The following is a 1153433-nucleotide window of genomic DNA, read 5'->3' on the forward strand; positions in this document are numbered from 1 at the left end:
TAATGTGCAGTAACACGTAAACTGCATATTTTCGTATTACGAAAGTATAAATTAGAATTCAACTGAACACCGCATATTACTTTCCGAAGCATTGAAATCGAGGTGGCGATGCGCTTTGGAAGCTGGTCATAGCTCGTGTCACGTAATCTTGCCAACCGATGACATCGAATATTCAGAGCTTCAGACACGTGGTGTAGTCAGCCAATAGCAACATCATTGTTAAGTAGCACGAACACACGAACAGGAAAAGTTAAAGGTTCAAATTAATATTTTATAGCCCAGAAGATCACACTTTTATGTCGTTATTGGAAAATTTACTGGCACATTTGTGTGATATATAATGTTGCTACAAGAAAAAACAAAGCTTTCACATATAATGTTGGTCTTTTATGCACGCAATACATTTTAAGATATATCACACAAATGTGCCAGTAAATTTTCCAATAACGACATAAAAGTGTGATCTTCTGGGCTATAAATTCTTCTATATGGTTCGTCATAAAAGAGCTGATATTTAAATGAGCCCCAGATTCCCATTGAAGTAGGCATTGACCTGATATTAAGCTTTGCAATGCACTTTCGGGATGTAAATTTCCTTGGGTACCAGTACTTTGTTATCTCACGTCTGGTTCTCTGTTATGGCATAACAACATAGGTGCTATAGGATGAAAACGTACACTTGAAATGCACCAAACAGTTGAAACTAGCCAATAGTTTGAAATTAAACCCTTTGTTTCAAATATATTGATTGCCTAAGTGGAAAATATTAATAAAAGAAAATTTCTTCAGCAAACCGATAAAAATAACTTCATTGTTCTGCATGGCAATTAATGCTTGACTGTCAGAAAGGTGGAAATAAAATAAAATCTGAAATTAATAACATATTTTAGCCTTCCGTAATTATGTGAATGTATTTTAATTCACATGATAGCTCCCGGCCAAAGAAATCAATTTTGTTTTCATTTGACGTGAGTGCAGTAGACAAAGAGGAAACAGCAAAATCACTAAATGTAAACACGGGTCACATGGAGACTACCCGCTTCCCTATTATAATTCGGACTGCTCTGCGCATCAGACCTGTATCTACGATATTTCCGAACCGGGGCGATAGTAGATAGTGGTGTCCCTCGAGAGTTTTGAGATAGGACGTCAAAAATTTTAAAAAATCGAATTTTCAAAAATACGTTCATTTTGTACCGCACATCTTTCTGAAAACTCTGATACATAAAACATACATGTCCGAGGAATTGTAAACCATGTTATCTGATCTTACGTGTGCCAAAGTGCAGTGCCTCACCTCTTCACACAGCATTCTTCTATCGCACGTCACTGTATTTCGGTCTGTGGAATTGAAACGTGTATATTTTGTACTGGATGCCATCAAACTATATTCAGGACAGTGGAAATTAAAATGTCCTATGGTGCCTCTACTGCTTCCAGTCGGTCGGTTTGACATCCTGCTCCTCTTTTTTTTTTTAAAGAAACTCTTCAGGAAATTTGCACTCTTTATGCCCTATTAGCCAACAACTTGTTCCTTTGTGGACATAAAATTTAGTATAGGATACATAAAACCAGTAAAGAGAAGAGACAAGCAAGACAATCCTTAGGTCCTAGAATTTTTTTCTCTCTAATGTTGCTACAGCTTTACATTGCATGCTTTCCTTTCTCATCAAAGTCCGTCAAACGTTTTGCTACATGAAAAATCTAAATGTCGTTGTCTAATACTGAAAAGGCTGTAATTACAAATAGGCCCACGACATTTGGTTTCTTGACCTGGTTACCTATATTTTGTCACTGTCTGCGAGATAAAACAAAATAGGCCTTTATAATACTGCATCAATTGTAACACACGCAAAATAAATGAGAATGTTTTGGCAGAAATTGTCATTTTTATAACACGGCAGATTATAATTCACAAAGTACTAATATCAAATGCCTATTAGGCCTACTACAAGCAAAAAACTATATGTTAGGAAATAGTTTTACACTTCATTCATACGCTCCAATTTCTCAAGCATGAGATCGAAAAATAGTAGTGCGAAAGTTTTATAGAAATTTGGAATCGTCTTATTCTTCCATAATTTGTGTGATGTCCCCGCTTCTTCCCCTTCCTCGTTCTAACAAACAATGTTGTCATCACTAATTCTGTATCTATTCCTGCCAATGTCGAAACTTATTTGCCGGTTAACTTCAGTAACTCTGCCAGAATCACCAGTTTAGTTATCCCGCGATTATTCTCCGGTCACGCATTGTTACCTGTTCGTACAACGCGTTTTCCAGAATAGACCTTAAAGCTGCTGCTAGCCGTAGACTGTACAACTGGCCCTTACTAATATAGCGATCTGACCAAAAATTGTCAGTCAAAATTTCATTTTCTTTGCTACACCGAGAAGATAATACGTAATCTTTCTTACCTGTTATTCCTGTTAGCCGTTTATTTGCACTCTGGAAGTCTGAATCTATGGATTTCGCTGGTAATCTTAACAACGCTCATCATTCGCAAACCCTATCAACCACTTAATCAAACAGTGGTTGGCGTTCTTTCGTTCGGCTATTTTCTGTTCAGCTCATATAGCCCTTTTGTCTACAGGAAAGTTTATTTCTAGATGTGACGAGGATTCCACTGACAGAGACATCACGCACACTATGCACGCATTCACAAATCAACTTATCGGAAACCGACAGGGACACGTTTCAAAGTCATACGAATAATCGATAGAACCAATGTGCGCTGGATGCTATGCGCTTTGTGAAACAAGTTTTATATGAAATTGCTCCCCCTCCCTATCATTCCATGATCCAGGGCTGCCGCGCAATGTGGCAGCTTGGGTGCCCCAGTAAAATTTTTCCTGCTAGCACCTAGCTGCTTTTTTATTTTTTAAATTTTTTTTTACACTGCGACTGCTTACACAGCCAACTGCCATGTTTCTGTAGCCAGAAGTGGAAGAAGATACTATTCAACTGCGCATGCGCCTGATCCCACTCGTAACTGCTGAAACAAATCAAATGTTAACAGTTGTGATGTCATGCTCATCGGAGGCAATTTGTTGTTACGAAGCATTGCATAGTCTTCCTGAACCTTTAGACACATTTTGTTGTTGGCAGACGCTTGTATGAGCACTGTGTTTTGTTATTGTATATGGCGCATTTCCTTTGCAATTTAAGTTTTATTTTAGTTTTTTCTCTCGTTCATGTTTACGGCTGCAGTATTATTCTGCTGTAGCAGGATACAGTAATATCCTTTGTTAGAGTATTGGTTCTTACCAGTCAAAATTACAAAAATTTAACTGAGAACAAAAACAATGAAAAATTCCCAGAATTAAAAAAAATTCCTGATTTTTTTTTTTTCCCCCAGATCGTAGGCACCCTGTAATTCTATTAGAGACTGTGACACAGGAGTCCTCCTTACGCTGCAACCATTTGGTTTGTGAGTTTTTTGGCTTAGAAAATGCAAGTGACACCACTAGGAGGAGGAACATCCTTCGCCAACTTCACGAATGGGGACTACGTGGACTCCTGCCACTTTGTTGAGGAGCGGCGTTTCTGATATCGCATTGGCGATGACTTTTCTGACCACTGTGTTCAAGAGAACGGGGTCCCCCCAAGGCAGTGTCGTCAGTGTCACATTGTTTGCCATCGGTATCTATGGCATTTCCTCCACAGTCAGGGGCCCTGTCAAATGCTTTCTGTTTGTGGATGACTTTTCAATCTTTTACTCTTCCTCTGATCCTATAACGATGATGAGGCAGCTACAGCTCACAATTAGGAGGCTGGAAACCTGGGCCAGGACAACTGGATTTTGGTTCTCACCCTAGAAGACTATATGTGTCAATTTTAACTGTGCTCATTGAAGTATTAACCAACCACAGCTCACAATGGGGGACAATAGTTTACGTTTTCAAGAAACTGTGCACTTTTTGGGTTTATTATTAGACTCGAAATTAACTAGTCTCCCACAGCTGAGAAACCTCTGCAGAAAGGGCTTCCAGTCATTGAATATTTTGAAATACCTTAATGAAAAAGCATGGGTAGCTGACAGGTCCTGCCTCTTGCAGTTTTATAGGGCATTTATTTGATTACATTTAGATTATGGCAGGGTGGTGTATGGATCACCCTGTCCTTCCTACCTCAAGATGTTACATGCTTTCCGTCATGAGGACATTTGGATATCAACTGGAGCCTTTCAAATCGGCCCAGTTCCGAGTCTGTGTGCAGAGGCTGGTGAACCATCACTCTGGATTCAGCGACATATCCTTGTGGCTTGATACGCACTGAAAATATCAGCATCACTTCAGCCATTGACATTTAGTTCAATGGTCCAACTCACCTTCGAACAGTCCATGCGACCGAGCCATTTGGGATACGTGCTACAGACTGTCTCAAGGATCTGGATCTATCGGGCACAGCCAGGGATGGAATGCATTGCCACCTTGGTGTCTTCAAAGGCCCAAAGTGATTTTAAGCTTGACACAGCACAAGAAAACTTGTACTCAGATTATGTTTTTACAACTTCATGTTTATCCATTTTAAGTTTGTACCACAGTTTTATCATTGTTTATACAGATGGATCGCAGAAAGAGAATGTCTTCAGTTGTCCTGCTATCTTACCTGATAGGGTTTTTATAGTTCATCTTCCGGAACAATTGACCGATTGGAATGCGGAATTATATGGCATTCTGATGGCACTGGAGAGGGTTCACAGACATCACTATAAAGGTTTCTTGTCTGGTCTGACTCACTTAGTGGACTGCCAGCACTTCACCAAATGTATCCAGTAGACCAGCTGATTCAGCTCATCCATGACTCCTACATAGTGGCAAGGTGGTGGTGATCTGCTGGGTACCTGGCCACACTGGGATACAGGGCAATGACATGGCCGCTAAAGCCGCCAAGCATGTCGGGATGGTGCTGTGCATCAATGTCCCATCCCGTTGCATACTATCATCACATTTTATCACAGACACATCGTGCGTCAGTGAGAGACTGAATGGTTGCAGGGGACAGAAAACAAGCTGTCATCACTCTTATTGACCACAAAGGCATGGCAGATTTCATGTCAGCCTCTCCCCTGTACGAAAATTCTGCTTACCAAGCTGCAAATCAGACCTTTAACACATGGCTTCCTTTATGGCGGGAGGATCTATCATTCTGTGAAGCTCGTGGCGTGCCAATTACAGTTCAGCATATTTTGGCAACGTGTGTCCTCTGTACTGATATGAGGCCAGCCCTCAGTCTTGATGGAGATCTGCCACCATGCTCGCAGGTACTGATCCCAGTGTTACAAGAGTGATGACATTTTATGAATTGTCAGGCCTCATCCCTAAATTGGTGGGGAAGGGAGGCAGACTTTAATATACATGTGGGGACAGCCTTCATTTCCACTCATGAGATTAGCATGCTGATTTTTCCTCAGGACACTGATGACCAATCATCATCATCTACTATAAATGAAGCATGTATGTATGTATAACGATGACATCGAAACAAAGATATTTGTTGAGGGTTGTAGAAATCAATGAATAAATAAATAAACATACAAATGATTGAACTAGTGAATGTGGTGGCTTGATTTCCTGCCAGGTACCAGAAATTTCTTGTACGGCACCTAAAATTTTCAACCTCTTTGAGAACGCCACCAAATCACCCTCTCAACTAGCATTCCCAGTCGACCAGCCCGATATTGCTGCTTTACTGATCCTTGGTCCAATGGCCATATAAAGGCAATCACATTAGGAGGTAAAAACTGACTCATGATGAAACCAAATCAGATATAAGAATCCTATCATTAGTATGCAAAGGGGTACTGTCAAGCAATACAGCACCCTCTTGTGGCAGTCCTTTCTCTTCTAGAAACTGCTGAACTCATGGTATAAAATTTGTGAGGACTAGTTCCTGAAAATTTCACTATCCATCCATGTCCCTGTTTGGTTGTAATAATGCACAGGAAGATCCTTAGTGTAACGACATCGAATGCTCAGATTTTTTCCCAGTCACTGCTAGCTCATTCATTTGTTACATAATTTAATTCTTAATTTCTTTGCGTGTTTATGGTACTTGCATTGTTTAATTCATAAATTTTGGGCGTATTATAGTATTTGAGAGTTGTAGCATCACACTTTAGTACCTGAATAGTGTAAAATCGCGTAGTCTCCTTCCGCCGCCAAGCAGTGTGTCAGCAGTGCGCAAGTAGCAGCATTACTGCATTTACTAGGCAGTCTTGTATTTTAATAACCGTTTAAATTTTGTGTCGATTTGTTTGTGCTCTCTGTAGAGTAATTCAGACGTTCTTTGCACACAGTTTTTAGCATGGATAGGGACTGCAATTGCTGTGTTCGGATACAGGCTGAGTTGACATCCCTTCGCTCCCAGCTTCAGGCAGTGTTGGCTTCAGTCACACAGCTTGAGGCTGTTGCCATTGGGCATCACTGGGGGTCCAGATGGGGGTTTGTTGGGGACGGCCAGCTCGTCTCACGCATCACCCAATCGGACTAGGACTGTGGCTGCTCGGGATACTGCCCACATTGAGGCTGATCCCTCACGTGTGGTAGAGTGGGAGGTCGTCACGAGGTGTGGCAGGGGGCGAAAGACATTCCGGAGGGCTGAACATAAGGCCTCTCCAGTTGTCGGACGAACCGGTTTCAGCATCAGTCTCTGGCTGATGCTGATCTTCGGCTGGAGATGACTGCTAGTTCTGTTCCAGAGGTTGCCCCTCAGTCTGCAAGATCTGGGCAGTCGCAGAGGGTGGACTTACTGGTAGTTGGGAGCTCCAACGTCAGGCGCGTAATAGGGCCCCTTAGGGATATGGCAGCAAGAGAGGGGAAGAAAACCAATGTGCACTCCGTGTGCATACTGGGGGGAGTCATTCCAGATGTGGAAAGGGTCCTTCCGGATGCCATGAAGGGTACAGGGTGCACCCATCTGCAGGTAGTCGCTCCTGTTGGCACCAATGATGTGTGTCGCTATGGATTGGAGGAAATCCTCTCTGGCTTCCGGCAGCTATCTGATTTGGTGAAGACTGCCAGTCTCGCTAGCGGGATGAAAGCAGAGCTCACCATCTGCAGCATCGTCGACAGGACTGACTGCGGACCTTTGGTACAGAGCCGAGTGGAAGGTCTGAATCAGAGGCTGAGATGGTTCTGCGACCATGTGGGCTGCAGATTCCTCGACTTGCGCCATTGGGTGGTGGGGGTTCGGGTTCCGCTGGATAGGTCAGGAGTCCACTACACGCAGCAAGCGGCTACACGGGTAGCAGGGGTTGTGTGGTATGGACTGGGCGGTTTTTTAGGTTAGATGGCCTCGGACAAGTACAGAAAGGGCAACAGCCTCAAAGGGTGCGGGGCAAAGTCAGGACATGCGGGGACCAAGCAGCAATCGGTATTGTAATTGTAAACTGTCGCAGCTGCATTGGTAAAGTACCGGAACTTCAAGCGCTGATAGAAAGTACTGAAGCTGAAATCGTTATAGGTACAGAAAGCTGTCTGAAGCCAGAGATAAATTCAGCCGAAATTTTTACAAAGGTACAGACGGTGTTTAGAAAGGATAGATTGCATCCAACCGGTGGTGGCGTGTTTGTCGCTGTTAGTAGTAGTTTATCCTGTAGTGAAGTAGAAGTGGATAGTTCCTGTGAAATAATATGGGAGGAGGTTACTCAACAACCGAGCTAGGTTAATAATAGGCTCCTTTTACCGACCTCCCGACTCAGCAGCATTAGGGGCAGAAAAACTGAGAGAAAATTTGGAATTCATTTCACATCAATTTTCTCAGCATATTATAGTCTTAGGTGGAGATTTCAATTTACCAGATATAGACTGGGACACTCAGGTGTATAGGACGGGTGGTAGGGACAGAGCATCATGTGACATTATATTGAGTGCACTATCCGAAAATTACCTTGAGCAATTAAACAGAGAACCGACTCGTAGAGATAACATCTTGGACCTACTGATAACAAACAGACCCGAACTTTTTGACTCTGTAAGTGCAGAAAAGAGAATTAGTGATCATAAGGCCGTTGCAGCATCCCTGAATATGGAAGTTAATAGGAATATAAAAAAAAGAGAGGAAGGTTTATCTGTTTAGCAAGAGTAATAGAAGGCAGATTTCAAATTACCTAACAGATCAAATCGAAAATTTCTGTTCTGGCACTGACAATGTTGAGCGTTTATGGAAAAAGTTTAAGGCAATTGTAAAATGTGTTTTAGACAGGTACGTGCCGAGTAAAACTGTGAGGGACAGGAAAAACCCACCATGTTAGGAAACAACTGCAAAAGCAAAGAGAGCTTCACTCCAAGTTTAAATGCAGCCAAAACCTTTCAGACAGAAAGAAGCTAAATGCGTGAAGCGTTCAGTGAATTCGAAAGTAAAATTCTATGAACCGACTTTACAGAAAATCCTAGGAAGTTCTGGTCTTACGTTAAATCAGTAAGTGGCTCGAAACGGCATATCCAGACACTCCAGGATGATGATGGCATTGAAACAGATGATGACACGCGTAAAGCTGAATTACTAAACACCTTTTCCCAAAGCTGTTTCACAGAGGAAGACCGCACTGCAGTTCCTTCTCTAAATCCTCGCACAAGCCAAAAAATGGCTGACATCGAAATAAGTGTCAAAGGAATAGAAAAGCAACTGGAATCACTCAACAGAGGATAGTCCACTGGACCTGACGGAATACCAATTTGTTTCTACACAGAGTATGCGAAAGAACTGGCCCCTCTTCTAACAGCCGTGTACGACAAGTCTCTAGAGGAACGGAAAGTTCCAAATGATTGGAAAAGAGCACAGGTAGTCCCAGTCTTCAAGAAGGGTCGTTGAGTAGATGCGCAAAACTAGAGACCTATATCTCTGATGTCGATCTGTTGTAGAATTTTAGAACATGTTTTTTGCTCGAGTATCATGTCGTTTTTGGAAACCCAGAATCTACTCTGTAGGAATCAACATGGATTCCAGAAACAGCGATCGTGTGAGACCCAACTCGCATTATTTGTTCATGAGACCCAGAAAATATTAGATACAGGCTCCCAGGTAGATGCTATTTTCCTTGACTTCTGGAAGGCGTTCGATACAGTTCCGCACTGTCGCCTGATAAACAAAGTAAGAGCCTACGGAATATCAGACCAGCTGTGTGGCGGGATTGAAGAGTTTTTAAGAAACAGAACACAGCATGTTGTTATCTACAGACGTTAAAGTAACCTCCGGCGTGCCGCAGGGGAGTGTTATGGGACCATTGCTTTTCGCAATATATATAAATGACGTAGTAGATAGTGTCGGAAGTCCGATGCGCTTTTCGCGGATGTTGCTGTAGTATACAGAGAAGTTGCAGCATTAGAAAATTGTAGCGAAATGCAGGAAGATCTGCAGCAGATAGGCACTTGGTTCAGGGAGTGGCAACTGACCCTTAACATAGACAAATGTGATGTATTGCGAATACATAGAAAGAAGGATCCTTTATTGTATGATTATATGATAGTGGAACAAACACTGGTAGCAGTTACTTCTGCAAAATATCTGGGAGTATGCGTGCAGAACGATTTGAAGTGGTATGATCATATAAAATTAATTGTTGGTAAGGCAGGTACCAGGTTGAGATTCATTGGGAGAGTCCTTAGAAAATGTAGTCCATCAACAAAGGAGGTGGCTCACAAAACACTCGTTCGACCTATACTTGAGTATTGATCATCAGTGTGGGATCCGTACCAGGTCGAGTTGACGGAGGAGATAGAGAAGATCCAAAAAAGGGTGGCGCGTTTCGTCACAGGGTTATTTGGTAACCGTGATAGCGTTACGGAGATGTTTAGCAAACTCAAGTGGCAGACTCTGCAAGAGAGGCGCTCTGCATCACGGTGTAGCTTGCTCGCCAGGTTTCGAGAGGGTGCGTTTCTGGATGAGGTATCGAATATATTGCTTCCCCCTACTTATATCTCCCGAGGAGATTACGAATGTAAAATTAGAGAGATTAGAGCGCGCATGGAGGCTTTCCGGCAGTCGTTCTTCCCGCGAACCGTACGCGACTGGAACAGAAAAGGGAAGTAATGACAGTGGCACATAAAGTGCCCTCCGCCACACACTGTTGGGTGGCTTGCGGAGTATAAATGTAGATGTAGATGTAGTTTCACTTTGAAGTTTCCAGAAGCATTAGCAGTGCACAAAACTGTAATGTGTACTTTAGATGACTTACATCCAGAAGCATGAACTTCATTCTTAAAAGCAAGGGTTCTGGTTGGTAGATATTTTGCATACAGAGCATTTTGTCTGATTTGTAAATTTGGGGTGGTGTGTTATTCACTTCTTCCTCAAATTTCTGAATCTTTCCCTCGAGGCGATCAGCTGCCGCAACATCTGAACCGAGCAGCTCTCCTTGCACATTAAGTTTGTGAATCCTGTAATCTTGTTTGAATTTTTAAGAAATTTGCCAAACAACAGTACATATTGAAAAGTTATTTTATTTTGTTTCCGTGACCAGTTTTGGAGATTTAGTACACCATCTTCAAGCCCATATAAATCTCTCAAAAATTATCGTGTGGCCATCTTTTTCTGGATTTTGTAACTTCCTTTGAAGACTTAACTGCAACTCAACTATTTGATTCCGGTTAGCCATCCAAGTGAGGCATTAAATTATCCCCCTAGCCCTAGAGCTTTATGGGAAAAAATTACCTTTATCAGCATATATTACACCTGAAACATGACACCTACTGTTCATTTTTGGCTAACCCATCGCAAAAGAGCAGCGTCTAATTCATCAAATGTAGATCTCTTCATGCTTTTGTGTGCAGATAGTCTAGAACTAGAATTTTATTTCCTGACAAAAGCCAGTATTTCCTGCTTATTCTTTTTCATATCCCAAACCATAATCAGCAACTCGTTTTGCAGAAATTTCCCTCTTCTCAAGTCTTTCAATTAATTCTAATTTTTGTTTTAATGTCAATAGATGTTTCTTCCATTTCCCCATCATCCCTTTTACAAGTTTCTTTTACAGGGTGTATACGCGAACAAGGAAAACAAATTCCCAGATTTTCTAGTTAAAAATACCCTTTCTCCTGGGTTAAAATACATTTTTTCTGTGTTAAGTGACAGTATACTTTTCCTCGGAACTGTAAAACTTATCAATCCATTGAAGTATTGTGGATTTATACACCAGTGTAGAATTTCCCAGCACTCTACAAAATGAAACTAAGTGGGAAAAACATGTTTTTGAAATCTCTGTGATGTGCTGCAACATGCATATTTTCGAATGACGAAAGTATGAATTCGAATTCCACGAAACACTGCATGTTACTTTCCAAAGTATTGAAATTGAGATTGCTAAGTGTAGCCAGTCGTATCTCGCCAGCTGATGACGGTGGATATTCAGAGCATAGGACACGTGATGTAGTCAGTCCATAGCAACATCATTGTTCAAACATCAGAGGATACTCCAAGAGCATCGGAATTTCGTGAACCCTACTAAAATGCATTATTTGGCTTAAAGTGCACATCTGTATGTCCAGATTTAGATGTAAATTTTCTTGGAGTGCCAGTATTGTATTGTCTCATGTTTGGTTCTTTATTATGGCATAATGCCATATGTGCTAGAAGATGAAAACATGCACTGAAAATGCAGCGAACAGTTTAAACTAGCCAATGGTGTGGAATTGAACACTTCGTTTCAAATAAATGGACTGCGTCAGTGGAAAAGATTAATGAAAGTCAAATTTCTTTAGCAAACCAACAAAGGTAATTAATGCTTGATTGTTAGAAAGGTGGAAATAGAATAAAAACTAAAACCAATAACTTATTTTAGCCTTCCGTAATTATGTGAATGTACTTTCATTCACTTGAAACACAGAAATGTATTTTGTTTTCATTTGATGTGAGAGCAAACTGCAAAATCACTAAACGTAAATACGGGTCAAGTGGATACTACCCACCTCCCCACTACACCACAGACTGCTCTGTGTATCAGCCCCCGATCTATGACATTTCCAAACTGGGGCAATACTAGATAGTGCACCCCCACCCCACCCCAACCCAACCCACCCTTCCGCTCCCCCTCTCTGTGATGTGCTGCAACATGCTGCATATTTTCGAATGACGAAAGTATGAATTCTAATTCCACGAAACACCGCATGTTACTTTCCAAAGTATTGAAATTGAGATAGCTAAGTGTAGCCAGTTTGGGGTGCAACGCCAACAATTAGATCAACTTTCCAAAGATGTTCTTTTTGTAGCACACATCTTTCTGAAGAGTCTGATACATACGACTGTAACATGTTATTTGATCTTAAGTGTGCCAAAGTGCAGTGCCACACATCTTCACACAGCATTCTTCTATCACACATACTGTATTTCGCTCTGTCGAATTAAAATGTGTATATTTTATAATGGATGCCATCAAACTATGTACAGGACAGTAGAAATTAAAATGTCCTGTGGTGCCTCTCCTGCTCCCAGTTGGCCGTTTTGACATCTTTTACCTATAACAATAATAATAATAATAATAATAATAATAATAATAATAACAAGGAAAACATCTAACACGAAATTAGTCAGACAAACACCACAAACTGGACAGAACTTGTGGACGTCCTCAAATCCATGATGAAATTGAGTCAACCCCAGAGAAGGAGAAAACACAGGTGGTGGAATATAATATGTGACCAAGCAATAGAAGAAAGGACCAATGCCTGGAAAAACTTCAATAGTCGCAAAACATCAGAAAAATGGCAACAATTTCTAGTAATCCGAAAACAAAAATAGAAAACTATTCGGAGAGAAAAAAGAAATTATGACAAACGGCAACTAGAAGAGATAGAACAAGACTTTAAGAAGAACAACACCAGGAATTTTTATAAGACATTTAAAGAACATATTTCAGGATACCAGCCACCCAATCTTTGTTTCAAGAAATCGGATGGTTCACTAGATACTAACACGAAGAATAACTGCCAAATCCTCGCAGACTATTTCAACAAACTTCTCAAATGCGAAAGACCTACAGAGGATATTCACTACGAGACGTCTACACCAAATCCTGATGCTAAACTGCCAACCATCAACGAAATAGTAGAAATTATCAAGACACTCAAAAACAATAGAGCCCCAGGGGAAGATGGAATTATTGCAGAACTATGGAAACTAAATGATGATATTAAACATTTGGGAAACAGAACAGATCCCTTCTGAATGGAAATGCGCTCTCATCCATCCACTCCACAAAAAGAGGACAAAACTGAACCAAATAATTACAGGGGTATCTCACTCGTACCGGTCACATATAAAATCCCATCAAAAGTTCTCATGAATAGATTAGAAGAAGAAGCTGACCCACAAATAGGAGAATACCAGGCTGGTTTACGCAAGGGACGATCATGCATAGAGCAGATCTGGAATCTGAAAATGATTCTCCAGATGAGAAACACCCGAAACACAGTGGTCACTTTTGTAGATTTTAAAAAGGCCTACGACTCAATAGACAGATTAGCGCTCTGCAAGACGCTGGAAGAGTTCAGCATTGACAGAAAGACAAGAGCAACCATTCGGGAAACATTAACTGACACAGTCTCCAAGGTTAAATTTATGGGGGATATCTCAGAACCATTTGAAATCCAAACTGGAGTGCAACAGGGTGACGGACTTTCACCATTACCCTGTAATCTCATTCTTGAAAAAATTATCAGGACATGGGAAAAAGAAGTCAAAGGAATCCAAATTGACATTAGAAAAGATTATAGGTTCAATGTGAAGTGTTTAGCTTTTGCAGATGACCTTGCAATCCTCACAAATAATAGAAAAGAAGCCACTAACGCCATAGAGAAGTTACACGAAATTACACAAAGAACTGGCCTGCAAATCTCATATGAGAAAACCCAGTACATAGAAAGAGTGCCACAAGACAAATTGCCTATTGTGACAACCCATGGGAAAATCGTACAAGTACCACATTTTAAATACCTGGGAGAAATCATCCAGCCATCAGGGATCAATCCAAAGGCCAATGAGGAAAGAATAAAAAAACTACAGAAAGCATATAAACTCACATGGAACTATTATAACAAAAGGTCCATATCCATTAACGCAAAATTGAGGCACTACAACACTGTCATACTTCCGGAGGCACTGTATGCATCTGAAACAACACAAATAAGTGGGCAAACTAAAATCAAAGAAATAGAGAAACAAGGAAGGAAAATTATCAGGAAAAATTTTGGCCCGATACAAGAGCAATGAATCTGGAAGTAGATACCAACATCAGAATTATACAAATACACAGACAAGATTACGGATACAATAAGGAAAAGAAGAATGCAGTTCTACGGAGATATCCACAGGATGAATGAAAACAGAATATCAAAGCGAATTCTTAAAGTCATCAACTCAGGCAGGGGAAAAACAAAATGGATAAAAGAAGTTGAAGAGGACCTCAGATAAGCACACATAACAGTAAACGATGCAGAAAATAGAACTGAATTCAGGAACATCATCAAAAAACATAAATTTGACACCACAACACAGAAGAGACGAGGATGCAAATGGGCAGCGAAGCGAAAGAAACAACACACTGAACACATAAAGAAAATTTGGACTCAGAAAAAACATAAACAATCATCATAAAGCAATTCAAGTTCAAACGCTCTCTAAAATGGGAATAATTGAAAATAATAATAATAATAATATTAACAGATATGCAGAAAGTAAATTGGAAAAAGAAAGCACTACATGGCAAGCACCCGTATCATCTAACACAGCCACACATCGATCAAGACGCACCCAAAACATGGCTAAGAAACGGCAATATATACAGTGAGACGGAAGGATTCATGATTGTAATACAGGATCAAACAATAAACACCAGATATTACAGCAAGCATATTATTAAATATCCCAATACCACAACAGATAAATGCAGACTTTCCAAACAACAAATAGAAACAGTAGATCACATCACAAGTGGATGTACAATACTAGCAAATACAGAATACCCCAGAAGACATGACAATGTAGCAAAAATAATACGTCAACAGCTTGCCTTACAACATAAACTTATAAAACAACACGTTCCCACATACAAGTATGCACCACAAAATGCACTGGAGAATGATGAATACAAATTGTACTGGATCAGGACCATTATAACGGATGAAACAACAACACATAACAAACCTGACATCATTCTCACCAATAAAAAGAATAAATTAACACAACTAATCGAAATATCTATACCCAATACAACAAACATACAAAAGAAAACAGGAGAAAAATTGCAAAATACATCCAACTGGCTGAGGAAGTCAAGGACATGTGGCATCATGATAAAGTTGACATTGTACCAATTATACTATCAACTACAGGAGTCATACCACACAATATCCACCAGTACATCAATGCAATACAGCTGCATCCAAATTTATATATACAACTACAGAAATCCGTAATTATTGATACATGTTCAATTACCCGAAAGTTCCTGAATGCAATATAAAATATACCGTACAGTTATAAGGAAGTCACGCTTGATCAAGGTCCGCGTCACTTTCCATTTTTAACCAGATGTAACATCTGAGAAAGGAAAGAAATAATAATAAAGAAACTCACAATTAAAACTAGATATGACTACCTGTAGCCAGGAGAACAAGAACTCTTCAGAAAATCTGCACTCTCTATTGCCTATTAGCTAATAACTTGCTATTTTGTGTGACATAAAATTAAACATAGGATACATAAAACCAGTAAAGATAAGATACACATTTCTTCAATCCTTAAGTCCTAGCAAATTTTCCTCCCTAATCTCGCTATGGCTTTACATGGTGTGCTTTCCTTTCTGCGAAACAATCTATTACCTCATCAAAGTTTGTCAAACGTTTTGCTACATGAGAAAAAAAGACTGTCGCTGTCTAATACTGAAAAAGCTGTTAATACAAATAGTTCCCAAGACTGGTGTGGTTTCTCCAGCTGATTATGTGTATTTTGTTCTGTGTGCTAGATAAAACGAAATAGCCCTTCCTAATATTGCAGAAGTTGTAATACACACCAAATAAATGAGATATTTTTTTTTGAACAAATGGTCATTTTTATGAAACGACAGAATATAATTCACAAAATATGAATATCAAATGCCTATTGGACCTACTAAAAGCAAAATGATATATGTCAGGAAATAGTTTTACATTTCGTTCATACACTCCAGCTTCTCAAGCATGAGATTGAAAAGTAGTAGTACGAAATTTTTATATAAATTTGGAATCTTCATATTCTTCTATAATTTTTGTAATATGCCCATTTCTTCTCCTTCCTTGTTCTAACAAACAATCTCGTCATCACTAATTCTGTAGATATTCTTGACAGTCTCAAAAATTATTCCTTGGTTAACAACACTAAACCTGCCAGAATCACTGGTTTAGCTATCCAGCATTTATGCTCCGGTAAGGCATTATTACATGTTCGTACAACGTGTATTCCACCCTACTTCCAAAGCAGAACTTAAGTGCCTGCTAGCTGTAGACTGTACAACTGCCCCTTACTATTGTAGCGGTCAGGCTAAAGGTTTTCTGCCAAAATTTTATTTCCTTGATACACCAAGAAGGTAACACGTAATCTTTCTTACCTCTTATTCCTGTTAGTCGTTTAATTCCACTCGGTAAATTGAATCTATGGCTTTCTCTAGTAATTATAACAATGATGATCATTCACGTGCCCAGTCAATCACATAAACAGCTATTGGCATTCATCCGTTCAGCTTTATTCCGCTCAGCTCATATAGCCCCGTCACCTTTCATCTACAGGAAAGTTTATTTCTAGATACAACGGGCATTCCCCTGGCAGAGACATCACATCCACTGTGCACACATTCAAGAATAAATTTATGATTCATTCAGAAATCAACTTAGATTGTGTTCAAACCCTAACAGGGATGCGTTTCAAAATCATATGAGTAAACAACTGACCAACGAATGCGGGATGCTATGCACTTTGTGAAAAATGTTTTTTTCCCTTGTACTTTTCCTTCTCTTCCTTTTCCTACCATCGAACTCCAGTCCCCCATGACTATTAGATTTTCATCACCCTTAACTATCCAAATAATTTATTTTATCACGTCATACGTTCTCCAATCTCTTCATAATCTGTGGAGCTAGTTAGCATATAAACTTGTACTACTGTGGTCGGCGTGGGCTTTCTGTCTATCTTGGCTACAATAATATGTTTGCTATACTGTTTGTAGTAGCTTATTTGTGTTCCCATGATTTTATTCATTATAAAAACTACTCCAGCATTACCAATATTCAATTTCCAATTTATAACCCTATATTCACCTAACCAGAAGTCCTGTTCCTCCTACCACCAAACTTCACTAATTCCCACTCTGTCTAACTTTAACCTATCCATTTTCCTTTTTAAATTTTCTAATCTACCTGCCCAGTCAAGGGATCTGACATTCCAAGCTCCAATCCGTAGAATGCCAGTTTTGTTTCTCCTGATAACGACGTCATCCTGAGTAATTGCCCTGCCTACAGATGCAAATGGGGGACCATTTTACCTCCCACATATTTTACCCAAGAGGACGACATTATTATTTAACCATACAGAAAGCAGCACGCCCTGGGGAAATATTATGACCGAGGTTTCCGCTTGCTTTCAGCCATCCTCAATACCAGCACAGCAAGGCTGTTTTGCTGATGTTACAAAGTCAGATCAGTCAATCATCCAGACTGTTGCCCCCTTGCAACTACTGAAAAGACTGCCACCTCTCTTCAGGAACCACACATTTGTCTGGCCCCTCAACAGATACCCCTCTATTGTGGAACAATTGCAAACTACAATGTACAGAGTTGCTTACAAGCATACTTCATCCTCGTTGTCTACTTTGTAATTGGTCAACTTGATTATTTATTTCTAATAACCTTGTGTTGCATGAACTCTTGAATGGACTGAAACCAATGTTTTAGTAAATAGTCTTTAAGGTGTTTTTTTTTAAATTTATGGAGTCCCTTTACATTTTTATCTCTTTTGGGAGTTTATTATATATGTTGACTACTTGGTAAAACATAGTGGTTTGGGTCTATGCTTTATTCATTCTGTCTAGGAATAAGCAAACACTGCATCTGGTTTGATAATCATGTATGGAGCTGTTTGTCGCATATTGTTCTACATTTCTGTATAAAAACTGCAGTTTCAAACATATATTCACTTGGAACTGCAGAATACCAGATTTATTGTTTTTTTGTTTTTTTTCGATAACTCAGTTCAGTGAGACCTTTCCCAGAATATTATGCAAAAATCAACTCTAGAATGTATGTGTGCAATGTGTATTTTCCAGATTGAGCTACTACACACTGTGGTTAATATTCATAAGACATAAGCATGCTGTGGCAATTCTTTTTCCAACTACCCTGAAATGTTCACGTGATATTAGTATTGATCAACATACTTGCCTCAAATTTTTATGCCAGTTACACACAATATGATTTCATTATGCACTTTAAGTTTTGCTATATTGGATTTTTTATTTATGTGGAAGTCCTTTTTAAATAAGAAGTTAATTTATTGTTATATGACCAGTAATGAACAGCCATAAGCTGCTATCCAGGTTTAATTTCTATAATTTCTGGTGTCCTATCTGTAATAACTATATTGCTGCCATCAGCAAATAACACAGTTTCTCCCTGCGTTGCACACAATGGAAAGTCATTCATATAAATGAGAAACAGTACTGGGCCTAGCACGCTCCTTTGAAGGAATCCAATCTTCAAATATTCTTCATCTGAAAGCTTGTGCAACCATACAATTTGAGCCACTTTAAATTTGGGATATCTCCACCCTCTGCATTCTGTCTTCTAGACAAGACCTAAACCATTTATTTATTACCCCCTGTTGTTCCTAGATCTTCAAGTTTACCTAGGAGTATTTCATTATCAACAGGGTCCTTTGCTTTACTGAGGTTCAGGAAAACAGCTGTTACTTCTTCTCCATTATCTACGGTTTCTAAAATTTACTTTGTAAATTTTGCTACAGTAGCTGTTTCCTAACTACACCTGAAACCACACTATTCTAAGTTGGTATTTATTTAAATAATCCATAAATCTGTTTTTCATAATAGTTTCTATTACTTTGGAAACGGATGACAGTAATGAAACTGGTCTCTAAAACTTGATATTTGGTATCACCATTTTTATGTATGGGAAGAACTTTTGCACGCTTTATTTATAGTGTATGTTAGGTGTGCTGTTATACAGCTACTGCACTCTTTCAGTAGACACATTGGAACTTCATCTAGACCTATGGAAATTTTGCTCTTAAATGTCGTACTGATTCCCTCCCCAGTGGCCAGGAGCAGAGGCATTGTGTAAGGAACATAGCTATTTGTAGTTGGATGTTTTAAGCTTGGACGCCTTTATTGGAGTTTGGATGCTATATTACTTAAGTAGTAGTTTAAAAATGTGGCAATGTTCTTAGGGGTTACCTTTTACACTATCTTAAATTCTAATTTTTATGTTCACCTGCTTCGGCTGTGTGTTGCCGATTGTACTATAATCCAAATGGCTTTCATTTTATTGTTTAAGTTCTGTATGATCTTAACATTTTGGAGTCTCTTATTTTCCTGTAGCAGTTTTCTGTAGATCTGAGAAAAAAACTTATTTATTAGAACTTAGATACTTGATAGTTTCATAATATTTTGGACTACCTTCTGTTACACAGATCTTTCTACTAGACTCCCCACCACACTACCTCCTCAAATTTTAATGTGAATATATTCATGAATATACTGTATTTTTCATTTACATGTGTTACTTAATATACTCATGACCATATCTGGCTGGTCATCTGCATTGCAAATCGCACTTTTCTGATTTCAAAAACACCCTCCTGTAACTAAGCACTTTTGTTTGTTTCCTTGTAGATATTTTAAGTTCTGCTATTTGACAAAATCAGTTCTGCTATAGTACCAAGCTAATTTGTAACAATGTATTCAACTTATCTGTTGCACTTAGTTTCCTATTGACTGAACATTTTACTTACCTTGGGCACCTTTTCTTTCAGCTTTTTATTAAAATAATCCTTTAGATGGTGATGTAAAACAAGCACTGTATTACTGTAAGAGTTACAGACGCAAGCGAGTGTGCCGGGACTTAGCCTGATTCACTGCTACCAGCGCCATGTGACCACATCGTGCCTGTGCTTAACGTACAGGAGATTGCACCAGAATTTAAGAGAAAAATTAACTTAACTTTTCCTAACTTTGTCAATGTTTGATTAAGTATATTAATGTTAACAATATAAAGTCTCAGAAGGTATATGTTAGGCAAAACATACAATCATAAGAAGTGGCATTGAATAATAAAACTAGAAAGCCAAAAATTGCTCAGAATATGAAAATATACGTCACAATTAAAAGTTACAAATCTCAACTTGAACAAACCCACATTTTGTTTAAAATTGGCATTTTTATGAAAAATTGAAGCCGCTGAATATTAGACTCAGAAAGCTGAAAATTCATATGTAGCTTTAGTTTCATGTAAAATATTAAATATGTGACACCAATCAGCTATCTCTATTACTTTTCATCGTATTTACTAAAAACCAAATTTGGAGAAAACATCCTTATTTATGGTAGATTAAGTATCATTTGTATTAGTAATAGAAAGTTCCAATTATGACACTCAGTTACATTCATGAAGTAATACAGCTACAGCAAGTTTCAAGACTGTATTGTAAATAATAATAGTTAGAAGGAATCCAAATGAGACAGTTCAGATGTCATGTTCGACTATCAGTTCCATTCTAAAAATGCTAGCTGGAAAAGTGTTAACACAATCTAGCTGCAACTTTTTCAGTACCTAAAGCAAACTTAACTCTATTTTTATTAAATTAAAACGATTGTAAATTGTGAAATGACAGAGCTACTAATTAATACATGTCTGAGAAAGGGCCATTTAGATATGTGATGGAAGGAGGTAAAAAGATGCCACCGCATCATGCCTACCACTGCTGCTGAGGTTAGAAGACACTGCATCAATGCAGAGGTGCATGGACCTGCAAATTACCTCGGAACTACTACATGCACTCACCGGTGCCCTGGCACTTATGGAGCTACTGCAGTAGGTGACACCCAACACCATCCTCACTGTTACAGCTGTTGCTGTTGCCTACATTATGTTATTTAGTGTCACATCACATTTGCCGATATACTGTGCCAGCATCGCTTGTCGAGGTCTAGTAATTAAGTCAAGTCAAGAATATCTGAAGTATTTGTAAACTGCTGCTAACAGGCTATTAAAAATATAATCTACTGATAAAAATGAGGTGACGATGAGTCCTCAGAATTAGAGACTGAAGTTAATGGGGATGGTTGTGTCAAAGTAATACATTCAGAATCAGAAGGTGATTTGTCAAGAATAAAATCTAAAGTAAATTTCAATGTTACTGCTAAGTCAGAATAAATTTCTGATCACGATGTACTTGAAATTGAAGACAAAAAATAAAATGTTGAATTAATAGAGTTATCAGATACAGAACCTGAGTTTAGTATTTCTGAAATTCAGCAAAGTCAAAGAATATTAGAAACTCCTTTAAAACTGGTTTAAATGTCAAGTGGCAAGGTAAAGGCACAAAATTGGATGCAATTACTGTTTTCATAACATGAATCGCACCATAAAGAACTTCACAATAAGATGGAATCCAGTAGTAAACAGTTAAGTAGTAAGAGTGTATCTAGTAACAAAGAACCAAAGGATGAAAATAAATTAAAATTGAATAGCTTAAACTATAAAATAGATTCTAACCACCATGATCTGCATGTCAAAATAGGGCAAAAGTTAACTAAATTTCACATTATTTTTAAAATTGAAATTGGAGAAGTTCATAAAGATGTCAAAGATGTACATGATCTTATGGAGGGGAGGTAGTCAGCGAGAATAGGCAATGAGTCCAGACTTTGTTCTAATCCATTTGAGGATGAAACTAATAGGGTAAATGCTTGTCAGAAGGATATTAAGAAAGTAAAATCTGACTCTGTGCAATTATGCGAGGATGTTGATAATTTTTCTGACAGAGTGGAGGCAACAGATCTACTAGTAGAACAACTTAACACTAGTATTGCTAACACAGTGAATAGCATAACCTCGGGTAGTTCCTGTAATGCTATTGTACAGCATGTTGCCTTAGGTAATGCAGCTTTTACTGAATGTTGTCAGTTTTCATTTTTTGATCCAGACAAACAAAATCACCTGTTAGAGCTCTGGAATGACTTTCAGGCTGTTAAAAATAGACAGACTATAAGGGGAATAACTAAATTGCTTGAAGAAAACAGGCACTGAAGAAATTGCAAAAAGGAAGGAATTTAACAAGCAACAAAATCCACTATGTCCAAGATGCAGGTAATCCACCTGTCCCCACCCACCACGCAAGTACAAAATGTAAGGTGACAAGCAGAATGAGCTCATTAGTATTAGCAAAGAAACATTTGGGTGAAACAGGATTTTGGAAGAAGAGGAAATCGTACAAATTGTAGAGGAAAATTATGATTTCACTAAAAGCAGAGTCAAAGTAGACATAATTAAGCATTTCCTACTACATTTGTGGTTAAAATAAGGATTATTGCCACTACAGAGGTGGAGTGAGAAGAGTACACTCTCTCCCTTGCCTTAAATATTGTTTTGCATTGCCGTAAGTTAGCACAACCTGCGTGTTAGCTGTGTCCCATATGTCCAGTGTTATTAACAGTATTGAACACTGTGTTGTTTAATAGTAACAGAATGTCCTTGACAATGAATTACTTTGTCCATAGAATCTATAACATAATTATTACCACCCAGGAACAGTTGACTGCATAATACTTTGGAGAAGTGAACACCCGTGACATGTGATTTTGCGTAAAAAGCCTTTACTTCCAGTAGTATCATATCTACGAACACATCAAGTAGCCGGTAACATGAAATCATTCCTTGACCCCTAAGACACTTACAGCTATATATTCTGATGATTAATAGGAATAATTCTAATTACTACATTGCACAGTCAGCAAGAAGCACCTTAGAATTACATCCAATTGTCAGACACAGTTACTTGCGGAATAGAAGAGTATAATCTATGTTCCAATGATTGCTGCAGAGATATTTGTCATACCATATTACAGCAATTACGGCAAAGTAGAATTTAATAATTTTTTTTCTTTTACTGTTCAGTGCACTTCCACATATTCTAGAGGCACTATATCCAAGTAGTTTAATTCCAACTGCTTTTCCCTTGGGAATCCAACCAATTAAAGAGTTATGCTTCTTGAACCATCAGCAGTGTGCTTTCCTGACCACTCTTTATTTATTGTTATGTAGAAGTCACAATAAAGTTTGTACAAGTAAATATGAAAGTGAAATCAATAAGCCTTCAAAATTAAGTTTGTCAATAGTCTGGACCGTCTACAAAGGGTAGTAAGGAAGTCAACCAGGGGGGGTAGTGTGCTAGTCAATAAATCATGATTCATATATGCACAGCCCATTGGCATGCTGAAAGATAGAGCCAACAGACCTCTGATTGGGAAGATTAAGATAGTGGAACAATTCGGTTCACACTTTTGTGGTGATGCCATGTTAGAATTCTGTCCAGCAATTTACACAATGAATACTGCTGTCGTGTACACAGTTTCTGAATAGTTACCAAGGATATAGATCCATTAAGATTTACTGAATGTGAATACTGGAAGCTTATGACAAATAATATCATTTAATTTCGAACTGTAGCTGTCACCACAGTCCATGTGCTGTTACGTCCTTGGAGATCCTGGTTATGAAAGCAACCTTTGAGACACCACTACTTTAAACACCCACTACTTTAAAAAAAATGTGCAAGTGATCCATAGGAGACCAACATCGACACAAAAAAATTTCGCCGATGGGTCATGAGCTGCGATAATGTGAGTTCTTTGGTTTACTTTCTGGTGTGCATAAGATTATTGATTCAGCATTACATGTGATTCCCATCACAGAATACTTAACTTTCTAACTACTCCGCAAATTTCACTTTACTAAATCTCAAGGTAAGCGCAAAAACAAATTTTCAGCAGTTAAGTATATCCAGTATGAGACTAGCAACACAGATACGTGTCAAAACAGGCGCAACTGAATCTGTCCATGAGATCAACAACAGATGCTACAATTCATGCCAATATTACTGATATCACTATTATTATTAATTACTATAATATTACTCCACAACATCCGGTACAATTTATAACCTCTCCCCAGTTTCACGTCGAACTTTATTATTTGCATACTCTGAAGATGAAGTTAGATTTAATTAATTTAGCATAGTCAGTAATAGCTCCTTTGCATCAAACTCATTGTCGTATCCTTCTGTTATTGTGAAATATAAGGAAAACTACTAAATGATAACATGGCCTTTGTTAAATACTGGATTTTAATTAATGAAGACACCCTTTTGTAAACCTACATTTATAAACACTTTACAGAAATCAAATACTGTGTGCCATTACACCTATATTTTTCCACTAATCTCCAGCCTCTCGCACTTCCGACTCCCACTCATGGACTCTAACACTCGACTCCCACTCACCCACTCGTACACTGTTGACTGCACTGCAGTCTTTGCTTTAGTTTATGACCGCTGCATAGAGTGTATGATCGATACTATGTAAGGGTCAGCTATGTAATACTACAGTACCCTTACATATCCTCACCAAAATAACACTTTAATATGATAAAATATAATAGCAATATTATTGTATTGTATTATTAGATTTGAATATTAAAGTTTAAAAATATATAGCAAGACAAAACAGGAAAAATATGTAAAATTTAAAATTATAACATTACAGTAACTATTTGCTTATTAATGCAGAACCTCAATTCATTAAGAATAATTCCCATTTAAGTCTCTGTTTACAATATTTGCTTATATTTGTATATGGCAAATGTCATTTAAGAAATGAAAGTTAATACCACTTAATTACACTGTATTAAAGTTGAGGTATATCATTAGCTCATTCAGTCAATCACTAATTAGCAGGGTCAGGCCGTGTTATTTTTTTGTTACGCAAGGACATTTTGCTGTGAAATCTGGGTAAAAAACTTCAATTGGAAAAGTAGGGTACAACATACATTCTGCAAACTGTTACAAGCAACTGGGATTCTTTTATGCATTTAAATAGTAATATTATGTTTCCATATTTTCAATATTAATTATTTGACTTTTAAGACAAAATACATTGTTATTTATTGAATTTTATAACAATAAATGCTATCATACAAGTTACATATTAATTTATTACTGAAATTAAACTTAAGTAGCATAGGAAAGTGAAATTATTGCTAGTAAAATATAGACTTTGTACATACATAATTTAAAACACTGTTCTGAGAAAGTACCCTTTACATTTAATAAAGTAACACTGTAAAATGGTTTATAAACATCAAAGTAATTGAAAAAATATATACTTAGGCATAACTACTTGCTTAAGAAAGTATGCGTAATGTTGCTGAGATATTTTTTATTTTTATTTACTTATTTATTTATTTTTGCTTGCTCAAATACCTTAATAACATAGCAGCATTTTCATGATAAGTGCAGACACAAACTTCTCGATCTCTTAGTGTTATAGGTACAACATGTTTTTGTCGTAATTGTGTAAATTTTGACAGTCCAGTGGGTAACTCTCCGTACTCTTTGTAGAAAAGTCCATAAAGTTCTTTAATATTGTATAACAAAAATCTCTTTTGCCTGTACTCTTTACCACGTTTAATAGAAATGGGTTTGACAAGCAATAGCGCATTGCATTTTTTTCCCTTTCTTTTTCATATTTTCGTAAATGACGCATCTTTCCCTCACCTATTAACTTCTGTTGTTCTGCTTTCTTTCTCTCATGGTCTTTTTGACGGTACACTTCTGCTGTTCCTGGTTCATTCATTTTTCATTTTCTGCATTCCTTAGCACGCGCGGCACCAGTTTTGTCCATCACACCTGCACATATATTCAAGAAACTTGTTAAGTCTATAATTGAACCAAAGAAGCAATTGAATTTACATTACATTTCCAATAATTTCATAGTAAGCCATTGATGTACATTACATTTTATTTGCAAGCTCAAAGAGTGAACATATGCTCAGCTCAGAGGAGATATGCCATGTTTGTTTAGAGTATAAATTAAAAATTATGAAGCAAAAAAATTGAGAAATTCTTTTTACAAGTTTTTAAAAGTATTGTACATAACAACGTCACCTAGTCTTTGTAGAATAGGCTACGATACTCCTTCACTGTTAATAATTACAAAAATATTTGGAAGTTGTCAAATAAATACTAACAATATTAACATGATGCCTCAGCATGTAAATATTTGATACACTTGCTTTTATACCACATGGTTTATGGCCTACATTCTTCACTCTGCTTTTGAAGTAATCAGGCTCATTTAAAAAAATGTTTCAGACTTGTGCATAAATAAACAAACTTTGTTTACATTAAACTAATACTTACTTTAAAATTTTTTACAACTTTTATAACCAGCAAATTTACACTTCCAACATGAACAGCCACTTGAAACCTATACAACAATGGAGTGAGAGAACAGAAAACTGTAGGGAAAACATCTGACAGAATTGTTTCATTGGCTAGCTAGGTAAAGACATGCTGCGAGTGGCTGGTTTCATTTTTAGTGGGAGAATCAAATAGACATTTGTAACAAATATTTTACAAAATAAATATTTATTAAATAGTTGTATTTCATATGGCTTTATGGTACTGAAGATGTCATAATACTCTTATATTAGGAAGTTATGGAAACTTTATATTAACTGTTCATTATATTTTATATTGAAATTATGTCAACAATTTGTTACGGAAGGTCATTTACTATTTTGGGGGAAATTTTATGTCTTTGATAAACATACCAAATTCCTTCTTTTAATACCAATGTATTCCTGTTAGGCTAACTTAAGTTCACACATAGATGTTGTCAGAGGATCATCAATGTGTGTGATACAAATAATAAAAATGAAATGTCCTTCCGTAACAGAAAATATTTTATTTTTTCTAAATTTGTGAGAAAAAATCACACTAATAATTTTTTTAAAAGTGAAAATGACTATAGCATATGAACCCACAGTTTTCTGAACAAAATAGCACAAGTTTTATGGTGATTAAAAGGTTTTTGAATTTCAGTACTTGTGGCATACAATATCACAGCCTGACCCAGCAACAAGATAAATTAGGTTAATCACAAGTGTTTCTGCATACTGCACAATCTCTTTGAAATAATATCGCATTGCTGTAATGTCCTACTGAAATAGCATAGCTAAATATGACACATTAATAATAACTGTCTATTAGCATAGGATTCCAGCAGGGATAAAATCGGGAAATAAATATAGACTTTATTATTTTCTATTTTTAAATTTTCCTTCCATAAACCACTAGTAAAGTAAGCTGCATTATCAATTAGTATGACTTGGCTTTTATACCTTCAGAGTAGGAATTAAAATCCATGGAGAAGAAATAAAAACTTTGAGGTTCGCCAGTGACATTGTAATTCTGTCAGAGACAGCAAACTACCAGGAAGAGCTGCTGAATGGAATGGACAGTGTCTTGAAAGGAGGATATAAAGTGAACATCAACAAAAGCACAATGAGGATAATGGATTGTTGTCGAATTAAATCGGGTAATGCTGAAGAAATTAGATTAGGAAATGAGACGCTTAAAGTAGTAAATGAGTTTTGCCATTTAGGGAGCAAAATAACTGATGATGGTCGAAGTAGAGAGGATATAAAATGTAGACTGGACTTTGCAAGGAAAGCATTTCTGAAGAAGAGAAATTTGTTAACATCAAGTATAGATTTAAGTGTCTGGAAGTCGTTTCGGAAAGTATTTGTTTGGAATGTAACAATGTGTGAAAGTGAAACGTGGATGATAAATAGTTTAGACAAGAAGAGAATAGAAGCTTTTGAAGTGTGGTGCTACAGTAGAATTCTGAAGATTAAATGGGTAGATCACATAACATGAGCAGGTCATCATCATCATTTAAGACTGGTTATGCCTTTCAGTGTTCAGTCTGAAGCATAGTACCCCTTATAAAATTCCTCCATGATCCAGTATTCAGTGCTAACATTGGTGCCTTTTCTGATATTAAGCCTATTACTTCAAAAGCGTTCTTAAAAGAGTCCAGATACCTTCTCTCCTTGGTCTACCCTGACTCCTCCTACCCTCTACTGCTGAACCAATGAGTCTCTTGGGCAACCTTGCTTCTCCCATGCGTGTAAAATGACCCCACCATCTAAGCCTGTTCGCCCTGGCTGCTCCATCTATAGAGTTAATTCCCAGTTTTACTTTGGTTTCCTCATTGTGGACACACTCCTGCCATTGTTCCCATCTACTAGTACCCGCAATCATCCTAGAAGCTACTTTCATATCTGTAACCTCAACATTATTGATAAGGTAACCAGAATCCACCCAGCTCTCGCTCCGATACAACAAAGTTGGTCGAAAGATTAAATTGTGCACAAATAACTTAGTCTTGGTACTGACTTCCTTCTTGCAGAAGAGAGTAGATCGTAGCTGAGCGCTCACTGCATTAGCTTTGCCACACTTTGCTTTCAGTTCTTTCACTATGTTGCCATCCTGTGAGAATATGCATCCTAAGTACTTGAAACTGTCCACCTGTTCTAACTTTGTTTCTCCTATTTGGCACTCAATCTGTTTATCTCTCTTTCCCACTGACATTACTTTCATTTTGGAGATGGTAATCTTCATACCATAGTCCTTACATTTCTGATCTAGCTCTGAAATATTACTTTGCAAACTGTCAATTGAATCTACCGTCACAACTAAGTCATCCGCTTTTGCGAGACTGCTTATTTTGTGTTCACATATCTTAATCTCACCCAGCCAGTCTATTGTTTTCAACATATGATCCATAAATAATATGAACAACAGTGGAGACAGGTTGTCTTACCCCTGAAACTACGCTGAACCATGAACTCAATTTACCGTCAACTCTAACAGCTGCCTGACTATCTATTTAAAGACCTTTAATTGCTTGCAAAAGTTTGCCTCCTATTCCATAATCTCGTAGAACAGACAATAACTTCCTCCATTATTTATCATAAGCTAAAGATCTGGCCCTGACAACCTCCAAGAGGCCTAAACCCACACTGATTTTCATCCAATTTGTCCTCAACTAATACTCGCACTTTCCTTTCAACAATACCTGAGAAGATTTCACCCACAACGCTGATTAAAGAGATACCTCTGTAGTTGTTACAATCTTTTCTGTTTACATGTTTAAAGATTGGTGTGATTAGTGCTTTCGTCCAGTCTTATGGAACCTGTCCCGGCTCCTACGCCATTTCTGTTATCCTGTGTAGCCATTTAAGACCTGACGTTCCACTGTATTTGATGAGTTCCGACTTAATTTCATCCACCCTAACCTCTTTATTGCGCTGCAATCTATTGAGCATTTTCTCCACTTCCTCAAATGTGATCCTAATTCTGTCATCATTCTTATCCTATTGTACATCTAAATCTGAAACATTACTGATCATATTTTCAGCTACATTGAGCAACTCTTCAAAATATTACCTCCATCTGCCAAAGGCATCAACATGATTCACCAGCAGTTTTCCTGACCTGTCCAAAATACTTGTCATTTCCTTCTTACCTCCCTTTCGAAGACTGCTAACTACACTCCAGAATGGTTTTCCAGCAGCTTGACCCATAGTCTCCAACCTGTTTCCAAAGTCTTACCAAGATTCCTTCTTGGATGCTGCAATTATCTGATTGGCTTTGTTTCTTTCTTCAACATAACTTTCTCTGTCTTCCTGAATTCTAGTATGTAGCCATTTTTGATACACCTTCTTTTTCCTTTTACAGGCTGCCTTGACTGTGTCATTCCACCAAGCTGTTTGCTTCATCCTACCTTTACACACTACTGTTCCAAGACATTCTTTAGCCACTTCTAGTGCTGTGTCCCTGTACCTTGTCCATTCCTTTTCCAATGACTGTAATTGACTACATTCAACTAACTGGTACCTTTCTGAGATCACTGTTATGTACTTGTACCCATTTTCCTTATCCTGAAGCTTCTCCACTCTTATCCTCCTTCATATGGACCTGACCTCCTGCACTTTTTGCCTCACAATACCAATTTCACTGCAGATTAAATAGTGATCAGTGTCATCAAAGAATCCCCTGAATTCCTGATCTGTTATTATATAGTCAATGACAGATCTGGTTCCTCTGCCTTCCCAAGTATAAAAAGGACTATGTGATTACTAAGCCCATACTGGCACAGAAATCCAAGAGTTGTTTCCCGTTCCTGTTGGCTTCCATATTTTCTCCAAATTTGCACATAACATTTTCATACCCTTCTGTTCGATTTCCAATCCTGGCATTAAAATCACCCATGAGCAGAACACTGTCCTTGTCGTTTACTCTAACAACTACACCACTGAGTGCATCATAAAAACTATCCATCTTATCTTGATCTGTCCCTACACAATGCGATTATACTGACACAATCCTAATTTTCTTGCTAGACACTGTCAAAACTATCCACATCAGTCATTTGTTTACATACCTTATTGCAACCTCACTTGGTTCGATTTCTTTCCTCATGTAAAGCCCTACATGCCATTGTGCTATTCCTGCTTTGAGTCCTGACAGGTAGAACTCGTATTCTCCCACTTCCTCTTCTTTCTCACCCCTTACCCGAATGTCACTAACAGCTAAAATGTCCAACCCCATCTTACTTGCAACCTCTGCCAGCTCTGCCTTCTTCCCAGAGTAGCCCCCATTGATATTAATAGCTCCCCATCTTCTTACCATTCGTTTGCCGAGTCGTATCTTAGGAGACCCTGGTTTGTCAATTAGAGGTGGGACTCCGTCACCTCCAAAGGTCCGAGGCATTTTGCTCTGATTGTTGCCAGCATCATATTTAAAGTACCAGGGAAGCAGGTTGCTAGCCTTACTTGCCCATGGTCCCATTGAGTTTTACTCCAAACGGTTGAGGGACTAACCGGTGGATTTGGTATTGTTTGCTATATGAGCACAAAGGTGACCACAACTCAGAATATATCCGAGATGCCCAGCCTTATTCGAACGTAACTGTTATCCCAACCGTCAGGACCATTTACTTGGCCACTCATATGTTGCCCGTGGTTCATGAACTAGGACATGACAACAGGAACCCACACCATGAACCACTGACCACTGAGCAGGTACTGAGTAGAATTGGGGTGAAGTGAAACCTGTGGCACAACTTGACTAGAAGAAGGGATTGTTTGGTAGGACATATTCTGAGGCATCAAGGGATCACTAATTTAGTATTGGAGGGCAGAGTGGAGGGTAAATATCATAGAGGGAGACCAATAGATGAATACACTAAACAGATTCACAAGGACATAGGTTGCAGTAGGTGCTGGGAGATGAAGAAGCTTGCATAGGATAGAGTAGCATGGAGAGCTGCATCAAACCAGTCTCTGGACTGAGGACCGCAACAACAACCACCTTAACTATGTAATAAACAACAAGTTTCCTTAACATAGGTCGAGCATGTAGGTTCTGTAATGAATATAATTACATATTTGGAGAATACATCATAGAATGCCTATATATACTAGAATCGTCCACGAGAAACAGGACATGGTCCACACACATCACAGGATATTAAAGCTCTAGTCTCATGAGGTATTATGGGGTGTAGTTGTATTTTTCTGGAGTAGTTGATCGGTTTCGTTTTGTGACAATTTTACATCTCTTGAGTACATTATTAGCTATTCGCTCAAGAATGGGGTAATAACAATATTGACCCAATTTATTTTTACGTTTCAAGGGTCCGAAATGTCCCCAATTTAAATATGTGTACCACTGTAAAGGTTCGATGTAATCCTTTGGAATACACTCTCTCCACGTGTAGTTCGGAATTTTTTTTCTTGAATAATATACCATCTCGAATCTTACACCAATTTTCAGAAATAGTGGCAGCTCCTTGATACTTTGTTTCTTATCTTCTTCCAGTGTGAAACTTGTTCCTGTAGTCGTGATAAATTTTGACAAAGTTGACATCTTGACCTCACAAAATTTTATAGTCATGTTCATTACTTGGAAGTCGATAATTGAATTCTCAACCTCTTCATTACCCCTTCTTTTAGATAATCTTGACAGCTCATCAGCAGATCAGGAATTCAGGGGATTCTTTGATGACACTGATCACTATTTAATCTGCAGTGAAATTGGTGTTGTGAGGCCAAAAGATGAAAGCTTTATACTTTCTAGATACTATTGAGATCTTGGTTTGCCAATATGAGCTTCTCATATCCAAGTAAGTTTGGAATCGAGCACCGTGAAACTTCCGCAGTAATTCATCTACATTCTCTGGTGTTGTTTGAACAAGTGCAATGATCTTGTTATTTCCTGAGCACCTAAAACAAGTCTCACTTCACAAGCATGTAAAACAAGTCTTACTTCACCATTTGCTTTAAAAACTGCCAACAAAGAATTGCAATATTCAGAATGAGATGGTTCAATGATTTCCCATTTCAACATTTTGTCGATTTCCTTTTGGACTGCATCCTGTTTTGACCAAGGAATAGGGTAGAATGTTTGGCAGAAAGCTTGATGCCAGTAAGTGTTGATCTAAAAGCCAAAATGCTTAATTATTCCTTGATGTCTGTCAAAAATAGATAAATAAGCATTAAAAAGGCAATTCAATTCTTCCTGTTGATTAACAGATGAAATTTCAGATTCTGCTACTTTTTCTTGTATAATAGTTTGATCTATTTTATCCTCAGTACATTCAATGAGACAAATACCGTCTATGATAGGGTCATTTCTATCAACACAATCAATCATTAACTTCATAAATAAGGGTTTTGGGTCTATTTCACCCCTCATTAAAGAAACTGTTACAATTTTGTCCCCAGAGTTTAAGGTACAGGTCCCTCTCTTTAAATTGATCACTGCTCCGGCATCAGATAAAAAATTGAGTCCCCAACTACAAGGCACAGTCTTCTTCGATACGATCAGGAAGGTACAGTCCATCAATACCCCATTAGTAGAATATCCACTCGTGCTTGTTTTGAGACCCTTTGCATCTTAATACTGAAAGCACCAGATACAGAGCATCCTGAGACTGAGAGTGTTGTTACCTTTCTCCCACAACGTATATCTATTTGATCTGGATCTTCTTTTGGACAGGTAGTGTCTCTCCTAAATTTAATATATTGACCATGAACATCTTTAAGTGATTCAAATGGCTCTGAGCGCTATGGGACCTAACTTCTGAGGTCATCAGTCCCCTAGAACTTAGAACTATTTAAACCTAACTAATCTAAGGACATCACACACATCGATGCCTGAGGAAGGAGTCGAACCTGCGACTGGTCGCGTGGTTCCAGACTGTAGAGCCTAGAACCACTCGGCCACCCCGGCCGGCTGAACATCTTTAAATTTCCTTTTTGTATGATATTTTCCACCTTTACATAATTTACAGAATGGGTATCACTGTTATGATCTTCCTTGGAATAGTCACTCCTACGCTCTTCATTCCAGTATTTACTGTTATGGCTCTATTTGAAGTTCCGGTTATCATTATTGCCCTGGTTATTTCTTTGTAAATTAGACATTTGACCATTATCTCTAGAAGCTTGTGCATCCTCTAAAATCATACCTATCGAGTCAACGACTGCCAGAAATTGTTCCACGTTGGAATCTGGGACGTTAATAAGTTTTTCTCGTATATGGATTGCTAGTCTGCCTTTCAAAATACGAGTTACTTCTCGATGAGATATGGGATCCAATACCTAGTCTTATTAATACATTTTTCAAAATACTGCCTCAGGGAACCTCGTTTGCCGTTATAAAATTCTGGCTGGTATACTTCCTTGCAAAGTCGTTCTTGTTTACTGTTAGACCAATATTTTGCTAGTAACAGTCACTCAACGTCCGCGTATGTTTGGCACTTTTCGATTGCTTCCACAGGCAACAGTGCTGCTTCACCCGTAATTTTAGATACATTGAAATGTAGTCGATCCTGTTCAGACCAACTCATTGGGAAAATATGTTTAAAATTCTTTACAGAGATCTTAGGACAGGTCTCATTCCTTCCTGTAGAAAAATCAGGAAAATGCCTACTTTTAAAAATACTTGTCTCGACTTTCAGAGATGACGAATATCCCTTCAGCACAAACGGATTATCTTCATTCACATACCAATAATCAACTTTATCTGATTCATTCCTCCAACATTTCACATCATTTTTGCGTTGATTACCTTTTGATTTGTCTACAGAATATTGATCCTCCATTAACAAGTTTCATGAAGATTTCTGTTGCAAATCAAGTGATGTATCCTCCATTTACCATTGCGATTTCGAAAAATCTTCACAAACTCTGTCTTTAATGGTCTGGAACATATCAGTAAATGATTGAATTAGTTCAGCATTTTTCGTCTGGATTTCTTTAACTAACTCTGAATACTGTGACTTAATGGCACTTCCAACTTTTTCCTCTACCTCTTTGTCTTTTAGTTTGATCCAATCATTTAAATCCTCATCTAATTTCACCGTCTGCTTTCTCAAGTACTGATCTATCCCATGACAAGCATCTTTCTCCAGTCCGATCAAATTGTCAATTTGCTTACTGATTTTTATGGAACTACTTTCGCAATTTGAAATTCAATCTATTAGATCATTCGGTCTCTTAGAAATCTCCCTACATTTCTTCTAAATGACCTCGACCTTCCCTATTACTTCAGAGCGTAATTGATTTCAGTCTTTAGAAACCATGATTTCAAGCCCTTTGAATTCCTCACTTAACTGTTTTTCCAATCGATAGTTGATTTATCAAATTTTTCATTCAGTGATTTATCATCATGTTTCAAAGAATCCGTATCTTCCTGTAATTGCTTAGTGTCCTCTTTTAAAGAACCTTCGTCTTCCTGTAATAATCCAAATTGCATATCAAATTTACTGTCAAGCTTCGTCGCGATATCCATCAGTCAAGTAAACTGATCACCACTAAAAACTGTAACCTTCAAAGTGTCATCTTTCCCTTCCTTCGAACTTACCACATCTACAGATTCTCCCATGTCACTGTCTTTACTTTGGATAGAATCTACATCCAATGTTGCCTCATCATATGAAACATCAGCCTCCGTTGATTGTGTTTCCCCACCAATTTCAACAGTCATCTCCCTATGAGATTCAACCCCCTTATCTTCACTTATCATTTCCAACCTCAAGTTTACTTCACCTCATACTCTACGATTTCTGCTGTGCATGGTTACTTATTCTGGAGCAAACGTTTAACATAAACACAATCTTTATCCACTATAGACAACACTTCAATGCATTAACACAACGTTTCCAAATGATAACTCACACACATGTAGATGACTTGCTTTAATGGTCGGTACTTACCTTCTCCTTAGGTTCTTACTGCAGACCTTAGTCTGTTACTCAAGCCTAAAGTTGCAGTTCCAAATTTGCCCTTCGTGCTGCAACGCACTCAGGCCAACAGGTTGGGCGCCATCATGAAATGCTTTTTCCCCTCCTCATTTTGCATCACCATGTGAGCCACTTTGTGTCATCTTGTCTTCCAGCTTGCTCGTATCAGGGAAGGAGTGAGGGAGAATGGCACATAGAGTTTTGGTAAGTGTGACTATTCTGTCACTATTTCCTTTTTCTCAATATTTCTTCATTAACTGACGGAGGGAGAAAATGAGATCTAATGTTACTGTATTACTTCTGAACTCACACTGTTGTTCCTCTAATTGGTGTTCTAGAATTTTCCGCAATCTTTTTTCTACGACCTATTCCATTATCTTAAGGCAGTGTGATAAGAGTGAGATTCCCGATAGTTGGTCCATTTCTTTCTACTACCTTTCTTGAACAATGGTATTATAATTCCTTTTTTCTATTCATTCGGCACTTTGTTTTCCTTCCATATCACCCCCAAGGACCCAGTGTAACCATTGTATTCCATGGATTCCTGTGGATTTAATCATATCCACTGTCAGCTCATCTACTCCAGCCGCCTTACACTTTTCATCTGTTTCAGGGAATTCTCTGTTTCTACCCAAGAGATTGGATAATGCTATTCCTCTAATTCAAAGACTTCGGTGTCACTTTCTTGTGCACCTTCCCCACTCAGTAATATTTCAAAATAAGTCTTCATCTGTCCTCCGATACCTTCCAGCTTCCTGATAATATCCCCATCTTCTGTTTCAATCAATTTCATGTCTTCTCTATCAGTTCTTTTACTTTACAAAAACCCATAGAGCAATTTTTGGTTCCCTTTGCTACCCTGCTCAAGCTTCTGTATGAATATTTCCCAACTCTTCTTCTTTTCTTCTTTTGCTTGGACTTTCTTTTGTCAGTATTCCTTCTCCAGTAGTGTCACCTTGAGTTCCTCTTTTGGTACCAGCCTCTGGTTCTGATTTCTTTTTTCAAACTCCATGTTTTTCTTTGCTATATTATGTTTTTTTAATTGCATCTTTTACTCTATTGTTCCACCAACTGGTTTCTTTGTATTTCACTTTACCCTTTGCTATGCCACTTTCGCTAAAGGCAATTGATATTTATGTAAATAATCCATAATTCTCTTTTTGTAGGTTGCTATTATTTAAGAAAAATGGAACAACAATCAGAGAAGCAACTGGATGTGTGTGACTTGTCTGTAAAGTCGTGGGGTGCTTTTAGGAGACACAGCGGGGTGTCACATAGACCTGGGGATACTTAACTCTTAAATTTAGGAATGAGCTCTACCCTGTGGTAGGTACCAGTAGCTCCCCGATACAAAACCTGGCCAGTGTCTAGCTGCCAGAGAGCCCAAGTCTGCACCAAATGCAACATCGCATAAATAAATGGTCACGAAGATACTACTGTATACAAATTCTTGTCTTCAGTTCTAGTTTTTATGCTACGTCTACTCCCCAGGTCTTGCAGTAAACAAAGTGGTGTATGAATCTTCTTGTGATAAAAATCACTCATTGCCTATATTTTTATAGCACTTGTCATCTGAATGCTGAAAGGCATAACCCCGAAAATCCATATTATTCAAAATATAATATCATCATTGTATTCTTTTATATATTTACATTAACTGAATTTTCAGACCCTTTGAGTGACGACCAACTTGACTCACACCCTAACCATGTGGAACTGTATTTGCAAAAGATCCAGTTTGTTGACAGTTGCAGTTATGTAATCATAGGGCTGCAGAATGTTGGGTATCTTAAAAGTAAACGTACAGTAGTTTATTTTGTGCATCGCTATTTGAGGAGTGTCATCACTAGACCTCAGACTTTTAGGTTCTGAAAAATCCTAAATTAGGTACCTAAAATAGGTTCTATAACTTACAAAAATAGGCTATAATAATCTGGAAATAGGTGACCATGAATGTGACATTTTATTGTCTAGGAAGATAAATAGATTGACAAAAATCCACATTATATTATTATCTACGTCCATAATTACAGTCACAGTAAATAACTAACACTTTCTCCACATTTTCCACTGAGAAACTGCGTTTCTTGTCTGTTAATAGCATCTTACATGCCAAGAATGAGCATTCCACGTCAACAGATGTCATCGGAATTTATGTAAATGATGGTATTAGGTGCAGACTGCACACTCATGTTCTGTTGATTTACTTGATATGATATCAACGACTGTGCAGATGGTGGTCAGTCCTGTTTTTTTTTTTTTTTTTCTTTATTGCACTGTCTTTAGTTTCTCACTTTCATATCAATAGAACTAGGAACCAAGTCTATTTTTTCTGTGACCTCTTCTATCAATCGCAGCTGCGTGTAGACTGGTTTCCCTGAACACACTAGAACTTTAATAATAGGCACCATAAATGCATAGAGAGATTTTATGTATGCAATGTTGTTTGAAATTGTTGGGTCCTTTAGAAAATCTTTAGCTAAAGTAATGCTCACTGCCTCCTCCCACAATTTAAGAACAAGGTTCTTAATGTCTTCCAATAACTTGCTGTAATATTACACTGCCTGCAGCCATGTTCCCCAGCAATTAAGTATTGGTTTTGGTGGAAGTGGGACATTGGGAAGTTCCTCTCGAAATAACTGGATTCTTGTAGGTGCTTTAATAAAAACCTTTTTGATGGCAGAAATAGCTTATTTACATGTGGAAATTTGAGACTTATGATCTCAGCTACATGATTCAGGGAATGGGCAAGACATATGATATGGAGCAAGGCTGGGTAAAATACTTTCAACAATTTGACACCAGCAACCATGCATGCGGCTGCATCAGAGTAGATTACAAGTAATTTATTTTCATCTAGGCTGTTGGGGAAATGTAATTTGAGAGCTTTATTAACAAAGTGAGCATTTGTTTCCTGGTTAGTCTTCTTTAGCTCCTTGCTGCAGATCAGGTGAGGTACAGAGCTAGTTTCAGGGTCTGACTTTCCAACAGTCAAATTACTCACATATTGACCTTGTCTGTCAGTTGCCTCTTCGACAGAGAGCCACATGTATGGATCACCTATATCTTCCCTTATCCTGCTCAATGTACAATCATCAAAAAAAGTTTTGCATTACCTCGATTCCAAGAGTTCTAGGACCTATACAGAAAATTGAAATAGAGATCAACATAAACATCATTTCCGCCCTTTTTATTGCTCATGAAAACTGCACGTTCTATGTTGTACCACCAAACAGTGAGACCTTCAGATGTGGTGGTCCAGATTGCTGTACACACTGGTACATCTAATACTGAGTAGCACATCCTCTTGCATTGATGCATGCCTGTATTCATTGTGACATACTATCCACGTGTCCATCAAGGCACTGTTGGTCCAGATTGTTGCACTCCTCAACAGTGATTCGGAGTAGATCCCTCAGAGTGTTTAGTTGCTCACGTCATCCAAAAACAGCACTTTTCAGCCCATCCTAGGCATGTTCAATAGGGTTCATGTCTGGAGAACATGCTGGTCACTCTAGTCGAGCAATGTCATTATCCTGAAGGAAATCATTCACAAGGTGTGCATGATGGGGGCTCAAGCTGTCATCCATGAAGAAGAATGCCTCACCAATACATTGCCGATATTGTTGCACTATTGGTCGAAGGATGGCATTCACGCATTGTACAGCCATTACAGAGCCTTCCATGACCACCAGCGGCGTACGTAGGTCCCACATAATGCCACCAGGTCACACATAATGCCACCCCAAAACAGCAGGGAACCTCCACCTGGCTGCACTTGGTGGCCAGTGTGTCTAAGGCATTCATCCTGACCGGGTTGCCTCGAAACACACCTCCGGCGAATGTCTAGTTGAAGGCATATGCGACACTCATCAGTGAAGAGAATGTGATGCCAATTCTGAGCAGTCCATTCGGCATGCTGTTGGCCTCTCTGTACTGCTGCATGGTCTCTTGGTTGCAAAGATGGACCTCGTGATGGATGTCGGGAGTGAAGTTGTGCATCATGCAGCCTGTTGTGCACAGTTTGAGTCATAACATGACGTCCTGTGGCTGCACAAAAAGCATTATTCAACATGCTGGCATTGCTGTTAGGGTTCCTCCAAGCCATATTCTGTAGGTAGTGGTCATCCACTGCAGTAGTAGCCCTTGGGCAGCCTGAGCGAGGCATGTCATTGACAGTTCCTGTCTCTCTGTATCTCCTCCATGTCCGAACAACATTGCTTTGGTTCACTCCAAGACACCTGGACACTTCTTTTGTTGAGAGCCCTTCCTGTCACAAAGTAACAATGCAGATGCAGTCGAACTGCAGTATTAACTGTCTAGCCATGCTTGAACTACAGACAACACGAGCTGTGAACCTACTTCTTGGTGGAATGATTGGAACTGACTGGCCTTCGGACCCCCTCCACTTAATAGGCGTTTGTCATGCATGGTCATTTACATCTTTGGCCGGGTTTCGTGACATCTCTGAACAGTCAAAGGGACTGTGTTTGTTATATAATAACCCTGAGAACTGGGGTGATGAAAAACTTTTTTTGATATGTGTTTGTGGAACTAATGGATTGTACCTAAAAACAAAAAGAAAAGAGAAATACTTTGTGGATGAATTTACATATGAGATCTACTTAGCAAAATTAACCGACATTAAGGGTTTACAAACAATATTTTTGCATTCACATGTGTGTGGTCCAAGTTTACTCAGGAAAAACAGTGGCATCACTACTGAATGTAGATAGTGCTTGTGTTTCAAACTGGCTGTTCCAACAACGTAGGAAGATGCTGGAGGAAGGTCACAAGGCTCATCCGTGTCCTGCCAGCCAATTTGACAGTTGTCCTGCCGACCAATTTCACAGTTCACAGCGAGCGACAATGCTCTGCAGAACATGGCAGGCTGGAACAGTCTGGCATATACTGTCACTGTGTGACTCACGATTGGCATCCACAAATGTGAACAAACAAGTTATCATTCAATTACTGTTTTCTAAATAGTCAGAAAGACCAAAAGAGTAGTTTTAGTCATACAAATTTTATTTGACTGGATTTTTAAAAATTATATACAGTCAAGTTCTAACATGAAATTAGGTATTTTATGTACTACAAAATTACAATTTTCGATAAAATACTTGTGTAATTCTTAGCTGGGAATATCACGATAGAATGTTAATCACAAAAAATTTCATTTAATTTGATTTTTAAATTTTAGGTACAATCAGGTGCCAAACTAGTGTTTTCAATTATGAATTGGCGTAATTCACATATGTACAACTTTTATTGCCTTCATTTAATGAGGAACAAAATAGGTTTATACTTAAAATCCAATTTTTTCACCATTTGCTGTTTTCATTTTGTTAAAAACTTGTTACAAAGAGGTATAAGCTCCTACCTTTTCCTGCCTGTTGGAGGTCCATCGTGATCAATTACAGAGCTTCAGTAGCTGCAGTGTCATGACTTTCTTCATCGTAACACTCTGTGTGTATATCCCTGGATCAGGTGTTAATGTTCAGTAGCTAATGGATCATGAACTTTATGTTCTGGCCCCTGAAAACAATGCATAATATATAGCCTGCCTTTTTGAAAGCATGTTTTTTTAGATGTACATTTAAATTACCTACAATACACATTCATAGAATAACAACCCTGCTTTTTTTCAGTTGCCTATAAACAGAGATGAGTGGCTAAACATAGCACAACATCTTGAAAATCTTCAGAATTTTCCAAACTGTTTGTGGGCAATTGACATCAAACACATCATCATACCGAGCCAAGTGAATACATGAACCTAATTTTTGAACTACAAAAAGATATTTAGTGTGGTACTTCTACCTCTAGTGAATGCCCACTATTGTTTCACATTTGTAAGGAAGTTTTCAACAATTCATGTCTGTTTTTGTAAGTCAACTGAAACTATCACCTGACAGGAAGGTGCCTTCATTTGGTGAAATATTACCATGTCTCTGTTGGCGAAGCAGCTTCATTCTTGGATTGCCACTGAAGCCATATCCTGGTATTTATGAGAAAGGAACTGCACAAAGAATTTCCAGGTAGAGGTTATCTCATCTACAGTATTGCTGAAAATGTTTTGGTATAAAGGTATCTTGTTTTCCGAGTTTTCAGAAAACCAAATGATAATAGACCCTAAGAAAGTGAGCAGTGCTACCCTACTGTGCATCCTTATGCATAAATTAATGACGAGAAGCCCAATATCAGCAACATTTTATATTCCTCCAGGTACAATTTAATACGCTTCCGCCAGAGTCAGTTGACGCCAAAGTTTTCTGAGTAAAGTACCACATCATAATGTAAAAAGTTATACTGCAGGACCAAACGTTTTAGCCACAGTTGCAGTGGCCTTATTGTTGGCCTACTGATCATCAAATGGTATTCCTAACCAAGGGCATGAATCAGGATGTCAACACCACTTGTAGGGAAAGAGATTGGAGTATGTGGGACAGTCAGGGAATTGTCGAATAGCAATTCATAGGAGACCAAGAGCTGGTACCATTGAATGTGAAGAGGAATGCTCTCCATTTCAGCAAGCACACTGTCTAAGAGACTAGATCGAAAGGCACTAGTGGCCAGATGTATGCCATGATGGTCAACTGGATCTAACAGTTTCAAAGCTGAAGGAGTCACTGAGCCACAAACATGGCCACCATAGTCCAGTCACAACAAAACCAGGGCCTGGTAAATACATATAAGAGTAACACCCTCAACATTTATGGGCAAAGCAGCTGGTAGTGTCAAGCTTCTGAGTGCAGTTAGTCTTCAGGTAATGATTATGGGGCAGCCAACTCGTTTTTTGAAAAAAAAGAACAAGGCTTAAGAAACAGGACTGTGCTACAGTGTCCAGGTGCTTGTGACCTAAGTAGAGTTCTGAGCCAGGACAGTCCACAGTACAACAGCAGAAATGCAAGACTCACATTTTTGTAGGAAAGATGTGGAAACTGTCTGAAAGAGCCCATGCAGAGGTCCACGGACGGCATCTTGGAAATGTGATTTATTCATCTCATAACATGCAGAACTTCAGAACAATAGTCTGATGTACAGGATACATGTCTGGGTTAAAATTTATCATCATCATCATCATCATCATCATCATCATCATCTAAGACTGATTATGCCTTTCAGTGTTCAGTCTGGAGCATAGCCCCCCTTATAAAATTCCTCCATGATCCCCTGTTCAGTGCTAACATTGGTGCCTCTTCTGCTGTTAAACCTATCACTTCAAAATCATTCTTAACCGAATCCAGGTACCTTCTCTTTGGTCTGCCCCAACTCCTCCTACCCTCTACTGCTGAACCCATGAGTCTCTTGGGTAACCTTGCTTCTCCCATGCTTGTAACATGACCCCCCCCCCCCCCCCCCCCATCTAAGCCTGTTCGCCCTGACTGCTACATCAATAGAGTTCATGCCCAGTTTTTCTTTGATTTCCTCATTGGGGACTCCCTCCTGCCATTGTTCCCATCTACTAGTACCTGCAATCATCCTAGCTACTAACCTCAACCTTGTTGATACGGTAACCTGAGTCCACCCAGCTTTCGCTCCCATACAACAAAGTTGGTCTAAAGATTGAAGGGTGCACAGATAACTTAATCTTGGTACTGACTTCCTTCTTGCAGAAGAGTTACAATTTACTCATTTAGAATTTTGTCAACCATACTTTTCATTGTTCTTTATAATTTTTAATGCTCTTTCATAATGTGCACTCACTATAACTAGCACACATATTTAATTAATTTGTGAATTCTGCTCAAAATATCACCTCATCCTTCATGATATCTTCCTCTTAGTAGTAGGATCTTTCCGTTAGAAAATCATGTGGTTTGTTTTTTAAAATATATAGCATCATGTTCGTTATGTCACAACCTTTTATTTTTTGTATATGGAACACAAATCAAACTTGCCTAAGGATTGAGCCTTGAGGAACACCTAGTGACAGTTTTCCTCTCTGCTCTATTTGTTTTGATTATTAACCTTTGTTTCCTCTCAATGAGATATGATTCAAAGCAATAGACCTTATTCTGTACCTATTGAATTTGAAAAGCAGCAGAGCATGGTTTACAGCGTCGAATGCTTTTGTAATATCGCAGATTATCACTGCAACTTTAGTTCCCTATCTAACAATGAACTAATATTTTTCAATAGCAGCTATTGTGCTTTTATATTGTTGGAAGCCATATTGGTTATTTGAAATGATATCATACTGAGTGATAGCAGATCTTTAGGCCGCACTATTTTTCATATGACCGAGGATATAGAAATGGGGCAATAACTACCCATATCATATTTTGAACTTTTTTAAAAATATGCATGTTTTAATAGATTCAGGAAGTAATCTTCCTCAAACAGTTTGTCTTTTTTAATACTTTGGCAGATATCCCACCCAGCCTGAAGAGTCTTGGCTTTTTAAAGACAGTATGCCAGTTTCAGCAACTTATGTAGAGACTTGTATTTTTAAACATTCAGTGATATTGCCTTGCAATCCAAAACTATTTACTTTCTGTCCATAATTTGCTACATCTGTATCAGATTGTCTGCATTTATGAAGTATTCACTGAAGTACTCAGATATTTGAGCTGGATTTACATCAGATCATTTCTTAAGTTTAATTTCTGATATATCTAGCTTTCAATTTCTGATACCTAATTCACAGCAGACTTTTGTATTTTTTTGTTCTACATTGAATTCATTATTTGTCATTTGTTTTAATGCTTACACAACTTTCTTAAAAATAGTTATATAGTTTCTGATATATTTTACAAAACTATGATCTTTGTTGGACTTCAGCTGATTTTATACTTTCTTTTCCCCTCATGGGAAATTTTTTTATTTCTTGTATGATCCATCTTACCTTGCTTGGTGCTTTATTGCAGTATGTTCATGGTGCGGAAGTTTCATTAAATACTTCAGAAAAACTATTAAAAAATTTACTAAAATTTTCGTTCGTTGAATCACCATCCATGAGAGATGACTTAAGTTTCACTTAATTTCATTTTGGCAGAGAAGCCTAAACAGCTTTGGTCTAACCCGCCACTGGCTGCACTAAAACTGACTTTATTGTGAGGTATCACTCCTCGTATATCTAGTAAAGCCAACCAATGCCCTTAAATAGTGCAAGGAGTCCCTTTACCAGTTTGTTGTTAGACACAATTTCTTGAGGTCTAGTTGCCCTGAAAATTCTGTGTCACATGCTCCCTATTGCCGTGCATTCGAAGAATAGGTGTGACGCAGTTCCTTCACTCTCATCACAGATCCTACATTTAGGGTCTTTTTCCATTATACCCACTGAATGTAGGTGTTTTTTGAAATTCCCACGGCTGGTCATCACTCCACCAGAGTTTAATCTCTGTCCTGTTCAAGCCCAGGATTACATAGCTTCTTTTAAAACACAGCTTTGCATCATTACCTTACTGTGTTATTGTTTATAGACCATGGTCTGGTATTCTACGTTCTGTCTTCTAAGCCAGTCCTGTAGCTCTAGTTTGATCATGTTGTTGTTTGTGTTGTTGTTGTTGTTGTTGTTGTTGTTGTGGGCTTCAGTCTTGACACTGGTTTGATGCAGCTCTCCATGCTACTCTATCCTGTGCAAGCTTCTTCATCTCCCAGTACTTACTGCAACCTACATCCTTCTGAAAATGCTTACTGTATTCATCTCTTGGTCTCCCTCTACGATTTTTACTCCTCCACACTGCCCTCCAATGGTAAATTTGTGATCCCTTGATGCCTCAGAACATGTCCTACCAACCGGTCCCTTCTTCTTGTCAAGTTGTGACACAAACTCCTCTTCTCCCCAATTCTATTGAATACCTCCTCATTAGTTATGTGATCTACCCATCTAATCTTCAACATTCTTCTGTAGCACTACATTTCAAAACCTTCTATTCTCTTCTTGTACAAACAATTTATCGTCCATGTTTCACTTCCATACATGGCTACACTCCATACAAATACTTTCAGGAACGACTTCCTGACACTTAAACCTATACTCAATGCTAACAAATTGCTCTTCTTCAGATATGCTTTCCTTGCCATTGCCAGTCTACATTTTATATCCTCTCTACTTCAACCATCATCAGTTATTTTGCTCCCCAAATAGCAGAACTCCTTTACTACTTTAAGTGTCTCATTTCCTAATCTAATTCCCCCAGCATCACCCGACTTAATTCGACTACATTCCATTATCTCGTTCTGCTTTTGTTGATGTTCATCTTATATCCTCCTTTCAAGTAACTGTCCATTCCATTCAACTGCTCTTCCAACTACTTTGCTGTCTCTGACAGAATTACAATGTCATTGGCGCACCTCAAAGTTTTTATTTCTTCTCCATGGATTTTAATACCTACTCCGAACTTTTCTTTTGTTTCCTTTACTGCTTGCTCAATATACAGATTGAATGACATCGGGGAGAGGCTAAACCCTGTCTCACTCCCTTCCCAACCACTGCTTCCCTTTCATGCACCTCGAATCTTATAACTGCCATCTAGTTTCTGTACAAATTGTAAATTGACATTTGCTCCCTGTATTTTACCCCTCCCACCTTTAGAATTTGAAAGAGAGTATTCCAGTCAACATTGTCAAAAGCTTTCTCTAAGTCTACAAATACTAGAAACATAGATTTGCCTTTCCTTAATCTTTCTTCTAAGATAAGTCGTAAGGTCAGTATTGCCTCACGTGTCCCAACATTTCTATGGAATCCAAACTGATCTTCCTCGAGGTCGGCTTCCACCAGTTTTTCCATTTGTCTGTAAATAATTCGCATTAGTATTTTGAAGCTGTGGCTTATTAAATTGATAGTTCGGTAATTTTCACATTTGTCAACACATGCTTTCTTTGGGATTGGAATTATTATATTCTTCTTGAAGTCTGAGGTTATTTCACCTGTCTTGTACATCTTGCTCACCAGGTGGTAGATTTTTGTCAGGACTGGCTCTCCCAAGGCCGTCAGTAGATCTAATAGAATGTTGTCTACTCCTTGGGCCTTGTTTCAACTCAGGTCTTTCAGTGCTCTGTCAAACTCTTCACACAGTATCGTATCTCCCATTTCATCTTCATCTACATCCTCTTCCATTTCTATAATATTGTCCTCAAGTACATCGCCCTTGTATAGACCCTCTACATAGTCCTTCCACCTCTCTGCTTTCCCCTCTTTGCTTAGAACTGGGTTTCCATCTGAGCTCTTGATATTCATACAACTGGCTCGCTTTTCTCCAAAGGTCTCTTTAATTTTCCTGTAGGCGGTATCTATCTTACCCCTAGTGAGATAAGCCTCTACATCCTTACATTTGCCCTCTAGCCATGCCTGCTTATCCATTTTGCACTTCCTGTCGATCTCATTTTTGAGACGTTCGTATTCCTTTTTGCCTGGTTCATTTAGTGCATTTTTATATTTTCTCCTTTCATCAATTAAATTCAATATTTCTTCTGTTACTCAAGGATTTCTACTAGCCCTCATCTTTTTACCTACTTGATCCTCTGCTGCCTTCACTACTTCATCCCTCAGAGCTACCCATTCGTCTTCTACTGTATTTCTTTCCCCCCATTCCTGTCAATTGTTCCCTTATGCTGTCCCTGAAACTCTGTACAACCTCTGGTTTAGTCAGTTTATCCAGGTCCGATCTCCTTAAATTCCCACCGTTTTGCAATTTCTTCAGTTTTAATCTACAGTTCATAACCAATAGATTGTGGTCAGAGTCCATATCTGCCCCTGGAAATGTCCTACAATTTAAAACCTGGTTCCTAAATCTCTGTCTTGCCATTATATAACCTATCTGATACCTTTTAGTGTCTCTACGATTCTTCCACATATACAACCTTCTTTTATGATTCTTGAACCAAGTCTTAGCTATGATTAAGTTATGCTCTGTGCAAAATTCTACCAGACGGCTTCCTCTTTCATTTCTTAGCACCAATCCATATTCATCTACTATGTTTCCTTCTCTTCCTTTTCCTACTGTCGATTCCAGCACTCATGACTATTAAATTTTCATCTCCCTTCACTGCCTGAGTCATTTCTTTTATCTCATCATACCTTTCTTCAGTTTCTTTGTCATCTGCAGAGCTAGTTGGCATATAAACATGTACTACTGTAGTAGGCATGGGCTTCGTGTCTATCTTGGCCACTATAATACATTCACTATGCTGTTTGTAGTAGCTTACCCTCACGCATATTTTTTTTATTCATTATTAAACCTACTCCTGCATTATTCCTATTTGATTTTGTATTTATAACGCTGTATTCACCTGACCAGAAGTCTTGTTCTCTCTGCCACTGAACTTCACTAATTCCCACTATATCTAACTTTAACCTATCCATTTGCCTTTTTAAATTCTCTAACCTACCTGCCTGATTAAGGGACCTGACATTCTATGCTCCGATCCATAGAATGCCAGTTTTCTTTCTCCTGATAACGACGTCCTCTTGAGTAGTCCCTGTCCGGAGATCCAAATGGGGGACTATTTTACCTCCGGAATATTTTACCCAAGAGGACCCCATCATCATTTAACCATACAGTAAAGCTGCATGTCCTTGGGAAAAATTACGGCTGTAGTTTCCCCTTGCTTTCAGCCGTTCGCAGTACCACAACAGCAAGGCCGTTTTGGTTAGTGTTACAAGACCAGATCAGTCAATCATCCAGACTGTTGCCCCTGCAACTACTGAAAAGGCTGCTGTCCCTCTTCAGGAACCACACGTTTGTCTGGCCTCTCAACAGATACCCCTCTGTTGTGGTTGCACCTATGGTATGACTATCTGTATCGTTGAGGCACGCAAGCCTCCCCACCAACGTCAAGGTCCATGGTTCATGGGGTTTCATGGGAGTTTGATCATAGTCTTTGTGATTGTCAGGACAGGTTTCAGGCCAATGAATGGAGTCTTTGCCCCCATCCTGACCAGTCTGTCAGCTTGATCATAGCCACCAATCCCAGAGTGGCCAGAGATCCACACTAGGTTAACCCTATTGCTTCCCCCTGGCTCCACATTCTGCAGTGATCTTAGATCTCTTTGCACGGGCTGCCAATGGTTTCATGGCTGTCTGAATAGATGCAGACACTATAGTCCTTGTAGCACCGATGCATATTCTACTCCCCACATACCCAGATTGCAGTAATTTCAGCTTGGAATACCGAGGCCAGTTTTCCTACAGAGATGATGCCCTCCAGTCTTGGCTGAGACCCGTACACGCCGGCCCCAGCAGCATCTTGGTCTGATTTCAGTTCATGAATGAACCGTGCAATGTACCACGTATGGTGTTGAGTTGTTTTTTCCCACTGCTCCCTAAGTCCAATTATTATCATTTAAGGCTTGTTGAAGCAGTTGGGAGTTGTTATACAGTTGGCTAACTTTTGTTAGTTTCTCATAACATGTTTCGCTATTTGTTTTATTGAAATTTCTTTTGATATAAGTTTTTCTTGCATTATGTTTATCAGTGTTTGGCAGTGAAACAAACAAGGCTGAGTACTAAGTCTAGACATAATTTATGTACATTATCAGAGGAATAGTTTGTTACAATGTTATCAATGGATGTGGCTGAGTGAACCTTTTTGCTGGTGAACTCTAAAAAATTTAGTTTAAAACCAGACTTTTTAATTGAATCTATAACTTTTGTTGATTCTTTGTTGCCTCTTGCAGTGTTTTCATTAAAACTAGCAGCTATTACTATTTTTTCTTTCTTTAGTTCATCTAGCATGCACTGGAATTTAGAGAGAAGTAGTTTAATTAATGCCCTTTGTGGAATTCTGTAAACTGCAATCACTAACACCTTAAGGTCTTTAATGTCTGCGGAACAGCTTTGAAATATATAATCTTCATTCTAACAATTAAAATCTGTTTTCACTTCATAGCTTATACAAGAATCCAAAAATATGCAATTACCTCCACGGGATTTTTACCCCTTCAGTAGCTGCTTGCAGTGTTAAAATGTTCAATTATATTTAGAGATATGCCAATGTACATTTAAAAAAAATCATTATTACACTTTTACAGTCTGTGAGAAGAACTTGTAAGTTATCTTTGTGGCTTAGGTTGCAGGACGATTCCAAATTCAAACCATTTATATTCCAGTGCATCAGACAAGAATTTTCGCTTGTTTGAATGGTATCAAGCATACATTACTGTAAACAATGTTTGGCAGTTTTCTTTTAAGCTAACAGGGTTTTTTTCTTTTGTATGTTCTCCCCCCACCCCTCCTCACCCACCCACTCCTCAACTCCTGAAAATATTGGTTTCCATTATTTTTAATCATTTTGCAGAAGGTCATGGAGCCTAGTATGTTTCAAGGCAATCTACATCTACATCCACAAACCACTGTGAAGTGCATGGCAGAGGGTACGTCCCCTTATACCAGTTATTAAGATATTTTCTCATTCAATTCATGTATGGAGTATGAGAAGACTGACTGACTCATTGTCTCTGTGTGTGCTGTAATTATTACAATCTTATTGTTATAACCAAAAATAACACAATAAATATATCGCCATTCTACAGTTTATTGACACAACACTGATTCAAAAAGTTCTGTTACCAAGCGCTAAATTGTAGTTGAACACTCTATGGAAAATTAAATAAATTGATGGTGGATGTAACAATATCCAGGAAGTGCAAGTGAAATGCAGAATTTTGGCAGAATCACAAGTCCTTTGACATACTAAGCCTAGTGAATGTTGAAGTCCAAGTTCCAGTATAACATTCGGATTCTAAGTCCAGAGTGCAGCCAAATTAAGATCGAACTGAAGGTCCACAGTGGCATGGCACTCACGAGTTGTGGAGCAGAAACAGAACAATGAGAACTGGCTTGTATACATCAGTGGCAGTGTTAAATAAGGTTCCACAGTTAATGGAGCCGGCAATTGGGGTCGCTTTACATTCTGGGCGGCCAATCACTGTGTGCCACGGGAGGCCAATCGCTGTGGTTTGATGTGTATGTATGAAGACCGGCTACACTGTTAGCAGCATTTCACAGCTGCCTGTAATGGGTTGCGCCTGGTGCTCAGTTCGGAGCTTTAGTAGTGGTGGATACCACACCCCTTCCCCCTTGGGGAAGTGGGATAGCATTTGCTGTGAATGAACACCAAATACATGGGGTCCTTCTTTGCGTCCGCAGTGGTGGTAGTGATTCGGGACCCAGGAGAAATTGGATGAAAACGCCCCCGTCATGGGCAAAGATTATATGGTGTTGACCTTGGCAGTGAAGCAGATGGAGCAGGAGCAATTTTTGGGGTGTTGTGTTGGTCAGCTGGCTGTGTCAAAAGACGTGTATAAGTCTGGTGTCACTCTGTCTTGGTGGCTTGGGGTAGGATGTGAACTAGGCAACTGGTAATGGTGGTGTGGAGATGGGGATGGAAAAAGCTGTTGGGAAACCACGAGGGGACAAAGTTGATTGGCATGTCACAGAACGTCCTGGTCTGGAAGCTGCACACCTGGAAACCTTCTGTTACCGATACTGGACAATTGTTCCAGGAGTCCAAGCTGGTTGCCGGCCAAATCCTTTTGCCCACACCAAGGTCCTAGGGCAGAGCTTGGAAGCAGGCAATGATGGTGCTGGCAGTGGCGTCGGCATGAGCAGGCTCAAGAGGCTCCGGGGCTTCTGCCCGTGGAAAAGTTCCGCCGGACTTTCCGATGGGTGTGGACATGTAACTGCTCAAAAAAAAGTTGGTGATGTATCAGTGGAGTGATCCTGGAGATATTTCTTCATCTGAGTTTTGAAAGTGCAGACTATCCTCCTTGCTTCTTGATTAGCTTGTGAATTGTGTTGGAATGTGGTGAATGCCTTGCTCGGAACAGAAACTACAAAACTCCTCACTGCAGAATTGCATACTGTTGTCAGTTATGAGCACTTTTGGCAGACTTTCAATCTCAAATGTTTTTTCTAAGGCTGTGATAATGTTCATGGTTGATGTGGCAGTGCAGCAGACACTGTACGGAAATCAGGAGTAAGCATCAATCACTACCAAGAACATAGTGTTAAATGCTGGCCTGACAAAATCAACGTATACCAATTCCACGTGTACCACATGGTGGCCAAGAAGCAAATGAACATTGTGGGGCTGCCTGCTGGCTTTAGCAGGGTGGACATATCTGGGTGACTTGTTCAATCTCTTGGTTCGTGCCCGGCCAGTAAGTGAACCTGCGAGACAACCATTTAATTCAGGATACCACCAGTGATCTTTGTGCAATAGTAGCAGGACGTGTTAATGTAAAGAATAAGGAACTACTACTCGTAGGTGTCCATCGGAAACAAGTAGCATCACTCCGTTGATCAACAGTGAACTAATGGCGAGCATTAAAGAACTGACAGAATGCTGCAGAAGACTTAGGTGGTGGTCACTCAGGCTACCCATGAAATATGTGACTATGGACTTGTTGGAGTGCCTTGTAATTACCGGTTGTGTCTGCCACACAGGAGCTGGTAATGGGAAAAGAATCTATGGTGGCTTCTGCTTCTTCGTCGATGTTTAAACACAGAATTTCTTCTTTGCGTACTCTGGATCATGTCCCCATGGAAGGCGGGACAGGGCATCAGCTTTGGATTTTCAGTCGTGTTGTGGAAGTGAATCTCATACTGGTAGCACGCCAAAAATACAGTCCAGTGCTGGAGGCAGTGAGCAGTCCCATCTGGAATCTTTGCTGCTGGATTGAATGAGGAGATCAGCGGTTTATGGTATGTAATGAGGTGAAACTTTGTGCCATAAACAAAAATGTGGAATTTCTTTCATGCGAAGATGATGGTCACTGCTTCTTTTACTGTTTGGGAGTACCGGCATTGGGTGTCAGCCAACATTTCTGATGTTTAGGCCACAGGGTGCTCAGAGACATCTGCCTCACTGTGTGCGAGGACTGCTCCACCACCTATATCAGATGCGTCTGTTGCAAGTATCTGCTTTGTTGGAAGAAAACGTGCGAGGCATGAGGCTGTCAACAGTAGGATTTCCCCATTTGGAAGCCATGCTCTCAAGCTGGTGTCCACTGGAAAGGCACCCCTTTTTTGCAGGACAGGGAGAAAGGTGCAGTTTCTATTGCTGCTGCAGGTAGGAGCTTTCAGTAACACGATATCTTCCCCAGAAAGGAACAAAGTTGCTTATGCATTATTGTTATGGGAAGTTTGATTATGGCTTCAACAGGTTTATCCAGAGGACAAATGCCCAAGCTGGAAGCAATGTGGCCGAAGTACTCAGACTGAGAAAAACAACAATTTTCAGATTGCCAAGGTTCTCCCTTTACAATGATGTCATCTAAATTCAATTTGAGTACTAATTGTTTCAAAAACTGCTGAAAAATGGTAGAGGTATGTGCTGTACCAAACATTAGTCATTTCAAATGATAAAGTCCATGCGGCATGTTAAGTGTAAGAAACTGTTGAGATTTTGAATCAAGGGGAAGTTGGAGGTAGTATCCGCTATGTCTACTTATGAACTGTAGATTAAAACTGAAGAAACTGCAAAAAGGTGGGAATTTAAGGAGATGGGAACTGGATAAACTGACTAAACCATAGGTTGTACTGAGTTCCGGGAGAGTGTAAGGGAACAATTGACAGGAATGGGGGAAAGAAATACAGTAGAAGACGAATGAGTAGCTCTGAGGGATGAAGTAGTGAAGGCAGCATCAAGAAGGTAAAAAGATGAGGGCTAGTAGAAATCCTTGGGTAACAGAAGAAATATTGAATTTAATTGATGAAAGGAGAAAATATAAAAATGCAGTAAATGAAGCAGGCAAAAAGGAATACAAACGCCTCAAAAATGAGATGGACAGGAAGTGCAAAATGGATAAGCAGGCATGGCTAGAGGACAAATTTAAGGATGTAGAGGCTTATCTCACTAGGGGTAAGATAGATACCGCCTTCAGGAAAATTAAAGAGACCTTTGGAGAAAAGCGAGCCAGTTGTATGAATATCAAGAGCTCAGATGGAAACCCAGTTCTAAGCAAAGAGGGGAAAGCAGAGAGGTGGAAGGACTATGTAGAGGGTCTATACAAGGGCAATGTACTTGAGGACAATATTATATAAATGGAAGAGGATGTAGATGAAGATGAAATGGGAGATACGATACTGCGTGAAGAGTTTGACAGAGCACTGAAAGACCTGATTCGAAACAAGTCCCAAGGAGTAGGCAACATTCTATTAGATCTACTGACGGCCGTGGGAGAGCCAGTCCTGACAAAACTCTACCACCTGGTGAGCAAGATGTACGAAACAGGTGAAATACCCTCAGACTTCAAGAAGAATATAATAATTCCAATCCCAAAGAAAGCAGGTGACAGATGTGAAAATTACCAAACTATCAATTTAATAAGCCACAGCTTCAAAATACTAATGCGAATTATTTACAGACAAATGGAAAAACTGGTGGAAGCCGACCTCGAGGAAGATCAGTTTGGATTCCATAGAAATGTTGGGACACGTGAGGCAATACTGACCTTACGACTTATCTTAGAAGAAAGATTAAGGAAAGGCAAATCTATGTTTCTAGTATTTGTAGACTTAGAGAAAGCTTTTGACAATGTTGACTGGAATACTCTCTTTCAAATTCTAAAGGTGGCAGGGGTAAAATACAGGGAGCAAAAGTCAATTTACAATTTGTACAGAAACTAGATGGCAGTTATAAGATTTGAGGTGCACGAAAGGGAAGCAATGGTTGGGAAGGGAGTGAGACAGGGTTGTAGCCTCTCCCCGATGTCATCCAATCTGTATATTGAGCAAGCAGTAAAGGAAACAAAAGAAAAGTTCGGAGTAGGTATTAAAATCCATGGAGAGGAAATAAAAACTTTGAGGTGCGCCGATGACATTGTAATTCTGTCAGAGACAGCAAAGTACATCTACATCTACATCCGTACTCCGCAAGCCACCTGACGGTGTGTGGCGGAGGGTACCCTGAGTACCTCTATCGGTTCTCCCTTCTATTCCAGTCTCGTATTGTACGTGGAAAGAAGGATTGTCGGTATGCTTCTGTGTGGGCTCTAATCTCTCTGATTTTATCCTCATGGTCTCTTCGCGAGATGTACGTAGGAGGGAGCAATATACTGCTTGACTCTTCGGTGAAGGTATGTTCTCGAAACTTCAACAAAACCCCATACCGAGCTACTGAGCGTCTCTCCTGCAGAGTCTTCCACTGGAGTTTATCTATCATCTCCATAACGCTTTCGCAATTACTAAATGATCCTGTAACGAAGCGCGCTGCTCTCCGTTGGATCTTCTCTATCTCTTCTATCAACCCTACCTGGTGCGGATCCCACACTGCTGAGCAGTACTCAAGCATTGGGCGAACAAGCGTACTGTAACCTACTTCCTTTGTTGTCGGATTGCATTTCCTTAGGATTCTTCCAATGAATCTCAGTCTGGCATCTGCTTTACCGACGATCAACTTTATATGATCATTCCATTTTAAATCACTCCTAATGCGTACTCCCAGATAATTTATGGAATTAACTGCTTCCAGTTGCTGACCTGCTATTTTGTAGCTAAATGATAAGGGACCTATCTTTCTATGTATTCGCATCACATTACACTTCGCTACATTGAGATTCAATTGCCATTCCGTGCACCATGCGTCAATTCGCTGCAGATCCTCCTGCATTTCAGTACAATTTTCCATTGTTGCAACCTCTCGATACACCACAGCATCATCTGCAAAAAGCCTCAGTGAACTTCCGATGTCATCCACCAGGTCATTTATGTATATTGTGAATAGCAAAGGTCCTATGACACTCCCCTGCGGCACACCTGAAATCACTCTTACTTCGGAAGACTTCTCTCCATTGAGAATGACGTGCTGCGTTCTGTTATCTAGGAACTCCTCAATCCAATCACACAATTGATCTGATAGTCCGTATGCTCTTACTTTGTTCATTAAACGACTGTGGGGAACTGTGTCAAACGCCTTGCGGAAGTCAAGAAACACGGCATATACCTGTGAACCCGTGTCTAAGGCCCTCTGAGTCTCGTGGACGAATAGCGCGAGCTGGGTTTCACACGATCGTCTTTTTCGAAACCCATGCTGATAACTACAGAGTTGGAGTAGTTGGAAGAGCAGTTGAATGGAATGGACAGTTACTTGAAAGGAGGATATAAGATGAACATCAACAAAAGCAGAACGAGATAATGGAATGTAGTCGAATAAAGTCGGGTGATGCTGAGGGAATTAGATTAGGAAATGAGACACTTAAAGTAGTAAAGGAGTTCTGCTATTTGGGGAGCAAAATAACTGATGATGGTTGAAGTAGAGAGGATATAAAATGTAGACTGGCAATGGCAAGGAAAGCATATCTGAAGAAGAGCAATTTGTTAGCATTGAGTATAGGTTTAAGTGTCAGGAAGTCGTTCCTGAAAGTATTTGTATGGAGTGTAGCCATGTATGGAAGTGAAACATGGACGATAAATTGTTTGTACAAGAAGAGAATAGAAGGTTTTGAAATGTAGTGCCACAGAAGAATGTTGAAGATTAGATGGGTAGATCACATAACTAATGAGGAGGTATTCAATAGAATTGGGGAAAAGAGGAGTTTGTGTCACAACTTGACAAGAAGAAGGGACCGGTTGGTAGGACATGTTCTGAGGCATCAAGGGATCACAAATTTACCATTGGAGGGCAGTGTGGAGGAGTAAAAATTGTAGAGGGAGACCAAGAGATGAATACAGTAAGCATTTTCAGAAGGATGTAGGTTGCAGTAAGTACTGGGAGATGAAGAAGCTTGCACGGGATAGAGTAGCATGGAGAGCTGCATCAAACCAGTGTCAGGACTGAATACCACAACTACAACAACAACAACAACAACAGTAACATGTCTACTTTAGAGAAGATGTTTCTACCTTTTAATTCTGACAGTAATTCATCTGGCTTCAGAATAGGGTATGTCTCAGTCTCTGATTAGGCGTTGACACCACACTGGTGGATCTGCCCCGATGGATTTAGCACTATGCCCCATTGACTAGAAGCAGTTGGTTATTGAACTCCAATTGCAGTTGGTCGATCCAATTCTTCCTTTACTTGGTCTCTGAAAACTAACAGAATGGCATGAGCTCGAATGTACCGAGACCCTGCATTACATTTCAGTGTGATGTGTGACTCAAAATCCTTTGCGGTGCCGAGCTCCAGGCTGGACAGGTCCTTATAGTAGTAGCAAAGTGTCGCTAGGTCTGAGTGTGGAGCACCTTCAGATACAATATTATGAGAAGAAAAGTTGCTGCTCACCATATAGCAGAGATACTGAGTCACAGATAGGCACAACAAAAAGGTTTTTACACTTAAAGATTTCTGCCAATGGCCTTTGTCAACAATATTCACACACACACACACACACACAAATGCAACTCACAGGCATAACTGCAGTCTCAAGCAACTGAAATATTTGGTTGAAAACCCACATTTTTGAAAAGAGTGAAGTCCAAACAAGTTCTCAGTGTTAATCACTAAAAGGTAATGTGGCGGGTGATGATATGATATGTTGTCGACAGTTCAACTTGACCCCATACTGAGATGGTGTGTTTATTATATGCCCACAGACATCTCAGTTCCCCCCCCCCCCCCCCCCCCCCCCCCCCCAGGAGGGTGGAGCTCCAAGTTTCAAATAGGCACTGTAATTCAGAATGCACATGTTACTTGTAATTGAACTGGTTTCTGTGCAGTTTGCACTTCTACAAAGAGTTTATTGGTGGTCTGTTGATGGTCTGTAGTGGTTACCAGATTAACATCCACCTGTTGGGCAGGAGGCTGCCTTGCCTGACAGGACTTAAGACATACAGAAGCTGAATGGTAATTGGCAGAGCAGTTTTAGCAATAGGTCCATTTGTCAGGGCAGTCTTCACACTGATGTTTTTTAACACAATCTGGATGTGATGGCAATCATTTCAGTAACTAAGACCAGTCTAATTGGCTTGGTGTGGGGAGGATGTTGTTGGTTAATGGTACAGCATCCTGCTATGTCCAAATCACCACTAGCGTGGCCATTGGCCGCCGGCTGGGATGTGTTTACATTAACAGCTGCTATGTTGATCCACGACTCCAGCTTCTTGCCTGGTGCTTGAGTCAACTCGAAACTTTGTGCCAAGTTCAAAACTTGGTCTAATGATGGGTCTTCAAGTTGAAGTGCCTCGCACTCGAAATCCTTTCCTAGAGTACTCCGGATGACCATGTCCATGATCATTTCTTCTGCATAGGACTCAGTTTTAGGGGCAACGAAATGGCATTTCCACCCTAAAGCTTGCAGCTCTGCGGCCCATTCTCTATGAGACTGTTTTGGCTGTTTCTTGGTTTGGTAAAATGCTACCTGGGAGGAAATATCATGTGTATGCTGCTGGTAATAATTAGTCAGCAATGAACCAATATTTGAAAAGGTGAGCTCTGAAGGCTTAGATAAGGGGACCAAACTGCACAGTAGCCATTAAATTCTGGTTTTGACGAATTCAAAAACAAAGATTTCATGAGGCTGGTGTCAGTTAACTTGAATGCGTGGAAATAATCCAGTGATCTTGAGTCGTAGGTTTTCCAATCCTCTAAAGCCTCAGTAGCAGCTTCTTGTTCACATCCTGCTGAAGAATACGTTGTGTGAGTAGAGCTTCCAATGTAGATGGTTACTGACTTGTCGCCATTTTATTGTGACATAACCAGGAATAACACAACAAATATAACACCATTCTATGGTTTATTGACAAAACGCTGATAAAAATAACTCTGTTACCAAGTGCCAAGTAGTAGTTGAACACTTTATGGAAAATTAAGTAAATTGATGGTGGTTACACAAATATTTGTGAAGTGCATGTGAAATGCAGAATTCCAGTGGAATCACAAGCCCACTGACATACTAAGCCCAGTGAATGTTAAAGTTCAAGTTCCAGTATAGCATTCAGATTCTAAGACCAGAGAACAGCCAAATCAACACTGAACAGCAGGTCCACTGCAGCGTAGCACTCCCAAGTTGTGGAGTAGAACATGGCATGATTAGAATTGGCTTGTAGAGTCAGAGGAGGTGATAAATAATGCTCCGTAGTTAATGGAGCCAGAGTCTGGGGTCACCGTATATCCTGTGCGGCCAGTCGCTGAGTGCCACTGGAGGCCAACACTGTGGTTTGAAGCACATGCACCAGCACAGAAGTGTCCTGTAATGTTAGTAGCACATGGAGAGGTGCAACTAATGATGCATTGTTTGGTGTGGAGCTTTAATAGTGGTGGATACCATACTTATCCTCACAATCTCTATATGAACAATACATAGGAGGTGGTTGTATATTCCTAGAGTCATCATTTAAAGATGGTTCTAGAAACTTTGTTAGTAGACTTCCTCAAGGTAGTTTATGTCTATCTTGAGGAGTCTGCCATTTCAGTTTCTTCAGTATCTTTGTGACACTCTCCCATGTATCAAAAAAACCTGTGAACTTCTGTGTTGCTGTTCTCTGTATATGAGGTGACAATTACTGAACTGTATGAAAAAAATGTAAATTAGTTACAAACTGTGGTGTGCATCATTTTATTCAACATGTAGACATCACTATAGATATTTGGATTTAGGTTATGACATGTTTGATATGCCTGCCATCATTGGTGACAGTTAGGTGCAGATGAATAGCAAAATTCTGCATGACTTGCTGAAGCGTCATAGTTGACGTGTTCAGATCTGGAGAAAAGCAAAAGAAACTAATGATCAAAGTCTGAAAACAATTTATTGGACTGTTCAATTAACCAAAACAAAAGGTGCGAACGAACCATTCAGCCAATCTGTTGAATGCTGCGTGGAAAGGAGCGGTGTTAATCAAGCGGATGCCCAAGGTGGTGCAAAAAGCCTTGAATTTGGCCGAGGTAAACTGAGGGCCGTTGTCAGTCACCAGCGTCTCCGGAAGTCCCTCAATTGCAAAAATACAGGAAAGTGCTTGGATGGTCTGGGCGGACGTCGTGGAGGTCATGACATAAGGGAACCTGCTACCAGCGACGACTAGGATAAGCCAGGAAAATCCAAGGAAGGGACCTACAAAATCAAGGTGTAACCAGGACCGTGGAGAAAGAGCATCTGGCCACGCGACGAGGCGACGCAGTTTCACTGCTTGCTGCTGTTGGCACGACGGACAGGAAGCCACCATGCCCGCGATCTCGGCGTCCATCTCCCACCAGTAGATATGTTGGTGTGCCAGCTGCTTGGTCAAGATGACACCCCAGTGTCCCATGGGAAGGAGTTCTAAGGCATGTTGGTGGAGAGAGGAAAGCAGGACCACCCTCCAACGATCAGCATCTCCCGAGATGAGGAGGACGCCATCTCAGGCAGTGAGGTCCTGGTGGCGGTCGCAATAAGTGCGGACCTCCGGAGACCGCAGGTGACAGCCGTCCATCGGCCACCCCTGTAGGACATGGTGCAGCAAAGTCCAGAGGGTAGGGTCCTCGGCCATGTGACGGGCCACCAGCTTGGCATCCAACGGCAAGGTAGCGATGGCATCGGCTTCAGCAGTATCCAGGTGGAAACAAGCACACGGGATCGGCGTCGAAAATGTGGTCGGCCCCCACCAGGAGGTGAGATAGGACAGCATTGGCATGCAGCGCCGTGGCCTGAAATCGGATACCATAGGAATAACCTGCGAGGAACAGAGCCCCGCGCTGGAGCCGGTGCGCAGACCGGGTGGGGATGGCGGACATAGAGCTGAACAATGAGACCAACGGTTTGTGGTCGGTGTATAAGGTGAACTGACGACCATATATGAAATTGTTGAACTTCTTGAAGCCAAATATGATCGCCAATGCTTCCTTCTCGATCTGGCTGTTGTTCCACTGAGCCGGAGAGAGTGTTTTCGAGGCGAAAGCCACCAGGTGCTCCACCCCCTCGATGATACGAGACAGCACTGGGCCGATGCCATAGTCAGGTGCGTCAGTAGCCAATATGAGAGGCAATAACGGGATCCTACAGAATCAGGCAAGCCAGCATCAGGAGAGCCGCCTTCAGACGGTGAAACGCCCTATCACAAGCCAGAGACCAGTCTCATACAACGTCCTTCTGAAGGAGACGGTGGAGAAGTTCTGCCAAGGCCGTGGCGTGTGGAATAAAATGGTGCTAGTAGTTAAGCTGGCCCAAGACGGACTTGAGTGGGGAGACGTCCCATGGAGCCTGCAGCTGCTGGATGGCCTCGATATATTGTGGTGCGGGGTGAATGCCGTAGGCGCTGAGGACATGGCCGAGGTAGGTCACCTGAGGCAGAAAAGAAAGTTACTTCTCCTTGTTGCAACATAAGCCAGCAGCCTGGAGGACACGGAAGAGGTGGCACAGGTTCCAGGCCAAGTTTGGGACAGAGGTGCCCGTGACTAAGATGTCATCCTGGTAGTTCGCCGTACCCGGAACGTCTTTCGTCACGGACTCCAGATAGCGCTGAAAAATGGCGAGAGCACTGGCGTCCCCAAAAGGAAGACACTTACAGCGGAAAAGCCCAAAAGGAGTTGAGATGACCGAAACAGCTTTGGACAGCTCATCCAAAGGTAACTGGAGGTACACATCCCTCAGGTCAATTTTGGCAAACACCTTGCCACCAGCCAATTTCGACAAAATGTCCTCAAACTTCGGGATGGGGTAAGAATCGATAACAGGCTCAGCATTGTCAGTGGCCTTAAAATCCCCACAAGGGGATAGCCCAACAGCAATGGGAAACAGGGCTGAGGATGCCCTCATCCTGCAGGCGTTGAAGCTCCTGTCGTAACTTGTCATGCAGAGCGAAAGGAACCGAGTAAGCCTTATGGAATTTTGGGACAGCCAAGGGAAGGAGTTCGATGTAGGCCTCAAAACCTGAAACCCCCAGAGTCGGGGTGGAGAAAACATCAGGGAATTCCTGCAACAGTTGTTGGAGATGGTCACCCGCCGAAAGAGACTGGACCGTTGGCTCCGAATCGTGGATCTCCAAGCCCAATAAAGGGAAAATATCCATGCCCAATAGGTTCGTGGTCGTGGGCGCGGAGAGGACCTATACCCAAGGCTGAACGTCATGCAAGCGGTACTGGACCCGAACAGAGAACCACACTTGGAGGTTAATGACATCATTACTGTAGCTCTGTAGGGCCTCATGGAAAGGACGGAGAGGTGGGGAACCTAAACGACGGTGGGAGTCAGCATTGATGATGGTGGGGGAAGACCCTGTATCCACCTGAAACAGGAGGGGGACGCCACGCCATCAACCTGTAACATCAGAGTGATTGTTGCCACTGAAGGCGGAAGGACGGACTGCAGAAAGAAAGTCTGCGGTGGAGGGACGGAGTCGTCCTCCAGAGAGTTGGGAGCATTGATGGATGTGTGGTCCTTGAGCATTGGGGAGGCCGACCGGCACACCTCCGCCTTGTGCCCCTGTTTTCCGCAGTCCAAACAGGTCACAAGTTGAAACCGACACTCAGCTCGCCGGTGCAAAAGGAAACATTACCGACAGGTTGGTAACCCTTGCCGCTGTTGTGGCCAGGGCGGTTGACGCCACCATATGGCGGGTGGTCCGATGGTGGAGCGGTCGCGCCCTCTGGATCCGGGAATGGGGGAGGGCCCTCTGGATGGGGGGGTGTGTGTGAGACCCCTGTGAGGCATACTGGCGCCCTGATGGATGTGCGACAAAGACCTCTGTAGGGGGAAACAACTCGGCTGACAAGCGAGTATACTGCTCATGATGGTGGACAACATTTAAGGAGGTATCCAATGATGGATTCTTCAACTTAAGGAGGTCGGTCCGCAAGGAGTCACCCGGAGCATGTACGAGAAGCATGTCCCGAATGAGCACTGAACCATATGACTGTTTACATGAGGGGTTACCACAAAAAAAAACCGACAGTCCCAGGAGAGGCCTCAAAGTGTGGCGATCCACTCCCTATAAGATTGGGAGGGGAGCTTCTGACAACAAAAAAACTTGTGACGGGGAGCCAGCTCGTGGACCTGAGAATCAAAATACTCCAACAACCTTGAAGTCAACTGTTTGTACGAGAGAGCGTGCGGCTCCGTTTCGGGGGGCAACTGCTGCAACAGATGATATATTTTCGGACCGATATAGGCAAGAAAAAATGCGCGCATCTGCACGTCACCAACGACGTCATGCGCTAAAATATGTTGTTCTAACCATGCTACGTAATTGCCCCAAGGCTCCAAAGACTTTTCAAACTTAGGAAAAGCGGGTGGCGTGACCCACAGCCCCACGAGCAGGGAAGCGGACATATCACTCGCTGCCTGAGACCCACGGGCGACAGCGGACAGAGCCTGCAATTGCTGAATAATAAGTTCATTCGTCTGCTCCATACCCGATAAAAGTGCAAGGATACATGCTGAGGGCTGATCGGGTCCCAGAATATCCTCTGCCGTGGAGGAGAACAAGCATCAAACGCATGAAAACCACAAACCAACTCGTCACCACTGCTATGTCTACGTAAGCAGAAGAAACTAACGATCAAAGTCCAAAAACAATTTATTGGACTGTTTGATTAACCAAAACAAATTCTCCAAGTATAACACCAACACAAAACAGTGATCCGTCTTTGAATCACAACTACATAAAAGAATAATATAGAACATAACTGAAACAATTTCCTACTAGTCTCCGCCAGAGACTTAACCGATATACGAAGCCTAATCCAGAGTTCAGCAAGATGATCCAAGCCGGGCTGCCAGGGCGGCAGCTATCCACATCTGCTGGCGGTTGATGAACTGCAGATGTGCAGTCGAGCGCCTGCCTTTATAGCGCTTCGGCCGATGAGTACCTCGGAACTATTTTGCATCACGTGGTTTGACGTGTGAAAATAGTTCCGAGACTTGCAGCAACCTCTTCCTTACGTTTATGTGGGCCGGTAGTGGCCCTTGGTGGCCGCTGGTGTCTTTGCTGTGGTGTTGGTGTTGTGGCCGTTCATCAATATTGATTGTCGGTTGTTTAGTGCTTCGGTGTGTCTGCAAAGTGGGCAACCCGCGGCTGTAGGCTGTCAGTTTGGTTGCTGATATTCTAGGTGCCATGATGTCTGGTGGAGAGGGCCACAGCAAAAATGGTGGTCAATCGAGGCCCATGCCAGTGGCTCCTGAGGACCCCAGAACCAAAATGTGCTTCACAAAGTGCTGCTCCAGGACATCAAACACTCTTCTGCTTCGATGGCAGAATCAGTGACACTTTGATTAATGGGGATGAAATCATCTTCAAAAACCCTCACATAATGTTCAGTAGTCACCATGCCATCAAGGAATATCACACAGATTATTTCATGACTGGACATTGCACACCACATAGTCATCCGTTGAAGGTGAAGAGACTTTTCGATCGCAAAATGCAGTGTCTCAGTTCCCCAAATCCACCAATGCTGCTTATTGAGGGACCCATCCAAGTGAAAGTGGGCTTCTTCGCTAAACCAAACCATGCACATGCGCACTAGTTCCCAGCATTCCCCACAGCAAACCTTGCAGTTTGAACTTCCTAATGCAAATCGTTCAGAATTTATGGTGATTTTATTTTATTTATTTATTTATTTATTTATTTATTTAAATGTCAAGCTTTGTAGGGCCAAATTGAGGAGCAAATCTCCAAGGTCATGGAATGTGTCACTACATGAACTTACAACATAAAAAGTAATAACAGATAAAAATAAATGTTCATGAACCTGAAAGAAAATCAGTCCATAAGTTTAAGCAAACACTATCAGCAATACAAAGAGAATCATCTTAATTTTTCAAGGAACTCCTCAACAGAATAGAAGGAGTGACCCATGAGGAAACTCTTCAGTTTGTTGTCAGTAAGCCCATGGATTACTCCTGAGATTTTTGAATTTGACTGGCAGCTTATTGAAAATGGATGCAGCAGTATACTGCACACCATTTTGCACAAGAGTTAAGGAAGTCCAATCCAAATGGAGGTTGGATTTCTGCTGAGTATTAACTCAGTGCAAGCTGCTTATTCTTAGAAATAAACTAATATTGGTAACAAGAAATGACAATAAGGAATATACATATTGAGAGGCCAATGTCAAAATACCCAGACTCATGAAAAGAGGTCGACAAGAGGTCCGTGAACTCACACCACTTATTGCCCGAACTGCCCGTTTCTGAGCCAAAAATATCCTTCTAGAATGGGAAGAGTTATCCCAAAACATAATACCACATGACATAAGTGAATGAAAATAAGCAAAGTAGACTAATTTACGTGTGAAAATATCACTCACTTTCGATACCGTTCGAATAGTGAAAATGGCAGTATTAAGTCTTTGAACAAGATCCTGAATGTGGGCTTTCCACGACAGCTTACTATCTATCTGAACACCTAGGAATTTGAACTGTTCAGTTTCACTAATCATATGCCCGTTCTGTGCGATTAAAACGTCAGGTTTTGTTGAATTGTGTGTTAGGAACCATAAAAACTGAGTCTTACTGTGATTTAACGTTAGTTTATTTTCTACAAGCCATGAACTGAGGTCATGTACTGCTCTACTTGAAACTGAGTCAATGTTGCACACAACATCCTTTACTACGAAGCTAGTGTCATCAGCAAACAGAAATAATTTAGAGTTACCCATAATAGTAGAGGGCATATCATTTATATAAATAAGGAACAGCAGTGGCCCCAACACTGATCCCTGGGGCACCCCCCACTTGACAGTACCCCACTCAGACCCACATCACAGCCATTATCAACATTGTGAATAATAACCTTTTGCTGCCTGTTGCTCAAGTAAGAGGTGAACCAATTGTGAGCTACTCCCCTTATTCTGTAATGGTCCAACTTCTGGAGCAATATTGTGTGATCAACACAGTCAAATGCCTTTGTTAAATCAAAAAATATACCAAGCGTTCGAAAGTTTTTGTTTAGCCCATCCAGTACCTCACAGAGAAAAGAGAATATAGCATTTTCAGTTGTCAAACGACTTCTAAAGCCGAACTGCACATTTGATAGCAAATCGTGTGATATAAAATGATCAATTAACCTTAGATACACAGCCTCTTCGATAACTTTTGCAAACACTGATGGCATAGAAATAGGTCTAAAATTATCTACATTATCCCTTTCTCCCTTTTTATAAAGCGGCTTTACTACTGAGTACTTTAATCGCTCAGGAAACTGACCATTCCTAAAGGAAAAATTACAAATATGGCTAAATACAGGGCTAACATGTACAGCACAGTACTTTAATATTCTACTAGACACTCCATCATAACCATGAGAGTCCTTAGTCTTCAGTGATTTGATTATTGTCTCAATCTCCCTCTTGTCTTTATCACAGAGGAGTATTTCAGACGTCAATCTCAAAAAGGCATTTGCTAAGAAATTTATATGATTTCCTGTAGATACTAAATTTTTATTTAATTCACCAGCAATGCTCAGAAAATGGTTGTTAAATACTGTACATATATCTGATTTAGCAGTAACAGAAATATTATTACTGCAAACTGACTTTATATCATCAACCTTGTGCTGCTGACCAGACACTTCCTTCACAACTGACCATATGGCTTTAATTTTATCCTGTGAATTAGCTATTCTATTTGCATACCACATACTTTTTGCCTTTCTAATAACATTTTTAAGCACCTTACAATACTGTAGCTTGATTGTGACTACTTCTAACATTTTGATATTATTCCTGCTTTGTTCTACATGATATCCTTATCCCACTAGTCAGCCAACCGGGTTGTCCATTACTGCTAGTACCCCGTTTAGAATGTTCTAATGGAAAGCCAACTCTCAAAGAGCATGAGAAATGTGTTATGGAAAGCATTGTATTTATCATCTATATTATCGGCACTATAAACATCTTGCCACTCTTGTTCCTTGATAAGTTTTGAAAAACTGTCTATTGCTGTTGGATTAACTTTCCTATGTAGTTTGTAATTAAATATGACATTGGTTAGAGTACAAAAAACTTTTAGTGTTAAAATTTGTGCATCATGGTCTGAAAAGCCATTCACCCTTTTACTAACAGAATTCCCATCTAGTAATGAAGAATGAATAAAAATATTGTCTATGACTTTGCTACTGTTCCCCTGCACCCTAGATGGAAAAAACACAGTTTGCATCAGATCATATGAATTTAGGAGATATACAAACATCCTTTTTCTTGCACAATCATGTACAAAATTAATATTGAAGTCACCACGTAGAACTACTTTTTGGTACTTCCTACAAAGTGAGTCAAGAACGCTCTCTAACTTAATCAGAAATGCTCTGAAGTTGGGGTTAGGGGACCTATAAACAACAGCAATAAGAAGTTTAGTTTCACTAAATTCAGCTAATGCTGCACAACTTTCAAATATCTGTTCAGTGCAGTGCCATGATACGTCTGTGGCCTCAAATGAAATACTGTTTTTTACGTACTGAGTCACTTCCCCCACCCCGCAAGGAACTCCTTGAGAAACAGCCAGCTAATCTGTAGCCTGGTAAAGGAAGCCTCTGATTTATCAAATTATTTAAGTTGTGCTCAGATATACCAATAATTTCAGAGTTAGCTTCTATTAGCAGTTCACTAACTTTATCTCTAATATCTCTTATATTTTGATGAAATATGCTAATTCCTTCTCTACTTGGAAACATTACATCCTCTGGAGGTGAGCCCTTAGTAAGAGGCACTTCCTTTAAGCAGGTATACCTATCAGCTGACTTCAGTCTAAAAAAGGTGCAGCTCTAACACCAACTACTATAGGAATTTTTCCATGAGTGATACCACTATCACCACCACCACCACCACCCACTACACATTTAGCCAGCCTCCCCTCCCCACACCTATTGAGGTGTAGGCAATACCTAGTGAAACCCCATCTACTGATAGACCCAACTGGCACCACTGAGATGTGATCCATGCCCTCCGCCATCAGTGCTCTCCCCAGCCCCACATTAACGCGCCTAACAGCCGCATTAAGGTGAGGCCAATCATGAAGCTGAAACAGTTGCACTAAATGCACGTTAGTGCCACCATTTTGAGTAGCTATCTTTACCGGGTCACCACCTATGTCATATTCCCCGTCCCTATTGAGACTGTTCCCTGCTCTACCCACTATCACTACCTGATCCTCTTTCGTAAAATTCTTACATAACTCCCCTATGCTTTCAGTCACCTGAGCCAACCCTGCACTAGCCTTCACAATGATGGTGACCTGGTACTCACTGCGCAACACTTCCTGCAACTGCTGGCCCACACCTCTACCGTGGGAACTACCTAGCAGCAGAACCTTCTTTCTGCTAGACTTTGCAACTAACCTAGGTCTCCTAACTGCTGAGGACTGCTGCAAGTTACCTACATCTACGGCTACACAAGGCTCCTCTCCACTCAACTCTGACTGTTGGTCGTATCTATTGCATGTATGCAAAGTAAAACTGTCTTGAGTACCTCCTCTCCCTAGCTACCTTCTTGCCAACTGCCAGTTCCTATTCCCCACCATCCTTCACCCTCCTCAACCTATCTAGTTCCTCCATTGCTCATTGTAACTGCACCTGAAGGGCACAGATCTTACGCTCCTGCTCCTCTATTAACTTGTTTCTACTACAGATTCTACATTCCCAGGAGAGGATCTCCCTAAAATGACCACTGGCTTCCCCACTGCATTCCCCTTAATGAAAATACTTTGAACAAATCCCACACCGTAATCCACTACTCACAAACCTACAACAGAGCCCACACTTTTCACTCATGGTAAATTTTAAAGTTACTGAAAAAAAAAAAACTATATGTCTACGTTACCAAAGTTCAGTTACACCAGTAGAACTATTTAAGAACTAACAATAATGGTCTCGAAATTCTCTGCATACTAAGAAAGCAGCTACTTGTATTAATACTACAGGTGACACCAATACCAGTAAAACTTCACAAAATTATTAGCTACAAGCAATAAATTAAAACTACCACTGTAACACTAAACGAAGTTAAAACACTATATGAAAATTTTACTGAAATATTTCACTAGAAAGAATAATAAACGTCAGTTGAAAACTAAAGCACGAAAATTGCTAACGACTTCAACACACTGAAAACTCTATATAACACAGTGAGCGAACGATTACAAAAGTTTATTAAGTTGTTATTTCACCACAAACGGCATGCAACACTGCTGAAATCTATTAAATTTAATAACTGTATTACAGAGCACAAATAAGTTTGTCAGTACTTAGCTTATAACTGATACAGCTGCAGTGCACACCGCAAAATGTAAACAAATTATTTCATATAGTTCAATAATTGTCTCTCTGTACGTTCAATATCCCCAGTTAGCCCTATAATATTCTAGGAGTGGTCACGTGAGAGATCTCTAAGCAATCACCTTCATAGAGTGATTGCACTTCCCCAGTATTCTACTAATAAACTGAAGTCAACCACCTGCTTTACCCACAACTGATCCTATGTGGTCACTCCATTTCGTGTCCCTACAAAGTGTTACATACAGGTATTCATTGATATTATATGGTACTATGTTTTTTTTCATTTTTGAAGTTCGCAGTTTTACATTTCTGAACATTCAAAGCAAGTTGCCAGTCTTTGCATCACATCGAAATGTTATCTAGAACTGACTTAATATTTATGCACCATCTTTTGGACAATATAACATTATAGATAACTGCATTGTCTGGAAAAATTCTCAGGTTATTATTACCATTGTCTTCGAGGTCTTTAACATATAAGGTGAACAGCAAGGGTTCCAACACACTTCCGTGGATCACACCCAAGTTACTTCTGCACCTGATGATGACTTTTCAACCAACGTAACATGCTGTGTCCTCCCTACCAAAAAGACCTCAATCCAATCATAAATTTCACTTGATACCCCATATGATTATACTTTTGATAATAACCTTAGGTGTGGTACTGCATCAAATCAAATGCTTTCCAGATGTCAGTCCATCCTTGACCAAACAATCCTTGGATAAAAACTTACTTGACTTCATAATCATAGCACCTAATCTATCACAAATTTAATTAATTCTGCAGTTGATTTGCTCAATACTGCTGTCACTTACTGACCTGTGTAACACTTCCAGTGCCTCTCGGTGTTGAAAAAACAAAAATAGCTCCCATGTCCTTAAAATATCAATTCACAAAATGACCCAAATCTCTCCACAAGTAGTAATTATGAAAAATATATAAAAAACAAATAGAGGGATATATCTAGTATAGAAAGCAAAAGAATAGAAAAGGAAAATTTAATTATAAATTTTAGAAATATGGGAAGGGGGAAAAACAGTAGAAAATATTAAAATATTAGTTATTCCAATACGTAAGAAAATCAATATTATAGTCATAGAACATAGGTCTGGGACACCAAAGATAGTGTTAATTAAAGTATAAATAGCCATACATTGTAATTACAATACTCTAGTCTGTTCTAGTTTGGAAGTTATTTAGGACATAAAGCTTTAAAGAACAACAATTGAGACCTTATTAAATGGGGATCAAGAAAAGATCTTGACGAGATTGTTTTTGAGGATTGTCAATTCAAGACTTTAATTTGGACATTTAGCAGATTAGATAAATGGGAAGGTGAATAGTAATCTCTTTGTCTTTAATGTCAATTCCTGTCAGTATTTAAATGCTTTACTGAATTGAGAATTTTAACCGGATTCGGACTTTGAATTGTGATAGTGGGAAACTATAACTTCACGCGACTAGTGATCATAGTTAATGACAGTTTGCAGATATTAAATACAAATAACTTATTTACCGAAAGTGACAGGATATTATCTAACATCTCTGATGCTAGCGGGAATCCTACTTAGACATCTAATTAAAGAACTTCTTTGAATGAGATCGTACGAGTGAACCTGTTTATTAATAATTCTTGTCAATCAACTGTCATTGTTAATTTGAAACATAATACAAGTCTTGAACATTAATCTAACTTAGATTAATAAACATTAAGGTTGCATGATCTATGCCAAGAACAAACTAGTGATTCGTAACTAAAACAATTGAACGAAAGATTAAAATATCATCGTCTGTAAACATTGGTAGGAAAGCTACTGAAGATTTTTTTCTCTCAGAGTTGGGAAGACTGTACGTGTAGTGACCCACGTTTAACGATGGGTTTTAAAAGTAATCAAACTGATACTTAGCCAGGACAATACTAGATAAAATTAAAACCGTTGAATCACAGTCAATATTAGACAATAAAGCGAAAACAGAATAAGCACTGCTACACATATTTGGCGCCCTACAACATGGAGCTTGAACATAAGATTGGTAGAGCAAGATTTGAAGCTGCTACAGGTATTGAGGTTCGCATATTAGGAAGAAGGACGTCGTAGGCAGTTTGTTTCACAGGTCGCTGTTGAGTGCGAGAAACGCGGGTCTTTCCAACTGCTGAGGGAGACAGTCAGCAATGCAGAGGATGACACAGCTCAACCAATAAGCGACAGCACTGGTCTTCAAGTCTACGAGAGTGCAGCCAATCACAACGCAGCTGATCTACGGAACCACGAGAGTACAGCCACACTGCTCATCTCTACGAGAGTGTACTACTGCTATTATGAAGCAAAAGAATCGACCTCAGGTATTTAATTATTATTTTATCGAAGGAAATCATGATAGGGATTGTTTCTTTGTGTCACCTTTTGTAGTAGTGCTGTAGTGTAGGGTGTGAAGTATTTTTTTTTTTTAAAGCGTGTAATGATTAATGTTGACTTTATAAATGGTTAGGAGACGTAGAAATAGAATGGATGATATGGAAGATTTACACTAAGGGGAACCTGATGTACAGAGAAATGTGGTAGAGGGATTAGATGCTGTTGATTCACAAGTAAACGTTAGTGATTCAAGTATTGCTTAGAATATGGAGACAACTACTAATGTTAATGTGAACTTGATGGAAATGGAGAATATGGGTACTGCATTTGGTGATGGGAGTACATCTCAATTTAGTAATACCAATACTTTAGTTGGAAGAAAACATTGCTGCTAAATTGGAAGAAAACATTGCAGCAAAAGAAGCAGAGCGTTCTGCTAAAGAAGCAGAACGTTTTGCTAAACTAGAGGAAAATATTTTAAAAGAAAAAAAAAAGTTATCTGATAAATTAGACAATGTAGAATCACATTTTAAGAGAAGATTTGAAAAGGTTCAAGATGACGTGCAAGAGATTACTGAATTGTATGATACCTTAAGTATTAAAGTTAGGCATTTAGAATCTAATCAGGATCAGATCTTAAATAATGTTAATAATTTGACTGATAGAATGAATAAGTTAGAACTTAATACTAAAGAAGCCATTGATAATTATTTAGAGGAACAGTCTAAGGGCGCTGAGACTATCCCAATGGTTTGAAGAAAAATCCTCCAAAGTTCCTAATCAGGCCTTTGATATTGTAAATGATATTCAACGGTCATGTCAGGAAATTATTAATGGGTATAAGGAAGAATTTTAGATAATAAAGGAAAAAGTGTTAGAGGAACTTTCAAAACAACAATTAAAATCAGATTCTAAAATCTCTAGTAATGAAATTCGTATCGAAGGGATGAACAGATTGGATAGCGGAGTGATGCGAACCGATATCCAATCTTATCATGATTGTAATTGTAGACCAAAGAAACAGGTAAAATTTGGCAGAATTGTATGAAAATGATGAAATGTCTGGCTGGGATTTGGAACCATGAATGCAACAGGGATATTTGTTGAACTTGAAAATTGAAACCAGTATTTTTAAGGGTAGACAATTCCCTACATTCTCAGTCGAGAAAAATAGTGTTCATATACACCCGAAGGTACTCATTAATAGTTTTAAGCGAGTATTTCCTCAAGTTTGGACAGAAAAGATAAAATACAATTTATTGTGTCTAAAATGGTACGAGAAGCGGCAATATGGGCTAATGATGTAGGCGAACGATGCAGTTCATGTCAAGAATTTCAAAGACTTTTTCTAGTAAAATTCTGGTCATATAGCAAACAAGAAAGATTATGAAATGAGGTTTATAATCCCGAGATATTCAATCCAAAAACGGGTACTCTTAGGAACTATTTTGAAAAATACTTAAATAAGACAAAATTTTGGTATAATCCTATTTCATATAGAGAAATAATAAGGATTTGAAGATATAGATTGCCGATTTACATTCGAGAACAACTAGTAACAGTGCCAGATGATGATCTTGATTATTTTTTGTCTATGGTAGATGAAGTAGGTATGTTATTAGAAGATGCTAGACACCAGTATAATAACAGTAATTATTATCAATTTAATGCAGATGGTAACAACCACATCTACAACAATAACAGGTTTGTTCATGGAAATGGCAATCGAAATGGTAACAATAATAACAATAGAAGGCAAAATTCTAATTCTGGGCAAGTGAATAAATATTCTTTTGGGAATAATAACCCAAATTTTGGTAATAAGCCATATTACAGTTCTGATAATAATTACGACGTGGACTTTACCGGTGTCAGGTTGCACGATCTCAGGGGCTTTTAGTGCAAAGGCACAACGTGTTAGGATACAGGTACAGGTAGAGGCTATGATCCAAGATGATCGACTAATATGTGGCTTCTTGGTACGGGTAGAGGCTATGATCCAAGATGATCGACTAATATGTGGCTTCATGATGGATATGTGTGTGTGTGTGTTTGTGTGCAAGTGTACACCTGTCCTTTTTTCCCCCTAAGGGAAGTCTTTCCGCTCCCGGCATTGAAATGACTCCTTACCCTCTCCCTTAAAACCCACATCCTTTCGTCTTTCCCTCTCCTTCCCTCTTTCCTGAAGAAGCAACCATCGGTTGCGAAAGCTAGTAATTCTGTGTGTGTGTATGTTTGTGTGTTTTGTTCATTGTGCCTGTCTGCCGGCACTTTCCCGCTTGGTAAGTCCAAGAACTATGTAAAATGGATTGAGATGTTTTTGAAAGTATACATAATGACCTACCACATCTCTCTACCAAATATACGCCTAACAAAATATTTTTAGGGAAACAGGACTCTGGAGAGTAGTTGTCAACGCTTTCAATAATAATTGAATCTCCTATGAAGCGAGAAGATCTATTTAGAGTAGTCCACCAGTCATCACAGCATCAAGGAAAAGACAATTTGACAAAACAGTGAAACCTATATTTTATTATAAGATTGGTGATAAGGTTGTAGTCCGTAAATATCCAAAGTCGTCGATATGGAAGAAAATCAATAGGAAGTGGAAAAATTTGTTCAGCGGACCATATCAAATAATAGACAAACCTTTTCCATGTAGTTATGTAGTAGCTGATGAAAAGAACCACATGAAAAAGGGTATTTATCATAATGCAGATGTAAAGAGATTTATTTCAAAATAATATTTTTTTTTTAATTTTTAGATTAATATTATTTTTGTTGTTGAATGTCAGTTATGTTTGAAGCAGTTATTTGATGTACCTGCAAGTTTATCCTACAAAGAAGATTTTAATTTTGAAAAATATTAGTTGTGTAGGTAGGCTTTATGCCTATTATAGATAATAGTTTTGTTCTGAATATAGAAAGTAGATTTGTTTGAAGGATATTAGGCGTTAGGCGTAGGAAGGTTTCACGCCTTTAATAAAGTTGTTCAAGCATTTGTTTAAAGGATACTAGGTGTAGGAAAGGCTTCACGCCTGCGTTTAAGAATTATTAGCTGTAAGGATACTACTCACTTTTAAGGATACTAATCACTTTTAATAAAGTTTGTTTAAGAATTTGTTTGAAGAATATTATCTGTAGGGAGGTTTCACGACTTGGATAAAGTTTGTTTGAGGATTTGAAGAACACTGGTTGTAGGAAGGGTTTATGCCTTTGGAGAGACTTGTTTAAAAAGGATTTGTTTAAAGGTTATTTTTCTTAAAAAGGTTTTACATTTTTAATAAGAAGTGTTTAAAGAGTTGTTTGAAGATTATTCAGTATAGATAGGTGTTAGGCTTGTAATAAGATTTATTTAATTTATTACTAAGTTGAGAAATGGTGTATGCCTATAGAAGATTTTACTTGGAAGAAAGGATAGGATTACAAGGTGTAGGCTGGCTTTACACCTGAATATTGGTAAAAATTAATAAGATTGAAGTCTTTAATTATTATTTTCAAATGTTTTAGTGAGAACAAGTATTAAAGTTTAATGTAATAAAAAGTTGTCATTTTGTTTGCTGTGTTAAATTTTAATACTTAGATTATACTAAGTAAAGGTGACACAACAAAATGTCTCAACAGTATTTCTGATGGGTAGGAAAGAGTGTTTTCACAAGATTGTCGGCTTCTTTTGCGTAGTCCTTTAATAAGAATGGTTAAGAAAAGGAGAACTTTGTGTTTTGAAAAAAGTGTTGTGTGAAGTGTTAATGATTCAAGATATTAGTGACCAGAGAAGTAATTCTTCATATGAAACTGGTAAAAACTTCAAATGCAATTTCTTCATGAGTTCAGTAACTTAAAACGACTTGGACTCAGGAGTTGGAATACATAGAAGGTACTGGAAGTATATAGACAATTGTGTGATTAACTGATGGCCTCCGACACATAGGTTGAACTGAACAATGTTATAATAGTGGGCAGGAAGGGGGGGATGCTAGTAGGAATCCTACTTAGACATCTAATTAAAGAACTTCTTTGAATGAGATCATACGAGTGAACATATTTATTAATAATTCTTGTCAATAAACTAACGTTGTTAATTTGAAACATAATACAAGTCTTGAACATTAATTTTACTTCGATTAATAAACGTTAAGGTTACGTGATCTACGCCAAGAACAAACTAGCGATTCGTAACTAAAACAATTGAACGAAAGGTTATAGTATCGTCGTCTTAAACATTGGTAGGAAAGCTACTAAAAATTTTTTTCTCTCAGAGTTGGGAAGACTGTACGTGTAGTGACCCACGTTTAACAATGGGTTTTAAAAGTAATCAAACTGATACTTAGCCGGGACAATATTAAATAAAAGTAAAACTCTTCAATGACAGTCAATGTGTAAAAAATAAAATCAAACTTTCACCTATTAGACGAAAAAGTTAAAACAGAAAAAGGGCTGCTACACTTGCTTATGATTCTGCTTATAGCAATCTTGGAACCTGGGTAGATGTTTCTGGCATATCACATTATATTTTTCAGTTCAATTATAGTTTCTGCTTCGCTATATCCTGAGAGGGAATTTGTGCCAACAGTGATGAAAATACCTTTGTAATTTTTATTTGCTTCTTTTTCAAAGTTTTCTCTTGAATTCATAATATTGTCAATATATTTATTGAGCTCACAGGCCCTAATTGCTTGTTGCTGGACAGACTTCAATTTCACAGTTTGCCATGATGTCATTTTTGAACATGAAATTGCGAATTATAAGGTATTCATTTCCAGCTACGTTTTTGATACTATGACATCTCTCTCTTTTGTTCTTGAACTTTTCACTTGTCCATCTATACATAGTATTTATTAACTGAGTTTGTACTTTGTACTGATTCACGCAACATGAAATGCAAGATTTGCAGGGGCTCGTATTTATCTTCCTCTGTGAAAGGCATGCTACTTTGTTTGCATCGAACACTGTTCATTATTTGTGTGTGTCACAGTTTCCTTCATCAATAAGTTCCACATATCCATCTCCATGTGTCAATATGTCTGCTTTTCATTGTACTGCTTCACAGGATGAGAGGTTTTTTTTAAAGACAGTTTGTCTCGTGCCCCATCCACAGATTTTCGTGGTTTCCAGCTTCTTATTTCACCTTATCACAGTATTATGGCACATTAGCTTCGTGGTTTTATTTTTTAACTCTTCTTTGAGGGATTCAATCTCTCTTTGCAGGATTTTAATAATACTTTATTTTACATTCACTTCACTCTGGAGATCAACCCTTTGCTCACATAAACAGTAATGTAAACAGACCTGGTAGAACCACATGAAATCGGTATTTATGAATTTTAGATTCACTTTTGCACACTTTTCACAAAGCCAGAAGGACCATTTTAAACACAGAATTCCTTTTACAACACTTTTTTTTTCATTCCTTGCACATTGCACTGCTAAACATTTGCTTTTTTTAAAGGCCTACAGTGCCATCTTGCCTAGTCTTGGAGCTGGTGTTCAAGTCAAGCTACAAAGTGGGACATGTAACAAATGCCAAAAAAATGGTCAACCCAGCAAGGGGCGCTAGTGCATTGACGGCAATGACAGAGAGAAATTCAACTGAGAACCCTGTGAGACACTGTTCTCATGTATACGTGAGGAGCTGACTGAAATGCTGGTTGGATGAGAACTGACAAATAAAAATCAGTTGTGGGCCTCAAATGCTACAGTCGTGGGGGCGGGTAAAATGTGATGACACCAGGTGGTGCCATATACCTTATTCAGGTAAAAACTATTACAAGCTGAGGTATCTAGACAGATGGTCAGTTGTGGATTGTCCCTCCCAGAAATCATGCTGATAGAAGGGACAAAAGGTTCCAATATTCAAGAATCTAACACTATCTGCCAGCAAGCATCCTTTTGAGTTGTCCATAAGACAACAGAGCTTGGCCCATACCTGTGATGAAGAGACACATGCCGCCCGAGAGGAGACATTCCCTCCTAATGCATTTGATTAGATAGCGAGCATTAGCAAAAAGTGGCTTAAAAGTGGTAAGGTTGGTCTGCAAAGGACAGCATTTGAATTGTTCCAGGGCTAATTGGTGTTCCTGGACAGCTAATGTAGTTTCTTTGGTCTGACACAGCACTAACCAATGACAGGGGAGCAGGGGGACTGTAGAAAAGTGAATAGCACAGATGATTGCATCTGAGACACCTCGTGCAATGGCATCAATAAAATCCGACAGAGAAAGTGAATGTAGCAGTAGATGCATACAAAGGCCTGTTGGCTCCGTGAAGTGGCCAACGTGGTAGTCTGACTGTCTGTGGTGGCAAGGAAACACTAGGATCACCGGGAAATAATCACTGTCACAAAGGTTGTCTTGTACTAATCAATGGAGTAAAGCGAAAAAATTAGAGGAAGAGATTGTTAGACCGGTAGCTGAAAAGACACCACAGGTGGCACTAAAGTATGTAGGTGTATCATCACTGAGGATGCACATATCGTGGTCTCTGAGAAGCTGGTCAGTTAGAAAGCCACTACCAAATGAAGTCGTACTTCCACATAGTGGATGGCGGGCATTGGAGAGCCCAACCAGGAGAAAAGGATGGGAAGGGGAAGTAGTTGGATTAATGTGGTCAGTTCAAAGTGGCCCTCCTGGTGGTAAGTAAATGTAGCTAATAATGATCACCCTCCTGGAGCCACCACACTTGCGACAGAACACACGCAACAGTGAGGCGTCAGAAAGGTCGTGGAGAGAAATGAAGACTGCAGAAGAAGAGACAATAAGGTGGTGTAGTTCTGACATGTGACAGTCACACCTGTAACAATAGCGCTGAATGATCACGTGACTGTGGTCTGGGTTAGGTGTGAAGGGGACATGATGACCATTCATGCTGCACAGTCACAGCCTGTCACCAATGGCAATAGAACAACATCCACACACATTGTCTAAGAATCTGATGTTGTGGGGATTATGCAGAACCCACGGGCACTGGTTGAGTCTCGCCCCAGTTGTTGTTGTCCTTTACTTGTAACCTTTAACGGGTAAGGTTTGTTCGAGGGGCTGTCTGTACTGAGCACGGGTACAGTTAAAGAGCTGACTGCCCTGGAGCACACAGGTCGCGGATCCTTCGAGCATTGCCGGGAATCGGGCCTCCTGTCCGGGTGTTGCCAGGGAGAGGGTCCCAAGAGGGAGCCCTGTCACTTCTCTGATCGGGTGCGAGAATTGGTTAACGAGAAAGGTACTCTGGGAGAGGAGACTGGTAAAAGATAGGGTTTGGAATTGGGTAAGGTAGGAGAGGTGAAGGTCGTAATATTAGGGTAATTGATCATCATATCCACTAAATGTAGGTGTTCATATTTCTTCCGTGCCTCACTATATGAAAGGTGGTCAATAGCTTTGTAACCCTGGATATTTTGTTCTTTATTGAAAACTGGGCAAACTGGTGAATGTGGAGGGAGATGCTCTGCACATTTGACTCATAAATGGATGTTCCGAAGGCTAGCTTCATGGAGCAATTATCTACAGTTGCAAGGTATTCAGTCTCGTGTGCAGTGAGATTAAATGTGCCCAAAGTGTGCATGTCAGAGCTGAACCATTTTGCATTCCTCCTAGAGACTCAACTTTCACAAATTTGCCTTCAATGTTTTCAACGAAACAATGATTTTATTGCAGTAAAAATATCACCATCTAGTACATACCAAGTACTGGGTGTAATGATTCATTCCCAGTTACCTGGCTTTTCTCTGTTCCCATGGCATAACCAGTAAAGCAGATGTGTCTGGAATAAACAAATCTTTTTCACTTGAAGAAATTGCTGGAGCCTTGTAGTCACCTGAAGAAGGAAGTGTAATTCATTTCATGTACAAATCTTCCACCGTGGTGCAACCCACTCTGAATGGGGGCTCTTTCCACGGGCGCCAAACAAAATACCAGGGTACGAAACCATTGCCCAGAGCCTCTTGCCCCAGCCAGGACGGGTGTGCACTCCATGACTTGCAAGGGAAGTTTCCAGTACAGGCACCAACACTGTGATCTCTGCATGATCAGGGAGCTACCACCATGTAGGCACTTTAACACCCGTGGCTTCCCCCCACCCCCACCCCCACCCCACCATGTCTACCTCACCGTGGAGGAGGAGGATTGATGTGAAGAGAGAAAGGTGCAAAAGGTGGGGAGTGCACTGCACAGGAAGACCTTCCCTGCACGATCTGCTCTTTCGTAAGATTTGGAAGAGGAGTAGCAAGGGGAACACAACACGCAGATGTATATTTAGTAATTAAAAGTTTAGAATGCAGGGTGAATATAAAACAAATGTCCAACGTTACAAACCAGATTCAAGCACAGTCGGCATCAAGATCATCCAGTGGAAAGGTAGCAAGGAAAAATGAGTACTGGAAGGGTAGACTTGCCTCACGGAAAGGGAAGCAGCATCGGCTGCTGTTGTCAAGTGGTTCTAGGTGCTTCAGTCTGAAACTAGACGGCTGCTACAGTTGCAGGTTCGAATCCTGCCTTGGGCATGGATGCATGTGATGTCCTTAGGTTAGTTAGGTGTAAGTAGTTCTAAGTCTGGGAGACTGATGACCTCAGATGTTAAGTTCCATAGTGCTTAGAGCCATTTGAGCTAAAGGGAAGGGAAGCAGCTCTGCAACAGCTGGGGCCTAATGGTGGCCCAGCACATACTCACAAAGGAGATGTGAGCCCCCACTGGGAGCATCATTATTTGAACTTAGCACCAAAAATCGCATAGAACACCAGTTTGCAAGTTCTCACTGCAATAGTCAACTTATTACGAGTTGTCAAACAAGATGATTTATTTGTGATACTACACTCATCGGCTGAATGATCTCCAAGCTAAGTGCATCAAATGTACAGTATATCTTGTGCTAAAACTTTGCAGAACTTCCTTTGACATGTGCCTGAGCTCTGATGAAAGTTTTAAAAAAATTGGGGATGGGGAAGGGGGGGACCTCTGGTCACTTGACACCAAATGTGGCACTACAGAAGAATTGTGAAGATTAGATGGGTAGATTGAATAACTAATGAAGAGACAGTAAATAAAATTCGAGAAAAAGGAAACTGGGCACAGCCATACTAAAAGAAGGGATCTGATGATAAGACACAGCTTGAGACCACAGCCATGCACGTCAGACTGCATGCCCACAGCAGCCTTCCATGAGCTGCTTGTCTGCCCAACAGTCTGCCTAACCCAGGCGACACACACCACCAGAGACCTCTACACCTACACTGAAGCGCTTGTGTCAGCAACATCTTGCTGAGTCATACTCGTTGTAACCTATACGAATATTTAGTACAACCTTAGCCAAAGAGATAGTTCATGGTAGCGTAATGAGGCAGATGTATCCCTCCACAATACAGAGTGATTCTTATTAGCAATTAAAAACCTCTTAAATGAGGCAGGTGGTGCTGAGACAAGTAATTTAATGCAAATGTCAGGAAATACCTCAAAAGTGGTTGACAAACGTTGAACATGTGATGTCACCAGACAACATATCTTATCGCACATGCAGTGGTTGAGCCTATCGGTCTGTAAACCTATTTGTCACAACCCAAGGTAAGAATTCACTTCTGTGTTGCTCTGGGACCACGTGTGCAGCTTTAACATCTGGAGCTCAGGGTTCAACTGTTGTGTCTGGCAGTCAGTATTTTTTTCGCTGTGTAAGAGAATTAATTGTGTGTTTACAGTGAGGTAAGATTAGTTATTTATGATTTACTGGCCTTGCTGTCTCAAAATGTTTATTTGAAGTACAGTACAACAAAAACCTACAATACTATGTGATTAGTAGATGAGAATAAGCTTCTGAAATCCATTATTAGCAGTAAATGGCCTACATTTTCTTTACTAAGTAATGTCAGTAAACAAAAAATGATGGGGCACAAGGAAAGAGACACAAAATAACATCAGTTTTTACTTGGTTGGAGTGAGTACAATAATTTTGTAATTTCTACATCTACAACACACACAATTAAAGAAGGTGTTAAAAATTGACACTGTTTGCTCAAATGCATGTAACGCCATTGCTTGATCATCCCTTCATAGTCAAGCCCGCCCAAGTGATGCATGTCCAGTGAGGTAGGTCATCTGGCGACATTACATGTTCAACTTTTCTTATCCATTTTTAGGGTTATTGTCTTAGTCTTACCTCAAATACACATTATGGACAATAAACTAGATAAACGTACATTTGAACCAATAATTTCTATATGTTTTCTGTGTGTTTGTGTGCTCATAAGCTGGTGTTAATTTTGATAGTTGCTTTCTTTCAGTGAGTTCTGAAGGGCCCATACACAATGCTGGAGTCTGTCTGTGGCATTAATTTTATTTAATGCCTTAATTAGGGCTCAAATAGTTATCTTTAATTTATTTGCCAGGAATTCTTTTACTCATCATAATAGGGAATGATTATTTAATTATCAACAGTTTTTTTCTCTCTTCTTCTTCTTCTTCTTTTTCTCCTCCTCCCCCTCCTCCTCCTCCTCCTCCTTCCTCTAAGAGCCGTGATGCACACAATGGGTCAGCCCATCCCCAGGAGAAGAGGTGGTGTCAGATCTGCTGGCTAGCACGCCCCTGCCCTTTAGAGAGATGTGAATGCATGAGGACATGAGAGGCAGACTGGCCATTTTGGTAGAACAGGACCCAGCAATCCAACCAGTTAGAGTGCAGTGGGGTAGAGTCTACACACACAGTGCAAGCAGGGTAGATTTTTATGAATGGGGAAAATAGCAGGTTCCCACAAGATATTATCTTAGGCCCACTATTGCTTCTCGTGATTGTTATCATTCTTCCATCTAAAATAAAATGAACAGAATTAATTCATTTTGTAGCTGATATTACTGTTGTAGTCATCCACACATATGAACAGCAACAGAAAATTTAGTAAATAATTTTCATCAGAATATTGTTGAGTAATTTCTTGTGATTGATCTCACCTTCAACAACAAAAAAGACAGAAAATATTCATTTATGCACATCTAGTAAGTGTAACACCTGGGGAAGAAACAATAACTAGTGTTTTAGGGCTCCACATTGATGAGAATTTAAACTAGGACATTCCTAAAACTTCTTAGTTCAGGCATGTTTGCATTTCAAATCACTGAAAATCTTTGGGAGAGACAAATCAGTAAGTTGGCATATTTTCATGCAATATCTACATCTGCATCTAAACTCTGCAAATCACTGAAGTGCATAACAGGGGTTGTGTCCCATTTCAGCAGTTATTAGGGTTTCTTCCCATTCAATTCACTTGCTAAGCACAGTAAGAATGGTTGATTCAATACCTCTACGTGTGCTACAGTTACTATAATCTTCTCCTCAGTATCCCTGTCACCATTTACAGTCAGTTCGTGAGACATTGGAAGTTTACTTTTATCTTCGACAGTCTGCTGGGTCAGTTTCTTCTCCATCTCTGTTCTCATGTTAAACAAACCTGACTTTTCATAATGTCATCTGAATACATTCGATATTCCTGTTAGCCCTTTGGTATGGCAACACACCTTTGAGCAATATTCGAGGATGGGTCATATGACTGATTTGTAAGCAATATCCTTTGTAGACTTATTCCAATTTCCCAATATTCTACCAATACAATGGAGTCTATCACTTGCTTTACCCATGACAAAGCTATATGATCATTCCATTTCATATTCCTGTAAGTGTTATACCCAAGTATTTTTCTAAGTTGACCAATTTAAATTTGATTCACTGATATTATAGTCACAGGATACTCTGTTTTTCTGTTCTCTGAAGTGTGCAATTTTATATTTCTTAACATTTCAAGCCAGTTGCCAATCTTTGCACTACTTTGAAATTTTATCAAGATCTGATTGAATATTCAAGCAGCTTCTTTTGGACGGTATTTCACTATAGATATCTGCCTAATCTGCAAAATGTCTAAGATTAATAGTAATATTGTTTGTGAGGTCATTAATATACAGCATGAACTGCACGATTCCCAACACACTTGTCTGGTGCATACCTGGAATTACTTCTACATCTGATGATGACTCCCCACACTAAAAAATCCTCATTCCAGTAACAAATTTTACTTGAAAACTCATGTCATTGTACTTTATCCAATAAGCATAGATTTAGTATCAAGCCAAACGTGTTTCAGAATTCAAGAAATACTGCATCTATCTGACTGCCTTAATCCACTACTGTGTGGATCTAATGTGAGAAAAGTGCAAGTAAGATATTACGTGATCAATGTTTATGTAGTCCATGCTGGTTGGCGTGGAGGAGGCTGTTCTGTTCCAAGATAATGTATTATGTTTGAGATCAGAATATGTTCTAAGATTCTGCAAGAAAGGGGTTCAAGGATATTGGATGGTAATTTTATAGATCATTTCTAGTACCCTTCTTATAAATGGGTGTGACATCTATTTTGTCAAACTACTGGGCATTTATTTTTGTTCAAGGGGTCTACAATAGGTTCGAGTTAGAAGAGGGACCAACTCAGCTGCAAATACAGTATATAATCTGATATGTATTGCAATAGGTGCTGAGGCTCTGTTCATTTTTAACAATTACACCTGTTTCTCAACACTTATTTAACTTATCTTTTCAGTGGTATGAGAATTAAATATGGGCAATTCTGTTGTAAAGGAACAGTTAAACAGAGTTAAGCAATTCTACTTTTGCTTTGCTACCCTCAATTTCAGTTCCTATCTCATTTGCAAATGGCTGGACGCTAACAGTGGGCCATTTAGAGCCTTTACACAAAAATAGAATTTCTTTGGGTTTTGTGAAACATCATTTAATAATATTCTGCTATGGTAGTCACTGAATCCTTTACATATTCCTCTCTTGACAGCAAAATGTGTTCCATTCACCATTTCACTCTGCAGCCATATGCTTTGTTTTATACCTGTCATGCAGTAGTCTTTTTCTTTAGATGTTTCTTTACAGTGCTAGTATACCAAGGAGAAAGTCTCCCTTCACTAACTATGGTACTGGGTACATAGCAATCCAGTGCATGATCAACTGTTCTTTTAAATTTGAGCCATAGTTATGCCATTTTTTCCCAACCTCAGCTAAATGTTTCAATTTAGTTTGCCCTAAGCTACAGATTTCAAGTTCTTCATTGACACTATTGTTTATCTATCTAGTTTGCTGAACATAAAAATCTTTCTGTTTGTTTTAGTTGCCATTTGTACTTTAGTACTCATTGTTGCTACAGCTCCCTCAAGGTCCCTGATAGACTTCAGAATGTGGACTTCCTTCAAGACGTCAGGTCTGTTTGTTGCCATCAGATCTAATACATTTCCATCGTGAGTGGGGTTACTAGCTATCTGTTCTCAGTAGTTTCCAGAGAAGGCATTTGGTATTTTTTCACCTCATGTCTTGTCACACCTACTACTGACAGATCTTTGACTTCCCCCATTGAATGCTCAATAATTAGTCACCATCTATGATTACAGTGTGACTGGGAACTTAGGTACAAGCAAAATGAGGTGACTCAACTGTTTTACATATTATACAAGATTGGGCCTGTAATTGACCATGTGAATAGGAAAAGTCTTTCAGTTGCTGTGATTGAGCATTTGTCAGTTGACAAACAAATGTGTACTACCAAAGCAAGATACCACATGAAGATGTACATGAAAAACGAACCACATAAATGGAGGTATAAACTTTTCATTTTGTTTGGAGAGATGTGGTTTGCACACAAAATTGAAATCTACAGTGGGCAGGAAAACAGTCCAAAACTTAGATTAAATAAAGAACTAGACATTGGAACTTCTGGAAACATTGTGATTTGCCTTATAAGTGACATTTCAAGGGAGCTGAACAGGCAGTTCTTTTTGACAGGTATTATACCCCTATAGATCTAGTTCTGTACCTGTTCAGGCAAGGGATTCAGTGTAAAGGGATGATCCAAAGGAATAGAATACCAAACTGTAAACTTAAAAATGAAAAGGAGCTGAAGAAATAAGTATACAGGTATTCTGAGAACACATTAATCCCATTGACAATGTGGACATGGATAAATAGTATTATCTGCTTCTTGCCCCCCCCCCCCCCCCCCGTCTCTCTCTCTCTCTCTCTCTCTCTCCTTTTTTCAGTGAGCTGTCAAAATCTGAAGATTTGACAGAAGGAAGAGAGAACACAGAATGGCACTACATAACCCTGCTGTTTTTGTTTACAACTTACATATGGAAATGTAGTGGTGAAGAAATGAGGAAACCTACTAAAGTAATCCAAATGACCACTTTGTCTCAAAGCATTTTCATGCAGTTTGCCAATATAGATTTTTTAGCTAACAGTATTGGCAGATATCATATAAAGGTCAGACCCAAATGATGGTATTTATGTTTGCTTTTCTATTTGTGTGATATAATTGTAATAAATTCATGGGTTCTCTGCAGAAAGGGTACCCACTGAAGAGAGAACAGCAGACATGCTAATGAACTGGAAGAAATTCAGAACTGAATTGGCTCAATCTCCTTGCTTGATTGGTCGTGGGCCAAAAAATGGATGTGGCCCAGCTAGCACAGGGCCAATACAGACAGGCAGCCTTAAATACGCACAATCATTGTTACCTCCAAATGGTATAAGATTAGAACTCTTTAATCACGAGACATAGTGGAATGAGAAGAGAACGATGTGCAAAAGCCCTAACTGCAAAGGCTATACCTTTGTCATGTATCAGAAGTGCAAACTAAATTTATGTTTAAATGAAGACATTGTATTTGATAGTCTGTAAAGACATGTGCCACCCATCAGTTTTCTATTTTATCTTAACTGTTGTTCACTTGGTGTTTAAAACTGGTTTTATACTTAACAGATGTTTGTTAATAATGCCAAACAGTGTAAAATCCAGGCTGGAATAATGACAATATTTTGAGAAGGATACATTGCTCTTCAAACTATGGCAGAGACGTTGAGTCGCAGATAGGCACAACAAGAAGACGGTCAAATGAGTAAGCTTAAGCCAAAAGGCCTTCTTCTGAATTAGACAAACCCATACATAAACACACTCTCATGCAAATGGTGTGTATGTGTTTGTATGTGGGGGGAGGGGGTGTCTAATTCATTGAGAAGGCCTTTTGACCTAAAATCTTACCTGTTCAACAGTCTTATTGTTATGCCCCTCTGTGACTCAACATCTTTATTAATATGTAAATTTCACAATTTTGCATAAGTGCAAAGTGTCCTCTATGAGCAAATATTATAAGTTTCATGCAGATTTGCATAAGTGGAAAGGTAAATATATTTCAGAATTAATAATTATTATTTTTCAATTTTTTTCTGAGATCATTCAATGATTTCAAATGCAAAGAAAATTATTTGGTGTTATAAAAAAAAAAACAAGTAGAAGAAGAGGAACAGAAGAAAACTAAGAAACCCCACATAAAAAAGGAAGGGGGGAGACTTGACTTTCTAGAAGAATTCATGAAAGGAAACGTGGCTGTGTTTTGAATGCTCAACTGGAAGACAATCAAATGAGATTTCTTAGCAGCTTTGTAGAATTATTTTAGGGCAGTCACATGATTGTAAATTTGTAATACCTCTTTGGCAGAATAAAGTGTGAAAGTTTGAAGCACTTCAGAAAACACTGTAGCTCACATAATGCTAGTCACAGAAGACTGGTTAAAACCTGAAGTTGACAGTAGTGAGACCTTTGGGCAAAATTAAGGTATCCTGAAAGGATTGGGAAATGGGTAATGGAGGTGGTGTATTTGCCATGGTAGATAAGAAACTCAAATCCACCAATATAGAAACTGAAGCTGCATGTGAGACTGTTTGGGCAAGACTATGTGTCAAGTTTGGGCATAAAATTATAATAGAGTCCTTTTGTTGAACACCAGACGCACCTCCTGGTGAAACTGAAAACCTTAGAGACAACCTTGGTTCGCTTGTACATATGTCCTAATCATACCGTAATCAATGGAGGAGAATTTAATCATCCAACAATCATTTGGGATAATATTATAGTTTATCGTTCTGTTAATTGTGGGCAAGACAAGACATCCTGTAAAACATTACCAAATGCCTCCTCTGAAAACTACCTATAACAGATAGTTCACAACCTCACCCATGTGAAAATATATTTGATCTAATGGCAGCAACTAGACCTGACCTCTTTGAGGAACTCCACGTTGAAACTGGTGTCAGACACCATGAGTCAGGTATAACAACAATGTTTATCAAGGTATGAAGGGCAACTAAAATAAGTAAAAAGATTTATATGTTCAGCAAGCTAGTCATAGAAGCAGTACTGTAATGTTATCAGTGAGGAACATGGAATCTTTAGCTTAGGACAGGACAATGTAGAGGAACTATGGCTCAAGTTTTAAATAATAGTTTATCATCTACTGGACCCAGTAGAACAGTTCATAATGGGAGATATTCTCCATGGTATACACACACTGCAGAAACTTCTAAAGAAACAGACTATTGTGCGATAGATATAAAACAAAGCATAGGGCTAGAGATAGAGAGATGCTGGATGAAATGTGTTTAGCAGTCAAGAGAGCAATGCATGAAGCATTCAGTGACTGCTGCAGCAGAATATTGGTGAAAGGTCTTCACCCCAACTTCATTCATGGAGCAATGGAAAGGTGGGTGAAATGGGTATTAGTGTCCATGGCATTGAGAAAAAGCTGAAATTGTTGAAATGGAACAAATTGCAAGGGCTCAGTGGAAACCATTTCAGATTCTAAACCCAATTTGCACCTGAGTTAGCCCTTCCATTAACTATAAACGATAGTAGCTCCCCTGAACAAAAAACTGTATCCAATAGCTGAAAGAAGGCACAGATCCCTACAAGAAGGGTAGTAGACGTGATCTAGAAACTACTATTCAGTATTAATTTATTGTAAGCTATGTAACATTTTGATCTCAAACTTAATTATATGTCTCCAACAGAATGACCTCCTCCATGTCAGGTAGCATAGATTTCAAAAAATGTCAGTCATGTGAAACCCAATTCACACTTGTCATGTGAGACATCTTGAAAGTCATGAATCAAGGCAATCGGGTACATGCAGTATTTCTCAATTTTCGAAACACGTTTCCCCATGCTTACTATCAAAAGTACAATCATACAGGATATCGGATGAAATTCATGAATTGTTTGATTATTTCTTGGCAGGGATCATGTTATCTTGGATGGAGTGTGTTTTGTAAAATATATGAAATGATAGTTGCAATCAAGATTCTAAATTTTTGTCACAAATTTAATATAATCTCAAAAAATCAATTTGGCTTCCAAAAAGGCAAAATCACAATTTATGTAATTAATGGAGTCATAAATAAAGTTAGTTCAACCTTAGATAAGTCACAATGCTGCAGGCATCTTCTGCGTGACTTATCCAAAGCATTCGACTGTGTGAACCACTCACTATTATTATATAAAATTCAAAAATATGAACTTACAGTCAGTGCCTTTCAGTAGTGTAAGTCATATTTGACAAAGAGACAGCAGGATATTCATAACTGAGACAAAGGGAAATACTCCTCTAAATGGAGATCTATTACACAGGGGGGTACCGCAAGGATCAATTCTAGGCCCAGTACCTTTTCTTTTTACATAAATGACTTACAGGTAAGTGTAAATCATCAGTTTTATTCGCTGATGATACATCAGCACTGAAAGAAAATAAAAAAGCAGAAGAAATTCCTGAAAAGTCATAGAAACTCTATAAAGACCTACATGTGTGGTTCCATCTAAATGGCCTAAAACTAAATATTTAAAAAATCAGAGATTTTCAGTTGAGGACAAAATAGTCAGAAATAGATATTACAATTATGGAATTAAACCAAACAGTGTTCAATTCTTTGAAATGCAGTTGGACAGAAATCGGTCATGGTCCCCACGTATAGAGCCAATTTCAGTGACAATAAACGTGAAAAAGGTAGTGTATCATAGCTTCTTTGAAGCAGTGGTGAGATATGGCATTGTCTTTTGGGGAAATGCTAGCAGTTTGACAAAAATATCAACATTACAAAAAAAAAAAAAAATTATAAGGAACGTGTGTAGTGCAAAGCCAAGAGAACCTTGTCGCGGTCACTATTAGGAGATCTAAACATACTAAGCAATCCTTCACTGTATTTATATGAAATAATTGTTTTCACAAATAATAATCCAAAATTGTTTGCTTCAAATAAGCTCCGGCACAGGTATGAAACTAGAAACATAGAAAGCTTCATGCTTCCTACACGTAGACTCCATCATTTTGCACAGACCCCAGGTGATTCATGCGACAAGCTTTCCAACATGGTTGTGGGTGTGTGACAGGAATTAACATAGTTTAAATGCAGAATTGTAGTTGAAGCTAGATGCATGGGGCATTCCACTTTGAAAATCATTAGGGAATTCAATATTCTGAAATTTACAGTGTCAAGAGTGTACTGAGAATACCACAGGATTTCAGGCATCACTATAGGCAGCACAGAGGCCAATGGCTTTCACTTAATGATTGGGATCACGATTTCCGTAGAGTTGTCAGTAATAATAGATGAGCAACACTGCATGAAATAACTGTAGAAATCGATGTGGAATGTACAACAAACTTAGCTGTTAGGACCTTGCAGTGAAATTTGGCATTAATGGGCTATGGCATGCTAACATCATGACATCACCTGCAGTGCCTCTCTCTTGGGCTCGTGACCCTGTCAGTTGGGGCCTAGATGACTGGAGAACTGTGGCCGGGTGAGATGTTCTCAATTTAAGTTGGTAACAGGTGACTGTAGGGTTCAAGTGTGTCACAGACCACACGAATGCATGGACCCAAGTTGACAACAAGGCACTGTGAAAGCTGGTGATAATTCCATAATGGTGTGGGCTGTGTTTTTGGGGATTGGACTTGGGTCCTGTGGTCAAACTGAACACTGACAAGAAATGGTCATTTTTTGCTACTTGGAGACAATTTGCAGCATTTACCAGATTTCAGGTTCTAAAACAATTGTGAAACTTTCATGGATGACGATGTCAGCAGGCCACAACAGTTTGTGATTGCTTTGAACATTCTGGACAATTTGAGCAAATGATTTGGACACGCAGGTTGCCTGACACAAGTCCCTTCCAATAGATGTGGCAAAAAATAATGTAACTAATAGAAATAAACAGTTACTGAGAAGTAGAAGTTACTGTAACAACTACCATCACCTCATCTGTTGACCGAAGATTGTACTTCAGTTTTGCGTCATGTGATGTGAAATCTTGCTACAAAGGAGAGGGATGGACCATCTAGGTGGTGTTCTGTACATCATGGAAATAACTGTGAGCTGTGCCCCATCTGTGTACATAAGTGTGTACTATGCTTTTATGCACTCTCACTGCTGTCGGCACAAACTAAGTTGGAATGACCACAAGGAAATAACCATCAGACATTGGTATTTTTTTATGGCACCTACCGTATTCGGTCACAGTTCTTATTCTCTGGAAGTTAACGGGTTACCACTATACGTAACCTAGAAGCTGACAGCTGTGTCCTGGACACCAGTAACAGGTCATAGAAGCAGATGACACTTACAGAGAGGGTAGTTATTGAACTGAACAAGTATTTTCATAGTATTGCAGAAATAACTGCTGGCAGAAATTCAACAGCTGTGTATAATATTGTAAGAATATATTATGTTAATTTTGGGCAGTGCAGGAAACACAAGTCAGCAGTAATACAAGATGTAGCACATCTTCAATCTTCTCGTAAATGTAACATTACTGTGAGGAAAAACTCACTGTGGTTTATCTCGTACTTAGTACGGAAGGCCATGAAGTATTGTAAACAGTATGCAACATGTTAATACTTTTTAGAGAGTTTAATGTTTTGTGGCATCATTATGATGAGAATGTGGCAGTGCTGTATCACAGATCAGTCGTATTAAAGTGTATCTAATCCACTTAAGAGAAAAAAAAAATTGTGTAATTTGGTGATACATAGCTTCGTGGCATTACAAAGTAATAAGCAAGTTTTCTCAATTTGTACATGCCCATTACACAAGAAGTTTTTGATTTAATTAATCTTTGGCCACTGATGTCAAAAAAATAATTTTACAATGTATTAAGCACATCAGTTTTATACAGGAAAGGTGTACAATGGAATATTTACGCTTCAAACATATGTATGGCAAATCTGACATTTCATGGAGGCATATATGGAATGAATCAGGTGTTTACATTAACAATCAGGTCAGACACCTGTAGTGGCCTTTAAATAATTTACTTGAGGGCCAACTAATACTTGTGCATACTACATTAACATATTTGAATTACATATGCTTTCTTGTTTTCAATGAGCTCAAGTCAGTTCACTTTCTATTACATTAGGTAACACTGAAAAACTTTCTGTCAGGTGCATTCATTATCATCTTGAGGTTTTGTTATATGCAAAACTTAGACCTTTGTAGTGCCCCCAGAATTTTACGAAAGTCTGGAGACACTTGCGTTCCAACTGTTTCGAACACGTGTTACTTTAAAGCAGGGCGTAAGGACGAGTATAGGATACTGCACCCATTTATTGTTTGTCCAGGTGAAACTGGAAGGGAGATAATTCATCAGCGCTGGCAAGTGTTCAGCGCGGCCTGCCAAGTATAAGAAAATATGGCCTGGAAGCTCCGTGGCTGGCTGCAAAGAGTAATGTAGCATTGTATTGTTAAAAAACAAATGGAGAGACTTGAAATACAGAGTGTTTATTAGATGTTTACCTGCTGTTGAGAGTATGTGGACTGGACGCGGATAGTCAGCCACGATAAAAGCTTATGTATTAATTATGTTCAACAGTGTGTAATTAACTGATTATGGGTGACCAGTAATGTGTGGGCTTACGTCATAAAGTTTAGTTTTTTTTTGTACGAAGTGGAAATAAATACGTTCTGGTGCACTGAATGATATTCCAAGAGTAGCGTATTTTTAAATAAGAAGAGAGAGAGCAAGAGAGTGAAAATTTCCCCTTCCTAGCAGTAAAATCTTCAGAGAAGTGTCCTGGTGCTAGCAGAAGACATAGGCAGTGCAAGAAAGCAGAACCAGCACTCTTCAACAAGTAAGTCCACGAAAACTTTTTATTTATTTATTTATTCTTTGCCCATGGACTCCAGCTGAAAATCCAGCTGAGAGTATTGGGTGTGTCATACAATAGGCTATTAACACCAAACTTGATTTCATTATATATAAATGAAACAATAATTAAACAGAAATAGTCTACAAGCATACAGGTATTACATGTTTCACATTATACATACACACAATCCAAACAACATACAGAAATGATAATTTTAAAGGTACATTTCAGTAATGATATAACATATTTAAACACCATCTTAGTATTCACTCAAACTGTATATACATTTCTCTGTGAGATATAGTTTCAAATGATTTTTAAAACATTTTAGGTCTGTTTCTTTTTTAATGATTTTGGGGAGTTTATTAAAGAACCTTTTGCCTGCTTCTTCACGGGCAGTCAGGGACAGTTTTAGATTTCTGTTTATCATGTAGTAATGTTCATTTCCTCCTGTACCGTGTTTGTGTACATCTTTATTCAGGAGGTGTTTATCGCTTGACCTTACCGCCATTATGCTTTGGTATATGTACAGTGAATATACTGTCATAATATTATAGTGTACAAAAGCTTGCCTACAGGTCTGTCTTGGTGATATTTTTGCAATGCATCTCACTGCCCTTTCCTGAATTGTGAATATTCTTTTTAAGTAGCCAGCTTGTTCACTTCCCCATGTATGAACTGAATAAGACAAATGTGGGAAGATAAGTCCATAATACATTGATCTGAGGACTTTATCATCCACAGTCTTAGCTGTTTTATGCATGATGAAGATCTGTTTGTTTATTTTTATACAAAGTGCATCTATGTGCTCCCCCCATGCCAAATGTTTGTCTATTATAGTCCCTAGAAAGTTTGTGCTGGTTACTTCTTTAATAGTCTTTCCATTTATATTAACATTTATATTATAGTTTTCACTATGCTTGGTTTGAAATACTACATTCATTGTTTTAGACTGATTCATAAATAGGTTGTTTTGTGTTAAATATTTATTTGCATTTTCGATATTCAGGAGTACTTCCTTCTCAAGCTCCTCCTTTGTGTCAGCTGTGCAAATGATTGTTTGTGTCATCAGCATACATTATAAGTTTCTGATTTATATAGCTAGAGAAGTCATTTACATGGAGTATAAATAGTATTGGCCCAAGTACCGACCCTTGCGGCACACCGTGTTTAACTGTTTGCAATTCTGATCTCTAGTTTGTTATATTTCCCCCACTAGTATGTCTGCTTTCCGTGCATTGTTTCCTATTTGTAATGTATGATTTAAGTATGTCATAGCATTTTCCTCTAATTCCATACTGATATAATTTCATCATTAATTTTTAGTGGTCCACACAATCAAATGCCTTAGATAGGTCCATAAAAATCCCACAAGTCTTTTGTTGCCTATCAAGTAAATTAAGAATGTGCTCAATTATATCTGTTGATGCTGTTTTTGTTGACTTCCCTTCTCTGAAACCATGTTGTGATGAATGCAGTATATTGTACTTTGTTATAAAACTTACAATTCTATTCTTTATTATCATTTCATAGATTTTAGCAAATGTTGAGCGCAATGATATTGGCCTGTAATTTCCTAATTCATCCCTGTTCCCTTTATTAAATATTGGCTTCACTTTACTTACTTTCAGTGAATCTGGAAATATACCTTCTTCTATCGCAGCATTCAGCATGTGTGTCAACGGTTTTAATATACATTCTCTGCATTCCTTTATGAGATTTGATGTGACACCATCCAAGCCAGATGAATGTTTAATTTTAAGTTGTTTTGTTAGGTTTGACACTTCTGTATCTGTTGTAGGTATGAAAACCATAGTATGGTTTGTATGTGGGGGGTTTAACAATTTACTTACTGCATTTGTTTTATTTTGTCTTATTAATTCGTCTGCTACAGTAATATAATATCTGTTAAAAGTATTGGCTATTTCTAGAGGGTTTGCGTTGCTTTTCCCACTCATCAGTGGGCAGATGTCCTCTGCCCGATTAGTTACTTTTCCTCTCTCTTCATTAATGAAAGATCATAAACCTTGTGAATAGTTCTTTCCTTATCTATAGACATCCTGATGAATGATGCTTTAGTTTCTCTGATAAAACTACAGTACTCTTTGTTTTTTATTTTATACAGTGTGTTGTAGGCCTCAGTATTTTTTTGTTTGGAGAGGTCATAATACACTCTAAGATTATTTCTGGCATGGATTACTTTTCCAGTCACCCAGCTTTTCTTTTTTTGTTGCTTTTTGACAAGCCTCTTACTAACAGGACATGTAACATCATAATAATAATTGAATAAAGAAAAAAACTGGTTTCATTTGGTGTTTGCATCTTTCGCTGCATATATTGTTTCCCAGTTTTCTGCCTATAACATCTTTTTTAGCAGATTTATGTTATGTGGGTTGTTCTGTCTTCTCATCTCCCATATCTTCTGCACTGAATCACTAGTCTTTATATTTATGTCTATCATGATTGCAAAATGGTCTGCTAATGTAGGGTTTAATACCTGTGTGTCACAATAGCATGTAGGAATATTTGTTATTACATGATCAATTATAGTTTCACTATGCTTTGTTACTCTGGTTGGTTTGTCTATTTTTATTTTTAGATTGTATATGCACAATAAGTCCAGTAGCGTCTTAGTATTGTCTGTATTTTTACTTGTGTCTATGTTCAGATCTCCTATAATGATCAAATAAGCATATGTTTTTGAGAGGTATTGGATTATATCTTCCAGCTGTTCAAAGAAGGTTTTAATTACACCATTTGGTGATTGATACAAACCTAATACACAACATAAATTCCCAGCAATTTTAGTTTCCAGTGCTGTAGCTTCAAAGGTCAATTCTATAGAATATTTTGTTATATTTATGGCTTTAGTTGGTTTATGGTTAGAAAAAATAGCAACCCCACCACCTTTATAGGGAGTTCTGCAGAAACTGGCTACTTTCATATAATTCTTCAAGTTGTACATTCCTATGTGATTTTCTTTTAGCCCATGTTCTGTAACTACTAGAATGTTTGGCCTATATTCCTGTAATATTACCTCTAATTCCTCTGTTTTATTGTTGATGTATTGAACATTTTGGTGAAGTATTCTAACAGTTGGCTTTAAATTTAATAGTTCCCCTTCCTGTAATATACTAAGTACTTCACTTGCTCCCTTTGCTTCTGGTGCTATGCAGTGATTTTTTTCAGTTTGTGTCATTAAACCTGGATCATATCTTTGTCCTATGTTTATATTCCTCTCACTATGGTCACACTGGTCTTTAAGATGGACAGTTTTACTTACATCTTTTTCCATGTTCTCTTTCTGCTTACTCAATACCATAAAAAATCCTCACTTAGTGTAGCAGGTCTCCTAGTTCTCAGGCATCTGTCTTGATTGGAAGCTGCTTCTGCTGTTGAGCTCCCAGGCCTCAGGTACCTCTTCTGTGTGGTTGCTGTTGCTGGTGGCTCCTGTGCTCTCCGACTTGGTGACTGCCCTTCTGTGTTAGCTTCTGCAGCTAATGACCCTTGTATGTTTTCCTCACAAGCATTTTCACTGCCCTGAGATAGTATTATGGGGTCTGCTGTTCTGGATGCTGTTGCTGATGATGACAGCTGTGCTGATGATTGTGGTGATTGTGCTGCTACTGGTTTATCTGACACTGCTGCTGAGAATATCAGAGCCTTTGCTGCTGCTACTGGTGTTTGTTGTAGCTCTCCTGCAGATAATGATGGTTCCACAGTTACAGACGATTCTTGTTTTAGCGGTATTGGGATTGGAGACCCTTCCATTACAGATGACTCATTAATAAATTTAAGTATTTCGGCACTAATAATCTTTTGCCCTTTTATGTTCATGTGGAGACCATGTCTTGTTAAATGCTCTCTGTGAACTCTGTTTATCTCCACAAAAGTCGTATTCTGGAAACCTCTTCATATTTTCTCAAACAGCCTGTTTGCTGTAACAATCTCGATGTTTACACACGAGTTTTCCATCAGATCCTGTCTCCTGGGGATACTAACAATGTAGAAATGCACTCGAGGCATCCTTTTGATTGTTTCCTTTAGGATTCTCGTTGCACGCCAAGTTTCATTACAGTAAACGTCATTTGCGCCTTCTATTATGATGCAGCTGTTACCGGTCGTCAATATGTTGTCACTGTTTTTCAAAATTTCGCGTAGTGGCGTGCCTGGTTTGATGATGCCTGTTACATTAAGGACTGGGTGATTTCTTCTCATAATTTCTGTAACTCCTCTCCCATGACTATCTGCAAAAATATATGTCTGTTGCTTGTATCCTTGCTTATGCATAACGTGGTTGTTTTCTTTCTTTACGAATGTTTACCTTGTGTTTTTCTCCATTTAATCCACTTGCATCTTTTTGTGTGGGTAGTTTGTTCATATTTTTATCCATAGTCGCACTATTAACACTTTCTTTTCTTGCGTTTAATTCACTTGTGTCTTGTTGAGTGATCAGTTCGTTCATATTTCTAGTTACAGTCGTACTGTTTACACATTGTGCATTTGGTTGTACAGAATTACGAATTTTATGGCTAGTATTAATGAGATCTTGTTGCCTTGATGATGCAGACAGTTCCCGTATGGCTAGTGCCACATTTTCCATATTTTTTTTTTTTTTTTTTTTTTTTTTTTTTTTTTTTTTTTTTTTATGTCAAGTTCTTAAGTTCGTCATGCACGTTGTCTTCTAATCCCGCATAGCGCATTTCACTCGCGATCTCGCGGCCGTTACACTTGTCACATTTACACCATATTTGTAAATCTTCCTGAGCAAAGCAGTGTGAATGGCACCATTTATGTTTGAACATGCATATTCTAATTCCATTTAGCACTGTTTTGTCACATACGATACACTTCACTGAAATTAAGTCCTCAAAATCTGTAGAGCGGTTTAAAGTTAAGTGTACACTTGCCGCCATCTTGATCTGTATAGAGAGAGCTTAACATTACACCAGGCCACCGCAAGAATGTGGTGACTGTAAAGAAAGGACCTAAGAAAGAAGGGGAAATATTAAAGAAGACAAACTAGTGTAGTGGCTTGATTTTCTGCTGAGTATCAGAAATCCCATGTATGGCATCTAGAATTGTCAGTCTCTTCCAGAATGCCACCAAATCATCCTCATCATTCTCAGTAGAAATTAGTCCACTGGCCACATGATGGCAGATGCATTAAAAGGTAAAAACTTAGCACCTAAAAAGTTAGTACATGTATACAGATGGCAGCAGTAATGTGTAAGGGTAGTGTATTAGTGGAGCTGTCTCTTGTATTTCTGGCTGCACAACAGGAATTAACAGGCTTTAAACGTGGAATGGTAGTCGCGGCTAGACGCATGGGGCATTTAATTTCAAAAATCATTAGGTAATTCAGTATTCCAAGATCCACACTGTCAAGTGAGGAACAAGCTGGCCAACAATAATGGAAACACTCTTCTGATGTCACAACAATCATTTGCACAGCTGACACAAAGGAGGAGCTTGAGAAGGAAGTACTCCTGAATATCGAAAATGCAAATAAATATTTAACACAAAACAACCTGTTTATGAATCAGTCTAAAACAATGAATGTAGTATTTCAAACCAAGCATAGTGAAAACTATAATATAAATGGAAAGACTATTAAAGAAGTAACCAGCACAAAGTTTCTAGGGACTATAATAGACAAACATTTGGCATGGGGGGAGCACATAGATGCACTGTGTATAAAGATAAACAAACAGATCTTCATCATGCATAAAACAGCTAAGACTGTGGATGATAAAGTCCTCAGATCAATGTATTATGGACTTGTCTTCCCACATTTGTCTTATTCAGTTCATACATGGGGAAGTGAACAAGCTGGCTACTTAAAAAGAATTTACAAGTTATTAAATAAGGGAGAGTGTTAATGTATTTCACATCTTTTGTGTTCTTTAATAACTAAATAACTATAGTAAGTATTTCATGTTCAGTGGTTAGTAATACGCACCTGTGTGTGGTTTCTCTGTATGTTGTTGTTGTTGTACATGCTTTGTGTTGAACCGGTACCTAATAAACCATGTGTATTTCTAAGTATGTTCTATATACCAGTCCTCATTTCTACATTCAGAGTTCATCACAGCAAGAAGTAACATATTTGTATCTGTGGTAGCTAATTTTGGAGGTTTGCCATCAGCTGCCCACTTTCTGCACACACTAATTGTATGGTTGAGTTTCTTGCACTAATTACATATTAATTTCTTTTACTTCTTTTTCTCCATTGGATTTACTTGCTGAAATGACAGCCTTGATGAGTCTGTAGTGAGGGCTTCTTGTTTACTAAAATCATCCTCCTTTGTACTCAAAGCTTTTTCCTATGCACACAATTGATTTGTTAAATTATCAATTGTTCTGTCATCTCTAGACATTAGCATCCAACTAGATTTAAAAGAAAAATAGTCTTCTGGTAGTGTACCTAACATTTTACAAATCAAAAACAAATCAGGCATTTCTGCATTATTTATGATATCTTTAGTCATTTTCTCGTTCAATTCACTCCACAAATTTTTCATTTTGCAAATATGTGTCGCAATATCATCTTCAGGAGCCTTTTTGTAACTAAAGAACTGCAAAAAAAGGATGTAAACTTTGGCTTCAGAGACACCATCAAATATTTTATGTAATTCTGCCCACACTTCACACGCCGCATTTAGACACATTATTTTCTGCAAAGTTTCTTCCAACATATTTGTAGTCAAAACACATAGAGAACTGCTGTCTGCTTTGTTAAAAGCTTCTCATGCACCTTTGTTCAATGGTGACACTTTCTCAAATAATACTAGGTTTCACTAACCTCCCTTCCACAACATTAAGTGGGCCAGGAATTCCTCGCAGACAAATACTTATTTTGTATTTCCAGGTGTTCCAATTTGTTTTGCCTTCCAGAAGTCTGATGCTGATAAATCTTGTTGAATCCATTGTTGGTTGTGTGGAATTCACAAGTTCAAAAACGTCTTCTTGGAGATAACTTTAAAAACTTTTTGCACAGAGTTACATTATTATTTTCATACAAGTGTCCTTTTAACACGCACCCAGGCCCAATACCTGCTGAGATTTTCTTAGGAAATGAATTTTTGCATACTTGGAAATACACATGGTTTATTAGGTACTGGGTCAACACACAGCACGTACAACATCAACAACAACAACATACAGAGAAACTGCACATAGGTGCGTATTACCAACCACTGAACATAAAATACTGACTATAGTTATTTAGTTATTAAAGAACACCCAACATGTAAAATTGAATAGAGGGAAACATTCCACGAGGGAAAAATATATCTAAAAACAGAGACGATGCAACTTACCAAACGAAAGCGTTGGTATGTTGATAGAGACAATAACAAACACAAAGACACACACAACATTCAAGCTTTTGCAACCCACAGTTGCTTCATCAGGAAAGAGAGAACGAGAGGGAAAGACAAAAGGATGTGGGTTTTAAGGGAGAGGGTAAAGAGTCATTCCAATCCCGGGAGCGGAAAGACTTACCTTATGGGGAAAAAAGGACAGGTATACACTCGCGCACACACACACACATATCCATGTGTATACCTGTCCTTTTTTCCCCCTATGGTAAGTCTTTCCGCTCCCGGGATTGGAATGACTCTTTACCCTCTCTCTTAAAACCCACAACCTTTCGTCTTTCCCTCTCCTTCCTTCTTTCATGATGACCATGGGTTGTGAAAGCTTGAATCTTGTGTGTGTGTTTGTGTTTGTTATTGTCTCTATCAACATACCAACACTTTCGTTTGGTAAGTTACAAGATGTAAAATACATATACATGTTTCACTGTATCAGTTATTAGGATTTTTTCCCATTACATTCCCATATGGTGATGAGAAGAGTGATGGTTTAACTCTCTCTGAAGTATAGCTAAGCACTCTTGCACAGGCAGCTATGTTATTTCCTGTGCGATGCACATACAAACATGTGCCATTGTTGCTACTCGTTCAGACACAAGAGATGCCTGTAGCCAATTGTTACTTGTTTCTTTAATGAAATATTATTTACTAGAAGAAAAAAAACACTGAAAACATTGAGAAATACAGTAAGTATGATTTTACAAGAATTTGATAAATAATAGCCTTTAATGAAACAGCTGAATACAAAAAATTACCTACAATTACCAATATAATGGGGTAAAACTCATGAAGGGGCATACTTCTGATAAATTTTATTTTCACAAGTGGCAGCTCATGCTTATCTCTTTGTCATATTCAACATAAAGGTGAACCATGCTTTTAAACAAAATAAAACCAAAAAATGTAAGTCACCATATTTTTTTCCTGTGTTGTGTTTTTTTTCTCATAGATATGAGATTTTTTTTACAATCCTTATGCTACAGAGAATGTAGCTACCAAAATTTTACAGAGTTTTCATGGTAAATAAAAAATGATGATTTATTTTCAAAATATTAACAAGTGTCATCTTGTGCTAACATAATGTTAAAACAAACTCCCAAAGCTCTGAATTTCCATAAAATAGAAACAGAACTAAAATGTTAAATTTTCGATTGGTTACTTACCTTAATAGGGGAGCCAAATAAGCTAATCTTTATCCATATCTGAGATGGCCTGGGTGACCTTACATGGAATGAACCAGCCACTGTCAGGTATGGCATACACATTCAGCATTTGGTGTCTGAATAGTATAAATTTGTGTTCGGATTGCCTGTTTGTTAACCTGGGTCTTTCAACAAGTGCTACCATCTCTTTTCACAGTGATTGCAACTTGGACCAGCAGTTGGGCCATCTAGTCTCCACAAGTCACCTAATGGTGTATACTTTTTATACCACTGTCCCTCTTCCCTACCCAGTTCTACTTGTGGAAGGTGTGGAGGTAGAGTGATTGTTGGTAAGTCTCCATGTGAGTTCAGTTCTCAAAGTAGTAAATACACTATGATACACAATGCCTCTCTTGTAGTGTCTGCCATTTGAGCTTGATGAGCATCTCTGTGATACTTACTGAACAAATCCATTTTGCCATTATTTGCTCTCTCAATCTGGTACAGGTCCCCTGATGAGCAATAGCCAAGTATCGGTCATACGAGGGTTTTGTAAGCCTTTGTTTCTTCATACAATTTTTGTTTCTGACACTTCCCTCCATTCAATGACACCAGAGTTAGAGTTGTATATCAGTAACTACAGCCTGTTCTGGCCCACATCAGACAGACTAGTTAGTTAGTTAGTTAGGTTAATGTTCCCTGGATAATTTGTGCAATTAATTGTAATAATGTGTAATGAGTTGTATCACATACACACTACACATTCATACATTAAATACAGTCTGACCATTTAAAACTTATTTTTAATAAAATTACATACAAGTTGTCGTAATTCCTACTCACCATCTCTTACAAATGACAAAACTAGAAATTGTTCCAAGGAAGAGAAATATTTTTCAAGGAGACACTTTTCCAATTTATTTTTAAATTTAACTTTGCTGTATGTCAGTTTTTTATATCACTGGGTAAGTAATGAAAAATTTTTGTGCCAGCATTGGTGACCCCTTTTCTGTGCCCTAGACAACTTTAATGTTGGGCAAGGATGTCATTTTTTCTTCTGGTATTATAATTATGTACCTCATTATTCCATTTGGACTTCAATGGATTTCTTACAACAAATTTCTCGAGGGGATAATTGTACTGTGAAACTATAGTCAAAATGCATAACATCGTAAACAAATGTCTATGAAATGCTCGGGGGCGTGCACCTCGTTTTACTCTTACAGCGTGTTTTATGATCGAAGAACACTTTGGTTCTTAAATATGAGTTACTCCGGAACATAACTCCGTATCAGGTACTGAGTAGGAGACCCAGATGTATAAGTGTATGGTCCAAAAGTATGTGAGAGTATTAAATAGTCTTGGTAGTTAACTGATGAAACATTTGCAACAAAATGCCATAATCTGAAGCCCTCTTGAAATACAGTGAGGCTCACATAATACTAGATACAGAGAGATGGTTGATCCTGAAATTGATACCAGTGAAATTTTTGCGGAAAATTTAAGTGTTTATTGAGAGGATAGGCTAATGGGAAATGCTGGTGGTGCATAAGTCGAAGTAGACGAGAACCTCAAATCCGCCGAGATAGAAATGGAAACTGCATGTAGAACTGTTGGGCAAGGCTCAGTATCAGGCATGAGGATAAAATGGTAATTGTATTCTTCTGTCAGCCACCAGACTCACCTCCTGATGTAACTGAAAACTTTCCCTATTATACTGGAATCAAAAGTGAAGACTTTAATAGGCTGGCTAGATTTCAGAGAGAAAAAACTGGGACACTTGCATTTGTATTTTGTACCTAACTTCATTACTACCCTTAGGCTAAATTTACACTGCCCACGATGCGATGCCGAGCCGAGCGGAGCAATGAAGCACTGAAATCGCGTGTCAATGGACAGGCTTGGTTTAACAGTGGCAACAGAACAGTGCCCGTTTAGACTGCAGGTTGGGCCGAGCGATGTGATGCGGTGCGATGCGATGACTCCGCTGTAGTCGCAACTGAGCTTGCGTTTTTCCGTGAGTGTTTGGAGCAATCGCTTGTTTGCGCTTGCATCTGAAGTAATTGCTTGCTTGCGATGGATGTCGAAAGACTAATTAACAATGTGCGTGAATGCCCCGTGTTGTGGGACCAGAAAAATAAATATTACCACAATAGGGAATTTGTTTGTCAAGCATGGAATGAAATAGCTGAAGATTGTGGAACAGACAGTGAGTACAAAAAAGTAAAATAAATAGCTACAAGACTCCAAGAAATAAGAACATAAACAACTTCGTTTATTTTCTAATTTTAATTGTGTATAGATACTATTACAGTATTTTGACAATGAAATGACATTCACAATAGTTACAGTATTTGATAATTTCGACATGAAATATATTTGCATTAATGACTGCTGACATAGTTTTGAAGGCCTCTCTGACACTCCTCGCTCTTCTTGAAGCACTACTGTTAGCTCTGTCATTTTGGAAGCATGCTGCAAAAAGCACTGTGTTCGGTTATGTCCTGGTCAATAGACAATTGAAGGGAAATGTCAGGCCCATCTTTATCGATTTTTATATTGTGCAAGATGCAGATGCACTAAATAATAATGTCTGCATGTTCTACAGAAGTTTCAATTTCCTTTCGGAGAAGACGCCACTTGCTGGCCATAATTCCGAAAGTGCGTTCCACCACCGTTCTAGCCCTCGATAGCCTCCTGTTAAATAACCTCTCTTCCTCAGTCAGTGACAGTCCAGGGAAAGGGTGCAGTAAGTTTTCCAGTAGTGGAAAGGCTTCATCTCCAACCAACACTAATGAAGCTTTTACTGAAGCACCTGGTAGTTCTTTCAGTGGAGGCCAGTTTTCAGTTTCGTTCAAAATATTATTGTACAAGTTACTTGCTCTAAATGTGCCACCATCTGATTGCTTGCCATAGCCTCCAATGTCAACTGCTATTAATCTGCAGTTAGCATCGGCTACAGCTAGTAAAGCAAACGAACAATATTTTTTGTAATTGTAATACATTGGCCCAGAATGAGGGGGACATTTAACCCGAACATGCTTACCATCAATGGCCCCCACACAATTTGGAAAATTCCAGTTGGCATACATGTTTTTTGCAGTGGTTTGAAGCAGTGGTTTAGTAGGAGAAGGCAGGTGTACAGGGCTCAGAATTTCACATATTGTGGTACACGTTTCATGCACTCATTGTGCGACTGTAGTTAGACCCATCCGAAATGACTGACAGTGCATGGAAAGACATCCCAACCGACAAATATCTGAAAAAGAATGAAATGAGCGTAGTTGAAGGATGTATAGGATCTCTGTAGGATTTGCAGTTAATGTGCTAAGGACAAAAAATGTATTAAGTATACAGTGTACTTAATTATTTATGCATATTTTCACGTCTATATTTTCAGGTGAGGTACTGAAGAATAAAAGGAAGACACTTTCCGCTCTGAACTCAAAAAAACTTGTGCTGAACATTCAGGAGACGAAGGTGGCATGCTGCCTTTCCAATCCAATTGGCCATGGTACGAGCTAATGACCTTCCTGACTGATGTAATGACGCCACGTAAGACGAAGACTAATATTCATCACAGTAAAAGAACAGCATCGCAACACGACGACGCACACAATGACGTACCATTTACCATTTACACCAGCTCTTACAGAGAGAGAGTGTGTTTCACCTGATGAAACCAACCAAGCCAGCTCTTCAAGACCGTCTGTAAGTTCAGAGGGTAGCGTTTCGATGCCTCCTCCCTCATCCACCTACACACAAACCAAAACAAGAGATCCAAGAAATCAACAAACTCTTGAGTTGCTAAATATAGAGAAGCAAAAGTTGAAGTTAATTGAGCAACAAATGTCAAAATCAGAAATGCAAGATGACAGCTATCATTTTGTAGTGATTTTGCTGCCAGCAATGTGAAAACTATCACCAGTAGCTCAGTTGAGAGCCAGGATAAAAATCCAGCAGGGTTTTTTGGAAGAATTGGAACAATCAACCACTTCCACTGCACATTCGTTGATGTCACCCTATGCCCCTGAAAATCCAGTTGAAATTGTAATTGCTGGAAATCTGCAAAATGATATAGTCATTTCTGAAATTCAACCTGATGACTTTGTTGTTTTAAGCCACCAAGATTCTGAAAACTTTGATACTTAAGTGAGTGAACTGTGATGAATTTTACTTCTCATTGTCAACTACATCAACATTTATTAAAAGAAAGTTTGAATCTATCACAATTTGTAAATTTTTCATAATAAAATGATTTTTGTAAACTTAATATTGTGTACTTACCTGATGGTGATCATAACTTTCTTTTCGGGGATAATAGCCATTCTGAAATTTGTGTTTTGCTTCTGTAATCTATTTGAAACAAATGACACTATATAATCAAATGTCCCTGTACTCATTCTGAAATAATTCCAAAATTTATCCTCATCTTTTCTCAAGTCACTGTACAAATGATGAAATTCTCCTAAAGTCCTCCTCTCCTTGTTGATTTCATGCAACCATTCATGACTGCGTTGAATTCTCAGAGCGCTGTTTTCTAATAAAAAAGAATTTACTGGGTCGAGAAAAAATGACATCATGCCGAGACTGCTCAATTGCTGGCCAGATCGCGTGCGCTGTATCGTGTGCAATCGCTGTATCATGTGCAATGTGAACGATCCATCGCATTGCATCGCTTTGGCCATTATGCTTCGCATAGCGTCGCGTCACGTCGCATCGCATCACATGCAGTGTAAACGTACACTTATGCTTAGCTTTCCTGACAGTTATCTTGATATTTTGAAATTGACATAAGGCCTATGACAATGCAGCTGCTTAGAAGCCATAGCAAGTATGTATCTTCATTTTGTGAACTGGATGTTACATATAAGTAAAATTCTTTTCTTTAGAGATAGAAAAGACTGATATGTAATTTTTATTATAAGAGCCTTGATATATTTTCTGCAACGTTTAGTCACTTATCAGGTACTTAGGTACAATTTTTTAATCCTAAACTATGTAGTACTACTAATCAGTAATCAGATACAAATTATTCATTTCATACTAAAATTTAAGATTTCAGACTGTTAGGGCAAGCATGCATACATGACAAACAATATTCAGTAAGCACTACTAACATATGCCGTATCACTCCCATTCTTCATAAAATTAACTTTCATATGGCTGCAGTCCTGTTAGGAGAGATGGTTTAAGTTAACTGAGTCTCCTATTTACCTTGTATGGTTGAATTTTTACTTTTCTTGAGGGCCATAAAGAGGAAGGTCAGCAAGTTAGAGCTGACGGTATGTAATACCTGCTTTTATTACAACATACCTATTTCTTTAGGCATAAAATGAGTGAAACCAAATACAGTGAAAGTATATGTTTAACATTCTATTTCTAGGAAACCTGTTTCTCACAAATATTTCATTGAATGAAAAATATTATTGAACAAATTTTGTTTCTAAATTAAAAACCAGAACAATTACGTACCCTGAATGCTTTTCTTGGGACATTCAGATCATTCATGTGAAAATTGGAACTGTCCAAGCAAAACTTGGATTTCTGGTCAACCTGGACTTTAACCATCCAACAATCAATTGAGAAAACAGAAATGCAAAAGCTTTGTCAGGTGTGAGAAGTGCAAAGTAAACTTACTTTTAAGTAAAAACAAAAACTGCTTCATTGCATTCCACAGTATCTAAGGACATGTGCCATCCATCATTTTCAGTAGTATGATTAATTCTATCATGACTATTGTTCATTTGGTGTTACTTAACAATTTATTATTAAGAATGCAAATTTCACACAGTTTTGCATAAGTGCAGTGTCATGCATGAGTGAATATTATAAGTTTAAGATAGATTTGCATAAATGCAAAGTGTAAAAAATATATTTTTGTCCAGATTTAAGAATGTACTATTTTTCAATGTTTTTCCTGACATACTTGAATGATTTCAGACATGAAAAAAATTGATGTTCTAAAAGAAAGGATGGAACAAAGTGAATAGATGAAAACTTAGAAATCTTGCACATAAAAAGAAAGGTAGGAAACTTGACTTGCTAGAAGAATTCATGAAAAGAAACATGGCAATATTCTGAAGGCACAATTGGAAGACAACAAAATGAGATTTCTTAGCAGCTTTGCAAAGTTATTTTAGGGCACGCACAAGACAGTAAATTTTCAATACCTCTTTGTTGGAGCAAAGTCCAGAGTTTGAAGCACTCCTAAAAAAGACTGAAGCTCACACAGGAACCTTGCTAAAGCCTGAAGCTGACAGTAGTGAGATCCTTAAGAAAATTGAAGCCTATACTGAAAGTATATGGATATGAATAATGGAGGTGGTGTATTTGTCTTGGTAGACGAGAAACTCGAATCCACTGAGATAGAAATTGAAACTGCAAGTGACATTGTTTGACCATCCATTTCTTGTAGAATTATGAAACATATTCTGAGCTCAGACATAATGAAGTATCACTAAAAGAGTGACCACCTCCATGCCATTTTCTTGGATATGATAGATGTAGAATAACTTTGGGTGCATACCAGAGAAGTGGGTTGGGACTCATGCAGTTCATGTTGTATATTAATGACCTTGCAGACAATATTAATAGTAACCTAAGGATATTTGAAGATGATAGTTATCTGTAGTGAAATATTGTCTCAAAGTAGCTGCATAAATATTCACTTTGATCTTGATATGGTTTCAAGGTGGTGCAGAGATTGGCAACTGGCTTTTAATGTTCATTAATGTAAAATTGTGCATTTCACAAGATTAAATCATGTAACTGCAATATCAGTGGGTCACTATCAGAATCTATTAACTCAGACAGATACCTTGCTATAACACTTTGTAGGGATATGAAAAGGGAAGATCACATACACTATGTGACCAAAAGTATCTGGACACCCCCAAAAACATACATTTTTCATATTAGGTGCATTGTGCTGACACCTACTGCCAGGCACTCCATATCAGTGATCCCAGCAGTCATTAGACATTGTGAGAGAGCAGCTCTGTGGTATTCATGGATTTCGAACATGGTCAGGTGGTTGGGTGTCACTTGTGTCATACGTCTGTATGAGAGATTTCCACACCCCTAAACATCACTGTTCCCAATGTGATAGTGATGTGGAAACGTGAAAGGGCATGTACAGCACAAAAGCGTACAGGCCGACCTCATCTGTTGAGTGATAGAGACCACCGGCCGTTGAAGAGGGTCATAATGTGCAATAGGCAGACATCTCTCCACACTATCACACAGGAATTCCAGAGTGCATCAGGATTCACTGCAAGTCCTACGACAGTTAGGTGGGAGGTGAGAAAACTTGGATGATCCAATGGCGGGGAGTGAGTATGGCAAATGACCAGTGAATGTCATCTGCCAGCATGTGTAGTGCCAACAGTAAAATTCGGAGGCAGTGGTGTTGTTTCAAGAACCGTCTTTAAATGATGACTCTATGAATATACTACAACCCCTACTTATTGCTCCCATAGTGATAGTGAGGACAAGTTTAGATTAATTACAGCACACACAGAGGCAATGAAACAGACATTCTTCCCCTATTCAACAAGTGAATGGAATGGTAAGAAACCCTAAAAACTGGTAAAATGATACATACTCCTTGCACTTCACAATGATTTGCAGAGTGTAGATGTGAATGTGAATATTTAATGAAATATGTCAGCTTACTGATTTGTCTCTCCCCAAGATTTTCACTGATTCAAAGTGCAAATGTGGCTGAGCTAAGACGTTTCAGGAGTTTCAAATTTTTTCCTCCCAGTTTAGCTCTCATTTTTATATTTCCACACTGTTTACTGTTTCTTCCCTACATGTTACACTTACTAAATATGTAGAACTGAATATTTTGTGTGTTTTATTGTTGAGGGTGAGTCCATTCACAGACAACCACTAGTTAAAATTTTTAACAATATTGTTTACCAAATCTTGTGTTGCTGTACATAAGTGTGGATGATGAAAATACTAATACCACCTGTATAAAAAAACTAATCCAGTTTGTTATATACTAGATGTTTACGTATATGAGAAACATGAGTGAGCCTAAGAAAGAGTCTTGTCGAAACACATAAGGGATTCTCCCCAGTCATAAGAATCTCCTGGCTTGCACAGTACATAATAGACTCCATCCCAACCCACTCTACCCAGGCAGTTGCCAGGTCCTGCTTGTCTACAACAGACAGTCAGTCTCTTCTGGTGGCACACAGGCACAACTCAGTAAAGGGGAGTGGTGTACTAGCCGACAGAGTAGATTCCATCTGTCACCTGGGGATGGACTGACCCCTGGTGTGTAGAATGGCTCTCAGAAAAAAATTTTAAAAAATTGCTAATTATCAAGAAATCACTTTCTGATAAAAGGAGTATAAGCATTCATGACAAATAAATTAAAGATGGACATTTGACCTGTAATTAAGGCATTAAATAAAATTAATGCCAATGACAGACTTTGGCATCATTCTCAGAAAGAAAGAAAGCATGAAAATTAGCACCACATTACGAGGACACCAGTGCGCTGAAAATGTCCAGAAATTATTGGTTCAGAAGTAACTTTATCCATTTTATTGCTCATAGTGCATATGCTAAATAAGAATAAGGCATATGGGGTGCAAATGTCTGGAAAATACCGGTACCTCAAAACTGGATGAGAAAAGTTGAACGTATGGTGTCACCAGATGACATACCTCACCATACATGCAGCCGTTGCTCTCAGGTGTGTATGGATGCACTATATGATCAAAAATATCCAGACACCTGGCTGAAAATGACTTACAAGTTCGTGGTGTCCTCCATCGGTAAAGCTGAAATTCAATATGGTGACGGCCCACCCTTAGCCTTGATGACAGCTTCCACTTCACAGGCATAGGTCCAATCACAGGCTTATGTCCAATCAGGTGCTGGAAGGTTTCTTGGGGAATGGCAGCCCATTCTTCATGGAGTGTTGCACTGAGGAAAGGTATCGATGTCAGTTGGTGAGGCCTGGCATGAAGTCAGCATTCCAAAACTTCCCATAGGTGCCCTACAGGATTCAGGTCAGGACTGTGCAGGCCAGTCCATTACAAGGATGTTATTGTTGTGTAATCACTCTGCCACAGGCCGTACATTATGGCCAGATGTTTGATAGTGTTGAAAGATGCAATCGCCATCCCCAAATTGCTCATCAACAATGGGAAGCAAGAAGGTGGGTAAATCATCAATGTAGGCCTGTGCTGTGATAGGGCCATGCGAAACAACAAGGGGTGCAAGCCCCCTCCATGAAAAACACGACCACACCCATAACACCACCGCCTCCTAATTTTACTGTTGGCACTACACACACTGGCAGACGATGGTCACCGGGCATTCGCCATATCCACACCCTGCCATCGGATCCCAACAGTGTGTACCGTGATTTGTCACTCCACATGTTTTTCCACTGTTCAGTCATCCAACGTTTACGGTCTTTACACCAAGTGAGGTGTCGTTTTGCATTTACCAGCGTGATGTGAGGCTTATGAGCCACCGCTCAACCATGAAATCCAAGTTTTCTCACTTCCTGCCTAACTGTCATAGTACTTGCAGTGGATCCTGATGCATTTTGGAATTCCTGTGTGATGGTCTGGATAGATGTCTGCCTATTACACATTATGACCCTCTTCAACTGTCAGCAGTCTCTATCAGTCAGCAGACGAGGTCGGCCAGTATGCTTTTGTGCTATAAGTGTCCCTTCACGTTTCCACTGCACTATCACATTGGAAACAGTGTACCTACGGATGCTTAGGAGTGTGGAAATCTCAAGTACAGATGCATGACACAAGCGACACCCAATCACCTGACCACATACAAAGTCTGAGTTCCGCGGAGTGCCCCACTCTGCTCTCTCACAATGTCTAATGACTGTTGAGGTAACTGATATGAAGTACCTGGCAGTACGTGGCAGTACAATGCACCTAATATAAAAAACATATGTTTTTGTAGGTGTCCAGATACTTTTGATCACATGGTGTATTGGAGGAAATGGTGTCAATGTGGAACTCCATATATAAATGTGATATGTTGTAAGTGTAGAAGTTACAAAATTAATGTTCTCACTATAAGCAAGTAAAAGCTGTTCTTATTTTGTGTTTCTTTCCTTTTGTGCCATCTGTTTTTGTTTACAGACATTATTTAGTAAGGAAAATGTAGGTCATTCACTGCTCATGATACTACTCACAGTGTATGCTGTGACAGTAGGTTTTTCTTGTGCTGTACTTTGCAATAGCATAGGCAACAAGATGGTAGGTTTTTGTGGTCCTGTACTTTGCAGTAGCAGAGACAACAAGATGGAAGGGTTTTTTGTTTTCCTTCATATTAGTGGAGACAACAAAACTGGTAAATAATAAACAACAAATATTACCTCAATGCAAATGTGCCCTGTCTAACTTGAGGAAAACAATACTATGGCAGACTCAAAACCTGCTGAAGCAGCAGATGTAGACCCAGAGCCACACTCATGTGAATACTTTGGTGTAATGGACCGATAGGCTCAAGTGCTGTGTGCGCAGCAAGGTACTTCATCTGGGGCCCTCTAGTGTTTGACCTCTGTCATCCAATTTTGGAGTATTTCCCAATATTTGTGACCCTGGTATCTTATTAAAGTACTGGTCTCAGTATTATATACCCCATTTCAGAGGTTTTTAATTGTTAATATGAATCACCATGGATTGGGCAGGGGTACATGTGACTGAAATACCTTTTTTGGCTAAGGTTAGGCTAAACATTCAAAAGAATTACACGAGTATGGTCTGCCGAGCTATAGGTGACACAAGTGCTTCAGTGTAGGCACAGAGATCACAGGTGGTGTGTGTCCAAAGATCACAGGTGGTGTGTGTCGTGTCCATAGCTTGCAGGCTGTAAGCCACCTCGTCCTGATGGACTCGTCTGGCTAAGGCAGACTGGTGGATCAATAAGCAGCCTGTGGAAGGCTGCTGTGGACTCGCAGTCTGAAGTACACGGCTGTGGTTTCGGGCTGTTTCTTATCAACTGATCCCTTCTTTTGGTCCGGCTGTGCCGTATGTTTCTTTTTTCTCCAATTTTGTTTACTGTCTCTTCATTAGTTATTCAATCAATGTACCACCAATTTTCTGTAGTGCCACATTTCAGAAGATTCTGTTGGATCATTCAGAGTCAGGTTAACCAGAAGTCCCCCATATGCCCATCCCCAATTTTGTAAAAACTTTCATCAGCGTTGCAGGCAGATGTCATAGGAAGTTCTGTAAAGTTTTACAAGATGTGCTGTATGTCTGGTACAATCAGCTTGGAGGTCACTCAGCAGATGTTTGAAACCTCACTACAAGTTGACTATGGTAGAGAGAAAGCTGGAAATTGATGTTCCCACTCCACTTTTTGTACTAAGTTCAAGTAATGTGGGTCCCAGTGGTAACTAAAAGTCTTATTAATACTTCCTGTTATTGCTTAATAAGTTAAACACTTTCCTAGTGGGGCTTTAGACTGTCAGAATCGCTATATTACTAGTTTTTAAGTACAGTGCTGAAGTACAGCACCCAAAGAGCTGTTAAGTGTAGTCTTTACTGAGACCTGCTTCATTCAACTTCTTGTGTGTACAAACTCTCCCACTTTCCTGATATTACTCTTATGGTACTGGTAATGTGATACCAACTTGCATTCATCTAGATACATCTGTTTGATTCCTGTGACTCCCAAATGATATTGTGTTATACAGAGCATGCTGTAGAAATACCTGTGACCTGTACTGATTTGAGAAGCTCATTTTGCTTATTGAGCAAGCTTCTTATTGATTAATCAAAAATTTGAGGAGACTTATGCCACTGTTTTCCAAACTAACTGATCACTTGCTATCGAAAAATTCTTATTTGTTAACACATTTTGGGCAGAGCCGATCATCAGAACGTCAAAAAGAAATGTCTTCATACAAATTATGGAGTTACATGTTTCAGCCATCACTATCAGTACTCAAGTGCATGAGGTGTGATCGAAAATTAAGGGTGATTTTCTTTTGCTTAAGCAATCTTTGTTTATTCATTAACATTAACTTTGCCCTCTTTAAAGTAATCGCCCTCAGGTATAATACACTTGTGCCAGTGCTTTTTCCAGTCTTGGAAGCACTTCTGCAACTCACTTTTTGTTATGATGCTCAACTCCTTCATTAGTTCTGTTTTTTTTTTTTTTTTTTTTTTTTTTTTTTTTTTTTTTTTTTTTTTTTTTTTTTTCCTCATCGGTGGTAGCAAAATGACATCCTTTCATGGTTCTCTTCAGTGTTGGCAATAGAAATGAGTTGGAGGTGGCCATGTCCAGCAAATACAGTGGCTGAGGCAAATAATGATTTTAAAAAAATGAGGAAGCACTGAGGTGTGAGCAGGAGCATTATCTTGATGCAATTTCCAAATGGGGTTTCCCCCACCACATATGAGCAAACTTGTTGAATTTTTTTTGACCATGTCTCTTCAGACAGTTTCCATTGGGACGACTGAGCTTCGGTTCCAGCATGACACCCATTTTTTCATGTTTCATCACCTTGTTTAGATGTTCTGGATAGTTATCAACTTCATTCAGAAAATCAGTAATTGATATGCTAGGGCATTCATCTTCTTCAACATCTTGTGACCCTCTTTGAAACATTTATACCACTTGTAAAGTCTTTTCTTACTTGTAGCAGATTTACCAAAAGCCACACTCAACATTTTGAATGAGGTGCTGCAGTTTCTTCCATTTTTAAAACAAAATTTAATGCAAATTGTTTGATCCAGCATTTTCCAAAGTAAAAATTCATCTAGCACTCAAAACACAACCTTTTCAACTGTCAACAATGAACTAAATATTCAAAATGGCTGTAACTGCTAACATACACCAGGAATGTGTGTACAAACCAGATATTTTTTCTTAAAAACAGATTGGATGTACAAAGCCTGCAAAAATAAAAAAAATCCTGTTACTTTTTGATCACAGCTTGTGTAAGAACAAGTCAAATGAATATGAAACAGGTGGGAAGAAAGTAAGTCAGCTGTTTATTGTTTCAAGATTTATCACCATAGCTGTTAGTACAAAACAATCAATGCCTTCACAGAAAAATGTTTGCAGCTGCCTGCGGAACGATGATTGTACCCGGGCACGTACCTCTACATCCGAAGCAAATAGAGCACCACAGATGTCTTTCTTCAGGGCTCCAAAATACAGAAATAACACAGGGAGAGATTGGGACCATATGAAGGATGTGTAAGGACTTCCCAGTGAAACTTCTGCAGTGTAGTCGAAACAACCTTGGCAATGTGTGAGTGGAGATCTACAAACACAGGTACAGTAATGGCTCCATAGGTATCCACAAAAAAATTTCCGTGGAGGCATTGACCATCTTTCTTTTCAATGGAATAAACGTACTAACAGTTATGATGATTACTTTCCAAATTATCAACAGCTGACTTACATTTTTTTCCCTGCATGTCTAGCTTTCATTTGACTGTCCTCGGACAAAGACTTCTGCTGCACCACGGATAAATACAGGTGTGGATTTGCAGAATTTTTGTAAATTTCACAGGCGATGTTGATATTTAGCACACAGTTCTGTGAGGCAGGTTTACAACACCACTCTCAGGTGAGAAGGCACAGCTTGGCGGGGCACTGTGTACGAGTGTGAAGTAATCAGGGCAGCCCAGGGCACTGACACCCTGCAGAGAACCTGTACATTGCAGTTACAACAGTGTCTAGTGACCTATCAGTAGGGGCCGAAATGGGCTGAGGAACACTGATGTAATTATTTAAGAGCACTCCGCTTGTCTGGCATCTTAGTAAGGCTGACTGGAGGCTTTACTCCTCCCCAGCAATGTTCGACAAACATTTCTCTGTTTGTGACGATTGGGTAGAATACCTTACAGACATTATCCTTACTCCGACAGAACATTCCAGTTCTCACACTTGCTCTTTACCACATCGTGTCCCAGTCGCTCGGTGGACAGAGGCGTACTGCAATGCAATTTGTACACGGAGAGGTGCTCTCCGTGTTTTTAACTGTCATCCCACGATGGCAAACTGCACTCCTTATAAACAGTTGTGTGCACAGTGTCGTCACATTCTTCAGGATAGCAAAAAGCTAGCTGGATTTCATTCACTAGTTCTTTTAACAGTTCTGCAACCTCTTCTGTCGTGTGGGTCAACCTTCGACAGCTCTCCGAGACTGTATCCGTTCGCCAATTTCCGGCCTTACAGTACCAGATGATGTCATTGTGGACCCTACTGATATGTCCAGCACCTCGGGCCACTATTTTGCAGAGATTTTGAGCTCCTTCCACTATTGACCCACCTCCGTCCATCGGAAACGAGTGGAGGAGTCTCGGGCAGTACCCTTCTCATCTCAGAATCGTGAGTGCTGTAATGCTGCCTTCACTATGAGGGATCTAGATCGTGCTCTCGTTTCATTCCCATTCCTCCACCCCATTACCAGATGATGTTCACATTCAGTTATTGCAGCACCTTTCTCTTGCGGGAAGCATTTTCTGCTTCATACATACCACATTTGGGCAGGGGGCACATTTCCCAGACACTGGCAAGAGGCCACTGTCACACCCATACCTAAGCCCGGTAAGGGAAAACACCTTCCTTCTCTCACCAGCTACATTTGCAATGTAATGGAATGTACAATTCATGTCCAGCTGGTACAGCGGCTCGAGTCTCGAAATTCACTAACCACTGCACAGTATGGACTTCGAGTGTGCCAGTCTGCAGTTGACCGTTATATTGTCCACCCGTGTCACGAATGGTTTTCTGTGGAAATCCCAGACTGTCGCCATGTTTCTTGGTTTTGAGAAAGCCTACAATACTTGCTGGAGGACTGGTATGCTCTGTACTCTCTACACGTGGGACTTCCATGGCCGCCTGCCCCATTTCCTTCAGGAATTTTTGAAAGACCTGCCTTCTCGGACACCTTTATCCAGTGTGTATTAGGGTTCTGTCCCGAGCATCGTCTTCTTTTCAGTCACCTGTCTCCCACCGAGCATCTCCGGCTCCCTTTTCTTTGATAATTTTGCCATCTATTGCAGTTCTCCGCAGACCTGTCTCATTGAGCATCATCTTCAGCCAATTGTCTTTACTCATGGAGCATAGACAATGGCTTTGGTTTTACTACTGACAAAATGATTTGTATGAATTTCTGGTGGCACAATTGGTTTTTTCTACCATCTTTACATCTCGGCCTGTTGCTTTTCCATGCACCAAAACTACAAAATTCCTGGAGCTCATGTTCAACAGGAAACTTTCTTGGTCCTCCCACGTATCTTATCTGGTATCCCACTGTATGTGGTCCCTCAATGTCCCATGTGTGCCCAGTTGTACTTCCTGGGGAGCAGATCGAACCACTCTCCTCTGTTTGTACTGTTCCCTTGTCCATTTGAAACTGTACTACGGGTGTTTCGTTTATGCATCTGCATGTCCGTCCCTCTTAAGCCATCTCAAAACTATCCACCATTGTGGCATCTGTTTAGTGACTGGTGCCTTTTACACTAGCCTGGTTGAGAGTCTGTATGCAGAAGCTGCCAAATTACCAGTGTCCTATCACCGTGACATTCTCCTCAGCAAATGCATGCCGTTTGTCTGCCATGCATCACCACCCATCCTGTGCCTCCTTCTTTGATGACTCCTTTGATCACCAGTGTGGGTTGTGTCCCTCTTCTTTGCTGCCTCCTGGAGTTCACTTTTGGCCCTTGCTCCGGCAGCTTAACTCACACTACCTGCAACTTCCTCGGTGAGTGTAAAAGCTTGGCTTCATGCAGTGGCCCACGTTCACCTTGGTCTTCGTTCGCTTCCTAGGGACACTACCACAGGCTCACTCTATCGCCTTCAGTTTCACTACCTTCACACAGAACTTTGTGATAGTACTCTCGTGTACACTGACGGCTCTCAGACTGATCGTGGTGTCGCGTGTGCCTTTATCGTTAGCACCAACATTTTTTGGTATCAGCTTCTGGAACACTGCTCAATATTTACTGCAGGACTCTTCGCCCTGTATCAGGTCATGTTGTATATCTGGCAACACAGGCTTTTCAATTGCGTCATCTGCTCTGACTCTCTCAGTGCCCTTCAAAGCCTCTGTGAGCTGTACACCGTCCATCCCATAGTGCAACGGGTTCAGGAAAGCTCTCACTTGCCCACTCTCGATGGAGATGCTGTGACGTTTATGTGAGTTCCCGGTCACATCAGTCTGACAGGAAACGAGACCGCCGAGGCTGCAGTCATCGTACCTCGGCCTGCCGGTCCTTACATGACCTTCGACGATCTCTGTGTTGCCGTCTGTCAGCAGGTGGTGTCACTTCGGCATCACCACCGGACCTCCCTTCGTGGGAACAAGCTCCGGGTTATTACGCCTCTCCCAGTGGCTCAGATGACATCCTCTCAATACTCTCACTGTGAGGAGATCATTTCAGCTAGGTTGCCTATCTGGCACTGTCTTTTCAGCAATCATCATTTGCTAAGTGGTGCTCCCCTACTACTTTGTATTCATTGTGTTCAACCTTTGACAGCATGTCATTGCCTGACAGAACACCCTTTTTTTTTTAACCTCTTACATTCTCGTTTGTGTTTGGCATTCAAGTTATCAGCCATTTTAGCAAACGGTGTGCAGGTTGTCGACCACGTTTTACTTGTTATCCGTTGTAGCAATATGGGGGAGGCCATTTCATTTCTATTTAGTGACCTCTGTTTCCCTAGGTCGTATTTTATAGACCTTCTCCATGTCACTGTTTTTAGCTGCATTCTCTTACACCAATTGGGATTAATGTGCAGTTCTTTTTAGCTCTTCTTTGTCTTTGTGTTCTACAATTCTGATGTGGGCACATATGACCCTAGTTGTTTTTGCACCCTAAAATAAAACAAACGAAACAGCTCCACTTGTCCACTCTAGAGGAACTATGTCAGAGACATAGGGAAAAGACATAATAATAAGCGAACCTGGAGGGTCAAATCAGACAGTCGTGTTGCCATTCCGTCCACATCTAGAACTGGAGAGAACGACGATTGTTTAACTTGCAGGCCAACCATGACGACCTTCTGGTGATAAAATTGGCGGCCAACCAACCCACTAAAACTACCTCTGACCTCCACTGCACGGACGTGCCACAGCCGTTGCAGGGTGGGCAGCACCTCGGAGCTGCACCAGCATGAGGAGCAAGAGGGCTGCTGCCTGCACTCTGGGGTGACATCGTCTGGCAGACTGCAAGCTGCCGTCCAGAGGGGCAGGGACAGAGACAGGGTGTGAACTCGTGGCCTCCCTGAGTGCAGTGCTGTCTGCAGCCAATGTCTGAGGTAGGATCTGCTGAGGCTCACTACACTGACGGTGGGCAGCTGTTTACCTCTGGCGCCCTTCGTGCGGTTTACAAATTGCACTCGAGGGAGCAGTCGGGAATGTCACTGGCTGCTTTCACGTCTGCTTGTGTCTGTGTATGTGCGGATGGATGTGTGTGTGTGTGTGTGTGTGTGTGTGTGTGTGTGTGTGTGTGTGTGTGTGCACGCGCGAGTGTATACCTGTCCTTTTTTCCCCCCTAAGGTAAGTCTTTCCGCTCCCGGGATTGGAATGACTCCTTACCCTCTCCCTTAAAACCCACATCCTTTCGTCTTTCCCTCTCCTTCCCTCTTTCATGACGAAGCAACCGTCGGTTGCGAAAGCTCGAATTTTGTGTGTACGTTTGTGTTTGTTTGTGTATCTATCGACCTGCCAGCACTTTCGTTTGGTGAGTCACATCAGCAGAACAAGTCTGTGGAAGAATTCTCAGGTAGAATCTGTAAGTTAAATGCAAAGACATACGTATAGAACCAGAACTGAGAAGCTAATAGGGCACTGTTACAGGAAGTAGAAAATAGAATGGGGGGATGTGTTTTTGCAGAGTATACAAGCTAAACTGTCACGGAGGGTATGGATGGAGAACCCAGAGGACTTCATCAGCTCTTAGGATCGCAACACTTTTAGAAGAGCTGTATATGACCACAGAGCACAAGGTGGACCACCACGTATTCACTTCTGAAGTCAAGTGTTACAGACGTGGTCGGGAGGGGCATGCGAGGAAGCACTGTAAGCAACCAGAATGTGGCGTGCTGGGTCACCTGGCAGTTGAGCCTCAAGTTAGGAAGGATGGAAAGCACAGGCAAGGGAAGCTACTATTGAACACAGACAGGACTGTTTCAACCGTCAAAAGGCAGTCCCAATAACCGTAACGTGGCACAAGTTAGTTCACAAATGCAATGTAGCTTAGTGGGTGGCAGGAAACAGAGATTTTTGGTGGACACAGGGGCAAATATGTCCATTCTCAGCTTGGACCTCATGGAAAAGAGGAGACTGGGTTGGCAATAATAGGGTGGAGTCTTTGGGTGTGGCAGTACTGGAATTTTTGGTTGGGAAATCTAAGTTCAGCGAATGCATGGACTGTTGCTGTGAGTAGGTGAAGGTTATTGATTGGTTCTTGGGCTAGAGAAATAACATGCTAAGATTAATCTTTTGCAACTTGCTGTGGATCTCAGTGGGACTTTATTTCAACTGGGGGAAACAGTGTCAACTGAGACAATAGTGCAAGGTTCAGCTATTGTAGGGGTGAGACCAACTAAACTGATTACATTTTCAGTAAAGATTGATCAGCAGGATAAAATACCAAAAGGTATGGGAAAGATAGTGTGGGTTTCAGTGACTGCCATTTTGCCGAGGGGAATGGGTTGCTCCTTAGCAGTGAAGAGTTGGGTAACTCGCATTGTTTTATCTGCAAGAGTTTAGAAAATGTGAGTTTAGAAAATGTGGAACAGATGATTCCTGTTAGTGGTGGAGGGGAGGTGACTGTGTCAAAGGGTGCAATGACAGCCACTCTGAAAGTCTTGAAAGATGAGGACTTTGATAGGTTAAACCTAGAGGAAAGCAACAAGCAAACCGTCAATACAGAAGTGTTACGAGGGATTGTAGGTCATTTGAAGGGTAGTGATCAAATGTTTATAAAGAACGACTTGTTGAGGTTTGTTGTTGTTGTTGTGGTCTTCAGTCGAGAGACTGGTTTGAAGCAGCTCTCCATGTTAGTTATGTGATCTACCCACCTAATTTCCAGCATTCTTCTGTAGCACCACATTTCGAAAGCTTCTATTCTCTTCTTGTCTAAACTATTTATTGTCCACATTTCGCTTCATACAAATACTTTCAATAACAACTTCCTAACACTTAAAGCTATACTCGATGTTAACAACTTTCTGTTCTTCAGAATCTCTTTCATTGCCATTGCCAGTCCACATTTTGTATCCTCTTTACTTCGACCATCATCAGTTATTTTTCTCCCCAAGTAGCAAAACTCATTTACTACTTTAAGTGTCTCATTTCCTAATCTAATTCCCTCAGCATCACTTGATTTAATTTGGCTATATTCCATTATCCTCGTTTTGCTTTTGTTGATGTTCATCTTGTATCCTCCTTTCAAGACACTGTTGATTTCATTAAGTTGCGCTTCCTAGCCCTTTGCTGTCTCTGACAGACTTACAAAGTCATCAGTAAACCTCAAAGTTTTTATTTCTTCTCCAAGGATTTTAATTCCTTCATTGAATTATCCTTATGTTTTGTATACTGCTTGCTCTATATGCACACTGATTAACATCATGGATAGGCTACAACCCTGTCTCACTCCCTTCCCAACCCAGCCTTTCATGCCCCTCCACTCTTATAACTGCTATCTGGTTTATGCACAAACTGTTAATAACCTTTTGCTCTGTGTATTTCACTCCTGCCACCTTCAGAATTTGAAAGAGAGTATTCCAGTCAACATTGTCAAAAAGTCATAGGGTCAGTATTGCCCCATGTGTTCCAACATTTCTCAGGAATCCAAACTGATCTTCCCTTTGGTCAGCTCTTACCAGTTTTTCCATTCATCTGTAAAGAATTCGTGTTAGTATTATGGACCCGTAACTTATTAAATTGATAGTTCAGTAATTTTCACATCTGTCAACACCTGCTTTCTTTGGGATTGGAATTATTACATTCTTCTTGAAATCCGAGGGTATTTCACCTGTCTCATACATCTTGCTCACCAGATGGTAGAATTTTGTCTCCCATGGCGATCAGTGTTTCTAATGGATTGTTGTCTGCTCCTGGGGCCTTGTTTCGACTCAGGTCTTTCAGTGCTCAGTCAAACTCTTCATGCTGTATCATATCTCCCATTTCCATAATATTATCCTGAAGTACCACTTGTATGAACATCAAGAGCTCAGATGGAAACCCAGTTCTAAGCAAAGAAGGGAAAGCAGAAAAGTGGAAGGAGTATATGAGTGTCCATACAAGGGCGATGCACTTGAGGACAATATTATGGAAATGGAAGAGGATGTAGATGAAGATGAAATGGGAGATATGATATTGGGTGAAGAGTTTGACTGAGCACTGAAAGACCTGAGTCGAAACAAGGTCCCCAGAGTAGACAACATTCCATTGGAACTACTGACAGCCTTGTGAGAGACAGTCCTGACAAAACTCTACCATCTGGTGAGCAGGATGTTTGAAACAGGTGAAATACCCTCAGACTTCAAGAAGAATATAATAATTCCAATCCCAAAGAAAGCAGGTGTTCACAGATGTGAACCAAACCAAACAATCAGTTTAATAAGCCACAGCTGCAAAATACTAACACGAATTATTTACAGACGAATGGAAAAACTAGTAGAAGCCGACCTCGGGGAAGATCAGTTTGGATTCCGTAGAAACACTGGAACACGTGAGGCAATACCGACCCTACGACTTATCTTAGAAGAAAGATTAAGGAAAGGCAAACCTACGTTTCTAGCATTTGTAGACTTAGAGAAAGCTTTTGACAATGATGACTGGAATACTCTCTTTCAAATTCTAAAGGTGGCAGCGGTAAAATACAGGGAGTGAAAGGCTATTTACAATTTGTACAAAAACCAGATGGCAGTTATAAGAATCGAGGGACATGAAAGGGAAGCAGTGGTTGGGAAGGGAGTGAGACAGGGTTGTAGCCTCTCCCCAATGTTATTCAATCTGTATATTGAGCAAGCAGTGAAGGAAACAAAAGAAAAATTTGGAGTAGGTATTAAAATCCACGAAGAAGAAATAAAGACTTTGAGGTTCGCCGATGACATTGTAATTCTGTCAGAGACAGCAAAGGACTTGGAAGAGCAGTTGAATGGATTGGACAGTGTCTTGAAAAGAGGATATAAGATGAACATCAACAAAAGCAAAACGAGGATAATGGAATGTAGTCAAATTAAGTCGGGTGATGATGAGGGAATTAGATTAGGAAATGAGACACTTAAAGCAGTAAAGGAGTTTTGCTATTTGGGGAGCAATATAACTGATGATGGTTGAAGTAGAGAGGATATAAAATGTAAACTGGAAATGGCAAGGAAAGCGTTTCTGAAGAAGAGAAATTTGTTAACATCGAGTATAGATTTAAGTGTCAGGAAGTCATTTCTGTTTGTAGTAGTTTACCCGCACTCCTATTTTTTTTATTCATTATTAAACCTACTCCTGCATTACCCCTATTTGATTTTGTATTTATTGCACTGTATTCACCTGACCAGAAGTTTTGGTTCTCCTGCCACTGACTTCACTAATTCCCACTATATCTAACTTTAACCCCATCCATTTCCCTTTTTAAATTTTCTAACCTACCTGCCCAATTAAGGGATCTGACATACCACACTCCAATCTGTAGAACACCAGTTTTTTTCCTCCTGATAATGACGTCCTCCTGAGTAGTCCCTGCCCAGAGATACAAATGGGGGACTATTTTACCTCCGGAATATTTTACACATGAGGATGCCATCATCATTCAACCATACAGTAAAGCTGCATGCCCTCGGGAAAAATTACAGCTGTAGTTTCCCCTTGCTTTCAGCTGTTCACAGTACCAGCACAGTAAGGCCATTTTGGTTAGTGTTACAAGGCCAGATCAGTCAATCATCCAGACTGTTGCCCCTGCAACTACTGAAAAGCCTGGTCCCCATCTTCAGGAACCATACGTTTGTCTGGCATCTCAAAAGATACCCCTCCACTGTGGTTGCACCTACAGTATGGCTATCTGTATCGCTGAGGCACACAAACCTCCCCACCAACTGCAAGATCCATGGTTCTAGAGGGGAGGTATTGTGATTTATTTTCTGTGAAGACAGGGTTACCGGCAGCCCCACAAATGCAACACTGCATACTGACAGAGAATAGTGCACAAATTAATAGCAAGCCATACCCTATACCAAAACCTCTGCAGCATTGGTAGAAGAATTTGTTGAACAACAACTACAGGATGGTATAATAGAAGCGAGTGGTAGTCCCTGGAGCACAAATATTATTGTCGTGCCAAAGAAATCAGTGGACTGAACATGGAAATACAGATTTCCCTGTGACTACAGATATCTAAATTCACAAACCATTTTGGATGCTTATCCAATTCCAGTCATCATGGAAACTTTGAATAATCTGGGTCAGTGTCAGTTCTTTACAACTATTGACTCTGGAGTGGATACCATTGATTGGATGTGGCACCTGAAAATGGGCTGAAAACAATGTTTATGATCCCAGCAGGTCATTTTATTACCAACACATTCTATTTGGACTAAAGAAGGCACTGACAACTTTTCAGCGATTGTTAGATAGCGTGAAGCCAAAAAATTGTTTAGCCTATCTTAGTGACATAATTGTCTATTCATTGGATTTACTGGAGCATGTGATGCATTTGGAGGATGCCTTTAGTGGACTACAATTGGCACATTTGATAGAGTACCTGTACTAGTACCATTTTGCGCTAACTCGAGTAAACTACCTAGGGCACATGATTAGTGAGTGTGACGTACAATCTGATCCTAGTCTTACAGATGCAGTTCCAAATTATCTGATACCACAAACAACTAGGCAGGTACAGTCGTTCATTGGACTATGTAATTATTATAGATGGTTCTTGGAGGACTTTCTGAAAATAGCTGGAGCTTTGGACAAGCCACCGAAAAAGAGGATGAAATTAAACTGCTCACAGGAATATCAGGAGGCATCTGAAAAATTGAAAGAAATATTACTTCCAGGTCCAGTATTGGCTTTTTTGGATTTCAAGAAAGAGTTTATCATTTCATGTCATGCTTCAAATGAGGCAGTTGCTTGTTTTGGGACAGATGGCAGATGATCAAGAAATCAGTTAAGAAGGAGGCAACAAAGGAGAAAGATATGTTGGCAGTGATACATGGTATTACATATTTGCAGAGTATTCTGTACAAAGTTTAAGGTCATGATAGACCAACTCACTTTGAAATGGTTGCTTGGTTTGAAAGAACCATCTACCAGATTAACTCGGAGGGCAGTTAAGCTTAGTGATTTTAAGTACAAGGTAACCCATAAGCCAGGGAGATCACATGCAAATGTGGATTTGTTAAGCTGGGATAGCAATAGTAACCACACTACGGAAGTGTTGAAAAGTGCCACCAGGTGCAGGCAAGGTATAAGAAGTGCCAGGCATTTAAGTCACTGCCACATTTTGTTATGCATGACAGTTTGTTGTGTAGAATGATGAGGTATGGACCATGTGTGGTGGTTTCAGAAGGTAAATTTTTCAGCAAGCTCATGACCGTAAGTTGTCAGGTCATGGTGGGCGATGTGTGACAGACAGACATGTAGCAGAACTGTTTTGGTAGAGGAACAGGAAGCAGTATGTTAAGGACTGTCTGCCATGCATGCAAAGGACCAGCTTTATGCATTACAAAGTGCCGTTGCAACGGTTACCAGAGGTGTCCAGTCCATTTTCTGTATCAGAACTGAATGTCCTCGGGCCATTTAATAAAACACCTGCAGGAAACAGGTGTTTCGCAATCGTAGGTAATTTTTCTCGATTTGTGACAATGGTACCAATGCCAGACCAACTGGCTAGTACTGTAGTGCAGGATATTATAGTTTGGAGTGCCTGAGATCATACAGACCAAGGTATGAATTTTGTCTTGGATTTAATGAAATGCAAGGAAATACAAGGAAGTTATGGATGAGTCCATTTCATATGCAGACCCACAAGAGAATGGAAAGTGTGCCCAAGACAATTGCAAAGGTTTTGAGTTATTACATACATTCCAGGCATGACAACTGGGACACCTATTTACTTTCAGAACAGTGTGCGTATAATTTGAAGGGATATTCCACATAAAGTAGGTCACACAAAATTTAAAAGTAAAAATTTGGTACTTTTTATATATTTTTTGAAAAGACTGGACGTTTTACTGTATGGCAGCAATGCTTTCCCTCCGTAATTTTTATAGCGCCATGTGTTTTTCATGTGATGAGAGTGTGAGTTATTGGAGATTTTGGACCTTCATTTCAACTAATAGGCAAGTAAGAATTAGCATATCATTATTTATATTACTGTCACATACCCTAATGTATTGCAAAAAGAGTATAAAACTAAAGTAGGTAAATTATAGGTTGGGGTAAACAATATAATACAAGAGCATGAATTTTCATGTAACATGAGTCACTTTCATGTAACTAAGATTTTATACCAAGAGAGATAACTTTATCTTGTTCAGTAATTTACTTTTAGTGTGAACATGTAACTAATATCACAACTAAAAATTTCCCAATTTCAACCAATATTATATAAACAACAAATTTAATGTCTAATGTGAGTCATGTAATGTGAGTCACGTAATGTGAGTCACAGTTGCATTATTTTAAGATTAGAAGAAGAGGATTCCCTTAGCAGCAGCAAAAAGACAAAGCAGGAGGAAGGAAAAATTAAAGAGTGAAGCAAAATATGAAGAATTTAAGAAGAAACACTTGAAAGAAGCTCAAAAAGGCCAGCAGAAGCAAAGTTTCTACAGTTGAGTCAACCTAAGCAAGGACTGCTATTAGAAGAAAGACAAGCTAAAAACAGGAAGAGAGATAGAAAACATAAGATGCAAGATCAGCAACCTAGTAAAGCAAGTTTGTCACCATATAAGTCACTTAGTGCTCTGGATAAAGCCACAGCTCGAGTGCGGCAATTGCTTACATTAGCAAGGTACTGTCAATTATACCTGAAAATGTGAAGGTAGTTTCAGTCTTGTCAGATGGACCTACCTCACAATTTAAAAACAAATATATTACTGCTGCTGTACCTCGATTTCAATCATTTCATAATGTGGAAATCTGTTGGAACGTATTTGCTACATCCCACAGTAAAAAATCCGTAGATGGAATTGTTGTAGTTGCGGAATGGATAGTTGAGAATGCAGTTGTGGCGCCAATGAGGTCGACACCAGCATCGATATGTGTTCGTCTCTGGACTCTGAGCATCGTCTTTGGACTCTGAGCACAGTCTTTAGGCTGTTCCGCCATGTTCAGTTCTTTGTTAGCCTTTCATGCATTTAGGTGAATAAATGAACTACTGCAAAATGGGTGTTGTTTGGTATAACCAACCCGAACACTCCCCTCGCTGGTGACCCCGAGTTGTAACGTCTTCCGTTTTTGCCGTTTTACTGTGTTCGCGACCTCCGCATCGGGTATTACATCGACACAGCATTTGAACAATACTTCGGCCCAGTGCCTAATGCCGTATGTTGTGATCAACAGGCATCATGTTGCGGGGGCGATGTACACCCGCCAGGACTGCAATACGATACCTCTCACTTGATGATTACGCCGGATGTTTTCGAGCCTGCAACAATAAGTGAGGTTAGGAGTGTGCATGACTCCGGCTATCAAACACCTCAGTTCCCACCACAAGTGCCCTTCTTCATTGACTGTGCAGTTACCTCTTACGGATCTCTGTGCAGTGTGGGACCATTGTCGATTTCTGCAAATGCTTCGTCGGACAACCTACCACTGCCAGGACAACGATTTGCCATGCCGCAATCCGTGCAGTACGACGTGGATACCTGTCACGTGGCCGGAATGGCTACGTTCACAGGTCTACCTCCTCAGCATCCAGCCACACCCGTGCCTGCCTCGGTTCAGCATCAGCACATGGCTTCCTCCTTTGATACTTCGGCCTGCAACAGGAACAATAACTTGTTATCTGTGCCTGACCTCCACCTCTGTCCCTCTGTTACGCCTCAGTGTTTTGTGCCATGACATTCACCTTATCCGCACACCGTTTTGAGTGGAGTGACTATGAACAGTGAACATTCAAATATTCCATCCCATGTTTGACATCATTTCCCACACTGTGCTTATTGACAGCCCGCACCTCCGCAGCCTCCCTGCAACCCTGGTGCCCCCGGCTCTGATCATACATCAAGCTTTCCGCTGACTAACACGTATTCTCAAATTTTGAACTTTTTTCTCACCTGTCGCCCCTGCGCCAGCTCCAGTCGAGCTTCCGCTACCATTCTCGGCACATCTTGGTGCCTCACCCGCGTCGGCCTTCTGTGCCGTGACGGATCGTGCTCAACCACAATGTGTCACCTTCATACTGCCACCCGAACAGCCATCGTTGCCACATCCCCTGGAGGCTCACTCTCCTGGAATACTACAGCAACAACAGCTCGATTCAGGCAGTGCCCCGACGAACTCAACTAAACCTGTTCTTCCGAACGTTATACAACACTTACCGACGCTGCTGCCGTTTAATCCTGACAGAGCAATAATCTGCTTCAAAATTGTGGACGAATTGTTCGACTATTAAAAACTTAACGAGTCGACCGGGTTTCTGTTCCTCACCACCCACCTGCACGACCAGGAGGACTTGATTAATGACCTGGTCGATGCCCCGGACTCATCTACCCGGTACACTCTAGCCAAAAAGACAGTTCTACGTCGGCTTGCACGCTCAACTGAGGCAGCAATACGGCAAGTGCTCCACATCGAGCAACTAGGCAATGACAAACTTTCCCAGCTCTGGAGATGGCTACATGCCCTGGTCATTGCCGATCTATTCTCTGACACAGCTCTCATCGCCATCTGGCCAGATAAACTATCTCCTCACATCCGCTTTGCTCTGGTTCAAAGGTCTCCCGAACCTGTCAAGCAGAGAATGACAATTGCTGACAAGCTACGCAATGCATCACTGCTCTATTTCGCCAGCCACTGCCTACCTGAGAAGTCTCAGGTTCAGGCTCATCACTCTGTGGCTGGACGTGGCCAGGTCCGCACAGTGCCGACCGTTCCACTCGCTCTGGGAATCAGTAAACAACCAACTGGGACGCCACCGGCTCCGCCCTCAGTCACGCCCCCTCCTGCAACTGAACCTGCTGTGGCCACCAAACCTTGGCCACCGCCACTGGCAGCAAAGTTTCTGCAAGAAATACAACTGCACTACTCATACTGTTACTTCCACACACGGTTTGGTGAGGCGGCACGGAAGTGCAGACCACTCTGTTACTTCCCAAATGCCAATCGCAGGCAGGTCCAGGTGCCGCCTCCTGCACACAACATGACAGGCACACCCCAGCGCTCCATTCCATCTGGGAATAATTGTGGATGACTCTACATTAAAGACATTTCGTCGGGATACCTTTTCCTAGTGGATACAGGCGCCGATGTTTCACTGCTGCCTACGTCCTTACCGTCGTCGAACATCTGCCCTCAACATACTTCACTGCAAGCCGTGAATTCAACTAAACTACAATGCTTAGGGTCAACTTCACACGTTGTCTCACTCTCCGCAAACTGCAAACTCAAGTGGACTTTTTTAGTGTGCGAAAATGACAAACCCATACTAGGCATTGACTTCTTGCGACACCACAAACTTTCACCAAACCAAGTGCAAAACACCGTGTTTCACCGTCCCTCCAAGACTCACTTCCCTTGTGCTCCGTTGAGCAACCCCCGCCCTGCGACACATCGGTCCGGGCTCATCTCATCCATACGTGCTCGTCTCTGTCGACGACGTTACAAGAAACCACGCACAAGTACATTGTCGAGCTTGAACACGTCGCTCGCGTAAGCAAGGAAAACTTCGAGCTCTCCCTCCAGCTCCAAGAAACACAGCTCCAGCTCTCTGATGCAGCAAATGAATTACAGACACTATAACAAGGACAAAGCCGGTCAGTAAGTGTGCCGAATCTGCTTGCAATCTCAGCAATCGAGCCTCCATGTGTTTACCTCCCACTACTCCTCGCAACTCTGCTATCAAGACTGCCATAACGTGTACTGATAGTTCCGCAGGGCCACACCCTCCTAACACGGCAGCGTTTGACACTCGGCCAGACACAAGTGCGCATGCCCGACGAGCGTCACATGTTCCTGAACTGACAGCTCCTACCCCATGCCTTGCGAGCAGCACCCCAAACCGTGCAACTTCGATTCCTGCGTGTCGCCGTGCGACCACCACTGACAACGCAAACAGTGCACTTGCACCAAGCATTTCGCCCGCGCCGTGCTGCCACAGGCCATGGACTGGGACAATGCACTCACTAATGGCTCACGAGCTCTACCGTGCTCACTCGACCACGGTGTCACTGCTTCGGGCCGGCGGCCATCTTGTCGCGTCGACTTCTGGGACACTTCGCCGCCTCGACTCCCATCGGACCCGCAGAGTGACTCTGAACACCGCGACCAGACCTTGCCTGCCCTGCCCGCCACACATTGTAAACAAACCATCTCCCGTGCCTCCGGAAACATTTCCGTTGTCATCAACAGAACGGTTCACAAGCTTCGCCTCACGCCAGGTCCCTTGATCTCCATTAAAACACGTTGACTTTGTCCTGAGCACCTCTCCAACCTTAAAAATCAGATTTCTTAAATTCTAAGCTCTGGCGTCATTGAACCCTCTGCCAGTAGCTGGTCTACGCCCATACATGTGACACCAGTGCCTCCGGAAACATTTCTGTTGTCACCAACAGCATGGTTCACAAGCTTCACCTCACGCCAGGTCCCTCGATCTCCATTAAAACACGTCGACTTTGTCCTGAGCACCTCTCCGACCTTAAAAATCAGATTTCTTAACTTCTAAGCTCTGGCGTCATTGAACCCTCTGCCAGTAGCTGGTCTACGCCCATACATGTGACACCCAAGAAAGACGGGTCCTGGCACATGTGCGGAGACTACCGTCAACTAAACGCATGAACAATTATGGACACCTACCCCATACCTAACATTGCCGACTTTACCAGTTCCCTCGCAGATGCGACCACGTTCTCTGCCATTGAGTGCAAATGGGCCTACCACCAGATCCCCATGGCACCTGAAGACATCGAGAAGACAGCAATCACCACCCCGATTGGGTTATTTCAGTTTTGATTCGTGCCCCTCGGTCTGAAAAATGCAACCCAGACCTGGCAACACTTCATCAGCAAAGTGCTATTTGACCTAAAATTCTGCTTTGCATACCTTGATGACATTCTTGTATTCAGCTGCTCCGTTGAGGACAACATTCGACACGTGCAAACTGTTATGAACACTCTCGTGGCAGCAGGCATAGAGACCAACCAGGACAAACGTTGAGGACAACATTCGACACGTGCAAACTGTTATGAACACTCTCGTGGCAGCAGGCATAGAGACCAACCAGGACAAATTGCAGCTACATCAACCCGTTGTCACTTTTCTTGGTTTTCGGGCATTTCACCACCCCTTGAAAAAGTACAAACAATACTAAACCTACCCAGACCTTGGTCATTCAAAGAGCTCCGGTGCTTTCTGGGGACGGTTAATTATTATCGTCGACATCTACCTTGGGCTGCGAAGATCGGGGCTCCACTGACAGATGCCTTAGCAGGCACCAACACTTCTGGATCTCAGCCCGTTCCATAGACCCCTGCTATAACTGACTCTTTCACTGCCTCAAAAATCTTGCCGAGGCTTGCACCATTGCACATCCTCATTCCAATGCGCAGCTTTTCATCACCACAGACACGAGCGATACTGCCATCGGCGCTGTCCTTAGCCAGACAATCGACAGCCAAACTTCGCCTCTGCAGTTCTTCTCGTGCAAGCTCACCAATGCACAACGGAAATATTCTACGTCTGACAGGGAGTTGCTCGCGGTCTACGAAGCGATCAAGCATTTTAAGACTGACATTGAGGGACGCCCTTTCTATGTTTTAACGGACCACAAACCCCTGGCTGTGGTCATTGCAAACCCACCAGCTGATCTGCCTCCTCGCCGCTTCAGATACATGGACTTCATATCTCAGTTCACCACCGATGTCAGACACATAAAGTGTGCTGACAATATAGTTGCTGATTTACTTTCACGAGTCGATGCTGTCCATTCGCTGTTAGACCTCTCTGAACTTCCTAACCACCAACCTGCCGATGAGGAAACACAAAACCTGATTTCAGACTCTACTTCTTCACTACACTTCGTCCGCACCACCTTCCCTGGCATTTCTGGTGAGATCTGGTGCGACGACAGTACGGGCACATTACACCCCCTCATCCCGACCACACTCCGTCAAGCTGTCTTCAACGCATTGCGTAATTTAGCCCAACCCAGTGTTTGTGCGTCTGCCCACCTCGTAGCAGAGCACTTTGTGTGGAGAAATGTCAACAAGGACTGCTAGAAATGGGCACGCTCCTGTGCCGCATGCCATCGCTGCAAAGTACACAAGCACACTACACCCTCACCCCCCCTCGCCTCCTTTTAGATCCCTCCTGGGCGTTTCCAGCATATTCATATTGACATTGTCGGCCCTCTCTCCCCCTCTAACAGCTTTCGTTATGTTCTTTTGTCGATCGACCGAACAACTCTCTGGGTCGAGGCTGTCCCGCTCCCCAATATTATGACAGAAACTGTTGCTCGAGCTTTTGTCGAGTTACGGGTATCGCATTTCAAATATCCAGCTATCATCACGACTGATCAGAGCAGACAATCTGAGTCAGCCCTGTTCAACAACATTTGTAACATTTGCGGCATCTGGCACATCCATGCCACAGCATATCACCCGCAAAGTAACGGACTAATGGAGTGCTGGCACCGCACTTTCTAGGTGGCTCTTCAGTGCCACGACCCTCTATGGATGGAGGCCCTCCCATTGTGCTACCTGGAATTCGTGCGATCTATAAGGAAGACCTCACAGGCACAATAACCGAGTTTGTATACTGGCAGATCATTGTTCCTCCCGGAGAAATTGTCAGCCCTTCCGCTTTTCCCCCTAGTCTGATTTACCTTCCTTCGTGGACCGTGTCAGACGCCATTTCATTAACCTCCATATCCCTCCTGCCAGCCATTTCCGCCCTAAGGTTCACATCCTGAGATGACACTGTCTGTGCCCCCTCCGACCTCCATATACCAGCCCATACAGAGTTCTCCGGCACTTAGCGAACACCTATGACAACCAGATGAAAGATTCAGCTATTACAGTCTCTCTCAACAGACTTAAGCCTACTCATGTCGAGCCTTCTTCTACCCCGCTTCAGGCCACAACCACGCCACTCACTGTCGTGGCTCACGATGATCCGACCACTCCCTCCACATCGGACTTACACACTCAAACGAGTGACCTCCAGCTCCAATCGTCGAGCTCTCCCTTGATCTCGCCCTCTACTCCAGTCTCACGCACTCTTGTCGAGTGACCACATGCTCCCTACGTCAAACTTACCTACGATCACGCCCTCGCCGCCGAGCCCTTCGCCGGTCCCTTCGACCTCTCCAGCGTCGCCTGCCTCGCCCTGTCGAGGTTTCTCACGCCCAACCATCTTGAACGTGCCCTCACTCAAGGTGTTTGTGCCTGCCCTCCGGACATAATCCACGACATCTCAATAATACTGCGCAATTATACACTATCATCATGTGTTTCTCTTCATCCAGTGCTCATGACAATTTCCGCCGTTCCCTGCCACCTGGTGAAATGTGTTGCCCACCCGCCCGACGTTGACCTGGACATGCTTCGATTCTTCGCCACACCCACCGGAGACACCGTCGCCGTCGCTCCGTTCCACCCGCAAACCGCCGGCCTACCTGTCGCCGCACGCCCAGCACGGCGCCCGGCTCGCTTCAACAACAACCAGGTTCGGTGGCTGAACCTCCCTTCACGACACCTGCCCACACAGCTCCCCAATGACGCTGTCGTGCTGACCGTGGACTGCTGACCACACCTGCCGAAGCCTTAGTCACCCACCCTCAGACTCTCAAGAGTACTCTGTACTGCGGGAGGGGGAGAAGGGGGGGGGGGGCTATGTGGCATCGACGAGGTCGACACCAGCATCGATACAAATTCATCTCTGGACTCTGAGCATAGTCTTTGGGCTGTTCCGCCATGTTCAGTTCTTTGTTAGCCTTGCTTGCGTTTAGTTGAATAAAGTGGGTGTTATTTGGTGTAACCAATCCAAACACTCACCTCAAAGTATAAAAGCAAGAATTCATGGAAGGTGATGCAACTTTCTCTCAGGTAGCTGCAAATACCACAACAATGCAGGTTTTTCATGTGTCTATTGATGAAATTCAAGGAATCAATGTGAAACTTATTCTTGCTCAAATATTTTCTTCAGTACCATCAGTACCAACCATAAAAAGCATTCACTGCTTTCACCACAAGAAAGTAGTGCTACAAACATATCTGCTGTCTCCAAATAATTTTGCTGCTGCAGATCATCACACTGAAGAAACTATAGAAGTGTGAAAAGTAGGATATGACAGTAAATTCAATGCTGGCGAAGTACATGCAGTTTTTGGAAATTTTTACTTAATCAATGCAATGGAATGTGCTGGTCACTATTGGAAATGGCCTGTAAAATGTGATGAAATTATAAAGAAAATTAATCCACTTGATGTCAATGCAAGATGATATTTTCAGTTCTCTGACTTGTAATTGAATTTACAGTTCATTTTCACAGATGACATGCTCTTATAATTTTTCATTGTGTTTGAAAAGTGAAATGTTAATGTTAAGCTTATGTTAGTTGGCATGTAATGTCATATTTTCATTTCTCTGCTTGCACGAAAAAAGTTTTTCCAAGAAGAAGTAGCAAGTAACACGAGTCACATAACATCCAGCCTTTTTCAATATATTACAGTATTTCACATGATATGCATATTTTTAGAAATCTGTAACTGTCATTTGAATGCCAACCCAATTTTAGTTTTCTGTGATAAAAACCAGATCCATACTCCTAATAATTTGAGGACACTTTTGACCTAAAATGCACATTAGGAATAGTTGTTGTTGTGGTCTTCAGTCCAGAGACTGGTCTGATGCAGCTCTCCATGCTACTCTATCCTGTGCAAGCTGCTTCATCTCCCAGTACCTACTGCAACCTACATACTTCTGAATCTGTTTAGTTTATTCATCTCTTGGTCTCCCTCTACGATTTTTACCCTCCATGCTGCCCTCCAATACCAAATTGATGATCCCCTGATGCCTCAGAACATGTCCTACCAACCGATCCCTCCTTCTAGTCAAGTTGTGCCACAAACTTCTCCCCAATCCTATTCAATACCTCCTCATTAGTTATATGATCTACCCATCTAATCTTCAACATTCTTCTGTAGCACCACCTTTCAAAAGCTTCTATTCTCTTCTTGTCCAAACTATTTATCGTCCATGTTTTACTTCCATACATGGCTATACTCCATAAAAATACTTTCAGAAATGACTTCCTGAAACTTAAATCTACTCGATGTTAACAAATTTCTCTTCTTCAGAAATGCTTTCCTTGCCATTGCCAGTCTACATTTTATATCCTCTCTACTTCGAGCATCATCAGTTATTTTGCTTCCCAAATAGCAATACCCATTTACTACATTAAGTGTCTCATTTCCTAATCTAATTCCCACAGCATCTCCTGATTTAATTTGACTACATTCCATTATTATCATTTTGCTTTTGTTGATGTTCATCTTATATCCTCCTTTCAAGACCATGTGCATTCCGTTCAGCTGCTCTTCCAGGTCCTTTGCTGTCTCTGACAGAATTACAATGTCATTGGTGAACCTCAAAATTTTTATTTCTTGTCCGTGGATTTTAATTCCTACTCCAAATTTGTGTTTTGTTTCCTTTACTGCTTGCTCAATATACAGATTGAATGACATCGGGGAGAGGCTACAACCCTGTCTCACTCCCTTACCAACCAAATTTGTAAAATGAGTCACAACATAAATTACATTCTTGTTCTTTAATTTTAATGCTCTTCCCTGCTTCAAAATCTTTGCCTGAATAACACAATTTATGATGATGATTTACAAAAGAAAATATGGGTTTATAGATTGATAACAAGTCAACATAATAAAACACCGATTTCAAAATGTAACACGAGTCATCCGGGAATGTCTCTTAAGGTTCATACTGCGAATGAGCTTGTTGTCATTTGAGGTGGTGTGTGGCAGGAAAATGCCATCTTCCTTTGGCATTCTGATTCCTAAATTAAGACCAGATGGTGAGTCGGTGAGGAAGTTTGCTAGAAAATTAGGGAAATTTGGAGGAATGTGTAGAAGGCAAACACGAATGTGCCAGAACGCCAAGAACAATCGAACAGATGCGTATGCAAGTTGCTGCAATACCGCATGGAGCAGTGGGTAATGGTCACTAGTACCCTATATGTCAAAGGGGAAAATGAAGAAATTTTTAACAAAATATCAGGTCACGGAAATGACCTCACCGGTCGACTGGAAGATACAGCTCCCCACAAAAATGTCTGTTATACGTGTCAGTGTTATAAAATGGTTTAAAGGAACGGTAGAGGGGAGACCATAGTTGAAACTGACCAGGAGGTGAAAGTTACAGAGGGTAAAAAGAAGGAAGCTGGAATTGGTGAGCAATTTAAGATGCACGATGTGCCGTATAGGTTAAAGTCGTGTAAGTAAGTTGTATAATTGTAATTTGTTGGGTTTTTACTTTTTTGGTTTACTATATCAGGGAGTATGTATTTTTATTGCCACAGGGATATTTGTTGTTGTTGTTTTTTGTTGTGTTGTTAATATTTCAGGTCATTATTACTGATGTTTATTTGTGGATTGTGCTTGCAAGGGAATGTTATGAGCTGTCCAGGTGGCGAAGTGTGGACTGATATGCAAACATGTGAAGTGAGCTTATTTCTGGGATGACTTGTGGGATAGAGCTCCTGCCAGCCTCAATGTAGTTTCAAAGGGTAAGATTACATCAGTTACACTTCGCATTCGTGCCAGAAACTGTACAGTCGAATTGCTACGAAGGATGCAGACTAGTTGTGTCGAAGAAACTCGAGCTTCAGGAAAGCAGGACGAGCATTAATGGCACGACTTGTGAGGTAATTGGAATGGAGTTTCGCCTTCTGACTGCACTTACAGGTTCAACTGTTGTGGTATAAGTTGTATTGGCCATAAGGTGCTCTGAGGTATCACCCATTCAAAATGTAGCATATTTAAATAACACATTCAATCCAGAGGTTTTGCAGTCCTCGGACAGAGTATTAGAGTCCCGGCAAGGGGGAATTTCAATGGAACAAATGAGGCAGCATGTACACCATTTCTGGGAATAACAGAAGCACAAAGTATTAGTGGTGACCATATCAGCGAGCAGTTGTGGCACGTTTCTAGAAGACTTTTGCGTAATGCATTTCTGGGTAAGATAAAAGAGGGAACATGCTGTAGATGTGCCGACACAGAAATTACCAGTAGAATGGTCGACTGGCATTAGTTGCGGAAGCAATTATTTTAAAGGTCTTATAAGAGTACGATAAGTGCTACGTGGTAGTAGTAAAGTGTGAGGAGACGTACTATATGGTCAGTCTGGAAGATTGTTCTCAATAAGTACATTATTATAGTTAAGGTAGGCCTAGTCAAGTGGGAACACTCTGTTAAAGATTCGGGACAAATCTTCACAGAAGGGAGGAGATATACGACGACATGGTTAAGTACAAGGGTGGATCTAGAGAATTCTCAGGCGAGGAGGCACAGCCTGGTGGATTCGGTATAGAGGTGTGAAGTAATCGGCACAGCACATTGCAGTTACAACAGTGCCTAGTGACCTGGGTTGAGAAAACCTGTGACGTCTATTAAAGAGCACCCCACTTGTCCTCTCCAGCCGAACTACGTCAGAGGTGTAGTGGAAAGACGTATAAGTAAGTGAGCCAAATTGAGCACTGTTCTGACCACATCTAGAACCAGAGGGATTGTCGATTGTTTGAGTTGCGGGCCAACCACGACAACCGCCTGGAAATGGATATCAGCGGCCGACCGGTGCACTGAAACTACCTCCGACTTCCACTGCACGGACACACCACAGCTTTGGCGGGGTGGGCCACAACTCGAAGCTGCACTGGCATGAGACTGAGAGGGTTGCTGGCCTGCACTCTTTGGGTGACATTGTCCGGTGCACTTCAAAATGCTGCCAACAGGGGCAGGGCCGGGCCACGAACTCGTGGTCTCCTGGGTGCAGTGTTATCTGCAGCCACTGACCGAGATGCCCTAGGTGGATGGCCGGAGCTGCTAAGGCTCACTGCAACAACGGCAGGTGGCTGTGTTTCTTTGGCACTCCACAAGTTGTGCTCCACAAGTTGTGCTTGAGGAAGCAGTCGGCCGTGTCACAGGCTATCGGCACAGCCGATACGCACGGTGACCAGTTAACCGTGTCGTGAGTAGGAGTTCTACATCTGCAAGTATAGGTGACCAGACAATGCTACAACACATTCCAGCATTGGCATCGAAGCTAATCCACACGTGCACACTGCACGGTGCCTACGCCAGGGTCAGTGAAAGGCCAGCTGTGTACCTTTGAGTTGATGACACACTCGCCGGTGTGTTACCCCTCTCTCCCAAACCGTACCTCTCGAGCATCCTGACGTGTTACGGCCCCTGAGCTCGAGGAGGTGTAACACTTCTCTTTTTGATGTTCTGATGCCCTATACCTGAAACACACCAATAAATAAATTTTTTTTTCGAACCGCAACTTATTCGGCTGTGGCGCAAGTCTCCTTAGCTCACGTCATGGTCACAGGACCTATGCAGGCTTCAGATCGCACCTTAAATGTAATGCAAAATTGCCAATGCACTGTCCAAAATGCCAGTTTTTTCTCCATTTATGATTACAGCTGTGTCTGTAGTTATTTGGTAGTTCCCATCTTGTGGGAACATTTACGTTAAAAAATGCATAGTGAAAATATTGGAAATGACAGGGTTTGGACACACAGCATTCTAGTTACAATGAATGCTTCTGGAAATTAGTCGTGCAAATGTCCTATTTTCAGAAACATTCAGGTGTAAACCGTGCCTTATTTGGTGAAACTCTAGCCAAATCCTTCAAAATCAAATGCAGTAATCCTCAAAAACTGAACCGATGACATTTGTGTGTGGGGTATTCCCAGTGGTGTGCCTCATTTCATCTTCAGCTGCACTTGTTGAGATTATGGCCTAAATTATTCCTGGTTCCCCCAATAACTGCTACACAATCTTCTTTCGAAAGACGTTTCCCCTCTGACGATACAAACCTGTAGCATCTTATGCACATAAAAAAAAAGGTAAGTCGACGTGTTTGTATCCAGATCAGTGATAGGTTATTATTAATATTGATTCCATTACTGTACATTTTGATTTTCAGAGTTTCCTTTGAGTCACAGTGCATTGGCAGGGATAATGGCTGGCACTCGCCTATCAAGATGAGGTGCAGGCCACTACCACACAGTCAGATAGAGGCTGTGAAGGAACACAAAAAGTGCTCTGCAAAGATGTAACAAACGCTTTGAAAGCAATTTTAATAGTATTTTTTCCATTTAGTTCTATAGCACCTCATGCACTGAACAGAGCCCCTGTAAGCTTTATGTTAATAAATAATTAGTGAATATTATTTATGGAGACACACAGAAATCTTCGGTACATCAAACGAAATATTTAATATACTGAAAGCTGAAAATCATGTGGACAGACAAGGTTCCATAATGGTACCTTAAGTGAGTTTCATTTGGAAATATAGTCAAAAACACGAGTCAATAAGTAAACCTCTAAACATTGAATTACTGTCTCAAAGTGCTACTCAAAACCGGACCCTTGCACTCCACTTACCCAAGATCACATGTGGCATAGTTGGGCTTTGCACTTGGCTTAAAAATGCTGGCTGCCCAGTATTCACTACCCACAGAGTTCAGTAGTAGTTCAGACATTCTCCTGCAATGACTGCTCTGTAGCTGACCGTTCTTGGTCTTTTCAAACCCGTTTTGTGGGACTGAACTCCTTGGGTTTTCTGCACATTTTTGTTTGCAATCCTTAAGAGTTATGAAGCTGTTGGAGATATCCATATTAAAGCACCTTCTGACTAAAGTGGCTGGTTTGCTCACAGTCCCGTAGTCTGTGGTATTCCTAAATTTGCTGCTGCCAAATGCAGTTCACAGTAAATCATTGCTGACAGCAAAATGAAAAATAATGAGAGTACTATAATCTAACATTAATAAAGCTTATGAAAAAGACAGGAGTTTCATTTTAGACCTAACAATTTTGCAAATACTACTGAGAAATCCTAACTAATTACAGATGATGAACTAAAGCAAAATATCAGCTGTACTGCAACTGACTGACAGTGATATAAAAAACACAATATGTGATAGTAAATAATGTTATGAATATGAATGTCATAAAGCTCTTTGCAAAGTGAGCGAGATAGTGCGACGCTTCAAACCCGTGTCTGGTCATCCCAATTTAGGTTTTCCACGATTTCCTTAAATTGCTTCAGGCAAATGCCTGGACAGTTCCTCTGAAAGGGTGTGGCCAACTTCCTGCCCCATCCTTCCATAATCTGATGGGACCAATGACTTTTATGTTTGGTCCCCACTCCCAAATCAACCAACTAACTATTATGCAAACTTTTTACATTTTTTCACAGAAAATAAAATCACTGAAACATATGTGGGAGAAGAATAACTTATGTTTTCTCAAGGCCAAACCATATTTACAAAATGATATACTTGGGAAAAAATGGACAGACAGTGACATTCAAAGCAAGATTAACATTAGTGTGCATTGTTTTCTTTTATTTAATTTTCATTGTGAATGGTTGCTAGGTTAAATGTTCAGTTTGTTATAGGTTTCAAGGAGCTATGTGCTAGAATAAATAGGGTCTGTTGCCTTCCATTTTTTACGTTAGCGGTATCATCATTTGTCGCTCATTTTATGATAATATGTAATAAGTTAATCTTTCTGCAAAATGAGGAAGGGGAGATATTGGATATTTGGGTTTATAGTCTGACACTCATGCAGCCACCTTGTGATATTTTTAATATGTTATCAGATTGATGAGATGAATAGGTACAATCTGTAAAATGAAAAACCAGATAGTGCACATGGCTAGTGAAGACTCAAAGGTATATTTTCAATAACAGCATTAGACTTTTTTATTTTGGTACTTTTTGTACAAAAGAATATTACATGTAAAATTGGTGTATTATGGACATCATCAGCAGTTCAAGATTTTCACCATTTCTGTTGCCATATTTGCACTTGCAGAAACATTCATTATTTACAGTGATATCTATAATTTTGCATAATAAAAACTGGGAAGCACACATAAGTGATGGTGCAAATGTTATTAATTCACAGCTCTTTCTCATTATCTAAAACATAACATTTGTCATGTTCTTTTTAAAAAAAATTTAATTTTTTAATTTTTATTTATTTTTATTTTATTTTATTTTATTTTTTTAAGATGCGATGCTCTCATACCCAAATAGCTGCTGATTTAGGTAATATGATCAGGTACATAAGGAAGGGGGAACCACATAAAAGATATATAAAAAATTGTTCTTCATGTTTATTAAATATTGGTTATCAAACTGGTGCTGTTCAGTAGCACTACCCTCCTTTTATGATAAAATAATTATCATTATATAAAACGTAAAAAAAAGTTTTTTTTTTTAAAAAAAAGACGAAAATGAAATTTAAATGCTACATTAAAGACAGATGATTACAACTGTTGCATCTATCCTTAATGTGATTTTATTCCTTCTTACTGTATAATCTTAAGACAAAACTAAAACAAAACAAAAAATACTTCAAACATGCCTGGAAATGGATGAGAACACCTGTACTGCTCAACACTGAAACAAGGTCTAGCTTCAATAGTAGGCACTACGCCTCAAGTGTTTTATAAACAAAAGTCTTCTCTCAGGAGTAAATTAAAGAGAACTATGCAGAGTAAGACATGAAAGAGACAAATTATTGCAACCTCTGAACAGAAAAAAATGGTAACATGCTTTTGCAGAAAACATTCTAGTCATAGTTTGCTTTGGACCAAATGTTCGACATCTTTGTACAGCAACTTGGTTACATATTGTGTCTTTTTCAACTGTACTGTTTCCTTGTCTCGGTAAGTTGATAATAAGAATGTCTTTGTTTCAAAACCTTGAGATAGTGTCTACTTGTAAATTTCATCAACAACATCTGGCATTATGAATGTTTGAAGATTTGTACAATTAAATTACAAAGCTGAATTAGGAGGTATGCTGTGTTACTCTTATATGTCCAAGCAGTAAAACACTGTTACTGGAGTAATTGCTTAGATGATTTGTTATTTTGTAGCACAAATGGCAACTTACATTTGATCATTGTACATATATTTAAATGAAAATAAATATGCACATTGTTAATCAGTCTTATTGTACGCTCAGCAAACCAGATATGCTTTTCTGCTATTGCTGTAGTGTTGTTTTTACAATCCGTAATATAGCAATAAAATTTTATGTAATCTTGTTTCACTGTACTGGCACTGCCATAAGTTATGTATGGGCACAATTTAGAACTACATTATTGCTTCTCAAAACAGTGAGGTTTGACAAAAATGTTACTGCTGGCGAATAAGAATGAAGTGGAAAGGGATTAAGCAGCATACAGGGCTTGTGCCAATAGGTATTCTGCAGGCATCAGAATAGAAATGGTGGTAAAACTATGGTGAAATAACACAGAAGAACCTGTCAACAAAACAAAGATTAAAACTGACTAGAATGACATTAAAAGCAATAAACTCTGTTTTCTAATAAAATCAGTTGTACATTACATAAAGTAAGTGGGAAATGTTTTCAGTGCCATTTCTGGTGACTTTATAGTAAGCTCTCACTTGTGACAGAATTATTTATGGTTTATTAAAAATAAAACTTGAGCACATACATGTATATTGTAAGATAATTACACCACAGTTTGAACATTTACCAACACTGATCCTGTGTAATTTACACTAACTGTTTATAATTTGCATCGACTGTTACTGTTTCGCACACTGAAGAATAAACATTATGTTTCTGATTGCAGAAAATGTCTGCAAATGATATTATTTAAAGATAGCATTCACAATTCTGAGCTTCACATGTCCATACAACTTCCCTTTTTTTTTCTTTCTTTTCGTCATCTGTTTAACAGAAACAGTATGAGCAAAGCAAATATATTTTTTGTAAATCCAAACAAGATAGATATATCCGTAAGAAAGAAATTGGATTTATTTGGTTTATTTCAGACGGGGAATGGATTTGTATATCAAACTGCTAACTCAATTCATTCTTGGCAAGGAACTTAAATGTCCTGTTATTTACAGGTTTTTAACTTCACATTTTAATCTGTGAATTAATGATATGGGCATGATCATTTAATTGTTTGCTTTAAAAGTCTCTAGTGACCTTTTGACAATGTTATCAGGCAAATATTTCTCCTCAGACCAACTACTGATGCGAGTGCTGTAATATAATGTCATAAATTCATAAAATGTGAGCTGGTTCGTATCTGAATTTTACAGAAGCTGCCATTTTAAAAATCATTTTTAAGCATTGTCAAGTAATTTTGCAATAAACTGTTGCCCCTATAGCACAAAAACGGAAACATACTCAGAACAATGGCACAGAGGAAGCATATAGAAACTGAAGTCTAAGAGTAGCTAGACAATTGAGATTTCTGAACTGACACCGACAGCAAAGTTGTCTCTCGACGAAACATTTCAGTAACAAACCAAAACATTTAAACTGTCGTTCCGTATGTGCTAAATGTGACTCTGGATGTGTCGGTGTCCAAAGTTACATCTTCCGGAGAGGCGAGGTCCACCCTGATGGAGCCCGAGTCATTCCTCCGCCTGGCGCTCCAGTCTGAGCTGCGCCAGCTGTAGGCTCCGGCAACCTCCCCAACAGAGCTCCTGGAGCCTCCGGTCGAATCTGTGCCGTCGCCATTCCCACCGCGGAACCTGGCCACATTTGAAGCATCTTCCTCCGCTGCTGCTGCAGGATCACTGTGCGCTTCCTCGACCGCCCGTAAAATGTTCTGGCAGAGTTCGGAATCGAGGGGTACGGGGTCTTCACTGTCACGGTTGTGAATGGTGATAGCAATATGTACCGGGTGAGGAACCGGTAGAGGTATCGACAGTTTCTCTGCACTGAACGGTCGACATTTGCGCTTCCACGGCTGCCACAGAGTTGAAGAAGGGTCAGATGTGGACAGTGTGTGTCTCCTACGCCTGGCGTGATTTGCTTGTGTGTCTGTGGAAGAATCCCTGTGTAAAAAAAGAACAGCTTGTGACACATTTTCTCATCCAGCAGTATTTTAGGCACTCCTTAAGATAAATCTGTTGGAATAAAACAAGATATAATGCGTATATTCCGGAAGCAGGACTAATTACCATTAGTCTGAATACAGTTCTTTCTCTCCTGTTTTAATTTTGTGGGGTATTTATTATACCAAACTCTCACTATTTTATTAATATATCTCAATACAATTATCGTTAATGGAAATTCACAGATGGAACAATATGTGAAATAAGGGAAAGGTAGTCACTCACCTGTAGCAGGCTGATATGTGGCACAGAGACACACTACATAGAAAACAGCTCTCTTTTTTTTTTTCCTAGTAGGAAGTGCACACATTACACACACAATCACACAGAAACCTATTGTGTACTACTGCAGCTACAGCGATAATGATGATTGATTTATCAGTTATTATTGAGACCATGGATGTGGGGAGGGGATATAGAAAGATTCATGGACTGAGGCTGGGGTAGTGGAGTAGTATGATGCAGGAGTGGGAAAGACAGATGGCCCAGTGGCTGCACAAGATGAAAGGACATCTGATGGGATAGAGCATGTAAGGGGTATAGAAACAGGGAGTAGGGAGAGGGAACAGAAGTTGGTAGTTGGGGGGGGGGGGGGGGGGGGAGAGAGAGCGAGAGAGAGAGAGAGAGAGAGAGAGAGAGGAGGGGGGGGGGGGTGATAGGAAGGGGAGAGAACGCCCAAATGGGGAGTGGAGAAAGTATGATATGGGACGACAGTACATGATCTGGATGGGGAAACTGCCTTCTCCCACCACTCTTTCTACATTTCTCATGTGGGCATTATATATATCCCTCCCTACAACTACCTTACTCCCTCCATCTCAATCTTCCATCTTTCCATATCACTTGAACGCTCTGCCCCCTCAGAAGTCTTTTTGTCCCATGCAGCCACGGAGTTGTCTGTCTCTCCCACTCCTGCCTTGCACCACATGGCTACCCCCTTCCTGCCTCGAGTGTCCTGTTTAAATTAACTGATAATCAGAAATCAATGTTGCTGTGTCTGCAATAGTGAGCATTTGAGTGACTGTACAGTTTGTGATTGAATGTGTGGACTGCTGCCCCATGAATAAATACATTTGTGGATTTGGGGAATTACCTTTTATGTAATAAAGTCAGTGACACACTTGCCTATATTTCTCTACACACTCTGGCGCGACTCATATCCCTCTCCCAAACCGTAACCTTTCGGTTGTTTGACATATTACAACCCGTGAGCTCAAGGGCTGTAACAGTACTTTGTACTAGGGAAAGCACCGGAGCATAAAAGGCATCAAATGCTGTTTTCTGGTAAGTGTGTGTGTGTGTGTGTGTGTGTGTGTGTGTGTGTGTGTGTGTGTGTGTGTGTGTGTGTGCGTGCGTGCGTGCGTGCCACACATCAGTCTGCTATAGGTGCCTCTCCTTCACTTTAGATACCGATACAACTATTTAGTAACATTATGAGCTATTTTCCTCTACTGTTTCCGTCCATATTTCACCTTATTTTCCTAAGAGGCTTGAAACGTACTCCTGTGGCTTGGGTTCTACGGACAATAATCTCTTTCTAAGAAAATGTCTTCTTATAGATAAGACAAAATCACCCTTTCATCATAAGCTTACCATACTAAGTATCCTGCACCTATTTTATAATTGGTTTCACCATATTCAGTATATTATTATATTGGATTTTAAGTGAAAGTGAGTTCAGGAAATAATTCTCTACCTTTGACAGATTCATCCTGCCTGAACGAACACTGTAGTATTGTCTCCAATGAAGATATCTCATAATATATTCTTCAATCTTAAGAGGACCTCCAATATTACTTCTATCCATGGAGAACTCTACAAAGAAGGCATTCAGGAATGTCTGTCCATCTTCATCTGATCCTTTCCCTAGCTGATACTTTTATAGGTATCAGACTTGTCATACTGTACCAGAGAGCACATTCAGTCCTGGTCACTATTCTAAAATCACTTGTTGACTGTACAGGCTCCAGTGGAAAGTCCACATCGGCAAATCCACAGTATAATGAAAGGATACCTCGCTACTCACCATAAAGACAACACATCGAGTTGCAGAGAGGTACGACGAAAGATTGTTACGTATAAGCTTTAGCTGAAGCATTTTTCAGAAAATACACATATGTTCATACAAGCGAACACACCTCTCACATGTGATTGCTATCCCTGGCCACTCCAACCAGAATGCAAATGACACGAATTGAACAGGAGCAACAATCCAGAGTGGGCCAGGAAGGGAGAGGGATAGCAGGGTACGGGTGGGGGAAGAGAAGCAATACTTCTCGGCAGAGCGTGCAGTGAATAGAGGTGGCAGGACAGGGCTACCGGGCACAGCATTAGGTGGCTGTGAGGGATGGAGAGGGGGGAAAAGATGAGGGGGAAAGACCAGTGGGTGTGCTGGCAGAGAGCAGCACACAGTCAGGGTGAGAGGAGGTGAATCGTGAGGAGGTGACAGCACACAGAGGACAGAAACAGGTAGCTGGATGGTGCAGGGGAGTAGGTTACCGTAGTGTGAGTCCGGGACGATTTCAGGATCGGAGAATGTGTTGTAAGGGCAATTCCCATCTGTACAGTCCAGAAAAGCTGGTGTTGCAATGGAGGACACAGACATCCCAGGTTGTGAAGCAGCTATTGAAATCGAGCTTCTTTGTGGACAGCTGCATACAGCAGTCATACCGACATAAACAGCTGAACAATGATTGCAGCAGAGCTGGTGCATAACACAGCTGCTTTCATAGAGAGCCCATAGATTAATGGAGCAGGATAAACCTATGACAATTCTGGGTGGGTTGATTGGGGAGATCTTGCAACTGGGCCTTCCAAAGGGGTACCATCCTTGTGACAACTGGTTTGGACTGGACTGGCACAGGCATGGATTAGGATGCCGTGAAGGTCGAGTGGGCGATAGCACAACACTTCAGGAGGAGTGGGAAGGATCTTGTGTAGGATGTCTCTAACTTTGGGGCACGATAATAGATAATCAAAACTGTGACAAAGGATACAGTTCAGTTGTTCCAGTCTGAACTGGTACTGGATGACCAATGGGGCATTCCTAATAAAATAATAATATTTATTCAACACTGAATAATCAAATACAAACCCTAGAAATAATACAGTTTCAGAACACCATACAGATTATTCTTCTGAATGCATCTGTTTATAAATTACAAACTAAAGATTTGTTTGTATTAATAAATTTTAGATTTTGATGCATTTTACATTTGGTAGTATACAATCACAATATTACAAATATTGCTGTTATCAACATTATATTAGTTGTAGGTCATTTAAAACTATGAGCTAGACATACTTATGAAGCACTTTTCATATAGATACAGTACTCATCTAGTGAATAAAAAGGGTTTTCAATAAGAATTCTTTTTAGCTGATCTTTTAATTTGTTAGTTGGACGGGCTGTGAGGCTTTTTGGTAGGGCATTGGCTAGCTTCAGTCTAGAATGAATTGAATTTTTTTCACATAAAGCTGTTCTGTGGCTATTTACTTGGTATCTTAACTTGTTCCTTGTATCGTACTGGTGCAGGTCACAGTTGAAATTTGAATGTATTGTTTTCACGAGCAATATAACTTTCAATATGTATACACCTACAATGGTAATCACACCTAATTTTGGGAACAGATTCTCTAGGTTTGGCGCCATAAATAATTCTGATGACTCTTTTCTGTAGTAGTAATAATGTGCTTAGGTTCGCTTGAGTTGTTGCACCCCATATTTCTATGGCATATTTTAAATTAAATGAGAATAGGGCATGATAAGCACTTTTTAATATACCCATATCCTTCCAATATTTGCTAATCACTTTTATAGCAAATACATTCTTCGACAGCTTACAGGCTAAGGAATCGATATGCATGTCCCATTTGAGGCTGTCCTGGATTGTAATTCCCAATAACTTTGTCCATTTTTTCTTTTTGACAATGTCATTTCCTATGGATAACTTCATGCCAAATTCTGTTTGTTTCCTTGTGTTAAATTCCATCATTGCAGTCTTTGAAGCACTTAGATTTAGATGGCTTTCATTAAAATACTTGGACAGTAAGTCAATATTTATATCTCCAGTTAGTATTATGTTAACCAGCCATTTTTATTGCAGTATTTACTGTCAGTGTCAATACGCAGGTCATTAAGAACGTCAAAGAAAATATCTAGGCTACCAGATGGAGGTCTGTATAGACCTATAATAATTAAGTTCTCCTTTCCCCACTAACAATTAATTGCTGCTAGTTCTGTTACACTCTCAGTGCTGAAAGCACTTACATCCATTACACTATAATTACTACTGCTGGGTGCAATGATAGCTACCCCACCACCATGTTTCTCTTTTCTACTGAAGGCAGAGCAAAAGATCATGGAGAGTGACTTACATACACTAATTACCTCATCTGTGTACCAGTGCTCACTTATACCTAAAACATCAGGGTTATTAATTGCTGCAATGGATCCAACTCATTGTGCTTATTCCTAAGACTTCGAAAGTTTTGCTGAATTAATTTAAGTGTGAGTTTGGATTGTCAAACACCTGATGGATGTGTCACCCGACCGGTCTGATTGTTTTTAAGACTACAATGGTTCCGCTGTATGATGTTAGGGCTGAGTTTCTCCTGCTGGACCATACAGGGAGATTTAGAGCTACCAGGCTGTCCAGCAAGGTTTACAAGTTTCCCTGGCTTGTCAGCAGTAGCCGCTTGTGAGGCAGGTCCTATCTGAGTGGGTTGTGCCATTCTATAGCAATGCACTTATTTACACTGCTTTGTGTAATGTTTTGTCTGATTTTACCAATAATTAATTTACTCACAATATTTATACCTCTCTTATTCATTTTCATACCATGAGTTGTGTGCAAGTCTCTATCTAGGTTACTGACGTTTACCAAAGACATATTGCGAAATTTATTACATATTGTTTTAAGCCTATTATTTGTTTTACACACTTCCAAGTTCACAACAGATTGGTCCATTAGATCATGTCTCTGTGGATTGTTAAGAACAATTACTTTAGTGCCAGTCAACTTACCAAGTGTTACTTTCATGTGCCTGATAGCGTCATTTGCTTGATTTTTAGCCACATCATTTGATAAAGACATAATCATTTGCTAAGAAAGATTCACTATCTTGCACACACAGCTTCACCACAGCAGAAAGAGGTGCACCAGGTTGAATGTGAGCAACAGCTGTAAAGCTGTCTCGGATACTTGTGATGTTTTGAGGTATTTCGCAAACATGACTGTCTCCATATACAACAATCCGGCCCTTGTTGTACTTCTGGTTCCCCTTGCTTCTACTACTGCCATTTTGGAATAATTTGTTGCATACATTTTCATGGATTACACAGTCATTTCTTTCGCAGATTTCACTGACATTACATTGAACATTTTGTTTTTGTTCACTCACTAGGTTAGCATTAATACATGAGTTGGGCTTGGTGTGTTTTGAAATTATCACTCAAAATTTTTTAACAGTTTGAATGGTTATTTTTAGTTGGCACGGATTTCAATGCTGCGACTTCTGCTATTGGTATTTTGTCAAGAATCTGATACCTGTTTTGAGTTATAATAGTCGGAAAGCATTCCTCAGTTTTTGATTTAGGCGTACTATCATTCAACAGGTGCTGCCAATCAATTTCGTCCACCTTTTTATTTAGTAATGTAACCTCAGCTTTTAAACACTGAATTTCACTTATTAAATCTTCAACTAATGCTGAGAATTTGCACTTACACTCACAACTTTTTGTGTTTGTAATTTTACCTAAGTTTATAAGGCAGCACTGAACGCAGTTCCAGCTTGTCATAAATTAGTTGTTTTCTTTCACTGTTGAGTCAATTTCAGCATATCGAAAATGAACCAAATTGTTGCATTTGCTGCATGTGATTCCAATTTTCAACATTTTTTGCACTTTCTACACTTTTTATCGACTAAAGAAGAATAGAATTAATATAGGTAATTGTTATTCAGGAAGTCATTGTTTTAGTGAAATTGAAAATGGTTTGTTGTATGAATATGTTCAGTCTGGAAAAGGGGATGGCATATGTACTCCATTCGTTAGAGTAAAAGTTGGTACCTGGGCAGGCAAGTGCCAGGAATATCTGCCATACTAAGCAAAAAGCTGAAGTGTGAGAAAGACTACATTGGAATCCTAGTCATTGAGGTGAAAATAAAAGGTGCTACAGGAAAACACAGTTCAACTGTGAAAAGCCAAATGTTGTCATCTTTTACAATTGAGGAAGTCACATTTATGCATAGATGCCAAATTATACCAGGACTCAGTGAGGACTGTATTCTTAGGATATTGTGAATTAGGAGTGTAGATGCAAGATTTGACTGGGGAGGACAAAAACTTATAATAACAACACCAAATGGGGTGTATCTCCGCCAAGTTTGTCAGATCAAATACAGTTTTGTGTAATGATAAATTTAATACTATAAATCTTGTAAAGGAGAAAAGATATGTTGACAAAGACATAACAGAACTAGACTGAAGAGAAGCAGATTTCAAAACACTTGTAAACACTATGATTTCAGAAGCTAGTGGTCTAAACAACGTGCAAAAACAGGAACTAGAGTCTTTGTTATGGGAATACAGTGATGTCTTTAGCAACAAAGTAAGGCATTATCAATGTACTTTGCTAGTGACACGCCATGATCCATTTTTCATAAAACTGTACAGTGTGCCCATAGCCAAATGTACAGCGGCTGAGAAAGAATTACATAAGATGGAAGTGTGTGGCATTATTAAAAGGGTTATCAGCACTTATAATAACCCACTTGTGGTTGTGTCAAAGAGAGATGGTGGAGTGAGAATAGTTCTTGACTCCAGGACACAAAATTAATGTCAAGTCTAGACTTAACCTCAGGCTTTCACCAAGAACCTCTGGCACCCAACTCTACAAAGTATGCCACTTTTCTATACAATGGTCATTGCTATCAGTATTGTGTAGTCCCTTTCGGCTTGAACTCATTGGTAGCGGAATTCGTTAGAGCTTTAGACCATGTGCATGGGCAGGAATTTGTACTCAAATTAGAGATTTACGTAGATAACATTTTAGTGACTGGACAAGATTGGAATGAGCATGTTGGGCTTTTAAGACAGGTATGTGAGAAACTTAGAAGAGGGGAATGACACTAAAACTAGAACAGTGCAAATTTGCAGTACCTGAGTTAAAAGTTTTGGGACATATCATAACAGAAAAAGTGATTTTGGTGGATCCAGGCAAAATAAAAGCTATTTCAGAGTTTCCAATAGCCTGTAACAGAAAACAACTGAAATTTTTTTATGGGCTATGTGAATTCTACACAAAAATTTTAAGTAAACAAAGCTAAAGTGCACCCTGTCTAAGTAACTTATTAAAGTAGGACACTGTTTGGATATGGAGTAAAGATTGTCAAGAGGCTTTCGATAAAATAAAAAAAAAGAAGAACTGAATAAGCAGAACCTGTCACACAGACCAGATTTCAGTTTACCTTTCTGTTTACATACCGAAAAAAAAAAGTCAATAGTCAATGAGGAGACAGTTCATTCTACAATGGCATTTGCAAGCAGAACGTTACTGAAGCATGAAAAGAACTATACAGTCACAGAAAAAGAATTATTAGCCATACAGTGCTCATTTTCAAAATTCAGGACCTATTTACTTGGACATAAGGTAATAGTGTACTCTGATCATAAGGCCTGAAGCTATTTACAGGAATGCAAGCTCTATCATGATAGGCTAGCAAGTTGGGCATTGTATTTACAACAATTCAACTTTGAAATTAAGTATACTAAAGGCTCTGACAACATAGATGCAGATGTTCTATCAAGGCACCAGTAGGAGGAGAAACAGAAATTTTTGATCAGAATGAAGAAAACAAGTTTAAAATGAATGTATCACATGGGGTTACCGATGAAAAAGTTGTTACATCATTGTGTGACAAAATCAGGAGGAGCCAGAACTGTGATACAAATTGGAAATTAATAAAGAGCTATTTAGGGAAAAAGAACTATGAAAAATTGGACAAGAACTATTTAGGAGAACTGATGAAGACTTGAGCAGTTGGAAACTATGTTGGCCTGAAGATGAAACTGAGGGGTTAATTAGGTATACACGTGAGAGCTATGGTCATTGTGGCATTCAGAAATGTATGCAGAAATTACAAGAAAATATATAATTCTACAATATGGCCAAGATAATGAGAAAAGAATTATTGTCAACTTGTGATAAGTGTCAATGAGTCAAAGTAAGTAACAGAAAATGTCAAAGTGAAATGCAAAACATTACTCTTGCACAACCTCTAGACTTAGTTGATGTTCATTTCTATGGGTCCCTTCCAAGGAGTAGGAGTGGTTACTATTACACTTTTGTCATGGTGGAAGTATTTTCGAAACTAATCAAGTTGTATCCTGTCTGAAAAGCCACAGATAGTTACAAAAGTTGAAAAAGACCATTTCTTAAATGTTGTGAAACCAAAAGCAATCTTGTCGAATACCAGTTCACAGTTTTTGTCAAAAGTATGGAAAGTCTTTGTTGATAAATTGGGAATCAAACATGTTCAAATATCAGTATACGTATAATCCACCATCAAAGCTAGCTGAGAGGTATATGTGTGAGATTGGTCATTTATGTCATACATATTGCAGTCATATACATCTTACATGGTACAACCATGTACAAGCTTGCAAATCCTTCCACAGGATTTTCACCTTATGAATTTATGTTTCATCTAAAACCAGAAAACATTATCACTGAATTTGAAGAATTTCCACTGCGCACAATGATGACTATGAGCGAACGTGAAGCCATAGTCAAAGAAACCATGATAAAACAGGGGGAAATTAGAAAAAGACGACATGATAGCAAGATAAAAGCAACTAAGTTTAAAGTTGCAGGTTATGTTTTAGTAAAATCACATGAGAAATCAAAAATCTTAACTTTTGAAATAAAGAAATTCTTTGACATCTACACAGGACCATTCGAGATTGTGGAGAATCCACACCTTAATGCTTACCAGTTGGTGTATCCTAAATCAATGAAAGTTCTCGGGCTAAGGAATATTGTTTTGTTGAAATTGTATAAACAAAAGGGGTAAGACTATTGTGAGAAAGTTAAAAGGTGACTCAACAAAAGTTTTTCACTGGAAATTATGAAATTTTTTGTCTAAAAATTGACTGATTTATGCACAGTTTGGTGTCCTTGAAAATGTTTATTATTTGTTTAAAATGTAATTTCGATATGAAATGTTTGCAATGAATTTTCCTTGTGTAATATGCTTATCGTGTTAGTTCTTGATATTTCTATATGTTTATGCAATGTGAACGATATTTGATAATGTGTGTAATTTTAGCTTGTGTAACCTTCTCACACCACACTCATTGCGACATCATTTAAAATGTAAACCACTAATCAGCGCTAAATCTGTCTCACAACACTAACAGTTTTTTTAATTTTTTTTTTTGATCTTACAGGGAGAGTCCTAATTACTACACACCTAAGTTGTTGAAATGTCCTACTAAACAAGGGGGAGAATCGTTTTAAGTAAACGACATGAATTACTGTATCTTTGTTTCTCAACCACTGCAAAGCATAGGTAGTAACATTTTTCAAAGTTTGATTATATACATATCATCCTAATACTTACAAACAACCGTGAACCTACACATGCACTTTTACTGTGAATATGAACTCTTGTAACAAACTGACAATAGCTTTACTTTTGAAAACAATTTAATTTTTTGTTTATCCTTGGGGCAGGTGTTATAGATTGTGATAAGACATTTTACACCCAAAATGTTAAAGCATTTGTATTACAACTTTATTGAATTTATTGTTAGTTTTTTTTCTTAGCTCAGTTAGTTTCCTTTTTGGACCAGTCCATACCTTTGTAGTATTACTCAGACAGATCCTGTAAACTTCTCTCACTAGATAAACATTACCAGAAGGATAAATATGTATCCTAAGCATGTACTTACACACAAATACTATGTAACCAAAAGGTGACCTCTGTATTTTATTTTTAGATAACATGGCATTATAATCAACGATGCAATACAAACAGCTAAGCTGTAGAAATGGACTTGCTGCAGTACAAATAGAAATCAAACCTATTAACGGAGGTCAGCTAAGTGCAGATGGGCGATGTGGGACATTACTGTGAGTAGCAAGTAAAGTGGTCAACAAAACAAAGTAAAGCAAACCAACAGTCAAACGTTACAACCTTTCAGTGGTTTAATGTGAAGTGCTAGGACATTATGGACTCATCTAAGTGAAAACTGTAAATCTTCTTTTGTATTTCATTTACCTTAAAATTAACAATCATATGTTTTCCTTTACTTTGTGTAACACAATTTCAGTGTTAAACCTAATGTCATGCCAATTGCTACGGGCGGCAAGTTAGCACAATTCAAAGAAAACAGTCCTACTAAAAAATTTAATTTATTTAAAATCATGTTCTTGGCAGTTCCATTATTCTGGTGTCAGAATTTTGTTCATACTTACAAAATTCTTGGGGGGCTATTGTAATGGAACTGACAAATAGACCTTATTTTGTTACATTATACACTAATTAAAGTTGTGTTAAAAATAATTTGCTTAATACGATATTAGGATAGGTGTTGCGATCAATAATCGATATTAAAATTGCATGTTCTTTGTTGCTATGACTGTGATCATTGGTGAGCAACGGGATTTCGGCCACTCGAGTTCTGGCCGCGGTCGAGTGTATTCATATTCAAATGTGTGGGTTTTTTCTTCTTCTTCTTTTTTTTCAAATTTTGCAAACAAACTGTGGAATCATGCATCATGATTTGGTTGGTCCAGTGATAAACAAAAACCCACACCTTTTCTTGCACCCAGAGTATCAGAGGAATCATTGCCTAGACAATGAGAAGCCACATGAACAACGCAGACTCAGCAGCATCAACAAAGAACACACCATGGCCAGCTCTATACTATACTATATAGCCATTAGCCACACCGTAATAGTGTCCTTATGGAAATAACTTTTGCAGCATAGTAGAGAGAGGGTCATGATACACTCCCAAACTCAACCCCTAGCCACAGGGATATGATCCCTCCTTCCAAAAACAATCTGGTCTCAACCTATAGTGACCATCTTTCCATCCCCACACACTCCACCCAACTGGTCCCACGCTCTCTGTCCAGTCATCACCTCACAATTTACCACCCGCACCCTCATTTCTCACTGTATACTCCTCTTGTCAGTACACCCCCTCCCCCCATCATCCCCTCAACAGCCTTCCAAAGCTGCAGTAGAGCTGATTCCTCTTCCCTCAACTCTACCCTGTTATCCCTCCCCCCTTTTCACCATGCTCCAGACTGCTGCTCCCATTTGATGCATTTCTGTTGCACTGTGGTTAGAGAAGCCAGAGACAGCAGTCATGTGTTTGTGCATATGAGGTATGCCTGCTCATATGAATGTGTGTGCATTTTTATTTTCTGAAGACGGCTTTGGCCAAAAGCTTATACTAAGTCTTTTTATCATGCCTGTCCACAACTCAAAGTGTTCTTTAGAGTGTGGGTGGCGATCTATACTTTTAATAATATTGTCTATATTTACAAGACAGACTTTTTAGTTGACTGAGGCTATCAACTACTTGCTGCCCCTAAGGCATGTTAATATAGAGTGGCACAGCTAATTAAGTGAATTAACATGCCCTACAAATAGAAATTCCTGGAGTAGTTGTGAAAAAAGACTAGATAGATAGAGAAAAAAAACTCTATCCAGCACTATATTAGGTGATGGGTAAATATCATATATTGTAATACTGAATAGGATGTGCAGCTGGTTTAAAGAGTGTGCATGTACTCAAAAGCAGATTGGTCTTACTTCCACAAATCTTTTGAACCCACTCAAATCCATTGTATTATAAGCATGATTTGTCACTGACATTTTTAATGTCACTTTTCCTTCTGAGTGCTGGAGAACCCGAATGAAAAAATTGAGCACAGAAAACTTTTGAGTACCCTCTAGCTGACCTAAATACGCATAATAGAGCCCTCATCTAATGTAAGGCATCTTGTGGTTGGCTTTTTTGGACTCATCCGTTGACATTTCATCTTAGCTTCCCTGCAGTTTTCTCCTTCCCATTTGCTGGAGTTGACACTAGGGATGTGGCGCAATGTTTCCTGTTGATTCAGTTCTAACAGGTGTCAAAGCTTTATTAATTGTTTTGCTAATAGCTGTAACTCGTTTTTGGTTAGCAACACACTCATTTCCAACTCCAGTTCTGTAGGTGCACATGAATGGACTCTCATTTGCTCATCGGCTCTGATATGTGTGATCTTACTCTGAATCTATTAAATCCAGCTTCAATGACACACAGCAAATATGGTGAGAGCAACATCATTTAATTTTTTCTCTATTCTCTTAAGTGCCATTTAACTGACAAATTACATTTTGGACTTCAATGATTTTCACTATTCCTGATAAATCTATGCAGTGTCTGTGTGGATAATGTCACTATGTGTTCATTTGTGTCATCAATCATTCATTCATTCACTGTATTCTATAGATCACACCCAGAAGGGAGAACACTCTTGGATGCAGAAGGTGTCAAGATACATGTTAATGTGAGACTAAAACATCACAGAAACTTAATTTGTATACTCTTTTAACTATAAACTATCACCACACTCCTTAATGCCACTCACAGTTACACCATCTAAATTTAATTGAGAGCATTAGAAAACCTGCTATTTTTAAAAAAGCGGTTGCCTCTTCAGTTACATGATACATAGTTACAGTTTATCTGCTATTAGTAGCTAAATATTTACTTTATTAGTGTAGTATTTAAAAAAGTTCCTATAAAAACTGAGTCTTATTGATAGTACATTATTGTCTGTTACACAGCTTAATGGAAAATACTTCTACTTGCTAAATAGCTAATAGAAATTGTAAATTCCTGAATGTAGATATCCAAACAATTTGTAGAAAAAGTCATTAATAAGTTATGTCATTGTTCTTTTACTGGTAGGGATTCCTAGTTTCTTACTGTACATAGACAGAAGCTTTTTGAATACCTTACCGATAGCATTCGTAACACCAGTCTGAATCCTGAACAAGGAAGCAAAGTCCACATGAAAATGTATTGAAAGACATCTTCTATACACCATGAGCTGCACTAGAAATGTTTTGTTTGACTAAACTAGTTTTCAGGTTTATAATCCATCATCAGTGGCATATGATACAGAGAAACAGACAACTATGTTCACTAACATAGTACACCATTAGTTATACATATTACTGCTGTCTAATTTTAGGCAGCGACTATTCTTGATAATGTTTGATATAACTGTTATATAGAGTAAATATGGAACTAACAGGCCACGGACTCTACAATAGTTGTCTCTTACTATTTCTAAGGTCACTCTTATATATGTCTGCTAGATGCATTCGTGTATAAATTACAATTTTTGACACTGGAATGTGAAGGTAGAATACACAAAAGATATAAGACGGAAAAATAATCCAACACATCATGTCACATTAGACAAATTTTACATGCAGGATGTAAACTCCAAGCCAAACTTATTCGGTTAAAACATTGTTGAAATTTTGTATATACATCTTATTCTGTAACTCAATTTGTTCATTAAGCATATTGTCTTGTTGTTTTTCATTTGTATGAATACTTCAATTTCTTCTAAAATATTTAATAAGGTGCCTTTTGTGGAAAATGGTGATGTTTTTGTTAATGTCGTTAGCAGGATGCCTATATCCTCTTCAGTGAGCACTGAATGCAGAGGAATTGGCTTCGCTAACATTAGTTATATTCTCTAAATCTTTTTTTAAGCTCTTCCCTTTTTGTCCAACATAAAAAATATCACAATCACTACATGTTACTTTATACCCCTCCCACAGTGGTATTCCACCATCCACACAATATACTCGTCCATCCCTACACAACTCTTGCTCGCAACCCCGAACCTCTATAGCTCGTACCCCTGTAATAGACCTAGTTGTAAAACCTGTACCGTACATCCTTCCACCACCACCTACTCCAGTCTGGTCACAAACATCACCTATCCCATCAAAGACAGGGCTACATATGAAACCAGTCACGTGATCTACAAGCTAAGCTGCGGCCACTGTGTTGCATTCTCTGTGGGCACGACAACCGACAAGCTGTCTGTCAGCACGAACGGCCACCGACAAACTGTGTCCGAGAAACAAGTGAACCACTGTGTTGGCGAGTGTGCTGCCAAACGTGACATCCTTCATTTCAGCCTGTACCATACGGGTCCTTCCCACTGACACCAGCTTTTCTCAACTGCACAGGTCGGAACTCTCCCACGTGCCCGTAACCCTCCTGGCCTCAACCTCCGTCAGTCACTGTTCTCGCCCAATCGGCCCCTTCCCTGTTCCCATTCCAGCACTACACAGCCCCCATTCCACCGTCACACCCAGTCTTGTTACTTCTCTCCTTTCCCACCACCCCTCCCCCTGCCCTGCCACAGGGGAGGAGGATGACACGCAATGAAGCGTGGCACATCATCTCTTGCTGGTGGCCAGCTGCCAGCAGTCTCTAAGCATTCCAGGGCTCAAATTAATGCAAACATATATGATGCCACATCGTTTCCCTCTCTGGCCACACGAAGGGAGGAATGAAAGGCAAAGAATGGCAGCGAAGTGTATTTGCCCCACTACCTAGTATGTATGAGAGCTGATAGGGAATCCTTTGTGTCCATGAACCCTCAGTTCTTTGTAAAGCATTTAGAGGACAAGTTTGGGGAGATGGAGGGCTTGTCTAAAATGCGCTCTGGTCAGTTTTGATAAAAACAGCATCCTCTGCCCAGTCACGGGCATTACTCGCTTCTACATCTAAATCTACATCAACATCCATACTCCGCAAGTCACCTGACAGTGTGTGGTGGAGGGTACCCTGAGTACCTCTATCAGTTCTCCCTTCTATTCCAGTCTCGTATTGTTCGTGGAAAGAAGGATTGTCGGTATGCTTCTTTGTGGGCTCTAATCTCTCTGATTTTATCCTCACGGTATCTTCGCGAGATATACATAGGAGGGAGAAATATACTGCTTGAGTCTTTGGTGAAGGTATGTTCTCGAAACTTTAACAAAAGCCCGTACTGAGCTACTGAGCGTGTCTCCTGCAGAGTCTTCCACTGGAGTTTATCTATCACCTCCATAACGCTTTTGCGATTACTAAATGATCCTGTAACGAAGCGCGCTGCTTTCGGTTGGATCTTCTCTATCTCTTCTATCAACCCTATCTGGTACGGATCCCACACTGTTCAGCAGTGTTCAAGCAGTGGGCGACCAAGCGTACTGTAACCTACTTCCTTTGTTGTCGGATTGCATTTCCTTAGGATTCTTCCAATGAATCTCAGTCTGGCATCTGCCTTACCTACAATCAACTTTATATGATCATTCCATTTTAAATCACTCCTAATGCATACTCCCAGATAATTTATGGAATTAACTGCCTCCAGTTGCTGACCTGCTATTTTGTAGCTAAATGATAACGGATCTATCTTTCTATGTATTCGCAGCACATTACACTTGTCTACATTGAGATGGAATTGACATTCCCTGCACCATGCGTCAATTCACTGCAGATCCTCCTGCATTTCAGTACAATTTTTCATTGTTGCAACCTCTCGATACACCACAGCAACGTCTGCAAAAAGCCTCAGTGAACTTCCGATGTCATTCACCAGGTCATTTATGTATATTGTGAATAGCAACGGTCCTATGACACTCCCCTGCGGCACACCTGAAATCACTCTTACTTTGGAAGACTTTTCTCCATTGAGAATGACATGCTGCATTCTGTTATCTAGGAACTCCTCAATCCAATCACACAATTGGTCTGATAGTCCGTATGCTCTTACTTTGTTCATTAAACAACTGTGGGGAACTGTGTCAAACGCCTTGCGAAAGTCAAGAAACACGGCATCTACCTGTGAACCCGTGTCTATGGCCCTCTGAGTCTCGTGGACGAATAGCGCGAGCTGGGTTTCACACGACCGTCTTTTTCGAAACCCATGCTGATTCCTACAGAGTAGATTTCTAGTCTCCAGAAAAGACATTATACTGGAACGTAATACGTGTTCCAAAATTCTACAACTGATCGACGTTAGAGATATAGGTCTATAGTTCTGCACATCTGTTCGACGTCCCTTCTTGAAAACCAGGATGACCTGTGCCCTTTTCCAATCCTTTGGAACGCTCCGCTCTTCTAGAGACCTACGGTACACCACTGCAAGAAGGGGGGCAAGTTCCTTCACGTACTCTGTGTAAAATCGAACTGGTATCCCATCAGGTCCAGCGGCCTTTCCTCTTTTGAGCGATTTTAATTGTTTCTCTATCCCTCTGTCGTCTATTTCGATATCTACCATTTTGTCTTCTGTGCGACAATCTAGAGAAGGAACTACAGTGCAGTCTTCCTCTGTGAAACAGCTTTGGAAGAAGACATTTAGTATTTCAGCCTTTAGTCTGTCATCCTCTGTTTCAGTACCATTTTGGTCACAGAGTGTCCTGGACATTTTGTTTTTATCCGCCTACCGCTTTGACATAGGACCAAAATTTCTTACGATTTTCTGCCAAGTCAATACACAGAACTTTACTTTCGAATTCATTGAACGCCTCTCGCATAGCCCTCCTCACACTACATTTCGCTTCACGTAATTTTTGTTTGTCTGCAAGGCTTTGGCTATGTTTATGTTTGCTGTGAAGTTCCCTTTGCTTCTGCAGCAGTTTTCTAACTCGGTTGTTGTACCACAGTGGCTCTTTTCCATCTCTTACAATCTTGCTTGGCACATACTCATCTAACACATACTGTACGATGGTTTTGAACTTTGTCCACTGATCCTCAACACTATCTGTACTCGAGACAAAACTTTTGTGTTGAGCCATCAAGTAGTCTATAATCTGCTTTTTGTCACTTTTGCTAAACAGAAAAATCTTCCTACCTTTTTTAATATTTCTATTTACGGCTGAAATCATCGATGCAGTAACCGCTTTATGATCGCTGATTCCCTGTTCTGCGTTAACTGATTCAAATAGTTCGGGTCTTGTCACCAGAAGGTCTAATATGTTATCGCCACGAGTCGGTTCTCTGTTTAACTGCTCAAGGTAGTTTTCAGATAAAGCACTTAAAAAAATTTTCACTGGATTCTTTTTCCCTGCCATCCATTTTGAACGTTTTAGTCTCCCAGTCTATATCCGGCAAATTAAAACCTCTACCCAGAACTATAACATGGTGGGGAAATCTACTCGAAATATTTTCCAAATTATTCTTCAGGTGCTCAGCCACAACAGCTGCTGAGCCCGGGGGCCTATAGAGACATCCAATTAGCGAATTCCAGTCAGCTCCCCGAGCCGTAAGACTACACCTGCCCCACTGACTGTGGGGGGGCACTACCCTCCCTGTTTCTCCTGCACCACCTACTTCAGGAGCAAACACCCCCACCCATTGGGAATGTCCGTCCCCACTTCTACGCCAGAGAAGCATCCAACGTCTTCGGCTCCTCTCGCTCAGAAGGGGTCCCTAGGGTCCCTCCCTTCCCAGGTTTCCACCAGTGGGAAGGATGATCCCCACCAGTAGCATAAGTGCCCACAGCTGGTCGTAGGGCTTCACGATCCTCCTCAGTCCTGGAGACTGAGTCAGTGAAACCCTCCCAGCCAGTGAAACCCAAGGAGCAGTGAGAAGAGTCCAAGAAGAAGACCTCTAATACCAAGGAACTTGCGATGGCAACCACCCTACTGCAATGTACAAGCTCTGCATCTGACGATGGGGTGGAGATTCTGGCATCCGCTCAGATCTCACTGGACCCCCAGACACCGTGGAAGTTGATCGCACAGGTACTCAATTGGTGGCAGCAGGTGATCCAGCAGTGTAATCTGCCTCCTCGGTCTCTTCACGCCTTTTTCAGTTGTGGACAATGTCATCATCTAGTGGAATTGCAGCGGTTTTTTCCACAACCTTGCTGAGCTCCGACAACTTCTCAGCCTTCACCCTTTCTTCTGCACTGCTCTCCAGGAAATTTGGTTTCCGGCGATGTGAACCCCCGCCCTCCGAGGCTATCGGGGTTATTATAAGAATCGAGCAGCTTATGAGAGGATATATGGTGGAGTCTGTGTTTACATCCTTAACTCTCTTCAAACAACTTTAGAGGCTGCCGGTGTTCAGGTGTGGATGCCTCAGGCTGTTACTGTCTGTGGTCTTCCTCCAGATGGTGATGTCCCAAAGCATGTATTGGCTGCGCTGACAGCCCAATTGCCACCACCTTTTCTGTTATTGGGTGACTTTAATGCCCATAAACCTTTGTGAGGTTTGCAAAACTCTTAGAAGAGCATTACGCTCAGAGTTCTGCTTTTATGAATTACCCACTGGCCTTCCACTCCCTGAAAGAGCGGTTGGAAAGTCAGAGCCTTTCGTTCCATACACGGCACCCCAAATCGTACAATGCTTCATTCAGTGAGTGGGAATTCCAAAGTGCCCTAGCCGCTTGCACTGATATGGCTCCCGGGTTGGATCGCATCCACTATCAGATGCTCAAGCACCTCTCAGTGGACTGCCAGCGACACCTTCTCGACCTTTTCAAACGTATCTGGGTTGAGGGTGAGTTCTCCTCTCAATGGCAGGAAAGCATTATCATCCCAGTGTTGAAGCCTGGCAAGAACCTCCTGTAGGTGGACAGCTAGCGCCCCATTAGCCTCACCAATATTAATGTGCAACTTGCTCGAATGCATGGTGAGCCGGAGGTTGAGTTGGCTTCTTGAGTCTCGGGGCTTTCTGGCTCCGTCCCGGGGTGGGTTCCTTAAGGGCCGTTCTGCTACCGATAATCTAGTCTGACCGGAGTCTGCCATCCGCACGGCATTTGCCCGCCGTCAGCAACTGGCTGCCATCTTCTTTGACATGCAGAAGGGATACGATACGATATGGTTACATCACATCCTCACCATGGTTCATCGGTGGGGTCTTAGGGGCCTGCTCCTGCTTTTTATTCAAAATTTTCTGTCACTTCATTCCTTCCGCGTGCAAGTTGGTTCCTCCCATAGTTCCTCCTGAGTCCAGAAGAATGAAGTCCTGCAAGGCTGTCTTGAGTGTCTGCCTCTTTTTAGTTGCTATCAATGGGCTAGCTGCAGCTGTGGGAACGTCAGTATCGGCTTCTTTGTATGCTGCTGACTTTTGACTGTACTGGCATTGCGGTTGCTGAATGGCAGATACAGGGCGCTATCCGCAGCAGGGCACAGTCTTGGGCCGTCATGCACGGCCCCCAGTTCTCAGCTGCCAAAACCTGCATAATGTATTTCTGCTGGACGAACTGTTCACCCTGAGCTATGGCTTTATCTTGACTGCGAACCTCTTGTCATGGTGGAGACGCATCGGTTTTTGGGCTTGCTTTTTGATGCTCAGTTGACTTGACTCCCTCATATTTGGCAGCTTAAACAAATGTTGTGGCGCCATCTTAACACTCTTTATTGCTTGAGTCACACCAGCTGGGGTGACGATCGGTCTACCCTTCTACGACTGTATCAGGTGTTGATTCAGTCTCGTCTCGACTATGGGAGGTTGGCTTACAGTTCGACATTGCCTTCTGCATTGCGGTTGCTTGACCCCATACTTCACTGCGGGATCCGACTCCCAACTGGAGCTATCCGCACAAGCCCTATAAACAGTCTACTTGTGGAGGCTGGTGCCCTTCCATTACGGATCCTGTGCGACTACTGGCCGCTTATGCTGCACATGTTTGTAGCTTGCTGGGGATCCAAATTACCATCTCCTGTTCCCCAACTCGGTCATCCATCTTCCAGAATGGTGGCCCCAGTTAGGGTGTACAATCACAGTTTGCGTCCGGGCTCTTCTCTCCCTCTTTTCTGGGTCCATATACATATACCCCTGTGGTGTGTGCCCCACCCATGCCTTCGGCTGGATTTGGCACAGGGCCCGAAGGACTCAGTCCCTCCTGAGCCCTCCACCGCCAATTTCTTTCCATCCTTGTGCATATGATGGCTCTGACGTGGTCTATACGGACGGTTCGATGGTCACTGGTCGAGTTGGTTATGTTCTTACTCTTTGGGATCATTCTGAACAATGCTCATTGCCGGCTGGGCAATGTAGGCCTTCTGTTTGTTCATGGGAAAATAGTTCTGTGGCAGAACTAATTGAATAAGGTCACGTTATTCATCACTTTTTTTAAATTCATTTTATTGAATACTGAATAAATTCGTTTTTGATAATGGATACAGTTTCAGCTATCAGGATGTTGGTGTACATATTAGTGACATCTAATGAGAAGAATCTCCCATTAGTTGATCTGATTTATTGGTTCTACTAAGTTTTTAATTGTGAACATTTTCTAAGACATATAATTGTGGTTAATGATAAGTTTCAGCTTTTTGCTTAATAAATATATTGTGTACAACACAGGAGGGAAAAATATATCTAAAAACAAAGATGATGTGACTTACCAAACGAAAGTGCTGGCATGTCGATAGACACACAAAGAAACACAAACATACACACAAACTTCAAGCTTTCACAACCAATGGTTGCTTCGTCAGGAAAGATGGAAGGAGAGGGAAAGACGAAAGGATGTGGGTTTTAAGGGAGAGGGTTAGGAGTCATTCCAATTGCGGGAGCGGAAAGACTTACCTGAGGGAAAAAAAGGACAGTTATACACTCACACACACACACACACACACACACACACACACACACTCACACATACACATATCCATCCGCACATACACAGACACAAGCAGACATGAAATGGTTGCTAAAGCTTGAATTTTGTGTGTATGTTTGTGTGTCTATCGACATGCGAGCGCTTTCATTTGGTAAGTCACATCATCTTTGTTTTTAGATATAAATATATTGTATTAAAAACAAAGATTCCAAGACTTACCAAGCGGGAAAGCGCCGGCAGACAGGCACATGAACAAAACACACAAACACACACACAGAATTACTAGCTTTCGCAACCGATGGTTGCTTCTTCAGGAAGGAGAGGGAAAGACGAAAGGATGTGGGTTTTAAGGGAGAGGGTAAGGAGTCATTCCAATCCCGGGAGCGGAAAGACTTCCCTTAGGGGAAAAAAAGGACAGGTGTACACTCGCACACACACACACACACACACACACACACACACACACACACATATCCATCCGCACATACACAGACACAAGCAGACATATTTAAAGGCAAAGAGTAAGGGCTACAAAGTGAAACTTCTTGTACAAACGAAAAGAGGAAGTAAGACGATAGAGAAGATTTCGAAATGCAACAGAGACAATAACAAACGTAATTGTTGGGTTCAAATTAATGATTCTTTCTATTTTATTTAAATATATTGTATTGTTGATACAATTACAACTGGTCTGACAGGGCCATGTTCTTTGTGAATCTTGGATTGGGATCACAGTTTGAGTCATTTTCTCTATTAATAAGCAGAGACCTACACAGGGTAGAGGTTTCTACGCTCATGCTTGATATCTATTATTAAGATCCCTATTGATATGCATAAGCAATTTGTATTGAAGAAGAGTATGGTTTTTGGATATATTCCGTTATTTGTTTTTTATAAAAACAACTGTATTCTATTCATCTGCCTCGCCATAGTATTATGGGCAATTAAAGTTTTTGTTAATATTATGTAAACTCTGCAATAACATTCGCTTTCATTTTTTATGTATATTATTTTTGCTGTATCTGTCAATAATCTTGGCTGCTTTGCTTGTAATACTATTCTGTTCAACAATTGGAATTTTTGGGCCATCTGATGCTACTTTAATATGGCCTATCATAGATACAATATTACTGTGTTTTGGTTCATGAGCTGATTTATAGCTAAATCTATGACATAGTAAGCTGTGCTCTTTTGCACTCAGGTCTACACTTGATGGTTTGACAGCTCTGACATAAAACTTTAAATTATTAATGCTATTCTTTTCTTCTAAGTATTATTGTTAAATAAGAGTGCTTGAAATTTCTTTTGGTGTCTCTTTCTGATATCTTGCTATTATTTTTCTACAAAATTGTTGACTGCTCTTAAAATGATACTGAACTGTAGTTTAAATAATTATATGGCTGCATCTCACAAATATATATAATTATGATCTTAGAAAGAACAAATGACACCTACTGTAGACTCCTTAACTTGTCAGTTCCATGTTTACTCTACACTTCAAACATTATGAAGAATAATCATGGCCTAAATGTTGACAGCAGTAATACATAACAAACAATGTACTGTATTATGAAAAGGAAAGTCATCACATACCATATAGCGGAGATGCTAAGTCACAGATAAGTACAACAAAAGTCAATGACACACACACCCACACACACACAGAGAGAGAGAGAGAGAGAGAGAGAGAGAGAGAGAGAGAGATGCAAACACAGTTAATGGCAACATAAAGGATAGTTTTCAAAAAAACTACCTATGTAGCTCTCTCTCACCATGGGATCTTGAAAGCTGCCGCTACTTTCTAACCTAGCAAAAACTTTTTCTTTTTCCTCCCCAAGGAAAGAACTAATAATTCCAAAACCTGTTTTTGTTGTTGTTGTGGTCTTCAGACCTGAGACTGGTTTGATGCAGCTCTCTAGGCTACTCTATCCTGTGCAAGCTTCTTCATCTCCCAGTACCTACTGCAGCCTACATCCTTCTGATTCTGCTTACTGTATTCATCTCTTGGTCTCCCTCTACGATTTTTACCCTCCACACTGCCCCCCAATACTAAATTGCTGATCCCTTGATGCCTGAGAACATGTCCTACCAACAGACCCTTCTTCTAGTCAAGATGTGCCAAAAACTCCTCTTCTCCCCAATTCTATTCAATACCTCCACCTTAGTTATGTGATCTACCCATCTAATCTTCAGCATTCTTCTGTAGCACCACATTTCGAAAGCTTCTATTCTCTTCTTGTCCAAACTGTATATCGTCCATGTCTCACTTCCATACATGGCTACACTCTATACAAATACTTTCTTTTGTTTCCTTTATTGATTGCTCAGTATACAGATTGAATAGCATCGGGGAGCGGCTACAACCCTGTCTCACTCCCTTTCCAACCACTGCTTCCCTTTCATGTCCCTCGACTCTCAACTGCCATCTGGTTTTTGTACAAATTGTAAATAGCCTTTTGCTCCCTGTATTTTACCCCTGCCACCTTCAGAATTTGAAAAAGAGTATTCCAGTCAACACGTTCAAAAGTTTTCTCTAAATCTACAAATGCTACAAACATAGGTTTGCCTTTCCTTAATCTTTCTTCCAAGATAAGTCATAGGGTCAGTATTACCTCAAATGTTCCAACATTTCTACAGAATCCAAACTGACCTTCCCCAAGGTCGGCTTCTACCATATTTTCCATTTGTCTGTAAAGAATTCCCGTTAGTATTTTGCAGCTGTAATTTATTAAACTGATAGTTCAGTAATTTTCACATCTGTCAACACCTGCTTTCTTTGGGATTGGAATTATTGTATTCTTCTACACGTCGGAGTATTTCGCCTGTCTCATACATCTTGCTAACCAGGTGGTAGAGTTTTGTCAGGACTGGCTCTCCCAAGGCTGTCAGTAGTTATAATGGAATGTTGTCAACTCCTGGGGCCTTGTTTCGACTCAGGTCTCTCAGTGCTCTGTCCAACTCTTCACACAGTATTATATCTCCCATTTCATCTTCGTCTATACCCTCTTCCATTTCCATAATATTGTCCTCAAGTACATCGCCCTTGTATAGACCCTCTATATACTCCTTCCACCTTTCTGCTTTCCCTTCTTTGCTTAGAACTGGGTTTCCATCTGAGCTCTTGATATTCATACAAGTGGTTCTCTTTTCTCCAAAGGTCTCTTTAATCTTCCTGTAGGCAGTATCTATCTTATCCCTTCTGAGATAAGCGCCTACTTCCTTATATTTGTCCTCTAGCCATCCCTGCTTAGCCATTTTGCACTTCCTGGCAATCTCATTTTTGAGACGTTTGTATTCCTTTTTGCCTGCTTCATTTACTGCATTTTTGTATTTTCCCCTTTCATCAATTAAATTCATTATCACTTCTGTTACCCAATGATTTCTACTAGCCCTCGTCTTTTTACCTACTTGATCCTCTGCTGCCTTCACTATTTCATCCCTCAAACCTACCCATTTTTCTTCTACTGTATTTCTTTCCCCCATTCCTGTCAGTTGTTCCCTTATGCTCTCCGTGAAACTCTGTACAACCTCTGGTTTAGCCAGTTTATCCAGGTCCCAGCTCCTTAAATTCCCACGTTTTTGCAGTTTCTTCAATTTTAATCTACAGTTCATAATTAATAGATTGTCGTCAGAGTCCACATCTGCCCCTGGAAATGTTTTCCAATTTAAATCCTAGTTCCTAAATCTCTTTCTTACCATTACATAATTTATCTGGAAGCTTCTAGTATCTCCAGGGTTCTTTCATGATTCTTGAACCAAGTGTTAACTATGATTAAGTTATGCTCTGTGAAAAATTCTACCAAGCAGCTTCCTCTTTCATTTCACCAACTATGTTTCCTTCTCTACCTTTTCCTACTATCAAATTCCAGTCACCAATGACTATTAAATTTTCATCTCCCTTCATTACCTGAATAATTTCTATTATCTCATCATACATTTCATCAATTTCTTCATCATCTGCACAGCTAGTTTGCATATAAACTTGTACTACTGTACTAGGTGTGGGATTCGTGTCTATCTTGGACACAATAATGCGTTCACTATGCTATTTGTAGTAGCATCACTCCAAGTTTTTTTATTCATTATTAAACCTAATATTGCATTACCCCTATTTGATTTTGTATTTATAACCCTGTATTCACCTGACCAAAAGTCTTGTTTCTCCTGCCACCGAACTTCACTAATTCCCACTATATCTAACTTTACCTTATCCATTTCCCTTTTTAAATTTCATAACCTACCTGCCCTGTTAAGTGATCTGACATTCCACGCTCCGATCCGTAGAACGCCAGTTTTCTTTCTCCTGATAACGGCGTTCTCTTGAGTAGTCACCACCCGGAGATCCAAATGGGGAACTATTTTATCTCCAGAATATTTTACCCAAGAGGACGCCATCATCATTTAATCATACAGTAAAGCTGCATGCTCTCGGGAAGAATTACGGCTGTAGTTTCCCCTTGTTTTCAGTCGTTCACAGTACCAGAACAGCAAGTCCATTTTGGTTAGTGTTAGAAGGCCAGATCACTCAATCATCCAGACTGTTGCCCTGCAACTACTGAAAAGGCTGCTGCCCCTCTTCAGGAACCACACGTTTGTCTGGCCTCTCAACAGGTACCCCTCCATTGTGGTTGCACCTATGGTATGGCTATCTGTATTGTTGAGGCAGGCAAGCCTCACCACCAACAGTGAGGTCCATGGTTCATGGGTGTTCCAAAACCTAGGATTAGGTATTTCACTATTTGAGTATCAACTGAACTGGAATTTCAGCTACTGGTGGTAAGATTCAACCTTTCACTACAGAATAATAATCAAAGCAACAATAAAAGTAAGCAACAGACTTGTCAATTTGTGCTTTTCTCAGCTTATTTCAAATGCTCAGAAAGAAGCTCACCCTGTTCGCTTTTCTTGCTTGCGGCCAGTGACTGATGTCCTGCTGCGAGGATTGAAGGCAGACACTTCCAGGTATGGAGAGTGCACCTGGATATTTCCGCGTGGTGCATAAACTGGTCCTAATAGATCAGGTGCTCCTGTACCTAGGTCTACACTTCTGATCATGTCTGTGTAGCGTGACAAGTCTACTGACTGATGGGCCTAGTGAAAGAAAAATGCATATCAGTAACTACTATAAGAAATGCCTAGACAAAATCATTTCATCAGTGTACTATGTATGTATTTAACAACAGACACTCCAGGTTGAAATATCAACAATATAAGAAAAAGATTGACTGCTACCACCATAAAGATGGCACATTGATTTGCAGACAGGCGGAATGAGAAGACACTTACACATTAGCTTTCAGCCAAAGTCTTCGTCAGAAAAGGAAAAACACACACACACATTCAAAAATGGTTCAAATGGCTCTAAGCACTATGGGACTTAACAGCTGCAGTCATCAGTCCCTATAACTAACCCAAGGACATCACACACATCCATGCCAGAGGCATGATTCGATCCTGTGACTGTAGCAGCAGCACAGTTCCGGACTGAAGCGCCTAGAACTGCTCGGCCACAGCGGCCAGCCACACACATTCGCTCATGCAAGCAAACACACCTCACACACACTTGACCACCATCTCCAGTGTACCATTCTGAGCTGCCAGAGATGGCAGTCATGTATGTATGAGACGTGCTTGCTTGTGTGAATAAATCTGTGTGTGTCTCCTTTTCTGATGAAAGTTTTGGCCAGAAGCTTATGTGTAAGTGTCTTTTTGTTGTGTCTATCTGCAACTCAATGTATCATCTTTACAGTGAGTAACAATCTGACTTTTCCTTATATTGATGTATGTACACACAGACATAAAAACTCATAGAATCATACGTAGCACTGAGAGCAGATTATTCAAGTTGTAATGCCATTGAGAATTTTAATAAAACTAAATGCAGAATATAATTTAACTGAATAATCCTCAACAATCAGTCTTTCCTTCTCATCCTGTGCGGTAAGTCTCCCCTGACCCACAGTTCTGGGTGACTTTCCCAAAATCTATCACTCTCCTAGATCTCTCCAGACCTTTTCCTTCACCCCTCCTCTTTCCCCTTCCACCCTTCTGCCTGAAGAAGGAGCCATTGCCTATGGAAGCTTGCCTAATTGAAACCTTCTTTTATGTGTGTGTCTTCCCACTGCTTGGTGAGTAGATTTTTATCTATAAAATTAAATTGTTGTTGTTGTGCTCTTCAGTCCTGAGACTGGTTTGATGCAGCTCTCCATGCTCTTCTATCCTGTGCAAGCTTCTTCATCTCCCAGTGACTACTGCAACCTACATCCTTCTAAATCTGCTTACTGTATTCATCTCTTGGTCTCCCTCTATGATTTTTACCCCCCACGCTGCCCTCCAATACTAAATTGGTGATCCCTTGATGCCTCAGAACATGACCTACCAACCGATCCCTTCTTCTAGTCAAGTTATGCCACAAATTTCTCTCCTCCCCCAATCCTATTCAATACCTCCTCATTAGTTATGTGATTGACCAATCTAATCTTCAACATTCTTCTGTAGCCGCACATTTCAAAAGCTTCTGTTCTCTTCTTGTTCAAACTATTTATCATCCATGTTTCACTTCCATACATGGCTACACTCCATAAAAATACTTTCAGAAACGACTTCCTGACACTTAAATATAACAAATTTCTCTTTTTCAGAAACGCTTTCCTTGCCATTGCCAGTCTACATTTTATATCCTCTCTACTTTGACCATCATCAGTTATTTTGCTCCATAAATAGCAAAACTCCTTTACTACTTTAAGTGTCTCATTTCCTAATCTAATTCCCTCGGCATCACCCAACTTAATTCGACTACATTCCATTACCCTCGTTTTACTTTTGTTGATGTTCATCTTATACCCTCCTTTCAAGACACTGTCCTTTCCATTCAACTGCTCTTCCATGTCCTTTGCTGTCTCTGACAGAATTACAATGTCATCGGCAAACCTCAAAGTTTTTATTTCTTCTCCATGGATTTTAATACCTACTCTGAATTTTTCTTTTGTTTCCTTCACTGCTTGCTCAATATACAGATTGAATAACATCGGGGGGAGGCTGCAACCCTGTCTCACTCCCTTCCCAACCACTGCTTCCCTTTTGTGTCCCTCGACTCTTATAACTGCCATCTGGTTTCTGTACAAATTGTAAATAGCCTTTCGCTCCCTGTATTTTACCCCTGCCACCTTTAGAATTTGAAAGAGAGTATTCCAGTCAACATTGTCAACAGCTTTCTCTAAGTCTACAAATGCTAGAAACGTAGGTTTGCTTTTCCTTAATCTAGCTCTTAAGATAAGTCGTAGGGTCAGTATTGCCACGTTGTTCCAATATTTCTACGGAATCCAAACTGATCTTCCCCAAGGTCAGCTTCTACTAGTTTTTCCATTCGTCTGTAAAGAATTTGTGTTAGTATTTTGAAGCTGTGGCTTATTAAATTGATAGTTCGGTAATTTTCACATTTGTCAACACCTGCTTTCTTTGGGATTGGAATTATTATATTCTTCTTGAAGTCTGAGGGTATTTCACCTGTCTCGTACATCTTGCTCACCAGGTGGTAGAGTTTTGTCAGGACTGGCTCTCCCAAGGCCGTCAGTAGATCTAATAGAATGTTGTCTACTCCTTGGGCCTTGTTTCGACTCAGGTCTTTCAGTGCTCTGTCAAACTCTTCACGCAGTATCGTATCTCCCATTTCATCTTCATCTACATCCTCTTCCATTTCCATAATATTGTCCTCAATTACATCGCCCTTGTATAGACCCCCTATATATTCCTTCCACCTTTCTGCTTTCCCTTCTTTGCTTAGAAGTGGGTTTCCATCTGAGCTCTTGATATTCATACAAGTGGTTCTCTTTTCTCCAAAGGTCTCTTTAATTTTCCTGTAGGCAGTATTCATCTTGCCCCTAGTGAGATAAGCTTCTACATCCTTACATTTATCCTCTAGCCATCCCTGCTTAGCCATTTTGCACTTCCTGTCGATCTCATTTCTCATTTTTGAGACGTTTGTATTCCTTTTTGCCTGCTTCATTTACTGCATTTATATATTTTCTCCTTTCATCACTTAAGTTCAATATTTCTTCTGTTACTCAAGGATTTCTAGCGGCCCTCGCCTTTTTACCTACTTTATCCTCTGTTGCCTTCACTACTTCATCCCTCAAAGCTACCCATTCTTCCTCTACTGTATTTCTTTCCCCCATTACTGTCAATTGTTCCCTTATGCTCTCCGTAAAACTCTGTACAACCTCTGGTTCTTTCAGTTTATCCAGGTCCCATCTCCTTAAATTCCCACCTTTTAAAATTAAATTATTTTGTTAAAAATTAATTGTTCTTGTTGTTATAGAGGCAGAATATAGTTAGAAGTATGGTGAGAGACAAATGTGAAACAGGAGGAATAAAAATAGATAAAAAAGTAGAAGTTGCAAATTAAAATGCTGAAAAGGGCATATATGAAACAGAGGATGAAACGCAAGAGAAAAAATGGCAACATTAATGCAAAAGACAAATCATGAGAAGCTCGTGTTGACAGGGGAGACAACATCAAGATTTAACTATGTGTAATTGAAAAGGTAGTGTGAGAAATACTGAACTGACAGGCAGGGGGTGAATGTTGCAAAAGACAAACCAGTGGGAAAGAAGAAACGTAATACTGAAGGGGTCATCACTAGATAGAGTAGTAAAGTGGAAGATCAATGACAGACTGGCTTGTCATTTGGAGTGGCCAGAATAAAATATCTCTTCATCATTGTTTCTCTAAATATGATCATAGTATTGGTATTCCACACTTTATAGAAAAATCTAAATTCCTCAGATTGAACAACTAAATCATTTTCTATTGAAGTCATGCTGATTATTCCATTAGTTTTGTTAATACAGGGTACTGTTTCTTCAATAACCACATTACAGTCATTAATTACTTCACTGAAATTATACAAAGATTCAATACAAAATGTAACACATCTACGAATACAGCATGTCATATATTTCCCAAAACTTTAATTTACCATTCATTAAATATAGCTTCAACCAAAGATGGAAAAAAGTACTTCTTGCAATGCACGAAAACAAAGAATAATTCTCAGGGAACCAAATACCTTCATCTATAGAAATAGATGTCATGGCTGAAGGAAATAAGACTATTCAGTGACGTCAGGGACTAATAGTGTCAAAAGTTGACATTTGCCATCTTTTGGTTGTGTCTGATGTTGAAGTTTTTGAATCTGCAACTTTCTTTGGTTTATTCTTGGAGGCAAATCTTTAAGTTTATAAATTATATTTTAAAAGTTATTGTTGAACAGCTTCTCTTAGTTTATCTTGTGTTCAGCAAGTTACTTAATGTGAGTGTACAATACACAAAAAGCTTGTTCACTTCTTTCTGTGAACTGAAATTCCACTTGTTTCCAAACTTTTATTAACTTTTTAAAATTAAATATACAATTGTGAAAATTATACGTTGCCAAAACTACTTCACACGCACTACTGTGTTTGAACCAACCTCTAAGCGAAACTTAGTGTCGGAATCGTCGAGCGGTGTCAGAAAGTCAAGACTGAAGATATCCGTATACATACAGCCAGCTAAGCCGGCCCAGTCACCCGCTGTAAGACCTCGCCCTTCCCAGAACTCCTCTTCAGTGTTAGGTATCCGCCGCAGCACGTGGCTCGGATAAAACCTTTCTAACATGAGAGCTGCTTGCTGGATAGCGATCTGGAATTTACATTAAAAATACAATTATTAAAAAATGTTGCCAGAAAAAAATAAAGTCCAAGAATTAATGGTGTTTTCAGACAAGTCATTTCCATTTCATGCAAAATATTTCGATGACTGAGTCAGTCATCTCCTTCAGGTGCTGAGAGTTCAGATTCAGATTCATTATTTGCTATTGACCATATGTAGTGAAATAGGCTTTATAATGATGTCAAGATACGTAAGAAGTTACTATATTGGTTAGTGTTTACATTACAAGTACAAATTATTTATGCAACATTAATCAATTGTACAGTATTGCAGTCAGAGACTTAAAACTCAATTTCTATGTTACAAGTATCTAAGAATTTTTTAAGACTGTAGTATGGATTGTCTATTAACCATTTGTGCAGTTTATTTTTAAAATTCTTGAAAGGTGTATTGAGTGGAGTATGTAGTGATTTGTTAAATAACTTCAAACTGTTCACTTTGTGAGAGTTGCCTGTTTTTGTCAGCCTGTGTCTAGGAATGTCAACACTCTTTGTTTCTGGTGTCGTGAAAGTGTATGTTCTCTCTGGCATTAAAATTTTGTTCTGTTCTTTTCAGTACATATCAGTGAAGCATAAATATAAAGATTTTTCACTGTCATTATTTTCATTTTGATGAATAAGGGATGGCAGTGTTCCCTTGGACCAACCTTGCACAGTATTCATAGCACCTTTTTCTGCATCAGTAGTACATCACTGACATGACATGAGTGGCCCCATAGCAGCAGCCCATAAGATATATGAGACTTAAAAATTCCAAAGTAACCTGTTCTGACATATTTGTTACTCACCAGGTCAGACAGATTCCAGATGAGATAGGACACCCCCTTGGTAACTTTTTGCCGACCTGATTGATATGGGGTTGCCAGTTAAGTTTGGAATCGATGTGTATTGTTTCTACCTCTTTAGCCAGTTGCAACTGCAGATGGTGAGTTTTCTCTGGATTACATAGAAGTTTGTTAGCCAACAACCAGTTTAGTGTTAAGGTGAGAGTGTCCTGTGATTTCTGCTGCGCCTTTGATAAATCTTGATCTGTGCTGATTAAAATTGTATCATTTGCATAGCAGATAACTGACTCAGACCCAACATATGATGGCAAATCATTAATTGCAACAATTAAGTAGAAAGGACCAAGGACAGAGCCCTGATGTACACCAAATGTGACACTATTCATAGAAGGTTGTCTATTCTGAATTGACACAAATTGACTCCTGTTATTTACATAACAGTTGATCATTTCTAACTCTCTATTACTTTTACCATAATACTTTAGTTTGGCTAGTAGGATGTCAAAGGGGATACACTCAAATGCTTTACTCAGATCACAAAGTTCAAGTGAGACTGTTTATTTATTTTCAAATGCAGTTAAAGTCTAACTATTTCAAGGACTGCAGAGGCGGTATTTTTCCCTTGTCAAAAACTCTGCTGTCTATTACAGAGAAGGTCATACTTTTCAAAAATGTTGCTTAGCTGTCTGTGGAAAATGGCTTCAAATATTTTGGAAAAGATTGGTACACTAGACACTGGTCTATAGTTTTCAGGGAGGTGTTTTTCACCATTTTTGTATATAGGTAGAATTTTGGAAATTTTGAGCTGATCAGGGAAAACTCCTCTAACTTCTAGGCATTTATTCGTAATAAAAGCAAGTGGATTGCAAATGAGGTGTACTGTCCTTTTTATTGTGTAGTTAGATAGCCAGTAGTAGTCCATGCTTTTCGAGTTTGAAAATTTTCTAACAATATTAATGAATATCTATGGGTGTGACATGGTCCCAGTGAAATTCGTGACCTTTAGGTAGCTGATCAGCAAGTATATCAATCGCTGGTATGTCTGACTGTTTAATTTTTGATTTTAATTCATTTACTGTAGTTGTAAAATATTTGTTGAGCTCTTCTGGCTCAAGTAGAACATCTTGTGTTTGGGTGGAAGAATGTTCTTGTTTTATAATATCCCAAGCAGCCTTGCATTTGTTTGGGGCTCCTTCATTGTAATTTTCATAAGCAGCTTGTTTGGCAAGTTTAAGGTTGGTTTTGTAATGAGTTTTACATTTCAGGTAGTCTTTATAATAAGTATCATTTTGTTCTGTCCCACATTTGTCATTGTTTTTATATGTTTTGTACAATGAAAGCACCTTTTCCTGGATACTAGCAGAGTCATCAGTGTACCGTTTAAGATTTTTACCTTTTCTATTTTGTTTAGTACTGTTTCTTTTCATTGGTGAGCAAGAGTACCATAGGTCAACATATATCTTAAGGAAATTATTAAATAGAGTTGATTGACCTGTGTTATATTCATAAACAAAGTACCAGTTTACTTTTCTGAGGGAGTCTGTGAATAACGTAACATATTTCTCTTTCTGACCTCTAACCCAAGTCATGCTTGACTTCTTATTTGCAACCTTATAATTCTTATCTGAATCTGTATACTGGTATTTTAGGAGTAGAGGATCAAGATCTGCAAAACATTCTTCAGCAATGCTTACACTATGTAAGTCTCTTGAAAAATTAACTATAATATTGTCCAAACAGGCTTTTCCAAGGGTCTGGCTGTTGTCAGCATAATACAGATTTATTGATCTGAGTAGGTTCAAGAATGTTTTTGTTCCTATGTGTCTAGCAAGTCAGTGTTGAAATCACCACATATTGCTACATTTGTTTTGAGTTTTAAGATGTTTCTCATCATCTGTTCAAATTTCTTGAAAAATAAGTTAACATCACTGTCTAGAGCTCTATACACACAAACAACTACAATATTTTGGTATATCAGTCTTATACAGGTAAATTCACTGTTTAATTCTGATGAGTATGAACTTACATGTATTTTAGAGAATTGTATACATTGTCTGATAAATATCGCAGCCTCTCCATTTTTTTACTCGTTTCTACACATTATAGCTGCCAGAATTTACTCATTAGGTATAAACAAATATACCTGATATTCTGCAAGCCAGTGTTCTGAGACACACAGTACATCACTTTTATTTTTTTTTTTTTTTTATTTTCAACAATGTTCTAACTCTAACAGCTTGTTACTAATGCTGCAAATATTGACTTGCAGCATGGTAAGTGGGCCTGCTTCATATCTTTTTTGTTCCCTCTCTGAGCCATTAAGATCCTTTTTTTATTTTTGTGTGATTTAATTTCCTCTTCAGGAAGCTTGTCGTTATTTTTGGACCAAACCCTGTAAAATTTGGTCCGTTTTAGTAGTTTCTCTTTTTGACACACTGATTCAGTTGCATACCACGTCCAGTGAAACTGTTCCTTTCATAGCCACTAATATTTAATAATTTTATGTTTGTAAATTTAGCACAAAAATATCTCAGTATAAGTTTGCCTTATTTCTGTACTAACACATGACCAATCAGTCAGGTCACACATGAGTGGTAGAGTGGCTACAATAACATTGGTGAAGTGTAGATATTATATTACTAAGATCAGTTTCTTGATGAATTAGTTGGCATTGTTTTTGTTTACCTTGTTTGCATCTCCGATCAGCACTACACAGTCCTTTTTTGTGAGTTCCGAGCGTTCACTGTTTATACCAGCAGTAACTGTGTCGAAATTTGCCTCATGGTTTTACTTCACTGTAAATACTTAGACTGTTCCCGGCCTACATCAACATTAGATTAGAAATGTTTCGTATGTGGCCTACCCAAATAATTTCATCTCGTGTTTCTGCAGACACTGCTGCACTTTCATATCAGACGTCTCGTATTAACTAGAAAGCGAGTGCCGAACAGTATTTTTTTCACACGGTATTTCCTAACAATCTTCAAAATTCAGTGCAGTGAATTTATTGGAATTTATTGGTCACAGTTATTTTGCTGACAGTTTTGATTTTCTCCTCCACAGTACTCGAGGAGACGATGTTTTTTTGCTCAGTGCCATTTATCTTAACTCGAAGTGTGGATGTCATTCGGATGGGAGTCTTTTCCACATAGTCTCAATTCTAAGCCCTTGTATTTGTCACTGAGAGGAATGTACCTATTGTTTAAAGCATTGATATCACTCTGAAGCACTTTTATTATTTCATTTTTGTCCCTGACAGCATTTACTATTTCTCGTTCTTCGTATTTCCGCAACCCAAGTGCACCATTTCCCAGTAAGGTAATTCGTTACAAATTCTACACACACTTTTGGGCGTTTCTTGTGGAACAGTGTCAACATTCTGTGCACTGAACTCCTTTTATCACCTTCTAAGCAAACACTTTACACTTATTATAATCTTTAATTGCATTTTTGTCATGGCAACATAAACCAGAGCCATCTCAAAAGCTGCCAAACAGCACAGCTACAGGCACCTGAATATGATGACTGGAATGATCATCAAAATGTTGTACACAAAATGGAATTGAAAACTCCACTGCACCACCAGAAGAACACTGTCAATCAGCAGTCCTTAAAAAACCTGACAGATCGAGGTCTGAGAAATTTGGACACCATAATCATGAATTGTTCAAAGATAATATCCTTCTGTTTCTTTGCATTTAATAAAGGAGTGCACACGAATGATTTTCAGTATTTTTTACATGTTTACACCAAATGTCTTACATGGTACACCAAACCTCTCCCTTCCCCTCAGAGAACATCAACTGTGCTTGTGAAGGGGGAGATTGCTGAACTAAGAGCCGTGCTAGTGGTAGAGTAAGTCGGAACTGAGGAGATTGACCACTTAAAGTGTATCCTGTTTCTCCTCATCTCTTTTAAGTTCCATTTTTCATCCCATTTTCTGAGAGTCAAGGAGGTATTACCCAAATGCAGATTGGATTTCTGTCTTATATTAACTGAGTGAAAGCTGTTAATTCTTGGGAAAAAGCTCATATTTTTAACAACAAACAACATTAAAGAAAACAAATATTGGGAGACCAATGTCAGAATTCCCAGTCTCCCGACCAGGGGTTGAGAAGATGTTCATGAACGTACACCACTTATTGCTCGAACTGCCCACTTCTGAACCTGTGAAAGGGAAAGTTAATCCAGAATATAATGCAGTATAAGCAAATGAAAATGGGCAAAGTAGATTAATTTTTGCTGGACCTCACTTACTGCAAATACTGTTCTAATGGTAAATATAGCAGCACTCAGTTTTTGAACAGGATCCCAAACATGGGCTTTCCATAACAGTTTATCATCTATCCAAATACCTAAAAATCTGATTTTTTCTGAGTCACTAATTGTATGTCCTTTCAGTATAATCGACAAGTCAGTCTTAGTTGAATTGTGTGATAGAAACTGTAAAAACTGAGTCTTATTGTGATTTAGAATCAATTTCTTTTCTACAAGCCACAGACTTATGTCTCGAACTGCAGTATTTGATACATGGCCTTTGTCTTGATTGACATCCTTCACTATCACACTAGAATCATCAGCAGACAGAAATATTTTGGAATGACCTGATGAAGAAATGCACCTGATGCGAACCAATTTTTTCACAATTTGGCACGGGCTGACTGCTTGGCCGAACTCTTCACCTGTAGCAAGTAGATATTGTGCTACAGCTACAGCTTCAGTCAGTCGACTTACACAGAACATTCCCGAAAGGTGTACAGATGAAGAAATGGAGTTCTTATTGCTGAGTGTTTTTTTGATTCCTTACTCTGCCATCTGTGCTCCTGTAATACTGGTACAGTGTTCTGAGTGAAAGCATACAGGAATTTTAAAATTGTGGCCTGAGGAAATTCAGATAGTGTGTTTCAGTATGTAAGCATACCCACATATTCATTTACTTACTGTCCACAGTCAAACGTAAGATTTTTTAAATTATGGCCACATCTTACAATTTGTGTCATAATTTTCTGGAATCAATACAAAAATACAATATGTATTATTCACTATAAATAAAAACTAATAAACAATCATACAAAGGCTGGGCATACCCCTTTACCAAAATGTGGTGGCCATCTTTTAATCTTTGATTATCGGTATTACTATTATTATTATTATTATTATTATTATTATTATTATTGTAAACTTCTACCACAGGTTATGCAAGTGGTATCATTACAGGTTTTGACTTATTATCAAGTCATTCTCAGGTGATATGTTTCTAGAAAAATTCTAGAAAATAAATTACAAATCAAAATAACTTCTATAGGCAATGATTCGTAAATATGATAAACTGTAACTCATCAACTGATGGTGTAATACTTTTTTTTTAAAATAGATAACCTGCTCCTCTGACAGGAAATATTTAACATTATAAAAACTGTTGTTTGTAGGATACTCCTTCAAAAACACTTAAAAGTAGCTCCCTTTAAGCTTTTTGTATTCTTTGGCAGTTTGAAAAACAATTTGATCTTTGTGTTATAGAGAATGTCTGCACCTCTCATGTTATGCATTACCAAATGACAATTGTGGCAGCCGCTGGTATTTTAATATGCAGATCATTTTTTAAGCTATTGTACTGAGTGTACTAGTTCTGCCTCTGCTCCTTCCTACATGAAGCTCTGTTTAATTAAAACATTATGGACACTGAAACATAATGGCTTTTAGTATAGTCCACATAGACACCATAACCTCACAAACACATATCAACTGCTGCCACTGGATGTTTAACTATATAATATCAAGTGGAATAAGAGTATTGCAGCTGACAGAACTGAGGCCATCAAGACAAGTCTTATACTCTAGAGTAGCAGGTCGATGAGGATATTAGTGAGTAGGGCTGATTTTTATTTTCATATCTGGTAACAGCCATTAAAGACTACATTAAACAACAGTTACACATTACTGGAAGCTTTCTATACAGCCAAAAATCTTCACATTCTTCCTCTGGCAGCCTGTCATCTTTGCTCTGTCTGTCCTCTGTTCATTGTGGAAACCTTTAAAGCTGTCATTACACTTTGTCTGTACTGAGATGTTCCTCAATTTAAACCAGCATATTCAGGATCCTTTCTCACACTCCTAACTCCTTATTATAAATTTTTGGACTATTGTAAGTATCTTAAACATCTGTATTCTCAGTATCTTCTAATCCATCCCAATCAGCTGCCTATAAAATTTTAGTCTTCTTTTTCTAATTGTCTCAATTAATCTATCATTTTCTGGGTACAATTACTCCCTTTCTCATAATCCGTATCGTCCATACCAGATAGTTGGACTGTTTATCTTGCAGATTATCTTCCAAATTTCTTGTCTACTCTTTGTTCCAACATTCTTATCATTTGGAGGTATTTGTGACCACGTGTGTGTGTGTGTGTGTGTGTGTGTGTGTGTGTGCATCCATCCACCCACCCACCCACGCATGCAAACACAAAATTAATTAATCACTATGTTGTATTGTCTTAATTTAGCTCGTCTGTAATGGCCTCTCTCTTGTATGAATCACATGCCCCGTGAAAAGCTGTAGCCAGCTCACCTTACTATTATTGACAACTGAAAAGTAGTGAAAGAGATGCGAGCTTCTGCCACGCTCTTGTCTTCTGGTGATGAGGGTCTGCTTCACATTTGCTGTATGTCCCCCCCCCCCCCCCTCTCCTCCTCTCTGCCCAAGAATAAAATTTGGTGTCTTAATTTTTTTGCTTGCTGTGTCAACATATTTATCCCCTCTGTAGTTGTGTTAGTTATCTGAGAGAGGATCGTGAGATCACCAGAGTATGCAGGGCAGTGCATCTCGATAGGCACTTCTAGAATCTCAGACGTGTAGTTGGTTGAGCATTCCTTCCCTGTTCACGTCTTTCTCCCATTCACAGATTATCCTCACCAAAATACATTTGAGTAGAATCAGTGACACCAATTGCCCTGTCCCGTTTTAATATCAAACTCGTCAGAGAGCTCTCCCATTAATTTTACCTTGAAGTGGGCCACCATTAATGTTTGTCGATAATGTCCATCGTTTTGGCACACACTCCAGATCCCATCTGTACATCAAACAAAATTTCCCTATTCACTGAAACACAATTCTTTTTTAGTCTACAAAGTCTACTGCTAAGTTTTTGCAGACAGGATTTTCCAGTATTTTTTCCAGTGATCTTCTTTTCCCGAAGTCTGCTCGATATTGTCTCAGATGATTATCTATTTCCTCCAATAGCTTCATCTACAGTGCTTCGAATAGTACTCTATATATTACACGATTGATTAAAATGCCACAACAGTTACAGCAAGCCACGTTTCTGCTCTCTCAACCGCTGGGAAACTTCCTCTTCTGCAACTGAGGCTGCTGACTGTATTTGATTTTGCCTCCGGTGATGAGTGGAATTTGGCTGGACGATAAATTGCTACTCATTATAGGAGAAGCCATTAAGTGGCAGACAAGAACATTGAATAAAGATTGCTAGACATGATTTACCTATCAAACTAAGTCCACATGAGCTGTGCATATGTGGTTGTGTGTTTTGTTTATATCTGATGAGGAACTAAAGTCTGCTAGTTAAATAATAATGAGCATACTTTATTCAATGTGCCTGTCTGACATTCAACAGCTCCTCTATTTGGTGAGCAGTAATCTATCCTTTTCATACTGTGCTTATAGATTACAATGAACAGTTCTAAAAATCAATACAAGGATAGTCTCGAAAATAATAAAAGTTTATCACCCGACAGTCTCACGTTCTAATAAAGAACATGAAAATCTAAATTATTGTTTATTTTTTAAAGGACAAATTTCAACATGTGTGATCTTAATAGTTTACCAAATACCTTTTAATTTATCATGTAAATCATAAAAAATGACGTAGGTATGTTGTAGACAGGGTGGGCAGCAATGTGATGCTGTGGTGCACAGGGAGGTGTCCGCATTAAGTGGTGATGCGAGAAGACTCTGGCAGAGTTTCTGTTGGGGTGGCAAATGGAGACTTCCTCTAAGTGTAGAGAAATGAGTAGCAGTGTTTGAATGCAGCACTAGTGGTGCGCTCCTCAGTGCAGTCGAATCAATTAAATATTTAGGCATAGAGGTGCAAAGTGGTATGAAATGGAATGAACACATACAGATGTTAGCAGGGAAGGTATTGGGAGAATTTCAGGAAAGTGTAGCTCATTGTGAGCCATTCTTGAGTTCTGTTCAAGTGTGTGGGATTTCCGCCAAGTCAGATTGAAGAAGGCATTGAAGAAATTCAGAGTCATCCCAATAGATTTGTTACCGACAGGTTCAACTATCACGGAAGTATTATTGAGATGCTTTGTGAACTCAAATGGGAATCTGTGGAGGGAAGACTATGTTATTTTCACAAGGCACTAATAAGAAAATTTAGTGAAGCAGTATCTGAGGCTACCAGCAGAACAATTCTACTACTGCTGACATACATTTCACATATGGAGCACAAAGATAAGATGAGAGAAATTTGAGCAGTACAAATATCGAGAGCTCAGATGACAAACCAATCCTAACCTTAGAAGAGAAAGCTGAAAGGTGGAAGGGGTATCTAAAGGGTCTGTACAAGGGAGATGAACTTGGAGGCAATATTATAGAAATGGAAGAGGACGTAGATGAAAATTAGATGGGAGCTATGATACTGAAAGAAGAATGTGACAGAGCACAGAAAGATGAAGGCCCTGGGGGCAGATGACATTCCATCAGAACTGCTGAGATCCTTGGAAGAACTAGCTAATTGTGAATTGTGGTTTAATAGTTTCATAACATACATTATCAAAATCACTTGATCCAGGTACAGGAGACACGTCAAAAGTTTGGTAAAATTTACATGTAAACATAGAAAGCTGATGTTTACATACAGCATAATAATAATAATAATAATAATAATAATAATAATACAATTCTGTCCTATACACACAAAAGGCAGAGATAATAATAATAACAATAATAAAAATAGTATCTAAAGATCTAACACTAAATTCCCCTAGCTCAAATTATCATGTCATACCCTAAAAATTCTTCTATCAAATAGTAGCATTTCTCCCCCAGAATCTGATGTAGCCTTATTTTTAGGATCTCTGCCTTAACATTAAATATATTTTTGCGCATTAATTTGTTATATATTGTTATACTGTGGAGCCCGTTCATATAATTTAAATTTGTGAGTGGGAAGCATAAAATTATTTTTATTTCTTGTGTTGTATGTGTGGTTAAAATGATTTTCCTCAAATAATTTTTGCCTGCCGTGTAGGAAGATAACAATTCGTAAATTTATATGGAGGATACAGTTAGGATTTGCAGTTGTCAAAATAAATGGCAACAAGATTCTGTTTTCTGTGCAGTACACAACTATCTGACCATTTTTTTCTGATGTTTCAGTATACGGCATATTCTACTTGAACCTCCCCAGAAAATTATACCATACCTAATGACACATTCAAAATAACAATGGTATGCTATTTTTTGTGTACTCATTTTGGTAATATTTGCAAGTATCTGCATTGCAAATGCAAAACTGCTTAGTTTATTTGATAAGGAGTCAATATGTGTGTTCCAGTTCAAGTTCTTGTCCACATTTAGTCCTAGGAATTTGGCAGTGTCAACTTCTTCCATAAGTTGATTACTGCATTGTATTTTAACCTCTGCACATTTTGAGCATTTGGTTTGGAAATGTACCATATGTGTTTTTGCAATGTTCAGTTTCAACCCATTTAACTGGAACCAGTTTCCTAGAGTATCCAGTGTGTTCACAACGAAGCTTGGGATCTTTTCCCTCATCACCATCTTCAATTAAAACAGAGATATCACCTGCAAATGGAACTGATGGGATTTGTGGACAAGTCATTCACACAGGATAGGAACAAGATTGACCCCAAAATGGAGCCTTGAGACACACCTTGTCTCCACTTCGAAAAATAATTCACCACATTTGAAGTGATAGTTACCCTTTGTTTTCTGTTCTACAGGTACAATGTAAGTCATTTGAGAGTATTGCCATTAATCCCATCATCATCATCATCATCATCATTTAAGACTGATTATGCCTTTCAACGTTCAGTCTGGAGCATAGCCCCCTTATAAAATTCCTCCACGATCCCCTATTCAGTGCTAACATTGGTGGCTCTTCTCATGTTAAACCTATTACTTCAAAATCATTCTTAACCGAATACAGGTACCTTCTCCTTGGTCTGCCCCAACTCCTAATAACCCTCTACTGCTGAACCCATGAGTCTCTTGGGTAACCTTGCTTCTCCCATGCATGTAACATGACCGCAACATCTAAGCCTGTTCATCCTGACTGCTACATCTATAGAGTTCATTCCCAGTTTTTCTTTGATTTCCTCATTGTGGACACCCTCCTGCCATTGTTCCCATCTGCTAGTACCTGCAATCATCCTAGCTACTTTCATATCTGTAACCTCAACCTTGTTGATAAGGTGACCTGAATCCACCCAGCTTTCGCTTCCATACAACAAAGTTGGTCAAAAGATTGAACGGTGCACAGATAACTTAGTCTTGTTACTGACTTCCTTCTTGCAGAAGAGAGTAGATCGTAGCTGAGCACTCACTGCATTAGCTTTGCTACACCTCGCTTCCAGTTATTTCACTATGTTGCTATCCTGTGAGAATATGCATCCTAAGTACTTGAAACTGTCCACCTGTTCTAACTTTGTTCCTCCTATTTGGCACTCAATCCGTTTATATTTCTTTCCCTTTGACATTACTTTCGTTTTGGAGATGCTAATCTTCATACCATAGTCCTTACATTTCTGATCTAGCTCTGAAATATTACTTTGCAAACTTTCAATTGAATCTGCCATCACAACTAAGTCATCCGCATATGCAAGACTGCTTATTTTGTGTTCACATATCTTGATCTCACCCAGCCAGTCTATTGTTTTCAATATATGATCCATAAATAATATAAACAACAGTGGAGACAGGTTGCAGCCTTGTCTTACCCCTGAAACTACTCTGAACCATGAACTCAATTTACCGTCAACTCTAACTGCTGCCTGAATATCCATGTAAAGACCTTTAATTGCTTGCAAAAGTTTGCCTCCTATTCCATAACCTCTTAGAACAGACAATAACTTCCTCCTAGGAACAAGGTCATATGCCTTTTCTAGATCTATAAAGCATAGATACAGTTCCCTGTTCCACTCATAACACTTCTCCATTATTTGCCATAAACTGAAGATCTGGTCCTGACAACCTCTAAGAGGCCTAAACCTACACTGATGTTCATCCAATTGGTCCTCGACTAATACTTGCATTTTCCTTTCAACAATACCTGAGAAGATTTTACCCACAACACTGATTAAAGAGATACCTCTGTAGTTGTTACAATCTTTTCTGTTTCCATGTTTAAAGATTGGTGTGATTACTGTTTTTGTCCAGTCTGATGGAACCTGTCCCGACTCCCAAGCCATTTCAATTATCCTATGTAGCCATTTAAGACCTGACGTTCCACTGTATTTGATGGGTTCCGACTTAATTTCATCCACCCCAGCTGCTTTATTGCACTGCAATCTATTGACCATTTTCTCCACTTCCTCAAATGTGATCCTGTTTCCATCATCATTCCTATCCCATTCTACATCGAAATCTGAAACATTGCTGATCGTATTTTCACCTACATTGAGCAACTCTTCAAAATATTCCCTCCATCTGCCCAAGGCATCCACAGGATTCACCAGCAGTTTTCCTGACCTGTCCAAAATACTTGTCATTTCCTTCTTACCTCCCTTTCGAAGACTGCTAATTACACTCCAGAATGGTTTTCCAGAAGCTTGACTCATAGTCTCCAACCTGTTTCCAAAGTCTTTCCAAGATTTCTTCTTGGATGCTGCAATTATCTGTTTGCCTTTGTTTCTTTCTTCAACATAACTTTCTCTGTCTACCTGAGTTCTAGTATGTAGCCATTTTTAATACGCCTTCTTTTTCCTTTTACAGGCTGCCTTGACTGTCTCATTCCACCAAGCTGTTTGCTTCATCCCACTTTTACACACTACTGTTCCAAGACTTTCTTTAGCCATTTCTAGTACTGTGTGATTACTAAGCCCATACTGGCACAGAAATCCAAGAGTTGTTTCCCATTCCTGTTGGCCTCCATATCCTCTCCAAATTTACCCATAACGTTTTCATACCCTCCTGTTCGATTTCCAATCCTGGCATTAAAATCACCCATGAGCAGAACACTGTCCTTGTCCTTTACTCTAACAACTACATCACTGAGTGCCTCATAAAAACTATCCATCTTATCTTGATCTGTCCCTTCACAATGCGAATATACTGAGACAATCCTAATTTTCTTGCTAGACACTGTCAAATCTACCCACATCAGTCATTCGTTTACATACCTTACTGCAACTACGCTGGGTTCCATTTCTTTCCTGATGTAATGCCCTACACCCCATTGTGCTATTCCTGCTTTGACTCCTGACTGGTAGAACTTGTATTCTCCCAATTCCTCTTCTTTCTCACCCCTTACACTCGTTCAACCTATACTTGAGTATTGCTCATCAGTGTGGGATCCATACCAGATCGGGTTGACAGAGGAGATAGAGAAGATCCAAAGAAGAGCGGCGCGTTTCGTCACAGGGTTATTTGGTAACCGTGATAGCGTTATGGAGATGTTTAACAAACTCAAGTGGCAAACTCTGCAAGAGAGGCGCTCTGCATCGCGGTGTAGCTTGCACGCCTGGTTTCGAGAGGGTGCGTTTCTGGATGATGTATCGAATATATTGCTTCTCCCTACTTATACCTCCCGAGGAGATCACGAATGTAAAATTAGAGAGATTAGAGCGTGCACGGAGGCTTTCAGACAGTCGTTCTTCCCGCGAACCATACGAGACTGGAACAGGAAAGAGAGGTAATGACAGTGGCACGTAAAGTGCCCTCCGCCACACACCGTTGGGTGGCTTGCGGAGTATAAATGTAGATGTAGATGTATGTGTCACTAACAGCTAAAACGTCCAGCCCCTTGTCAGTTAGAGGTGGGACTCCGTCACCTCCAAAGGTCCGAGGCATTTTGTTCTGATTGTTGCCAGCATCATATTTAAAATATCAGGGAAGCAGGTTGCTAGCCTTACTTGCCCCGAGTCTCATTGAGTTTTACCCCTAACAGTTGAGGGACTAACCGGTGGATTTGGTAGTCTTTGCCATATGAGCACAAAGGTGACCACGACTCAGAATATGTCCGAGATACCCAGCCTTATTCCAAAGTAATTGGTATACCGACTGTCGGGACCACTTACTTGGCCACTCATACGTTGCCCGTCGTTCATGAACTAGGACATGACTACAGGAACCCACACCATGAACCACCGCCATTAATCCCTTATTTATCAAATATGTAGATAAGCAAGGTACGGTTTACAGAGTCGAAAGATTTATTAAGATCACAAAAAATGCCAGCAACTCCTCTAGTCCAGTGCTTTGCATGTCTTTTCAATAAAGTTATTTACTGCATCCAGGGTGTTTTTTCCTGGTTGGAATCCAAATTGATTATTTATAATAATGTCATTTTTTACAATAAAATTTTGTATCTGGTTTGCAGCTATTTTCGACAACATTAAAGAATAGAAACAAGACAATTGTTTTCCATCTCTTCTTTTGACGCTTTCTTGAACAGAGGTCTGACTTTGGCATACTTCAACGCATCAGGAAAGCATCACTGTTCAAAAGATTGATCAATTATTTTAGTTAGTGGAGATGCTAATATTTCTGTTATGTGATACACTGCTTCAATCACTTTAGTCAGTATCCCTTCCCACCCTGCTGAGCTTTTATTTTTTAATGATAATATAATATTTTCCACATGCTTTATTGAGACTTTTTTTTAAAATCTGTGAGATACTCAGCTCCTTGCTGGAGTCCAAAGGGGTTTACTTTACTCTGATTTGATATTTGAGCTGAGTTTACAATAAGGCTATCATTTACTTTAATCCTAGATATTTCATTTCTATTAATTCCAATGCCTAACTCTGATTTGACAACAGACCACACTGACTTTGTTTTACTTTTATGTTGTGAAATGAACTTCTTGTCTGCCATTTGTTCGGCAGCTTTCACAACTTTTTGAAGGTAGCTTTATAATGTCTAACATATTCAATAAAATACCTGTTTTTATTATATTTCAGTTCATTATGCAGTTGCCTCCTCCTAGCACTAGAAATTTTTATACCTAGAGTTATCCATTTAACTTTTCCAGTGAATTTGTTACATGTGGTTCTAAGTGGAAAAGTTTCATTAAACACACCAAGAAAACTGATTAAAAATTGTCAAAGTCACTACTACTTGAAATAAAGCTGTCATAAAGCCATTCAACCTCTCTTAACATATTTCTAAATACAGTTAATTGTTTTTTTTTCATTGAAGTTTCTTTTCATAGAGCTTCTGTTACATGGAATTTCTTTGTTAATATTTGATGTGCAAGATGTATGAGCCAGGCAAAATACCCTTCGACTTCAAGACAAATGTAACAATTCCGATTCTAAAGAAAGCAGGTGCTGACAGGTGTGAATATTACCGACCTATCAGTCTAGTAAGTCATCACTGCAAAATACTAACACAAATTCTTCACAGAAAAAGGGAAAAAAATTATAGAAACTGACCTTGGAGAAGATCAGTTTGGATTCTGGAAAAATTTAGGAATATGCGAGCCAATACTGATCCTATGAGTTATCTTAGAAAATAGGTTAAGGAAGGGCAAACCTACATTCACTGCATCTATAGACCTAGAAAGCTTCTGCTGATGTTGACTGGAATACTCTCTTTGAAATTCTGAGGCTAGCAGGAGTAAAATACAAGGAGTGAAAGGTTATTTACAACTTGTACAGACATGAAAGTGAGCAAGGGTTGAGAAGGGAGTGAGATAGAATTGTCGTCTATTCCCAATGTTCTTCAGTCTGTACACTGAACAAACTGTGAAGGAAACCAAAAGAAATTTGGAGTAGTAATTAAAGTTGAGGGAGAAGAAATAAAAACTTTGATGTTTGCCGATTACATTGTAATTCTGTCAGAGACAGCAAAAGGCTTGGAACTGGAGTTGAATCTAATGGATGATGTCTTGAAAGGAGAATATGCAGGATGTATATGTGGACAAGGAAAAAAAATTCCCTGATTTCCCAGTTAAAAATACACTTTTCCTGGGATAACATATGCTTTTTCCATGTCAAGTGACAGTATATTTTCCCTTGAAACTGGAAAACTTGTCAATTCTTTAAATGGTTAAGTTTTTATACACTGGTGTAGAACTTCCTGGCACTTTAGAAAATGCCCCCCCTCCCAAAAAAAAAGAAAACAGCATTTAGGAAAGATCTTTGATGTGCAGCAACATGTACGCTGCATATATTCGTATTACTCTATGCTGGATATCTTCATATTACAAAGTATTAAGTCAATTCCCACCAAACGCAGCACATTAGTTTCTGAAGCATTGAAACAGAGATTTTGATGCATTTTGAGCCAATCACAGCTCATGTCACATGATGGCGGCAGTGACTGAGAAGTTTAGTGAATTTGTGCCTCCAATTATTTCAAATTTTCAAATGTTATCCAGCATCAATGGCAAGAAGATGATCAACAAAAGTGCTTTGCAAAGTTTCAAGTCTAGTTCCACACAAAAAATCTGCAGTGAAAAATCATCCATCTCAAAATGTAAGTGTGTAACATGTGAAGTCCATCCTGACAAAACAAAACTAGGTGAAACTATCAATTTATTGCAAGAAATTGTGCACACATCCTTGGCAGAAAACAAAGTGTTAGGTGATAGACTGAAATGTCTTGAAAATGATCATAGGAAACCGAAAACCGCTGATCAGGGCGTAAGTGAATTCAACAGAGATAAAGTGTACACAGTGACCGAAGATTCCATCACCATTTCAAGTATTCCAACACATTCTGGGTGTACCGGTAAGGCTAACCATAGCATGAACATTCCATCATCTTTAGTAACAAATTCTCCTGCCATGTTCCAAAAAACGGTAGGCCTATCTACAAAAGATCAAATCGTGCACCATCTGAAAGAAAAGTCTGTTATTAAGCAAAATGTGAAACCTCACAAGCCAAAACCATCACTCGTAAACAGAAGCAAGGTAAATTCAACATTCAAGATGACAGTTAATTTAACTGACACAACAAATGCAGCAAGAAAAGTAAATGTATATTTAATGGGTGATAGTCATCTTAGAGTAGAGGCCTTGCACACAAAATAAGAAGCGTAAACAGTGAAGTAAATGCTTCAGGTTTTATTAAACCTGGCGCTCAATTTGACCAAGTGCTTTCACCTGTAAACAATATTTCTCGAAAGACAAAGAAGGAAGATTTCATTGTAATTTGTACTGATGCAATGACGTTGCACAGAACAATGGTCTGCATGCTGTTAATGCCTTAAAATCTGTTCCAAACCACCTAGACGACTCAAATATCATTGTTCTTGATATTACACACAGGTATGACTTGCCTCAATTCTCGTGTGTTAACAGGGCAGTAGCATATACAAACAGTCAATATGCAGAAATTTGCAATGGTTATGCAAATGTACAAATGGTTAACGTGCAAAATTTTGGTAGAGAACTTTACACCACTCAAGGCCTCCACCTCAATCGGCACGGAAAAAGTCACTTAGCATCCATTATTTGTGAAATCGTCATAACTGCTAGGAACAATGTATACTCAAAACACACACATTAGAAGAATGAGTGCTCCACAACACATGAAGACTGCAGGAATGTAATGGGTACAGACAGACAACATTGGACAAATGGCTGCTTAAAAAAGCAGGTAAAGCTGATTCTTCCCACCCTCCCAGTACATGGAAACAGACCAACTTGAATAAATGGATAGTGAAAAATACTAAACCCACTCTGTCAACTGATATTTCTTTTTTAGGGATAAATGTGTAAGTGATTCTGGAAATCAAAATCTGACTATTTACCATCAAAACATATGTAGCCTGAGCAACAAGATTAATGAACTCTTAATTAATATCCAGGAGCAACAAGGTATAGATTGTGCCCATGTTCTGTGCTTTAGTGAGCACCATGTTATATCAGACATTGAAAAACTTGCTATAGATAATTACTGCTTAGCAACATCTTACTGTAGAAAATTCATAGAAAAAGGTGGAGTAGCGATCTACGACACAAACAGCATCACATGTAGTGTAATTAATGTGCAGAATTTTTGTATAGATCAACAGTTTGAAGTATGTGCCATAGAGCTGGCTTTAAATAATTCTTATTCAATGCAAATTTGCTAAATAGAATAGACCTTGAGAACTTGATGTCCTCATATAATCTTGCTTCTGTTGTAAATTTTCCCATGCGAATAACTTCATGAACAAAATCATTAATTGATAATACATTTATTGACATAACCAAGATTGATGACATAGCTCTTAGGCAAGTCCTGAATGGTCTCTCTGACCATGATGGACAAAGACTCACCATTAACAATTCAAGTACTTGTGAGATTAATAGTGGTTCCAACTGGAAAATTACTGGGAAATCTACCAACAAAACTACAGAGATGTTTAAATCGCATCTCCAAAACGTAGACTGGGGTCCAGTATGTAAAGCAGAAAATGCCAATTTCCAAATACAACCTTTTCAGTAATAAAGTGGTTCTAATATTTGAAAGTACCTTCCCAAAAAGAATATATAAAATCCATACTAAAAAATCCACCAACAAGCCTTGGATTACCACTGGAATTAGGATTTCATGCAAAAGAAAGAGACAGTTGTACATTGCCTAAAAAAATCAGATGACCCTAACCTTTTAAATACCTATAAAAAATGCTGTAAAATATTGAACAAAGTCATTCAGAAACCAAAAGTATGTAACTGTGCTAAAAAATGAACTACACTAATAAAATCAAAACTATATGGGAAGTGACATTAAATGAGACTGGTACAAATTACCACAACAAGACTCCAAAATATTGCTCCTAACAATGAAGGTAAGCTAGTTCAAAATCAAGATATTGTAGCTAAAATCTTTAATGAGCACTTTTCAACTGTTGCTAAGAAAACAGCATGCAATGGCTCTTCAGACAAGGCAATGAAAACTCTGAAAGAACTTTTCCCTAACTCTACAGACATTATAGATATGGCCCCCATAGCTGTGCAAGAAGTAAGAAAAATCATAGTTTCTCTAAAAAGTAAAAATTCATTGGGTGTAGACAATATTTCCAGTGAACTGCTAAAAACCAGCTGTAATCAACTCTAAAGTTATAGCCTCTCTAAATCAAGGTCTCATCCCCGACAGAATGAAGTAAGTTACTGTGAAGCCCCTCTACAAGAAAGGTGATCACACAAATGTTTTCAACTATAGTCCTATCTCTCTTGTAACAGCATTTTCTACAGTCTTTGAAAAATTAATATATGTCAGGATTGTCAATCACCTCGAAAAATATGCTCTAATTAGTAAACAACAATTTGGTTTCAGATCAGGTATATCTACAACTAAAGCAATTTACACACTTACAAATAACATTTTAGAATGCCTTGACAAGAAAAAATTACCTGTTGGTGTATTCTGTGACCTTTCTAAGGCTTTCGACTGCGTCGATCTCAGAATACTTTTAGGAAAAGCAGCCCAATATGGAATCCGTAGACAAATCGGTAAATGACTCAGGTAATATATAGAAGTCAGACAACAAAAAATAGTATTAGGTGTTAACAATCTACAAGCAGGAGAGGTAGAATCTGACTGGGTAACAGTACATCATAGAGTTCCACAAGGGTCAGCCCTTGGTCCCATCCTTTACCAAGCGGGAAAGTGCCGGTAGACAAGCACAATAAAATAACACACAAACACACACACAAAATTACGAGCTTTTGCAACCGGCGGTTGCTTCGTCAGGAAAGAGGGAAGGAGAAGGAAAGATGAAAGGATGTGGGTTTTAAGGGGGAGGGTAAGGAGCCACTCCAATCCCGGGAGCGGAAAGACTTACCTTAGGGGCAAAAAAGGATAGGTATATACTCGTGCACGCACACACACACACACATATCCATACATACATACACATACACAAGCAGACATATTTAAAGGCAAGGAGTTTGGGCAGAGATGTCAGTCGATGCGGAAGTGCAGAGGCAAAAATGATGTTGAATGACAGGTGAGGTATGAGTGGCGGCAACTTGAAATTGGCGGAGATTGAGGCCTGGTGGATAATGAGAAGATAGGATATATTGAAGGGCAAGTTCCCAACTCCGGAGTTCGGATAGGTTGGTGTTGGTGGGAAGTATCCAGATAACCCGGACGGTGTAACACTGTGCCAAGATGTGCTGGCTGTGCACCAAGGCATGTTTAGCCACAGGGTGATCCTCATTACCAACAAACACTGTCTGCCTGTGTCCATTCATGCGAATGGACAGTTTGTTGCTGGTCATTCCCACATAGAAAGCGTCACAGTGTAGGCAGGTCAGTTGATAAATCACGTGGGTGCTTTCACACGTGGCTCTGCCTTTGATCGTGTACACCTTCCGGGTTACAGGACTGGAGTAGGTGGTGGTGGGAGGGTGCATAGGAGATGTTTTACACCGCGGGCAGTTACAAAGGTAGGAGCCAGAGGGTAGGGAAGGTGGTTTGGGGATTTCATAGGGATGAACCAAGAGGTTACAAAGGTTAGGTGGACGGCGGAAAGACACTCTTGGTGGAGTGGGGAGGATTTCATGAAGGATGGATCTCATTTCGGGGCAGGATTTTAGGAAGTCATATCCCTGCTGGAGAGCCACATTCAGAGTCTGATCCAGTCCCGGGAAGTATCCTGTCACAAGTGGGGCACTTTTGGGGTTCTTCTGTGAGAGGTTCTGGGTTTGAGGGGATGAGGAAGTGGCTCTGGTTATTTGCTTCTGTACCAGGTCGGGAGGGTCATTGCGGGATACAAAAGCTGTTTTCAGGTTGTTGGTGTAGTGGTCCAGGGATTCAGGACTGGAGCAGATCCGTTTGTCATGAAGGCCTAGGCTGTAGGGAAGGGACCGTTTGATATGGAATGGGTGGCAGCTGTCATAATGGAGGTACTGTTGCTTGTTGGTGGGTTTGATGTGGACGGATGTGTGAAGCTGGCCATTGGACAGATGGAGGTCAACGTCAAGGAAAGTGGCATGGGATTTGGTGTAGGACCAGGTGAATCTGATGGAACCAAAGGAGTTGACGTTGGAGAGGAAATTCTGGAGTTGTTCTTCACTGTGAGTCCAGATCATGAAGATGTCATCAATAAATCTGTACCAAACTTTGGGTTGGCAGGCTTGGGTAACCAAGAAGGTTTCCTCTAAGCCACCCATAAATAGGTTGGCATACGAGGGGGCCCTCCTGGTACCCATGGCTGTTCCCTTTAATTGTTAGTATGTCTGGCCTTCAGAAGTGAAAAAGTTGTGGGTCAGGATGAAGCTGGCTAAGGTGATGAGGAAAGAGGTTTTGTTAGGATGGCAGGTGATCGGCGTGAAAGGAAGTGCTCCATTGCAGCGAGGCCCTGGACGTGCGGGATATTTGTGTGTAAGGAAGTGGCATCAATGGTTACAAGGATGGTTTCCGGGGGTAACAGACTGGGTACGGATTCCAGGCGTTCGAGAAAGTGGTTGGTGTCTTTTATGAAGGATGGGAGACTGCATGTAATGGGTTGAAGGTGTTGATCTACGTAGGCAGAGATACGTTCTGTGGGGGCTTGGTAACCAGCTACAATGGGGCGGCTGGGTGATTGGGTTTGTGAATTTTAGGAAGAAGGTAGAAGGTAAGGGTGTGGGAATGGTGGGGTCAGGTGAAAGGTTTTGTAGCGGGCCTAAGGTTCTGAGGATTCCTTGAAGCTCCGCCTGGGCATCAGGAATGGGATTACCTTGGCAAACTTTGTATGTAGTGTTGTCCGAAAGCTGACACAGTCCCTCAGCCTCATACTCCCGACGATCAAGTACCACAGTCGTGGAACCCTTGTCCGCCGGAAGAATGATGATGGATCGGTCAGCCTTCAGATCACGGATAGCCTGGGCTTCAGCAGTGGTGATGTTGGGAGTAGCATTAAGGTTTTTTAAGAAGGATTGAGAGGCAAGGCTGGAAGTGAGAAATTCCTGGAAGGTTTGGAGAGGGTGATTTGGAGGAAGAGGAGGTGGGTCCCGCTGTGACGGAGGACGGAACTGTTCCAAGCAGGGTTCAATTTGGATAGTGTCTTGGGGAGTCGGATCATTAGGAGTAGGATAAGGATCATTTCTCTTCGTGCCAAAGTGATATTTCCAGCAGAGAGTATGAGTGTAGGACAGTAAATCTTTCACGAAGGCTGTTTGGTTGAATCTGGGAGTGGGGCTGAAGGTGAGGCCTTTGGATAGGAGAGGTTTCGGATTGGGAGAGAGATTTGGAGGAAAGATTACCTACTGAATTAGGGTGTTGTGGTTCCAGATTGTGTTCATTCGAATTTTGAGGTTTTGAGGGGAGTGGAGCTGGAAGTGGGAGATTGAGTAGATGGGAGAGACTGGGTCTGTGAGCAATGAGAGTCGGTTGAGGTTTGCTGGAAAGGTTGTGAAGGGTGAGTGAGTTGCCTTTCCGGAGGTGGGAAACCAGGAGATTGGATAGTTTTTTGAGGTGGAGGGTGGCATGCTGTTCTAATTTGCAGTTGGCCTGTAGGACAATGCTCTGAACAGTCGGTGTGGATGTGGGAGAGGAAAGATTGAGGACTTTTATTAAGGGTAGGAGTTGACAAGTGTGTTCATTGGCTGAGTTGATGTGTAGGTGAAGGATTAGGCGGGTGAGGGCAATGGAATGTTCAGTTTGGAATTGGTATAGGGACTGATGGAAAGAAGGGTTACAGCCTGAGATGAGAACTTTAAGTGTGAGGGCTTTAGGGGTAATGCCTAAAGTCAGACAAGCCTGAGTAAATAAAATATGGGAGTGTAATCTGGCTAGGGTGAGGGCATGTTTGCGGAGGAAATGTAAATAAAACTTAATGGGGTCGTTGTGAGGGTGACATGGTATTAGAAGGTGGAAAGTGTGACATGAGGCTGAAATGAAAATGAAAATAAAAATATATGAAGAGAGATAAAGGTGAACTAAAAAGCAATTGGAGATCTGGTGTGAAAAGAGGCGAAAAAGTATTGGTAAAAGCAGAGCTATGTTGATCCTGTGGTGAACTTGGGTTGGTAAACAACGATGTGCAGAAAGGTTAGGTGGTTGTGTTTCCGCCAAAACACGTTAAAGGGTGGAGAAATTCGGGAAAATTTTGAAAAAACTGCGTGCAAATACACTCCTGGAAATGGAAAAAAGAACACATTGACACCGGTGTGTCAGACCCACCATACTTGCTCTGGACACTGCGAGAGGGCTGTACAAGCAATGATCACACGCACGGCACAGCGGACACACCAGGAACCGCAGTGTTGGCCGTCAAATGGCGCTAGCTGCGCAGCATTTGTGCACCGCCACCGTCAGTGTCAGCCAGTTTGCCGTGGCATACGGAGCTCCATCGCAGTCTTTAACTCTGGTAGCATGCCGCGACAGCGTCGACATGAACCGTATGTGCAGTTGACGGACTTTGAGCGAGGGCGTATAGTGGGCATGCGGGAGGCCGGGTGGACGTACCGCCGAATTGCTCAACACGTGGGGCGTGAGGTCTCCACAGTACGTCGATGTTGTCGCCAGTGGTCGGCGGAAGTTGCACGTGCCCGTCGACCTCGGACCAGACCGCAGCGACGCACGGATGCACGCCAAGACCGTAGGATCCTACGCAGTGCCGTAGGGGACCGCACCGCCACTTCCCAGCAAATTAGGGACACTGTTGCTCCTGGGGTATCGGCGAGGACCATTCGCAACCGTCTCCATGAAGCTTGGCTACGGTCCCGTATATCGTTAGGCCGTCTTCCGCTCTCACCCCAACATCGTGCAGCCTGCCTCCAGTTGTGTCGCGACAGGCGTGTATGGAGGGACGAATGGAGACGTGTCGTCTTCAGCGATGAGAGTCGCTTCTGCCTTGGTGCCAATGATGGTCATATGCGTGTTTGGCGCCGGGCAGGTGAGCGCCACAATCAGGACTGCATACGACCGAGGCACACAGGGCCAACACCCGGCATCATGGTGTGGGGAGCGATCTCCTACACTGGCCGTACACCTCTGGTGATCGTCGAGGGGACACTGAATAGTGCACGGTACATCCAAACCGTCATCGAACCCATCGTTCTACCATTCCTAGACCGGCAAGGGAACTTGCTGTTCCAACAGGACAATGCACGTCCGCATGTATCCCGTGCCACCCAACGTGCTCTAGAAGGTGTAAGTCAACTACCCTGGCCAGCAAGATCTCCGGATCTGTCCCCCATTGAGCATGTTTGGGACTGGATGAAGCGTCGTCTCACGCGGTCTGCACGTCCAGCACGAACGCTGGTCCAACCGAGGCGCCAGGTGGAAATGGCATGGCAAGCCGTTCCACAGGACTACATCCAGCATCTCTACGATCGTCTCCATGGGAGAATAGCAGCCTGCATTGCTGCGAAAGGTGGATATACACTGTACTAGTGCCGACATTGTGCATGCTCTGTTGCCTGTGTCTATGTGCCTGTGGTTCTGTCAGTGTGATCATGTGATGTATCTGACCCCAGGAATGTGTCAATAAAGTTTCCCCTTCCTGGGACAATGAATTCACGCTGTTCTTATTTCAATTTCCAGGAGTGTATATAAAAAGTAGTGGTTTTGTGGTGGCAGATTATGAAAATGAGGCTAACAATTGTCTGATGAAGAAATAATGACGTTAAACACCTTCAACCCATTACCAACTGACCTGCCTACACTGTGACGCTTTCTATGTGGGAATGACCAGCAACAAACTGTCCATTCACATGAATGGACACAGGCAGACAGTGTTTGTTGGTAATGAGGATCACCCTGTGGCTAAACATGCCTTGGTGCACAGCCAGCACATCTTGGCACAGTGTTACACCGTCCGGGTTATCTGGATCCTTCCCACTAACACCAACCTGTCAAAACTCTGGAGATGGGAACTTGCCCTTCAGTATATCCTCTCTTCTCATTACCCGCCAGGCCTCAATCTCCACTAATTTCAAGTTGCTGCCGCTCATACTTCACCTGTCATTGAACAACATCTTTGTCTTTGTACTTCCGCCTCGACTGACATCTCTGCCCAAACTCTTTGCCTTTACAAATGTCTGCTTGTGTCTGTGTATGTGCGGATGGATATGTGTGTGTGTGCGAGTGTATACCTGTCCTCCTTTCCCCATAAGGTAAGTCTTACCACTCCCGGGATTGGAATGACTCCTTACCCTCTCTCTTAAAGCCCACATCCTTTTGTCTTTCCCTCTCCTTCCTTCTTTCCTGATGAAGCAACCGTTGGTTGCAAAAGCTTCAATTTTGTGTGTATGTCTGTGTTTGTTTGTTTGTCTATCAACTTCGTTTTGTAAGTCACATCTTCCTTGTTTTTACATATATTTTTCCCACGTGGAATGTTTCCCTCTATTATATTCAAATTTTATTATGAAATTCATATAAAATTACGAGAAAATAAAAATGTAAACAGAGGTAAATCACTACAGTAAATTAGCGTAATGACAGTTATTTGCATTTACCTAAAATTTTAATATAAATTCCATAGAAAATTAAGAGAAAAATGAATGTGTTTGTTCTCTTACATTCCCTTTTTCAGAAAAAATCAAGTTTGAAGAAAAAAGATAAACAAAGGTAAATAAAACAGCAAAATAAACTTATTCACTTTTACTTAAAATTTTTCGATTAAAAAGATTTCAAAAAAGTGCAAAACAATCAACATATTACAGACCACACAACCTCTGTTTGTTTTGTGCTCCTCTGACCCTATGTACACGGTAGTATGCGAAGACTAACTTCTGAATTACCAGAAGCGCAGTGCTCCATTTATTCAGGACACTATTAAGTACATGAGTGGGTGTGTTGGTTGTTTTAGACAAACCGAAGACCCAACCTGATATTAAGTTTTTCAGTGCAGTTTTCGGGATGCAAATTTTCTTGTTGTATCAACACTGTATTATCTCATGTTTGGTTCTTTATTATGGCATAATGCCATATGTGCCATAGGATGAAAATATGTACTTGAAATACAGCAAAGAGTTGAAACTAGCCAAATAAACTGACTGCCTCTGCGGAAAAAATTAGTAAAGGTCGAATTTCTTTAGTAAACCGACAAAAATAACTTCATTGTTGTGAAAGACTGTCAGAAATGTGGAAATAAAATAAAATGAGAAAACTGCAACTAATAACATATTTTAGCCTTCTGTAGTTATGTGAATGTACTTTAATTCGTTCGATAACTCCCGGCCACAGATATCCATTTTATTTTCATTTGTCATGAGAGCTCTAAACAAGGAAAAACAGCAAATCACGATACGTAAACATGGGTCACGTGGAAAAGATTGGGTGAATAAGAAAAATTTTTCCATGTAGCGTCTGGCAGCTTGTTGCTACTACTGATACAACTAACAGCCCACTTCAAGTAGCAAGATACGCGACTCAACTGCTCATGCGCGTGGGCCCTCTGGCAACCGCTCAAATGAACCTAAAGTAAATACAGTAGAGTCTCGATTATCCGACCTAAACCGGCCACAGCAAGGTTGGATAAGCGGGCAGGTCCAATAACATGGAAAATAAAACAAAGAAAACACAAAAATTAAAGTAGGCTAAATGAGTTAAACATTTAATACAATACAAATCAAATTAGACTGAATAGATATTTACTGTGTGAAGAAGTTAGTAACTGTCTTTTGTTTGCCTGCAAGTAAAACCTTGGTAGATGATGTTTCCTACAGTTGCTCTACAGATTTTACAGCAATTTCTAAGGCCTTGTGTCCTTCGTTGTCAGAAATCTTGGGCGCACTTTCCTCCACTACATCCGCTTCTTCGTCTTCTTCCTTTTTGTTTACCATGTTGACTATTTCTTCATCTGTCACTTCAAATTCCTCATCTTGGACAATCCATTCATTTATGCCATCTTTTGTGGCATCAGCACATCCCAGGAGTTTTCATAACAATGAAAGCAGGGTAGTATTTTCTGGATCAGTCTGCTGCTGTAGATTTTCATCATCTGGAGAATTTTCTTGATTTTCCTGTAGCAAAATTTTCCAGGATTTTGCAATTGTATTTGCTCCAACACTCTCCCAAGATTGGGCCACATCATAAGCTATGTCTTTCAAATTAATACAGTGCAACTGCTCTAGCATGTCTTCTCCCTTGTCCATAGCATTAATTAAAGAGGAAAGCTAGTTGCTGCGGTAGTTTCTCTTCACTGTCTCTAAGGTCCCTTGGTCCAAAAGGATGTGACATTTTGAGGCAAAAACATGGCCTTTATATTTTGATCTTGAAGATCATCTTCATTAGGATGACAAGTGGCATTGTCTAGAAGCAACAGTGCTTTGCGAGGCAAGTTGTTGGCTTTCAAAAACTCATTAAAAAACCATTGTTTAAAAATGTCTCAGATCATCCAAGCATTTTCTTTTTGTTGTAATATTTCACCAGTAAAGCATTTTTAGATACATTTTTAAATGCTCTCGTTTTTTTAAGTTTCAAATTTGGCTGTGGTGTCAATGCATGCAATAATTGTCACTCTTTCTTTACTATGTTTGTAGTCTGGTGCTGCCTTTTTGCCCTTTGACGCTAATGTTTCTTCCGGTAACATTTTGTAATTGAGACCAGTATCGTCGCAGTTAAAAATTGGATCGCCTGTTTGGTTTTCCTTGCCCAATACCTAGCGAAGTTTATTCCTAAACAATTGAACAGCTTCAAAATTTGCTGAAAGCTTTTCACCACAGACATTAAGTTGCTGAATTCTGTATCTTTTCTTCCATCTATCGAGCCAGCCTACACTAGCTGTGAAATCAGGTTCACCTTCGTTTAGTTCATTACGAAACTTTAAGGCTTTTCCTGCAAAACAGGTCCCGACATGGGTACACCTTTATCTCTATGTTGAGTAAACCATAGCAACAAAGCTTCACTTACTTTTTCATAATCACATTTTTTTCATGGTTTTCCGATCTTCCAAAACAGCCGAGGTTGCTCGCCGAGAATACCACTGCGCCACTTTTAATAAAGTTTCACCATTGTCTATTTATTTAAAGCTTTAAGTTTTTCTTCCATTGAAACAACCACCTTTTTCTGTTTTGAAGTCATCACCACAAATTTTTACAATAAACCTAGTGCAACTCGTTCACTCCACTACATATCTAAGTTAGCACTGAGGAGTGAGGAATAGCAGATGGTGACAATGAACTGAGTATCAACAAACAACACGTTAGTCACTTACCTGTGGTCGGCTGGCGCATGGCCGGCGCAGTGAAGGGGTTCGGTAACACAGAAGGTCGGATAACTGAAAATTGGATAATCAAGACTCTACTGTAGTTATGATGTCACACTCATTGGAAGCAGTTTGTTGCTATGAAGTACTGCATAGTCTTCGTTCTTTAAGCCTTTGACACATTCTGTTGTTCGCAGATGCTGGTGTATGAACTGTTTTTTGTTGTCGTAAATGGCGCATTTTCTTTGCAACTTACATTTTATTGTGGTTCTTTCCTCTCGTTTATGTTTTATTGCTGCAGTATTATTCTGCAATAACAGGATACAGTAAACTCCTTGATTAGAGTATGAGTTCTTAATAGTCAAAATTTAAAAAAATGTAGCTGAAAACTGAAACAATGAAAAATTCCCATAATTTTAACAAATTCCTGGGTTTTTCCCGGATGAAAAAATTCCCGCGTTTTTCCTGGAATTACCGGTTGTCCTGGGGCATATACCCCCTGATATAAGACAGACATCAACAAAAGCAAAATGAAGATAATGGAATGTAGTTGAATTAAATCAGTTGAAGCTGAGGAAATTAGATTAGGAAATGAGACACTTAAATTGTTAGATGATGTTTGCTACTTGGGCAGAAAAATAACTGATGATGGTTGAAGCAAAGAAGATATAAAATGCATACTGGCAATGGCAAGAAAAACATTTCTGAAGAAGAGAAATTGGTTGACACTGAATATGGACTTAAGTGTTAGGAAGTATTTTATGACAGTATTTGTATGGAGTGAATAAGCAATATATGTGAGTGAAACATGGACAATAAATGGTTTAGGCAGTTTAGACAAGAAGAAAAGAAGCTTTTGAAACATGATGCTACAGAAAAATGCTGAGGATTACATGGGTAAATCACGCAGTTAATGAGGAGAAACTGAGATGAGCTGGGATGAAAAGAAATTTGTGGCACTACCTGACTAGAAGAAGAAATCAGTTGGTAGGACACATTTTGAGACATCAAGCAATCACCAATTTAGTATGGGAGGGAAGTATTGGGTGTAAAAATTGCAGAAGGAGACCAAGAGATGAATAGAGAAAGGAGATTCAGAAGGATGTAAGCTGTGGTAATTACTTGGAGATGAAGAAGCTTGCACAGGATAGAGTAGGACGGAGAGCTGTATCAAACCAGTCTTTGGACTGAAGACGATGACAACAACAACAACAACAACAATAGAGGCCTATAGATAGCAATTTTCCCCCATTCCATTTGCGAGTGGAACAGGAAAGGAAACGCCTAGTAGTGTTACAAGCTACACTCCACATACGGTGGCTTGCGGAGTATGTATGTAAACGTAGATGTACATGTAGATATGAAGATGAAATGAGAAAATAATGTGAATCTTAAAGAAATACACCTATTTACCCTGTAAATGAAAGTAACTAACAATGAAAGCTATTACTTGTGTCTGATGCAATCAACAAGTTACCTGGTAAAGCTAGAACATAAAATTACCACACACACTACAAAGAAGTAATTATGTATTGCATGAGGTGGACTTTTTAAAATAATCATTTGCTAGCAATTGAGTTTGTGGGAATGAATTTTCAAACCTTTTTAAAAGGATTTTATCAAATATGTCCAGAACAAAAATGTATAATGCTAACTATAATTTCCACCAGAGGTAATTATGTTCTACAAGAACACCTTTAACTGAGAGTATGCTGAAGGAAAATCTATTGGAATTTTAAAAACAATTTTTACTACTGCTTACAGTGGTGAACATTGTACGGACATAGCAACAAATAACATGACCATTGATATTCCAAACGATGAATAACAACTATGGGTTTTTTTTCCAACAAGAAAAACTGAAGATTTGTGGGTAATTCTTCAGTGCTTGCAGCTTTTCTTTGGCTTCAGTGTGGAAATGGATAAAATATTATTCCTGCTCCTAAAATTGAATTTTCATTTACATTTACAATTATCAAGTAATTAAATCAAATAACAGATTCGTGTAACTTGAAACTATCAATAAATAGTGAGGTTTGAGAGCTTCAATGCTTTCCAGAAAAAAGTTGCAAAAGATATCTACTTATTTTAGAGTGATTCATTTATAACTGTAGCCTACTGCTTTACCTTGAGATCTACTGTTGTAAGTTTTATTTTACTGCGCATTCCTACACTGAGGCCAGTTTGAAGATCCCTTCGCCGCCTTTCCAGCTTTTCATGTAATGCAGTGATTAAATCCTGGACTTCTTTCTCTAAAGCAAGATATGGACCAACTTTAGCAAGCTGTGCAGAGAATGGTCCAAAACAAGCTTCCACAAATTGGCTGCAAAATACAATCAGAAAGTATTTCAGTTACTTGAGTAACACATGCTGAATAGAAAGCGTTAGTAATACTTTTTATACCTCACAATTATGAAAGAAGTTACAAAATCTCTGTAGAATTGTTACTTCCTGTCTCATCAGATACATATGATGAAAGATACACTGAAGAGCCAAAGAAACTGGTACACCTGCCTAATATTGTGTAGGGTCTCCGCGAGTACACAGAAGTGCCACAACATGATGTGGCATGGACTTGACTAATGTCTGAAGTAGCGCTGGAGGGAATGGACAGCATGAATCCAGCAGGATTGTCCATAAATCCATAAGAGTATGAACAGCATGTTGCAAGGCATCCCAGATATACTCAATAATATCCATGTCTGGGGAGTTTGGTGGCCAGTGGAGCTGTTTGAACTCAGAAGAGTGTTCCTGGAGCCACTTTGTAGCAACTTTCTGGATGTGTGGGATGTCACATTGTCCTGCTGGAATTGCCCAAGTCCATCGGAATGCGCAATGCAATGGACATGAATGGATACAGCGATCAGACAGGATGCTTACATACGTGTCACCTGTCAGAGTCGTATCTAGACATATAAGGGATTCCATCTCACTACAACTGCACACTCCCCACACTATTACAGAGCTTGAACAGTCCCCTGTTGACATGCAGGGTCCATGGATTCTTGAGGTTGTTTCCATACCCATACATGTCCACCTGCTTGATAGAATTTGAAACGAGACGCATCTGACCAGGCAACATGTTTCCAGACATCAACAGTCCAATGTCATTACTGAGGGGCCCATATGAGGTGTAAAGCTTTGTGTCATGCAGTCATAAAGGATACACATGTGGGCCTTCAGCTCCAAAAGCCCGTATCAATGACGTTTTGTTGAAAGGTTTACACACTGACACTTGTTGATGGCCCAGCATTGAAATCTGCAGCAGTTTGCAGAAGGTTTGCACTTTTGCCACATTGAACGAATCTCTTCAGTCATCATCAGTCTCGTTATTTCAGGATCTTTTTTGGGCTGCAGTGATTCCCACGGTACACTTGTGAAATGGTCGTAGGGGAAAGTCCCCACTTTATCGCTATCTCAGAGATGCTGTGTCGACTATAACACCATGTTCAGACTCACTTAAATCTTGATAACCTGCCATTGTAGCAGCAGTAACCAATCTAACAACTGCGTCACACAACTGTTGTCTTGTATAGGCACTGCCGACTGCAGTGCTGTATTCTGTATGTTCACATATCTCTCTATTTGAATACGCATGCCTATACCAGTTTCTTTGGCAGTTCAGTGTATGAGAAAGATATAAATGGAATACAATGAACATTTTTGTGAGCTCTGTCCAAGAAAATATTACAAAAAAATTAAGAAGAGCACATATTGACCATTGAGAAGCTGCTGCTCCCCCCCCCCCCCCCCCCCCCCCAAATCTGGGTTACCTGGATTGGTTTGATAAGATACATAAATACAGTTTTAAAAAATCTGAGTAAGGATTTATTTTGATATGTCCAAATAATGCAAGGAGTAACAGTAACCACTGTTCAAGTAGTTGAGATGTTGATAGTCAACAGACACATAAACAAAATTGAAAATGTTTGTAAGCTATTGGACAATGTCCTCTCTTGAACTTAGCTGACTAGCAAATTCAAACTCCTATGCCTTATGAAAACAATAATTCTTCATTACTCTCATCTAATCATTATACTGAAGAGCTTAGATTTGGATGAAATTTTCTTCTTAATCTGTTCAAAGTAAACTACAGTTCCTTTGTAGTCAAACTGAAGAAACACGTGTTTCCACTGTTTGAATTGCCATTTTGCTTTTGTGTAAACTGAATAACCCAAGTTTTCGTACAATTTTAAGCAATGTCAAAATAATTAAATTCCTTTTAAAATTAGTAAAAGAAGAGTAGCTACTACAGACCTCTGATTGTTGTGGTCTTCAGTGCGAATACTGAAGCAATTGTCCATACTAGTCTATCTTGTGCAAACCTCCTCACCTCTAAACAGCTACTGCCAGTTACATCTATCTGAATGGGCTTACTGTACTCACACTTACATCTTTCTCTACAATTTTTACCCCTCCCCCTCACGACTCTGTCACCAAACTGGTCTCAACCTCCTTTTAGTCAAGTTGTGCCATAAATTTGTTTTTCTGTCAATCTGATTCAGTGTTGCCTCATTAGTTAAGTGATCTATCCATCTAATTTGCAACATTCTTTTGCAGCACCACATTTCAATAGCTTCTATTCTCCTTTCATCTGAACTGCTTATCATCAACACTTCAGTATGAGACCAAACTCCACACAAAATACCTCCTGAAAAGATATCCGAACATTTAAATTCATATTAGATGTTAATAAAATGTTCTCTTTAAGAAATTACTTTATTGCTATTGTCAGTCTACTCTGCAGATCACCTCTACTTCAGCCATTGTCAGATATTTTGCTGCTGAAATAATAAAATTCATCAGACGGTTTTAGTGTCTCATTTGCTAATCTATCAGCATTATCTCATTTAATTCAGCTACACTTCATTACTCTTGTTTAACTTTTGCTGAAGGTCTTCTTACAACCTCTTCTTGAGACATTATCCATTCTCCAAATCCTTTGCAGTCTTTTACAGACCTACAATAATACTTACAAGTTTTTATCTTCTCACTCTGAACTTTTATTTCCCTTAGCAAATTCCTTCTAGTTCATCCAAAGTTTTCTCATTGTACATACAAATAATATTGGGTATTGGTACAACCCTGTCTCTCTCCCTACTACATCTACATTTACATCTACATCTACACTCTGCCAACCATCATGAGGTGCACAGTGGAGGGTATATCCTATTGCACCAGTTATTAGGGTTTCTTCCCATTCAATTCACGTATGGAGTGCAGGAAGAATGATTGAATACTTCCGTGCATGCAGTAATAACTCTACTCTTGTTCTCACAATACCTACATGAGTGATTCATAAGGCATTACAATATTTTTCTAGTCATCAATTGAAACTGTTTCTTGAAACTTTGTTAACAGACTTTCTCAGGATAGTTTACATCTATCTTCAGACCATTCATGCTTCCCTTCTATGTATACATTCAATACCCCCCCCCCCCCCCCAATTAGTCCTATTTGGTATGGGTCCCACACACTTGAGCAATTTTCTAGAACTGGTTGCATGAGTGATTTGTAAGCAATCTCCTTTGTAGACTGATTGCATTTCCTCAGTATTCTATCCACATACCAAAGTCTACACCTGCTTTATTTACAATTGAGCCTATGTGATCATTCCACTTCATATCCCACCAAAGTGTTACATCAAGATATTTCTGTGAGGTGGCTGATTCAAACAGAGACTCATTGATATTACAGTCACAGGATACTACTTTTTTTGTTTTTGTTTTACTTTTCCGAACATCTAAAGCACGTTTCCCATCTCGGCATGACTTTGATTATCAAGATCTGACTGAATATTTATGCAGCTTCTTTCAGACAGTACTTCATTACAGATAACTGCATCATCTGCAAAAAGTCCCACATTACTATTAACATTGTCTGCAAAGTCAATAACATACAACATGAACAGCAAGGGTCCCAACACATTTCCCTGGGGCACACCTGAAGTTATTTCTACATCTGACAATGATCCTCCATCTACGATAACATTTCATGTTCTTTCTACCAAAAAGTTCTCAATCCAGTCACAAATTTTACATGATACCCCATGTTATTGTACTTTTGACAATGTGTATGTGTGGCTATGTGTCAAATGCTGTTTCAAAATCAATAAACTTCCCTGGAGCACACCCGACGCTACTTCTACATCTGACGATGATTCTCCATCCACAATAATGTATTGTGTTCTCTTACCAAAAGGTCCTCAATCCAGTCACAAATTTTACATGACACCCCATGTGATTGTACTTTTGACAATATGTGTACAGGTGACTGTGTCAAATGCTGTTCCAAAATCAATAAATAATTCATCCATCTGACTGCCTTGATCCAAAGCTTTCACTAAATCAGGTGAGAAAAGTGTGAGTTGGGTTTCACATGATCCATGTTTTTGGAATCCATGCTGGTTGGCATTGAGGAGGTCATTCTGTTCAAGATGTCTCATTATGTTTGAGCTCAGAATATGTTCTAAGAGTCTACAACAGATCAATGTAGAGGATATTGGACAATAGTTTCACGGATCATTTCTACCATCCTGTTTGTAGATGCTTGTGACCCATGCTTTTTCCAAGAACTGGACACGGGTTTTTGTTCAACGAGCACGACAGATCATAATTAGTAGACAGCTAACGCAGCTGAAAATTCCACATAGAATATGAAACAGATTCCATCTGGACATCTGTTCAATTTTAATTATTTCAATTCTCCTGCATTGTAAAGGAACATTTGAAAACAGAGTTAAGCGTTTCAGCTTTTGCCTCACTTCCCCATTCGGTTGGGCTGGACACTAACTTTGGAGCCACTAACAGCCTTTACGTATGACCAGAATGTTTTTGGGTTTTGAGAAATATCATTTGACAATATCCTACTCAATAGTCATTGAAGGCTTCACGCTTAGCTTTCTTGGCAGCCAAACACGTCTCATTTAGTATCTCTCTCTATCTACAGTCCTGTGCTTTGTTTTACACCTATTATGCAGTAGTCTCTGTGTATTTAGAAGCTTTTTTACAGTGACTACATACCATGGATAGTCCCTCCCATTATGAACTGTTCTATTGGGCACATACTTACCCAGTGCATGTCAATTATTCTTTTAAACTTCAGTCATAGTTCCTCTACATGCTCATTCACTGTGCTGAATGTTTCCAGCTCCTCACTGAGATACGAAACTACTGATTTTCTAGCTAGCTTACTGAACATATACATCTTTCTGCTTGTTTTAGTCATCCTTTGTACTTTGGTAATCACTGTTGCCACAACCACATCACGGTCACCGATAGTAGTTTTGATGTGGACATTCTCAAAGAAATCAGGTCTATTTGTTGTCATTAGATCCAATATCTTTCCATCATGAGTGGCATTTAGTAAAGTTTCACAAGATGTCTCATCATGCCCATCATTAACAAGACTGTAATTTCCTCAGTTGATTGTTAAATGGCTAAAGTCTCCAGTAATGATTGCAGCACAGTTGGGGAACTTACAAGTGAACTGAGGTGTTCTCCAAAGTTTGAGTTACATCAGGTGATGAATCTTGTGGGTGATAGAAGGATTAAATTACCATTTTATGTCCACCCCTGTTACTGAGCTTTGCCCAAACAATCTCACATGCAGCTTCAGTTTCTATATAGGTGGATTTTAGGTTCTTGTCTACTGTGAGAGATACACCATCTCCATTTCCCATTTGCCTATACTTTCTATATATACTTAAATTTTCTCCAAACAGCTCACTGCTATCAATTTCAGTTTTCAACCAGCTTTCTGTACCTAGCCCTATGCGAGCTTCACTGCTCTTCATGAACACATGACTTTGTTGTGAATGCTTTGGCAGTTTACTATTAGGATTTTAATACTCTCACCTGAGGGAGACATTTCTTTCAGTTTTACACTGATACTTCTGGGTTTCCTACAGCTATCATTATCTGAATTGGATGGAGAGTCACTCAATATAAAAAGAACTTTCTCAATCATTGTTACCCTTTAGTGTCCTTTGCTTCTTGTAACTGCAGTTTGTTTTCTGTACAAATTGAAAATAACTTCAGGATTTCAGGCTGTGTATTCTAACCAATATTGTCAAAACTTTTCCCCAAATTTACAAATGGCATAAATATAGGTTTGACTTTCTTCAGAATATCTTCCAAGTCACACGCTCAGTACGGCCTTGCGTGTTTCTACATTTCTCCAGAATCTAAAGTGATCTTCACCGAGGTTAGCTTCTAGCAGTTTTTTCATTCTTCTGTATAAATTTGTGTCAGTATTTTCGAACCGTGACTTATTAAACTTATAGTTTGGTAATAGTCACACCTGTAAACACCTGCTTTTGTTGGAATTGGAATTATTACATTCTACTCGAGGTTGCACACCTGGTGAAACACACTACCTGACAAAAAAGTGAAGCACCCAGAAGGGCAGGAGGAAACGAAATGACACTTCAAGGATCAAGACAGTGTGTGACTTTATTTCTGCTATTACAAAATTGGGCCATGATTAAGAAGAACTTGGCAGTAAAAACCCCCTATCGTAATGGCGGTACAGCATTTTCAATCTGGATGCATTCACTGATTTTATCAGTAAGGGTGTCAGAAAGCTGTTGTATCCTCTCCCAAGGAAAGCCGGCTGACAACAGTCATAACAAGTCCTCGGTAACCCAGATACCAGCAGAAGGACAGAGTCAACCTCTGAGCCAGTCCCGTATGTCACTCGAGACAGAGCTGGGGATCTCGCCAGAAACAAGAGTACTTCACTGTTACACAGATGATTTCCCAGAGACACTTGCTAACTGTCTCATGGGAGTGCGATAATGTCACCAGAGAGGTAAAGGACGTACGATTTCTGTGACGTATATTATGCTATCAGAGTTCCCTCCATTACTACTGGCCGTGACCTGAAGTCGTACTCGACGGCTCCCGGAGTAGGAAACCAGGAGTAACACTGCTGATCACAGCACCACTCCAAATGTGGCCTTTTATGTCATGGTATCAGTGACAGCCTAGACATGAGATGGCAGTTCTCCAGTTGTGCCGTTACTAGTCTCTGATGGACAATGCAGATTAGTGCCAAATGCTGGGAGGAGCCAGTTACTCATTTTTCGGACAGCACGCTCAGACCAGGAGGCATTACGACAAGCCCGGTGCATGGTACAGCAATCTTCCACTGCGGTGTCTCGGCATTTGACCCAGATGATCAGAACCTCCATGGTGAGAATGCCTCCCTCCAAGTTCCTGTGTGGCCTGACAGTGGGCCACTGTTACACCTGAGTGCACCACAAATCTCAATATTGCCCAGTTCCACAATCTGGCCAAATGGAGATGCACAACGAGGCCCCTTTTGAGCACTGTCATTTGCCGATAACTCTGTCTCACACTAGTTTATAGCATCTCTGTGCCCTCCACAGCGGTCACTCGACATCTGATGTTGTTTATGTCCCTTATATACCCTAACACTCTAACAGTTCTGGAAACAACACTAGCACACTTTGGTGGCCGTTCTGTCGTAGAAAATTGCAGTTTTAATCATTCACATATCCACCAAGGTCAACTGTTTTTTGTTTTCCCAAGTATCTCAATAAATCTGAGGGAATGACCTCTACTCCATGGGTCTCATTTCCACTTAGTCATTCAGTGTCCTGTCAAAACTTCTCGCAGTGTACCTCCCATCTTATCTTCAATTAATTTCTCTTCCCTTTCTATACTGGTCTATCAATGTTCATTTCCCTTGGACAGCGTTTCTATACATTCCTTCCATCTTAAGGCTTTCCCTTCTTTGCTTTGTACTGCCATCTGAAGTTCTGATATTCATACAGTTCCTTTTCTTGTCTCCAAACATCTCTTTTAATTCTCCTATAGCCAGCATCTCTTTTTCACCTAGTGATGCATGCTTCTACAGCCTTTCAATTTGTCCTCTAGCCATTCCTGCTTAGCTACTTGGCATTTTCAATCAATCTCATTAGTTAGACATCTGTACGAGGGACATTCATAAATAACGCACAGTTTGGTATTACTTTGGAATGTTTGATGCAACAACAGTGAAAATTCCCTTAGATGTAGTCAGAAGCTCGAGGAAGAAGCACAATTTTTTGGTTTTAACTGTGTACTATAACATAAAATTGGTGAGAGGTAGAAATGGATCTTGCACGGGTCTCGGGTACTGTAACTGCTCAAGCCCAGAGGTCACACATCGAGATCGAAACTTTATGTAGCAAACACGTGACAGAAATCCACAGTGCATTAAGCGAAGCTTACAGTTGATTTACAGTGAACCGTATTATAGTTTCACATTGGGTTGATCATTTTTGTGGTGGTCGTAGAAGATCACAGTGTGTCTTGTGGGGAACTCCCTGAAGCTATGGGAAGTGCTTTCTACCGCTGTTGCCCAAGGCATTCAACAGATGAACAGAAGTGGTGTGCCGAATGGAATAACAGAGTTTCTGAGACATCGGGATTCAGTCATGGAGAAGCAGCGACACTATAGTGAGGACTGTAAGAAAGACATTAAAAAATGTGTAAGTAAAAACAATGTGGGCATCATGTGTGAAATGCCCCTCGTATTCTCTTCTCCTATTTCATTTGATACATTTGTATATTTTCTCCTTCTGTCAGTTTAATTCAGTATCTCTTGTGTATTCAAAGATTTCTACTGTGTCTTATCTTATGACTTATATAACCCTCAGCTGTCTTCGCTATTTCACCTCTCGATGCTTTTATCGTATTCTTTCTCCCACGTAAGTCAAAGACTGCCCGATACTCACTTTGAAACCCTTGATAATCTCTGACTTCTCCAATTTATCCAGGTCCCGTTTACATATTCCCTACATTTCTGCCATGTCTCCGTTTTAATCTGCAATTCCTGACCAATAATTTATGGTCAGAGCCCACACCTTCCCAGGAAATATCTTGCACTTTAAAATCTAGTTTAGAAATCTTTGTCTTACCATTGTATACAGTGAGGAAAAAATGCTGCACTTGGTTGGCAGGTGATTCCTCATCCCAATTCGAGACAAAAGTGTATCTAGCAAAACCTAGTCTGACCAATAGGCTGAATAGAAATGTGACTTAAAAAACAAGTCCCTGGCAATGATGTATTGTGAGACAAGGCAATGCCACGGGGAACCACATGCAGACTTGCCAATGTCAAAGTTGTGTTGGAGGCTTACATGCCCCCCCCCCCCCCCTCCCCCCTCCACCAATCCGTTAGAGCATCAAATTGTATCCAATTTACACTATACTGTATGACATAACATCAACTTCTTACAGACAGAAATGACCACTTTCTTTTGTGTGTGACATAAATAAAGCCAACAGAAAATAATAGTGTATATATGTGAATCCAGTAAGGTACAAGAGACACAATAGGTAGGCTATACAAATTGCACACCATGCTGCACACAATAATTCCATGCTGTATGTTTCACATACAGGCTTATCTTCACACATACGAGTAATGTTAATTTTATAGAAGATGATCACTTTGAACATCTTGCACTTCCAAACACTTCACCACTCACGGGATCATGCTTGCTTGACCCTACATAACACATCTGCATCCACAATTGCCAAAATGGCACACACACGAGCTATTAGGTCACGTAAATTCGTGGGTGGAGTGCTATGAACTTGCTGCATTGAGTGTCCCCACAAATAAAAATCTTGTGGATTAAGGTCAGGAAAAGTGGAGGCAATCTGTTTCCCTGGAAATGCTTCATTTAAATGGACACACCACACATTCATTCCAGAGTGTGGCAGTGCACCATCATGCAGAAGCACAGCTGCCACTCTAATGCATCAGGCAAAGTATTAAAAAGTAAAGTATGATACGGGGACATATTCAGCTTGTCCACATGTCAATTGTGTTTCAACAAATAACAGCTGCTGTGGAGGTTGAAAATACCATCACGAGTAAAGTTATTTATAGAATGTTCATTGTATTCCACTCGGTGCAAAAGCCATTCACAAAACCGTACTCGTCAAATGTGCTCTTGTGGCCACTGGTGTCGTTAATGTGTAATGATACAGATGCGGTTCTTCATCGTGCAACACTTCGACAACCGGTCTTTGAGATATACAGAACTGTCTCGCTATATTGCGGGGACTTCACCGAGCTGACTGGTGAACAGTCACAGCAGTAGTCTACTCTGTGAGCGATAACAGCTGGTACAGTAGTAGAGGGTGGCAGATGTTCCTCAACGCATTCCGATGTGCTGCACGATGGGAAAGTGTTGCCAGCTCCTCGTTTTCATACATGTGTTTTAAAAATTCACATGATTTGATTTCGCTAGATAAACTTTTGTCTCGATTCTGGATCAGGAATCACACGCTACCTTCAAGCGAGGTATTTTTTTCTTCACCCTGCATATTCATATTGAAACTTCCAGACTCTCCAGGTCTCATGTCAGTGAGAGTACACTCTGTGCACAGTTCTACCAGGTAGCGTCTTCTTTCATTCCTTTCCCACAGGCCACATTCACCTACTATTTGTCCTTCTTTTTCTTTTCCTACTACCTTCAGGAACCACGCGTCTGTCTGACCTCCCACCCCTCCACTGTGGTTCCACCTACAGTACACTCATCTGTATCGTTGAGACACACGAGCCACCCTACTTTGGCGAGGCTTGTGACTCGTTTGTGGATTTCTGACTACTGCCTTGAAAATGATAACCTCTTTTCTTATATATCGCAAAACTATAACTATCAACATAATCAACTTCAACTGATTGAATAAGCATTTCAGTACATACTGCTGTCAAGAAAACATTTACTCACAAGATATTAATAGCATTTGCCTATAGACCAAATACCAGTTATACACAGATGACACTTAAGGTACTCATGGCCAAACTATTGCTTCAGGATAATGTGTTACATATTGGTGGAAATCGAAGACCACAAGGCCAATTGAAAATAAACTCCGTTTCCCATTAACACAATAGTTTACGAAAAAATCAACCTGCTTTTAGTAATTCCTATCAATATCCGACAAACATTTTGTGACTTTCCTTCACATTTTTAATTTTTTTCCTCCCCACAACAAAATATTGGTATAAAACTGTCCTGTGTAATCTTTAGCCACAAAAAAAACTAAAAAGAGTGATCTATTGATAGTGGCCGAGCCAAATAGCTCACAAAATAAGCATCAAATGAAAAAACTACGAAGAATGAAACTTGTCTAGCTTGAAAGGGGAAACCAGATGGCGCTATGGTTGGCCCACTATATGACACTGCCATAGGTCAAACAGATATCAAACGCATTTTTTTTAAATAGGACCCCCATTTTTTATTACATATTCGTGTAGTACATAAAGAAATATGAAAGTTTTAGTTGGACCACTTTTTTTGCTTTGTGATAGAGGGCGCTGCAATAGTCGCAAACGTATAAGAAAGTGGTATCACGTAACATTCCGGCAGTGCGGATGGTATTTGCTTCGTGATACATTACCCGTGTTATAATTGACCATTACCAATTGCGGAAGAGGTTGATATCGTGTTGATGTATGGCTATTATCATCAAAATGCCCAACGAGCGTGTGCTATGTATGCTACTCGGTGTCTTGGACGACATCATCCAAGTGTCCGGACCGTTCGCCAGATAGTTACATTATTTAAGGAAACAGTAAGTGTTCAGCCACATGTGAAATGTCAACCATGACCTGCAACAAATGATGATGCTTAAATAGGTGTTTTAGCTGTCGTCACAGCAAATCCACACATCAGTAGCAGACAAACTGCACGAGAATCAGGAATCTCAAAAACATCGATGTTGAGAATGCTACAGTAACATCGATTGCACTCATACCATATTTCTATGCACCAGGAATTGCATGGCAACGACTTTGAACATTGTGTACTGTTGTGCCACTGGGCAATGATGGGACGATGAAAGATTTTTTGCAGGCATTCTATTTAGCGATAAACCTTCATTCACCAACAGCGGTAACGTAAACCGGCCTAATATGCTCTATTGGGCAGCAGAAAATCCATGATGGCTGTGACAAGTAGAACAATAGTGACCTTGGCATTATAGGAGGAAGGATAATTGGCCTCCATATTATCGATGGCAATCTGAATGGTGTAATGTATGCTGATTTCCTACGTAATGTTCTACAAGATGTTTCACTGCATGACAGAATGTCGATGTACTTCCAACATGATGGATGTCCGGCACATAGCTCACATGCGGTTGAAGTGGTATTGAATAGCATATTTCATGAGAGGTGGATTAGTCGTCGATGCACCGTACCATAGTCCACACGTTCACCGGATCTGACGTCCCCTGATTTCTTTCTGTGGGGAAAGTTGAAGGATATTTGCTATCATGATCCTCCGACAACGCCTGACAACATGCGTCAGCGCACTGTCAATGCATGTGTGAACATTACGGAAGGCGAACTACTCGCTGTTGAGAGGAATGTCGTTACACATATTGCCAAATGCATTGAGGTTCATGGGCATCATTTTGAGCATTTACTGTATTAAGCTGGTATTCACAGGTAATCATGCTGTAACAGCATGCAATCTCAGAAATGATAAGTTCACAAAGGTATATGTATCACATTGGAACAACTGAAACAAAATGTTCAAACGTACCTATGTTCTGTATTTTAATTTAAAAAACCTACCTGTTACCAACTGTTCGTCTAAAATTGTGAGCCATATGTTTGTGACTATTACAGTGCCATCTATCACAAAGCAAAAAAAGTGGTGCAACTAAAACATTCATATTTCTTTACATACTGCATAAATATGTAATAATAATGGGGGTTCTTATTTTAAGAAACTCAGTTGATATCCGTTTGACCTAAGGTGGCGCCATATAGCAGTCCAACCATAGCGCCATCTGGTTTCCCCTTCAAGCTAGACAAGTTTCGTTCTTCGTAGTTTTCTCATTTGATGCTTATTTCATGAGATATTTGGCCTGGTCACGATCAATGGACAAACCTATTACATTCCCTCCGCAAACATGCCTTCACCCTAGCCAGATTACACTCCCATATTTTATTTACTCAGGCTTGTCTGACATTTGGCATAACTCCCAAAGGCCTCACACTTAAAGTTCCCATCTCTGGCTGCAATCCTTCTTTCCATCAGTCCTTATACCAGTTCCAAACAGCACAATCCATAGCCCTCACCCGCCTAATCCTTCACCTATACATCGACTCGGCCAATGAACACACCCGTCAACTCCTATCCCAAATCAAAGTCCTCAATCTTTCCTCTCCCACATCCACACCGGCTGTACATAGCATCCTCCTACAGGCCAACCGCAAATTAGAACAACATGCCACCCTCCACCTCAAAAAACTATCCAATCTCTTGGTTTCCCATCTCCGGAAAGGCAACTCACTCACCCTCCACAACCTTTCCAACAAACCTCAACCTCCTCTCATTGCACACAGACCCAGTCTCTCCCATCTACTCAATCTCCCACTTCCAGCTCCACTCCCCCCAACACCTCAAAATTCTAGTCAACACAATCTGGAACCACAACACCCCAATTCAGTAGTTAACCTTTCCTCCAAACCCCTCTCCCAATCCCAAACCTCTGTCCTATCCAAAGGCCTCACCTTCAGCCCCACTCCCAGGTTCAACCAAACTGCCCTTGTCAAGGATTTACTGTCCTACACTCGTAGTCTCTGCTGGAAATATCACTTTGCCACGAAGAAAAACAATCCTGATCCCACTCCTAATGATCCAACTCCCCAAGACACTATCCAAATTGAACCCTGCCTGCAACAGTTCCGTCCTCCATCACAGCGGGACCCACCTCCTCTTCCTCAAAATCACCCTCTCCAAACCTTCCAGGAATTTCTCACTTCCAGCCTTGCCTCTCAATCTTTCTTGAAAAACCTTAATCCTACTCCCAACATCACCACAGCCGAATCCCAGGCTATCCGTGATCTGAAAGCTGACCGATCCATCATCATTCTTCCAGCTGACAAGGGTTCCACGACCGTGGTACTTGATCGTCGGGAGTATGTGGCTGAGGGACTGCGTCAGCTTTCAGACAACTCTACATACAAAGTTTGCCGAGGTAATCCCATTCCTGATGTCCAGGCGGAGCTTCAAGGAATCCTCAGAACCTTAGGCCCCCTACAAAACCTTTCACCTGACTCCATCAAACTCCTCACCCCACCGACACCTCGCACTCCTACCTTCTACCTACTTCCTAAAATTCACAAACCCAAACATCCTTGCCGCCCCATTGTAGCTGGTTACCAAGCCCCCACAGAACGTATCTCTGCCTACGTAGATCAACACCTTCAACCCATTATATGCAGTCTCCCATCCTTCATAAAAGACACCAACCACTTTCTCGAACGCCTGGAATCCGTACCCAGTCTGTTATCCCCGGAAACCATCCTTGTAACCATTGATGCCACTTCCTTACACACAAATATCCCGCACGTCCAGGGCCTCGCTGCGATGGAGCACTTCCTTTCACGCCGATCACCTGCCATCCTAACAAAACCTCTTTCCTCATCACCTTAGCCAGCTTCATCCTGACCCACAACTTTTTCACTTCTGAAGGCCAGACATACTAACAATTAAAGGGAACAGCCATGGGTACCAGGAGGGCCCTCTCGTATGCCAACCTATTTATGGGTGGCTTAGAGGAAACCTTCTTGGTTACCCAAGCCTGCCAACCCAAAGTTTGGTACAGATTTATTGATGACATCTTCATGATCTGGACTCACAGTGGAGAACAACTCCAGAATTTCCTCTCCAACCTCAACTCCTTTGGTTCCATCAGATTCACCTGGTCCTACACCAAATCCCATGCCACTTTCCTTGACGTTGACCTCCATCTGTCCAATGGCCAGCTGCACACATCCGTCCACATCAAACCCACCAACAAGCAACAGTACCTCCATTATGACAGCTGCCACCCATTCCATATCAAACGGTCCCTTCCCTACAGCCTACGGATCTGCTCCAGTCCTGAATCCCTGGACCACTACACCAACAACCTGAAAACAGCTTTTGTATCCCGCAATGACCCTCCCGACCTGGTACAGAAGCAAATAACCAGAGCCACTTCCTCATCCCCTCAAACCCAGAACCTCTCACAGAAGAACCCCAAAAGTGCCCCACTTGTGACAGAATACTTCCCGGGACTGGATCAGACCTTGAATGTGGCTCTCCAGCAGGAATACAACTTCCTAAAATCCTGCCCTGAAATGAGATCCATCCTTCATGAAATCCTCCCCACTCCACCAAGAGTGTCTTTCCGCCGTCCACCTAACCTTCGTAACCTCTTGGTTCATCCCTATGAAATCCCCAAACCAACTTCCCTACCCTCTGGCTCCTACCCTTGCAACCGCCCCCGGTGTAAAACCTGTCCTATGCACCCTCCCACCACCACCTACTCCAGTCCTGTAACCCGGAAGGTGTACACGATCAAAGGGAGAGCCACATGTGAAAGCACCCACGTGATTTACCAACTGACCTGCCTGCACTGTGATGCTTTCTATGTGGGAATGACCAGCAACAAACTGTCCATTCGCATGAATGGACATAGGCAGACAGTGTTTGTTGGTAATGAGAATCACCCTGTGGCTAAACATGCCTTGATGCACGGCCAGCACATCTTGGCACAGTGTTACACCGTCCGAGTTATCTGGATACTTCCCACCAACACCAACCTATCCGAACTCCGGAGATGGGAACTCGCCCTTCAGTATATCCTCTTTTCTCGATATCCACCAGGCCTCAACCTCCGCTAATTTCAAGTTGCCGCCGCTCATACCTCACCTGTCTTTCAACAACTTCTTTGCCTCTGTACTTCCGCCTCGACTGACATCTCTGCCCTTACTCTTTGCCTTTAAATATGTCTGCTTGTGTCTGTGTATGTGCGGATGGATATGTGTGTGTGTGTGTGTGTGTGTGTGTGTGTGTGTGTGTGTGTGTGTGTGTGTGTGTGCGTGTGTACACCTGTCCTTTTTTTCCCCTAAGGGAAGTCTTTCCGCTCCCGGGATTGGAATGACTCCTTACCCTCTCCCTTAAAACCCATATCCTTTCATTTTTCCCTCTCCTTCCCTCTTTCCTGACGAAGCAACTGCCAGTTGCGAAAGCTCTTAATTCTGTGTGTGTGTTTGTGTGTTTTGTTCATGTGCCTGTCTGCCGGCGCTTTCCCGCTTGGTAAGTCTTGGAATCTTTGTTTTTAATATATTTTTCCCATGTGGAAGTTTCTTTCTATATATATATACACTCCTGGAAATGGAAAAAAGAACACATTGACACCGGTGTGTCAGACCCACCATACTTGCTCTGGACACTGCGAGAGGGCTGTACAAGCAATGATCACACGCACGGCACAGCGGACACACCAGGAACCGTGGTGTTGGCCGTCGAATGGCGCTAGCTGCGCAGCATTTGTGCACCGCCGCCGTCAGTGTCAGCCAGTTTGCCGTGGCATACGGAGCTCCATCGCAGTCTTTAACACTGGTAGCATGCCGCGACAGCGTGGACGTGAACCGTATGTGCAGTTGGCGGACTTTGAGCGAGGGAGTATAGTGGGCATGCGGGAGGCCGGGTGGACGTACCGCCGAATTGCTCAACACGTGGGGCGTGAGGTCTCCACAGTACATCGATGTTGTCGCCAGTGGTCGGCGGAAGGTGCACGTGCCCGTCGACCTGGGACCGGACCGCAGCGAGGAACGGATTCATGCCAAGACCGTAGGATCCTACGCAGTGCCGTAGGGGACCGCACCGCCACTTCCCAGCAAATTAGGGACACTGTTGCTCCTGGGGTATCGGCGAGGACCATTCGCAACCGTCTCCATGAAGCTGGGCTACGGTCCCGCACACCGTTAGGCCGTCTTCCGCTCACGCCCCAACATCTTACAGCCCGCCTCCAGTGGTGTTGCGACAGGCGTGAATGGAGGGACGAATGGAGACGTGTCGTCTTCAGCGATGAGAGTCGCTTCTGCCTTGGTGCCAATGATGGTCGTATGCATGTTTGGCGCCGTGCAGGTGAGCGCCACAATCAGGACTGCATACGACCGAGGCACACAGGGCCAGCACCCGGCATCATGGTGTGGGGAGCGATCTCCTACACTGGCCGTACACCTCTGGTGATCGTCGAGGGGACACTGAATAGTGCACGGTACATCCAAACCGTCATCGAACCCATCGTTCTACCATTCCTAGACCGGCAAGGGAACTTGCTGTTCCAACAGGACAATGCACGTCCGCATGTACCCGTGCCACCCAACGTGCTCTAGAAGGTGTAAGTCAACTACCCTGGCCAGCAAGATCTCCGGATCTGTCCCCCATTGAGCATGTTTGGAACTGGATGAAGCGTCGTCTCACGCGGTCTGCACGTCCAGCACGAACGCTGGTCCAACCGAGCCACCAGGTGGAAATGGCATGGCAAGCCGTTCCACAGGACTACATCCAGCATCTCTACGATCGTCTCCATGGGAGAATAGCAGCCTGCATTGCTGCGAAAGGTGGATATACACTGTACTAGTGCCGACATTGTGCATGCTCTGTTGCCTGTGTCTATGTGCCTGTTGTTCTGTCAGTGTGATCATGTGATGTATCTGACCCCAGGAATGTGTCAATAAAGTTTCCCCTTCCTGGGACAATGAATTCACAGTGTTCTTATTTCAATTTCCAGGAGAGTGTGTGTGTGTGTGTGTGTGTGTGTCTATATATATATATATATATATATATATATATATATATATATATATATATATATATATATATATATATATATATTGTATAGAATTTATCAAAAGAAGGTGTCAAAAACCACATCACAAACTATACAGCAATACTGTGCTTCTTTTCTTTCATTTTTCTCATCAGTTTGATCTGGCACATGGAATGTTGTCTGATATGATCACATTCGATGAATGTGTGTCACGAATTGAGAACCGCAGTGGTAACAAATATTCTCAATGGTGCAGCCTGCTCTTCTACTGAGTACTCTTTTCCGCTTAGTGCAGTCTCCAGCCATGGTCTTTTGTTACTGTAACTGCTTATAATATCCTAAAAATATTATATTTATACCAACAAAATTCTTGCCTGAACAAGCCTGGCCATAAACTCTTGTCAGAGCACCCTGAGAACAACACTAGTTGTACTTAATGTGGGGAAACATGGGGGTGACTGCTGAGACAGGAGCTGCCCTTTTCTGTAAATGGTCCAGATGTGTCCCTCACTGTCAACAGTTAATGGCGAACAGTAATTTAATTGATGAAATAACGCCCCTGCTGTAGCAGCCTCGCACACCACTATTGACGTATGTAATACCCATGCCCAAATTAAAATCCAGATCAGCTTATTAACTAATTGAGATGATTTGTAACACAAACTACTAAAATTCAGATCACATTCCTAACAGGCAAAATCACTCTTACCTAAATTCTCTCATAGGCTGTCGAATCAGCTGCTCCATCTCATGTTGAAATGCAGCCAATTCATCCAATTCCAGCTTTGCTTCAAATGCTGCCAAAGCTTGCTCGGGCTTGATCTGTTGCACAAACCAAATAAATGCATCAGCAATACATGCTAATTAAGAAAAGGAGGAGAAGGAGGATGGCCACACACAAATGATATGCAACAGCAACAAATTACATGATTCTTTAAATGCAAACACTTTTGGTTAGGCTTTCCGTGACTGTTATTCACATCAAATGAAACAACAAGATTACTGTTGCCAGCCACTGTTTATTTATCTCCATGATGCATTTCAAAGGTTTAGTAAACAGAGTTTTGTAAACAACAAAATATGTTGTTTACAAAATATGACAGTATAGATGAGATGTGTTACGGCAGTGAAAGGAACCTGTGACCACTGGAAACAGTGTCACAAGTTTCTCCAAAACATCATAACACAACATACAGACACATGTCATACTAACAAATGTAAATCCTTGTAAAGATGGAGGTTTAAACCTTTGAAATGTGTCGTGGAGATAAATAAACAGAGGCTAGTAACAGTAAACTTATTGTTATGAGATTCTTGTTAAAGGATAATGTAACTTATCATGATACCGCACAACTATATCTATACACATTATAAATTAAAACCCTCTGTCACAAGTTTTGGCCTGTATGTGAGTGTCAGGAATTACTGTATGGTTTTTGATGCAGTTTTCACAAAAAGATAGTGATTCAAAAGGGCAGTTTGTGTATTTAATTTACAATTATAAGTATTATTTCAGACGTGGGAAAACATATGGCAGAAGAAGAAATAGTGTAAAAATTGATCAACAGATGGTGCTGTATGTGTCAAAACAAATAAATGAAAACACCTGTCATGTACACGACCCATTGAAGTTGGTGTAACACGCCAAGTGCACGGCTTTTCCTCCTTTCACATCTGCGACATTCGCCATGACTGTCTCAATGCAGGATTGCACTCTGCTTTTTTTTTCCTCTCTCTGCTTGTAAGGATGTATAATAAGAATGATGACTGTGCACATGTTGCTCTGCAGACACTGAAGGGTCTGAAAAACGGCGTCCGTTTGATGACTGCTGTGGGTCTGGAGAAAATGATTCTGAAATTTGAAAAGACGGGTTCTTTTGGTGTGCAGCTGGTAAAGGGAGGAAACAAATTGATTGGACATCAGTGGAAGCAGTGGCCACAGCAATGCAGGAGGAAACAAGTGGTGGTCTGCAAATGTGTAGTGCATGGAGAATTGCCCGATTTTGGACATACTCGTGAGCACAGTGGGTAGATCCAATGAAACATCCCCCTTTGCTATCCATTCAAAATTACCCATGTGCACAAATTGCTTCCTGTTGATTTGCCAGCAAGAGAGACATTTGCTTTAGAATCTCTTGTTTGCATGGAAATGGACAATGACTGACCATGGAAGATTCTGTGGGCAGAAGAAGCCCACTTCCATCTGACAGAATATGTCAATACACAGAACTGTTGAATACGGGCAATGAAAAATCCACACGCAAATCAACCAGTACCACTTAATCCTGAAGAGGTCATTGCGTGGTGCGGGTTTACATCATTTATCATAGGACTGTATTTTTTTGAAGAGACTGGAGCTACCGGTCCTGTTACCTGTACTGTCACTGGTAAGTGTCTTTTGCAGAACCACATCACTGCAGCTCTCCAACAGTGTGGATGCGATAATTTTTATGCAAGAGGGTGTACCTCTGCGCATTGCAAATCCAGTTAAGCAGTGGCTGATGTGCCATTAAGGAAATGCTAGAATTATCAGCAGCCATTTGCTACAGCCTGGCTGTCCCAATCACCTGATCTTGATCCGTATGACTTCTGGCTGTGGGGATGAAACATGTTGTGTACAGGGTTCCGATTGCAAACAGCTGCATTGAAGGCACGCATTGCGCAACACAATCTGAATGTGATCCGGGAAACACTTTGATCAGTTGTGGAACATGCTGTTTATTGATTTCAACTTGTTGCAGGAAACAGTGGACAGCACACTGAACATGTTTTGCATCAGTCACATGGAAATTAATAATCTGATTTCATTTTGATTGATGCTTTTTATGTGGATTTTGGCTTCGGGATGATTAAGCACCAATGTGGTTGATGCTTTTTATGTGGTTTTTGGCCTCAGGACAATTAAAAACTGATGTGATTGACACTTTTTATGAAGTTTTTGGCCCCAGGAGAAATAGAAAATGATGTGAGTGATGCTTTTTATGTGGTTTTTAGCGTCAAGACAATTATAAACTAATTTGTCCCATCCAATGTGGAATGACCCTGCTGTGGTGGATGGGCTTCCGTAACTAGCAGTATCACACCTGTACAACCATGGACATTGAGTAGTACTGTTTGTTTATCGCCAAATGTACACCTTAGGCATTGTTGTATGATTCATTTGTCATTTGCAGTTGACCACTATTAAATTATGATGCTCACAACACCATCTATTGCTACATTTTGCAACTGTTTATTTTTCTTCTGCCAAACCTTTTCCCCCTATTCCGATAATATTCTGTTGCAATTTCTCATCATTCTGACCAGTGGTGTTATTTCTACAGCTGTTTTCAAGTTTAACTGTACCTATAATCACCCTGTATATTGTTATCTCTCGCATATCTAATCGAAATTTGGACTGACACCTCATGGCAATAACAGGAGCTATGAGCTTATGAGCTACAGAACAGGCAAAAGCATCAACACTAAACAGCTACCACAACTCCAGACAGCAGTGTAGCTTCACCAGAATCTATGTATACCTATCTACCTATTATATATTAAAAACAAAGATTCCAAGACTTACCAAGCGGGAAAGCACCGGTAGACAGGCACAATAAAATAACACACAAACACACACACAAAATTTCTAGCTTTCGCAACCAACGGTTGCTTCTTCAGGAAAGAGGGAAGGAGAGGGAAAGACGAAAGGATGTGGGTTTTAAGGGCGAGGGTAAGGAGTCATTCCAACCCCGGGAGCGGAAAGACTTACCGTAGGGGGAAAAAAGGACAGGTGTACACTCGCACACACACACATATCCATCCGCACATACACAGACACTGTTTTGTTGGTTCTGCTACAGTGTTCTGACCTGTTTTGCGTACCGAGGAGGATCAGCTCAGTCATTCATTAATTTATTTGGCATAAATCAATTGCTGCTGATACTATTTCTTTGAATTCAAGCCACATGTGGTCTACATTTATATTGTTAATTTGGAAGAAGTGGAGACTGTCTCTCAGGAAGGCGTCAAGTGAATTTTTATCTGCTTTTTTTGGAACATGTTTATTTTTGTATTATTTTTGGAGGAATTGCGGGTTACAGTATTCAATCTCACTACGACAACCCTGTGTCCACTAATCCTGTATCCCTTTTGATGCTCATATTAACTCAAGATTATTTGTTGCTAAGAGGTCAAGTGTGTTTTCACAAATGTTTACTATTTTCGTGGGCTCATTAACTAACTGTTCAAAATAATTTTCAGAGAATACATTTAGCACAATTTCGGATGATGTTTTATGCATACGTCCAGAATTAAACATGTATTTTCGCCAACATATCGAGGGTAAATTAAAGTCCCAACCAACTATAATTGTACGAGTCGACTATATGTTTGAAATGAAAGTCAGGTTTTAATTGAACCTTTCAGCAACTGTATCATCTGAATTCGGAGGTCGATAAAAGGATCCAATTATTATTTTATTCTGGTTGCCAACAATGACCTCTGCCCCTACTACCTCATAGGAAAAATCTACTTCAATTCGCGCCAAGATAAACTACTTCTAACAGCAACAAACATGCCACCACCAATTCTGTTAAGTTATCCTTTTGGAACATCATTAGGTTCTTGCAAAAATTTCAGCTGAGCTTAACTCCGATTTTAGCCAGCTTTCAGGGCCTATAACAATTTCAGCATCAATGCTTTCTATTAGCGCTTGAAGCTCTGGTACTTTCCCAACACAGCTACAACAATTTACAATTGTTATACCGATGGTTCCTGTATCTATGTTCTTTCTGTGTTTAGCCTGCATACTTTGCAACTAAAGCCCTGTTTGTGTTTTCCTGAGACCCTTTAATCTAAAAAACTGCCCAGTCCACGCCACACGGCCCCTGCTGCCAATGTAGCTGCCTCCTGCGCATAGTGGACTCCTTACCTATTCAGCAGAACCCAAAAGCCAACCACCATTTTGTGCAAGTCAGGGAATCTGCAGACTACACGGTCACAAAACCATCTGAGCCTCCGATTCAAACCCTCCACTCAGCTCTGTACCAGAGGTCCAAAATTGGTCCTGTCGAGTATGCTGCAAATGGTCAGCTCTTCTTTCATCTCGCAAGCAAGACTGACAGCCTTTACCACTTCTGTTAGCTGCTCAAAGCCAGAGAGAATTTCTTCTGATACAAAGTGACACACATCATTGGTACCGATGTGAGCTACCTCCTGCAGTTCACTGCATCCTGTGCTCTTCACAGCATCCGGGAGGACCCGTTCCACATCTGGAATGAGTGCGTACAGAGTGCACATTGGCTTTCCTTCCCTTCTCGGCAGCCATGTCCCTAAGGGGCCCCACAATGCATCTAATGTTGGAGCTCCCAACTATCAATAATCCCACCCTCTGTGATTGTCCAGTTCTTGCAGGCTGGGAGGTTTCCTCTGAAACAGGACAGGTGACAGCATTTGGCTCTGCGAGAGTGTCAGCCTCTGATAGCACCTGGAACCTGTTTGTCAGACTAACCAGGGAGGCATTACATGTGGTCCCCTGGCAAGTCTTTTGCCACCTGCTATGCCCCAGGATGACCTCCCACTCAACCACAGGTGAGGGGTCAACCTCAGTGAGAGCAGTAACTGGACTGGCCACTTGTGAGGACCGATTGGAGGATCTTGACATGCAGGACATTCCGTTGGATCCCCACGGCTGACCCACAGCAGTGGTGCCCGTCCACTGCAGCCTCAAGCTGTGTAACTGAACCCATCACAGCTTGGAGCTGAGAGCAAAGTGTTACCAACTCGACTCGCATCCACACACAACAGCCACAGTCCCTATCCATACTAAAGACCGTGGAAAACTAAACTACCCAGATAAATGGACTATTGGCAAGTGCTGCAAAACTCTACTGTAGACATTGACGAAAACACAGAAACTGTGTCTAATAAATTAGATTCATAAGCAGAGATTCAAAAACCAAACTACCAAAGCACTTAGGTGAAACTAAATAATTTGCCCCTGATTAGGAACTTGTAATATGTAACAAAATCGGTTTACTGTCCGATGCAAACGAAAATGCGAGAACTGTGGCAATTAGATATTAAATTTACACACAGTATCTCAAGAAACTAAACTATTAAAGCACACAGATGACATTATAAAATTCGCTCCTGGTTAGTCATAAAAGTCATTAAATCAGTTCCTTATTTGTCGCTGCATCTGTCTCGACCGGCTGCTGCTGCTCAGATCAGGAAAGATAAACATAACACTGGACAATTATTAAAAATTAAAATTATTTTCATATATGATGATGTACCACAGAGATATGTATGAAAAATATTCATTGACTTCCCCAATTTCCTGTTTTATACAGAATTTTATTTACTTATTTATTTTTTAAGGAAGAAACATGTAAATAATTCACTAGTCATGTGACAGATAAATCCAGCAGATGCTAGAGGAAACATCCGTAATTTATTTCTTAAGTCTCTCCTGATATAGTTGGAGTCACGGATGATGGCAGTCGAGTGCGGCCTTGTTCTGTGCACCTTTGCCAGTTATCCTCCGACAGCCAATGACCATTCAGGAATGTTCTGAGCACTTTGCTATGAATGTTGTATCCAATGTGAGCATTAAACGTGATGACAAGCAGTTATTTAGTGAATTTATAGCAGGCTGTCATTGCTGACAGTAGTGGTGAGCGAAAATTCTACACAGTCAAACAGCAGACATAATTTGCAGGTTAACACTATGTTCAAGTGCAAAGCACACATCTGCACTACCACAACTGTTGCTTGGAACCAGTAACAGTACAGTCCCCACCTGTGCCTCGACCTGCACGAACTGCCATTGTTCACGAATCGGACTGTAGTTGTAGAAGTGGTTCTAGAATTAAATATCGGATATTGTTGTGAATGTTTTACTTGCGCAAATGGTCGATATCTTTGGGTGTGATTTACACAATGTTAATGCTTCAGTAACAGCCCAGCAGTGTGTCCATCACAGCTAAAGATATCAGTCAGTTGCGCTTGTGAAATGCTGTCTGCATTTCACAAGAATATCTGATGTTTCATCTGAGAATGATTTCTATAACATCAGTAATGAGCATTACAAAAATACAAAAAAAAACATCCTCAAGAAATTTCCTGATTTGCAGTATATATTACTAGTAGATTTATGTCCTGAAATGTTACCTGATAAAAATAATTGGAATTCAAACCAGGACCAGCAACTCTCTTTACAACAAAGCTGTTGCTGGCAGGAATTCTACCACGTTTCTTGATTAGTAAATGGAAGACAGCGGAGTCCCAGAGCAGACGTAACCAATATCGCAAAATGCCCACTGAAACATAAATTGTGACACAATATAAATATACTCTCTTACATTCAACAGACACGTAAAGGAAGACAGCACCTAATGCACTCAGTTAATTAAAAAAAGCATTGTTTGGTTTGGACACATTAGAAAATGTTTGTTTTTGCAATTTAGTCCTATGTGATACTTCTCAAGTAAAAGAACTGACAGGAAGGGTTTAATGTCTTGCAGATAATGTGGTCATTAGAGATGGAACACATGCTCAGTAAAACATGAATAAGAAAGTTAATAGGCTGCAGAATGTCTAAAAGAACCATTTGGACAATGCCTGAAGTTATTCAGGAAAACTGTTAAAACATAAAAAACTGTAAAAGATACAAAAAAGGATTGCCAGATGACAGTCCAGATTTCACTCCTTCCCAATACAAGGATCATCTTAGAATAAATATTAAAATCTGCCCCTTTATAGGTTACTGTTTCTCACTGATGATCTCTGTTTGTAAAAGAGTGTTCCTAGGGGGGAAAAGGGCATAATTAATGCAAATGGAGAAAAGAATATTACACAAGCAGCTATTTGTGACTATTGCAAGATCACGTACAAAGTGGATTGAAGAAAGAAAAAGAAACCTTGGAGAAAAAATGAGAGCTCCTTGGAAACTACGAAAATTGAAAGATAGTTGCTTTGCATGATCCAATATGGTCCAACTGCACATAATAATAATAATAGTAATAAACCAATAAATGTACATAGAACTGTCTTATATGAGACACTCACAGAAACACTGGAATACCAGAAACTGTATGCAAGATGGGTCCCAAAACAGGTAAAAAGCACAAGAATAAATTGGATCAGTAGTGTCTGCAAGTTTCTTGAGAGATTTGAACCGAAAGGTGAAGATTTTCTGAGCTCTACTACGAGTGGAGATGAAATGTGGTCGACTCATTACATGCCTGAGCCCCATATGCCAAAATATTCAAAACCACAATTTTGGACAAAAATAATCATGGCCTCAGAGTTTTGGGACCAAAAAGGAATCATTTTGGTTGAGTCTCTGCCTTAGGGGCAGACCATCAATGCACAGTGATATGGTGAGACCCAAATAATTTGCAAAAGGAGTATTCAAAACAAAAGAAGGAGAATGTTGACGAGAGGAGTGTGCTCATTGCACAACAATGCCCATTTTAACACAGCCACAGCTGTGGTAGCAGTAGATGTTAAAACTCTTTCAGTAATATCCATTTTTTAAGGTTATATCAATGCTATAATGGATACTATAAAGAATACATGGAAGTAACAGATTGCGTGGTGACTGATTCCTTTAAGGGCAGGTTTACTATCTTTAGGTTCAAAAAATCAATTATTTTTTAAATTGCATTTTTGGATCCATAAAAGTGTTTAGAATCCACCTCTGAAATGGTTTTTCCGAATACGGAACGGAAATATTTGTTATTTGCAGTTGAACAAAAAACTGCACCTGCCTGAAATTGGCCTTTTTCATGCACCAGTCTTTCTCTTGCAGAGGATGAGTTATTGTACTGGCGCTTGGGAGGAAACACACAAAATCCAAATGAAAGTTTGAACGTGTGTGTTTGGAAGTTAGCCCACAAGAATTTGCATTCTGGTGCAAAGACTGTGGAGGTTGTGACTTTCCTGGCAGTGAGCAGCTTCAACGAAGGGTTTTCAGCAATTCTGAAGACCGTGACAATGGTGGATGTCACCCTGGGTCTCTATTCGATGCAGTTCACCAAGAGATCGGATGACCACCAGATTCGAGCAGCCTCAAAACTGCTTGTCACCGGCCGTACAAGCGGCTCTGGAGCAGTGCAGGATTGTCCAGATCGAGCAGAATGCCCTCTATGAGGAAGAGGAAGGACTAGTTTATGGATCCAGAATAGCAGATTGAACATGAGTTGCATAAAATTGCATTTATATGTAGTCAAACCTTCAAACGCATTTTTCTCGAAATGACACTTTTTTTATCGCGTAACTTCGAATCTACTGAACCGATTGGCACGATTCTTTGTTTCCGAAGAATCTAGCTATGTTGTCTAGGAGTTGTACCTCTTTTATTCCAATACATCAACTATAAATATTTTTACTTGGCCAACAAAGTCGAAAAGTCGATGGAAAAAAACCTTTTTTTTTTTTTTTTTTCAAATGGCCACCATTTTGTTTCCTATGGTCCAAATAAGTTAAATGAGTTACAACTCCTAAAGAATCTTACATGCTTCGCTAACATCAACTCAATTTTGATTTCAGACAAGCCAGCTGACCTGTGACATACCGTGCGTGGAGGTGTACATCGAAATTTTGTTTCGTTCCGACAGCACTTGCTCCTTTGCTCTTTGACATTTCCAGTCGAAAAAATTCCAGTTTGTACAGGAAATATCAATAAACATTTTGACCAAATTTGACAATGATCTCTATAACACACTCCGAGGAAAAAATTCTCAAAGAACATGCTTTTTTTTGGGTCATAGATAGTAAACTTCCCCTTAATGACGTTTTTCAATTTATACATCATCAGATTATTCAGAAAAAATCAGTAAAGAGCCATGAATAATACATAATGCATAGTATTAGTTAACAGATCACTAAGATTACACAGGAAATAAATCAAAGTACAATGTGAAAACGCGCCAAGGTTAACATGAAGACGTCATACATAGGTATGGAGCGATGTATCTTATCTGTAGGATAATGCAAAAGTGAATCATTACAGTAGTTGTAACTTTCAAGAAGACAAACAGGCCACCTGGCAGCAGCACTGGTGAGCATTAAGACTTAAGACCTAATTATTATAATTAATATAAGACTTAGTTACTATAATCCCATCAAAATTACAAAGCAAATGTACATCAAATCAAAAACTACAAAATAACAACTGTATTAAATGCAAAATCAAATCTCATGTTGTAGGGGGGAGGGGATGTGGGGTAGGAACCAATATTGGAGTGCAGGATAAAGGCGGGAGAGGCAATCCATGGATTGGTACAACAAATAAATTTTTTATTACAGAACACTTAACGCTGCAAGAGAACATTCACAGCGTGAGTAAATGGGTGGAGGAAGTTGCTCATAACAAAGAACATTCTCTAATTTTGTATGAATAAAACTAGATGGGGTTCTCACAAGTGGAGAACATTCTATGTTTTTGAACTACGCTCTACAGCATACTCTGACCTGAAGAAGTACTGTTGAGGTTAAGTTTCACTGACCTTTTGGTAACAATGGCAAAATTCATGTTGCTTGGTAGGCAAAAGAAAGAAGAAGAAGATACTTAGCCCAAAGAAATACCGAAGAGAGAAACTGTAGACGTTTATGGGGGTTTAACAATAAAACATTATTTTCCTGGCAAGTTTCGTGCTACAAAATCATGAAAGAAGAGAGTGTGACTTTTCAAAAGAAGTGAAAATTAACACATTTTTGTTGCTATTTAGCAGACCCAAGTTTTCACACTGGCATACAAGAAGACTTAGGTCTACACCAAACAAGTCACTGACATTTCCAGATGTTCACCATCATGTCTTCCTACAGCATAAATCTTCTATTTTGTTATGTTAGAAATATATAGGGGGATCAGAAAAATTAATAATTGGTTTATTACAAATATAACGATCTGTTTCTCATAATGGGCGACTGCTTAAATACTTCAGTACAATGAAAACTAAGACCAAAGTTGCAAATTTCTCTTTTTTTATTCACCTGATGACTAATTTCACGTCAAGAGCCATTTCAAATCAGTCTAACACAGTCAGAAATGGTATTTCCGAAAATCATGTCAAAAATGTGAATAAAAAAAGTGAAATTTGCAACTTTAGATTGGTTTTCATGTTACTGATTAACAGAAGTTGCTGACCCACAGTTATCCCAGCATGTCAGAAGTTTGTGTACAGACCTGACTGGCGAGCAGACCATTATGCATTGTATTTAAGCAGAATTATTCTGTGTTAGAATGATCTGACAGAATTCCGGTTTGGAGTAGATGAAAATGCCATGTACTCTTAAGATTTTGTTCCCATAATGTGTTCACCTAATTTGAATAAACACATTTTCGTAAACTGTCAGTAAACGTCTTGACAATTCATTGCTGCACATAAAAGTAAAATTGAAACATAGTGCAACTCTTCCAGAACACAATGATGCCAGTTGCTTGTATGTACCCTGAATAGTTCAATGTAGTGTAACAGAACCCCTGCATTCTGTGCCGAATGCAGCAACTGACACGCACTAAGATGCTTCTTGAGAAGGAATGGAGGAAGTGAGAAGGAGCTCCCTGAGAGAGTATGCTTCAAAATTTTTATACATATGACACTGAGAACTTACTCAGAGAATGTTTTTGTGCTCTGAAAATCTTCTCCAGAGGATGTTCTCTTTTTTTATTCATTCAACTCATAGGATACAATAATTACTCAACTCCACACTTGAATGCGATATATTTATTATAACATTCACGTATGATTTCTTTTAATAAATCAAACAAAAGTGAACCTATACAGCAGAAAAATTAATAATAAGTGTTGTTTGTGAACCATATGCTGCAATACAACACTTAACCCTATATTTCCAAAATTACATTCCGATACATGTATTATTTCTGTCCACACTGTCTGACCAATTGACATGAACTTCCTTCTAATGATCAGAGCATGATCACTAATCACACCTTACACACCACTTCCCACAACCTACCACACTCGATAGATCTTCCCTTTATTTCCTCCTGTGGCCATTCACAATCTCTTCCATTCCAAGTAGTGAAAGTCCACACTTCCTGATTCCTTCATTATCTGTGATTCTTGACATCTCCTTTCTGCTTCAACCTTTACAAGTTTCCATGCATGATTGGTTAGGAAAGTAGTTCTGCTCATGCTTCATCTTCATTTTTATTGAATTTATAACTGCAAAATGCATTTATTGCAATTAAGATTAGAAGACTGTAGAACATTACCTTAGGTTGGCACCTTGTATTTTGAGCCATAACATATTTTTGACACAGCTGGTCAACTAAGTGCACCCCACTTTTGTCATGTGGTAAAATGGTACGACATCTTGCATCACTGTTGATAATATCGACACTGTGTATTTTAGAAATTATGAAGACAGTTTCAATCTTTTTGAGACAGTATGACACAACGATTTTGTCATTATGGAAGCCAAAACTGAAAAATTTTTGTGTTCTTTTTTTTATTTGGAAAAAATCCTCAAAGGTACTTGACTTTGTTTTGGAGAGTTGTCCCTACATAAATAAGATCATTATCCTTAAGACATTCAGTAAGAGAGTATCTTGAAAACCAGTAATTGATGGTTAGATTCCTGATAGTGCCCTCAGATGGATTCACCATTCTTGTTACTGCATCATGTGGGCTATTGACCTGTTTACAAGGTCCATCAGAGTGTGAACCAACATAGATTTCTAAATTTACTGTATATGCTGTCTTATCATCAACTAAAGCAAATGTTTTCAGCCTGTATTTAGTGGTTTTGCTAGATATGAACTACTGAAAGGGACAGTTACCCCTAAATGCTAACACTGTTTATCTACAGTGAGGTGCTCACTTGTTGAGAAGTAAGGAAAATTATCTACTATTATTTCAAACACTTCTCTTGTGGGAGCCAACTTATCAACTTCCTTTCTCATGTTTCTGTCTTTTACATCATCAAAATGTAAGCATCATACAAGAAAGTGTAATCGTCATTGATAAATAACATGATTGTAGGCCATTGGCTTTCGAATTGCTCCAAATTTGATGAATATTTTTTACTAGGTTGATCTCATTGTGCCCAAAAGAGACTGTGAACCCACCAATGCCCGATTCTGTTTCAACCATATTGCAGGCACCTCGGTCCTTGCCAAAATGTGACCGGACCGTATCCATGTAAATATCTGTAAAATTGGTTATGACTCTAATGTAATTATCACCAAAGAAATGTCAAAACACCACAGCTTAAGAATTTATTTCTTGGACTCCATTTCACAGTCCATGCAGATGTGTGATTATACCGAGTGCCCAAGTACGTACAGGTATGCTGGTTCAGGGTTTCTGTTTCAGTCATACTGTGGTCTTACTTTACATGAGAAATACCTTGCATTTGCTTCAAACAATGGAAAACCAGGATGGTGGTGTGGTGTTTCAACGTCATGATCGGCCTCACCTAACCTTAATGCGGCTGTTAGGCACCTTAACATAGGGCTTGGGAGGGGGCTGATGGCAGAGGGCATGGGTCACATCTCAGTGGTGCCAGTTGAGTCTATCAGTAGATTGGGTTTCACAAGGTATGGCCTGCACTTTAATAAGTATGGGAAGGGGAGGCCGGCTAATCTTATAGGTGGCACTGTAGTGGGTGGTGGTGGTGGTGGTGGTGGTGGTGGTGGTGGTGGTGGTGTCACTCATAGAAAAATTTCCGTAGTAGTTGGTGTTAGGGCTGTACCTTTTTTAGATTGAAGTCAGCTGATAAGTATACCTGTTTAAAGGAAGTCCCTCTAACTAAGGGCTCACCTTCCAAGGATGTAATGTTTCCAAGTAGAGAAGGAATTAGCATATTTCATCAAAATATAAGAGGTATTAGAGACAAAGTTAGTGAACTGCTTATAGATGTTGACTCCGAAATTATTGGTATATCAGAGCACCACTTAAAATAATTTGACAATTCAGAGGCTTCCTTTACCAGGATACAGATTAGCTGACTGTTTCTCAAGGAGTTCCTTGCCGGGTGGGGGAGTTGTTACGTACGCAAAAAAACAGTATTCCATTTGAGTCCATAGATGTATCATGACACCGCACTGAAATATTTGAATGTTGTGCAGGGGCAGTTTAATTTAGTGAAACTAGACTTCTAATTGTTGTTGTTTATAGGTCCCCTAACTTTGACTTCAGAGCATTTCTACTCAAGTTAGAGAGGGTTCGTGATTCACTTTGTAGGAAGTACCAGAAATTAGTTATATGTGGTGACTTCAATATTAATTTTGTATATGATGGTGAAAGAAAACAGATGTTGGAAGACCTAAATTCATATTATCTGATGCAGACTGTGTTTTTTCAAACCAGGGTGCAGGGGAACAGTAGCACAGCCACAGACAATATTTTTATTCAATATTCATTACTAGGTGGGCATTCTGTTAGTAAAAGTGTAAATGGCCTTCCAGACTATGATGCACAAATTTTAACACTAAGGGGCTTTTTAATCCAGCAGCAATAGTGAGATTTTTAAACCTTGTCAAGGAACAACAGTGGCACAATGTTTATAGTGCCAATAACATTCTAGCAGTAATAGGCAGCCAGGGTGGCTGGTAGTCACAACCAAGCTACAGTAGCCCATTACAGACAGTATTGTAAGGTGCTTAAAAATGTTATTAGGAAGGCAAAGAGTATGTGGTATGCAAATAGAACAGATATTTCACAGGATAAAATGAAAACTATATGGTCAGTTGTGAAGGAAGTGTCTGATCAGCAACACAAGGTCGACAATATAAAGTCAGCTCGTAATAAAAATATTTCTGTTACTGATAAATAAGATATATCTACAGTATTTAACAATCATTTTCTGAGCATTGCTGGTGAATTAAATAAAAATTTAGTTTCTACACGAAATCATATAACTTTCTTGGCAAATGCCTTTCTGAGATTGATGTCTGAAATACTCCTCTGTGATACAGAGAAGAGGGAGATTGAGTCAATAACTAAATCACTGAAGACTAAGGACTCTCATGGTTATGATGGAGTGTCTAGCAGAATATTAAAGTACTGTGCTGTACGCGTTAGCCCTGTATTTAGCCATATTTGTAATTTTTCCTTTAAGAATATTCAGTTTCCCGGGTGATTAAAGTACTCAGTAGTAAAGCCACTTTATAGAAAGGGACAATGTAAATAAATTTAGACCTACTTCTATGCCATCAGTGTTTGCAAAATTTATTGAAGAGGCTGTGTATGTAAGAATAGTTGATCATTTCATATTACACGATTTGCTATCAAATGTACAGTTTGGCTTTTGAAGCAGTGTAACAACTGAAAATGCTATATTCTCTGTGAGGTACTGGATGGGTTAAACAAAATGTTTCAAACGCTTGGCATATTTTTTGATTTAACTAAGGCATTTGATTGTGTTGATCACAAAATATTGCTCCAGAAGTTGGACCATTATGGAATAGGGGGAGTAGCTCACAATTGGTTCACCTCTTACTTTAGCAACAGGTGGCAAAAGATCATTATTCACAATGTTGATAATGGCTGTGATGTGGGGTACTGTGAAGTGGGGAAGTGGTGGGGGGGAGGGGGGCTGCCCCAAGGATCAGTGTTGGGACCACTCCTGTTCCTTATTTATATAAATGATATGCCCTCTAGTATTACGAGTATCTCTAAAATATTTCTATTTCCTGATGACACTAGCTTGATAGTAAAGGACGTTCTGTGCAACATTGGCTCAGTTTCAAATAGTGCAGTACATGACCCATGTTCATGGCTTGTAGAAAATAAACTAACACTAAATCACAGTAAGACTCAGTTTTTATAGTTTCTAACACACAATTTAACAAAAACTGACATTTTAATTTCACAGAATGGGCATATGATTAGTGAAACTAAACAGTTCAAATTCCTAGGTGTTCAGATAGACTGTAAGCTGTCGTGGAAAGCCCTCATTCAGGATCTTGTTCAAAGACTTAATACTGCCATTTTTACTATTCGAACAGTATCAGAAGTGATTGATTGTTCGAGAGAAAAACTAGTCTACTTTGCTTATTTTCATTCTCTTAAGTCATATGGTATTATATTTTGGGATAACTCTTCCCATTCTAAAAGGATATTTTTGGTTTAGAAACGGGCGGCTCGGCCCATTTTCAATAAGCTACCACTCAAATTCAAAAATCTTAGTAGTAATTCACGCACTTTCAAATCTAAATTGGAGAGTTTCCTCGTGGGTCACTCCTTCTATGTTGTCGAGGAGTTCCTTGAAAAATTAAGCTGATTCTTATTGCATTGTTGATTGCATTTACTAAAATTTATGGACTGATTTTTTCAGGTTCATAAACATTTATTTTTATCTGTTAATATTTTATGTTGAAATTTCATGTACTGATACATTCCATGACCTTGGAGATTTGTTCCTCAATTTGGTCCTACTAAACTTGACATGTAAATAAAAATAAATGAAAAATATTATGAAAAGCACTGTCCTATGCCGATCTATCCCTGGGCCATCCAGATGTATCTTTCCTAAGCACCCAGACACCTAAACCTCTCACCTGGTTCAGATTCATTGATGACACCTTTTCTATCTGGATCAAGGGTGAGGATACTCTATTCACATTCCTCCAGAACCTCGACAAGTTTTCCTCCATAGGCTTTAGCTCATCCTACTGAACCCAAGAGGCCACATTCCTAGATCTTTACCTCTACCTCAAATATGGCTACATCAGTACCTATGTCCATTTCAAACCTGCAAACCACCAGCAATACCTCCACTCTGACAGCTGCCTCCCATTCCATACCAAGAAGTCCCTACCATACAGCCTCACACCTGTGGTCTCCACATCTGCAGTGACAAACGATCCCTCTCAAAATATATCGACGGTCTCATTGAAGCCTTCACAGAGTGTAACTATCATCCCAACACTGTACAAAAACAAATCTCCTGTGCCTTATCTTTCCACCTCCCACCACCTCCCAAAGTCTCATCCTTCCCATCCCTCCCACAACTGAACTGGAGCAACTGATTTACATTCTCCTCCAGGCTTTAGATTACCTCTTGTCGCACGCTGAAATGAGAAATGTCCTGCCCACAATCCTTTCCCTTCCTCCCAAACTGGTTTTGCACTGCTCATTTCCCTGTAATAGTCATAGATGCAAGATCTCTCCCATACACCCTCCTACTACCACCTATTCCAATCCAGTCACAAACATCCCCTATCCCATCAAAGGCAGGGCTACCTGTGAAACCAGTCATGCGATCTATAAGCTGCAACCACTGTGCTGCATTCTACGTGGGCACCACAACCGACAAGCTGTCTGTCCGCACGAATGACCGTCGACAAACTGTGTCCGAGAAACCAGTGAACCACCCCGATGCTGAGCAAGTTGCCCAACACGACATCCTTCATTTCAATAACTGCTTCACAGCCAGCACCATATGGATCTTTCCCACCAACACCGGCTTTGCTGAATTGCATATGTGGGAACTCTCCCTGCAATATAGCCTACATTCCCATAACCCTCGTGGCCTCAATCTCCATTAGTAATTGTCCTCAGCCATCCAGCCCCTTTCCTGTTCCCATTCCAGCACTACACAGCCCCACATTTCACTAATGCAGCCAGTATTTTTACTTCTCTCCTTTTCTGCTATCCTCACCTCTCTCCTGACCTCCGTCTAACATCCCAACAGCACCTAGCTGCCCTAACCTCTTCCACCTCATCCCTGCATGCTCCACAGCAGCACTTTACATTACTGTTCCCCACGTCTACCCTACTATCCCTCCCCCTCCCTGTTCTAGCCTCTGCCTTACTCCCACCCAGTCTCCACTCCCATTGCGCACTGCTGCTTGCAGTGTGGTTTCAGCTCTTAGAGTTTGCATTTGTGTGTGTGTGTGTGTGTGTGTGTGTGTGTGTGTGTGTGTGCATGTCGTCTATTTTCAACAAAGGCCTCGTTGGCTGAAAGCTTATTTATGACAGTCTTTTTGCTGTGCCTATCTGTGACTCAGCATCTCCACTCTATGGTAAGTACCATCTTTCCTTTTCATAATATTGTTTCATTTGTTTCATCAACTGATACATCCTCTTTTTCACCCTGTGACAGCTCTTACTCAGAAGCTGAGTGGTGGTCATTGAGCACTACATTGCCTTCACCTTCAGAATCATCAGAGAAGACAAGATCCTCTTCTGCATCAGCAAGTTTATTAAACCAACCCAACAATGTTGCTGGATCTGAAGTTTTGTCAATATTCCCCCTTTTGTTTGGTATAGACATTTGAATATTAAAAGTAATAGGGACTGCAAAGATTCAAAGAAAATGTAAAAATGAACAGAAATGGATATGGTAACACCGACAGCCGTGTTGGTGACAACTGTCAACCGAAGTGCACAATGTGGATAAATTTATTTTTATACTCTCCGACAACAATCGTGGAATACTGACCTAACATGGATCTCGAAGCTGAATAAATTCAACTCTGTGGACAAACCGTATGGGTGACAACATAAAAAACAGGAAATTCCTGGGTGAAATGTCACCTGCGTGCCTACTCAATGGTTAAGACTACAACAGATATACATAGATCGACACCCTGTACATAATACCAAACACAAGATATACATATTTTATTACTGTTCTCCTTCTTCTTCTTCTTATTGTTTCATAAGCAACACTGATAATTAGTGTAAAATAGCAGCATTAAATGGAAGGAATCAGAAATTACAGCCTACAGTAGCAACGACACAAAGTGAACATACAATCGTAAATCAGCCAGGAACCAACCAGGTGAGCGAAGCTGGGCCTGGAGGGAAGACAGTGGAATCTGTTGGGAAGGAAGCTAACAAAGGATGGATTTCAAGTAAAATCTTCTCTTGATGTCATTGCTATTGCATGTTGTAATTCCTTCCATTGTAATTTTGCTGGTTTACATTAAAACCAGTGTTGCCTATGAATCTTACTTTGTACTATTTCTATGTTATTCTTTAACCCAATGGTCTTCAACCTGCAGGGTTACTTTCTGTACATAAAAGTATCATCATGTTTCTGGAATTCTGCCTACATATTTGTGTTTTATTTGTATCACCCACTGTCACTTGGCAGTCTCCACAACAGTTCCCACAAATTTTTGTGCCAACTCATCAGTCAAATGGGTCTTCCACTCCTCTGATCATCATGAACATTTGTTCTGCCTCCACTAAACTCCCTACCCAATAAATACACATTTGTTCTGTTGTGGGTTGCAAAAAAAAAAAAAATAAATAAATAAATATTTCTATAGGAAGCAGATCACAGCACATGGCTTGCACTTGGTGGGCTTTCTTACCAACATCTTTCATGCAAATGGACATTACAGCATGAGTTTATGTACTACTGAGTCCCTGTGATGCTCTATCTGGTCAGGGGATTCCCCCCCCCCCCCCCCACCCCTCCTCGTCCTCTCCCTCAACCTATCAGTGTTGTCAACCCTCAAAAAACAAAAATCCACAGCCGATTATCATCACAGTACATATACTTTCTGAACATGCTTTGTATTTACCACCTTTCTTGATATATTTTTTGGTTTGCTTTATATACACTCCTGGAAATGGAAAAAAGAACACATTGACACCGGTGTGTCAGACCCACCATACTTGCTCCGGACACTGCGAGAGGGCTGTACAAGCAACGATCACACGCACAGCACAGCGGACACACCAGGAACCGCGGTGTTGGCCGTCGAATGGCGCTAGCTGCGCAGCATTTGTGCATCGCCGCCGTCAGTGTCAGCCAGTTTGCCGTGGCATACGGAGCTCCATCGCAGTCTTTAACACTGGTAGCATGCCGCGACAGCGTGGACGTGAACCGTATGTGCAGTTGACGGACTTTGAGCGAGGGCGTATAGTGGGCATGCGGGAGACCGGGTGGACGTACCGCCGAATTGCTCAACACATGGGGCGTGAGGTCTCCACAGTACATCGATGGTGTCGCCAGTGGTCGGCGGAAGGTGCACGTGCCCGTCGACCTCGGACCGGACCGCAGCGACGCACGGATGCACGCCAAGACCATAGGATCCTATGCAGTGCCGTAGGGGACCGCACCGCCACTTCCCAGCAAATTAGGGACACTGTTGCTCCTGGGGTATCAGCGAGGACCATTCGCAACCGTCTCCATGAAGCTGGGCTACGGTCCCGCACACCGTTAGGCCGTCTTCCGCTCACGCCCCAACATCGTACAGCCCGCCTCCAGTGGTGTCGCGACAGGCGTGAATGGAGGGACGAATGGAGACGTGTCGTCTTCAGCGATGAGAGTCGCTTCTGCCTTGGTGCCAATGATGGTCGTATGCGTGTTTGGCGCCGTGCAGGTGAGCGCCACAATCAGGACTGCATACGACCGAGGCACAAAGGGCCAACACCCGGCATCATGGTGTGGGGAGTGATCTCCTATACTGGCCGTACACCTCTGGTGATCGTCGAGGGGACACTGAATAGTGCACGGTACGTCCAAACCGTCATCGAACCCATCGTTCTACCATTCCTAGACCGGCAAGGGAACTTGCTGTTCCAACAGGACAATGCACGTCCGCATGTATCCCGTGCCACCCAACGTGATCTAGAAGGTGTAAGTCAACTACCCTGGCCAGCAAGATCTCCGGATCTGTCCCCCATTGAGCATGTTTGGGACTGGATGAAGAGTCGTCTCACGCGGTCTGCACATCCAGCACGAACGCTGGTCCAACTGAGGCGCCAAGTGGAAATGGCATGGCAAGCCGTTCCACAGGACTACATCCAGCATCTCTACGATCATCTCCATGGGAGAATAGCAGCCTGCATTGCTGCGAAAGGTGGATATACACTGTACTAGTGCCGACATTGTGCATGCTCTGTTGCCTGTGTCTATGTGCCTGTGGTTCTGTCAGTGTGATCATGTGATGTTATCTGACCCCAGGAATGTGTCAATAAAGTTTTCCCTTCCTGGGACAATGAATTCACGGTGTTCTTATTTCAATTTCCAGGAGTGTATTTATTAGTTTTCTTTACATATTAACTGGTTTAATTTTTATATTCATGGGTTTTCTTTCCTTATTTTTTTATTATTGGTTTTCCTTTGCATATTTATTGGTTTACTTTATTAATGGCCTCTATTGGATCATGCAATGCTACTATGTTTCAATCTTCAGAGTTTTCAAGCAGCTCTCATTTGCTTCTCCATGGAATGTGTATACATAACAGTGATGAACTATTTGTTTCCCTCTTGACTACCTATGCTAATAAAAATAAAAGGAGCATCTTAAAGTTGCTTAAGTGATCGACATTATTACACAATAATTCCAAAAATGAAGCAATAGTGAAAGTGTAGGGATGACACTGAGAGGTTGCACAATATTGAGCACCTCAAAAACTTTTCAAATATACTGCAGTGCCCGGAAATACTGTGTCATCTGTAAGCACAACAATCTTCCTAGTTTCTTGCATGCTACAGTCTCTAGATATCTTTGATTTCACCATTAATCATTGACATCGTGCTGCAATTCAGTTTAAAATTAGATGAAAGATCGTTCTTATTAGTGTGTGTTGAAATGTATAAATCCTGACAGCATTGTATTTTAGGGCAAATAAGTACCAAAACAGAAATGTTAATTTGTATGATTTGTTGCTCAGAGAACACAGGAATGGTACCCTAAGCCAGAAGGAAAGATATTTAACGCTTTAACTGCTCTGGAAGTGGAATGAGATTTTCACTCTGCAGCAGAGTGTGCGCTGATATGAAACTTCCTGGCAGATTAAAACTGTGTGCCGTACCGAGACTCGAACTCGGGACCTTTGCCTTTCACGGGCAAGTGCTCTACTAACTGAGCTACCCAAGCATGACCCACGCCCCGTCCTCACAGCTTTACTTCTGCCAGTACCTTGTCTCCTACCTTCCAAACTTTACAGAAGCTCTCCTGCGAACCTTGCAGAACAAGCACTCCTGAAAGAAAGGATATTGCGGAGACATGGCTTAGCCACAGTCACAGCGTCCCGAGTTTGAGTCTCAGTCCGGCACACAGTTTTAATCTGCCTGTAAGTTTCATATCAGCGCACACTCCGCTGCAGAGTGAAAATCTTATTCTGGAAACATCCTCCAGGCTGTGGCTAAGCCATGTCTCCGCAATATCCTTTCTTTCAGGAGTGCTTGTTCTGCAAGGTTCGCAGGAGAGCTTCTGTAAAGTTTGGAAGGTAGCAGACGAGGTACTGGCAGAAGTGAAGCTGTGAGGACGGGGTGTGAGTCGTGCTAGGGTAGCCGAGTTAGTAGAGCACTTGCTGGCGAAAGGCAAAGGTCCCAAGTTCGAGTCTGCTCTGGAAATGTTAATGCGCGCACCTTTGTACCTGTCCCTGTGTGCTCTGACCACGTTTATGTGTGCCACCAATCCTTCTATCTGGTACTCTGAACATGTCTGCGTGTAGACACGTTCAGAGTACCAGGTAGAAGGACTGGTGGTGCGCGTAAACACGTTCACAGCAGTTAAAGGGTTAAAAAATGTAATTAATGCAAAATTATAAATAAAAGTTGGGTTTTACGAAAGCTGGTGCCAACCCTCCGGGTAGGAAAGAAGTTGCGAGAAGATCAATAATAGGCACTGGAGCAAGTGCACCTTTCAGGAGAGAGGCCAAAGACAGACTTGCAAGTAACGTACCACCAACAGCCTCTCGACCAGCAGTATTTAGATCACTACCACAGACAGGAAGGCCCGCTCAGCCATCCAGAGTCACCGAGTTGAGTCATCAGTCACAGTCCAGTGGGAGTCACAGTCGCAGTTAGCTCAGCCTGTAGCTCAAAGTCAGTCAGTACCTCACAACCAGAGTAGTGTACATGATGGGACATGTATTTCACCAGAAATGAAGCTAACCTGGACTATTGCGGAAGAGCTTTTACAACAACACCTGAACTACCTTAAGTTAAGTAGCTTTCTGTTTCAGTTAATAAAGAACCCTGTTAATATATGCATGCAATTTCCTTGCTCCCATGGTACAAGCCTGCAGTGGCAAAGAGGTAACACTAAAACTAGGGATGAGTATAATTCAGTACAGATTTTGCTTGCTCCTCTTGTGTTTTAGATTGCAGGGGTGCGCATCTATAGTTGCTAATTTTTGTTCTGTTCTTGCATGTATTCCAGGAGGTGAGCCACAGAATTAATCAAATTTCTCTTTTCTGATGCTTTCCTCCTTTTTGCTACAACTTATTTGCATAAACCATGGCTGCCCAGCCTCTCCACCCACTTATCCCACATCTCGGTCACAGATGGACAATGTGATGAATCTAACACAAGCTTTTCAGTTTCAGGACCAACAAACTGCTGCCCTACTAATGACAGTACAACAATTACTGGCTACACAAGCTTCATAGACTGCCCAGCAGACAACCCGACTGGCCCAACATGGGCTGCCAACCAGCAGACCAACGTTCTGCTAATTTAACAACACAGAAGACGAATGGTTAGAATACCTGACACAATTCCAAGCACATTGTGAAGTTCATCAAGTACAAGGTACTGTCAAACTACAATACTTTCTTTCGATTGCAGGGTCCCCAGTGTTCAGGCTAATACAGGAACTACTCCCGACCACACCTCCCAACAAACTCAGCTATGAGCAAGTAACTGCTGCATTAACCAAGTCCATGTAGCTGCAGCCAGATATCAGTTCTTTCACTTGCAGAAAAAGCTGGAACAGATGTACCATCAGTGGTATTGCAGAAATAAAGGGCACAACTAGGAAGCGTAAATTTAAGTGTAGTTGTGGCAACTTTTACACTGACCTAATGATACGGGATGCAATAACATTCAATGTCCCTGATAATAGAATATGGGAACAGATCCTAAAGCACTTTGATCCATCACTTCCTCAAGTGTTGCAAAACTTGAAGGATATTATTCAGGTGCCTCAGTGGCCGATAAGTTTGTCTGGGCCCCAGTTTGTTGGATCAAGTCGCCCCTTGCCTGCAACCACCCCAGGTAGCCATAACAACAAGCATGTAGACAGCTGCCCTGACAGCCATGCAGGCAGGTAAACAAACCTGCAAACTTTGTGACGTCTCGCCCCAGATGCTCTGCTCACCATAACAAGAAGATTGATCATCACGTAACACAACGTGTTACATGTGTCAGAAAAAAGCAGTTTGTTTACAACGGCACAAAAATGCCAATTTTGCCCACTCCCAGAAAAAAACAGGCTTGTGCAAATGCAGTGAAAATTGCGTTTTTTAAACCTTTAACAGCTTCTGACAAAAGTGAGACAAAGGTTATGCCTCCTCCTCACCCTACATTCCAACAAACTATTTGTCTAATTACGAATTGCTGGCCACCACGTGAACTTTCAGTTAGACAGAGGTGCTCCAGTAACTTTGCTTAATATTGCCGTGTATGAACAGTTACGGTCACCACACCTTCTAAATCTAGAAAGCATCTCGCTGCTTAACAATGGACGGGAAATTCCAGTGCTTGGCCAGTGTAGTTTGCCAGCCACTTACAAATCTCACACTACGACAGTGAATTTTACTGTGCTGAAATTAACAGACAGTGAGAACATTTTCGTTTTAGATGCCTTTGATTTGTTTGATCTCAGCATCCGTGACAATGTACTGTCAGTCTCTACATTCGCACCAAAAAGACAGTGTCACTGACTTGCTTCAAGAATTTCCTGAACTATTTTCAGACAGACGGGAAAAGCTAATAACTTTCTAGCACATGTTACATTGAAAGACAATGCACGGCCTAAGTTTTTTTGGGCCCACTCCGTTTCCAGTTAGTTGCTTTAAGAGACAAAGTAACCTGTGGATTGAAAGAATTGCAGGATAATGGTGCAATTGCTCCCATTCAAGCTAGTCAGAGGGCAAGTCCTCTTGTATTGCTTCCTAAGCCTTCTGGTCACATTTGCTTTTGTGTTGACTTTAAGTCTATAGTCAACCTACAGACAATAGTTGAGACTTATGCATTACCTCGACCTGAGGAACTCACGGGCAGGCTTGGTGCAGGATGTTACTTTCCGAAGATAGACTAGCATGATACCTACTTGCAAATTCCATTGGATGAAGAATCACAGAAAGTGTCCGTTGTAAATACAGACTTAGGACTATTCAAGTATTTGTGTTTGCCCTTCAGCATTGCTTCTGTACCCACAACTTTTCAATGTTACTTTGAGCAGATGACTGCAAATGTGCCTTTTTGTTCATACTACCTTGACAATATTGCTGTCTCAGGTTGTACACCAGAGGAACAGATTGCACATTTGTTTACTGTTTTTCAAGTGTTGTCAGAAGCAGGACTCAAGTGCCGTCTCAAAACTTGTGACTTTTTTTTTTTTTTAACTAAACTACTGTACTTTGGTCACGTGATAAGCAGTCAGGATGTGCACTCCCTCCAATCTCATTTGCTTGCAACCGGTGACCTGCCGGTTCCTCGCAATGTGTCCGAACTGCAGTCATTGCTACACAAGATGACATACTACAATGAGTTCATACAGAATGCCGCTCAGATCACGGCTCCATTCCACTTGTGTCGCAAAATGTACCTTTTTGTACGGACTAAAGACTGTCTAGATGCATTTCAGAAACTCAAAAATTCTTTGCTTAGTGACAGATGTCTAGTGCATTTTCACTCTGCCAAGCTGGTAGTTTTGCAAGTTGACACTTCTTCCTACGGAATCAGCACTGTGCTTTTGCACAGAATTGGTGCACAAGACAAACCTATTGCTTTTGCCTCAAAGTTGTTAACTCAGACTCTGTGTAGCTATTCTCAAATAGTATAAGAGGCTCTAGCATTTGTGTACGGTGCTACCAAATCTCATCACTATTTGTACGGTTGCAAGTTCTTTTTAGTGACAGATCCTAAGTCTTTGCAGTATTTGTTTCATATGTCAAAGCCACTTCCTACACACACTGCTCAAAAATTGCAATGATGGGCTTTATTGCTTCTACAGTATCACTGTGAAATTATGAACAGACCTACAGTAAAGCACGGCAATGCGGATGCACTATCCCGCCTTCCAATTGGCCCACTCTCCGATTTTATGCATCTGCCGCATCTTATTGCCAAATTGATATGCAGGGCTCTGAATTGCTGGAATCTTCTCCCTCGTACTACAGAAAAATTGCAAAGGCCACAAACGCACACTTAAATCTCAAGCTTTTGTTGCATTACATTCGTACATCTCGGCCTCATTCATCGAACAGTATCCAAAAGTCGGTAGTGCGACGATACTTTGCTTGTCGGCATACCCTTTCAGTTCAACAAGATGTGATACTAGTTCAAAATGACAGTGGACAATCGTGTTTGCTTATTCCCAAACCGACGTGTCGCAAAAGGACGTATTGCGATTGCTCCACCAATGAAATCGGGGAATTGTTCGCACTGAACAGTAGCGCGACAGTGTCATGTGGCAGGGCGCGGAATGCTTCGTACACACTTTTAAACAACAGATGCCCAAGCTTCACACCACCTACACACAGGAAGAGGCACTGCAACTCCTTCTCACCTCCTGTCACTCTCTTCTCACCCCCATCCAAGAGACGGACCATCAACGGTGGAACTTCTGCGCGGCCACCACCCTCAGATGCTGTTACACTCTCTACACCCACCTCAGCATCTGTCACCACCGACGGCCCGCAACTATCACTCTGTGCCACATAATCTCATTCTTCTCTGGGTTTACGGCAACTGTGGGCACTGGGTAAGAGGCGTGGTCCAAGAATGCGTTGGCTCTTCTACGTATTTGATTGCAGGTCCTGAAGGTTTGCAGCACCGCCACCAGAACCAGATTCGTGTCTGTCATTTGCCCCGTGATTCTGGCGTTTTTCTTCCCCAGGTGCACGACCTCACAGGACTATGTGGCCTTCACAGCTACCCACTCGTGCCACCGGGGCACCCGTGAGGAGCGGACGGTCAGTGCGCCTTCACCCCCGCCGTCCCTGCTCGTCAACACCACAGACCTGGATCTTCCGTCGCCATTGCCGTCGACACCCCGATACGTGCCCTCGGGCCCGGACACGTGTCCCGGCAGCAGTTTTCTGGAGGCTGTTCCTTTTGCCTCACGAGGCAGATGGTGGGGACTGTCAGGAGTACACCGCCCTCCACAGCTCATCTCTACATCCGGCATCCTGCCTCCCTCCCCGTTGTCGTTCGCAGCCTCACTACGTGACAATGGAGTGACATTTTGGACAGGAGGAATGTGCCAACGAAAACTGGTGCCGACACTCCGGGTGGGAAAGAGGTTGCAATAAGATCGATAATAGGTGCTGGAGTGAGTGCATCTATCGCGAGAGAGGCCAGAGACAGACTTGCAAGTAACGCGCCACCAGTGTCCTCTTGACCGCCAGTATTTAGATTGCCACTGCGGTCTGGAGGGCCTGGTGAGTCACCGAGTCGAGTCATCTGTCGCAGCCCAGTAGGGGTCACAGGCACAGTTAGCTCAGCGTCTCCTCTAGCTCAGAGTCAGTCGGTACCTCACAACCAGAGTAGTGTACGTAGCAGCATAGCAGGACTTGTACTGCACCAGCAGTGAGGCTAATGTAATTACGGAAGAGCTTGTACTGCAACATCTGGACTATGTTAAGTTAAATAGCTTCCTGTTTAAGTCAATAAAGAACCCTGTTAATATATGTGTGCAGCTGTGTGACAGAAAGAGGATACCGGCCACGGCCTCTCCTTGCTCCAAGGTACAGGTCTACAGTGTCAACCCAATGACAGAAAAAAGTACATACAGGTATTTATTTGTGTTTATAAATTACTTACACAAATACAATCTTTTAGTGCACATATTGTTGCATGACACATTGCCGTTGACTATGTCTTCATTACATTGAGGTGAAACTGCACTTTTTAAATTCAAATCTTCAAAAGAATTTCCAGTGAAACGGTGTCGTAATATATTAGGTAAGCACTGATTTGGTAAAACTGCATTTCTCATTGTAGTGTTCTGTTGTTTGATCATGGGGGTTATGTGAGTCTGCAGAAATTTATCGTGAAAAAAGGGGGGGAAGGGGGGAGGAAAGGGGGTTTAAGATTCTAAAACTGCCATTTTAAGAGTTGACCAGTTTTGAGAAGTCTCAAGTCACAAGAACTAAATTTTATAGGTGACATGACAGAGAGTGGCATTTACTCATTCAAGATTTTTTACAGTTATTTACTTTGATATTTAAAGCCACCACACATCAGTTGTGTGGCAGTTGTTGAAGCCACACTACCCTATCACCGAGCAAGGTGGCGCAGTGGTTAGCACACTGGACTCGCGTTCAGGAGGACGACAGTTCTATCCCGCGTCCAGCCATCCTGATTTAAGTTTTCCGTAATTTCCCTAAATCCCTCCAGGCAAATGCCGAGATGGTTCCTTTGAAAGGGCACGGCTGACTTCCTTCCCCATCCTTACCTAATCCGACAAGACTGATGACCTCGGTGTTTGGTCTCTTCCACCAAACAACCCAACCCAATCCAACTATTCTATCACTGCCATCATACGTGCAATTACATTTGGCTACATGAGAGGTCTAGGAGAATTACAGGAAATCACTTCTAGAAGTGTATGAGAATTCTGTAATGAATAAAATCTCTGTTCACAAGATTCTGGGGGTGGGCGAAAGCATATGTACATGCCTGCATACGGGGACAATCATTTCCAGTACTGTATCAAAAGTTGCACTATCAACTCGTAAAAAGTTATAATAATCTTTTTTTCATTTAATTTAAATTCTCTCAACAAATCTTCTTAAGTAATCTTTGACAATCCCAGAACCAATTTTCATCCACCATTTTTCTTTTTTTTACTCAGGGCAAAGCAGAGACATATTGCACAGTATTACAGTGCAACATCATTGTGAATATTATTGACCATATGGAGGGGAAATTTAGTAACACTAAAAGAATAAAAAATATCCTCTGCTTCTGATCTACAAAATCTGTGATGCAAGTCCAAGAGCATAAAAAGGTGAATTTTTACATGACAACATGTTTGAAATCCAGTCCATGTAGCTAATAGATAATTAACTAATATTAGCAATTAAGGATTATAATGACACTGTTAATGTATTTTATAGTTTGTGTTTCATTACTATAATTTACTGACCTGTAAGAATTGTTAGTGAGATGAGAGGACACACAACACAGGCTACAAACAGAGCCAGCGCAGGCTGGAAGCAGCCCTGGATACCTATGTTCCACAGCACAGCCTCCAGAATAATGAAGTACTGATTTCTGCTTTTGTCGGGGCTGTCCATGTCATACACTAATACCATAAATATGTGTAAGCACAGTGTAACAATTGGCATCCTGCAAAAGAGTGTGTTGATTAATATGAATTTTCTTCTGAGGCTAATGGAACATATTCCTAGTTAAGAATTACCTGCACACCTTCACACTCTCCTTCCTACCCCGACCTCCAACCCTCACTCTCTCTTACACACACATGCACACGCACACACACGCACACACACACACACACACACACACGCACGCACACACACACACACACACACACACACACACACACACACACACACACAAACAAACAAATAAAGCATTTTCAGAATGTAAGTGTACTTGATTTCTAAATTTTTTTAGTAAAAAATGTATTTGAAAACGAAAAAAATACAGGATATTGCTGATGCACTCCACACAATTGTCATTCTGTTCAGTCCAGGTGCTGAGCTGTGGCATAATCTTCTTTATACCTTCCTTGAAGAACTCTACTGCCTGCTCCTTCCCCCACTTCAGAACATCCAATTCAAGTAACTCAAGAAACGCACAGGCGCTACTGACCCGATTATCTTGTACTGTTCTGTTAGCTGTTTTGGGGGTCATCTTACACACAGTTTCTGGTGTCCCAGCATTCCTGTTTGTGTCTTGTATGACAGAGTTCTCGAGAGTTGTGGGAATATCACAGAAACTTCATCCACTGTCAATCAGCAGTCTTCACGGACAGTTTCCTCGATTTTTTTGCACCAATTCATCAGTCAAAACAGGTCTTACACGCCTCTATTCATCTTGGACATTTATTCTGCCTCCACTAAACTTCTACACTACTTAAACACACTCATTGTGTTCATAATACCTTCACAGTAACCACTTTGATCCGTGAAAAGATTTCAGAATGTGTTATTCCTTCTGTGAGTAAGAAGTGGATCATGGCACATGGCTTGCACTTAGTGGCATTTCTTACTGTCATCTTCTGAGCAACTGTATATCACAAAATGAGTTTACGTGCTACCATGTTCCTACAGTGCTCACTCTGGTCAGTGGATACCCCTCTACTACTCAGTATTGTCAACACTCAAAAAACACAAGGTGTGATTGAAAAATACAGTGAATACTTCCATTAGAAGCAAAGTGATAAGGTTACATGGAATCTGATTTACTCACCCTCAAATTACTGTTTTTGGCTAGCAATGCACTTATTCCAACATTGTACCCATGACTGGAAGCATTTCTGGAAGGCTTGTTAGAAGGGCATTCTGCTGCTGTGTTGTGGCCACCTCAATGTCAGGAATAGTTGAAATTTTTTTCCTTTAAGCACAGTTTTAATTTTTGGGAAGAATCAGAAGTTGTCTGATGTTAAATCTGGTGAGTAGGGTGGATGTGAACAGACAGGAACACTTTTTCTGGCCAAAAATTTATGAATCAATGGTGAAAGACAGTTCAGCGCACTTGTGCAAGAAAGAAAGAAGCCATTGGCCCATTTATCATTCTCAAATTGTCCACAAATGTTGCAGTATGGCCCTGAAAAATTCAATATTTACAGTTGTTCTCCCTGGAACTCCAATCACATTATGCCCTTATCATAAAAAACAATGAGCATAACTTTGATATTCTGTTTGGACTGAATGCCTTTTTAGTATGAAGAGATTCATTGGTTTTCCATCGGAAACTCTAAATTTGCATCTCAGGGTCAATTTACAAGTTTAGAGATTAAGCCTGGATCTGAATGAAGCCAATCCTTCTACTCCATGCAAACTGACACACAATTTTCCTTCTTTTCATCATTCAAAAGTCTTGGAACCAGTGTTGCACTCACTTGTCTGATTTGCAAATTGTTGGTTAAATGCTTTTCATGGACTTGTACAAGATGCTACATTCTTTGGTAAACTCTTGCCTAAGATGTTAAGTTCTTTGGTAAGCTCTTTAACAGTTATTTGCCTGTTGAACAAATAATTTTTGCCACTTTTTGTATGTTTTAGAGGCTACTGGAAGTCCTGGATGTTGCTAGTTTTATACCAAGCCATTTCCACTTGTAAATTGCTCATACCACTAGTAAACAGTATTCAGTTACAGCATTATTCCCATACGCCAATTTTAACATTTCATAAGTCTCATTGACACTTTCTTGCAACTGGAAACAGAACTTAATGCGCTGTTTGAAATCTATGACGCCCAACAGATGTGGTAAACATAACCTTACTCTTGCATCTCTGGACATTGACTGACAAGTCAGAACATGTTACAACTTGACACTTTCTGACTCAGTGAAACAGGCTATTGGACAAATTACATCAAATGGTTGCAGTTGCTGCTAAAAATATTCATCCACCATATTTTTTACATATGATGTAATCAACATTTCCCACGACCAGTACACTAGTCAAATGCACTCCTGGAAATTGAAATAAGAACACCGTGAATTCATTGTCCCAGGAAGGGGAAACTTTATTGACACATTCCTGGGGTCAGATACATCACATGATCACACTGACAGACCCACAGGCTCATAGACACAGGCAACAGAGCATGCACAATGTCGGCACTAGTACAGTATATATCCACCTTTCGCAGCAATGCAGGCTGCTATTCTCCCATGGAGACGATCGTAGAGATGCTGGATGTAGTCCTGTGGAATGGCTTGCCATGCCATTTCCACCTGGCGCCTCAGTTGGACCAGTGTTCGTGCTGGACGTGCAGACCGCGTGAGACGACGCTTCATCCAGTCCCAAACATGCTCAATGGGGGCAGATCCGGAGATCTTGCTGGCCAGGGTAGTTGACTTACACCTTCTAGAGCACGTGTTGGGTGGCACGGGATACATGCGGACGTGCATTGTCCTGTTGGAACAGCAAGTTCCCTTGCCGGTCTAGGAATGGTAGAACGATGGGTTCGATGACGGTTTGGATGTACCGTGCACTATTTAGTGTCCCCTCGACGATCACCAGAGGTGTACGGCCAGTGTAGGAGATCGCTCCCCACACCATGATGCCGGGTGTTGGCCCTGTGTGCCTCTGTCGTATGCATTCCAGATTGTGGCGCTCACCTGCCCGGCGCCAAACACGCATATGACCATCATTGGCACCAAGGCAGAAGCGACTCTCATCGCTGAAGACGACACGTCTCCATTTGTCCCTCCATTCACGCCTGTCGCGACACCACTGGAGGCGGGCTGTAAGATGTTGGGGCGTGAGCGGAAGACGGCCTAACGGTGTGCGGGACCGTAGCCCAGCTTCATGGAGACGGTTGCGAATGGTCCTCGCCGATACCCCAGGAGCAACAGTGTGCCTAATTTGCTGGGAAGTGGCGGTGCAGTCCCCTACGGCACTGCATAGGGTCCTACGGTCTTGGCGTGCATCCGTGCGTCGCTGCGGTCCGGTCCGAGGTCGACGGGCACGTGCACCTTCCGCCGACCACTGGCGACAACATCGATGTACTGTGGAGACCTCACGCCCCACGTGTTGAGCAATTCGGCGGTACATCCACCCGGCCTCCCGCATGCCCACTATACGCCCTCGCTCAAAGTCCGTCAACTGCACATACGGTTCACGTCCACGCTGTCGCGGCATGCTACCAGTGTTAAAGACTGCGATGGAGCTCCGTATGCCACGGCAAACTGGCTGACACTGACGGCGGCGGTGCACACATGCTGCGCAGCTAGCGCCATTCGACGGCCAACACCGCGGTTCCTGGTGTGGCCGCTGTGCCGTGCGTGTGATCATCGCTTGTACAGCCCTCTCGCAGTGTCCGGAGCAAGTATGGTGGGTCTGACACACCGGTGTCAATGTGTTCTTTTTTCCATTTCCAGGAGTGTATATCAACTGAGTTACAAAGTATTGTATTCAATTACTACTTATATGAATAGTTTGATGAAGTGAAACTCTGCACCTACACTGAAATGTTGAAATTAAGCTTCCTTTATGATATTCTCCTGTTTTCTCCATTGGCACAGGTTATTTGATGACACTCTATATATTCATTAATAGTCTTTCTTTTTTTTTAAATCCTATTACGGGACACAGAAAAATTATTTATTTTCATCTTTCATTCAAATAAATGTTTCCTGTCAGTTAGTAGTTCTTTCAACCTATTCTTGATTTCTTCTGTGACTGTGTAAAATTTTACTTATGAAATTTTCACCTGTTTTGTCCTCAGTTGGCAGTTTCCTTATTTGTTGTGTTTAATTGTCTTCATCTGTGCCACAACTGGAAATTATGATGTATGTTTATGACATATGCACAAGCACATGCACGTGAACTAACAAAGAAAATAACTCTTTTCAGTATCACTAAATTATCAAATGTAAATTACAAATTGTATCAGAAAACAATCAGCCTTTTTTTAAACTTAAAAGTGTCTAAATGACACGAAACAAGAAGCCCTGAAAACATAGGAGATACAGCATCAGAGCCACAGTTTAACAGAGCTTTGGAAGACTTGTGAGCATATAAGACAGAAGACAATGAAAATGTTCCTTCAGTATTTCTAAAATCATTGGAGCAGTGGCAACCAAAAGATTATTCAGTCGGTCTGTAGCATCTACAAGTCAGTACACACCATCAGACTTTTGGAACAATATCATCTGTGCAGTCCCGAATATAGCCAAGGCACAAAAAAGTTGCACAATCGGTTTTACCTCTCATTGGTTCAAGTCGCTAACAATATTATCATTCAGAAAAATGGGAAAGAAAACTGATGTGTACAGTTTGTGTTCTTTTACCATCTGGTGCCCCGCTCACAACCTCCCTCTACACTATGTACCCCAGTTCCCTGTTCCCACAGTCTTGCCACAACTGAAAACTAGGTGTTGAGGTATGTATTAATGGTCTGATGTGGTGCGTGTTGTTTATAACATTATGTCGAAAGTTCTAGTTACAGCTTAATTGGAAAAAGAGTGGAGGTATGCAATAGTTTGCATACCTTACATGATGCTGTTGGATATTTATGTAGATAGCTAGTCTGCTACAGAATCTACAACTTCTCATCTGCAGACAGCAAAATGTAATTTTTTATTTTTCTGTTTATTATGCATTTACAAACAGAAATGGGTATATATCACATTTTTTGTGTGTAACTCACGGCTTTGATGATGTAGTGTTTTCTCATATGTTGTCGGTGAGGTCAATAGGCTGATTTAGTGACCTATGGTCACTTGATAATGCACTTTCACAGAATTTTTGAAACATGGGCAGAGTTTTCACTGCCATTACGTGTTGTTGTGCTATCAGGTGATCTGCAAATGTTGTGTGTGAGCTATTGCTTTTCAGTGCTCTTAAATGTTCTGTATACCTGGTTCTGAAAATCCAGCATGTTTGACCCACAGATTGACAGCAGTTGCAAATAAGTCAGCATAAGCCGGGCTGGCTGTATTTGTCAGTGTTGGTGGTATTTCTTCCACGACTGCTTTGTATTGTGTTGAGTCCTTGTTTCTTTAGTATGTTACCCACACTGTGTGTGACTTTGTTGTTGTAAATCATTGTGTGCCATTTGCTGCTTACTGTCTTCTGATTTGTTGCGTGTTGTGTTGTGTTTGTTTGTTTGTCTGTGTGTTTTATGGTTGTGTGTTGCTTGTTTTTGTATTTTGTGGTTTATTTTGTCTACTCTCTTTGCATCATATCAATTCTCCTATGCAATTTCTTTTATTATGTTCAGTTCTTGTGTGTAATCATGTTTGTTCCTGGGTATTTTGTTCAGTCTGTGTAGTAAATATCTGAAGCTCGTTTCTTTGTGAGTTATGAGGTGATTGAATTGGTTATGAATATTGGTGCTGGTGATTGTGGGCTTTTCAACAAGGGTAATTTGATCATAGTCATAAAGAAACATTGACAAAACATTAGAATTCATCCAAAGCAACAACATCACAGAGTTAAAAAGTGATCCAACAAACCAATATCAAAGTAACTTACAGAAAATCCTGAAAAACATACAAACAATTTTCACAAAAACACAAATCAAAAGAATGATACAGAAAAATCCCCAGGCCCCCACCCTAAAATCATTACCTTAAGTTCATAAACCTGGAATACCTCTATGTCCATTGATAAACTTTACCAAAGCACCAACAAACTACTTAGCAAAAAAACACACACACTCTGGAGGGAGGGGGGAGGGGGTGGGCAGGTAGGGGTGAGTGGGGGGGGGGGGAGAAGAAAACAAAAAATACCCTTCAAACTTGCATGCTTCACCCAGCCAAACACACTACAAAACAAATGAATACCACACAGCCACAACAACACATAATGGCAGTGAAAACTCTGCCCATGTTTTAAAAAATTGGAGAAAGTGCATTGTCAAGCGACCATAGGTCACTAAATCAGCCTATTTACCCTGCCAACAACGTATGAGAAAACACTACAATATTAAAGCTGCAAGTTACACACAAAAATGTGACATATACCCATTTCCATTAGTAAATGCATAATAAACAGAAAAATAAAAATCACATTTTGCTGTTTGCAGATGAGGAGACTAGCTACCAACATAAGTATCCAATAGCATCATGTATGGTATGTAAACTAATGCATACCTCCACTCTTTTGACAATTAAGCTGTAACTATAACTTTCAACATAATGTTATAAACAACACACAGTGCATCAGGTTGTTAATACATGTCGCAAGTGTGAACTATGAAAAAATGATGTATAATACAGGGTGTCCCACTCAAACCTCCCCAATTTCAGAGATCCAGGGGGAAAAAAACCACAGTAGATACGACAATGAAAAATGCACCACACTGTAGAGGAAGCATCTCAAAGAATTGATTTATTTATCACAAATACACCTCTGCATGTGAACTATTTGTAGCATGAAGAATATCGAGCCTATATTCAATTTCTTACCAAGTTCTTTGCAGCAATTCCTCTGTTGTTGTTGCAATCACACTAGTGATACAATGTCACAATGTAGGAGTATTGTCCACTTTGGTCCCATACATGCAGTCCTTCACAGACTCCCACATGAAGAAATCAAGTGGTATTATGTTGGGTGAATATGTGGCCAGGCAATGGGTCCTATGTCTCCCATTCAACGATTGAGAAATTTCCTATCCAAGAACTTGTAAACAGCCATTGACCAATGCAGTGGAACTCCATCATGTTGACAAATTATGTTGGGTTGCAAGTCTTGTATCTGAGGGTACACAAACTGCTCCAACATGTCCAGATACACTGACCCATTCACTGTTTGTTCCGCAAAGAAGAACGGTCCAACAATCCTGTTGGGCATTAGCCCCTACCAGAGGTTTAGTTTAGGGCTATCACGAACATGTTCAATGACAACATGAGGATGAACCCCAAATCCGAACATTATGCCTATTAATCCTTCCTGATAGATGAAAGGTTGCCTCATCTGAGAATAAACATCTTTCCAGGAAGCTGGCATCCATATCAATACACTGTAGCATTTCCTCAGCAAATTGTTGTTGGCATTGTTTGTCGTTCGGTGTCAGATGTTGCAGAAACTGCACTTTGTAAGCACACATACAAAGATGCTGGTGAACTACATGATGCAATGTTGATCAAGGTACATCAGGTTGCCTAGGTGCTTGACGAACTGACTTACATGGGCTTCTGAGAAATGTTTGTCTGATGTCCATCACTGTCTCTTCTGAAACTCCAAAATGTGCACTGCCAGAATGTTTCAGAACACTTCCTGTTGCCAGAAACTTCCTATACCATTCCTTAATTGTTTTCACATCAGGTGGATCACATTCATACACAAAATGATAATTTCTTTGCACAGTAATTGGCAATTTTGTTTCTGCAAAACACACTACTGCTTGCGCAGTGTGCTGTGGAGTCGGCATTTTCGCTACATGCAACCATGCTGCACTCTGGCAATGATACTTGGCACTTCTGATGCAGGAATATAAATTCTTTGAGATGCATATCTGCTGTGGTTTTTCTCTCCTGGGTCCTAGAAGTCAGGGAGGTTTGCGTGGGACACCCTGTATTTTACAACCAATATTCATTCACAACTGTAAATATTATGTATTGCAAGTTTCACTAAATGTTAATATGTAACAACAATTTTACAGTAAGAAAATTAAAAAAATAACCCAATGAAGATAGCACTAAAAGTGATGAAACATGTCTGGGTAAAACAAAACTGAAAAGGTGTCTCGCATAAGGCAGAATTCCTCATCCCATACTAAAATATTTAAAAAACAATTAGTATCACTAAAATACTAAGAAAAATCCCCATTTTATCTATATGTAGTTTTTTATTCTCTTCCCACAGAACACCAGCATTCTGCAAAAAACTATTTGTGAAACCCAGGTCTCAAATCATGCACCTGCTTCATATTCCTTGATAACTTCATGATCTGGACTGAGGGCAAGAATACCATAAAGCCATTCCTACTCTGGAACCACAATTCTTTCTTCCTCATTCACTTAATCTAGTCTCAATACCAATCTCCACCTTCAAATGACTCAATCAGTACCTCTATCCACACAAAAACTAAAAATCATGAAGTGACTCCATTTCATCAGCTGCCACCCATTCCACATCAAGAAGTCCGTTCTGTACAGCCTACCCACCTATGGTCATCACATCTACAGTGACTAGTAGTTCCTCTCCAAATTTACTGAATTATCCTCCCCACATGTCTACAAATAGCTGTCTCACGCTTTGATTGCCCGATCACCTACTATACTGTGTATGCACACTCTTGGACCACAACGATACACCCCGCTCGTGTCTCAGTACTGCCTGGACTGGAGCAACTGAAGCACATTCACCGCCAGGGTTTCAACTACCTCTTGCCGTGCACTGAAATGAGAAATCTCCTCCCCACTATCCTCCATACCCCAACACTGCCTCATCCAACAGCTGACCACCCGAACTATAAAATATGTTTGCCTATACCTATTCCATTCCCACTACCATCCTCCTGGTCTTGTAGCTCACATTCGTGTTATACATCCACATGTGAAACCTGCCTGACACACTGTCCCACTACCGCCAACTCCAGGCCTCTCTTAGGCCTCTTCCAATCCATCAAAGTCAGGACCATGTGTCAAAGCAGCCATGTGATCTACCAACTTAACTGCAACCATTGTACACCATTCCATGATCACTAACAAGCCATTTGTCTGCAGAATGGCCACTACCAAACTGTGGCCACAAGACAGCCGGACCACCTTACTGTCATGCATGAAGTCCAAGAGAGTGTACTTGATTTCAGTCCTACTTCGCAGCCTGTGCCGTATGAATTCTTCCCACAAAAATTAGCTTTTCTGAAAACGCACATGGAAACTCATGTTACAAAAATGTCCTTCACTATCGTAACCCACCTTGCCTCAATCATGGCTAGTTACTGTCTGTTAACTGCCTAATCTTTTGCTACAGGAGGTTCATTTGTGTTGAATGAATGTTTTGGCTCTTAAGTGAGAGTTACTCTAGATAACACAATAGATATTGAATTTAATTGATGAAAGGAAAAAATATAAAAATGCAATGTATGAAGCAGTCAAAAGCTGACCTCAGAAAGATCTGTTTGGTTTCCAGAGAATTGTAGGAATGTACAAGGCTACACTGACCCTATAACATATCACAGCAGATAAAGTAAAAGAAGGCAAGCCAATGCTCACAGTATGTGTAGATTTACAGAAAGATTTTTATAATACTGACTGGAACACAGCCTTTAAAATTCTGAATGCGGAAGGAATGGAGGCAAATGTTTATCTACAATTTGTACAGGAAGCATGTGGCAGGTATAAGAGTCAAAGGGCAAAAAAGGGAAGCAGTAGTCGACAAGCAAGACCAATTTGTACACTAAGAAAAGTGAGACCAATTTGCACACTGAGCAAGCAGTAAGGAAACCTAAGAGACATCAGTAATGGGAATTAAAGTTCAGAGAGTAAATAAAAACTATGAGATTTGCAGCTGGTGAGCAAGATGTATGAGACAGGCGAAATACCCTCAGACTTCAAGAAGAATATAATAATTCCAATCCCAAAGAAAGCAGGTGCTGACAGATGTGAAAATTACCGAACTATCAGTTTAATAAGTCACAGCTGCAAAATACTAACGTGAATTCTTTACAGACGAATGGAAAAACTGGTAGATGCGGACCTTGGGGAGGATCAGTTTGGATTCCGTCGAAATGTTGGAACACGTGAGGCAATACTGACCTTACGACTTATCTTAGAAGAAAGATTAAGAAAAGGCAAACCTACGTTTTTAGCATTTGTAGACTTAGAGAAAGCTTTTGACAATGTTGACTGGAATACTCTTTTTCAAATGCTAAAGGTGGCAGGGGTAAAATACAGGGAGCGAAAGGCTATTTACAATTTGTACAGAAACCAGATGGCCGTCATAAAAGTTGAGGGGCATGAAAGGGAAGCAGTGGTTGGGAAAGGAGTGAGACAGGGTTGTAGCCTCTCCCCGATGTTATTCAATCTGTATATTGAGCAAGCAGTAAAGGAAACAAAAGAAAATTTTGGAGTAGGTATTAAAAATCATGGAGACGAAGTAAAAACTTTGAGGTTCGCCGATGACATTGTAATTCTGTCAGAGACGGCAAAGGACTTGGAAGAGCAGTTGAACGGAATGGACAGTGTCTTGAAAGGAGGATGTAAGATGAACATCAACAAAAGCAAAACGAGGATAATGGAGTGTAGTCAAATTAAATCGGGTGATGCTGAGGGAATTAGATTAGGAAATGAGACACTTAAAGTAGTAAAGGAGTTTTGCTATTTAAGAAGTAAAATAACTGATGATGGTCGAAGTAGAGAGGATATAAAATGCAGACTGGCAATGGCAAGGAAAGCGTTTCTGAAGAAGAGAAATTTGTTAACATCGAATATAGATTTATGTATCAGGAAGTCGTTTCTGAAAGTATTTGTTTGGAGTGTAGCCATGTATGGAAGTGAAACATGGACGATAACTAGTTTGGACAAGAAGAGAATAGAAGCTTTCGAAATGTGGTTCTACAGAAGAATACTGACGATAAGGTGGATAGATCACGTAACTAATGAGGAGGTATTGAATAGGATTGGGGAGAAGAGAAGTTTGTGGCACAACATGACTAGAAGAAGGGATCGGTTGGTAGGACATGTTTTGAGGCATCAAGGGCTCACAAATTTAGTGTTGGAGGGCAGCGTGGAGGGTAAAAATCGTAGAGGGAGACCGAGAGATGAGTACACTAAGCAGATTCAGAAGGATGTAGGTTGCAGTAGGTACTGGGAGATGAAGCAGCTTGCACAGGATAGAGTAGCATGGAGAGCTGCATCAAACCAGTCTCAGGACTGAAGACAACAACAACAACAACACATTGTAATTTTGCAAGAGATGACAAGGGACTTGAAAGAGCAGTTGCACGGAATGGATAATGTTTTGAAAAGAGGTTATAAGATGAACATAAACAAAAGTAAAACAAGGGTTATGGAATTAAGTCAGTTAAATCGGATGATGCTCAGGGAATTTACATTGGGTAATGAGACACTAAAAGTTGCTGATGAGTTTTGGTATTTGGGAGGCAATGACATGAAATTTGAACAGAATATTATCAAAGAAGGGGGAAACAAAACAAAAGAATTAATGAAAATTTTCCCACTGCCCTGCAAGTGGTACATATGCACTTTTACTCACTATTCTTACTGCTGAACACACAATTTTTTTAAACTTTAGGCACGTGTTCCAGAAGACAGATCCATAAGGCAACAGGAAGCGACAATATGCAAACTTGTCTCTAGGTCAACAATTCTGAGGGCACAATATGCCACCTTACTTTTTTTCCACGTGTACTCGCCATTGTAACTTGTTACCATGCTGAACGCCAAGGAATTTTACACTCTGTGGTTTATTCAGTGTAGAGCCATTAACGTCTACTTCTTGTGTTACGGAAACATTTCTGCTCATTCAAAACAAGTGTGTGTGAGACTAAGACACACTGTTAGCTGCAAACCACTCGTAGGCCTGTTCAGTTGTGTCTGATAGGGTCAAGTTCGGATCCTCAATCAGTACACTCGTGCCATTGGCAGATGTTACAGTTTCTGAACTGCACTTTCAAGTCACTGAAAGAAAATTTGTGTTCACTGGAAACAAGAGTGGACCCTGTATTGACCCATCTGAGTTCCAGGGATGCTATAACATTTTAGTTTTCTAAATACCATTTTGTGATCCACACAACTGAGCTTCTGGCAATGTCACAGAGTATACCAAAAAACAATATAATTTTTCTTGTTTAGCTCTGTTAGCACTTTATTTGTAAGGTTTTTAGTTGCTTTATAAAAGCAAAAATTAAAGGCAATTAAGAAGGTCTAGTCAGTTAAATGAGTCTGTATTCTATCATAGGCCCCTTTCCCAAACACTTCTAAAGAGACTAGAAGCAATTTGTAACTAGAGATGGGTTCCTTATCTCCAGTTTTGTATTCGAGTGTTACCACAGCATATTTTAGTAAATCAGGAAATGTGCCCTGAATTATTGATTGATAACTTAGATAGCTTGAGGGTAATCCTGTAAGCACAACATTTTAATATTCGGCTAGAAACAACATCATAGCTAGCAGAATCATTGTTTTTTTAGTGATGTGATGAATTCTGTAATTTCCTCACGGATTACATGCTTTAAACTGATGTCCATTGCTGGCACAAGTATGCCTGTGCAAGTAAACCTAATGCAACTGTACCTTATTGTTTATTACTGAGTGCAGTGTTTGCAACCAAATCATTTTGCCTTCTCTCTCTCTCTCTCTCTCTCTCTCTCTCTCTCTCTCTCTAACGTGGTACAGGAGCTTTCATTTTTTTAATGACATATTGGAGGACTCAACAGTACTGATAGTAATGGAGTTTCAAATCCTGACTACCACTTTCTCTCCATATTATGCAACTCTCTCTCTCTTCCTACCTTAATCCTATGAATCATCCACCCCTTATCCTTGGTTCTGTTCAGTTTTGCCCTTATTTGTTTTAAAGTTTTGTAGGAATATGTTCAAAAGGAGTTAAAGTATCCACAAGCATGGTCTGCTTTATAAATTTCTTCACAGAGTTTCTCTCTGAGCACTATGACTGAGTCATTGTTCATGATTCTGCAACACAATATTTTTCTTCTATGAGCAGGCCCTAACTGATCAATAAATTTTATTGTTAACATTTGACCATGATGGTCAGATAAAACAGGTAAGTCACTGCAGTTTGTTGTGTCTAGAACCCAAATTGTCAGCAGGTCCTGCATTATGTCCTTCAATCCTCAAAGGAGATCTTCCTCTGGGAAATACTCCAAAGCTGGAAATCGACAACTTAGTTGCCACAGTCAGCACTATCTGACAGAAAATCAATATTACAGTCTCCAGAAACAATAATTTCCCAATTAAGTCTGCATAACCTCATTAAAAATGTTTCCAGCAGCTTTATGAAGCTTAGGAAGCTTCCTTCCAGTCGTCTGTTTACTCTCAGTACTACAGGCTTGTAGGTTTACTTAACCATTATTGTGCCACAGCATTCAAAATTCTCTTCCAGACAATATTCGCAAACTTGAAGGATCTGGTACTTAACTCCATGTTTTTCATATACAGTCACTCACCCTTTCTTTTCATTGGTTCTACGGTAGTAGAACACCAGCCTGTATCCTCAAGGCAAATTTGTTCAGTTTCAGTGAAGTTAATGTGATTTTTTGATACACACTACATGTCTGCTCAAATTCTGTATACCTTTTCTTTTTCCTGAGTGGGTATGAGACGTTTGTCATTTTGATTTAAATGGCTTCTGATGTTTCTTCTGAAGTCAGAAAATTATCTTTGTTTAATATTCTTGGCTTTGTTCAAGCTACTGTATTTTGTTATACTGGCAGCTGTTTCAACTGTAACTGTGTTTATTCTGCAACTCTGTCTTTTGGATGAATTTACCCTAAAAGAGACCTGGGGAACACAGTGAACATTATGGACATAAGATGGATACTGCTTTGGTCAGACTGAAAGCTTCTAGCAAGTCATGCTCTTAACAGAAGCATTCAAATGCAAACTACAGTGTATATGACAGTCACACTCACATATAAAAGCCCGAGCAATTTTCCGAGCTCTGCATTAACAGTTTTCACAGAATGTTTCTTTGAGGGCTTATAGTATCATTCAAAAAGTGACAAGGAGTCATATTACACCTACAGTGTGAGTGTGACCATCAAATACACCAAGGTTTGCATCTGAATGCTTCTGTTAAGGGCAGGATTTGCTAGAAGCTTTCAGTCTGACCACAGCAATATCCATCTTATGCCAGTAACTGCTACACACGTCATACATTTACATAGGTTTCTGGCAACAATATATTTTTTGTGGTTAATATTATATTATCAATTATGCTGATGGCAGTTTCTCGCAAAACTCATTTGCTGTTCACTCCTCGATTTTACACTAATGATGCAACACTCTGACAAAGAGGCATTATGGTACCCATTACAGAAATAATTTTGACAAAAATGAAAGCTTTAAGAAATTAAAAACTGTTTCTCACCAAATAAAGGCTGTAGCAGCAATTGCTAAACTGCAGAGGCTAATAGACAGACATATAACTGGAAATATTAAAATGGTGGCTAGTGTCCCCAGTAATCCTTTCACGAGATAGTTCCATAAGCGGTTCACATGTCTTGTAAATCCTTTCCCGATGAACCCTGCACACACAAATTAAACACTTTTAGTAAACATGACAATACAAACAAATATACAGCCCAAATAACAAGCCGATTCGTTTTTACTAACAAATACGAGGGTGTTCTGGAAAGTGATATGCCTTTGAATTTTTTATGCGAAAAATCTTTAAGCTTTTTAAATAAAACAAATGTTATTAACATTCTACATCTTTATTCTTCATGTCTGCATATTTATTTCTCAACATAATCATGCTGGCAATGAATACATTTTTCCTAACAAGAGACCAGTCTGTTGATACTATCACTGCAGAATATTTGACTTTCTTGACAGAGCCACAACATTACCTCTGTATCAAAGTGAGGTCGTCAAAAGTGTTCTTTAAGTTTTGGAAACAGATCAAAATTGGATGGAGCAAAGTCAGGACTGCATAGAGGATGATGGATGACAGTAAACCAAGGTATCAGATTGTTGCAGGGGTCCCAGTACTCATATTTGGTCTGGCATTGTCATACTAAACAAGAGAATGCTGTAAATGTAGATAAACTCTTCAAATTTGAAACTCAATTACAGCATGCTGTTTCTCACCCACTGACACATTTACATCACGCAGCACCACGTTACACACTACAGAGGATAGCAGGTATGTAGACATGAAGAATAAGGGTGTAGGATGTTAATAACATTTATTTTATTTAATAAGCTTTAACAGTTTTCACATAAAAAATTTGGAGACATTACTTCTCAGCACACCCTCAAACATATGAACAAAAGTGGCAAACACAAAAAGAAAGGCACTCGTATCGTTTATTACTTTACCTACCTATCCAATTCACCACCTCCCAATTGCAGTCATCTCTTGGTGCTGGTGAAACCATCAATCTAAAAACTAACTTGATGCTGCTACCCATCTGTCACTTTCTCTCTAATTAAATTCAGCACCTCTTCATTAGTTAGTTGATCTACCCAGCATTCATCAGCAACACTACTAATTAAATACTTCTACAGTCGACCACCCATCACTGATGTTTCAATTCCTTAGTATGCCTCCCCCCCCCCCTCTCTCTCTCTCTTAATGCAGTTCTTATAACATGTTTTACTGTTATCCTACTGGTAATTTGCACTTTTTCATGGTAACACAAATAGTAAAATAACATGAATGTGAATAACACTTAACAGAATTTCCTGCAAATGCGTAATAGTTTTTGACGAGAGATTCGTGTTACTTCATCATTACTCTCAGATTGTCTCTATCTTGCACTCAAAGACCAAATAAATAAAGTCAGCAGTATTTTTTATGTAGTGTGAACCATTCAGTTTTTGCCTTCTAAAGCACTTAAAAATGGTAATGGGTAGTGCTTGGTGGTATATAAATAATTTAAATACTAAAAGCAGCAACTCACTAAGTAGCTGAGACTGCCAACATCGTCCAGTATTATTCTGGATTGGAACAACTTAACCATGAACTTCACCAGAACATCAAATACTTATTGTTGTTCCCAGAAAAAAAGAACATCCAGCCCAATTAATATTCCACAACCCATCCACTTTAAATAATATCTCAACCCATCCCTAAGCCACACCAACTTGCAACACTTTGATATATGGGTCACACCACTCTGCTCTTCACCCAAATGGATGGCCAAGAACAGAACACACTGCTAAGAAGAACATGTTCAATTACAATGGCTGTGTTACAACCTGTACCATCTGAACGTTTTGCCCACACACCAGATTCTACGACATACCTTGTTGGGAGTATTCTCTGCAACGCATCCTTCAATCCTGTAATCCTCCCCTCTTGAATCTCCACTAGTTCCTGCCCTGTACCCAGCACCACCTCTGCCCTACGACTCATTCCAAAGTCACAACCTCTTCTCCACAGTCTCCTGCTTTCTCTGTTCTGCCTCTCTGTTACAACACTGTTGTTTTCCTGTACTAATCAGAACGTTACTGATGTATCCAGAGGAATTTACAGGCTATTTTCCACATTTTCACAAGATTTATTTTAACTTATATTAACTTATATTTGTTCTTCTGTTCCTCATTAGAGGTAAGTGATTTTGAAGGCAAAATTCATGTGTGTTCAGAATGAATTTTCACTCTGCAGTAGAGTGTGCACTGATATGAAACTTCCTGGGAGATTAAAATTGTGTTCCGGACCGTGGCTCAAACTTGGAACCTGGAGATGTTCACCGGGCTGTGGCTGGGCCACGCCTCCACAGTATCCTTTCTTCCAGGAGTGCTAGTCTCACAAGTTTCGCAGGAGAGCTTCTGTGAAGTTTGGAAGGTAGGAGATGAGGTACTGATGGAAGTAAAGCTGTGAGGACAAGTTGAGTCGAGAGTCGTGCTCGGGTAGCTCAGTCGGTAGTGCGTTTTCCCACAAAAGGTGTAGGTCCCAGTCCCTGTCCAGCACACAATTTTAATCTGCCACGAAGTTTTGTGCACTTTTTCCTCAATATTTCGATACTGACATCATTACTTATCAAATAAACCAATTTTCTAATATCAGCGAACAGTCTTCTTGCTACAGGATTTCAAAATGTCACGCATGTAGGCTCCAGTAAAGCTAGTGAACTGTACGCGTCAAATACATTTTTCTCACCTGTGTCTGGCTCGGTCTCAAAGTGTGTTCTAGACTTAGATATGTGCCTCCACAGAGCTAATAAACGCGAACACAAAGTGGGAGTAATTGAAGATTTGCGGGGAAAAAGTGTTCCATTCACTTGGGAAAGTTCCAAATCGGGCATAAATGGTTCTGTACAGAAAAGAGCTCTTAATCCTACAGGACTACACCAGGGAACGACAACCTGCAAAGTAAGAAACAGGGCTTTAGTCACCTGGAAGAAACAAGTCTTTCACAATTATAAAACTATGAAAGTAAATGTTAAAAATTGCCAACACAATACAAACAAGAATGAGTTTTTTTTTGTAGTCTTATTTTAAATTTATTACCATCTATGTTGAACTCAACATAATATTACACACTTTGGTAAAAACTCTGTCTAGTATTTTACAAGAATATGTGATCATTCATTGTCAAAGCCTTATCTTGAGTAAACAATATGGTCTTACACAGTGGACTGGAAATCTGAACTTACACCAAAAAAGAACATGGCATTCCAAGTCCAGGACCAAGTTCTGTGGCAGTAATTAGTCCATCGCCAGAGAGGCCATCTAGTGCTGGTCGTTCGCACCACTTCTTTCTCGACGAGGTATACAGGCTGCAAAGTCAATTGTAATAATTGTGATGAGTGTGGGATAGTTACATAAGAAATCTGCATTATTGCACAAAATACAAAATGAAGATGGAAACACGTATAATAAAAGAACCAGGGAACCAGTTAATTTGTGGGGTTTTTGCTTAAAAGATACCACATAGTTGTCCATCCACACAGAGAGATTAGAGGCTGCAAATGAAGTTGAGAGCTATGTCCGTGAATGTCAGTGTTCCCCATTCTAGGCGGAAGACAAAGAGTGTTGTACAAAATCCTATCACTATTATGTCTTATCCTTCATTCCATCATTATGTAGGGTCACACAGTATTAGGCCAGGTGGGCTTTCGTAAGCAAAACGTAGACGAATGGCCTCTCCTACAATCCATATTGCAGTTGATGTAGAGAGAAATGATGACAGTATTCCCAAATCTCTTCTGCTGAAGACCTATATTAGTGAGATGACTTTTGACTCCCATTAAACCACCTTACAAAATTGTTGTGCGGATGGCCAGATCTGGCATTAAGAAGCGGTCACAGGCAGACTGAAATTGCTGTGAAACCTGAACTACTGAGCTTTAGCACCAGTGACACAGCTGACCAAACTCATCAAGCTACTAGTAAGGGTGTTTCTGGTCTGTCTCAAGTTCTGTGCACGGCTCTGCACGGAAACCGGGAACTGATACTGGGAAGCTCACTGCAGTCGCTGTCGACACTCTGTCCCATCTTGCGGATTCTGGCAATTGGCATATCGGGTCCGGTCGTACTGCAGGTAGATGAGCTGAGAGTGGTCTAAGAAAATCATTGTGCCTCTTAGCACTTCAATTGGCACGTCTGCACGCACAGCTGCAAACAAATACAGACGAGGTGATTTCGATGTGGAAACTATTGTGACGTGTCGGTGTTGTGTCCTCTTACACTGTCGTGCATAAAATAACTGTAGGTCTTTTCATTAGTTATTAGTCCTTTGAGGAAAAAAAAGTAGTATATTGACCACATATCTACCAGAAGTTATGAAGTTATGGTTGTTTGGAAAAATTTCAATCCAATACTTTGTTATCAGTATACCACACACGTCTCTACATTTGCAGAGGCTCTCTATGTAGCTGACGAGGATTTTTAAAACTCCAGCATTGACTGTTCTGAAAGTCACTTATTCCAATGAATGCAGCCGTGCTTCATCACAAAAAATTTCAGGTTCAGCTTTTCTATCACACGGTCAGCAGTTCCAGTATCTGAATCGGTCAGTCAATGCACTACCCCTACTCTGTAAGGTTCCAGTTTTTGTTTGTGAGCAGGTGCTACTGAAGTGCTAGATAACAAACCCATTTTCCTCACAAAAAACACCATCTGAACAGGCCTCGAAGCCCCGACAGTACAGACCGACCACTCTGTCATCCTCGGCCCTTAGGCGACACCAGGTGTGGATGTGCAGGAGTGTGTGGTCAGCACACCACTCTCCTGGCTGTCCTCAGTTTTCGTGACTGGTGCCACTACTTCTCAGTCGAGTAGCTCCTCAGATGGCCTCACAAGGGCTGGGAACACCCCGTTTGCCAACAGCACTCGGCAGACTTAAATGATGACTCACTCGAGTGCCGGCCGAGCCCGGCAGTGCTTAACTTTGGTGGTCTGACGAGAACCGGTGTTACAGCTGTGGTGAGGCCACTGGCTATTTCTATCGTATTTACTTCCGAGACTCTTCCCAACTCACCTAGTTCAATTAAAACAGATAGACCACTTAGCAAGAGTGTGGCAAGGGAGCCACAACACATGTGGCAATCGGAATGCACTTCCCCGACGTTTGTTCCCATTTCACACTGAACGTATTATTGAAATTCTCTGTACGTAGAGAATAGAGGTGTCACATTCTCATATGGGAACTTACTGTGTTTGAATACTCGCCACTCTGGAGGATGAAAACTTCAAAAGCTGTGCCACCAAGTTCAGTTTCTAGATTACATTTCAATTTACTGCACAACACTTCCTTCACATGCTGTACTGAATAAAGGTAAATATGAACACAACTTAATATTTTTCCCACCAACTGACTTTCACTTAAGAATATTGGAGAACAATTTTTCGTTTCATGATTTTTATGTTATTTATGAGATTATCAAATGGATGCACAAAGGTGAGAGTTAAACGAGTCTTTCAGTTTAAATAAAATGTTAGTCTAGAAGAAAACAAATAAAATAAAAACCATCATAGACAATATATCTGACCTCCCTTCATATACTACAGAAGGCACAGTTCAAACAACATATATCTAGCCCAGCAGTGAAAGATAAAATCGTACCTGGCTGGGGTCCGAGCGTGGCGTTGTAATGGAAGTAGCAGTTGCACACTGTACAGTTGGTATTACCTCTGACTGGCCTTGGAATAACCTCCTTACCACCCAATTACTCGGAAACCATATCTGAGTTAGCCACTGGAAACTTCGTGTAGGTGTCTTCACTTTCCTGAGTTCTTTCTGCAAAACTGGCTCTCTCTGTATGGGACAGCAAAAAGATTAGACTTCTCAATCTGCAAAAGAATTACAAGAGGTATCTCTTGCAAATTACACTATCAAATTTTGTAATTAAATAGAGCACTACTAAATAACCTGAATTTCATTACAGATTAACTGCCACGTTCAAAATAGATAGCAACTCGACAAAGCGCGTTCAACTCAATAGGGTGCAGGAAGGCTATCTCTGATTTCTTCCACCTCTGAACAATGGCAAATGTGTTTTCTGCAGGGTGATTCTACAACAACATCACATATGTTTGGGAATGATCGAATGATGTATCAATTTGAGGTAAGTGACACCAGTCCAGAAAAGACCGAGCTCAAAGTTATAAGTGAAAACTGTTGTCATACCTCTGGCAGTAGACCTCTTCTACTGCGAGCTGTTTGATTTTCATATTTTGGAAGGGAGTAGTGCAGACTAAAATGAGGAAAAATGTCCTGTAAACATGGGTTCCAAAGTGCATACCTTAAAAGCTTCGAGCATTTGGCCATCTTTCCTACTGTGATGCACTTACCTTCTACTGAAGAAGTCCTCACAGCTCTTTAGGTATGCACTTCAGAGCCCATGTAAAGTGGATGTTTTTTCCTGGTTTTGATTTATACTATTACCTCCCAAAACACGGAAAGCAAAGAGCTCGCAATAGCAGAGGTACACTGTCAGAGGCATCAGAACGATTTTTGCTCACAACTCATGATCGGTCATTTCGGGACTGGGGGTCCTTACCTCGTACACTTACCCCTCTCCGTCATCCCCAAATGCTCGAAACATCGTGACGGGATGTACAGAGCGAACTTAATGTGACTGCATGTATGCTTATTCACACTTTCATTATGAAAAATCAAATGCTAACTACTGAGAGTCAGTAAAGTGTTTATTAGACAAAAATGAGCAGTAAGCATTATTTATGACGATAATGACTAAGTAACCTGCAAAAGTCCGACACAGACTGTGGAGTTAATATCCTCACATGCTATAAAATTTGCTAATAAATACCATTTGTTGCTAAAGCACATAAATAGAGAAAAGAAAGCTTTCACATATTAGACAGCATTAAACACAAATTTCAAGAACTGCTGATGGGGATACAAATTTTTATAAATGCAGTTTTTAAGTAGCAAATGGAAAGGAGACAAAGAAAGACACAAGGCTAGTAAGGATTACACAAAAAGTCATCCAACATCTCAAATGATAAGAAATGCAGTAGAACAGAAGAGAGTACTGTTGAGAATCAAAAATTGGCCAGTAGAAACAGCTAAACTGAAACTAGACTAATGCGATCTAGATGTGATGAAAAATAATAGTACAGGTAAGATAAAGACGTAGGACTCGAAGGCCGAGAGTGTGAGTGCCCCATCAGAAATACACAGGTTTCAGGTTACAAATCCAGTCGGTTATTACATTTTAACTTTCACCTAACTGAATATTCCAGATTCTTCATTAAAATGTGTATCTTCCAATAAATGGCTGGGTAAATCAGTGCACTAGTAGAATGGAGGCAAGCGACACTGACTCCCACGGGACAGTGCGTAGTAAAGCACCGTACAGTTGAAAGCGACCTCTGGAGTCGACGGTAGCTTTATCGAGACATAAACAGCTACTGATAGGAAAACAAAAGACAAAGAAAGTATTTAACGAGCTGGACACTAAATGTTACAAGAGCTCGACCTGGCAGTATAAAAGGAGGCGGGGAGCACTGTTTTGTCAGTAGAGGAGCAGTGAAGTTGACCCGATGCGTCGTGACACTGTCAGACACGAGGCGACTGTAAATGAGTGATTCAGAGAGGTGAATCACACTGCACACTGTGGTAATCTCACAGGAGGATTGGATTTGGTGAATACTGTCAGGTGTAGCGCCGGCAGTGAAGTATGGAGGAAGTGGAGTTACAGTAAGGGCAATATTTTGCGTTTAGGGCGTGGCAACCTAATCGCACTCGAGAAAACACTAAATGCAGAAGGATGCAAATAAATTTTGTGGCATTATGTACTGAACACAGTAAAGGAACAATCTGAAGACAGCACATACCGTCATAAAGCAGCACTCGTGAGGTGACAGATTGTGGACGATAACACTCCCGAAGTGAAACAGACTGGACCACCGGGAATCCAGACGTGAACCTGACGGAACACATTCGGCACGAGTCAGGATGCCGACTTCACTTCGGACTCTGGTGTCCGACACTTAACTTCGCTGGTTACGGCTCACGAGGAAGAATGGCTGCCATTCCTCCACAGACATTCGGACACTTCGTCATAAGTGTGCCTGGCAGAGTTCGAGCCGTCATAAAGGTAGAAGGTGGAGACGAACCATACTTATGTCGACAATTAGCTATCTGCTTACCTATTGTTGGACAGTTTACCTCCAGAAATATGACGAAGACTTGCCATGCAGAATCCATGCTGTATTTCGTTCTGAAGGTGTACTGACACTTTCAAGCACATAATAGTAGTACTTCAGTTCATTGGTGGATACTAGCTGACTCCTCCAAAAATTTATACAATATCTTCAGCAACCATAAGAACTAAAAATGTGTATTATTGTGTCTATATCTATTTCGATACTCTGCAAACCACTGTGAAGTGTGGGGCAGAGGGTACTTTCCATTATTTCAGAAAGTAGGGTGTCTTCTTGTTCCATCTGTAACTGGAATGGTGCAGGAAGGACAACTTTTTTTAAAGTGCCTCTCTGTGTGTGGTGCAATTAGTCTAATCTTATCATTGCGGTCACTAGGGGAGCATTACTGAGGGGCTGGTGGATGTTCCTAGATTTTCTAGATTTTTCACTTGAAACGTTATAGATAGGCTTTTTCAGGCATCTGTCTTCAGTGACTGCCAATTCAAGTTTTTCAACACTTCTGTGAATCAAACAAACCTGTACCTATTTGTGCTGCTCTTCCTTGTATAATCTCAATATCCCCAATTAGTTCTCTCCGGTAGACTTCCATTTGCTAGACTGGTATTCTAGAATTGGTCACATGCATGTTTCATAAGCAATTTCCTTTTTAGAATGACTGCAATTTCCCAGCCTCCTACTAGTGAACTGAAGTCACCCGGTCACTTTACCCGTAACTGAGCCTCTGCGAGTATTCTCTGTTACGTATCCCGACAAACTGCTACATACAGGTATTTGTACAAGCTGACTAGTTTCATTTGGTACTCAGTCATATTGTAGTTTTATCTGCAATTTATGGTGTGCACAAATCCACTTTTCTGTACATTTAAAGCAATTTGTCAATCTTTATACCACTCTGAAATTTTATTGAGATCTGTACCAGGCATCTGTTTAGATTTTTCGGTTACAGCTACATTACTGAGCACTGCATCATTTTCAAAAGTTTGAGGTTACTACTACTTCCACACGCGTCTGTGACTCTTCATCCTCATTTGACAGGTCAGTTCTTATCTCAATTCATATTAAATGGGGAAACATATTGCAGTTTTACCCTTCAGGATTGAAGTGAGTCGATCACTCTCATGAGACTGCTGGGGCCGTATGGCCAATGAGAGGATTCAGTTTAATTTTCTTCACTAAAAGCAATCTGTCACAGTACCACTGACTCCAAACTGGGCCTCTACCCGCGGGTGTCACCCCTCCTATGCGGTGGCCACCCAGAATGTATGTTGTCGTCAGAAGTCCCCGTGTCCCAAATGAGACAGACATAAACTTCTCGACATTTGAGGGGCAAGAGAAGCAGTGCAGGCACCAGCAGTGTGTGACCTGTGAAGTCGGGATGTCACTACTGTACGACCTGGCTCTAAATGGACCGGTTACTGTGCTGGATATTGAATGACCTTCCCCACAAAGGCCAGACTCCTGAAAAGGAACTGTAAATTAAGTGGAGGTCAAACCAGATAGCAAGTGCCATTCACGAATAAACCAAAAGAAGTACACTGTTTACTAAAAAAGTAAAATACTGACTGTCCGAAGGCTGAGACCAGACATACAATCAAAGCGATAGCAAATTGGGCATATAATGAAGGTTGAGCCCCAGGAAAACAAATAGTTTGAAAAATAGAACAGGATCACTGTACAAGAAGAAATCCCACAATGACTTAACTCAGGCCCCCTTCTACAGCCGTTTGCGAAAATGAAATCTACGAATCACTGCAAATGGTCTTCAAGTAGGTGAATGTAAACATTTCCAGTCAATGGAACTCGGAATACTGAATTCCCTAACAATTTCTGAAATGGAATGTCCCACACATTTAGCTTCGACAGTTGAAGTCTGTCAATTCCTGTCACACAGCCGTTATCCTGTCAGAAAGCTTTTCGGAGGAAACACCTGCTTAAAAATGACAGCTCCACCGATGCACTGCCCCTTTTATGCCTTTTGTATGCAATACTACAGCTGTCTGTATACATGCGTACCATTATCCCGTGACTTTTGTCACTTCAGCGTACATTTCATTGGTAACCGAAACAAAACCATTCTGTATTATTGTACTTATACTACTGGGTAACGTTACTAAAAATTGTACACAGTTTTGTAAAGAATCTGAGTGGTACTTACATCACGCATGAAGCTCAAGTCTCTGTTGAGGAAGTAAACAGTCTGGTGGAGATTTTGCTGGCTGCAGAGGGCCAGTGCTTCCTCGTGTGCACTCCACTGGCATTCTTCAATGAAATGAGCCTATTAAATAGAGAAAAGAATAATTAGAGTGAGGCAATAATGCATGCATGTGGAAGAGATACTTCATTGAGATATCTATATCTGTATCAATTTTCTTATTGGACAACCACTTAATGTCCTTGGTCTTGGTATCCCCTACGGGGAACATAACACATAGCATTATTTGAAATTTTTTTCCTCGAGCTCGTATCGTGTTGGCAACACTGAAAAGCAGTTTTGAACGAAGTTCGTAGATGGCAGCACCTCGTGCAACAACAGTTCGTCATCTTTGTGTCGAATTACATTGTTGCCAGGCAGCATATAAATGGCTGACAGAAGAAAGCATGTTTCAGAGGAGAGACTCTTTGTAAGTATTTTATTACTACTTTATTCCATTTTAATTGACATAATTTATATGGGATAATGTAAATGAATAGTCAGAGAATAATTATTTAAAAAATTTTTTTGTAGTCTTATTTTAAATTTATTATCACTTATGTTGAAATCAACATAATATTCTTCTGTAAAAACTCTGTCTAATATTTTACAAGAATATATGATCATTCATTGTTGAAGCCTTATCTCGAGTAAACAATATGGTCTTACACAGTGGACTGGAAATCTGAACTTACACCAAAAAAGAACATGGCATTCTAAGTACAGGGCCAAGTTCTGTGGCAGTAATTAGTACATCACCATTGGGCAGAGCATGGTGAGAACACGTTCTCTCATTTTAAGGAGTGTTGTTTTGACGTTAGCGACTCTGCACGTTTAGGAAGACATTTGAGGTTCGACAAAGATTGTTTGAACGCATTAATCCACAATGATCCACATCTGTGTACTTGAGAACTGACAAATGTGATGAGCTGTAATCATTCCATCGATGCACAACATCTCCATCCTCCGTGCATTGAGGAAGGCTCATAAATTGGGTGTATGCTCTAAATGGCAACCACAAGCATCAGTGGGTCGACATGTGTACATCTCTGCTTGCTTGTCATCAACAACACTGACCATTCCTATCCTGTATCATTAACGGTGATAAGAAATGGTGCCTTTATGCTAACCAAAGGAAAAAAGGAATGGCTGAGCCCAAAGAAAACAGCAGTTCCCCGTACAAAGACCTGCACATGTCCATACAACTGAGAGGTCCCAGAAACTCAGTCCGAGAACAACAGCCGGGCAAACTGAGTGAAGTGATGCTACTCCATGATAATGCCTGCCCACACTATGCTACACTGACAGAAAAACACTATACAGGAGTTGGGTTGGGAACTCATTCCACACCCATCTTATTCACCTGATCTTGCACCCTCAGATTTTATCTTTTCCACTCTCTATAGCACAACCTCCAAGGAACTGCCTTTCCAGATGGAAATGTGCTCCACACACAGCTCAACGACTTCTTTGCCTCAAAACCGTGTGATTTCTACAGTTGCAGTACTGAAAAGTTACCCCACCATTGACAGACTGTTCTAAATAGTGAACGAAAATATATTACTGATGACTAAAGTCTCTGTTATGTGTATCTGTTGGGTTTATTAAACTCACAGAAAATACGATACAACTTATCTGATTTAGCCATAAAGATTAGATTAGATTAGATTAATACTTGTTCCATAGATCATGAATATGACACTTTGTAATGATGTGGAACGTGTCAGGTTAATAAAAGATGTCTGTACAAGAAATTACATTACACAAAATATTGCATGACACTAATGATTAAGTTTTTTTTTTTGTTTACTTACTTTATATCTAAAAATTCAGCCAATGAGTAGAAGGAGTTGTCATCTAGAAATTCTTTTAATTTATTTTTAAATGTTAGTTGGCTATCTGTCAGGCTTTTGATGCTGTTTGGTAGGTGCCCAAAGACTTTTGTGGCAGCATAATTTACCCCTTTCTGTGCCAAAGTCAGATTTAACCCTGCATAGTGAAGATCATCCTTTCTCCTGGTGTTATAGGTATGCACACTGCTATTACTTTTGAATTGGGTTGGATTATTATCAACAAATTTCATAAGGGAATATATATACTGTGAGGTTACTGTGAGGATCCCTAGATCCTTAAATAGATGTCTGCAGGATGACCGTGGGTGGGCTCCAGCAATTATTCTGATTACACGTTTTTGTGCAATGAATACTTTTCTACTCAACGATGAATTACCCCAGGAATATGATGCCATACGAAAGCAGTGAATGAAAGTAGGCATAGTAAGCTAATTTACTGAGATTCTTATCACCAAAATTTGCAATAACCCTAATAGCATACATAGCTGAACTCAGACGTTTCAGCAGACCATCAATGTGTTGCTTCCAGTTTAACCTCTCATCAATGGACACACCTAAAAATTTTGAAAATTCTACCTTAGCTACAGACTTCTGTTCAAATTCTATATTTATTACTGGAGTTGTGCCATTTACTGTACGGAACTGTATATACTGTGTTTTATCAAAATTTAAAGAGAGTCCGTTTGCTGAGAACCACTTAATAATTTTGTGAAAAACATCATTTACAATTACATCACTTAGTTCTTGGTTTTTGGATGTTATTACTATACTTGTATCATCAGCAAAAAGAACTAACTTTGCATCTTCATCAATGTGGAATGGTAAGTCATTAATGTATATCAAGAACAGTAAAGGACCTAAGACCGAACCCTGTGGGACCCCGTGCTTGATAGCACCCCAGTTTGAGGAATCAGCTGTTTTAACATTACACGAACCACTTATTTCAACTTTCTGCATTCTTCCAGTTAAGTATGAATTAAACCATTTGTGCACTGCCCCACTCAAACCATAATGATTTAGCTTATCTAAAAGAATTCCATGATTTACACAATCAAAGGCCTTTGAGAGATCACAAAAAATACCAATGGGTGATGTCCGGTTATTCAGAGCATTTAATATTTGATCAGTGAAAGCATATATAGCATTTTCTGTTGAAAAGCCTTTCTGAAAACCAAACTGACATTTTGTTAGTACTTTATTTTTACAAATATGGGAGGCTACTCTTGAATACATTACTTTCTCAAAAATTTTTGATAGAGCTGTCAGAAGAGAGATTGGGCGGTAGTTGTTGACATCCGACATATCCCCCTTTTTATGCAATGGTTTTACAATGGCATATTTCAGTCTATCAGGGAAAACACCCTGCTCCAAAGAGCTATTACATACGTGGCTGAGAATTCTACTTATCTGTGGGGAACAAGCTTTAAGTACTTTGCTGGAAATGCCATCAATTCCGTAAGAGCTTTTACTTTTCAGTGAGTTTATTATTTTACTGATTTCAGAGGGAGAGGTTGGTGGAATTACAGCTGTTTCAAACTGTGCAGGTATGGCCTCTTCTATTAATAGCCTTGTATATGTCTAATAAGTATCCCAACACTGTGCATAGCAAAGATGAAATATAAACGAGTTTGCACCAAAAAGAGACATATAAAAAAGAAAGATGAACACAAATCTGTTTTCTAATGTTTGCTTAAGCCGATATAAAGATTTTTCACTCTTCAACTATACCTCTCTTCCTGTCTGTGATTCTGGGTGGACCTATTGCATATATGTCACACAACCTCTTATATATATTCGTGTGAAAGCTCTTACAATACATCTTCTGAAAAGGGAGCAGGTTTCTTTCATTTCTGAACTGCTTCATCCTGAAAATATTACACTGGAGCCTGCAACCTTCCAAACAAATGGTGACATTATTTATAACTGTATTATACTGCATTCTTTTTCATGGAGCTGGTTGCTGCATCTTCTTCTTCAAAAAAGAAGAGGTAAATATCAATCTGTTCAAAGGAGAGTTAATATATCTATGAATTTAGACTATTACAGTGGTAACTGTGATGAAAGACTGTGGAGGTGAGAACTTAGATGCACGATTTGCTGCTGGTGAAAGAATCTGTCAGCCAGCTACTTCAAAATAATTTATGTTATTCACACCTTCTTAAGGCACAAGCACTTAGAGACCTGCATAACTTGTGACTGCTGTAAGGACGGTGCCAGTTACAGATAACTGAAGTAATTAGAATACATAAAATATAGCTGCCACAAGCTTTGAAAACTTGAGAGAGAAATCTGTTCCAAAGGAACAAAGGAAGTTAAAAGCCTTCTTAATAAATAAATATTTATTTATATTCACTCAGTGAATTCTAACCTACTTTCCCCCTCTTGTAACATGTAATATATGTATAATACTAATACCATTATTGTATGTAAGTGCTGTCAATAGTAATCTACTCAAAATATGTATGAGTTTACAAAAAACATCAGCTTGGACTACACGTAAAAAATGTAAATAAATAAACACAAAATGAATAACATTGCCAAAAGGAAGAGAGGAAGGATCATTCAAGACAGATGTGCAAGGATGGAGAAAAAAATTTTTATGGAAACTACCAGAAACAAACTGTAAAACCCATCAAGAAATTCTAACATATAGGTTGCAGCACTGCGCATCGTAGTGCCTATAATGGATCAAAAATAATAAGGTATTTTGTACCAGTGATACTGTTGGGATACAAATAAAACAAGTAGAGATACACTCTTCAATTGACTAATTTCTGTATCTTCACCTGTTTGTTTCTATAAGTGGTAGCAGGTGGACGTACGAGGAGTTCCGCCATGTTAGTATTGATCAGAAATGTGTATTCTAACCATACATTAAACAAGTGTAATAAAAGTTATTAGGGTGACAAAGTTTATATATGGATATTTATAAAAATAACCCCATACGTTCATCATTTCACCTGCGCCAAGACTCCCTCATCAAGAGGATCGAAGCAGACGAGAGGAATTTGCACAAGCAGAGGAGGGGCAATCCGGTAACGGCATCATAATAACCAGCTTTACGCACAATTGCAAAGACAAGAAGTATGTAAATTTAAATGATTAATGTTGATCTTAAATGTATTGAATATTGAACGTCTGTTGATATTAGTGATAGTTAAAGTTCACTCACAATATGTGAACCTTCCAATTTCTTTCAATTATTGTTTCCAATTTTCTTTTAATTATTCAAGCACCAATTATCAACTAATTTCCATTATATATTATATTTTATGCCCCCCCCCCCCCCCCTCCCCACCATATTCTGCACTCCACTCAATGGCGACCATTTAAATGATGGCGTCGAGCAGAATATGAACAGACCTTTCAACTGCTGCAATCATTACAAGAATCGAATGAAACTTTTGTTGTATTTGCTACATATCCGTGAGATTGGGACCAATAAAAAACTCGAAGGACCAAACTGAAATTAAATTCTGTGTACCAATGAGATGCTGGGAATGCTGATTTCAGCAGTTAAGGTACAAAGCTGCTAAGCTGTAAGCTTGTATGGCCGTGTCGGTGCAATCTCTCTCGCAGTAGATAATCTCTTTTCCTTCCAATTAATATCCTTTACGGAAAGTGCATTTCTATAGAACAGACAAAAATTTGTATAAAGTCAAATAAAAGTGCAAAATAATTCATTTAAATTCTATAAGACTGTATCAGAGAATAATCAGGTTCATTAATGAATAAGCACATAAATCTACTTTAATTGAAAAGTACCGATACAAACAAAATTTCATTTTTTAATACTTTTTTCCTTAATTTTGTTGGACACTGTTCGCAATGGAATCAAAGGAAATGGCCATTGTTGAAAACTCATTACAAAATGGAATATGCCAAGACATTGGAAATCCGAGCTTGACAACAGCTGAAAGCAATGCGCCAATTTATTAACTGGCCGATGGCTACCAAAACATTTATAACACTCAATGAGACAATTTCTTGGTTCTCACCAGGAAACATTTTTTCAAATAGTGAAACTGAAGCACACAAAAGCGAAAATTCCTTTGATTATTTGCTCACGACGTCATGAACGCAAGAACAGGGGAATAGTTCATGAAAGCAATGTAAATACTAACAATATCCTTTACGGAAATTGCATTTCAGTAGAAAGGACGAAAATTTGTATAAAGCTAAATAAAAGTTGCCACTCACCATATAGCGGAGATACTGAGCCACAATAGGCACAATAAAAGATTCACACAATCATAGCTTTCGGCCATTAAGGCCTTTGTCAGCAGTACACACACACACACACACACACACACACACACACACACACACACACATATGCAAGCACAACTTGCGCACACATCTGCGGTCTCAGAGAGCTGAAACTACACTGCCAGCAGCAGCACCAGTGCATGATGGGAGTGGCGACTGGGTGGGGGTAAGGAGGAGGCTGGAGCGGGGAGGGGGAGGGATAGTATGGTGGGAGTGGCAGACAGTGAAGTGTTGCAGTTTAGACAGAGGGTAGGAGAGAAGGTGCAGAGGGGGCAGGGGGTAAGTAGCGGAAAGGAGAGAAATAAAAGTAAAAGAAATTAAAAGACTGGGTGTGGCGGTGAAATGACGGCTGTGTAGTGCTGGAATGGGAACAGGGAGGGGGCTGGGTGGGTGAGGACAGTGACTAGTAAATACCCATGAGACACACAATTTGACACAACTCGTACAACTAATAACAACAGTTTATACAGCAGTTTACAAGACATCAGGAAAATATAGGACAACAGTTTAGACAGCAGTTCACAAAATATCAGGAAGATATAGGACAACAGCTTACACAGCAAAATCAGGAATTTAACGATTTCAAAAATAGTTTTAGTCAACAGTTGCATGAGGCAAGCAAAACTATACACACTTAATTACCTGATAAACTATCCAGGAAGTTGACAGAGCTTGGTAAACAACTAAAACAAGAAATATATTACCGACATGTCCCACAATATAAATACATTAACGGAAAAAGTAACACCTATAGACTATAAACAGGAATAACTTGCAGGTGAGTTACAAAACCTTAGTGAAGCATATTCTCAAATTCAGGAGACGCAATCCCAAGTGGAAGCATTGGTAAAAAATATGAGGAACGCAATCAGCGAGCTGCAAGATGTATGCAAAAACCTACCTACAGAAATACACAAGTTGAGTCTAAGAGTAGACCAGTTCAGTTTGCCAAAAAACAGGAAGATAAGTTATGTGCACATGTAAAGGAAAGAACTGAAAAAGCTGAAGCTGAGATGCTGGATAATAGCAGCACCCTTGCTGAAAAGGTAGTATCGGATTACAAAATTTACGTAGATACTGCAGAAGAAGCTCTAAAAGAGAAATAATGTCAACTTCTAGCTAAAATAGATTCAGGTTTAAAGAAAGCACAGGAAATGTTACGAGGCAGTGATGCTAAAACTACTGACATTTCAAAAACAACATGTGACAGAAAACAAACCCCTGCTTTTAGAGAAGTTAGATACTTTCACTGGTTACCCACATGCTGAGCAAGTGCACTTGCCATGCACTACACCACAAGCCTTTCCCCTACAATTAGGACAGTTTCCTGTACAATGCAATTTTTTGTTAGTAGAGAAATTAATACTTGATTATTTAATTGGTCTGGATACATTTAGCACATACCAAGTACAAATTGATATGGGAAAAGGTCATTTCACTGTAAATAACCATTTATTTTTAACAGACAGAATCACAACTTTGAAGTTCTGTTGGTGAACCCCACAGTTATGTCTGTCAACACTTACAATAATGAACAGTCAGCAGCAGAAGAAGTAAACATCAACACAACAAGCACAAAGCTAAGTTAATCAAAGTACATGTTTCAAGAACAGCAAGCAAAACTTAGGGAATACTTGCTCATATACATGTATCTGAAAAAAGACCAGGTATTATTAACGATATTGTGTACAAAATGGAAATGTATCCTCAAGCAAGGGGAAACTATAGCCGTAATTTTTCCTGAGGTCATGCTGCTTTATTGTATGGTTAAATGATCATGGCGTCCTCTAGAGTAAAATATTCTAGAGGTAAAATAGTCCCTCATTCGGATCTCCGGGCGGGGACTACTCAGGAGGACGTCGTTATCAGGAGAAAGAGAACTGGCATTCTATGGATCGGACTGTGGAATGTCAGATCCCTTAATCGGGCAGGTAGGTTAGAAAATTTAAAAAGGGAAATGGATAAGTTAAAGTTAGATATATTGGGAATTAGTGAAGTTCGGTGGCAGGAGAAACAAGACTTTTGGTCAGCTGAATACAGGGTTATAAATACAAAATCAAATAGGGGTAATGCAGGAGTAGGTTTAATAATGAATAGGAAAATAGGAATGCGGGTAAGCTACTACAAACAGCATAGTGAACGCATTATAGTGGCCAAGAGAGACACGAAGCCCACACCTACTACAGTAGTGCAAGTTTATATGCCAACTAGCTCTACAGATGATGAAGAAATTGATGAAATGTATGACAAGATATAAGAAATGATTAAGGTAGTGAATAGTCATGGGTGACTGGAATTTGAGAGTAGGAAAAGGGACAGAAGGAAACATAGTGGGTGAATATGGATTGGAGGAGAGAAATGAAAGAGAAAGCCGTCTGGTAGAATTTTGCACAGAGTATAACTTAATCATAGCTAACACTTGGTTTAAGAATCATGAAAGAAGGTTGTATACATGGAAGAACCCTGGAGATACTAAAAGGTATCAGATAGATTATATAATGGTAAGACAGAGATTTAGGAACCAGGTTTTAAATTGTAAGACATTTCCAGGAGCAGATGTGGACTGTGACCACAATCTATTGGTTATGAACTGTAGATTAAAGCTGAAGAAACTGCAAAAAGGTGGGAATTTAAGGAGATGGGACCTGGATAAACTGACTAAACCAGTGGTTGTACAGAGTTTCAGGGAGAGCATAACAGAACAATTGACAGGAATGGGGGAAAGAAATACAGTAGAAGAAGAATGGGTGGCTTTGAGGGATGAAGTAGTGAAGGCAGCAGAGGATCAAGTAGGTAAAAAGACGAGGGCTAGTACAAATTATTGGGTAACAAAAGAAATATTGAATTTAATTGATGAAAGGAGAAAATATAAAATGCAGTAAATGAAGCAGGCAAAAAGGAATATAAACGTCTCAAAAATGAGATCGACAGGAAGTGCAAAATTGCTAAGCAGGGATGGCTAGAGGACAAATGTAAGGATGTAGAGGCTTATCTCACTAGGGGTAAGGTAGATACTGCCTACAGGAAAATTAAAGAGACCTTTGGAGATAAGAGAACTACTTGTATGAACATCAAGAGCTCAAATGGAAACCCAGTTCTAAGCAAAGAAGGGAAAGCAGAAAAGTGGGACGAGTATATAGAGGGTCTATAAAAGGGCGATGCACTTGAGGACAATATTATGGAAATGGAAGAGGATGTAGATGAAGATGAAATGGGAGATACAATACTGCGTGAAGAGTTTGACAGAGCACTGAAAGACTTGAGTCGAAACAAGGCCCCCGGAGTAGACAACATTCCATTGGAACTACTGACGGCCTTGGGAGAGCCAGTCCTGACAAAACTCTACCATCTGGTGAGCAAGATGCATGAAACAGGCTAAATACCCTCAGACTTCAAGAAGAATATAATAATTCCAATCCCAAAGAAAGCAGGTGTTGACAGATGTGAAAATTACCGAACAATCAGTTTAATAAGTCACAGCTGCAAAACACTAACACGAATTATTTACAGATGAATGGAAAAACTTGTAGAAGCCGACCTCGGGGAAGATCAGTTTGGATTTCGTAGAAATGTTCGAACACGTGAGACAATACTGACCCTACAACTTATCTTAGAAAATGGCCAACCTACTTTTCTAGCATTTGTAGACTTAGAGAAAGCTTTTGACAATGTTGACTGGAATACTCTCTTTCAAATTCTGAAGGTGGCAGGGGTAAAATACAGGGAGTGAAAAGCTATTTACAATTTGTACAGAAACCAGATGGCAGATGGCAAAAGCAAAACAAGGATAATGGAATGTAGTCGAATTAGGTCGGGTGATGCTGAGGGAATTAGATTAGGAAATGAGAAACTTAAAGTAGTAAATGAGTTTTGCTATTTGGGGAGCAAAATAACTGGTGATAGTTGAAGTAGAGAGGATATAAAATGTAGACTGACAATGGCAAGGAAAGCGTTTCTGAAGAAGAGAAATTTGTTAACATCAAGTATAGATTTAAGTGTTAGGAAGTTGTTTCTGAAAGTATTTGTATGGAGTGTAGCCATGTATGGAAGTGAAAAATGGACGATAAATAGTTTGGACAAGAAGGGAATAGAAGCTTTCAAAATGTGGTGCTACAGAAGAATGCTGAATATTAGATGGGTAGACTATGTAAGTAATGAGGAAGTATTGAATAGAATTGGGGAGAAGAGGAGTTTGTGGCACAACTTGACAAGAAGAAGGGATCGGTTGGTAGGACATGTTCTGAAGCATCACGGGATCACAAATTTGGCATCGGAGAGATGAATACACTACGCAGATTCAGAAGGATGTGGGTTGCAGTAAGTACTGGGAGCTAAAGACGCTTGCACAGGATAGAGCAGCATGGAGAGCTGCATCAAACCAGTCTCAGGACTGAAGATCACAACAACAACAGCATCCTCAAGAAACTTTTTGTTCTACCTCATACCCTATACCATGGACAAAGAGGGAAGCATTAAAAAAAAGAGATTAACACAATGCTTGAATAGGACATAATACAACCATCATTTTCCCGTTATTGTAGTCCTATCTTAGCTGTGAGTAAGCCAGATGGCAAGCTGCGCTCGGTCCTTGACACACGTAACATTAATAAGATTATTGTACCAGGCCGAACATGTCTAGACAATTTAGAGGAACAGCTTATGAAATTCCATAATGCTTAATTTTGTACTATAATTGATCTCTGGTTTTCATATTGGCAAATAAAACTACACGAAGAAAATCGGAAGTATACCGCCTTCATATGTGGAGGCAGGAGCTACGAATTTCAAGTATTACCGTTTGGATTTAGCATAAGTGCAAGTGTATTTATCTCTGCACTTGACAGAGTGGTGACAGTTGCAATTTCAGTGTCTATTTCATCGCAAGTGCCATCTGGATTCTTCCATCTGACACCAGTTTCTCTGAATTCCACAGGTCAGGACAGACGTTACGACATGTCCTTGGTTCTCCCCACCCAGATAGACTTAATTTACATCAATTTCTTTGGTATCAGCATTTCTTCTCAGTAACTATTCCTTTCTTCACTCATTTTTAGTTTTCTGTATCTTTTATTTGCTGACCTTATTTCCCCACCCTCACCCTCACCTCCACCTGTCTGCCACAAATTATGCACTTAGCTTTTGATTCTTACTAACACTTGCACAGTGCTTTGTCAAACACTTGAAAATCCAGTATGGAATAATGACAATATTGTAATGGATAGATTGCTGCTCACTACATAGAGGAGACACTGAGTCGCAGACAGGTACAACAAAAGACTGCTGAACATGTGAGCTTTTGGCCAAAAGGCCTCCTTCTAAAGCAGGCAACACAAGCACAGCTCTCTCTCTCTCTCTCTCTCTCTCTCTCTCTCTCTCTCTCTCTCACACACACACACACACACACACACACACACACACACACACACACAGGCACGTGCACACGCGACTGCACTCTCCGATGGTCAGTCTGCCTGTCTGTGACTCAACATCTGTTCTACATGGTGAGTGGCACTATATACTTTTCATAATATTATCGCAATGTTTTTGGCTCTCAGGTTTTCAGATCTTGTCTCGTAAGTCCCATTCCGCAAGTCCCCCCCCCCCCCCCCCCCCGCACCCCCCCTCATCCACCCTCCGCGCACCCCCGGCCCCCAACCCTGTGTGACTTTCCCAGCTCTCCCATTTCCTAAACCTCACCAGACCTTTTCCCACATCCTCCTACATTCCCCTTCAATTCTTCTTCCAGAAGAAGGAGTCACCGGCTCTGAAAGCTTGTGCATTTCCTTTACTTTTGAATGTAGTTCCCCATGCTGCCACTCAGTGATTAGATTTTTTATTCGTCCGATTATACAGGATTATTCAAAATGCTGGACCCATTTTCAAATCTTCGTATTTATTCAAGTACAAATCCAAAATGAACGACCTTTATACCAATGAAAACAGGGAGTTTCAAAGTTTTTTTTAATAAAGTTTGATATCAATTTAAGCAATTTAATACTTAATTAGTTTTTAATAATTATTTAATAATTAGAAATGTGATAAATGTTATAAATGTTCAATGTGGCCATTATTGGCTGCACAGCAATCATTGACACATTAGTCTAACTCGTCCCACATGTGCGAAAGCGTATCTGCTGTTATTGAGTGCACGGCAGCAATGATCCAGTGACAACGGACAGTGAAATAGAATGACAGTCCTACTGTCGCGTGAACTCTACCAGCCGCTTCTGAAACCATCACCACCCACCTGCCGCCGGCCTCCAAAATCTTTGAAACTTCCTCTATTCATTGGTATAACATTTGTTCATTTTGGATTTGCACTTAAAAACATTTTTGAAAATGGGTCCATCATTTAGAATAACCCTGTATTATATTCCAAAAATTGATTATTTTGTCAATGTATATCACAAGTCCCATATATATAATAGAAAGAAACTTCCACATGGGAAAAATATATTAAAAACAAAGATTCCAAGACTTACCAAGCGGGAAAGCGCCGGTAGATAGGCACAATGAATAAAACACACCCACACACAAAATTTCGAGCTTTCACAACCGGCGGCTGCTTCGTCACGAAAGAGGGAAGGAAAAGGAAAGATGAAAGGATGTGGGTTTTAAGGGAGAGGGTAAGGAGTCATTCCAATCCCAGGAGCGGAAAGACTTACCTTAGGGGCAAAAAAGGATAGGTATATACTCGCGCACGCACACATACACATATCCATACATACATACACAGACACAAGCAGACATATTTAAAGGCAAAGAGTTTGGGCAGAGATGTTAGTCGAGGCGGAAGTGTGGAGGCAAAGATGATGTTGAATGACAGGTGAGGTATGAGTGGCGGCAACTTGAAATTAGCGGAGATTGAGGCCTGGTGGATAACGAGAATAGAGGATATATTGAAGGGCAAGTTCCCATCTCCGGAGTTCAGATAGGTTGGTGTTGGTGGGAAGTATCCAGATAACCCGGACGGTGTAACACTGTGCCAAGATGTGCTGGCCGTGCACCAAGGCATGTTTAGCCACAGGATGATCCTCATTACCAACAAACACTGTCTGCCTGTGCCCATTCATGCCAATGGACAGTTTGTTGCTGGTCATTCCCACATAGAAAGCGTTACAGTGTAGGCAGGTCAGTTGGTAAATCACGTGGGTGCTTTCACACGTGGCTCTGCCTTTGATCGTGTACACCTTCCGGGTTACAGGACTGGAGTAGGTGGTGGTGGGAGGGTGCATAGGACAGGTTTTACAAGGGTAGGCGCCAGAGGGTAGGGAAGGTGGTTTGGGGATTTCATAGGGATGAACCAAGAGGTTACGAAGGTTAGGTGGACGGCGGAAAGACACTCTTGGTGGAGTGGGGAGGATTTCATGAAGGATTGATGTCATTTCGGGGCAGGATTTTAGGAAGTCGTTTCCCTGCTGGAGAGTCACATTCAGAGTCTGATCCAGTCCCGGGAAGTATCCTGTCACAAGTGGGGCACTTTTGGGGTTCTTCTGTGAGAGGTTCTGGGTTTGAGGGGATGAGGAAGTGGCTCTGGTTATTTGCTTCTGTACCAGGTCGGGAGGGTAGTTGCGGGATGCGAAAGCTGTTTTCAGGTTGTTGGTGTAATGGTCCAGGGATTCAGGACTGGAGCAGATTTGTTGGCCACGAAGGCCTAGGCTGTAGGGAAGGGACCGTTTGATATGCAATGGGTGGTAGCTGTCATAATGGAGGTACTGTTGCTTGTTGGTGGGTTTGATGTGGACGGATGTGTGAAGCTGGCCATTGGACAGATGGAGGTCAACGTCAAGGAAAGTGGCATGGGATTTGGAGTAGGACCAGGTGAATCTGATGGAACCAAAGGAGTTGAGGTTGGAGAGGAAATTCTGGAGTTGTTCTTCACTGTGAGTCCAGATCATGAAGATGTCATCAATAAATCTGTACCAAACTTTGGGTTGGCAGGCTTGGGTAACCAAGAAGGCCTCCTCTAAGCGACCCATAAATAGGTTGGCATACAAGGGGGCCATCCTGGTACCCATGTCTGTTCCCTTTAATTGTTGGTATGTCTGGCCTTCAAAAGTGAAGAAGTTGTGGGTCAGGATGAAGATGGCTAAGGTGATGAGGAAAGACATTTTAGGTAGGGTGGCAGGTGATCGGCGTGAAAGGAAGTGCTCCATTGCAGCGAGGCCCTGGACGTGCGGGATATTTGTGTATAGGGAAGTGGCATCAATGGTTACAAGGATGGTTTCCGGGGGTAACAGACTGGGTAAGGATTCCAGGCGTTCGAAAAGTGGTTGGTGTCTTTAATGAAGGATGGGAGACTGCATGTAATGGGTTGAAGGTGTTGATCTACGTAGGCAGAGATACGTTCAGTGGGGGCTTGGTAACCAGCTACAATGGGGCAGCCGGGATGTTTGTGTTTGTGAATTTTAGGAAGTAGGTAGAAGGTAGGAGTGCGAGGTGTCGGTGGGGTCAGGAGTTTGATGGAGTCAGGTGAAAGGTTTTGTAGGGGGCCTAAGGTTCTGAGGATTCCATATGTATGTATGGATGGATATGCGTGTGTGTGTGCGCGAGTATATACCTATCCTTTTTTCCCCCTAAGGTAAGTCTTTCCGCTCCCGCGATTGGAATGACTTCTTACCCTCTCCCTTAAAACCCACATCCTTTCATCTTTCCCTCTCCTTCCCTCTTTCCTGAAGAAGCAACCGTCGGTTGCGAAAGCTAGAAATTCTGTGTGTGTGTTTGTGTGTTTTATTTATTGTGCCTATCTACCGGCGCTTTCCCGCTTGGTAAGTCTTGGAATCTTTATATATATAAGTTTATGTGAAATTTCAATCAGTTCTCAAAATTACATACTGTCACAAATCTCTAAGAGCACACTACTGTTCGTTATTGGTGTTAATAATGGGCCCAATTCGGTGCACGCCAGTGTGCAGCAAGTGTCGGATAGCAGTGAGCGCAAGAAGGCCTTGCCGTTCGAACGTGTTGCCAGGATGTTATCGGTGCTTGGTAGCAGGTTACACAGTTCTGGCACGATTATGGCAAGTTTGATTTGTACTACCCTGTAGGATTGTCAGTATGTTACTGGCAAATGAGACGGAACTGATAAAATAAATGTAGTCTTCAGTCCTTAATCAACAACTTCTGTGATCGTCACAGATCTTTCGTGAACATAGGAGTACAGGATCCTACCACTGACTAAATTTCGATAACTACTTGTGGCAACACAGCCTGCACATTCGGAGGAGAAAGGACCAGTTTGAGGTCAGGGCGACACAAGCTGCCACTCGGCTTTCTATACAGGACTTACTGCAATTAGTAGCAACACTCTGGGTGCCAAGTGAAATTTTTCTACACAGTATTTGTCACAGTTTCCAGCAAAAACTGGCACAGATAAAAGTTTGTGAGGGAAAGGGAAAGGCCTGAAATTGTAAGTCACACATGTGGAAAAATATTCTTGAACTTTTGTTGTCCAACTGACTATGGGAGTAGGATCTGAATTATATCCAGTGAGAGGACAATAGGGAGGATCTTACAAGATAATTTGGTAACATTAACTTGAAGCTGAGTTACTTAATGCGAAGGAAAACAAATACATTTGTGAGCACCTAACACATACGTAGTCTGAGAAATAAATCATGCAATTAAAGTAACACAATGTTTCAGCTGATTACTTGTCCTTTCCAACTTTAAATCAAACTATTAGTCTACTGACATTTTAGAAACAATTGATACAACATAAATATCATAAAATGCAAATAACTCACGATCTCTCAGATTTTCTTAGCCAAATCGATTAACAACGTGCTTTCTAGTTTCCTACCGTGTTACTGTTTCAATTTTACTCACAGTGTTTTAATGACCGATCCAGTAGTCTTGCTCAGGTGCTTCAAATTTAGCTGTTACGTGTACTCACTGCCCAACTCTGATCAAGCTGTGAACTACTGTCAGTCTCACATCGCTATTTACAGCAGAGTTCAATTTCCTCCTCACCGAGATACTGTATTCATTTGTTTTTTAGGGTCTGCACTGATATTCTGTGAACTGCAAATCTTCTTGGTATTTTTCAGCTCTGGCGAATGCAATAGCTTGCAAGTCCTTAATACATCCAATGTCATATCTTGAGCCTCATTTAAACTATCAGGTGCATGTTCTGAATTTTTGTGGCAGCATAACTAAGAAATCTACTGAAATCAGGAAACCTAATAAAATGGAAAGCAGGTTTCAGTTTAAATTATATATGTCAGGTATCGAGAACTGAACTCAGCTATAAATAACGGTGAGAGGGACAATAGCTGACACGTCAAAATATAGTGCACAAATTGGGAACATCAAGTCGGGAGAACATTGCGAGCACTTGAGCTTGTCAGAAATAGAATCCTGAAGGACATTAAATTAATTTCAATACGATGGAGAATGTCAGCCAACATCTAGTTTTGTCTGTATCTTGAGGTGTGTAACGTACTACAACCGAGGGCATAACTACAACTGATAACATAACATTTAACATTTACATGAAACTCCAAACGAGAAAATCAGACAACACTTTTGATGTAACCATTATATTTTCCTTTCTCTACACAAAAAAAATTAGTTACAGAAGATAGATTAAATGAGAAAGAATGCAGTACTACAAACCTCTGCATTCCGTAGCTTTTCTCTCATCCAAGGCTGAATACGTGACATTACTGGATACATAGTTTCTATTCGATGCCGAAGAGATTCTTTTGTTTTTGCTAACTTCTGCTGAACATTCTCCACTGCCCTGAAATATGCATCCAAAGAATTATTTGCAGGTTAGCAATTTTTTATAATATGAAAGTTCATAATTTTAATCGAACTAGTCATATGTTACTAAGGAAATAGAACATAAAATGAAACTAGAAAATGGAAATATTATAACAGTCAGAATGTTTAGACCACAGAAATAAAATGAAATGAGGCATTACCTGAAAACAGAAAAAAGAAAAGAAAGGAAAGGGGATCTGAAATTCTTCATTTCAGAGCAAGATGTGGAAAAAGGGGGGAGAAGGGAAGTGGGGTGCGGGGGGGGGGGGGGGGGGGGGGGTGTGAAGCCTGTGGTTTAATTTCTTACCAGTGAGATCACTGGCTGTGTCGTTATCATAGGAACCACCCTAATACTCACCTTGACTGATTCAGGGGAACTATGGAGAAGCTGGATCTAAGTGGTCAGACAAGGAGATGATCCCTTGTAATGAGCAACCTGTCTCGGAATGAACTATACAAGTTCACGGCAGATGTTAACAAAAAAGACAGAAAAACAGGCATGAGAGTTGTTATTAGAAGAGAGTGGATGAGTTAGAGGTAAGAAGTATATGAGGTGTCAATATACATCACTAGTGGCAACAGTGAAGGTGTATAAGGAAAAGTATTGTATCTACAGAATGGTGTGTCTTGGAACACACAATGATTCTCAGTTGGTGCTCCAAGGAAGGCACACTAGAGACGGTCATAAGAATTTTATGGTGAGTACAGTGCTATATAGTTTTAGATCTGTTTATACAATGTGTGGAAATTAAGCCATTCTCCGTCACTCGTGCACTATCTTGTACCTTTAGCTGAGTGATTGACTGATTGATTGATTGATTGATTTTCTTCATTAATCCATGACACAATATACATTGTATATCTACAATCAGTTTTTGAAAATATATTGTTATCAGATATGTGAAAAATCTACTCACCAAGCAGTGGCAGGAGAACACACTTATAAAGATATTTAAGTTTGCAAGATTTGGAGCCAGTGGTTTGTTCTACTGGCAGAAGAATTGAAGGAGAAGGAAAGCACATGAAAGAACAGGACTGGTGAAGTTTAGGAAAAGGGGTAGAGTAACTATTCCCTTCTTCACTCCCTTTCAGTTTTCCACATCTTTCATTTTATGACCTGCCTATTTTTCACCATCTCCTCCCATCTCTATCACATACAACGCACTTAGCTTTTGCTGTCTTTAATTCATGCACTATATTTTGGCAGTGTCTTGCATATTACCCTATCTTCCATCTTTATGCTCTCAGGATTTCAGGTCTCTTCCAGTGCAGTCCCCAACAATCAGTCTTTCTTTCCCATCCCATCTGGTAAGTCTCCCCTGACCTGTGGTTCTGGGCAACTTTCCCGAACTCTATTTCTTTTTCTAAACCTCACCAGCCCTTTTCCTTTACCCCTCTCACTTCCCTTGCAACCCTTCCTTCACTGTCTCCAAAAACTTGCAAACTTTGATACCTTCATGTGTGTGTTCTCCTGCCACAATTTGGTGTTAGATTTTTTACGTATCCAATAACATTACATTTAGATAGTATGAATTTCGTCACTCAAAACACTGAAATATTAACAGCTAGGGACAGTCAAGACTTCCAACATTTCAACCAGCTGGAGGCCACTCTTGGCCATTATATCTTTCAGCAGTCTGAACATAGCTTAAATATCTTTTCCCATTAACTCCCCAGAAAATTATGCTGTAGCTAATAACAGAAGATCCAATACATGAAATATTGCATACTGATATGTGAATGCAGATCTTATGGAGAGATTCTGTTACTAATTGTTTTTAGATGCTCTTCCCACTTTAATTGGCAGTGAACATGCATTCCAAGAAATGTTGTGCTTTCCACACACCGTATGAGTTCATTATTTTTTCCAGGTTATTGTAATCTGGTTTCCGTTTACATAGAATTTCATAGTGGTTGTTTTCTTTATATTACTTGTCATTTCATTGTTTACTGCCCTGAAACAGTAGAAGGTCTTTTACCATAGATCTTGTGATAATTGCAAATCAACTAAGTTTCTTTAACATCGTAACAATTTTATATGTCTTGAATGTGGAAATCTGTTTTGATTTCCAGTAGCTTCTATTTCAAAGTGGATCTAACTTGTGTCTGATTTTTGATAATGTTGTTGTGGTCTTCAGTCCAGAGACTCGTTTGATGCGGCTCTCCATGCTACTCTACCCTGTGCAAGCTTCTTCATCTCCCAGTACCTACTGCAACCTACATCCTTCTGAATCTGTTTAGTGTATTCATCTCTTGATCTCCCTCTACGATTCTTATCCTCCGCACTGCCCTCCAATACTAAATTGGTGATCACTTGATACCTCAGAATATGTCCTACCAACCGATCCATCCTTCTAGTCAAGTTGTGTCAAAAATTTATCTTCTCCCCAATTCTGTTGAATACCTCCTCATTAGTTATATGATCTATCCATTTCATCTTCAGCATCCTTCTGTAGCACCACATTTTGAAAGCTTCTATGCTCTTTTTGTCTAAACTATTTATAGTCCATGTTTCACTTCCATACATGGCTACACTCCATACAAATACTTTCAGAAAAGACATCCTGACTCTTAAATCTATACTCGATGTTAACAAATTTCTCTTCTTCAGAAACGCTTTCCTTGCCATTTCCAGTATACATTTTATATCCTCTCTACTCCGACCATCCTCAGTTGTTTTGCTCCCCAAATAGCAAAACTCATTTACTACTTTAAGCGTCTCATTTGCTAATCTAATGCCCTCAGCATCACTTGATTTAATTTGACTACATTCCATTATCCTTGTTTTGCTTTTGTTGATGTTGCTCTTAGTTCCTCCTTTCAAAACACTGTCTATTCCGTTCAGCTGCTCTTCCAGGTCCTTTGCTGTCTGTGACAGAATTACAATGTTATCAGTGAACCTCAAAGTTTTTATTTCTTCTCCATGGATTTTAATACCTACTCCGAATTTTTCTTTTGTTTCCTTTACTGCTTGCTCAATATACAGATTGAATAACAGCAGGGATAGGCTACAACCCTGTCTCACTCCCTTCCCAACCACTGCTTCCCTTTCATGCCCCCTCAACTCTTTATAATTGCCATCTGGTTTCTATACAAATTGTAAATAGCCTTTTGCTCCCTGTATTTTACCCCTGCCACCTTCAGAAATTGAAAGAGAGTATTCCAGTCAACATTGTCAAAAGCTTTCTCTAAGTCTACAAATGCTAGAAACATAGGTTTGCCTTTCCTTAATCTATTTTCTAAGATTAGTTGTAGGGTCAGTATAGCGTCACGTGTTTCCACATTTCTACAGAATCCAAACTGATCTTCCCCGAGGTCGGCTTCTACAAGTTTTTCCATTTGTCTGTAAAGACTTCGTGTTAGTATTTTGCAGCTATGATTTATTAAACTGATAGTTCGGTAATTTTCACATCTATCAACACTTGCTTTCTTTGGTATTAGAATTATTATATTCACCTTGAAGTCTGATAGTATTTCACCTGTCTCATACATCTTGCTCACCAGATGGTAGAGTTTTGTTGGGGCTGGCTCTCCAAAGGCTACCAGTAGTTCTAATGGAATGTTATCTACTCCCGGGGTCTTGTTTCGATTTAGATCTTTCAGTGTTCTGTCAAACTGTTCACACAGTATCATATGTCCCATTTTATCTTCATCTACATCATCTTCCATTTCCATAATACTGTCCTCAAGAACATTGCCCTTGTATAGACCCTCTATATATTCCTTCCACCTTTCTGCTTTCCCTTCTTTGCTTAGAACTGGGTTTCCATCTCAGCTCCAAGTTTCCTTCTCTTCCTTTTCCTGCTATCAAATTCCAGTCACCCATGACTATTAAATTTTCGTCTCCCTTCACTATCTGAATAATTTCTTTTATCTCATCATACATTTCAACAATCTCTTCGTCGTCTGCAGAGCTAGTCGGCATATAAACTTGTACTACTGTGGTAGGCGTGGACTTCGTAGCTATCTTGGCCACAATGATGCTTTCACTATGCTTTTTGTAGTAGCTTACCCGCATTCCTATTTTTTCATTCATTATTAAACCTACTCCTGCATTACCCCTATTTGATTTTGTATTTATAACCCTGTATTCAACTGACCAAAAGTCTTGTTTCTCCTGCCACCCAACTTCAATAATTCCCCCTATACCTAACTTTAACCTATCCATTTCCCTTTTTAAATTTTCTAACCTACCTCCTGCCCGATAAAGGGACCTGACATCCCATGCTCCGATCCGTAGAATGCCAGTTTTCTTTCTCCTGATAACAACGTCATCCTGAGTAGCCCCCCCTCACCCCCCGCCCCGGAGATCCAAATTGGGGGACTATTTTATCTCTGGAATATTTTACCCAAGAGGACGCCATCACCATTTAACCATACAGTAAAACTGCATGCCCTGGGGAAAAATTACGGCTGTAGTTTTCCTTTGCTTTCAGCCGTTCGCAGTACCAGCACAGCAAGGCCGTTTTGGTTAGTGTTACAAGGCCAGATAAGTCAATCATTCAGACTGTTGCCCCTGCAACTACTGAACAGGTTGCTGCCCCTCTTCAGGAGCCACACATTTGTCTGGCCTCTCAACGGATACCCCTCCGTTGTGGTAGCACCTACGGTACGACTATCTGTATCGTTGAGGCACGCAAGCTTCCCCATCAACGGCAAGGTCCATGGTTCATGGAGGGGTTTTGGTAATATTTCTATATAATATGATTTCACTTACTGATTGTTGGTGTGTAGCAATGTAATAATGTAGCAGATAAATGATAAATATAGTACTGACATGATTTTCTTGATTGCAACGCTTTTAAATTTCGATAGAGTACTTGTCCGTAGGTACTTGAGTGATTTATATCTTGGGACATGTTTTGATATTTAGAAGAACCTTAATTTTCCAGAGTAATCTTTGTAATTTCAGAAAAAAGGCTGCTGCACATAAGAAGTGAATACCACCATTTAAAAACAGAATAAAAAAATAAATTAAATTCTATTACAGGGCTGCCTAGAAGTGGAAGTCTGAGAGGAATACCAAAAGCTACAACACTTTCCCCTGAGTGACGTGTCATGATGCGATGTGGTGTGCAAGCAAGAGTGACCCTGAACAAATGCCCGGAAATATTTTAACAAGGAATGTAGAAAAACTGTGGGCTCAGAGACTTTTTGTTTTGTCGTACCATAAGTAATCATAATTTAATTTAATATAAATACATTAGTAACTAGCAGCAGAATAGTACATTAATTGGGAAAGAATTGTGATGACTTGAGGTTTTGCCAAGTAGTTCACTGACCCAACACGAGAAAACTTAAAAAGAATTGCTGGTCAGTTTTTATCTTGTGCGGGTGGAACATTTAGCACAGCTGATACACACATAGTACACACATAGAAGTAAAAAGGACAATATTATCCAAGTTTTCATAACTATTAGTTGCTTCTTGCAAAGGAGAGGGGGTGGAATGGAAAACATTGAAAAGAAAAGGATGGGAAGGTCTCAATAATAGACACAGACAGAGGGGAAGATGTATATGAGACATATGAAATATTTGTGCACTATTAGAGGTAAGAGTTAAAATACAGTACTACTATGCAGAGAAAGGCATGGAAAGCATTTCTGAAGAAGAGAAATTTGTTAACATCGGGTATACATTTTAGTGTCAGGAAGTCTTTTCTGAAAGTATTTGTATGGAGTGTAGCCATGTATGGAAGTGAAACATGGACGATAAATAGTTTGGACAAGAAGAGAATAGAAGCTTTCAAAATGTGAAGCCACAGAAGAATGCTGAAGATTAGGTGGGTAGCTCATGTAATTAATGAAGAGGTACTGAACAGAATTGGGGAGAAGAGGAATTTGTGGAACAACCTGACTAGAAGAAGGGAGGCATCAAGGGATCATCAATTTAGTACTGGAGGGAACTGTGGAGGGTAAAAATTGTAGACAGAGACCAAGAGATGAATACATTAAGCAGATTTGGAAGGATGTATGTTGCAGTAGTTACTCAGAGATGAAGAACTTGCACAGGATAGAATAGTGTGGGGAGCTGCATCAAATCAGTCTCTTGACTGAAGACCACAACAACAATAACATGCAGATAATATTCAGTGTGCAGTATAACCTGCTTTAGAAACACAAGAGTGTATGTTTCCAGAAAATAATAAATAAATAAGGATTTTGATCTTACTTCCTCTCTCCTAGTTTAGCAATACCAAAAATAGTTACTTATTAAGAGACAATAAGCAAGTAGTTGTTCAAAGAGCATTAATGAAACAAAGAAAGAAACCATGTAATAGAAAGACGAGATAAGAGAGGTAAGTAGAAGTGATAAATCTTGAGTGAGAGTTTAGGAAAATCAGAATAAAGAAGAGAAATGATGAAGTTATATAAGAGATAGTCAATTAGATACAGAAGAGAAAATGGTACAACCAAGAATGATGTAATGGGTGTAAGAGAGTTGAAAATAAATTAAATTAAACATATCTGGTTCCTGCATCTCCAGTCAACAGAGAAAGAAAGAAGTCAGGCAGGCACATAGTTCTTCCAGAAATTATTAATAAAGTAAGGTCTTTTGTGCTTACTTCCCATTATTCTAAAAATAGCCTTGCAAATATGCTCTTTTTACAAAAACCCATTACTCAGTAACACTGTTTGATTGATTCTTTTGACAAACCTGTGCATCAGAACAACTGACTGAGCTTGCTGGACCAGCAGCTGGGGAATGCCCTCCCCCAGGGCTTGCAGACCGGAGTGAGTCAGGATGCTCGAGTACACCCTCTGCAAATACTCTCTCATGACAGCTGCATTCACTTCCTGAAAAAAAAAAAAAAGCAATGGGAAAGCACCTTTGTAAACCCCATTCCCCACCCATTTATTTTTCTTGTAATTTTCAAAATAAACTTTGTGATAACAGATATTCCAGAATGGATACAATGCATTCTAGAAAGTACCACGTATTGTTCATGCTCCTAACACACATAACATGTCAGCTGTGCTGTATGTGTTTTTGGAACATTATACCTCACAATTTACGTATTACATTTCATACCACGAGAGAAGTCAAACTAACCACAGTTGAGGGTGTAGGTCAGCTAGTACACAAATGCATCATTTCTGTGAGAAAACAAAAAATAAGAATACAAGCAACCGGCACCATCTAAATGTTAAAATTTTGTACATGGCTGGAGCAGCAACCATAGAAGGAAATCTTCTTGTGAAAATAGTAAACAGTCAGCTGCAAATTGGAAGGTTTATTAAAACCCCTTTACCATGGTTTCAACATTTATAAAAACGACTTCTACAGAAGGAAATATAAACAATCAGACTACATGTTAAGGCAGAGGTATGTTAAAATACAGCCAAAAGGCATCAGACAAATATGAAATTTCACCTCCATAATAAATTAAACATGGACAACATGGTTGCTATCATATGGTTTTTTCTCACCAATGTACTGTTAGTGTAACTGATTGGCTGTTTGTACTTTTACAGGAAGCTTCTAAATGTGTAAGCCTAAACACTACAGTCTCTTCTAGCTTGTACTTCTCAAAGTTGTCAGGGTCTATATAAGTGACGTGACCCAAATATGGCAATGGGGTGAAATATATACAATTTTTTTTTTATCAGGGTTTCCCCATGTAGGACTGGTTACTTCAGTTAAAAAATGAAAGAAAATCAATGGTATAATAGTCCAGGTTTGTTCTTGTAGCTACAAAATTGATTTTTTACACTATTTTTTCATTTTTCATATACAGTTTACTACAGACGATTAATAAAAGTTTTCTCAAGCTTAGCAGTTTCAGTGGAGTTCCCCTTCACTCATCAAGATACGGTAGTGCCATTAAACGAACAAAAATATATATAAATTCACAACTTTAAGAAACAGTCTGTTCTTGTATTTTTCCTGTGTGTTGTCTTAAGTTGTGAACAGATGCATAAAATACATTTTCATTGATATGTGCTAACAAATTTTAACTATACACTTATGCATTGGCTTTAAGCCAAAGCCTTCTTCAAAGAGGAAACACATGCATTCATTCACACAAGGAAGCATACTTCATACACTCTTGATCACCATCTCGAGCAGCCAGAATACATTCTGGTCATGTGTGTGTGAGGCATGCTTGCTTGTGTGAATGAATGTGTGTGTGTTTCCTTTCCTGCAGAAGGCTGGCTGAAAACTAATGTGTATGTTTATTTTCCTGGAACCTGTCAGCAGCTAAGCATGTCATCTTTACAGTGAGTAGCAATCTCTCTCTTCTTTATACTGTTGATATTCCAACTTTGAGTTTTCATTGTTTGAAACAGAAGATTTCAGAAATTTGTAGGATGTTAAAAAGTACTCATGGCTTCACGCAGCTTTGTCTATCATTTGTATTTCAGTGGGCTTTTCCAAAGAAATCCTCAAATACAATATATCCCAACACACTTTTAATACTTGATATTGGTACTCCATCTTGATTGTGAAATCTCTCTCTATAAAACTCTAGCAATCCAAGCTAACCACCATCTGACACCTCTGATTCTTCTTCCCTTCCCACATAATTTACCAATTACATGAGCTACTTTAGTCCAACTGAAAGAAAAGTCGAGCAGTGCAGAAGGTACCGAGCCACCACGATTAGTCATCAGCCACAGTACACTAGGAAGTTGTATACATCTACGTACAATACATTTATCAGATTATTAATGCTATTATGCAGTGTTGAGTAAAAAACTCAAAATGTACATAAAATTGTTTTCAAAATGTTGCAGCTCAGAACACAATTGGATGAATGCAGTGCTATCTACTGGTTGTATAAAACATAAGGATGTCATTGTTTTCATAAAAAGGTGATTTGACATGGGTGAAAGCAAACAACAAAAGTTTAAAGAATTGTTGCTACTGCCAGTTGCAAAGCATGGATTGTGAAGTGATTTTTGTAAGTCAAAAGCTATACAGTTATTCAAATTCATCACACGTTGTGCCTAGTTATAAGTCTACAATAATGAGTGAATAAAACTTAGTTAGTGGTGTCCAGATTTCAAAAGTAGCCATGTAAATGTGCACAGTAAAGACCTGATGTACAGGCCCAGTATCCATACTGATGAAAGTGTGCAACAAGTTGACCAAATAATATAATTTCATTGTCAGTTCACAATTGGTGATATGGCTGATTAATTTCCTCATATTGGACCCATCACTATTGACACGACTCTTGCGGTTAAGTTTAAATACTGCAAACTGTGTGCAAGGTGAGTTCCAAACATGCTTATCAACCAACACAAATCTGTGATTTCTGAGCCATTATCAACAAGATCCCCCACCCCCATGAACCATGGACCTTGCCATTGGAGGGGAGGCTTCCGTGCCTCAGCGATACAGATAGCCATACCGTAGGTGCAACCACAATGGAGGGGTATCTGTCAAGAGGCCAGACAAAGGTGTGGTTCCTGAAGAGGGGCAGCAACCTTTTTAGTAGTTGCAGGGGCAACAATCTGGATGATTGACTGACCTGGCCTTGTACAGCCATAATTTTTCCCAGCTTTACTGAATGGTTAAATGATGATGACATCCTCTTGGGCAAAATATTCTGGAGGTAAAATAGTCCCCCATTTGGATCCCCAGGTGGGTACTACTCAGGAGGACATCGTTATCAGGAGAAACAAAACTGGCGTTCTATGGATTGGAGTGAGGAATGTTGGATCTCTTAATCGGACAAGTAGGTAGGAAAATTTACAAAGCGAAATGGATAGGTTAAAGTTAGATATAGTGGGAATTAGTGAAATTCAGTGGCAGGAGGAACAAGACTTTTGGTCAGTCTAAATACGAAATCAAATAAGGGTAATGCAGAAGTTAATTTAATAATGAATAAGAATTAGGAATGCAGGTAAGCTACTACAAACAGCATAGTGAATGAATTACTGTAACCAAGACATCATGAAGACCACGACAACCACAGTAGTACAAGTTTATATGCCAACTAGCTCTGCAGATGATGAAGGCATTGAAGAAATGTATAATGAGACAAAAGATATAATTCAAATAGTGAAGGGAGATGAAAATTTAGTAGTCATGGGGGACTCTAACACAATTGCACGAAAAGGAAGAGGAGGAAAAGTAGCAGGTGAATATCGGCTGGAGGTAAGGAATGAAAGGGGAAGCTGCCTGGTAGAATTTTGCACAGAGCATATCTTAATCATAGCTAACACTTTGTTTAAGAGCAATGAAATGAGGTTATACACGTGGAAGAGGCATGGACACACTGGAAGGTTTCAGATAGATTATATAATGGTGAGAGAGAGGTTTAGGAACCAGGTTTTAAATTGTAAGACATTTCCAGGGGCAGATGTGGACTCTGACCACAATCTATTGGTTATGAACAGTAGATTAAAACTGAAGGAACTGCAAAAAGGTGGGACATTAAGGAGATGGGACCTGCATAAACAGAAAGAACCAGAGGTTGCAGAGAGTTTCAGAGAGAGCATTAGGGAAAGATTGACAAGAACGGGGGAAAGAAAAACAGTTGAAGAAGAATGGGTAGATTAGAGAGAAGAAATAGTGAAGGCAGCAGAGGATCAAGTAGGTAAAAAGATGAGGGATAGTACACGTCATTGGGTAACGAAAGAGATATTGAACTTAATTGATGAAAGGAGAAAATATAAAAATACAGTAAATGAAGCAGTCAAAAAGGAATCTGAAAAATGAGATCGACAGGAAGTGCAAAATGGCTAAGCAGGGTTGGCTAGAGGAAAAATGTAAGGATGTAGAGGCATATATCACTAGGGTTAAGATAGATACTGCCTACATGAAAAGTAGAGAGACCTTTTGAGGAAAGAGAAGCACTTGTATGAATATCAAGAGCGCAAATGGAAAACCATTATTAAGCAAAGAAGAGAAAGCAGAAAGGTGGAAGTATATGGAAAGTCTATATAAAGGTGACATACTTAAGGGCAATATTATGGAAATGGAAGAAGATGTAGATGAAGATGAAATGGGAGATATGATACTGCCTGAAGAATTAGACAGAGCACTGAAAGACGCATACTGAAACAAGGCCCCGGGAGTAGACAACATTCCATGAGAACAACTGACAGCCTTGGGAAAGCCAGTCCTGACAGAACTCTACCATCTGGTGAGCAAGAGGTATGAGACAGGCGAAACACTCACAGACTTCAAGAAGAATATAATAATTCTAATACCAAAGAAAGCAGGTGTTGACAGATGTGAAAATTATCAAACTATGAGTTTAATAAGTCATAGCTGCAAAATACTAACACGAAGTCTTTACAGATGAATGGAAAAACTTGTAGAAACCGACCTCAGGGAAGATCAGTTTAGATTCCATAGAAATGTTCGAACACATGGAGCAATACTGACCCTACGAATTATCTTAGAAGATAGATTAAGGAAAGGCAAACCTACGTTTCTAGCATTTGGAGACTTAGAGAAAGCTTTTGACAGTGTTGACTGGAATACTCTCTTCCAAATTCTGAAGGTGGCAGGGGTAAAATACAGGGAGCGAAAGGCTATTTACAATTTGTACAGAAAACAGATGGCAGTTAAGAGTCGAGGGACATGAAAGGGAAGCAGTGGTTGGGAAGGGAGTGAGACGAGGTTGTAGCCTCTCCCCTATGTAACTCGATCTGTATATTGAGCAAGTAGTAAAGGAAACAAAAGAAATATTCGGAGTAGGTATTAAAATCCATGGAGAAGAAATAAAAACGTTGAGGTTCGCCGATGACATTGTAATTCTGTCAGTGACAGCAAAGGACCTGGAAGAGCAGATGAACGGAATGGACAGTGTTTTGAAAGGAGGAAATAAGAGCAACATCACCAAAAGCAAAATGAGGATAATGGAATATAGTCAAATTAAATCAGGTGATGCTGATGGTATTAGATTAGCAAATGAGTCGCTTAAAGTAGTAAAGGAGTTTTGCTATTTGGGAAGCAAAATAACTGATGATAGTCGAAGTGGAGAGGATATAAAATGTATACTGGAAATGGCAAGGAAAGTGTTTCGAAGAAGAGAAATTTGTTAACATCGAGTACAAAATTTAAGTGTCAGGAAGTCTTTTCTGAAAGTATTTGTATGGAGTGTAGCCATGCATGGAAGTGAAACATTGACAATAAATAGTTAACACAAGAAGAGACTAGATGCTTTCGAAATGTGGTGCTACAGAAGAATACTGAAGATTAGATGGTAGATCACGTAACTTATGAGGAGGTACTGAACAGAATTGGGGAGAAAAGAAATTTGTGGCACAACTTGACTACAAGAAGGGATCAGTTGGTAGGACATGTTCTGAGGCATTAAGGGAACACCAATTTAGTATTGGAGGGCAGTGTGGAGGGTAAAAATCATAGAGGGAGACCAAGACGTGAATACACTGAGCTGATTCAGAAGGATGTAGAAGCTTGCACAGGATAGAATAGCATATAGAGCAGCATGAAACTAGTCTCTGGACTAAAGACCACAACACCAAATTCAACAAGATGTAAATTATTTGTTTACCCTCATTGTTATGGCAAGTAAGACATGAGTATCCTATACCAATACAGACACAAAACAACTGTCAGCAAAATATTCAAGCAATCTGTTTACTACAGTCAAAAAAGAATGGCTACTGTTTCATATCTACACACAAGGGATTTTCAACATGTACAGTCTGTATGCTTATATTCAAATGTTGGCAGCTCAGAAATAAACTGGATGAAAGTAATGCAATCTACTGATCATTTAAAAGTCATAGGAGTCATTATTTTTGTAAAGTAGTCATTTGACAATGGCCAAAACTAAACAACAAAAGTCTAAAAAATCATTGTTACTGCCAGTTGCAAAGCATATGTTGTGAAGAGCTTTCTTTTGGTTTCACACCCAGTGATTAATACATCTTTCGCTTAAAACAATGGCTTGGTAGATAACAGATTGAAGCTCACAAGAAAGTCAAAACCACCATTGGCAACTGGTTCATTTCAAAGGCAGATGTGTGGTTCAACAACTGTAGGTAGTTCATACTGTGAAATATTCACCAAACAGAGATACTGACAGTGCATAAAACTGTGGTCAGTATAGTCCTTCTTCCTGATAACACACGACCAAAGATTGCTCCAGTGCAAAAGATAGAACTCACTATTTCTACTGGAAACTTTTCAACCATCCTACAGTCCAAGCCTCACACCCAGTGATTAATACATCTTTCGCTTAAAACAATGGCTTGGTAGATAACAGATTGAAGCTCACAAGAAAGTCAAAACCACCATTGGCAACTGGTTCATTTCAAAGGCAGATGTGTTGAAGAAGTTAGTGCTGTAGATTTGTATGAAACTAAAACCAGTAATAAAAATATATCACCAAACAGACCTTAGCTACTTTTGGAATATTTCTTGTGACTTTCCATTAAGAATACCTTAATATTTGTTAATTAAAGCACACTGCACACATCTATTCTCATTTTAAGATCTTATAAAAGATTTTTTTTCTTTCATGGGAGAAGTAAAAAATCATAAGTATCCATCCCTTGCTTTCCAAAGGCTTAGTTTTTTAACATTTTACTTTTACTCAGTGGCTGTTGTGATGAGCCTTTACTATTTTAAAGCAGGCCCATTACACCTCCTAGGTAGGTGAGAACTTTTACTGGTAATGTGAAACAAACATTTAGTAAAATAATTGCAAAAAAGAAATCTCAAGAGCAATACCCCTATGCCCTTAAGGCAAACAGCAAATTAGGGCTACTGTACCAATGATTTACTTTTGTTTCAAACAAAAGAAACCAATCACAGAGGAAATTGTAAAAAAGGAGTAAATAGACCTAATGGAGAAGAAGGACCAAAAATGGCAACAAGAGAAGCCAGAAAATGTGAAAGACAGATCATAACAGAACAACATACATTGTAGAGAAAGTTCCAACTTCCTGCAGTATACGAGATACTGATTACGGGACAAAGAGTGTGTGCCACTCAGGTGTCATCGCAGCACAGACTACCGAAATGTATATAGTACGTTAAGTGACAAGGTATTTTGTAGGCCACTCACACTCGGTAAAGTGGCTCTTATCGGTAACGAGCCAGAGCAGTTGGACAGGTAGGTGAACAGAATGAGTCTGAAATGACAGTTGACAGGAGGATAATAAAAAGCTAATCTAGGAGATGACGGGATAAGGTGCTTCTCATTTCAGAGCTCCATCTGAGATCAGTTCACAGACTGCACGGCAAGACAGTAATACGAGACGCCTGCCGCACTTCTTTCCACTATTTTCAGATTTACCGATATGCAGATATGCTCCTTGTGAGACAGATGGGTAAAGCAACAGCTGGGATTGAAGACACTGCCTCTGGGAAAATATAATTTCTGTCAGAATGTACTCTGATGTGCAAAACTTGAGGACAAAAGTAACTTTTCAATGATGTATCACCTAAAGTGATACTCAGATCACACATAGCAAAAACTGCTATAGTACAGTACACAAGGTAACTGAAGCTAATTTGCAATTAGATACAAGAAATGACACTTTTATTTGAAGACAATACTTACAGTGAGGTCACCGTGACGTACGATGGTCCCACGGATATTACAAAAGGTGGGACACAGTTCCCAGTACGGTGTGTGATCGTCACGGACAGCAATGCACATTCTGCAGTGGGCTGATCACGAGGTCGGTAAGGCGTTCCTTCGGTAGGGCATTCCACTCCTCCACTGGCAGAGTGGTCAATAACTGTCAGACAGTCGTAGTTGCACGTGCACACCCTGCAGTAGGTCTCCCCAATGCATCTCCCACACACTCGATGGGATTTAAGTCGGGAAAACACGCAGACCGGTCTACTCGCCAAATGTCCTCTCATTCTGAGAGCTCCTCCACCTGTGCAGTTCGAAGTAGTCGCACATTATCGTCTGTAAAAATGAAGTCAGGCCCGAATGCACCCCTTAAAAGACACACGTGGGGAAGGCATGCGGCGTCACAATGAGGCTGAGCGGTAGTCAAACTGTATTCGGAGACACTGGGGTCGGTATGCTTTGCCACTTCATAACGACCGGACTGACAATATAATCAGATTAGACACGTTCCCGGGCACGTTACGTACCCTCGTATGGTGAGAAGTGGGAACGTGTAACGCACCCGGGAACGTCATTAAATGTGATCGATTTGATGGTCCGTGTGTTACGGTGTGTGGAGGCGTAATGTTGCATGGGCATATTGACCTCCGAAGCTTTGAAAACAGTAGACTCACCTGTCAGTGCTATTGTGACACTGTACTCCCTCTCCACGTGTGTCTCTCCACACACATATTTGGCCCCAACTTTATTTTAATGGATAATAATGCACAACAGCATCTAAGAGTAAAGGTGGAAAAGCTCTCAGAACAAGTAGATATGTGGCAAATGGACGTGTCTACCCGTTCACCACAGTCAGATCCTGTCGAGCACATGGCACTCGTCACGGAGGCGCAGCGCGACACGTCTGCGTGCAGTAACGACCGTCCGGCGGTTCTCGATCGTGCCGATGAAGAAACGGAACATTCTACTGCGTGAACTCCTTACCGAACTTGTGGTCGGCACGCGAGCATGGTGCACGGCACGCACTGCCATTTGTGGTGATTGCACACCCTATTAAAAACTGTGTCCCGTCTTCCCTGAAGTACAGAAGACTATCGTAAATTGCGGTTACTTGACATCGTGATTACTGAATTTCACTCACTGTGATTGATTTCTGTTCAGTACTTACCTTCTCAATTTCTTCATCTGGCAATTTCTTTGATCTCAGCTCAGAGATTAGTCTTTCTCTGAAATGCAGAAACCACCCTCTCGTCTCTCGTTCCAGAATTGCTACCAGAAAAGGGAGAGCTTTCTTCATTATATCTCGATTGAAAAGTCTCAGATCCAATTCGAAGTCCTGTCAAACAATGTAAGTGTGATTGGATCAGTGCGTTATAATTGTAATTTTATTATGTTTCATCCATAAAAGTAACAATGCCGTACAAATTAAATGCCATAGGGTTCTATGCGAAGAAGTGAAAATATGGCATAAATGAGACAGAGCACAAAAAAAGGAAGTGATAACAACAGTGCTATATGCTGTCCGACCATATATATTCTACAACGTGAAAATTTTTCAGGAGAAATTTTTATATGCAATAATGCAAATACTTTGTCACTGACCTTTTTTCCTGTAATAATAATAATAATAATAATAATAATAAAAGAAATTTCACATTAAAGAAGAACAGCATGAAATAATATGTTGTAATCAGAACAAATATTTTTGGTTACAATACATTATTACACACATTACACTTTTGCCAGCAGAAGACAGTACAGGGCGCAGTCCCATCGTAGGAAAGCCCTGAAATATTTTTCAGTAAATACCTTCTTATGGCCTTATTGCAGTGGTAACACCAGTTCCCATCAGACTACCAAAATTAATCAATGTCTACTTGTAATGCTAGTAGTTAAAAACACTTGCAATGTGAGTTTCAGTTTGGAAAATGTGTGAATTTATTAAATCAGATTACAGCTGTATTTTGTGATGTGCGTCACAGTGTGCTTGTGTAATTTCACAAATATTATTTGTAATTATAAGTCAAACAAACTGTTATCTTCAGTAACACTTGTACTACTTAAAATCCCTAAATATGTATGCTTCAGTGATAGACACAAACCAAGTTGTTGATTAGCTTAATTCTGACTGATATGTGTCCCAGAGTAAAAAAGTGTATTTTATGAAAATGCAGTTAAGAAGATAGATTTAATAAAATAATTACATGAAATTACACATATTGTTTGAGTTTTATTTAAAGATACCCCATTCACCTATTGGAAATTGGATGTCATCATACCCCAATAGGAAGAACTTAAGACTTCTTGTAAGATGCAGATGTGAATGATAGAATTTTCCAATAACTGCACATACAAAGCTAAGTACAAATAAGCTTCACCTTCTACCCGAAGCACTTGCAAATTAATAGTCTGGTATACTCTACTATAATTTACCCTACTAAAATACTCTACTATAATTTATTGTCTTGACAATATTTTGAATACATCCATTGCCACTTTCCTCTCTCTATGTTTGTCTAGCCATTTTCCTAAGAGTTGAAGATTTTTAACTTCCAACACATTAAAATCTAATAGAATAAGGGGCAGTTGAACAAAAACAAGACAGATGAAAAAGAAGTAAGTAAACAGTTTATTATTTCAAATCACCAAACAAATTGTTTGTGACACAAGACAGATGACGTCTTCGGGGAAAAATGTGTGCACTCGCCTATGGAACCATGACCGTACCCGGGTACGCGCCTTTTCGGGTAAAGCAATTCGACGCCCACAATCGTCTTTCTTTGCGACTTCAAAGATATGTGCGGTATCGATAGTGACGGTGCCGCGGGTCAGTTGCAAGTCAAGTTAGCACTCGACAGACGACGACGACAGCGCCCTCTAGCTGGGGCTGTGGAGAGCTCTACAAGCGTCACAACAGTTTCGGACCGTTCGGTCGAGAGCGGACGGCCAGGACACTTCGCTTCGGCTTCTCACCCACATGCAAAGTCATGTATTCTTCTTGCACCAGTAAACCACTTTCACTCGCTGCAGTACCGACAGCATTGACGTATTTTACCTTTTCCCACTCCTACCCATGCGCCATCTCCCAGGCGGGATACAAAAGTTGGCGACGAGGTTTCCCATTTTTTCTCCTATTGCTCCTTTTTTGCTCGGTACTGCTTTAGCTTTTTTGTGATACCCTCGTATGACTGAGTGACTGTATCCGAGTGCTCCCACCTTTCGCTATATAGACCATTTGTGTAAACTGTAGCTTCGCTACAGAAACAGGCTTTGCTGTCCGATCTTGTCCATTATCGGGCTCAGCAAATTACACATCCATTTCGTGCCTTCGATCCTGACGTTGAACGCTGGCCGCAATACCTCGCCCAGCTCGAGGCACACTTCGCAGCATACAATGTACCAGGTACAGAGCGGCTTGCTTTTTTCATTGCCGATGCGGGTGTTGTGGTGTACCGTGTGCTCGTGAAAATGGTTCCCACCACCTGCCCAGAAACTAAAACTTACGACGATGTGATTGATGCTTTGAACTCCCACTTCCGTGACAGTGTAAATGTGGTAGCTGCACGCTACAAATTCTTTCGTCTCCAGCATGGTCCTGCTCAGTCAAATAAATCTTGGTTAACAGACCTTCAGGGACCAACTTCTGATCACGACTTTAATTGCTCGTGTGGACGCTCATATGTGGATATAATGATTAGAGACGCTATTGAGCAGAATGTGGTGGATCACCGCATCCGTAAACAAATCCTCAGATTTAAAAATCCGTCTTTGCAGGAAGTAGTGGACTTGCTAGACAGAGAAGATACATTAGGCATGGCTACTTCCGAATTCGATGTGACGCCGAGTGTGTACTGTTAAGTGTTGTACAGCAAGTGCCCTTCCATCCAGCCCAGCCAGCCATGCCACGCCGCTTACGCAGCACATAAACGTGGTTCAAACCAGGCATCCTCTAAGAAACTAAAATCACATCCTAACTGCTTTCGTGCCCACCCATGGAACAGTTGCCCATCCTGTCAAGCACAGTGTTATTTTTGTAGTAAGAAAGGACATGTGCAAGCTGTGCGCAGTAAAAGAAATTCTAAGTCACACCGTCTCCCTTTTGCGTGACTTGTGTGGGTGTCACCGCATCAGCAACCGCCGTGATCATGATTCACGTCAGCCTATGGATGTTAATGCCATTTATTCAAAGCCTTCTGATTCACATGCTTCTACAGCTCCTCGTGTGAATCAAGTTTTGCGAGACACTTCCTCTCGCATTCAGCACAATGTGAGGAAACTTTTTGTGACTGTGAACATTTGCAGACATTCTGCTACGAACATTTTTGGCCGCATTTGAACTTTTTGGCCTCGCAATTCAGGACAATGTACTTTGCATCAACTCTAGTGTCCATGCAGACAGTGTTGCTGCACTATGCAATGATTTTGCTGAACTTTTTTCTGATGGTCTTGGTTGTCCCACAGACTTTGCAGCGCATGTTGTAGTTAAAGACAATGCCATGTCTATTTTCCAGTGCACACACCCGGTACCGCACACACTGCATGACGCCATAGCTGCTGGACTTAGGCATTTGCAAGACAGTGGTGTCATTGAACCTGTATCTGCTTCGCCATGGGCTGCGCCTATAGTGTCTGTCAAGAAACCTAACGGTCGTCTCCGTATTTGTGCTGACTTTAAGTCTACAATATATCCCCAGACAGCTATATTTTCCTTATCGCGCCCTGAAGACATTTTTGATAAGCTTGGTGCAGGAAAATTCTTTTCCACGATTGACTTGCGGAACGCATATTTTCAGATTCCGCTTGACGAACAGTTGCGGCGCTATTTTCTGATCAATATCTACCTTGGATTGTTCAAGTTTTGCCGACTTCTGTTCGGTAGTGCTTCGGCTCCTCCTATTTTTCAGCCTTACTTGCAGCAGTTGTGTGCCACTGTCCCTGGTTGCTAAAATTATCTGGACAATATAGTTGTATCAGGTCGCACCCCTGACGAACATTTGCAGAATTTGCGTGTCTTATTTACTGTACTTTTGCGGGCAGGATTAAAGTGTAACAGAGACAAATGCAAATTTTTCAAACTGAGATTCAGTATTTAAGATAGATGATTAACGTACAGGGTATTGACCCCTCGCTGTTACATCTCAGTGCGATTAGAGACTTGCCAGCACCCATAGAGACTTGCCAGCACCCAGCAACGTGAAAGAACTTCAGTCTGTGATGGGAAAAATTACATATTACATTCGGTTTATACCAAATGCAGTGCAGATTTCAGTGCCTTTGCATCGCCTTCGGCATAAGAACATTCCTTTTGTTTGGTCTTCAGAATGTGACGCTGCTTTCCACAAGCGCAAATCTGCTTTGTTGAGTGATCACTGTTTGATTCCTTTCGATCCTTCCAAACCAGTTGTTTTGGCTGTCGATGCATCTTCTCATAGCATTGGAGCGATTCTCTCGCACCGCATTAATTCTGTCGAACGTACGATCACTTTTGCGTCTAAGTTGCTCAATTCTGCAGAGCAAAACTATTCTCAAATCGAGAAGGAAGCTTTAGCTATTGTCTATGGAGGGACTAAGTTCCACGATTTTTTGTATGGTCGCAAGTTCTATTTGGTCACCGACCATAAGTCTTTGACGTCGTCGTTCCACCCGTCAAAGCCGGTTCTGGCACGTACTGCACAAAAGTTGCAACGTTGGTCTTGGTTTTTGTCTAACTACAATTACGAAATATTGTTTCGGCCTACGGCCCAGCATGACAATGCTGATACTTTGTCTCGTCTGCCTATCGGTCCTGACAAAGTATTTGATTCTTCCGAATTGTCATGCATGTTTATTGGTTCAAAAGGTAAGAAATTAGCCGATGGTTTTCCGGTGGATTCTCATCGCATTGCTGCTGTGACAGCCGCCAATGCTTCTTTGCATATTTTTTCGCAGTATATTCGTACTCAATGGCCTCCATCTGCTACGCAGATTCGTGATCCACTTGTTCGACGTTACTCTGCACAGCGTCACAACTTGTCTGTACACCACGGTGTTATCTTGTTACGAACTGACAATGATCGGTCTCGTGTGGTTGTACCTCGTTTGTTGCAGTTGGAAATCCTCCATTTACTGCATGCTGGTCATTGGGGTATAGTGCGGACGAAGCAATTAGCGTGTCGTCACTGCACTCGGGTCAGCATTGATAAACAAATTGAGAATTTGCTTGCTAACTGTCGATCTTGCGCGGAACATCAATCTGCTCCCCGCCAGTGCTTCTTTGCATGGCCGACTCCTACTGTACCTTGGCAGTGCGTTCATATTGATTTTGTGGGTCCTTTCTGGGACACCTGCTGGTTGATAGTAATTGATGCATACAGCAACTTTCCTTTTGTCGTACATATGTCTTCTACTACACCTGCCAGTACTATTGGGATTTGACATCTATTTTTTGCATTGAGGGCCTTCCTGAAGTTATTGTCTCCGACAATGGCCCCCAATTCATGTCCTCAGAGTTTGAAGCGTTCTGTGATGCTAATGGCACTCGCCATTTGACCTCAACCCCGTTCCGCTCCCAATCGAACAGTGAGGCTACACGCTTCTGCTTACATTTAAGTCAGATATGAACAAGTTGTGCGCCACGCACTCTCACGAGCATGCACTTTGGACTTTCCTTGCTTCCTATCGCTCTCAGCTGTGCGGCACCCATTCCCCAGTGGAATTTATACACAGCCACGCCCATCTGTCGCTCCTGTAGCTATTGCACCCACCACCACGCGCTCCTGCTGCTTCGCCTCGTTCTGGATCACACGATTTGGTGTTTTATCACATTTTCTCTGGCAGGCAGCACTGGGGGCAGGTGCACATTCTTCGCCGGCTTGGTTGTGCCTTACTTCTCATTTCTGGTCCCTCAGGCACTGCCAAGAATCACCAGAACCAGATTCGTTTGTGCCATCCTTGGTTTTCTGCCGCCGGTTGTTTTCCGGCAGCATTGGAGGCTCTGCGTCGCAACAGTTTCAGCCCTTTTGAACAACAGCAGGCAGCCGGGACACTTCGCTTCAGCTTCTCACCTATGCGCAAAGTTATGTATTCTTCTTGCACCAGTAAACCACATTTACTCTCTGCAGTACCAACATATTTTACCTTTTCCTGCTCCTACCCACGTGCTGCCTCCCAGGCGGGATACAAAAATATGGAAGTCGCATGCAGAGAGATTTGAACTATATGGAGGATGTGTAACAGCTTCCCAGTGAATCTTCTGCAGTGTACTTGAAACAACCTCGGCAACATGTGTGGGCTCACCCCGAAGAAAGACATTTGTGGTCACTGATTTGCTTCAGATTAAGAGGTGAGTGCTTAGATACAACCGTGGTTCCATAGGCAACTGCAAACGTTTTTCAAGAAGAGACTGACCATCTCATATCACAGTGGGATAAATGAATTAAAAGTTATGGTGATACTTTTGAAATCATGAACAGTTTATTTACTTTTTTGCCATATGTCTTGTTTTCATTTATGCAATATGCTTTTGTGGTGAGCGTACTGTAAGAACTTCGGTACACCCTCCATCAGATTATTTGACTTGTCGCTCTAACGAAGTAGGTGAGTGTCAGCAATATGTTTTGTGGTCTTATTGTGGCGTGTTTATCATCTGCCGTTAGGTCAGACAATAGAAATGCCACTTGCATGCTTAGAGTAGCAGATTGACGGTGACCAACTTTAAACAGAACTTGATTAATTTTCACACACATTTATTAAAATAATAAAATCACAGACATTACGTAACTTGATTCTGGATTCTGTTTACAATTGACAGTCTCAAGTTCCTTTGGTCTTGGTACATTAATCTGTCTCACATATCTTTGATACTTGACAAAGTGTCTATACATTTCTCTTCATGGCTATATATAGGAATATGATAATCTTATTAGGCGCAGACTGAAACTTGACTACAGACTAATGCAGACTGACTAATGGGAGGTCTGTACAGTTGTTATAATACCTCGCGCGTTCAGGTATCAGTGCACGAGTGTGATCCGTGAGGATCAAAGGTTCTACGTTAGCAGCAATCTCATTGGCTGCGTTACATATTAATACGCGGATCGGCAGAAGCAGAATTTGGTCCGTCTCTAAGACAGCGCCATCTCATAGTGCGGAGATGGACGAGCGCTGCGCCTGCGCTGTTGTACTTAGCGGGGCGTGCTCTAGTGGGAAAGTTGGGTACGCGCTGACTACGCGGAACTATGTACACAACAGCTTTCAAATGAGCTTTGTTAGTAGCAATTTCCATCTATTTTTGATTATCTGTGTATTTTGGTTATCCATTTATTCTTAAGATTTGCATTAACCTAGATAACTGAGAGGTTACTTTGTACTGCAATTCTTTCATTTACTGAAAGAAAAACATATGAAACAGGTCATCAAAAGTTTAAATTGTGCAGATGCTGAAGGAAGGGATTGCAAAGTAACTATGGACTAAATGTCAAACTCCATAGTGCTTTAATTTTGTTTTATGCAACAAGACTTGATGTACCCTGTATATTTAATAACTACTCCCACGACATCTCTACCACTTAGATAGACTACAAAATAAAGAAACTATCAAACAGAGGAACAAGCTGTAACAACATGCTTGTATATGTCTTATTAATTACTGAACAGCATCAATGATAGAGCTGCTTATGCTGTATCAGCCAAGCACAATTAATTTCTGCAAACAAACTTAGAAATAATACTGCACAAGTATGGACAATGGAATGTGTCAGAGAACCAGCTGCCAAATGTTGGCTGCTGTAGGCACATAAATAAAGAGTTAAGCTCAATTTATGAACTTTAGAGCACACAGGCACAAAAATAAATTATCAATTACATTGACCAGTGTGTGCAGGTCCTTGGACGAAGTTATTTAAATGAACAAGTAATGAGGGAGGAGAAGAACAGGGTGATAACACAAGGGGACAGGGACAGGAAGGCCAAATAGCTGAGACCCGGCACCACAGGAAATTCAGGAGTTGCAGGAAGTGTATTAGTACCCTGGCCTACATAAATAGTATACAGATTTAAGCTTAACATCCCATCGACATTGAGGTCATCAGAGACAGAGTACAAGTTAAGAATATTTCAAGAGTGGGGAAGGAAATCAGCTGTACCCTTTCAAAGCACCCATCCTGGCATTCGCCTGGAGTGGTTGAGGAAGATGAAAAAACCTAAACGAAGACTGTCAGATGCAGATTTGAACTGGCATCCTCCTGAATGTGCTGACAACTGTGTCACTCCACTCAGTGCCACAAGCAAGTAGCTGCAGCAGTGCTGGCGTACGACATCATTATTACCTACACAAACAGCCCATCTTCTGATAAGACACGATATACCTGTGACACGATTTGAATACAATGTGTCTGGAGGGCGTACTCTCAAGTACTGAATGTGTGCAAAAAGTAGCTGGCAATGAGGTTGAATTTCCATCCTGCTTTCACTCGAGTTTGTAATAAAATGTAGAATCGACAGAATAAATTGTCATAAGTCTTACTTTCAGACATGTATCACCTTAAAATTTAACACTTTGAATGCAACAGTTGTGTAATTATGTTGTCAAGCACAGAATAATATAATCTCTTCACTGCCATTTTTCGTTTTCATATACTCAGTTGTAATAGGCTGCATTTATCTGCATTCCACAATACTCCATTAATAGCTTTCTACACACAGCTGCATTACAAGCTTACCTTTGGTGTAAGAAATAAGTAAGGGATCGGAACAGGTGTTCGAGATGCTTCCCTCAAAACTTCAAATTTCTCTGTAGCTGCACGACGAAGCTGCCGCCGCACAAATCCGCACAATAATTCGAGGGAATCTTCAAATTCACTCTGTTGGGAAAATAGTTGTTCTTTCACAAAACATCCAAATATAAATAAAAACAACAGTAGTAAATCTTATACTAGGTGTGATCAAAATTTAACATTAAGTTTTTAAATTTTGCTGGTGTTATATATTAGATTTTCTTCCAATTTTTTTTTTTTTTTTTGTTGCTGGTACACATGTCCATGATGTACGTTTGCATTCAAAGTTATAGACGTTTTCAAGTGCTCAGCGAATTTTTACTTTTGAAAAGGTGGATCAAAGAATATGCATTAAATTTTGCTTGAAATACAGAAAAAGTGCAGCATCACATTCAAAATGTTGACTGCGGTTTTCGGCGATTCTACTACGAGTGAGACATGAGCTTATGAGAGGTAGAAACATTTCAAAGAGGACTGAGAAAACAGTGAAGATAACAACTGCCCTGGACATCCTAGCACATTGTTTACTGATGACAGTGTGGAAGAAGTAAAGAAAATGGTTCTGCAAAATCACCGAATCAGTGTCTCTTGATGTCGGCATAACCTTTGACTCATGCCAAGCAATTCTCCTCCTCCTCCTCCTCCTCCTCCTCCTCCTCCTCCTCCTCCTTCTTCTTCTTTTTCTTCTTCTTCTTCTTCTCCCTTTTTATTTTAGGTTATTTTTTATGGGGAAGAGTGGGGGGGGGGGGGGGGGGGGGGGGGGAAAGCGGGGGTATGAAACATGTAGCAGCAAATTTTGTTCCGAAATTGTTGAATTTCAGCCAAAAATGATGTCATGTACACATCACTCAGAAAATGCTGAATGAAGTCGACAATGATCCAGACCTTCTAAAGAAGATTATAACAGGTGCAAAAAACTGGGTATACATGTATGACATTGAAATCAAGGCACAATCCTCCCAATAGAAACTGCTTGAAGAGCCATGACCAAAACAAATTTGACGACAGGAAGGTTCTTCTCACTGTTTTCTTTGACTGTAATGGGATGGTGCATCATGAGTTCCTGTCTTATCATCGTATGGTCAGTAAGGAATGCTACACGAAAGTTATCTGCCTTTTATGAAGCAATCCAAAGAAAACAATCAGAATTTTGGCAAATCCACTATGTAAATTGTGTCACGACAATGCTCCCACTCGCAACTCTGTGCTGGTTCATGATTTTTTGGCAAATAACAAAACAGTTACGTTGCCTCAGTCACCGTATTTACCAGACATGACCCCTGCAACTTTCCTCAATTCCTGAGACTGAAGAGAACAACAAGAGGACATCATTTTGCCACCACTGATGAGATATAAAGAGAATCGTTGAAGGGACTGAACACCATAACAAAAAGTAAGTTCCACAAGACTGGAACAAGTGCTAGCACAAGTGTATTTTGTTGAAGGGGACAAAGTTGATGTTATTGAATAAATAAAGATGGCTTAAGAAAAAGAAAAATTTCCATTACTTTTGATTACACCTCGTATACTTTAACAGCTTGTCCTTACAGTAAAAGTCTTCACACTGCACCAGTTGTTAGTGCTGATAAATTACTATATTATATTCTGACAGTTCTTACAGAGACGAGATGAGAAATTCTGAGGCATCATCAAAAGCCGAGGTGGACAAGTCTGTCTGTCTCTTCTACAATATGGGAAAGGACAACCAGAGTACATATAAAAATTATTCTACTACAGTACAATGGCAAAAATGGTCTCGGGACAAATCTCGGAAAGAAGCTGCAGAAAAGTATGATGTAAGTGATAGTGAAATCAAGTAGATTATTTGCACTAAAATCAGGGGACAGAACCTGATATACACGCACATGTCACGAGTGTGTATACACAAAAATCTGGGGAAATGCGAGAACATAAGATATATTACAGGGAGAGTTCTCACCCACACAGGTCAGAAAATCTGGTGTTAGCAGGACAGCTCCAGGGATCCAGATGGCAGAGGCTGTGCAGCTAGACAGCTAGTTGGTTGCCGTGGCCATGTAGAACACAGCACAGTGGTTGCACCTCAGTTTGTATATCACACAATTGCTTTCACAGGTAGCCCTACTTTTGACAGGATGTGTGATGCTCATGACCAGACTGGAGTAGGTGGTCATGGGAGGGCACGTGGGACAGGTCTTCCACGTAGATCTATTATGGGGATACGAGCCACGAGGTAAGGGGTCAGGAGCAGGGGTGGAGTAGGGACGGACGAGGATATTGTGTAGGTTCAGTGGGTGGGGGAATACGACTGTGGGAGGGGTGAGAGGGATAGTGAGTAGGACATTCCTCATTTCAGGGTACAACGAGAAGCAGTTGAAATCCCAGTGGAGAATGTGACGTAGTTGCCCCAGTTCTAGATGTACTGAGTCACGAGAGGAGAACACTCCTTTGTGTTCACTTCCCACATCCACACCGTCTGGCCACAAAGGGGTCAGAATCACAAAGTAATGGAGTAGCTGAAACACATTCTCTGCCAGGGTTTTGACTACCTCTTGTTACGCCCTGAAATAAGGATTGTCTTACCTGCTATCCGTCCCACCCCTCCGTAGTGACATTCTGCCGCCCATCCAATCTGTGCAATATCCTCGTCTGATCCCTACTCCGTCCCTGCTCCCAATCCCGTGGCTCGTGGCTCACATCCCTGTAAGATATCTATGTCGAAGACCTGTCCCATACATCCTCTCCAGTCTGGTCACAAGCATCACCTATCCCATCGAAGGTAGGGCTGTCTGAAGAAGCAGTAATGTTATCTAGAAGATAAGTTGTAACTCCTCTGCTCCATTCTACACAGGCACGACAACCGACGAGCTGTCAGCCTACACAAATGGCCACTGACAAACTGTGTCCAGAAACAACTGGACCACCCCATTGGCGATCACACTGTCCGAGACAATGCGCTTCTTTTCAGTGACTGTCGAAGCCTCTGCCAGCTATTCTGAACTGCATAGGTGGGAACTCTCCCTGTAATATATCTTACATTCCTGTAACTCTCTTCCCTGCTCCAATGCAATACTCCACAGCTTTCTATTCCACCTACACACCCACTAGTTTCTCTCTCTCTCTCTCTCTCTCTCTCTCTCTCTCTCTCTCTCTCTATCCCCCTCTCTCTCTTTTCTCCTCCCTCCTCCACATCTTCTCTCATTTTTCCCTACCCTTCCACCCCCCACCCCACCCCCCAAAAAGCTCCTAACTGCACCTAGCACCCCTACCCTGTCCCCATCAGATCACTGCATGCTCCTTCAAGCAGCACTACACCTCCTTCCAACCCTGCCCTCCTATCACTCCCCCTCCTCACCCTAGCCTCCTTACGCCCAACACCCAGACTGCTTCTCCCTTCAGACATAGTTGCTCACAATGCAGCCTCAGTGGCCCGTGTCAGTGGTCACGTCTGTGCGAGTTGTGCTCACATAAATGTGTGTGTGTTTTCTACGTTAGAAGAAGGCCCCTCAGCAGAAACCTCATGTGTTTAGCAGCCTTTTTTATCATGTCTGCCTGTGTTTCAACATCTCTAAATGCCGAGTAGCAATCCGTACTTTACATAATATTGTCGTTATTCTGTCCTGGATTTTCCACTGGGTCATTTTCTAAATTAAATTTGTAAGTGGTTGAAGCAAGCCTAAGAATAAGTGTCTCTGTATTGTCTGACGTCTGAATGAGAAGTTAATGGAGTAAATGTAATATACAAGATAAGAAAGTAGCCGGTGAAATGTGACGGTGAGGAGGAGGAGGAGGTGAGAAAAATTTATTACTAAGTTTGCTACACTGCTGAAATTTGCTAATATCGAATGTAAATTTGTGTGTTAAAAGACTTATTGATATTTTTGGGGGTTACAGCAATATACAGAAGTGATACGTAGATTGTTAACGGGACATATGAGAGAGGAATATAAATTTCTGCAATCAACAGTTACATCTGTATCCGTACTCTACTAACCACCAAGAAACACACAGTAGAGGGTAAGTCCCATGAGACCGGTTCTCGGTATTTTTCCCCATTCCATTCATGTGCACAGTGTGGGAAGAACGATTGCCTAAATGCCTCTGTGCTTGCTGTAATTAGCCGAATCTCTTCTTCACGATCCCTACGGAAGCAACATGTAGTGGGCTGTAACATATCTCTAGATTCGACACTTAAAGTTGGTTCTAGGACTTTATAACTAGGTTTCACAGTATCTTTTGTGTTTATCTCTAGGCGCCTGCCAGTTCAATTTGTTCAATACCTCTGTGGCACTCTCCCACAGATCGAACAAACCTGTGACCGTTTATACTGCACTTCTTTGTAGCTGTTCGGTATGCCCTCTTAGTCCTATTTTGTACAAGTCCCACAAAGGACGGATTCTGTGAGTCTTTTGTACACAGTCTCCTTCATAGACAGATAGCATTTCCCTGATGTTCTACCTATGAAGCACAGTCTGCCACCTGCTGACCTACAACTGAGACTGTGTGATCTTTCCATTTCAGATGCCTATAAATTGTTACACGCAGATATTTGTTTGAGTCGAACGAATCCAGCTGTGACTTTCTGATATTACAGTCACACTATATAGCATATATTTTGAGTGCTCCAGTTTACATTTCTCAACATTTGAAGCAATTTCAGTCTTTGCACCTCTTTGAAATCTTCGCAATATCTGACTGAGTAATTGTGCACCTCCTTTCAAAATGTACTTAATTATAGATAATTGCAGCACCGTGTAGTGTTACAGAAGAATGCTGTCAATTAGGCGGATAGAATGAGTAATTAATAAAGAGGTGCCACCTGTAACGAGATGAGAGAACATCGTGAGGCACTGAAGAACAGTTAATTTGGTTGCAGAGGGAAGTGGGTGGTAAGAACTGAAAAGGCAGACACGAATACAGCAAACGAGTCAGTTACAGTAGTTATTCAAGGATGAAGAGGCTCACACACTACAGACTGGCGCATGAAACTGCATCAAACCAGAGTCCGCAAAGAAGATTCGAATGACAACAATCTCTGCATCCCGTATACCTCAAATATAAATGGTCTGAACATTTATAACAAAAATCGACTTCACTAATGTTAGTAACAATTCGTAGTTATTGAGATACGCGATCAGAGATATTACATTCTCCAACAGACCACACCGTAAAATAAATTTCAAAGTATTAATATGCATTTGAATGATTAGAAGGCTAGTTAAATACACAAATCTAGTAATAGTATGCAAGTTCACATATTCCATAGCAAAAATATTTAAAGTTGATTTCTACTTTTCACAGTTGCATTTACATCATCTACAAAGCCATCAACTGATATATAAATTGCTATTAGGTCTACTGCTGTCATTCTCCTAGAAACTGCATAGCAATTTACCACAATGTACATTAATGACAGAATTATTTTCCTATTACAGGTTAAAATTATGAAATTTTAAAACACTATACATATATTGCAACAATAAGCAACTGACCCGACAGACGAGTTCCGCAACGAGATACCGACAGCGCTCCTCTCTAATTTTGGCCTCGATGTTATGCGCCTGTAGAGAAGGGACACCAATCACAATATCTAAAAGAAGAAGAAGCAGTGTTTGAGATATAGGCATTTTATTAACTATAGACATCTATTTACTTCAAATATACTACAAAAGATATATTCGAAAAGTATACTTTTTTATTAACTGGTAGCTAAGAAAGAGTGTTACATAAAAACCCATATTTACAATTATTTGTTGGACAAATGTGTAGTGTATGTCAGTGGTATAAAGGATTTTACATATGGAAAACAGTGAAACACGAGAGCACGAAAAGTTGGCAAAGAAAAATAAATGGATTGCACTTTTCACACTTGCATGGCAATGGTAAGCTGATACTCACTAAAAAGTAAACACTGAATCCAGAAGTCTGGAAGATGTAAAATTAAGTATTAGTAAAAATTAACAATAAGATAAGGCAATGAGCAATACATGACAGACAGTATGAATTACATATCTAAGTTACCGAGTTCACATTCGTCACAGGCACACGGGCTTCGAGGTAGTCCAATTGTATGACACGTAGTAGATTCTTTCACACACAGGGATGATTTTCGCATGTTAAAAATACTAACTCACACTACAGTTCACAGTCTACATCAAACTGCACAGTCCCACATAACTGACTAGGGTAGATACGAGGAGAGCGAGGGCACGGCACCTCTGACGGGACCGTACCCACTAAAGCACGGTGAAGGTCAAACCGGCCTCGGGGTCGATGGCAGCTAATCTCCCATCTTACACTCTGTTTTACATTTTTTTCTTCAGGCCATTTATAAAACTCTTTTTTTTTTTTTTAATATTACTCTCAATACTCGAACGGTCATTACCCATTTTAGTATGTTAGTGTTAGAAGTGTTGTATAAAATTTCAGCTGTCCTTGGTGGAAATAAAAAGTCAGATATGTTATTGTTTTACTTATGTTCCTCTTATGTCCCCACCTATGGCACCTATGCTTTTGTTTATCAAGTTCACTATTTAAGGTCTGGGTTCAATTTTAGGTAATATTTTTCTCGATCAGTAATGACAATTCTTATGCTGTAGGATTTATTCTAAGTAAATATAAACTTACCACAGACTTAAAACAGCCTGTGTGAAAACAGACAGAAACATAGAAATGTAACAGAAATGCAGATACACCCCAATGGAAAATGAAAGTGTCACACTACGAATACATGCACTGAATGCTGCCAAACTGGTAGAGTGTTTTGATGACTGTGGGGTGCTCAGGGTAATATTTCATACTTACAAATGCTTATTTTCAGCAGCATAAAAAAGCTATTCCAACAGACAAAGAACGGTGTGAATACATCACGGTTGTTGCACGAGTATAATGTTAGAGCAACTTTTTACGTGAAGATCAAAACACAGTTTGCTCCGACAACGTGCACAGGTTACTACCACCTTTCAGACTCAAGAAAGGTCAGATCTTCGGCACGAGGGACACCGGTGGCTGTGGTGTGCTGACTGCACAGCGAGTTGTGGTGGGCAGCTGGTGAACTCAGGGAAACGGGGCGGGTGTGGGGCGCGAGCCACGGGGTTACGCGTTACTGGCAGCTGGGTCGAGGTTTCCAGTTTACCCGTGTCACTTACTGCTGGAGGCAGAGACTCACACAGTACAGGGCTGAAGTCGACAGCGACACTGAGTGGCAGCAGGTGGTGTCCGGCTAGGAGTCCAGCTTCTCTTCGTGGCAGTCACAAAAAATGTGTGTGAAATCTTATGGGACTTAACTGCTCAGGTCATCAGTCCCTAAGCTTACACACAACTTAACCTAAATTATCCTAAGGAGAAGCACACACACTCTTGCCCGAGGGAGGACTCTAACCTCCACCGGGACCAACCGCACAGTGCACGACTGCAGCGCCTTAGACCGCGCGGCTAATCCCGCGCCATGGCAGTCAGATCGGTGCCAACACGTCTGTAGATGATTCTGTTTAAGGTCACGGGTAGCTACGATTCTCACACGGCGAACACCTTGAGGAGCGTACAGATCTTCGACTGGCCCACCTGGTCCCTGAGACGCACGTCTGGGATGTGAGGGGAGCGTACGCAGACTTTCCTACTGGCCTTTGGCCGTCTATCTCTGTAAAGCGACACACAGTGTTTTCTCAATGTGGAAAAAAAATTTTGAGATGGCATTTGGAGATCATTTGCTTCTGTACCGTGACAAATAAAAGAGTTATGTAAGACCTGTAGGGGTCACACCTCACACAGATGCTGACAATGGACGATAGTTCCTAATGGAATGAAAGTTTAATTGTCTAATTCCTCTACAAATTTTGGTAAATACTGGACTAGCGTTTAACAGTGTAACACTTGGGGTTACTGTCAGTGTAACTAAAATGTGGCGCAAAATGCATCTGGTGATAAAGAAAGAAAAATAAAGTAGTTTCATTCTTTGTTTCATACACCAGTCTCCTCGATCTCATTACTGTGAGAAGAAACTGTGCCCAGTGATACTGCAAACAATTATTTATTACAAATATAACATCTCGAATTACAGTCCAAAGTCTTATGATTCCCTTAAAAAAGAAGCTGTCAAAATTATTGTGGCATGTTTGACTGCGATGTTGAAAATAAAAGACTTTTAAGATTGAATGCTGACAGCTTGCCCTCACACCTCCCTCTTGCCTTTATATCTAGGTCTATGTTCTGTTATATCATTCGTCTTCTCACCAAATTTGAATATCAATCCCTTTTTCAGTTGCCACACAAGATCTGGATAAAGACACCATTTCAAAGGCTCTAAATTCAGTATTTGCTCCTGCATACCTATATTAGCTATACTAGTCACGATTCAAAAATGGAAGACTAATCCTGCATTCATGACAAAAAAATCGATGTTATTACTTCGTGTATACTACACCTGTGAACTTTTACTGTTTGAATGTTACTAATAAAGACTTATGATAATTCAGCCAAGTGGAATATAAATGAACATACTAAATTTCAATGAAAGATATTTAAAAAGGAAAGAGGAAGAGTGAAACTTCTGTAGTTACATAATTGCCACTCCACTTCTGTCACTTAGCAACGGTTAAGATAATATATTTTCTCAAGGCAAGTCCTACTAAAATAAACAGAATTTTTATAGATTTAACAAAGAGACTAACCGAGGAGCTTCAGCAAGCCATCGAGCAAGGCGTGCAGAGCATTGGCGAGTGAGAGAAAGTGAGAGGTGAGGCGACCACGGGCCGTGATGACGAGGAAGCGCAGGGAGAGCGCGAGGTCGGCGAGCAGGTCCTCCTGAGTGCGTTCCGTGCCCTTCTGTAGCAGCTGGCTCAGCCGCCACTGGTGTACCTGTCCGGGGAAATTTATGCTGTCCACTTCAAATTCCCTGTAGGATAGCACAAAATACAATTATGTACCTACAGTTTGATTCACACAATACAATTTAAAATTGTGAGGATTATGTAACACTTCAGAAGACTGAATTTTCATGTTCAAAGCTAATAAATCAGACACCACATGAACGTAGGCCATTTTTCAACTTGTACACCCACTAGTGTACATATAAACTAATACTACTACAGTTAATGTGACTGTTACTAACTTTACTGGCAACAAAGGCATTAATAATACTAAATACAAATTTAGAGATGACAAACTACAATTATCTCCAAACAATATGTTTTGGTCTACACTTCGGTGGAACACTTGCTTGAAGAAAAACAACTCTAGTCTGTGTAACCTTAAACAATATGTTTTGAATTAAATGCTCGTATCTTTTGTATGTTAAATTTTAAAATTATACATGATATATACACTACAAACTCCAGGATGGTACAACAACAACAACAACAACATGAACAAGATATGCCAATGAAACAATCAGTTTTCAATTTTCAAAAATATAATGTAACCAGATATATAAAAAATATACTCATCAAGTGGTAGATGTGAACACAAGCATATAAAGATTAAGAAAATTTTGCCAGCTTCGGACCTAGTGGCTCCTTCTTCTGGCAAAAGGGTTGAATGGGATAGAAAAGGAATGAAGGATAAGCACTGGCGAGGTTTAGGAAAAGGAACATAGTTCGGAAAAGTCACCCGGAACGGAGGGTCAGGGGAGTCTTACCCGACAGGATCAGAAGGGAAGCCCAATTGTCGGAGAGCTTAAAGGTGGAAGATAAGATAATATACAGGGCACAGATTACTTCCAAAATATCAAGCACAAAGTAATAAGAGCAGAAAGCTATGTGCACTGTACGTGATAGAGATGGGACGGCGACGGGGAAAAACAAATGAGTCAGAAAATGAAAGACATAAGAAAGCTAAAAGGGAGTGAAGACAGGAATAGTCACTGAGACCAAAGAAATTAACATACATTATGTCCCGACGAATGGCAAGAACCGAGGACACGTTGTTAATGCCATGTATCGACTGCACAGTTCTGAGAAATTAATGCCTGTGGGAAGAATTTTCCTCAACAGTCAGTCTTTTCTACTTATCCTGGCTAGTAAGTCTCCCCTGATCGAGGGTCCCGTGTCACTTTCTCAAACTCTCCCTATTTTCTAAACCTCGCATCCCTTTTCTCCACTTCTCTTCCTCCCCCTATGACTCTTCTGCCAGAGGAAGGAGCTGCCACATGATAAGTAAATTTTTTCTCTTTCCACATACATAATATTTTCAAATATAAAAAGGGCATACATAGGGGAAATGTCGAGTCGCAGACAGACACAATGTTACACTTTCATCTTTGAGACAAAAAAGTGCTTCTTCAATAGTAGGAAACAAACGCGCGTGCACACACACCCGCACACACACACACACACACACACACACAAATCAAATAAGCACAACCCGCATAGACACCATCTATGGTTGCTCAGGTCTGAATGTGCCAGTTGGGCCGGCCGGGGTGGCCGAGCAGTTCTAGGCGCTACAGTCTGGAACCGAGCGACCGCTACGGTCGCAGTTTCAAATCCTGCCTCGGGCATGGATGTGTGTAATGTCCCTAGGTTATTTAGGATTAAGCAGTTCTAAGTTCTAGGGGACTGATGACTTCAAAAGTTAAGTCCCATAGTGCTCAGAGCCATTTGAACCATTTTTTTTTTTTTTTTTTTGTGCCAGTCGGGTCTGAGCAGCCACAAACACTAAGCTATGTGAGTCAAGTGTGTGTGTGTGTGCGTGTGTTTTCTGCTTATGCAGCAGCACTATTTTGTCCAAAAGTGAAAAGCATAGCGCTGTGTCTGTCTACAGCTCAACACCTCCTCTATGTGGTGAGTAGCTATCTATCCTTTTCATATATAGATTGCGTATGATGCGTAAGTGTTCTCCATAGTGTAAAAATTTTGTGCTCATTTATTTTTATGTGACAGGTAAAATTTGACACAGTCTACTACATCCCATTCCTAATGCGACTGCTGTCAGAAAGGCAATGTAAGACTCACCGTCCCGACAATAATAGTTTACAGGTTCCTTTCTGCTTAAACTCTCCTAATTTTTTTCATATTTATAATAAAATATATTCTAGAATCTCACTACAGTCCTAACATAACTTGAACCTAATTCCATGTGTATGACATTACTCAAAACAAAGTTTTTTAAGGAGTACCATGACTTAACAATATTATCTTCTAGTAAGTGCCTTGCATTTTCTCAGAACATACATTATGTGTTTACCTAAGTTACCCTTACATCACTTGGCAGATAATTTGAAATTAAAGTAATGGAAACAGCTATATCGCCAGATGGTATCACTCCAATCTCAAACAAGAAAGGAAGCAACTTACACAGAGATAATTAAAAGTACAAAGCACAAACTCAGTTCACAAACTATAGCAAAACAACAACATTATCTCTTTAGCTAAATCCATGTTAATGTTAAGAAATGGTCAGACGATCTACAACTTTTATGGCACAAAGATAAATGTTTCATTATACACAGTCCACATCTTGATGCCCCACTGTGTGTACATGACTGTGCACACACTGGAACGCAAACACCTATACAAAATTTTTTTTTAAATATTTTGATCACACAGTCATCACTTTTTTAAACAAATATAAGCCTTCACTTTTGAATGACCTTAAGATTCCAGTGGCCGCACAACTGAGAACATGGGGTTTCTCGACTAAGAATTTGGTTTCGACAGTAAAACAGAAAAAAGAAAACTATCTTGAGCCCTCCTATTTCTCTCAAATTTGTAATCTGACAACTTCTGTGTTGAACAGCTTAAGGTCCATATCATCCATAGCTGATTACACATTTCCTTTGTAATCAATCATGTAGCATAACTTCAAAATAACAGTCAGTAGTAGTTATTTGGCTTATTTAATTGTCCACTAGTGTTGTTTTCCCATCCCACATTCTTTTTGAATTTTCTTACCCTCGCCTTTCTTCCTCCTGTTCCAAGTCTAGTAACTCTATTGCCTTATAGTTCACTTCATTTCATATTTTATTGTGCTAATATCTTTTTTTAAGTTGTTTTTCCTCACTTTTTCACTTTCATTTTTTAGATCTCAGTTGTAATCATATTTCTCAACTATTTTAGAATTTTTAAATAATTACCTCAAGCCTTTCAAAACTACACAGTCATGTCTTACTATTCTGTAACTACCTGTTCTCACTATTATTTCCCTGAGTCTAGCTTTAAGGACCTTGTATCTGGCTTTCTAAGATCAGCAGTCTGTGGTACTGATACAACACATTCTCCACCTAATTATTTTATGTGCTGACCTACACACAGCTTCTATTCTCATATAAAATATTAAGATGGCCTGCCCTCAAATTCACTGGTATGATAATCAGAGACACACCAACAAGTTAAATGTCGTACTATAAAGCTAAGCACCTTGTGTTTGGTTTCCACCAGTAGCTGAGAGCCCTTCCCTGTACCCATAAGCTACTACTGTTTGATTCCATTCATCTTGTGTAAACCTAGTCTGGCTACCTTCATCGACCTGCTGTGCCCCTCAAACTTAAAACTACACAACCAAAACTGCAGTGTCATACACTGGTGCACTGTTCACTGTTTTCATCAATTAGGTTAAGGATTGTCAGACAAAATAAACTGTTCCACACAGCCATTTCAGTAAAAAATGAAACAAACATCATAAAATGGAATCCTTTAAAAAATGTGATCTAACAATTATGGAAGAGACCCAAGTGCATTGAAAGGTTTCAGATTTATTATATAATGGTAAGACAGGTTTTATAACTCTATTTTAAACTTCAAAACATTTCCAAGGACAGATGTGGACTCTGACCATATGAGAAGTTGAACAGAACAGACAGTGTCTCAAAAAGAAATTATAAGATGAACATTGACAAATGTCAATTTAAATTGAGCAATGCTTAGGGAATTAGATTAGGAAATGTGAGACTAAAACTGAAGAAGCTGCAGAAAGGTAGATAGGAAGCTAAGGAGATGGCAATAAATGAATTAAAAGAGGCAGGGTTTGTTAACAGTTTCAAAAAGAGCAACAGGTAATCTCTGACTGAAATGGTGTAAACAAATATAATAGGGAAAAAAATAGATTCAAGAGATGACACAGGGAATATGGCAGAGAGACAATTAGGCAAAATACGAGGCATGACAGAAATTCTCGGATAACACATAAAGAATTGAATTTAATTGGCAGAAAGAAGTGGACAAAAGGGACTACAGAGTTATAAAATGCGAGAGTGACAGAAAGTACAAAATGGCTCAGGAGGATCAGTTAGATGAGAATTCTAAAGTTATAGAACCGTGTGCATGACTGGGAGAAGGATGATGAGGCCTGTGGAAAAACTAGAGGAGAGTTTGGAGAAAAGCTATACGAATATCGAGAGCTCTGGCTGTGAGCCAGTACTGTGCAGAGAAGGGAAAGTTGAAACGTGGAAGTAATACGTAGGAGGGTTCCACAAGAGAAGTGAACTTGAAGGCAATATTACACAAGTGGAAGAGAAAGCATATGAAACTGATTTGCCCTGTCAGTGTTCTACACACTTTCTGCCCATATGCTTTGTACCCCTGAGACTGCCCATTATGCACCCTCCTACTACAACTTACTCCAAACCCATCTTGGGTAAGGCTTACTTCAGCAAGAGCAGAGCCACCTGTGAAACAGTGATAACTGTGAAACAATTGTAACACAACCTCTCTTCGGCTTTAATGTTGCCACAGCAATAAAATTAATGGAAACAAATGTGTGATGGATATTGTATGTTACCAAAGTGCACCTGTAGCACAATACTGGGCACTCTGGACCCTGTTTCACTACCATATGATTCAAATTCTTGACTGCAGTACACTGTTTTATATTCTTTTTTGATTTCCCCCTCTTTTTGTGTCTGCTAACTGATAAGCCAGCTCTGTCCTTTACATGCTCTCCCAAAACAATTTCTTAAACTCGTTCAGTTCTTTAATTATTTTATTGCTTAACTTTACAAATCTCTCTTCCATTCCAGCTACAAGTTATATCTTTTTTTCTTTTTTTCTTTTTCCATCAGTTTTTCCCATTTCCTTTTCATGATCTCTGTGCATATGACAATGTATTCTTTTCATTCTCAGATCTCTGACATATCAAACAGTATTTTTTCCACCTGACTAGATTGCAAATTTTGTCTGTTGCTATCATTTCATCCATTATTTCAGTGTTCTTCTTTGCTGCTGAGTCACTGCTGCCTTTCCATGTTGTGTGACTGCCCTGTCTCATCTATGATGTGTTTTCCTGTATGTCCGGCAACTTGACACAATGTGGTAATCAAAGTTCTGTCCACATTTAGTTTATCATAATTCTGAATAATTTATTTACCAAAAGAGAGAAAGAGCAAGCTTGCAGCATTAATGTCTGAGACTGGATATCATTATTATATCAATAATAACAACGTAAAAAAATTAAGGAAATTTACTGTGAAGACCTACATGGAGAATGTATATTATAATAACAATAAAAATAATAATGTGACAAGCTAATACACAGAAGGTAGTAGTACTAGTAGTAATACATTTTGAGTTGTCTGAGATAGGTTTGAAATGAGGAGGAGATTAAAGTCTTATCATGCACTTACCACAACCGATTATTGATTTAAGAAAGGAAATTATAAAAAGTGAACTTTATTAACAACATCTGCTGATCAGTTACAACACAACAGTTACTTGTCCATCACCCAAACAGTTACTGCAAAGCAAACAAGCAACATACCCCCGTCGGCGAATACTTTCCAACTGAAGTGTGTTGAGTTTCTTCGGCTTTCCATATTTATCCTTGTGCAAGCTTTGTTGGTTTGGAAGAACGGGAAAAGGGAGAAAAAATGAAAGATGTATAAGAACACAGAAGAAACAACTAATTAACTAGCATCATGAGATGTTCTAATACAGGGCTGCATATGGATATCAACCTTTCACAAGGAACTTAATGCTTTGATAAAGAAATGCATGAACAGTTACTACTTATACTAATTGCTGTGACATTATGGAGGCTATCAAGTTTGATGTGTTGCACACCATGCTGAAACTGTAAACACATACACACACACACACACACACACACACACACACACACACACACACACACACAAGTGTGCATGCACTTATACACGTTTCACTACAGTACATTTTAATTTATAACTACAACAATAGACTTTTTTTAACTGTAAACTAATCAGGTAAGTGTAGGGAACGGGAATGGAGAATTTTCCATGCATACCATCCTAAAATATTCGTTCTTGGTCTATAACCAAAGCAGCTACCCCAACTAGATCAACTACTTCTCTAATAGAAAGCCACTGCAGAGTGAAAATCTTTTCAGAATGCTAAACCATATGTGAAACATAAATTTACAATAAAGGATACATGGTATGAAAACACTGAATTGTAAGTAATGGAGTGGAATGACTTACTGCTACACAGTCAAGGAAGTCCAAAGACTTTGCACAGAATGACATATGCATAGCATAGTCAAGGGAGGAAGCTGTATAAATTCACACTGGTTACATGCTCAGCTCACACACAAGGACTAAATACTAATTCACTATTTGAACATCACATTTTTGTAATTCTGATTGACAAACTGTATTAGACTGCATTATGGTACTGACCATTACAGAACCCTAGGCACCAGTGACTCCATCCCGAAAACTTCTCATACATAGTTATAAACTCAAATAGCTCTTTGAATATAAACAGAACACAAAATTTGGTAGTACTCATAAGAGAAAATATGCTGTCTATTAAAAACCATCAAAATTTTAAATATTTCTTTTCTAACTTTTGCTCTCTTCTTCCCACCAACTTTTGATATTTAACTCCTGCTACAAATCCATCAGACACTGCCGGAGCAACTTACAGGCAGGAGATATTTCGATTATGATAATTATTACCAGAATCAATTTCAGAACAATATAGAGCACACAAATGACAATGAACAATACTGCTATCTGTTGCATTAACTTAATAGACAAACATAAGACTGGTGGAGAATTATTGAACAACATCCTTTCCCACAGCTGTTTACAATTACCAAATGTGTTCATGGGGAATATTTTGAGAAACAACAGAGATCAATAAATTTAGCACTACAAATGATCACCTGGTTTCATATTGGGAGAATACAATCCAAGACCACCATTTAAAATTCTCCAAACCACTTATTAACAAGTCTAGACATGCATTGTCCTGTTATAACAACCATATAAATCATCCATTAGTTTTTGAGCTCTGTAGTAAATACATTTGTGGTAATAATTATGGGAATGAAATATGCCTGCTTTGGTGAAAACAAAATTCTTCTTCATCCTTTAACCAAACATTTTTCAGCACATCGATGCAATCACCAGTAGGTCTTTATTTCACACCTAAAAATTTTTAAAGGTATTTAAACAGTAATTTTAACTATAAGGATGAAATATCAGGCAGAAATATATTTTGCGCTACTACCATGATTTTAATTATTACATCAAAATAAATTAATATCTGCTGTAATTTGAAATAAAATTTATATTCGTGAAAAGCATAAAAATTGCAATAGTATCACCAATAAGTTCATGTATAAGTACTCATGTAAACAAACTGTCTCTCCTTGTCTGTTTCTTTAATATCCACCAGTTACTATGTGTGATCATTTTTGTTTATAAAAACTATAATTTCTTCACATATCCTGCATATGATAACTTCTGTTTATTATAACTTTTACATGTTTTTGTCTGTAATATGAGACTGCTCAATTAGTGATCTTTGAAGTCTGCCAAATTTAGGAGGCACTAGGGTATACAGGCACCCACTACTCTGTCTACAATTATTTAACCCCATTTATACTGTCATTAATAATATATATGTACCATACCTACCACACCACCAATTGGTGATTAGTATGACAACTGAAACCCCACGAAGCAACCAATAAATCATTTCAGAGCACTTGGTTTGTATTCTTACTTCCATAATTTCTGACAGCTACAGAGCCCCATGTCACAATGGAAATAAGAACAACACAATTTAAACTTTAACTTTCAGATATAAAAGTCATAGACCTGTAATAACATGTTTGTGTAAAGGAACCAAGAAGAATTTGTTTGTCCACACAAATAGTGATTAAAAAATGCACTCTCTGGCTGCTATACAGTGATAACATCTATGACAACGATAAGCGATAGAGAAGCCAGAGACGATTATTAATGATCAATCCAGCACACACTAATTAATTAGTAGCTGCCTATCTGTCGAGATCTGAAAGAGAGTAGACACGTGCGAAAAAGAAAATGTTCGCCACCGAGTATTATTATCCTTGTGAATGTATTACGTAAAGATTGTGTGTGAATAACATTCAGGACAGTTTTAAAACGTATCTGACTATTTATTTACGAGTTCACAAAAATCCATCGTAACAATTTAGGACAGTTGTGAGGACCCACAAAGACAGCCGCAATAATGGAGGGAAACATCAGTGTGTCACCACAGCACTGAAGAAGTATAAAAAATTATTTCAAGAAGGGACATAAGAACATCATTTTTTAAAATTTTTATAACTACATATTCATAATGAGATCTTAATATTCACCCTTTTCTTCATTTGCTACAGTGACTGCTCAGATAGCTGAAACCCCATCCAATAACATTTTCCAGAATAATTTTTAAAAAATTCATTTAGCTGTTTAAATAATGTTTCCCTTATCATTTCCAAATCCTTTTTCCCAATAATTTCCATACAAGCTATAGGAACTCCACAACAGGCTGCAGATGGTCTCCGAACACCAATTTACGGTAGCATGCACCGATTCACAGCTGTAGGAGGAACAGTGGAGTTAGTTTGTGTACTGAGGAAACATCCGTACACAAATTTTGTTACACTGTTCCTGGCTGATAATTAGGATATGGTGTAGTTGAGCAGTTTCAATACTCTGTGATCTAAAGAGTGACTTCACACATCAACATTTCTGGGATCATAGCACTGACACTACGAGCAAGGGAGATGGTGTAGCTGTCAGTACACTGGACTCTCAAATCCCATACAAGCATTCCAATTTAGGTTTTCCATTGTTGCTCTAAATCACTTAAATAAAATGCCAGGACAGTTCCTTTGCGAAGGACACACCCAAATTCCCTCCCCATCCTTCCCCCAAACTGAGCTCATCTTCTGTCTCTACTGACAGTATCACGTAGATAACTGATAGCATTGACATTTAGCAGTTCTTTAGAGGTCTTATGGGAAGATGACAATGCAGATATGTACCACATATATATTTGACAAAAGATGGTGTGAGAAGTATAAAAAATATATATAACAACACACGTACAGTTTTTGAGAGAGGTAATATGCGAAACATAAATGGTGTTTATGAAAGATTCATTCTATTTTGGAAGGTTTAAAGTTTTACACAAATAAAGATAGAAATTTGAACTTGTGCATGAAAACTTTGGCATCAGTTGTAAGCTGCCAGTAATTGTGGTAAGCAGGAGGGGTGTCTGTGGCGAAGCTAGCTCTCTCACTCATTTTTTATTCGATGTGTCCTGAGGTGAAGTAGCAATAGCACAAAAAAGCCATTTTGTATTTTCTGTACCTATAAATGCAGCTCAGTTATTTCATATGCAGTCTGACTTGCATTCTGTGTGGGGGATACTGGAAGCAGTGGAACAGAACAAGCAGAATCACTTACGGTCACTTCGAGCATCCTTCACTGCCAAAGCCGAGTTACACTGCACGTGTCGTACAAATGAAGCGAGCTACGAGCAACAGAGAATGTGGTACTGCACCTTCTGCAGCTCAAAGCATTCTGAGATGGCACCGACAGGTCTGAGACACTCGCTGTTTCTCTAAGTGAAAATCCATCAGTCGCCTCCATAGAAAGCGCATTCGAGAGAGTTTCAAACGTAGCCTGAGGAAATCTGCTCATCATGGCAGATGGGAGTTTGCCATTTCTCGTGTGTCTGTTTGACTTTGTTTTGCGGTTATGTTCCTGTTGCATATCGTACAGATTTAATGGTTAAAAGTCCTACATTGTGGTGATAAACAAAACTATGTAAGAGTTTTTTGGATTCTTTGCAGGTGTGAAGATGAAGGATAACATTTTCTTTTCACTTTTAGTGTCGAGTGATGAGGCTGCATTTCATTTACCTCAAAAAGTGAATCTGGGTATGCTAACGATCGATGTTGTGAGAACGTGTCAGAAGTGTTGTGTTTCAACAGGGTGGTGCACTACCGCACCAATACCTGCATAAGACTCTTTCCTATTGTGGGACTTTCTTTATGGTCGAATGGTCATTAACGGTACCCAAATCTTGCACTTCACCATTAGTCTCAATGGTTGCTCGGCCTAACATTTTTTTTTTTAAATTGGGCAAGACTTTATTTATGTGCCTCTCACTCCAAAACTTGGGTGAATTGTGACACTGCGGTACAGCCAGACGTGCTCCCAGTCTGTGGGGTGAGTTTGGCTGTTGTCTGGATGTCCAGTGGTTGTAAAATAACACGGTTCTTTCAAAATAGAAAACTTTTCACTCACAAGTGTACATTACATATATCCCAAGTTTCTACCTTCGTTCTTGTAGAAGACGTAGTCTTGTGAAATCTGATGAATCTTTTGGAACACCGTGTACAATGACTTGTTCAATGCTGCTTGCTGTACATTCATCATTCAAGCTTTATTCAGTCATACCTAGTTCTGCATACAGTATTACACGCACAGTATAACTTGGCACTTTTGTAGGTGTTGTTGGGAGCATAAGCACACAATTTTCACGTAGCTTATAGACTGTGAAGCCCTCAGACCTTTACTGGTTCCTTCACTCTCAAAAAGGTGCAAAGTTTATTGAACATATAGTATACACATGTTTAGCCACATGACCACATTTTCCTTTATGCTCATAACATTAAATTGTTTTCAATAAATTCTTAAATTCTGTGTTTTAAATTATTTCAAAGTCAGTGCTAATAATGGATGAAATATTTTAAAACAGGAATAAGATGTAGAAAAAGTGTACAATGAAACTAATAAGAAGAAATGAACTATGACCAAGCTAATTTGTGTGAGAAATTCACAGTCACATGTTAAGTTTGGGGAAAGAAGATAGTTCTGTGGAACATAAACGAATACATAATAATACAGATTTTACAGCTGTTAACAATGAACACGACTTGAATGTGTAACAAAATTACACAGTTCACAGTAAATATTAGAGCAAAATTATGATAAGACAAAATAGAAAATGGCACGAAAGTTTTTTTGTCGCTCTTGTTAACTGTGGGGGAAAGCTGGTATATCTATAAGCTGAGTGATGGCAGTCAAACCTCAGCCAAATATCGAAATATTTTTACAATGAAATAATCCGATACCATTTTGATCGACTACTTATTAGAAACCCAAAACAAAGACAATGAAGTGACAATAACTGTTCATCGTCTCAGTTTTGCTTCTAAAATGTTAAGAAAAATTTCTTAATACAGTGATCACACAATTTCCATTCAAAGAGAAATTCGTCACTGTTAAGAAAAATTCTTGTATCTCATTTAATTTACAGTTGGAATTTGACACTAACAAACAGCTGATGTTAACGAATTTGTCTCTCAACACTATGCACTGTACAGATAGCACACTACGATATCCCTCAATCTGTTACAGCAAAATGGGTGGCAGAGAAAGAAGAATGAAAAATAGCAAAAACAAGTTCTCAGTGTGATCTCATCTGTAGTACGGTCGAGGCATTCTAGAACAATCGTTACGATTGCCCGAGGCGAGACCGGAGCCGAAGTCTATCCTCAGTGACCTAACGACTCACGTGTGGGTTAACTTCTAAGTGCTTATCGACAAAAGTATTAACTGAGAATTGTGTTACGGCAGTTCTCTGTTTTGGTGCAGAACTTCCCTACACGAGAAGATGTGGAACGACATCTGGATTATTTGGTAAGTGTGATAGCATTACGGAGTGTCTCTTCCAGGTGCTTTCGGATGGTGGCCTCACGTGTAACAAGGAAAAAAAGATCTTCATTTTTCAAACGGAGATTTTGAATTTAGGTCATTGTACTGGTCCTCTGGGAACGAGAAACGTTTATTTATAGTTGATATGAAACGTTTCTGTAATAAAACGAACTGTTATTCTCGGCACACAAGAATGGTTCAAATGGCTATGAACACTATGGGACTTAACATCTGAGGTCATCAGTCCCCTACTCTTAGAACTACTTAAACCTAACTAACCTAAGGACATCACACACATCCATGCCCCGAGGCAGGATTCGAACCTGCGACCGTAGCGGTCGCGCGGTTCCAGACTGAAGCGCCTAGAACCGCTCGGCCACAACGGCGGGAATGCACACAAGAGTACGTAAAAATATAAATTATCTCACTGTGATGTATATGAAAAACAGTATCAATATTTCATGATAATGAATCTGTATTTTGTAGTAAAGATACTGACAGTAATGTACACAAGACAAATAGATTTTTGTAATCTTTTTACTCTGATTTGAATTTCCTAAAAGGAAGACGTTCATAGAGACATATGTATCTTGTAACGTATTTCTGGTAAATATATATTGTTATAGATAACCAAACCACTTATTTCAGTAACATTAGCATACCTAGATGAAAAATGAAATGTGTACTTTTCATAGATTAATAACGCGTAGTACAACTTGAGTTGCAATTAGTATTGTTGCCTGCCATTTGCAAGACAGCAGATTCTTTTTTAAATTACTCCGATGTTCCTTAGAGTGTCATCATGCGTTCCAATATCTCAAGGATGCGAGCATGCTTTTCGTTGTCTGTCGGATGCCCTTCTCACCGATCCATGTCTCATTCAATTTGTCGTACTAGTGGGAGATTGGAGCAGCGCACTTCTTCCGAGCCTGTTCCGCCGAGGACAGTGCAAAAGTTGCAAAGGTGAGCTATTTTGTTGTGCGATTATCAGTACCAACTCCTGTACAGGCTCCCGGTTGTCGTCTCGTTTACTTGTGGGTACAGATTCAGTCTTTGGTTCCTCAAAGGATTACTGTTTCTAGGTAGATCACGTCGCCTGGTGCAAGTCTTTTTAGCTGCGACTTGCTCGTCGCTCAGGATGATGTGATGACGAAAATAAAACACCCAGACGCAGGAGCGGAGAAAATCTCCTATCCAGTTGGGAATCGAACCTGGGCCCCGCACAGGGCATTCTGCCTCGACGACCACTCAGCTAAGGAGGCGAAGATGCGAAAAGGTTTGCGACGTGATTAGGACCGCACAACAGGAATTAACAGACACTGAACGCGGAAAGGTAGTTAGCTAGATTCACGGGACATTCGATTTCGGAAATCTTTAGGGAATTCAATATTACGAGACCCAGAGTGTCAAAGAGTGTGCCGAGAACACCAGGTTTCGCGCATCGATTCTCACCACGGACAACGCAGTGACCGACAGCCTTCACTTAACGACCGAGACCGGCGTCGTTTGCGTAGAGCTCCGAGTGCTAATAGACGAGCGTGAAATAACCGCAGAAACCAAGGTGGAACGTATTCGTTAGGGAAGCGTCAACGGGCTACGGCAGCAGACGACCGGCGCGAGTGCCTTTGCTAACGGCACATCGCCTGCAGCGTCTCTCCGGGGGTCGAGACTGTACGCGTTTGAGCCTACACGGCTAGGAAACCGTGACCCGGTCAGACGAGGCGCAATGTCAGTCGATAAGAGCTGACGGTAGTGTTCGAGTACGGCGCAGACCCCACGAAGCCATAGAACGAAGTCGTTAAAGAGGCAATGCGAAAGCTGTCGGTGGGCGGTGTTTACAGGGAATTGACTGGGCCCTCTGACCCGATTATTCACTGGAAACGGTTATACGTTCGGTCACTCGGAGACCACTCGCAGCCATTCGAGAAATCGACGTTCGCAAACGTGGCACCGGACCACAATTTGTACACTATTAGTTGGAAGAAAATTGGAGCAAAGGATCCGGCCACCCAGATCGCCGGACACGCGTCTGTCGAACATTTATAGGATATATTCGGAATGTCAGTTGGCGCAAAAAGTCCCGCACAGGCAACACTTCAGCAATTATGGCGGATGTCCAGGCAGCACGGCTCAGTATTTCGGTAGGGGACTTCCAAAGACTCGTCTAGTCTGTGGGTGCTACGTCAAGTCGTGGCACTAGGCCGAGAAAAGGAGATCCGGCACTATATTAAGAGGAATTCGGTGACTTTTGTTACCTCAGTGTAAATACTTAAATTAATAAAATGTAGACGTGTGGCGCTTCGGTGCAGTAGAGCAGACTCACCCGCGCTCGCGGACGGCCTCGAGCTGCTTGCCGCTGAGGCGGCGCGGCTCGCCCCTCGCGTCCACGGCGACGGCGTCCAGCTCGTCGAAGGCGGGCGCCACGAACAGGTCGCGCAGGTTGAGGTGCGCGCCGCGGTGCGGCCGCCGCGGCAGCGACACCGACCCGTCGGCCGGGGGCGGCGCCGGCGCCGGGGGCGGCGCCGGGGGCTGCTCGCCGCCCCCAGAGCCCGCGGCGGCGGCGGCGGCGGCGGCGGCGGCGCCCAGCTCGCCCGCGCTCGCCACCGGCGGCGGCAGAACGATGGGGAACGTCTTCCAGTGGTACAGGAACTGCTCGGCCACCTGCCACACAGCCCACCCACCTGCTCCTCTTATCTGACTCTCTCAAATTCTTATGGTAGCACGGATAATGTACAACGAACAGCATGTTGTTTACAGCTTGTACAGTATAGAGACACCTGGCTGTGGCTCTAAAGAGAGAGAGAAACAATATACGAGAACAAAATTACAGTTCACGAAGAAGCGAAAGTTTAAAGTTGCCACCAACGATGTATTAGGTCGGTACATACGTTCGTATCGTTTTACCTTAAGTTTAATAAACACAACACAGAATTAGTCGTCGAAAATTGACAATATATTCTGCATCACTATTTACAACGCTCTGCCAACGCTGGACCAACTTTTCGATTCCACGATTATAGAAATCGGGTGATTTTGTGGTGACGGACTCGACGAGTCGTCTTCGTAGTGGGTTTTCAGCCGGAAGGGAAGTTCCTCGAAGGTTGTTCGACAGAGAGCGGAAAAGGTGAAAATCTGAGGGCCCAGATCAGCTGAATAAGGTGGGTGCGGAATGACTTCCCGACGCATCTCGCGTCAGTCTAGCAGAGTGCAGACAGGCGTCACCGTGGAGCAGTTCGTAACATTTGGCAGCATGTCGAACATTTCGGATTAAGGCACTTAACTTTAAACTGTCTTCGTCAAATCCCGAAGGTCTTCCCGAACGCGGAGAATCACTAATGTCAAAACGATCCTCCTTAATATGGGAAAACAATTTTGATGCAACGACATTATCCCCACACACGGCGAAAGTGTTTCTAGCTGCTCCCGCTGCTGCCACCCCTCTACTCAACTCGGAAGAACACGTCGGCAAGATTCCCCACTTGGCACTCCGTTTTCTAGCATCCACAGTGCCATTCACTATGACAAAATGACAATATGTAAACTCGAGTAGCAACTGTGAACAATAAATAAAAATGACAATCGATACTGTATGGGAACTATGACTTGGCATGCGGGCCCCCTAGTTCCGGATCGGAAACTATCGGCAGCAGTCGGGAGATTTCGTGGCGTGGCGTGGCGATTGGTACACGTTGCCAACTGTGCGACGTAGACTGCATTTGTCGTCTCCCTTGTTTCCTGCTATGTCGGTCGGGTCGCTTAGCTGTGCTGTTGCTGTCAGTGTGTAGTAGCTGCGTTTCCACTGTTTCGATAATGAGTGATGATTCGGTTGCTGTCCCATCGCGAGAGTTACCGTCGACTCCAGTTCGGGAAAAAAGTCCGGTTATTAGGAGAGCTTGTCGTAAAATGATGATGAATGTAGAGAAGTGCTGCGACGACGAAAAACAACAAAAAGCACTGTTAATGTATTTATTTAATAAGTCAGTGACCTAAAATCTCGAAAGTAGGAAGTATTTAACAGACGATTAACTCTGTCCTACACACAGCTGCTTAAGAAACACGCTTGCAGTACGTTCTTGTTCCCCTCCTCGCCCCGCCCCCTTCAGTAATACGGCTCGCTGGCCGTTCCCCTCGCCTGCTGGGAGTTCGGGTATAGCAAGTAAACCAACAGCAGCCGAAATACCACCGTGCAAAACAAAAGCGTTACTAACTCATGCACCAACTTAATAGTTCCCTCAGTGACTGCAAAGGGCATGGAAGACCTGCTGACTGGTATGGTAAGTCAGACGACGCAGAGGGAATTTCATTACAGAATGAGATATTGAAAGTATAATATGAGTTTTACTATTTGGGCAGTAAAATAATTTACGATGGCCGAAGCAGACACAATATGTAAAATGGCAATGGCAAGAACAGTGTTTCTGAAAAGAGCAATATATTAATGTCTAATAGGAAGTGTATGGAAGTGCTTTCTGATGCAATCTGTGTGAAGTGTCGCCTTGAAAATAAGTGGACGTGGACAATAAACCGCCAGACAAGAAGAGAACAGAACGTGTTAAAAGATGCAGCCACAGAAATGGCTATCTCGGTTAACTAAAAGGAGGTGTGGAGGGAGACATGGTCTTTTTGAAAATAATAACGTCCCAAAGTTTGACAACATGTAAAAACAACAACAATCTTCGGATTGATCTTCCCTCCTTTGTTAACTACAAGGACACGACAATCCAAAGGTGACCATTACAACTGAAACAGGTCACTGAGTAAAACAAATAGTTCCGATAACAGCTTATTGAGGTTTTTACATGAGAGGAGGTACTGAATATAAGAAAGGCCAGTTTGACTAAAAGAAGTGACTGGTTGACAGGACATGTCGCGAGGCCTCAAGGTTATAGAGCGAAGCATGGAGGCTAAAAATTGTAGACACATACCAACGCATGGCTAGAGTATAAGAGTATGCGTGTTCAGACGGCTGTTTTTAAGGTTGTTACGTATCAAGGCGCATAGATGTTTACCGTCCAGTCAGAATTCCATTTGTTGTATTTGAGAAGGAGAATAACATTTGTTTCGAGCTTAAATCTAAAAATAATGTTTCATAATTTATGGGACAAAACCCAGATCCAATACCTGTAAATGTCAGCCCGAGAGAAAGCTGATACTGCATGTAGAACATCGACAACAAAGAAAATTCGTCTCAATCGACAAACGAGTAAGGTGAAGTTCATTTATACTTCTCACTCCAGCGTACTATTATAATAAATGTAACAAATTCGTTCATACTACGAAATAATGCAATGAGTAAATTTAGGGATTTGACCGGAATGGAGATGGAGAAGCTAAGTGCCAAATACAGCTGACCCAAAATTTATCACATGGAATACCACCCTTGAAAATTTACTACACAATATGGTGACAGCCACGGCGATATATTGGACTTGGTCCAAGGCAAATGTGTTACAGAAAATTGTCAGTAAACAAGAAACGTATTCGCAGCTGAGAATATGGACTACCTTAAGCTGTATAATGGAATGACGACAATGAATATCTGTGCGGGACCGGGACTCGAACCCGGGCCTTGCCCTTACCACGACCGGTCGCCTTGCTGTTTGGCTACCCGTGCACAACTCATGTCTAGACTCAAACCTTTATGTCGTATAAACCACGTGCCTCCAACCTGTTATCGTACATGCATATGTATATTCCCGTGCGGGGGAGACATTTTACAGGAATGTCACTTGCCCGGTGAGCGCGGATAAATACGGCAAGTGAAATGCCTCCCTCGTACGGGAATACACACTACTGGCCATTAAAATTGCTACACCACGAAGATGACGTGTTACAGATGCGAAATTTAACCGACAGGAAGAAGATGCTGTGATATGCAAATGATTAACTTTTCAGAGCATTCACACACGGTTGGCGCCGGTGGCGACACCTACAACATGCTGACATGAGAAAAGTTTCCAACCGATTTCTCATACACAAACAGCAGTTGACTGGCGTTGCCCCGTGAAACGTTGTTGTGATGCCTCGTGTAAGGAGGAGAAATGCGTACCATCACGTTTCCGACTTTGATAAAGGTCGGATTGTAGCCTATCGCGATTGCTGCTCTCATTGGTCGAGATCCAATGACTGTTAGCAGAATATGGTATCGGTGGGTTCAGGAGGGTAACACGGAACGCCGTGCTGGATCGCAACGGCCAGTACTAATCCGCATGGCTGTAACGGATCGTGCAGCCACATCTCGATCCCTGAGTCAAGAGATGGGGACGTTTGCAAGACAACAACCATTTGCACGAACAGTTCTACGACGTTTACAGCAGCATTGACTATCAGCTCTGAAATCGTGCCTGCGGTTACCCTTGACGCTGCATCACAGGCAGGAGCGCCTGCGATGGTGTACTCAACGACGAATTTTTCGGATGAATCCAGGTATTGTTTACAGCATCATGATGGTCACATCCGTGTTTGCCGTCATCGTGGCGAACGCACATTGGAAGCGTGTATTCGTCATCGCCATACTGGCGTATAACCCGGCGTGATGGTATGGCGTGCTATTGGATACACGTCTCGGTCACCTCTTGTTCGCAATGACGGTACTTTGAACAGTGGACGTTACATTTCAGATGTGTTATGACCCGTGGCTATACCCTTCATTCGATCGTTGCAAAACACTACATTTCAGCAGGATAATGCACGACCGCACATTGCAGGTCCTGTACGGGCCTTTCTGGATACAGAAAATGTTTGACTGCTGCCATGACCAGCACATTCTCCAAATCTCTCACCAATTGAAAACGTCTGGTCAATGGTGGCCGACCAACTGGCTCGTCACAATACGCCAGTCACTACTCTTGTTGAACTGTGGTATCGTGTTGAAGCTGCATAGGCAGTTGTACCTGTACACGCCATCCAAGCTCTGTTTGACTCAATGTCCAGGGGTATCAAGGCCGTTATTAGGGCTAGAGGTGGTTGTTCCGGGTACTGATTTCTCAGGATCTATGCACCAAAACTGCGTGAAAATGTAATCACATGTTAGTTCGGGTATAATATATTTATCCAATGGATACCCGTTCATCATATGCATTTCTTCTTGGTGTAGCAATTTTATTGGCCAGTAGTGTACATGACGCATGTACAAGTACAGGTTGTAGACACATAAGTCTGGGTCTGACCGTGAACCGTACTCGGTTAGTCAAATGGTAAGGCGATCGCTTGCGGGGAAATCGGGGTTTGAGTCCCGTTCGGCACAATTTTTTATTGTGGTCATTCCATTATACAGCTCATGGTAGTTCATATTAGCAAATGCGAATACGATTCTTGTATTTCATGACAGCTGATGTCGCTGTAGTGCCTTTTCCTTCGGACATGCATGCATGTACGAATGAACTCTGCATAATAATTCGGAATAACACAGGCATTGCAATATCGCAAAACTGAATATTTAGTCTGGATATCCTCAGTCTTGATAACAACACTGCCAAACTATCAGCATTTCACACTGCGGAAAAAAAGAAACACTAAGAAATAAACATACCTGAGGCTTTGAATATGTTGTAGTGTAGAGCAAAATCAGAGACATATTTTTTATACCTGCTCATGCAGCCATTAAGGGGGTGAAACATCCCCTTGAAAAAAAGTGAGGTAAATATTTCTTCACGAATATTGTTGAAACGGTGCCAGTTATTATTTTTTAAAAAAATCGAATAAAAGTTTTAGGGTATTTAATGTACGTTACAATTATGCAAGATGCATCCACATACACAATACCAAATTCAAGTATATTTGATGAAGTAGTATTCCAAAGATGCATTTGTCAGAAATAAGCTAGAAATCTCTCAAAAAATGGTTCAAATGGCTCTGAGCACTATGGGACTCAACTGCTGTGGTCATTAGTCCCCTAGAACTTAGAACTACTTAAACCTAACTAACCTAAGGACATCACACACATCCATGCCCGAGGCAGGATTCGAACCTGCGACCGTAGCAGTCGCACGGTTCCGGATAGAAATCTCTCACGCCGGGGTACAACTGGTTGGGGACCCTTAAGCCGTTCTCGCTACGACCACGCGAATTCTCCACACCACTCCCGCGGCCGTCGACACTGCTGCTGGCTTGCCTGATATTATGTATATAAATATGCAAGACGGTTTAGGGGCGCCAGTCAGCACTAAAAACAACACTGTTTATGTCCGGTATGAACAACTACGATAAGAAAATCGCAGTTTACACTGTTTACACACTAAGTTGTAAGTGTTGATGCCAATTAACATTCTTGCTGATTTGATGAGAGGTCATAATTATTATTCCCTTATTACTACCGTATTCTTGACGATGTTAATGTCTCTCACTATTGTACTTCACACAGACACACGTATTTCGCAGTCTTACTCTGGCCGAACCTTCGGTGATAGATCCACAGGCAATGACGTTGATTATCTGTCCACAATACAAGGAGTACATAAAGTCCGGGAACACGTCCAATTATTTATTGCACAAGAACCAAACATTGTACAGATATCATACATATGTCATTTTGAAGAGAAACCCTGAAAGTTTTTTTCTCGTGTATATCGCCACGGCATAATTTGGTAGTAAGTCGATAGTCAGCGCTAGTCACAAACATGGCCAGCTCAGGTGCGGAGTGAGCTTCTGTGTGTTTGAGTTCGACAAAAACAAGTGTGCTACAGCTGTTCAACGGATGTTTAGAACCAAGTACGGTAAGAAGCCACCAACAAGGAAGGCCATTTACCACTGGCACAAGTTCGTTACGACGGGTTGCTTGTTTACGGCAAAGAGTAGCGACGTCCCAGTGTTCAAAAATTCTCAAATGGTGAATTCCTAAGGGACGAAACTGCTTAGGTCATCGTTCCCTACACGACTCACACACTACTTAAACTAACTTATGCTAAGAACAAGACACACATTCATACCCGAGGGAGGACCCGAACCTCCGGCGGCAATCAGTGGCACGGCGCCCTCACCGCTGGCTCGTACCAGTGTGAGTGAAGTGAATGTGGAGCGCGTGCGAGAGACATTCATACGGAGTCGAAAGAAATCGGTGCGTGGTGCATCCCGCATATCGAATGTCTGTAAAAAACTTTCAGAGTTTCTCTTTAAAATGCAATATGTATGACATCTGTACAATGTTTAGTTCTTGCGCAATAAATAACTGATAGTGTTCCCGGACTTCATGTACACCCTGTATTTTATCACTAGGGAGAGCCTATGCGTAACCGACACGACGCGGGTGATTAATGATGATGAGGAAGCGGAATGGTCGAACGAGAGTTCTTACCTCGTCACGTACATACATATATGTGGTACCAGTCCTTAGGCTCTTTTAATAATATAACACTGCTCATAAAAGTTAATTTACAGTTCACAGTTTTCACTCGTGCGAGCGTGCGTGTAACCGCGGAAACGCGATGACCGAACGCATGTTATCACGCTCCCTACAAGGAACTGGCACTTGTTAATCTCCTTTGTGTTAAACTATTTTACTGATTCACATTAGTTTCATTCTGATGTTGTAGGGTACGACACGCAAACGGGCAGATTACTCAAATACGTTAACGGTGGCAATGCGCACACATAATTACTTCCTTACGCACTTTTCACTGAATCCACTTCCATATCTCATTACTTCACAATAATAGTACTTGCAGCCACACTTGAACTTCTATAATAATGCCTTTCCCCTGCCGAGTTACCCCACAACACAACACAACACAGCACAGCAGCTCCATGTCTCGTGCTTGACTCTGCAATGCAGCCACTCGCAAAGATACTCCGCAACGAAGCCAGCAATATGACAATACGGTTACACGCTGTACGCGCGTCCTTTTCAATGACAGTTGTCATGTTGGTTGTTTAAAAAATCTTCCCAACATAACTATAGCCTAAATGTAAATTCTACATATATTGTTCTAATTCTGCTCTCTTTCCCTCGGCCGACCAACATCGTCCGAGCAGCGGAGTGGGGAAAGTGATGTGAGCCAGAAGGGTAACGGCAAGTTCGCATCACTGACTGGACCGTGAAGGCAGTGTTGCCAACAGTTAAAGTGAGCTTCTCACCAGCTTCAGGTGCAAAAACAACTAACAAACGCCTCTATTTTCATAATCGCTAAAATTTCCACTATTTTTTAAATTATTATGAAAGAAAACAATAAGTATATTTCTAATTAGTTTCCTTTATTATTAAGTAATAAAATATTCACAATCATTAAAATAACATACAATAAATAAATCAACAAGTCAAGGCAAAGGACATACAAAAAGTTCTATAACAACAACTAATTATTTAAATAAATTCGGCTTCTTCATATGAATCATTTGTCTGCATCATCATCATTATCATCGGTTTCAGATTGATACGATTCTTTGGTATCGATTTGTTTTACAACGTTTTTTGGAATTTCGTATTCGTTGCAGTATTTTCCTTCCAACCTCAAACCACAGCGTATTATTAATACAGCAGTTAAAATATTTAACTTCATTGTATTCCTCTGCTCGTTTTTTTATCACGTTCATACTCCTAAATAGCCTCTCAACATCGGCATTGGAATGATGCAGTGCTAGGAGAGGAATCGTAAAAGTCGCTCTTCAAATGAACCATAACTTTTCTTCTTTTAGTGTTTCATCCTTGAGGTTGGTTTTGTAACGTTCCCTCTTTCTGTTTATTTAGGTTTGATTTGTTTGATTGTTATTCTTTATTTCTATTATTCGGAATCTTTTTTTTTATTAAATTGAGCCTGAAACTTACGTAATAAATACTTCGCGTGAAGTACGATTTGCAGCATAAACAAAAATTAATTTCGGAAATGTAATCCACTGAATATTAAAAGTAAAGCTTTTGAACAACGCGCGTGACTGACTAGATGCATTCAGAGGATACGTACATTCGCGTGCGAGTGGTTGCGGTCTGATGAGAAATTTTCATTGTGAAATAATTTCGTCGTAACACACTCGGAGATTGCGAACGTACATTCAGAGTAGAGGCACGTACGTTCTATCATTCCCCGTGGCCTGGGTAAAAGAATGGCAATTATTTAAATCTAAGAGTATTTCTTTTGCATCGGACTAGTATTTTTATAAGAAAAAGAAGATTGCAGGTTCTGAATGTCTCGGCAAAACGAATCGGAAGTAATTTTAGCGGCCACGAAAGGAAAGTAGAGAGCACAATCACGTACCTCTATTGTTGAGCAGCGCCGTTTTGAAGATCTTCGGTTCCATCTAAAACTCGCCTTCTCTGCTTAACATAAATACTCCATAGGCATGGGAATAAGGCTTGTTGTGCGATGAAAATAATATAAAACACATCTTGCGTCTTTTAACTCATTCATTTACCACACACACACACACACTAGTAATTAGACAGTACGACATCCCACCAGCCCATCAGAACAAAAAGTAGTCGTTCATACAAGAAATAAAAAACGACGGGCGAAATTGTTCCTATGTCTCTCAAAGATAAAAAGTTTACCAGATATTTCTCTGGTGTATCACTGGAACAATTTTTCAGCACCTCTGCGATTAAATCACAATATTTTCAGTTCGTTTACAGTTTGCAGCAGAGCGCTATTCCTATCTTCTGTCTACCTTCCTTTTCATTTCCACGTATGTGTACATGCAACATCATTCATGATCTATTGCATGTATGATAACCTTGGTCACCATCAGCCACTTCTGCTATTGTTCCAATGATGGTGATGTGTCGGAGGATGTGCCCTACAAGTTTATCTCTCATCGTTTGGATGTGCCTCCTGTATTCTTCTAAGCACCTGTTTATTTGTTACTTTGTCTCTCCAGCTGAACTTCATCGTTCTTCTACAGCACCACATCTCCAGGGCCTCTAGCCGTCTTCTCTATTCTCTTCCAATTGTCCAAGTTTAACATCCGTATAGGACCACACTCCAAACGAAAGCTTTCATGATACGTTTCCTTATTTTCAGACTGACGTTCTTGCTAGTAAGTTCCTCCTCCGAGTAAATGCAATTTTGACCTTTTGTATTCTGCTCGCAATTTCTTTTCGGCTTCTACCACCCTAAATTCCTCTATCACTTCCAGCTCCTCTCTTCCAATTCTCATTCTCAGAGGTTCATATTCTGCTTCTGTACTGCATACCATCACTTTAGTCTTTTCCTTGTTTATTCTCATTCCATACTGATTGCACAGAATCCTTTTCATTGTTCTGTGGACTTCCTCTAGATCTGCTTTTGTCTCCGTGACTATAGCAATATCATCTGCATGACATAGCATGTCTATCTTCTGCATGTAAACGATGCCAGTATCTTCTGTAAAATTTTCCGGAGATAAAATAGTCCCCCAATCGGGTTTCCGGGTGGGGACTGCAAAAGATACAGACAAGGAAAAGAATCCCAATTTCCGAAGTATAATTAAGTGCTACTATATACTGTTCATTCTACAGGGATCTCCGCATGTAGTCTATCGAGTGTGATGGTTCATTTGATGTCTCATTGTAATGCATCAGTGTTGTCTTCACAGTAAAAGTTATAAAATGCTGAAAACAAATGAAGTAGAAATAAATTTCGAAACATATAAATAGCTTAGTGCTTGAGAGATCACATTTTCAGTAAATGAAACTGAATTCTACTAAAGCACTATAAAATCCACCAGTCACTGGATGCAATATTTTGCCACTAAAAGAAGGGTAGAAACCACCAGTTTTAGTGCAAAATCCACTAAGATGGCAACACTGTGTGCTGAGTGTTGGACGTGCTATCTACCGTTTCTCTGGGTTTACGACAGACGACAAACAGCAGGCACGGATTCCTGACTGTAAAAGGAGGAAAAAAGATCTTATGAACGTGTGCCCGGAAATGCATCGTCAGAATGGTCCGGTATTCAGGTCGGGAACAAGCCGAGATGGTGTTTGCGTACGGCCAAGCAGATGGAAATGGTCGAGAGGAAGAATCCCTGCACGTCCGCCTGTCTGAAAAGGACCCGTGACCACACAAAATCCCAAAAAAAGGGTTGAAATGTTGTTAGCATCTGCGAGTGCACCTGTTTGGTATATCTGTGTTGCCTCTCGATCGTTTTCATCTGCTTGACCGTACACAAACACAACCTCGGCTTGTTCCCGCCTTGAATACCGGCCCATTCTGCTGCGTCAACCACACAGCCAGCAACACACAAGGAAGACACGGTACATGACCAGAGGAATCCGTCCCTTCAGTTTGTCCGTTATATTAATGCACATACAGGGTGGACCATTTTAGTTCATAATGAGGAATAACTCGGGACAGACATGAGATGCAGCAAACTATGTTTGGCAAAAGTTACAGGTGGCAAAGGGGGTCACGTACTGCCACTAATGTCCATGACCTTGAATTTTCGAAGTGGTTATGGATATTTTCTAAATGGGAACCATAATACTTCATTTCCGATTTGAAAAGAATGGCAAACTTTACTCATAAAATGATACATTATCAGGGTCATGGACAGGTTCACTGAAGGTCAAACAAGAAAATATGTTTTTAGTTCTAGCGAGGGTTATCCCGAAATAGAGAAGGAACTCAGCAAAGTACAATGTTAGGTACAAATTGGAAGGGGCATCCCGAGGAATGAAAGGCGCGGCGGGTAACTCAACGACCTTAAATCAATGATCTAAGTTTCATTTACGTTTGTTCTATCTCGCAAATGTCAAAATAATATTTACACGTTGTTATGTATTTATTTTTGCCAATAAAAACGTCAATTAAAACTTGAAGTTCAAACCTCTGTTCATTCTTTCCAAATCTGAAGACACAAATAGGGATTTCCATGAAACAAAATTCAACCTTCGAATGACCTTCGATGGTTACCTATAAGAAGACGCTTATTGGTAATGATATGTGACCCCTTAGGCCCCCTCAAGTTTGTATCTAACTGTATTCTGCTGTATACCTCCTCTATTCGAAATTAATCCCTACCTGAACTAAAATCAATCACATTCAAGGTCACGGCCATTACCAGAAATGTGTAACTTTCTTTGTAACCTACGACTTTTATCTAAACCACTTCGTTGTATTTCGCTTCCATACCGAGTTATTCCCCTTTATGGATTAAAACGGTCCACCCTACATATGTTTTTTGGACTTACTGCGCACCAAGTTTGATAAGTCGCAACTATGATAACTAGCAAGTAAATTACTTTTGCATCACAGTTAGAACATTTGTTTAAAGATGCTGTTGATAATGGTTAAAATGGCTCTGAGCACTGTGGGACTTAACTTCTAAGGTCATCAATCCCCTAGAACTTACAACTACTTAAACCTAACTAACCTAAGGACATCACACACATCCATACCCGAGGCAGGATTCGAACCTGCGACCGTAGCGGTCGCGTGGTTCCAGACTGTAGCGCCTAGAACCGCTCGGCCACCCAGCCGGCTTGTTGATAATGACATATTTATGAAAAGTCACATTACTCTAAGATTTTAAGATCCTATTCTAATTGAAGATCATCATGAAGAAGGTTATGAAAAACGGTAATAGACGATGAAACAGCAAAACGCGACATAGACTAAAAATACAAATAAAAACCCGTACATTTTGGCTCCCTGGTAAAGACAAAATTGAAACCGTAAAACATAGATACAGAAATATCACAAAGAGAGAAATCTGCAAAAATGGAAAGAATAAATTGCTGCAGGTGGGACGATAGTTGAAACGTTATCAGGTATTTCCGCATGATATGGATATGAAGAGGTGGGCTTTACAAGCGTGGGATTATAGTAAATTATCACAACATTTGTTCAAGGCTTCCTTCAAAATGGATTCATCATTTTGAAATAAGACAACGGACTGTTAAAAGGAAAACCAAAAAATTCATCGCTCAAGCACAAGTAGCGAGTAAAGAAGAATTGAGGGGAAAAGCCTACGAATTTGTGGAAACAGTGAAATCGAAAACTGTATAGACTGGAGATGCCAATGTGTATAGTTCTGGCCAGCCAGGTTTCAATATGTAAATGCTTGCAGGACGAACATTATACTTCAGAGGAACATCAAAAGATGAAATTCCAGTAGAATATCTTAACCCCCTTAGCACATCGGAGGTGTGATCAGAAAGTAATTGGGAATTTTTTTTAAACTATCTTTATTTATTCATCAACATCAACTTTGTGCCTTTCAAAGTAATTCCCCTCAGATATAATATACCTGTGCAGCGCTTTTTCCAATCTCGAAAGCACTTTTGCAACTCGCTTTTCGTTATGGTCTTCAGCTCCTTCAGCGATTCTGTGTTGTCTCATCAATGGTGGCAAAGAACGTCTTTTCATGGTTCTCTTCAGCCTAGATAATAGAAAGAAGTTCAGCCTAGATAATAGAAAGAAGTCTCAGGCGACCATGTCCAGCGAATACGGTGGCTGTATCAACATAACTGAAAGCCCGCTAAATCCGCTGGGCAGAACAGGTAACAGGATTGTGAAAATGGCCAAATGCAACTCTTTCACAGCTGAGGGTCTCCAACGAGAAATCTTAACAAGATAAAAATCCAATTAAGATGCTGAGGGCCACGATTAAACTCCAGAATTTTAGAATATTTTACCATAGGCCTTTAAAGGCAGGAGGCCTACAAGAAATCTTTAAAAAAATCAAAATTCAATTAAAATAGCAATATAATAATTTAAAACCCAAAAAGCAACATATGCAAGGTGCAACACAAATGGCTGAGGCCTACAATTAAATTTCAAAACTTCAGAATATATTACCATAGACCTTTAAAGGTAAAAGGCCAGCATGTTTAACAACAAGAAATCTTAAAAATCAACAAGGTAAATATCCAATTACGATAGCAATAAAATAATGTAAAGAAGCAACATATGCAAGGTGCAATACCAATGGCTGAGGGCCAGAATCAAACTCCAAATTTTTTAAAAAATATTACCATAATTTTTAGAGACAGAAGGCCACAATGTTTAAGCTTGAAAAATAAATTTAAAAATTAATTTGGCAAAATTTTAAGAAACAAAACAAATAACTATAAGCCTAAAATTTATAATAGCTGACAACAGATAATGAAACATCGGTGGCAGTCAGAAGGCCTCGTTCGCGAGGCAACCCAACCAGGTGACAGCTACGGACCAACCGACACAACGACTTGCTTCCCGTCAATCTGTAGATGAAAACTCGAACCGGCGTAATAATCCACAATGGAGTATGTATTAGCTGTCAAAATTACACACCATGTTGGATAGCGACAACATGGTGAGGAAAGGATGCTGCCTGATATTATGTTAGTGGCCAGGGCAGGTAACCAGAACACTAACGGCCACAAGACAGAAAATTCCACTGGTGCACCGCAATCGTGGTCGACCAAAATAGTTAATTGCACCGGAAGGCGGCTAAATATCAGCAGTAGAACCCCTCGGTGTTGCTCAACGGAACCCCCCCCCCCCCCCCCCGCCCCAAAAAAAACAGCCAACCACCACAACGTAAATAGACGTGGCTTGGGTAGTTGAAACCACTACTCAACTTTGACGTCCTGGGTCGGTGAACCACAAAGCTCGTGGCGATGGGGCAGCTCCACACACGCTGCGCATGGGCTGCCAGCGGCCCCAGCCGACTGCACCGCACGGAGACAACTTCCCTCGTCCGCAACAACCGACCGTCTCCCCTCAGAAAGCCGACAACATCTAAACAACACACAACCTGACAAAGACTTGCACGAAGACGTGAACGATACCCAACAGTCACTATGCACCCACGAAGACAAATTGGGAGTCGATGCACGCACACGCGCACACACACACATAGCTGACTCATGAACGACCGGCGAGCCAAAACCGGACGACCGACCGACGATCCACCGAGACCGTGGCCCGGCTCAAGAGATGCGTGGCGGCAATTGTCGGGCGAGCCACGTCGACGCAGACCTCACAGATCCAACCCGACTGCACCAGTGCCGCATCGCAACTCCCCCGCTGGCAGGTCCGGACTGCGCTCCAGACGCTTTCCAACTGACTGGCAGCCCCAACTCGCAACCCGAACTCTCTTACGACAGACAACGACCGGGAAGTAATAGCAGTCGAGCAAAGATACTACGAGAGTGGATATATTGATACGCCGTTCACGGTCAGGCAAAGCAGCAACTCAGTGACAGCAGTAATTTAATATAACGTAGTGAGGTGGAAGTACGTTAAAAACAGGGTGTGAAATACAGGCGGGAACACGAGCCACGCACGGCTCAATAATGGTTTTGTTTTCGCCAAAATTCACGAACAAGCATTGGGGTGTGATCGGGAGCATTGTCGGGATGCAGTTTCCACGAATAGTTTTGCCACAGTTCCGGTTGTTTTCTTCAGACTGGTTCACGCAAACGGGGATAACGTTCAGATAGTATTCCTGACTGACCGTACGACGTCGTGATGTACTACCCTATTGTAATCGAAGAAAACAGTGAGAAGAATCTTGACATGTGATCTAACTGGTCTCGGCTCTTGAGGCAGTTTCAATTGGGGCGACTGTACTTTGGTTTCGACGTCAAACATGCATACCAAAGTTTCATCGCCTGTTATAACCTTCTTTAGAAGTTCTGAATCTTTCCCGACTTCATTCAGCAATTCCTGAGCGATACCTATACGACGTCGTTTTTGCCCGAAATTCGATTATTTCGGAACAAACTTTGCTGGTACGCGTTTTATGCCATAAACATCCGAAAAAATTGCTTTGCATGAGCCAAAGGATATGACATCATCAGCAACCTCTCTGATGGTGACTCGGCGATTTTCCAGAACCATTTTCTTTACTTCTTCTAAATTGTCGTGAGCAGTCGTCGTCTTCAACGCTTTGAAACTTTGTACCAATCGTAAACTCTTGTCTCACTCACAGTAGATTCACTAAAAGTTACGGTCAATATTTCGAATGCGGTATTGCACTTTATTCCCTGTTTTAAGCAAAATTTAATGCAAATTGTTTGATCCACCTTTTTTGAACGTAAAAATTCGCCAAGCTTTCGAAAACACGTCTAACCCTTTCGACGGTCAACAACAAAACAGCTGAAAAAGCAAACATACGTCAGGAACATGTGAGCCAACAAGACAATTGGATGTCTAGCGACCGCGAAATTAAAAAATTCCCGTCACTTTCTGATCGTGCCTCGTCCTTTTACGGTACAGCCACATCTGCGAGCGGAAATTTGATGTCCCCGTTGCTCACAGTTTTGAAAGAAATAGATGGCAAGAAGAAGATTTATACAGAGCAGATAACAGGCTTGTGTTCACTTTTACGTCCGATAAACTGACACTGGAGCTCGGAAGGAATGGTTTGAACAGGTAAATGAAAAAATCGTTTTGTGTTTAGATTTATGAACTGGGCAAAACTAAAAACTACACTGCCGGGAAAAAAATCAGTATACCCTTTTAGTGGTTTCTCGTTAATTCAAGATTCACTGGTGCAACAGCGCATACGGAGTACTTGATTACATTTGCAGATCAGTATCGCAAGGAGCTATGAGGTACCTATGCCGCAAAACGCACATGAGTACGTGGTGCAGAGTCCACGACCGCTGACTCTGGCAGCCAGTCGGTCGTGAGAACAGCGAATACTGCCTTTGTACGTTGTGACGCCCACGTCCACGTCCGCGAGACCTGTATCGAATCCGACACGTGCTCGATTGTAAACAAGTCTGCAGGTGTTGCTGCACGTCTCACTGATTCAGTTGAGTTTCACGGGCAGTGTGTGGGCGAGCATTATCCTGCTGGAACAACACATCACCTCCGTGTTGCAACAATGGCGAAAGAACGGGAGTAACGTGCCGAGTGGTGCTTAGCGTCTCCTCCAGAAAAGAGAGTTGCAGCCAGTGTGTCTCGGACGAATGCATAACTGTGACCAGGTCTACGTCGTACGCGCAAATGCCCACTTGCGCGCAGACAGGATCTGCTTTCAACGCTGAAGGCCGCGGCGCTCCATTCCGTCTTTACGTGGTCCTCTGACGGCACCAGTCGAGACCTGCAAGTCGACGGTGTGACGTGTGGAAGAGGAGTGCGTCCGTATTTCCACTGCAAGTAACCATTTCGCAACACTTCGTGCTGACACGCCTCCAATCAGAAGCCCTCTTATCTGCTCTGTGGTAGCTCAAAAAATGTTCAAATGTGTGTGAAATCTTATGGGACTTAACTGCTAAGGTCATCAGTCCCTAAGCTTACGCACTACCTATCCTAAATTACCCTAAGAACAAACGCACACACCCGTGACCGAGGGAGGACTCGAACCTCCGCCGGGATCAGCCCACACTCCGTGACTGCAGCGCCTTAGACCGCTCGGCTAATCCCGCGCGGCTCTACGGTAGCTGTACGAACTCGTACTGCAACTGCTGCCCTTACAGACTTAATATAATATCATATCGTTATGTCGTTAACGTGTATTTACGAAATATTATTATAAAAACTCAATCAGTTTCGTTCTCCCAGATTTGTTAACCTTTTTAAATATGCGCGGTACGAGAGTTGTTACATTGAACAGAAACCACCGAAATATCAGACACCTGTTCACTTTTGCTTTAAAACCTGTGATCCTGTAAGTGAGTTCTGTCACGACACTGTAATTGCCCGATGTGCTTGGCGTGCAAAACTAAGGTCTATTCAGCATTTTTTGAACCGAGCAATTCTGGGCTTACTCACTATTGTATAGATTTACAAGAATGATACAACAAAAACTTACAAACAATATCAAATATAACATAATTGAACCTGAGAAGCCTACAAATTGAAAACAAAAAATAGACCAAATGTAAAAAGAAAACAAACACAGCGAAGGAAATTTTATATTTCGTAAAATTAAAAGATAACAAATATATATAGTGGAATATATTTGAATATACATTTGGAATATATTTCTATGGCACAGACTTATTAAATAACCAACACAACTGGCAATGAAGAGAACACACATCGTGCGCGCGTACAGCGATATAGAAATATTTCTAGCTCTACCGTGACACAACTGGCTGTTACAAATCGGTTACTTCGAGGACAGCTCGGAACCACACGCCCTGCAGCGTCCATTCCACTGACCAAAAACCACCGCCACTTGCGACTTGAGTGATGTCAAGCTAGGGCAGGTCGGAGGTCTGTCGTGTCTTCGTGGCCGTGTGTTGGCTAGGACGAGGCTAGCTGGGGCCTGCAACCACCATGGCACGACAGACGTACACCTTCAGTTATGGTCTGCGCTGCGGTTCTTTATGACAACTACTTCCGTAGTTATACCACGCACCGTGACGGCCAAGTCGTACGTCACTCTGGTGATTCGACCTGGTGTGCTGCCATTCGGGAACAGCGTTCCAAAAATATAACGCTCTCAGTATTCCGCTGTTGTAAGCCAGCATGCAGACATGTCGCCATCACCTGATCTGTCTCTCATCGAGCACATACGAGATCATCGGACGACAACTGCAGCAGTATTAACAGTGCTCGTATTGGCCAACCGAGTGCGACAGGCACGAACCCGCTACCTGTACATCACACTGGATGCACAATTGCATGCCTACATCCAACATTCTGGCGGTTACATCGGTTATTAATGTACGAGCATTTCACATTTGCAAAGGTATATCTCGCGCTTATATTAAAACTGTGATCTTGCAACGTTAATCACTTGAAAATGTTACCTAGATTAATGTATTCCCGAAATTTTATTACTGCACAATCATTTTTGGCGTTGCTATTTTGTTCCCACCACTGTATTAAAATTAATTTTTTTTCAGGCGGTGTTCGAGCACTACAACAGCAACATGGCCACGTATAAAAAATATGTGCGTCTCTTGCAGTCCAGTGCAACATATTCAAAATCGATGCGTATCCGTATGGTAGGTTGTTTGTAGGTGACCTATCTGGTGCGCACCACGCTTCCTTAGAATGCTTATGAGTACGAGGTACTGTGAGCTCGGAGGGGTGCGGACACACCAGCGTCGCACACTATACACGGCACATTTCAGACATTACGTCTACGAAGATTATTAGCCTATGTAGATATCTTTACAAATGAAATAGATCACTGCACTGTTGTCTCTGTGCGCAAACTAGGACACTCTGAAGATGGATTAAGTCTGACAGACATACTACTCGCATCTGAGTTGGTGAGACGTGGCAGACAGATAATGGGCGGATGAGGTCATGAAACAATTGCTCAACTATAATGAAGTGAATAGAGGGACTTTTTTATACTTTGAATTTATTGGCTTTAGGGACGCACCCCTATAGCTACCTCAGCAGTGTAATGTCACTTGCGACGATACTCACTGACCGGGGAAAATCTCTGACCCGGCCGGGAACCGAACCCGGCCACCTTCAAGTAGCAATCCGCAGAAAAGCCTAACTCTCGGCAAGGTGGAACGCACACGCGTTTAGTGCAGAGTATTTTAGGCATTGCGTCATATGTTCTAATCTTTTCCGTCGACGAATTAACTATAAGTAAGCGTATTTAAAAGACGCTTCTGCGCATATTGGTTCTTTCGAAGCTCATTAGAACGTTTTTGTGGAAATGGTAACACAAGATAAAAAAAACTTAGCGTATGCTCCTGTACTCACTCAAGATACCTGAATGTAGTGGACTCTAGTTCGTTCTTTAAATGGGCGGGCAGAAAGGCTTCGTATTCACGATCGTCTTGTTGGAAGATAAACGAAATCATTGGCTCTGTATCCCTGAAAAGCTCGAATTATTTACGTACAGTCAAAAGGTCGGTGACTTCAGAGCAACGGTCTTCAAACTGGTATTCGTGTGGCCCGCAGTGCTCAACCGTACTTTATGATAATATAGATACAGCAGCTAACAGCTGACTCCTAAAATGTCGACGAACGTCACGAGCTTGTTATGAGTGTATTTTTATTGCTCAGCAACAAAGAAAATGCTTAGAGAGACAGTAATATTTTAGGATGCGCTTAATTTTAATTGACGTTGGTGAATTCAGCCGTGATCTGGGTGAAGTTTGTCACTTATGTCACGGGCAGAGAGTATTAAGTGGCGCGGCCACTGCGAGGTTAATAGAAATGAGAGGGTGACTTTTCATTGTTTTTGTTCGAATGCTGACAACTGGCGAACGTGCGCAGCTAAATAGGGCCGATCAGCTGCTACGGTATAAATGCCAAACGGACTCGCGAATGCACATTACAGAGACGGTCATCTTTCACTGTGGTACGCGTTTGTAGCACTTAATATGCAATCAAATTAAGGCTGTTGTAATACAGTGCAATGAGTAATTTTTGGGGCTTACCAATGAATACTAACATCCGTAGAGGAAGGTGTGGTAAAGCCGATACGACAGAAAAATGGCCGCTGCAATTTTTTTAAAAACGCTGCTGCCTGTCGAGAAGTAGTCACACTACCTCTAATATACATCGCCATTGTTGTCAGTGAGACTGAGTGAGGAAGCTTGTTCCGTTACCTATTACTAAATACTTTATTTTTGAGTGCTCTGACGGAGGATAAGTCATTTGTATTACATTTGTTACCACACTTGTAAGGAGAGATATAACTTTTCGCAGTATGAGTGTTTAAAACGTCTTTGGCCAAAAAATGTACTTCCTCGTTTTTTTATTCCAATTTGGTAGTTTCTTCTGTGGATCACTAAAGCCGAGATGGCCACATTACTTGTCGGCAAAAGTGGCCAACGTGTTGACCCCAGTAACAGTCACTAAATTCCAAAAGACACGCACAGTACAACAAATAGAACTGGCTTATAAACCCTTTTATACACAAAGCTATCACCATCGTTCTATTCCTTTTTAATAAATTTTAATTTATTAAGTTATAATATTTACAACCGATTCTGTTCTGTTACACAGGATGGCGCAAGAGAAACAGGGCTCGCCAATTACGCACCAACGGTTGCCCGCCACGAGCACACACAACAACGAATTGCTAAACGTGTAATAATTAGACAATAAAGAAATAACAAATAAGCTAATGCAAGCGACAACTTCGAAACAAGAGATGAGAATTGGCGCGCAACAATGAGAAGTCTAGTACAAGGGGCCGGTTTTTCGTGCGCCACCCAGTATTTTTCCTAATACAAAATACCGATTCAAAACGATCTACTGCAGCCGCTTGATATTATTTCTGATAATGGGGCATGAAGAGGCTTGGAAAATTCGCCCACAATTCAGAGAAACAAACATGGAATCCTGTTGTGGCGGCAAGGGCGACAGTACTCGGTTAAGTATGGAAATCTGGTCACTGTGTAAGCCTTCAGAAAAATTCACGTAGTTCTAATGTATTAGTTACTTTTTCACTTAAAAATGTATGGTGAGTTACTTCACAATAGGCAAATTCAAAACGTATAAGTGGAAAGCTATCAATAGATTGTTGATGGGTTGGTGAAAACTGGAAAATCTTTTTCAGTGACTACTCCCCCATATTTCCTATGCGGTCCAAGGCGTTGACCTACGAAGCCGACATTGGCTTTCAAGCACAGACGTTTGACGACCACAGCCTTAGAGAGTTCTTAATAACGACATAACAACCTCGGCATATCATCTTGTCCCCATGCACTACTGTTCATCAGCTCTTGCATAATTAAAGAAGCAGAATGACAAATAGACTTCGAGACTAGTGAGCTCACACTCGACTCACCTCGTAAGATCTAGAAAATCGGAGCAGCAAGAACAAAACGTCATGTGAATGGGTCTAGATGATACGAAAGTGGACAACATTGTTTCTCTGGCAGAAAATGAAACTGGTTGTTGAATTCCTAAATAACTTTAAGAAAGTAATTTGTTTCGTATACAAAAAAAACGCGTTCTCTTGCTGTATTGTATTTCATTCTCCCACACTGGTTTCGCGCTTTTCATTTTAAAGCATAATCACTAGGAGCTACTTTTGTTTTGATATGTATTATATTTTCTGGTTATAACAATCAAGGAGCAAAACAATACGCATATGTTTGTAATTTACCGTAAACCTACAGGAACTGGCATTGTCATCCACTTACACTCACAAAACAATCAACGCTTCAACATATGCTCCATAGACTCAACACCGACCCAATCAACAAAGAAAACTACCTAAAAGAATTGGACATAATAATGCAAATAGCCCAAACCAAAGGACACAATAGTAACACAATAACACAATCCCAAAGCTAAACGAGAAAATTAAAAGTAAAACAAAATCAGAAAGCACAAAACCATTGACAAGATCACAACAGAACCAAACACAATCACAAACACCCAGTAACATAACAACTGCACAGAATAATCAGGAGAGTCTATGAGAAAACACACGATGACATACAAACGCAAACTCACACACAAAATCACCAACATTTTCAAAGGATAAGGAATAAACATAGCATACACAACAGACAATTCTGTTCAAAAATACATCCGAAAACTGACCAAAAAAGCAGAGCTAGATACCAGAAAGCAGGTATAGACGAGGACGTGCAAGTATGGGACAAACTGCACATTAGCAGAACACCTAAGAGAACGCAGTCACAAACCAACCACTAGAGAAGACATGAAAATAATTAGAATCAACAATAAAAAAACATCTACTGACCGTTCAAGAAATTTACCACATACAGTAAACCAAAGCAGAAAAGAAAACCCTGTAGAATGGTCAAATACATACGCCAAACAACTAATGGTTTACAGTAATAGACAAAAAAGAAACAAAAAATTCCATGCATCTCTCTCTCTCTCTGTCTCTTTCTGTCACTCACACACACACACACACACACACACACACACACACACAAGCATAACAGAAATGAATAGGCGTTAGTTTTCAGCATATACTTCGTTAGGTTGGCAACATGCACATAAAAAAGCAACCAGGTTAAGATACACGGTGAACTCAAAGTAGTTACGTCGTGAGGTCACAGTTTTGGATCAAATGTCTATGTTAGTGACAGAAGATTGATAGTTGCTCACAACAACAAGGGCAAACAAAATGAAAAGTGGGAAGAAAAATGTTCGAAACATAAAACACGCTTATGTTTCGCAAATGGAGCGGTAGTGCGATCTTCGTGTGACCAGTTGAGAGGAAAAGCCGATGCCAACTAAAAACAAGAAGAACTGCAGGTAATCACTTATTTACACAAAAAGCAAGAAGTGAGCCGTTTTATAGTCTACGAATAGTACATATCGAAACAAAAGTATATATTAACTATATCATTATACATCCCACCGATGATACCTTAAAGTGAAAAAAAGGCGGAACGCTTCTGGGAGAATAAAAAAGAGAGCAGGAAGAGAAGGCGTTTATTGTGCACAAAACAGGAGGCCGGCCTCGTAGACAGAACGAGTAACTTATCTGCCACTTGAGTGGCCGTCCTCGAAGCCCGTCTTCTTATAGCCTGCTCGGCTCGGCTGTTGAAGTTTGCTGAAATCAGACTCACTGAATCTAATCAATGGTAAGGCCATAACATACCTGGAAACTACACATCATTTGAGTGCCCTTCGTTCGAGGCTGTACCGAGGTAGCCCTGCGGCCTTTTCACTCCCTCTTCTCTCCAGAAAATCTATCTTTCTACAATTTTTTCTACACGAATTTAGGGATTTGTAATGTTTGTTTAATAATAATTAAGCTTTATTGAAAAATATGCTTACATGAGCTACACGTTCTCGACATTCAAAAGGAAACTAGAGCCTACGGCAGAAGCTGCGCTCCCCACAAGAGGGCTGAGGCCCCAAGGTCGCCAATGGAGAGGCGCTAAACAACCCGGGCCGGTGGCGGTCCTGTACGTCCAATAGCTAACAGCTTCGAACGCCTCGAATGACGCGTCGCTGCTGAATGCTTTGAAATAACGATGAGGACATCCTCGATAAGCGAGCGTCTGCACACAAGGAAGCAACTGACGGCGAGCTGCTGAGGCGTTTGGTCGAAACCGTCGTAGCTGAAAGGTAGCCACGGTGCTCCGATCCGGTCAATAATGCCAGCAGTGCCACGATTTCGTAAGACAAAAAACATCGAGAATTTTTGCACCAACTGTTTCCAAACTGAAGCTTACTCACTGGAATTTCAGAAAGTATCTCGTGCCCACATGTTTATGGCGAGGAAGATGATCCACGCCATACATGTTTACGGTGAGTTAGAAACAGCAGCACGTAAAAATTCTTGAAAGTAAGCTTAGACGTCGCGGCCTTCCGTTACCAACCAGTCTTCACATCTTGTTAGCTACTGCTGACGTAGCTATCTATAGACTAATATGAGTTTATAATAAACGTGAACATCTGACTATATGAAACCGAGATGGCAAACAAATGGAATCTGAACTGCGCCTTCAGCATTTGTACCGCCCTCAAGAGTGTTACCAAAATACTTGTTCCCGTGATTTTAGGTAAGATAGTACACCGCGCTTAATGTAGACTAAGATAGAAAGAAACTATTTCTATGGAATACATGAAAGAGTATTTATCAGTTCGTACTGCAGTGTTTGGCGGACTGCTCCACGTATCCCAATTTTCAAGTCATATTCTTAATCGTACTCAGTCTTTACTTAAAAACTGTATGTGAAAATTTGTAATTCGATAAATTTCTGTTAGTTTGTTCTGCGTGTCCTTTATAGTATCGCATTATTTTGAAATGTTGGAAACAAAGAAGAAGATAACGAGTTGTAAGACGGCTGTACGGACAAATTCCTAAAGCCAATTAAAAATGTAAGAATATAGCTTGCTCGACTGGTTACAGTGAGCTACTATGCAGCAAGCGCCACTTACATCTTGGATGTTCTTGACGAGACGCACCACCTCCTCAGGAGCTCCTCGTAGGTGCACGTCAAACTTTATAGGCTCTCTCTGCAAAAATAAAGAAAAGGAAAAATTACAGTGGTGCCGGTCTTTACGGTACAAGTTTGTGCATTTCATCTTCACCGCGTCTCGCGAAAATGAAATTTGCGGTAAGTTCCTGTGGGACCAAACTGCTGAGGCCAACGGTCCGCAGTCTTACACACTACTTAATCTAACTTACACTAATAACACACACACTCATGCCCGAGGGAGGACTCGAACCTCCGACGGGGGGAGCCGCGCGAACCGTGCAAGGCGCCACAGACCGCGCGGCTACCCGGCGCGGCACACCATTTTTATTTATTTGGCAAACATACGACACAAACATACAGAAAAACCATTACTTTTCACTCCAGGGTTACGTAACAGTATTATAATCAGTTTCGACTTCTTGGTAGGTCATCACTGTATCATCCGTTTAAAAATGAAGAAAAACGGTGATAATACAAGACTAGGAAACTTAAGTCCAAATCAAACTGATTTCTATTTACCATCATACGCACTTGAACAATACAACTGAACCGGCTCATCGAAACTTTCACAATGTAAACATATGGTCGAACTTAGTAACTATGTAATAATATTAAAAAATATTCAATTTATCGTAAGTTCACACAATTGGAATTTTACGGTTTTTTCCCCCGATCGTGTGATAGATGCTTGGATTGATACTTGCATAGGGCCAGATGCGGCCCGCGGTTTTTTTTCAAACTGCTGGGTTAAGGGAACAAATCGATTCCGTAACAAAGCCATTTTTGGCGTATTTTGTAACTTGCTTTTTTCCCAAATTTTTTTGTTTCTGTTCTATTTTCGGGCAGTTCGCACTTGTCTATTAATAGCCGGAATTAACAGTTTTTTATACTGGCTGTTTACTGCGTTTTTAGCCGCATTTTTACGGCACTGTTGGCCGCTTCATACCGTAGATGTATTGTGTTGTAACCCAGGACTGCCGTTGTTTCTAGTGGGATCTTTGGGTCGCTAGTGCAAAAATGTATCACGAAACCAGCAAAGTGTATAATCCCTGCATTTCACCTGTTTATTGACGGACATAAATCTATTTGTTTCCGTTCTCGAGATCACATATTGAAGGGTCTCTCTGTAAGCCTCTTCATGTTACTCATATTTCCGGTGCAGTGAGTGAATTCCCTTCGACATAAGAGTGGTCAGCAGCTGAGTGCGTTCACATCAGCCGCAGTTTACACATTTTTTATGTATTGTGTTAAACTTGTCTGCAAATGGCCCGACTCAGATGCACTTGCGCAAGGTGCATTAAGTTTTGCTACTTCTCTGAGTTCAACACTCATGTTCACAACGCCTTAGTGTGACATTCCACTTTAGCTGTCCCTTCCCGTGTGTGTGTGTGTGTGTGTGTGTGTGTGTGTGTGTGTGTGTGTAGCATAGCCGTAGAACTCAGAACTGTCTGCTGATGTGAGTGTAGGGCAAACTGTAGAAGAAGCTTGGAGGGTAGCAGTGGCGTTTGTCTCTGTCGAACCACCTGTGCGGGCTGGCACAGGATAGCAGGTGTAAACCCCCCTCTCGTGAGGGGGCTGGGTAAGACGGCTTGCTCGTAACAGCTCCTTCTCGATAATGTAGCACGTTTCAGTTTGTCTAACTGAAGCTCTAACATTCCTGGACACCTTCATAGTGTTATTAGTTTGAGTCATGTAGCGAGTTTTCAATACTTTGAAATTTTGGTGATTTCGTAGGCTATTGTTTGATTCAAATAGTCGCTTGAACACGTTGGGGTGTGTTGACTGGTTAACGATTCAGTTCAATCAGCTTCTCATTTTCCTAACCCTGAGTGCGTCTGCATTATATGATACCACTGCGGATCATGCCACTGATTTCTCAATCCGCTTTAGTCCGTAACTTCCAGTGTTCGGTAGTTGCTTTGTCCATCACCACGTCGTGTTAAGTGTTCGTGTTCGAGAGCCTTCAGGTTTCGCATCTCATTGCCTTTGTGATATAATCTCAGAACCGAGTTTTAAGGTTTATCAAGTATCGAACTTAATATATATCAGGCACCAACAATTGTCACATTTTATCATGTTCACAAGTCCTTTTAGTTAAATTATCGAGTCAATAAACGTTCATTTTTACCCGTAATTAGACCAGCTGATTAAAAAACACGGAAAAGGTTTCAGTTATTTATTACCCGAAAACTAAGAAAGATAGAAACACAATGCGCGCGTCACTGGACAGAGGACGGTTCAGAGTCTTATGTTCGCACAGACACCCGACACGAGCACCGTTCGTTGCTCGAGAATCATCGAGACGGCAGTCAGTGTCATTCCACACACGAATCGACAAGCCCCTGTTAATTGAATCAATAGATTCGAAAACTCGATTTCTCAGCTATTGAAGAATAGCTGCCACAGACGGGACAAAGACTCTGTCTTTATGTACACCCACGCACACACACACAAAATCGCAAGGTACGAGGTCCGGTGACATAGGAGTCCAAAAGCTATGAACCAGACCTTGCTGTCCAGCGTTGTGGGACAGTGGTGTTAAGAGATGAACGTAAGGCGGGACTCCGCCACCTACAAAAATGAAATCACTGCAATCTTCGTGAAGTTGAGGGGCAACCAACTTTGCAGCATGTCCACGTATAATATTTCTGTCGCAGTTTCCTCCGAAATAAAGAACGGACCGTAAATTAGTAAACAAAAACGGCATAAAACACATTCAGTTTCGGTGAGTCTCTTTCATGTTCGACGACGAAACCAGGATTTTGTGATCCCCAAATTCTTACACTATGGCGGTTTACTTTACCCGATAGATGAAACGTCGATGAGTCATTCGGAAAAAGTGTCCTCTACCATATCCTAGACAACTGAAACGCAAATTTCTGTTATGACCGCCGGGACGCAACCGCTGCAGCAACTGCAATTTGTAAGGCTTCGTATGCAAACGTCGTTTCAGAACATATCACACCGCTGCTTCTGGAAGTTGAGGTTGCTGGCCCGTTCACCTTGTGGCGTTGCGATAGCTCTGTGCGGAAGCACCTCGGATACGCTCGAGATTTTAATGAGACGTGCGTGGCCGACCGGTGGTCTTCCCTCTCCATATGCACCCAGCTTGCAAGAATTTTGTACGCCAGTCAGAAATCTGCTTCTGCAGAAGCGGCTTCTTGCTGAATCGACGGCGGCATGCACGTTGCACTTGAGCAATGCACTGACTTCGCGCAAATTCCAAGACACAAAATGATTTCGCTTGTGGAACAGTGGTCACGTTGCTACAGTAAACAGTACAACTGTCTCAAAATCACCCAGTATTCGGGCAGGCATTAAAGTATCTTCAGAAAGGAACAGAAAATTGTGTGAGGCAGCGAGAATTACTTAAGACCCAGAAGTTATTTTACACTATAAAAATTATTGCAACACACTGAGAAAACCAGTCACAAAATCAAAAAATATGTATATTAGAGATGAAATTAACAACTCGGCAATAACATCAAAACAGTATGGAACTTTGTTAGAAGAGACACAGGAAAAGTAATCACTGGGGTAGGCACTAACACCGTTAAAGAGAATAAGACCATCTTAACCAGCAGTACACAAGTAGCTAATGTATTTAACAACAATTTCTCAAGTGTAGGTGAAAAAAATTTATTGAGAATACTTCAAAAGAAAAAGCTAAGCAGTACATGGAAGAGGCAGTTTTGAAAAATCCTAGTCAAATTAGTTTTCATCTAATAACCTCTTGTGAAATAAGGAAAACCATCAAATCTTTGAAAAATGAATGTTCTGTTGGAGTAGATGACATATCTAATAAGATATTAAAACAATGTGGAGCAGTTACAGCTGAAGTTCTTAGTCACATCTGTAATGCATCACTAACTCAAGGTATTTTCATTTTCCGAGACAGGCTAAAATATGGCACTGTCAACCTCTCTACAAAAATAATAGCACACCACAGATGTGAACAATTACTAGCCAGTATCCTTGCTCACAGCATTTTCAAAAACTGTCGAGAAAGTAATGTACTCGAGAGTGATTGGCCATGTCAGCAGTAATGGGATACTTAGGAAATCACGGTTTCGATTTCAAAAATGCTGTTCTACTGATACGGCAATATACAATTTCACTGCCCATGTAATAGAGTCTTTAAATAGTACAATTTCACCAATACGAATTTTCTGTGACAACCAAAGCATCTGATTCTGTGAACCACGACAATATGTTACAGAAGTTACAATTCTATGGTATAAATGGAACAGCACATGAGTGGTTTAAGCCATACCTACAGGACAAGAAGCACAAAGTTTCTTTATTGGCTCAAGTGACGTAAGGAAGTTTCCCAGTCCATCTAACTCTGATGAAATTGCATTAGGTGTTCCACAGGATTCGATCATGGGTCTCCTTCTGTTCCTGATATATGTGAATGACCTCCCTTCTTACCTCAACATGAAGCTAAACTGACACTGTTTGCTGATGATACAGGAGTCATTACTAATTCAGTAAAAGAAACTCCAATAGAAAATGATACAAATAATGTCTCTGGAAAAGATATTAATTGGTTTTCTGTGAATGGGCTTGCTCTTAACTTTGAAAAAACACAGTACATCTAATTTTCTACTGCGAGGACAACAGTTCCTTCAATAAATTTTACACATCAACAGCAGTCAGTAGCCAGGGTTGAGCATACTAAGTTTTTGGGTGTAGATATAGATGAGAATCTTAATTGGAAAATTCATATTTTAGGTCTCCTAAAGCGAGTATGTTCATCAACTTTTGCAATCAGAATAATTTCTAATTTTGAGGATATAGAAATTAGCAAGTTAACATGCTTTGCATACTTTCACTCTCTGATGTCATGCAGAATAATATTTTGGGCTAACTCAAAACTTAGGTAAAAAGAATTCACTGCTCAAAAGAAAGTGGTTAGAATAATGTGTGGGGCTCGTAATTGCACAACTTGTAGGCATTTCTTTAAAAGATTAGGAATCCTTACAACAGACTCACAGTACATTTATTCAGTAATGAAATTTGTTCTCAACAACACGGACCAGTTTAAAAGCAACACTGACATTCGTGATTATAACACCAGAAGAAAGAAAGACTTGCACTATCCTCTACTTAACCTATCTTTGGCACAGAAAGATGAAATAAAACGTCTGACAGGCACCAGTAACAGTTTTAAAAATAAACTGAAATCATATCTCCCTGACAACTCCTTCTACACCATAGATGAATGCTTGAATGGGAATAAATAAATCTATAGGTATAATATGTGCTTTTTGTGCTATTTAAGGGAATGTGGTAGGTAATAAAAAAATTTAAGCTTTAAAATAAAATCTTCATTTCATGTGTGCATTTCCTATGCACTTGGCACGTTCCACATCATAGTGGTTACTTTGAGATTGATCAGTGGAACACATAACTAACATAAGTGAAATTCATACCGTCAGGGAACTCCCATCACCCTCCCCTCCCCGCTCCTACTGTGATGTAATCCAAGATGGCGAGCAAGGGAAAAATGGTGGGAAATTCGAATTTATTGGCAGGAATATCAAATTTTTTGTTCAGAGACCAACTGCCCTAGTTCACAATACCATCACCAGAGGGCACTGTTAGCCCTCCCCAACTTCTGTCTCCCCTCATCTCTCACGAAGTAATCCAAGATGGCAGTTCAGAAAAAAAAAGCGCGGAAACCAATGGGAATGCTGAATCCAGTCACATGACGACTTTGGCCAATAGGGTTGCAGTGTCTGGTGACGTCATTGGAGGAGATATAAGGCGGGCTCAGCAGCCCCACAGGCTTAGTCTCACTCAGCCAGCCAGCAGCAGCGGCAGAAGAAGAAGAAGAAGAAAAAGAAGAAAAAGACCTGTGAAGGATCAGCAGCAGAAGTCGAGATCCAGCACAGCACTGCAGAACAGGAAAAAGCAGAAAAGTAAGTAGCACATATTACGTCTGTGTCTGTAGTTAGCAATTTTATTGGTTGTCTCGTCTCTCGGTCTTCCTCCTCCTTATCTGTCGAGGCCTGCAGTGGTGACCACCGGACCCACATCGACCACCACGTTGAGACCTGCAGTAGCAGTAACCACCAGCGTGTCCGGACCTGTAGCAACGACGTGGGATCCTGTAGGACAAGGAGCTCCTCTTGTCTGTACCACTTATCGACTTGTGTGTAGGATGCCCAGCCCGTTCCCGACGTCTCGAAAGCTGCTGGTGGAAGTCAATACTGGTCGCTGACATACGACCCGAGGCACCAGAACATCTGTGTGGTGGCGCAGGGGCAGAATGAAGATGCTGTGCATAAGAAGGTTCCACACGTAGCCCGCTTGCTGGAGCTGTTATTGTCTGTCCCGCTCATCGGCTTGTGCGATGAGGAGGTGCAGTTGGTTCCCAACGACTGGAGTGCTGCTGGCCGTCACGAACAACAAGATGAAGGACAGTGCTGGTCGCTGACACGTCACCTGTCCCAGCAGACCACCCCTCTGGTAGCGAAGGCACAGAGTGCAGACGCTATGGATTAGAAGGTACCAAACGCGCCTAAAGTTTGCAGTTCTATACAATTTAACTTCTAGTGGAAAGAAGTGTATGTGTTGGTATAGAAGCACATTATGACTGGGGCTTGGCATGTGAGAACAGGAACTGAAAGACCATCGAAGGGTGTAAAAGTGCCTACTTATAAGTTCGACTGCGATGAAAATGTCGTGCAGAGCGCTACATCGATCAGCAGACGGCCACAGAGTATTATCCAACTCGTACTCCACCGAACATTCGCCTTACTGCTGTGTCAGTATCTGTTTCAACAGTGTACGATGACTCTGCATTATGTGTGAAATCAGGTGACAATTGTGTTTTGTATTGGACGCCTCAGTTATGAACTTATACAGTGTGCATACTGTGCTACGTCTTGCCTGGTACGGACTGAATCGGTGATTCTCAAGCATAGAATCCACACATAACGAAGTTGTAAGCTTTCTACGCCTACACAGTGTACATGTTGATCATTTGGAGCAGTAACCTTGTTTCTGCATCAATGCAGAGGCAAAAGAGAAACAGGTTCAATGTACGTGTGAAAAACCAGGGTATTGCAAGGTGCCCATCGGTTTGATGCATAGAATTTATTGCATACCAAAAAGCTTTGTTTGGGAAATATTGTACTGTTTGGCGATTATTTTTAAATACTGCATCCGATGTATGATATTTAAATAAATAATATGTTTATATAATCTCAAACAGTGTTTGCGTTTTGTTTCATACCTCTCTCATTGTAATCCAGGTATTACACTTATTAATACCTTTATTTTCAATGCAGCACCTGTAATCATGCAGCAGCAGGCAATTGCCTCAAACACTTCCTCGCCAGTCATTGTAAAACTGAATGATGAAGTTACTTTTCATGGGTAAATATGAATTCTCTGTGTATCCATTGTGGCTCAGTTGGTTAAGTGATGGAGCTATAGTGGTTGCACATATTATCACCATCCTTACAAAAGCGTGTGCGTGTCTTTCTATGTCCATCCACTAATTGTCGGTACCTGACGTAGTCGGTGTCAGGAGATGTAAAAGAAGATCAGAAGAACAAGAACAGAGTACTCCTTCCTGATAATATACGAGCAATTATTATAAGTCAATCCACTAGTGGAAAGACTAATGTTCTCATGATACTGCTAACACATGTAGATGGAGTCCGATTTGAACATGTTTGTGTTATCTCAAAAACACTGTTTCAGCCCAAGTATCGCGGTGGAAAAGGCGTTACATACGCGACATTCAGTGAAAGGAGTGATATCACCCCACCTGAAAAAATAAAGCCAAACATTGTGTTCATATTTGACGGTGTTTCTGTGGAAAAATAAGACCAAATTCGAAAATATTTCTGTTTCGGTCGTCATGTGGGTACTGATGTTTATCTACGCTACACACATTCCTGAGTCCTGAAACAGTTGATTAGGGATAATGCAAACGTCATTATAGCCTTCAAACAACACAATCTGAATTTAAAGCACATTTACGAACTGACATTTCATTCAATGATTTTGTAAAGATATGTGCTGATTACTGAAATCATTCACAGTATGGGTTTGTCGTTACTGATAAAACAAGAAAACTGAATGACATTAGATATAGGCGAAACTTCACGAGTTTCTGTGCATTGAGATGGACACGTTCGTACGCATGTCTGACTCTCAACCCGAGAGAATCGTTGTACATAGACAGAATATTCGCTTGTCCATGGATGCGAAAATTCAGACTAACGCACATAAATCTTGATGTTTGCGCAGGGAGCTGGAGATGTATTATCAGACTATTCTGAGAATGATCAGCACACTAATTTAGTTAGTTACTGAAATCGGTTAGAAAGTAACCGACTTAATTGAGAAGGTTGAGGCTACTGAAGGGAAAATATATGTATAGGTGAAATACTACATTTGACTGATGTAGATAAGATAGCAAAAAGCCAGACTAACAAGAAATATAAAACCAGTACTGAATGGTGAAAACAACAACAGTAGCCGTAATGGTAATGATATTGAGAATAAAGCAGTGAACAATCGAATCCCACAGTATACATATTACGATGATCCCAAACAGCTAATAGATCGAATACGTCCATTCATGGCATCAGCCGGCCGGGGTGGCCGAGCGGTTCTAGGCGCTACAGTCTGGAACCGCGCGACCGCTACGGTCGCAGGTTAGAATCCTGTCTCGGACATGGATGAGTGTGATGTCCTTAGGTTGGTTAGATTTAAGTAGTTCTACGTTCTAGGGGACGGATGACCTCAGAAGTTAAGTCCCTTAGTGCTCAGAGCCATTTGAACCATGCCCGAGGCAGGATTCGAACCTGCGACGTAGCGGTCGCGCGGTTCCAGACTGTAGCGTCTAGAACCGCTCGGCCACTCTGGACGGTTATATGAAGTTCGTTCAAATGAAACCTGGTCAGTGCGTCTACCTTTGCCTTACATGTAAGGTCGGTATGGTGGCGCTATCTATTGGTTGAGGCTGATGCGTGGGCACCGTTTCACGTTGAATTGCGCCAGTGTGGTTTCACGCCACAGAGAAGGTGGTCACACAAGGTATCGTCCACTACCGAACATGCAGGCGAGAAAGCAGAACCAGAGAGGAGTAATTCGATTTTTGACGGCGGAGGGAGTCGGAGGCCATGCAGTGTATCAATGGATGAAGGCTTTGTACTATGAGTACAGTCTGAATCGTTCAAGTGTTTTGGAATGGCGCAAACGATTCCTTGAGGGGTGCGGGTCACTGGAAGACGATGGTCGTCCCGGACAGGCTCATCGTGTCATCACACCGGAAATGGTTGCGGAAGTGAATGCTTTATTCTTGGACAACCGCAGAATCACCGTGGAAGAGATATATAGGTTACTGGGTATTAGCGTGGACACCGCCCACTTGAACTTACGAAAAATCTGTGAGCAGAGCTGGCCGCCGAACAGCGCAGTACTCGGATGGCTCCGTCTTTGAGTCACCTGCAACGTTGTCATCAGGAGGAATACGACTTCCTATGGCGTATTGGTTCAGATGGCTCTGAGCGCTATGGGACTCAACTGCTGGGGTCATCAGTCCCCTAGAACTTAGAACTACTTAAACCTAACTAACCTAAGGACATCACACACATCCATGCCCGAGGCAGGATTCGGACCTGCGACCGTAGCGGTCGCACGGTTCCGGACTGCGCGCCTAGAACCGCGAGACCACCGCGGCCGGCTATGGCGTATTGTCACAGGTGACATGGTGTCACCATTTTGAACCGGAAAGCAAGCGTCGTCGCAAGCAGTGGTCACACTCGACTTCACCACCTCCAAAGATACAAAAGGCCGTGCACACCAGTTCTGGTTTGGCCATGATGTCCTCCTTTTTTTACCGCAAGGGCCCACTGCTTATCGATCTTGGAACGGAGAACCACCATCAGTGCTCAGCGTTATCAAGCCACTTTACAGAACCTTAGACGAGCTATCAAGTCGAAACGCCGAGGCATGTTGTCCAGTGGCGTTACCTCCTGCCCGCCCACACACGGCCAATGCGGTGAAAACGACATTGCAGCAGTTTCAGTGGGAAACGCGGGAACATCCACCGAACACCCCCCATCTTTCACCGTATGACTTTCATGTTTTTGGACCTCTAAGACAAGCCATTCGCGGACGTCGACTCGCAACAGACGACGAAGTGTGTGACTGGGTCGAGGCCTGGATCCGGCAGCAGCCTACTGGCTTCTTCAAGGATGGAATCGACCGGCTAGTGTCGCAATGGGATAAATGTGCCAACAGTTTTGGCGATTGTTTTTGAGTATGTGTACTGTGCACAACTACATTTTTGAGTTAATAAATTCGTTACCGTTACTTTACACTAGTGACCGGGTTTCATTTGAATGCCCCTTTTTAATGGTCACTGATCTTTTCCTTCTTCTTCTTCTTCTTCTTCTTAGCTGTCGCTTGGGGCTTGGAGACCATACGCGTTCTCTAAATTAATTTCTACAAGTGCTCTCTGTTCCTGCCTTTTGTAGTCCATTCTGCTTTGCTCAGGCCCACTGCCACCGCGCCCTCGTCTATGTCATCCTTCCATCTGGTCCGTGGCATTCCTCGCTTCCGTCTGCCCCCTATGGCTACTTTAGGTGTTCGTTCCTCATCTATTCTAATTCGATGTCCGGCCCACATCAGTCTCCTCCTCTTCATCCTTTGACTAATATCAGCCTGTTGATATAGCTCCTTCATTTCCTGGTTTTTTAAGTATTCTCCACTCCTGTGTTTCTGGGTCACTCTTGGGTCCAAAAATTTTCCTTAATATTTTCCTTTCGCAAACTAATAATTTTTGTTCATCTGCTTTTCTAAATGTGAAGCTTTAGGACCCATATAGAGCTACTGGCACAATTAAACTCTGATATAGCTAAGTTTGAAGCTTCTGGAAACAGCTCTACTCGATAACACATCTCGTACGACAAAATAAGATTTATTCGCTGCTGATATCCTCGCTTTAATTTCAGTTTCCATTTTATTCTGTTCATTGATGATGCTTCCCAAATATTTGAAGGTGTCTACTCTTTTAAAAGTGAGATCATCAACCGTCAGTGGATTACTATTATTGGGTGCCTTGCTCACCCCCATGTACTCTGTTTTCTTCTCATTAATTTCTAATCCTGCAATCCTTGCAATGTTTCTGCAGGAACTCGTCACGAGTTGTAGTTCTTCTTTGTTTCCACTTATTAGAACAATATCGTCCGCATAAGCAAGACGATGTATTTTATTCGTACCCGTCTGTACTCCAACTGGGTTTACTTTTTGGTGCTCTCTATTTGTCTTTTCCAAAACCAGATTGAAAAGTATTGAAGATAAAGCATCTCCTTGTATATGGTCTGTTCGGACTTCAAACTCCTTTGACACTCTTGTGTAGGTCTTTACTTCGCAATAGGTTTCTTCCAAGCACATCCGTACTAGGCATATTAACTTTACAGGAAAATGAAACTTTTTGAGAACCCTCGTTATCGTGCTCCTGTGTATGCCGTAGTAAGCTTTTTTGAAGTCAACAAACACCATGTGGATGTCAACGTCATGTTCCCGGTGGTGGTGGTGGTGGTGGGTTGGGGCTTATGGGCGCTCAACATCGAGGTCGTCAGCGCCCTGACACACACTGAAAGGAACGAACGTGGACAGACCTAAGAAAACTAAAGCACACACTCAAAGAAAGCAGGAAAAGAAGGAAAATGCTACATAAGAAAGTAAAACATAAGGAAAGGGTAAACATAGCAACAAGAATGTCACAGGAAATTGTGATTGGCTGGCCACTTACACAAAATATGGGCTAGCTTGTCACACAGTGAGCAAATTAAAATCCTCTCCCTAAAATCTTTGTAAAGTCATTTGACATGGCACAGAACTTTAAAACTTTAGCCACATTCGCCCGAGTATTGCCTAAAAGAGATGGCAGGTCCGCTGGCAAGTCAGCTGCGGCCCGCTGGTCAGAAAATAAAACGCAATCCAATAAAACGTGGCGCACAGTGACTTGGACGCCGCAAGCACCACACATTGGAGGGTCCTCTCTCCGGAGCAGGTAGCCATGCGTCATAGGGCTGTGGCCTATTCGAAGCCGAGTGAAGAGAACCTCGTCCCGTCGATGGGGCTGAAAGGAAGTACACCACACACGCGTTGTGGACTTGACTATACGGAGCTTATTGTCAGTCACTTCCAGCCACTCATCCTCCCACCGACGCATAACCCGTGAGCTCAACAGCGAGGTGAGTGCGTGCAAGGGGATAGCACACTGAGATACTTGTGGGGCGAGACACGCCTCCTTGGCTGCGAGATCTGCCCTTTCATTCCCAGAAATGCCGACATGACCCGGAACCCAGCAGAAAGCTACGACCTTCCCCAGTCGCTGTAGTCGGAGGAGGGCATCCTGGATGGTCTGGACAGTTTTGTCTGCCCGATACAAACGTAGCAATAAGTGAAGGGCACTGTGTGAATCGGAACAGACAAGAAATTTAGGAGAGGAAGAATGTCTCATGTGCTCCAGTGCCAGCAAGATCGCAGACAATTCTGCATCAATGACAGCGAAAGTCTGAGGCAGGCGGACCTTGAAGACACGATCTGGAAAAACAACTGAGCAACCAACAGAATCCCCTTGTTTCGACCCATCCGTAAAAACAGCTACATAGTCGTGGTGCTCAGATAAAATGGCAGAAAATGCTGCATTAAAAACGGTGGCAGGAGTGCAATCTCTCTTGTACTGCAATAAATCTAAAATCACTCCGGGCCTCTTCAGTAACCAGGGTGGCAGGCGGTTAAAACCCTGGATTAGGGGTTGTACAGACTCCACACCGAGGGACTCTAGTACACGTTGCACACGGATCCCAAACGGCAACGTAGCCCGGGGACGGCGGGAAAAAAGGCAGTCCAGAGGTGGATGGGCAACAAGATGGTGAGCAGGCGAGGTGGGAGCTGCAAGAAACTTACAAGCCTGGCGCACCAGCAGGAGCTGCCGCCGGTTCCCCAGCCTCAGCACAGAGGCTGGGTACGGGACTGGTCCGATAAGCACCCGTGGCCAGTCGAATCCCAGCATGGTGAACAGCGTCAAGGATCTGCAAATAAGAAGGCCTCGCTGACCCATATACTGTGCACCCATAGTCCAGCCTTGAACGCACGAAAGCTCGGTAAAACTGAAGGAGACGCGCCCTGTCCGCTCCCCAAGACCTGTGGCTGAGGCTCTTGAGGATGTTGAGTGCCTTCAGGGTTCTGGCTTTCAAGTCACGTAGGTGTGGCAGTCATGACAACCTGGAGTCAAAAATTAGGCCCAGAAACCGCACTGTGTCTCTAAAATGTAGGACAGTATCCCCCATATGCAAGGCAGGCAAAGTAAAAAGACGACAAGAACGATTAAAATGAGCACAAACACACTTATCGGCAGGGAACTGAAAACCCGTCTTTGCAGCCCACTCCTCTAACCGCCGCACTGTTAGCTGCAACTGACGGCTCACGGTTTCAACACTGGAGGAGGAACAGAAAACAGCAAAGTCGTCCACAAATAAGGAGCACTGTACTGGACTCCTCACTGTAGACGTTATACTGTTGATGGCTATGGCAAAGAGGGTAACGTTTAAAACGCTGCCCTGGGGGACACCGTTCTCTTGCTCAAAACGATCGGACAGTGTGTTACCAACGCAGGTCCGAAAAAACCGCTGAGACAGGAAAGACCGAATGAAAATCGGGAGGCGGCCACGAAAGCCCCATGTTCCCATGCTTACTCAGTCATCTGTCGGAGAGCAAAGAGGTTATCACTAGGTGACCTGTCTCTCCTAAAACTAACGATGGCAGCCCGCAGCTATTTGAAATCGGCGGCTAATGTAGACGTGTTTGGGGCTAGTTTGTTTATAATACTGCCGGCCGGTGTGGCCGAGCGGTTCTAGGCGCTTCAGTCTGGAACCGCGCTGTTGCAACGGTCGCAGGTTCGAATCCGGCCTCGGGCATGGATGTGTGTGATGTCCTTAGTTTAGTTAGGTTTAAGTAGTTCTAAGTCTAGGGGACTGATGACCTCAGATGTTAAGTCCCATAGTGCTCAGAGCCATTTGAAACATTTTTGTTTATAATATTACTCGAGGTGCATGGGTTGGGCACTCAGTGTATTGCGAGTAATTGACTGCACTGATAGTCACCGATAATTTCTTCAGCAAGTGGTATCGCTCTCTTGAGCAGACAATGTGATAGGATTCTGTAGTTTACATTAAGAAGAGAACTTCCTCTATAATTAATCACAATTCAGTGGGTCATTCTTTTTTAAAATGGGGCAGATTATGGCCATTTTCCAGTCGCTAGGTATTTTTCCATATTCCCATACTTTCCTTATCAATTTCGCAATTCTTTTTACCAATTCTGGCCCTCCATTCTTTATTAGTTCACCCACAATTTTATCTTCACCTGAAGCTTTATTTATTTTAAATTTTTAATTATTCCCTTTTTTTCTTCTTCGCTGGGCGTCTCTACGCTGGATGTCTCTACTTTGATGTCTATTGTGTCTAGCGCGTCACATAAAAGAGGTTCGGTGGGGTCTTTGCAGTTTAGTAAATTAGCAAAGTAGTCTGCCCAACGTTGTTCTACTTCAGCATCACTTGTGAGCATTTTTCCTTGGGTCTCTCTAATAAATGTTTATCTCTTTTTATATTTTTGTGTTCCTTTCTTTACTTTTTGGTACATCTGTCTTGTCGTGTGATGAATACAATCCTCTTCTGCCTCTTTTATTAGTTCCTTGTAATACTTGGGTTTCTCCTGCCTTAGTATAGTAGCTGTTTACTTTCTTATTCTGGTGTACTTGTCTCCGAGATCGTGGTCTCTCAGATTTTCTAACCACATCTTCGTAGCCAACCTTCTTTTTCCATTTTTTGTTGGCACAGTTGGTTGAACCACACTTCATCGGACAGTATCTTAGAGGCTGCACTGTTTACCGTCTCCTTAATTGCTCATATCACTGGCACTTTCCAACTCATCGCAACTCATTAGGCTTTCTGCTACTGCTGACTCATACTTTCTTCTTGCCTCTCTTTCTTTTTACCTATTTGTGTTATTCGGTACAGTCTACTTAGCTATTCTGCACACTTTCTTATATTTAATGTTCATTTTATTTATCACCAGGAAGTGATCAGAATCACAGTTTGCTCCTCTATAGGTTCGAGTGCCTTTGATGCTGTTTGCATAACGCTTTTGAATGCATAGAATGTCTACCTGGTTCACTGTACGCCCGTCCGGCGCCATCCGTGTTCCTTCATGGATGTCCTTACGACGGAACCTTGTGCTCACGATGCAGAGTTTGTTGTCAATTGCGAAACTGATCAAATGGATTCCATTGTCACTGGTTTCCTGATGCAGGCTTGCATTACCTACAACCGATTTACAGATGTTTTCTTGGAACAACTTGGCATTAAAATCACCCAATACAATTTTGACATTGTGATTTGTCTAATTCGGTATAAAATTCCTCCTTAATGCAGTCATCCTTATCCTTATCGTCGCATGGGGCATGTGCATTAATAAAGGATATAGCAAGCACTACTTCGCTCTGCGATGGTGATGTAGGAGGTTCTGCTGTTAATAGATTTAAATTATTTCACTGCTTTCATTATCGAGTCATGTACACAGGAATAAGTACGTAATTCATGGCGCTCGCCACAGTCTCCATATAGTATACTTCCTGCGTTCCTCTTGATTGATCCTGTACCCTTCCACCTAATCTCCTGGAGGGCTACTACTTTTAGCTCGTATTTCTCTAATTCTTTGGTCAAATTCTGCTTAGTCCTGGTCTGGATAGGGTCCTAACATTCTATGTTCCAAAGGAGAAACCCGTTATCCGTTGGCATTTCCGATTCCAATTGAGACATTCCTGATTCTGAGGCTTATGTAGAGCGCCCTGACTCAGATCATTTTTTATGCGAGTCGGGAGGTAGCCCTGAGCACAACCGCCAACCTGGAGGACCAGGGCATTTTGTTCGGATCCCGCTCCTAGAGGCGTTGCCTCCTCTACGGCCCTCGACCTGCCCCTGGCCAGTAAGCTGCGGGTCGAGGAAATGGTTATTGATACATATTCCCAATATGTCTGCGCGTTACCCGTCAAAAATTGGGAGACATTTCGCAGATGTGTTTGAGAGTTTGCTGGAGACAGGGACGAGTCGAAGCCTAGACAACCTCCCAACCGATCATGGTGGAGTGTTTCACGATAGGTATTACAAGACTGGAATACATCACTACTCAGCATTCATTCTCCTGAAGGCGAGTATCGTGGAACATCTGAACAGAACAATAAAAGATCAGATGTGCATGCGTTTGAATCTTTATGGCTCGTAAAAATGGACTGACATCTTCCCAGATATTAACTGCTCAGTATAATCGAACCACACACGGCACAATAAAAATGAGACCAATCGATATTCATGATGATGGATTCATGGGTACGGCGTACTATCGCTTTAAAATGTTGGATCCATGCAAACAGAAATTTAATGCAGGTGACTTGGTGCATATCTCAAAACACAAGACAGCTTTTGGGAAATCATATCCGCCAAACTGGTCAACAGAGATACTTACGGTTTCCAAGGTGCAATGAGTGAATCCTAGAACTTATGTTTTGAAGAGTAGTGAAGTTGAAGAAATCGCAGGTTGCTTATACACTGAAGAGTTGTAGAAAAGTCAGAACCAGATGTGTTTCTCACGGAGAGAATCGTAAGACGTCGGGGAAGTAGAGCACTAGTCAAATGCCTTGGTTTTCCTGCAACACAAAACACTTGAATTGGTGTTAACAATTTGCTATTTAAGGGGTGCACGGTCCGCAACCACCGCAGCAGCATAACATGCGTGCTGGGAGACACACAGAGAAGGTGATGGTATTCTAGGCAAACTGCCAGTGGAATTACATACTGCGGGCTGTAACTACTGTGGACCTGGAAAAAACCTTCAAAAACGCTTGGCACCACGTGATAAAGGGATTCATTTGCTCGACAATACATGTCTGGAACATGGCGTCGCATACGCTGCAAATAATGATATCCCAAGTCGTCACAGTGTAGACAGGATTTTAGCTGATAAGGCTCAGGTGATACGCAGAAGAAAGGATATTGGTATAGGTCAACGTGCTACAGTATTCGCAGCTGATAAAACCATGAGTGGAAAAATTAAGTTGGGTTTAGGAGTGATGAATTTCGAGTGAGCTATGAATACTGCACGCTGTGTACTAAACAAGAAGAAGAATGGGAAGCAAAGGTGTCTGCAGAACTGTATCCAGCTAAAAACACTCTTAGCAGACGGAGAATAAGAGGATCAGTTAAAGCACGAGTTCAACCGACACCCAAGACGTCTAGTGGGTTTCTTCCGCTCCTCATTCCAACGCTCTCCGCTCTCCCGGCGGTGGGGCCCCTCGCTGGTCGTTCTGGAACTGTTGTTCGAACAGCCAAGAACGCGTAAAACTCCCAAGCGCAGTTAGGAGCAAGAAGACGTAACCGCACGATGGATTATTGCATTGACTGGGCTGTAGCCGTACAACAGCATCCCAAATATCACTGTAACAACAAACTGCATATGGATATTAATGGAGAAAAAGACATAGTGGAAATGGGACCTGCTGCATACGATATCGACGATTTAAACGAAGTCTTCAAACAGTCTGGAAAAGGTATGTGCAAACATCAGTACACTCCAAACTAAAATAAGGTCTGTGAATGCAACCACTGACATTAACCTGAAAGATTCAATAAGCCGCCTACTGGATTTCACAAAAGGATAGGTTCTGAAGAGGGATCGTAGTAAATTTCACAAGTCGTATCAGAGTGCGGACATACTGCCTGTCAGCACAACCCGAGTTGAGTGTTAACACTGCAGCGGCACTCTGATTCTAACTCCTTGCAGGTTCTTCCCCTCAGTCGCAACAGGGTAGAGCATTGTTGAGACTCCCACCAACGGAGTATTTGGAGTTTCGTATTGTGGACCACAATAACCAACTTGTTAACTTTCGCCATGAGGAAATCATTGTGCGATTACATCTACGACAGGGTGAGCGTACGGTATAAAACCAGTGCACACAATCCACAGCACGTCACTTCGCTGCGGAACCGCAATGTGATTACACATGCGAACTGCGAGTTTCTTAAAACAGTTGGCTTGAAACCTCGCAATTACACCCTCAGTCGATATAAAGAGTCCGGTAGAGCATGGTGAACGAATTTTACGTCAGGAATATTTCTCGCATAAATTCTAGGCTTCTATCACATTAAAGAAGAATACTGAAATTAGGATTGCCATCCAGCACCAAAACGCGCAGGCAGTTGCATGCAAGAGTTTTATATATTTAGGGGGGTCATTCAACAAAACAGACGGCAGCGATACAGTGGGATCAAAACTTATAGGTGATACTTAAGCGTTCTTGTATCAAGAGACACGCTTTTAACTCGATGGGTTAACCCTTACAATGTATGTCTCTGCAACACTAAGTGATCTAAACGTTTTACAAAATGCAGGATGGTTCATAGACGATACAGCAGATAGAGCTGTTGCGAGTACAACCGATTTACTGCATGTATACCTGTAAAAATGGTTATGGGCTACTATGAGGACATGAAGCAGATTATTATGAATGCTAACAGGAACTCATTCTGGTACGGAGTGCGATGGATAATAACTCATACATGCAAGGAGTCTCTGCATCACTAAGTGATCTAAACGTTTTACAAAATGCAGGATGGTTCATAGACGATACAGCAGATAGAGCTGTTGCGAGTACAACCGATTTACTGCATGTATACCTGTAAAAATGGTTATGGGCTACTATGAGGACATGAGGCAGATTATTATGAATGCTAACAGGAACTCATTCTGGTACGGAGTGCGATGGATAATAACTCATACATGCAAGTAGCTCAAGAAGAGAATATGGAAAATGCCTCACATCCCTGTATCAGACGAAGACTGAGGCCTTTAAAAGTTCCGACTTCCGGTACATATCTATCACTAATGTTCTGCTTTCAGGAGGTTTTCGAGTACCCATTGTTATCGACTGCAAGCAGACAAACATGGGCTATTAAAACCTCTTCTCAGCTAGAGACACCAAGATTCATCAAAGCTGCATTTCAGATAACAGAGGGAATATAGCACATGATTCCACTCTATTCAACAACTATAAGCTAACTAATGTCAGCGTTTAGCTGAATTCAGATTTCCACCCATACGACAATTTACACCTGCAGTGGTATGTAAATGTATAAGTCTAGCATATGATATGAAAGTGAGGTTTGGTGCTTCTACTATGAAGAATGTCTACTCAGTCCACGAAAAGGAGCTATCATCTATCTTCGTAACACACTGCTCAAAACAGAACGAGATAATTAAATCTGGACCTCTAGATGTTCGAATTGACTTTGATCCTTGGTTGAATTTCCTGGAACACATTGCATGGTATGATCAAGTTCTACGTGACCCTGTGGTTAATTACGGCCTACTCACCGGTATTGTGCATCGAGCAGTATAAATGAACAGGCGCTGTGCCATACCCAGAGCATTCCACAGTCGTATCACAAGGTGTGAGCATCGCTGTAACCCGCTCAGGGTTTCTGTGATGGTGAGCGTAGACAGTTCATATTTGAAGATGTTGCATTTACAGTGTACACAGAAGATCCCGGAACAATAGAGACATTCTCAGTAAACGTTGCATCACCGAGGCCTTTCAAGGATGTGAAGTGATCTAAAACATGGAAGAGTGCAGAGTGGTTAACACATTTCTACCACGGAGATCACTGGGATGATCCTGGCATACCCTACAAAGATCTACATCTACGTGATTACTCTGCTATCCACAATTAAGTGTCAGGCGGAGAGTACAATGAACCACCTCCAAGCTGTCTCTACCGTTCCACTCTCGAACTGCGGGCGAGAAAAACGAGCACTTAAATTTTTCTGTGCGAGCCCTGATTTCTCTTATTTTATCGTGGTGATCATTTCTCCCTATGTAGGTGGGTGCCAACAGAATGTTTTCGCAATCGGAGGAGAAAACTGGGGATTGAAATTTCATGAGAAGATCCCATCGCAACGAAAAACGCCTTTGTTTTAATGACTGCCACTCTAATTCACGTATCATGTCTGTGGCACTATCTCCCCTATTTCGCGATAGTAAAAAAAGAGCCGCCCTTCTTTGAACTTTTTCAATGTCATCCGTCAGTCCCACCTGATGCGGATCCCACACCGCACAGCAGTACTACAAAATAGGGCGGACAAGTCTCTTTATAGACCTGTTGCACCTTCTCTAAGTATTCTCCCAATGAATCGCAGTCTTTGATATGCTCCACCCACAACGTTATCTATGTGATCGTTCCAATTTAGGTTATTTGTAATTGTAATCCCTAAGTATTGAGATGAATTTACAGCATTCAGATTTGTGTGACTTATCGCGTAATCGAAATTTAGCGGATTCCTTTTAGTACTCATGTGAATAACTTTTCTTTCTCCAGGGTCAATTGCCACTTTTTTTAGCCGCGTGGTCTAGGGCGCCTTGTCACGGTTCGCGCGGCTCCTCCGGTCGGAGGTTCGAGTCCTCCGTCGGGCGTGTGTGTGTGTGTGTGTGTGTGTGTGTGTGTGTGTGTGTGTGTGTGTGTGTGTGTGTGTTGTCGTTAGTTTAAGTTAGATTAAGTAGTGCGTAAGCTTAGGGACCTATGACCTCAGCAGTTTGGTCGCATAAGACCTTACCACAAATTGCCACTTTTCGCACCACACAGATATCTTATGTAAATCAGTTTGCAATTCGTTTTGGTCACCTGATGACTTTAAAAGACGGTAAATGACAGCATAATCTGCAAATAATCTAAGAGTGCTACTCATATTGTCTCCTATGTCGTTAATATAGATCAGGGACAACAGAGGGCCATAACACTTCCTTGCGGAACGCCGAATATAACTACTGTTTTACTCGATGACTCCGTCTATTACTACGAACTGTGATCTTTCTCACGTTCAATTACGAATCCACTCGCACAACTGAGACGATATTCCATAGGCACGCAAATTGGTTAGAAGACGCTTGTGAGGAACGGTGTCGAAAGCCTTCTGGAAATATGGAATCAATTTGTTATCCTCTGTAGATAGCACTCATTACTTCATGAGTACATCAAATGGCTCTGAGCACTATGGGACTTAAATTCTAAGGTCATCAGTCCCCCAGAACTTAGAACTACTTAAGCCTAACTAACCTAAGGACAGCAGACACATCCATGCCTGAGGCAGGATTCGAACCTGCGACCGTAGCGGTCGTGCAGTTCCAGACTGCAGGGCCTAGAACCGCTCGGCCGGCCTACTTCATGACTATAAAGAGCTAGTTGTGTTCTGCAAGAACGATGTTTCCTGAATCCGTGCTGACTACGGATCAATAAATCGTTTTCTTCGAGGAAATTCATTATGTTCGAATACAGTATATGTTCCAAAACCCTACTGCAAATCGACGTTGGTGATATGGGCCTGTAATTCAGCGGATTACTCCTATTTCCCTTTTTGGCTTCAAATGGATCTAAGCACTATGAGACTTAACATCTGAGGTCATCAGTCCCCTAGAATTAGAAATACTTAAACCTAACTAACCTAACGACATCATACACATCCATGCCCGAGGCAGGATTCGAACCTACGATCGTAGCAACAGCGCGGTTCCGGATTAAAGCGCCTAGAACCGTCATTTTTTGGTATTGGTTTGACTTGAGCAATTTTCCAGTCTTTAGGTATTGAACTTTCAGCGAGCGACCGGTTGTATATAATTGCTAAATATGGAGCTATTGTGTCAGCGTACTCTGAGAGGAACCTGACAGGTATACAATCTGGATCAGAAGCGTTGGCTTTATTAAGTGATTTAAGCTGCTTTGCGACACCGAGGACATGTATTTGTATGTTTCTCATCTTGGCAGTCGATCTTGATTGCAGTTCAGGAATATTTACTTCGTCTTCTTTGGTGAAGGAATTTTGGAAAATCGTCTTTAATAACTCTGCTTTAGTGGCACTGTCATCAGTGGCTTCACCGTTGTTATCGAGCAGTGAAGATATTGATTCCGTGTTGCCACTGGTGAGCTTCATGTGTGACCAGAATCTCTTTCGGTGGGCGGCCAGATCCCGAGACAGAGATTCGCTGTGGAAATTATTAAAAGCATCTCCTATTGAAGTACGCACAGTATTGCGAACTTCTGCAAAACTTTGTCAGTCTTGGGGATTTTTCGTTCTTTTAAATTCGGCATGCTGTTTTCGTAGCTTCTGCAACAACGATCTGGCCCATTTTGTGTACCATGGGGGATAAGTACCATCACTTATTAATTTATGTGGTATATATCTCTCAATTGCCGTCGATACTATCTCTTTGAAATCATTCCACATCTTTTCTTCGCTTACATGATCAGATAGGAAGTAGAGGAGACTGTCTCTTAAAAAAGGCGTTAAGAGCATTTTTATCAGCCTTTTTAAATACACTCCTGGAAATTGAAATAAGAACACCGTTAATTCATTGTCCCAGGAAGGGGAAACTTTATTGACACATTCCTGGGGTCAGATACATCACATGATCACACTGACAGAACCACAGGCACATAGACACAGGCAACAGAGCATGCACAATGTCGGTACTAGTACAGTGTATATCCACCTTCCGCAGCAGTGCAGGCTGCTATTCTCCCATGGAGACGATCGTAGAGATGCTGGATGTAGTCCTGTGGAACGGCTTGCCATGCCATTTCCACCTGGCGCCTCAGTTGGACCAGCGTTCGTGCTGGACGTGCACACCGCGTGAGACGACGCTTCATCCAGTCCCAAACATGCTCAATGGGGGACAGATCCGGAGATCTTGCTGGCCAGGGTAGTTGACTTACACCTTCTAGAGCACATTGGGTGGCACAGGATACATGCGGACGTCCTGTTGGAACAGCAATTTCCCTTGGCGGTCTAGGAATGGTAGAACGATGGGTTCGATGACGGTTTGGATGTAACGTGCACTATTCAGTGTCCCCTCGACGATCACCAGAGGTGTACGGCCAGTGTAGGAGATCGCTCCCCACACCATGATGCCGGGTGTTGGCCCTGTGTGCCTCGGTCGTATGCAGTCCTGATTGTGGCGCTCACCTGCACGGCGCCAAACACGCATACGACCATCATTGGCACCAAGGCAGAAGCGACTCTCATCGCTGAAGACGACACGTCTCCATTCGTCCCTCCATTCACGCCTGTCGCGACACCACTGGAGGCGGGCTGCACGATGTTGGGGCGTGAGCGGAAGACGGCCTAACGGTGTGCGGGACCGTAGCCCAGCTTCATGGAGACGGTTGCGAATGGTCCTCGCCGATACCCTAGGAGCAACAGTGTCCCTAATTTGCTGGGAAGTGGCGGTGCGGTCCCCTACGACACTGCGTAGGATCCTACGGTCTTGGCGTGCATCCGTGCGTCGCTGCGGTCCGGTCCCAGGTCGACGGGCACGTGCACCTTCCGCCGACCACTGGCGACAACATCGATGTACTGTGGAGACCTCACGCCCCACGTGTTGAGCAATTCGGCGGTACGTCCACCCGGCCTCCCGCATGCCCACTATACGCCCTCGCTCAAAGTCCGTCAACTGCACATACGGTTCACGTCCACGCTGTCGCGGCATGCTACCAGTGTTAAAGACTGCGATGGAGCTCCGTATGCCACGGCAAACTGGCTGACACTGACGGCGGCGGTGCACAAATGCTGCGCAGCTAGCGTCATTCGACGGCCAACACCGCGGTTGCTGGTGTGTCCGCTGTACCGTGCGTGTGATGATTGCTTGTACAGCCGTCTTGCAGTGTCCGGAGCAAGTATGGTGGGTCTGACACACTGGTGTCAATGTGTTCTTTTTTCCATTTCCAAGAGTGTAGATGTACTTTGCGTTTCCTTTTGATGGTTGTGGGTGTTAGGGTATTCAGCCCAGCAGCAATTGCCGTGTGGTCGCTAACCCCATGTATTCGTCACGATACTCCCTGTTTTTCCAGCATTACTTGTTGCTAAGAGGTCAAGTATGCTTTCGCAACCATTCACGTTTCGAGTGGGCTCATGAACTAATTGTTCTGATAAAGCATTCAGTACAATATCGGATTCGTTTTATGCCAGCCGCCGGCTTTAAACGCATATTTCTTCCAGCGTATCGAGGGTAGACTGAAGTCGCCACCGACTATAATTCTATGAGTGGGGTACCTATTTGAACTGTTCAGCAATTATATTTTCCGTGTCGGGGGTCGGTAAAACTATCCAATAATAGTTTAGTCCGATTGTCAAGTATAACCTTTACCCATATTTCGCAGGAACTATCTAATTCAATTTCACTACAAGGTAAACTACTTCTGACAGCAATAAATACTCCACCACCAACTGTATTTAATTTATGCTTTCTGAACACTGTTAGGACGTTTGAAAAAATTTCGGATGAACTTATTTCCGGCTTTAGCCATCTTTCCGTACCTATAACTATATGAGCTTCAGTGTTTTCTATTAGGGCTTGGAGATCTGCTTCTTTCCGAGCACAGCTACAGCAATTTACAACTACAATACCAATCGTTTCTACGGCTAGCTTACTGTGTTTTACCACCTCCCTTTTAGACGGAGGCCCTTTCTGTTGTTTGCTGAGACCCTCTAACCTAAAAAAAACCGACCAGTCCCTTCCACACAGCCCCCGCTACCTGTGTAGCGGCTTCCAGTGTGTAATGGACTCCTGACCTATTAAGTGGAACCTGGAAAACCACCATCCAATGGCCGGCCGGAGTGGCCGAGGGGTTCTAGGCGCTTCAGTCTGGAACCGCGCGACCGCTACGGTCGCAGGTTCGAAACCTGCTTCGGGCATGGATGTGTGTGATGTCCTTCGGTTAGTTAGGTTTAAGTAGTTCTAAGTTCTAGGGGACTGATGACCTCAGATGGCAAGTCCCATAGTGATCAGAGCCATTTGAAGCATCTACTATGAGTTTGTTAGAGCTCATTTCGTGTAACCGAAGTTATTCTATATGGATACAGATAGCTTAGTCTATTGGGTGAAGAACAGCAATCCATATGAAGTAATGAGATGACACATCTGGATGTGCAACCGATAATCCTTACAGTATTGTTCCTCAGAACAAGGTTATTGGCTTCGTGAAATGTGAGTCAGATGGATTAGTGATTGTGGGGTTTGTGCGTCCAAGAACCAAAATGTAAGCATGTAGTACAGCAGATGGGGCCAGCCATTGGCAGGCTAAGAGAGTGCGGCGTGCGGCGTGCGGCGCCACGCGTCCTCGTGGCCGCGGGGCTCCACTGACACTTCCGCATATGCCACAGCAAACTAGTGTTCTATCACGCCACCAGATGTACTCTGTGTTGCAGTCTAAAGTCAGATTGCCACCTCATGGTGATGAAATATAGGATCGACACCCTCCTGCACTCTCACTATTTTTACTGGAAGTGCGAGAGGGGTTTGGGGGGGGGGGGGGGTGAGACTGATGGCGTGAGTGAGAGAGAGAGAGAGAGAGAGAGAGAGAGAGAGAGAGAGAGAGAGAGAGAGATTGCGTTTGTGAGTGAATGAGTGAGTGTGTCGAATAGTGCAGCTCTTTAATCACAATGTAATTACTGTATGGGTATGGTGGGCCTGCATGTGTGATTGCATATATGTGTCTGTATATGCGAGCGAGTGCGACTGAGTGCAGATGCCTGTCTAAATATGTATGCCTGTGTGTAAATACATTCAGTTAACCTTATGGATCGTGAATAAGATTACTACTTCCCTGGTGGTCTTCCTCTCTCATACAGAAGTCATGATTTGAGATCGTGTAATAACACATCTCCATTTTGCTAAAAATCCAAGCAAAGCAATCCTGATCACAATTTCATAAACGATGCAGCCGTTTTCACCTCGACCGACAGGCACTGCGACTTTTTCTACATTGATGCGGAAAGTTGGACGTGCTGCGCTTCTTTGCACTTCTATTCAAATGCACATATAACTGATATTTATTATGTCGTATTTGGTATGCAACTCTCGAGTGTGTTCTTGATTTTCTGCTACCACAGTCTGTCAAAGTTCACGTTTCTTTCCTTCGTTCACTGATATTGTTTTGTCCTTATCAACAGCGAGACTTTTTTGGCCGGGTAATTTCATTACTTGTGATTGGATGGTTTATGTTTTTACGTTATAGGTTACGTGTCATTCCCAGTGTTTTGTTTTGGTGAACATATCATAGTTATAGCCCTACCTTATTTGACCTACATATAATTTTCTACGCAGACTGCAGGAATTTTTATTAATTCCTCTCTGTTCTAAAGGTGGAATCCGAACAGAAGGTGGGAAACAGTATTCCTACTGTAGAAAGGCGGAGTATATTTCCAGTATTTTAGTTTCCTGGCTAGAACCTGCTAAGTCCAACACACATATAGCACGGGGGCCCATTTCTTAAGTGCTGTCTGAGGTGGATAAAGGAGTGCCGATATCCTCTGCCTCTTCTTTTTGCTGAGTATGTTCTCAGTTAGCAATCTCTGTACAGCAGTCTTTGTACAGGTATGAATTCTCGTCCAAGTTGCGTGGACTTGTGTTTAGTATTAAGTTTTTGACGATGGCCTAAGAAGCTGAAAGCCAGTTCATAACGAACTATTAAACAAATATTATTGTGGAACATTAGTACTTTCAAGTGTCATTAACCTATCAAATCTAAATATTTCTTCTAGAAAACATAAATGTAAATGCCGTGTGACTAGGGCCTCCCGTCGGGTAGACTGTTAGCCTGGTGCAAGTCTTTCGATTTGACGCCGCTTCGGCGACTAGCAAGTCGATGGGGATGAAGTGATGAGGAAGAACACACAACACCCAGTCATCACGATGCAGAGTAAAATCCCTGACCCCGACGGGAATCGAACCCGGGACCCCGCGCGCGGGAAGCGAGAACGCTACCGGAAGACCACGAGCTGCGGATAATTTTTCTTCTGAAAAATTCCCAATTTTAAATAAGGGAATTAAATATGCTCCGAAATGATAACTTATCGAAAAACAGCTACAAATGCTGAACGATAATCTGGAATATTTCTTGTGAGACGATGTGCCTAAGAAACATATGGTATCACATGAACCAAAAACTGTAAATAAAGGTATGTTCAACGCTAGTTGTAGGCAGCAAAGCGTGTTGTCCACATTAAAGATAAAACTGCCTTCTCAAAATGTGATTGCCATCAAGGGTGACAAGGGGAACAGTTTAGTGTTACTTAATAAATCAGAATATACTGAAAAAAATGTTTACATTCCTGACCCCTGTAGAGTTCCCTCGGTTACCTAACGATCTCACAATGAAATATGCTTTGGAAGTTAAGAACCTTATTAAAATCTGCACATACGTATTTACTGATGGTGATGTCAAATACCTCGCAAACGTGAATCGAATAGCACCCAGATTATAAGGGTTACGTAAGGTTCACAAAGAACGTATTCCGGATAAGATATGTATTGTCTTCAGCACCTCACCATAAATTAGCAAAAGAGGTAGATCCACTAGTTAAAACAAAAACTAAATTTCAATCAAAATTTTGTAATACCTGTTTCACTTCCGTCAGTAAAAGAACTACAAGACGCAACGATTCCACGTAGGGCAAAATTAGTCTCATCTGATGTTAGCGTCCTGTTTTCTAATATTCCTGTTGCAGAGACAATGGAAATTTTAACGGAATGGTTACATAAAACTAGAGCAAATCCAATGGAGAGAGAAGAAATAAGTGTGGCAACTGAAACATGCTTAAGCCAAAATTATTTCCAATTTCAGCAGGCTCTGTACAGTTAGTCAGATGGGTCAGCAATGGGGCCCCCACTGAGCCCCTTCTTAGCTGAAATGTTTATGGATAATTCTCAGCAAAGATTTTCAGATAAGGAGCTCTAAGCTATAAAATACAATACTGGACTAGGTATGTGGATAATGTACATTGTTTGTGGGCAGGTACCACCTGAGAATTACATAATTTTTTTCACCGGCTCTAGCCAGGAAACTAAAATACAGGAAACATACTCTGCGCCGGCCGAGGTGACCGAGCGGTTCTAGGCGCTACAGTCTGGAACCGCGCGATCACTACGGTCGCAGGTTCGAATCCTGCCTCGGGCATGGATGTGTGTGACGTCCTTAGGTTAGTTAGGTTTAAGTAGTTTTAAGTTCTAGTGGGCTGATGACCTTAGAAGTTAAGTCCCATAGTGCTCAGAGCCATTTTTTGAACATACTCTGCCTTTCGACAGTAGGAATACTGTTGCCCACCTTCCACCTTAAGAACAGAAGGGAATCTATAAATTTCCTGCAGTCTGTGTGGCAAATTATACGCTGGTCAAATAGGGTAGGGCTACAACTGCTACACAGACTGAGCTTGAAAGGAGCTGGAGACTGAGAGATTCCACCTTCGCTGAAAATGTTCTGAAGCAACGTCAATCATACGATGTGAATTGTGATGTTCTCCGTAGAACTAAAAGCAGAAAACTAACTTTACTTGAAATTACGGCCATTAAGAAACACGAGTCTAAGAACCCTGACTTGCTGCGTAATAACTACACTTGCGTTACTCACACGTACTAAAGTAGCTGCAGCAGCCATTTATTATTTCTCTCGCCGTTAGATAATAAGCGTGTGATAAGTGTTCCACACCCACATTTCAGTGACTTCTTTCTCATCCCTCCCTCCCCTCGTTTTTTTGGGCTGTTCATCACATTCACCGGTTTGTCCATCCCATGCCATTACTGACTTGTAAAACATTTTTAAGCTTATAAATTCACATACTTTTAATATTTGAATATACTGTAATATAAGATTTATCTGTTCATAGTCTCCTCAGGTATTACATTATCCTTGTGTTTTCTATTGATATAGTCATAAAATGTCACTTATCTTTGTACAGCAATATTTGTATAGCTATGAATTTTCGCTGAAGTTGTATGTTTAGTATTAAGTTATGTGACAACGGCCTAAAAAGTCGTAAGCCGATTCATAATGAAGTAATAAACACACATTATTGTGGAGCATTAGCACTTTGTAATCAAGTTATCAACAATACATACTTACATTCCTATCGAAATCTCTGCCAGACAAGAAGACGCCTTGCACCAACACAACAGCAGACGGGGAAGTGAGGTTAATTACGTACCTAGTGGTGCTCCAGCACCACTGAACTCGCACTTGCTGAATCACGGATTGTCCAGTCAAGATCAGTAGCTCTATGAGTAATGCTATGAAGTCAAACTTTTATATGTTTACGTGTGTGTGTGTGTGTGAGAGAGAGAGAGAGAGAGAGAGAGAGAGAGAGAGAGAGAGAGAGAGAGAGAGAGAGGACTTTAGTTTACTGTAATCAGCGTGTGGAATGATGAGGTTTGACTCCATATTAGTACAGAGTAGACACACAGCCAATTTGTTTTGGCAAAATAATAGTGACTATGGAGAGCTATTTGAGCCTTGGTTTCAGAATTATAATTGAATTATCATTATACTGTTGTTAAGAAAGTTGGCAGTTGGTTCATAATTCATACATCTATATGAAAAGAAAAATATTTGAGAGTTGAATACATAAGAGTACATCTAATCCTTTTGATGTGTGTACAACAATGTAGATCAACCGCGTTCATAATTTCTTAACGTTGCACTGTACTAATGTTCGTCAGTTTATTTATAACAGTGCAAAACTGTTGTCTCTCAAAATTTAAATCAATTTTAGGAAAGGTAGTGAATCACTTGAACAAATTTATTTTATTCATTTACCCAATATTATTACTAGTGGCATCAGTATGATTGCTGCATTTTTTATTGATACTTCTTCCAGTGACACCAAATTGCCACCACTCGAGTCTTTTCTTCTTGTCAGTCCTAAACATTTATGCAATATGGCGATACTTACCTTGCCACAAAATACTGCCTCTTCTTCTAGTTCTTCCTCTTCTTCTTCTTCTTCTTCTCTTTTCAAAGAGGAAGCGATAAACCTGTTTGGGTGACAGAGGACATTGTTGCGAACAATTCCACGGCCTTCGAACGATTGTGCTAACACTGAGTAAGTATGATATAACCTCTTTTGGTTGTCTTCCTTCTATCATTCTGTTGGTGTCTGACTAGCTTCCATTCTAAAAATATTGAATTGTTTCCACGCATTGTCATCTTTAAACCCGTCCAGTCTCATGTAACATCTCACTGATTTCAAGAGCCTTATTTCTGAGATATTCGTCAACGATTTCTCCGAGCCATACAGAAAAACCGCCGCGAACATAACACGATGACATTATATTCTCGTTTCTTTTGTCGTTTCACTAGATAATGTTTGAGCCGTGTGCGGCTCGCGCTGACAGCTTGGCATCCTGTAATGGCGATAGCGGCGGCTCGTTTTGTTACCGTGTTCACTGGCGCCACTACGTGTGCTTGTCTTGCATGTCCGTGAGTGGCAGCAGCAGCGCTTATCGAGAGCGCGTACGATGGTACCATCTTTGGAGCGGCCTCTAGTAATTCCGAGTGGTCGTTTGAGTTGGAACGGAGCGGCATTGAGGTCCGGACAGCCAGCACTCGCCCGACCGCCAGCGACGCAGGTGCACTGTCCGACAGGAGGGATGTGGCCGCGCCAGCTGAGTGCACCGTGGTATTACGCCTGTGTGTGTGTGTGTGTTCGCCCGTCATGGTAGTATGTGGTCAGTCGGCCTGACAGACCCACGGTTGGTCGTCCAAGCAGACGGCGTGCATTTGGTTCTCCGACCGCTTCCGGGTTCTCTGCGTTACTTACAGTGACTGGTCCATGTGTATCTTGTGTGGTTTGTAATGTCCAGTTATTTAAATGCTGTCTGCGTTCTGGTGTCGGTAGTTCGGCTTGGGACAGAGCAGCGAGGAGGTCCGCAGGCCGGCACCGCTGGCGCGTGCAGCCACTGTCGGACCGAGGGGCTGTAGCCGACGACCGAACCCAGGACGTTTGCAGTCGAGTGAATCTTGTCCAATAGTGAAACTTCCACTGTTTGACATCTCGCTGTTGTTTGCGTGTTGCTGCTGCCAGGGTCGCTGACACCAACCGCAACAAGTGGAGTCTGTTAGATTGGCAGAAGCTATTAGCCGCCTTCTACTGCTCGATGTTAGTTTGGATTTCGTGTTGTTATTAGTGAAGTGCAGCCAGAAGTATTTTCTGCCTTGTGGCCGCTAACTCCCCAGTTACCTGCCCTGGAGGTTAGAGTACTTTCCCGGCAGTGTACCTTTCGTCGTCGTGTCGACGGCGTGTAATTTGACAGCCTCTCGAACTGTACTGTGCATATCTTTTTGGGAGGTCTACCTCGGTGTGTGTTTCTGGAGACGTGGTGGAGTCCGTCTCTTCGCCGTTGCCTAAAATATTGCACGGTTGTACTGGTGATCGGACGTCAGGCGGATTGGTCCGCCGGTCCGTCGGCGCTCGAGCTGCCCCTAGTGTGAGTCGCCGGCCCGTTACGTGAGTGCGACTCCTGGCTGCCTGTCTCGCCGCTCACACTGCTGTAGTCCAGGGAGCACTTTCTGTGGAGCACTCCATCTCATTTGGACAAATTGTCGTAATTTACTCTAATGTTTTAGCATGTTATTGCCTTCCCCACTTGTAATTCCGGCCTTCAGCAGTTAATTGATGGTAACACAGCTAGTGGCCTTCAGCCGACAAATTATTTTTAGTTTTCTCTTAATAGGGCCTGCAGCCATCACTATAGCCTATTACAGTTCGTTAAGATTGTTTTAAAAAGGTTTTATTATTTTAACATGCAACTGCCTTCATTACTTCAGGCAAGGATAACTTGCAATTCTTCTAATAAGGCTTTCAGCCGCCAGTGTGGAAAAATCTTTTAAAAATAATTGTTGAGAGTTTTGTTTTTTTAAAAATAAAGTGCGTGTGTTTTCTGTGCAACCAACGGTAAGAGGTTAGGCCCCGTCGACGCCTTTCCTGCTTTGCCTAAGTACCACGTCTCAATGTTGTTCACATGGTTTCGTCGTAGTTGCCGTCATCAGTGCCGTCCAGCCAATGAATGGGCAGAGAGGTGCCGACTGTACGGTGAGCAGCAGGTGGCGGGTACTGACCTCTGGCTGGCAGCCGGCGGGCTGCAGGCAGGAGCGCGGCCCGGTCATGCTGCGTCAGCTGGGCAGCAGGCTCGTCACCTCGTACACCATGCCGGCCGCCTCCTGCAACAGACGGCGGGCTGCGGAAGTGGCGCGCACACGACCGGTTCTTGCAACGGGCGCATACATCACAAAAAGTATCGACGTACCGGCCTACAAAAATGTCGGCTGCACATTGTAAATATACCGCTGCTTCTACAGCAGTATATTTCTATGCAACGCACATTATCAGGAAAGCAGCCTGGCTACACAACCCCTTCCCCAGGGCTGAACTGCTGCACCAGAACTGATCCACCCCCTCCACTACGACACTAAAATGTCCCCCAAGTGACCCTCCCCCCTCCTCTTCTGCCCCATCTTCTATACACTTAACTGCCCACCCTTGTCAAAATAACACAACTATTGGAAAAAAAAAACAAGCCAGGCTGGAATTTATTTGCATTCCGACCAGAGAAATAAAGTGACACACATGGAGAATCCTAGGAGTACAGAGATAGTGACTGCTTCCCTGCTGACAGCTCGAGGCGAATTACTTACCTCAAGTAGACGGGAAGGGGAAGACAGACAGAGATACAGATAGAGATAGATAGAGAGAGAGAGAGACAGAGAGCGAGAGTGAGTTAAATGCGTGCGTGAAGATTAGCCGTCGTACGTTGTAAATTTCCCGGCCGCCACCACTTGGGTAACAACATAAATCTTGCCTCTTGCAACGTCTGCACGCATGAAAAGCATCTACTGGAATGGAACGACGGATATGTCACAACGAGACATTTGGAAACAATTTCTCAGACAATATGTGGAGGAGGATAAACACTGCATGTATTTCGCTGATGACGTCGTAGACAGAAAGCTGTAGCGAGGCGCACGAGGCCGGAGCAGGACGGACGCTGGGTGCGGCGAGCGGCGAGCGGCGTCGGCCGCCACGACGCGGCGCGCTGCAGGCCCGCAGAACGCCCGCGAGCAGCGACAGCCGGGAGTGTCTGGCGGCCGTACAGAACAAGTCGCAGCTCAGGCGCGTGCTAAACGCAGATTCACTGACAAAAAACAGCCCCTCGCACAGTTTAGCGCTGCTGAGAGAAGCCCTCGATCCGACCGGTACCGCTGGTACTCGGTTATTGCTCGTCAAGCCGACAGCCTCAGCAGGGCTGGCGGACCGAGTGCAGAAGATGTACTGAATAGTGAAAAAAGAAGCACAATACGACGGTGAGTCAAATGAAAACCTTAAATATTTTTTTAAATATTATTTATTGCGCGGAAGTGGTACGAAGCTGTATCACTTTTCAACATAATCTCCCCCACGCTCTATGCAAGTCCTCCAGCGCTTACAAGGTGCATGAAATCCTTTAGAAAAAAAATCTCTGGTGCACCACGTGGCGTACCTCTTCATCAGAACAGAACTTCTTATCTCCCATTGCGTCTTTGAGTGGTCCAAACATATGGTAATCGCTTGGGGCAAGGTCTGGTGAGTATGGTGGATGAGGAAGACACTCAAAATGCAGGTCTGTGATTGTCGCAACTGTTGTACGGGCAGTGTGGGACTTTGCATTGTCACGTTGCAAAAGGACACCTGCTGACAGCAATTCACGCCGCTTTGATTCGATTGCAGGCCGCAGACGATTTTTTAGGAGATCTGTGTATGTATCCATCATTTTGATTCGCAGCTCCTTGTATTCGTCGTGTTCGCAGTAAAATTGTTGGATGTGAGGTCCGCCAGTTCCGCAAAACACCGTTTTTCTCAGTGCCCGAACACGTTTCGGCACCACTGTGCCATAATTAGTGGGTTTTCGTTTTCATTTATTCTGAAATGTGAACATTTTTGTTAAATGATTAAATAATTAGGAAATTATGTGCATTTTTAGTTCAAACAACAGATCGTTTCTTTTTGTAAATACCTTTACATTTGGGGTGCATGGATTTTCTGGATCACTTGTGTGTTAATTACTACAGGTAGCTTGTCATCTGCAACCAAACTACATTGAAGAGAATTATTATTCTTATTATTATTACTAATTTTTTTTGCTGTGAGTTAACCTATCTTCTACACTGTAATTCAGTTTTTCGCGCCTATATTCGTTTTTACTGACGTTTTCGTAAGTAAAAAAAAATAAAAACAACTTTAAAGAATCCTCATCAACGTCGTGTTTTGCATAACTGGCGGACCTCACATCCAACAATTTTAACTGCAAACACGGCCAATACAAGGAACTGCAAATCAAAATGATGGATATTTCGTCGCCCAGCCAGGCATTCCTCAGCAAGCTCTACAACAAATACAGGAACACCTTAATGAAGCTTCAGAAGACAACTCTCAATAAACAGTTTAATAAAAATTGCCTAGCTAGTAATGTAATTCCACATTATATCAAGAACTCTGTGAATGGCATGCCATCTGCACCAAGGAAAGTGAAAAAGAAAGTGGAAATTTTGTGGCTAAAGCAAGAAATTAAAGAATTATATGCTAAAAAGCAGTCGCTCAACACTGAACGTTACCAAACACATTTGGATTTAGTCTTCAAATTTACAACACCAGCTCAATTTGAAGGAATAACAGAGAGAGAAAAAGCATATATTCAGAAAATAATGCAACAAAAACGAGAGAAACAAAATGGGAAACTCAACAGAATAATCAACAGCACAAACACACCCACTAAAAACAATCTCAACCAACAATGTAAGTTCCATGACAGAATCGTTAACCTAACTGGCAAGAACAAGATTATTCACAGAATAGGCAACATATTAAAGAAACAGGGACTCCAAATACGATACAGGACGGAGAACACAACACAGAAAAAGATCAGAACACAAGAAACACCCATGGATAAATTTAACAGATCAGGAATGTATGAACTCACATGCAACACTTGCCTGTCAATGTGCATAGGACAAACTTGCAGGAACTTCAAAACAAGATACTCAGAACATCTCAGTGCTTTAAAAAGCAACAGCTCCCACAGCACATTTGCTGATCATCTTCTATCCAACAATCACCACCCAACCACAATAGAAACAGACCTAAGAATACTAAAACCCAGCCACAACTTATACAGCAAACTGACCATTGAGGAAAACTTCCAGATACAGAAGGCAATAGCAGAAGGAAAACAGGTCTTAAACGAATACACTACACTCTGAAGGGCACACTATTAAAACATTAAAGGAACTTTACAAATAAAAGCAGCACAAACGAATAAAGTCATGACACACACCCACCCACACACACACACACACGAAAAACAGATAACTAAAAGTTGCAAAGACACACCATTCACACACAAAAGGAATACCATATAAAAGTCAACACACACGGCTAAGACGCGCACAGAGAACACACACACACACACACAAAATGGAAACAATATTCAAATTTGGCGCCGAACTCTCTGGTGAACAAATGAACACTGACTGGGCTAGGACACACAACATACCACAATCACACTGTGTTCTGGTGAAGTGAAAAGTGTTTCACAACGTCATTTGTGAAAAATACTTGTTATTGTTGCGTGTGCATCACAACAGCTCCGCATAACGCGGAGAATGGAAGTACTTGCACACGAAAATGTACGTAAAAACGAATATACGCGCGAAAACATCGCGAAAAACAGAATTACATTCTAGAAGACATGTTAACTCGCAGCAAAAAAAAAGATATATAAATAAATAAAAAATCTCATCAACATCGTTTGGTTGTAGATGACAACCTACCTGTAGTAATTAACGCACAAGTGATCCAGAAAATTCATGCACACCAAATGTAAAGGTATTTTCAACAAGAAACGATCTGTTGTTTGAACTCAAAATGCACATAACATTCTAATTATTTAATCATTTAACAGTAATGTTCACATTGCAGAGTAAATAAAAACGAAATCCACTAATGATGGCACAGTGGTGTCGAAATATGTTTGGGTACTTAGAAAAACGGTGTTTTGCATAACTGGCGGACCTCACATCCAACGATCTGTGTATGACGCACAGTTGGCAGTGGTCCCTCTAGGCATGTAATGCTCCAAAATGACGGCTTTTATGTCCCAAAAGAGACTCAACATAACCTACCCTGCTGATGGTTCTGTTCGAAAGTTGTTTGGTTTTGCTGATGAGGAATGGCACCATTCCTCGGTCACTCTGTTCGTTTCCGGTCCGTGGAAGTGAACCCAGGTTTCGTCCCCGGTAACGATTCTTGCAAGGAAGCCATCGCCTTCTCGTCCAAAGCGCCGGAGAATTTCTTCACAAGCATCGACACGTCGTTCTCTCATTTCAGCAGTCAGCTGCCGCGGTACCCATCTTGCAGACACTTTGTGAAACTGGAGCATATCGTGGACAATGTGGTGTGCTGACCCAGGACTGATCTGTAGTCATGCTGCAGTGTCATTCAGTGTCACTCGGCGGTTTTCCTTCACTACGGTTTCAACTGCTGCAATGTTCTGTGGAGTCACAACTCGTTGTGCCTGACCTGAACGAGGAGCACCTTCCACTGAAACACCATTTGCGAACTTCCTACTCGATTCGTAGACTTGCTGCTGTGGCAAACGTGCAACACCGTACTGAACCTTCATTCGTCGATGAATTTCAATAGGTTTCACACATTCACCACACAAAAATCGAATAACAGAACGCTGTTCTTCCCTGGTGCCAGTCGCAAGTGGGGCGGCCATCTTTATACTGATCCTGCGACGGTATGTGTGCATCTGCACTATGTTGCCACCTACAGGCCATTCTGCACACTTTTTGTACCACGCTTACCAACTTTGAGGATAACGGCGCGAAGTTTCGATTTCTTATTACAAATTTAAGGTTTTCATTTGACTCACACTCGTACAAACAGTGAACAGTCCAAACTCAAGTTGTGCAAAATCGAGCGTACTGCAAGAACCACAACGTCGCTGCTGTATGGTCACGGTGTTGGAGTGCAAAGCGAGAGATCTGCGTTGAAATCCCTCTCGTTCCCCTTTTTTTTCACGAAGTATGAACTAACCGTCCGGTCACTGACGTGTCTCTTTTGCTTCTGTAGACTTGGAAATTGTCATACTATACATTGACCACAGAACATAAGTGATAAGAATATATTACCGTCGCAAGTAAATGAATAGTGAGAGTAGGTGAGATGCCGCATAGATCTCTCACAGAAATGAAAACGACAAATAAACGAGTATGAATAATTCAAGAGTCAAAACATTCACAACGGAACGCAAGAGTCACAACATCTGGTAGTTGTGAAGAACAACTAGGAGGTACGTACGTCTGGAGGTCCCTTCTTTACATCTCGCTGTTGCAAACGGACGTTACACCACTACACGGCCCGCATCTGGTGGTCGTGCGGTAGCGTTCTCGCTTCCCACGCCCGGCTTCCCGGGTTCGATTCCCGGCGGGATCAGGGATTTTCTCTGCCTCGTGATGGCTGGGTGTTTTGTGATGTCCTTAGGTTAGTTAGGTTTAGGTAGTTCTAAGTTCTAGGCGACTGATGACCATAGATGTTAAGTCTCATAGTGCTCAGAGCCATTTGAACCACTACACGGACATAAACCTGAATACAGCGCACAGATGCGTCAATGACCCGACGAACAGGGGTAGGGGGGGGGGGGGGGGGAGAAGGACGGATGTCCCCTTCGGAGTCCAACAGCCAGCGTGGCCACGTAACGACGACGCCGTGGTTCTTGCAATACGCTCGCCGTTTTACATCTTGAGCGTCGACGGTTCACTATTTCTGTTTTGCTTCTTTTCCCGCAGTTCAGTACACCTTCTTGCTGTTTGGATCCGCGTTCAGTTTTTGACGGGTGATCCACTGGGCCTTCTTACCACCATATCTGAGGAGTTTCCCTCGTGAGTAACGGCGGAAGCGGCAGGCGTCGCGCGCTTTGCATCGCGCCGCGATTAACTGTCAAGACTCGCGGGGCGCGTACGTCCCTGAAAATCACTAGACTGATCGCTCCTACGCGTATTTTCCGAGAACACCGCGAATTACAGAGAATCGAGTTTAGCAGACGGCTGCTCGCCGCGAACCTCTCGCGACTGGCGCAAGGAAGTACATAGCAGCGTCGGCCGCAAACCACGGGCTGCGCCTGCTCGCCGTCGCCGCGTGTGCCCCAGGCTCGGCCAGAAGTGGGGGCGGCGGGGGCGGCAGTCCTGACGCGAGTCGGCGGGCGGCGGGTGGCGGCCGGCGCCGCGGTGAGAACACGGGCCGGCTGTGCGAGGCCCGTGGCGGTCGAGTCTCCGAGACGAATCCTATCTTTTTACTGTCAATTTTTAGGTCACTTTCACTGCAAAGGAACCGAAATAATGCTCTATATATTGTGTTTATTAATATTTTCGCAAAAGACAAGAAAAGGTAAGACAAACTAAAATTTGGGATTTCAAATACATTTACAGAAATGGATGGGAAGGTCTCGTAACTAAAATTGGACAGTTTTGTTATTTTACAGTTGACAATTTACTCGTACTGCAGAGACAATCACCGTAAAAACGTGCAAAGTAGTACTTTTCTCGGCATCTTTTACATTTCATAAACGTGCCGTCAGCAGTACGGCAAAGTGGGAACGGCGGAACCCTGCACTGTTGCCACATTTACCCACCGTGGCGGATCCGAGATGGCGGCCGTAGATGCGGCAACGTCACTGTGACGTCGTGGTGGGAACTTCAAATTTTGGTGGGAAAATAGGTCACTCGGGCTACCTCCACTAGCCTAACACGCCTCTCCCTCCCATTCCCTCCCCTCCCCTCCCCTCATCGTCCCTCATCTCCATCTGGAAATTGGTGGGAAAAGGACTGAGTCTGCATTGGGCTGCCAGGTAGTACAGACTTAAGTCTTTATTCTGCACAAACTGCTCACCTCCCCTCCCCTTTCCAATCTGGAAACCGGCAGGGAAAGGACTCATTCTGTGCTGGACTGCCAGATAGGATATATGTAAGTATGCACTATTTATCAAACAATTAGAGTTGTCAGAAAAAAATATGGAAATTTGCGATAAGTTCCTCCGGGACCAAATTGCTGAGGTCATCTGCCCTAGCCTTACACACTACTTAATCTAAAGACGACACACACAGCCGTGCCAAAGAGAGGACTCGAACTTGTGACGCGGGGAGCTGCGCGAATAGTGCCGACGCACCTCGGTCCACTCGGCTGAAGAGTGCAACCAGTCGTCGTAGGCAGCAGCTCCATCCAGTGTGTCGACCCTGGGGTTCGCAGTCCAGCTGGCCTGCGCCGCAACACCTCCCTGCCCCCACTGCGCGCTGAGCAGTCCCTGTCCACCGGCCGCCGCCTCCTCCTCCCCCTCCCCATCCCTGCTCCATCCAGTGTGTCGACCCTGGGGTTCGCAGTCCAGCTGGCCTGCGCCGCAACACCTCCCTGCCCCCACTGCGCGCTGAGCAGTCCCTGTCCACCGGCCGCCGCCTCCTCCTCCCCCTCCCCATCCCTGCTCCATCCAGTGTGTCGACCCTGGGGTTCGCAGTCCAGCTGGCCTGCGCCGCAACACCTCCCTGCCCCCACTGCGCGCTGAGCAGTCCCTGTCCACCGGCCGCCGCCTCCTCCTCCCCCTCCCCATCCCTGCTCCATCCAGTGTGTCGACCCTGGGGTTCGCAGTCCAGCTGGCCTGCGCCGCAACACCTCCCTGCCCCCACTGCGCGCTGAGCAGTCCCTGTCCACCGGCCGCCGCCTCCTCCTCCCCCTCCCCATCCCTGCTCCATCCAGTGTGTCGACCCTGGGGTTCGCAGTCCAGCTGGCCTGCGCCGCAACACCTCCCTGCCCCCACTGCGCGCTGAGCAGTCCCTGTCCACCGGCCGCCGCCTCCTCCTCCCCCTCCCCATCCCTGCTCCATCCAGTGTGTCGACCCTGGGGTTCGCAGTCCAGCTGGCCTGCGCCGCAACACCTCCCTGCCCCCACTGCGCGCTGAGCAGTCCCTGTCCACCGGCCGCCGCCTCCTCCTCCCCCTCCCCATCCCTGCTCCATCCAGTGTGTCGACCCTGGGGTTCGCAGTCCAGCTGGCCTGCGCCGCAACACCTCCCTGCCCCCACTGCGCGCTGAGCAGTCCCTGTCCACCGGCCGCCGCCTCCTCCTCCCCCTCCCCATCCCTGCTCCATCCAGTGTGTCGACCCTGGGGTTCGCAGTCCAGCTGGCCTGCGCCGCAACACCTCCCTGCCCCCACTGCGCGCTGAGCAGTCCCTGTCCACCGGCCGCCGCCTCCTCCTCCCCCTCCCCATCCCTGCTCCATCCAGTGTGTCGACCCTGGGGTTCGCAGTCCAGCTGGCCTGCGCCGCAACACCTCCCTGCCCCCACTGCGCGCTGAGCAGTCCCTGTCCACCGGCCGCCGCCTCCTCCACCCCCTCCCCATCCCAGCTCCATCCAGTGTGTCGACCCTGGGGTTCGCAGTCCAGCTGGCCTGCGCCGCAACACCTCCCTGCCCCCACTGCGCGCTGAGCAGTCCCTGTCCACCGGCCGCCGCCTCCTCCTCCCCCTCCCCATCCCTGCTCCATCCAGTGTGTCGACCCTGGGGTTCGCAGTCCAGCTGGCCTGCGCCGCAACACCTCCCTGCCCCCACTGCGCGCTGAGCAGTCCCTGTCCACCGGCCGCCGCCTCCTCCTCCCCCTCCCCATCCCTGCTCCATCCAGTGTGTCGACCCTGGGGTTCGCAGTCCAGCTGGCCTGCGCCGCAACACCTCCCTGCCCCCACTGCGCGCTGAGCAGTCCCTGTCCACCGGCCGCCGCCTCCTCCTCCCCCTCCCCATCCCTGCTCCATCCAGTGTGTCGACCCTGGGGTTCGCAGTCCAGCTGGCCTGCGCCGCAACACCTCCCTGCCCCCACTGCGCGCTGAGCAGTCCCTGTCCACCGGCCGCCGCCTCCTCCTCCCCCTCCCCATCCCTGCTCCATCCAGTGTGTCGACCCTGGGGTTCGCAGTCCAGCTGGCCTGCGCGCAACACCTCCCTGCCCCCACTGCGCGCTGAGCAGTCCCTGTCCACCGGCCGCCGCCTCCTCCTCCCCCTCCCCATCCCTGCTCCATCCAGTGTGTCGACCCTGGGGTTCGCAGTCCAGCTGGCCTGCGCCGCAACACCTCCCTGCCCCCACTGCGCGCTGAGCAGTCCCTGTCCACCGGCCGCCGCCTCCTCCTCCCCCTCCCCATCCCTGCTCCATCCAGTGTGTCGACCCTGGGGTTCGCAGTCCAGCTGGCCTGCGCCGCAACACCTCCCTGCCCCCACTGCGCGCTGAGCAGTCCCTGTCCACCGGCCGCCGCCTCCTCCTCCCCCTCCCCATCCCTGCTCCATCCAGTGTGTCGACCCTGGGGTTCGCAGTCCAGCTGGCCTGCGCCGCAACACCTCCCTGCCCCCACTGCGCGCTGAGCAGTCCCTGTCCACCGGCCGCCGCCTCCTCCTCCCCCTCCCCATCCCTGCTCCATCCAGTGTGTCGACCCTGGGGTTCGCAGTCCAGCTGGCCTGCGCCGCAACACCTCCCTGCCCCCACTGCGCGCTGAGCAGTCCCTGTCCACCGGCCGCCGCCTCCTCCTCCCCCTCCCCATCCCTGCTCCATCCAGTGTGTCGACCCTGGGGTTCGCAGTCCAGCTGGCCTGCGCCGCAACACCTCCCTGCCCCCACTGCGCGCTGAGCAGTCCCTGTCCACCGGCCGCCGCCTCCTCCTCCCCCTCCCCATCCCTGCTCCATCCAGTGTGTCGACCCTGGGGTTCGCAGTCCAGCTGGCCTGCGCCGCAACACCTCCCTGCCCCCACTGCGCGCTGAGCAGTCCCTGTCCACCGGCCGCCGCCTCCTCCTCCCCCTCCCCATCCCTGCTCCATCCAGTGTGTCGACCCTGGGGTTCGCAGTCCAGCTGGCCTGCGCCGCAACACCTCCCTGCCCCCACTGCGCGCTGAGCAGTCCCTGTCCACCGGCCGCCGCCTCCTCCTCCCCCTCCCCATCCCTGCTCCATCCAGTGTGTCGACCCTGGGGTTCGCAGTCCAGCTGGCCTGCGCCGCAACACCTCCCTGCCCCCACTGCGCGCTGAGCAGTCCCTGTCCACCGGCCGCCGCCTCCTCCTCCCCCTCCCCATCCCTGCTCCATCCAGTGTGTCGACCCTGGGGTTCGCAGTCCAGCTGGCCTGCGCCGCAACACCTCCCTGCCCCCACTGCGCGCTGAGCAGTCCCTGTCCACCGGCCGCCGCCTCCTCCTCCCCCTCCCCATCCCTGCTCCATCCAGTGTGTCGACCCTGGGGTTCGCAGTCCAGCTGGCCTGCGCCGCAACACCTCCCTGCCCCCACTGCGCGCTGAGCAGTCCCTGTCCACCGGCCGCCGCCTCCTCCTCCCCCTCCCCATCCCTGCTCCATCCAGTGTGTCGACCCTGGGGTTCGCAGTCCAGCTGGCCTGCGCCGCAACACCTCCCTGCCCCCACTGCGCGCTGAGCAGTCCCTGTCCACCGGCCGCCGCCTCGTCCTCCCCCTCCCCATCCCTGCTCCATCCAGTGTGTCGACCCTGGGGTTCGCAGTCCAGCTGGCCTGCGCCGCAACACCTCCCTGCCCCCACTGCGCGCTGAGCAGTCCCTGTCCACCGGCCGCCGCCTCCTCCTCCCCCTCCCCATCCCTGCTCCATCCAGTGTGTCGACCCTGGGGTTCGCAGTCCAGCTGGCCTGCGCCGCAACACCTCCCTGCCCCCACTGCGCGCTGAGCAGTCCCTGTCCACCGGCCGCCGCCTCCTCCTCCCCCTCCCCATCCCTGCTCCATCCAGTGTGTCGACCCTGGGGTTCGCAGTCCAGCTGGCCTGCGCCGCAACACCTCCCTGCCCCCACTGCGCGCTGAGCAGTCCCTGTCCACCGGCCGCCGCCTCCTCCTCCCCCTCCCCATCCCTGCTCCATCCAGTGTGTCGACCCTGGGGTTCGCAGTCCAGCTGGCCTGCGCCGCAACACCTCCCTGCCCCCACTGCGCGCTGAGCAGTCCCTGTCCACCGGCCGCCGCCTCCTCCTCCCCCTCCCCATCCCTGCTCCATCCAGTGTGTCGACCCTGGGGTTCGCAGTCCAGCTGGCCTGCGCCGCAACACCTCCCTGCCCCCACTGCGCGCTGAGCAGTCCCTGTCCACCGGCCGCCGCCTCCTCCTCCCCCTCCCCATCCCTGCTCCATCCAGTGTGTCGACCCTGGGGTTCGCAGTCCAGCTGGCCTGCGCCGCAACACCTCCCTGCCCCCACTGCGCGCTGAGCAGTCCCTGTCCACCGGCCGCCGCCTCCTCCTCCCCCTCCCCATCCCTGCTCCATCCAGTGTGTCGACCCTGGGGTTCGCAGTCCAGCTGGCCTGCGCCGCAACACCTCCCTGCCCCCACTGCGCGCTGAGCAGTCCCTGTCCACCGGCCGCCGCCTCCTCCTCCCCCTCCCCATCCCTGCTCCATCCAGTGTGTCGACCCTGGGGTTCGCAGTCCAGCTGGCCTGCGCCGCAACACCTCCCTGCCCCCACTGCGCGCTGAGCAGTCCCTGTCCACCGGCCGCCGCCTCCTCCTCCCCCTCCCCATCCCTGCTCCATCCAGTGTGTCGACCCTGGGGTTCGCAGTCCAGCTGGCCTGCGCCGCAACACCTCCCTGCCCCCACTGCGCGCTGAGCAGTCCCTGTCCACCGGCCGCCGCCTCCTCCTCCCCCTCCCCATCCCTGCTCCATCCAGTGTGTCGACCCTGGGGTTCGCAGTCCAGCTGGCCTGCGCCGCAACACCTCCCTGCCCCCACTGCGCGCTGAGCAGTCCCTGTCCACCGGCCGCCGCCTCCTCCTCCCCCTCCCCATCCCTGCTCCATCCAGTGTGTCGACCCTGGGGTTCGCAGTCCAGCTGGCCTGCGCCGCAACACCTCCCTGCCCCCACTGCGCGCTGAGCAGTCCCTGTCCACCGGCCGCCGCCTCCTCCTCCCCCTCCCCATCCCAGCTCCATCCAGTGTGTCGACCCTGGGGTTCGCAGTCCAGCTGGCCTGCGCCGCAACACCTCCCTGCCCCCACTGCGCGCTGAGCAGTCCCTGTCCACCGGCCGCCGCCTCCTCCTCCCCCTCCCCATCCCTGCTCCATCCAGTGTGTCGACCCTGGGGTTCGCAGTCCAGCTGGCCTGCGCCGCAACACCTCCCTGCCCCCACTGCGCGCTGAGCAGTCCCTGTCCACCGGCCGCCGCCTCCTCCTCCCCCTCCCCATCCCTGCTCCATCCAGTGTGTCGACCCTGGGGTTCGCAGTCCAGCTGGCCTGCGCCGCAACACCTCCCTGCCCCCACTGCGCGCTGAGCAGTCCCTGTCCACCGGCCGCCGCCTCCTCCTCCCCCTCCCCATCCCAGCTCCATCCAGTGTGTCGACCCTGGGGTTCGCAGTCCAGCTGGCCTGCGCCGCAACACCTCCCTGCCCCCACTGCGCGCTGAGCAGTCCCTGTCCACCGGCCGCCGCCTCCTCCTCCCCCTCCCCATCCCTGCTCCATCCAGTGTGTCGACCCTGGGGTTCGCAGTCCAGCTGGCCTGCGCCGCAACACCTCCCTGCCCCCACTGCGCGCTGAGCAGTCCCTGTCCACCGGCCGCCGCCTCCTCCTCCCCCTCCCCATCCCTGCTCCATCCAGTGTGTCGACCCTGGGGTTCGCAGTCCAGCTGGCCTGCGCCGCAACACCTCCCTGCCCCCACTGCGCGCTGAGCAGTCCCTGTCCACCGGCCGCCGCCTCCTCCTCCCCCTCCCCATCCCTGCTCCATCCAGTGTGTCGACCCTGGGGTTCGCAGTCCAGCTGGCCTGCGCCGCAACACCTCCCTGCCCCCACTGCGCGCTGAGCAGTCCCTGTCCACCGGCCGCCGCCTCCTCCTCCCCCTCCCCATCCCTGCTCCATCCAGTGTGTCGACCCTGGGGTTCGCAGTCCAGCTGGCCTGCGCCGCAACACCTCCCTGCCCCCACTGCGCGCTGAGCAGTCCCTGTCCACCGGCCGCCGCCTCCTCCTCCCCCTCCCCATCCCAGCTCCATCCAGTGTGTCGACCCTGGGGTTCGCAGTCCAGCTGGCCTGCGCCGCAACACCTCCCTGCCCCCACTGCGCGCTGAGCAGTCCCTGTCCACCGGCCGCCGCCTCCTCCTCCCCCTCCCCATCCCTGCTCCATCCAGTGTGTCGACCCTGGGGTTCGCAGTCCAGCTGGCCTGCGCCGCAACACCTCCCTGCCCCCACTGCGCGCTGAGCAGTCCCTGTCCACCGGCCGCCGCCTCCTCCTCCCCCTCCCCATCCCTGCTCCATCCAGTGTGTCGACCCTGGGGTTCGCAGTCCAGCTGGCCTGCGCCGCAACACCTCCCTGCCCCCACTGCGCGCTGAGCAGTCCCTGTCCACCGGCCGCCGCCTCCTCCTCCCCCTCCCCATCCCAGCTCCATCCAGTGTGTCGACCCTGGGGTTCGCAGTCCAGCTGGCCTGCGCCGCAACACCTCCCTGCCCCCACTGCGCGCTGAGCAGTCCCTGTCCACCGGCCGCCGCCTCCTCCTCCCCCTCCCCATCCCTGCTCCATCCAGTGTGTCGACCCTGGGGTTCGCAGTCCAGCTGGCCTGCGCCGCAACACCTCCCTGCCCCCACTGCGCGCTGAGCAGTCCCTGTCCACCGGCCGCCGCCTCCTCCTCCCCCTCCCCATCCCTGCTCCATCCAGTGTGTCGACCCTGGGGTTCGCAGTCCAGCTGGCCTGCGCCGCAACACCTCCCTGCCCCCACTGCGCGCTGAGCAGTCCCTGTCCACCGGCCGCCGCCTCCTCCTCCCCCTCCCCATCCCTGCTCCATCCAGTGTGTCGACCCTGGGGTTCGCAGTCCAGCTGGCCTGCGCCGCAACACCTCCCTGCCCCCACTGCGCGCTGAGCAGTCCCTGTCCACCGGCCGCCGCCTCCTCCTCCCCCTCCCCATCCCTGCTCCATCCAGTGTGTCGACCCTGGGGTTCGCAGTCCAGCTGGCCTGCGCCGCAACACCTCCCTGCCCCCACTGCGCGCTGAGCAGTCCCTGTCCACCGGCCGCCGCCTCCTCCTCCCCCTCCCCATCCCTGCTCCATCCAGTGTGTCGACCCTGGGGTTCGCAGTCCAGCTGGCCTGCGCCGCAACACCTCCCTGCCCCCACTGCGCGCTGAGCAGTCCCTGTCCACCGGCCGCCGCCTCCTCCTCCCCCTCCCCATCCCTGCTCCATCCAGTGTGTCGACCCTGGGGTTCGCAGTCCAGCTGGCCTGCGCCGCAACACCTCCCTGCCCCCACTGCGCGCTGAGCAGTCCCTGTCCACCGGCCGCCGCCTCCTCCTCCCCCTCCCCATCCCTGCTCCATCCAGTGTGTCGACCCTGGGGTTCGCAGTCCAGCTGGCCTGCGCCGCAACACCTCCCTGCCCCCACTGCGCGCTGAGCAGTCCCTGTCCACCGGCCGCCGCCTCCTCCTCCCCCTCCCCATCCCTGCTCCATCCAGTGTGTCGACCCTGGGGTTCGCAGTCCAGCTGGCCTGCGCCGCAACACCTCCCTGCCCCCACTGCGCGCTGAGCAGTCCCTGTCCACCGGCCGCCGCCTCCTCCTCCCCCTCCCCATCCCTGCTCCATCCAGTGTGTCGACCCTGGGGTTCGCAGTCCAGCTGGCCTGCGCCGCAACACCTCCCTGCCCCCACTGCGCGCTGAGCAGTCCCTGTCCACCGGCCGCCGCCTCCTCCTCCCCCTCCCCATCCCAGCTCCATCCAGTGTGTCGACCCTGGGGTTCGCAGTCCAGCTGGCCTGCGCCGCAACACCTCCCTGCCCCCACTGCGCGCTGAGCAGTCCCTGTCCACCGGCCGCCGCCTCCTCCTCCCCCTCCCCATCCCTGCTCCATCCAGTGTGTCGACCCTGGGGTTCGCAGTCCAGCTGGCCTGCGCCGCAACACCTCCCTGCCCCCACTGCGCGCTGAGCAGTCCCTGTCCACCGGCCGCCGCCTCCTCCTCCCCCTCCCCATCCCAGCTCCATCCAGTGTGTCGACCCTGGGGTTCGCAGTCCAGCTGGCCTGCGCCGCAACACCTCCCTGCCCCCACTGCGCGCTGAGCAGTCCCTGTCCACCGGCCGCCGCCTCCTCCTCCCCCTCCCCATCCCAGCTCCATCCAGTGTGTCGACCCTGGGGTTCGCAGTCCAGCTGGCCTGCGCCGCAACACCTCCCTGCCCCCACTGCGCGCTGAGCAGTCCCTGTCCACCGGCCGCCGCCTCCTCCTCCCCCTCCCCATCCCAGCTCCATCCAGTGTGTCGACCCTGGGGTTCGCAGTCCAGCTGGCCTGCGCCGCAACACCTCCCTGCCCCCACTGCGCGCTGAGCAGTCCCTGTCCACCGGCCGCCGCCTCCTCCTCCCCCTCCCCATCCCTGCTCCATCCAGTGTGTCGACCCTGGGGTTCGCAGTCCAGCTGGCCTGCGCCGCAACACCTCCCTGCCCCCACTGCGCGCTGAGCAGTCCCTGTCCACCGGCCGCCGCCTCCTCCTCCCCCTCCCCATCCCAGCTCCATCCAGTGTGTCGACCCTGGGGTTCGCAGTCCAGCTGGCCTGCGCCGCAACACCTCCCTGCCCCCACTGCGCGCTGAGCAGTCCCTGTCCACCGGCCGCCGCCTCCTCCTCCCCCTCCCCATCCCTGCTCCATCCAGTGTGTCGACCCTGGGGTTCGCAGTCCAGCTGGCCTGCGCCGCAACACCTCCCTGCCCCCACTGCGCGCTGAGCAGTCCCTGTCCACCGGCCGCCGCCTCCTCCTCCCCCTCCCCATCCCTGCTCCATCCAGTGTGTCGACCCTGGGGTTCGCAGTCCAGCTGGCCTGCGCCGCAACACCTCCCTGCCCCCACTGCGCGCTGAGCAGTCCCTGTCCACCGGCCGCCGCCTCCTCCTCCCCCTCCCCATCCCAGCTCCATCCAGTGTGTCGACCCTGGGGTTCGCAGTCCAGCTGGCCTGCGCCGCAACACCTCCCTGCCCCCACTGCGCGCTGAGCAGTCCCTGTCCACCGGCCGCCGCCTCCTCCTCCCCCTCCCCATCCCTGCTCCATCCAGTGTGTCGACCCTGGGGTTCGCAGTCCAGCTGGCCTGCGCCGCAACACCTCCCTGCCCCCACTGCGCGCTGAGCAGTCCCTGTCCACCGGCCGCCGCCTCCTCCTCCCCCTCCCCATCCCTGCTCCATCCAGTGTGTCGACCCTGGGGTTCGCAGTCCAGCTGGCCTGCGCCGCAACACCTCCCTGCCCCCACTGCGCGCTGAGCAGTCCCTGTCCACCGGCCGCCGCCTCCTCCTCCCCCTCCCCATCCCTGCTCCATCCAGTGTGTCGACCCTGGGGTTCGCAGTCCAGCTGGCCTGCGCCGCAACACCTCCCTGCCCCCACTGCGCGCTGAGCAGTCCCTGTCCACCGGCCGCCGCCTCCTCCTCCCCCTCCCCATCCCAGCTCCATCCAGTGTGTCGACCCTGGGGTTCGCAGTCCAGCTGGCCTGCGCCGCAACACCTCCCTGCCCCCACTGCGCGCTGAGCAGTCCCTGTCCACCGGCCGCCGCCTCCTCCTCCCCCTCCCCATCCCTGCTCCATCCAGTGTGTCGACCCTGGGGTTCGCAGTCCAGCTGGCCTGCGCCGCAACACCTCCCTGCCCCCACTGCGCGCTGAGCAGTCCCTGTCCACCGGCCGCCGCCTCCTCCTCCCCCTCCCCATCCCTGCTCCATCCAGTGTGTCGACCCTGGGGTTCGCAGTCCAGCTGGCCTGCGCCGCAACACCTCCCTGCCCCCACTGCGCGCTGAGCAGTCCCTGTCCACCGGCCGCCGCCTCCTCCTCCCCCTCCCCATCCCTGCTCCATCCAGTGTGTCGACCCTGGGGTTCGCAGTCCAGCTGGCCTGCGCCGCAACACCTCCCTGCCCCCACTGCGCGCTGAGCAGTCCCTGTCCACCGGCCGCCGCCTCCTCCTCCCCCTCCCCATCCCTGCTCCATCCAGTGTGTCGACCCTGGGGTTCGCAGTCCAGCTGGCCTGCGCCGCAACACCTCCCTGCCCCCACTGCGCGCTGAGCAGTCCCTGTCCACCGGCCGCCGCCTCCTCCTCCCCCTCCCCATCCCTGCTCCATCCAGTGTGTCGACCCTGGGGTTCGCAGTCCAGCTGGCCTGCGCCGCAACACCTCCCTGCCCCCACTGCGCGCTGAGCAGTCCCTGTCCACCGGCCGCCGCCTCCTCCTCCCCCTCCCCATCCCAGCTCCATCCAGTGTGTCGACCCTGGGGTTCGCAGTCCAGCTGGCCTGCGCCGCAACACCTCCCTGCCCCCACTGCGCGCTGAGCAGTCCCTGTCCACCGGCCGCCGCCTCCTCCTCCCCCTCCCCATCCCTGCTCCATCCAGTGTGTCGACCCTGGGGTTCGCAGTCCAGCTGGCCTGCGCCGCAACACCTCCCTGCCCCCACTGCGCGCTGAGCAGTCCCTGTCCACCGGCCGCCGCCTCCTCCTCCCCCTCCCCATCCCTGCTCCATCCAGTGTGTCGACCCTGGGGTTCGCAGTCCAGCTGGCCTGCGCCGCAACACCTCCCTGCCCCCACTGCGCGCTGAGCAGTCCCTGTCCACCGGCCGCCGCCTCCTCCTCCCCCTCCCCATCCCAGCTCCATCCAGTGTGTCGACCCTGGGGTTCGCAGTCCAGCTGGCCTGCGCCGCAACACCTCCCTGCCCCCACTGCGCGCTGAGCAGTCCCTGTCCACCGGCCGCCGCCTCCTCCTCCCCCTCCCCATCCCTGCTCCATCCAGTGTGTCGACCCTGGGGTTCGCAGTCCAGCTGGCCTGCGCCGCAACACCTCCCTGCCCCCACTGCGCGCTGAGCAGTCCCTGTCCACCGGCCGCCGCCTCCTCCTCCCCCTCCCCATCCCTGCTCCATCCAGTGTGTCGACCCTGGGGTTCGCAGTCCAGCTGGCCTGCGCCGCAACACCTCCCTGCCCCCACTGCGCGCTGAGCAGTCCCTGTCCACCGGCCGCCGCCTCCTCCTCCCCCTCCCCATCCCTGCTCCATCCAGTGTGTCGACCCTGGGGTTCGCAGTCCAGCTGGCCTGCGCCGCAACACCTCCCTGCCCCCACTGCGCGCTGAGCAGTCCCTGTCCACCGGCCGCCGCCTCCTCCTCCCCCTCCCCATCCCAGCTCCATCCAGTGTGTCGACCCTGGGGTTCGCAGTCCAGCTGGCCTGCGCCGCAACACCTCCCTGCCCCCACTGCGCGCTGAGCAGTCCCTGTCCACCGGCCGCCGCCTCCTCCTCCCCCTCCCCATCCCTGCTCCATCCAGTGTGTCGACCCTGGGGTTCGCAGTCCAGCTGGCCTGCGCCGCAACACCTCCCTGCCCCCACTGCGCGCTGAGCAGTCCCTGTCCACCGGCCGCCGCCTCCTCCTCCCCCTCCCCATCCCAGCTCCATCCAGTGTGTCGACCCTGGGGTTCGCAGTCCAGCTGGCCTGCGCCGCAACACCTCCCTGCCCCCACTGCGCGCTGAGCAGTCCCTGTCCACCGGCCGCCGCCTCCTCCTCCCCCTCCCCATCCCAGCTCCATCCAGTGTGTCGACCCTGGGGTTCGCAGTCCAGCTGGCCTGCGCCGCAACACCTCCCTGCCCCCACTGCGCGCTGAGCAGTCCCTGTCCACCGGCCGCCGCCTCCTCCTCCCCCTCCCCATCCCTGCTCCATCCAGTGTGTCGACCCTGGGGTTCGCAGTCCAGCTGGCCTGCGCCGCAACACCTCCCTGCCCCCACTGCGCGCTGAGCAGTCCCTGTCCACCGGCCGCCGCCTCCTCCTCCCCCTCCCCCTCCCCATACCTGCTGCACGAATGGCCTCTGTCGCTGAACACGAACTGCTTCAGGAGTTATTACATCTAGTGTTGCAGCATATTGTCACATACGTAACTTGAAGCTATCACAGGAACTAAATGTACGACTGCACGAAGAGACAGAGATTTGCAGATGATACGAGAATATTTAAACAATTACATGTTTTATTCTGAGGAATACCACCACTGCCACGCTTGAACACGGACTCTAAAAAGATCGTGGCACACTTGTGAAACCATCCCAGAGACACTTTGCGCGCTTTTGTGAGAAATGCCCCTGTCTTGAGCACAGGCTGCTTCAGCAGCTACAAAATCCAACTCAGAATGTCTGTAAATACACTCTCAAAAAAGATTGTTGCAGAGTGGGCTTAGTTTGTGTCGCCACCACGGGACAGGGACAGGCACCATCGTGCCGGGTCTCCTCCGGTCCTGCGGGACGCAGTGAGACACCGTGCAACTCAGTCTGCAATTCACCGCCACCGCTCTGCAAGCAGCGGACATCGTCTCGTCAGCACAGCGGCAGCCGATTGCGGGTCGTTCGTGGTTGCACGGTTACAGGCGCCACGATACGGACTGCCCGGCCGTCCCGACGGAGGTTGGAGGCCTGCCGGATGGGATGGCCTAGCGACCACTACGGTCGCAGGTTCGAATCCTTCCTCGGGCATGGATGAGTGTGGTGTCCTTAGGTTAGTTAGGTTTAAGTAGTTCTAAGTTCTAGGGGCCTGATGACCTCAGAAGTTGAGTCCCATAGTTCTCAGAGCCATTTGAACCATTTTTTGTTAGAGTCCTGCGTCGGGCATGTGTGTGTGTGTGTGTGTGTGTGTGTGTGTGTGTGTGTGTGTGTGTGTGTTGTTCTTAGCATAAGTTAGTTTAAGTAGCGTGTAAGTCTAGGGACCTATGGCCTCAGCAGTTTGGTCACTTAGGAATTGACACACAATTGAACGGCCTCTGTTCCGTGACATCCCAGATATGCTCGATGGGATTCAAATTTGGGCTGTCGGGTGACCATCTCGGTCTTCGGACCACCCCCATCCGCTCCGGGAACCATTCCTAGGCGACACGAGAGCAATGTGACGGCACTTCATCATCTCGAAACACTGCAGAGCTGCCAGAGTGTCGGAAGGCCAGAAGTGGGTGGAGGTCGTCCCCGGCCAGCTCTATGTAGTGCACACCGTTCAAAGTCCCTTCCAGAACAACTGGCAGAAAAATGCACCGCAGACCGTAACAGAACACGACCGCCTCAGAGCACGGCTTCTCGGCAGGTGGGGTCCGCCTGCGCCACCGTTCCAGCGTGCGTCCCCGGTGACTGGCCCGCTCGACGTACCTACCCCTCGGAACGGGCATTCCTGCGGGCTGCCCAGTGGGAGGCGCGTGCAGCACATTCCGTACTCAACTGAGCCACCAGATGGCTGCTGCGCTGTTGCTCTCCTCACTCTACTGGCGACCCGTCTAACGTGGGTGGGCGGCCGGCCGGCAGTTTATCTGTCGTGGATTGTGACATACCCGTCGGACCATTCGTGATACCCCCTGGACACGGTTGAATATGTGAGGCCGAATCCCCGTGCCACTGCCGAAATAGAAATTCGCATCGGTCGGGAACGCACCTGCGTATCTCGCTCCATGTTACACAAATCACTTGCACGAGCACTGCTCAGAAGGTCTCCTACACAACCGGGGGGGCATACGACACACCTGCGCCACCTGTGCCCCGCTGTCCCACGTCGATTTGCTAAGGCAGTGTATTACAGGCGTGCCCGGCTGATTCTGCCGCCCAGAGTGGCGGTACGGCGGCCAGCTCACTCTCACCTGGCACCGGCTCCCCTCAGCCCAGCCGCGCGCCACACACTCGCTCGGCATTCGTTCGCGCGCCGGCGCTTACCAGCTGGTCGATCCCGCCCACTGCCAAACACCGCTCTCTGGCCGGAAACAGCTGCCGGCCTCGTGAGGGCCTCCGACACTACCTACTAGGTACACTCCAGCCCGTCATCTCCGTGCTGTAGGAAAAAACCTTCCACCCCTCCGATACCGAAAACTTCCATAGCGTGTTATCCAGGGTGTAACAGCAACAAAAGTGGATACTTTTACGATTGGTACTTTAATATCCGGTCGCATCAGCCTGTCGATTGTTTGTTCTTTTCGTCGGACATCTTCCCACAATTACGCCCCAAAGTTTACGACCTGATGTTTTCTGCACGGTCGTAACTGGACCAGTAGAAGCACTACGCCTGTTAATATAGACAAATCATCGTGCGCCCCTGCGTTCACACTTCAACAACTGACTTGCTGCCCATCTTTTAATGGCTTGCTCCCGCCACCATTCTGACGTACTAACCGACTTGTAATAACTATAATTATTATTCTGCAAATGACGTACGGCCTGGTGTAATGTTGGTCAACACACTGCCCTCAGTCACCAATAGAAATATCTCCACATAACACCCGTCACACAAGAAAAGTGCCAACAGGCTCGACTCGGAAATTCTATATTACAAACACATTGTTACGATCCGTATTGAGCTGACCGTAATTTAACTAAAAAGAATTACACCAGACGTTTCGCTTTTATTTATAAACCATCTTCCGCGATTATTCTGCAAGTTGGATACATACGTTTGTATATTTTTGCTCGTTTCCGCTTAAAAACAGAGTTTTATTTATAAAGTTGGTTTGCAAGTTACTTACGGTATTTCTTTACACATTCTATTCCTTCCCTCCTTGCTAGCACCAGTTGACCTCCTAAGACTTCAATTCACATTTGCACTTGCCAGTTTTTGCCACTTTACAGTATTTCTTGCGCTGCATTACTTACACTTCACTTTTGTAAACTGCTTCTCACTGCGCTCTGTAACAGTGTTTATGTATGTTCGTTTGTTTTCCTTCACGTTCTGAATGTTGCCAACCTCTGAAACTGTGTGTGTGTGTGTGTGTGTGTGTGTGGAGACAGAGAGTAAGAGAGACAGAGACAGAAAGTTAATGAAAATTCGTGACATTGTCTTGCATGTTGCATGTCAGGTAGACACGTGAGAGCAGTGGCGACGCGTTGATTTTGTGAATTTTTTTGTTTGTGATTTTGTCCTTGTGTTGATGACAACTGGGTGTTTGTTTTTTTCTGTTTCTTGATTTTCTTGTTCAGCTTTGTTACTAAGTTCTCTTTCTATCCATTGTTTATGGCTATTTGTGTTATGGTATTCATTCCTGTTTGTAATTTTCTGTATGTAATAGTACTGTGTTTAGTCTGTGGAGCATGTATCTAAGTGCTGCCTGCTTTTGAGAACTGGGGTGTTGTGATGATGTCCCATGTATAACTGTGCCTGTTGTTGTCGGTTTTCGGTATCTATTAAATGTGTGTTGCTCTTTTTTTTAATCTTTATGGTGATGTCTAAAACATTTAACTGCCTATTTTGCTGCTTCTCTCTTGTAAAATGTATCTTATCGTGAACGGAATTTGTGTCTGTGTGTGACTGGTCAATTTTATTGCTTGGTTATCTATCAGGCACAAGATGTCATCCATATATCTAATCCAGTACAGGAAGTCGTACCTATTTGGCACTATTTTGTGAAATATAATCTGTTCTACATGGTTCATAAATATGTCTACTATGGCTCCAAGCACTGGGGATCCCATACGTAATCCTTCACTTTGTAAATAGAATTCATTATTGAACTGAAAACAGTTATGTTCTGTTACTAGCTCTAGGAGCCTGACTGTTCATGTGGAAGTGTTCTGTGTGTCTTTGGGTTTTGTTCTGTAATGTTTATTGGTATATTGGAATACATAATCTTGACATCAAATGACAGGAGGGTGGCTGATTGTGGAACTTGTATGTACTGAATCAATTGTGTGGCATTTCTTACAGTTCTGTCCTCTTGTAATTTGTAGTTTTATGGTAAGATTTTCTACATGTATCTAGCAACTGGGTAAGTGGGATCGTTTCTACAGAAACAATGGCTCTGACGGGGAGATCTTTCTTGTGTATCTTTGGTTGGCATCGGAGGTACGGTGCACTGGGATTTGTTTGCAGCAGTTTTCTTTTCTCCCTGTTTTCTACTGTATGTTCACTGTCTTTCAGTGCGTTTTTCAGCTTCCTTTGGAACCAGTTAGTTGCATCTGGTTTTAGTTTTGTAATTTTATTTTTGGTGATGAACTCTTGTGTCTTACTGACGTATAGCTCTATATCCCTGAGAACCATTGAGTTTCCTTCACCTGCTCTTGTGATGATGGTGTTGCGTTCCTGTTCTTACTTTCTAAGTTTTGTCAGTGTTATGGAACGTGTATTGTTTTGATTTCCTCTGTTTTATTTCATCTGTGTTATTATATTTTTGGTTTCTGTGTTATTAGGTTTTTTATTTCATTAGCTCTCCCGTCAGACCAGTGTTTACCTCACCTATTTCGTTTCCGTTTTCCTGTGTGAGAATGCTTTCTAGTTCAACTGTGAGGTTTTTTAATGTATTTTAGTGTATTTGTGTGCTGACGTTATGTTTCACGTCTTTTTTGAGCAGTTTTATTATTTCTGTATGCAAGGCACTGACAGGGAGGTCGGCCAGTGTTGGGTAGAAGTGATGTGTTTCGTTAGACTGGTTGTAAGTTGTGGCTGTGTTGGATATTTGTTTAGTCTTTAACTTTGCAATCTTTCTTTTGCCAGTTTTTTTCCAGTTTACTATCACTGCATATGTACACTTTTCAACCTTGCTAACGAGGTGGGAGAAAGCAGCGGGTATTATTCTGAACTCTCGTAAGAGTAAGATATCCCTTACATATCTTCCAGTTTAGGGTTTGCTTTTTGTAACAACGAGACTTGATTTCGTTGTTTAGCCAAAATTTTTGAGCTACTAGTTTCTTTTCTTGTGCACTGACAGAAGTGTTTTTAACCTGTACGTTAATATATTTAGGTATAATATTATTTGATCTGAAAACGATGTTAAACTTTTTATGTTGGGCAGTTTTATTCAGGTTGAGACATATCCTTCTAAACTTCATATAAAGGCCACTTGGAAATGCCTCACAAGGCGTCCATAATACGTTTGTTTGCGGGGTCATCTTCCGCAGCAGCTGTTAAGATCTGTTAGTATTGGTTATCCGTGTTGAGCTGAATGTACTTTAAATAGAAAGAATTACACCATACGCGTTTCGTTTTTAACCATTTCCAAAAGTGAATTGTAAATAATGTAGCGGAAGAAATACTGCACGAGCCGTGGTAAAAATTGCTGTTTTGAAGAGCGCGCCGCAGCGCGTTGTGTGAAGCAGTCGCCCTCCGTTTCTGGCGGTGGCGCCGCTGTGGCAGTCGCAGCTTTGGTGTCTCCCTCTGGTGGGAAAGGGGAGAGGTTGCCTGTTCACGTGCGTTTAAGGGGCGCTGTCACTTCGGCAGTCGGTCAGTCGGACTGAGGCTAGGTCAGCCTCGCGTCGCCAGTTGCTGGTCTGTCTCTCGTTCGCATTTGTGCGGCAGTGAGTGTCTGTCTGTCGTCGGACTGCTAGTATGTCTGTCGTTCGCTCATCTTGCTAGGTGGTATACGTGTAACGTAGAGCATGTCGGTACATTTTATGTAAAACTGCATTTCATGGATTTTATTTAAATGTTCATTTTACTATATAAAGTTGCCACCCTTACACGGTAAGAGTTCTTTTAAAAACAAGTTGCACTTTTCGGTGGCAAATAATTTTTAATGTGAGTGTTTTGTACCATTTCCATCCCTCTTACGGGATGCATAGTTCGAGTGATTTTGTTAAAATTTTTAGTTGATACGGGATGCGTAGTTCGAGTGATTTTGTTAAAATTTTTAGTTGAAAGTAATCTGGTGTGTTGCAGATTTGCACCGGTGTAGTCTTTCAGAGGTTGTTGTGAGCGGTCGTGACTACGGCCGTGTTAAATGGGAGCGGCAAGGTTCTCAGCACGAAAGTTCATACTATAAAAAAAAGATTGTTATTTCTGCCTCTGAATAAATCGTAACTTGATATTTACAGGGTGCTTTGTGATTATAATTTTAAATCTGTTAAAAAAAGGCTTTTAGGAACAAAATTTACATGTATTAAAAAGAAGTATTATTGGTTTCTTCAGTTACCATTGGCAACTACTTCCACGCTCGCATAATGTGATTAAATGTGTTAATGTTCTCGATGAATCGCTACTAAATAAAGTAAATTCTCAAGAAAAGGTTTTGATGTAAATTCACTGTTCACTGCAGAATGGGAAAAACTGCCAAGTGCAAATTTGAATCGAAGTATTTAGACGTCAATAAGGAAGGGGCAGAGTATGTAAGGAAAGACCGTAAGTAGCTTGCACATCAACTTTATAAACAATACGCTGTTTTTAACTTAAAACAACCAAATATGTACAAACGTATGTATTGAATTTGCAGAATAACCACGGAAGATGCTTTATAAATAACATCTGGTGTTACTCTTTTTCATTAAATTGCAGTCAGCACAAGACGGATACCGAATAGTAACAGGTTTTAACAGCAGCTGCGGAAGATGGACACGCAAACAACCGTACTACACACTCTTCTGGTGGGAGCGGATTACCAGAAGCAGTAAAAAATAATTGGAGGCATTCTTATCGAGCCACGCTTTTACGAACATCGTAAAAAATACCATCCAACGAAAATGTTAATAGAAAATTTTAATATTTTCTCGACACAGTTTCTTCAAACGCTGGCACAACATGAACGACTCGGCCGCGAGTTGTGAACTGCCAACAGCAGTGACGTCACGCCAACGGGCGATCGTAAAAACTGGAAGAGGTGCCTCGACTGCTGCTTCCTCCACTGATTCCACTGGAAAATACATTCAACGTTCAGGTTCTAATTATGTCTCACACGGAAATAACGCTTATATTGCAGTGTTTTAAAATATAGTTGACAGTATTTTTTAAAAACATTTATTTATTCGCCTTTAGTTATAATTTGCTACTTTTGATCACGTGACGTCTGGATAAGGGAAACTGCACCTCACAACTTGCGCAGTTGCACACATACAAACAACTGTATACTACAACTGTGTCGTCACACGATCCCGCCATAAATGGTTACAAACGTTCCCAGATTTCAAAGACAGTTCTTAAAAATGTGTCAATCTTTAAAGAATGTATTTACAATCTATATCTTGGTAGCTTGTGTGTTCAAACGTACATAAATAAAAATGTAGTAACTGTATGGAACAAGTTAATTTTACAATGTGATAGAGGACAAAAAATACTGATAGCTAATTCCGACATGACACAAAGACAAGCACGAGTGTCATTTATGCAAACGTTACTTGAAAAAGGAACGCATAATAATTTAACTGAATTAGAAAGTTGTGGCTTCCTCTTCTGTTGTATGCGCGCGCGCGAGTCGACCGGAGATCGGCAGCTCTTGGTGCAGACTGCCTACCACAGTCGCGAACCCAACTCACAAGAGACCAAACGACCGGTACAAGACAACACAATCGTACAACTGTTAAGTTGATAATCATCCTGACTGCTATATTTCATTATTACCAAAATAAAAATTTAATTAAACTAATATAATTGGAAATGTTCCAGTTAACTTTGAAGATTAGAACAAAATAATATATCTCGTTACGCCGCGCGTGTAACACTGGAAACACCGTCCTAGTGAGACTGGACTTCAGTGAGCAAGAATGCTCTGACGACATTTGTTTTATAAGGGTCGCCTCATCAGAATGTTGTGGCAGGAAATGCTGGGGTGAGAAAGGTTATTTTCAAATATACAAATTTATTTGGACTCAGTCACAACGATTTAAATTGAGCTTGTATTGATTCGCAATTACTTCCAACAAAAGTGTAAATAGCAATACCGTAACAATTTCTAGATCTTTTGGGTCACCAGCGGTATTCATATTCCAACTAAACAGTGTCTGTGCGAATGGCACCTGAATGCCCTCTGGAAGACTGTACATTGATACGCAAATCACTTTCTAAAGTCTGGGCAGCTCACAAATTGCGCGTACACTTGATATCATCAACTCTACGTCCCTGCACGATAAAGAAATAACGGCAAAATGCAAAAAATGGTTCAAATGGCTCTGAGCACTATGGGACTTAACTTCTAAGGTCACCAGTCGCCTAGAACTTAGAACTACTTAAACCTAACTAACCTGAGGACATCAAACACATCCATGCCCGAGGCAGGATTCGAACCTGCGACCGTAGCGCCTAGAACCGCTCGGCCAGCCCGGCCGGCGGCAAAATGCAATCGCGAGTTGCAAAACGTGCTCGCAAATACTGAGCACGCGATGCAAGAACAATCGCTAACGCCGAACGCGACACTCACTCGGAAACAGCTGAGAACGGAGTTGTCCCAGACAGCCCCGGTGCGCGACAAACCACTCCACGCACTCTCCGATCAAACCCCGCCCGACTAGATTGACTCTCAAAGCTCCTAAGATTACCGCGGCAGGACAGGAAATTGCAAAGTACGTCACAGTCACAGCTGAAAATCTCCCTCTCTCTTCCTGCCAATGGAAAGAGTACAGAATATTCTCATCAACAATACCGGCCGTCACCTTACGATTGACAGTAAGACACCTCGACGCACGAAAGCACCTCACTTCCGACGCTATTAACGAGAACCTAGCGGTGGTCCTTCTTTCCCGGTTCTGCGTACCAGATCAGCTACTTACACCGTTCAAACCTTTCTGGACCCCTGATGGCTAGCACGACTCTTACAGGCGCTTCTGTAGCACTTGGCGCACGAAGCGGATTTTACTCGCGTGACCGCTGCCGTGGATGGAATTGAGTGATGACGGCACAAAGAGGTTTGCAAGTGAAAAGAATTATGTACGTCCGTTTTGTCGACTAGGAAAAAGCACCTGACAGAGCTGACTGGGGCATGCTGTCGAAGCTTGTGAAAGATACTGGTATAGACTGGAACAGTAAAAGGATGATACAGCAACTCTTTACTGAACAGAAAGTCGTAGTTCGAGTAGAAAAAGATGAGATCCGAGGGATGGGTACTGGAAGAGGTGTCAGACCGGGCTGCTGTATGTAACCATCAGTTTTCGATATACCGGGTATATAAATTTGAAAACGTAATAAACCACGGAATAATGTAGACAGAGAGGTAAAAATTGACACACATTCTTAAAATGACATGGGGTTTTATTAGAGCCACCCCATATTGCTAGACGCGTGAAAGATCTCTTGCGCGCGTCGTTTGGTTATGATCGTGTGCTCAGCCGCATCGTGCGAGCCAGAACTGAAACACCGATCCGACGATTAGCGTCATTATGGGTCGCCGCGGAAGTAGAAAATGCGTCGGAGCCCCAGTACGGTGAAAGTTACGGTGATTCTCGTGTACGACTGTGATGGTGTTATCCTAAGGCATCACGTTCTTCCACGGAAGACCGTCAATGCACAGTATTACTGTTCGTTTTTGGAGCATCACCTGCGACCAGCTTTGCGAAAGAAGCGGAGAGACTTTCTGCGCAACCCACCCAACAGTTTGCACGACAATGCGCGGGCGCATACAGCGCAAGCTGTGGCTGCTCTGTTCAGTCGATGGGACTGGGAAGTACTGTACCCATACGCCCCGGACTTATATCCGGGTGACTTGGTTTTGGTTCCGAAGATGAAGGAACCACTTCGTAGCATTCGCTTCAGAATTTAACCACTAATTAACGATTTGGATTTACAACACAAATAGACACTGTAAATACAACTCGGAAAAGGCGAACATTGCACACGAAACCCCCCGCTTCGAGAATGAACAGCACATTTTAATTATGCAGCAAAACTTAGTGAAACAGCTCGAGCACAACTAGTTTAGTCACACACGTTCACAGAAATGCAAGTCGAGCGACATCGTTTAAAGTATCGACGAATGAAGATGTTTACGGCCTCGACGGATAGTCGGTACGGAGTTGCAACAGCCACTGCGGGACGCAACGCTGCCGTGCACACGGTAATTGCACGCTCGCCGCAAAGTCCAGCCGCTAGCAGATCGAAGCGGGAGTTGAGAACTGCTCGACGAGGGCTGCCAACGAGTAGGTGTCACGACGAGTTTGACAGGAACCGGGAACCGACGGATAGTGTTCACCAAATGACCCTGCAGCCTGTTCTCCAGACTGGAGGACAGGAGCCCGACCCGGTATCACAGCGGACACTGAAATGGCGAGAAAGAGTTGGGTTCCGTGCATCGTGCGCACGCAGCTCTCTCGACGAGCAGTCTCCACGGGCCGTGCCGACAGTCCGCCCCTCCGATCCTGCGGCGCCACGGCGTTCACTCCGGCCGCTGTCGAACGACACGGCTCGACCTACCGTCAGTCGGCGGCCGACCAACCGCTCCACCGGAGACGCTAATAACGAGCGGGAACGGCCGATATCGAAACGTGCGCACACGGCACAAAGAGGAGAGACGGGCAGCCGAGCAAATGGTGAGATGTTGCTTCGTAAAGTCAGAGCAGAGTGGAGTGCAGGACTGTGAGGCGGAACTCTGCGTCGCTTTAGGCCGGCGGGTGGGGCAGGGGGAGGAAGGAGTTTGTCTGGAGGCTCCGGCTCCGGCTCCGGCTCCGGCTCCGGGAGAGCGGCCGGTTAGCCTCGTTAAGCGGGCCGGCCTTTGAGACGCGCTGACGGAAGGCTCGGTGGGGGCAGCGGCCGCAGACGCAGCCGGCGGGCCTGTTGACGAGCTACGCGCCCATTCAAGGCGGGCGCGACTTCCCACGGCCGCGGCTCAGGCAGCAGCCACCTGAGCCCTGCTGCCCCGAACTCAGCTGAGCAGCAGCTAGCCAGGGGCCCTACTCTGTATCTTTCCGCCCTTTTGCCGATCGGTTCGGTACGCGAGCCTCGTTTTCGGAGGAGAGTCCCAAAATCATTATGTAAGCATTTCGGAAGCCTAGCGAACCGAAACGCTGTTGTCAGTTCTCCTCGCGTCAACCGATCGGAAGCAATCTGCCTCAGATCCGCGCATGGGCACTGCAGCGCCACATGCTTCCGTGAATGCATGATAACGACAGAATATAGACGGTGTTCTGGAAACTGCCATAAATGTCACATCTGGTCATTTTATTCTCATTCACATCGACGTCTTGCTTTCGATTTCACGTTTCGGAATATGAGCTAGCAATGTAGTACCACATGGAACAAATACGACTATAGAAACACCCCAAAAATTCCTGTTGTGTTTTCCGTCGTTCCTTAGTTGCTTCAAAACTGATGGAGTTACGTTCTGTCTATACAACGAAGGCAGTCGACATAAAAGTTTTCTGCGTATGGTACCGTGTCATATTCAATAAAACTGCTACTCGAGAAAAACCGAGGATTCGGCCACGGTTGCAGCGGCCTTCTTCTGGGTCTACGGTGTCCCTTATATTTCCTTATTACTGTTCACTGCGCACGCCATTACGTCATAATTTTGAAAAGATAGTTCATTTCATTGGTAACTTAAGGAAGAAGGTGAGGGAAACTTAGAATGAGATTTTCGCTCTGCAGCGGAGTGTGTGCTGACATGAAACTTACTGGCAGATTAAAACTGTGTGTCGGACCGAGACTCGAACTCGGTAGAGCACCTGACCGCGAAAGGCAGAGGTCCCGAGTCTCGGTCCGACACACACTTTTAATCTGCCAGTAAGTTTCAGAATGAAATTTATTTTTACAGGTTATTGCGGTGGAGGGAGACCGTAACCTGTGTTATCCATTGGCTCTTGTGTTACGTGCGGCAAACGAAACGTCGGCTCCTGTTTGTTCACCAGATGGCGGACGTCGGCAGCGCGACGGCCGCTGCTCGCCGGCAATGTTCGCGCCTGTCCTTGACAGAGCCCGAGTCTCTTCATGACCTCAGGGTGCTCAAGTATGTCGACGGCCTCTCGCATTTTGCGTTTCGTCATAACCGGCTGCATGGCCAACACAAAGACTTAGCTGAATTTGGTTCTTTTTCCGAAATCTTGCTGATGTTCTGCTACTGCAGATTTCTTGCTTTTGTTTTTCTCCAGCAGCCGCAGTTTTTTTTTTTTTTTTTTTTTTTTTTTTTTTTTTTTTTTTTTTTTTTTACATTGTGACGCGGTACTATACCCAGAAAACTTTTATGTCGACTGACGCTGGCCACGGAAGCCTACGCAATTATAGTTGAAGGCCTTCACAAATAAAAGAAGCGAAACGCGTATGGCAATAAACAAACTGCCTTCAATTAGTTACAGAGACCTAACATACGTCCACGAACCTGAAAAATTGTTTAAGAGAGTTTCAAAGAATAAGAAGATGCATAGAATGTGGTTGTAGCTCGCTCCTAGAGATCCAAATGATGAAGTAGCCTACGTCCCTACAGGATACATCAGCGATTTGGTTGATAAAACCAAAATTTAAAAAACGCCTTTTGGAGAGCGTGTGGCTAGTGCAACTATTGAAGTTCGTTGTAGTTTATAACATGAATCTGATGATTCAAAATATTTCATATATCATGTTATATCTTTCATTTCCTAAACGTATGGAAATCACGAAATAGAAGATACTCTTTACTGAGAAAGCGCGCTCTTATTGGAATAACAACAAATATTTCACAAAATGCTTAACTTTGACGACTAACGAAGTCTCAGAATGTGTTACAAACATGAAGAGGAAAAAGTATTTTCGTACCCGGCAGTATGCGAACCTAAGACCTCGATACGGCAGTCCATAGCCTTACCAACCTTTTTTTTTCTTTTTTAAAAAAAATCTCATTTTGTTCGATACTGTTCGTTGCATTTGTTCGCGGCAGACGTCCCACGACACCCACTGAAGTTCATCGACAATCCGTTTCCTCAGGTTTTTTTTTATTGTAGAGTGCACTTAACCCTTACCTTACATAAAAATGCGTCGAACTTCATCCGTCTGGAGCTCCATCGCGCATAAAAATCACCCGTTTCTTGTTCTTCTTCACCGTCTGCTGTGACATCACAACGTTTTTAGATGTGTTACTGTACGTCGATAAGGACTGCTAAGCTCGTCGACATGGGCGCATCTCGAGAAATCTTGTACTCTTGGATGGGTGAGGACTCAGAAAGCTCCTTTCATTCACGAGACGTGGACTGTAACGGTCTTCTTCTGGTCGGTTGCAGATTAATTCGGTAACGCTGCTGCAGGGAGGGTTGATCAATGGCAGTGTCAGGAGTGTCTTTCACACTCTAATTTTACCCTAAGACAGCGAGAATACTCTGTGACTCTCATACGCAGAGAGGTAGATCGTAAATTAAGCACTATGCTCGAGGTGTTAGAAATATGTAGAGTTCTGTCTGGTACACTTCGATGATTTATGTATTCGACAATTAACAGTGAATGGATGTACTGCACAGTCATCTATCCACATTCACAATGATACTCGTAAAGTGGAGAAGGGGCGGTTTAGCTATGATACTGAAATTCAGAAACATGCTGTCACATCATTGGTCAGTGTTGAAATTACTGTAAAATTGTTCACACTATCAACTGTGATGCTTATTATTAGAGTATATCTATGGTGTCTTCTCCATCACATCCGTGCATTGGCACACTGTTGGTTACCACATAATGATTGTCTGATATCGCTTGTTTGAGTTAGAGAAAGAGTTTTGGTGGATGGACAGCACCTTCTGGGGTGGATAGCACCGAAACACTGATCGCTTACATGACTGTAATATGATGAATCAGTTGAAACGGAACGTAGAGTCATCAGCTATTCCGTGAATATGACAGATGAATTTAAATGTAGTTTGGAAACCTACGCCAATGCCGTAAAACTCTTCCAGTTTGCTTATGTTGTAACTCTCTTTTATTTAAAATCGTCCATTGTTTGTGGCGTGTTATGGTAGCCACAGTAACACTATGATTTACATTGTGCGATGTCTAGTTTTCTGCGAGAGGCCGTCGATCAGAATGTCTTAATCTCGGTTTAGGACCTGACACAGATATCGAAGTCGTGGCAGAAAAACAAAATGTATGGCAGTGTACAAAGCGTGTTGGAAGACAATGTTTCAAACGACGACACAGGGTCACAGGCGTTCCTCTTGCGATTAGCAGTATAGTCTGTGGGATACGGCGATCCTCCTGCAGTCTGGGTGATGAAACCTTAAACTGCCCTCTGCAGTGGATCGAAAGCTGTGTATTTAACAGGAGCGTCTCGCATAGGCGGCAGCAGCAGTTTGACGGGTGAATTCGACGACGGACAGAGTGTTTCGTTAGGAATGCCATTCCGGGAAGCATCGCAATAACTCTCTCTCTGTGCAAGATCCGTATCCCAGCTATGTGTCATTGCGCTTGCAACGGCGCCTAGGTGAGTTCTATATCGAATGAAGTTAGTGGAGTTTTTATAGTTCGCAATTTTTCTCTGTTGGGTGCTACAGAATAACGATGAAGGCATGTTGGGCTAATAGATGTGAACGGACACGGATCTGCTTCGGACAGTAGTATCTGTATCTGGTTTGGAGACGCACCACAATGCGTGCATTTCCACCGAATGGTCAAAACACACTCCTGGTGCACTAACTCAGGTCATTCTGTTTCTGCACAGAAGGTGGCGGATATGTCTTTCTCCGACTTCTGCTTGGTTCTGACTTAAATTGCAATGATCACATGCGCAAAGCTAGAGAAATGGGAGCAGTTGCAAGCTGCGTAGGCGCTGACTAAAACCACGTTGGAATTTTACTGTAGGAGACAGGTTCGAGAAAGGTGACTCGTTTCGAGATATGAGAGTGCCAGAAATATGATTCTTTTGTGGGTGTGATCCGACGCAGGTATGTGGTTGAATGGAAAGACTTGATTCCAAAGAATGGATATCATTTCTAGCAGATAGCGTAACACGAGAGATCTGAAAAGCTAGTCTACATTTTCCTACGACCTCAATCAGCACACCATCTGCTACTACTGTTTGTGTTCCTTCTCAATCAGTCATCGCCTACAACTCAGTGGATACATTGCAGAACCTCTAACGTGGTAACGAGTTAGAATACATTAGAAGTACTATAGAAATATCTAGCTGCGATGGTGTTAGGGAGTCGCAAATACTGCTAACATACCACATCCATCAGTGGAATCACTTCCAAAATTCAGTGATTTTATAACGTCGTTGCATCGTGGGATATGTGTAACTGGAGTGCTGGTCTGATTATATACAATCCAGCGATCACTGTCTCGGTATTTGTCCAGATAGAAAAACCACCTCATTCAGAGGTAATGTCGTATCTTGATTAATAAAGCCAGTATGGCTTTTAACGTGGATACTTGTGTACACATTTAGAACCACGACCGCTTGTGACAGTAACATACAGTAGTTGTTGGGATCGAGTTTTTTTTTAACATCTGGCCGATTACGTCTCTCTTTCTAGGACACTGTGGTGGCACTCGCAAGAAAAACTTATGAGACACGTCCACCCATGGCTGATTTTCTCTCAGTATTATTTTGTATCGCCAGCGAGCAGTTATTGACGAATATACGTAGTAGTAGGGGGTGCGTGATATGTTCGCATTTAAGCATCAGGCTTATAAAATACGTGTTTGTGTTGTAACACGTGCAAAGGAGATGACAATGTCCATTCCTAAGGAATGGTATGGATTTGACGTGGAGTACTGTGATAGCATGGGAAGAGTATGTTAAGTCATAAGAGTGGTACTGATATTTCTATTTTCAGAGCCACAGCTGATACTTCGCTCATGGTCTAAAGTCGTTCAACTGAGACTGTGATTGTCACATTTAGTTGTAAGTACAGGGGTAAAATATATATGTGACCGATTTCTTAGGATAAACATTCAAGCTGTGCGTGCTCAGCCTGCAACGCCGGTGACCGGTGTGGGGGAGATTCACGTTTCCCATTAACGGTAGGAGCTGTAAGACTGGAGATGCCTGTTGGAGTGTAGGAATGTAGATGAATTAACCGTGTAGTCCTCTATACCACCGAATAGTGAACTAATACTTAGTATGTGTTGGATAGCTTTCGTGATTGTGTGGAAATCTGAGAAGATTGAATATGGAGGTGCATTTGTGCTGGATCGTTATTCCCTCACATGTAATTTGTTCGGTTGACTGCTTCCGCACATTTCGCGCCTTTATTTAGTTGAGAGAAGATCGATTGTGGTGTGTGGATCTAGCATGTCGAAGACATGTTTGCTGGTTCTCTAGACATGAGAAACAATTTAGCTGACCTTGTAAGTTATAGGGATGATTTGGAATCTACTACATCACTGACATCGGTATGCGAGAGTGGAAATATCAGTTTTCTCTATTTGTTTTAAGTTGCTGAGTAAATGTCTTTTCAAACGTGACAAGTTTCTAGATAGTCAGTGGTTTACAGCACACCCCACCTACCTAGAGTTTTGGGTTTGTAGAGAAATAATTTCCAGTCTATATCTTGGGAATTATGTTGCACTAGCTATCTGTAGGATGCTACCTAGTGCTTGATATTGAGAAGAGCCGCGAAAATGGTATAATGTTATGGCGAACCATGCAAAACTACATGTGTTCTTGTAATCCAAAAATCTGGAGGTGTGTGTAGAAAAGCGAGCAAGCAAGGAAGCAGGTTTGTTTGGCGCAGAATACTAATTCTATGTTTACTACATCGACAAAGTTCAAAAATGGTTCAAATGCCTCTGAGCACTATGAGACTTAACTTCTGAGGTCATCAGTCCCCTAGAATTTAGAACTACTTAAACTTAACTAACCTAAGGACATCAGACACATCCATGCCCGAGGCAGGATTCGAACCTGCAATCGTAGCGGTCACGCGGTCCCACACTGTAGCGCCTAGAACCGCTTGGCCACTCTGGCCGGCCATCGACACGGTATGCGGTGATATATTGCTGGGTTGGAGATCGGTTTCACGCACTAATATTCAAGCTCCTGTCCTCAGAGGGAGAGCAGTGTAACTGAATAGGAGTCTTTCTGTATTTGACTTTATGTAGGGTATGCGGTGATGTATTGATGGGTCGCAGTTTGGCTTCACATTCTAATATTCAAGATCCAGTCCTCGGTGGAAGAGCAATGTAAATGAGTAAGAGTCTTTCCATATTTGACGATATCTACGGTAGTTTGTATGATTCAATTGCCAGGGCAATATGGCGATCTGTGTAAAATAACCGCTGAAAAACCTCATCTGCAGATGGAAAAAAGGCGGACGGAGCTTCCATACCGGCGGCGACAATAATTCGGCGGGTAAATTCGATAAGAGCCAATCATAACGCTAGATTCTTTCACATACTTTGTGCTGGGATATAGGATCCTCTACATATTGGAGGGGACATTTGTGTGTGTTGAAAGCAGTTAGGGTAACACATGATGTATGGGGTACCACATTAGGTCGACGAGGAAGACTGCATTCGACGTTATTCTGCGCTATTTTCGTAAACACGTTCTGTTAGGACAAGAATTTCGGTGGATACAAGCTGAGACATCAAGAAAGCGAGCGTTAACTATTTCTGGGATACTACACAATTTCCGCAAGGTCACTCGGTTCTTATTTTTTACACAGTCATGTGACATCAGTATAAGACTGAAAACCTTGTTAAATGTGCTTGCGATGGTTTGTACCTACGCACGTGCACTTCTTGGCATTGCGTCAGTCCCACTGGGCAGTTAAGCACGGCTAGACGCGTCTCTCATGTCGCACTAGGAACAATGTGCCCTGTACTACTCTGTCATCAACGGTAAAGGCACGTGCTGCCTTGAGGTGTATAACATATGGGAACTGTGTGAGCGTATCTTGGAGTTCTGTGACATCGGTATAACACTGACTGTATACCCGAAAATACACTCCTGGAAATTGAAATAAGGACAGCGTGAATTCGTTGTCCCAGGAAGGAGAAACTTTATTGACACATTCCTGGGGTCAGATACATCACATGATCACACTGACAGAACCACAGGCACATAGACACAGGCAACAGAGCATGCACAATGTCGGCACTAGTACAGTGTATATCCACCTTTCGCAGCAATGCAGGCTGCTGTTCTCCCATGGAGACGATCGTGGAGATGCTGGATGTAGTCCTGTGGAACGGCTTGCCATGCCATTTCCACCTGGCGCCTCAGTTGGACCAGCGTTCGTGCTGGACGTGCAGACCGCGTGAGACGACGCTTCATCCAGTCCCAAACATGCTCAATGGGGGACAGATCCGGAGATCTTGCTGGCCAGGGTAGTTGACTTACACCTTCTAGAGCACGTTGGGTGGCACGGGATACATGCGGACGTGCATTGTCCTGTTGGAACAGCAAGTTCCCTTGCCGGTCTAGGAATGGTAGAACGATGGGTTCGAAGACGGTTTGGATGTACCGTGCACTATTCAGTGTCCCCTCGACGATCACCAGAGGTGTACGGCCAGTGTAGGAGATCGCTCCCCACACCGGGTGTTGGTCCTGTGTGCCTCGGCCGTATGCAGACCTGATTGTGGAGCTCAACTGCACGGCGCCAAACACGCATACGACCATCATTGGCACCAAGGCAGAAGCGACTCTCATCGCTGAAGACGACACGTCTCCATTCGTCCCTCCATTCACGCCTGTCGCGACACCACTGGAGGCGGGCTGCACGATGTTGGGGCGTGAGCGGAAGACGGCCTAACGGTGTGCGGGACCGTAGGCCAGCTTCATGGAGACGGTTGCGAATGGTCCTCGCCGATACCCCAGGAGCAACAATGTCCCTAATTTGCTGGGAAGTGGCGGTGCGGTCCCCTACGGCACTGCGTAGGATCCTACGGTCTTGGCGTGCATCCGTGCGTCGCTGCGGTCCAGTCCCAGGTCGACGGGCACGTGCACCTTCTGCCGACCACTGGCGACAACATCGATGTACTGTGGAGACCTCACGTCCCACGTGTTGAGCAATTCGGCGGTACGTCCATCCGGCCTCCCGCATGCCCACTATACGCCCTCGCTCAAAGTCCGTCAACTGCACATACAGTTCACGTCCACGCTGTCGCGGCATGCTACCAGTGTTAAAGACTGCGATGGAGCTCCGTATGCCACGGCAAACTGGCTAACACTGACGGCGGCGGTGCACAAATGCTGCGCAGCTAGCGCCATTCGACGGCCAACACCGCGGTTCCTGGTGTGTCCGCTGTGCCGTGCGTGTGATCATTGTTTGTACAGCCCTCTCGCAGTGTCCGGAGCAAGTATGGTGGGTCTGACACACCGGTGTCAATGTGTTCTTTTTTCCATTTCCAGGAGTGTAGATGCAACTTTCACTTGCGTCCAGTGGTGGCCCACTGCTGTGACGTCGCGTGCGGCCCTGGAGCATCTGCTCCCCCGCCCGGTCGTGTCAACAATGGTGACTAGGTAAACACGTATTTCGAGAGCAATTTCTCAGGTACCAAATATGAGTGGGATGCTTGAGGGCATCTGTGCGTGGTTTGACAGGTGATGGCTGCGTCACTTCGCGGGGCTGCAGGTAGCCTCTTACTGGTCTACTGGACAGGAGGCGGTGGGCGGTAACTCTGTGGACTGTCCACGTGTCTCGTACATTATTCTGCACTATGCGTTATCTGGACATTTTACGAGTTCTGAGCATGTCTACATATCAGTGTACTGCATTATTTAGGAGGAGTCTGCATGTCTGTACTGAAATTATTTCGGTAAATTAGGAGTTGATTGCATGTCTGCAGAGCGTTATTTAGGAGTAGTCTGTGGGCTGTGTGGCATGACCCCAAGCATGTGTTTTGTGTCAGTGTGATAAATATTCTCCATCCCTAAATAAATTGTTCCAAAATAAAGTACACTCCTTCCTTACTTTCTCCAGCAACCCAGTTCACGCTAAGTCATTTTAGCGTCATTTTCCCCCTCCAGACCAAAATCTAGGATTACATCACAGGAGGGATGGCATCATCCTCTGATGGCAGTATTGAGTACTAGGTCAGTTGGAGTCTAGATCTCGTGATGGACACACTCACTGCCTGCAAAATAAAAACTTACGTACAGCACAGTCAGAGTTGTTTTCCCACCATTTTCTCCCCCACCATCTTGGATTACATCACTGAATGGAAAATAGCGCTCTCAGGTGGTGGTAGTAGGTCAGTTAGAGTTCGGACCTCATAGCGAACACACTGGATAGTGGTGCTGCCTCTTATTGTTTAAATAAAGATTGGTGCATGGTTTCGACAGTTGACTATTAGCAAGCATGTTTGCAGAGTCTTTTAGATAGATTATCATTTTGACAATTTAAGGTTTGTTTGGCTCTCTGGATATAAAGGTGTTGCTTTATTTATGAGTTGTTTGCAGGTCTGTAGGCTGTGCAATGCATTATTTTGACAGTTTACAATAAGCTGAGCATTATACGTGAGTTATTTAGGAGTAGTTTGCAGGTCTACATGCTATGTGGCATGTTCTAGCATGTGTTCCGTATCACTGCGATAAATATATTCCATCCCTAAATAAATTGGTCCAAAATAAATAATGTACACTCCTTCCCCTCTCTACCAGCCCAGTGCAGACTGAGTCCTTTTCCCACCAGTCCCTGGGAAGAGGTGGTGGTCAGGTGACTCAGGTTAGTGGAGGTGAGCTTTGTTTCCCGCATTTTTCTTAGGGTGGTAGAGAAACCCCAATTGATCTTTCTTTACCGCCAAAATTCAAACTTAGCGCCAGTTCCTAGGACGAAGTGGCGGTCGGGTGACTTAGGTTAGTGGAGGTAGTCCAAGAATCCCTTCTTTCGTGCCATTTTCTTAGGCTAGTAGAGATACACAACATGACCTTCCTTTACTACCAAAATTCAAACCTGGCGCCAGTTCCTAGTAAGAGGTGGAGGTCAGATGACTTAGGTTAGTGGGGGTAGCCCAAGTGACCTATCTTCCTGTGATTTTGTTAAGTTAGTAGAGATAATAGGGGTGCAATGCATCATCCCATTGGAATTTGAACTTCCCGCCATTTTTCTGGGGGAGGGGAAGGGAGTGGGGATAGGTTAGTGGAGGTAGCCCAATTGTCCTATTTTCCCGCCAAAATTCAAACTTCCCGCCCAAAGCCGCCATCTTGGACGACATAGGAATTGACGTCATCGCCACTATCTTGAATAATGCTACTTTGGGGTAGAACTGGCCTTGTCCCAATACTGATGGAGACTTAAGCAATAAATGCATGAAATTTTGGAAGGATTCATCGATCAGGCTTCGCAAAATTCCTTTCCATTGTTAGTTAAAAGATTTAAACGCGTTTCGATCGTTAATAAGTACACCATTTGCGGAAAAAAATACGCAAACTCACCAGTAATTTCAGGTAACACTCATGTGATGTACGGAACCAGAGCCAACCTTTTGAAATTTAACGATTTTTTAAACTCTTAATTACGGAAAAACAACAGGCATTTTGTGAGAATGTTGACCGAAACTGTTTTTTATATTCTAATAATTCAGAGTAACAGCAATACAAACCGTCTTTCTAACAAAATAAATAGTTTATTACGAACTCACTTTCCACCCACACTCATAATGGCGATTCTTCAGTGAGACATTCACTAAATCCGAAGCTAAGACCTTTCAATATGTTTAAAACAACAAATTCTCGATGTAAATAAACAACACCGAACCGAAAGAGTGGGCCATAGCAACATCCAAAATCTTTATGTACAGCCGTCGAAAAATCGGCAGGAGACCGATCGTGAGCAACTCTCAGCAGCTTACTGAATATGAACTTCGAATAAAGAACTGAAAATGGGGTCACTATCGAGGGTAACCTACTGCACCGATCAGTACGAACGATACAGAATGTAGCCCCAGGCCACACGAGTCAACGGCGCAACGGCGGGGGGGGAGGGGGGGGGGGGAGGGGGTTTCTGCTACTACCTCGGTGCCTGGCCGTTTCGTAGTGTCGGCTCGCTACACCGACATCCCGACATCCCGAGCTCCCACTGGGCAACGTCGGAAATCAGTCCTGTCTCTAGTCAATGTTATTTATAAAGCGTGGTTCTAGACGAGTGGTGCTTTTGAAACGGCTGCGAAATATTTGTTTATCAGTTGATGACACTGTAATGATTCGATCGTGGTTCCAGGAATAATCTGCCTGTTAACTCAGTTTGAATTTCTCGCATTCGGTGTCTAACCGTGGAGCCGTTCAGTTGTACCCAACGTGTAGCAATTGTGAAAACGTTTTATCAGAATGTAGGAAGTTACGCAACAACTGTCAGGCGTGATTCTAGAGCGTAACGAGGCACCGAACGAATCGACAGTTGGCAGACTCGCGTGAAAGTTGACGAGAAGTGTTCGACAGCAGACCTCGAAACTCGTCGGCGTCGTCGATCGGAACACAGTGGCAGTTGGTGACAGTGCGGCTGTGATTCGTCACCGTTCCCGACAACTGGGCTCGAGCAGTGTTTCAGTACCGCCATCTGTCCGGTACGATCTCCGTCACCACTCCCGTAAAATTCACTTGACGCAGCAGTGACGGATCGCCGGAAGAGGCGGAGTTTGTCGACTGGACTCTCAGGACGACGACAGTGCGACAACAACTTCGCAAGCAAAAACTTTTCCACTTTGATGGTCTTGTGAATAAGCAGAGCCGCCGTACCTGGGTGTCAGAAAATGTTCGCACGATCCGAGAAAGGGAAACGCATCCACAACGAGTGACAGTTTGGTGCGGCTTTTGCTCAGGCGGCATCATAGGCTCTAAATGTTTGAAGATGATGCAGGACGAGCTGTGAAAGTCGAGGGAGACCGATGCAGTGCCTCGACAGGGGTGTTTTTGTGGCCTCATTTGGACGGAACGGACAATGAAGAGTCGCGCTTTCTGCAGAAATTTTTAATTTAAGAGACGCTCAGCAAAGGAAACGAACGGGCTACTAGGGCGGACGAGGCAATTACACCGACGTCACGACAGACGCCGACGTCACCGTTGATGCGCGGGCGCGGACCGCAGAGAGAACGCCTCGCGAGGCACGGGGTTTAAGACTGCCGTCCACCCACAGGAGCTCAATTTGTCAGCGCATCTGACCGTGGCGACATGCCAGATCGCCGAAACGTTGTGCCCGTTGGACATTATGGACCGGTAGTGCACCCGTGGACTATTCGAGCAATTCACTATTGATCTGTTATGTCAGAAACTATAAGATTTCGAAAAATCAATTTTTTTGCCGAATAGTTTGCTCAAAATCAAACGAGGAGACTGCATGGCGGAGAACAAGCGCAAATTTCGAAACAATGGCTTTTAGCTTTTTAGGCGCACAGTAAAATTTTTGTTGAGAAACTGTCGTCGACCGCTTGACCGGCTGCTGCTGACCGCGCCTGGGGCGGAGACTCGGCTGCGGGGATTGTAAGCACAGCACGTCAGCACAGGCTTCCTAGCTCGGGTGCTGCACGAGGTTCCGGGAATGCGACGGCGCTTCTGGCAACGATATTTCGACTGGTACCTGGGCAGCCACTCCGAGGTGTGTTTCACAATCTGAGGCTCATGCTGCACTTGGATGAAGTTTATTCCGAACGAGTCTGCTGCCCCGAAACTGCATGCGTGTAACTCGAGGTTCAACCTGATAAAATTAACACCCGCTAAATATGGTATTGGTCTTACTCGCAAATACTAATACATTACTAGGTCTGACTACTTGTCCGGTTGCAAGGTGCCATCGCGATTAATAAGGTCTTCCGCAAACCTATTTCCACACATTCCTTAATAATAGACTCCCACAATGATCTCGTAGTTGCCAAGATTTCTGTTTCAAAATTACCCACGGAATGTCATCTAAATCAGAATTCCAAAAAAAATCTCAGTTTAAAATAATCTTCTGGTCGTCTATAAAGACCTGTGTTCTTCTCGATTTTCTAAGGGATGATATGCGCTCGCGGAAGACTGAGTTTGTAGAATACCTTGTCGTGATTATAGAGCGACAACGAAACACGAAATGTTCGTGTAACACGAACACCACAATCGCTTATCGCAGCCTAGTAAGTTAACCGTCGCTCAGCATCCTGCCCTCGCCAGACATTCTGTCAAGGAAACTTGCTTAAACTCGACGTAAACTTAACACGTGACCTGAAGGTGACTGCTGCACGGAGATTTACAGAAGCTTGCTACTGGCCGAACACCAGGCTGCTTACACGCGAGCATCTTCCCTTTCCAGGACAAATTTTCAAATTGAATAACGTCATCAAACAAAAGATAACTGGAAGGTTCGACTACGTGTTGAATGCTCTGTTCACTTCAGAAACTTACAGGACCCGACTTACTATGCAGCTTTGTAGGTGGATTAGGCGTCTAAGAACTTGCCTAAGTAGTTTCTCACCCACATAATACCTAAAGCAGAATAGCATTACAGAATGTTCTGGAAGAGTTTCGGGTGGATGATGAGTTAAAAAATTTGCCTCATCAGTAGTCTCTCAAAAAACAAAATACCGAGACCAAAAGTTTGACAAAGAACGGCATCCCAGAGCTCCTTCAGTTTACGAGTTTTTTTGGACAAGGAGATGAATATTATTCACTTCCTACCAGCTGTACCCTACAAATAGCAAATCTCATTCCAGGTTATGGAAAAATTGCACGACAAATGAGATGTCACAGTAGTTGGACTAAGTTCATACGGCCCGACTCTCCATTGTTGCCAGATGTATCCTAGTTGGCAACGACAACGTCATCCAAGATGGCGCACTGTAGACTTGGCAACAGTGCATGACGTCATATAAGATGGCGGCCATGACATCAGCTGATGAGGTAGGTACTGTTAACCAAGATGGCGGGAAAATGCCACACCCTCCACACTACCCCCCCTGGCAAGGAGTTCAGATTCCATCAGGACAATGCAACACACCATGGCTACCTCTACTGACTTAAGAAAATGGCGGGAAAATAGGTCACTTGGGCTACCTCCACTAACCTAAGTCATCCAAACCCCCACCTCCTGCTAGGGATTGGAGGGAAATTTGAATTTTGGCGGTAAAGAAAGGGCACTTGGGCTATCTCTACTAACCTACGAAAATGGCGGGAAAGAAATGACATTTGGGCTACCTCCACTAACCTAAGTCATCTGTCCACTACATGTTCTTAGGAAATTGTAGGAAGAGGACTCAATGTGTGCTGCATATAAGTCTTTATTTTGCATTACCTATTTATTAAAACAGTTAGAGGCAGTACTTTCACCAAGTGTAGGCGCCATGGGGCCGGGGGTCCAATGGACCTAGTACACAGTACTGCCACCAAAGGGTACTGTCGTCCGTTCTGTGATGTAACCCGAGATGGCTGTCTGGAGGGGACAAAGACTCAGCCTGCACTGGGTTGCTGCAGAGAGGAAGGAGCGTACTTTATTTATTTTGGAACACATAATTTAGGGATGGATTTTAGATAGTATATTTATCACATTGATACAAAACACATGCTCTGACATGCTTGGTGTCACGCCACACAGCCTAAAGACTTGTAAACTATTTGTAAATTAGTGAATTAATGCTCTGCAGACACGCTAACAACTCCTAAGTTACAGAAATCATTTCAGTACGCAGCATACAGACACGCAAACTCCTCCTAAATAATGTAGTATACTGATGTGCAGACACGAAATCAACTGCTAAACTGTCAAAATAACGCATAGCACAGCCCACAGACCAACTCGCAAAATAATACAACAGACATGCAAACAACGTGCACAGGTGCCACCAACTGCCTCCTGTCCACGGGACCGCACAGGAGGTACCGCACACACTCCCAGAAATCGGGATGCACCGGCGGCCCTCGCAAACTGAAGTGGCCGCCAGCTGCAGAGCCACGCACAGGTTCCCATTTGGCATGAGGTCGCTGCATCCCCTTTCATACTTGACACCTGAGAAATTCCTCTCGAAATATGTCATCGCCCAGGCACCGTTGCTGATGTGACCAGACGGGAGCAAAGACCTATTTGCAGAGTGTAGACACACCAAGGGCGAGCACATTGACGCCACCGCGTGCCACCACCAGACATAGGTCAGTGTGAGCCATTGCTCTCACACCGCCACTGCCTACAGTGAGCAGCTGAAATTTGGGTCTGAGTTAGAGTTCTTTGAGTGTTATATTGATGCCACAGAACTCGGACGCGCGCTCACGCCGGTACTATACACAAGACGCCTCTGGGCAGTAGGTGTGTTTACCGTTGCTCATTCAATACCTGTGGATACTGACGTCACAGAATAGCACAGGGTGCATTGTTCGTAGCGATCCTGAAGGAACATGCGAGCTACATCTAGCCGTGCACACACACGAAGCGTGGCTGACGCATCGTCCTGCTATCAATATACGTCTCAGAAACGTTAAACGTTCTTACCGCTAACAACCTATGCATGCTTGTGAAAACACAGTTAATCATAAAAGAATTCTTGTTGTTTGGAAAGAGAGAATTCTCTAAGCACAGACGGGGGGAAATCAGAACGCCTACGCAAACAGAATTCGGAGCACTGTCTTACAGAACAGAAAATAATAGCTGGCATTTCGGTATCGTACAGCTACAGGTCTGGAGATGTCGTAATGCCACAGTGGCGGATGAGTGACGGCATTCCCGCCAGAGATGGGTGCTCTGATTTAATTTGTCTCTGAACTCTTGTTTTCTCAGAACCTTCCGTACATACCTTGCCTCCATCGTGTTCTAATCAGTTTGTAGACGCTCTTACATCCCGGCACAGACGACGTCTTGTGAATGATAAAGCATTATGATTGTATTTTGTACGTATCACCATATTCCACCGACAATTAAACCCTTCAAAGTGTCCTACAAATCGTCAAATACGATAAGACTCTTACTCTATTATACTGATATCCCACTGAGGTAACGAGCTTGAATATTAGAGTGTGAAACTGATCTCCAACCCAGCAATATATCACCGCGAACCACTTCAATGTAGTAAACATAAACTTCATATCCTGCACCATACACAATCTGCCGTTTCACATCATTCACACAAATACCACAAAGACAGACAGCACCGTATACAATCCTTGCAGCACTACATACTTCCCTGCGAGATCAGCGGTCAACTACTCTCGACAGGTCACCAGATCACCCTGAGCAGATCGATGTCAATCAACAAATTCGGGCACAAACACGTAACTGTTTCTGATCAAGACCTGCTTGCTTGCTTGCTTTTTCTACATTCATCTCCACACTCTGGGATTACAATAAACATGTATGTTCGCATGGTTTGCCATAATATTATACCATTTTCGCTTTACTTCTCGATATCAAGCACACAGCAGTATCCTACCAATTGCTCGCACAACAAAATTCTGAAGACATAGACTGGAAATTATTTCTCTACAAACCCAAACGTTTAGGTAGGTGGGACGTGCTGTAAGCCACTGACTAACAAGAAACTTGTCACGTCTGCGAAGATATTTACAGGGAAAGTCGAAAAAAATAGAGAATGCTGGTATTTCCACTCGCAAATACTCATGTCGGTGATGTAGCAGATTCCAAATCACCGCTATAATTTACAAGGTCAACTAAAGTGTACCTCATGTCTAGAGAACTGGCAAATGTGTCTTCCACATGTTAGATGCACACACTACAACTGATCTTCTCTCAACTAAATAAAGGCGTGAAATGTGCAGAAACAGTCAACCGAACAATTTACATGGGAGGGAGTAATGGTCCTGCGCAAACACACTTCCATAGTGAATTTTGTCAAATTTCCACACAGTTACGATAGCTATCCAACACATAGTAAGTATTTGTTCGCTATTCGGTCGTTTAGAGGACAACACAGTTATGTCATCTAAACTCTTACACTCCAACTGGCATCTCCAATCTGACAGCTCCAATAGCTTACGGGAATCGGGAATCATCCACGCACTGGCCGCCGGAGCTGCATGCCAAGCACACATAGACAGAATCGTCCTACGAAAAAACCGGTCACATATATATCTCATCCCTGTACTTACAACTAAATGTTACGATCGTGGTCTCAGGTTACACCACGCAGCATCATGTTTTCTGCAAGAGGCAATGGATCAGAACGTGTTAATGTTAGTTTAGAACCTGACACAGACCTCGAAGTCATGCGAAAAAACAAAATGTATGGCAGGGTACAAAGAGTGTTAGGGCTCAAATGGTTCAAATGGCTCTGATCACGATGGGACTCAACTGCTGTGGTCATCAGTCCCCTAGAACTTAGAACTACTTAAACCTAACTAACCTAAGGACATCACACACACCCATGCCCGAGGCAGGATTCGAACCAGCAGCAGCGCGGCTCCGGACTGGTGCGCCTAGAACCGCACGGCCACCGAGGCCGGCTACAAAGAGTGTTATAGCAGGAAAAAGAACAATGTTTCAAACAACGACACAGGGTCACAGCGTCTCTTGCAACTTTCAGTATAGTCTGTGGGATACGGTCATCCTCCTACAGTATAAGTGATGAAACTTTAAACTGGTCTGTGCAGTGGATCATTACCTGTATATTTAACAGGATCATCACGCGTACTCAAATCCCTCACACAGCGATATTTGTTTTCAATATATGGGAGGAGAGAGATGACGTAAAAATCCTATCATGTTCTCTATTGGATGAAGTTAGTGCAGCTTTTATAGTTCGTAATTTTTCTCTGGTGGATGGAACAGAACAACGATGATAGAATGTTGGAGTGTTAGATGTGAATGGGCCCTGAGGTATGTGGATCTGTAGTACCTCCTTGTAGTTTGTAGAAGCACCACAATTCTGTAGCAAAATCCACGTCTTTCCCCCAGCTGCCATACTGTCTTTGATACTACCTCGTGTTGGAAGAGCAGGCTTTGTTTCTGTCGACTGGTCAAAACACAGTTCTGTAGCAGTAACTCAGCTTCACCTGTTTCTACACTGGTTACAGAGGGTAGTAGATATAGCTTTTTCTGGCTTCTACTCAGTTCCAACTTAGATTGGAACAATCACATGCGCAGAGCTGCAGGGATGGTATTGCAGACTCTGAGGGGTAGCTGCAAGATGCATAGGGGCTACTTAAAACCATGTTGGAATTTTACTGTCGCAGATACGTTCGAGAAAGGTGGCTTGTTTCGGGACATGAGAGTAAGAGAAATATGATTAATTAGTGGCTGTAAGCATTAAAGTAGTTCTCCATAGGATCTGATGCAGGTATGTGGTTGAATGGAAAGACTTGGCTCCAAATCATAGACATCATTACTAGCGGATAGCGTAACACTAGAGAGCTGAAAAGCTAGTGTAAATTTCTTACGATCTCAATCAGCACACAATCTACCTTTTTTTGTGATCCTTAGCAATCAGCCATCGCCTATAACTCAGTGGATATATCGCAGAACCTCTGACATGGTATTGAGACATAATACTTTACAAATACTGGAGAACTATAGAGTGGTGGCGGCGTGAGGGGGTTGCAAATAGCGGTTTCATACCACGTTGCTTAGCTGCATCACTTTCAAAATTCTGCGATTTTATGACGAGACTGCATTGTGGGCTATGTGTAACCAGACTGCTGGTCTGATAATACACACTCCGGCGATCACCGTCTCGTTAGTTGTCTGGAAAAACCATTTGATTCGTAGGTAATACCATACATGGATTTATAAAGCCTATATAACTTTTAACATGGATACTTTAAGCGGTATATATCTCTCAACTGCTGTCAATACTACCTTTTTGAAAACATTCCACAACTTTTCTACACTTACATGATCAGATCGGAAGGAGAGAACACTGGCTCTTAAAAAGGTGTTAAGAGCATTTTTATCAGCTTTTTTAAATAGATATACTTTGTGTTTCTTTTTGATGGTTGTAGGTGTTACAGTATTCAGCCTAGGACAACTCCCTTGTGGCCACTAATCCCTATATTCCACACAATACTCACCATTTGTCCAGGATTTTTTGTTGCTAAAAGGTCAAGTACGCTTTCGCAACCATTTACGCTTCGAGTGGGTTCATGAACTAATTGCTCAAAATAATTTTCTGAGAAAGCATTCAGTACAATTTCAGATGACGTCTTATGCATGCCACTGGCTTTAAACATATAATTGTTCAGCATATCAAGGGTAGATTAAAGCGACCACCGACTATAACTGTATGAGCTATCTAATTCAATTTCACTTTAAGGTAAACTACTTCTGACAGCAATAAATACTCCACCACCAGCACAGCTACAGCAATGTACAACTACAATACCGATCGCTTCTACAACTACCTCGCTGTGTTTTACCTGCCCACTTTTAGACGAACATCCCTTCTGTGGTTCCCTGAGACCTTCTAATCCTGTCCCTGCAACCTACATGGTCACGGAACTGCCTGAGCCTCTGATTCAGACCCTCAACTCGGCTCTGCACCAAAGGACCACAGTCAGTTCTATTGACAATGCTGCAGATGGTAAGCTACGCCTTAATCTCGGAAGCAAAACTGGTAGTCCTTACCATTTCCGCTAGCTGCCCAAAACCAGACAGAATCTGCTCCGATCAAAAGCGACACACGTCATTGGTACCGACATAAGCCACCACCTGCAGTTGGCTGCACCCTGTACTCTTCATGTCATCCAGAAGCACCCCTTCCACATCTGGAATGACTCCCCCAGGAATGCACATGGATTGCACAATGGCTTCCTTCCCCTCCTTGGCAGCCATGTTCCTAAGGGGCCCCATTACAGGCCTACCGTCAGAGCTCCTAACTACCAACAAACCCACCCTCTGTGAATGCCCAGACCTTGCGGGCCGAGAAGTTTCGTCTGGAACAGGGTGTACGACCGCATCCGGTTCAGAGACATCGTCAGCCACAGATAACACCTGAAACCTGTTCGCCAACGAACCGAGGAGGCCCTACGATCGGCCACTCGGAAATTTTTTTGCTGCCTGCCGGACTTTGGAATTATCTCCAACGCGACGGGTGAGGGGTCAACCTCAGTGCAGGGAGTACCTAGAGCAGCCACAGCAGTGGACCAACTGGAGGACACATGGGATGTGCTCGATCTCTCTCGCATCCCCGCGTTCGATCTCCCAGAGTGATGCCCCTTGGCAGCAGCCTAAAGCTGTGTGACAGAAGCCAAAGCAGCCTGGAGCTGTGAGAGAAGTGTCGCGAACTCAGCTCGTATCTGTACACAACAAAAACAGTTCCTATCGATTACTGCAGTCGCTTCTGTTTGAAGCTAGGATGGAGATCAGTTTGACGCTCTAATATTCAGGCTCCTGTCCTCAGTGGGAGAGTAGTGTAACTGAGTAAGAGTCGTACTGTATTTGACGATCTGTAGGCGACTTTGCAGGGTTTAATTGTCGGTGGAATATGGTGATATGTACAAAATACAATCATAATTCTTTACTACTCACAAGATGTCGTTTGTGCCGGGATGTAAGAGGGTCTACAAAATGATTGGAAGATGATGGAGGCAAGGTATGTACGGAGGGTTCTGAGAAAACAAGAGTTCAAAGACAAGTTGAAGCAGACCATCCATCTCTGGCGGGAATGCTATCACTCATCTGCCACTGTAGCATTAGGACATCTCCAGACCTGTAGCTGTACGATACCGAAATGCCAGCCATTTTTTTCTGTTCTGTAAGACAGTGCTCCGAATTCTGTTTGCGTAGATGTTGTGATTTCTCAGGTGTCAAGTATAACAGGGGTTGTTGCCACCTCATGCTCGAGGGACCCAAATGGGAACCTGTGTGTGGGTCTGCAGCCGACGACTGCATCACTTTGCGGGAGCTGCTGGTGTATCCTGATTTCTGGGAGGATATGCAGTAGCCTCCTGTGTGGTCCAGAGGACAGGGAGCACGTTGTTTGCGGGTCTGTTGCGTTATTTTGACAGTTTATGAGTTGATTTCATGTCTGTACATAGTGTACTACATTATTTAGGAGGAGTTTGCGTGTCTGTGTGCTGTGTACTGAAATCATTGAGGTAATTTAGGATTTTACTGCCAAAATTCAAATTTCCCTCCAATCCCTAGGAAGAAGTGGGAGTTGCATGACTTAGGTTAGTGAAGGTAGCCCAAGTGACCTATTTTCCCGCCATTTTCTTAGGTTAGTACAGGTAGCTGTTGTGTGTTTTGTTGTTCTGGTGGAATTTGAACTCCCTGCCAGTAGGTCATGTTAGGGGGGGGGGGGGGGGCATTTTCCCGCCATCTTGGATGACGTTATCGCCACCATCTAGGATACATCCCGTAACAATGGGGAGTGGGGCCGCACGAATCTAGTCCCACTACTGCTCGCTTCCCCATTGTAGCCCAACTCAAAGCGGTCTTTGTTCACATGGTGAATGTTGCGGGTGACTCAGCAATTTTTTTGCTCTCAACATCAGTTCAGGAATGAGGAGATCTAACCACTTTAACAAAATAAAGAAGACCATTGGTCAAGAAGTTACCTGTATCGATACGGATCCGGATATCTGAGTGGGCGTAATAAATTTGGAGGCAACACCTTAGATTCAACACTGATGCCAACTGAGATCGATACCAGCAATATCATCAGCTTGTATTGTGTACTGAACCGGGGACCTAGAAACGACGGAGAGGCTTCGTCCCGCCATAGCCCTCAGTGGTACACAACTGTACAACAGGCCACAGCAGTCCCCCCCCCCCCTTCCCCCGCCCCACCCACCGCCGCTCCACACCGAACCCACGGTTATCGTGTGGCTCGGTCCCCAGTGGACTCCCGACCTCCAGGAGCGTCTCATACCAGACGAGTGTAATCCCAAATGTTTGCGTGGTAGAGTAGTTATGGTGTACGTGTACCTGGAGACAGTATTTGTGAAGCACGCCTTAAGGCTCGGGAAGCAGGGCGTTAGACCGCGCGGCTAGCCGGGATCTTCACCTACGGCCCTGCACTACTATTACCGGTAAACGGAGGAGTGAGTCAATTTATTGTCCGTACGGAAATAGGCACTCTTTTCGTTTATTTACATCCTAAGACAAAAAAGACACACCGTGAACGAAGTATACGAATGGGACGGAAAATCGGTGCAGAGAAATAAATGATTATAATATCGGCAATATAGCACGATTGGAGAGAAAGTGGTTCGCAAGCTAGACAAGTGAGTAACGCGTTGATCCACCTCTGGTCCTTATGCCCCTGTCATTCGCTCGACATCGAATTGTGGATTGTCGGATGTCCTCTCGAGGGATATCGTCCCACATTCTGTCGAAGGGGCGCGCTATACCCTCAAAATGCCGAGGTCGTTGTAGAACTCTACGTAATTCTCCATACGTTCTCAATGGGGAGACAATCGAGGCACGGCTTGGCCAGCGCGAAGACGAGAAGTAAACACAGGCACTATGTTGCTTTACTGTAAGCCCCGGATGGTTTGCCACGAAGGGCAACAAAACGAGGCGTAGAACGTCGTAGACAGCCGTGCTGCCAGGTTGCCGCGGATGATACCCAAACGCGTCCTGGTATGAAAAGAAATGGCGGCGCAGACCGTCACTGCTAGCAGGCGGCAGTTGGGTCGGCACTCCACGCTGTCTGATGCGTATTCCGGACGCCTCATCGGTGGTTACCGGGGATAAGTTGGGAGCGGGACTCGTCGCTGAAGACAGCTCTGCCCCGATGAGGTCCCGGCACGGCCGTACGCCGACGTGGCCCACTAGCTAGGTCATCAAAAGACCTAAACAAATTGCAAAAAGATTTAGAAAAGATATCTGTATGGTGTGAAAATTGGCAATTGGCCCTAAATAACGAAATGTGTGAGGTCATCCACATGAGCGCCAGAAGGAATCCGTTAAACTTCAGATACATGATAATTATATCAGTCAAATCTAATAGAAAATGTTGTGGGGAAGGCTAACCAAAGACTGTTTTTCTGGCGAGACACTCAGAAAATTATCAGATCTGCTTAAGAGACTGCATACACTACGCCTGTCCGTCCTCTTTTAGAATGCCGGTGCGCGATGTGGGACCCTTACCAGACAGGATTGACGGAGTACATCGAAAAAGTTCAAAGCAGGGTGTGGGACAGAGTGTCACAGAAATGATACGGGATTTGGTCTGGACATCATTAAAACAAAGGCGTTTTTCGTTGCGGAGCAATTTTCTCACGAAATTCAAATCACCAACTTTCTCCTCCGAATGCGAAAATATTTTGTTGACGCCGACCTAGATAGGGAGAAACCATCACTATGATAAAATAAGGGAAATCAGAGTTCGTACGGAAAGATATTGGTGTTCGTTCTTTCCGCGCGCTATACGAGATTGGAATAATAGAGAATTGTGAAGGTGGTTCCATGAAATGTGATTTGCAGAGTATCCATGTAGATGTACACGTAGATATAGAACTTCATAGCTGCTTGCAGATCACTGAGACTTTATGGATGCTGTAGACGATTCATATAATATTATATTGGTACTTTATGCCAATGTTTTTGACACAAAGATTCGATCAGGAATGTAAAATGGCTCAAATGGCTCTGAGCACTATGCGACTTAACATCTGTGGTCATCAGTCGCCTCGAACTTAGAACTAATTAAACCTAACTAACCTAAGGACATCACACACATCCACGCCCGAGGCAGGATTCGAACCTGCGACCGTAGCAGTCGCGCGGTTCCAGACTGAGCGCCTAGAACCGCGAGACCACCGCGGCCGGCAGGAATGTAAAACCATTCGGCGAAAGAAATTTTCTTATCTTGTCTGTAAAGACTGTTTTAGCGATTCTGGAAAGAGTAATTGGCAATCTGGTGTTATTACATGTAATTATAAAGCATTCTAAACGTTGCAAATAAACAAAATGTCTTTAGGCAAAACGAGATAAGTAGCACAGAAGTATTCATTTCGCAAATAAAAAACGCCATTTTCTTGCTGTGATGTATTTTATTTCTTCTAGACCGTTTACGTACCGTATGTTCAATTTATGTCTCTTATTATTTGGTTTGTTTTTGAGTATGTTGCGAACCTAAAGAACTACATGCTGAAAACTACAGGCTGTTCATTCTGTTCCCTTTATATCTCCTTGTGTGTGTTTACAGTTAGTCAGGGTGAGCTGTGGAAAGTTAAATGTGAACCTAATATCTGTCAGAGTGTAGCTGAAAGTTTTCGTGTTCGGCTGATTCGAGTTTTGGTTTAAATATTTTGTGAAGGGGTTGGCTGCTAGTATTCTCATAGTAATCATCTGTTGAAATGTTATTCTACTATTTTATCTATTAATGTAAGCAGTGTGTTTACTAGTACATGAACCCCTCCACCGAGCATTTAAACCAAAACTCAAACAAGTTGAACACCAAAACTTTCAACCACTCACTGACAACTGCTGCATTCACTTTCAATTATCTATAACTCGCACTGATTAGCCAGACACACATACAGATATAAGGAGAACAGAATCAACAGACGTTAGTTTTCACAATATAATTCGTTAGGTTGGCAACATGTACATAAACAAACCAAATAGGAAGAGACATAAAATGGAAACCCTGCAGTTACGACATTAAGTCACAGTTTTCAGTGGAATGTCTACAGCTAGTGACAGAGGAATAATAGTACTCCGCACCCATTAGGGCAAAAAACACGAAAATTGTTAAGAAAAAAGAGCGAACACCATAAGCTAAGTTTTCAGTTCAACCTCCAGCATGTGACCAGGTGAGGTGAATCGCAGATGTCCGACAAAAACTCTATTAACTGTTATAATCACTTATTCGCGTAAAAAAATAAACTACAAATACCACATATGAAAACAAAATTGAATCATTCTAGATTACACGTAAGAAGCCTTAAAGTAAAAGGCGAAACGCGTCTTGAAGAAATTAAGTACATTGCAGCAATAAAAAAGCGTTTGTTACTTACAAAACGAAACAATCAATACCTGTAGGAATTTGACAAATTACATCTTACGACGTACCAGCAAATTAGTTTCGGTTTAACTTCTGTACATCTATCTAGACTATTGTAAATATTTGTGTGTTCCATGTACTGCAATTCTCATTTCACATGCTGTTGACTGCCATTTAAAAAAAAATTCTTCGATCCGTTCTGAAAAACTGAGCTACTTTCATGTGTCGATAAATAAATAGATTCTGGATACTTATCATACAACGAAATACATGAGTCCTTACAAGTTCTCATTTGCAAAAAGCCACGTTTCCATTTCTTGAACTGTTTACGAAATTTGGGGCTGATACAACAACATGATTTACGACGAGCAGGACGAAGTGTCGGTCGCATCGCGAGCGACACGTGCGCGACCACCGTACAGTCTCTTTGCCCAAAAGTCATGTCATTCAATATCTCGAGAACGGCTGACGCGGTTTCCATGGCAACCGACGCCGTGCCGCGAGGCAGCTCTTGTGGGAACCGCCCTCGAGGCGGGAGCGGAAGGCAGTCCCGCCATATGCATGGCGCATGTGGGCAGTGGAAATACTGCCCGTCCCAAAAATACGACCTCACTGCATACTGAATTTTATTCACACTGAGCAGAGTTTATTTAGTTTTTCGCCGTTTAAATGCTCCATCTCTTTTTGTTAGTACATAGTTTTTTGTTCTGGATATTCTTTTGTCAACAACAGTGTGCACTTCAGTAGCTGGTGAGCCATTAGCCACTGGAATTATATCTTCTGCCTCCACAATACTTCCGATCGTAAGAAGGGACAGACGATTGATTCATCGTATGGAATATGGAATATTACAAAGTCATATGATGTAGAAGCACGGCAGGAAATTAAAACAAGGTTATCTACTTGCTGCCTGTTATGCTGATGTATCTCTACGATCTGTTGCAAAATGTCGAAAAGGTGCAATATCCACAGGTAAGACTCCTTTCTGCTAGTGGTAAAAAGCGTCCAAGATATGAAGTACATTGGATGTAATAAGAGACGGTACACGTACGTAATGTACTATGAAACACGTGGAAATCACTTTTCCACTGCAAGCTAGCAACAGTCGACAAGCCTTCACGAATAACAACGGTTTAATTGGCTCGTCGTGACCAGAAAAAGCATTTCAGTGACTGCATACACACTATCAGCACTAATAAACTAATTATACAACACGCTACACAAATGAAGAAATGGTCCGCACTGTCCCGAAACTATGAGTATCCTGAAAGAGTGTGGTGATCTGATATATTTAATTTGTTGAAATGTATTGCTGACAAAGGTAGACCTACTTTCATGACAACGTTTTGCGAACGACATCAGCTCTTCCGCTCACAAGGCACAACTGGCTAGCTTCCGCATGCCAGTCATGCGAATTATCCACAGCTGCTGACAATACACTGATCACTGTGTCGTGCGGCACATAAATTGTTTACTTCTCTCAATAACAAAATTTTACCGAGCGAGGTGGCGCAGTGGTTAGACACTGGACTCGCATTCGGGAGGACGACGGTTCAATCCCGCGTCCGGCCATCCTGATTTAGATTTTCCGTGACTTCCCTAAATCACTCCAGGCAAATGCCGGGATGGTTCCTCTGAAAGGGCACGGCCGACTTCCTTCCCTAATCCGATGAGACCGATGACCGCACTGTCTGGTCTCCTTCCCCAAAACAACCAACCAACCAACGAACAAAATTTTATTCGCGAATGACACACTGTCAGCTTGGAAAGCAGGGGAACGCTCGTCATTATTTTAATACTACTCAGATGAAGAAATGGAATAAAATCCTTCGTTATGTCTCTATTCCACTCGATCAATGTTAAAAATATGATGAGTTACGGGAATTCAACCAAAATTCCAGCAGCATAGGCAATTTATTTTTGTGTGAATTGTTAACATTTTCTCATTCGAAGAAGTGTCACCACTTACGAGTAACGGCTGCATTTCTCTCGTTTACAGGTAACTGTACTTCTTTTGCCAAAACAGACGATGATTTGCACAAACTCATTTTGCAACAGCTATTACGACATAATTCTGAAACAGAGTGTCTCATTAAACAAGTAATTGGCGACCAGAGACCTCATTTGCTTACGAAAAACCCCATTGTGTCAGTTTGCAGTAACATAAGAGAACAAATTTCATGTTTATTACCATACTAGAAAACTCTTGTACCACTAGCTGTCGATAACTCTTACAAATTAGTCATTGGACTGAAAAAAAAAAAATAGAATGTATAACTTCTCACATATCGCCATACATAAGGAAGTTTCGTGCGTTCAAGAATTGTCGATATACTCTCTTCCTTATGTGCTATCATTCACCAACAGCCGGCCGGAGTGGCCGAGCGGTTCCAGGCGCTACAGTCTGGAACCCCGCGACCGCTACGGTCAGAGGTTCGAATCCTGCCTCGGGCATGGATGTGCGTGATGTCCTTAGGTTAATTAGGTTTAAGTAGTTCTATGTTTTAGGGGACTGATGACCTCAGAAGTTACGTCCCAATGTGCTCAGAGCCATTTGAACCATTTGATTCACCAACATCTCGTTTACAACAACATATGCTTTACAGGATATGGGGCATGAGATCGGGAATGAATGCGCTAACCAGTATCAGTTTTCTCGAATTCGGAAACAGATAGAGACGTTCTCCCAAGTCTGAAGAAAAATTCGATGTCTTAGCTAAACTTCATACACACGCACCAAATGGAAAATCATAGTGACCCCTATTTTTCATTGCAAACTTTTCGAATTTTGCGTAGTGTCTTACTAAAATGTGATATCACAGAAAGTATGACCATTAGCGAGATAATGGGCACTTCGCTACGAAGCTGACGTATTGGTTGCAGACTCGGCCCCCTTCATCAGTGTCTGGACGTCTCCCCCTCCCACTGCCAACGACGAGACTGCAGCCAATAGAAACTCCCAGTCCTGAAAATCTTTCTTATACTGCTAACACTATCAGACTTGTGTGTCTCCTTAGAATAACTACACAATTCGTGGTTGTATTGCTACCAAATACATCGAAGCGATGATTAAGACGAATACAGGAGTGCATTGCATGTATAGAAAGTGTTTGCTTTGGTGTCACAGTGATATCTCTGCAAATCAAAGTTTCTGATGACGAAGCGCATCGCGCATGCGCACGCCGCAAATTCGCAGCCTGTTTGCGAGTGAGTGCAGGCACGTGAAATCGGCGTGGCTCTTCGGCAACTTCTGTCAGCGTGCGCGAAGCGTAGACTATTAGCGCTCTAACCGTGCAAGCCTCAAGCCGGTACTGCTCGGGCAAATACGAGGAGCGCTACTGCTGGCTGGCAGAATCAATACCTCTGTTGTAGCGCAGGTTGAGCGCGGGGGGCGACAGAAAGATGGCAAGCACTTTTTTGTTTCAAAACTTTACTCGTGATTTGATAATAACATTTCACCCGCTGGACCACTGGTACTTAATGAAAATACAAACTACAAATATGCTAAACAGTGTCGGCAATGTTAGCTCTTGTTACTGCTATCACAGCGAAATAAGTAATTCTCAGCAACGAACAACCAAAGTTAGACTTGAACATGCATAATTATACAGTTAGTTTCTTCATTTGGAAAACAATACTCGGTTGATACTTAACGTCCAATAGACCAAGAACACGCGAATATTTGTTATTTCTGAACATGCAGCAATACACTGTACACGGAACGAAAGGCCTGAAAGGATAACACATTTCTGAGGAGAAATTATGCGGCTTTTGACGGCAGATGGTTATGTATGTAGTGGTCGTGCAACAGTGAAAGCAGCTATTTCTATTATAAACACGTTTCCGGTTGTTGTTATGTTTTCTCTGGTCGACGGAAACCATTTACAAATCGGGGATGCCCTTAACGGAACGAAGACTCTTCGGTACATCGAGGGCTCCAGAATCACTCCCATACTTCAAAACGTATTCGTTGTGTACCCGTCAGAAGTACGAACGAAGGCTAAAAGATTTCCTTTTGTTCCAGGCATTCCTTATTTGTGAGTAACTGTGGACATTTCGTTTCACTACGTCTCGTCACTCCAGGCAACCATCAACGCATAACAACGCCCTCAAGCACTGCGTGGTTCTCGTTAGACCACACTACCACTGCTAATGCAAGGACAGACGGGAAAATTCGCGCACGCCAACCTGGACGTGACAACACTGGGCGGCTGCAACAAGCACGGCTGTTTAGACTGGCCCTTCTGCGCACGCACTGGGCGCATGCGCCATTAGGCAGCGCTCTTCTTTCCGTATTCTCCGCTCCCTCCATTAATCTCAAGTGGTGAGCGTCAACGAGTGACGACATATTCCCAAGATTGGGTCAAACGAATGTCTCTCCGCCTGTTCTTTCCCAGATTACTTACTTAGGATTCTTCCGCCTGATATCGGTTTTTCCTGTAAGTCGTATTACGTTATCATTCTATTTTAACGTAGTTACTCCTGTGCATTTTCGGTTGTTGCTCTTTCCATTGATTCATCGCCGTCTAACCGAAACTTTTGTAACTACTAGTGTCAACTGCAAATATACAGACAAACCCTTTTCTCTCCAGGCATTCCGACTTTTCGCAATAATTTTCGGCTGGTGCAGCTTCTATATGTTTGTATCACCGGCGAACAATCTCGAGAAGTTACCTGCGTTGTATATCAAAATCGTCTGTGTGCAGGTGTTCAGTGAATAGTGGCGGTTCTGGAATACATTCTCGGAATAAGCATGTAGCTACTTTTACATCTTTCACTCCCAAACAGTGACGTGCAGACTTTTAGCTACGAGGCAGTCAGCAGGGCAGTCTGCCCTCTTGGCAGGTCCGGCTGGCGACAGAGCGGAACTCCGTCGAGTGCTCTCCGAGCACGGATGGCCTCTGGTGGCCGTCCAGTACCCCTGTCACTCAGCCCGTCTCACCTAACACACCTCATCTCACCTCTGTACACCTCACCTCACCTTACATTACCCCACCCTCACCTTACCGCATCTCAACTCATCTCATCTCACCACACCTCATACAACATCACACCCTCACCTCACCCTACCTCAACTCACGACGCCTCACCTCATCTCACCCTCCTCACCTCACACCACCTCACCTCACATCACATCACCCCACGTCACCCTACCTCAATTCACCATACCTCACCTCACATCATACCTCCTCACCCCACATCACCTCGCTTGACCCAACCTCACCCCACCTCACCTCACCTCACAAATCACACCAAACCTCATGTCACATCACCACACCTCACGGGACATCACATCATCAAGTGTCATCTTACCTCCCATCCCCTCCTGTAGACCACCTCACATCATCCTTCCTCGACTCACTTCAGATCAGCACAGCTTACCTCACCCCATCTGCCCTCTGCCACACAACTCCACAACAACCTACCTCAGCTCACTCCACCCCATCTCACCTCACACCACATGACACCACTCCACCTCACCTCCCCACCTGTCACCCCAGTTCACATCATCCTACCTCACCTTACTTCAGCTGAGCTCAGCTCACCTCACTCCACCTGACCTCAGCTGACATAACCTTCCTCACCTCACCCCACCTCAGCTCACATCACCTGACACGACATCAAAACACCTCGTCGCACCTGCCCGCCCCTCCTGTCACCCCACATCACCTCACTCCACTCATCTCCCTCCCGTGCTGTCACCCCACATCACATCATCCCACCTCACCTAACCTGACAAGGGTAGGTGCCCTGGGGTAGAGGGGTGGGGGTCTATCTGCTTTCCTTCTATTTTTAACTTTCTTCCTTGTGATCTTTGAGGACCAACCGTGAATTCGCTGTTCCCATATTCATATGCTTTCTGTGACTATAGTGACATTCATTATAATCTGGTTATAAAGTTTACTTCAGTGAACTGGCCGAGGAACAATTGAATCACTCACACTCACTCACTCACACACACACACACACACACACACACACACACACACACACATACTCATGCAAAGAGTGTACAATCAAGCACACGATCTGATGCAGATGTGGGAAACACTACAGGAGCAATAATTTTTTGTAGGAGTTAGTCTAGTCACTTTTAGAAGGGGGGGGGGGGGGGGGGAATAAAGATGTCAGGTGTCAGAATGATCCAAAGATAAGAGTGACAAGCGAACACGCAGAAGGAAAAGGGGATTTGCAGGACAGCAGCGATAGGAAGAACAATAGTGTAGGAGATGCGTGATGCACTTTACGGGTAGTGTGGGCTGGCCCCAGGAAGAGAGCACACGAGCCACTGTATGAGAACAGAGGAACACCATCGCAGCGAGGATACGGAAATAGAGGAAAGAGTACTTAATCAGTGGAATGGGAGTGCCGAGAAATGTTTACGAGTATTATCTGCACAAGAAATCCTGAATGAAGGGAGCATGTCCTCCAGATTGATAGAATGAGATTAAAGTTTAGTAATCTACCAGTTTCAGCGGACACAATCTAATCTCAGAGTACTCTTACATTTGATCCCAGAATTATAGATAAGATTGACCTTTCGAGGAAGAAAGAGATTTCCGCGATAAGATGTAACGAAATATGTGTTAAGTGTAAAGTCAAACACAAAAAACAATTACTGCAACGATAAAACTTGTAGAAAAACTGAAAGTAATAGTGAAAGTATTGCGTCTATTTATGTAACACCTGTATATTAATTAAAGTTGAATGTGTGGTCACGACTTTTTCTGTCTTAGTGGTGGGGTATGTAGCGATACATCTCATTCCTCGAATGAGAGGTATCACCTCCTTGAACACATTTGTCAGAGAAAAGATGTTCGAGAATGAGAGTAGCTGACAGGTGGTGAGCAACCCACTTTTGGGAGGTGTTTTAAATCGCAGGTGCCGATACCAGAGCTAACGATGTAGTGACTGCAGGGAAGTGAGTATCAGCCAGATGGCCGTGCCTGCTGAGGTGGAGGCAGAAGAAAGAGCTCCGTGAAGTCTAACAACCGAAATGTCAAAGATAATAAATGTATTGTATCTGTTAATTATCGAAGCTGAATATCAGATCTGTTATGTACGTAATACAGAGGGGCAGAACACGACTCGGTAGCTGTCGCCATTTATCACATACTGAGTCGTGACTTCGAAGATAATACAAAATAATTCATGTGGTGGAGCGAATGCGAACGCGAAGTCAGTTTTCAGCAGCTTTATCGGCAGACTAGCTGTGCCCCGTGAGCCGTGGCTGGCTCTTGTTATGCGTTACACTAAACCTCGATTGCTAACCTGTCCCGCGGTTATCGCGATTATGCTGTTATCCTCTCTCTCCGCGAGTGGCAGCAGCGGTGTGTATCGATGTTCGCATCTTGTACTATCTTTGGCCTGGCGCTAATAGTTACCAGCGAGGAAGTCTCCGCGGCGCGCAGGTTGGCCGAGGCCGCTGGCGGGGTCCACGCGCGGTCGGAGTTTGTGGTGCTGTTCCCACTGCTACGAGGTCCGTGCCTCGCCGATCCTGGACACGGAAGCTGAGTTTGACTTAATCTACCAGCAAGTCACGACTGTTCACATTCTGTCGTTTGGAGTTCGTTTTCGTTGACGGCTCTTGGAACATTCCCGCGAGCAACAACGCGTGTTTTTAAGTTGGCAAATTTTAGCCACCCTCCGGTGGAGTTTAACTGTCCTTGGTTATTTTGAATTGAAGTGCACCAGTGGAATCTTCTGCCTTGTGGCCGGTAACGTTCCGGTTACATGCACTGGCCGCTGACGTAATTTCAGGCAGTGTATTTTCCTCATCGTGTTGTCGCTGTCCAGCACGGTGTGTAGTTTGACAGCTCAATGTATAAATTGGTTGTGGGAGCAAATACCTTCTACGTTGTTCCATTGAACTGCCTGTTGTGTGCTGGTCCGGTGGAGAGGAAGTTATCTTGTCGGTGGGTCCGCTGGCTGTCTGTCAGTTGGGTTGTAGTCGGATCGTGAATGGTTGGCCAGCCTGCCTGTCTCACCTAAGCGAGCGTCAGTGTTTGAATTACGGGCCGACCCTCGGAAACTTCTGACCGTCGTTGGGTGTACTGCCTTTTCTTATTTGTTCTTGTTGTTTGTATTTGTATGGCTTTGTAAGATGGCAAGAACGATGCCCCTTACATGAAGTCATTACGGATCACCTAACTCACATTGAGTGAACAGTAGGGCTGAACAAAATGACTGACAAGGCACAATGCATCGTGTAGATGGTATAGTATGGACACATTGGAATAATCAAAGTCGGGTGATGGTTTTAAAGTAATTCACACGACATGAAAACTTTGTGGAAACCAGTCGATTTACTGGACGCTAGTTCACCCCAGGGAAGTATTTAGAGTCGACCGTGGCCGGCTGGGGAACGGCGAAGGGAAGCGACAACAGGCAGCTTAGGGCGGCTCAAGCTCTGAGAAAGCGGTAACGGGGCGCGGCCTCCAGCAGCCTTAAGACGAGTGACAGCGTGGGTGGTTGACCCCGACCCCATGCTGGTGTACCAGGAAGCAGACGGAGAACTTGTACGCCTGTTGATAAATGTCCGTCGTCCAGTTTTCTGTGTAACATGCGACAAAGCCGCGCAAAGTTACATTGAAGCGGTCAACAGAGGTCAAAATATGCGTGTTCACGACTATAGCAACTTCACGCTCAATTCACGGTCCGCAGAGTCTGAAGTAAATCAGGTGAAGAGCGACAGAATGAAATACGCCGGCCTCCGATGGGAAAGTAGGACCGAGGAATTTGAAGTATTTTCCTGGGTGTCAGAATTCCGGAAAAATTGGTGTTTGTGCAAACGCTGACCTTGATGTGTGGCCTGGGAGAAACTAAATAACAGAAGTTGAGAGGAAGGGAAATTTTGTGGGAATTTGTTGAGTTCCCAGAGCAGGCATTGGTCGGCGCTGGGAAGCGACGCATAATTAACGCGACTTGCGCTGCAATTGGCGTAAGTGATTTTGCTGGAGGGGAAACCGAGGCAAAGAGCGGAGTGTGAGAAGTTTCCGTAGAGGTCTGCCGTTCCCGGCTTGCCTAGAGTGCGGACGTGGCGTTCTTTACTCAGCTTGCACGAGAAAGAGTGAGCATCTCAGCAGTTTAGGACTTAGCAAAGGGAACGATTGAGCTTGCAGATAGAAAGTTTTGGTTCAGCTCTGTACTGAGCAATATAGCTAGGAGTGCATAGACGAGCGCAGCCTTGCAGCACCACGAGGTTGGCCGACGTCCACACAGCGACGCCGCTCCGCCACGCTGTATTCGGTGATGTGGCGCCCGCTCCGGCCACTGATTAATTTGTTGGACCACGTCGGCAAAGTTTCCACGAGGATTTCATGGGCCGTGTATTGTAGAATTCTTCTCGCACTTCGCATTACGCCTGGGTCAGTCGATAGGAATTACTTTTGAGTTATCGCGCTTTACTCCACGCAAACGCAATCTATAACCACTGCCTGATAGGAGAGTCTTGTAATGTGATGATTGAAGGTCGGGACTTAAAAATAAATTAGTACTAATCGACTGCATCTGTTTTCAATCAAGTAGTTGAAATCCCAAGTCGCTTTCTTAATTAATTTTATGTTCAACATTTGCATCTGGTGTTCAATAGCTGAATATAACATCAATGTGCACCCCTTTTTAATTAAAAGTGATCAATTCTGAATAAATTAATGTCAACACTGCCACTGCAGTTCAACCAGGAGTCACAGGGCCATATTACTTTTTCGCGTTATCCGATATTGCGGCAGTTTTGCACTCTCTAGTGATCTGTTAGTCAATTAGCTGGGGTGAACAGACGCCAAAACCAGCTAAGTGACGGGTGGGGTGTTACAGCTTGTAGCCGATTTTTAAATTAAAGTTGTTTCGCCCTTAAGGCGTAAGATTGTATCGCTCATTCAGCTGGTAAATTAATGCTGTGGTTTTTTTTAATCTTCTTCGCTCTTGTAATGTTTGGTCAAATAAATAAAGTTGTACGTTCGAGTGTAACTGACAGCAGCTTATTTTGGCCCCTTTCCACAATTTAAACTACCTGTTCTGTCCTGCGGGTCTAGCAGGGCGTCTCACCCCGATTGGTAAACATAACGGCGAGCGACATTCGTTGTACACAAAAGGAGTGTTGAGGTGGCAACTTGTTTCAGTGTCTGGTGAAGCGCAACACTCGAGGGCGCAGTGGCCCGCCGCACGCGGTCACCGCAGCAGTGCTGGCTGGGAAGCCGGCAGCTCCTGTGGGACGCGGCACACGTTCTGCTGGGTGGGGCGGCCGCCTCACAGCGCCGAGACGCCTGCACGACCAGGCTTCCACCCGCCGGCGCCACTGCGCAACCCAGTATCGGCAGCTCTGAATGGTTTTAGGGGACTGTGTGATTACAGTGACCCATCAGGACCTAATATTTATTATCCACACTTTTTAAACGACGTACCAGCAACAACGGTCGCCGACGCCCTGCGCTACGCGCCTGTGTTTGAGTGTTCGTATTGTACGGCGCAGTGCTCCTCGCCTGCGTTGTCCCGAATGGGCGCGTAGGTCTATAAAATGGTTCAAATGGCTCTGAGCACTATGAGACTTAACTTCTGAGGTCATCAGTTCCCTATAACTTAGAACTACTTAAACCTAACTAACCTGAGGACATCACACACATCCGTGCCCGAGGCAGGATTCGAACCTGCGACCGTAGCCGTCGCCCGGTACCAGACTGTAGCGCCTGGAACCGCTCGGCCACTCCGGCCGGCATGTGCGATTTTGTCGCAGGTGGATAGGCTTAACGGCGCGGACGTCTCAGACGACAGTGACTCGTTTGTTTGCATTGCACGGCACCGACGGCGGGGTAGGGCGTGTGGTGTATAGCGACATCGCAGTTAATGAGGCGTAAAAATCTCGGACGCGTGGCCCCGGGTGCGCGCTATTTATCTGCGCCGTCTCAGCGTCGGGTAGGGGGATCGGGCTAGAGGGATGGCGGCTAGGGTTGGCTGTGTGGGTTGTGGAGGGGAGGGAGGAGGAGCGGCGGGCCAACAGAGGGCGCGCCTACTTGCAGGCTCCAGGCGCCCTACCCTGCAGAGCAGCCGCAGCCTACCCCCTTTGTTTACAACCTCAGAATACTACTGAACGGCAGCCCGCCGACACAACCGAAACAACGCGCGCAACGAGCTCTTGTGCAGGACAGTGGCGGCTGGCTGGCGAGGAAGCCAAATACGACAGCTCTGTCTTCTAGAACGAAAAAAACGAGTGTTCGGCCTACCTACCACCACAGCTGTGGGTTCGACACTACTATCGGTCATTTTCGATACGTACAGTCTCACCCTCTTGAGACACGGCAGTGTTATCCCCACACTACTTTGACCAGATAGTAAGTAGTAGTCTGTTTACCGCGCGTCGTCAATGCTGCTGCAGATCTTCCACACAGACGCAGAAACGTCACGCAAACTTTGACTCCGTCGACAGATCCTTCAGAAATTACGCATCACATAATACCCGTTATTTCCGTCCGTGCATCGAACTGAGATGTGGCGTCGGCTGACGCTATCCTTCCGACCCGCACAGGACGTGCTCGGCAAGGGCAGGGGACAGGGGTCGCCCCCGCGGGGTTCGAACCCGCGACCCCAACCCGGCTGCGCTTTGCCCGCCAGCAATCCTTACGAGTTTCGTTATTTTCACCATACTTTCTTCAGAATACTTCTTCCTCTCGAGTTTTCCTAATAATTTTTCACAGTTAATGTAACATTACCGTTACTATTGCAAATGTAACTTGTATGCTTTTAAACGTTTGCTTCGCGCTACTTTCTACTTTGTCTAGCAAGTGAATAAGCCGATGACGTCGTCGCGGTTTGTGTAATAAGGAGCAGCTTCCACCGGATTGGAGCGAATGCAAATACGAAAACGGAAAACACTCGCCTCGCTTCGGTCAACGGGAACGAATACACATCCGAGACTTGTAAAGTGAGAACTGACAAGCTAGATGACTGAAAACCGCGAACCCGAATCAGTCGTGGGGACAACAGCGTAAACAACCGGAGAGTTGTCGCTTCACACCACACGCGCGTTCTGTACGGAGTGAGTGCCACAATTCTCATTTCCCGATAACAAACCTAGTTAACCGTCACCGTATCCGCCTCTCTCGATGCTAGTGTTCGTGCGAGTGTGCGGAACAGAAATGTGCACAGCAAATTTTTTTGCGCCAGATATAGACACTTTCGGGACAGAGAGAACACCTGATAATGCCTGCAGTTGCTGGATTTCGATGAATCATAAAACGTGTTTTTATTTTGCATATTAATGTTGTTCTACACGAATGAAAAATATTATAAAAGTTTTTCAACGTCCATCAAATGGTTCTAGGTGTGCTGTCAAGTTCTAGCCAGAACGGAACTTCAATGTTACTAATGTAATGCTGAAGAATACTTTGACAAGTGATTTGTCACCGTTGTGCCCTCGCTGTTGACATCTCGTTTGTTATTACTAAAAGACTTGAGGAAATGTTGCGCAAAAAGATAAGTGAACCGTGAAGTAAATTCGGCTGTTGAAAAGCCGATCTTTTGGAATGCGACCGACCTTACGAGAAATTCGGCGGTGCAGTGGGACTGAGGACAGGGTGAGACGGGGGGGAGAGGGAGAGGGAGAGGGAGAGGGAGAGGGAGAGGGGGGAGGGGGGAGGGAGGAGGGGGAGGGCCGCCGGTGCAGCCGAGTCTGCCTCTACCACGCCTGTGCCCGAGTCGAGTGCCATCTCCATAAGGGGAGCGGTGGACAGGGCTTCTTAAGGTGGTTGTCAGACACTTCCAAGGCACGTGAATGTTTATAAGGAAACCAGATGCCGGGAACGGACTCGGACATCGCCGAGAGCTGTGGACGAGCAGCCAGAGGGGTCCGGATCCGCTTGTGTGTTACGTCATCCGCCGTGAGCGAGTGCAGCTAGCGCCGGCTGTGTGCTGGGACTGGGTTCCACGTATGGCTGCACCGGCTGGGCATCTAGAAGACACGACGCTGTCTTCCAAAACCGTGCATACTCGACCGCATTACTGCACTGTCGCTGCAGCAGGCTACACGTACAAGGTGTTGAAACTTGTGCACCACAAACTGCTGATATGCCTTGGCAGTTGTACGGGTGGCATCCGCCTGCTAGTGCATGCGAATTCCGTCTCACGTGGCGTCAAACCACTGCAGCGTAACACACACACGGAGAGAGAGAGAGAGAGAGAGAGTTGCTCAGCTCACAATGAAGACGATGACGAATATTTCACAAAGCTCGAGCTTCAGCACCAAGGTGACGCGGCTTGAACGTGTAGAAAATCTGTTCACGTCATTTCGATGACGTACGGTGTGCCAAGTGATGTCGAGAGTGCCGGCCGCGGTGGTCTCGCGGTTGTAGGCGCGCAGTCCGGAACCGTGCGACTGCTACGGTCGCAGGTTCGAATCCTGCCTCGGGAATGGATGTGTGTGATGTCCTTAGGTTAGTTAGGTTTAAGTAGTTCTAAGTTCTAGGGGACTGATGACCACAGCAGTTGAGTCCCATAGTGCTCAGAGCCATTTGAACCATTTTTTTTATGTCGAGAGTAAACAGCGAAGCGAAGTAAAGAGCAGAACGTACTCACACTCGCTGACTGATAGCTTTCCTTCCACGCGGCGCCTCTTACCTGAAAAAAGGAAACTACTTTAGTAAACTGAATCACATATATTAGTCGTTACCTTTACCACGATTATATCTGGTTTTGGAGACTGCTGTTATAGCGTCAACCAATAACGAGTGACGCTCTACCCCCAAGAACGCAGATAAATGGGACAAAGGGATCAATTTAGCCTAATCGATGCCAAATAGGGGTGAGAGACGGCAGAGGTGGGCAGGTGGAAAGGGGGGGGGAGGAGGAGGAGGAGGAGGAGGAGGAGAAAGGGAAGACGGACAGGAGGCCAGTGCTGTACGGCGCCGCCCACGTACCTGTGCGGCCAATACTGAAGGCTCTCCTCAGTTTCTCGAACGCAGCTGAGGCGGGTCGCGGGAGTGACCACCTGCAGCTGATTCGCTGCTCTACTTCGGTATTAATGACGTCACACGAACCGCGGTTTTCCGTGGAATCCATCAGACTTCACACAACCATACACACCATTTTATTTATTTTTCGTTATTTCATCGCCCTAACTATCAGCGGTACAAAAATCCCGCTCTTCAACCTAATACTCCTAAAATACACTGGAGCGATACAAAAGTGAAACATCTGACGTCTCTTAAGAGACAACCAGTTCACATCTACGTTTTTAAATGAAATCGTGGTCTCGTAAGAAAAGAAGATTTTGAAACAAAGCACTAGACACGAACTGATAAAGGAAGGCCCGGGGGTGTGTGGGGAGGGGAGTGACGGGACGGGAGATTGGAGGCTGTGTGGGGTCGCTCGCTTTGTGTAGGGACAAAGGCGCTCCGTGGGTTACGGCGTGCTGAAGATGGAACTCGGGCGTGGCAGTGGATGGGGTGTGCCCGACCCGTGCTGCAGGCACGACGCGACGGAGGAAAGGTGGCACGACGGGGGACGTGTGCAGAAGCGCGGCGTAGGCAGCCGCGCCGGCAGGAGGCGCCGCCGCTGTTGGCAGCACTGACTGCGACGCTGCATCGATCGCCGCGGCGCCGGCCGCCGCCCCGCCGCCCCTGCAGACGGCCTGGCGCCGTCTACTTCTCTCACACGAGCGCGTCACAACTACATTAAAAAGTTGTTACTCTTTCCTTCTGTTACAAGAACCGCGACTGCGAAACCGTGAGCGTAGTCCGGATGTAGTCAAATTTAAAGAAAAGTTTTTGTCAAAAAATGCAAATTTCTCGTAAAGTTCACGGCTTGACGATTTTCTACGACCCTCGCAAACCTCATCGGGAGTCCTTTCGGCTGACGTTCGCCGATCAGACACCTTCGTAGAACACTGTCTGCGGTCGGTCAGCACAGCACCGTAGTAGCCGAGCTGGCGTCTGCGGTGGATCCCACGACGGTGCACCAGACTCGGTTGTTGTTCCAAAATACGTGGGCGCGGCTCTCGGGACGATCGGTGTGTGTGTGTGGGGGGGGGGGGGGGTGAGGACGTGACGAGCCGCGAGGCGCAGTCGTCCTCGGCCGTGTCGCATCCTGCAGCACGATCGATTTAGCACCAACATTCCGGCTGCGAGTGACATCTGTCTCCCGCGGGTAGCGCACAATTGGACCGAAGCTGGTGTCAGCTGGACTCGGTGTGTGGAAATGCCCAAAGAACTGAGTCTAGGAAATGTAAAATCCGGAACAGGAATGTTGTAACGAGCCGGGAACCGACCGGGAGTCAACTGGCCGAGTGTTCGAGACGAAGACGGTTCGGGGGCGAGCACCTCCCGAGGAAACGGCGGCTCCCTCCTTCCGTTACACCGGCCGTGTCGTCAGCATCAGTTCACAACGGGGTTTCTCATATATTTTGTTCCGCGAGCACTCGGGGAGATCACGCAAGGAGTTCCGTGAAGCTTGGGTGTTTTTTTCGTAACATCCGGAGAAATGACTTAGAGAAAGCAATAAAGTTAACGACTCTACGAAATTAAAAAAGTTGTTTAACAACCGACCACCCGTAGCGGTCAGTAATTTGGATAGTCGGTAGGAGTGTGATATCGAGACTAGCAATGAAGAGGCGACTGTACGAGGTGTGACGCCGCCAGACTCTTCTGCACTCAAGGGGGGCGGGACGGACGACCGGTCTTGTTAGTGACTGCTCACCTACACAAATTAGAACGTAACGAGCCCCCAATAGGCCAGCAACAGTAAGGCCGCGCCAACTACTGATACTGAGCGTTAAAAGTCCACACCATTACCAACACCTCGTGTCGACTGTCCTCTGTTTCGGCTTGTCGCTACTCTCAGCGACCACGAAGTTGTGACTTTGTAAATGCCTGATGAATTGTTCCTCTGTAGTCTGTGCGAGTGAATGATTAATTGGTTAATAGCACTAACACTACTTATACTTAAATCCACTGTGCAATGTGAACCACGATTATTTACTAAGTGTTTTGAATGCCATTTTTTTCTACTCACTCCGTTAAATTACAAGAGCATTAATTTAAGTTCATTTTCCTTGCTACAAATACGTACCGAATTTGAAGATGACTGTCTCTATAGTGCGCATTCACGAATCCGTGATACTTACCTTTGAGACTTATACTATAGCAGCATAGCGTTAATTTTTCTTAACAAAACACTGGTCTCTGTGGGCGAGTAGCACGGTTTACACCGGCAGTAGGCCTGCACAGATAATCCAGCACAACGTCCTGTATCGTATCGCGGCATTTTCCCGTCATCTCTGACACTGTGTGGTAGCAGGCACAGTCGGTCCAGCTGCTCTGTGACCGTGCAGAGGGTGAAGACGAGATGCTACGGGGCAGGTCTCCGAAGTAAAACCTCTGCACGTGAGAGGCAACAAACGACTGGTGTGCCAGCCGGTTACGTTTCTAGGAAGCTCTTCACCAGAATTACCTCAAATTGGATTAAAAATTCACTCGAATTTCGAATGCGTAAAAGGGACCAGTTTTTAAGCATAACGCAGTAGCATTGGCCTTATAGATACACTTAGGATCTAGGGTAGCATGTACGTGGCATTAATCGGTTTTGAAACGCCTTCGATTTTGTGAAACATCGAGTATCGTGCACAGATAATTCGAATCATCACCAATTATCGATATGACAGTACAAAAGTTGTGTGACAGTAGGCAGGAGAAGAGGAATCCGAGGGGGAATCCGGGAATGTCTGCACGATTTGGACTTCGAAGACCACATGGTTTTACTAGCTCAAATGCTGAAAAATATGAAGGGTAACTTAAAATCTTACACAAAAAAAAAAAAAAAAAAAAAAACAAGAAATTGCCGGCCCGACATAAATACAACTAAAACAATGGAAATGACGGTAAATTCTTCGAACACGGAAGAACCTTTGCTTGTACTCGGGTAGCGTGGCGACTGAACATAGTGGAGCCAGAAAAGACGCGGATAATCGCATACAGAATGCAAATAGCGCCTTCGTGCAGTCGTGTCCAACAGGCGAAACAGAACGTCACAAGCGTAACACAAATTGTTATTTTTAATACAGATTTCAAGCCTATCCTTCTCAACGCCACTGACAGTTGGACTTATATATATATATATATATATGCGTCACACACTGAGATAGCCAGACAGAGCAAGCGAGAAAACCACAATGGACTGCAATCGAGTGCACAAGGAAGAGAGGCAGACGGAAGAGGACGAGGCAAGGAGAAGGAACGAGAGTTGGCAACAACTGGCCGGGGTGAGGGAAATGACAAAAGGCAGAGATGGACGGGGAGTTTTCCTGGGTTCTCTATGCCACTGCTTCCCAAACTGCGTTCCGCTCAACACTATTGTTCCGCGGGAAGTGAATAAGTGCTCCGCGGGAAATTTTTAATAATTTGACGTTTATTTTCGATATTTTGACGATACTGTTTATTTTTGACAATTAAAAACTAGTCTTCGAATTGAACAAATTTTTCTCATTTTTTAAAAGTTTACTAGCCAATAAAATAAACGTGTCCCATCAGCGTACCAGGATTTTCAAAATGTTCCGTCAGAAGAAAAACTTGTGATGCCATGCCCTATGCTCTCAGTTGGGCCAAAGGAATTAAGTCAGCTCACAGGTGCGAATCGCGCACGTAGGTGAGTTGTACGCATTCTAAGACCAAATTTAAACCTTACGAATGGTACAATATTCTACAATATTTGTTATATGTTACATGAACCGGTTTTCGGCTGTTATGCCATCAAATGAAACAACAAGTTTACTGTTACCAGTCACCGTTTTATTTATGTCCATGATGAGTTTCAAAGGTTTAAAACTCTATCTTCGGGTGGATTTACGTTAGTTAGTATGACATTTGTGTGTGTTATGTTACAATTTTTTGGAGGATCTTGTGGCACTGTCTAGTAGAGAAACAAGACATTATTTCAGACTAGACAGTGCCACAAGATCCTCCAAAAAATCGTAACACAACACACACAAATGTTATATTAACTAATGTAAATCCACCCGATGATGGAGGTTTGAACCTTTGAAGCGCGTCGTGGAAATAAATAAAACGGTGACTAGTAACAGTAAACTTGTTGTTTCATTTAATGTCAATAACAGTCACGTTAAAGCTAAAGCCTAACCTAAAATGTTAGCATTTAATGTTATGCCATCAGGTACAAAGATAAATATGAGGTGCTGTGAAACTTCGTTGCATCAAGGATTTTAAACTAGTGCATCTACAAAGTATCTCCATTTCCAGAGATATCGATGTTAACAATTAGGAATAAAACAAGAGGGATTATTTCAATGTAAATGTGATGTAAGATTATTAACCTAATGCAAAATATGTGCCACATTAAGTTATGAACTATAGATGAATTACAACAGTTGTAAATAGAAAAAATAATTGAACAGTAAACTTTGATGACAAATCCCAAAGATGTGGCTGAAAAAAATAATCTTGTCTTTAACAGGTCGTAAATTACAAACAGATACGATATAATAGTAAGGCAGGTGAAGCAGATGAGTGAAGCAGCTGTGATTATACAATGTACAATATTTGTAACACAACAAGAAAAATTGCAGTGACTGAAGTAAAAGAGAATTGGAGTCTGCGAATAAGATGGAGAAATTTACAACATGGCCTGGATGGGGTTATGAGTAATGTCTGCAGTTACAAACGGCGAGTAAGAGAGCTCTGTCAGGTCAGTCAGTACTAAGCTTCGCTTAACGAACACGTTTTCTTTAATTTCATGTTTTTCAAGGTAGTTTATCTTCCTTTCTTCATGGATGTAATGTAGTACTTCATGTTTGATTTTGTATGTAACTATGGCTTTCTTTAACCAGGTGATCCGCAAAAGTAGTGTCTCGGAATCTAAGTTTCCAACTTCTGATGATCTGTCTCTTTTTGTGTAATGGTTTGACAATATCATATTAAGCCTATCTGGAAAAGTACCACTGTGGAGGGATTCATTACAAAAGTAACTCAGTATGTCACAAAGTTCTGAGGAACAACATTTAATTACGGTACTGCTGATTTCGTCATAACCACTGGGACATTTGTTTTTAAGAGAGTTAATAACATTAGAAATATCTTTCGGTGAGGTAGGAGATAGCTGAATGTTGTCAAAATTTTGCAGAAATGCATTTTTTAAATATTTTAAACTGTTTTCTGAGGAACTATGCAAACCTAATTTGGCTGCTACTGATGAAAGGAAAAAGTTATTGAAAGTGTATGAAATTTTGGAGGCATCTCTAATCAACTCATTATTTACATTTAACATAATTTCCTCATATGCCTGACTAGTTTTTCCTGTTTCACTTTTTACTATGTTCCAAATAGTTTTTATCTAGTTATTAGAGGCATTTATTTATTCTTTAAACTAAATACATTTTGAGGTTCTGATTACTTTGTTTAGAATTTTACAATATAATTTGTAATGTGATTTAGTTCTGTAATCATCGTTTTCCCTTGACATTATTTGCTTTGATTACTTTCTTGCTGCAGCAGTTTTCAGTGTGACCTACGACCGTATTAGAGAAACAGATATGTATTTTTCGAAACTTCCTGGCAGATTAAAACTGTGTGCCGGACCGAGACTCGAACTCGGGACCTTTGCCTTTCGCGGGCAGGTGCTCTACCGACTGAGCCACCCAAGAACGACTCAAGCCACGTCTTCACACCTTTACTTCCGCCAGTACATCGTCTCCTACCTTCCAAACTTCACAGAAGTTCTCCTGCGAAACTTGCAGAACTAGCACTCCTGGAAGAAAGGATATTGCTAAGCCATGTCTCCGTCTCCTGTGCTGTGAAAATGAGACAGTGGGAAACATCCACAAGAGGTTGAAAAAGAAGTATGGAGATGCTGCTGTCGATTGCAGTAGAGTTAGTCGGTGGGCAAGCAGGTTATGTGATGAAAGCGGGTACGACAATATTGAGGATTGTCCTCGCAGCGGCAGCAATCGTAATGCACACTCTCCAGAAAATGTGCAGAGATTTAACGAATTAGTGACTGCTGACAGACGCATCACAGTGAACGAATTGTCACGCTAAATTGGGATAGGGGAAGGAAGTGTTTGCAGAATACTGAAAGTGTTGGCGTTAAAAAAGGTTTGTGCCAGGTGGGGTCCCAGGATGTTGACAGTGGCTCATAAAGAAACAAGAAAAACGCTATGCAGCGAACTTTTGGAACAGTACGAGAATGGTGGAGATGAATTTGTTGGAAGACTTGTGAGAGGTGATGAAACGTGGCTCCATCATTTTTCACCAGAGACGAAGAATCAATCAGTGGAATGGCATCATTCAAATTCACCCAAGAAAAAAAATTCAAAACCACACCTCCTACTGGAAATGTTATGGCTACGGTGTTTTTCGATTCCGAAGAACTCTTCCTTGGGACATCATGCCAAGAGGAATCACCATAAATTCTGATCAATATGTGACGACACTGAAGAATGAGTACTGGTACTGTTTGTCATTGAAGTGATTATGTAATTTGAAAAGAATGAGAAGTACACTGTGAGTGAATCATGAAAATACCATTATGACCTATCATCCCAAATCCCAAAATTTTCTGCCGTGTATTTGGTGATAAAAGCTAGCTAGAGTGTGATACTGAGCCGCCCACCCTTCCCTTCTTGAATGTTGGTTGTGATGACAGACTGACCTGTAGCGTAGCCCAAGGTCTAGGTTAGGGTGGAAGGTCACGTGTTTTAAGATTGATGATGTGCAGGTGAAAACAGTGGAAAGGAGTCATCTTACAGTGACAAGTAATGCAATATTTGAAAATAGAGACAAAAGTTTAACTGGGTATTGTAGTGTCGGAAAAAATATCAGTCTTGTGAATACAATTGTTAAACAGCTGGTAAAAGTTACACAGACATAGGCAAAGTTACACATACCAGACTGCATTTTTAATAGTTTATCTGCGATGTTGTTGTTGTGGTCCTCAGTCCTGAGACTGGTTTGTTGCAGCTCTCCATGCTACTCTATCCTGTGCAAGCTTCTTCATCTCCCAGTACCTACCGCAACCTATATCCTTCTGAATCTGCTTGATGTACTCATCTCTTGGTCTCCCTCTACGATTTTTACCCTCCACGCTGCCCTCCTATACTACATTGGTGATCCCTTGATGCCTCAGAACACGTCCTACCAACCGGCCCCTTCTTCTAGTCAAGTCGTGCCACAAACTTATCCCCAATTCTATTCAGTACTTCTTCATTAGTTATGTGATCTACCCATCTAATCTTCAGTATTCTTCTGTAGCACCACATTTCAAAAGCTTCTATTCTCTTCTGGTCCAAACCATTTATCGTCCATGTTTCACTTCAATACATAGCTACACTACATACAAATACTTTCAGAAATGACTTCCTGACACTTAAATCTATACTCGATGTTAACAAATTTCTCTTCTTCATAAAGGATTTCCTTGCCATTGCCAGTGTACATTTTATATCCTCTCTACTTTGACCATCATCAGTTATTTTGCTCCCCAAATAGCAAAACTCCTTTACTACTTTAAGTGTCTCATTTCCTAATCTAATTCCCTCAGCATCACCGGACTTAATTCGACTACATTCCATTATCCTAGTTTTGCTTTTGTTTATGTTCATCTTCTACCCTCCTTTCAAGACACTGTCCAGCCCATTCAACTGCTCTTCCAAGTCCATTGCTGCCTCTGACAGAATTACAATGTCATCGGCGAACCTTAAAGTTTTTATTTCTTCTCCATGGATTTTAATACCTACTCCGAACTTTTGTTTCCTTTATTTCTTGCTCAATATACATACTGAATAACATCGGGGATAGGCTACAACTCTGTCTTGATCGTCCACTCTTATTATTCCCTCTTGGTTGTTGTACATATTGTATATAACCCGTCTCTCCCTATAGCTTACCCCTACTTTTTTCAGAATCTTGAACAGCTTGCACCATTTTATATTATCGAACGCTTTTTCCAGGTCGACAAATCCTATGAACGTGTCTTGATTTTTCTTTAGCCTTGCTTCCATTATTAGCCGTAACGTCAGAATTGCCTCTCTCGTGCCTTTACTTTTCCTAAAGCCAAACTGATCGTCACCTAGCGCATTCTCAATTTTCTTTTCCATTCTTCTGTATATTATTCTTGTTAGCAGCTTCGATGCATGTGCTGTTAAGCTGATTGTACGATAATTCTCGCACTTGTCAGCTCTTGCCGTCTTCGGAATTGTGTGGATGATGCTTTTCCGAAAGTCAGATGGTATGTCGCCAGACTCATATATTCTACACACCAACGTGAATAGTCGTTTTGTTGCCACTTCCCCTAATGATTTTAGAAATTCTGATGGAATGTTCTCAATACCTTCTGCCTTATTTGACCGTAAGTCCTCCAAAGCTCTTTTAAATTCCGATTTTAATACTGGATTCCCTATCACTTCTAAATCGACTCCTGTTTCTTCTTCTATCACATCAGACAAATCTTCACCCTCATAGAAGCTTTCCGTGTATTCTTTCCACCTATCTGCTCTCTCCTCTGCATTTAACAGTGAATTCCCGTTGCACTCTTAATGTTATCACCTTTGCTTTTAATGTCACCAAAGGTTGTTTTGGCTTTCCTGGAGGCTAAGTCTGTCCTTCCGACAATCATATCTTTTTCGATGTCTTCACATTTTTCCTGCAGCCATTTCGTCTTAGCTTCCCTGCACTTCCTATTTATTTCATTCCTCAGCGACTTGTATTTCTGTATTCCTGATTTTCCCGGAACATGTTTGTACTTCCTCCTTTCATCAATCAACTGAAGTATTTCTTCTGTTACCCATGGTTTCTTCGCAGCTACCTTCTTTCTACCTATGCTTTCCTTCCCAACTTCTGTGATGGCCCTTTTTAGAGATGTCCATTCCTCTTCAACTGTGCTGCCTACTGCGCTATTTCTTATTGCTGTATCTATAGCGTTAGAGAACTTCAAACATATCTCGTTATTCCTTAGGACTTCCGTTTCCCACTTCTTAGCGTATTGATTCTTCCTGACTAATGTCTTGAACTTCAGCCTACTCTTCATCACTACTATATTGTGATCTGAGTCTATATCTGCTCCTGGGTACGCCTTACAATCCAGTATCTGATTTCGGAATCTCTGTCTGACCATGATGTAATCTAATTCCCGTATCTCCTGGCCTTTTTCAAGTATGCTTGAACAGGGTATTCGCTATTACTAGCTGAAACTTGTTACAGAACTCAATTAGTCTTTCTCCTCTTTCATTCCTTGTCCCAAGCCCATACTCATCTGTAACCTTTATTTCTACTCCTTCCCCTACAACTGCATTCCAGTCGCCCATGACTATTAGATTTTCGTCCCCCTTTACATACTGCATTACTCTTTCAATATCCTCATACACTTTCTCGATCTGTTCATCTTCAGCTTGCGACGTCGGCATGTATACCTGAACTATCGTTGTCGGTGTTGGTCTGCTGTCGATTCTGATTAGAACAACCCGGTCACTGAACTGCTCACAATAACACACCCTCTGCCCTACCTTCTTATTCATAACGAATCCTACACCTGTTATACCATTTTCTGCTGCTGTTGATATTACCCGATACTCATCTGACCAGAAATCCTTGTCTTCCTTCCACTTCACTTCACTGACCCCTACTATATCTAGATTGAGCCTTTGCATTTCCCTTTTCAGATTTTCTAGTTTCCCTACTACGTTCAAGCTTCTGACATTCCACGCCCCGACTCGTAGAACATTATCCTTTCGTTGATTATTCAATCTTTTTCTCATGGTAACCTCCCCCTTGGCAGTCCCCTCCCGGAGATCCGAATGGGGGACTATTCCGGAATCTTTGGCCAATGGAGAGATCATCATGACACTTCAACTACAGGCCACATGTCCTGTGGATACACGTTACGTGTCTTTAATGCAGTGGTTTCCATTGCCTTCCGGATCCTCATGTCGTTGATCACTGCTGATTCTTCCGCCTTTAGGGGCAATTTCCCACCCCTAGGACAAGAGAGTGCCCTGAACCTCTATCCGCTCCTCCGCCCTCTGCCGTTGGCAGAATGAGGCTGACTTCTTATGCCGGAAGTCTTCGGCCGCCAATGCTGATTATTTATCAAAATCTAGACAGTGGCGGTGATCGAACCCGGGACCGAACACTTTTGATTATGAATCAAAGACGCTACCCCTATACCACGGGTCAGCTGTGACTTATTATACTGATAGTTCGGTAATTTTCACATCTGTCAACACCTGCTTTCTTTGGGATTGGAATTATTATATTGTTCTTGAAGTCTGAGGGTATTTCGCCTGTCTCATACATCTTGCTCACCAGATGGTAGAGTTTTGTCAGCACTGGCTCTCCCAAGGCCATCAGTAGTTCTAATCGAATGTTGTCTACACCCGGGGCCTTGTTTCGACTCAGGTCTTTCAGTGCTCTGTCAAAGTCTTCACGCAGTATCGTATTTCCCATTTCATCTTCATCTACATCCTCTTCCATTTCCATAATATTGTTCTCAAGTACATCGCCCTTGTATAGACCCTTTATATACTCCTTCCAACTTTCTGCTTTCCCGTCTTTGCTTAGAACTGGGTTTCCATCTGAGCTTCTGATATTCATACAAGTGGTTCTCTTTTCTCCGAAGGTCTTTTTAATTTTCCTGTAGGCAGTATCTATCTTACCCCTAGTGAGATAAGCCTCTACATCCTTACATTTGTCCTTTAGCCATCCCTGCTTAGCCATTTTGCACTTCCTGTTGATCTCATTTTTGAGACGTTTGTATATGTGCGATATGTGTGGGTAATACACATCAAAATACTCATCGTAGACTTATCTATCATCTGTTTTTTAAATTACCCTGCAGTTTTAGTTTTTATGAAGAGGGGTGTGTTCAAATACATCACGAAAATTCCACCCTACGCAATGGGTCTGTCTGTTAGCACAATACTTATTCGGCCCTCACATTCCTCGGCTGCAGCAATTCTCAACCGAGTATAAAATGTTTCTCAGAGCAAATTAACTTCTTGGTTAATTTCTTCGAGCACAAGCCTATATGATACATTCAACTTAAAACAAAGTAAGTACGTAGAACAACAGATGCATACGGCACCTAATGTTAACTGCGCTTTTTAGTTGCTACTTGCGAGTTGTAGCTGCGGCTTGTAGCGGAAATCGCGGTTGGACTGGGTAGCGTGTCACAAAGAAAAACAATAGTACGAACCTTGGCCATCAGATGGCACACGGCGTTGAATGTTAACTGCGTGTTTTGGTTCGTATTTGCGACTTGTCACTGAAATCGCAGCTACACAGCAGGTTCGCAGGAAGAAGTACGAAATGCGGGCAGCAGACGGCGCACGACGTTGAGCGTACTACGTGCGACTCCTAGCGGCGACTGAAATAGGAGCTAGATTCTGTGAGGTTGTTACTGTGATATGAATGACTTACCGATCATTGTGATGCGATGTCTAGCTCGCCCCCTAAGCCTTATCCGTTCACTCCAGGTGAAGCGCCACACTTTGCTCAGCTCACGGCTGAATTCACCAACGCCAGACGCACACACTGCCTTATTAAGTTTGCCTTGGCGTGAGTCGCAAATGGCTGCAAGGTACGCATGCGCCTTACGACTCCCGGCGCTTACACACGCTGAGGCTGCGGCGCACTAAGCCTGGTGGCGTCCCACGTCGTGCACGCGGCCTCGCCATTTGTGGGTACGTGTGTGCCTAGATACCAGTGACGTGACACTTCTACAGGTGTCATAAATAATGACCATTAGTTGCCCATTGCAAACGAAACATTCACTGTCTCAAACGCGACGACATATTCACAAACGTTTTGCTTCCCTTTATGAGAAAATACACATTGATGAAACAAAACACAAAACAAAAAAAAATGGTTCAAATGCCTCTGAGTACTATGGGACTTACTGCTGTGGTCATCAGTCCCCTAGAACTTAGAACTACTTAAACCTAACTAACCTAAGGACATCACACAACACCCAGCCGTCACGAGGCAGAGAAAATCACTGACCCCAACGGGAATCGAACCCGGGAATCTAGGCGTGGGAAGCGAGAACGCTACCGCACGACCACGAGATGCGGGTAAGTAAGTGGTCCCGACAGTCGGGATACCAGTTACTTCGGAATAAGGCTGGGCATGTCGGACATATTCTGAGTCGTGGTCACCTTTGTGCTTATACGGCAAAGACTACCAAATACACCGGTTAGTCCCTCAACCGTTAGGGGTAAAACTCAATGGGACCCGGGGAAAGTAAGGTTAGAAACCTGCTTCCCTGGTACTTTAAATATGATGCTGGCAACAATCAGAGCAAAATGCCTCGGACCTTTGGAGGTGACGGAGTCCCACCTCTAACTGACAAACCAGGGACTCCTAAAATACGACTTGGCAAACAAATGGTAATGAGATGGGGAGCTATTAATATCAATGGTGGCTACTCTGGGAAGGGAAGAAGGTAGAGCTGGCAGAGGCGGCAAGTAAGGTGGGGCTGGACGTTTTAGCTGTTAGTGACATTCGGGTAAGGGGTGAGAAAGAAGAGGAAGTGGAGAATACAAGGTCTACCTGTCAGGAGTCAAAGCAGGAATAGCACAATGGGGTGTAGGGCTTTACATCAGGAAAGCAATGGAACCCAGCGTAGTTGCAATAAGGTATGTAAACGACCGAATGATGTGGATAGATTTGACAGCGTCTAGCAAGAAAATTAGGATTGTGTCAGTATATTCGCATTGTGAAGGGACAGGTCAAGATAAGATGGATAGTTTTTATGAGGCACTCAGTGATGTAGTTGTTAGAGTAAATGACAAGGACAGTGTTCTGCACATGGGTGATGTTAATGCCAGGATTGGAAATCGAACAGAAGGGTATGAAACGGTTATTGGAGAGGATATGGAAGCCAACAGGAACGGGAAACAATTTTTGGATTTCTGTGCCAGTATGGGCCTAGTAATCACAAACTCCTTTTTTTTTTTTTAAACATAAGAACATTCATCGGTATACTTGGGAAGGCAGGGGAACCAGATCTGACATTGACTTTATAATAACAGACCAGGAATTCAGGAAGACTGAGTGACACACGTGTATTCAGGGGTTTCTTTGATGACAGTGATCATTATTTAATCTGCAGTGAAATTGGTATTGTCTGGCCGAAAGTGCAGGAGGTCAGGTCCATATGTAGGAGGATAAGAGTGGAGAAACTTCAGAATAAGGAAATCAGGCACAAGTACATAACAGAGATCTCAGAAAAGTACCAGTTAGTTGAATGTAGTCAATTACAGTCATTGGAAAAGGAATGGACAAGGTACAGGGACACAGTACTAGAAGTGGCTAAAGAATGTCTTGGAACAGTAGTCTGTAAATGTAGGATCAAGCAAACAGCTTGGTGGAATGACACAGTCAAGGCAGCCTGCAAAAGGAAAAAGAAGGCGTATCAAAAATGGCTACATACTAGAACTCAGGAAGACAGAGAAAGTTATGTTGAAGAAAGAAACAAAGCCAAACAAATAATTGCAGCATCCAAGAAGAAATCTTGGGAAGACTTTGGAAACAGGTTGGAGACTTTGGATCAAGCTGCTGGAAAACCATTCTGGAGTGTAATTAGCAGTCTTCGAAAGGGAGGTAAGAAGGAAATGACAAGCATTTTGGACAGGTCGGGAAAACTGCTGGTGAATCCTGTGAATTCCTTGGCCAGATGGAGGGAATATTTTGAAGAGTTGCTCAATGTAGGTGAAAATACGATCAGCAATGTTTCAGATTTCGATGTAGAATGGGATAGGAATGATGATGGAAATAGGATCACATTTGAGGAAGTGGAGAAAATGGTCAATAGATTGTAGTGCAATAAAGCAGCTGGGGTGGATGAAATTAAGTCGGAACTCATTAAATACAGTGGAACGTCAGGTCTTAAATAGCTACATAGGATAATTGCAATGGCCTGGGAGTCGGCACAGGTTCCATCAGACTGAACAAAAGCAGTAATCACACCAATTTTTAAACATGGAAACAGAAAAGATTGTAACAACTACAGAGGTATCTCTTTAACCAGCATTGCGGGTAAAATCTTCTCAGGTATTGTTGAAAGGAAAGTGCGAGTATTAGTTGAGGAGCAATTGGATGAAAATCAGTGTGGGTTTAGGCCTCTTAGAGGTTGTCAGCACTAGATCTTTAGCTTACGGCAAATAATGGAGAAGTGTTATGAGTGGAACCGGGAATTGTATCTATGCTTTATAGATCTAGAAAAGGCATATGACCGGGTTCCTAGGAGGAAGATATTGTCTGTTATACGAGATTATGGAATAGGAGGCAGACTTTTGCAAGCAATTAAAGGTCTTTACATGGATAGTCAGGCAGCTGTCAGAGTTGATGGTAAATTGAGTTCATGGTTCAGAGTAGTTTCAAGGGTAAGACAACCTGCCTCCACTGTTGTTCATATTATTTATGGATCATATGTTGAAAACAATGGACTGGCTGGGTGAGATTAAGATATGTGAACACAAAATAAGCAGTCTTGCATATGCGGATGATTTAGTTGTGATGGCAGATTCGATTGAAAGTTTGCAAAGTAATATTTCAGAGCTAGATCAGAAATGTAAGGACTATGGTATGAAGATTAGCATCTGCAAAACGAAAGTAATGTCAATGGGAAAGAGTTATAAACGGATTGAGTGTCAAATAGGAGGAACAAATTTAGAACAGGTGGACAGTTTCAAGTACTTAGGATGCATATTCTGACAGGATGGCAACAAAGTGAAAGAACTGGAAGCGAGGTGTAGCAAAGCTAATGCAGTGAGAGCGCTCAGCTACGATCTACTCTCTTCTGAAAGAAGGAAGTCAGTACCAAGACTAAGTTATCTGTGCACCGTTCAATGTTTCGACCAACTTTGTTGTATGGGAGCGAAAGCTGGGTGGATCCAGGGTACCTTATCAACAAAGTTGAGGTCAGGGATATGAAAGTAGCTAGGATGATTGCAGGTACTAGTAGATGGGAACAATGGCAGGAGGGTGTCCACAATGAGAAAATCAAAGAAAAACTGGGAATGAACTCTATAGATGTAGCAGTCAGGGCGAACAGGCTTAGATGGTAGGGTCATGTTACATGCATGGTAGAAGCAAGGTTACCCAAGAGACTCATGGGTTCAGCAGTAGAGGGTAGGAGGAGTCGGGGCAGATCAAGGAGAAGGTACCTGGATTCGGTTAAGAATGATTTTGAAGTAATAGGCTTAACATCAGAAGAGGCACCAATGTTAGCACTGAATAGGGGATCATGGAGGAATTTTATAAGGGGGCTATGCTCCAGACTGAACGCTGAAAGGCATAATCAGTCTTAAATGATGATGATGTAAACGTTTCGTTTATCTTTCCATTTTAGTGCCAATATTCCATTACAAATCCTGAGTGTATATTTTCCCTTCTGGAAGTCTGTGGGCATATTTTTTCTGTTTGAGCGCACTGTTCCAATCACATTAGTTCTATTGGTGAGAAGAGTTTTGAAACGTTTCGGTGAAGTAAACCAGTTATCTAAATATACAGTACGGCCTACTGTGATGGTTCTACAACTACACTGTCCGAGGCGCTGCCACTAGCATCACGCGTGTATCTTAAAGTCACAGCAGTGCCCTCAACTTGACTCACACAATTTATAAATTTTAATACCAAACCTCGCTCTTTTGATGGGTTAAATTGTTTGTAGGATAAGCGCCCCTTAAATTTCACTAATGATTCATCAATGGCAACATTCTCTTGCATTGTGTACACTTCCTCTAATTTTTGACTGAACATATCTATGAGTGGCCTTAGTTCGTACAGCTTATCAGTGTTGTCGGATAAACTGTTATTCGCTAGATGCAGAAATCTAATAATGTGCAGAGATCTCCTGAGTGGCATCGTCTTCCTAAATATTGACGTTTCTGTAACGGCCCTCCTAGACCAACACATCTGAATCGACGGTTTCCTTACTTCAGTCACGATTCCACATAGCGCAATGTATATTTTTATTTCAATGCAGCCGATAGGAGACTACTTTTGGCCTATTTTTCGTCTCTCCTGTTCATTGTTAAGTACATCTTATGCGTATCTATTCGCCTCAGTTACGGTGCACTACTAAATATTACACAGAAAACTGATTATTCTTATGCCTGTGCTCACGTGCTGTAAAGCTGCTTTCTGTACTCCGGGAATTTCCGTATACGCCCAGATTGTTGGTTTATTGTCTTCCTTTCGCCACATCCACGACGCTATTGCTCGTCAGTATCATCTTCGACCAGCAGCCGCTTACACCGTTCTCGTGCAGGAGGTAAAACGACGCTACCACTGTCGCTGCCGCTGTCAAAATATCCTGCAAAACCATTGTTGGCTGCGCCACCACATGTCTCCCTTTCCTCGTGAACAAGTTTGCTACACGTCGGGAACACATGAAGAGTATTTTTGTAATGTCAGCAGGTCCGAATGCAGCGAAGAGCACTTGGTGTATGCCGCGTGTGCTCGATCATCTCCGCAACGTCTCAGAGACGTTCTGCTTACATTTGGCGCGGCTGACCGAAGACGTCTCCCACGCGACATGCGCTTGTTCGGCGCGGTAAACGTACCACGCCTCTGATGACGTTTGGCCAGGACGGCGCGTTACCTCTCTCACACGACTTTGTAAGCTCCGCGGTTAACACCGTGAGGCACGGCTGAGAAACCCGGCCGTTGTGGCCGTAGCGGTTCTAGGAGCTACAGTCAGGAGCCGCGCGACCACTACGGTCGCAGGTTCGAATCCTGCCTCGGGCATGGGTGTGTGTGATGCCCTTAGGTTACTTAGGTTTAAGTAGTTCTAAGTTCTAGGGGACTGATGACCTCAGAAGTTAAGTCGCATAGTGCTCAGAGACATTTTTTGAACGCCTGAGAAGCGCGGTGCGGCGGCCGCAGCGCGAACCTCAGCTGCGTCACTCTCTGTACACGAGTGTCTGTTGACAACAGTGTCCGTATGTCTGTTGCTTGCAGAAATCTATAGTCTTACTCCTAGCCTGGTAATACACTCCTGGAAATGGAAAAAAGAACACATTGACACCGGTGTGTCAGACCCACCATACTTGCTCCGGACACTGCGAGAGGGCTGTACAAGCAATGATCACACGCACGGCACAGCGGACACACCAGGAACCACGGTGTTGGCCGTCGAATGGCGCTAGCTGCGCAGCATTTGTGCACCGCCGCCGTCAGTGTCAGCCAGTTTGCCGTGTCATACGGAGCTCCATCGCAGTCTTTAACACTGGTAGCATGCCGCGACAGCGTGGACGTGAACCGTATGTGCAGTTGACGGACTTTGAGCGAGGGCGTATAGTGGGCATGCGGGAGGATGCGGGAGGCCGGGTGGAAGTACCGCCGAATTGCTCAACACGTGGGGCGTGAGGTCTCCACAGTACATCGATGTTGTCGCCAGTGGTCGGCGGAAGGTGCACGTGCCCGTCGACCTGGGACCGGACTGCAGTGACGCACGGATGCACGCCAAGACCGTAGGATCCTATGCAGTGCCGTAGAGGACCGCACCGCCACTTCCCAGCAAATTAGGGACACTGTTGCTCCTGGGGTATCGGCGAGGACCATTCGCAACCGACTCCATGAAGCTGGGCTACGGTCCCACACACCGTTAGGCCGTCTTCCGCTCACGCCCCAACATCGTGCAGCCCGCCTCCAGTGGTGTCGCGACAGGCGTGAATGGAGGGACGAATGGAGACGTGTCGTCTTCAGCGATGAGAGTCGCTTCTGCCTTGGTGCCAATGATGGTCGTATGCGTGTTCGGCGCCGTGCAGGTGAGCGCCACAATCAGGACTGCATACGACCGAGGCACACAGGGCCAACACCCGGCATCATGGTGTGGGGAGCGATCTCCTACACTGGCCGTACACCTCTGGTGATCGTCGACGAGACACTGAATAGTGCACGGTACATCCAAACCGTCATCGAACCCATCGTTCTACCATTCCTAGACCGGCAAGGGAACTTGCTGTTCCAACAGGACAATGCACGTCCGCATGAATCCCGTGCCACCCAACACGTGCTCTAGAAGGTGTAAGTCAACTACCCTGGCCAGCAAGATCTCCGGATCTGTCCCCCATTGAGCATGTTTGGGACTGGACGAAGCGTCGTCTCACGCGGTCTGCACGTCCAGCACGAACGCTGGTCCAACTGAGGCGCCAGGTGGAAATGGCATGGCAAGCCGTTCCACAGGACTACATCCAGCATCTCTACGATCGTCTCCATGGGAGAATAGCAACCTGCATTGCTGCGAAAGGTGGATATACACTGTACTAGTGCCGACATTGTGCATGCTCTGTCGCCTGTGTCTATGTGCCTGTGGTTCTGTCAGTGTGATCATGTGATGTATCTGACCCCAAGAATGTGTCAATAAAATTTCCCCTTCCTGGGACAATGAATTCACGGTGTTCTTATTTCAATTTCCAGGAGTGTATTTTGTAAGCTTGGTACGTGAGAACAAAGCAAAAAAAGGAACCTCGCTGTCTACATAATATCCGCTTTCTCGTTGCAACTAAACTCCTTTACATTATAGAAATAGTGTCACAGGTAGTAATAAAAGTCAGCGTTGAAAATGGTTCGACTTAGCGAAAAGATTAAAAAGAAACGCTGGCGTAGATCAGGAGCAATTACACCTGCACGGTACACAACGACTGTTTGCGACCATCCGTCGACGAAGAAAAACGGCAGAAGAAGTCACTTTCTTGCACGTCGTGACAAAAGCGAACAATGATGTGCGGTGACAGAGAGCTGATTACGCGATGGAGAAAATATCGTCGTAATTACTTACTGACCGGTCGTATTCACCCGATTTATCGCCTAACGCCTCCTCCTCGTTTCTCTGTGTAAGACGGAAGTGCGTGGACGTGGGTTGTGTCGTGTCGATCAGCTGCCCAGTCGCTCCGGCGACCGTCTGTCACCAGTTTAGTCCAGGGAGCCACACGGACGCCGTCTGCCTAAATATTTAACGAGCAATGGGCCTGCTAATTAATGCTACGTCCGGCTGATCGTAAGGCAGTACCACATCCCGCCTATCTCTCTCTTCTCCAGAAGTAGAATAACTGCAGTGTTGTTTCTGTTTTGGAGAAATGTCATGCTCAGCATTCATGTTAAAGAAAAAAAAGCGTACCAAAAATCAGGTCTACAGCACACAGAAGCAGTGTCCGTTCCGAGGGAGGGCGCGGCCGCCTGGCTGCGCCGACAAAAAGTAGAAGGGCACTCGAGGGAGTAAAGGGCGATGGGGAGAGGAAGGGCCGAGAGCAGGGGATAAGGGAGGGAGGGAGGGAGGGAGGCTGCGCTGCGCGGCTGCGGGCTCCCGTCGTCTCTCTCCCTTATCCTCTCCTCTCGCAGCCCACTCCCTGAGAGATGAACAGTTCTGTCCCGAGGGCGCGGCCGCTCTCTCGTGCTCTCGAAACGCAAACTGTGTGCCTTCCTACTGAAGCTGCAGTTGCCGCTCCTAACGGGACCACTACTTGGACAAGCCATGGAATGTATTCGCAATTGCTAATACGGACAGCCGGCAGCTGTACAGTGGAATGACGACAGCGGATATTTGGGCCGGACCAGGGAAGCCGACCCGAATTTCGGGCTTACAGGAGCGCTCGTCTTACGGTCACACCGTCACGTGCGGGCCCGCGGCCACAGCCGAGCTCCCGTATACCGTCAACCTGCATTCGGACAGCAATTATCTAATTCCCGTACAAGGCACACATTTTAGTTGAAACTCAGTGCCCAGTGCCGCCGGATAAATAGCATATCGCTCGGTACTTCTGAGAAACTCAGACACTGCGACACGGTCTAGTTCCACAGGCGGCGTCTCCAGAATGTTCGCTCTGAACTGCTCGCCGCAAAGGCGCGAGGGAACGTGCCGCTGGCGACGGGCACACCGCACACCGCACACAGCACACCGCCAGCGAAGCGTCGGTCTGCGCGCGGAACCACAATCTGACACCTCAACTTATTTAAAATCATACGCGTATTTACATTAAGTGACAACGTAGTTCTCCACGGCGACTTTCTCGAATAAATGCATCTCAGAGTTGTTGCCGCGACAGATCTGTATTCGCTCTTAAGCTTCCGGCGACTTGCTCTGTCGTCGTCTTCAGCAGATGTCAGCAGGCCGTTAGCCACTGTACTCACTTGGCCGCATAACATTAGGTACCCAACGGCCTACCGAAATCATCTGAAGATAGCGACGGAAGATGTCGCCGAAACTTCGTGCACGAACACAGATGTCACGCCTTAAGAACTCCGGAAAGCGTTTATTCACTAATTTAGACGTTTACTTCGCTCAGTTCACTGCCTGCCTGAGGGAGAACAGAGTTTTCTTTAAATTTTGAATGGGGTACATTTTTGATTGATTTTCATTTCTTACTACACAAGAATGCAAAATAAATTATATCTACCTCTGCAGTACAGTCCATAACATATGCAAGTAATGACTAGACCACGGATTTTTTGGTCGTAAAAAAGTGTGTTTTAGGCTCCTTCAGTAGTTCATTTAGGCTATATAAAACCATGAAACGCATCAGTACCAACTTATGTGCAAATTGAAGCTTAGGAAAAAAATAGGTTTTAACGTAAAGATCCGTGATCTATTTTTTACATATGAATATTTTTTTCTTTTTTTTTGTGTCATCAGTCGACTGACTGGTTTGATGCGGCCCGCCACGAATTCCTTCCCTGTGCTAACCTCTTCATCTCAGAGTAGCACTTGCAACCTATATCCTCAATTATTTGCTTGACGTATTCCAATCTCTGTCTTCCTCTACAGTTTTTGCCCTCTACAGCTCCCTCTAGTACCATGGAAGTCATTCCCTCATGTCTTAGCAGATGTCCTATCATCCTGTCCCTTCTCCTTATCAGTGTTTTCCACATATTCCTTTCCTCTCCGATTCTGCGTAGAACCTCCTCATTCCTTACCTTATCAGTCCACCTAATTTTCAACATTCGTCTATAGCACCACATCTCAAATGCTTCGATTCTCTTCTGTTCCGGTTTTCCCACAGTCCATGTTTCACTACCATACAATGCTGTACTCCAGACGTACATCCTCAGAAATTTCTTCCTCAAATTAAGGCCGGTATTTGATATTAGTAGACTTCTCTTGGCCAGAAATGCCTTTTTTGCCATAGCGAGTCTGCTTTTGATGTCTTCCTTGCTCTGTCCGTCATTGGTTATTTTACTGCCTAGGTAGCAGAATTCCTTAACTTCATTGACTTCGTGACCATCAATTCTGATATTAAGTTTCTCGCTCTTCTCATTTCTACTACTTCTCATTACCTTCGTCTTTCTCCGATTTACTCTCAAACCATACTGTGTACTCATTAGACTGTTCATTCCGTTCAGCAGATCATTTAATTCTTCTTCACTTTCACTCAGGATAGCAATGTCATCAGCGAATCGTATCATTGATATCCTTTCACCTTGTATTTTAATTCCACTCCTGAACATTTCTTTTATTTCCATCATTGCTTCCTCGATGTACAGATTGAAGAGTAGGGGCGAAAGGCTACAGCCTTGTCTTACAACCTTCTTAATACGAGCACTTCGTTCTTGATCGTCCACTCTTATTATTCCCTCTTGGTTGTTGTACATATTGTATATGACCTGTCTCTCCCTATAGCTTACACCTACTTTTTTTCAGAATCTCGAACAGCTTGCACCATTTTATATTGTCGAACGCTTTTTCCAGGTCGACAAATCCTATGAACGTGTCTTGATTTTGCTTTAGCCTTGCTTCCATTATTAGCCGTACTTTTCCTAAAGCCAAACTGATCGTCACCTAGCGCATTTCCATTCTTCTGTACATTATTTTTGTAAGCAGCTTCGATGCATGTGCTGATAACCTAATTGTGCGATAATTCTCGCACTTGTCAGCTCTTGCCGTCTTCGGAATTGTGTGGATGATGATTTTCCGAAAGTCAGATGGTATGTCGCCAGACTCATATATTCTACACACCAACGTGAATAGTCGTTTTGTTGCCACTTCCCCTAATGATTTTAGAAATTCTGATGGAATGTTATCTATCCCTTCTGCCTTATTTGAAGGTAAGTCCTCCAAAGCCCTTTTAAATTCCGACTCTAATACTGGATCCCCTATCTCTTCTAAATCGACTCCTGTTTCTTTTTCTATCACATCAGACAAATATTCGCCCTCATAGAGGCTTTCAATGTATTCTTTCCACCTATCTGCTCTCTCCTCTGCAGTTAACAGTGGAATTCCCGTTGCACTCTTAATGTTACCACCGTTGCTTTTAATGTCACCATAGGTTGTTTTGACTCTCCTGTATGCTGAGTCTGTCCTTCCGACAATCATATCTTTTTCGATGTCTTCACATTTTTCCTGCAGCCATTTCGTCTTAGCTTCCCTGCACTTCCTATGTATTTCATTCCTCAGCGACTTGTATTTCTGTATTCCTGATTTTCCCGTAACATGTTTGTACTTCCTCCTTTCATCAATCAACTGAAGTATTTCTTCTGTTACCCATGGTTTCTTCGCAGCTACCTTCTTTGTACCTACTTCCCAACTTCTGTGATGGCCCTTTTTAGAGATGTCAATTCCTCTTCAACTGTGCTGCGTACTGCGCTATTTCTTATTGCTGTATCTGTAGCGTTAGAGAACTTCAAACGTATCTTGTCACTCCTTAGAACTTCCGTTTCCCACTTCTTTGCGTATTGATTCTTCCTGACTAATGTCTTTAACTTCAGCCTACTCTTCATCACTACTATATTGTGATCTGAGTCTATATCTGCTCCTGGGTACGCCTTACAATCCAGTATCTGATTTCGGAATCTCTGTCTGACCATGATGTAATCTAATTCCCGTATCTCCCGGCCTTTTTCAAGTATTCTTGAACAGGGTATTCGCTATTACTAGCTGAAACTTGTTACAGAACTCAATTAGTCTTTCTCCTCTTTCATTCCTTGTCCCAAGCCCATACTCACCTGTAACCTTTTTTTCTACTCCTTCCCCTACAACTGCATTCCAGTCGCCCTTGACTATTAGTTTTTCGTCCCCCTTTACTTACTGCATTACTCTTTCAATATCCTCATACACTTTCTTTATTTGTTCATCTTCAGCTTGTTACGTCGGCATGCCAATGGAGAGATCATCATGACACTTCTTCAACTACAGGCCACATGTCCTGCGGATACACGTTACGTGTCTTTAATGCAGTGGTTTCCATTGCCTTCTGCATCCTCATGTCGTTGATCATTTCTGATTCTTCCGCCTTTAGGCGCAATTTCCCACCCCTAGGACAAGAGAGTGCCCTGAACCTCTATCCGCTCCTACGCCTTCTTTGACAAGGCCGGAAGTCTTCGGTCGCCAATGCTGATTATTTATCAAAATTTAGGCAGTGGCGGGGATCGAACCCGGGACGGAAGACGTTTTGATTATGAATCAAAGACGCTACCCCCAGACCACGGGCTCATATGAATAATAAAATACCTAAAAAAGTATTTGCTATTAACAGGGAGAGAGATATAAAAATATAAAAAAAAGACCGAAGTGTTCGGCGAATACGAAGCAGGAGCGCATATCAACCAGCCACCTTGCTGCACGCTGGGCAGAAGATATTTTTTTCCGTCTGTCGTATAGTGTGGAAAAACTTGGAGCCACTGTCTCATAAGATGAAATAGGCACTTTTTAGGATATCAAAACCTAAATAGGCACTAACGTTGAAATAGGCTTTTTTAGGTCCTATAGAATCAACGCTATTAAGTGTAAATAGTTCAAAGTGTAAATGGTTCAAATGGCTCTGAGCACTATGGGACTCAACTTCTGAGGTCATTAGTCCCCTAGAACTTAGAACTAGTTAAACCTAACCAACCTAAAGACATCACACACATTCATGCCCGAAGCAGGATTCGAACCTGCGACCGTAGCGGTCTCGCGGCTCCAGACTGCAGCGCTAGAACCGCACGACCACTTCGGCCGGCGAAACGCTAGTACAAATTTTTATGCAAATAGGAACTCAGGAACACAATAGGTTTTTACCTAAAATCCGCGGTCTAGCAATGACATTTGGTTTTACAAGAACTCGTAATGCCATCAAAAACATATTAACACAATAAACATCTAGGACGGCAAGACAGTCTACTTGTATACTCAGAAAACCAGAAAACAATGCACGACCATAACTAAAAATAAAAAATAAAAAGTCTTCTGCTTTCGTGTGTGCATTTTGAAAGTATAAGAGAAAATTAATGTAGTAAACGAACATCAGTACAGCGTAGTTATTCGCTGTAAAGAGAGCAACATGCAGAACTTGTGCTCTCACTGGCACACGCATCTGTCATGGCGCACTGCCAAACACCTGGGACACACAATGAACTACTCACGGGGAGGCGCACACCCACACGCTGCCAGCACAGCTCGCCACCGTGGGCGGTCGTTGCCGCGGCTATGGGATGGGGGGAGGGTGTTGGCGGGCGAGGGGAGGGGGAGAATTCCTCCCTTCCTCCCCCCACGTCCAGGCGTCCCGCTCTGCTGTCGTTCGGTAACCCGTTAGCTGTTTTTTTTACTATGAAACTTTGTTTACGAAAATATTGTAAAATTATACACTTGCATGTTCTAAACATTTAAACCAACTTTCTCGCAAGAGTAAACAACCTTTCTTCTTGTATTCGTACTTTTTTTGTTGTATATACTTAAATATAGTTAATATTTCTACTCAAAAATATATTCTCAATGGCCATCAAAAATTTTATTTGAGTATCATATAATAAACATATATAGAATCTTCCTAGACTTTTTCTATTAAAATTTTCATCTGTTTAACACATTGCTCAGCATGTTTCCAAACGTTCTCTTTTGTCTGCCGCAATACATTCTACGATCCGTATCTAGCTGGAAGCCAACCACAACTCACTCTACCATCAATGCGCACTCGTGTCCTCCAAAGGCCCACTAACTCGCGTTCCTCCACACAATGCTTAACGAATCAATAAATTTTCCACTAGAAGACGAAGTGATTCAGAAGGAAACAAAAATCTTACACATCGTTTCGAAAGTTACAGAAAGCCTACCGCAACAGACTGCTTTATCAATGCAGATTAACATCATCCCAAAGCCTACAAACTGGCATTCTTCCACACAATTCTTAACAGATCAATAAATTTGCCACTACAAGGCGAACTAATTCAGAAGGAAATAAAAATCTTAGAATAAATAGCCCAGAAAAACGATTATGACTGAAAAGTGGTAAAAGAATTATACTAAAATTAAACACAACCAGAAAGGCCCAGTATACATAAAGAAATGCACACGGCGAAAGAGAACAAAACAAACATAACCAGAGCTTATCTGGGAAACACTTCAAACAAAATTAACAAATTATTCATCAAAACCGACATCGCCTTTGTATTACAGAACAGATACAACCAGAAACACAAAATCCAAAATGCAGCTCGAAAATTCCCGTACACATCTACCCCTACGTTTACAGAATTTCATGTAGCACATGCCACAAATTTCACGTAGGACAAATCGGTTGTTCTTGTTGTGGTCTTCAGTCCTGAAACTGGTTTGATGCAGCTCTCCATGCTACTCTATCCTGTGCAAGCTTCTTCATTTCCCAGCACCTACTGCAACCTACATCCTTCTGAATCTGCTTAGTGTAGTCATCTCTTGGTCTCCCTCTACGATTTTTACCCTCCACGCTGCCCTCCAATACTAAATTGGTGATCCCTTGATGCCTCATAACATGTCCTACCAACCGATCCCTTCTTCCGGTCAAGTTGTGCCACAAACTTCTCTTCTCCCCAATCCGATTCAATACTTCCTCATTAGTTATGTGATCTACCCATCTAATCTTCAGCATTCTTCTGTAGCACCACATTTCTCTTCTTGTCCAAACTATTTATCGTCCATGATTCACTTCCATACATGGCTACACTACATACAAATACTTTCAGAAATGACTTCCTGACACTTAAATCTATACTCGCTGTTAACAAACTTCTCTTCTTCAGAAACGCTTTTCTTGCCATTGCCAGTCTACATTTTATATCCTTTCTACTTTGACCATCATCAGTTATTTTGCTCCCCAAATAGCAAAACTCCTTTACTACTTTAAGTGTCTCATTTCCTAATCTAATTCCCTCAGCATCACCGGACTTAATTCGACTACATTCCATTATCCTCGTTTTGCTTTTGTTGATGGTCATCTTATATCCTCCTTTCAAGACACTATCCATTCCGTTCAGCTGCTCTTCCAAGTCCTTTGCTGTCTCTGACAGAATTACAATGTCATCGGCGAACCTCAAAGTTTTTATTTCTTCTCCATGGACTTTAATAGCTACTCCGAATTTTTCTTTTGTTTCCTTCACTGCTTGCTCAATGTACAGATTGAATAACATCGTGGATAGACTACAGCCCTGTCTCACTCCCTTCCCCACCACTGCTTCCCTTTCATGTCCCTCGACCCTTATAACTGCCATCTGGTTTCTGTACAAATTGTAAATAGCCTTTCGCTCCCTGTATTTTACGCCTGCCACCTGCAGAATTTTAAAGAGAGTATTTCAGTCAACATTGTCAAACGCTTTCTCTAAGTCTACAAATGCTAGAAACGGAGGTTTGCCCTTCCTTAATCTAGCTTCTAAGATAAGTCGTAGGGTCAGTATTGCCTCACGTGTTCCCACATTTCTACGGAATCCAAACTGATCTTCCCCGAGGTCGGTTTCTACAAGTTTTTCCATTCATCTGTAAAGAACTCGCGTTAGTATTTTGCAGCTGTGACTTATTAAACTGATAGTTCGGTAATTTTCACATCTGTCAACACCTGCTTTCTTTGGGATTGGAATTATTATATTCTTCTTGAAGTCTGAGGGTATTTCGCCTGTCTCATACATCTTGCTCACCAGATGGTAGAGATTTGTCAGGACTGGCTCTCCCGAGGCCGTCAGTAGTTCCAATGGAATGTTGTCTACTCCAGGGGCCTTGTTTCGACTCAGGTCTTTCAGTGCTCTGTCAAACTCTTCACGCAGTATCGTATCTCCCATTTCATCTTCATCTACATCCTCTTCCATTTCCATAATATTGTCCTCAAGTACAAAATCGGTAGACACTTTAAAATTAGATATAAAGAATATCAGAGACAGTGAAAACAACACATCTACATCTTTTCAATATCGACAAAAAATAAACGAAGCACTAGAAATCCTCCATACTATAAAAAAAGAAGCGTTCGTGAACATCACTGAGCAAACAAAGATATATTCACATGCATAGAGCAGCCCCACAAATTTAGTGAATCAACAAACGTACTCAAGGCACAAAAAAAGTACATGGAAAACTTTATTCACATTTTAAATCAAGAAACCGGTGTAAAACAAAGACATAACAGAAAGGAAACATCACAAATCATAGAGAAGAACAAAATTATTATGATAAAATAAAAATATAACTTCAAAATCTCAAAAAAAGTAAAACAAATTCCCGAAAAAAACATAATTAAAAGCAAAGCTATAAAAATAAAACAACCGAATTTCCACACATCACTTACTTATGGTAACTATGCGCCGCGCGGGATTAGCCGAGCGGCCTGAGGCGCCGCAGTCACGGCTGGTTCTGACGGAGGTTGGAATCGTCCCACGGGCATAGGTGTGTGTGTTTGTCCTTAGGATAATTTAGGTTAAGTGGTGTGTAAGCTTAGGGACTGATGACCTTAGCAGTTAAGTCCCATAACATTTCACACACATTTCAACATTTTTTGCTTCCGAATCATTTGTTTCGGTATCTTTATGTGGTTGTGGTCCGTTTCTGTTTTTTGTTCTTTGTTTTACCTCTTTCGGTTATCCTGTGTGACACATCGGATCGAAATTCGATGAAAGCAAATGGTATCGTGTTCTTCTTGCTGAAGCTGACGGATAAATAATCGTCTAATAGCGAAGTTTAACACTTTTTCGAGAAAACTACTGTTTGTAAGCCTCCCGTAATGCGTGGTTGGACTTTAAAACGTTGGCTACGTTTCAATGCAGGGGCAACCAATGCACCTGTCACATTAACGCTGATTAAAGTAAGTCAGGAATATAATATACACAGTTTTCCGAAACTGTTCGTGCACATTTACACACGAGGCAGATAACATCAAAACAAATTTATTTTGAGAAGGAATATATGGTCTCTGCAGTCAACACGTAATGTTAGGGACCATTTTGTCAGTGGTTAAGGTGTTGCAGCGGTGTCGCTGACTGGGAATATGTAAGCCTACCGACATTCAGATCTGCTGTGTGTACGGATGGCTGGATGTACTGGTTGGATGTACCTCTGTATTTTAGACTAAAACGCACTTCCAGCCCACTTCAGGAATGACGTCAGGAATCACCGGTAATGGACGGATCGGCAGAGGCGGTCCTAGGGCCTGTCCAGCAAGCTGACCTGACCTCGCGCGTGCCTGCTGGATTTCTGCCCGTGGCGGCGGGCAGCGTACGAAGCGGCCGGTGTACGGAAACTTTGCTCAAGAAGAACAAGCGCTGGTCGCCGGAACTGCTGTGGCCGCGCCATTCCGACAGTCTTGCAACAGTGGCGCCGGGCAGTGGTCGGACGGTGTACTGAGTGCGCACGCGGTCCCTCCCTGTGGAACAGGGACCAGGTCAATATCCTTGTGTCCGTGTTCTCTGTCTCCTACATTAATCTGAACGATTAGTTTCGGAACACCACGTATTTAGCCAGAAAATTACGACGAAGCATTGTTCGATTCTCTTAACGTGTATTTGCGCACGTGCACCATATTTTGGACCGTTTGTCATCAATGAACGTAAAAATTAAATTAATTACAGCCATACATCCCTAATTACATCTTTTTTAAATGGTGGAACTACTTTTATCATTTCGTGTTTTATTTACGAGAAAATTCATTTTTTTCATTTGCTGAATATACATTCCGGCCTGTAATGAAAGATACGTAATGTTCACAGTTTGACAGCACTCACCAATCCACTGACAATACGTTTGTACGAGTTGCTCACGACGTTAATGAGTTATTAGTTTTAAAGACCGTTTTACATGTGAAACATGTAACGCTAATTAACTTGAGGATAAAATTTCATAGCGAGTGTTTACTCACGCACTCAACTAAATTTTGGCTAGGTTTAATTTTTATTTACAGTTGTCGGTATTTAATGTCTTCTTTACTCAGTGAATTCGGCGACGGCGGCTGCTCGCCCAGGTTTCTCGCACCGCTGCACTGGCAGCTGCGGGCGGCTGAGCCGCCGCTCCTCGCCCTCGCAGCTCTCCAGCTGCCGAAACGCGGCTGGCCGGCTTCCTGACACAACACTCAGCGATTCAACCGCTGCGTTCTTGCTAAAACATTTTGGTAGCCTTTCCGGCATGCGGCCTCTCACGGCGGACGTCGGGAAGGGCCGTAAGGCCTACGGTTTCTCGTGTCGTTTGTTTGCCTTCGACTAAATCGATCAAATTGACCAAACTCTGTGGAACTTTTACTTCCTGTGGCGTCAATTGTACTTATTCTTCTGTCGAACAGGCAGACTCGGGGTGGCCTGCGGGCAGCGGACTCCGCCAGCCCCTCATCCCGAGGGTCGAGTCCCGACACTTGCAAATGCATCACACCACGGTTATCTCAACTAACCTAAGGGAAAGTATGTCACTTGGCCTACCCCACTAACATAAGTCATCCGATCGCCACCTGCTGCCGTTTAAATTTTGGCAGTAAAGAAAGGCCACTTGGGGTTTCTCTATTAAGCTGAGAAAATGGCGCGAAAGGGACACTTGGACTACTTCCAATAACCTAAGTCACCAGTCCACCACCTCTTCCTAGGGATTGGTGAGAAAAGCACTGGGCTGGTGGAGAGAAGAAACAGTGTACTTTATTTATTTTTGAACAATTTATTGAGGAATGGAGTATATTTATTACACTGATACAAAACACACCCTCTGACATGTTTGTGGCCGCGTCACACAGCCTACAGATATGTGAACCACTAAAAGACTCTGCAAACATGCTTGCTAATCGTCAAATCTGTAAATCATGCACTAGTCTTTATTTAAACAATTTGACCCACTACCGCCATCCGGTGTGTTGGCCACGAGGTCCAGAACCCAACTGAGCTGGTACACAGCACCGTGCCGGCACAGGAGGGCGCTGTCGCCCCTGACGTCATCTGGCCACTCCCCGTGAAGTGACACGGCCGTCAGCTGTCGAACCACGCACAGGCGTCCGCTCGGGTCCCACACGCCTGAGGCGGCTGCACCCCCACCGTACTTGACACACCTGAGAGATTCCTCTCCAAATCAGCTACACGTCTTCCATGACGAGATCGTACGGGGGCGAAGACCGCAGCTGACCGGCGTGCGCACGCAGGCTTGCGAACAATCACACGTAGAAAGCTGTAGAAATGGGAGCAGTTGCAAGACGCGTAGGGGCTGACTAAAACCATGTTGGAATTTTACTGTAGCAGCTAGGTTGGGGAAAGGTGACTCGTTTCGAGATACGGGAATGCCAGAAATATGTTTCAGTAGTGGCTGTAATCATTAAAGGAATTCTCAATGGGATCCAATGCAGGTACGTGCTTGAATGGAAAGACCTGATTACAAATAAAGGACATCATTTCTAGTGGATAGCGTAACAACACTGGAGATCTGGGAAGCTAGTGTGAATTTTCTTATGACTTCACTGGCACATCATCTACTACTACTGTTTCTGTTCTTTCTCAATCAGTCATCACGTATAATTCAGTGGATATATTGCAGAACCCTTGATATGGTCTTGAGGCAGAATGCACTACAAACACTATAAAATTACCTAGCTGGGGCAGTATGAGGGAGTCGGAAATACCGCTTACATACCACGTTTATCAGCCAAATCACTTTCAAAGTTCACTTATTTTATCACGAGGTTGCATCGTGGGCTGATAATACACATTCCTACGATCAAAAAAATGGCTCTGAGCACTATGGGACTTAACTTCTGAGGTCATCAGTCCCCTACAACTTAGAACTACATAAACCTAACTAAGCTAAAGACAGCACACACACCTTGCCCGAGGCAGGATTAGAACCTACGACCGTAGCGGTCGCACGGTTCCAGACTGTAGTGCCTAGAACCGCTCGGCCACACCGCCCGGCTCCTACGATCACAGTCACGGCATTTGTCCAGAAAAAACCGCCTCATTCAGAGGTAATGTTGTACCTCGATTCGTAAAGCAGACATAGCTTTTAACATGGATACTTGTGTGCACCTGTAGAAGCAACATCACTTCTGACAGTAACGTGAGATAGTTGTTGGGGACAGGGTTTTTCGTTAACATCTTGGCGATTACATCTCTCTTTCTAAGACACAGTAATAGCACTCACAAGAAAAACATAAGAGACATGTTCAACCAGCGTTGATTTTCGGTCAGTACTATTTCGTATCATAGGCAATCAGTTATTGACGAAGTATTATACTTAGTAGTGGTGGGTGCGTGATATGTTCGCATTTGAGCATTGGGTTTATGAAGTATGTGTTTGTGGAAAGGAAATGACTGTGTCCAATCTTAAGTAGGGCATGAATTTGACTTGGAGTACTGTGATAGCAAATGGAAGAGTATGTCAAGTCAAAAGAAAGGTAGTGGTACTTCTATTTCGAGAGACACTGCCAACAGCAGGTTGTATTTCCGATACTTTGCTCATTGTCGAATGCCGTACAATAAAGAGAAAACATTGTGTGTCATGTTTCGTTCTTGTATAGAATTATGTACTGTTTTTTATTTATTTAGATAATATCTGTGTCGGCGAGTACTGAAACCGCCACAGACGATACTTATTAAATATCAAACAAAGATGAGAATAGGTGACTGGTATAAATAGTAAAAAACGAACATTAACTTCTGTGTCGTCTTCTTGTAGTTACGTGAGTAGGAAGAGCCTGTGACGTTATATTGTACGCTTGCGTAGCATTCTTTTGTCAAGATTGTGAGAGGGACGACATTGGACATAGCCTTGGAAAGGTGTGTAATTAATTGATTTGTTGAAATGTTTTGAATAGAGTTAATTAGTGAAACCTTGCATTATGATTTGTAATACACTTGCCTGGTATTTTATCCCATCCATTTCAGACATTTTCAGTTATTTAAATATTATTCGTGGTGCAGAGCTGCGCTACGAACGAACGAGCCGCTGCCGCGGCGCATTCGAACTGCATTAAATGAAATCTATCATACCGCAAAGAAGCGGGCAGGTAATAGTGAAGTAAAATTATTTCTTTCAGCATTCGGAATTGCAGAGCAGAGCAGCACATTTTATGATGTGTTTTATAGGTTGAGGCAGCTGCTGATAATACACTCATGGAAACTGAAATAAGAACACCGTGAATTCATTGTCCCAGGAAGGGGAAACTTTATTGACACATTCCTGGGGTCAGATACATCACATGATCACACTGACAGAACCACAGGCACATAGACCACAGACAACAGAGCATGCACAATGTCGGCACTAGTACAGTGTATATCCACCTTTCGCAGCAATGCAGGCTGCTATTCTCCCATGGATACGATCGTAGAGATGCTGGATGTAGTCCTGTGGAACAGCTTGCCATGCCATTTCCACCTGGCGCCTCAGTTGGACCAGCGTTCGTGCTGGACGTGCAGACCGCGTGAGACGACGCTTCATCCAGTCCCAAACATGCTCAATGGGGGACAGATCCGGAGATCTTGCTGGCCAGGGTAGTTGACTTACACCTTCTAGAGCACGTTGGGTGGCACGGGATACATGCGGACGTGCATTGTCCTGTTGGAACAGCAAGTTCCCTTGCTGGTCTAGGAATGGTAGAACGATGGGTTCGAAGACGGTTTGGATGTACCGTGCACTATTCAGTGTCCCCTCGACGATCACCAGAGGTGTACGGCCAGTGTAGGTGATCGCTCCCCACACCATGATGCCGGGTGTTGGCCCTGTGTGCCTCGGTCGTATGCAGTCCTGATTGTGGCGCTCACCTGCATGGCGCCAAACACGCATACGACCATCATTGGCACCAAGGCACAAGCGACTCTCATCGCTGAAGACGACACGTCTCCATTCGTCCCTCCATTCACGCCTGTCGCGACACCACTGGAGGCTGGCTGCACGATGTTGGGGCGTGAGCGGAAGACGGCCTAACGGTGTGCGGGACCGTAGCCCAGCTTCATGGAGACGGTTGCGAATGGTCCTCGCCGATACCCCAGGAGCAACAGTATCCCTAATTTGCTGGGAAGTGGCGGTGCGGTCCCCTACGGCACTGCGTAGGATCCTACGGTCTTGGCGTGCATCCGTGCGTCGCTGCGGTCCGGTCCCAGGTCGACGGGCACGTGCACCTTCCGCCGACCACTGGCGACAACATCGATGTACTGTGGAGACCTCACGCCCCACGTATTGAGCAATTCGGCGGTACGTCCACCCGGCCTCCCGCATGCCCACTGTACGCCCTCGCTCAAAGTCCGTCAACTGCACATACGGTTCACGCCCACGCTGTCGCGGCATGCTACCAGTGTTAAAGACTGCGATAGAGCTCCGTATGCCACGGCAAACTGGCTGACACTGACGGCGGCGGTGCACAAATGCTGCGCAGCTAGCGCCATTCGACGGCCAACACCGCGGTTCCTGGTGTGTCCGCTGTGCCGTGCGTGTGATCATTGCTTGTACAGCCCTCTCGCAGTGTCCGGAGCAAGTATGGTGGGTCTGACACACCGGTGTCAACGTGTTTCTTTTCCGTTTCCAGGAGTGTATATTACTAACAGTGCAAAACGATAATTTACCTTCATAACATAAATGAAATCTTGCTGTGCGTAGTTCCGGTCTGGCAAACCTTATAGTAAAAACATCTTTTTCTCTGATAATAGTCTCATGTTCTTGTGTTAGTCGTGGTACTTACTGGTGTTTTACTGTTAACAAAAATCCACTGCAAAATTTTGATGTTGAACAATCATTGCGTACTGTAACATCAGTATCGATAACAAAGTAATTTTCATTAACCTTTTCAATAACTATAAAGTAAGGAAGATATGTTGAACTATACAGTGAGTTACAGCAACATTTTTTATTTCATATATTAGTTGTTACGCGAGTAATAATAAAACAAAGCAAATAAGAGAGCCAGCGAAATCGTCCACAAATAAGAATCATTTCGCAGGACACCTCACAGCAGATGATACGATTTTGATAGCGTTTGCGAACAAAGTCACGTTTAATACACTCCCCTGAGAGACAACGTTAACCTGAGGAAACCTATCGGAAATAGCACTGGTGACTCTACACCTAAAATGACGTTCGGCTAGGAAAGACCGCAGAATGATTGTTATGTCTCCACGTAGTGTCACGCGGCTTTCCAGTATCGACAAAGATTGGTATTAAATTCTACTCCCCCTATGAACACCTCCATCGCTTCTCACTTACGCACGTATCGAGGGTTCTTCCCGTTCGAGGCGGGTACGCTGCGCGGGGAGCGTGATCTGTCTGTCTCACCTCGTCTCGTCTCCTCGGTCCGCAGGAAGTGATATGTAGCAGGTAGTAACACATTTCCGGATACGACATTCCGTGCTGGTTCTCGTTACGTAGTAAGAATCCTCACGAGGGATACCTCACACGTCTCTCTACAAGTGCCAGCGAGCTCACGTTTAGCGACATTTCCGTACCCCTCACGAATCACTCAGACTTCTTCTGTGCTGCCCTTCTCAGCCCTATTTCGACGAGTCCCACATATTTGAGGAATACTGTAGTTTGGGTCAGTCCAGCCTTTGGTTCCACTCACTTGAGCCATACTATAGAGTGGGCCACACCAGCCTTTCGTAATTAATCTCATTCGTATTCCGATCTTATGTTTCAAGCATCCCATCAATGAAACCAAGTCCGCCGCTCGCTAGTTACCAACGCCTGGTACACTGTCTCATTTTTCTGAACATTTAATGGGAGTTGCCAATCTTTGGATGACTTCCAAATCTTTTCAGGATCTGAGTGGACAGCTGTGCAGTATTTTTCAGGCAGTACATCATTACAGATGACTGCATCGTCCACAAAAAGTCTCAACACTGCCTGCCAGGTCATTATAATATAGAACACGAACAGCAAGTGTCGCAACACACACTTTCCTGGGCTGTGCAGATGACTCTCCATCCAAGATTACCTACTGCGCAGTCCACCCAGGCCACCATTTTACAGTAAAAGCCCCAATCGAGTCTTTCCTGAGTCAAGAAATGCCTCAGCCTGCCCAGTGTGCTCACCAGTCCCCCCTGCTGCCCACGAGGCGTCGCTGTGTTCAGCCAACACGTCCTCTACTCGACTTTACTGCAAGAAAAGGAAAGACGAGACATTTTATCGGCATATTCGGACCATAATGAGTACCAACAACGTCGTCCTTTCAAATGTCTCAGTGTAAGTCGCTTCGTTGACTTTCAGGGTTGATCTTCACTTTTACATTTCTTAACAGCATCGCTTACGCGTTGGTGCACCTATAAATTCATACTAAGCGAAAGATGATCGGCTGGGTGATACATGTGGCAGAAGCAGTGATGTCTGAACACTTTAATTATAACACCTGCACTGTATTTCCTATCTAAAATATTTCACACGTTAGCTATATAGCTGTTAAGAGTTCAATTTGATACAGAAGGACAATCATCACGTATCTGTATTGTCGCCCTACGTTTTTCTTTGTTCCATCCTTCTGGTTGTCTGCTTGGAACCGTATGTGTCGTCTGGTGAAGCGACTACACGTGCCTTTGGGCTCCGGGTGAGATTACTCTGAATGTAGGGACAGTTAATCCAACGTTTGTGAAAAGCAGAGCGGAAGTTTTGTGTGAGGCAGACCCCGGTCTCCGGTGAGCGGCGAGCCTTCGCTCCTGCTGACGCTGGCACGGCTACAGCGCGCACACTGTGTCTGCGCCGGTTCCCGGTTTGCGGCAGGGACTCCCTGGCTGACGTCTGCTTTTGGCCTCAGTGCTGTAATTTTGTGTATATGTAACATCGGCTTAACAGGATCTCTAACTCATTTCTTAGTACGTTTCAGACATTATAGTCTAGCTTTGCGTTGTATAGGAACTGAGAGTAATTTCGCGAGTTTCGAATTTGCAGCACGTTTCCTCGTGTTCTACAATATAGCGATTGAGGGCGTGAGGCCACGAGGATCTACCACTGTGATTAGTTTCCACAGTAAATCTAGCAACTGGTTATGCGCTGTGCATGTGGTTTTACCATTGGGTAGTCATGTTAAGAAAAGGCAAGTGCGTTTGTGGAGATTAGAGAGAGTTTTCTTTGTGAAGTGGTTGAATAGCCGTTGCTGAGCGTTTGCTCGCGAGATTATACTTTTGGTGTTCTATTCTCATCTACGAACCACTTTCCCCTTCTTAAATAAATTCGCGAGCCCTACAGTTTGACTCTGTCATCTTTCCTTGCCATGTTTTTCACATTTAATCCATGTTTCTTTGTAGTGGAAAGCCACGTGGTTATTACTGATAGACGGTGGCTCCCACCGTAGGAAAGAATCCTTCACAGGACATAGTTCCTACTTATTCTTTTCTTAATTTAAACGGCGTGAAAATTATACTACAGATATCGGAGTAATTTTGTGTTAAAATACGCTCCCATCGAGGCTAGTCTCTCTCTAGGCCAATTTAGTTCTTGTTTCGTTGTTTAATTACGCAATAACTTCTTTTTCTGGTCTGGATGTTGCGTGTGCAATCCTGCTTTTTTATTTTCTATTTCTTTTATAACGCGATTGTTCTCGTGTACCCTCCGAAATATCTTAATCAAAAGAATAAATGTACAGGACACAGCAGTTAAAGTTGATAAAGCTTTATCCAGTCAGTGTGACTCTTCTAATGCCGTCAATCATGGGAGTCGTATCTTAAGAAATCTTAATACAAAGAAAAACAGAAGGCAATAGTCATTCTTGCAACAAGGGTAATTAATACAGCCAGCGGTCCGTATATGCGAAGAGGACTACATTAAGGAACGGAGGAATTCTTTTCTGAGTATGTGATAGTACAAGTTCACAAAGACCCAACACAGAAATTCCAAGTAGATCTAAGGAAAAATATAGATAGCTCCCAATTTCTGCTTATCGATTACGAAAAGAAATCGCTAAAAATGATGAATCCTACGCTCCCCCAACTGAGTTCGCAGGTTAAGATATATAAGAAAGGAAACACAGTCCGTCCAATTGTTAACAATTGGTCATCGCCATGTTGTAAGCTACATAAGTTTCTTAACAACAAACTTAAAGCAGTGTGCACCTTCTCCACCAGTTTTGGAGTGAAAAACAGTTCTGACCTTGCTAATACGATTAAAGATACACACATACACAATAATGCGACACTAGCTTCCCTAGATGTAAAAAACCCCTACAATAGTGTTCCGATAAAGGAAACAATTCAGATCATTAAAAGTAATCTGCGAACTCATAACAAGATTAGTACTGCAGAATACACAGAATTAATAGAATTATTAGAATTTGCGTTATTTTACCTTCAATGGCAAAATATATGAACAAAACGTTGGTCTTGGGATGGGTAACAGTTTGGCTGGTACGTTAGCAGACATTTTCATGAACGACTTACAATGCAAGTTCTTTGCTATGTTTCCACGACTGAAAGGCAAGACTATATATTATAAGCGTTATGTCGATGACATCTTGTTACTGTTAGAGAGGGACGAGACTGAGGTTACTGTATTTGCTCAAGCCATAGGCAACATGCATCAAAAATAGCGTTTACTACAGAAATAGAAGAAGCGGGCTCCATTAACTATTTAGACCTTACTATTATGAAGGTTGATAACAGACAAATTTTCGATTTCCAGAACGCCTACATGTACAGATACTATTCTCGGAGCCAGTTCATGCCATCCACCACGATATAAAAGTGACTTTTTCACCTCTATGATCCACCGACTTTTCGATTAGCATTGGCCGAAAAAGAACGCCAAGAACTTAGTATATTACAGCAAATTGCAGTAGCCAACGGTTTCTCAGCAAATGATGTTATGCGCCCGTACAATAGGATAAAAAAGTGGAAAGTAAATAGTAGGGAGACCCGCAATCATCTAGAAAAAATAAATAATAAAGAAAACCTGAAACCTACTTCAATGAAATTTTACGGGAAACTGTCGCAACAAATTCAAAAGTGTTTGAGTAAATATAAGGTTAGATGTGGTTTTCAAGTTAACAACACTCTGAAACTCTGTGTAAAACATAGTTTGCGTAATGATTCTGACAAATTTGACGGTTCTGGGGTTTACAAGATCGTTTGCAGTAGTTGTGACAAATTTTATATCGGTCAAACTTTTAAAATAAGATTCAGGGAGCATTTGCAAGCACATAACAGAACTGCATTCGGAATGCCTTTGGCAGAAGCCGGCCACACTGTAGGCAATATTGACAGTTGTATGCGTATTCTACACAGGCCAGGGAAGGGTGGCGCTCTCGACCTGTTGGAGTTGGGCACCCTAGTGGGCTCATGCCTTTTGGCCTTGTAAATCTCCAACTGCCCCCAACAGGTCGAGAGCGCCACCCTTCCCTGGCCTGTGTACAATGCGCATACAACTGTCAACATTGCCTACATGGTTCAAATGGCTCTGAACACTATGCGACTTAACTTCTGAGGTCATCAGTCGCCTAGAACTTAGAACTAATTAAACCTAACTAACCTAAGGACATCACACACATCCATGCCCGAGGCAGGATTCGAACCTGCGACCGTAGCGGTATTGCCTACATCTAGCGGGCCAACCATAGCGGTATCTGGTTCCCCCCCTTCAAGCTAGACAAGTTTCGTTCTTTGTAGTTTTTTTCGTTTGACGCTTATTTTGTGAGATATTTGGTCCGGTCACGATCAATGGACCACCCTGTATATTTTTATATTTTAGATCTGAGAATGGTCATTATTGACTGAAACCGGCCATCGTGAAAAGAATTGATATTGTGATTAGAGACTGTAGTAAAAAACATTTAACAGTTGCAAATTAAAGTGACACGGTGATATCACACAGACAGGCCTGCGAGCTGTTTCTGACGGCAGGTGCGTGAGAGCTGAAGCTGGAGCTGGAGCGGGCCGCAGTGGGCGAGGCGGTCGCGATCGCACCGCGAGATGTCGAGATGTTACCGAGCAGCAGGCGTCCGTCGGTACGTTCCAAGCTGGGCAGGCGCCGTGCCAAAGCGACCGTATTACACGAGGCGGTCTACCGAAGCGAAAACGAAAAGAAAACTGCATGCAGTGATTTGCTTTTGACTGGCTGGCTATTTGTGTTGATTTCCTACTCTATATCAATTATCTGTCTGTAATGGCGGGAACTTGGTGCGAGTGCCAACTGTCGACTGTCAGCGTCTTCAGAAGAAGACTTGTTAAAGAGGAAATAGGAAAGTGATTGTGTTCATCGGTATGTGGAGAGACGCTGCAGAGGTGCGCAGCACTCACAGAACGCGGCGACGTACCGCTCAGCGCCGGTGCCTGCTCGCCGCTTCCCGCGGCCTGCAGCCGCCACTTCTGAGTAGAGCCGCTGCCGAACTGGCATCGACCCGTCTAGCTCCTCCCACCGAGCAAAAGCCCTTCACAAAACTGGGAACTGAATCCGTGTCCTCTGCTCGCGATTGCGGCTCCTCGACCACTCGGCTACGGAGTAACACACAGACACGACGCCGAGCCTCGCCCGCACGTGTGCGGCCTCTGTGACGTGGCAGGTGCGGGCCCTGATGCTGTAGGTTTACATTCGGCAGACCGGCGATCCGCGAGACGAACTCCGCCTGTCAGGGTAATACAGTGGCGGAAGTCCAAAGTGTTAAATAAAAAACGCGCTCCTACAGCTGAAGAACCGAGTAGAATGGACGACTGCCGCTAACGGAACTTGTCGGCTGGAGTTGGCAACACAAGGCGTTTGGAGGGGGTGCGGTCGCCTCGTGTCCGACTGTCAGAAGGGTCGGATAACGGCGGCCCTGGCACGTCACGCGGGGAGTCGCCGGGCTGGGCTCGTGGCACGGAGAGCGCGGCCACTGCACCAGACTGTGGCTGCGGCGGACACGAGGACGGCGGGAGCGGCAGCCAGGCAAGAGCAGACCGGCAGTGCACCACCACGAGCCCCCCCTGGCCGGGAAGCTGCGTCGTGGAGACGTGGGGGGGGGGGGGGGGGGGGGACGGCTGGCGCTGCCTCGGGCACTGCCGCGTACGCAGGAGGCCAGCGCCGACTGCTCGCGACGTCGCGACGTGACGTCACAGCCAGTGTGTACGCCGCGGCTCGCCTGCTGACACGCTGATCCCGTGCCCGCGTGCGCAGCCGCAGCGACGCACCTGCTGCAGCAGAGCCGCCTCGCAGCACTCCACTTCCGGATTCCTGCCGGTTCCTCTCGTCTCCGCCGTCCGCCGTACTGCACTTAAGCAATTAGCTTACACCCCTCTGTACGTGACTAAGAGTGAACTATTTGTTTCTACTGACAAATATTACGTCATCGAGCGAACCACTATCTGAAGCACCACAGGAGTGGAACGCTTCGATCGGCGACCACTTACACGTTCACAATAATTCTTTTCTTGACTCACGTTCTGAATTTGTGGTTTTATTGCCGCAACTAGAAACAGAAAACTTGGACCGACTCCTTTAATTAATATTGTCAAGGGCCATTTCCTACGAATATCCTTCCAGAAATTGACTAGAATTTGCAATACTGTACACAAAATACGTGACGTGTCACCTATTGTCAAAACATGTCGCACATAATAATCAGATGTACAAGAAATCTCCCTGAAAACTCGACATTTGTTGTTCTGTTGACAAAACAGTCACACTGGCATGACCCTCCGTGGTAACATGCTGGCGCATCATTTCACGTACCACATATGTTAAAATGTACTTCACATTAAGTTCGAAACTTAAAAGTGGCCCGTTCATAATTTCTGTCGCCAGCACTACCTTGTCTGAGCACGAGATCTCAACGTTCTCAAATGACACCTGGGCAATTTCATTTCAAATCGTGCAGCTCAAGAGTGAATGTGGCACATCACTATTTGAGAGATTGTTGAAAAAACAAAAAATGGTCAAGTTCCACACGATACCTCTCCAAAACTACAATATTTTGATCTTTTGATGATTTGGTAAAACGCTAGACCCCTCTATACGAGAGTATTTGTGGAAATGTCATGACGAAAGGGAAAATTGAAAAATTGTAATAATGAAACCAAAAGTGATACATATCTCATTTTATTTTCAATAAATACTTTTTTTAAATACCATGAGACATGATTAATACTGTAATTAAATTGTAACTGTTTCCGAATTTCAAAATTATGTTCTGAAAATATGAATAGTCACACGATGTTAACTGTCTTGAGAAATGATTAAGTGGAAAGACTGGTAACTGTGAGCTACGACATTAATACATAAAATTCTTAAACAGGCAAAATATTTTAACATAAGAAATTTTTTCGTTAGTTTTGATTACCTTCTCCAAAACCCCCATTCTAAATCTTCTAAGAATTTGATGATACATTAGTTGCTCATTGTCATTAGGGAGTTTGTACAAAATGTGAGAATTTATTTTCTGTAAACCAAGCTCTATCCTCAAGGTAAAACGAATCATGCTCACTTAAATATTTAAACTGATCGCTGATTCTAAGTAAATTTCATGGAAAACTGGTATTTCTGACTCGAAATAATTACTTTACAACATTATAAGTCAGTGGGAAAACAATTCATAATTTTGTTCGAAAGAATTTTATAACAAAAATGAGAGGCATAGAGTATTTATAAGCATTTTTCATTTTATGATATTCACATATTATTATTGTCTTCCGTCATGATTTTACTTCCTCGTGACTTTCCACGAATTAAAATTGTCAGCAATATAACAATCAACGATGCACTGTTCAAAAGAGTTCATTTGTTTTTATCTGCTTCTAATTGAACTTCTACAGGTGAGGTGAAATTGCACACGGACAAGGATGATTTAACAAGAGCAGTACTCGGGAAATGGCGACTGCACACCGATCTCTTGATGACGTTCGCATGAAATCATCGCCAGGACTATGACGGTTATATCTTGCAGCTCATAAGAGGCACTCAACGTATGTCCCACCCACCACTGTCTGTCATGCACACAGGAAATGAAGTAGCTCACTACAAAGCCTTCCTCTACATTCCACACACAGTCACAGACCACATTTCGTGGTGAGCCGTTCTCGCCATGTACGTGCCACTCCGCGACGCAACCCAGTAGCGACTTAATTCTCACCACAGGCTTCACAGCAAACCAGTCTTCTCTCTTTTTTAAACGGCATTCCCTTAATATACTTTCATTTAGAACTAAGAGTTTCATGTCTGTTACTAATGTTGATATGGTCTGTACAAATCCAGTAGCATCTCTTAGAGTATCAACGGCTTCATGCTGGAGATTAAATCTCGTTGCAATATGTTTACAGAGGCCTCTTACTCTATCATATGCACCTTTTCCATGACCTGTTGCAGAAAATATCAATTTTTTGTCTTAATTCCTGTACTATAGTTCTGTCCAAGCTCATAAAACTGAAAGCGGTTTTTAAAATGAGACGCTGAACCATCGGTCACATACACGTGTTTAGGACGTGCATGGCCTCTAGGGGCTATGTCATCAATTATCAGCACGCATATGAACTGTCATGAATCAGAGCATCACTGACAACAGCAAAACAGTGTGAGGTTCCACGGGAGTGAGCAAAACATTTAAATATTGATAGCCGTGGTGTGTGCCAGTGGTACCTTTGAATTTCGTTCCGCAAAGCAACAGACCAGTCCTCAGCAAAATCGAAATGAAGAACTGCTGTGTCAGCATTCTAGGATGTGGCTGATTTTACTTCTGCTATGGCCTGTCTCTGAATCCTCCGAATATGACGGTGAGCTGTTCCTTTCATGACCCAATGCCCAGTCTCTGTAACAAACTTCTCTGGCTCTAGTGTCTTCTTCACCAATTCTCCCCCCCTCCCCCCCCCCCCCCCCCCCCCCCACACACACACACACAATGCATAGCTTACGTCATCGTGAGAATACTGAAGGTGTAACGCTTCAACAGTGATCACTTCAGCACCAGGACACTTTGCACACTCCTGCAGCCAACATTTACCTTGCGTCTCTTGACACACACACACACACACACACACACACACACACACACAAAATAGCATCACGTTAGAGAAACAAACAAGTTCAAATTAGTGCAGTAAATACATGTGCATACTTCCTTCACTGGCTGGCATTTTACTCACTGTGGTCGTAAGGAGGAGAATTTTCTGAGATCAATTTTTAAATTCTGGGTCTCCTCCTTCTTTAGGAGGCACACTTCTCTTATTGATCTTGTCATCTATCTTTTTACCTTGTTAACATTTCCACAGCTTTCACTACCAGAGATAACATCAGCCTGATTAGTACTTTGCCTGCTGGAATCTTTCTCATCACTTTCGTAATATTCCGGAGCAACACTAAGCGCATCATTCTGCGATTCATCAAGAAGATTAACACATTTAACCACACTATGTGAGTGTGGAATAGTTGCGAGGGAGTAACTGACGAAATCAAAATGAAATTCCTTTTAACAAACGGGAATTTTATTTCTAATTTTTTTAAGAAACAGATTTAAAATTATAAGCCAATAAGCACCCTCTAAATATCAAGTTACAATTTATTCAGCGGCAGAAAGAAACAAATTTTTGAGTGTATGAGCTTACGGGCCGAGAACCTTGCCGCTCTCTTTTGACACGGCCGCAGTCACGACCGCTCACAACAACCTCTGAAAGACTACACAGGTGCAAATCTCCAACACACCAGATTACCTTACAGTAAAGTTTTAACAATTCACACAAGCACCCGAACTATGCACCCCGTAGGAGGGATGGAAATGGGACAAAACACTAAAATTAAAAGATTAAATTGCCATCGAAAGGTCCAACTTGATTTTAACTTCTAAGAAAAGTCTTACGGTGGAAGGATGGCAACTGTACACACTAAAATGACCATTTAAGTAAAAGCCACAGAAATGCAATCTTACATAAAATTATACAAGGTTGGCCAAGCATTCTCTGTTGTTGTTGTTGTTGTGGTCTACAGTCCCGAGACTGGTTTGATGCAGCTCTCCATGCTACTCTATCCTGTGCAAGCTTCTTCATCTCCCAGTACCTACTGCAACCTACATCGTTCTGAATCTGCTTAGTGTATTCATCTCTTGGTCTCCCTCTACGATTTTTACCCTCCCCGCTGCCCTCCAATACTAAATTGGTGATCCCTCGATGCCTCATAACATGTCCTACCAACCGATCCCTTCTTCTGGTCAAGTTGTGCCACAAACTTCTCTTCTCCCCAATCCTATTCAATACTTCCTCATTAGTTATGTAATCTACGCATCTAATCTTCTGCATTCTTCTGTAGCACCACCGAACTATTTATCGTCCATGTTTCACTTCCATACATGGCTACACTCCATACAAGTACTTTCAGAAAAGACATCCTGACTCTTAAATCTATACTCGATGTTAACAAATTTCTCTTCTTCAGACACGCTTTCCTTGCCATTGCCAGTCTGCATTTTATATCCTCTCTACTTCAACCATCATCAGTTATTTTGCTCCCCAAATAGCAAAACTCCTTTACTACTTTAAGTGTCTCACTTCCTAATCTAATTCCCTCAGCAGCACCCAACTTAATTCGGCTGCATTCCATTTCCCTCGTTTTACTTTTGTTGATGTTCATCTTATATACTCATCTCAAGACACTGTCCATTCCATTCAACTGCTCTTCCAAGTCCCTTGCTGTCTGTGACAGAATTAGAATGTCATCAGCGAACATCAAAGTTTTTATTTCTTCTTCATGGATTTTAATACCTACTGCGAATTTTTCATTCGTTTCCTTTACTGCTTTCTCAATATACACTTTGAATAACATCGGGGAGAGGCTACAACCCTTTCTAATTCGCTTCCCAACCACTGCTTCCCTTTCATGTCCCTCGACTCATAACTGCCATCTGGTTTCTGTACAAATTGTAAATAGCCTTTCGCTCCCTGTATTTTACCCCTGCCACCTTTAGAATTTCAAATTAGAGCATTCCAGTCAACATTGTCAAAACTTTCTCTAAGTCTACAAATGCTAGAAACGTAGGTTTGCCTTTCCTTAATCTTTCTGCTACAATAAGTCGTAAGCTCAGTATTGCCTCACGTGTTCCAGTATTTCTACGGAATCCAAACTGATCTTCCCCGAGGTCGGCTTCTACTAGTTTTTCCATTCGTCTGTACAGAATTCGTGTTAGTATTTTGCAGCTGTGGCTTATCAAACTGATTGTTCGGTAATTTTCACATCTGTAAACACCTGCTTTAATTCGGATTGAAATTATTATATTCTTCTTGAAGTCTGAGGGTATTTCGCCTGTCTCATACATCTTGCTCACCAGATGGTAGAGTTTTGTCAGAACTGGCTCTCCCAAGGCCATCAGTAGTTCCAATGGAATGTTGTCTACTCCGGGGGCCTTGTTTCGACTCAGGTCTTTCAGTGCTCTGTCAAACTCTTCACGCAGTATCGTATCTCCCATTTCATCTTCATCTACATCCTCTTCCATTTCCATAATATTGTCCTCAAGTGCATCGCCCTTGTATAGACCCTCTATATACTCCTTCCACCTTTCTGCTTTCCCTTCTTTGCTTAGAACTGGGTTTCCATCTCAGCTCTTGATGTTCATACAAGTAGTTCTCTCATCTCCAAAGGTCTCTTTAATTTTCCTGTAGGCAGTATCTACCTTACCCCTAGTGAGATAAGCCTCTACATCCTTACATTTGTCCTCTAGCCATCGCTGCTTAGCCATTGTGCACTTCCTGTCGATCTCATTTTTAGACGTTTGGGGTTCTACTAGCCCTCGTCTTTTTACCTACTTGATCCTCTGCTGCCTTCACTACTTCATCCCTCAAAGCTGCCCATTCTTCTTCTACTGTATTTATTTCCCTCATTCCTAACAATTGTTCTGTTATGTTGTCCCTGAAACTCTATACAACCTCTGGTTTAGTCAGTTTATCCAGGTCCCATCTCCCTAAATTCCCACCTTTTTGCAGTTTCTTCAGCTTTAATCTACAGTTCATAACCAATAGATTGTTGTCACAGTCCACATCTGCCCCTGGAAATGTCTTACAATTTAAAACCTGGTTCCTAAATCTCTGTCTTACCATTATATAACCTATCTGATACCTTTTAGTATCTCCAGGGTTCTTCCATGTATACAACCTTCTTTCATGATTCTTAAACCAAGTGTTGGCTATGACTAAGTTGTGCTCTGTGCAAAATTCCACCAGCCGGCTTCCTCTTTCATTTCTTAGCCCCAATCCATATCCACCTACTACGTTTCCTTCTCTCCCTTTTCCTACACTCGAATTCCAGTCACCCATTACTTAAAATGTGGTCACCCTTCACTATCTGAATAATTTCTTTTATTTCATCATACATTTCTTCAATTTCTCCGTCAGCTGCAGAGTTAGTTGGCATATAAACTTGTACTACTGTAGTAGGTGTGGGCTTTGTATCTATCTTGGCTACAATAATGCGTTTACTATGCTGTTTGTAGTAGCTTATCTGCATTCCTATTTTCGTATTCATTATTAAACCTACTCCTGCATTACCCCTATTTGATTTTGTGTTTATAACCCAGTAGTCACCTGACCATAGGTCTTGTTCCTCCTGCCACCAAACTTCACTAATTCCCATTATATCTAACTTCAACCTATCCATTTCTCTTTTTAAATTTTCTAACCTACCTGCCCGATTAAGGGATCTGACACTCCACGCTCCGATCCGTAGAACGCCAGTTTTCTTTCTCCTGATAACGACATCCTCTTGAGTAGTCCCTGCCCGGAGATTCGAATGGGGTACTATTTTACCTCCGGAATATTTTACCCAAGAGGACGCTATCATCATTTAATCATACAGTAAAGCTGCATGCCCTCGGGAAACATTACGGCCGTAGTTTCCCCTTGCTTTCAGCCGTTCGCAGTACCAGCACAGCAAGGCCGTTTTGGTTATTGTTACAAGACCAGATCAGTCAATCATCCAGACTGTTGCCCTTGCAACTACTGAAAAGGCTGCTGCCCCTCTTCAGGAACCACACGTTTGTCTGGCCTGGACAATATTAACAACAAGTGGCCACTATACCAGGCCACACTCCCGGACATCTTCTAAAACAAAAGGGAGATAAAGATGGTATTGGCTGTGCCTGTCACCACTGAACCACTGCGCCCTAAGAACAAGACAGTGCAGTGCTTCAGGTGTCAGGGCCTGAACCACATCGCCGCCTACTGCACCATGCCAGTAAGGTGCAGGAAGCGCGCGGAGGCCCATGACACAAGAACATGTACACTAATACACACGGACCCACAAATAAGGTGCGCGCTGTGTGGCAAAAACCACACGGCGGGTTACCAAGGTTGTGAGGTCCACAAACGACACATGCAACAAGCAAAGGGCGCAAAGGCCGTCCCCCACACACGCAAACAAAACACGTTAAACCCATCCAGACACACAAGAAAACGAAACATGACAACACACACGGACAAGGCCTGGGTAAAACCGAGGCCGGACACACCGAGGGCGACATATGCGGAAGTGGTTTCTCCTCCGAGGAACCATGAAGGCGTGGCCCAAACATCACAACAACAGAAACAATCACAAAAATAACACCGGGAAACAGACAGCAACAACGACCAGGTCCACCATGACAGAGGAAGCCCTAGGGAACACCACACACACTCCCCCCCCCCCCCCCCCCCCCCATGGATCAGTTGTTAGGCGTAATGGTGCAGACCATGAACCTAGTCATGGAAATGATGAAGGAATTCAGGGAAGCCCAGAAGCAGAACACACAGATCCTCGTCGCCCTTCAGGCAACAGTCCAGCAGTCGCTCCCCTCTGCGACTCCCCCAGTAGTATCAAAACCCCATCATGAATAGACGACCGAATATTCAAGGCCTGACAATGTGCGTTTTTAACGCAGACGGCATTGTTAATCAAGAGGTCGAGTTCAGAGAACTCATGAAGGGAGAAACCCACCTAAAACCGGGAATAAAAGCGACAGTCCTCAACGACGTTAGCTACCGCAAACACAGGCCTACCAAAGGCGGAGTAGTGGCCATATACGTAAAAGGAGGGATCCCATACCACCAGGTATTCTTACCAGCTACCAACAAAATCGAAGCAGTGGCGGTGGAAGTAACCACTGCCACTGGACCCCTAACAATTGTTGCAGTCTACCGACCCCCACAAGACCAGATAGATGAGGGAGACATAGCTACTCTAGGGCAAATTGAAGGCAAACTCGTAATAGGGGGAGACTTCAATGCCAAGCACCCTGATTGGAATTCTAGAGTAACCTCGAGAGCAGGCGCCAAACTGCAGCAACTAGCGCGTACCCACCACTTCGAAACATGGGGTCCAGTCGAACCCACACATTTTCCAAAAAATGGAGGCAGGCCCGACGTGTTAGACATAGCTCTCACCAGGAGGATCGCAGGGCTTGTGGCCGCAAGGACAATCAACAGAATGTCCTCCGACCACAACCCAGTGATTCTGGAAGTCGATGTGGGAGAATGGGTAGCATTCCCACGGTAACAGACGTCGTACAAACGTACAGACTGGGAGTGATACCAAGAAACTGTCGCCTCTGATATCGCTCGCGCTCCGCCACCTACTGCCGAAACAGTAGAACAAGCGCTACAAGACCTAACAGGCACCATCTTGCAGGCAGCGGAAGTAGCCACCCCTCCACAAAGGGATGGCCCACCACCGCAAATACAGCTCCCGGAACACTTGCTTGCTCAAATTCGACATAAGAACAGAGTGGCAAAAGAGTGGAAGATCACCAGAAATCAGGCCACCAGGAGGCGGCTCAATCGTCTACAGATAGAACTGAAGGTAGCGCTCAATGAGCACAGAAACCAGCAATGGCAAAACCGCCTCACAGCTCTCAAAGTGGACGATCATACACTATGGCAAGCCACCAAACAGTTTACAAAAAGACGTGCTAGAATGCTGCCACTGCATGGCCAGCGGGGACTGGTCTACAGCCATGCTGGAAAGGCCAACGCCCTCGCCGACTCCTTCGGAAGCAGTTCCAAGCGGCGGAACCCCAAGATGAAGAGCATGAAGAGGTAGTCAGTCGTCAACTGACTGTCTTCCTCAATGCCGATGAGGACCCAGAGGACGAACCCATACTTTTTGCCCCCGAGGACATGGCAAGAGTAATTAGGTTCCTCCCTACAAAAAAGGCACCAGGGCACGACAGTGTCACCAACCAGTTAGTCAAAAATCTCCCACCCACAGCAATCACACACCTCGCGAACGTCCTCAACGAGATTACTCGATCCCGTGAGTTCCCAGCTTGCTGGAAACATGCGGAAGTGGTCGCGATACACAAACCAGGAAAAGACCCTCTATTCCCGCAGCACGACAGGCCGATTAACCTCTTACCAACACTCAGCAAGATCTATGAGCGCCTTCTGCTAAAACCCATACAGGAACGTATTACCAGAGAGCAGCTCCTACCGGATTTCCAATTCGGGTTTCGGCAGAACCACTCTGCCCCACAACAGGTCATGAGAGTGGTTGAAGCAGCCACAGAAGGATTCAACCACAGAGGCTACTTCGGGATAGTGCTACTAGATGTAGCCAAAGCCTTTGATTCAGTATGGCATAGAGGGCTACTCTACAAGTTGTACACGCAAGGATTCCCCGGGAGCATAGTTAAGCTGATCAAAAGCTATCTCACGAATAGGACTTTCTCTGTCAAAGTCTAAACTGCCAGCTCCACCAAAAGGCGTATTCGTGCTGGGGTGCCACAGGGATCGGTCCTGGGGCCCGTTTTGTACAGTTTGTACACCGCGGACACTCCAACAGCCCTCCCTGGTGCACACTGCACAGTACGCTGACGATACAGCCTTCTACACGAGAAATGCGAACAAGGACCTGGTCATCCGTAGGCTACAAAAGGTCTTAGACGACACAGAAACTTGGGCCCGTCGCTGGCGCATCACCATCAATTCTGAGAAGACGCAGGCAATGTTGATTACCCGTAGGCTCGGAAGGCGCGAACCTCCTCAACCCCCCCCCCCCCCCCTCCATCTTCACCTAAATGGAACCATACTCCCCTGGCGCAGAACCGCCAAGTACCTTGGCGTAACCTTGGACTCTCGTCTCACGTGGAAACCCCCAAGTAGACGAAGTCCACACGAAGGTCTGCGCCAGAATGTCCATCCTATACCCCATCCTGAACTCAACCAGCTCCCTTCCATGCCCAGTAGCCGTAAACGTGTACCTGGCCGTGATCCGGCCAGTCATGGAATATGCGTGGCCAGTCTGGGGATACGCGGCAAAGCAGCACCTGGACAAACTTCAGAGGCTGCAGAACCGCGCCCTCAGGAGGGCATTGCACTTACCCCTTGGGTTCCCCATAGACGACCTGCACGCCGCAGCTGATATCCCACTATTGAGAGAGCGCTTCCAAAATCTGGCAAGGGCTTTCTACGAAGGTTCTTCCAGATCAGGAAATGCCCTCATCCACTCCCTAGGTCGGTACGACATGTCCCGCGATAAACATAAGCGCCCTATGACGATCTTCGACGATTAAGTCGAAAAGGAAATCCCAACACCCAATTCCTAATCCTGTTCCTTCCCACAAAACATCAATCACCTCGCATACCACAGGCAAGTACCAGACACAAACAGAACAATCATCACAATATCACAGACACCAGAAAAATTAAAGAAAAATCACACACACACATTCACAGGGGAGTAAAAGCCGAAAGGGTACAGACTCCCACCTCACACTTCCCCAAAGAGGGAAAGTACAAGATGAGAGCAGCAGCAGCAGCAGCAGTTGTCAGGCCCCTCAACAGATACCCCTCCGTTGTGGTTGTACCTACGGTACGGCTATCTGTATCGCTGAGGCACGCAAGCCTCCCCACCAACGGCAAGGTCCATGGTTCATGCTCTACAGTGACATATACCGCCTCTCAAGATGATAGGCAAAATGAAAGCATATTTCAGGAATTAGGCCGTTACACTCCAAGCAATTAATTCGTTAACACACCGAATCCGACAAACATGACAGAAGCACCTACTAACGTACGGCAGACAGACATACAGACAGAAAGTGCCTAACAAATGCGGACGAGAGACAGACGAGCAAGCTGGGGACGAGAGACTGACCAGGAAAACAAGTAGAATTTAACAAGTAAATGAAACAACATATCACCAATCACTTAACTTCTGATAAACTGCGATTCCTGGAGAAGACCTGGCGCAGCACCCCCAAATCGCTCTCCCGAACCGTCCGCTGCCAGCCGCTTCAACGGACGCAGGAAGGCGCGCCGAGCTCCCGTCTTTCCTGGTCCGCACCAACCCACCGACTGCCCGCTGTTCCGTCCGCGACCGCTGCTCAGCCGCGACTACTGCCCTGCTGGTGCGTCTCCCACTCACTTCCAGGCACACGACGGCGGAAATACTCGTTCGGACCCAACAATGCAGAGGAAACTCGCCCATTGGCAACACGACATCCCTGCACCAGGAAAGGACCGACCCAAACTCCACAAGATGGTAACTGAAGGGGCCCACAAGCGCTCGCAGAACCAGTTACACCACGGCGTCGCAGCTCGCACCGGCCAGACTGATGTGGGTTGACTCCTGTTGCTCTCGTGTCGACCGCTAAGCCACTACCCCTCGCTATACGGCGCGGCCCTCTGGACTCACGTGGCGACCTCACATGCGCCGTCGCTCAAGACCGACAAGTCATCTTGTGTCTCAGTGCGCGACCGACCGACCGATCCAACCGCCAATGACCACTGCCTGAGCAAACTCGAGCAGACTGGCGGCCCAACGCGCAGTCAGATGCAGGAACACAGCCCCGACCGGGCGACCACTCAATGAATTCTCTTACTGGCGCAATAAAAAGGCTCTCATTTTGCCGGTTTTAAAGGTTGATCCGAACGAAGACACACTAGCACTCCGGACGACAGACAGACACTAGCTGCCTCACAACTGCGGACGAGAGACAGACACTGACTGACCCCAGACTCAGGTTGGCCTGACTGACCGACTGGCGAGCCCATAGCGCCCCTTAAACGCACGTGAACAGGCAACCTTTCCCACCAGAGGGAGACACCAAAGCTTCGATTGCCACAGTGGCGTCACCGCCAGAAACGGAGGGCGACTGCTTCACACTACGCGCTGCAGCGCGCTCTTCAAAACAGCAATTGTACCACGGCTCATTATCTTTATTTTACGAGCTTTAGAAATCAAATAAATGTGAGGAAGTGGGTGCGTCTTTCTGCGTCTGCTGCTTACAGTGGCTACCTGGTACCAGTGTCGGCAACTGTACCTTCTCAGCACAAGTGGCATGTATCACTATCGTCAGGTTCTGCACCGAGTGCATCTGCATTACACACTTCACAAAGTTTTGAAGGTGTTGCTTGTTTAAAACTCGTTGCAAGTTCTTCCACTTTTCTTTTTACATACTGTTTTCTTCTTGTACTTCTTACCTTTCCTTGACGTTTAAGGAGGGGGGGGGGGGAGGGGTACAGTGGCAGCTACAGCAGAAATACAACATTCAAAGCATCAACTTCACATCAAGGAATATAAACATCTATACTGTATTCTTCAGTTTAACATTCAGGTTATGGTGATCGTTTGGCTGGGTTGTCCCTAAATTTATTCTTGTAGTGAGTGTGTCAGTTCCTGCACAATGGATGTGATGTTAATACAGTTAAATGAGGACCAAGATATTTCTGCAATACCTCTGACATATTTGCGAGAACTGCGCAGTTTTTTTCACTTTTCTTAAACACCACTTTTTGTGTATTTTTTCATAGTCCAGACATCTCACTCTTTCGCTACTATATTTCCTCACTGAGATTGTATCTAACGAAAAGTTCAAACCAAACACAAAACTCGATTCAGAATGGTTTATGCGCAAGTTCTCACTCGTTTGTTAGAAACAGGAGGGAGCTGCAAACAGTGTTCACAGCACGCGTATTTTACACTAGACATTCAGTGATGGGAAATATGCAGAATATTGAAAAAATTTAACACTTTACACAGAAAAATATTGCCCACTGCGTTTGCACTGACTGCGAACATATTAACCAAACAATATTTTGTGTAATTTGCAAAAGTTTTCGGATCGGGGTTTTCGAGCAAGTAATTCGTGAAAACTCGGAAAATACAATTTTTCACGGTTTCTGTAATAAATATTTACAGACAGCTGGAGCAGAGCATATACTGTTAATAATCACATCAGTACATCTTGTAATATAACAGAAAATATAGCGTTCTGAGACTATTTCCGATTTTCGTCTTAAATTTATAAGTTAAATAAATCTCAAAAGTGTGCGGGTGTCAGCTAAATTTCAGCGCATTAGGAGGGAGCTTTAACGCCAGGTCTCCAGTACTTTTGGTTTATTAGCTTCTGTTTGTACGCTACTGTTTTAAGTGTTATTTACAAAAGTTTTCAAAGAGTCGTACAAAAATTAAGATAAAACTACAATACTTTATTTCTTAACACTTGTGATATAGCGGTCAAATATTTACTTTTTCCAGAGAAATTCATGACCACGAGTCGACGTGACCTTATGGTTTGAGACGAAATCATCAGCCTGCAACACTCTATTTTATGAATTACACGTACTTAAAAGTTCGGCTGGTATACTGACTAATTTATCGGCCTGTTCTGTGTCCTTTAGCGATGTTTAGTATGAGAACAGAATGGATGAGTGAAGTATTAATAAAAATAAAACAGACCTACTTTCAAATCAGCCCGGTAACGTCTCTCAAAGAAATAATGTCGATCACAATTGAGAACTTTATGCAACGTAAATTAGTAACAGGCGGAACACACGCTCCGTGGTACACAAAACCAGTCAGGGCGCCGCTGCAGAAGCTATGAAAAAGCATGTTACATTTCACATAATGCAAAAATCTCCAAGACTGGCGCCGTTTGCAAATGCTCGTAACTTAGTAGGGACTTAAAATGCGAGATGCTTTTAATGATTTTCACAACGAAACCTTGTCTCGAAATCTGGCAGGATATCCGTATTTTGGGCGTATATAAACTATACCAGTTCAATGTCTTCACCGCGTAACAGGAATGGTAATGTTACGAAAGCGGAGCCGTCAACAGTTTTCCGAAATTCTTTCGCCACTAAAGATGCAGTAAATGTTACAGGATTTCTATCCAGAACATGAGTAATTTGGAAACAGATACTTTCAGTGTTACGAAGCAAGTTACGTCACTTAAGAAAGGAAAGTCTCCTAAAGTAGATTATATACCAATCAGGTTCTCTTCAGAATAGGCTCATGAAATACCTCAATTTTTAGCAAAAGTATATAACCAACGTTCTATGAAAGACCCGTACGTAAGGACTGGAAAGTTACCTAGATCACACCAAAACTCAAGAAATGAAATGATAGTTGTTGTTGTTGTGGTCTTCAGTCCTGAGACTTGGTTTTATACAGCTCTCCATGCTACTCTATCCTGTGCAAGCTTCTTCATCTCCCAGTACTTACTGCAACCTACATCCTTCTGAATCTGCTTAGTGTATTCATCTCTTGGTCTCCCTCTACGATTTTTACCCTCCACGCTGCCCTCCAATATTAAATTGGTGATCCCTTGATGCCTCATAACATGTCCTACCAACCCATCCCTTCTTCTGGTCAAGTTGTGCCACACACTTCTCTTCTCCCCAATCCTATTCAATACCTCCACATTAGTTATTTGATCTACCCATCTAATCTTCAGCATTCTGTAGCACCACATTTCGAAAGCTTCTATTCTCTTCTTGTCCAAACTATTTATCGACCATGTATCACTTTCATAAATGGCTACACTCCATACAAATACTTTCAGAAATGACTTCCTGACACTTAAATCTATACATGATGTTAACAAATTTCTCTTCTTCAGAAACGCTTTCCTTGCCATTGCCAGTCTACATTTTATATCCTCTCTACTTCGACCATCATCAGTTATTTTGCTCCTGTCTTACTCCTTTACTGCTTTACGTGTATCATTTCCTAATATAATTCCCTCAGCATCACCCGACATAATTCTACTACATTCCATTATCCTCGTTTTGCTTTTGTTGATGTTCATCTTATATCCTCCTTTCAAGACGCTATCTATTCCATTCAACTGCTCTTCCAAGTCCTTTGCTGTCTCTGACAGAATTACAATGTCATCGGCGAACTTCGAAGTTTTTATTTCTTCTCCATGGATTTTAATACCTACCCCGAATTTTTCTTTTGTTTCCTTTACTGCTTGCTCAATATCCACATTGAATAACATCGTGGATAGACTACAACCCTGTCTTATTCGCTTCCCAACCACTGCTTCCCTTTCATGTCCTTCGACTCTTATAACTGCCATCTGGTTTCTGTACAAATTGTAAATAGCCTTTCGCTCCCTGTATTTTACCCCTGCCACCTTTAGAATTTCAAAGATAGTATTCCAGTCAACATTGTCAAAAGCTTTCTCTAAGTCTACAAATGCTAGAAACGTAGGTTTGCCTTTCCTTAATCTTTCTGCTACGATAAGTCGTAAGCTCAGTATTGCCTCACGTGTTCCAGTATTTGTACAGAATCCAAACTGATCTTCCCCATGGTCGGCTTCTACTAGTTTTTCCATTCGTCTGTACAGAATTCGTGTTAGTATTTTGCAGCTATGGCTTATTAAACTGATTGTTCGGTAATTTTCACATCTGTAAACACCTGCTTTCTTTGGGATTGGAATTATTATATTCTTCTTGAAGTCTGAGGGTATTTAGCCTGTTTCATACATCTTGCTCACCAGATGGTAGAGTTTTGTCAGGACTGGCTCTCCCGAGGCCGTCAGTAGTTCCAATGGAATGTTGTCTACTCCGGGGGCCTTGTTTCGACTCAGGTCTTTCAGTGCTCTGTCAAACTCTTCATGCAGTATCGTATCTCCAATTTCATCTTCATCTACATCATCTTCCATTTCCATAATATTGTCCTCAAGTGCATCGCCCTTGTATAGACCCTCTATATACTCGTCCCACTTTTCTGCTTTCCCTTCTTTGCTTAGAACTGGGTTTCCATCTCAGTTCTTGATGTTCATACAAGTAGTTCTCTTATCTCCAAAGGTCTCTTTAATTTTCCTGTAGGCAGTATCTACCTTACCCCTAGTGAGATAAGCCTCTACATCCTTACATTTGTCCTCTAGCTATCCCTGCTTAGCCATTGTGCACTTCCTGTCGATCTCATTTTTGTGACGTTTGTATTCCTTTTTGCCTGCTTCATTTACTGTATTTTTATATTTTCTCCTTTCATCAATTAAATTCAATATTTCTTCTGTTACCCAAGGATTTCTACTAGCCCTCGTCTTTTTACCTACTTGATCCTCTGCTGCCTTCACTACTTCATCCCTCAAAGCTGCCCATTCTTCTTCTACTGTATTTATTTCCCTCATTCCTAACAATTGTTCTGTTATGCTGTCCCTGAAACTCTATACAACCTCTGGTTTAGTCAGTTTATCCAGGTCCCATCTCCCTAAATTCCCACCTTTTTGCAGTTTCTTCAGCTTTAATCTACAGTTCATAACCAATAGATTGTTGTCACAGTCCACATCTGCCCCTGGAAATGTCTTACAATTTAAAACCTGGTTCCTAAATCTCTGTCTTACCATTATATAATGTATCTGATACCTTTTAGTATCTCCAGGGTTCTTCCATGTATACAACCTTCTTTCATGATTCTTAAACCAAGTGTTAGCTATGATTAAGTTATACTCTGTGCAAAATTCTACCAGACGGCTTCCTCTTTCATTTCTTACCCCCAATCCATATTCACCTACTAAGTTTTCTTCTGTGCCTTTTCCTACACTCGAATTCCAGTCACCCATGACTATTCACTATCTTAATCATTTCTTGTATCTTGTCATACATTTCATCAATTTCTTCATCATCTGTAGAGCTAGTTGGCATATAAACTTGCACTACTGTAGTAGGTGTGGGCTTCGTGTCTCTCTTGGCCACTATAATGCGTTCACTATGCTGTTTGTAGTAGCTTATCTGCATTCCTATTTTCGTATTCATTATTAAACCTACTCCTGCATTACCCCTATTTGATTTTGTGTTTATAACCCAGTAGTCACCTGACCATAGGTCTTGTTCCTCCTGCCACCAAACTTCACTAATTCCCATTATATCTAACTTCAACCTATCCATTTCTCTTTTTAAATTTTCTAACCTACCTGCCCGATTAAGGGATCTGACACTCCACGCTCCGATCCGTAGAACGCCAGTTTTCTTTCTCCTGATAACGACATCCTCTTGAGTAGTCCCTGCCCGGAGATTCGAATGGGGTACTATTTTACCTCCGGAATATTTTACCCAAGAGGACGCTATCATCATTTAATCATACAGTAAAGCTGCATGCCCTCGGGAAACATTACGGCCGTAGTTTCCCCTTGCTTTCAGCCGTTCGCAGTACCAGCACAGCAAGGCCGTTTTGGTTATTGTTACAAGACCAGATCAGTCAATCATCCAGACTGTTGCCCTTGCAACTACTGAAAAGGCTGCTGCCCCTCTTCAGGAAGCACACGTTTGTCTGGCCTCTCAACAGATACCCCTCTGTTGTGGTTGCACCTACGGTACGGCTATCTGTATCGCTGAGGCACGCAAGTCTCCCCACCAACGGCAAGGAACATGGTTCATGGGGGGAGGGAAATGATAGTAACCCACCGAATTACAGAGCCATGTAATATACTATGTTCCAGTTTTATGAAGTATCTAGTAGGAAACGATCATTTGACACATAATCAGCGCAGAATCAGAAAAAATCACTTTTGTGAAACACAACTGGCTCGCCATTCTCATGAAGCAGTGAGGGCTATCGATGGAGATTGCTAGTTGATTCCATACTGCTAGATTTCCATAAGGCCTTTGACACCGTTATTCACAACCAGCTTCTATACAAAATCATTTCGTGTCAGCTATGAGACTGGAGTTGTGATTCCTGTCACAAAATCGGAGTTCGTATTAAATGGTGGGAAATTATCTAGTGAAACCGAAGTTATATCCTCGGTTTCTCCAAGAAAGCGTCGTTCTTAATCTACATAAAAGACTTTGAATCCAATCTGAAAAGGCTTGTTGGATTGTTTGGAGATGTGGATGCGGTCTATCGTCTAGTGAAGTCATCAGAAGATAGGTCTAGTGATAAAGCGCTTGCCTGGAAACCGGACGGGGAGATGATGCGCACCGAATGCAGTTGGGGCTTGTAGGAACGGCCGTTGTGCATCGCCAGAGCAGACGGCGCGCTGTTGACGTAAAGTGCAGCCATCTCAAGACGGAAATAATAGATTGAACCCGTAATTGCGATGATACAACTGTTTGTGGCTGCTTGCTTTCTGCGCCAACTATCCTCGTATCTTCAGAGTCACAAAAACCGGTGGAAAGCCGAGAATCTAATAGCTTATATAGTCTGATGAAATAAACTTAAATGATGAATCGCAGATAAACATTGTCGTTAGTGTACAGTGCAAGCATAAGGAAACAAACACAAGAACTGACAGTTTTAACTTGCTTGCTAAGCAGAATTGTAATACATAGAAGAATAGAAAGAAAATAAGAGTCAGTGGAACGTGTACCTGTTTCCTTCCAGGAGAGATAAATGTATCAGGGAAGCAATGATGACCACTTCTTTGTTAATGAAGGGAGGAATAAACAAAGAGCTGGTTACGGTCGTGAGCGTTGTGGATTATTTCAGAACAGCGTTCTGTATTCTGAGAAGAATGCGAATAAAGTTACATAGACATACGAGTAAGAAAAAGTGCTACAAAAATCAGGAGTGAGTCATAAAAGTGAAAAACCTGTACGTACAATGATGCAGCCGATACACGAAGTTGCGGTACGGAATAAGTGAGACAGAAGAAACGGAATCGAAATGACGGAGATTTACTAGAAATGTGGAGTTAATACCACGCAGAGGAGCGAAGTAGTAGAGAGTACAGAGAACCAAAAACTATAAACAATCATATCCAAATATTATTCAAGATGGAGCATACCGGATGAGAAATTGGAGCACAAAAAGTGAGAAAACTTGGCACCATTTGAAATGTGACGAATTTACAAGTGAAAGCGACGAAGTGAATGGGGACATAAAAAGAAAATTCCATCGACAAAGTAGAATCGAGGAGGAGGAGGAGATTAGTGTTTGACGTCCCGTCGACAACGAGGTCATTAGAGACGGAGAGCAAGCTCGGGTGAGGGATGGATGGGGAAGGAAATCGGCCGTGCCCTTTCAAAGGAACCATCCCGGCATTTGGCTGAACCGATTCAGGGAAATCACGGAAAATCTTAATCAGGATGGCCGGAGACGGGATTGAACAGTCGTTCTCCCGAATGCGAGTCCAGTGTGGTAATAGAATCGAGGTGAGAACAGTATCCGAGGAGCCTTCAGCCGCAACAGGGGAAGAGGAGAGAGAGGAAGATTAGCACTTCACGTTCCGTCGCTAAGGATGGGCGGCTAGGCACCGCGACCGGGAACCCACACGCTGTGCTCTATCGACGGATATGTACCGAAATTCGTCTGAGACGGATTTGAGGAAATCACGGAAAACATGAAACTAAATGGTGGAAGGAGGACTCGAAGTAGAGTGATCAGCGAAGACTGAGGCCCGCCTAGAGTAATTAGGTAGGGAAAGGCTGGCAGTGATCAGTTTAACTGCGGCTCGATTGTCAGGGTGAGGCTGGTGGGCCTACGGTAAGTGTGGCCGTGCTAGGTTCGCCGGCGGGGTCTGCGCTGCGCTGCCCACCTGGAGGCGACCCCACACACACACACCTCACAGCTGGCAGCCGACCTGAGCTCGCAGTAACACCAGCTGCTGCCGCTCTCGGTGTCTCTCCTCCTCTGGGCGCGTCTTACCTGGAACAGAACAACCCAGCCTGATGAGCTGACCCCACTTGTGTGCCAGACTTAATTAATTAATTCATTCATTCATTCACTGATCGGGTTCTGTAGATCCCATAAGAAGAAAGTCAAGGCATACCTTAACGAAAGACAAGCAGACGGTAAGAACTAAATTTACGTACTGTAGTAACAATAAACTGGCACTACAGTGCTTACTGCTGTTCACGCTAATGACAGTTGAATCTAGTCAAGTACGAGGGCGAGCTGAAAAGTCGCCCGCATCTCGCGGTCGTGCGGTAGCGTTCTCGCTTCCCGCGCCCGGGTTCCCGGGTTCGATTCCCGGCGGGGTCAGGGATTCTCTCTGCCTCGTGATGGCTGGGTGTTGTGTGTTGTCCTTGGTTAGTTAGGTTTAAGTAGTTCTAAGTTCTAGGTGACTGATGACCATAGATGTTAAGTCTCATAGTGCTCAGAGCCATTTGAACCATTTGAGCTGAAAAGTAATGCCTCCGAATTTACGTGAAAATTCTTAAAGCTTTTTACATAAAACAAAGTTTATTAACATTATTCTTCTTCATTCTTCATGCCTACATATTTATTCTTCTACATAGTCACACATTTGTCTCGACGAGACCGATGAAAGGCCATTTTGTTGATACGGTCGTTGTAGCATGTTTGACTCTGTGAGAGGGCCACAGACTGGCCTATGCTTGCACCGCTTCGACACTGTCGAAGTAAAGGCCTCGAAGGGAACCGGATCGGGCCGAGTTGGAAGTGTGCGCAGGACGATGGTGGCAGTGGAGCCGGGGCGCCGTACCGTACTGTGGCGGCTGTCCGTGTTGACCGACTCTTGCATGAGGGCAGGCTGTTTCTCGAGCACCGACCGTCACGATACAGCCACGGGGAAAGTCGACCGAGTGATGTGTGTGACATGCAGTAAGCACCTCGACCGACATTCAGATCAAATAAATTCGGGAGCGTTACTTTTCGACACGCCCTGTAAATCAGAAACACGTTGCTACTCTGAAGACAGTTCCTGCCTTCTCTACTACATTAAGTGGTTGTTGTATATCTCCTGTTGGTATCTTAACATTTATTTGATTACACTGGTATGTGTCTAAGAAAAGTATTTTGTTGTACCGTATCTGCACACACTGCCTGCAATGCTGGCTCACAACCAACAAAAAAAATTTTCAAATGGCTCTGAGCACTATGGGACTTAACTTCTGAGCTCATCAGTCCCCTAGAACTTACAACTACTTAAACCTAACTAACCTAACGACATGACACACATCCATGCCAGAGGCAGGATTCGAACCTGCGACCGTAGCGGTCGCGCGGTTCCAGACTGAAGCGCCTAGAACCGTTCGGCCACTTCCGGCCGGCTACTTTATAAACACCACTGCACAATCAACCGAGGAAGAACGGTTGCTAATATTCAGAGTACACATTGTGATACGCAGAAAAACGAGGGAAATACCAATAAACAACTCGGACTGGGAATTTTACAAAAACCTCGTAAGGCAAACACTAGGACGGTACGTACGCACTGCAGACAGCGCAAACGAGGTCACCGTGTGGTAAACGAATTCCGAAGGAGTTTACTTGACATCCCCATCCGGCAATGGAGGTTCGTGTGAATATCTGCTGACACCCAGAACCGATTCAGGGCTCAGACGAGGGAGGGAGAGACGCGAACCGTGGGATGAGGCTGCGGCCCAGCTGCTCACGCAGCCAGCCGCCAGCTTAACCGCAGGCGCCGCCACCCTCCTCCCGCACGCAAGACACCGTTCCAAAGGGGCGCCTGCCACGAGCGGCGCTACGGTGGACGTCGCCGGTGTGACACGGCAGCCTGCCGTAACGGGAAAGAGAGACACTTTACTCCATGACGAACACGCGACAGGCGGCGGCTGAGATCCGGTCATATTCGTGTTGACAGCTCAAATCAGCTTGACAGGAGCCGCTAAGGTGACCCAGTAACATGGAAAATCCTTTCTTTCGGGAGAACAACGGTTGCTCCTTACTTGTAGCCGCTTTTCGCGTTCAGTGCAGAATTAAAGCTTACTCCAAACTTATTAAATCTTGAACCAGATGTGTCACTGAAGAGCTGCTACGCTCATTTGAAGCGGAAAAGACGGAGGGTTACGTGTGTCGAAACGCGCCTTCCCTGTCCGCATTAGTTTATAAGTTATTAAGTTAAATGTTATAAATAATTCCTCAAATGTAAAAGTGAGTATCTCACCAATGCATTGTGCGATTGCAACAAACGAGGTGTCCACAGACACATCATGAAAAACTGTATCAGATTGTAATAGTTGATTCACTGAAATCATTCACGTATTTACATGAGAAACCGAAGAATGGATTCCGCGCAATTAAAAATAGTTTTTCTTATTAAATAAACAGATAAACATTAAAAGTAGTGGCAGTACTGTGAACTTTAGATACACAGGAAATTATTTAATGTATAATTTCGATTGCTTGTTAATATTTATACTTATAAATCCAGAGACGGAAGAAAATAGTAGAAATTATTGCTTGTAACTAAACTGTGGTAGATAAAAGAAAACTGATAACAGCATAAGATTTCTCAGAAAATTTCAGTGTCATGTGATGTATCCTACGTGCATAAAAGATTAAACTCAAGAATTTCAGCAATTTTCGTGTTCAGTAGTTTAACTGACTTCAGAGGTGCCTGACCGACGTTTCCTAAGCGAACAGAGATAATTCGGACGGGATTCTGGGTTGGGGCGCCGTTGGAGGCTGTCAGACCGTGTTAGTCCGTGTTACCAGAAAGTTTTTTCGGACAAGTGGTGAAATAGCTGCCAGTTCTCGTATGTGAGTAATTCAGTCTTCCTACTTTCGGACACGATATTTTTTCGGCATCTGATTAACTTGTTACTTTTCGGGGTGCCTGTGATACGAGCGGCACTTATATGGGTTCAGCGTGGAATTAATAGTTTGATACATTGTGGAAGTTAAAAGGTTTTCTAAAAATAAGTCACGCAGATAATTGTGGTTCATTTTTCGCCTCCAAGATATCAAGAAACTCGGTCAGACTCTGAAATTAATTTTCTGTGCACTACGACTTTCGATTTTTCTGTGTGCTTACTGGAAATAAGATCGAATTTGTGAAACTTTAAAAAAAATACGTGACTGTGTATGTGATTTTTGTGTAGCAGACTCTGCGTGAAATTTTATATTTAATACCTCTGTGGAACACTGGAGCCGGCCGCTGTGGCCGAGCGGTTGTAGGCGCTTCAGTCCGGAACCGCGCGACTCCTACGGTCGCAGGTTCGAATACTGCCTCGGGCAGGGATGTGTGTGATATCCTTAGGTTAGTTAGGTTTAAGTAGTTGTAAGTTCTAGGGGACTGATAACCTCAGCAGTTAAGTCTCATAGTGCTCGGAGCCATTTTTGGAACACTGGATGGATTGCGACGAGTGTGAGTTAGCGCCCCATAGACGAAACGTAGCCAAACTTGAAAGTCCAACCATATGCACCCCCGAGTTTGTGCTGTGTCACCCACACGGCACGCACTTTCCCAGACCACCCGTACGGTCGCACTGGACGTGAGTGCACCTCACATCAATCAGCCTCGCTGCACGCTCCCCCCCCCCCCCCCCCCCTTCATCGTGCCGTGAGATGAGGCTGGGGAGGAGGGGACACTACGAACGCGCCGCTTTTAAATGGCGGTGCAGGCGCACTGCAAACGACTTGGTTTCATATGTCACATTTCTCAACAATACGGGTCATAAACAAAACAAATTTTCAGTATTATTTAACTATTTGTGGCTCGCTGAAGACAAAACAGAATTATTATCTGGTACAAACTGTGATCATACGGACAAACACAGACAATTTTTGAGTTTCGCACTCAAATTCCGACCTAATCGTTACATATTTAGTTTTGCAATAGAAAAAACGTCTTTCGACCAAATACGTCAATCGTAATATTGTAGCATTTTTGCAATCTCACTATCTAGACTTGGAAACTCTGCGTGAGGAAAGATATGTAGACATCCTCGAAGAAAGTTACCTTGGTGAGTCTCATTGTAGGCAGTGTATAGTCAAGTCAGAGGTCTGAAATCCGTTTCGGATGTTCTAATTTTCGTTTCTGCACTCCCTTTCCATTCATAAATTCAGTAACAGCAACCTTTAAATAGAAAATCGTCCCAGCCATGTACCTTGCAGCAATACGTGGAGGTGTCATACTCTTTATTCAGTTCCACTAAAAAGTATTACAAATGACAGTGGAATAACGAAGGGAACTTTGGAAATTGTACTACTCGTATTACTTCAAGTGCTCCGTGCCCTAAAGCACGAAGTGTTTCTTGATGCTCAGTACACTGAATCCTGTCTGTCGATCGTTGTAATTTTTTGCTCTTTAACTGTGAACTAAATCATTAAAAACTTTCTGCACGGTATTGTAACATCGTTTCTTAGCAAATACGGAATTAGAATTCTCATTCGTCTCTCCTGTCATTCGCCTTCATTTGAAAGGATTGTGACGGCAGGTCGCTACACTGCATCTTTATTTTCAAACAGCCACCGGGCCTGTGAGCGTTTCTCACGACACAGCGCTGACACCACTGTTCTACCGAACTCCAGAGAGACGTGCTGAACAAAAGCGGTGGGGCCGCGGACCGCTCGCTGCACGCTTCAAGCCGGTGCCTCCCTTCATATCCAATGGCGACCGTCATCACGGCAGAAATTTTTAATTATACATTGAGAAGAGGTACATCAAAAATAAAATCACCCAAAAACACTTCCTCACCTAACGGATTATATCAAGTAATTCCTGTCTCTTTTTAGTCTCGAGAAAACGAAAGGTCATGCAAACTTCTCAACAGTACGGTTCACGTTGGCGAAGCTTAGTAGATGTCTTGTGGTCTCCCTCGTCTGTATGAGGCTAGGACACACTTCTTTCCCCTGTCCACCTATACTGGTTGAAAACCACCGCCTCTAGGGACCGTCATCAGGACACAATTGCGGTGGTGGATCTGACTCGCGTCGTGCTCGCGTGTACCAAATATTCGGACCAATAGAACGTCTTCTACACAAAATTACTCCATGCGTACAAGCGTAACTGCTTTACTTTACTGGTTCTGTATCTATACATATTACCTGCTCGCGGTAGTGACGTTCTTTTCGGTTTGTTAACCCAAGTTGCTATTCTTTAAGTTTCTGAGGCCTGTCGCCGATTGGTCCGCCTGCCGATTTTTCGACAACTGTACCGAGAGGTCGTCAGACTTCGGTACGGCCACTCACTCGGCTCAGTGTGATTTGTTTACAGCTCTAATTTGTTAGTTTAGAAATACTGAATAGTTTTAGTTTGGGATTTGGTGATTATGTTTTATTGAACAATCACCAGGATGCATCAGAGTCGAAACTGAGTTCATAATGGAGTGTTCTACTTTGTTTGCGATATGGTTTATGTTTTTCTTAATGTGAATGATTATAACATAAAAAACATTTTCGGTCAATTTTCTCCAAAATACTTGTTATTTTTATGTAATTAAGAGTTTAAAAATCATCAAATTTCAAGACGTCAGTTGTGCTTACTGTATTACATGAGTGTTAGTTGAAATTACTAGTGACTTGGCGTACTTTTTCCCGAAAATGGTTTCGTTATTAACTACCGAAATGCATTTACAACTTTTAAATTTCAACGGAAAGGAATTTTGTGAAGCCTGAAAGTGGAAACCTTCAAAAATTTCATGCATTTATAACTTGCGCCCACGTCATTATGCAACGAAGTCATCCTGCGCCCTTCTCTGTTAAAATAAGCACAAACAGAACAGTAGCTGCATGCTGGTTGTCGAGGCCAACTGGTTTAAGCAAGTTCGCGCCCTGCTAGGTATTCAGATTTGTAACACTTCTGACACTTTGTTATTCGTGAAAATTTAGTTTTTTTCTGCAATATTCGTTGTATTTTACACGTAAGAGCGCGTTTTCTCAGTAATGAGTATCTTCTTCGTGACTTCCCCATATGTTTAAAAAACGAAAGGTTAAATTACTGTGTGTGAAACAACCGACAGTGATATTTATTTATTTTTTTCTTGTCACAAGTCATTCACCATTTTTCCGAACATGTAGCGATTTCCGAGTGTGTGGTTAGACAGGAATCCAGGATCACAACTTAAATGATTGCAAATGGAACTAGCCCAATCAGCTTTATAGTTTTGCTTGTCACAATTATTTATCTGCAATTGAGCAGACAGAGATGACAGATGCCCGCCATAATATCTTTAGACTATACCACAATATATGAAAATTTTGATTCATCACACGGATGTTCTAAACTTCGATGAATTACAATAACTACACTCGCCACATGCTCTCGAAAAGGCGTTTTTTAAAATTTTGTTTTTAAGACCCAAATCGCTGCATAACACGGAGGGAAGTTGGCTACTTCATCATTTGTCTCTCTAGGAGCGAGTTATAATGACATTCTTTACATTTTCTTATCATTTGAGTCTCTCATAAACAATTTTTGGGGTGTTTTTATAGATGTATTTGTATAATGTGGTACTACACACCATTCCTAACTCATTTTCATAAACGTAAAACGTAAAACAAGATGTGAGTGTGAATGAGAATAAAACGACATAATACGATATTTACGACAATTTCGAAACTGCAGTGAAATACCCTACCATTATTACACACGTTCGGTAATATGTGATGAGCAAAATTTGAGCAGAGCTGTGTACTCTAAACGCCCTTTTGGGTAGTGTGAAGAATAGCGTGCCCGCGTCGGCTGCTGACCGCTTCGGGTTCGCGGCAGTGTGGGCGCTGCAGTGCGGACCGACGGATCTGCGGCCGGCGGCTTTCGATAGGAGAGCTGACCACAGCGTTTGGGTTCGCTAGGACTGTTCGGCATCGCTTCCGAAATGCTTACAGAACGATGCTGGCTGGGGCTCTCCTTCGAAAACGAGACCGTTCGGTGCATTCGCGTACCGACCCGATCGGCAAAATGGCGGAACGACACAGAACGGCCCCAGACAGCAGGCGCGCCCGGCCTCGCAGCACCGCGCTGCCACCACTGTCCGTACTGCCGCTGCTCTCCCCCACACCGGTACCGACACGAGGTGGGCGGGGGGGGGGGGCGGTTCGATAAGTAATGGACGCCTTTTTTCTCGATGAATTTTAGTTGAAAAAATGTGGATTTTGTTGTGGGGAATCGTGGAATATTCCCATTCCAGCTCCTACCGCGGCGTTATACGTGGCCTTCAAAACGGGGTGCGCAGCGCAGGTGTGCTCCGAGCAGAGAGCTGTCAGCGGGTTTCTTAACCAGAGCATCGCAGGTAGTCGTAGGCGCCCCAGTCGTCGGGCGAAGTGTCTGTCAGCGGCGCAAACCCGTCTCGCCTCCCACGTACCGGACGCCCGCACACAGCTGGCACTCCCGGAATGTCGGAACGTGCGGGCAGTCTCATTCGAGGTGACGGACGGATCACCACTGAAACCCTCGCTGATCGACTCGACGTCTGTTTCGGTAGTGCCGACATAATAGTCCAGCAGTTGGGGTATTCGACGATGTGCCTCTGACGGGTTGCTTGCGACCTAACGGAAGACCGTAAAGAGCGACGGAATTGCTCGCGCGTTACGAGACTGACCGTGACAATTTTTTGTTTGACATCGCCACGAGCGACGAAACGTGGCTCCGTCACTTCGAACCGGAAATAAAAAGGCAATCCCCGGAGTGGCGCCACGCCGCCTCTCCCCCGAAGAAAGAGTTCAAAACCGCACCCTTAGCCGGTAAAGTCACGGCGTCGATCTTGTGGCGCTACGAAACGGTAAATCTTCTCGATGTCCTCCGCCACGGTGCAACGTTCAGCTCTGGAGTGTTCTGCGCCACCCTGAAGAAAGGACTTGAGCGTGTTCGTCACCACAGAAATTCAGACGAACTTGTCCTTCTCCGCGACAACACGAGTGGTCACAAAAGTCTGAGCTGCCGGGAGGAGGTCACAACACTTGACGTTCCTCATCCGTCCCGCAGCCCAGACGCCGCAACTCGCAGCTGCTGTCTGTTCGGCACCCGGCGGGAGGCGGCGCGCGGATGGCGAGGAGGTGACTGACGCGGCGACACGCCGGCCCACACACTGGCGCCGTGCGAGCAGGCGGGTCCCCCAGTACCGCGGCGTACAGCGGCTATGTCGGAAAATGGGGATTTGTGGCCAAAAGACGGCGCGACAGCACGATGTACTGGAATCCAGAGCTGATCACAGAATAACGTGGGGTCTCTCCTTCGAAAAGGAGGGCGCTCGGTGTGCTGGTCTTGCGAACCGAGCGGTAGACCGCCAAAAGATACAGAATACGGTCCGCGGCCAGGTCCTGCGTCTTGAGCGGGTCGGCGCTTCAGTCTGGACCTGGCGTCCGGAGAGGCTGCCCGGGCCGGACGCTTTTCCATGTTCGAAATGACTGCCAAGCCAGGCATCGTTTTCTCTTTGTTCGAGGCTGCGCTCGGACAGGTACGGCCCGGCGTCTGATAGGCCACAGCGCCTCCTCCATTCACAGTGGATCCACTCCACCGTGCCCGCAGCGCCCGCCACGCAGCTGGCGCGGGCGCCGTCGGCCGCGCCGCACCGCACCACGGGAAGGTGCCGGGACGAACGGCTGTTTCCAACAACCGTCGGACAGTCGACTGTTTTCACGTACAGCCGCATTTCTTAGTCGAATGAAATAACTGAACGAAACTAATCTCTACGATCAGGTCAGCTGTACGAATGTTTTCCCTCACTCACCGGCCTTAACTGGTTTCACTCGATGCGGGACAAGTGACTGAAAGAAGCCTTCGTCGGATCCGGCCGTTATATACACTATGTGATCAAAACTATCCGGACACCACTTTCTCATATTAGGTGCATTTTGCTGCCACCTACTGTCAGGTACTCCGTATCTGAGGCCTCAATAGTCATTAGACACCGTGAGAGAGCAGAATGGGGCGCTCTGCAGAACTCACGAACTTCAAATGTGGTCAAGCGATTGGGTGACACTTGTCTCCTACGCCTGTACGCGAGATTTCCACACTCCTAAACATCCCTAGGTCGACTGCTTCCGATGAGACACTGAAGTGGAAACATGAAGGGACACGTACAGCACAAAACCTTACAGGCCTACCTCGTCTGTTGACTGACGGAGACCGCCGACAGTTGAAGAGGGCCGTAATGTGTAATACGCAGACATATATTCCAAACTACACCGGGATCCACTGCAAGTACTATGACAATTAGGGAGGAGATGAGAAAACTTGGATTTCATGTTTCAGCGGCTGCTCATAAACCACACATAACGCCGGTAAATGGCAAATGACGCCTCGCTTGTTGTAAGGAGCTTAAACAATGGACGATTGAACACTGGAAAAACGTTGTCTGGAGTGACGAGTCACGGTACACAATCTGGCGATCCGATGGCAGGGTGTGGGTATGGCGAATGCCCGGTGAACGTCATCTGACAGCGTGTGTAGTGCCAACAGAAAATTTCGGAGGCCGGTGGTGTTGAGGTGTGGTCGTGTTCTTCATGCAGGGTGCTTGCAGCTCTTGTCCTTTCGCGTGGCACTGTCACAGCACAGGCCCACATTGATGTTTTAATCACCTTCTTGCTTCCCACTGTTGAAGAGCAATTCGGGAATGGCGATTGCATCTTTCAACACCATCGAGTACCTCTTCATAATGCACGGCCTGTAGCGGAGTGGTTACAGGACAGTAACATCAAATGGTTCAAAAGGCTCTGAGCACTATGGGACTCAACTGCTGTGGTCATTAGTCCCCTAGAACTTAGAACTACTTAAACCTAACTAACCTAAGGACATCACTAAGGACATCACACACATCCATGCCCGAGGCAGGATTCGAACCTGCGACCGTAGCAGTCGCACGATTCCGGACTGCGCGCCTAGAACCGAGAGGCCACCGCGGCCGGCAGCCAGATGTCCGGATACTTTTGATCGCATAGTGTATGTACGAGGAAGCAATATGTTGGTTGTCTCAGCTGAAAAAAAACTAAAGTAAACCTGGAATTGACCACATGCATCTGGCGTAAATCATCAAAAGGTATGAAATCAATTAAAAAATTTCACTTACACAAGACTAAAAGGTACAAAATAACTATTTAAATAAAAAGCTTTTTAGCATTACACGTTTTTGCACATGAAACGAAGGAATGAGCACTTCAGTCAATATGCAAAGCTACAAAGTGTCGAATGTTGACAGCACAGACAAGTGCCGGCGACAGCTGTGCCTGTGTCGGGGATGCTCAAGGAGCCGGCCTCGGAACACGTCGCCCAGAGCGACGGCGCACTGCCGCCGGCTCATCGCGCCTCGGATGTCGCGAGGCGGTCCATCTCTCGCATAACTCCTCTAACGTCTCAGTTTTGTGCTCTGAGCACTATGGGACTTAACAGCTGAGGTCATGGGTCCCCTAGAACCTAGAACTACTCAAACCTAACTAACCTAAGGACACCACACACACCCGTGCCCGAGGCAGAATTCGCACCTGCGACCGTTGCACTCGCGCGGTTCCAAATTGAAGCGCCTAGAACCACGCGGCCACCGCGGCCGGCTAGTGTTAATTATTTACATTACTTGTGTTGTAGTTATTCTATGTTAAGGTAGTCTAATTACAGGTTTAACGTGGTGCCTAGTACTGTAGGACACCACCAACTAACCTACTTAATCGATGGACAGGTTTCAACAATAATTTGTCTGTGTATTAGTATTTCATCATTTATGGTCGTGCATGCCACATGTACATGTTATTGTTCACTGACGTCGCTGGCGTCGAAGTCAGAGGAATTCGTTGAGCTGGAGTCTCCGTCTGAGCTAACGCATTCGCCCAGCTGCACTCTGACTCGATGGCGATACAGTCTCATTCCTTTATAGATTCTGTGTTGTTATGGACATTTCATCTGTGTGTGTGTGTGTGTGTGTGTGTGTGTGTGTGTGTTGAATAACAATTAATAAAATACTCCGGGCTACTATGCCGTGATAGGATTGATTATTCCATTAAACCCCAACATTTTGTCCACATCTGCAGAGGACATTTTCAAGGGGGATCGTAGCTTCTTTACAGCGAATTTTCTTCTCGATAAATTTGAGGAGCAGGCATCGTAAGATGCCAATAAAAACAAAATATATTTATATTAAGTTTTAGCCTAGAGTTGAATAAGCAAAGAAACTTTGTGGTGTCACCGCCAGACACCACACATGCTGGGTGGTAGCCTTTAAATCGGCCGCGGTCCGTTAGTATACGTCGGACCCGCGTGTCGCCACTATCAGTGATTGCAGACCGAGCGCCGCCACGCGGCAGTTCTAGGGAGACTTCCTAGCACTCGCCCCAGTTGTACAGCCGACTTTGCTAGCGATGGTTCACCGACAAAATACGCTCTCATTTGCCGAGACGATAGTTAGCATAGCCTTCAGCTACGTTATTTGCTACGACCTAGCAAGGCGCCAGTATCCGTACTATTGATATTGTGAGTCATGTACCATAAAGAGCAACGTTCTCCATTAATGGATTAAAGTATTCCACCAGCTACGTCCGTTTTTCTCAATTCTAATTCCCTTATCATGTTCCAGACCTCACGCCAGCCTGCGTGAGCTAAAACGCGTGCATTTCGGCCTCCTTTAGCAATACGGTGTTGGCTCTCCTGCCAACCACAACATTGGCGACGAGAGTAAAAGTGTTCTTATCTAAATTGCCCTGATTTACTTGTGTAATGGCTTCGCCACGATCTCCAGATGTACTGTCCGAATTTTATCGCTTACAGAATCAGCAGACGCAGGCCTTACTGGATGCCCTTGGACAGCTCGTCCAGGGTCAACGTGCGATGTGAAACGATGCGGCAGCAGCCGCTTCACCGCTAACGCAGCCACAACACGCTGTTGCACCCACTTTTCGACCTTTTGATGCTGCACTGGAAAGCTGGACGGAGTGGTCACGCCAATTTGGATTCCATCTCGCCGCCTACAGAATTCAAGGTAACGAGCGGCAGCCTATTCTGCTTTCATTCGTCGGGGTGACCACGTACCGTGTGATAGTCAAATTATTTCCCCGGCGGGACGTAGCAACTCTGTCCTACGAAGAAATTTTGACTGCATTAGATGCATATTTCAAAGAATCAGTCAATGTAGTTGCCAAACGCTATACCTTCTTTCGTACAAAACGTACGGCACGCCAGACTAATCGGGAGTGGGTTGCAACCTTGCAAGGGCTTACTAGGGATTGTGCATTAAGTCGCAAGTGATTATGTACCAGTGTCAGTTCACGTTGCACGAGACACTCGCTCTTGTCGTCAGCAGGACAATAAACTTTTTGTGGACTTGGACATTAACGGCAAAGTGATACCATTCCAGCTCAATACCGGAGCTGCAGTTTCACTGATCATTCAAGACACTTACAAACTGCTGGGCACACCTCCGTTGCGTGCCGCAATTGTTAAGTTAAATAGTTATTCAGGTCACGGTATCCCTGTGTTAGGACAGTGCAGCCTTCTTGCAACATACAAAGGACAAAAAGTTTTGTGTCATTTTACGTCCTTCGTTCTTCTTCTGCAGTGAACTTGTTTGGTTTCGATTTATTTCAGTTGTTTAACTTGTCTATAGTAAATCAGGTCCTATCAGTGAACCAGACGGTGCCTTCAGACAGTGTTTCTCGTCTATGTGAGGAATTTGCAGACATTTTTGCACCGGGCCTCGGTTGCGCTAAGAACTATAAAGCACATTTGGAACTGAAAGTAAACGCGCAACCGAAATTTTTCAGAGCGCGCAGAGTTCCCCACCCATTGCGTGATGAGGTCGCAAAAACATTACACGATTTGGAATCACAAGGTGTAATTGAACGTGTGCAGGCTTCTCTCTGGGCATCACCCTTAGTCATTTTGCCAAAACCTTCCGGCAAATTGAGACTTTCTGTGGACTTCAAGGCAACAGTGAATCCACAACTAGTGATTGCAACTTTTCCTTTACCCCGCCTGAAAGATCTTTTTGACAAACTGTGCCCGGGTAAATATTTTTCGAAGTTGGACCTCGCAGATGCGTACTTGCAAATACCGGTGGACGAAGAATCTCAGCGCGTTTTGGTGGTTAACACGCATCTTGGTTTGTATCGATTCAAACGACTACCATTCGGGTGTGCATCCGCCCCTGCATTGTTTCAGCAATATCTACAAACTGTTTGTGCGTCGGTCCCTACTGCAGCTAATTATCTGGACGATATTGTGATCTCCAGAAAGACGGAAGAAGAACATTTGGCCAACCTCAGAACATTATTTCAGGTCTTGCGACAAAATGGTCTTCGCCTGCGGAAGGACAAATGTGTGTTTTTTGCTCGTGACTTACCATACTTGGCACATGTACTCAATGCCCAAGGCATACATCCCAGTCCAACGCACCTTCGTGCCATACAAGACTTGCCTTCGCCGCAGAATTTGAAGCAGCTACAGAGTGTGCTGGGAAAAATAAATTACTACCACCGCTATATGCCGCACGCCTCTTCAATTTCAGCTCCGCTTCATCGCTTACGCCGTAAGGGTGATCCGTTCGTCTGGACGACGGATTGCGAACGCGCCTTTCGCCAGTTGAAATCGGCGTTGCTTTCCAATACTTGCCTTACGCCATTCGATCCCCAGAAGCCCCTCTTGTTGATGGTGGATGCGTCGGATTTCGGGATCGGAGCTGTGCTTGCGCACAAAGATGGATCGCACGATCGCCCTATTGCCTTTGCGTCCAAATTGGTCTCGTCTGCGCAAAGAAATTATTTACAGATCGAGAAAGAAGCATTGGCTCTCGTATCTGGTGTTACAAAGTTTCATGATTTCTTGTATGGTCGTCACTTTACCATAATCACAGACCACATATCTTTGACATCGCTTTTTCATCCGACCAAAACCTGTACCTCCACGTACAGCGCAGAAATTCATTCGCTGGTCTATTTTCCTCTCGCAGTACCGCTACGATATCTTGTATCGGTCCACTGCTAAGCACGGAAACGCCGATGCGTTGTCCCGCTTGCCTGTTGCTGAGGATATGGCATTCGATTCCTCCGAAATTGCTTGCATGTTCATTGATGCGGAAACCGATAACGTGGTCGAATCGTTTCCGATTGATTTTCGTTGTGTAGCTACAGCCACAGCTGCCGACCCTGTCCTTGCTACAGTTCTGCGTTTTGTTGCTACGCAATGGCCCTTTTCAAAGTCACGGATCGGAGACCCGTTGGTTCGCCGACTTTTTGCTCACAAGGACAGACTTTTTGTAGTACGCGGAGTTTTGCTGTTGCGTTCTGATAATGATCAGTCCAGGGTCGTGGTACCACGTTCGTTACAGTCCTCTGTCTTACAGCTTCTCCACCAAGGACATTGGGGTATAGTGAGAACGAAACAACTTGCTCGTCAGCACTGTACTTGGTTCGGAATCGATGCCGCGATTACGAATATGTGCTCTTCTTGCATGGTGTGTGCCGAACAACAATCAGCACCACCGCGGAAATTCTTTGCATGGCCAAAAGCCACTTCCCCTTGGCAACGGTTACACATCGATTTTGCTGGTCCCTTCTGGAATGCTCGATGGTTGGTTGTGGTGGATTCATTCAGTAATTTTCCTTTTGTTGTCCGGATGTCTTCCACGACGTCATCTGCCACCATCCAAGCGTTATCCGCTATCTTTTGCATTGAAGGTCTTCCACAGACTATTGTTTCCGACAATGGCCCACAATTCATGTCCGCAGAATTTCAGTCGTTCTGCAAGGCCAATGGTATTCAACATCTGACGTCTGCGCCGTTTTCGCCACAGTCAAACGGTGCCGCTGAACGATTGGTCTGAACTTTCAAGTCACAGATGTTGAAGTTGAAAGAGTTGCATTCTCGGGAGGACGCGTTATTGCTCTTTTTGTCCTCGTATCGCTCTCAGCCCCGAGATGGTCGCTCGCCGGCTGAGTTGCTCCACGGTCGTCATCATCGAAACTTGATGTCTTTGCTACATCTGCCGCATCAGGTTCCTGTGCAACGGCAGACACCTGCTTTTGCTCCTGGCGACGTTGTCTACTATCGCCACTACCGAGGTTCACGGCGTTGGCTCGAAGGGCGCATTCTTCGCTGCCTCGGACGCGCTATGTATCTGGTTTTGGGGGCCTCTGGTGAGGTGCGTCGGCATCTCAATCAGCTGCGCCTCTGTCGTCGCCCGGGATCTGCCGCTCGCCGTCTGCTTTCAGCGACGGTGCCGTCCGGTCAGCGCCCCGGGGACCCATCTACTGGCTCGCCTCAGCCCCAGGTGTTACCGACGCTGCCTTCCATTTTGCCCCATGGCGACGCGCCGCCGCCATCTGTTCTCCTGCCGGCGACGCCCGCAGTGGACGCGTCGCTGCAACCGCCGGGCGCCTCCCTGGGTCACGCGCAGCCGATCGCTTCCCGTGACCAGTTGTCCTCAGACATGGAACTCTTGCCCGCTCCGGACCATATGTCGTCTTCGCCCGTCGGGTGCCCCGGCCCGATGGAGGTCTACCCTTCGGCCCATCCTGTCTCTCTGCGGGCGCATACACCGCATGTTGGCGTGCACCCTGGAGCAGGTTTTCAGGCGTTTCCTAGCTCCCCGCGGTCCGAATGGCAGGGTGCGGGTGGCACAGCCTCGCCTGTTGTTAGGCTCCCCACCTCGTCGCATACGTCAACATGGGGTCCTCCCCACGGCGGGCGGAAGCCTTATGCCACAACCGTACGCCGATTTGCGGGGGAGGAATGTGGTGTCACCGCCAGACACCACACTTGCTAGGTGGTAGCCTTTAAATCGGCAGCGGTCCGGTAGTGTACGTCGGACCCGCTTGTTGCCACTGTCAGTGATTGCAGACCGAGCGGCCGCCACACGGCAGGTCTAGTCTAGAGAGACTCCCTAGACTCGCCCCAGTTGTACAGCCGACTTTGTAGCGATGGTTCACTGACTACATACGCTCTCATTTGGAGAGACGACAGTTTGCATAGCCTTCAGCTACGTTATTTGCTACGACCTAGAAAGGCGCCAGTATCCGTACTATTGATATTGTGAGTCATGTACCATAAAGAGCGACGTTCTCCATTAATGGATTAAAGTTAAGTATTCCACCAGCTACGTCCGTTTTTCTCAATTCTAATTTCCTTGTCAGGTTCCAGACCTCACGCCAGCCTGCGTGAGCTAAAACGCGTGCATTTCGGCCTCCTTTAGCAATACGGTGTTGGCTCTGCTGCCAACCACAACAAACTTTACCTAGGTTTCGGCTATAATAATGTAGCCGTCTTGAGAAATGTCACAATATAAAATTAAATTAAAGCATGCCAGATATTGGCCTTGTCAAACTTAAAATGTTAAAACTACAGTACATAGTCATAAGACTGCGTCATTTCCACTAATGTTTTGCCGATAGGCGACTCAAACAGTCCAGACAGGTGGGCTGGGGCCGCTGAGCCTTGTGACTAGGTATCATAGTCACAGACAACAAAAGCGAGGCATCATAAAAACGTTGCGGGGTAGGCCATGGCACATTTGTGAACTTGACATGGAATTAAAACACTTCAGCAATGCATTATTGGTCCGCTGAGGTAAACAGAGCTTTAAGATTGCCGCGCAAAAATCATAGCGAAGCACAAACCCCTGTGAAATCAAAGTTTTCCTTTCTTTCGTTAAAGACGTTACTGACCGTACAGGAAAAATCTTGGCAAAACAGAATATAGCGGTAATCTACAAAGCCACCCGGAAAATACAGGATCACCTAAAATCAGCCAAGCATGCTAGCTGGAAAAAGCAGGAATTCATAGGATTCGATGTAGTTGTGAGGAGATGTGCGTGAGTACTACACACAGAACAATTGAACAACGACTAGAAGAGCAGGAGGACGACTGCAGGAGAGGAGAGACTGGCACATCAGCTGTTGCGGAAAGTCCCTTACAGTGAGCAGAGCAGCACGTCCATTCTGACAGGACGCGAGTAGCGGCAGCCACGGGCGGACGCCACGGAACGCTGCACGCAGCAGCAGCTGAGCAATTTGACGGGAGGGCGCGGGGCACGACATTGAATAACATGTGGACTCCTGCGCTGACGAAGACGTGTGCCAGTCTCACACCCACCACGCGGAGGTAGCAACGGTGGATGGCGGCTAACTGGGCCCGGGTATTCTAAGCACGTGACGTCGCGCCACGACGGCCAGCCAGGGTGTGAATCGGACTTGAAAGACGTTACGATCCCCTTTGAGCCGGCCCGGGTGGCCGAGCGGTTCTAGACGCTACAGTCTGAAACCGCGCGACCGCTACGGCCGCAGGTTCGAATCCTACCTGGGGCATGGATGTGTGTGATGTCCTTAGTTAGGTTTAAGTACTTCTAAGTTCTAGGGGACTGGTGACCAGATGTTAAGTCCCATAGTGCTCAGAGCCATTTGAACCATTTGAACTCAAGTACACATGTTATTCCAAAAACATTATCGTCGAAGTAGGGGCGAGGAGGTGCTGGTGAAATAACACACACTGCTAAGGTTAACTTTTTATTTTAAAAGGCTTTCTCAATAATAAATTTTTAAGTATGGCATTAAAAAAAATCGATTTCGAATAACTGACAAATTTTCTTTATGAAAAGGAGATTGCCAGGTATGACGTTAACAACTACCCAATAGTAAGATTTTAACTTGACTATATATAAGACAACAATTTAAAAAAAACTCTTTTAAATAGCTGGCAAATTTTCTCTATTTAGAATATATTGCAAGGTATGACGTTAACAACTTCCCCATAATAAGATTTTAAACTTGTTGTATCTATAAGAGAACAATTCATTAAAAAAAAGAGACACCTTTAAGTAGCTAGTTTGTACTAAAGCTAAAATAGTTCTCTCTTGACAGTTAAATAACTTCTATTACACCTGTCAAGTGTTACAAGATAAACGTGAATAGGCCAGGACACAAAGCTTCACATTAAAGGCAGTTCCCAAAAAAATTTTCCTTAGCTCGGTGAGGGATTGACACGCGTAAAGGGACCCAAATCACAATAAGCGAAACAGTTATTGGCGGGCTACAGGGCCTCAGCAGATCAGCCCCGAAACTTCCATTACAACCCACCACCTCCCCGAGTTTCCCAAAACCAGTAATGCAGCAAGGGCGGTGCCTGCATAGACTCCGAACCGCAGATACCTGCGACACCGACCCTAAATCATCCAATCGACGTGTGAATGAAACGGCCCGACCAAGAATCAATTACCACCTTCCCGCGGACAGGCAAAAGAAAACTGTGGTGGGATGTGGTGGGAAGACCCCAACAAAACCACTGGTGAAGAAACTCATACACTTCACTAGAACTTGAGAAACCCCTTTATATAACTGTCTCTTATATAAAACCAGTACTCAACTTCTCACACTCCACCACAGCGTCGGGAACACGTTGCACTTCCAAGTGCTCGTCAGAGCCAACCGCTGCCAGTGGTTTCAACGGCCGATAAGAAGACATACGGTCCCACGCGCTGATCTCCTGCGCCACGGCTTCTGAGGTTCATAAGCCACGTACATGCGGGTGAGGCAGACTTAGCCCCTGACAGCCACGAGGTCGGCCAAAGCACGTGGCGAGCAGTTGACGATCCAACAACAGGGCCCCGCTCGTGCCAGCACCTCTCTCAGACATGGCCCAGATCGCCTAGATCGTCACGCGACGTTACACTTGCTCCACCTCCCGCCAAACCGAAAGCGCCACCGCAAACACTAGACGCGAAGCGAAAGCACTCCGCCTGGCGCGCTTTTCTAAGAACTGGACCCAACTACGGCTCAGTTAGGCTTAAGTACTTCTGTCTGGGGGACCGATGACCTCAGATGTTAAGTCCCATAGTGGTTAGAGCCATTTTTGAAGCGCTGCCGGGCTGGGCTAGCATTTGGATGCGCCAGCATCCGGTCTCCCGAGCGCTGTTGGCAAGCGGGGTGCGCTCAGCACTTCTGAGGCAGCCTGAGGAGCTACTTGACTGAGAAGTAGCGGCTCCGGTCTCGGAAACTGACGTAAGGCAGGGAGAGCGGCGCGCTGACCACGTGCCCCTCCATATCACCATCCAGTGACGCCTATGGGCTGAGGATGAGACGGCGGCCTGTTCGGGAGGAGTTTAAAAAAATGGTTCAAATGGCTCTAAGCACTATGGCACTTAACATCTGAGGTCATCAGTCCCCTTAGAACTACTTAAACCCAAGTAACCTAAGGACATCACAGACATCCATGCCCGAGGGAGGAGTCGAACCTGCGACCGGATCAGCAGCGCGGTTCCGAACTGAAGTGCCTAGAACCGCTCGGCCACAGCGGCTGGCGGGTGGAGTTTAGTTATAAATTTATAGCAATAGCGTATTTTGGTGGATATGAAGTTAAATAAAGCGAAAGAGCAGCACGAATCGCTTGCCGGCCGTAGCGCAACGTGCGGAGGCGAGGCGAGGCGAAGCGAAGCGAGGCTAGCCTAGCCTAGTGGGCTGGGCTGGGCTGCGGCCCGGTGGCCCGGCCGGGATGTGCGGCGAGGGGGCGGTCTACTGCCGAGCTGCGAGCTGGCGGCCTAACGCCCCGGTCGCTAATGAGGCGAGCGTCGAGCAGCCGCAGCCGCAGCCGCAGCCGGCCGCACCTACCACTCACTCTCCACTGCCACCCACACACGAGGCGCCAGCACTCCGCAGCTGGCTGTGCCGTTTCGCAGCCACTAGGCGAGGCAAACGTGCAAACGTAGCACAAGTAAGCGCAGGTTGGATTCCTTTGAAAATCGGCCTTATGCAAACACTATTTCTTTTAACTTTTATACTTAGCCAGAAATGTTTCGACACCTACGTGTCACTGCCACAAGTACAACCACTCACATCAACACCAACCACTCCGCAAGCACACAAACTCTCAAGTTTCAAACACGTGCTACACAGACTCCACAGAACTCCACTGGATAAAGTCAGTTACACGCAGGAACTAAACACATTACACCACATAGCCAGAGAGAATGGGTACAACACAGAAACGATAAACAAACTAAACGACAAAATTTAAAAAAAAATTAAAAGAGAGCAAACCGTACACAATCACCAGCTACAACAGGGAACCGAGAACATGAACTCCAGACAAACACAGGGAACAAGGAGAGTACAACAACATGGCACATACTAACATACAGGGTGGGAACCATACTGAAGAAACAAGTGCTACAAATATCATTCCGCACAAATAACACAGTACAGACAAATCTAAGCACTAAGAACACCTCTGCAGACAAACTCTCTAAAGCTGGAATATATCGGTTTACCTGTAGTTCATGCCAGTCGACCTACATAGGCCAGTCGACCTACATAGGCCAGCCATCCAGAAACTTCAAAACGAGGTCCTCTCAACACCTCAGAGCCACAATAAGTGACAGTACACACTCCACTTTTGCAGATCGTGTAATTCAAGGAAACCACCATCCAAAATACGTGGAGACTGATCTTAAGATCCTCAGAGAAAGCAACAGTCTCTATCGAAAACTTACAAAAGAGCAGAACTACCACATACAAAAAGCGATAGCACAATGAATCCTGGATGAAAAATACAACACTGTGCAACAAAACACTGTGTCGAACACTCAGTGAAGTATACAAAGGCAACTGCCCACAGAAAACGTAAGTCTCAAATATCAAAAACTTCTGTTTTCTCGGTTCCCTCCCCTCAGCCCCTCCCACTCCTCTTTCCAGCTGTCTCTCTCTCTTATTCCGTACGCGTGCGCACACACACACACACACACACATACACACACACACACATACACACACACACACCATGCATTCTGCCCTCTCCCATAAACCACACCACACTATGTCTGACAAAACATCAAAATTAGCGCCACAACAAACACAACACCAACAGTCAACAAGTGAGCAGCAGAAATGACATAACGCCTCTCACTGAGAATGGAGTCAGATCACGTTTCGTCACATTTTCTGAAAACACATGTGAGGTGAATGAATGAGCGAAAATTTCGTGAACGAAATAGTTCTTCATAAAGACACAATAATTTCTTTATGGCTGGTTTGCAGATGACATGCTGTCAGAAAAAAACCGACGAAAAAGGGCACAAAAACTGATGTATAATAATGCACTTCATTCAGCGATGTAAGTTTAAGGTGAGCGTCTAAACAAAACTAACAAAATGCACATACTGTAATTGTTAGGCGTACAATAGAAAAATTATTATAAATTTGATATAGTACTTTACAGACCGACAGAAGATGACACACAGATGTCGAAAAATGTCTGGGTAAACATAAAAATAAATTGTGTTTGCATGAGGCAGGTTTTCAAAGAACATTTTACTCGAAAACACGGAAAACATTAAGGGGAGCTTCAAACCTTAGTAAAATGAGAGAGCGAAGTTTCTACAACACTAAATCTAATCAGTCTGAAAATGTAACTCTCTATGTAGCTCTTTGTTATAGGCTACCATTTCGTAGCATGTAATACTATCTGAAGATGTGACATGTCTTCTCGTTTTGCTGCATCAGGTGCGGCTGGCTGCACGTTTTACCGAGCCCTCGCACATTCGTGCAGCTGACTACGACATTTTGAATCAACTCGCAACCTCCACTGTTACCTTAAGCTCGGGAACACGTAACTAGTCAGTACATTACATCAAGTATTACCACTGCCAAGACAACACGTGTAACAGATGTAACCATACACGCTGAAGGTATAAAGGGAAAAACTGTCACATCGTATCTAAGTCAAACTGCCATGTCTTTTTTCTGGCCAAACTGCGCACAATGGGTCAGTATAAAGGTCCGTGGAGTGCTATCAGACGTCACTTCACTTTCAGTTTGTGAACAGTAAAAATCAACTGCGAAAGTAAATTATTCTTTAGCGAAACATGGCTCACTATCCACCTACAGCGATTGTTGATATGAGGTTAATTTCAGGCGAATGTCATAATAATTACGCTGCAGCTGCGCAATTGTACTCAGATCGTTTCCCGAACAGACGACATCAAAGCGAAAACATTATCCTAAGTTGCACTCAACGAGCTCGAAATGGATACATGCACCGTCCACCTCGTCACCGCGAATACAATGAAAATGACGCTCGTACCTTTACCGTTCTCGCCTGTGTTCAGATGGATCCCGAAATGGGTAGTCGTGCGATTCAGAGACAAACTGGAATACCGAAGTCAACTGTTTTGATGATTCTGAAGGCACGTAAATGTCATGCGTATCATATCACACTGACACAGACATTAAAGCTGAAAGATATGCAAATACGTGTGCATTTCTGCCAACAGGCCTTGGAAATGATAAGAGGTGACAATGATTTTTTTAGATACCGTATGTTATGTTCAGCGATGAAGTCACATTAGAAAACAATGGCGAATTAAATCATCATGATTGTCATCATTGGTCCCCTGTCAATACACACTGCACAAACCCGTTGACAATCAACACAAATGGTCGTTAATGGTCTGAGGTGGAATTTTAAACGCTTACTTGATACGACTGTATTATTTCTTTTCTTTCTTTTTTCTTTTCTTTTTTTTTTTTTTTTGGCCGAAGTGTTACTGTGGAATTTTATTTACAACTTCTCCACGATAATTTGTTGGAGCTAATGGAAGATGTTGATTTAGTAGGCAACGAAAGTGGTTCCAACAGGACGGAGCAGCTCCCCATTATGATAAAAATGTGCAGAACGTTTTCAATTTACAGTACCCTGGTAGGTGGATAGGACGCGATGGACCTATTCAGTGGCTTCCACGTTCACCAGACCTAACATCTCCTGTTTTTTTCTTCTGGGGTTATTTAAAAAATATTGTTTATGAAAGACAGCCCACAACCCGAAACGATATGGATCAACGTATTCGATGAGCGTGTGTCGCCATACCACGGGATGTGCTGCTCAAAACTGTGGACAACTTTCGCAGACGACTGACTTTATGCATTGAAGCAAATGGGGATAACTTTAAACAATTTCATCGTGGCTAATTTCATTAATTAAGCACCCCAAATTGTGAGAGAGAAGGGGACTCACACTAATGAAGCACCTCAACATATGAGAGACAAGGGGACTCACGCTATTGAAGCACCCCATCATGTGAGAGGCAAGGCGGGTCTCACTAATGAAGCACCCCTTGGGAAAATCATTCTACTACGTCCATGTCGTTGTTCCTGGGTAACGCTAAAAATAGGATATTGTACATTTTGTACAAAAATAGCTTAATTTGGCGTAACGAAAGAACTGGTTACCATTTTTTATCGATTTGATGCGTCTTTCTCGGATAATTCTAAATAAATCTGAGTTCTCCCCCAACTTTACTTTTCTCTCGATTTCAGCGCCATCTGTCAATAATTTTAAAAAATGTTTCAGACAAAACTTGATTAATTTTTTATGAAGACTCCGAATCTGCAATAAAAATGGGTGTTTCTGTTGTGTTGGCAGAAGAGCCAACACCATGTTACTAGTGGAGGCCGAAATGCACGCGTTTTACCTCACGCAGGCTGGCGTGAGGAGGGAAGGAATATACTGACGTGAGGTCTGGAACATGACAAGGAATTAGAATTCAGAAAGCGGACGTAATTAGTTGATACTTAACTTTAATCCATTAATGATGAACGTCGCTCTTGACGGTACATGATTCACAGTAATATCTGTTCAGAATACATTCTTGAAGAATATGGCGCCTTGATAGGTCGTAGCAAATGACATAGACGAAGGCTATGCTAAACTGTCGTCTCTGCAAATGAGAGCGTATGTAGTCAGTGAACCATCGCTACAAAGTCGGCTGTACAACTGGGGCGAGTCTAGGGAGTCTCTCTAGACTAGACCTGCCGTGTGGCGGCCGCTCGGGCTGCAATCACTGATAGTGGCGACACGCGGCTCCGACGTACACTACCGGACCGCTGCCGATTTAAAGGCTACCACCTAGCAAGTGTGGTGTCTGGCGGTGACACCACAGTTTCCATTTAAGATTTAAAAGTTGCCCCCCGCCCTACCCAAGGGTGCGGGGGCTGGAGGTCGCGTGTAGTTTCATTTGATGTCCCCCTTTGATATTACGAACTTGTCTTACCCACTATTTTTACCCAATGTATAGTTTTCGAGATAATCTCATCCGGACCTTAAGATGGACCACTCTGTATATATAATATGTTATTTTTTAATTTTTTCTGAATTTTTTTTAAAAGAAATGTGCTAGTAATAAATCTGAATTTGTATGATATAAGGTGTATGACCTGCTGTGTAATAACAGACAGCAGGTGTTTGTTTGCGAAATAAATAAAGGATACAAGACGCCAGCGCGCCTCCCCTGGGACAGGCGGCGGCAGCACAGCACGCCCTGCCCTGCGCCGCGCCTCTCCACTGACCTGCCTCTGGCCTCGTCGTCCATTTCCAACGTCCCAAAGCGCCGTCTCCCCCCGCCCTCCACCCTCTCTCTCTCTCTCTCTTTCTCTCTCCCCCCCCCCCCTCCTCTTCGCTGCAGTCTTTCCTCGGACGACTCTCGGTTCCAGCTAGCCGTCTGGCAGTGTAATGCAAGTCCCACGCAAGATGTATACCTCATTATTATTTCCACTAGTTCCTTTGCTCTTCTATTACTACAAGATCTCCTTCACTCGTCATTCTGGCACAACATTTCACTTTTAGCATTTTCTCTCCACAACTACATTTTAGAACTGATCCTTACTATCTGTTAGTGGTTCACTGCCATATAGCACTACACAAACTTAAAACACCTGACGAATTTTTGTTCGTCCGAGCGGTATTATTATTTTTTCGTGAACAATTTTTTCCATTTTTTCGACAGTTCCTTTACCCAAGGATGCTCTACTTTTCATGTGCTCTACACAGTTTCCATACCCTGTCACAAAATTTCCTAAATGACTACAAAATTGTACTTGTTCCTACGTTTCAGGAACTACACGAGAGGGCAGCTGCATAAACTGAAAGAACCAAACGTTGTCGACAGTTTCCAGGTGAGTGTTGAGCAACGTTGGAGAACGAGTAGAAGAAGAGAGAAGAGGCAGTGAAGGTTACTGTTACATGCTGGTTAAGACCGGCTTATTACCTACGCAGAACACAGAGTTCCATCCCTGCTCACGAAAAGGGGGCCCTGAGATGCGCCAGCTGGTGGCAGTGGGAGATGAGATTTTTTTTTTTTTTTTTTTTTTTTTTTTGTCATCATCAGTCTGCTGACTGGTTTGATGCGGCCCGCCACGAATTCCTTTCCTGTGCACTTGCAACCTACGTCCTCATTTATTTGCTTGACGTATTCCAATCTATGTCTTCCTCTACAGTTTTTGCCCTCTACAGCTCCCACTAGTACCATGGAAATCATTCTCTCAGGTCTTAGCAGATGTCCTGTCATCCTGTCCCTTCTCCTTATCAGTGTTTTCCACATATTACTTTCCTCTCCGATTCTGCGTAGAACCTCCTCATTCCTTACCTTATCAGTCCACCTAATTTTCAACATTCGTCTATAGCACCACATCTCAAATGCTTCGATTCTCTTCTGTTCCGGTTTTCCCACAGTCCATGTTTCACTACCATACAATGCTGTACTCCAGACGTACATCCTCAGAAATTTCTTCCTCAAATTAAGGCCGGTATTTGATATTAGTAGACCTCTTGGCCAGAAATGCCTTTTTTGTCATAGCGAGTCTGCTTTAGATGTCCTCCTTGCTCCGTCCGTCATTGGTTATTTTACTGCCTAGGTAGCAGAATTCCTTAACTTCATTGACTTCGTTACCATCAATCCTGATGTTAAGTTTCTCGCTGTTCTCATTTCTACTACTTCTCATGACCTTCGTCTTTCTCCGATTTACTCTCAAACCATTAGACTATTCATTCCGTTCAGCAGATCATTTAATTCTTCTTCACTTTCACTCAGGATAGCAATGTCATCAGCGAATCGTATCATTTATATCCTTTCACCTTGTATTTTAATTCCACTCCTGAACCTTTCTTTTATTTCCATCATTGCTTCCTCGATGTACAGATTGAAGAGTAGGGGCGAAAGGCTACAGCCTTGTCTTACACCCTTCTTAATACGAGCACTTCGTTCTTGATCGTCTACTGTTATTATGCCCTCTTGGTTGTTGTACATATTGTATATGACCCGTCTCTCCCTGTAGCTTACCCCTACTTTTTTCAGATTCTCGAACAGCTTGCACCATTTTATATTGTCGAACGCTTTTTCCAGGTCGACAAATCCTATGAACGTGTCTTGATTTTTCTTTAGCCTTGCTTCCATTATTAGCCGTAACGTCAGAATTGCCTCTCTCGTGCCTTTACTTTTGCTAAAGCCAAACTGATCGTCACCTAGCGCATTATCAATTTTCTTTTCCATTCTTCTGTATATTATTCTTGTAAGCAGCTTCGATGCATGAGCTGTTAAGCTGATTGTGCGTTAATTCTCTTTTAAACCATAAAACTATGATTATGCTGTGCTCTGTGCAAAATTCTAGCAGGCGGCTTCCTCTTTCATTTCTTAGCCCCAATCCATATTCATCTACTACGCTTCCATCTCTCCCTTTTCCTACACTCGAAATCCAGTCACCCATGACTATTAAATTTTCGTCTCCCTTCACTATCTGAATAATTTCTTTTATTTCATCATACATTTCTTCAATTTCTTCATCTGCAGAGCTAGTTGGCATATAAACTTGTACTACTGTAGTAGGTGTGGGCTTCGTATCTATCTTGGCCACAATAATGCGTTCACTATGCTGTTTGTAGTAGCTTACCCGCATTCCTATTTTCCTATTCATTATTAAACCTACTCCTGCATTACCCCTGTTTGATTTTCTGTTTATAATCCTGTAGTCACCTGACCAAAAGTCTTGTTCTTCCTGCCACCAAACTTCACTAATTCCCACTATATCTAACTTTAACCTATCCATTTCCCTTTTTAAATTTTCTAACCTACGTGCCCGATTAAGTGATCTGACATTCCACGCTCCGATCCGAAGAACGCCAGTTTTCTTTCTCCTGATAACGACATCCTCTTGAGTAGTCCCCGCCCGGAGATCCGAATGGGGGACTATTTTACCTGCGGAATATTTTACCCAAGAGGAAGTCGTCATCATTTAATCATACAGTAAAGCTGCATGCCCTCGGGAAGATTTACGGCCGTAGTTTCCCCTTGCTTTCAGCCGTTTACAGTACCAGCACAGCAAGGCCGTTTTGGTTATTGTTACAGAGCCAGATCAGTCAATCATCCAGACTGTTGCCCCTGCAACTACCGAAAAGGCTGCTGCCCCTCTTCAGGAACCACACGTTTGTCTAGCCTCTCAACAGATACCCCTCCGTTGTGGTTGCACCTACGGTACGGCTATCTGTATCGCTGAGGCACGCAAGTCTCCCCACTAACGACAAGGTCCATGGTTCATGGGGGGCTATCCAACATAGCCTGACCAAAGAGTACACAGAGCTCTGAACGTAATCGCTGATCTCAGCATATTCTCCTTCTGAGGTGATATTTGAGGAAACATTTACTCCAAATGTTTCGGAAGAAAAATTTTTATCCAATGATGAAAACAAATTATTTATCAACTGCTGGAGGTGAAATTTGAAGCCAAACAACACTGAGGTTTTTGAGGCTGAAGAAGATGCTGACACGCTAATAATCACTACAGATGTCGAAATGGCCTCTGAGTTTCAGGTCGTGCTTATTGCAGGAGAGAATGCAGACTTGTTAGCCTTCCTCACTGGTCTCAGGGGTGCCACGGTTTAAGAGGCAAGACACCGGATGTCTTCTCACATCTGCTCACTTTCACTGAGCCGGCCGCGGTGGTCTCGCGGTTCTAGGCGCGCAGTCCGGAACCGTGCGACTGCTACGGTCGCAGGTTCGAATCCTGCCTCGGGCATGGATGTGTGTGATGTCCTTAGGTTAGTTAGGTTTAAGTAGTTCTAAGTTCTAGGGGACTGACGATCACAGCAGTTGAGTCCCATAGTGCTCAGAGCCATGTGAACCATTTGAACTTTCACTGATGCCTTCAGTGGCTGCGATTCCACGCCGTGCTTCTTTCGCCTGGGGTTACTAAAGTTACTTCAAAAACTGCAGAGACATGTACACCTTAAAGAGACAGCTGCAGTTTTCGTTTAATGAAATTGCGACGCCTACCGAAGCAGCAGAATGCAGGAAGAAAATGCTCACTGAATTGCACGGTGGGGAGCGGTCCAATCAAACCACGGACGGCTCGCGCTGTCAGCTCGGGCCAGTTTCAACTTGGCTAGACTTCCTTCGTCGCAAGATATAGCAAAGCAACAATCGTTTAGCACATAGCACCAGGTGCTGGAGTGACTGGTTTACCAAAAGAGTCCTCTCTGATGGGGATGGGTTGCTACAGCCCAAGGCCTTTGTCTGAAGCTGATCTCGACTTGTTACATCAAACATCATGAACATGATTCCCTGCAGTTGCAAGAACGATTGGATTGATTTGGGGGAAGAGACCAAACAGCGAGGTCCTCGGTCTGATTAGATTAGGGAAGGATGGGGAAGAAAGTCTGCCGTGCCCTGTCAAAGTAACCATGCAGGCATTTGCCTGAAGCGATTCAGGGAAATCGCGGAAAACCTAAATCCGGATGTCTGGACGCGGGATTGAACCGTCGTCCTCCCGAATACGAGTCCAGTGGGCTAACCACTGCGCAGTTGCAAGCCAGAAAACCAGGTTTGAAGTGTTCAGATGTCAGGTTTTAAGTGTTCAGATGTCTGCGGAACCTGCAAGGGCCAGGAATTCTGAAAATCTGTCTGAAATTACGATGGACGTCGATTTCAAAACCAACGGCTTGGGTGGGCAGCTCGAACAAGTGCAGGAGCAATGTCAGCTATCCTTACACTCGTATTTTTCTTGAAAATTGCAATTATTTCTCATAATTATCACTTACACACATGTTACTGATACCATAATTTATACCAATTGATTCTCACTAACGTGTGTTGTATTTATATTAAGACTTTTTGACAAAGTTTTACATAGGGATAATCGACAAATAATTACAGGGTGTTTGCAAATGAATGTCGGGGTCTTAACGGTTTATAATATTTATTACATTAAACTTACAGTTATAAATGATATGTCAAATGAAAGAGCAACTCAGACACTCGTGTTTGGCACGCTGTGCTTCCACCGCAATCCGCTAGAATGGTTGAACCTCGCTGTACCCAAGCGCTGGATAGGCCGCAATGACAGGGCTCGCTTCGCATTCCGTCCGCGTTCACCCGACCTAACGCCATGCGATTTTTTCCTTTGTTGCTTCATCAAGGATCGCGTGTACGTGCAAAGGACGTGCCTCCGCTACCAGCAGACATCCCTGAATTAAGAAACCGGACTGAAGCAGCTGTTGCTACAATCACTGAAGATAGTACTCAGTTATAGACTTATTAATGTGTGTCGTGTGACAAATGGTGCTCACATTGAACATTTATAAGGTTCTCGGTAAAACTGAGTTGCTCTTTCATTTGACATACCATTTATAACTGTAAATTTAATATAATAAATATTATAAAACGTTAAAATCCCGATATTCATTTATAAGCACCCTGTATTTACGTTCGATTTTAGAACGTCCAGCACGAAGAAGATGACACTGAAGGAGGCGGAGTGGCGCATTTGCTTGGCCTCGGTCCTTCAAAGAGGAGCAAACACCTTTAATTCTCTCCATTTACACACTTGTTGTAAATGTGTGTTAAAAAAAAATTGATGTACTTTTTTTTCTTCAATTTCAGACACGTTATTGTAGATATAGAGACAGCTGCCTGTCATTAAGCACGAAAAATCAGCTTAAAATTTTCTTGTTTGGAAAATTTGCGAAATTTTAGAAAGCTGTAGCTCAGAAACTACTAGGCTTCCGAGCCCATTTTCCTCTCAAATTGTAGCAAATTCAATCTTCTTTAAAAATGTACGGAATGGTCTTTGTCGAAGACACGCCGCGCGGGATTAGCCGAGCGGTCTAAACACGCTGCAGTCATGGACTGTGCGGCTGGTCCCGGCGGAGGTTCGAGTCCTCCCTCGGGCATGGGTGTGTGTGTGTGTGTGTTGGTCCTTAGGATAATTTAGGTTAAGTAGTGTGTAAGCTTAGGGACTGATGACCTTAGAAGTTAAGTCCCATAAGATTTCACACACTTTTTTTGTCGAATACATGTTCCTTCACTGTCAAAATGGAAAAAAAACGAAGGAAGTGAGAAAATTGCGGCATCAAAAACTGACGCGGGGGAGGGGGGGGGGGGCGCCGAGACGGAAAACTTGGGCTTTTGCATCTCAGTCACATCCGAGACGAGAGGGAAGACAGAAACGTAGCAGCACCGCTCGGTACAACAGGTCACTGGACGGACACCGGCGGCCGGCAGTAAGCTGCTGGCCGAGTCGTGAAACGTGGTGGGGTCTGGGCCCCACGGTTGCTCTGCAGATCCGCACTGCCGGCAAGGACGCGTGCCACGGCACAGTGACGCTGTGAGCACGGGGACGGGCTGACGGGTCTCCCCTGGCCACCACACAGTACCGGGTCTCGGTGTTATTCAGCGTTTGTACCTTTCTCTGGACAGAGGGGCGGACGGGCGGCAGCGACCTCCGTCGTCGTTACCCGAGCTTGGCACCACTTCGCGAGAAAAATGGTGTACTCTCTCGAATTTGTACTTACCCATTCCGAGACAGCTGCAAGCTACTTTGAATGCCGACGGGTTTCGTACACGTAATAAACGTGTCAGTGTGTTGTCTGTGCGGTGTTTTGCCGCTGTGGAAGAGCTGACCTCTCTCTGTGACAGCAGGTTACTTGAGATCACCGCGGCTGGGGAGCCGGGGCCAGCCAGCTGCCGCGCACACGCAGCCAGGCAAGTCCTGTGCGCGGCTGCACGTGCCAGTCGAGTATGGAACTTCGAATGCTGTAACCAACTACTCACTTTCGCTCTAATAATTTGGTTTCAGGAAGTATTTATCTTGTACGGGATAAGCTATTGGCTTATTTTCGTGAAAAGAAACAATACGCAATGCGGGGTATGTTTGCAAGAATATAACCAAAAAGCCAATGGTTAACTGGATGTTTGCAAGCAGGCCGTTCTGCATACAGCACGAAATTAACAACTGTAGTGGACATCCTTTCGATAGTGTTGACAAGAAAAGACTTCCTCAAATTATGAAGCTGGCAGCGATTTGAAAAAAAAAAAAAGGTGAGGGAGCTAAAGGTTATCCGAAGGTTGTGCAGAAACCAGCCTGCAATTACGAAAGTCAAAGGATATGAAACGCAGGTACTAGGTGAGTACGGAGAGACTGGCAGGGTTGCAGCCTGCTCCCGTTTTTATAGGGAAATGATGTGCACGCACGAGAAATTAAAACTTCTGTAATAGTGTAATTCTATCACAAACGGCAAGACACTAAAAGTGTTAGACGAGTTTTGGTATTTGAGCAGCAAAATAACTTTTGATGGTGCAGTTACGGAGGATAAAAAGACGTGAAGTGACAACTGCAAGAAAAGCATTTCTAGGAAAAGAAGATTGTGTTAACATGGACTATAAAGTTGTAACGAAATTTTTTGAGATTTTTTTTTCTTTTTGAGTGTATCGTACAACCCGAGTGAAACACGGACGATAAAATAGTCCACGCACGAAGAGACTTTTGAAATGGGCTGGTGAAGAAGAATGCTGCAGATTAGACGTGTATATCGTAAAAGTAATGACGCATACTGATGAAATTGTGGCAAAAAGAAATTTAAGGCGAAACAAAAAGAAAGGACTGGTTCATAGCAGACATCCTCAGGTATCACGGAACTATCATTTTGGAAATGGACCCGAGTGGTGGTACCCTGTAAGGGCCCCTCGCCAGGGTAACAGGAGAAGGCAGACAATGGTTGGAAACCGGAAGAGGATTTTACAAGTCCCAGCGGTGGAAAAGCGGAAGAACTGTCTTCGTATCTTACTTCCCGTAGCGTCTGTACTCCAGAGGGGCGGTTACAAACGGCGTCTGTTCCCCATGGTAGGAGCGGCCTAAACATATGCTGGCAGCAGCTCGAAAATGCCTTTGGGAGTGGCGACGCCATCGTAATAATAGCCTATATATGAAATGGTACTTCAAAACCAGCCTCGGAAAAAGTGCTGGGGGAACTGTAAGAAGTGGGCGACTAGGCACCGACACAATGAAGGTGGGTATCATCCCTTACTGGGAAGGCGGAAGAGTTGATAGACTTCATGGAAAAGGAAAAAATAGAACTGATGGGACTTAGTGAAGGTAGATGGAGGGGAAGACGAAGGAGGAAAATGAGGAAAGGCTACACACTCTACTGGAGTGGTGGACAAGAAGCCAAAAATGGAGCAGGTTTCATAGTAAAACCATTCCTAGAGGAATATGTGGAAGCAGTAGAATACACAATTGATAGGGTGATGAGGATTCGGCCAACGACAAGGAATGTAGTGAAGGACTTCATCGAAGTATATGCACCGCAAACAGGAAATAAAGAAGAGAACGTGGAGGATCTTCTAGAGGTATTAGAGAGTATAGTTAAAGATGTGGAAGCAATTGTAATGGGTGACCTAAATGCGCAGGCAGGCAAAGAAAGACTAGGGAAGAAGGAAATAATTGGACCAAATCGATATGGGAGGAAAAATGAGGAAGGAGAGAAACTGGTTGATTTCTTTGAAAGAAACGGGCTGACTGTGCGCAACACATGGTTCCGTAAAAAGAATAGCCAAAAGATAACGAGATATGGATAGGGTGATAGACTGAGGAAGGAGGTCATCGATTATTTACTGGTGGAAAAGAAAAATCGGAGACAGGAGCTCCCAGGAGAGCCTTTTGATGGAGACCATCGAGTGGTCGTGGCAGATCTGAGATTCGATGAATTGAAACACGTAAAGGAAGAAAGGGAAAGGAAAATAAAAGTGTGATAAACGATGGCATGGTACAAAAATCCCTAACTCCGAGTATGGCAGTGTGGAAAAGGAATGGGGTAAGTTCAAAGAAGCGTTTGTAAGCTTTGCTGAGAAGATCTGTGGCAGAATGTCCGGAAGGGTAAAGGAAAAGGTGACACCATGGTGGAATGAGAGGGTGAAGGAGGCAGTAAAAGAAAAGAAGGAAGCCTGGCATGAATGGAACAGAGACCGAACAGGATAGTAAAAATAAGTGTAAGAAAGTGGTAGCAGAAGAAAAGTGGAAAAACCGGGAGAAATTCAACCGAGAGTTGGAAAAAGAAGTTAATAGTGGTAAGAGGATCATATATGGAACTACAAAGAGTATGAGGAAGGAAAAAACATGCACAAAGCTAGTGAAAGTGGAAAGCTGAGAGCTATTAATGCAACCAGAGAACATAAGGAAAAGATGGAATGAGTGCTTAGGTAAATTATTAAATGTGAAGAACGGCAATGGAAAGGGAATAAAAGTACGGCAGGGGTTTGGAAGAAGAGGAGGATATACGATGTTAGAAGTGGAACTAGCTCTGAGATAAATGATAACATGAAAGGCACCTGGGGTAGATGAAATTACTGTGGAGATGATAAAGGCTGCTGGACCAGTTGGGCTACAGTGGCTATGTAGATTAATAAGATGCATTTTGACCCAAAAATGTGTACCTGAAGAATGGGGAAAGGGAATAATAATTCGAGTTTTGAAGAAAGGTGACAAGAAAGTATGTGACAAGTATGGAGGGATCACACTCATATCCCAAGTAGCAAAAATAACGGAGAGGATACTGGAACGAAGAATGAGAGAAAAAGTGGAGGGGCAGTCAGAAGAGGAGGAGTACGACTGCCGTCATGGTAGGTCAAGGGTGGAGCCAATCTGCAGCATGAGGCAGTTACCAGTGTTTGAGGGGCTTGGTATGGGGAGGGGAAGTGCCGATGAGGTGCAAGCTGGTGCTATACGAGACTTACTTCACACCCATACTAATTTACGAGTCGGACAGTTGGAGCATGACTAGAAGGGAGGAGAGTAGGATACAATGCAGTGAAATGAAGTTTTTGAGAAGTATGCTAGCAAAGACGAGGAGAGACAGGGTGAAAAATGAAGATGTTAGGAAGGAAATTGGAGTGGAGAAACTGACTGAGAAAAATTAAATGGATAGATTAAAATGGTTTGGGCATGTGAAGAGGAAGGGAGAGGGAAGAATGCCAAGAAGAATAATGGAGTTCAAGATTGAGGGCAAGAGACCAAGAGGAAGACCGAGAACAAGATGGATTGACACTATAAAGATGAGTTTAAGGAGGCGAAACCTGCTACGGAACCAAATTGTGGAAGAAGAATGGTGGAATGACCGAGTAAAGTGGTGAAGTACCACTGATACTCCAACCCGAACAGATGTTGGATAGAGGGGAAAAGAAGATGATGACTGGATTTTGTAACTGTATTGGTTGTCTTATTTAGAACGTACCCATTTTCCTTTAATTCAAAACATTTTCAGTGCCCTGTGTTACAATTTTTTTAAGTGTACTTTTTCTACGGTCACAGAATACGGAAAGTAACCTATATTACTTGTAAATAAGAAGCACTTGATATGGAAAGGATGTCCGAGAAGAAATGGTTAACATTCAGGAAAATGACACGAACGACCATTGGAAGCAAAAAATCTCCTAAACATGGGCTCTAAACTGCGTACCTTAAGTGGTGCGAGCAATATTTCATCTTCAGTACTGTGAAACAGATCTCTTCTTCTGCAATGTGCTTAATTTCCATATTCTGAGGGATGGCGGTATGGACGAAAACAAAAGAAACTGTGCAGTGAGCACGGAGTGTAAACTTGACAGGTTTCAGGACTCATTCAACAGAACAGGCGTTTGTCACAGCCCGAAGATAGGCAAGTGGTCACAACTATTGAGGTATGTGTTTTACAGCATACGTTTACTGGACATTCCTTCACCGTGTCGGCGATTGCTGCGCAAACACTGTCTCCACATACGGGTACACCATGATTACTCTAAGGCCGGGCGGGAGGGGGGGGGGGGGGGGGGGGGGGGGGGGGGGGGAGGGTGGGTGTCAACTGGCGGGGCGAACCGCGAATAACCCTGTGTTCGGTGTGGGGCGGCGGTGCGGTGGGTGGACTGCTGTGGCCTGTTGTGGGGTTGTGAACCACTAAGGCGTAAGTAATTTGTTTCACGGTATCAGAGAAGAAGAAGTGCTCATAGATTTTAAGGTACGCGTTTTAGAGGCAATGTTTATGAGATTGTTTTGCTTCGAATGATCTTTTCTGTCATTTCTCTCTCTCTCTCCTCTCTCTCTCTCCTCTCTCTCTCTCTCTCTCTGTGTGTGTGTGTGTGTGTGTGTGTGTGTGTGTGTGTATTTGCGTGCCGTGCTTCTCTTAATGGAAGAGTTATTGCTATTTCCAGTTCAGTATTTGGGATGAGTGTCTTATATTTTGCTACCCGGCATACAGATGTGAGGGGGAAAAAAGTCGGGTGTTGGTTTCGGTTGAAGGGAATCGTGGAGTGACAGATTAAGCCATAACGAAATTGGAAAACCAGAACGAAAGCGGCCGTCCCTCAGGTGGAACAGTCGACGGCCGTCCTGGCGAGGTGTGCGGCCGTGTGAGCGGTGTGGGGTTCTCGTCAGCAGGTCGCGCCAGCTGAGGCGGCCGGGCGCCGCGGCGCGCCGTCGCGTCTCGGAGACCCGGCCCGCCGCTCCGTGTGGCCGCACAGTCTCGTCGCGGTCAGCCGCTCCACGCGCTGGACAATTGCCGCGTCCCTGCCTGAAGAGAAGTCGGGGCCGGCGATTCCCCCAGCGCCACTGGAGGTGTCGAGCTCGTGCTAGCAGGCCCGCCTCGTCCGCGTGTCACGGAGCCGCACGTTCGGTACCGTCGTGCGAGCCGTGTCGGGGGTCCGGGAGGGCGCGGCTGCTCCTGCGGTCCCTCTGCGCGGCGCCCGTGTGCCGGACAGACGTTGCTGTGCTGCGGCAGACAGCGCGTCGTGGCGACGACTGCTCTCTCCGCAGAGAGCAGCTGGCGGGGCCCGTCCGCGGCCGGACACGCGGCGCCTTCTACCGGGAAACGCGGCTGCCCTTCCACGCGCGCTACGCGGCTACTGTTGAGGGCGAAAAGACTACCCAGAAACTGGTTGCCGATCCGTAGGGGAAGCAGCTGCGCGGTACGGAAGTCTAGGCGTGCTGCGTACCTGTTGCGAGGCGTGTTCCGCACTACGGCGAGCGCGCCGGCTTTGCCGGTGGTGGCCGCGATACTGGCGTTATCGCTTGAGAGGCTGGTGTGCGACCGCTCTCGCCTCCACTGTGTGCTGCACGAGGGCCGGCTACGACAGAGCGGCGCCCACTTCTCCCCGCAGACGGCGGCGTGCGGAGGCCTCCCACCGAGGGCTCCGCGGGGGCGTGCAGCTCGGCCGAGGCTTCCCGCGCTCTCTCACCGGCAGCGACAGACACACGCGCTTCCCACAGTCACGACGAAACTTTCGAAGAATTGTTATTTTATTTCGTACAGCGATCGCACGTGTGAACCCACATCACGTTACTGACTTTAGTGTCTTGTTATCGGCGATATGTTGCCGTACGACATCTGTATCGTCATTACAATAACAAACGGCACGCCACGACCTGTTCCAAATCAAAACGGCGGGATTTTATTATTCAATCGACGATCCTCTTTAGCGTCTCCGATTGTCGCGTCTTAGGGTCGGTGTGACTTGAGTGGCGCAATCGGCATCTCGAGGACACTATTCTTCGGATGTGCTTTCCCTAATTAACCTTTATACAAAGTCCTGAGGGACTAGGACGCCCTAGATCGCTTAGGGTGGTCGGTCGGAACGCGGAAGGATCTTTTACAGGGATGGTGGTCCGTAAAAAATACCGAAACGATAGCGTCTCTGAACAGTTTTACTCACCGTTAGACACGTTTATATGCGACGCGTCTCACCAACAAATTCATTAACACACTCGATATCAAATTTCCGGCGCCGCTACGCGTCTCGGCTATTCCACGCACACTGCCCGCCGGCACGAGCGAGAGCCCTCGGTCACGTCCCCGGCTGCCGGCACGCCTGGCTCACAGAGGACGGACTGCGGCCGGCGCCGCCGTTTACTCGACCAGTGCACACGAGGCCAGGGCTCTTCACCTAGCCTACTTCTTCCCAATAGCAAATGAAATCCACTACACTGCTATTTGAGACACAGAGTACGTATGTTCAATACTGTTAACGGAAATTGTGAAAGTGCTAATCCTCTGTCAGTTGTAGCCGCGCCGACCGAGCGAATAGCGCCTCCTCGTGGATGGAGTGGTACCGTGGAGGCGCCCGCCGGCGCGCTCCTCTCGGACGCGCTGCCGCTCTCCCCTGCTGCCCCGTACCGCGCGCCACCGATGCCGCACTGCCCACGGCTGTCCCCCCCCCCCCCCCCCCCCCCCCATTCACATTCCTGCTAACGGCTTCTCGTTAAGCGCGACTTCCTTCATAACTTCCGTACAATAGCGCGTCCACGCGCGATCGCCGTGACTCGCGTCTAACAGCCGGGGCCCGCCGGCGCGCTCCCCGTCACGACCGCTGCCTCCGGCCTCGCCTTTCCCGGCGTAGCCTCGCGTCGGCGCACAGGCCGCTCGCTCCTCCGGTGACAGGCCACTTCCAGCCGCGTCCACGGACGTCCCGGCCGCCCCGTGCCTCCTCACGTGCACGCCTGCCGATCAGTCTCGCAGCAAGCTGCTGTTACACTCACATTCTGCCATTTAACTAAAATACGTACTCCCCAGGCGCGAAATGATTTCACTCTTTATGCGTCTGCTAAGAATGTATGCTGGACGGAGAAGCTAATCGAAGGGACATCGGGACGCCTATACGAGATGCGAGTCGAGCAGACCCGTCGGGGCTGCAGCTGTACCGCTGTAATGAAAATTACTACTGGACACTCTCGGACGAGCCGGCGAGTCGGCCACGACGGCTCTGCTGCGGCCGGCGCGCCGCTCAATCCCAACTCCTGTGGCGGCGCACGCGGTCGCGCGTCACTCGCACAAAATACCAGCACGCAGGAGGCGACCCAGCGAGGGCGATCTACTTGTTCTGTTTCACAAGGGGCTTCATCCCAAGTCGTTTCAGCGGAATTCCTCGGATGCACGTGTCGGCGATTAACTTACACTTTCCATTGTGATGGTTAGCAACTTACTATTTTAATGGCGGATTGAAATTACGTACATAATGATTCCGTTCAGGAACGTAGCCTGTGACTCGGACAGGTCTCTTTCACCTGGGACTACTACTGTAGCCAGTCATTACTAACTGTAGGCTTACTAGGCCGTCCGAGTAACGGCACGGTGTGCCACTGCTCTGCAGAACTATTTTATTTCGACACACAAGGTCCGCCCACTGCTACCAACGCGCCCAGCTGAGTACTATTGCGCGTTTTCTCCAGTTACATCTGCAACAGCGGGCACGCGCTTTTTCAAGTCGTCGAAAACACCAGTTTCCTTTGGAGTACAAAATGTGAACAGTGTCAAGTTTCATACACCCAGCCGAGGAGGCTGACCAGGGGCGGGTTGCACGTGCGCCGCGCGCCACGCCCCCTCAGTGCCACGCGACGACGCCGGCTCGGCTGCCCGCCAGCTCACACTGCGACTCGCCGTCTCATCGTAGCGGCCATTGCCGCTCACACCGAATTTTATTTCACTTATTTTTTGCAAAATTATAGACCTGTTACCTGATGTTTCGAAACAAGTGGTACATCTTACAATTTTCGTTTTTCATCTTTTTTGCCGTTTTCCTTTCTTTTGTTTTATCTACAACATTCACACAGAATAATACTTTTCAAAACAACAATAATTTAAGGTTGAAATATAAATAAAAAAATTTAAGAACTATATAAAAAGATAATACGATAAGAGGAGAGATTTGTTAGTGCTATGACTGATTGTGACTGACCATGAAAACCTCACAATCGTTTCTTCGAGCTGTTGCCCGCCAGTCCTCCTCCCCCCCCCCCCCCACCCCCCCCCACACACAAATTGGTTACTGTATTCCTAATCCTATGTACTACCGCTAAGGTCGCAGGTTCGAATCCTGCCTCGGACATAGATGTGTGTGATGTCCTTAGGTTAATTAGGTTTAAGTATTTCTAAGTTCTAGGGGACTGATGACCATAGATGTTAAGTTCTATAGTGCTCAGAGACATTTGAACCATCAAGGTTTCGACATAAGTGACACAAAATTGATAAAATTACGAAAAAATTGACAGAAAATCTGAGGAAATTGAAGAAGTACTCGCATGTCTTCTGTTTCGTGCAGAACAATTCTTGTACATGGGAACAAATATGTGCAGTAAGCAAAAGAAGACAAGAGAAACCTGATATGGAAGCACCGAAATCCAGCGGAACAATTATTTGTTCGTCGACTTCGATAAGACGGCTGGAACGGAATGTTTCACATGGATTATCACCAAACATAGAGCAATAAATTTATATATATGTCAGATCACAAGCCGAAGTGTTTCCAAAGTTATCGGCAACCACCTTATAGATTTTTATAAAGTATCCTTGGTTAAAGACCGTTGTATTACCAGTTGAGGGACCGCAATGTGCATTACGTGTTTGAACCTGTGCGAGACTGATTAGGTGTTTTAAACCTTAAAAACAAACAGTATTTACAACGTGCTTCTCTGTGCTCTCCACCAATCACACACTGTGGTGTCAACTAACAAATACCTCAGAAAGAGTTGCTGTGTGGTTATTCTTAACAATGTTTTACATTATGTCTATAGAGGTAATAGAGATACATGCAAGCTGACTGCTGTCTTTGATGCTTTCTTGGAAGAAATAGAACTGTCTGCCTCAAAATTGACTTCCATCTGCGTTAAGGGATGACAGAAAGTTGATGGAATGATCGGTTGAGATGCGGTTGGTAACGAGGTATGATTTAATGGTAGGCTGACGGAGCATTCTAGAGAGAGGGAGATGTTGCTCGAGGTCATTTATCAAGCATTTAACCATTTATTTTCCCGCTGGTCTGTCAGCGTGTGTCCGTTGTTTGGTATAACACGCATTCAAATCACATACAACTGCGTGATCTGTGTGTGTGCGTGTGTTTGTGACTTGCTGCAAAACATCTCAGACGTCAGAGGACGTCCAGCTCATGTGTGATGATGAAGGCGACTGATGACCTCAGATGTTAAGTCCCATAGTGCTCACAACCATTTTTGTGATGATGAAACATGCTCATCAATAGAAATATTATTTAGGCGTGCTGCTCTAGGTGAACGAAGATTTATGCGATGTACTTCCTTCCCCTGCCACATCCTGGGGCATACAATCCAATCTTAAGTTTCATAAATTCAGTGATTCTAAGTTAGTGGCAGGTGTTTGCGAGGTTCTGCAATCCCCATGTATACACTCCTGGAAATTGAAATAAGAACACCGTGAATTCATTGTCCCAGGAAGGGGAAACTTTATTGACACATTCCTGGGGTCAGATACATCACATGATCACACTGACAGAACCACAGGCACATAGACACAGGCAACAGAGCATGCACAATGTCGGCACTACTACAGTGTATATCCACCTTTCGCAGCAATGCAGGCTGCTATTCTCCCATGGAGACGATCGTAGAGATGCTGGATGTAGTCCTGTGGAACGGCTTACCGTGCCATTTCCACCTGGCGCCTCAGTTGGACCAGCGTTCGTGATGGACGAGCAGACCGCGTGAGACGACACTTCATCCAGTCCCAAACATGCTCAATGGGGGACGGATCCAGAGATCTTTCTGGCCAGGGTAGTTGACTTACACCTTCTAGAGCACGTTGGGTGGCACGGGATACATGCGGACGTGCATTGTCCTGTTGGAAAAGCAAGTTCCCTTGCCGGTCTAGGAATGGTAGAACGATGGGTTCGATGACGGTTTGGATGTACCGTGAACTATTCAGTGTCCCCTCGATGATCACCAGAGGTGTACGGCCAGTGTAGGAGATCGCTCCCCACACCATGATGCCGGGTGTTGGCCCTGTGTGCCTCGGTCGTATGCAGTCCTGATTGTGGTGCTCACCTGCACGGCGCCAAACACGCATACGACCATCATTGGCACCAAGGCAGAAGCGACTCTCATCGCTGAAGACGACACGTCTCCATTCGTCCGTCCATTCACGCCAGTCGCGACACCACTGGAGGCGGGCTGCACGATGTTGGGGCGTGCACCTTCCGCTGACCGCTGGCGACAACATCGATGTACTGTGGAGACCTCACGCCCCACGTGTTGAGCAATTCGGCGGTACGTCCACCCGGCCTCCCGCATGCCCACTATACGCCCTCGCTCAAAGTCCGTCAACTGCACATAGGGTTCACGTCCACGCTGTCGCGGCATGCTACCAGTGTTAAAGACTGCGATGGAGCTCCGTATGCCACTGCAAACTGGCTGACACTGACGGCGGCGGTGCACAAATGCTGCGCAGCTAGCGCCATTTGACGGCCAACACCTTTGTTCCTGGTGTGTCCGCTGTGCCGTGCGTGTGATCATTGCTTGTACAGCCCTCTCGCAGTGTCCGGAGCAAGTATGGTGGGTCTGACACACCGGTGTCAATGTGTTCTGTTTTCCATTTCCAGGAGTGTACATCTGCTTGACAGATGTCCTGTTTATGTAGTTAGTTGTGGAATGGTGTGTAACTGCACATGTCAAACAATGCTGTATGTGCTTTTTTGTTTCCTCGTAAGAGGCATTCTCCGTTGTTGATGATCATTTCACAGGACTGAACACAGCGTAGTACAATTTCTGAACCATCATCGGATGTGAACAGTGAGAGTATTACACCTCTCGGAAGCTATATATTGCATGTATGACAAAGACTCCATTAATTTCTTTCTGCCGGTATTGTTTATTGTGCACTGTGTGTTCAATGGATGAGATGCCTGTGCTGGAGGTGGAGGAGTTTAATGGGGATATTAGCTGTGATCGTGCAGCTGAGGACTGTGTCCGTAGTCGCCTGCACGATCTTTGGAAAGCAATGACATTTGGAGAATGTACGAAGAAGATGAATACGCGTCATGAAATAATGAAGATTCAGCGGGATGGGCCTAAATTATGCTGCGCAACTGGTGCTAATAAATGCGAGTGCTGTAACTGTAGATCATTCGATGAAAGTCCAGTCAGTCTTGCAAAGTGCAAGAGGCAAGACATTCACCCATTGTGGTAATTACGATGTAATTACACATTTTATTCTGAAAAATACCACAACCACGTTTGAATATGGACTCTAAAGAAAATATCATGGCACACTTATGAAACCTCCGTAAGACACTTTGCGCGCTTTTGTGGTAAATACCACGTACTTCTCCTGTCTTTAAGCATGAGCTGCTTCAAGAGTTATTAAATCAAATTGAGTATATTTCGAAGTTCACTTTCAAAGAACCACTCCACTGTAGTTTGCTTCAGTTTGCAATGTCTACTGCCTCACTTGAACACAGACACTAAAAACGTCGCTGCACACTTGTGAAACCTCCCCGGTACATTTCACACCGATATCAGCTGCAATATCCGATTTTACACACCAAAAAGCCGGTATTCGGAAGTCGAAGTGAATATCTTTCTAACTCCAAAGGCAACACTCACCACTATTCGAGTTTCAGCTTCTCGTCTGAAGGCAGTGCCAGAGAGCGGTGTGGTTGCCCAACACATACTGAGTATTAGTTTGCTATTCAGCTGCCTAGAGGGCGACACAGTTTGGTCGAGTACATTCTCGTACCCCGGCCTGTGCCGGTCGGACAGCTCCTGCCAAAAGCCAGAAATCTCAGTGGTTCCAGCCACAGGTCACCTCAGTGATGCACTCGCTGCACGCCGGACAGAATCGTTCTAGGAAACTAGCCACATTCTATAACTGTAATTATAGTTAAATATTACGATGGAAACCTCAATCTGATGACATTCGACTATGAGTGAAGAATTTGAAATAATCCCTCCTGATGGCTATGGCTCCAAAAATATTAAAATCTGTACCATGCTTATGACTGGATATAATTTCTCACAAGAAATCTTTCACCCCCCCCCCCCCTCCCTTATGGCTATCCCAAATTTTCCACATGAAATCCATACCTTTCCTTGCAACAGAACATAAAAATTTTCTTTGCATATGTTGGAACACTAACCACAGTAACTTTACACTCTAACACGTACTTTATAAGCATGCTGAGCACAGTGAATTTATCGCACATCCCTTAAAATGCTTTGCTTATAAATGAACGCAGGTGGTACCAAACAATATTGAGCAGAAATCTGCTACGGATTGCCGGCCGCGGTGGTCTCGCGGTTCTAGGCGCGCAGTCCGGAACCGTGCGACTGCTACGGTCGCAGGTTCGAATCCTGCCTCGGGCATGGATGTGTGTGATGTGCTTAGGTTAGTTAGGTTTAAGTAGTTCTAAGTTCTAGGGGACTGATGACCACAGCAGTTGAGTCCCATAGTGCTCAGAGCCATTTGAACCATTTGCTACGGATAGAGATGCGTCATTTATTTTTCTTGTGTGTGGTACCAGTGTGTCTTAGGAAGAGAGATGTAAATGCCTTATAAGCGGGCAGCTATTAAAAACACAATTGGAACAATTATGTTACTGTCATTCTACATGATAAAAGCGGTCTCGGTTCTATTAGGTGTACAAAAGTATCGCTAACGATGGCCATGTTAAAAACTATACAAGCTTTATAAATCGTGATATAGTATTGCCTCCGAATAAATTGGTCTTTCACACAAATGCCATGTCATTGAATGAAGATGGTGATCACCGAGGTGTGTATTGACAGACTGTAAGTGTGGGCGTTGTGTAAACTCGTACTAAAATCACTGAATTTGGAAAGTGATTCAGCTAAGGAACATGGTATTAAGCTGATATTTGCAATGCCACTAGATTTACCACTGCTACATATTTCTCACCCTAACAAACAGTATTTTTAATGCATTCTATTTCGATGCCATGTCAAAGGTTCTGTGATATATCCACAGGGCTATAGGTGAGGGAGGATGATGGTTGATTGAGAAGTATCACATAGAGTTGATGGTGTGCTATGTGAAAAAATCACTTAAGAAATGCAACTCTAGATTGATGTTGGATGGAATGTACAAAATCCTATGACCAATACATTGGTTTTTCAGATCTATAGTGTTACACTTTCCAGTTGATATACTGTCTGCGATTTGGGAATAAACTCTCTCCATTACGCCACTCACCTGCATTGGATCCTATGGAGATTTCTTTTTAACAATTACACCTTTTTTGAACCTGTCTGCTAAGGACCCCATACAGTAAAACTCCAATGTCGTTTGAGACAGTCCATCTGCATCTTGTAACTGTTCCTCAGTGTCTTCCCCACCCTCTGTGCAGCTTTCTGCATGTCATCTTTCCCATTTAAGCCAGAGTGGAGCAGAAGTCAGAGAGTGCTATATCTACCACCTTCTGTATTCTGTGGAAAAACAGGGTGAACTGAATTAATGCCACAGAACTGCGTTCAGACCACTCGGTGGAGATGAGAACATGTTGTCGCATCTCCACCAACCATGTACGATGTGTAAGGCCAATGCCAAATGAAGCTTTCTCCTACAACATGAGCTAGTAGGAGAGTACGAGCAGTTATAGAAACTTTTAAAATTATGAGGATTTTGTTATTGCAGTGCAGATCATCTCCAAACATACATACAGGTACCGCAGTCTGAAGAAGATCTGCATCCCTCAGTGTGCATTCAAATCTGTCGCCCAAACATTCCATACTCATTATTTTATACCATCCAACAGAGAAAAACTACGAACTAGAAAAGCTCCACTAACAGCAAGTAGAGAATAAGATTTTACCACATCCCTGTCTTGCGATATATCGGGAAACAAATACTGTCTGCATGACGGCATTAACCATATGTGGTGATATAGTTAAATATACAGGTGTTGATCCACTCAGTGATCGAAGTCACTTGCACAAATCAGCATAAAGTTCCATCGCCTGTACTGTGCGAGGACCATATCCTACAGACCATCAGCCGCAAGAGGGGGTCTGATAATTTTTTTTTCTGATCTGATACATCCAAGAAGTGTATAACTACAGCTTTGTACACTGTCATACATTTTGGTTTTTTTCCACCATGGACTCAAGGTTTGTGTCAGGTTCTAAACTGACATTAACACATTCTGATCCATTGGCACTCTCAGAAAACTAGACATTGCATGGTGTAAATTATGCTGCTACTCCAACAACATACACAGCATCATTGAAATAACAGACAGAGGTGGTGTTTCTTATTGGCAAAAAATGCAGAAGACATCACAACATATGGAAACTGGAATACTTTTGTGGCATTGTGGGGCATTTCCAAACACATGCTCGAAGGTGATTGATGACCTCTACATTTAAACTCATCTTTCATAGTGGTGCGATAACTGGTGGCTCGGTGTTCCATTTTGATTGATTCCTCATACTCCAGTCACATACACAATCAATGTTTCGATGCTAGCCATCCTCGAAATGTTCTCCACCAACACACTTTCTTCATCTCAGGCAAGCGACGTCAGTCTACTGTCGAACCCAATAGTTTTCTATCCCACTCTTTATGGTGACAAACTTTAAAAGATTAAATTACTTCCTTCTAAGCCAAAGAAAAAACAAATTGAGTTTTTTGTCATATATGCACAATATAGCTTACCATAGGATTGGATGGAAAACATGCTGTCAGTGTACTGTTATCACAGTTCATAGCGCGATCAATTTTAGCTATTTTACCGGTTGTTCCATAATTTGAACGCCAACCAATGTCAAGGAAACACCCTTCCAAGTTTGGTATCATTGCCAAACCTTGCCTCCACTGCTTTGCAAGTACCATATACCAGATTGCGGAAGTGATAGACAACCAATATCAATGCAACATGCTTCCAAATTTTGGTATCATTGCCAAACCACACCTCCACTGCTTTGCAAGCACCATATACCATGCTGTGAATGTGATAGATGACTGTTCACTTATGTCCTTTCATCGTTAATTCTCGAGCATGTATAATCCAAAGTATACCAGACAGCTTTCTACATATTTCTAGCACTTCGATCATAGCATGTAATTTTCGATTACGACTGCCCATCTTTCCCTACGCAGGTGTGGCCACAGAGCATTCTTACAGTCTTAGGATAAAGTTACAGATTGAAAGATAGACTTGCATTGTCCTTGACCAACCCTCCCTGCAACAATGTCAGTGATTTCATTTGCGGGTGACCAGGAGTAGGCAGCTACATTCCACATCTCGTGAAGGAGAAGAGTGAGTCGAGTCCATATCTGCTGCTCAGGAGAGACTGTTCTGCACCATTCTTACTCACAGCACCCATCAAAGTGCAGAAAATCTCTCCAGATATGCGCATGTCAAGGAAGTTAGCACCCTTTATTGGTGAACTGTAGATACGAAAGTGTTGTGATGACATAAAAAAGGGTTAAGAAGAAGAAAACGTGTGGTTTTATGGATGACGGATTTCCAGATGAACGGATTTCCATATGGACGGAGTTTATGTAAAGGGAGAGGAGATTGGAGGGTAAGAGGGTGGAGTTAGGTTAATGGAAGTAGCCAAATTGACCTATTTTCCCGCCAAATTCCTGCCAAACTTATGGCCGACATGTTGGATCTGCCATCTCGAAAAAAGTTGGCAACAATGCAGAGTCGGGTCGAAGTGGCTTCGTCCAGCTACTGGTTCGAACTTCCGAACCACGTCCTCCAGTTCTGGTGCAGAAGGAGGCACTCTCGTATTCGCGTAAGGCGTCGATCCTCGCAGAGAGCCGCAGCACTGTTGCTGTTGTTTGAGTAAAACAGCCTCGCGGGTCAGCTGGCAGTCGTCACCCTAACACTACCAACAACGCAAATCCTGCCGTGCACGGTCTGAACATCACTCTTCCAAGTACGGGTATAGCTTTGCGTGTAGACTGGATCGGGTAGCGAAAGTTTGGAAATGCAGCACAGAAATGAGTTACCTTACGTTAATCCCTGACTGATTAGAATGTGCTTTCCGAATTCTGATGCCTTTAAGCGTTATATGTACGGTTTGACGATTTAAATGCATTCGTTCTAAGTATACTGGCTGCCAGCTGAGGCCTGCTCCTGCTCAATCAGTCATCGCCTATAACTTGGTGGATATATCGAGGAAACTCTGATATGGTCTCGAGACAGAATGCGCTGCAAATAGTAATGAATTTTCTTGTTCGGGCGGTGTGAGGGAGTCGCAACTACCTCTTACATGTTCCTTAGCAGAATCACTTTCAAAATTCACTGATTATATGACGAGGTTGCATCGTTCGCTGATAATACGTATTCTTACGATCACCGTCACGGTATCTGTCCAGAAAACACCGCCTCATTCAGAGGTAATGTCGTGCCTCGACTTGTAACGAGGGTATAGCGTTTAACATGGATACTTGTGCGCACCTGTAGAACAAAGACCGCCTGTGACAGTAACACGCAGTAGGTGTTGGGATCGTGTTTTTCTTTAACATCTGGTCGATTACGTCTATGACAGTGTGGTAGGACTCGTAGGAAGAACGTAAGAGACATGAACACGGATCGTTGATTTTCGGTCAGTATTATTTCGTATCGTAGGCAAACAGTTGTTGGCGAAGTATCATACATATTATTAGTGCAGTTGAGCATGAGGATTATAATGTTTGATTGTGTGTAAAGGAAATGAATATCTTCACCTGTAAGGTTGGTATGGATTTGACTTGGGGTACTGTGATGGCAAAGAGAAGAGTATGTCCAGTAGTAAGGAAGGTACAGATATTTCCATTTCCAGAGCAACAGCCTTCAGTGGGGTGATTTCCGATACTTCGCTCAATTCCGAATGCTATTCAATTGAGAACACGATCGTAACATTTCATTGTAGGTATAATGTTAGAAGATGTATGTGGCCAGTTTTCTAGAATTTTTCGGTGTATGCAAAGTCTGTGGTGATATCAATTCACGTTCGCGATTAACGGTAGCAGTCTTCCGAATGCAGAGGCCTGTTGGAGTGTTATTCTCCACCATGTAATGCATAAGCGTTAAGTTTGCAGGCCTCTACACGACTGAATAGCGAACTAATACTTAGTATGTGTTGGGCGGCTTTCGTGATCAAGTGGAAATTTGAGAAGATAGTGCGTTTGCGGTGGAACGATATTCGCTCCCATGTAAATTGTTCCGTTCACTCCTTCTGCACATTTGGCGCCTTTATTTAGTTGAGAGAAGATCGATTGTGGTTTGTGTATCTGGAATGTGGAAGACATGGTTGCCTGTTCTCTAGACATGGGGAAGACCTAAGTTGGCTTGTAAATTATAGGGATGAAGAAGAATGTGTTACGTGAGAGACATCGGTATTCGCGGGTGAAAATATGATTTTTAATGTGTTTGTTTCTAGTTACTCAGTGGTCTAGAGCACGCTCCACGTAGCTAAAGTTTCGGGTTTGTAGAGAAATAATTTCCAGTGTATATCTTCGGAATTACGTTGCCCTAGCCATCGGTAGGCTACTGCTGTGTGTTTCATATTAAGAAGTACGGCGGAAAATGATATAATATTATGGTAAAAATCGGTGCGTTCATGTAATCCCAGAGTCTGAAAATGTCTGTAGAAACGCAAGCAAGGAGGCAGGCAGGTCCGCACCAGAAAGAGTAGCCCGTTTGTACCGAGGGGGAACCGAATGGGTCTTTGTACATCAGTTCTGACAGTCACTTCGATTCACTGAGGGATTTCTGGTGTAAAATGTGTGATTTTTTATGGCGTATAATATAAATTGTATGTTTACTAGATCGAAACAGTACGCCTTGATGTATTGCTGAGTTGGAGATCGGTTTCATGCACTAATATTCAAACTCCTGGCCCCAGTGGGAGGAGAGTGTAAATGAGTAGGTGTCTTTACGTATTTGATGATATGTATGGCACTTTGCGAGGTTTAGTTGTCGGTGCAATATGGCGGTCAGTGTAAAATAATTTATTGTGGCTTACTGTCACGTTTGTAGAAAGAAACCAAAAGGTGGACTGTTCTTCCCTAGGACTGAGGAGCATCGTGACATAACGTTGATGTGAATGTGGGCATAGGATAATTTTTTCTGATGCTGTACAGATATAAAAGATAACTGCACTGTTTGTGTAAAATGTGTATATATTGCATTTTAAAGTTACTGTGGCTTATGATGTGTAAAATGTGTATATATTGCATTGTAAAATGTTAGTGTCGTTTATGTTGTGGCATGATTAGAGAGAATGTCTGTGTGTCCTATCGTGAGGGACGTATAGATTCAGCACATCGGAAACAGGAGGAGATTTTTTATGTGGAAAATTATGTGCTCTATAGATAGTGAGATTGGTTCCAGAAGCACAGCCGTCCAGAGGAGACTCTACAACGGTCGGTGTCAGAGTGTAGCAGCAATGGTAATATTTAATTGTAGTTACACTAGTACATATGTTCATAGTTTCCAATATCCTTGCGAGACTGGTATGCATTTCATGATATATAGACAAGTTTAAGCGTTTAACTCCAATGCAGTTTAGCGATCTGTCCAAAATAATTTTAGTCCTGAAAGTCACAGAAAGAAGAGGTGGATAGTGCTTGGATACCGGCGGTATCAGGAATTCGGCGGGCAAATTCGACAATAGCCAATCACAATCCTCGATTCATTCACTTCCTTGGTGCTGGGATATAGGAGCCTCTACATAGCTGTGAGAACATTTGCGTACGTTGAGAGCAGGAATGGTAGCATGTGAGGGAGTGGGTAACAGGTTAGGTCCGCGAGGAAGACTGCATTCGACGTTATTCTGCGTTATTTTCGTAAAGAGGTTCTGTTAGGGCAACAATTTACGTGCACACAAGCTGAGACAACATGAAAACTGCTACAAAAGTGCACGTAAAGTGTTTCTGGTGAACTGTGCAGTTTACTAGAGTTCGACCTGGTTATTATTTTAGGTAGCAATGTGAATTCAATATAACATTGAGAACGCTGCTAGGTGCGCTTGTGGTGGTAAGTAGCTACATGCGCCGAAGCATCAGCCAAACGTCACGCACGCTCCGTTAGAATCGCTAAGGAGAAAGCATCTTGTGCTACTGTGGAATGGATCTCTGTAACGTTTTCGCCGGACGGCAGTTAGAGCGAGGGTACCGACGAACCCATGTGCGCGCGCACTTGGAGTGTGTGTGTTCTGCAAATAGGTCTTCGCTCCTGTCCAATCGTGTCATCAGCACCGCCTAGGTGATTACGTATTCCTAGAGAAATTTCTCAGGTGTCAAGTACGAAAGGGATGTGGCCGTCTCATGCCTGAGGGCACCTGTGTTCGATTTGACAGCTGACGGCCACGTCATTTCGCGGGGTTGTCGGTAGCCTCCTATGCGCTCTAATGGACAGGGGGCGGTGTTGGCGTACATTGGTTCTGTGTCTGTTGCATTATTTTGCGAGCAGGTTTGTAGTCTGTGCTAAGCGTTATTGGGACAGTTTACGAATACTGTAAGTGTCTAGACATCACTGTGTTGTATTATTAAGGAAGAGTCTGAATGTTTGTACTTAGATTATTTGGGTAAATTAGGAGTTGTTTGCGTGTCTGGAGAGCGTTATTTAGGACTAGTTTCCAGATCTGTGGGCTGTGTGGCGTGACCACAATCGTGTGTTCTGTATCAGTGTGATAAATATACTCGATCCCTACATAAAATGTTCGAAAATAGAGTTCATTCCTTCCTCACACTCTCCAGAAACCCAGCGCAGCCTGAGTCATTTTTGTGCCGTTTTCCCTCTACAGACCACCATGTGGGATTAGGTCACACGAGGGATGACAGTACCCTCTGGTGGCAGTAATGTGTACTAGGTCAGTTGGAGTCTAGATCTCATGGTGGAGACATTGCTTGCAAAATAAAAACTTATGACCATCATAGACAGAGTCGTTTTTCCACCATAGTACACGTTAGTGCACATTAGCCCAACAACATAGGCTGGTCAGGGGACGAGGCGGTCAGTTAAGCATCGTGGTGGAGACTTAACTTCCATTCAAAGTCCAGGTGGAAGTGGCATTCGCGAATATTCATTTCAAGTCCATGGCAGCGCTGTTTCGTGGTGTCAATACGTACTAGGCCCGTGGCGATCATAATGTGTGCTGCCATCTTGAATAACAGTAGTCGCATCATCAGATGACATCAAGAACGACGGTGCCCTCTGGTGCCAGTACTGGTACTAAGTCAAATGGAGTCTGGACCTGTTAGTGAATACACTGGGTGCCACCCTCTAGGATTATGGTACTTGCATCATCAGCTGACATCATGAGAGCGCTCTCTGCTGGCGACGATGTGTACTAAGTCAGTTGGAGTGCGGAAATCTTGGTGAACATACTTGCATGAAAATGATTAAATAAAGACTTATGTCGAAGTCGTTTTCCATGAATCCTTAGGAGGAGTTGGCGGTCGGGTGACTGAGGTTAGTAGAAGTGTCTTTCGCGCCATTATCTTAGCTTAGTAGAGATATGCGAATTGACCTTTGTTTACTGCCAAAATTCAAACTTGGCACAAGTTCGTAGGAGGAAGTGGTGGTCGGGTGACTTAGGTTACACCAGTGAGCTATCTTCCAACCATTTTCTTTGCTTTGTAGAGATAACTGGGGTGTGGTGCATTGTCTCATTGCAATTTGAACTTCACGCCATTTTTCTGGGGGTGGAGAGGGGGTTTGGGAAGTGGAGGTACCCCAATTGACCATCCTCCCGCCAAAATTCGAACTTAGACGCCATCTTGGATGACGTGATCGCCGCCATCTTGTATGACATAGTGACGGAACATTTGGGCCATAGGGCCATAGCTAGAGAGGTCTGCGCGGATGAGAAAAGTGCAACCCGCACCGCACCCGCAAGTTCCTTACCTGCATCCGCAGATATTTAAGTTTTGAATGAGTGATTAACAGTAATAGTCAGTAGTATTAGAATTATGGTTTGTAATTGTTAGGGTGCCATTTCTGCGACAACTTAACTACTTTTGACTTCTTAAATCACAGGAAATGCTCTATACTTACTCTAAAGCAGGCCATTCCAAACAGGAAAGCATTGGCGCTCCGGAGCATACACCGTAGCCGGCTCGGATCTTGTGAGATGATGAAAATACGTATATAGAAACAATTATATTTCGCTCCTCTAGTGCCAAGGCAGCTGAAAATGACGATCGTTTTAAACTGTTACTAGTACATTGCATCATTTACCGACAGTTTTTTTGTACTCACTGCTTGGATGTGTCAAATTTTGAAGCCATTCATGTCAGCTGTATGAACATCAAGAGCTCAGATGGAAACCCAGTTCTAAGCAAAGAAGGGAAAGCAGAAAGGTGGAAGGAGTATATAGAGGGTCTATACAAGGGCGATGCACTTGAGGACAATATTACGGAAATGGAAGAGGATGTAGATGACGATGAAATGGGAGATATGATATTGCGTGAAAAGTTTGACAGAGCATTGAAAGACGTGAGTCGAAACAAGGCCCCCGGAGTAGACAACATTCCATTGGAACTACTGACGGCCTTGGGAGAGTCAGTCCTGACAAAACTCTACCATCTGGTGAGCAAGATATATGAAACAGGCTAAATACCCTCAGACTTCAAGAAGAATATAATAATTACAATCCGAATGAAAGCAGGTGTTTACAGATGTGAAAATTACCGAACAATCAGTTTGATAAGCCACAGCTGCAAAATACTAACACGAATTCTGTACAGACGAATGGAAAAACTAGTAGAAGCCGACCTCTGGGAAGATCAGTTTGGATTCCGTAGAAATACTGGAACACGTGAGGCAATACTGAGCTTACGACTTATCGTAGCAGAAAGATTAAGGAAAGGCAAACCTACGTTTCTAGCATTTGTAGACTTAGAGAAAGCTTTTGACAATGTTGACTGGAATACTATCTTTGAAATTCTAAAGGTGGCAGGGGTAAAATACAGGGAGCGAAAGGCTATTTACAATTTGTACAGAAACCAGATGGCAGTTATAAGAGTCGAGGGACATGAAAGGGAAGCAGTGGTTGGGAAGCGAATAAGACAGGGTTGTAGCCTCTCCCCAGTGTTATTCAATGTGGGTATTGAGCAAGCAGTAAAGGAAGCAAAAGAAAAATTCGGGGTAGGTATTAAAATCCATGGAGAAGAAATAAAAACTTTCAGGTTCGCCGATGACATTGTAATTCTGTCAGAGACAGCAAAGGACTTGGAAGAGCAGTTGAATGGAATGGATAGCGTCTTGAAAGGAGGATATAAGATGAACATCAACAAAAGCAAAACGAGGATAATGGAATGTAGTAGAATTATGTCGGGTGATGCTGAGGGAATTATATTAGGAAATGATACACTTAAAGCAGTAAAGGAGTAAGACAGGAGCAAAATAACTGATGATGGTCGAAGTAAAGAGGATATAAAAAGGAGACTGCAATGGCAAGGAAAGCGTTTCTGAAGAAGAGAAATTTCTTAACATCGAGTATAGATTTAAGTGTCAGGAACTCATTTCTGAAAGTATTTGTATGGAGTGTACTCATGTATGGAAGTGAAACATGGACGATAAATAGTTTGGACAAGAAGAGAATAGAAGCTTTCGAAATGTGGTGCTACAGAAGAATGCTGAAGATTAGATGGGTAGATCGCATAACTAATGAGGAAGTATTGAATAGGATTGGGGAGAAGAGAAGTTTGTGGCACAACTTGACCAGAAGAAGGGATCGGTTGGTAGGACATGTTCTGAGGCATCAAGGGATCACCAACTAGGTATTGGAGGGCAGCGTGGAGGCTAAAAATCGTAGAGGGAGACCAAGAGATGAATACACTAAGCAGATTCAGAAGGATGTAGGTTGCAGTAGGTAGTGGGAGATGAAGGAGCTTGCACAGGATAGAGTAGCATGGAGAGCTGCATCAAACCAGTCTCAGGACTGAAGACCGCAACAACAACAACATGTCAGCTGATGATTATATTATAGCTGACGCGTTCAGTCCTCGTTATTTCCAGGTGAAAATATTTACATTATTAGGCCTACACTGTAAAACGCTGGCGCACATGTGAAAAAGTTAAACTGCCAGCGATAATTGATGTTGTCTGGAAGAAATAACTCGTCTTCCGAAGAGTGACAACAAAATCAGTGGTTATAGAAATAACGAGTGTTTGGATGAGGTAGCAGTTCCTTAGCACTCTCTACACCGTACCCGGCCCCCACATCAATAAGAAACTGTGCCGTCTCGAGAAACCCAGATCCACACGCAACTTCGAATGGTAAAATGTCTTTGCTGACAAGATTGATAAGTTATTCTGTCGCGGCTGTCTTCAAATTTGGCGGAACTTCAGGAACTTTCACGTCTCTCTTGGTATTTAAATAAGTAATTATGCTACTTTGTCGAGCCTCACACGAATGTTTTAGCAAATTTGAAGTTCCACTTTTGTGTCCACTGTAGGAATATACTTTTTTCTTGCAAAACAAGCCACTATAACTTTTATCTTTTCGTTGCCATCGAATACGTATGCGAATTTTTTCCAAATTGGCGATTTCAATTTGTTTTCCTTCACTATTGTAAAAATCACCTCTTTTCTCCTTACACGAAATTGTATGCATCGATATGGTGTTCATTGAAGAAAGACTCTCACTGATATTTGCTACGATGCACGTCGTCACTCGGTCACTACAAAGCGCTAACTGAAGTCAGCGGAAAATTGCAGCGGGCATCTGTCTGGCAGACAGTGGGCAGGTTTGCCACCCAGAGAGCACTTCACAGGCCACACAAAAGACACGGTCGCGGAAACCGATTATGTGCAGGTCTCTTGGGTACAGCTACGTCGGTCGTAGCCAGGGGCTAATGACAACAGACATCCGCTCTACCCGGGCCCTGCAAGATTCTAAGAATGTCAACAGACTTGAAGTTTTGAACTAACAGTGCAAAATACGTACTGGGTAGACGCCTTGTTCATTATCCGCAGATGACCCGCGGATATCCGCGCCGGTCGCGATTTTATCCGCCAAGTAACAAATACCGCGGATATATCCGCGGATATCTGCATCCGGGCCCACCTCTAGCCATAGCCATCCAATACTAATGTAATCGCCAGGTTTCCCCACTGCGTCTCTCGCCAGCTAAGTCTAGCTGCCCAAAGGGAAGTGTCTTCGATCGGTCCGCGCAGGAAAGGACCTTTGATCGATCCGCAGAGGGAACTGTCCTCTCCACGCAGTAGCCTGCTCCTACGTTTGCGCTCGGGCGACAAACACCTGCGGCCGTTACAGAAACATTTCCTCCGACTACACGTGTCACGAATCTGCCAGCCAGTCACCTGGAGCTCGTACTCCTTTCAGAAGATTTCCTGGAAGCTCCCGTTTCCGCTGCTACATCCCCAGCTTTTGTCCCTAGGCGTGCCCCGGCGCTCCCTGTGAGAAGATTCCTCGGAGGTCAGGTCGTGATCGGCACCTGGACCCAGCGCATTTCTTACCACTACAAGGACGTCTTCTCGCCTTATTAGTCCCCCTACGCTCTTTCTCCAGGAACGTGGACCACTCTGTTCTCTCTCGGGACAGCGGGATAGCAGACATCCGCCGCGGCCTCTGAAGAAAGCCGCGTTGGCCGCGTCGCCCTCTCTGGTACTCGCAGTACCACACGCTTCTAGCCAGTATCAGTCAACGAAATGATTAATAACCCTATTCTGCATCATAAACAATGATCCAATATAAATCTAAAAGAATATTAAGTGTACGGTGGCAAAATATTGCTGCCTCACAGTCTTCTTATGCCTTTGAAAAATTAGGGTATCGACCTCTTTTGCATTCAGCTCCCTCTTTCAGCTTGTCACCCTTTGTCCCTCTATCCTTTGGGTTCGTATTGTAAGGCCAGCTTTGGAAACCTCGTTTCTTTCATTCGCTCCAAACTTTTCCTCCCGTTTTTTCCAGCGCGCTTCATTTTGTCATCTACTGAAAAAATATTCAGTTTTTGTCTAATGTTACCGTTTGTAATCCCATCAATTTGTACAGCCTTTAACTGCTCGTAAAAATTTCAATTCAGCCGCCTAAACGTAGAATCTTCTCTCTCGAGAACCCTGGTTTCACTGCCATTGAGTCGGCCACGCATGACCACCAACTTATGGAATTTCATTTTTGTAGTTCTTCGTGTGTTTTTCTTTAATGTTCCGATTATAGTGCCACATCCACTCTCATATCTATGTACTTTAGCACCTACATGCTTACCTTCGTTAAAAATGATACAGCTGTATCATTGTACTGTTGAACTTGTTCCATATCATATTCAATTACAATTTTGTTTCGTGCTGGGTATTTCCCACCAAATGCCTTTGTCTTATCTTAAAATTATAATCTCTTCTAATAAAGTTTAATAGATGAATTGGGTTTCGCAGTTCGTCTTCGGAATTTATCATTAATACACTCCTGGAAATGGAAAAAAGAACACATTGACACCGGTGTGTCAGACCCACCATACTTGCTCCGGACACTGCGAGAGGGCTGTACAAGCAATGATCACACGCACGGCACAGCGGACACACCAGGAACCGCGGTGTTGGCCGTCGAATGGCGCTAGCTGCGCAGCATTTGTGCACCGCCGCCGTCAGTGTTAGCCAGTTTGCCGTGGCATACGGAGCTCCATCGCAGTCTTTAACACTGGTAGCATGCCGCAGACAGCGTGGACGTGAACTGTATGTGCAGTTGACGGACTTTGAGCGAGGGCGTATAGTGGGCATGCGGGAGGCCGGATGGACGTACCGCCGAATTGCTCAACACGTGGGGCGTGAGGTCTCCACAGTACATCGATGTTGTCGCCAGTGGTCGGCAGAAGGTGCACGTGCCCGTCGACCTGGGACTGGACCGCAGCGACGCACGGATGCACGCCATTCCTAGACCGGCAAGGGAACTTGCTGTTCCAACAGGACAATGCATGTCCGCATGTATCCCGTGCCACCCAACGTGCTATAGAAGGTGTAAGTCAACTACCCTGGCCAGCAAGATCTCCGGATCTGTCCCCCACTGAGCATGTTTGGGACTGGATGAAGCGTCGTCTCACGCGGTCCGCACGTCCAGCACGAACGCTGGTCCAAATGAGGCGCCAGGTGGAAATGGCATGGCAAGCCGTTCCACAGGACTACATCCAGCATCTCTACGATCGTCTCCATGGGAAAATAGCAGCCTGCATTGCTGCGAAAGGTGGATATACACTGTACTAGTGCCGACATTGTGCATGCTCTGTTGCCTGTGTCTATGTGCCTGTGGTTCTGTCAGTGTGATCATGTGATGTATCTGACCCCAGGAATGTGTCAATAGAGTTTCCCCTTCCTGGGACAATGAATTCACGGTGTTCTTATTTCAATTTCCAGGAGTGTACAATGTCATCAGCATATAACACTGTTGTTGTTGTTGTGGTCTTCGGTCAAGAGACTGGTTTGATGCAACTCTCCATGCTACTCTATCCTGTGCAAGTTTCTTCATCTCCCAGTACTTACTGCAACCTACATCCTTCTGAATCTGCTTAGTGTATTCATCTCTTGGTCTTCCTCTACGATTTTACACCCCCCCTCCCCCCCCCCCCCCCACACTGCCCACCAATACTAAATTATTGATTTCTTCATGCCTCAGAACATGGCCTACCATCCCAACCTCTTCTTCTAGTCAAGTTGTGCTCTTCTTCTGCCCAATACCACTGAGTACCTCCTCATTAGTTACGTGATCTATTCATCTAATTTCCAGCATTCTTCTGTAGCACAACATTTCGAATGCTTTTATTCTCTTCTTGCCTAAACTATTTATCGTCCATGTTTCACTTCCGTACATGGATGGCTACACTCCATACTTTCAGAAAAGACTTCCTGACACTTAAATCTAAACTATATGTCAACAAATTTCTCTTCTTCAGAAACGTTTTCCTTGCCATTGCCAGTATACATTTTATATCCTCTCTACTTCGAACATCATCAGTTATTTTGCTCCCCAAATAGCAAAACTCATTTACTATCCCATTTCCTAATTTAACTACCTCAGCATCACCTGATTTAATTCAACTACATTCCTTTATCCTCGTTTTGCTTTTGTTGATGTTCATCTTATATCCTCCTTTCAAGGCACTGTCCATTCTGTTCAACTGCTCTTCAAAGTCCTTTGCTGTCTCTGACAAAATTACAATGTCATCGGCGAACCACAAAGTTTTAATTTCTTCTCCATGCATTTAATACCTACTCCGAACTTTTCTTTTGTTCCTTTTATTGCAGGCTCAATATACAGATTGAATAAGATCGGAGATAGGCTAAAACCCTGTCTCACTCCCTTCCCACGCATCGACTCTTATAACTGCAATCTGCCTTCTGTACACATTGTAAATAGCCTTTCGCTTCCGGTATTTTACCCCTGCCACCTTCAGAATTTGAAAGAGAGTATTCCAATCATCATTGTCAAAAGCTTTCTCTAAGTCTACAAATGCTAGAAACGTAGGTTTGCCTTTCCTTAATTTTTCTTCTAAGATAAGTCGTAGGGTCAGTATTGCCTCACGTGTTCCAACATTTCTACGGAATCCAAACTGATCTTCGCCGAGGTCGGCTTCTACCAGTTTTTCCATTCGGATGTAAAGAATTCGCGTTAGTATTTTGCAGCCGTGACTTATTGAACTGATAGTTTGGTAATTTTCACATCTGTCAACACCTGCTTTCTTTGGGATTGGAATTATTATATTCTTCTTGAAGTCTGAGGGTATTTCGCCTGTCTCATATATCTTGCTCATCAGATGCTAGAGTTTTGTTAGGGCCGGCTCTCCCAAGGCTGTCAGTAGTTGTAATGGAATGTTGTCTACTTCCGGGTCCAGTTTCGACTTAGGTCTTTCAGTGCTCTGTCACATTCTTCACGCAGTATCGTATCTTCCATTTCATCTTTACCTATGTCCTCTTCTTTTTCCATAATATTCTCATCAAGTACACAGTCCTTGTACAGACCCTCTATATTACTCCTTCCATCTTTCTGCTTTCCCTTCTTAGCTTAGAACTGGTTTTCCATCTGAGCTCTTGATACTTGGACAAGTGGTTCTCTTTTCTCCAAAGGTCTATTTAATTTTCCTGTAGGCAGTATCTATCTTACCCCCTAATTATATTTACCTCTACATCGTTACATTTGTCTTCTAGCCATCCCTGCTTAGCCCTTTTGCACTTCCTGTCGATCTCATTTTTGAGATGTTTGTATTCCTTTTCTCCTGCTTCATTTACTGCATTTTATGTTTTCTCCTTTCATCAATTAAATTCAGTATCTCTTCTGCTATCCACGGATTCCTATTAGCCCTCGTCTTTTTACCTACTTGATCCTCTGCTACCTTCACTATTTCATCTCTGAATACTACTCATTCTTCATCTACTGTATTTCTTTTCCCTGTTTGACAATCGTTCCCTAATGCTCTCTCTGAAACTGTCTGCAACCTGTGGTTCTTTCAGATTATCCGAATTCCATCTCCTTAAATTCCCACCTTGTTGCTGTTTCTTCAGTTTTAGTCTACAGTTCATAGCCAACAGACTGTGGTGAGAGTCCACATCTGCCCCTGGAAATATCTCACAATTTAAAACCTGGTTCCAAAATTCTGTCCAGCCATTATATAATCTACCTGAAACCTTCCAGTCTCTCCAGGCGCACTGACGTGAAGCCACGGCCGCTGCCACGTGGCGTGGCTGCCGCGCTTGCCGCAGTGCGCCATGCTACAGCTCTGTGCTCTACGACTACAAGAGAGACCTTCTCCTTTTGTTGTACGATTGTCTCTGTACCCAGAAGAGTAATAAATGATTCTGAGTTCGATACTCATTTTGTTGCTCTGGTGGAGTATTTATTTACAATCATAGCAGTGCTGAAGAGAGCAACCAGAACACTTCACATAAACAGTTAGAAATTATTGTAATTAAATTGTCAGAGGCAGGTGTTGTTATCGAAATGACATATGAGAACCCGTGGGAACGAAGAAGATATAGAATTAAACAAGCCTCGCGGAGGGGCCCCGCGGTTTGAGGCGCCATGTCACGGACTACGCGGCCCCTCCCGCCGGAGGTTCGAAACCTCCCTCGGGCATGGAAGTGTGTGTTATTCTTAGTATACGCTAGTTTAAGTTAGTTTACATCGTGTGTAAGGGACCGATGACCTCAGCCATTTGGTCCCTTAGGAATTCACACACACCTGAACATTTAAACTGAACAAAGAAATGCGATGTGGTTTCCTATAATGCAACGCCCGGACTTGTGCACTAATACACCGAAAGAACGTTCTTCATTATATGTATTCTGAGATGAAACGATCCAAACGCAGCAAAATAACACGGCCATTTGCAGTCTTCTTGCGGGAAGGGCGTACGATTCTGACGAGGGAGCTCGCCTCTAGACAACGCTTTGCCAAAAGACGTTTTATCAGTACGGACAACGTGACGTACAAGTTTTGCGGTTGAGTGCTGTATTTAATTTAAAAACACAACATCTTTCAGGAAGGCATGATACCAGTACAATTACATCAAGGCACAACATTTTCAAGAATTTGATAATGAGATCAAGTCTTTCAAAAACATGTTGCGTTTTTAAATTAATTTGTAAACAAAAAAAAGACAGTATACATGTGATGTGTTACGGCAGTGAAAGGAACCTGTGACAGACAGTGCCACAAATTCCTAAAAAAAAAAAAAAAAAAAAAATCGTAACACAACGATGTCATATTAACAAATGTAAATCCACCTGATGATGGAAGTTTAAACCTTTGATACGCGTCGTGGACATAAATAAACAGTGAGTGGTAACAGTAAACATGTTGTTTCATTTAAAGTATAAAATCACAGTGTGACATAAAATTAATAATAATAGTCTATGCGATAACAATAAATGAATCATTTATGCGTAAATGAACGGAAAATTTTAAATACGAAGAGAAAAGTTTACAAGTTCTGCAGAGTTCAACGCTCTGACTGCTTGCACGTTGTAGATGGAACTTTATTGCATGAAAAAATTAAAACTTACTGCATCTAGCTGCAACTGTGTCACTGGTACGAATTCTAGCAACGTAAAACATAGTTTGCTAAATTTCGTGCATCAACGAAGTGGAATGTTGCTCTTTTTCTTGAATTTATCTGCGGTCTTCATTGTATTTCGAGTTCCATGATACGTAGTTCACTTCTATGAATATACTCTTCTCCTTTTCAAATAATATTTTGGAATGAATAATAGTAATGAGGTTAAATATGGAATTATCGACCTATATACACTCATGCTCATAAATTAAGGACATTTGCAGAATGTGGTGCCACACAACGTGGCACTACACAATGCTGGCGCTAATAGCATAGGCGCAGAGGGAACACACACGACACAGTTCAGTAAGTCCACGGTATTGGTGATGAGTTCAGAAAACCGTCCCGAAACACCTGTGCTACAAAACGCCACTGTTTCCTGCGCATGTACCCCGAAATCAGTACGGGATATGATCACCATGCACTCGTACAAATGCCGCACAACGGGTTGGCATACTCTGGATCAGGTATTCGAGCAGCTGCTGGGGTATAACCTCCCACTCTTGCTACAGTGCCTGTCGGAGTTCCTGAAGTGTCGTAGGGGTTTGAAGACATGCAGCGATACGTCGACCGATAGCATCCCAGACGTGCTCGATGGGTTTTAGGTCTGGAAAACAGGCAGGCCACTCCATTCGCCTGATATCTTCTGTTCCGAGGTACTCCTCCACGATGACAGCTCGGTGGGGCCGTGCGTTATCATCCATCAGGAGGAAGGTGGGATCCACTGCACCCCTGAAAAGGCGGACATACTGGTGCAAAATGACGTCCCGATACACATGACCTGTTACAGTTCCTCTGTCAAAGACATGCAGGGGTGTACGTGCACCAATCATAATTCCACCTTACACCATCAAACCAGGACCTCCATACAGGTCCCTTTCAAGAACATTAAGAGGTTGGTATCTGGTTCGTGGTTCACGCTAGATGAAAACCCGGCGAGAATCACTGTTCATGCTATACCTGGACTCGTCCGTGAACATAACCTCGGATACTGTGTTCTTGACACCAGGCTTTACGGGCTCTCCTGTGACCAGGGGTCAGTGGAATGTACCTTCCAGGTCTCCGGTCGTCGGTAGACTGTGTGTCTGTAGACAACTGTTCCAGAGGCTGCGGTAAGATCCTGAGCAAGGCTACCTGCAGTACTCTGTGGCCGGTTGCGGGCACTGATGGTGAGATATCGGTCTTCTTGTGGTGTTGTACACTGTGGACGTCCCGTACTATAGCACATGGATACGTTTCCTGTCTGCTGGAATCGTTGCCATAATCTTGAGATCACACTAGTATTCTACCTATCATAGCGTCATCAATATGTGTTCTTTGAGCCATTTCCAACACACAGTCACCATTAGCACGTCTGTAAACGTCTGCACAGTTACTCGCTGCATCGTACTCTGACATGCATCAACACACCTCTGCGTATGTGGACTGCTGCCAGCGTCACAGTGCGACGACCGCAAGTCAAATGCACCGCATGGTCATACCCCGAGGTGATTTAAACCCGCAAACCGCCCAGCAGAGCGTTGTTTCACCATATATCAGCATTATCCTTAATTTATGAGCATGAGTGTAGGTATTATATTGTCCAATTTCAGAATCTGTCGCTGATGAAGGTGAAGCGTGTGGCCTAACAAGAGGGAAAATTTTTTAGATATTGAAAGGTCATTTGAATGAGAATGTGACTGACGTGTATGCACTGATCGAAAATTTCTTGTCTGCTAAACACCCCTCCGCTGTAGCAGACAATATAAAATTTGTCCTCCGCAAGTTGTTGCATGACTTATATAAAAAGTGGCAGCAAGTAACGAGAAATGAAGGGAAATTTCTGCAAAAATATTCTGAATGACTGAGCGTGTTTGTTTCTTTCAAACAAACTAAACAACCATCGAAAAAATCCCATAATTTGGGTTGGCCTTCTTCAGAATTTTCAGGGTCTGTCAAGAGATAGTACGGAAGGATTAACGCATGCCACTGAAAGGAGCCTCCAGTCATCTGGGAAATCAGATGCTGCAGAAATTGACCCATAATGTGGGATTGGGGAGTCATCTAAGGCTAAGAAGTATAAAGAGTCCATATATACGATTCGAGAAACGACTTTAGCTATCGATGCTGCTCTGTCGCTCATAGTAGAACTAAAATGATCGAAATCGCAATATCAGGGGCTTCGTAATAGAAGCAAAGAGAACAACTGTGTTTCTTTCCGCCGTATAAATTGCCATATCAAGCTAAGCTCAAATGTTATCCGCCTAAGTCAGATATTTCGGTTACTGAATGTAATGCTGAGGTAAAATGACGGGCTTGCTGATAGGGTATTATTAACAGAAATGCTGAAAATGTTCGCAACTTGAATTTAACTGGGGCTGCGATGGTACTTCTGGCGAAATTATGTACAAATAGAATTTCACTAATGATGATGGAACCAAGGCAGATGCTATCTCTTTTTTTTTTTTTTTTTTTTTTTTTTTTTTTTACCTCAATCGTTCCACTGCAACGCCAGGAAAGCTGTATGGTGAAGCTACTCGTGAGAAAATGGAATACATTGAACAGTAAGAGAAAAATCTTGTCCCTTTCAGAAAGATAGTAGGTGGAAAAGAATTAAGAGTTTCTTTCCGACTTGATTTCACCATGACAGACCGTAAAATTTGTAATGCTGTCACGCATAATATGTCTACTCAATGATGCTAGTTATGCAATGCAACTTCAAAGAAATTTACCAATATCGATGCAGTTTTAGAAAAGGAAGTTTCTGAAGATCATCTACAGTTCGGATTGTCAACTTTGCATGCGTGGATACGGTTTTTAGAATGCTGTTTGCATGTAGCATATAAGCTTAGAATTAAAAACTGGCAAGCGCGTAGTAATAAAGACAAGGAACAAGTAACGGAGCGAAAAACCAATATACAGAAAGGTTTCCGCATAAAGCCTGCTTTCGGTAGTTCAAATGATGGGATTACCACTCGAAGATTTTTTCACAACTCGAGTATTTCTGCTGTTATAACAGGGGTAGATGAGGACTTGATTAAGCGTTTCCATGTTACATAGGATATTGCGCATACATGGCTTAGCCACAGCCTGGAGGATGTTTCCAGAATGAGATTTTCACTCTGCAGCGGAGTGTGCGCTGATATGAAACTCCTTTCTTTCAGGAGTGCTAGCTCTACTAGGTTCGCAGGAGAGCTTCTGTAAAGTTTGGAAGGTGGGAGACGAGATACTGGCAGAAGTAAAGCTGTGAGTACTGGGCGTGAGTCGTGCTTCGGTAGCTCAGATGGTACAGCACTTGCCCGCGAAAGGCAAAGGTCCCGAGTTCGAGTCTCGGTCGGGCACACAGTTTTAATCTGCCAGGAAGTTTCAGTTTCATTGTTAGTTGCGCCAAGTACAGTAAGTATCAAAAGTTGAATCGACTGATTGTGAATCAACTTATTCTTCCGATGATGATCCATGAACTTTGAATGTAGCCAGCTTTTTTGGGATTTGGCCGGGCGTCCAGCACGTGTGGCAGCCGATCGGCAGAGCGGCGGCCACTGGCAGCGAGACAACGGGGTGTGGCGCTAGGAAGACGCGGACCAGCCGCACGGCATCCGGTCCTACGAGACGACAAGGTTCATTCGACTCGTTACCGCCGTCAACATTGTTTCTGTAAAAATACGTCGACAACAGTAAAGAAGCCCGTGACGTGCAACAACTAAAACGTAGAACACACTGGAGACGGTGGTGCAGACGAAACACGTTCACTGTTAGCGGAGTCTGCTCGGGCCGTTCTGGCAGTAACTAATGCAAAACTATTCCTTAACTTTTCTGTGATTTTGGCGCAGAGATTAAAAAATAAGTATTATCCAAACTATTGGTACGATTTCCTAAATGTACAATGTGGAAATAATATGTTATTAGCGTACAGCAACTACGAAAATTCTCAAACAAAACCATTCTGATATTTTTGCACATTTTTTTCATTGAAGAACTCTCGGCGGCTTCAGGGCTGTGCCACTGTCCTGCATTACCGCTGCTCTTAGTTCTACGAAGACTGAAGACTGTTGCCAAATGAATCTCGCACTTCATTCTTCTTTGTGAAAAAGAACTTTAAAATTTGATGAACTTCTCTGATATGCGGATATTTAGATTTTACATTAAAACGTTGTACGCTTTATACTCGGGCTAATTAACTTTTACATTAATTACTTTACTTAATTGTTCGCATATATTTGTACAGTACAGATTTATAACGCATTCTGTTTTATACTTTGGGACGAAGTCGGACAAATGCCCTATTTGTGCAGCTGTGAGGCATAACTGAATGTGCTGAGATGGACCGTGCCTGGAACCAACCAGAAAAAAAGAGTGCTGCTGCTCGCAGTAGGAGAGAGAGAGAGAGAGAGAGAGAGACCCGGAGGCCTCGACTTGCGCGGTTGCCCCCCTCCCCCTTCGGAGCTCGGCGACAGTACGGCGCCCGAGTTACTACTGTGGCGCCCCCACGGCTTGGTACCAGCCCTGCAGCGCCATTTCCGATCTCTCCTGTGGTGTCGCTTCGTGTACCCGACACGGCAAATCCAAGCAGGTGCTCTCGAAGTGTACGGCGGTCTGTCTTTTAGAGTCTTCTGAAGCTTCCGTTAAATACTCTACGTCAGACTGTTCCAGCTCGTGGGCTCCGTCGTGAGCCGCGGAGCGCTCCCTGCTGCAGGGAGCCGCGTCGCTCGCTGTGACCATTCAAGTGGGCCGCCACGCCGGCACGTGGCACGGCTGGCTGAGGCAGTCGGCAAGGCAAGCGTCGTCTACAAGATCGACAACCCCATACTCTTAGTTGCTAAGACGTGGTGACATGCTACACCAGGAAATACCATGTTCAGGAAATAAATAAGAAACAATAGTTTTACAAGGAATTGCATACTAAATTTATTGGTCCACTGTAGCTTGACATTTTCTTTTCGTTACAAGATCGGAAATATCAGGCGTCAAAGGGTTCGCAGCGTTAATGCGGAGGATGGCCTTCATTGTTGCATCCTGAAGAAACGATCGTTCCTTACTTTTTACTCTTTTCATTGCTGAGAAATTCTGCTCACAACAATACGTAGATCCAAACATGCACATGATCTGAGCGGCATTGTTGTGAACCTTGGGAAATGCCTTTTGCTGTAATGAACGATACCATCGTGACAAATCCAACGTGTTGTAGTACCTCTCTTTCAACAAAGCTGAATTTTGCAAATCAATAATCTCCAATTGACGTGACGATGACAAGTCATCGGGGGAAACTGAAAAACGAGTGCTGAGCAGCTTAAGTTCCATTTCCCAGCTAGTGAGGTCTCGGAATCGTCTTTCAAACGACGTAATGAGCTGCTTTAACTTTGCTTCGTAATCGTGGAAAGTAGTACCTTCACGTAGTTTTAAAGAAGCAAGACAATTGAAGAACGTTAAATGTCGATTACTCATCTGCCTCTCAAATAGACGTAACTTTCCCACGAACGCTTTGATCTGGTCGTGCATGTCAACGATTAGCTGCCCTTTGCCCTGCAATGACAGATTTAAATTATTCAGATGCATAGTCATGTCAGCCAGGAACGCCAGAGCTGATATCCATTTTATATCTTTCAGACAACGCATTTCTTTCCATTTCATTTCGAGAAAAAGGGACGTCTCCTCACGAATGCCAAAGAAAACATAAAGAACTTTTCCCCGACTCAGCCAACGAACTGTACTGTGGTAAGGTATACCCCAATACTCCGCTTCCATATCTTTCAGGAATCCTTTGAACTGGCGCTGATTCATACCGTGACGCCGCACAAAATTTACACACTTCACGACATCTTTCATTACGCCACCTAGCTCTACTGTTTCAGCACACAGTGCCTCTCGGTGAATAAAACAATGAAGAGTCAAAATGTCTTTCCCGAATTCGTCCTTGAGTTTATTTTTCAAAGGAGAAGCAAAACCTTGGTGACACCCGATCATTTGTGGTGTATCGTCTGTCGCTACAGAATGGAGCATATCCCACGACAAATTCATATTGTCCACTGATTCACAAACAGCTTCAAAAATTTAACGTCCTGTTGCGGTGTAATTGAGTGGTACGACATTCAAGAGTTCTTCAGTTACTTGCAGCTCCATGTCGACACCACGCACAAAGACAGCAAGCTGAGCACAGTCCGATACGTCGATGCTTTCGTCAAGCGCTAGCGAAAATGCGACAAAGCTTTCCGCCTTTTTCCTGAGCTGTGTCTCTAAATTCGCTGCTATGTCCAGGATTCGACGAGATATTGTTTGCTTCGACAGGCAAACCCCTTCAATTGCCTGCACCTCCCTCGGAAACAAACATTCTGCAACTGCTACCGTGCACGATTTTACGAGTGGTCCCACCGAAAACGGCTTGCCACTCGTCGCAATGATGTGAACGACCCTGTAGCTTGCTCGAATTGCAGATTCAGTAGTGTTTCCTCCGCTCTCATTCAACTGAAAATTATAAACGCATTACAGAACACGAACTATGTTGCATGTTTTGATACCCTCCGTATTAGGAAGTCGTTTGTAAACTTACGTCTCCTGGTATGTCGTTCTTAAGCCTGGCTACCAGTTCTCTGCGTGCAACATCTTCTACCTGATCGTAGTTAATACGTGTATAATGTCGTTGTATATTGTACCTCTTCGCAGAATTAAATACTTTATGACATACAAGACTCTGCGGACGACCATCCCTCTCAATGAATAGAAAGGTATGCTCCAATAGAGCTACAGGGCTCCCGCGGCTAGTCACAGCTGTCATTGAACACGGATTACTGTGTCAGTTGCGGTTGCATGCGGCCAGGGGCAGTGAGTTCGCTTTCCCCCTCCACGTCGGCTCTGAGCTGCCGCAGTGAGCGCTCCGGCTCCCTGGAGCTCGGCTGTGTGCAGTAACTCCACGCAGAATCTCCGAGAAGAGTTCGCACTGGCTGCCGTGGCCCGGGCCCCCCTCGCCGGCGGCTCCACCTGCACCCAGCCAGCCAGCGCCCGCCTGACCTTGGCTCTGCGCTCTGCCTCGCAGCGCCGCGCTGCATCGACTCGGCCGCCTGCTGACGTCACCGTTCGGCGCTGCACCACGTGACGCGCCGCTGCGCCACGCCCCCGCGCCCCACCACCCCGTAGCAAGGCGCCCGCTGCGGGCCTGCAAGGCGAGACGAGCACGCTGCACATCTACTCGCACTCTCCCAGCGCTGCGGATGTACGCTATTTTAACATGTTCTCGTTCCAATACGAAATATGTACAATAAAACCGTGCTGCTTTTTTTTCTTCTCCATTATGTCATCCGAGAACTCTCCTCGTGGAGCGAGATTATCCTATAACTGCTGCAATCCACATGCATATGAACCTCCTTAGTACCACCCCCGCCCTCTCCCCTCACTTTTCTCCGTTACCAAACCGATCAATCACTGGTGCCTGATGATGTGTCCTACCAACTGACCCCTATTTCAGTCCACCTTTGCCATTAAACTCTTTTTTTCCCATTTCCACACAGTACCACTACATGACTTATCTGATCTACCCAAGTAATCATCAGTATTCTTTTGTAAAACTTCTAATTTTCCTGTTCTGTGTGCCTTGTACCGTTTACGTTTAGCGTCCGTATAATGGAAAATACTTTCCAAAAGGACCTCCAAACATTTAAATTTGTATCACGTGTTTAAACTATTTACATCTCTCCGAGAACGAGTTTCTTACTGTTCCCAGTGATTATTTTATATCCCTCTACCTTATTTCACTGGCCAAAACTCCAGTCTCCACTGCTAATTGCAGCGTCTGATTTCCTAATCTGTCACCATCCGGCACAGGTCCTCGGACGAATGTGTGACTTGCGTCGCGCAAAGGCGACGCTGACGACAATGTGGGCTGAGCCCTACTGAGCTACTGTTGACGGAGTGAGAGAGAGGAAGTGTGCTAGGGTGCTGAGCGCAGGCGATCTCGGAACGGAAGGCAGAAATTGTTGGCTCTGTGAGAAGTGAATACGGGTGCAAACACTTAAGGCTTCAATTTAAGAACGGTTTGTTTCGCAATAGTTCAGTATTATTTGGAGGGGTCTCCTACGCTTTACGTGAGGACAGCTGACAACTCTACGCTTTAGTCCTTTGCAGCAGCACACGCTTCCTGAGTTCACTGTCAGAAACTAACGCTCTTCTTGCGGCTACCTCCGACAATACACTGTCAAATACAAAGAGCTTACAAAAGTGACGTGGGACACCTGCTAATACCGCGCCGCGCGGGATTAGCCGAGCGGTTTCAGGCGCAGCAGTCGTGGACTGTGCGGTTGGTTCCGGCGGAGGTTCGAGTCCTCACTCGGGCATGGGTGTGTGTGTTTGTCCTTACGATAATTTAGGTTCAGTAGTGTGTAAGCTTAGGGACTGATGACCTTAGCAGTTAAGTCCCATAGGATTTCACACACCTTTTTTTTTTTCCTAATACCGCGTAGGAGCTCCTTTTGCCTCCACGTGGAGGCCTCAGGCAGTCGGTGCAAATCCCCTGTACAGACACTGGCCATTCTGCCTGTAAAGACCATAATTGCGACAGTATTGCCGATGCCTCTCGATTCTGTCCCGTAAATGTTCGACGGGATTCATTTCGGGCGTTCGAATTATTCAAAATGTTCTTAAAACCTATCGCGAACACTTGTGGCGCGTTGTCATCCATAAAAATTCCGTCGTTCTTTGGGAACATGATGTCCGTGACTGGCTGCAGATGGTCTCCAGATGGCCAAAAATAAGCATTTCGAGTCAATGATCGATTGAGTTGGACTGCTGCACGTAAACACAGCCCACAGCACTGCGAAGACAGCACCAGCTTAAACAGTGCCTCGTTGACATCTCACGTCCGTGGCTTTGTGGGGTCTGCGCCTCACACGAAGCCTACCATCGGCAGTCAGCATACGAAATCGCGTCACGTGATCGGGCTACGGTGTTCCAGTCGCCTGGGGTACTGCCGGTACGGTCACGAGCCCCGGAGAGGCGCTGCAGGCGGTGTCGTGCTGTCAGCGAAGGCACCGGCGACAGTCGCTTGCCGCTGCAGCCCACTGACGTCACACGTCGCCTCACTGTCGCAACGGATAGATTCGTCGTACGTCCCACATTGATTTCTCCCGTTACTTCACGCAGTGTAGCTTGTGTATTAGCAGTGGCAACTGCACGCAACGCCGCTGCTCTCGGTCTTTATGTGACGGCTATCGGCCAATGCGCCGTCCGTGGTGAGAGGTAGCTCCTGACATTCAGTATTCTCGGCACACTCTGGGCACTGTGGATCTCGGAATAGTGAATTCCCAGATGATTTTGGAAATGGAATATCTAGTCCACGTTCGAAGTCGCGCGGCCACAATCCAGTGGGAAGCCTTTGCACACGAACCTCCGCCAGCGCACTGCCCCTCTATACGCTGCGCAGGCGACACCACCCCCACCTGTACGTCTGCGTATCGCCGTCGCACGACTTTCAGTGTACTTCCATCACTAAGCGAGGCAAGTGCGAGGAATCTCTTATTGCTCTTCATATTCTGACACACACAAAATACAAGGTGGCCAATTATCGAACTGCATGAAACTTCTGAAAGGTTTGCGTTAAAACGTTCAAACAGCACGGTTGTCCGCTGTGCACGATGGCAATGCGCTGTGCGCTTTGGTTTGGTCTCGAAGCCCACATCCGTGTGGATGGGTCCGTCAATAACGAAAATTGGTGCATTTGGGGACTGAATATCGGCATTTCGCGATCGAGAAGTCTCTTCGCCCTCAACGAGTGACTGTGTGGTGTGCTGTGTCCAGTCACCGTATAATCGGAGCGTTATTCCTTGACGGTACGGCGACTACCGAACGATGCGTGAAGGTTTTGGAAGCTGATTTCATCCCCACTATTCAAAGTGACCCTGATTTCGACAAGACGTCGTTCACGGAAGATGGAGCTCGACCCCATTGGGGCAGAAGAGTGAAGTCCTGGAGGATCCCTTTGGGGACCGCATCCTGGCTCTGGGATACCCAGAGGCCACTGGCACGGGCCGCGATTGACCGCCGTATTCGCGGGATGTGAACAAATGCGACTTCTTTTTGTGGAGCTGTATTAAAGGCGAGATGTACATCAATAGCCCCAAACTATTGCCGAGCTGAAAACAGCCATTCAGGAGGTCATCGACAGCATCGATGTTCCGACACTTGAGCAGGTCAAGCAGAATTTCGCTATTCGTCTGCGCCATATCATCGCCAATGGTGGCACGCATATCGAACATGTCATAACCTAAATCCGAAAACTGTAGTGATGTACGCATGTTGAATAAAGTGTGTGCACGCCGTAATTTATAACTAATTTACGTTTTTTTCATATAGTTCGATTATGGTCACCCTGCACTGTTAAGTGCTACTACTACGAGAGACAAGCTCTACAGAGCTCGTTACTTCTAACAGGCATAGAACTCGAGATGATATGCTGGGTAGTCACTGGGAACTCAGCTGTCGTCCCAGGCACGTGCACGGGCTTCCCGCAGTCCCCGCTGCACCGCCCTCTGAACTCCCCGGCACGTGCGTGAACTTCCCGCAGTCCCCGCTGCTCCGCCCCCTGAACTCCCCGGCACGTGCGTGAACTTCCCGCAGTCCCCGCTGCACCGCCCTCTGAACTCCCCGGCACGTGCGTGAACTTCCCGCAGTCCCCGCTGCTCCGCCCCCTGAACTTCCCGTGTCGACGACTCGGCTGCGCCACGGCGTACCTGCGCCGCCCACCGCTTCCCGACCTGGCCGTGGTGCACCAGTAGCCCGTAAACTGATTTTTCAGGGACGTTTTCGGCAAGTTTCTCTCCGTCCGTCTCTTCCTAATGACCGAGACGTTTGCAGAACCTCCTAGAACGTCCTCTAACACTCCGGCTGTAGGGCCGCTTCGCCAGGCAGCTCTTCGCCCTCACTAGCTGTACGACAGGGGGCCTCAGCGCTGCATCCCTCCCTGATGGCCCCCTGCACCGCGCCTTGTCCGTTCCCTTCTTCGCTCGTAGCCGTGTTACTTCTTACATTATACAGCTTAATAGCCTCCATACATTTTATATTAATAAAGGTTTTGACAGTCACGACGCTTTCCCTTAGCACTGCTTAAATTATTTCGAGTGCAATCCAGTACTCCTGCTTTAGCTCCGTCGCTGTGCATCTTATAACCTCTTTCCACGGCACCCTTCATTCCATTTCACTGACCTTCCATGTTCTTTGCCGCCTATGATAGAATTACAGAACTGATGTCAAATGTACCACGGGTCTCTGAAAATCGTGGCCACTGTAAGTTACACGAAAAAAGAAAATCTACGTAGTTGTCCTTCTCTCTGTTTCCTTCCGATCGTGAAGTACATCTTGCCTCAATATCAACAAAACCATTACTGCAAAACACAGCTGGTGAACAGAGCGACGACTCACAGCCAACTACGGAAATTGTGGAGATGAAGCTGTGTTCCCTTATAACCTATTATTGCCACGATTTTCGGTATTATATGTAGGTATGAAACTGCACTACGAGTCAGGAATAGTGAAGAAAATGAAGCAAATCACATCATAATGCGGCGATCGCTTTGTTCGGTCTACATATTTAAATTTCCACTACTGAAAGTATGAGTCCAAATGAAGGGCTTTAAAAGCAAAATAATTCCTTCAGAATCTTTCCCCAAATTTGCGGTACTATACCGTATTTTATTTGTTATAAATAATTACATGGGATGGGAAATATTTTCAACATTTCATCCACGTTCGTGGATTCAACCAAACATGAAACGTGAACTTTTGTTTTGAAAGGGTTTCTGTATTGTTGTCAGTCACGTTTTTTCTTATATTTCTGCAAATGTGCAAACTTTGATGATATAATAAAATGTACTCTACTGGCATTTAAAACTGCTACACTAAGAAGAAATGAAGATGATAAACGGGTACTCATTGGACAAATACAGGGTGTTTCAAAAATGACCGGTATATTTGAAACGGCAATACAAACCAAACGAGCAGGGATAGAAATACACCGTTTGTTGCAATATGCTTGGGACAACAGTACATTTTCAGGCAGACAAACTTTCGAAATTACAGTAGTTACAATTGTCAACAACAGATGGCGCTGCGGTCTGGGAAACTCTATAGTACGATATTTTCCACATATCCACCATGCGTAGCAATAATATGGCGTAGTCTCTGAATGAAATTACCCGAAACCTTTGACAACGTGTCTGGCGGAATGGCTTCACATGCAGATGAGATGTACTGCTTCAGCTGTTCAATTGTTTCTGGATTCTGGCGGCACATCTGGTCTTTCAAGTGTCCCCACAGAAAGAAGTGACAGGGGTTCATGTCTGGAGAATAGGGAGGCCAATCCACGCCGCCTCCTGTATGTTTCGGATAGCCCAAAGCAATCACACGATCATCGAAATATTCATTCAGGAAATTAAAGACGTCGGCCGTGCGATGTGGCCGGGCACCATCTTGCATAAACCACGAGGTGTTCGCAGTGTCGTCTAAGGCAGTTTGTACCGCCACAAATTCACGAAGAATGTCCAGATAGCGTGATGCAGTAATCGTTTCGGATCTGAAAAATGGGCCAATGATTCCTTTGGAAGAAATGGCGGCCCAGACCAGTACTTTTTGAGGATGCAGGGACGATGGGACTGCAACATGGGGCTTTTCGGTTCCCCATATGCGCCAGTTCTGTTTATTGACGAAGCCGTCCAGGTAAAAATAAGCTTCGTCAGTAAACCAAATGCTGCCCACATGCATATCGCCGTCATCAATCCTGTGCACTATATCGTTAGCGAATGTCTCTCGTGCAGCAATGGTAGCGGCGCTGAGGGGTTGCCGCGTTTGAATTTTGTATGGATAGAGGTCTAAACTCTGGGGCATGAGACGATACGTGGACGTTGGCGTCATTTGGACCGCAGCTGCAACACGACGAACGGAAACCCGAGGCCGCTGTTGGATCACCTGCTGCACTAACTGCGCGTTGCCCTCTGTGGTTGCCGTACGCGGTCGCCCTACCTTTCCAGCACGTTCATCCGTCACGTTCCCAGTCCGTTGAAATTTTTCTCATCCGTCACGTTCCCAGTCCGTTGAAATTTTTCAAACAGATCCTTTATTGTAGAGCTTTTCGGTCCTTTGGTTACATTAACCTTCCGTTGAAAATTTCGTCTTGTTGCAACAACACTGTGTTCTAGGCGGTGGAATTCCAATACCAGAAAAATCCTCTGTTCTAAGGAATAAACCATGTTGTCCACAGCACACTTGCACGTTGTGAACAGCACACGCTTACAGCAGAAAGACGACGTACAGAATGGCGCAACAACAGACTGCGTTGTCTTCTATATCGTTCACATGACTTGCAGCGCCATCTGTTATTGAAAATTGTAACTACTGTAATTTCGAAAGTTTGTCCGCATGAAAATGTACTGTTGTCCCAAGCATATTGCAACAAACGGTGTATTTCTATCGCTGCTCGTTTAGTTTTTATTGCCGTTTCAAATATACCGGTCATTTTTGAAACACCCTGTATATTATACTAGAACTGACATGTGATTACATTTTCACGCAATTTGGGTGCATACATCCTGAGAAATCAGTACCCAGAACAACCACCTCTAGCCGTAATAACGGCCTTGTTACGCCTGGGCATAGAGTCAAACAGAGCTTGGATGGCGTGTACAGGCACAGCTGCCCATGCAGCTTCAACACGATGTCACAGTTCATCAAGAGTAGTGACTGGCATATTGTGACGAGTCCAGAGAGATCTGGAGAATTTGCAGGAAAGGGCAGCAGTCGAACATTTTCTGTATCCAGAAAGGCACATACAGGACCTGCAACATGCGGTCGTGCATTATCCTGCTGAAATGTAGGGTTTCGCAGGGACAGAATGACGGGTAGAGAGACGGGCCGTAACACATCTGAAATGTAACGTCCACTGTTCAAACTGCCGTCAATGCGAACAATAGGTGACCGAGACGTGAAACCAATGGCACCCCATACCACCACGCGGATGATACGCCAGTATGGCGGTGACGAAAACACGCTTCCAATGCGCGTTCACCGCGATGTCCTCAAACGCAGATGCGACCATCATGATGCTATAAACATAACCTGGATTCATCCTAAAAAATGACGTTTTGTCATTCGTGCACCCAGGTTCGTCGTTGAGTACACCATCGCAGGCGCTCCTGTCTGTGATGCAGCGTCAAGGGTAACCGCAGAATGGTCTTCGAGCTGATAGTCCGTGCTGCTGCAAACGTCGTCGAACTGTTCGTGCAGATGGTTGTTGTCTAGCACACGTCTGCATCTGTTGACACAGGGACCGAGACATGGCTGCACGATCAGTTACAGCCGTGCGGATAACATGCCTGTCATCTCGACTGCTAGTGATACGAGGCCGTGGGATCAAGCACAGCGTTCCGTATTACCCTCCTGAACCCATCGATTCCATATTCTGCTAACAGTTATTGGATCTCGACCAACGCGAGCAGCAATGTCGTGATAAGATAAACCGCAATTGCGATAGACTACAATCCAACCTTTATCAAAATCGGAAACGTGATGGTAAGCATTTCTCCTCCTTACACGAGGCATCACAACATTGCACGAGGCAACGCCGGTCAACTGCTGTTTGTGTATGAGAAATCGGTTGGAAACTTTCCTCATGTCAGCACGTTGTAGGTGTCGCCACTGTGTGAATGCTCTGAAAAGCTAATCATTTGCATATCACAGCATCTTCTTTCTGTCTGTAAAAACTTCGCATCTGTAGCACGTCATCTTCGTGGTGTAGCATTTTTAATGGCCAGTAGTGTTTTAGTTTCAGTGAAACAACGGGAAATCTGGTCAGCAACAATCGTATCTGTTTCAGTGTCACTTATTTTGGATGTAAATTTGACATCACACAGTGTTTATCTTCAAAGTGGCTATTTAAACCGAAAGGTTAAATTATCTTGGTATCTGAAATGTGACCACCCTGTCAGTGAAAAATATTATTATTATTATTATTTGAAAAATAAATGAAGTAGTAAATCAAATGAGATTAGTTACCGGCGGAACAGCATAGAGCAGTTCAAGAGAATTTCCAATAGTAAAATGGTTCAAATGGCTCTGAGCACTATGGGACTTAACTGCTGAGGTCATCAGTCCCCTAGAACTTAGAACTACTTAAACCTAACTAACCTAAGGACATCACACATATCCATGCCCGAGGCAGGATTCGAACCTGCGACCGTAGCGGTCACGCGGTTCCAAACTGAAGCGCTTAGAACCGCACGGCCACTTCCAATAGTAGAAGTTTATCGTAGATACCTGAAACAACTGTAAGGTCGCCGTAATTTCGCACCTTACAAGAACTCATACACATACTCTCCTTTCCACAGATATTCTCACTCCCGTTTTCCACCGTGTTCTTGGGCGCCCTCTAGGTCTTCATCCATCCATCTTTAGTTCTTCCATAATTTTGGGATGTCTCGCCCCACGCATCCTCTAAAATGCCCGTACCGTCTTAAACTCTTTTTTTCGACTTCTTCTCTAATACTTTCTTGTTTAGGGTCCTTTCTAATATCTGCATTCCTGACTCTGTCCATTCTTGTTTTTCCCTTAACTGCACTGAGAAATTTCATTTCCCCTGCTTGCAGTCTGCTCCAATCCCTTTCTGTCATTGTCGACGTTTCTCCTCCACAAGTGACAATACATAAGAGTTTTATTTTTTCTGTAACTTCCTTATTCCAAATCAGGTGTTTTATTGTTTGATAGAAATTGCCTCCCTTCTATAACCTCCTATTAATTTCGTGGGCTATTCTTCCATCACTAGATATTTCACTTCCTAAATAAGTGGAACTGTCTACCACATTGAGAGGGTTGTCCATTCAGAGTAATACTCCCGTTGATCCCTTTGTCTCTTCCAAATACCATTACATCACTCTTATCTTCATTTATTATTAATCCATACCTTTTCATTATTTCCTTCCACGCATCAAGTTGTAACTGTACGTCTACCTCTTTATCGCCCCATATTACCATACCATCTGCAAAAGCCATCTCTTTGTCTTTTTCTTTTACTGCATCATTAACTACCCTAGTCATTCCCTCAATCACAACATTAAAAAGTGCAGGAGATAGAATAGTTCCTTGTTTAAGTCCTTGCCTTATTTCGAAGTATTCTGAATTCCCCAATGGTGTTCTAATTCTATAATCGTGTCCTCTGTACAGTGTCTTTATTACATTAATGTATCCATCTTCTAGACCTATCTTCTTCATTTCATCCTGAGTCTTTCCCTGTTAACTGAGTCAAATGCCTTTTCTATGTCTAAAAAAAACCATTATCACCCTTTTGTTATACTCCATCAGTTGACGGATAGAAACTACCCATGCTGTTCTTCACTCAGCTCTTTTTCTATCTTTTCACTTATTCAATTTAGTAAAATTCTGTCAAAAATTTTGGCTGTATGACTCGTAATGGTTATTCCTCTGTAGTTTTTACATTTTTTTTTTTTTTTTTTTTTGAAGATGGGAAACATGTCTCCTCTTCTCCAATCGTCAGAAATTGCACTATTTCTCCACACACTTGATAGTAATCTATACAGCCACTGCATTACCACTGGACCTGCTGCTCTTATCATATCCACTGATACTCCATCAGGTCCTGGGGCTCTCCCCCCTTCATCTTCTTCACGGCTATTTCTATTTCTTCCCGTGTAATTTGTCCTAATTCTGCTTCCCATCTTCTCTCAATCTGTCCATTATTTGTTGTTTCCTTGTGTACCTCCTTCTCAGCGTTTAACAGTTTCTTAAAATATTCTCTCCAGACATCTTTTATATTCCCTGGATCTTCAATCACACTACCATCCCCTGTTTCCATTTTTACTGCCTTCCTTTTATTTTTATCATTTTATAGAACTTTTCTTACTGCTCTTCACATCATCTTCAAGTTTTTTCTAAACGCTTCCCATGCTTTTTTCTTTGCTGTTTCCACTACTTCTCTGCACTTCTTCTTTTTCTCTTATATCTTTTATGGTCCTCGTCATTTTTAGCTTTCCACCACTTTCTCCACACTCCATTTTTTCTTCTAACTTCTTGGATTGTATTATCATCCCATCAACTTGTCTGTCTTACTTTTTCCTTTCCATATGTTCTACCACATACTTTTTGTGCTGCTTCGAATAAAGTGTCTTTGAATAAAATCCATACTTTTTCTACATCACAGAAAACTTCTTTTGGAAATTTTTGTGATTAATTCTCTATACTTCTCAGCACTTTCATCCTCCTTCAGTTTCCAATCCCGTATCCTCATCACCTTCTTCTGTTTTCTATTTTCCACACACTGATTCATTTTCCATTGTCCCACTAGTAATCTATGGTATCCAACTGCATAGAATTATTTTTATATATGTTACTTTCTCTCCCCATTTCCTATGTACTAGAATACAATCAATTACACTCCTGAAACTTCCTGGCAGATTAAAACTGTGTGCTCGACCGAGACTCGAACTCGGGACCTTTGCCTTTCGCGGGCAAGTGCTCTACCATCTGAGCTACCGAAGCACGACTCACGCCCGGTACCCACAGCTTTACTTCTGCCAGTATCCGTCTCCTACCTTCCAAACTTTACAGAAGGTCTCCTGCGAACCTTGCAGAACTAGCACTCCTGAAAGAAAGGATATTGCGGAGACATGGCTTAGCCACAACCTGGGGGATGTTTCCAGAATGAGATTTTCACTCTTCAGCGGAGTGTGCGCTGATATGAAACTCCTTTCTTTCAGGAGTGCTATTTCTACTAGGTTCGCAGGAGAGCTTCTGTAAAGTTTGGAGGGTAGGAGACGGATACTGGCAGAAGTAAAGCTGTGAGTACCGGGCGTGAGTCGTGCTTCGGTAGCTCAGATGGTAGAGCACTTGCCCGCGAAAGGCAAAGGTCCCGAGTTCGAGTCTCGGTCGGGCACACAGTTTTAATCTGCCAGGAAGTTTCATATCAGCGCACACTCCGCTGCAGAGTGAAAATCTCATTCTGGAATTACGCTCCTGGTTCTTCCATCCCAACTGCATACGGTGAAAACATGACTTTTTCTCTTCATAAACCAGCTGTTTGCTATTTTCATTCCATTCCTTTGGCACAAATCCAGGAGTCTTTCCCCTTCTTCATCTCTGCCTCCATATCCAAAACATCCCAGTCTTGCTCAAATCCCTTTCTGTATTTGCCTAACTGTGCATTAAAATCTCCCATCGGTATATTAGCGCTCTCTGTATGGTTCCCTAACTCATTTTCAAAGTCCATCTTGTCTTCTTCGCTACATCCCACTTGAGGTGCATAAATCTTTATAACTTTTAGTGTTTCTTTTTGGAATCTCAGGTTGAAGATTATGATCATGTCTGATATATATCTTACACTTTCAGTACAGCTTTGTACATTCTTATTCACCATCACTGCCACACCATTTCTTCCAAACTTGTTATTCCACTCCAGAAGTATCGTTTTCCTCCTCCTCTCAAATTCTTCTCGCCTTTTCCAGTCCACTTCGTTTCGCTTAATCCCAATATATCTAAATTTCTCTTTGTTAGGACATGCACATTTTGACACATATAATATACATCAATTGCACTGTTCGAAACATGAAAGATGCATCACATATAACCTGAAAATTTGTTTTTGTCATAATTGAATTCGTACTTCATTTTTGGATAGGTTCCTTATGCTGAAAAATCGCTACCCACAGTACATGGAAGTACGTTAGGTTGCATAAATCGCAAGGGCAAAAATCTTTTCTCTCATCCAAATATTAACCGATTTTAAGAATTCAAAATACTAACATACTCTACTTAAGAACAATATAAATCCTGGTAGGATTACTTCCCATATTCCTATATCACTTTTCTCATAACTAACGAATCTTATTTTGTATTTTTCTTCTCTATAAATTTGCTGTAGTACATCAGTTTTCTAAGTATCGTCCTAACTTTTCAAATATTTTTTGCAAATATTACATCAACTTGTTTCTCCCTTGGTTTATTATTTCTCTCGACAGAAATGTCAAATTTAAATACTTTCCACACAGTCATAAGCTTAAAAATTTATGAACTTGTTAATTTTTTTAAAAATTTAGAAACTTTTCTTTTTTGGTCATCAGTCTACTGACTGGTTTGATGCGGCCCGCCACGAATTCCTTTCCTGTGCTAACCACTTCATCTCAGAGTAGCACTTGCAACCTACGTCCTCATTTATTTGCTTGACGTATTCCAATCTATGTCTTCCTCTAAAGTTTTTGCCCTCTACAGCTCCCTCTAGTACCATGGAAATCATTCCCTCATGTCTTAGCAGATGTCCTGTCATCCTGTCCCTTCTCCTTATCAGTGTTTTCCACATATTACTTTCCTCTCCGATTCTGCGTAGAACCTCCTCATTCCTTACCTTATCAGTCCACCTAATTTTCAACATTCGTCTACAGCACCACATCTCAAATGCTTCGAACCTCTTCTGTTCCGGTTATACCACAGTCCATGTTTCACTACCATACAATGCTGTACTCCAGACGTACATCCTCAGAAATTTCTTCCTCAGATTAAGGCCGATATTTGATATTAGTAGACTTCTCTTGGCCGGAAATGCCTTTTTTGCCATAGCGACTCTGCTATTCATGTCCTCCTTGCTCCGTCCGTCATTGGTTATTTTACTGCCTAGGTAGCAGAATTCCTTAACTTCATTGACTTCGTTACCATCAATCCTGATGTTAAGTTTCTCGCTGTTCTCATTTCTACTACTTCTCATTACCTTCGTCTTTCTCCGATTTACTCTCAAACCATACTGTGTACTCATTAGACTGTTCATTCCGTTCAGCAGATCATTTAATTCTTCTTCACTTTCACTCAGGATAGCAATGTCATCAGCGAATCGTATCATTGATATCCTTTCACCTTGTATTTTAATTCCACTCCTGAACCTTTCTTTTATTTCCATCATTGCTTCCTCGATGTACAGATTGAACAGTAGGGGCGAAAGGCTACAGCCTTGTCTTACTCCCTTCTTAATACGAGCACTTCGTTCTTGATCGTCCACTCTTATTATTCCCTCTTGGTTGTTGTACATATTGTATATGACCCGTCTCTCCCTATAGCTTACCCCTACTTTTTTCAGTATCTCGAACAGCTTGCACCATTTTATACTGTCGAACGCTTTTTCCAAGTCGACAAATCCTATGAACGTGTCTTGATTTTTCTTTAGCCTTGCTTCCATTATTAGCCGTAACGTCAGAATTGCCTCTCTCGTGCATTTACTTTTCCTAAAGCCGAACTGATCGTCACCTAGCGCATTATCAATTTTCTTTTCCATTCTTCTGTATATTATTCTTGTAAGCAGCTTCAATACATGAGCTGTTAAGCTGATTGTGCGGTAATTCTCGCACTTGTCAGCTCTTGCCGTCTTCGGCATTGTGTGGATGATGCTTTTCTGAAAGTCATATGGTCTGTCGCCAGACTCATATATTCTACACACCAACGTGAATAGTAGTTTTGTTGCCACTTCCCGTAATGATTTTAGAAATTCTGATGGAATGTTATCAATCCCTTCTGCCATATTTGACCGTAAGTCCTCCAAAGCTCTTTTAAATTCCGATTCTAATACTGGATCCCCTATCTCTTCTAAATCGACTCCTGTTTCTTCTTCTATCACATCAGACAAATCCTCACCCACATAGAGGCTTTCAATGTATTCTTTCCACCTATCTGCTCTCTCCTCTGCATTTAACAGTGGAATTCCCGTTGCACTCTTAATGTTATCACTGTTGCTTTTAATGCCACCAAAGGTTGTTTTGACTTTCCTCTATGCTGAGTCTGTCCTTCCGACAATCATATCTTTTTCGATGTCTTCACATTTTTCCTGATTCGTCTTAGCTCACCTGCACTTCCTCTTTATTTCAATCCTCAGCGACTTGTATTTCTGTATTCCTGACTTTCCCGGAACATGTTTGTACTTCCTCCTTTCATCAATCAACTGAAGTATTTCTTCTGTTACCCATGGTTTCTTCGCAGCTACCTTCTTTCTACCTATGTTTTCCTTCGCAACTTCTGTGATGGCCCTTTTTAGAGACGTCCATTCCTCTTCAACTGTGCTGCCTACTGCTCCTGGGTACGCCTTACAATCCAGTATCTGATTTCGGAATCTCTGTCTGACCATGATGTAATCTAATTCCCGTATCTCCCGGCCTTTTCCAAGTATACCTCCTCCTCTTGTGATTCTTGAACAGGGTATTCGCTATTACTAGCTGAAACGTGTTACAGAACTCAATTAGTCTTTCTCCTCTTTCATTTCTTGTCCCAAGCCCATATTCTCCTGTAACCTTTTCTTCTACTCCTTCCCCTACAACTGCATTCCAGTCGCCCATGATTATTAGATTTTCGGCTCCCTTTACATACTGCATTACTCTTTCAATATCCTCATACACTTTCTCTATCTGTTCATCTTTAGCTTGCGACGTCGGCATGTATGCCTGAACTATCGTTGTCGGTGTTGGTCTGCTGTCGATTCTGATTAGAACAACCCGGTCACTGAACTGCTCACAATAACACACCCTCTGCCCTACCTTCTTATTCATAACGAATCCTACACCTGTTATACCATTTTCTGCTGCTGTTGATATTACCCGATACTCATCTGACCATAAATCCTTGTCTTCCTTCCACTTCACTTCACTGACCCCTACTATATCTAGATTGAGCCTTTGCATTTCCCTTTTCAGATTTTCTAGTTTCCCTACTACGTTCAAGCTTTTGACATTCCACGCCCCGACTCGTAGAACATTATCCTTTCGTTGATTATTCAATCTTTTTCTCATGGTAACCTCCCCCTTGGCAGTCCCCTCGCGGAGATCCGAATGGGGGACTATTCCGGAATCTTTGGCCAATGGAGAGATTATCATGACACTTCCTCAACTACAGGCCACATATCCTGTGGATACACGTTACGTGTCTTTAATGCAGTGGTTTCCATTGCCTTCTGCATCCTCATGTCGTTGATCATTGCTGATTCTTCCGCCTTTAGGGACAATTTCCCACCCCTAGGACAAGAGAGTGCCCTGAACCTCTATCCGCTCCTCCGCCCGGCAGAATGAGGCTGACTTCTTATGCCGGAAGTCTTCGGACGCCAATGCTGATCATTTATCAAAATTTAGGCAGTGGCGGGGATCGAACCCGGGACCGAAGACGCTTTGATTATGAATCAAAGACGCTACCCCCTTTTTTTCTTCTTCTTTTATTATTTTTTATTTTATTGTTTTTTTAATTATTTATTTTATTTTTTATTTTTTATTTTTTTTATATTACAAAATGCGTACGTAACACAAATAGGCATTTTTTTAATAGCCAGCTATCCTAGCCACTTTTTTAACAGAAATGAGAAAAAAGGATTTTGGAAGGTTTGTTTTTCTGCTTTTTTTACTTTTATTTCATTTTATTTTTATACAAATGTATAAAAGGAAGGCCGTTCCTCTTCGGCTACATAAACAGAATAATAGGAAGTCGTCCCGTTACGATAAAGGATGCTCCATACTATAGCCCGCTGCAAATTTTTCGATGACTGTCTTCTCGTTGCTGTGTTGTTTCCGCTGTTTGTTCAAATCTCATAAAAAAAAGGAACTGGGAAGAGGTGCTATGGTTATCATCTCATGTCATCGATAATCCAGCTGCGAGGCGGATTATGGAATGCGCTCCAAAGGAAATTAGAAAAATATTGCCTATATTTAGGGTTCTTGACGATCGCACAATGTCGTTCGTTAATACCAAAAATCGGGTACTGTCTTTTCGCCATTAACGAAGAGGTAGTGAACAGCGTGGCCGCTGATCCACGTCACAGAGTTCGTTTTTGCTCTTGGGAAATAAATCTTATCGGGAAAAGAAGTGATCGGGTAGTTATCCTGTCAGGAGTCGTGCGTGTGAGAAAAGCCAATATCTGACGCACCAAATACCATACGTCCTTTGCCGACCCGCATTCGAAACGATGTTCATCCGTGTCAATCACGGCATGTGGCACACAAGGGTGAATCAGCGAGGTGGATGCGATGTAGGCGGGACCGGCACAACTGTTTCCCATGAACAGTTACGTACCATGCAGATTGCACGCCAGTAGCAAGGGTAGTGACATTCACTGCCTGCCACACAGCGCGCCACTTCGTAGTGGGGTGTTTGCTTTCAGTCACATTCGGCGTCATGTTCATGTGCATGGCAGCATATATCGCCCTCGTCATCATCAATCGCATGGGTAGTAGTGGTGTGCGGAAGTAGCTTAATTCAAGGAAGAATTGGCTAATGTAGAAGAAAGGTGCTGGGATGTCCGACATCATCACAGGGGGTGCGAGTGAGGTTGGTCGTAAGGCTTCCAGTAAGAGACTTGTGAGGCACGTCGGACTTCGTCGCCACAGTTGCAGGTGACAGCTGACGAACAGGGCCTTTGCTCTGTTCTAGACATGACAAAGGCCTAAACCTCCTCTGCTCCTCGGGAGGGTTAGCGACTCGTAACGAATCTTAAATAACATGCCCGTATTAACAAAGGATCCCAAAACCGCCAACATGCGGTGAGCCAGGCTAGGTGGTATGGGGAGTATCTGTGCAAAATGGGGGATACGTGACGCCAAATAGACGTTAGCATATCGTGTCCGTTGCAGGAGGTCTAGATGTCTCAAACGGTGGTCACTTATTCCTGCTCTCATCAGATTCAATAAACGCCTGTAGTTAAGGGCTGTTGAACGTTTCATGTCAGATGTGAAATCAATGCCAAGACAGCGGATTGTGTCACTGATTCGTAGCGGTGCGACGCTCTCGCCGGGTAGACCTCTGCCTATAGACAGAACGTGTGATTTGTGGAGATTGAAATGGCTCCCCGATGCCGCGCCGTAGGTCGCCACCCACGCCAGTGCTGCACGAACATCGTTATTATTGCGAAGAAGGAGTACCAGATCATCTGCAGAGGCAGTGCAGCAGAAAGTGTGTCCACCGAGGGACATCCCGGTCAGGCGTTGTCGGAGGCCGCAGAGGAGTGGTTCCAAGACGAGGGCTTACAATATCGCCGAAAGAGGGCAGCCTTGTCGCACCGATCGCTGGATCTGTATCGGCGGCGTAAGACGGCCATTATATAACACCTTGGACGTCGCGCCGCGTAGGAGACGCATCAGTACATTAACTATGACGTCCGGATACCCCATGTGTCGCAGTACCTCCATCAAAAATGTGTGGTCGACTCTGTCAAAGGCCTGACTAAAGTCGAGTGAGGCCAAAACTCCTGGCAGTTGGCGAGCTTTGGCTAGCGCGATCATATCTCTATATCGGCACAATGCAGTGCGAATATTATGGTCACCACCTAACGATGCCTGGTCCTGCGACACAACACATCGTACTGATCGCTTTAGGCGTGCCGCCAGAAGCCGGGTGAAAATCTTCAAGTCACTGTTGAGTAAGGTCAAGGGCCGATAGTCACTGATCCTGGATCCGCCTCGTGGTTTGTGTATGGGCACTATCAGTCCTTCTAGGAAGGCCCCAGGTATCTGCGTCGTGGGAGACATAAGATCGCGGATAAAAATATAACAAGTACCCCTAGATCACGAGTACTTGTTATATTTTTAATCTACATAAATGACTACTATACTGAAGAACCTTAATAACGCAAGTAATTCTGATTTGTTTACAAAAATTAGTGAGCTAGAAGTAAATGAATGTATTACATTAAAAATTGTGAATATTTAAAAACTGCACATACTGAGAAAATATGTTTGGAACTCGATAGTAAATTTAAAATTATTTTACCGAACAGATATAATACATTAATTACCATTTGAGATTTTCAGTTTTATGAAGAAGCTAATATTAAATTAAAATATAAGGAATAAAGAAACTTAAAAATAATGATAATGAATTTCGTGATCTTGAATTTTTACTCTGAATCTGGTTGTGCGTTCGAAATTATACTTTCAGCTGCCTTGCAATTTGTGCTCATGGGGTGGGATGACTGAAAATATGGTGATTTATATATAAAGTGTCATTTTATGTGCGCATAATTGTCTTTTGAAAATGAAGCTTTTGAGTTTTTACGGTTATTTTATATAAAATGTTGATTTGTGGCAGACTGGGGCGGTGACCCCTTATCGTCTGCTCAGTTGTAGATATCTGGCGGTATTTGCTCGAGTAGCATGTAAACGGTCTGAGCTATAGGCACGTTGAAAAACAGGGATTTAATGTGAAATCTGAGAATTAGATCCGTTAGTGGTACTTCCCGTTCCCGTATGAGCTGAGCAAACAGGGAAATCATTAACGAAAGACTCCACGTGGTCTGCCAGGTGATGTAATTTTTAGTCCAGATGTTCCGCCAGATAATACGAGCGACAGTTCATCCCACTGTCGATCGGTGTTCTCCGGCATACTTCCTTATGATGCACCTTCGAGACTCCATACATTCTTGGTGAAACTGGAACTTTTTACGTGAGCTCCTTGGCTATGTCAGCATCGATTCTAGAACCTCGAATTAAGGCCCGAATCTGTTTCGTGGTCACTTTCCAGTTCTTTGTAAGTGGAATCAGTCAGAAACTTGGTCATTTTGCCTTCATACGATGAAGTGGTCATTATTACTACGGAATTCCTTCGTCTGCCTTTAAAATTACAATCTCTCTTTTATTTCTGAGTGCATTTAGGGGGACTATTTCTTCAAGGGATATATTCTGCAGTTGCAGGATGTAACTATTTCTCATCGGATCGTCTCTGATTCGGCTTGAGGTAGTTTCTGGAGCGACACTTGAGAGGCCTGTACAATGCCCTCTGCCAATACATGCCGGGGCGTCACAGGAAAGTTTAAAAGCTTACACAGGACACCTATAGTTGCACTGTTGATGTTACGCATTGAAAGATCCAACACAGTGCGCGACGAATCCAGTTTCGGCTGAGTAATTCGTCTCACTTCTACGAGATCCACAAAGTTCCTCTGTTGGCGGCTGTTTAATTGATTCATTCGACGGGTAGGTTTGCTCGAGCGTTGTTTTGCCGATGCTGTCCGAGTCAGTTGCCGATAACTGGGACGCCAGCCGTAGGCGTTTCCTAAGCAGCACACACGCGATTTAAAGAGCTGTTCTTTAGGTCTAAAAGTCTGGAAAGTCTGGTAATTAGAAGCGCTCTGATGGACGGACTATTCGCCACTACTAAAAATATTGTTATCGCAATCCGTGTTATGCGACGGAAACAAGGAAAGTGTAACAAAGAAAGTGTCATCATACAGCGCCAGAGCAGAGCAAGAGATGAGCTACTCGTTGTTTCTTGAGACATCTCTACACTACTGCAAAGAAGCTTTTGGGTAACAGTACAGGTCACTGCAGTTCCATTTCCGGGATACATCGAGACTTTCACGTTGCAGGATCCTCTAGGGATAAACACAGGCGTTAGGAACGTCGCAAACTGGGAAATTTTATGTCAGGGCAGCAACCTGAAACGTTTGGAGACATCGAAGAATTAGTGATCTAGATCCACTGGGGATGTATGAACTCGCCGTCCCAGCATTTGGTATTTTACACCCTGTTTTAACGTATTTCCATCTCACCACATTGGTTTACATAGCTGAGCTGCTGTTTTTCCTGACCATCATCGGCGCTAGTAGCGCGTAGCGATATATCCCCTCTGATAGGATCTTTGCTCGCCTGCTATGACTTCCCGGCTGTGATCCGTCGTGGAGTGAGTCGGAACGTGCGAGGAGGAGAGTTCACGGCGGCAGTTCGGGTCGTGAGTTGGGCCCTGGCAGTCAGTTGCAACGCGTCTGGAGCGCAGCCCGGGCCAGCCAGTCGCCGGGTTGCAGCAGCAGAGCCTTGTGTGGACGTCGCCCACCCGACCGTTGCCGCCGGGCCTGACTCTTGGTGGATTGTCGGTCGGTCGGTCGGTCGGAGGACATCTCCGGGCGGCGTGGGCGACTGGGCCGCTGGCGGTCTCTGCGCAGCGTCGGAGTCTGTCTGCAGCTGTCCGATCGGCACGAGCATCGTCGCTCGCCCACCCAGGACGTGGAGGTTGAGTGGTTTTGAGCATTACGTTGTTGGTTCCGGCGTTGCTGTTGTCGAGGTTTTCCTGTGAGCAACAACGGGTGAAATGTTCGAGATAGCCGCCGTCAGGTGGAACTGATTAAATTAATTTATCCATAGTTAAGTGCACCAGCGGAATTCTCTGCCTTGTGTTCTGGTTACCTGCCCTGGCCGCTGGCGTAGTTTTTAGGCAGTATCTTTTCGTCACCTGTTGTTACTGCCCCACATGGTGTGTAGTTTTGGCAGCTCAGTTCACATACGCGTTCGTTTAGGAATAGTGTAATATTTTTTTCGGGCCTTGAATTCTCGTGTACTCCGTCGTGGCAAGCAAGCGGTTGGTCTGTCGGTCCGTGACTGTCCCTCGGTTGGGTTCGCACGAATTAAGTGTAGCTGGACTCACTTCCGTCTCGCCTAAGTGAACGAGAGCAGACCGATCCACTGGGAACTCCTGAGTGCCGTTCTCTCGATTATCCTTTTGGCATTGTTAATGTAGTCGTAATGTAACTGTATTTTATATTATTAATCTGACAAGGTTAGTTGTCAGCCTTCAGCTCTGTAGACATGTTCTGAGAGTTTCCTTCAAGTCCAAACATTATCGCCTTCTGCTCTTGAAAGGTTATTGTAATTTCCTCTGAAAGATTTTACAAGTTATTGTGGGCCTTCCGCCGTTGGTGTTGCAAAAAGGAAATTTTTAAACTTAATGTATTGTTTTACCGATTGTTGCAATATATATTTCCTTAATTCGCAAAATTTAACTTTGTGGCCTTCGGCCATCTTATTGCATTTGTTTATCTCTTTCTGTGCACCTTGTGAGCCATCAGCTCCGTCAGCACCTTAAAACATTGTGGCCTTTTACCTTCAGCAATCATCATAGTATATTTGGAATTTTGAAGATTTAATCCGGTGGCCTTCAGCCGCTCCCCGTGCTGATCTTATATATGTATACGATTTATCTTATTCGTAAATTTAACAGTGTGTCACGTCTTTTCAAAATTGAACTTATTCTAAAGCATCTGTTGGGAGGCCTTCAGCCACGAAGCAAATTTACTTCTTTCGAAAGTGTATTTGTGAACTAAATGATAATAAATTACAATTGTGAAATTAATCCGACCGCAACTCCCTCGGCCCTTTCCACAATCCTAATTACCCGTTGGCCCTGCCTGATTTAGCAGGCATTTCCTGTAATGTTAGCAGCTTTCTGTCGTAAAAGTAACTGGAATGAGCAGCCACAATTTATTCCGCGCTTGATGGATCGCGCGCGACATCTGACAGAGGTTTGGAAACTGTCGAATGGCTATATCGATACTTCCGAGACAGACAAAGGCAGAGAGAATTTGGGAGGGTGTATTCTGAATACTTGCATACACTAGACCCGAGATCTCCAGTAGTTCGTTTCTGAGTAAAGGTGTGATTAGGGCTTGTTCGGCTTGATAAATTACCTTCGTTTCTGCGAACAGAAACAGTGTAAGGTACGATAGCCAGGACACACACCGTACCGCACGAGACACAGGGTAAGGCGAGAGTCCGGACTCTCGTAGGCGACGCGACGCGACGCGCGTGTAGGCCGACCCTCCAGTCACCTGCACGTACCGCTGCGTGTCGCTGTTGCTGCACCACCAACACAGCGGGGGACAACGATAATTTCTTCTTGAAGTGTCTTTTTGGTTTCCTTTACAACGGGAGCGCGTTCGTTCTGTTTTTCCCGGCGGCTTGATGCCATGTCAAAAGGGCCCCGGATCAGAAAATTCCCTAATTAGCAGCCCTAATTCGGGGTTTCCCAAAGGGCTACTCTACCAGTAGCGGCACGATTTTTTGGAGTAAGCTGAGCGGCTCCTGGAACCGCGCGACTGCTACGGTCGCAGGTTCGAATCCTGCCTCGGGCATGGATGTGTGTGCTGTCCTTAGGTTGGTTAGGTTTAAGTAGTTTTAAGTTCTAGGGGACTGATGACCTCAGATGTTAAGTCCCACAGTGCTCAGAGCCATTTGAAGCATTTGTGCGGTTCTTCGGCAGCTGCTGGGGCAGTGCCGAACAGAAACATGACCTCTGAAGCTCCGCCTCTCAGGAATTCTGCTGGCTCTTGCCACTGCCGCAATCATAATTAAGCGCGCGAACCAAACGCCGCTTCCGACCAGCGTCAGCCAGCCACCAGTATTCGATATGAAACGCCGCGTCACAACGGGGAGTGTGAATACTAGAAATTCCGGCGTTCCGGTACTGTCGCACCACATCGCAGGCAGGCACTGCCCTGCTCTGTGCAGTAAGGCGAGGCACTAGGACACCAACTGTAGCGCAGTTTTAAACCCTTCGCTGGAACAACATCCACCTCTGATGGTCAAAAATCTTAATCAGGTTTTCCAAGGATGCCCACAGCGGGAAAAGGCCAGTACGGGCCTATAAAAGCCTTCCTCACTCCCCATCAGTTATGTATTTTGCTTGCATCCAATGACATTTTTGTGTAGGAGTTTTAACAGGAAGACTGTATGTCTGTAGTGGATCAGCGAAATGCACCGGAGGGCTGCAAGCGGTTCTTCGAATGTCTGAGAAAACCTGTTGCTCTGCAACGAAACTCGACTGGGCTGGCTTAACGCATTGGCGTGGCTGACACTGCGCTCGCATTCGGAGGACGACACATCAAATCTTCGTTCGGTCATCCGACATAGCGTTCCCACATTCGTTCCAGAATTCGAATTTGTTCGCGACTCGCGACACGAGGTAGTGGGAAGAGAAAATCCGGTACTATCCATAGGAAAGTTGCCGGAAGAAGGAACAGTACAATGTGCTAACGGCGTGAAGTTAGCTGTATTACAACGAAGGTACGGGTAGAGTGAGGAACTGCAGGCCTTACTAAGTCCAGAGCGTGTAGCCAGTCCAGCCACTGCGTTACGAAATATACCGGCGTCTGTGGATGAAATGACCTAGGCCGGTTTGTGTCGAAGGCTACAGTTTAATGTAGTCTCCGAGTGAGACTCGGCATTATTTCCGTGGACAAATCACAGACAGAGATATAACAAGCGATGAATCACGGAAAAGCAAGTCGCATAGCTGAGTGATGATTTATCGAGACCTTCCCGGCGGCCCGTTGCCCAGGCAGCCCTTGCTTTCAGCCGCCTGGCCTACACGACGAGACGTGCGTAGCCGGCGGCAGGTTGCGTAAGCGGCTCTCCTTCCGCCCAGGAGGAACGAGTCGCTTCTGGCGGGGTCGAGCAACCACGGCGTCACAGCATTTTGCGAACGCAGCAAGGCTATGCACGAGAATATTTGACAGAGCACTGAAACAGTACTAGACACTAAAACCAGGGCAATCCGAGTTCAAATGGCTCTGAGCACTATGGGACTTAACATCTATGGTCATCAGTCCCCTAGAACTTAGAGAACTACTTAAACCTAACCAACCTAAGGACAGCACACAACACCCAACCATCACGTGGCAGAGAAAATCCCTAACCCCCCGGGAATCGAACCCGGGAACCCCGGCGTGGAAAGCGAGAACGCTACCGCACGACCACGAGATGCGGCCGACAATCCGTGTCTAGGACGACATACTTAGCTTTATGAAAGATACGCCACAAGCACGCGAGTTTTATCAAACGTCTTTTGTGCAGGACGTTTTGTACAAAGTTCTTTTACGGCGCAAAGCGGCCGTCAGAGTCGTGCAGGTGGTCGTCGTACACAAAGCAGCTTTAAATATGGGCGCACGCGCCTGACCCCGCGGCTGTTTAGCTGTACACGTCGCCGGCGCCCCTGCCACCGCTGCGGAGAGCCTCGTGCGTTCACCTGTGACTCAGGCTTTGGGAGGAGGAAGCACTGGCTTTCACGTATGATCCACCGCCAGGTCGTTAGAGACGCAACACGTGCTTCGGTTGAATAAAGATGAGGCTGGAAATGGACCACATTTTCAAAGGAACCATTCCACCGATTTTTGGAAAGCACGAACTACTTAAATGTCGCTGCACAGAACCGGAGAGTCAGAGTGACCCGAATGGCACGAAGTAGTCTGGAAGAATGCAGAGGTGCCTAAACCACACCGGCACCAGTCTTGCGAGACGCAGAGCTACGCTTCGTCGACGGATGGTCATACACAACGCGCATTATTCGTGGATGCCGAATAACAAGGATTGCGAAGAGCAGTTCGCTCTATTAGTTCGTAAAATCCAGAGTGCCGTAGGAAAAGGAGCCCAGATGGATGCCGTTTCAGCCAACTTCCGGAACGCATTCGATACAGTTTGGCACTGCCGTTTAGTGAACAAAACACGAACTTGACTAGTGTCGCACCAGACCTGTGACTGGATTTACAAATTCCGCGAAGATACAAGTCAGCAACGTCGGAGGTACCGCAAGACAGTATAACAGGCCCGTTAACGAACGTATTACTGCTGCATTACTCTATTTGTCACAAACCAGGGGAAACAGCGCTAACCGTGAAATAACTATCACCGACCGTTTGGAGCGACCTGAACTCGAAAGGGCACACGAAATTTAGGAGGTGTTAGGCTGAGACTCACTAGAATAACGTTAAGGAGATGTAATTCGTAAAAGGGAAAGGCGGCCTAGAGCACGCGCCACTCCCGAATGCTACGGGGACTGAAGGAGAGGGAGTGCAAACGACAGACGTAAATCTGCACGGAGGAGAGGTTCCGTGGAGGCTGAAATGCTACTGCTTCCTTAAACTCCGCGGACACGGATTCAAAGAGGGGCAGTGAAATTCGTAACCCCTCCTAATGTGCACTTTCTACAGTTTTACTGATGATGATGATGATGATGATGATGATGTTTGGATAGTGGGGCGCTCAACTGCGCGGTTATCAGCGCCCGTACAAATTCCCAACCTTTTGTCAGTCAAATATTGCCATGTGCATGAATGATGATGAAATGATGAGGACAACACAAACACCCAGTCATCTCGAGACAGGTGAAAGTCGCTGACCCCGCCGGGAATCGAACCCGGGACCCCGTGCTCGGGAAACGAGAACGCTACGGCGAGACCACGAGCTGAGGACTACAGTTTTACTGGCTTGTTAATATTTCGGTACGCTTGTTTTATGGCGTATTTCCCTGGAATAGACGCATCACATTTTGCTGTACTGTACCCACGCTACTCTTAAGCTTTTTTTTCTGTGATTAGAAATGAACAGTTGAGGCTGTAAAGTAAACGGGCACTTGTGACACTTACTGTAAATGTATACAGGGCTCGGGAAAGGAGGGGAGGCGGTTGTTAGGTGTGCCTCGTGGCGGCAGGGTGCAGGGGGTCGAGCTGTCAGGATTAGAAAGTGGGTATCGAGGGCTTCCGTTAAATGACGAAACAGGAAATTAGGTGCAATAAAGACGATATGTTTCAATACACGGAGTACAAAAGGCGCTCCTAGGGTCGGAAGTTAGCAGGTTTAGGCCAGCCTCGGAGGTTGAACAATTAAATGAAATGGGCAACGGAAGAGGAAGCTGTTCATGTTGACTTAGGTCGGTGGCCAGTCTTCCGAGAAGACGTCTGTGCTCGTCGAGGTCTGGATTACATGAGAGAGAAGCAAGGGTGTTCTGCACCACAGGACGCTCCGGCGTCCACACACGTGATCGGTGTCGCACGCGCGCTACTGGCTGAAACCAATGGCATGAATTCTCTAGCAGTTTCAGCAGAGGGCTCGGGGCGCCTCCTGTCAGCAGCTTTAGCTGCACAAAACCGCCTCGGTTTTGAAAGGCAAGCGACTTGTGTCACGTAGACACGACGTGAATTACTCTGGGAGAAAACTTGTCAAGATTCCATTGGGTCTTTGAGATAAATTTCTTAAAGCAATTCCCTAAAATATTTCCGTTTCTTGGGTTTTACGATACAGTTTGCTGCATACGACATGTAGCTAATGTATCGAAAATGTTTTTAACTGCGGAAGGAAGATCACGTGTGTATCGATTCTCGAGGTACTACATGAGATATATTAGATATTCTCCGCGACGAGGTCGGCAGCTGGCCGTGACGCGCGCGGCAAACAACAGCCGTCACTGAGACACCAGCGAACGGCAGCCTGCCCGCTTCACGGTTTGCTCACGGCGAGTACCGGACCTACACTGGCCGAAGAGATGCGTTCCGACAAAGGACAGTCGCTGGGCAGTGTCGTGGCCAGAGCCACACCACGACTTCGGCGCGCTGCCAAAAGAACAATGAGGCGAAGGAGGAGGCGAAGACGGAGGCCGACGTGCGACGAACGACACCAGGCGTTACTGACGCTTCCAGGATGCAGTTACACACACACGTGCAGGTCTTTTTATTTTCTTAGACGCTGTCGCAAAACACGTTTACAGAAATTAACGGTGTATCTTCTATACCTCTGACTGAAAGATTGCCAGTTCTGCTTGTAAGTTTAGTAAAAGTGTGTGCTTCTCGTACGCACATGTTGTAGGTGGCATATACCAAAAAAGTGTCTAGCACAGGCAGTGTCATAGTAAACCGCAGACCAAAAAACGATAAAAAAAAGCCCAAAGCTATACAGGCACAGCCTGCTGTCTGCACGACGAACAGTCACAGACTTTCGGCCGGCCTACGTCAGATGCTGGAGACGTGAAGTGGCTGGCGCAGCAATTTGCATGCGAGGACGCCGCGAAAGTTCATTTGCAAAGTTTCAGGTATCTCCGGACAAACTACAGTGCCACCATTGTCGCCGTTGGTGACGTCGTTTCGCCGGAAAGCCCTTACAGTCCCCCACAGTGTCCGGAGTCTGCCCCTCGCAAAATATATTCCCGGTCGTAGATTTGCTTCGGACGAAGAGGTGCCACGCCCCAGTACATTGGTAGTTTGGCAGGCAGCAGCAAACGTTTTTCCGTGAAGGCACTGACTGTTTCGTCCCACAGTGACGTCAATATGTAAACAGTAATTGCGATTACATTCAAAGTAATGAACTGTTCTCCTTCGGCCTCAATTTCATTTGACGCCATTTATACAGGGTGTCTTTTGCATCAAACTGAAACAGCTGATAGTGGATCTGCAACCGATTATATTGAGTAACCAATCATCGGAATCTATATATACTGTGATACGGACACACACAGCGCACACCGCTTAACAACCACGTGACTCGTAGTAATTCTTCAGAGCTGTGACAGCCAGTCTCACTGCACGTATTGCAGTTATGCCGCACTCTCGTGTCGCCTTATGCTGGAGCGAGCAACGCGCGTCCCTGCCCCCCACACAGACGCACTGTGCACGCACTGTGAGGGCCACACGGCGCCCGTGTCGCGTGACCGCCGCACGCATCGCTCCTGAGCCGCGGCCACACAGCTATGCCCGCTGCGGCACACAGCTGGTGACGTGTCCGCGGTGAGGTGTGTCGTCGTGTACAGTGCACGACGCGCAGCTAAACGTGACATATTACTGTCACCAGAGGTGGCACACGTGCATTTAACGTACCGTGTTGGAAGATTTTCCGGTCGTAAACCAGCACGAATGTAGACAGAATGTCTTTCCAGCAGGGCGTCATCCTAACTGGAATAGCTTTATCTCCGCGGATACCGGCTTACGAGACGCGGGGCCGTTCATTCCACAGAGAGCCGGTCAATGTTCCCCCGGAGACACGTCCGACACGGTGTTGGTTCGCGTGGCAACGAGCACCCCACATCCTGCCCAAAAAACGCACAGTCTGGTAATGACGCCAGCAAGCTTTGGGATCAACGGATTCTGAGCCTCGCGTTTATTTCTGACAACGGATTATCCACCGCAGTCCTACAGCATCGAATTTTCTACGGTTTCTATTGTTCGTGCAGGAGGCCTCATAAACCCTGACGATGTTTCCAACAGCTGCAATCCTCGTGCCACCAACATCGGCGGCCGTCAGCAACGGTTTCCTGTCGACGTGTGTGCCAGCATCGTCCCACATCACGGAATGGGACATCACTTGCCACAGTGGCTGGTGTTCCTGCGGTACGTGCTGTCTCAGTTCTAGCGGACTCTACCCCTACCCCTATCCCTTCTTGTCCGTGAGAAGATCAGCCAGCTCCGATATTAATGTCCGCGAGCACCTGACAACACGTAGCTTCATTGTCACACTGGAAGACGTCAAACCTCCAGACTTTTTCCTCTCGTGTTATGTCGACACGTCGGTAAATGAAACCCCCGTAGAAAGTGACGGAGATGTGTTTGCTAGAGTCCGAGCTGCCTGTCTCGTGGTACAACAGACACCACGGATCTTCGAGAGACTGTGCCAGAACTTGGCGGGCCGTTGTCACGTACGCACTGAGAGGGAACAGTTAGTATCAGCTACGCTGTCGTCATGCAGTGTACGCTGTGTATATCCATAGCACACTAATTATGCATTTACGACTACTGCCTCTCAGTACGATCGGTTATGGCCCCACTATCGCCTGTTTCAATTTGACCCAAAAGCTTTGAGACACCCTGTATATACATCCAATAAGAACCTGGAAATTTTTAAATACAACAGCTATAAACAATTTTAGCGATAACTGTAACCGTGTTCCGCAAATGTGTGCCGGCCGTTGTGGCCGTGCGGTTCTAGGCGCTTCAATCTGGAACCGCGTGGCCGCTACGGAGATGGATGTGTGTGATGTCCTTAGGTTAGTTAGGTTTAATTAGTTCTAAGTTTTAGGCGACTGATGACCTCAGGAGTTAAGTCGCATAGTGCTAAGAGCTATTTTGTAATTGTGTCTACAAGAAATACAAACAGCGTATCGCACGTCAATCACGTTCCTGCAAAAACGGAATGCAGGTTTCTCTAAAAGTAGACAAGTAGGGTTATGATAATACCTCCTGACCAAAGGAAGAGAACGAGAATTATGAAGGGCTAACAACGGACTACCAGTAAACGAAATCGGAAAATAATACCTTCCCAGGCTCAACAGAAGGGAAGTTGCAAAACGAGGCCGGCACTCACTACACGATGGAATGGAAATTAAATGTTTCTAAATAGTTATCAATAGTCCTAAGCGGTCAATACGGCTGCGGAACAGGGCTAGAGAAACTGTCAGCAGTACCAAATGCAATTATCGACGCTAGAACTCGAGACGCTACCAACTTCGTCGAGAAGACTCGGAAGATAGCACACAATAAGGGAGGAGCTGTTTTTCGCAACTTTGTTTTAGCGTAACGAAGAACGAGCGGTAACGGAAACTATGCGACGTCGAGAGAAAACACTTAAGCGGCACTCGCTCTCCCTCGAGCACGTCCTGAAATTTCAGAGAGAGTGTTAAATCAGTTTAAGAGACATTTAAATGAGAGGCTGCAGTCTGATCACGAAACGATTCGGCAGGACGGCGGGGGGAGGTGGTCGCAGGTCCGAAAATACCGGCGGCTGGCTGGCTCAGGGTGGCGGCGCTATTTTCAGGAGGTTAGCGCCCGCAGCGGGCTGTACTGTAGTGGCCGGTCGCAGGCCGCCGTGCTGTGTAATCCGACACAGCACACACACACACACACACACACACACACACACACACACACACACACACACCCCGGCGTTCCGAAGCGCGATACGACACATGCTGCGCGCTCCCAACACCGCTGCGCTTCCTTGCCTCGTAGTTATACGGGGTGAGAAAATATGCCGCACTTGGAAATAGGGATGCGATTCTCCATCAAATTACGACGTGAATGCTTATCTAGCAAAACCACATTAGGTGCATTCTGAAAATACATGCACGAAAACGGAACACTGGCACATCGTGCAGCACACAGTGACCGATAGAGGAACGTGGGCCGCCCTGGACTGCCATACCAGCCGCCGCAGCTCGATGAGTACACTGCTGCGACATCAAACCCACATCCACCGTGGAGCTACGGTGTGAATCCTTATCAGGTTCCTTTTTTTATTTTTTAATCGTCGTTCCCTAGTGCTCGTCGTTTATAAGCTAGAAACAATTTTGTCGCATCAGGATAGCCCATCACACGATAGAGGGGTCCATGAAACTGCAGTCACGTGTCTACTAACGGAGCTGTGCGCGACCGTAACTTGGCCTAACAAGTTCGTGTAGGCGGCTCGCCGAGGGAGTAGACGAAGAACGAGTAGGTCGATATGCGTGTGGCGCTTTGTGCGGCCGATACACGAGCCGCTGCCGCTGGTGCGACTGCTGCACGGCGCCCGCAGAGGCGGCAGTGATCGGCGCGTCGGCCGTCGCGCAGTGCCGCGTCCCTACAGCCGTTCCAGGTCTGGTCTGCAGCGGCGCCATCTCACCACCGTGCCACAGTAAGGATCAGCTCCCGCGAGGGACAGGAACGGCCTCGAGTGCAGCGAGTACAACTTTTCATTCGTGATGAACTTCAACTCGCGCCTCACCTCACGATGTTGTGCGGATTCACTTGTCCGTCACGAGCAGCGTCGTGTACATCAAACTGCGGACCGAAGAAAGTTGCGCCGACGTTGTGCGACGTTTCACCGGGGAACTCAAATTTATACAACTCAAAGGCGACTTCGGAGCTGTTTCGGTCCATCACGCAGGGTTCGGGCTCCGCACCCTGCGCGCTTTTGAACTTGGTTTTCAAGTACCGCAGGCCGTGGTCGCATCTGCCTTTCCACCTTACAGAAATGTCGACAGCAACGTGGCGTACACCAGATAAAAGTGGAACTGAGAAAACAAGTGCAGTTTTATTTGAAGAGTGGCAGCGTGCGCGAGATCGTCACGTACCACAGTGAGCCGCGAACTGGTGGGCGGGCTGTGGCCAGCGAGACCTCCGCAGACGTCCAACTCGCACGCCGGCAGGAGACGCCGCTGCCGTGCCCCCTGCCACCTGCGTCGCTGGCGGGCGCTGGAGGGGGCGGCCACTCACTCGACTCCCTCTCCGTCACGTCTGACGGAAACGACGCCCTAGGCCGCCTGCCGGAACCCGGGACACGACGTTACAGTTGCGACCGACATCGATTCGGACACTGTACCGATGTCCGGTCTCCTTCCGGAACAACACGTTAGGAGCTAGAACTCGAGCTGCTACCTGATCACAGTGAATGCCGCCGCTTCGGCCGCCTCGCGCGGTCTGTCCCGGCTAGATGCCAGAGCTGCATTCCGTGCCTGGACAGCAGGAGTGCCGGGACAGTGGCATCGCCTCGCTACAACATTACTGGTGTCAATACTACGCGGGCGCCCTATACACTAGCGACGCTGCCCCGCGATACACTTCACGCGGCTGACACAGGCGTGCCCCTCTTACAACAAGTGCGTATCGACAGTTCTCTTAGCCCATTTGGATGTATGCCTTTCGTCTCCCACGCATCGGGTTCTGGTATCAGAGCGGCGATCCTGACCGGTGAAAGGTTACTTGTCGGCGACGTGCAACACCTTTCGGATGCGAGAGTCACACTCTTCGGCATACGAATTGTTAACGTGTACGCTTGCTCAGAATCGGGGAAGCGAACGCTGTGCCTTCCTTACGGACGCCGTCTCACCTGTTTTGGAGCAGCAACAGGCAGGGGTGCCGGGTGGTAGTTTCAGTTCGACCCCCCACCCCAAACACGAGCCGCCGCGCACACCTCGCCGTCACTGTCCACCAGACGCCTCCACCTCCTGGACGCGAGGGAACACATCCGCAGTGGCCGTCCCAGTTCCACGCACTCCGACTCATACTCCGGTCGCCTCGATCGCTTTTATAGCTCGTGCTCGCTGCTGGGAGGAACCCGACTGGCAGAGATTTGACCCGTCGCTTTTCCCGAACGTGCACCGTCTCCCTCGATCGCCAGACGGTGTGACACGGTAGGGGTGTCTGGAAGCTGAATGTGGTCGTACTGGCGCCTGCCGGCTGCCGGCAGCTTACCGACCTCACCTGGGACTCACACCGGCGCCGCCGTCACCCGTCCTGCGCAAAACCTGCCCACCTCTGGGCCGTGATGGCGCAGCGCACACACTCGAAAACTTGGGGGAGGCAGTCCTCGGACTTTCATTACCGAGTGTCGAGGAACTGCGCTGCGAGGCCGTTTCCGCCTGAACGATGTACAGCAGTGAACCGCGCCAATGTGCCACATACCAGAGCTCTCGCCTGGTGCGAGCCTGCACTTGTGACCGTACGGCTCTGGAAGCTCCGTACATGTAGCACCTTCTAGCCGACAGGCGACGGCGGCGCTGGGCCCTGAGTCGCACCGCCACTGATAATGAAGGCAGGCAACACGACACCCGATGTGGCTCTGGACGCGCCTTTCAGGACTGGGAAAATTACTTCGAAAATATCCTGAATGTGGACGCCAGGATTAATAGTGTCGCGACCGCAGCATCAGGAGAAGAATAATTGTACAGAGGCAATGGAGTGACAATCTCAGTAGCGGAGAATGAACGGCCGAGCATGGAAAAGGTAATAGGAGTCATAAACACGCTTAAGAGAGGAAAGGCACTAGGAACAGCTGCAGAGATGCTAATAGAGGGAGGAGAGAGCCTGCAAGGGAAAGTGTACCACAGACTCTGTTTACTTTGGATACTGCAGAATAGAAACCCAATGAGATGCGGCAACTATGCCAACCACGTACAACTTATAACGTCCTGAGCACTTCGCTGCTGAAGCGGATAACGGCGTACGTGGAGGACGAGTTGGCGTCACCTGGAACCCTATCTAACGAATAACGCGATTTATTCAACTGATATGAATGTAATATAAATCGGGAAAATAATGCCCTTAACGAAACTTCCTGACAGATTAAAACTGTGTGCCGTCCAAGACTCGGACTCGGGACTTTGCAAACGTCCGGAGTTCTAGTCTGAGTCCGGCACACAGTTTTAATCTGCCAGGAAGTTTCATATCAGCGCACACTCCGCCGCAGAGTGAAAGAGCCATGTTGCTCGCCCCAGTTTGTTCTCTGTGTTTCGCCTGTCTGTTCTCTCTCGCCTGTGGGTCGATGTGTGTAGAACTCGCTGTCTGTACAACGGTATGAGCTTTAATGTTACAATATATTTCCTTTCAAAAATACTTCTCCCTCCACGTGAAATTTATTTAAAGGTAATAATACTGCTGCCGACTGCCTATCTGGCTTCGACTGTTTCGGTGACGCTCAGTCCGCCATTACGTGTACTAAAGAATATTTCAGTGTTTGCTAGATTCACTCGCCAAAGGCAAATATTCTCAAGTGTTTTTATGAATTTTTATATTCAGTTCTCAAAATTAAAGTTAGTTAATATTTTTGATTACGAAACTTATTCAGAGGTTTAACACCGCAAGGCTTAGGTGAGGCTTAATTTCTGGTTTAAAATATTTTGAGTTAATTCAAAGAATTAAAAGTTAGATCAATTCTTAAAGAGATAAAGAAGAATTTTTTTGTTATTACTTCAATAATACGCAGGTTTTTGTACCATTAGATTAATTTGCTTGGAAAAGAAATCATTTCATGCTCTACATTATCGCTGAGTTAGTGCAGGCTACGATACGTTGTCATTTGTTGAAGGAGAGCGTAACATTTCCAGGCAATAAGCTTTTGCCAGCGTATTGACATTACGTCACGCAACGTATATTTAAGACGCATTTACTCGCGCTCAAAATATAAGTGGCGTTCCAAAAACAATATTCAGAGTTTATACTGACATGATACATTATCATCGCTGCAGGTTGCGCGCATTTCAAACCACACGTAGCGATCTCGACTGACTTATACAAAATAACTAAATTAATTCTACACCACAACAGTTACGCAGAAAGGAGGTAACGCTACAAACTATAAAGGTTTAGAAATATTAAATCAATATCAGACCAACTACATATATTAAGACAAGTTGTGTCCAACAGATAGGAAATTCGCAGAAATGTTCGCTGCCTTTTTGTAAGCTTCCAAAAAGCCTACGATAGTATGAACAAAAAAATGGCTCTGTGCACTATTGGACTTAACATCTGTGGTCATCAGTCCCCTAGAACTTAGAACTACTTAAACCTAATTAACTTAAGGACATCACACACATCCATGCCCGAGGATTCGAACCTGCGACCGTAGCGGTCACGCGGATCCAGACTGAAGCGCCTAGAACCGCACGGACAGATAGTGTGAACATCCAAGCAACATGGCAAGAACTGGAAGGAGCCCAAGTTCTCAGAAAACGAGTAAAATGTATACAAGAGAGAACGTGCACGGTGAAAGTGAACTGGAATGTCACAAGTTCGAGGCGAGAACTGGAGGGCGACAGCGAGACTGCCTCTTCCCCCTTCTGTTTCATCTGCCCTGGAAGAAGCACCGAAAAAAGTAAAAAAATCTGGAGGCACGAATTCATCTGGGTAGAAGAATCAATACTCTGGCTTATGCAGATGATGTAGTTTTATTAGCACACAACGAGAAAGATCTGATTCAGAAGGCAAGAGCGTTAATCGAAGAGGGAATGAGAGCAGGCCCGAAGACGTTGACGGGTGGGACCAAAAAACCTCTCACTGAGCAGTGAAACCGATGATACCCTTTAGAAGTAATTGTAAAATCTCAGAAAATGGAAAAACAAATATCGCAGGAAAGTGATGATGTAGACTAGGAAATAATGGCAAGAATTCAACCAAGAAACAGGTCAAAATTTGTCCTCGGAAAGCTACCCAAGTATCGGCTTCTACGGAGAATCACGAACTGCCGGACTGCGCTACAACCTGTGATCCTCTAGCGAGCAGAGACCTGGATTCTAAAGCAAAAGAGTTGAAAGGAGACTACTTACAGTCGAGAATGCTATTCTGAGACAGATTTCTGGACCAGGGAAGGATCGAGTCGTAATGCGTGGTGGAAGAAGACGTCGTATGTAAGACACCGAGGGGAGGACAACGGCAGACAGGGACTGAAGACATCACAGAAGATAGGAGTTCGACGGGAACAGCTGGAAGAAAAAACAAGCGAAGCGAAGAAGATGGGGGAAGCTGACGGCGAAGTCAAAGGCACACTGTGGGCTGTGTGGCTATCCTAGTAAGTAAGCAAGCGAAGAAGACGGGGGGAGCTGACGGCGAGGTCAAAGGCACACTGTGGGCTGTGTGGCTACCCTAGTAAATAAGCAAGCGAAGAAGATGGGGGGAGCTGACGGCGAGGTCGAAGGCACACTGTAGGCTGTGTGGCTATCCTAGTAAGTAAGCAAGCGAAGAAGACGGGGGGAGCTGACGGCGAGGTCAAAGGCGCACTGTGGGCTGTGTGGCAGTCCTAGTGAGTAAGCAAGCGAAGAAGATGGGGGGAGCTGACGGCGAGGTCAAAGGCACACTGTGGGCTGTGTGGCTACCCTAGTAAATAAGCAAGCGAAGAAGATGGGGGGAGCTGACGGCGAGGTCGAAGGCACACTGTGGGCTGTGTGGCTATCCTAGTAAGTAAGCAAGCGAAGAAGACGGGGGGAGCTGACGGCAAGGTCAAAGGCACACTGTGGGCTGTGTGGCAGTCCTAGTGAGTAAGCAAGCGAAGAAGACGGGGGGAGCTGACGGCGAGGTCAAAGGCACACTGTGGGCTGTGTGGCTGTCCTAGTGAGTAAGCAAGCGAAGAAGATGGGGGGAGCTGACGGCGAGGTCAAAGGCACACTGTGGGCTGTGTGGCTATCCTAGTAAGTAAGCAAGCGAAGAAGATGGGGGGAGCTGACGGCGAGGTCAAAGGCACACTGTGGGCTGTGTGGCTATCCTAGTGAGTAAGCAAGCGAAGAAGATGGGGGAGCTGACGGCGAGGTCAAAGGCACACTGTGGGCTGTGTGGCTACCCTAGTAAATAAGCAAGCGAAGAAGATGGGGGGAGCTGACGGCGAGGTCGAAGGCACACTGTGGGCTGTGTGGCTGTACTAGTAAGTAAGCAAGCGAAGAAGATGGGGGGAGCTGACGGCGAGGTCAAAGGCACACTGTGGGCTGTGTGGCTATCCTAGTAAGTAAGCAAGCGAAGAAGATGGGGGAGCTGACGGCGAGGTCAAAGGCACACTGTGGGCTGTGTGGCTATCCTAGTAAGTAAGCAAGCGAAGAAGATGGGGGAAGCTGACGGCGAGGTCAAAGGCACACTGTGGGCTGTGTGGCTATCCTAGTGAGTAAGCAAGCGAAGAAGATGGGGGAGCTGACGGCAAGGTCAAAGGCACACTGTGGGCTGTGTGGCTATCCTAGTAAGTAAGCAAGCGAAGAAGATGGGGGGAGCTGACGGCGAGGTCAAAGGCACACTGTGGGCTGTGTGGCTATCCTAGTGAGTAAGCAAGCGAAGAAGATGGGGGAGCTGACGGCGAGGTCAAAGGCACACTGTGGGCTGTGTGGCTATCCTAGTAAGTAAGCAAGCGAAGAAGATGGGGGGAGCTGACGGCGAGGTCAAAGGCACACTGTGGGCTGTGTGGCTATCCTAGTAAGTAAGCAAGCGAAGAAGATGGGGGAGCTGACGGCGAGGTCAAAGGCACACTGTGGGCTGTGTGGCTATCCTAGTAAGTAAGCAAGCGAAGAAGATGGGGGGAGCTGACGGCGAGGTCAAAGGCACACTGTGGGCTGTGTGGCTATCCTAGTAAATAAGCAAGCGAAGAAGATGGGGGGAGCTGACGGCGAGGTCGAAGGCACACTGTGGGCTGTGTGGCTACCCTAGTAAATAAGCAAGCGAAGAAGATGGGGGAAGCTGACAGCGAGGTCAAAGGCACACTGTGGGCTGTGTGGCTATCCTAGTAAGTAAGCAAGTGAAGAAGATGGGGGGAGCTGACGGCGAGGTCGAAGGCACACTGTGGGCTGTGTGGCTATCCTAGTAAGTAAGCAAGCGAAGAAGATGGGGGGAGCTGACGGCGAGGTCAAAGGCACACTGTGGGCTGTGTGGCTGTCCTAGTGAGTAAGCAAGCGAAGATGATGGGGGGAGCTGACGGCAAGGTCAAAGGCACACTGTGGGCTGTGTGGCTATCCTAGTGAGTAAGCAAGCGAAGAAGATGGGGGAGCTGACGGCGAGGTCAAAGGCACACTGTGGGCTGTGTGGCTATCCTAGTGAGTAAGCGAAGAAGATGGGGGAGCTGACGGCGAGGTCAAAGGCACACTGTGGGCTGTGTGGCTATCCTAGTGAGTAAGCAAGCGAAGAAGATGGGGGAGCTGACGGCGAGGTCAAAGGCACACTGTGGGCTGTGTGGCTATGCTAGTGAGTAAGCAAGCGAAGAAGATGGGGGAGCTGACGGCGAGGTCAAAGGCACACTGTGGGCTGTGTGGCTATCCTAGTGAGTAAGCAAGCGAAGAAGATGGGGGAGCTGACGGCGAGGTCAAAGGCACACTGTGGGCTGTGTGGCTATCCTAGTAAGTAAGCAAGCGAAGAAGATGGGGGGAGCTGACGGCGAGGTCAAAGGCACACTGTGGGCTGTGTGGCTATCCTAGTGAGTAAGCAAGCGAAGAAGATGGGGGGAGCTGACAGCGAGGTCAAAGGCACACTGTGGGCTGTGTGGCTATCCTAGTAAGTAAGCAAGCGAAGAAGATGGGGGAGCTGACGGCGAGGTCAAAGGCACACTGTGGGCTGTGTGGCTATCCTAGTGAGTAAGCAAGCGAAGAAGATGGGGGAGGTGACGGCGAGGTCAAAGGCACACTGTGGGCTGTGTGGCTATCCTAGTAAGTAAGCAAGCGAAGAAGATGGGGGGAGCTGACGGCGAGGTCGAAGGCACACTGTGGGCTGTGTGGCTATCCTAGTAAGTAAGCAAGCGAAGAAGATGGGAGGAGCTGACGGCGAGGTCGAAGGCACACTGTGGGTTCTGAGTTAATCAGCATCGAGGCAGGCAATCAGGTCGATGTGAAGGGCAAATTCGAGGAGCCCTCCAGAGATGGTGGCGCCACATGTGGTCACCGTTTGGCTTTCTAAAATCCAACCCGAGCCAACCGAAAGCTCGAAACGCATCGCGCGCCATCACTTGCTCTTCGAGAACAGCCCACACTGATTATCTGTCTGGCACGCCGCTTCAATTTTCGTGCACAACGACCTGATTGGCGAACTCCAATGCTAACCGACTTGAAAACAGCGTAACGGACCGAATTTTTTAAGTTGTTTTGAAAATAGCACGCCAGTGTATGTTGGCAAGATGTGCATTTCCCCCTTCCTTTTTGCTATGCGTTTTTAATGTACGATTTTAAATTTGAAATATTCAATTAATGACTTGCAAGTGCACGTTTGGTATTCTGCGGTAATCTCTTGCCAAATGAAGTAATGTTAAATCTTTAGGTGAACATGTACATAGAGGGCGTTCCCAGCCCGTGTCATACCGAGGTCTGCTGTATAGGTGAATGTAAACAGCGGCTTCAGTTATTGTGATCGTTTCATTGCTTCTGTTTCTGTTAATAACCTGACACCAGTGACTACGAGCTTTAATTTGTACTCTAAAGGTATGTTCTTACCAACAGCTGGTTTATACTCAGGTGTATTTGTGGTCTTTTGTTTCTTATTCACTGATCGCTATGTGAAATGTTTAACTTCCAGCACTGAAGATGATCATTATATGATCAAAAATCGATTTTGCTGTTAATAAATCATCAAAATTACGACCAAAGGTGAACTTCCTTCTAATTCTCTTAGTTATTTCTCGGCGCAAACTACCCTGCAGTAACAGCCTTACAAGGTTCCCAGACTCTCTCCGGCCGCCCTGTCTGTAGGCAGGGGTGGTCCGCTTGAACTCTTCAGAACAGTCACATCTCTAGAACAACAACAGGTATCGAAAAACAATTTTTACGTGTACGAATGGAGCGCAGAGGCTTATGATAGTAAATACTGTAAGACTTTGGGAAAGGTATGCAAATATTATTTTCAACCTTTTTTTTTGATGGACATCCCGTATTATTTCTTACACGATCGAAACACGAAAAACCAAAAGAAGGATGACGTTGGTTGCATCACAATACGGCAATTATATCCTGATAAGGTGCAAGGTGAAGCCGACACTCGAAATAAACGAAATGGACGGTTGTTGCACGTTCCTAGAGGCAAGCGTGAATGCCACGTTGTTCGTAAGGCCGATGCGATTGACGTACTGCGATGCGCTCTAGTGGTTGCCATTTATACTGTTATTAAATTTGAAACTGTTCAAATGTGTGTGAATTCCTAAGGGAGCAAACTGCTGAGGTCATCGGTCCCTAGACTTACACACTACTTAAACTAACTTATGCTAAGAACGACACACACACGCATGCCCGAGGGAGGATTCGAACCTGAGGCGGGAGACGCCGCGCAGTCCGTGACATGGCGCCTCTAACTGCGCGGCCACTCCGGCCGGCTGTTATTAAGTGGACTGGAATCAGTGCAGATGTCCAGTCACACACGATGAACAATTAGGAAAGGGTTTACTCTTTGGTGCCCCATTGATCTTCTACAGTACTAGAATGGACACGATGGTAATGAAAGACCGAATATGACCGTCCAGATTAACGATAATTTTAGTCCCACCGAGGATGTAACAGAGGAGTAAATGTTGGTTCTGTGTAGTTGTCTAACTGGACGTCTGTATTGGTTCCAGTCTACCTATTGTAAATAGCAACAAGTACAGCGTATGTTGCATCGTAGTACTGCAATTACATCGCGATTACGCTTGCATCTCGGGATGTCCAATAGGCGTTTCTTTTATTTCAAGCGTCAACTTCACTTTGCGCTTTCTCGGGATGTAACTGACGTATTGCGATGCGCCAACGGCATTCTTTTTGTGGTTTTTCGTGTTGCTGACTGAGTAAGAAATAATAAGGGATGTCCATTACAAAAAGTTGAAAATAATATTTGCTTACGTTTCAGGAATTGGTATAGTATTTACTTTCACAAGACTTGTATTAGATTCATATTCAATATGTATTGTTGTTGCAGAGATGATTACGCTGAAGCCTTAAGTGATTTCCGGGCGGTTCGAGTCACAGTAATGACGACCTGCTTCGCCTGCTGGCTACGTGGTAACCTGCAGCGAGTGTCTCGCGGCAGTGGCGAAGGCGCGACGCAACCGCGGAGCTGTGCCGCGTTGGAGCGCGGTGACGTACGCCCACTCGCTCACTGAGCTGCCAGCTCAGCTGCTCGCACCGGGTGGATACCTGGACGTGGCCGGGGGCGGGGGCGGCGGCGGCGGCTGCGGCGGCGGGCCCGTGTCTCGGTGTCTGCCTCCGTATCTGCCGGAAGGGGGAGGCGAGGGGAGGGGAGCGGCACTGCCCTCCCCCCCCCCCCCCCCCCACCCGACTCCCATGCTGCGGACCACATACCTCGGAGAGAGCGAACGCCGCGCCACGCCGCGCAGCGCAGCCCTAGAAAACACAGTGTCTCCCCTCCCCTCAGCCTGACGTGTGCACCAGCGTTTCCAACAACTTCCATTTTAGATACTAAAACGCGACAACAGCGAAACTTATTCCCAATGTGCTACGAGACTTTACATTAGTACTGTATCTGGTGTTTGCGTGCGTGTCGTTCTGCGTCTCTTGCCCTGCTGTCCTCATTTTGTGGGTTTACTCCACTGGGAAGATGGAGGTCTCGGAATTTTTAGATTTATGTACCTAAAATTATTTTGCTGGTCAGGCAGTAAAACTCGTCACATACGTTTCGTTATTCAGGTTCACTCTGCCACGCGTAAATTAAGACGCTCTGCACCTCAGTATATATATAATTGGTTGCTGGCAGCGCGGCGCCTGCTGCAGCCCACTGAGCGAGTGGGCGTACGTCACCGAGCTCCCAACACAGCACAGCTCCACCGTTACGTTCTCTAAACACGTCGAGCCATCGGCACTGCCGCGACACACTCACTGGAGTTTATGACATTTTCGTTACGAAATTCATACTGCTCTGTCGCCACTATTTGATAACGTGATCGCAGTGAAATAGGACTACTGGAAATGGTGTTCATGTCCACGTGTTGCTCCGATCAAATACGCATGCGGTTACAATTATTTCGACATGTTTCAACCATTTCGTCGAAACTACGCATTTGCATTTCGGTGTCGTGTGTGGCAGTTCGTGTTCACAGGTGAGTGTGAGCCGTTGCAGCCACTGTCCTGGGTGTCTAGTGTCGTTTTCGTGTGAACTCAGCTTTTATCTACGTCTGGTCGAAATTAACTGAAGCACGAGGAATCCCTATACGAACATTCGATAAATTCTCAAGTGCCAAGATCACTAAGATCTCATCGTAGATGATCAGTTTCGGCAATTCTCTGTTGCCATCTTCGGATCAGCAAAAGATGGGACCAAATACGATGTGTTTACATCATTACGTAATCTCCTCTACGAGGAGGACGTAATCATAACATTTTCGGTCCCATCTTTCGCAGATCGGTGATATAAGGGAATAAGTGAATTTACCGATCTCGACAGTTGGGAACTTGTTGAGTGTGGATTATACTGCAGATTGCCGCGACGCTGATGACGTCAGAAGTGTACTATCCAGATACGTAAGATGAGGGTCCGTTGTGGCACTCGACCACTCCACAGCTGCTCAGCAGGTCTCTGCGGAAAGCTCGCAACCAGCTGACCAGTTGACGCGGCTTGAAACCCGAGAGTATTTTATCAATGGATATCGCCGCAAGAGCACGGATTCGTGCCCACTCAAAACAGCAGCACCCGTACCGTCGAACCACAAAGAAACAGAGAGAGACAAACGACGCGAAAACAACATGGAGGCACAAATATCGAAGGTAAGCAAATCACAAAAAGAGCACGCACTTACTACGAACACACACACACACACACACACACACACACAGGGAAACATCTTGACAAACGCAGGGCTTCTTCACAGCGTAAAAGTCAGAAAACATATTACTATCACTTGTCATGCGAATTTGTTGGTTGGTTTGCGGAAGGAGACCAGACAGCGAGGTCATCGGTCTCATCGGATTAGGGAAGGACGGGGAAGGAAGATGCCCGTGCCCTTTGAAAAGAACCATCCCGGCATTTGCCTGGAGCGATTTAGGGAAATCACGGAAAACCTAAATCAGGATGGCCGGACGTGGGATTGAACCGTCGTCTTCCCGAATGCGAGTCCAATGTCTAACCACTGCGCCACCTCGCTCGGTGTCATACGAATTCTCCAGTGTCGCAAGCAGTAGAGGAACACTCAGGTCATCACGTGGGAATATTCGCTAGCACACCCTCAGGAGTCTCTCGGTCGCCTGACCGGGAAAGGTTTCCCCCACCTGCCCACAGTATACCATTTCCTCGCGGTTTTTCCTAAGCGGTCGAATACAGCCGGCTCTAGTGAGCCTGTGTGTGTGTGTGTGTGTGTGTGTGTGTGTGTGTGTGTGTGTGTGCAGCGTGCTGTCGGTTTCTGCCGTACGATGACGAGGGACGGGAGACGGCTAAAGGCCGGTTCCCACTAGAGCGCTGCAGCGCGTCGTGCGGCAACGGCAGCGGCAAGCGTTTTCCGCTTTGACACGGCGGCTCGCGGAATTGGCGTTCCCATCTGGAAGCGGCAGATGCTAGCGGTAGCCAATGACGGTCAGCCACTGAGGTACGGGGCGGGACCCGCTGAAACGGCCGGTGCGTTTGATTAATTAAGCCAGCGGCGGCAGGCAGCCTGCTCCTCCAGAGCAGCGCCAAGGTGGCTGCTTGCACGCACACGCACTCACGCACGCACGCACAAACACTCCCCTAAGCTGTAAGGCACGCGAGATACATCCGATGGCGAGATTCAGACCGTAACAACTCCTGAAAGTCAGATGTCGAGCACAGCTGCGTCATCTAAATCCGCTGTGTATTGCGGAAGAATAACAACATTAACCTAGATGTACAACAGAAAATCCAGAGGCACACGTTTCTGTACCGTCATACAGATAATTTTTTGTACTGGCCTATTTGAATCAAGTGTATCTACGGTGTTCTATTTTACAAACGCGTTGTTTGTGTGTAATACAGAACGTGAAACGTAAGACAGTGCACCTTGTGAGTGGAACGTGCAGAGGGTGCACTGAATGTGGGTGATGGGGAACAGCTGGGCTTCATTCCCTTCTCACCACTGCCGCGCCACATCCCAGAGAGGCGCGAACCGCGTACTCGCCCTCACAGTGACGCCTCTTCTGATAGCTTCCTTTCCTTCTCGGTGAGCGCGCTTACCTGGAAGAAGAAGAAAAAAAAAGTGCTTTCAATAACAGAAGCACAGAACATACTTTCGACCTGTGAAATTATTCATAAAAGACATTTCAAACACAGTAATTTAGAAGAACATTGGAGCCTGCATGTTGCAAACTTGAGACAGATTGGCCACAGTCGATATCGTGATGTTATACATACACATACATACACACACACAATATGGGTGATGAAATATGTTTCCGTTACACTCTTTTTTGCGTCGTATACATTTGTATGAGGCGTATAACACCCACTGTTGTAGATGTAGCTATGGATCAAGAGAGGGACGAGATTCTAGTAGCGGTATGCGTCGACAATGATGACCAGGAGTGATCTTTTTATGAACTTTTCATATACTTTTTTTTCGGAGCCATGCACAATCAGTATCTCGCTGTAGGCAAATTCAGTACAAATTTTGTTGTTGTTTCTTATAATCAATATTTTGTTGTAGACGACTTGCATGCGACGGATCGGTGGTCCCAAAACAACAGTTCCGGTGAGAGCGAAATACCGGATCAGCAGCATGAGAGGGTGAATGCTGAAAGGCAGTGTGACTTCTCCCTTCTGCAACAGGAGATGGAGGTATTTGATTGGGTGGAAGAACTACCAAAAAGATAGACTGAACTGCACAATTCTGGGACCCAGAGTGAAAAAAGTGATTATAATCTGATCGTCATTGTTACAGCATATAATCGTTATTCTGGAATGATGATGTACTCAACTGTTTTTAGTTAACAGCACATATTTAAAAAATCTTGAGCATTGTACTTAATTTTTTGTGCTATTCATATGTTACGGAGGTGCCACGAACACCGCCACAACACCTGTTTACTGTGGCACGTGTACATAAAGTGGCGCCGGCCGCGGTGGCCGAGCGGTTCTAGGCGCTTCAGTCTGGAACCGCGCGACCGCTACGCGTTCAGGTTCGAATTCTGCCTCAGGCATGGCCAACCTCTACTAGTGGAGGCAGTCATTCGTAACTCCGGTTTTGATAATAAAGACACTCAATCACCTTTCATGCAATAAGCGTTGACAACCATTTAAAAGGTGTATGAGAAAATGTCAGTCTTCTGTAAACATTCATATATATGTACAACTTATCAAACGATACCCAATCCCTGTTTTAAATCACGGTAAAGTATGTAGATGAGTGCTTGTAAGGTGCGAAATTATAGCCACCTTACAAATGATGTGGTCAATTGTCATATCTGTGAGCTCCCGTTAGATACAAACTCCTCATAGGGGGCCCTATCATCTTACGCGGTGCATCTAAAAATGCATGCAATTTGTAATATCAGTTTCCTCGATACATACGCGTTTTCTTCCACGATTTAAGTGGGTATGACACTCACTATCTTGCTGAGCAATTGGCTAATTTCAGTCAGTAGAAAAATGAGGTGAGTGTCCTGCGTGAGGGAGTTGAGATGTGTAGTTCATTCCCCAAAAACTACGCTCCGCCTGCTGGACATGCTATGTTTTTTGCACGTCTCACTCCAGAAACTCGCTGAAACTTTATCTCGGGGGGATCAACATATACCCGATCTGCATACCCTATGAGGAAAAGTTTCAGCTTGTGACTAGGAAAGGAGTTTTCCCTTATGAGTATCTGGATAGTAAGGCGAAACTCGACGAAAGCAGGCTACCCGACATATCTGCATTTACCTGTGCTCTCACAGGGAATGCCATAACTAGTGCTGATTATGAGCGTGCCATGAATGTCTGGCGGGAATTCAACATCTCCCGTTTGGGTGGATGCGCAAGACTATACATGGACATTTGGACCTCGCCTTTTATTACACGGCACCTGGGTTAGCCTGGGGACGCAGTCATCAAGAAACAAAGTACAGCATCAAACTTTTGACTGATGCTGATATCCTCCTTTTCTTTGAGCTTGGAATTCGTGGGGGACTTTGCCAGTGTGTCCGTAGTCACGCCAAGGCAAATAATCCATGCATGGGTGCGGGCTTCAACACATCTCTCGATTCAAGTTACGTTCTATATTTGGATGTGAATAGCTTACATGTGCATCTCGTGATGCAGCCACTGCCAGTTGGTAGGTTTCAATGTGTGCTCGGAAACGAATTAGAGGCATTAGGTGGAAAAATATGTTGTCTGGTGGCTGATTCTGATGTAAGGTATGTGGTGGAAGCAGCGCTCATATTCCCTGTTAGTATGTGTGAATGACAAGCAACTTGCCATTGTATCCAGAGCAGCATGTTCTCTAAGGAAGCACTATCCCTAAGCCGATGACCACTGTTGGACACAAGCAGAGGTACGTAACACAATATCGTAGTCTCTAACACGGTCTCAGCTTAAGGATTGAAGTAGGTAGAATTACCCGGGTGATCTCGTTAAATCAGTCCCCCTGATTGCTGGAGTATATTGAGTTAAATACCGAAAACGAGGGCGGCCGCGACTATTTATTCTGAAAACGTTTCTTTTGTAAGTTAATGAGTAATTCCATTTTCGGTGAGACCACGAAGAACGTAAGATATGAAAGCGATATTTTTATTAGAGCCAAACGAGAGGGGCGTTGGGGCACAAGAGAGTGCACTGGCAGACCAAATTTTGAGTGGGACACTATTTTCAACGAGAACTTTGTTGCTGTGGAGATGTGTAAGGTTTTGGTAGAGTTTACGAAACCAATCTATTTGGGTATTTGTATACTAGACTACTCCCAGCTCCACAAGTACTCCTTCCAAAACGAGTTTGCTCAAACTCATTTCGAGGTACCAAAGTTATTTTATATGGATACAGATAGCTCCATCTACTGGGTGAAGAAGAACTGCGATCAATATCAAGTAATTAGGTGTCATGGTAACGAATTGGACACATCGGGATACACAGCCGATAATCCTTAAGGCAAACTTCCTCAGAACAAGTTGGTTATTGGCTTAATGAAAGATGAGGTGGATGGATGGCCAGTGGTGGAATTTGTGGGTCTAAGATCCAAAATGTTTGCATATCGTTCAATAGATGGAGCCACCCAGATGCGGGCTAAGGGTGTGTGACATACGGCATCACGCGTCCTCACGGTCGCAGACTACGTGCAGTGCCTGTACGGTGGAGTTCGTGGTGCTTCGCCACAACCTCCGCATTTGGTACAGCAAACTAGTATTCGATCGCCAGGTCACAAGATGTACTGTGTGCTGTGATCTAAAGTCGGATTGTCACCTCATGACGATAAAAGAGCCATTTGTGATGACGACATCGAAGCCATCCCGCACGCACCCAGTTTGCTTCAGGCACGCAAGAGGTGGAGTCTCCGACAGTGTGAATGAGGGAGTGGGTGGGTGGGTGAGAGCTTGTGTCGAATAATGTGGCCCTCTTACCATAGTGTAGATGTTGTCTGTGTGTGATGTGCCTGCGTGTGTGAGTGCTTGATAGTGCATTTGTGTGTGGATACCCGCGTAAATAAATTCAGTTTACTGCTTTTCTCAGTAACTAGCACAATACCTACTCATCAATATACATGCAGCATGTATAGGAAAAAAATTATAAAAAAGTAAAAAGTGTGCATTATACAGGGTGAATCGTGAATTTACTCTCAAAATCTTATCTTAAAGAATTTACTTTATTTACTAGCGATTCATCAAGAACATTAACACATTTAAGCGTGGAAGTAGTTGCCAGGGAGTAACTGATGAAAATGAAAGTACCTTTAACAAATGGCAATTTTATTCATAAAAGCCTTTTCGAAACAGATTTAAAATTTATAGGCAGAAAAGCACCCTCGAAATGTCAAGTAACAATATATTCAGAGGCAGAAATAACAATTTTTTAAATATATAGTATGAGCTTTCGTGCTGAGAACCTTGCCGCTCCCTTGTAACACGGCCGTAGTTACGACCTCTCATAACCACCTCTGAAAGACTACACCGGTGCAAATCTGCAACACATCAGATTACTTTTAAACTAAAAACTTTAACAAAATCACTCGAACTACGTAAGAGGGATGGAAATGGTACAAAACACTCACATTAAAAATTATTTGCCACCGAAAAGTGCAACTTGTTTTTAAAAGAACTCTTACGGTGTAAGGGTGGCACTTTATATAGTAAAATGAACATTTAAATAAAATCCATGAAATGCAGTTTTACATAAAATGTACCGACATGCTCTACGTTACACGTATACCACCTAGCAAGATGAGCGAACGACAGACACTCACTGCCGCACAAATGCGAACGAGAGACAGACCAGCAACTGGCGACGCAAGGCTGACTTAGCCTCAGTCCGACAGACCAACTACCGAACTGACAGCGCCCCTTAAACGCACGTGAACAGGCAACCTCTCCCCTTTCCCACCAGAGGGAGACACCAAAGCTGCGACTGCCACAGCGGCGCCACCGCCAGGAACGGAGGACGACTGCTTCACACAACTCGCTGCGGCGCGCTCTTCAAAGCAGCAGTTTTTTTTACCACAGCTCAAGGGTGTCCCATTTTTCTTGACCACCCTGAATAACTGTTTGTCCAGATGCAAATTACAACATGTTTCAAGCAAATGTTCTTTAGCCGTCAGGAGGACATCAATCAGCATGATTGCCTTCGTTGTAGCTTTGCTTTTACAAAGATATGAACAGCGGTATAACTTTTTTAAATAGCACCCTGTATTTTTTATTCGGTAATTCATTCCCTCTCCTAAAGACCTATTCAAAAATGTATCACAGTGTACCATTCACTGAAACACAACGTTATTAATTACATGACACAACACTGACGCCGACGCTCTCAGCGCTTAGTGCAGGTACTCGGGGTAATGGAGCGTATCCACGTGCTGACGTTGACAGAAGACGAATGTAAACATAAGTAGAATTCACACCAGTCATTCTGTCAACCAATGTTCACCAACGAGGAGAAGGTAGAAATGCTACTCATCTACAGGGAATGTAAGTTAGCAGAACAGTAACTGCAATACTGTTTCCATAGTACATTTAGTACAGGAGTTTAGTTCTTTCAAATACTGTTGTGTAGAGTAGGCATACAGTAAAGGCTGTCCTTCCTGCAAACTGCATCGACAGAACGTTTCTTTTATTATTGTTGTTGTTGTTGAAGGTACGCGAAATGCTATGCAGGCAGCGGAACTGTACAGAGAGCGATATCCTACAAAAACCCACCTTCCCGACGGATGTTTTCTCGTCTTGTTGCGGAGCTTCAAGAAAAGGAAAGTTTCAACCCACGACAACGAAATCGTCGTAGCACTCGCACAGACGAAGCTGCCGAAGTTACTGTGCTCGCTTCCGTTGCTATGAATGCAGATGTGAGCACACGACAGCTTGAGCACGAGATTGGCATTCCTGAAACCAGTGTACATCGTATTCTTACACGTCACCGGTTCCATCCTTACCGTGTACACCTACATCAAGAACTGCATGGGAATGATTTCCAGAATCGTGTACAGTTTTGTCAGTGGGTACAGCAGCAAACCCTCGCCAACCCGAACTACTTCTCCAATGTTCTATTTACCGATGACTGTTCCTTCTCAAACAAAGGACAGGTAACTACAAGGAACATGAATTATTGGTCCAGCGAAAACCCACGATGGCTTAGATAGGTGGAACTTCAGCGCCAATGGAGAGTTAACGTCTGGTGTGGGATGCTTGGTACTACAATTATTGGCCCTTATTCCATCAATGGTAGTTAAAACGGCACAGCATGTGCTAACCTTGTCAGTCGAATTCTTCCTCCTCTTCTGGATGAAGTGTCGCTAAGAACCAGAATGCTTATGTGGTATCAACACGATGGATGTCCAGCACATAATTCCTTGCGTGCACGTGTTCTGAACCGAAGGTATCCTGCCAGATGGATTGGTCGAGGTGGAACAGTTACTTGGTTGGCCTGCTAGGTCTCCTGTTTTGAATCCTCAGGATAGACGTTGTCTATCGTGATATTCCAACAACTCCAGTGGACATGCAGGAACGTATCTTGCCTGCTTGTAATTGTCTTAAGCAGGCAACACTGGAAGTAGTAAACAATTCTTTCATTCAACGAGTGCACTAGTGTATCAGTGTCCAGGGACACCACTTTGAGAACCTTTCAATGTTCTACTCCTGGGCAATGGTACAGGAGAATCAAAGTCAGTTTTGTGTAATGTTTTTACTAGGTTTCCATTTGTTTTCTGACAACTCCAGCAAGTGGACAAGTTTGTGATCCTGGGCTCAAAGTCAATATTGTGTTACGTAATTAATAACGTTGTGTTTCATTAAATGGTACACTATGATACATTTTTGAATAGCTCTTTAGAAGAGGAAATGAATTACCAAATAAAAAATAGAGGCTGCCATTTAAAAAAGTCATACTGCTGTTCATTTCTTTGTAAAAAAAAAAAAACAAAAAAATAAAGGTACAACGAAGGCAGTCATACTGATTGACGTCCCCCTGACGGCTAAACAACATTTGCTTGAAACATTTTGTAATTTGCATTTGGACAAACAGTTATTCAGGGTGGTCAAGAAAAATGGGACACCCTGTATATAAGATTAAAAAGTGACCTAAAATAATCAAAAAGTTTAAAAATTTAATTGAAGGAAAAAAAATAATTAACCAGTTAACCGTATTTCTCTCTTTCGCACTTGTTATGAGTGTTTGATTGTGCGAGTGCATGTGTAAATAGATTAGTTTTTATGTTCCGCCTAACGCTAGCTGCCCCAGTTATACTAATTTTAAGTGTGAGTTCCACTCAGTTCATCTTCATGCAGCTGTTTGGGATGAACATGTTAGAGTCATCTCGTTCATTGTATTATAAAATTATTTCCGCTGCTTGAGGTGGAAAATGTTATAGTCACCCACTCGAACGTATAAATAAAGTCTTCTGTTTGGGAATAATTTCACTACTACACGCTACACAGTACTAGTGTAAGAGAAACTGCAATACCTGTATTCAGTTCTGCAATCTAAACTAAAACATTTTTTTCAACCAATACTGTTATTTGTACAATCAAGAACTGTGAATAAAAATAGTGTCAAACAATAACAATAACAGTGAATTTACAAGCATTATTACTTCGTGTACTGTAAAAACAACAAGATTTATGGATGTAATGCTGTACTACTACAGTGAATATTTATGTCTGTCACATGTCTTTGAAGCTATTTCACAAATCCCTACCCTTACAAATGTATATAAAGGCTGCGCAAGATGCACAAGATAGTAGTTTTAAGCGTGAGGGACGTGACGTTTGAGAAGGAGTGACGACTGCTTGCGATTCCGCCTATCGAGCTGCACGCATACGTTTCTGGGAACAGACATGCGCGTGGTTTGAACAAAGCCACAGACTTAGAATCTGGGAAACGCTACACACTACCCAAGCAGGAGTTAGTTAGAAAGAAAGAAAAACATAGAATCTGGAGTAACAAATTCATTTATTTTCATTCATCCAAGTAATTTTACATTTCCATAACCAGACACAACGCTGTTTTCACACACCTTCTTGTTGAGCTGATGGATAGCAGGGCACCCTTAGAATTCCAGGTCTTGAATAGATGAGAACTTGAAGATTCGCTGCATCTATGTGATCTTTTCCTCGCCTTTGAAGTAGACGATGGTGTTACGATGATCGAATACTCGAAGTTACGCCATCATTTCTTTATAAAGTATACCAGTGGAGTCCATGAAAGAAACGTGTTAGGCACTTGACACCCCTTCGTGTTTTAGCACAAGTCACATCCTTGGGAAGGCTCCAGTGATGCAGTTTTTGCTGAGAATGTCTCTACCATAGCAGCATCGAACACGAACACAACATCTTTAAATATGAATTGTCCACATTCATCATCACAGAAACCTTGAATGCCGGCCATGGCGTTCACACTACAAGTTGTCATTGGGAAATGCTCTGGGTATGCCACAATACTTGCTTATAGTAAGAAGCTCGGAATCTTGCATACATTTCAAATGCTAGACTGTATGTACTCTGGTCCTACTGGCGCACTAAATTGGCATATGGATAGAATTCTGAATTCAAGTAGCCCCTGGCATTAGTTAAATTACAGTTGTCAAATAGTGTGAAATCATTTGCTAAATTTCGCCTTCTATTGGTCTGAAATGCAAGTAAGATGCATGTCGGTGTTTCCAGCTGCACGAAAGATTCAGTAGGCCCTCTTTGTCTGCTCGTTGCTGGCAGCACCGGATACGCGAACGCCTGCCATCAGCGGGAAGTTAACAGCAGATATGTACCGGTGTTCAGAACTTTCAAGAGCTTCACACAGTCCTCATGTGCCACAGTGATGTGTGTCACAAGCGGGAAGTTAACAGCAGATATGTACCGGTGTTCAGAACTTTCAAGAGCTTCACACAGTCCTCATGTGCCACAGTGATGTGTGTCACAAGCGTTTTTAGAAACATGCATGCAGTAAATCGGTGATACTCTTCTGCTGTTCTTCCCACAGGTTCGTGTATGAACCATACTGCATTTTTTAAATCATTCAAATCCGAGGCTGATAATGGGACAAATGTTTGAAGGGTTGATGTTACGCCAACATCACGTATACGATGAATCTCTACCCCATGAAATTAACATCACATTTTCTGGAACACTAATGCCAAAGCATTGTGTGTAAGCTTTGATCCCATCGTATGACTACCGTCCTTTTTCTTAATGATCTATCCAACCATATGAAACTCTTGCATGGAAGAGTTAAAGCGTCTTGGTGCTGGATAACAGTTCTAATTTCGTTTTTGTTCAAATGGCTCTGAGTACTATGAGACTTTGTGGTCATCAGTCCCCAAGAACTTAGAACTACCTCAACCTAAGTAACCTAAGGACATCACACACATCCATGCCCGAGACACGATTCGAACCTGCGACCGTAGCGGTCACGCGGTTCCAGACTAGAACCGCACGGCCACACCCGCCGATCATCGTTTATGTTGAAGCATAAGGACATCAAAATAGTCCTAGAACAACGAAATTGCCGCGAAAATTCAAAATTCTCATCATGTCTGAAACTGCCGCCAAAATTCGAAATTGTTGCCAAAATTCGAAATTGCCGCCTATGGGGTACGTGAGAGAGGGGGCTGGACCCATATGCAGGCTGAGGGATACACATGACGTCATTCGGGAATATCAACTTCATATCAATTTGATATCAAAATTGGGGCCGTGCCGCCATCTCTCAGCTACGTACGTGTGGTCGTTCTGGATGAGAGGGAAGAAGAACGCATAGTTGTCACGTTGAACACGAATGAGGGACGTTAGCAGGCATCGCAAAGTGGCTCGAGGAGTACCGATATAGAGGTAGGTACATTTTTTGTTTTTACAGTTTCTAACCCGGTGAAAACAATTTGTTAAGTAAGCGGGGCTGGAAGCAAGATAAGCGAGTAACGCCCTGTCGACGGCGACGTCACGTGTGACGGAAAGGAGCAGGGGCTGCGGCGGTGGGTGGGCACGAGGGCAGTCGCCCCGGCATCTGCTTTAAACGAGGATTAGTGAAATGTCAGGAAACTTCAGTTGGGATGACCGGGCGGGAATACTAACCACTCGTTTCTACTTCACCGGTGAGTATTAGCTTGCGGCTACTCGCGTCACCAAGGGTACGCGGAGTGTGAGGAGGATTTGCTGGCAGCAGGCGCGTTCGCGTTCGGCTCTGGCCCTGCGAGCGGCCGGCCACAGCAAGCAGCCGGCAGCGCACGGCGGCCGCTGTCCTCAGGGACCCTGGCCGGCTCCGCCAGCCAGCACGAGTCCAGAGGGGAGCGCCTACGCAGACAGCGCACGGCACGGTCGAGTATCCAAACGACCAGCACCTCCGCACACGGGCTTCTCATTCCCAAAACGGAGCTGAATGTTGGTTGTCAAGCATGACGTCACGCGCTGTGTAACAGAAAAAGTCTAACAAGGCATGGGGCAGGACAGAAGCCAAACGAGTCTGCGATCTCGTTGTGTGATATTGCATAAAGATAGAACAAATAAAATCAGTAGGTCTCGAGACTAGTAATCGCCGCTTCGAATGTCGTTTCGCTTATCAGTTTGTTTTTTTTCTTTTTAATTTTTTCGTTCAGTTCGAACATCGTGTCACTGAAGTTTAAAATCGATCAAATATATGCTAATTAACCGATATCTAATTACTATTTTTTTAAATCCACGTCTTCTGATTCCTAATTACATACCACACACAAAAATCCAGTTTTCATTGCAAATATAAAATCTTAATTACTGATCTTTTAAAAAAGATTCTTTAAATAAAAAACATTACAAATTAAATTATTTTTCGTCCTTGGAAATTTCACTGCTTCAGAGCAAATATTCGTGGAACGTGCACCTTTGTTTACAGTTTTGGCACATCTGGGAATTGAATGTGCACCACACACGAGACATACGAGTATTCTGCCAACCAGCCAGAAGGTCTGACAAGAAAAATCGACCTTCTTTAGAATATTACAGACGGTCGGAGTCTTTTGAAATACATTTTCTCGAAAATTTTTGAGAGTTGCGTGGAACTGCTTTTGAGCACTGATATTTGAATTCTGAACTTCACATACCATAGACATACAAAAAATACAAAAATCGGATTCTGTACAGCAGCGCGATCGACACATCCGTGTGCGGAGGCTGCGAGAGGAAAGCAGCGCTGCTAGTTTGCACAGACTCCTGTCGCCACTGGCTGGGCACACGACGACACCGGCTATCGTTCAAACTGTCGCCAGTCTGGACAGCAAGTGGCGAGGCCGGTGCGCCTGCGACCTGGCTTCCGGGTCCCGTGACGTCGTCTTTCGACAAGATAACGCGAGACCGAGACCGAGCCCTAGCCGTGGCTCGCCCCTGGCCGGCGCCTTCTGTTCGCCCGCGTCTCACCCACTGCAGACCCCTGCCGAGAGGGCCCGCCGACGCTGAGCTCTGGGCAGCCCAGCCCGGCAGCGTGTGCGACTGCGCGCCGCCTCACACACAACACCCACTGGCGGCGCTGCGCCGCACCACATGTACAGCACACCCTCCCCCTCCCAACGTCACCTACACAATTAATCCTACCGTATTCACCCAACTGTACCACATTTGCACGACAGCTAACATTTCAGTATTCCCTATCCTCCTGCAGCTTCAATACCCAGTTCGTGTAATGAAACTTTGCAATACCGAAGGCAACACAAAAATTTAAATGTTCTCACAGTCCTCATTTAAAAAAAAAAAAAAAACAAGTTATTGTTATTGTTCAAATTTCTGAGTTAATTCCTGTTATACCAACTCATTTCTATCGCTGTTACAGAAAAGTACTGACGCTATTCAAAGATTATCTAAAATCAAAAATTAGTTAAACATGTCTACACGTTTTATGAATATTCTTCGTCAACTCTCCCTTCTGAATTTTATATACATTACTGTATATGTAGTCGTTCCTCTAGCTGACTTCAACAGAGACGACTTGGAATAGATTACACCCAACAAAGAAACAGACAATGTATCTACTGTTTATCATTATATAATTCTGGTCTTCAGTCCTGAGACAGGTTTGATGCAGCTCTCCACGCTACTCTATCCCGTGCAAGCTTCTTCACCTCCCAGTACCTACTGCAGCCTACATCCTTATGAATCTGTTAGCGTATTCATCTCTTGGCCTCCCTCTACGATTTTTACCCTCCACGCTGCCCTCCAGTACTAAATTGGTGATCCCTCGATGCCTCAGACCATGTCCTACCAACCGATCCCTTCTTGTCATGTTGTGCAACAAGCTCCTCATCTCCTCAATTCTCTTCAACACCTCCTCATTAGTTATGTGATCTATCCATCTAATCTTCAGCATTCTTCTGTAGCACCAAATTTCGAAAGCTTGTATTCTTTTCTTGTCTAAACTATTTATCGTCCATGTTTCACTCCCATACATGGCTACACTCCACACAAATACTTTCAGAAACGACTTCGTGACACTTAAATCTATACTCGATTTTAACAAATTTCTCTTCTTCACAAACGCTTTCCTTTCCATTGCCAGTCTACATTTATATCCACTCTACTTCCACCATCATGAGTTATTTTGTTCCCCAAATAGCAAAACACCTTTACTACTTTAAGTGTCTCATTTGCCAATCTAATTCCCTCAGCATCACCCGATTTAATTTGACTACATTCCATTATTCTCGTTTTGCTTTTGTTGATGTTCATCTTATATCCTCCTTTCAAGACACTGTCCATTCCGTTCAACTGCTCTTCCAAGTCCTTTGCTGTCTCTGACAGAATTACAATGTCATCGGCGAACCTCAAAGTTTTTATTTCTTCTCCACGGACTTTAATACGTACTCCGAATTATTCTTTTGTTTCCTTCACTGCTTGCTCAGTATACAGATTGAATAACATCGGGGAGAGGCTACAACCCTGTCTCACTCCCTTCCCAACCACTGCTTCCCTTTCATGCCCCTCGACCTTTATAACTGCCATCTGGTTTCTGTACAAATTGTAAATAGCCTTTCTCTCCCTGTATTTTAGCCCGGCCACCTTCAGAATTTGAAAGAGAGTATTCCAGTCAACATTGTCAAAAGCTTTCTCTAAGTCTACAAATGCTAGAAACGTAGGTTTGCCCTTCCTTAATCTAGCGTCTTAGATAAGTCGTAGGGTCAGTATTGCCTCACGTGTTCCAACGTTTTTGCGGAATCCAAACTGATCTTCGCCGAGGTCGGCTTCTACCAGTTCTTCCATTCGTCTGTAAAGAATTCGCATGAGTACTTTGCAGCTGTGACTTATTAAACTGATAGTTCGGCAATTTTCACATCTGTCAACACCTGCTTTCTTTGGGTTTGGAATTATTATATTCTTCTTGAAGTCTGAGGGTATTTCGCCTGTCTCATACATCTTGCTCACCAGATGGTAGAGTTTTGTCAGGACTGGCTCTCCCAAGGCTGTCAGTAGTTCTAATGGAATGTTGTCTACTCCCGGGGCCTTGTCTCGACTCATGTCTTTCAGTGCTCTGTCAAACTTTTCACGCAGTATCGTATCTCCTATTTCATCTTCATCTACATCCTCTTCCATTTCCATAATATTGTCCTCAAGAACATCGCCCCTGTATAGACACTCTATATACTCCGTCCACCTTTCTGCTTTCCCTTCTTTGCTTAAAACTGGGTTTCCATCTGAGCTCTTGATATTCAGACAAGTGGCTCTCTTTTCTCCAAAGGTCTCTTTAATTTTCCTGTAGGCAGTATCTACCTTACCCCTAGTGAGATAAGCCTCTACATCCTTACATTTGTCCTCTAGCCATCCCTGCTTAGCCATTTTTCACTTCCTGTCGATCTCATTTTTGAGACGTTTCTATTCCTTTTTGTCTGCTTCATTTACTGCATTTTTTTATTTTCTAATTTCATCAATTAAATTCAATATTTCTTCTGTTACCCAAGGATTTCTACTAGCCGTCGTCTTTTTACCTACTTGATCCTCTGCTACCTTCAATATTTCGTCTCTCAAAGCTACCCATTCTTCTTCTACTGTATTTCTTTCCATCATTCTTGTCAATCGTTCCCTAATGCTCTCCTTGAAGCTCTCTACAACGTCTGGTTTGGTCAGTTTACCCAGGTCCCATCTCCTTAAATTTCCACCTTTTTGCAGTTTCTTCAGTTTTAATCTACAGTTCATAACCAACAGATTGTGGTCAGAATCCACATCTGCCCCCGGAAATGTCTTCCAATTTAAAACCTGGTTCCTAAATCTCTGTCTTACCATTATATAATCTGATATCTTCTACTATCTCCAGGATTCTTCCATGTATACAACCTTCTTTTATGATTCTTGAACCAAGTGTTAGCTATGATTAAGTTAAGCTCTGTGCAAAATTCTGTCACACGGCTTCCTCTTTCATTTCTCTCCCCCGATCCATATTTACCCACTATGTTTCCTTCTCTCCCTTTTCCTACTCTCGAATTCCAGTCACCCATGACTATTAAATTTTCGTCTCCCTTCACTACCTGAATAATTTCTTTTATCTCATCATACATTTAATCAATTTCTTTATCATCTGCACAGCTAGTTGGCATATAAACTTGTACTACTGTAGTAGGCGTGAGCTTCGTGTGTATCTTGGCCACAATAATGCGTTCACTATGCTGTTGGTAGTAGCTTACACGCACTCCTATTTTTTTATTCATTAGTAAACCTACTCCTGCATTACCCCTATTTGATTTTGTATTTATAACTCTGTATTCCCCTGACCAAAAGTCTTGTTCTTCCTGCCACCAAACTTCACTAATTCCCACTTTATCTAACTTTAACCTATCCATTTCCGCTTTTAAATTTTCTAACCTACCTGCCCGATCTGACATTCCACACTCCGATCCATAGAACGCCAGTTTTCTTTCTCCTGATAACGACCTCCTCTTGAGTAGTCCCCGACCGGAGATCAGAATGGGGGACTATTTTACCTCCGCAATATTTTACCCACGAGGACGCCATCATCATTTAACCATACAATGAAGCTGCATGTCCTCGGGAAAAATTACGGGTGTAGTTTCCCCTTGCTTTCAGCCGTTCGCAGTACCAGCACAGCAAGGCCGTTTTGGCTAGTGTTACAAGGCCAGATCAGTCAATCATCCAGACTTTTGCCCCTGCAACTGGCCTCTCAATAGATACCCCTCCATTGTGGTTGCACCTACGGTACGGCTCTTTGTATCGCTGAGGCACGCAAGCCTCCCCACCAACGGCAATGTCCATGGGTCATGGGGGTAGGTGTTATGTGTTACGACAGCGAAAGGAACCTGTCACCACTGGAGGTACTCTATTTTACTCATTTTATGTTTACCGTTAGGTACAAGTTTAATTTTTTTGCCAGAATGAACCCAAAACCATGTTCTGAAATAGGGTATTGTTTCTCCATTAGACAGTGCCACAAAGTCCTGCAAAAAATCGTAACACAACACACACACAAATGTGTACTTACGTAAATCCACCTGATGATGAAGGTTTAAACTTTTGAAACGCGTCGTGGAGATAAATAAAGCGGTGACTGGCAATAGTAAGCTTGCTGTTTCCTTTGTTGTTAGTACATTTATTTCCCTCAACAAGGTCTTTGTCTTTCACTGCAACCGATCCCCGTTTTCACGATCCGGCGAACACTCTGAGTTCGAGATAGCGACCCACGCGCATGCCGGCTCGTTATGTAGCCGAACAGCGTCTGTGCGACTCGATACCGGTGCCACAGTACTCTTACATCTTTCGCCATTTTGAATGCTCTCCGGCCATTTTTCAGCGAACTTTGCGACTGGTGCCCGTCCGTGCGATCTTTTCCAGTACCCCACTGTGTGTGTGGCGGAGGGCAGGCCTGCTGGACGCGTCGCCGTCACCTGCCCCCGTCCCGCTCCAAAACAGATGGTCGGTGTGCCTCCGCGTGAGTTGGAAGCTCTGTGATTGCACCTTCACTGTGTTTTCGCGACGTATACTTAGGAGGAAGTAATCGTACTAGTTCGTGTGCTCCTGGAACTTTTTAACGGTAAAGCAGACCGCGACGCTGAGAAACGCACTGCTCTCCTTCGGACCTCCCCTGTTTCCTCTGTCAGCGGTGATCGGGTACCGGTCTGGTCGCATTAGGGTAGCCGCCCCGCCTCACCTCTCTGTGGGTGGACGGCGCTTCCACAGGATTCCCCCGACGAACTTCAGTCCGACAAGTTCCTACATACCGTTTGCTTTACGTCATCGTTCCACTTTAAATGACTCCAGACCCGTAATTCTCGATATTTATTGGATGTGACTGTTTCCAGTGATTGTTGTGCGCTCGCGAATCAAATAATAATGGGGCTTTTGTGGCACGTTTGTGCGCGGTGGGGCCAGCTGCCAGTCGTATGTAGAGTGGACTGGTAGCGAGGGCTGTCACGAGGCTATACAGCCGCGCAGTGACTGCAGATTCGGGATGTTCATTAAATTACCTTTCACTCGGTATGCTGCTCGAGCTAATAAAATAATTATTTGAAAAATCGTTATAACTAATCTTCATTATACGATCTCAATTTACCCCGACGATTTGACACCACCGCCAGCTTACCTAAGCAGCGGACTAGGGGTCGTTTGGGCCGACGTGTTTTCAGAGTCCAGATTCAATTAATTGTACAACGCCGCAAGACGGAGAATGTGGCCATAGGCTAGGCAGCCGTTAGCTCCAAGTTCCGCGGAAGGAGACACGAGGGCTCGACGTTTCCGCGGCATTCCCCCCACAGTGAGGGCAGCGACCTCTGAGTCGGGGGCCCTCGCCACCACACGGGGAAGCTCAGGCCGGCCCTCTCCTCGTCGGCGGAAGTATACTGAGCTGAGGGCTGACCGGTCAACAGGCGTGACGAGGCAGCCGTGTGCCAGAGGGCTGCGACGGCCGTCAGTTCGCAGCCGACCGCCATATCGGCTTCGGTAATCAAGATTACTGCACCGCTTCCCGCCGCGGTCGTTCCACTTGCCACAGTAAAGAGAATTAAGTACTGTCGCCATTCGCGGTTGTATTGGTTATCGTTCGACACGCCACAGATTTGATTACTGAAGCCGCGCGGGATTAGCCGAGCGGTCTGGGGCGCTGCAGTCATCGACAGTGCGGCTGGTCCCGGCGGAGGCATGGGTGTGTGTGTTTGTCCTTACGATAATTAAGGCTAAGTAGAGTGTAAGCTTAGGGACTGATGACCTTAGCAGTTAAATCCCATAAGATTTCACACACATTTGAAGATTTGATTACTGAATAATTGTATCAGCTGCCCTGCCTTGGCTTCCGTTACCTCCGCGGTTTCTCTGCTCGCACTCTCGCACCGTCCGGGAGCTGGACTAAGCTGATTGAAGGCTTTGCTAGCCGGCCTGAGTGGCCGGTTCTAGGCGCATCAGTCTGGAACCGCGCGACTGCTACGGTCGCAGGTTCGAAACCTGCTTCGGGCACGGATGTGTGTGATGTCCCTAGGTTAGTTAGGTTTAAGTTGTTCTACCTTCTAGGGGACTGATGACCTCAGACGTTAAGTCCCATACTGCTCAGAGCCTTTTGAACCATTTGAAGGCTTTCCTATCGACTGAATGTTTCCTGTGTTGTTTTCTTGGCCTGGAGCAAGAAGGAACATGAATTGTAAAGCTGTGAGGACGGGTCGTGAGTCGTGCTTGGGTAGCTCAGTTGGTAGAGCACTTGCCCGCGAAAGGCAAAGGTCCCCAGTTCGAGTCTCGGTCCGGCACACAGTTTTAATCTGTTAGGAAGTTTCAGGAACATGAATTGCTTTCTTATCGATGTACCGTCATACTTGTAAATCGTGCAACCTCACCCTCCCTTTGTGTACTACTGTGAGTACAGTATACTACGATTTTACCAGAAGAGACGGATTTCTTCGGTTCTGTAGCTTTCCCCGTTGTCCGTTCCTTATTTCGATTAAGTATCGAGTGAATTCGTGCCAGAAGAAAAGTTGCTGCCAACGACGGTCGCTTGCAGGGCACGGAGAATTGGTCTGGGCATCTGTGAAAAGCCTCGTGGAACTCCCAATGCAATGCGTTTATACAGACAGGGTGTCCTACCGAGGAGTTTACAACGTTTGTACAAAAGTAAGAATAACTACGAAGTCACATAGTCACAACGTTATTGATGATGTTTCACTGTTGAAGACGTCCAAAACGCCCTCCATCGGCTGCAACGCTGCGGAATAGGTGCATGCGTGTCACGGCTGGCACTGACGACGGATACACCGGCAGCCAGACTCGTCTCCCCGTGCGTGGCTTTGTGACGTAGACGCTGTCCTTCAGATTTCCCCACAGAAGGAATCCTAACCGCGCCAGTTCGGGACGTCTGGGAGGACACTCGACACTTCCTCGTCGACTCGTCCACCGCTTAAGCGTTTCATCCAGGAACTGCCGCACCTCACGATGGCAATGTGACGACAGACCGTCTTGTTGAACAAAAGCTTCCGTTGAGTGCAGCGGAATGGTACATCACGCCTGACCCTTACGCGTCCTCTCGCAGGTATATAACGCATCACACTGATAACCCAGGAAGATTAACAGCTCGCTCTTCCTGATTGAACGTATGCCTGCGAGAATGGAAGCTGTCGTCGAAGTTAAGGGTAAGCCAACACCATACTGAATTCCAGCATTACCGATGGAAGCCGCCTCGATATTTTAAGTCATTTTCAGCCGGGGGTCCAAATACTTTTGACCACATAGTGTATGTCCAGACTGTACAAATGTGCGGAGACTGGCTAAAAATCAGTATAAAGCAGTGTGGGGTCACGAATCTGGTTCGACTGACGCTCTCTCGGTCTGAGTACATGAAAGACCCCTCCTCCTACTTGGAAAGTACTTACACTAAGTGAGATAGTTTTACTGAAAGGATTGTAGTTCGTAGGACAGGTGCTGTAAAACATTCGCAGCTTACCGAGCTGCTGTTCCAATTCAACTCAACGAAAGTCTTCCTCCTCTCTTTGTGTAATACACGGAAACTAGTGTAGTTATCAAATGACGTTTATCTTTACAAGGACTACGCAACCAACTGAGATTACGAGAGCAATATAAGTTATATCAGACCTAGACTGGGTGTAGGTCACTAAATGATCTTGTTTAGAATGAGTAAGTCTCGAACAACAGAAACACAAGGATCGCCTACACCTGCGCTTCGCAGAACGAAGATAGATTCGACAGCAGCTGTGGACGGAACGCCGACCGACCAAGCGAGGGCTGAGCTTATCTGGCTCCAGCGAGAAGCCGCTTGATGATCAGATCGTTACCCTCTGAATCACTGAGATGCCCCCAAAGTTCACGAAACAATCGTCCAGTGGTATACAACATCAAGGACCAGACAGTAGAGCTCACAACTAGAAACTACGGTGCTAACACGTGCGGGGTACAACCTCACAGCCGTAGTCCTGGGAATCAAACAGCGCTGCCTGCTGTAGCAGGCAGTTACCACAGCTAGGCGGGAAAGCTGCAGGAAAGTGGGAGGCAGAACGGCAAGTATCAGCCATGTACAAAGGCAGAGATTCTGGCAACCTTAGCCCCTACGGGTGCTCTACAACGTTCAAGAACTTTCTAACAAGTGCCAGGTTCCGGCAGAGCTACAGAGGAAACGTTTGCATCGCATTCCCTTCGTGGCATCCCCGCTGTGCGACTGCGGTACACCACACCTTTGGCTGTAGGAGCAGATATGATATCACCAGTCAACATGGGCTGACTGCTGTCTTCGTTATGCCTAGAAGACTGTTACATTCATTTTTAACCGAGCCGCATGTCACTTTTTGAAGTGATTCATTTGTATTTCACTTTTTAAGTCGATGTTGGATAACAGTGATTAAAACTTTTGTGTGTATGAGTGACAGTGAAACAGAGAGAGAAAGAGAGAGAGAGAGAGAGAGAGAGAGAGAGAGAGAGAGGGGGGGGGGGGGGGGGAGTCAATTTTAGCATTTACCACTATCAGCATTTACTCAAGTCCCTCTTTCCTGACCAGTTTATCTCTCAACATCTGTACTCCGCAGGCTATCTTACGTTGTACAGAGGAGGGTACTTCTACTATCTTCTTCTTCTTCTTCTTCTTATTATTATTATTATTAGTATTAAAAAAAGAGACCTTTCCTTTGTCTGACCTCGTATAGTACGAGGAAGAATAATTGTCGCAAACCTCCACACGATATGTAATTTCTCTGATTTTCTTGTCGTCATTTGACGATACATTTGTGATGAACGGGCATACCACGTCCCGTACGTGAAGATTGTTGATCACAGCATCACATTCTTTTTACGATAAACGAAACACTTTTTGGATCGTGCGCCTTCGAAATTTTAACACAAACCTTTCCGTGGCGTGCAATGCCACTGCAAATTGCTGAACAACTCCGCGACACTTCTTTGAAGCGATCCTGTATCTACCTCGTATTTTAATTCAACCTGAACAGGGAGCCAGGTTCACGAGCATTACCCTAGAAGCAGCCAAACAAGTGTTTTGTAAACTACTACTTTCGTGAAGGAATTACGTTTTCTTAAGGTTCTCCCAGACGATGTTGACTGGAATACTCTGTTTCAAATTCTAAAGGGGCCAGGCGTAAAATACAGGGACCGACAGCCTATTAACAATTTGTACAAAAACCAGATGGCAGTTATATGAGTCGAGATGCACGAAAGGGAAGCAGACAGGGTTGTAGCCTAACCCCGATGTTATTTAATACGTATATTGAGCAAGCAGTAAAGGAAACAAAAGAAAAATTTGGAGTAGGAATTAAAATCCACGGAGAAGAAATGAAAACTTTGAGGTTTGCCGACGACATTGTAATTCTGTCAGAGGCAGAAAAGGACCTGGAAGAGCAGTTGAACGGAATGGACAGTGTCTTGGAAGGAGGATATAAGCTGAACGTCAACGAAAGCAAAGAAAGGATAACAGAATATAGTCGAACTAAATCAGGTGATGCTGAGGGAATTAGATTAGGATATGAACACAAAGTAGTAGATGAGTTTTGCTATTTGGGAAGCAACATAACTAATGATTGTCGAAGCAGGAAGGACATAAAATGTAGACTGGCAATGACAAGAAAAGCGTGTCTGAAGAAACGAAATTTGTTGACATCGAGTGTAGATTTAAGTGTCAGGAGGTTCTTTCTGAAAGTATTTGTATGGAGTGTAGCCTTGTATGGATGTGAAACATTAACGATATACAGTTTAGGTAAGAAGAGAATAGAAACTTCGAAATGTGGTGGTACAGAAGAATGCTGAAGATTAGATGGGTTAGATTACGTAACTAATGAGGAGGAACTGAACAGAATTGGGGAGAAGAGAAGCTTGTGGCACAACTTGACTAGAAGAAGGGATCAGTTGATAGGGCATATTCCGAGCATCAAGGGATTACCAGTTTACTACTGTAGGGAAGCGTGGGGGATAAAAATCGTACAGGGAGAGGAAGAGATGAATACACTAAGCAGATTCAGAGGGATAGATGGGTTGAAATAGGAATTCGGAGGTGAAGAGGCTTGCACAGGATAGAGTAGCATAGAGAGCTGTATCAGACCAGTCTTTGGCCAAGACCAAAACAACAACAAGATTCTCCCAATTAATTTCGACTAGGCATTTGTTTTTGTTTCCCCGATACTCTCTTAGGCGAAGACGTCCGTAAGGGGTTGTGGGAGTTACAGAGGGGGAGGAGGAGATTAGTGTTTAACGTCCCGTCGACAACGAGGTCATTAGAGACGGAGCGCAAGCTCGGGTGAGGGAAGGATGGGGAAGGAAATCGGCCGTGCCCTTTCAAAGGAACCATCCCGGCATTTTCCTGAAGCGATTTAGGGAAATCACGGAAAACCTAAATCACGATGGCCGGAGACGGGATTGAACCGTCGTCCTCCCGAATGCGAGTCCAGTGTGCTACCTACTGCGCCAGGAGAGGGGGAGGCGGGTGGGAAGGAGGCACTTAACACCTCCTGCAATATGCGAATGGTCTCTTAATTCATTACAGAATTCTCTCTAATTTCTAGGCATCATGCTCTGCGACTGCAGTAAACTGCAGATTTTCCACAACCCGACCTCAACGAGAATACTACAACTTTTGCAGTCGCCACACACCTCGAGTTATCTTATTGTGTCGATTCCTTGGTGCGGCAGCAGTGTGTGCGCTGATCAGCAGACGAGATGGGTACGATGCTCAACAGAAGCGTGCCGAAGCAGGGTCTTCGACGTTTTCTCTGCCGCTGGCTCGTTCAGCGCTCGGCGAGCTGCTGGAGGCGCCGGTGCGACAGCCCGGGGCACGGATTCCGCTATCGGCTCCGAACACGCAATAAGGAGTGGCAGCCACCGGCCGCCAACTCCCATAAGCACGCGTCCTCCCCTTGATGCACGGCGTGGTCACGATACCTCACCACCTCCCTCTGGGAGAAAAGGAAATCCGTGATGGCTTGCTGAGACTTCATTCAGTTTCATACGGCGTAGATCGGAAGAACAGAACCTTGCTGTATTGTAGCTGTGTACATTTCTATTCAGTTCCGAACACATCAGTCGAAAACAGAAAATAACGTTTTCTGCGCTACAGGAAAGGGAGCATAAGTAGAAAAAATGCGCTCTCCACGACTGGGAGCTCGTCAGAGTCTGCGGGTGCGACACGGCGCAGCGCCGTGAGCAGAGGCGGGCGGGGCTGCGGCGTGACGAGCAAGACGTGCGAATGGCTGCCCGCCGAAATGTCGCTGCAAGAGGCCCATGTAATCCAGCTGCAGTTCCCAAACTGGATGGAATGCTCTTTACGCCGGGAACTTTCGAGAATCAGAAAAGCTTTAGTTGATGGCATCGTATTAAAACTTCCAGAGTATTCGCTTTTGTAATTTTACAGACTGTTGCATGGGTTTGAATAAATTCTAGAACCATTTATCCGAATGTTATAATAGGGCCTCAAAATGAAGATTTACAGGAATCTAAACAGCTTCTCGAAGCGATGAGAATCGGTGTCGATGCATCTTTTGTTTGGCGATGAATCACGGAAGTGCAGGGATTGAGACATTAATCGGCCGTTTATTCGTTGTTAAATAGTCGACTGTTTGCCGCGCCGCCTGACTTGAGAACGTGCACTGTCACGATGAAGGACGTCGCGGCGGGACCGGCTGTTATTCGCGGATGACTGGTAGCACGCCAAGTGGCTCTTCTAAGTCGGAATTAACGGTTCCTGTAACTTTCAAAGCAATAATCTGCGTGTGTTGTGTGTAGCCGGAGAACTGAGCCGTCATTCTGTTGGAAGGGCTTCACGAAACAACAACTTTGGTTCATTTCGGTTTCTCTTGTAACAACCAAATAATTTACTGCTGTTCGGTTTCCAGTTTGTACAAATATACTCAAGTTTCGTCTGTTATTAGGAGGTTGTGCCTCTCGGCGCCTGCCCAGCTCCTCTTCACGGCGTCCGCGTTCGTTCAGGGAAATTATCACCGACAGTGCCCAGTCGTAAACAGACATTTGTGAAGGTGATCCATCACCAAAACTTGAATGCATTACTGAGTTGGGCAATAACGAAACTCGAGAAAAATATGTGGCCTATTTTCCCCCAAGTCAAATAGTGGAGCCAATGCTCGCCTCTTCAGGCCGCTACGCGTCTTCATCGCTTCCTTTCCCTACGCCATCACGTTCTTCTTTCCCTTCTCTCTTTCACCCCTTTCTCTCGTGTCTATTGTTACAAGTGCACGTAATAAAAAAAAGAAGCCCACCTTCCTGTAATTTCTACTTGTAACTGTATTCGCAATGAACGATATAACCGTTGAGTGTCTGTGGTTGTTTGTGTGTGTGTTTTATCTGCACTATTTTAATCTTCAATTTCTGAATGTAGTGAAACATGCTTACAGTAATGTGTGAAATTTAAAAATCTCGCATGACCGGTTAGAGATAAGAGAGGGACTGCTATTCGTAAACTTTTCAGGCTAAATAAATCGACGAATAAATATGTTGTTGTTGTTGTGGTCTTCAGTCCTGACACTGGTTTGATGCAGCTCTCCAAGCTACTCTATCCTGTGCAAGCTTTTTCATCTCGCAGTACTTACTGCAACCTATATCCTTCTGAATCTGCTTACTGTATTCATCTCTTGGTCTCCCTCTAGGATTTTTACCCTCCACGCTGCCCTCCAATACTAAATTTGTGATCCCTTGATGGCTCAGAATATTTCCTACCAACCGATCCCTTCTTCTTGTCAACTTGTTCCACAAACTGCTCTTCTCCCCAATTCTATTCAGTACCTCCTCATTAGTTATGTGATCTACCCATCTAATCTTCAGCATTCTTCTGTAGCACCACATTTCGAAACCTTCTATTCTCTTCTTGTCCAAACTATGTATCGTCCATGTTTCACTTCCATACATGGCTACACTCCATAGACATACTTTCAGAAACGACTTCCTGACACTTAAATCTATTCTTGATGTTAACGAAATTCTCTTCTTCAGAAACGCTTTTCTTGCCATTGCCAGTCTACATTTTATATCCTCTCTACTTTGACCATCATCAGTTATTTTGCTCCCCAAAAAGCAAAACTCCTTTACTACTTTAAGTGTCTCATTTTCTAATGTAATTCCCTCAGCATCACCCGACTTAATTCGACTACATTCCATTATCCTCGTTTTGCTTTTGTTGGTGTTCGTCTTATATACTCCTCTCAAGACACTGTCCATTCCATTCAACTGCTCTTCCAAGTCCTTTGCTGTCTCTGACAGAATTACAATGTCATCGGCGAACCTCAACGTTTTTATTTCTTCTCCATGGATTTTAATACCTACTCCGAACTTTTCTTTTGTTCCCTTTATTGCATGTTCAATATACAGATTGAATAACATCGGGGATAGGCTAAAACCCTGTCTCACTCCCTTCCCAACCACTGCTTCCATTTCATACCTCTCGACTCTTATAACAGCCATGTGGTTTCTGTACGAATTGTAAATAGCCTCTCGCTCCCTGTATTTTACCCCTTGCCACCTTAATAATTCAAGAGAGAGTATTCCAGTCAACATTGTCAGAAGCTTTCTCTAAGTCTACAAATGCTAGAAACGTAGGTTTGCCTTTCCTTAATCTATTTTCTAAGGTAAGTCGTACGGTCAGTATATAGAAATAAAAAAAAATTTCATCCAACGAGAACAGGTGCAATTTCCATTTTTTTAGGACACAGTTTCTTTAGACTCTGCACGCAAATTACTCGGTCACTTTCGAAGCACATTGTTAGAAAATAATAATACGTTTAGTTTTTAAAACAAGACACATATCAGTGTCGCACATAGTAATCGTTGTGCAGCTACCTCCGCATACTTCGTAATTATTTGAAAAAAAGGACGTTTATGGACGTCGAGGACATAAACCAGTAGCGTCCGTCGACCACCGTTAGGTAAATAATTTGGTGTTCGGCGGCGACGACAGGAAACGGTGGTGGGTGACGCGAGCAGCTGTCACTGCTGCTGTCGGCGCTGTGGCCCCCGGAGACGGCGGCATTGGCCGCTCTTGCCTCACATCCGCAATCTGCGCGCCTCCGGCCGCCCACCGCACCAGACGACGACGACGACCCTCTGCCTTCCTCCCCCCCCCCCCCCCCCCCCCTTTGCCGCCGCCCACTGGCCGCACGCGCCTCTCTCCAGCCGTATCGAGCGGAGCGGCGACTCGAGGCACGTTTCGGCGCAGATCCTGCACCTTCGTCGGCTTCATTTTTTCTGGGGTCTGGCATCTTCGGCTTTGGACAAACAGTACAGACAGATTCGTAGGATTACACGACACAGCCGGAAAGGGAAAGTGTCGCACCTCGAACTCCTCGATCGACGTTACGGAAATGGTACTGCACTGTCCCACACTCATAAGATAAGCTCATTAAAATTTCCATCTTTTGTCAACTTATTTTCAGGATTTTCAGTACAGAAATCAGGCGCTGCCACACACGGCGAATGATGTAAGGAGGCGATGGTTATTAGGTGCGTCGACATCACTGCAAGTCTTCAGGTGGACACAAAGACAGAGCTTTTGGCAATCTTTCGGCCTTTTGAAAAGGTCTAATCTTTGGCAGGAGGGGCACAGGGACGTCATATCGTGACAGGCGTACGGGAGACACGGTACACAGATGTGCGTGCAGAGCAACGGTTGCACAACGAATGCTGACGAGTTGTAGCCGAGTCGACAGAGCGGCGAGAACCCGGCCAAGGGTCCTCGCTGAAGGAGCGGCTCTGACGAATAACTCTTCGAATACAGCTGAAATCCGGGCAACGGTTACAGGAAAACAAAAAAAACACGAACCGTCAGGGCCAGACTGCCGGTAACTAGGTTCGAGCTCCCGTGCGTCATTTACCACTGACACCGTACCTCACACAAGAGAGACGTGAGTGGCATTGGAGGGGTAGACAACTGGGGCAACCGGTGCAGAAGCAGAGGAGCAGGAACACGGGTGGGGCAGGGGTCGACACCCGCGGCCTGCCCGTCCCGCCGCCGTGCCCACACAACGTGTTCCAGGAGCGAAGTTCAGCGAGAGGATTTACCGGCTTTGGCTATGTTGTTTTATTTATTTAATTTTTATTGTATTTATGTCATTAATTTTGTTTCATTAAAAAAAAGATCGTACAACTGCCGTAGCCGAGCGTTCGAGTCGTCTTCTCGTCTGTCGGTAGGGGGTTCCTCCCTATTCCGTCCGTAGTGGATAAATATGCGAAGCGGGTCCTGTACTTCGGGTGGTGGCTGAAAGTTGCATGTGTCAACTACAGCGTCCAGTGTGCCTTTGTGAGCATCACGACATATGTGGTAAAGTGCCACGCCTTCTCGGCAGTTAACGCCGTTCGTCGTGGTCGGAGAAAAGTATACGTCGTCGAGGCGCAATACATCATCAGGGGAGATAGACTCCGGCAATCGCCGCAAGAGTAATTCCAGCGTCCGCCGCGTGAGTAGCCAGCGGCCGCTGGTTGCGGCGCAAGTCGGGCGGTGTGCATCCGTATCAACGACGGACACGAGGGGTCGTCCGGCAGATGAATGGAGTGTAGCCTATTAACGAGTACCGAGCTTCCCGTTGACGACCACGCAGCACAATGCGCGCACCGTCGTGGGTAGAAAAGGCGTGTACACTGCTCGCCAAGCGGCAACCTGTGGTGTTCAGCGGCGACTCGCATCTGTTTGCGGTGGTCGTATCAAATGGTTCTAAGCGCTATGGGACTTAACGACAGCGGTCGGCGGTGGTGGTATGACGTTAACGTGACCGCAGACGGTCTGGTGAAACGTCGCGGAAAGCAGCGCTTCTCGAGAGCCAGGCGTCACGGTGTGGGGGAACGCGGCAGGAGGACCGATGTGCCAACTGGCGACGAGCGCCATCGGTGAACGTGCTGCCGTGCCGTGCCGCGCAGCTGACACCCCGCCTGCAGTAGGCGCTACGGTCGCCTCGACACACGGACCGATCCTCGACTGGCATAGCAGCCCAGCCGGTTCCACTGCTTTCCAACGCTCGGAGCGTGTCCGGCGTACCAGCCTCCAGAGAGCAGCCAGTCTTCCAGGAAGGACGAGAAACTCCCCGAGAAAATGTGCGCAGCCTGTCCGCCTCGTCTCGTCTCCAGGTCACGGCGAACACGAGACTGCACACCGACCTCTCGCGGTCGCACTACGTACTGATCGTGACGGACCTAGGTTCCGGACTCGGCGAAAGTTGGCTCATTTAATGCCGCTTATCTGGCGCACATCTTCGTCGACTTTGATAAATACCGCACGCGTGCTTCGCACTGTAAGCAGTTATTCTTTCCTCCCATTTTTTCCGTCTTATACCTAGTTAGTCAAATACACTTAATGGAAAACCAATGTGCACTCCGTGTGCAAGCCGGGGGGAGTCATTCCAGATGTGGAAAAGGTCCTTCCGGTTGCCATGAAGGGTACAGGGTGCACCCATCTGCAGATGGTCGCTCATGTCGGCACCAATGATGTGTGTCGCTGTGGATCGGGGGAAATCCTCTCTGGATTCCGGCGGCTATCTGATTTGGAGAAGACTGCCAGTCTCGCTAGCGGGATGAAACCAGAGCTCACCATCTGCAGCATCGTCGGCAGGACTGACTGCGGATATTTGGTACAGAGCCGAGAGGAGGGTATGAATCAGAGTCTGAGACGGTTCTGCGACCGTGTGGGCTGCAGATTCCTCGACTTGTGCCATAGGGTGGAGTCCACTACACGCAGCAAGCGGCTACACGGGTAGCAGGGGCTGTGTGGCGTGGACTGGGCGGTTTTTTAGGTTAGATGGCCTCGGGCAAGTACAGAAAGGGCAACAGCCTCAAAGGGTGCGGGGCAAAGTCAGGACATGCGGGGATCAAGCAGCAATCGGTATTGTAATTGTAAACTGTCGAAGCTGCATTGGTAAAGTACCGGAACTTCAAGCGCTGATAGAAAGCACCGAAGCTGAAATCGTTATAGGCACAGAAAGCTGGCTGAAGCCAGAGATAAATTCAGCCGAAATTTTTACAAAGGCACAGACGGAGTTTAGAAAGGATAGATTGCATGCAACCGGTGGTTGTCGCTGTTAGTAGTACATTATCCTGTAGTGAAGTAGAAGTGGATAGTTCCTGTGAAATATTATGGGTGGAGGTTACATTCAACAACTTAGCTAGGTTAATAATTGGCTCCTTTTACCGAACTCCCGACTCAGCAGCATTAGTGGCAGAACAGCTGCGAGAAAATTTGGAATACATTTCACATAAATTTTCTCAGCATATTATAGTCTTAGGTGGAGATTTCCATTTACCAGATACAGACTGGGATACTCAGATGTTTATGACGGGTGGTAGGGACAGAGCATCGAGTGACATTATACTGAGTGTACTATCCGAAAATTACCTCGAGCAATTAAACAGAGAACCGACTCGTGGAGATAACATTTTGGACCTACTGATAACAAACAGACCCGAACTTTTCGACTCTGTAAGTGCAGAACAGGGAATCAGTGATCATAAGGCCGTTGCAGCATCCCTGAATATGGAAGTTAATAGGAATATAAAAAAAGGGAGGAAGGTTTATCTGTTTAGCAAGAGTAATAGAAGATAGATTTCAGACTACCCAACAGATCAAAACGAAAATTTCTGTTCCGACACTGACAATGTTGAGTGTTTATGGAAAAAGTTTAAGGCAATTGTAAAATGCGTTTTAGACAGGTACGTGCCGAGTAAAACTGTGAGGGACGGGAAAAACCTACCGTGGTTCAACAACAAAGTTAGGAAACTACTGCGGAAGCAAAGATAGCTTCACTCCAAGTTTAAACGCAGACAAAACCTCTCAGACAAACAGAACCTAAACGATGTCAAAGTTAGCGTAAGGAGGGCTATGCGTGAAGCGTTCAGTGAATTCGAAAGTAAAATTATATGTACCGACTTGACAGAAAATCCTAGGAAGTTCTGGTCTTACGTGGCTCGAAACAGCATATCCAGACACTCCGGGATGATGATGGCTTTGAAACAGAGGATCACACGCGTAAAGCTGAAATACTAAACACCTTTTTCCAAAGCTGTTTCACAGAGGAAGACCGCACTGCAGTTCCTTCTCTAAATCCTCGCACGAACGAAAAAATGTCTGACATCGAAATAAGTGTCCAAGGAATAGAAAAGCAACTGAAATCACTCAACAGAGGAAAGTCCACTGGACCTGACGGAATACCAATCCGATTCTACACAGAGTACGCGAAAGAACTTGCCCCCTTTCTAACAGCCGTGTACCGCAAGTCTCTAGAGGAACGGAAGGTTCCAAATGATTGGAAAAGAGCACAGGTAGTCCCAGTCTTCAAAAAGGATCGTCGAGCAGATGCGCAAAATTATAGACCTATATCTCTGACGTCGATCTGTTGTAGAATTTTAGAACATGTTTTTTGCTCGAGTATCATGTCGTTTTTGGAAACCCAGAATCTACTCTGTAGGAATCAACATGGATTCCAGAAACAGCGATCGTGTGAGACCCAACTCGCTTTATTTGTTCGTGAGACCCAGAATTTATTAGATACAGGCTCCCAGGTAGATGCTATTCTCCTAGACTTCTGGAAGGCGTTCGATACAGTTCCGCACTGTCGCCTGATAAACAAAGTAAGAGGCTACGGAATATCAGACCAGCTGTGTGGCTGGATTGAAGAGTTTTTAGCAAACAGAACACAGCATGTTGTTATCACTGGAGAGACGTGTACAGACGTTAAAGTAACATCTGGCGTGCCACAGGGGAGTTTTATGCGACCATTGCTTTTGACAATATATATAAATGACCTAGTAGATAGTGTCGGAAGTGCCATGCGGCTTTTCGCGGATGATGCTGTAGTATACAAAAAAGTTGCAGCATTAGAAAATTGTAGCAAAATGCAGGAACATCTGCAGCGGATAGGCACTTGGTGTAGGGAGTGGCAACTGACCCTTAACATAGAAAAATGTAATGTACTGCGAATACATAGAAGGAAGGATCCTTTATTGTATGATTATATGATAGCGGAACAAACACTGGTAGCAGTTACTTCTGTAAAATATCTGGGAGTATGCGTGCGGAACGATTTGAAATGGAATGATCATATAAAATTAATTGTTGGTAAGGTGGGTACCAGGTTGAGATTCATTGGGAGAGTCCTCAGAAAATGTAGTCCATCAACAAAGGAGGTGGCTTACAAAACACTCGTTCGACCTATTCTTGAGTATTGCTCATCAGTGTGGGATCCTTACCAGGTCGGGTTGACGGAGGAGATAGAGAAGATCCCAAGAAGAGCGGTGCGTTTCGTCACAGGGTTATTTGGTAACCGTGATAGCGTTACGGAGATGTTTAGAAAACTCAAGTGGCAGACTCTGCAAGAGAGGCGCTCTGCATCGCGGTGTAGCTTGCTCGCCAGGTTTCGAGAGGGTGTGTTTCTGGATGAGGTACCGAATATACTGCTTCCCCCTACTTATACCTCCCGAGGAGATTACGAATGTAAAATTAGAGAGATTCGAGCGCGCATGGACACTTTCTGGCAGTCGTTCTTCCCGCGAACCGTACGCGACTGGAACAGAAAAGGGAGGTAATGACAGTGGCACGTAAAGTGCCCTACGCCACACACCGTTGGGTGGCTTGCGGAGTAAGAATGTAGATGTAGATGTTTTCCAGCGACACTCGTTCTTCAAATTACGTCTTGCAAGTGTCTTTGTCTAACGTTATTACCTTAGTTCTCAAATTTATGTTACTAAGTTTCGCCACATCTGACATCTGAATCACAGAAATTTAGAAGCAGATTACACATTCATTATTTTAAAACTTGGGACAGAAAAGTCGCTATAGGAATCACGGTGGTTCCTTAATACGTACCCGATGTGATGTTCTGTGGACTGAGTACGTTGTAATTCGAAACTGACGGCACGATAAGCAGATTCACTTAAGAGCTGTCGATGTGAAACTTACTCCAAGACGGCTTACACAAGCCGCGGTCCCGAGCTTTGTATTCGGCATATTAATTGCCACTGTGCGCTGGCGGGGCCCGTCCTGACTGAAAGGAACTTGCGTGGATTGTCCCCTCAGGTGGCGAGACAGCGTGCAGCGTTTTCCGTGCGCAGTGCGCGACACGCACTGCACCAGTTTCCTCGGTGGCTCCGCGCACCGGGCAGCACTTTGCGGCACCTTCATTACAGTAATTACCAGCGTTTCCGGGGCTCCCCGTGTTATACCTGTTGCACGAACAGGTCCCGAGGAATGCACAGGTCACAGCGCTACACTTCCTCGAGAATTCTCTCTCTATAAAACGGTCGTAATTTTTTTACCAGAATCTAATTTTTCACCATCCTCCACGGCAGCCTCAGTATTTTAACGGCAGTGCCAGCAGATGAACAAAGTTGTCCTCAACGCGACGGCCACAATGCTGTCTCCAATAGGCACGCCCCTAGCGGATGTGGTACTCCCTTCGCCTCTCTGCCACCTCTGTGACGACGTATTCGTACAGAGTTACACGCCGACGTACAACTTTGAGAGGATTCCCACCCACGGTGGAACTGTGAGTTTTGTAGATTACCAAATGCTTGCCAGATGTGAAAGAAACTATAAGTCACAGAAAATCTCTAGGATGAAATTGGAATCGGACTACGAAACATTTGGATTTGTCGTCAAGTAATTACCCAATAATCCACACCCACAGATACATACGAGCAATTAATAAATGACATCTCCCGCAAAATCACGACTGACGGCTGTTTTAGGATAATATTTCATTTCTCGTGCTGTTTCGGTCGACTGCTGCAAGCAACAGCACATTCGGCTACCTATTTTGTAGACGGCATAATGATTTACATGTTACAATTTTAGACTGTGTGTACACGTCTAAAGAAAACTTGTACGTAACAGTTGATGTTTTGTACGTTTGTAAGCACGATAATTGATTCTTTCTGACATACTTCCGGTTGTGAGTCTTCGAGTTTTGACTGAGTAATGAATATTCCATAAAGTTTCGGGATTGCACTTCGATGACATCAACATGTTTTACACCCATCTGAAGATGACTGACCGGTTGTGAGCCGAAACATCGTGGCCTCAATACCGAAGCCTCGTGGAGTATCCCCACTTTTATTTAGCAAGGAATTAGGTATCCTGCATTAATACACGCGCTGTGTACAGCTACAGAACGTCCGGTCGATTGAGATTAGTCGAGAAATAAAACATTATCCTAAAACAGCAGCCTCTGGCGCTTTTTGCAACAACATGCCATTTATGCGCTTCACAGCTCACAGAAAAGTGAGGACTGTTGTGTGTTTATCCCCACGGTTAGGCGCGAAAGTGACATTAAGGAAGTCTTGTCTCGTTCAAAATGATTGGCTGAGCAACACATTTCTTTTCGAGGGTAGCTTTTATGTCGGTTTCAAATTAGGAATTAATTGGATCGTATTTGAGAGACGCGTGTGGTGTGTGTGGCCAGATTTCACCCTCGAGGTCGCACAAGCAGCGCCTGTCGAGCTCTGCTCTAGACGCCACGTCACACCAGACAGTCCGCCAACAGTGGCGGCCGCAGCAGACCTCACTGTAAAACACGCAGAACCACCGAGACATCTGTAGCCCCCAAATACGCACAATGTTCGCGAACTATTTTACGATATGGAAGGAACGGAAATTCGAGGCCAAGGTACCGTCGACGTCCAAGTCGTGGGGGACGGAGCACTAATTCCGAACGAGAAGGGCTGCGCGTTACGTACAGTGGCCACATCCCAGCACCCGCCTTCGACGATCTACGGAAAGCACGTCCAGTACCCCGCCACTCCGGCGTCGCAGGATGGGCAGCCATCCGGTTAACTGTGTCTCAGGTGGCTCTGCTTCCGGCTGACGCACCACCGTGGGGACACCCGCTGAAATACTGATGTTGCGAATGAAAGCAGTGTGCAACCGACCCGGATATCGGGCGTGCATCTGCGGGTCCCCACAGTAGTAACTAATTTCCTGTTAAAAGTCGAAGGACTGTGCACGTGTTACCGTTTCGGTCCAACTACTCTACGCGTCACCGATGATAGTAAAAGTGCGTTGTTGCCACCTGCGAGGTGCGTATTCCTGGTTTCCCATAGCCCACCGTTAGACGTCCAGTCACCCGGCACTCAGCTCCAGGTGACCGGAAAGATGTAACGGCAAGTTATAACACGACTTCATTTAGCTTCCAATGTCGCGCCAATGTTCCGCAGAAACTTAACGAAATCTGTTTCATTAATGGCGAAAGAAATTTGTAACTTCCAAACCGTATCAAGAATATGAGGCCCCAGGTTTTGTTAAAATGTGGTCGCTATGAACAGAGTGTGAGTTACGAGGTCCAGCCAGAGCTGAAGCAACCGTCGGAGCTCCGGCGCACAGCAGGTGACGGACAGACGAGGCAGTCTTTCTGCAGGTCCCACTTCTTCTAGCCGCCGGTCAGCTGTGCTGCACGAAATAAACAGCCGGTGCGGCTGGACAGCTGGGTGGTCACGTGTTATCTCGCTGCTCGAGACCTCAAACACAACACTTAACCTCGCCAGCTAGAGCTCAATTTTCATTGTGCAACGCTGACCCTGCGGTGTTGTTTTAAGACCATTTCGGTGTTCTCCGTCGGCGCCGTTCTTAGCTGCACGCCTCACGTTGCCTGTTAGCTCTCCGAAGCGCCATCGTGGGGTAACTTTGCTGCAGTTAACGGCGACGGCCGACGCGGAACTCTTCTCCGTGCAATCAGTTCGGCAGCGGTCTGGAGAAAGCGATAACAAGCAGCGAACAGCAGCAAGGGGGCCGAGATGCCGTCTGTCTCGTAATCTCCAAAGCGTTTCGCCTTTCGCCGCTGTTTGCCTTCCAGTGAAGATGTTCAATTGATCTGCGTTCTAAAAGCTTGTAGTAGCGTTCTACCTTCATTTCGCGATGTTCGTTGTCGTTTCAACAGGCAATATAAAAAGACTACTGAAATCTGAATACAGAATGTATTCCCACTTGTCCAAACATAGCTCTCTGACAGAAAAAAAAGTGCAAATCTCATACGAACTTAAGTCCCTTACTGAAGTAGTCATTAACCCACAGAGAGTTCTTCAACAGTTTATCCTTTCATTTTGCATTAACTTTGGCCCGTTTCTTCCACGCCTCTTTCCAGGAAACTAAACAGAGTTGCCGCCCCCCCTCCCCCTCGCCACGCTCCTGCAAGTGATCATCGTAGTAAGGTTATGGCGGCACCGTCCCAATTTTGATAGCAAACAGATATGCAAATTAATTAAATTGATCATTTAATTATCTCTCCCCACCCCCACCACCCCGAATGACGTCATGTGCTCCTCTCAGGCAGCACGTGGGTCCCCGCACCCTCTTCCCCCGCCCCCCCCCCCCCACCTACCCTACTCGTGGGAATTTCGAATTCTGATGGAAATTTCTTTGTCCCAGGGTTGTGCTTACGCCCCAATGCACCCTGTAATCGGAATCATTTGAATTACAGCTCGTTAAGGAACCCAGAAATGACAGTGTTTTTTTCTCCCCTAGATGTAAGCAGATTGTTTGAAGCAGGCTGCGATGTTATACTGATTTCGAAACAAGACCTAAATTAACTAGAAGGCAAGAATTTGCTGCTGTTGCGAATGATTGTCTGTTATAGGGTAGACATTTTAGGCGCAGGTCGGTAGAGAGAAGTTATGGAGCACAAATTTCAAATGCAAGCACACACATGGTATTTCGTTTCGATGTAATGGAAGAGAGAGAGACGCGGTAAAATTTATAGGAGGTTCAGTTACAAGGCAGGCTCTCACGATTTGTTTCGTAAACGTAGGTGTGATACAGCTTCCCATCCGTAAAATGGGACTTGCTATAGTGTACAAACAGTAACGTCTTGTTGTCGTACGTAAAATGATTGTGTTTTTTTCTGACAAAAAGATTGTGTTCTCTAATGTTATTTCACGCGTCTGAAATGTTTGTAACACATGCGTGCATTACAGTTTATTTACAGACACTGATGTGAACGCGAGAGATGCTTTCACGTGGTGTAACTTGTCCATCAACCTGAAGGACACTGCTTAACAAACATATTTTTTTCTCGCATTCTCTTTACTTTCATGACGTTTTCGATATAGGGAGGACATTCTGCGGTTATCGGTAGTTTTCGCAGTAAAGTAGTGCAAGCTTTTTTCCCGATTTCATGCAGGGTGCGCATGCATAGAGGTGTACAGCCCGACTTCTGAACTTTGGTCATCTGCAGTCGGGTGGCAGCGCGCTTCTTTCGATGTTGAAAAATAATGAGACGCGCATCGTGTCCTGCAGTCGATCTTGAAAACTATAACGTCTTTGTTCATAGTACTAAAAGAAAATGGATTACGGTTATTTTTGTGGAAAGAGGACATTTATATCGTCGTGATTGTGTTTTCCTTATCAATAGATGCTCGATTATAAGAGATGCGTTGACCTTAAATAAAACTGTGTGTGTGTGTGAGTGTGTGTGTGTGTGTGTGTGTGTGTGTGTGTGTCCTAGGCAGCTATGCCCCGACCAGGGCACAGCGCGTGGCTGCATTTTAGCCCCATTCATCTTGTTTTGTTCTGTAGGCCGCAAGCGTTACGGCCTTCTGTGTGCCGAAGGCCAATGCTGAACCGGGTACGGCAAGCGATCACGCTGGGATGGCTATAAGGAACACTATTTACGAAAACATAGAATCAAAAATAGGGTTATGTAACGTAGGAATACATTTCGCCGAGAAAACGGATTCAATGTGAACTTTCTTGTAAATACACTACTGGCCTTTAAAATTGCTACACCACGAAGATAACGTGCTACAGATGCGAAATTTAACCCAGGAAGAAGATGTTGTGAAATGCAAATGATTAGCTTTTCAGAGCATTCACACAAGGTTGGCGCCGGTGGCGACACCCCACAACGTGCTGACATGAGGAAAGTTTCCAAACGATTTCTCATACACAAACGGCAGTTGACCGGCGTTGCCTGGTGAAAAGTTGTTGTGATGCCTCTTGTAAGGTGGAGAAATGCGTATCATCATGTTTCCGACTTTGATAAAGGTCGGATTGTAGCCTATCGCGACTGCGGTTTATCGTATCACGACATTGCTGCTCGAGTTGGTCGAGATACAATGACAATGGAATCGGTGGGTTCAGGAGGGTAATACGGAACGCCATGCTGGATCCCAACAGTCTCGTATCACTACCAGTCGAGATGACAGGCATATTATCCGCACGGATGTAACGGATCGTGCAGCCATGTCTCGGTCCCTGAGTCAACAGATGGGGACGTTTACAAGACGACAACCATCTGCACGAACAGTTCGACGAAGTTTGCAGCAGCATTGACTGTCAGCTAGGAGGCCATGGCTGCGGTTACCCTTGACGCTGCATCACAGGCAGGAGCGCCTGCGATGGTGTACTCAACGACGAACCTGGGTGCACGAATGGCAAAACGTCATTTTTCGGATGAATCCAGGTATTGTTTACAGCATCATGATGGTCACATCCGTGTTTGCCGTCATCGCGGTGAACGCACATTGGAAGCGTGTATTCGTCATCGCCATACTGGCGTATAACCCGGCGTGATGGTATGGGGTGCCATTGGTTACACGTCTTGCTCACCTCTTGTTCGCATTTCCGGCACTTTGAACAGTGGATGTTACATTTAATGTGTTACGACCCGTGGCTCAAGCCCTCATTCGATCCCTACTATTCAGCAGGATAATGCACCACCGCATGTTGCACGTCCTGTACGGGCCTTTTTGGATACAGAAAATGTTTGACTGCTGCCATGACCAGCACATTCTCCAGATCTCTCACCAATTGAAAACGTCTGGCCAATGGTGGCCGACCAACTGGCTCGTCACAATACGCCAGACACTACTCTTGATGAACTGTGGTATCGTGTTAAGCTGCATAGGCAGTTGTACCTGTACACGCCATCCAAGCTCTGTTTGACTCTATGAACAGGCGTATCAAGGCCGTTATTACAGCCAGAGTTGGTTGTTCTGGGTACTGATTTCTCAGGATCTATGCACCCAAATTGCGTGATAATGTAATCACACGTTAGTTCTAGCATAATATATTTGTGCAATGAATACACGTTTATCATCTTCATTTCTTCTTGGTGTAGCAATTTTAATGGCCAGAAGTGTAATAGATTGCAGCAATCAGTCGTCCTTTTTAAATTTTTATGTGCAGATCTAGATTGAGGCTAGAAGCTAGCCATTCTCAATGCTCTATTATTTTCACTCAAAGCATGTAAGTTCCTGTTCATCGGGTTTCACCCACAGTTCAATGGACTGTGAAGTCCAATTAACAGAGACTTACATGCACTGAGCGAAAACAATAGTGCAGTGCGAATGGCTAGCTTGTAGCCTAAATCTGAATCTGCACATAAAAATTTAAAAAGGACGACTGATTATTGCAATCTATTATTTACAAGTCAATGTAACAGTCGCTGAGGGTCAGATACATCACATGATCACACTGACAGAACCACAGGCACATAGACACAGGCAACAGAGCATGCACAATGTCGGCACTAGTACAGTGTATATCCACCTTTCGCAGCAATGCAGGCTGCTATTCTCCCATGGAGACGATAGTAGAGATGCTGGATGTAGTCCTGTGGAACGGCTTGCCATGCCATTTCCACCTGGCGCCTCAGTTGGACCAGCGTTCGTGCTGGACGTGCAGACCGCGTGAGACGACACTTCATCCAGTCCCAAACATGCTCGATGGGGGACAGATCCGGAGATCTTACTGGCCAGGGTAGTTGACTTACACCTTCTAGAGCACGTTGGGTGGCACGGCATACATGCGGACGTGCATTGTCCTGTTGGAACAGCAAGTTCCCTTGCCGGTCTAGGAATGGTAGAACGATGGGTTCGATGACGGTTTGGATGTACCGTGCACTATTCAGTGTACCCTCGACGATCACCAGAGGTGTACGGCCAGTGTAGGAGATCGCTCCCCACACCATGATGCCGGGTGTTGGCCCTGTGTGCCACGGTCGTATGCAGTCCTGATTGTGGCGCTCACCTGCACGGCGCCAAACACGCATACGACCATCATTGGCACCAAGGCAGAAGCGACTCTCATCGCTGAAGACGACACGTCTCCATTCGTTCCTCCATTCACGCCTGTCGCGACACCACTGGAGGCGGGCTGCACGATGTTGGGGCGTGAGCGGAAGACGGCCTAACGGTGTGCGGGACCGTAGCCCAGCTTCATGGAGACGGTTGCGAATGGTCCTCGCCGATACCCCAGGAGCAACAGTGTCCCTAATTTGCTGGGAAGTGGCGGTGCGGTCCCCTACGGCACTGCGTAGGATCCTACGGTCTTGGCGTGCATCCGTGCGTCGCTGCGGTGCGGTCCCAGGTCGACGGGCACGTGCACCTTCCGCCGACCACTGGCGACAACATCGATGTACTGTGGAGACCTCACGCCCCACGTGTTGAGCAATTCGGCGGTACGTCCACCCGGCCTCCCGCAAGCCCACTATACGCCCTCGCTCAAAGTCCGTCAACTGCACATACGGTTCACGTCCACGCTGTCGCGGCATGCTACCAGTGTTAAAGACTGCGATGGAGCTCCGTATGCCACGGCAAACTGTCTGACACTGACAGCGGCGGTGCACAAATGCTGCGCAGCTAGCGCCATTCGACGTCCAACACCGCGGTTCCTGGTGTGTCCGCTGTGCTGTGCGTGTGATCATTGCTTGTACAGCCCTCTCGCAGTGTCCGGAGCAAGTATGGTGGGTCTGACACACCGGTGTCAATGTGTTCTTTTTTCCATTTCCAGGAGTGTATTTCTGGGTGAGTCACTCGGTTATTGTATCGATTAGCGTTTTGATGGCCTGCGGCATCATCTTCAGGTGGAGAAATACGCCATTAGTTGCTTGCTTAATGTAGAACAAAGTGGCTTTTTCTTAGGACGTTCTAAAAACAGGTAACGCAGTTAGCCCTACTTGTTATCCCTACTCAAATGCTTCTGTTTCGCGCAGGGCCTGATGACGATGTCGCATATGGGAAACAGTAGCACAATACAGAGATTCACTTTGGAATTGTGCCTGTGTTTCTCCAACACGACTTTGGTCAGAACTTAATTCGCAGCAGCGGTGCATCTGGAGTCTGCCGGCGTGTGGGCTTTGGACCGCCGTGGGCGGGTGTCACTGCTTCACCTGAGAGAGAGAGAGAGAGAGAGAGAGAGAGAGAGAGAGAGAGAGACGGTGGTCCCGCGTATCGAGTAACACAGGCGGCGCCTGTGCGCCGTGACGGCGCGTCACCCCGCAGCGGAAACGCGACACCGTCGCACGGCTCGTACACAGCGGAAGGCCGCCCCCCCCTCCCCCCACACACACACAACATACACAAACTGACAATCGTGGGCTAGCGAGCGGAAACGACGACGGGTACGTCACTTATCTATCTGAACTGTACACACATAGACCTATGTAGTACCTCCATTTCTGCGATCGAGCGTAGGCATCACACTGAAGGGAGAAACGAGTGATAGAAAGAGAATACTTTATTATCAAACTATTACCAAAATAAAGCCGTCTCTTAAATAAAAATCTGCTGCTGGGTAATACAATGTAATGTAGTATTAGAACGAGACTGGATGTGTAGTATTTCCTGATATAAGGAAAGAACGCAGATGGCTGCGTTGTATTTGCTAACCGTTTGCGTGTGAAGGCTGGCGGTACTATTGCTGGCAGTGAGGCGTCACCTTCACGGTGTTGTACTTGAATGAGGCAGCTGTGAGCTTGAGGTGGATACTGTTCGTTCGTGACACGCTCTGGCTTCAGGTGGGGCGGGGCTCTTGCCTGCCCTCACTCTGTGAGCCGCCGGACAGCCGCGCCGCAGCAGCGCTGCTCGCTGCGACTGGGCAGAGGCTTGGTGACGCGGCGCGGCCCGCTCTCCCTGGAGGTCGCCGACCCGACTCGTGCTTTCCGATGTCTCGCTGCCGGGCCAGTTTCCGCGCGCCGTCGCGGAGCTGCCATCATTCGGCGTAACTTCCGGAGGTGCGCCTTGCGTCTGACTGGGCGCAGCAGCCACGCAGGGGCGGCCTTGCCGAGGTCCACTTAGCGTCGACCGGCTACGCTCGTTTCCTCGGCAACTGCAGGTGTTTTCGTGTTCGAGTCACTCTCGGCCAGCGTAGGTGTGCACGTTAGCCGCCTCTACCTTTTTCAGGATTTCTGTCGGAGCCAGGCGGGAGCGACGTGCTGGCAGCCAGCGCCGCGCCCGCCTCCGGCGATCGGGTCTCGGCGTACCCTAGAACGCTGTCAGATTCTTGCGGGGCCTGTTTCACTGCGCTGGAGTAGTGGCGACTCTGTCTGGAGGGTACGCCGGCCCGCCGGCCGTTACGGCAGGGAAGAGCGCCGACGAGTCTCCGGCAGAGGACGCGAGCTGCCGCGGCGCAGGGCCGGTGCGTCCGCAGGCCTGCCGGCAGCAGCTGCTGTGCACGCCGGGCCGCCTCGTGCAGGCCGCCGCACCTCTGCTTAGCGGCTGCGCCCCACGTACGTACCAACGACACTGTTTCGTACCTGGCTGCACTTGTCACCTCTAGCCGTGTCACTGTAGCTGCGGCTCTGTGACCGACACTGGGAATGTGAGACCTGCACACATCCGAGTGTCAGTCTGCCGACTGGCTTGATGCGGCCCGACACGAATTCCTTTCCTGTGCTAACCTCTTCATCTCAGAGTAGCACTTGCAACATACGTCCTCAATTATTTGATTGACGTATTCCAATCTTTGTTTTCCTATACAGTTTTTGCCCTCTACAGCTCCCTCTAGTACCATGGAAGTCATTCCCTCATGTCTTAGCAGATGTCCTATCATCCTGTCTCTTCTCCTTATCAGTGTTTTCCACATATTACTTTCCTCTCAGATTCTGCGTAGAACCTCATCATTCCTTACCTTATCAGTCCACCTAATTTTCAACATTCGTCTATAGCACCACATCTCAAATGCTTCGATTCTCTTCTGTTCCGGTTTTCCCACAGTCCATGTGTCACTACCATACAATGCTGTACTCCAGACGTACATCCTCAGAAATTTCTTCCTCAAATTAAGGCCGGTATTTGATATTAGTAGACTTCTCTTGGCCAGAAATGCCTTTTTTGCCATATCGAGTCTGCTTTTGATGTCCTCCTTGCTCCGTCCGTCATTGGTTATTTTACTGCCTAGGTAGCAGAATTCCTTAACTTCATTGACTTCGTGACCATCGATCCTGATGTTAAGTTTCTCGCTGTTCTTATTTCTACTACTTCTCATTACCTTCGTCTTTCTCCGATTTACTCTCAAACCATACTGTGTACTCATTAGACTGTTCATTCCGTTCAGCAGATCATTTAATTCTTCTTCACTTTCACTCAGGATAGCAATGTCATCAGCGAATCGTATCATTGATATCCTTTCACCTTGTATTTTAATTCCACTCCTGAACCTTTCTTTTATTTGCATCACTGCTTCCTCGATGTACAGACTGAAGAGTAGGGGCGAAAGGCTACAGCCTTGTCTTACTCCCTTCTTAATACGAGCACTTCCTTCTTGATCGTCCACTCTTATTATTCCGTCTTGGCTGTTGTACATATTGTATATGACCCGTCTCTCCCTATAGCTTACCCCTACTTTTTTCAGTATCTCGAACAGCTTGCACAATTTTATATTGTCGAACGCTTTTTCCAGGTCGACAAATCCTATGAACGTGTCTTGATTTTTCTTTAGCCTTGCTTCCATTATTAGCCGTAACGTCAGAATTGCCTCTCTCGTGCCTTTACTTTTCCTAAAGCCAAACTGATCGTCACCTAGCGCATTATCAATTTTCTTTTCCATTCTTCTGTATATTATTCTTGTAAGCAGCTTCGATGCACTAGCTGTTAAGCTGATGGTCCGATAATTCTCGCACTTCTCAGCTCTTGCCGTCTTCGGAATTGATTTTAATGTCACCAAAGGTTGTTTTGACTTTCCTCTATGCTGAGTCTGTCCTTCCGACAATCATATCTTTTCCGATGTCTTCACATTTTTCCTGCAGACATTTCGTCTTAGCTTCCCTGCACTTCCTATTTATTTCATTCCTAAGTGACTTGTATTTCTGTATTCCTGATTTTCCCGGAACGTGTTTGTACTTCCTCCTTTCATCAATTAACTGAAGTATTTCTTCTGTTACCCATGGTTTCTTCGCCTCTACCTTCTTTGTACCTATGTTTTCCTTACTAACTTCTCTGATGACCCTTTTTAGAGACGTCCATTCCACTTCAACTGTGTTGCCTACTGTGCTATTCCTTATTGCTGTATCTATAGCGTTAGAGAACTTCAAACGTATCTCGTAATTCCTTAGAACTTCCGTAGCCCACTTCTTAGCGTATTGATTCTTCCTGACTAATGTCTTGAACTTCAGCCTACTCTTCATCACTACTATATTGTGATCTGAGTCTATATCTACTCCTGGGTACGCCTTACAATCCAGTATCTGATTTCGGAATCTCTGTCTGACCATGATGTAATCTAATTGAAATCTTCCCGTATCTCCCGGCCTTTTCCAGGTATACCTCGTCCTCTTGTGATTCTTGAACGGGGTATTCGCTATTACTAGCTGAAACTTGTTACAGAACTCAATTAGTCTTTCTCCTCTTTCATTCCTTGTCCCAAGCCCATATTCTCCTGTAACCTTTTCTTCTACTCCTTCCCCTACAACTGCATTCCAGTCGCCTATGACTATTAGATTTTCATGCCCTGAACCTCTATCCGCTCCTCCGCCGTCTTTGACAAGGGCGTTGACAGGAATGAGGCTGACTTCTTATGCCGGAAGTCTTCGGCCGCCAATGCTGATTATTTATCAAAATTTAGGCTGTGGCAGGGATCGAACCCGGGACCGAAGATGTTTTTTATTATGAATCAAAGACGCTACCCCTAGACCACGGGTCTACTCTCGCATTAGCGCGGTCCAAAATGACCAGCCAGCTGCGGAACCGTGCGACCATTTCTAAAATTCTCAGCAGCACCGAGTCCGCGATCATTAATGATTGTACGTCGCTCAGAGGTCGAGCGCGAGTCGCCTACTCGACTCCACCTGGCCGCCTTGCGGTTGTCAAATGTCCCCAGCCCCTCATTCGACCGGGGCAGAGCGCCCTCAGTGAGAGGAACTGCGCCTCGCTTGACCGTGCCGTGAGCACGGTGCGTAAAATCCAACGAAACATCACTCTTTGCTATCCATTCAAAATTACTAGTGTGTACGAGTTGCTCCCTGTTGATCTGTCAGCAAGACACCTTTGCTTTAGAATTTCTTCCTTCGCATGGAAGGGGATAATGATTGGTGGTGGAAGATTTTGTGGACAAACGAAGCCCACTTCCATCTGACAGGATATATCAATACACACAGTTGTCGAATATGGGCAACGGAAAATCCGGACGCAAATCAACCAGTACCACTTCATTCTGAAGAGGTCATTGTGTGGTGCAGGTTTACGGCATCATTTATCATACGACCATATTTTTTCGAAGGGATAGGTGCTTCGGTTCCTGCTATCTGTAGCGTCACTGGTAAGCGCTACGAGTGTCTTTTGTGCAACCACGTCATTCCAGCTCTCGAACAGCGCGGATGTGCGGATGGGATCACTTTTATGCAAGATGGCGCACCTCCGCACATTGCAAATCCAGTAAAGCAGATGCTGAAGCGCCATTTCGGAAATGCTAGAATTATGAGACGCCATTTGCCTACAGCCTAGGCGACCCGACCACCTGATCTTAATCCGTGTGACTTCTGGCTGTGGGGCTACGTGAAAGACGTCGTGCTCAGTGTTCCGATTGCAAACCTAGGCGCACTGAAGGCGCGCTCATTGCGCAACACATTCCGAACGTGACCCCGGAAACAGTTTCATGAGTTGTGGAACGTGCAGCTTCTCGATTTCAATTTGTGGCATACTGAACATCTTTTGCGCAAGTCACACGGAAATTAAAAGTCCGATTTGATTTGGATCGATCCTTTTTATGCAGTTTTTAGTTACAGGAAAATTAAAAACGAATGTGACTGATGCTTTTTATGCGGTTTATGGCCTCAGGAGAGTTAAAAATTGATGTGAATGATGCTTTTTATGCGGTTTTTGGCCTCAGGGCAATTAAAAACCCATTTCTTCCCATCCGATGCTATATGACCTTGCTGTGGTGGATGTGTTCACTAACAGTGACACCCCTGCAGACCCATGGACACTGGGAAGTAAAGTTTGTTTAACGTCCAACTTGCACCTCAGGCATTGTCACTAGTGGTCTACCACTATTAAATTATGACGCCATCTGTTGGTACATTTTGTAACTACTTATTTTTCTTCTGGCACACGTTCTACCCTTCCCCCATAATATTCCGTTGCAATGTGACGTCGTTGTGAGCAGTGGTGTTGCTTGTACAGCGGCCTGGCAGTTTAAGTACAGGAACTGGACACACCGCGCCGCGCCCTGGCACACGGCACGGGGCTGGAGCTGCCGCCAGCGCGCGCTCTGAGCTGGGATGTTGCGCAGCTGCGGCTCTCTGGCCCAGCAGGCGTGCGTCGGGCTTCCCCTGCGCCTCCTCCTCGCGGCTGCCGGCCCGCGTCACGCTGTCTGTTGCGCTGCTCTACACACCGGCTGACTCACGTAACACGAAACCCACCTTTTGTTTCGTCAGCGGTTCCAGGTATCGAAACGAGGTTTACGGCGAATGATAGTACGGTAAGGCGCATGTCTTGTGCTGCGTCATTAAGTTTCTTAACTCTTGTATCGATCGAGATATTGAGCAAGTATGATTTTTTAAACCGAGTGATATAGTCTATTTAACGGCTTCAAAATGCGCATCAAAAGACTAGCACAGCCTTGCTACTGCTGCTGTTGAGCATGAAAGACTCGGCACCAGAATCCCAGAACTTCTGCAGCACTGCGGCCAGAGTCAGCTACTGCGGTGGACGCACCGCCGAGCGGGCACCAGCTCTCGTGTGAGCCTCCGCCCTCACACGCTGCGAGACGGGCCTCCGCTACTACGTAAGGTAAAACCTCGTTTCGTTCAAGACACAGGCACAGGCTCAGCTGCGAGTCTCGTATACGGAACTACGGCATATGCTAGCTTCTGGCGCATCAGACGGAACTTAGGAAAACTATTTCAAAAGTGTGCACGTATCCAGATTTTTGTGGGAACGTCACTTTCGTCAGGCACTTTTTCCGTTTAAACTCTTCCTGTTGCTGCTCACTAGTCAAAGCCGAAACACAAACGTAGGTCATTCATATTTAATAACAACAAAAAGCTCTGTTTTGAAGGAAAAAGGAAAATACTGTATCACTTCTTTTTTAAATTCGAGTTTTTGTCTGGAGACGCCTTTACGCTTGTTAACCGTAGAAAACTTTAATCTAACTTTAAATTATTCTGGACAGTTGGGAATGTGGGTCTCACGGGAAGCGTGCAAGGGACAAGTCCTTGCAGTTGCGCTATTCATCTCTGTCCTCGGTGGCTCAGATGGATAGAGCGTCTGCCATGTAAGCAGGAGATCCCGTGTTCGAGTCCCGGTCGGGGAACACATTTTCAGCTGTCCTCATCGAGATATATCAACAACACCTATCGACAGCTGAGAGTTTCAATTAATTATCATTTATTGTAGACAAGCTGTACGGTCATCAATGGTATCTGTTCTTTCGAGAACAGTTACTATCTTCATATACATAATCTAACTTACGCCAAGGACAACACACGCACCCATGTCCCATGGAGGACTCTAGAACCTCCCACGCGGGGAGCCGCACGAACCGTGGTAAGGCGTCTAAGACCACGGGGGGGAGGGGGGGGGGAGGTGGACTGTTACACTGCTATACTAATCCATCGCAAACTGTTCTACTCCAAATTTATTCAAAGGAAGGCAAAATTTGTAGGTTATGTATTAATTAGTTACAATTACTAGTTCTCCGTGGTACGTTACTTACTAAATTAAGTACAAAATCTCTTGTTTCCTACCCTACAGCAATCTCAAATTTTACGAGGGTTTAGTAATCTAGGGTTAAGATTTAGTAGCTGTTGTCGGACAAATGATTCTATAAATACTATTCGAAACTGTGATTCGACGGAATACAATTTAAACAAACTAAACAGTTTATTCAGCGTGTCTGACGCCGTGTCACCCACGAAATAAATCCTTTTGGACAGAAACGTAGTTTTACTCTTTACTCAAATGCCTGTTCAAGCTGTTTATCAGCGACTGTAAGGCACATCTGCGATTACCGATCCACAGACAGATGAACAGATCGAAGTGCACTGGATGATACGCCGTTGCATCCTGCACTGATTCGACGGCCCGTATCTTCTGGCGTGATTGTGGCTTCGTGATAAATGCAGAGCTCCCCACAGAAAGAAACCTGGTCAGCCACTGTGCCATCCAACGGTCAGAAGACTTTTCATTCGGTATCTGCGTTGCAACACGGGAAGACTGCGCTTGGCAGCAGGCGCTTGTCCAGGGGTACGTCTTCTAGAACAACATACGTAAGAAAGTGTGCATAAGCATTTCCATTTAACATTCCTGGATCAAGTAAGGTTCTACAACGGATTTTCCTAAGGCGCCGTACGCTTCACGGTCGGTATTCTGTTGTACGGTACCTGACGAAGCCGGCACGCACTCACACCTGTCCCCCAGCACTGCACGTTACGTAAACATACATTACCGTGTTTTGTAAACGTCGCTTCGTCGGTAAAGACCACACGTCGGTATACGAAGTATCCACTGCCAAGCGATGCAGAGCACACTGACAAGACTCTGTGTAACTGTAGAAGTCACGTACTCCGAGTGCCTGGCGTTGTGACAGCTGATGCGGCGAAATTTATGTCGATGCAAGATGCGAACGTCGTCCTACGACTCGAACCAATATTCGCAGCACGCACGTAGAAGGCCCAAGTTCTCCTCAGTGGTATTCTTGTCTGCACGCAAGTAACACTGAACCAGAAACGACCAGACCAGCCGACAGCCGACACAGTTCCTGCTGGTTCTCCAGAGCTGACACGTAAACAGTCGAAGGGGCTGATCCAACGGCGTAGGCCGGCAACAGCGAGCTCACAGCGCAGTAGCCGATTCCGGGTGACTTGCCCCTCAATTTTAGAATATTTCTCGTGTTCTCGTGCCAAGAGTTTCAAACCCATATTTACAAGCATAATATCACTGTATTCGCCCATCAAGCGTTATCGGATGTCGTTGAAGTGTGTATCAGTGGTTCTCAAACTTCGCGATAGCGCGGACTCCCTGGTTATTTGGAAAGTGATCTGCAGACCCCCTTGCAATTCTGCCTGATATTTCACATGGTATTGCAGAAACGTGCTGATTAGAATTAATGCTGACAAGAAAAATAATGCAGTAAGTAATTTATTCTAAAAATACATGATTGTTGGCAAGCGAACAGTAACTTACAGTAATACAGTAACAGTACAGTAATGCAGAAATATGGTAATACAGTACAGTAAAATACCGTAACTGAGAATCATTTTTTTTTAAGGAAATCCACTTGATAAGCAGCATTCTAAATGTGGGACCACTAGAGTGAGGAATGAAATGTCGTATGTTTGTCCATAATTCCACTGAAATCCGAACGAAATTTGTCACCATCAACCTTAGATCCGATTCCACTTTAAGCTAGCGATTTCGCTTTAAGCGTTTAATACTAAAGACCAAAAAACTGCTCAGATAAGCAAGTGGTCGAGAACGGCATAAAATTTTGCAATTCATTTTTAGACAACTCTTCATTCACACAGCGTGCTCGCAACCAAAAACTGTAGCGTTCATTTTCTTCGAAAACGTCTGTCCATCAAGACGAAAAACATGACCAACGCCACTGAGGCTGGAGGTGTGCACGGCGGAGTCGTACTTGAATCCCACTCGAGTTTAAACTGACAAAGAAGATGCGCGGACAGAGCTGATTATTGTTTCTAGCTTCGATAACACCAGGGGTTCAAAATGTAAGGTGGCTATAAAAACTTGAAAAGGTGATGGGCAGTTAAACTGTGCTTTTCTCATATAATCACGTGGTCTCGATGCTAAAGGAAAAAGAACAAGATCGCATGCCGTTTCTCTTTGTTACTTAATAACACAGCAAATCCCAAATTTTATTATATTTTTAATTTTTAATTGATCACTCATGGAAAATTAAAGGAGCAGAAAATCTTTGCATCGACAATGACAACACCGCAGTGCAGTATTATTGTTTCTGGGATGTTCCTACTTTTGCAGGAAATAAAGCGCTTAAAAAACCAATGTAGTGCGTATCATTTTGATATTTTTAATCTTTTCAACAAATTAATTGATCAAAGCAGCGGTCCTATTTCTCTGTTGCGATCTAACTTCCAAGACAATTTTACATTAACCGCGCCGAATTTGAGTAATGAGTTAATCGCAGTGGCGGATCTAGGAACATCTATTTAAAGAGGTTTCTCATCATCATCTTAGAACTCGCAGAACTGGGGCGGGGTTGAGGGGGACCTCGATGGTTATAGACATAGGAATGACTAACATTTACTTCTTTTTATTATTTTAAAAAATACTGTAATTCGCGGGAGCTTTCTGCCTCTTGAAGATGAAACCCATGAAATTCCGTGGCGTTGTGCTTCTGCGTTTAGTAACTGAAAAAATACCTCCTGCATAACAGCTGTGAGTTCGATTTTATTACAACACATTTCAGTTTCTAGACGTCGCGGACCCCGTGGCTAGGGGGCCCCAGTTGGAGGAACACGGACGTATATAATTCTGTTTAAGAAAAGTCATACTTTCTTCTCAATCGATACAAGAGCAAGACTCTATATCACGTAGCGAAGAATATGCCCCTTAGTGCACTGTCTTTTGCCGGAGTGGAAACCCTCACGAGATTACAGAGGCGCTACTCAGTCTGTATCCAACGCCGGCGCTGCTGGACTGCAGGTAGCCCTGTTGCTGCCCCTAACGAGACACCACAATACTCTGAGACCGCTGTGTCGAATGGACAAATAAAACTGCACTGCGGAAAACATTTCGTCTGTAAAGAGAACAAACCAACGGTTGACGTCGAAACTGGACATCACACGAAATACTCAGTGTACCACAGCTGTGGCGGTTTTCCACAAATATCAACCGAGATGCTTCAGACTTGCTACACGCACCTACTACGAATTCCTCTACAACGCCAATCTCTTCAGCTCAGAGTGGCACTTACACCGAACGATCTCAAAATCAGTAGTCGGACATATTCCGATCTTTGTCTTCCCCTACAGTTTTTATCCTCTGTAGGTCATTTCGGCGCCAGTGCCAGACTTTTCCAAATCTTCGTCTCCCTCCCGGTGGAGCGGATCTCCTCCACACTCCTCATAATTTTCAACATTCTTCTGGAGCACATCACAAAAGCTTCGATTCCGTCCTCTCGCTATTTTTCCACAGACCATCATTCACTTCCATTCAGCACTGAGCCCCAAACACACGTTCTCGGTAGAACTAATTAAGGCCTTTTTTTATATTACTAGACTTATAATCGCCAGAAGTGCCCTCTTTGCCTATGCTTCTTTGCACGACTAGTCCTCGTTTCGGGCGTAATAGTTATTTTGCTTCCGAGGCAGTATAATTTCCGCCGTCTACGGGTAGCGTCTTTGATTAGTAATCAAAACGTCATCTGTCCCGGGTTCTAACCCCGCCAATGTTTAAACTTCGCATAAAAATCATCAGCAATAGCGGCCGAGGACTTCCGGCATAAAATGTCACCCTCGCTCTGCCAACGGCCTTGTCAAAGAGGTTGGAGGAGCGGACAGAGGTTCAGGGGACGGAAACTGCCCCTAAAAGGAGCAAGAATTAGCAATAATCAATGGCTTGAGGCTGCAGAGAGCAATCGAAACCACTGCGTTAAAGACACATGGCGTGTATCGACAGCACGTGCCTCCTGTAACTGAAAAAGTGTCATGATCATCTGTCCATTGGCGAAAGATTCCGGACGAGCCCTCATTCGTATCTCCGGGAGGAGACCGCCAATGGGGACATGATCGCGAGAAAAAGATTGAATACCCAACGAAAGGGTACTGTTCCACGAGCTGGGGGGTGCAATATAAGGAAAGCGCATAGGCTCGATCTAGATATGGGGGGAGTCAGTGAAGTGAAATGAAACGGAATGAAGACAAGCATTTATGGTCAGATGAGAATAGGGTAATATCAACAGCAGCAGAAAATGGTACAACGGGAATAGGATGCGTTATGCATAGTAAAAGCCCGTGGTCTAGGTGCAGCGACTTTGGTTCATAATCAAATCGTCTGCGGTCCCGGGTTCGATCCCCGCCACTGCCTAAATTTTGATAAATAATCACCATTGGCGGCCGAAGACTTCCGGCATAAGAAGTCTGTTGTGGTTGGCAGGAGAGCCAACCGTGTTCCTAAAGGAGGCCGAAATGCACGCGTTTTATCTCACGCAGTCTGGTGTGAGGTCTGGAACATGGCAAGGGAATTAGAATTGAGAAAAACGGACGTAGCTGGTGGAATACTTTAATCCATTAATGGAGAACGTCGATCTTTATGGTACATGATTCAAAATATCAATAGTATGGATACTGGCGCCTTGCTAGTTCGTAGCAAATAACGTAGCTGAAGGCTATACTAACTATCGTCTCGGCAAATGAGAGCGTAGAAGTCAGTAAACCATCGCTAGCAGTCAGCTGTACAACTGGGGCGAGTGCTAGGAAGTCTCTCTAGACCTGCCGTGTGGCGGCGCTCGGTCTGCAATCACTGATGGTGGCGACACGCGGGTCCGACGTATACTACCGCGCCGCGCCCAATTTAAAGGCTACCACCTAGCAAGTGTGGTGTCTGGCGGTGACACCACGAAGTCAGCCTCATTCTGCCAATGGCCTTGTCAAAAGGGCGGAGGAGCGGATAGAGCTTCGGGGCACTCTCTTGTCCTAGGGGTGGGAAATTGCCCCTAAAGGCGGAAGAATCAGCAATGATCAACGACATGAGGATGCAGAAGGCAATGGAAACCACTGCATTAAAGACATGTAACGTGTATCCATAGGACATGTGACCTGTAGTTGAAGAAGTGTCATGATGATCTCTCCATTGGCAAAAGATTCCGGAATACTCCCCCATTCGGATCTCCGGGAGGGGACTGCCAAGGGGGAGGTTACCATGAGAAAAAGATTGAATAATCAACGAAAGGATAATGTTCTACGAGTCGGGGCGTGGGATGTCAGAACCATGAACGTGGTAGGAAAACTAGAAAATCTGAAAAGGGAAATGCAAAGGCTCAAGAAGGATATAGTAAGGGTCAGGGAAGTGAAGTGGAAGGAAGACAAGGATTTCTGGTCAGATGAGTATCGGGTAATATCAACAGCAGCAGAAAATGGTATAACAGGTGTAGGATTCGTTATGAATAGGAAGGTAGGGGAGGGTGTGTTACTGTGAACAGTTCAGTGACCGGGTTGTTCTAATCCGAATCGACAGCAGACCAACACCGACAACGATAGTTCAGGTATACATGCCGACGTCGCAAGCTAAAGATGAACAGATAGAGAAAGTGTATGAGGATATTGAAAGGATAATGCAGTATGTAAAGGGGGCCGAAAATCTAATAATCATGGGCGACTGGAATGCAGTTGTAGGGGAAGGAGTAGAAGAAAAGGTTACAGGAGAATATGGGCTTGGGACAAGGAATGAAAGAGGAGAAAGACTAATTGAGTTCTGTAACAAGTTTCAGCTAGTAATAGCGAATACCCTGCTCAAGAATCACAAGAGGATGAGGTATACTTGGAAAAGGCCGGGAGATACGGGAAGATTTCAATTAGATTACATCATGGTCAAACAGAGATTCCGAAATCAGATACTGGATTGTAAGGCGTACCCAGGAGCAGATATAGACTCAGATCACAATATAGTAGTGATGAAGAGTAGGCTGAAGTTCAAGACATTAGTCAGGAAGAATCAATACGCTAAGAAGTGGCATACGGAAGTTCTAAGGAATGATGAGACACGTTTGTAGTTGCATTTATTTATTGCACTATGCATTTCGGGCCCTGGAGGCTAATCTTCAGGTGCTTTTTAGTGATTTACTTCATGTGTTTTAGTTGTTTGCCTGTTGATATTACATTTTTGGTTACAACATGGTATATTGTAAATATAAGTTTAACAGCGTTAATAATATGAAAGTAACTTACAGTTAACATTGTATACTGTCTGCTTCTGTTGTCCAGTTGGTATGCACAATACACATCTTTAATTTTACGGTACATACTGGTATATATAGATAGTCACACACTTTTTTGCACATTGTGTTAGCAGAACGTAAACATGCCAAAGAATCTCGTTCATACAGATATTCTACTTCTAAATATAATCGATTTTTTTTTTTTTTCGTCACAGAAGATAATATGATATAGTATTACCAGTACACAGGTAGTATTAAAATAATTATTTGGTACCATGTTGTAGGTTGTCAACTGTTTGTACTATTATAGATTTGATTCCTCAGGAAAAAATAAACTTTTAAAGGTGTAGAAAAAATTGTGGCTGTTAAACTCTGTTTGTTCATTCAACAAGTTTTGAGGATATTTTTCTTTGTGTAGCATTATTTCTAACTGTTCTAGTAGGCTAAGTTTTTTACTGTTGGGTTCTGTGTGAAGTACAGTTAGGCTGTTGTGGATGTTGTCAAGTTGTGTTTATTAACATACATGTGGTTAGCTATTGTAGATTTTTCAAAATGGTTTAGTCGAAAGGCGTCGGTGTGTTCTTTATACCGTGTGTGGAAGGTTCTTCCAGTTTTTCCTATGTAAAATGCAGGGCAACTGTTACATTGTAATTTATATATTCCACTGTGTTGTGTTATTGGCTTGTTTGTGTTCACTGTGTGAGGTAAGTGGTATCCAAGTTTGCTGTTTGTGGAGAAAGATATTTTAATATTGGTTTTTTTGAATAGGTTAGCTATTTTTTGTGATACTGTGCCTAAGTATGGAATGCTTGTGAAGATTTGTTTTGTGTCGGTAGTTATCTTTTCAGTGTTTTTGTGGATGATGTTGGTCTGAATTTTTTTAGATAGTTTATCAATTGATTTTACAGAGTAACCATTATTTACTGCAATTGTTTTGATAGTATCTATTTCTTGTGTTAGTGCTTTGGGTTTTAAAGGTAATGTATGTGCCCTGTTCAACAATGATCTAAATGCAGCATACTTATGTGTGTTCGGGTGGTATGAAGATTCATGTATTGTGATGTCAGTGTAGGTTGGTTTTCGGTAAATGTACAAGTTATGTTCTTGTTGTTCATTCACAATTGTGAGGTCTAAGAAATTTATGGATTGATTAGTTTCATGTTCTATTGTGAACTTTATTTTATTGTGGAGTGAGTTGAATGATGTGAGGAGTTCTTCAAGTTCATCTTTAGTGCCATCAAATAAGAGTAGTGTGTCATCTACATATCTCTTGTAATATACAATTTTTTGAACAAGTTTATTTTCTCCTTTGAAGAACTTATTCTCTAAGTGGTTGATGAAAATGTCAGCTAGGAAACTTGACATGCAGTTACCCATAGCTAAGCCTTCTTTCTGTTGATAGATTTTATTATTAAATGAAAAGTAGTTGTGGGACAGTACTAGTTCAAGTAGATCTACCAACTCTGTAATCTCTGGTATGGTTAGTTTTTTGTGTGTGATGAGGTTTTTTCTAATAATTTCAATTGTGTCTTTAACAGGTATATTTGTGAACAGGTTGACAATGTCAAATGAGGCAAATCTAGCTTCTCCGGGGATTTTTATGTCTTTGATGAGTGTTGTTAACTCATGTGCATTTTTTACTGTGTATGTGGTTTCAAAAGTGTAAAATTCTCTGAGGATATTATTTAACAACTGTGAAAGTTTATATGCAGGTGTGTTCTTGGAGTTAACAATTGGTCTAATTGGAGAGTTCTGTTTATGGATCTTTGGCTGTGCTCTGAGTTTGGGGGCAGTGGGATTCATTAATGTGCAAGCTTTTATTTGTTTATCAGACAGCAGGAAGTTACATTGGTTAAGCATTTTCTTCAATTTTTTCTGAAATTTAGTGGTTGGATCATGGTTCAGTTCAGTAATGTTATTTTCTGCAAAAAAATTAAGAGTTTTAGTAATGTAATCATTTTTATAAAGGATGACTGTGGAATTTCCTTTATCTGATTTCACAACAAGAGCATCATGTTCATTGAGTTTGTGTTTCAGTTGTTTCAGCACTTTGTTTTCTTCAAAAGTTGGGTTGGAGTGTTGTTTTGCTTTCTTTTCTTCTTTCTGGATAATTTCATTAACTTTATGTGCTAAGACAATCTGTTCATTGTGGTTCAGGTTGGCCATATCTGCAGCTTTCTTTGTATCAACAATGAGGTTTTTTAAATTATGATGATTAAATTTTGGTTTAATATTGTGTTTAAGACCTTTGTTCAGTAAAGCTTGTTCTGTGTTTGTGAAGTTAATGTTGGTTTCGTTGATAACTCTTTCATAGAAAGTCTGTGTTTTAGAAGTTACATTATTATGGGCACTGTCATATTTTTCTTTAAGGGATTCAAGTTTTTTTGCATGTTTATCAGTTATAGTAGTTCTAACTTTTGTACACAGGGTTGTAACATATTCATCTACATAATACATTTCTAATGGATGGAGTATGCTAGTTAACTCTAAATGTAGGTGGTAAAGAGCTCTATTAAGTTCTTCTTTTTGCTTGTGCTGTAGTTTGATTTCTGTACGTAACCAGTTGTTCTGGAATTTTTTCGTAGCTATTCTGGCTGCTTGTGAACGCCACTTTCTCGTAATGTTAATGTAGTTTGGAATAAAACCATGAGATACACATTCTTTGTTAAATTTGACACTACAAATCACTTTTGTTAGCTTAAGTTTCGCATTTTTAAATGAGTACACTGTTCTTAGTGCCTGGCTAGGCAAATATAACTTAATTTTATCCATTGTTTACCAGTGTTTCGTCCGCGACTGTTTTACTTTCGTAAAATAAAGAACAAACCGCCTTCAGTCACAAGTTGCATTTATTTATTTCACTATGCATTTCGGGCCCTGGAGGCTCATCTTCAGGTGCTTTTTAGTGATTTACTTCATGTGTTTTAGTTGTTTTCCTGTTGATATTACATTTTTCGTTACAACATGGTATATTGTAAATATAAGTTTAACAGCGTTAATAATATGAAAGTAACTTACAGTTAACATTGTATACTGTCTGCTTCTGTTGTCCAGTTGGTATACACAATACACATCTTTAATTTTACGGTACATACTGGTATATATAGATAGTCACACACTTTTTTGCACATTGTGTTAGCAGAACGTAAACATGCCAAAGATTCTCGTTCATACAGATATTCTACTTCTAAATATAATCGATTTTTTTTTTTTTTTCGTCACAGAAGATAATATGATATAGTATTACCAGTACACAGGTAGTATTAAAATAATTATTTGGTACCATGTTGTAGGTTGTCAACTGTTTGTACTATTATAGATTTGATTCCTCAGGAAAAAATAAACTTTTAAAGGTGTAGAAAAAATTGTGGCTGTTAAACTCTGTTTGTTCATTCAACAAGTTTTGAGGATATTTTTCTTTGTGTAGCATTATTTCTAACTGTTCTAGTAGGCTAAGTTTTTTACTGTTGGGTTCTGTGTGAAGTACAGTTAGGCTGTTGTGGATGTTGTCAAGTTGTGTTTATTAACATACATGTGGTTAGCTATTGTAGATTTTTCAAAATGGTTTAGTCGAAAGGCGTCGGTGTGTTCTTTATACCGTGTGTGGAAGGTTCTTCCAGTTTTTCCTATGTAAAATGCAGGGCAACTGTTACATTGTAATTTATATATTCCACTGTGTTGTGTTATTGGCTTGTTTGTGTTCACTGTGTGAGGTAAGTGGTATCCAAGTTTGCTGTTTGTGGAGAAAGATATTTTAATATTGGTTTTTTTGAATAGGTTAGCTATTTTTTGTGATACTGTGCCTAAGTATGGAATGCTTGTGAAGATTTGTTTTGTGTCGGTAGTTATCTTTTCAGTGTTTTTGTGGATGATGTTGGTCTGAATTTTTTTAGATAGTTTATCAATTGATTTTACAGAGTAACCATTATTTACTGCAATTGTTTTGATAGTATCTATTTCTTGTGTTAGTGCTTTGGGTTTTAAAGGTAATGTATGTGCCCTGTTCAACAATGATCTAAATGCAGCATACTTATGTGTGTTCGGGTGGTATGAAGATTCATGTATTGTGATGTCAGTGTAGGTTGGTTTTCGGTAAATGTACAAGTTATGTTCTTGTTGTTCATTCACAATTGTGAGGTCTAAGAAATTTATGGATTGATTAGTTTCATGTTCTATTGTGAACTTTATTTTATTGTGGAGTGAGTTGAATGATGTGAGGAGTTCTTCAAGTTCATCTTTAGTGCCATCAAATAAGAGTAGTGTGTCATCTACATATCTCTTGTAATATACAATTTTTTGAACAAGTTTATTTTCTCCTTTGAAGAACTTATTCTCTAAGTGGTTGATGAAAATGTCAGCTAGGAAACTTGACATGCAGTTACCCATAGCTAAGCCTTCTTTCTGTTGATAGATTTTATTATTAAATGAAAAGTAGTTGTGGGACAGTACTAGTTCAAGTAGATCTACCAACTCTGTAATCTCTGGTATGGTTAGTTTTTTGTGTGTGATGAGGTTTTTTCTAATAATTTCAATTGTGTCTTTAACAGGTATATTTGTGAACAGGTTGACAATGTCAAATGAGACAAATCTAGCTTCTCCGGGGATTTTTATGTCTTTGATGAGTGTTGTTAACTCATGTGCATTTTTTACTGTGTATGTGGTTTCAAAAGTGTAAAATTCTCTGAGGATATTATTTAACAACTGTGAAAGTTTATATGCAGGTGTGTTCTTGGAGTTAACAATTGGTCTAATTGGAGAGTTCTGTTTATGGATCTTTGGCTGTGCTCTGAGTTTGGGGGCAGTGGGATTCATTAATGTGCAAGCTTTTATTTGTTTATCAGACAGCAGGAAGTTACATTGGTTAAGCATTTTCTTCAATTTTTTCTGAAATTTAGTGGTTGGATCATGGTTCAGTTCAGTAATGTTATTTTCTGCAAAAAAAAATTAAGAGTTTTAGTAATGTAATCATTTTTATAAAGGATGACTGTGGAATTTCCTTTATCTGATTTCACAACAAGAGCATCATGTTCATTGAGTTTGTGTTTCAGTTGTTTCAGCACTTTGTTTTCTTCAAAAGTTGGGTTGGAGTGTTGTTTTGCTTTCTTTTCTTCTTTCTGGATAATTTCATTAACTTTATGTGCTAAGACAATCTGTTCATTGTGGTTCAGGTTGGCCATATCTGCAGCTTTCTTTGTATCAACAATGAGGTTTTTTAAATTATGATGATTAAATTTTGGTTTAATATTGTGTTTAAGACCTTTGTTCAGTAAAGCTTGTTCTGTGTTTGTGAAGTTAATGTTGGTTTCGTTGATAACTCTTTCATAGAAAGTCTGTGTTTTAGAAGTTACATTATTATGGGCACTGTCATATTTTTCTTTAAGGGATTCAAGTTTTTTTGCATGTTTATCAGTTATAGTAGTTCTAACTTTTGTACACAGGGTTGTAACATATTCATCTACATAATACATTTCTAATGGATGGAGTATGCTAGTTAACTCTAAATGTAGGTGGTAAAGAGCTCTATTAAGTTCTTCTTTTTGCTTGTGCTGTTTATCAGACAGCACATACATTACCTTTAAAACCCAAAGCACTAACACAAGAAATAGATACTATCAAAACAATTGCAGTAAATAATGGTTACTCTGTAAAATCAATTGATAAACTATCTAAAAAAATTCAGACCAACATCATCCACAAAAACACTGAAAAGATAACTACCGACACAAAACAAATCTTCACAAGCATTCCATACTTAGGCACAGTATCACAAAAAATAGCTAACCTATTCAAAAAACCAATATTAAAATATCTTTCTCCACAAACAGCAAACTTGGATACCACTTACTCACACAGTGAACACAAACAAGCCAATAACACAACACAGTGGAATATATAAATTACAATGTAACAGTTGCCCTGCATTTTACATAGGAAAAACTGGAAGAACCTTCCACACACGGTATAAAGAACACACCGACACCTTTCGACTAAACCATTTTGAAAAATCTACAATAGCTAACCACATGTATGTTAATAAACACAACTTGACAACATCCACAACAGCCTAACTGTACTTCACACAGAACCCAACAGTAAAAAACTTAGCCTACTAGAACAGTTAGAAATACTGCTACACAAAGAAAAATATCCTCAAAACTTGTTGAATGAACAAACAGAGTTTAACAGCCACAATTTTTTCTACACCTTTAAAAGTTTATCTTTTCCTGAGGAATCAAATCTATAATAGTACAAACAGTTGACAACCTACAACATGGTACCAAATAATTATTTTAATACTACCTGTGTACTGGTAATACTATATCATATTATCTTCTGTGACGAAAAAAAAAAATCGATTATATTTAGAAGTAGAATATCTGTATGAACGAGAATCTTTGGCATGTTTACGTTCTGCTAACACAATGTGCAAAAAAGTGTGTGACTATCTATATATACCAGTATGTACCGTAAAATTAAAGATGTGTATTGTGTATACCAACTGGACACCAGAAGCAGACAGTATACAATGTTAACTGTAAGTTACTTTCATATTATTAACGCTGTTAAACTTATATTTACAATATACCATGTTGTAACGAAAAATGTAATATCAACAGGCAAACAACTAAAACACATGAAGTAAATCACTAAAAAGCACCTGAAGATGAGCCTCCAGGGCCCGAAATGCATAGTGCAATAAATAAATGCAACTTGTGACTGAAGGCGGTTTGTTCTTTATTTTACGAAAGTAAAACAGTCGCGGACGAAACACTGGTAAACAATGGATAAAATTAAGTTATATTTGCCTAGCCAGGCACTAAGAACAGTGTACTCATTTAAAAATGCGAAACTTAAGCTAACAAAAGTGATTTGTAGTGTCAAATTTAACAAAGAATGTGTATCTCATGGTTTTATTCCAAACTACATTAACATTACGAGAAAGTGGCGTTCACAAGCAGCCAGAATAGCTACGAAAAAATTCGAGAACAACTGGTTACGTACAGAAATCAAACTACAGCACAAGCAAAAAGAAGAACTTAATAGAGCTCTTTACCACCTACATTTAGAGTTAACTAGCATACTCCATCCATTAGAAATGTATTATGTAGATGAATATGTTACAACCCTGTGTACAAAAGTTAGAACTACTATAACTGATAAATATGCAAAAAAACTTGAATCCCTTAAAGAAAAATACGACAGTGCCCATAATAATGTAACTTCTAAAACACAGACTTTCTATGAAAGAGTTATCAACGAAACCAACATTAACTTCACAAACACAGAACAAGCTTTACTGAACAAAGGTCTTAAACACAATATTAAACCAAAATTTAATCATCATAATTTAAAAAACCTCATTGTTGATACAAAGAAAGCTGTAGGTATGGCCAACCTGAACCACAATGAACAGATTGTCTTAGCACATAAAGTTAATGAAATTATCCAGAAAGAAGAAAAGAAAGCAAAACAACACTCCAACCCAACTTTTGAAGAAAACAAAGTGCTGAAACAACTGAAACACAAACTCAATGAACATGATGCTCTTGTTGTGAAATCAGATAAAGGAAATTCCACAGTCATCCTTTATAAAAATGATTACATTACTAAAACTCTTAATTTTTTTGCAGAAAATAACATTACTGAACTGAACCATGATCCAACCACTAAATTTCAGAAAAAATTGAAGAAAATGCTTACCCAATGTAACTTCCTGCTGTCTGATAAACAAATAAAAGCTTGCACATTAATGAATCCCACTGCCCCCAAACTCAGAGCACAGCCAAAGATCCATAAACAGAACTCTCCAATTAGACCAATTGTTAACTCCAAGAACACACCTGCATATAAACTTTCACAGTTGTTAAATAATATCCTCAGAGAATTTTACACTTTTGAAACCACATACACAGTAAAAAATGCACATGAGTTAACAACACTCATCAAAGACATAAAAATCCCCGGAGAAGCTAGATTTGCCTCATTTGACATTGTCAACCTGTTCACAAATATACCTGTTAAAGACACAATTGAAATTATTAGAAAAAACCTCATCACACACAAAAAACTAACCATACCAGAGATTACAGAGTTGGTAGATCTACTTGAACTAGTACTGTCCCACAACTACTTTTCATTTAATAATAAAATCTATCAACAGAAAGAAGGCTTAGCTATGGGTAACTGCATGTCAAGTTTCCTAGCTGACATTTTCATCAACCACTTAGAGAATAAGTTCTTCAAAGGAGAAAATAAACTTGTTCAAAAAATTGTATATTACAAGAGATATGTAGATGACACACTACTCTTATTTGATGGCACTAAAGATGAACTTGAAGAACTCCTCACATCATTCAACTCACTCCACAATAAAATAAAGTTCACAATAGAACATGAAACTAATCAATCCATAAATTTCTTAGACCTCACAATTGTGAATGAACAACAAGAACATAACTTGTACATTTACCGAAAACCAACCTACACTGACATCACAATACATGAATCTTCATACCACCCGAACACACATAAGTATGCTGCATTTAGATCATTGTTGAACAGGGCACATACATTACCTTTAAAACCCAAAGCACTAACACAAGAAATAGATACTATCAAAACAATTGCAGTAAATAATGGTTACTCTGTAAAATCAATTGATAAACTATCTAAAAAAATTCAGACCAACATCATCCACAAAAACACTGAAAAGATAACTACCGACACAAAACAAATCTTCACAAGCATTCCATACTTAGGCACAGTATCACAAAAAATAGCTAACCTATTCAAAAAAACCAATATTAAAATATCTTTCTCCACAAACAGCAAACTTGGATACCACTTACCTCACACAGTGAACACAAACAAGCCAATAACACAACACAGTGGAATATATAAATTACAATGTAACAGTTGCCCTGCATTTTACATAGGAAAAACTGGAAGAACCTTCCACACACGGTATAAAGAACACACCGACGCCTTTCGACTAAACCATTTTGAAAAATCTACAATAGCTAACCACATGTATGTTAATAAACACAGACTTGACAACATCCACAACAGCCTAACTGTACTTCACACAGAACCCAACAGTAAAAAACTTAGCCTACTAGAACAGTTAGAAATAATGCTACACAAAGAAAAATATCCTCAAAACTTGTTGAATGAACAAACAGAGTTTAACAGCCACAATTTTTTCTACACCTTTAAAAGTTTATTTTTTCCTGAGGAATCAAATCTATAATAGTACAAACAGTTGACAACCTACAACATGGTACCAAATAATTATTTTAATACTACCTGTGTACTGGTAATACTATATCATATTATCTTCTGTGACGAAAAAAAAAAATCGATTATATTTAGTAGTAGAATATCTGTATGAACGAGAATCTTTGGCATGTTTACGTTCTGCTAACACAATGTGCAAAAAAGTGTGTGACTATCTATATATACCAGTATGTACCGTAAAATTAAAGATGTGTATTGTGTATACCAACTGGACAACAGAAGCAGACAGTATACAATGTTAACTGTAAGTTACTTTCATATTATTAACGCTGTTAAACTTATATTTACAATATACCATGTTGTAACGAAAAATGTAATATCAACAGGAAAACAACTAAAACACATGAAGTAAATCACTAAAAAGCACCTGAAGATGAGCCTCCAGGGCCCGAAATGCATAGTGAAATAAATAAATGCAACTTGTGACTGAAGGCGGTTTGTTCTTTATTTTACGAAAGTAAAACAGTCGCGGACGAAACACTGGTAAACAATGGATAAAATTAAGTTATATTTGCCTAGCCAGGCACTAAGAACAGTGTACTCATTTAAAAATGCGAAACTTAAGCTAACAAAAGTGATTTGTAGTGTCAAATTTAACAAAGAATGTGTATCTCATGGTTTTATTCCAAACTACATTAACATTACGAGAAAGTGGCGTTCACAAGCAGCCAGAATAGCTACGAAAAAATTCCAGAACAACTGGTTACGTACAGAAATCAAACTACAGCACAAGCAAAAAGAAGAACTTAATAGAGCTCTTTACCACCTACATTTAGAGTTAACTAGCATACTCCATCCATTAGAAATGTATTATGTAGATGAATATGTTACAACCCTGTGTACAAAAGTTAGAACTACTATAACTGATAAACATGCAAAAAAACTTGAATCCCTTAAAGAAAAATATGACAGTGCCCATAATAATGTAACTTCTAAAACACAGACTTTCTATGAAAGAGTTATCAACGAAACCAACATTAACTTCACAAACACAGAACAAGCTTTACTGAACAAAGGTCTTAAACACAATATTAAACCAAAATTTAATCATCATAATTTAAAAAACCTCATTGTTGATACAAAGAAAGCTGCAGATATGGCCAACCTGAACCACAATGAACAGATTGTCTTAGCACATAAAGTTAATGAAATTATCCAGAAAGAAGAAAAGAAAGCAAAACAACACTCCAACCCAACTTTTGAAGAAAACAAAGTGCTGAAACAACTGAAACACAAACTCAATGAACATGATGCTCTTGTTGTGAAATCAGATAAAGGAAATTCCACAGTCATCCTTTATAAAAATGATTACATTACTAAAACTCTTAATTTTTTTGCAGAAAATAACATTACTGAACTGAACCATGATCCAACCACTAAATTTCAGAAAAAATTGAAGAAAATGCTTAACCAATGTAACTTCCTGCTGTCTGATAAACAAATAAAAGCTTGCACATTAATGAATCCCACTGCCCCCAAACTCAGAGCACAGCCAAAGATCCCACAGCCAAAGATCCATAAACAGAACTCTCCAATTAGACCAATTGTTAACTCCAAGAACACACCTGCATATAAACTTTCACAGTTGTTAAATAATATCTTCAGAGAATTTTACACTTTTGAAACCACATACACAGTAAAAAATGCACATGAGTTAACAACACTCATCAAAGACATAAAAATCCCCGGAGAAGCTAGATTTGCCTCATTTGACATTGTCAACCTGTTCACAAATATACCTGTTAAAGACACAATTGAAATTATTAGAAAAAACCTCATCACACACAAAAAACTAACCATACCAGAGATTACAGAGTTGGTAGATCTACTTGAACTAGTACTGTCCCACAACTACTTTTCATTTAATAATAAAATCTATCAACAGAAAGAAGGCTTAGCTATGGGTAACTGCATGTCAAGTTTCCTAGCTGACATTTTCATCAACCACTTAGAGAATAAGTTCTTCAAAGGAGAAAATAAACTTGTTCAAAAAATTGTATATTACAAGAGATATGTAGATGACACACTACTCTTATTTGATGGCACTAAAGATGAACTTGAAGAACTCCTCACATCATTCAACTCACTCCACAATAAAATAAAGTTCACAATAGAACATGAAACTAATCAATCCATAAATTTCTTAGACCTCACAATTGTGAATGAACAACAAGAACATAACTTGTACATTTACCGAAAACCAACCTACACTGACATCACAATACATGAATCTTCATACCACCCGAACACACATAAGTATGCTGCATTTAGATCATTGTTGAACAGGGCACATACATTACCTTTAAAACCCAAAGCACTAACACAAGAAATAGATACTATCAAAACAATTGCAGTAAATAATGGTTACTCTGTAAAATCAATTGATAAACTATCTAAAAAAATTCAGACCAACATCATCCACAAAAACACTGAAAAGATAACTACCGACACAAAACAAATCTTCACAAGCATTCCATACTTAGGCACAGTATCACAAAAAATAGCTAACCTATTCAAAAAAACCAATATTAAAATATCTTTCTCCACAAACAGCAAACTTGGATACCACTTACCTCACACAGTGAACACAAACAAGCCAATAACACAACACAGTGGAATATATAAATTACAATGTAACAGTTGCCCTGTATTTTACATAGGAAAAACTGGAAGAACCTTCCACACACGGTATAAAGAACACACCGACGCCTTTCGACTAAACCATTTTGAAAAATCTACAATAGCTAACCACATGTATGTTAATAAACACAGACTTGACAACATCCACAACAGCCTAACTGTACTTCACACAGAACCCAACAGTAAAAAACTTAGCCTACTAGAACAGTTAGAAATAATGCTACACAAAGAAAAATATCCTCAAAACTTGTTGAATGAACAAACAGAGTTTAACAGCCACAATTTTTTCTACACCTTTAAAAGTTTATTTTTTCCTGAGGAATCAAATCTATAATAGTACAAACAGTTGACAACCTACAACATGGTACCAAATAATTATTTTAATACTACCTGTGTACTGGTAATACTATATCATATTATCTTCTGTGACGAAAAAAAAAAATCGATTATATTTAGAAGTAGAATATCTGTATGAACGAGAATCTTTGGCATGTTTACGTTCTGCTAACACAATGTGCAAAAAAGTGTGTGACTATCTATATATACCAGTATGTACCGTAAAATTAAAGATGTGTATTGTGTATACCAACTGGACAACAGAAGCAGACAGTATACAATGTTAACTGTAAGTTACTTTCATATTATTAACGCTGTTAAACTTATATTTACAATATACCATGTTGTAACGAAAAATGTAATATCAACAGGCAAACAACTAAAACACATGAAGTAAATCACTAAAAAGCACCTGAAGATGAGCCTCCAGGGCCCGAAATGCATAGTGCAATAAATAAATGCAACTTGTGACTGAAGGCGGTTTGTTCTTTATTTTACGAAAGTAAAACAGTCGCGGACGAAACACTGGTAAACAATGGATAAAATTACGTTTGTAGTTCTCTAACGCTATAGATACAGCAATAAGGAATAGCGCAGTAGGCAACACAGTTGAAGAAGAATGGACGTCTCTAAAAAGGGCCATGACAGAACTTGGGAAGGAAAACATAGGTACAAAGAAGGTAGAAACCATGGGTAACAGAAGAAATACTTCAGTCAATGTCCGGGCAATCGCAGAGGGTGGGCTTACTGCTAGTTGGGAGCTCCAATGTTAGGCGCGTAATGGGGCCCCTTAGGGATACGGCGGCTAAGGAGGGGAAGAAATCCAGTGTGCACTCCGTGTGCATTCCGGGAGGAATCATTCCTAATGTGGAAAGGGTCCTTCCGGATGCCATGAGGAGCACAGGGTGCAGCTAGCTGCAGGTGGTGGCACATGTCGGTACTAATGACGTGTGTCGCTTTAGATCTGAGGAAATTCTCTCTGGATTCCAGCGGCTATCTGATTTGGTGAAGGCTGCCGGTCTTGCTTACGAGATGAAGGCAGAGCTCACCATCTGCAGCATCGTTGACAGAACCGACTGCGGACCTTTGGTGCAGAGCCGGGTGGAGGGTCTGAATCAGAGGCTCAGACGGTTTTGCGACCGTATTGGCTGCAGATTCCTTGACTTGCGCCATAGGGTGGTGGGGTTTCGGGTTCCGCTGAATAGGTCAGGAGTTCACTACACTCAGCTGGCGGCTACGCGGATAGCGGAGGCTATGTCGCGTGGACTGGGCGGTTTTTTTAGGTTAGAAGGCCTCGGGAAAGTGCGGGATGGGCAGCAATTACAGGACGTGCTTGGATCAAGGAACAGTCGGAATTATAGTTGTAAATTGTTGTAGTTGCGCTGGAAAAGTCCCTGAGCTTCAAGCGCTAATAGAAAGCACAGAAGCTGATATCGTTATAGGTACAGAAAGCTGGCTAAAGCCTGAAATAAGTTCTGCAGAAATTTTTACGAAGTCTCAGACGGTGTTCAGGAACAAAAGATTAGGCAGAATTGGTGGTGGAGTGTTTGTGTCTGTCAGTAGTGGTTTATCTTGTAGTGAAGTCGAAGTAGATACTCCGTGCGAATTGGTGTGGGTGGAGGTTATACTTAACAGCCGAATTAAGTTAATAATTGGCTCCTTCTACCGACCCCCAGACTCCGATGATACAGTTGCGGAACAGTTCAAAGAAAGTTTGAGTCTCGTAACAAATAAATACCCCACTCATACGGTTATAGTTGGTGAGGACTTCAACCTACCCTCGGTATGTTGGCAAAAATACTTGTTCAAAACCGGTGGTAGGCAGAAAACGTCTTCCGAGATTGTCCTAAATGCTTTCTCCGAAAATTATTTCGAGCAGTTAGTCCACGAGCCCACGCGAATTGTAAATGGTTGCGAAAACACACTTGACCTCTTAGCCACAAACAATCCAGAGCTGATAGAGATCATCATGACTGATACAGGGATTAGTGATCACAAGGTCATTGTAGCTAGGCTCAACACCATTTCTTCCAAATCCATCAGAAACAAACGCAAAATAATTTTATTTAAAAAAGCGGATAAAGTGCCACTAGAGGCCTTCCTAAAAGACAATTTCCATTCCTTCCGAACTGACTATGCGAATGTAGACGAGATGTGGCTCAAATTCAAAGATAGGTAGCAACAGCAATTGAGATATTCATACCTCATAAATTGGTAAGAGATGGAACGGATCCCCCGTGGTACACAAAACAGGTCCGAAAGCTGTTGCAGAGGCAACGGAAAAAGCATGCGAAGTTCAGAAGAACGCGAAATCCCGAAGATGGGCTAAAATTTACAGACGCGTGAAATTTGGCACGTACTTCGATGCGAGATGCCTTTAATAGGTTCCACAACGAAACAATGTCTCGAAATTTGGTAGAAAATCCGAAGAAATTCTGGTCGTATGTAAAGTACACAAGCGGCAAGACGCAGACAATACCTTCGCTGCGCAGTGCCGATGGTACTGTTATCGACGGCTGTGCCGCTAAAGCGGAGTTATTGAACGCAGTTTTCCGAAATTCCTTCACCAGGGAAGACGAATGGAATATTCCAGAATTTGAAACACGAACATCTGCTAGCATGAGTCTCTTAGAAGTAGATACCTTAGGGGTTGTGAAGCAACTCAAATCGCTTGATACGGGCAAGTCTTCAGGCCCAGATTGTATACCGATTAGGTTCCTTTCAGATTACGCTGATAATATAGCTCCCTACTTAGCACTCATATACAACCGCTCGCTCACCGATAGATCTGTACCTACAGATTGGAAAATTGCGCAGGTCGCACCAGTGTTCAAGAAGGGTAGTAGGAGTAATCCATTTAACTACAGACCTATATCATTGACGTCGGTTTGCAGTAGGGTTTTGGAGCATATACTGTATTCAAACATTATGAATCACCTCGAAGGGAACGATCTATTGACACGTAATCAGCATGGCTTCAGAAAACATCGCTCTTGTGCAACGCAGCTAGCTCTTTATTCGCACGAAGTAATGGCCGCTATCGACAGGGGATCTCAAGTTGATTCCGTATTTCTAGATATCCGGAAATCTTTTGACACCGTTCCTCACAAGCGACTTCTAATCAAGCTGCGGAGCTATGGGGTATCGTCTTAGTTGTGCGACTGGATTCGTGATTTCCTGTCAGGGAGGTCGCAGTTCGTAGTAATAGACGGCAAATCATCGAGTAAAACTGAAGTGATATCAGGTGTTCCCCAGGGAAGCGTCCTGGGACCTCTAATGTTCCTGATCTATATAAATGACCTGGGTGACAATCTGAGCAGTTCTCTTAGACTGTTCGCAGATGATGCTGTAATTTACCGTCTAGTAAGGTCATCCGAAGACCAGTATCAGTTGCAAAGCGATTTAGAAAAGATTGCTGTATGGTGTGGCATGTGGCAGTTGACGCTAAATAACGAAAAGTGTGAGATGATCCACATGAGTTCCAAAAGAAATCCGTTGGAATTCGATTACTCGATAAATAGTACAATTCTCTAGGCTGTCAATTCAACGAAGTACCTGGGTGTTAAAATTACGAACAACTTCAGTTGGAACGACCACATAGATAATATTGTCGGGAAGGCGAGCCAAAGGTTGCGTTTCATTGGCAGGACACTTAGAAGATGCAACAAGTCCACTAAAGAGACAGCTTACACTACACTCGTTCGTCCTCTGTTAGAATATTGCTGCGCGGTGTGGGATCCTTACCAGGTGGGATTGACGGAGGACATCGAAAGGGTGCAAAAAAGGGCAGCTCGTTTTGTATTATCGCGTTATAGGGGAGAGAGTCTGGCAGATATGATACACGAGTTGGGATGGAAGTCATTACAGCATAGACGTTTTTCGTCGCGGCGAGACCTTTTTACGAAATTTCAGTCACCAACTTTCTCTTCCGAATGCGAAAATATTTTGTTAAGCCCAACCTACATAGGTAGGAATGATCATCAAAATAAAATAAGAGAAATCAGAGCTCGAACAGAAAGGTTTAGGTGTTCGTTTTTCCCGCTCGCTGTTCGGGAGTGGAACAGTAGAGAGATAGTATGATTGTGGTTCGATGAACCCTCTGCCAAGCACTTAAATGTGAATTGCAAAGTAGTCATGTAGATGTAGATGTAGATGAAAGGAGGAAGTACAAACACGTTCCGGGAAAATCAGGAATACAGAAATACAAGTCACTGAGGAATGAAATAAATAGGAAGTGCAGGGAAGCTAAGACGAAATGGCTGCAAGAAAAATGTGAAGACATCGAAAAGATATGATTGTCGGAATGACAGACTCAGCATACAGGAAAGTCAAAACAACCTTTGGTGACATTAAAAGCAACGGTGGTAACATTAAGAGTGCAACGGGAATTCCACTGTTAAATGCAGAGGAGAGAGCACATAGGTGGAAAGAATACATTGAAAGCCTCTATGAGGGCGAAGATTTGTCTGATGTGATAGAAGAAGAAACAGGAGTCGATTTAGAAGAGATAGGGGATCCCGTATTAGAATCGGAATTTAAAAGAGCTTTGGAGGACTTACGGTCAAATAAGGGAGAAGGGATAGATAACATTCCATCGGAATTTCTAAAATCATTAGGGGAAGTGGCCACAAAACGACTACTCACGTTGGTGTGTAGAATATATGTGTCTGGCGACATACCATCTGACTTTCGGAATAGCATCATCCACCCAATTTCGAAGACGGCAAGAGCTGACAAGTGCGAGAATTATCGCACCATCAGCTTAACAGCTAGTGCATCGAAGCTGCTTACAAGAATAATATACAGAAGAATGGAAAAGAAAATTGATAATGCGCTAGGTGACGATCAGTTTGGCCTTAGGAAAAGTAAAGGCACGAGAGAGGCAATTCTGACGTTACGGCTAATAATGGAAGCAAGGCTAAAGCAAAATCAAGACACGTTCATAGGATTTGTCGACCTGGAAAAGGCGTTCGACAATATAAAATGGTGCAAGCTGTTCGAGATACTGAAAAAAGTAGGGGTAAGCTATAGGGAGAGACGGGTCATATACAATATGTACAACAACCAAGAGGGAATAATAAGAGTGGACGATCAAGAACGAAGTGCTCGTATTAAGAAGGGAGTAAGACAAGGCTGTAGCCTTTCGCCCCTACTCTTCAGTCTGTACATCGAGGAAGCAGTGATGCAAATAAAAGAAAGGTTCAGGAATGGAATTAAAATACAAGGTGAAAGGATATCAATGATACGATTCGCTGATGACATTGCTATCCTGAGTGAAAGTGAAGAAGAATTAAATGATCTGCTGAACGGAATGAACAGTCTAATGAGTACACAATATGGTTTGAGAGTAAATCGGAGAAAGACGAAGGTAATGAGAAGTAGTAGAAATGAGAACAGCGAGAAACTTAACATCAGGATTGATGGTAACGAAGTCAATGAAGTTAAGGAATTCTGCTACCTAGGCAGTAAAATAACCAATGACGGACGGAGCAAGGAGGACATGAATAGCAGAGTCGCTATGGCAAATAAGGCATTTCCGGCCAAGAGAAGTCTACTAATATCAAATACCGACCTTAATTTGAGGAAGAAATTTCTGAGGATGTACGTCTGGAGTACAGCATTGTATGGTAGTGAAACAGGGACTGTGGGAAAACCGGAACAGAAGAGAATCTAAGCATTTGAGATGTGGTGCTATACACGAATGTTGAAAATTAGGTGGACTGATAAGGTAAGGAATGAGGAGGTTCTACGCAGAATCGGAGAGGAAAGGAATATGTGGAAAATACTGATAAGGAGAAGGGACAGGATGATAGGACATCTGCTAAGACATGAGGGAATGACTTCCATGGTACTAGAGGGAGCTGTAGAGGGCAAAAACTGTAGAGGAAGAGAGAGATTGGAATACGTCAAGCAAATAATTGAGGACGTAGGTTGCAAGTGCTACTCTGAGATGAAGTGGTTAGCACAGGAAAGGAATTCGTGGCGGGCTGCATGAAACCAGTCAGTAGACTGAAGAAGAAAAAAAAATAAAAATAAGAAAAAGGTATGTCAGAGAGTGTCTTGGTGTGGTAACCTTCTTCTTCTTCTTCTTCTTCTTCTTCTTCTTCTTGCGTTACGGCCTCTGCAGGTCGACGGGTAACCCATTCGTGGACTGCGTTTTCCTCTTCTTCTTCCAGAACCTCTTCATTCTCTCTCTTCTTCTCTACCGCTCTTATTCCGACATCTTCTGTTTTCGTTTCTCCTGTCGGCTCCACTCTAATCTTCTGTATTCTTCTCTGTCATTGATCTCCGGCATATTGGTCGGTGTATATTTGTTCCTCCAATTTTCCTTTCCTTCGACATTCTCCAACTCCAACCAATCCTTCCGAAGTTCAACAACCCACTTGGTAGAATGAGATTTTCACTCTGCAGCGGAGTCTGCGCTGATATGAAACTTCCTGGCAGATTAAAACTGTGTGCCTTTCGCGGGCAAGTGCTCTACCAACTGAGCTACCGAAGCACGACTCACGTCCGGTACTCACAGCTTTACTTCTGCCAGTATCCGTCTCCTACCTTCCAATCTTTACAGAAGCTCTTCTGCGAACCTTGCAGAACTAGCACTCCTGAAAGAAAGGATACTGCGGAGACATGGCTTAGCCACAGCCTGGGGGATGTTTCCTAGAATGAGATTTTCACTCTGCAGCGGAGTGTGCGCTGATATGAAAATTGGGGTCTGTTGTGAGACTAGTACAAGACATGTTCAATAAGCTTTACACTGTCTCCTGACGCAAGGTGAAATCGAGAAACACATTGGAGATCATGTTGTGCAGTTTGTACTGTCAATTCAGCAACATTTGTAATCAAAACACTGAATGTGAGTGTTCCATATAATCTCACAGCCAAAAATTGCACATACTAAGATCAGGTGATCTGGATGGCCAGGATGCAGTGAAATGTTGGTTAATAATTCTAGCATTTCTGCAGAGTGAAAATCTCATTCTGGAAACATCCCCCAGGCTGTGGCTAAGCCATGTCTCCGCAGTATCCTTTCTTTCAGGAGTGCTAGTTCTGCAAGGTTCGCAGAAGAGCTTCTGTAAAGATTGGAAGGTAGGAGACGGATACTGGCAGAAGTAAAGCTGTGAGTACCGGACGTGAGTCGTGCTTCGGTAGCTCAGTTGGTAGAGCACTTGCCCGCGAAAGGCAAAGGTCCCGAGTTCGAGTCTCGGTCGGGCACACAGTTTTAATCTGGCAGGAAGTTTCATATGAGCGCACACTCCGCTGCAGAGTGAAAATCTCATTCTGGAAACATCCCCCAGGCTGTGGCTAAGCCATGTCTCCGCAGTATCCTTTCTTTCAGGAGTGCTAGTTCTGCAAGGTTCGCAGAAGAGCTTCTGTAAAGATTGGAAGGTAGGAGACGGGTACTGGCAGAAGTAAAGCTGTGAGTACCGGACGTGAGTCGTGCTTCGGTAGCTCAGTTGGTAGAGCACTTGCCCGCGGAAGGCAAAGGTCCCGAGTTCGAGTCTCGGTCGGGCACACAGTTTTAATCTGCCAGGAAGTTTCATATCAGCGCACACTCCGCTGCAGAGTGAAAATCTCATTCTGGAAACATCCTCCAGGCTGTGGCTAAGCCATGTCTCCGCAGTATCCTTTCTTTCAGGAGTGCTAGTTCTGCAAGGTTCGCAGAAGAGCTTCTGTAAAGATTGGAAGGTAGGAGACGGATACTGGCAGAAGTAAAGCTGTGAGTACCGGACGTGAGTCGTGCTTCGGTAGCTCAGTTGGTAGAGCACTTGCCCGCGAAAGGCAAAAGGTCCCGAGTTCGAGTCTCGGTCGGGCACACAGTTTTAATCTGCCAGGAAGTTTCAACCCACTTGGTTCCTGTCTTTCCCCTTGTCCTTCCTGTTGTTTCCCACACTCTTCGTCATTCTCTCTATACTCATCCTAACTACATGTCCAGCAAACCTTGCCCTTTTGAGTCTGATTTCCCCGGATATTGTTCTCATGTTCCGGTACAATTCTTCACTAGGTCTTCGCATCCATCTCTCTCCACCTCTTTCGGGACCTAGTATTTTTCTCAATATTTTTTTCTGTTCTGTCTCTAGTTGTTCTGCCCCATTTTTTGCATGTGTCATCGTCTCAGCAGCATATAATACTGCATTCCTCACCGTTGCCTTGTAGTGGCTTATCTTTGCCTCTGTGGATGCATTCTTTTTATTGTATATCTCTCTCGTCATGCAGAAGGCTGACCACGTCTTCTTTATCCTCTCTGTTATTTCCTCCTTGCTCCGTTCCTTCCTGTTACAAATTCTCCCAGGTATTTAAATTTATCCACCATTTGCACAGTGCCTTCCGGTGTTTCCCAGTCTGCAGTGGTATTTTATGTCTTTGTCTTGTTATAGGCGATCCTCAGTCCCACCTTTCTGGCTTACTTACTTAAGTTGTCGAGTTGTGTGTTTGCGTCTTCTTCCGTCTCACTTACTATTGCTGTGTCATCTGCAAAGGCTAGGCAGTCCACTTGAGCCCTGTTGTCCTTTTTGTCCCCCACGTGGATCTTTGGTATTCTCATTTCCTCGTTTATTGCTCTCCACTGCCTGGTAACATTGAGAGTCCAATGGGGACTCCACGCGGAGGAGAGAGCAGGCTGGTGGGAGGAGTACACTGGCGGCGAGGTAGGAAAAGAAGCAGAAGAGACAGACGATTCAGCACTACACGCTTTGGAAGACTTAAGATCAAATAAGACAGAAAGGATAGAGAAAATTCCATCGGAATTTCTAAAATCACTGGGGGAAGAGGCAACAAAACGACTATTCATGTTGATGTGCAGAAATGACACTGGCAATACCCCATCAGACTCTCGGAAAAACATGAGCCACAATGTTACGAAGGTTACAAGAGCTGACAAGTGCTAGAATTATCGCATAATCAGCGGAACAGCTCATGCATTGCTGACAGGAATAATACACAGAGGAATAGAGAAGAAAACTGAACATCTGTTAGATGACGATCAATTGGGCTGCGGTAAATGAAAAGGCGCCAGGGAGCCAATCCTACCGTCGCGAGACTGAAGAAGACTCAAGGCCCTGTCATTGCATATGGCGACCTGGAAAAAGATTTCGACAATGTAAAATGGAGAAAGCTGTTCGAAATTCTGAGAAAAATAGGGGTAGGGAAAGACGGGTAGTATACACTATGTACCAAGAGGGAATAAGAAGAGTGGAAGGACACGTACGAAATGCTCAGACTAGAAAGGCTGTAACACAGGGATGTAGTCCTCCGACTATACACCGAAGTAACAATGACCGAAATAAAAGAAAGGTTCAAGAGTGGGATTGAATTCAAGGTGAAAGGATATTAATGATAAGATTTGCTGATGACATTGATATCCTCAATGAAAATGAAAAGGAATTACAGGATGTGTTGAATGGAGTGTACATTCTAATGAGTACAGAATATGGATTGAGAGAAAACTGAAGAAAGACGAAGTAATGAGAAGTAGCAGAAGTGAGAACAATGAAACTCAACATCAAAACTGGCGATAACGAAGTAGGAATCTCCTACCTATGCAGCAAAATAACCCACGATGGACAATAACCCATGATGGACGGAACAAGGAGTGTTCCTACTGTTTCGCAAGGTTTCTTGGCAATGACTGACTGTCCTTGTAAATATATTTGTCTGTCCAACTTTTTGTGAACGCCCTTTTTACAGTTCTTCATTCGTCTTCAACTGTAGTTCTTACTGTAGTAACCATCATCGCAGCATCTACAGTCTTAGAGAATTTCAAAGGAACAGTCCTTCAGTATCTCTCTTCTTTCTACGTTGGTTCTTCCTAACGATTCTGTTAAATTTCAGACTGCTCTTCATCGTTACTAAATTCTGATCTGAGTCTGTATCTACTCCGGGGTACAGCTTAAAAATCAATGTCTACACACCTTTTGCAAGTATTCCTCCTCCTCTTACGATGTTTGAGCACTGCGTTCGGTATTACTAGATGAAATTTCTTGCAGAACTCAATCTTACCACTGAGCCCACATTCCCCCGTAACTCTTTGCTCTATTCATTTTTGTGCTACAGCGTTCCAGTAACCCACGATTATTAGATTATCATCTCTCTTTACGTACTGAATAACCCACTCAATACTCTCACATACTTTGTCTGTCTGATCACCTTCTGCTATAGACTTCGGAATGCACAACCGAACAGCAGTTGCTTGGTGTTGGTTTGCTGTCGATTCTGCTGAGAACAACCCCTTCATTCAAATGTTCACAGTAACACACTCTCTGTGTTACTTTTCTATTCATAACGGGTCCCACTCCCGTTGTACCACTTCATGGAGCTGCTGATACTACTCTATAATCGCCTGAGCAGAGATCTTTATGATCTTCCCATTTCAATTCAGTGGCCCTCACTACATCTACACTGAAACTTTGCATTATTTTTCGCTAACGTGTTCAAACTTTCATATTGCACGCTCCGGCTCGTAGAATGTTACGCTTTCCCTGGCTATTCGATCTTTCTCTTACGACTACCTCCCCTTCGGAAGTTCCCTCTTTGACATCCGAATGGGGTACAAATCCGCGATCTTGTGGCAGAATGAGACGTCTTCAATTACAGGGACAGTGATTTAGAGTGTTTAAAGCAGGGCTCTCCACTGTCTTGTGTAGTCTCGTGCCGTTGGTCGCTGCTGGTTCTCCCCTCTTTCAGAGGCGGTTTCCCACGTCAAGGGCGAGAGAGTGCTGTGACCGTGCGGCCGCTCCTCCGAGCTCTTTGAGAAGCGGCTGTCAGGTTGTAGGTTGCTCCTTCTACCGATTGTCTTCCACCTCCATTTCTGCTCATTTTAAAGAATGTAAGCCGTGGCTGGGACCGAAGTGGGAAATGACGTTTCGATTTTAGTCAAAGATGCTATCCCTAGATCACAGTGGATACGATTTACTATGTGGAAAAAAATTCTGTGAGATTAAAACACCCCTACAACTGTTAGGGTTGGAGGTGAAATGGCGGGTAAACTGTAAATACAACTTCGCAAGACGTGGAGAAATGACAGCCTAATGTACGATGCATATGGATTACTAGTTTGGAAAACCAAAACCACAGATGTACGAAAGTCCGAGAACCACTACGAGTGGATGTGGGAACGGGGTGACGTGCAAGACCAATAGCAAACACTCCTTGTCAGTCTGAGTGTCGCGTCCGTATTTTTCGTTGTTGGTCGGCTGGTTGGTGACAGATCCGGTGGTATTTCGATACTAGGGGTGCCAGTAGGAGTGGAGTCAGAGTTACATTTTAAAATAATCCAAACGAAGTTTACTGTCAGGGTCGTGAGGTTGCTGAATGACAGTTACGATGAAATTTGATAGCCAGATAAGAAATTGTGTAAGTAAGTCATCATTTAACCGGCTACTAGTACCGCTTGTGCCCTGTGTGTAGCAGTTGGCAGTGGACATCATGGACGTGGACGAGGACGTGGACGTGGATGAGGCTGTGGATGTGGACAAGGACATGGATGTGGAAGTGGACGTGGACGAGGACGTGAACATAGATGTGGATGTTGACGTGGACGTGGATGTGGATGTGGACGTGGACGTGGGCGTGGATGTGGGCGTGGACGTGGATGAGGCTGTGGATGTGGATGTGGACAAGGACATGGAAGTGGAAGTGGACGTGGGCGTGGATGTGGACGTGGGCGTGGATGTGGACGGAAATCTATGGACGCTTCTAAGTGAGTCCCAAGACTCGAGGCTGCAAAATACAAAAGAGACAGAAATAGAGATATATTTAACTCATTTTTACGCGAGTGTAATTTCTTCACTTCAACTATTTCTTATTTGTATTTCTGTTAAAGTAATTAACTGTCCAACAATCGCTGCCTTATGCACAGTAGTTTTTTAAGCGGCGTAACGATGACGTGAGTAAAGGTGGTTGTAGCTACGATTAGGACGGCAACAACGACAGGTCTTCCAGCTCGCTTACGGTACTGCAATGAGAATAGCGCCGTGCAAATCGTTTGATACTAGGCCCAGCACTCAGTTTCAACCGCGTAATGTAAATTGACTCTGACACTGGAGTCGAAGCGACTGACTTTAAGTGTGGATCCACTCACTACGTATTCTTGTATTTTCGCATAAACAGATTATCGCTCGACGGAAAAATACCCGAAAAGTGATACACGAGAATCGTCGAACCAACCGGAAACAGAGGTACGTAGTCCGGGCGTCAGAAAAACACGACAGTTTCTGTCTACGGCGCGTTATCTACGGAGCAGAGCTGGCAACACACGTTTGGGGACGCCTCCCGGACCGGGAAACACGTGTCGCGGCCCCACGCGTAAGAAACGCGTCCTCCCCGGGCCGAGTGGCGCACGGCAAAAAGCGAGAGCGGGCCTATTAATAGTAGGCGGGAGTGCAGCAGGCAGCGCGCGGTGACGTCACAGGCGGCCCGCGGCGGCGGCGGCGGTGGCGGCGCGTGGCTGGCGCCGGGAGCCCGCCGGCCAAACACACACACACAGACAGAAAGGTCGCGCGCGCCCACCCCACCCTCCCCTGTGACGCTACCTACAGCGACCTTTGCACCACGCGTACCGCTGTCTGCAAATATCACCGTCCGCACCAAACGACCAGTTGAGCCCACACTGTCTGTAGTGGTCGGCAATACGCCTCGTAGGGGTTATCGTCTCGCGCACATAATTTGAAACTCGGCCCTACTTTTAAGTATTAATGCGCAAATCGTGCGCGTGAAGTAGTCGTCGCATCGGTATCACAGGTGCGAAACTGTTCTCCCGTGCGCCTCTGCCTCCTCTAATAGCCAACTATGGCTAACGATTGCCCACTAAATATTTGTAACAAAATACACTGTGCCATTGCACTACTGTTTGTTCTCGTTCACAAAATACATTCCTGGAAATGGAAAAAAGAACACATTGACACCGGTGTGTCAGACCCACCATACTTGCTCCGGACACTGTGAGAGGGATGAGAGTCGCTTGTGCCTTGGTGCCAATTATGGTCGTATGCGTGTTTGGCGCCGTGCAGGTGAGCGCCACAATCAGGACTGCATACGACCGAGGCACACAGGGCCAACACCCGGCATCATGGTGTGGGGAGCGATCTCCTACACTGGCCGTACACCTCTGGTGATCGTCGAGGGGACACTGAATAGTGCACGGTACATCCAAACCGTCATCGAACCCATCGTTCTACCATTCCTAGGCCGGCAAGGGAACTTGCTGTTCAAACAGCACAATGCACGTCCGCATGTATCCCGTGCCACCCAACGTGCTTTAGAAGGTGTAAGTCAACTACCCTGGCCAGCAAGATCTCCGGATCTGTCCCCCATTGAGCATGTTTGGGACTGGATGAAGCGTCGTCTCACGCGGTCTGCACGTCCAGCACGAACGCTGGTACAACTGAGGCGCCAGGTGGAAATGGCATGGCAAGCCGTTCCACAGGACTATATCCAGCATCTCTACGATCGTCTCCATGTGAGAATAGCAGCCTGCATTGCTGCGAAAGGTTGATATACACTGAACTAGTGCCGACATTGTGCATGCTCTGTTGCCTGTGTCTATGTGCCTGTGGCTCTGTCAGTGTGATCATGTGATGTATCTGACCCCAGGAATGTGTCAATAAAGTTTCCCCTTCCTGGGACAATGAATTCACGGTGTTCTTATTTCAATTTCCAGGAGTGTATATTCACTGTTATTCAGTTCGAACAGTGGTGGTCGTCGCGATGAACTTCCGCCACGTTCGCAGTCCTGCCAGCTTCACGCCACTGTGCGGCAGCGCCGCCCCCTCCACTGTGCCGGCGAGCAGCGGCATTCTGGCCAGCCAGCTACGTACAGCGCCCGCCGCCGCTCCGCTACCCTCACAAAAAGAACTGAAATCTTCTCTATTTCAATTACTATATCCGGAATGTGGTGTCGGTAATGTAGGTAACCTACCTGCACACCAGGACGAACACAGCTCTTTGGCATTGTTCGGCCGCTATGTCGTATTCTTAAACCGAGAAAACGATACGGAAACTGCGAAGCAGAGTGAATAAATCTGCGAGATAGCACCAGCAACGAAAGACGAAGCCCTTCACTTCCCGGTAACTTGTCACAAAAGACGCTCTCGAAGCGAGAATCTTTCCATACGTTATAGAATACGTCTGTGGGCTCTTCAAATCAATACAAACAAGTGCATTAAGTATTAAGTTTCATGCATTTCGTATTAAGAGTAAGACGAAACGAAAATGGATATAGATTCGTTTTCAGTTCAAAATGCTCGTCTCTGCTCATTTAAGTCAACCGAAGTGGCCGAGCGGTTCTCGGCGCTACAGTCTGGAACCGCGCGATCGCTGCGGTCGCCGGTTCGAATCCTGCCTCGGGTTAGGACGTGTGTGATGTCCTTAGGTTCGTTAGGTTTAAGTAGTTCTAAGTTCTAGTGGACTGATGACCTAAGATGTTAAGTCCCATAGTGCTCACAGACTTTTTTTTCCTATTACAATTGTCTGGTCCCGATTACGAAAGGCATCTGAAAGTGAACTGTTGAATATTCCTTCGAAATGCAAACTGAAGACTGATCTACATCTACATCTACATCTACATCCGTACTCCGCAAGCCACCTGACGATGTGTGGCGGAGGGTACCCTGAGTACCTCTATCGGTTCTCCCTTCTATTCCAGTCTCGTATTGTACGTGGAAAGAAGGATTGTCGGTATGCTTCTGTGTGGGCTCTAATCTCTCTGATTTTATCCTCATGGTCTCTTCGCGAGATATACGTAGGAGGGAGCAACATACTGCTTGACTCTTCGGTGAAGGTATGTTCTCGAAACTTCAACAAAAGCCCGTACCGAGCTGATGCCGTTCAAACTTAAAATCAACCATCCTCCGGTGCTTATTTAGGGCGTAGTAATAAGATTAAACTTGAGGGAAAATTCGAGCACTAAAACGAAGTTATCATAAAGAAGTTAAAGATATATTACAAGTAAACACACGAGGGTTACGAACTAGAAGAAAATACAACGAGGCAATTCGTCAACCGTGAAAACGAACACTGCCATGTATGCGACAACACGTGCTCACGCCAACAATCAAATACTGTGTTGTCTTCTTCTTGTTGCTATCTTCAGTCCAAAGATTGGTTTGATGCGGCTCTATGTCACCCTATCCTATGCAAGCTTCTTCTCTCTGAATATGTACTGCAGCCACAACCTGAATCTGTTTGCAGCATTCATTTTTAGGTCTCCCTCTTTCACTTTCACCCCTAAACTTGCCTCCATTGCTAAACTGGTCAATGCTTGAAGTCTCAGAATGCGTCCTACCTACCGATCCCTTCTTCTAGTCAGGTTATGCCACAAATTTCTTCTCTCCAAAAAATGGTTCAAATGGCTCTGAGCACTATGGGACTTACTTCTGAGGTCATCTGTCCGCTAGAACTTTGAACTACTTAAACCTAACTAACCTAAGTACAACACACGCATCCATGCCCGAAGCAGGATTCGAACCTGCGATGTAGCGGTCGCGCGGTTCCAGACTGCAGCGCCTAGAACCGCTTGGCCGCTCCGGCCGGCTTTCTTCTCTCCCCAATTCTATTCCGTACCTCATTATTTACGTGTTCTACCCATCTAATCTCCAGCATACTTTTGCGGCACCACATTCAAAAGTTTCCATTTTCTTCCTGTCTAAACTACACACATCAACTCCTCGGTTCCGGGAGTTACCGAGCCTGTACAGAAAACTGGAAGAGAGATCAACATAAACATAATATTCGCCCTTTTTATTGCTCATGAAAACCACGCATTTCATGTTGTATCACCATACAGTGAGAACATAGCTGGTGGTCCACATAGCTGTACGCACCGGTATCTCTAATACCCAGTAGCACGTCCTCTTGCATTGATGCATGCCTGTATTCGTCGTGGCATACTATCCTCAAGTCCATCAAGCCACTGTTGGTCCACATTGTCCGCTCCTCAACGCCTATTCGGCATACATTCCTCAGAGTGGTTGGTGGGTCCTGTCGTCCCTTTTCAATCAACACCAGGCATGTTCGATAGCGTTCATGTCTGGAGGACATGCTGGCCACTCTAGTCGAGCGATGTCGTCATCCTGAAGGAAGTCATTCACAAGATGGGCACGATGGGGGCGGGAATTGTCGTCCATGAAGACGAATGCTTCGCAAATATGCTGTCGGTATGGTTGCACTATCGGCATTCACGTATCCTGCAGCCGTTACGGCGCCTTCCGTGACCACCTGCGGTGTACGTCTACCCCTCATAATGCCATCCCGGAACAGCAGGGAACCTCCACCTTGCTACTCTCGCTGGACAGTGTGTCTAAGGCGTTCAGCTGAACGGGTTACCTCCCAACAAGTCTCCGAAGCCGGCCGGAGTGGCCGTGCGGTTCTAGGCGCTAAGGTCTGGAACCGAGCGACCGCTACGGTCGCAGGTTCGAACCCTGCCTCGGGCGTGGTTGTGTGTGATGGCCTTAGGGTAGTTAGGTTTAAGCAGTTCTAAGTTCCAGGGGACTGATGACCTCAGATGTTAAGTACCATAGTGCTCAGAGCCATTTGAACCAACAATGCTTGCTGTGCTACTGTGACATCAGTATCCACAGGTACCGTGTCAGCTGAAGTAAACACATATGCTGTCCAGAGGCATCTCGCTTAAAGGACCGGCATCAGTGTGTCTTGGTGTTCTGCGATGTCAGTATAACATTCGAAGAACTCCAACTCCATACTCGAAAATAGACCTGACTTACACCTGCTTGCCGCAGGCAGCAGCGGCGTGAGAGTGATGACAAGCACTTGCTTGCCTCCGGTGGTGGCTCGCACGGAGTTTTTAAATTTTATTGTGCAGATCTAGATTTAGGCTAGAAGCTAGCCATTCTCAATGTTCTATTATTTCCACTTTTCGCCGAGAAAAGGCATTCAATATGAACTTTCTTGTAAATACACTACTGGCCATTAAAATTGCTACACCACGAAGATGACGTGTTACAGACGCGAAATTTAACCGGCAGGAAGAAGATGCTGTCATATGCAAATGATTAGCTTTTCAGAGCATTCACACAAGGTTGGTACCGGTGGCAACACCCAGAACGTACTGACATAAGAAAAGTTTCTAACCGAAAGGGTCGGATTTTAACCTATCGCGATTGCGGTTTATCGTATCGCGACATTGCTGCTCGCGCTGGTTGAGAGCCAATGACTGTTAGCAGAATATGGAACCAGTGGGTTCAGGAGGGTAATACGGAAGCTGCATGGGCAGCTGTACCTGTACACGCCATCCAAGCTTTGTTTGACTCAATGCCCAGGCGTATAAAAGACGGTTATTAAGGCCGGAGGTGGTTGTTCTGGGCACTGAATTCTCAGGATGTATATACCCAAATTGAGTGAAAATCTAATCACATGTTAGGTCTAGTATAATATATTTGACCAATGAATACCTGTTTATCATCTGCATTTCTTCCTGGTGCAGCAATTTTAATGGCCAGTAATGTATAATTTATGAACCGTGATTGGATGTGGACAGTGGACGCTGTATGTCTCTGGAAAGCTATATTGTGCATGTATCACACAGAGCCACTGTTTTAACGAAGTAGTTTTCTCGTTTTCTGGTCCAATACCAAAGTTTATCGTAGAAAAACGTGCAAGAAGGATGTATGTCACGCGTTGGAAATATATTTCTTACACTGGAGTATTAACAGCGCTGCAATCCACACAACTGATGGGTCGGAAACTCAAGCGATCTAACATTATAGCCTGTTTTAAGTGCGGAACGTTGTAGGCTAAGGAGTGCATGTGTATATGCCCTCTCTTACCAATATGTTCCAGGTAGCGATCCTAGACTCTAGAACAATACATTAAAATTGATAGCTTGTTTGATTTACACAAAAATGCTTCGAACCCCATCCATCTGGAGCTCCATCGCGCATAAACATCACCCGTTTCTTATTCTTCTTCATTGTCTGCTATTAAATCACAACATTTTCACATCTGTTACTATACATCGATAAGGAGTGCTAAACTCCTCGACATGGGTACATCTCGAGAAATCTTGTGCACTTGGATGGGCCATGACACAGCAAGCTCCATTCATTCACGAAATGTGTAATGTAGCGGTCTACTTCTGGTCAGTTGCAGATTAAATCAGTAACGGTGCTGCAGCAAGGGTTGGTCAATGACCGTGTGAGGGCAGGGTGTCTTTCAGTCTCTAATTTTACACTAAGACACCGAAATTCTCTGTGACTCCCGTCAGCATATAGAGATAGATCGTAAAGCAAACACTATGCTTGAGGTGTTAGAAATATGTAGAGCACTGTCTGATATACTTTGATGATGTATGTGTTTGAGCATTAACAATGAATAGAAGAATTGCACAGTCATCTATCTACATTCGCAATGATACTCACAAAGTTGAGAACTGGTGGTTTAGCTATGATAATGAAATTGGGGGAAACATGCTGTCACATGATTGGTCGGTGTTGAAATTACTGTAAAATTGCTAAAATTGTTCACTCTGTCAACTGTAATGCTTATTATTTCAGTACATCGGCGGTGTCTTTTCTATTCCATCCATCCACTGACAGGTGTCGGTTACCACATAATGATTGAGAGACATGGCTTGTTGGAGTTGGACAAAGAGTTTTGGTGGAGGGGCACCACCTTCTGGGGATGGATAGCACCGGAGCAGTGATCGCGTACCTGACTGCAACATGAGGAATCAGTCGAAAGGGAAGACAGAGCCATCAGCTGTTCCGTCACTGTGACAGATCAGTTTAAATGTAGAGGTAGCCCAGTTGACCTATCTCCTCTCTAAAATTCAAACTTCCCGCCAGGGGGGCTTAGCAGGGGGGAGGGGGTACTTTGCCCCCCATTTTGGATAACAGTACTCGTGTCATCAGCTGACATCGTCCCAGCCATCGTGAATGACGTGAATCGCGTCACAGTGCGACGTCTAGTTTTCTAGGAGAAGCCGTGTATAAGAATGTGTTAATGTTAGTTTAGAACCTGACACAGACCTCGAAGTAGTGGCGGAAAAACAAAATGTATGGTACTGTACAAAGTGTGGTACAGCAGAAAAAAAAGGTCTTTCAAACAACGACACAGAGTCTTGAACTTACAATATACACTCCTGGAAATGGAAAAAAGAACGCATTGACACCGGTGTGTCAGACCCGCCATACTTGCTCCGGACACTGCGAGAGGGCTGTACAAGCAATGATCACACGCACGGCACAGCGGACACACCAGGAACCGCGGTGTTGGCCGTCGAATGGCGCTAGCTGCGCAGCATTTGTGCACCGCCGCCGTCAGTGTCAGCCAGTTTGCCGTGGTATACGGAACTCCATCGCAGTCTTTTAACACTGGTAGCATGCCGTGACAGCGTGGACGTGAACCGTATGTGAAGTTGACGGACTTTGAGCGAGGGCGTATAGTGGGCATGCGGGAGGCCGGGTGGACGTACCGCCGAATTGCTCAACACGTGGGGCGTGAGGTCTCCACATTACATCGATGTTGTCGCCAGTGGTCGGCGGAAGGTGCACGTGACCGTCGACATGGGACCGGACCGCAGCGACGCACGGATACACGCCAAGACCGTAGGATCCTACGCAGTGCCGTAGGGGACCGCACCGCCACTTCCCAGCAAATTAGGGACACTGTTGCTCCTGGGGTATCGGCGAGCACCATTCGCAACCGTCTCCATGAAGCTGGGCTACGGTCCCGCACACCGTTAGGCCGTCTTCCGCTCACGCCCCAACATCGTGCAGCCCGCCTCCAGTGGTGTCGCGACAGGCGTGAATGGAGGGACGAATGGAGACGTGTCGTCTTCAGCGATGAGAGTCGCTTCTGCCTTGGTGCCAATGATGGTCGTATGCGTGTTTGGCGCCGTGCAGGTGAGCGCCACAATCAGGACTGCATACGACCGAGGCACACAGGGCCAACACCCGGCATCATGGTGTGGGGAGCGATCTCCTACACTGGCCGTACACCTCTGGTGATCGTCGAGGGGACACTGAATAGTGCACGGTACATCCAAACCGTCATCGAACCCATCGTTCTACCATTCCTAGACCGGCAAGGGAACTTGCTGTTCCAACAGGACAATGCACGTCCGCATGTATCCCGTGCCACTCAACGTGCTCTAGAAGGTGTAAGTCAACTACCCTGGCCAGCAAGATATCCGGATCTGTCCCCCATCGAGCATGTTTGGGACTGGATGAAGCGTCGTCTCAAGCGGTCTGCACGTCCAGCACGAACGCTGATCCAAGTGAGGCGCCAGGTGGAAATGGCATGGCAAGCCGTTCCACAGGACTACATCCAGCATCTCTACTATCGTCTCCATGGGAGAATAGCAGCCTGCATTGCTGCGAAAGGTGGATATACACTGTACTAGTGCCGACATTGTGCATGCTCTGTTGCCTGTGTCTATGTGCCTGTGGTTCTGTCAGTGTGATTTATGTGATGTATCTGACCCCAGGAATGTGTCAATAAAGTTTCCCCTTCCTGGGACAATGAATTCACGGTGTTGTTATTTCAATTTCCAGGAGTGTAGTCTGTGGGCTATGGTACAGTACAAGTATTAATAGTATCAAGATGATGATGATGATGATGATGAATAGTATCAACAAAATTATTCAAAGCTTCCTTTCTCAACGATATTTACCAACTTCCAATAATAGTCTGTAAACATGTGAAAGCATTTCAGGAGTTTCTAAAAGCTTTTCAGACTGCTAAAAGAAAGCTTACAGGCCTGCAGTAAGCAATGCGATGCGGACTCTTTGCTGGTCTTGCTGTTATTAATCTAATTGCGACATAATGACGGCACAGGGCGGAACCAACCAACTATCTTCGTTGACATAGATTGCTAACGTCTTGTTGAATTTATGAAGTCGTACTGTAGGAACAATTGTAAACAAAACTTCCAGCCAAAGACCACTAAATTAAGAGAAGCTCAGATTTTACGTATCTTTGGACTCATAAATACCGTTCACGGATCCGTTTCACAAGCAGAGTTACAGGGTGTAAACTGTATCTTGACAGTTCCATTCCCTAGTCTTGAAATGGTAGAAGTGGTGAGGCTTCGGCCGGTACTCACTTGATTAGGTAGCTGAAACACTGTCTGAGGTAGCCACTGTTGTCTGCTTTCGTGTTCTTTACTGTTTCACTGTTCTGAGTCTTTTCTCCTTGTCATTAATGTACGGAATTTCTGCAGTTAGTGCCTTCATTAAGCATGTGAATACACAAGACCATTTCATTACTATTTACCAAGGGGGAGGGGGCAAGACCTGGCGATATGGGGTAATGTTAATGTTTTGGAAGACAAATGGTGACTTTTAGTGGTCATAAAAATTAATTATATGCGTAAATAACGCATTATACTTTTGTGTTGAGCCACTTGTACGTATTACTGACATTTAAAGCATATTTATTTCGCAGAAAGACCAGAAAGGACAAACATGTTATGACCTAAATGATATAGGAAGAGTTGTTAAAGGCACCTTATGTGATGATGAGAAGCTTAAGTTTTTAAAGAATACTTGAAATCCTCCCGCAAACTTTTCTTTTCCTACTCAATTAGAAGGGAAGCATGAATGGATCAGCCAGTACAACTAACTTTCCTACAGTAAAATGTTAGGTGGTGGATTTTGTATTCCATGTGTTCCGTTAGTTCTCCTTCAGGTGCCGGAATCGGCTACCAGGTACTTATTACAATTTTCCATTATTCTAAATAATTGAACCTTTAACTGGCTTGGTAAAAAACATAAATAACTTGTAGGTGTCGTTTTTTGTGATACTCCGCCGGCCGCAGTGGCCGAGGGGTTTTAGGCGCTTCAGTCCGGAACCGCGCTGCTGTTACGGTCGCTGGTTCGAATACTGCCCCGGGCATGGATGTGTGTGATGTCTTTAGGTTAGTTCGCTTTAATTAGTTCTAAGTGTAGGGGACTGATGACCTCAGATGTTAAGTCCCATAGTGCTCAGAGCCATTTGAACCATTTGTCATACTCCAACAGTTAGAAATATGATGGGAATTGTAGGATCGGTTTCAGCATTCTTATCTGCCTCTGCAAACAGAAAAAATTCCCTAGAGGGAGCTATATCACGACTACCGTTCAGAGTGTCAAAGAAAACAAAGTTGAAGGCAATGTGTCCAACAAGATGGCTGGAAAGACACGATAGCCTTATTACTTTCATGGAGCTATTTGTCCCGGTCGCCACCTTGCATGACGAACTTTCAAGTTGTCGTGAAACAAACGCAGAAACAGCTAGCAAAGTTTGTATGTCTAGTTATGCTGTCCGAAGAGGATTGCTCAACAATCTAAGGAGTGATGCGGAAATAGAATTCGGAAGTCTTTTTGAAGACGCTATTAAAGACGCAGAAGATATTGGAAGTGTAATAGCAGCACCAAAAACTATTTCAACACAAACCGAAAGAGAGAACGGTCCTGCCTCAAACGCCGGGGAATACTTCAGGTTAACAGTATTTTTACCTGTTGTGGATCGTTTCCTTGCCGAGCTAGAAACAAAATTTCCCCAAGATTTTCGCACTATATTACCACTTGAAAGTCTTATTCCTGCATACTGTTTAAAACACAGTGAGGATGAAGCGATCCAGGCATACGAGAAATATGAACCGTTTTTGGAGAGTTCTTCGCTTTTAATGACAGGAGAGCTCAAACTATGGAAGAAAAAGTGGGTTGATGAAAGTGAAAGACCTAAAACAGCAACTGAAGCTTTAAAGAACTGTGACAAGCAGTTTTTCCCACATGTATATGTTACACTTCAAATGTTTGGGACTATTCCTGTCACCACAGGCACCCCTGAACGAAGCTTCTCTACTTTGAGACGAGTAAAGACTTATTTGTGTAACACAATGGGGCAGGTGAGACTAAATGGATTGGCCGTTGCAAATACCCATAAAGATAGAGATATGGACAATGAAAATATCATTGACAATTTCTGTAAAAAAAAAAAACAGAGACGAATGAGTATGACAAATTGGGCAGAAGACGGAAATAGCCAGTAAATTTTTTTACAGAATCTTTTTATATTCATGTCGAGTCCAAATTTTTAGAATTCATGTCATCTTCTGTATCCAGAAAATTAATAAAAACTTATTTGTTGCAAGTTGACCTTTTTACGATTTATGTAATTTATAAAATCTTCCATTTTAAAATAATGTTTTTTTTTACTCCGAACTCCAAAACAGTTAACAAAAACTACTTTAAGCAACACCTAATTCTACCATTTTGTCGGTGGAGGACCCCAACTCTCCTTTTGTTAAGCGATATTCCATTCCCCCAAACCCCTCCCCCCCCCCCCCCCCCCCAATTAGCCCCCACCCCTTGACCGACTTCTAGGATCTCCCCTCTTTAATCCCACGGATATTGGCAATTATTTTGATATATTAGAGTCAGGAAATATTAGTGACGATATAAAACACAAGCTTCTCACAGCTCTAAGGACACCAGAAAGAGGTCATCTCTTCCCTCCTGCCGAGCACAACAAGAGGGGGCGGATTGGACGCAGACAAGTGCACGGTAACCGCTTTGAACAGTATCCACGGCTGGTGTTCACAGCATCGCCATTACCACTTCTTTCTATTGACTGCTCAATTTTTGTGAATAATAAGATGGCTGGAGGAAAGAAATCCATTATCGCTAAGAAACTTGTGACGTCCCACTAACAAAGTTTGGCAAACTGACTGGTGAAGATGGCGACGTCGAGACCCACTCGCAGCCCAAGCAGCACGTTGAAGGGTCAGCAGGGGCAGAGTTGTGTTTGGCGACACGAGGCGACCGCGGGCTCGAGGCCATAAGTCAGTTGTCAAGACAAGGAACGGGATGCATTAGGGAAAACGGAGATTGTCTTGTACCTATAATAAGAACAATCATATTTCATGGAAAGCAAAATATACCCCTCCGGGGGCATAGAGATGATGGGAGTCTATTAGAAAACGAAAGTGATCGTGAAAGTATAGTGAGCAACGAAGGAAACTTTAGAGCTATTCTAAGGTTTACAATTGACGCTGGAGACTCGCAACTAAAACATCACCTTGATATCACTAAAGCGAACGCCATTTACATAAGTAAAACAACGTGTGAAGAACTTATTTCATGCTGCGAAACAGTGATGTTATCGAGAATACTGGAAGAAATCAAAGATTCTTGTTATTACAGCATAATGTTCTATGTGTCTACGGACATAGTGTACATCGCCCAACTGAGTTTAGCTGCAAGATATGATGATGGTGACAACAAATTACACCAAAGATTTTTGGGTTTCGTTGACATCCATAAAGACAATGATTTTAGTGGAAATACTGACGATGAACCTGGTCAAGTTTTAGGTACTAAGATTCTAAGGAGAATGGAAAGCCTTTCGCTGCCACTGGACAACTGTGTGCTTATAGGCTGTGATGGTTGCGCAGTTAATATGTCAGAATTGAAAGGAGCTGTGGCTACAATAAAAAAGGAAACTATCAATGCGCAATAGCACCGTGTCGAAGTCATCAGCTCAACCTCGCTGTCTCTCGCAGTTGTCAAGTCACACGTGTGAGAAACTCGCTCGTTACTGTTGAAGTACAAGTATCGCTCAGTTCGCAACATTCAGGAATCACCTAAAAACTCGCTGCAGTCACATTATCAAACGAGATGGGTGTAGCGACATGATGCTGCAATTCAATTCGCACCTGATCTCGGAACAGTTTGCAAAGTTCTTAAAGAAATACAGTGTCGGAGGGATAGAACAACAGTTGCCAAAGCCGATATTCTCCTTCGAGCCCTCTCTAACTGCGAGTTTTGCCGTGGCGTGTGCGGCAACCGCTGCAGAATAAGCCGCACCTGCAACGTAGTTCCGGCGCGTTCCGCCAGCCAGCCATAGAGGCGTTTCCCGCCAAACATGAAAGCGGCTGCGGAATACGCACGCGCGCGGCCCCTTTTTCCGACGCGGGTGGTAATACGATGACATCACCATCCGCCAATCCTCACGACAGAATCCGCGGAGAAGGACCAGAGCCGCCGGGTTAAACAGCCGGCAGGAGAGGAAACCGGCGTCCTTCGACCCGCCGCGGGCCGCCGCCAGGAGGAAACATCGCCGCAGCCTGATCGACCAGCTGGCCGTCTTCGACCCGGAAGCGGCGCCCGCTTAACTCCTCGGCATCAATTGGAGAGCATCGAGAGAACACTACCAAGGAAATTAAAGCGGTACAGTTATAAAAGTTAATTTTATTAAGGCTGTGTATTGGTTTTTTGATACTAAATTTTTGGGCAGGAGTAAAGCCTTTTTATTTTCCAAAGAAGGTTATCCGTTGTAAAATTAAGTGGTGTCCTGGCTACACCTAATAAAGGAAATTTCATTATCACTTGGGTGTTGAGCAGTGAATATAACACTATTTACACTAACATTATGGGCATAACATATCCAGTCAGCAAAATCTTACAAAACCATAGCTTGGTCGTCGCGATGTCAAAAGCAAAATTAGATTCGACACTCAAGGTGTACGACGGCATGAGAGCTAATGCTGACAGTCACTTTGCTCGCGCTATTGAAGAGGCGAAGGCAGTTATGGAAGACTCAGACGTGGAGATGAGTGTTCCTCGTGTTGCAGGCAGACAAAGACACAGGGAAAACTGCGATCGTAATGATGGTGCTATGACGTATTGGAAAAGAACTGTTTTTATTCCAACACTGGACCATGTTAGGACTGACGAGAGAACGTTTTGCTAAAGAAAATATTTATCATTTAAAATTGAACATACTTTTGCCCTCCGAAACATGACGGTAATGATCTGGCACATAAATTGAATCACTGCTTAACTGAACTACCGTTCTTTGAAGAAGAATCACTTTTTGTGATTAAAAAGAGACCTATGGGAGACATTCTTCAATGCAAGCAAACGAGCACAAACACCCTTAATGATCGTGATTGTATTATGCAAGCGTTGTCTGTTTGTCTTTGATCGGGTTGTCTTAGATTCTACTTTGCACACGGTGTAAAAAATATTTTCTTGTCTACCTGCATCTATTGCTACAGTAGAAATAAGATTTTCAACATTTCGGCGTACAAAGACACAGCTGAGGTCGACTATGAAGCACGCTCGACTTAATGGCTTAGTCCTGTTCAGCACTCACACAGACATCGATTGTCTTACTGGCGATATAATTAACTAATAATTATAATTAACGAATATGAGCATAGAACTCATAAGGAAGAGGACCAGAATTGTAACTTTTTTTATATCACAAGATGTCATTGTCTTGTATGTGTGTACCATCAGTTTAAATAAAACTTTCTTAAACTTTACTTGTGACTTGGTTACTTGGTAGCTAAAGCTATCTTTAGCGCCCCCTCCTTGAGGTTTCTCTGTATCCGCCACTGCATGTACGCACGAAAAAAGAGAGCTTCCTAAGGCAGAGCGAGAATTATTTTAGGAAGTATGACTGCATGTGTTGAAATAGACTTTGTCTAGGAAACTTTTATCTTTCAACCAAATACGACATCATTTACATCTCAAGTGAAACTACGGGTCATAACGGCCTGCCACGCCGTATTGTTTCTCGACGATCTGAGTAGTCGTAAGATTCGTGATCCTTCCAACGTCGATTGTGCACCACGCAGAATAATACGCTCGATAGGTAGTAGGAGCACAAGTTAGTATTTTAAAATCACTTCTATTCGTTTTCCGACGTTCCAGCGGGACTACTTTCCTCGCCCGATACACAGCATTTCGATTATTAACATCGTGCAAGGACTGTTAACACAGCGGACGGGCAGCGTGGAACAAACGTTCAACTCCCAGCGCGATGACAAAGCGAGGGAGCTAGGGGTCTAGCGTTTGATCGACGACGAGGTTACTGCACGAGGACGAGTGTCTGGCTGGGTCCGTGAAGGACTGGAGCGGGTATGTGGGACGCAGAGGCGGCTCGTGGGCTGCAGTGTGGGGCGGCGGCGCCGCGCGGATGCGGCTCCAGCCAGCTGCCTTAATTGTCCCGTCTGTGTGTGTGTGTGAGAGAGACAGAGAGCTGGAGGCCCGCCATCGCGCCACGGGCGACCAAGCCGCTGTCCGCGCCGCTCCGCTCGCTTTTCAGCTCCACACAAAGTAACGTGGCAGACAGACCGCGAAGCGTACGTCACAGCACGCCACACTACAGGTCTTACGAGAGCCAGCAGCAGGGGAGCGAGAAACTATTTCAGACGAGTTTAATAATTAAGTGCGCGGTTAAATGCATACAAGTCCTCGATAGCACACGACAAAATTGTAGTCGGTACCTCTTCAATTAACTATATTCGTTTCCCGTCGACCTCACGGAGCAGACTGTTCGCAAAGTGTGGCAGACAGACCTACTAGTGTGACTAGTATAGTATACAGGTTGGTCCATTGATAGTGGCCGGGCCAAATATCTCACGAAATAGGCATCAAACGAAAAAACTACAAAGAACGAAACTCGTCTAGCTTGAAGGGGGAAACCAGATGGCGCTATGGTTGGCCCGCTAGGTGGCGCTGCCATAGGTCAAACGGATATCAACTGCGTTTCTTAAAATAGAAACCTCCATTTTTTATTACATACTCGTGTAGTACGTAAAGAATTATGAATGTTTTAGTTGGGCCACTTTTTTCGCTTTGTGATAGATGGCGCTGTAATAGTCACAAACGTATAAGTACGTGGTATCACGTAACATTCCGCCAGTGCGGACGGTATTTGCTTCGTGGTACATTACCCGTGTTAAAATGGACCGTTTACCAATTGCGGAAAAGGTCGATATCGTGTTTATGTATGGATATTATCATCAAAATGCCCAACGGGCGTGTGATATGTATGCTGCTCGGTATCCTGGAGGACATCATCTAAGTGTCCGGATCGTTCGCCGGATAGTTACGTTATTTAAGGAAACAGGAAGTGTTCAGCCACGTGTGAAACGTCAAACACGACCTGCAACAAATGATGATGCCCAAGTAGGCGTTTTAGCTGCTGTCGCGACTAATCCGCACATCAGTAGCAAACAAATTCCGCGAGAATCGGGAATCTCAAAAACGTCGGTGTTCAGTATGCTACATCAACATCGATTGCACCCGTACCATATTTCTATGCACCAGGCATTGCATGGCGACGAGTCTGAACGTCGTGTGTAGTTCTGCGACTGGGCACAAGACAAATTACGGGACGATGACAGATTTATGGTACGCGTTCCATTTCGCGACGAAGCGTCATTCTCCAACAGCGGTAACGTAAACCGGCATAATATGCACCATTGGGCAACGGAAAATCCACGTTGGTTGAGACAAGTGAAACATCAGCGACCTTGGCGTGTTAATGTATGGTGGGGCATTATGGGGGGAAGCATAATTGGCCCCCATTTTATCGATGGCATTCTAGATGGTGCAAGGTATGTTCATTTCCTACGTCATGTTCTATCGATGTTACTACAAGATGCTTCACTGCATGACAGAATGGTGGTGTACTTCCAACATGATGTATGTCCGGCACATAGCTCGCTTGCGGTTGAAGCGGTATTGAATAGCATATTTCAGGACAGGTGGATTGGTAGTCAAGCACCGTACCATGGCCCGCAAGTTGACCGGATCTAACGTCCCCGGATTTTTTTCTCTGGGGAAAGTTTAAAGATATTTGCTACCGTGATCCACCGACAACGCCTGACAACATGCGTCAGTGCATTGTCAATGCATGTGTGAACATTACGGAAGGCGAAATACTCGCTGTTGAAAGGAATGTCGTTACACGTATTGCCAAATGCATTGAGGTTGACGGCCATCATTTTGAGCATTTATTGCATTAATGTGGTATTTACAGGTAATCGTGCAGTAACAGCATGCGTTCTCAGAAATGATAAGTTCACAAAGGTACACGTGTCACATTGGAACAACCGAAATAAAATGTTCAAACGTACCTACGTTCAGCATTTTAATTTAAAAAACCTACCTGGTACCAACTGTTCGTCTAAAATTGTGAGCCATATGTTTATGACTATTAAGTGCCATCTATCACAACGCGAAGGAAGTGGTCCAACTAAAACATTCATATTTCTTTACGTACTACACGAATATGTAATAAAAATGGGGGTTCCTATTAAAAAAACGCAGTTGATACCCGTTTGACCTATGGCAGCGCCATGTAGTGAGCCAACACTAGCGCCATCTGGTTTCCCCCTTCAAGCTAGACGAGTTTCGTTCTTTGTAGTGTTTTCGTTTCACTCTGATTTCGTGAGATATTTGGCCCGGTCACAATCAATGGACCACCCTGTATATCGTTGGGCCCGAATAACAGAGTCTGACGCCCGAATTTACCTTGTGACCATGTGTTAATCTCTCATAGAGGGAGAATGATTTCGAAGACAAAAAGAAGAGCAGTAATCCCCTTTCCTTTCTGATGAAAAAAAAAAAACCAACGGCTGAACACGATACACACTAGCTGTATTTAGCTCCGTTAAGTTGATGGAAGGTAATGTTTGTAAGTCAGGTGTTCGTTAGTCTGGCTAACAGTCTGGAGCATGTTTAGTACGAAACAACGAGATTAAGCCGAAAGAGGCGAAAATATTATTCGTAGCTCTCTTTTCCATGGCAGTAGACGAATAGAATGTCCCAGCACTAAGATACCGACTGATCATAATTTTGCAGAGGTCGAGAGGCGTGAGTCCGTCTCGTGTCTGACAAGTGTCATTTTTATTAGGCTAATTCAGTCAAGCACTATCGCGTGTCACGTTTCGGCCGATCGATTTAATTTTGATAGTAATTTACTGACAATGTCACGTACTATGTATGTTATTTTGGTAATACACTCCTGGAAATGGAAAAAAGAACACATTGACACCGGTGTGTCAAACCCACCATACTTGCTCCGGACACTACGAGAGGGCTGTACAAGCAATGATCACACGCACGGCACAGCGGACACACCAGGAACCGCGGTGTTGAATGGCGCTAGCTGCGCAGCATTTGTGCGCCGCCACCGTCAGTGTCAGACAGTTTGCCGTGGCATACGGAGCTCCATCGCAGTCTTTAACACTGGTAGCATGCCGCGACAGCGTGGACGTGAACCGTATGTGCAGTTGACGCACTTTGAGCGAGGGCGTATAGTGGGCATGCGGGAGGCCGGGTGGACGTACCGCCGTATTGCTCAACACGTGGGGCGTGAGGTCTCCACAGTACATCGATGTTGTCGCCAGTGGTCGGCGGAAGGTGCACGTGCCCGTCGACCTGGGACCGGACCGCAGCGACGCACGGATGCACGCCAAGACCGTAGGATCCTACGCAGTGCCGTAGGGGACCGCACCGCCACTTCCCACCAAATTAGGGACACTGTTGCTCCTGGGGTATCGGCGAGGACCATTCGCAACCGTCTCCATGAAGCTGGGCTACGGTCCCGCACACCGTTAGGCCGTCTTCCGCTCACGCCCCAACATCGTGCAGCCCGCCTCCAGTGGTTTCGCGACAGGCGTGAATGGAGGGACGAATGGAGACGTGTCGTCTTCAGCGATTAGAGTCGCTTCTGCCTTGGTGCCAATGATGGTCATATGCGTGTTTGGCGCACCCGGCATCATGGTGTGGGGAGCGATCTCCTACACTGGCCGTACACCTCTGGTGATCGTCGAGGGGACACTGAATAGTGCACGGTACATCCAAACCGTCATCGAACCCATCGTTCTACCATTCCTAGACCGGCAAGGGAACTTGCTGTTCCAACAGGACAATGCATGTCCGCATGTATCCCGTGCCACCCAACGTGCTCTAGAAGGTGTAAGTCAACTACCCTGGCCAGCAAGATCTCCGGATCTGTCCCCCATCGAGCATGTTTGGGACTGGATGAAGTGTCGTCTCACGCGGTCTGCACGTCCAGCACGAACGCTGGTCCAACTGAGGCGCCAGGTGGAAATGGCATGGCAAGCCGTTCCACAGGACTACATCCAGCATCTCTACGATCGTCTCCATGGGAGAATAGCAGCCTGCATTGCTGCGCAAGGTGGATATACACTGTACTAGTGCCGACATTGTGCATGCTCTGTTGCCTGTGTCTATGTGCCTGTGGTTCTGTCAGTGTGATCATGTGATGTATCTGACCCCAGGAATGTGTCAATAAAGTTTCCCCTTCCTGGGACAATGAATTCACGGTGTTCTTATTTCAATTTCCAGGAGTGTATGACTGTGGCTGTACTTGGCAACCACACAAGTTTTGTATTGTCACAGCTGGATTAGAGAAGAAATTATGTTTGCAATTTTTGTACTGAGAGCCGGTCTTTCGTTTCTGTGTCTGTATTGTAATGTGTACCTAAGGCTATCTCGATGTCTCCATTTGTACTGAATGTGGTGTCAACATTTATACGATACAGTGTTCTTTTCAAGTATATTATTACTGTCCAATTTTAATGTATTAACTCTCTGGTTGTGACTACATGTAACTGCTGGTTGACGCAGCACTTTAACGTTTTCATAGTGGTCATAATGTTTGACTTTCAATTAATTCTCTGTGTGACTGTAAACGCCACCTAACGTATGCAATGTTCTCTTCATCGGTACGTTAGCGGTGCACCAACAGTTCGGAACTTCACTACACAGGTAAGAGAATCTTATTTTCACTGACTTGTTTCCTCACAATCGTGAGTTTTGTTTTGTATCTTATCATGAGTAGAAGTTACTTTATTAAGGGTGAAAAACATTTTTCACTATCATTTTTTATACTGTACAGGTTGGGTCAAATAAACGTGGACCGGAGAATAGAGTTCCAGGGTACAAAGAAACACAGAAGAGGAAAGAAAATAAAATACTAACATCAGCGTAGCGAATGTTGAAAGTGAGCACCACTGATCTCTTGGCACTTTGCGGCTCTGTCAGCAAATGGCTGAAGGCGGGTCGACGCTTGGCTGCTGCAATTGCTGCAGTCTCATCCGAAATGTTCTGCTGGAGTTCTTGAATATTATGAGGGCTCCCCACACTGGGTGGCCAGCTACTAGGGCTGCTAACACGTTGGCCTCTGCTAATAACTCGTTCATGCGTGAATATTGTGTAAATGTGCTCCACGGTTCGGTTGGCCGAATGAGCAGTTCTCCATGCTGTTGAAAGCAACTGCAGGTCCTTTCCTCCTCATAATGTTACCACAAAGTCAAGTCCAATCGCATCCACTCGTCCGTGCCATTTTATTTGCCCCACCCTGTATTTACAGTTCTTGCCGTGGCTGTGTTATGACGATGATGTGTAGAAAAGCTTTCACCAACTGCGACGTAATGGTCGTATCACTTTAGGATATGGTGTAAAAAAGATCTGAAGATGGTCATTAGAGACTGAAACCAATCATCGTCTAAAGAATTCATTTGTGATCAGAGACTGGAATAAAAAGCATTCTATAGAAACGCGTAACTGTGAATAAATTAATTTTAGGCCGAGATATTTCCAAATTATCCTGTGCCAAATCTCGGTGGTCCCCTGCCTCAGACATAGGAGAATTTCTCAGTCGAGTGGTGAGAATATCAGGGATGGCAAGGGTCGAGGCGTGTTTTTCTGTTTACTAAGCTTCTCTGTTCTGATTGGCAATCTGCGCACGTGTAACATTAGATTCTGTCTGTGAGCTGAGGTCTGGTCTGAAAACACAGGCAGATTCGCGAGGCGCGTACGAGCTGAGCAACGGCGATGCAACAGGCACGAGTCCACGTAGAGCGTTAAAACACCAGGGCGCTGTGCACACTGCGCTGTACACGGTCCGGTTAGTTCTCGGGAGCACGGCTGGGTTAAGGAACCGCTCGAACAGAAAGGTTAGCTCCCTGCCGGACGCAAAGAAAGCCAGGCTGTTTAGCTCGTGCTGCTTCTCCACCTGGCGAAAGCACGTTGCGACCACCTGACGCCGAGCCCAGCTGAGACGAAGGAGTCTTCCACAGTGTGCCCAGAGTGGGAAGTTTGGAGCCATCTTTTTGAAATTTGAGAGTGGGATAAAAAGGAGAATAAATGAGGTAGGTTCTTGGTCCAGAATAGTGTAGGCGGAAAGCTGGCTGATCCGAGAGCGCTTTTTATACAATTATTTGGTTGGAGATTAACAGCAGCTTAGCAATGACTTAACTGGCTGTAGAGATGCCTGTCGCCAGTGAGTGATATTTTTGGCGTCGACTCGGCACAGGGCACGGAAGGAATAAGCTCTTGTTAGTGACTACTTGTAGCTGGGGCTTAGAGCGGTACGGAGTCTTCAGTTGGTGACTGAGGAGCTGTGAAGTACGGCACGCGGGAGGACGCAGTGGCTGGCGGACCTCGGCGGCACCGGCTGCCAGGAAGGAGTGAAGCCGCGCGTCTTGCGGTGCTTCGGTGGGTTCGTCACTCGACACCGAGCGAACGGGAGTACGTGCACTATACTGCCACCCCGTTTTGGTGCCATCTTACAATCACTGCTTACCTACCCCTGTAATGTTTCATACAACTAATATTCCAGATTGTTGATTACTTTTGATGGCGGCCGCTGCGACCGAGCGGTTGTGCGCGCTTCAGTCCGGAGCCGCTCTGCTGCTACGATCGCAGGTTCGAATCCTGCCTCGGGCGTCGATGTGTGTGATGTCCTTAGGTTAGTTAGGTTTAAGTAGTTCTAAGTCTAGGGGACTGGTGACCTCCGATGTTGAACTCCCATAGTGCATAGAGCCATTTAAACCACTCTTTTTACTTTTGATCCACATTTCCCTTTATAAAAACTTTGCCAAATTAATTAAAGGTAGTGTAGCCCAATAGCTTGTTCTTATTATAGCTTTCATTCATCGTGTGCCAAATTAAATGTTACGTTAATGTCATCGATTGTCCTGTGCACACTTTGTACGATTGCAACAGACTTTGGATTCACTTGGGCCAAATTGCTGAATCCCTTTTCCACGCAGTAAAGTCTTACAAAATCCGCGTCCGTAGGTGACTCGTCACGGCAGATGGCCGTCATACGGAGGACCTGCGTCTGCAGAGTGGCCGGAAGAGACGTGAGCCGAGCACATGTCCTTCCACGACGCCGCAACGCAGAGGAAGTGAAGACCCGTTGCGGCCGGTAGGTATCCCTCGGACCTTCGCTGCTCGGCGAGGTGCTCGATTTATATTCTCTCTCTCATCTCGTGAAAGCCCACAACAACGGTTCAGTTACCGGGGCGTCCCGTTTGACATAGTTAAATCCTTCCTGCTCCAGTTGTTAATTTAGTGGCCGAGTTAAATGTGGCCTCTCAGGAGCACGCGTGATGCAGATGCAATAGCTTTCCGGAAGGAATGCGTTCGGGCTCAGTTGCTGCTTTCCGAGACACAGAAAGTTCTTGCCTCGAATTACCCACTGACAACGTGTAAACTGATAGAAGCAGCTGTTGGTTCTGTGAAATACGGCTTAGAGAATGACTGTGTGGTCAGGACGCCAAAATAAGAAAAGTCCGAAAAATGCTACGACACTTGACAGAGGCTGACAGTAATCGACAACCGGCGATACGTTCAGCCAGCGTGCGTGCCGTCACTAGTGGGCCACCACACACAACTAAACGAGGTGTCAACAGTAGCCGGCGACAACAGTACAACGAATTTGAGTTCAAAGATGATAATGACTTACCTGCAACTGAAAACCTTCCCCAAGAATATCAGGAAGTGTTCTGGAAACACCGAGAGGAACTAAACTCAGGTTTCTCGAACATTATATCTTCACTGCCGTGCTTAAACGACAGCTAATGAAGCGCGTGCTTCTAGACTATTCGAGTACTGAGTACCCTATCGACGCCTTCTGGAGAAACTACGAAAAACTGACAGACGGGAAGCAGCACGTTTCTCACGAATAAGGTAACGTCTGGAGACACTCAAGTAACACCTGGTTTGCATGTCGGGAGTGGAAGAGGGCTGTTGCAGTCCACGTTATACGAAAATCATCTAGCGGATAGTATTATCTGCGATTTCCCGCTTTTCGCACCTCATGTATACGGGGAAGTCAAGTGAAAACGAGACAGCGGGAGAAAAGGCAAGTAAATTGTTCATTATTTCAAAAATAATCGCAACAACCGTTAATACATTTATCCCAATGTAAAGACGGTCAGTGCCTTCGCCGCGCGGGATTAGCCGAGCGGTCTTGGAGGCTACAGTCATGAACTGTGCGGCTGGTCCCGGCGGAGGTTCGAGTCCTCCATCGGGCATGGGTGTTTGTTCTTGTCCTTAGGATAATTTAGGTTAACCAGTGTGTAAGCTTAGGGACTGATGATCTTAGCAGTTAAGTCTCATAAGATTTCACACACATTTGAACGTTTTGTCAGTGCCTTCACGGAAAAATGTTTACAGTTGTGTACGGAACCACGATTATACCTATGAGTGAACCCTTCGTGAGACGTGAATCGACGGCCGCGAATCTGGAAATCCCTTGGGGGAGAGATCGGGATTGTGGGAAGAACGAGTCACGCTCCCCAGAGAAATTTCTGCAGCGTAGTGAAAACAACTTTGGTGACACGTGGGCGGGCATCATCATGCAACAGAATGATGCCGTCCGTCGACCCGCTGCTCACCCACTTTGTGGAAATAGGCGCGCAGTGGTACGTGGACACTGGCGAAACGGGAGTGCGCTACCGAGTCCAGACGCCCAGCAGAGTTACAGGGCGAACACGAGTCTGCGGTCGTTTGCTGAGGACGCTGCGGTGAGCGGCAAGCTGCGGCCGCAGAGTGGTTAGCGGCAGGCGTGCAGTTCGTGTGGTGGTGAGTGGCACGTAGCCGTGAGTGTACAAAAATGTACGTTTATTCGGATGAGTAGGAAATCAAACGCTGAACACTCGAACACAGCGTCACCAGTGTGATGCTTGATGTCGAAGGGAAGTATGAGCGTGTGAGGACTCTGGTGGGAAGGCGAAAGGTAAAGGAGACAGCATGTAGTGCACTGGTGCGGCCCGTTGTTGAGTACTGCGACCCGCAAAGGAAGAGATCGGAGCCATGCAGACCGAGGCTCCGAGATTTTTTATTATTTTTTTTTCATGTAAGTTCGAGCAACACGTATTATCGGAGATGTTCTGGGAACTCTACGGTAATGGGAATCCCTGAAGGGAAAGTGCTCTTTTCCAGGCATGCTATTGAGAAAATTCAGAGAAGCAGCATTTCAAGCTGACTGCAGAATGAGGCTGCTGCCGCGAACATACATTTTGCGTAAGAACCACGAAGAAGGATTAGGGCTCGAACAGATAGATATAGACGGCAGTTTTTCCCCGGCTCTGTTTGCGAGCGGAACAGGAAGGGAAATGACTAGATGTGAAACAAGGTACTCTTCGCCACGCACCGTGCGGTGGCTTGAGTAGTATGTATGTAGATGTAGACTGGAATGGAGGAAATCTTCATGTACCATAGAATGGAAAGTGGAATGTGTGAGCACATAACAGTGGATTTGCAGATCACGGTTGAGCAAGTGACCAACTGCACGCACCAGTGCGGTTCAGGGGAGGACTATCTTCGGGAACGCTGTGGCGCCTCTCACTGTATCTCCTGCCCACTCTGTGCGGTCTCTGAACAACAGTGCGGCATCGAACCCGTAATCCGCCTGACTATCAGAATGCCGCATTGTGTAGCGCACCTTGTCGGCTCTGGAGCAGAGAACCGCGTGCGATCTCGCAGCGCTGTGGAGGCCGACGACGAGGAAGTCGACCGAGTGACGGGTGGCACGGCTCCGCATACGCGATTCCGCGCCGAGTCTCACCTGCGAAGCAAACCGACGCCATAGCACCGACCGTATTCTTTCAGTTGTCATCAGAATTTCGGAAATCATCAGTGAGACGGTGCTGCTGCAGGCGCCTCTCTGGGATACACGCCACCGAAGATGCGAAATGGTAGCAGCGTTCCTTCCGACTGTTTTGCTCTGCAGGTGTGTCGCCCGTTGCTGACAGGCTCCGTCACGAATGACGCGCAGAGCTACCGAGAGGTCCGACGGTGCCAACGTTGCTCTCAGATTCTCTCTCTGTCACTCTCTCTCTCCCTCCGTTGAACCATTCCTCCTGCCTCCGTCACAGTACTCTGAGTTAGGAGCGCCTAAGGCAGACGACCAGCCGCCGCTGGTGAGGACAGGCAGAGAGGCAGCCGAGCGCTGGCCCCAGGCTTCGCCGCCAGTATCCCAAATATCTGTAAACGAAGGCGATACGAAACGGAAGTAACGCCACGATACACTACTCTTATAGCGCACTATCTCGTTACTTCCATAAATCTGCTACAATATTTTACTCGGCGTTAAATGTTGTGAGCAGTAATATTCTGCATTTCACAAAACGCAAAAACACATTGCCCTGCAATATCAATGCGTCACAACTGTAAGCAATCCGTCCGTGCAAATACCTGCGGGTAACAGCCTGTGGAGTGAGGGTAGGTCGACGCTGTGGGCGACGCACCAGCCAGGGCTGAAAGGAGGCACTGACGGTGTACCGGGACGGACAGCACGGATGGTGACCGGTTTGCTTGACGAACGACCGAGTGTCTCGAAGAAGCTGAAAAACTAGAACTGGAGAACCGAATCCTAAACAATCGTTCTACCCTCGCGCCACGTGTGAATAGACTGAGAAGAAACCCTAGTACGTCGTACGATGAGGAGTACCACTTCACAGCGGTCTGAAGACTACGCAGATGTAGAATATGTAGGTGCAGAAATGATCAGTGTGTAGCGCGAGTTCCCGAAGGGACGAAGGTATGCTTTCTCACAGTTTGCTTGGCAGCCATACGGCAAGGACTGCTGCAGTTTCCAAGTAAGAACAAAATTTTCGACCCCTGAGAGTAGCCTGCTGCGACGTTTCTGACACTGGCTCGTGTCTTCTTCCTTTTTAGTGTCGAACACTGGTAGCACGTGTCGAGCGGCCGGCCCCGCGTTCTACACACCAAGCAGTCCCTGCCACACGTGCAAAAAGTAGTGTGCAGGAGCGAAAAGAAAAAGAGCAAACGAGGAGAACGGTTTGCACTAGGAGGTTACGTATCCACTGAGACAGCGCGCCACTGCAGAGAGGTAAACGTGACGGCTGCGTGGTAGACTCCGGAGGGGAGGTTGAGTGCCGCCTAACCGCAGAGGGGCCGCTGCCTGCGCGCAGACCCGACCCTCACGGCGTACCACACTTGCGTCGTAAGGGCGTCTGTTCAGTGTGTCTGTGTGTGTGTGTTTTGGTTGTGTTGTATGATGTGTAAGATGACGGCATTGCACTATCGCAAAATACGGGTGCTTCTCGTGATCACACATCCATTTCGAACAGCACCCGTGCAATGATGTGGTACCTCTGCAACATCGTGTATAAAATCGAGCATGTACGAATAATCAATGTTGGCTACGCGGGTAATGAGTAACACTCCGCTAGTAAACTGTTACAGAAATGCCACTGGAAGTGCATCTGCTAGTTTGTGGAATACGTTTTCAGTGGATTTCAATTGTACTGTGGATGAATTGTGATTCAAACGCCGTCCGTCCGCTGTAGGCGTTTATATATTACTGATGAGAGACGCTGTGGTCACGTGGCACGTGGACAGCAGACGTGGTCAGGAGAAGAAAAATTGTGAAAATTATGTAAGAAGCAAACTTTGGACAGCGATCCTGTACAGGCAGCCTCTGTACCATTATTCGCTTATCGGGCAAGTTCAGTTATTCGCACACGGCAAAACATAAGCCGGATACCCCGCTTATTCCAACTCAGAAACTGACGACTCCGACGCGTCAGAGGAAATTTAGTTTTAAAATCTCCTTTATTGTGGAAGATCCGTCTGCACGTTGCACTCGGTCACACTCGATTCACCTGTCAAGAGAGGAGGCGGCGGCACCTCGTGCGTCGGTCCCGCAGCCTGGCTGCTCTCCGTGCGTGTCTCTCTGCGTTTGCCCAGCAGCTGCTGACAGGCAGCCACGGCGATCCGCAGCTCTCGCAGCGCGCTGCCGCGCCGCCGGAGCCTGCTACCGTGTTGGCTTCACCACACGTGACGCCGCGTCCCGGCGCAATGCCAACGGTCGGGTCGAGTTTCTGCACCGGTGTCGGCTTCAGGCGTTCCGTCGCAACCCGTACTGGCTCCTTCACTGCGGCGTACACTTCCTTCGCCTGTACAGACGCACTCCGCACGAGAGCAGCACACACACACACACACACACACACACACACACACACACACACGAGTGAGAGAGAGAGAGAGAGAGAGAGAGAGAGAGAGAGAGAGAGTCGAGGCTGGCGCTGGCTTCGTCATTGTTGTTCATGCTACTGTGTTTAAACGTCAGGCTGCTGGCCTACGCCGCGCCGGATACGTCTCCTGCAGCCAGCGCTGCAGCAGTGCAGTCTTCCGCCTCGCCATACTTGTGTCATTTTGGAGAGGAAACCACACACCTTCGTCTCGCTCGTGTTTGGCCTTAGCTTGTTAGCACTGTAATAGACGTAATGTGAGTTCCCCCTCATGCCACGCGGTGCGCGACGGTCACGCCGTGTCGCTCACCCCCGGCCCGTATGTGCCGCGTGGACCTGGCCGGTGCACCACCTCCCGGGACGGAAGCCCACCAGCTGGGGAGGTCGGAGCTCCTTCCAAAAGTCGGCCGTTCCACGGCGTTACGGCGACACAGGCGGCTGGCGCAGCACGCGGCGGTGACCTACGGACAGGAGGGCGCGGCCGACCTTCCCCGCGCGGCGGGCCGTGGCTCCGCATTTCCCGCGGGAGGCGCCTCTAATCTGGAGGCCCGCCAGTAAGGCGAAGGGCGGCACAGGCTGCCGGCTGCGCCCTCGCCCCTGCAGCAGCTCTTCGTCTGAGGATGTTACCGTGCCTTCGACATTCTCCTCGACCGCCGCATCTCCGAAGCGTGCCGACTTTTCTTTCCCACATTCCTCAGCGTTCAAGTATTTGCATGACACGGACTAAATGTCGCTAAGAGTAACCTTCGACAAAACTACTGCACACTGGTTTCAGCACGGCGTATAACAAACGACACATTTCATTAGCTGTTGGTAAAGTATTAATTAGAATTAAAAGAAAAATCCATTATAATATTACTATCTTCTCTGTACCATTTCGTATACGATAGTTCCAAACTGACAAGCTTTACTGGCTGCATATTCAGTTGAATCTACAACAGAAATTACACCGAGTTATCTCAGTAGTCACGTGCAGGATGTCACATTTCTCCATAATTCAGGATCAACGGCCCCTTCATGTACCTTTTAGATATTTTATTTAAATTGTTTTGCAATAGTTTATCTTCTGCTGACTTGGCCAGACGGTAAGCGACGGCACCGTATGCAGACAACATAATATGGCTACTGAGATGTATCACCTATCATTTATGTAGATCGAGAACAGGGAACAGGCTACCACGGTTCCTTGAGATACAACTCCGTCCTCATTACAAACCTCCCCATTAATTACCGCGTGCTGTCATCTTTGTGGCAGGAAATTAGGATTCAAGTTTGGGGGGACAAACAGTACACCTTCCGAGCAGGACCGGTTTAAGGGCAAAGTGACGCGACGGGCTGCTCGGGGCGCCGTACAGAGGTGGGTGCCACAGTCGCTCCACTGCCAAATGTGCGTACGGGGTTTATCACAATCACAAGCGAAAACAGACGCGGCTGAAAGCATTCGACATTAGAAGCACAGACGTTCCAGTGAACGTGGCCCCTCTGCGAAGAAGCCGTTCGCGAGTGTGTGGTTACGATCCGCCACTGACTTTAGCATTAAACATTGATCTAACTAGTACCGTCATATATTGACGACAATGACTTCCACGTTGTTACGTACTGCTATTATGTTTCTATTTGGAGCAATAGAGGGCACTCCAAGATAGGAAACCAGAAACAAAACGCAGAGAGCAGACAAAAGTGGCAACATTTGGTTTACCGGGAGTAAATAGTAACACTAGAGCCGTGCAAATTGCAGATGCTCTGGGCACCTGTCCCAGGGATGAAGTTTCACTGTAGAGAATTAACTGTCAACTCCATCCACTGCCTAGACGCTATCGTAAGGCGTCACTGTGAAAGATGGGCACGAAAAGGCACGTCTTAGCAGAAGCAAGAAGCTCGAAAGCTGCTCCTCAGAACTGCAACGTCACTGGGTTTGTGCGACTTACTGTGCTACTACAGCAGTCCCCATCCAGACAGAGAAGGGTGGAGAGGGGGGGGGGGGGGGGCAGGGCCAAGTGACGTAAAACACAAACTTCCTGGCGGATTAAAACTGCGTGCCGGACCGAGGCTGGAACTCAGGACCTTTGCCTTTCGCGGGCAAGTGCTCTACCAACTGAGCTACCCATGCACGACTCACGTCATGTCCTCACAGCTTTACTTCTGCCAGACCCTCGTCTCCTACCTTCCAAACTTTACAGAAGCTCTCCTGCGAACCCTGCAAAACTAGCACTCTTGAAAGAAAGGATACTGCGGAGAGATGGCTTAGCCACAGCCTTGGGTATGTTTACAGAATGAGATTTTCACTCTGCAGCGGAGTCCGGCACACAGTTTTAATCTGCCAGGAAGTTTCATATTTGCGCAAACTTTTGTCTCTTAATAGCGGAATTTGATGATTGTGGTTTTTTTTTAAAGGAATATTTTAGTATCTTTTGCACCACTTTAACTGTTTTTAAGAATCTGCTATCCAGCCCTTCAGCAATTAAATTGTTTCTTGAGTTATTGCTACGGGGCCTTCAGCTGACAAACAATTTGAATTTCTGGTCAATAAGGCCTTCAGCCGTGAGTGCAACTTCCTTAGGAATTTTTTATTTAACGTTGTGTCTCAACAGTCAAATTTGATAATTGTTCCTTACTGTCAACCTCATATCCTCATATCCAATTGGTTAAAAATAAACTGTACGAAATTTTTTTTAAAAAAAACTACGTAACCAACGATAACTGAGTAAGGCCCCGTCCACACCGAATCCTGCCTTTCCCTAAGTCCCATCTCTCAATATTGTCTGCAAGAGGACTATTATCGAAGAGCTCGTATCACAACACATGGACTCTATTCAAGACAAGTAGCTTTCTGTTCCTGTAAATAAAGAACACTGTTAATCCACGTGTGCATTTGTGTTGTAGATAGAGGATATCGGCCACCCATAGCATCTTCTCCCTTGTTTCCTATCTTACTAGACCTTACAGTAGCGATGAGCATACTACAAACTACATTGTACCTCAAGAACTGAACAGTATTTGTGTGATCTGAATAACCGAAAAAAATCGCTACCATACGTCTTACTTGTTATTTACAAAAAGCCATTCCCCAATTGCATTATTATTATTATTATTCTTTCTTTCTTTTCTCAGACGTTGTGTGTCGTCAAAAATGGAAGTGAAGAGGCTGACTCTGAGAAGGGGAGTGGCGAGAGCCCCACAGCACGCTTTGCAGGTCAGCACTGGCGTCCAGTGTATGTACCGTCCGAGAACATTCCGGTGTTACTGCGAGGACACAGTGAGAGGCTGCCAATTACTGCACTTCACTTCAACGTATCATTTAACAGCTGTCTGCAACACTCCACCGTTACATACTTGTTTGGCCTATGGTCAGCACTATACCTTGTCCTGGATAGACTCAACCGTGGGCTGCCTTGTGTATATAAAGATATCTTGAACTATCTCTGTATGTACAGTGAGCATGTAGATCAGTACATCAATTTGGTGTCAAAGTAAAAAGCTAAAGAAACTCCCATCAGTTTGAGAGAAATACATACTGAATTTACTGCATACAAGAAACAGTTATTTGATTTAAAAAATGGCTCTGAGCGCTATCAGACTGAACATCTGACGTCATCAGTCCCCTATAACTACTTAAACCTAACTAACCTAAGGACATCACACACATCCATGCCCGAGGCAGGATTCGAATCTGCGACCGTAGCGGTCGCGCGGTTCCAGACTGAAGCACCTAGAACCGCTCGGCCACAACGGCTGGCCGTTATTTGGTAAATACTCTAAAAATTAATCAGTTGTTGTTCTTGGTAATATAATGTACCATATGTATCATTGCTGAAATATAAATAAAATAGACATAATCGCAAATCTTTCTTGTTTTTCTTACTTAACTATTCTGTCGTTATATAATCTAAGATGTAGCCATTGTAGCTCACTCGGTAAGATGATTGTGCTTTACTGGCTACATGTAGTATTATTATTATTGTTTCCTTTCTAAGACGTTATGTGTGGTCAAAAATGGAAGTGACGTGGACCTTGATCAAGCGTGACTTCCTTTTAACTGTACGGTATATGTTATATTGCATTTAGGAACTTTCGGGTAATTGAACAATGATCAATAATTACGGATTTCTGTAGTTGTATGTATATGTTTGGATGTAGCTATATTACATTGATGTACTGGTGGTATGACTCCTGTAGTTGATAGTATATTTGGTATAATGTCAACTTTATCCTGATGCCACATGTCCTTGACTTCCTCAGCCAGTTGGATGTATTTTTCAATTTTTTCTCCTGTTTTCTTAGCCATGAGCTGTATGCGTCTTGATCGATGTGTGTCTGTGTTAGATGATACGGGTGCTTGCCACGTAGTGTTTTCTTTTTCCAATTTACTTTCTTCGTATCTGTTGATGTTATGCGATCGAAAGGGTTGTAGAAGTGGTTATGAAATTGCAGTGGTGTAGACGATGTATTTATATGAGTGACTGCTTTGTGTATTTTGCTAGTTTCTGCTCGTTCTAGAAAGAATTTTCTTAAATTGTCTACCTGTCCATAAGTAGGTTTTTTATGTCGATAAATCCCCTTCTTCCTTCCTTTCTGCTTAATGTGAATCTTTCAGTTGCTGAATGTATGTGATGCATTCTATATTTGTGGCATTGTGATCGTGTAAGTGTATTGCTTCTAGGTCTGTGTTACTCCATTTCACTACTCCAAATGAGTAGGTCTGTATTGGTATAGCATAAGTATTTATAGCTTTTGTCTTGTTTCTTGCTGTCAATTATGTTATCAGTATTTTTGTTAGTCTTTGTCTATATTTTTCTTTTAGTTCCTCTTTAATATTTGTATTATCTATTCCTATTTTTTTTCTGTATCCTAGATATTTATAGGCATTTGTTTTCTCCATCGCTTCTATGCAGTCGCTGTGGTTATCCAATATGTAATCTTCCTGTTTAGTGTGTTTTCCCTTGACTATGCTATTTTCCTTACACTTGTATGTTCCAAAAGCCATATTTATATCATTACTAAATACTTCAGTTATCTTTAGTAATTGGTTGAGTTGTTGATTGGTTGCTGCCAGTAGTTTTAGATCATCCATGTATAGCAAAGGTGTGCTTTTGTGTTCGTATGTTCCAGTATTCAGGTAGTGAAGGGAGACGAAAATTTAATAGTCATGGGTGACTGGAATTCGTCAGTAGGACAAGGGAGAGAAGGAAACATAGTAGGTGATTATGGATTGGGGCTAAGAAATGAAAGAGGAAGCCGTCTGGTAGAATTTTGCACAGAGCATAACTTAATCATAGCTAACACTTGGTTCAAGAATCATAAAAGAAGGTTGTATACATGGAAGAATCCTGGAGATACTAAAAGGTATCAGATAGATTATATAATGGTAAGACAGAGATTTAGGAATCAGGTTTTAAATTGTAGGACATTCCCAGGGGCAGATGTGGACTCTGACCACAATCTATTGGTTATGACCTGTAGGTTAAAACTGAAGAAACTGCAAAAAGGTGTGAATTTAAGGACATGGGATCTGGATAAGCTGAAAGAACCAGAGGTTGTACAGAGTTTCAAGGAGAGCATAAGGGAACAATTGACAGCAATGGGGGAAAGAAACACAGTTGAAGAAGAATGGGTAGCTCTGAGGGATGAAGTAGTGAAGGCAGCAGAGGATAAAGTAGATAACAAGACGAGGGTTGCTAGAAATCCTTGGGTAACAGAAGAAATATTGAATTTAATTGATGAAAGGAGAAAATATAAAAATGCAGTAAATGAAGCAGGCAAAAAGGAATACAAACATCTCAAAAATGAGATCGACAGGAAGTGCAAAATGGCTAAGCAGGTATGGCTAGAGGACAAATGTAAGGATGTAGAAGCTTATCTCACTAGTGGTAAGATAGATACTGCCTACAGGAAAATTAAAGAGACCTTTGGAGAGAAGAGAACCACGTGTATGAATATCAAGAGCTCAGATGGCAATCCAGTTCTAAGCAAAGAAGGGAAGGCAGAAAGGTGGAAGGAGTATATAGAAGGTTTATACAAGGGCGATGTACTTGAGGACAATATTATGGAAATGGAAGAAGATGTAGATGAAGACGAAATGGGAGGTAAGATACTGCGTGAAGAGTTTGACAGAGCACTGAAAGACCTGAGTCGAAACAAGGCCCCCGGAGTAGACAACATTTCATTAGAACTACTGACGGTCTTGGGAGAGCCAGTCATGACAAAACTCTACCAGCTGGTGAGCAAGATGTATGAGACAGGTGAAATACCCTCAGACTTCAAGAAGAATATAATAATTCCAATCCCAAAGAAAGCAGGTGCTGACAGATGTGAAAATTACCGAACTATCAGTTTAATAAGTCACAGCTGCAAAATACTAACGCGAATTCTTATATTGAGCAAGCAGTAAAGGAAACAAAAGAAAAATTTGGAGTAGGTATTAAAATTCATGGAGAAGAAATAAAAACTTTGAGGTTCGCCGATGACATTGTAATTCTGTCAGAGACGGCAAAGGACTTGGAAGAGCAGTTGAACGGAATAGACAGTGTCTTGAAAGGAGGATATAAGATGAACATCAACAAAAGCAAAACGAGGATAATGGAATGTAGTCAGATTAAATCAGGTGATGCTGAGGGAATTAGATTAGGAAATGAGACACTTAAAGTAGTAAAGGAGTTTTGCTATTTAGGAAGTAAAATAACTGATGATGGTCGAAGTAGAGAGGATGTAAAATGTAGACTGCCAATAGCAAGGAAAGCATTTCTGAAGAAGAGAAATTTGTTAACATCGAGTGTTGATTTAAGTGTCAGGTATTCGTTTCTGAAAGTATTTGTATGGAGTGTAGACATGTATGGAAGTGAAACATGGACGATAACTAGTTTGGACAAGAAGAGAATAGAAGCTTTCGACATGTGGTGCTACAGAAGAATGCTGAAGATTAGATGGGTAGATCACGTAACTAATGAGGAGGTATTGAATAGGATTGGGGAGAAGAGAAGTTTGTGGCACAACTTGACTAGAAGAAGGGATCGGTTGGTAGGACATGTTTTGAGGCATCAAGGGATCACAAATTTAGCATTGGAGGGCAGCGTGGAGGGTAAAAATCGTAGAGGGAGACCAAGAGATGAGTACACTAAGTAGATTCAGAAGGATGTAGGTTGCAGTAGGTACTGGGAGATGAAGCAGCTTGCACAGGATAGAGTAGCATGGAGAGCTGCATCAAACCAGTCTCAGGACTGAAGACAACAACAACAACAACAACATGTTCCAGTAATATTGTATCCATAATTTGTATTATTTAGCATGTTGGACAGTGGATTCAGAGCAAGGCAGAACCAGAAAGGAATTAATGGGTCTCCTTGGTATATTCCACGCTTAATCTGTATTGGCTGTGATGTGATATTATTTGAATTTGTTTGGATATTAAGTGTGGTTTTCCAATTTTTCATTACTATGTTTAGGAACTGTATCAATTTAGGATCTACTTTGTATATTTCCAATATTTGTAGTAACCATGAGTGGGGTACACTATCAAAAGCTTTTTGGTAATCAATGTATGCAGAGTGTAGCGACCTTTGTTTAGTTTTAGCTTGATATGTCACCTCTGCATCTATTATCAGTTGTTCTTTACATCCTCATGCTCCTTTGCATCAGCCTTTTTGTTCTTCATTTATGATTTTGGTCTGTGTTGTATGTGTCATTAATTTCTGTGTAATGACTGAAGTTAATGTTTTGTATATTATTGGTAGGCATGTTATGGGCGATATTTAGCTGGGTCTGCTGTGTGTGCTTGATCTTTAGGTTTCAGATAAGTTATTCCATGTGTAAGTGTATCATGGAATGCTTATGGGTCTGCAATGTAACTGTTAAATAATTTAGTTAGATGTGAATGTGTTGAGGTGAACTACTTTAGCCAGAAATTTGCTATTTTATCTTTTCCAGGGGCTTTCCAATTGTGAGTAGAATTAATTGCTTGGGTGACTTCATGTTGCAAAATTATCAGTTCAGGCATTTGTGCTATCATCATGTATGTGTCTGTTTCTGCTTGTATCCACTGTGCATGCCTGTAACGTTGTACCAGGTTTGACCATATGTTGCTCCAGAAGTGTTCCATGTCTGTTATGTTTGGTGGATTGTCTATTTTAATGTGTGTGTTATCTATTGTCTGGTAAAATTTCTTTTGGTTTGTGTTGAATGTTTGGTTTTGTTTCCTTCTATTTTCACTTTTTTTTGTATCTTCTAAGTCGTTTGGCCAATGCTTGTAATTTCTGCTTATTTTCATCTAATTGCTCTATCGCTTCTTGTTGTGAGATTTTGCCTAACCATCTTCGTTTTTTTTCTGACATTTCATTTCGTATAAATTGTGTTAGCTGTCCGATGTCTTTTTCTCAGTGTTTCTATTCTGATCTGTAGCCTGTGTTGCCATGCTAGTTTTGTGGGTTTCTTCTGGGTGTTGGTTGGGACTGATCTCTGCCTATTGTGTGTATTTAGTGTAGTTAGTGCTCCTATATAAACCAGTAGTTGTAACTCTTCCATAGTTGTGTTTTCATTTATTTTGTTGTGTATGATTGTGTTGATAGTTTTTATTGTTATTTCGACTTGTGGGTTATTCGGCGGTCTATGCAATAACGGTTTACTGTCTGTATTTGTGTCTTTGTATTCTATACATGTCAGCTGAAATTTTTCTTCTATATCTAACATGAGTGTTACTTCGAGTTCTATTTGTGCTTGTTCTGGTGGCTGTCTTAAGATTTCGTTTCCCTCTGATTGTGTAATTGATGTGTGTTGTTCTTTGTTTGTTTTCTCTGGGATGTTTGAGTCCATTACTGTATTTTCTTCTTCTTCTGATTGCACATTATTTTGTTCCAGTATTTGTTGTACTTGTTGTTTTCTAATTCTGACTGCGGTATCCTGTTATTTTTGATTATTACACGGATCTGATCAGCTAGTCGTTGTTCTGTTAAAAATTTTAATTATGGGTATCTGATAATAAATGTTGTGTACACTTGTGATCTGTGTCCAGTTGTGTTGGTTCCTAAGTTTGTTGCTTGGTAATAACAGAACATGAGGTGTCGATTAACTTCATCTGACCATCTCATCCTCTGTCTTTGTTTACCTTCCAGGGTGGTTGCAGGAAGCATATCCTGCAAAACACCTCTATTTGGATTTAAATCATTTTCCAGTTGGCTAGCAGTGTCGTTACCATTGTGGGCGGGCATAGGGTTCAAACGTCGTCCCCGACCATGACGGCGCTTGACCGAGGCTTCTTTAGTTCTGTCCTGAACCAACTAATCACACTAAAAGGGGCGTTAGCCCTTTTAGTGGTTTGTTCTTTTCGTCGCCTTTTACGACTGGTAGAACATACCGGAGACCTATTCTTTTCCCGGGCCTTCTTCTTCTTCTTCTTCTTATTATTATTATTATTATTATTATTATTATTATTATTATTATTATTATTATTATTATTATTTTCGGTTATTCCCTTTCAAGAGCGCGATTGAACTTGAGTACTCAGTACTCATGTATTATATATATACTACGTGAGCAGAACGATCGGTAACCTTGGAGAAAATGACTTACAAGTTGGTGGCGCCCTCCATCGGTAATGCTGGAGTTCATTCATGGCGTTGGCCCGCTCCTAGTCTTGATGACAGCTTCTACTATGGCAGGCATACGTTCAGTCAGGTGCTGGAAGGTCTCTTGGGGAATGGCAGCCCATTCTTCACGGAGTGCTGCACTTAGGAGACGTCGGTGAGGCCTGGCACGAAGTCGGCTTTCTAAAACTTAGCAAAGGTGTTCTATGGGATAGTGGTCAGGACCCATGCCTTATGAACAAGTGCTCGATCGTGCTGAAAGATTTAATCGCCATCCCCGGATTGCTCTTCAACAGTGGGACGCAAGAAGGCGCTTAAAACATCAACGTAGGCCTGCGCTGTGATAGTGCCACGCAAAAGACAAGCACCCTGCATGAAGAACACGACCACAGCATAACACCACCGCCTTCGAATTTTACTGTTGGCACTACACACGCTGGCAGATGACGTTCACCAGGAATTCGCCACACCCTCATCCTGTCATCGTATCGCCAGATTCGTCACTCGACACAACGTTTTTCCACTCTTCAATCGTCCAATGTTTATGCTCCTTACACAAAGCGAGGCGTCGTCTGGCATTTACCTGCGTGATGTGTGGCTTATGAGCAGCCGCTCGACCATTAAATCCAAGTTTTCTCACCTCCCGCCTAACTGTCATTGTACTTGAAGTGGATCCTGATGCAGTTTGGAATTCCTGTATGACGGTCTGGACAGATGTCTGCCTATCACACATTGCGACCCTCTGCAACTGCCGGCAGTCTCTGTCAGTCAACAGACGATATCAGTCTGTACGCTTTTGTGCTGTACGCGACACTTCACGTTTCCACTTCACTAACACATTGGAAACAGTGGGCCTACGGATGTTTAGGAGTGTGAAAATCTCGCATACAGACGTGTGACAAGTTATACCCAATCACCTGACCGCGTTCGAAGTCCGTGAGTTCCGCAGAGAACCCCATTCTGCTCTCTCACTATATCTAATGACTACCTTGGTCGCTGAGATAAAGTATCTGGCATTAGGTGTCAGAACAATGGACCTAATATGAAATAAGTATACTTTTGGGGGTGTCCGGATACTTTTGTTGACGTTGTATATAGAAAGGCTGTGTAGGTCACAAATGACGTTACTTTCTGTGAAGATGAAAGCTATTACGGAGGTGAAGTTTAAGATGGAAGATAACAAAATATATAGAATGCTTGCATTGAATTATGCCTGTGGTGCAGCACAAATTGGGTTATGGGAATAGAAGACACGTGACCGCGTCCACTCCCAAAGACATAGAGCAACCATATCCAAAATTATACCTCCTGTTCTTGAAGAAAACCACAGACACAGTGTAACTGGGTAAAACTTTACACTGTCAAAGCGGGAACAGGGGTGAAAAAAACCACACACAGGTTTTGAGGTAAAAATCCATTTATTTCTCATTCATCTTAAAAGTAGTTTTAAATTTTCATAAGCCGACACAGCAACACTATCCTGATACATCTTCTTCCTGAGTCGATGGAGAGCGGGACACCTGCACAATTCCAGGTCTTAAAGAGCAGCAAACTTGAAGATTCGACGTATCCATGAGATCATCTCTTTCCCCTTCACGTAGCTGATGGTACCCGTGTGGTCGAACAATCGAAGCGACGTCACCACGCTTTTGTAAGATATTCCATTATCATCCCAGTGAATTCCATGGTAGAAATTTGTTAAGCACTTTGCATTCTTCCATGTTTTAAGGCACTTCACATCTTTAAAAGATCTCGGTGATGCAATGTTTCTGACAATTCTCTACTATTCCAGCATCTTTAAATATGAACTGCCTATGCTCATCATCGTCATCTGCAGTGATGTTCACACCTTGCGGTGCCATCGTGGAATGCTCTGGGTACGGCACAACTCCTGTTCACTTAAGCAGCGCGTTGCACAACGACGGTGAGCGGGCAGCAGTTCATAACACCGTCATCTAGAACTACATCATACGCTGCAGTGTGTTCCGGGAAATTTGTCGAAGATTCAAATTCAATTCGTACATCTGTAGGTCCAGACTTAATTATCTCGGTCTGCTTCAACCAGTCTATTACAATGATCAGTGATAATTCCTTGAATTTTCTTGTACTGAGTAGGCACCTTCCTCCTATTTCAGCATTTTCGTAGTAAGAAGCACAAAACCTTGCATACATGTCAATACTAAAATGTATACATTTTCATCCCACTGCAGGTGTAAATTATCATACAGGTACACTTCTGAATTCAGGCTGACTGTGGCATTAGTTAACTTCCAGTTGTCAAATACAGAGAAGTCATTTGCTATATCAGCACTCGGTAGTCGAAAATCTCCCATGAGCGAAATATTAGTGATAGATATGTTCAAGAATTTTCAAAGCTTCAAACGCTCCTCGTCAGATACACTGATGTAAGTCATTTTCCATGTTATCTTGGTGATTGCGATCATATTCTGCTCTTTAGTTCCATGAATGTATGAGTTATTGTCCGTCGCACTCCATACCAGAATGAGTTCCTGTTTAGTGTTCACAATAATCTGCCTCATGTCCTCAAAGTAGCCCATAAGCATTATTAAGGCATGCATGCAGTAAATCGTTTGTACTCTGACTGTCCTATCCGTCTGATCGTTATTAACTATCCCGCATTGCGTGTAACGGTCCATCTCTGACCCATTGAGTTCACAGCGTATCTCTTAAAACAGGAATGCTAATGAGTTACGTGTAGGCTTGAATCACACTGTATTGCTATCGCCGATGTTCTTGAGCGATCCCTCCAGATACACAAAACTCTTGCATGCAAGCGTCAGCACGTGTTTGTGCTGGATGACAATCCTAATTTCATCATTCTTGTTTAATGTGGTTGGAGCATAAGGTTTATGCGAGAAGTATTCCTGATGTATACTTCATTCGTCATACTCTAGTAGAGTGGTGCTGGTGGTTATATTGAGTGAGGGGGTCATTGCGAGGATTCAAACCAACTGATTTAAGAAAGTCGTAGTTCGAACGTGTCATTACTTCGTGGTTCGGCAACGAAGTGACATGTTGTGGATTGCTTGTGCTGGTTTTATATCGTATGCCATCCTGCCTTACATGTAATTGTACAATGATTCTCTCACCATGAAAATCGACAAGTTGATTATTCTGGTCTACAATATGTAAATAAATAGTCCAGTGTCTGGACTGTCACTTGAAGGTATATTGCATTGATGGGAGTCTCAATAATCTTATGCAATGTTGCCAGTGACGGGAAGAATCCGTAAATAGTGTGAACCACGCTGCCGTTCAGGTAGGAGCTCGTTGCAATGTTAGGACTGTGGCGACAGGCAGCGTGTCAACAGTGTCATCTGACTTGTAAAATTCACTACGATCCTTCTTCAGAACCTGTCCTTTTGTGGAACCAAGTAGGCGCCCTATTGAACCTTTCTGGTTCAAGTCAGTCGTTGCATTCACAGCCGTTATTTCAGATTTATGTGTATTGATGTTTACACGTACCTCAATACCTTTTCCTGACTGTTTTAATTCTCTGTTTAAATCGTCAATATGGTATGCACCAGGTTCTATCTGTACAATGTATTTTTCACCATTAACATCCAGAGGCAGTTTTTTGCTAGCCTCAGTGACATTTGGGATGCTGTTGTAGGTCTTCAGTTCAATCAATGCAACACTCCATTCATCAAGGCTGAAATCAATTGGCGGGACGTAATTTTTATGTAATACAGATGATCGTCCTTTTAAAGTCAAAGACTGCATCTGAACCTCAACTGATGAAGAAAAGTTTAAAGCTCTTCCTTACATATTCTTCTTCTTCTTCTTTGTAAATGTCAAGAGAAACAAGATGCATTGATGTTTCGCTCTGATGGCGCTGAAAATTGTAGAACACACGTCTTCTGCGAGTGAGTATTGTTTCAATTCTTCAAGCGGTTGTCAAAGTGAGACAAAATAGTGGACGATACTGCATTTTCCATAACACATGACACCCAGTGGGTGCCGGGACCTCCAGCAACATCTAAATTTACAATACCAGATTCACCCGTTTTCCACATAGTCTTCGGTAATGCATCCTACGTAAACACACCACGGGATCTTGGAATGATGAAATTCTTTCTAGAAAACTTAAAAAGATCGGTATTTGTAAGTAGCCGATCTGGTAGGACTGCTAATGGGCTTTTTTTTATTTATGAACTGACCAAGCCATTTCCTGTATGGTTTCAGGTATAGTCCTTTTCCAATGGCTGCAACTTCCATCATGCGGTTATGGCATCTTGCTTCTTCTAACTGTACTTGGGAGTTTTGCGCATTGTTGACTGTTCTGGCAGCCGCAACAGCACCTGCGAGGGAACCCTACCGCCAGGAGAGCAGAGAGGGCTGGGATGAGGACCGGAAGAAAGCCACCAGACGTCTTGGGTATTGGTAGTACTCGAGGTCCTTTAACCGATCCCCTTCTTCTTCCCGTACTTTTCTGCTTCAGAGCGCTTTTAGCTGCATACATCGCTGTCAGGATACAGTTTGTTAAACACACCTTCTTCTTCTTCTTCTTCTTCGTTTTCTTCTTCCTCCTCGTTGTCTTCTTATTACTTAGTGCATCATGTGCAGCACTCGTAACGGGTTAAATTTATCACTCCTTAACACAACTTACTTTTTCCTCGCATGGTTTTATCAACTACAAATGCTTCAGTGCGTTGACCTATACCAACATCCTTTCTTCTACGTATCTCCTTAGCCTTACCAGCTAAAATCCTCTCTGCAGTGTGACGACTTGGGAGATCTTTATTTGCAGCGTCTGCAATGTTGTGTTCCATGCGCACTTCGTTGAGCAGATCAAACCCCCTTTGTCACCTTGTGTTTCTGAAGCTTTCTTCCATGTCCACAGTAGTTATATACCAGAACGTGTAATTCCACTGGTAGTTTGTCTAGAATACCACCACTCCTCTAATGTGTCTACTAGCACAGATGTTACGCTATTATGCCGGTTGTGCTCTATGCACCCATTTATACAGCAAATCATCAGCGTCAATGTAGCTGTTTTGAGTTGCAGGAAAACGAAGTCAATTAACTAGTGTTCCTATTTCCATGACATCTTATGACTCTCTCCACGAGAAACACGGTTCAAAGCTCTTCTGCATTTGCTCGGTGTGGTAGTAACCTAAAATTGCTTCAACTTTACTGTCCTCCAAGATTTAAGTCCTAGGATTTCTTCTTTACTCTTGGGAAATCGTAAATATCTTCGCTGATTAGTTCGATAGGTATGACTTCTTAAATGCAATCTTGTGTTTTGAGATACGTACCAAATCACCTACATTAAATTTCTGTTCATGTGGAGCCAGCATTTTAATGCAATAGTACACTGAATCCATGAGTCCATTATCACGAACATGAACTTGTCTCATTTCATTGTGCTATGTTTGATTCGATTACACTTAGCAATTACTTCTAAAAGGATATCTGTCCATTTGTATGAGCCACGAAGGTTAAAACGCATCCACATTCGACCTTTTATTGTTCCGTTTGGACGCTCCACTATACTTGCCTTCAGGTGAGCGAACGTTCAGCTTCTGCCGCAGGACTTTCCATACTATCACTGGAATAGTTTCGAGTTCACAGGGGCGCATAACGCTCCACATTCATTGCACTCACGCTGGGACGTCCGCTTCTCTTTGTCGGGCACAAGCAACCCGTCGTAACGAATTTTTTGTGCCAGTGGTAAATTGCGTGCCTTGTTGGTGGCTTCTTAACGTACTTGGTTCTAAACATCCGTTGAACAGCTGTAGCACATTTGTTTTTGTTGAATTCCAACACACACAAAGCTCGCTCCACAGGTGAACTCGCCATGTTTGTGACTAGCGCTGACTATCGGCAAATTACCGAACTATGCTGTGGCGTTGTACATGGAAAAAAAAAAAAAAAAATTCCAGGGTTTCTCTTCAAAATGACATACGTATGATATCTGTACAATGTTTGGTTCTTGTGCAATAAATAATTGAAAGGGTTCCCAGACCATATCTACACACTCTATATACTGCGGGATTCAATTGTTCACCGCTTTGTGCGCAATATCAATACATCACCACTGCTGCTGCTGTTGTTGTTTTCACCATGAAGTATTGATTTTACAATGGTTTTATATTTATTGTTGCTCAGGCTTCTTGTTATCTTATGTACACCAGTCAAATCAAGTATTCATGGACCATTTCCACATCATTAACTGAATAATAAATGTTTTTCCGCGGGTCTTAGGAAAATACGATTCATTACGCCAGCCAGGTATTCTCTCAGACCACCTACCGACAATCTGTATGGCGTCATCAGTTCCATTTATAAGCTGCATGCCCAACATGTACGGTCTTCCCCAGATAACGCCGAAGGTCCTATCTACCTGGACAGGGATGTGACAGGTAATGAATTTGTCAATGACGACACGATTGTTATCGTGTGGTTAAGTTTATGCTGAGAGCTGTCTGAGAGATTCAGTGTCGAGCAAACAGGCCTCTCTTAGTGTTTGCTGTTACCGTAACCTTGTTGTTGTTGTTGTTGTTGTCTTCAGTCCTGAGACTGGTTTGGTGCAGCTCTCCATGCGACTCTATCCTGTGCAAGCTTCTTCATCTCCCAGTACTTGCTGCAACCTACATCCTTCTGAATCTGCTTAGTGTATTCATCTCTTGGTCTCCCTCTACGATTTTTACCCTCCATGCTGCCCTCCAATGCTAAATTTGTGACCCCTTGATGACCGTAATCTTAGCAACGATAATTCGTCTCGAACCGCTTTCCGCGCCTGAATGACTTTCTGATTCGCTGACATCTCGGTGTATACTAATCAGATTTCTCTACTTCATGAGTTTATATATCTGCACTTCCTCCTCTTATTATGTGCCTGGTCCCCCTTCTGAACAACAAGGGCCTCTACCTGTATTTTCCTCTCAATAACATCGACGTTCTCAGTTGAGTCGGTTATTTTCTTACCGATTTCATTAACTAACTCATTTAATGCATTGATCATTCTCAGAAGAGTCCGGTAATATGTCTCTAGCTCCCCACGCATACCTCCAACTTTATGCACAATAGCCTGAATATTCGTATCCATGTACATACAAATGTTCCGTCTATGTACACCCATTGTCTCGGGTTGAGAACCAGACACGCGCGCGAATTTGTCCATGGTGCAGCGTATACTGGTGTACTCACCTATTTTACCAGGATATAGAGACATAAATTCTTGGAAGTTTCGTTTGTACCTACCATCATTCAGTTTTCTTGTTTAATCAATAACGAGAAATCCACATTGTGAATGATCCCTGCAATCTACAGGTATCTTTGTAAAATCATTGAATGACATGTCAGTTCCTAAATGTGCTTGGCAAATGTGTTTTAATTTCAGATTGTCTTGTTTGAAGGCTATAAATAGGTTTGCATTATCCCTAAACAACTGATTCGGGATTCTGGAATATGTTTGGCTTATATAAAATACATCATGGACCATATGACGGCCTAAACAGAAATATGTACGAACTTAGTCTTGGTTTTCCACAGCAACATCGTCAAATATGAAGACAGTGCTTGACATTACTTTTTCAGATGGGGGGATATCACCGCTTTTAGTGAATGTCGAGTACGTACGTATTTTGCACCGCGCAATATCTCATGTAATAGACGGTACTTGGAGTGAAACAGAGTTTTTTAGAATACACAAACATGTTCAAATCGGACTCCATCTACGCGTGTTAGTACCATCATGTCGACATTAGTCTTGCCACAATTGGATGGACGTACAATAATTGCTCGTAAATTATCAGGAACGTGTATTCCATTCTTCTTCCTCAGGTCTTCTTTTGCGTCTCCACAAGACCAGTCGCTGACAACAAAGTTTTGATGCTTCGCTCACCCGGCCAAAACACCAACTACGTCAGGTTTTGGTGTGGAACAGGCTTTTATAGAAAAAAATGAACACTTGAAATAATAATAATAAACCCCGTGGAGGCCCGGGAAAAGAATAGGCCTCCGGTATTTTCTACCAGTTGTAAAAGGCGACGAAAAGAACAAACCACTAAAAGGGCTAACGCCCCTTTTAGTGTGATTAGTTGGTTCAGGACAGAACTAAAGAAGCCTCGGTCAAGCGCCGTCATGGTCGGGGACGACGTTTGAACCCTATGCCCGCCCACAATGGTAACGACACTGCTAGCCAACTGGAAAATGATTTAAATCCAAATAGAGGTGTTTTGCAGGATATGCTTCCTGCAAACACCCTGGAAGGTAAACAAAGACAGAGGATGAGATGGTCAGATGAAGTTAATCGACACCTCATGTTCTGTTATTACCAAGCAACAAACTTAGGAACCAACACAACTGGACACAGATCACAAGTGTACACAACATTTATTATCAGATACCCATAATTAAAATTTTTAACAGAACAACGACTAGCTGATCAGATCCGTGTAATAATCAAAAATAACAGGATACCGCAGTCAGAATTAGAAAACAACAAGTACAACAAATACTGGAACAAAATAATGTGCAATCAGAAGAAGAAGAAAATACAGTAATGGACTCAAACATCCCAGAGAAAACAAACAAAGAACAACACACATCAATTACACAATCAGAGGGAAACGAAATCTTAAGACAGCCACCAGAACAAGCACAAATAGAACTCGAAGTAACACTCATGTTAGATATAGAAGAAAAATTTCAGCTGACATGTATAGAATACAAAGACACAAATACAGACAGTAAACCGTTATTGCATAGACCGCCGAATAACCCACAAGTCGAAATAACAATAAAAACTATCAACACAATCATACACAACAAAATAAATGAAAACACAACTATGGAAGAGTTACAACTACTGGTTTATATAGGAGCACTAACTACACTAAATACACACAATAGGCAGAGATCAGTCCCAACCAACACCCAGAAGAAACCCACAAAACTAGCATGGCAACACAGGCTACAGATCAGAATAGAAACACTGAGAAAAAGACATCGGACAGCTAACACAATTTATACGAAATGAAATGTCAGAAAAAAAACGAAGATGGTTAGGCAAAATCTCACAACAAGAAGCGATAGAGCAATTAGATGAAAATAAGCAGAAATTACAAGCATTGGCCAAACGACTTAGAAGATACAAAAAAAAGTGAAAATAGAAGGAAACAAAACCAAACATTCAACACAAACCAAAAGAAATTTTACCAGACAATAGATAACACACACATTAAAATAGACAATCCACCAAACATAACAGACATGGAACACTTCTGGAGCAACATATGGTCAAACCCGGTACGAGGAAAGGCCGCTGGTCCTGATGGAATACCAGTTCGATTTTACACAGAGTACGCGAAGGAACTTGCCCCCCTTCTTGCAGCGGTGTACCGTAGGTCTCTAGAAGAGCGAAGCGTTCCAAAGGATTGGAAAAGGGCACAGGTCATCCCCGTTTTCAAGAAGGGACGTCAAACAGATGTGCAGAACTATAGACCTATATCTCTAACGTCGATCAGTTGTAGAATTTTGGAACACGTATTATGTTCGAGTATAATGTCTTTTCTGGAGACTAGAAATCTACTCTGTAGGAATCAGCATGGGTTTCGAAAAAGACGGTCATGTGAAACCCAGCTCTCGCTATTCGTCCACGAGACTCAGAGGGCCTTAGACACGGGTTCACAGGTAGATGCCGTGTTTCTTGACTTCCGCAAGGCGTTTGACACAGTTCCCCACAGTCGTTTAATGAACAAAGTAAGAGCATACGGACTATCAGATCAATTGTGTGATTGGATTGAGGAGTTCCTAGATAACAGAACGCAGCATGTCATTCTCAATGGAGAGAAGTCTTCCGAAGTAAGAGTGATTTCAGGTGTGCCGCAGGGGAGTGTCATAGGACCGTTGCTATTCACAATATACATAAATGACCTGGTGGATGACATCGGAAGTTCACTGAGGCTTTTTGCAGATGATGCTGTGGTGTATCGAGAGGTTGTAACAATGGAAAATTGTACTGAAATGCAGGAGGATCTGCAGCGAATTGACGCATGGTGCACGGAATGGCAATTGAATCTCAATGTAGACAAGTGTAATGTGATGCGAATACATAGAAAGATAGGTCCCTTATCATTTAGCTACAAAATAGCAGGTCAGCAACTGGAAGTAGTTAATTCCATAAATTATCTGGGAGTACTCATTAGGAGTGATTTAAAATGGAATGATCATATAAAGTTGATCGTCGGTAAAGCAGATGCCAGACTGAGATTCATTGGAAGAATCTTAAGGAAATGCAATCCGACAACAAAGGAAGTAGGTTACAGTACGCTTGTTCGCCCAATGCTTGAATACTGCTCAGCAGTGTGGGATCCGCACCAGGTAGGGTTGATAGAAGAGATAGAGAAGATCCAACGGAGAGCAGCGCGCTTCGTTACAGGATCATTTAGTAATTCCGAAAGCGTTACGGAGATGATAGATAAACTCCAGTGGAAGACTCTGCAGGAGAGACGCTCAGTAGCTCGGTACGGGCTTTTGTTAAAGTTTCGAGAACATACCTTCACCGAAGAGTCAAGCAGTATATTGCTCCCTCCTACGTATATCTCGCGAAGAGACCATGAGGATAAAATCAGAGAGATTAGAGCCCACACAGAAGCATACCGACAATCCTTCTTTCCACGTACAATACGAGACTGGAATAGAAGGGAGAACCGATAGAGGTACTCAGGGTACCCTCCGCCACACACCGTCAGGTGGCTTGCGGAGTATGGATGTAGATGTAGATGTAGATGTACATTACAGGCATGCACGGTGGATACAAGCAGAAACAGACACATACAAGATGATAGCACAAATGCCTGAACTGATAATTTTGCAACATGAAGTCACCCAAGCAATTAATTCTACTCACAATTGGAAAGCCCCTGGAAAAGATAAAATAGCAAATTTCTGGCTAAAGTAGTTCACCTCAACACATTCACATCTAACTAAATTATTTAACAGTTACATTGCAGACCCATGAGCATTCCATGATACACTTACACATGGAATAACTTATCTGAAACCTAAAGATCAAGCACACACAGCAGACCCAGCTAAATATCGCCCATAACATGCCTACCAATAATATACAAAACATTAACTTCAGTCATTACACAGAAATTAATGACACATACAACACAGACCAAAATCATAAATGAAGAACAAAAAGGCTGTTGCAAAGGAGCATGAGGATGTAAAGAACAACTGATAATAGATGCAGAGGTGACATATCAAGCTAAAACTAAACAAAGGTCGCTACACTCTGCATACATTGATTACCAAAAAGCTTTTGATAGTGTACCCCACTCATGGTTACTACAAATATTGGAAATATACAAAGTAGATCCTAAATTGATACAGTTCCTAAACATAGTAATGAAAAATTGGAAAACCACACTTAATATCCAAACAAATTCAAATAATATCACATCACAGCCAATACAGATTAAGCGTGGAATATACCAAGGAGACCCATTAATTCCTTTCTGGTTCTGCCTTGCTCTGAATCCACTGTCCAACATGCTAAATAATACAAATTATGGATACAATATTACTGGAACATACCAACACAAAATCACACCTTTGCTATACATGGATGATCTAAAACTACTGGCAGTAACCAATCAACAACTCAAACAATTACTAAAGATAACTGAAGTATTTAGCAATGATATAAATATGGCTTTTGGAACATACAAATGTAAGAAAAATAGCATAGTCAAGGGAAAACACACTAAACAGGAAGATTACATTTTGGATAACCACAGCGACTGCATAGAAGCGATGGAGAAAACAAATGCCTATAAATATCTAGGATACAGACAAAAAATAGGAATAGATGATACAAATATTAAAGAGGAACTAAAAGAAAAATATAGACAAAGACTAACAAAAATACTGATAACATAATTGACAGCAAGAAACAAGACAAAAGCTATAAATACTTATGCTATACCAATACTGACCTACTCATTTGGAGTAGTGAAATGGAGTAACACAGACCTAGAAGCAATACACTTACACGATCACAATGCCACAAATATAGAATGCATCACATACATTCAGCAACTAAAAGATTCTCATTAAGCAGAAAGGAAGGAAGAAGGGGATTTCCGACATAAAAAACCTACATTATGGACAGGTAGACAATTTAAGAAAATTCTTTCTAGAACGAGCAGAAACTAGCAAAATACACAAAGCAATCACTCATATAAATACACTCCTGGTAATGGAAAAAAAGAACGCATCGACACCGGTGTGTCAGACCCGCCATACTTGCTCCGGACACTGCGAGAGGGCTGTACAAGCAATGATAACACGCACGGCACAGCGGACACACCAGGAACCGCGGTGTTGGCCGTCGAATGGCGCTAGCTGCGCAGCATTTGTGCACCGCCACCGTCAGTGTCAGCCAGTTTGCCGTGGCATACGGAGCTCCATCGCAGTCTCTAACACTGGTAGCATGCCGCGACAGCGTGGACGTGAACCGTATGTGCAGTTGACGGACTTTGAGCGAGGGCGTATAGTGGGCATGCGGGAGGCCGGGTGGACGTACCGCCGAATTGCTCAACACGTGGGGCGTGAGGTCTCCACAGTACATCGATGTTGTCGCCAGTGGTCGGCGGAAGGTGCACGTGCCCATCGACCTGGGACCGGACCGCAGCGACGCACGGATGCACGCCAAGACCGTAGGATCCTACGCAGTGCCGTAGGGGACCGCACCGCCACTTCCCAGCAAATTAGCGACACTGTTGCTCCTGCGGTATCGGCGAGGACCATTCGCAACCGTCTCCATGAAGCTGGGATACGGTCCCGCACAAAGGCCGTCTTCCGCTCACGCCCCAACATCGTGCAGCCCGCCTCCAGTGGTGTCGCGACAGGCGTGAATGGAGGAACGAATGGAGACGTGTCGTCTTCAGCGATGAGAGTCGCTTCTGCCTTGGTGCCAATGATGGTCGTATCCGTGTTTGGCGCCGTGCAGGTGAGCGCCACAATCAGGACTGCATACGACCGAGGCACACAGGGCCAACACCCGGCATCATGGTGTGGGGAGCGATCTCCTACACTGGCCGTACACCTCTGGTGATCGTCAAGGGGACACTGAATAGTGCACGGTACATCCAAACCGTCACCGAACCCATCGTTCTACCATTCCTAGACCGGCAAGGGAACTTGCTGTTCCAACAGGACAATGCACGTCCGCATGTATCCCGTGCCACCCAACGTGCTCTAGAAGGTGTAAGTCAACTACCCTGGCCAGCAAGATCTCCGGATCTGTCCCCCATTGAGCATGTTTGGGACTGGATGAAGCGTCGTCTCACGCGTTCTGCACGACCAGCACGAACGTTGGTCCAACTGAGGCGCCAGGTGGAAATGGCATGGCAAGCCGTTCCACAGGACTACATCCAGCATCTCTACAATCGTCTCCATGGGAGAATAGCAGCCTGCATTGCTGCGAAAGGTGGATATACACTGTACTAGTGCCGACATTGTGCATGCTCTGTTGCCTGTGTCTATGTGCCTGTGGTTCTGTCAGTGTGATCATGTGATGTATCTGACCCCAGGAATGTGTCAATAAAGTTTCCCCTTCTTGGGACAATGAATTCACGGTGTTCTTATTTCAATTTCCAGGAGTGTACATCGGCTACACCACTGCAATTTCATAACCACTTCTACAACTCTTTCGATGGCATAACATCAACAGATACGAAGAAAGTAAATTGGATAAAGAAAACACTACATGGCAAGCACCCGTATCATCTAACACAAACACACGTCGATCAAGACGCATCCAGCTCATGGCTAAGAAAACAGGAGAAAAAATTGAAAAATACATCAAACTGGCTGAGGAAGTCAAGGACATGTGGCATCAGGATAAAGTTGACATTATACCAAATATACTATCAACTACAGGAGTCATACCACGCAATATCCACCAGTACATCAATGTAATATAGCTACATCCAAACTTATACATACAACTACAGAAATCCGTAATTATTGATCATTGTTCAATTACCGGAAAGTTCCTAAATGTAATATAACATATACCGTACAGTTAAAAGGAAGTCACGCTTGATCAAGGTCCACGTCACTTCCATTTTTGACCACACATAACGTCTTAGAAAGGAAACAATAATAATAATACTACATGTAGCCAGTAAAGCACAATCATCTTACCGATTGAGCTACAATGGCTACATCTTAGATTATATAACGACAGAATAGTTAAGTAAGAAAAACAAGAAAGATTTGCGATTATGTCTATTTTATTTATATTTCAGCAATGATACATATGGTACATTATATTACCAAGAACAACAACTGATTAATTTTTAGAGTATTTACCAAATAACGGCCAGCCGTTGTGGCCGAGCGGTTCTAGGTGCTTCAGTCTGGAACCGCGCGACCGCTACGGTCGCAGATTCGAATCCTGCCTCGGGCATGGATGTGTGTGATGTCCTTAGGTTAGTTAGGTTTAAGTAGTTATAGGGGACTGATGACGTCAGATGTTCAGTCTGATAGCGCTCAGAGCCATTTTTTAAATCAAATAACTGTTTCTTGTATGCAGTAAATTCAGTATGTATTTCTCTCAAACTGATGGAAGTTTCTTTAGCTTTTTACTTTGACACCAAATTGATGTACTGATCTACATGCCCACTGTACATACAGAGATAGTTCAAGATATCTTTATATACACAAGGCAGCCCACGGTTCAGTCTATCGAGGACAAGGTATAGTGGTGACCATAGGCCAAACAAGTATGTAACGGTGGAGTGTTGCAGATAGCTGTTAAGTGATACGTTGAAGTGAAGTGCAGTAATTGGCAGCCTCTCGCTGTGTCCTCGCAGTAACACCGGAATGTTCTCGGACGGTACATACACTGGACGCCAGTGCTGACCTGCACCGCGTGCTGTGGGGCTCCCGCCACTCGCCTTCTCAGAGTCAGCCTCTTCACTTCCAGCTCGTTGTCCTGCTCTGGCGCGTGAGCTGTGTGCTACAGGATCCCACAGCGCTGCTATCGCTGCTGGTCCGACAGGCCAGCGTTCGCTGCGAGTCCCGATTTGGTGATGGTGGCAGTTGGTGGTCCAGGCACCCCAGGTCGCTTAATGAAGAATAAGAACAAAAAACGACAAGAATCCACAGATAATGACACAGAGTTGAATACAGAAAGGGAAGTGCTACGTGTAGTAATAGTAGCAAAGACAAAATATGAGTATTTACTTTTACACTTCTTCTGCAACGGAGAGGTAGATGAGGATCTCGACTGCTGGCTGTGCTTCATCCTTCTTCCTCCTCTTCTTCTTCTTCTTCTTCTTCTTCCAGAGAATGACTGCAACTGGGAGCGGCGAGCTATCGCGCTCGCCTTGTATCTCCTACATCACGATCGCATGACCAGAAATTAGTTATTTATTGACTTGAGCAGTATTTCTGGAACGCTTCCCAATCAGCCATATGACCTGAAGGAAAGAGTTGCCATGTGCGTCGGTATTCCGCAGGCACTTGCTGGACAAGTGCTGTTTGCTCTGTGGTTCGGTCCGGCCAGGTGAGTGGCGGGGCCCGAGCGGACACCTGCGTGCAGCGGGCTGGCCGCTTCTCAGGCTCCCGCTCTGCCCTGCCCTGAGCCTGGGCAGCCCGCACGGGTGGCGATCCGCGCTGTCCAGGGGACGAGGGAGGGCTGACGGTGCGTGCTTCGCGAGCAAAAGTACTTGTTGTCACTGTTTCGTGACATTACTTCTTGCGTCATTAGAATAAAAAATGCGACCGATTTAATTACTTCTTTCCGAGACCTGCATCTTCCCAAACAGCAAGAAATTATGAACCAGAGAGGTCTATCTCCTGAAAACAGAATTTTTTATTAATAAACATTATACCTTCTGCTGTGTAATTGAATTTCCTGTCAAGACATCCTTCCGCCCCACCAGAGCCATCAATTTTCTGGTAAGGGGGGGGGGGAGACGAGAGGAAAGACGGGGGAGGACAGTTTATCAGAGTGGAAGGGGTTAATTAACTGATCGATTTAAGTAATGAAATAAGTAGAGTGGGGGGCCTGAACGTGTACCTGTATCAGTGAGGGGGAGGGGGCTGGAGGTTTCCAGAGGGGTTGGGAAGAGGAGGAGGAGGGGGGAGGGGTGGGGGAACAATAGGTTACGAACCTGTCAATCAACAAGGAGGATTATCCCTAAGGAGTCACAATCATAAGAGAACGGCAGGTTTGCCCCTGAGTGCATATTGTCCCTGGTGCAGGCAACCGACACTTTGTGTCCTTGTTGCCGCGGCTCCATTGTGCACGTACCACGTTCCTCTGTGTCTCACAATGATGGTAGGCCACACATCAATTTTTAGCTAATACAGGCGGGGATTAATCAAAAAGTTTACATTTATGCCGATTAGGACAATGTCTGCTGCTGAAGTAAGCGACGGCTGGTAACTACACACCCGCAGTTATCTAGCAAACGGTTCGTTTGGCATGGCCCATGTTTACTCATCATTTTTTGGTTTTACTGTCACATACTTTGAGACATGTCAGTTTTTGCTATTAGTTGTTATCCAATGTGTATAAAGTATATAATAACAACTTTTTCACTAAAATCTTTTAAAGATCTCAGGAATTACCTGATATGGAAATGCATCGCTTACTCTTTTAATATTTAGCGCTGGTATAAGATTCAGAATTATTTGCTCAGAGCAGACTGTCGTTCTAGTAGTTATTTTACAAGATGAAAGCAATCCGCTTTGTACGGTCACTAGACTTCATTTATTTTTAAACATCTTATCAGGAGCCCAAAGAAAGGCAACTTAGGCCTCAGGGATGAGAGGACGATGGGAGGGGGGGGGGGGGGGGGGGTAGGGAGGAAGGGTGGTGTGTCTCTTGTTCTGGAACCGGCCTCGCCTCCAGGAAACATTGCAGCTGCAGCAGTGCCGGCGATCAGGAAGAGAGAGAGAAGCAGGTGGCGCCGCAGAGAACGTGCCCCGGCGTTCTGTCTGGCCCCCTTCCCTCCCCCCCCCCCCCCCCCCCCCCCCCCTCAAAACTCTGCGCTGGAATGGACTGGTTACGTAACTTTAATAACCTACTGGTCGCCACAACCGCCGGTTTCGGGCGAAACTGGGATGCAAACGAGTTGCGAAGCCTCATATGCCGAACTAGCAAACACGCAAATTTCCTATACACATGGGGTTTGTGTCATTCTGAGAAAGAAGTAACTGTTGTCAGATGATTTCCTGAAACTTGTCATACAGACTCACAGTGCACGGTGATTTACTGGTGCTCGGCCTGATAAAGCAGACTACGTGCGGCTTCAAGCAGACTGTGAGTACAGCGACACGTGGCCAGAGTGTGTGGCTGGGTCCGCCAGCAGTGCGCGCCCACCTACCTGGCTGCGCAGTGCAGTGCAGTGCGGTGCGGACCAGTGTCAGGCACAGTGTTCTAGAGGTTCCGAACATAGCCTAACTCATACGAATAACTGGCTATTGAGAAGTAGCAGTTGCTGCGATAACCACTCATCCAATCCTAGCAGTTATTTCAGTAACTGCCGACAGTGCCTCGCACCATCTGTTTACTGAACATCGTAGTACGCTTTCGCGTCAACTCATCTGTTGATGCAACTGTGTACTATTTCGTGCGCTTTCAGTACTTTCAGCATCATCAATTAAATAAAGTTAATGTCAGAGCTGTGGCTTATAGGAGCGAGAGTAAAGGCATTCCCTCGAGTCACCGCTCTGTGCGTCAGTTTAGTTAGGGCAGGCAGTACAAATAGTTACCGTAAGGAATTGCAGCGACTATGGAAATAACGGTTAGCGTTCGGTATTTTTCTCTGGCAGTTATCGTTTTCGCTTCAGTTCCTGTTCTCTGGCAGGTAACGTGCAACCACTACAGATCACGTGGAAGTTGCTCCTGACTCCAGAACCCGATGATATTTCCAGAGAGGGTAGTTTCTGGAGTGAACAAAATACTTTCATACTGCTACGGAAATAACCGCTGCCCATCGGGGGATTCCAGAGAGTTGGCGAAAAACAGGATTCTATTCTCTCGGTTTCTTGTAGTTCCGGAACAGTTGTCGCTACCTTTCCGGTCATTGGTTACGTTAGAGGGTATAGACTTTCGTGTCGTGTTCTTGTTTTTCTCTGTTGCCACTAGGCTAGTGCTACTAACAAGTCTTATACTTCGAGAGACATGAAATATTTTCAAGGGTATGCAACATGTTAATATTTTGCGGGGGGGGGGGGGGTTACACTTACTGAAATATTTGAATACTGTAGATGATCTAAAAACAGAAAACAATAGAGTATCTTCTCAAAGTATACCTTACCCCTACTGCTTAGTGGCATCATTATGATGAAAAAGTGCTGGTGCTGTATCGGATCAATCTCATTAAAGCGTATCTTATCAACCTGAGTACAAAAAAACTTGTGCACTGTGGTGAAGCACAGCTTTGTGACTTTACTAAGAGAACGAGTTTTCTCAATTTATACACATTCATTCCACATGGACTTCTTTTATTTAATTAGTTTTGGGCCATTGACTTTAAAAGATTTTCTACGTAATATTGAGCACATGAATTTTATACAGGAAAATTATACAATCGAATATCGGCACTTTAGACACATGTGTGGCAAATTAACCATTTGTTGGAGGCATATTTGCAACGAATACTGGTAAGCTTGCAACAATGATCAGATCAGTTGGTTTGTCAGTGGCATTTAAATAAAAGTATCGATTGACTTATATTAGGGCCTACTGGTGCTTGTGTATCTTACCTGAACGTTTTTAAATAATGTATGCTTTTTTGTTTTCAAAGTGCTCAAGTCAGTTCATTTTCAATTATGTTAAGCAACATTAAAAAAACTGTGTCAGATGCACTCATTGCTATGTTAAGGTTTGTTATAAGCAAAACTTAGCCCTTCATTTTGAGTGCTCACCTGTCTCGTTCATGAATTAGTCTGTTACACATTCAGACAGTTAGCTGTCACGACATTAGATTGTAGAAACAAAAAAAGTCAAAGCAGGCAGACGGCATTGACAGATGAAATGTTTATTGCTGCCTCGTGTGTATGACAGAAGTGAAAAAAAAGCAAGACATGGATCGACAGGAAAAGTATTCCACAGAACATCGAATTTTGTTATTGAGAAATTTCAGAAAACGTAATGCAAATTCGTATTCCTAACATCAATACTATTAATTCACACTCTCACAATCTGGATACCCAAAGAATAATCATATAAACAGAGTAAAACCGGTATCGTAATGACGTCTGAGGCGTTTAAATCTGTTACCCTTACGAGGTCAACACAACCAATCATCCACTGGAATTCCGTGTATAATAATGCTAAATGTAAGAGACACACAACAAAGTGAACGCTTGGAGAAATATCGCTCAGTCATTCACACATCAGAAAATTAAGAGCCTCACAGTTGCTGAAGAAATCCAGCTGTTTTCCAAATCTGACATAAAACTTGGATTAACGTAATCACGCCTTCCTCGATCGTACAGAAGTAAACGAATCTATCACGTTACTTACATTTTTGTGTTTTATTACAAGGCTGTACACTTATTCTATTAACTGAACACCACACGAAATTAAGCTTGGAATTTTACCTTCAGTATTCAGCTTACGTATTTGTTCACACTTGAAAAAGAACGGTTTTAATGTTTCACTTAAACAGTGTTGTGGCGAAGTTCCGCGTACTTTTTGTCGCAGCTGCGAGGATAAATATTTCTAATAGCGATCAACAGCCAACATACACATAATATGAAACCCCAATAATCGCCCAAACATCAACTGAAATGTACCGCAAAGATAATTAGGTAAGGTCGTGGCACGATTCGTACGACATTCCTGCCACTTTGCACTACTCGCAGTTTAATCATACTGATAACCAAACTGATGGAGTCCACCTACTTCGTAATTCAACTGTAACCCAGACTTGAGTATTCGGTAGTGAAAAATAACTGACAGTTATTTATAACCGTTAAAAATAACTGTAACAGTGACAGCGGTTATTGCAGAGTACCCACCGGCCCACCTCCAGTGAGTGTTCCGTGCAGCGCTCCTGTGGCGTCTCCTCGCTTCTGAGTGGCTGGTCGGCTAGTCGGCACGTCTCTCTGTCTCTCTCTCGCCTTTGTGGAGCACCTCACTTGCTGTTGCGCTACATCCCCAGTCACTGTGCTGTCAGACACAGCCGCCAACACTGTCCCTTTCCAGAACGGTTACAGACAAAGCTGCGAGTATAGAAAACTGCAGACCTCGCAAATGTTACGAGGTCTCCACTGCGGCGCCTTGGGTCGTCCGACCCCGGACCCACTGCCACGAAACCTGCCCACTTCCGTCGTCTTCGTCTAGAGGCAGTTCGCAATCGCACAGACCCGTTGCGACCAGTTCCTTTCAAGGTCGACGCTCTTACCACCTGTCTGACTAAAACTTTAATCTTCCGGTGACTCTTTCGTACACTTCAGACTCCAGAAAATTTCTGCACACGCTGCTGGATTAGCATCTGTGGGAGAGAGGGTGTGGCGGAGCCCCGCAGTTGCTTCCCACGCTAGTGCAATGGGTGTGCGCGGAACGGGTGTGTGCTCTCGAAAGGTGGAACAGCTGTGCGAGTAGTACTGAGGCGAAAGACAGATGTGCCGGTTGCAGACTTGTTAGCGACAGATAAAGAAGTTGCTAACGGTTCGATTCTTCTCACACTTTGCTGCATAATGAGTATTTTGTTGTGGATTGTGTACAAATGTTGCTGTAGTCGAACTCGTCTGATATGAATTAGGCAGTACCCGGTTCGTTTACGGAACCAGTGACTGAGAACGCAGACAGATCCAGAAGGATCCAGATAGCTTCATCCACTACGCACTGACAAAACGGAGTTGTAAACTTTATGGTACACGCACATCCTTCAGTACAGTGTGAAGCGTAACTACGACAAACGTTTTTAATAGATTTCCGTAAAGAGTTTGAGACAAATCGCAGGTTTTAGAATTTTCCTCACTGGCAGGTTTCTAGTTCCTGCCGGAATGCTCTCGGGGAACTTAGTTTTCTATTATAGAAAAAGTTACTTACAGAAATAAACTGAAAAGTAGGAAAATGAAATAAGAAAACAAAGAATTTTTTTAAAAATGTAAAAATTAACTATGACGTCATAGTAGTAGTTGATTTTTTTTTATGTAGGGCAGTTTAGAGCATCGGCTGTACGGAGAACAAAAGAAGTAAGCACTGCAGTGGAGCTGGAAAATTAAACATAATTTTCACACCTAAGTTTCGAATATGCACGAAACGGATAGGTGCAGCTTCTCACATGCAGCAGTGCTATTTTAGAGTCTAAAGGGAAAACAGTTCAAAAAAGTTAGTATTCGTCAGGAAGCAAAGGAGACAGGGCATGTTGGGAAATTCCTGGACAGACACGAAAAAGAAAAGTATCTGGAAACAGGATGAACAGGTTAACTCAGTGCAACCGTAACGAAAACACACTGGGGTGGGCGGGTGGGAGGTAGCCAGGTGACGTCACAAGGCAGAGCGCAGGCGGGCCGAGGCACCCCTCGACTTGCAGTGTCTCCCCCAGGGCGACGTAGCTGCTGCCAGCAGCTGCCCACAAACTTACTCCTCACTAAGTTTAGTGACTCCGATGACGAGTGGATCCCGTGTCTTAAAACAGTTCCCGACGGTTTATCTTTCTACTCGTATTTCACTGCCTTTACAACACTAGTGTGTGGCACGTGCAACACAGCACACGGCAGCGGCACCGCGGGCTCCACACCTTGCCGCACAGTCGCACTGCCCAGTTTTTAGAAGTGGGCTGGGGAGGGGCATTAGTCGTCAGCAATCTGCAGTTGAGAGCAGTGTCGTACATTAGTTTTACGCAGCCACCACTGGACTCACCTTTTGCGGGCCAGCTCTGCCGGAAAGCTCGAGGAAACACGGGCGCCCCGCCAGCGGCTCGCCGGACCTGTGGACAGCCAGACCACACTGCGTTACATTACATCACATTACAACTCACAGGCATCTGCTCATCTAGTAGTCTCCGGGACAAACACTGCTGTGTGTGCTAGCCTGTAATGAACAAGCCTCTTCACCTCTCAAGAACTTGATCCATACCAACTGATCCCTGCCAGCAAGATTTAGTCTCCGCGGGCAACTTTTCCACCCCACGCTTCTATTCTGTCCTCCTCATCTCGGCCGGACTACTCGTCGCTTACGAGTTCACTCGGACACAACGCCACACTGCAAACACATTCACAAAAATATGTCCTTACTTTTAAATTTACACGATGCAGTCACATTAAACTGATAGTCGGCTATCTCCGACGTCAACGTCCAATAACCCCTCACAGCAGTGGAGGGTACATAAAAAGTGTCATGAGGACTAGGAAAAGAATGCTTTCGTTCTCGTAATGCGGAAACACAGTGATTTATCTAACGTCGACTTTCGGGCCGAGGGTGGAAGCATTCGTTAATTGTTCGCGTGTTGCCGCGGTCAAACTGTACGCTGCGCGGCAAAACGGGTCGAACCGAAACCGGCACCGGTGCATCGAGGGCCACAGATTAGGCGTGGTGTGGCGGTGTCCATAGGCGAGCGTACAAGCGCCTGCGGGGCAACTGACCGCGGGCCTGCCAACACCGGCCCTCAGCGGACGCGTTCGCAGCCGGCGCCTGGTCCGCGCAGCCGTGCTCGCGCCATCAGCGCCAGTACCGCAGCAGTGTGTGGCGACCGCTGGCCTTTCCGGACGAACCACGCTGTGTGCTGCATCGCCGTGGCCGTGTGCGCCCCTGCAGCAATTCTCGGAAGGGGCCAGGCCGGAGCAGGCAGCGTTACGATCGGCGGTGTGTTTCTGTCGTATTTCCTCAGCGATCTGGTCATTCTGGACGGCACACTTAATCACCGTAAGTATGCGTCTCTCCCTGCGGAACACGTACAGTTTCTTTTTCCTCGGCACGATGACTCGGAGAAACAGGGCGATGCAACGTGTCACACAGCTCGCATCCTACTGTACCACTTCACTGGTCACAAACACCCCCCCCCCCCTCGGATTTAAACCCAGTCGAGAATCTGTGGCCCAACTCGGCACCTCAGCCGAGCTCTTCGTGCCACGGACCCTCATCCGGCCGCGGCGTCGGTGCCGTCGAGAACCTCACCGACACTGCTGCTGCACGCGTCGCAGCGCCTCTCCACCACCGGACAGACGGATAAAACGATACTCCCAATGGCAAATCTCCTGACAGACTGCAGCACCTTCATTAAACCCGTGGGACAGTCATGCTCAAGGAGGGGTGAAGCGACAGACTGGAAACAAATTCACAAGGATTTCGTAAGGACGTACGGGGCGTCTTGCTCTGACTCTAGAGAGGTAGGACAAAAACTTACGTCTATACAAAATATCCACCAACAACATGAAACTTGCTCAACTAAATTAGACGAGAAGTGCCTTAGTGTGGGCAGAGCTTATTAAACTAAGAGGAGGAATCAGCTAACGTATTTTGCCCACAAAAATCATACATTCGCAATGGGAAAATACGTGGCAATAGAATGTAAGCACAGGTTCCACGCGAGCAAAGGCAGCACTCGTGGCGACAAAAGCACAAATAACACCGCGGAACACCGAAAACACAGTAACAATACAAGTCACACTAGGCAGGGAACACGGCGTAATCTCTTCCATGTATGCTTAACGTTTACTCGAGATAGGACCATTCACAAATAAAATAAGAGGGATAACAAAGGTCGACGGAGGCAATCGCTTACTAATACACATCGACGTCATTGCACACTTGATGCTCCGACATGCCAACAGACCGAACGCCAGAGGGCAGAACGTTGCAGACACAATAAACGAATGAAACCTTTTCGTGGTGAACACAGCGGAACAACCGCCGACCTCTGTGGATATTCAGTTGGAACCAGTAACTTTGACATTATTCTCGCAAATGAAAAACAAGACGCACACACCGTAAACTTGCACGTCCTAGACAGTCACAAATGTGATCAGAACGTGATAGTAACAAATCACAGCAACCGCTAGTGACACACACACACACACACACACACACACACACACACACACACACACACCACGGGTGCTGCTACACAAGGCAAACTGAAAAACTCAGAGAGGAGATCATTAACTTTCGCTGATTTCAGAGTTTACACACTGACACGTATACTATATAAATCGCAGTCAGCTGCCATACCGACAGGAAACGGAAACAGGGAATGCCATGGTTCACAATGTTGACAAGACTCCAGAAATACTCTGCATCAAAGGCCAAAAACAGCACAAGAACGGGGAATCAGACTCCAAATCTGTCGCGACGCTTAAGACAGGCATAAAATCGAACCTAACAGGTTGACTGGGACAACTTCGTGTGGACACAGAAAATAACACTTAGACGATGTGACAAACCCACTAAAGAGACAGTCTACATTACACTTGTCCGTCCTCTGCTGGAATATTTCTGCGCGGTAAGAGATCCTTACCAGGTAAGATTGACAGAGGAAATCGAAAAAGTGCAAAGAAGAGCGGCTCTTTTCGTGTTATCGCGCAATAGGGGTGAGAGTGTCACTGATATGATACGCGAGTTGTAGTTGCTGTCACTGAAACAAAGGCGATTTTCTTTGCGGCGAGATCTATTTACGAAATTTCAATCACCAACATTCTCTTCGGAATGTGAAAATATTTTGTTGAGACCCACCTACGTAGGGAGAAATGATCAACATAATAAAATAAGAGAAATCAACAGTTGGAACGGAAAGATTTAAGTGATTCTTTTTCGCACGCGCCATTCGAGAGTGGAATGGTAGAGAAGCAGCATGAAAATGGTTCGATGAACGGTCTACCAGGCACTTGAGTGTGAATTGCAGAGTAACCATGTAGAAGTAGATGTAGAATCTTGCGTCTGCACCAACATGGAGCGTGCGAGAGAAGCTGAGTGGTCCACCTCGGCCAGATGGCTCAGCATAATGTTTCGACTTCTCAAATAGGCTAACTATACATACCCTCATAGCCGTCTCAATTGTATTCTACAGGCTCCAGTCAATACTCAAAAGCGTCTTTCGAATACACGAAACCTGGTACCTCAATATACCAAACGCACACTCCACTATTCAACTAGCACGACAAAGCCTTTAGGTAAAAACTTTACTTTCCTCATTATTAGTGATTTTACATTTTGGGAAAGGTCATAAAGTCTTTTATTAACGGAAATGCCCCATCACCTACGAAGAGATAACGACTTTCATTTTGTGGTCCAGAAAGTGCTTTACCTCCCGGTATAGTTAGCGCAGTCCTATCAGTCGGCTGTTTTCCCAACAATGAATGAGTAAAAAAGGTTTGCGTCACTAACAGGCACACTGACTGCACGTCCACACAAGTTAATTTGTATTGAGCATCGGCAATAGTCGTTAAGGCTACGGAGCAATGCCGTTAAGAGCCGAAATAAGAGGAACACGGCAAAAGAGGTTCTCTCACTGCAAAGCATCTTCAGTTTAATTTCACTTTCTGTCAAACTGCCAGTTTCCCCTACAAGTAAAAATTAAACGCTGAAAGGAGAACACAAACCGAGACTTAGAACTCACGGGATGGATAGGCCTATTTGTCTCATTTCAGTTCTTATTATCCCTAACAAGGGAAGCCCCCAGCACGCTCCCTCAGATTTAGTAGTAAAATGGGCCAGTGTATAGACCGTTGAAAAAAAAAATCAAGGATGAAAACAGGAAGGTGTACTAAACTGTGAAAAAAAGAAGCAAAATAGAAACAGTGAACCATCCAAGCTGAAGGTATACAACATTGAGAGGATAGCGAGACCTACGAGGTCGTGGATGTATCGTCACAGTGTTGTACTACCAAACAACCCACCCTCGTTCAAATCTGGCCCGTGCCCTTTTTTTTCTCTCTCTCCACAAAACTGTGAACTTTCTGTCCGGTCATTGACGTGTCCGTCCTCCTTCCGTAGTCTTGACAATTGTGATACTACACGTTGGTTAGAGAATATGAGTCATGTGGTAACAATATATTACCGTCGCAAGTAAATGTGTTGGATAGTGAGAGCAGGCGAGATGCTGCATAGACCTCTCACAGAAATGAAAACAACAAAAAAGGGGGTGTGAACTATGTTACAACAAAGGAATTTAACAGTTGTAACTTCCAAAATGGAACGCAAGAGCCATACCATGTAGTAATTGTGTAGAACAAGTAGCAAGTACGTACATCTGGAGGTCCCTTCCTTTCACCTGACTGTTGCAAACAGACGTTACACCACTACACAGACACAATTTTGAATAAAGCGAACAGAGACGTCTATGACCAGGGGGACAGTTCATAACTTTGTGAAAAAAGAGGTACGAGGGAGATTTGAACATGGACCTCTTACCTCGGAACCCCACACAGTGGCCACACAACCGCAACGCCGTGGCTGTTGAAAATTGCTCGATGTTGCACACTTCTTGAGCTTGGGCCCTTCGCCGTTTCTGTTTCGCTTCCTTTTTCACAGTTCAGAACACCTTGCTGTTTTCATGCCTGATCTGCATTCAGCTTTTGACGGGCTATGCACTCGGCCATCTTATCACTATATCTGTGAGGGGCTGCGGTAGGGAGTTTCCCTCGTCAGGGTAGGCAAGCACACCGTGCTCCAGTCGGTTCGCTCACCTCAGTCCTCTTGACGATCTTGCACAGCGCACACGTACAACTCTCGCTACATCCAACTACCACCATTTTGTTATTAAGTTAATCGACATTTGTAAAACTTTACCGTGTTTGTGGAACAAAGTAGACGTACGGAATCACAAACTAACAGTAAGAAAGGCTCTTACACATTCCTATTAAAGAAATACCAGGAATACGATAAAATGGCTGCAAAGGTCATAGTAGCCGGCCGCAGTGGCCGAGCAGTTCTAGGCGCTACAGTCTGGAACCGCGTGACCGCTATGGTCGCAGGTTCGTTTTTTTTTTTTTTTTTTCAGTCTACTGACTGGTTTGATGCGGCCCGCCACGAATTCCTTTCCTGTGCTAACCTCTTCATCTCAGAGTACCACTTGCAACCTACGTCCTCAATTATTTGCTTGACGTATTCCAATCTTAGTCTTCCTCTACAGTTTTTGCCCTCTGCAGCTCCCTGTAGTACCATGGAAGTCATTCCCTCATGTCTTAGCAGATGTCCTATCATCCTGTCCCTTCTCCTTATCAGTGTTTTCCACGTATTCCTTTCCTCTCCGATTCTGCGTAGAACCTCATTCCTTACCTTATCAGTCCACCTAATTTTCAACATTCGTCTATAGCACCACATCTCAAATGCTTCGATTCTCTTCTGTTCCGGTTTTCCCACAGTCCATGTTTCACTACCATACAATGCTGTACTCCAGACGTACATCCTCAGAAATTTCTTCCTCAAATTAAGACCGGTATTTGATATTAGTAGACTTCTCTTGGCCAGAAATGCCTTTTTTGCCATAGCGAGTCTGCTTTTCATGTCCTCCTTGCTCCGCCCGTCATTGGTTACTTTACTGCCTAGGTAGCAGAATTCCTTAACTTCATTGACTTCGTTACCATCAATCCTGATGTTAAGTTTCTCGCTGTTCTCATTTCTACTACTTCTCATTACCTTCGTCTTTCTCCGATTTACTCTCAAACCATATTGTGTACTCATTAGACTGTTCATTCCGTTCAGCAGATCATTTAATTCTTCTTCACTTTCACTCAGGATAGCAATGTCATCAGCGAATCGAATCATTGGTATCCTTTCACCTTGTATTTTAATTCCACTCCTGAACCTTTCTTTTATTTCCATCATTGCTTCCTCGATGTACAGATTGAAGAGTAGGGGCGAAAGGCTACAGCCTTGTCTTACACCCTTCTTAATACGAGCACTTCGTTCTTGATCGTCTACTCTTATTATACCCTCTTGGTTGTTGTACATATTGTATATGACCCGTCTCTCCCTATAGCTTACCCCTACTTTTTTCAGAATCTCGAACAGCTTGCACCATTTTATATTGTCGAACGCTTTTTCCAGGTCGACATATCCTATGAACGTGTCTTGATTTTTCTTCAGCCTTGCTTCCATTAGTAGCCATAACGTCAGAATTGCCTCTCTCGTGCCTTTGCTTTTCCTAAAGCCAAACTGATCGTCACCTAGTGCATTCTCAATTTTCTTTTCCATTCTTCTGTATATTATTCTTGTAAGCAGTTTCGATGCATGAGCTGTTAAGCTGATTGTGCGATAATTCTCGCACGTGTCAGCTCTTGCCGTCTTCGGAATTGGGTGGATGATGCTCTTCCGAAAGTCAGATGGTATGTCGCCAGACTCATATATTCTACACACCAACGTGAATAGTCGGTTTGTTGCAACTTCCCCTAATGATTCCTCCTACCTCGGGCATGAATGATTGTGATGTCCTTAGGTTAGTTAGATTACGTAGTTCTAAGTTCTAGGGGACTGATGACCTCAGAAGTTAAGTCCCATAGTGCTCAGAGGAAAAAAAAGTCATAACAAAGTCCAAAATTAATATCCTACAATCAATTTATAGCGAAGAATTTAAAAAGTTGAAGGCAGTGACACACATCCGACTGCAAACAAGTGTTAATACTACGGACGGCGAGGACGAAAATCAGGAAGCGGTAAGTAATTAAAAATGCACAGCTGCAGATGCATTTTTATTTCACATTGCTACTTTATTTAAGAATTGTTTATCTCCACCACAAAACATATTCAATATATGTCTTTTGTATTTAGTCATCTTGCCTTTCAAATCCTTCCCCCATTTACAAAATATTCCACAAACTTATTTCAACAATATTTGGCACCATTACCTACATCTCGGCTGCTGGTGATGTCTTGTTGATCCACCAGGCCTTGCACTTTAGTAATCTCATTTGAATTCATATCATCTACAACGGGCGTAATGTATGAATGCTGAGACCATATTAATAGGAAATTGTGAAGATAACTAACTGCCTGTGAAGACGAGGAAAGTCATATGGTTTACGTCATATAAATTTATAGCAGAATGGAAAATTCTAAATTTAACTGACGGTATCCCGAACGCATTTTTTGACAATGCTTCTAGTACTCGATAATATGTAGCTGAAGACCATCCGATCGTTTATTACATAGTTTTACAAAGTTTCGCATTAATGGAAATGCTTCGGCTTCCCACGCATACATACCGAAGCTTGTTGGTACTATCTTTTGGATTTTCATTAGGAAGTAACTGCAAACTGTTGGTAGTTAATCGTTCGCATATTTTAGTATTAAAGATTACGACCCCATCTGATAGACTTCCATTTGTTTCTACATCACTCATCACAAATTCGTAATAGCCATTAGAACAATACTACGAAACTTGTTGTAATTGCAGTACAGTCATGCACTTCCTGTTGGTGCAGTTGTGCGCCGTCCTCGATATCGAAAATTTTGAAACTTACATCTATCACGAAAACAAAAGCAAAACGACGATAATGGAATGTAGTCGACTTAAGTCGGATGCTGCCGAGGGAATTAGATTAGGAAGTGAGACACCTAAAGTAGTAAAGGAGTTTTTCTATTTGGGGAGCAAAGTAACTGATGATGGTCGAAGTAGAGAGGATATAAAATGTAGACTGGCAATGGCAAGGAAAGCGTTTCTGAAGAAGACAAATTTGTTAACATCGAGTATTGATTTAAGTGTCAGGAAGTCGTTTCTGAAAGTATTTGTATGGAGTGTAGCATGTATGGAAGTGAAACATGGATGATAAATAGTTTGGACAAGAAGAGAATAGAAGTTTTCGAAATGTGGTGCTACAGAAGAATGCTGAAGATTACATGAGTAGATCACATAACTAATGAGGAGGTATTGAACAGAATTGGGGAGGAGTTTGTGGCATAACTTGACTAGAAAAAGGGATCGGTTGGTAGGATATGTTCTGAGGCATCAAGCGATCACCAATTTGGAGGGCAAAAATCGTAGAGGGAGACCAAGAGATGAATACACTAAACAGATTCAGAAGGCTGTAGGCTGCAGTACGTACTGGGAGATGTAGCTTGCACAGGATAGAGTAGCATGGAGAGATGCATCAAACCAATCTCAGGACTGAAGACAACAACAACAACATATATCACGAAAACCTCTTGTTTTCTTTTCTTAATTTTAGGACAACTCTCAGTCCATCGGTGACAAGGATGGAGATCATGATGAATGTTCTGTGCACCGTCGATCATCAGATCAAGAATGTACAAGACTCACTATCTTCCTCTACATCTACATATATACCCCGCTAGCAACGAAGCGGTGTGTGACGGAGGGCACTATCCGCGCCAGTGTCATATTGCCCCCTCCCCCCCCCCCCTCTCTCTCTCTCTCTCTCTCTCTCTCTGTTCCACTCGCGGATCGCGCGAGGGTAAAACGATTGTCTGAACGCCTCAGTACGAGCTCTAATTTCCCTTATCTTTGAATGGTGATCATTGCGCGATTTGGAAGTTGGTGGTAACAATATGTGCTCTACATCCTCGGCGAAAATCGGATTTTGGAATTTAATGAGCAGCCCCTTCCGTTTAGCGCATCTATCTGCAAGTTTGTCCCCACTTCAAACTTTGTATGAGATTTGTAACACTCTCGCGATGGCTTAATGTACCAGTCACAGATCTTGCCGTTCGTCTTTGGAGCTTCTCATTGAACCAGACCCAACTGGTAAGAGTCCAATACAGACGAACAATACTCTTTAAGACCGGACAAACTAACGTACTATAAGCAATTTCCTTTGTTTAAGGACTGCAACGCTTCAGGATTCTACCAAGAAACCACAATCTAGAGTTCGCCTTACCCGTTACTTGTGTAATCTGATCCTTCCATTTGAGTTCATTTCGAATAGTCGCATCCAGATATTTGACAGATGTTACCGCTTTCAAAGACTGGGTATTTATTTTGTACTCTTAAATTAATGGGAATTTTCGCTTTGTTATACATATTACGTTACACTTACTAATATTGAGAGATAACTGCCAGTCATTACACCACACATTTGTTTTCTGCAAATCCTCATTGATTTATTGACAACTTCCGTGTGATACTACTTTCCTGTAGATTACAGCATTATCGGCAAACAGTCTAATGCCGCTGTCAATACCATCAACCAGATTGCTTATCTAAATCGTTAAAAGCAGCGGACCTGTTACGCTGCCCTGGGGCACACCTGATGTTACGCTTGTTTCTGCTGAAGTCTGTCCATTCAGGACTACATTCTGCTCTCTGTCCAACCGCATATGCCATCGGTTAGACCGTAAGCGCGCACTTTTGGAACAAGCGACAGTGCGGAACTGAGTCGAACGCCTTCCGAAAGTTAAGGAATCTGGCATCAACCTGGGAGCCGGTATCTAGAGCCTGTTGTATATCAACCACAAAGAGGGCCAGCTGTGTCTCGCATGGCCACTGTTTTCTAAAACCGTGCTGGTTTCTGCAGATTAGCTCCTCAGAGTCTAGAAAGGTCATTATGTCTGAACACAAAATATGTTCCATGATTCTACAACAAAGCGATATCAGTGAAATTGGCCGGTAATTATATGCATCCGATTTTCTACCGTTTTTATAGATTGCTTTGAGCTGGGCCTTCTTGCAGTCCCGTGGAACTTCCCGCTGTTCCAGTGATCCCCGACAGATAACGGACGAGAATGTTGCTATACTCATCATCAGGGAACAATCGGTTGATGGGGAGCAAACGGTCAGCAGTTAGTAGAAAGAACCAAGTTCCTTCACGCTACAAAGTGCCACAACTGGTGACCGTCAGGTTGAAAAAGGCTGAAGGTAAACAAGTACGAAAGCATATTGCCGATGAACTGAGTGATATGCTTCAAGAAATGTTACCTTACGCGATGATGGTTCAAATGGCTCTGAGCACTATGCGACTTAACTTCTGAGGTCATCAGTCGCCTAGAACTTAGAACTAATTAAACCTAACTAACCTAAGGACATCACACACGTCCATGCCCGAGGTAGGATTCGAACCTGCAACCGTAGCAGTCGTTCGGTTCCAGACTGTAGCGCTTAGAACCGCACGGCCACTCCGACCGGCTTACGCGATGAAACTTGCGCTATATTTAAGGGGCATACGAAAACTCTGAATGTATTTTCCTCAATAGTGTCGCCGCAGCTGGCAGACGAACCACAGAGCCAGTTTTCGACATTGCATTTTTTGACGCCAGTGCCGACACTGGGTCATTTTTCACCGTCGCAGCCATCCCAGCCAGGCCTGTTCAACCACTCTGCCGCCGACGCGAGGGCAATTTTCCACGAAGTGCTTCTACCCACCAGAAATCTCAACCTCGCCCTCAGCCCTTCACGAGAGTAATAGCCTCCCTCATACTGGTGTCTTGCTTCTCTACAGTAGGAGTCACAAGGCACAGTAACAGGAGATACGGATCCTCGCGCGTCCGCAAGTATTTCAACCAGACACGTGGTTCTAAGCGAAGTTCCTCCATTAAATTAACACGCGACAGCGAATTTCTTTTAAGAAACGAAGGTTCAGTCCATTCCCTTCTTTTCTTCCGCTCTTTGTTCAAAACGAGAACTAAGGCTGCTGCAAAGAGACGGTGGCGGCCTTCATTCACGAGTCATACGATATCATCTACACTTAACTGAAGGAAAACACGTGTACACACTGTTGAAGGCTACAAACAACTGAATCGATTGAGGATATCGATGGAGCTGAGTGGGTCGCGTGAGGAGAGACCTAGTGCAGGACTGAAATGAAACGAGAACGGAAAGTGAGCTGAGGCACGATACGGCCGTCTAACAGCACCTCTCTCGTCAAACCGCCTTCGTGCTGTGCTGTGTTACGCAGCCCGACTGCCGCCCCATCCTTCTCAGCGCGTGCTGTCCAGCTGCACGCGCTCCACGGTGCTCAGCAGAATGGGCGACGTACAGCTACGGAAGAGAGCCGAATTCACAAATTTAAAAATTGTACCACTAATGCAGAGGCACTGAGTCGCTCATTGAGAAAAGAAGTGTAGGGGGTATGGCACAACTGTTCGTAAGGCAAATCCTGAAGCGTCGAGGAGCTACAGGAACCAGGATCTGGTCGGGTGCGGGCTGCGGCAGTCAGGAACAGACCCCCCTCCCCGTCCCCCACAGGGCACGGCACGCCGACACCCGCACCGCCTACGTTCAACAAACGTCTCCGTGTCATTGTAGCTGTGCGCAACTCTAGGCCTATACCGGTGACGCAGAATTCAAGCAAAGCCGCGGAACACGTCATACGTTCGCGCGTCATTCGCGTTTCTGGAAAACGAAAAACTCTACAAATTCCTACACGGATTTCGCGAACCTCAGCTCGCTCTCTTCGTCCGTGAGATTCACAGAACAGTAGAGACACGCGTCCAGGTTCACGCCGTATTCATTCACTTCGCCATGCTTTCTAACGAATTCCGTATGATAGTTAGGTGAACAAAATACGTGCTTAGTAATTACACGATGCAGGACTTTCTTCAGATGTAACTCGATATGTCGTTCATAACGGAAGAAACTTGACGAATGTATTTTGGGAAGTACGTCCAGGAACAGTGTACAGGGCCGCTGCCGTTTACAGTTTATACTGATGATCCGGACGATGGTACTTTGTGTGTTAGGGCTGCTGCGTCACAAGACGGCAGCGAAAGGCAGGAGGCACTACCAGTGAACCACGAGCGTAAATTACTGTAACGTAAATGTCCCACAAATAGGCGAAGAGATCCACTGCTGTTCCGTAGCGGTATTGGCGAGCAATCGTTGGAAATAGACACTACTGTGGCAACGCACATCAAACCGTCAAACCAACTTTTCTAGTGGGCAACGCTCCAAACAGCGACCTTTCTTCGAGTAGAACAACTGGGAGAAGAAGCCCTCAGTAAAGCAGACTTTAAAAAGAATACATCACACTCACCAGACCAACATAAAAATAACGATAGACATCGTCATTAACGAACATTGCGCTCTGATTTAAATATATGGGCGAAAGAGTCAGCCTACAGTAATTTTGAAACGAATTCTGTCGTCCAGGACCGTGTATCACAAAGGGCAAAGATTCACCACGAGATGGGGAAACTCACAGGCGCTATATTGTCTATTGAGAGCTAAGAGCTGTAGTGTACGAGTGAGACAGACGAGAACCTACGTCATAGGGAAACCCAGTAGAAGGCGTTTGTGGCCAGTGTTAAATATGGCGGACCTAAGATCGGCCATAAGACGAAACGTTTATGGAAACTATTTAATTCTGTAGTAATGCAGGGAACGAAGCCACAGTAATTTTAATCAGCCATGCTCCGTAAATTTTCGTAGTGATCCGAATAAAAGTTGAATATTGATCATATCTATAATAGTTTAGGATTCACTGTTAAAGTCAAATTCACAAGTTTTGTAACAAAGACCTGAATGCTAAAAGCCGCTGTGAGTGGCCGTGCGGTTTGAGGCGCCATGTCACGGGTTGCGCGGCCCCTCCCGCAGGAGGTTCCAGTCAGTCTGTAAGTCTAGGGACCGATAACCTCCGCAGTTTCGTCCCTTAGGAATTCACATACATTTGGACATTTGAATGCTAAAATCTGAACGCTTCAGTCGATCTTAACGGTCGACATTTCCCATAGAAGCGGATCATTAAAATGACAAATGTAAATATGAACTCTGTAACTTTATTTGTTTAAAAGATATAGTAAATTTAAATTATCAGTATTTTCAGTTAAGGATCAGAGAAATGTGTTTGAAATCATATGGGACTTAACTGCTAAGGTCATCAGTCCCTAAGCTTACACACTACTTAATCTAAATTATCCTGAGGACAAACACACACGCCCATGCCCGAGGGAGGACTCGAACCTCCGCCGGGATCAGCCGCACAGTCCAGGACTGCAGCGCCTGAGACCGCTCGGCTAATCCCGTGCGGCTAAGCAGCAGATCATCATTTCCTCCACACAAAACACACTGAATGATGACACCATTACACCTTATTGAATTAGGTAATAAAATACTTGTTGTAAAGTTTAGTGCATAATAGTTACTTTTCTTATTTATTTATCACAAAGCACATTGGTACAAGGCTACTGGCCGTGGCATTCAAAGCTAAGAAGGAAATTGTATTGGTCTTATGTAAAAGAATTTAACGTTTATTGTGTAATAGATATTATTGTTGCTTTATTTAGAACGTGAAAGGGGTCAGGCTTTCGTTATTTAAATATGTTAAAATGTAAAATACTGTGGAATAAGCTGCAGCCAATCAGATGGCTGGCTTCAGGAAAGTGCTAGTCAGTTGAGCGAGGATGTTCGGCGCGCGGGAAGCGCGGCCGGGACATGGCAGAGCGACAGTGCTGGTGCACACGCCAAGTTGGGCTGGCGACACCAAAAGGTACAGTTCGAAGTGAAGCGCGCAAGCGGGCAGTCGGTCTCCAGGCACCCAGGAAGCGAAACGACTTGGGAAACTTCGCGTTGTGTGGTGTCACGGGACTTGGTGCCTGAGCGGCGAGCAGCCGCGCGTGCTGTCAACTCTTAACGAGACTGGGAATGACCGAACTGTGTCAAATTGTCACGCGCTCGAATGTAACCGTAACTCTGAAGACGAGCACTTCGGCTGTTGGTTTGCTTTCTGAATAAACATTATTCTAATCAAATCGCGACTGAGTGGCCTACATCATTTATGCATCGTTAATTTAGTTCCCGATATTATTATTTAACCAAAGGGTCACAAGTGTGTAATGTGACACGTGCGGTTCAACCCCTAGACGAGATTGAGCCAAGACATTCCGAGGAAGGGGAATCGCACGTGACGCTGAACATCTTTGGGACGTCAGGTCGCAACATGTCCATGCAGAACAGGATCGTGGCACAAGCGAAACACAGCGCACCTGGACACACCAAAACAACGTGAACGTAAATTAATTGTTCCCTCAGCAGAGGACAGGTTAGTGTCTAATGAAATAACTTCAGAAAAATATGTATATGACACTTTAAAATTTAAACCATACATGCAAACTGTGCGTCTCGTCTACGGCGACAAGACACAAGAAAAGACAACTCAGGTGGAAGAAACAATTATCAATGAGAAACAAACGCAAACAGAAAACTTAAGACAACAAAAAGAAACTACATATTGTATGGGTACTAAAAACGACATGAAAACACAAAAAGCTCCCATCAAAAAAATCACAACAATCTTTATCTGACGAGACACCATATCACGCAAAACCGGAAACAACATCATCACAAAGACCTACTACACCAGATAGAGTTACAAAGCCATGAAGTAGGACATAAAATAGACTACGATGACACCGACGAGAACTTGCGCCTAAGTCGACTGGAGAAGAAAGGAGTTTTTCAGGCTGCACTAAGACCGGTAAGAAGACTGAATCACCCACTGGGGGACCCTATATGCTACCCCATGACTGAACAAACAAACAGAACGATTCCACTAACCGAAAAACTATTGACAAATAAACGCGAACTCTGTTATCTGTTAAGCAAATGGTTCAAATGGCTCTAAGCACTATGGGACTTAACAGCTGAGGTCATCAGTCCCCTAGACTTAGAGCTACTTAAACCTAACTAACCTAAGGACATCACACACATCCATGCCTGAGGCAGGATTCGAACATGCGACCGTAGTGATCGCTCGCTTCCAGACTGTAGCGCCTAGAACCGCTCGGCCACTATGGCCGGCCACTTAAGCAAATCATGTGGACGAAGAAATGAAGGCCTTAACCTCGACATTGCCTACAAGTAAATGGTAAGGGCACTGCATGGACGCGTGTACCTCCATCACACCCAGAGCGGTCCAAAGTTCTTTTCTTCTGCTTAATTCCCCCAGTAAAAGCCTTGTAGCTGAACTGTGTGGGTAGCACGACGGTGGACGCAGAGCTCGGCAGGCTGGTCAACGAGGTAATATTGCGCCTACAAGAACCGTACACACGATGTGGAAGAACTGCAAGCCTTCCGAGGCAGTATATGCAAATCACAGGCACAAATAAGGAGAAGACTGCAATCGTTGGAGTAAACACTAATATTACAGTAACACAAATAACGCAATTATGTATACAACATGCGGTTATAGTCGAAATAACTTCGGGCAGGGAAACATGGATTATGTCGTCGATCTACAACCAATACTCATTTGGTATTGAGCCTTTTGCTGAAGCACCGTAACAAAAGAAATTGCGCGATTTTCAAATGACAGATAGCTACTTATCTTAACAGACGTAAATACTAGGTCAACACTCTGGCCTGAGGATAAATACAGTCTAAGTTATAAACGAATGTATTCTTTTCGTTTTAAACAAACCACGCCAACCACCAACTTACTACGGAAACAGGAATACGCAACAACATAGACACAGACATTTAAAATTCTCTGGAAAACAGCGCAACATTAATACAGGTAGTGAACTGGCAGGTGCTCGATAAGGCAATACTAAAACAAGCACAGACATCACAATGCCCAAGGTTGATGCTACGCAAAGCAAACTGGCAAAAATCAAGGCACATGACTGGAGAGCTTCCTATGTGTGTCTTTCCAAAAGCAGAGATTATACAGAGATCACGTGCTTACAGAGAGCAATACATGAAGTACGCGAAACGCCCCATACAAAGGGCACCATGGTCAGCACTATTAAAAAACTAAGAAAAGACACTCGTGATGAACGATAAATTTACCAAAAATCAAAGACAGCATAGGAATTACAATTCAGACTTCAAAGACGAACTACATAAGACCAGGAACTGCCACTGGTACACACATGTTAGGAAAAACTTGCAGAACACGGGGGGGGGGGGGGGGGGGGGCGTGGAGGTGTCGTTTAAGCTGTTGACTGAACTTATCAAGACACCGGCAGTATTACCAACACTGAAGCAACTATATGGTACAACCACAAAAGGCTACAGATACACAACACAGAATCTCCTCAGCAAACTACTGCCTGACGATGACAGCATTCGGGACAACCAACTTCACACCGCGCTTCGCAGACTACTTTATGACAAATACGATAACGAAGGTCCACCATCCCCTTTGCTCGCGAGGAGGTTGCATTGGCAATACACGAAGCAAAGAACAAAAAGGCTCCGGGCCCTGATGACGTCCACCCAGAAACCATCAAACAAGCTGCTTCACTGATCGCCATTTATAATCAAGAAAGCAGACGACAAAGAATCGATCGACCCTGAGACAGGGCCATACAAACGACACAGCAATACGAGTACATGACAAATACATAGTAGCAATCCTGATTGGCACAGCTGGTGCTTTCGACAACCTTTGGTGGCCGGCGCTGTTTGCAAGATTTAGGGATGAGTATTCCCCGGGATCCGGACAACATAAGAGATTATTGTAAAAACAGGATAGTGGAACAGAAGACTGGTCGCCAAAAGGTTAAAAAGAGGGTGGCCAGGGGCTGTCAGCAAGGACTCATATGAGGGCCGATTTGGAAGTTGGTGGTAACAATATGTTACCACGCGATGATGGTTCAAATGGCTCTGAGCACTATGCGACTTAACTTCTGAGGTCATCAGTCGCCTAGAACTTAGAACTAATTAAACCTAACTAACCTAAGGACATCACACACGTCCATGCCCGAGGTAGGATTCGAACCTGCAACCGTAGCAGTCGTTCGGTTCCAGACTGTAGCGCTTAGAACCGCACGGCCACTCCGACCGGCTTACGCGATGAAACTTGCGCTATATTTAAGGGGCATACGAAAACTCTGAATGTATTTTCCTCAATAGTGTCGCCGCAGCTGGCAGACGAACCACAGAGCCAGTTTTCGACATTGCATTTTTTGACGCCAGTGCCGACACTGGGTCATTTTTCACCGTCGCAGCCATCCCAGCCAGGCCTGTTCAACCACTCTGCCGCCGACGCGAGGGCAATTTTCCACGAAGTGCTTCTACCCACCAGAAATCTCAACCTCGCCCTCAGCCCTTCACGAGAGTAATAGCCTCCCTCATACTGGTGTCTTGCTTCTCTACAGTAGGAGTCACAAGGCACAGTAACAGGAGATACGGATCCTCGCGCGTCCGCAAGTATTTCAACCAGACACGTGGTTCTAAGCGAAGTTCCTCCATTAAATTAACACGCGACAGCGAATTTCTTTTAAGAAACGAAGGTTCAGTCCATTCCCTTCTTTTCTTCCGCTCTTTGTTCAAAACGAGAACTAAGGCTGTTGCAAAGAGACGGTGGCGGCCTTCATTCACGAGTCATACGATATCATCTACACTTAACTGAAGGGCAACACGTGTACACACTGTTGAGGGCTACAAACAACTGAATCGATTGAGGATAGCGATGGAGCTGAGTGGGTCGCGTGAGGAGAGACCTAGTGCAGGACTGAAATGAAACGAGAACGGACAGTGAGCTGAGGCACGATACGGCCGTCTAACAGTACCTCCCTCGTCAAACCGCCTTCGTGCTGTGCTGTGTTACGCAGCCCGACTGCCGCCCCATCCTTCTCAGCGCGTACTCTCCAGCTGCACGCGCTCCACGGTGCTCAGCAGAATGGGCGACGTACAGCTACGGAAGAGAGCCGAATTCACAAATTTAAAAATTGTACAACTAATGCAGAGGCACTGAGTCGCTCATTGAGAAAAGAAGTGTAGGGGGTATGGCACAACTGTTCGTAAGGCAAATCCTGAAGCGTCGAGGAGCTACAGGAACCAGGATCTGGTCGGGTGCGGGCTGCGGCAGTCAGGAACAGACCCCCTCCCCGTCCCCCACAGGGCACGGCACGCCGACACCCGCACCGCCTACGTTCAACAAACGTCTCCGTGTCATTGTAGCTGTGCGCAACTCTAGGCCTATACCGGTGACGCAGAATTCAAGCAAAGCCGCGGAACACGTCATACGTTCGCGCGTCATTCGCGTTTCTGGAGAACGAAAAACTCTACAAATTCCTACACGGATTTCGCGAACCTCAGCTCGCTCTCTTCGTCCGTGAGATTCACAGAACAGTAGGGACACGCGTCCAGGTTCACGCCGTATTCATTCACTTCGCCATGCTTTCTAACGAATTCCGTATGGTAGTTAGGTGAACAAAATACGTGCTTAGTAATTACACGATGCAGGACTTTCTTCAGATGTAACTCGATATGTCGTTCATAACGGAAGAAACTTGACGAACGTATTTTGGGAAGTACGTCCAGGAACAGTGTACAGGGCCGCTGCCGTTTACAGTTTATATTGATGATCCGGACGATGGTACTTTGTGTGTTAGGGCTGCTGCGTCACAAGACGGCAGCGAAAGGCAGGAGGCACTACCAGTGAACCACGAGCGTAAATTACTGTAACGTAAATGTCCCACAAATAGGCGAAGAGATCCACTGCTGTTCCATAGCGGTATTGGCGAGCAATCGTTGGAAATAGACACTAGTGTGGCAACGCACATCAAACCGTCAAACCAACTTTTCTAGTTGGTAACGCTCCAAACAGCGACCTTTCTTCGAGTAGAACAACTGGGAGAAGAAGCCCTCAGTAAAGAAGACTTTAAAAAGAATACATCACACTCACCAGACGAACATAAAAATAACGATAGACATCGTCATTAACGAACATTGCTCTCTGATTTAAATATATGGGCGAAAGAGTCAGCCTACAGTAATTGTGAAACGAATTCTGTCGTCCAGGACCGTGTATCACAAAGGGCAAAGATTCACCACGAGATGGGGAAACTCACAGGCGCTATATTGTCTATTGAGAGCTAAGAGCTGTAGTGTACGAGTGAGACAGACGAGAACCTACGTCATAGGGAAACCCAGTAGAAGGCGTTTGTGGCCAGTGTTAAATATGGCGGACCTAAGATCGGCCATAAGACGAAACGTTTATGGAAACTATTTAATTCTGTAGTAATGCAGGGAACGAAGCCACAGTAATTTTAATCTGCCATCCTCCGTAAATTTTCGTAGTGATCCGAATAAAAGTTGAATATTGATCATATCTATAATAGTTTAGGATTCACTGTTAAAGTCAAATTCACAAGTTTTGTAACAAAGACCTAAATGCTAAAAGCCGCTGTGAGTGGCCGTGCGGTTTGAGGCGCCATGTCACGGGTTGCGCGGCCCCTCCCGCAGGAGGTTCCAGTCAGTCTGTAAGTCTAGGGACCGATAACCTCCGCAGTTTCGTCCCTTAGGAATTCACATACATTTGGACATTTGAATGCTAAAATCTGAACGCTTCAGTCGATCTTAACGGTCGACATTTCCCATAGAAGCGGATCATTAAAATGACAAATGTTGTAAATATGAACTCTGTAACTTTATTTGTTTAAAAGATATAGTAAATTTAAATTATCAGTATTTTCAGTTAAGGATCAGAGAACTGCTAAGGTCATCAGTCCCTAAGCTTACACACTACTTAACCTAAATTATCCTAAGGACAAACACACACGCCCATGCCCGAGGGAGGACTCGAACCTCCGCCGGGACCAGCCGCACAGCCCATGACTGCAGCGCCCTAGACCGCTCCGTTAATCCCGACCGGCTAAGCAGCAGATCATCATTTCCTCCACACAAAACACACTGAATGTTGACACCATTACACCTTATTGAATTAGGTAATAAAATACTTGTTGTAAAGTTTAGTGCATAATAGTTACTTTTCTTATTTATTTATCAGAAAGCACATTGGTACAAGGCTACTGGCCGTGGCATTCAAAGCTAAGAAGGAAATTGTATTGGTCTTATGTAAAAGAATTTAACGTTTATTGTGTAATGGATATTATTGTTGCTTTATTTAGAACGTGAAAGTGGTCAGGCTTTCGTTATTTAAATATGTTAAAATGTAAAATACTGTGGAATAAGCTGCAGCCAATCAGATGGCTGGCTTCAGGAAAGTGCTAGTCAGTTAAGCGAGGATGTTCGGCGCGCGGGAAGCGCGGCCGGGACATGGCAGAGCGACAGTGCTGGTGCACACGCCAGACTGTAGCGCCTAGAACCGCTCGGCCACTATGGCCGGCCACTTAAGCAAATCATGTGGACGAAGAAATGAAGGCCTTAACCTCGACATTGCCTACAAGTAAATAGTAAGGGCACTGCATGCGCGCGTGTACCTCCATCACACCCAGAGCGGTCCAAAGTTCTTTTCTTCTGCTTAATTCCCCCAGTAAAAACCTTGTAGCTGAACTGTGTGGGTAGCACGACGGTGGACGCAGAGCTTGGCAGGCTGGTCAACGAGGTAATATTGCGCCTACAAGAACCGTACACACGATGTGGAAGAACTGCAAGCCTTCCGAGGCAGTATATGCAAATCACAGGCACAAATAAGGAGAAGACTGCAATCGTTGGAGTAAACACTAATATTACAGTAACACAAATAACGCAATTATGTATACAACATGCGGTTATAGTCGAAATAACTTCGGGCAGGGAAACATGGATTATGTCGTCGATCTACAACCAATACTCATTTGGTATTGAGCCTTTTGCTGAAGTACCGTAACAAAAGAAATTGCGCGATTTTCAAATGGCAGATAGCTACTTATCTTAACAGACGTAAATACTAGGTCAACACTCTGGCCTGAGGATAAATACAGTCTAAGTTATAAACGAATGTATTCTTTTCGTTTTAAACAAACCACGCCAACCACCAACTTACTACGGAAACAGAGGAAAACGCAACAACATAGACACAGACATTTAAAATTCTCTGGAAAACAGCGCAACATTAATACAGGTAGTGAACTGGCAGGTGCTCGATAAGGCAATACTCAGTGATAATAACACAACAATTATATATACTAAAACAAGCACAGACATCACAATGCCCAAGGTTGATGCTACGCAAAGCAAACTGGCAAAAATCAAGGCACGTGACTGGAGAGCTTCCTATGTGTGTCTTTCCAAAAGCAGAGATTATACAGAGATCACGTGCTTACAGAGAGCAATACATGAAGTACGCGAAACGCCCCATACAAAGGGCACCATGGTCAGCACTATTAAAAAACTAAGAAAAGACACTCGTGATGAACGATAAATTTACCAAAAATCAAAGACAGCATAGGAATTACAATTCAGACGTCAAAGACGAACTACATAAGACCAGGAACTGCCACTGGTACACACATGTTAGGAAAAAATTGCAGAACACGGGGGGGGGGGGGGGGGGGGGGCGTGGAGGTGCCGTTTAAGCTGTTGACTGAACTTATCAAGACACCGGCAGTATTACCAACACTGAAGCAAATATATGGTACAACCACAAAAGGCTACAGATACACAACACAGAATCTCCTCAGCAAACTACTGCCTGACGATGACAGCATTCGGGACAACCAACTTCACACCGCGCTTCGCAGACTACTTTATGACAAATACGATAACGAAGGTCCACCATCCCCTTTGCTCGCGAGGAAGTTGCATTGGCAATACACGAAGCAAAGAACAAAAAGGCTCCGGGCCCTGATGACGTCCACCCCTAAACCATCAAACAAGCTGCTTCACTGATCGGCATTTATAATCAAGAAAGCAGACGACAAAGAATCGATCGATCCTGAGACAGGGCCATACAAACGACACAGCAATACGAGTACATGACAAATACATAGTAGCAATCCTGATTGGCACAGCTGGTGCTTTCGACAACCTTTGGTGGCCGGCGCTGTTTGCAAGATTTAGGGATGAGTATTCCCCGGGATCCGGACAACATAAGAGATTATTGTAAAAACAGGATAGTGGAACAGAAGACTGGTCGCCAAAAGGTTAAAAAGAGGGTGGCCAGGGGTTGTCAGCAAGGACTCATATGAGGGCCGATTTTCTGGGGCAGAATGCACTAGAAGACGACGACATAGCAAACGGGGTTATTGCGTACACTGACGACCTGATGGTCATAGTATATGCAAATTCCGTGTCCCAATTAGAAAGCCACGCGGCTCCTCGTGTTCATCGGTCAGTGGTACACGAACAACAAACTCAGAATAGCAATTAACAAAACTGTTAACTCACTTCTAAGAGGCACACTGGAAAGACACTCGATTATAACGTTAAAAAACACATGTAAAACAGGCAGGCTGTGACAGGGCACTTCGGTATTTATACTGACGAACATTTATACGTTAACGAACATGCCACACTAATAATTAACAAGGCGACGAAACTTATACACAAAACTTGCAAGACGGAATACTGTACGATACGGACTATCCCTACAGACAGTGAGGACACGTTACACAGACGGTACTCTTTGAGTCAGTAACTTGTTTTTCGCCTACTGACGGGGCACACCGATTATGCTTACGTAAGCATAAAACCGTTGTGAGGCGCTGCCAGACGAGTGTTCTCCCCAGAATCTCGGTGGCTGTCGACATGACCTCGACTGAGGCACTTTGTGCGGTGCTGGCAGTTTTTCCTACAGACATTACAACTGTGCCGATTTTCGGCCGCGAGTGTTAAGGTCGATATTGACCTCGCCAGAGGTCCTGGGGGCGCCGAGTTGGCGGCGAGGGCTGGAGGATTAGACAGTGCCGAGCGAGACGGACAGAACGGCAGAGTGTTGGGGTCCGAATTGTGCATTTGATAATTTTGGCACTCTGTGGTTATGCACTGCTGGTGAAACCGTAAGTCTTTGGAATTAAACGCTGCTGTGGAACGATAAGCCGCGGGATCTGCAATTGTATGGACGCAATTACTGCGAGCTGTGACCGATGTCGTTTGTAGGTGTTTTCCCACGGCAGATAAACAAGACAGCGTGGGCCGAACCTGAACACGATGTGCTGTAGCATGTTCGCCCACAATAAGGATGTCATGATACTGGAGAAGAAAGTAGTGGAATACGGTACGTGCATTAACCATCAGTGACTTCTGCGGCGTTAGTTTGCTTAACAGTGTGGAAATTGAGTAGTAACTGTCATTTTTGAAAGGGACTGACGAGTGTGTAAAAGAGTGACAAATGCTGAATGGGCGTTGTCATAAAGTTATTATATTTATTTGTCAACATAATTTTGTTATCAGGATTACTCACTGGATAGATTTGAAATTCAGTTCTGCGCTGTAGTTCAGCGGGTTATAAATACTGGAATTTACCGTATCTACTAATTGTGAGTTTTGTATACTGCATGTTTATCTGCGTGCTAAATGACAGTTAATTTTGAAGTTTGAAAGGTACCTTTCTACCATTACGATTCTGTAAGTTTTTATTTGGAAGTGATGTTGTTTGCTACTGTTATTGGTTGAGGATTTATTACTCAAAGGACAAGTTATTTAATCCGTCTTTTATGAAGCGTTTTAAGAAGTGCACGGTGGGGGTGCGAATTTTCGTCCATGAAGACGAATGCCTCGCCAATATGCTGCTTATACGGTTGCACCTTGCTGCATTCGTTGGATAGTGTGTCTAACACATTCAGCCTGACCGGGTTGCATCCAAACCGTAGGTGATAGGGAAGTTTTAGAATCGCAATTTCGGATAATTCTACGTCGTAGTGTACGACAGAGAAGTGAGGTGGCGACACATCGCTGCGACTGAAGGGCCGCGGAGAAGGCCGCCTCGGCCCTTTGCGAGTTGCCGAGCGGAGGGCTAGCGCAGCGACCGGACGGAGCGCGGTGGCGGCTGCGCGGCTGCAGCCCCCGTGCCACGCGCTGCCGCGGCTGCGCTCCGCCCGCTACGCGGTCTACACAAGAGGCTGGCGGCGCCACTCTCCGTACACTGCCGCGAGCAACTAGTCCGGGCGCGTCTCCCGAGAGCTACGGCATCTTCCTCCCAAAGATTCGCACTTACGCTGTCAGTGCACGGGTGATTACACGCACCCAGTCAGCTGTCGCCGGCCGCTCTCCCTGCCGTGTGCCGCCGTGCGACCTCCTCCGCGGGTGCCCCGAACTCCCCCCACAAACTTCCCAGCACAGCCGAGCCTTCCGTTCTCCCTCCCCACTGCAGATTTTACCGCTCTTCCCGTTCCACACCGCTTCTATGCGTGACACCGAAGCGTTCACACGGTATGACCTGCAACGCGTATTCCCTGTTAATCCTGTAATTGCATGCTACTGCGTTCTTTACCGTCGATACTGACACCAGCTTAAATTTATCGAAATGGTTCAAATGACTCTGTGCACTATGGGACTTAACATCTGAGGTAATCAGTCCTCTAGAACTTAGAATTACTTAAACCTAACTAACCTAAGGACATCACACACACCCATGCCCGAGGCAGGATTCGAACCTGCGACGTAGCGGTCGCGCGGTTCCAGACTGAAGCGCCTAGAACCGCTCGGCCGCAACTGCCGGCTTAAATTTATCCACATTTAAAGATGTCAGCCATTTATTATACGAAACAAAAGTTTATCCGAGTACTAAGCTGATAGTACTGTTATTTATTTATTTACACGTCAAGTTCCGTAGGATCAAATCGAGGAGCAAATCTCTCTCGTGGAACGTGTCAGTACATGAAATTACAACATAAAAGTAATTACAGATAAAAATGTTTATGAACTCAGAAAAAGTCAAATCTTAAGTAAACGCAGTCAACAAGAGAGCATAAGGATCAGCTTAATTTTTCAAGAAACTCCTGTACAGAACAGAACCAATGACTCATGAGGAAACCCATCAGTTTTGATTTGAAAGTGTCTGCACACTGCTAAGGTTTTTGAAGACTTGTGGCAGCTTCCTGAAAATGTATGCATAAGCATACTTCACACCTGTCTGCAAAAGAGTTAAAGAAGTCCTATCCAAATGAAGGTTTGATTGATGCCGAGTATCAAGTAAGTGAAAAAGTGAAAGCTGCTAATTCTTCGTAATAAGCTGGTATTGTTAATACGAAACGACAGTAAAGAATATATATATATATATATATATATAGAGAGAGAGAGATATGGATGTCAAAATACCCAGACTAGTGAACAGGAATCGAGAACAGGTTAGCCGACTTATAGCACTTACTGCCCGAACCGACCGTTTCTGGGCGAGAAATATCCTTTAATAATGGGAAGAGTTACGCCAAAACATAATACCACACGACATAAGCGAATGAAAATAAGGAAAGTAGATTAATTTTCGTGTCGAACGATCACTTACTTTAGATATCACCGTTCAAATGGTAAAAATGGTAGCAGTAAGTCTTTGAACAAGATCCTGAACGTAAGATTTCCACGACAGTTTACTATCTGTCTGAACACCTACAAATTCGAACTGTTCAGTTTCACTAATCATATGCCCATTCTGTGAAATTATAACGTCGGGTTTTCTTGAATTGTGCGTTAGAAACTGTAAAAACTGAGTCTTATTGTGATTTAGCATTAGTTTATTTCCTAGAAGCCATGAACGTAGGTCATGAAGTGCACTATTTCAAACCCAGCCAATGTTGCGCACAACATCCTTTACTACCAAGTTAGTGTCATCAGCCAACAGGAATATTTTAGAGTTACTCGAAATACTAGAGGGCATATCATTTATATAAATAAGGAACCGGAGTGGCCCCAACACTTGTCTCTGGGGTACCCCCCACTTGACAGTACCTCACTCAGACCCCACATCACAGTCATTTACAACATTATGAATAATGACCTTATGCTGTCTGTTGCTAAAGTAACAGGTGAACAAATTAGTGAGCTGCTCCCCGTATTCCGCGATGATCCCACGTCTGGAGCAATATTTTGTGATCAACACAATCAAATGCCTTAGCTAAATAAAAAAAAATATGCCTACCGTTCGAAACATTTTGTTTAACTCAGCCAGTACCTCACAGAGAAAAGAGAATATAGCATTTTCAGTTGATCTGATAGCAAATCGTGTGATGATCCATTATCTTTGGATACACAGCCTTTTCAATAACTTTAGCGAACGCTGATGACATAGAAAAAGGCCTAAAATTGTCTACACGGCCACGTAACAAATCGTTGGCATGTATTGGCTACAACAGAGGAGCTGTTACGCTTCACTGGATCATCCCCGACACCACTTCTGCTTTTTGTCGAACACTCGCCGTCCAGTACAACGTACGGCTCTTTGTGTGTGTCAATAAAACACAGACTTAGTCTTGCATCTGCGACGACATTCTGTTAGTTTTTGCCCTGGTGGTTTGAGAACGATGTGTTACGGTATCGATGGCGTTTCAAAGTCCAGTAACACGGAACCCGGCTGTTCATCTACATCTACGTACAGTTTACAATATATCGTCCGTGAAGCGATTACAAATTCGCATCGGCCACTTTATTCGCGTTACGATTATTTGATGGAGTCCAGCATACTTGCCTAGGCTCTTTCGAGTTTCCATTGCGCTGACGGGCAGTGAGGAAGACGAGTGTTTACGATGGACGGTTGCCAGAGGTAACGGCAGCGTCTGGCCAGATACACTGTGTCTTCCGGTCACACAGCGCCGCCACTGACAAAACGCATTAATCTCCCGCATGCTCGATAGACTGCACCTACAGTCTACCCACGCTGCAGTTATTCCAGCTGTAGGGATACATTCGTTTGCGCCAAAACAGGTGCCAGTTATGAAGACGACAGTCACTGTCTTAGAGATGGCGAGAATGATATGTGGATCTACGATGTCGTCTACTGCCGGACGAGATGCCTCAGAAGTACTGCCGACAGTTCCAAGGTGCGATCTTCGAAGCCGTATTCACCCGCCGTACTCACCCGAAGGTGGATTCCTACCTCAGCCCCCAGTCAGCTAAAGGAGCGCCACGTGCAGTCGGAACCACGCTGCAGCTACGTCACTAAGGTGAACACAACTCAGCAGTTAGGCCTCGGGTTATTCGGTATACGAACGCAAAGATTTAACAACACCTGCTCCAATAAGTTTGTTAGTGTTGTTAGAGCTGGCTCATACAGACCTTAAAATCAGCCACTATAAGAAAGGGGGAAGGCAGCTGGAACATGAAATCGATGATCTCACGGTACCTTACCTCTCACTCGGGTAGTAGATAAAACATTGAAAAGCGTGACTTCCGTATTTGTGTAGTATACCATCGTGCTATTTATCTGGTATTTGGGCACTAGAGGTGGTGTCGACCTTTGTACACAACGCGCCAAAAGCAATTTCAAGATCAAATATATTCTTATAATACGCTCGATAATTATGAAAAATGGACGAGTATGTCACTGAGAATCATGTTTCCTGAAGAGCTGTCCAAACGATGGAGTAAGGGAGAGCGTGTGCTTCAGTTAAACAAGGAGTGGGCTGTAGCCATTTCAGTTCCACTGGATTGTGTTTGTGTGTGTGTCGAACGACAGATAAAACTTTTTATTACGACTCGGTTTGCGCTAGCATCACATGTTAGCTCTCATCTAACTGCGTGATTTGGAAGTGGTGGAGGGGAGATTCAGACCAGCCGGACTGATTCCTTCTTTTCGTCTCCCTTCTTCTCCTCCTCCTCCTCCTCCTCCTCCTCCTCCTGCACAAATGAGGAGAGTGACGTCAGCGCCTCTTGCCGCTGTCGTCCCTCGCTGGGACGCGGGGAGGGTGGGAGGGACCCGCTGCCACACGAGCACACTGGACTCGCATTCAGCATGGCGACCGTTCAGACCCACGTCCGCCCATGTAGAACGAGCTTTCCCGTGATTTCCCTAAATCGCTCCAGGCAAGTGCTAGGGCGGTTCCTTAAAAAGTGCACTGCCGATTTCCTTCCCCATCTTTGACATAATTACAGGTTGTGCTCCGCCTCTAATAACCTCGACGTAGATGGCACGTCAAACTCAAACTTACTTGCTTCCCTCACGTGCACAGATGAACTAAGGCGGTCGCTGCAGTGCGCTGACGAGGAATGAATATTCACCCTCGCGGTAAACGGGGAAGGTGGAAGGTTAATTTTTGGGAGTAACTTGCTGTCATTTGGAAAGGTGAGGGCGGGCTGCTGTACTCTTTCCTGGGGTCCTCTCCTCACGTTCCCCTCTCGCGACGTGGCAGGTTGTCGTCTGGCAAAAGCGAGCCTCAGCGCAGCTGGTGCGGTGACGAGTTCTACTCAAGGGCCATTCCTGTGCAATGGTCTCACACAGTCTCCACAGGCAGGTTTTACCTCACACAGTTACATCACAATCTTAACTTTATCCAGCAGGAAGACACTGTCAAAAGCAAAGATAAGCCCTGCGCTATCTAGTTGTCTTTGGGCCTACAAAGCACGAGTTGCAAAATGGACTCACATCGTTGCAAATTAGCAAGTAATACCGCGTCAGCAGATATGCGGCATGGGCTCTGAAACAGGTCATTTCCAGTGTCTGCTAGGGTTACACCTGAGGAAATTGGGCTTCTTACGTTGAATGACAACGGGACCCTCCCCCCCCCCCCCCCCCCACCCCGCTAAACCCACACCAGTCACGTATTTCAACCACGGCTGTAGGGATCTTGTGTGATATAAACCTCTCTTCTCCCTCCATTTCTACTATGGGTCAATAATTTATTTATTTAACCTGGTAATATTAGGGGCAAAACGTCCTCTCTCACACCTAACCACGCGTTCTACATATTTTACATTCCATATACGTATTATAGTAAGCATGTTATAACAGTTTTAGAAAAAATCACAGTAGTACAGATAAAAGAGCAAACACACAGTTTATTCTCGTGCAAGGCAATGATTAGAAATTACAATAGAGTAGGTTAATACCTACAAGTGCTAGCAGCTACGAGCATGAGGAATGGAAAGTATAATGAAGGGCAAAATTAATATGATAACACACAGTTAAAGACTATACTGGAAGATAAGGTGGCGTAGTTCATCGCGATAGGAAAAGAGAAGGAAGAATAACTGGGAGAAGACAGAAGCATTCGCTTTGCTTTTTGACAGAGGGGACGCTGGCCATTTACGTTAATTTTGGGGAAGCGCTGTGAAGATGACAGAAGGGATTTCTCGAGCGTTTTCGTAAATGAAACTTCACAGTTACGATACTACGCAGGTGCGACTTTCTCTTTATATTATGACAGCACGAATGATGTTTAACGTCTGAGGCGAGGTTCTGGAGTTCTCGCGCACTGAGGGACCGGTGCATCGGACACAGCGCGTGGTATTCCCGTAACTCGAGTCGCCGTATCCACCCGAACTGGGTGACCGAAACGCTGACTACACGCTCATACCGACGAATGTTGCACACAAGCATTGCATTCAGCTTTACCGAGCGAGGTGGCGCAGTGGTAAGGCACTGGACTTGCATTCGGGAGGACGACGTTTCAATCCCGCGTCCGCCCATCCTGATTTAGGTTTTCCGTGATTTCCCTAAATCACTGCAGGCAAATGCCGGGATGGTTCCTCTGAAAGGGCACGGACGACTTCCTTCCCCTAACAACCAACCAACCATTCAGATTTAACAGTCTTGTGTTTTCACTGCTTCTACCGTGACTCATTACATCACAATGATGGAGGTTCGGTAGAATAGGTGCCCGAGTTTGCGTTCCACATCTGAAAAAATACGTTCGAAAATTTTCTGGGGGCACAGAGGCAAGCGGAAGTCTTCCGGCACACGGCGGCGGCATTCTCTGCCCAGGTTCAGTTCCGAATTACACCCTAGTTCGTAGCTGGTTTCCGATGCGGTATTGGGATACCGTCAAGTTGAATGGGAGGGAAGTGATCGCGGAATTCTGAACTTATAGCTTTCCTGTGGGACATTAAGATTACTTGCGCCATTTTTGCATTTAGTTTAAGCCCCATCCTTATCGCGTATTTTACCACAGAAGACAGATCATCATTCATGTGGGCAATCGCAGTATGTATATCTTCAGCTCTGGCACTTAGGTAGAGCTGGAGGTCGCCGGTACAGAAATAATATTTACGGGAAGACAGAACGGATGAAACGTCATTCACACACAAGGGAAAGAAACGTCGGCCTAAGACGGACCCTTGTGGCACTCGTTGTGGCCAGAACGATGTTTCATTCCCACAGACAACATTTTACTGTCTGTTTTCAAGTATCTTTCAAATCACTTCGCAGCGCTATCTGAAAAATTTAGCTGTCGCATTTTTCTCAGCAGTATGTGAAAGTTGACTATCAAAAGCTTTGCTGAAATCTAGTAGAATCAATACCGTGGTCTCACGACCGTCCATGGCGTATTTCATCTCACCAATTACCTCGATTGGTGAAGTGTTTGTGCTTTCGAAAGCCGGATTGTTAACTGTTGAATGCACGCAAGTGTTCAGCAATTCTGTCGTTGACATTTTACAGCAGGGCTTTGGAAAGAGCAGGTAATACGCCGATTGCTCGGTAATCACGATGTGAATTCAGGAATAAGTCGGACTATGCTTCTTTTCCATGAAGTGTGGTTTACTTCATTCAAGAGAGAAAGATTAAATATGTCAGCTACGTCCTTCATCATGGTTATGCTAATAGCATCGTTACCTATCGATTCAGAATAAATTCTCATTATTGCTTTTCTTGCTGTTTATTGCTACGGGCTTCAGGTGGATGCTTTGCGTGTTCTCTGCAACTTTCGGGCATCCCATTTGCCTCGAAACGCCTTTGAGCAGCATCCCAACTGTTCATCACTTGATAATTCTGTCGTCAGCCATGGAGCAGGGGGCTGTCTTAACACGGACTATGCGTACAGGGGCACGTTAACCGTATAGAGGAGTGAGTTTATTAGCAAACTTCGTGGATGTTAGGATCAACTGTGGGCTTTGTAATCATTTGATGCCACGAGGTGTCTCAGCAGTCGGCTGTTAAACCGTCACGATCCACACGTTTTATGTTCGCAATGAGTATTACAGCGTGTGCCGAGCGGCTGGTGTCTAGGTTTCACCTGTCTCCCATTACGGTGATGTGTTCCAGTTGACACTGTGAGTAACGAGATCCAGTCTTGTCCTCGCCCTTTTACTACAGTCCCAGTAGAGCGTGCCCCCTCATTCCAGGTCTACGCACGGTAGTGAAACGATTCCCAGCAGCCAAGTTATCCTATTTAAAAAATGTCGGCAAATATTATTGTAATTTATGGGGTAAAACACACTGATGTTACTGCGTGTGACTGAATTACAGTAATTTAAAAATATAATAGTTATTCTGAAAAATGGTGGTAAATATTAAAGTAATTTAACATTACACTGCGTGGCTGAATTACTGTAAATTAATGTCGTCACAACATTTTCTGTAAGAACACCGACATATTACCAAATCCCTTGTATTTTCCTATAACTTTACCGCTTTTCTCCAAATATCCACATTTCAACTCTAAGATGTAGGACTTACATTATTTTAAATTTTTAACAATTACACCAGCGTGTTATTTTAACAGTTTCAATAAATCACCTGTTGACCAAAAAACACACTGCAACATGTACGAAACCTATGTTACCAAAGCATTATTTTTGTGTAGCACCCTACATCTTCAGGCCACAAGGCCCCATCGGGACCACCCGACCGCCGCGTCATCCTCAGTTGAGGATGCGGATAGGAGGGGCATGTGGTCAGCACACCGCTCTCCCGGTCGTTCTGATGGTTTCCTCTGACCAGAGCCGCTACTATTCGGTCGAGTAGCTCCTCAATTGATATCATGAGGCTGAGTGCACCCCGAGAAATGGCAACAGCGCATGGCGGCCCGGCTAGTCACCCATCCACGCCCGACAACGCTCAACTTCAGTGATCTGGCGGGGACCGGCGTATCCACTGCGGCAAGGCCGTTGCCACGTTATTATTGTGTGATGTCACCATAAATTCAAATATGCACACTCACATCACGTCGCTAAATTCTCACTGTAAACAATTTTTCCCACTGGCAAAGCATCGCCGATATGGTTTTTCGGAGACGAAGGCCCAATTGTGAACCCTTCATGACCACACCACAGAAAGCTTTACACCTCGTCAACCCGTCAAGATCGACACTGGACTGTTAACTGGAAACATGATGCCTTGTCGGACAGGTCTCGTTCCAAATTCTATCGAGCGGATGGACGTGTGAGGATATGGAGACAACCTCATGAATACATGGAATCTGCATCTGAGCAGGGGACTGTTCGAGCTGGTGGAGGCTCTGTTAAGGTGTTGGGCGTGTGCAGTTGTAGTGATATGTGGACCCATGATACTTCTAGATACGACTCTGACAGGTGACATGTACGTAATCATCCTGTCTGATCACCATCCATTCATGTCCATTGAGCGTTCCGACTGGCTTGGGCACTTCCATCAGGACAATGCGACACTCCACACGTCCAGAATTGCTGCAGAGTGGCTCCAGGAACACAGTTCTGAGTTTAAACACTTCTGCTGGCCGTCAAATTCCCCAGACACGAACATTATTGAGCATATCTGGGATGCTTTGGAATGCGCTGTTCGGAAGAGATCTCCAATGCCTCGTACTCTTGCAGATTTATGCACAGCCCTGCAGCATTTATGGCGTCGATTCCCTCCAGCACTACTTCAGACATTGGTCGAGTCCATGACACGTCGTGTTGCGGCACATCTGCGTGCTCACGGTGGTCCTGCTCGATATTAGGCAGGTGCACCAGTTCTTCAGCTCGTCGGTGTATATGGAGAACCGCCACCCCGTGTCGCTACTGGTCAGGCATTCCATACGCCGGCGTGCCTGCCTCTGCCACATACCTGTTGTACTGAACTGCGCGACCTCTTCGGGTTTCAGAGGCGTCCAGACCGACAGCACCAGCTACACATGTAAGATTGGCCCGACTTGCTATCGGAAGTAGCCGGGGTACACAGTTTGCACCCAGCCTTAAAAGCGATGAAAAAATTTTTTACTACGTGACTCTCTATCCCCGACAATGTTAGCAGTAATGTGTCGTTATTAAAATCTTCACATGGCAAGTGAGTAATCCGTTATTAGTGTAATATTGCTGTTATTTTCCGAAAAACTCATTCCACAATTGCGGGACTGGCTGATTCGTGTGACTAACGCATTGAATTAACATCCTGTGCACACACATGCTGAGAAGAAATCGAGTACTGGTGTGCTGCATTACCGCTGTAAACATCAGCTGCCACAAAATACCTAGAAGTTAGCAACTGCAGCGTGCTAAAGCGTATATCGAATTCACATTCATTTGCAAGAATCTTAAGGTATCCTCCTCGATCATCACTCTAAGAAGCGGAGTACAAAACACGTAGTAGCCGATCTTCTTTACGCCGGCCTAATTGTAGGATCTATACCAAGATAAATTAACAAACGAGTTGCACGATCTCGGTCAGACAGCAATGTCAACAGTGAGAGGCATTACGCGTCGTGGAGAAGTATTTTGTTCAGCGCACGGGTGTGTGGATCGTACCGCAGTGCTGGTGACATGGACGACTGTCACTTGTGCTGTGTGACGGCGTGACGCTGCCAGGATTAGATCGTTTACAGTCGAATATGCCGCAGAACGCGGCTGTTTGCTGACGGATTTGCCACGGCTTCCAGTGTGAGTCTGTCTATGAGCACCGTTACTTCTTGTTCACGACCGCCTTGTCGTTTCGGTGTCTTTATCAGAGTCTTCATGACAAGGACTGCACGTGTTATCTCACAATCTGTCAAACCTAGGTGATCTTCTGTGATCCCTGGCTACATGAAACAACGTACCGTACCAAATTCACCAACTACATATTTTTTTGTTTGTGGTATATATTTTACCGCATTGTAGACAGGGGCGGTGTGTTAACGCGGTCAATCCTTCGAATGATATTCAGTTTCCTTGTGCTACTCGATATCATGGCACCTGTTAGCGTGGTTAGTATTTCTTTCAAGTTGGCTTCGACAGGATTGTGTATTTCTCCTCCTGGTTTCAAATGCAATACTTCCATCTTAATTAGATTCGTAACACTTGAATGTCATTTTACGTTGTGTGGAAGAGAGTAGATTAACACCCTATCCTGCTTCTTTGATGTGGAAAGAATGGCTGTCGTTAACATTACATTACTGTATGGCCGTTTCGTCAGACGTTTATGTGAGGGAGTGATATACTGCTGGCACCCCGAAGAGACCATGAGGATAAAATCAGAGAGATTAGAACCCACAGAGAAACATACCGACAATCCTTCTTTCGACGAACAACACGAGACTGGAATAGAAGGGAGAACCGATAGAGGTACTCAAGGTACACCGTCAGGTGGCTTGCGGAATATGGATGTAGATGTAGAAGTAGATATCCAAATCACGTGAAATTTGCGGCGTCGAGAGATGCACACGATTGGCATTTCAGCGCAGGCGCACATGACGGGCGGTCGGCAGTAGCCGCACCGCAGGCGCTGCTTGCTGGAGGGTGGCGTGCACGCGCTGGACTCGTCGTTTCGCGCGGTTGTTTCGCGTAAGCAGCTCGAGTACGCTTCTTGGAGGTCATCGAGCATCTTTAGAGCACGTTTCGGAGTGCGGCCGAGGAAGAATAGTTGCCTCTAGGAATTGCTGGTTATCGTTCAGAGAAATCGGCGATCGTGTGGGAGGAACCGGGCTGCTGCGATGCGTAAAGTAAAAATAATTTTTCAGAACAGCGTCCTCCTCCAGCTTGGTTGAAGGCACTGCAACGTTGCGGCACGGAGTCCGCAACTCTTGCGATATCAGAAGTTTCCCTAATTTCATGAAAGGTTAAAAGTATCCTCGCTACAAGTTCTCCGATTGTGTCAGTTTTCTTCACGTGCCCCCACAGACAAAATTCTAAATGGGTGGGACCTGAGAACGGACTTGCTCACTCGTACCAGCCTCGCATGACGCAGCTGCAGCTGCCAAGGGCGGCGCTGCGCCGGTGTGCTGTGCGGACCACCAGGGGGAAATCTTCTAATTACAACGGAAGGACGCGTACGTGAAACGCTAAATAACTCGGCCCGTTTAAACGGGGAGGAAGTCGGCCGGGACAGTGGCGTATCCTCCTGACGCAAAAGATGGCCGTGCGTCAGGTAGGTATGGCCGATGCGGAGCCGACACAGGACGAGAGAGTCCCTGCGAGAGGCCCGCAGGGAGGACCGCCACACATCGGTCGTCTCCTTAACAGCCCGCAGTTTATTCGGCGAAGTCAGGCTACGCCACTCGTCATGCCACATCCCAAGCACCTTACGGCGCAACGCCAGCTGCAGATCACGAGCCGGGAGGCCGATCTCCAAAGCGGGGGCGTCGACCGCCCCTTTGGCCAGCCTGTCGACACGTTCGTTCCCCGGGATGCCAACGTGACCTGGCGTCCAAACAAAGACCACGGAACGACCAGAGCTGGTAATGGTAAAAACAGACTCTTGAATAAAGGATACCAGAGGAGAAGAGGTATAGCAGCAGTCGATAGCCTGGAGGCTGCTCAGGGAGTCACTGCAGATGACGATGGACGTACCTGAGCAGGAACGCATATGCTCAAGAGCGCGCAATATGGCCACCAGCTCTGCAGTAAAAATACTGCAGCCAGCCGGCAAGGAGTGCTGTACAACATGGGCAGCGTGAGCAAAAGCGTAGGCAGGACGACCATCTACCAGGGAACCATCAGTGTAGACAGGCTCACAGCCTGAAAATGAGGCGAGGAGCGCAAGAAAACGGTGACGGAGGGCCACAGGCGGAACCGAGTCCTTGGGTTCCCGAGCCAAGTCCAGGCGGACGGACGGACGGGTCATATACCAGGGAGGCGTGGGTGCACAGGCTCGGAAGGGCGGCAGAAGAGGGAACGACCCCAGTTCCGACAGCAGGGACTGGACACGGACAGCAATGGAAAGCCCAGACCTAGGTCGCCGGTCGGGCAGAGGGAGGACCCTGGCAGGGAAAAGCAGGCGCTGATTGGGATGGCCCGGTGAGCAATGCACGTGGACAGCATAGTCGGCGAGCAGTCGGTGGCGGCGAATCCGCAGAGGGGGAACCCCGGCCTCCACCAGCAGACTAACCACAGGGCTCGTACGGAAAGCGCCAGTTGCAAGCCGAACCCCACAGTGGTGTATGGGGTCCAACAACGTCAACACTGAGGGTGATGCAGACCCATAGGCCAGGCTCCCATAATCAAGCCTGGACTGCACAAGGGCTCTGTACAATCGCAACAGCGTGCTGCGATCTGCACCCCAAGACGCATGGCTCAGGCAGCGGAGGGCGTTGAGGTGCTGCCAGCACTTTTGCTTCAGCTGAGTAATATGAGGAACCCATGTGAGCCGGGCATCAAAGACGAGTCCTAAGAAGCCGCTAGTGTCCACCACTTCAAGTAGGTGACCGTCGAGGTAAAGTTCCGGATGAGGGTGGACCGTCCGACGCCTGCAGAAGTGCATAACTCGAGTCTTGGCTGCAGAGAACTGAAATCCATGAGTCAGAGCCCATGATGCCACCTTGCGAACGGCTGCTTGCAGCCTGCGTTCGGCGACTCCCGTAGTCGTTGAGCTAAATGAGATGCAGAAGTCGTCAGCATACAAAGAAGGAGACGAATGCCTGACCAGTAGCGACACAGGGTGGCGGTTCTCCATATACAGCGAAGAGCTGAAGAACTGGTGCACCTGCCTAATATCGTGCAGGACTACCGTGAGCACGCAGATGTGCCGCAACACGACGTGTCATGAACTCGACCAATGTCTGAAGTAGTGCTGGAGGGAATCGACGCCATGAATGCTGCAGGGCTGAGCATAAATCCGCAAGAGTACGAGGCATTGGAGATCTCTTCCGAACAGCGCATTCCAAAGCATCCCAGATATGCTCAATAATGTTCGTGTCTGGGGAATTTGACGGCCAGCAGAAGTGTTTAAACTCAGAACTGTGTTCCTGGAGCCACTCTGCAGCAATTCTGGACGTGTGGAGTGTCGCATTGTCCTGATGGAAGTGCCCAAGCCAGTCGGAACGCTCAATGGACATGAATGGATGGTGATCAGACAGGATGATTACGTACATGTCACCTGTCAGAGTCGTATCTAGAAGTATCATGGGTCCACATATCACTACAACTGCACACGCCCAACACCTTAACAGAGCCTCCACCAGCTCGAACAGTCCCCTGCTCAGATGCAGATTCCATGTATTCATGAGGTTGTCTCCATATCCTTACACGTCCATCCGCTCGATAGAATTTGGAACGAGACCTGTCCGACAAGGCATCATGTTTCCAGTTAACAGTCCAGTGTCGATCTTGACGGGTTGACGAGGTGTAAAGCTTTCTGTGGTGTGGTCATGAAGGGTTCACGATTGTGCCTTCGTCTCCGAAAAACCATATCGGCGATGCTTCGTTGAATGGTTCGCACGCTGATACTTGTCGATGGCCCGGCTCTGAGATCTGTCCCGGCCATAGTGATGTCGGAGATTTGATGCTTTACGGGATTTCTGATATTCTCGGTACACTCGTGAAATGATCGTACTGAAAAATCCCCACTTCATCGCTACCTCGGAGATGCTATGTCCCATCGCTCGTGCGCCGACTATAACACGTTGTTCGAGCTGACTTGAATCTTGATAACCTGCCATTGTAGCAGCAGTAACCGAGCCAACAACTGCGCCAGGCACTTGCCGTCTTATGAAGCCGTTGGCGACCGCAGCGCAGTGTTCTGTCTGTTTACGCTCCTCCAGGAAGAGCGGCGGATGCGCTGGACTCCGGGCCACGACACAGCGCCTCGCTGTGCTGAGAATCAACGGACTCCGTAGACAATTGAACGCAGAACTCCACCTCGCAATGTTTTACTTTGCTTTAGGTAGACTGCTTGTCTATCCTTTGCCAGTGGGAAATATTGTTTACAGTGAGAATTTACCGACGTGATGTGAGTGTGCATATTTGAATTTATGGTGACATCATACAATAATAACGTGGCAACGGCCAACGGCCTTGCCGCAGTGGATACGCCGGTCCCAGCTAGATCACTGAAGTTGAGCGTTGTCGAGCGTGGATGGGTGACTAGCCGGGCCGCCATGCGCTGTTGCCATTTCTCGGGGTGCACTCAGCCTCATGATATCAATTGAGGAGCTACTCGACCGAATAGTAGCGGCTCTGGTCAGAGGAAACCATCAGAACGACCGGGAGAGCGGTGTGCTGACCACATGACCCTCCTATCCGCACCCTCAACTGAGGATGACGCGGCGGTCGGGTGGTCCCGATGGGCCCTTGTGGCCTGAAGATGGAGGGTGCTACACAAAAATAATACATTGGTAACATAGGTTTCGTACATGTTACAGTGTGGTTTTTCGTCATCTGGGGATATGGGTGCATTTCTTGAAACTTAAAACAACATACTGGTGTAACGGTTAAAATTTAAAATCATTGTAAATAAGTTATACACAACAGCAACCACTCACTTTTCTTCAATAACAATGCTTTATTACATGAACCGGTTTTCGAACCCTTTCAGGTTAATCTTCAGATGATTTCGGGAGGATCCGGGAAGTATACTGTCGCCAACCAGCACCCAGCATTATGCTACTACCAGTAATGATGTAACTTTACGGATCCTCCCGAAATCATCTGAAGATGGAACCTGAAAGGGTTCGAAAACCGGTTCATGTAATAAAGCATTATTATTGAAAAAAAGTGACTGGTTGCAAAAAAAATGGTTCAAATGGCTCTGAGCACTATGGGACTCAACTGCTGTAGTCATTAGTCCCCTAGAACGTAGAACTACTTAAACCTAACTAACCTAAGGACATCACACACATCCATGCCCGAGGCAGGATTCGAACCTGCGACCGTAGCAGTCACACGGACTGGTAGCAGTTTTGTATAACTTATTTACATTCAATATACAGTCACGGTTCTATAATGTCCGTAATGATAAGCATAATCTTTAAAATCATTTATGTCGTATATCTTAGAATGGAAACGTGGATATTTGGAGAAAAGCGAGAAAATTATAGGAAAATACAATGGGTGCTGGTGCTTACAGAAAATGTTGTGATGATATCAACTTACAGTAATTCAGCCACGCAATGTAATGTAATGTCAAAGTGCCATACCTCTTAAATTACGTTTGCATGTACCTTCATTTTGCAGTGTCACAATGATGTCATTCAATTATAGTAATCCAGCCACACACTGTAATTGAAAAGTGTTTTTCCTTTTGAACTATGGTAATATTTACCGCCATTTTGCTCTACCTCGTAAAATACGGCAATATTTGCTGCTATTCCTGACGATCCAGGTCCACGAAATTGTTACAGTAATAAAATGGGGAGAGGGGAGGCAAGTTTGCCTCACACTGGTGTAGAAAAGAAACAGAGCCAGGGGAGGAGTTTCCCACCATTTATCACGCAAGTGACCTATAGCCGCGGTCGGGACATGTGTCAGGTATCAGGTATTGGGTTACGTCGTGAATCCGAACATACGACTCTGAGCGGTCGAGATGTGACGATTTCCTGGAAGGGGGTACAGCTTCCATCTGACCTTGAAGGTAACAGGCACAACTGCCTCAGGCGTAACCTGAATTGTCTTTGAGGTAAGGTCGTTCACTGTTCAGAAACCTCTTCCATCTGGAAGATTACACCCTTGACCGTATTTAGGTTTTGAGAATGACATGCGCCCAAATTAGTCGCAGCTCGACAACGCCCGTGACCAAAAGGAGTGTATCTTAATTAGTGCTGATCGATTTAGCATTTTACGTATTTATTATAGTGATCTCTATATACTTGTCTTCGATTTATTCGACAAAAAATAATGGCTCGGTATTTAAGGAGAATTCATCCTAAATGTTGATACAGACCAGGAATTGGGGCAAGAGAGATCGCTCTTCTTCGTATTTAATGAGGGAAACGTAGATGAGTTAAATCCTTCTACGCTGAAGTGAGTTGATGGCTCAGACGGTCGGTGGCATACAGACACAGGAGTGGTTGAATTCAGTTGTCATCCCTGATAGTGGTCCGGCACGGCGCCATTCATTCCAAGGGATGTTGTTGGGGGGGGGGGGGGGGGGCAGGGTTCTCCCTAAAGGAAGCCGACGCTCTTAAGCAGCAACGGACACCTGTCACGGGCGTCATTAGGGGAGTGATTCGCAAATAAATCGTAGGAGGTGGACTATTTGACAGAAAAGTGAAATTGCAAGGTACAGAGTACCTGACATTGAAGAGGGCATCCGTCGCGAAGGTCATGTCGAACGGCAAGAAATATTCACATAACAGTATTATGGCACAGAGAGAAAAGATACCGCATTGGCTGAGGATCGATGCTCGCCACCCACGTGCTCACAAGAGAGCCGCGAGCAGCGAGCAGCGATGGAAGGAAGCGGCGGGGGTGCGGGTCGCGTATCACGGTGGTCTGCAGAGCACGGGTGGAGTCGTGGAGGGAGCTCTCGCACGCATGTATTTCATTTACCATACGACGATTAAAATTAGCTGTCCTCCGGTGTTTAAGGTAAGAAGTCAGACAAGTTGTTCTGTCTGCACACAGCCACGACGGCGCTCCCTTCCAGACAGCGATAGGAAATCATTTTAGAGCCTGTACGTGTTGCAAAATCCACACAAAGGATCTGAAATTCACGTATCCCGAAGTACACCAAGAATCAACTTTTAATTTTAATTAAGAACGGAGTGGTGAGTTTTCTTGAAACTGTCGATTTTTTATTTTTTGGTTGGGCGAGAGGGGATGGGGGGGGGGGGGGGAGGGGGCGCTGGGGGCTGGCAGTCAAAATGTTTTTGGTAGCGGAAGTGGCAGCAGAGTGTGAGACGGCGGCGGAGGCGCCATCGACTGCCGGCCGCCGTCAATGGCGGAGGGTGGATGCGCCGGCGCCGGCTTCGGCCCTGACCCTGGGGTGGGCGCGCGCGCCGCACTGCGCCACTGGCCGAGAGCCAAGGGCCAAGCCAGCCCCCGCCGCCGTATTTACATGTCGGCTCTGCCAGCCCCGGCAGATGGCGGTTTTCTGCTGCCTCGACCAGTTTCTCCACCTCGGCCACCGTCACTTGTCCTGCTGCGCAAATAGCAAAACTCGTCTACCACTACTGGTGTTTCATTTCCAGTTACAATTCCCTCGTCATCGCCCGATTTACTCACACTATACGCTATTACGTTCGTTTTGTCGGACACCTCTTAATCTGATCAATTTATTATGGCTTTCGAGCCGGGTAACGTAGTGGGATACGCTAAGGTAGGTTCGGACCGACAGCTGCATAGGTAAGATGCAGTGTTTACTGTCTGAGCCAGCGTATCGCAGATTCGATGCTGACACAAGAAAAAGGTTGCACACCGCATGGTATGTAGGGCACCTACAACCCTAGCGATCCACTGCGAGTAATGAAACCGCAACAGCAGCCAGAAATTGATGTGTTAATCACTCAGTTACAACAAGTTTCGAGACCAGTGACATCGTCAGGCAAAAACATGTGAATCTTACAAAACTTACAATTATAACAATCTTTCAAGCTAAGGTTACTTCCAAATGTAAACATTGTATATTGTTTAGGTTCCTTGTTTACCTGAAGATATTACTTTATGGTCGTTACACTAGTTGTGATTTAGTCAGCAACGTACCACCTCCTGGCGGCTGTTGCGGTTCTGTCACTTGAAATTACATCAAAATGATTCCGACCAAGACGACTGGTGGTCTACGACTGATTCAATTTTGGAGTAATGCTCTCTAAAATCTCTCTCTCTCTATTCTCTTCGACGATGTATGCACAATTGCACAATTTTGTAGTCGCTTATAAACCTCTTCGCCTACGTATAAAAACAAACGTCGTAAGATTGCAGCAGTGGACGACATCTGGGAGGGATTTACTTCTAATACTGCACGTTTCAGAATAATGTGGGAATGAAAAAAAACTACCGGTAGTCACCATCGATCCTGGAACCTTCCGCACATGATACTGCTCGCTCAGATGCAGAGTCCTTTAACACGAGCGCCAATACAATGTACACATAAAAAAAAGTTTTGCATCACCTCGGTTCCGAGAATTCCGAAACCTGTACAGAAAATTGGAACAGAGAGCAACATAATCATCATTTCCATCCTTTAATTGCTGATGAAAACAACACTTTTCATGTTGTACCACCAGACAGCGAGACCTTCAGATGTGCTGGTCCAGATTGCTGTACACATCGGTACCACTAATATCCACTAGCACGTCCAATTGCACTGATGCATGCCTGTTTTCGTCGTGGCATACTATCCACAGTTCATCAAGGCACTGTTGGTCCAGATTGTCCCACCCCTCAACGGCGATTCGGTGTAGATCCCTCAGAGTGGTTGGTGGGTCACGTCGTCCGTAAACAGCCCTTTTCTATCCATACCAGGCATGTTCGATAGGGTGCATTTCTGGACAACATGCTGGCCACTCTAGTCGAGCGATGTCGTTATTCTGAAGGAAGTCGTTCACAACATGTGCGCGATGGCCGCGAGAATTGTCGTCCATGAAGACCAATGCCTAGCAAATATGCTGCCGATATGGTTCCACTATCGGTCGGAGGATGGCATTCACGTAGTGTGCCGCCATTACAGCGCCTTCCCTGACTATCAGCGGTGTACGACGACCCCACATAATGCCATCCCAAAACATCAGGGAATCTCCATCATGCTGCACTCGCTGGACAGAGTGTCCAAGGCGTTCAGCCTGACCGTGTTCCCTCCAAACATGTCTCCGATGATTGTCTAGTTGAAGGCATATGGGACAGTCGTCGGTGAAGAGAACGTAATGCCAGTCCTGATTGGTCCATTTGCCATGTTGTTGGACCCATTTGTAAGTAGTGGAACAAACTTCGTACCACCCCACATTGCATTGTTGCCTCATTAATCCAAGATAGCGGATCCAAGATGGCGGCGACAGAAGTGGCAAAATCACAATGACGTCATGGCGGTAAGTTCAAAATTTGGCGGGAAAATAGGTCAACTGAGCAACTTCCACTAACCTAACACCCTCCCCCCAGAAAATGGTGAGAAGTTCAAATTACAGCAGGATAATGCAACACATCACGGCTACCTCCACTAACTTAAGAAAATGGTGGGAAAAAAGGGCACTTGCGCTACCTCCACTACCACCAGCTCTTGCTAGGAATTGGCTGGAAAAGCTCAACCTGTGCTGGGCTGCTGGATAGGATGGACATAAGTGACATAATCCGAGATAGCGGTCTGTGGGGAAAATGTAGGGAAATTTATTTATGGATAGATTCCATATAGTTTATTTGTTACACTGATACAAAACATTAACCCTGGAATGCTTGGGGTCTCAGCAAATCGTCTACAGACCTGAAAACTACTCTTAGTTCACCGAAATAATGCAGTACACTGATGTACAAACACGAAACCAACTCGTAAACTCTCGAAAAAATGCAATCCACAGCGTGCACACTTGCTCACAAAAATAATGCAGCAGGCAGGAAAACAACTTGTAAATTGTCAAAAAGTAATGCATATGTAACGCTATGCAAACGTTCACAATAATACAGTGCACAAGCACTCATTGCACATAAAATCGATTTAGAACAATAGCCAACCGTGACATATCAGTGAACTGCTTGCTCTACAGTACTAGCATCAAGCACATCAGTACGGTGCATCAACAGGTTGGTGATGTCTTGATTGGGCCCCATGTTCTTCCACCTACGCTCAATGGTGCACGTTATCATGATTTCATACGAGATACTCTACCTGCGCTGCTACAACATGTGCCTTTACAAGTACGACACAACACGTGGTTCATGCACGATGGAGCTCTTGCACATTTCACTCGAAGTGTTCGTACGCTTCTCAACAACAGATTCGGTGACCGATGGATTGGTAGAGGCGGACCAATTCCATGGCCTCCACGCTCTCCTGACCTTAACCCTCTCGAGTTTCATAAACGGGGGCATTTGAAAGCTCTTGTCTACGCAACCCCGGTACCATGTGTAGAGACTCTTCGTGCTCGTATTGTGGACGGCTGTGATACAATACGCCATTCTCCAGGGCTGCACCAGCGCATCAGGGATTCCATGCGACGGAGGGTGGATGCATGTATCCTCGCTAACGGAGGACATTTTGAACATTTCCTGTAACAAAGTGTTTGAAGTCACGCTGGTACGTTCTGTTGCTGTGTGTTTCCATTCCATGATTAATGTGATTTGAAGAGAAGTAATAAAATGAGCTGTAACATGGAAAGTAAGCGTTTCCGGACACATGTCCACATAACATATTTTCTTTCTTTGTGTGTGAGGAATGTTTCCTGAATGTTTGGCCGTATCTTTATGTAACAGCCTGTATATTTTATCCCTGTATTTATAATTAAATATTACGATCGCGGTCTCAATTGAACAACATTCGAACATGAGCGAATTATCGGAAATACACCTCGATGACGGCTGTGACTCCGGAAATAGAAATATCTGTACCGTTCTTATGACTTGGCATAATCGAACACAGATGCAAATGCGCCACAGACGTTGGTCGGCGGCAGAGACCAACGTCTCTGGCGCATTTGCATCTGTGGCCAAATGCCTAGTTGCGCGCAACATGAGTATAAAGCGACGAAGCGAGCACTGGAGCGGCATTCTTGCGGCTCACTCTGGAGATGGCTGAACGTTATACAGCCGAAATAGAAGAAGAAGAAGAAGAAGAAGAAGAAGGAGGAGGAGGAGGAGGAGGATTCTTGCGGATGCACACCCGAAACGTAATGGAACAGTCTTTGCGCCGCCAAAATCTGAAGATTCACATCAAGTGCCTCTGCGGGGAGGCAATGGTTTTGTGTGTTCGACGACTGGATAAGCTTCGACACTTGAGAGCAAGATTTATTAAGGTGTCGTGACCAGGGCATGATTCCGAAGTTTGCCAGATTAGTACATTTTATAAAATCGACGTCTATGAATAATATTTTAACATAAGCTGGCTCTGCCATTGCTAAGGAGAGGATCCACTTTATTCGCCGAAACTTAAACCTGGTTTCCGAAGAACTTTATTCTCTGCACCTGAAGATGTCTGTGGTGATACCCTATGATTCTTGGAATTGGATTGATGGTACAACTTGAGCCAAATCAGACTGGGTTCGTGAGGTGGCCACATCCAGACAGACTGCAAAATTCAGTCGACTGAAGACGACATCGCTGCGAGAAATTGTTATTCGACGCCCTGTCATTGATATGACAGGTAGAGATCTGGACGATGCTACGATGACGGTTTTGAGTAAGAGACTGACTTTTGCAGCCAAGCCACAGGTTCTGCCACTAACTTCGTTAATCAGCGCCATTGAAGAAGCGGTTCGACCACTTGCCTCGGATTCAGCAGAGGGCCGTACAATTAACACTACGAAATCTTCGCCAGGATACTCAGACGGTGGTACTCCCAGCGGATAAAGGTAATGCTACCGTTTTATTGTCTCGGGACGAATACCATGATAAAATGCACAATTTATTGAGTGACAGCATGTACCGGAAGATCAGCAGGGATCCCACTGATCGAGTGGCGAAGAAAACTGCTTCGCTTCTGAATGATCCCCCCTTTCCCACCAGAAGTTGTTCGGAGATTGAAACCAAGTGGGGCGGTGCCTCCTAGATTTTATGGACTATCAGAGGTCCATAAGAAAGATGTTCCTCTCCGCCCCATAGTGAGTAACGTAGGCTTTCCGACCTATGACGTTGCCAAACACCTGGCATCGTTGTTGAGGCCTCTTGTGGGAAAATATGCTCACCACATAAGGAACTCTGCTGACTTCATTAGTAAACTGAACTCATTGAAAATGAATCTTTCTGATATATTAATTTCGATGTGGTGTCTTTATTCACAAAGATTCCCCTTCTAGAATCTCTACAACTTATTGAAAGAAGTTTTGACAAAGAGATTTCAGCTTCATTCAAACATGTTATGACCTCTACATACTTCTTGTTTAGCAACGAATTTTTTGAACAGACGGACGGAGTCGCCATAGGTAGTCTCTTATCCCTTCTGGTCGCCAATTTATTTATGGAAGACTTCGAGGAGGAGAAGGCGCTTGAATCTGCTGACTATAACCCACGGTATTCTGGAGTTATGTTGATATCTTTCTAGTTTGGCCCCATGGTGAAGGTAACTTGCAAGACTTCTTAAGACAACTCCCTCCACGATCAAATAATGTTCACAGTGGAAACTGAAAAGGAGGGATGCCTTGCACTCTTGGATGCTCTGGTTCGGCGCAGAGAGGATGGCACTTTGGGACGTGAAGTGTATCGGAAGCCGACGCGCACGGATTTGTATTTACGTGCAAATAGCTGCCACCATCTTGCCCAGACGATGAGTGTTCTCTGACTTTGACCCACAGAGCGCGTATTATTTCTGACGAAAGCAGTCTGCAAGGTGAACTTTCCCACTCACAAAGAGTGTTTGAAGACAATGGGTACTCCCCACAGCAAATACAGAAGGCACTGAAAATGAAACAAAGAGGCCACAAAGAAAGCAGAGGAAGACGAAGAAACCTTTAAATCGATGGCCTTCCTGCCATGTGTGGATAGCCTGTCATCAAAAATAGGACATATTCTCAGCAGACACAAAGTAAAAGTGATTTTTCGTTCTCCACTCAAGACAGCTGCACTCGTTGGCTCTATCAAAGATGATTTGCTGCCCAGAAAATCTGGAGTTTACAAAATTCCATGTGAATGTGGCCTTTCTTACATCGGACGAACAACTCGTACTGTCCAAGAAAGATGTACAGTACACCAGAGGTACACACGACTTTTACAACCTAACAAGTCGGCAGTGGCAGAGCACTGTATTGACAGTGGTCACAGTATGTTGTGTAACAACGTCGAAATTTTGGCAACTACATCATCTTTTTGGGACTCGATAGTGAAGGAGGCAATTGAAATTCGATAGATGACGAATTTAATTAATAGAGATAGTGGTTTCAATCTTGATAAATAATGGAATCCAGCCCTTGCTGTAATAAACTCACAAAGACGTCGTCACGGTGCAGCTCACAATAATATATCGACATGCCAACACAGGTCGACTGTGGAGTCATAGATGTAACTCGCGCATTGGTGCACGTCTCTGCCACCGACCAACGTCTCTGGCGCATTTGCATCTCTGGCCGCATGCGCAGTTGCGCGGTACACAAGTATAAAGGGACGAAGGGAGCACTGGAGCGGCTGTCTTGCGGCTCACTCTGAAGATAGGTGAACGTTATACAGCCGAAATATTAGAAGAGGGAAAATTCTTGCAGCTGCACACCCGAAACTTAATGGAGCATGTTTGTGACCGATTTCCTAGGACGATGATTCTGCCTATGTATGCTGCCGGTGGCCAGTGCCGGGAATGTTCCACGTTTCCCATTAATGGCAGGAACCATCCGAATGGGAAGGCCTGTTTGGATGCAGGAATGTAGCTGACTTAACCGTGTCGTCTTCTAGACGGCTGAATAGCGAACTCACTCTTAGTATATGCTGGGCAGCTCTCATGATCACAAGGAAATTTAAGAAGAGTCAATATCGACATGTCTTTGGGCTGGACCGTTTTTCCATCCCATGTAAATTGTCCAATTGACTGCTTCTTCACGTTTCCCATCTTTATTTAGTTGAGAGAACATCGATCGTGGTGTGCGCATCTAGCAAGTGAAAGACAGGTGGAAGACATGTTTGCTGGTTCTCTAGACATGAGAAACACCTTAGTTGACTTTGTAAATTATAGGGATTATTCGGAATCTGTTACATCACTGACATCAGTATTCGCAAATGGAAATATCAGCTTCCTCTATTTTTTCCGAGTGTTCACATACAGGTTTTCGCAGACGGGATAAGTTTCTAGTTATTCAGTGGTTTACAGCATGCTACACCTAACTAAAGTTTCGGGTTTCTAGAGAAATAATTTCCAGTCTATGTCTTCGAAATTATGTTGCACAGCGATACTGCTATGCAAACGATATTGCCCTGTGCTTCACATCGAGAAGTATCGTGTAAATGGTATAAAATTCTGGCAAACCATGGGAAAATACACTTGTTCTTGTAATCAAAGAGTCTGGAGATTGGTGTAGAAACGAGCCTGTCTTTGTACAACAGTTCGGAGAGTGACATTGGTGCAACGAGGGCATTCTGGTCACACATCGGAAGAGGGTGACTTGTGACTGTCAGCTGCGGGAAAATATCTAGTGCTGCGAGGTGTATATACAGTGCAATCTGTCTTCGAGGTATATGTACGAGTGTCTGGTGGTCGATAGCTACGTGAATGATGCAAAAGGGGCGATTTTGTATGGCGCAGGATACGAATTGTATGTTTACTACATTGACACGGTTTGGGGTGATATATTGTCGAGTTGGAGATCGGTTTCACACTAATATTCCATCTTCCATTCTCTGCGACAGAGCAGTGTCATTGAGTAAGAGTCTTTCCGTATTTGACGATCTGTAGGCCACTTTGCAGGGTTTAATTGTCAGTGCAATTAAGTGATATGTACAAAATAGTTTTGCCGCTGAAAGTCTTGTCTGCAGAAAATAACAGCGGACTGTGCTCCCACACTCGCAGCAATAGCAGTTTGACAGCTCAATTCAGTGACGAACGACCTGTCTCGTTATGACTACTGTAGAGAAAGCAGTCGATGTTATTCTGGAACAGATTTCCAGAAGGGGGACTTGGTTGTTATTTACGTAGACACGTGACATCAGTATAGCATTGAGAACCTTTTAGCTGCTACACAAACATCCTTCTCGGCGCTATACCTGTACTGCAGTTGTGTGTCATTGTCTCATTGCGTCAGCAACGGTGCCTAGGTGAATATGTATTTCAACAGAAATTGCTCAGTTGCAAAGTATGAAAGGGATGCCGCCACCTCCCGCTTGCAGGACCCAAAGGGACACCTCTGCATGGCTGGGCAGAGACAGTCGCATCGTCACTTCACGGGGGCCACCGGTGCATCCTGACTCCTTGGAGTATGTGCGGTAGCATCCTGCACGGTCCAGTGGACAGCACATGGTGGGCGGTGCATGCGTGCACTGGAGTTGTGTGACGTCAGTATAATACTCAAAGAAATCTTAACTGTGGATGTGTCTTTCACCTGCTGGTTGGCATCGGCAGCAGCGCGAGAGCAATGGCTAGTGTCGCATGCGTTCATCTATCAGGCGTCGGCTTGCAGTGGCGTCGACGTGTGTGCGTGTTGGAGCCTCCGATATATTGCGTTTTTTATGTGCACTGAGTGTTTGTGCACTGCATTATTTTTGGGTGTTTAAGTGTCGTGAGTATGTTTGCATAGCGTTACATATGTATTATTTTGGTGATCTAGAGTAGTTTGCACGTCTGTACGCTGTGTACCGCATTATTTCGGTAAATTTACGAGTTGATTGCGTCCCTGCACATCAGTGTACTGCATTATTTACGACTAGTTTGCAGGCCTGTAGACTATTTACTGTGACCTCAAGCATGTCAGGGTGAGTGTTTTTTATGTCAAATCCGTCCCTAAATAAATTGTTCCAAAATAAAGTACATTCCTTTCTCTCTCCAACATCACAGACTACATCCTTTTCCCACTATTTTTCCTCTCCAGAACCCACCTCGAATTACGTCACAGGAGGGGCGACGGCGCCCTCTGGTGCCGGTACTGTGTACTAGGTCAGTTGGAGTCCCGACCTTGTGGTGAACACACTGGATGGCAGTACTGCTTCTAATTGTGTAAAGACTGATAATAAAGACTTATTTCCATGCTATCCAGCACAGGCTGAGTCCAATTCCTAGGAAGAGGTGGCGGCGGGATGACAGATTAGTGGAGATAGGCCAAGTGCCCTTTATTCCCACCATTTTCTTAGGTTAGTGTAGCTGTGGTGGTGTTGCATTCTCCTGGTGGAATTTGAACTTCACACTATTTTCTGCAGGAGGAGATGGGGCAGGGGGTTAGGTTAGTTGAGATAGCCCAATTGACCTACTTTCCTGCCAAAATTTAAACTTCCCACCATAATGTCATTGTGATGTTGCCATATCTATATCCGCCATCTTGAATCTGCCACCTTGTATAAATTTGACAAGAATGCAGAGTGGGGTGAAGTATAGTTTGTTCTACTACTTCTGCACTGCACGGTGCTGTGGTTGCAAAGATGGACCTCGTCACAGACTTCAGGAGTGAAGTTGCGCATCATGCAGGCTGTTGCACACAGCGTGAGTCGTCACGCGACATCCTGTGGGTGCGCGGTAAGCGCTGTTCGACACGGTGGGGATGCTGTCAGGCCTCCTCTGACCCACGGTACGTGGGTAGCGGCCACCCACTGCAGTGGCAGCCCTCAGTTGGCCTGAGCGAGGCATGTTATCGACAGTTCCAGTCTCTCTGTATCTGTCCCACGTCCAGACAACATCGCTTTGGTTTGCTGTGAGACACCTGGGTACTTCCCTTGTTGAGAGCCCTTCCTGGCACAAAGTAACAACGTGGACGCTATCGAACCGCGGGTTTGACCGTCTAGCCACGGCTGAACTACAGACAACACGAGCCGTGTACCTCCTGCTGGAAAGACGAACTGATCGGCTAACGGACCACCTCCGTCTAACGGGCACTGCTCATGCACGGTTGTTTAAATCTTTGGGTAGGGTTAGTGACATCTCTCAACAGTGAAAGGGACTCTGTGTGTGTGTGTGTGTGTGTGTGTGTGTGTGATACAATACCCATAGTCAACGTCTATTTTCAGGATTTCTGGGAACTGGGGTGATGTAAAACTGTTTTTGATGTGTATATGTAAGCGGGCCTAAAATTTATAAAATTTGTTTTTTTCCGAAGAGTTGGTACGTTGCGTATTCCCGTGTACATATACCGACGGAAATAAGTTTCCAATTCAGTCAAGATTTATTGTTGCTAGAGTACTTATGGAATATATGAAATGTTACATTCACAGATGAGTAGGGCAAGCTGTTGACATATGCTCAAACACCCACATTAGTGACGTGGCCTCCAAGGGTTACAATACAGGCGCTAACTCTGGCATGCAGTCGGTCGTAGAGATGACGAACACTGTCGCGGGATACGTTATGTCACGCCTGCTCGATCTGTTCACGTAGTTCTGTGAGAGTTGCCGGTTGACAAGTCGCACGAGTCACACTTCTCGTCCCATCATATTCTACACGTGTTCGACTGGAGGCAAGTCCGGAGATCGTACTGGCCAGGGAAGTTGCTGCACGTCTTGCGGTGGACCTCGAGTTCCACAGGCAGTGTGAGGGCGACACGGAACATCACATCACATTCTGTCGCAAGAACACCAAAAGAACGGACCTAAAAGCATTCCGCGTGTACCGAGTGCCCGTAAGCGTCCCCTCCATAAATACCGAAAGTGATCGAGAGTTGTAGCTTATAGCATCCCAGACCATAAGGCCTGGGCTGCGGCCAGTGTCTCTCGGAAGAATGCACTCTATGAGGCAGCGCTCACCAGGTCTACGTCGTACGCGCGAATGACCATCACCTGCGTGTAGGCAGCATCTGCTTTCTTCGCTGAAGGCCACAGCGCGTCATTCCATCCTGCAAGCGATCCTCTGACGGCACCAGTCGAGACGTCACGTCGATGCTGTGGCGAGAGTGCGAGGCAGGCTGGAGGTGTTCCTGCCCACAATCGCACTGCTACACACCTGGGCTCACAAGCCCTCTTACCTGTGCTGTGGTAGCCACTGCCTGGCGGGCGCCTGTGCTGCGCGTATGTCCAGAACCTCGTCAGTGAATGTGAGAACGTTCACGTGACGAGTGATACCAGCACCGTTGCAAAACTGACGCAGCATGTCCAACTTGCGTGGCAGTTCTCACAAAGGACCACCGCGCCGCTCCGAAGGTCACGATGTGAACCCTTTCAAACTCGCTCAGTTGGCTGCAAGAAGCACGAGTGCGTTTTCGTGGCAAGGTTGCCTGCCTGCTTCACGCAGTTGCACCACACTGAACCTTCTGGCTCTCTCGCTCATCAGCCAGGAGAGGGGACAGGGTAAGCAGCCTAGCTGCTGATCCTGCGTAGACCTGTGTGTTGTCGAGTCGACCTAACTGAGTTGGCCTTTGTGTCTCTTGTCGGAGAGACGCTCTCGGACACTGAACCTTCTGGCCCTGAGCATTCACTTTTAAAGGACAGACAGAGATGGCGCTCGGGTGGCTATGCCACTACGCTCTCTGTTAGCGGATAACACTGAAACCATTCCCAGTGCATCTATAGGCCCCCAAAAGGTATGTGCCGTCATCGGATCAAACTCGATGCCCTCTTTCCCTGTGCGCGACTGTTTGCTCCTGCAGTGTCTGTTACGGTCGCAGTTTTGCTCGTCACACCCTGTGAATGCGAATCAGACCGGCGAGGGGAAGGACGTGCGGTCCCCCTGTGACAGGTATCAGCCTGGAGGTACACATCACTGACTCTTGGCTCCTCATAAACAGCACATCCCAACGTTTCTCCTGGCCAACACATAGGGAACAGGTGCGCAACCATCCAGCTCCGGAGTGAAGCGAATGTCCGGGTGGCCTGAATTAAGGTGTTCTAGAAAGTTGTTTAAATTCTCACTGCCCCGTGGCCAAACAACAAGATTATCGATGACGTCTGTGGAAACGCATGTAGCGTTCAATGGCGAAAACAGCAGAGCAAGTTCCTCGAAAGCGCAGACAAACAGGATGGCTGTAATAGGTGACAAGGTTTGATCATAGAACTGATCACTGAATAAAAGAGAAATTCGGGACAAGCCTAAGGGACTCAGTTGGTTCAATTAACTGTATATAATCCGACAGAGGAAGGAGAATGAAGAGAAACACCACAGCAAAACGTAGTAAAATACCAGGTACTCAAACGTCATGCCAATGGCCGCGTGAAATCTAGTGGCTTCAGCAAGAGCAGGATATTTTGTTACGCAGTACGTGCGAACACGGTAGGCGAAGGAGGAAAACGTCCTTGTGGATCTTCGGAAGACCGGATACTCTTGAAGGGAGCGCACAATGCGAGTTGGAACAACGAAGCGAGATTGGGTTTAAAGTGCTATCCACATCGAGGCCATCAGAGACGGAGCACAAGCTCGGATTGCGTCTAAGAGGGGGAAGGAGATCAGCTGTGCCCTTCCAAAGGAAGTATTCCGGCGTTGCATGCAGCGATTTAGGGAAATCACAGAAAACGTAAATCTGGATGGCCGGACGCGGGTTTGAACCGTCTTCCTTCCGAATGCGACTCCAGCGTGCTAACCACTGCGCCAACCCGTTCGGTAGTGGAAGTTGATAATATACGGCACGAAAGGACGTTTCTTCAGGAGTGCCTCAACCAACAGGGTTGCTTCGTCCGGATTAGCCTGCGTGCGGTCGGGTAGAGACTTTTATCCTCTCTGTTCTGTGGGCGCTGCGGCAGACGCAACGAAAGATGAATCTTTACACTTGACACATCACGAGAGCAACTTGTCACTAAATGATTCGTGGAAAGGTGTATTTTGTCACTGAAGCTATTCTTGTAAAAAACGGGAGGGGAAATAAAACTTGGTGCAAATTTTCAATACGTGAGTGCAGAGTATCCGGACATTCGCGTAGAACTTGTACTGAGTAGTTGTCTTGAGTAATAATGTTGCTTGCTACAATTAGTGTATATTTTGTCCTTAAATGATCATTTAGCGAAATGTAAAACGAAGTATGGTACAAATCACAGTCGAACACCGTAACATCTAATTTCCACAAAGTTCGTGGTGTGTGATGCGATCTTTGTCTCGACTGTTAAATTTACGACAGTGTTGTTAGCGATTCGATCGCAGTATGTATTTGTGGAGTATAAAAATCATTGCTGCTCGTTTCATTTGCGCGATTTAAGCTGTGCTCTTAGGTTCCTGCCTAACTGCACCCTCGGAAATTGCGACATATTCGGAGCAAACAGCAAATTATTCCTAACAAGCTGGAACGCAAAAATCACTGCTGGTCGTGTCAGCTGGAGGAGTTTAATATTTCATTTTTTAACAGTCTGTCTGAAGTCACTCAAGCATCGTAACACGACGTACTGTGGACACTGCTACAATTACGAACCTGCAGTTGGAGAGTTCAGTACAGCAGATGCTGCCAAACAGGAACTTTATTTATGGAGAACTAGGATCGATAACAGCGTGTCTGCAGCATTACATTCAGTTATAATGACCACAGAGACGGGAAAGGGATAGGAAAGTCATAATAAATAAATTCAGTTTAAGACAAAGTCCCGCGCACGAAATTGTACCAAAGTTATAATCGTTTTGTAACGTTCTGTTAATAAATCTTATTTGTTATTCCTTATTGTGTTTCCACATTTCTGATACAGTGCCGCCACGTCACATAAGTGTTTAATAATCGTGGAGTGCAACGACTACCTTTAAGGAAGAGTATGTGGGAAACTTTCTCCCGCTGCAGTGAATGTTTGGGCCGAGTTAATAGTGGCAGTCGGTGACTAAGTGCACGAAGTATGTTGCACTTTGTGTTTCTGACACACCAACAGAAACTCTATATGCCACGTACATCGTACGAAGGTTGCCGTTCCCAGCGTCCAGAGGTGAACCGTCGGAGACAACGAAAGTTCGCACGCGTCCTGGAAGAGCGGACCGGTCTCTCAGGCCACACGGACCGCGTATTCCAGCGTCGAGCGTGCCGAGTTTCTGACGTCACGTCGTGGAATAGCACGTTGCCGAGTCTGTCGGAACGTGCAGAGCAGTATGTAGCCCGTTGAACAATGAGATGGCGGAGCGCCATCCCCCTGCAGTACGGAGGCTCGAGACGCCATATTGGCTTTCAGTTGAAGGCCATACGTGCATACGCCGTGTCTGAACACCAACAAATTGAGGATCTCTCGAGGATACGTCGTTAATCGTACGACTTGTAATAAAATGACGGGAGACGTGGTATTCGTCATTACAGAATTATTGTAACTTGCTTACTACGAGAGTATGGCGTTTGAAGGTAATGGCACACAGAGGATCGCTCAAAATGCAATGTTCTTGATACACTTTGTCACAGTTAAATTTCAGTTAGTAACATAGCTAAGATTACAGCTTTCAGAAGGTGTTAACATTCTAGAAATGGCCAGAAAGCATTCGTGGTCTGCACAGGGCAGTGACTAGCGCCACAGGTAAGTACATAACCGTGTGGTGCCTCAATGGTTCGCGTCGCGCTACATGCAAACATTTCTTTTACTAACCTTTGCGTTTTTAATAGGCTCTGGTACTTTATTACCACTTTACTGTAAGTATATACTATAATATTCGACGTTATGTACATAGATATGATTGTCGGAAGGACAGACTCAGCATACAGGAAACTCAAAACAAGCTTTGGTGACATTAAACGCAACGGTGGTAACGTTAAGAGTGCAACGGGAATTCCACTGTTAAATGCAGAGGAGAGAGCAGATAGGTGGAAAGAATACATTGAAAGCCTCTATGAGGGTGAAGATTTGTCTGATGTGATAGAAGAAGAAACAGGAGTAGATTTAGAAGAGATTGGGGATCCAGTATTAGAATCGGAACTTAATGAACTTTGGAGGACTTACGGTCAAATAAGGCAGAAGGGGTAGATAACATTCCATCAGAATTTCTAAAATCATTAGGGGAACTGGTACCAAAACGACTATTCACGTTGGTGTGTAGAATATATGAGTCTGCCGACATACCACCTGACTTTAGGAAAAGCATCATCCACCCAATTCCGAAGACGGCAAGAGCTGACAAGTGCGAGAATTATCGCACCATCAGTTTAACAGCTCATGCATCGAAGCTGCTTACAAGAATAATATACAGAAGAATGGAAAAGAAAATTGATAATGCACTAGGTGACGATCAGTTTGGCTTTAGGAAAAGTAAAGGCACGAGAGAGGCAATTCTGACGTTACGGCTAATAATGGAAGCAAGGCTAAAGAACAATCAAGACACATTCATAGGATTTGTCGACCTGGAAAAAGCGTTCGACAATATAAAATGGTGCAAGCTGTTCGAGATTCTGAAAAAAGTAGGGGTAAGCTATAGGGAGAGACGGGTCATATACAATATGTACAACAACCAAGACGGCATAATAAGAATAGACGATCAAGAACGAAGTGCTCGTATTAAGAAGGGTGTAAGACAAGGCTGTAGCCTTTCGCCCCTACTCTTCAACCTGTACATCGAGGACGCACTGATGGAAATAAAAGAAAGGTTCAGGAGTGGAATTAAAATACAAGGTGAAAGGATATCAATGATACGATTCGCTGATGACATTGCTATTCTGAGTGAAGAAGAACTAAATGATCTGCTGAACGGAATGAACAGTCTAATGAGTAGACAGTATGGTTTGAGAGTAAATCGGAGAAAGACGAATGTAATGAGAAGTAGTAGAAATGAGAACAGCGAGAAACTTAACATCAGGATTGATGGTAACGAAGTCAACGAAGTTAAGGAATTCTGCTACCTAGGCAGTAAAATAACCAATGACGGGCGGAGCGAGGAGGACATGAAAAGCAGACTCGCTATGGCAAAAAAGGCATTTCTGGCCAAGAGAAGTCTACTAATATCAAATATCGGCCTTAATCTGAGGAAGGAATTTCTGAGGATGTACGTCTGGAGTACAGCATTGTATGGTAGTGAAACATGGACTGTGGGAAAACCGGAACAGAAGAGAATCGAAGCATTTGAGATGTGGTGCTATAGACGAATGTTGAAAATTAGGTGGACTGATAAGGTAAGGAATGATGAGGTTCTACGCAGAATCGGAGAGGAAAGGAATATGTGGAAAACACTGATAAGGAGAAGGGACAGGATGATAGGACATCTGCTAAGACATGAGGGAATGACTTCCATCGTACTACAAGGAGCTGCAGAGGGCAAAAACTGTAGAGGAAGACTAAGATTGGAATACGTCAAGCAAATAATTGAGGACGTAGGTTTCAAGTGCTACTCTGAATGAAGAGGTTAGCACAGGAAAGGAATTCGTGGCGGGCCGCATCAAACCAGTCAGTAGACTGATGACCACAAAAAAAATGTACATACAAGTGCGCTCTCTCTGAGGATGGAATTTGTCGGATTGGCTTAATCTAAAGGTCAGCTTGCGCTACTTGCAGGAAGATATTTTGTCCTTTGTTCTTTTAAGTTTTGTTCAAAAAATGGTTCAAATGGCTCTGAGCACTATGGGACTAACATCTGTGGTCATCAGTCCCCTAGAACTTAGAACTACTTAAACCTAACTAACCTAAGGACATCACACACATGCATGCCCGAGGCAGGATTCGAACCTGCGACCGTAGCAGTCACGCGGATCCAGACTGTTTAAGGTTTGTATTTCACTTGTTGTAAAGATTCTTCTGCTGTATAGTAACAGTAATAAGATGTGAATGACGTTAGGGATTTTCTAAACACTGACAATGATGAAATAATTTTTATGTTACGTGGAGAATTATTGTAAATACGTATCGCTGGACTTTTAACAGAACTTTTATATCAGGCGATGTTCTTATTAAGTGGACACGGTACATTTCGCCTACCTGTTCACGGTTACTGACGTTTACATTTATGTATAGTACTCGGAGGAAATGTAGGTGCGTTTTAAGAGAGCGAATACAGGAATTTTACGCCCGTCTATTTCGTAAAACTGTGAGATCTGCGAACCAGACACAGCCGACAAGTAGCGCTGGAGCGCGTAATGATGGCGCAGCCCACGTCGGGGCCCACGTGCCGTGTACACGAGTGCTCCGATGCCGAGCGCTCGAGCAGCTCGCTGCACTCGGCACGGTCCGCCTATGGGAGGCTTCACAGGGTGGCCGCTGCTACTGAGGCGAGCTCTCCGAGCGGCTGTGCGACTCCGCAGTTGAGTACGGGGTTGACCAGCGTGGGGGGATGTGTCGAACAAGTCCCCGGACTGACGGTCACGCAGACGAAATGGACATTTAGAAGGAGATGTCGCGAAACCTAGTGAACGTATTATCTCAGATAGTCGAAAAACTTCGACAGGAGAAAGGCGGGCGAGCTAATCTTTAGTCTCGACGAATGTTTGACGAGCAATGACCGCGCGGCCGGTGCGCGCGGCCGACGCCTCGCGCCGGATGGCCGCTTCCTGAGCCGTGACGCGCCTCTGCAATTAGACGGCCGACCCGCCCCCGCCCCTCCACACACACACACACACACACACACACACACACACACACACAGTACGCACGTTTCCTCCCACAGGCTCACACTGCCGGCCGTCAACGCGGGCTTCGGCTGCTGCTCACGTAGGGAGGAAGGCTCTGGTGTGGCGGCGGCGCGCGAGGTCGCCCTCGGCGGCTTCCAGTGGGCCACGGCTCCGGAACAGGCGTCCCACCCTATCCCGGATCGATACGGTGCGACTCGGTACGCGCTGCAATGACAGAAGGCTTACTACTGTCTCCCTGCTTCCAGCACGCGGGGCGTCTTCTACCGGTTTCATCCGAGTCCCCCCACAAAAATTGCCCAAGTTGTATCTAAGACACTACAATTATAGACAGGGAGGTCCGGAACTCGCCAGTAAGCACTCGGAGGTTGTTCGGCGATACCTGCCGGGTGTTTTGGTACTGGGGACGCACAGTCCACGGCCGCTCCTAACACAGCTATCGCATTTCGTTCACTTCTCTGCTGCCGTCAGGTTAGTGCCTCCACTGCACTGAAGTTACTGCGCGACGGCGCAAAGGCCGACGGAAGGCGGCTTGTGTTTCGTTAGTCGCTGCCAACGACAGTAATGCCCACCCACACTCACCCTTCACCTCTACCGCGCTTTCGGCACTCCGCCGTTCTGTCTGGGGTCTGTCTTTCCGGCAGTGTCGGTTGGACGTCAACAGTGACACACAGCAGCGCGAAAACGTTAACCGGTGGACGCTTGACCGATAAGCACCCGGTGTATCGTTTCCGATCACAGCCACCCTGAGCAGTCCCATCGCGTCCGCACAAAGGCTTGTACGTGAAGACACAGGAGTTGTACCTTTTGGTCAAGACACGTTATAGTCTGTTTCACTGTTGTGACGCCGGCCAGTGTGGCCGAGCGGTTCTAGGCGCTTCAGTCTGGAACCGCGTGACCGCTACGGTCGCAGGTTCGAATCCTGCCTCGGCCATGGATGTGTGTGATGTCCTTAGGTTAGTTAGGTTTAAGTAGTTCTATGTTACAGGGGACATGACCTCAGATGTTGTCCCATAGTGCTCAGAGCCGTTTTGAACTGTTGTGACGCTATTTCCACAGAAACGAACTGTGGTAATAAACTCGACAAACCGTAATTACGCTATTACTCCGTAACGAGCCACCACCGCAGAGTTCTGTGAGGCTGCGTATACCCGGAGTACATTGGCCGGGTTCGCAAATTTGCCCAACGTCAATCATTAAGAGGACTCGTCTTGCAACGCTGCCAGCTACTATGGTTTCCTCTATTTCGATGTTCAACGCTACCCTAATTAATGTCATTTCAGTATCTGCGGCTACGACGTCCACCTTACTCTTTAACAATAACAAAAAAACGTCTCCTGTCGCTTCTTCGATATCCAACGTCACTAGCAATAATTACATCCTCTTTTGCTCCAACAGTCCAACATCCTATGTAAAACAGGACGGAACCGGCAACATGCGATCTGGTTTTATCTTGTAGAAAGATGACGTCACGGGGACCTCAAAGATGCGCCACATCGAGGAAGGACCAGCGTAGGCAGCCTTCCGTAGACCAGTTGTACCTTCCAACTCTTCTGCCAGTAAACGGCGGGCGGTCTTTCGTTCGCCTTCCCCACAACATTACCTACGTGATCGTTCCAGCTTCACTTGTAGGTAACTACAATCCCAAAGTATAAACCTGACTCAACAGCCTTAAAAATAGGTTCAAATGGCTCTAAGCACTATGTGACTTAACATCTGAGGTCATCAGTCCACTAGACTTAGAACTACTTAAATCTAACTAACCTATGGACATCACACACATCCATGCCCGAGACAGGATTTGAACCTGCGACCGCAGCGGTTGCGCGGGTCCACACTGCAGCGCCTAGAACCGCTCGGCCACTCCGCCCGGCAATTATCTATGTTCTGTCTTCACTGTATGAGTAGTAATACAGGATTAGTTGTAGTAAATACTCACGCTTTTCAGTGGCGGCTAACGTGTACGAGCATGAGAGCACGTCAACACCCCAACTTTCGACAACTTGTGGAGATTTATTGGTTACTTTTCTTTGAGTGCTGTTACGCCCGGTTAGCCGTGCGGTCTAACGCACAGATTTCCGTGTGGGAAGGCGTGCCGGTTCCCGGCACTATTCCTCCCGGCAGATCAGCGTCGAGGTCCGCTGTGCCGGCCAGCCTGTGGATGGTTTTTAAGGCGGTTTTCCATGTGCCTCGGCGAATGCGGGCTGGTTCCGCTTATTCCGCCTCAGTTACACTATGTCGGCGATTACTTCGAAAACATTGTCTCCGCATACGAGTAAACCATAATTACTCTACCGTGCAAACAGACTCGTCTGCTGTGAGACGTTCCCGGAGAGGTCCACTGGAGGCCGAACCGCACAATAACCCTGGGTTCGGTGTGGGGCGGCGGTGGGGTGAGTGGAGTGCTGTAGCGTGTCGTGGGGTTGTGAACCACTGAGGGCTACGGCGGGGACGAAGCCTCCGCGTCGTTTCCAGGTCCCCAGTTCCATGCAACACAACACAGATGCTGCAGTCTCAAACATACGGCACTTGAATCGAGCGCGCTACTGCTCCTTTAGACTCGATGGAAAGGCGACGACATCTTCAGCTGGCCACGTTTTCAGGAGCTTCTGCGCATGCATAACTCGATTGGCGTAATTACCTTACGGGCCAAATACATACGGATTTGATAAACAACGTGCACTGTTCACGGTGTGCACAGCTAGTGTTCGAAGTTAACGTCAGTGTCAACAGGTGGTAACACATCTGACGGACTCTTATCCCTGTTCGCTCGGCATAAATCCTGCTAGATGACAGCACAATCGCCAGACATGCTAATTCACTCACTACATACTATAGTGAAATTGGATGAGTATATGTTACAGTTGGAGTGACAGTGAACATATTTTGTGGCTTTCTAAATGAGTTATAGTGTATTAAATTATGAATTTTCTTGTACAGTGATCCATTTGAGGCGCTGAGAATCATAAGGGCCTAAAGCACATCACCGTCGCTTGTGTGATTGTAGCATATATTTATGCTTCTGAAATGTAATGATCTTATGGTGAGTCATATTTATATGTGCTGTAGCCCTGCATTATAGATATGAAAATTCACGAAAAGCTGCATCACTGGTTTCTCTAATATTCACTCAAATGTGGGATCCACGACGGTGTGCTTTAGACCCTTAGGGATCTCGGTGCCTCATTTGTATTCTAGTCAAGTGACTGTATTGGTAGACTTTACTACCTGAGTTTAATCATTTTCACAAACGGCACTTTTGTGTTTGGACTTGGTCATTTACTGTGTGGGAATCGGCTTTCGTGTGCAGTCTATATAAGAACCATGTTGAATATATTCTAAATGCTAACAGAAAAGTGAAAATGTGAGGACGGGTCGTGAGTCTTGGTTGCGTAGTTCAGTCGGTGGAGCACTTGGCCACGAAGTTTCTCATGAGCGCACACTCCGCAGCTGAGAGAAAATCTCATTCCGGGAACAGAAACGTAAATTACTACGAAAAGTTAACCGCAGAGGAACTAGGTACTCCGACAAGAGATCCTTTGATTGGGAGTGTGTCGAAATCAAATAAGCGTGACTACAAGCGGACATTTAACAAGGAAACGTACAGTTAGCACAACTTGTGTGGATGCTGCGTAAGAATACCTAACTTTCAGCGCAGAAGTAAATTCGTGAACTAATACATCTGTTAGGGATATTATAAATTTGTCCGAAGAAATGGAAAAGCGCGGAAACCCCCATTTATACAAAAACGCGAAATGGGGAGTTGGGAAAGCTCACATATAATTTCGTTATTTCCCTAAACTACTTAATTATGTACAAAAGACCAAAATTCTACAAAAACAATTGTTTGTTTTGTCAGAAAAATTACGCATATTATTATTATTATTATTATTATTGTTTGCAATGACTATAGCGGTATAATCTTGTCGATAAGCATAACTGTTATACAACGCACACTATTATTTTCACACTATCACATTAACCTGAATCTAAAAATTTGCGAACACTCAGAATGTATAGTCACGAGCCGCCCCTGCTCTTTTATTACGTTTGAACAGCAAGGTATGGTCTGGGTGACGTAGCGCTAATTGCTCAAGATCGAATTCCAATGTCAAACTGCAGACGTTGTCGAGATTACGTAGTCTTATTTTCAGCAGGTAGGGGTGGGTTCTTCGGATGTAACTGTGGCTGTAACGACAATGTATAAAGTGTTAACGCATTTTTTTTATTTGCCAAAATTATAGTTTCTATTGTACGACCTGCTTTAGGTACGAGTCTGCAAGTTCAGTTTGTAACAGCAATAAATAAATAAATGCCAGGCTAGATTCACTGACATTACCTTAAAGGAAATGCAACTGATCAGCGGAAGAAGTTGTTAACAAAACACTTGTTCGACCTATTCCTGAAGATGCTTCATCAGCCTTCAACTCTTGCCCCGTTGTATCAATAGAAGAGAGACACTGATGAGCCAAAACATTGTGATCAACTGCTTAATAGCTTATTTGTCTGTCTTTGGAACGAAACACACCACTGATTCTGCGTATCAGAGATCCGCCAGTCTGGTCATAGGTTTGTGGAGCTGCGAGGCATTACATGTCTACACGCAGGTCATGTAAGTCGTGGCCACCCAGATGGGTTCCATAGGATTTACATCAGGTGAATTTGGTCGCCGAATCATCAAGCTGAGTTCACAGCAGTGGCCGTGGCGACTGTAGCGCTGCTCTGGCTCCGAGACACGGGCATTCACACTGTTGACATCGCCGTGGGGGAAGACGTCAAGCGTGAAGGGATGGAGGTGGTTGGGAGCTGCCAGCGTGTCCTCGACTCCTGCCCCCAAGCACGTGCCGCACTGCACGGCTCGAGCCGCTGTTCACGTGAGTGACGGCGTCTGTTGAGACGACCAGATGCAGTGTAACAAAAATGTGAGTCACCCAACGGGCCGACGTGTTTCCACTGATCGACTGTCGATCGTAACTGATCTCGTTAGGTCAACACGTTTACACGTAGGGATGGTCAGCTGCGGAGCCGTATGTTCAACGATGAACGGTGTGCTCCGAGACACTTGTGCATGCACCGGCATCGTGCTCTTCCGGCACAGATCACGATCTTGTACTACTTTTCAGAGAGCAGACGAGCCTCCAAACCCCATGTCGCGTGAAAAGTCGTCAAGTGCCAACTATTGAGCGCCTAGTGGTAGTTTCGCTGCCCTTCTCCCTCTTTCCGTACATGCTCACGGTAGTAGGACTCTAACATTCGAGCAGCTTGCCGTTTTCGAGATACTCGTTCACAGGTTCTGTCTAGTAATAGTTTGTCCTTAGTCGAAGTCGCTTATCTCAGTGCATTTCCCCATTTGCAGCCCATATCTTCGCTAGGGTGATCTCCTGTACCTGTCTGCCCTGCTTACGTACTTTCGTTATCGCGTCACGTGGCCGCAACGCCGCCGTGCGGTGGACTGAGGTCACAATGTTTAGGCTTATTAGTGTAATGAAGAGTCGGCGCGGAGTGGCGCGTTTCGTCGTGGGACCGTTTAGTCGGTGCGACAGCAATATGGAGATACTTGGGTGAGTCCAGTGGAGACGCTGTAAGAGAGGCGTTGTGCACCGCTGAGGGGCAAGCTGTCCAAACTCAGAAACAGCGAGGGGTCGGGGACAGAGGCGGCTAGCGTATCGGTGCTGTAGAAATGGGGCACGACATACTTCCACTTGATGCTATCGACACAGTTAAGTGCAATGAGTCCTCTTCTGTTTAACTGTTTTTTTATACCCGTTCGGTATATAAACCCTAAGGTTAGTGTGAGTAGCTACCCCGCAGTTCATGCGCTACAGTGCTGTTTGGCTGTTGTGCCCATCGCCGACTGCCGTCCCTGGCCTGCTGGCGCGTGCTAGTTCCTTAAAATAAAAAAAATAAAACGTGTCACACACTTGAATGTCGTGGAGTTCAGAATTAGATTATTATCCTGCTTCCAACTATTCTATTTGATTCTGTGGTGTCACCGCCAGACACCACACTTGCTAGGTGGTAGCCTTTAAATCGGCAGCGGTCCGTTAGTATACGTCGGACCCGCGTGTTGCCACTGTCAGTGATTGCAGACCGAGCGCCGCCACACGGTAGGTCTAGTGTAGAGAGACTCCCTAGCACTCGCCCCAGTTGTACAGCCGACTTTGCTAGCGATGGTTCACTGACTACATACGCTCTCCTTTGCCTTGGCGACAGTTTAGCGTAGCCTTCAGCTACGTCATTTGCTACGACCTAGCAAGGCGCCATATTCAGTTACTATTCTGAACAGATAATATTGTGAATCATGTACCGTCAAGAGCGGCGTTCATCATAAATGGATTAAAGTTACGTATCAACTAATTACGTCCGCTTTCTGAATTCTAATTCCTTCTCATGTTCCAGACCCCAAGTCAGTATAGTTCTTCCCTCCTCACGGCAGCCTGCGTGAGCTAAAAGGCGTGCATTTCGGCCTCCTCTAGTAACACGATGTTGGCTCTCCTGCCAACACAACAGATTCTTTTTTTTTTCTTTTATTGTACAGAAAATGTAACCGCGGCCTTGTATCCCAAGAAATATGTTTGGTGACTGTAAAAACCACTTCGACGGGTTAAGTTTTCATAAATTTCTCTCCATGTGAAAGCTACATTTATGAACAGAGATCGCTCAACATTCGATATTGTAATGTCCCAGGCAGGCGTAAGAAACATGAATTATTTCCGAAGATTTATTTGTAAATGTTACCAACGGAAGACTTGACTTACCGGCTGTGAAGTAAAAAATGCAATATTTTGCTCTCCACCTGTTTGGAGGTGATTGATTTTTGGCAATTGATGGTTTTAGAAATATAAAGGAAACGAAAGAAAAAATAAAACTATCAGAAGTCAAAGAAGAGCGTTAATAATACAGTTTCAGAATCGCTTTTAGAGACCGTAGGTCTTAACAAGAAATTTAATGCATCTTAAGAGTGTGAGGTAACGGGCGAGTTGTGGCGCTCTGAAGGTATTCTAAGTCAGGTGCTGGCATGGCCGCACGGGCCGCTCGCCAGGCCGGGGCTGGATGAGCAGCCACGTCGTGAAGAGGGGTAGCCTTAGCAGGAGGGGTGCGGTGGGGTGGGGTGCGGTGGGGTGGGTAGCCGCGGCCCGTGCTCCGGGCGCTGCGGACTGCCGGGACCGAGCGGCTACCCCGCCAGCGTGTGTAGTGCCAACAGTAAAATTCGGAGGCGCTGGTGTTCTCGTGTGGTCGTGCTATTCATGGAGGCGGCTTGCACCCCTTGCTGTTTTGCGTAGCACTATCAAAGCAGGCCTACATTGATGTTTTAAGCACCTTCCTGCTTCCCACTGTTGGAGAGCAATTCGGGGATCGCGATTCCACCTTTCAACACGATCGAGCACCTCTTCGTAATGCACGGCCTGTGGCGGAGTGGTTACACGGCAGTAAGATTTCCGTAATGGACTGGCCTGCACAAAGTCCTAACCTGAATGGTGTAGAACACTTTTGGGATGTTCTGGAACGCCGACTTCGTGCCAGGACTCAGGACCGACGTCGATACCTCTCCTCAGTGTAGCACTCCGTGAAGAATAGGCTGCCATTCCAAAAGAAACCTTCCAGCACCTCATTGAACGTATGCGTGCGAGAGTGGAAGCTGTCATCGAGGCTAAGGGTGGGCCAACACCATATTGAATTCTCACATTAACGATGGAGGGCGCCACGAACTAGTAAGTCATTTTCAGCGAGGTATATGGAGACTTTTGATAAGATAGTGTATGTTGAAGGAAGCAGTTTACGGATTGACTGTTGTAGGAAGTACACGGCAGTGCAGAAGTGCTCTGCTGCAGCGCCTGCCGCTGCAGCAGGGTCAGCGCCTGTACCTACCGTGGCGCACTCTTGTTTCTCGGGTCTCCTGTGTTTCCTTTGCCTGTCCCACCTAGTACCGACCCCACACTGACGAGCAGTGTTCCGACCGACCTAGGGTTTTGTAAGATACCTCCTTTGTGAGTGGACTACGCTTCTCGACTTCGACCGAATCACGGCCTGGCAATTCCCTCACATGCGGCCAGTTCAGCGCGCTTGTTGCACTTTAAATCGCTCCTATGTGGATTTGTACATATCTTGACGATGTGACTTTTTCCAGTGATGGTGGAATCACACAATAATGAGTCCGAACTATAACTCGCTCCCATCAAATGCAACGTATCAGCAGTAATTCGATGTACTTGGCTCTCTTCGGTATTGTTCGCGTCAGTGGTTGACTAACTCCCACTCAAAATTCCGCACCGTGCACGAAACGCGGCTCCCCGTAAGGCGACGGCAGCGTTCGACGATCACACGCGACTCGGGCGTCCTCTATCGAACCGTGACCACGAGGCTCTGCAACTCTCAAAGCCCGCGGCGCCACTGTCCAAAGAGCGCCGGCAGCGCGAGGGTGGAGGGAGTAGCGCAGCCGAGGCGAGGTTGGTGTGAGCGGCTAGGCCCCGCCCCGCCCCGCCCAGCTCGCCTAACGAAATCTCGCGGGGCGCGTCCCCGCTCATTAAGGGCGCCCCCTGCTACTCGCCTAATTGACGAATGAAAAATTCAGCGGCCGCCCCGAGCCGCCTCGCCCTGCACTACACTACACTACACACGCAGTTACTCTCCTCCACAACACGCTGCCCATCACTCATTAGACGCATTCGTCAACTTCTGTCCACCGTGTCACATTTGCGAAGGTTTTTTATTTTTATTTTCTTTTTGCGGCACGTTTCGCTTCCGCTAATAGCCGACACCTTGTAGCACTCAGTTCTTTTCGGGAAATCCCACTGAGGTTTCCAAACAGGAATACGTCGGAGGCCGAGCGGAAATGCCACAATTTTATGACTTAATGTATTTACGTATTGCATATAAAGTGTCCCGGTCAAGAATAAACAACGGAAGGCCGTACATCCAGCAAATGACGGTTCCCTTATCTTTTGATTTTCTGGGCAGAGCAGGTTGTTCACGAACAAGCGAGATTACAGTTCAACGCGCCGCCGGGGATGAGTCCATTAGAGAAGGATTTTGTCCAAGTGACGATCCGGTAAGAACGACACTTTTGAGCGAGACACCGGGCGAGCTGGTTTTGCATCAGAGGGCGTCCCAACAGGCAATATCGGACCGGAAGTTGTGGGCCCCGGCAAGCGAAGCCGACCTCTCGAAAACCTTGCTGGCAACTGCGCTAAAGCAACTGCTATTAATTTGATTCTCAGGCAATATGTCCCAGGCAAGTTATGAAACGCTAGTGTATGCAAAAAGACACTCTGTTCGCACCCGTTAAGAGTTGTCTGTCGTGTATAGTTTGGTTGCCGCGTGCAACACCCGTCCGCGCACACCTGATAAGCAGCCGCCCTCAGCGGCGCACTGAACCACGTTCTTTCCAAGTGCGCTGCAACGCAGCCGTGTCCCGCGTCTGGGACTAATACGATCTCCGTGTCGCAGTCTCACTGTGCTTTCGACGTCGCTGAACATTACTCACGACAATGTACGACGTTTGCCCAGAGGGTAATGCACCGCATCTTTTTTTCTTCAACAATTCTTTATTGAACATAATGAGAATTAGACGCAGGAAAGAATCGCGTTTTATCTGCACACCCTATTTTTCCACGTAATCTGTATCCCGTTCTATGGCCTGACTCCAGCTGGAAACAAGGGCGTGCATGCCCTGGCGGTACCAGTCCTTACCCTGGTGCCGCAGCCAGTGGTTCATTGTGTGAATCGCGCCGTCGTTGACAGACGTCGAGTCGTAATGCGCCTGTCCTCACGAATGACATCAGCTCGTTACAACAAGTCAGGTGTGACGGCTGTGGATGGTCTCCCAGACCGCTGCAAATCGTGCAGCTCGCCGAGCCGCCTTCTGGCCACCTCGCCCTCCGTGCCCAGCGACGCACCGTACTACTCTCGGCAGCAGATGATTTCCACAAGCGTTTCTCAACAGTCCCCACAGTTTCTCTCTCTCTCTCCAGAGAGAAATTCAATGACGGCACGCTGCTTGTCACCTACTTCACCTACAGCCGCAATTTTGGAACTGTCCTGCAGTTACGCCATCCGTCGGAAGTGACGGAAACTTGGGGGCGCTCACTCAGCAGACCCGGAATAATAGGCACGTAACGCTTCGCATTCGTAGCATTGTTTTCGTCTGAGACAAATATGCGGTGCATTACTTTCTGGGCAACCCTCGTAAAATAATAGCCACCACCTCACATCCATAGCAATATTATAAATGCGAAAGCAGCTCTGTCTATTGCGTTTTCACGACTAAACCACTGGACTGATTTGGATGAAATCTTATATGGAGACAGCTCGAACCCTAAGGATGAACGTGGGTGACATAAGAAACTTATCACATTTCTGAAAAAAAAGGGTTCAAATGGCTCTGAGCACTATGAGACTTAACATCTGAGGTCATGAGTCTCCTAGAACTTAGAAGCACTTAAACCTCACTAAGCTAAGAACATCACACACATCCATGCCCGAGGAAGGATTCGAGCCTGCGACCGTAGCGGTCGCGCGCTTCTACACTGAAGTGCCTAGAACCGCTCGGCCACACCGGCCGGCATATTTTTGAATATTGTACGTCGTATACGTGAGTGCGATGCACACAACGCTTGCGCGGCGGCCACCGACTGTCGGTGTTTATAGACAGTGCAGTGCCACGGCGAATCCAGTGTTACTGAGCACGGTTTGTCACAGAGTCGTTGCGCCACCTGGCACAGATCGATAGGTACAACAATGAAATTCGTCCTTAACAAGTATTACGACGTGAAGTCCGACTCAGCGCACAGATCAAAGAGTTCGAACTGCGAACATTAGTCGAACGCGCGAAGCCTTCGAGCGGACTCACGTCCGCCGCTCAGAGCTGCAGAGAACGCGAAGCGACGCGACGGCGGGCGGCCAGGGCGGCGTCGCGCCTCCACCTGGCGACGCATTTCAGCACGATCCACTAACTCACTACGTCAAACATCGTCGCTAGCAGTCTTAGGCACAACGGACCAGAAAGTGTAATGCGTTGAAGTGGAAGGCAGAGACAGTCGCTACGTGTTCCTCTCGTGGCGACATCTCACTCCCAGCACTAGGTCAGCCACAAAGACACCTAAAAACTCTGCTTCTGTACGAACGTGATGAATCGAGCCGTTTTATAAATATAATCAGAAAATATAATGCACGGTTTCAGACGACTTGAGGAAGTCAAAATTCCGAGATTTTTACCTGCTTTCGCGATGCGAGATCGTATTTACATCGGAGATGCTGGCTCTCTGCTTCCACCAGTTTCGACAGATCTACTTCACAGGACATGAAAGCGATGTAACAGTATTCAAAACTTGGAAAAAGACACGGTTTTGAATATCCAGAAAATGTGCACGAACGTAAGGATTTAACAACACATTTAAAGCTGCTTTCGCGAAAGTTCCAGAAAAGAATTACAAATTAGAAACGCACCCAGACCGTACGTGAAGTGGGAACCACGTGGGACGACACACAGCAACATCGGTAACTCAAGCAGCAGCCTCGGTGACAGGCGAACAGTTTGCAATGGCGACGCCCTTTCGTACGCCGGGGGTGACAGATTATGCGAGATGTCTGGCGCACACAAATATTATGACACGCTGCAGTATCCGCTAATTTTTAGCGAGAGACGAGAAACTTATCACTTCCTAATACTGCAGTTCAACCCTATAACTGGCTTATCCTTCCCAAATAAAAAGGGTCGTCTACGGGGTTTTACGCATACCGTATGACGATGCGAGGTACTGATTTTAACATATTACGATGCAAGAAGCTAACCGATCAGTCGACATGTCGATATGTATAATACGGTGATTAGAATTAAATCGAGCCAAGTTGAGACCAGAGACTTACACTGATCAGCCAAAATATTACGATAACCGACCTACTGCCGATACAAACCTGTACGTGCGATAGATAGTAGCGTCACCTGGTGAGGAGTGACTGCTGGCCAGGCACACGCAACGTGCACACCCTACCAGTAAGCGTACTGCGCCTGGGTTGACTGGGGAATGGGCGCGATGTATCTGAGTTTGCCCGACGGCAGATTGTGATGACCTCGAGGCTCGGCACTGGCATTTTGGAAACTGCACCACTGGCCGGGTGTCCGAGGAGTGCTACGGTGAGTGTCTTCGACACGTGGCGAAACCGAGATGTAGCCACGCCCAGAAGTCGTGGGGTTGGACGGCCACCCTCATTTCAAATGTCTTACGTCGTCGGCTGGCCACACAGGTGAAGCAGGACAAGCGGGCAACTCTGGCGAAACTGACGCCAGATTTCAATCCTGAGCAGGGCACACAGCGCACCGAGCATCCCTAACGATGGGGGTTCCGCAGCCGATGTCCCGTGCATGTACCAATGTTAGAGCGTATCGGAAACTACGACTGAAATGCTCACGTGATCATCGGCACTGGATGTTGGCACACTGGCACAGAGTTTCGTAGCCTGATGTGTCCAGATACTTTCTCTATCGTGCCGATCGAAGAGCGCGAATCCGTAGTGTTTCAGGAGAACAGTTCATCGACACCTGTGCTGTGGGACGGAGGTAAGCTGGTGGCGGCTGCATTATGTTCGGGGAAACATCCACGGGGGCATCCACGGGTTAAGTGGGGCTCACGAAAGGCATCAGACGTCCAAGTAGTACCGTACACTGCTTGCAAGCCACGCACACCATTTCAGCAGGCATTTTTAAACAAGGTAATTAGCCATGTCACGAGGTCAGGAGTGTTATGGACTGGTTCAAGGAACACAGTGGCGCTGACCACCCGACGCGCCAAATTTGACCCGTATCGGATCTGGGATGCGACTGAACCTGGCATCCGAGTTCACCGCCCCTCCCTGGAATTTACGAGAATTAGGTGACTTGCGTGTGCAGATGTGGTGCCAACTCCCTCCAGTGATTTACCAAGGCCTCGTAGCTTCCGTGCCACGACGCGTCGTCACTGTGATCCGTGCCAAGGTGGGCGTACGAGCTACTGGGTAAGCGGTCATAATGTTCTGGCTGATCAGTGTGTACTCATCTTAAAGATCGTGTGAGGTACGATGCACATGTAAATCCTAATAATATGGGCAGGATGGTAATTCTACCATTTTCATTTCTGAATATTCCGCAATACCTGCATGGGTGCAGTCGAGACACATTCACTTACGTGTGCACGTATGGTTGCTCTGGTTTATTTGCAACCTTCACATCTAACCTATCACGGAAAAAAAGTAGTCGATGAATTACTACTAGCACAGGCTGTTATTGATAGACATGATATGGATGTAAGAGTTTATACATCAGAAGTAAAGAAGGTAATGTAAATAATAACTAAGGGAAACAGATATGAAGAAATGCGACTTTTATGTATTCCACTGAATGGCAAAGTACCCGTGCTGCTATCATCGCTTGTAATGGTTTCTCTTCTTTGCTCATCGGTGGACGCGACGTCCTCCAGCCCGTCGGAGTCTTCAACAGCCCCGTGTCCCAGCACAGCCGGACCCGCACCACCGGCTCCATCTTGGGACCCTGTCGCACACCTGGCCAGCTTGTCGGAGCAGGACAGTCAGCTGTTGTTGTCTGCTGAAGACACACAGCCAGCCCCTGGCTCGCGGAAGTGCACCGGGGGTCCTAATCAGCATCACGCAGGTCGGTACTGGGCCCCATCACACGGGCCACTGCACAATATTCCAGTGACACTGCGTGGACAAAAGGGGGATATAGTGGATGGGAAGATACCAATTAAGCCCTGTGCGCCCCTACCGTTAACGAACTACTGGTATAGAAGCATCTGCAGACAGAGACTGATGTGTTGTGACAAGAGAGAGAGAGAATACAGCTAAAAGTGTAACAGTGTGGTTTTACAGATGTGGAATGGGATGAACTATGTCGAGAAAGCAGCAGTTGACCGATGGATATCATACGATTCGTCTTCCTTCGGTGACTTACTATGCTGTTCTAACTCTGCCCTCCGTGTGACATCGGCGGATGCACCTCTCCGTCCACACCACTTCGCTGTTACAAACTTGTTCAGTCTACAGGTGGTGCTATCCATTGTGTTGAACATACTGAACAGATGGCTGCCTTGTGTTAAAGCTGTGTATACGTAACATTGCAGAGTACCTCCATACGAACAGTGTACATGTAGATGACTTCGACCAGTGGGTCAACATGGTGTCAACGGAAACTTTGAAAAAAATATAGGCTGAATTCTGTGCTTACAAGAAAGCTTTATTTTCTTTATTCCGTACTAAGGTTGATGTAGTGCACCCTGTTTATGATTACTGAATAAAAATGTATATAACCATGTATGTGTTTTTATTTCTTACATCTCACTATTGTAAGTACTAAAACTATAGTATTTTCACTGCAATCATGTAAGAGTACGTCTAATAATGACAAATTAGGTCACTTGACTAAATTCTCAGTAGAAGCCCATCGCACGACAGTACCATGGCAATAATAACCCACTGCACGCCACTACCTGACAGCACAGTACGAGGGCAAGTTGGGTGAACCATCAAGACTTGGTCGCTAGTGTCTGGAGCTGTGGCGGTGGGCCAGAAGACTGGAAGAAGAATGGCGTACTCCTTCCCGACAACATGGGGGCAATAACTATGGGTCCATCCAACTGCGGCAAGACAAATGTTCTCGTGTCACTGCTCACACATAGAGTCCACTTCGAGAATTTATGTGCATTTTCAAAAGCACTCCTTCAGCACAAATACCAACTATTACTTGACATATTTCATGGTGCAGATTGAGTGACATACACGACATTCAGTTAGAACATTGATATCCCTCCACTGGAAAATGTAAAGCCAAACATAGTGACCATATTACAGAATGTCGCTGTGGAAAGCCAAGACCAAATTCGACGATATTTCTGTTTTGGTCGCCATATGACTATTGATGTATTTTATCTGAGTCAGACACATTCCAGAATCCCAGAACAGATGGCCAGGGATAATGCAAACGCAATTATAGCATTCAAATAGGACAATCGGAATTTAAAACATTTACCAGGCTCAATGTGCGAACCGATATGTCGTTCCATGATTTCGTAAAAATGTGGAGAATACAAACGTCTAAAAAATGAGATTGACAAGAAGTGAAAAATCGCTAATCAGGGATGGCTAAAGGACAAATGTATGGACGTAGAGGCATGTATCACTAAGGGTATGTCACTGCCTACAGGAAAGTTAAAGAGACCTTTGGAGAAAAGAGATCCACCTGTATGAATATCGAGAGCTCAGATTGAAAACCACTTACCACGCGTCCGTTACTTCCACACTTTTCTCTATGTTCAGCTCGCTCTACCTGAAAACGTCTTTTGCTCAGTTAAAAGTCACAAAAATTGATTCTCAGTTTCACGTGTCACCAATTAACGACGCAATTTGAGAAATCTGCAAACACTTTTTAATTTGTCTGTATAAAACAGATTCCTTTTGTTTCTTTTCAAACACTTAAAACGGTTACAAATTCCACTTAACTATGATTCTCCTACTTAAAAATTTACACAGTCGCTCACAAAACTGCAATAAGACTTGGTGAAATTTTCCAATTTAGCCCGCTTACCGCGCTGAACGTTTTCGTTTGGACGGAACGAACGAGGGAAGAAAGATCGGAGCGTACCGACCTGTCGTTGGCGACGGACCGCGGGCTCCACGTCGAGGAAGAACCGAGCCGCAGCCCTTTCCACGGAACCATCCAGGCGCTCGGTTCAAGTGATCCCGGGAAGGGACAGGAGGCAGGAGACTGGAGACTGGAGCTGCTCGACCGCACGGCACCTCCACTCAACTGCCCTGCCCTCCCCTCCCCTCCCCTCCCCTCCCAACCATGCCGCTCGCACTGTGCAGTGGCCGCTTCCTTGTCTTCAGACATGTAGCGGGACTACACTCGTTCCCTCAGATATAAATTATACCGTCGCAGCGGTATGAGCGCTCGACGGCAGAGAAAATACTAAAATTGTAACTCTTTTTTGTTTTCTATCCGTCTTTTGTCTCTCGATAGCGGAAGCTTAATGCAGACGTAAAAACTTATTAGCTAGTCTTGCTCTGATTAAGATGTGTAGACGTATTGTGGAAGTTATGAAATTCGTAGGTTGGAAGTAGCAACGTAAAATAAATTGCATTCAGTATCAACATGATTTTAATTTGTATAAATTAGTCAATCCTGGACGATTGCAAGATTTCGGAGCAGGCACTACTTTTCATGCAGAAATGAAGGAGGAGATTTTTGAAGACCTGGACGCCGCACGCGAGAAGACATGTTAACATAGTAAAGGAGGAACTCTTATCTACGCCATTTCCCCCTGTTAATCACTTTTGTTATTCTCTGTTCTCTTTCAAATAAATTTTGTAGAGCAAATGGGTTTGACTTTTGCTCAGAAACGCCACAAGGAACACCCCAACAATAGTTTTTCCGAATCACGAAGTCCGATAACTTTTCTGTAATACGAAGTCCGATTTGCATTTCATTCTTTCCCTTTTTTCTCAGCCATTAACGATTTTAAAACCCGTTTTTATTCACCATTTCTTTCCACATTCCAACCTTTTCTTTTCTTGTCTTTTTCTTCTTTTATTAACCACTACAGACACCTGCCTGCAGTTTCCTCCGAGACTCCATCACACCTAAATTTCTACAGTTTTTCCTCCAGTCCGGCACGTTCGACACTTTAAAAATTTAAAACTGATGTTACGGCTTCCATCTTTACTTCAATGACGCCATTACGCCTATTGTCAACATTTTTATAGCAATCAGAAACGAGTTAACGGACTTGGGCACTAATTCCTCCCTTTCGCTTGCAGCACACAAATGGCAAGACAAGCTTCGCATCTAATGGGATTCAAAATATACACGGCCAATTTGAAATCGCTCTTCAAGTCGACAGTGCTACCAATGAGGTCTGTGGTACTGTGGTAAGACACGCGAAATGCAGCGCAGTCAACTGCAAAAAAACTGCAGCGGCCTTTTCACACTTTCTGGAGAACGGTCTTCTACTGAGAACATAAGAGATGTCTGATAATCTGACTGCGGATCCGATATGGCATAGGCGTTGTGCTGGGGCAATGTGCAAGGATGCTAAGGAGCTCCCACTGTGTAAATGGAGTACTATAGTGTTCACTGTGAGGTTCAATGAGCGAGAGGGCTTTCCTTTGCATCCGCAGTTTGAGGGCGAAATGCTGGGGGACAATTCTCTGACATGGAGGTTCGAGCACAGTGCTCAGAAAAGAGCTCGGCAACTACGTTTGAGTCGGTAGATAACACACCATTTATGTTCACACCGGAAACGCCTGTTGGGGCCTGGTACAACCAAAGATGTCTGAACTTCGTCCAGACTTGGGAAGCTGACGTATGGCACCCAATGGTCGAGACGTGCCTGGTAAACGCGGGCACGGAGCCGTTTAAAAGCTATTAAGTGCTCTAGTGAAGGGTGCCACTTATGTCACTGTAGAGCTCACCGGCGCTCTTTAATGGCCTCACCGATTTCTGGTGTTCACCAAAGTAGTGACTTTCGTCAGGGGCACCCTAAAGAACAAGGGATCGTGTTTTCCGTCGTAGAAACGATCGTTCTGGTGACCTGCTCAAATACCACTTCGATGTTACCGTGTGGGGAAGGTTCAAACAGTGTACACTGACCTGGGCTGATGCGGGAGATGAACTGCCGTGGGTGGGAAAAAGAGATGGTGACTCAGGTGCTCAAGAAAACTACAAACATGTGCAACATACCTCGCAAGCAATGCAATGGAGGAACTCCAGCCTCCACAAGGATGCTGGCCACTGGACTCGTCCTAAAAGCTCCTGTCGCTAGGTGAACGCCATAGTGGTGAAATGGGTCGAGTAAACGCAATGCTGAGGCTGCTCCCAAACCATAAACGAGTCTCCCATGGTCAAGGGCTGCAGCAGCGTAGAGCAATCTGCACCCCAGTTGGTGTTGCTAAGGCAGCAGAGGGCATGGAGGTGCTGCCAGCGGACAGCCGCTGTGGCCGAGCGGTTCTAGGCGCTTTGGTGCGGAACCGCGCTGCTGCTACAGTCGCAGGTTCGAATCCTGTATCGGGCACGGATGTGTGTGGTGTCCGTTAGTTAGGTTTAAATAGTTCTGTGTGGTAAAAATTGCTGTTTTAAAGACAGCACGTAGTGTGAAGCAGTCGCCCTCAGTTTATGGCGGTGGCGCCGCTGTGGCAATCGCAGCTTTGGTGTCTCCCTCTGGTGGGAAAGGGGAAAGGTTGCCTGTTCACGTGTATTTAAGGGGCGCTATGAGCTCGCCAGTCGGTCAGTCTGGGTCAGTCTCTCGTCCCCAGCTTGCTAGTCTGTCTGTCGTCCGCATTTGTTGGGCAGTTAGTGTCTGTCTGTCGTTCGGAGTCCTAGTATGTCTGTCATTCGGATCAGCCTTTAAAGCCGGCAAAATGAGAGTCTTTCCACTCCGCCAGTAAGAGAACTCAGAGTGGTCGCCCGGTCGGGGCTTAGTTCCTGCATCTGAGTCTGCACGTTAGGCCGCCAGTCTGCTCGAGTTTGCGCAGGAAATGGTCATTGGCGGTTGGATCGATCGGTTGGTCGGCGGCGCACTGAGACACAAGATGCCTTGTCCGTCTTCAGCGTCGACGCATGTGAGGTCGCCACGTGAGTCCAGTGGGCCGCGCCGTATAGAGCGGGGGTAGTGACTTCGCGGTCGACACGAGAACAACAGGAGTCAACTCACGACATCAGTCTGGCCGGCGCGAGCTGCGACGCCGTGAGACGGGAGATCGGCGCGCCTTACTGCGTCCGTTGAAGCGGCTCGGGACAGTGATTTGGGGGTGCAGCGCCAGGTCTTTTCGAGAAATCGCAGGTTATTAGAAGTGATTGGTGATATCTTGTTTGATTTACTCTTGTTAAATTCTACTTGTTTTCTTGGTGAGGTCACCAGCCGTTTTGCTTTGGGGTCGTCTCACCATTCTTTTCCGTGGGAAGGTGGTTGTTTATAAATTGGATGGTCCGTTTTTCCCTTGTGGAGTAGGGGCGGGTTAGAGCAAGCTGCGGTTCGGGTTGTTCAGTAATCTCCCTATCAATCTACCATACATTAGTAGCTACCTCTGTCATGTTTCTCGGATTTGGTGTGTTAACGAATTTATTGCTTGGAGTGTAACGGCTGTAATGGTTCTCTATTTACGTGACCATTACGGCACTCCAACCCCAGTTCTCGATACCAGTAATATCGTACTACTTTTCTGCGAAGTAAGAGACATTTTTATGACAATATTCACATTTGGTTTTATTAATTTATAGGTACTCCGATGTATCGATAGATTACAATGATATGGTTCTTGTGTGTATTCATTTCTGTGAGACTGTCATAAGTTTTTACTTACTTGCAATCGTTTTGGCGTGAATGCGCACAGAGCAGTCTGTGTTTCACTTTGGCATAAGTTGTTATTTCGCTTTGTAAAAGAACAGTCAAGTCTTATGTTTGGTTAAAGTGGAAATCGAATATATGAAGATTGATACAAAACTGTTTTCTTGATAATATGACAATTAAGAAGAGATATATATGAATTTACAAGAAGTTTAATAAAATGTGGATAGTGAACACCAAGTCAAAAATTACTTCTACCATGCCATTGTTCTGATCTGGGATTATTTGATCATTAAGAATTTCCTGAAAAACGCATTTGTTAGGTCTTCAAATACTGCAAAAATACAAATCTGGACCTTCTGGCAGTCAAAGTATAATCAACAAGATGAGCCATAACAACTTCGACGAAATCTACGAGGGAACCCATTCAAGATAAGTGCCAGAATTAATGACCTTTTTACAGTGACTTCATTATTTCCATTCTGACGATACCATCCACAGTCAATAACTTTGTTGTTGCCCGATAAAGCAAACATATGCTGCGTGAGCAACATTATTAATCTGATTTCTAATCTACTTTGCAAGTGGTGGTATTGTTAGACGGCCTAATACCTGAAATATGTTTTGATCTTTGGATACTTTGATATTATTACCTATGATCTTTTGAGGCGGTATATGTGTATTGTAAAGCATCTTAACTACTGTTTGGCCAACCTTGTAGAATTTTATATAAGATTGCTTTTCATGGGCTTTTATTTAAATGATAATTTTAGTACATAAAGTTGCCACACTTTCACCGTAAGACTTTTCTTGGAAGTTAAAATCAAGTTGCATCTTCGGTAGCAAGGTTAATATTTTAATTGTTAGTGTTTTGTACCATTTCCATCCCTCTTACAAGGGTGCATAGCTTGTGTGCTTGTGTAAATTGTTAAAACTCTTAGTTTAAAGTTACCTGGTGTGTTGCAGATTTGCACCAGTGTAGTCTTTCAGAGGCTGTTGTGAGCGGTCGTAACTACGGCCATGCCAAAAGGGAGTGGGAAGGTTCTCTGCCTGAAAGCTCATACAGTAAAAACTTGTTTCTTTCTGCCTCTGAATAAAATGTAACTTTGATATTTAGAGGGTGATTCCTGATTATAATTTTAAATCTATTTCTATTAAAAATGCTTTTAGGCTCAATTAAAGTGAATAAAATTCCCATTTGTTAAAACGAATTTGGTTATGATTTCATCAGTTACTCCCTGACAATTACTTCCACGCTTACATAGTGTGATTAAATGTGTTAATGTTGTTGATGAATCGCTAGTAAATAAAATAAATTCTTAAGAATTTTCTTTGAAAATAAATCAGGGTTAATAAAGTCTAGCGTACCGATGACCTCAGATGTAAGTCCAATAGTGCTTAGAGCCATTTGAAACTTTTCTGCTGCCAGCACTTCCGCTTAAGCTGACAAAGGTGAGGAAGCTGTCGACCGGGCGTTGAAAACCAGTTCTAGAATCAATATGTCTCGACTACAGTGAGTAAATTGTCATTAAGGTAAAGTTCTGGTTCTAGATGAACGGTACGATGCCGGCAGAAGTGCATAGCACACGGGTTTGCGGCCAAAAACCGGACACCGTGCGTTAGAGCCCATGACTGCGCCTTGGCCATGACTGCGCCTTGGCCATGGCTCCCTGTAGGTGCTGTTCAGCAACACCAGTACCAGTGGAGCAGTACGAAATGCAGAAGTCGTCTGCATACTGAGAAGGTGAGACAGACGGCCCTACAGCTGCTGCTACACCATTAATGACCACTGAGAATAGAGACACACTCAATACAGAGCCCTGCAAGACTCCATTCTCCTGGATATGGGGAGAACTATGGGAGTCATCAACTTGGACATGCAAAATAGGAAATTTTGGATAAAAGTTGGGAGCAGACCTTGGAGACCTCACTCAATAATGTGGCAATGATATGTTGTCGTCCGGTGGTATGGCAGACTCGAGGGACAGAAGAATATCAGTGGTAGAGTGACCCTGGCAGAAGCCACCCTGACATGGAGCCAGTAGGCCACATAACTGCAGGACCCGACCCAACTGCCGACAGGTTCCAGCAGCTTACAAAGAACGTTGGTGGGGCTGATGGGTCGATGGCTATCCACATCAAGCTGGTTTTTACCAGGTTTGAACACGGCATGATGGTGCGATCCCGTCATTGCGATGGATAGACACCATCGCATCAGATCCGGTTGAAGATGATAGGGGGTGCCGCTTGTAGTCGGATGAGGGATGTTTAAACATGTGACTGTATATCCAATCTGGCCCAGGAACTGTGTTGGGGCAATTTGCAAGGGCACTGAGGAGCTCTGTAAATGGGGCGCTATATAATTCACTGTGGAGTGTAGTAAACGAGAGGGCTTTCCCTTCCAGCTGCCATTTGAGAGTGCGAAAGGCTGGGGGGTAATTCTCCGATGCAGAGGCTTGAGCATAGTGCTCGGCAATCACATTCGTGTCAGTAGATAACATGCCACATATGTTAACACCGGGAACACCTGTTGGGGTCTGGTACCCAAAAACACGTTTGATCTTTGCCCAGACTTGGGAAGATGATGTATGGCACCCAATGGCCAAGACATCTCTCTCCCAACAATCCTGCTTGATAAGTTGGCGAACGTGGACAGGGAGCCATTTAAAGGCTACGAGGTGCTCCAGGGAAGTGTGCCGCTTTTGCCGCTGTAGAACTCGCCGACGATCCTTAATTGCTTCAGCAACTTCAGGCGACCACCAAGGGACTGCCTTTGGCCAGGACACCCTAAAGAGCGAGGGATCGTGTTTTCTGCCAAAGGAACGATTGTTGTAGTTACCTGCTCAACCATCACATCGTTGTTACCGTGTGTGGGAGATCCAACGGTGGCAGCAGTGAAAGTTTCCCAATCCACCTTGATAAAGCACATCTGGGAAGGTGTCTATGGGCCTGAGGCCGGGGCAGTGACAGTAAGATGGGGAAGTGGTCACTACCACACAGGTCGTCATGTGCTCTCCAGTGCATATATGGGAGTTACCTTGGCCAGTAAGCATGGTGCCACTCCACAAGGAGTTATGGACGTTAAAATACCCCAAAAATCAGGAAAGGTTTAGGGAGTTAATCAGTGCAGTTAATACATTCAGGGATAATGCACCATCTGGAGGAAGATATACATTGCAGAGAGTTATTTCCTGTGTCGTCCTTATTCTGACAGCCACAGCTTCAAGAGGGGTTTGAAGGGGCACAGTTTCACTATACACTGAGTTTGGTACATAAACCCAAACTCCACCTAACACTCGATTGTAGTCACTACGGTTCCTGTAGTATCCCTTATAGCTACGGACGGCAGGGGTCCGCTTTGCCGGGAACCAGGTTTCCTGGTGGGCAATGCATAAAGCAGGAGTAAAGCTTAACAGCTGCCATAGCCCAGTGATGCGGTGAAAAAAAAAACCACTGCAGTTCCAATTGAGGATGATGTCGACGTGACACTGGAAAGGCATAGTATATCCAATGAGGCAGTTTACGTCTCACAGTCACCTGCTGACCCCGACTAATTGTCTGAGCTATCTATGTCCATTGTGTCTGAGGGTCTGGCGAGATCTAGGCCCTCAGCAGACGCCAGAGTGTCCACCTCATCCGCAGACACAGAGATTGTACGTAGCAGTGATGTAGGTGCCACCACAATTCCCTTGGTCTTGGGGACCTTCTTTTTGGATTTCTGTTGCTCATCTTTGGGTTTCCCTGGCTGGAAGCACTGATTCAGTCTCCAGTACTGAGGATGAGCTTTTCAGCCACTGGCAGGTGTCATCTTTCCCACTAGCAGAAACCTGGGAAGGGAGTGACCCAACGGACCCCTTCATAGCAAGAGGAGCCAAAGAAGACCTACACTTCTCCAGTTGAGAAGTGGGGATTGATATCCTCGATGGTTGGGGGGATGTTGCTCCCAAAGTAGGTGGTGTGGGAGCAACAGGGACGGAAGTGCCCTTCACCATCAAAGGGGCAATTGCAGTCTTCTGGTTCTGAAAGGCGACAGGAAAGAGAGGAACTGATGGGGCGACATCTGTTCTCGTAGTGGCGGTGTAAGAGGAGGTCATAGCCACAGGATGTAGGTGTTCAAATTTCCTCTTAGCCTTAGTGTAGGTCAGTTGGTCCAGCATCTTATATTCCATGATTTTCCTCTATTTCTGTAAAATCCTGCAGTCTGGTGAGCAAGGTGAATGATGCTCTCTGCAGTTGACACAGATGCTAGTACTGGGATGTGATGGACGTCCACAATCTCGACATGTGACACTGGAGGTACAGCTGGAAGACATATGGCTAAACTTCCAGCACATAAAACACTGCATCAGGGGAAGGATATAGGACTAGACATCACAGCGGTAGACCATCACCTTGCTCTTCTTGGGCAATGTGTCAACCTCGAAGGCGAAGATGAAGACACCAGTGGCAACCTGATTATCCCTCAGACCCCAATAGGCGCTCAGGACGAAATGAATGCTTCGCCACTCTAAATTGGGGTGCAGCTCGTTTTCACACTGCAAAAGAAGGGCCCCATTGAATATAATACCCTCGACCATATTTAAGCTCTTATGGGGCGTAGTGGCAACGGAAACATCCCCAACTTGGCACAAGCGAGTAATGCCCACGACTGGGCACAGGATGCTGTCTTTGTCGAGACTGACCCAGAGGGCATTTTGCACCAGCCCTCTGGCAGGATGATCACTGCCGGGAGTCCTGATGCCCCAGGGAGATGGGTATCTACTCCATAGCATACGTGGTGAGTTAATGGCACAGGCATCAGCGATCCCTATGTTGTCAGGGGGCTACAAACAACAGGGTACAAAGCGGCCCCACCACAACAGACTGGATACCGTGCTGGATATGAGGTGCAAAGAAGTCCATGGTCATCGTCAGCACAGAAAGCGACACTTTTTAGTGCAAGGTGGAAAACGCACCCAGGAAGGTCTCCTCACCCAAAAGATGGAGAATGAACAGGACTGCAATGTGACGATGAGAAAGGGGGCTAAAGATCTTTGGGAATATTTAGAAAGATGGAGGTCAAACCTGACAAGGGACCATCACGTAAAGGCCGAAACATGTGAGATTCCTTTTAGTCGCCATTGAAGACAAGAAGGAATACCTCGAGCCTATTCTAACCCCCCGACCTGCAGGGGGTCGCCGGATGGTGAGGAGGGGGCTGATGTCCTCTGCATTCCAGGGAGGGGGGTGCTTGCTCCCGAAGTAGGTACTTTGGGAGCAACAGAAGTAGATTTTCCCCCTACCACCTAGATGGTGGACGTATTCTGGAGGCCCAGAAGCTCCAATGTTCGTGGCACAGAGTATGGTATGACTGGTACTTGTGATGGCGATGGTAATGTGACTGCAGCGTATGTGGACATCAACTAAATGGGATGTAATTGTTTAAATATTCGTTTAGCCTCTTGGTAAGTCAACCGGTCCAGGGTATTTTACTTCACGATTTTCCGCTCCTTTTGGAGTACTGTGCAGTCTGGCGAGCAGGGGAGTGCTGCTCTCCACAGTTGATAAAGTGGGAAGAGGCACACAGGGAGTATCTGTATGCAGTGGACGTCCGCAGTCTCGACATGTGGCATTGGAAGTGCAGTGGAAAGACATGTGCCCCAATTTCCAGCACTGAAGCACTGCACAAGGGGAGGGATGTATGGTTTAAAGTTATAGCAGTAAACCATAACCTTGACCTTTTCGGGCAATGAATTACCCTCAAAGGCCAAGATGAAGTCACTTGTAGCAACCGTGTAAATGCAACAGATGAAATGAACACCCCACCATTCTAGATTGCTGCGGAGCTCTTTATCACCCTGCAAGTGGAGGTGCCGATGGAAAATAATCCCCTGGACCATGTTGAGGCTTTTTTGGGGAGAGACGGAAACAGGAATATCACCCAGCCAGACAAGTGAGTAACGCCTGGGATTGGGCTGGGGATGCTGTCTGAATCAACACTGCACCACTTCTCGTCTTTGACAGTGCTGTCACTTCCCCAAACTTTTTCAACAAAAAGCTGAGGCTTCATAGGTAGAAAGGAGTCCCCATACATTCTGCTACAGACTAAATCCTGAGGTGAATATGGCTCTCTTCTTTCTGTAGCCCTATGTTCCTCCCATGGTGTAGCGAGGGAGGGAAACGATTTAGGGTCATATCTGTCAGATTGGTGATCTGTCTTGCCCTTCTTAGAGACTGCTGGCGCCATACGGTCACCAGCAAGCGATAACTTAGTCTGGCTCATTGCACGTCATCTGTCCTGATGCCACACACTCTGATCAATGTCTCTCCCCATGAGCACCACCCAGCCACAGCAAAGGCCACCTGGCATGATCGCTGTTGTCAGCAGTTCTGATGCCCCAGGAAGACAGGCATCTACTCCTTGGCATTCGCGGGCAGTATACACCCCAGGCATCACCAGTCTTTTAGACACTGAACATACAACAGAAAACAATGAAAAAGGAAAACTGATACAAGCAAATGCTAGTGCACCTTCCCTCTGATGCCAACCGAAGCTACACGAGAAAGATCTCAGAGATACTGTGAATGATAGAAACGCTCCCATTTACCCACTTGCAAGATACATGTTGAAAATCTTATTACAAAACTACAAATTATAAGAAGACAGGACTATAGGAAATACCACACAATTGCTACAGTACATAAAAGACATACAAGTTCCAGACACAGTCAACCTCCTGTCATTTTATGTAGAGAATATGTATTCCAATACAGCAGTAACTGAAACAATAAACATTATAGAACAAAATCTTAAGACACACAGTGTGATTCCACATTAATACATAAAAAAAACAGTCAGGCTTCTAGAGCTAATAAAAGAACAGAATTATTTTCAGTTCAGTAATAAATTCTATTTACAAAGTTAAGGATTACGAATGGGATCTCCTGCATCCGGAACCATAACAAACATATTTATATATAACTATAATACAAATAGCCACAAAGGATGGATGCAAAGAGAACTTAGTGACAAAGCTGAACAAGAAAATCAAGAAACAGAAAAGAACAAACACCCAACTGTCACCAACACATGGACAAAATCACACACAACAAATACACAAAATGTAAACATAGAAACAACACAAAGTGTGAAAGAAACAGAAAGTAAAAGATGGTACACAATAACATACAACCACAATCACACACAGAATATCCAATAATTTCAAGAAACAAGGCACAAGAATAGCACACGAAACCAACAACTAAATACTTCCCAAAAACAATAGGAAAAACTGATGAGAAATCAGGAACATACCATCTAAAATGCAATACATGTGATGGAAGATTCATAGGTCAAACAAGGACATTTGACACCAGATACAAAGAACGTGTAAGAGCATGGAAGTATAGGACAAATCATTCAACTTTTACAGAACACTTACACCAACACCAACATAAAATTACAACCAGGGACACAGACATGGAAATCATAAGGATAAACAACAACAAAAAACACCTCACCTTACAAGAAAACTACAACATCCAAAAAACCATAACAGAAAAGTAACAACTCATAAATTATCAGATCAATGTGGCAAAACAAACACTCTTTATTTGGATTGAACACTTAATATAATATTAAAAGTACAAATACAACCACAGGCCCCATTTACCACTACTGTTTCCTCCCAGATCTGTCCCATAATCACTGTCCAGGGCACCAAACTCACTCACTCTCTCTCTCTCTCTCTCTCTCTCTCTCTCTCTCTCTCTCTCTCTCTCTTCACACACACACACACACACACACACACACACACACACACACACACACAAATCGTTTCATATGTTGGTTTTTTTTGTGTGGTCTTAGGGCGCATAACTACAATGGTCATTAGCGCCCAGACTAAGTTAGCAATGCACTGCGGGCGCAAGGTTAAAACAGCAACTAAAAGGGACAGCACTATAAAAGACACATTAACAGGCATAGGGTTAAAAAAATAGCATAATCAAATGTCCTTAGACAGGTTTGTCAAGTGGATAAAACGAAGAACGCGAGCAGCCACTCCTGGGTCATCCGCTAAAATGGCATCCAGAGTACACGGCAGGCCAAGATCAACGAGCAGTGTATTAAAACTCGGACAGGACGTTAAAATGTGGCGTACCATCAGCAATTGACCGCATGGGCAGAACGGCGACGGCGCAGCCGTCAGCAGATGTCGATGGCTGAACCGGCAGTGTCCAATTCGTAACCGGGCCAAAACGACCTCCTCCCGCCGAGAAGGGCGTGAAGAGGTCGTCCAAGCCGTCGGAAGAGGTTTCAAGGCCCGAAGCTTGTTGTCCGTAAGTGTAGCCCAATTGGCATGCCACAGCGATAAAATGCACTGACAAATGACCCTGCTACAATCTGATGAAGGGACACAGCAAGAAGCTGTCAGGGGCTGGAGGACCGCAGCCTTGGCCGCGGCATCTGCAGGTTCGTTTCCAGGAATACCGACATGGTTAGGAACCCACATAAAGGTAACCAGAGAACCGTCGTCCGCCAGCTGCTGAAGAGAGCGTTGGGTCCGGTGCACGAAAGGGTGAACCGGATACGGATCACTGAGGCTCTGGATCGCGCTCAGGGAATCGGAGCAGATGACAAGCAGAATGTCGGTGGCGGCAGATGTAAGTAACAGCCTGATAGAGGGCAAAGAGCTAAGCTGTGAAGACCGAACAATGGCCATGGAGCCGGTATTTGAAACTGTGTGCCCCGACAATAAAAGAACGCCCGACACAGTCATTGGTCTTAGAGCAATCTGTATAAATGAAGATCATATTAATGATCTTCGAACGAAGTTCGACAAAACTTGAGCTGTATACCAAAGCTGGGGTAACCTCCTTTGGGAGCGAGTTGAGGTCAAGGTGAACGCGAACCTGAGCCTGGAGCCAAGGTGGCGTTTGGCTCTCGCCCACTCGAAAGGCTGCAGAGAGTGAAAAATCAAGGTGCGGAAGGAGGCGACGAAAGCGAACTCCAGGGAGTAGCAGGGCAGAGACATACAACCCGTTTTCACGGTCGAGAGAGTCGTCAAAAAAGGCATACCGACAAAGCAGTATATCGCGCCGGTAGGTGAGTGGCAATTCACCGGCTTAAGCATGAAGACTCTCGACGGGACTAGTATAGAACGCTCGGATCGCAAGACGTAATCCCCGATGTTGTTTAGAGTTGAGGCGGCGTAAGATGGACGGCCGTGCAGAGGAGTACACGAAGCTCCCATAATCCAGCTTTGAGCGGACGATCGACCGATATAGGCGAAGTAGGAGGGTTCGATCCGCTCCCCACGACATACCGCTGAGAACACGGAGGACATTCAGAGAACGGATAAAACGGGCAGCCAAATATGACACATGCGGAGACCAGCTAATTTTCCTGTCAAATGTAAGACCTAAAACTTTTGTTGTCTCCACGAATGGGAGAGCAACGGGACCAAGTCGTACGGACGGTGGGAGAAACTCTTTGTAGCGCCAGAAGTTAATACAGATCGTCTTCTCGGCAGAAAAAAAGAAGCCATTGGCGACATTCCAGGATTAAAGACAGTCAAGACAACGCTCCAGGAAACGTGTACGCTGCGCGCTGCAATAGATGGTAAAATCGTCCACGAAAAGGAAGCCTGATACATCAGCTGGGAGGGAGTCCATTATTGGATTGATCGCTATGGCGAAGAGAGCGACGCTCAAAACTGAGCCCTGTGGCACCCCATTCTCCTAGCGACAGGCGTCGGGCAGGACAGAACCCACACGTACCCTGAACTGTCGATCCATTAAAAAGGTACGAATAAAAAGAGGGAGGCGACCCGAAGGCCCCATGTATGCATGGAGCGGAGAATGCCCGCCCTCCAAAAGGTGTAAGCCTTCTCCAAATCAAAGAACACAGCCGCGGTCGGGCGCTTCCGCATGAAGTTATTCATAATGAAGGTCGACAAGGTAACTAGATGGTCAACAGCAGAGCGGCGCCTACGAAATCCACATTGTACATTAGTAAATAGGCGTCGAGATTCGAGCAGCCAAACCAGACGAGAGTTAACCATTCGCTACATCACCTTACAGAGACAGCTGGTAAGAGAGATGGGTCGATAACTGGAAGGCAAGTGCTTGTCCTTCTCCGGCTTAGGAATGGGGACAACAATAGACACGCGCCAGCATGCGGGAACTTGTCCCACAATCCAGATGCGATTATAAATACGAAGAAGCAAACCTTTACCCGCAGGAGAAAGGTTCTCCAGCATCTGAATATGAATAGAATCAGGCCCTGGAGCGGAGGACCGTGACCGGGCATGTGCATTTTCGAGTTCCCGCATGGTGAATGGGGCATTATAATTTTCACGATTCGAGGAGGGGAAGTTAGGTGGCCTTGCCTCCTCTTCCTCTTTTCAGGGGAGGAAGGCAGGGTGGTAATGAGTGGAGCTCGAAACCTCTGCGAAAAAGCGGCCGAAGGCATTGGAGACATGCTCAGGGACCACTAGGACGTCATTCGCGGCCGTCAAGCCAGATAGCCGGCGCAGGCTACCCCAGACAACAGAAGGAGTAAAACTGTTGAAGGTGCTTGTGAAAGCAGCCTAGCTGGCTTTTTTGCTTTAGTAACACGACGACACTGCGCACGTAATCGTTTATAATTGATACAATTCAACATCGTAGGGTGGCGTTTAAAGGTGCGTAAAGCACGTCGACGAGCACGTCTCTACATGCTGCAGTCCACCAGGGGACTGGTACGCGACGTGGAGAAGAAGTAGTGTGAGGGATGGAATATTCAGCAGCAGTGAGAGTGACTTCCGTGAGGTGTGCAACCTGACTATCGCAGCTTGAGAAGGTTTGATCCTGAAAGGTCGCCCTGGAAGAGAAGAGCCCCCAGTCTGCTTTGGAGATGTTCCAACTAGTTGAGCACGGAGAGAGGGTATGATGCAGGAGATGGATAACACAAGGGAAGTGGTCGCTCGAATACGTATCAGAAAGTGCGTACCACTCAAACCGGCGTGCAAGTTGGGTAGTACATATAGAGAGGTCTAAATGGGAATAGGTGTGAGTTGTGTCCGAAAGAAAAGTAGGGGCGCCAGTATTGAAACAGACAAGATTGAGCTGGTTGAAAAGGTCTGCAAACAGGGAGCACCTCAGGCAGAATGCTGGAGAGCCCCAAAGGGGATGGTGGGCATTGAAGCCTCCAGTTAACAAAAATGGTGCAGGTAGCTGAGCAATAATTTGCATCATGTCTGCGGCAGACTACGATGGAGTGTAAATGGTACAAATGGAAAATGTGAAAGTGGGGAGAGTAATTAGGACGCCAACTGCCTGCAAGCCGATGTGCAATGTGATGGGATCGTACTAAATATCATCCCGGACCAGCAACATAACCCCTCCATGAGCCAGAATACCTGCCACAGGGGGTATGTCAAAGCGCACAGAGGTGTAGTGTGCCAAGGTAATGTGATCGCATGGGCGTAGCTTCGTTTCCTGGAGAGCTACTACATGCGGACAGTGCAAGCGTAGGAGCAACTTTAAGTCCTCTCGGTTGCAGCGAATGCCGCGAATATTACAATGATGAAGTGCCATCGCGAGAAGAAACAGAAAAAGGAGAAGCAAAAAGGGGTCACCTCGAAGGCCGCTGAGGGCCTGGCTTCGAGCGAGCACTGCCGCCGCTATCAATAGGCGGAGAGTCATCGTCCACTTGATCAATAGGTTCGTCGGCCATCTTGTTAAGATGGCCGGGAGGGGGAGCTTCCTCCGCTGGTGAACGGCCAGATGTTCGGCTACCAGCGGTGCGGCCAGGCGTTACGGATGACGGCCTGAGGCGGCAACCGCTGGGTGGCGCAGGAGAAGAAACGCGCCGTAGCGGAGAAGGAGAACTGTGCTTCCTATGAGTCCTCTTGGAAGGTCGTTTAGTGGAAGTACTGGTCGATGCCTGGGAGTTCGAGGTACGTAGGAAGTCTGCACGGGACGGTTCCTTCTTGAAGGCCCGCGCATCTGACTTCTGGGTCTTCTTGGCAGAAGTTGATGAAGGTGCTTGCGTCTTAGGCGTGACGGGAGGAAGAGGAAACGTTGACCGGGCGATCTTAGCACTGGCCGAACGGACGACCGTAGAGCTAAAGGTCAGATCGCATGTCTGCGTCGCCACCTCCCTGGTAGTTCGAAGAGAGGCGAGGACAGTAATGTATTTCCACGCTGGGAGCAGCGTGGGCTTCCTACTAGAAAATAGCTTGCGAGCAGCCGAGGTGGACACTTTCTCTTTGACCCGAATTTCTTGGATACAGCGTTCTTCCTTGTAGATGGGACAGTCGCGGGAGGACGCTGCATGGTCACCCTGACAGTTCACACAACGAGGAGACGGAGGTGGACAGTCACCCCCATGGGGGTCCCTGCCGCAAGTGGCGCATTTAGCCGCATTAGAACAAGGCTGGAGGGTGCGATTAAAACGCTGACACTGGTAGCAGCGCGTAGGTGTCGGGACATAGGGGCGGACAGAAATAACCTCGTAGCCCGCTTTCATGCGCGACGGCAGCTGAACACTATCAAAGGTCAAGAAAAGCGTCCGGGTCGGTACAAGATCATTGTTGACTTTTTTCATGACCCTATGGACAGCCGTCACGCCCTTCTCAGCGAGAAAAAAATGAATCTCCTCGTCAGTCAATCCGTCGAGTGATCTAGTATATACCACACCACGCGAAGAATTCAAAGTGCAGTGAGCCTCCACCCGGACAGAGAACGTGTACAAGAGTGTGGCCCGAAGCAGTTTTTGTGCCTGAAATGCGCTCTCAGTTTCTAACAACAAGGTACCGTTACACATCCTGGTACAAAACTAGACAGGTCCGGTTATGGCATCTACGCCCTTCTGGATAACGAAAAGGTTGACAGATGAAAAATGCTTTCCGTCCTCAGATCGAGAAACTACGAGGAACTTTGGGGCAGACGGTAGTACTTTTGTCACTGGTGGCTGCTCAAGTTTCCGTTTTTGGGCAGAAGTCGAGAGAGAAGAAAAGAAATCCATTGCGGAGGAATCCCCCTCGATTGCCAGCGTCTCCGATGGTGCGCTCCTTTCTTGTGGGGACCCTCTCAGAGGGCATTCTCGCCTTAGGTGAATGTTTACACCTCAGGTCACATCTCCCGAGAAACGGACGGAGGGACCAATCGGCACGGTCGGAAGTTGTCAGCTCAGGCAATCACCCCTCCCTGGGCCTGGCCTTTACCAGGGGGTACGTGCGTGCCTTACTTGTCTATCCAGGGTGGGAAATTACGCCTTACCTCGTCACCGGCTACGAGTGCGAACGCGTGGGTCGGCCTTCAGGCACGCACAGGGAGGAAAGAAGAAGAGGGGAAAAAGGGGAGAGAGGGAGAGAAACGACAGACTGTCGCAAACACCGAAGCAGAGACCAGAGGGTGGAGAAGCAGGCAAGGTAAACAGTAGGAAAGACACTGAGAGGGAAAAGGACAAAGAAAGGAACCAAACAAAGGAAGGAAGAAAGCAGATGAAGTGAAAAACCAAAATGACCACAAATATATGTCGTGGAACCGTCCGTCTCCGGACGCAGGCGCAAACTACCCCCTTGAGGGGGAGGGATTCCTTTTAATCGCCTCTTACGACAGGCAGGAATACCTCGGGCCTATTCTAACCCCCAGACCCGCAGGAGGGGGGGGGGGGGGAGGTGTTCATGGGTTTCATAGGTTGGCAACACTCACAAAGTAAACCAAAACAAACTAGTAGGCATAGACACAGTAGCAGTGATGAGTGAAAAGCAGTTAAAGTCAATTATAAATAGTACAGAGCAAGGAAGTAGCGCAATATGCCAAAAACTGCAGATGTGAAGTGAAGCCTGTCGACATCAACCACTGCTGGCAAGAGGCGAAGGTGCAAACTGTGTGGAGGAACACCAGTACCACAGAAAATGCTTTGTAAGTAAAAGCGAAACGCGTCTGGTGTACTTCTTTCTAATTACACTGCAGTCAGCTGAAGACAGATAACCTACAATAACCGATGTTATAGCTGCTGCGAAAGATGGCCACACAAGCAAACGTACTATCAGGAAATGTTACAGAACTGGCTGTTTCCGCAACTGGAAGAAGCAGCACGTCAATTCTTATTTCAGCAAGATGGGGCACCACCCAATAGGCACTTATTGGAACAAAAGGTATCCGCCAATCAGCTCGTGACGGAGTAATTCATCACTGGTCTCCGAGTAGCCCTGCCCTCAGCTCCTGTGATTTTTTTTCTACGGATGTATGTTAAAGATCTGGTGTTTCGAACACCTCTATCGGCTAACAATGATGAACTAAAAGAAGAAATAATGCAGCTATCCAAACTTGTACACCGGAGATGCTACAGAGAGTGTGGAACGAGTTTGAGTATCGGGATGATGTCACTCGAGTGTCTGGAGTGGGTCATATTGAGTATTTATGAACTTGTTTTCTACAGAAAATAAACTTCGTAAGTAGTATTCACACTCAATTATCCAAAATTCCATCATGTTCCTTTGACAAAATACAAATTTTCAAAGTTAAGGTATTCTTTTTGAATCGCCATGTACATAATACCTCACATATGCACAAACAAAAGAGGTGTTTCAATGTATCCCTTCCACAGATCCAGAGGGAACTGATCCTCATGCATGTACAATATGTAAAAAATGTGAAACATACTGCCATTAGCAGATAATAGCAAACCTGTCAAAAAACATGTACATTTATAATACATCATCATCATCATTATCATCATCATCAGTGTTCTGCCAAAAGGCAGGTTTTCACATGGTAGTTCTCCAGGCTGTCCAGTCTTCTGCCATCCTCTTCAGGTTTGCATAATTTCCTCTTCCTTTACGTCGTCTATCTCCTCCTTCCTCTCAGTCTTCTCCCACAATCCAATCCTTCCAAAGCATCTACCAGCAAGCACTCCCTTCACAATGAATGTCCCAACCACTTCTTTTTCCTTTCTCTTACAATCTTCAGCAGACATCATCTCTCACCAACCCTTTCCAATACACTTTCATTAATCACTCTTTCCGTCTAGCTTATTCTCTCCATTCTCCTCCACATCCACATCTCAAATGCTTCTAACCTTTTTTCATCCTCTCGTCTCAGCGTCCATGTTTCTGCCCCATATAGTGCCACACTCCAGACAAAACATTTGCCAAGCCTTTTCCTTAGTCCTTTATCTAATTTGCCACGTAAGTCTCCTCTTTCTGTTGAATGCCTCCTTCACTATGGCAATTCGCGTTTTCACCTCCTGGTGACGTCTCAAGTCTTCAGTTATTGTGCTTCCAAGATATTTAAACGCACTTACTTGGCTAATAGTAGACTATTCTATTCTAATATTGGACAGTCTGCGTCTTATACTGATGACCATACTCTGTTTTTGCAGTGTTTATTTACGTCCCATATTCCACACACGCTTCATTCAGATCTTTCAGCATGTTATTCACTGTCCGCTCACTTTCTGCCACTAATACCATGTCATCAGCAAATCTTATACATTCTATTCTCTTTTCACCAATACGTATTACTCTTTTCCCATTTAAGCTTTTCGCAATAATCTCTTCAAGGTATACGTTAAACAACAGTGGGGAAAAGCAACAACCTTGTCTAACACCTCGTCCAATGCTGCTTCCTTCTGACGTTTCATTTCGAATCCTTATCCTTACTTCCTGGTGTAAATACAGATCCTGTATCAGTTGTCTCTCTTTCCAATCTACTCCTTTCCTCTTCAAGATATCCATCAGCTTATTCCACTGAACTCTGTCAAAAGCCTTTTCTAAATCTATAAACACAGCAAAGATTTCTCTACCTTTTTCCATATAACTTTCCCCTATAGTTCTTAACAGGCCAACAGCATCTCTTGTTCCTTTTCCTCTTCTAAATCCGAACTGCTCCTCTGCAATCCCTCTATCCAGCTTGCCATATAGCCTTCTATTCAAGACTCTGAGCAAGACTTTAGCTGTATGAGAAATTAGACTGATGGTCCGGTGCTCTTCACATTTTTTAGGGGTAGCATTCATCTCACGCTAGGTGATGAGAACCCTACGTCATAATGACGTAACGCTACGTCATCATGACGTAAATATCCTAAAACCACTAAATGAGTACGTATATCGATGTTTGCAGTTGTACCGATAACGTCAATGCTAAATAAATGTAAATAGATGTGTACAAGGAAGTGGCAGGAGTTATGTGATATACTCATCCCAGCCGAATGAATTGTTAAATGTAATCCCAAAAATTTGCGATGTTATTGTGTATTTTTGAACATAATGTCTGAGCGAAGGAGTCATAACGAAATAAAAAAAGCTTGTCATTCTTTTTAAATCCGATGAATCGTGCATAAATCGTGTGGACAGAAAAGTGAAGTAATTAATTCTTAAGCTGCATTTCAAATAATGTGGTATGTTGTGTGTTTCATGAACGTAACGAATTTCTGTAAGAAGGAATCATAACCATAGCGAAAGTTAAAAAAGTGTCTAGTCATGTTTTCAATCCGATTAATATTGAATAAATCATGTGGACAAAAACTTTAAACAGGAAGAAATTAAAGTGTTTCGTATTTTTATAAAATTCGATGAATTGTACATAATTCATGTGGGCAGAAACGTTAAACTGAGAAATTGAAGTGGTTCTGTAGATAATTGCGAGTGTTGCTAGAAACATTAAACCATCTATGTCAATTTAATTTTGCCTAAGTGTTGTAAATCAACGAAGGAAGATAGTGAAATCTTTCAATCTTCATGGATCTGCTCGAAAGTTCTCTCACATCCGTGAGAGCCCATGTTCAGAACGGCGTACATGTGCAGATTCAAGACGCACACAAGTCGATATATACAGTCGATGTATACAGAATGCACACAACAGTCGATAGGACAACTCGTGAAGCTCGTGATGACGCGTGCCTACGTCACTATGACGTAGGGCCCTCCTCACCTAGAGTGAATGCTACCCATTTTTTAGTGTTTCTCTGTTGGTACCAATTGGTACCATAACTGTTACAAGGGAGTCCTCAGGCCATTCCCCTTTGTCATATATCTCGTTACAGAGGTAGACTATTTCTTTTCTTGCCTTGTTTCCGAGACTTTTAAACAATTCTGATGGCAAATCATCAATTCCAGGAAAGAATGGATAACAGAAAACACGTTGAAAAAGATGGAAGAGCGGAGAAAGTGGAAAGTGTAGAAACTGAAGAAGACAAAAAGAGGTACAGGAAACTGAATAATGAGTTAAGAAGTGAAACTGAAGAAGCAAGGAAAAATTGATGAAACAGAAATGCGACAAAACAGAGAAAATGTAGAAAGAGAGAAAGTATGAAATGATGTATAGACTGGCTAGAGTTTTTGAAAGAAAGAGGAATAACATGGACATAGAAAGAGCGGATGGTACACTAGCAGAAGAATCACAGGAGGTTTTGAACAGATGGCAAGAATGAATTGAATGTCTGTGTAAGGGGTATGAAATGCAAAGTGAAATTAAGGTTGAAGAAAAGCAATAGGTACCAGAAGAAGGAAAGGCATTTATAATACACTGAGATGCGAATTATAATCTTTAGGCTATTGTAACCAAACATAATTAAACACAGGAAATCTTATCATTACCAAGTCTTCTGTGGCCAAATTCATGGACAAAAAATTCTCAATTAATTTGCTGTCTCAAATCAAATAAAATCCCAAGGTTTCGCTAACTGCCTCCATCATCGTGTTACCTTTTTCTCATTTTTTCTCTTCAACGAAAAGTCTGGGCCGATGGTGGGAGAGAGAGTGTCCATTTCAGCCATAGGTTTGGTGTTCTGTTTCTACATCTACATCCATACTCCGCAAGCCACCTGACGCTGTGTGGCGGAGGGTACCTTGAGTACCTCTATCGGTTGTCTCTTCTATTCCAGTCTCGTATTGTTCGTGGAAAGAAGGATTGTCAGTATGCCTCTGTGTGGGCTCTAATCTCTCTCATTTTATCCTCATGGTCTCTTCGCGAGATATACGTAGTAGGGAGAAATATACTGCTTCGGTGAAGGTATGTACTCGAAACTTTAACAAAGCCCGTACCGAGCTACTGAGCGTCTCTCCTGCAGAGTCTTCCACTGGAGTTTATCTATCATCTCCGTAACGCTTTCGCGATTACTTAATGTCCTGTAACGAAGCGCGCTGCTCTCCGTTGGATCTTCTCTATCAACACTATCTGGCACGGATCCCACACTGCTGAGCAGCATTCAATAAGTGGGCGAACAAGTGTACTGTAATCTGCTTCCTTTGTTTTCTGATTGGATTTCCTTAGGATTCTTCCAATGAATCTCAGTCTGGCATCTGCTTTACCGACGATCAACTTTATATGATCATTCCATTTTAAATCACTCCTAATGCGCATTCCCAGATAATTTATGGAATTAACTGCTTCCGGTTGCTGACCTGCTATATTGTAGCTACATGATAAGGGATCTTTCTATGTATTCGCAGCACATTACACTTGTCTACATTGAGATTCAATTGCCATTCCCTGCACCATGCGTCAATTCGCTGCAGATCCTCCTGAATTTCAGTACAGTTTTCCATTGTTACAACCTCTCGATATACATCAGCATCATCCGCAAAAGGCCTCAGTGAACTTTCGATCTTATCCACAAGGTCATTTATGAATATTGTGAATAGCAACGGTCCTACGACACCCCCCTGCGGCACACCTGAAATCACTTACTTCGGAAGACTTTTCTCCACTGAGAAGGACATGTTGTGTTCTGATATCTAGGAACTCTTCAATCCAATCACACAATTGGTCTGATAGTCCATATGCTCTTACTTTGTTCATTAAACGACTGTAGGGAACTGTATCGAACGCCTTGCGGAAGTCAAGAAACACGGCATCTACCTGGGAACTCGTGTCTATAGCCCTCTGAGTCTCGTGAACAAATAGCGCGAGCTGGGTTTCACACGATCGTCTTTTTCGAAACCCATGCTTATTCCTACAGAGTAGATTTCTAGTCTCCAGAAAAGTCATTATACTCGAACATAATACGTGATCCAAAATTCTAAAACTGATCGACGTTACAGATATAGGTCTATAGTTCTGCACATCTGTTCGACGTCCCTTCTTAAAAATGGGGATGACTTGTGCCCTTTTCCAATATTTTGGTACACTACGCTCTTCTAGAGACCTACAATACACCGCTGCAAGAAGTGGGGCAAGTCCCTTCGCGTACGCTGTGTAAAGTCGAACTGGTATCCCAACAGGTCCAGCGGCCTTTCTTCTTTTGAGCGATTTTAATTGTTTCTCTATCCCTCTGTCGTCTATTTCGATACTTACCATTTTGTCATCTGTGCGACAATCTAGAGAAGGAACTACAGTGCAGTCTTCCTCTGTGAAACAGCGTTGGAAAAAGACATTTAGTATTTCGGCCTTTAGTCTGTCATCCTCTGTTTCAGTACCATTTTGGTCACAGAGTGTCTGGACATTTTGTTTTGATCCACCTACCGCTTTGACATAAGACCAAAATTTCTTAGGACTTTCTGCCAAGTGAGTACATTCAACTTTACTTTCGAATTCATTGAACGCCTCTCGCACCACGGTGGCTCTTTTCCATGTCTTACGATCTTGCTTGGCACATACTCATCTAACGCATATTGTACGGTGGTTTTGGACTTTCTCCACTGATCAACATTATCTGTACTTGAGACAAAACTCTTGCGTTGAGCCGTCAGGTACTCTGAAATCTGCTTTTTGTCACTTTTGCTAAACAGAAAAATCTTCCTACCTTTTTTAATATTTCTATTTACGGCTGAAATCATTGATGCAGTAACCGCTTTATGATCGCTGATTCCCTGTTCTGCGTTAAATGGTTTAAATAGTTCGGGTCTGTCACCAGAAGGTCTAATATGTTATCGCCACGAGTCGGTTCTGTTTTGGCTCCATTTGTTTGTAGATGGCGAGAAACGATTTTTAAATTTATGGTATTTTTCTTTTCGTATTTGTTTCTGATTATGGGTTTGGTCTGGTGACAGTCGTGAAAGCGGCGACGGCCTTCCGTGTCCAAAGGACGGAGTTTGATTAGCTAGATTATGTCTCGGGGATGTGGCATGCTAAGACGGCACCTCCGCATTTGATTGGTTGGTTTGGTGTATAAAGAGACCAAACACAAGGTATAAAAGAGCAGTGCATTGGTGGAGCTGTCATTTGTGCTCAGGTGGTTCATGTGGAAAAGGTTCCGAGAATGTGCCCAGGATACAAAATTTCGGGATTACCTCTCACCACAAACAAAACAGTGGCCGACGGCCTTCACTTAACGACCCAGAGCAGCAGCGTTTGCGTTGAGTTGTCAGTGCAATAGACAAACAACACTGTGTGAATTAATCGCAGAAATCCACGTGTGACGACGATATCCGTTTGGACAGCGCAGCGAAATTTTGCGTTACCGGTTTACGGTAGCAGACAACCGACGCCTCTGCCTTTGATAAAAACCCACGAAGCCACGGACCCAAGTAGTCAACAAGGCGCTGTGCGAGCTGGTGATCGCTCCGTAATGGTGTGGGCTGTGTTTACAGGGAATGGACTGGGTCCTCTGGTCCAGCTCCACCAATAATTGATTGGAAATGGTTATGTTCATTTACTTTGGTGGCCATTTGAAGCCACTCACCGATTTCATGTTCCCGAACAATGACGGGATCTTTATGAATGATAATGTGCCACGTCACCACGCCACAATTGTTCGCGACTGGCTTGGAGAACATTCTGGACAATTCGAGCAATGATTTTGCCACCCAGATTTTCTGGCATGAATCCCACTGAACATAAACGGAACATAATCGAGAGGTCAGTTCGCGACAATCTCCTGCACCGGCAACACATTCGCAATTTTGGCCATGTCGAGACATATCCTCGCTGCCAGAATGAGATTTTCACTCTGCAGCGGAGTGTGCGCTGATATGAAACTTCCTCGGAGATTAAAACTGTGTGCCGGACCGAGACTCGAACTCGGTAACTTTGCCTTTCGCGGCAAGTGCTCTACCAACTGAGCCACCCAAGCACGACTCACGCCCCGTCCTCACAGCTTTACTTCTGCCAGTACCTCGTCTCCTACCTTCCAAACTTTACAGAAGCTCTCCTGCGAACCTTGCACAACTAGCAGTCCTGAAAGAATGGATATTGCGGACACATGGCTTAGCCACAGCCACGGCGTTCGCAGGAGAGCTTCTGAAGTTTGGAAGGTAGGAGACGAGGTACTGGCAGAAGTAAAGCTGTGAGAACGGGGCGTGAGTCGTGCTCGGGTAGCTCAGTTGGTAGAGCACTTGCCCGCGAAAGGCAAAGGTGAGTTCGAGTCTCGGTCCGGCAGACAGTTTTAATCAGCCAGGAAGTTTCATATCCTCGCTGGTCATCGGGACAGAGTTCGGAGTGGGACTGACAATAACGACAATTCTGGTCCAGTCAGTGAGATTCCAGGTCGAAGACGAGTGTAGACACGTCCTGGACAGCGGCGGATATCAACCCGAGTGTCGCCCGCCATATGGCCGGCAACCAAGAATGATCGTCTGGTGTGTCATTTCTTTTCATAACAGGAGCCCTTTGGTTATCACCGGCGGCACCCTTACAGCACAGCGGTACGTCGACGATATTCTACGCCCCCTTTTGTTGCCATTCGTGGCAAGCATTCCTGGACTTTTACATTTCCGCATGATAATGCCCGCTGGCACACGGCGAGAGTTCCTAGTGATTGTCTTCGTGTTTGCCAAACCCTAACTTGGAAAGCAATGCCGCCAGATCTCTAGCCAACTGAGAACATCTGTAGCTTATGGGCAGGGCCCTCAATTCCAGCTCGGGATTTTGACCGTCTAACGACCCACTTAGAATTTGGCACGACATCACTTGGGAACACATCCACCGACTATCACTCAATGCCAAGCTGCATACCTGCTTGCCTAAGGTGCACAGGGGGCCCAACACTTGCTCAATTTGTAAAGTACTTTCTCTTGGAAAAATCATACAGTCTTTCTGAAATTGTAATCGTTTGCTTGTCTGTACACGTACATTACATCTACCAATTTCCGTCCCATTCAGATAATTTGTTCGTGCTACGTCTGTTTTCTCTGAGACTGTATAAAGATGAAACGAATGCAGATGTGTTGTATGTGCTCAGGCGCGGTTTACTCTAAACCAACAATCATTAATTAAGATATATATTGCTATATAAAACAAGACTTTTTTAACGTTGTTACCAAAAATCTCGAAAAAGTTCTTCATCGAATATGGGTTATATATGTTTAATATGTAAATATGTATAATAACAATAAATAACAGGGAAACGCTGTTAGCAAAACCTGCTTTCTCCAAAAGTTTTACACTGGATGCTGATAAACATTCAAACAGAGCTGGTCTTTTTAATATAACAAAAATATGTAGGTTTTTCGGTCAAAACTGACTGCGAGAAAAAATGCTGCTCTGTGCCATGAAAATCTGCGGTTCCATTTTCTTTCTCGCAGTCTGTTTTAAATGCGATAGCAGCGTATTTCAACAATTAGACATTATGAACCAGCAGTACACCCACGTACTGTTTGATTATACAAACTGTTTCTCCCGAATGCAGTGTGGTTATAGTTAAACTTTCTCTACTTGAGCCAGCATACCCGGAAAGCTATTTACCAAGCATACCCGATAACTTCTGAAAAGGGCTTATCAGTAAAACTCACATGCGACAAAAAATCTAACGATTTTCGAAATACCCCGGCTGGACGAAAATAATAATACATTTAGGCTAAAAAAATATAACAACTCATGCCTTAAACATGATACCTCAATGAAATTACATCTACTTAAATCACAGGCGAATTATTTGTAGATGAACATAATAATCAATATGAAATTCATGTTAAACAGAAGCAGGCGTGATGAATGTTGGTTTGGAGCATACATAACATGACTTCCTTGATACATGAAGCGGATATCTGATAATTAAAAGACGCTTTCCACAATAAAACTTATTCAACGTACCTCAGGGAACAAATAATATAACACACACTGCTACTTCGACTTTAAAATCATAGTTATGGCCTTTTTAGCTTCCATAAAAAAAAGTATTGAGATAATAACACAGACCATAACTCCTGGTCTTGAAAATAGATCTAGACGACAGATTCACTGGACATGGTTGATCTGAACTGTGTTTTGCTTCAAAAGGCTGAAAAAACTTTCACATTCCGCATTTCTGGGGGCCGTGGATTCCGTGAGAAGTCCACTGGCTCGACGAATTCTTGATATTTGTGCCCAGCTGGAATCACTTGCACCACATGATTTGCAGCCAAAGTGTCATCCATCTGTCTGAACAGCTGTCAACTGCCTCTGAAGCTCATTTACCATCTCATCCTTGGTTACATTCTCTTCCTTGCATAACTTGATAGGAAACCTTTCCAAGAAACAACGAATGTAAGAACTGTAAATCTTCAATTTTGTCTAACAGGACAACTCGAACATGCTTTAACACATCACCCAAGAATGGAAACTGGTTGATGATGTACTCACTGGCAGTACACACGTAGTTTCTCACTGATGAAAAGAAAAGGGATTTATCTGTATCCTGGAGATCATCCACAATATTCCAAGTCCGAATGCCAATAACTAACTCATCATCACTTCTTTCATTTTGAATCAAGTTGTACTCAACTTCAAGCAATGAGGAACTTTTGACAAATCTGGGTTTAAAAAATCTGGTAAACAACCAATCCACTATAAGTTCTAATAAAAGGTGAACTTGCGGTGACGAAGTCTCAAGGGAAATATTCAGTTTGCCAAATACAGGAATAGTCGCACGAAAGAAAGTGCAGAAGGCCATGTTCATGTTTGAGAACAACAACATATACAATTTTTCTTCACGTGCTGTAGCTGATGTCTTACTTTTTAGGATGAGTTTGTCACATTTGGAGGACCATGGGTAGTAGTAGCAGAATTCTAGAATTCTCCTCTTTGTATCCACTTCTTTCTATTCTCTGTATTCTGAAAGATGTCAGGCTCGTGAAAATGTGTTGCCTTCATAATATTAATTCCTCCTTGAAGAAAGAAAGAGGCGGACCTCCCTGGTTCAGTAGTCTATCCAAACATCTGCCTAAATATAACCATTTAGTACATACATGCTTCAGAATTTTCTTTGCCTCTTTACTGTGCAAGCTCCAAATTTCTGAACGCATTCTTTTCTTTTGATACTCTCCTCTAAGAAATAAAATTTATCAACAATGATCTCATCCACTTCAAGTGGTAATCTTCGAGCACCTCTTTCGTCTGCATGATTAATCTGGTGGCAACACCTGGTAGAGATTTCTCAGAACTGCTGTGTCCTATCATAACAGTATCATTGTCGGGGCAGAAAGCCACGCGGTTTTCAATTGGTATGTTATGAGGATTCGGCTACAATAACTTTGTTTTGCCCTGCTGAATCCGCATCTAACACTGCCACGATCAACATAGTGCTCACTACTTTTTCCTGCGGAGTATTATAGAATGTAACAACAAAAGGATGCAAGTTAGCATTCGAATCATTGCTTCCAAACTTCAAATTATGCATTTTTGCTATTTTCTTTACGATGCATGTCGCCTTCGTGCGACCACAGGTACATTTCTTTGCAACTTCTGACTTGGGAATCATCATCTTAAATAAAGGAAATCAAAAGACAGTCGGCCGTAATTACATCACTGTTAACGTTTCCAAGCTTGGGATAAAAGGTGTTAATCTTCTTATTACCTTCCTTCCACTTAACGTAATGTTCGTGCTTACCGCACTTCATATGATTACTTAAATCGTTTCTTCCACCATGTGGAATATTAATATCACACCCACACACCATGCAAAAGGCCAATTTTTCTGCTTTTCTTGATTTTAGTATGTACGAAAAAACAACTGAATATGGTTCTTTAAATGTCTGGAAGTACCGTTTCTCGTTGGATTTTTTCATGAATCATACAACAGGAATACAGCGTATGAAAGTGTCCCAGAACAAGTATCTGGATATGTACTGAAACATTGAAAGGAACCTGAATCACTGAACGTCACATAAAATTATAACAAACGATCAAGGCAGTCAAAATTTCACTTAAGGCGCGAACAAATTTAATTAGCCCATAGGTGGTTAAATCACAACAAGTGAACGAAGCGGAAGAAACCTCGAATATCCAACTTAACGTCAATCCGAAATTAGACACTTCATACGTAAATGCGTGCAGCTGAAAACATTTATGGGATTATTAAAGAATGCTGGGAGAAAGGAAGACTATCGTACGACTGGAAACAAGCCATAACACAGGTCTACAAAAAAATATTTTTTGGAAGTTGTTTGAAATTTGATAACTGACTTTTATGTACTTTTCAGCGCTAATTTCAAAAATGTAACCCATTTTTTCTATCACGTCAGGTTTTCTCACAAAAAAGAAAGTATTTTGGATACAATAACAAAATTTAAGAAATTTATCGCATTTTTTCCAACGATATAAAATTTTATTTTAATTATAAATCATGTTCTAAACTACATTTCCAGTACACTTCGATTCCTCTTTAAGCTCATAAGTCCTTATAATAACGCTTTCGCTTTCTGTCGAAGCTTCTTTTATTGCTTTTCCAGCTGTGGACTAGTTGAGAATCATCTCTTTTTATCATTCAGCAGTAGTCCGCTATCATGTTGACATTCCATCTTCATTGATATTTTCTTTCCATTTCTTTGATTTCTTGGTAAAACCTTTCGCCCTGCTCTTCACTTACACCACCAAGGTTTGCAGGTAAGAAGTCAAGATGGGAGTGGAGAAAATGAACTTTAATGCTCATGTTACAGCCCAGCTTCTTAAAGTTGTCGAGCATGTCTGCGACGATTCGTTCTCTTGTTTCCTAGGAAACCGGTAACAACTAATTTAAAAGATGTCCATGCTACCTTTTCTTTTGTTTCCATTTTGTCCACAAAATTGGGATATCTCATTCGTTTTCTAATGTCTGGTCCGACAAAGATTCCTTCGTTTAGCTTTGCTTCGGATAAACCAGGAAACTGTCCACAAAGATATCTGAAACACTCCCCATCTTTTGACAATGCCTTAACAAATTGTTTCATTAGCCCCAACTTAATGTGAAGTGGTGAAAGTAACATTTTTGGGATCCACAAGGCTTTTCCTTTCAACATTTTTAACCCTTACCTGTAAGGTTTTTCTCAAGGGCCAAGATTTTTTTATGTATTGTTTCTTTACGTCTATTGTCCCATTCACAGAGAAAGCAAGGGAACTTTGTTCAGCCACTTTGTTCAGCCACTTTGTTGACCAAGCAGCATTAAAGTCACTTTTAAATCACCACATAGTGTCCATTTGTGGTCTGAATAGCATAGTTTGCTTAAAACCAGTTCAAGGTTTTCGTAACATTCTTTTAAGTTAACCGAGTGTCCAACTTGTATAGAAGCATACTTTTTGCCATTGTGCAGAAGTACAGCTTTAAGGCTTCTTTTTGAAGAATCAATAAAGAGTCTCCACTCATCAGGAGGATATTCTATTTTGAAATGTGCCATAAGTCCAGCAACATCACTGCACAACACCAGGGCACCTTCTTGAGAGAAGAAAGATACAAACTCCTTTTCCCTCGACCGAAACCAACATATGTTTGTCTTTCAATCTAGATCCTAAAACCTCAGCCGATTCTTTAGAAACGTCCAGGCCTCTAACTACATCGATCAGTTCAGATTGTTAGAATGGAATGGGATCGGTTGTGCCAGGATCGTAGCAATCTCTGTCTTCTTCACTATCACCTTACTGAGCCAATGGCTCGTGATCATCTATATCATCCAAAGAATCTGGAGGAGAGGGTATTGGTACTTCAGGTCCATGAGGAACAGGGCGAATGGCTGATTGAATGTTAGGGTAAGGAATATCCTTTTTGCTTTTCAAATTGAAACCTCGTACGTTGCAAGAACAAAAATAGCAGTCATCACTACGATTTTTGGGCTGCCTCCACACCATTGGTATTCCAAAACATAAGGACCGCTTTTTACGTTGAAACCATAGCCTCAGTTCTTCAACACACACCAAACAAACTGTGTGGGCCCCAAGGGTTATCTTGATCACATAACTTTACACAAAAACAGGCGAAATAATGTTTCAACAAAATCGGAAATGTTTCTTTGTTGCTTTTTAACGGTATAGTTACCACAAATTTAGAGAAGCAATATGGCGAGTTTATACATCCTATGGTATCCATTGCCCATAAAACAACTTCACAACACAAGGAAACAGTCACTACTTTAAAGCACTAGCAACAACAACACGTGAACAGCACAGAGTCAAGAGTTACTGTGAACTAAAGGACAATAACAGAAGCTCACTGCTTGGTGACTAAGAATACTACTTCAAATGTTAAATTTCCAAAAGTTTTGAACCATTAAGAAGTAACACAGGAGCTGGGGGCAGGGAGGAAGGCTCTCTGCTTCTCTTCATTTTTGTGTTACACAAAGTTATGAGAGAGTGGGATAAACAACTACAAGAGAATCCACCTGGGACATGGAAAAGGTGGCGATATTGCATTTCTAAGACAACGACAGAAACACGTCACAAAATTGCAGCTGAGACCGGATTACATACATCATATGAAAAAACGAAATACATTGAATATATTTTTTTAGTAGGCACAACAAAGAAAACGTATACAAACAAAACACGGAAACATCAAAGCAGTTGATAGTATTGGGGAAAGTGATATAATCAATCGAAATTAGATACAAGCAAAAGTATAGAAAGATTGAAGAAAATGGAATTAGCATCCAAACTAGCACAAGACCAATATAATAAGAGATCAGCATGGTTGCCGGCAAAAATTATACACGACACAATAGTAATTAATTATACGGATCTGAATGCATTGCACGGAAGGAAACAACAGGAAAGGAAAGATACATAAAAAATTTTAGGGCCAAAAGAACAAAGATAACGAAGGAGGAATAGAAATGAAGATTTATACATAAATATAAGACTTACTCAGAAATATAGTCACAATACGGAATACGAGATGAAACTTTTATGGTCATATTCACAGAACGAATGACAACAGGCTAACCAAGAAAATTTTCAATTTCAGTTCCAAAATAATAACAATAATAATAACAAAAAAGTTACACGGGATGCATCAAAAAGGAAAGAAGGAATTGGTGAAAACTTAACATTGCAAGAGACACCATACTGGGCAGAGAAAATTTCAGGTTACTGATCAAAGTTTCCTATCCAACAACAAAGACCACAACCTATGAGAGCGATGTCAAATGGACACAGACAGGCTATCAGCCAACGCATGAACAAGTTATGAGCAGATATGAAGAAGATTGTATCTATAGTTCTAACCGGTCAAATACTGTAATTAAAAAAAGTAGAAAACGATTTATGTTTTATGTAACGATGCGAGTAGAATGTGCATTCCGGTAAGTCAGAAACAGTGAAGATGATAAAATAATGTCAACCAAATCTGTCATCCACCGTGAGTAGCTTAAAAAAAGGCAGAAAATTATTTTAATTGTGGGGTGTCTTGTTTGCTGTCCAGAGGCCTCATCAATTTAAAATGCTAGCAGTAAATGACACATGAGGAGCAACCGATATACATGTAAATTTTAGATGGTCGATTTCTAAATGGTTTGCTTTCGCTCTCGGTATATCACTACACACCGAATATGACGGTACGATGTGTCCTTTCTTCGCAAGTCTTAAGATTCACACAGGGTCTTTTTTCTGTTTGTATTAAATCGGTTCTATTCCAAAAACTATTTCCAGTATCAATATTTCAAATTCCTTGCCGCTTCAATTCGTAGCATGTCCACGACGCTTGCTTGTTACATTCTTCCATTCATCCGGAAAGCAGTCGCGCAGAAATCACTGCAGAATGAGCTTCTGCTGACTGTAGACCGTGGACTGCTTACATCAATTTGAAGATTTCCGTTGTTAATCATTTGTGAGACACACAGTCGGCTGCTGGTCGTAAACTGGGTTACTAATGAACACTCGTTGCCTAAGTACTGTACGTCAAGGAAAAACGAACGGAAAAAGTGTTTGCGAGAACTGGGAATTCTGCATATGTCACCTTTCAATTTTTTATTTAATTTCTTCAGTTTAACACTGTTACTGCACTCACAAGGTAATATTCTCTTAAAGACAGAATTTCACTCACAAAAACGTTTTGCTGCTATTTTTACTGGTATCTGGACTCTTGACTATACACTCATCACGAGTGAACAGATTTGCTTAAAACACACTGAGAATAACAACGCAGATGAAAGTATTGAATACGTTATGTAATACCAATGAGCACTTAAATGTGTAGTAGTATGAGAATCTGGAATTCGATGCTTCCAATTCTTCTTACCCCTCGTCTTCGGTATGAGACAGCTTTAAATACATTTATCCGAATTTCGTAAGAGAATCTGCAATTAGATGCTTCCGAGTCTTCTTACCTCACATCTTAGGGAAGCGTCAACTTTAAAAAACATTTATCCAAATTCCCTAAAGAATAATGTTATTTGACAGAAACAGAAAATGTCTTTGATTTGAATTCGATATTCTTTTCCAAGCATCAAAGAAAAGTCTATTGACCATAAAAATATTCTTCTGCTTACAAGTTTGTAGTTATTAACAGCCCATGTAAAGTAGCATTTTCTGATTGTGAAACGATTATATATATGTCTTCCAGCAGCATCTAGAGATGATAAATTTCAGTTTTCTTCTTCAAACCAGGAAAAAAATTGTAGCATTATAAACGTCTTCAAATAATCTTATTTCAAAGATAATGCTAATTATATGTTAATCATTTCAATTGATTCAACTGTGGGCTCTCAGTGATACAGTACTAACTGAAGTTAGTTACTACTGGTACTAGTTAATCATTAGGAAAAGATTAAAATATAGTATTTGTCACTGAATTCACTTTATTAACATGCAAGCAGCAATAACAATTAATACATTTTGTGTTCTGCCAATTCCTCGATCTAAGAAGGATCAAACAGGCTTATGACCACACCTAACACCTCAGTTCGTTTCTTCACTAGTTTTGTCAGTTTCGGCTTTAACATAATCACCGCTATTAAAGTGTTGTCTCTTATCCTTCGATAGTTTGTAAGATGCTCTTGCAGTTAACTACAGAATCAAAGCTGACAATGAAATGTTAACGCCACAGCCGCGCATTCTTTTATTTAAACTGATTCCACAGTATTGGCTGCCACGGGCAACAACCAAGTCGGCGTGCATGTAAGCTGTGTGCTGTAAACAAATGCGCGAGTCGATGGTATTGACGCAAAGCAGGTCACGCATGTAAGATGCTCACAGTTACTCGCTACGTATGTTTGCAACCAAATGTAAATGCTTATGGAAAAGCAGGAACTTACCTCGGAAACAACAAGGAAATCGGCGAGGAGAAACAACGAAATATCCTTCCCGCACACACACACACACGCACACACACAGCACTAGTTGCAACTGCTCTCACCAAACTCGCTACCCGTCCGAGAATGTACGAGAGGCAAGGGCTTGCAGACGACGGAGCTACCATCTGGCGGCGAAGCGCGTACTATCAACAGTGGCTCATGCCAATCGAGGCCGGGACACGATGTAACAATTACTGTCGCCCACATACGTCTTCGGAAATTTGATCGCAAACATCTCCAAAAATGCAGAATTTTAATATCTGATGGCTGGTAGTGATGCCACATAGATCACTGATAATACCGTAGAACTCCAATACAAAAGATTTTCCTGTTTTTCAAACCTCAATAACACTAAGATATTGCAGCAGTACCGTGAGACGTAACATTACGTGGTGTGTAACGGTAACGTTAGGGAGTTACGTTTCAAACATGTGAATACGAAATAGGTTAGTTCTTGAAATAACTATGACAGCAAAAAATGAAAGTAAATGGGAGACGCTTGAGAGTTTGTCCCGCGTGAGAGATTTTCTTGCGTGTTAGCAACATTGTACACTTAACGTTTTTGTAATACTACAATAGTAAGTTATGATGAACATTTTATAGAAACTTGTAATGCTTGGGTTTTAGTTTTTATACGTTTTTATTCAGCTATAAAACTTTATTTATGTATTTTTGTTTCTCAGACAGTTTTAATTCTGTATCAGAGCTGGTAAGAGCACAGTTGCTGCGACATGAAGATTAGCTAATTTATGTCTAAATAATTATGTGTGACGTTGCCAAGAATGTGGAACAGCTATCTTTATTTATTATGTAACTTTTATTTGTGCAGATCGCGAGTTTACCAAATATTACCGGTTTCGATTGCACTAGTTACCATATTGAGATCTAAAGTAAACCAAAAAATATTCTACATGAAGAGTTCTACCTACTTATAATAAGTAGAACATGAAATGAAAGGGAAGATACAAAGAACATACCGTAAAACGCTGTTACAGAGTGAGTAACACGTCACATTGATGTAATGAGTCATAAAACTGTTGTGCGTTTCGCGATGCTGCTGTTTAAGATACAAAGAGGGAAGCAGTACAATTGGGTAATGAAATTTATCGTGTTAAAACAAGATCAAAAATATACAAAGGAATGTTGGAAGGTTAAATTATGGTAGGACAAATGTTCAGCAACAAAAACTAATAAAATGTGGGGACAGTATACAAGAATATGAAAGGATAATTTGAATGAGTACGCTATTAACCGATAATGGAAGGTGCTCCTTAGTAAGTTACGATTTAAAAAATTAAATGCAAGGTACAAGAATGCAAAGCTGTACCATCAAAGAATTCATTTCACGCCAATAAAGTTACGAAATAATTTAATACATAAAATGCAACATACAGAAGGGCAGAAAGGTTGCATTGTGACACCAGTGGTTGCTTTGTCTTGTGGTCAGTCGCCGATGCACTGTGGAAGAATACATAGTGCATTGTTGTTGTTGTTGTTGTCTTCAGTCCTGAGACTGGTTTGATGCAGCTCTCCATGCTACTCTATCCTGTGCAAGCCGCTTCATCTTCCAGTACCTACTGCAACCTACATCCTTCTGAACCTGCTTAGTGTATTCATCTCTTGGTCGCCCTCTACGATTTTTACCCTCCACGCTGCCCTCCAATGCTAAATTTGTGATCCCTTGATGCCTCAAAACATTTCCTACCAACCGATCTCTTCTTCTAGTCAAGTTGTGCCACAAACTTCTCTTCTCCCCAATCCTATTCAATACCTCCTCATTTGTTACGTGATCTACCCATCTAATCTTCAGCATTCTTCTGTAGCACCACATTTCGAAAGCTTCTATTCTCTTCTTGTCCAAACTAGTTATCGTCCATGTTTCACTTCCATACATGTCTACACTCCATACAAATACTTGAAACGAATACCTGACACTTAAATCAACACTCGATGTTAACAAATTTCTCTTCTTCAGAAATGCTTTCCTTGTCATTGGCAGTCTACATTTTACATCCTCTCTACTTCGACCATCATCAGTTATTTTACTTCCTAAATAGCAAAACTCCTTTACTACTTTAAGTGTCTCATTTCCTAATCTAATTCCCTCAGCATCACCCGATTTAATTTGACTACATTCCATTATCCAGTTTTGCTGTTGTTGATGTTCATCTTATATCCTCTTTTCAAGTCACTGTCAATTCCGTTCAACTGCTCTTCCAAGTCCTTTGCCGTCTCTGACAGAATTACAATGTCATCGGCGAACCTCAAAGTTTTTACTTCTTCTCCATGAATTTTAATACCTACTCCAAATTTTTCTTTTGTTTCCTTTACTGCTTGCTCAATATACAGATTGAATAACATCGGGGAGAGGCTACAACCCTGTCTCACTCCTTTCCTAACCACTGCTTCCCTTTCATGCCCCTCGACTCTTATAACTGCCATCTGGTTTCTGTACAAATTGTAAATAGCCTTTCGCTCCCTGTATTTTACCCCTGCCACCTTCAGAATTTGAAAAAGAGTATTCCAGTCAACATTGTCAGAAGCTTTCTCCGAGTCTACAAATGCTACAAACGTTGGTTTGCCTTTTCTTAATCTTTCTTCTAAGATAAGTCGCAAGGTCAGTATTACCTCACGTGTTCCAACATTTCTACGGAATCCAAACTGATCCTCCCCGAGGTCCGAATCTACCAGTTTTTCCATTCGTCTGTAAAGAATTCGCGTTAGTATTTTGCAGCTGTGACTTATTAAACTGATAGTTCGGTAATTTTCACATCTGTCAGCACCTGCTTTCTTTGGGATTGGAATGATTATATTCTTCTTGAAGTCTGAGAGTATTTCACCTGTCTCATACATCTTGCTCACCAGATGGTAGAGTTTTGTCATGACTGGCTCTCCCAAGGCAGTCAGTAGTTCCAATGGAATGTCGTCTACTCCGGGGGCCTTCTTTCGACTCAGGTCTTTCAGTGCTCTGTCAAACTCTACACGCAGTATCGTATCTCCCATTTCATCTTCATCTACATCCTCTTCCAATTCCATAATACTGTCCTCAAGTACATCGCCCTTGTATAGACCCTCTATATACTCCTTCCACCTTCCTGCTTTCCCTTCTTTGCTTAGAACTGGGTTTCCATCTGAGCTCTTGATATTCATACAAGTGGTTCTCTTTTCTTCAAAGGTCTCTTTAATTTTCCTGCAGGTGGTATCTATCCCACCCATTGTGTGATAAGTTTGTCCTCTAGCCATCCCTGCTTAGCCATTTTGCACTTCCTGTTGATCTCATTTTTGAGACGTTTGTATTCCTTTTTGCCTGCTTCATTTACTGCATTTTTTATTTTCTCCTTTCATCAATTAAATTCAATATTTCATCTGTTACCCAAGGATTTCTAGCAGCCCTCGTCTTTGTACCTACTTTATCCTCTGCTGCCTTCGCTACTTCATCCCTCAGTGCTACCCATTCTCCTTCTACAGAACGTAAACTGCGTCTACCAAAAGCCGAACCAGGTAGGTATGCTAGGCCCTAGGATGAGTACTGCGATAGTAACATGTAAGTGTTACGTACAACTACTGCACAAAGACAGAGGAAATTCAAATCTTTAGTGAGCAGTGAGAGTTTATGGTAATCAGTCCGCCTGTTTAGCTGGGTGGGAATGTGCTTGCCTCCCGCGCAGCGAGTCCGTGTTCGATTTCCGGTCGGTTAGAGATTTTCTCCGCTCGTGGACTGAGGATTCTGTTGTCCTCATTATCATTTCATCCACACCACCGGCGCGCAACTCGCCCAACGTTGCGTCGACTGAAATAAAACTTGCACTTGGTGACCGAACTTCCCAGTTCAAAATGGTTCAAATGGTTCTAAGCACTATGGGACATAACATCTGAGGTCATCAGACCCCTAGACTTAGGACTACTTAAACCTAACTAACCTAAGGACATCACACACACCGTAGGAGCAACGCGGTTCCGGACTGAAGCGCCTAGAACCGCTCGGCCACTAAGGCCGGCGAACTTCCCCGGATGGGGCCTCCCGCTAACGATGCCATACGCTCATTTCATTTCATTTATGGTAATCGGAACAATTTTTTTTTTTTAAACATGTTTGAGTCGCTGCTCTAGTGATATTACCCTTTGAATCATGTGTTAAATGTGATACTATGTGATGCAGAAACAAGTTTCTGATTGTTTAAGATGTATCTGAGTTTTTGTTGGTAGAAGCTTTCATGTTTCTTGATATCACAGGCGACGAGTGTCGAAGTTTTACAGCCTTACAGGAGCGTAAAAATGACAATAACTCTGTACTTCATGAGTATGGTGAGAAGGTTTGGGTCTTTATTCATGAAGACTCTGTGTATTAACCGTTCAAATGCTGCGTGGACAGCCCCAATTCTTTTATTTACATCTTGTTTGCAGATATGGAAAGTGTTCAGCCTGCTCCAGTGCTGTGTCTAGGATAGAGATATTGAACTCAGGGAGGGTTAACCCTGAGGCAGGTTGTGCGAGTACCTCAATTTTTCCGGCGTTAATGTTAAGGCCAAAGTGACCACATGCAGTTTTAAAGCAGTTGATTGTGTAACTCCGCCGGTGTTAGAGTAGGAGATCCAGTGTCATCGCCATATTGTTGTTCTGTCACTCGGATAACCTTGGTACGGCGGCCTCGGTGGCCGTGCGGTTCTAGGCGCTTAAGTCGGGAACCGCGAGACTGCTAGGGTCGCAGGTTCGAATCATGCCTCGGGCATGGATGTGTGTGATGTTCTTAGGTTAGTTAGGTTTAAGTAGTTCTAAGTTCTAGGGCACTGATGACCTCAGATGTTAGGTCCCATAGTTGTCATAGCCATTTGAACCATTTGATAACCTGGGTACGTCTTTGCAAATGAAGTCTTGTTAGACTGAAGAGAATCTTGATTGTTTGTATATGATTCATAGAGCATGATAGCCACGTTTAGTGCAAAGAGGGTTGGAGCATGCACCCAACCTCGTTTCAAACTCTGGGTGACTGGAAACGAACCCGATGCAGAGTCACCGTGAAGAACCTGCCCAGACATGCCACGCTGCAGAGCTTGAGCCAGATCCACATAGTGTTCAAGACATCCAAAATGTCTTAGTACCTTCCACACGGCAGGTACAAACACTGAATCAAAGGCTTTTCCCAGTTCATAGAAAAGTAAATGTAGAGGCTTCTGTTGCTCTTTTTATTTTTCCTGGAGCCGTCTAGCACAAAGTATCATAGCTGTTGTGCCTCTAGAGGTTCAGAAAGCGCACTGAGATCCGAGCAAAAGGTTCTCTGGGGTAATCTGAAGCCGACTTAATAGAATTAAACCTGCAACTGACAGCAGCGATATGCACTACAATCGCCTTTCTTAAAGACGGTGTTGATGGTAACGTTCTCCAAGTCATCAGGTGCTTCTCGAGTTTCCCAAATTAACAGGATCAGTGTAAAAAGTTCTCTCTTGAAGGGCTTACCTCCATTTTGTGACAGTCCCAGAGGAATGTTATCAGAACTGGGAGCCTTTCTTGGTCTTAATTGATTGAGTGCTTTGGTAAAGTCTCTGTATGTGTGTGAGAGACCCATTCATGGTTGTTGGGGTTGCTGAGGGACATAATATAGAAAGTCCCCAGCAACACTGGATGCACGATTTAGAAGCACAGAGAAATGTTCCACCCAACGCTCTAAGATTTTTTCATTCTCAGTTAAAGTGATGTAACTGTCAGCAGTCTTCAGTGTTCCTGGTGAGGATCGCATTGGGCTCTATATCTCCTTTACGCCTAAATATAACTTTTTCAGATCACGGACATCGAGTAATTTTTGCAGTTCTAAGGCTTTTTGTTGCCACCAGTTATTCTTGATTTCCCTAATTTGTGCCTGGCATTTGTTCTTAAGTTCCATGGAATGTGATTTCTTCAAACAGGAAGACGGATCTTGAAGAAAGGATAGACGGGCCTCTCGTTTGGCTCTGATCAGATGCACATTTTTTCATTATTTTCATCAAACCAGTCTTGTCTTTTTTCCTTCACAAAACCAGTTTTTCTCTAGGCGACTCAGTAATGATCTTCTGACGCGTGGCCCGCTCCTGATATGCACTATCAGATCTGACTGGATGACTAGCCAGCTTGTTTCAGACTGAGTTTCTGTAGCCTGTAGCAATGGATTTAATTTCAAGTTTAGAAGAGTCGAATTTCCGTCTGGGCAGGTTGTGGACAGATCTCTTTGGTTTCCGACGGGTTTAGATCCTCAACTGACAGAAAAGAACTTACGATTTGTGCAGCAATTATCGACATTTCTTGCGGTCCTAGTGACAAAGAAATCTTTTTTTATCACATTGCCTGGTGTCGATACAGTAAAGGATCTGCCGGTGCTTCCAACGAGGATGCATCCGAGAGGTCTTGTAGCCATTAGGCGGGTGGAACTGGGTATTGGTAATAAAGACTTCATGTTCAGCACATAAATCGAGGAGGAGCAGAACATTAGCGTTGCAGCTGCCAAGTCCTTGTTTCCTCATCACACTGTTCCACAGCCGATGATCTTCACCAACTCTGGCGTTGAAATTGCCAGATAAAAAGAGCTTGTCTCGAGGTGGTACTCTGACGATGGTTGTGGTCAGCGGGTTATTGAGCTGATCTTTAGTGTCTACATCAGCATTCAAGGAGATGAGAGTTATAAATTTATATCCAGACAGCGGGATTCGGAGATGCGCAATTCTTTCGCTGTCAGTAGTTGGAATTAGCTGATAACCATTCGCCAATGTGGCCTTCACACTGAATCCGATACCCTGAATGCGACTTTCTCCCGCATCTTTCCCCTTCCAGAAGATCACGTAACCTGAACTGAACTCTGCAATTTTACCTACGATGGACAACCTGATTTCACTTAAGGCAGCAATATCGATGTTCATTTGACCAAGCTCTCGGGCTTGTTATTGTAAGGTTCCTATTATTCGAGTTTTAGTGATTTCTGAGAGATGCGGCCTTGAGTGTGACTCGCAGTCTTTAGTCCACATTTTCTGGGGTGGGCAGCGGTGATCCTAAAGAAGCATGTTGGTTATCGTCCTTATAACACACAGGAAGGCGGCCCAGGTTTCAACATTGATTCTCTCTGGCCGCGAATTACTCGCACATAGCGAGAACCTCTCTGGTGCACGCTGCTCTAGCGCCATCGAACCATTCATTCAACTGTCAACGTTATTTACTAGTAGCTGTTTAGCTGTGAATGGGTGTCTGAAAATGAGTTAGGGCGACTTTGAAATAAATATTTCAGGTGACGGCAGTAAACGTGAATTGCTTCACAAGTTGGCGAGGGGGATTGTTTGTTTGTGTAACTTTTCAAACGTGAATCTGAAAGCGGATCTCCTACTGTTGACATTTTGAAGACACAAGAACGCAGAAGCACGTGGAACTGGCGAGAGAACTGCAGGCATGAATCTGCCGGAGGTGTAGAAACGTCAGGAAAAGTTGATTTCGTGTCGCCTGGAAAGCACCGAAATCGCAAGAAATCTCTAACACGATGGTTTTGACAAGGACGTCTTACGGCGCTCCGTGTTTGAACTGTTTATAAATGAGGAATATCCAATTACACAAAAACCTGTTCGAGCTACCGGCGTGCGTGAGAAACTTTGCTTCAAAGGTACCGCTTCGTCAATGCCAGGAATTTGAAGAGGCATTGCATTCAAATATGTTAGAAGTACTGACGGAAGAAAGATTTTGACTGAAAGAAGAGCACCACGAGCCACAATTTTGAGAAACATGCACGAAATAAGGGGCAAAGTAGTTGAGCAGTGCATTACCTTGATCAAACGTGGGTGAATCGGAATCATTCCAGGGAAAACATCTGGGAGACGTTGATGGTACAAGAGTTTTTATAGTTCTCGGATAATCATTATGCATGAAGCCTCTTCTTCCGGTTTCGTTCCTGAGAACAAACTTGTATTTAGATGTAAGAAAAGCAGCAATGACTACCATTCGGAAATAAATGCTGCCACTTTTGCGAAGTGCCTCACTGAGCAGTTCTTGCCATATATTGCTCCCAAGTCGTTCGTTGAAATGGATGATGGCAGTTACAGAGATAACACAGTCAAGCGGATACTGTGCTCTGACTTCAAAATTATAATATTCCAAACGTTATTCCTGCACCTCGTTAATTTATACAAGTCACACGACACGTGAATGTGGTCCCACAGTTTGCGTTTCCCACCCTATGAAGTGATACATAATATTTAGGCGTCTTAAGGCATCTGGTGAGCAAGATGTATGAGACCGGCGAAATACCGTCGGACTTCAAGAAGAATATAATAATTCCAATCCCAAAGAAAGCGGGTGTTGACCGATGCGAAAATTACCGAACTATCAGTTTAATAAGTCACAGCTGCAAAATACTGACGCGAATTCTTTACAGACGAATGGAAAAACTGGTAGAAGCTGACCTAGGGGAAGATCACTATGGATTCCGTAAAAATATTGGAATTCTTGAGGCAATACTGACCTATCGACTCACCCCGATGTTATTCAATCTGTATATTGAGCAAGCAGTAAAGTAAACAAAAGAAAAATTTGGAGTAGGTATTAAAATCCAAGGAGAAGAAATAAAAACATTGAGGTTCGCCGATGACACTGTAATTTCTGACAGTATTTGTATGGGGTGTAGCCATGTATGTAACTGAAACATGGACAATAAATAGTTTGGACAAGAAGAGAATAGAAGCTTTCGAAATGTGGTGCTACAGAAGAATGTTGAAGATTTGGTGGGCAGATCACATAGCTAATGAGGAGGTATTGAATAGGATTGGGGAGAAGAGAAGTTTGTGGCACAACATGACAAGAAGAAGGGATCGGTTGGTAGGACATGTTTTGAGGCATCAAGGGATCACAAATTTAGCATTGGAGGGCAGCGTGGAGGGTACAAATCGTAGAGGGAGACCAAGAGATGAATACAGTAAGCAGATCCAGAAGGATGTAGGTTGCAGTAGGTACTGGGAGATGAAGCAGCTTGCATAGGATAGCATGGAGATCTCCATCAAACCAGTCTCGGGACTGAAGACCACAACAACAACAACTAAAAACAAATTCGCGATGTGCAAGTACGCAAAGGTGCAAATGTCGATTCGGATCATTATTTAACCAGAATAAAAATTAAATTCACACGCAGTCAGGCACCGGTAGCCAGCCGAGACACAAGCAGCAACAGAAAAGTAACAGATTGTGTGACTTTTATGAGTTCCTAACCAGAAGCGAATTTTATGTCGTCTGTGTGCTTTAATAGTTTAGTTTCTTGAGTTCATGCGTGTTTATTTACCAACTAATAGCCATAGTTCTCGCATTTTCGTTTGCGTCGAAAAGTAAACCCAATTTTGTGACATACTAAAAGTTCCTAGTCAGGGGCGAATTATTGGTTTTTCAATCTCTGCGTATTAACCTAATTATTAGACACAGTTCCTGCACTTTCGTCGTGGTCTATAGCAGATTTCCATAGTGCGAGTCGATAGTCGTTTGTTTGTTTGTTTGAAAGCTAGTGACCACTTGTTGGCGTTAGTCAGTTTATCTGCATAGCTTAGTTTTCCACGGTCTTTAGTATAGACAGGGACTGCGAGCCGAGTTGTTGGCACTTCGCTCTCAGCTTCAGGCTGTGACGGCTTCGGTTACACAGCATGAGGCTGCAGTGGACGGGCGCCACTGCTGTGGGCCGGCCGTGAGGATGCAACGGACGTCCTGCACTTCCGAGTCCTCAGCGCCTCAGCGGGGGCCAGCCCAGCTACTGCTCGCACTGAGGCTGGCCCCTCACCTGTGGTCGAAGGGAGGTCGCCCCAGGGCGTAGCAGGTGGCGAAACACTGCCCAGACGTCCGCACGCGAGGCCTCCCCGGTTTGTCTGACAAACAGGTTCCAGGTGCTGTCTCTGGCTGACACTGTCGCTGAGACAGATGCTGGAGCCCGTCCTGTTTCACAGGAAACCTCTCAGCCTCCAAGATCCGGGCAATCACACAGGGTGAGATTATTGATAGTTGGAAGCTCCAACGTTAGGCGCGTTATGGGGCCGCTTAGGGACATGGCTGCCAAGAAGGAAAAGAAACCCAACGTGCACTCGTGTGCACATCGGGTGGAGTCATTCCAGATGTGGAACGGGTCCTCACGGATGTCATGAAGAGCACAGGGTGCAGCCAGCTGTAGATAGTTGCTCACGCCGTTACCAATGATGTGTGTCACTTTCTGTCAGAACAGATTCTCTCTGGCTTTGAGCGGCTAACAGAAGTGGTGAAGGCTGTCAGTCTTGCTTGCAAGAGGAAAGCAGAGCTGACCATTTGCAGCTCAGTCGACAGGACCGACTGCAGACCTCTGGTACAGAGCCGTGAGGGGGGGGGGGGGGGGGGGGGGGTCTGAATCAGAGGCTCAACTGCTCTGCGACCGTGTAGGCTGCAGATTCCTCGACTTGCGTCAAAGGGTGGTTGGGTTTCGGGTTCCGCAGAATAGGTCAGATGTCCACCCTACGCAGGAGGCGGCTACACGGGTAGCAGGGGCTCTGTGGCGTGGGCTGCGCGGTTTTTTAGGTTAGGGGGTCTCGGGAAAACACGAGAAGGGCTTCAGTCTCAAACGGTGCAGGCTGAACACAGGTAGAACGTAGACATTGGAACCATTGGTATAATAGTTGTAAAATGTCATAGCTGTGTTGGGAAAGTACCAGAGCTCCAAGCGCTAATAGAAAGTACTGATGCTCAAATCGTTATAGGCACTGGAAGCTGGCTAAAGCCGGATATAAGCTCAGACGAAATTTTTACGAAGAACGTCACGGTGTTCCGAAAGAATATACTAAACACGTTTGGCGGTGGCGTGTTTGTTGCTGTGAGAAGTAGTTGAATTTACCCTCGAAATATTGGCGAAAATACATGTTTAATTCCCAAGGTATGCATAAAACATCATCAGTAATTGTGCTAAACTCATTCTCTGAAAATTATTTTGAGCATTTAGTTCATGAGCCCACGCGAATAGTAAACGTTTGCGAAAACGCACTGGACCTCTTAGCAACAAATAATCCTGAGTTAATACGAGCATCAAAACCGATACAGGGATTAGTGAACAAAGGGTTGTCGTAGCGAGACTGAATACTGTAACCTCCAAATCCTCCTAAACTAAACGAAAAAATACCTGTTCAAAAAAGAAGATAAAAATTCACTTGCCGCCTTCCTGATAGACAATCTCCACTCCTTCCAAACTAATGTGTAGTGTAGACCAGATGTGGCCTGAATTCAAAGAAATAGTATCGGTAGCAATTGAGAGATTTATACCAAATAAATTAACAAACGACAGAGCTGATCTTCCTTGGTACACAAAACGCGTCAGAACACTGTTGAAGAAACAACGAAACAAACATGCCAAATTTAGACAGACGCAAAATCCCCAATATAGGCGATCTTTAACAGAAGCTCGAAATTTACCGCAGACTTCAATGCGAGCTGCTTTAAACAGTTTCAACAACGAAACTTTTTCTCAAAACCTGCCAGAAGATCCAAAGAGATTCTTGTCTATGTGAAGTATGTTAGCGGCAAGAAACAATCAATGCCTTCTTCGCGCGATAGCAACGGATATACTATCGAAGGCAGTGGTCTCGCAGTTCTAGGCGCTCAGTCCGGAACCGCGTGAGGGCTACGGTCGCGGGTTCGAATCCTGCCTCGGGCATGGATGTGTGTCATGTCCTTAGGTTATTTAGGTTTAAGTAGTTCTAAGTTCTAGGGGACTGATGACGACAGCTGTTAAGTCCCATGGTGCTCAGAGCCATTTGAACCATTTTGAAGGCAGTGCTGCCAAAGCAGAGTTACTAAACACAGGCTATCGAAATGCCTTCACAAAAGAAGAGGAAGTAAATATTCCAGAATTCGAATCAAGAAGAGCTACTAACATGAGTAACGTAGAAGTAAATATCCTCGGAGTAGTGAAGCAACAAAGCAAGTATTTTGGTCCAGACTGTATACCAATTAGGTTCCTTTCAGAGTATGCTGGTGCCTTAGCTCCATCCATACGTAACAATCACATACAACCGTTCGCTCGACGAAAGATCCGTACCCAAAGACTGGAATGTTGCACAGGTCACACCAATATTCAAGAAAGGTAGTAGGAGTAATCCACTTAATTACAGGCCCATATCATTAATGTTGATATGCAGTAGGATTTTTGGAACATATATTGTGTTCGAACAGTACGAATTGCCTTGAAGAAAACCGTCTATTGACATACAGCCAACATGGGTTTAGAAACCATCGTTCTTGTGAAACACAACTAGCTCCTTATTCGCATGAAGTGTTGAGTGCCATAGACAAGGGATTTCAGATTGATTCCGTATTTATGGCTTTCCGGAAGGCTTTAGACACTGTACCACACAAGCGGCTTGTAGTGAAATTGCGTGTTTATGGAATATCGTCTCACTTATGTGACTGGATTTGTGATTTCCTGTCAGAGAGCTCACAATTCGTAGTAATCGACGGAAAGTCATCGAGTAAAACAGAAGTGATTTCTGGCGTTCGACAATGTAGTGTTTGTTATATGTGGAAGTGAAATTTTTATATTAATCTCTCTGCCGTGTACTGTAACTATGTATTTGGTTGGTGTCATAAAATAAAACACATGTGTCTTGTTATAACAACTACGTCTTGCGTGTGCTTTATGTAGTGCCCTTTAGTTCTTTCTCGAAGTTTCTGCAACAGGTTATGGACCCAGCACGCTCCCACTGTGCCACTCTGCTTGCTCAGTTGCCGCCAAGTTGTTGATACACTGATTAACAGCGTCTTTAAGTTCATCACCACTTCTAAAGATATTCTTCGGCGGTTTAACGTGACAGAGGCAAATCCTGTGTCAACTGCAATTGAGCGGTATCTGCAGCGAAATGAGTTAACTAGTGATAAACCAACTAATGCTCCATATCGAGAAGCAGTCGGCTGCCTGTTGGGATAAGGCCCGATATAGCATCTGCAGTGAGCTATGTATCAACATTTTTAGAGAATCCTTAAGAAAATCACTGGTCTGTGGTAAAAAGAATCCTAAAGTATATAAAAGGTTCAGTGTCATTGGGTATAAAATATGATACTAGCCATGCCAACAGAAGACTGGAGATACATACTGATGCTGATTATGCTAGTGATCCAGCAACCCGACGCTCAGTTAGTGGAGTAGTTGCAAGCTTTTGTGGAGGAGCAGTTAGCTGGGCTAGCAGGCGGCAACATTGCATATCACTGTCAACAAGAGTCGGAGTAATGTGGCTGCCAGTGAAGAGGCAAGAGAAGGAATGTGACTAACTAAGCTCTACGAAGAAATGTCACCACTGGAGAGTGTTCCTGTTCTTCTTGTTGATAATGCAAGTGCTATTAAACTGGACGAAAATCCTGAATTTCATAAGAGGTCAAAGCAAATTGATGTTCGCATGCACTACATCCGTGAGAAGATTCAAGAAGGCCAGCTAGCCATTGAGCATGTACCAAGCAATCAGCAAGCTGCAGATATTGTCACCAAACCATTACCACATGTCCGGCTTAAATATTTAAGATTATTAATTGGAATGTGTTAAGTACTGCATTTAGCAAGATAAACATTTAGGGGGAGTGTTGAAGTGAGATTTTATATTAATCTCTTTGATGTGTACTATATCTACGTTTTTGGTTGGCGTCACAAAATAAAATACATGTGTCTTGTTATAGAAACTACGTCGTACGTATGCTTTATGCTGTGCCCTTTAGTTCTTTCTCGAAATTTCTGCAATATTATAGACTCTTTGCTGTTCCTTATCTATATAAACCATTTGGGAGACAATCTGAGCAGCTGTCTTAGGTTGTTTGCAGATGACGCTGTCGTTTATCGACTAATAAAGTCTTCAGAAGATCAAAACAAATTGTAAAACGATTTAGGAAAGATATCTGAATGGTGTGAAAATTGGCAGTTGACCCTAAATAACGAAAAGTGTGAGGTCATCCACACGAGTGCTAAAACGAATTCGTTAAACTTCGGTTACACGATATAGCAGTCAAATATGAAGGCCGTAAATTCAACTAAATACCTAGGAATTAAAATTACGAACAACATAAATTGGAAGGAACACATAGATAATGTTGTGGGGGAAGCTAACCAAAGACTGCGTTTTATTGGCAGGACACTTACAAAATGTAAAAGGTCTACTAAGGAGACTGCCTACACTACGCTTGTTTGTCATCTTTTAGAATACTACTGCGAGATGTGGGATCCTTACCAGACAGGACTGACGGAGTACATCGAAAAAGTCTAAAGAAGGACAGCACGTTTTGTATTATCGCGAAATATGGGAGAGAGTGTCACAGAAATGATACAGGATTTGGGCTGGACATCATTAAAAGAAAGGCGTTTTTCGTTGCGACAGAATATTTTCACTAAACTCCAGTCACAAACTTTCTCCAAAAAGTTCAAATGGCTCTGAGCACTATGGGACTTAACATCTTAGGTCATCAGTCCCCTAGAACTTAGAACTACTTAAACCTAACTAACCTAAGGACATCACACACATCCATGCCCGAGGAAGGATTCGAACCTGCGACCGTAACAGTCCCGCGGTTCCGGACTGCAGCGCCTAGAACCGCAAGACCACCGCGAAACTTTCTCCTCCGAATGTGAAAATACGTTGTTGACAGCAACCTACAGAGGGGGAAACGATCACCACGATAAAATAAGGGAAATCAGAGCTCGTGCGGGAAGATATAGGTGTTCGTTCTTTTCGCGCGCTATACGATATGGGAATAATAGAGAATTGTGAAGGTGGTACGATGAACCCTCTGCCAGGCACTTAAATGTGATTTGCAGAGTATCCATGTAGATGTAGAACTTCAAAAGAAAAAAAAATTATCTACACAAAGTCAAGGACTCCAAAATCACTGAAAAATGGGAAGAACAACAGGCAGTAGACTGGAAGAAATTTCGAACTAAAATCATCAAAACAGCAAAAGATCTGATCTCTCTTCACAAAAAACCAAAACACTCTTGGTGGAATTAAGAATGAGAGAACGCACTAGAAAAAAGAAGAAAGGCATTTCAAAATTACAGTTGCAACAAATCAGAAGAAACACAGAAGAGATTTTTGGAAATGCGCAAACAGATTTCCAAGATTTCAAGATAAATTAAGCGAAAATATGTCAGTGAGCAACTGCAGTCAATCGAAGAAAACTTCAGAAACTGCAATACACACGATTTCTATAAGAGCTTCACAAACCAGATTAAAGGCCACTCATCACAAAACATTTCATTTCTAAAACAAGATGGTAAATTGGCCCTGACAAATAAAGAAACTTGCCAAGTACTAGCCACATATTTTTCAGAGCTTTTAAATTGTCCAGAACCCAAAGAGAGATTCCAGAAAGTGCAGCCAGAAATCTCACCACAGGACTCGTCACCACCAACACAAGAAGCAATATATGCGCACATCAAGAAACTTAAAAGCAATAAAGCACCAGGGCAGGACGGAATTGTAGCAGAACTCTTGAAGAATTCAGACTCAGATTAACTGAAAGAAATTTCTCAAATAATCCAAAACATCTGGCAAACCGAAAAAATTCCGGATGACTGGAAGATTGCTCTGATTAATCCACTACATAAAAAAGGTAATAAATCAGATATAAACAAATATAGGGGGATCTCTCTATTGCCAGTCACCTACAAAATTCTATCAGCTTGTCTCTTGAATAGAACACAGCAGCTATTAGAACCCAAAGTAGCAGAATATCAAGCAGGATTCAGACACAAAAGATCATGTCCGGAGCAAATTTTCAACCTCAAAACCATCCTCAAGATACGAGCTCTCCGACAAAAACCTGTAATATTCAGATTTGTAGATTTCAAAAAAGCATGCGATTTAATAGACAGGCCCTCAATACTCCAAATATTAGAAGAGAGGGTATTAGATCCCAAAACACGAGAAATCATAAAACAAACACTAATTGGCACCAAGTCTAAAGCAAAATTTATGGGGGGGGGGGGGGGGGCATCTCAGAACCTGCCGGCATTGAGACAGGTGTGAGACGATGGAGTCTCTCCTATTCTCTTCACCGTAGTTCTAGACAAAGTAATGGAAGAATGGGAGAAGGGCCTCAACAAATGTGAGGTTTGGAAGACAAGTCGACTGGGTGTTGTCCAAAACAACCTCTACATACCATATCTTGCATTTGCGGACGACCTGATGATACTAAAAGAGGATGAGCAGACTGCAGTCAAACAGCTGGAAATACTCAAAGAATGTGCATAAAGAGTAGGTTTACGAATTTCGTTTGAGAAAATTGAATTCTTTTATTCAAAGACAGAAATGTCAAGCTTGAAAACAAAATATGGTAAAATTAATGGTATCCTATTCTTTAAATACCTTGGAGAATTCATCGAACCGACAGGTCTTGAAAAAATCTCACAGCAACATCGCCTCCAAAAGGTACAAAAGGTTAACGTGATATCTCCACAAAAGAAAAAGAGAGATAGAGTCAAGAGGGGCAAAGATTCGACACTACAGATACTGTCATAGAACCAACAATCGTGTATGCAAGTGAAACACTAACCCTTAACAGAAAACAACAACTTGAAGACATCAAAAAAGAAGAGGGGAAGATCAACAGGGAAGTTGTAGGAGGAAGACATACCCAAGACGGTTATAGGCTACAATCAATAAAAACAACGGAAAAGTTTTCGAACATCGAAACTGATATTAGGAAAAGGTGAATGAAATCCTTTAGCCATCTCAATGGACTACCTGAGTATCGACTGACGGAGAGAATAATAGATTATACCATTTCACTTAAGAATTCCACACCTTGGGTAGATGAAATTCGAAAGGACCTAAATAAAGCAAACATAAGGCCAGTCGACATTCTAGAAAGAGACACCTTCAGACACAAAATAGAAAATGGGAAGTTATATCAGAGCGACCAAAAGAAGATCAGTACAGAGCAAAAATGTCGGATAAGTGTAAAGAAGCCTTTTCGGAAAGTATGAAAGCCTTTTGGAAAAACAAGAAGAACTCAATGGAAATTTGCTTGGTGTCTTCCATATCTGAGGAGAAATGGCCAATAATAATAATAATAATAATAATAATAATAATGGGTGTTATTATTATTCAAATGAAACGAGTTTCGTCATTTGAAGTCGAGCATCACATTTGTTTGGGTTTAGGTTTTGGTATTTACTGTAAATAACTAATTTTGTTAATATTCCAGTTACGTGAGTTACGTCATTCAAGGTATGTGCACTATAGCGAGAGTACCATCAGCATCGGCAGAGTCATCCTACTAAACATTCACATAACTTATGACACGGTATACTTTGAGATTACACGGTGCATACAAATTAACGATTTCGTGGCATATTTTGCAATGGTGTAAATATTACCGTAAAGTCCTTTGAACTTACAGTATGAATTTAAATGCTATATAGTGTTACCCTACAAAAAATGGTAGCCAAATTTAGCACAATTAATGATCCAAAATGGCTTCCTTCGAGTATCGTGTATTACTTAACACCAGAGTATTTTCTTTAAGCACTCCACTTCCTACTGCTATTTACAACTCGGCTGTTCCCTCCAGAAATACTTGCTCTGAGTAAGAGACTGAGAAACAGATAAACTGCTGCTACGAGGAAACGCGTGCCCTTAATTCTTCGGGGTTGTTTCACACTTTCTCTGCCCACGTTTCTGTGTTTGTCACCTCGGTAAAATCAGCCTTCAAACACGGGCAGCAGTGGGGTAAAACGAGCACTGGACTCGATGCGACGTTTTCACTGACAGGTGTAGGACCGACTGCAGTTCCCACTGTGGCTTCAGCTCAAGCACGCAGTATTTATCTGTGACCACCGAGAACTGTGGTGTGGTGCTACACAGCTGTGAAGCAGTCGCTTGCACTTCCTCGAGCAAACTCGTAAAGTATCACAGCTCTTCATTACTAAGTGTTTACTGGTATCTGGGATGGCCGAGGAGAGAGACTGCTGCAATGCGGAACATTCTGCCAGGTCCCGCTACCGTCCACGGGAATCCTCCCCTCCGCCCTTTCTCTCTGCAGCTCCCCGCCCCCCCTCTCCCCTCTCGTGCACCCCCAGACAAAATAAAAAAGCAGTAAGAAGACAGACAACACGATATTTAAACAAACAAGCGATTGCTACGTGCCGAATGTACGTAATCCCTGCACTATTGTTACAGCACTCTGAGCTCACGGGTTGTAATATGTCAGAACGACCGAGAGGTACAGCCTGAGAGGGAGGGGTGACTCACGCCGAAGCGACCAACTTTTTCCGTCGAAGGTACACAGCGGGGCGTGAGCTGTCCTCACGGTGCACGGCCCGGCCCGGACCACTCCAACACCGACTCACAGGAAGGCCTCGGCGCTTGTTGGTGACGTCACGTCAGCTAGGCACGGCCAACGCCAGGTCTGTTGCAGGCAGAAACGCCTGGGCGTGCTTATCACTATAAATCTCTTATTTTTTGACCAATTGTTTTGGATTCTGCAGTTTTATTTAGATGAGAGATTTTCTTACTATCGTAAAGCTACAACTGAAGATCATAGTTCTGTATTACTGAATCCTGTCGAAACAAACGTAGATCAATATGAGAAGATGCTTTGCCCCATTGCAAGCTTCGGAAATTTTACATTCAAGTAACTATATTTACTTGATCCATTTTGTTATCGAAACTTACCCCAACCCCCTTACAATGAACTCTTTTCTTTTATTTATTTATTTAGTTTCGTTTGACATCGTCACTGGACATGTGAACTAATAACATGTGTAAATGTCCAACTGTTGCCATTCATTAGATTACAGTTGTTTTCAACGAATGGAATTCTAAACAGGAAACACAATAGCTTCATGCATCGAAAATACTGCTGAGTTTAAACTTTTTATAAACTTGCACATTAGAAAAGATAAATATTCCCTTCTTGCAACTGAAAGGAGAAACTTTATAAGATAAAAAAAAATTATTTGATAAAACAAGTATCTCTCTTTTGCCGCTTCTTCTGTCCCCCACCCCCTTCCCCAACGTGTACAATCGCAAGATATTTCATTAACATTCAGTGCTCCTCACCCCATAGTCAACCAAGATACCTAAAGAAGAGCACCAATATGTTCACAGTTTCTTGTAAAAGCAACCCAGTACAAACGTAACTTCCTCATAAGGTAAAGAAGCACGAATTCTGTTGTTGCTGCACCAAGAAGTTGTTTTTGTATGTCAATCCTTAAAACGCGTGGTAGTTTAAGAAGTGTAATGAATTGCACAATTAATTGATTGCAGAAATCTCTCAGAACAATGTGTGTTGGTCAACTACCGCCAATAGTTTCACATTTTCCTGTGTCACAGAGAGAGACACCACAATTATGAATATGCTTGCAACAGACCTGGCGTTCGCCGTGCCTAGCTGACGTGACGTAACGAACAAGCGCCGAGGCCTTCCTTTGAGTCGGTGTTGGTAGGGCGCCGAAGCGAGCAGCCGCCCGAGCCTCAGCTGCGGACCCGGGAGGCCGCGAGTTCGCGCCCCGGCACGATGTCGTCCAGCAACCCTGTAGTTGGTCGCGCCGGTGCAGCTCCGGGGTGCGGCTGTGCCGACATCCATCATCGGAAGGTCGTCGTGGTTGGCCCACTTTTTAAACAGACGCCATTCTCTCCGGTTCTAGACGCACACAGAATGGCGACAGGACTGCACTCACTGTGCCTCTTAGTTCCTCTGGAGGGGACAAGTGGAGTGCTCTTTAATAACTACGACGTCACCTTTCCGCAGCCCGCTTCCGCCACTACACGCAGATCACCAGACGCTGCTGTGACTACACCGTACTGGTTCTTCACCGCACGCCAGTGGCCCGTGCTGCCCTGATAACTTCACACTTGTCTAGGACCCCCCGTTGGGCCGTGCCTTCTCGCCTGCGGACGGAGTCGTAAATCTGCCTCTCAGAATCGTTTGCTAAATTCGACATCGCTTGCGCCTGCCATCCGATGTGCCAGTCAGTCCTTCAGTTACTACTTCGCACCCATAGCTGCGAGAAATTTACGAGAATTTGCCAAATCCACGCCTGTACTTATTCGTGGTGCAGCATACCTCCTTCCTTGCGAGAAGATTCGTCCCGAATCTTTAACAACGTGTTCCCACTCGACTGCCTTAACTAATAATTCACATATCGAGCACAATTTCCCGAATACAGCACTTCTGCTTACACGTTACTTCTACCATTTTCCCCTTATTATAACCTTAAACACTAATTAAGACATCAAAACTAAGTGCATCCTCCACCAAAGGCACTCAACGATTGTACTGACAATTAGTACGTTGGCACGTCCACAGCCTATACCATCTTGCGTCTTACCCAAAAATGTTGTACTCAAAACCCAGCTAGAAATACTCCTCAGCTGGTGGTCGATACGCTCGAATCTAATGCTTCGTGCTCACTTTTTTCCCGGAAATGGTGTGCATGCCGCCACATTTTTTCTACCAAAATTCCCTCTTTCTGGGACACTATTAATCTGACCGAGGACAGCAAAATCTCTGGATTGGGTGTGTCATTTAAATACATTAAATTTGCACGGGTAACACCCTCAGAGATTCTTCTAGCGAGTACCACGTATTACGCGACACTGTCATAACATTTGAGCCTGTAAGCGTAGCTGGAAACAGAAAATCTGTCCCCACTACCTGACCACTCGTACCATTAATTATCACTGCGCCTCCCGAAGCTCGGTTTTCTTCAACCCTACCGATCCGCCTCCTCCGTAGCAATTCGACAGAACACTTTCCGTCACGAATACGAAACGGGGTGCAACCAATGAGTACCCAGTCTCTGGAAATACGTCGCGCTTGGCAGAAGTACCTTCCCACAAGTCGTCCCATTCACTTCCCCCAGAAACAAGCTCCTACGTGGCCACCCGGACAGACCACAACCTTCCCCTGTAACCACCCTCCTAACTCTGCCCACGACATTACGACGTGGGCACGCCTGTCCTTTGAGACCAGCAATACCATCCGTGTTCGCACTTGCGTCCACTTCCCTCCTTACGAGAACGCACAGTCCACAATAAAACAATATCAGTACAAACGAAATGAAGAACTAACAACTCTGCAAAAAAAAAAAAAGCCATATTCGTATGGGAGTAAAAACACATACTTCCTGATACACTGAACCAAAAAAAAACAAATTCGAATTATACAACTTACATTCGCGGCGTGTTAACCTATGCGGCCTTACATTGCTCACCGGCTCCAGGTTCCTTCGTTTTGCCCTCTGTGACTTCCACCTCGTGGTTGGTCGCCCATAATAGTGGTACCCCCTCTATCATTCCTTTAAACCGTTTCATGCGACTGACGTGTACAACAGGCGTTTTATCTTCACGTTGACCGGTGAGATCATTTCCACGAGCTGGTACGGCCGCTGGTGCTTTGTTAAACATTTCTTCTAGTCACCATTACCCACTGACCCACTCGGTATTGTGGCAATTTGCCCACGCGTCTGTTCGGTTGTTCCTGGCGTTCTAGCGCCTTCGTGTTTGTCTTTCGCACGTTCCTCCAAACGTCTCTAATTCTTCTGGCAAACTTCCTCAGCGACTCAACATCGACATCTACATGACTACTCTGCAATTCACATTTAAGTGCTTGGCAGAGGGTTCATCGAACCACAATCATACTATCTCTCTACTATTCCTCTCCCGAACAGCGAGCGGGAAAAACGAACACCTAAACCTTTCTGTTCGAGCTCTGATTTCTCTTATTTTATTTTGATGATCATTCCTACCTATGTAGGTTGGGCTCAACAAAATATTTTCACATTCGGAAGAGAAAGTTGGTGACTGAAATTTCGTAAAAAGGTCTCGCCGCGACGAAAAACGTCTTTGCTGTAATGATTTCCATCCCAACTCGTGTATCATATCTGCCACACTCTCTCCCCTATAACGTGATAATACAAAACGAGCTGCCCTTTTTTGCACCCTTTCGATGTCCTCCGTCAATCCCACCTGGTAAGGATCCCACACCGCGCAGCAATATTCTAACAGAGGACGAACGAGTGTAGTGTAAGCTGTCTCTTTTGTGGACTTGTTGCATCTTCTAAGTGTCCTGCCAATGAAACGCAACCTTTGGCTCGCCTGCCCGACAATATTATCTATGTGGTCGTTCCAACTGAAGTTGTTCGTAATTTTAACACCCAGGTACTTCGTTGAATTGACAGCCTTGAGAATTGTACTATTTATCGAGTAATCGAATTCCAACGGATTTCTTTTGGAACTCATGTGGATCATCTCACACTTTTCGTTATTTAGCGTCAACTGCCACCTGCCACACCATACAGCAATCTTTTCTAAATCGCTTTGCAACTGATACTGGTCTTCGGATGACCTTACTAGACGGTAAATTAAAGCATCATCTGCGAACAATCTAAGAGAACTGCTCAGATTGTCACCCAGGTCATTTATATAGATCAGGAACAGCAGAGGTCCCAGGACGCTTCCCTGGGGAACACCTGATATCACTTCAGTTTTACTCGATGATTTGCCGTCTATTACTACGAACTGCGACCTTCCTGACAGGAAATCACGAATCCAGTCGCAAAACTGAGACGATACCCCACAGGCCCGCAGCTTGATTAGAAGTCGCTTGTGAGGCTTTCCGGAAATCTAGAAATACGGAATCAACTTGAGATCCCCTGTCGATAGCGGCCATTACTTCGTGCGAATAAAGAGCTAGCTCCGTTGCACAAGAACGATGTTTTCTGAAACCATGCTGATTACGTATCAATAGATCGTTCCCTTTGAGGTGATTCATAATGTTTGAATACGGTATATGCTCCAAAACCCTACTGCAAACCGACGTCAATGATATAGGTCTGTAGTTCGATGGATTACTCCTACTACCCTTCTTAAACACTGGTGCGACCTGTGCAATTTTCCAATCTGTAGGTACAGATCTATCGGTGAGCGAGCGGTTGTATATGAGTGCTACGTAGGGAGCTATAGTATCAGCGTAATCTGAAAGGAACCTAATCGGTATACAATCTGGACCTGAAGACTTGCCCGTATCAAGCGATTTGAGTTGTTTCGCAACCCCTAAGGTATCTACTTCTAAAAAACTCATGCTAGCAGATGTTCGTGTTTCAAATTCTGGAATATTCCATTCGTCTTCCCTGGTGAAGGAATTTCGGAAAACTGCGTTCAATAACTCCGCTTTAGCGGCACAGTCGTCGATAACAGTACCATCGGCACTGCGCAGCGAAGGTATTGTCTGCGTCTTGCCGCTTGTGTACTTTACATACGACCAGAATTTCTTCGGATTTTCTGCCAAATTTCGAGACAATGTTTCGTTGTGGAACCTATTAAAGGCATCTCGCATCGAAGTACGTGCCAAATTTCGCGCGTCTGTAAATTTTAGTCCATCTTCGGGATTTCGCGTTCTTCTGAACTTCGCATGCTTTTTCCGTTGCCTCTGCAACAGCGTTCGGACCTGTTTTGTGTACCACGGGGGATCCGTTCCATCTCTTACCAATTTATGAGGTATGAATATCTCAATTGCTGTTGCTACTATACCTTTGAATTTGAGCTACATCTCGTCTACATTCGCATAGTCAGTTCGGAAGGAATGGAAATTGTCTTTTAGGAAGGCTTCTAGTGACACTTTATCCGCTTTTTTAAATAAAATTATTTTGCGTTTGTTTCTGATGGATTTGGAAGAAATGGTATTGAGCCTAGCTACAACGACCTTGTGATCACTAATCCCTGTATCAGTCATGATGCTCTCTATTAGCTCTGGATTGTTTGTGACTAAGAGGTCAAGTGTGTTTTCACAACCATTTACAATTCGCGTGGGTTCGTGGACTAACTGCTCGAAATAATTTTCGGAGAAAGCATTTAGGACAATCTTGGAAGACGTTTTCTGCCTACCACCGGTTTTGAACAAGTATTTTTGCCAAAATACCGAGGGTAGGTTGAAGTCCCCACCAACTATAACCGTATGAGTGGGGTATTTATTTGTTACGAGACTCAAACTTTCTCTGAACTGTTCCGCAACTGTATCATCGGAGTCTGGGGGTCGGTAGAAGGAGCCAATTATTAACTTAATTCGGCTGTTAAGTATAACCTCCACCCATACCAATTCGCACGGAGTATCTACTTCGACTTCACTACAAGATAAACCACTACTGACAGACACAAACACTCCACCACCAATTCTGCCTAATCTATCTTTCCTGAACATCGTCTGAGACTTCGTAAAAATTTCTGCAGAACTTATTTCAGCCTTTAGCCAGCTTTCTGTACCTATAACGATATCAGCTTCTGTGCTTTCTATTAGCGCTTGAAGCTCAGGGACTTTTCCAGCGCAACTACAACAATTTACAACTAACATCCGTTACTAATCTAGGAATCAAAACGTCAAATGGAGATAGTATTTTCCTGCCGTACATCACCTCAAATGATGACAAAGCTGTTGAAGTACGAACCACTGAATTATAAGCACACTGTAGGAAAGGTAAATAGGCGTTCCAACTGTCGTGTCTGGAAGTTACGTAATAGCTCGACATCTTTGCAATTGCCTTGTGCTCGTGTTCCGTTCTCCCGGTGGTCTGTGGATGAAACAGACTCGTTCGTAACTTCCGTACAAGCAACACGCGGCTTGCTTGTTTAATTAAATCAGAGACAATATTCGTACCTTGGTCCGTAATTATGGTCTCAGGCACTCATAACTTTAATATCCCGCGCTAAAGTATTATTCTAGCGGACTGGCATCGGTACCGTTGCCAAGAATCGAGAAAAATGATCTACGATTGTGAGAACGTACCTGTTTCCTACAGGGGTTTTATTAAATGGTCCGAGGACATCCAGCTGTGACACAGAAAATGGACTGGACGCCTCTAGTTACCACTGATGCGCACAGTGGGCCCTGTGCGAGCGTGTCACCCAGTCCGTAACGTACTGCTTCACGGCACGCTTCCCGTTCCTCCACCAAAACTACTGTGCTACAGATCTGTCCGTCGCACGTCACCCACGTTACCTCACGACACATGGCCATGAGTCTGCTGCAAAACTTCCTTCTGAAAACCCTTTCCAACCGCCATATGTGCTCCACACCTCGTCATTCTACATAACAAATGAAATGTCTGGCTCTCCTTATCGCTTGGCTGTGCTCGCTTCCACTCTTGCACGCGCTTTCCTATCGTACCATTGCTACCACGTGGCTTAACGAATCTCCTTTGCGTGTGGTCTCCCTAGCTTGTGGATTGCTTCGTACTCGAATTCAGTAAATTAAGTGCCCACCAATTTAGTCTACTAGATTGATCTTTCAAACCAAGCAACCATTTTAATGAGTATGGTCTGTCATGACCTTAAACTTCCTACCACAGTGGTAACACGGAAAATACTCAATACAATATACACTCCTGGAAATTGAAATAAGAACACCGTGAATTCATTGTCCCAGGAAGGGGAAACTTTATTGACACATTCCTGGGGTCAGATACATCACATGATCACACTGACAGAACCACAGGCACATAGACACAGGCAACAGAGCATGCACAATGTCGGCATTATTACAGTGTATATCCACCTTTCGCAGCAATGCAGGCTGCTATTCTCCCATGGAGACGATCGTAGAGATGCTGGATGTAGTCTTGTGGAACGGCTTGCTATGCCATTTCCCCCTGGCGCCTCAGTTGGACCAGCGTTCGCTCTGGACGTGTAGACCGCGTGAGACGACGCTTCATCCAGTCCCAAACATGCTCAATGGGGGACAGATCCGGAGATCTTGCTGGCCAGGGTAGTTGACTTACACCTTCTAGAGCACGTTGGGTGGCACGGGATACATGCGGACGTGCATTGTCCTGTTGGAACAGCAAGTTCCCTAGCCGGTCTAGGAATGGTAGAACGATGGGTTCGATGACGGTTTGGATGTACCGTGCACTATTCAGTGTCCCCTCGACGATCACCAGAGGTGTACGGCCAGTGTAGGAGATCGCTCCCCACACCATGATGCCGGGTGTTGGCCCTGTGTGCCTCGGTCGTATGCAGTCCTGATTGTGGCGCTCACCTGCACGGCGCCAAACACGCACACGACCATCATTGGCACCAAGGCAGAAGCGACTCTCATCGCTGAAGATGACACGTCTCCATTCGCCCCTCCATTCACGCCTGTCGCGACACCACTGGAGGCGGGCTGCACGATGTTGGGGCGTGAGCGGAAGACGGCCTGTGTGTGGGACCGTAGCCCAGCTTCATGGAGACGGTTGCGAATGGTCCTCGCCGATACCCCAGGAGCAACAATGTCGCTAATTTGCTGGGAAGTGGCGGTGCGGTCCCCTACGGCACTGCGTAGGATCCTACGGTCTTGGCGTGCATCCGTGAGTCGCTGCGGTCCGGTCCCAGGTCGATGGGCACGTGCACCTTCCGCCGACCACTGGCGACAACATCGATGTACTGTGGAGACCTCACGCCCCACGTGTTGAGCAATTCGGCGGTACGTCCACCCGGCCTCCCGCATGCCCACTATACGCCCTCGCTCAAAGTCCGTCAACTGCACATACGGTTCACGTCCACGCTGTCGCGGCATGCTACCAGTGTTAAAGACTGCGATGGAGCTCCGTATGCCACGGCAAACTGGCTGACACTGACGGCGGCGGTGCAGAAATGCTTCGCAGCTAGCGCCATTCGACGGCTAACACCGCGGTTCCTGGTGTGTCCGCTGTGCCGTGCGTGTGATCATTGCTTGTACAGCCCTCTCGCAGTGTCCGGAGCAAGTATGGTGGGTCTGGCACACCGGTGTCAATGCGTTCTTTTTTCCATTTCCAGGAGTGTATGATCGACAATATCTCTTTCTCTGTTGTTGAGTAGTTACTCTTTGCCTTGTTTAACTGCTTTGAAGCATAAGCTACCGGATGTTCCTGACCATCCACGACCTGTCCCAAAACACAACCGACTGCCTCATCCAACGCGTCACACGAAAGGATAAACTGTTTCTCCAAGTCCGGAAAAGACAATAATGGATCTGAAGTTCATATTTATTTCAATTTTTCAAATACGTCGTGACATTCCTGCAGTCAACGAAATTTCGTCCCTTCTTCCGTATCTCGTTCGAGGGTCTAGCTGTTTTCGCCAAGTCCTTCACGAACCATCTACAGTAATTACACAGGCTAATGAACGGCTGTGCCTGCTTAGTTGGTTGTGGTATCGGATAATTTTCAACTGATTCTGTAAGACAAGTATCGGCCTGTATGCCACGCTCACTAATCACGTGCCCCAGATACTTTACCTGAGTTTGTGCAAAATGGCACTTGTCCGCAATTAACAGCAAACCTGCCTGTCGTAATCTACTGAAGACATCCTCCAAACGTCTCACATGCGCCAGTAAATTCTTTGGGAATACAATTATGTCACCGTGATAAACTAAACAAGTTTTTGGCTTTAATCCTCTCAGTACTCCATCTAACAATCGCTGAAAAGTTGCAGTTACCTTCTTTAGTCCAATGATATGCGTTTGTAATGAAAATGTCCTCCTCGGGCGGTAAACGCTGTTTTTGTCCTATCTTCAGGCGTCACCCCATTTGATGGTATCCACACCTCAGGTCCATAATTGTAAAGAACCGACACTGACTCAGATTATGCAAAGCTTCCGTGATATTTGCAACTGGATAACCATCCGAAATGGTTCGTGCGTTTAGATACCTTAGTCACAGCAAAATCTATATTTCCGTGTTCCGTCCGCGGATTACTTTGGTACGACAACAATATTTGAGCCCGGTTCTACGATCCCATCTCGTAATTGTTGTTCAATGAATTCTTCTACCAATGGTTGCAATTGCTTTGCTACACGCATGGCTCCCTGTATCCCCTGTCAGTATGTGACGTTGCAACAGCGGGGTTGCCAGTAACACTGTTCACAGAAAATACGTCATTAAACTTCAGCAACAAGTTCTCCGCAGCCTTTCAAATGACCCCGTAACACTTCCGTATGGACGGTTTGCTGGTGGCTTTCCTCTAGGTTCGACCCATCCAAGTCCTCATCTTCCAAGACCTCCAGAGTGGCTGTTACTGCACCCTCTGGCAGAGTCAACTCCCCTCCGCCAAAGTTATGAACAAAAACCGGAATCATCTGTTCCCAATTACTGTCACTCACATGCTCTAAACTCGTGCGGGTAAAACAGTGCAAACTACCCAACTCTTCATTACTTAAGAGCGGTTCAGCCGCGCATAATGTTTCCCTCGGCAAATCCACAATATCTTTTCCATAACTGCTGGTATTTTATCCTGCTGATCGATCTTTACTGAAAATGTGCGCAATTTACTTGGTCTCACTCCCACGATAGGTGAATCTTGCACCATTGTCTCCCACAGAGTTCCACTATGCCTCACAAAAGATCGTTCTTAGCGTGATGTTTATCAAGAAACTCTAGCCCGAGAATCATTGAATAACCTTCGCCTACGCATGGCAACACCTCCATCCGTTCAATGAACAAACAGTTCTCCCGACCGAAAATTCCAGTACTGCGGTACCCAATGATTCCACTCTATTATCGCCAGCCCCACATAACCTCTTTCCTCTCCTCTTTCCCCTGAGGACCAGACTGATAACCGTGTCCACCAAAAATCTCGGTTTCCTGCCACCCACCAAGCTTGCCATGCTGCATTCCGTGTGTGCACTAACTTGTGCCTTATCACGGTCTATCGCTACTGCCTTCCGACGGTTGAAGATGTGTGTGTATATGCATCCATTCTTGTAGATACGTGCAGTGCAGATGTAACGTATAGTTAGGTGTCTGACATCAAGATAACAAATTAATACAAACTCATTCTTTTTTTTTCTTTTTTTGAGCAGCTGCGCTTGTACTCTGTAGTTAAGGGATTAGGTTCCCATCGTAAATAATAACAGTTATATACAACAAGACGATACGAGCTAAGACACTTTGACACAACTATGTGTATAAATCAATGACATCACAGCATATTCTACAAAATGTCGGTACATATTAACGTAAGATACTTTGACATTACAGTGTTTGTGTAATTTAATGATGTATTTAAAAAAGTGTTCGTCTGTCCACTCCTCTAGGATGCTAGGTTAGGTTCCCATCGTAAATAATAACAGTTATATACAACAAGACGATACGATCTAAGACACTTTGACACACCTATGTGTGTAAATCAATGACATCACAGCATATTCTACAAAATGTCGGTACATATTAACGTAAGATACTTTGACATTACAGTGTTTGTATTACCATAATTAATAGCTACTTTAAAGATTCTTAACACACAATTAGCAGTAAAGTATTGGGCATTTTCTATAATTGTAAGTACAAAAGTAAACTAATGCTGTGAGGAAACACAGTTCCTGAAATTTTACACTGCTTCCGCTCATCCTTGGGTGTTTCCTTGATAATTTCGAAACTGTAATGTGCTTTAGGAAGAACAGGCGGTCGTGAAAGGCTGTGTGATAATTCTACCTACAACATCACATATCTCACACAGATGTCACAGGGTGCTACCCAGTATTCACATAAACCGCAAGAATACCTGCCAAATACATTCATACCACACACAGAGATCTGCAGCCCAAGAAGCCCATTTAATACTTGGAGGTCGATATCACTTTATAATACTACACATGAACAGTGAAATATGTAAAGAATTAGGGTGTTGTTCATTTTCGCACATACTGTTTGGAAGGGAGTGAATTAGAAAATACGAAGCAATGTATAATTACAATTACAACAGAGGTCACTCTAATAATCGAAGGACGTTATCGAGGCTGACACACGTGAGACAGTATATACAGTTGCAAAGCAAATTGCACTCTCACCGTGTAACGCAGTGTCTCGTTTAAGTACCACTATGACAGCAAGTTGAGATACGATGTTATCTATTCAAAAGAGTGGTCCCAGATTACTCGTAGTGTAGTCAAATATTCGTATAGTCGAGGTACATTAACAGAAAACATGAAACACAAAGAACAGCCTGTGTTGGAGCATAGCAAGGTGCTACACAACAGCAGAGTATACGTGCCAGCTAAATACCACGTGGGATGAGGCATGTAGCACAGTTCATTAACGTAACTGACTTCCCCTGTGTTCTTCTGATTAACAAATGTTCCAGCTTTCCAACTCGATCTACCTTATACAACATCGCACTGCAATCGTTAAGTGTGCTATGTGTAGTTTTGAAGTCACAGATAGGTGTTTTGTAGAATGTCTTTACACACTACTATTTACAAGTCATTGACACCATACTACGAATTACCACGCTTATATGATATGCAGGTGATTTTATCTCCAGACAGAAATGTGTTCTGTGTTATGGGTATCATAGGCAGCAGGCCAAGATAATTAAACACGTACTCACATTCCAACAACAGCTTCTCTCCTGGCTCCCTTCTAGGTATTCTATGGTTCTTTCTGTTTGTGTGCGTGTGTGTGTTTGAGAAGAGTACATTAATCATCCCTACTCCATTCACATGAAACCTCAGTATGTCCTGATAGGATGAAATATAGGATGGCACAAAACATAGGGAAATGGTTACCCACCTACGTTGCTACATACATTGAGACTTTCTGCCTCATTATGTCCTCACACAGCGAAGGTACCACAGTCTTTTTAGCCTTTTGCATCTCCTTGCTTGCATGGGAAAGGATACAAATCAATAGGCTTCTTCTCATAACAGGATAGTAGTTGGTAGGGCGTATTCTGGAGCCCTTTTTTAAATGAAACTGATATGCTAATTAATTAAATTGCTTAATTAAAACACTCCCCCCTGTCCCCTTAACCTACTGTTATGCTAATTGATTTATGGATGTGCTGGAGATAGCTCGTCCTTCTGAGAAACCCTCCCCCTTTTTCTCCCCCTTCTTCTCCCTCACACTTTGCCTTTTTAGTTCTGAGCCACTTTCTTCCCTTCTGGGAAATCACCCAGCCCTCCCCTCGCTCCTCCACTTCCCGCTCTCCTCCTCTTCTCGAAATTGATGCGAAAAAGTCTCAGTGTATGCCGAGCTGCCGGATGTCACGACACAACACAGTTAGCATTCGCGGAGTCGTAGCGCCTGCTCCGTTCACAACTGCTGTCGACCGTTACGGTGTGAGGTCTGAAGATGGTCTAAAACAGAGCAGAACCACTAACATCATAAAGAAAGAATTCTCTTGTGATTGTGACTGCCCATGTTCATTTTAAGTAATAAAAAAACGCTGTTCTTGAAGAGAAATGTTCCATTGTAGCCTAATTACTTGATTTGCAGAATGTGTATGTGTGACTCTCAAAAGTGCAATACCTCATCTGTGTTTTATTTTGAAGAAGTATCATCGTGAGGTGCTGGTGAGTGTTTTAAGTGGCCTACTTGACTCCTGTAAACAATTAAATCATAGGGTAATCCGCCATTTTGATATCGGAAGTGTGACGTAAGAGTGGGCTGTTCTTCCCATCCAAATAAAGAGAACCATTGACCAGCATTTAATTAATGTTTAAATAAACAATATATTGCTCGAACATGGCACCGGTTTCATGTCACGAAATCCTCCCAGTCTGACAGCTCAGCACGAATTGAATGTGTTGCGGTTGGCGGGAGAGCCAACACCGTGTTATTAAAGGAGGCCGAAATACACGCGTTTTAGCTCACGCAGGCTGGCGTGAGGTCTGGAACATGACAAGGGAATTAGAATTGAGAAAAACGGATGTAGCTGGTCGAATACTTAACTTTAATCCATTAATGACGAACGTCGCTCTTGACGGTACATGATTTACAATATCAATAGAAACTGATCATGGCGCCTTGCTAGGTCGTAGCAAATAACGTAGCTGAAGGCTATGCTAACTATCGTCTCGGCAAATGAGAGCGTAATTTGTCAGTGAACCATCGCTAGCAAAGTCGGCTGTACAATTGGGGCGAGTGCTAGGAAGTCTCTCTAGACCTGCGGTGTGGCGGCGTTAGGTCTGCAATCACTGATAGTGGCGACACGCGGGTCCGACGTATACTAACGGACCGCTGCCGATTTAAAGGCTACCACCTAGCAAGTGTGGTGTCTGGCGGTGACACCACAGAATGTTTTTCCCATCTACTAAGAAGTGGGGAGGTGGTTGGGGGAGGAGCCCTGTCTGCCACAGATTGATCACATAAACTGAATTTTATAAATGAATGATACACTAATGTGTGCTCTGCAGTGTCATTGACATCGGTTTGAATTTCGTGTCACGAGATCCTTCCACTCCAGCAGCTCAGCACAGACAGAATCTTTTTCCTGCCAGTTTACGGATGGAGGAAGGGAGGGAGCGGAGGGCTGGTGGATTTCCCAGAAGGAGAGAAAACTGGCTCAGAACTGAATTGGGGAGGGGATGACAAAAAAGTGTGGCTTTTCCTATAGTCTACAGTGGTGAGCGAGAAGCAGGAGGGCAAGGAGGAGAGGGAGGGGTTTCTGACAAACAAAGGGGAGGGTCATAAACCAGCCCACAGGGGCATAGATATAGCTTAGGGGGGAGGAGTGGTTTCGTTGATCAGTAACTCCTCCGTTGCTAGCAGACAAATACGACATGTCACTCTCGAGTTGGTACAACTATACGAAGAATTCGGGAACTCGATCCAGTGTGAAATAACCACTGTGTACAAAGAGCTGTCGAAACCGACTACCATTTTAGAAGTAACAAAAGCCTCGCAAATCATCCTGTGCAATATGCGCGCAACCCAATTATACGATAATATTTTGCATACCGTCATTCAATTAGGGTTACAACAGAGCCTCAGTCCGAGCGTAACGCCCACTGAAACTTCTCTGCAGTTACTGACGAACATCTGCTTCTATTTATCGGCGCCTGTGCACATTGTTGTTGTTGTGGTGGTCTTCAGTCCTGAGACTGATTTGATGCAGCTCTCCATGCTAATCTATCCTTTGCAAGCTCCTTCATCTCCCAGTACCTACTGCAACCTACATCCTTCTGAATCTGCTTAGTGTATTCATCTCTTGGTCTCTCTCTACGATTTTTACCCTCCACGCTGCCCTCCAATACTAAATTGGTGATCTCTTGATGCCTCAGAACATGTCCTACCAACCGATCCCTTCTTCTGGTCAAGTTGTGCCACAAACTTCTCTTCCCCCCAATCCTATTCAATACCTCCTCATTAGTTATGTGATCTACCCATCTAATCTTCAGCATTTTTTTTTTCCCCCGTATAGAAGTCCACCCTGCCATACTGTTGCGCATATGCCGAGGTACAATTGTTGCAGTCTTGACACGTACTGGATGTGCAAACATCATTACCTGTCTCTTGTGCAAATTGTGCATTCACTCCTTCTCAGTTGCCTGGACAACCAGCCAGAAACGTGTCATCTGGCAAACCGAAGACATTTTAGTCACGAGCAAAGACCGTCAAGTGCACTCGGCCACGCCTCTTGTCTTCTACCTTAGCTCTTAGCACAGGGCTGAGGGACTGTGAGATTGCACTGTTTCTGGACAATACTGAAACACCTCCTGACCTTCAGACTGTCGTCATAATATACGGCAACAGCTCGCCGTACACTGCTGTAACCCACTGTAGCAGCCGCGTTTTGCTCATTTACGTCCTGGGCCTACTGCCACGTGTGCCCCTCAACTGTGCCTCGTTACGTGGGTTGTGTATATCCGAGGATACCACACACAGCCTCCACCGATACCTAAACGGCAGCCATGTGGCAAGTAACACGGGTTGTAATTTTGACAGGCGTGCCCCCTCCCCCCTCCTCTCAGGTTAAGATCTAGACGTCAGGGAAAGGCAACCGTCGATTGCTTTATAATTGGAACACTGAGAAGCCTCACGTGTCTTATGTTTCGGAAACATTCAACTTTCTATAATGGGAACCTAGTAACAATAAGTAGTAAACAAATTAGTGGCGTTTTAACTATTTATGTGGTGTGCATACAAAATAGTGAGTAATTTATGTGAGATCAAAAGTGAGTTCTGCAACTTGTCGCGGCTGAATTACGGTACACGCACTAGTCCGTACCGGGGCGTCGTGCGTCCTACTATTGGCCAGCAGCCCGCTGTGTGCCTGCCGACACAAGTGCAACTCGTCATCGCTGCCTCTCACCTGCCCTCTCACTGTCCTCTGTCGCCACCTGGCACCGAACCCCATTCTAAACGCAACACGTCAGCCAAAACAGTATGTCGTTATACGAATACGACACTGAAAACTGTTCTAATCTTTGCCCCTTTTGCGATTCAGTTAAAAGATTGTTCAAATTCATTATATACTTTTCTAGATTAAGCTCCTTTACTAAATATTGGCCAACCCTTTGAGGGAGCATTTAACTTTTGCTAACTATTGTACTCGCTATGTTAACACCTGTAACGGGCTGCCAGGGAAGGCGGTGGAAGTGTGCGCGATGAGCAGTCAGACTGAGCGATTGACAAAAATTCTGCGGATAATATTTTTTTTCAAATTTTACTCTATTACATTTTATCCGGATCTGGTGTAAGAACTGCGGCCGAGCCCGGTCCGTTGCAGCACTGTAGGCTGCCAGAGAAGCCGCTAGCCGCACTCGACCCGCATGGGCACTGAGTGCTTCCCACCGGGAGGCTGGCAGCAGCTGTCCTCAGTTCTTTGGGCAATGTGCCCCTCAGTCTGGCTGCAGCAGCACTCTGTTGCCACACTTGCGTGCTCCTTTGTGAAAAGCTTTGGAAACTTCAACTCGCATCTGAATTTGCAAACTGTCTGGTTCCGAATTTTTGCCAAAATGGTCCTGACGTTCTCGCTACCGACCGACCGCGGCTGTACCGTGTACGATTCGAATAATTTTTTTGAGTCTGATGTTAACTGGTACTGGTTATCTAAATTAGACCATCTGCCTTACTGCCTCGTGGAGAGCCTTCGGCCGGCCGCGGTTGTCTCGCGGTTCTAGGCGCGCAGTCCGGAACCGTGCGACTGCTCCGGTCGCAGGTTCGAATCCTGCCTCGGGCATGGATGTGTGTGATGTCCTTAGGTTAGTTAGGTTTAAGTAGTTCTAAGTTCTAGGGGACTGATGACCACAGCAGTTGAGTCCCATAGTGCTCAGAGCCATTTGAACCAATTATATTTTTTGAGAGCCTTCGGCTCAATGTTATTATTAGTGAGCCGAGCCCTTCACGATCGGAATATTGTACTTGAATAAAATTGAAGGACTGTTGTATGGTGTAAAACTGAACAACTAGCTTGAGGAAAGTTAATGTCACCGTAGAGGGTGTTCCATTGATAATGGAAGCGAGACTTAAGAAGCATCGGCACTCTTTTATAGCATTTGTCCATATAAAAACTGTGTTTGACAATTGAAAGTGGAACAAGATGTTTGAAATCCTTTAAAAATAGGTATGCGCTGTAGCAAAAAATTAGCAAATATGCAATATGTACATCAAAGAGAGAACAGTGGGAATGGAAGAATAACAAAAAGTGATCAGGTTAAAATGGGAGTATGATGGGGATGGACTCTTCCCCCACTAATGTTCATTCAGTAGCAATGAAGTAAATAAAAGAAAGCCTCAGATACTGAATTCAAAATCAGGGCAAAAGCTTACCAGTGATAACATCCGTTGAGGACTGAGCCGTGGCTGACTGGTGCTATGCACCGGATTAAACCTTCGGTGCGATTCTGTGTTTAGTCTCCCGCGGCTATCGCGATTATGCTGTTATCCTCTCCTTCAGCGGGTGGCAGCAGCGGTGTGCATCGATATTCGCACCTCGGACTATCTTTGACCTGGCGCATATAGTTTCCGGTTGGGCGGTGGCGACCTGTCGATCGGTTGTGGTGGAGCAACGAGGAATTCTCCGCGGGACGTAGTTTGGCCGGGGCCGCTCGCGATCCCAGTGCGGTGTCAGAGTGTGTGGGGCTGTTCCCATTGCTACGAGGTCTGTGGCTCACCGTTCCTGGATACGAAACTTTTGACTTAATCTACCAGCAAGTCAAGGCTGTTCACAACGTGGTTTTCGAGTTGGGAGATCTTAGCCACCCTCCGGTGGAGTTTCACTGCATTTGGTTATTTGAATTGAAGTGCAGCAGCGGAACCTTCTGCCTTGTGGCCGGTAACGTTCCGGTTAACGATTTGCCTTGTAAATTCCTGTTTTGGTTGAGTTTTGCCTAATTAAGAACTGAATTACATAAGGTCTACATTAAAAAAAATTTATGTTGTTTAGCCTTAAGTGCTGCGCTTTCAGCCGATTTTGAATTCAAATTGCTTGCTTTGAAAATCTCAGATTTTTTGGGCCTTCAGCCTAAATAAAGAACTGTTGTAAGATAAGGCTTGCCTTTTAAATTTCTGATCATGCTTGCTTTTTAAGTTATTGGCCTTCAGCCGTTTTTAAATTAAAGTGGCTTTCAGCCGGTAATTATGACCCAAAGATTAAAACTGTGTGTTTAAAAAATTTTTTTTTGGTCTCTTGTAAGGTTTGATAAAATAATAAAGTTGTATGTTTGAGTGTAACTCACAGCCCCTTATTTTGGCTCCTTTCCACAATTTAAACTACCTGTCCTGTCCTGCGGATTTAGCAGGGCCTCTCAAGGACATTGCTGCCCACTATGAAAGTGACAAAGAATTGCAGGAGTTGAAATGGTCTACAGAATACTGATCTGCATTAAGGGTAAGCAGAGAAAAGTGCAAATATTAAGAAGCAGAAATGAGAAGAATGACAAAGTTTGCATAAAAATTGGGGATCATGTACTAAATGCAGTTAAATAAATCTGCTGCCTCAGAAGTAAAATAACTACGATGCATGGGGCCAAGAGGACATCACAAGCAGATTAACAAGGGCAACGTCATAATTCCTAACTGAAACAAGTCTACTAGTATCAAGCATAGGTCTCGATTATAAAAAGTAATTTCTGAGAAATTGTGGAGTACAGTCTGGTGAGAAAGTGAATTATTGACTTTAAGAAAGCTGGAAAAAGAGGGATGATGTGTTGCATAAGGAGGGTGAAAATTAAGCTGCCTAATAAGAACTAAGCAGATTCTTGCAAAACAGGTGAGGAAAGTAATAGAAGGAAAACATTAAATAGAAGAGGGAATATGTTGGTATGACAGTGAACTAAGATACCAGGATTATTCCATGATACTAAAACGATTATTAGAGGACAAACAAATAGTGGAAGCAAAAGTTAGATGATGTACAAGTAATTGAAGACATTGACTGCGAGTGTTACTGTGAGGCTGAGAAGCTGTAAACTTCGTATAATATATTTTTATTAATATTGTTTCTTCTAATACAGACAAGGGTACGACTACAATACCAGCATTTGAAATAAGTCGTCCTCAGGGTTATGCAACTTTGACAGAAAAATAAACAAATTATAAATAAATTGGGTTGCTGGTCTTCTATGCCAACATAGTGCTGGAATTGCAAAAGACATAAAATTGTGGGTCACATCAAAGCAGTCAGGGACTGATGGCCCCAACATTATTTAATTAATTGGAACTCAGCAGTCTCCTCAGTTTATGAAACAGTTTTGTCAGACGGTTGTCACCATGCTTACAGCGAGGCACTGGACTCGCTTTCCAGAGGAGCAGAAATCAAATCTCTCTCCTTTTGTGCAGGTTTAGGCTCCCTGTGGTTTTCCCAGATTGCTCGAGCTGAAGGCTGGGGTGGGACGTGCACTTCACAGTGCCACACTCTATTTCACCCCTCATTTCTCATTGCTATCGTCTCAGAGTATGTATTTAATGTACTTATCATTGTCTGGACACTAGAACTGGCCCCGTCAACCTTTCATCTGCTTGAGACCGACATGTTGAACGTCTTCTCATTTATGACATTTCTGGCTTACAGTTAAATTCATTTACAGCTTTCATATTCAGAATTTGTGCCACTGAAAACTGTTTGAGATTATTGCTTCTGGATATAAAAGTTTATTATACAAATAATTTTAAGAAATGACAAAAGGGAATACAGTGAAACCTACTCGCACGTACAAGTTGCTGTATACAGGCACAAATGAGATACACTTACCTTTTGGTAACACTGTCTCAGGAGTAACGTAAGATAATACTGATGATGATGATGATGATGAGGTCTCATAGTCCGAGGAGCATAGGGGACGAGGTCCGAGACGCGCACCGCTGTACTAGGCAAGGTCCTAGTGGAGGTGGTTTGCCATTGCCTTCATCTGACCGTAATGGGGATGAATGATGATGATGAAGACGACACAGCAACATACAGTCATCTCAAGAGGCAGGAAAAACCACTGAGGCCACCCCCCCCACCCCCCTCCCTCCGGAAATCGAAGCCGGGACCCCGTGCGCAGGAAGCGAGAACGCTACCTCAAGGCCATGAGCTGCGGACTAAGACAATCCTAGTCTCCCATTTCTGACAAAGGTTTTGCAGAAGTTTCCGTTGGTTGCCAGCTCCCAATCATCCCCAACTGCGCCCAGCCTGCTGGCTGAAAAGGACCGCAGCTCTTTAATGAGCTGAACACTGAGCAGCCTACAGAGTAGAGAATGAAAAGTGCAAAAACTAAGAAAAAAAGAGAAAAAAACTGCATTTCCTAGGTGCAGGTATGCTGCATATGTTGAGCTTCACTCTGCATACAGCTAAAAGATATGCTATGTTTCCAGCTTTTCTCTGGAACATAATATTGAGAATGGTACTAAAAATAGTTCCCATCTTCCATTCCCACCAAGGTTTTTGGGAGGCGATAAGGCAAATGCTGCAACTGGAAACTGCCATCCGATATTCCACATTGGTAATAGCCCTGACATGGCACCAGGTGCCCTGGTATATAGATAAAAAGTCATTGCCGAATAGCCTGCTCTGGCCAGAGAGTAAAAAGTGTGTACAAAAACAATGAAAAACTCTACTTGACTTTGGATAGGCACATTCAACATGTCCGACAAATTGTAGATTTTACTGCCTCAAACTCATAAATGGATACACAAACACGTGATAATTTCCTGTTTTTCGCTGGGATATACTGATCCAGAAATTTAGCTCCAATTGCGTCATTACGACTAATGTTTCCCGCATAGTTGTACGGCATGTGCCGGAAATGGGAATTGCCTTCCAAATATTCCCAGTCAGGTCTGCTCAGTGCCCTGCGACCAGTTGAAAGGATCAGCCTTCTACAATTGGTCAAATCTCCAACACCCCACACTACCCTTTGATGAAGAGAATGAAATGTATAAAAAAACTGCTTTACTGAGAGCAACCATCAAATGTGAACATTTTTGAGCAGTATTTACCACCACTGTCGTTGGTATCAAACAGAACAACAAATTTAATATCACCGATCACAATTTGATGGTGGTTTAAACATCTGTTATCAGGTGGAATAATATGGCACCATGTCACATTATGTCGCATTGCATCATATCACATACACGTTAACATCAGATCACATACAGACTCTCCTTCTATCACTGCATCTTTTTAATAGCAAATAAATTAAGTTTATATAATTTTGCCACTGATGGCAATATATGATCGTGATTCTAATGAATACCTTAAAACTTTCATAAAATTTGCTTCAGGCATATAATAATAGACTTCAAAATAACTATCACTAATTTTATAACTCCACCACTGGTGGCATTAGATTTTATTTGGAATAAAATTAAGAAAAATATGAGGGATCATCCCACTTCTCAATCAGCACTGCCATATATGAGAACAACTGCCGCCGCCAGATGTCTGAGTGGCAGGCAATACTCTGCACCGTAACTACTGCCACCAACCCCAACACCTAAACGGCACACCTCTCCCTACCCATCTCGCCATCATATGATAGGAATGGCAAAGAAATACACTTTATTTATTTAATAACAAATACCCTCCTCCTTATACCATCTGCAAGCACACTGACGAATGATCGCATCCCTCCATTACTCCTTACTGGTATCATGGAAGGTTGACGAGAGACTGCCACAGCCTGCAACAATATGGCAGGTCGCTACCATCCATGAGAATCCTTCAGCCCTCTCTCTCTGTCTCTGTCTCTCTCTCTCTCTCTCTCTCTCTCTCTCTCTCTCTCTCTCTCTCCCTCTGCCTCTCTCTCTCTCTCTGGACCAATAACAATTAAGCTCCCTCTTTGACTTTTTTTCCTAGAGCAAATGTATGGATGGCGTCTTTCTTGTTCTGCTCACGGTAGAGAGTGAATCATCATGAAATCCCAGTAACAGTATAGATCAGCCCCCTCCCTTCCACCTCACGTCAGGCAGGATAATAAGAGTAAGATGTCACGTTAGTACAATTAACATAACACAATATGATATTTAAATACAAATTAATTGCGACAAATGAAATCGACATCACTCCCACACTATTAAAACGTGTGTGACCTTGTGATATTTGCAGAAAACAGATGCATTGTCCGATTGATAGAATTACTATAATTTAAAGATGTTATATCATTTTCTGTAAGCACTACAAAGCAAAAGTTGATAGGACAAAAGTTGAAAAATAAGGTAATTAAGGTACAATATATTGATGGAAGACTGATGATGATACGACTGAAGGGTAGTTCAAAAGATTTGGTATTAATACAGGTATATATGCCAACCAGCCAGCACAGAGATAAGGAAGTGGAAGAATATTATGAGAAAATACAAGAACTCATCGAGAAAGAAAATAGAAATGCATCCATTATCATCATGGGGGACTGGAATCGCAGTGGTGGGTGAAGGGAGAGATGAAGATACAGTAGGAAAATTTGGATTACGAATAAGAAATGAGAGAGGTGAATGACTAATTAGTTTTTGTAAAAAAAATTCATTAGCAGTGGGTAACACATTATTTGAACACCACAAAAGGAGACGTTACACATGGATATAAAATTTGAATATGGAAAGATATTAGCTGGACTACATCCTGATACAAAAAAGGTTAGGAACTGTTTGAAGAATGCTAAAGCATATCCTGGAGCGGATATAAATTCAGACCACAACCTAGTAATGGGAAAATACACGTGAAGTTGAAAAAAGTCTGGAGAGGTAAAGCAAATGAAAGACTAAACATAGAAAGACTCAAAGAGGTAGGAAAGGCATCAGATTTGGAGAACAGATTTATGGAAAAATGGCAAAGAAAGTGTTAATGACAAGTGGATGAAAATGAGGGAAGGACTCATGGATTCTGCCAAAGAAGTACTAGGAATTAGAGTATCTCAAAGCAACAGGAAAGAATGGATAACAGAAAACATGTTGAAAAGTATGGAAGAGCGCAGAAAGTGGAAAAGTGTAGAAACTGAAGAAGGCAAAAAGAGGTACAGGAAACGGGTTAATGAATTAAGAAGAGAAACTGAAGAAGCAAGAGAAAAATGGATGAAACACAAATGCGACGATATAGAGAAAATGGAGAGAGAGGGAAAGTATGAAATGATGTATAGACTGGCTAGTGAAATAGTTTTTGAATGTAAAAGAAAGAGGAATAACATGGAAATAGAAAGAGTGGATGATACTCTAGAAGAAGAACCACAGGAGGTTTTGAACAGATGGCAAGAATATATTGAATGTCTGTAAAAGGGAGATGAAATGCAAAGCGAAATTAAGGTTGAAGAGGAGCAATATGTACCGCAAGATGGAAAGGGATTTACCATCTTGGAAGCAGAAGTAGAAAAGGCGCTGAAGAAGATGAAGAATAGGAAGGCATGTGGAATTGATGATTTGCCAGCAGAACTGTTGAAGAGTCTGGGAAACAAGGCAAGAAAAGAAATAGTCTACCTCTGTAACGAGATGTATGACAAAGGGGAATGGCCAGAGGACTTCCTTGCAACAGTTATGATACCAATAGAGAAAAAGAGAAACGCAAAAAATGTGAAGAGCACCGGACCATCAGTCTAATTTCTCATGCAGCTAAAGTCTTGCTGAGAGTGTTGAATAGAAGATTATATGGCAAGCTGGATAGAGGGATTGCAGAGGAGCAGTTCGGATTTAGAAGAGGAAAAGGAACAAGAGATGCTATTGGCCTGTTAAGAACTATAGGGGAAAGATATATGGAAAAAGGTAGAGAAATCTGTGCTGTGTTTATAGATTTAGAAAAGGCTTTTGACAGAGTTCAGTGGAACAAGCTGATGGATATCTTGAAGAGGAAAGGAGTATATTGGAAAGAGAGACAACTGATACAGAAACTATATTTACACCAGAAAGTAAGGATAAGGATTGGGAATGAAATGTCAGAAGGAAGGAACATTGGATGAGGTGTTAGATAAGGTTGTTGCCTTTCCCCACTGTTGTTTAACGTATACCTTGAAGAGATTATTGCGAAAAGCTTAGATGAGAAAAGAGGAATATGTATTGGTGGAAAGAGAATAGAATGTATAAGATTTGCTGATGACATGGTATTAGTGGCAGAAAGTGAGCAGACAGTGAATAACAAGCTCAAAGATCTGAATGAAGCTGGTGTGGAATAGGGGATGCAAATAAACATGGCAAAAACAAAGAGTATGGCCATCAGTACAAGACGCAGACTGTCCAATATTAAAATAAGACAGTCTACCATTAGCCAAGTAAGTGAATTCAAATATCTCGGAAGCACAATAACTGAAGACTTGAGATGTCACCAGGAAGTGAAAACTCGAATTGCCATAGCGAAGGAGGCACTCAACAGAAAGAGGAGACTCTTGTGTGGCAAATTAGATAAAGGACTAAGGAAAAGGCTTGGCAAATGTTTTGTCTGGAGTGTGGCATTATATAGGGCAGAAACATGGACACTGAAACGAGAGGATGAAAAAAAGGCATTTGAGATGTGGATGTGGAGGAGAATGGAGAGAATACGCTGGATGGAAAGAGTGAGTAATGAAAGAGTATTTGGTGTGAGAAGATGTCTACTGAAGGTTGTAAGAGAAAGGAAAAAGAGCTGGTTGGGACATTCATTGAGAAGGGAGTGCTTGCTGGTAGATGCTTTGGAAGGATTGGTTTGTGGGAGAAGACTGAGAGGTAGAAGGAGATAAAGGGAAGAGGAAACTATGCAGACCTGAAGAGGATGGCAGAAGACCGGACAGCCTGGAGAACTATCATGTGAAAACCTGCCTTTAGGCAGAACACTGATGATGATGATGGTGACTACAAAGCACTACAGCCCAGCAGTATTCCTGACATCATACAACAATCCATTACGTAACAACAAATTCTCACTTGCTGAGTACAAAGTGTGCATAGTGCCAGCACTATAAATATGCCATACCATCAAATGCACACATGCCTACTACTGTTCTCATTATTCTGACTGACTGTCTTCCACTTTTTTAACAAGAAGCACGCAAGTACTTGACTACACAAACAATACACTAATACCACAAACAAAATCATCAACTCTCTATGGTTAAGGGCACCTCTGCCAAGCCTAATGCTGCACAATAAATGCAAGACAGCATCAAGCCTAATGCTGTACAATAAATGCAAGACAGCACCTACAAGTAGAGATCAGCAGCTTTTGTAAGCTGTCTCTCAATAAGCTGATTTAAAAAAAAAAGCATCGGAAATGGGTATTCAGCGCAGTTTTTAAATTATATTAGACATGCTATTGTGAAGTAGCAAACAAAACTGTGTATAATGAAAATTACAGGTTAGAACACCAACAATTATGAGAGGCTAGATCACTACTTATGACAAAAATGATATACTGAGCTGCAGGCGAGCACTAAGCTATGCACTAAGCTTTCATCCAAAGACTTCTTCAGAATGGACACACACATACAACATTCACACAAGCAGCCGCACCTCGTGCACATACGAACACTATCTCTGGCCACTCTGACCATACAGTGGTTTTCACGTTGAACGAACGCAGCCATCAGCAGTGGGGCACGAGAGTGGAAGGGTTAACAGAGCGCAGGTGGTCGGAGAGAAGAGAGTTGTCTGATGGATACGCAGGGATGAGAAGGTGGCAGGACGAGGCTGAAAGGGGCAGCCCTGGGAGGCTGTGAGGGAGCAGGTGGGGAATGGAGAGTGGAAAAGGAGGGGAGCGAGGGGTGGGGGAAGGCTCCTGGGTGCACTGGCAGAGGGTGGAGCACAATGAGGGTGAAGGAACGTGAGTCGGGAGGAGGTGCAAACTGTCTGCTGGAGGACACGGAAACAGTGGGTTCCCACAGGATGAGTCCCAGATTATTTTGGGACTGGAGAATGTTTTGTAAGTGTAACCCCCGTACATGCAGTTCAGAAAAGGTGGTGGGGTGGAGAGGTGGATCCAGATGGCCCAGGTTGTGAAACAGAAATTAAAATCGAGATGATTATGTTCAGCTGCATGTTGTGCCACAGGGTGATCCACTTTGCTGTTGGCCACAGCTGGGCAGTGGCCATTCATCCAGGTGAACAAATGGTTGGCTGTCATATCAACATAAAAAGCTATTCAATGGCTGCAGCGAAGTTGGTATATATGACATGGCTGCTTTCATAGCTGGTCCGGCCTCTGATGTAGTGTGGTGAGCCTGTGACAAGAATTCCACTTTACAAGTCTGGGAAGCATCTTGGGTAGGACATCCCTCATTTCAAGTGATGACTGTAGAACATCAAAGCCCTGACAAAGGATGTGTTTCAGTTGTTCCAGACTGAGGTGGTATTGGGTGATGATGGTGGCTCTCCTTTGTAGGTGGTTCTTGGTGGGGAGGGGGGGTAGTAGGAGGATTGAGGGTGTGTGGGGATATGGCATGGGAAATCTGTTTGTGGTCTAGGCCCATGGGGTACTGGCTGGCTGTGAAAACCTTTGTGAGATCTTCAACATACTGGGCAAGGGAGTTCTTGTCACTGCAGATATGCCATCCCTGGGTGGCCAAGCTGCATGCGAAGGTTTTTTTGGTACGGGAGGGATGGCACTTGTGTTGAAATTCAGGTACTGTTGAGATTAATGTGGACAGAACTATCACAGAGGACGGGGTCAACATCCAAGGGGATGGCACGCTGAGTTGAGGAGGAACAGATGAAGTAGGTGGGAGACTGTAGCAGTTTAACCTGCTTTTATTTCTTCATTTGTTTGTCCTCGGTGTCAACGTACTGCGTCGCTACACTGGCTGAAAAATGGGGTTTGTAATTTGGATACTGGCTACTGTAAATAATGTAGCTGACATATGCACACTTGCATTGGACTGCCTTTTACTTTCACTGGTTACACAATCCGCCCCCCCCCCCCCCCCCCCCCCCCCAATAATACACAGTTTTATATGTATGGCCAGTGCACTATTGTTTAAACTTTCCATAAGCCTCATTAATAGTTTACAGATGAAGCTCCACATACTGCTACAATAGTTTATTATTGAACATCTATGACCAGTAAAACCTAACCACAAAGTTCACAGTTCTTCAAGAATAATGAGGTACATATGGAGCAGACACTGTCATTGTTTTTACGCACAGCCTAATTGTTTAACACTTATTTTGCTGTAAAGTTGATACATTATTGTCATTCTAAGCAACACATGTTCCTCGTCTGAAACTCGACTGTGGACTGACTGTCTCTTGGCCAAAAACCAGGCCCTTGTATATCCTCACAGTAATAGATACTGAAACCACACACTGTTTAAAGTTAAATTTACAGAAATTACAGTTAAAACTTAACTCGTTAAATTAACTGAATACAACAAAACATTGGTTCCTTTTAACAGTTTCTTCTACTACAAGGGTTAGGCCGAATTATTTGTTTAAATCATGAAATTAACAAATATAGTTACTTAAACAATACTTTTGACAAAACTGTAATTACTTTGGAATTAATTAAGGGCTGGTTTTGCTAACATGTTTTCGTGTAGAGCCAAATAAATCCTTTAAGAATACTATTAGTTGGTCTTCCAAATGTTTATAATTAGTACAGAATTTATATTTGTTTATGTGTCAACAACAGAGTTTAAGGTACTAAACAATTACTGATTTCACCCTATAACAAAAGATTCTAACTAGGAATAGTCAAAATAAATTAGAAAATCAATTACATACATAAAATAAGCTCAAAATTAGATCTCTTTAAAAACTGAGGGACAACCTTTCTCTTATACAATACTGGCCATTAAAATTGCGACACCACAAAGATGACGTGCGACAGATGCAAAATTTAACTGAAAGGAAGAAGATGCTGTGATATGCAAATGATTAGCTAACCAGAGCATTCACACAAGGTCGGCGCCCTTGGCGACACCTACAACGTGCTGACATGAGGAAAGTTTCCAACCGATTTCTCATACACCAACAGCAGTTAACAGGCGTTGCCTGGTGAAACGTTGTCGTGATGCCTCATGTAAGGAGGAGAAATGCGTACCATCATGTTTCCGACTTTGATAAAAGTCGGATCGTAGCCTATCACGGTTGCGGTTTATCGTATCGCAACATTGCTGCTCGCATTGGTCCTGAGCCAATGACTGGAATCAGTAGGTTCAGGAGGGTAATACGGAATGCCGTGCTGGATCCCAACGGCCTCGCATCACTAGCAGTCGAGATGACAGGCATCTTATCCGCATGGCTGTAACTGATCGTGCAGCCACGTCTCGATCCCTGAGTGAACAGATGGAGACATTTGCAAGACAACAACCATCTGCACGAACAGTTCGATGACGTTCGCAGCAGCAAGGACTATCAGCTCAGAAACCATGGCTGTGGTTACCCTTGATGCTGCATCACAGAGAGGAGTGCCTACGATAGTGTACTCAATGACGAACCTGGGTGCACGAATGGCAAAACATCATTTTTTCGGATGAATGCAGGTTCTGTTTACAGCATCGTGATGGCCGCATCCGTGCGCGGTGAACGCACATTGGAAGCATGTATTCATCATCGCCACACTGGCGTATCCCCCGGCGTAATGGTATGGGGTGCCATTGGTTACCCGGTACACATCTTGGTCATCTCTTGTTTGCATTGACAGCACTTTGAACAGTGGATGTTACATTTCAGATGTGGTACGACCTGTGACCCTGCCCTTTATTCGATCACTAAGAAACCCTACATTTCAACAGGATAATGCACGACCGCCTGTTGCAGGTCCTGTACAGGCCTTTATGGATACAGAAACTGTTCGACTGCTGCCCTGGCCAGCACATTCTCCAGGTCTCTCACCAACTGAAAACGTCTGGTCAATGGTGGCCGAGCAACTGGCTCGTCACAATACGCCAATCACTACTCTTGATGAACTGTGGTATCGTGTTGAAGCTGCATGGGCAGCTGTACCTGTACACACCATCGAAGGTCTGTTTGAGTGAATGCCCAGGCGTATGAAGGCCGTTATTACGGCCAGAGGTGGTTGTTCTGGGTACTGATTTCTCAGGATCTATGCACCCAAATTGCATGTAAATGTAATCACATGTCAGTTCTAGTATAATATATTTGTGCTATGAATACCCGTTTATCATCTGCATTTCTTCTTGGTGTAGCAATTTTAATGGCTGGTAGTGTATGAAAATGCAGATTATATTCACGTATGCTAATGGTAAATAGTTAAAAGTAACAAAACGAATTTAAGGAGGCATGTAAGCTCTACCATCTGGGCTACCCGAGCACGACTCACGTCCTGTCCTCACAGCTTTACTTCTGCCAGTACCTCATCTCCTACCTTCCATACTTTACAGAAGCTCTCCTGTGAACCTTGGAGAACTAGCACTCCTGAACGAAAGGATATTGTGGAGACATGGCTTAGCCACAGCCTGAGGGATGTTTCCGGAATGAGATTGTCACTCTGCAGCGGAGTGTGCGCTGATATGAAAATTGGGGTCTGTTGTGAGACTAGTACAAGACATGTTCAATAAGCTTTACACTGTCTCCTGACGCAAGGTGAAATCGAGAAACACATTGGAGATCATGTTGTGCAGTTTGTACTGTCAATTCAGCAACATTTGTAATCAAAACACTGAATGTGAGTTTCCATATAATCTCACAGCCAAAAATTGCACATACTAAGATCAGGTGATCTGGATGGCCAGGATGCAGTGAAATGTTGGTTAATAATTCTAGCATTTCTGAAATGACTTTGCAGCAGCAGTTTCACTGGTCGCGCAATGTGTGCAGGAATGCCGTCTTTGCATAAAAATGATCCTACCCACATATCCACACTATTGAAGAGTTGGGATGATTTTGGTGCACAAAAGACTCTCATAGAGTTGACGAGTGACATTACAGGTCACAGGACCCATCTCCTTGCAAAAATATGGTGCTACGACAAACGATTCCGTCAACCCACACCACACAGTTACTTTTGTGTAATGAAGTAGTAATGGCTGATGTGTAAGCAGATTTTTCATTGCCCATATTCTGTAATTCTGTGATTGACGCGTCCGTGGAAATGGACTTGTTCCATTGCCATTCATTGTCCAGTTCCATGTAAGCTAGAAATTCTGGAGGTCAGCACAGAGCAAACTGCTGAATGTGGGTAATATTGTACGAATAGCAATGAAGGGTGTTTCATAGAAGTTTATGCACCATACTCACAGCTATGTCCAAAGTTCTGGTGATTCCCTGTTCACTGCATGCATGTACAACACCACTCGACCCCTTCTACAATGTGGCGACATCTTCCATTGAAGTTGGATCAGTTGTTTTTGTCCCTGTCACAGTGCACTTCAAACAAACCTTTCTTTTCGAATCATTTTATCGATACCCTCGATAGACAATGGACCAATGCGTTTTTTCATACCCTTGAGTTTTCAGAACATCTGCAGAGCTACTAGCACAGCCACCATTTGTGTGAGAGAGCTTTAGCAGTGGTATGTTGTTCTTTAATGAGACAGTCATGCTGAGCATCTCGGATGCAAACTGAGGAACATTTTACATTTTCCGCTGCTTTCAGCATCATCTAGTGGTAGAATTTTCATTAAGTTTTGTTTATTTCCATTATGTTTCCCCCTTGTTTGGTGACATTCCATTACACACAAAAAAAGTTCCATAAAACAGAGACTCTAAACTGAATACCTTAAAATCTATGAGCACTTGTTCTTCTTAGCTACTGTGAAACATTTCTTCTACTAAGTGCTCAAAGCTCTTAATGAGCTTTTTCATACCCTTGAGTTTTCAGAACATCTGCAGAGCTACTAGCACAGCCACCATTTGTGTGAGAGAGCTTTAGCAGTGGTATGTTGTTCTTTAATGAGACAGTCATGCTGAGCATCTCGGATGCAAACTGAGGAACATTTTACATTTTCCGCTGCTTTCAGCATCATCTAGTGGTAGAATTTTCATTAAGTTTTGTTTATTTCCATTATGTTTCCCCCTTGTTTGGTGACATTCCATTACACACAAAAAAAGTTCCATAAAACAGAGACTCTAAACTGAATACCTTAAAATCTATGAGCACTTGTTCTTCTTAGCTACTGTGAAACATTTCTTCTACTAAGTGCTCAAAGCTCTTAATGTATGCATTTTAGAACCCACGTTTAGCAGACTTTTTTTCTTTGAATATTGTTTCTGTCATATCCCTGAATACTGACCATCCCTCCTGGGACACGCTGCCTATAAAGATGATCATAATTTTTCAGTCATAATTTCTTGTTCTAGAATTTGATGTTATCATATTCTGTTCGCTTAAAGTGTAACAAATGTGCAATTACTAGTAACACTTTTGGCACTCGTGGGTCCTGCCTGTGAGAGTCCAGCAAGCTAACAATAAGTCATGTTTAGTACACCTACCACAAAAATGGAAGCAATCCGTTATGAACAATATGTGACTTTGAAATTTTGTTTTTGTCTCAACAAATTTCATCTGACGCTTATGCAATGTTGCAGGGGCCTATGGACAGTCCATTCTTCCCTGCAGCACATCTGACAGATGGTATAATTGTTTAACAAAGAAAGGTGATCAGTTTCAAAGGAAGATGGACCTGGTGCTCCAGTTACTTCTTCTAGATCTGTACCTACAGATTGGAAAATTGCGCAGGTCGCACCAGTGTTTAAGAAGGGTAGTAGGAGTAATCCATTTAACTACAGACCTATGTCATTGACGTCGGTTTGCAGTAAGGTTTTGGAGCATATACTGTATTCAAACATTATGAATCACCTCAAAGGGAACGATCTATTGATACGTAATCAGCATGGTTTCAGAAAACATCGTTCTTGTGCAACGGAGCTAGCTCTTTATTCGCACGAAGTAATGGCCGCTATCGACAGGGGATCTCAAGTTGATTCCGTATTTCTAGATTTCCGGAAAGCCTCACAAGCGACTTCTAATCAAGCTGCGGGCCTGTGGGGTATCGTCTCAGTTTTGCGACTGGATTCGTGATTTCCTGTCAGGAAGGTCTCAGTTCGTAGTAATAGATGGCAAATCATCGAGTAGAACTGATGTGATATCAGGTGTTCCTCAGGGAAGCGTCCTGGGACCTCTGCTGTTCCTGATCTATATAAATGCCTGGGTGACAATCTGAGCAGTTCTCTTAGGTTGTTCACAGATGATGCTGTAATTTAACGTCTAGTAAGGTCATCCGAAGACCAGTATCAGTTGCAAAGCGGTTTAGAAAAGATTGCTGTATGGTGTGGCAGGTGGCAGTTGATGCTAAATAATGAAAAGTGTGAGGTGATCCACTTGAGTTACAAAAGAAATCTGTTGGAATTCGATTACTCGATAAATAGTACAACTCTCTAGGCTGTCAATTCAACTAAGTACCTGGGTGTAAAAATTACGAACAACTTCAGTTGGAAAGACCACATAGATAATATTGTGGGGAAGGCGAGCCAAAGGTTGCGTTTCATTGGCAGGACACTTAGAAGATGCAACAAGTCCACTAAAGAGACAGCTTACACTACACTCGTTCGTCTTCTGTTAGAATATTGCTGCGCGGTGTGGGATCCTTACAAGGTGGGATTGACGGAGGACATCGAAAGGGTGCAAAAAACGGCAGCTCGTTTTGTATTATCACATAATAGGGGAGAGAGTGTGGCAGGTATGATTCGCGAATTGGGATGGAAGTCATTAAAGCAAAGACGTTTTTCGTCGCGGCGAGATCTATTTACGAAATTTCAGTCACCACCTTTCTCTTCCGAATGTGAAAATATTTTGTTGAGTCCAACCTACATAGGTAGGAATGATCATCAAAATAAAATAAGAGAAATCAGAGCTCGAACAGAAAGGTTTAGGTGTTCGTTTTTCCCGCTCGCTGTTCGGGGGTGGAATGGTAGAGATATAGTATGATTGTGGTTCGATGAACCCTCTGCCAAGCACTTAAATGTTAATTGCAGAGTAGTCTTGTAGATGTAGATGGAAGAAAACATCAGCCCTGCTGCTGCAATCATGAAATAGGATTGTGATATTGGGGCAAATGTGTAAATGGACTGACTGTGGGATGAAGTTCGAGACATTTTGACTCTCTATACAGTGAAATCTGTGTTGGTGTGAAGTTGCACCAAAATGACTATTTACGTTGGTGTGTAGAATGTACGAGTCAGGCAACATACCATCTGACTTTCGGAAAAATGTCATCCACACAATTCCAAAGACTATAAGAGCTGACAGGTGTGAGAATTATTGCACAATCAGGTTAGCAGCTCGTGCATCCAAGTTACTGACAACAATAATATACAGAAGAATGGAAAAGAAAATAGAGGATGTGTTAGATGACGATCAGTTTGGCTTTACGGAAGGCAAAGCACCAGAGAGCTGTTTCTGACATCGACTAAAAGAAAATAAAAACACTTTCATAGGATTCGCCAACTTAGCAAACGCCTACAACAATGTAAAATGGTGCAAGATGTTCAAAATTCTGAGAAAAAGCTACAGAGAGTAAGCAAAAAGCTTAGCTATTGAGAGGTGGCTAATATAGAATAATGAGGGTGGATGATCAAAATAGAATGTTCGGATTAAAAAGGGTGGAAGACAGGGCTGTAGTCTTTCGCCCCTACTGTTCAATCTGTACATCGACAAAGTGACGTTAGAAATAAAAGTTCAGGAGTGGAATTAAAGCTCGAGGTGAAAGGACATCAACGATACAATTTGCTTGATGACATTGCTATCCTGAGTGAAAGTGAAGAAGAATTACAGGATATGCAGAATGGAACTGACAGTCTAATGAGTACAGAATACGGATTGAGAGTAAATCGAAGAAAGACAAAAGTAATGAAAAGTAGCAGAAATGAGAACAGCGAGGAACTTAACATCAGAATCGATGCTCGAAAAGTTGATAAAGTTAAGGAATTCTGCTACTTAGACAGCAAAATAATCAATGATGGACAGAGCAAGGAGGACATCAAAAGCAGAGTAGCACTGGCAAAAAGGGTATTCCTGGCCAAGAGAAGTCTACTAATGTCAAACATAGGCCTCAATTTGAAGAAGAAATTCCGAGAATATACGTTTGGAGCACAGCATTGTGTGGCAGTGAAATATGGTCTGTGGGAAAACAGGAAAAGAATTGAAGCATCTGAGATGCGCTGCTGTAGATGAACGTTGAAAATTAGGTGGTCCAATAAGGTGATGAATGAGGAGGTTCTGGACAGAATCAGGGAGGAAAGGAATATGTAGAAAACACTGACAAAGAGAAGGGACAGGACGATAGGACATCTGTTAAGACACCAGAAAATGACTTTCACGGTATTAGAGGGAGCTGTAGAGGGCAAAAACTGTAGGGGATGACAGAGACTGGAATACATCCAGCAGGTAACTGAGGACGCAGGTCCGAAGTGCTACTCTGAGATGAAGAAGTTGGCACAAGAGACGAATTCGTGGCGGGCCGCATCAACCAGTCAGAAGACAGATGGTTAAAAAAAATAGTGTATTACAACTCACTTCCATAGTGTGGTGTGAACAATGTGACTAAGTGGCTAAAACTGCTTCATCAATGGAAGACGAGCAAGCTACAACATTTCACAGTACAAAGAGGACTGAGTGAAATCCGTGTAGGTGTGATCATCCCAGAACAACACTCTCCTGTCTTGATGTGTCAGTCAATCACTCGAAGGAACGCTACGTACTGTGTGCCGAGTGCGTAGTGAAATAATCAGACTGTTACTCTGTCTGACTGTCAGAATTAGAATTTGGTGCGCTGCCAGTGCCAGGTAGGCAACTGAACAGTATGTGTACTAGTAGTTTTGGATGCAGATAACACACAGCACTATCGTGAGAGCTGCAGCGTAACGTATCTGAAGGTGCACTGACGTCAGACAGCTACTGACACGTTTCTTTGTCTACAGCACACGTATTCACAGTTGCAAAAATGAACCACATCCAGCTGTATGTTAAAATGATGACTACAAAAATTTGTGGTGGACTGAGGTCCAAACCCGAAATGACTGCTTTATGCAAATAGTCGTCTTAACTGCTTCGGCTATCTGTGCACCAATCGTGACCGAACTCAAACTTCCGTATGTCGTCATCCTTGTATCACGACACGTGCTCTTACATTTACGTATATTACTGTTTGTGAAGGACATAATTTATTGAGAGTTGAGAGCACGGCATTGGCAAATAAAGATAAAATAGCAGTGCCCGTGTAATTAAGTAGTACAACACAATGTTCATTCAGATATGCATGCATGTGTGCCTGCATATTCACAACAAAGGCACTGCTATTTCATCTTTACTTGCCAATACCGAGCACTTGTCTCTCAATAAACATTTACTTCCTTGGCAGGAATATCTGTAATCTACAAGTTTAGGTTGTGACATGGTGGTGGTGACATACATAAGTTTCAGTCTGGCTGTGATCTGTGCACAGACATTTGAAACAGTTAAGGTGACTGTTGGTGTAAAGGTGAAAAATTGGGTCCAAGTCTATGCCTGGCTCAAATTTTAATTGTGCTCATTCTGATATACAGCCTTAGCAGGCTCATATTTGCAACTGCAGATTCATTTCCTGTATTTGTTGATGGCTGTAGTCACTACAGTGTCTGTTCTTTCAGACATACATGCAGGTCTGAAGGAACACTGCGTTGTACTTCTTAATAATACACATATTGCTGTTTTGTCTTCAACTTTTCCTATGTCTTGAGTGAGAGCTGAGGGCCAAAAGATGTATTCAACGAGTTTGCTTTTATGAATGACACACATATTCTTCCCTCTGAATATGGAGATAATTAAACACACACACACACACTCTCTCTCTCTCTCTCTCTCTCTCTCTCTCTCTCTCTCTCTCTCTCTCTCTACTAGAATATTCATACTATAATTGAGAATTGAAATATAACTCTTTTTCTCTTCCCTCCCCCCCCCCTCCCCCCTGCACCTCTGCAGTTATAAAAATGTCCTCCCAGGAAGATCTGTATTTTCTATAAATAAAATTCTGGTTGTACAATTCTCCTGTTTCATGTATGGTATACTGCTTGTCTGCTGGCTGGAAGCTGGGTCACAATCTTGCTATACACCATTCAGCTGTTGAATGTGATGTTCCTGTTACTAGGCAATCCATCAAATGCAGGCAACCTGAGAAAATCAGAATGTAATCTCTAATTTGAGTGAGAGAAATCAAAAAACTGTAAAACAAAGTTTGAATCTGTTCTCAGAATCATGTAAAGGTATCTTAACACACTGATCAAAATTGAACAAGAGTCTCATATGAAAGCATAATACCAACCCAACCGCCCTGTTATTTGTATGGTCATGTTACAAGTCTGTGGTGGCTGAACGAATACCAATGAATGTTCCCACACTTAGTTATTCAGCTATGTATACTGTAACTACACGCACTCGTCATATCACTCCTCATTTGTTGTGTAGAGCCATGGTGTAACCTGTAGAACAAATGATGTCACATGAACACTACTATTAAATGTGAATGCACTTAGCATTTAGTTTATGCTATTTATTTGGCTCTTTTTCAGATACTTTGTTAACTGCAAAACAGTACAGATCTCATAAACGATTCCTATGACTCTTGTCAACATTGCTGTGGATATTCAAAAACTGGCAGACTTGTTTTTGCGAGGAATATATGAAATGAACCATGTACTTAATGACTATCAATAATACTTTGTGTGATTCATGTCATTATTAGGTGAGTGTAGCATCCATTACCACATAAAGAATTTTTTAAATGTGACTGTATGTAAATTTATTTATTACTCATTTATTACTTGTAGACGATCAAAAGATAACATTGTGTATGTTACACCACTAGAGTTAGCTTCTCACCCAGTGTTCATCTTTTTCAATGAACAACTATTTTTTATTGAGTTTTCACCTTGTTTCATCTGAGTATTTCTGGGAGCAGAATGTACATTTCTGCTACTTCCATATTTGCACAAATAAGAGTACTTGAAGATATGAAAAAGTGTGCTAATGTACTGAATTAGGAATTATTGCAACGTTGACAGCCTTTCAAGAAGATAATTAAGTAATGTAAAGCTTTAAGTGTCGACTATTTCTAGGTACAGTAGTTAACTTTTGTTCACACAGTTACTACTGATATATCATATGTGTAATATCGTGTTTAGCACCTGAAAGAAGAGATTGGATGTCGTGTTCTCATGACACTTCTTTGACAGACAACTGTGGAGTTTATGTCAGTCACATGTATGAAATTTTTTTTTCACGCAGAATAACTTGTACTGTTAGAAAAACTCGTGCAGTGTTAGGGAGATAGCAACTTTGTTATCAGTATCCACCAAATTATATTATTAAACATCATTTCATTACATGCTAAATTATTTATTTATTGTTATATGTATTTTTCTTTCATTGTACAATAAAGTGTATCTCTCATTTCACTCAGCTACAGCTATCAGCAGTTTTAGCTTACACAGTCATCTTTGTACAATCTGACAGCAGAAACACACAACATGTGGTCATAGAAGGAACACGTGCTGATGAGGAATGAGTCGTCATGCTTTGGAGATGGTGCATGACACCAGTCAGCTCCGTAGGCAATGCTAGTGTGCTCCCCCTCGTACTTGCCGAGCAGTTGCAGGCAGCCCCGTTTAGACTGAACTACCCGAAAACCACCGTAGATACAAGCAGCAATGATGTGCTCCCCTGTATAGGGATCCCATTTGACACGCCAGATTCCACCACCCAGTGGAAGTGATGAGATAGGTTGCCGTGTGTTACGGGTGTCCCACAGCCTCAGTGTCTCGTCATAGCTATGCGTACAAAAGAAGTCGATATTTCAACTGGTGGAAAGTCCTTGATGAGATAACAACAACCACAGAATAAGGACACACCGAGTCAAAAACAGTCACAATGAAAAGAATAACAGAAATATTTAAGCTTTCAGAAAAAAGTGCTTCCTCATAGGTACAACTCTAACACATTCACACAACAACTAACACACATGGTTACTGTCGTCGTAATTGATGTTGCCTGTAAGCTTAAATATTTATAATATTAGTTTCATTGTGTCTGTCTGACACTCAAAAACTGTAATTTGATACATACAATACATAATAGCTCCGGTATACTGGGCTGATATAAAAGAAAAACAACTAATGGCCAGAGCAATTCAAAGGATGAAAATATAGTTATTTAAGTGGCTTCTAAGATAACATATATTAAAACATCCTCCAAATCAAATTATTTACAAATACTTTTATTGTATGAAAAGTACATTTATTAATTTTCATAAATAAATTTTATTTCTCAAACTCTTTGAGTATAAAAAAACATCATTTAAAAATGGAAGAGGAATTGTGCCATATGTAAGACACAGTTTTACAGTTTTAGTTTCACCCAGACATATTTCAGCACTTTTGTGCTTCTTTCAGTATGCTTATTTGTCTGTTTTCTTCCTCGCATCAAGCTACTAGTTGTATATACTGGTTGTTTCAAATGCACTATTGAATCTACTGTTTGTCATTGTGTTTGTTTTAGTGTTTCTTCTATTGCTTGTGTAAAGTTAAGGGGGTAGGACGTCAAACGGGCCGACTTGGAGCAGAAGAGGCACTACGGGACATTTTAATATCCACTGTCTTTACTTTTACAAATAAATCCATAAAATTATGTCAGCGTGACCAGAAAGGATCTAGGATTCACACCCATAGCAGTGGTAGTTCAAAAACATAACAAAATAAATATTTTTACTTGTGAAATTTCATCATTTTTTTCACTTACTATTGGCTGCAGTTGTTGCTGTAGGTACACTTTTCTTCATAAGGAAGTGAGATTCTTCGATGAATTTTGCACAGCATACAAACTATACTTACAGGTGTATGAAACTCTAGAATTATTAAAAACTGTAGTAAAAATTTAGATAATTCGCAATTAATTTGAGATTTTTTCCAAACATAAAGTTTAAAATGTAGCACCTCATTCATTTTTTCCTAAATTAACTAAATTCTAGAGTTTCATACCCCTGTAAGTACAGTTTGTATGCAGTGTAAAATTCATCGAAGAATCTCTCTTACTTATGAAAAAATATGTACCTATAGTAACAAATGCAGTAAGTGAAAGAAATGATGAAATTTCACATATTTTGTTATGGTTTTGAACTTCCACCAATATGAGTGTGAATTCTGAATCCTTCCTAGTCTTGCTGACAAAGTTTTATGAATTCATTTGTAAAAGCATAGACAGTGGAAATTAAAATGTCCTGTGGTGCCTCTCCTGGTCCAAATCGGCTCGTTTGACATCCTACCCCACTTCATGCAATTGTTTCTTTTGCTGTTGTCATTACACATGCATTTTGTATAATTTGTTAGCCAAGCACAGAGTTGTTATAAGAACAACATGTGAAGTGGTGGCAGAAACTGTGCTTGGCTAACAAATCATACAAATTTACATGTAACAACAACAGCAAGAGAAATGAGCATGTTAACGTGACACTTAATATTGAATTAATAGCTTCATGTGAGAAAGAAAATGAACAAATAGGCCTAAAGCTAATGAGGATAGCACAAAAAGTGATAAAACTTGTTTGAATGAAAACAAAACAATAAAACAACATCTTGCACAATACAGAATTCCTCTCCAGTTTTTCTTAGCAGACACAGAAATGAGACTACAACAGCTCTATTATTTAAAAATTACATCATGCTTTTGCCACAGTTCTGGATTATTTTAGCAAAATAGTCAATTTATAAATCCTGTAATGATTAACTTTCACTGAGTACTCTTCTTCAATTCAATAATCAATGCAAAAATTTTAATTTTCAAATGAAGTGTAAAAGTGTAGTAATGAGCTCAGAAGCAGCCTGATAAGGTTCAACCTACAGTTTTTGAAAGAAAACTATTAAAAACCAGCTTGCAATGCATGTTAAAGAACTTCTTACTCCTACATTGTAGGGAGGGAGATATTAGAGCTGTTACAGTTCTATATCTACACACAGTATTAAGCGAAGAATCTATGTACTTAAGCTGATACTGCTCCATTATAGTGACGAGACGATACCAATTACATGGCACACAAGGCATTTAAAGAATCATTCTTCCCACGCTCCATGTGTGACTGTGTCAGAACAAACACAGTGAAATAATTAATTCTGAATATGAAAGAACAAGTCAAGCTGAATTTTAACATTAACAGTGCATTACACTATGTCGTTAAGGTAATGCCGCAGAGTATACAAGAGATCTATGGCATTCTGTGCAGTACATTTTGGCGCACACACTTTCACATAAAAATATATATTGTTCATATATACCCAAGAGACTGAAACAGGAAGAAACACTAACATGCAGTGCAATGTTGAATGCCATCTTCTGTTCACTTCAAAGAGGTTTGCAGAATATGTATGTAGATGTAGATGAAGTGTAAAACAGCTGCAGAGTTGTCAGAAATATGAATTAGTGCAAGGAATGTGAATATTGTTTCCATGTGTTGAGTTGTACTATAGCCTTTGTGATGACTGATGCTGGTAATTTTTAGTAATTTTTAGCACTGCACTGACTGACACTATTGCCACTCACAGGATATCATATTAAAGCTTCAAGCTGATTTGATGATTGCACAATGATTACTGTTAAATGCCAGATGTAATTTGCAGTGGTAATGTTAGGATCACATTAGAATGTTGGTTTATAGTCGTGTGTCTCAAATTTGTGAGAAGAGCCATCAGATTCAGTAAGTGTATTAGCTTTAGTCCAAGTATCTGCAACAGCTTTATTGCTCCGAAGACTGTGGACAAAAGCATGCACAAGCTAACAAGTTCAGAAACAGATTTACAAGCAAACCACGGTTTTAAGGAACATTGTTAATAAAAGCAACAAACTGTATTACTATACTGAAGTTAGAGAGCAAGGAGGGGAGGGGGGAGGGGGGCAGGGGGGGGGGGGAGGAAGGATAGAGAATTCTTATGGTTCTTGCCGACTAACAGGCTTTAAGCCATGTATAGCCAATGATTTCAGCTATAATTTAGGCATTTTTTGAGAGCTATTTTGGAAAGGATGATGTGTGTCAAGAGTATGGAGTGTAGGTAACTGTTTGGGTCATATCCTACATTATACCATAAAGGTTGACAGCCGGCACATCACAGTGAATGCACCTCATGTTAGAATGAAGATGATGCTTCAGGAAATAACTTTTCCACAGATACACTTCATATTTTTATTCCTTTGTCACGTCTTATTTCAAGATTTAAGCAACTTTATCAAGTTCTCATGCTTGCTGAAGCCAGACACAAGTTGTCATGACACTATATAGGATTACAGGAGTCAGATCACATCTAACACAGCTGTTGACCTGTGAGGTAGCTCATTTTAGATGTGATCTGGCCTTTCTGATGTGACATGTACTTTGGTTTTATTCTAGGTGATGCTGTTTACACCACAGGCAGACATTAGTTTGAGAAACACAACACTTAAGTAGATTTCAAAGCTGCACGGTCATCAACTGTATCTGTTCTTTCGAGAACAGTTGCTGTTTCCATATATACATTTGAATATTCTGCTGTATCAGCATCATAACCAGATGAACTATCATGTCATATTGAAATTAGAAAAAGGACACATAACACAGAGCCCTGTGGAATGCCATTCTCCTGGATCCCCCGTTACCTGAGAACATTGCCGACTGGACTTTGAATGATCGGTGGGGCAGTAACTGGCAAATAAAAATTGAGAGGGCCATGAAGACCCCACTTGTGGAGCATAAGGAGGATATGTTGGCACCAAGCTGTGTTGTAGGCCTTACAAAGATCGCAGAAAACAGTGACGAGATTGTGCCACTGAGAAGAGGCCTGTTGAACTGCAGTTTCAAATTGAAGCAGACGATCAATTGTAGATCGTACCTCCCAAAAGTCACTCTGGTAAGGGGATAAAAGGTCCCGAAATTCAAGGACCCGTGTGAACCAACGAGCCACCATCTGTTTGAATAACTTACAGGAAACATTGGTCAGGCTGATGGGCCAGTAACTATCAAGGGTCAATGGATCCTTGTCATGCTAAAGAACAGGAACAAAAATACTGTCTCTCCATTGAGAAGGGAAAAGCCATTGGAGCCAAATATGGTAAAATAGGTTGAGAAGATTTATTTATTATTTAGGGGGACTGAGGTGTTGAAACAATTGGTTATGGATGGAATCAGGGCCAGGAGCTGAAATGTGGGAAGAGTTTGCCAGAAGTATTCCCATTCAGTAAAAGGTTCATTATAGGATTCTGATTGTTAAGGGATAAAACAGAAGCAGGAAGCTTCAGACGGATAGGAGGACGATGCCGATGACGTCACAAAATGGGTCGCGAAGTGTTCCGGAGAACTGATGGATCTGTACAAAGGTCACTTGGAAGGGCAAGGCCTGGAACGGATGACTGCTGCTGACAACCTTCCAGGGAGCCGAGTGTAGCCCATACCCTCGATGACGGGGCAGAAGAATCTAGAGAGGAGACAAAGTGTTCCAAACACATCCGTTTGCTCTGCTGGATTAAATAACAGGGGCTTTGATGTGAAAACGTTTGAAGTTGATATGACTGGAAGAGGACAGGTGTTACTTAAGATGTTGCATGACACGACGACGATCACAGACAGCAATGGCAATAGCCGTGCTCCACTGCGAAACTGGCCGACGCCGAACGGGGCCAGGACAGTGGGGAATGGCAATGCAGCCAGCACGGATTATCAGTTCATTAATGCAACCTGACAAAGAAGGTGGAAACACAACCTGTGTGTTATACAGAGGCCAATCGGCACGACGGAAAGCCCAGTGGTGTAACCTGGTCATGGAAGAGAAGGAGTGGAAGAGAGGGAAAAACCAATGGCAAAGAAAGTGCTCTATGCAGCACTAAAATGAGTAGGGGAACCATTATTAAGAAGGCAAAAGTCAAACAGCAACAGCTTCCAATGTGGTACGAAGTGAGATCCACGTACTAAGAATATCCTTACGGACCAACGTGTAGACACCACCAGAAGCCCTCAAAGGGCTGACTTGGTTCTGACAGAAAGCACGAAACCCACGAAGGCACAGTGAGTGAGCATCATTAAAATGAGTTTCCTGGAGATTGACACATGCTGCCGAGTAAAAGTCAATAAGGGACTGCAGCTCTGGGAGGTGACGGTAATAGTCATTACAGTTTCATCGAATGATCTCGAAGTGTGTATCCAAATGGGTGGTGCACAGGTCGGAGCCAATCACGTTGCCAGATCACCGACGACAATGGGGTCACGTCCATAAATTAGATGTCAGACTCAGGTTACGATGGGGGAGATAGTACCTCTGTGGGCACCGGGGTGGAGTCTTCTGTTTCTTCTTCTTCTCTTTTGGAGGTTGAGGAGCAAAGGGCACAAAGGGAGAGCAGGCTTCTGCAAGACCGAGAACCAAAACATAGCAGGTGACCTCGGGGTGCACAGACTGTGTGTCCCGTGGCCGACTTGTGGTAGACACAGAGCTCCATCACAGGTAGATGTCGAAGGAGGGGGGCATTTCTTCAGCTGGGGAGGGGGAGTGGCACCCTGAGTGGAGGGCACGGGACCCGGAGAAGAGGTGGAGAAGAGAGGGGGACAAGACTTGGGTAAGGAAGTGGTAGGAGGGGGCAAGGATGTAACAGAGGCAAACGCAGAGGACTTTGACACATGCTGGAGTCGGTCATATTTTTGACAAGTTTAAGTACAAGATAGATGATCCAGGGACTTATACCCCTGTGTCTTCTTTTCTTTATTGTAAGCTGGGCAATCTGATGAGCACAGAGACTGACTGGCAGTCACGACAAATTACACACAAAGGTGGTGGAACACAGTAGCTTCCATCAAAGAGAGTGTGTCTGCGTCACCACAAAGAGGGTCCCGCTATACAGTGGAAACACGTATGGCCAAAAAACAAGCACCGAAAGTACCTCCTGTTTCGTGGCATGTACAGCTTCACATCACATTGGTAACACATAACCTTGACCTTCTCTGGAACGGTATCTCCCTTGAAAGCCAGAATAAAGGCGCCAGTATAGGTGCACACTTCGAACAAAATGAATGCTGTGTTACTCCAGAATAGCCTAGAGTTCCTCATCAGTTTGAAGGATGAGATTCCTACGAAAAAGCGCTCCCTGGACCATATTTGGAGACCGGTGTGAGGTAACAGACGTCGGGATGTCGCCGAGACGATCACAAGTGTGAAGAGCTGCAAACTGTGAGGCAGAAGCATCTCTGATCGACAGGGAGCCTGACCACATCTTACTGACAGACACCACTTCACCATATTTGCCCTCAATATTCACCACAAAAAACAATCGCTTTATGGTGGTGATTATGTCCCCATCCGTCACAGTACAGACCGGATAGTAGGGAAAGTGTTTTATCCTGAGATGGTGAACCTCGCCCTCCTGCAATGTGTGGCCAGGAAAGGAACGGCCGCAGGGTCACACGAAGCAGCGTTCAATGACATGCTACCATTCAAAGAGATGGCCATTTGAGAATGGCCAGATTTTTACAGTCTGATAGCTGCACGCGCCATATGTGCCACAACTAGGGCCATCTGGCACAGCGGCTGTTGCCGGCATTCCGATGCTCTGGGATGACAAGCAACAACTATATGGCATACATAGGGAGGCAACAGCCCAGGAATCAGTAGTGTGATCCCTGTGTCGTCAGGGGGCTCGGCCATATGGGTACATAACAGTCCTACCACATGGACTGGCTACAGGTGCTGGTCACCTGGTGGGGGGGAAGGGGGCTACAATGGGGTTGGATGAGAGAAAGGAATGGGAGGAGAGGAATCCACACCACAGGCTCACACTAAAGACAGAAGATTTAGAAGTGGAGATCAAACTCCAAGGGGGAACCAAAATGTCAGAAAGAATGAAAGAGGAACAATATCGCGAGGAATATAGGGAATGAGGTCAATATCCAAGTCAACATAAATCGGAACAGCGAGAAAGGGGAAGGAGGGGGCGGTGGGGAAGGAGTGAGGATAGGCAGGGAGGGAGGGACACGGTGAAGATAATGCAACCTGGGAATGAAGAACGAGCTGCAATAGCTTGGGGACCCGTGTGTACCACACATGACTCACGAAAGAACCGTGAGCCTTTGAGGAATCCCAGTACTGATATTGCAATTTGTTCTGGTCATTGGGTCCTTAAAGAAGGTCCTCTTTGACACTCATACATTTTCCCTAAATACACTGGTGAGAAAGATAATGTGTCGATAGGTGTATCAAATGAATTGCATCTTCCCTTTTTTATTTTGTAAATTTGCCTTCTTTATTCATTGTAGTTCTTTCAGATTTTTTATTGTTTACAGCTAAATTGTTCTGTTCTTTCTTCTGTGCATGCAAATTACTGTTGCTTCCAGTCGGTTCTCTGCTCGATTCCTGAGGGTTCGTAGAGACATAAATCGCCCACAGCTGATTTTGCATTGTATCTATGTATTTTCTCCAATATGTTGGAATGATTTAACGGTAAATGCTTGTTTTGTTGTTATTATTTTTATATTCACATGTTTTAAGCATCTATCGTGACTGTATCATTACTTCTGAGATATTTGAACAGCCTGACTTGATTAGTTTTAGTACCGAATGTTTTTACATGTTTGTTGAACTCCCTAGTGATTTTCTCCACTGATATTAATTTAATCATCTGGTTTTTTAAGTTACTTCAAACTTCCTCTTATGTAAAGCATGGATAGCATCTGCATTGTCATGTTTATTTTCTAGATCTGCAACTACTGCTATGTTATATTCCTCAAATTTGCTTGTACATTTGTTATTTGTTACTCCACTGAGGGAAGTTTTTGTGCAACACTGTTGCCATGTAAAAGTTAAAATTGTCTAATTTTTTGTACATCTCAGTTCAATACAGCACCATTTGCATCTGACTCAGCCAACTGGCATTATTATGCTTCTCAGCAAACTAGCCAGCTATGACTCTCATCATATGTTGTGCTCAGTAAACTGTGTTCCTAGTCGGATTGTTTAATCTACATCTCTCAGCTATGACAGGACCTCAATTCTTAACTGCTGTAGAATATACTAATACATAGTGCCAGTGACAAATATGTTTCTTAAGTAGAATTAGATGAAATAAGTAGATAACAATTTATTTGCAGTACCACAAAGCAGATCTGTTCAGTATCGGTTTAGGGCCGTGACAGCATAAAGCTAACGGCATTTGTTCCACGATCACAGGACCTCAATCCGTGGGACGAGGTATCAGTGTCACTGCTGTGCAAACTACAAATACAAGTGACATTCAAACAAATATAGAAAATGCATGCTGGGAGATACACCATCACACAATTAGTGGAATAACTGCCACAGTACCTTCAACAAATCTTATGTCGTCATCCCCATTAAGATATGAAAGACAAGCAACAATAAAAATTGCATAAAATATCCCTGTGAACTATTGTAATGCAATGGCACATTACAAAATTAATGTTTACTCAACCTGTGCCCTGCATGTTACATTAACTGCAACAATAAACAGTTTGTTTATATTTGCTGACTGACTGATCCTACGATATAAACAGAAAGACATCAGCTTGGTTGTGAGTGTAGTGTGCAGATATAATTGTCAAGTAGCCAACATCAAACTATTCACAGATTTGACGGAACAAGTGAAACCAGTAGGATGTCATTAGTAATCAGAATACTGCCCACTGGCTTTTGGTCCCAAGAAAAAGTAAGATGGGGTGACACCGAAATTTACACATCACCCAAAAAGGAATTAAGGAGCTTTTTTTGCACTTGGTAGTAGTACACAAGTAAACTATTTTTCTCAGAAGCACATAATTTGATTCCTCCTCTCAATTCAAAACACTTGTTTCAATTTGAAATAAGCACATGGCACAAGACTGACACGAGTTTGTTATTATAACCAAAATCAAAAACATTAAAAACACCTGGAATTTCTCCATTCTTTCATCTGACTGGCTATTTCCTTTCAGCATTATGAAGACTCACAGATTCTTACATAGGTACATGTGGATATTGGGTGTTTCTGTAGTATGAGCCTTATGTTATTTTTTTTCTTTTTTCTTTTTACTAAATTTCTAACACGTTCTCCCAGAAGTACTCACCCCCACATCCAGTACAAAGGTTGTGTGCTGCCTCTGTTGTTTTCACCCCTCTCTCTATTTTACAAAGTCTCAAACAACGTTCATACGTTCCAAGCATTCAAAACCCAATATGTAACAGCAAGATAAATGTTACAACTGCAAATAAGAAAATGATAGTCGATAATGCACTTGTAGTGACATGCTGTGTTTTCTCGGTCAAATGGCACCTGGCATTAGGTGGCGGGTGGCATATGGCCAGTGACCAGTGACTCCTGTAGGGCAAGGAAACTCTTGAGTCTGAAATATTCAGATCTTAATGTAGCCATCCCCCACCAACGCCCACCACCCATGAACCATAGACCTTGCCATTGGTGGGGAGGCTTGCGTGCCTAAGCGACACAGGTAGCTGTACCGTAGGTGCAACCGCAATGGAGGGGTATCTGTTGAGAGGTCAGACAAACATATGGTTCCTGTAGAGGAGCAGCAGCTTTTCAGTAGTTGCAGAGGCAACAGTCTGGACGATTGACTGATCTGCCCTTGTAACATTAACCAAAACGGCCTTGCTGTGCTGGTACTGCGAACGGCTGAAAGCAAGGGGAAACTACGGCTGTAATTTTTCCCGAGGGCATGCTACTTTACTGTATGGTTAATGATGATGGCATCCTCTTGGGTAAAATACTCTGGAGGTAAAATAGTCCCCCATTTGGATCTCCGGGCAGGGGCTACTCAGGCGGCCGTCATTATCAGGAGAAAGAAAACTGGCGTTCTACGGATAGGAGCGTGAAATGTCAGATCCCTTAATCGGGCAGGTAGATTAGAAAATTTAAAAAGGAAAATGGATATGTTAAAATTTAGATGTAGTGGGAATTAGTGAAGTTCAGTGGCAAGAGGAACAAGACTTTGGTCAGCTGAATACAGGGTTATAAATACAAAATCAAATAGGGGTAATGCAGGAGTAGGTTTAATAATGAATAAAAAAATAGGAGATCGGGTAAGTTACTACAAATAACATAGTGAATGCATTACTGTGGCCAAGATAGACACGAAGCCCACGCCTATTACAGTAGTACAAGTCTATATGCCAACTAGCTCTGCAGCTGAGGAAGAAATTGAAGAAATGTGTGATGAGATAAAAGAAATTGTTCAGATAGTGAAGGGAGATGAAAATTTAATAGTCATGGGTGACTGGAATTCGATAGTAGGAAAAGGAAGAGAAGGAAATGTAGTAGGTGAATATGGATTGGGGGGAAGAAATGATAGAGGAAGCCACCTGGTAGAATTTTGCACAGAGCATAACTTAATCATAACTTGGTCCAAGAATCATAAAGGAGGTTGTATACATGGAAGAAGTCTGGAGATACTGACAAGTTTCAGATAGATCATATAATGGTAAGACAGGGATTCACGAACCAGGTTTTAAATTGTAAGACATTTCCTGGGGTAGATGTGGACTCTGACCACAATCTATTGGTTATGAACTGTAGATTAAAACTGAAGAAACTGCAAAAAGGTGGGAAATTGAGGAGATGGGACCTGGATAAACTGAAAGAACCAGAGGTTGTAGAGAGTTTCAGGGAGAGCATGAAGGAGCAATTGACAAGAATGGGGGAAAGAAATACAGTAGAAGAAGAATGGATAGCTTTGAGGGATGAGGTGTTGAAGGCAGCAGAGGATCAAGTAGGTAAAAAGATGAGGGCTACTAGAAATCCTTGGGTAAAAGAAGAAATATTGAATTTAATTTATGAAAGGAGAAAATATAAAAATGCAGTAAATGAAGCTGGCAAAAAGGAATACAAACGTCTCAAAAATGAGATCAACAGGAAGTGCAAAATGGCTAAGCAGGTATGGCTAGAGGACAATTGTAAGGATGTAGAGGCTTACCTCACTAGGGGTAAGATAGATACTACCTACAGAAAAATTAAAGAGACCATTGGAGAAAAGAGAACCACTTGTATGAATATCAAGGGCTCAGATGGAAACCCAGTTCTTAGCTAAGAAGGGAAAGCAGAAAGGTGGAAGCAGTATATAGAGGGACTATACAAGGGTGATGTTCTTGAGGACAATATTATGGAAATAGAAGAGGATGTAGATGAAGATGAAATGGGAGATATGATACTGCATGAAGAATTTTATAGAGCACTGAAAGACCTAAGTCGAAACAAGGCCCTGGGAATAGACAGCATTCCATTAGATCTACTGACAGCCTTGGGAGAGCCAGTCTTGACAAAACTCTACCATCTGGTGAGCAAGATACCCTCAGACTTCAAGAAGAATATAATAATTCCAATCCCAAAGAAAGCAGGCGTTGACAGTTGTGAAAATTACTGAACTATCAATTTAATAAGTTATGGCTGCAAAATACTAACGCGAATTCTGTACAGAAGAATGGAAAAACTGGTAGAAGCCGACCTTGGGGAAGATCAGTTTGGATTCCATAGAAATATTGGAACACGTGAGGCAATACTGACCCTACGACTTATCTTAGAAGCTATATTAAGAAACAGCAAACCTACATTTCTAGCATTTGTAGACTTAGAGAAAGCTTTTGACAATGTTGACTGCAATAATCTCTTTCAAATTCTAAAGGTGGCAGGGGTAAAATACAGGGAGCGAAAGGCTATTTACAATTTGTACAGAAACCAGATGGCAGTTATAAGAGTCGAGGGGCATGAAAGGGAAGCCGTGGTTAGGAAAGGAGTGAGACAGGGTTGTAGCCTCTCCCCGATGTTATTCAATCTGTATATTGAGCAAGCAGTAAAGGAAACAAAAGAAAAATTTGGTGTAGGCATTAAAATCCATGGAGAAGAAATAAAAACTTTGAGGTTCGCCGATGACATTGTAATTCTGTCAGAGACAGCAAAGGACTTGGAAGAGCAGTTGAATGGAATGGACAGTGTCTTGAAAGGAGGATATAAGATGAACATCAACATTTCCATCTTAGTATTTCTTCACAGTAACTGGTCCTTTATTCATTCCATTTTACTTTCCTACATCTTTCACTTCCATGAACATCAACAAAAGCAAAATGAGGATAATGGAATGTAGTCGACTTAAGTCGCGCGATGCTGAGGGCATTAGACTAGGAAATGAGACACTTAAAGTAGTAAAGGAGTTTTGCTACTTGGGGAGCAAAATAACTGATGATGTTCATTAAGTAGAGAGGATATAAAATGTAGACTGGCAATGGCAAGAAAAGCGTTTCTGAAGAAGAGAAATTGGTTAAAATCGAGTATAGATTTATATGTCAGGAAGTCGTTTCTGAAAGTATTTGTTTGGAGTGTAGCCATGTATGGAAATGAAACATGGACGAAAAATAGTGTGGACAAGAAGAGAATAGAAGCCTTTGAAATGTGGTGCTACAGAAGAATGCTGAAGATTAGATGGGTAGATCACATAACTAATGAGGAAGTACTGAATAGGATTTGGGAGAAGAGGAGTTTGTGGCACAACTTGACAAGAAGAAGGGATCGGTTGGTAGAATATGTTCTGAGGCATCAAGGGATCACCAATTTGGTATTGGAGGGCAGTGTGGAGGGTAAAAACCGTAGAGGGAGACCAAGAGATGAATACACTAAACACATTCAGAAGGATGTAGGCTGCAGTATGTATTGGGAGATGACAGGGTTTAGATGCAGCAGATCAAGAATGGACCAACTATTTACCCTACGTCAAACAGCTGAGAAATGCTGGGAATGTAATACAGACAAGTACATGCTCTTCATTGACTTCAAAAATGCCTATGAGAGTGTACATGTGGGCACTATAATCAGAGCACTAAAAGAATTTGAGTTTCCATCTAAAATAATTCGCTTGGTGGCATTGTATCTAGAACACAGTCTGTGAAGTGCAGACAAGTACCAGTCTATCAGAACAGTTCAAAGTTCGAACTGGCCTCAGACAGGGAGACTTCCCCTCCCCAATATTATTTAACCTTGTGCTGGAAAAAATAGACTGGGAATTTATGAAAATTGACCTGACTGGAATACCCTTAGACAACATGTCAATGACTCGACTGGCATACGTGGATGATATAATCCTAATGAGCAGTAGGAGAGAAGAGCTCAGAAGAATGGTAGGCTCGTAATGTAAGATTGCCAGTAGGGCAGGCCTGCAAGTCAGTAAAGATAAGACATGGCCCTGAGCAAGTCAGGAACAGATGGGGACCCGCTCACCGTGAACAGTCCCCGATTCAAAACTTTTTGCTATTTGGGGAGCAAAATAACTGATGATGGTTGAAGTAGAGAAAATACAAAAAGTATACTGGCAATGGCAAGGAAAGCGTTTCTGAAGAAGAGAAATTTGTTAACATCGAGTATAGATTTAAGTGTCAGGAAGTCGTTTCTGAAAGTATTTGTATGGAGTGTAGCCATGTATGGAAGTGAAACATGGACAATAAATAGTATGGACAGGAAGAGAATAGAAGCTTTCGAAATGTGGTGCTACAGTAGAATGCTGAAGATTAGATGTGTAGATCACATAACTAAAGAAGAGGTATTGAATAGAATTGGGGAGAAGAGGAGTCTGTGGCATAACTTGACGAGAAGAAGAGACCGGTTGGTAGGACATGTTCTGAGGCAGCAAGGGATCACAAATTTAGCATTGGAGGGCAGCGTGGAGGGTAAAAATCGTAGAGGGAGATCAAGAGATGAATACCCTAAGCAGATTCAGAAGGATGTAGGTTGCAGTAAGTACTGGAAGATGAAGAAACTTGCACAGGATAGGGAAGCATGGAGAAGCGCATCAAACCAGTCTCAGGACTGAAGACCACAACAACAACAACGAGTTTATTGCTAATACTAGCAATCTGTTTCTGAGAAACTGTGTTTTACACTACAACAATGCCAGACAGAACAATAATTTCCATGTAGATTTTCGCTCTTTACGTACAGGACAATGTAAGTGTCTTTACTACAGTGTGAAGCTCTTCATTGAGTTTCCATCTGATATAATGCATGAAATAGGGAATCTCCATAGATTAAAAAAAACACACATACCTTATTGACTACTCATTTTATAAATTATTGGGTTGTCTGGAATCAGTATTTGGCGATTCATGACAGCTGAATGACAAGTAGTAAACTGACGTCTAGTTTGCAAAGAATGTTGGTAGTCAATGTTCTATGACAAATATTGAAGTGGTGATACAAATAGTTAGCTAACAATATACAGGGTGTTACAAAAAGGTACGGCCAAACTTCCAGGAATCATTCCTCACACACAAATAAAGAAAAGACGTTATGTGGACATGTGTCAGGAAACTCTTAATTTCCATATTAGAGCTCATTTTAGTTTCGTCAGTATCTACTGTACTTCCTCAATTCACCGCCATGATTTCATATGGGATACTCTACCTGTGCTGCTACAACATGTGCCTTTACAAGTACAACACAACATGTGGTTCATGCACGATTGAGTTCCTGCACATTTCAGTCGAAGTCTTCGTATGCTTCTCAACAACAGATTCGGTGACCGATGGACTGGTAGAGGCAGACCAATTCCATGGCCTCCACGCTCTTCTGACATTAACCCTCTTGACTTTCATGTATGGGGGCATTTGAAAGCTCTTGTCTACGCAACCCCGGTACCAAATGTACGGTCTCTTCATGCTCATATTGTGGACGGCTGTGATACAATACGCCATTCTCCAGGGCTACATCAGGGATTCCATGCGACGGAGGGTGGATGCATGTATCCTCGCTAAGGGAGGACATTTTGAACATTTCCTGTAACAAAGTGTTTGAAGTCACACTGGTATGTTCTGTTGTTGTGTGTTTCCATCCCATGGTTAACGTGATTTGAAGAGAAGTAATAAAATGAGCTCTAACATGGAAAGTAAGCGTTTCCGGATACATGTCCACATAACATATTTTCTTACTTTGTGTGTGAGGAATGTTTCCTGAAAGTTTGGCCGTACCTTTTTGTAACAGCCTGTATGACAAACTCTAGATATTTAATACAACTGAAAAAGCAAGAGCTTGTGGTGCAGTAGAATGCACATATGTCCTAATATGGGGTTGAACACTGAGATTTAAAGGGCTTGTATCTTGTATGGAGGAGGAAGTGTTGGTTCATACATAAACAGTTACTGTGCCATTTACACACACACACACACACACACACACACACACACACACACACACACACACACACACAAAGATTCCAAGACTTACCAAGAGGGAAAACGCCGGTAGACAGGCACAATAAAATAACACACAAACACACACACACAAAATTTCGAGCTTTCGCAACCGGCGGCTGCTTCGTCAGGAAAGAGGGAAGGAAAAGGAAGATGAAAGGATGTGGGTTTTAAGGGAGAAGGTAAGGAGTCATTCCAATCCCGGGAGCGGAAAGACTTACCTTAGGGGGAAAAAAGGATAGGTATATACTCGCGCGTACACACACACACACACACACACACACACACACACACACACACACACACACACACACACAAGCAGACATATTTACAGGCAAAGAGTTTGGGCAGAGATGTCAGTCGAGGCGGAAGTGTGGAGGCAAAGATGATGATGAATGACAGGTGAGGCATGAGTGGCAGCAACTTGAAATTAGCGGAGATTGAGGCCTGGTGGATAATGAGAAGAGAGGATATATTGAAGGGCAAGTTACCATCTCCGGAGTTCGGATAGGTTGGTGTTGGTGGGAAGTATCCAGATAACCCGGACAGTGTAACCCTGTGCCAATATGTGCTGGCCGTGCACCAAGGCATGCTTAGCCACAGGGTGATCCTCATTACCAACAAACACTGTCTGCCTGTGTCCATTCATGCGAATGGACAGTTTGTTGCTGGTCATTCCCACATAGAAAGCGTCACAGTGTAGGCAGGTCAGTTGGTAAATCACGTGGGTGCTTTCACACGTGGCTCTGCCTTTGATCGTGTACACCTTCCGGGTTATAGGACTGGAGTAGGTGGTAGTGGGAGGGTGCATAGGACAGGTTTTACACCGGGTGCGGTTACAAGGGTATGAGCCAGAGGGTAGGGAAGGTGGTTTGGGGATTTCATAGGGATGAACCAAGAGGTTACGAAGGTTAGGTGGACGGCGGAAAGACACTCTTGGTGGAGTGGGGAGGATTTCATGAAGGATGGATCTCATTTCGGGGCAGGAATGTGGCTCGCCCTGCTGGAGAGCCACATTCAGAGTCTGATCCAGTCCCAGGAAGTATCCTGTCACAAGTGGGGCACTTTTGGAGTTCTTCTGTGAGAGGTTCTGGGTTTGAGAGGATGAGGAAGTGGCTCTGGTTATTTGCTTCTGTACCAGGTCGGGAGGGTAGTTGCGGGATGCGAAAGCTGTTTTCAGGTTGTTGGTGTAATGGTCCAGGGATTCAAGACTGGAGCAGATTCGTTTGCCACGAAGGCCTGGGCTGTAGGGAAGGGACCGTTTGATATGGAATGGGTGGCAGCTGTCATAATGGAGGTACTGTTGCTTGTTGGTGGGTTTGATGTGGACGGATGTGTGAAGCTGGCCATTGGACAGATGGAGGTCAACATCAAGGAAAGTGGCATGGGATTTGGAGTAAGACCAGGTGAATCTGATGGAACCAAAGGAGTTGAGGTTGGAGAGGAAATTCTGGAGTTGTTCTTCACTGTGAGTCCAGATCATGAAGATGTCATCAATATATCTGTACCAAACTTTGGGTTGGCAGGCTTGGGTAACCAAGAAGGCTTCCTCTAAGCGACCCATAAATAGGTTGGCATACGAGGGTGCCATCCTGGTACCCATGGCTGTTCCCTTTAATTGTAGGTTTGTCTGGCCTTCAAAAGTGAAGAAGTTGTGGGTCAGGATGAAGCTGGCTAAGGTGATGAGGAAAGACGTTTTAAGTAGGGTGGCAGGTGATTGGCGTGAAAGGAAGTGCTCCATTGCAGTGAGGCCCTGGACGTGCGGGATATTTGTGTATAGGGAAGTGGCATCAATGGTTACAAGGATGGTTTCCGGGGGTAACAGACTGGGTAAGGATTTCAGGCGTTCGAGAAAGTGGTTGGTATCTTTGATGAAGGATGGGAGACTGCATGTAATGGGTTGAAGGTGTTGATCTATGTAGGCAGAGATACGTTCTGTGGGGGCTTGGTAACCAGCTACACTGGGGCGGCCAGGATGTTTGGGTTTGTGAATTTTAGGAAGTAGGTAGAAGGTAGGAGTGCGAGGTGTCGGTGGGGTCAGGAGTTTGATGGAGTCAGGTGAAAGGTTTTGTAGGGGGCCTAAGGTTCTGAGGATTCCTTGAAGCTCCACCTGGACATCAGGAATGGGATTACCTTGGCAAACGTTGTATGTAGAGTTGTCTGAAAGCTGACGCAGTCCCTCAGCCACATACTCCCGACGATCAAGTACCATGGTCGTGAAACCCTTGTCAGCCGGAAGAATGATGATGGATCGGTCAGCTTTCAGATCACGGATAGCCTGGGCTTTGGTTGTGGTGATGTTGGGAGTAGGATTAAGGTTTTTCAAGAAAGATTGAGAGGCAATGCTGGAGGTGAGAAATTCCTGGAAGGTTTGGAGAGGGTGATCTTGAGGAAGAGGAGGTGGGTCCCGTTGTGATGGAGGACGGAACTGTTCCAGGCAGGGTTCAATTTGGATAGTGTCTTGGGGAGTTTGATCATTAGGAGTGGCTTGTAGCCAGAATATTGAATAAACATGAATGTTAACTGCAGGTTTGTCTATAAAAATTTGTGCGAATAAAACAGTAACAAAAAAGTCAGTCTAAATTTGGTAGATCTATGTGACTTAAAAATGGTAATGCAATTGAGCATTTCTGGTCATAACAACATACAATGTAGAAAAATAACGAAATTTGTTAAACCACAATGAATCAAAATAATTATTACTATATCCTAGATGATTAAAAAGAAATGTCAAAAGCTTTTTACAAAGTAGAAGCATTCATATTAATGGTCCTATGTTAAATTTAGTTTAAGAAATCAGAGACATTTTATTTAAGTTTAACAATTATTTAATACCGCCTGTTACCCACAGCTATGCTCGCAAATCGATAGTTCAGTTATGACGAGTAAAGGTAACCCAGTAAGCTATTGTACACGCAATAACGTCAACTGCATTCATGTATCTGCCTCTTCTGGTAAGCACAGCTCACAGTGGGCCCTGATGCAACACATGGCAACAAACAGCACTGCTGCTGAGTGGTGCCTGCGGAGGGGCATTGGCATCTGTACGTGTAAGGCATATACAGTTTGCTACAAATTTAATAATTTTTTAACTCGGTTTATGTTCACTGAGGTGAGAAAAAGATATTCCATTCTTTCCTTCATCCTCTTAGTGGTTCTGCTCATGGTTCAAGCTATCTCCATACCACATTTCGTCAAAATTGGTTCAATGGTTTAGTTGCCTGGAAATATAACCAATAGAGTTAATTCTGCATTTAACAATATTGGTATGGAAGTGAGGATTACAGACATTGAGGATTGTATAAGTATTGTACCCCAACCCTGAGCCAAGGCTGTGCTTGCATGTCAATAAAACGAAATGAAATCAAAGCAGTAAGTATGAAAGACAGAGTGAGTGAGTGTGTGTGTGTTTTGTTTACTACCCTAATAAATCCTTGATCAACAGATATAAAATAAAAAATATATATGTTTGTGATGGAAGACATTGGGAATATCAAATTTGCACATAACTGCACAAGAAAAAAATATTGCAGGCCAAATTTTTATATATAATGTCATATGATTTATGCCACAGAACATACCTTCCTGAAGCCAATGTATTGGGATGCATTGCATTGCAGTGTAGGCTCGTCACACCTGTTTCGTGACTCTTATTTGCTACTGTTGGTTGACTAACGCCACATCTCAAATCGAAGGTGTGAAACTTGCAGTCATCTCCACCTTTCACAACAGAAAAAATGGTTTCTATGTGTAATAACATTCACCTGTGTTCTTTTGGAGAAAGAATTGGCAAGTTTTAACTTATCATGATGTCATGATAAAACTTTTTAAGACCAAGAATCTGCTATCACTTTCCATTCAAATCTATAAGGGTATTCATGATGATATAATTACAATAAAAATAGAGATTACATAATACTAGGGGCAATCAATAAGTAATGAAACACTTTTTTTTTAACCCCATTTTTCAACGATCTCCATTCAATGTGATGGCCTTATACCACCACACTGAGAGGGCCTGTATGCCTACATGGTAGCACCCTACTGATCGATGTCAGAGTCAATGTCTTGCTGCACTGATACCCTTTTCATAATTCGTATACTGATTCCTGCATAGTGCATCCTTCATTGAGTCAAACAGACAGAAGCTCTTTATGGGGTTCTGCTAGGTAATGAGAAACCCAGAGGGCAAACATCTTTGAGTATCCCCACTGGTGGACAAGTGTGTCAGAACTATCAACAGAGATGTCCAGCTGAGCAGTAAGTTGTTCAGCTGTGATTCAACAATCACCTCAAATGAGTGAGTCCCAATGTTTCAACATTGCAGGAGTCACAGCCATGTACGGCCAGCTGGCACACGGGAGATCAGACAGGTTTGCACCTCGTTGCGACGATGACAGGTACCTCACCCGATGACTCGTCCTGCTTCTTTTCACTGCCAGCTTGCCGTAGACATTCTGCAAGTATCTATGAATACTTTCGATGCTCTGGTTTTCCACCAAAATGAATTCAGTGAGAACTCCACATCTCTGTTACATATGCCACATTGAAGGCTATGTATAGAGCCGCCACCTATTGGAACTTTATGAAACTACAGGGGTTGAAGCAGGAATATTCCACAATGTTCCACAATAAATTCTGCATTTTTTTCAAATGAAACTGGTTGAGAAAAAAATGTATTGGGTTACTTATTGAATGCCCCTCATGCTGGTAACATGAAGTAGAAAAATAAACATGGTAACGTAAGTTTTGGTAGAATGCAAATAATCAAGGAGTTTGGGAGACCACAACCAAATAGTTACATAGTTACATGCTGAGTCATTTAGAGGCACACAAAAAGGGATGACAGCTTTGCTAGCTTTTGGAGAAATTCTTTAACACACACACACACACACACACACACACACACACACACACACAGTGCAGCTACATTTGTCTGAAAGCTAAAATATTTTTTTTTTTTTTTTTTTTTTTTTTTTTTTTTTTTTTTTGTGTGTGTGTGTGTGTGTGTGTGTGTGTGTGTGTGTGTGCCTGTTGAATACTCAGTGCTTGCCTGTTGAAGACTCAGTGCTTCTACTGTTTGGTGAAAAGCAGAAAATTATTACACTATATGTATTACAGTGCTGTGTTGACACTTTTTTCCTTGCAGCCATATTGAATGTCGCTAAAAGTTGCTTCCATGTGTAATGAGCAGTTAACACACAACTGACGTGAGCACCTCTTATTGCATTCTTTAATTTACATTTTAAAGAGACGGTGCAAACAAATTCAGTGAGGGTGACCCTTGAAACAACTCCACTTGTGCAAATAATGTACAGGGGTACCCGTGGTTATTCCCAAATATTGTCAGGAAGATTCCTGTACATAACTTGATAATTTTCCACTATTTTTGCCTTTCTTATGTCGTCATAGGTGCCCTGCTTCAGTTATCTTTTCATTAATAATGGTAGGGTCTAATCCACCTAATTTCTAGCATGGGGGGTTAGCAAGTGTTGGAGATGGTCAATTTCACAGTGGGACTTTGAGAAAAATAGGTAGAATGGCACTGAAATTATTAGAAACTGTGCGCCTACAACCGTGGTCTGAAACTGAACCCACATTCAAAACTAGAATATGAAGGTAGACTCTAAAGACATGTCGATATGTACATTATTCAACTGTGTTCCCACATAGAGGTTTGAAAACTTCTTTGGATATAAGTGAGCAAAGAGAAACCTTTGGTGACAGAGAAGACCAACAACAGAATTAGCAAACAAGTAGGAAAAAAGTGCACCAACAACTGTTCTGGGAGACAGTGAAGCACCACAGAACAAGTTGATGTGGGAATTATAAGAAGTGCCAATGTAGACCAGAATAAGAAGTACAGCATCATATACAGAATACGGTGCAACCAGCAATGAGGGATGGCCGCTAATGTGAGTACTGCTGAAGATATATGCAGCACAAACATGTTGATGCATTCTTGACCATTTGGATAAATTGCCTGATGGCTTCTGCACTCAAATGTTGGTAACAGGTACATATAATCTGCAGCTGCAAACTCAATTCCAGTACACCACCAGTAATGAAGAGTCAGGTTTGACAATGCGAGCCAGTCTTGACGGCTAAATGTCAGCAAAACATCAAACAATTGAGAGTCAAAGAACATGAGACAGAAGACAACAGGCAATTTGTTATATATGTATGGGGTATAAATTGCAATTTGTAATTGAGAAAACGATTTCTTGGTGGGGAAGGCACAGCACTGTATCTGGGGTGGAGACTGCTCAACAAGTATAGAAGTAACTTTGGGTATGCTCCAGAGAAAGGTGTTGGGCCCTTAGGTTTTCATGTTGTACGTTAATGATCTTGCACACAATATTAATAATAGCCTCAGATGATGCAGTTATCTATACCGGGTGGGTTGGAAGTCTCAGTACACCCCGTTACATCAAAAAACCCTGCAGGAATGGGGAAACCAAAATTTTCCAGCAAGGTATGGGTGAGGTGGTCCATCTTTTATGCTATGCACTGAACATGGGTGCCATCTTGAAATCGGCCATCTTGAATCTAAGTTTCTTTATGTAAAAGGGGGGGGGGGGGGGTCCATGTGACATATCAAATAATATCAGCATTTTCTGACATGTTCATTCCTGCAATCAGATTTTGGTAGAAATTACAGAGTGGACTGTTCGTCATAAAGGACAGTCATTTAATAAGTTCAACACTGTGTCCCTCTCGGTCAATGCACATTTGAAGGCACTGAATCCAACTGTCATGCATTCACATAGGTTTTCCACAGAAATGCCAGCAAATGCTTCTTCAATGCATTTCTCGAGATGGTGTCTGTTCCTTATTGTCTCCACATATACAGGTTGCAACAGATAAAAGTGGAGCAAGATCGGGTGATCTGGGTGGCCACTCCATGGAACCACATCAGCCAAACCAATGTCCACAAAACTGACCATCTAACCACTGAGTAACAACTGCTCTTATGAGGTGGAGACCCATCCTGTTGAAACTAAGAGGGAAAGCTGCCATCTTCACTAAGAACTAACAGAAACACCGCTTCTTGCAGCATTTCCAGATAGTGTTGAGCATTTAGGTTCTGGTCCATGAAAATGGGTCAACTTCCACACCACACCTTAATCTTTATGTCAGCAACTACCTCGCACAGTTCCATCCAATGTGAATTCTGGTCACTCCAGTATCTGTGGTTGTGATGGTTGACTTCACCACTGACAAAAAAGTTTGTTTCATCACTGAACAAGATACCTTGTGCAAAAGAGCGATCTTGTTGAACTTGCTCTGGGGCCCACATATGCAAAACTGCATACGTCTGTGTGTTTCATCCCCTGCTAGGTGCCAGAGTAGCCGAATCTCGAATGGATGCTATCAGTAAGCACGAAGGATTCATAGGATAGATGCCTGGCTAATTCCACATTCTGTTGACAAACGTTATGTGCTCCAGTGTGGGCTCTTCACAAAGAATGTCAAAACCACTCTCGGGGTTGTATCATCAGTAGCAGTTTTGGGTGGCCACTCTGTCCCTTAGCCACAGTCCCACTTTCTATGAATTCGGAAATTAAGAATCTGTCAGTGTTGTGAGCAATTGGAGGTCTGTCTGGGAGCTGGTTGTTAAAATCTCCCACTACAACATGGACACTCCATTCTACAGACATTAAAATAACCTCAGTTCTCTCTTTTTTGGTCAAAGCCATCTTCAGTTACCTGAACCATAACTGCTATTTCAAACATGTTTACAGGAATGCTTTTGTCAGAAAATGCTTATGTCACACGATGTATCACACAACTCCCTTCCGATTTAAGAAAACTGGCTTGGATTCAAGATGAAACAATGGAAACTCTATGTAGGAATTTCAACAATGTAGGAAAAGACAGATTGCTGTTTATCGTAAAGAAGACACATCAAGTTGTAGACAGGCACAATTAAAAGACAGTCATGTAATTTTTGGCCACAGCCTTTGTTAGTAAAAACACACACACACACACACACACACACACACACACACACACACACACACACACACAGAGAGAGAGAGAGAGAGAGAGAGAGAGAGAGAGAGAGAGAGAGAGAGAGAGAGAGAGAAACACAAGTACGCACACCTCATGCACACACGACTGTCAACTCCAGAATCTGGGGCCGGAATGCAACATCACGTGGGATGCAAGCAGGAATCTGCACAGTGTGGGGACATGGAAGGGATAGTAGGGTACGGGTGGGGAGAGAGGCGAACACTGTCTGGCAGAGTTCCAGGGAGTCGACTGTCGAGAGGTGCAGCACTGGGAGGTTGTCAGGCAAGGAGTTGGGGAAAGAAGGAGCAAAGAAGGAGAGAAGTGAGGAAAGATGGGCAGATGCATTGGCAGGGGGCTGCAAATAAACGGGGTGAGAAACGAGAGTGGGGAGGAGACAATAGGACAGACGGGGTGGAAACTGTCGAGTGGAGGGTGTGTGGACAGTACGTTACCACAGGTCGAGGCTGGGATATTTACAGGAGCGGAGACTGTGTCATAAGGGTAACTCTCACCTCCACAGTTAAGAAAAGCTGCTGGTGGAGGGAAGGATCCAGATGGCTCGGGTAGTAAAGCAGAATACATCAACCCAGCACTTCCTAGTCCAGTCCTGACACATGTTTATTTACCCCATAAGAGGCCACCAGTCATTTATCAGCGCTGCTGCAAACATTGCACAGCTTTTTATATCGGTACAGATACCAACTAATGGTCCACCAGGGTTAACGGCCACCAAAGTAGACCACCCTGTGGCACAACACCCAGCTGAACACAACAATGACTGCTGCACTACTTGAGCCGTCTGGATCCTTCCCTCCACCAACAGCTTTTCTGGAGTATGCAGATGGGAGTTATCCTAACGACACATTCTCCACTCCTGTAACTAACTCTGCCTCATCCTACAGTAACATACTGGTCGCGTGTCCTCCATCCGACGGTTTCCACCGCCTCTGTTCTATCGTCTCCTCCCCACTCTCATCTTCCACCCTGTTTATTTGTTGCCCCCTGTCAAGGTATCCACCCATCTTTCCCTCCTCCTCCTCTCATTTTTTGTTCCTCTTTTCCCACCTCCTTACCCCGCAACCTTCTGCTGCTGCACCTGTTGGCATTCCAGTCCCTGCACACTCCACCAAATAGCTTTTGCCTCTCTCCCCACCCATACAGCACCCTCTACAGATTGCCGCTTGCATCCTATATGATGTTGCATTCCAGCCCAAGATGCTCGAGTTGGTGGTCGTGTGTGCTTGAGGTGTGTATGCGTGAATGGTGTGTGTGTGTGTGTGTGTGTGTGTGTGTGTGTGTGTGTGTGTGTGTGTGTGTGTGTTTTACTGGTGAAGGCGGTGGCTGACAGCTATATGTGAGTGTCTTAATTGTGTCTGTCTGCAGCTGGACATGTCTTCTATACAGAAAGTAGCAATCTGTCTTTTCCTACATTGTTTAGGTTCAAGATGGCCAATTTTAAGATGGCACCCATGTTCGGTACATACCGTAAAATATAGATCAACTCACCTGTATCCAACTGGAATATTAGAGTTTCCCCATTCCTGTAAGGTTTTTGACATAACAGGTGTACAGCAACTTCTGGCTCGTCCGGTAGATTAGATTAGTACTGCCTTCAGAAAGCTGCACAAATATTCAGCTGAATCTTGAAATTTTTTTTAGAGTGGTGCAATGATTGGTAACTTGCTTTAAATGTTCAAAAATGTAAAACTGCATACTTCACAATATGAATAAAAATTGAAGTGTCCCACAACTACAGTATCAGTGATGCACAATTCAAATTCGTCAGCTCGTACAAATACCTATTGCGACACGGTAGGGATATGAAATGGAATGATCGCATTAGCTCAGTTGTAGGTAAAGCAGGTTGCACACTTTGGTTTACCAGTAGAATACTAGGGAAATATCTTTCGTCAGAAAAATTCCCTTCAGATCGGGTCCTCTCTGCACCTGTACGACCTCCTATCTCTACTTAAATCATTAGGTCAATTTCATAATTGTCTCTTCACAATCCATCTCCATCATCCCTCCCACACCTCACTTGGCCCCTACAAGATTATCTAAGATATATTGGTCAAACCACTCAGGACATCTAACTGTGGCTTTTTACTTTACTCTCACTGAGAAGCTCCCTGCCTTTTTAGACCAACATCTTCAACCTACTGTTCATAGCCTATCCTTTGACTCAGAGGTGCTAATCACTCTTATCACTGGTTCTCAACAATTCCTGGCATTTCACCACCTGTCTCCCTGTTTACCAATGCCGATGCCACTTCCCTCTGTATCAGTACCCCAATCCTCACAATGTTGCTGATGTCGAATGCTACCATCTCTGACAACTGGCTGATTCGAGATGTACCTCTTGCACCATGGTAAACAGGACTAACTGTATTCTCACTCGCAACTATTTCTATATTAAAGATACTGTCTACAAATAAATCCACAACACTGCCATTGTCATTCAAATATGACTGCTCTATGCCAACATGTTTACAGGTCATACACACCGATGAGACAACACCTTATTTCTCCATCTTTGGAACAAAATACATCACTGATTCTGCATATCCAGAATCGGTAAGCTTTGTGGAGGTATGTGGCACTTTGTCTCTACTCACAAGTCATGTAATTCGCATAAATAACAAGCGGCTGATCTGCATATGCGATGATGGTGCCCGATAGTGACCCAGGTGGGTTCCAAAGGATTTTCGTCATGTGAATTTGGTCGCCGATACACCAATGAGAGTCCACTATAATGCTCCCCCTAACCACTGTCGCACAGGCAATTATATTGCTGAAAGATGACACTGCCGTCGGGGAAGACACCGAACACGAAGCAATGTGGGTGATTCACAGTTATCACTTACTACTAAATGTCCCAGGCAAGTGAAGGAGAATATCTCTTATAGCATAATACTGCTACCACAAACCTGTGTGCATGACACATCGCACCTTTCAAGCTGCCAATCACCTTGATGAAGGCGTTCGTGAAGATGACCATCGACTTACTGTAGCAAAAGCGTTATTTTTATTTTTTATTTACACATCATGTTCCGTAGGACCAAACTGAAGACCAAATCTCCAAGGTGACGGAACGTGTCAGTACATAATATTTCAATGTAAAAGTAATACCAGATAAAAATAAGTCAAGCCATCAGTTTAAGTACATGCACTCAGCAATACAACAAGAATCAGCTTCATTTTTCAAGGAACTCCTCGACAACATAGAAGGAGTGACCCATGAGGAAACTATTCAGATTCAATTTGAAACTGTGGACTACTGCTAAGATTTTTGAATTCTTGTGCTAGCTTATAGAAAATGGATGCAGCAGTATAATGCACATCTTTCTGCACATGAGTTACAGAAGTCAGATCCAAATGCAGGTTTGATTTCCGCTGAGTATTAAATGAGTGAATAAGCTGGTATTGTTAACAAGAAATGACAGTAAAGAATATATGTACTGAGAGGCCTATGTGAGAATACCCAGACTAATGAACAGGAGTCAACAAGAGGTTCACAAACTTACACAACTTACTGCCCGAACCACCCATTTCTGAGCCAAAAATATCCTTTTATAATGGTAAGAGTTACCCAAAAATATAATGCAATATGGCATAAGCGAATGAAAATAATCAAAGTAGACTAATTTTCATGCCAAACACTCACTCACATCAGATACCATTTGAATATTAAAAATGGCCGCACAAAGTCTCTGAACAAGATCCTAAACGTGGGCTTTCCACGAAAGTTTACTACCTATCTGAACACCTAGAAATCTGAACTGTTCAGTTTCATATGCCCATTCTATGAAATTAAAATGGCAGGTTTTGTTCAATTGTCTGTTAAAAACTGTAAAAACTGACTCTTACTGTGATTTAGCATTAGTTTATTTTCTACAAGCCATGAACTTGGGTCATGTACTACACTATTTGAAACTGAGCCAATGTTGCACACAACATCCTTTACTACAAGGTTAGTGTCATCAGCAAACAGTAATATTTTAGAGTTACCCGTAATACTAGAGGGCAAATCATTTATATAAATAAGGAATAGGAGTGGTCCCAACACTGATCCATGGGGCATCCCCCATTTGACTGTACCCCACTCACACACCACATCACAGTCATTCTCAGCACTGTGAGTACAGTGCTGTCTGTTGCTAAAGTAAGAGGTGAAATAATTGTGAGCCACTCCCCGTATTCCGTAGTGGTCCAACTTTTGGAGCAATATTTTGTGAACAACATAATCAGATGCCTTATTTAAATAAAAAAATATTCCTAGCATTTGAAACCTTTTGTTTAACCAACCCAGTACCTCATAGAGAAGAGAATATAGCATTTTCAGTTATTAAACGACTTCTAAAGCCGAAATGTACATTTGACAGGAAATCGTGTGACATAAAACGATCAATTATCCATACATACACAGTCTTTTCAATAACTTTTACAAACGCTGATGACATAGATATAGGTCTAAAATTATCTACATTATCCCTTTCTCCATTTTTATAAGGCGGCATTATTACTGAGTACTTTAATCGTTCAGGAAACCGACCATTCCTAAAGGAAAAATTACAAATATGGCTAAATACAGGGCTAAAATGTGCAGCACAGTATTTTAATAATCTGCTGACACTCCATCATAACCATGAGAGTCCTTAGTATTCAGTGATTTAATTATTGACTCAATCTTCCCCTTGTCGGTATCACAGACGAGTCTTTCAGACATCAGTCTCGGAAAGGGATTTGCAAGAATGTAATACGATTCCATGTAGAAACTAAATTTTTATTTAATTCACCAGCAATATTCAGAAAATGAGTGTTAAATACTGTACACACATCTGATTTATCAGTAACAGAAATATTTTTACTGCGAACTGACTTTATATCGTCGACCTTATGCTGCTGACCAGACACTTCCTTCACAACTGACCATATGGTTTTAATTTTATCCTGTTAATTAGCTATTCTATTTGCATACCACATACTCTTTGCCTTCCTAATAACATTTTTAAGCACCTAACAATACCGTTTGTAATGGGCTACAATAACTTGATTGTGACTAATTCTAACATTTTGATATAATTCCCACTTTGTTCTACATGATATCCTTTTCCCATTAGGCAGCCACCCTGACTCCTATTACTGCTGGAACATTCTAATGGAAAGCAACTCTCAAAGAACATGAGAAATGTTTTAAGGAAAGCATTGTATTTGTCATCTGTTATCAGAATTATAAACATCCTGCCACTCTTGTTCTTTGATGAGTTTTAAAAAACTCTCTACTGCCACTGGATTAACTTTCCTACATACTTGGTAAATGTATGTGACATTTGTTCAAGTATAAAAGCCTTTTAGTGTTAAAATTTGTGTATAATGGTCTGAAAGCCCATTCACCCTTTTACTAACAGAATGCCCATCTACTAAAGAAGAATGAATAAAAATACTGTATGGCTGTGATACTGTTCCCCTGCACCCTAGTTGGAAAAAACACAATCTGCATCAGATCTTATGAATTTAGGAGATCTACCAACATCCTTTTTCTTGTACCATCATATACTCAATTAATATTGAAGTCACCACATATAACTATTTTCTAGTAGTTCCTATAAAGTGAATCAAGTACCCTCTCTAGCTTGAACAGAAATGCTCTGCAGTCAGTGTTAGGGGACCTATAAACAACAACAATTAGAAGTTCAGTTTCACTAAATTCAACTGGCCCTGCACAACATCCAAATATCTGCTCAGTGCAGTGCCGTGATACATTTATGTACTCACTCCACAAGGAACTCCATTAAAAATGACCAGCTAATCTGCATCCTGGTAAAGGAAGCTTCTGAATTGTCAAATTATTTAAGTGGTGCTCCGATATACCAATAATTTCAGAGTCAACATCTATACCATAAGCAGTTAACAACTTTATCTCTAATACCTCTTATATTTTGATGAAATGTGCTAATTCCTTCTCTATTTGGTAAAATGACATCCTCTGAAGGTGATATCTTAGTAGAGGGACTTCCTTTAAGCAGGTATGCCTATCAGCTGACTTCAGTCTGAAAAAAGGTGCAGCTCTAACACCAACTACCACAGGAATTTTCCATGAGTGATCCCACCACCACCCACTACACTGTCACCTACAACCTTTGCCAGCCTCCCCTTCCCATACCTATTGAGGTGCAGGCCATGCCCAGTGAAACCCGATCTACTGATAGACCGAACTGGCGCCACTGAGATGTGACCCACACACACTGCTATCAGTGCCCTCCCCAGCCCCATGTTAACGTGACTAACAGCCGAATTAAGGTGAGGCTGATGATGATGCTGCTTAAACAGTTGCAGGAAATGCACATTAATGCCACCAGTTTGAGTAGCTATCGTTACCGGGTCACCACCTACATCATATTCCCCGTCTCTATCAAGACTGTTGCCTACTCCATCCACTATCACTACCTGTCCTCCTTCGTAAATTTCCTACATAACTCCCCTATGCTGTCAGTCACCTGAGCCAGTCCTGCACTAGGTTTCACAATGCTGGTGACCTGGTACTCACTCCCCAACACTTCCTGCAACTGCTGGTCCACATCTCTACTGTACAAACTACCTAGCAACAGAACCTTCTTTCTGTTAGACTTTGCAACTGATCTAGGCTTCCTAACTGCTCAGGACTGCCGCATGTTTCCTACACCTACAGCTACAAGAGGCTCCTCTCCACTCAACTCTGACAGTTGGTCAAATCTGTTGTATATACGTAAAGTACAACTGTTTGAATACCTCCTCCTCCTAGCTGCCTTCTTCCAACTGCAAGTTCCCATTCCCCAGCACACTTCACCCTCCTGAACCTATCTAGTTCTACATCTACATCTACATCTACATCCTTACTCTGCAAGACACCTGACGGTGTGTGGCAGAGGGTACCTTGAGTACTTCTATGGCTTCTCCCTTCTATTCCAGTCTCGTATTGTTCATGGAAAGAAAGTTTGTCGGTATGCCTCTGTGTGGGCTCTAATCTCTCTCATTTTATCCTCAAGGTCTCTTTGTGAGATATACATAGGAGGGAGGAACATACTGCTTGACTCCTCGGTGAAGGAATGTTCTCGAAACTTCAACAAAAGCCTGTACCAAGCTACTGACCGTCTCTCTTGCAGAGCCTTCTACTGGAGTTTATCTATCATCTCCATAATGCTTTTGCGATTAGTAAATGATCCTGTAATGAAGCACGCTGCTCTTGCTTGGATCTTCTCTCTCTCTTCTATCAACCCTATCTGGTATGGATCCCACGCCAGTGAGCAGTATTCAAGCAGTGGGTGAACAAGTGTACTGTAACCTACTTCCTTTCTTTTTGGACTGCATTTCCTTAGGATTCTTCCAGTGAATCCCAGTCTGGAATCTGGTTTACTGACGATTAATTTCATATGGTCATTCCATTTTAAGAGGAAGTGGAATATGTCTGGAAGTGCTGAGGATGGGCAAGCATACAAAAGTGCAAAGAAGGAGGCAAAACGAGCCGTGGTTAAAGCTAAAGCTGAAGCTGAATCAGTAATGGAGACATATGAACAACTACAGAAAAATAAGGATATGAGACAATCGATATGGATAGGCAACTCAAGAGATAAAGCTTCTAAGGATATAACAGCAATAAAACAAATGAAAGATGAAACAGGAATAATTCTGCATGACCATGGAAAAATAATCGAAAGGTGGTTGAATTATTTTGAGAAATTGCTGAATGAAGAAAATGTAAGAGTGAGAACTGAGGAAGGAGGGGCAAACAAAGGATTAACGGTGGATATAAGTAGAGATGAAGTTGAATGGGCAGTTTAAAGGGTGAAAATGGGAAGGCAGTTGACCCAGACCAGATCCCCGTTGAGGTATGGAAGTATCTCGGTAAAAAGGGAATTGAGCTTGTTTGGGATTTAACGAAGAAGATTTGGTTACAGGAGGAGATGCCAGACGAGTGGAGAACTAGTGTACTGATCCCAATATTTAAGGGGAAAGGTGATGTGCAGGACTGCAGGAACTATAGAGGTATTAAACTGATGGCACACACAATGAAAATTTGGGAAAGAGTTATAGAAGCAAGATTACGCAAGGAGACTGTGGTGTGTGAAGAATAGTTTGGGTCCATGCCTGGAAGAGGAACAACTGATGCAATACATGCTTTAAGGCGAGTAGTGGAGAGACACGGGGAGCTACAAGCTGATATACATATGGCTCTCATTGATTTGGAGAAAGCATATGACAGAGTCACAAGGGGCGAAATATGGAGAAGCATGAGAGAGCAGGGCGTGCAGGAGAAGTATGTGAGGTTAGTGAAGGAAATGTATAGAGGAGCAATGACACAAGTGAGAAGTGGTGTGGGGATGACAAAGGAGTTACCAGTAAAAGTAGGGTCTGCACTTAGTCCCTACCTCTTTGACCTGATTATGGATGTGCTGGTGAAAGATGTGAAGAAGGAAGTGCCGTGGAATATGTTGTTTGCGGATGATGTGGTTCTTTGTGAGCAGAGCATCGACAGACTTGAGGAAAAGTTGGAGGATTGGAGGACGGCATTAGAAGAAAGAGGGATGAAAATTAGCAGGACAAAGTCAGAATATTTAGCACTGAAGGATGTGCAGATGCGGTCTTGCAAGATCCAGGATGATGAGCTGAAATCGGTCTGCAAATTTAAATACCTGGGGTCTTACATACAGAGGGACAGAGGACTGGAAAGCGAGATACAACACCGAATAAATTGCGGTTGGAACAACTGGAGGAAAATGAGTGCAGTGTTGTGTGACAAGAAGGTGAGCATTGGGTTGAAAGGGAAAGTGTAGTAGTTGGTGGTAAGGCTTGCTACGATATACGGGGCAGAGACATGGCCAATGACAGTAGCCCAGGAAAGGAGGATGGAAGTTGAGGAAATGAAGATGCTGAGGTGGATGTGTGAGGTAATAAGGAAAGAACAGGATTAGCAATTAATTTGTTAGAGGAGTGGAAAAAGATACAAGAGAGCAGACTAAGATGGTACGAACACTTACAGAGAAAAGGGGAAGAGTATATCGGAAACAGAGTTGAAGGTATAAAGACTGAAGGAGTGGCAAGGAGAGGAAGACCAAAGATGAGGTGGAAGGATAAGATATCCGGGGACCTAAGGGGAAAAAGGATGGAAGAAGGAAGAGGCAATGGATAGAGTACTATGGAGGAGAAGGATCCAGAAGATCAACGCCGACTCTACGTGCTGTGGGATAAGGCGACGATGAAGAAGAAGAAGAAGATTCCATTTTAAATCACTCATAATGCCTACTCCCAGATAATTTATGGAATTAAATGCTTCCAGTTGCTGGCCTGCTATATTGTAGCTAAATGATAAATGATCTTTCTTTCTATATATTCGCAGCACATTACACTTGTCTACATTGAGATTCAATTGCCATTCCCTGCACCATGCATCAATTTGTTGCAGATCCTCCTGCATTTCAGTAGAATTTTCCATTGCTACATCCTCTCGATATACTACAGCATCATCTACAAAAAGCATCAGTGAACTTTCGATGTTATCCACAAGGTCATTTATATATTTTGTGAATAGCAATGGTCCTACACTCCCCTGCGGTGCACCTCAAATAACTCTTACTTTGGAAGACTTATCTCCATTGAGAATGACATGCTGCGTTCTGTGATCTAGGAACTCTTCAATCAAATTACACAATTGGTCTGATAGTCCATATGCTCTTACTTTGTTCAATAAACGACTGTGGGGAACTGTATGAAACTCCTTGTGGAAGTCAAGAAACACGGCATCTACCTGAGAACCCGTGTCAATAGCCCTCTGAGTCTCGTGGGTAAATAGCGCGAGCTGGGTTTCACACAATCATCTTCAAAAATAAATCAATCGTGTTTGAAAATTCTACAACTGATTGTTAGAGATTTAGGTCTATAGTTCTGCACATCATTGTACTGTTTTACTTGATGACTTTGTATCAGTTACTATGAACTGTGGCCTCTCTGACAGGAAGTCACAAATCCAGTCACATAATTGAGATGATATTCCATAAGCACGCAATTTCACTACAAGCAGCTTGTGGGGTACAGTGTCAAAAGTCCTTTGGAAATCCATAAATACAATATCGACCTGAAATCCCTTGTCAATAGCGACAACACTTCATGCGAATAAAGAGCTAGTTGTGTTTCACAAGAACAATGTATCCTAAACCCATGTTGAGTGTGTATCAATAGACCGTTTTCTTGAAGATAATTCATAATGTTTGAACACAATATATGTTCCAGAATCCTACTGCATATCAACGTTAACGATATGGGCCTGTAATTAAGTGGATTACTCCTACTATCTTCGTTGAATATTTGTGTGACCTGTGAAACTTTCCAGTCTTTGGGTATGGATCTTATGTCGAGTAAACAGTTGTATATGATTGTTACAGATGGAACTAATGCACTAGCATACTCTGAAAGTAACCTAATTGGTATACTGAAGACTTGCTTTTATTAACCGATTTAAGTTGATTCATTATTCCGAGGATATTTACTTCTATGTTACTGATGTTGGCAGCTGTTCTTGATTCAAATTCTGGAATAATTACTTTGTCTTCTTTTGTGAAGACATTTCAGAAGGCTGTGTTTAGTAACTCTGCTTTGGCAGCAGTGTCTTTGATAGTATCTTCGTTGCTATCGCACAGAGAAAGCATTGATTGTTTCTTGCCACTAACATGCTCCACATATGACCAGAATCTCTTTGGATTTTCTGCCAGGTTTTGAGACAAAGTTTTATTGTGGAAACTGTTATAAGCATCTCGCATTGAAGTCCGTGCTACATTTCGAGCTTCTGTAAAAGTTTGCTAATCTTGGGTATTTTGCATATGTTTAAATTTGGCATGTTTGTTTCATTGCCTCTGCAACAGTGTTCTGACCCGTTTTGTGTACCAAGGAGGATCAGCTCTGTCATTTGTCAACTTATTTGGTATAAATCTCTCAATTGCTGCTGATACTGTTTCTCTGAATTTAAGCCACATATCTGTCTACTTTGAGGTTCGCCGATGACATTGTAATTCTGTCAGAGACAGCAAAGGACTTGGAAGAGCAGTGTCTTGAAAGGAGGATATAAGATGAACATCAACAAAAGCAAAATGAGGATCATAGAATGTAGTCGAATTAAGTCGAGTGATGCTGAGGGGATTAGATTAGGAAATGAGACACTTAAAGTAGTAAAGGAGTTTAATGTAGACTGGCAATGGCAAGGGAAGCGTTTCTGAAGAATAGAAATTTGTTAACATCGAGTATAGATTTAAGTGTCAGGAAGTCGTTTCTGAAAGTATTTGTATTGAGCGCAGCCATGCATGGAAGTGAAACATAGATGATAAATAGTTTGGACAAGAAGTGAATAGAAGCTTTCGAAATGTGGTACTACGGAAGAATGCTGAAGATTAGATGGGTAGATCACGTAACTAATGAGGAGGTATTGAATAGAATTGGGGAGAAGAGGAGTTTATGGCACAACTTGACAAGAAAAAGGGACTGGTTGGTAGGATATGTTCTGAGGCATCAGGGCATCACAAATTTAGCATTGGAGGGCAGCATGGAGGGTGAAAAATGTAGAGGGAGATCAAGAGATGAATACACTAAGCAGATTCAGAAGGATGTAGGTGGCAGTAAGTACTGGGAGATAAAGAAGCTTGCACAGGATCGAGTAGCATGGAGAGCTGCATCAAACCAGTCTCAGGACTGAAGACCACAACAACAACAAATCCGTCTATACTTATATCATTGATTTGGAAGAAGTGGAGGTTGTCTCTCAGGAAGGCATCAAGTGAATTTTTATCTGTTTTTTTGAATAGGTACATTTTTCTTTTATTTTTGGAGGGTTTGGAGGTTACAATATTCAATCTCGCTATGACAATCCTGTGTTCACTAATCCCTGCAGCAGTTTTGTTTCTCATTTTTAACCCAGGATTATTTGTTGCTAACAGGTCAAGTGTGTTTTCACAACCATTTATTATTCACATGGGCTCACGAACTAACTGATCGAAATAATTTTCAGAGAATACGTTTAGCACAATTTCAGATATTTTATGCATACCTCCAGAATTAAACATGCATTTTTGCCAACATATCAAGGGTAGATTAAAGTCATCACCAACTATAATCGTATGAGTTGGGTACATGTTTGAAATCAAACTGAGGTTTTCTTTGAACCTTTCAGAAACTGTATTATCTGAATTGGGAGGTTGGTAAAAGGATCCAATTATTATTTTATTCTGGTTACCAACAATGGCCTCTGCTCATACTATCTCACAGAACTATCTACTTCAATTTTGCACCAAGATAAACTACTCCTAACAGCAACAAACAGCCACTGCCAACTGCATTTAGCCTATCCTTTCAGAACACTGCCAGGTTTCAGGAATACCGATAGGTTCTTCATAAAAATTTCGGCTGAGCTTATCTCCGGATTTAGCCAGCTTTCAGTGCCTATAACAATGTGAGAATCAGTGCTTTCTATTAGTGTTTGGAGCTCTGGTACTTGCCCAATACAGCTATTTCAATTTACAATTGTTATACAGATGGTTCCTGTATCTACATTCCTCCTGTGTTCAGCCTGCACACTTTGTGACTGTAACCCTTCTTGCATTTTCCCAAGACCCTCTAACCTAAAAAACCACCCAGTCCACACCACACAGCCCCCACTACCCCTGTGTTAGTGGATACCTGACCTATTCAGCAGAACCCGAAACCCGACCACCTTTTGGTGAAGTAGAGGCATCTGCAGTCTACATGGTTGCAAAACTGTCTGAGCCTCTGATGCAGACCCTCCACTCAGCTATGTACCAGAGGTCTGCAATCGGTCCTGTCGAGTATGTGCGGCAAATGGTCAGCTCTGCTTTCATCTAACAAGAAAGACTGATAGCCTTTACCACTTCTGTTAGCCGCTCGAAACCAGAGAGAATCTCTTCTGATACAAAGTGACACACATCATTGTTACCGATGTGAGCAACCATCTGCAGTTCGCTGCACTCTGTAACTTAGTACTACTATTAATTCAGCCCAAACATCCACAGTACCAGAAAAGTGTTTACTGCTTTAGTTCTTTAAAGAAGGCAGATTTGCACACTACAACTCTCAACTTTTAGACCTGCTTGACATTGTGCCACTAGAACAGAAATGTGGCAACATCTAAGAAATAACCAATAACGTTTATTAAGAGTATATTACAAAATTGCACTCAACTTCAGTACAGTTTGATGCACAGTACTTCACACTCTGAATCTAATACAATGAAATCTTTATGTGATTGACACCTCCATTCCATAAATAGTGACTGCCAAGTTGGAATGTAGTCTCAAAGAGCAGTGCTACACTGGTCAAAGGCACCGAACTGAACTGTCTGACTGCCCGATAAGAACTGTCTGAGTGCCCGGGCTGTGTTGTGTTTCGAGCCTGCCATCTCTGCCAGTACAAGGTGGAAGAAACTAAGATACTTGAGTACACAAAGTCAAAGTTGTGTAATGTGATGCACCTCCTGAAGAGAGAGAGAATGGAGGTTTATACAGCAGGTCATCCTACAGATGGGAACCTATGTCAGATTAGGGTGGACCTGAAAGGGGAATGGCCTGACCACATTTTTTAGAGTGATGGGAGGAGGAGGTGAGGGGTGTGCATCACATCAAGCTTGAGTATGATGGGGAAAGGGTAACTACCCTGTAGCCGGCCGGAGTGGCCGAGTGGTTCTAGGCGCTACAGTCTGGAACAGCGTGACTGCTATGGTCGCAGGTTTGAATCCTACCTCGGGCTTGGATGTGTGTGATGTCCTTAGGTTAGTTAGGTTTCAGTTGTTCTAAGTTCTAGGGGACTGATGACCTCAGCAGTTAAGTCCCATAGTGCTCAGAGCCATTTGAACTACCCTGTAAATTTGGCAGAGTGTAGAAAACTTAGCAAAGGGCAAATGTTTTATTTGAAATTAGTTTTCCTCCAGATTGAAGAAATAATGATGTAACAGTAATAAGGGACTTACCTGTTTCTGAGCTTCAATGTACTTGCTGTACCATGTTCTGACATTTGGTCCTAAAAAATAAGGCTGAAGTGCTGGCACATCTCTGAATCCATCAAATTTAAGTTGCAATGCAAGCAATGTTTCACTGAACACAGTTTTCTTATATGAGAAATATAAACACATTTAGACTCTTATCAGTTCTGGAACCAAGAGTTCCCTTTGGCCAATAGATTGTAATTTAATGAATAATTGTTATTAAAAAGAAAAAGGAAGAATGTGGACTTGATGAATCTTCATGTTACATAAATTTGAAAATGTTAAGGAAATACTTCAAGAAAACAAATGCCGAGTATTATTAAGGGTTACAGGAAATGTTCAGTGGTGAGTTTGTAGTAGTATCCAAGACTAAGAAATGTATGCTTGAATGATATAAATAAGTATAAGGATCATTAGTGTGATATCCTCCATTTGAAGTTGAGGAGTACATGGTGCCCCATAACATTTCAATGGGAAAGACCATGAAACAACAAATTGGGCGCTGATGACCACGCTGTTTAGCACCCGTAAACCTCAAACACACACACACACCACGGTACAACGTTAGGCTTTTTAAAGTACGGAGGGTAGCTGTGTGAATGAAATACTAAAAGCAGCTTAGATGGAGTTTGTAAAAATAGTACAGTAACGAGAGGGGTGTGTTTGTGCAGTGTGCAGACTCCAGTGAGATAAGGGTGTGTGTGTGTGTGTGTGTGTGTGTGTGTGTGTGTGTGTGTGTGTGTGCAGCCTGTCAATGATAGTAAAGACACAAAAGAGACTTGTTGATTTTGGGTGAAGCTCCAGATCCAAAGTCACTGATTATATGGTTGCAAATTGTAATTGCGTAAATTTATGGAAGAAAATACAGTGTTTAAAGCAAAGTCACTGTCGAAAATAATTTACGTAGGTAAAGACAGCAGAAACCCTGCTCTCTTTCAGGGAGGCATTCGCACTTCGGAAAAGAAGTTACCGAGCATGGCAAGAAGTCAAGTTGAAACTGACTAGCAGGTCTAGCTGATGAGTATGAAGGTGGTTTGAAAAATTCTTGGAATGGAATAGAAATAAAGTACTTACATTACTGAAACTTTTTTAATTTTTCAATGTAGATTAATGCACTTGGTCCAACGATGCTCTGGTGCCTTGATCCCGTCTCAAAAATTAGTTTCCTCCAGGCCTGCAAAATAGTTGTCAACTCCGGCTATCACTTCTTCATTTAAGCTGAATCTTCGTCCACCAAGAAAAATTTACAGTTTTTGGAAAAGATGGAAGTCTGACAGAGCAATATCAGGTGAGTAAGGCTGGTGTAGCAACAGTTCATACTTTAGTTTGTGTAATTTTGCCATGGCGATGGCACTCGTCAAGTCACAGCACACATCTGGCAGATAATTTTCTTCATTTCCAATTCTTCAGTTAAAATGTGATATACCCTTTGGATAACATCTGGCAAGCATGAGCAATTTCACACACTTTCAATTGGCGAGCCTCTATGACTATTTTATGTATTTTTGCAATGATTTCTGGAGTAGTGACACATCTTGGCCAACTGCTGCACCAGATCACATCTAATGTCTCCTGACCAAATTTAAATTCATTTGTGCACTTGGCAACAGCTGAATAGGAAGGAACAGTCTCTCAGTATATTCTGGAAATCAGCATGAATGTCCTTTGCTTTCACACCTTCCTTTATGAAGTACTTAATCACTGCTCAAATCTCAATTTTTTTCCATTTTCACAAATCACTATGTGAGAACAACAACAGAGCCACGTCACCACCACACTTCTCTTACAAGAGCATTGATGTGGCATGTGTTTACAGGCAACAGTCCAATGAATATCATGTGGACAATTCGTTGCACTAGCGCTGATCTCTCGTGGTATTTACGAGAACTTTTCAAACTACCCTCATATTATTAAAGGCAACCATCAGTCTTATGTTAACATATTCTACATCCAACCACTTACAGAGAAGGTGGTGTTACACCTGGTGTCAAGAATTCTGAAGCACAGTGGCACCAGAGAATTTGATAAATTCCGCATACACAGTCTGGTAATGACCAGAATAGTGTTTCTGAAGAAGAGAAATTTGTCAGCATCTATCAGAAATTTAAGTGTTAGGATATCTTTCCTCAAGGTATTTGTCTCAAGTGTAGCCATGTATGGAAGTGAAAGATGGATGATAAACAGTTTAGACAAGAAAATAATAGAGGCTTTTGAAATGTTGAAGATTAAATGGATGGATTGCGTAACTAATGAGGGAATATTGAATGAAATTGGAGAGTCAGGAAATTTGCAGTCCAACATGACTGTTAGTTGATAGGACAAATTCTCAGAGATCAAGGAATTACCAACTAAGTACTGGAGGAAAGTGTGAGGTGTGAAAGTCGCAGGGGGAGACTAAGGGATGAATACAGTAAGCAGGTTCAGAAGACTATAGGTTGCAGTAGTTATTCAGAGATCAAGAGGCTTGCGCAGGATACAGTAACATGGGCAGCTGCATTAAACCAGTCTTCAGACCAAAGACCACAACAGTTAGTACATGAAAAGGCAGCTATACATTTTAGCTTTCAGCCAAAAGGTCTTCTTATGAAGTAGAAACCACAGACACATTTACACAAGCACGACTCACACACTCATGATACTGTCTCTAGCCACTGTTTGAACTGGTTCACAAGCTTTTCCCTCATAAAGATCTTGATGACTTGAGTTATTCCAACATTAAGGGCAAGCTGGGTACCTATTTTCAAAATACTCTTCTGGTTGCGGTGGCACATAAAAAATTCTATCGCACGTATAAGGCATCTAACTGGGTGACCACCTCGCAGGGTCTTACTCAAGAATTTCACTTCAAATGTGAAAACAAAGACTGTTTTCTTTCATATGTGGTCAATGCAGCGAGGAATATGTTAATTATTCACACCTCAGATGCTGGTCAATGCAACAACCTCATTCATTTGGATAACTGCACATTACAGGGGAGCTTAACAGCTCTGCAAACTTTCAAACAAGCCGAAATCTCAGATCCGATGCTTCACTGCAAGGAGCCTCAAATCTTTCAGATGACTTTTCAGTGTTCTGTGATTCCCTCTGATACACAGTATGGTCGCTGACAACAAGCATCTACACCGCAGACTACCCCGCACTCATCTTCAACCAAACATTCCTCTCAACATTTTGTGACTGTCGACAGACAGTCTTGTTCTACGTGCACAGAAAATCTTTATTTTGCCATCAGTTCAGCCATAAGGCTGAAGTTTGTCTCACAAAATTATATTGTACTGACAAATACTTCCCTTCCATCAGTTTCACAGGCAATTTTGTTCGTTTAGTTAATCTTAATGTTTTTATGCATGCAGTATATACTGTTAGGCCAGATGAGGTTACTACTGACAAAAAGCACAACACACACGCATACAGTCTTCTCTCGCATAACAAGTTGGACTCTAGTGTTGTTAAATCAGACACTGCAGACTGTGTTTTTTCATATACTGATGCCGCTGTGTTTGTGGGTATCAATATTAATGCACAAGTGATTCATTTTCAAACAGATGCTGGTGCACCTAAGTCTCTTATCAATGTCACTACTTATGCCTTAACTGAATCTTCCAAGTTACTGAAATTGACTGGCACTCTCAAAAGTTGCAGTTGACATGTAGTGCCAACTAAAGGTTGTCATGATTCACGTGTTCATTATAAACCGACTACATTGCCAGCTCAGTTTCCCCTCACACAGCAGCCAATATCTCGGACCTCGGTCTCTCCCTGCATCTGTATTCCAGGTCCCCAGTTCCAATGGCTGCATTCATCTCACGAATGCAGCAGACCGCGGGACATCTATACCTCCTCCTCTGCCTAGACCACAGTTATAGTAGCTGTGATGTTAGCTTCACCTACGTTCCGTAGGTTCTTTTTCGGTTACATGTGGCTTCATCGTGCCGAGCACCCTCACGGGCTTCCCTTATGTGGTACAAGTGGATGACTGGGCCACACCCCCACAGTCCGAGCATTCATCATGTACGATGCTAGAGTCATACTAATGGATCGCAATGCCTCCTCAGTGACTCACAACTTCCTCTTCCACTGCACAGCTCACAGCACCTGGCACATCGACTGTGTGACTGTTTCACCCGCACATTTAACAGTCAGGTGCGACAGCCGGTAGTTGACTTCCCTCTTAAGGACATCTTCCTTATTTTTCTTTCTGCTTACAGAAATGCCATCCCACCAGCCACGACCACAGTGTGTCACAACAGAAAGTTGCACAGGTGTCCGATGTGGACTTTCCAGTTCTGGTCAGCATTCCATTGCCGGAACTGCGGGCTTTATTAGCCACTTACAGACCAGGCCGTGATGTCCAAGAGGGGAATTGGACAGAACAACACTGCAACACACACACTGAAATGCCATAAGGGAGTTTCGACAGAGCTGTGACTGACTGTCGCCCGTGCCGGATCGTCACTGGTGTCGATTAGATACAGAGATCTGCATTGCCAGATGCACCTGGAGGTCAGGTCACAGATGGATGCCGTCCACAACTCGTGGTAGCAGCTGACAACAAAGAGGTTTCTCCTCTTCCTCCTGTGGGGAGGGAGGAATGTGGGGTACCGCTGCTACCCTGCCAGATACACTCCTTCCCACATCACCATGTTCTGGGTTGCAGGCAACACAGAGAGCAGTGCCAGTCCGACAGCTGCTCAACAGAGGTCATCTTGAGCTGAGGAACTACTTTGCTGTGCATCCCTAAGGCACCAGTCCGAGACTACAATACAATCACAGGCCCAGGACTGGTGATGAGCTCGCTACCTCTGACAGCGGCAGTCGATCACGTGACTCCTCTGTATACATCTGTGTGGTGTTATAATCTGTGACCGATGGTTGCTGAGGTAGTTGCATTGTGGAGTCACATCCCTGAGATATAGTGTTGAGTTACAACTGGCAGTTGTTCTGTCAAAGTGAATTAATTTGGATGCTATCTCTGAATACACCACAGCAGTGGCGAACTATTTATTGTAGCAGCACAGTTAAATAATGTAATGCTATTTGGACTATGTGTCAAGTATAGAATGGACTACTGGAAGTATTCAGAGTTCTCACCAAGGTATTTGTGAGTTAGAATAAGTAAATGATGATGATGATGATGATGATGATGATGACGATATTTGGTTTGTGGGGTGCTAAACTGTGCGGTTATCATCGCCCATACAAATTCCCAACCTCTGCTCAGTCCAATCGCGCCACTTCCGTGAATGATGAGGATAACACAAACACACAGTCATCTTGAGACAGGTGACAATCCCTGACCCCGCTGGGAATCAAACCTGGGACCCCATGCTCGGGAAGTGAGAACACGACCGGGAGACCATGAACTGCGGACACAATAAGGTAGAGTTACTGGACTTTAACTAATTTATTGTGCAGTGATTTACTTCTCTCCTTTTCTGCTCCCCCCTCCAATATAACCATCTGACTGCATCTAGCTGCTCTACCTTGTACCCACCTCATCCCTGTATGCTCCCATAAGCTTCCTCCACCTCCACCCCCACCCTTTTATCTCTTCCCATCCCTGTCCTAGCATCCTCCTTATGCCCACCACCCGGATTGCTTTTCTCCCAACATGCGGTGCATGTGCATGTGTGAATGGACATAGGTGTGTGTGTGTGTGTGTGTGTGTGTGTGTGTGTGTGGTGTGAATGGACATAGGTGTGTGTGTGTGTGTGTGTGTGTGTGTGTGTGTGTGTGTGTGGTGTGAATGGACATAGGTGTGTGTGTGTGTGTGTGTGTGTGTGTGTGTGTGTGTGTGTTTGTCTGCATTAGAAGAAGGCCTTTTAACCAAAAGCTCACATGTTCAGCAGTATTTTTCTTGTGCCTATCTATGAATCAAGATCATCTCTACATGGTGAGTAACAATCTATCCTTCTCATAATATTGTCGAACAAGCTATTTGTTCCTACTTACATATGTGAAAGTGTGCCTTCTGAGTTGTTCTAAATTAAAAATAAATATCGAAACAGACTTTATGTTGAAAAAGACTTGAGATATAAGTTGATCTCAATTGAGCTGGACTTTAAAGATCTGCTTAAAGATAAACAGTTCCATGGTTCCAATGGAAACATGTAGATGCTCTTTCATCAGACTCTAAATTTGAAAACTGACTAATTACTGATTTTGAAGTCTGATTTAGCATCATAGTTTGGATTGTTCCTGATTTTCTGACTCTTATTTTACTATACTCCACATTAAGTTTATTATTGCTTTGAACAACTGGTTTATATAATTTATGATTCAACAGTTTAATAAATATTTTAAATGTTCCTCTCTTTCTCACTGGAAATTGTACCAGAAATGGCTTAATTCATTTTATAATATTTGCTACAAATCAGTACCATACATTCCATGAAACTTTATTACTTTTGTGTGTCACATCTCTAACCAAACATAGTAGTTGATTGGCATGACAAAAATACTGTGTGTGTTTTGTAAGCAGTGAGCAAGATGGTAAAAATTATTTCCCTCGTATCATTCCTCTCTACCTCCCTCCCCCCTCCACCGCAGGATTTGATAAAAAGCAAACTAGCTGTAATCGTACATCCAAATTTCTACAGATTTCAAACGGTACACAGTGACAACATGACTGGGAACCCCTGCTCCACGAATATTGAAAACCCCCAAAAATTCTACTTAAAAGTACTAGAAGGACGTACAATGAACAATTTGGAGGAAATGGAAATTTTCTCTCATACAGAAAAATATGCAGAACACAACCTCAATAAACAAACAGATTTTAAACATAAAAAATACCTTAAAATTTTATTGGCATTATAAAATAGAAAAGGTAAATTATTGCAACAAACACAGATCAATACAACACTAATCATTTATGTTAAAACCACAATAATACTATTTCTCCTAAATTAAAAGTAATCAATGACTTTCTGTAAAACAGAAATTCCTTTGTAAACATATAGTTTTGTTGGAGCCAAAGTTGTCAAAGACCGCCAGAAATAACTTTACAAGAGCATGCAAATAGAAAGTAAAAATATAAATAACATGATCATACCATAACAAAAATACAACTGAGATTTGTGCTCCGCAATATGCCATATGGACCACGTCATACCAACTAAGACATAAACATAAGTTGCCATATATAGACATCAACCAACACAGATATAAGGAACACTATTATATCTATTATATCTATTATGCCATATTCACAAGTGAACTCGATAACAGAAAAATGCTCAAACAAGCTCATTGTGTAACTTGTATCGCTACTATCAATTACATAAATAGTGCATCAAAATATTTGTAAGTAAAATAAAATTATCAGCACCCTTTGATGAGCTACTGAAGCATTTGCAATATAGTACCATCATCTGAAGCACTTCTAAAAAGCAGTACAGTTCCCATGACACTTGGTACTGAAAGCTGAATAGAACTCAAATTTGATAACAGTTATATTGTTGGAATAGCCTACCTACATATAAGTATACATTGAATGGACAGGTTAATGAGAAATGCAGGTGGATTATTTGTCATTGTAGCCATGAAACTCAGACCTATCGAGATATAAAATGAAGCTCATAAGAGACTCTGGGCAAGAATCAGAATCAAGTGTTGGTATAAAGGTACATTAGGAACATTCTATTAACCAGCAGATTGGTCTGGATACAAGCAAAAACTCAGTATACTAGTAAGAATATTCTCCAGTGATATTGTTATCACTGGAGGAGTTTTAAATTTTCAGCAACTAACTGTGATAATTAGACAAGCTATCCCATGAAACAGTACTAAATACCCAAGTAGAATGCTCTCCCCAATGCAAACTTCAATTCATATTTTCAGTTTATTTACCCCTTACGTTGTCACTATTGCCAGGGCTCTCTGGCATTAGAATAACACCCCAGCACATTAAATATCTTCTCTAAAAGCCACCTACAACAGATTGTTAAAAAGACTTACCTGACACTTACATCATGTTCACATGCATATCAATACAAAATACATGAATAAATAGTGCTTACACTCACGTGATATTAATTTCAAATTATCATGCATATTTTACCTATATTTTTTATAATTAATTCTTTTTCAAATTTCACTTTATTTTCAAAAAGATTAGAGTGGTTTACAAGAATCAAAAGAGGACGGGGGGGCTGAAGGCAATATTTGGAGGGGGAAAAATCTCTAAAGCTCATAAAATTCTTGCTAGCTGCCTGCTTCCACAAACAATATTTGTAGATCTATAGACCTTGAATTGACCTCAGTATGAAAAGAACACATACACAAGGGGAGACATAAGGCTGCCTAGCCATTGTAGGGAAAAACCACAACAACAACCACTTTCATTGTAGCGAAGTGAGGCCATTGCCGAATTTTTGTTATCCCTCCATCAAACTAAACAAGCATGCAGTGTACTGATGGATGTATAAAATGTGACATGTTCATTGTTCAAAATCTATTCTACTTTCAGTATGTGAATAGTTCGACAGGAGAAAACATCATAAACACACACTTCAAAGTCTAGTCCTGCAAGACTATGGCTATTAGAGATTCTGTACTATATGACAGATGGAAAAATTATGTTCTCAGGTTTTCTTGCCAGTTGGGAATAGCGAATTTCTTCTTACATCTTTTGACACCAGAGCATTTGTGAAGCACATTATTTTGTAAATATTGCTTAAAATAATGCTAATAGCCACTGGAACTCAATGGTAACTTTTACTATAATTTTTAAGTTTCTTGGTTGAGTTTTGATGTAAAGGACAAGTAAGCGGTGTGAAAAATGTCATATCTATAGGTCAAAGCATACATGTTCTTAAAATAAAGCACCAGGTTTTGGTTTTTAAAAACTTTTGGGTTGTAACAAAAATCTACTTAGTGACACGAGAGCTGAGAAACTACAATTGCTGAACTTTGTAGAACTTTTGTATTTTATTTTTGTTATTTTGCTAAAATTAATTACTAGTGTCGCTTAACAGTACCAAATACTTATTACACACACTTGTATATAGCGTTTTGTTTCTTTCTTGTGTTAGATTTCAGGTTATAAAAAGTCCCAGTCGGCTCAGCATGCAGATGGACGGTTACATGCAGTAAATATTGAGTGAAAACATTTTACTCCCTGAGTAAATGTACTTGCCTGGTAAGACCAGTAAACATTTGTTATTTAGCATTTATCATTTCCAGAAGGTCCTCAAAATGTCTTATGTTTGTAAGGTTGGCTGAAATATTCCATGTTTTTATAAATATCAGCACTCTCCATCCAGAAGCCAATTCTGTCCTGTTTGTACACTGTTGTCCAAAATAAATATTCTTTCAGTAAAGTGATGTACTTCACTGATGATCCCTCCTTCAGACCTGAACTCAACTGTGGCTACAATGTGGCACTGTTTGGTGGAGACACCCTCAAAACATTAGCATATTGTGGCTCCTATGTAAAACTCACCACCTATGTGGACAGCAACCAGAATACAAACAGTTTGTTGTGCCCTAGGTCCATACAGTCAAGAGATCAATGGATTCCAAAACAGCAATAAGTTAGACATCCGTAATTGCTTTTTTGGAGATGCTGGTCAGGACCTGATGAAATGGTTGAAAGGATTTTATATAGTTTGTAAATACAACAGGTGGGATGACCTGATGTTTTAGTCCACTTTACAGAAGAATAACTTAAGGACAGAGCCCACTGTCACAGTGAAATCACACAGTCTCACGCACAGAACGTTTTGGCCCTATGCGATACTGTGAATCCCAAAATGATGGAAGGTGACAAACTCTCACATTTTGTGAAAGGAGTCACAGAAGGTATGCACCAAGCTCTTCTGGTAAAAGCTGTCACAACATGAAGTTATGAGCATCTTATGGAAAACTCTTCCATGATTAGAGGTCATCAAACTCAGTGCCTGTGTTTCAAAATGATGTGTTCTGCAAGTAACCTTGCATTTTATGGATCTGTGGCACTTGACACAACTCTGGTGACAATCAAACAGTCTGACTTTTGCTGTCGTTCGATTCACAGTATGTGGTTGCGCACTGTCATGAAGGACAATGGAAGCAATTGTAACAGCTAGGGCGTTACGTGTCATAGTAAGAGCAAATAAAAGGTAGAGTGTAACTAATATTACCTGTGCAGGGATTTTAGTTCCTATGTGTCAATGGAGTGAAGAAACAAGTTTTAATGAAAGTGAGACACAGAGACAAAACAGTGAGAAATATTGTTACAGTGGTATTAGATCGAGGTATCAGTCCTATTGTAGGAAAGAATCTCTCAGTACACCGTGCTTATGTCACAAGTTTTGAGAAGGGTGGAACAAGGGTAAGGCACGTTTGAGCAGCCAATTAAAGAATAATTTAATAAAATAATTAGTTAACAGACACACAAGTTGAAAAAAATGTTTGAATGAGACAATGAAAATATTAGTGTATCACATAATTAGTCAGTTGTTTGTAAGGAACTCATAGTGGATTTAAAAACATACATTCATTACCAGAATGAGATTCTCACTCTGCAGCGCAGTGTGCACTGATATGAAACTTCCTGGCAGATTAAAACTGTGTGCCCGACCGAGACTCGAACTTGCCTTTCGCGGGCAAGTGCTCTACCAACTGAGCTACCGAAACACGACTCACGTCCGGTACTCACAGCTTTACTTCTGCCAGAACCTCGTCTCCTACCTTCCAAACTTCACAGAAGCTCTCCTGCGAACCTTGCAGAACTAGCACTCCTGAAAGAAAGGATATTGCAGAGACATGAATGAGATTTTCACTCTGCAGCGGATTACCACAGTTGAAGATAGGTCTACTAAATTGAAGGTATGCATTCACAAAATCGTGTACTATATTCTCAAAACATCAAAACTAGGATGAAAGAGGATCAACAGAGACATGTCGTTTTGAAATGACAATGTTAAGAATGCTGAATGCAAGAAGAACAAATTTTTACCACGAGTTTCTTGCAGACAAAACACTACCTCAAGGAATGCCAACCAACAAGTCAGTAGAGAGATGAAGGAGGTCGTTCCAATCAGAAAAGCAGACAAATATTCACATATCTACATGAAACTATCAGGAGAAAGAAAACTGGCGTTCTACGGATCGGAGCGTGGAATGTCAGATCCCTTCATCGGGCAGGTCGGTTAGAAAATTTAAAAATGGAAATGGATAGGTTAAAGTTAGACATAGTGGGAATTAGTGAAGTTCGGTGGCAAGAGGAACAAGATTTCTGGTCAGGTGACTACAGAGTTATAAACACAAAATCAAATAGGGGTAACGCAGGAGTAGGTTTAATAATGAGTAGGAAAATAGGAATGTGGGTAAGCTGCTACAAACAGCATAGTGAACGCATTATTGTGGCCAAGATAGACACGAAGCCCACACCTACTACAGTAGTACAAGTTTATATGCCAACTACCTCTGCAGATGACGAAGAAATTGAAGAAATGTATGATGAAATAAAAGAAATTAATCAGATAGTAAAGGGAGACGAATATTTAATAGTCATGGATGACTGGAAATCGAGTGTAGGAAAAGGGAGAGAAGGAAACGTAGTAGGTGAATATGGATTGGGGCTAAGAAATGAAAGAGGAAGCCGTCTGGTAGAATTTTGCACAGAGCACAACTTAATCATAGCTAACACTTGGTTTAAGAATCATGAAAGAAGGTTGTATACATGGAAGAACCCTGGAGATACTAAAAGGTATCAGATAGATTATATAATGGTAAGACAGAGATTTAGGAACCAGGTTTTAAATTGTAAGACATTTCCAGGGGCAGATGTAGACTCTGACCACAATCTATTGGTTATGACCTGTAGATTAAAACTGAAGAAACTGCAAAAAGGTGGAAATTTAAGGAGATGGGACCTGGATAAACTGACTAAACCAGAGGTTGTACAGAGTTTCAGGGAGAGCATAAGGGAACAATTGACAGGAATGGGGGAAAGAAATAGAGTAGAAGAAGAATGGATAGCTTTGAGGGATGAAGTAGTGAAGGCAGCAGAGGAACAAGTAGGTAAAAAGACAAAGGCTAGTAGAAATCCTTGGGTAACAGAAGAAATATTGAATTTAATTGATGAAAGGAGAAAATATAAAAATGCAGTAAATGAAGCAGGCAAAAAGGAATACAAACGACTCAAAAATGAGATCGACAGGAAATGCAAACTGGCTAAGCAGGAATGGCTAGAGGACAATTGTAAGGATGTAGAGGATAACAAATGAAGAAATAAAAACAGGTGGAACCACTACAATATGTACACTCTAATGGGTTTATCAGACTTCAAGAAGAATATAATAATTCCAATCCCAAAGAAAGCAGGTGTTGACAGACGTGAAAATTACCAAACTATCAGTTTACTAAGTCACAGCTGCAAAATACTAACATGAATTCTTTACAGACGAATGGAAAAACTAGTAGAAGCTGACCTCGGAGAAGATCAGTTTGGATTCCATAGAAATACTGGAACACGTGAGGCAATACTGACCTTATGCCTTATGTTAGAAGAAAGATTAAGGAAAGGCAAACCTACATTTCTAGCATTTGTAGACTTAGAGAAAGCTTTTGACAATGTTGACTGGCATACTCTCTTTCAAATTCTAAAGGTGGCAGGGGTAAAATACAGGGAGCGAAAGGCTATTTACAATTTGTACAGAAACCAGATGGCAGTTATAAGAGTCGAGGGGTATGAAAGGGAAGCAGTGGTTGGGAATGGAGTGAGACAGGGTTGTAGCCTCTCCCCGATGTTATTCAATCTGTATATTGAGCAAGCAGTAAAGGAAACAAGAGAAAATTTCAGAGTGGATATTGGAATCCATGGAAAAGAAATAAAAACTTTGAGGTTCACCGATGACATTGTAATTCTGTCAGAGACAGCAAAGGACTTGGAAGAGCAGTTGAATAGAATGGACAGTGTCTTGAAAGGAGGATATAAGATGAACATCAACAAAAGCAAAACGAGGATAATGGAATGTAGCCGAATTAAGTCGGGTGATGCTGAGGGCATTAGATTAGGAAGTGAGACACTTAAAGTAGAAAAGGAGTTTTGCTATTTGGGGAGCAAAATAACTAATGATGGTCGAAGTAGAGAGGATATAAAATGTAGACTGGCAATGGCAAGGAAAGCGTTTCTGAAGAAGAGAAATTTGTTAACACTGAGTATTGATTTAAGTGTGAGGAAGTCATTTCTGAAAGTATTTGTATGGAGTGTAGCTATGTATGGAGGTGAAACATGGACGATAAATAGTTTGGACAAGAAGAGAATAGAAGCTTTCGAAATGTGGTGCTAAAGAAGAATGCTGAAGATTAGATGGGTAGATCACATAACTAATGAGGAAGTACTGAATAGAATTGGGGAGAAGAGAAGTTTGTGGCACAACTTGACCAGAAGAAGGGATCGGTTGGTAGGACATGTTCTGAGGCATCAAGCGATCACCAGTTTAGTATTGGAGGGCAGAGTAGAGGGTAAAAATCGTAGAGGGAGAGCAAGAGATGAATACACTAAGCAGATTCAGAAGGATGTAGGTTGCAGTATGTACTGTGAGATGAAGAAGCTTGCACAGGATAGAGTAGCACAGAGATCTGCATCAAACCAGTCTCAGGACTGAAGACCACAACAACAACACATGAAACTAGATACACACAAAGGAGAACACAACATTTATTAACTAGTCAAATCAAAACATCAGAAAACGGCAGAAATCTAACACTTTCACAGCATCAATGATGAAACAGGTGAGCTAGCAGTGGACCGGAAGACAGCGAGGAGACTTCGGCAGAGCTACTTTGCGGGAATTTTGGCAGAGGAATTTTCCAATCCACCAATACTGACAAATCAGCAAACAAAGGACCAGTCATGGAAATTAAAATAGCTAAAGTCGAGGCTTCTCTGTAGGAGACGAAGAAGGGGGGGGGGGGGGGGGGTAGGGAGAAGTCACTGGCCCTGATGACCTCCCAGCAGAGTTGCGGTGTTCTCAACAGCGGAATTTGCCAGATTGGCTAACAGATCTTTTTAACCAGAAGGTAGAATACCAACAGAGTGGCAACAGAGCACCACTGTACTAGTCTTCAAGAAGTAAAGAAACCCCTCTGGGTGTCCTAATTAGTGTCAAGTCGGATTACTGAGCCACAAAATTAACAACTTTGAACTCATTCTTAGCAAAAGGATTTGTGAACTAGCTCAAAACACAAAGAACCGTGCTAGACTTGTGAAAATTGTGGCAGAACTGATGCAATCCATGCTCCATAGCTTCTGGTTAAAAAGAATGACCCACAGCATCTTGAAATGGCTTTTCATTGGCTATCATGTGAATCACGTGACCTTATATGTTTGGCGTTTGGAGTGACTTGTTAACTGGGTACAACTTCTGTAAGCAAAACTGAGGACCTATGACAAACAATTGCAGGGGCATCAAATGACTTTCTCTGGTGATGGTACTCACTATTCCAGAGAGTGCCACAGCAGAATCGATAAGCCGTGCTCGAAGCACTCATAACACAGCTTCCGTATGGGTTGGCAGTATGAACTGTACCCAAGTATAATAATTTCAACATAAAATGATGTGGACATTTCACAAGAAGTATCATTTAAGTTGAGTATTTCTTTGTATTTAATAAATATTATTTTATTATTAATTGTTGGGTACCTTTTGATTCAACCTTTTTGGGTTAGAGTATTCCCTCCCTAGGCCCGACAATACGCCTCCTGAGACGCATCAAGGTAGCAGTAGGCAAAAAGCAACAGGGAATGACAATATTAATGTGGTAATAGTAAACTGCAAGAGAATCTATAGAAAGGTCCCACAACTGCTCTCATTAATAAATGGTCACAATGCCCACATAGTACTATGGACGAAAAGTTGGCTGAAACCAGTTATAAACAGTAATGATATTCTAAACTCAGAATGGGATGTATAACACAGAGACAGGCTGGACAATGAAAGGGGAGGTGTGTTCATAGCGATAAAAAGTGCATTAGTATCGAAGGAAATTGGCGGATATCTGAAATGTGAAATAGTTTGGGTGAAGGTCATGGTTAAAGCAGGCTCAAACATGGTAATTTGATGTGTCTATAGGTCCCGTGACGCAACAGTTGTTGTGGCAGAACACCTGAAGAAAAATTTTGGAAAATATTTCAAGTAGATTTACCAACCATGTTATAGTTTTGGGTGGAGATTTTAATTTACCAGATATAGACTGGGAGACTCAAACGTTTATAAAAGCGACAAAAATCCAGTTAAATTTTTTAAAGTGCATTATCTAAAAACTACCTTGAGCAGTTAAACAGAGAACTGACTAACATATTAGAGCTTCTACTGACAAACAGACCTGAACTATTTGAAACAGTTGACACAGAACAGGGAATCAGCAATTATAAAGTAGTTACAGCATTGGTGAGATCAGCCGTAAATAGAAATATTAAAAAATAATAATATAATATTAAAAACGGTAGGAAGATTTTTCTGTTTAGCAAAAGTGACAAAAAGTAGATTTCAAAGTACTTGACGGCTCAACACAAAAGTTTTGTCTCAAGTACAGGAAGTGTTGAGGATCAGTGGACAAAGTTCAAAACCATTGTACAATATGCATTAGATGAGTATGTGCCAAGCTAGATTGTAAGAGATGGAAAAGAGCCACCATGGTACAACCGAGTTAGAAAACTGCTACGGAAGCAAAGGGAACTTCACAGCAAACATAAACATAGCCAAAGCCTTGCAGACAAACAAAAATTACGCAAAGCGAAATGTAGTGTGAGGAGGGCTATGCAAGAGGCTTTCAATGAATTCGGAAGTAAAGTTCTATGTACTGACTTGGCAGAAAATCCTAAGTAGTTTTGGTCTTATGTAAAAGTGGTATGTGAATCAAAACAAAATGTCCAGACACTGTGTGACCAAAATGGTACTGAAACAGAGGATGACAGACTAAAGGCCGAAATACTAAATGTCTTTTTCCAAGGCTGTTTCACAGAGGAAGACTGCACCGTAGTTCCTTCTCTAGATTGTCGCACAGATGACAAAATGGTAGATATCAAAATAGGTGACAGAGGGATAGAAAAACAATTAAATCGCTCAAAAGAAGAAAGGCCACTGGATCTGATCAGATATCAGTTCGATTTTACACAGAGTACACGAAGGAACTTGCCCCACTTCTTGCAGCGGTGTACTGTAGGTCTCTAGAAGAGTGAAGCATTCCAAAAGATTGGAAAAGGGCACAGGTCATCCCCACTTTCAAGAAGGGATGTCAAACTGATGTGCAGAACTATAGACCAATATCTCTAACAATCAGTTGTAGAATTTTCGAAACCGAATGATTTATTTTTGAAGACGATTGTGTGAAACCCAGCTCGCGCTATTTACCCACGAGACTCAGAGGGCCATTGACACAGGTTCCCAGGTAGATGCGGTGTTTCTTGACTTCCGCAAGGCGTTTCATACAGTTCCCCACAGTCATTTATTGAACAAAGTAAGAGCATATGGACTATCAGAACAGTTGTGTGATTGAATTGAAGAGTTCCTAGACAACAGAATGCAGCATGTTGTTCTCAGTGGACATCTACATCTACATCTACATCTATACTCCGCAAGCCACCTGACGGTGTGTGGCGGGGGGTACCCTGAGTACCTCTATCGGTTCTCCCTTCTATTCCAGTCTCGTATTGTATGTGGAAAGAAGGATTATCGGTATGCTTCTGTGTGGGCTCTAATCTCTCTCATTTTATCCTCATGGTCTCTTCGCGAGATATACGTAGGAGGGAGTAATATACTGCTTGACTCTTCGGTGAAGGTATGTTCTCGAAACTTTAAGAAAAGCCCGTACCGAGCTACTGAGTGTCTCTCCTGCAGAGTCTTCCACTGGAGTTTATCTATCATCTCTGTAACGCTTTCGCGATTACTAAATGATCCTGTAATGAAGCGCGCTGCTCTCCGTTGGATCTTCTCTATCTCTTCTACGAACCCTATCTGGTGCGGATCCCACACTGCTGAGCAGTATTCAAGCAGTGGGCGAACAAGCGTACTGTAACCTACTTCCTTTGTTGTCGGATTGCATTTCCTTAGGATTCTTCCAATGAATCTCAGTCTGGCATCTGCTTTATCGACGATCAACTTTATATGATCATTCCATTTTAAATCACTCCTAATGCGTACTCCCAGATAATTTAAGGAATTAACTGCTTCCAGTTGCTGACCTGCTATTTTGTAGGTTAGAAGGCCTCGGGAAAGTGCGGGATGGGCTGCAATGTCAAAGGGTGCTTGGCAATTACAGGACGTGTTTGGATCAAGGAACAGTCGGAATTATAGTTGTAAATTGTTGTAGTTGCGCTGGAAAAGTCCCTGAGCTTCAAGCGCTAATAGAAAGCACAGAAGCTGATATCGTTATAGGTACAGAAAGCTGGCTAAAGCCTGAAATAAGTTCTGCAGAAATTTTTACGAAGTCTCAGACGGTGTTCAGGAAAGATAGATTAGGCAGAATTGGTGGTGGAGTGTTTGTGTCTGTCAGTAGTGGTTTATCTTGTAGTGAAGTCGAAGTAGATACACCGTGCGAATTGGTGTGGGTGGAGGTTATACTTAACAGCCGAATTAAGTTAATAATTGGCTCCTTCTACCAACCCCCAGACTCCGATGATACAGTTGCGGAACAGTTCAGAGAAAGTTTGAGTCTCGTAACAAATAAATACCCCACTCATACGGTTATAGTTGGTGGGGACTTCAACCTACCCTCAGTATGTTGGCAAAAATACTTGTTCAAAACCGGTGGTAGGCAGAAAATGTCTTCCGAGATTGTCCTAAATGCTTTCTCCGAAAATTATTTCGAGCAGTTAGTCCACGAACCCACGCGAATTGTAAATGGTTGCGAAAACACACTTGACCTCTTGGCCACAAACAATCCAGAGCTGATAGAGAGCATCATGACTGATACAGGGATTAGTGATCACAAGGTCATTGTAGCTAGGCTCAATACATTTCTTCCAAATCCATCAGAAACAAACGCAAAATAATTTTATTTAAAAAAGCGGATAAAGTGCCACTAGAAGCCTTCCTAAAAGACAATTTCCATTCCTTCCGAACTGACTATGCGAATGTAGACGAGATGTGGCTCAAATTCAAAGGTATAGTAGCAACAGCAATTGAGATATTCATACCTCATAAATTGGTAAGAGATGGAACGGATCCACCGTGGTACACAAAAAAGGTCCGAACGCTGTTGCAGAGGCAACGGAAAAAGCATGCGAAGTTCAGAAGAACGCAAAATCCCGAAGATGGGCTAAAATTTACAGACGCGCGAAATTTGGCACGTACTTCGATGCGAGATGCCCTTAATAGGTTCCACAACGAAACATTGTCTCGAAATTTGGTAGAAAATCCGAAGAAATTCTGGTCGTATGTAAAGTACACAAGCGGCAAGATGCAGTCAATACCTTCGCTGCGCAGTGCCGATGGTACTGTTATCGACGACTGTGCCGCTAAAGCGGAGTTATTGAACGCAGTTTTCCGAAATTCCTTCACCAGGGAAGATGAATGGCATATTCCAGAATTTGAAACACGAACATCTGCTAGCATGAGTTTCTTAGAAGTAGATACCTTAGGGGTTGCGAAGCAACTCAAATCGCTTGATACGGGCAAGTCTTCAGGTCCAGATTGTATACCGATTAGGTTCCTTTCAGATTACGCTGATACTATAGCTCCCTACTTACCACTCATATACAAACGCTCGCTCACCGATAGATCTGTACCTACAGATTGGAAAATTGCGCAGGTCGCACCAGTGTTCAAGAAGGGTAGTAGGAGTAATCCATTTAACTACAGACCTATATCATTGACGTCGGTTTGCAGTAGGGTTTTGGAGCATATACTGTATTCAAACATTATGAATCACCTCAAAGGGAACGATCTATTGACACGTAATCAGCATGGCTTCAGAAAACATCGCTCTTGTGCAACGCAGCTAGCTCTTTATTCGCACGAAGTAATGGCCGCTATCGACAGGGGATCTCAAGTTGATTCCGTATTTCTAGATTTCCGGAAAGCTTTTGACACCGTTCCTCACAAGCGACTTCTAATCAAGCTGCGGAGCTGTGGGGTATCGTCTCAGTTGTGCGACTGGATTCGTGATTTCCTGTCAGGAAGGTCGCAGTTCGTAGTAATAGACGGCAAATCATCGAGTAAAACTGAAGTGATATCAGGTGTTCCCCAGGGAAGCGTCCTGGGACCTCTACTGTTCCTGATCTATATAAATGACCTGGGTGACAATATGAGCAGTTCTCTTAGACTGTTCGCAGATGATGCTGTAATTTACCGTCTAGTAAGGTCATCCGAAGACCAGTATCAGCTGCAAAGCGATTTAGAAAAGATTTCTGTATGGTGTGTCAGGTGGCAGTTGACGGTAAATAACGAAAAGTGTGAGATGATCCACATGAGTTCCAAAAGAAATCCGTTGGAATTCGATTACTCGATAAATAGTACAATTCTCAAGGCTGTCAATTCAACTAAGTACCTGGGTGTTAAAATTACGAACAACTTCAGTTGGAAGAACCACATAGATAATATTGTCGGGAAGGCGAGCCAAAGGTTGCGTTTCATTGGCAGGACACTTAGGTGATGCAACAAGTCCACTAAAGAGACAGCTTACACTACACTCGTTCGTCCTCTGTTAGAATATTGCTGCGCAGCGTGGGATCCTTACCAGGTGGGATTGACGGAGGACATTGAAAGGGTGCAAAAAAGGGCAGCTCGTTTTGTATTATCGCGTTATAGGGGAGAGAGTGTGGCAGATATGATACACGAGTTGGGATGGAAGTCATTACAGCATAGACGTTTTTCGTCGCGGCGAGACCTTTTTACGAAATTTCAGTCACCAACTTTCTCTTCCGAATGCGAAAATATTTTGTTAAGCCCAACCTACATAGGTAGGAATGATCATCAAAATAAAATAAGAGAAATCAGAGCTCGAACAGAAAGGTTTAGGTGTTCGTTTTTCCCGCTCACTGTTCAGGAGTGGAACAGTAGAGAGATAGTATGATTGTGGTTCGATGAACCCTCTGCCAAGCACTTAAATGTGAATTGCAGAGTAGTCATGTAGATGTAGATGTAGAAATGATAAGGAACCTATCTTTCTATGTATTCGCATGACATTACACTTGTCTACATTGAGATTCAATTGCCATTCCGTGCACCATGCGTCAATTCGCTGCAGATCCTCCTGCATTTCAGTACAGTTTTCCATTGTTGCAACCTCTCGATACACCACAGCATCATCTGCAAAAAGCCTCAGTGAACTTCCGATGTCATCCACCAGGTCATTTATGTATATTGTGAATAGCAACAGTCCTATGACAGTCCCCGGCGGCACACCTGAAATCACCATTACTTCGGAAGACTTCTCTCCATTGAGAATGACATGCTGCGTTCTGTTATCTAGGAACTCCTCAATCCAATCACACAATTGATCTGATAGTCCGTATGCTCTTACTTTGTTCATTAAAAGACTGTGGGGAACTGTGTCAAACGCCTTGCGGAAGTCAAGAAACACGGCATCTACCTGTGAACCCGTGTCTAAGGCCCTCTGAGTCTCGTGGACGAATAGCGCGAGCTGGGTTTCACACGACCGTCTTTTTTGAAACCCATGCTGATTTCTACAGAGCAGATTTCTAGTCTCCAGAAAAGACATTATACTCGAACATAATACGTGTTCCAAAATTCTACAACTGATCGACGTTAGAGATATAGGTCTATAGTTCTGCACATCTGTTCGACGTTCCTTCTTGAAAACGGGGATGACCTGTGCCCTTTTCCAATCCTTTGGAATGCTTCGCTCTTCTAGAGACCTACGGTACACCGCTGCAAGAAGGGGGCAAGTTCCTTTGTGTACTCTGTGTAAAAGCGAACTGGTATTCCATCAGGACCCTTGGCCTTTCCTCTTTTGAGCAATTTTAATTGTTTCTCTATCCCTCTGTCGTCTATTTTGATATCTACCATTTTGTCAATGGTGCGACAATCTAGAGAAGGAAGCACAGTGCAGTCTTCCTCTGTGAAACAGCTTTGGAACAAGACATTTAGTATTTCGGCCTTTAGTCTGTCATCCTCTGTTTCAGTACCATTTTGGTCACAGAGTGTCAGGACATTGTTTTGATCCATCAACCGCTTTGACATAGGACCAAAATTTATTAGGATTTTCTGCCAAGTCAGTACATAGAACTTTACTTTCGAATTCATTGAAAGCCTCTTGCATAGCCCTCCTCACACTACATTTCGCTTTGCGTAATTTTTGCTTGTCTGCAAGGCTTTGGCTATGTTTATGTTTGCTGTGAAGTTCCCCTTGCTTCCGCAACAGTTTTCTAACTCGGTTGTTGTACCACGGTGGCTCTTTTCCATCTCTTACGATCTTGCTTGGCACATACTCATCTAACGCATATTGTACAATGGTTTTGAACTTTGTCCACTGATCCTCAACACTTGAGACAAAACTTTTGTGTTGAACTGTCAGGTACTCTGTAATCTGCTTTTTGTCACTTTTGCTAAACAGAAAAATCTCCCTACCTTTTTTAATATTTCTATTTACGGCTGAAATCATCGATGCAGTAACCGCTTTATGATCGCTGATTCCCTGTTCTGCATTAACTGATTCAAATAGTTCGGGTCTGTTTGTCACCAGAAGGTCTAATATGTTATCGCCCCGAGTCGGTTCTCTGTTTAACTGCTCAAGGTAGTTTTCAGATAAAGCACTTAAAAATATTTCACTGGATTCTTTGTCCCTGCCACCCGTTATGAACGTTTGAGTCTCCCAGTCTATATCCGGCAAATTAAAATCTCCACCCAGAACTATAACATGGTGGGGAAATCTACTAGAAATATTTTCCAAATTATTCTTCAGGTGCTGAGCCACAACAGCTGCTGAGCCCGGGGGCCTATAGAGACATCCAATTGCCATGTCTGAGCCTGCTTTAAGCGTGACCTTCACCCAAATCATTTCACAATTCGAATCTCCGTCAATTTCCTTTGATACTATTGCACTTCTTATCGCTATAAACACGCCTCCCCCTTCACTGTCCAGCCTGTCTCTGTGGTATACATTCCAATCTGAGTTTAGGATTTCATTACTGTTTACATGTGGTTTCAGCCAACTTTCTGTCCCTAGTACTATATGGGCGTTGTGACCGTTTATTAATGAGAGCAGTTCTGGGAGCTTTCTATAGACGCTCCTGCAGTTTACTATTAGCACATTAATATTGTTATTCCCTGTTGCATTTTGCCTACTCCTGCCTTGCCGCGTCTCAGGAGGCGTCTTGTCGGGCCTAGGGAGGGAATTCTCTAACCATAAAAAAACCCATGTGCACTCCACACATACTCCGCTACCCTCGTAGCCGCTTCCGGCGTGTACTGCACGCCTGACCTATTCAGGGGCCCCTACATTTCTCCACCTGATAGCGGAGGTCGAGAAATTTGCACCCCAGTTCTCCACAGAAACATCTGAGCCTCTGGTTTAAACCTTCCACTCGGCTCCAAACCAGAGGACCGCGATCGGTTCTGGGAACGATACTACAAATAGTTAGCTCTGATTCCACCCCGTGAGCGAGGCTTTCCGCCTTCACCAACTCCGCCAACCGCCGGTACAAACTGAGGATGACCTCTGAAGCCAGACAGCAGGAGCCATTGGTGCCGACATGAGCAACAATTTGCAGCCGGGTGCACCCAGTGCTCTCTATCGCCGCCAGTAGGGCCTCCTCCACATCTCGGATGAGACCCCCCGGCAAGCAGACAGAGTGAACACTGGCCTTCTTCCCCGACCTTTCCGCTATTTCCCTAAGGGGCTCCATCACCCGCCTAACGTTGGAGCTCCCTATAACTAATAAACCCCTCCCCCGTGTGCCTGCTCGGACCATGCTGAAGGAGCAGCCACATTCCACTCACAGGCAGAGCGGGCGATGCCACACGGCCAGCCTCCACATTGACCCTCCGCCTCGTGCGCCGCGAACGCCGCTGAACCCGACACTCCCCTTGGGGAGAGGGTGGCCCAACCGCGCCCGGTACCCGCGAAGATGTCTCGACAGCAGGGACAGTGGGTGAAGCATGTAACACCTGGGGTGTACCTTGCGACGCACCAGACTCCCCACTGCCGCTACACTCTGAGGCAGCAGCCTGAAGACGGCTGACCGCAGCCATTAACACGCTCAGCTGTTCGCGAAGAGTGGCCAGCTCCTCCTGCGTCCGTACGCAGCAGTCACACATCCTATCCATCCTAAGGAATCAATTTACTGAAGAGACTTAATCAACTTTTAACTAGACTGCTAATTCACTAAAGGCGGCTGATTATTGACAAAACTGTGATTGCTAACCACTTCTTGTAGAAAACAATGAAAATAGCACTACCTGTCTCTGGACTGTATTCAAAACAAACACTAGCACTACTAGCTCTATGGCTGACTAAAGGGACTCTCTCTGACTGTATTCAAAACAAACACAAAATCTATGGAACACTATTACTAGCGTTCGACAATTAAAGCTTCCTAAAAGCAAAAACACACCGAAGAAGAAGTGACAAGTAAGAAAAATACAGTTAATACTTAAATTAAGGTAGCTCGCTGCACAGCAGACGTGAAGCAGACGGCGGTTAGGGCGACAGAAGTCTTTCGAAGTCAGAGTGATTTCAGGTGTGCCACAGGGGAGTGTAGTACGACCATTGCTATTCACAAAATATATAAATGACCTTGTGGATAACATCGGAAGTTCACTGAGGTTTTTTGTGGATGATGCTGTAGTATATCGAGAGGATGTAACAATGGAAAATTCTACTGAAATGCAGGAGGATCTGCAATGAATTGACGCATGGTGCAGGGAATGGCAATTGAATCTCAATGTAGACAAGTGTAATGTGCTGCAAATACATAGAAAGAAAGATCGTTTATCATTTAGCTACAATATAGCAGGTCAGCAACTGGAAGCAGTTAATTCCATAAATTATCTGAGAGTAGGCATTAGGAGTGATTTACAATGGAGTGACCATATAGAATTAATTGTTGGTGAAGCAGATGCCACACTCAGATTTATTGGAAGAATCCTAAGGAAACGCAGTCCTAAAACAAAGGAAGTAGGTTACAGTACACTTGTTCGCCCACTGTTTGAATACTGTTCACCGGTGTGGGATTCGTACCAAATCTGGTTGATAGAAGAGAGAGAGAAGATCCAACGGAGAGCAGCGCACTTCATTACAGGATCATTTAGTAATCACGAAAGCATTACGAAGATGATAGATAACTCCAGTGGAGGACTCTGCAAAATAGACGTTCAGTAGCTCGGTACAGGCTTTTGTTGAAGTTTCGAGAACATACCTTCACCGAGGTGTCGGGCAGTATATTGCTCCCTCCTATGTATATCTCACAAAGAGACCTTGAGGATAAAATGAGAGAGATTAGAGCCCACACAGAGGCATACCGACAATCTTTCTTTCCACAAACAATACGAGACTGGAATAGAAGCGAGAACTGACAGAGGTACTCAAGGTACCCTCTGCCACACACCGTCAGGCGGCTTGCGGAGTATGGATGTAGAAGTAGGTGTAGATGTAGATGTAGAAGATAACCTATGCTGTCTTCCTGCATTCCCAACAAAATGGCACAATTGGAAATTTCTGCTTGATATACCGTTTTCTCGACAGTGATCATCAGATGGTGGAAAAATAGTGTAGTGCTTGTGCATAATACTTTACTGTGCATGTAGGTTATTTTCTGTTACAGAAAGGTGGATGGTAGAACCTAATTTAACAATATTTTTCATTTATCTCACATCTGTGTGATCCATTGTTTACCATGATGCCTATTGAGTATGTGAACTTACATGAAGCATTTTTGTCTCAGTCACACCAGATCATGCAGGTTGTGGCTGCTCATCAAACATTGCCACTTTGACAAGAGGGACAAAGCGATAAAATTGTTGTCTCACTTTTTTGTTGTTATGATGAGAAGGTAGAAGGTAGAAGTCTCCTCGTCAAACTTTTTCACAAGTCTGACCTGGAGAAGTGCACTTATGAGCAGATTATTACATCTCCGACAGATTATTACGACAACAAAATCCACGTTGCTGTCGCTCGATTCAAATCCTTTCATTGTACCACATGACCACAGAAAACCTACAAGGAATGGCTAAGTGGTCTTATTAGAAATTGCAAATCTGACTTGTGATGTGGGAAATCATTTGCCAATGAAATGCTCTGTGACGCAATTGCTCAGAATGTATCATGCCAGATGTTCTTGAATCGTGGGAGACTTGTGGTTTAGCAAACACTTTCACGTCATTTTGTGGAATCGCTCCTGTCGACAAAGTGTCACAGCAAACAGCTGACAGCAAGCGAGGCCAAGTTACTCTTCTGCGGGTTGGCACAGGCACAGCATTCTCAGAAACGAGAGATGCATTCGCACAAACCTACATTATGTGCATATACCAGAAATAAGTTAAAATAATGCCTACAATGCTTTGTCCATAAAAAATGTAAACTCTGTCCCCATAAAGATGCTGCATGTTTTTCTGTAACGTACCTGTCATGTACAGCAAGTCTGCTCTTAAAAGTTATATTTACAAAGGTCATACGCACACAGACAGCAAGGAGAACACATGGATGTAAATGTTATTAATGCCACAAAAATGTCAAGTCACGCAGACATCTGGTACTGCTAACAAAGCAAAACTTGTCCAGAGCTGAGCAAAAGTCACTAGTAGTTCAAAGAAATTGTTTATACCTCTGAAAATTGGTCAGTGTGAAGTGCAATTTGAACTGGATACAGATGCATCTCTTACATTACTGAATCAATATACTTACAAATTGCTTGGCAACCCATCATTGCCCCCTTCAAATATATGTGTGATGACTTCAGATGGCGCTAAACTTGACACTTCAGGAACAAGCGTCTTAAATGCTACTTATAATAAGAAAACCACAAATTCAGTGACATTTACTGTCCTTTGTGCCGCTTCGAGTCATAACATTTTCGTCTCGGGTGCAGCTGATCTCTTTGGGCTGAAAATGTGCTGCACCTGGCTTCTTTAAACTTCTTTTACTGATGTTAATGCCTTATGTGATGAATTTCAAATTTTATTTAATGGATCTCTGGGGTGCACAAAAGATTGTGCTGCACATATTACTCTTCACCCAGACACAATTCCCAAGTTTTGTAGGGCACTTCGTGACAAAGTTGCAACGGAGCTATGCTGCTTGCAGAGCACTGGTGTTTTACAGCCTATTACGCCAAGTCAATGGGCATCACCTCTCATTGTAGTAATCAAATCTGATGAAGACGTTATAATTTGTGTGGATTTCAAATATGCTGTAAATGCCCAGACCATAGTTGACACACTTCGTCTGCCTCGCCCTGAGGATCTTATTGATAAGCTTCAATCTGGCACATATTTACCCACAATTGATATAAAGTATGCCTACCTCCAGATACCACTGGATGAAGAAACCCAACAGTTCACAATGATCAATACTGACACTGGCCTCTTCTCCTTTCAACACTTACTGCTCGGCAGTTCTTCTGTTTCTGCATTATTTCAAAAGTAATTAGAAAAGCTATTGAGTAATGTCCCATGTTGTGCTACATATCTGGATGATATTTTAGTTTTGGGAACATTGCCTGAAGATCACTTGAACAACTTCAGAAACGTTTTTACTGTTTTAGTTTCAGCTGGTCTTATATGAACTGATCGTGACAAGTGTGAACTTTTGTTCTTGAGTTGGAATATTTGGCCATTTGATTGATAAAGCAGGCATTCATCCAGCTGAAAAGCATTTGGATGCTATTTGCTGGCTACTGGCGCCAAAGAATTTGTACAAACTAAACACTGTTTCGGGTAAACCCCCAACACAGCTCAGATCGGTGCTCTGTTTGATCGCCTTCGGCAGAAGCGTGTGTCTTTTCAATGGACGAAGCAATGTCAACGTGCTTTCCAAAAACTTAAGAATCCACTTCTTAGTGACTCTCACCTCATGCCTTTTGATCCAGTGAAGCCACTTGTCCTTGCAACAGACTCTCTCTTTGTCACATAAAGTTGGCTCCTCAAAACGACCCACTGTATTCGCATCCAAGTTGCTTGCCGAGACCCCACATAATCACAACCAGATAGAGAAGGAGGCTATGGGCATCATCTTTGATGTCTCTAAGTTTCACCAGTATTTACTTTAATCACTGACCACAAGATATTGATTTCTTTGTTTCACCCATTCAAGAACATAACAGATCAATCAAAAATGGTTCAAATAGCTCTGAGCACTATGGGACTTAACATCTGAGGTCATCAGTCTCCTAGACCTTACAACTAGTTAAACCTAACTAACCTAAGGACATCACAAACAACCATGCCCGAGGCAGGATTCAAACCTGCGACTGTAGCGGTCGCGCAGTTCCAGACTGAAGCGCCTAGAACCGTTTGGCTACACCAGCCGGCAACAGATCAATCAGCTAATGAACTTCAAGGTTGGGTATTGATTCTATCCAATTATAATGATGATATTGTCTATAGGCCCACTACTAAGCATGCAAATGCAGATACATTTTCATGTCTGCCAGTGAGTGAAGACACAGCTTTCGATTCTTTGGAAGATCCTCATTGTCAACTGGATCAGTCTGAACTTGAAACATTGTAATCCTCCTGATCTACAAGTGGATCATTGCTCCAGCCACCGCATGCGATCTGCAACTGAAAGGACTTTCTCAATTCATTTGACACGGATGGGTGACTAACAGACTTTAGATTACAGATACTGTCATTTGCCATTAATTTCCACATCAGGCATTGCCATTTCAGTAAGGTTTTATTCTGGTTCACTCACCAAATGGATATACTCAATTCCTAGATCCTCACGAGTGTAGAGCTTCTGTTTTAAGCCAGATCTGCACTGGACATTAGGGTCCAGTGAAGACCAAATAGCTTGCTCGTCGATATTGTACTCAATTTGGACTCAATAATCGGACTTGACGCATCACTGCACACTGTCACACATGTTCTGAGCATTCTGCAGGACCTCAAAAAGAGTATTTCAGTTGACTTTGTTCTACTGTTCCATGGGAATATTTTCACACTGATTTTTGTGGACCATTCTGGAATATAAGATGGGTGATTGTAATGGACGCATACAGTAGATTTCCATTCTGCATCCCTATGCACTCTACAGCATCAACTGAGCACCAACTGCACATTGGAGACTATTTTCTGCTTAGAGGGATTATCAAAAGTGATTGTTTTCGACAATGCACGTCCATTTGTTTCTGCAGAATTTTGCCACTTTTGTTTCCTCAATGGTATCAACATTTGACTATGGTGCCTTTTTCACCAGAAAACAATGGGGAAGTCAAATACTTTGTATGAACATTTAATTCAGATGATAAAGCTCTGCCAAGAACATTTCAGAGAGAACACTCTTCCCTAATTCCTCAGTTCTTGTTAATCTCCGACTTCTACTAGCAAGTCTCCAGCAGAGCTTCTACACAGACACCCTCACAGTACTATTTTGAGCTTATTGCATCCCCAAACTGTGCATCTCTTCAGCAGTTTCGCACAAATTTCGCAGTGTCTGACAAAGTATACTTCCACGTATACAATCAGCAACACACGTGGGAGCTAGGCACCATGGTTGCTGTTCGTGGTCAGGCAACATTGCGCCAGCTTCTCTGTTGCCAACTACCTTTGAGGACATCCGACAGTTTCCCAGCATACATTTCATCGCTTTCGCAAGACAGGTGTCAAGGTGTGGGCCAGCAGGTGTCGTCTGCCACAGTTCTGCTACCAGTCTCCTCATCTATGTCCAGCAGCAGTGCTCCTCCCCACCTCCACAGCCAATGTTCTCCACACAGTTGCCCAATGATGGTGCGCCAACTTGGAGAGGGAGAGGTGTGGTGACGGTAGTTACTACTCCAGAGAGTACCGCACCACAAACGATAAGCTGTGTTCGAAACACTCATAGCGCAGCAGCTGTACGGGTTGGCAGTATGAACTATCCTGAGGTTTGTAAGAGGGTGCAGCTGACAACCCATGGAAATCACGTGTGTGGACAGCAATCGGTTGATGTCTCTTTAAATACTGGAATATTAAGCTATGGCAGACCACTCTCTTCAGTGCACCAAGTCGTGTACAATCTCCAGTCCACAAGCTAAAGTGTTCGTCTGTTGTATCTGCCGGCCGCGGTGGTCTCGCGGTTCTAGGCGCACAGTCCGGAACCGTGCGACTGTTACGGTCGCAGGTTCGAATCCTGCCTCGGGCATGGATGTGTGTGATGTCCTTAGGTTAGTTAGGTTTAAGTAGTTCTAAGTTCTAGGGGACTGATGACCACAGCAGTTGAGTCCCATAGTGCTCAGAGCCATTTGAACCATATTTTTTGTTGTATCTGAGACTCGAGTTCCGTAGGCATCGTAGGCCAGCACTGGACTCTACGCAGGCATCACCCACAGGCACAGTGATAGGAATTTATTATTTTGGAGGACTTGCAGTAATTTCGCCATCTAACTGTGCTGGAAATTTCACAACAATAATAATTGTTTAGGTTGAGTATTTCTTTATATTTAAGAAATATCATTTTATTACTAATTGTTGGGAATCTTTCTGATAAGTTACACCTTTCTCTGCCTTCCCAATACTTAGGAGCCTACCAAGGCTTGACCTTATCACTATTGCTGTTCACTCTTGTAATGGACACTGACTGTCACATCAGACCTGCACATGCAATTACCACAGACAGTTCTTATGCTGATGATATTGTGTTGGCTGGAGAATGTAATGTTTTTTTTTTTAGTTTTGCATAGGTGTTTGTTTTTAACAACTAACTGATTACTCTCTCTCTCTCTCTCTCTCTCTCTCTCTCTCTCTCTCTCTCTCTCTCTCTCTCTCTCGTCTTCATATGAAAGACGTGTAATTTTCGGCGCTGTGTTAAATATGCTTTTGGATGGAAATTAAAATTATATTACAAAATGAAGTTGTTTCAATAGTGATTCGAAATGGTTATCACCGAATTTGTAAACTGATCCTGACAGTGACAACTTGAAGAAATTTTCAACAGATGGAGAACAATGAAAAGAGGTCATACTACAAGAAAATTAAGAAGACAGCCACGAAGACTATACTGTAATTAGTACTGCATTTCTAACAAGATTATAAGGTAAATTTCAACTAGTTTCTGATGCTATTTCCGTACAGTCACTTTTTGTAGTGTTGCCGACCCGGTCTGCGATGCAAGGTCAAATTACAGCACTATGTTAATCAATAAAATGAAGTCCGCCTTATCTGCAACTTATTCCATAAAAATTCAAAACCCAATCAGATTTTCTATTTTGTATTTTCGTGGCAGAACACCAAGGAATGGAAACACTACAAGAGAACAAGTTTAATCTCCAGCACCAAACACAAGCGTGGAATGACCGACTCATGCAATAAGGTCTTTGTCTCAACAAAAAGACAACTAAGAATGTGATATGAGATGTGCAAGAAGTCAGGAGCGTCAACGTAGGTGGAGAAGATCTACCGAGAGTAGCAGAATTTAAGTGTCTCAGTTCTACAATCTCTAGAGGTGGTCAACTAACAACCGAGGTCAATGCGAGGACACGGGCAGCCCAGATGAAGTAATGAATGACAACAGACGTCACCTGCAATCGCTGGATTGAGAATCATCTGAAGTAAAAGATTTACCAGACTGTCACCCATACTGTTGCTGTATATGGCACCAGGTGTTGGCCAATTGCAACAGAGGCAGAATGATGACTGGGGTTCAAGCAGATTATGACGCTTAGACAGACAAGTAGCACCACTCAGCTGGATCGTGTTTGAAATGACACAATTGGGATACATTTCAGGATAGCGCCAATGCAGAAGAAAATGTGAGAGAGCCTCTGTGACAGTTTGAATGCGTGTTGCGTGCACAGGATGATACCACTGCAAAGGCAGCATACACAATGGAAACTGTGGGAAAGAGACCCAAGGGACAACTTAGTGATGGGCTGACACTCTGCACAATGGCTCGAATGATGTAAATCTTCATCCAGATTTGGCCCACGATCGAGCAAAATCGAGACATTGAGTCCACTCGGCAGACCCTGACATCAGGCAGGACAAATGCTAAAGAAAAAGAAGAAGATAACTAGATGATATGCATTAAGAGCCAAACCAGATGAGCAGTCACACAAGAGATGTGGTTCACATTTTCTCACGTAATGATTGTCATAAGGGAACACAGAGCAACTTTGGTCAGCGAGTAACAGTGTTTCGAGCAAAGTTAATGCCTCTGTGTCACAAGTTCTCAAAGAATGACCTTGAGTTGTAAGTGGTGTTAGAAAATATTATTGTGAAAGGCAATGCACTACAGTAGGGTGAAGAGAGATAAATTTCCCATGTGTATTGTGTATAATGGTTTGTGTATTCAGTCAATTTTGTATCTCTGTAGTGTAAATTGTGCAAAATCCTCTGACATTCCTTTGGGATGCTCAACCACCCGGTGGAAAATGCGAGCAAAATAGTCTCCTGTTTTTCATAAAATTTTGCAAAATCAAATAATATTTTGCTAATGATATTAGCACATTTTGCATACCTAATCGGTACTGCCCCCCATGCACCATGGACCTTGCCGTTGGTGGGGAGGCTTGTGTGCCTCAGCGATACAGATAGCCGTACCCTAGGTGCAACCACAACGGAGGGGTATCTGTTGAGAGGCCAGACAAACATGTGGTTCCTGAACAGGGGCAGCAGCCTTTTCAGTAGTTGCAGGGGCAACAGTCTGGATGATTGACTGATCTGGCATTGTAACACTAACCAAAACAGCCTCTCTGTGCTGGTACTGCGAATGGTTGAAAGCAAGGGGAAACTACAGCCGTAATTTTTCCCGAGGGCAGGCAGCTTGACTGTATGGTTAATGATGATGGCGTCCTCTTGGGTAAAATATTCTGGAGGTAAAATAGTCCTCCATTCGGATCTCCGGGCGGGGACTACTCAGGAGGACGTCGTTATCAGGAGAAAGAAAACTGGCGTTCTTCGGATCGGAGCATGGGATGTCAGATCCCTTAATCGGGCAGGTAAGTTAGAAAATTTAAAAAGGGAAATGGATAGGATAAAGTTAGATATAGTGGGAATTAGTGAAGTTCGGTGGCAGGAGGAACAAGACTTTTGGTCAGGTGAATACAGGGTTATAAATACGAAATCAAATAGGGGTAATGCAGGAGTAGGTTTAATAATGAATAAAAAACATAGGAGTACGGGTAAGCTACTACAAACAGCATAATGAACGCATTATTGTGGCCAAGATAGACACGAAGCCCACACCTACTACAGTAGTACAAGTTTATATGCCAACTACCTCTGCAGTTGATGAAGATATTAAAGAAATGTATGACTAAATAAAAGACATTATTCAGATAGTGAAGGGAGACGAAAATTTAATAGTCATGGGTGACTGGAATTCGATGGTAGGAAAAGGGAGAGAGTCATAAAAGAAGGTTGTATACATAGAAGAATCCTGGAGATACTAGAAGGTATCAGATAGATTATATAATGGTACGACAGAGATTTAGGAACAAGGTTTTAAATTGTAAGACATTTCCAGGGGCAGATGTGGACTCTGACCACAATCTATTGGTTATGAACTGTAGATTAAAACTGAAGAAACAGCAAAAAGGTGGTAATTTAAGGAGATGAGACCTGGATAAACTAACTAAACCAGAGATTGTAGAGAGTTTCAGGGAGAGCATAAGGGAGCAATTGACAGGAATGGGGGAAAGAAATACAGTAGAAGAAGAATGGGTAGCTCTGAGGGATGAAGTAGTGAAGGCAGCAGAGGATCAAGTAGGTAAAAAGACGAGGGCTAGTAGAAATCCTTGGGTAACAGAAGAAATACTGAATTTAATCTATGAAAGGAGAAAATATAAAAATGCAGTAAATGAAGCAGGCAAAAAGGAATACAAATGTCTCAAAAATGAGATCGACAGGAAGTGCAAAATGGCAGAACTACTGACAGCCTCGGGAGAGCCAGTCCTGACAAAACACTACCATCTGCTGAGCAAGATGTATGAGACAGGCGAAATACCCACAGACTTCAAGAAGAATATAATAATTCCAATCCCAAAGAAAGCAGGTGTTCACAGGTGTGAAAATTACCAAACTATCAGTTTAATATGTCACGGCTGCAAAATACTAACACAAATTCTTTGCAGACGAATGGAAAAACTAGTAGAAGTCGACCTAGGGGGAGATCAGTTTGGATTCCGTAGAAATATTGGAACACTTGAGGCAATACCTACCCTACAACTTATCTTAGAAGCCAGATTAAGGAAAGGCAAACCTACATTTCTAGCATTTGTAGACTTAGAGAAAGCTTTTGACAATGTTGACTGGCATACTCTCTTTCAAATTCTGAAGGTGGCAGGGGTAAAATACAAGGCGTGAAAGGCTATTTACAATTTGTATATAAACCAAATGGCAGTTATAAGAGTTGAGGGGCATGAAAGGGAAGCAGTGATTGGGAAGGGAATGAGACAGGGTTGTAGTCTCTCCCCCATGTTATTCAATCTGTATATTGAGCAAGCAGTAAAGGAAACAAAAGAAAAATGTGGAGTAGGTGTTAAAATCCATGAAAAAGAAATAAAAACGTTGAGGTTCGCCGATGACATTTTAATTCTGTCAGCGACAGCAAAGGACTTGGAAGAGCAGTTGAACAGAATGGACAGTGTCTTGAAAAGAGGATATAAGATGAACATCAACAAAAGCAAAACGAGGATAATGGAATGTAGTCGAATGAAGTCAGGTGATGCTGAGGGTATTAGGTTAGGAAATGAGAACTTAAAGTAGTAAAGGAGTTTTGCTATTTGGGGAGCAAAATAACTGATGATGGTCGAAGTAGAGAGGATATAAAATGTAGACTGGCAATGGGAAGGAAAGCATTTCTGAAGAAGAGAAATCTGTTAACATCGAGTATAGATTTCAGTGTCAGGAAGTCGTTTCTGAAAGTATTTGTATGGAGTGTAGCCATGTATGGATGTGAAACATGGATGTCACATAGTTTAGACAAGAAGAGAATAGAAGCTTTCGAAATGTGGTGTTACAGAAGAATGCTGACTATTAGATGGGTAGATCACATAACTAAAGATGAGGTATTGAATAGGATTGGGGAGAAGAGATGTTTGCGGCACAACTTGACTAGAAGAAGGGATCGGTTGGTAGGACATCAAGATCCACCAATTTAGTATTGGAGGGCAGTGTAGAGGGTAAAAATCGCAGAGGGAGACCAAGAGATGAATACGCCAAGCCGATTCAGAAGGATTTAGGTTGCAGGAGGTACTGGGAGATGAAGAGGGTTGCACAGGATAGAGTAGCAACAACATCAGTACTCAGAAACTGATATTTGTTGGCTTAGATATAGTGTTTGAAGTTTTATGTTTCGTGTGGTATTAATTCATAGATTCTGTTAATGCAGTTAACCACTAATTTAAGGAAATCTGTTTATTAGCCACGAAATTGAGCAATCAAATTGTGTGTTTGAAACTTTCAAAATACTGTAAATAATTCGATGATGGAAAAAAGACAAATGATGATGATGATGATGATGATGATGATGATGATGATGATGATGATAATGAAAAGAGATGTAAAATGACCTAAATTGTACAGGCTGCTCCTAAAAATTGCAATTTTTGTTTGTAAACACCCACAATTTTAAAAAGAAATTAGCAAAGTGGGATTTGTACAGTACCCCTTATTTTTGGATTACGTTTTATTCCTTATTTTCATGATTTACATTTTACATCAGGGTTGCAGATACAAGCAGCATCCAATAAGCTGAGGCAGCACTATGGATCACAGAGCAGGGAATAAGACTGCAGTTCCCATGCCAGCTGACGTAGCTGCTGGACCATCTGGCATTGCCGGTACACAGTGGGGTGAGGTACTGAGGCTAGCTGCGAGAAAGACAGTTACACTAGAGCACGATACATACATATACAACAGCCATTCTGGCATGAGGATAATAATTTTGTTAAATAAATATTTAGTAGTAAAAGTCACTTTTTTCACAACAGATATTGGAGAAACTCACTGGTCAAAAACACTTTCTTACAGGAATATTATGATGCAAGAAAGCAGTCGCTTCAGCAAACAGAGGAATAATATTTAAGATAATGAACTTGTACAAATAACTATGATTTTTCACAATTGTACGTACAAGATCTAGAGTGTGCCATAGTTGCCAGTCACCAATAGGATTCTCTTCAAACTAGATCTGCTGCAAAACCATACTCTAACGAAACTGCTACTTTTGAGTTAATAAGTAACATTGTTTCATTTATCATCAGGTTACAGTATTTTTGTAAATACACACATCTTAAAGGCACCCATAAACACTGTTTCACCTAATATAGCTTCCCAATTCATCACCTGGAAATTACAGGATATGGATATGGAATTGCAGTTTCCAGAGAATCCGATAGCACTGATGCTGTTTCTGTGAGTGACATCAACTACAAGAGCTTTGCAACAAAATAGGTAGGAAGAAGACTTATGCAACGACTCACTATAAGATCATTCGAAGATGGGTTTTCTTAATCTCTGTAAGACTCAGATGGGAAAGCACGGCCAGTCAAACTTTACATCCTATATGCCATGTTCTATGTTCTTCCTAACTAAGCAGAGACACTTCTTCTGAAGGTTTAGTGAAAAAGAGGGGGGAGGGGGGGGGGGATATCTTACAGTTTCAGCAGTGTCATCCGTAAGTTAGGGTATTTGGAGGAGGATCTTGTAATAGAAGGCAATAAGTTTATAGTAGGAAGTGCAAGAAACAGTCTAGACCACAAATGTAGTTATACAAATGGTATAAATCAGGCAGAAAAGACTGTGTGTGGTGGTGGAATGACGGCTGTGTAGTGCTGGAATGAAAACAGGGAAGGGGCTGGATGGGTGAGGACAGTGACTAATGAAGGTTGAGGCCAGGAGGATTATGGGAACATAGGATGTATTGCAGGGAAAGTTCCCACCTGTGCAATTCAAAAAAGCTGGTGTTGATGGGAAGGATCAATATCACACAGGCTGTGAAGCAGTCATTGAACTGAAGGATATCATGTTTGGCAGCGTTTTCAGCAACAGGGTCGTCCACCTGTTTCTTGGCCACAGTTTGTTGGTGGACATTCATGCAGACACACAGCTTGTTGGTTGTCATGCCTAGATAGAATGCAGCACAGTGGTTGCAGCTTAGCTTGAAGACCACATGAGTGGTTTCTCAGGTAGTCTTGTCTTTGATGTGACAGGCGATGTTTGTGAATGTAGATGGTGGTGGGAGGATGTATGGGACGGGTCTTGCATCTAAGTATATTACAAGAGTATGAGCCATGAATGAAGGGGTAAGGAGCAGAGGTTGTGTAAGGATGGATGAGTATATTGGGTAGGTTCAGTGGATGGTGGAATACTACTGTGGGATGGGTGAGAAGGATAGTGGGCGGGACATTTCTTATTTCAGGGCACGACGAGAGGTATTCGAAACCCTGGCGGAGAATGTAATTCAGTTGCTCTAGTCCTGGGGGTACTGAGTTACGAGGAGAATGTTCCTCTGTGGCCAGACAGTGCGATTTTGGGAGGTGGTGGGGGACTGGTAAGATAAGGCACGGGAGATCTGTTTTTGTACAAGGATGGTAGGAATTCTAGGTCCACCACACCTAGTCTTTTTATTTCTCTCCTTTTCCACTTCTTCCCCCCCCCCCCCCCCCACCTACCACCACTCCCCTCCGTCTAGACTGCATTTCACTGTCCACTGTAACATTACAGGACATATTGGGACATATTGAAGTATTCGATACTGTAGACTTTTAGGGGATGTCGATACAGATATGCAAAATGTAAAGGGATACTTTGGTGATGTTTAAATATTGTACTGTGTCAATATTAGGACATTTTGCACAGAAAGAACAAAAATAGAATTAATGTAAATATATATTAGTGTTAGTAACCTATTTTCATTCAATTTTTGTAATTATATTTCATTTTGTAAAAGAAAGACTCACTGTTTGCTGTAGCTCTGATTAATTGTATAAATTATCAGTTTTGAGCTAAATTATTTCGTATAATATGGACAAGATACTTTTAAAAACTCACCAGCTAAAGAAAAGTCTGTAAATGAACGTTTAATGCACACTTCTGGAACTTTCTATGGAGAAATTCTATATTATGATCGCAAAAATACGAAAACTTGTGAAAACTATTTCATAACCTAATTTCGAAAGACGATTTGTATCAAGAAATATTGCTAAAAAGATTTATTTACTTTTTGAAACACGATTTAAATCATTTTACATATAAATAGTTGTTCTAAATCACTCAAGAAATATCCAGAATCAAATGTCAATATATTTCTGGAAACATCGGTACAAATCTGGTGAAGGTTATCCAGAAGCTGGTAGAAAAATGTTATAAAATCTATTTGGAAATTATGCTTGTAAGAATTTATATGTACTGATCCTTTTACTTACTTTAATCTGTACTAAAATTCTGTAATGTATAATTTAGTTTTAAGTCGTGAATTGCTATCGTATTGTGAACAAAACATTGTCAAAGACTCTCATTGTTTGGAAAGATATTAATACACCTAGGAGTTGTCAGTTGCCAGTTCGGATATGCAGTGCGGTTAGCTCTGAGAGTCAGTTGTTGAGTCTGTGAAGTCTGTCAGTTCTGTTTGTAAATAAACGTCTGTAATGAAGAATTACTTGTTCTCGTCAAAATGAACTCAAGACCTTTTGCACGAAGCAGACACCTCCTAATGCAACGTTTTAATTTGGTTGAGGAAGCTGGGATCGCTATAAGTGCAAACAAATTGAAGTGGAACGTTTTAATTTGGTGTTGAGGAGCTGAAATGTTATACCACCAACCCCATGATACTATCTCTCCCCCTCCCCACCCCTGCCTCCTCCTTACTCCAACCCAGTCACCACTCCCATCACGCACTGGTGCTGCTGCTTTCAGTTTTCTGAGACTGCAGTCTTGCGTGAGTTGAGTTGTATTTGTGTGTGTGTGTGTGTGTGTGTGTGTGTGTGTGTGTGTGTGTGTGTGTGTGTGTGTGTGTGTGTGTCTCCACGCATATGCATCTATTGTTGATAAAGGCCTTAATGGCCGAAAGCTTCAATTGTGACAGTCTTTTTGTTGTGTGCATCTGTGACTCAGCATCTCCGCTATATGGTGAATAGCAACTTTCCTTCTCATATATTGTTACATTCCATCCTCGATTTTCCACTGTTTGAGATGTTCATTAGCTTCACCGCATCAACAGGTCTGTTCATCTTCAGCATAAACTTCCAGCATAATGATATACATAACACAATCTGGGTGCCACCAGATGAGAGGACAGTAAGCCAAACAGGCCACATCCCCACAGACGTAACAGCCGAAAGATGGGAGTCAGATGTTAACACAGCATGGGTTGCAGGGTGTGGAAGTGACTATTTTCTGGTCAGAGGCATGTTAGAAGTACAGTGTACAGGAAGGACCAGGGATAAGCTACACAAGGCTGTCAGATACAATGTGGAAAGGCTAAAAGATGAGGCAATAAAGATTCAATATCAGCTGCAACTTAACAACCATTTCAAAGCACTCAGTGAATGGGACAGCAATGAGGACACTGAACAAATATGTTGAGACATCCAGGGACCAGTGATTAACACAGCAAAGGAAATGAACAAGGGTGACCCAGTTGGCAAGACAATCTGTTTTGGGAAGGAATGCACTGATGCTCTGGAAACTAGGAGAAAGTGGCTGCAGGTGCAGGGTAAATCAGTATTTGAGGGGGTGCAAAGAGTTACCCAAACAACTTTGAGAAGAACAAAGAGAAAATATGTTAAGGATATCATCATTAAGGGATAGGCTGACTTTAGAGGAAATGAGACCAGGGAAATGTTCCAAAAGGTGCAGCATTTTAGTTACAAGTACCAGGCCAAACAGATGTTTATCAATGACTCAGATGATATACGCCTTCCTAACGATAGAGAAATCACTGAAAGGTGAAAGGAATACTTCACCCAGCTTCTCAACAGTGAGGAACCCGAAGTATTGTTTGATTGCCAGTACCCAACCACAGCTAACCCAAATGAAGACAGAATACAGGCCAAGATGAACAGAGCATGAGGTGAGAAACTTGCAGAAAGTCAACATCGCTACATCGTGCGACACAAATAATAACTAACAACAGAATGGAAAATGGCTCTGATCTATCCAGTTCATAAGAAAGGTGACAAACTGAAATTCGACACCTATCAAGGCATTGCCCTGCTTAATGTAAACTACATGATCCTGTTCAACTACAGTACACACATAACTTAACCCTTGACAGACTGTTAGGAAGGACAGTCAACAGTAAATCACATCTTCATTCTCTGATAGCCTCCCAATAAACTGAATGAAAGAATGTAGTTAAGACCTATACATTTCGTTTGTTGATTTCAAGGAGTCCTACAATTGCATACACCGTAAGAGCCTGTTTATCTGTCTAAGAGAGTTCAGAAAGCAACAGAATCTCATCAACCTTGTAAACATCTGCACAAGTGAAGCACACAATGAGGTGAAAATGGAAAACGGAGTAACACATAACTCTGAAATTGTGACGGGTCTCGTGCCTATCCAGTCCAATTTTGTCTTCAAGAAGTCCACACGTGAGATGCTTAAAAAGAACTTTGAAGGGATCCAAGTCAAAGGAAACCTGGCATATCTCGCCTGTGCACATGATAACATCTTAATCAGCAGTTGTGAAGAGGAACTGAAACAAATGACCAGGGCATTGGAGGTGGCTACTAGCTAATTTTGGCAACACACAAATGAAGTCAAGAAGGATTATCTAGTTTTGACTTATCAACATTGTCAAGATACTGAACAACTACAGTTACTGCAGGTGGGAGAATGGTCCTTCAAAAGAGTCTGTGAATTTAATTACCTGGGAGTGCTTTTCACAGATAACTCATTAAACGAATTAGACACCAATGCCAGGATCCAGGTAAGAAAGCGATCATTCTACAGCCTAACACAACTGCTTCAGTCCAGATGTCTCTCAAGACAGCTCAAGATTCAGCTAAAGGAAACCCTTATCTGGCCTGCATTACTATATGGCTGTGAGATATAGAGTACCTGACAGCAGTTCTTTCATCAACTTCTTGCTGCAGAAGAGTTTCGGTTGGGTGGTGGATGCAAACAAGAGTCTATGGAGGACCACACACAACAATGAGCTAAATAAACTGTACTGAGATGCCAATACACCATGAATCATGAGACACAAGTGACTACAGTGAGCTGTACAAGTGGCTCAAATTGAGGATGATGGCTGGCCACGGAAGCTCCTGGGTTTCATCCCCACAGATACCAAGGAAGAAGTGGAAGGGTGGCCTCCACAAAGAGCTGCAACAGTCAGTGATACATGTGGATGTATGGTGGATGGCGGCAACATACAGAAGACAATGGAGAAGAAAACTTGTAGCAGTGCACGGCTCATTGGGCCAGATCGTGTAAAAGTAATGTATCAGTCCAACTACAGCAGTAGTGATCCTATCCCAATTATTTCCAGTATGTTTCCTATGCCTTTTTAGGGTAAATTCATCCTCAAGATAGGGCTGCAGAATAATAATTTATAATTTCATTCTGGAAACATCCCCCAGGCTGTGGCAAAGCAATGTCCCCACAATATCATTTCTTCTAGGAGATCCCGTTCTGTGAGGTTCGCAGGAGAGTTTCTGTGAAGTTTGGAAGACAGGAGATACGCTACTGGCAGAATTGAAGCTGTGAGGAGGGGTCATGGGCCACGCTCGGTAAGCTCAGTCAGTAGGGCACTTGCCAGACAAAGGCAAAGGTCCCGAGTTTGAGTCTCGGTCCGGTACAAAGTTTTAATGTGCCAGGAAGTTTCATGTGAGCACACACCTAACTGCAGAGTGAAAATTTCATTATATTAGATGAATTATTAACTTCACTGCTTTCAATATTTGCTTTTCTTTTGTCAATTTACACCTTGACTTGTTCCACATCACTGAAGGACCTCCTCCTTGATGGGATCTACTGACTATACGATCTATTTTCTCTTTACGATCTATTCTCTCTCTACAATCTACTGTCTCTCTATGATGTCTGTAGTTTATATTGCCACATGCGTATGACGACAGAGTGTTGGCATAACTTGACTCCAAGAAATCCTTTCATCCTGCCACCCCTTGAACTCAACACACATTAACCCCTGCTCCTGTCTCTGTTACTCATTTATTTCAAACAATGGGAACTCCAGATTGGAATATCAACAATATAAGGAAAAGGTAAAATGCTATTCACTGTAAAGATGTCACACTGAGTTGCAGGCGAGCAGAATGAAAAGACACTGACACACAGCTTTCTGCCACAGCCACCTTCAATTTAGAAAACACATCCACATTCATTCACACATGCAAGCACACGTCATGCACACATCACCACCATCTCTGGCAGCTTGAACAGGAATTCAGCTGTCGTGTAGTGTAGAAGTAGCAGTCTGGATGGGGTGGGGAAGGAGAAGGGATAGCAGTGCACAGGTGGGGGGAAGAGGAGAGTACTTTTTGGTGAAGTGCGCATGGACTAGACTGCCAGCAGGCACAGCATTGGGAGGCTCTGGGGTGGGAAGGGGGATGGGGGAGGGGGAGGGAAATGGAGAGCAAGAAAGTAGAGGAGAGGGGAAGGGAAAAGATGGGCAGGTGCACTGGCAGAGGGTGACACATAAAGAGAATAGGAGATGGGAATACGGAGGAGCCGATAGGACACTGGTGGTCAAAGCTGTTTGGTGGAGGGTGGGATAGTGGCAGAAACAGAGAATGTATAGTAAGGATAGCTTTCATCTGCACAGTTCAGAAAAGTTGGTGGTGGTTGAGGTGGAGGTGAGGATCCAGATGGTCCACGTTATGAAGCAGCCATTGAGATCAAGATGTTATGTCCAGCTGTATGTCGTGTCACAGCGTGGTCCACGGGTGCCAACTTATAATAAATATTTAAGTATTTGAAAGTAACTAATACAGTACTATAGTAATACAGTACTAAACTAGTACTAATATTTTGAAACTGAAAATCTAACATTATGTATGTATTTAATTTTCTATTTTATAAAGATTTTTAACATTACTCTAAATGTCATTATTAGGGTTAGAGTGTCTTTAGAAAGGTGCAAATGTTGACTGTCTGACTGGATTACTGAATATGAAGTCATTAATGACTGCCAGATATCCAATTCAACCAAAACATCTTGGTGGGCATGAAGAACAGCCAAGTTGTTCAATCGCTTCTGTGCTATTGTTGATCGGAGACATGACTTCAGACGTCTAAGAGCTTAGGGATGACCATTTTGATGTTACTGTCATGATTGGAGAAGCTTAATGCACTTCACCACTTCACATAACATTTCTCCAACTGCAGGCTCTTGTGTAATGTACTTTCTTGCATCACCCATGTTTTTTAAGACCAGTTGTTTTTTATTAGCGATAAGTGCAAGCCCCCAATGTCTAGGTCATTTTTGAAAAACTCAGTTGATTTTTCCAAATTTGTTTCAACTCTGTTTACTAAAAGGAAGCACTCTTGTTTAACTGCAATAACCTGTGTGAGTCCATGCGAAGCAAACCGCCCAGTAATGCAAGATTGCACCATTTCAAAAACGTCAATGTAAATAGCTTTGTAGTATTCCTTTAGGGTTTTGAAAGTGTGCAGTGAGCTGGCTTCATTGTTCTCATCCTTCTTTGGCATACTTTGATTCCACGGAAGTGAAGGATCAACTTTTGATGGTTTTTCTTTTAAACACAATTCCCAAAAGTGTTCAAAACTATCACGACTTCCATTCAATATACAAATCAAGCCCTCATATTTTTTCCATATCAGCAACACTTAGATGAGGGCATTTAATTTTGTCATTGGCATCCTCTACTGGGTTCACTGCATGGCCATAAAGACATAAAAAGAAATAAGTCTTGAATTGTAACATTGACTCAAGGTAGCCTGCACATTTGTAACTTGCCTCTGTATTGTCCTCTTCAGAAAATGTTTCAAAAAACTCTAGAAGTTCTTCAAAGTTTTACAATATTCTCAAGATACTAGAAGCTTACATAGTCCATCGAGTCAGGCAAAGGGGTCGTAGACCAGATTGGTCGTTGGCGCTCTCACAGCGTATGCTTCTGAAAAGTCCCATCCTTTTGTTGGATTCCCTTATGGTGGTTATTAAGTCCTTGGCTAAAGCCTTGATATCCCTCATAGGCATAAGATGCCAAAGACTGTCTACAACTGCCAAGTTTAAACTGTGAGCAGTGCACTGCACATAATGTGCTTTCAGCTGTATATCCAACACTAACTTTTTTAGTCCTTTGAACTTCCCTCTTGCCTCTCATATTCGAGGCACCATCATAGCACTGTCCTCTTAAGTTATCCATTGACAAATCAAGATGGGCAAAAAGTCTTTTACGACACTAAACAGAGTTTGTGATTCAGTGTTGGGGGTCTCGTATAAGCCAATAAAGTCTTTGTTGATGATTAAGGAATCATCAACAGTACAAATACAAAATGACACTTGTTCGTGAATCGAAGAATCACTTGCTTGGTCAACCACAATACAAAAATGTTCAGTCTTCTTGATTGAAGCCAATACCTTTCTCAACACAGACTTTCCTAGGAGATCAATGATATGGTTTTGAATATCGTGGGATGCCCACTTATACCCTAAATGCCATAACCAATCTTTAAACTCAGGTATGTCATTCTTTCAGATTTCTTCTCGGCATAGAAACTGCATGATAGTAAAAATTGTCTCAAGAGCTAAATGGCCTTTCTTCATATCACTATCTAAATGTTCATTCAATTGGGAGGCCACATTTCAATTAGTGAGAGAATTTAGTTTCAGAACACCTTCTTTATGCGTAAATGCATTTTCATGAAGACAGAATTTTTCAAAAGCCTTTTTCCAGTTAGAAAACCCTACAGAAGTAAATGTGTCTTCTTTTTTGGAAGAAAATTGTAATAGACTTTTAGCATCTCCCTCTTTGCAGGTTTTGCAAAAAACTTCTTTGGTAGATGCTTCATATTCTAGCCATGTATATTAGATCAATCAAGATTTCTGAAATGATCTTCCCTTACTGTATTGTCCAGGTTTCAGCTACGAATGGTTCTTGCCTGAAGATAACGAAGCAATTGATGACACAATAATTTCTGGAGGTTGACTTGCAGTATCATCAACTTCCAAGTGTGCCTTTTTGGTAACAAATTTATCCATTGCAAACTTAATTCACAGTGCACTAAGAGACTAAAGTAAATGAATAAAATTTACTCATATAAAATAGTCCACTAGACACTAAAGTCGGAACACTAAACATGTCTGCAGCTTGCATTGAACGAAGCTATCCACACTGAATGACTGCGACAGCAGGGTGGAATTTATATAGCCGCAGCATTTTAATGCCTCGAAGCATCAAGGTGATGCAAGGTGGAGGGTTTCAGGCACTTCTGCTCCAGTCCTTTTGATGTCGCCGTGGCTGCAGCACTGGCCCATTGGCACCAGACTTTACCCGAAGGGTCGCACACAGGGACAGATTATAAGTGTGCCCGCAGCACTGTAACATTATCATGATTCACACCACTCATTTTCAGTTAACCTGCTTACTGCCATAATAATTATTTGTTTTAACTCATTACTGAATGTATATTAAAAGGTAACAATTGGCAAACAAGGAAAATAAAAATTTCCAACTTAATTTTGCGATTTTACAAAGAATAATATAACTAATAATTTTCTTAAATTATTTGGGGGGGGGGGGGCTCCGCTCCCACAAATGAATTTTTGAGAGGGGTTCGGGGCCCATAGAGGGTTAATTTGGGGGAAGGAGACCAAACTGTGAAGTCATTGGTCTCATCGGATTAGGGAAGGATGGAGAAGGAAGCTGGCCATGCCCTTTCAAAGGAACCATCCCGGCATTTGCCTGAGGCGATTTAGGGAAATCACAGAAAACCTAAATCAGAATGGCCAGATGTGGGATTGAACCATCGTCCTCCCGAATTCGAGTCCAGTGTGCTACACACTGTGGCACCTCGCTTGGGCAGGCCCCACGGAGTCGGCACCTATGGCGTAGTCTACTGTGCTCTTGGCCATTCATCCTGGTGGACAACTGGTTGGTGGTCACACTAATATAAAAAGTTGTAAAATGATTCCAGCAGAGCTGATATACGATGTGGTTACTTTCACAGGTGGCTGATTCTCTGATGGCGTCGGATAAGCCTGTGACAGTACTTGAATAGGAAGTGCTTGGTGGGTGGATTGGGCAGGTCTTGTACCTGGGTTTCTATGGGTATATGATCCTTGGGCAACTGAATAGTGTCTATCTGCGAAAGATTAGGAGGACCAGGCAAACCAGGTCGCAGAGAAGGTGTTTAGGTTCAGAAGGAATGAGGATAGGGTGTCTTGCCCCTGAGTCCAGATCATGAAGGTATCACCAATAAACCTGAAGCAGACTAATAGTTTGACATTTTGGAAGGCTTGGAAGTTCTCTAGATGGCCCATAAACAGGTTGGAATGGAGGGTGGCTGTGCCACGGTTTTGTTTGTATATCTTACCTTCACAGGAGAAGTTGTGGGTTAGGATAAAGTTAGCAAGGTGTACGAGGAATGAGGTAGTGGGTTTGGAGTGTGAAGGACGTTGGGAAAGGTAGTGCTCAAGACTAAGGGCACGAGGGCTGTTGATGTATAGGGAGGTAGTGTCAACAGTGATGAGCAGAGATACGTGTAGTAATGGGTCGGGGATGATCGAGAGTCGGTGAAGGAAGTGATTGTTATCTTCAATATGGGATGCTAGATTATGGGCAATTGGTTGGAGGTGTTAGTAAAAAAGAGCCGAAATTCTTCTAGTGGGGGCACAATAAATGGCTAGAATGGAGCTTCCAGGACTGTTGGGTTTGCGGAAATTGGGGAGCATGTAAAAGGTAGGTGTGCAGAATGTCAAAGGGGTGAGGAGGGTAGTGGATTCAGAAGAGAGGTTCTGGGAAGAGCCTAAGGCTTTAATAAGGGATTGAACATTATGTTGGACTTCAATTATGGGATCACTCTGGCAGAGTTTATAGGCGTAGGTGTACGACAGCTGGTGGAGGCCTTCCACTAATTAGTCATCGCACTTCCTAATGACAGTGGTGGAACCTTTGTCTGCAGGTAGGATGATAATATCAGAATCTGGTTTGAGGTTGTGTTCAGCTGTCGTTCCTTCTGCTGAAAGGCTGAGGAATGGACCTGGGGTAGGATGGTAAGGCCAAGTCAGAGGTAATTTATCAATAAAAATAACCAGTTTTTGAAAATATAACATAACTTTATAGATAAAAAATCTACTCAACAAGTAGCAGCAGGACAACACGCATATAAAGGTATTAAAGTCTGCAAGCTTTCGGAGCCAGTGGCTTCTTCTTCAGGTGGAAGTGTTGAAGAGGAAGGACAGGGGTGAAGAAAGAGGACTAGTGAGGCTCAGGAAAAGAGGCCGAGATTGGAAAAGTCATAAAAAAAACCATGTCAGAGGAGACTTACCGGATGAGATGAAAAGGAAAGACTGATAGTTGGGAACTGCAATGGGCGAGACTTGAAACGCTGAGAGCTTAAAGGTGAAAGATAGGGTAATATGCAAGACCGAGATTACTGCCAAAGAGTCTTGCACGAGTTAATACAAGTGGAAAGCTAAATGCACTTTATGTGATAGAGGTGGTGGTGGTGGTGGTGGGGGGGGGGGGGGGCGAAAAATAGATACGTCAGAAAATGACAGATATAGAAAACTAACAGAGAATGAAGAAAGGAATAGTGACCAAAGAAATTCGTGTAAATAAGGCCAGATGGGGGGCGAGAACAAAGGACACGTTGTAGTGCCAGTTCCCACCTGCAGGGTTCTGAGAAAATGGTGTCTGGGGGAAGAATCCGGATGGCACATGTGGTGAGCCACTGAGGTCACAACTGTCATGTTGCAGAGCATGCTCCGGAGCAGGATATTTTGTGTTGCCATTATACACTGTCTACTTACACCTATGAATCATCACTGATGACTCGGTGGTAGCCACGCCGATGTAAAAGGCTGAACAGTGTTTGCAAAACAGATAGTATAAAATGTGTGTTGTTTCACAAGTGCCTGTCCCATTGATGGTATAAATTTTTCCAGTTACAGGGCTGATATAGATGGTGGTATGAGGAAGGACGCATAGGGCAAATCTTACAGTAGGGAGTCACAGGGGTGGGTGCCATAAGGTAGAAAATGAATGCAGAAGTATAGAGTCCCCAAGGGTAGTGTGCAAAATGTCAGGCAGAGTGGACTTCATTTCAGTGAATGAATGTAGGAAGTCATAACATTGTTGAAGTAGCTGATTAATACATTCAAGATCAGGACAATACTAAGTGACAAGTGGCGTACGTCTATGCTGTCTTTTGTAGGGATCAGCGGTTCTAGAATTTGATGTGATGGCCTGGGTATCTGCTTCTGAACTAGGCTGGAGGGGTACATTATGTCCAGTGAAGGCTGAGGTAAGAATGGTGGTGTATTTGCTGTAAAGTGTATGTATTTGCAAAATACATTTGCCTTGAATACCAAGGATATATGGGAGGGACCATTTGACATGAAAAGGATTGCAACTGGCAAAACATAAGTATTGTTGTTTGTTAGTAGATTTAATGTGAACAGAAAAGTGTAGCTGACAGTCAGCGAGGATGAAATAAACGTCAAGAGGAGTGGCATGGGATTCAGAATAGGACCATATGAAATTTAATTGGAAGAATGTATTTACAAATGCCAAGAAGAATCAACCTTTCACCAGGAGAAAGTACAGTCATACATCATCTCAAAACAAATCCTGACCTAATTATCCACCATCATCACCATGAATCGCAGTGAATACATGGCAGAAGGCCTCCATCAAATATCTTACATCTCCATTTATAAACTCTGCCAGAGTGATCACAGCCTAGAAGTCTGACATAACCTCCATCCCTATTTAAAGCCTTAGACCTACCCAGAACCTCTCTTATGAATCTTGTTCCTTCATCATCCCTATGACGCCACAATGCTCCACAATATCTGCAAACCCAACATTCCTGGAAGCCCCACTGTAGCCAGTTATTGTGTCCCCACTAGAAGAATTTCGGCTCTTTTTGACCAACACCTCCAACCAATCGCCCATAATCTAGCCTCCCATATCAAAGATAACAACCATTCCCTTCACCGACTCTTGACCATCCTCATCCCGCTACTTCACGGATCCCTGCTCGTCACTGTTAACACACCAACAGCCCTCAAGCCCTTAGTCTTACCGCTATTAAGCACTACCTTTCCCAATGCCCTTCACACTCCAAACCCACTATCTCATTCCTCATACGTCTTTCTAACTTTATCCTAACACACAACTACTTCTCCTATGAAGGTAAGATATACAAACAAATCTGTGGCACAGCCATGGGCACTTGCATGCCACCCTCCAATCCAAACTTTTTATGGGACATCTAGAGAACTTCCAAGCCTTCCAAAATGCCAAACTCTTAGTCTGGTTTAGGTTTATTGGTGATATCTTCATGATCTGGTCTCAGGGGCAAGACACTCTATCCTCATTCCTTCTCAACCTCAGCACCTTCTCTTCCAACTGCTTCACCTGGTCCTCCTCAATCCAGCGCAATACCTTTCCAGACATTAACCTCCTTTTCTCTGATGGCTCAGTCCACATTTCTGTTCATATTAAACTCAGCTGTCATACCTTCCAGACTGAATATACCCACCTATACCGTCTGGCCACCTGAGAATGCCAAAACTGTAGTGACAAGAACTCCCCTGCCCAGTATACCCATCACAGCCAGGAATCAGCTACAAAGGAATGTCCCTTTTGTCACCCAATACTGCCAGAGCCTGGAGCAACTGAACCACATCATTCATCAGGGCTTTTACTACATATTGTCGTGCCTTGGAATGAAGGTACATCCTACCCAAGATCTTTCCCATCCTCCTAAAGTGGTCACCCACCCAGCCTCCTCAACATCCTAGTCCATCCCTATGCCACTCTGACAAACTCCATCCCTACTTAGACCTTCCCAGAACCTCTCCCCAACCCCTTGCCACATGTATCATATTCTTGTGGAAGACCGAGGTGCAAGACCTGCTCAATCCAACCACCCAGCACTTCCTATTCCAGTCCTGTCACAAGTTTATTCTACCCTATCAGAGGCTTGGCCACCTGTGGAAGCAGCCATGTCATATACTAGCTCTGCTGCAAACATTGGTATGACCACCAACCAGCTGTCCACCAGGCTGAATGGCCACTGCAAAGTAGACCACCCTGAGACACAACATGCAGCTGAACATAACATGCTTGATTTCAGTGGTTGCCTAATAACCTGGGCTGTCTGGGTACCCCAATCCACCACCACCTTTTCTCAACTGCATAGATAGGAGTTACAACACATTTTCCACTCCTGATATTATTACAGCTCCAACCTATGGTAACAAACTGTCCCTCCCCCCCTCCACCCAACAGCTCCCCCCCCCCCCTCCACCATCCTACTCCCTTCTCCCACCCTCTTTGTGTGTCACCCTCCACCAACTCATCTATCCCTTTCTCTGCCCCTCTCCTTTTTTGCTCCCCATTTCTCTTCCCCCCTCCTCATCCTCCTGCCCAACAGTCGAAAGTGCTCTTCTTCTCTCTCTCTCTCTCTCTCTCTCTCTCTCTCTCTCTCTCTCTCTCCCCCTCCCTCCCCCCCCCCCCCCCCCACTCGTGCCATGCTATCTTTTTCCCTTACCTGCTCCCTCCAGATGGCTGCTTCTGTGCTACCTGACAGCTCAATTCTGTTCCGAGGTGCCGGAGATGCTGTCATGTGTGATTGCTCATGTGAATGAATGGATGTGTGTTTTCTAAACTGAAGTTGGCTTTGGGCAAAAGTTATGTGTAAGTCTCTTTCTGTTGTGCCTGTCTGCAAACTGAACATGTCTCCTTTATGGGAGTAGCAACCTATCACTTCTTTATATTACTGTTATACATTAATTTTATTTTTACACACTCCCCCTTTCTCTCTCTCTCTCTCTCTCTCTCTCTCTCTCTCTCTCTCTCTCTCTCTCTCTCTCTCTCTGTGTGTGTGTGTGTGTGTGTGTGTGTGTGTGTGTGTGTGTGTGTGTGTGTGTGTGTGTGTGTCCACATCTAATGTACAGATGTATGTGGCTACATTATGTGTATTACATGTCTCACGTACACCTCTACTTTTCAATCTATCTTCTTTGGTTTGAAGATGGCACAGTATTTATGATGCAATATCTTTGACTTCCCTTTGACATGCTTTACTCCATATTCTCTTACCTTCCTCTTGTCAATTCATAGCCTAAGTTAGGTGTAACTTTCATCCACTTTTCCTTTTTTCCTTCCCTCCTCTCATCTCACTGGTGAAGGAGCAAAGCTATGTTTCATTTACTTTAATCAGTTTTGTATGACTACTGGCTGTACTGAGGCAGAGTGAATACTGGCCAGGCCATATGTCCTTTGGATATTGCTAATTTGGACTAGGAACAGCTACAACATCTAATACAAAGATTGGCACAATAATATAAAGACTTTTGAATGAAAAGTGCTTGAAGTCTAGAAATACAGGGAACAAATATGGTGTTTATCATTTGCTGACACTTTCTATTAGTAGGGCATACATGCTCTATAATACACTTTTATGTTCCATCTTTGTAGTCAACACATTAACAGTCAAACTCAGGGATATTTGGAGCAATTTTTAATAAGCTTACCTGTGTAAATCACATTACTATTCCAGTAATCAAATGCTGTTATCCAAGCTTCAGCATTATGTGCTTTCCACTGTTGTACAACTTCGAGTGTGTCATTTTTAAGCTGTGCGAGAGTGATAATTCCTCTGGAATCGCTAACACAGACATGAGGATTATCAGTACTTCGACCAGTAGACCAATCGAGTGAAAGTGCCAAAACACCTTTTGTGTCAGGTGCACAGATGCTGAGTTCTGTAAGCTTATAAAGCCGGTGCCTGTCACACTCTGGTTTACGTTTGGGCAATCCGTCACTGAGTTTCACGTTTTTCAGTTCATATAAAACCACATAGCCAGCTTCATTTGCAACACACAGTAAAATCTTCCCTCGTATTTCCTTATGACACCACTTGCTATCTAGTACAGCAGGCATTGCAAGGGCTTGTAAAACTTCAATTTTATTTTCAGAGTTAAATCTCAGCAAATATAAACGGCCGTATTTTTTTTGTTCTGGGTTACTTTCAGGATTTGTCTCTGTTCCTGCATTTTGTGTTACTTCTAGCTGGTAGGTTCCACATACAAAATAATCCTGGCATGGAGGCAATGGACACCACTCGACAGAGTCTGCACTGAGTTCAGTATCCCACGATGAGAGAGTTGTTATAGACACCATTTCATCTGAAATGAAACAAATGATGAAAATTTAATGAGCAGTACACTGTAAATCATTTTTAAACATGTAAAATGGATAACTGTCAATGATGGGGGAGAGTAGTCAAATAATAATATAAGGATCTTCATTAAAATCCACATACAGCCAGATTACAGTGAAAAATTAACATCAATGTCCCACATAAGGAACAAGCTCTCATTTTTCAGTGCAAGAAGAAAGAAATAGATATTGACTCTGAAATTATTGGTGTATCAGAGCACCACTTAAATAATTTGACAATTCAAAGGCTTCCTTTACCAGGATTCAGGTTAGCTGGCTGTATTTCAAGGCGTTCCTTGTAGGGTGGGAGAGTGGCGATATACATAAAAAATAGTATTCCATTTGAGTCCATAGACGTATCGCATATTTGAATGTTGTGCAGGGGCAGTTGAATTTAGTAAAACTAAATTTCTAATTGTTGCTGTTTATAGGTCCCCTAACTCTGACTTCAGAGCAGTTCTGTTCAAGCTAGAGAGGATTCTTGAATCACTTTGTTGCAAGTACCAGAAATTAGTTATATGTGGTGACTTCAATATAAATTTTGTATATGATGGTGCAAGAAAAAGGATGTTGGTAGATCTCATAAATTCATACGATCTGATGCAGGGTGCAGGGGAACAGTATCACCGCCGTAGACAATATCTTTATTCATTCTTATTTACTAGTTGGGCATTCTGTTAGTAAAAGGGTGAATGGGCTTTCAGACCATGATACACAAATTTTAACACTAAAAGGCTTTCGTACTTGAACAAATGTCACATATAATTACTAAGTCTGTGGCAATAGAGAGTTTTTTAAAACTCGTCAAGCCACAAGAGTGGCAGGATGTTTATAGTGCCAATAACATAGATGACAAATGTAATGCTTTCCTTAAAACATTTCTCATGTTCTTTGAGAGTTGCTTTCCACTTGAATGTTCCAGCAGTAATAGGCAGCCAGGGTGGCTGCCTAATGGGAAAAGGATATCATGTAGAACAAAGTGGGAATTATATCAAAATGTTAGAATTAGCCACAATCAAGCTACTGTAGCCCATTACAAACGGTACTGTTAGGTGCTTAAAAATGTTATTAGGAAGGCAAAGAGTATGTGGTATGCAAATAGAATAGCTAATTCACAGGATAAAATTAAAACCATATGGTCAGTTGTGAAGGAAGTGTCTGGTCAGCAGCATAAGGTCGACGATATAAAGTCAGTTTGCAGTAAAAATATTTATGTTACTAATAAATCAGATGTGTGTACAGTATTTAACACTCATTTTCTTAATATTGCTGGTGAATTAAATAAAAATTTAGTTTCTACAGGGGATCATATAACATTCTTGGCAAATGTCTTTCTGAGATTGATGTCTGAAATAATCCTCTGTGATACAGACAAGAGGTAGATTGAGTCAATAATTGAATCACTGAGGACTAAGGACTCTCATGGTTATGATGGAGTGCCTAGCAGGACATCGACATACTGTGCTGCACATGTTAGCCCTGTATTTAGCAATTTTTGTAATTTTTCATTTAGGAACAGTCAGTTTCCTGAATGATTAAAGTACTCAGTAGTAAAGCCGCTTCATAAAAAGGGAGAAAGGGATAATGTAGATAATTTTAGACCTATTTCTCGGCCATCAGTGTTTGCTAAAGTTATTGAAAAGGCTGTATATGTAAGGATAACTGATCATTTTATATCACACGATTTCCTATCAAATGTACAGTTCAGCTTTAGTAGTCATTTAACAACTGAAAATGCTATATTCTCTTTTCTCTGTGTGGTACTGGGTTGGTTAAACAAAGGGTTTTGAATACTAGGCATATTTTTTGATTTAAATAAGGCATCTGATTGTGTTGATCACAAAATATTGCTCCAGAAGTCGGACCATTATGGAATACAGGAAATAGCTCACAATTGGTCACCTCTCACTGTCAACGAACAGCAAAAGGTCATTATTCACAATGTTGAGAATGGTTGTGATGTGGGGATCTGAGTGGGGTACAGTCAAGTGGGAAGTGCCCCAGGGATGAGTGTTGGGGCCACTCCTGTTCCTCATTTATATAAATGATTTGCTCTCTAGTATTATGGGTAACTCTAAAATATTTCTGTTTTGCTGATGACATTAGCTTGGTAGTAAAGGATGTTGTGCGCAACATTGGCTCAGTTTCAAATACTGCAGTTCATGACCTAAGTTCATGGCTTGTAGAAAATAAACTAATACTAAATCGTCAGTTTTTACAGTTTCTAACAGACAATTCAACAAAATCTGATGTTTTAATTTTATAGAATGGGCATATGATCAGTGAAACTGAACATCTCTAATTTCTACATGTTCAGATAGATAGTGAACTGTCATCCAAAGTCCACATTCAGGATCTTGTTCAGAGACTTAGTGCTGCCATTTTTACTATTCGAATGGTATCTGAAGTAAGTGATTGTTCGACACGAAAATTAGTCTACTTTGATTATTTTCATTCGCTTATGTCATATGGTATTATATTTTGGGGTAACTCTTCCCATTATAAAAGGATATTTTTGGCTCAGAAATAGGTGGTTCGGGCAATAAGTTGTGTAAGTTCGTGAACCTCTTGTTGACCCCTGTTCATTAGTCTGGGTATTCTCACATAGGCCTCTCAATACATATATTCTTTACTGTCATTTCTTGTTAACAATATCAGCTTATTCCCAAGAATAAGCAGCTTTTTACTCATTTAATACTCAGCAGAAATCAAACCTGCATTTGGATCGGACTTCCTTAACTCATGTGCAGAAAGGTGTGCATTGGTGTGCATTATACTGCTGCATCCTTTTTCAATAAGCTACCACTCGAATTCAAAAATCTTAGCAGTAATCTATAAGCTTTCAAATCAAAACTGAAGAAATCCTCACTGGTCACTCCTATGTTGTCGTGGAGTTCCTTGAAAAATTAAGCTGATTCTTGTTGTATTGTTCACTGCATTTACTTAAACTTATGGACTGACTTTTTCCGGCTTCATAAACATTTACTTTTTTCTGTTATTACTTTTATGTTTTCATTTCATGTACTGACATGTTCGATGAGCTTGGAGATTTGCTCCTCAATTTGGTCCTATGGAACTGGACGTTTAAATAAAAAATACATAAATACAACAATACTAGGCATTTCAGAAGTAACCTCTATTTGTATGACAATGAGCTTTAGTAAATCATTAGTGAATATCATTTATTTCCAAGTGCATAGGTGTCTCAACCTGTTTGCCAGAGAAAAAGGTAATGTGATCACCCATCAATATCAGCATGACCACATCATCATCTTCATCTGTTCTTTGTTTTAGTTGATCATTGTACTTACTCCACTATCTTTTTACTAGCTTTATTCAGAATAATCTTAACACGCTTGTTTCATCCAGATATCTCTCACTTCTCTCTGGGTTGTGATTCTGGTATGTCAATTTCAAATTAATGCTGATACAATTTTAAGTATATGACCAATTTTTTTGCAATCAGTACATTTACTTCTGGCTAAATGAGTTATTCAACAACATTATGAAAATGAGAGATTGCTACTCACGGTACAAATGATCCATTGTGTTGCACACAGGCACAATGAAAAAACAGTTATACATTTAAAGTGGACAACTGGTTGGTAGTCACACCAAAAAAAAAAAGTTGTACAATGGTTGTAGCAGAGCTAGTATACAACATGGTTGCTTTCACAGGTGACCTGGCCTCTTCAGTTGTACAACAAGCCTGTGACAGGACTGGAATAGGAAGTGATGGGCAGATGCACTGCGCATGTCTTGGACCTGGGTCATATCCCTGTGACAAGGGGTTGGAGCTGGGAGTGGCTCCCTCACCTTCTCTGTGTTCCGCACTCTGACAATGTACACACTTGTCCTTTCTTCATCGCTTCGCTTCTCCTCTCCCTTTCTGCTCCCCACTTTTCCCCCCACACTCTGGATACTGCACCTGGCAGTCTCTATTCCCTGCAAGCCCCACCAGACACCACTTTTCTCACTTCCCACCACCTAGTACCCTGCTATCCCTCCCCCTTCCCCACCCCACTACAAATTGCTATTCACATGACAGTCACATTCCAGCTAGAGCTGTAGTAGTGGTCTTGTGTGTGTGTGTGTGTGTGTGTGTGTGTGTGTGTTTTACTTTTTGTGAAGAAGGCTTTGGCTGAAAGCTATAATGTGTAAAGTGATTTCATTGTGCCTGTCTGCTATTCAATGCGTCGTCTTTATGGACAGAAGCAATCTGTCCTTTTCCTAATACTGTTGATAGAAGAACCTGGAGTTTCCATAACAGAGTCATTTAAAATTATAAAAGGGTAGAGACAGGCACCATGTCAAAGACTACCAAACCTCTAAGCTTTCAGTCAAAAGGCCTTCTTCAGAAATAGAAGCACAGCTCACCCACACACGGTCACTTTCTCCAGCCACTGTAGCCCAACTGTGGACAGCAACTCGTTTGAAGTGAGCAGATTTGGGGGTAGGTAGTAGCAGTAAGGAGGCGGCATGGGGAAGGGAGAGGAGGAACGGTGGGGTAAAGTGTTGTGCAGCCTGCAAGTGCGTGCAGGTACATGGTGGGGACAGGATAGGGCTGCTAGGTGTAGAGTTGATACACTTTGCTGTAGGTGGGGCAGAGATGTGAGAGGGGAGAAGCAGAGAAGGGAAAAATGAATAGTGCACATGTTGGCGGAATAGAAGGCGTGCGTTGCTAGGATGGGAGCGGGGAAGGGGATATGTAGGTCGTGGAGTGTAACTAATGTAGGCTGTGTGCAAGGAGGATTAGAGGGCAAAGAATACATTGTAGGCAGAGTTCCCACATGCACAATTCAGAAAAGTTGTGTCAGAGGGAAGGATCTATATGGGGCAGGCTGTGAAGTAGTTGCCGAAATGAAGGACTTCGTGTTGGACAGCGTGCTCAGTAACTGGGTAGTCCAGCTATTTATTGGCCGCATTTTGTCAGTGGCCATTTGTGTGGACAGACAGCTCGTTTGTTGACAAACCCACAAAGAACGTAGCACGTCGGGTGCAGCTCATTTTGTAGCCCTGTCTCTGATGGAATAGGACATTCCTGTTACAGGATTGGAGGAGTTGGTGCTGGGAGGATGTACGGAACAGGTCTTGCATATAGATTGATTGCAAGGATATTAGCCATGAGGCAAGGGGCTGAGAAGAGGGGGTATTACAGATGGACAATGATACTGTGTAGGTTCAGTGAGCAGTGGAATGCCACTATAGAATGGATGGGGAGGATAGTGGGTAAGATGTTCCTCATTTCAGGACATGACGAGAGATAGTCAGAAGCCTGGTGGAAAATGTGATTCAGTTGCTCCAGTCCTGGGTGGTAGTGATTGAAGAGAGTGGTGTTCCTCTGTGCCAGATGGTGGATAGATGACAGGTGATGGGTGATTGGAGAGACAAAGCATAAGAGACGTGTTTCTGAACAATTCGATCAGTGAAGGCCTCAGTGGGACCCTCGGTATATTTGGAAAGAGACTGCACGGCACTAAAGAGGTGACAACCTCGGGTGTCTAGTCTGTATGGAAGGGAATTCTTGGTGTGGTATGGGTGACAGATGTCACAGTAGAGTTGTCCTCGGTGGTTGGAGGTACTGAAATAGCCATCATCGATGTGGAGATCAACATTGAGGACAGTGGCTCTATTGGTAGAGGAGGACTACCTGAAGCAAATGAGGGAGATGGTGTTTAGGTTCTGTAAGAATGTGGACAAGGTGTCCTCCCCCTCAGTCTAGACCACAAAGATGTCACCAATGAATCTGAACCAGGAGAGACGTTTGGGATTCTGGGTGGTTAGGAATGGTTCCTCTAGATGGCCAACGAATAGGCCGGCACAGGATGGCGGCATGCAGGTGCCCGTTGCTGTGCTGTTGGTTTGCTTGTAGGTGATTCGTTAAAAGGAGAAATCATTATTGGTAACGAGAGAGGTTGTAGGTTTGGAGTCAGTCAGCCATTGGAAAACATAGTGTTCAGTAGTGGCAAGACCAAGGGCACTGGGGATATTAGTGTAGAGGGAGATGGCATTAACAGTGATGAGTAGGGCACTAGGTGGTAAAGAGCAGGAATTGTGGAGAGCTGGTGGAGAAATTGATTGGTATCTTTTATATAGGAGGGTAGGTCACTAACAGTAGTCTGCATGAGAGCAGAGATTCTGTGAGGGCACGGTAACTGGCCACAATGGGGCATCTTTGGTCATTGGGTTTAAGTACTTTAGGAAGTATGTTGGCGGTAGGAGTTCAGACGATGATGGGCATGAGGGGAGAGGGAGATTGGGAAGGGGGAGGGGGAGAGGTATAGAGGGAGGGGGAGAGGTATAGAGGGAGGGGGAGAGGTATAGAGGGAGGGGGAGAGGTATAGAGGGAGAGGTATAGAGAGAGAGAAAGGGAAGGGGAGGGAGAGACTCAGGCTAGTCCCAGAAACTCTCCTCTAAGGATCTGAGGAGGGAATGGAGATCTTGTTGGATTTCTGAAATGATTGCACAATCAGCAACTGAGAGCATCAGTAGCAGTGCACAATGGGAATTGAGACTGGGTGCTGGGAGGCTGGGTTGGGGAGGGAGAGCGGTGTCAGACGTCGGCTCAATGCTGGGGAGCATGCGGGGACTAGGTGGAGAGAGGGTAGGGCAGCTTTGTGCAGTCGGGACGTAAGACGGAGGGCAGCGGAGAGGCTGGGACGGAGGGGTTAGCAGAAAAGGAGAGAAATACGAAGTGTGGGTGCAATGGTGGAATGAGGGCTGTGAAGTGAAGGAACAGAAAAAGAGAAGGGGCCGGATGGGAGAGGACGATGACTGACGGAGGTCGAGGCCACGAGGATTATGGATAGGTAAGATATATTGCAGGGAAAGTTCCTACCTGCTCAATTCAGAAAAAGATGGTGTCGGTGGGAAGGATCCACATGGCAGAGGCCGTGAAAAAGTCACCGAAATGAAGGATGTCACGTTTGGCAGCATGCTCAGCAACAGGGTGGTCCACTCGTTTCTCGGCCACAGTTTGTCGGTGGCCATTCGTGCAGACAGACAGCTTGTCAGTTGTCATGTCAGCACAGTGGTTGCAGCTTAGCTCGCAGACCACGTGACTGGTTTCACAGGTAGTCCTGCGTTTGATGGGATAGGTGATGTTTGTTACTGTACGTGGTGGTGGGAGGATGTATGGGATAGGTCTTGCATTCACATCTAGGTCTTTTACAGGGGTGTGAGCCATGACGTAAAGGGTCGGAAGCAGGGGTTGTGTAGGAATGGAGAGTATATTGTTTAGGTTCAGTGGACAGCAGAATACTACTGTGGGAGGGGTGAGAAGGATAGTGGGTAGGATATTTCTCATTTCAGGACACGACGAGAGACAGTTGAAACCCTGGTGGAGAATGTAATTCAGTTGCTTCTGTCCTGGGCGGTACTGAATTACGAGGGGAACTCCTCTGTGACCAGACAGTGGGACTTTGGGAGGTGGTGGGAGTCTGGAAAGATAAGGTACAGAAGATTTATTTTTGTAAATGGTTGGGAGGATAACTGTGGTCTGTCAAGGCTTCAGTGAGACCCTTGGTATACTCCGAGGGGGACTGCTCATCACTGCAGATGTGACGACCGTGGGTGGCTAGGCTGTGTGGAAGGGACTTCTCAGTACGGAATGGGCGGCAGCTGTCAAAGTAGAGGTATTGCTGGTGGCAAGCAGGTTTGGTACGGACAGAGCTACTGACGATTTACACATTCTCTCATTCACTATTCACTAGCTATTACCTCAACAGAAAAAACGTTAAGGACTTTTTTAGAAAATGTAACGTAGATATATTTTGTACTGGGATACGTTTTCCCTTGGGGCCATAGTTTTTGAGTTATAAAAAAAAACAAGGGGAAAAAAACATACAAAAGTGATCATTAAATGCATCCCCACTCCCACATTCAGCCCCCGCGAGTCAGGATTTCTAGTATAATGTTCACAGCACTCCTTCCTACCACAGCCAAAAATTTGTGACTATACAAATTATTTCCCACATTTGACCTTTTTTGGTGTCCACTGACTGGTCTTATTACACCAGCAGCTTAGTTGAGCATTTGCAAATTGTAAAACTGCCATTTGTGTAAATTTTAACAGCATAAAATAAACAATTATATCATTGGAAAAAATATATTAAAAACAAAGATTCCAAGACTTACCAAGCGGGAAAGCGCCGGTAGATAGGCACAATGAATAAAACACACAAACACACACACAGATTTTCGAGCTTTCACAACCGGCGAAATTCTGTTTGTGTGTTTTATTCATTGTGCCTATCTACTGGCGCTTTCCCGCTTGGTAAGTCTTGGAATCTTTGTTTTTAATATATTGTTCCCATGTGGAAGTTTCTTTCTATTTTATTTACAATTATATCATTGTATTCATCAGGCCTTCTGACTACGAAACTAGAGTGCTTGTAAGGGTTAATTTTGGATAGAACTGTCAACATAATTAGTTTTAGTGTAATGTTTACAAAAGTCACTTTTCCTCCATTACCCTAACAAGTGCATTTAAATTAACAATGTTAATGAAATAACCAAATATGGTGGTGGCAGAACAGCCCAATCAATAGAGACCAAAAAAGGTCAGATATGAGGAATAGTTCATGCAGTCGGAAATTTTTGTACAGTGGTAAGGACGGAGTCCCACGAACATTGTACTAGAAATCCTGACTGGTGTGAGACGAATCTCAGGTTGCCAGTGTATCTGAAGATCACTTTTGTGTATTTTTCTCGAGTAACTCAAAAATGGTGGCATTAGGTGAAAACTTATCCCAGTACAAAATTTAACTGCACTAAATTTCCTGCAAAAAGATCCCATACATTTTTTCTGTAGAACTAATGCTATGCACGTAGCGAGCAAAGGAATACAGTCCCTCTACAGCCTACTGCCCAGAGCTCTCTGACGCATCTTTTCCATCAAGCTGAGGAGGAGCAGAAATTTTGTGACACCCTATAGAGAATATTCTTTGACATGTCTTCTCAGCAAGCCAGTGGAGTTTCTCTCAGTGATGAACTACAGTGAGTCGAGCTCGTCATCGTAGAGATCGCGATAAAGCAATGGTGCGGATAATGCAATAGATTTAGAATAACGAATTTGTCTTGCAGCGAGGTGCTGCCAACTGTATACAGTTCCCAGTTAACGGAGATATTATCTGGAAGAGAAGAACCTAGTAGACTGTCTTACACGAGGATCTGTTAGATCACAATCAGTTTGTTTGCTTTAGGGAAGGTAAAGGCACTAGACAGATGATCCTAACATTGTGCTTGATAATGGAAGCAAGCCAAGAAAACTCGAGATATCTACATAGGATTCATCACCCTGGAAAAAGCATTTGACAAGGTAAAATGGTGTAAGGTATTTGAAATTATGATAAAAATAGAAGTGAGCTATAGGGAACGATGGGTAATATATAATACTTACAAGAAACAAAGAAGGGGCAATACGCTTGGAACACCGAGAATAAAGTGCTCAAATAAAAAACTGCATACGACAGAGGTGCAGTTTTGCACCCTTCGATCTATAGATAGAAGAAGGCAATGATGGAGGTGAAAGAAAGGTTCCAGAGAGGAATTAAAGTTCAAAGTGAAATAAAATCAACAATAAGATTTGCTTAAGACATCATTACACTCAGTGAAGGTGAAGAAGAATTACAGAATCTGTTGAATGGCAGCAGACAGTTCAATGAGCAGAGAACATGGATTGAAAGTAACATGAAAAAAAGATAAAAGCAATGAGAAGTAGCAGAAATGAGAAAAGCGAGAAGATTAACATTGTAATTAGTGATCACAAAGTAGTAGAAGCTGAGGACCACTCTACCTCGGAAGAAAATAACCCGTGACAGGCGATGCGAGGAGGACATAAAAAGCAGACTAGCACATGCAAAGGGGTATTCCTGGCCAAAAGAAGTCTGTCAGTATCAAATACAGGCCATAATATGTGGAAGAAATTTCTGAGAGTTCAACAGCATTCACTACGGATAAAATTCATCTGAGAGTGTACGTTTGGAGCACAGCATTGTACGGCTGTGATTCATGAATTGTGGGAGAAATCGAAACAGAAGAGAAATGAGGCATTTGAGATGAGGTGCTATGGAAGAATGTTCAACACTGGGTGGACTGATAAGGTAGGGAATGAGGTGGTTCTCTGCAGAATAGGTATAGAAAAGAACATGTATGAAAAAACTAACAAAAAGATTGGGCTGGTGGATATCCTGTGTGTTAAGTCATCAGGGAAAACTTCCATAGCAGTAGAGGGTAAAAAACTGTAGAGAATGACAGCAATTGGAATACATCCACAAAATAATAGAGGAAATTGGGTGCAAAAGGCTAGTCTGAGAGGAAGATGTTGGCACAGAAGAGGGATTTGTGGTAGGATGCATCAAACCAGTCGGAAGACTCCTGGGCATTTCCTGCTGATATTGCCCCTATACAGACTGTTTATTCTATATCATGAGTAGATCTCAGGTTTGTGTGGAACAGTAAGTCTCACTTGGCACAACTCCACACAGGGTTTCATACTTAATATACATGATTGAGACATGGTTGTAGTCTATCCTCGATGTTATTCAATCTGTATATTGAGCAAGCAATAAAGGAAACAAAAGAAAAGGGAGTAGGTATTAAAATCCATGGAGAAGAAATAAAAACTTTGAGGTTTGCCGATGACATTGTAATTCTCTCAGAGACAGCAGAGAAGTTGAACGGAATGGATAGTGTCTTGAAAGGAGGGTATAAGATCAACATCAACAAAACCAAAACGAGGATAATGAAATGTAGTCAAATTCAGTCAGATGATGCTGAGGGAATTAGATTAGGAAATGACACACTTAAGGTAGTAAAGGAGTTTTGCTATTTGGGGAGCAAAGTAACTGATGATGGTCGAAGTAGAGAGGATATAAAATGTAGACTGGCAATGGCAAGGAAAGCATTTCTTAAGAAGAGAAATTTGTTAACATCGAGTGTTGATTTAAGTGTCAGGTATTCGTTTCTAAAAGTATTTGTATGGAGTGTAGCCATGTATGGAAGTGAAACGTGGACAATAAATAACTTAGACAAGAAGAGAATAGAAGCTTTCGAAATGTGGTGCTACAAAAGAATGCTGAAGATTAGATGGGTTGATCACATAACTAATGAGGAGGTATTGAATAGAATTGGGGAGAAGAGGAGCTTGTGGCACAACTTGACTAGAAGAAGGGATCAGTTGGTAGGACATGTTCTGAGACATCGAGGGATCACCAATTTAGTATTGGAGGGCAGTGTGGAGGGTAAAAAATCGTAGAGGGAGACCAAGAGATGCATACACTAAGCAGATTCAGAAGGATGTAGGGTGCAGTAGGTACTGGGAGATGAAGAAGCTTGCACATGATAGGGTAGCATGGAGAGCTGCATCAAACCAGTCTCAGGACTGAAGACCACAACAACAACATACATGATTCTACATATCTAACATTAAACATTTAATATCATAGTTATAAAGGAAATTTGTGGTAAGTTCTATGGGGCCAAACTGATCAGGTCATCAGTCGCAAAGCTTACACACTACTTAACCTAACTTAAATTAACTTGCGCTAAGGGCAACACACACATCCGTGCCCGAGGAGGACTCGCACCTCCGACAGGAAGGGAGCCGTGGGAACCGTTGCGAGGTGTCTCAGATTGCATGGCTAACCTGCACGGCTCGTAGTTATAATTAAGTGTCCAATTACTGAACAACTCAGCAAAACACTGAGTCATATCAATTCTTTTTAGATGGACATAACAGCATATTACTGGTTACTAACCTATTTAAACTATACTAAATAACAATTACATATGCTACTACACAACAGCACAACCCTTCACAAACCACAGAGTCTTGTAAGCTGGTTCTTATAGGACTTATATCCCAATGAGCAACACAGCGCAGTGGTAAGAGACTGGACTTGCATTCAGGATATGCAAGTTCTAATACTTGTTCAGCCATCCAGATTTAGGTTTTCTGTGGATTCACTAAATGCCAGGATGATTCCTTTGATGTCTTTCCCTGATGTGAGCTCATGCTCCACCTCTAGTAACCCTACTGTCAGTGAGGACCTCCCTCAAGAAAAGAATCACGTACATTACGCAACAGCCATTGATACATCTGTCAGCCGTATAGAGTGATTCTAATTCAGCTCTTATTGGGAGATAGTTTGTACAAATAGGTGGGTACTATAATACATTAAAACCTTTATCAAGCTTCCAAACTGTGGAATGAGTTAACAGCTGCGGAACAGACTCGGGCACACCATACAGAATGCAAGCGGCCCAGTGCAGGAGCCACAAACACTCCGTAACAATCAGCTACTATCAAATTAACTGAAAATTTGAATAACAGTATATACAAAGAATGTACGTCTCTAGGAAAACATAGTATCACTTCCTACCATATAGTCTTTAAGTGTTCTGTATTAGTAGCTGATTTTACCAAATTTAAGCTTAGTACTTGCAAGAGTATGGGAGGCAGGGTGGTTCATAACAAACGCTGACTCCATCATTATCATAGTGCATGTCTCTTGCAAAAACACCCATAAAAACATTACTGTCTATAAGATGTGGAGTAATAAGAAACTTAGTTCACTGTCAATCAGTGACACATTTTTTGCTGTGGGGACTGTGAATGGGCTGCATGGCAGTAGAAATAGCAATTTAGCAGAATGGTAAGACACAATTCATCTGTTATGTGGTGGCTGTCATCACCAGTTTGGGTTACACAGTACAGTACCCTGCCTAAATACCAATTGTTTTAATCTTAGATAAGTTGCAAAAACATTGCTTTAGTATCAATCTGTGATGTAGTCTGAAATATACCAAATCAGGTGGATGCATTATTTTATGACTTACAGAAAGTATTTTGCTCAGTACTGGACAGATGATTATTAGCAAAAGTACGATTATTTAAGATATCGGACATGATTTGTGATTGGTTTACCCTTCTCAGAACGGAGAGTTATCAGCAGAAGAACAGGTAACTTCAGAAGTGCCCCATGGAAATGCGTTGGGATCCTTGTTGTTCATAGTGTATACTAACAACCAGACAGACAATACTAGCAATAACCTCAGACTTTTAGCAGATGGTACAGTTATCTTTAATGAAGTACTAGACTAGAAGGGTACATAAATATGCAGTAACATCTTCAACATATTTCAAAGTGGTGCAAATATTGGCAACTTGCTTTCATGTACAGACATGTAAAACTGTGCACTTAACAAAACACAGAAAATTAGTATGCTATTACTACAACATCAAAGAGTAGCAACTGGGATCAGCTAACACAGGAACCTTAGGGTAACAATTTTTTGGGATAAGAAAAACAGTAGAATGATCACATAGGTTCAGTAGTAGGCAAGGAGATGGTAGACATTGACTCATTGGCAGGATACTAGGGAGGTGTAGCCAGACTACAAAGGCTAGTGCATTTCATCTTAGAATATTAATTATGTGTGTGGACAAACACCAGACAGGTTTAGCTGTGGACACCGAACAAAGGGCATTACCAATGGTCACAGTTTGGTTTGGCTCACTGGAGGGTATCACGGAAGTGCTGAGAAACCTAAATTCACAAATTATTTAGGACAGACACCAATTATCCCTGTTTACAAAGTTTTAAGGACTGCCATACCACTCTACTAGGTGTTGTGGAGCCAAGATTAGACAGCTTGCAAATGGGGATTTAACCAGTCTATCCTCCCATTTTGAATTACCACAATACCGCCATGTACTTCACCATGTACCCTCCCATGAACCATGGACCTTGCCTTTGGTGGGGGGCTTGCGTGCCTCAGCAATACAGATAGCGGTACCGTAGGTGCAACCACAACGGAGGGGTATCTGTTGAGAGGCCAGACAAACGCGTGGTTCCTGAAGAGGGGCAGCAGCCTTTTCAGTAGTTGCAGGGGCAACAGTCTGGATGATTGACTGATCTGCCCTTGTAACACTAACCAAAACAGCCTTGCTGTGCTGGTACTGCGAACAGCTGATAGCAGGGGGAAGCTACAGCCGTAATTTTTCTCGAGGGCATGCAGCTTTAGTGTATGATTAAATGATGATGTCGTCCTCTTGGGTAAAATATTCCGGAGGTAAAATAGTCCCCCATTCGGATCTCTGGGCGTGGAATACTCGAGAGGACGTCGTTAACAGGAGAAAGAAAACTGGTGTTCTATGGATCGGAGTGTGGAATGTCAGATGTCAGGTAGGTTAGAAAATTTAAAAAGGGAAATGGATAGGTTAAAGTTCGATATAGTGGGAATTAGCGAAGTTTGGTGGCAGGAGGAACAAGACTTTTGGTCAGGGGAATACAGGGTTATAAATACAAAATCAAATAGGGGTAATACAGGAGTAGGTTTAATAATGAATAAAAAAAATAGGAGTGCAGATAAGCTACTACAAACAGCATAGTGAACACATTATTTTGGCCAAGATAGACACAAAGCCCATACCGACTACAGTAATTTATATGGCAACTAGCTCTGCAGATGATGAAGAAATTTATGAAATTTATGATGAGACAAGAGAAATTATTCAGATAGTGAAGGGAGACGAAAATTTAATAGTCATGGGAGACTGGAATTCAATAGCAGGAAAAGGAAGAGAAGGAAACATAGTAGGTGAATATGGATTGGGGTAAGGACAAGTTCTGAGGCATCAAGTGATCACAAATTTAGCATTGGAGGGCAACGTGGAGGGTAAAAATCGTAGAGGGACACCAAGAGATGAATACACTAAGCAGATTCAGAAGGATGTAGGTTGCAGTAAGTACCGGGAGATGAATAAGCTCGCAGAGGATAGAGTAGCATGGAGAGATGCATCAAACCAGTCTCAGGACTGAAGACCACAACAACAACAACAACAACAACAACAACAAACACTTCACAATCGTCTTACAGACTATGTATGTATGAATGTATGTTGATGTTGATAGAAAATTTGCTTCAGTCCCTACCCGGCAGACCACCCCCTTCAGTTTCGTGGTGGCTTACAGTATGTAATCCTCGCAAACAAGCAAGATCACCTGTTGCTCATTAACAGTGCCTACTCCCTTGTGACATTGCTCGTGTAACAAGTGCTCACTTGTCTGCTTCATCTTGATGAATGGATAATCAAACCAAACTCTGAAAACATAACTGAATCCTGCATGCCAATTACATTACCAAATAGGTCTTTCTACATCCACATCTACATCCATACTCCTCAAGCCACCTCACAGTGTGTGGCGGAGGGTGCCTTGAGTACCTCTATCGGTTCTCCCTTCTATTCCAGTCTTGTATTGTTTGTGTAAAGAATGGTTGTCGGTATGACTCTGTGTGGGCTCTAATCTCTCTGATTTTATCCTCATGGTCTCTTTGCAAGATATACGTAGGAGGTAGCAATACACTGCCTGACTCCTCGGTGAAGGTATGTTCTCAAAACTTCAACAAAAGCCAATACCAAGCTACAGAGCATCTCTCTTGGAGACTCTTCCATTGGAGTTTATCTATCATTTCCGTAACGCTTTCGCGATTACTAAATGATTCTGTAACAAAGCACGCTTCTCTCTATTGGATCTCCTCAATCTCCATCAACCCTATCTGGTATGGATCCCACACCAGTGAGCAGTATTCAAGCAGTGGGCGAACAAGTGTATTGTAACCTATTTCCTTTGTTTTCGGACTGCATTTCCTTAGGATTCTTCCAATGAATCTCAGTCTGGCATCTGCTTTACTGACAGTTTTATATGGTCATTCCACTTTAAACCACTCTTAGTGCCTATTCTCTGATAATTTATGGAATTAACTGCTTCCAGTTGCTGACCTGCTATATTGTAGCTAAATGTAAGGGATCTTTCTTTCTATGTATTCGCAGCACATTACACTTGTCTACATTGAGGTTTAATTGTCATTTTCACTGCACCATGTGTCAATTCGCTGCAGATCCTCCTGCATTTGAGTACAATTTTCCATTGTTACAACCTCTCGATATACTACATCACCATCCGCAAAAAGCCTCAGTGAACTTCCGATGTTATCCAGAAGGTCATTTATGTATATTGTGAATAGCAACGGTCCTACAACACTCCCCTGTGGCACAGCTGAAATCACTCTTACTTTGGAAGACTTCTCTCCATTGAGAATGACATGCTCCATTCTGTTATCTATGGCCTTCTGAGTCTTGTGGACAAATAGCGTGAGTTGGGTTTCACATGATCATCTTTTTCGAAACCCATGCTGATTCCTACAGAGTCGATTTCTAGTCTTCAGAAAAGTCATTATACTCGAACATAATACATGTTCTAAAATTCTAAAACTGATCGATGTTAGAGATATAGGTCTATAGTTCTACACATCAGTTCAATGTCCCTTCTTGGAAACAGGGATGACCTGAGCCTTTTTCCAATCTTTTGGAACACTACATTCTTCTAGAGACCTACGGTACACCGCTGCAAGAAGGGGGCCAAGTTCCTTCGCAGTCTCTGTGTAAAATCAAACTGGTATCCCATCTGGTCCAGCAACCTTTCCTCTTTTGAGCAATTTTAATTGTTTTTCTATCCCTCTGTCATCTATTTTGATATCTACCATTTTGTCATCTGTGCCACAATCTAGAGAAGTGTTGCAGCTACATGTAGTAAGCATTGCTTCACGCAGTGGACAATAGCAAAACACAGGCAGCTGGCGATCATGGCATTGCAAAGTATGTGGGGCACAGATAGCCTTGCTGACAGTTACAGTCTACCAACCGGCTGACGCAGGGACACACACAGACCGAGTGCTGAGCAAAGCCTGGAGAGTGCTGAGTAAGGGAAGTGAGGCCAGCACACTAAGTTACACTGTAATATACTGCGGGAGTAATAACAAGAAGCTGCCACCGATGGTAAAAAACATCCTCCTGCCGGATATAAATAGTTGAGCGCAGGCAGAAATGGACAGAAGCCATTACGAAGCAGTTCAGATCTGAGGACGGACACGGTCCAAATGTTCAATCTCCGTAGGTGACGATTCCGGAAGTCTGTTCCAGCTCGCAGGAGTCATCCGTTCACCATCAGATGTCTACTTCAGCTCTGGGGGTCGACCCAAGTCCAGTCGGCACCACGGCTGACTAACTACAGTGAGAACTTTTCGCAGGACCGGCTGCAGCGCAGTCTCGGTCAAAGGCGCCGCCGGGACTAACGCCCAGACTTAGCGGCAACCCAGCCGCACGGCGCGTGGTCCGTCCATGACGGGAGCTCGCGGACATTGAACTGTCGGCTTCGCAGACGCTGGTGCAGCAGGTGGTGGCAGCTGACCTCCCGGCAACGCGGCTCTGTGGGGGTGCCGTATTGGGCTGCCGAGCGGAGACGAGTTCATCTCGACCACAGAGCATCCTGACTTCAGTGGAGCACTGGTGGCCTATTGAGATCAGGACGTTCAATAAATGATTGTAAAAATCCATGCTGTCTCAGTCTTTGGTGCACCCACTGTGTCTGCTGCTAACAAGTATTCCAGAAGTCGTAACAAGTGGCCATTGGACGTAACAGAAGGAACTCAGTGCAGTCTTCCTCTGTGAAACAGCTTTGGAAAAAGACATTTAGTGTTTTGGCCATTAGTCTGTCATCCTTTGTTTCTGTACCATTTTGGTCACAGAGTGTCTGGACATTTTGTTTTGATCGACCTACCACTTTCACATGAGACCAAAATTTTTTAGGATTTTCTGCAAAGTCAGTACATAGAACTTTATTTTTGAATTCGTTGAACGCCTCTCACATAGCCCTCCTCACTCTACATTTCACTTCGTGTAATTTTTGTTTGCCTGCAAGGCTTTGGCTATGTTTATGTTTGCTGTGATGTTCCCTTTGCTTCCGTAGCAGTTCTCTAACTCGGTTGTTGTATCACAGTGGCTCTTTTCCATCTCTTACGAGTTTGCTTGGCACATACTCGTTTACTGCATATTGTACGTTTGTTTTGAACTTTGACCACTGATCCTTAACTCCATCTGCACTTGAGATAAAACTTTTGTGTTGAGCCGTCAAGTACGCTGAAATCTGCTTTTTGTCACTTTTGGTAAACAGAAAAATCTTCCTAGTTTTTTTAATATTTCTATTTACGGCTGATATCACCGATGCTGTAACCGCTTTATGATTGCTGATTCCCTGTTCTGTGTTAACTGTTTCAAATTGTTCGGGTCTGTTTGTCAGTAGAAGGCCTAATATGTTATCCCCACAAGTCGGTTCTCTGTTTAACTGCTCGAGGTAGTTTGCAGATAATGCACTTAAACAATTTCACTGGATACTTTGTTTCTGCCACCCGTTATGAAAGTTTGAGTCTCCCAGTCTACATCCGGCAAATTAAAATCTCCACCCAGACCTATAACATGTTGGGGAAATCTACTTGAAATATTTTCCAAATTTTCCTTCACGTGTTCTGCCACAGCTACTGTTGAGCCAGGGGACCTATAGAGACATCCAATTACCATGTTTGAGCCTGCTTTAACCATGACATTCACCCAAATTATTTCACATTTCAGGTCTCCGTCAGTTTCCTTCGATACTATTGCAGTTTTTATCGCTATAAACACACCTCCCCCTTCCATCCTAGGGACTATGTGGGCAGTGTGACCTTTTAGTAATGAGAGCAGTTCTGGGACTTTTCTATAGATGCTCCCATTTTCCTGTAAACTTACACTTAACTTATGGTGGCACCAGGAACTAGGTTCCACCTGCTCATCATGTAGGCTGCTACTGACACACAGTCTGTTTTAAACATAAAAACAATTTTTAAATAATTTTTTTCTATTTGAAAACACTTGAGCATCATCTTGCAATTGGGTTGAGACTTGTGCTTTCTATTGACTTGGAGAATGTGTGACAATCCGAAACACGTTTTTTGTTATGGTCCTTTGCCTGAGTATTTCCTTGTAGTCAGCTTGTTCAAGGAGTTCATTGTAATCACTCACTCACTGTTCCTCTTCCTCTCCAGTCTTCAATATGAGGAACTTACTTTCCCACAGTTTGATGTAAATTTATTATTTTTGTTAAAATATCATGATAGGATCCAGTTGAGTTTTCACTTTGTTCTACAAGTTCTCTGACAGTTGGCACTCACACGGACGTCGATTTTCGAAATGTGAGGGTCATCTTTAACATCTAGAATCTTCCTGCTAGAGAGTAATCTTCAGCTGATTGAGAATCACTTTCGAATAAGGAGAACTATATTAACATTTGAAATTAATACTAAAGCATAATATCTGAAGATCTTCCCTGCTTTCGCACAGAATTCCATGTTGTATTTTTGGTCATATAAATCAGCCATTATAAAAATAATTTGGAACACTTTGCAACCTGTAACTTAAATAACACTAACTTGGAAACAAAATGAGATAACACTAATGTAAAACACTGTATTTACTTGAAATGCTGTGACATATTTACTGCTGCCAACAGCACTTCACTAGGACACATTGTCACAAAAATGTTTGGGTATTTTTTTAAACCTTGTACAGTCTGTACAGCCTCTCTCTACTTTAAGACGGGCACTACCATCAAAAAGACATAGCAGTAGTGCCAATATTTTTATAGCATATTTGGAATGGTGCTCCAACAAGAGCAGACATATTTCTAATTGTTGTTCTTTTTTTTTACGGGTGGGCAGACCACCCCATATCTTCTATATATACATCTTTTCACTGCCACTGCTAATAAAGAGCTGTCTTTGTTATTAAATTGGTTATAAAAGTCAGAGACAGACAATTTGCTACCTGAGGATGGTATTGTGTAGAAATTGATAACCACATGCAAGATTAAAAGAAAATGAGCTCAATTCAACTTTCTTTTTATATTTTATTTCTTATTTTATGCATCTAGTTCACTAGGACCAAATTGAGGAGCAAATCCCCATTGCCATGAAATGTGTCAGTACATGAACTTACAACAAAAAGTAATAATAGATAAAACAAAATGATTAAGAATCCTAAAAAGATGTCAAGCTATAACTTTAGGTAAACACAATCAAAAAAGGAATGGCTCGACAGAGTAGAAGGATTGACACACGAGGATACTCTTCAGTTTAGATTTGAAAGCGTGTGGATTACTGCTAAGATTTTTTAATTCTTGTGGTAGTTTATTGAAAATGGATGCAGCAGAATACTACATGCCTTTCTGCACAATAAGCAAGGAAATACGATCTAAGTGCAGATTGGATTTCCGCCTCGTATTAACTGAATGAAAGCTTCTAATTACTGGCAATAAGTTGATACTGTTAACAAGAAATGACAGTAACGAATATGCATATTGAGAGGCTGTGGCATCGATACATCATATCGACCACGATTAACACCATCTTTGGACTCTTATTGCTCTGCCGAGCCTCCGTGTTAGTTTTTAGTTCTGTTCTGTATCTCAACCAAGTTAACCTCGAACTCTGTTGTTCTACAATGGTCGAGTCCTACAACATTAACTCAGGCAACGGACTCGGGTTTCATGTCACCGAACTGTGCTCGCCAACATGTGAAATGTGAAGTGGATAATTTTCAGAACTGTGTAACTACTGATCAATCGTGTAATGATCAACTGATCTACGTTCGCACACATACTTCGACTCTCAACGGGCCGCAACGTAGGTTACAGTCACCGTCATGTGCAACACCACCATTTGTGCAAAATGCACGATATCAACCACTAACAACCTATTCCGGTTTTGCCTTACTGACAAACTAACGATGGTTATTTTCATGCACCAAATTCCCCTTGCTCACCCGCCAGACCTGTTGCTCAGTTTTTCGACCACGTGGGCTCGAGCACATCTTACAGCCCTTTGCCTTCCAGGAACGTTTTACCACAACAATGCAATCATCAGCAAGTTTCACCAGTAATTTACAGTCCGACCACGTGGGGTGTGTTCCCAATGTGCACAGTAAACTCACACTGTTATCGCACGAAGTACCAAACCAACCCACATGCACAGTGGGACCCGATTCTGACTGCTCAGCAGCCACTCGCCTCTCCCACAGCTCCGCCTGTGTCTGCCGCGCTGTCCTTCCGTGTCATTTCCGAGGTGGCCAATTTCAAATATGTACCTCTAACCACCGGTCCAGTGTTGCACAAACGCTCGTTCCCAAAGTACCGACCGTGCCAGGTGCATCGTGTTTTTGCGACACATCGAGGACAATGCAACCTGCCATTGCTTTGGACGTGCTTGCCAATAACACATCTACACCTACGGTACCAGGCTGCAGTATGGCCCCTCCTACCACGGACCAGAAGGCGCGCCCCCCCCCCCCCCCCCCCCCTGGCCGTCTGCCGAAGCTGCCCCCTTTATACGATGACAGCCCTGTGTCACGGTTTGCACCTATGGAGCATCTGTTCGAGTTACATCATGTGTCCGACGACAACTCTAAATTCTTATGTCTCATCACACACCTCCACGATCACTTGGACTTAATTTGTGATCTATTCCTCTCGCCACCACTTCCACCGAAGTACCAGTTTGCAAAGAAAACAATACTGGTTCGACTCGACTGCTGACCACAAGAATTCTTCAAGATCGTGTACGAGAAGCACCTGGGGAACCAAACTCCATCACAACTCTGGCACCACCTTCGAATACTTGTGAGGGAACATATGATGCCGGACATTACTCTGTGGGTGGTATGGTCTGCCACGTTACCTACTGAACTACAGATTCACCTGCTAACCACACTCCTTTAAGTCAATCGGCCCTCGTCTGCTCCCATTTACCGGTCGTCTGCGGGCAGAGGCAGAGCTCGCTCCACCTCTGCACCGTCTACATCACCTCGCAGTATGCACTTGCTCTCTCCTCCGTCCGAGCACTCGAGAATCACCCGAGCACCGTACGTGCCAGTATACATCCCGTAACAAATCAATGAGGACAAGCCTCCTCCACTGCCGCAGTCACCGCCATCACCACATCTGGCTCATTCGTATTGTCAGTACCACAAGATTTTCGGTGTGATGCCAAGAAGTGTCGATTACCTTGCCAGCATCCAAACGCTGACCGCAGGATCTAGAAGACGCCGAGTCCTGCGGGGAACCTCACAGGCGTCCTCACACATTGCACTCCGTCCAGTCATCTACCTGGCCGAGCAGTCGTTTATACGTGATTCACATTTCATCACTCTTCGTCTTCCTAGTCGGCACAGGAGCTGACATGTCTACCGTACGCACACTGTTGGCTCTTCCTGCCTTTTCACCGACGAAGTCACTTCTACGAGATGTCAACAGACCGACATTACAAACCTTGGGCTCTGTCAAAGTTATGGTGTACCTATCTCCTTCTCTGTGTTTTCCGTGGACTTTCTACATTGCCGACACTGGTATGGATTTTTTGTCACATTTCAAACTCTCCCCGAATGTGGTTCAGAGCTCAGTGCTCCATCATCCCACTAACATTCAGATACTGTGCTCCCGCACTTATGTTCCAAGTTCTGTTTCTCTTGCGATATGTGAGTTAGTATGCGAGTGCTCCACCCTTGTGGACAACACTGTAACCTGTGTCACTAACCTACTGTCAGAATACGACTCGGCGACACAACTCCACCGGGAAAACGAGCTGAGATAATGAATAGCACACACTTACAATGAGCTCGTCGGAGCTCGTACCTCGCTGCTGAAACTGCAGTCCACAGTGCCGCCACCTAATTGTGTTTCTCCAGCAGACACCAGCTTGGATACTCAGCAGGTTATTCCAAAAACATTGTGTGTGACGATTCGCATCCGGTAGACACTGTATCCCTGACACACTCGCCACGTTCAGTGCCACGTGTTTCAAACAGTGCTGCTAATGAGAGTTGTGCGTGTGATACAACCATGCCCACCACGCAGGCAGCCACCCCGTGTGTTGATAAACATTCCCCCTCTCTTGCAAGCCAGCCGTGTGACTTGGCGGCCGACAGTGTTCCCCGCATTATGCCAACGGCTCTCTCGTCTGCGCTGGTTACCCAAGGGAAGGCTGACAATAGACAGTCGCTGTGCATCCTGACCCGCTCCGTGCTGTGTGCGCTACTGACCTCTCCAAACAAATGCACGCCGTGCTCATGTAATAGGCATGTGATTTTCGTGCTGCCTTTTCCCACTCGCGGTAACGGTTACGCCTTGTCGTGGCCCACTCATCCAAAAACTTCATGTCAGGACGTTGCTCAGTCTCATGTGCAGTTCTCAGTTTCTTCCGTCACTGACGGAATGACACATAAGATAGTTACCAGCCCTCCTATTAGGTACAAGGTTAGACGCCTCAACCCCATTAAGTCGCAATTAACAAACTTTTGGAGGCAGGTATCCCGCAACCATCAGACAGCAACTGGTCTTCACCGATTCACCTCATCACCAAGCACGACGGTTCTTTCCGAAATGGCAGCAACTACAGACACTTAAATGCTTGTACCGCCATGGACAATTACCCAGTGCTGAACATAAACGATTTCACTCATATGTTATGGGGCGCCACAATATTCAGTACTACTGACTGTAAACATGACTATCACCAGATTCCCGCAGCAACATTCCAAAGACAGAAATTATAACACCACTCGGTTTATTCCAATACAACTTCATGCCTTTTGGCCTGAAAAATGCGGCACAAACATGGCAACATTTCATTGACTCAATCTTACGAAAGTTCGAGTTTTGCTGTGCATATCTGGACAACATACTCATTTTCAGAAACTTGGCTGATGAACACGAAAATCATTTATCCAAGGTCCTCCAGACCTTGAACTCCAACGACGTCGAGGTCAACAAGAACAAATTCCAATTGCGCCAGTCTTCTGTCACATTTTTGGGTTACACCATCTCCACAGACGGAATACAGCCTTCCAAATCCCACGTGCAGGCCATTACGTCACTGCCGCCCCCACCTACTTACAAAGATCTCCGACGTTTCTTGGGTACAATAAATTACTACCGTCGGCATCTGCCTTCTGCCGCTGCCGTGCAGGCCCCACTGCCAGACTTGCTGTCAGGCAAGCAGACTTCAGGCCTTAAACCAGTTTGCTGGACCGAACCTATGCTAGAGGCCTTTGAGGCTCTAAAAGGTTCCTTAGCTCACGCCGTGACACTCGCCCAGCCCGACTCGTCGGCTGTGTTGTTCATCACTACGGATGGCAGTGACATTGCAGTCGGGGCAGTACTACAGCAACGCAAAGGCAACATGGTTTCTCCCCTTCATTTCTTCTCTAAAAAACTGTCTACAGCTCAGAAGAAATATCCCGCTTTTGATAGGGAACTTCAGGCAGTCTATGAAGCTGTCAAACACTTTCACCCCTATGTCGAGGGCTGTTCTTTCTTCATCCTTACTGATCACAAACCACTAGCGAACGCTTTCTGCAAACCTCCCAAGGACCTGCCCCCTCGGCGTTTCCGCCACTTTGATTTAGTTTCTCTATTCACAACAGATGTTCGCTACATCAAAGGCACAGAAAACATCCCCGCTGATTTCTTCTCGCAGATAAATGCTGTCTCACACATCATCGACTTATCCAACCTGGCCCATCTCCAGGCCTCTGACGAGGAATCTCAAGCTCTCCTTGCAGATTCTCAAACATGTTTTGTGTTTACCAAAGCCTAGTTCCAGTGCATTTTGCACGAGGTGTGGTGTGATTATTCTATTGGCTCCCTGCGGCCGTTGCTCCCGCCCACATTGCGTCAGCAAGTCTTCCACGCCTTGCATAACCTCACTCACCCTGGCGTCCACATCATCACATGGTTAGTACCCGAGTGTTTCTTTTGGAAAAATAGTAAAAGGGACTGTCAGATCTGGGCATGCAGCTGTGTCTCCCGTCAATGCAACAAAATCTGCCACTCCATCTCCCCTCCACTAGGCAAGTTCACCATTCCGCAAGGAAGATTTCGTCATGTACATATCGACCTTATCAGTCCAACTACCACCATCAGAGGACCACATATATATTCTCTCCACACTTGACTGAATGTCTCGCTGGATAGAAGCTGTTCCTTTACCCAACATCACCACTGAAACTGAGGCCAAGGGTTATGTCTAATCACGGACTGCCATGTTCGGTTGCCCGACCATCATCACCACTGACAAAAGTCGGCAATTTGAGTCTGACCTGTTCACCATTTCACGTAACATCTGCAGCATTAAAAAAAATCATACAACAGCCTACCACCCGCAAAGCAACGAGTTAGTTGAATGGTGGCACTGCACCCTCAAAACTGCCCTCAGCTGCCATGACTGCCTCTGGTCGAAGGCGCTTCCATGGTTGTTACTAGGTCTCCGTTCGACCTTTAAACCAGACTTACAAGGAACCATCTCTGAATTCATTTTTGGGGGAACACAGTCCTATCAGGGGAACTTATTCTGCCTCAAGCACCTGAGGATTTTCCCCCCTCCCTAGATTTAATTAGTCGCATGTGCACTCACTTCAAACATGCACGGCTACACCCACCTATCAGCCATTCCCCACCAGACACTTACATGAGAACCGCACTAAACACTTGCTCCCACGTTATGCTCAGGGATGATTCCATTAGATAATCCGTGGAATCACCCTACCTTGGCCCCTTTAAAGTACTCTGGTGGGGTGAGACAATGTTAGACGTTATGGTTAAAGATCGTCCTCAAACTGTTTCACTGCACAGGCTCAAACCAGGTTTCGTAGGCTCTGACGCCCCTCGGCCATCTCAATCAGACCCTTCTGAAGACTTTTCCACTGCAGAGCCTGAAAATACTTTGTCTCATCCCATGGCACTGTTTTCTCCAACCAATGATTTGCTGTCACCATTCACAGGTTTTCTAGGCATGTCGTCATCCACCCATTGTGCGGGTTTCACCGCCACTTCACCGACTGCAGAGACTCGCTCTCCCACGTTTAACCTGTGCTGCAATGTGCCACCACACCGCATGGACGAAGTGTCGATCATCACCTTCGATGACCATGTGCACGTGCTCTTAACAGACACTGTGGCCCCGCCCAACAACAGGCAGTTAAATGTCAGTGTAGTGCATAGCCTGTCCCTGTCCCACTATTGGGGCCCATCAGAAATTCGCATGTTCAGCTCCTCGGATGGCTCGATCTGCATTCGGGGCAGGCACACCTGCACCACACCACAGGCCATTCCACACGCCTGCTCTCAGGCTGACGCATCGTCCGACCCTGCTGGTTGATTGACTATGAGGTGGACCTGCCGCCAACCACTCAGCCTCGACCAAGATGGAAATCCCGGTCATGCGCCTGCCCCTTCACACAACTACTACCGACACACACGCCCGCATGACCTCCACTCTAGCCTCGTAGGTGGTACTCCGTACTGCGGGGAGGGGGGTTGTGGGCATCAAGTGGACATATTGACCACGATTAACACCATAACTCTTATTGCTCTGCCAACTCTCCATGTTAGTTTTTAGTTCTGTTCTGTAACTCAAGCTGTGTACACGTTTATGGCTAACTACGAAATATATCTCTATGTGGAATTTTAATGGGGATAGTTATTGCATTCAACCTATTATCATATCCTGTTCCCATAAGGCCAATGTCAATGTATCCAGACTAATGAACAGAGGTCGAAAAGAAGTTGCAAATTTACATCAGTTATTGCCTGAACAGCCTGTTTCTGAGCAGAAAATATCCTTTGAGAATGGGAAGAGTTACTCCAAAATATAATGCCATACATCATAAGTAAATAAAAATATGCAAAGTAGACTACTTTACATGTCGAACTATCACTTGCTTCAGACAATGTTCTAATAGTAAAAATGGCAGCAAAAAGTCTACGAACAAGATCCTGAACATGAGCTTTCCGTGACAGTTTACTATGTATCTGGGCACCTAGAAATTTGAACTGTTCAGTCTCACTAATAAAATGCCCTTTCTGGGTAATGAGAATGTCAGTTTTTTGTGTTATAAACTCTAAAAACTGAGTCTTAATGTGACTTAGTGTTAGTTTATTTTCCACAAGCCACAAACTTATGTCTTGAACTGCCTATTTGAAACAGTGCCAACATTGCACCTAACATCCTTTACTACCGAGCAAGTATCATCAGCAAACAGAACGATTTTAGAATCACCTGTAACCCTAGAAGGAATATCATTAATATAAATAAGGAACAGGAATGGCCCCAGCACTGATCTGTGGGGTGCTCCTCCCCTCCCCCCATTTAACTGGGCCCCACATCACACCCATCCCCCATACCATAGAGAACGACATTTTTCTGTTTGTTCTTAAAGTAAGAGGTGAACCAACTGCGAGGTCCTCCCCATATTGCACAATGGTCCACTTCTGGAGCAATATTTTGTGATCAACACAATCAAATGCCTTTGTTAAATTAAATAAAAGATGCCTAGTGTTCAAAACTTTTTGTTTAATCCATCTAGTACCTCACGGAGAAAAGAGCATACAGCTCCACGCACAATCCCTACCTGATCCTCTGTCATAAAGTTCGTACAGAACTCCCCTAAGTTAAAAGTCACCTAAGTCAAACCTGTACTAGACTTCGCATCCTGATCAATATCAAATCATACCAAATTCCTGAAAAATTTCTTATGTACGCAGTAGTAAACATGTGAAATTTGCACTTCCTATTTGGTGCAGAGCTCCTGACAATGTGTACAAGATCAGATGTGTGTTAACCAAACAGAGTGATTACAGAAAGTCACCCAAGCTCCAGGGAGAGGTTTAATCTCCCTGAGCTTGTTTTCACAGAGAGACAACTAATGTTTGTACCACATGTAAATAATCTTTTGCTCCCTGTACTTTGCCCCCTCTGATTCAAAACCTGAGAGAGTGTAGTCTAGTCAACATTGTCAAAAACTTCCTCTAAAGCTACAAATGATATAAATAGTATGACTTTATTCACAGATATTATTTTCTCAGCAACTTTAGTATATATTTCAGAATAAAATTCAGTTGTCAGTTGCGCGATTGAAGTGTTCCCTTAACATCCATTAAGTTGTTTTTCCATTCCTTGCAGTAATTGTACCTCTACAAACCAGTCTTTGTGCTGACAAAATATTCTTCCTCTGCAATGCCCTCTAGAAACATCTGACAGCTGCGTTGCTCTTAGTGGTCATTCAATAGACTGCCGTAGCCAGTACACAAACAACTTGGACATATTTATCATGGCACATATTTATCAGTGGCAGAGTATCTGTATTATGGAATTTATTTGCCAACATCACATAGGGTGTAAAAAGTGACTGCAAACAAAATATTTGAAGCCATTGTGGCGGTCCGAGTGTGAGTATGAGAACTAACTGACTGGAAGGCAACTAAACTTCATACGCAAAGAAATGTTTTCTAAAAAAAAACATGCCCAACAAATGAAGAAGGGACCCATGAATGATTGGGGGCTTTAAATGACAAGAACACACAAGATACATTAATGTTATGTTTAATTGAAAAGAAAATATCATCTAGAATATCTAATGCAACCAGATCTAGTTGGAGTCATAGCTCCACCTACAGTTACCAAATGCAACAATAATAAGATTCTAAACTGCAAATCCATGTTCCAAGGAATGTTGCAAGTTACCAAGGGTCATTTCAAAACAGTTTTAAAGGTGTTAAATGCTGGTGCTCTTACAGTGGGAGACAAAAGAAGAAAACACAGTAACAGATGGCAGAAAATAGCAACAGAAATAAGGGAAATGGCCGGATCTAACTGTGGTCAGTTTCCTTCCAAACCAACACATTATTGTTGGGGCCAAATCTAAAACAAAGCATTTTGAAAACACTGACCTTAGTGTTGCAAAATTATTCACGTCGTTTCAATAACAATTTTCTCCTTGAAACAAATACAGAGCTATAGCTGAAGTGTTAAATTTATCATAAGTTCTTTAAGGAGAATAGTCCATATTTATTCCAAAAACTGAGAACTAATACATGGGATTTCTGTCAGGAATGTGCAGTTACGGTGAATATTGATGCAAATTATTCTCATAGAGATGTGTATGAAGAACACAAACTAAAGATTGTGAAGTACAGTACACTCAAAGACAAGTATCTGAGATTGGCCAAAGTTGACAACACAGATACCTTATTGCTCAAGTTTGATTACGCACAGAACCTGCCTGTGCCTAAAATGAGCATTACTGTGCAATTTTATGAGAGGCTACTGTGGTGGTATTTATTTAATGTTAATTGTCGCAATGACCAGTCAAGTACATTTTATTGATTTCTCAAAGATTGATTAAAAAAAAGGTTCAAATTCTGTTTGTTACTAATTGCATGACTTCATAAGTATGAAATTCCAGAAGTCAAACAATATTCTACATCTACATCTACATCTACATCCGTACTCCGCAAGCCACCTGACGGTGTGTGGCGGAGGGTACCCTGAGTACCTCTATCGGTTCTCCCTTCTATTCCAGTCTCGTATTGTACGTGGAAAGAAGGATTGTCGGTATGCTTCTGTGTGGGCTCTAATCTCTCTGATTTTATCCTCATGGTCTCTTCGCGAGATATACGTAGGAGGGAGCAATATACTGCTTGACTCTTCGGTGAAGGTATGTTCTCGAAACTTCAACAAAAGCCCGTACCGAGCTACTGAGCGTCTCTCCTGCAGAGTCTTCCACTGGAGTTTATCTATCATCTCCGTAACGCTTTCGCAATTACTAAATGATCCTGTAACGAAGCGCGCTGCTCTCCGTTGGATCTTCTCTATCTCTTCTATCAACCCTACCTGGTGCGGATCCCACACTGCTGAGCAGTATTCAAGCATTGGGCGAACAAGCGTACTGTAACCTACTTCCTTTGTTGTCGGATTGCATTTCCTTAGGATTCTTCCAATGAATCTCAGTCTGGCATCTGCTTTACCGACGATCAACTTTATATGATCATTCCATTTTAAATCACTCCTAATGCGTACTCCCAGATAATTTATGGAATTAACTGCTTCCAGTTGCTGACCTGCTATTTTGTAGCTAAATGATAAGGGACCTATCTTTCTATGTATTCGCATCACATTACACTTGTCTACATTGAGATTCAATTGCCATTCCGTGCACCATGCGTCAATTCGCTGCAGATCCTCCTGCATTTCAGTACAATTTTCCATTGTTGCAACCTCTCGATACACCACAGCATCATCTGCAAAAAGCCTCAGTGAACTTCCGATGTCATCCACCAGGTCATTTATGTATATTGTGAATAGCAACGGTCCTATGACACTCCCCTGCGGCACACCTGAAATCACTCTTACTTCGGAAGACTTCTCTCCATTGAGAATGACATGCTGCGTTCTGTTATCTAAGAACTCCTCTATCCAATCACACAATTGATCTGATAGTCCGTATGCTCTTACTTTGTTCATTAAACGACTGTGGGGAACTGTGTCAAACGCCTTGCGGAAGTCAAGAAACACGGCATCTACCTGTGAACCCGTGTCTAAGGCCCTCTGAGTCTCGTGGACGAATAGCGCGAGCTGGGTTTCACACGACCGTCTTTTTCGAAACCCATGCTGATTCCTACAGAGTAGATTTCTAGTCTCCAGAAAAGACATTATACTCGAACATAATACGTGTTCCAAAATTCTACAACTGATCGACGTTAGAGATATAGGTCTATAGTTCTGCACATCTGTTCGACGTCCCTTCTTGAAAACGGGGATGACCTGTGCCCTTTTCCAATCCTTTGGAACGCTTCGCTCTTCTAGAGACCTACGGTACACCGCTGCAAGAAGGGGGGCAAGTTCCTTCGCGTACTCTGTGTAAAATCGAACTGGTATCCCATCAGGACCAGCGGCCTTTCCTCTTTTGAGCGATTTTAATTGTTTCTCTATCCCTCTGTCGTCTACTTCGATATCTACCATTTTGTCAACTGTGCGACAATCTAGAGAAGGAAGCACAGTGCAGTCTTCCTCTGTGAAACAGCTTTGGAAGAAGACATTTAGTAATTCGGCCTTTAGTCTGTCATCCTCTGTTTCAGTACCATTTTGGTCACAGAGTGTCTGGACATTTTGTTTTGATCCACCTACCGCTTTGACATAGGACCAAAATTTCTTAGGATTTTCTGCCAAGTCAGTACATAGAACGTTACTTTCGAATTCATTGAAAGCCTCTCGCATAGCCCTCCTCACACTACATTTCGCTTCGCGTAATTTTTGTTTGTCTGCAAGGCTTTGGCTATGTTTATGTTTGCTGTGAAGTTCCCTTTGCTTCCGCAGCAGTTTTCTAACTCGGTTGTTGTACCACGGTGGCTCTTTTCCATCTCTTACGATCTTGCTTGGCACATACTCATCTAACGCATATTGTACCATGGTTTTGAACTTTGTCCACTGATCCTCAACACTATCTGCACTTGAGATAAAACTTTTGTGTTGAGCCGTCAGGTACTCTGTAATCTGCTTTTTGTCACTTTTGCTAAACAGAAAAATCTTCCTACCTTTTTTAATATTTCTATTTACGGCTGAAATCATCGACGCAGTAACCGCTTTATGATCGCTGATTCCCTGTTCTGCATTAACTGATTCAAATAGTTCGGGTCTGTTTGTCACCAGAAGGTCTAATATATTATCGCCACGAGTCGGTTTTCTGTTTAACTGCTCAAGGTAGTTTTCAGTTAAAGCACTTAAAAATATTTCACTGGATTCTTTGTCCCTGCCACCCGTTATGAACGTTTGAGTCTCCCAGTCTATATCCGGCAAATTAAAATCTCCACCCAGAACTATAACATGGTGGGGAAATCTACTCGAAATATTTTCCAAATTATTCTTCAGGTGCTGAGCCACAACAGCTGCTGAGCCCGGGGGCCTATAGAGACATCCAATTACCATGTCTGAGCCTGCTTTAACCGTGACCTTCACCCAAATCATTTCACAATTCGAATCTCCGTCAATTTCCTTCGATACTATTGCACTTCTTATCGCTATAAACACGCCTCCCCCTTCACTGTCCAGCCTATCTCTGCGGTATACATTCCAATCAGAGTTTAGGATTTCATTACTGTTTACGTCTGGTTTCAGCCAACTTTCTGTTCCTAGTACTATATGGGCGTTGTGACCGTTTATTAATGAGAGCAGTTCTGGGACCTTTCTATAGACGCTTCTGCAGTTTACTATTAGCACATTAATATTGTTATTCCTTGTTGCATTTTGCCTACTCCTGCCTTGCCGCGTCTCAGGAGGCGTCTTGTCGGGCCTAGGGAGGGAATTCTCTAACCTAAAAAAACCCCATGTGCACTCCACACGTACTCCGCTACCCTCGTAGCCGCTTCCGGCGTGTAGTGCACGCCTGACCTATTCAGGGGGACCCTACATTTCTCCACCCGATAGCGGAGGTCGAGAAATTTGCACCCCAGCTCTCCGCAGAATCGTCTGAGCCTCTGGTTTAAGCCTTCCACTCGGCTCCAAACCAGAGGACCGCGATCGGTTCTCGGAACGATACTACAAATAGTTAGCTCTGATTCCACCCCGCGAGCGAGGCTTTCCACCTTCACCAACTCCGCCAACCGCCTGTACGAACTGAGGATGACCTCTGAACCCAGACGGCAAGAGTCATTGGTGCCGACATGAGCAACAATTTGCAGTCGGGTGCACCCAGTGCTCTCTATCGCCGCCGGTAGGGCCTCCTCCACATCTCGGATGAGACCCCCCGGCAAGCAGACAGAGTGAACACTGGCCTTCTTCCCCGACCTTTCCGCTATTTCCCTAAGGGGCTCCATCACCCGCCTAACGTTGGAGCTCCCAATAACTAATAAACCCCTCCCCCCGTGTGCCTGCTCGGACCTTGCTGAAGGAGCAGCCACATGTCCACTCACAGGCAGAGCGGGCGATGCCACACGGCCAGCCTCCACATTGACCCTCCGCCTCGTGCGCCGCGAACGCCGCTGAACCCGCCACTCCCCTTGGGGAGAGGGTGGCCCAACCGCGCCCGGTACCCGCGAAGATGTCTCGACAGCAGGGACAGTGGGTGAAGCATCTAACACCTGGGGTGCACCATGCGACGCACCAGACTCCCCACTGCCGCTACACTCCGAGGCAGCAGCCTGAAGACGGCTGACCGCGGCCATCAACACGCTCAGCTGTTCGCGAAGAGTGGCCAGCTCCTCCTGCGTCCGTACACAGCAGCCACACATCCTAGCCATTATACTTCTATCGGATTTGGGTGGGGGTTCAAAATAAAAATATGTAACTTCATCCTATACGGAAAAATGCTAGGAGATATTGAAAACATTGAGAATGTGTGCCAATATACTTTGACGCTTCAGAGCTGCAGAAACAATCAATTGCCCGTTGAGGTGGTGGAGGATTCGGCATCAGCTTTACCACCATACCATGTCACAAAAACCAAAGAAAGACACTACTGGTGGAACACAAAAATATGTTACTTTGTATTACAGTGGAAATACATTTTCAGTCTCACCAGATATATTTAGTCTCAGCAGACATATTTAGTCCTCACCAAATAAAGAAACAAGAATGTACATTGCCAGTAAGGAAGACAACATGCAGATAGTGAAGACATCTCATCCTGGGACTATGGATGCAATGTTGAAGGATACGTTCACACTACTCAAGTTCCTTCAAGACAACAAAGCAGAAATGCTAGAGGCGATTGTCAACAGTTGTGCACCTGTGACACACAATGACTGTTCAAGATGTGAAAGAGAAACATGATCGGTAATAATCGTGCAAAAACTGTTGCACATAATTGTTGTGGAAGGCACGCACTGTATGCAGTGTATGTCTAACTGAATAAATGTATTGCTTTCACTTTATGGTTGATTATTTTAAAGGAGATATTCACGGGTATGTATAATGCCTTCAGGAACACCTTTACAGTGTCCTGTTACTTAGAAAACTAGTTATGTTTTTCGAATTCCAATAACACTCGTACGGCATTGACGGCCAGGAGTCGCCGCCTGGTGATCTTCGGCAGCCACACTGCAAGTCTTTTTGATTGACAACCACATTGGACGACTCATGTATCGTCGATGATAGGGATAACACAACTCTCTGTCAGTGATTGGAGAAAATCTCCGACTCGGCTGGGAATCCAACCCAGGCCTACTGCGTGGCAATTGGACATGCTGACCACTCAGCTAATGAGGCGGGTGCTTGTTGAATAAAAGTATAGTTTTTGTTGCTTTACTGTACAGTCTGAGGATGCTACTTTTTAACTTTAATGACTGTTTAATGGCCAAATATGGAAAACGTTGTTTTCTTTTTTATGTTACACACTGATTTATGGACAAAACACCTTAAGTGTAAAAATGTATTAAGTGTTTAAATCAGTAAGTAAGTCATACTCATTAAAATATCATGTCAGTTATTCTGAAACATCTATATGTCATTACCATTAGACTGAAATTTTGTCCACGTACGGGGTTTTGCAAGAATTGAAAACCTTATGTCAAATGTTTGATGATCTGTATCTTGATTTCAATACATTGCAGGTCAGTCGTGGTCCCAGAGAATGTCTCAATTTTATTTTGCTTTATGGGTTTCAACAATTTAATCTGTCATCTTCAGAAACAAACAAAACTTATTATAAATTTATTATAAATCATTATACATCATTAGCCTCCCGCCCATGAACCATGGACCTTGCCATTGGTAGGAAGGCTTCCGTGCCTCAGCGATACAGTTGGCCGTATCGTAGGTGCAACCACAACGGAGGGGTATCTGTTGAGGGGCCAGACAAACGTGTGGTTCCTGAAGAGGAGCAGCAGCCTTTTCAGTAGTTGCAGGGGCAACAGTTTGGATGATTGACTGATCTGGCCTTGCAACAGTAACCAAAACGGCATTGCTGTGCTGGTACTGCAAACAGTTGAAAGCAAGGGGAAACTACAGCCGTAATTTTTCCCGAGGGCATGCAGATTTATTGTATGATTAAATGATGATTACATCCTCTTGGGTAAAATATTCCAGAGGTAAAATAGTCCCCCATTCGGATCTCCGGGAGGGGACTACTCAAGAGGACGTCGTTATCAGGAGAAAGAGAACTGGCATTCTACAGATCGGAGTGTGGAATGTCAGATCCCTTCATCGGGCAGGTAGGTTGGAAAATTTAAAAATGGAAATGGATAGGTTGAAGTTGGATGTAGTGGGAATTAGTGAAGTCCGGTGGCAGGAGGAACAAGACTTTTGGTCTGGTGAAAACGGGGTTATAAATACAAAATCAAATAGGGGTAATGCACAGGTAGGTTTAATAATGAATAAAAAAAATAGGAGTCCTGGTAAGCTACTACCAACAGCATAGTGAATGCATTATTGTGGCCAAGATAGATACGAAGCCCACACCTACTACAGTAGTACAAGTTTATATGCCAACTAGCTCTGCAGATGATGAAGAAATTGATGAAATGTATGATGAGATGAAAGAAATTATTCAGGTAGTGAAGGGAGACAAAGATTTAATAGTCATGGGTGACTGGAATTCGAGAGTAGGAAAAGGGACAGAAGGAAACATAGTGGGTGAATATGGACTGGAGGTGAGAAATGAAAGAGGAAGCCGTCTGGCAGAACTTTGCACAGAGCATAAATTAATCATAGCTAACACTTGGTTCAAGAGTCATAAAAGAAGGTTGTATACATAGAAGAATCCTGGAGATACTAAAAGGTATCAGATAGATTATATAATGGTAAGACAGAGATTTAGGAACAAGGTTTTAAATTGTAAGACATTTTCGGGGGCAGATGTGGAATCTGACCACAATCTATTGGTTATGAACTGTAGATTAAAACTGAAGAAACAGCAAAAAGGTGGTAATTTGAGGAGATGGGACCTCGATAAACTGACTAAACCAGAGATTGTAGAGAGTTTCAGGGAGAGCATAAGGGAGCAATTGACAGGGATGGGGGAAAGAAATACAGTAGAAGAAGAATGGGTAGCTCTGAGGGATGAAGTAGTGAAGGCAGCAGAGGATCAAGTAGGTAAAAAGACGAGGGCTAGTAGAAATCCTTGGGTAACAGAAGAAATATTGAATTTAATTGATGAAAGGAGAAAATATAAAAACGCAGTAAATGTAGCAGGCAAACAGGAATACAAACATCTCAAAAATGAGATCGACAGGAAGTGCAAAATGGATAGGCAGGGATGGCTAGAGGACAAATGTAGGGATGTAGAGGCTTATCTCACTAGGGGTAAGACAGATACTCCCTACAGGAAAATTAGAGAGACCTTTGGAGAAAAGAGATCCACTTGTATGAATATCAAGAGCTCAGATGGAAACCCAGATCCAAGCAAAGAAGGGAAAGCAGAAAGGTGGAAGGAGTACATAGAGGGTCTATACAAGGGTGATGTACTTGAGGACAATATTATGGAAAAGGAAGAGGATGTAGATGAAGACAAAATGGGAGATACGATACTGCGTGTAGAGTTTGACAGAGCACTGAAAGACCTGAGTCGAAACAAGGCCCCCGGAGTAGACAACATTCCATTGGAACTACTGACTGCCTTGGGAGAGCCAGTCCTGACAAAACTCTACCATATGGTGAGCAACATGTATGAGACAGGCGAAATACCCTCAGACTTCAAGAAGAATATAATAATTCCAATCCCAAAGAAAGCAGGTGTTGACAGATGTGAAAATTACCGAATTATCAGTTTAATACGCCACAGCTGCAAAATGCTAATGCGAATTCTTTACAGATGAATGGAAAAACTGGTAGAAGCCGACCTCGGCGAAGATCAGTTTGGATTCCGCACAAATGTTGGAACACGTGAGGCAATACTGACCCTACGACTTATCTTAGAAAATAGATTAAGGAAAGGCAAACCTACGTTTCTAGCATTTGTAGACTTAGAGAAAGCTTTTGACAATGTTGACTGAAATACTCTCTTTCAAATTCGAAAGGTGGCAGGAGTAAAATACAGGAAGTGGAAGGCTATTTACAATTTGTACAGACACCAGATGGCAATTATAAGAGTCGTGGAGCATGAAAGGGAAGCAAAGGTTGGGAAGGGAGTGAGACAGGGTTGTAGCCTGTCCCCGATGTTATTCAATCTGTATATTGAGCAAGTAGTAAAGGAAACAAAAACAAAAATCGGAGTAGGTATTGAAATCCATGGAGAAGAAATAAAAACGTTGAGGTTCAACGATGACATTGTAATTCTGTCAGCGACAGCAAATGACTTGGAAGAGCAGTTGAACGGAATGGACAGTGTCTTGAAAGGAAGATATAAGATGAACATCAACTGCGAGTAGTGTCAGTGTCGCCCTAACCGCCATCTGCTTCACGTCTGCTGTGCAGCGAGCTACCTTAATTTAAGTATTAACTGTATTTTTCTTACTTGTCACTTCTTCTTCGGTGTGTTTTTGCTTTTAGGAAGCTTTAATTGTAGAGTGCTAGTAATAGTGTTCCATAGATTTCGTGTTTGTTTTGAATACAGTCAGAGAGAGTCCCTTTAGTCAGCCATAGTGCTAGTAGTGCTAGTGTTTGTTTTGAATACAATCCAGAGACAGGTAGTGCTATTTTCATTGTTTTCTACAAGAAGTGGTTGGCAATCAAAGTTTTGTCAATAATCAGCCGCCTTTAGTGAATTAGCAGTCTAGTTAAAAGTTGATTAAGTCTCTTCAGTAAATTGATTCCTTAGGATGGATAGGATGTGTGACTGCTGTGTACGGACGCAGGAGGAGCTGGCCACTCTTCGCGAACAGCTGAGCGTGTTAATGGCTGCGGTCAGCCGTCTTCAGGCTGCTGCCTCGGAGTGTAGCGGCAGTGGGGAGTCTGGTGCGTCGCAAGGTACACCCCAGGTGTTACATGCTTCACCCACTGTCCCTGCTGTCGAGACATCTTCGCGGGTACCGGGCGCGGTTGGGCCACCCTCTCCCCAAGGGGAGTGTCGGGTTCAGCGGCATTCGCGGCGCACGAGCCGGAGGGTCAATGTGGAGGCTGGCCGTGTGGCATCACCCGCTCCGCCTGTGAGTGGACATGTGGCTGCTCCTTCAGCAAGGTCCGAGCAGGCACACGGGGGGAGGGGTTTAGTAGTTATTGGGAGCTCCAACGTTAGGCGGGTGATGGAGCCCCTTAGGGAAATAGCGGAAAGGTCGGTGAAGAAGGCCAGTGTTCACTCTGTCTGCTTGCCGGGGGGTCTCATCCGAGATGTGGAGGAGGCCCTACCGGCGGCGATAGAGAGCACTGGGTGCACCCGGCTGCAAATTGTTGCTCATGTCAGCACCAATGACTCCTGCCGTCTGGGTTCAGGTCATCCTCAGTTCGTACAGGCGGTTGGCGGAATTGGTGAAGGCGGAAAGCCTCGCTTGTGGGGTGGAATCAGAGCTAACTATTTGTAGTATCGTTCCCAGAACCGATCGCGGTCCTCTGGTTTGGAGCCGAGTGGAAGGCTTAAACCAGAGGCTCCGACAATTCTGCGGAGAGCTGGGGTGCAAATTTCATGACCTCCGCTATCGGGTGGAGAAATGTAGGGTCCCCCTGAATAGGTGAGGCGTGCACTACACGCCGGAAGCGGCTACGAGTGTAGCGGAGTACGAGTGGAGTGCACATGGGGTTTTTTTAGGTTAGAGAATTCCCTCCCTAGGCCCGACAAGATGCCGCCTGAGACGCGGCAAGGCAGGAGTAGGCAAAATGCAACAGGGAATAACAATATTAATGTGCTAATAGTAAACTGCAGGAGCGTCTATAGAAAGGTCCCAGAACTGCTCTCATTAATAAACGGTCACAACGCCCATATAGTACTAGGAACAGAAAGTTGGCTGAAACCAGACGTAAACAGTAATGAAATCCTAAACTCAGAATGGAATGTATACCGCAGAGACAGGCTGGACAGTGAAGGGGGAGGCGTGTATATAGCGATAAGAAGTGCAATAGTATCAAAGGAAATTGACGGAGATTCGAATTGTAAAATGATTTGTGTGAAGGTCACGGTTAAAGCAGGCTCAGACATGGTAATTGGATGTCTCTATAGGCCCCCGGGCTCAGCAGCTGTTGTGGCTCAGCACCTGAAGAATAATTTGGAAAATATTTCGGGTAGCTTTCCCCACCATGTTATAGTTCTGGGTGGAGATTTTAATTTGCCGGATATAGACTGGGAGACTCAAATGTTCATAACGGTGGCAGGGACAAAGAATCCAGTGAAATATTTTTAAGTGCTTCATCTGAAAACTACCTTGAGCAGTTAAACAGAGAACCAACTCGGGGCGATAACATATTAGACCTTCTGGTGACAAACAGACCCGAACTATTTGAATCAGTTAATGCAGAAAAGGGGATCAGCCATCATAAAGAGGTTACTGCATCGATGATTTAAGTCGTAAATAGAAATATTAAAAAAGGTAGGAAGATTTTTCTGTTTAGTAAAAGTGACAAAGACCAGATTACAGAGTACCTGACGGCTCAACACAAAAGTTTTGTCTCGAGTACAGATAGTGTTGAGGATCAGTGGACGAAGTTCAAAACCATCGTACAATATGCGTTAGATGAGTATGTGTCAAGCAAGATCGTAAGAGATAGAAAAGAGCCACTGTGGTACAACAACCGAGTTAGAAAACTGCTGCGGAAGCAAAGGGAACTTCACAGCAAACATAAACATAGCCAAAGCCTTGCAGACAAACAAAGATTAAGCGATGCGAAAAGTATTGTGAGGAGGGCTATGCAAGAGGCTTTCAATGAATTCGAAAGTAAAGTTCTATGTACTGACTTGGCAGAAAATCCTAAGAAATTTTGGTCCTATGTCAAAGCGGTAGGTGGATCAAAACAAAATGTCCAGACACTCTGAGACCAAAATGGTACTGAAACAGAGGATGACAGAGTAAAGGCCGAAATACTAAATGTCTTCTTCCAAAGCTGTATCACAAAGGAAGACTGCACTGTGCTTCCTTCTCTAGATTGTCGCACAGTTGACAAAATTGTAGATATCGAAATACAAGACAGAGGGATAGAGAAACAATTAAAATCGCTCAAAGGAGGAAAGGCCGCTGGTCCTGATGGGATACCAGTTCGATTTTACACAGAGTACGCGAAGGAACTTGCAGCGGTGTACCGTAGGTCTCTAGAAGAGCGAAGCGTTCCAAAGGATTGGAAAAGGGCACAGGTCATCCCCGTTTTCAAGAAGGGACGTCGAACAGATGTGCAGAACTATAGACCTATATCTCTCACGTCGATCAGTTGTAGAATTTTGGAACACGTATTATGTTCGAGTATAATGTCTTTTCTGGAGACTAGAAATCTACTATGTAGGAATCAGCATGGGTTTCGAAAAAGACGATCGTGTGAAACCCAGCTCGCGCTATTCGTCCACGAGACTCGGAGGGCCATAGACACGGGTTCCCAGGTAGATGCTGTGTTTCTTGACTTCCGCAATGCATTTGACACAGTTCCCCACAGTCGTTTAATGAACAAAGTAAGAGCATACGGTCTATCAGATCAATTGTGTGATTGGATTGAGGAGTTCCTAGATAACAGAACGCAGCATGTCATTCTCAATGGAGAGAAGTCTTCCGAAGTAATGGTGATTTCAGGTGTGCTGCAGGGGAGTGTCATAGGACCGTTGCTATTCACAATATGCATATATGACCTGGTGGATGACATCGGAAGTTCACTGAGGCTTTTTGCAGATGATGCTGTGGTGTATCGAGAGGTTGCAACAATGGAAAACTGTACTGAAATGCAGGAGGATCTGCAGCGAATTGACGCATGGTGCACGGAATGGCAATTGAATCTCAATGTAGACAAGTGTAATGTCATGCGAATACATAGAAAGATAGGTCCCTTATCATTTAGCTACAAAATAGCAGGTCAACAACTGGAAGCAGTTAATTCCATAAATTATCTGGGAGTACGCATTAGGAGTGATTTAAAATGGAATGATCATATAAAGTTGATCGCCGGTAAAGCGGATGCCAGACTGAGATTCATTGGAAGAATCCTAAGGAAATGCAATCCGACAACAAAGGAAGTAGGTTACAATACGCTTGTTCGCCCACTGCTTGAACACTGCTCAGCAGTGTGGGATCCACACCAGATAGGGTTGATAGAAGAGATAGAGAAGATCCAACGGAGAGCAGCGCGCTTCGTTACAGGATCATTTAGTAATCGCGAAAGCGTTACAGAGATGATAGATAAACTCCAGTGGAAGACTCTGCAGGAGAGACGCTCAGTAGCTTGGTACGGGCTTTTGTTAAAGTTTCAAGAACATACCTTCAACGAAGAGTCAAGCACTATCTGCTCCCTCCTACGTATATCTCGCGAAGAGACCATGAGGATAAAATCAGAGAGATTAGAGCCCACACAGAAGCATACTGACAATCCTTCTTTCCACGTACAATACGAGACTGGAATAGAAGGGAGAACCGATAGAGGTACTCAGGGTACCCTCCGCCACACACCGTCAGGTGGCTTGCGGAGTATGGATGTAGATGTAGATGTAGAAGCAAAATGAGGATAATGGAATGTAGTCGAATTAAGTCGGATGATGCTGAGGGAATTAGGTTAGAAAATGAAACACTTAAAGTAGTAAAGGAGTTTTGTTATGTGGGGCGCAAAATAACTGGTGATGGTAGAAGTAGAGCGGATATAAAACGTAGACGGGCAATGCACTGGCAAGGAAAGCGTTTCTGAAGAAGAGTAATTTGTTAACTTCAAGTATAGGTTTAAGTGACAGGAAGTTGTTTCTGAAAGTATTTGTATGGAGTGTAGCCATGTATGGAAGTGAAACATTGACAACAGATAGTTTGGACAAGAAGAGAATAAAAGTTTTCGAAATGTGGTGCTACAGAAGAATGCTGAAGATTAGGTGGGTAGATCATGTAACTAATGAGGAGGTATTGAATAGGATTGGGGAGAAGAGAAGTTTGTGGCACAACTTGACAAGAAGAAGGGGCTGGTTGGTAGGACATGTTCTGAGGCATCAAGGGATCACAAACTTAGCATTGGAGGGCAGCATGGAGGGTAAAAATCGTAGAGGGAGACCAAGAGATGAATACACTAAGCAGATTCAGAAGGATGTAGGTTGCAGCAGGTATTGGGAGATGAAGAAGCTTGCAGAGGATAGAGTAGCACGGAGAGCTGCATCAAACCAGTCTCAGGACTGAAGACAACAACAACAAACAACATAAATCATTAGATATTGGCTATATATTTCTGTGAAGTATCAGAAGTGTATCATAAAACTAACTTACTATCAGTCTTCACAGAAGCACAGAAGCATGCCTTACATGTCCAAAAATGTATATAAGGTATGTGATAATTACAAACACAGGTTGATAATTTACAGTAAATGAATCACATACGTCCAACTTTTCAGATAAAATTGACAGCGAGGATATTTAAAATCCTCTTCAATGAGCTCTTGTTCAACAAAGACAGTGAAAATTCATATAAGTCAACTTTTGTGGAACACCTCAGAATTGAAACTCTCACTCTTCCTCCTCCATCCTTGCTTTTCATGAAAATTTTGCATGCAGTTGACAAGGACTACAAAATAAACCTATTAGAAGAATAGACCTTGCCGTTGGTGGGGAGCCTTGCGTGCCTCAGCGGTACAGATGGCCGTACCGTAGGTGCAACCACAACGGAGGGGTATCTGTTGAGAGGCCAGACAAACGTGTGGTTCCTGAAGAGGGGCAGCAGCCTTTTCAGTAGTTGCAGGGGCAACAGTCTGGATGATTCACTGAACTGGCCTTGTAACACTAACCAAAACGGCCTTGCAGTGCTGGTACTGCGGACGGCTGAAAGCAAGGGGAAACTACAGCCGTAATTTTTCCCAAGGGCATGCATCTGTACTGTATGGTTAAATGATGATGGCGTCCTCTTGGGTAAAATATTCCGGAGGTAAAATAGTCCCCCATTCAGATCTCCGGGTGGGGACTACTCAAGAGGATGTCATTATCAGGAGAAAGAAAACTGGTGTTCTACAGATCGGAGTGTGGAATGTCAGATTCCTTAATCGGGCAGGTAGGTTAGAAAATTTAAAAAGAGATATAGATAGGTTAAAGTCAGATGGTCATAAGGTTTCGATAAAAGACACACACACTGATCGTTATCTGCAGAAAGATTATAACCACCACCCAAGACATAAAAGAGGGGTGATTAAAACATTAATAGACAGGGCACATAAAATATGTGAACCAGCTCACTTAGATGATGTGATTTAACACCTTACAGCGACCTTCAAGAAGAATGAGTATTCCAACAGAGAGATAGATCATGCACTATGCCCTAGACTGACAACCAGGACGGATGAGGATCGACACCAACCCATGGGAAAAGTGTTCTTATCATTTATCAGTAAGGTCACTGATTGGATTGGAAAAATTTTAAGCAAGTATGATGTGTAAACTGTTTTCAGACCTACCACGAAAATAAAAGAATGTTTAAGATCCGCAAAAGAAAGCGACATCCTCTATCTACACCAGGTGTCGATAAAATTCCATGCAGTTGTGGAAAGGTCTTTATAGGCACAACAAAAAGAAGCATCAACACCCATCTGCATGAACATACAAGGAAATGCCACCTTTGACATACTGATAAATCGGCAGTAGCGGAACATATGTTTCAGGAAGGTGATCATGAAATAAAGTTTAGTGAGATGACCGTCATAGCAAAGATGTCGCATTATTATGCACAAATGTTCAGATAGGCCATTGACATTACTAAACACTGCAATAATTTTAATAGAAAAGATGAAGGCATTAAGCTGGATAAGATATGGATGTCAACATTGCAGCAACAGCGTGCTGTGATGCTGAAAAGTCAGATCGAGCATTGCAAACTGTAATTTAGGATTATCAGGAATGAACGGCGGTGGACGTATCTTCATCTTGCTGGCGCAATCCAATGAATTGCCCTTCCTTGATGCAATAGAAAAGTTCAGCGGTGTATTTTCCTGGTTTTCAATGTCACGTCGTAAATCTTCGATATACTTCAACAAAGCATCACGCCAATCCGTAGTACTCTGTGTGCCACACGTACGACACCAAATGGTGCTGCATGTGCTTGTGTAAAATGGAATTCAGTATATGTGGTCACCACTTATATCCAACTACAGCTTATCTCTGTCTCCTAAAGAGATACAACGAAGTAGTCAGGCAATAACTTTTTATTTCCATAACCTCGATCATCAGTCAACTGAAAAATCTAAGTCAGTACCAAGAATACTAATAAAAATCAAAGAGTAAAGCAGATTGGCTGTGCAGTTGTCACCACAGAATATTGCTGTGTTTCACTGTGCATTCAAAGAGGTTCCTCTGGCAACTCCCACAATATTATAAGCAAGACCCATTTGCATTTAGTCCATAGTAGGATTGCTGTGTTAGCAACAATGTGTACTTCAGCAAAACAACATTCACTATTGCACTTTATATTTATAATAGAAAGAAACTTCCACATGGGAAAAAATATATTAAAAACAAAGATTCCAAGACTTACCAAGCGGGAAAGGGGCGGTAGACAGGCACAATAAATAAAACACACAAACACACACACAGAATTTCCAGCTTTCGCAACCAACGGTTGCTTCTTCAGGAAAGAGGGAAGGAGAGGGAAAGACGAAAGGATGTTGTGGGTTTTAAGGGAGAGGGTAAGGAGTCATTCCAATCTCGGGAGCAGAAAGACTTACCTTAGGGGGAAAAAAGGACAGGTGTACACTCACACACACACACACACATATCCATCCGCACATACACAGACACAAGCAGACTGGGAGACTCAAACGTTCATAATGGGTGGGAGAAACAAAGAATCCAGTGAAATTTTTTGAAGTGCTTTATCTGAAAACTACCTTGAGCAGTTAAACAGAGAACCGACTCGTGGCAATAACATATTAGACCTTCTGGTGACAAACAGACCCGAACTATTTGAAACAGTTAATGCAGAACAGGGAATCAGCGATCATAAAGCGGCTACTGCATCGATGATTTCAGCCGTAATTAGAAATATTAAACAAGGTAGGAAGATTTTTCTGTTTAGCAAAAGTGACAAAAAGCAGATTTCAGTGTACCTGACGGCTCAACACAAAAGTTTTGTCTCAAGTACAGATAGTGTTGAGGATCAGTGGACAAAGTTCAAACCCATCGTACAATAGGCGTTAGATGAGTATGTGCCAAGCAATATCGTAAGAGATGGAAAAGAGCCCCCGTGGTACAACAACCGAGTTAGAAAACTGTTGCGGAAGCAAAGGGAACTTCACAGCAAACATAAACATAGCCAAAGCCTTGCAGACAAACAAAAATTAAGCGATGCGAAAAGTAGTGTGAGGAGGGCTATGCGAGAGGCGTTCAATGAATTCGAAAGTAAAGTTCTGTGTATTGACTTGGCAGAAAATCCTAATAAATTTTGGTCTTATGTCAAAGTCCTAGGTGGATCAAAACAATGTCCTGACGCTCTGTGGCCAAAATGGTACTGAAACAGAGGATGACAGACTAAAGGCCGAAATACTAAATGTCTTGTTCCAAAGTTGCTTCACAGAGGAAGACTGCACTGTAGTTCCTGCTCAAGATTGTCGCACAGATGACAAAATGGTAGATATCGAAATAGACGACCGAGGGATGGAGAAAAAATTAAAATCGCTCAAAAGATGAAAGGTCACTGGACCTGATGGGATACCAGTTTGATTTTACACAGAGTACATGAAGGAATTTGCCCCCCTTCTTGCAGTGGTGTACCGTAGGTCTCTACAAGAGCGTAGCGTTCCAAAGGATTGGAAAAGGGCACAGGTCATACCCGTTTTCATGAAGGGACATTGAACAGTTGTGCAGAACTACAGATCTATATCTCTAACGTCAATCAGTTGTAGAATTTTAGAACACATATTATGTTCGAGTATAATGACTTTTCTGGAGACTAGAAATCTACTCTGTAGGAATCAACATGGGTTTTGAAAAAGATGACTGTGTGAAACCCAGCTCGCGCTGTTTGTCCACGAGACTCAGAGGGCCATAGAGGATCCCTTCCGCAGTTGAAGGCGAAACATCAGAGGAGAGTTTTACGTATGGACCACGGCATCTCAGCCCGGAAGTGTAAAGTGATGAAAATGTTTGTGTCCATCAGCTGCTTAAGGCCTCCACTATGTGGTGTGTGTAATTACCTTTACTCATTTGATTATTTCTACCCAATCCAGAAATTTCCATTATAATATTCATACTGTTATCATGCCTTCTGTTTTTTGTTTTCTTTTTCCCCCGCATCAATGTATTTTTCAAGGGAAAAGATTTGAGATAGTTCTACATCGTCTTGGAGCTTTTACCGATATTCTCGAATGCTCTAGAATACAGTTTGAAAACAGTACATATCAAATGATCCACACTCCAGCAAAAGAGTCCTACCCAACGAGTTGTGTGACATAGCAAAGATGGAGGAACAATTCAGCTGGAAAAATATATTCATTTATAGAGAGAAACTACATAAACAACGAATGGCTTTGTGAGCAAACAATTTTAGCAACAATAAATAACAGAGTTTATAACACAAATCAGCTCAAAGAGGTGTGATACTAGAGGACTGAAAAGTATTTAATTCCCACTGATACAATGATGACCCAAGGCAAAAACATGAACTTCACAAGAGAATTCTTAATTCACTCAATTTTCTCAGAGTGCCCTAACAAAAAGTTTTCTAAGCATCACAGAAGCATAAATATTAACAGAAAAAGAAGAGATGCAAGACAGCATTCATACCATGAAGTCCAGTCATTTCAACTAACTTACCTTTCAGCTATACAAGGCCAGTAAGTTTACCATACGGTATGTCTATTTGTAAAGAATAAGGACAAAAATTCCAATGTCACGGAATGCGCTGCGTTAATTACACAGACATCTCTACACCGTGTGTTCAACAACCATATAATTTTTTCCATCTTTGTACCTGAAGGTAAAACACCAAATATAGTTTATAAGAACGCTGGCTACCAATACTATTCAACATTGGTCCAGTTCACTTCTACTGCCTTTGTCAGCAAGTTCCTAAAAATGAATCAAACCCTCTTCATGATGATTTACTCTTCCTGCTTACGAAATAATTAAAGTCCACAAGATCTGCATATGAGAGAGTCCAAGGGCTCTTCACTGGATTTGGTTAGGGCACTGGATGGAAACATATGTGGCAAGCCACGAAAACTTGTAATGGGTACAGCTCAACAGATTCTGGACAGGAGAAGGTGTGTGGCAATACAACATGCACAAATGGGTATTTTACAAGGTGGAATCCAAAATTTTTGGGACTAGTGCTTCCATATGGAAAGTAGGAGTAGTAAATCTTTACACCGCTAGGTGGTGAGATCTGCATATCTGAAGAGTCAGTATGTGGAGTGGCACTGAGGTGGGAGGAAGTGTTGCATGTCAACAGTGATTTTCGTAATACTCTATGTTTGGTGTATGGCAATTTTATGATGGATCCGCGAACAGAACAGCGCGTGTGTGTGAAATTCTGTGTGAATCTTGGGAAAAGTGCTACAGAGACCCTTGCAATGTTTCAACAAGTGTTTGGGGGACAGAGCGTGAGCTGTACGCAAGTGTTTGAGTGGCATGCTCAGTTCAGGGCCAGCCATACAGACGTCAAAGATGATGCTCACACTGGAAGGCCCGTTAGCCGCACAACGCCAGACGCTCCAGACACTGTTGCCAAACTTCAACAACTGATTCGTGCAGATCGACGCCGAACCATTTGAGACCTTGAGGATGAAGTGGGTATTGGTTATGGGACATGTCAACGAATGTTGAGTGATGAATTCGGTATGCATCGTGTCGCCACAAAATTTGTGCCGAGGATCCTGACTGCCAGATCAGAAGGCACAGTGTGTTGAAGTGTGCACGGACCTTCGTCAGACCACATCTGATGATCTAACTTTCTTGTCACGGATTATCACCAGCGACGTGAGCTGGATTTACGGTAATGACCCAGAGACAAAGCAACAATCGTCCCAGTGGAAGAACTCGGGCTCTCCGAGACCTAAAAAAGCAAGACAGGTGAAGAGCATGATCATACCGAGAGAATCGTGCACAAAGAATTTGTCCCACCCAACCAAACAGTGAATTCCACATACTACTGTGACTTTTTGCGACAGCTCCGTGAAAATGTGTGGCAATGGCGGCCCAAACTTTGGCGTCGTGGAACTGGCTGCTGCATCACAACAACACGCCCTGTCACATGTCCTTGCTCACCAAGACCTTTTTGGCAAAAAACAACATGGCAGTTGTACCCCACCCACTGTAATCGCCAGATCTGGTACCTTGTGACTTTGCGCTATTCCCAAAACTGAAATTCAAGTTGAAAGGCCATCAGTTTGACACAATAAAGAGGATTCAAACTACTTCAAGGGTGATGGTTACCATTAGCCCAAAGGTAAGGTTTTCAACAGATGGCAGCACCAGTCCCAAAAATTTTGGATAGCACCTCACACACCAAGAGCAATGTGTGACTGCCGTGATATTCAGTGAGTCACATTGTAAATGAGTGCCCCAACAGATGCTCTCTGGCGGTATCAAGAGCCTGCATGAAGCATTTGATGAGGCACTCCGTAGGATTGAGTCTTCTAACATTTGCGTATAGTCTGTGCTGTTGAATGGTTATACAGAGTGTTGAAGGAGGAATGTTGGGATATGACAGGAATGTTCACATAAAAAAGAGACTGCTTTATACATTTTTAGGCCTTATTCCAAATGGTTTTCCAGTTAGAGCACATTTAATGTGCATTTGGTTTTGGGCTAGTGGTGCACACGTAAGTGTCTATCACCCAACCTTTTTGATGTTTTCTTCTAGCTCAACCTACCTGGTTACTTTCAACCTCTTTGCTCTGTTCACTTTCCTACCACTAAACAATGCCATTGAACACACGGTGTGTTGTGCAAAAAGTAGTGCAATGGACTGAGAATGTATTAAAGAGAAGCAGCAGTTAACCATGTTTGTACACATGCTGGCCAAAATATTACAAATCTACAATAATGAAAAATATGGTTTACCACACAGAGTTTTCGGGATGTTACATAAAACAGTTATTCTTCTAAGTTCCCATTTTTCTCCTGAACGTGTGCAGGAATAGCAGCACATTGTTAAACAGTGCAGCATAGTCCCACTATCAGCACGAAGCAACTTTCGTCACATATTATTTGATGTGTATGATAATGTTTAGAGACGAATGTGTTAAAGTAACATATTCTGTAACCGATACTTGGTAAACTGTACAACATGCATTTTACAATTTCTTTTATATGTGTAAACCTGTCAATATACTGAACAATACAGAAAATAACTAACAATCTACATTATGTGTTTTCTATCTTGCAAACCATTTGGAATAAGGCATATGTCAATATGAAGTTTTTTGCTTCAAATGATTGTTCCTGTCATATCCCTGAATATTCACCATTGCTTCTGGGAGTGTATAGTGTAAATAGCAGCACACATGCAATATATGTAAAACAGTGTTGTCATTTTAACTGTTGCACACAATAATAGTAATAAAAATAAGTGACTATACATTTTTTTAAAAAATATTAAGAAGAGAGTCCACAAAGAGAAAAGTTTATAAGATTCCAAGACTTACCAAGCGGGAAAGCGCCGACACACACAGAATTTCTAGCTTTCGCAACCAACGGCTTCCCATGTGGAAGTTTCTTTCGAAAGAAACTTCCACATGGGAAAAATATATTAAAAACAAAGATTCCAAGACTTACCAAGCGGGAAAGCGCCGGCAGACAGGCACATGAACAAAACACACAAACACACACACAGAATTACGAGCTTTCGCAACTGGCAGTTGCTTCGTCAGGAAAGAGGGAAGGAGAGGGAAAAATGAAAGGATGTGGGTTTTAAGGGAGAGGGTAAGGAGTCATTCCAATCCCGGGAGCGGAAAGACTTCCCTTAGGGGAAAAAAAGGACAGGTGTACACTCGCACACACACACACATATCCATCCGCACATACACAGACACAAGCAGACATATTTAAAGGCAAAGAGTTAAGGGCAGAGATGTCAGTCGAGGCGGAAGTACAGAGGCAAAGAAGTTGTTGAAAGACAGGTGAGGTATGAGCGGCGGCAACTTGAAATTAGCGGAGGTTGAGGCCTGGCGGATATCGAGAAGAGAGGATATACTGAAGGGCGAGTTCCCATCTCCGGAGTTCGGATAGGTTGGTGTTGGTGGGAAGTATCCAGATAACTCGGACGGTGTAACACTGTGCCAAGATGTGCTGGCCGTGCATCAAGGCATGTTTAGCCACAGGGTGATCCTCATTACCAACAAACACTGTCTGCCTGTGTCCATTCATGCGAATGGACAGTTTGTTGCTGGTCATTCCCACATAGAAAGCATCACAGTGCAGGCAGGTCAGTTGGTAAATCACGTGGGTGCTTTCACATGTGGCTCTCCCTTTGATCGTGTACACCTTCCGGGTTACAGGACTGGATTAGGTGGTGGTGGGAGGGTGCATAGGACAGGTTTTACACCGGGGGCGGTTGCAAGGGTAGGAGCCAGAGGGTAGGGGAGGTGGTTTGGGGATTTCATAGGGATGAACCAAGAGGTTACGAAGGTTAGGTGGACGGCGGAAAGACACTCTTGGTGGAGTGGGGAGGATTTCATGAAGGATGGATCTCATTTCGGGGCAGGATTTTAGGAAGTCGTATCCCTGCTGGAGAGCCACATTCAAGGTCTGATCCAGTCCCGGGAAGTATTCTGTTACAAGTGGGGCACTTTTGGGGTTCTTCTGTGAGAGGTTCTGGGTTTGAGGGGATGAGGAAGTGGCTCTGGTTATCTGCTTCTGTACCAGGTTGGGAGGTTAGTTGCGGGATGCGAAAGCTGTTTTCAGGTTGTTGGTGTAATGGTCGAGGGATTCAGGACTGGAGCAGATTCGTTTGCCACGAAGGCCTAGGCTGTAGGGAAGGGACCGTTTGATATGGAATGGGTGGCAGCTGTCATAATGGAGGTACTGTTGCTACCTCCATTATGACAGCTGCCACCCATTCCATATCAAACGGTCCCTTCCCTACAGCCTAGGCCTTCGTGGCAAACGAATCTGCTCCAGTCCTGAATCCCTCGACCATTACACCAACAACCTGAAAACAGCTTTCGCATCCCGCAACTAACCTCCCAACCTGGTACAGAAGCAGATAACCAGAGCCACTTCCTCATCCCCTCAAACCCAGAACCTCTCACAGAAGAACCCCAAAAGTGCCCCACTTGTAACAGAATACTTCCCGGGACTGGATCAGACCTTGAATGTGGCTCTCCAGCAGGGATACGACTTCCTAAAATCCTGCCCCGAAATGAGATCCATCCTTCATGAAATCCTCCCCACTCCACCAAGAGTGTCTTTCCGCCGTCCACCTAACCTTCGTAACCTCTTGGTTCATCCCTATGAAATCCCCAAACCACCTCCCCTACCCTCTGGCTCCTACCCTTGCAACCGCCCCCGGTGTAAAACCTGTCCTATGCACCCTCCCACCACCACCTAATCCAGTCCTGTAACCCGGAAGGTGTACACGATCAAAGGGAGAGCCACATGTGAAAGCACCCACGTGATTTACCAACTGACCTGCCTGCACTGTGATGCTTTCTATGTGGGAATGACCAGCAACAAACTGTCCATTCGCATGAATGGACACAGGCAGACAGTGTTTGTTGGTAATGAGGATCACCCTGTGGCTAAACATGCCTTGATGCACGGCCAGCACATCTTGGCACAGTGTTACACCGTCCGAGTTATCTGGATACTTCCCACCAACACCAACCTATCCGAACTCCAGAGATGGGAACTCGCCCTTCAGTATATCCTCTCTTCTCGATATCCGCCAGGCCTCAACCTCCGCTAATTTCAAGTTGCCGCCGCTCATACCTCACCTGTCTTTCAACAACTTCTTTGCCTCTGTACTTCCGCCTCGACTGACATCTCTGCCCTTAACTCTTTGCCTTTAAATATGTCTGCTTGTGTCTGTGTATGTGCGGATGGATATGTGTGTGTGTGTGCGAGTGTACACCTGTCCTTTTTTTCCCCTAAGGGAAGTCTTTCCGCTCCCGGGATTGGAATGACTCCTTACCCTCTCCCTTAAAACCCACATCCTTTCATTTTTCCCTCTCCTTCCCTCTTTCCTGACGAAGCAACTGCCAGTTGCGAAAGCTCGTAATTCTGTGTGTGTGTTTGTGTGTTTTGTTCATGTGCCTGTCTGCCGGCGCTTTCCCGCTTGGTAAGTCTTATATATATATATACTTCCACATGGGAAAAATATATTAAAAACAAAGATTCCAAGACTTACCAAGTGGGAAAGCGCCGGTAGATAGGCACAATGAATAAAACACACACACAGAATTCTGAGCTTTCGCAACTGGCGGCTGCTTCGTCAGGAAAGAGGGAAGGAAAAGGAAAGATGAAAGGATGTGGGTTTTAAGGGAGAGGGTAAGGAGTCATTTCAATCCCGAGAGCGGAAAGACTTACCTTAGGAGGAAAAAAGGATAGGTATATACTCGCGCCCACACACACACACACACACACACACACACACATATCCATCCATACATACACAGACACAAGCATACATTATATATAAGTGCAATAGTGAATGTTGTTTTGCTGAAGTACACATTGTTGCTAACACAGCAATCCTACTATGGACTAAATGCAAATGAGTCTTGCTTATAATATTGTGGGAGTCGCCAGAGGAACCTCTTTGAATGCACAGTGAAACACAGCAATATTCTGTGGTGACAACTGCACAGCCAATCTGCTTTACTCTTTGATTTTTATTAGTATTCATGGTACTGACTTAGATTTTTCAGTTGGCTGATGATCGAGGTTATGGAAATAAAAAGTTATAGCCTGACTACTCCGTTGTATCTCTTTAGGAGACAGAGATAAGCTGTAGTTGGCTACAAGTGGTGACCCCATATACTGAATTCCGTTTTACACAAGCAAATGCAGCACTATTTGGTGTCGTACGTGTGGCACACAGAGTACTACGGATTGGCGCGATGCTTTGTTGAAGTACATCGAAGATTTACGACGTGACATTGAAAACCAGGAAAATACAGCGCTGAACTTTTCTATTGCATCAAGGAAGGGCAATTCATCGGATTGCGCTAGCAAGATGAAGATACGTCCACCGCAGTTCATTCCTGATAATCCTGAATTACAGTTTGCAATGCTCAATCTGACTTTTCAGCATCACAGCACTGTAAACGAAAATACCAAATTTATGCTCGCTGTTCATGCACTCAACAATAAAACAGCAACAATTGATACAGATATAATACTCAGCCCACCCGCCACGCATAGGTATATGCACTTTAAACAGTTACTCCTTGAGCGGCTATGTCAGCCAGTGGAACAATGTATCCAAGAAGCACTACATGGTGGAAAGAGAGGACAAGTTGCCTTTGGAATTTTGACAGCACCTGTGTAGCTTAGCCGACGACACTGAGTTGCCAGATACGATGCTGCAACACGTATGATATGTATAGTTGTCAGAGGCAGTTACAATGGCTGTGGTGCTTCCTGACACACGAGATATTTCACCGTTGCTCTCACTAGCCGACAAGGTCTATGCTTCATTAGATGCAGGGCATACGTCATCTGTGACATTCAAATGTACCAGTACAGACATTCATGAAGCTGCACGGATTCAACAATGCCAACGAATGGATGTTATTCAACAACTGGACGAGCTACAAAATCACACTGACGACTTGCGGTAATAGATATCAACATTGCTTGAAGGCAATGTAACTGCATACAAGAAGATCAAGGAAGATGGCAATGTGCCTAAGCAAAGTATCCACTAGTACCACCATCGTTTCAGAAACAAGGCGACGTGATTCACATCACCCTGTATTCACCCAAAGGGCAACAACGGCTGCTGATAGGAGCCGCCAGTTGCGAGTCAAGCACCAGCACCTACCACTGTGAGGTGGGAGTGTTGACAGACACCTACTAGTTAGTAAGCTTTCTTCTTTACCCTTGCTGTCCCACTGACTTTTTGTCACAGATGTTAAATCCAACCACACTTGGATAATCGACTAAGGCTCAGACGTCAGTGCATTGCCAGTTAGAAGTTGTGATGTGAAGCTTCCTCCATCTCAATCAAAGATCACAGCAGCAAATCAGACTTCAGTAATGACTTATGGAAAATGCCAGACAGACGCAGACCTTGCTATTCAAGGTAATTCACCATGGTCTTTAGTGTTTGCCGATGTGTCAGATGCAATATTGGGTGCGGATTTCTTCTTTCATTATACAGTTGAAGCAGATGTTGGCTCGTTGAGTATCCGCCAGGGTAAGTGGTGCATTAAAGCCACCCTAAGACAAGATTCTCTGCCTACACACGATGACAGGCAGAGACTGACACCACGCATTACAAAGTGCGAATCCGTGCCGTGTGTGCAGGCAGGTAAGTGCAACATTGTCCATCACATCAGGACTACACCCAGTCAACCAGTATCTCAGAGCCCATGCCAGTTAGCTCCTGATCATTTCGCTGCAGTGAAGGCTGAATTCGAAGAACAATTGCACTCGGGAGTACTCTGTAGGTCCAACAGCCCTTGTTGATCACCACTTCATCTAGTAGAGAAGAAATATAGGTTCTGGAGGCTACCAGGGTTTCAACACCAGTACTATTCCTGATAGCTATCCAATACCACATATTAGGGATTTTACGTACGCATTGGTAGGCGCGACCATTTTCTTGTCACTGATTGTCAGAAAGCATATCACTGTATACTGGTAGCACCTTCTGATATATTGAAGACAGCTGTCCCAACACCATTTGGGTTATTCAAATACCTCTGTATGCCGTTTGGTTTGAAAAATGTTGCACAAACTTGGTAATGGTTTGTCTACGAAGTACTAAGAGGTCTACCGTACTGCTTCGCTTACCTTGATGATGTCCTGGTCTTTACGGTGTCCAAGAAACTGTACGACCTGTATCTGAAGACCAAAACATTCTACATCTACATCTACATCCATACTCCGCAAGCCACCTGACAGTGTGTGACGCAGTGTGCCTTGAGTACCTCTATCGGTTCTCCCTTCTATTCCAGTTACGTATTGTTTGTGTAAAGAATGGTTGTCGGCATGACTCTGTGTGGGCTCTAATCTCTCTCATTTTATCCTCATGGTCTCTTTGCAATATATACGTAGGAGGGAGCAATACACTGCCTGACTCCTCGGTGAAGGTATGTTCTCAAAACTTCAACAAAAGCCAATACCAAGCTACGGAGCATCTCTCTTGGAGACTCTTCCACTGGAGTTTATCTATCATTTCCGCAATGCTTTCGCGATTACTAAATGATTCTGTAACGAAGCACGCTGCTCTCTATTGGATCTCCTCTATCTCTTCTATCAACCCTATCTGGTATGGGTCCCACACCGGTGAGCAGTATTCAAGCAGTGGGCGAACAAGCGTACTGTATCCCACTTCCTTTGTTTTCAGATTGCATTTCCTTAGGATTCTTCCAATGAATCTCAGTCTGGCATCTGCTGACGATCAACTTTATATGATCGTTCCATTTCAAATCACTCCTAATTCGTACTCCCAGATAATTTATGGAATTAACTGCTTCCAGTTGCTGACCTGCTATACTGTAGCTAAATGATAAGGGATCTTTCTTTCTATGTATTCGCAGCACATTACACATGTCTACATTGAGATTTAATTGCCATTCCCTGCACCATGCGTCAATTTGCTGCAGATCCTCCTGCATTTGAGTACAATTTTCCATTGTTACAACCTCTCGATATACCACAGCATCATCCACAAAAAGCCTCACTGAACTTCCGAAGGTCATTCATATATATTGTGAATAGCAATGGTTCTATGTCACTTAACTGTGGCACACCTGAAATCACTCTTACTTTGGAAGACTTCTCTCCATTGAGAATGATATGCTGAGTACTGTTATCTACGAACTCTTCAATCCAATCACACAACTGGTCTGATAGTCCATATGCTCTTACTTTGTTCATTAAACGACTGTGGGGAAGTGTATCGAATGCCTTGCGGAAGTCAAGAAACACAGCATCTACCTGGGAACCCGTGTCTATGCCCCTCTGAGTATCGACAGCACGAGCTGGGTTTCACACAATCATCTTTTTCAAAACCCATGTTGATTTTTACAGAGTAGATTTCTAGTCTCCAGAAAAGTCATTTTACTCGAACATAATATGTGTTCTAAAATTCTACAACTGATTGACGTTAGAGATATAGATCTGTAGTTCTGCACATCTGTTCAATGTCCCTTCGTGAAAACGGGTATGATCTGTGCCCTTTTCCAATCCTTTGGAACGCTACGCTCTTGTAGAGACCTACGGTACACCACTGCAAGAAGGGGGGCAAATTCCTTCATGTACTCTGTGTAAAATCAAACTGGTATCCCATCAGGTCCAGTGGCCTTTCATCTTTTGAGTGATTTTAATTTTTTCTCTATCCCTCGGTCGTCTATTTCGATATCTACCATTTTGTCATCTATGCGACAATCTTGAGCAGGAACTACAGTGCAGTCTTCCTCTGTGAAGCAACTTTGGAACAAGACATTTAGTATTTCGGCCTTTAGTCTGTCATCCTCTGTTTCAGTACCATTTTGGTCACAGAGTGTCAGGACATTGTTTTGATCCACCTAGCACTTTGACATAAGACCAAAATTTATTAGGATTTTCTGCCAAGTCAGTACATAGCACTTGATTTTTGAATTCGTTGAATGCCTCTCGCATAGCCCTCCTCACAATACTTTTCGCATCGCTTAATCTTTGTTTGTCTGCAAGGCTTTGGCTATGTTTATGTTTGCTGTGAAGTTCCCTTTGCTTCTGCAACAGTTTTCTAACTCGGTTGTTGTACCACGGTGGCTCTTTTCCATCTCTTACGATATTGCTTGGCACATACTCATCTAACGCCTATTGTACGATGGGTTTGAACTTTGTCCACTGATCCTCAACACTATCTGTACTTGAGACAAAACTTTTGTGTTGAGCTGTCAGGTACACTGAAATCTGCTTTTTGTCACTTTTACTAAACAGAAAAATCTTCCTACCTTGTTTAATATTTCTAATTACGGCTGAAATCATCAATGCAGTAACCGCTTTATGATCGCTGATTCCCTGTTCTGCATTAACTGATTCAAATAGTTCGGGTCTGTTTGTCACCAGAAGGTCTAATATGTTATTGCCACGAGTCGGTTCTCTGTTTAACAGCTCAAGGTAGTTTTCAGATAAAGCACTTTAAAAAATTTCACTGGATTCTTTGTTTCTCCCACCCATTATGAACGTTTGAGTGTCCCAGTCTATATCCGACAAATTAAAATCTCCACCCAGAACTATAACATGTTGGGGAAATCTACTCGAAACATTTTCCAAATTATCCTTCAGATGCTCAGCCGCAACAGTTGCTGAGCCAGGATGCCTATAGAGACATCCAATTACCATGTCTGAGCCTGCTTTACCCGTGACCTTCACCCAAATTATTTCACATTGATGCATATGCCATTTCAGTCAATGAATCAAAGTGTTTACTTCAACGGCGTGAGGTGCCATCCTTAGGATACTCATTGACTATCGAAGAAATGGCTCGCCCTGACGATTATCATCACCTACACAGGTTCCTTGGAGCAGTTAAATTCTACAGACATCATCTGCCTAATGCAGTAGCCATCCAGGCACCTTTGACATCAGCAATAGCTGGCAAGGACACAGTGGGCAAACAGCGTTTGCAGTGGACACCAGAGATGTTGATGACATTTGATAAGACCAAGGCACATCTACGTCAGGCAATCATGTACGCACACCCCGCATCTCAGGCGCAACTCGCAATTGTTGTGGGCATTAGACAGTAAGCCATTGGCGCAGCTCTACACCAGCATGTCGAAGGCCACTGGCTTCTTGTCTCATAAGCTTATGCCATAACAATGGAGCACTTCCAAGAGGGAGTTGCTGGTAATTTATGAAGCTGTTAGAGATTTCTGGCCACAAATGGCCCAGGCCATTCACAGTTTATCATAGATCACAAGCCAATTACTTTCAACTTCAGAATGATCAAGGATGGCTGCTCACCACAAAAATTTAGACAACTTGAATTCATCGCCCAATTCACGACAGACCTGTAGCATATAAAAGAGCTGAGAATGTCGTGGTGGATTTCCTGCCTCAGTTGGAATCAATCTCTCAATCTATTGACTACAAGGAGTTTGCTGCTGTGCAAGAGACACACCAACAAGTCGCAAAATTCCATTGCAACTGTACATCCGGGTTACATCTGCAGCAAATACAACCTGCAGGTAAACGTATGTTAGTTTGGTGAAACGTATCACACTGAAAACCGAGACCTATTGTACTTAAGAAACTGCGACCACAATTATTTGACAGCATCCACGGGATGGCTTGTCCAGGAATAAACGCCAGTGCCAAACTGATGATGGACAAATTCATGTGGCCCAATATAAAGGACTGCCATAGTAGGGCAAAAATGTGCTTACGTTGTTAGAGCGCCGAGGTTGGACAACAAGTGCACAAAGCAGTAGGAGGCTTCCCACTTACGATACAAAGTTTCACACATGCGCACCTGGACATTGTGGGACCTCTATTGCCATTGGAAGGATACTGTCACCCCCTCACAGCAGTGGACCACTTCACCAGATGGGCACAGGCAATTTAGTTATGAGACATTTCCACGGAAATGGTGGCATGGGTATTTCTTTCATCATGTATTGCACATTTCGGTTGCCCTTTACACATCACCACAGACCAAGGACGTCAATTCTAATCAACAACATTCTCAGAATTGGCCAACCTCTACCATTTACACAATCATCATACCACAGCTTACCATCCAAAAAGCAATGGAATGGTGAAACATTGGCACAGAATAAAATTGGCATAGAATAAAAGCCGCATTTATCTGCTACACACAGTCTTGGTCGTCAGCTTTGTCATTGGTTTTGTTGGATCTTTGTACAGCATTGAAAGCAGATTTAGGAGCATCCACTGCACAACTGGTGAACCCTTAAGACTGCCTGCAGAATTCTTCACTGATCAAACTGGTGCATGGCATAACAAATTGCTTTATGTACTCCAAATGGTGATCAAGCATATGGCCAGACTTTGCCCATCCGCTGTCTCGAGATATGGGGCAGTACTAATGTTCATGCACAAAGATGTATGGTCATGTACACATGTGATGCTACAGACAAACACACACTTTCCAGTCACCACAACAGCCCACATATTCTGGACCCTACAGAGTTATCTCCCGGGATGAATATGGCATTCATATAGATCAAAGTGGGAAGATCCAAGTGGTATCGTTGGAATGGGTCAAATCTACACTATTACTGACTGAAGATGGTGTACACACTGAATACGAAGTGTCACCTTCCACACTACTGGACACGGACGATACTATCTCGCTGCCACAAAAGGAAGTAGTACCGTCGCTGCCAGCACCCAGAGGCTGAAGAAGTTCAAGCAGTGCCTTCAGTATATACAAGAGGTGGACGCTGGGTGAAATATAAATACCCTTACACTCCCAGAGCTCTGCTCTACTGGGGAAGGGCAAGGGGCTGGAGGGACAGCTGTATGTGAGTCACCAGAAGAACATCTGCGAACGCACAGCGAAACACAGCATTATTCTGTGGCAATGTGCACATGAACAATCTGCTTTATGCTTTGATTTTTATTAGTATTCTTGGTATTTACTTACATTTTTCAGTTGACTGGTGTTCGAGCTTAAGGAAACAAGTTATTGCCTGACCACTTCATTGTATCTCTGGAGATAAGCTTTAGTTGGCTAAAATCTGATGACTCTCAGCCTGTTGCATTAATCACACAGTTTGTTCCTGGTTTAAGATGGGAGCATGCAAGGTGAAATGGTTCCTGCAAATAAAATTCTTTCATACCCACAATCCTGTACTTTCTCTATTTCATTCCACATGATAACAAAGTCAGGCAAACTGGGTATGAAACACACTGTTTAGTGCAAACTCACAAATAGGAAAAGTTAATGGTTTAAATTTATATACATATATTACAGCTACAAGAAAAGCTAGGCTTTCACATATAACATAGTCAAAAAAAATTGTTTTCTTCTTCCAAGTATATGGTTAGTTAGGATCCCAGGAGCACAGCTTAAATTGCAGTACCTGAATATTTCTGACAAGCATGATTATGAATTTGTAATCTATGAAAGAACTACAATAAACACAAAAAACTAAGCTTGAAGCTTGGTCTTTTTAGCATATGTTGCTCTTTAAGACATACCAAACACAAAAGTGCCAGTAAAATAGTAAATAATGGCTTAAATGACTGGTCTCCTAAGGCCTGAAATTTTACTAAGTTGCTGGTCCTCAAAGTGTTTAAGTTTTGAATGAGAATCAAAAGTTCTATGATTTAAGAAATTCATCACCCATTTTCACATGCAACATAATTCACCGACTTTGAAACGCTACGCTTCCCAAATCAACGTTCGCAATATTTTCTCGCAGTCTATTAGAAATATAAACAGTCGTGACAACAGGCTCATCGAAAGCAGTTTGTTGTTCATCCTCACCCTAAAACCTTTGACACATTTTGGACTTGGCAGACGATTGTGAGTGCACTCGTCTTTTGTGGTTATAAATGGTGCACTTTCTTTGTTAAAGTTCTTACCAGCCATAATTACAAAAATTTAACTGAAAACTAAAACAATGAAAATTTAAAGATGATAAAAATCACGAGTTTTTCCTGGATTCCCCATGGTGCATGCACACTGTAACAAGACATTAATTTGATCAAAACTCAAATACCATATGGCAGCATATTTGTTTCCTACAAGTGCACTATTCTGGCATTGATGGCAAGAAACTCAAGTGACATATATTGTCTCAGCTATGAAAAAAGAAACACAGTTTGTTTCATAGTAGTGACATATTTAGACCAATAGTATTTGCTTCTTGGGATTTGTATGGGTTGAAAGAATCAGGCATTATACAGTGTTTCAAAGGAGCACTTGACAATGTTTGGCTGAAATGGGGAAACAGAACACAGAAGAAGGTGAATAGGCAACTATGAAGGATGAAATAGTGAAGACTGAGTATGAAATAGGTAGATAAGAAGACAAGGCATAGCAGAAATTCTAGGATAACAAAAGAGATGTTGAATTTAATTGAAAAAATGACAAAGTTTAAAAATGCAACAGCCTAAAGGGAATACAGTCATCTAACAAATGAGATTGGTAGAAGGCGCAAGATGGCTAACCAGGAATGGCTCGAGGGCAAATGCAGGGCTGTAAAGGAATATAGAACTAGAGGAAAGATAAATACTGCTACATGAGGATTAAAGAAACCTTTAAAGAAAAGGAAAGCAGTTGTGACTGAATATCAAGAGCTCAGGCAGCAAGCCAATACTAAGTAAAGAATGGAAGTCTGAAGAGTGGAAGGAATACAGGGACTTTACAAGGGAAATCAACTTGAAGATAGTATTATAGAAACGAAGGAGGAAGTAGATGAAAATGAGATGGGAGATATGATACTCCAAAAAGAATTTCATAGAGTGCTGAAAGATATTAATAAAAACAAGGCCCCTAGCGTAGGCGACATTCTCTCAATTACTGTGATCCTCGAGAGAGCCAATCGTAACAAAACTACTTTTTCTGCTGCGCAAGATATTTGAGGCAGATGAAATCCCGTCAAACTTCAAGAAGAAGTTAACAGGACCAGTTCCAACCAAAGCAGGCACTGACAGATGCGAATATTACCAAACTATCAATTTAATATGTAACAGGTGCAAAATATTGACCCAATTTACTTACAAAAGACTAAAGAAAATGGTAGAAGCTGACATTGGGGTATCTTTGGACAGGTGTAAATATTTCCGAGCTGTTTTTCTTGGAGATTAGTTGGAGCTCCGAAGAAATGTAGAAATATTTGAGACAATACAGACCCTATGACTTACCTTCCAAGACAGACTGAAGCAAGGCAAAACTATATTTACATCATTTTTAGAGAAAGCTTTGACGACATTAAGTGGAATATGCTCTGAAATTCTGGAGGCAGCATGGATAAATTACTGGCAGTAAAAATTTATACACAGTCTGTACAAAAACCATGTTACAGTTTTAACACTCAAAGGGCACCTAAGAAAAGCGATAGTTGATAGGTGAGTGAGACAGGATTGCATCCTATCCCAAGTATTATTCAACCTATATACTGAGCAAGCAATAAAGGAAAACAAGAATTTGGCATAGTAATTAAAGTTCAGAAAGAAGAAATAAAAACTATGAGGTTTGCTGATGACACTGTTATTCTGTCAGACAGAGACTTGGAAGAGCATCTGAACAACAATAGAGTTTGTCCTGAAAAGCGATTTAGAATGAGCAGAGGGAGGGGGGGGGGGGGGGAAGCAAAATGAGAGTAATAGAATTTGAGTCAAATCAGGTGTTGCAGAGGAAATTACATCATAAAAACATACACTAAAATCAGTAGATGAGCTTTGGTAATTGGACTGCAAAATAGCTAATGATAATGAAGTAAAAAGTATATGAAATGCCGACTGCTTATAAAAAGGAAATAATTTCTGAAAAAGAGGGATTTGTTAACACTGAATATAAATTTAAGTGATGGAAGTCTTTTCTGAAGTTATCTGTATGGAGTGTAGCCTTGCAGGGAAGTGAAATGTGAGTAACGCGCAGCTCGAGATGAGAACAGAAGTTATTGAAATGTAGCATTATATAAGAATGCTAAATATTGGACGAGTAGAGTGTGTAACTAATAAAGAGATACTCAACTGAATTGCACCCCATGAACCACAGACCTTGCCATTGGTGCTTGCGTGTCTCAACGATACAGACAGCCGTACTGTAAGTGCAACCAAAACGGAAGGGTATCTGTTGAGAGGCCAGACAAACATATGGTTCCTGAAGAGGGCAGCAGCCTTTTCAGTAGTTGCAGGGGCAACAGTCTGGATGATTAACTGATCTGGCCTTGTGACACTAACCAAAATGGCCTTGCTGTGCTGATACTGCAAATGGCTGAAAGCAAGGGGGAAACTACAGCCGTAATTTTTTCCCGAGGTCATGCATCTTTACTGTATGGTTAAATGCATGATGATGGCGTCCTTGTCCCCCATTTGGATCTCCGGGCAGGGACTACTCAGGAGGACGTTGTTATCAGGAGAAAGACAACTGGCATTCTACGGGTTAGAGCATGGAATGTCAGATCCCTTAATCGGGCAGTAAGGTTAGAAAATTTAAAAAGGGAAATGGATAGGTTAAAGTTAGATATAGTGGGAATTAGTGAAGTTCGGTGGCAGGAGGAACAAGACTTCTGGTCAGGTGAATACAGGGTTATAAATACAAAATCAAATAGGGGTATACAGGAGTAGGTTTAATAATGAATAGAAAAATAGGAGTGCGGGTAAACTACTACAAACAGCATAGTGAGCACATTCTTGTGGCCAAGGTAGATACAAAGCCCACGACTAAAAATAGTACAAGTTTATATGCCGACTAGCTCCACAGATGAAGAGATTGACGAAATGTATGATGAGGTAAAAGAAATTTTTAAGTTAGTGAAGGGAGACGAAAATTTAATAGTCACAGGTGACTGGAGTAGGAAAAGGAAGAGAAGGAAACGTAGTAGATGAATATGGAATGGGGGTAAGGAATGAAAGAGGAAGCCGCCTGGTAGAATTTTGCACCACAGAGCATAACTTAATCATAGCTAACACTTTGTTCAAGAATCATGAAAGAAGATCGTATACATGGAAGAAGCCTGGAGATACTGACAGGTTTCAGATAGATTATATAATGGTAAGACCGAGATTTAGGAACCAGGTTTTAAATTGTAAGACATTTCCAGGGACATAAGTGGACTCTGACCACACTCTATTGGTTATGAACTGTAGATCAAAACTGAAGAAACTGCAAAAAGGCGGGAATTAAAGCAGATGGGACCTGGATTAACTGAAAGAACCAGAGGTTCTACAGAATTACAGGGAGAGCATTAGGGAGAGATTGACAAGAATGGGGGAAAGAAATACAGTAGAAGAATGGGTAGCTTTGAAAGATGAAATAGCGAAGGCAGCAGAGGATGAAGTATGTAAAAAGACGAGGGCTAATAGAAATCTTTGGGTAACAGAGGAGATACTGAATTTAATTGATGAAAGGAGGAAATATAAAAAATGAAGCAGGCAAAAAGGAATACAAACGTCTTAAAAATGAGATCGTCAGGAAGTGCAAAATGGCTAAGCAGGCATGGCTAGAGGACAAGTGTAGGGATGTAGAGGCTTATCTCACCAGGGGTAAAATAGATACTGCCTACAGGAAAATTAGAGAGACCTTTGGAGAAAAGAGAACCACTTGTATGAATATAAAGAGCTGAGATGGAAACCCAGTTCTGAGCAAAGAAGGGAAAGCAGAAACGCGGAAGGAGTATATAGAGGGTCTACACAAGGGCAAGGTACTTGAGGGGAATATTATGGAAATGGAAGAGGATATAGATGAAGATGAAACAGGAGATATGACTGCGTGAAGAGTTTGACAGAGCACTGAAAGACCTGAGTCGAAACAAGGTTCCGGGAGTAGACAAGATTCCATTAGAACTACTGATGGCCTTGGGAGAGCCAGTCCTGACAAAAACTCTACCATCTGGTGAGCAAGATGTATGAGATATGCGAAATACCCTCAGGCTTCAAGAAGAGTATAATAATTCCAATCCCAAAGAAAGCAGGTGTTGGCAGATGTGAAAATTAGCAAACTATCAGTTTAATAAGCCATGGCTGCAAAATACTAACACGAATTCTTTACAGACGAATGGAAAAACTGGTAGAAGCCGAGCTCAGGGTAGATCACTTTGGATTCCGTATAAATGTTGGAACATGAAATTTACAGCGCAACTTGACAAAAAGAAGGGACTGGTTTGTGGGACGCATTCTACAGCATCAAGTAATTGTGTGTCTGGTTTTGGAAGGAAGTGTGGTGGGTAAAGATGACAGTGAGACCAAGGTATGAACATAACAGGTAGGCTCAAATGGATGTGGCTTGCAGTAGTTTACCTTAGATCACAGGGTAGAGTACTATGGAGAGTTGCTTCAAATCAGTCTTCAGGCTGAAGACAACCCTAACCACCACCACCACCACCACCACCACCACCACCACCAACAACAACAACAACAACAACAACAACAACAACAACAAAAAGTACTACTTAAACACTGTTTATTTCAGAGTAATCACCTACAGAGAAGCACAGTGACAATAATTATTATGTCAGAAACAAGGTTAACATATATCTCTTTGTCGGGGTAAATATTAAACTCATCCCACATACTATACAATACAATAATACTAGCAAAATACTATTTCATTCTGAGATATTGAAGTACAGTATACAGCATTTAGAATCTACAGTCAGGACAGGAGATATTCTTATATTAATATTTATTCTCACTACAAACATTTCATTCAACTATAGTATAATATAGCTTTCAGCAAAACTACAAACATTGGCATTAGATTTCATCACAAAACCATTTACAAATACAATTTGAGTATCTCTACTAAAAAATTATAAATTAAACTGATTATTCTCAATATCACGATACTTTTAAGGAACATATTTCGTGAATAATCAGTCAGTTAACAGATGCATTGTGTGTGTATACTGTCTGTATATGTTAACATTTCCATTACACAGTTAGCAGGTAATTTACAATAAAAATTTCCACAAATAAGTTTGTATTGTTCAGCTGTAATCACTTCAAAACATAACACCAAAAATGTGTCTAAGATTGCCTCATGTCTGCTGCTTAATTCTGCTACAAAAATCATAAGAAAATAGGATTTTTTAGATCATATGATAGTTAAGGCATGATACCATTTACCATAGGAACAATAGACTATGGTAGCTAATATTCTCAAAACTGTCGACATTCACAAATAATAGCACATAACTCGCATTAGCTGCAAAATGTAGACTATACTCAACACAGCATACTGTGTACAAATAAAGTGGTGGCAATATATGCTCACAAGATGTATGGATGATACCTTCATATAAAAGAAAAATAAGAGAAAAAGTGTTTCCAGCAACATTATATGACTAACAAATTTTTGTACTGAAGTTTGTTAATGAGATTACCTGAGGACATGAGGCACTAAATACATCATCTTGATTTTCAGTTGGGTAACAGGGAAGCAGTCAAACTTTGGAGATACATGTTACTGTGGATAATGCAGAAATTTAAAAATGTTATCTGTTTAGTGATTCCATTTTTCTGATATATCAGTGCCTTTCATATCTTTAAAGACAGGAACTGCATCTTTTCAAAGCATGTTCAATCATTTGATGACTAGAACTATTTTGGTAAGTATGGACAAAACACCAGCAATAACCCAATAAGAAATTTTAGATTTTCACTATGATGCCGTTCAAAGACTGCATATAAATGTTACCACCTACAGACACACAGCTCACTGCAGTCTAATTCCACATAAATACTTGCTCCTTATTTGATTACACATCATTCACATGGAATAACTATTTCTGATATTATTACACTGATTTCACTATAATACTACCTACATTTCACACAACCTCTGATATGATGCAATCTGATAAATGTTTTTGTTTTTTACATTCCTGAGTACAATATAGTAGCATAGAATCAGTGGTTACACTGAAAGTATACAAAGTAATAATTTATCATACATAAATAATATACGCAATTTGTTTGATTTGCATTTGCCTCTTACCACTTACACAAATATACCTTATACTAGTAGGAATACATAACTGATATTGTATGTGTAAATTTATGCATCAAAAAAGTTATTATTGTCCCAGACAGAGAGTATACATTGTTTGTTAATCAGCATAAACACATTAGAGTGCTATTTCACTTCACTTCACTTATTACATCCATAGCTAGAATTGAAAAATACGACCGTTGGCTAGGAGTCAGCATTGCCAACTTAGTTTATCTACATTTAGTGAGTGGGAAAGAAGTGTGTAACTATGACAACACAACGTATTGCATGTTTCTGTTACTGAAGACAGATTATGAAAATATTTCTTTTTTGTATAATGAGGGAGTATGGATAGAAAAACAAGTAGCTGCTGGCACTAAGAACACAGAAGTGTTCCGAGGACGTGTGTGTGTGTGTGTGTGTGTGTTTTGAAGGACACACACACACACAAAAAGGGAGGGGAGAGGAGGGGGCAGACAGAGAGAGCAAACAGATTAAGTTTTTATTTTGTGATGTAGCCAAGCTGTACAAAACTAACTGATCACTGTGTCCACCCCTCCCCCTTACTTCAACCAATATGTTTTACACCATTAATTAACTCATTTATTTTTTTGTTTTTTAAATGTAACTTCTCAACCTTCCGCCCTTTGTTAAGCTGAATCTCCACTAAGTTGATATTTAGCTCTTAGTGGATTTTATAAAAGTAGAATCAGATTCCTCTCCGAGAACACATCAGAGTGAGCATTTTGCAGGCGCAAGAGATATTTTACAGGGGTGTTCAGTGGACTGTTTTTGGTGTCACTACAGAGACAATAATGTTCATGCTAATTAAGAACACATACGAAGTGTTTGAATTTTTAAAGAAGTTTTCTCAACAATAAAAAATGAACCAGTTGTATCTATTCAAAACAGGATATATAAAGCAGCCGATGGATGTCAAACAAAAACATTCTCACAGCCTTATTATAGATAACAGCTAGTAACTAAAATTTGTTGGATCTAATACCGTATAATTTAGCAAGAGCATCTACAGTATTTTGAACTTATGTATGTTATTCCCTAACTGCACCTTGCAAACTAAAGCTTCCTACATTTGCAATACAAAAACACACCTAGGACTGTTTTTTCCGTGAATAGCAAAGATGTACAATTCTGACATAGCTCTTGAAATTTTTCTGGTGATTGAAATAATTCTATTTCAGATCATGTGTGTTACACCTTGGCAGAAAATTAAAAAAGTCTTAGTTCCAATTACATATTTCACTATTTTTGTGCGATAGCAACATGATAGTTGGCAAAAAAAAAGTGTGGGTGGACAAACAAGAATTTGTATGGCTGGGACTGAATCCTTATTCATGTTATGCCCGATGCGGGGAGAAGCAAAATTGAATTTTTTATTTTTCAACTAAAATTATGTTTGTATTCTTCAGTAACAGAAACCTCTATTATTAAGTGGAAAAAGGAATCAATTTAAAATTTATTTGCTTAAGTTCAGGATTTTGTAACAACAATTATGTTAACAAATAAACTAAGGTGTAGATGGAAAGTATGGAGTCTTGGCAATATTGATTGCAATGACATGATTGCAATAGTTGTTCATTCAGATTCTAATAAAAACTAAAGTGATGTAAAAATTATGATCTGTGATATTATTAAACAATAAAATAAGAAATACCTGTGTATTAGAACGTGCTGATGCTGTATACAACAATGCTGCTACATACACACTGTGTTGCTAAGACATGACTGTAAAATTCCCTTTGTCTTACTTTGCACTATCTGACAGATGTAAAGTTAAATATTTTGTGAAGCTAATTTCAGTCTTTTGTATTTAGCAGTCAGTACAATGGTATGGATAAGTTTACAGAATTAACACGAAACTGCAAACTAAAAAGTTTCACAGTCTTCACAAAAACTACTGTAGTAATTATTTAAGATTGTTTTGAGATCATATTTCACACTTCCTGTGTATTTAAGCTATAATATAACAATGGAAACTCCACATAGGAATATCAACAACGTAGGAAAAGACAGATTGGTACTTACCATTAAGAAGACACATTAAGTTGCAGACAGGCACAATTAAAAGATACTCACACGAAGCTTTCGGCCACAGCCTTCAGCAGCAAAAGAGAAGCACACGTCATTCACACATACTAGAAACCACACCTCATGCACACATGACTGCCAACTCTGGCATCTCGGGCCAGAAGTGTGCCTGCCTGTGTGAATGAATGGTATGTGTTTCTCTTTTGCTGATGAAGGCTGTGGCCAAAAGCTTTGTGTAAGAGTATTTTTAATTTGCCTGTCTGCAACTTAATGTGTCTTCTTTATGGTAAGAAGCAATCTTTTCCTACATTGTTATGCTATAATACATTTATTATATACCATATTTTGGTCAAAGGTGCATTTAGTTATAAGTCTGCCTGAAAATTAATAAAAGGTACTTAACATCCATTTAGTGAAGGTAGTTTCTATGACTATCCATAAGCTCTTTTGGATTTTTGTGACAGAAAAAAAAATCTTCAGTTTTGTTAACAGAAGTACAAATAGTTACTTTATACTCTAGTGATTTGATTATTAATTACTTCATATACTTTCAATCATAAATAGTAACTATAATCAATCTACTGTACTACATATGATTTGTCAAAGGACACATTTACAGCACAGTTTCATCTATGAAAGAAACTGTTCTTGAATGTTGTTGAACTGTTCAGTATACAAATCAGTATCACTAACTGTATTTGTACTATATTCCATATGTCAATGGTCTACACGAGTTACAAGATAAAATGTTGTGTTGGATCCAGAAGATAACTCTTGGCAGAACATTTCAAAACGAACAATCAATTAATATAGTTCATTAATTGAAGTTTAAAATAACCTGTGTGCTTAGGTGCCATATTCGGAGTACTCCACAAACTTAACCCCAAATAATGTGCTTCAAAAGGCACAATAAAAAAAATAGAACACAACTTTGCCATATTTTCCAAGTAGTTTCACCACAGTTGTGGCACCTTCAGTGGATTTTTCTTTTTATTACTTTTTTAAAAATATTGTATGTACCCTGTGGCTGTAAAACAGGCTTATATTAATACATCTCATCACTGCTGCAGTTGATCTGGAATCAACTGGTATGTGGCTGCTAGATGTGTTCTTACATTTACATTTAAAGTGACATTTTCTTGTACCAATTGATGAATTCCAGTTAAGTTGCAGATGAGGTATTACTTGATAACCATATTACTGCACCTTGGAGCGAGGGCTATCACGAGTCGCTGCGGAACTGGCATCAATAGCTTATGCACAACTGATCTGTAAGCATTGACAGTGTGATGCGCTTTTTCTTATTCACCACTGTACTTGTCTACTGTAATTTCACTTTGTGTTTCCTATGTCAGCCAAGTGCAATAACATTGTGGTTGAGCAGTAAATGTGCAGCAAAACTTGTGTAAGCTACAGTAATGAAGTCACAACAAGAATTTTCCACTGAGTATGAAACAGAAAAGTACCAACTGCTACACAGGCATCAGCTGAGCACTAACCAAGTAAAGCTCAGAACAAATCGACTATAGCAATAAAAATGCTGTATTAATATGTACTTGTGGCTGATTTTGTTTGACAGCTACAGGACATACAATGTAACACAAGAAGCAATAAAAGAAAAATCCACTAAATATGCCACAAATGTAGTGAAACATATTGGGAAATAAAAAATTACATTTTTACAAATAAGTCAACCTCTTTAATACATTATTATTTTCTGCAAGCATGGAACTTAGCTTAATTTCCATTATGATGGTTCAAATGATATGTTTGCCTGCATACAAATTTACTTAAAGCACAAATACAATGATGTCCTTCAAATGGCGATTCAAGCTTGAGAGTGAGCATATATTTTGTTGTACATTACTTCCAAGTTATTAAGATTTAACACTGAGAAATTGGAAATTGCTTACTCCTGTTTTAATTTGTTCACAGAAATCATCACCTCCCTGCAAAGTATTGTCCAGAGCTTCAGTTTTTCAGACAAAGTTTCAGGACTTCCAAAACACAAAGTATGTTCACTCTCTCTCTCTCTCTCTCTCTCTCTCTCTCTCTCTCTCTCTCTCACCTGCTGTGCCGTAATTTTGGAAGATTTTTGTTTTATTCCAATTAGTCCCATTTCTTGCCACCATTTACTAGCTTTCTTCCTGTATCTGCATAAACTTTTTTCACGTGTCTACTGTCACAGGTAAGCAGGCACGTTTTCTGCCATATTTCGTCATAGTTTCATTTTTATAGCTTTCTCCATAGATTAATAGTAGAATAATGAGCACATATACACAATAATGCTCATAATGGAAGCAAACATTATGTATACATAGAAGAACTAGATACTTCACATTAAGTTACAAAAAATGGGAAGTTACACATACATTTGTGTAAATGAAGTGCTTTTATCATCTACATAAGTAAATTAAATTGCAGTAAATGCCCTCTTTTATGACTTAAGCACCTTTACCATGAAATGATTCACAAACTACTATCAATACAAATTTCTGCAATGAATAGATCTGCCAAGGGTGATTAAAATGTCTGTCCCTGATAATATGATGGAAAAATAGTGCTATATTAACTTCCACACATCCTTCTAACAGGACTTGCTGATGCTTTTCCACATACTAAATACACAAAAATTTCAAGTCTTTCGAATACAGCCAAAGACTTCCCTTCCTCTTAAACACTGCAGCTGTAACCGGTGGATTCTGAATGCTTTTTTCCATTTAATTTTAATTTGCAAAAATCTTCAAGTTTTTAAAGGAACTAGTAGCACAATGCATTTAAATGGTCACATTTGATTTTAGAAAAACAGTACTCCACTCATGCTCTAATAACAAACAGTATTTGTTTTGTAGCTTTCATTGATTTACCAATACCTATTAAGACATAAAACCTAGAAAAATATTATCACAATGTGGAAAAAGACTTTGCATTTAGACGGGTTTCTGAAAGCAAACTACGAACAATCCCCAAAAAACTGCACACAAAATATATAAAATTCTCTTCAGGAATAAACTACAACTTGCCTTTTGCTTCCTTCACCCGCTTCCTTTTTTATTTCTAAGAGACAAATTGAACTTTTAAGGCATTAATGTTTGGCATATCTCATGAGGTAGCCTACACTAACCAATTTTATTCTAGAAAGACACTTTATTACATTTCTGCTCTTGAAACTTCTCATCCACTGTATCCGAAACTCTTTAACAACTAAAAAATGTTGAGATGATTAATGGATATTCTCATTTCATGTTACAAAAGGTTCACGTAGCACAGACTGAAAACATTTCCAACCAGTGCAAATGGATTCTGCTTTGCACCACAAATTTTTCTCAATGCAAGTAAATACTAAATGCCAACCCTCCCAATTCCATTCACTCCTATTTTAGCAGTGACATTATAAACTGCTAGGGTGCTCATAACAATGTCATCACTACGACACTTATGGCTCTCTCATCTATTTTTCCCTTCTTCTCAGAAATAGATTAACCACACATCTGCTACAGAAGAACAAAACATTTAAAAGTTAGTTGCATATTAAGAAAATTAGTGATCAGGCCTGACGTGGCAATCCATCTTTGGAAAGGTTTTAGTGCAGGTGGTTTGCCACTTACTTCCTTCAACTTGTCATAAAGTCGTCTGCCATGTAGATGTGTCAAGCATATAACTTGACTGATGAGCAACTGCACAGTGTGCTGCTGATTTTTGTTGTGGATGAAGAGGGAGATAGTGAAACTCAATGCCAGCATAACCTACCGCTCTCAAGGGACCAATGGGGCCACCACACAACGTCCCCATCCAAACGACAGATCACCATCAACAGTGTCATATGCCATCATTTGGTGGTATGTCAAAAGGTTTGGAATTCAATCCAGTGCATTGCCACAAAGTTTAGTGATCAGAAATTTTATGTCAACAATACTACTCCCCAAAATGGTGAAATGTAGCTGGTCAGGATGTCTTGCACCACCAGGATTTGAAGTGGAAACAGTGGTACAAGCATGTTTTAGTTACCCTAACTAGGAGGTCAAATAAAATTATGCACTAAAAAGCTTACAGTTTCATTAGATGCAAAGAATCACATTCAATTTTCACATATATTAGAAATGAGGCACCTCCTTAAAAGTGATCTTAAAGGAGACTGAAGATCATAGACAAGTATCTGTGTGCACATGGACAAGAAAAATGGGGTCTGGATGCACCGTATCCCAGTATTTGAAGTGCCCTTTCTTGAAAACTTTATGCAATTACCACAATGCAATTAACATGCATATGGTTGTTAACTAGAATGAAATCCTACCAGGATACGCATTTGCTCCTACAACAAGGCAATCCAATTTCATATTTTGTTTTGTGGAAACCATTAATTCCATTTTAGCATAGTTTTTTCAGGGAAAAATGTATAACATAAACAATTAAACAATAAGCACTCACCGACAATTCTGCGTGAGAATTTTTCATTTACAGAAAGACTGTAATAACCTGAAAAACAGAAATCAAATTTTCTAACAATCCATTTTTAATCGTTTCATAAAGGAAACAATGGTTGCAAAACAAACTTCTGTTGAAAGCTGGAGATGAGCATAAGGCAGGAAATGCTATAGTTTATGTACACAGCAAACTATACACAACAAATGGTTTAAATTTAGCTTTAAAGTTGAGAAACAATATTAAATTATCCAGAGTGGCCATTGAAACTAGTTAACATTACATGGCAGGCAGGGATGTGTGGAAAGAAAGAAAAATATGATGAACTGATGTGTTGCACTGTAAGCAGATTAAAAAAAGAAATGAAATCTTATCACATAAAAGGCAGAATCATATAGAAAGTACATAATCTGTTGCAGCAACAGCAGTAATAAGAGTAAATAAATTACTAATGCAAAAAATGATATGGTGAGACAGTGGGCAGGTAAAGATACAAGTTTATTCTTAGTACAAAGTAAAAGCAGCAACTAATTATTGTTAACAATGTCATTTATTCACAGCAAATAACACTACTACCAGTTTCAAACCAACAAGCTCACCATCAGACAACAATTCACATTCCTTACGTCGAACGTCTTATACTGCACAAAAGATGTTGGTTGTTTTTCACTGTAGTGAGAGTTTCTTAGGGATGTGGATTTTTATGGCACAACCATCTAGGGAAAATCCTCAACACCCAGGAACTTTTGCCACAACCAGATCTAATTCTCAGCACAAGATGAAGGAAATGCTACACGTACACAGCTCTCCTATCAGGTCAAAAGCGATAACACTGCTTAACAAGTAGCATTATTAAGAGGGGTTGGTTGCTGCTTTTATTTTCCTTGTATGATTAACCTGTAAACTAGAATACATATGGTTCTCTTTTATCCTCTATTGTCCTCTCTGCTATTCTTAGATATAGTCCTAAACTGACAAGTTACTTATACTAATACAAAATCTCATCAATTCCTATCAGATACCAAATGTTCCCAAGTGTTGTCCTCTCAACAGCACCATCACAAGTGAAATCACATCCACAGCTGTCACAACTATTTCTACATTAGTGATATTTATTTACCCAGCCAACCATCTTCCTTCTTGCAAGGTTCTGACAAGTTTCTCCAGATACAAAATTGCAGAAGAGTTATTATCTCACAACTCTCTAGGTAGGGTGGTTTTACTCTTATCAGGCTTTGAAACAAAAGCAACTTCACATGTAACATGCTTATTTTTCATAATGTTTCACTGTCTACTTAATTTTAGTTCATTGTGCAAGGTAGTAGATTTAAAGAATCCCTTATATGCTACAGTTAAACCATGAAATCTTATTTATTGTCTTTAAACTGGCTCTTAAGAAAGTAATCAATGGAAAATGTTTGGGTGAACCACAGGTAACTGGTAGATGTGAAACTATGCAGAGATGGGTTATGTGATCACTAAGGCAACACATAGCACACTAGTACCAAATATAAATAGTTTTACTACTCTTTAAATACTATGAAGAAGTTGCAGAACTGATATGGGTGCTCCACATACCACTAATCATATGGTAAGTCGAGTTAAGAGAATGCACAAGCAAGATAGTTTCAGCAGCCTACACCACTCTCAGGTATATAAATAAATCCAAGAGGTTAACCAGTACCAGCAATGATTTTTTTTTATCTGGAAAATTAATGAGCATCAGAATCCTAAGTTCACAGTACCATGGCTATTCTACCCACCTTGTTGCACTAACGTATGAGTTGAAGGAATGTGAATTAACATATGAATTGGCAACTAAATTGTGTACTGCATAAAGCAATCAAAAAATTCATTAATTAGAAATTAAAATATAAAAGACTCACTCAGATATCTGGATAATGGAGGACTTCATTCTTGTGTAACTATAAGTAGACACAAATTTTACAGTGTAAGAATCAATAGTATGTTTGTGTCAGCTAACATAGCTTAAGTCTTGGACAAAAACTAGTAATATCTACCACTTACCACTGATATGGTTGAGTTTTGTCTCAAATGATGAACAATGCCACACTACAGACAATATTTAATATTAAAATAGGAAAAAATAAGAATGAGCTCAGTCACATTTAAATTCAAGCTGTGCACACTAGCAGTTTGGCTGCATAACAGTGCTCCTAGTATCTGCATATTTTGCCTGGTCCTTGGCAGTATTCCGTAATAATACAAACAAACAATTTTATTCTGCAGTTAAATGACTGACATCTAAGGTTAACTGTTCCATTAATAAAACAACTTACTTTTCCATTTACTAAAAGCCTGCCCTGTGGTGAAGTCATTTTTGTGAACAATCTCTGCTTTGCTTGCTTGCAGAAAACACCAATACAATTAAATACAGTAATACATGTAAATAATCATAACATTACCCTATTTAGTCTTTCTTAGTAAGGACCGATAAGTGTAGCACCAACTGTCCAATCATGTCAGTAAATCACTCATCTTGTAATGTCATTTTAAAATTCTCCTTATAAAGTAGTTTTACATTTTCTGGATCCAACAACTACCCATATCCCTTCTGCAGCACAGGAAGTAAACTTAAATCAAATAGTCCTGAAGAAGAGATCTATTTACAAAATACACTTATGTGGCACGAACACACACATTTGATACCTGCCTACATACTGCTTGCTGACTGAATCATATGAAACTTCAGCACAAAAATAAAATACTACATTTTGCGGTATCAACTTTACTATTTCCCTAATTCTGAGAAGCATATACATACATTTATATTATATGCTACAAATGCACAGACTGCAATTGTTATAATTATCATCATAGGACTCAAACTGTCAGACAATAACAAGACAGCTGCACATCTGAGATTCCTTAAAATAATGTTATTTCTGTAACGAACTTCCACCGATATGTTATAGCATGCATTGCATTATAGTATCAAATTATGTAAGTCCAATATATTTACTACCTTCGTGGCTAGGAAATTTAATGCTACTTTCGCATTAGGAACAGATTTCGCAAATCACACATTGCTTCCTTTATGTAAAACAGATTCCTTCGGAGGGCAACACACAACTATTCGTCCTCTTTTTTTTTCCTACTCCTCGTGAAACCAGTAATTGAAACATTGTCGCTTTCTGATAAGAAAACTAAATATGTACTAAGTAACAGTGCGCAAAATAATATCGCTCGAGTGTGATCGTTGAAAGCATTAACAAATACAGGAAAGTTTTCACTTCAAAATAATTTTATATTGGTAATTGTAATCCCTCGGCACGTTACTTTTTGTGCATGTATTCTTCAAGTAAATTGTGTAACACAGCATCAAATGAAACGTCCGGCATTCCCGTGGGTCATTGTCTCGCACTCCTTTCGGTCTCCATCAGGCATTCACGGACGAGGATTCGTGCGTGGACTATTCCTCTTTTCAGTCGCTCTGCGGAACTCTTACTCCCGGCGTAAGTTGGCCTGATATCCTTTCCCATTTCTTCAATAACTGCAAGCAACTGGGCATACTTTGACTGCCCGGGAGGCGCTGGAGGAATCGCTGGATGCTGTCTGAGAACGTTGGCTCCGCTCCCAAGAGCCGTGGGAAATGCTCCTGGAGATGACATAAGATCAGCTGGAAGCATCATTGTTGCCGCTGCACTTGGCGTCATTGGTGAGTCCACACTTTGAATGTCATCATCCATCATCATGATGCGAATGCTGTGGTATTCACGACAGATATTTTCCGTTGAAGAGTAGCAAGTGCGGATAAAAAGAAACAGAAGCACGTACAAATCAACACCTGTGCGGTTTATCAGGCACTACAGAACTGACAACACACCATTACAAGTAGTTACATTCGGTCTTTAAACAGCGTACCTTAGTGATGAACAGCCGTTTGAATTTCAGCGATAGTTTACAACTTTACGGTAGTGAAGTATCAAAACAAAAATCAGTTACACATATATGTAAGGTATCTGAAAATGTTCTTAAATGTGTGCTCACGAAAAGTGTTAATATAGCTTATCCTTACTTGAAAGGAACGTACTTTACTGTAAATTGTGTCTATAAAAATAATAATTAACACATGACTAACGCCACAGCAGCACAGTAGCGCCATCAACGGTGCCATGTGGAAAGCAATTCAGTAACTTCGTCGTTAACATTCCTTCAGCAACCGAGTGCGTCGAACAAAGATACTATTAAAAACGAAGTATTGTGATATCTCTGACATCGATTGCGAGATAAAAGTCACGCGGTTATGTTTGGTGATTGACGAATCCAGTTCTATACGAGATATGTTTGGTGATTGACGAATCCGGTTGTATATGAGATATAACAGCGGTATACAAAAATGCTGAAACCTAAAGCTTTAACGCAGGTTTTAAGCCAGGCAAATACCGGCGGAGTGGAGAATACGCTGTAAGTTAGTTAATTAGTTGTTAGTAGTAGTAGTAGTAGTAGTAGTAGTAGTAGCAGTAGCAGCTTTATTCATCTGTAGATCTCTTTTGACAAGGATATAGGACACTTATTTTATTTTAACCTTATATCGAAGAAGATCCAAAAGTTCTTCAGGTTCTCCTTTTATACTTATTTTAGGAAAGAGACCAGAATGTACTAATTGTGCTGTTGTTAGTAACATAACACGTTTGACTACCTGTATTGCAAGATACAAATGCTATGAAAGTCATGTGAGCTACAGGGAATGACCCTTGGCTACAACTGTGCTATAATAGAACTCTTTAGCACTTCATTATTTAAGTTGTAAATTTCATGCTAAATGGTTTCTGGTTTTCGTACTTGGTATGCTAATTCTAACCACATTCTCCTAGAGTAGTACAACGCCCCGCAGGTAACCTGTTAAGTGCTATCACACCAGTAATCTGCAAGTAACGGACCAGTTAAAGAATTTATTAGGAAGAGTCGCTGTGTTACCTGTACATTTTGATCCACAATAGTTATATGGTATAGAAAACTTTTCCACAATCTTGGTTCCCCCCCCCCCCCCCCCCCCCCCCCGGATCTAGTGGCCAAGAGGTTCCACAGCTTTACATTATCCAGTAATACGAGCTGCCAAGACTGTACATAGTTTGGTAACTTAATTAAATGTTCTGTGAAAAATATGCACAATATCTGTTGCAATAGTGTGAAACAAATTGATACATGTTATGTAGGTCCTACTGGTATATTTGTATTGCAGTGCTATAAATTTCAATATCAATTTACATCTCAGTCTTTGTACTTCACATGTTAATAGTGAAGAATGAATTTAATAGAACATGTTTGCCTGCTATATTGTGTGCATTACCTGCAGTAGATTGTACATTTATGGAGTAGCTCACCATCCCCATGAACTATGTCATGGTGGTGTGACTTGGGTATGTCAATGATTCCATAGGTGTAACTGCAGTGGAAGGGTATCTATTGAACAGCTCAATAACTAAGTGGTTACCAGAAAGTCAGCTGCTTTTTCAGTAGTTAGAGGTGCAACAGTCTGGATGGTTAAGTGATCTGGCTTTGTAACATCAACCAATGTGGCCTTGCTGAGCTGGCATTGCGAACAACTGGGAGCTGATACTTTTCTGGAAGATGTGCTGCTCTACTTTGTGGTTGAATAATGTGGCATTCACTTCGGTGAAATATTCTGGAGGTAATATAGCTCCCCATTTGGATATTGAGGTAGGGAGTACTTATGATGACATAGGAAAACAAAACGGCAAATCCGTGGATTACAATGGGGAATGTTAGATCCCTTAATCAGGCAGATAGGTAAGAAAATTTAAAAAGGGAAATGGATACTTTGAAGATAGATATAATGGACTTTGCCGTTGGTGGGGAGTCTTGCGTCCCTCAGCGATACAGATAGCCGTACCGTAGGTACAACCAGAATGGACGGGTATCTGTTGAGAGGCCAGACAAACGTGTGGTTCCTGAAGAGGGGCAGCAGCCTTTTCAGTAGTTGCAAGGGCAACAGTCTGGATGATTGGGACAGTGCAGTGAAATTTGACGTTAATGGGCTGTGGCGTTGGATGACCAGTGTGAATGCCTTTGCTTACAGCATGTCGCCTACAGCGCTTCTTCTGGCTTCGTCAAGTATCAGTTGATCGCAGACAATTGGAAAACTGTGACATGGTCAGATGAGTCCTGTTTTCAGTTGGTTAGAGCTGATGTTAGGGTTAGATTGTGGTGCAGGAGGCCCCCTAAAGTTGTCAACAAGGCACTGTGCAGGCTGGTGATACTTCCTTAATGTTGTGGGCCATGTTTATGTGGAATGGACGGGTCCTCTGGTCCAATTAAACTGACCATTGATTTAAAATGATTATGTTCAGCTACTTGCAGACCTGTATCCATTTGTGGACTTCATGGAACTTTTATGGATGACAGTACACCATGTCATAAGGCCACAAGGGAGACAGGTGGATACAGAACTTGATTCCAAGGCCTATAATTAATCTTACGCAACTTGAAAGAACTCCCATTAAAAGAAGAGTGATCTTAGAACATTGAAACTTCATGGAAATACTTCTTAAGGACGTATGGAACAGGAAATAATGAATAAACCATTGAAAAAAGGGATAAAAATGTTTCCCGATGAGAGGGTAAAATTTATTAAGTGTGTACCATGTTTGCATTATAGGTTACAAATATTGCTCAATGTGATAACCACCTGCACCTACAGAAGCCTGAAACCGCACTAGATACTATTTCGCAGTTCTTCAGAGCACTTTTTGAACAGTGGATAATAGAATGTTAAGCTTTTATGAAACAGCTCGAGCACTGCTTGAAAATTCTGTGTTGTGTCCAGCATTCTTAGCCCCGTCTTCAACAATTTGTGGCACAATTAGCCATCAGCCATTCCCAAGAGCAGTTCCCAAATCACCAGTTAATTCGAACTTTCAAATAACATTCTTCAGTTGGAGTGTAGAAAGAGGATGTCAGTGTATTCATTCAATCCATATATACTCATGAAGAGCAGCAGGATTATTGCTACTATTTTAGCAAAGCAGCTCTATGAATACAGTCGTGTTTGCCTTGTCCAGCCCCCCTGCTGGTTCGGGGGTAAGAATAGGCCCGCGGTATTCCTGCCTGTCGTAAGAGGCGACTAAGAGTCTCCAAAGTTTCGGCCTTATGTGATGGTCCCCTCTTGGGTTTGACCTGCCATTTTCAAAATTTCCGTTGTTAGTGCGTGCCATTTGGGGAAGGACGCCTTACGTGGTGTTTTTCTATTGGTCCATTGTGCACCTCCATCTTGCATGCTATCTATTGTCGTGTGGCGGGATTTACACCCCATGTCTTCTGGGTTGCCTCCTTGTCTTGTGCGCAATCCTTAATGCCCTCGACATCTGTGGACCCTTTCCACACCTAAAATCCAGCACGGTAGCCAGCCCGTTGTGGTGGGGTCGTCATGTACCCTCTTGGTTGTAGCCCCCTGATCACGCAGGGATCGCACTACAGATGCCAGAGCTGTTTCCTCCCCATGCATGCCAAGGAGTATGTGCCCATCTTGTCTGGGGCACGGGGACTCCGGGCAATGGGATATCGCCCAGGTACCCGTTGCTTTGGCTGGGTGGCGCCCTTGGGGAGAGCCCTCGTTCGGAGTAGGTGGCATCTGGGCGGATGTGGCACAATGAAGCGCAAGAAATCTCACCAAGCTGGTGGTCGCACTGCCACCAGCGTCTCTAAGCGAGGCAGAATTGAATTTGATGCTGCACAATATGACGCTCAGTCGTTCCCCTCGTTGGCTGCGCCGTGGGAGGGACGCAGATCTAGTGCCAAGCTGGAGCCTTATGTACCACAATACCTTGTCTGCAGCAGGACTGATGGTGACTCTTTTCTTTCGACAAAGCCTCTGTTTTTTTGTGGAACACCTGGAGGATACGTTTTGGGAAGTGGCGGGGTTGTCTAAAATGAGGAATGGGTCATTCCTCCTCAAGAAGTCCTCCCCAGCCCAGTCACGGGCGTTGCTCTTGTGTGATAAGCTGGGAGACGTCCCTGTTACCGTCACTCCCCACAGTAGCTTAAATATGGTCCAGGGGATTATTTACCATCGCGACCTCTTGTTACAGTCCGATGACGAGCTGAGAGCTGACTTGGAATGATGTGGTGTGCATTTTGTCCGTTGTGTGCACAGAGGACCCAAGACTAACAGGGTGGCCGGTGCCTTTATCTTGGCATTCGAGGGTGCTATATTGCCTGAGAAGGTCAAGGTAATGGTTTACCGTTGTGACGTCAAGCCATACGTCCCTCCCCCGATACGGTGCTTCCAGTGCTGGAAGTTTGGGCACATGTCCTCCCGTTGCCCATCCAGCGCCACGTGTCGAGATTGCGGACGCCCCTCTCGTCCCGATTCTCCATGTGCGCCTCCGCCTGTGTGTCAACTGTGGGGAACACCACTCTCCATGCTCGCCGGACTGCCCCGTTCTTCATAAGGAGCGGAAGATTATGGAATTTAAGACCCTGGACCGGCTTACTTATCGCGAGGCAAAGCTTAAATTCAAGAGGTTGTATCCTGTCCCACTTCGAACATCCTATGCTGCAGCCACGTTATCGTCGCAGTTGTCACCTCATCTGTGCCACCTTCAGTGGGCCCTCGGGGCCGTACATCTGTCTGCCCCGCTCGTGTCTGGGGGCAAGCCTTCCTCTGTTGCCCCCTTAGCAGTTGGGGGCAAACCCCCTTCTGTCACCCCCCCCTCCCCGCACATGCTTCGGGAGTGACATCTGCTCCAAAACCAGGGGGCTCGATCCCTCCCCTCCTTCTCCGCCGGCGTTGCCTCTGCCGGTTCCTCTCTCGCGGAAGGGGTCCCTCGGGGGCCCTCCCTTCTTCCATTTCTTCTCCTACCCCGCCGGATGTCAGTCAGTGGCTGAAGGTTCCGCCACCTGCTGGTCGTAGGGCTTCTGCGTCGTCGTCAGCCTCCGACGCTCCTTCAGAGAAGCTCTCCCAGCCCTCTAAGCCAAAGGACAGACGCGAGAAGAAGGAACGGAACGTGTCCAAGAAGGAGGACGCTCCGGCGGTTTCAGTACCGCCTGCTGTACATAGTTCTGGCTCTGGGGATGAGGTAGAGATCCTCGCTTATGCCGCGGATCTTGCCCTCACGGAACCCTCGGGGGCCTCTCCTATGGACACAGCTGACTCTTGCCCGGTGGCGGCCGTTGACTCTGCGGCGCCGTCTGCCTCTTAGTCACCTTCACGCCCTCCCAGTCCCTTCCTGCTTCCGTTCTCCAGTGGAATTGCGGCGGTTATTTCCGCCACCTGCCTGAGCTCCGGATGCTTCTGAGTGTTTCCCCTGTTCTGTGCATTGCTCTTCAGGAAAGTTGGTTTCCAGCAATGCGGACCCCTGCCCTTCGCGGTTATCGGGAATACTATAAGAACCGCGCTGACTGTCAACGAGCTTCAGCAGGTGGAGTTTGCCTCTTTGTTCACCACTCTGTCTGTAGCTCGCCAGTACCCCTTCTGACGCCTTTAGAGGATGTCGCTGTCAGGATTGAGCTCTCGCTGGCTATTACTGTTTGCTCTGTTTACGTTCCTCCGTATGGGCAGCTCCCCCGACATGTCTTGGCTGCGCTGCTGGCTCAACTCCCGCCGCCATTGCTGCTTCTGGGCGATTTCAATGCCCACAACCCTCTATGGGGTGGGACTATCTCCGATGACCGCGGTCGCGCCGTGGAGCATGTGTTGGCTCAGCTTCTTGAACACCGGTGCTCCCACGCATTTCAGTGTGGCCCATGGCTCGTTCTCGGCCATCGATCTCTCTCTTTGCAGCCCCGGACTTGTCCCATCCCTTCACTGGAGAGTGCATCCTGACCTGTGTGGTAGTGACCATTTTCCCATCTATTTGTCACTGCCCCAATGTCATTCTTCTGGGCGCCTGCCTCGCTGGGCTTTCAACAGGGCTAACTGGCCGGCTTTTACTTCCGCTGCCACCATTGCTTCTCCCCCACAGGGTGACATTGATGAGGTGGTCCGTGTCTTGACCTCGTCAATTATTTCTGCGGCCGAGACTGCCATCCCCCGCTCTTCTGGACTCCCTCGGAGGAAGGCTGTCCCCTGGTGGTGACCGTAGGCGGGCTCTCCAGCGTCATAAGCGGCACCCGTCTCTGGAGACCCTCATCGCCTTTAAGAAGTTCCCTGCCTTGGCCCGTCGTCTTATTGCACGGCGTAAGCAGGAGTGCTGGGAGAGGTACGTTTCATCCTTGGGCTCCCGTGTCTCCCCGTCGCTCGTGTGGTCCCGCATCCGGTGGATTTATGGATACCAGACCCCTATGGGTGTCCCTGGAATCTCCCTGGACGGCGCTGTCTGCACGGACGCTGCCACCATTGCTGACCACCTTGCAAAGCACTTTGCTACGAGCTCTGCGACTGCAACTTACCCTCCTGCCTTTCGCTCTCTAAAGGAGCGCGCCGAGCGGACGCCGTTACATTCCACACACGTCGTTCGGAAAAATACAATGCTCCTTTCAGCGAGAGGGAATTCCTCGCTGCCCTCGCCGAATGCCCTGATACAGCACCAGGACCGGACTGCACCCACACGCAGATGCTGAAGCATCTCTCCAGGGACTGCCAGAGACACATCCTCACCATCTTTATCCGCATTTGGAGCGAGGGCGTGTTCCCGTTGCAATGGCGAGAGGGTGTTATCATCCCCATCTTGAAGCCTGGTTCGGACTCTCTGGCGGTGGACAGCTATCGTCCCATTACCCTCACCAACGTTTTGTGCAAATTGCTCGAACGTATGGTGGTGCGGCGTTTGTGTTGGGTCCTTGAGTCGTGCGGTCTCCTCGCTCCATCCCAGGGTGGCTTCCGTCAGGGCCGGTCTGCTACGGACAATTTGGTGCGGCTGGAATCTGCTATCCGTACGGCCTTTTCCCGCCGTCAGCATCTCTTTGCTGTGTTTTTTGATCTGCGGAAGGCATATGACACAACATGGAGGCATCACATCCTTGCTATGTTGCGTGAGTGGGGTCTTCGTGGTCAGCTCCCAGCTTTTCTTCAAAACTTTTTATTGCGCCGCTCTTCCCGGGTGCAAGTCGGTGCCGCCTCTAGTTCATTTTATATACTGGAAAATGGGGTCCCACAGGGCTCGGTGTTGAGCGTTTCTTTATTTCTAGTGGCCATTAATGGTCTGGCTGCAGCCGTGGGGTCGTCGGTGTCTCCTTTGTATGCCGACGACTTCTGCATCTCATTTAGCTCAATGACTATGGGAGTCGCCGAACGCAGGCTGCAAGCAGCCGTTCGCAAGGCGGCACCATGGGCTCTGACTCATGGATTTCAGTTCTCTGTGGTCCACCCCCATCCGGAACTTTACCTCGACGGTCACCTACTTGAAGTGGTGGACACTAGCCGCTTCTTAGGACTCGTCTTTGATGCCCGGTTCACATGGGTTCCTCATATTACTCAGCTGAAGCTAAAGTGCTGGCGGCACCTCAACGCCCTCCACTGCCTGAGCCGCGCGTCTTGGGGTGCAGATTGCTGCACGCTGTTGCGATTGTACAGAGCCGTTGTGCAGTCCAGGCTTGATTATGGAAGCCTGGCCTATGGGTCTGCATCACCCTCAGTGTTGACATTGTTGGACCCCATACACCACTGTGGGGTTCGGCTTGAAACTGGCGCTTTCCGTACGAGCCCCGTGGATAGTCTACTAGTGGAGGCCAGGGTGTGGGTCCCGGTTGACAGTCGCCCACATTTTGTTGGAGTGTGCCCGCCTGCGCACCCTCCGGCAGACTTTTAATCTCCCGGGCATGTTGCCTTTGGTTTTATGCGACATGTCTCCATGGCTGACAGCGTTTTAAATTTTATCCGTGGTAGTCCTTTTTATGGTTCCATTTAGGGGGGACCTGCCCCTTTCCCTTTCTGTGTATCTTGTCCTAGTGTCTCTCATTGGTTGCAGATTTTAATGTGTGTATTTGGATGGTTGACTCTTTCCCAATTTTTGTTCTCATGGTCAGTCAACCAGTCTCCGGTCCTCTTCTTTTCTTCTGTTTCTTTCTGTCCGGTGTTCGTCTGTACTCTTCTTGTCTTTAGTGTTCGCTGCCACATTGGTGTTCTTTCAGTGACTGGGGGGAGGGGCGTCTCCTCCCCCCTTGGGGTTTTACCTATTCCGTAAATTTTGTTTCGCCTGTTTTTAGAATGGGGGACTGATGACCTTAGATGTTTAGTCCCCCTTAAACATCCCAACAACCGCCACCACCACCGCCTTGCCCAGACCTGTGTTGACTCTCCACAACTTATGCTTACTTCAACACTGCATCGCCGATCTAACAGCAAGTCATGACACTAACCTACTAGCAATGCATATCTCACAGTGCACAGTCTGAACATCATTCCTACAATGTTTGGTACACATATGGTAAACAGTTCTGTGTATACACTGGCTCAATTTCTGATAGTTTAATTATAACCACCCTCTAGGTAACAGTAGTTATGTGGAGATGAAGAGGCTTGCACTGGATAGAGTAGCATGGTGAATTGCATCAAACCATAATCAGACTGAAAACAACAGAACAGGCCTTCTGTGTGTGAAATAATATTTTAAAGTTGGTCTGCTAACTGTAAGTTTTATTATTGGGCAAATGGTCAGACATTTTTAGGCTGCACGTTGAACTGTCTGAGACACTGACAGCTTAAATAATGAGTATCATAAATTTTTGCCCCTATACTATAGTTACTATTGTTTCCAAATTGTAATGGATTATTTATGATAAATTTCATTAGCAGATTATTTAATGTGAAACTGCTCATAATGCCTTAGACCTCAGAGATATTTACAGAAGACTATAAGTGAATGCCATAATTAGTACAACTTGATTATGTACAGTCATTAGCTGTTTCCTAACTGCTTATCTCGGGAGGCAATGTCGTCATACTTTTGAGCGGAAGTATGTTATATTGATATAATTGCTCGAACAGGCAGTATAGCCGTGGACTGTTCGAGCAACAAATACGCCGGGTGAAACTGAAGAATCACATTGATATAATTGCTTCCAAAACTAGGAATTGTGCCAATAGAAAAAGTTGCTGTTTGAAAAGTACAGTATTGTACAAAATATTGATAGTAGAGAGAAGCAACCAGCCACAATTTGGTTTCGGTTCACTTTATGAAAAAGCTGAACTAAAATGCTGTGGATGTTTTTATTTATTTAATAAAAGTATGTGGCCTGCCTGCAAATGAATCTGTATATTGAAATTTTCACCCATATGCACTCCCCATTGCTGTCTTTTAATGTGCTGTGTTAATTTTTGGCATTTCTCTTTGTTGTTCAGAACTCTGTATAATGTACTCTAATTAAATCAGTGGAGAATGCAGGACGGAATGTAACAACATTGTGAGAAGAAAAGTTGCTACTCGCCATACAGCGGAGATGCTGAGTCGCAGATAGGTGCAACAAGACTCTCAATTATAGCTATTGGCCGTTAAGGCCTTTGTCAACAATACACACATGCACACGCACACACATTCAGATGCAACTCTCATACACGACTGTAGTCTCGGGCAACTGAAACCGCATTGTGAACAGCAGCACCAGTGCATGATGGGAGTGGCAACTGTGTAGTGCTGAAATGGAAACAGGGATGGGTGAGAACAGTGACTAACAAAGGTTGAGGGTTATGGGAATGTAGAATGTTTTGCAGGGAAAGTTTTCGCCTGCACAATTCAGAAAAGCTGGTGTAGGTGGGAAGGATCGATATGGCACAGTCTGTATAGCAGTGATTGAAATGAAGGATTTCATGTCCGGCAGCATGCTCAGCAATAAGTTGGTCCACTTGTTTCTTGACTGCAGTTTGTCGGTGGTCATTCATGTGGACAGACAGCCTGTTTGTTGTCTTGCCCACATATAATGCAACACAGTGGTTGCAGCTTAGCTTGTAGATCACATGACTTGATTCACAGGTAGCCTTGCCTTGATGTGATAGGCGGTGTTTGCGATTGTACGTGGTGGTGGCAGGACGTATGGGACAGATCTTGCATTAAGTTACTTAACACACTGTGAGGAGAATGGAACAGTCTCAGTTGTGATGTTGAAATTACTGTTTATTTATTCATCAGTAACAGATATTTCAGCTTATTCAAGGCATCTTCAGATTGGCCAGTAAATAAGTAGGTTATGAGTATTGATGATGAAACATCTGCAGAAATATGCAATAAAAAGTCAAGGCAAATACACTCCTGGAAATTGAAATAAGAACACCGTGAATTCATTGTCCCAGGAAGGGGAAACTTTATTGACACATTCCTGGGGTCAGATACATCACATGATCACACTGACAGAACCACAGGCACATAGACACAGGCAACAGAGCATGCACAATGTTGGCACTAGTACAGTGTATATCCACCTTTCGCAGCAATGCAGGCTGCTATTCTCCCATGGAGACGATCGTAGAGATGCTGGATGTAGTCCTGTGGAACGGCTTGCCATGCCATTTCCACCTGGCGCCTCAGCTGGACCAGCGTTCGTGCTGGATGTGCAGACCGCGTGAGACGACGCTTCATCCAGTCCCAAACATGCTCAATGGGGGACAGATCCGGAGGTCTTGCTGGCCAGGGTAGTTGACTTACACCTTCTAGAGCACGTTGGGTGGCACGGGATACATGCGGACGTGCATTGTCTTGTTGGAACAGCAAGTTCCCTTGCCGGTCTAGGAATGGTAGAACGATGGGTTCGATGACGGTTTGGATGTACCGTGCACTATTCAGTGTCCCCTCGACGATCACCAGAGGTGTACGGCCAGTGTAGGAGATCGCTCCCCACACCATGATGCCGGGTGTTGGCCCTGTGTGCCTCGGTCGTATGCAGTCCTGATTGTGGCGCTCACCTGCACGGCGCCAAACACGCATACGACCATCATTGGCACCAAGGCAGAAGCGACTCTCATCGCTGAAGATGACAAGTCTCCATTCGTCCCTCCATTCACGCCTGTCGCGACACCACTGGAGGCGGGCTGCACGATGTTGGGGCGTGAGCGGAAGACGGCCTAACGGTGTGCGGGGCCGTAGCCCTGCTTCATGGAGACGGTTGCGAATGGTCCTCGCCGATACCCCAGGAGCAACATTGTCCCTAATTTGCTGGGAAGTGGTGGTGCGGTCCCCTACGGCACTGCGTAGGATCCTTCAGTCTTGGCGTGCATCCGTGCGTCGCTGCGGTCCGGTCCCGGGTCAGCGGGCACGTGTACCTTCCGCCGACCACTGGCGACAACATCGATGTACTGTGGAGACCTCACGCCCCATGTGTTGAGCAATTCGGCGGTACGTCCACCCGGCCTCCCGCATGCCCACTATACACCCTCGCTCAAAGTCCGTCAACTGCACATATGGTTCACGTCCACGCTGTCGCGGCATGCTACCAGTGTTAAAGACCGCAATGGAGCTCCGTATGCTACGGCAAACTGGCTGACACTGACGGCGGCGGTGCACAAATGCTGCCATTCGACGCCCAACACCGCGGTTCCTGGTGTGTCCGCTGTGCCGTGCATGTGATCATTGCTTGTACAGCCCTCTAGCAGTGTCCGGAGCAAGTATGGTGGGTCTGACACACCGGTGTCAATGTGTTCTTTTTTCCATTTCCAGGAGTGTACATGCTCCCATCATGTATTCAAATCATAACATCTAATAATCTTGCTGGGGTGCATAATGTTGACTAGTGAATACAAGACAGGATAAATCCTGTACAATCTGTCAAATGGTAAAAGTGCTGGAAGCATCATTCTACATCCTGTGACTACATACACAGTACTGAAGCAATACCAGTAAATCCTTTAGGATCCTCTGAAACCGAACTATAAAAATTTTAGTATTTTTATAGGACAGTATAAGTGATTGAAATGTGTGTCCTGAATAATGACTTTTTTTTTTACATCTTTGTGAACATTATTCTTACTTTTAGTATGATATTGATTCCATAAACTAAGCTGTTTGAAAAAAAAAAATTAATATCAATGCAATGTTATTCAAATAGCTCATCACGGCAGGAAACTACAAGTAGGCTGAGTATCTCATTAATATTTTCTGTCAGACAATTAATGCAATACATTAACAAGAGCCACAACTCACTTTTCTGGGGTACATCTGATATTACATCTACTTCTGTCGATGTCTCTCCATCCTAGATAAGTCTCCTCCAGAAAACACTCACTCTGGTCAAATTTAAGTAGCACTATGTATGACAATACTTGGGTTAAAAAGTTTTGTAGCAGTACTGAGTAAAATGTTTCTCAGGTGTCAGAAAATCAAACATGGGTTTCAGCAGGTCATGTGAGGAAGCACAGTTTGGGTTTCACTTGATTGATGTTTTTGGAATCCATTCTGGTTGGTATGTTGGTAATTCTGTTTAAGACCTCATTATACGTAATGTCAAACAAAATGTGACTGGGCTGGGTATTTCTTCATAGTGAGGCCGTACATGTACTCTCGGATGGCAAACTGTATTAGTAGTAACATAAGACATTTGCAGATGTTAGTCACTGATGTAGCATATGCAAAAGCTGTACAACTATTCAAACAGACCTTTACAGGACTTCAAAGTGGTGTAAAGATTAGCAACTTGTTTTTAATATATTAAAAACAAAGATTCCAAGACTTACCAAGCGGGAAAGCGCCGGCAGACAGGCACATGAACAAAACACACAAACACACACACAGAATTACTAGCTTTCGCAACCGATGGTTGCTTCTTCAGGAAGGAGAGGGAAAGACGAAAGGATGTGGGTTTTAAGGGAGAGGGTAAGGAGTCATTCCAATCCCGGGAGCGGAAAGACTTCCCTTGGGGAAAAAAAAGGACAGGTGTACACTCTCTCTCTCTCTCTCTCTCTCTCTCGCGCCTTTAAATATGTCTGCTTGTGTCTGTGTATGTGCGGATGGGTGTGTGTGTGTGTGTGTGTGTGTGTGTGTGTGTGTGTGTGTGTGTGTGTGTGTGTGTGTGTGCACACCTGTCCGTTTTTTCCCCTAAGGGAAGTCTTTCCGCTCCCGGGATTGGAATGACTCCTTACCCTCTCCCTTAAAACCCACATCCTTTCGTCTTTCCCTCTCCTTCCTGAAGAACCAACCATCGGTTGCGAAAGCTAGTAATTCTGTGTGTGTGTTTGTGTGTTTTGTTCATGTGCCTGTCTGCCGGCGCTTTCCCGCTTGGTAAGTCTTGGAATCTTTGTTTTTAATATATTTTTCCCATGTGGAAGTTTCTTTCTATTTTATTTACAACTTGTTTTTAATGTACAGGAAAGTAGTATTGTATGACTACAATAGCAATGAGCCACAATTGGAATCGTAATTGCCATGTTTTATTAAAATGAGGTGCTTGTGTCCACTATTTTGATGATATAGTGGATCAAAACTGACATCATACAGCGAATGATTCAGTATTTCGATTTAGTCACCCATGAGCACAGGCGAGCATGTGAACACTGTTGACCTGTGCGACCGCTGCTGCAGACTGCCAAGTTAATGGAGGCTTTACCCGTGATTGCTGTTCTTGAAAGGGAACTGTTTAAATTGTCTTGTGTATTTTCCTGTTGACTGTGATTGGCTGCTTGGCAAGAGTACTATCATGCATAGTTCATTTACTCTTGTTGAACTCATTTCATGTTACTGCTGATTTTTCATTGTCTTGGCTATAGGTGGTGCGTATGCTTTGTTTTGGATGTGTGAACAGGTTGCCCTGTCTTGCCATTGCAATCAACCCTTCAATTTACCTCATGAACTCCTAGATGGTGTAACATGTCGGTAACATATTTTGTCAAAATTTGGCCACTGTCAGAATTTGTCACTATGTAGGAAGTAAGTGATAGCAGACTGCCTGCATGTGTTTTAAAAGGAAATATGACAGTGTGCCATTGCCTTTTGCATGTAGACTCTTCTTCGGTGTAATGCACAAAGCATTAAGCTGTGCTACATTTATAACTGTTTGGAGGGCTAGTACACAATAGTCTCTGCTGTTATTGATGATGATTACCACAAGGAAGGAATGGATAGGGCAGTACATAACCTAATCCTGTCAGGTAGTACTGAGGGATTCAAAGAATTTAACGTCCAGTTGTTGGATTACTGTCAGTACATACTGTATGGTGATTTGTGGAAAGTAAGTACAGCTGTAACAAAGAGCACTTACATTAGTGCCTCAAAGACGCGTTACAGATAAGTTTAAAACTAATCCACAGTTTTAGTGCAGTCTAGTGATATCTAAGTCACGTGGACTCCATTTAGTAGCCATATACTTAAAATTGCTGCCAATTACATGATTTTGACAGCTGCATCTACACAAGCTGCCTTCTCACTAATGCTTACTACTAGTGTCCATTATGGCTGCGTGAGGATTAGGACTGACATTCTAGTCCATAAGCAGAGTCTATACCCATATCTGTATCCCACCCACCACCATACGTTCAGTGTCAGAGGGAGCATCATAGCATAAACATATCATTCCCCTCCCCCCACCCTTTTCCCAACCCTGTTCCATTCACAGATGGCAGACATGAAAGAAAACTCTTAGTACTCTCTAAGAGCCTGAACATCTTAGTTTTAGCACTGTGCTCATAATGTGAGGAGAAAGTAATATGTTTATGAACGCATTTTAGAAAATAAGTTCCTACTAAAATTACTTTCTTAGTGACGTTCCAGTAAGTCGTGTGGTGGGAGCCAGCTGCCAGGCAACTTTATTCTTTCTCAAGTGCCACCTGCTTACAGTGCTGCCAGTTTTGTAGAAACTTGTAGAGTGTTGACTTCCATGGCTGTCTGTCCCCTCCCTCCTCCCCAAAGCCACTGCACTTTATTAATCACAGTGTAATTTTAATTGGAGTATAAGGCACAACAGGGTCCTTGAAATGACTTCTGATGCTGTTCATTAACTATTTCTGTGATAAGCTCATAGTGACTAAATTGACTTGACACAGTGTACAGCTCCTTTGAATCGTTTCTGTCTTCAGTCAATCTGACAGGTTAAGGACCCCAAGCTTACAAAAAGTAACAAAAAATTGGTCAGACAAGTATTTTAAAACTGACTTTATCAATTGGCATGTTAGAATACTCCTATGGTGAAATTTCTCCCATCATTCCACCTTACATCACTAAGGTGGGAAACTCGTAAGTATGAGAGAGTGTCACACTGCAAATTTGTCTCCATTGTTCTTGTTGTAGTTGTGGTCTTCAGTCCTGAGACTAGTGTGATGCAGCTCTCCATGCTACTCTATCCTGTGCAAGCTGCTTCATCTCCCAGTACCTACTGCAACCTACATCCTTCTGAATCTGCTTAGTGTATTCATCTCTTGGTCTCCCTCTACGATTTTCACCCTCCACGCTGCCCTGCAATACTAAATTGGTGATCGCTTGATGCCTCAGAATATGTCCTACCAACCGGTCTCTTCATCTTGTCAAGTTGTGCCACAAACTCCTCTTCTCCCCAATCCTATTCAATACCTCCTCATTAGTTGTGTGATCTACCCATCTAATCTTCAGCATTCTTCTGTAGCACCACATTTTGAAAGCTTCTATACTCTTCTTGTCTAAACTATATATCATCCACGTTTCAATTCCATACATGGCTACACTCCATACAAATACTTTCAGAAATGACTTCCTGACACTTAAATCTATACTCGAAGGTAACAAATTTCTCTTCTTCAGAAACGCTTTCCTTGACATTGCCAGTCTACATTTTATATCCTCTCTACTTCGACCATCATCAGTTATTTTGCTCCCCAAATAGCAAAACTCCTTTACTACTTTAAGTGTCTCATTTCCTAATCTAATTCCCTCAGCATCACCTGACTTCATTCGACTACATTCCATTATCCTCGTTTTGCTTTTCGTTGATGTTATCTTATACCCTCCTTTCAAGACACTGTCCATTCCGTTCAACTGCTCTTCCATGTCCTTTGCTGTCTCTGACAGAATGACAATGTCACCGGCAAACCTCAAAGTTTCAATTTCTTCGCCCTGGATTTTAATACCTACTCTGAATTTTTCTTTTGTTTCCTTTGTTGCTTACTCAATATACGGATTGAATGACATTGGGGAGAGGCTACAACCCTGCCTCACTTCCTTCCCAACCACTACTTCCCTTTCATGTCCCTCGATTCTTACAACTGCCATCTGGTTCTGTGCAAATTGTAAATAGCTTTTTGCTCCCTGTATTTTACCCCTGCCATTTTCAGAATTTGAAAGAGTATTCCAGTCAACATTGTCAAAAGCTGTCTCTAAGTCTACAAATGCAAGAAATGTAGGTTTGCCTTTCCTTAATATATTTTCTGAGATAAGCCGTAGGGTCACTATTGCCTCACGTGTTCCAACATTTCTACGGAATCCAAACTGATCTTCACTGAGGTCGACTTCTATCATTTGTCTGTAAAGAAATCGCGTTACTATTTTGCAGCCGAGACTTATTAAATTGATAGTTTGGTAATTTTCACATCTGTCAGCACCTGCTTTCTTTGGCATTGGAATTATTATATTCTTCTTGAAGTCTGAGGGTATTTCGCCTGTCTCATACATCTTGCTCACCAGATGGTAAGAGTTTTGTCAGGACTGGCTCTTCCAAGGCTGTCAGTAGTTGTAATGGAATGTTGTCTACTCCTGGGGCCTTGTTTCGACTCGGGGTCTTTCAGTGCTCTGTCAAACTCTTCACACAGTATCATCTCCCATTACATCTTCATCTACGTCCTGTTCCATTTCCATAATATTCCCCTCAAGTACCTCGCCCTTGTATAGACCCTCCATATACTCCTTTCACCTTACTGCTTTCTCTTCTTTCCTTAGAACAGGATTTCCATCTGAGCTTTTGATATTCATGCAAGTTGTTCTCTTTTCGCCAAAGGACTCTTTAATTTTCCCCTAGTGAGGTAAGCCTCTACATCCCTACATTTGTCCTCCAGCCATGCCTGCTTAGCCATTTTGCACTTCCTGTCGATGCCATTTTTGAGACATATGTATTTCTTTTTGCCTGCTTCATTTACTGCATTTTTACATTTTCTCCTTTAGTCAGTTAAATTCAATATATCTTCTATTACCCAATGATTTCTACTAGCCCTCGTCTTCTTACCTACTTGATCGTCTGCTGCCTTCACTACTTCATCCCTCAGAGCTACCCATTCTTCTTCTACTGTATTTCTTTCCCCCATTCTTGTCAATCGCTCCCTAATGCTCTCCCTGTAACTCTGTAGAACCTCTGGTTCTGTCAGTTAATCCAGATCCCATCTACTTAAATTACCACCTTTTTGCAGTTTCTTCAGTTTTAATCTACAGTTCATAACCAATAGTGTGGTCAGAGTCCACTTATGTCCCTGGAAATGTCTTACAATTAAAAACCTGTTTCCTAAATCTCGGTCTTACCATTATATAATCTATCTGAAACCTGTCAGTATCTCCAGGCCTCTTCCATGTATACAACCTCCTTTTATGATTCTTGAACCAAGTGTTAGCTATGATTAAGTTATTCTCTGCACAAAATTCTACCAGGCGGCTTCCTCTTTCATTTCTTACCCCAATCCACCTTCACCTACTAAGTTTCCTTCTTTCCCTTTTCCTACTACCGAATTCCAGTCACCCATGACTATTAAATTTTCATCTCCCTTCACTATCTGAAATATTTCTTTCATTTCATCAATTTCTTCGTCATTGGCAGAGCTACTTGGCATGTAAACTTGTACTAGTGTAGTAGGCATGGGCTTCGTATCTATCTTGGCCACAATAAGCCGTTCACTATGCTGTTTGTAGTAGCTTACCCGCATTCCTATTTTTTATTCATTATTAAACCTACTCCTGCATTACCCCTATTTGATTTTGTATTTATAACCCTGTATTCATCTGACCAAAAGTCTTGTTCCTCCTGCCACCAAACTTCACTGATTCCCACTATATCTAACTTTAACCTATCCATTTCCCTTTTTAAAATTTTCTATCCTACCTGCCCGATTAAGGGATCTGACATTCCATGCTCCGATCCATAGAACACCAGTTTTTATTTCTCCTGATGACGACGGACTCTTGAGTAGTACCCGCCCAGAGATCTGACTGGGGGACCGTTTCACCTCCGGAATATTTTACCCAAGAGGACGCCATCATCATTTAACCATACAGTAAAGCTGCATGCCTTTGGGAAAAATTATGGCTGTAGTTTCCCCTTGCTTTCAGCCGTTCGCAGTACCAGCACAGCAAGGCTGTTTTGGTTAGTGTTAAAAGGCCAGATCAGTCAATCATCCAGACTGTTGCCCCTGCAACTACTGAAAAGGTTCCTGCCCCTCTTCAGAAACCACACGTTTGTCTGGCCTCTCAACAGATACCCCTCCGTTGTGGTTGCACCTACGGTGCGGCTATCTCCACTATTATTTTTGGGATATTTATTTATTTTCAAGGAGTACTTCAGTTTATCAGGTACTGACAGTAAATGCGAAATTACTACCTCCAGAAAAGATTGCAGAGAAGGTTAAAATCTAACAGAAACAATTAAAAAGTAAGAAAGAAAGAAATCCTGATCTTGATTCTTTCTGAGATGTTTAGAGACAAAAACAAAGAATAGAATTTAAAGCAATGCATGCAGCAGACAAAATGAATACAATTATTACTTGGTTTCACTCCCATTGAATCACATGTTCTAAAGATTCATGCTTAAGCTGTATGCAGAAAGTACAGCATGGCACAGTGTGGCTGGTGGTGTCACAGGTGCAAGTAGCAGATAACTCAGTTTCCCATATTGAAGGTGACTGATAGTATAGTATTGGTCGTTTTGCTATAGCTTCTGTTGTGGTGTATTGGTGTTCACCTCATCAGCTACTATACATCCACATAGTACATTTACAGCAATGTCAGCAGTACCAACCACAAAGAAGGAAAAAAAAACTGAATGTCTTGTCAGTAAGTGGCAAGCACATTATAAATGATCTTATTTTTACAGTTAGATGTATTTTTATGTATAGTTCTGGGTAACAGCACTTTTTGAAGAAGAAAAAGCTGGTTACCATTGCTTTTTATTTCTTCTCCAACACTGCACTGTTTCAGGCTGTTGAACCACGAAGGTGCTCTTCTGGCCTACAGTGGCTATGGAGACAGGGATGCAAGAGTGACAGCGGCAATTGCGAGCAACATTTGGTCAGCATATGAGAAGAATGGAAGGAACGCGTTCAAGGAAGACAATCTCCAGCTGGTGTTAATGGAATGCACAGTTTGTTTCATTCTTTTCATATCTGATATTCTTTAAACTTCTGAAAGTTTATTGCTACTTAATATCTTTAATTTAATATTGCTTTCTAATTTCTATATTTTACGCCACTATAGAATACAGTGTATAACTTTTGGTATCCATTAATTCCTTTTAACTTGATGTGTATGTTTGGAATGTCTGTCACAGGTGATCATAGCAAGTCTAGGTGGTGGAACAGGTGATTTGTATAAAGATAATGAAAACTTCACATTCATTGGCTTCGCCTACTCTCAAAGAGACTATAACCTGCTGAATCAACCTGTATCTCATGCAGTGCTAAAGATCAGTCTGTATAACCGCATTTGAAATGAATTCGTTAATAACCATTTCAGAATTTGTTAATAACCATTTTGACGTTAACAGTGGAGTCAGTTGAAGATCCCAATGCCAGATGTCATCTTTGACTTGTGATGTAATGATGTGGGGCAGGACATCATGCATCCACAAACAGAAGTAGACAAAACTAAGACTTTATTTGTTCTACAATTACTAACAAAGAGATAGAGGGGCTGGCCAGTACTTACCTCAGCTCAGTACAGCCGATAGAAACACAAAAACAACCGAAAATTTAAACTCCTAGCTTTCGGAATAAATGTTCCTTCATCAGGGAGGAGAGAGGGGAAAGAAAGGGAAGAAGGGAAAGTGGATTTAGTTACTCACAACCCAGGTTATGAAGCAACAGGGAAAGGAAAACAGGGAAGGTATTTGTTCTTTGAGTTTTAGGTTGTGCTGACAGACTGGTCTCCAGCACAGGTCGAGGTTAGATTAGAAGATTTGCTTGCGATGTGAAACAGAGGTTACGAGAATAACAATTACTCTATTTTTGCTGTGTATTTTACATCAATTTGATTTTGACTTCTTATTTACGTCCACCATTTTGTTTACATGAGGAATTAAGAAATGTTTGGTCTCAATAGGTTTGACAATGAAGTTTGTGAAATAAGTGAAATGTAATGTGGCAACAGCAGAATGGAAGGAAAGGCACTCTATGCAGTGAAAGTATTTGGTATTTTCTAGCATAAGAGCAACACCTGGTTCACAGCTCAGCTGAACATAGGCTGTCTCATACTATTGTCCTATTAGCTGTTTCCACCTTGACACTGAGGTGCATTGGCAACATCTGCTTTATATTGCACATAAACACACCCCTTGGATGATCTTTAAAGTTCAGCTGCATCCCCCTTTTAGATAGGGCTTGTGTGATTCTGAGGATAGTGTGCATGTGCATGTGTGTCTGTCCTTGTTATGTAGAGATGAAGAGACTTGCACACAATAGACTACTGTGGAAAGTTGAGAAAAGTCTCGTTTGATTTTAATTCCTTAGTGACAGTTCATTCTTGATGATGAATGTGACATGCTGATATTTGTTCATCCTCTTACTTTCAAGAACAAAAAATAAATTAATCAGATTGGAATCCATATGATTCCCTTGTTTGCAGCAGTTGTTGAGTATAGACGGTGGAGAAAAGAACAGCAGTGGATTGAAGAATCGGTGATTTTAGTACTGCGGATCTAGATTTCAACTATATCATCTCAATTGCTAAATATCACAGAACAAGAGAACCAGGAACAGGTGTAAGACAGGTGACAACGTATCGTAAGTGCAAACATAAGCACTGTATAACGGCTGGCAACATCAGTCCAGAGTGTCGTGTAGTAAACAATATTGGTTGAAATCGAACAATGGAAAATCCAGGATGGAATGTAACAATACCAGAGAAGAAAAGTTGCTACTCACCATAGAACGGAGATGCTGAGTTGCGATAGGCATGATAAAAAGATTCACACAATCATAGCTTTCGGCCACGCACGCACTCACACACACTCGCGCAAGTGCAACTTGCACACACGTCTGCTGTCTCAGAGCTGAAACTACACTCAATTTCAGCTCTCTGAGACTGCAGATGTGCACGCAAGTTGCACTTGCGTGAGTGTGTGTGAGCGCGTGCGTGTTGCACTTTCCTTATCTCGTATTGTCTTAATATTGGTTGATGTAGACCATACAAGGGTCTAACATGAATTGTGAAGCCATTGCTTAAATGGTTGAACAGGAAGAAATTGTGAAGTCAGTCACATGGTGCACTCTATCAAAGTGCCAATGAATAGTTCAGTAATAATAAAGCTATATAATTTTGAAAAATTAGTTTTTTTAGATGGCACTGAACATAAACCACAAATAATGGTAAAATCGTGGAAAGCAAATAACGTGTGGAGCCATAAGTGTAGCCCAGCAAGTGATACCAGGTACATGATAGTGTGTCATGTATTTTTGCATTACAAAAGATCCATTTAAAATTTCTTACAACACCAAAAGTGTAATGTCAAAATAATGTACTAACATAATTAAAATGTAAAGAAATGAAACTAGCACAGTAAAACTTGGTGTGCCCTCTCTGGTCACAAACAAAAATTATACGACTCGTATAAATACGTTAATGTCATCTCTTGATTTACAGTCTAAACAAGTGAAATAAAGCAGCATTAAAATGTCAAAAGGTATGAATCTAGCCATTGTCTCACAAAAAATGAAAAATAAAGGAATGAAGTATCACAATAAAAAAAAATGTGTATCCTCTTTGAGCATAAACTAAAATCATGCGGATTGTAAAAATATATTGGTGCTATCTGTGGACTTATAATAAAAACATGTGGAATAAAACAGGTACAGCGTGTAACTCTCCCTCAGTGACCGACATAGAGAAAACTATTTATATTTTTTAGAATGATAGTAGACTAGTACTCCGTTGCTCGAATGACATGCTTGCAATACCTAATTCATGACTGTGTGAATATTATTGCAGGCATGCCAGTTTTATTCACATTAGACTGTGTAATGGAATGACTGAAGGCTCTATGGAAGTTTGCTACCCTTGGTAGTGATTTGCATGTAGAAAATGGCTGCTAATTGTTTGTTGGCAAGCCATTATTGTGGGTAGTGTTAAAGAGAGCTTACAGGGACCTACCATGTGGTCTGTAAGATGGGAAAATGATTTTAATTAGTCTTACAGGTACACCATTTCCACTTAATGCAATTATTATTATCTAATAATCACAGATGCTGTAAAAGGAGATGAAAATCTAATAGTCATGGGGGCTGGAATGCAATTGTAGTGCAAGGAGAAGAAGGAAAGATTACAGGAGAATATGGGCTTGAGACAAGAAATGAGGGAGAGACTAGTTGAGTTCTGTAATAAATTTCAGCTAATAATAGTGAATACTCTGTTCAAGAGTCACAAGAGGAGGAGGTGGTATACTCGGAAAATGCAGGGTGATATGGAAAGATTTCAGTTAGATTAAATCATGGTCAGACAGAGATTCTGAAACCAGTTACTGTATTGTAAGATGTACCCAGAAGCAGATACAGACTTGGATCACAATGTAATAGAAATGAAGAGTAGGCTGAAGTTTGAGATTCTTCAGGAAGAAGCAATGCGCAAAGAAGTGGGATACAGAAGTACTAAGGAATGATGAGATATGCTTGAAGTTCTCTAAGGCTATGGATACGGCAGTGAGGAATAGCTCAGTAGGCAGTACAGTTAAACAGGAAGGGACATCTAAAAAAAAAAGGGGGGGCAATCATAGAAGTTGGGAAGAAAATGTAGATACAAAGAAGGTGTGAAAAAACCATGGGTAACAGATTGAGAAAAGAAGTACAAAAAACATTCAGAGAAATTCAGGAATACAGAAACAAATGTCGCAGAGGAATAAAATAAATAGGAAGTGCAGGGAAGCTAAGATGAAATGGCCGAATGGAAAAATGTAAAGAAATCGAAAAAGAAATTAATGTTGGAAGAACTGTCTTGGCTTATAGGAAAGTGAAAATAACCTTTGGTGAAATTAAAAGCAAGAGTAGTAACATTAAGGATCCAATGGGAATTCTACAGTTAAATACAGAGGAGAGAGATAGGTGGAATGGAAACATTTAAGGCCTCTGTAAGGAGGAAGACCTCATTTGGTAGAAGACACAGGAGTCTACAGGGAAGAGATAGAGGATCCAGTATTAGAATCGAAAATTAAGAGAGCTATGGAGGACTTAAGATCAAATAAGGCAGGAAGGATAGATAACATTCCATCAGAATTTCTAAAATCAATGTGGGGAAGTGACGACAAAATGACCATTCACTTTATATTAAAAAAAAAGATTCCAAGACTTACCAAGCGGGAAAGCGCCGGCAGACAGGCACATGAACAAAACACACAAACACACACACAGAATTACTAGCTTTCACAACCGATGGTTGCTTCTTCAGGAAGGAGAGGGAAAGACTTCCCCGCGCGCGCGCACATATCCATCCGCACATACGCAGACATATTTAAAGGCAAAGAGTAAGGGCAGAGATGTCAGTCGAGGCGGAAGTACAGAGGCAAAGAAGTTGTTGAAAGACAGGTGAGGTATGAGCGGCGGCAACTTGAAATTAGAAATTCAACAACTTCTTTGCCTCTGTACTTCCGCCTCGACTGACATCTCTGCCCTTACTCTTTGCCTTTAAATATGTCTGCTCGTGTCTGTGTATGTGCGGATGGATATGTGTGTGTGTGTGCGCGCGAGTGTACACCTGTCCTTTTTTTCCCCCAAGGGAAGTCTTTCCGCTCCCGGGATTGGAATGACTCCTTACCCTCTCCCTTAAAACCCACATCCTTTCGTCTTTCCCTCTCCTTCCTGAAGAAGCAACCATCGGTTGCGAAAGCTAGTAATTCTGTGTGTGTGTGTTTGTGTGTTTTGTTCATGTGCCTGTCTGCCGGCGCTTTCCCGCTTGGTAAGTCTTGGAATCTTTGTTTTTAATATATTTTTCCCATGTGGAAGTTTCTTTCTGTTTTATTTACATGACTATTCACTTTGGTGTATAGAATGTATGAGTCTGGTGACGTTCAGAAAAATATCATGTGCACTATTCCGAAGACTGAATGAGCTGACAAATTGCAAGAATTATCACACAATCTGCTTAACAGCTCATGCATCCAAGTTGCTGGCAAAATACAGAAGAATGGAAAAGAAAACTGAAAATGATGATCAGCATGGGTTTGGGAAAACAATTCTGATATTGCAGTTGATAATGGAAGTTAGACAAAAGAAAAATAAACACATTTATAGGATATGTCGATCTGGAAAACCATTCGACAATGTAAAATGGTGCAAGTTGTTTGAAGTTCTGAGAAAAATAGGGGTAAGTTATAGGGAGAGATGGATAATGTATAATATGTCAAGAGGGAATAATTAGAGTGGACGACAGAGTACGAAGTCCTCGAATTAAAAGGAATATAAGACAGGGATGTAGTTTTTCGCCCCTACTGTTCATTCTGTACATTGAAGAAGCAGTGATGGAAATAAAAGAAAAGTTCAGGAGTAAATAAAATTCAGGGTGAAAGAATATAAACGATACAATTCGCTGATGACATTGCTATCCTGAGAAAAAGTGAAGAAGAATTACATGAGCTGCTGAACGAAATTGACGGTGTAATGGATACAGAATATGGACTGAGAGTAAATTGATGGAAGACAAAAGTAACAAAGTAGCAGAAATGAGAACAACGAGAAACTTTGACATCAGGGTTGACAGTCGGAAAGTAGATGGAGTCAAGGAGTTTTGGTACCGTGGAAGCAAAATAACCAGTCACAGATGGAGTGCTAGGAGGACATCAAAAGCAGAATAGCGCTGGACAAAAGTGCATTGCTGGCCAAGAGAAGTCTGCTAGTATAAAACATAAGCCTTAATTTGAGGAAGGAATTTCTGAGAATGTAAATTTGGAGCACAGCATTGTATAGTAAAGCATGGTCTGGAACAGAAGAGAATCAAAGCATTTAAAAATATGGTGCTACAGATAAATGTTGAAAACTATGTGGACTGATAAGGTAAGGAATGAGGAGGTTCTGCACAGAATCAGAGGGGGCAGAAATATGTGGAAAACACTGAAAAGCAGAAGGGGCAGGATGATAGGACATCAGTTAAGACAGGGCCTGACGTCCATGATACTATAGAGAGCTGTAGAGGGCAAAAACTGTTGAGGAAGAGAGAGATTAGAATAATTTAGGACATAGGTTGCAAGAGCTCCTCTGAGATGAGGAGGTGGGCACAGGAGAGGAATTCATGGCGGGCCACATGAGACCAGTCAGAAGACTGATAACTAACAAGAGAATATTTTTGTTTACATCGAAAGAGGGCACACAGTTTTGGATTGTAACATTTCACTCCTTTATTTTACTTATTTTCTTATTTGTATGCATCACTGACCTTTTGCCATTGTAATGCTACTTTAGTCCACATGTTTACACTGTAAGCCCAGCAATGACACTAAGGTAAGGTATTTTTGAGTTACACGATTTTAGTTTATGGCCAGAGAGGGCATGCCATGTTTTGTTCCACTACTTTCATTCCTTTAAATTTAGATTATATTATTTGAACATTGTAACGTTCATGTTGTATGTAATTGTAAATGAATCTTTTTTCCATTAGCCTGTAACACAAGACGTACTATCCTGTACTTGTCGACAAGCAGTCTACACTTATGGCTTCATACATGTGATTTGCTTTCCCTGGTTTTACCGTTACTTGTAGTTTATTGTTCAGTATATTAAAAAATAAATAAAAATCACATGCCTTTACTATTATTTGACTACTCACCTGCACCTCTATGGAGAGACCACGTGGCTCTGACATGTGTTTTTCCTGTTTAACCATGTTGTAACGCTATCAGTTCATGTTTGAGCCTTATATGCTCTGCTGTACACTAGCCAATATTTTGGTTATTATGTGACATTATAGACTGTCTCCTATTGTTATAAGGTATGTAAGTGTGGTTCTTATGTTGTCAGCTGTCTTGTATTTGTTCCTGATTCTCCTGTTTTGTAATTTGTAGCACTGAAGATGACTATGCAATAGCTGAAATCTAGATCTGCTGTAGGAAAACAATGGATTTTGTGGTCGGTTGCTGTTCTTTCTTTGTCTAAAAAAAATACATTGTTTAAAGAGCTTTCATGTATAAGGTTGCATTCAGAGCTCAGCAGTTTCCATTGTGCCTGTAGTGACCTTGTCAGTCATTTGCTGGTTTGGCTCATGCCAGCAATGTTCTGAGTTAAATGAAATGATTCAAAATTTTCAGAGATATTCTATAAATAATTTTTCAAATTGTGTAATGATTGTGAAAGAAGTTATTCCCAAAAACTGGGAGATATACATTCATCCAACAACACAAGAAAGGAGCCAGACAAGATATAAGGACTATACAGGATGTACATAAAGTCCGGGAACACCTGCAATTATTTATTCCACAAGAACAATACATTGTACAAATATCATACACCATTTTGAAGAGAAACCCTGAAAGTTCAGCAGAACGGGGCTCCATCCCATTTTTCATTATGAAGTTCGTGGGTACGTGGACACGGAGCTGCCGTATAGATGCTGTTTCATGAAATGGCCTCGCTGATCACCAGCTCTCACTCTGTGTAAGTTTTATGTGGTGTCACATTAAAGATTTGGTCTGTGTACTGCCTCTACCATGTTATGTAGCAGAGCTCCGGGAGAGAACACGGGAATAGACTGCCACAGTCGACGATGCCATGTTGGGACAGGTATGGCAAGAATTCGATTACCCTATTGACGTCTGCCAAGTCACTCGTGGTTTGCACGTCAAATGTTTGTAAAAAAATACTTTGAGTTCTCTTCAAAATGCAATATGTATGACATCTGTACATTGTTTAATTCTTGGGCATTAAATAATTGAGTGTTAGCAGACTTTACATACACCCTGTATATCTGTCACCCACCACATTTAAAAGAATAGATTTTAATGAAACAGAAGAACAAAGAAGCTTTAGAAATGGGTGCAGTGCTCTGGATTATTTGGAAGTCGTAAAGAAATTACAGAATGTGGCCATGACTGGATTACCATACATACACGAGCTTGACACCCATTCTAATAGCAGTGTAGTGTCTGCCTGTGGTGCAGATACCCTTGAACAAGAAATGGAAGAACTTTTAACAGAGCATGTTTGCAAACAGCCCAGAAATTGTGTTATGAGTATGGAGAACAGTGGAAAGGAAAAAGTTGGTAGTTACTGGGAGTGACAAGAGACTAAAGACAATACGGCATCCATACCTCGAAGGGGATATCCCGGCCAATAAATGCCATACAGTCATTTCATTTTTTTGAGGCTAAAGAAATGGATCGAAGGTACACTGGAATGGAATAAGTAATTATTATTTTATTTGAAAGGAAATGGAGATGGGCAGGACTTGTAGCTAGAATCTCCACTTATCGAGAAAGGAGAAAAGAGGGATAATTGGACTTAACCATGAGTGTGTGTATATTAAGAGTAAAATACTATTTGATTTTTGTGGAAAAGGAATTGCAAACAAGGACTGGCTAGGAATATTTAGGTAAACTTTACAGGTGAAACAATGGAAACAGTTCTGGAAGCAGAAATTCTAAGCATAGGGTTTAATTTCTAAGGGGAAGTGTCAAGAGCATGGAAGGAATCCCTGACACCTGGAATCAAAGTATTCTCTCTCTCTCTCTCTCTCTCTCTCTCTCTCTCTCTCTCTCTCTCTCTGTGTGTGTGTGTGTGTGTGTGTGTGTGTGTGTGTGTGTGTGTGTGTGTGTGTGTGTGTGTGTGTGTTCGAAGAAGTTAACAGCCAGGTACAGAGGTTTGTCATATAAAGCGTGCACTACTATAACATGACTCATTACCTAGACAATAGTGGCAACACATGAAAACTGATTTGTCATTTATTTAAAGCATAGTTTGTGGAAAATTCTTAACAGTAGCAAAAAAAAGAATAATGGCAGATAACGAACAAGCTAATTCATTTGCATCAGAAATACTTAGACATTTGATGTACATCTGTGAACTCTCATAAGTGGTCATTGCTGTCAAACTGAGGTAGGTGGTACAGTTATTAGTGCACTGTATTCATGGTTGTCAATCCTAGTGAAGAAATTCTTTTACTCTGCACGTATTTGATCAGCAAGAGACCTAGCAAAAATGCTGTGGTTGAAATTATTAATTTCTCCACTATTTGATGGAGTAAGCGCTTGTCACAAGTGCCGTACATGCAAGCCCCCTTATTGTTTGGTGGAAGGTTCTTGGTGTATCGCTGTCTGTTTTGCCTATTCCCATTCGTTAGGAATTTTTTGTAATAGGCTTCAAAGTCAGCTGGAATCTCTGTTTGACATTTGTGTTCGTGCTGGGGGATACATTTCGAAGCAAGCTCTATTGGAATTTTAACACCAAACCACACTGTGATGTAGAATGTCTCTTTTGCAATGTCTGCCACTCAGGTTAGCTGAAAATCTCTGCAACACTTTTGTGCTTGATGGTGATATTTCCATCCAGATGGGGATGTTAAATTCTGCACCCTCATCTTTTTGGGAGGGAGGGGAGCAGATAAATGACCTATAACAAATGCTACAATATTTGAAAGGCACGACAGTAGTCCATTTCTCCCTGTACCCTGCCCAGCATATCAACTGTGTCAGTAAGAGGAGCTGCTGTAATGCAGTGTCAAAAGTGTTTGATGTTTAGTGGTAGTGGTGGAACATAAACACCATCCTCAAAGTAACCCCATAAGAGAAAGTTGCAAGGTGAGTCTGACAGCTGTGGCGAACACTGGAGCAGTGCCTGGTCAGCAGCCACGTCTCAGCCTGTCCGGCATCATTGCAGAATCTCATTTTGGTAATGTTGCATGGGCCTGATTTGAGAAAAATCTTGCACACAAACGGTATATCGTTTGGTGACCCCGCCCCCCCCCCCCCCCCCCTACATGTCTAACATTATTTGCCTTCCTTGGAGAAGACCTTTAAAAGTAAATCTAAATGTAGTGCTGGTGGAAATGCCCATTTGTACATATTTGTCCACAGCTGCTGCAAATTTATTGAGGAAGCCATTGCCTGTGTATGCTGTTTTTATTTATGAAATAAAAACTTTATTTAATGGTGCTACTTTTAGCTAGTTTTTGCCCCATGGGCATTTTAAAGTTACCTCGGTCTCAGTGGAAATACTGTACTCGTATATCCTATTTTCCGCATGTAATTGTTGACGAAGCATCATCCAATAGTATTTCTAATAAAGGTTAAAATAAACTTGGCAGAAAGGGGGCACAATTTTCACACATGTGAACACCGTATGTGAAATGGTAAAATCCAACCCATGTGCAGGTATTTGTTACTGCGCCAGTATAAATCACATTAAAATCCATTGGCTCATATTTTAAGTAAAGCTACTCGCGAGGTGTTCAGTGGCTACAAAGTTTAAAAATTTGATTTTTAGGCGTCGGCCATATCGTATAATTTTACGGAAGTGTTAACTAACACATTTCAATGTGGTTTATGCTGGCATAGTGACAATAGGGGTACAATTTTATCCTTTTTGCATATGGAATTCGCATCTGTGGAAGTTTTGTTACCACTGTGTTCGTAAGTAACCTTTATTGGGGATACTACCACATGGTGCTTCATCCACACTATTGTGTGAAAAAGGTGTGACTAAGATCTTTCACTGTGACACAGGTAACTTCAAAATTCCAAATTGGATGAAGTTAAATGAGCACAACAGCAGAAAATGAAGTGTGTATTTCAAAATGCCTACAAAGGATAACAGCTTCCCTCAATGGTGGAAAAGGCTGGCTTTTTTTTCTTTTTTGAAATCCTGGGAGTTTTTCATTGTTTCGGTTTTCATTTCAATTTCTGTAATTTTGCCTGCTTCTGTAACAAAGAATTTTGCTTTAGCTGATACTGCAGAGTAATGTGGGGCAAGAGGAAAAACTCCAATATAAAATGTGAGTTGCAAAGAAAGTGCACAATTTTCAACAACAAAACACACTGTGCACACAAGCAATTTGACTGCAAAATGTGTCAAACGTTATAGGATGAAGACTAAGCAATACTTTGTTACGACAAACTGTTTTCGACGAGCATCACGTGACAACTGTTTGAATGATGTTCATTTTAGCACTTTGAAGTTAGTCTGCATTCAGTAACACCAAAAACAGTCGTCAGACACTGTCGCTGAGGGTCCCCGATAACATCGGCCTTCGGTGTAGTCATAGATTTCCTTGGCCAGTTTTTGACCGGGTCAAGGAGATTAGGTCAGGTTAGAATCTATTCTGCTTATGAAGTAGGTTATATTTTAACCTCGTGGGGTGGGGTGGATACCACAGTGCACCTGTGCTGCACAGCGGCTTCTGCTATTAGCGAGATGCCACGTGCATGTGAATGAGCTTTCCTGTCCTATAAAAAATGTGGCGAGCATTATACATTCTGTCCTCAGTTATCGAAATAAGCAGACATGTTTTAAGAATACATGAGATGACGGGAGAACTGTTGTCTCATATACAAGATAACTTGTGGTGACCTTGAAAACCAAGTTATGAATGATTTGTTTCGCTGTATTTATTTAGAGCTGTGCAGATATGTCAGTTAACTTTAAATGACTGTCATTTAGCACATGAGTGAAAGACAAGCATAAAGTGTAGCATAAGACATCCAGGAAACCTAAAGTTGCAAACAACTTTATAGTAACAGAATCACTACCCTACTGGCATAAAAAGCCAGTAAGCAGTAATAATTTTTAGACAGTCAAGGACAACATACTACAGAAAATCCAGTACAATAGCTACAAGTATATGTTACGCCACAATTTTCACTTGAACAAATTATTTTTGAGTTTATAATATGTGGCTATTTGAGGTTTTGAATAAACCTACAATTTTAGTCCATAGATTCTGGACCATATCCCAATTATATTTTCATCCTCAGGATGCCACAATGCATTCTTTCTTGGACTAAACTTATCAGTTTCTCACGCTACATATTTCGTGTGTGAATACATCAGTTGATTTGACCAATGAAAAGGAAAAAAAAAAACTTGATTTGAATTTCACCTAATGTCATCCAAAGTCTGTACATTTGGGATATAAGATCAGCTATAGTGTGACAGCACACATAGTGATGTACTGACTTGAAAAGATCAGCAGTCCCCAGTTGTCGGCCAGATCCACCGATATCAGAGTCAAGGTGACAACAGCTTAGCTGTTTTAGCAGTAGCTGCAAGCAGCCAGATGCTACACAGAAAAATTTCCTAAGCTGCCAGACTTGCGCTTGAGCTGAGCAGTCAGAGTTGTAGTGGCGAGCAGTCTCCACCTGACCCGTGTTTACGTTTCATGATTTTGTTGTCCTCTGTTCGCTTACAGCTTCATGCCGAATGAAAACAAAATGGATTTCTTTGGCTAGGAGCTATCAAGTGAATTAAAATACATTCACATAATTATGGAAGACTAAAATATTTTATTAGTTTCAATTTTCTGATTGTTTTCTTGTTACTGGCAGTTGAGCATTAAATGACTTGTGTAACAGTGAAGTTATTTTTGTCAGTTTGCTAAAGAAATTTATTTTCTGCAGAGGCAGTCAATTTAGTGGAAACAAAGAGTTTCATTCTATACTTGTTTCAGCTATTTTCATCTCCTGGCATCTTATGTTATAATGAAGAATCAAACGCGAGATAATATAGTACTGGTACTCCAAGAAAATTGACTGCCTGAGAACCACACTGAAAAGCTGTAGCAAATTTTACATAGCTACCTTTTGTGAAACACAATATTTTTCAATCTTAAGATATTATGGTGACGTATTGCCGTGACAGTAGTCCAGATACAGTAGCTGAGAAGTTAAACAACACTGTTTATTCTTTGTAATTTACTGGTTGTCATAGTTTAGCATTTATCAGAGTAATAATAAATGTTTGGTTTTTGTGTTCGACACAAATCTAGACTCAAGCACCAAAGGAACTTGTATAGGCATGTGTATTCAAATACAGAGATGTGCAAACAGGCAGAATACGGTGCTGCGATCGACAACACCTACATAAGACAAGTGTCTGGCACAGTCCTTAGATTTGTTACTGCTGTTACAGTGGCAGGTTGTCAAGATGTAGGTAAGTTTGAATGTGATGTTATAGTCGATGCATGAGTGATGGGACACAGCACCTCCAAGGTAGCGATGAAATGGGAATTTTCTCGTACGACCGTTTTAAGTGTGTGCTGTGAATATCAGGAATCTACAACATAGCTGTGGCTGGAAAGATCCTGCAAACCAACGACAAATCAAGAGAATCGTGCGACTCTTCTGCAAGTGGCTGCAGATTTCAGTGCTGGACCATCAGCAAGTGTCAGCATGAAAACCATTTATAATCAGTATGGGCTTTTGGAGCTAAAGGCCCACTTGTGTACCTTTGACAACTGCACAACACACAGCTTTTGCCTCACCTGGGCCCATCTACACTGACATTGGACTGTTAATGACTGGAAACATGCTGCCAGTTGGACGAGTCTCATTTCAGATTGTAACGAAGTGAATGTACGAGCACAGGTATGGAGACAACCTCATGAATCCAGGGACCCTGCATGTCAGCAGGAGACTGTTCCAGCTGGTGGAGGCTCTGTAATCGTGTGGGACGTGTGAAGTTGGCATGATATATGGGACTCCTTATAATCTAGATGCGACTCTGATAGATGATACTTATGTAAGCATCCTAGCTCATCACCAGCAGCACAATGCAACACCCCACACATCCAGAATTGCTACAGAGTGGCTCCAGAAACACTCTTCTGAGTTTAAACACTTCCGTTTGCCACTTAACTCCAGACATGAACATTATTTAGCATATCTGGGATGCCTTGGAATGTACTGTTCAGAAGAGATCACCCCCTCATTTTCTTATCGATTTATGAACAGCCCTGCAGGATTGATGGTGTCATTTCCCTCCACCACTACTTCAGACATCAGTCGAGTCAATGACACGTCATGCTGCGGCACTTCTGTATGCTCGTGGGATCCTACACGATATTAGGCAGTCGTACCAGTTTCTTTAGCTCTTCAGTGTATTAATCCAGTTATTTTGGAGAATATAGCGGCTACATTGGTGACCCTGAATGGAAAAACGAATACAGAGAAAATCGCAAATAAAAAGCAGTGTAGCAGAATGATGGCAGAGCAAAGGGAAGATATGTGTACAGTCGCCTTCGGCACTCATAAGCAAGTCCACTACAGCAACCAGAAGTAGGACTACAACAGTACGTTTGCCAAAATTTTGGACTGCATTACCAGGGGAGTGCTTTATAAGACAAGAAAGCATTTACCAGCAATATGTGAACAGTGACAGTGACAAACTAAGTTCTATTTTCGGGAGTAAGGACTAAGGCAGCACAATATATCACCATGAAGCCATTTAATGAACAGTTTATCAAGTCTGTAAAGAGACAGTCATAAAATGCTCAGTATTGTTCAAGGTACAACACACGTATTGTGTTTTGTTTGAGGAAACAGAGATCATACTCTATCAGAATTACTGCAACATTTATGCAACTTAGCAGGATATAGTCTATTTTTGGACAAAATCTTTCATGTATTTGGCTCAACCATCTTCCAACGAATGTCGGATTAGTACTGGCAACCTATGATAACTTGTCACTATCAAAATTGGCGAAAAAGCTGATGCAATCTCCCAGTTCTCACCAGTGACTACAACATGGAGGAAATCTGCTGCTGTTGAGGGGGAATTGGAGGATAGACTTCAAGAGGACAGAACAGAAAAGAGGAATGTGGAAGTTGTGCGTGTAGAGACTAAAAGACGACAAACTGTGTGGAGCCTCGAGAGACCTACATTGCCACTTTGATATCGGGAGAACAACCCGTCGCTAGTCGGCATCCAAGGGAGACAATACAACCACATGCCACGTTCAAGAAGGGAAAATTTGGTAGTGTGGTGCTTGTATCACAGCAGGTTCGGTTTACGAGCTAAGAAGTGTGAACAACCAAGCGGGTACTCAAATGGCAAGAGGGGCCGATAAGGGGTGTTAATGACTGCCAACTGTGATTTTATCATCCCAAAAACCGCATCAAAAGGTGTGAGCAATACAATGTAACTGTAATGCAAAGTGATGATCAATAAATCAGCAGTACCAAAGATAGGCGTATTTTGTCGAGAACACTATGAATGGGAAAGAATATCTTGTCAACAGCAGATCGGACATTATAATACTGCCACAACAGTGCATTGCGATGATGCATCACAAGCAAATGATTACGCTGAAAGCAGTAATTGACTCAATGATATGGACATTTGGTACAACTTGAATGTCAGTGACACTAATTTCAGAGATTCAGGGAAAGTGGAATTTTGTTGTGGCTGCAGTTGTCCATCCTATCTTGTTATGGACTTTCTTGAACTTTAACTTGATAATTGATATACATAACCAACAACTAATTAGCAACAATTTGTCACACAAGATTCCTGACACCAAACTGGTGAAATTTGAAACATCAACAATCTCAGCTAAGGGTAATGACCCATTTTAACAGATACGGCATGATTACCTGGAGTTTGTCACTCAGACAACACGAGGGAAGCAGTCAGCTTTCTCCAGCAAGGCAAGCAACCACTTCTAGGTGTACATGAACAGCTCAGGTACCAGTAGTGTGATCCATGTAAATCCCTCTCTGTACCTGGTCTGCTGGTCTATGTCTAGGCTGGCTGTCTAACACCAGTGAAGTACACTGCAGCCAAACAACACTTACATACACAAGCTGTGACATCATCGCGAAGAAACAGTGACCCGTATATCTAATAAGTTTCCTTTAATTTACGTCTGTGGTCACAAACTTTTTGTTAACAGATTACCGGTTTTGGTGTTGAATGACCATCAGATTTGTTTCGTAAAAACCAACCCCTCTTTCCACTTTCTCAGTGTTCTAATTTATATCAACCTGGTTGCCTGTTTTGCTTGCAGTTCTTTTCCTTCTGCCTGTGCTCTTTCATCCTTTCTGGCATTTAGATCCCTGTGTGAGGTGTGACCTCCACTTCTAAATTGTCCATTTTTAGTGTGAAGATTTTGGGCAAGAACTTTCTTCCTAGCGTCAATGGCGTGGATTCCTCCCCCCCTTTCTTCCCTACAGTAGCCACCCTGCAGCACGTGTAGCCAATGCATGTGGGGGGGCTGTTATGTACGTATCTGGCTGAGCTCTCTGACAACACAGGGATCACATTACTGATACCTGAGCTGTTCCCTCCCCATGTATGCCAAGGAGTGGTTGCTTGCCTTCCTGGAGCATCGGAACTCTCAGCAGTGACCCTCAACCCATGCGGCCTTAGTTGTGGCTGGGTGGAGCCCCGTGGGGAGAGCCCCTGATCGGAGTGGGTGGTATCAGGGCAGATGCTTGCAAAAATCTGGCTGTTCTCAAATGACCACCTCCCTCTGCGGGTCCGGGGGATAGAATAGGACCAAGGTATCACTGCCTGTCATATGAGGCAACTAAAAGGAGTTTCACACATTTCCGCCTTTATGTGATGGTCCCCTGTAGGGTTTGACCTCCATTCTCCAAAATTTTCCTGAAGAGCAAGCCAATTGGGGAAGGGCACCTAACAAGGTGCGTCGTGTCCGTAGTGCATTGAGATCTTTAGCCCACTTGCTCATCGTTGCATTGCAACCCTCCCCGTTCTCCATCTCTTGGGCGAGGACACTTTCCTGGGTGCGTTTTCCATTATGTACTATGCAGTGTCGATTTCTGTGTTGACGATAACCATGGACTTCTTTGCACCTTATAACCAGTACAGTAGCCAGTCCGTTGCGGAGGGGCTGCCATGTACCCTGTTGGTTGTAGCCCCTGACCACACAGGGATCGCTCTGCTTATGCTAGCACTGTTAACTCCCCGCGTATGCCAAGGGGTAGATGTCCATCCCCCCTGGGCTATCGGGACAGGACTCCCGGCAATGGCCATCCCGCCAGGCATCTGTTGCTGAGGTGGCACCCGTGGGGAGGTGCCCTGGTCGAAATGGATGGCATCAGGGCGGATGACACACGATGAAGCGTAGTCCATCATGTCTTGCTGGTGGTGAAACACCAGCAGTCTCTAAGCAATCAGAAGCTCAATTCAACGCACAGCAGTACAACCCCAAATCATTCCCCTCCCTGGCCACACCATGGGATGAATGTCAGGCTAAGGATGGCAGCAGATCTTATTCGCCTCGGTACCTTGTATGTCAGAGAGGTGATAGGGATTCTTTCGTGACAATGAAGCATCAGTTTTTTGTTGAGCATTTAGAGGACAAGTTCGAAGAGGTGGAGGGCTTGTCCAAAATGAGATCTGGGTCAGTCTTGGCTAAACAGCATCCTCTGCCCAGTCACGGGAGTTACTCACTTGTGACAAGCTGTGAGATGTTTCTGTAACCATCACGGCCCATAAGAGCTTAAATATGGTCCAGGGTATCATATTCCATAGAGACCTTCTTTTGCAGTCTGATAATGAGCTGCGCGCCAATGTAGAGCGGCAAGGTGTACATTTCTTCCGGCGTGTCCACCAGGGTCTGAAGGATAATCAGGTTGCCACCGGTGCCTTCATCTTGACATTTGAGGGTGAAATGTTGCCCGAGAAGGTCAAGGGGATGGTCTAACGGTGTGATGTAAAGCTCTATATCCCTCACCCGAAGCGGTGCTTTAAGTGCTGGAAATTTGGCCATACGTCTTCCCTCTATACTTCCAGCGTCACATGCTGAGATTGCGTATGCCCATCGCATACTGATACTCCATGTGCCCCGCCTCCCATCTATGTCAACTGTGGAGAGCACCATTAGCTTTGCTCACCTGACAGCAGGATTCTCCAGAAAGAAAGGAAAATCATAGAGTAAAAGGCCCTGGACTGACTGACCTACACTGAGGCTAAGAGAAAATTTGAACGCCTGCATCCTGTGGATATGAAATCGTCGTACGCCACTGCTACAACAGTTCTGGCGCCATCAGCTCCGCCAACCCAGGTCAACTCTCTGAGCCGGAAGGCGACACCTGCCCCCCTTGATGGTGGGGGGGGGGGGGGGGGGCATTTCCCTCCCTGTTGCTCCTGCACCACCTACTTTGGGAACACCATCCCCACCCTCTCCCATCTATCGGAGATGTCCGTCCCCACTTCTATGGTGGATAAGTTGCTCAGGCAATAAGTCAGTGGCAGCAGGTGACTGAGGTGTGAACTGCATCATTCAATGTTCCGTGCCTTCCCAGTCTTGCATGATATCATCCTCCAGTGGAATTGCGGCAGTTTTTTCCACCGCCTGGCTGAGCTACAACAACTTTAAGCTTTACACCTGCTATCTGCATTGCCCTCAAGGAAACTTGGTTCCCAGCAATGCGGACCCCTGCCCTCCGTGGCTATAAGGGATATTACAGGAACCGTAGCGATTATAATAGTGTGTCAGGTGGATTTTGCGTTTGTTCTAAACTCGGTCTGTAGTGAACATGTGCCCCTTCCAACACCTCTTGAATCTGTGGCTGTCAGAATAAGGATGACGCGGAAAATAACTGCAATGTATATCTTCCTCCAGATGGTGCAGTACCCCTGAATGTGTTAGCTGCGCTGATTGATCAACTCCGTAAGCCTTTCCTACTTCTGGCAGATTTTAATTCCCATAACCCCTTGTGGGGTGGTACCATGCTTACTGGTCAAGGCTGAGATGTCGATACTTTACTGACGCAATTTGACCTCTGCCTCTTAAATACTGGGGCCGCCACACATTTCAGTATGGCTCGTGGCAGTTACTCGGCCATCGATTTATCAATTTGTGGCCCAGGACTTCTCCTATCTATCCACTGGAGAGCACATGACCTGTGTGGTAGTGACCACTTCCCCATCTTGTTGTCACTGCCCCAGCGTCAGCCGAATGGACGCCTGCCCAGATGGGCTTTGAACGAGGTGGACTGGAGAACTTTCACCTCTGCTGTCACCGCTGAATCTCCCCCACACAGTAACATCGATGTAATGGTTGAGCAGGTGACTAGCACAATTGTTTCTGCAGCAGAAAACACGATCCCTTGCTCTTCAGGATGCCTGAAGCGTAAGGCGGTCCCTTGGTGGTCGTTGGAAGTCGCTGAAGCAATTAAGAAACGTCAGCAAGCTCTACAGTAGCATAAGTGGCACCCTTCCCCGGAGCACCTCATAGCCTTTAAACGGCTCCGTGCCCGTGTTCACTACCTTACCAATAAACTGAAGGAGTGTTGGGAGAGATAAGTCTCCACCATTGGGTGCCACATGTCACCTTCTCAAGTCTGGGCAAAGATCAAACGTCTTTTCGGGTACCACGCCTCGACAGCTGTTCCTGGTGTTATCATAAATGGTGAGTTATGTACTGACACAAACATGATTACTGAGCACTTTGCTCGACCCTCTGCATCGAAGAATTACCCCCCCCCCCCCCCCCAGCCTTTCACACACTCAAACGGCGGCTAGAAGGAAACGTCCTCTCATTCACTACACACTGCAGTGAATCCTATAATGTCCCATTTACAGAGTGGGAGCTCCTCAGTGCCCTTGCACATTGCCTCGACGCAGATCCTGAGCCTGATTGCATCCACAGCCAGATGATTAAACATCTCTCATCTGACTACAAGCAACATTTTCTCGTCATCTTCAACCAAATCTGGTGCGATGGCGTCGTTCCATCGCAATTGCGAGAGAGCGCCATCATTCCGGTGCTCAAACCCGGTAAAAACCCACATGATGTGGATAGCTATCGGTCCATCAGCCTCACCAACATTCTTTGTAAGCTGCTGGAACATATGGTATGTCCACAGTTGGGTTGGGTCCTGGGGTCACGTGGCTTGTTGGCTCTGTCAGGGTGGCTTCCGCCAGAGTGGCTTCTGACATCCGAACAGCCTTTTCCAGATGGCAACACCTGATTGCTGTCTCTTTTGACGTACGTAAAGCATACTACACGACTTTAGCGACATCAATCCTTGCCACATTGTATGAGTGGCGTCTCCAGGGACCACTCCAGATTTTTATCCAAAACATCCTGTCACTCCATACTTTCCATGTCCAAGTTGGTGACTCCCATAGTTTCATCCATATCCACGAGAATGGAGTCCTGCAGGGCTCTGTATTTTGTGTGTCTCTCTATTTTTAGTGACCATTAACAGTCTAGCAGCAGCTGTCGGGCCCTCCGTCTCACCTTCTCTGTATGCAAATGACTTCTGCATTTCGTACTACTGCTCCAGTGTTGTTGTTGCTGAGCGATGCCTCCAGGGAGCTGTCCACAAGGTGCAGTCATGGGCTCTAGCCCACAGCTTCCAGTTTTCAGCCACAAAGTCTTGTCTCGTGCACTTCTGTTGGCGTCATACTGTTCATCCGGAACCCGCACATTACCTTAATTACGATCCACTCACTATAGTGGAGACATATCAATTCCTAGGACTAGTTTTCGACGCTCAATTGACTTGGCTCCCTCATCTGCGTCAGCTTAAGCAGAAGTGCTGGCAGCACCTCAATTTCCTCTGTTGCCCGAGCAACACCAATGGGGCTGCAGATCACTCTACACTGCTGCAGCTCTGCAGAGCCCTTGTACCAATCCCGAATTAACTATGGGAGTGTAGTTTATGGTTCAGCAGCGCCTTCAGAATTGCATTTATTCGATTCTGTGCACCACTATGGGGATTGATTAGCAGCAGGAGGTTTTAGGACGAGTTGGTGACCAGCGTACTGGTGGAGGCCGGTGTCCCTCCACTGCAAATGAGATGTGTGCAACTGCTCGCCAGTTACGCAGCACACATTCATAATTCCCCTGAGCATCCGAATTACCATCTCCTTTTCCCATCTGGGGCAGTCCACCTCGCACATCAGCGGCCCAGATTGGGGCCAAAGATTGCGGTTTGCGTGCCGTCCCTTCTCTCCGAACTGGAGTCCTTCCCTTTACCATCTCTACTTGCTGGTCCTTTCACATATGCCTCCATGGTATACGCCTCGGCCACAGCTTCGTCTGGACCTTTTGCGTGGCCCTAAGGCTACAGTTAACCCCATCGCTCTCCGCTGTCACTTCCTTTCGATTCCTGACGTGTTCCAGGGCTCTAAAGTGGTTTACATCAATAGCTGAATGGCTGATGGTCATGTAGGCTTTGCATATGTTCATGGAGCGACACTCTTTGCCAGTTGGCTGCAGTGTTTTCACTGCAGTGCTGGCGGCCATATCTCACGCTCTCGATTACATCTGCTCATGCCCTGGTGAGTCATTTCTCCTGTGTACTGACTCATTGAGCAGCCTACAAGCTATCAACCTGTGGTAGCATATATTCAGGAGTCCATCTATGCCCTGGAACAGTCCCGCCATTCCATGGTGCTTGTGTAGACCCCAGGGCACGTTGGAATCCCCGGCAACCAACTTGCCGACAGGCTATCCAAACAGGCAACACGGAAGCAGCTTCTGGAGATAGGCATCTCCGAAGCTGACCGGCGTTCTTACACTGCAGGGTTTTCTGGCTTTGTGAGACGGAATGCCATAACAGCACACCGAACAAACTGCGCGTCATCAAGAAGAGTATGAATGTGTGGAAGTCTTCCGTGCAGGCCTCTCACAGGGAATCAGTTTTCTGCTGCCATCCCCGCATTGACCATACATGGCTAACGCGTGGTTACTTACTACGGCAAAGGAGCCACCTCAGTGTTGCTGCGGCTCACACTTTTAGCCACTCTGCGGCAGACTTTTAACTTTCCCAGCACCCTGCCCTTCGGTATTGGGCAACAATGCCTCTACAGCAGCTTAAGTTTTATGTTTCATCCGTGAGAGTGGATTTTATACTTTATCTAGGTTTTAGCACATGTCCTTTGTCCTTCTGTGTCCTGCACCCTAGTGCTTTTAGGGTAGTGGCTTTGATGTATTGCCAAGTGGCTGGCTTTCCCTTTTTATTCTCGTGGTTGACCAGCCACTGTATTCTGCTTTCATGTTTTACTCTCTTCTGTTTATAGCATCTCTCTGTTGTTTTCTTGTCCTCTTTTGTTCCTTTCAGTGTTCGTTGCCTTCTGTTCGTTCTTGTGGCTTTTCCTTTTTTCTGTTTTGTGTTATATTTCATCCGTTTTATTCTCACACTTGTGGCCTTGTTTTATTAGGAACAAGGGACCGATGACCTCATAGTTTGGTCCCTTCTCCCACCTCTAAACCAACCAACAATCAAATAGCCGTCTCTTTGAATGGTGAAAAATCATTGAATGCTACTGCGTATGACCCGGGCAGCCTTCTCTTCCCTGCCTACGCCACGGGAGTAAGGCCAGGCTCTTCATCTTGGGGTGATACTTTCCCCGCTACCTGATCTGTACTAGGACAGATGAGGACATTGACTGCCACAAAGCCATTGTTTATTGTGAAGAATATGGAGCATAAGTTTGGTGAAGTGGAGTCTCTCGGTAAGATGTGGTAATCCTCCCTGTTGATCAAAGCTGCTTCTGCCACCTAACCTGCTTCTTTTCGTGCTTGTAATCGTCTCGGCAATGTCCCTGTGGCTATTATCCCTCACCAATCTGTGAATACGGTCCAGGTGTTTGTTTGTTTGGTTTTATATATATATATATATATATATATATATATATATATATATATATATATAGGAACATATCCTGCAATCTGATTAACTCCGGGCTAATCTGGAGCAATGCAGAAGGGTCACAAAGACAGCTACACTGATACCAGCACCTTCATTCCGACTTTTGAGGGGAATACCCTCCCAGAGGAGGTCAAGGTTATGTGCTACAGATGTGACATGAAGCCATACGTACTACCACCCAGGAGGTGCTCTGTGCATACATTTTGGAAATACGTCTTCCAGCTGTACGGCGGACCTTCGGTGTGGTGACTGTGGACAACCGGTCCGTGAGGGAAGCCCCTGTGTTCTGCCACATGTGTGTGTCAATTGTCATGACCGCTACTCCCCTCGCTCACTGGATTGCCCAACTTACAAGAGAGAAATTAACTGCAAGAGTACAAGTCATTGTATCACCTGTCTTATACTGAGGCTCACCAAAAATAAGAGAGAGATACCACCCAGTGTCACATTCCTCAACTGTTACTCCATTAAATAATTTCCCCCTCCCCACCCGGTGAAGTAGTCCCCCTTCTTCATTCTTCGGCAAGTGCCGGAGATGGGTGTCCCCAACAGGACCCCTCTCTCCAGTATCTCTGACTAGAAGCCTCCTACCACAACTTGGCCACGAAACGCACAATCTGTGCGCCCCGAGGTAGCCCGGTCTCTTTTGGTTCCAGATCTTACAGACGCCTGCACTCCCTCCTGTGTGCTGCCCTCCTCCACCTAGGAAAGAGAAGGAGAAACTTAAGTCTGAAGACAAGTCCCCCTTGAAGCACTGACCGAGTGACACAACCTCCTCTTGGTGTCTTTATGTCTAACTTGGACTCTTGCCACACGATCGTCCAGTGGAATTGCAGTGGATGCTATGGTCACCTGCTAGAAATACAACCTTTTCCGATGTCATTAGTGACTGGATCCCCCTTCTGTCTCCTCCTTGGGCACTTAAATGCCCACTACCCACTGTGAGGGAGTGCCACTTCAACAGGTAGGGCCTCCTATTGACAGGCTTATTAAAGGCTTTGATTTGTCTCCCCTCAATGATGGTTCCCCTACCCACTTTAGTGCTGCTCAATGCACCTTTACGGCTGTTGGTCCACACTCACCTCCCCTGCTCTCGTGGCTTCCCCATATTGGTAATACTGCGATGATCTTTGTGACAGTGCCCACTTTACAGTGATTCTATCATTTCCCTGCTGCTGCCAGGCAGACAGGCCCCCATGTTGGGCATTCCGCAGAGCTAATTGGCTTTTATATATGTCTGCTGTGCACTTCGACACATCCCTCTCGAACTGCATTGACGTGGTTGTGCGAGATGTCTGTGCTGCTGTTAATCATGCTGCTGGCACTGCAGCAGCATGATCGGTACTGTGGTAGACCGAGGATGTAGCAGTCACTGCCCAGGACTGCTGACGGTCACTGCAGTGATTTAAATTACGTCCTTCATAGACCAGCCTCCTCACTTTCAAGTGTCTCGGTGCTAAGCCTTGTTACCTTTTTAAGCGGAGTAAAAATGAATGCTGGGAGCACTATGTTTCCTCTCTGGGGCTATAGCATCAGTCAGCTGTCCGGGGTCTTAACCTCCAAGATGGTCTGTGCACTGATCCATTGGTCCTGGCAGAACACCTCGCAATACACTTTGTGACAGCCCTGGAGTGCCCTTCCTAACCTCCTGCCTTTCTCTGGCAGAAACGCAGAGTTGAACAGACCCCTCTCTGTTTCACGCCGCACCGTGCTGAACCCTGTAATGAACCTGTCACAAAATGGGCATTCTTGCAGGCTCTTACCCCTTCATGTGACATGGCCACAGGGCCGCATAACATCCACAACCAGAAGCTCTGACACTTGGATGTTCTCCGCATCAGAATGACGACAGTATTGTTATCTCCTTCCTTAAGCCCGGGAAGAACCCAATGTCTCTCAACAGCTACTGCCTGATTAGCCGGACAAATGTACTTTGTAAATCGCTCAAGAGGATGGCTAGCTTCAGCTTATGTGGGTACTCAAATCTTGGGGCCTTTTGTCCCCGTATCAGAGTGGTTTCCGGGAAGGACCAGTAAATTTTAGTTACCTTCCGTGACTAGGCCTTCTGTAGCTCCCTTCAGACTTTTCCCCAAGTTTTTATCTCAATGGCTCGTCTGGGTTTTTGTTGGCACTGCACCCAGTGCCCATAGGCTTCAGGAGAACGGTATCCCACAGGATTCTCTGTTACCCGTCAAACTCTTCCTCATAGCCATCAATGGGCTTTTAACTGTGTGGGCCTGTCATTAGCCCAGTGTTGTACCTTGACAATTTTTGCATCTGGTGCAGTTCCCACTCGCTTACATATGCTGAGTGCTGGCTCCAAGGTGCCATCCGACTGGCCTCTGCATTGGCCTTCTCCCACGACTTCGTTTTCTCTCTCTAAAATGCAGGTTATGCAATTTTGTTCTTGACCCGCAGTACACCCCGATTCAGAACTTAATTTAGGCGACCAGCTCCTTGATTTTGTAGCACTGCCCTGTTTCTTGTGCCTTATTTCTGATAAAAAGTTGCAATTCATAGATGAGGTCTTACGTGGATTAAACTTTTTCACCTATATCGATGATATTTTAATGTTTTCACGAGACGAGGAAGAACACAAGAGATCTTTACAACAATTGTTCAGTCGTTTACAGAAATTTGATGTCCTTTTAAACTCTGACAAATGTACATTAGGATAAAGCAAGATCAAATTCCTGGGTACGCGGTAACAGCAGAATATACAAGAATCCTTCCAGAACGTATACAAGCAACAGTAAATATGCCTCAACCAGAAACATACAAAGAGCTGAATCATCTCTTGGGATTGATAAATTTTTAGATGTCACTTACCAAATGTTGCTGAGATTGAAGAGCCCGTTAATGCAGTGTTAGCAGGGAAACGTACAAAATGGTAAACATCAGGTGCTGTTGGTCACAGCAGATGACAGGAGCTTTCTCTAAACTCGATGATTCATTGGTGTCAGCTACTCTGTTGTCGTCAAAGTCATAGTGCAAGGCTGACTCTAATGGTTGATGCAAGCCAGATCTCCATAGGTGAGCAATGCAGCAGTAGTTAGCAGGGATATATCAGCCATTGGCATTCCTTTCAGGCAAGCTCAAGCCACCTCAGACTTTGTGGTCAGCTATTGATATTGCGTTATTGGCAATGTAAAAGTGATAAAATTTCCGTACAGATTTAGAGAAAAAACCTCTATTTGTACAGACCACTGCCCAGTAGTCAACGCCTTTGAGAAGATCCATCAAGAGTGTTCCCCATGTTGCTTCAGACATTTGTAATTCATAGGACAACGTAACCAATGAACTGAAGTCACATCAATGGTTATGACAACATTGTGGTGGACTGTCTGTCAAGAACATGTACAGTGATTCAAGTAATTTCATGGCTAGCTGTTGCATTGCCACGTTGTGTTGAAGAACTGCAGAGATTAAAGGAAGACAAAAATTCGAGTTATGAATCAAAAGAAATTTACATACCTGCCATGCAGGCAACATTGTAAAGTGACACAGCATGCAGTCAGATTAGCCCCTACATTCCTGAACAATACCTTCAGATCATATTTCACACAGTTCACGGCCTTTCACATCGAGGAATCCACCCATTGGCATGTGCAGTTACTCAGCGTTTTACTTTACCAAACGCCGATAATGATTGTTGACAACTGGCAAGAGAATGTTTATGGTGTCAACAATGTAAGGTTGGACGGTATGCATTTGCACCCATTGGTAGCATCAGTACTTCAGCAAAAAGATTTATCCATATACATTTAGACATCGCAGAATCATTAACCTTGTGGAAATGATATAGGTACCTAGTTAACAATTAACCACTCTACATGTGGACTAGAAATGAACATATCAGCAGAGACAGTGGCCAACCACGGTGGCAACCTGCCAGGGATGTCAGTTAAGCATTAACTTTTTTCAGAGCTTAAGAGACTGTGGAATTTCCCATTTGTGGAACTACAAGCTATCATCCTACCAGCAGTGACATGGTAGTAAGTCTCCATAGAACTTTTAAAGCTGCACTCGTGTGTCACTGAGACAGGGACCAAAGCCTTGGCGATAGTGCTGCTTGGGTTACGAACAGCTGTTAAAACAGACATCAGCCTAGCACAGAGTTAATCGATTGTTGGTCAGCAGATTCGTATTCCTGCCAATTTAATAGAGAAACAAAATACAATGATACCCTCAGCTAGCGTGCTGCAAGGGCTTTACAAAAATTATGGTGTTCAGTGCAAAAACTTGATCCGCAGGCTCCTCTGCATCATGCTACAATACCTGTATTTAGTCGTAAAGATATTCATCAGTGTTCACATGTGCGGTTATGAGTAAATACAGTCAAACCACCGTTGTGCCAGACATGTGTGGGAACATACCGAGTTGTGAAGTGTAAAACACATACTTTTGTTATAGAGCAAGAAGGCAGGGCCACAACAATCCATATAGTGACACGAAAACTAGTGTATATGGCAGAGGAGGAGGAGGAGGAGGAGGACACAGTGCAGCCTAAAACACTCAGAACCACAATCAACCAATGTGGACAGACATAAACACTTGACTATGCAGCAGGCTTTACAAATGAGAGGAAAAGTTGTTCACAGGCATGTGAGAATAAAGAGAACAAGCAGCCAGTTGAGTACGCAGTCCAGGCGGAATATAGAATGTGGGCAGGAAGAACAGTCGTACCTCGGCGTCCCTACACTCAAGACGCCTCTGCAGCCAATCCCTCACAGCCACAGGAACTGCAAAAAAGAAAAACCGTGGGCTCCTGCTGTGATACCTTGTGAGAGACATCTCGATAAACAACAGGACAGTGTAGAGAAGTGTTCTGCCAAGCTGGACACCGCCTTTATCATACATGTCCAGAGTTTCAGGCGCACCAGGGTTTCAGAAGATTTTTATGGTCGAAAGAGAAGCAGCAACAGCAACCAGTCTCCAGACAATCATCATACAATGGTATCTGCATGCCCCACATTGGAAAAGGGGGGCCTACTATGGTGACTTTATTCTTTGTGATTCACTGGTTGTCATAGCTTAGTGTTTATCAGAGTAGTAATAAAGATGTGGTTTTTTTGGGTTAGACACGACGGAGAGTAGTGAGCAGCTACAATATGTTTAAACACTTGTCCTATATCTCCTCTAGGCTTGTAGTTATTTCTTAATTAGTGTTGTTTGCATCTTAAATTTGCAGAACACCATTCTTCAGTAAATTATTGACTTGCAACACTCCATGTTTTATCATAGTAACTCACCACAGGATTTCCTATTCTATTCCAGGAGTAAATATATAACTGCCAGTTATAAAATTTCTTGGCTTCACAAATAACATTGTTAGCTTTTTTACATAGTTTGAAAAATTCATGAAAAGCTTATTGTTCTTAGTTCTGGTGTATACAAAAGAGTTCTTTTTTTTTCCTGCTAGCTTTTTGCAATGCTGTGTGATTATAAACTCGATTGTAAATTGTATTGCAGAACGCAAACGAGAAACAAATTATGTTAAAGTCACCACATAACAAAGTATTAGGGTGCTTTGAGTTGTAAAGTCTAGTTTCAAAATAAATATTGTGCCAAGGACGGATTTCTAATTTTGCATTCCTTATATGGGAAGGATATTGTAAAACAATTGCCCTAAGTACAATAACCCTATATGTCCACTCCGAACAACATGCCGCAGTGCTGTACATGGTCACGTAGTGGGGACTACAGATGGAATTTCAAACAGAAATGCGATGTAAGATGTATGAACAGAGCAAACACAAAGCAGGGGCATTCTTTGTCATTATATCAGCACATGTGCAGTAATGCTTGATTTCTAGTGCTCTCTTGCAACTGCTCGAATGAACCCACTTCATGGGAAATTATTGCAAACTGCATTTTCCTTTTATGCAAGGTGAATTATGTAACATGTGAGAATGTGTGATGAATTTCTTCCTTTGACTCTTAACAATTTCAGGACTTAACCACTTAGAAAAATTTCGGGCCCACAAGGCCAGACATGTATGTTGTTATTTAAAATTTTACTGGGACACTTGCGTTTTATGTCTTAAAGGGTAACACATGCAAAGAAGACACACTATTACATGTGATAGTGTAGCTCCTTGTAGCTGTGCTATATTTATAATAATTTAAACCACAAACTTTTCCTATTTGTGTGTTCACACTGTTAAACAGTGATGTTGCTCTTGGCTGACATGGTGTGTCCTATATTCTGAATTTGGCTGGTGAGATTACATGATGGGAGTGATGATTGGCTAATAAAAGTGCATCTCAATCTCAATTTCAGTGCTTCTGAAACTAACATGCTGTGTTTGGTGGAATTAGTATTTATATTTTTGTAATAGCAAAGTGCGCAGCATATATGTTGCTGTGCATCGAAAGATCTTTCCAAAACCTTCCTCTTGCCCCTCCCCAAGGTGCCAATATACAAAACATTTACCATTTGGAGGATTGATAAGTTTTACAGTTCCAAGGAAAAGCATACTGTTATTTAACACAGAAAATGTGTATTTTCACCCAGGAAAATGTATGTTTTTATCCCCCCCTCTCTCTCTCTCTCTCTCTCTCTCTCTCTCTCTCTCTCTCTCTCTCTCTCTCTCTCTCTCTCTCTCTCTCTCTCTCTCTCTCTCTCTCTCTCTCCCTCCCCCCCTCCCCTCCCCACCTGCGTGAACACTCAGGTAGATGAAATCCTTACTATTTGCTTAAAGTTGTGGTACAAATGGGCGTATCGCCTATCTTGACGGTTCTCTGAGTGAAAAGGTAGGGTCTGTATACTGTCTTGTTTGACATGGCTCAGAATACTTTAACCTCCTCAGAATCCCAAACCTGTTGGACTGTTGTGTGTGGATTCCCTGTCTCTCATATGCACTTCGTCAGTTCACCCTTCCCCCCAAAAAAGTGAGTGCATGACTGAAGATTAATTATTCTGCAAGGTCATTTTTGAGCTGGTTCTACATGTCACAGCAAAGCTACTGATGGCATTATTGGGTGCCGTGGCTTATAACTTGGAAGAGATGCAATCTGTACAGGTTCACTGTTAATCACTTACGAAGGATTTTGCATGTAGTTGGCTATGGGATGTTCAGTGTTGCATTAGCTTGACAAGTAGACCTTGTGGGGCTTCGCAGCAGACTCCTCCTACCTTCTGTACCACGTCGCTGTGCTAGTGTTAGCCAGCGATGTCTTTTGAGACTTGCCATGGGAAGCTATTTGTACACTGATTGACAATGGGCAAATTCTAGCATACAAAATGCTTTTTGTGTCTGATCCACCACCAACTGCCAGTGGTGCTGTGCTTTTCAGTGTTTTCCAAATTAACTTGCGAACACCAGACTAAAAAAACTTTGGTTTTTCTTTCACATTCTATACCATTTGTTACCTTATATTTAGTGATCTACTGATTTTGATTTTTAAAAAATGAATTATTCGTGGGCTTCATAATTACCCTGTGTATTTTTTAAACCGAAACAGTGTCATTTACTGGGTCTACACTTCCATTCTCATACAAATGGCACCTTGTTCTAGTTAAGACACCAGTACCATCTTTTGAAGCAAAAAACAGTTGTGGAACAAAAACGAGATCTTCATATGTACAGGTTGCTTAGTAAAATTTTGGCCTCATTTGATAACCTTTATATTTAGCTGTACAAAACCTAGTCCCAGATTTCACTTCACTCCTTTATTAGCTTAAAACCGGTTGCAAATTTATAATAATACTTCTACAGTATGGCATGCATTTATTTATTTTTTTTTTTTTTTTCCACAGGAAGGAAAAGTGGCAGTGACACAGGTTGCTAATCTGCTCCTCTGTCTGTATGCAAAAGAAGGTGTTGGATTTGGGCTTCTAAAAGAAAAAGCGCAGGCACTTGCAAAGTACTTGGATGGACCACTGAAACAAGTTGCAACATCATAAATAAAATGGATTTCAACTTTGTTACAGCTAATTAATGCTTATTTATTTACACTGTAATTTTATATAATTAAAATACAAAGTGATCTCATAATGTTACAGTTCACACTTAAGTCATCAGTTGCTACAGCAAATTTGTTTTAATACTTGTATGGTTTTTATAATTGTTAGTGCTACACAAATTTGTTGCTACTGACATTGCAGATCGATATTCTTGTGTTCTACCTTTGAGCAAATACATTTGAAGTATAATCGTACCACAAATATTTAATTAATAATTTACAATTGGACATCCCCTTTAATTGATGAAAGGAGAAAATATAAAAATGCAGTAAACGAAGCAGGCAAAAAGGAATACAGATGTCTCAAAAATGAGATTGACAGGAAGTGCAAAATGGCTAAGCAGGGATGGCTAGAGGACAAATGTAAGGATGTAGAGGCTTATCTCACTAGGGGTAAGATAGATACTGCCTACAGGAAAATTAAAGAGACCTTTGGAGAGAAGAGAACCACTTGTATGAACATCAAGAGCTCAGATGGAAACCCAGTTCTAAGCAAAGAAGGGAAAGCAGAAAGGTGGAAGGAGTATATAGAGGGTCTATACAAGGGTGATGTACTTGAGGACAATATTATGGAAAAGGAAAAGGATGTAGATGAAGACAAAATGGGAGATACGATACTGCGTGTAGAGTTTGACAGAGCACTGAAAGACCTGAGTCGAAACAAGGCCCCCGGAGTAGACAACATTCCATTGGAACTACTGACTGCCTTGGGAGAGCCAGTCCTGATAAAACTCTACCATAAGCAACATGTATAAGACAGGCGAAATACCCTCAGACTTCGAGAAGAATATAATAATTCCAATCCCAAAGAAAGCAGGTGTTGACAGATGTGAAAATTACCAAACTATCAATTTAATAAGTCACAGCTGCAAAATACTAACACGAATTCTTTGCAGACGAATGGAAAAACTAGTAGAAGCCGACCTCGGGGATGATCAGTTTGGATTCCGTAGAAATGTTGGAACACGTGAGGCAATACTGACCCTACGACTTGTCTTACAAGCCAGATTAAGGAAGGGCAAACCTACGTTTCTAGCATTTGTAGTCTTAGAGAAAGCTTTTGACAATGCTGATTGGAATACTCTCTTTCAAATTCTGAAGGTGGCAGGGGTAAAATACAGGGAGCGAAAGGCTATTTACAATTTGTCCAGAAACCAGATGGCAGTTATAAGAATCGAGGGACATGAAAGGGAAGCAGTGGTTGGGAAGGGAATGAGACAGGGTTGTAGTCTCTCCCCCATGTTATTCAATCTGTATATTGAGCAAGCAGTAAAGGAAACAAAAGAAAAATGTGGAGTAGGTATTAAAATCCATGGAGAAGAAATAAAAACTTTGAGGTTCGCCGATGACATCGTAATTCTGTCAGAGACAGCAAAGGACTTGGAAGAGCAGTTGAACGGAATGGATAGTGTCTTGAAAGGAGGATATAAGATGAACATCAACAAAAGCAAAACGAGGATAATGGAATGTAGTCGACTTAAGTCGCACGATGCTGAGGGCATTAGATTAGGAAATGAGACACTTAAAGTAGTAAAGGAGTTTTGCTATTTGGGGAGCAAAATAACTCATGATGGTTGAAGTAGAGAGGATATAAAAAGGAGACTGGCAATGGCAAGGAAAGCGTTTCTGAAGAAGAGAAATTTGTTAACATCGAGTATAGATTTGTCAGGAAGTCATTTCTGAAAGTATTTGTATGTAGTGTAGCCATGTATGGAAGTGAAACATGGACGATAAATAGTTCAGACAAGAAGAGAATAGAAGCTTTCGAAATGTGGTGCTACAGAAGAATGCTGAAGATTAGATGGATAGATCACATAACTAATGAGGAAGTATTGAATAGGATTGGGGAGAAGAGAAGTTTGTGGCACAACTTGACCAGAAGAGGGGATCGGTTGGAAGGACATGTTCTGAGGCATCAAGGGATCACCAATTTAGTATTGGAGGGTAGCGTAGAGGGTAAAAATCGTAGAGGGAGACCAAGAGATGACTACGCTAAGCAGATTCAGAAGGATGTGGGTTGCAGTGGGTTCTGGGAGATGAAGCAGCTGGCACAGGATAGAGTAGCATGGAGAGCTGCATCAAACCAGTCTCAGGACTGAAGACCACAACAATAACAACAACAACAACAACAACAACAACAACAACAACATCATCCCTTTTGTAAATATTATCCTTCCCATGAACCTACAAGTGTGAATGCAAATGTAGTCCTTTAAGAACAAATAAATATGACAGGTAGTCCAGTTGGCAGGTACACTGTGGTGGTTCTGCCTGCTTTTATTTCTTTGTCGATTGATGAATGTCCTGTGTCGATGTACTGTGTTGCTCCAGTGGCTGAAAAATGAGTTTGGATTCAGACACTGACTACTGTAAATAATGTAGCCTACAGGTGTGCATTTCACCGTACTTAAATTTCACTTTGAACCCTCTCCCCCCAATTATACACAGTTATGTGGCCAGTGCACCTTCGGTAAGCCTCATTAATAGTTAGCACGCGAAACTCCACACACTGCTACAATAGTTTCTTGTTGGACACCTACGCTTGAAGAATAATCAGGTACGTATGGAGCAGACATTGTCACTGTTTTTACATATGGCCTAATTGTTTAACACTTGTTCTACAGTTAATTTGAAGCATTGTTGTTGTCATCATCACAGGCTACTTGTCTGAAACTCGGCCGTGGACTGACTGTCTAGTGACCAAAATTTGGGCCCATACATATGATGATAATAATAGGTACTGAAACCGCACATTGTTCAAAGTTAAGTTTTAATTGTAATTTCTGTAAATGTAACTCATTAAATTAACTGAATAAATTGAAAAATTACATCCTTTCGACAGTTTCTTGTTCTACAAGAGGTAGGACAGATTATTTGTTTAAATCTTGAAGTCAACAAATATAGTTACACAAACAATACTCTTGACAAAACTGTTTAATTACTTTGGAATTAATGAAGGGCTGGACTTGCTAACATGTTTTTTGAATAGAGCTAAATAGATCTTCCAAATGTTTACAATTAGTACAGCGTTTATATTTGTTTGTATTTTGACAATAGAATTTAAGTCACGAAAAAATCACTGATTTCACCGTATAACAAACAATACTAAGAATAGTAAAAATAAATTGGAAAAGTCAATTACATACATAAAAGTAAACACCAAATTAGATCTGGTGTTATATTCTGTAAAACTGAGGCCAGCTTGCTTATCAAATATCCAAATATTGTGAACTTTCAGTACTTGTATGTAGGTGGAGCATTGTGTAGAGTGAAAGATTCCCCCACCTCCCCTTAAGTACTCGGTAATAACCTTGAGGCAACTGAACCACAGTTAGATTTTGGCATTCCCTCCCTCCCTCCCTCCCCCCGGCGATGATGTCATTGGTTAAGGTTTTCCCTTCATCGAAATCTCTCGACAGCTTTCTCTTCAAGGTTTGGCACAGGTGAATTATCACATAGGTGGCCATAGTGTTTGCCAATTACAGAACACTGAAGTACTGCATTTTTGAAGCTGCAGGCCTATGTGCTATACCCTTTCATACAGTTTCAAAGAAGAATTTAGTGCATTTTTCTTTGTTATGGGATCACTGGTTGTTGTTAAGCTTGCAAGCCCGAACTGATGAAATCTGTTTGTTACCCAGCCATGTCTGTGCTTTATAGGTGAGTATTAAAAGAATAATACTGAGAGTTTCTTGACTTGGAATTTGGGTTTAACTACAGATCTAGAACACTGTCAATGGCAAATATCTCCTCAGTCATCTATGATGACAATAAGTAAACAGGCTTTGAGATAATGGTGTTCATTGTCATCACATTGGCATCTTTCACTGCCTAGTGAATCACAGTGCTCTTTGCTGCCATTTTACTCATCAGCATTAAAATTAAGTTCTTTCTGTTTGTGTTGTTCGATAAAAAATTTTCTTGTAACACTAACAGGAGTAGTTAAAGAGGAACTAATTACGTGGACAAGTTTAGTAAAATCTGTAGCTTTGGTGCTTTTGTTACAGGCATCGTGATATAACCCACCAAAAACAACAATGGGTAAAAACCACTTTGGATGTAATGCCATAGTCCACACAGATCTTGCACACTGCCTCAAATACAGGTGTTGTAGCCAGCTACTGAGCATTTGCACATCCTAAGATCCACTTATGCTCATATCAGACAATACTGACTTTTTACCCTGGCAGATACCATCCTCGGTAAAGACACACTTTGGAAAGAGTGCAAGTTCAACCTTATTCTTTCTTCCACATCCTCAATTATTTTCTTGCACCATTATATTTGTGAGTTCAAGTGAAATAACAGTTTACTTCTGTCTCCTGTGCTGAGTATCACTATTTCAAGGAATGGTGTGCTTTCAAGAAACGTTGCCTGTGTGGGAAGGTGCCATATCTACATGTTGTTACGATGTTCGTGTCATACCTCAGTGATTCTAGCTATTTGTTTACAAAAGTGGCGTAGGTATAACATACCCAAAGTCCATAGGCACAGCATACTATCAGTTACAGTGATAGTGAGGTGGTGCACCGTGACTTTAGTGTCAGTAGCATCTACTCTATGGCCATATCTGATTGCATGCCTGACCAGAATTATCTGGTATAATAAATACTAATGTGGTATTCTGGCATGAATTTGTGAAATTCTTGAGGATTCATTTTGTCTTTTAGTCTGATTAGGTCCTTGTAGTAGAGATGTGCACACGGAGCATAGTTCGCAAGACCTGCTGCGTGGTGTTTGGGAAATAATTCTTTTATACATTTAGCATACATGGTTGGGTCCCAAACCTGTTCAGCTTTAATGAAGTTTTTTATTGCAGCACATATATTGAAGTACTGAACCTGTAGCATAGCAGCAGGACCAAAAAATAAATAAAAATTATGTTAAGCAGCTCAGTTTTTAACAGTAAATCAGGCAGAAATGGAAGGTTGTGGCAGGATGACAGAGGGCCTCCCAATGACTGCCTGCAATGTTCCACACTTGTGCCCTGCCATCACTATGTGTTCAACACACACACACACACACACACACACACACACACACACACACACACACACATAGACAATGATGGTGAAAGCAGAGTATACTATGGAATTACTATTACCTCTGCTTTGCTTATCATACACAATAAATTATTGTTGTGGAATATAATCTGATTGATTAAAAAGAAATACAGCATTGCAGATACAGGGATTATCGGCTTAGGTATCCTTTGCATAATAATTACCAAAAGAAATAGCATCAATCCTTGACACCTAATAGTTAAGCACTGCACATTGCTATATCAATTTGAGGTTAGTGTGGATGTACTGATAACATTTGTGTAGTTCAAGAAAACTATGAAAAATATAATTTTTTTTAATTCCCTCTGTCAGTACTTTGTAATTAATATTTTATTTGTCTGTAAGTTACACAAAAGTTTCTTTTACTGTTTATCAGCCTTTTTTTCTTGTCAGTAAAAATGTAGCATCAGATGAGTGATGTTATTTCATTCAGAGATAATTTGTATTATATCTGGGTTTTTCCCTTTCCTTGATAATGTTACTCAGTAATTTATAATGCAACTTTTTAAATTTTGTGTCCCAAACAAATATTTTCATTTACATAATGAGTTTCAAGTTATGTCTGACTGCACATTTACTTTTCCATTATTATTGCAAGTAAATTAT

General features: G+C 43.4%; 5 protein-coding genes, 2 long non-coding RNA genes and 2 other non-coding genes across 19 annotated transcripts; 5 read left to right on the forward strand and 4 right to left on the reverse strand.

Moving 5' to 3' along the window:
- Window positions 1-59070: 59070 nt before the first annotated feature.
- On the reverse strand, window positions 59071-59553 carry LOC126335627 (uncharacterized protein K02A2.6-like). Its single transcript, XM_049999082.1, has one exon. The coding sequence runs from the start codon at window positions 59551-59553 to the stop codon at window positions 59071-59073; it is 483 nt and encodes a 160-aa protein (XP_049855039.1).
- A 40751-nt stretch (window positions 59554-100304) lies between these two features.
- Window positions 100305-104540, forward strand: LOC126336271 (uncharacterized). Its single transcript, XR_007564939.1, has 3 exons — window positions 100305-100473; window positions 100583-100715; window positions 103766-104540. It is a non-coding gene; the product is annotated as an uncharacterized LOC126336271 (long non-coding RNA).
- Window positions 104541-139475: 34935 nt separating this feature from the next.
- Window positions 139476-876618, reverse strand: LOC126336273 (uncharacterized). The gene is made up of 24 exons (XM_049999768.1): window positions 876502-876618; window positions 769077-769143; window positions 395547-395648; window positions 363476-363553; window positions 339148-339485; window positions 330617-330688; window positions 324598-324821; window positions 321421-321518; window positions 315896-316036; window positions 307366-307533; window positions 298337-298476; window positions 291530-291656; window positions 274755-274874; window positions 270033-270224; window positions 267622-267744; window positions 267126-267330; window positions 264387-264543; window positions 249809-250011; window positions 227931-228079; window positions 221485-221597; window positions 203254-203449; window positions 172822-173031; window positions 168244-168443; window positions 139476-142635 (listed from the first exon to the last, which is right to left on the reverse strand). The coding sequence occupies exons 3-24, from the start codon at window positions 395592-395594 to the stop codon at window positions 142110-142112; spliced, it is 3828 nt and encodes a 1275-aa protein (XP_049855725.1). The 5' UTR covers window positions 395595-395648; window positions 769077-769143; window positions 876502-876618; the 3' UTR covers window positions 139476-142109.
- LOC126336274 (uncharacterized) lies at window positions 627634-628656 on the forward strand. Its single transcript, XR_007564940.1, has 3 exons — window positions 627634-627839; window positions 627994-628070; window positions 628601-628656. It is a non-coding gene; the product is annotated as an uncharacterized LOC126336274 (long non-coding RNA).
- Window positions 679623-679696, forward strand: Trnat-ugu (transfer RNA threonine (anticodon UGU)). Its single transcript has one exon. It is a non-coding gene; the product is annotated as a tRNA-Thr (tRNA).
- Window positions 706011-706085, forward strand: Trnap-cgg (transfer RNA proline (anticodon CGG)). The gene has a single exon. It is a non-coding gene; the product is annotated as a tRNA-Pro (tRNA).
- Window positions 876619-931931: 55313 nt separating the features above from the next.
- On the reverse strand, window positions 931932-1098360 carry LOC126336275 (diphthine methyltransferase). Of its 11 annotated transcripts, none has more exons than XM_049999772.1 (6): window positions 1098091-1098333; window positions 1096092-1096130; window positions 1094212-1094259; window positions 1020549-1021202; window positions 951367-951505; window positions 931932-932383 (listed from the first exon to the last, which is right to left on the reverse strand). In XM_049999772.1, exons 4-6 carry the CDS (start codon window positions 1021195-1021197, stop codon window positions 932035-932037), a joined length of 1137 nt encoding a protein of 378 aa, XP_049855729.1. In that variant the 5' UTR covers window positions 1021198-1021202; window positions 1094212-1094259; window positions 1096092-1096130; window positions 1098091-1098333; the 3' UTR covers window positions 931932-932034. The 11 variants fall into 11 exon arrangements, with proteins under 11 accessions (XP_049855729.1, XP_049855730.1, XP_049855727.1 ...); XM_049999773.1 differs by lacking the exon at window positions 1096092-1096130 and adding an exon at window positions 1096506-1097931 and having other exon boundaries at window positions 1098091-1098321; XM_049999770.1 differs by lacking the exon at window positions 1096092-1096130 and having other exon boundaries at window positions 1098091-1098360.
- On the reverse strand, window positions 1097577-1097921 carry LOC126335628 (cyclin-dependent kinase 2-associated protein 1-like). The gene has a single exon (XM_049999083.1). It carries the CDS (start codon window positions 1097919-1097921, stop codon window positions 1097577-1097579), a length of 345 nt encoding a protein of 114 aa, XP_049855040.1.
- Window positions 1098361-1098543: 183 nt separating the features above from the next.
- LOC126336276 (ragulator complex protein LAMTOR2) lies at window positions 1098544-1147959 on the forward strand. The gene is made up of 3 exons (XM_049999781.1): window positions 1098544-1098633; window positions 1117188-1117350; window positions 1147559-1147959. Exons 1-3 carry the CDS (start codon window positions 1098566-1098568, stop codon window positions 1147703-1147705), a joined length of 378 nt encoding a protein of 125 aa, XP_049855738.1. The 5' UTR covers window positions 1098544-1098565; the 3' UTR covers window positions 1147706-1147959.
- Window positions 1147960-1153433: the final 5474 nt, after the last annotated feature.

Source organism: Schistocerca gregaria, chromosome 2, assembly GCF_023897955.1.
Source record: "Schistocerca gregaria isolate iqSchGreg1 chromosome 2, iqSchGreg1.2, whole genome shotgun sequence".
NCBI lineage: Eukaryota > Metazoa > Arthropoda > Insecta > Orthoptera > Acrididae > Schistocerca > Schistocerca gregaria.

Bases quoted from the DNA above. Each gene is read 5' to 3' on its own strand.
- LOC126335627 (XM_049999082.1), bottom strand. From the start codon at position 59,553: ATGGGACACTGGGGTGTCATCTTGACCAAGCAGCTGGCACACCAACAT.
- LOC126336273 (XM_049999768.1), bottom strand. From the start codon at position 395,594: ATGACCGGGCCGCGCTCCTGCCTGCAGCCCGCCGGCTGCCAGCCAGAG. The intron at 307,534-315,895 runs GTAAGCTTGTAA...ATTGTTTGACAG, and splicing joins ACTTATTTCTTACACCAAAG to GACTTCGAATTGGATCTGAG. The intron at 298,477-307,365 runs GTAAGTACTGAA...TTTTTTTTTCAG, and splicing joins CAGATGAAGAAATTGAGAAG to GAAGTGAATGCAGCTGTCAT.
- LOC126336275 (XM_049999770.1), bottom strand. From the start codon at position 1,021,197: ATGGTGTCTATAACAACTCTCTCATCGTGGGATACTGAACTCAGTGCA. The intron at 951,506-1,020,548 runs GTAAGCTTATTA...CTGTTGTGAAAG, and splicing joins TAGTAATGTGATTTACACAG to GTGGAGATGACTGCAAGTTT. The intron at 932,384-951,366 runs GTATGTTCTGTG...TTGTACGCATAG, and splicing joins AATACATTGGCTTCAGGAAG to CTATGACGAGACACTGAGGC.
- LOC126335628 (XM_049999083.1), bottom strand. From the start codon at position 1,097,921: ATGATGATGGATGATGACATTCAAAGTGTGGACTCACCAATGACGCCA.
- LOC126336276 (XM_049999781.1), top strand. From the start codon at position 1,098,566: ATGCTGAAACCTAAAGCTTTAACGCAGGTTTTAAGCCAGGCAAATACC. The intron at 1,098,634-1,117,187 runs GTAAGTTAGTTA...GCACTGTTTCAG, and splicing joins GGCGGAGTGGAGAATACGCT to GCTGTTGAACCACGAAGGTG. The intron at 1,117,351-1,147,558 runs GTTTGTTTCATT...TTTTTTCCACAG, and splicing joins TGGTGTTAATGGAATGCACA to GAAGGAAAAGTGGCAGTGAC.